This window comes from Odocoileus virginianus, chromosome 26, assembly GCF_023699985.2.
Source record: "Odocoileus virginianus isolate 20LAN1187 ecotype Illinois chromosome 26, Ovbor_1.2, whole genome shotgun sequence".
NCBI classification, from domain to species: domain Eukaryota; kingdom Metazoa; phylum Chordata; class Mammalia; order Artiodactyla; family Cervidae; genus Odocoileus; species Odocoileus virginianus.
The window spans coordinates 46,507,502-47,621,911 of NC_069699.1; the positions used below are offsets into that span (position 1 = coordinate 46,507,502).

The 1,114,410-nt window shown below is 49.5% G+C and overlaps 49 protein-coding genes, 9 long non-coding RNA genes, 4 other non-coding genes and 5 pseudogenes across 158 annotated transcripts in view; 40 read left to right on the top strand and 27 right to left on the bottom strand.

Annotated features, from left to right (window-relative positions):
- Positions 1-5,285: 5,285 nt before the first annotated feature.
- TRNAE-UUC (transfer RNA glutamic acid (anticodon UUC)) lies at positions 5,286-5,357 on the top strand. The gene has a single exon. It is a non-coding gene; the product is annotated as a tRNA-Glu (tRNA).
- Positions 5,358-11,482: 6,125 nt separating this feature from the next.
- On the bottom strand, positions 11,483-26,367 carry SLC38A3 (solute carrier family 38 member 3). Its single transcript, XM_020915937.2, has 16 exons — positions 26,279-26,367; positions 18,449-18,605; positions 18,275-18,356; positions 18,008-18,123; positions 17,339-17,412; positions 17,164-17,256; positions 16,999-17,080; positions 15,830-15,912; positions 15,685-15,743; positions 15,351-15,512; positions 15,175-15,254; positions 14,833-14,933; positions 14,473-14,597; positions 14,221-14,365; positions 13,032-13,135; positions 11,483-12,942 (listed from the first exon to the last, which is right to left on the bottom strand). The coding sequence occupies exons 2-16, from the start codon at positions 18,547-18,549 to the stop codon at positions 12,838-12,840; spliced, it is 1,512 nt and encodes a 503-aa protein (XP_020771596.1). The 5' UTR covers positions 18,550-18,605; positions 26,279-26,367; the 3' UTR covers positions 11,483-12,837.
- A 6,538-nt stretch (positions 26,368-32,905) lies between these two features.
- On the top strand, positions 32,906-36,188 carry LOC110152290 (uncharacterized). The gene is made up of 3 exons (XR_002318330.2): positions 32,906-33,198; positions 34,737-35,847; positions 35,934-36,188. It is a non-coding gene; the product is annotated as an uncharacterized lncRNA (long non-coding RNA).
- GNAT1 (G protein subunit alpha transducin 1) lies at positions 33,972-38,064 on the bottom strand. The gene is made up of 8 exons (XM_020915938.2): positions 37,141-38,064; positions 35,903-35,945; positions 35,623-35,764; positions 35,368-35,525; positions 35,146-35,274; positions 34,755-34,884; positions 34,291-34,444; positions 33,972-34,166 (listed from the first exon to the last, which is right to left on the bottom strand). The coding sequence occupies exons 1-8, from the start codon at positions 37,244-37,246 to the stop codon at positions 33,976-33,978; spliced, it is 1,053 nt and encodes a 350-aa protein (XP_020771597.1). The 5' UTR covers positions 37,247-38,064; the 3' UTR covers positions 33,972-33,975.
- A 3,072-nt stretch (positions 38,065-41,136) lies between these two features.
- On the bottom strand, positions 41,137-69,803 carry SEMA3F (semaphorin 3F). 3 transcript variants are annotated; one of them, XM_020916007.2, is made up of 19 exons: positions 69,261-69,803; positions 65,152-65,309; positions 51,619-51,779; positions 51,455-51,517; positions 51,214-51,333; positions 50,401-50,493; positions 48,672-48,765; positions 47,215-47,334; positions 46,853-46,992; positions 46,623-46,737; positions 46,412-46,481; positions 46,102-46,246; positions 45,028-45,250; positions 44,311-44,399; positions 44,136-44,177; positions 43,793-43,950; positions 43,520-43,587; positions 43,106-43,239; positions 41,137-42,494 (listed from the first exon to the last, which is right to left on the bottom strand). In XM_020916007.2, exons 2-19 carry the CDS (start codon positions 65,261-65,263, stop codon positions 42,084-42,086), a joined length of 2,358 nt encoding a protein of 785 aa, XP_020771666.1. In that variant the 5' UTR covers positions 65,264-65,309; positions 69,261-69,803; the 3' UTR covers positions 41,137-42,083. The 3 variants fall into 3 exon arrangements, with proteins under 3 accessions (XP_020771666.1, XP_070312148.1, XP_070312149.1); XM_070456047.1 differs by lacking the exon at positions 69,261-69,803 and adding an exon at positions 67,660-67,789; XM_070456048.1 differs by lacking the exon at positions 50,401-50,493 and having other exon boundaries at positions 69,261-69,802.
- Positions 69,804-97,171: 27,368 nt separating this feature from the next.
- Positions 97,172-121,330, bottom strand: RBM5 (RNA binding motif protein 5). 2 transcript variants are annotated; one of them, XM_020915919.2, is made up of 25 exons: positions 121,216-121,330; positions 119,821-119,887; positions 117,609-117,774; positions 116,730-116,885; positions 112,808-112,877; positions 112,244-112,317; positions 109,687-109,770; positions 108,783-108,843; positions 108,232-108,297; positions 107,357-107,517; positions 106,809-106,906; positions 106,110-106,197; positions 105,867-105,944; positions 105,711-105,783; positions 104,757-104,842; positions 104,284-104,368; positions 103,987-104,078; positions 102,205-102,366; positions 101,458-101,607; positions 101,304-101,375; positions 100,352-100,531; positions 99,966-100,040; positions 98,867-98,964; positions 98,659-98,788; positions 97,172-97,819 (listed from the first exon to the last, which is right to left on the bottom strand). In XM_020915919.2, exons 2-25 carry the CDS (start codon positions 119,835-119,837, stop codon positions 97,694-97,696), a joined length of 2,448 nt encoding a protein of 815 aa, XP_020771578.1. In that variant the 5' UTR covers positions 119,838-119,887; positions 121,216-121,330; the 3' UTR covers positions 97,172-97,693. The 2 variants fall into 2 exon arrangements, with proteins under 2 accessions (XP_020771578.1, XP_020771577.1); XM_020915918.2 differs by having other exon boundaries at positions 119,821-119,890.
- A 1,755-nt stretch (positions 121,331-123,085) lies between these two features.
- LOC139031358 (U6 spliceosomal RNA) lies at positions 123,086-123,185 on the top strand (annotated as a pseudogene).
- Positions 123,186-125,272: 2,087 nt separating this feature from the next.
- Positions 125,273-208,818, bottom strand: RBM6 (RNA binding motif protein 6). 8 transcript variants are annotated; one of them, XM_070456051.1, is made up of 22 exons: positions 208,678-208,807; positions 208,132-208,303; positions 196,366-196,476; positions 191,311-192,589; positions 189,409-189,498; positions 187,987-188,056; positions 173,693-173,766; positions 142,183-142,257; positions 137,763-137,823; positions 135,417-135,683; positions 134,867-135,027; positions 133,947-134,044; positions 133,216-133,258; positions 132,994-133,075; positions 132,684-132,769; positions 131,819-131,965; positions 131,413-131,508; positions 130,051-130,311; positions 129,013-129,087; positions 128,237-128,334; positions 126,284-126,413; positions 125,273-125,519 (listed from the first exon to the last, which is right to left on the bottom strand). In XM_070456051.1, exons 3-22 carry the CDS (start codon positions 196,407-196,409, stop codon positions 125,394-125,396), a joined length of 3,363 nt encoding a protein of 1,120 aa, XP_070312152.1. In that variant the 5' UTR covers positions 196,410-196,476; positions 208,132-208,303; positions 208,678-208,807; the 3' UTR covers positions 125,273-125,393. The 8 variants fall into 8 exon arrangements, with proteins under 8 accessions (XP_070312152.1, XP_070312151.1, XP_070312153.1 ...); XM_070456050.1 differs by lacking the exon at positions 208,132-208,303; XM_070456052.1 differs by lacking the exons at positions 196,366-196,476; positions 208,132-208,303; positions 208,678-208,807 and having other exon boundaries at positions 191,311-192,607.
- Positions 144,807-144,879, bottom strand: TRNAG-UCC (transfer RNA glycine (anticodon UCC)). The gene has a single exon. It is a non-coding gene; the product is annotated as a tRNA-Gly (tRNA).
- Positions 208,819-214,235: 5,417 nt separating the features above from the next.
- Positions 214,236-225,232, top strand: MON1A (MON1 homolog A, secretory trafficking associated). 2 transcript variants are annotated; one of them, XM_020916044.2, is made up of 6 exons: positions 214,236-214,526; positions 220,304-220,443; positions 221,700-222,185; positions 223,162-223,927; positions 224,687-224,834; positions 224,933-225,232. In XM_020916044.2, the coding sequence occupies exons 2-6, from the start codon at positions 220,317-220,319 to the stop codon at positions 225,071-225,073; spliced, it is 1,668 nt and encodes a 555-aa protein (XP_020771703.2). In that variant the 5' UTR covers positions 214,236-214,526; positions 220,304-220,316; the 3' UTR covers positions 225,074-225,232. The 2 variants fall into 2 exon arrangements, with proteins under 2 accessions (XP_020771703.2, XP_020771704.2); XM_020916045.2 differs by lacking the exon at positions 214,236-214,526 and adding an exon at positions 214,616-214,640.
- A 4,010-nt stretch (positions 225,233-229,242) lies between these two features.
- Positions 229,243-242,475, top strand: MST1R (macrophage stimulating 1 receptor). Its single transcript, XM_020916098.2, has 20 exons — positions 229,243-230,901; positions 233,503-233,691; positions 233,766-233,894; positions 234,068-234,238; positions 234,972-235,132; positions 235,480-235,645; positions 235,759-235,895; positions 236,311-236,472; positions 236,569-236,662; positions 236,819-237,028; positions 237,141-237,287; positions 237,376-237,538; positions 237,709-237,810; positions 237,889-238,092; positions 238,363-238,443; positions 238,597-238,778; positions 238,906-239,015; positions 239,268-239,433; positions 239,819-239,955; positions 241,941-242,475. The coding sequence occupies exons 1-20, from the start codon at positions 229,663-229,665 to the stop codon at positions 242,194-242,196; spliced, it is 4,206 nt and encodes a 1,401-aa protein (XP_020771757.2). The 5' UTR covers positions 229,243-229,662; the 3' UTR covers positions 242,197-242,475.
- A 6,096-nt stretch (positions 242,476-248,571) lies between these two features.
- LOC139031274 (uncharacterized) lies at positions 248,572-250,242 on the top strand. Its single transcript, XR_011483758.1, has 2 exons — positions 248,572-248,661; positions 248,795-250,242. It is a non-coding gene; the product is annotated as an uncharacterized lncRNA (long non-coding RNA).
- A 313-nt stretch (positions 250,243-250,555) lies between these two features.
- LOC110152267 (uncharacterized) lies at positions 250,556-254,886 on the top strand. Its single transcript, XM_020915899.2, has one exon. It carries the CDS (start codon positions 251,262-251,264, stop codon positions 254,859-254,861), a length of 3,600 nt encoding a protein of 1,199 aa, XP_020771558.2. The 5' UTR covers positions 250,556-251,261; the 3' UTR covers positions 254,862-254,886.
- Positions 254,887-264,525: 9,639 nt separating this feature from the next.
- LOC110152270 (uncharacterized) lies at positions 264,526-271,314 on the bottom strand. 2 transcript variants are annotated; one of them, XR_011483756.1, is made up of 4 exons: positions 271,226-271,314; positions 270,625-270,666; positions 266,923-267,019; positions 264,526-265,846 (listed from the first exon to the last, which is right to left on the bottom strand). It is a non-coding gene; the product is annotated as an uncharacterized lncRNA (long non-coding RNA). The 2 variants fall into 2 exon arrangements; XR_002318324.2 differs by having other exon boundaries at positions 271,199-271,293.
- On the top strand, positions 265,585-270,031 carry CAMKV (CaM kinase like vesicle associated). Its single transcript, XM_020915901.2, has 10 exons — positions 265,585-265,679; positions 265,790-265,921; positions 266,099-266,173; positions 266,389-266,527; positions 266,671-266,791; positions 266,946-267,021; positions 267,120-267,256; positions 267,415-267,493; positions 267,720-267,807; positions 268,104-270,031. The coding sequence occupies exons 1-10, from the start codon at positions 265,585-265,587 to the stop codon at positions 268,674-268,676; spliced, it is 1,515 nt and encodes a 504-aa protein (XP_020771560.1). The 3' UTR covers positions 268,677-270,031.
- A 138-nt stretch (positions 271,315-271,452) lies between the features above and the next one.
- On the top strand, positions 271,453-287,902 carry TRAIP (TRAF interacting protein). Of its 4 annotated transcripts, XM_020915905.2 has the most exons (15): positions 271,453-271,598; positions 276,720-276,777; positions 277,269-277,352; positions 279,348-279,387; positions 280,286-280,413; positions 281,611-281,705; positions 282,132-282,245; positions 282,971-283,058; positions 283,814-283,903; positions 284,351-284,439; positions 286,045-286,200; positions 286,426-286,474; positions 286,742-286,891; positions 286,997-287,047; positions 287,255-287,902. In XM_020915905.2, the coding sequence occupies exons 1-15, from the start codon at positions 271,501-271,503 to the stop codon at positions 287,378-287,380; spliced, it is 1,416 nt and encodes a 471-aa protein (XP_020771564.2). In that variant the 5' UTR covers positions 271,453-271,500; the 3' UTR covers positions 287,381-287,902. The 4 variants fall into 4 exon arrangements, with proteins under 4 accessions (XP_020771564.2, XP_070312170.1, XP_070312171.1 ...); XM_070456069.1 differs by having other exon boundaries at positions 283,814-284,439; XM_070456070.1 differs by having other exon boundaries at positions 281,614-281,705; positions 283,814-284,439.
- Positions 272,494-272,672, bottom strand: LOC110152310 (small nuclear ribonucleoprotein G pseudogene; annotated as a pseudogene).
- On the bottom strand, positions 283,564-291,693 carry LOC139031273 (uncharacterized). Its single transcript, XR_011483757.1, has 2 exons — positions 291,526-291,693; positions 283,564-284,353 (listed from the first exon to the last, which is right to left on the bottom strand). It is a non-coding gene; the product is annotated as an uncharacterized lncRNA (long non-coding RNA).
- UBA7 (ubiquitin like modifier activating enzyme 7) lies at positions 291,671-300,803 on the top strand. The gene is made up of 24 exons (XM_020915907.2): positions 291,671-291,863; positions 291,948-292,116; positions 292,214-292,348; positions 292,447-292,553; positions 292,870-292,960; positions 293,067-293,202; positions 293,593-293,690; positions 293,775-293,921; positions 294,577-294,759; positions 294,940-295,047; positions 295,205-295,285; positions 295,367-295,522; positions 295,615-295,780; positions 295,859-296,064; positions 296,162-296,226; positions 296,318-296,501; positions 296,578-296,652; positions 296,900-297,074; positions 297,593-297,666; positions 297,932-298,024; positions 298,117-298,308; positions 299,867-299,959; positions 300,035-300,135; positions 300,593-300,803. Exons 1-24 carry the CDS (start codon positions 291,808-291,810, stop codon positions 300,702-300,704), a joined length of 3,003 nt encoding a protein of 1,000 aa, XP_020771566.2. The 5' UTR covers positions 291,671-291,807; the 3' UTR covers positions 300,705-300,803.
- A 167-nt stretch (positions 300,804-300,970) lies between these two features.
- Positions 300,971-314,193, bottom strand: INKA1 (inka box actin regulator 1). Of its 3 annotated transcripts, XM_020915915.2 has the most exons (3): positions 314,110-314,193; positions 312,251-312,346; positions 300,971-301,814 (listed from the first exon to the last, which is right to left on the bottom strand). In XM_020915915.2, exon 3 carries the CDS (start codon positions 301,782-301,784, stop codon positions 301,014-301,016), a length of 771 nt encoding a protein of 256 aa, XP_020771574.1. In that variant the 5' UTR covers positions 301,785-301,814; positions 312,251-312,346; positions 314,110-314,193; the 3' UTR covers positions 300,971-301,013. The 3 variants fall into 3 exon arrangements, with proteins under 3 accessions (XP_020771574.1, XP_020771573.2, XP_020771575.1); XM_020915914.2 differs by lacking the exons at positions 312,251-312,346; positions 314,110-314,193 and adding an exon at positions 302,571-302,757; XM_020915916.2 differs by lacking the exons at positions 312,251-312,346; positions 314,110-314,193 and adding an exon at positions 302,152-302,266.
- On the top strand, positions 302,872-312,379 carry CDHR4 (cadherin related family member 4). Its single transcript, XM_020915917.2, has 19 exons — positions 302,872-305,085; positions 305,475-305,659; positions 306,017-306,179; positions 306,270-306,352; positions 306,844-306,954; positions 307,564-307,667; positions 307,854-307,990; positions 308,240-308,423; positions 308,520-308,673; positions 308,908-309,001; positions 309,239-309,442; positions 309,523-309,662; positions 309,896-310,046; positions 310,137-310,357; positions 310,581-310,723; positions 311,213-311,269; positions 311,363-311,450; positions 311,682-311,709; positions 312,234-312,379. Exons 1-19 carry the CDS (start codon positions 305,037-305,039, stop codon positions 312,287-312,289), a joined length of 2,352 nt encoding a protein of 783 aa, XP_020771576.2. The 5' UTR covers positions 302,872-305,036; the 3' UTR covers positions 312,290-312,379.
- Positions 314,194-314,377: 184 nt separating the features above from the next.
- On the top strand, positions 314,378-352,526 carry IP6K1 (inositol hexakisphosphate kinase 1). Of its 4 annotated transcripts, none has more exons than XM_020915911.2 (6): positions 314,378-314,912; positions 334,331-334,535; positions 344,150-344,360; positions 346,135-346,316; positions 348,397-348,572; positions 349,109-352,526. In XM_020915911.2, the coding sequence occupies exons 2-6, from the start codon at positions 334,394-334,396 to the stop codon at positions 349,640-349,642; spliced, it is 1,245 nt and encodes a 414-aa protein (XP_020771570.2). In that variant the 5' UTR covers positions 314,378-314,912; positions 334,331-334,393; the 3' UTR covers positions 349,643-352,526. The 4 variants fall into 4 exon arrangements, with proteins under 4 accessions (XP_020771570.2, XP_020771572.2, XP_020771567.2 ...); XM_020915913.2 differs by having other exon boundaries at positions 314,378-314,579; XM_020915908.2 differs by lacking the exon at positions 314,378-314,912 and adding an exon at positions 322,618-322,715 and having other exon boundaries at positions 334,331-334,662.
- LOC139031310 (aminoacyl tRNA synthase complex-interacting multifunctional protein 2 pseudogene) lies at positions 335,033-343,939 on the top strand (annotated as a pseudogene).
- Positions 352,527-352,847: 321 nt separating the features above from the next.
- On the top strand, positions 352,848-356,784 carry GMPPB (GDP-mannose pyrophosphorylase B). 3 transcript variants are annotated; one of them, XM_070456072.1, is made up of 11 exons: positions 352,848-352,974; positions 353,082-353,215; positions 353,331-353,411; positions 353,496-353,544; positions 353,682-353,824; positions 354,035-354,193; positions 354,280-354,358; positions 354,433-354,560; positions 354,644-354,826; positions 354,905-355,001; positions 356,625-356,784. In XM_070456072.1, exons 2-11 carry the CDS (start codon positions 353,087-353,089, stop codon positions 356,780-356,782), a joined length of 1,206 nt encoding a protein of 401 aa, XP_070312173.1. In that variant the 5' UTR covers positions 352,848-352,974; positions 353,082-353,086; the 3' UTR covers positions 356,783-356,784. The 3 variants fall into 3 exon arrangements, with proteins under 3 accessions (XP_070312173.1, XP_070312174.1, XP_020771727.1); XM_020916068.2 differs by lacking the exon at positions 356,625-356,784 and having other exon boundaries at positions 352,849-353,215; positions 354,905-355,275; XM_070456073.1 differs by lacking the exon at positions 356,625-356,784 and having other exon boundaries at positions 352,848-353,215; positions 354,644-355,275.
- On the bottom strand, positions 355,245-382,683 carry RNF123 (ring finger protein 123). Of its 14 annotated transcripts, none has more exons than XM_070456057.1 (39): positions 382,546-382,683; positions 378,650-378,767; positions 378,285-378,369; positions 375,645-375,724; positions 375,424-375,518; positions 375,032-375,086; positions 374,834-374,919; positions 374,452-374,538; positions 374,243-374,310; positions 373,946-374,071; positions 373,459-373,573; positions 373,270-373,374; positions 372,729-372,854; positions 372,529-372,621; positions 372,383-372,456; positions 371,579-371,696; positions 371,317-371,410; positions 371,050-371,111; positions 370,798-370,869; positions 370,507-370,627; positions 369,885-369,986; positions 368,596-368,702; positions 368,029-368,227; positions 367,519-367,664; positions 367,139-367,222; positions 366,296-366,403; positions 363,333-363,510; positions 362,507-362,581; positions 362,269-362,356; positions 362,093-362,180; positions 361,928-362,012; positions 360,537-360,676; positions 360,243-360,431; positions 360,085-360,160; positions 359,787-359,871; positions 356,081-356,223; positions 355,857-355,951; positions 355,662-355,747; positions 355,245-355,580 (listed from the first exon to the last, which is right to left on the bottom strand). In XM_070456057.1, the coding sequence occupies exons 2-39, from the start codon at positions 378,729-378,731 to the stop codon at positions 355,460-355,462; spliced, it is 3,939 nt and encodes a 1,312-aa protein (XP_070312158.1). In that variant the 5' UTR covers positions 378,732-378,767; positions 382,546-382,683; the 3' UTR covers positions 355,245-355,459. The 14 variants fall into 14 exon arrangements, with proteins under 14 accessions (XP_070312158.1, XP_070312159.1, XP_020771722.2 ...); XM_070456058.1 differs by lacking the exon at positions 382,546-382,683 and adding an exon at positions 382,229-382,318; XM_020916063.2 differs by lacking the exon at positions 382,546-382,683 and adding an exon at positions 380,789-381,137.
- Positions 357,017-359,439, top strand: AMIGO3 (adhesion molecule with Ig like domain 3). Its single transcript, XM_020916066.2, has one exon. It carries the CDS (start codon positions 357,017-357,019, stop codon positions 358,544-358,546), a length of 1,530 nt encoding a protein of 509 aa, XP_020771725.2. The 3' UTR covers positions 358,547-359,439.
- On the top strand, positions 381,276-386,209 carry MST1 (macrophage stimulating 1). Of its 2 annotated transcripts, none has more exons than XM_020916064.2 (18): positions 381,276-381,385; positions 382,258-382,405; positions 382,484-382,596; positions 382,677-382,791; positions 382,872-383,008; positions 383,091-383,211; positions 383,346-383,464; positions 383,621-383,810; positions 383,978-384,108; positions 384,195-384,297; positions 384,440-384,576; positions 384,666-384,701; positions 384,794-384,914; positions 385,073-385,150; positions 385,294-385,440; positions 385,521-385,627; positions 385,729-385,868; positions 385,975-386,209. In XM_020916064.2, exons 1-18 carry the CDS (start codon positions 381,334-381,336, stop codon positions 386,134-386,136), a joined length of 2,157 nt encoding a protein of 718 aa, XP_020771723.2. In that variant the 5' UTR covers positions 381,276-381,333; the 3' UTR covers positions 386,137-386,209. The 2 variants fall into 2 exon arrangements, with proteins under 2 accessions (XP_020771723.2, XP_020771724.2); XM_020916065.2 differs by having other exon boundaries at positions 381,277-381,385; positions 383,642-383,810.
- A 430-nt stretch (positions 386,210-386,639) lies between these two features.
- APEH (acylaminoacyl-peptide hydrolase) lies at positions 386,640-395,291 on the bottom strand. The gene is made up of 22 exons (XM_070456068.1): positions 395,204-395,291; positions 394,996-395,128; positions 394,406-394,532; positions 393,941-394,028; positions 393,766-393,841; positions 393,513-393,676; positions 393,209-393,346; positions 393,021-393,112; positions 392,898-392,938; positions 392,691-392,812; positions 392,176-392,236; positions 390,926-391,023; positions 390,413-390,464; positions 389,460-389,548; positions 388,885-389,023; positions 388,306-388,389; positions 388,142-388,222; positions 387,707-387,795; positions 387,406-387,596; positions 387,190-387,292; positions 387,002-387,108; positions 386,640-386,908 (listed from the first exon to the last, which is right to left on the bottom strand). The coding sequence occupies exons 1-22, from the start codon at positions 395,213-395,215 to the stop codon at positions 386,803-386,805; spliced, it is 2,193 nt and encodes a 730-aa protein (XP_070312169.1). The 5' UTR covers positions 395,216-395,291; the 3' UTR covers positions 386,640-386,802.
- Positions 395,292-397,617: 2,326 nt separating this feature from the next.
- On the bottom strand, positions 397,618-476,641 carry BSN (bassoon presynaptic cytomatrix protein). The gene is given in 13 exon segments (XM_070456075.1): positions 397,618-401,603; positions 404,486-404,578; positions 404,932-404,986; positions 405,246-405,377; positions 405,888-405,987; positions 406,115-406,690; positions 406,692-406,918; positions 407,231-409,337; positions 411,529-418,173; positions 418,616-419,083; positions 426,161-427,027; positions 435,756-436,164; positions 476,319-476,641. Coding segments are annotated over 11 exon segments (11,772 nt in total). The 5' UTR covers positions 476,519-476,641; the 3' UTR covers positions 397,618-401,603; positions 404,486-404,578; positions 404,932-404,945.
- A 106-nt stretch (positions 476,642-476,747) lies between these two features.
- LOC110152367 (uncharacterized) lies at positions 476,748-480,869 on the top strand. The gene is made up of 2 exons (XR_002318371.2): positions 476,748-478,197; positions 480,210-480,869. It is a non-coding gene; the product is annotated as an uncharacterized lncRNA (long non-coding RNA).
- Positions 480,870-485,587: 4,718 nt separating this feature from the next.
- On the bottom strand, positions 485,588-534,511 carry DAG1 (dystroglycan 1). Of its 6 annotated transcripts, none has more exons than XM_020916089.2 (4): positions 534,363-534,511; positions 515,379-515,477; positions 501,048-501,449; positions 485,588-490,454 (listed from the first exon to the last, which is right to left on the bottom strand). In XM_020916089.2, exons 3-4 carry the CDS (start codon positions 501,330-501,332, stop codon positions 488,055-488,057), a joined length of 2,685 nt encoding a protein of 894 aa, XP_020771748.2. In that variant the 5' UTR covers positions 501,333-501,449; positions 515,379-515,477; positions 534,363-534,511; the 3' UTR covers positions 485,588-488,054. The 6 variants fall into 6 exon arrangements, with proteins under 6 accessions (XP_020771748.2, XP_020771746.2, XP_020771744.2 ...); XM_020916087.2 differs by lacking the exon at positions 534,363-534,511 and adding an exon at positions 534,189-534,320; XM_020916085.2 differs by lacking the exon at positions 534,363-534,511 and adding an exon at positions 534,047-534,182.
- A 17,393-nt stretch (positions 534,512-551,904) lies between these two features.
- Positions 551,905-552,497, bottom strand: LOC110152416 (NEDD8-conjugating enzyme UBE2F pseudogene; annotated as a pseudogene).
- Positions 552,498-559,060: 6,563 nt separating this feature from the next.
- NICN1 (nicolin 1, tubulin polyglutamylase complex subunit) lies at positions 559,061-563,359 on the top strand. The gene is made up of 6 exons (XM_020915883.2): positions 559,061-559,281; positions 560,531-560,707; positions 560,973-561,086; positions 561,522-561,593; positions 561,910-562,014; positions 562,089-563,359. Exons 1-6 carry the CDS (start codon positions 559,150-559,152, stop codon positions 562,128-562,130), a joined length of 642 nt encoding a protein of 213 aa, XP_020771542.2. The 5' UTR covers positions 559,061-559,149; the 3' UTR covers positions 562,131-563,359.
- A 97-nt stretch (positions 563,360-563,456) lies between these two features.
- On the top strand, positions 563,457-568,196 carry AMT (aminomethyltransferase). 2 transcript variants are annotated; one of them, XM_020915882.2, is made up of 9 exons: positions 563,457-563,955; positions 564,059-564,226; positions 564,760-564,840; positions 565,150-565,281; positions 565,650-565,728; positions 566,007-566,152; positions 566,239-566,419; positions 567,042-567,197; positions 567,301-568,196. In XM_020915882.2, exons 1-9 carry the CDS (start codon positions 563,866-563,868, stop codon positions 567,477-567,479), a joined length of 1,212 nt encoding a protein of 403 aa, XP_020771541.1. In that variant the 5' UTR covers positions 563,457-563,865; the 3' UTR covers positions 567,480-568,196. The 2 variants fall into 2 exon arrangements, with proteins under 2 accessions (XP_020771541.1, XP_070312177.1); XM_070456076.1 differs by lacking the exons at positions 567,042-567,197; positions 567,301-568,196 and adding an exon at positions 566,559-567,035.
- Positions 568,197-568,476: 280 nt separating this feature from the next.
- TCTA (T cell leukemia translocation altered) lies at positions 568,477-571,590 on the bottom strand. The gene is made up of 3 exons (XM_020915884.2): positions 571,095-571,590; positions 570,697-570,751; positions 568,477-569,716 (listed from the first exon to the last, which is right to left on the bottom strand). The coding sequence occupies exons 1-3, from the start codon at positions 571,315-571,317 to the stop codon at positions 569,674-569,676; spliced, it is 321 nt and encodes a 106-aa protein (XP_020771543.1). The 5' UTR covers positions 571,318-571,590; the 3' UTR covers positions 568,477-569,673.
- A 180-nt stretch (positions 571,591-571,770) lies between these two features.
- On the top strand, positions 571,771-619,082 carry RHOA (ras homolog family member A). Its single transcript, XM_020915886.2, has 6 exons — positions 571,771-571,921; positions 576,328-576,406; positions 608,644-608,801; positions 613,058-613,178; positions 617,165-617,295; positions 617,810-619,082. Exons 3-6 carry the CDS (start codon positions 608,646-608,648, stop codon positions 617,981-617,983), a joined length of 582 nt encoding a protein of 193 aa, XP_020771545.1. The 5' UTR covers positions 571,771-571,921; positions 576,328-576,406; positions 608,644-608,645; the 3' UTR covers positions 617,984-619,082.
- Positions 619,083-620,125: 1,043 nt separating this feature from the next.
- Positions 620,126-621,302, top strand: GPX1 (glutathione peroxidase 1). The gene is made up of 2 exons (XM_020915885.2): positions 620,126-620,482; positions 620,747-621,302. Exons 1-2 carry the CDS (start codon positions 620,222-620,224, stop codon positions 621,101-621,103), a joined length of 618 nt encoding a protein of 205 aa, XP_020771544.1. The 5' UTR covers positions 620,126-620,221; the 3' UTR covers positions 621,104-621,302.
- A 2,231-nt stretch (positions 621,303-623,533) lies between these two features.
- LOC139031361 (U6 spliceosomal RNA) lies at positions 623,534-623,637 on the bottom strand. Its single transcript, XR_011483833.1, has one exon. It is a non-coding gene; the product is annotated as a U6 spliceosomal RNA (small nuclear RNA).
- Positions 623,638-630,646: 7,009 nt separating this feature from the next.
- Positions 630,647-671,182, top strand: USP4 (ubiquitin specific peptidase 4). Of its 4 annotated transcripts, XM_020915769.2 has the most exons (22): positions 630,649-630,810; positions 632,565-632,692; positions 636,959-637,089; positions 638,438-638,564; positions 639,154-639,299; positions 639,721-639,782; positions 649,938-650,078; positions 650,967-651,084; positions 652,210-652,383; positions 654,110-654,268; positions 655,446-655,670; positions 656,639-656,722; positions 657,616-657,710; positions 659,990-660,181; positions 660,888-660,976; positions 663,992-664,219; positions 665,611-665,681; positions 665,946-666,064; positions 666,394-666,543; positions 667,579-667,682; positions 670,101-670,189; positions 670,591-671,182. In XM_020915769.2, the coding sequence occupies exons 1-22, from the start codon at positions 630,710-630,712 to the stop codon at positions 670,747-670,749; spliced, it is 2,892 nt and encodes a 963-aa protein (XP_020771428.2). In that variant the 5' UTR covers positions 630,649-630,709; the 3' UTR covers positions 670,750-671,182. The 4 variants fall into 4 exon arrangements, with proteins under 4 accessions (XP_070312197.1, XP_070312196.1, XP_020771428.2 ...); XM_070456095.1 differs by lacking the exon at positions 670,101-670,189 and having other exon boundaries at positions 630,648-630,810; positions 670,591-670,723; XM_070456094.1 differs by lacking the exon at positions 649,938-650,078.
- Positions 671,183-671,280: 98 nt separating this feature from the next.
- Positions 671,281-678,165, top strand: C26H3orf62 (chromosome 26 C3orf62 homolog). 4 transcript variants are annotated; one of them, XM_020915791.2, is made up of 5 exons: positions 671,281-671,861; positions 672,164-672,606; positions 673,208-673,296; positions 674,755-675,016; positions 677,301-678,165. In XM_020915791.2, exons 2-5 carry the CDS (start codon positions 672,197-672,199, stop codon positions 677,566-677,568), a joined length of 1,029 nt encoding a protein of 342 aa, XP_020771450.1. In that variant the 5' UTR covers positions 671,281-671,861; positions 672,164-672,196; the 3' UTR covers positions 677,569-678,165. The 4 variants fall into 4 exon arrangements, with proteins under 4 accessions (XP_020771450.1, XP_020771449.1, XP_020771451.1 ...); XM_020915790.2 differs by having other exon boundaries at positions 672,192-672,606; XM_020915792.2 differs by lacking the exon at positions 677,301-678,165 and having other exon boundaries at positions 672,192-672,606; positions 674,755-675,310.
- Positions 678,166-681,522: 3,357 nt separating this feature from the next.
- IHO1 (interactor of HORMAD1 1) lies at positions 681,523-707,839 on the bottom strand. 4 transcript variants are annotated; one of them, XM_020915771.2, is made up of 8 exons: positions 707,775-707,839; positions 703,202-703,272; positions 700,219-700,393; positions 698,673-698,836; positions 689,805-689,853; positions 689,523-689,610; positions 683,905-684,008; positions 681,523-683,560 (listed from the first exon to the last, which is right to left on the bottom strand). In XM_020915771.2, exons 2-8 carry the CDS (start codon positions 703,255-703,257, stop codon positions 682,400-682,402), a joined length of 1,797 nt encoding a protein of 598 aa, XP_020771430.2. In that variant the 5' UTR covers positions 703,258-703,272; positions 707,775-707,839; the 3' UTR covers positions 681,523-682,399. The 4 variants fall into 4 exon arrangements, with proteins under 4 accessions (XP_020771430.2, XP_020771432.2, XP_020771433.2 ...); XM_020915773.2 differs by lacking the exon at positions 707,775-707,839 and adding an exon at positions 707,054-707,656; XM_020915774.2 differs by lacking the exon at positions 707,775-707,839 and adding an exon at positions 706,855-707,656 and having other exon boundaries at positions 689,523-689,604.
- Positions 707,840-710,495: 2,656 nt separating this feature from the next.
- KLHDC8B (kelch domain containing 8B) lies at positions 710,496-726,094 on the bottom strand. 3 transcript variants are annotated; one of them, XR_011483760.1, is made up of 7 exons: positions 725,941-726,094; positions 724,517-725,026; positions 723,310-723,474; positions 722,756-722,980; positions 722,553-722,654; positions 712,031-714,175; positions 710,496-710,581 (listed from the first exon to the last, which is right to left on the bottom strand). XR_011483760.1 is itself a non-coding variant. In XM_070456116.1 (6 exons), the coding sequence occupies exons 2-6, from the start codon at positions 724,890-724,892 to the stop codon at positions 714,099-714,101; spliced, it is 945 nt and encodes a 314-aa protein (XP_070312217.1). In that variant the 5' UTR covers positions 724,893-725,026; positions 725,941-726,094; the 3' UTR covers positions 710,654-714,098. The 3 variants fall into 3 exon arrangements, 2 of the variants coding, with proteins under 2 accessions (XP_070312217.1, XP_020771447.1); XM_070456116.1 differs by lacking the exon at positions 710,496-710,581 and having other exon boundaries at positions 710,654-714,175; XM_020915788.2 differs by lacking the exons at positions 710,496-710,581; positions 712,031-714,175 and adding an exon at positions 721,266-722,123 and having other exon boundaries at positions 725,941-726,088.
- Positions 711,234-720,494, top strand: CIMIP7 (ciliary microtubule inner protein 7). The gene is made up of 5 exons (XM_020915787.2): positions 711,234-711,333; positions 712,448-712,569; positions 714,503-714,616; positions 719,611-719,667; positions 720,077-720,494. Exons 2-5 carry the CDS (start codon positions 712,543-712,545, stop codon positions 720,491-720,493), a joined length of 615 nt encoding a protein of 204 aa, XP_020771446.1. The 5' UTR covers positions 711,234-711,333; positions 712,448-712,542; the 3' UTR covers position 720,494.
- Positions 726,095-729,425: 3,331 nt separating the features above from the next.
- On the top strand, positions 729,426-733,211 carry CCDC71 (coiled-coil domain containing 71). 3 transcript variants are annotated; one of them, XM_020915784.2, is made up of 2 exons: positions 729,426-729,512; positions 731,526-733,211. In XM_020915784.2, exon 2 carries the CDS (start codon positions 731,578-731,580, stop codon positions 732,943-732,945), a length of 1,368 nt encoding a protein of 455 aa, XP_020771443.1. In that variant the 5' UTR covers positions 729,426-729,512; positions 731,526-731,577; the 3' UTR covers positions 732,946-733,211. The 3 variants fall into 3 exon arrangements, with proteins under 3 accessions (XP_020771443.1, XP_020771442.1, XP_020771438.2); XM_020915783.2 differs by having other exon boundaries at positions 729,430-729,512; positions 731,533-733,211; XM_020915779.2 differs by lacking the exon at positions 729,426-729,512 and adding an exon at positions 729,574-730,002.
- Positions 733,212-733,308: 97 nt separating this feature from the next.
- On the top strand, positions 733,309-749,563 carry LOC110152417 (laminin subunit beta-2-like). 3 transcript variants are annotated; one of them, XM_070456077.1, is made up of 35 exons: positions 733,309-734,324; positions 734,409-734,494; positions 734,624-734,805; positions 734,962-735,076; positions 735,159-735,232; positions 735,331-735,519; positions 735,588-735,651; positions 737,032-737,231; positions 737,319-737,439; positions 737,522-737,710; positions 737,809-737,988; positions 738,116-738,228; positions 738,809-738,888; positions 738,974-739,130; positions 739,495-739,641; positions 739,811-739,969; positions 740,057-740,178; positions 740,674-740,794; positions 741,506-741,698; positions 741,792-741,935; positions 742,022-742,253; positions 742,330-742,493; positions 743,023-743,262; positions 743,356-743,576; positions 744,125-744,221; positions 744,733-745,114; positions 745,294-745,457; positions 745,632-745,888; positions 746,020-746,184; positions 746,294-746,432; positions 746,926-747,115; positions 747,196-747,337; positions 747,512-747,685; positions 747,888-748,044; positions 748,319-749,563. In XM_070456077.1, coding segments are annotated over exons 1-35 (5,496 nt in total). In that variant the 5' UTR covers positions 733,309-734,322; the 3' UTR covers positions 748,453-749,563. The 3 variants fall into 3 exon arrangements, with proteins under 3 accessions (XP_070312178.1, XP_070312179.1, XP_070312180.1); XM_070456078.1 differs by having other exon boundaries at positions 747,897-748,044; XM_070456079.1 differs by lacking the exon at positions 746,020-746,184.
- Positions 749,564-749,664: 101 nt separating this feature from the next.
- Positions 749,665-761,904, top strand: LOC110152304 (laminin subunit beta-2). Of its 2 annotated transcripts, XM_020915954.2 has the most exons (33): positions 749,665-749,761; positions 749,853-749,941; positions 750,062-750,234; positions 750,320-750,455; positions 750,543-750,616; positions 751,014-751,202; positions 751,300-751,363; positions 751,600-751,802; positions 751,892-752,012; positions 752,691-752,879; positions 753,086-753,265; positions 753,388-753,500; positions 753,749-753,828; positions 753,918-754,050; positions 754,233-754,391; positions 754,472-754,599; positions 756,581-756,713; positions 756,892-757,084; positions 757,162-757,305; positions 757,528-757,759; positions 757,843-758,006; positions 758,094-758,318; positions 758,409-758,626; positions 758,728-758,824; positions 758,918-759,290; positions 759,373-759,557; positions 759,631-759,872; positions 759,950-760,298; positions 760,617-760,824; positions 760,925-761,066; positions 761,149-761,325; positions 761,417-761,576; positions 761,656-761,904. In XM_020915954.2, the coding sequence occupies exons 2-33, from the start codon at positions 749,854-749,856 to the stop codon at positions 761,790-761,792; spliced, it is 5,409 nt and encodes a 1,802-aa protein (XP_020771613.2). In that variant the 5' UTR covers positions 749,665-749,761; position 749,853; the 3' UTR covers positions 761,793-761,904. The 2 variants fall into 2 exon arrangements, with proteins under 2 accessions (XP_020771613.2, XP_020771614.2); XM_020915955.2 differs by having other exon boundaries at positions 749,683-749,941.
- A 176-nt stretch (positions 761,905-762,080) lies between these two features.
- USP19 (ubiquitin specific peptidase 19) lies at positions 762,081-773,557 on the top strand. Of its 14 annotated transcripts, none has more exons than XM_020915860.2 (27): positions 762,081-762,278; positions 763,815-764,074; positions 764,342-764,380; positions 764,564-764,692; positions 764,779-764,912; positions 764,993-765,295; positions 765,416-765,638; positions 765,763-765,919; positions 766,012-766,083; positions 766,202-766,317; positions 766,420-766,640; positions 766,724-766,919; positions 766,996-767,129; positions 767,239-767,397; positions 767,482-767,592; positions 768,057-768,167; positions 768,251-768,352; positions 769,067-769,207; positions 769,305-769,423; positions 769,622-769,759; positions 769,855-770,168; positions 770,268-770,378; positions 770,470-770,686; positions 770,766-770,918; positions 771,022-771,182; positions 771,260-771,438; positions 772,415-772,918. In XM_020915860.2, the coding sequence occupies exons 2-27, from the start codon at positions 763,951-763,953 to the stop codon at positions 772,640-772,642; spliced, it is 4,092 nt and encodes a 1,363-aa protein (XP_020771519.2). In that variant the 5' UTR covers positions 762,081-762,278; positions 763,815-763,950; the 3' UTR covers positions 772,643-772,918. The 14 variants fall into 14 exon arrangements, with proteins under 14 accessions (XP_020771519.2, XP_020771528.2, XP_070312187.1 ...); XM_020915869.2 differs by lacking the exon at positions 772,415-772,918 and adding an exon at positions 773,065-773,557 and having other exon boundaries at positions 762,082-762,278; positions 765,416-765,632; XM_070456086.1 differs by lacking the exons at positions 762,081-762,278; positions 772,415-772,918 and adding an exon at positions 773,065-773,557 and having other exon boundaries at positions 763,833-764,074.
- A 1,996-nt stretch (positions 773,558-775,553) lies between these two features.
- On the top strand, positions 775,554-783,354 carry QARS1 (glutaminyl-tRNA synthetase 1). The gene is made up of 24 exons (XM_020915872.2): positions 775,554-776,028; positions 776,174-776,321; positions 776,692-776,801; positions 776,944-777,019; positions 777,229-777,293; positions 777,815-777,868; positions 777,994-778,054; positions 778,398-778,469; positions 779,385-779,470; positions 779,641-779,727; positions 780,169-780,268; positions 780,375-780,453; positions 780,529-780,637; positions 780,737-780,867; positions 780,975-781,067; positions 781,180-781,317; positions 781,405-781,492; positions 781,582-781,725; positions 781,840-781,944; positions 782,106-782,198; positions 782,313-782,440; positions 782,534-782,600; positions 782,675-782,800; positions 783,216-783,354. The coding sequence occupies exons 1-24, from the start codon at positions 775,912-775,914 to the stop codon at positions 783,264-783,266; spliced, it is 2,328 nt and encodes a 775-aa protein (XP_020771531.1). The 5' UTR covers positions 775,554-775,911; the 3' UTR covers positions 783,267-783,354.
- A 1,189-nt stretch (positions 783,355-784,543) lies between these two features.
- Positions 784,544-825,893, top strand: QRICH1 (glutamine rich 1). 4 transcript variants are annotated; one of them, XM_020916164.2, is made up of 11 exons: positions 785,050-785,251; positions 786,194-786,253; positions 794,095-794,424; positions 809,129-810,169; positions 815,181-815,358; positions 815,945-816,099; positions 817,224-817,338; positions 822,517-822,625; positions 822,982-823,133; positions 823,466-823,556; positions 825,000-825,893. In XM_020916164.2, the coding sequence occupies exons 3-11, from the start codon at positions 794,116-794,118 to the stop codon at positions 825,190-825,192; spliced, it is 2,343 nt and encodes a 780-aa protein (XP_020771823.1). In that variant the 5' UTR covers positions 785,050-785,251; positions 786,194-786,253; positions 794,095-794,115; the 3' UTR covers positions 825,193-825,893. The 4 variants fall into 4 exon arrangements, with proteins under 4 accessions (XP_020771822.1, XP_020771823.1, XP_020771820.1 ...); XM_020916161.2 differs by lacking the exon at positions 785,050-785,251 and adding an exon at positions 785,268-785,353; XM_070456098.1 differs by lacking the exon at positions 785,050-785,251 and adding an exon at positions 785,376-785,393.
- Positions 825,894-826,175: 282 nt separating this feature from the next.
- On the top strand, positions 826,176-831,054 carry IMPDH2 (inosine monophosphate dehydrogenase 2). 3 transcript variants are annotated; one of them, XM_020916165.2, is made up of 15 exons: positions 826,176-826,379; positions 826,815-826,863; positions 827,079-827,180; positions 827,294-827,368; positions 827,701-827,907; positions 828,393-828,480; positions 828,553-828,752; positions 828,834-828,924; positions 829,023-829,118; positions 829,377-829,448; positions 830,079-830,222; positions 830,307-830,451; positions 830,547-830,690; positions 830,772-830,855; positions 830,958-831,054. In XM_020916165.2, the coding sequence occupies exons 1-15, from the start codon at positions 826,282-826,284 to the stop codon at positions 830,977-830,979; spliced, it is 1,617 nt and encodes a 538-aa protein (XP_020771824.1). In that variant the 5' UTR covers positions 826,176-826,281; the 3' UTR covers positions 830,980-831,054. The 3 variants fall into 3 exon arrangements, with proteins under 3 accessions (XP_020771824.1, XP_020771825.1, XP_020771826.1); XM_020916166.2 differs by lacking the exon at positions 829,377-829,448 and having other exon boundaries at positions 826,178-826,379; XM_020916167.2 differs by lacking the exon at positions 826,815-826,863 and having other exon boundaries at positions 826,292-826,379.
- A 774-nt stretch (positions 831,055-831,828) lies between these two features.
- NDUFAF3 (NADH:ubiquinone oxidoreductase complex assembly factor 3) lies at positions 831,829-833,205 on the bottom strand. 2 transcript variants are annotated; one of them, XM_020915760.2, is made up of 5 exons: positions 832,864-833,205; positions 832,593-832,785; positions 832,368-832,434; positions 832,185-832,273; positions 831,829-832,096 (listed from the first exon to the last, which is right to left on the bottom strand). In XM_020915760.2, exons 1-5 carry the CDS (start codon positions 832,938-832,940, stop codon positions 831,980-831,982), a joined length of 543 nt encoding a protein of 180 aa, XP_020771419.1. In that variant the 5' UTR covers positions 832,941-833,205; the 3' UTR covers positions 831,829-831,979. The 2 variants fall into 2 exon arrangements, with proteins under 2 accessions (XP_020771419.1, XP_020771418.1); XM_020915759.2 differs by having other exon boundaries at positions 832,173-832,273.
- Positions 833,206-833,518: 313 nt separating this feature from the next.
- On the top strand, positions 833,519-838,928 carry DALRD3 (DALR anticodon binding domain containing 3). Of its 8 annotated transcripts, none has more exons than XM_070456104.1 (13): positions 833,519-834,199; positions 834,522-836,162; positions 836,243-836,538; positions 836,669-836,925; positions 837,023-837,102; positions 837,183-837,311; positions 837,547-837,617; positions 837,710-837,771; positions 837,874-837,956; positions 838,057-838,239; positions 838,316-838,435; positions 838,541-838,609; positions 838,692-838,928. In XM_070456104.1, the coding sequence occupies exons 2-13, from the start codon at positions 835,881-835,883 to the stop codon at positions 838,809-838,811; spliced, it is 1,752 nt and encodes a 583-aa protein (XP_070312205.1). In that variant the 5' UTR covers positions 833,519-834,199; positions 834,522-835,880; the 3' UTR covers positions 838,812-838,928. The 8 variants fall into 8 exon arrangements, with proteins under 8 accessions (XP_070312205.1, XP_070312206.1, XP_070312200.1 ...); XM_070456105.1 differs by having other exon boundaries at positions 834,522-834,649; positions 835,915-836,162; positions 838,541-838,928; XM_070456099.1 differs by having other exon boundaries at positions 838,541-838,928.
- Positions 838,458-847,277, bottom strand: WDR6 (WD repeat domain 6). 3 transcript variants are annotated; one of them, XM_070456093.1, is made up of 8 exons: positions 847,190-847,277; positions 846,822-846,944; positions 840,460-842,953; positions 840,279-840,362; positions 839,882-839,998; positions 839,676-839,794; positions 838,989-839,580; positions 838,458-838,856 (listed from the first exon to the last, which is right to left on the bottom strand). In XM_070456093.1, exons 2-7 carry the CDS (start codon positions 846,919-846,921, stop codon positions 839,120-839,122), a joined length of 3,375 nt encoding a protein of 1,124 aa, XP_070312194.1. In that variant the 5' UTR covers positions 846,922-846,944; positions 847,190-847,277; the 3' UTR covers positions 838,458-838,856; positions 838,989-839,119. The 3 variants fall into 3 exon arrangements, with proteins under 3 accessions (XP_070312194.1, XP_020771420.2, XP_020771421.2); XM_020915761.2 differs by lacking the exon at positions 847,190-847,277 and having other exon boundaries at positions 846,822-847,068; XM_020915762.2 differs by lacking the exons at positions 846,822-846,944; positions 847,190-847,277 and adding an exon at positions 846,618-846,713.
- P4HTM (prolyl 4-hydroxylase, transmembrane) lies at positions 847,211-861,201 on the bottom strand. Its single transcript, XM_020916190.2, has 9 exons — positions 860,835-861,201; positions 860,572-860,653; positions 852,413-852,603; positions 851,521-851,617; positions 850,049-850,211; positions 849,331-849,516; positions 848,511-848,601; positions 848,182-848,305; positions 847,211-847,647 (listed from the first exon to the last, which is right to left on the bottom strand). The coding sequence occupies exons 1-9, from the start codon at positions 861,165-861,167 to the stop codon at positions 847,427-847,429; spliced, it is 1,488 nt and encodes a 495-aa protein (XP_020771849.2). The 5' UTR covers positions 861,168-861,201; the 3' UTR covers positions 847,211-847,426.
- Positions 861,202-864,151: 2,950 nt separating this feature from the next.
- Positions 864,152-900,604, bottom strand: ARIH2 (ariadne RBR E3 ubiquitin protein ligase 2). 7 transcript variants are annotated; one of them, XM_070456109.1, is made up of 17 exons: positions 900,506-900,604; positions 897,721-897,796; positions 896,715-896,820; positions 896,027-896,369; positions 876,695-876,762; positions 876,131-876,194; positions 874,803-874,953; positions 873,744-873,865; positions 872,445-872,554; positions 870,998-871,115; positions 869,997-870,047; positions 869,885-869,906; positions 867,741-867,892; positions 866,756-866,899; positions 866,092-866,160; positions 864,873-865,012; positions 864,152-864,667 (listed from the first exon to the last, which is right to left on the bottom strand). In XM_070456109.1, the coding sequence occupies exons 4-17, from the start codon at positions 896,273-896,275 to the stop codon at positions 864,643-864,645; spliced, it is 1,485 nt and encodes a 494-aa protein (XP_070312210.1). In that variant the 5' UTR covers positions 896,276-896,369; positions 896,715-896,820; positions 897,721-897,796; positions 900,506-900,604; the 3' UTR covers positions 864,152-864,642. The 7 variants fall into 7 exon arrangements, with proteins under 7 accessions (XP_070312210.1, XP_070312214.1, XP_070312212.1 ...); XM_070456113.1 differs by having other exon boundaries at positions 864,873-864,956; positions 900,506-900,601; XM_070456111.1 differs by lacking the exon at positions 900,506-900,604 and adding an exon at positions 899,257-899,441.
- A 7,603-nt stretch (positions 900,605-908,207) lies between these two features.
- SLC25A20 (solute carrier family 25 member 20) lies at positions 908,208-944,979 on the top strand. Its single transcript, XM_020915953.2, has 9 exons — positions 908,208-908,410; positions 917,460-917,552; positions 921,353-921,480; positions 924,287-924,377; positions 941,522-941,639; positions 942,408-942,480; positions 942,857-942,966; positions 943,571-943,695; positions 944,115-944,979. The coding sequence occupies exons 1-9, from the start codon at positions 908,306-908,308 to the stop codon at positions 944,175-944,177; spliced, it is 906 nt and encodes a 301-aa protein (XP_020771612.1). The 5' UTR covers positions 908,208-908,305; the 3' UTR covers positions 944,178-944,979.
- LOC139031276 (adenosine 5'-monophosphoramidase HINT1 pseudogene) lies at positions 908,523-917,049 on the top strand (annotated as a pseudogene).
- Positions 944,980-950,064: 5,085 nt separating the features above from the next.
- On the bottom strand, positions 950,065-951,706 carry LOC110152440 (uncharacterized). Its single transcript, XR_002318390.2, has 2 exons — positions 951,564-951,706; positions 950,065-950,520 (listed from the first exon to the last, which is right to left on the bottom strand). It is a non-coding gene; the product is annotated as an uncharacterized lncRNA (long non-coding RNA).
- On the top strand, positions 950,712-1,018,288 carry PRKAR2A (protein kinase cAMP-dependent type II regulatory subunit alpha). Its single transcript, XM_020916205.2, has 11 exons — positions 950,712-951,232; positions 974,265-974,300; positions 985,177-985,229; positions 987,679-987,762; positions 993,016-993,122; positions 995,962-996,115; positions 1,004,673-1,004,774; positions 1,004,948-1,005,022; positions 1,011,526-1,011,591; positions 1,013,787-1,013,928; positions 1,014,411-1,018,288. Exons 1-11 carry the CDS (start codon positions 950,980-950,982, stop codon positions 1,014,542-1,014,544), a joined length of 1,206 nt encoding a protein of 401 aa, XP_020771864.1. The 5' UTR covers positions 950,712-950,979; the 3' UTR covers positions 1,014,545-1,018,288.
- LOC139031343 (U6 spliceosomal RNA) lies at positions 1,001,738-1,001,844 on the top strand. Its single transcript, XR_011483817.1, has one exon. It is a non-coding gene; the product is annotated as a U6 spliceosomal RNA (small nuclear RNA).
- Positions 1,018,289-1,034,301: 16,013 nt separating the features above from the next.
- Positions 1,034,302-1,057,298, top strand: IP6K2 (inositol hexakisphosphate kinase 2). 3 transcript variants are annotated; one of them, XM_070456120.1, is made up of 7 exons: positions 1,034,341-1,034,382; positions 1,046,028-1,046,159; positions 1,049,472-1,049,802; positions 1,051,681-1,051,903; positions 1,053,038-1,053,213; positions 1,055,957-1,056,132; positions 1,056,525-1,057,298. In XM_070456120.1, the coding sequence occupies exons 3-7, from the start codon at positions 1,049,601-1,049,603 to the stop codon at positions 1,057,023-1,057,025; spliced, it is 1,278 nt and encodes a 425-aa protein (XP_070312221.1). In that variant the 5' UTR covers positions 1,034,341-1,034,382; positions 1,046,028-1,046,159; positions 1,049,472-1,049,600; the 3' UTR covers positions 1,057,026-1,057,298. The 3 variants fall into 3 exon arrangements, with proteins under 3 accessions (XP_020771764.1, XP_070312221.1, XP_020771765.1); XM_020916105.2 differs by lacking the exon at positions 1,046,028-1,046,159 and having other exon boundaries at positions 1,034,302-1,034,382; XM_020916106.2 differs by lacking the exons at positions 1,034,341-1,034,382; positions 1,046,028-1,046,159 and adding an exon at positions 1,039,800-1,039,998.
- On the bottom strand, positions 1,046,776-1,049,473 carry LOC139031278 (uncharacterized). The gene is made up of 2 exons (XR_011483763.1): positions 1,049,200-1,049,473; positions 1,046,776-1,047,794 (listed from the first exon to the last, which is right to left on the bottom strand). It is a non-coding gene; the product is annotated as an uncharacterized lncRNA (long non-coding RNA).
- Positions 1,050,670-1,057,669, bottom strand: LOC110152375 (uncharacterized). The gene is made up of 4 exons (XR_011483762.1): positions 1,057,501-1,057,669; positions 1,054,243-1,054,361; positions 1,053,474-1,053,589; positions 1,050,670-1,052,227 (listed from the first exon to the last, which is right to left on the bottom strand). It is a non-coding gene; the product is annotated as an uncharacterized lncRNA (long non-coding RNA).
- Positions 1,057,670-1,059,042: 1,373 nt separating this feature from the next.
- NCKIPSD (NCK interacting protein with SH3 domain) lies at positions 1,059,043-1,071,601 on the top strand. Its single transcript, XM_020916099.2, has 13 exons — positions 1,059,043-1,059,336; positions 1,061,868-1,061,977; positions 1,062,199-1,062,403; positions 1,062,590-1,062,680; positions 1,062,874-1,063,382; positions 1,064,694-1,064,864; positions 1,064,999-1,065,085; positions 1,065,174-1,065,312; positions 1,065,402-1,065,482; positions 1,065,656-1,065,784; positions 1,065,900-1,065,992; positions 1,066,136-1,066,308; positions 1,070,677-1,071,601. Exons 1-13 carry the CDS (start codon positions 1,059,166-1,059,168, stop codon positions 1,070,878-1,070,880), a joined length of 2,163 nt encoding a protein of 720 aa, XP_020771758.2. The 5' UTR covers positions 1,059,043-1,059,165; the 3' UTR covers positions 1,070,881-1,071,601.
- Positions 1,071,602-1,076,516: 4,915 nt separating this feature from the next.
- Positions 1,076,517-1,106,041, top strand: CELSR3 (cadherin EGF LAG seven-pass G-type receptor 3). Of its 2 annotated transcripts, XM_070456117.1 has the most exons (36): positions 1,076,517-1,082,452; positions 1,084,321-1,084,971; positions 1,085,556-1,085,781; positions 1,086,011-1,086,126; positions 1,086,443-1,086,531; positions 1,086,640-1,086,797; positions 1,087,344-1,087,507; positions 1,087,767-1,087,892; positions 1,087,985-1,088,154; positions 1,088,799-1,088,984; positions 1,089,521-1,089,637; positions 1,090,132-1,090,303; positions 1,090,483-1,090,624; positions 1,090,723-1,090,843; positions 1,091,152-1,091,335; positions 1,091,625-1,091,726; positions 1,091,937-1,091,951; positions 1,093,334-1,093,428; positions 1,093,649-1,093,858; positions 1,094,092-1,094,287; positions 1,094,538-1,094,693; positions 1,095,009-1,095,183; positions 1,095,753-1,095,920; positions 1,096,146-1,096,272; positions 1,096,361-1,096,567; positions 1,096,765-1,096,939; positions 1,097,165-1,097,277; positions 1,098,232-1,098,311; positions 1,098,809-1,098,932; positions 1,099,342-1,099,458; positions 1,099,563-1,099,711; positions 1,099,946-1,100,061; positions 1,100,354-1,100,512; positions 1,101,042-1,101,242; positions 1,102,088-1,102,976; positions 1,104,253-1,106,041. In XM_070456117.1, the coding sequence occupies exons 1-36, from the start codon at positions 1,078,711-1,078,713 to the stop codon at positions 1,104,278-1,104,280; spliced, it is 9,966 nt and encodes a 3,321-aa protein (XP_070312218.1). In that variant the 5' UTR covers positions 1,076,517-1,078,710; the 3' UTR covers positions 1,104,281-1,106,041. The 2 variants fall into 2 exon arrangements, with proteins under 2 accessions (XP_070312218.1, XP_070312220.1); XM_070456119.1 differs by lacking the exon at positions 1,091,937-1,091,951.
- Positions 1,105,327-1,110,712, bottom strand: LOC139031277 (uncharacterized). Its single transcript, XR_011483761.1, has 4 exons — positions 1,110,624-1,110,712; positions 1,108,407-1,109,441; positions 1,107,945-1,108,227; positions 1,105,327-1,107,483 (listed from the first exon to the last, which is right to left on the bottom strand). It is a non-coding gene; the product is annotated as an uncharacterized lncRNA (long non-coding RNA).
- The window catches only part of SLC26A6 (solute carrier family 26 member 6), a 10,658-nt gene continuing 3,256 nt past the window's right edge, over positions 1,107,009-1,114,410 (top strand). The window contains exons 1-14 of one of the 2 annotated variants that reach the window (XM_020916112.2): positions 1,107,009-1,107,095; positions 1,109,137-1,109,295; positions 1,109,601-1,109,740; positions 1,109,974-1,110,084; positions 1,110,620-1,110,783; positions 1,110,977-1,111,141; positions 1,111,220-1,111,372; positions 1,111,737-1,111,819; positions 1,111,903-1,112,050; positions 1,112,308-1,112,421; positions 1,112,572-1,112,649; positions 1,112,965-1,113,060; positions 1,113,152-1,113,258; positions 1,113,437-1,113,506. In XM_020916112.2, coding sequence (XP_020771771.1) covers positions 1,107,073-1,107,095; positions 1,109,137-1,109,295; positions 1,109,601-1,109,740; positions 1,109,974-1,110,084; positions 1,110,620-1,110,783; positions 1,110,977-1,111,141; positions 1,111,220-1,111,372; positions 1,111,737-1,111,819; positions 1,111,903-1,112,050; positions 1,112,308-1,112,421; positions 1,112,572-1,112,649; positions 1,112,965-1,113,060; positions 1,113,152-1,113,258; positions 1,113,437-1,113,506 — 1,611 coding nt within the window. In that variant the 5' untranslated portion in view covers positions 1,107,009-1,107,072. The remainder of the gene's footprint in view (positions 1,107,096-1,109,136; positions 1,109,296-1,109,600; positions 1,109,741-1,109,973; positions 1,110,085-1,110,619; positions 1,110,784-1,110,976; positions 1,111,142-1,111,219; positions 1,111,373-1,111,736; positions 1,111,820-1,111,902; positions 1,112,051-1,112,307; positions 1,112,422-1,112,571; positions 1,112,650-1,112,964; positions 1,113,061-1,113,151; positions 1,113,259-1,113,436; positions 1,113,507-1,114,410) is intronic. The other variant, XM_020916111.2, reaches the window with a different exon arrangement.

Below are 1,114,410 nucleotides of genomic sequence, written 5' to 3' on the forward strand. Positions count from 1 at the left end.
GACCGGGATCCGCTGCACCTCAGAGGCCGAGCAGGAACCAGTCCTCTGAGTTGAGCGAGCAGAGCAGAAAAGGCGTGTCTTAAAGATAATAAACCCAATAAACTTGTCTCGGGATCCACAGAGCCCCGGAGGCTCTCTGGACTGCTTCTTTCGTCTTAAAGCGGTTTTGACCCCTTCTCTCTCACATTTGAAGTTAAAAAAGAAAAAATTCTATTGCCACCTCCATGCCTTTGCCCGGGCTGTCTCCCTCAGTTGGGGATACCTTCTCTAATCATCCAAGAGTTCTCTTTCTCTGATCTTCTAGGAGGGAGCCATTCAACAGGGAGCCATTCTGGGCTCCAACCTGGGACCCAGCAACCATGACCCAGGAAGAGAAAGAGGTGCCACCAGACTTCTGGAAACATAAGTGGCCATGATCTTATGGCCTGTCATCACTGAACAGTGGCTGCAACCCCATGGCTGGACAAAGGTGGAGGGGGTGGGGGGAGCGGGTAGGCAGCAGCATTTATAGCGGGACATTTCAGTCTTTCTGATTCTCTTCTCCATAAGAAGCCCACAGCCCCAACCTCTATTGGACAGTTAAAAAGTCTGCCAAGGGTTACCCAGAAAGGTGTCCTGTGTGCCTTGAGCTGGGGGAGGGCTCACTCAGTCCAAAGACAAGGAAAGTCCCCGAAGCCAGGAAGCGAGCTGGCCAGCAATGCTTGGCCACCCACAGTCCCGTTCAGCACAGACTCCCTCCTTACCACCTTGACACACATCTTGTTTCCGTTCCCAGTTCTCAAGCTGTCTACTCTCCCTGGAATGTCTGTGTGTCCCTATTTGAATGGCTCCCCTGTTGAGGAGGCATTGGCCTGTAAATCCTCAAATGGTTCCCCCAGGACTCTGTCCTGCCTGGCATCAAAGCGCAGGCAGGGCCTGCTACAAGCCCGCAGCGAACCTGTTGAAAACACACAATACCCACCCAGGGACAGACATTCTGAGATATGCTCTATACATCCACACACAGGCTCAACCTCCAAAATGCTTCAAATCCACAGAACACTTTGTAAACATGGGTGCACACAGTCGAGAACACAGCCTGTCCACAAAGGCTACAAACCCAGCTCCAAGGCGGGCCTCTTCCCTCGACAGCCCCGCCCCTCACTTGAGAGCTGATCCTCCCTCCTCAGGCCTCCCCAGCCTGCTCCTAGCAACAGCCAACAGCTCTTGCAGTTGCCAGGCAACAGGAGAACCTGTCAGCCCCTCAGAGGCCAGGCTCGCCAGAGGTGGGCAGACACAGACCCCAATCAATGGGGCCAGGCAGGGCAGGGCCACCGGGAGGCATGGCCCCTCGGCCCCAAGCCAGTTCTTGTGGTATCTGTACCAGTTAGTCCCTCCTTTCAAGTGCTCTTCCTAGAGTCCAGTGACCCCTGCATCCAGTGCTCCTGGCTGCTCCCTCCCTGTCTCCATGGGGGCCCCAGGGCTACTGGAAAGAAGCCTCTGTTTGCTCCTCCTGTCACATACCACTTCTGGGGCTCAAAACCCCACAGGACCATCTCCAGCCCAACTTCTCCCTGAATCACCAGCCCCATGTTCATCCCTGCTCTGAAGCCCAGTCATTTCAAGTACCCCCAATAATCCCTATTCCTGGGCTTTCCACCTGGTGGCCTTGTGACCAGCCAGAGCCATCATCCTTCCTCTGCATCCCTACACCCTGTCAGTTTCTTCCCTTCCTTACCTCCTGAACTCCCACTCAAATATGGCCCCACTGTCCCTTATTCTAGGCCTCCAGCCTTCTCCCTGGCTCTCCAGTTTCCTCTACAATACATCTTCTACATTGCAGTCAAGGGAATCCTACTCAAAGAAGCCACATCACTGTCTTGCACACAAACCTTCTGTGGCTCCCCAGTACCCTGAGAATAAAGCCCACACACATTGCTTTGGACCGTGCAGGGGCACAAGTGCAACAGTGGTGGCTGACAGCAAGGACTCTCCGAAGAGCAGTCTGCAAACTGCCTGGCTGCGTATTACTTTGGACAAGTACCAGAAACTCCTTGGGTCTCAAGTCTTTTTATCAGTAAAGTGGACCTAACAGTCATAGCTACCCAATGTACTGGCAGAGATCAGGGCTAAGGGAGGAAATGTAGGTAAATGTTCAGAATGTGCATGGTACATGGAACGCCCTCAGTACGGGTGACTTGCTATAATAGTAATTTCTGCCAGGCCCTGTAGGGGCTGTCCCCCACCAAGGCCCACATCATCTCCCTCTCTGTGACACCCTAGCACTCCAGCCATCTGACTTGCCTAGCTCTCCCCACCCTCTTGCATGTTCTCCTTTATCACTTCCTCCATTTCCCTCCTCCCTAGCTTTCATTCCCTGGCTGTAAACTGGGCATCTCTGACTCCTATTGTCCTGGGGCTTCCCCTCCCCCAACAGATCCTAACAGGCCTGGTGGTGAGTCTCTCCCCCCACTCAGATCTCTGATTCCAGACCCCTCACAGCTTAATCCTTGAGGCTGGTAGGTAAATCTTTGTTAAATGAAATGAATGAATCACATAAACTTTAATTCACCCTTTCCAGGGGTTCCCCCACCCTGGATTGGGGAGAAGTGTTAACAATTAATCCTGCTGTTGCTATTAAAAAAAATATGCCATAGCTGTTTGTGGAGAGCAGGGAGAAATTCAAGGTACATGCGAAGGTTGGGAAGCTTTCTTGGTGGAGGTGGTGTGTGCAGTGTTAGAGGTAGATCACTGAAGGAAGAGGGAACAGGGACTGGGAAGGGGGTTCGGGAAGAGGTGGGGAGAAAATCCAGGGTCAGAGCTAGAGAAACATCTGGGTTTGCAGCTGAGGTCACTGAGACCCAGAGGGTTCAGGACCCATCCATGGTCGTCCAGTGAGGGACATACAGGCATGCTGCTTCCTTCACACTTGGGAACCCAGGAGTTCTTTTATCCTTTCATGAGACACTGTTCTGGCAGCAGAGGATGGTTGCCCAGCCAGGGCCTCCTAGGCACCAGAGGAGCCATGACCTGTCTCTGCACTGCACGTTGCTCCAGCACCCCATGAACTAGACTGTAAGGGACAGTGAAATGACATTCAGCAGAAATGAGGATAGCGCCCCAGCTATAATGAAGGGCCTGCTACTGGGCTCCCTTGGAGAGCTAGGACAGCCTTGGGGCTCGCCACAGGCCACAGAGCAGCTCTTCTGTCCTGAGTTCCTGTCATGCACCAGGCTGAACAGGGTGAGGAATGGAGACCCCCTTAGTGGGCCGTGACATACCAGCCCACGGGCTCCAGGAAGGGGAAGCTGCCAGCACTTCCCCAAAGGCAGTTTCGGGGTAGGCATGTCTGCCCCCGCCCAGAGTCCAGGAACAGCCAAGGCCCCACAGGGACGCCAAGTCCAGGATTCTGGCCACCCCACCTCCATGGCTCACAGATGGCAGGGAGTCGCCAGCAAGACTCTGTACCATTAAATCACAGCTTTACAGATAAAAGAGTCTCAGCGAACTTCTGCCTGTAGATCTCAGTGGCCGGGGCTGGTTCCCTCCCTGCAACCCTTAGCCAGGCTCCACCTCCTGGTACACCCCCGGCACTTCCTCTTTCCTGCTTCTGAGCCCAGCAGCACTTCTGAGATTGGAGTCAGCCACCTCATCCTCTCTGTGACTTTCTTCCAAACCTCCATTCCCAGGCTTCTCTTCCCTCCCCCTAGAGAAACAATCCCAAGCCTGGCAGGCCTTGGGGTCAGGGTCCCCCTCCTTCCACTGGCTTTGGCACCTGGAGAACTCAGGCTGCCAGCAATCCATGCCAAAAAGTTGCCTGATAGGCTAGGAGGTTCCACCTGATACAGAGGCAGGAGGCTCTCAGAGGAGGAGTCATTCGTTCAACGACTGTGCGCGGAGAACCTGAGGGTGAGGGAGGCAGCTGGAAGCCTGCCCTTCAGGAGCACATGCCAAACATGACAACAGGGAAATGAAGTCCAGGGTTTCGGAGGAACTCAACAGGGTGACACGGAGCCCCTGGGAAGTGTATGTATGAGGAACAGTGACTTGTTCCCAAGCAGGGGAACTCTGAATGAGGAGAAGGGACCAAGCATGTGACAAGCTAAGAGAAGAGGGTGATGAACAGGGGGAAGCGACAGCAAAGACACTGGGGCAGGGCGGGAAGGGCCTGGGTGTTCCTGGAACCGAAAGGCCAGCCTTGCCAGAGTAAGAGGGTCTGTGGTGTGAGAGAGGACATCTATGAGGCATCAGTGAGGTGAAGAGCAGGCAGTGGGTTCCCAAGTGCCTAAGAGATGCTGAGGCAGGACTGAGGTAGGCTGCAGCAGATCCCAGCATCTCCAAGCCAGTGACTCATGCCTGGCCCTGAAAATCCGACTTATCTTGGCACTCACAGGGTGCTGCTGATATGACTGGGGGAGAACTGTCCAGGGGATCCAGGGAGCCTTCAAGGCTCTGGGTCCAGGACTGAGTTGAGACCCCCTCCATGTCCTTGAAGAGCTGGGGGAGAACTGTCCAGGGGATTCAGGGAGCCTTCAAGGCTCTGGGTCCAGGACTGAGTTGAGACCCCCTCCATGTCCTTGAAGAGCTCTTGTCCAACTTGCCCGTGTCTGCCACCTACGCGGCCTCTAAAGGCCACCTCCCCTGGGAAACCCAGGATCCTTAAGAGGGCCTGGGAAATGATAATCAGCCTTATCCCCAGGAGCCACTCCTCTGCTCACCTTGTTGCCTTGCCTTCCCTGTCAGTGCTGTCCAAAGGCTGGAGCTGGAAGCTTCTCCTGCGACTCGTTAGGGCCTTCATTAGCACCACTTCCTGGAATTTAATTTAATGAAGGATCAAAAACAGCCCTAATGAAGGTGATGCAACAGCAAGCAGCCCATGAGGTGCCTCCAAAGCCGAGCCACCAAGGCTCAGGCGCTTTTTTTTTTTTTTTTGGTTTTGGTTTTTTTTTTTTTTAGGCGCTTCTTGTAGATGGTGACCAGCAGTAGCGGGGGAAGAGAACAGGACCCGTCCTGGGAGAGATGCTAGTCACTGGGCCCTGAGAGCATGGGACATTGCTCTGCAGAACTGCAGAGAGCAAATGCTGCTACTGAAGCCACCTAGACAAAGTTAGAGGAATAAGCCTGTTTGGGGATGGCGACAGGCTGTTGGGGAAAAACTTCTGAGATGCTCTGGGCCACCATAGGCCCAGCTGTGGGCTAGTGCCAGCAGAGAGTAAGGACAGGTCAGGGTATCAGAGCCACAGGGCAGGAAGACGTCCAAATTTCATTCCAAATGTGATGGAAACAATAGGAGGTTTTTAGGGAATTCCCTGGTTGTCCAGTGGTTAGGACGTAGTACTTTCACTGCTGGGGCCCAGGTTCAATTCCTGGTCAGGGAACTAAGATCCCACAAGCAGTGCAAGCCTAAAAATCAAACAAACAAAAAAACCCAAAAAACAACTGGAGGATTTTTGAGAATAGGTGACATGATCTGCTATTTTAAAGTTCCCCATGGGGGTCTTCCCTGGTGGCTCAGTGGTAAAGAATCTGCCTGCCAATGCAGGGACACAGGTTTGATTCTCGGTCCAGGAAGATCCCACATGCCGCAGGACAACTAAGCCCATGAGCCACGACTACTGAGCCTGTGCTCTACAACAAGAGAAGCCACCTCACTGAGAAGCTGGCACACTGCACCTAGAGAAAGCCCATGCAGCAAGGAAGACCCAGCACAGACAACAAATAAAATTATTTTTAAAAATAAAGTTCTTTCTGGCTGCTGTGAATAAGAAAGTGGGAAAGAAGGCATGGGGTGGCCACCATGTGGTGCAGGAGATGAGGGAGATGCAGTGAAACCTATGGAGACAGGGTTGTCCCACATCCTCTAGGAGAGGGTAGCTGGGGACCTGTGGGGGGCAGGGCACATATAACTGGGCTGAGCTAGTTTCCTCCAGCAGGTTTGGGCTGACTAGTCCCCTTTTAGTCCTCTCCACAGACTTGGCCTCTTCTCCAAACGGACATTGCTCCAACATTTAAAGAAAATCTGCAGAAAGGCGTCCCCAGCCGCCTCTAGCTGCTTCCCCAGCTCTGAGCACCTTTTTACTCCACTGCTGGAAAGCCTTCCTTGCCCTGCCCTCAGGTCTTGGGCAGCGCTAAGCCTCCCAGGAGCTCCAGGATTGTATTTCACAAGGGAAAAGGCTGGAGGCTTAGGTGTGGGGGCCAAGAGCTACCAAGGGTGCAGCCTTACAGACCAGGATCGTCCCTCCGCTTTGGCCTCCTGACACTGTTCCCCACGCCGATCCCGCAACACTGCCTGCCCTCGGCCCACCACGGCTTCCTCGCACACTTCCCTCTCCCTCTTATTGACAACCTTCCCCAAGTTTCGGAACACAACCCCCCCTGAAGTCCCTGCGCACCCCTAACTCCCGCCTCCGCCCCCCCACTTCCCCGCCTCCGGTGTGAACTGAAGCCGGAAACGGCCCCGGAGCGCGCCGCCCCGCCCCTTCCGGGGCTTCTCGAGGCGGGAGTGCGGGATTTGGGCGGCGCCAGAGACCGAGCACGGCTTCGCGGGACAGCAGCGCCCTCTAGCGGTTCTCTAGCGCAACGCGGGAGCCGAGGCTGGCCTAGGGCCCCCACCTTCCAGTGGTCCTCTAGTCTTCTGACTGCCGCTCGCGCCAGCATCAGTCCTGCTTTCCAGTTTTGTTCTGCCTCCAGCCCTGAACCCCTGCCTTCGTCTATCTGCCCACTCGATGGCCAGCAAGGCTCTCCCTCCATAGGGCAGCAGCCGCTCGGCGTCCTCTTGCTCAGAGCGGTCCGTGGCGCCGCAAGGCCCTCACCTCGCTCTGACCCCAGCCCTCCCCGCCTGCCTCCAGCCTTAGTCGCCCAGCCACAGAATGTGCCACGACACGTGTGCCTTGATTCTTCTGGTCCCGGCATCTTCATCCCCTGAGTTCTAGAATGCTCTCTAACCTCCATCCTCCAAATTCAGAGCAAAGATTAGACGCTGATTTTGGTTGATTATCCTGGTGGGCATGTCCCTGCTCCCCACGGCTGGGGTGGCTGAGTGCCCATATCGTAAACTAAGCCGGGGGCCGCGGGCGGGTGCGATTTGGGGGCTCCGGGTGCCTTGATGAGCTTGACCCCAGGAGAGATGTGGACAGGATAAAGAGACGAACAGGGTGATGTTTCGTGGGGCTCTCAGAACGCACAGTTAAGTGTGAGTCTGGGACTCCAGCCCCTTCCTCTGCGCCAGGAACCCCTCCAAGGTCTGGCAACTCATGGAGGAAGGGACCAAGGCCTGGTTCCCTAAAGACCTGGCCAAGCGTGAGAGTGGCAGCTACTTACTCGCTCAAGATGCCCAGCGTTGAATGAATGAGGCCCTCACCCCTCCCTTGGCCGGCCCGAAGCCTTCTTGCTTGCGCCCCTCCCATGCGCCAGCCAGGATTTTTTCTTGGACAGCCTTGGAACCTCAGGGCTCCCTGCACAAGCAGCTGAGCATCCCCACCACCAGGTTCTGTAATGTATGGGCTGAGTCGCCGCACAGCCCAGACTCTGACCGTCGACCGCCAGGGGGCAGCAGAGGCCGCCTTGTATGGACAGGCTGGGTCGGGAGTGGATGGGTGTGCGGGGTTCAACTTAATCCAGTCCCAGGTCTGGCTGCGCGTGGCAGGGCAGGTTTGCAGCCTTGTATGGTTTTGAAAGCAGTTCTGTTCTTTCCGATATTTCCCAGGGCTACGTTTTCTTTCTAAGTAGCATTCAGTCTTTTATTACTGTTCCACAACGGTTAAAAAAAAAAAAGGGCAAACCACTCCAGTATTCTTGCCTGGAGAATCCCATGGACAGGGGAGACTGGTGGGCTATAGTCCATGGGGTCACAAAGAGTCAGACGCGATTGAGCAACAGCGACGATGTTTGAAAGTTAGTTGCTGGATGACTTTAAAGGAAGTCAAGGCTGAGACCTGAGTGAGTCTTCTGGGTCCCTCCATATGCTCCTTGTGGGGGCTTCCCAGGTGGCCCACTGGTAAAGAATCCACCTGCCAATGCAGGAGATGCAAGAGACATGAGTTTCATACATAGGTCGGGAGTAGGATCCCCTGGAGTAGGAAATGGCAAACCTGCTCCTGTATTCTTGCCTGGAAAATTCCATAGACAGAGGAACCTGGTGGGCTACAAGAGCCTGGTGGTCGCAAAAGTCAGACACAACTGAACGACTAAGCACATGTGTTTTTTCCTCCCAGTCCCTGGCTCCATCTTGGACCCAGGATGCTGCTTGTTAGCAGCGCTTGGCTTGGCCACGCTGAGTGCCCCCTGATGCTACTGTCTGATCTCCATGTGCTGTCTTCCAGGGCTCTGGCCCAGAAGTCCTTCTGTTGCCTCCAACCCACCACCCTGCCAGCTTCTTCCCATCTCATACCCTCAATAACTGCTGCTTCTTCCCAGACTTCCTTAAACGTCTCTGTCAGCCCTGCCTCTCTAAGTTCATACAAATTGTCTATGATTGTTATTTCCAGGTCCTACCTCTCCTTCCTCTGCCCTTTCCAGACAGGCTTGCCTTTCCCTGCCCAAAAAAATCCCTGGTCAAGGTCCTTAGTGACCTACACGTTGCTGGACCCACTGGTCTGTGCTCCACCCTCAACTCCTTGAGCAGCTGATGCTTGTCTGTCTCCCGTGAGCCCACACTCTCCTGGGTTTCCTCCCATCTCCTGGCTGCTCCCACCAGGTTCTATGCAGGTTTCACCTCATCTCTCCTACCTCCCAACAGAGAAATGTTCCAGGGCTCAGTCCGTACTGCTCCCCTCCTCCTTCCAAACCCAAACTGTCCCTCCCCATCACATCTAGACCCCTGGCTTCAAGTACCAAGTATCTGGCTTCAAGTACCTGGCTTCCACTCTCTTTGCCTCCCAAATCCAAGGCCCCAATACTGGTCACTCTACTGAACCTGAGTCACACACCTTAGCATAAAAATGGCATTTCCACTTTGATGTCCAGTCAGTGTTTTAAACTTTTCATGGGCAAAACTGATCTCCCTCCCAAGACTCCTGTTCTAGCCTCCCTCAGCACATACAGTAGAAGCTTGGAGTCGCCCTGGACTTGTCTCTGCCCTTCCCCTCATACACACATACCCAAACCATCGGGGAACCCTGCCACCTCTACCTGCAGGACATGCCCAGCTTCTCGCCCTAACTGTGCCCCTAGCTGGGCTGAGATGCCTGACATGCCCGTCTGGACCATCTGTAATAGCCCTGTGTCCCCGTCACCCTTTTGCTCCCTGTCCCTCACCCCAGAGTCTAGTCTCAATGCAGCAGCCAGAATAATCCATTTAAAACTTAGAGCTGCTACTGAGTCAGATCCTGCCCCCTCCTCTGTTCATGACCTGGCCTTGGTTCTCACCTTTTCCAGAGAAAAATCCGAAGTCTTATGGTGGCTGACAAGGTCCCACGACATCCCCTCCATAGCCACCACTCATCTCTTCAGCCCCCCTTCACCTCACTCGGCGTTAGTCTCCACGGCTTCCTGGCTGCCCCTCTCCCATGCCAGGCACATTCTGCCTCAGGGCTTTGCACTGGCTGATCCTCCTAGCTGGAATGTTCCCTGCAGACATCTGCATGGCTTCCCTCTCTCCAAGCTCTGATCAAACGTCCCTTTCTCAGTGAGGCCCACCTGATCCACCTCCTAACCTTTTAAATTTTATTTTATTTGGCCCCACTGAATAATATGCATGATCTTAGTTCCACGACCAGGGATTGAACCTGTGTCCCCTGCGTTGGGAGTGTGGAATCTTAACCACTGGACTGCCAGGGAAGTTCCCCAACCCTTGTTCTTCATTGCCCTTACCACGCCATCTTTACTCCCTATACTACTGATCATCTTTTAACAAATGATATAACTTAACGGATTATGTTTCATGTTTCTAGTCTGAATCTAATCCCCCACCTAGAATATAAGTTCAAGGAAGGCAGGGGTCTTCAATTTGTTCACTGCTGTATGAATAGGTGCTGGAAGAGTGCCTGGCTCATAGGAAATCTTAATAAATACTTGTCGAATGAATGAACAGTGGATTCTTTTTCAGTTGTTAGGTGAATCTGTGCATGTGCATACAGGCAAGAAGGGTGCAGGCAGAGGCAGCTGCTAGTCAGGGAGACCAAGGCCCATGCTTTGGCCCTTTTTCCTGGTCTATATCATCTTGTTTTTCTGTTGCAAGAAGTCATAAGGAAAGAGGTGGAAAGAAATATAGACGACCTTTGTGCTGCTCTAATTTTTTTTGGCCATGCTTCACGGCTTGTGGGATCTTAGTTCCCTGACCAAGGACCACGAATTGAACCCGGGTCCTCGGCAGTGAGAGCATGGAGTCCTAACTACTGGGCTGCCAGAGAATTCCTGCTAATTTGTTAACATTTCAGATTAAAAAAAGTTTTTTTTCCAGAGCAATTCTAAAAAGCAAGAAAGAAGAAAAATGTCCTGAGAAATTCTTCCAAACACATAAAAGTGCTTAGTGATAACCAATGGCCAGCAGACCCATCTTCACAGAGGCCAAATGGCTTAGAACTTGACAGCCAGGGCTAAAGAGATCCTCATTTGCAAACCATCTTGTGGGCACCCGACTTTTGGATATAGTGTAGTGGCCACATTGCCTGCCCCCTTCCCTCTGGAGCCACTGCCCACCCATCAGCCTGGAGGAGACCTTGCTAGGCAGGGAGAGATGGCCTCCATGGGCCAGAGCCCTTGGTCCACCCCATATGTGTATATGTGGGTGGGTGTGTGAGGGTGGTGGGTGGGAGGGCTGGGTGGAGCTACTGATCTGAGAGGCCTGAAGCCAGGCCTGGAGGTCTTAAGGGATTCCAGGCGGTCCTGTGGCTGCTCTGGCCTGCAACCTTCTTTGGATGGAAGGAGTATAAGACAAGACTCCCAGGGTCTGTCAGCAGGATGGACCCTGGCCTTTATTGCCTCCTACTCCCCAGGAGTCCAGGGTCTCGGGCAGGGCCATGGCCCCAGCTGACGAGGAAGAAGCCAGACATTCCCATGCAGAGGGTAGCCCTGCTCCCCAGGGGTACTCTGGGCTGCGGCCACCTCTAGGCCAGTGTCCAGCTCTTTCCTGGGGCCACAGGGCTCCTGGGTGAGTACCCAGGCTGGAGTCAGGCGCCCGGGACTGATGAGAACCAGACTCAGGAAGCCCCCCTCTGATCAGCTGGCACTGCCATGGGCCTAGCAGCCACCGACTTGAGGAAGTTCTTTCTTCAGGGGTTTCTCAGGCTGGCAGCTGCCTTGCCAGTTCAAACTGGATTTTTCCTGCTGCCCCTTTCCCCAGCCGCCTAGCCGGGTACGGGGTCTTTCCTAATGAGGGTTTGATGCCAAAGCCTGGGCAGCTCCATCCTGCTGAGTTCCAGCTGATTCAGGCCTGCCCCGGGCAATGGGCAGCTCCCCAGCCGGCCCCTTGTCCCAGGCTGGGGCACCTGGGGCCACTCTGCATCCCTGGAACTCTTGCCCTGCGTTGGACACCCCCTCTCAGAATTCAGGCCCCACATACAGGCACTTGCTAACCCACCTTTATTCACAGCAGGTTTTACTAGTAATAAAAGATCCAGACAGGGCCCAGGATCCCAGGACTTTTGTCCCCAGACGCAAGCCGTTGACAGAGGGTTGACATGGCAGCCAGGGAGGGTAGTGGGCCCTTCTGCGGGGCTTCTGCCGGGCTCAACTGCCCCCAGCTCAGACCCTCCCTGAAGCTGCTGAGGATGCACCTCACGTTGCCTCCTTCCGGAGGCCTCTCTCTGTCCCATTTCCTGGGGCCTCATTAATTCCTCCCCACCTCACCCCGTGAGAAAGCAGGTCTGTGCTAAGCCTGGCCCAGGCCCAGCACTGGGTCTCAGCACGCCACTGCTTGGTTTGGGAGGCATGGGACGGGATGGGGTAGAGGACTCACCCTGTCCCACACTCATCCCAGGGAAACAGGCAGGGTGGGCTTCCATCAGCATCTGTGTCCCGGCTCCCACCCCACCTTCCAGGAACCCAGGCACCCTGGAGATCAAGAATATAAAGCACAGCTGGTCTTATGTATAATATTTATAAAAGGGGGCTGCCAGCTTCTCCACCCCTTGCCCTAGACTGGCCCCCAGGGTCTTTGGCTCCTAGGGGCACAGACGCTCTGGGCCCCAGCCTCTTTCTTCTCCCAGCAGTGGAATGTGAACTGTGGCCTGGGTTTGGGGTGGGGGGGAGTCCCAGCCTCCCCAGGACTGGCAAAGGGCCAGGGAAGAGGTCCCTTGGGGGTACCCACGCCCACCTCAATTGAAAACCAAGTTCTGGCCTCAGGGATAGGGTGAGGCAGGCAGGGGGGTTTCAGGGGCCAGGGGGTGTCTGCTCTTGGTTGGGGGGATGGGCAAAGAGGACTAGATTATCCAAAGGCCTGAGCCCCAGTGCCTGAAAGGGGCCTCGGGGACAGAAGATGGAAAGGCAAGTGGGCTGAGGGAGATGAGGCCCAGGGTGCAGACCATAGCCCGGCAGCAAGGTGGGGGATGACTGCAGGCTGATTCAGCTCTGTGTGGCCTCTACAGGCTGTGGGACCTGAGGGGGCAGCCGCTGGGCCTCAGTCTATGCACCTGTGCAAAAAGGGTAAGGGGCTTGGGCAGGATCTGAGGCAACAGGAAGGGAGCAGGAGCCCAGCCCCACCCTGCTCCCAGCTCAGGAAGCCCCTGCAGCCCAGGAGCTCAGTGGGGTAGTGGCCCAAGGGCCTTGGTCCTGGCGCTAACAAACTGGGCAGGGCCAGATGCCAGTGCTCAGCACGCCTTTCTCCTCCCCCCACCGACTGGCCACTAGGTGGGAGCAGGGACTGAGGAGTCTGGGCAGGAAGACGAGGACGAGGAGACAGAAGGAGATGCGGAGGTCATCCTAGTGGCTTCCTCCGTGCCGACTGGTGCCCGAGACCCAGTCCATGATGATGAAGCTCAGGCTCATGGTCATCAGCAAGATGCCAAGTGCAGCAAAACAAAGGGCCTGTGGGATCAGAAGTCAGGGTCAGGCCTGAGGTTGGGGCAGACCCCCTCAGTCTCACACCAGCCCACTGACCTCCAGGCCCTTCGCACCAGGATTTTGGGGGTAGACCTTGCAGGTTCCTTCTCGGTGGGTATGATGCGAAAGTAGAAAATGGCCGGGAAGATGAAGATGAGGCACGGGGCAGATGTGGCACCTGCAAAGACATGGCCACTGTTGGCTCCTCACAGAGGATGAGATGGTTGGATGGCATCACTGACTCAGTGGACATGACCTTGAGCAAACTCTGAGAGACAGTGAAGGACAGGGAAGCCTGGCGTGCTGCAGTCCATGGGGTCGCAAAGAGTCGGACACAACTGAGCGACCGAAGATCACGACTGTTGGCTCACTTCCACCTACTGGCTAAAGTTCAGGGTCGGACACTTTAATGAGATCCAACATTCCTTGATGAGGGAGTCTCATCTTGAAACTCCATTTGAGAACTCTGCCTGATTCTGGAAAGTCCATCAGCCCCTCCCCTTATTCTCCATCCACCAGGATAGAAGGTTAGGGCTTTTGGTATCTGAGAATCTGTCAGTGAAAGATAGCAAAAAACAAGCCAAGAGATAGACAAAGCTTTGAGGATATTGGACTGTTGGATACAGATATTCCTGCAGGCATTTCAATCAACTGAGCCCACGCATTACTTTATGCTTAATTCATTTTGAGTCAGATTTCAGACATATAGAACCAAGAATCCTGTCTATGATATAAATGCTACTCAGTCCCCAGGTCAGTGTGTTAGTCCTTGCAGAGTTGAAGAGTCAGTTCCCTGAGCTGAGTAACCCCAAAGATGTCAGAACTGTTTGATCTTCCCGCTCAGAGCTCCAACTGGGACAGTTGGACAGAAGCCCAAATCTATGGTTCCATGATCCTGGGGTTGAATCAAGGCTCTCCGCTTAATAGCTATATGGCTCTCCCTTAATCACTGTATACTTCCTCATATGTGGGGTGGGGACAAGGCCTGATGAAATCCTTTGTGGAGGCCCCTTGACCCCTGGGCTCCACCCCATCCCCCAACACCTCCAGCAAGGGTAACTGACCCAGTGGTTCTGAGCCCTCAAAATGGATTAAGAGACAGACCCTTAAGAACAAATCTCAGATGGGAGGCCAAGCTTGCACATGGCAGGCAGCCATCTCTCAAATGTAGGGTCTGAGCTCAGGAACCTGCCAGGGTTTGCAGAGAGGAAGTTTCCTGGGGCAGCACCCTGCCTCCATTCACAGGAGGTCCAGACTCCTTACCAATGACCCCGAAGATGCCCAGGATGTTGGGGGCAAAGATGACCAGCAGGTTGATACACGTGAGCAGGCCAACAGCAATGAGCACGTGCCGCAGCCAGCTGAACTCGCGGTCAGGAAACAGCATCTGCTGGAGGGCGCGGCGTACCTGGGAAGCGGAGCGGGGAAGAGTTATCAATCTGTCAACCACCTCAGTCGCCCCCGCCTCCCCCGCACTCCCCGGCCATGGTCCTGGCCACGTGCACGCTGGCTCACCGGAAACAGAACGATGGGCACTGTGAGTGTGACTGCCGTCAGCACAGCCACGCGCACGCACAGGATCAGCACATCAAACGGGTCCACCTTGTTGTAGGTGTGCAGCAGCTCCGACTCTACCCCGTCTGCGGCAGGCAGGGAGGGTGGTCAGCAGGAGGTCCGGGGAGGGGGCTGGGCTCTGAGCCTGGGTTGACCCTGACACTGTGGGGAGTGGCAACCGACTCACCTCCACAGTCGCAGGGCACACACAGGCATCACAGACCTAATGAGCGCCTATAGTACGCAGGCTGCCGTGGCCGCTGGCCAGCCCCTTGCCCCCCAGCCTGGCCTCTGCCTCTGCCCCCCATGGTCCAGCCATACCGTAGAAGGTGAGGTAGCCGAAGAGGGCAGCCAGGAAGTACATGACATACATGACGGCGATGGAGAGGTTGGAGATCCGTTGCATCTTCCTCTTGGAGGGGCTATGGGGCAGCAGGGGAGGGGGTTGGTGCCAAGCTGGGCAACACTGGGAAACCCTGGGTGTCCTAGGGTCTCTCTCTGGCAACACACCCTCACCATCTGGTAGCTCAGGAGCCTCCTTCTCGCCCCCAGTCGCCCCTCTGGCAGCCATAGAGACCTTGGATAAAATGACTTGGCTCCGACCACCTCCATTCACCCCAGGGAGAAGGACCACTTCCCCTTTTCCCATACATGGATACCTACTCCTTGAGCTCCGTGTAGATGGGCAGCACCTCAGGGTGGCAGACAAAGGCGAAAGCCATGATGGGGATGGTGTATGCCGTCTGAGGAAACACGGATTCTGTGTCAGGACAGGCCGCCCCCCTCACCGGTCCCACACTCTCCCCAGGCCTGCTGCCCCTCCCCTGGCCTGCTGCAACCTGAGTGTTGAGCATGAAGTAACTCGGCGTGCAGAACGCCCCGGCCTCCGTCTTGGCCTGCAGCCCTGCCTCTTTGTCGATCTCCACGAGGCTGACGTTGCTTGTCGTGTTGCCCACATTGGGGGACAGCGGGCAGGGCACGTGGAACTTTTTGTAGATGACCTAAGTGGGCAGTTGGGGGGCGGGGAGAGGATGAGGGCATCAGGGCCAGGCAGGGGTTCTGGGAAGTCACTGTGAAGCCACGTGCAGATCAAGAGGCGTGGAGCTGTCCTCCTGACCCAGGCTGCCCAGAAAGGTCTGCCCCCTCCCTGAACCCACGTGGAGGGTGACTCACTGCAATTAGGAAGAACATCATGCAGCTAAGGGAGAAGCCGCTGGAGTAGCCCAGGTAGCCTGCAAGGTGCGGGAGGGTGCATGTGAGTCGGAGGGGTCCTCCCACGCCTGCCCCAGGCCCCAGGCCCTGGCACCACCATGCTCACCGAGCTGCCGCATCAGGGCTAGGGGCAGAATGACGACGACAGAGACCAGGATCACCAGATAGTTTCCATTCATGTACCAGTCCCTGCAGGGGCGGAAGTGGGGAGCCAAGTTAGTCACTCAGCCTCGGGTGGCGCGGCTAGCTCGCCCTCAGTCGGGGTCAGCGGTACCACTGAGGGATGCCATGCAGCGACCTCTGAAGAATACTCGTCCCCACCTCCGAGTCTCCCTTTCTCCATCTGCAAAATGGGCCCACGCCCAGCATTCTCCGGGGCAGGGTGAGGACTAACACCTGCGGCTCCCACTTGGTAACCATCACAATTACAGTCACTATGGCTGTTTTTCCCAGGACACACAGATCTGGGTCCAGCCTGCCCAGGAAGTAGCCCTAAGCAGGTGGGATGAAAACACCTGGGTCTGGGGGGGGGGGGCATTTTCCATGGGGGTCTCAGGGACTTGCCAACCACCTGAGCTCCTTGCGGTGCCCCCAGGACCTTCATCCTACATCATCTGGCCCACACCCTCAATAGACAGTGGGCATAGGAATGAGGAAAGAGAACCTCCTTCCAGGGCAAGTCCAAAGGCCAACTCCGCAGGAGAGGCCCCCAGGGCCTGGGCACCGAATCCTGGCTCTTTGTTTCCACCCAGAGCTGCTCACAGCCACACGGCCTCTCTGCCTGCTGGGGCTGTGTCTCCAAGGGCAGGGCCTGGCTATCTTCTCTTCTCTTACCCACAAAACATGGCTATGCCATCAGTACTGGCTAAACTGATGATAGGCAACTGGGACACTGTGGGCTTAATTTCTCAGTTGGGGCGAGGTGGGGGGAAGCTAACACCCAAGCCATGGTCAGGAATAGCAGGAGCTTAGAGCTAAGCCCGAGGTTCTCAGGTCCTCCGTGCTCATGGGCTGGATCCAGGGCTAGGCGGGGCCAGCTTGTTCAGCCTCACTGCACCTTCCAGCCCCACAAGGCTCTCCTGGGAAGGTTCCCCAAGATGCCTCATAAATGCTTGTGCACTGAATTTCAGCTTTTCCAGCAGCTCTCTGCCCCCTACTCCACCCTGGCTGGTCTTTCCCACTAGTCCAGCCTGAGCTCTGTTAGCAGAGGGCAAGCAGTGGGGGTAGCCCAGAGCCTCCCACCCTCACCCAGCCCCGCCCCACCCTGGGGCTCACGAGGTCCGATCCTCCAGGTTCAGGAAGGTCTGTATGACAAGGGGCAGCTCGGACTTGATGATGTACAGGTAGCTGGACATGGCTGCAGGGAGAAGGGCAGGTCAGCCAAACCAGCCAGCCTTCAGCCTGCCCACCGCCCACTGCTGGCCTGTCCATCAGCCTCACCTCCGATGTTCTGCAGCGTGATGGCCAGGGCAGCTGCCAGCTTTCCTGGGGTCCCAAAGGCACGGTAGCCCAGCTGCTCATAGGCACGGATGCCTATGGGGGAAGGGAACCAGGACAGTCAGAAGAGCTCTCCCCAGCCCACTCCTCCCTGCTACAGGCCAAATTTGGGGCTCACCCACGATCCCTGAGGACTTGAGTAGCAGATGAATGGAGTAGCTGGACAGCAAGGCGACGGCTGTCAACAGGAACCTGGGGAAGGCGGATGAAAAGAGGCTACTGGGGCTCAGACCTGGCAAGCAGGGGACTATGAGCTCTGGGGAGGGGCTGGGTGTGCAGGGTCTGTAACCCAGGTGTCTGGACCCCCAACATATGTGTATGCAAACTTGACAGTCCCCAGGGGTGGCGAACACCACCCAGGTTGACGCAGGGTGGTCAGGACTCAGAAGAGACCCTCTAAGCACCACCTCCCGTTGAGATCTCAGAACAAACATATTTTCCATTTAGGCTGCAGGGCAGAGCTCCCAGGTAAGGACACGTGTACCCACATATGGCCTGGCCACTGGATTCATCCATCACGTGTTAAATGTGGTAGGACAGACTCAGGCCTGTTCGGCTGGCCCCGTGTCGTCATCTCAGCAGGTTTACCAGGAAATGAGGTATATTTGTCTGGCCAGGGCTGGGTTTTTTTTTTTTTTTTTTTTTTCCAGCTGTGGTTTGGGGCGAGTGTAAGTGCCCACCTACTGCAGCCTGGGTCTTGGGATAGGAAACTGGTAGGTCCTTGGAGGTCAGGGTTAGTGGCCTGTTTGGGGCTCCTGTATTTAGAAGGTTTGCTGAGGACACTCACAGGAAAAGGATGATGCCCGTGTTGGCCATGGCATAGGCGAGCCCCAGGATGCCACTGCCCATGATGGCATTGCTGAGGTTGAACACTGACATCCCGAACGATGTCTTCCCCTCGAACTGCGGGCACCAGAGTGAGACGGGAGGGTGGGGTGAGTCAGCGAGTTGCGGAGGGCAAGCCAACGTTCCCTCCTGCACTGTCCCTCAGCCTCCCGGTGCGTCTCATTACTGCTCCCATGCCCCTGAGCCCCCGACTGCAGCCCCTGCTCACGTCGGTGAAGTGTGGCTCCTTGCTGGGGCTTTTTGGTAGGAAGCCTTCGCCCTCAACACAGCTCCGTCCGGGCCCCTCGACCCTGCAGGCACAGGCCAGGGCACGTAGCTTAGCTCTAGCCTCTTGCCCCCACACCCCGCCCTGCCATATGCCTAGACGGGGTCCTGCGCTCACCTCTGGCCACCAGCTGTGGGGGTAGTGACTGGGAGGAGCCCCTCCAAGTGCTTGCCGTTGGGCACCAGCTCCACCATCTCTGTCTGCAGAGGTGCCTCCATGGCTCCGGGACCACCGCCACAGGAACACCGGCTCGCACACTGATGCGGTCAGACGTCTGCAAAGCAGACAGTCCTTCTGGTTCTTCCCGCTCCTTGGGCTTGTGGCCCAGACTCCAACAGAAAGTCTGCTCTGTAGCACACCCCCCAGTTCACTGGGGACATATCCACTCGCATCTGCCTGCTGCGTCTCTGGAAGCTGCCATTGAGGGACAGAGCTGGCATCCCTGAGCCCCCAAGGCCATCCTGAGGGGACACCTCGGCCAGCACCTAGTGCTTGCCCCCTCCACCGCCACATAGACGTAGCGGCCCAGGCAAGTCTTTTGGGGGCCTTGCTTTTACCATCTGTGAAGTAAGGGTCAGTTGCATGACCTGACTTGCCACAACCCGAGGGTGCTGAGTCCCAGGCCTCCAGACCCCTCTCTGGGGGTGGGCCCTGGGCTGACTCCCCCTCCCTGACATTAATACTGGGAGACGGTTTCCTGTGCCCTGTGTGCCAGGGGCCTCCGAGCCAACCTAGAACGGCACTGCCCGACGGCTGGAAGCCTCGGGACAGGGCGAGGGCTGTGGGCCCTGTTCCCAGCCGCCCGGCGGGCTTTGCTGGCAGCTAGAACAAAAGGCCCTCTGTGGGCTGAGAGCTGGCGCTGGGAACGGCAGGCGCAGAGACTACCCCCCCGGAGTCAGGAGGCCTGAGGCGGTGCTGGGTGGCTGGACACCTGGGCCCTGCCCGCTCGGCTGCAAAGTGCCCGCATGGCCTTCCAGGAAATGGGAGCCCCCAGAGCCCAGTTTTCTGGGCCACGCAGCCATGGCCTCAGGGCCATGTTCTCTTTCAAGCCTCTCCTCCCCTGCTGGGGAAGCCCCCACCCTTAGGTGCCCACACTTTGAGCAGACTCCCCACCGCCTGGAGCCCCAGGTCAGGAGCTCCCCTTGGCCAGCTGTAGATGGGACTGGACCGCTGGATCAGTCTTCCCTTCCCTGTGCTCTGCTGGACCTCAGAGGGCTCCCCTCCTCCCCGTGCCCAGCTCTGCCCGTTGCCCAGACAACTCGCTGGCCCCTCTCCCATCACTGGGGCTGGGAGCCACCCACCCCATGTCTAGAAGGTACCTGGGCATAGTGCCCCCAAGCATCTCTAAGGACATCCTGAAGGCCAGACAGAAGGCCAGGGCAGAGACCAGGGAGGCTGCAGCACTGCCAGGCAGGTCAGCCAGAGCCTAGTCTTGACTAGTCCCTCTGCTTGGGAACCCGGCATCCCGCCCCAAACCTCCAGATCCTGATGGTGTCAAGTGTGCTCTTAAAACTAGAGCACCAGGGATCTCAGACTCAGCCTTCAGGGCTAGGGTGGGGAGGGGAGGCTAAGCGCAGGACTCAAGCCTCAGGCCGCAGGCCCTGGTGTCCTCGGGGCAGGAACCACATGGAATTGACCAAAGGACCTCTTTGTGATTGCCCGACGCAGCCGCAAGGCAGAGTTCCGATCCTAGGCACCTCGGTCCTGAAGACCCCATACCTGGCACCCTTGGATCACTTACCCTGCCTCTCCTTCCCCTGATGCTGGCACCTACACCTTTCTCTCCTCCTGCCTGTCCTCGCAGCACCATGACAATTTGAGCATCTCTTCTCATGCCCTCTACCCCTGGACCAGAGTCCCCCAGGTCGGCCTGTCTTCCTCATGCCCCTGCCCTGAGCCTCACAAGAGCACCCCTCCAAGGATACCTGCACCTGATCTCCAGAGTCACTCCAGAGTGCCCCCTGGCTCCCAGCCGGGGTTACCCTTGCCAGGTCTCCTGCCCTGGGCAGGCTGGGACAGGCCCTCTGGGTGTGCTGAGTCGGCAGACTGGACAAAGCACTCTTCTCTGCCTTAATATTCTTCCCTAGCAGCCAAGCACTGCCTCCAGGGAGACCACAGCGCCTGGCACAGGCATGGCCAAGGTGCCCAAGGCCCTCGATTCAGGCTCCCCATCCCCTCGGCAGGACCTGAGGCCTAGACCTTCAGGTCCTGCCTAGTACTTATGATCAGTCAGTGCTGAGTCACAGGCTGGCCTGAGATCCCAGATAGGACACAGAATACCCTTCCTCAAGTGGCTTCCAGTCTGGAAGGGACACACTCCCCACCCCCCATCCCCTACCCGATGGCTCCTGCTGTAATGGAGCCACACAGTGCTGGGACTCAAAAAAGGAGAGAGAGAGAGAGGCATCAAGGAAGGCTTCCTGGAGGAGGAGGTGAGAGAGCCAGTTCTGAAATTCCAGCAGGAGCCCCCAAGGAATAGAAACAGGAAAGAGCAGCTCAAGCAGCATGCACAGCATGGATGGGCAAAGGCCCTGAGGCAGGCTGTGAGGATAGGATGAAGGTTCTATGGCTGTAGACAAGCCCGACAGGGCCTTAAAGTTGAGGTCAAGGAACCTGGACTTCAGTTAAGGCAGGACAAAGGGCTGGAGGTGGGGGCAGGGTAGAGATTAGCACTGGCCTGACATGTGGACCCCTAACCATTCTCTGAGGCTGGCAGTCCATTTTTGACTGTTCCCATCTCTCAGGCCTGTCATATCCCCAGGCCTCTTTGCATCAGACATCTGGGTAGACTCAGGGGTTAGCCCTGACTGAGGAAAGCAGCCAGGAGATTTTGACCCACTGCAGGGGAAGCCCAGGGCGGACACTCTGGGTCTGAGGCCTGACCTGGCCCTGCCTCACAGTGGGATCATGGACAGAGTATTCCCCATTCAGGACCCCAGTGTCCTCCTGTCCTCCGGGGGTTCTCTGAGGTTTGACCAAAGGTGGGAACAGAGTGAGGCGCCTCCCAGAGGACTTTGCCCCTAGAGCAGACCACAGGCCCCCAGAGAGGGGTCAGGCTCTTGGGTGGGGAGATCACAGCGACCTTGAGCAGATCATCAGAACAGCAGCCGTCATGGGTGTAGCATGAGTTCAAGCAGTAAATCGATGGTCCAGGCCACTGCCCTGGGGCCTGTTTGCTCTGTTGGGAGATAAGGGCCGAGGTGGAGGGGGGAGCCGGGGGCCAGAAGCCACCGGGATCGCACAGCAGGTAACGTCCGCCCACGCAGACATCACAGGGTGAGAATTCGTCAGGCACACCTCCTCGGCAGGCGTTGAGTTTGGCTAATTAAAGATTTCAAGATCCAGGAATCCAGGCCACCGTGGGGCCACTGCTTGCGTCAGCTGCTATGGGAAGCGTGTCTCTCTGCCCTCATCCAGGTCCTGGGAGTCACCAGGGCTCCCAGCCCGGTTTTCCTCCCCCATGCTCAGGGACACGAGTGGGTCTGCTGTGGCGGCTTAGCTACAGGGAGAATCCACACTGTCCTTCCCTCGGTCCTGTGGCTGCACGCGCTGGTGGAGGCACTGAACCCACGGAGCTGGCTGCCATGGCCCCCCGGTTCCTTGTGCCCGGACAGCCCCCGCCTCAGCTCAGATCTCAGGGCAGAGGCAGCGGGCCTGGCTTAAGGCTCCACTGTGCTCATCCCTGGAGGCTCAGGGGTAACGGCTGCCTCCAGCTCGAGCTCATAGGTCCTTACAACTTCCCTCCTTGGCTGAGAGAAGATGCCTCTCTCAGCCTAGTGTCCACCTGCCTCTCCAGGCTTCAGAAGGAAAACAACCTCCTCGGACCAGACATCAGTCAACAGGGAAACTGGGTTTGCCGGATACGTGCGGACTGTATGCTCTCAAGGCACAGCCACGGCGATTGGTGCGAAGCCGACTGCTGAGGTCAGGGGTCTAGGGACAGGGCAAGTGGGAGGATGTTTAGAACAGGAGAGGATGCTTAAAAAAAAAGTACTTTGCCCCTCCTCGAGACCCACAACTCCAGGTTTTGACCTCAGCGGATCCAGTCTTCCATCCTCTACTCCCTCACTGTCAACAACACTGAGTAAGTGACCAGTGTGGCTAACCCCTGGCTGGTACTGAGGGGGTGGCAGGCAGGAGGGGCCACATCCAGGGGAAGGCAAGTGGTGGAGAACAGCCATGTGCCGGCCACACCAACCCTCACCCCCTAGATCCCTGGCTCTGTGCTTCCGTGTTCTGGGTATCCGGAACCGTCTAGGAGGATCTGAAGGCCCCCGCTGGGGCCGGAAGGTGGACTTTCCTGTGACAGGGTACACTTTCTAAACATCTAACAGATGCTTAGCGTTGGGCCTATCCCCAGACACCTAGGCCTCCCCTCTTGCCTAACCCTGAACCCTCCTCGCTCAGGTTGCCCCCAACCCGGTGGAAGCTGTGGTCAGAATCTCTCGGCTCGAGACTCGGCCACAGCCAGCAGCAGCCCCCCTCACCCCACTGCCAGCCTGCTGAGAAGGACGTGCAGCCTGAGGCTCAGCTAAGGCAAAGGACAGGACATCACGTGCCTGTGGCCCCCCCAGGGGCAGGGGAGACCCCGAGCCAGCCAGCCCATCCTCCTCCCTGCTGACCCGGAATCCCCTGGAGGCGGCCAAATATTTGGACAGCCGGATTTCTGGCCCCAAAGAAAGCTGGAGCCAGGGGCTGGGGCAGCTCAGGACTCACTGGAGACCCCGATGTAGGGGGCGGGGGGCGGGGTGGAGCAAAAGACAAGATCAGCCTGGAGGAGAGGCACCATCCAATGTCAGGAAGAAGCAGGGAGAGTTGGAGGAAGGGAAGAGAGAGGGAGAAAACACACACACACACATGATATCTGTGCTCATGCAAACAGATCCAGACCAAGAGACTGACAGAGGCGCGGGGAGATAAGAAACACAGATGGATCCAGAGGGACACGAGGGCATCCCTGGTGGCCCAGACGGCAGAGAATCTGCCTGCAATGCAGGAGACCTGGGTTCAATCCCTGGGTCAGGAAGATCCCCTAGAGAAGGGAATGACTACCCACTCCAGTATTCTTGCCTGGAGAATTCCATGGACAGAGGAGCCTGGTGGGCTACTGTCCATGGGGTCACAAAAGAGTCAGACATGACTGAGCAACTAACACACACACACACACACACACACACACACACACACAGGGACACAAAATGAGAAAAATACAGAGAGATAGGTGTGTAGACATTCAGACAGGGAGACAGATTGACAACCAGATAGGTGAGAGATGGATCGACAGAGATGGCCAATCAGTTAGAGATAGCCAGATGTAGAAAGAGACAGAGAGCCAGCATTACCAGACAGAGCGCCCCAGAAGGAACAAGAAGTGGATGGTGCCAGAGGCCCAGATGAGGGGCAGCAGGTCCAGTGGGACGCCACAGCATCTCTGGATTCTTACTAGGGCAGGTTATGCCCTCATTAGCCAGGTGGAGACATTCAGAGGATGGAGCCACAGGCCAGGATGAGCTAGAAAGCTCAGAGCCCCCAAGTCCAGCACCCATGGCCTGTGTACCTGCACAACAGGAAAGCTACAAGAGAACCGTCAGTTGGAGTGACCCCATCCTCAGCAGCCACGCACGTGTGCAGACGTGCCGGCTGAGAGGCTGTGTACAGGACGTCGCCCACAGAGCGGAAATTCAAATCCAAGCCACCCCAGGCCGCAGGCCGGAAAGTCCCTCCTGCCCAGCAGCTGGTCCTTCCCTTTGGCCCCCAGTAACCCTGCCTGGTCCTCTAAGAGCCCCCACCCTGCATCAGTCTTCTTATCCAGAGTCAAAGTCCAGCCCTCCACCCACCTGACAATGTGCAGGGGGCACACAGTAGGTACTCAGTAAATATGAAATGTGCGAAATGGGTTCAAAGTCTTTGGCAAGCCTCCAGCCCATCTCACCTGCTCCAGGTGGCGTCTGGTTCCCCAGCCATGTCTGCCTGAGAACATCCCCCTGCAGTGCCCCTCTCCTAGTGGGTACAGGCTGCAAATCCACCCCAGCTTTCTGGGTGCACAGATGCCACAACTGTACCTCTCTACAGCCAACCATTCCCCTAAAACGGTTCCCACCTCAAACTGAGTGCCTGCCCCTGACCCAGCCCAGACTTTCAGGGTGCACTCAGTTCAACTCAAAAAACCTTCCCTGCCCCCACCCAAGCACCATGAAACCACCTGGTCTGTCCTATTTCACTTCAATTTCTCCATCTCTCCAGGGCTCCAAGGCTACTTGGGTTTCCCTGGTGGCTCAGTGGTAAAGAATCTTCCTGTCAACGGAGGAGATGTGGGTTCAATCCCAGGGTCAGGAAGATCCCCTGGAGAAGGGTATGGCAACCCCCTCCAGTATTCTTTCCATGGACGGAGGAGCCTGGCAGGCTACAGTCCATGGGGTTGCAAAAGAGTCAGACACGCCTGAGCAACTAAACAACCACCACCAAGGATACTTGCTAGGGAGCAGGCACTAGGACAGGGGCAACCAGCTCTCAAGATCTTGCCACTTGGAGCCTCATGGTGGGTGTTTGTGACATGGTCCCAAAGAACCAGTACTGAACAAAAGGTGGATTGAGAAGCCAGTGAGGACAGGGGCTCTGTGAGACCAGGCGGAATAAAGTTCTGAGACATACAGCTCAACCTCAAGGAGCCAAAGATTCTTGTTACAGGTATTCCAGGCCTGTTGGAGATGTGCCAGGTCTGGCCTTATCCACCCCTGATTTCTCCCACCTTTGGCTCTTCCTACAGGAAGCCTTCCATGATTGTGCAGAACCTCCCCCTCTCAAAATGGACCTGTTCTCGGATCCCGCCAGCTTTCTATGCTCCAGACTGAGAACCTCTGAGGGATTTGCTTCCTTTCCAGAAGAAAGTGAGCCCCCATGCCAGACTGTGTATTAAAGACGCAGGGCTTCTTTCAGGGCCAGCACAGAGGCCCAAGGCAGTCGTGGAAGGAAGGACAAGACTGGCAGGCTGAAGGAAGGATGGGCCTGGGTCGAGGTGTCCCCCACAGTGCGAGGACCTTTTACGTAGTCGCCCTCAGACCTGTCGCAGAGCCTATACCTGGACTCAAGGCTCAGGTGACTGCGGTGAGGGTGGGGGGCCGGGTGGAGAGAGAGGGTTCCCATAAGCCCCGCCCCGGGCCCCTCCGCCGGGTGTAAACAAACGCACGCACTTGCTGTGGCCAATCGAAGGGGCCCGTGGGGCGGGGGCGGGCTCCTGCGAACCTAGTCCCAGTCTTTCCCCTCCGCCCCTGCGCGCGCTGCCAGCTCTCACACCTCGGTCCCAGTGCGCGTGGCGGGGAGGAGCGCAGACCGAGCCCCGCCTTCAGTCCCGGGAGCCACACTCGCTCCGTGCCCGCCGTAAGCGCTGGCCTGGCTGCAAATGGACGTGTGTCCCGTAGCCCCTCAGGAAGCCTGGCCGGATCTGCCCTCAAGCCCCTGCCTAAGGCAGCAGGATAAATATACCCTGACGCCCGGCTTGCCAGCCGGGCCCATTTGCTTGTCAGGGCGCCCGACGGGGCAGCGCTCCAGGGCCTGCTCCCGGGCCCTCTTAGGCCCCCCCTCCGGGACCCTCTCGAGCCCGTCCCCGTGGGCCGTGCCTCGGCAAGCCCACGGCGCGCCAACCCAGCCCCTAACAAGGCGTCCCGTGACCCTGGCTCCGGGTACCGCCGACCTCCTGCTATCCCACCGGCCCTGCGAGAGGCCCCGGAACGACGAGGTGCCCCTCCCGGGACACCAGCTCAAGCTGGGAGCTGGCGGGTCCCCAGAGCCTGCAGCTCTCCAAGCTTTGGTTTCCCAGAGGCTGGGGCGCCTGCCCGGAGCCAGGGCGGGTGAGGGGACCTGCCCGGAGTCCAGATCCGGACGCGAAAGTGGACAGTAGGGTTCCGGCCGCCCGGTGTCCCCGGCGAGGGTTGGCGCCCCCAGCGGTACCTGTCCTCGCGGGAGGGACGCGCGGTGCTCCGCTCGAGTCGGTACTGTCCGCTCTGCCCACTGCGGAGCTCGGCGGCGCGGGATGAAGGGCGCCCAGCCCCGCCCCCGGCCCGCCCCCGGCCCTCCAATCCTGGGCGGCTCGCGGGAGGAGGGGCCGGTCGGGGGAGAGGCGGGGGCCCTCCGCAGGCCTGGAGCAAAGGGGAAGCCCTTAGCTAGGACAGCAGCTGCTCCGGAAGGGGCTGGGGGAGTCTTGTTGGGAGAATGCTTTCGTCCAGGACAGATTCTCTCTAAGGTCTCCGAGTGCCCCCTTAACCCCTGAAATGCTCTGCCCTCACTTTCCTCGAGCCAGAAGGGGCTCTTCAGCCAAGAGGAATGGCAACAGAGCCATGCTTAACTTCAGTGAAGTTAAGCTTTGCATGGGGGACTTGCGGACATCACTTAGGCACAAGATGTCTTTTCTGCCGGCCTCACCCTTCCCAAGCAGAGGCGAGATAGAGTGAGGACAGGGACTCTGCATCAGTTCTGTCCTCACTGCAGATAATCGAAAGACACTGAGGATAGAGTGAGGACGGGGGTGGAGCAAGGCTTGGCTCGTATTGATCCTTACCTGTATCTCCCTGGCCATGCCCCCACCCCCACTTCCTTATTTCTAAAGAGTAGGAGACAATTGTGTCTGCCCATGGAAAGTGGGGTCTGGGACTTGGTTCCTTGGCGGAAAGGGTTTCAGGGTGGTCCTGGTATTCCTGGCTGAGGGCTTCTAATCCCATCCTTGCCTGCTTCTTACCCAAGGCCTTAGTGCTCAGAGGTGCGTGGTGGGTGTTAAGGCCCACCCACCCAGGTGTAACCAGCAGTAAGCTGGGGAAAGCCCTGACCTGGGGGGTGAGCTGGAGGGGGTACTGTTTGCTAACAGCTGTCCCTCGCTTCTCAGCCACTGGCTCTGATCCGATTAATCCATGGCCTCTGCTGTTCCTAGCCAAGCTGGATGTCTCTGTGTCAGGTCCGTCCCCCTCCCTGGTATTGGGGAGAATGCCCTCAGAAGACAGGCCTCACCCCTTCTCTGCCCTGGATTGGGAGTCAGGACTCCAGGATTCTCTTCCTACTGACTCATAGCACCACCACAGCCAATCCCTAGCGTACCTCAGTTTCCCTCTGTGTAACAAGGAAATAGCTGTCGTTTCCCCTGGCCTGAAGGGAGTGGGTTAAGGGGAAGCTGTGAATCAAGGACAGGGGACTCAGCTTTGGCTGGGAAGGCCAGGGGGCTCAATGGACTAAAGAGAAAGGCATTGGGTTGGTGGAAATCCTTGAAAACCTCAAACCATCTAAACTGCCTCTCTGTGGAGGGCTGAAAAACAGGAAGGGACTGGCTGTCCCTCTTAATCTGGGGCTGATGTAATCCCTAGATCACAGCTTAGTTTGCTCCTGAGAGACCCTAAAACTCAACCTCCGAGGGGCTTTAGGACTGTCCATGGGACAGAGTCAAATAGGAGAGGTGCTGACCAGAGTCTCAGTTCTGTCCCCCGCCCACCTCCACACATCCTGGGTGCTCACAGAAGCCATCTGCCAAGGACTGGTTGCTCCTTTTGGCAGTTCCTGAGGATCCAGGTCTGGCTTCAAGGTCACTGGCATGTGGGTGTTGGGGTCCTCAATCCAGTCTGGGGGGAGCAGGGGCCCGCTGGGCTGGGCTGCTGTGAGAGGCCCCAGGGCGGCGTGGTGTGGGGTCCCTGGGCCAGGCCAGTTGTGGCCTGGCTGGGGGAGGAGCTGCCTGTTTGTTGATGCTAGGCCTGGGCCCCAGCCAGGGCAAACACAGCTCAGAGGCCTTTCCTGCCACCTGCCGAATCTCCCAGCCCAGCTTGAGGTGGCCGGACAGCTGGCAGTCTTTACAGGGCTCTGAGAGGTACCAGGCACCTTCTCACAGAGACTGGAGGGAATGTCCATCCACGCAGCTGCAGAGCTGGGGGCAGTCACCTGGAGTAGAAGATGGGGGGAGCTTTATCTCAACCGGTGGCCCAGCCTCCTACCTCCAAGCCCCCATCTCCAGAAACTGACACACAGCCCCAAGAAACTGCCAGATACATGAGGCAGAACATAGGGTCCCAGCATCACTCAGACCCTTCTTGCAGGGTCCTGGCAGCCCTTTGCTCTGTTCTTCCCTCTTTAGCCATGTCTTCTGAGCCTCCAGCTAGGCAGCCTCCTCTCAGCATGCCAGCACATCCCCTGGCACGTTGGCTACACAGCATCCCAAGACTCTCTTTACCATGGGGCCCCATTTTCATCTCCAACCCTCTCTTCAGAGCCTAGCATCTGTATCCACTGATTCCTCCGACACACTGCAGGCACCTGCCTCACACGCAGCCAGCCTCCCTGAGACCCTCCTGACCTACTTCCCCCACTGCCCAGCTGGCCACGCTCTTTCCTGGTGTTCCAAGAACATGCCAGCCTTCACTTCCCTGTTCCTCTGCCATCCTGGTTCCCCATCCTGTCCCATGTCCTTGGCAAACTCTCACTTGTCCCTCAGTAGCTAAATGAAGGATCACCTCTGAGCCCCCAGGAAGAGCCAGCTCTTTCTTCCTACACCGACGGCAGCAGCTCTTGCCACCCCACCCACAGCCGTAGCCCCAGTGTCTCCAAGCGCTCTGTGTGGGTCCTTGAGGCAAGAAAGTTCCTGCCAGATTAGAGCGTGCAGATCAGGAAAAGCCTGATGGAGAAGCAATCTGTGGACTTGGCTCTGCCAAGGGGAAGAAAGACACCTGCCAGGGTGGGGAAGAGAGGGCACGGTGGAGAGAAGGAACAGCTTAACCACAGGGAACCGTCAATGAGTATGAGATTAGCACTGATAGGCAGAGGGCTGTGTGCAGGGCGAGACGCTTGGCCTGGAGTCACGATGGGGGCTTTCAAGGCCTTAGAGGAGAGCGTGGTTTTCACCTCCACACCCCAGGGTTGAGGACCCACACTTGCAGCTCCTGACTACACTCTGCCCAGCTTGGTGTCCGGGAGGCTTCCCTTTGGGCCCAAGCAGGGGTTTAGAGCTGTGGAAGTCTAGAGCAGACCCATAGGCAAACCCTCCTGTCTTGGTTCTCCCCTGGCCTGCATCCACAGAGCTCGTGACCTTCTGGCTAGAGCCTGTCCCCACAGCCCTGAAGGGCCCCCCCTCTCCCCCGAGACCTGGCCCCCAGCTTCTTTGGCCACTGAAGCGGCTTAATGAGCCCAGATCACGTGGGCCCCCCATGCCTGTGGGGAGGGCCCAAGCCCCCAGTGGCCACCCGACCAGGCCCTGACGTCAGCAGCATTAACCGTTCACCAGGCCTGTTTAATCTCTGTTCCATGGCTGGGCCAGATTCGTCCCGCCAGAGCCAGAGTCGAAGGCCGTGAAGGCCCCTAGGGGCACCTTGACATTGAGGTCAGCGGGGATGGCGGTGGCTGGAGGTGCCCACAATAAACGCCCACTGCCTATAAGATGAGGGTGTGGCCACATATTGACTCTGGACCAGCTCTCTGATCCTCTGCCCTGGACTGTGAATCAGCCACTGGGCATCCATTGATGCTGCTCACTAGGGTATAATTTACGCTGGTGTGGTAAGTGGGGCTGAGGAGGCTTCCGTCCAGGAGACTTGCCCTTCTCCCTCCACTTGCTGGCCATGAACAGGGCAGCTAGAGGCCAGGAAGAGTCCCCAGCCTGTGGGATCCAAGAATATTGGCTCAGAATCCCAGCCCCTAGGGTCAGAACCTGGAGTGTGGGGTCCAGCGCCTCCATGGTATTTGGCCTCCTCTCTGTCTCTTGCTTAGGAAGGCTGGGTAGCTCATCACCTTCCTTCTAAGACAAGGTGGCTAGAGAGACCTCTCCGGGAGCCTGGCTCTCCTGACAGCTTCCTCTGTCTCAAGCCTGCCTCCTCCAGCCTTTCAAACTTTCTGTCTTCTGCCTTGCTCCTCCCCATGTAATCCCACCATCACCCTGCCCTGACCCACCTCACTCCAGTAAATTGTTTGGGCAGAGGGTCCTTAGCAGGGATGAGCAGCCCAGCTCAGCCAGGCCCCAAACCACCCAGTGGGATCCTGAAACACTGGCCCCAGCCCCATCCTCCCTCTCAGGCCTCTGAGCAGCACTAGAATGGCTACCCACATGTTTCCTGGGCTCCCTAACCTACCCAGTGTTCCCCGACCTCTGCCCCATGCTCAGGCCTGCGCACACTCATGCTCCCCTTCTAGCCCCATGCAGGCTCATTGTTCCATTTCCACCTGGACGTTGAGGATGCTGCCCACATGCTGCCTTCCGTCCAGTCCCAAGGATCTGTCTGACTCCTAGATCTCTCCCCGCAGTGGCCACAGGTCCAGAAAACTCAGTCCTCTCAACACTCCTTTGCAGCCCCAGCTTGGTGGGGGTATCACATGCACTTGATCACCATACAAATTCAGACCCTTGTCATTGAGTCCGACTCCTTGCAGATGTTGGTCCTATGGAGTAATGATATAAATCTCTTCCTCATGGAGCCTCCCAGCCCCACTCCTCTCATCCCCCCATGACCAGCCTCCAGGAAAAATGTGTGTCACTATATACATGCTTTTATGAAAATTTTTATGATTATTTTTTCCAGAAACAGATTTGGAAAATAGCATTGATGATTTTACTCCCATTAAAGCCAAGAATGTGAAAGTGTGAAAGTGATAGTTGCTCAGTCGTGTCCAACTCTGCGATCCCCTGGACTGTAGCCTGCCAGGCTTCTCTGTCCATGGGATTCTGCAAGCAAGAATACTGGTGAGTTGCCATGTCCTTCTCCAGGGGATCATGGCAACCCAGGGATCAAATCCGGATCTCCTCTATATAATACTATAAATACTGTTTTAGGTATAAATAAACTACTTAAGCTTAAAGTAGGACTTCCCGGGTGGTGCTAGTGGTAAAGAACCCACCTGCCAATGCAGGAGACATAGATGTAGGTTTGATCCCTGGATTGAGACATAAGAGACACAGGTTCGGAGAAGGAAATGGCAACCCACTCCAGTATTCATGCCTGGAAAATCCCATGGACCAAGGAGCCTGGGGGGCTACAGTCCATGGGGTCGCAAAGAGTTAAAAAAAAAAGAGAGACGGGTTCAATCTCTGGGTCGGGAAGATCCTCTGGAGGAGGACATGGCAACTCACTCCAGTATTCTTGCCTAGAGAATCCCATGGACAGAGGAGCCTGGTGGGCTGTAGCCCATGGGGTCACAAAGAGTCAGACACGACTGAAGCAACTTAGCATGCATGCACAAGCTTAAAGTAATGTTGTGAATTTTAACAGGCCTACTTTCAACTTATCTGACATTTCTTCAACTACTTTAATGTTCTGTAAAAAAAAAAATTAACCTTTAAAACTACATGAAAACATATATAATAGGAGTGGGCATTTTTCCTTTTGCTTTGGGGTCCAATATGGTTCCACCAGGCTCTCTTGGATCTTGTCTTGATGAAAAATTTTGATATTCTGTTCATTATGGATTTTTGCAGGTAATTTTGATTTTTGAAAGTACTGCATTAATATTTATCTTGATTACTGAGTTTTTTGGCACCACCTTAAGTTTTACATGAGGTGAGTGCCTCATTTGCCTCACCCTAATCTCAGCCCTGTGATTATATCCTAGCTTCAAGGGCTTCCTGAACCCAGAAACATAGGCCCTTGGGCTGGTGGGTGGCACATGTCCAGCCTTCCCTGATGCTGCTTCTTCCATCTTCCCTTCCCTTCCCTGCTCCTGCTCCATGCAACTTCTGTGACTCAAAGGCCCACATTCCTGGGCCATACACACCCTACTGTCCATGCCAGAATGAGCTTCCACCTCACAACCCCTTGTTGATCCAAGATTGTCCTTGTGAACATTTCCCATGGCCCCTTTGCCCCCTCAGTCCCTCTCAGGACACCCAAATTGATCCCATGCCCCCAAGAGTGCCCCCTGCCACGTTAGGTCAGTCGCTTCTTTCTGGAAAGAACCATCTCCCCACTCATGTTCAGTCCAGCACTGGGCATTGAATAAATGTGCATGATTCATGATCATTAACTCTCTCCTTCCCCTCAAGAAAGGACAACCAGGGCCTGATGCAAATATTTATTGCTGAGTTTGTGTATCTAGCTGAAGGAAGTGCAAATTATGCCCTGGCCTTGTTAGATGGATGTTCCTTGCCCTTGACTACATCATGGGCCCCGGCCCATGGGCATCAGCAAGGACTAGGTACTTGATGAGGAAGTGGGGAGTAGGGGTAAGGGGACATGGGCCTTTGTCCCAGATAGTTCAGGCATGGCCTTTGTTTTTTCCCACCAGGGCCCTGAATGGGAAGGGTGAGAGAAGCTGCTGGCAGGGACAAGGGGGAAACATAGGTTTGCTTTTGACCCTACCTGAGGCAGACCCCTCTGGACATAATCTGGGCCTCCTTCCGGTCTCAAATCCTCTGCCTGGGGCTGATCAATGGGAGCTGGACTCTGCTCCCAGCCACCCCTCAGGACAGTTTGACCATTGGCCACAACTGGTGTCAACAGTACCCTCCCTCGACAGAGTGGCTGGCCTAGAGTGCTGTGGGCTGGGGGGGAGTAGGACGTGACTCTGGTGTCCAAGGACAGTGTGGGCAGAGCCTATGGGGGGAGGGCTTAGGGGATGGGAAGTTTCCAGCTCGAGTCTATTCCTGGTACCAGGAGCCCCCAGGCTTGCCCTGACTCACTAAGTCGTCTCCGTACAGGCTGCACAGGCCAGAGTTGGCCTGGACTTTGGACTCCTGAATCTGCTGGGCGGGGCAGTCACTGGCCACTGGGCAGATGGGCATCAGACCCTGTCACATGGAGGTGGTAAGGCTAGAATGGGCAAGCAGCAGGTCTGCTCAGAAGAGGGCTCCATGCCTGCCCCCTGCCCTTCATAAAGCTCTGGGAGAGAGGGCTGTTTGCTGAACCCAGACTCGCCAGGTGAGTCATGGGCCTCCTGGGGCAGAAGAGAGACAGGAGATTCGTCAGTGGGGGTACTGCTGAGTCACCATGAGCTGTAGCTGCCCCAAGTCCTGCTTGCTTCCAGCTGGGGCTGGCTGTGGTAGGTCTGGGAGGCCAGTGCAGCCAGGCCGTGAAGGGCAGTGCTGGGGTGGCTGGGGGCATTGGACTCTTGGAGACCTGAGAATCCTGGGAGCCACGAGGGAGGGTTATAGGGCCTCAAGGCTAGCAGGGTTTAGGGCTTTGAGTGTGTGGCGGGTGGGGCCACAGGCTGGGGCCCAGGAGTCCTGGGGGACTGATAGGGTCATGTGCATTGGGGCTACAAGGTGGCAAGGGCTGCAGGGTCTCAGGGACGCATGAACTCAGGCACCTGTGAAGAGAAGAAGGAACAGAGTCAGCATCCCTAAGCACCAACCTAATTGGGTTCAGGCTGAGAGACAGATGGAGATGGGCGTGGAAGCAATGTCCTGGCCGAGTGAGGGACTGGGGCGGAGTCAAAAGAGAGCAAGTGGGTGGGGCTTGTGGGCCAGGGGCAGGGCCTGTGGCCAGGGGTGGAGCCTGAGGAGCCAGGGTGAGACCCGGGAAGCAGAAGGGTCAGAAAGTACGGGGACCAGACGCCAGGCAGCGGAGTGGATCTGGAAAGCTGGGGAAGGGCCTGCAGATGGGGTGGGGAGATGGGGATGGGGCCCGGGGGGTGGGGGTGGGCACTGAGGTCAAGAGGCAAGACAGAGGAGCATCCCGGCCCGCGGGGGAGACACCTCAGAAGAGTCCGCAGTCTTTGAGGTTCTCCTTGATGATGATGTCGGTGACAGCGTCGAAGACAAACTTGACGTTCTGCGTGTCGGTGGCGCACGTCATGTGGGAATAGATCTCCTTCACGTCGCGTCGCATGTTGAGCTCGAGGAATTGCACCTTGATGTAGTTGCCGGCGTCCTCATACGTGTTGGGCCCTGACAGGGGAGGGTGGGGGGGCTCTCAGTCCCTGCCGCAAAGCCTCCTTCGGCGGCGGCTGGAGGAACGCAGGCCGAGAGAGTGGCTTTGGAGCGCCGCCCGATGGCAGGCCGAGGGTCTCACCGTTGTAGTCCGGAAAGCAGATGCTGAGGTGTGCCTTTTTGATCTTCTCCGAGAAGACGTCCTTCTTGTTGAGGAAAAGCACGATGGACGTGGTGGCAAAGTAGCGGTGGTTGCAGATACTGTTGAACAGGTGCAGGCTCTCGTGCATGCGGTTCTGAGGAGCGCAGAGGCTGTTGGGCACCGGGGGGACAGGGGTCGCCACCCCCCTCCACCTGGGTGCGACCAACTGGCCGACCCCAGCCTGCTCTCTCGGCTCCGGGTCCCCACTCAGACAGCTCCAAGACTGTCTCCTCCCCCCACTCACCCACCCTCCCTTCATCTCCTGATGAAGAAGCTGCCTCGTCTCCTCCAGAGAGCTCTAGGAGGAACGTCCTCTCTTGGTTGCTCGCTGAGCCTGCAGCGCCGTCTCCTGTCTCCCCTTTCCTCCTCCCTGCTCAATCGCTCAGGCCCAGCCGGACACTCACCACTTCGTCGTCCTCCACCAGCACCATGTCGTAGGCGCTCAGCGCGGCGATGAAGATGATGCAGGTCACCCCCTCGAAGCAGTGGATCCACTTTTTGCGCTCTGAGCGTTGCCCGCCCACATCGAACATCCTGCGGGCATGAGGACCGGAAACCCGTGCATCAAGTCCCCCTGAGACGCCCACAGGCATTCCCTGGATTCCTAATGCTGGCTGGGAGGCACCCAGGTGGGCCTGGCATCCAGAGGGGCCGGACTTCTCTGCCGGCAGGGTGTTGGAGAAGGGGCAGGGTCTCTAGAAGGGCTGGGACCTCTGCGACCAGGCAGGCCTCAGGCAGTGAACTTGGGGGCAGGCCTCCCCACGCCAGAGGAGGAGTCAGGGCGCAGTGCCCTACCGAAAGTTGAGGTCCTTGAAGGAGAACTGCGTCTCAATAATACCCGTGGTCTTGACACGGGAGCGCAGCACATCCTGTTCCGTGGGCACGTAGCCCGGGGTTACCAGGCGCTCCAGGTCTGAGAGGTAGCTGTGGGAGACATGGGGTGTGGGTAGGGTTGGGTAGATGCGTGTGCCAGGGCCCCGCCTGCCCCCCACCCCTGCGCCTGGCCTGTGCTCTCACTAGCCAGCGGAGTCATTGAGCTGGTACTCTGAGGCTCGCTCGAAACAGGCCTGGATACCGGAGTCCTTCCATAGCCGCTGGATGATGTCTGACATCTCCTTGGGCATCGTACCCTCCTCGATGGTGTCCGCCATGTGCATCAGCTTCCGGGCATCATCCTGAGGGCAGGGGAGTGGTTGGTGGTGACCAGGGGCTGGGGCCCTGCCTCACACCTCGAATCCCCAGAGCCCCTGTTCAGCTAGTCTCTTGGCACACCTGGCGTGCAGAGTCTCCGTACTGGATGTTGAGTGTGGTCATGGCACGCACGATGGCCAGGATGGACTGTAGTGTGTTGCCATAGATGATGGCAATGAACTCGAGACACTCTTCCAATGAGTACCCGTCCTGATGGATAATCCTGCAGCCATGGGAGCCGGGTCAGTGCCTCTTGAGTGGGTCAGGGGACAGACCTCCAGTGCACGCCCAACCCCAGGGCCTCAGGTAGGGCAGGGGCACCACCCACCCCCAGGGCCTCAGGTAGGGTAGGGGCACTCACTTCATCTGCTTGACAATGGTACTCTTCCCAGATTCACCAGCACCTGGAATGGAAACCTGGCCTCAGTGATGCACAGACCGCACCATCCCCTCTATCCCACCTGTTTCCTTACCACACTCCCAAAATAAGGTCCTGATGCCCCAGAAGCAAAACCTAAATGTCAGGAGTGACCGAAGGGGGCTGACGAGGCAAATGGACAACCTCAACTCTGTCCTGGAGCCTCCAATACCTTGGTATGCTGTCTTTTATCTTTCGGAGGCCAAAAATAAAGAAACCTGGAGCTCCACCTTTTGGACGATTCTGGTACTACAGGCATGGGATTATTTGAGCCAGGTCAACCCCTGCTTTTCCACCTGGGGTGGAAGGGAGTGTCCCCAAGAGGCTCAGAGGGAATTAGCACTTTTGCTGGGGGAGAGGACAGAGCTGACAGTCCTTCTGAGCCTGCTCTCGTGTGGGTGTCGGGCACAGTTAATGGGATTTCTGGCTTAGCCTGTCTTCCCTGGGGTACTCTGGTTTGGTCTCTCTACACACATTCACCTGAACCCTGGACAGCCTGGGTGAAGCCTGCAGTGCCTTTTCAAAACAGTTCCTTCCCTTGGTGGTGGTGGCAGGAGGAAGTACTGGATCAGTCCTATCTCCCCTCACTACCCATGGGACTGAGGACATGGCTTTATCTATTCCCCACTGGGCCTTAGTAGCCCTCTACACCTTTTAGTTGTCCTGCAGGTCTGCCAGCAATAAAGCTCTGGAAACTGAGGGCCACTGTGTGTGGACCTGGGAGGTCCTAGAAGCTACCTACTCTCTGGAGGACTGTGACCTTCTCCTTCCCAAGGGAGCAACCTTGTTGTGGTGCTCCGAACGAGGCCCCTGGTTTCTGGGCCTTGCCCAGCAGGCCCATCAAGCCAAAGGCTGGGGTTTGAGGGAACGTAGCCAGAGCAAAAGTGGGCCTTGAACACACGTCTCTAAAAAAAGTGTGATTGGCACACACATCTTGGGAGGGGAGGTTGCCTGAGGTTTGAGCCCTCTAGAAAGGGTTTCTGTGGGATACCTAGCCTTAGGGAGCCAAGAGTATCACCACCATCAGGCCTGGTCTTGTTTGGCCTGGGCTCCGCTCTGCTTGTTGCTAGGCTGTAGGCTCATTCTGTTTCCCAAATCACAGCTGCTTCACAGAAGGGCCACCTGCCTGCCCCCGGGCCTCTGACTGGCAGATGTGGCCCCTCCTCAGCCCACCTCCTTACCCAGAAGCAGCAGTTTCACGGTTCGAGCATCTTTCTCAGCATCTTCTTTCAGCTTCTTTTCCAGCTCCCTTGAGTGCTTCTCCTCAGCGCTGGCCCCAGCCCCCATGGTCCCGGCAGGAGGTGAAGGAGGAGGGCGGTGAGTTGGTTCTTCTGGATGAAGGGGGTCCCCAGAGCCAGGCTCAGGCCAGCCTCTGGCCTTCCCAGACACCCTTCTAACCCCAGAACTGGGAATCCAATGGCCGTCTACAGATCTGTGCAGGCCCTGGTGGGGCTGCTTAGTAGGATTTGGGGGTTGTTGGTATCCAGGAGCCAATCAGAGACAAGGACAGGTGAATCCAGCTCAGCCCCCAGCCCTCCTAATCAGGCTGGCATGGCCCCAATCCCTCAACTGCTGACTCTGCACCCCCCTCTCTGCCGCTCCCCAAACCCTCTGAGAGACACCCTGGAGGTAGTCCAGCCCCTGCTCCAAAGCAGGGGGACAAGTTCTGGGTGGCTCAGGCTCAGAAAGGGGAAGAGAGAGCCTCTATTCTGGGGGTGGGGGTAATGGGGGCGGGCCTGGAAGCAGGGAGGAGAAGAAGCCTGCAGGGAGCACCTGCCCACTGCCTAGTACTGGGCTCAGCACTGCTCCCTGCTGAGCTCACACCGGCCTGGCAGATGCGCACCACACCACTGCACCGACGAGGAAGTGGAGGCTCAGAGGATCCCGTGGCAGGAGGTGGTTGAGAAGGGCCGATGACTCCAGGCCAGGGTTCCAGGCTCAACAGGGAGTCAAGAAGAAAAGGTGGACATTGCATTTGCCCTGTACCAAGGGCTGGATCCAACCTGGGCGAGGCCTCTACCTGCCTCCATGATTCCAACACACTTGGGTGTGTGTGCATGTATCCTGTACTGGTGTCAAGCAAGGCAATGACGTATGTTTGTCTGTGTACACTTGCGTGTAAACATGTGCCTGTGCTTTCATGAGTACAAGTGCATGTCTATGCTCATTTGTTTGTGTACCATGTGTGTGTGTGCATGGATGCTTTTGTGCACTTCTCATGTGTGTGTTTATATGTGTACCTTGCTATGCTTATGTGGGTTAATGTTGCATGTGTGCGAATGTATAAGTGCATGCCCATGTGAAATGCATGTGTGTGGATTTGCCTGTGTGCACATACATTTATGCACGTGTCTGCCTGTATGTGTGCACATTTGCACGTGTGTGTACCCATAAACTTGAGGTCAGCAGTCTGACCTGTAGAGGTGGCCAGGCTCTTCCAGGGAATGTCTTGCAGGCCTGTTATCAGATGGGAACACTGAGTCCCAGAGCAGGTCTGGTGCTCCCAGGGGAGGAGCGGATGAGCCCCACTCCTCTTCTGTCCCCTATGGGTGCTCTGGGACCTGCTAGGGATATCTCCAGGGCATGCCTGCCTCAGCTTAGGGGTTAGATGTCTGTGTGGGGTTCAGATGGGACAGAGTGTGCTAAGTGGAAGTGGTTCAGCTGAGCATGTAGTGTTGAGTTGCAGCCTCTGGAGTTTTGCCACCTCCCATGAGAAGACTCAGATCCTGGGCTCTCAGCCCCCTCCTGGCTGAACTTCCCAGAAAACTTGCTGCCTTAGCACTCAACTCTTGCAGACACAAGGCTGCCAGGGCCCCATATTCTGAGCATTGAAGACTGTCCCTAGTGTTGGGCAAGCTGAACAGGCGCATGTAAATCAATGAAGTTAGAACACTCCCTCACACCACACACAAAAATAAACTCAGTGGCTTAAACACTTAAATGTAAGACAGGACACCATCAAACACCTGGAAGGGAATGTAGGCAAAACATTCTGACATAAATCGTACCAGTATTTTCTCAGGTCAGTCTCCCGAGGCAATAGAAATAAAAGCAAAAATGAACAAATGGGACCTAATCAAACTTAAAAGCTTTTGCACCTCAAAGGAAACCATAAACAAAATGAAAAGACAACCTAAGGAATGGGAGAAAATATTTGCAAATGATGACTGACAAGGTCTTAATTTCCAAAATATGCAAAAAAGCTGATGCAACTCAACAACAAAAAAACAAATAATCTAATCAAAACATGGGCAGAAGAACTAGACATTTCTCCAAAGAAGACATACAGATGGCCGACACGCATATGAATAAATGCTCAACATTGTTAATTATTACAGAAATGCAAATTAAAACTACAATGAGGTACCACTTCACACTAGTCAGAATGGCCATCATTAAGAAGTCTATAAATAATGAATGCTGGACAGAGTGTGGAGAAAAGGGAACCTTCCTACACTGTTGGGGGGCATGTAAGCTGGTACAGCCACTATGGAGAACAGTATGGAGGTTCCTCAAAAAACTAAAAACAGAGTTGCCATAAGATCCAGCAATCCCACTCCCAGGCATAGAAAACTGTAATTCAAAAAGATACATGCACCCATATATTCATAGCAGCACTATTCACAATGGCCAAGAAACAAACCTAAACATCCATCAACATATGAACGGATAAAGAAGATGTGGTACAAAAACACACTGGAATACTACTCAGCCACAAAAATAAATGAAATAATGCCATTTGCAGCAGCACAGATGGAACTAGAGATTATAACACTAAATGAAGCAAGTCAGAAAGAGAAAGGCAAATACCGTATGATACCACTTATATGTGGAATCTAAAATATGACACAAGTGAACTTTTACAAAACAGAAACAGACTCACAGACATAGAGAACAGACTGTGGTTGCTAAGGGGGAGTGGTGTGGGAGAGGGATGGAGTGGCAGTTTGGGATTAGCAGATGCAAACTATTATATATAGGATGCACAAACAGTAAGGTCCTACTGTGTAGCACAGGGAACTAAATTCAATACTTTTTGATAAACCGTAACAGCAAAGAATATTTTAAAAGGATGTATAAATATATGTATAACTGAAGCACTTTTCTGTACAGCAGAAATTAACACATTGTAAATCAACTATACTTGAACTAAACAGTTAACACATACACACCACACACACTGACCCTAAACACATGGGAAGTAGACACTGGTTCTGTGAGATGGGAGCTGGTGGCTTCAACAGCTGCCCTGGGTGAGGGGAGATCCGTTCAGGAGCAATAGATGATTTGTGCCACCTTCAACTTTTAGGTTCCTTTTGTCTTCTACCCTGCCACCATGCTGCAAGTGGGCCCTGGGAATCTCTGTAGTCCTGTACACACTGCCCAGGGGCCCAGGTGTATAAAACCAACAAAAATCTGCTTTCTATATATTGGGTTTGCTTCAAGTGGGACTATTCCACTGCCTCCTCATCCCCACCTGGCTCCCCTTGCCTGCCAGGTATGGCCCTGAACCCTGCTGGATCCCTCAGCCTCCCTAGCTATTGGCTTCCCTGCCAACACTCGGGAGAATCCACCTGCCAATGGAGGAGATATGGGTTCAATCCCTGGCTCAGGAAGATTCCCTGGAGAAGGAAATGGCAATCCACTTCAGTATTCTTGCCTGAAAAATCCCACAGAAAGAGGAGCCTGGCAGGCTACAGGCCATAGGGTTGCAAAGAGAGTCACACATGACTGAACATGCATGCACACCAAGGCTTGACTCATTAACTTTTGGCCCAGGGCCCCCAGCCGCACTTCCTCTCCAGCGGCTCCCCACTTATCCTGGTCTTCCCTGCCTCTGGACATTTGCTTGTGCTGGGCCCTCTGCTGAGAGCTGGCTGGAAGGAGACAGGGAAGAATGGGGATTTTGCTGATTCTCGGGCCAGGGGCACCTGTATTGTGAAGGCTGTGGCTTTGTCTTGCCAATTCTGAGTCCTGAGTTCCTGGCAAGACACAAAGCCAGGTGAGAAAGCAGCGTGAGCAAACAATCAAACGGCTGAATAAATGAATGAAAGCTGATCTTGCAAAGGAGACCATGGGGAACTGGTGGTCAAGCCACATTAGTGGGGGCAGGAGGACAGAATCTAGGTGTGGGCTGAACTCCCACCCTCCCTCCTGTGCCAAGGAGAACGCCAAAGTCCAGTCCCAGAGCCAGTGTTTATTAGCAAGATGGAACCCAAGGGCAGGTGCGGCCGGGCAGCAGAGGGCTGCCAGGAGCCCCCACCCACCTACCCAACTGCCCCCCAGAGCTATTTACACCCATCATCTGAAGTGGTGGGCAGAAGGGAGCCCTGGGGAGCCCCTGCAGGCCCCAGGCCTCCACCATGGCCCTCTCCCCCCTCAGTGCTACCTGAGCCTGGCCCCTCTGCTGTTCTCCCAGCCCCCGAGTCACAGTGGCACAGAAAAAGCGGAGAGGAGGTAGAGAGCCAGGCAGGGTGGGAAGGAGGGGCCGGAGGGGCTGCCCCACCCAGGCAGGGCTCCTCTTCTCCTATCCCCAATAAATAGAGAATAAATACCCAGGAAAGGGCTGGCCTTGACTGAGTGCCCCTCTCCCAGGCAGGCGCTGGCATCCTGTGCCACCCCCTTCTTCCCTTCTCTGAGTGCATCTGAGCCCCCGCCCCCCCACCCCCAGTCTCCAAAGCAGTCTTCGCCTCCACGTGCACGCCAACAGCACAGGCTGACGGAACACACTGGTAAAGGTGTGTGTACAGTCCGTGCCCCATCCAGGTAGAGCTTGCTCTCTCCCTGTGTCCTGCCGATCCCGCCGGTGGCTGTCGAGCAGGTAGACTCCCAGGTGAGCCTGGGGACTGTGTGGTCCTGGCCTGACCCGGCCAACTGGCTGGGCCTGGTTAGGTGGGCTCTGTTTTCTGCTGTCTCTGACCAGCTTGGGTCTAAGTTCTGGACGATGCTGCCATTGAGGCAGGTTATTTACAACCCACCAATAAATACTGTCTTTGCAGGGGCAGGGTGTATATAGAATATAGATATTTTATACATATATATATATATATATATATATATATCTTTTATATTAAAAGGAACAAGGGCTAGAGGCTGGCCCATTGCAGGGCTCAGACAGCAGGCCTCATGTGTCCGGCGGGTGGTGGCGGCGGTTCCGGGGTTTTTTCTGGTCCTGGGGTTTAGGAGGCCTGGGTGCCCCAGGGGCCTCCCTGGGACTCGGGGGCACGTGGCGCCAGTAGCCCTGGCAGTACTGGTGGATGAGGCCCACTTCTGGCTGGGCCAGCAGCTGGGCCAGCTCTTGGTAAGGGGGCGTGGGGGGGCCGGCGCCCGGGGGCGGTGGAATGCTCGCAGCTGGCGGTGGGAAGAGGGCCGCATGGACGGCGTCCCGGCCCAGGACGTGCAGCTGCACCCGTGTGATGACGTGCTTGAAGTTGTTCTCGGTGGCTGTACAGGAGTAGAGGCCGCGATCGCCAGGCTGCAGGGCGCGGAGCAGTAAGCCCTGTTCGGTGCGGAGGAAGCGGTCGTCTGCGCGGATCTGCGGGGGCAGGGGGTGGGACTCAGGGGCTGCAGGGCACCTTTGTGGCCACCCCATGGAGGGACACCCCTCTGGAATTTCCGTGGAGCAAGAAAAACCCACAGGAAGTGTCCATGTGACATCTGAATGAGACACACTGCCATTTCCGGAGGAAGGACCATAAGGGGAGTCTGGAGTACACATACAATTTCTGTTTAATGAGAATAAACAGATGTTGGGGCACCCTCGTAGAATTTCCGTTTAAGAAAGGATTGCCTAGAAGCTATTTCCATAATAGGAGGGCTACCCGATAGAATTTCCAGATGCTGGAACCCACCCACGTGACAGTTCCATACAGTGAGGTACACTGCCAATCTAGTACACATATGGAACTCTCACATAAAAAGGCATGCCTACAAATAGTTTCCATGTAATATGGAAACCCCACAGAGTTTCCATATAACTGGATTCACCCAAGTGATTTCCACACCGGGAAGGGTGCTTGGAAGGACTTTCTTAGAGTGAGGGCTGCCCCACTCCTAGTTCCTATACCACGCTTCACCCACGTGGAATTCCTACTGTATGAGGGATGCTACCATCCACGGCAGGGACCGTGGGGCACGGGAAGTCACCTCGCGGCGCCGGTCACTGGGATCTCGCTGGAACAGCCACTTCACGGTAGCCTGGGGCGAGCGGGGCTGGCACTCAAGGAAGGCTGCGCTCCCTGCCACGCCGTACTGCACGGACTCCACGGCGTTCTTATTGGCTGCAGGGCAATAGGGTGCCACGTGGAGCAGCACCGCCTCTGGGCAGACTGCGGGCTGGCAGGGGGCACATGCAGCCACACACCCCCACATGCACACAGGCAGGGCTGTGCCCTCAGGCCTCCACTCCTGGAGGGGGTGGCCAGGGACGTCCCTTCTCCAACCCCTCACCTCCACGGACCGTGGGAGGATCTGTGCAGTGGGGGCCCCGTGAGCGGCTCTGCGGGCCGCACGGCTCCGCGCTGAGGAGCGCCCAGCGGTAATGAGTCACAGCACACTCACCGTTGGAATTGAACCCACGGCACTGCCTGATGGGGTTCCCATGCCGGACGTCCTGCCGGCGGCTCCGCCTGGATGAAGATAGCTCCTAAAGAAGTATTCTCAAGAAAGCTTGTCCCCCCCTACTCCCCACCACCAGGTCTCTAGAACCCCAAAACTCCAGGCTAGAATGCCTCACCCACAGAGACCTGCAGGGCAATATCACATCCACCTCTAGACCCCCAGGACAGAGCCTCGGGTCTGGTGATCAGAATTCCCAAGTCTCAGGGCCCGCACCTCTTAGAAGACGCTGTGTAGCGGGAACAGGCTTGGCCATCCCAGGCACAGTAGGGGTCCCGGGCGAGACAGCAGTCGGCACAGGCGGCCCCATATGCCTGGCAGCGGTGCAGGCTCAGGTGTGTGACGCCGACAGCTGAGGCCACGTACAGTTGTTGCTGTGGGCAGGGGTAGGGGCTGGTCAGTCCCCCCCAGCAGCCAGCTTTCCTTAGGAGCCAGTTGAGCTGGGCTCCTCCCCTTCCTGTTTGGTACCTCAGTATCCCCTATCTCTCTTTACCACGGGCTTGACCCCAAGGGGAGGCGGGTTCCACTCCCACTCCCAGCCCACCTCGCCTAAACTCACCCTCTTGGAAGAGATGGTCATGGTCTTAACAGGTGCTGGGTCCTAGAAGAAAACAGGCATTAGCGTGCGACCCTGGGGACCCCTCTTCCTGTCCTGACCTGGAGGTCTGAGGTCAGGAGGTGGTACCAAGGAGGGCTGTGGTGAGCAGGACAGGCCCGGGTGGTGTCACACCCACCTTGAAGACCTCCACCTCCTCCAGCATGAGCTCCTCCATCTCCTGGTCGTCCTTAGGCAGCACGATGACTTTCTGCACTGTCCCGCGGTCTGGAACGGGCCGGGCAGGGCCTCAGCGGGGCTGAGGGTGCTGGGAAAGGGGCACCAGCCTCAGCCCCTTCCCCACCAGGGCCCAAACACCCCAAGGGCAGTGGAGTGGGCATGCTCTGTGCCAAGGTGGAAGAGCAGCCCCCAGATGAAGGGAAGAGGGCTAAGGGGGCTGGCCCTGCATAAGGAGGGAGCCACAGCTAGACTCTGCCCCTCTGACCCCAGACCCTCGTCCGGGAAGCTAAGAACAGCATGCTGAACGTGTTCCCCTCGGTTGAAGACTACTGGGACAGTGGTGAATGTGGTCTGCGTGTGCACACGAGAGCATGTGTGTACTTGGACCCGGGTGTCCTAGAAGTGCCTGCCTCTGTCTTCCCTCTTCCTGCCCAAACATGGGTCCCCAGGCACCCTGGGTCCCTATCCTCCCAGCCACCAGAGATGGGGATGGGAATGGGGTTTCCCCACCCCCATTCTCAGTTATCCTGGTAACAGAAGGCCCCACAGGATGAAGGTGGCGGGCTGACACGGACAACCTTGTAGCAACCCCCTGGGAGGTTAGGGCCCAGCCCTGCGGGTCAGCCCTCCACCCAGCGGGCCCAGCGTGGGAGGGGCCGGGAGCAGCAGTGGGTACCTGTGCCCAGGAAAAGCACCTCATAACGCCCGTCGGCTGCGTCCACCTGGTCCACGGCCACAGTGGTGAGACGGTAGGGGGCGCCCGTGCGGACCACCAGGGGCCGCCGCTGCAGCGGGTAGACGGCCTGGTACATGAGCGGGTGGCTGCGCATGAAGTTGATGACTTCATCAGGGTAGTCCTTGGTGGACTTCATGGACGGTGTGAAGGTTCCGCCAGGGCACTGCAGGCAGGTGATGAGCGTCAGGCCCAGCCCGCCCAGGGCCCACCGGGGCCCATTCGCTCCAGAAGAGGTCTCCCCTCTGTCTGTGCCCACCTGCTGTCTCCACCTGCTCCACTTCTCAGAGCCGCCCCCCACCTGGGCTTCTGCCCACCACCCAACCTCTCTGCAGGTCCTGCTCCAGCTGAGGTCCCCAGGTCTCACCCAGCCAGATCCCATGGCCATCTCCCCAGCTCACGTGCCGTGACTTTGTGGCAGCCATCTGGCAGAGCTGAGCATGGCCTTTCCAGGTCCTCATCCCCACCCACTTGTCTGCTTCTTCCGACTGCTCTTCCAGACCCCTCACTCCTTCCCCCGCTCCACCCCCTGCTCAGCGGGAGCTCCTGCCCCAGCCTAGCCATGTGATCGGATCATGATGTGTTCCTCCTTCCACTCCTGCGGTGGCCCCGGCACACCAAGATCAGGTGGGTCACCTCCCTGCAGGGGCTCCTGCCCACCCCACCCCCACCTCCAGCCTGCCTTGAAGACTTCCCCCACAACTTCCAGCTCCCAAACAACCCCCCTGCCCCCAGAGGGTGCAGCCTGCCACACCCAGCCACCATCTCTGTTTCAGGATCCTAGCTGGCTTCTTTCACAGCCTGACACTGTTTGTAAATGGTGGAGTTTTCTTTTTAACTTCAACTTTATAGCGGGTGAATGGGGAGTTTATACATGTGTGTGGTCCACCCTCCCCTCCCCGCCCGCCACTTGGCTATGAGTGTCACAGTGGTGGGGCCCACGTCTGCAAAGGGCCTGACCCAGCATAGGTCGTATAAAGAGAGGAAATGGAAAGGCAGGCTGAGTGGGGTCCTCACCGTGCCGGGCCGTGGGTAGGGCATCTTCCCTGAGAAAGGCATCCACTGGTAGTTGGGGCCCTCCTTGTGGGCGAAGGGCCCGTTGAAGACCATGCGGATGTCAGCCATGGAGTAGACACACACGGCAGAGCCTCGGAATACAGAGCTGCAGGCAGGGCAGGCTGCTGCCGCGGGTGGGGCAGACCCTGGGCCCAGGGCCCCTCCCCGGCCTGCCTTCACCCACAGCTCCCCACCAGGATGGGGTCCTCCACAAGTCATAGCCCCTCAAACTGCCACCCCCCACTACTGCTGGCCCTGGCCCCAGCCTCACCCCGAGGAGGTGAAGACAGCGTAGATGACTGGGTTCCTCACATCCTGGGTCTGCTGGACAAACACATCCTCTGGGGACAGAAAGAGAGGGGGCTGGGAGCATACCCCAGCCAGGAGCCCCAGGGCCCTGCCCACTTCAGGGAGGGGGCACACCAAGTTTTCCCAACCACCCGTCTGGCCGCCCTCCCCCGCGGTGGCCACCGGGTGCTCACGGAGCTCGTCGAAGTGGGTCTCGATGCCATCCTCGCCCGGCACAGAGCAGACCAGCCTTGCCTTCAGGAACGTGCTCCACTTGTTTACCAGGCAGCAGTGGCCGCCGTCATCATTCTGGGGGGGCAGGTGCCGGGTCAGATCAGCTCGCTCAGCCCCAAGACCCCGCCAAAGCTGGGCTGACAAGAGCCAGGACTGGGCTTGGGGAGGGGGCGGCAAAGGTGCCTCGTACCAGGCAGATCCGCCCGATGCGGGCGTACACGGCAGGGCTCTGCGGCGCCTCTGTGGACCGCTCGCGGAAGAAGAAGTAGAGCTTGTCGTCATTGCGCTCGGCGCTGTCGGGGATGAGCTCAGCGTGGATGAATGAAGGGTCTGCAGGCAGGCAGGGGTCAGCAGGCCAGGCCCTCCTCAGACAAGGCTTCTTGCCCAGGTCAAGTGCAGGAACACCCCCAACCCTTCCCTGAACCTGGGATAAGAAGCCACCCCTGCCCTAGCCAGTCAAGGGCTCCCAAATTTTCCATGAGTGTTGCCTTATGGTGTCCATGCTACACCCCAGACATGCTGCCCACCGGAGTGGTCACGGGCTGTTCTCACCATTGAGCCACCGAGAGTTGTACTGATCCGTGCGCATGGCCGTCTGCTTGCCAAGGGTGCGGAAGATGGCTGCGTCGGTGCCCATGAAGTCGATGTACACGCCTGCATAGAGCTCCTCGTCTGTAGGTGGGCCAGTGAGTCAGGGGGACGCCCTTGGCCGAGGCCGGTGCCCAGCTCAGGTGGCCTCCGGGGCAGGGGCCCGTCTCCCCCCTCAGGTTCTCCCAGGTAGCCATACCACCAGTGGGCGCTGGGGACTGTTTTCACAGCTGGTTCTGGGAGGACTGGGATTGGTCGCAGTTGGCTCTGATAAGCAGCCAGAGCCAGTGTCTGTGGTGTGAATGCTCCCACCAGGGCTGATTTCAAGCTATTACCCTGAGTCACTGAGCAGAGTGGGGAAGAGCTGCTCAAACCAGTGGATAGAGCTCCTCACGGATATTCACAGAAGATGTAAATAATCTCAAGAGTACAGATAATAATAAAACATAGTAAAATAATTAGGAAGTAATGAGTTTGGAGTATCTTTATATTTGTTTTACAGTAATTTAATTGTAAGCTTATATAATTGACTTTTTAATACTATCTGTGTTTAATAGCTGGCCCACAAAATACCTGAACATTTAACAGAAAACCTGACAAGTGCGCTGGCTCCAGTACACCACTCCAAGGTTCTCCCAGCAGGCCTTGTCTTCCCCCATCAGACTCCCTGGTCTGGATCCTGCCATCCAGCTAGGGGGCCTTCTTAGCAAGATGGGGGAAGATAAAGCCCACCCACTGCCTTTCCCAGGCTTGGAGGTGGCACATTGCCCAGCAGCTGCTGAGAGGCAGACACGATGGGCAGCCGGAAAACAGGCTGAGTGCAGGGACCTGGGTCAGCACGGGGCTTGCCTGACCTGGGGGTAGGGGGCCACAGCTGCTCCTGAGGCCCCAGGCAGGACTCCTTCTCAGAGAACATTCTCCCAACTGACCCAGACACCTGGCCAGACCAGAAACCAACTGTCCCTGTCGGTCTCTGGGCCAGCACACTCCACTGGTGCTGCCCTGTGGGCCTCTCCTGGTCTCCCAGACGATCTAAGGCAGACTCCGGGACCAGTCCTCATAGCAGATTCTGCTTGTCTTTTCCAAGGAAGCCTGCAGTCCAGAGGGCTCTGACCTTCGCATGGACCCCAGCGTGGATTTCAGGGTAGAATCTGACCCCCCGAGCCTGTCCCCGCCCCCCCATCCAAGGGGCTGGATGGAGGCTCATGCCACCTCGCCTCTGCCCGTCTCTGCCCGTCAGCTACTGGGGTCTGGTCTGTACCCTTCCCCTTGCCAAGTGAGGCCACACTGCGGGGGGCAGATTTCAGACAGGGCAATTTCACAGTCTCTTCCCTGAGATAAGTGTTGGGGCCATGCTCCCTGCTCCAGAGGCAGAGGTCACGCTTTTAGGCCACAGAACCGGGCAGGGTGAGGGCACTCACTGATGAGGGCTGAGGCTGTGTCCAGCTTGGGGTCGTAGGGACACTTGCCCTTCCCTGACTCGAGCTTCTCGGGCTCCAGGTAGAAGATGTAATCCTGTAGGGCAGAGAGGGGCGCAGCATCGTCCAGGCTGTCCCACAGCCAGGGAAGGTGAGGGTCACCAGACTGCCAGGGTGACAGTGAGCCCCCAGGGGAACCCTGAAGCCACCCTGCTTCCCTCCCCAGATCTCACTGGGTTTTAACTCCATCTGGCCAGGTCTCCCAGGGCACAGCCGTGCTGTGGGTTCCCAGGGAGATGCTTCCTGGTCCAGGTCTCAGATAAGACCTGGGAATCACAGGTCTCAGAGGACTCTGTTTTGGAGACCATGAGAGGGGCATGGGGTGGGCTTATGAGGGCTGAAGCCCCTCCATGCCATTGGTTCAGGGAGACTCTGCCCAGGGTCCCCCAACCCCACCCTGGGCCACAGAGGCACACCTCTCTGAGCTGTGGCTGCTGGTCTCAGGCCACAGAGCGGCTGCCAACCTGACCAGGGCAAGGGGACTGGCCAAGGGCCTGCAGTCCTGTCCTTTGCCATCAGGTCCCACCAGGCCCGAGGGCTCTGAGGTTATTGTGCCCCACCTGTGGTCCTTGGGACAGACTAATAGAGTGGGGCCTTTTCCCTGCCCCTCAGCAGAGCCCCCAGCCCCACATGTCTCTGTGGGGGGCTGGGAGTTGAGGGGTCTAGCCCAGACTTCATGGAATTCACAAAGCCCCCCAGGCCTCCCAGCCCATCCCTGCAGGCGCTAGGAGGAAGGCTAGTGAGGGCACTGAGGCCAGGATGAGCTCATGAGCTGGTAAAGCGAAGGAGAAGAGACAGGCAAGAGGCAGGAAGAAGGTGCAGCAAGGGGCAGGGATGGTGATGGGAAGGTGTACACAGACCTGCTTCCAGTTCCACTCTGCACACACACGGCTTCCTGCACACACACGGGGCTCACACAAGGCTCGGCACGCGTCATAGCCAACACACGGAACCCACTGTTCACACCCTGGGCGCGCACACACGGAGTCTGAGTGGTCCCACCTTTCAGCACTCCCTGCCACAGACACACTAGCTCAAGTGACCACTTGCTCTGTCACTCACCGGCAGCCCCTGCCCCCCTGCCCGCCCCTGCCCAGCCCCGGCACCTCCCAGCCCCGGCCCCCAGTGGCCCCCCAGCCCAGGCTTGTCCCAGGTCAAGTCTAGGAGACACACAGTTCTGCGCCTCCCACCTCGGGCATGGGGGTGTGCAGGACACCTGCGTTATTTAACCCACGACCCAGGGGAGGCCTGGGGCACGGAGCCCTGAGAGCTACGCCAGGTTGAATCCATGTGCCATGCTCCTGCACTGGGTGCTGAGTATGGTGTGGGCTGGAGAGTGCCCTACACGTGCCCACGCATGTGTTGGTGTGTGCTCACACATGCCTACACACGTGTTCTGAGGGCGGATGAATGGCGTCCCCAGGGCTCCTGTCTTCCCCAAATGGTGACTTCATGGTTTCCTGTCACACTGAGGCTGACCCGAGTCCAGCTGGGAATGCCTTCAGAGCCCGAGGGCGCTGCAGGGGAAGGGGTGGGAGGGGGCACACAGGCAGACGGAAGACCCTGCGGAGGCTGGCCTGGGGTGCGGGTTCCTGGCTGGAAGGCCAGGCCCGGAGTGAGTTCAGTTCTGAGGCAGGACTGCCTGGCAAGGGCCTGGAGGGATGAGGCCCACCTGGCGTGGGGCTGTGGGCGTCGGGTAGAGGGCACCATCGGTGGCTCTGCTGCCTCGGCCTCTGACCACCTGCATCTGGGTCCAGGGCGTGGCCTGAGAAGACGAGGAACACGGGTTAGAGCCAGAGGTGGCAGGGGCTGGGGGAGCGGGCTTGGGCTGCCAGCCTCTCACACCACATGTGCCAGGGACACACAGGCGCACCTGGGCCCCCAGGGCTCACACGTGCACCGCCGTGAGGACACGTCCGCACAGCTGGGCCACACCTGCACACACCCATGCCCCTTCGGTCCAGTCGCTCTCACACACACTCTACGAGGTCACACCAGCTCACACGCACGCCCACATGGAAATGGAGGCGGGTAGAAGCAGGCGGGCGGGCGGGCAGAGCTGAGGAAGGGGCAGCTCTCCCCCAGGCCGTGCGGCAGAAGCTGACTCAGGCGTCCAGCCTCCTGACGCTGAGGCCCCCACCAGGCCCTCTGGCTTCGCTGCAGGGGCACCGTCCACAGGCAAAGCCAAGAGACCTGCTGCCAGGGATGGAGTGAGCGGTTACTACACACCAGGTACAGTGCTAAGCGCTCTGAGAGCATCAGCTCACTGCCTCCTCCCCACACCGACCTGTCGACCTGTTAGAGAGGCAGTTATGAGCCGGGTTTTCAGGTGAGGAAACGGAGGCTCTGAGAGGTGGAAGAAGTCACTCACCCACGGTCACAAGGCCAGGAGGTGGCAGGGCTGGGGCTCAGGCCCGTGCTCCCGTCAGGGCCCTGGAAGGCAGCTCCCAGTGGTGGCAGTACTGGGCCCGAGTGGGGGGCTTACCTGGGCACGGCGGCCACGGTTTACGTAGGTGCACATGGGGTTGTAGGCGCCGGTGCCACACACGTACAGGTGTGTTCGGTTCCAGGGCTGGATGAGCCTGACGAAGTTCCCGCACTCACCCTGGGGCCGGAGGGAAAGCCAAGGAGGTGCCCAGATGCCTGCCTGGCCCCATGCCTTCCTGGGGTCCCGGTGCGCCCGGCCCTCCCCGTTCCACCCCACCCGTGGATCCCACCACACTCACATTGCCATCCTTGCCCGAGAGCACGCACTCTTCAATGCGCTGTGGGGAGGCTGCCCAGTGGATCTGCCAGAGATGGGGGTCAGAGGGCCTGCGGGCCGGGGTCCCCCACCCTGGGGCCCGCGTCCCCCCTCGTCCCCCCGCCCCACATCTGGCCTGGCCCTTACAATGAGGGGCTCACGGTTGATGTCATGCAGGTCCAGGGACAGCACGTAGTCCTTGCTGCCCACATACATGCGGTCGTGGTCCTCGTCCTTGAACAGGATTCGGTAGTCAGTTGTGTTGAGAAGGAAGTTGAAGAAGTGGGCCGTGCCTGTGGCCTTAAGCTCTGTGGGCAGAGGGTAGGGCAGCGGTGAGGGCGCCTGGAGACCAGCCAGCCATTCCCTCTTCGACAGAGGCAGTGGCCCCACCCCAGGGTCATCTTAAACCCTCTGCTTCCCTTGCAGGGCCTACTTGGTAACCTCTTGAGTCCCTGACATTCTTGGAGGAGAAAGTGGGGCAACAGGTGGGCAAGCCAGGGAAGGGGCCACACCCAAAGCTGGGGCCCTGGTTCATCGGCAGCCCAGTCAGTCTCCAGGTCCCAATGAAAGGGCAGTGGGCGCAGGCCAGGGCGCATGACGACATCAAAGACTCTGCTCAGGTGGGGGTTAATGCTCCCACGCTCAGGGTGGGGCCAGCTTCCCACAGGAGCCTAAAAGGGTTAATGAGCAAGGGGTAGGGGTGGGGGCAGGTGCATCAAGGGAAGCTCGAAGACGCTGTCACAGAGCCAGGGCGCCCTGTCCTCACCCCAGCTGCCAACAAGGAAGGGGGCAAAGCGGGCACACACAAGGTCTCCACCTTATCGGAAGCAGGTTAGCCAGGACACAGGAAAGCCTTGCTGGAAGCAAACTGCCCGAAAGACCTTGGGCTTCCCCCAGACCCCATGGGGTTGCTGATGGTGGAACCCTCAGGCCCCTTCCTGGAACCAGCCAGGAAGTCCTTCCCAGAAAAGAGGCCTGCCCTCTGGGGCTGCAGCACCCCCGGGGGCTAGAAGCAGCGTCCATCTGAGTCCTCAGTTTCCCTTCCGTGTGGCCCTCGGACCCACAGGCTGCTGGGGGAAAGCCTTCCTTTCTGAGGATGAAACACAGGAGGGAACTTGGCTAGTGATAGGCCAACAACAGAGAGAGGACTCCAGGAAACTTGGGAACCTTCCTCCTCTGGGAGAGGGAGTTCCGAGGGGTCCCCATGGCAGGCCCCTCCTCCACCCACCCCCCAGCTATTTTCAGCTCCACCGGAGTGGAGCGATTGTAACCAGGGTGATGGATATTCACCAGCATGGGAGGCTCGAGACGGTGGCACACAGAACGAACAGTATGTATGTATGCACCCGGCCCCCAGGTATACACACATGTACACATGCACCCAGCCCAGGTATACACAAATGTACATATGGGTCCTATGCCACATGAGGCACCCACCAAGGGAGATCAAACATGTGCAATCTCCCTGCCCCATAGCTGGTGACCCATTTCACAGGTGGGGCAATTGAGGGACAGGACCGGGAGAGGGGGGAATAGCTGGGATCTGAGGTCCTCAGGGTGGAACCAGCAGGGGGCTCCCTCCCATTAGTCCAGGCTGCCTTCTACTGGGGCAGTTGTCTCTGACTGGCCTGGCCGACCCTGGCCCCCTGCTGTGCACCCAGGAGCTGGGAAGGGGGCTGGAGAGGCTGAGCCGGAGAGCAGCTCTGAGAAGGAGCTTCGGGATGTGCCAAGACGGGCGTGTGAGGTGGGCTGGGAGCCAGGGGACTCCCACAGCAGACCCGGAGGCCACGTCCGAGGCCGTGCCCCGCCCAGCCCTGACTATGGCAGCAAGAGAATACAGGTGATGACCTTGGCCCACCGCTGGGACGCAGGGACGCCAAGGGATCAAAGGGCCGATCCCTGCCTGGCTTCGGCCTCGTCGGCGGTGCCTCTGAAGTCCTGGGCAGGGCAGCCTGGGCACCTGTCCTGCACCTGTTGTTGGGCCACTCGGAGTCCCCCGCCTGGCCACCCGGCCATCGTGACAACAGGAAAGTAAACACTCCCCCACCCCCAGGGCCAGGAAGTGGCCAGAAAGGAAGTGGGGCTGCCAGCAGAGCCCCCCCAGGCTGGGCCAGCCCGCCAGGGGTTATTTATACCCTGGCTGGGGGCATGGCCTTGACGGTGCCCTTACCCATCCTGCTGGGCTAGGGGGCATTTGGGGGGCAATAGGGGGAGTGAGGCGAGGCTCAAGTGGGCACCTTCAGACACAGGGATCTAAGGTGGGGGGGAACTTCAAATATCGAGCCCCAGGGATGCAACCGGCTATAATCCCTACATCCCTGCCCAGCCCCATGGGCCCCTATAATCCAAATCCTCCCACTCTACAGTGCCAGGACTCCCCAAGTTTTCCAAATCCCCCTCTCAAGTTCAAAGCCCTGTGAGGACAGAGGAGAGGGCCATTCAGCAGATGAGGAAACAGACCTACAGGAGGAGCAGGAGGCCGGCCTTGACCTGACACCCTCCCTCACAGCCCTGGGGATGGAGGGAGCCTCTCACTTAGTCATCCCGTATCTATCACGGGCGAAGCCCTGTGCTCCATCCAGTTTACAGAGCACAGGCACAGAGCAGGGAAGTGACACATCGGAGTGCGCAGAGCGTGGGATTCCCGCCCAGGTCCGCGGCCTTTTGGACTGAAGGAGGGGCCAGCCCCAGCAGAGCCCATCCTGGTGGTGGTGGTGGTGGGGATTGCCCGCCGGGAGGGCAGGGGCCGGAAGGTGACTTGTCCTCCACTGACAGGGCACATGACTCAGGACCCTCGGGACCCCTCCCAGTGGCCACGGGATATGGCGTCAGTGGCTCTGTTGTCACAGGATGTGATGTTTTGGTCACTGTGGAAACAGGCGGGTGTGGGGAACCCCCACAAGGCTGTGTAGGGTAGGGAAGGGGTGGGACAGGGGCCGGGAGTCTCTGACCCTGCCACGGGCTCCTGGCATGGGCTTCAGAAGCCCAGCTGGGGGCACCGAGTGCTCACTGCCTGCATGCCAGATTGTAGCAAAGAATTACAACAAGGGTCCCTGTGTCAGCTCTGCAGCCCCAGCTCCAAACAGGAAGACTGAGGCCTGGGGGAGAGTGGTGCTCACCTTAGGTCACCGGGCAAGGACTGAAACTGGTACCCTGTCCCCACCTCCCCTCTGCCACAGGGTGAAAGAACAGGGGCTCTTCACTCCTCCGAGAAGCCCAGCTGAAGGCAGGTGGTGCCTGAGTAGCCCTGGGCATCCTGCTCTGACATCTGCAGCGTCAGCAGGCCTAGAGCCTAGGGCTGCCAACCCCCCAGTGAGGGGCAGGGACTTGGGCCCAGGCATCCATGGGGCCTGAGCAGGCACGGGTGTATGTGGGGGAGCTGACATGGACCCAGGCTGCTCATGTCCTCAGGCCAGTCCTCAGCTCTGATAGCGGGAGGATCACCCCCGCCCCCTACAACCCCAGGACAATACAGATGGAGGGGCTGGGGCACAACCAGCCCGACCCAAGGCTCTGTGGGTGCCACGGATTCAAGTCTAGATGAGCTCTGATTCTGGGGAGGGAGGGAGGGTGGTGTGCCTTGGTGATGCTCCAGGGACGAGCTCCCCACCCCCAGGCCCTCTTGCAGGCTGGGCACAGGTTGGGTGGAGCAACATCCGGGAAGGCTTTTCCCGTCATCGGGAAGGAAGAGCCTTTTCTGGCATCGGCCACCTCATTTCCGCAGCCGTTCCCAGCCTTGACAGTCTCCCATGGCCATTAGACACTTGGGGTCCTGGCCCAGAACGGCCTGGCAAAGGTCCAGGGGCAGGAACTTTCTCAGCGTACAGGAGCCTAATCCTGGGGGGTCTCTGTTTCCTCCTCTCTGGGAAGCACTTGATGCCTCACTTGAAAGGAGGAGGTCGGCGAGGACAGTGCTGAGGGGGCGTGTCTGCAGCCCTCACCCGCAGACCCCGAGTGGGCGGCCCCCGACCCCTGCTGCCCGTCTCTAGGACACCAGGCCTGTCACCAGTGAGGCAGGGGCTGCTGCAAGAGGGGGGTCTTGGAGCAGAGATGGGTACCCCGCCCCCTTGGTTACAGCCCTACAAAGCAGCAGGCCTTGACTGACAGTATCACCTCTGGGGCTGTGCATGGGTACTGCGAGCTGATGGACAGGTCCCAGCAGCCCAGCCCTGACCTCTGACTTCATGTGGGCTGGGGCAGCCCTAATTCCTAAGATGAAGAGAAATGACGCGGAGGGTGAGGGGCAGGGGTGTGCCAGGGTCTCTGTTAGGACTCTATCCTCTGGCCCTTCTGAGGAGGGAAACTTGAGGTGGACAAGGAGATGGTAGCAGGAGCAGGAGGGGAAGGGTCCCTCCTGGACACCCTCATGGGCACTAAGGAGGGGTGGCCCCCAGCCCCTTCATCACTCCCCCACGCTGCAAGGGGCCCCAGAGGAAGGCCCAGGGGCTGGGCTGGCCCCCTGGCTCCCGGCCTAATCCTCTTTTAATGAGCGGCCAGCCGGAAGGCCTCAGCCCCTGGCCACAGCCTTGCAAACCTGGAGCTCCAGCCAGGCCGAGCGGGGGGCAGGGCAGCCCTAAAGCCTTTGTAGGCACCTTTCTCCCTGCTCAGCACCCCACCTCCCACATTCCTCAATGCCAGGCTCCCAGCATCTCCAGGGACACACCGGGGTGACATGTGCCTTGTGCTAACCCTCTTCTAGGCATGTACCATTTATTCAGGTCCAGGTCCCACATGGGGCTGAGCAGGGGTAGCTGTCACCTTTGATTCAGGAGCTGGGTCTCCCAGCCTCTTCCCTCTACCATCCCTAGGGTTGTTCTAGATGGGAACCCCTAGAAGCCAGACCCAAGGGTTTGCCTGGGGCTTAAGCTGTCTGCTCCCTGGGGGGTGGGGGGGCAGGCTCCAGGTCCCTCTGGCCCCAAGTCCATCAAACTCTGTCTTCTCCAATCCCATCTCTGCATCAGGCTGTCCAGAGCGGAGACCCACAGGCCTCCCTAGGAGCCATCCAGACTCGCCCCTCTTCCCCCTAGGCAGGTGAGCCAGGTCGGTGCCAACAAAACCAATTACAGCAGCTCTCACCCAATTAGCAACTAATTATGGCCTCGTAGTCCATTCAACATAATTAACATGTAAATGACTCCGCGTGTTTATATTCAATAACGGCTCTGATTGAATTTAATTTAAAAGTCTGAACTGGGGACCCTGTTACCGTATTTCACCACTTAGAGCTGCCACTTCCTGGGAATGTCAGCTTCTCTAGGGGAGAGGGACCCAAGGCCAGCATGGACGGCGGAGCGGCAGGCACCGGGACAGTGGCCGAGCCCTGGAGAGGGTGGAGATGGTTGCAGTCCCTGACTCCCTGACATGCCTATCCCAGGGATACGGGGAGGTGGTGAGATCAGACCTTGATGGGACCCCCAGGATAGGAAATCCTCTGGAACAAGGGGCCCCTTCTCAAGAGCTACTGTAAACATTGCAGCTGCTCAGTAAACACCAAGCTGGAGCAGCCCAGCTGGGCTAAACTCTGCTGCGGGCTCCCCTCCCATTCTGGGGGCAAAGGGCTAGAGGCTGGGGCCCCAGCAGGCCCAGGCATGCTGTTCCCACGCCCGTTCCGCCCCAGCGCCCACCTGCCCCGCCCAGGAGAAGACAGGCTGGGGGCACAGCTCATCCCGACCCAGGAAAAACCAGGTGGGAAGCGGCAGCAAGGTCACTCTCTGGCACACACAGGAGAGCAGAGGCTGGTCCTACGCCTCTCCCCGCAAAGGATGTCCAGTGACTTTCAACCATTGTGTCCTCGCAGGTAGGGGGCCCTCCATCGAGGTGCCTCCAGCGAACTCTGCCCGCCCACAGGGCCGCATGGTGCCTGACTGTTCTAGGTCTGGGCTGGTGGCTCCAGCGGCCAGGACATCCTGCCTGGACCCGAACGGTGTGCCTAGGAGGACACCTTTGGCATCCATGGGCCAGGCAAAGTTCAGAGCTCTAGCCCAGCCTGGAAAAGACACAGTGTCAAGGAGGCAGGCCTGAAGGAGCAGGGTAGCCCCAAAGCCTGGGGTGGGAGGAGAGGGGCCTGAGCGAGGCAAGCAGCTCACACTGGAATGTGCCCCACTAAGCGGGAAGGGGGTGGGAAGAGGGGGCGGGTCCTGAGGGGAGGGTGGCACCCATCCCCTTCTCAGGTAGCTAGAGCAGGCCTGGGGGCCCACCCCTCCTCCCACATTCCAGACCTGGCCGGAAGCCCTTCACTCCTTCCTCCACCTCCTCCTCCCCTCTGTGACTGCAAAAGACAACAAACTCTCCATGGCTCATTTACTCTGATAAATCAACCAGACGGACAGGCCAGGATGGGACCAACAGGCTGGTGGGTGTCAAGACCCTCCCCCTGCCCTGGGCCCCGCCCCCATCTCTGCCCTCCTCAGATTCCTGGAGTCCGGCCTGCAGCCCCATTCACAACACCCACCCAGAGATTCCCGGGGTGTCCCAGACCGTCTTAGCTCCCTCCCCAGTATTCAGGTGGGGAAGCTGAGGCATCATCGCACAGACAGCTGTGCGCACAGGGTCAGGCCTGGGGCATATGGTGAGGCTGTGTCAGGAGTCCAGCAGGACTCAGCTGGTCACCAGTCCAGAAAGGCAGCGAGTACTCCACACAGGCCTGGTGCTGGGACTTGGAGAGTGCTGACAAAGTGACAGCATGGGCAGCCTTGGGTAGAGGAGCCCAGAGTGCCACCCATTCCATCCCGGAGGCCGCAGGAGCCCACGAGGCCCCCACATTCTAGCAGCTGCTCTGCAGTTACAGTGTAAGACGGACAAGAGCCACCCACGCAGGCTGACCAGCAGGTCCACACGGTGGACTCTGCTCCTGGAAGGAAATGAGGGCATCAGCACGGAGCCCTAAATGGGAAGAAACAAGGTTCTTGGCCGGGTGCAGAGACCTGAGAGGAAAGAGCATGTCCGGGTAGGAAGCCAAGCAGGGGTCATGGTGGTGACGAGGAGATGGAGGCAAGAGGGGACAGGGGGGCAGGAAGGAAGGAAGACTGGGGGGAGGGGGTGTGGAGCCAAGGCCTTATGCCCCAAAGGCCTCCTGGTCCCTGGAGGGGGCTGTTACTTTGGGGCTGTCCTTGCCCTGCAGAGATGCAGCAGACCGGCAATACTTGCCGGCAGCCTCAGTGGGAACACCACAAGTCAGCCTAGCTGGGCCTCCCCCCGGCCACAGGCCGGCCTTCTGGAACCTAGGCCAGCAGCCACCGCCCAGACCCCATTCTTTGCCGGGTCAGGATCAGTGATCAGGGTCTGGAGCCCAGGAGGCCTCCACCCTCTCCCTGGGGCTGCTCAGCAAGCTGGGGGGGCGGGGGCCTGCAGGCCTGCCAAGCTCAGGCACCCACGTGAGCTGGGCTTTGGATTCAGATCGGAGCCTTCTGGCATCCAGGCCTCTGGCAAAGGCCCTCCTGCTATTTCTAAGAAAAATGCAGCAGGAATCTTCTCTGCTTCTCCAAAGCTCCAAGGGCTCTCTTGAGGCGGGGCTCAGATTCCCAGGACAGCGCCAGGTCAGGCCAAGCAAACATGCTCTCGGCCCGGTTGTGCAGATGCCCAAGTGAGCAGTCCAGGTCTGGTCACCCCAAGCACAAGCTGTGGGAGCCAGAAGAGTGCTTGGGGTGGGTCACTACAGCTGATCATGGGCATCATGATCACGGGCACAAACCAGATTGTGGCGCGCATCTCCGGAGAGACCCCCCTCAGGGCATCCCCTCCCCAAACGCACTCATTTCCCCAGTATGTATGTGGTACCTCTGGCATGAAAGAAAGAGCTTAAAAACCAGAGGGAGAAAATGCAAACTCTATATCCTACCACCGAGAGCGAGCCCCATCTAGCATCTTGCCCTTTCCCCAAGTGCTGCACCACACACACCGCCTCTGCTCCTCTTCTTCCAGAGATCTCCCTTCCCCTGTTGGAGATACAGCTTCCTCCAAAATGCCTGTCCAGATGCTCATGGCAGAAGTCCTCCTCCTCCTGACCCAACTCCACCCACAGGGCTCAGGGCGTCTTTTGCAGCCTTTTGCAGACACCGTCTGCTTCACCACAGGGTAGCAATCTACAGGGAAAGGTGAGGGAGTGCAGACTCCTTGTGCACCCCCAAGGCTAGCCCTCACCTGTCTGCCAACCTCAGAGTAGCTCCTAGTTTCTAAGACTTCCTTTCACCAGCGCCACAACGGTGTACACAAAGTTAATACTCAAAACACAATAAGGTCAGCATCATTTTTATCCTCATTTTACAGACGGGGCAGCAGGACACAGAGGGACTTCACTGCATAAGGTCTACCCATGGCCAGGATGCAAGCTGTGCAGCTTGAGACTTCTGGATGCTGCTTCCATGGGACCACTGCCATCCTCACCTTACATGGAGAAACCAGGGGTGGGAAAGCTTAGGCTACCCATCTGAGATCACAGAGCTGAGAAGGTAGGATGGGGTCTGTCTACCTTCCGGGCCAGCCCTCTCAACCAGCACAGCATCACCTCTGCATTCTACCAAATGTAAGTGCCCCGCTCTGCCTGACCTGGGGGAGGAGCTGGAGGTCTCCCAGTTGTCAGGAGTCAAGTATCCACAGCTTTAGAGACATCCCTCTGGACCCCCCACCACCTCTGGAGGGGTCACGGGGTTGGAGGCACGCACACACAGGTGCAGACAGCCAGGAGCCCACTCTGAGGCTGCTGCCTCCCAAACCACAGGGTGAAAGATGCCTTTATGGGCCAGGATGAGATTTTTATCTTGGTGGTTTCTCTTTAAATTCTTTACGATTACGAAGCAGCGGGGGCTGCCAAGGAACATGATTTACTCCTTGAGCATGCACCAGCTCCTCACTCCGTGCCAAGAGAAGCTGGAGCCAGGGAGGGAGGGGCAGGCGTTGTGCCAGGCACCCAGAGACAAGGCCTGTGCTGCGGAGGCCCAGCCAGCGGCGGTCCCATCTGAAGCTTGGCGGGACCTGGAAGGACCACAGCTGAGGCCCTTGTCCCTGGCCTGGCTGACCCCAGCAGGGCTTCGGGCAGGTTCTCGGCAAGCACAAGGACCTGGCCCGCTCTCTCTAACGGTGATCCGTGGCCAGCTGAGGGGTGGCCAACTGGCCCCCCCAGGACCTCCCAACTCCCCAAGTGGCCACTTTGAAGGTCCATCTCAGGAGAGGGAGTAGCTCCCATTTCCAGGAAAACTGAGGTCCCAGATGCAGGGATCTGGGCTCAAGTTCATGCTTTGGGTCTTCCTTCCTCCCTTGTCTGGCTCATCCTGGAATACTTAGCCCTCCCCAGTTTGTGATCGCCAAGTTTCACTGTAATTGTCAACGCCACCTATCCAGCTTTCTGATGCCATCCCTGGCCTCCAAGCTCCTTCTCACCCCTCCCTTTCAATCTCAAGCTCTAAGCCTGCTTGGCCGACCAGGGAGCCCCTAGGGGGCAAGGAAGGGTCCCTAAAGCTCCCCAGGCCTGCCCCCACCCCTGCGCAGTCAAGGCAGCTAAGATGAGGCTTGCTAGAGGCACTTCCACTTCAGTCCTATACTCACTCTCCCTTGGGTGAAGTAAACGGACTGTGACCCTTCCTAACCTCCAATCTCCTCATTTCCTAATAAGGAGGCCTGGCGACTCTCGCTCGGCCACACACAAATGATGTAAGTGGTGGCACTGTTCTGGGCCATTACCTCCAAAGACTCGAGGCTAGGCTGACGTAGGCTGGGGGCTGGTGACCAGCACCCACCTGTTCACCCGCCACCTACAGCATGTCCCTCCCACCGGGCAAGCCAGATACGCCCAGTCTGAGAAGGCTGAACCCCAGGGCTGCTCTGGACGTCAGAGCTCTATCCTCTCCTGGACTCTGCTTTTCCTTCTCTGAAGGGAGACAGCTTCCCAGGGGACTCTGATCAGTGGAGGGGCTGGGGTGATGGACAACTGGATTTATAGGAAAGGAGTAAGCCCAGATGCTGTTTCTCCAGGGGGAGAGAGCACAGGAAGCCTGCCCAGGGTGAACCCAGCGCTTTCCTTGGGAACTAAGCCTGGACAGGCTACGGGCGGCACCGCAGGGTCCTCGAGGCTTAGCCCGAGCTCATGGGAGAGGGCTGGGCCTGCCTCCCCAACCTGCCCCCCAGCCTCAGTCTTGGCACAGGCTCGGACATCAGGCGGAGCCACGTTCCATCTGAGTCTGGCTCCTGAGTTACCCGGGAAAGCCTCTGGGTCTGATTCCTCACAGGAAACCCAGGCAGCCCTCCTCCCTAGGCCTTGGTGGGACTCCTGTTGGTTATCATCACGGGTACCTACTGTTATTTCTATTATTTTCATCTTTCCTGACCTCCCCTGGCAAGATGACCTTCCATTCCATCTCCCGACTCCTGCCTCAGTTTCTCAGTAGCCCGGCTAACTCATGTCATCACAAGACCCCTTTCCCTCTCCAAATACCTCTTGACCTCAAGTCCTGGCCAAAGCCAGCCCAGGCAGGAGCTGTGTCTTGTGGGGGTGGCTTCCTGGGAAAAAGTAAACATTCCCTACGCTGAACAAAGGAGCTGGCAGGGCCTTCACACCTCCCTCTGCAGTGGGAGGTGGTACCCCAGGGCTTGGACGGTCTCAGGGTGGGGGAAGGAGGGCATTTTTTCCTCCCAGACCTGACCAGTGACTCTGGGGTTAAGAGGACTCCAGGCCCAGGCAAGGATGGATGGAAGAAAGAAGGTCCTGCTGGCCAGGTCACTAGTTCTAAGCATCCATGAGCACTCAAAGAATGCTTCTCCTGCTCCTGACAACCTCCCCACTTGACCCTCATTTCCGCATGACCTTGGCTGTGCTGCTGATGGAACAGGACAGGAGATGGGCCACAGGAGTCCTCCTGCTCCAACTGGGCCCCTTCTCCTTACACCCTCTCCAGGCTTTCGGTCTGGCTGGGGCGCCCAGGCTGATGGGCAGGCAGCAAGCCCAAGCCTGGCCCAGTTCCTGCCTTTGTTCCTTTATCTGCCCTGGGCAGCATGGCCCCCCCAACCCTCACACCAGCACCTCTGGTTTATTAGAGGGTCTGGGCTGACTGGGCTGGAACTAGCACCTCCCAACTGCCCAAGGAGGGGAGGGGATGTGCCTAGGCCAAATTCCTGAAGCCTGGTAGCCCAGCTGCTTTCATCCATTCACAGATGGAGAAGCTGAGGCATGGAGCCACCACGACCATCAGGGCTCCTAACAGCAGCCCCCTCTGTGCCCCTTGGGTATATGCAGCAGGAGGGAGTCCCCCCAGCCTTAGACACATCCAGGCCAGGACCCCCAGGCTCCGTAGATGTCAGTCTCCATTCTCACTCCACAAATGCTCAGTGAGGGACTACCCCTCATGGAGGGCTGCACCATAGGTATGTCCTGGCTGAGACCATCCAACATGAAGTGGGAGAAGGGGGCCTGGGGCCTAGTGCACAATAAGTGCTGGGCTCCCAGGAAGCATGGGCCAACTGGGTGGCCACTATCTTTTCAGCCACTTTGTCTGGGAGCGCCCCACCCTGTTCACTGCACAGGGCCTGGCTCATGGCAGGGACTCAAGTATCCACTAAACTAAGTGGCATCCACGCGTAAAAGTAGGACAGGAGCTCAAGTGGGAGGCGGAAAGGTCATTCAGGACAGAACCTGCGTGCGGAGGCACAGAGGCCCAGGGACGGGGTGGCCCCAGGCGGCCGCCAGCCCCGCCCCGGGCGGCCACGGCAGTCAGCGCCTCAGGCTGGCTGCCAGCGAGCTGGGCTTTTAGTCGGTGCGGGTGTCGGCTTCAGAGCTAATTGAGAGGGAATCGACCTGCCGATGTGAGCGTCCGGCGTCGGCAAGACCAGGACAGCAGGACACCAGGGTTCTATTTCTGGCCTTGCCTCTGCCTCTTGCCTGACCTTGGCCCTACCCTCGCCTGAGCCTCAGTTTCTCTCTCTGGAAAACAGGAACAAAATCTTTTGTCCCTTTGCCCCTGCAGGTCCAAGAAGGTTTAAAAGGAGTGTCTAGAGACCCTCCCTCTGTCTCATTCCTCCTACTTCCTCTCATGGGTCTCCAAGATGATGACAAATACCCAGAGTGGATGTCTGGGCTCCAGGATTCCAGGGGTCTGGAAAACCAAGTCATCCTCCCAGCCCCTGTTGGTGGGGGTGCTCTATTCTCCCTGCCAGCACCCTGGGTTGGGAAGGGGGTGAGAGGGGCATGTGACCCCTTCAATATTTATTAATATGCTCTGAGAACTTCCACCAGGGAATGGTAGCAGTATCAGCATAAATATCTCACCTTCCCAGGCCTGGGAAAGGGGTTGTTTTTGACAACCCAAAGCGATCAACTCTTCTGCTCATTTCTCAGGCCCTGCGCAGGACTCCTCCCAGGAGCACTCTCAGAAATTCATGCCCCACTCCCCCCCTCAAGTTGCAGGAGTGATATGGGGGCCAAGAGAGGGGTTCTTCTAGGGGACATGGGAACGTGGTGAGAAGGAGCTGGGCCTCATCAAGCCTGAAGAAGGAAAGGCTGGCCCAACTTCTCACCCTAGTAAGTGTACCTGGAAATCTGGTCAGCCTGGGCTGAGTTGGCCCCACCCAGGACAGGCAGCTGAATAAAGTCACTCTGGGTCAGAGGAGGGCCAAGGCTGAAAACTCAGCAGTGACCCCAGATCCCCCAGGCATAGTCGCTGTCTCTTTCCTCAGGCCAAGGGTAGACTCTTTAGATCACGTCTTTGAGTCAGTGGCTAGTGAGTGAGCCACTGGTATGTCTGAGGATGTGGGCCACATGCATTCACCTGCCTGGCTGGTTAGCTGCAAAGGTGATGGAGCTGGACCAGTGTCTTACTCTGCACACCCCAACTCATCATTAAAACCTTCCACTGTGTGTGTGCATGCTGAGTGGCTTCAGTCGTGTCCAACTCTTTGAGACCCTATGGACTGTAGCCCACCATGCTCCTTGGTCCATGGGATTCTCCAGGCAAGAAAACTGGAATGGGTTGCCATGCCCTCCTCCAGGAGACCTTCCCAACCCATGGATCAAACTCACACCTCCTGCGGTTCCTGCACTGCAGGCAGATTCTTTACAGCTGAGCTACCAGGGAAGCCCAAAAACCTTACGGTGATTTCAGGCAAAATGCTCACTGGGGATCTCAGGACCGTCACAACAGCACGTGTTCTCCCTGAACTCACCAGGGGCCCTAGACTCCTCCAGTCACAGCACAAGAGCCCCCTCCCCAATTCCTAGGAGTCCCTCCCACCTGGAGACCCCTAGGATGGTTCCTCAAGCACCCACACCCCAGAGGAGCAGGTCCTGCTCCTCTAGCTTTTGGAGGCCTCAGTATCTGTCCGATTGTCTGATCAGGCAAGGGCAGGACCAGTGGCAGGGAAGGGCTTCTGCAAGCACAAGCCTGAAAGATGGGATACCTCTGTCTCCGCCAGTTATCACATGGACAGACATCCTGCAGACTCGAGCCCAGAGACCATACGTTCTGGCTCTAGAAGCAGCCCAGACTCAGGACCCTTCTCTAAATGTCTAAGTAGTCCAGTCTCTAGCTTTTCCCAGCAAGTCACCACCTCCCCCAACCCCTACAACACACCCAGTGTGAGCCGTGTGGCTGTACAATTTGTTCTTTCTTGCTCTGACCTCTCCTCTCTCTCCTGTGCAACAGAACAAAATGCTCTGGACAGAGGGGGATGCCGGGGAACTGCAAGGGAGCCTCTTACCTTTATATGAGAGCCGGACCCGGGGCGTGGCTGGGAGGTAGTCCTGGCTGGGGGCGGCTGGCCAGGCCCCAGTGAGCAGCGAAGCCCAGAGGAGGAGACCAGCGACAGGCATTGTGGAAGGGGCCTAGGGCCCAGGGGTCAGGCAGCCGTCTATACACCTGGGAGGAGGAACAAGATTGAAACACATGAGGCAGAGCAAGGTTTCCTGTCTGACCAACATTTTCTTGTGTAATTCTGCCAAAGGTACCTCGGTTTCCCTATCTGAACACCTAGGGTGATGGGTACCTCTGTGCTCACACCCTCAGCCTGGGGCCATGAATACCGTAACATGAAAGTCTCATATACTTCCCTGTCCCTAACAATGGTTCTGAAGACCAAGCAACTGGGTGCTGCCTAGGGTCAATAGGGCTGACAGGGGCCAGTAGACACTCAAACCCTTCCCCAACCACAGCTTCCAGACTTCCGTTCACAGGGCTCAGCTCAAGGAGGTGATCTTACATCCTTCCCCAGTTTCCACGCACCCACCCCCCAACCAAACGGGCTGTTCCTTCCTCTCCCACTTCAGGGAATGGGGGAAGAGATGGGTCCAGTCCTGCAGGCTCCAGCCAAATCTCTCCTCTCAGTAAAGGGAAACTTGAACCTGATGATTAGAGTTGGGAGCAGGAGAGAGCGGAGGATGCGTGAGAAACACATAGATGGCCTAGAGAGAGAGACAGCAGCCAGAATAGGAAAGGCAAAGAACAGCAGGGTCTACTTCCACTGAAATCACAGCAGGAGGGATCCGGGTCAGACATACAGAAGGACTTCCTGCCAGCGACATTTCCAGCTCTGCCTACAGAGACCAAAGAAGGGGAGCAAAGGTGGCCAGTAGGCCAGGGGCAGGGTCTGAGCCAGCATCAGTGTCCCCAGCAGAGCTCTGATACAGACCCCCAGCAGGCCCGAGTTTCCACACAATGTTTTTCAAATATTGTCTCCCCAGGCAGGCTGGCTGTTGGGTAAACGCAGCCCAGCACCAGTTGTCAGAACATATTGCTCCCTCCCGGCGAAAATCAGCGCCAACTTCCCAGCACCCCCCCACCCAGATGCACTGTGGGTGGGGGCAACAACGACAATGTGAGCCCCACCCCCCAGAACTGCCAGGTCTATTTTCCTTCTCCCAGGGGAGACAGGGACCCTAGGCCCATTTCTAGGACCCTGGGGTGGGGAGGGGAGGGTGAGGGGGTATTGTGATCTGTTAATCCCCTGCCCTGGCTGGCATCCACCGAGGCAAGGCTCCACATCAGACTGTCCAGTCCCCATCGACAGACCCCGATGTCCTCCCGGGACCCCCCGCCCCTGAGCCCTGGCCTCTGCTGCCAGGCAGACCACTGGCGACTCCTCGGACAGGAAGTGCAGCTTCAAGCAGCCTGACCCATTCCCCAAGTGGTGCTCTCTACGGGCACACCCTCTCCGGGGTGCCTGCGGTACCTCTCAGGTTCCATCAAAACCTCCCATCACAGATGCTAGGGGGGCTGGCTGAGGGAGGGGAGAATCGGAACCAGCCCCGCCCCCTGTCCGCTGGGGCACAAAGCGGGAGCAGACTGAATGGCAGGCCCTGATGGGGGGGGCGTGTGTGTGGGAGAAGGCTGCTACCGGCACGGGTGCACCTGGGAGGCCCCTCCAGCAGTTGTGGAGATACACACGTCCAAACTTACATGCCTGCACTAGTCCTTACAAGCATATATATATATGTTTGTTCAAGAACTCGACCTGCTAGTGGGGTGGGGCTCAAGGAAGTGGGGAGATGCTGTTCTAGCTCTCTCGGGAAGGGCTGGATGCAGGCTGAGTCCCTTGGAGAGCTTTGATCCTAGGTATCAAGGGGCTGGGGTGACTCGCCTCCCCTCCTCCCTGTGACCTCATTTCTCCTACATCCATTTTCATGGTGACAAGGTCAGGGTCACCAAGGACAGTGTTGGAGTCCCCCCAAGGAGTCCAGGAACCTGGAGGGCTCTGCTTCACTGGGCCCCTACAGGGACCTCCCACAATGCTTTGGCCTTTTAAAGGGGTGAATGGCAGATGTTCAAAACTGTTGGGGCCACGGACCCAAGTCTAGGCCCCCTCTTTGGCAGCTTGGGGGATGGAGGAGAGGAGGAGAAGGAAGCAGGAGGAGGAAGAAGAGGACAGAGATAGGGATGGGGAAGGCATTGCCATAGTTGCTTCTCCTCTGCCAGCCCCTGGATGCATTCCACTCAGCCCCAGTCCCAGAGCAGCCCCCAGCTGGGTCCAGCCCAGGTGGGTGGACAGAGAAGGAACAGCCACCGCCACCTGGGAGCCCACCAGGAGGAGAGCAGAGAAGGAAGGAAAGAAGGCTGGCGGGAGGGAGCAAGGGAGGGAGGCAGGCGGGAGGGAGGAGGAGAGAGGGAGGAGAGAGGGAGGGACGGAGGAGAGACGTTCGAACAAAGAACCGAGGAGCTGGGGCTGGCAAGGGGTACAGGGAAGGGGCGGCCAGACGAAGGGGTCTGGAGGCACCTGGGGGCGGAGCAGGGGGCTAGGAGGTCAAACTGTCCAGCCAGATCCAGACTTCTTGGGATTGGAGGAGGGGGGCGGGTAGGGGGGTGGACAGCCTGCCTCGGGGAAGGAAGGTTGGCTCCTGCGAGCTGAGAACTGGATGGAAAGGCTGCGGGGGGGACATGATGGAAAAATTGTTAACAGCACCCCACCCCCCATCTAGCTCCTCCGACACCCCCCTCCAGCAGGCCAGAGCTCCTTCCTGACTCCTTGGCCTCCCCCTCCCCCAACACCCCATGGACCAGGAAGCAGAGACACCCCAGCACAGCTGGTGTTGAAAACCCCTCTTTCGTGGTCAGTTTCCCAGTCAAGGTCACCTGGGCTTGGCTCCATCTTCCCCCTCAAGGTGTGCCTAGAGCAGCAGGGGGCTGAGGCTGGATTCCCTCCTCTCCCCAACCCCCGCACTTCCGGGCCTGGCTCCTTCACAACTGAGGGGCAGCAGCAGGGGGAGGCATGCCCAGTGTCCTCACCTTCCAGGACACCTTACCCCAAGGGTCCAGGCACACTCCCTGTGCAGCCTGGGAAAAGGCTCCATCTCCATCCAACCCCCTGGACTGGCATGAGCCTACCAACCTCTGGGTGCAGTTTCTCTATCTCTGCAATTAGAACAGAGGCTTCTGGGAAACAATCTGGATGAATTGAGGAAGACAAGAACCCCGAATCTCCAGAGCTGACACATTAGCTTCAGATTCACACCCCACCTCCCCCAGGTGTTCATGGGTTGGTGTTCCTAACACAGTTATCTCAAGAATCAGAAGTTATTTATCCAGGCAGGCCTGCAGTCCTAGCTCCAGCTGAGCCCTCCTGGGCCACCTTGACACTCTCTGGTCCCACCTGCTCTAGGCAAGTCCACCAAGCTCCTACTGTCCCCTGCCCACTCCACCACTTGGGCCCCAGCCTGGCCAGATTTGGGGACCTTGACTGCAGGCTCTCCCAGCTCGCTCACTACCCACATACAGCAGGGCCCCTAATCCAAGCAAAACGGCCTGCTGGAAGGCAGACTCGGACCAGCAGCTGGGGGTCAGGGGGCTGGCACAGGGCTGGGTGAAAAGCCTTGGGGCTGGCTGTCCTGCCCAGGCTGATCTTGGAGACCCTCCACGAGGGGGTTGCCAGGGTAGCGCTTCCCTTCCAGCGGACGATCCCCAGATTCCGACACTGAGGCAGGGCAGGGGTACCTACCAAGGAAGAGAGCTGCCTGAGGCTAGCGGGAGAGCTCAGCTAGGGGATGGGGCATCAGGCCTCCAGTTACAGCAACAAGGAGGCGTATGGGAGCACCCACCCACCCAGAACCTTTCGGAGAAAAAGTTGCTTTGCACACTGGTGACCCCGCAGGCCACATCCTTCACACATCTCCACGTCGCTTCGATGTTGAGGGTCCGGGCAGCCCGGACAGGTACAGCGCCCACTCTAGTCCTGTCGTCTTCGCGTCCGCGGGAAGCCCCCTGCCTCTCCGAGCCCCGCGCCCCAGACACTTCCGCAGAGTTGCAGTGCCGCGGGTCCCAGAGGGATCGCGGGGTGGCCCGGCCGCCTGCCCGCTCCCTCCCGGTTCCCGCCGCACTCACCTCTTCCACGGCGGCGGGGCCTGGGCTCCCGAGTGGCGGCGGCGGCGGCGGCAGCAGAGCGGCTCCCGGTTGGGCCGGTCCGCGCTAGCGGCCCCCCGGGGCCATGGCCCTGCCCGCGCCCTCTCGCCGCTGTGCCTGAGCCGGGGTCGGCGCCGCGGCCCCGGCTTAACGGGGTCTGCTGGCTTCGGGCGCGTCAGCAGTCGAGGACCCGGACCCCATCCCGGGCCATGGGAAGGCTCAGGGGCGCTCGGGGCCGCCTCCCCCCGGGTGGGCTGCGGGCGCCCCCTGGCCGGCGCGCCGAGGGCGCATTCCCCGGCGCGGGGCGCGGGCGATAGCGCGCGCTCGGCTTCGGGTCGCTGCGCTCGGCTTGGCCCACAGGCACTGTGTTCGCCTGGTCTCTGGACTGGGGCCGGGCGGCTGCGCTGGGTTGCGCTCGGGGCTCACCGGGCCGCGGCCGTTCGCTCGCTGGCTCGCTCGCTCTGGTCTCGCGGCCGCCGGCGGGACGGGGCGCTCGGAGCCGCGCGGGGAGCGCCGGCAATTGGCCGCCCGTGGGCGACATTTGCATAGCGCGGCCCCGCCCCGCCCGCCCCGCCCGGCCCCACCCCCAGGGCGGGACCCGCCCGGCCGCCGTCCCGCCCCCGCTCCACCTGTCCGCGGGGTGGGCTCGGTGCTCCCAGGCGGTGGGGCAGCCCGCGCCCGGTAAGGCTAACGTGCACCCCGCGCCCCCGCCCTGGCTTCCCGGGCGGCGCCCCCGCCCCGCCCCGGCTTTGTCTCTCCGTGGATACACCGCGCACACCGCGCCTGGTGTTTACCCGGGCACTCAAATCCCTGGCGGGAAGGACAGGCGCGCCAGAGAGCAAGAGGCTGCGCTCACCTGCGCACCCCCTGCCGTGTCCGTCCTTCCCACTCGCTGCCCGCCACGCCTGGCCTCGCGTGAGCCCCGCAGCTCAGGACCCAGGACTGCCCAGGCCGCTCAGCAGGTGGCAGTGCAGCCCCTGGGACGGCTGACACTGCTGGACCTGTCCTCCGCCTCAAGCCCAGGCCAGGTCAGCCTTACAGCTCCATCTAACAGCTCTAGGGCTCGCTGCGATCTCCCCAGCAGCCAGCCCTATATCAAGCAAGTAGCCCCACGGACCCACCCCTTATATTTCCACATCCCAGAGAAGCCAGATAGGGGTTCCTGAAAGGACATTTGCTTTCAAATGGATTCCTGATGACCTCTGCAACTGAGCTGCGGTCCACCTTGACCACAGGAAGGGAACTTCCACCCAACCTAATGCAATGGCCAAGGCCATGGCCTCACCAGCCAGGACCACAGTCTCAGCCCTGCCCCATGCACTTTGCCAAGGTCCCAGTGGGCATGGGCCTCTTTGTCCTATCCCTCCTCCCTCTTCTCCTATTTCCTCCCCTTTCTCCTCTTTTCTGTTCTTTCTTTTCCCCTCCGTTTCCCCCTCCTTGTGTGTGTTTAGTCCTGTCCCACTCTTTGTGACCCCATAGACTGTAGCCCATAGCCCACCAGGTTCCTCTGTCCATGAGATTCTCCAGGCAAGAATACTGGAGTAGGTTGCCTTTCCCTTCTCCAGAGGATCTTCCTGACCCAGGGATAGAACCCAGGTCTCCCGCATTGCAGGCAGATTCTTCACCATCTGAGCCACCAGGGAAGCCATTTTCCCCTCCTTCCTCTCGCCCTATTTTTCCTTGTCTGCTTCCTCCTCACTCTGTTTGCCTTTCTCTCTTCCTCCTCTGCCTTCTCTTCCTGGCTAACCCCCTACCCAAGACATCTCTCACTCTGACCTATTGGCTGGTTGACTGCAAATGTAGGTGGCTAGGGACGTTAGGGATCCTGCTGAGAGTCTCCTGACTCGGATTTAGACTTGGAGTGCTGGCTCACATGCTCCAAGCAGAGGCTGGCCACTGGATGTGAGCAAATACCAGCCTGCAGATGCAGTGGCTGCAGTGACAGCGCCTGTGCATCTCTAGCCGTCATGCCTCATTTGAAAACACTGTGTCAATCATTCCTCCTCATTTCCCCCTTCTCTGTATGAGGGTCACCCTCGAGGTCACTGCCACTACACCACCATTACCACTGCAGCCTACGCCACCATCACTGCTGAGCGTTTCCAAAGCCATCACTTCCACCACCCTCCCCGAGCTCTCTGGCCACCTCTGTCACCACTACCAGCATGATCATTATCCCGGTCATTAAAGCAGAACTGTGGGGACTGGGCAAAAACGACTCCAGGATACTGGGTTGGGAAGGAAAGAGACTCAGCTGATTTATCCATGGAGCACCTCTCCAACACACACACAGGCCTCTCAGCACATGGAGGCCTTTGGTGGCAGTGGGGTGGGAGGAAGGGGACAGTGGAAAAGAAGAGAGTTAGAGCTGGGCTTGGCTACACATAGTGGAATGATGCCAGTTCTCTTGTAATCACTGTGAGAAGGTTGAATAATCAATAGAAATAAAAACAATTATAGTTGCAGCAGTAAATCCACACTGCGCCCTGTCCTGTTGTGTGTCAGGCTGGGATGAGCACTTTATATCACTATATATGTTATTTTATATATAATATATATTATTGGGAGGAACATCGTAGCCTGCAGTGATTTTGTCTCCAATTTCAGGGGTCAAAGACCCCTTGAAACCAGCCTGATGCCCTACCAGGAGGCCCTGCATGCCATTCACAATCCCACTGAGAAGCAAGTCCTGCAGTCCCCATTGTACAGCTGAGGAAGAGGAGACTGGGAGAAGTGGAGTGAGGCCTGTAACCACCAGCTGTTGTATGGGAAAGGCGGCATTTTCCAGAGCTATGGGAAGGCTCCAGGAGGGAAGGGCCAGGCCATGGGGCCCACATGGAGCCAGGGGCCTGCAGACCAGTGCTGGGGTGGCGGGGGGGGGGGGGTGGCTGGCAATGAGTGCTAGAGCCACACGTGGCACTTAGGGAGTTCAATAAATCTTTATTGAATGAATAAGAGGGCAAATCCCTGTAACACCAGATCCAAGAGGGAACATGAGCCAAGAGGCCAGGAGCCAACTCCCTGTCTGCTACCCAGCTCCTCTGGACTGGCTGCCCCCACCCAACACTCTCACCACCACCCCGAGTCCTTCTTTCTGTCTCAGTGCCACTCAGCTGTGCCAGCTCCACCTGAGAGCCACCCAGGATGCCCCGTGGGGCCACCTGAACAGAGGCCAGGCCAGACTGACCCCTGCCTGACCTCTGTCCCTCCTTCCTCAGACCCCAGGCATGTTCAGTCCCTATGGCCCACGCTAGGGCCGGTCTGGACTTGCAAGGTGGTAGGAAGTTGAGATGGTTAAGCCAGGTCTGGTTCCCCACCTTGACCAAGCCTCTGGGGTTCCCATCCTGGAGCAGCGCCCTCTCCCTTCCTACATGAGGACAGGCCCTTGGGGTGACATTCTGGCTGTTCAGCCTTGGGCTCAGCTTCCCAGAGCTCCTGAGGTTCTGCAGAGCCTGATAGTGAGGGCTACAAGTGGGAAAGAATTGGCCCCCTTTGTCCCAGTTGCCACCCACGGGGACAGTGCTGGTAACAGGCAGGAGAGCTTTGAAGGTCTCCCCCCAGACACCCCCAGCCTTTGCCTGGCCCAGACTTTGTTTCTGGCAGTGCTCATTCCTGTTTAGTTTCCTTCTTGCTCTTCCAGGCTGTGCTGTCGGGGGCTGAAGTGCAGCCCTGGGCCTCCTGCTGCCTGTCTAACCTCTGTCTGCACTATTTGCCTCTATCTGGCCTCCACTGTGGGTAAACTTGAGAGAAAACCTGTCCTCTTGGTCTCTGCATCTTGAAGGCTGGACAAGGCAGGCCTGGGCCTCAGGGACCGGCCATACCCCCTTCACGAAGGTGGCCCACTAAACCAGCACTCTCTCCTCTGGCTGGGTCTCCGGGGAACCTGTTTCCCGGGCCTAGCCGGCTGAGCAAGCCTTGGCCCGCCCAGCCCTAGCGTTGCTGGCTCAGGTTTCCCCACTTTCTGGTTTTCTCATCTCCTCTGCCCCAGGCGTTGCCTGCTTTCTGGCCCAGCCCCCACCCGCCCGGAACTGGATCCCAGAGAGGGGGAGTAATGGAAAGGGGGCCCCCAGGAGGGGGTGCAAGGCCGTGCTTGCTGCACCAGGAGGGGGGCAGGCGGTGAGGAGTCACCCACCCACGCCCAGCTCAGACTTCTCCTGCCCAGCCTGCCCCAGGGGCTGGCTCTGAGCCGATCAAAAGCTGGAACGACCCACCTCCCTGGCTGCTCCCCAAAGCTGCCTCTAGGCCTTTTCTGCTGTTGTCCCCTCTGCTAGGAATGCTCTTCAGTACCAGTGAAAGCCGTGTTTCCTCTAGCCCAGAGCCTGTGGCCACCTCCATCACCCTCCACATACTGTCCCTTTCTGCACAAGGGGCCAGGCTGCCTTCTTGAGGCAGCTTCATCCTCCCCTTCCACTCTGGAGCCCCGCAGGCCTCCCAGGCCTCTTTGAAGGGTTCTGCCCTTGCTCTCATCTCTGGGTCTTCACACATGCTTATCCCCTGTGCTGGAATGCCTTTCCTATTTCCTCCTAGATCCTAAAGGCCTCTGGGAAGACACAACCTCCCTGAAAGCCAGTCCTAATGTTTGGGTCAGAACCTTCTTTAGGCCCTAGGGGTCCTGCAAGTCCATCCAGAGACTGAGGCACCCAGATCTCTCTGCGTTCTCCTGGCTGGGCCCCAGAGAGACTCATCAGCCGCTGCTTCTTGGTGTACATTCAGAGTGAACAAAAGAGGGAGTCTTGGGATCTGAGTTGCCCATACTCATCTCATCCCATGTTTGTATTACTCTGTGTGTGTGTGTTTGTATATTGAGGGAGGTGGGGGTCTGGTGGGCCTAAGCTTGGCTGGCTGCCAAGTGACCCATGACCATCAGCCAGCCTGAGCATATCCTGTTTAGATAGAGGCCAGACAGCCATCCCTCACCCACTCGGGCCTGCCCAGCCCTTGCTGGGGAGCCCAGGTCCTGGGCCTAGAGCTCAATCCTTATCTGCTCCAGAAAAGAATCTTTACTAAGAACTGAGATGGGAATTCTGCATCTCCCCTGCCCCCATGGCGCAGGCCTTTTTTTCTGGGTGCCTGGGCCCAGGGTCATTCATGGTTGGGCAGCCCCGACCACTGGGTAGGGGTGGGGGGCATGGAGTCTGGCTGAAAAGACCTTGGATGTGGAGCCACTCCTTGGTTTTGCTCAGCTCAGTTGAGACAGTCCCATCCTTCCAGCTGCTCAGGCCAAAAAGTCTTTGAATCAGCCTGGACTCTCACATCTCCATCTAGACCTTTCAGCTTCACCTTTAAAATACACAAAATGTCAGGTGACCACTTCCTACCTTCTCCCTGGCCACCAGCTCTGCAACCACCACCTCCGTGGCCAGTCTCGTCTCTTGCCTGACAGGGACAGGAGCCTGCTTACTAGGCTCCCTGCTTCTGCTCTTGCCTGCTGCTAACCAGCCAGGATTTGGAGAAGCCCTGTTTAAATGGAAGCCAGGGCACGTCTCTCTCTTGACTAAAGTTCTCAATGGCTCCTACTTCCTTGAGAGTCAAAGCCAAGTCCTTGCAGTGGCTGTCTCCCCAGCCCCCCTCCTCATCTCTGACTCATGTCCTCCTGCTCTTGGCTACAGCCTCCTTGCTCTAGGCACACTTCAATGACTGTTCCCTTAACCAACAAAGGTCCATCTAGTCAGAGCTATGGCTTTTCCAGTAGTCATGGATGGATGTGCGAGTTGGACCACAAAGAAAGCTGAGCGCCGAAGAATTGATGCTTTTGAACTGTGGTGTTTGAGAAGACTCTTGAGAGTCCCTTGGGCTGCAAGGAGATCCAACCAGTCCATCCTAAAGGAAATCATCCTGAATATTCACCGGAAGGACTGATGCTGAAGCTGAAACTCCAATACTTTGTCCACCTGATGCAAAGAACTGACTTATTGGGGAAGACCCTGGTGCTGGGAAAGATTGAAGACGAGAGAAGGGGACGACAGAGGATGAGATGGTTGGATGGCATCACCAATGTGATGGACATGAGTTTGAGTAAACTCTGGGAGTTGGTGATGGATGGGGGAAGACTGGTGTGCTGCAGCCCATGGGGTTGCAAAGAGTCGGACACGACTGAGTGACTGAACTGACTTAACCTGGATGATCTTCCTGCAGGCATCCCCCTGACTTCTCCTTTACCTCCTTCAGATTTTTGCTCAGATAGTCCCTGTCACGAGTAGTATCTGTCACCACCACCCCAATGCACTTGACTTTCCCTTCCCTTCCTCTCTTTTTCTCCTCCTTTACTTCTTCTTTTTTTTGCTTATTGTTTATTGTCCATTTCTCTACCCCTGGTAGACAATCAGCATCAAGAGGGCAGGAATTGTTCTATTTCATTTTCCCCAGCATCAAGAGGGCAGGAATTGTTCTATTTCCTTTTCCCCAGCACCCAGAACGGAGCCTGGTATATAGCATCCTCACTGAATGAGCGAAGGGCTCTGCCCGGGGCCCCTCTGCACTCTGATAAGGGACTGGGAGCTGCTTCCTACCCTGATCCTTGGGCCTCTGCTCCCTCCCTGGAGCTGAGGACAGGGCAGGGATGGGTGCCCACGCACGCTGTTTCCTCCTCTAGGGGAGAGCGGGCCTGAGGAGAGAGTGTCTCCAGCTGCAGTCCCAGAGACTCAAGGTCAATTTTGCCTTGACTTTAAAGGCAGGGAAAATCTAGTTGTGAGCCACCGCCCCCACCCCCAGGGGTAGGCATAGTCCTTCAGGCAGAGGTGTGTCTCAGAGCTAGGGGAGACCAGGGCAGGCCCCCAACCACGCTAAGTGCGCCGGGCTCTGATCCTGTGGGGTTTCTGGCTGCCTCCCAGGCCCACATCTGCTGCACACACCCCTTCCATGTGTCTGTGTGGCCACAGTCCTGGGGGAGGGGGGCCCAGGGAGGGTCCTGCAGCCAGGCCTGCAAGCTGAGATCTGGACTTACTTAGTTCCAAATGACTGGGGAATGTCCCTTCCGTGACAGCCGCGGCATGGCCTCCCCTGGTCCCTCATTGCCAGCAGGGAAATGGGGCCCAGATAAGGCAACCCCCCGAAGCGGGAGGGGCTGGTGGACAGACCCTGGGCATCCTGCCATCCTGGTCCTCCTCCCTTAGCCTGGATTCAGGCCTTCCCTGAGGAAGGGCTACAATATTAGGCCGCTGTCCTTACCCTCAGACCAGAGACCTAAGGTCAGAGGATCCCATCTGGGTCTCCATCCCCCAGGAGCCAGGAAATGGAGGATCTTGGCCAGCGCCATCACCTATTCTGGGCTGTAAGGCATCTGGGGCACAGCAGCATTGGGACTGGCCAAGGAGGAAGGCTCCATGCAGAGAATCTCCCCGTTACAGCTCATGGCCTCGTGCCTTAGAGGAGTGTCGGGTAGCAGGGCGGATGCCAGGCAGTGGGGAGCTGGGCCTTCCCCGGCCAACCTGGTGCCTGCTAAGCACTCCATCCAGAATGATGAACCTCCCTGCTCCACATGTGGTTGGCAGGGCAGCGAAGCCAAGCCTACGCTCCCTACCCTGGGACAAGGTGCCATCCTGTCCTGTGAGGGTTTAATTTCTAAACATAACTGGGTGGAGTGGACCCCTTGGCCTTACCTGGCCTCTGAACCTGCATCTAGGAATCAGGGGCTCCACTTGTGCTATCTGTGGAGTCTTAGGAAGGATGAGGGCCTCTGGCTCACATTGGTCAGAACATCACTGTGCACCCATTTCACAGAAGGGAATACTGAGTCCTTTGAGGAGCAGAAGCCTGGTCAACCTTGTCTGAGGATTCCAGACTAGGGTTCCCTTGAATGTTGGGGTGTAGCCTCTGATTGAGGAAAGACTAGGATTGGCCTGAGGGTATTAAGGGCAGTAGAGTCTGATTTAAGATTTTAAAGGATTCCTCTGGCTTCTGGGGGGCCAGAAAGGGAGCTATGAGCATCAAGAGAGAGGACAGGGACCTGGCTAGATTACTAGGAGCGCTACTGGGTATGCTCAACTCAGCCAGGGTCCCCTCACTTTTCCCTTTTGTGTATGTGATCTGACCCAGACTTTTGGATTGGGGAAAGTGGCTTCCTTCCTAGCCTCATACACCCTCCACATGCGGCCTGGCTGGCCGGGCTCCCTGCCCTGCTCCCCTGAGACAGTGGTTTAAGCTTTAATCCGAAGACAAGTTTCTGCAAAGCTCATGTTTGCCGGAAGGAGCAGGGACCAACCTAGATGGGGGGATAAGGTGGGAGGGGGATTTGGAGGGAGGGAAGGGGCAGGGCCTGCCTAGGGGAGAGATCAGAAATCCACACTCCACCCTCTGGCCTGCCTGCCTCCAGCACCTCCAGACTATTGTGTAGGGACCCTGTTCCTGCCACTTAGAGTGATGCATTCAGGTGTCCACAGTCTGTCTGAACACCTACTGTGTGCTGCATCTACATCAGTCACATCCACTCAGCTCACAGGGAAGGGTCTCTGGGCCCAAGTTGTACTCTTCAGGCAGCAGTCCTGGTCAGGTCCTGACTCCGCAGGATGCTGCTGGTCAGGGGCACAGAGGGGCATTTCCTCCTCAAAAGGAGGTCACTGCTCTCCCTTCCCCCTTCCCAGTTGCTGGTCTCCTCACAATCCCTGGGGGAAAACTGGGGCCCCCAGCCTGCCCAACCCCATGTCCTTTCCTAAAGTACCTGCAATTCCTGTCCTCAAGCCCAAGTTGCCCCGACTTCTCTTCACCCCATGCCCCACTGCAGTCCTTCCACACACACCCCCCCAACCATGAGGCAGCCTTCTCCCCACTCCTCTCTGCGCACCCAGCCCCTGCCTGTGGGAGAGGAGGCATGCAGAGAGCTGGGTGGCTGGAACAAGGAAGAAATTCCAGCACACATTCTGCAGGTAGAGCCAGCCACGTGGGTAGGGCTGGCCTGTAGTTCCCAGATTCAAATACTGTCCCCCCTAAAAGGCCCCCCAGCTGCCCAGCTGTACCCCGAACTCTTAGGAGACAACCTCTCTACCTTGTGTCTTGGTCAAATGTCACATATTCATTCTGCAGGTATCACGTGTGCCCTGCCCAAAATTCCATGAAATTCCAAAAAACAAAACTTGAATTTTCCACTCATCTTCAACTATTCACATAGCAGTTACATTATATTTGGGTTTCCCTGGTGGCTCAGACAGTACAGAATCTGTCTACAATGCAAGAGACAGAGGTTCAGTCCCTGGGTCGGGAAGACTCCCCGGAGAAGGAAATGGCCACCCATTCCAGTATCCTTGCCTGGAGAATCCCACGGACAGAGGAGCCTGGTGGGCTCCAGTCCATGGGGTCACAAAGAGTCAGACACGACTGAGCGACTAACACTACTGCTACTGCCCTGTGCCAACTGCCTGGCCATGGAGGCTAATGTCTCCACGTATCTCAGGCTCACTCTGGACCATGAACTTCAGACGGTCTGGTGGAGTCTCTTCTGAGCTGAGGGTACAGAGCTGGTTCTGGGAGGATGGACAAAATGGGTCAGACTGGGCTTCCCTGTTGGTACAATGGATAAGAATCTGCCTGCCAATGCAGGAGACACAGGTTTGATCCCTGATCCTGGAAGATCTCACATGACAAGGAGCAGCTAAGCCTGTGAGCCACAACTGCTGAGCCTGTTCTCTGCAGCAAGAGAAGCCTCCATAATGAGAAGTCCACACACGGCAACTAGAGGAGCCCCAGCTAGCCACAACTAGAGAAAAGCCCACGCAGCAAGGAAGACCCAGCACAGCCAAAAAGTGGGTCAGACTGCCACTGAGCCCCTGCCCGTTGGGTGAGTAAGTGCCCAAATCCCAGCTTTCCATGCTGATTCTCCACCCCAGAGTGGGCTGAAGTTTTAACAAAATTGTCCTCAAGGAGTGGTGGGGGTGGTTTAGTCACTAAACCACTCTTGTGACCCCATGAACTGTAGCCTGCCAGGCTCCTCTGTCCATGGGATTTTTCAGGCAAGAATACTGGAGTGGGTTGTCATTTCCTACTCCAGGAGATCTTCCCGACCCAGGGATCAAACCTGGATCTCCTGCGTTGCAAGAAGCATCTTTACATGCTGAGCAACAAAATTGTCCCCAAGGAGCGGTAGGCTAGGGTAACAGGCCCAGGGTTGAGGAAAAGGGGCCACCTCAGGAGACCCTAATGGCACAGAGTTTGGGGGACCAAGTCCCTGCAAACCCTTGGAGAGGCCCCCCGAGGGCTGGGAGATGGGTCTCAGCCTGGTGTCAAGAAGCACGATTCCCACAGAAGTGTGGAGACCAGTGTGTAGCCTAGGCAGTGGCTGAGGCCGTGCAGCTCGGGCCTTGCTCTCTAAGCAGCCACCAGGGCTCCCATGGATGTGGGAACACGGACAGACGCAGCCAGGGACACTGGGCTCTTTGATCTCACCGTGCCTCACTCTGCCTACCCAGCCCCCAGGGCCAGCAAGGCTGGGGCTGCACTTGTACTGCAAGTGTGGGAAGGTCTCCATGGGACCCCATCAAGGACCCTCTGGCTCCAAGCCTAGCTGTCTGAGGGTCTTACCTACCCATGGCCCACATGCATTCATTTGCTTATTCTCTGGAGACCAGTTTCCTCATCTGGAAAATGAGAGCTAGTCTCTCATCTCGGGGTGCTGGGAGGATGAAATGAGCCACTACAAGCGGACTGCTGGGAGCAGCAGCATCTGGTATGTAAGGCGTTCTCTGCCCATGTCACCTTTGCTATGACTCACTGCTTCTCTCCAGTAGATGCCAGAGAGACCCAGGGGTATGAGGGCTTACCTGAACTCCTCTGCCATGGGCTGGAGCCCCAGGAGAGAGTGGGGACCCTTCTCAGCCAGCAGAAGGGACTCCATATCCAGCCACTGCCTCAGCTCCTCAAACATCCAGGACCTACAGGGCGACACACAGGATTGCCCCACTGGAGCCTCTACCAGCAAAGGCAACCACACCATCCTCCCAGGGAGAGGCTTGCATGCGGTTTGTCAAAGGAATGCGGTGATTGCACAGGAGGGACTCCCAGGTCACACACCTGCTTCCCTCTGGCCCTGACCACAGTGTCTAGCCCACAGTTTCTCCAAACATCTATGACCCAGGAGCTCTCGGGGTCAGCAAGGTGATGAGGCCCCAGATCAGCTCCGAGGTTGGCCAGGGGATATCCAAGCGGGTGTGTATACATGGAGGGCTAGGAGAGTGACTCAGGAATGGCCGCACAGAGGAAGTGACAGTGTCACTGGGCCTTAAAGAACCAGAGATCTCCCAGCTTGAAGGATGAAGGAAGAACTTGGGCAAGAGGCTGGAGGACACCTGTCAAGGTGTCCTGGAGGCCAGATCACGGGGCTGTCTTGAGCAGAATCAGTGTCGGAGTCTACTAGAGATGCGTGTTGGCGCAAGTGATAGGAGAAGTGGCAGAGGAGCTTCATTTTGACCCTTGCGTGAGCCAGGAAGGCCCTCGCTGAGCTCAGCAGAGGCAGAGTGAGGGCAGATGTGGACCCGGGAACAATCCCTGGGGAGCTGTCAATCAGGCAGAGGCCCAGTGACAGGACAGCAGGCCAGACAGCTGGTGAGCTAGTCAGGGGGACGCAGAGATGCAGGGGACCAGGCCAGCCCTTCACAAGGAGCTGGGGGTGGGGGGGCTCCTGCTGACCTCCAGCCTGCAGACCTCTCTGCCCCTGAGCATAGTCTATTGGTAGATTTGTGTTAGCTTCCCTGGAGAGACAGGCTGCCTCCTCTGGAGAAGATGCCGTTTTCATTACTCAAGGGCAGCTGAGAGGCTTGGAGACGCGTGGGAGGGCAAAGGTGACAGGTGGGTCCCTATTGTATCTTCTACACACCTGGCTGCCATTCAAGGACACCCCCAGATGACCCTTGGGCTTGGGCAGGACCCACCTGTTCCCAAGGAGGTCTGGGCTACTCCTCAGAAACCTTGCCCCAGTTACGTTTCTCCACAAATGGCGAGACTGCAGCCCAGGGGGAGAGTGCCTCAGACAAGGGGCTGAGAGCTAAGCCCTCCGTGGTGTTCATCGGCTTTCTTCCCAGGCCCCCATAAATGAGAATTCCTAGCAGAGAGTGGGCTCAGACTGGCTTCCAGAGCTCTCAGGTCCTCTCTACCCTCCTTGCTCTCTCCCCTCACCAGGGGCTGCAAGCTTAGCAGGACCTCCCTGTCCAGGGCGCTGCTTCTGGAGGGCTCCAGACTGTCTGCTTTTTCCTGAAAATACCTGCCCCAGCCTGCTTCCTGTGGGTGCCCCTGCCTGACCACCACTCTGCCAGCCCTGCCTGGGGACTCTGATGGGTTGTGGCTCCTCCAAGGACTTCTTCAGGAAGTAAATGCCTGAACCAGGGCAAGGAGGGATGGCGAGGGGTGGGGAGAGGGGCCCAGGTGGGGCTGCAGGGCAGGGACGGCAGGAAGACACCCAGCCTCAGTCTCCCCAGGGGTTGCCCAGGGTTCTGGGTGGCAGGCCAGGCTTTTGGCTGCCCTGCCCCCACCAGGTGTGAGGCTGCGGCAGCTCAGAGGCCCCTTTGTCCCTTATCTTCTCTGCCTCCTAGGTGGCAGTATCCAGATAAACATCCCATTTGGGGCTGAAATTCCAGCCCGGCTGGCCACTTCCCTACCTGGGGGTCTGATACCTGCCAGCTGCACACTTTCCCCAGGACCCCCTCCCCCATCTGCACGCTGCGACCTGCACCCCCCACCATTCGGCCAAGCAGAGACGTGACTCACACACACATACTCACTCTGTGGGCCACTTTGAGGCCCCTCCCCTTCTCCCATTTCCACCGCACTTAGTTAGAGTGGGGAGGTGTGCGAAGGAGCCCCAGACCTGAAGCTGAAGAGCTGACCCCTGTGTGATCCCCCAAAGACCCCCCCAGGCAATCCCAAGACACAGGCACATCCCTGAGCTTCCTGGACCACCCTTCTCAGGGACTCAGTCTCCATCTCCCAGCCCCGCTCAGCTTCTCTTCTTCCCCGTCTCCCCCCTCCCCCCTCATTAAGCCTCCTAAACCCGCCAGCTCCCTGAAGCAGGAAATTGCATTCTGCCAAGATTAAATGGACTTGAACGCCCTGCCTCTGCCCGAGAGGGAGGGGAGCTGAAAGGAGCCAAGTTTGCTGGGGGTGGGGGCCCTAGGTTGGGGAGGGGGATCCCAAAGTCAGGGGGAGGCTCTTTCAGGATAGGATGGGGGCTGCCTGAAGGGCAGAGGGGAGACGGGGAGACAACAGGGACTGCAGGAAGGCAGGGGGTCGGGGTGCTGGCCTCTTCTTCTGGCTGCAGTGGGAACCAGACGCAGCGGAGAGAGGAAGCCACTCTGTGGGGGTGGGGGTGCGTTCCGATTAGGTAGGGGAAGGGGTGGGTAATAGAAAAGGGGTCAGGGGGAAGGGGTGGGAGGAATGGTGATTGGGAGGTGAGAGGGGATGCCTGTCAGGTTGAGATCCGACCTACAGGAAATGGAAAATGAACCTTGGGGGATGCATGCACTGCTTTTTGAAGTACCCAAAGGGAGGGGCTGGCACACCTCCCCGCCCCACCCCACCCCCTGGCCCCTGGCCCAAGATCTCATAGCAAGGATAGTCAGGTCGGTTAGGGACCCCTGTGTGCCTTCAGGTCCCTGGGGAGCCCAGTGTGCCGTCCTACAGGCACCCAGGACCCCAGAGCCCCTGCCCCTGCACTATCTGGAAGTCCCCCATCTGGAGACAGAGAGCACTGACAAACCTTCCCAGGAAATATGCTTGAAGGTCCACACGCCCCCTGCCCCCAGTCCTAGGCAGCAGGCGAAGCGGGGACTGAAGCCTTGTGAGGGGTGCCAGGCAGGAGCGTCCAGATACTGTGTCCCCAGCAGCCCCACAGCCTGTAGATGGGGGCTTGTGGGAGGGGCCATGCCAGTCCCCTCTTTCCCCAGGTAGGCAGGAGCAGGGACAGTTGGACTAAGTGTGGGCCTCCCATGGGCAGCTCCCACTAGGGGCCCAGCCCAGCCCTAAGTCTGGCTCAGGCCTTCAGAGCTGTATCGAGCCATGCAGGCTGGAGGAACAGGGAGAACTGCTGGTCCAAGCTGGCTCAGGCATTATTCCTGGGACCACCCATCCCACAGTCATGACCATGGCAGCAATGTTTACTGAGCACCCACTGTGTGCCAGCCTGCGCTTGGCACTGGGGCAGTGGTGGACACTAGGAAGGACAGCCCCGCTTGACTGGTGTAGTGGCGGGGAAAGGACGGCCATGGGCAGGGTCTTCCTGGAACGTAGCAGAGGCCATTTACGTGCCAGGAAGAGAAGACAGGTTGTCTGAGGAGGGCCTGGGAGAGCTTCAGCCCGGCTGATCATGGGCAGGCAGCAGTTAGCCACGGGGCTGAGGGTGGGAGGTCCATGTGGTCATCAAGCAGGGCTGATGGGACAAAGGCAGCTGCAGGACTCTTGTGAGCTCCAGGGCAGGGCTGGGGCCCCTGCCTCCCCACCACCACTACCCCTAGCCCTGCCCCACTCAGGGCTGTTTATTCAGATGCTGGTGCCCATTTCAGGCAACCTGAGCTGGGCAGATGGTTTCCTAGGAAGGACTCTGGCTCCTGGCTCCAGTCTGGCGGCTGGTGAAAAATGGGCTTCACCTGTCCAGATGTGGGGCAACTGACCCCTGTGTCCCTGGGAGGTGGGGCAGGTCTGCCTAGCTAGTGCATCGGTGTGGGGGGTCACTCTGGCAGGCCCTGGGAAAGACAAACCAGTCCCTGGGAAAGGAGTGCCTGCTGGGAAGGAACCAAATAAGGCTGAGGGGATAAGTAACCCCATAGTCTGCTCCCCAGTGTTCCTGGCCAGAACGTCCCTGCTCACTTCCTGGTAGGGTTCTCCATCTCCGGTCAGATGCGTGGAGCCAGTTGCCCGGGAGATCTGAGTTGGCCTGTCCTTCAGGTCAGTAAGAGGCAGTGACCCGAGGCCCTGCCACTGCCTGAGGCTGACTTCATGTCCCCAGGCTATCCGTTGTGAACAAGAGGTGCCCCCTGTGGCCCCCTCTGATCTCCGCTGTCAGCAACCTCCCTGGAGACCTGTCTCAGGGAAAGCCAATCAAGACAGCTCCAGCTCTGAGGGGGTTATTCCTGGGTCCTGGCACACCTCCCCCACACCCCCCGAGTCAGGGCTGCAGTTTTGAGACCACAGGACCTGGCCAGCTCAGTCCGGGGACCTCTCCTCAAACAAGATGGCCTAGTCCCGCCTCCTGGGGATCACCAGTTTCCTGTGTTCCTCATCACAGGTCCAGCCACTCTGGGTCAGCACTGTACTCCCTGACCGCAGGACTGTGAGCTCTGTCTGGGAGGATGGAGCCCACATCTGTCTCAGGCACACTTGGTCCCCAGGTCCTGGGAGCTCTGGATAACAGCTCGGTCAACCAGTTAACCACAAGGTACAGGTGCATTTCCAATGCTTTAAGACAAACTCATTCATTGCCTCACACACAGACCAGCCCTGTGGTGTGCCCCTCTCTTTCATGGGACCCAATGTAGCAGGGGTGAGGTGGGGTATGGACATCAGGCAGGTATGGTTTCTGCTTGCCCGGAGCTTGGAATCATTCTGGAAGACAGGTCTGGGACCGAGGAAATAGGTGCCATGACCCTGGGCCCCCATAGAAACCCACAGAAGACTGAGGTGCATGGGCTGTCAGAGCATTAGGAGACCAGGAGGGCTAGGAGGTTGGGGCTCGGGGGTGCCTCCTGTAGGGGCTCCGTGGAAAGCCCTGGCATCAGGTGGGTGGGTTGGGAGGGCTTCCTCAGCTTCTAAACTCCAGCCTTCTCAGGCAGCAGTGGGGACCTGCCTCAATGACACTCACACTGCCAGCTCTGACCTGCTCCCTGCCCCCATGGCTGGATTGCCTAAACAGCTGACAGGACAATTCATATCCTTAGCAACCACCCCTATAGATAGTCAGACAGCCTTAACTCCATGCAGAGGGAACTGAACTCCACTCCCCTACCAGGAGGCCTATTCAACCACCCTTTCCTGTTGACCAGGCCTGCCAAGCCTGGCCTGGGCTGAACGCCCTGCCCTGGCCTTCTGAGTAAATGTCTCCATCCCTTCCCCTACAACACTGTACCATGGGTTAGGCATTGCTCCTGCTCGCAGCTCCCAGGGCTGTGCAGATGGTGAGCTGTAGGATTTCAGACAGGTCTGCTCTCTCTGAACCTTTGGGGTCTCCTGCTCTAGAGCAGGGATGCTCACCCCCATGGCTTGCAGGTGGCTGGCAGGAGAAGGAGATGGGGCCGGTATGTCCCACAGGCTATAAATAGTTGCTGGCATTTCCTCAGCTTCTCTTTCAAATACCCTCTGGGGAGTCAGGCTCCTAGGCCCAGATTCTAAAGCCCCAGGCACCCCTCTCCACTGAGGCAGGGCAATTGGGGGCCTTTTGATGTTCAGGCATCACACTGGTCCAGGCACACCATCTCTGGAGCATGAGGCCTGGTCCCTGCCTGATGTGAGTACACAGGTGCTGCTTCTGACCCTAGAGATGGTGCCCAGAAACTAGGCCATCAGGTGTCCTGGGTGGGGTGGTTTCTATTCTGACACCCATCCTGCCCTGCTGGTCCCCCTTTCACCCATACCCCTCCTCTGACTCAGGATGGGGGCTCTGGTGCTGCACCAGCCTGCCAGGGCCAGCAGACCTTCTAGGAGGGTCTGAACAGTCCTATAGCTGATGCCAAGCCCCCAGTTTGCAGTGAGTGGGGCTCACCAGACGCCTGCTGCTCACAAGAGAAACCTTAGGCAGCCCTGCTCCTCAGTACTTTAGCTTCAGGCTCTCAAGTGTTGAGGCCTTGGTAGAGGTGCAGTGTGGTTCAGTATCAGTATCAGCTTCCTGATACCAGGAAACTCTTCAGGAGCCTAGGAGCCACAAATGGCTGGGGGAGAGAGGGGTCTGGCCCTGTCTGGGTGTCATAACACTGGAGGGGGGGGGTGTCACAGGCTGTAGAGAGGAGGTGCCCCACCTGGGACATCCTTATTGCCACTTAGGGCTTGGGCTGGGGTTCTCTCCTCCCCAGCCTAGCCAGGGGCTTCTCTGATCTGGGAGTCTGGAAAGGATAGGGACTGAAAGAAAAGTGGGCAGGTGGTGGTGGGCTGGCCATAACACCCCTCTATACTGTTCCTGGGGGTTCTCTGTAGCCTCCCCAAGGTTGGCCTGCCCATCTATGGCCTCTGAAGGGCTGTTACTATATAGTCTCAACCCTTGGGCTCAAGGGACAGGTAAGACGGAAGTGACTTCCCTCTGGCCTTGGTCCCCATCTGCTGGCCCTGCAGGGCTTGGCTTTGGCACTCCACATCCATCCTGGGCAAGAAGAGCCCCTCTACCCGAATGACTGATGGGGTGGGAACACAGCCACAGGGAGAACACAGGGGAGGCGGGGAGGACCGCCTGGTGTCAGGACTCTCCCCAACTTCTGCCTTGAAAGCTTTTCTCTGGGGGAGGCACTGCCTGTGGGGCACAAATCTGCTACAGAGACAAGTCAAAGTGTAAAGGAATTACATGAATGTGAGGCATGATGGGGTACTGCATGGGGCTTGGGGCCCCATCATCCCCTAGGCCCAATCTACTCTGCTCGGAGGGGCAACCACCTGTCTGTCCTGGATGGTCAGCTCCTCTTCTCCTAATCAGGAGGCGGGTGGGGCAAGGAGGGGACGCTGGGCCTCAAGAATTTACGATGACCAGACTAATGAAGCAGGGTCCTGAGCAGAGAGGACACTAGTGGGAGGGGAGGGGCAGGGACTGGACAGTGTCTACATCCCTCTCCCTTGGTCCTTCTCAGATGCCCTCTGCCCAAATCCAGTCAGCACAGGGTTCCCTAAGCTAAGCTCCTTAATACCAGGACATGGTATAAACAACATCTGTGCCCTATTGTCCTGGGGTCTGGGCCCCAGTGCCTTGAAATCCTCACATGAGCCCTGGAGACATGGAGGGGAGGTCTGGGAGGGTTCCATCTGACTCTCTCTGCTCCCGCAAAGGCACACAGGCTGTACTCTCAACCAGGCCTCCCAAGTGTGCTGGCCTCTGCCTGCCCAGCCATGCAAACCCCTCATCTTTCTACTGTGGATCTGGATCTGGACAGGGAATGGGGATGAGGCTGCCCTCTTCTCTGGGGTCTAGGGTGCATGAAGGAGTCGGGGAGGAATGGGGCCCTAGTCTTCCCACTGGCCCCTCTGGTCTTCTACCCCCTCCCTTCTAAGATTCAGAGAAGAAAAGAGAAGAATGAGGTGTCTGAGGATGAGGATTGAGGGGTGGAAATTACCTCAACTGAATTTTAAAAACCCCTGGCTTGTTGCCATGGTAACAGAAAGGTGCATCCTATTGCCATGGCAACAGGCAAACACCGAGGTTTGCTGCTGGGATTGGGGATTTGGGAGGTGGCCGGAGGGGGTGGGTGGAGGAGGCTGAGCCTAGGCAGGAGCACTTTTTGTGTTGGGGAGGGGTTGCTATCCAGCCTGGGATCACCTACCCCCCACACTTCCAGGAGGCCAGGCTGGGTGCCTTCTCCTGGCAGTGGGATCAGAGCAGAAAATACTGCCGGGAATAATCCCCTAACCTCTACCACCCACTCCCTTCTCAAATAGATCTGACCCGCAAGAGACCCGAGTGGGATCCTAAGCCTGCTTAACTGAGCTCTTAACTGGGCAAAACCTGGGACTTAGAGACCATCCAAGTTGGCCCCTGACCTTAGGGAGAGGCAGTCTAGGAGTGACTGTCAGTCGCTAGTCCCCAAGAAAGAAAAGTGTATGGCCAAGAATTAGTTCCATGAGGTCTGGAGGACAACTATGTAACACACCCTGAGGACAAATGAACATACCTGGAGGGCTGCTACATACACCTGGAAGATGACAACACACACTTGGAGGTAGGTTTCTCAAGGTGACAGTCCTCTCCTCCAAGAGCCTCCAGTCTCCAGGACTCCAGACCTATCAACAGAAACTTGCGTTAGTGTCAGGGTTCAGGGAGGGACAGAAAGGCTCCTCTGAGGACGCTCTCTGGAACCCCGGGACAGCCTGGCAACCAGAAGCACAAGTCCCATTTGACAGGTCTTGGTGTGGGCTCAGGACTGACCTGTGCAGCCACTGGGTCCCAAATAACTCTCACACTACAGGCTCCATGCAAGAGACTGGACACTCCGGTTCACTGGCCCTGTGGCCTGACATCCTACCATCAGAGTCAGTCTCTGGGGTTCCCAGTGACGCCAGAAGATGCTTGTTAGACACACCTGGGAGCATCTTGGCTCCCAGAGTCTCAGGCTTTTCCATTAATGCATTAGTGTAGCCAAGTTCAGAGATTATATGAGCTGCCTGTGGCCTTGGAGACCTGACTGTGTGTGTGTGTGTGTGTGTGTGTGTGTGCGCGCGCGCGCGCGTGCAGGACAGTCAGCAAAGAAGGTGGGGGTGTCTACCCTCCCAGTCTCAGCCTCAAGCAGGCTTGTTACACCCTGGATTTCTAGACCCACTCCCAGAATTCCCTTCTGCCAAAAGCATGGCACAAGAGTTCTGAGGAGACATTGGAGCATCACGGAGGCTGTGCAGCCCCAGGCGGCTACCAGGGGTGGGTAGAAAGAAGAGTGAATCTGTCTAGGGGAAAAGCAGCTCTCAGGCGGGTAAGAGATGCCTCCTGACTCTGGAGAAGCCAGAACCCAAGGCATGACTGGGTTCTGATGACTCCTGCCCTTCCTCACTACTGCTTGGGCCTGGACTTCCAGGAGTCTGGGTACTTCTGGGTGAAAGAGAGGCATTCCCTTCCTCACTCCCCCAGCCTAACTGCCCATCTCACAGGTAGGAAAGCTGAGCCCAGAAGGATCCTACTTCTGTTGAAGCTGCTCCACCCAGCCCTGGGAGGAGAGATCCAGCCCAGGGTCCTGCCTTCCCACCAGCCCAGTTGGCCCAGGTTAAGGAATTCCGAGGTCTGGACAGCGGATGTTAAGCACAAAACCCTCCAGAAGGTTCCAGGAGTCCGTAGCAGCCCACATCCGCCCTGCTCAGTCAGACTGTGGGTAGGAAGTGCCTGGCTGGGGTAGGATAGGGAGATCACCACTCAGTGCTGAGAAAGCGGCTCAAACCACTGCAGCAGGAGTCAGGACCTGTGGGGAGGGGGCGCAGACCCTGAGCCATGAGCGGGGCGGCAGCTGGGGGGCACTCAGGCTGCACCTCTCACTTACACACATTGGGCACACACACGGGAACTATAGGAGCAATGGAGCTGGCCGCTGGGGACGTTGGGACCTCTTGCCACCACACATTTTTCTCAAGGTGGCCATCCTCTCTTCAGAGCGGGGACCCTCCAGCTCCCCCTAGACTGGCAGGCCCCAGCCTGCTTCAGTCTCCATCCCCTTCCTTGCCCCCAGCAACCCCCACCTCCACCCTGGTGCAGTTCTTCTGTCCCCGGGCCAGTATCTGATGCCCCAGGAGCTCCTGGACTCACATGCAAAAGGCCAATCCCTGCTGGTTCATCTGGGCTTCTGGCCTTTGTCTCAGAGAACTCAGCAGGGCAGCCTGCTCCCAGGAAGAAAATCTGGGGCCCCACTATGCAGGAGCCATAGAATGCAGGTGGTAAGGTAAGGACCCCTCCCCCAGGCTTCCTGAGGCTGCCCCCTCCCCCCCCCCCCCCCCATCACCAGCCAGGAGCCCAGCTTGGCTGCCTTGTTGGGTTTACACCCTGTAGGCAGGTCTGGAATCCATGGTGACCCCTTGGATCACCTGGGCCCCACCTCTTTAGCCAGGAACGCCCAGTCTCATTGGACTTAACCATTAATGGCACTCATTCATTCCCTCTTCAATTTCAGGGCTTCTTTGAATTCCTGAGCTCAGGACTGCCCCTAAGTATGGCTTTAACCCCAACCTGGCTATAGGAGATATCCACGCTGTTGCAGGAAGTAAATGGGACCCAAGTACCAGCATGTACCCTTCTCCCACCCCCATACAAGACCTGCTGGGATTGGGGAGAATGACCTTGGCCAGTGTGGCACCTTGGAGGAAGCTCCCTTAGGCACCCAGGGCTTCAGGGGCAGCCCAACCCCACCACCTCATTAGTTTATGGAGCCCAGTGGGCCTGTTCTCACCCAGAACCAGAGATCTAGCTTGGTCCCCAGACACTCAGGTCCTGAGGTTTTGACCCTGTCTCTCCCTCTAGCTCCCAGGACAAAGGTTTGGGCTAGGACCTGACAGATCCTACTTATCTTGTCATAAATATTTATCAGGCTCTAGGGGCTAGAGCCTGCAGCTGACTCGGAGCTGGGGGGTGTGGGGGTGGGGGCAGATGCTTTAGAAGGATCTCAAAGCCCTTTCCTAATGAGGGTGCTGTGAGAGGAGAGTGCCACCTGGGCCTTGGGCTCCTCGGGGAGGGGGGTGGACAGATGGACAGCGGGACAGAGTCAGAGGGAGCCTGGGGGGACTTGGGCATGCTCCAGCAACCAGACCTCCCCATGCACCCCAGGAATGTGGGGGAGGAGGATTCAGAAGAAGCCAAGGGTACCAGAGACATGGCAGCCTCCTCCCTGGACTGTCCTCTGACAGAATATCATTGAGAACAGCACTCCCCACACACATCAGCCCCCTAGATGTGCCCCCCACCCTGAATGGTACTCCATATTCTCTACCCTCCAGAACTGTGCTCTCCACACATTCAGGAGCCCCCTCCTGCCATCACCCATCATGGGCCTGCCTTCCCCACCAAGCAGGACTCCCGACCACAGCTGCTGGAAACCCTTCTGATGAGCAGAGCAGACTCCCCATCCCAGGGGTCCTGCCAGCGCCTCAATTCCAGCTCTCCTGTGAGCCACAGAGGCCCCCTGCCTCCCTCATTGGCATGCTGGTGGGGCCCACAGGTGGAATCAAAGCCCTTTGCTAGTGCTGAGATGCACAGCAGGGAGCGAGAGCCTTTGTCTCCCCAGCCCTGGGGGAGCAGGGGAGATGGGGCAGAGAGGGTACATTTTGGGGCCCACAGGCAGGCACAGCTGCAGATAAGGGGGGCAGCCTGAGCCAGTGAGCACCCCCAGTAGATAATGAGGGACTGGGGGGAAGGGACAGCCTCAGGCACAGCCTTGGGGGGAAGGCTGCCTCCCAAAGCCCAGAGCGCTCATTAGTGGGAAGCCTGGGAGGGGAGGCAGCTAAGTGGGTCAGTCCCCCTCCCCCAGCCTGCCTGACAGGTGTGGGTGGGAGGGAAGACTGTCAGTCTATTGTCCCCCACTGAAGCCAGTCCCCCTCCAAGACGAGACCCCTTTCCTGTCAACCCCCTCCTCGAGTCCCCTGCCCCTCCAACCCACCCTCCAGAGCCCCCTTTGCCTCTCCGAGACCTCCTCTGGGCCCTTCTCCCGTTCCAGAGCCCCTCCCACTCTCTGGGCTGCCCTCCCCCCCAGGTGCTGGCCCCTCAGTCAGCCTCCCCAAGGCATCCTCCAGACTGAGCCACACCTGGGAGAAATTGAAATCTTAGACTCTTCCTCTACCCCCGCCAATGAAGCAGACACCCCTGTCCGGGCCACGAAAGGCAGTAAAACACGGCTCTCCTGGGGCCCAGCGGCGGCGGGCGGAGGGCTATGCCAGAACAAGCATCCAGATTTTTGGGGAGGGAGCCAGGCGGGGCTTGGTGTGGGCTCCAGGCCAGGGCTTTGCTGCCCCCCCCCAACCCCTTCAGCTGATCCTCTCTAGGCACCTACCCTGGGCTTTCCAGCTTCCCTCTTTGCCCCCCACCCCCAAGTTATGAAGATTATTGTCCTATCACAGAAGTAAGGTGGGTGGAAGAGGGATGGTTGGTTGGGGGGAGGGGTCACCACAGAGGCAGGGTCTTCTCCTGGCCAGGCGGGGAGATTCAGACAGCTTCTGTTGCCTGGATCCTCCCTCCCAATTCAGGACAGAGCCAGAGGAACACAGGAAGGGCAGCCCGCTGGCAGCTGCCACCCCTCCTCACCCGCTCCCCTTCCAGTCTTTGGCTGGGCCCCTCCCTAATCAAGGACTTTCTAGGGCTCCGCATTTCCGGTCAAGGCCACCTTTCTCAGGCTCTGAGAAACTTTTGGACCGGAACTTCTGGTCTCAGGGCAGAAGGTAGAGCATGTATGGTGCTCTGCCACTTCTGATGCTGCAGGCACACAGTTCTGGAAGGGGCTGAGTGTCTTGGTTCCGCCAAGCCCCACCCCAGCCTGAGGCCTGGGGGTCCACTATACAGGCATGAATCTCTATCTGGCTACACAAGGGTTAATCTCAGGGTGCCGCCTCCCCCACCCACCCCCACCACGTGTGCACAAATTCCAGGAACGCTTTCCATTAAGGACGCTGAGCAGATTTCATTTACATTAATAAGAACCAGAAAAATCTGTGAGAGGGGAGGACAGCGGTGTGTGGTTGCTGCTCACGTTGTGTATCTGAGTCTGGTAGAGCCCGCGGGGCTCAGGCTGGGGCTCCTAGACTTAGAGGAGAGGCCCAGCTAAGCCAGTGCTGGGGTGCACACTCCTAGAGGAGAAGCCATCCAGTCCTAGGAGATCCCAGTCTAAGAAAGGAGGCAGAGCCCAGTTGATTCTGGGCACTCCTAGCCCAGGGTCTCCGTGTCTGCGGGGACTGCAGAGCCCAGTATTGGGTGGGATAGGACACCAACCCACGGAAATGGCCAGGGGCAGGTACAGGAGTCCTGTGCTTCCAAGAGCTGTAGATGAGCCGTATCAGCCAGGGTTTGCTGGCAGCCCATCTCTGAGCTTCAATCTGCAGTCTGTCTGAGAAGGTGGCTCCGTCCTCTCCCCGCTAAGCGTGGCTGTGGGTAACAGGAAGGTTTTGAGCTTTAAGCCAGTATTTCAGGAGCACTGTGTCCCCTTCCACAGCCTCCTCTCCCCCTGCAGCTCTGCATTTCAACCCTTGAGTAGACCCAGGACTCAGGGTTCATCAAGCTCAGAAGCCTGTTTAGAGTGAAAACCCCAAGACCCACCTACCTCAGAAGGGGATGCCTGAGAGACTGCATGAGAGCGGTGAGTGCATGTGTCCCTGCGTGCAGTGTGTGTGCGCCAAACATGTGCACGTGCACAGCGTGCCTCTGTTCTGCCAGTCCGAGCCCTTCCCGCACATGGCGGATAGGGAGCTCCCACTTCTTTCCCAGCTCACAACAGGTTGTCAGACCAAGTTTCCTCCCTTCAAGGGTAGTGCAAGCCTGATTGCTGCCCCGTTGGGTCAGAGCAGGCTGTAAGCACGTGCAGGGGTTAGAACTCATGACTGGACCTGGCCTGCCCATGTACAGGTGGTTGGAAAGAGGTGCGTGTGAGCTTGCATGCCTTAGGCATGGGCAAGGCCTGGGGTGGGGTAGAGTTTAGTATCTGCATGTGCTACCCAGACACACGAGCGTGCTGGAGAAGCATGCCTGCTGCCGCAGGATGATTGTCCAAACCTGTGCGTGTGCATGCGTACACTTGCATGCTTGTGCATGCAGAGGACCACCCTAGCCAGGCAGGATTTGGGGAGAAAGGACACATGCTCCCCCTCCCCCATATTTGGGCTCAGTCTTCCTTGCTCCAGGCTGGAGATCTGCAGTGGATGACCTGGGGCACTCTGCTGCGCTTAACCTCACCCTTGTATAGCAGGCCAGGGCTCCCATATCTGCATCGCCTTCCAACCCCCTTCCCCCTAGTCCCGCCTGAGCAAGGGGATAGTGTGGGGACACTTAATTGCATCCATGAATCATTCTCAAATAGCTCCTGTCCAACAGCTGGACTCAGGGTGCTGGTGCCCGCCTGGAGCGGGAGCCAGGCCTGGGTGGGCCAAGCTCTGGGGGGATGAAGGGCGCTGCTCACTCTGTCAGGAAAGCTGGCAGGGGTCCTGGCCAGACCACTGGCCCCTCCTTTTTCCACAGCCTGCTGCCCCTCGCCTTCCCCTCGTTGCACAGAATTCACCCACTGCTACTTGGCTGTCTTATCTTCTTGGCGGCCAGGGGGTGAAGCGGAAGCAACTCCCCCAGACCTGGCCACCCCCACTCCTTGTTATCTTGCCCGGCAGCCTCCTCCCGCCCCTTGCAGCCTTTCCCTGCTTCTTTTCCCAGCATCCTCTAGGCCTTGCTTTGTCTGCAGTTGTCTTTTTTTCCTGCCTCTCCCTGTCTGTCTTCTCTCTCTAGGGCATTGAGGGGGGGAATCCCCCAGGCCCAGCACATCAGCCGGAGTATGTCATCCTGTCCCAGTTAGAGACTGATCCTGCGCTTGCAGCTGAGGACCCATTTCTACTGAGTCCCTTCAGCTGGCCCAGATATTAGTTGGGCAGGGGTACCTAGGTCAGAATCTAGGCTCAGCCTGGTAATAACTTCCAGCAACTGCTCTGCTTTGAGCCTGTTTCCTCTTTAAATGGGATGAAAATGGTTCAGGGACTAAAAGTGGTTCAGAGACTAATCAGATGCTGTGAGGGCTCTGCCCCTGGCTGTGCCTCCTGCTGGAAAGCTTCCCAGGCTTCCCACCAGTTGGGAGGCTGGGCAAGGGCACGTGGACGTCCCTTGCCTCCACCTGAGAGCCCTGGGCAAGCTCAACCCCAACTTCCTCTAGCTTGTAGAGGCAAAAGAAAGGGTCTGGATCCAATGTAGACTCTGCCAAAGGAGTATTTCTGTGTCAGTAATCATGCAGATGGGTAAAGGGAGTGTGAGCAGCAGAAATGCATTTTATCGACCATAGAAATTATTTACCTGGTTTGAGAAGAATTGCTAAGAGATTAAAGCACTTATTGTGCACAGGGCCAGCCTGACCCTTTGCCCCACAACTGGGCAACAATTTCCTTTTCTAGCCCGTGGTGATCCCTGGGGGTAAGGGACCTGTCAAGAACCTGCAGGTCCCCAAATTTGTTGCCTCTTCCACTCTACAGAGATCTTCGAGACCGAGTTCTAGCCAGGTCTCCTTGAATCTGAGAAACCTGCAAGAAGCCTTCATGAGACCTACTTTCACCAGGAGCGCCTAAAACAGGCCAACCCATAAATGGTGGGGTGCTGCCACCTGGTGGCCACCAACAGCACAGCCCTTCCCCAGGGTACAGTCTCCAGGGCAATTTCCGCACCCCCCTCCATTCCCACCTGTCCCTGAGGGCTTCATCCTTTGGGAATCAGGGTGGCCAATGGCTGGACTCCAGGCGCCCTTGAGACCTCCAGCCAGACTGTGCATGCCTGGGGAGCTTAGCTCAGGCCTGGCTGCTCATCTGGGCTTTGAAACTCTTTTGATGCATGGCCATGACAGCTGCTCCTGGACGGCTCTCAAAGCCCTGCACAGTGTAGCAGCTGTCCCAGCAACGGGCGGGCTGGACTTGGGAACCCTGGAGGATCCCTCTAGGTCAGAGGAGACCCTTCCAAATTCAGAATTTGGGCTTCGCTGATTGAGAACTTTGCACTGCTCTTGTAGCACCACCATCAGCCATGGCTGGGAGGAACAGCAACCCTGTGGGCAGGGTAGGACCTGGCACACCCATTCCTGGGCTTGGGGTTGGAACAGCCCATGATGGGCAGTGGGGAATGCCTGGTTCCTTGGGCTTCAGCCTCAGGTTCTCAGGGGGAGAGAGTCACTTATCACTAGCAAGATCTCCCAAATACGGTTCTTACATGAGATCCAAGGCAAGCACACAGCATAGCAAACTGGAAGAAACTGAGCCATGGGTTCAGATACAGGATGAGGGCAGCAGTCACCTGGCTAAGTTATGCTGGTGACAGGTATATCTGTGGAACAGACTGAAAGTGGGAAAGGGGGCCGCCAGCTTCTCTGAGGGGCTGATCAGAGGATGGACGCTAAATTCATGTTTATAGGAAAGCCCATGGCAGGGCAGACAGCAGATGCGGTGGTCCAGAGCTGTCTTCATGAGTCTTAAACAGCTGAGAAAGCATCAAGTAGGTTGGGATCAAGCGTCCTTCTTGATGTGGGCAGACAGTTTGAGGCTCAAGATGGCTGATGAAGGCCTGACGCTCTTGCCAATGCTCGGCTGTGGCTTCCCCAGGGACCAGCTTACACTGGCTTGGCCTTTGGTGACCTGCTTCCCAGATTTCCTGATGTGTGTCCTCACCTGCAAAAGCTGTCCAGGCTGGCTGTCAGGGGTGTCTAATTAAGCTGCTTGTGACTGCTGCTCTGATGCTAAGAGCACCAGCTTCTGCGAGGGCTCTGGAGGTGGGGCTGGTCTCCCTGCCCTGGCCCCTGGCTAACCCTGGATGGGGAAGACAGTTTGGCCCTCATCTGTGAGGTTCCCAAGCCCGCATTTGCCTCCACATCTCCTTAGCAAAGCTAGGCTCAACTTCTCCAAGGTACCCCCAAGGAAACTGGAGTGAGGGCCCCTGCCCTTAAAGCTCCTCCTGCACAACTCTTCATCCTGATTTTATACCGGCCAGGCCTGCCTGAAAATAGAAAAGTATAACCATTCATAAAAGCCATGGAGTTCGAGCTTTAAGAACAAGTTCCCCCCCATCCCTGACTAAATGCCAAACACGAAGCCCAATCACTCAGTTCAGGCAGATGGGCAGCATGGGTACAGCATCATAGCTGGTCTTGGGAACAGCCTCAGACTCAGGCACACTTCCTGCCCTTGTCAAGCACGATCTTGCTGGCCAAAATGATGACAAGGACGGGACGACACTGCTGAGAATGGAAAACCTTGCAATGTCCCTTACCACCTCCTGGGCAGCTAAGATGACTTGGAGTGGAGTGCTTCAGGAGAGAGGGCCTCTCAGCTCCTCCACCTCAGCAGAGGGCTCCTGTATTGTGGCCAGAAGCAGGAAGGTTGTTCCTCACAGAGCAGTAATATGCCTACCCCCATGTCTGGATTTACAGTCTGTAAAAAGTGAAGATGCACAAGTGCTCACACTCCACTTAGGCCTAAAGGGAGTAGAAGGAAGGGGAAAAAGCTGACTCAGTTATGATTTAATTTTCACATACTTATTTCATCACCAGGCTTGACTGGCTCCAACATGTTCTGCTTACCTGGTCACCCAAGAATAAAGAGACACACACTCATTTTTCAAGGTATTTCTTTTGTAAAGGAGCCAGATTTGGCAACTAGACTGAAAACCTTCCAAAATTCTGTACAAATGTGTAATATACAAATATACATAAGGCTTTTGCCGAGAAAAGACAGCACAACAAATGACAGAGGCGGCTTTGGTGTCACATACCACCCTAGGGCATCTCAATACCCCCTAGGAATGCAAGGGGCTGATGGACCACAACATAGGCTACACATGTAAAACACACACTACAGTACAATATGTACACCGAAGTATAAAAGACCCACTGTCCCCTTGGTCTGCTCACAGGCCCTCTGGCAGGAAGGCAAGCCATTCACCAGATAACCCATACAAGGGGAACTCCTTTAAGTCGGAGAACCTTGCAGAATGAACTGGTTCACCCTAAAAACCATTAACAGCACAGGGCATGCCCTTAAAGAGAAAGGTGGTCAGAGTGAATTCAGGAGACGGAGCATTCCTTGTGCTCTTTGGAGCTCTTCGTCATCTCTCTCTCTCATCCCCCCGAGTCTCACTCCATCTCAGTGAACCGGGCAAACATGGCCTTCCGGACAGCATCTTTGTAGGAATCTGCACCAGACAGTCCGTATGCGCTGCCTTTGGCGCCTAGGCCAGCTCCTTTTAGCCGGACTTGAGCCTGGGGGGTAATAAAATTGTAGTCAGCAGCTGGCAGGTAGGGTGTGGAATGCTCCCTCTCCCCCACATCTAGCCCACTCCCTACTGAGCTGGACCATCCATCAGGAGACAGAAATTTTAAATGAAGACAAGGATTTCTACTTTGGAGACCTGGAGTAGGTTTAAGGACTGAAGAGACCAAATGGGTGAGGGAGAAAGGCAAACAGAAGCACACCCTCCCCCAATTCCATGCCTGTTCAGCAAGCACCGTGCCTACTAAACGGCCCCAAAGCCCAGGGAAGGTCTGGTAATTTTAGGTACAGATCATGGCAGGACAGCTCAAAGTCAGCAGAACTCGCCTGCACAAATCAACAGCAAGAGTTTGTTCTAAGCTATGCTGCCAGGTCAGGGAGGGAGCAATCACTGGCGGTGCTCTTGTCTAGAAGGCCAGGGGTCAAGGGTCTCTGGTCCTGAGCTCTGACTGAATAAAGGATTTCTTATCATGGATGAAAGTCCTACTAAAGTGTAATTTGTTTTATACATAAGCAAAAATCACTTAGAAATTAAAGCACAGTACCTTTCTGAAAATCCGATCTAAGCTACTGAGTCAGCATTAAGGTTTGTTTATATCGAAGGATGTAGACAGACACAGTTCCTTAGGAGAAGGCAGAGGCTTTACCCAGAAACACCCAGACGGGTGCCACACCTGATCCTCCCCAATGACGTCTCAAACAGAGGGCGCAGCATGGGACGGCTGCGGGGAGGACACGCCCACTGGGGCCCAGGCCCTCTGGGCGCGTCCACCTCGGCTCACCTCTGGGACAAGCCTGCAGGCTGCTGAAGCCCAATCCCACTGCTTACCTCAATGGGGGCTGTGATGCCTTGACACTTTCTCCCCAAACCTGAGCCTTCCCGCCAACCCATGGCCTGCAGCATCTTGTTGCCAATGTTACTGTGGTCAATGCCATCTTTGGTGGGCTGCTCGTAATTCCTGCCAGTGGCAAACACACAGTTACTCAAAACAGCCAGAGCCCCGGCTCAGAAAGCGGAAAATGTGCACAACACATACACGGTGCCAGCATCAAACTGCTTCTTGCGCTTGGGTTCTGGAGGCTCTGGGATGCCATATTTCTCCCGTCTTTCTGCAGCGCGATCCCGGTATTTCATCTACATGGGAGAACAGCCCGGTTAGAGATACTCAGACTTCAATCTGTAGCAGTCTCAAGCACCCACACTTCAGACTGTCAACTCAGGTGCTTCCTTCATCTGGAGCTTGGCCTTTCCGAGTGCCTGCAAATACCACATGCCCTGTCTCCCTGGCTGCACTTCGTCATATCCCAAACGGTAGGTCTGTAGAGATGATCTCTGTGTGGAACCTGGGGCAAAACTACGTTTCCAACAACCAGTTTTATTTAACAAGTCACCTCTTGTCAAGCTCTTCAACCAGCCTGCTGGGTGTGGGCACGGAGGTCTTTGAGGGAGAGGAGGGCAGGGCTGCTGTTCTCCCTCAGCATTTGGACAGGCCCACCTCCAGGAAGACAGAGCCAAGAGGTGGCTTCCTGAGACCTGCTCTATAGTCCCTGGGGAGCTGGCACCATAAAACAGTGGGAAAAAAATAGGAAGGTAAAAAGCTTTAGCTATGGATACCTCAGAACTGTCTTGGGGTGAGCAACTTCAAGTAACTTGCTCAGAGGTTCATCTCTAACCCATAGGCCTCCATTTGTACCTAAACCCCTGGGTGGTTGGCTGTCAACCTGCTTCATCAACTACCAAGTGACTGCTCATTAGTGACCCCACTGCTTCCTTCTAGGTTACCTGCAATCATTCTGTGCCCGGCTGTTCCCTAGGACTCATCTGAAGCTCCCCTCACTATCTACAAAGGCTTCCCTGGCCAAACAAGCTCACTCTATCCTTATTAAAACCCAGTGTACTTCACCAGTGGGTCTCTGGCACTCAGGACTTGTGAGTGGTCTTGAGCACCCTCATGAAAGGACAGTGCAGGACTCACAGTGCACACAGCTTGGGTCCAGTCTACATGAGCCATGACGGCCAGGTGACAGATACGTGACATATCCTACCCTGTCCCTGGGACCTGGAACAAGTGCTACAAATAAAAGCCAAGGGCAGTTACCCCAAGACACTCGAGTGGCACATTGACCCCCATTCACCTCTCTCTCCCTCAGCTCCAAGGCTTCCAGCTCCTGCTCGCTCAGTCTGGATCGTCGGTAGATGTCCATGTTTTGCTGTGTGAGAGATTTAACAAACGTAATTCATATCTTCCTAATTTGAGATGTCAGAACATTATTAGTATCTATTGTGCTCCAAGTCAAAGTCCAATTCATTACATTACAACAGGAAAGCCAGAATTGGGTGTACCTGGAGCTGCCATGCTCCTTTCTACTCACAATCTGGAACGGACTATACTGAGGAGCAGCCTTCTAAGAGGCAATCACTTAATGCAGGAATTTACTGAACCCTCACTACCATCAGGGCACCCACAGCATCTCGTTGTCTCCCCTCCCTGCGTCAGATCAGCTCAGAGAAGCATGGCCACCTTGTGGAGGTCTGAGAGCTGCTGGTGCCTGACCAGGGCGTCTTTGTTTGGGAACTGGCGCCGGCAGAGCAGGCAGGCCATCTTCTTCCAGTCGGCCAGCTTTTCTTCTTCACTCTCAAGTCTCTCCACCAGCTCCTCTTCGTTGTCACTGTCACCACTGTAAGCAGCAACCAGCCCCCTCTAGAGACGAGAGGAAGGTGGGTCATTGGAAATGTACAACAAAGAAACAGCAATGGCTAAAGTAACGCCTAATCCAAGCTGTGAGAGAATGCCCATTACCCATACGTCACACATTAGTGAGAGAGCTAGGTCTTCCGGTGCTGGGCCCGACAGGCTCCCACCAACAACCCTCTTGGGAACCAAGAAGACTTCCTGGATGGCTTTTCTCAAACTACTGACCATGTCTGAAAACCCCAAATACAACAGATCAGAGTAATAACCCACTCAGGTAAGTATCTACCAAGTAAAACACGCTTTTTTGGTCTTAATTTTCTCTTTCCAGACTGTTAAAACTCACTATTTACAAATGCAATAAAACTCAACTAACTGAGCTCAGGAATCTGGGCTTTATTCTCTGTTCCGTCTCACTTGCTCTCACAAAGCCCTGAATATAGATTCTGTGTGCATAAGCTGCTTCAGATACCCATTGACAGGGACACATCCGTTTTAAGCAGGAATGAGATTAGCCAGATGCTTAGTTCAAGTGGTAAAGCATCTGCCTGCAATGCAGGAGACCCAGGTTTGATCCCTGGGTCAGAAGATTCCCTGGAGAAGGGATGGCAATCTTTTCCAGTATTCTTGCCTGTAGAGTTCCACGGACAGACCATGGGGTTACACACAGTTGGACATGACCGAGTGACTAACACTTTGACATTAGCCAAGATGCAGATCAGACTGAGACACAAAGCAGACACAGCCCTCAAACACTGGTTTAAAGCCGGTGCCTCCTTACTTTGAGGGGGTTCTCCTCATCTCCATTTCGCACCAATTCGGGGATGAGCTGTTGCCTTTCTGCTAAGGCTCCCTGGGAAACAGAGAACAAGTCATAAGCCTCAAGTTTTACCTAAGCTGCCCTCAGGAAGTAAGGTCATCCTTGTTACTGTTACCTTCTTCTCAAAGAGAGCAAAGCCGGCATCTGCGGCAGCAGATTCTCTCCTTTCTTCTTCCCTCAAAGAATTAACAGGTTGAAAGCTGTTTTTAAAATTTTCTTTCTGCTTGTTTAAACTCTTAGCCCAGCGTTCCATGTCTTTGGCAATCTAAATCAAACAACAATCACAGAGATTTAGGTAGAGGAATTTAGCAAACAGTCTATGCCAAGACAACAAGCCATTATTGTAACAAACTGTAACAAAATCCCTTTTGCCCTTATCTTTTATGAGATACTGCATACTACACCAAAGTTATTAACGAATATTGTTCCAAAGTCTGTGAGTCTTTCAGACAACTGACAAGATAACAAAGAATGACACTAGAAAACTGCACAATGCTCTAGGAACTTAGGGCTTCCCCTGTGGTTCAGATGGTAAAGAAATCTGCCTGCAATGCAGGAGATCCAGATTTGGTCCCTGGGTGGGGAAGATGCCCTGGAGAAGGGAATGACTAGCCACTCCAGTTTCTTGCCTGGAGAATTCCACAGACAGAGAAGCCTGGCACGCTATGGTCCATGCAGTTGCAAAAGAGCTGGACATGACTGAGTGACTAACTAGACTATGAGCTTAATGTAAATAAGATGTATGACCCAGTTTTTAAGAATCCAAATAAAGCTAAATGCCACAGCCCCACCCCACCCCTCGATTAAAAAAAAAAAACAAAAACAGAGAGAAATGGGTCTGCTGGTTGGGTCGTGATCTTACCTGCTGGGCTGTTTTGCTCTTGGGTTTCTCCTTCTTTTCCTTTCCCTCTTTTGCAGGAGGCAGGCCTGTCTGCTGGTGGGAATTAGACTCTGCAGCCAGCACGTAAGTCTCCTTCTCCCCATCCCAGTACAGGTACTGCTGGGTTAAGGAATTGTAGTAGTACTAGAATAAAAAACACAATTAATGCAGACTTTCTCCTGGGTCAAACCACTAACCTAAAGGCGTGTTTTTACTCCTTTACATCTACATTACTTTGTCAAAAAAATTAAACATAAAAACATAAAGCCTGTTGCAGACCAGTAATATTTCCTGGGCAGAGAGGAGGTGCTATACACCTTGGTGTAGGTGAGGGTGATGAACCAGCTGGCCAAGAGGTGTGAAACTTCTTGGGTGAGTAGAATGTGGTTTCGAGAGTCTCGAGTTTCCATTAATTAATCCCTGGGCCTGGAGGGTACCCAAAGAGCAGTAAGTCCGACTCCTTTCCACAGACAGACCATTTACACAAACCAGGTGGCCAGAGCAAGTGGTTCAGAAGGAGCTTTTTCTCACATGTCCTCCATGACAATCAGTTAACATCTCATTGTTAGGTTTAACCATACAGAACCCTGTCTGTTCTGTTTGGACACCTGGGAAACCAAACAGGGTTGTAAAACACCAGCTTGGGAACCCAGAAGGAGGTGACAGGTGAAGGAACCTGATCTGAAGTGTGTGGGGAGAACGACAACAGAGAATGGGTAGCAGCTATCTCTCCTCTTCTCTTTTCTCCAATCGCTTACTCTACCTGCTCAACAGGGGTTCAGGAGAGACTGCCTTTTGTATCTCTTCCAGGGGAGGTGGTGCATGTCAGACACAGGAGCCACAACTTTTACGGCCACCAAGAAGAATGGCCTGGGAAATGGCCAGACTCCACAAGAGCAGTGGAAGAAACATGTACAGGCCCAGCCCGCTTGGCAGGTCCCACACAGCTTCACACCTGACTCTCAGAAACCACAAGCTCTCAATGCCAAGTTCCTGTTAAAAGCACTTATTTTTACTATTCTATATATATACACAGCTTCTGGTCATAAACTGTTGCTTATTTATGGAGTGTTAATGTTGCCTTTCCTCTTTAAAAAGTTTTATACACTGCCAAAAATAAAATATCCACTCCACAGATCTGCTCATTTTTACTCTCAAAAATACTAAGTAAAAAAAGAGCTGTACACAAAAGGTCACATATTGTTTGATTCCATTTATACAAAATGTCTAGAACAGGCAAACCCAGACAGAAAGCAGTAGTTGCTGGGGTGGGAAGGAATTAGGAAGTAACCACTTAATATATAGGCTATAGGGTTTCTTTCCAGATTGATGAAAATGTTCATCAACATTAGATGATAGGTGCTCAACAATGACTACACTAAAAATCTATTGAACTGAACACTCTAAATGGCTGAAATGTGAATTTTCTCTCAGTTGAAAAAAAATCACAATTTAAAATTTGTATATAGGTGTCTACATGAAGATTTAAGTCACCTGAAAATTTTAACGTGACAAAACAATCCATGGTAATAGGAGAAAGAACAGTGCTTGGGGCAGGGGAGGTGGTACCGAACAACAAGAGGCACCAGAGAATGTTTAGCATGCTAGGAGTGTTCTTGCTCTCATCGTGGTGCTGGTAAATGAACAAATGTATATACATGTAAATAAACATTCAAAGAACTGCAAGAACTCCCAGTGTCAGTTTCATGAATTTTTCAGTAAGTACATTACACCTCAAAACGTCTGTTTTACCCCTTAAATTACCTGCGAGTTGGGGTCATAGTACAGCCCTGTTGTTGGATCATAGTAATATCCTGAAGATTCATCATACTGGTACGTGGATGTGTCAGGCACTGCTGCAAAAACAAAACCCAGCACACAATCATTCCAGGGTAGAGACTGGCTTTACTTCCAATTCTAAGCCACTGAGATGCAGCAGGTCGTCTTCTCTCACATCCCCACGTGTCCCGCTGACACCCACAAAGGGAGAGGAGTGCTTATTAAACAAAATCAACAACTAGGACCTTCCAACTGTCAACAGCCCCATGAGGTTTGGCTTACCATATTTGGTACCAGGAACTACACCAGTAGGGGAAGCGGCTGGGGCCTGTGTACTTGTGCTAGTGCTAGGCTGTGCTTCCTCAGTCTGGAAAGAACAGCAGCTTCAATATAGTTTCAACTGTAAAGCCTCTCAAGAGAACTAAATCACTGCAATCATCCAGCAGGAAGGGCCCCCTGACAGACCCACGGTAGCAATGGTCTAGGGCAATCCTTCAGCAAAACACATGCTGACAACTGTCTTCCTAAAGGTCAAGTCGAAGCATGCATAGTATAAATAGACCCTGTGTGGAATCTTGCATTTAAAATACAGACACAAAATTATTTCAGTACATAATACTATTAGACAGAAAGAAGTAAGGTTGGAATGTGTGTGCATTACTCAATCCTGGCTTACACAGTGAGAAAAGACAGTACTTGTACAGCAACCGTTTCCCCAACAATCACCAGTTCTATATCTAAGATGACAGGATTACCGGAGAGCCGGGTGGGTTGGAGGTCTGATTATACAGCTGGGGACTCTGGGATACGACAGCCGCTGAGGTGGTGGTCACTGCTGTGCCTGATGATAAACACTGGAGTTACAAGAGCCAAGGTACTGAACTCTAAACCAAACGTCCTTACCTGGAATGCCCAATCTAGAGTCTGCCTTTGTATATGTCAGTTTTTAACCACCTAATTCCCAGTAAGTACTCTTTAACCTATGATATTGTCATTTTTATAATCCTACTAGAATGTGATACACAAAGTCAAATATTCTGTATGATGGCTAAGAAGGGGAAGAAAGTTTCCACATCTGCTCTGGGGTTGAAAATAAATTTTAACTGCCACACCTTTGTAATCCTGGAACAAAAACTAGAGCAATAGCTTTTAAGAGTGACCCTTCTGACTGATGTCTGGACATAAGACTGTTCACCTGAACTTACATGGGCACCCACAATTCCAAACAGCAGAGAGGGAAAATACTGAATTCCAAGAATGAACGCTCATTATGGCATAGTTTCTAGGAGCTTTGTATCAGCTCCTGATGTGCACAAGTGTTAGTTGCTCAGTCCTGTCCAAATTTTGTGACCGCGTGGACTCGAGACCATCAGGCTCCTCTGTCCGTGGAATTCTCCTGGCAAGAATGCTGGAGTTGAGAAGCCATTCCCTTCTCCAGGGAATCTTCTGACACAGGGATCAAACCCGTGTCTTCTGCATTGCAGGTGGATTCTTACCATCTGAGCCACAAGGGAAGCCCATTGTACAAGCAATCCCAATATCCCCCCAGAAGCTTAGGCCCATGGTGACAACCCTGAATGTGCCCAATCCACCCAGTCTTATAGGGAAATGGCTTTCCTAGATTGATTTGGATTTAATGAGAACATCTAGCTGTATGTCCTTAACTGTATTAGCTTAAACAGGAGATAAAAGAATATGAAGTCTATTACCTGATGCAGATGATGCATCGGATTCTAATCCTCCAGCTTGTTGCTGATAAAACTGTTGGTAATCCTGTGAGTACTGAAGAAGAGTCCACCGTTAAAGCTGCCATTCTTGGACATACTCTGGAGACCAGAAGTCAGATAATGGTCCAATCTACCCACCTGAGCATACTGGGCATAGCCATCTTGGCCTGGCTGCAGGTAACTGTAGTCCACACTGCCTCCTTCGCCACTCTGAGACTACAATGTCAAAAGAAGAGGAAACACAGACAAACTTAGTGGACACTGAGGTCTTCAAATGTCCTTGGAGAGCTTCTAAGGCAAGCACAATCACAGAGCTGACTTCTGTGAATCTGGGCACCACCACCACCACACTACTTGGAACAAAAAGATCCTCCCCTTTACCTGGGTGGATGACCACTGAGCAGCAGCAATGGCTGTACTAGCCACGGAGAAGGCGCTGACCCTGTTACCATCTGGGAGGACCAAGTCTCTGAAACCACAAAAATCCAACCATGTGATTTTATATCAGTAAGCTTCCCATCACTTAACCCCACGCCACCCAGAAAACAGTAATTCACTCCAGACTTTACTGGAAGGTCTCCAATGCCAGCAACACATTTCAGAGTGAGCAAGTGTTTCCACGGGCAAAGCCCTAAGTGGGCATGTATCCCTGCAGTATCGTTGCTCTCTTTTGTACTCTTCTATTTAATAAGGTGTCTACTTGATAAGTAATGATACTAGAAATGGGAAATTTACATCACTAGAATGAAGCTCTACATACATGAAGCTTTGTATTAGCATGCTGTTGTGGAAGGAAAGAATTATTTCCAGATGGCTTTGCACCATTCTGAAGCAGTTTGCATAGCACATATTCTCAACCCATCTACCAAGTCTGTCTTGTCCTGCTCTCAAGCCTTCTGGCAACTGGTTATTGAGGACAGGAGGGAATAAGTGCTAAGAAGACAAGTGTATCCTTCCCAGCCAATCAGGAAGGATAGCACCTCAGTGCAGAGAACATGGGCTTTGAGCGCAGTTAGCAGCGCATTCGTGGACAAGCATGCAGATGCAGCGGTTTGAAGTAAGGGCAATGAAGCAACTCACTTTCTGGCACTTTTTGCAAAATCAACCCCAATAGTTTTGCCATCTATTTTCAAAGGAGGATGGAGACTCTGTAGTATCTGCAGCAGCTGAGAAGCATCCTGCAGGAGAATGTGAAGAAAAACAATTTTGTCATTTTTGTCACGTAACTGAAAATCTCTACCACCTATCCTAGTCAAAGAAATATTAAAAAAAAAAAAAAGGAATAGCAATTCATTATTATCTGTGGATATGAAATCATGAGAAATAAAAAAGCCCTCTTTCAAGGTATCTAGTATTATTAAAGGAGTCAGTGCTTAGGTCAATTGAAAAGCATGAAAAAAGACTAAACTGTGGCTCAGACTTCAGTTCAGCAGGTTATCTACAGGTATACCAATGGTATTTTTACCACTTACTATAGCCATCAGCCTATAATTTAGCACTGCAATAACTGTCATTACTTAAGTTTTGAACTTTGGACTCCAAGAGCATTAGACGTAGTATCACAACTGGATGAACCACGCCTCTTATTTCAGTTTCTTTAAAAAGAAAAGATCCAATGAACATCTCACCATTGCAGAAGACAGCTGCACAAACGCAAAGCCTCTGTTCTGCTGGGTCTGTTTGTCTTTTATGAGGCGAATGTTATTGACAGCTAAGGATGCATAGGGAGACAGTGCTGTCATGATGGAATCTACCACAGTGTGTGGAGCTATGTTTCGAAGTATGATCGCTGCAGGTGAACAAGACAGAGACATGCATTTCTACCACCAATGCCTTTCAAAGCAGATTCAAGTACAAACAAATCCATTTTGGGAGGTTTCCCGTATATTTGACCTTTGAATGCAGGGGGATGAGGGGGTGCTGACCCCACTCCCACCACGCAACAGAACATCTGTGTCTAACTTTACAGCCAGCCCTCTGTACTGGTAGTTCCACATCCCCAGATTCAGCCAGTAAATAGTGTAGTACTGTGTGTGCTTAGCTGCTTCAGTCAGATCTAACTCTCTGCGACCCCATGGACTGTAGCCCACCAGGCTCCTCAGTCCATGGGGATTCTCCAGGCAAGAATACTGGAGTGGGTTGCCATGCCCTCCTCCAGGGGATCTTCCCAACCCAAGGATTGAACCCAGGACTCCCACACTGCAGGTGGATTCTTTACTGTCTGAACCACCAGAGAAGCCCAGTGTAGTATTGTAGCATTCTTTAAAAAAAAAAAGAAAGAAAGAAAATCAGCATAAATGCACATGGTTCAAACCCATGTTGTTTTAAGTGTCAACTGCATATATCTTTCACTTTGATGTTGAAAAGAAATCCAAAAATCAGTCTTTAATGAGACAATCTGAAGCCGCTGACTGCTCCTCATTAAAATAAGAGCAGGAGAACTAAAACATCCAACGGAGGTCAGTTTCCAACATAACTGTCAAAAGATTACACTTGCACTTACTATCACAATAGTAATCAACAGACTGAACTGATTCTGTGGTTCCAGGGGGCACTTCCTGTTCAGAGTCTACAAGAAAGGAAAGAAAAGAGGAAGAATCAGTAATTGAAGACATACAACAAACCAACACAAGAAATACATTCATATACCAAAGTTTTAAGTAAACGTAGCTGTTTTCTTTTTTAACCATTTGTGGCTACAGTAAAACCTCATTAATTTTGACATTAATTTTAAATGTGGAATGCAAAAACTAGGCCACTGGAGGACTTCACCTCTGTAGTAAAGAAAAGCGATACAGAATGCAAAGCAGGAAGACTGACTTAATCTTGAAAAATAAAAGAACTCTTTGTATTCTTGCACTCAACAGCAGGATCTACTAAATCTAAGGCAGGAGGTTTAAAGAAAATAACTACCTAACCTAAGGTAGAAGGTTTAAGGAAAATATATACATTATTGCTTAAACGCCCCACGGTCTGTACTTTTCCTTAGGTTCACAGACAACCCAATTAGTCAAGTTTCAATACATATTCCCAAACAGCCAAATCTGGGCTTACCAAACTTGTCTGCTCCACATCGGAAGCATTTTAGTCTTTTCCTGAAATTGTTAAGGCAGCACTGGAAAAAAAAAGTTTTATCTGTAATTCTATCTCATGGTAGGCCAGGTTTACTAGTAACAAAGTGGGTTAGAACAATAGGGTCTCGGGCAAGTCCCAGTGAGGAGCAATAAAAGCAGAAGGTGATCCCACGCATTGAAGACAAAGGAGCATTAACCTAAAAATCTCACTATGTGAATGACCCCCAGAAAAATACATTCTGACATATTTTGAAGTAGAATTCCATTTTTCTCAAGTTGGGGAAAAGTTTCAGTTCACCCCAAAACCCTGCAGCAAGCCACTGGCAAAGTTCTCCCTTATGTCAGAAAAGCACTCTATAGACCACTCTATATACACAAATACCAATGTGAATGAAATACTGTCTAGAGTCCTGCTGGACATGTGACACCAAGTACTCTCAAAATGTCAATAGCAACACCTACTTTGTGACTTTGGTGACATTTTGCCCACTTAGGGTTTTGCCCATGGATACCCTTCCTCACTCATAATAGACCTTATATAACTCCTTTATATAACTCAAGCAGGGCCACAAAGGGTTTTGTTAACAAAGAGATTGCCAAAAGATGAGAGCGCTAAAATTGAAGAAACCATAAACTAAAACAAACGTAAAATCTTAATTGAAACACTGGGCTTAGAATCTGATTCTTAAAATCTCTCATGTTTGAGGGAGTCCGTCCTCTAATACCTACTCAGGAGGACCCAAGAAAGTCAAAAAGTATGAAAATCACCTCATGATAAAAGCTGGTGATCATGTATTTTACCCATTTTCTTGTTTGGATAGTCAAACAAATAGAAAACAAAAAACCCCAAGAGTTTGGTTTGTCTGGGAAGAACACGTGCTTACCTTGTTACAAAGCCAATCTTCAAACTTAGGTCTGGGATTGCTATAATGCATTGCAATATGCTTTCCTTGAATCACCAGCTTTTTCTGTAAAAAAAAGAAGTAATTAGTTATTCCCATTGTGAGGAACATGTGTCCATTTTCCCAGGGCAGAGCACACTTCGGAAAAATCAGTGCTCTGGAATTAAATGGACAACATACGGGGAGGACCAACCACCGCCACCTATACTCTGCCCATCCAATCCTTCAGATAGGCAGTAAGAGAATGGGATGCGGAGTAAAGGTAAACGGAGTCAGGGAGTGCTGAGAAAGCTGACACACGCTATAAACGCTGACATGCACCAGGCCGTGTCTCCAGCAGAGACAGAAGTCCTAACATTCAGCATTGACAGGCTGCCTGAGAGGTGACAGTCTAGTTCAAAGAGCAGAAGACACAACTCTCCCAGTTCTGAGGTTGTCTCCTACTTTAGCCCTTAGCGTGGTGTCCTCGGGCTTCGCTTCACTTTTCCCCCAGTCCCACATCCTTATGCAAAGTGAAAGCCTTTACATTTCCCCTTCACCCAAATTCCTGCTTCAGGATGTGTCCTTTGGGGACAATGAAGAGGGAAACCCATTTTTAAAGGGAAGCTGGTGACAATTTTCTCAGGAGACACTAGTCTGAATGCCATCGATTCTAAAAACAGCTAAATGAGGTTTCTTCCTGCCAAGTGTAATCACGTGATGTCCTGAGTGACAGATGTGTTTTTCACTGAAATAAGATGGTACTCTCTTCAAGATGAGTAACCAGGAGGCCAATGAAGTTTCTTCAGGGGGTTAGGAAAAGTGTGTAAGTGTTCATATACCACCTCATCCTTCTAGTCAACTGTGTGACTACAAGGGATTTTGTTTTCAAAGGTGAAAATTCCAAGCTGAATCAGTTTACCAAGAGCACACCCAGCATCTGCCCCCAAAGAGCCTTCATTTAACAGGAACACCTTTTCTGTTTCTTTCTGGGGGGAGGGAAAGGGAGCGGGGTGTTCTGACACCGTCAGAAGGGATTTAAGTAGGAGGTTAGATATCCAAACTTTTTAAAGGAGTCTAACCCCTCCAAACATACATACTGTTGAGTAATTTGGTTCTTGCAAATCCTGGAAGAGTTAAGACATGCTGTGAATGTTGTCTCTGCAATATCTAAAGGCAAGACTGCATGTCTGGCCAAGAGGGAAAGAGCTGAAGGTCATCCACTCACTGTGTTGTATAGAAGCAAAAATAAAGAAGCTGGGAGATAAGTCAACAGATCATCCCACTAGGAGGGATGTGCTGGTTTGGGGAGACTCCAAACTATCACTGAGTCCCTAATCCTACTGGCCTTTCATTTCTGGAGTGAATTTGAACTGTAATGAAATAGTTACACATTAACACAGCTTTGTATACATTAAAATTGTGCCGCTTTTAAGTGTCTTTCAGGTTTTAATTTCCCAGGAGTTTTTTAAACTCCCAAGTCATTCTGATACATCCACTATATTAATATGATGCTTTAAAAAGATGCTGTTGTGTAAAGAAAGCACGTTCACCTGAAGCTTGTGTATGTCCTAAATTTTACTAGGATGGTGTCCATGGTATGAAATGAATTAAGATCTACCATTATAAGATCAGGTTGTCACCTCTGGGTTAAGGATGTGAGAGGCTTAAAAACCTAACAAGTCAATCAAAATGATATCCTCATTAGTGAGTTTCATTATTAATGATATTAAGTTTCCAAAGAATATAACTCTTATTTATGAGTGACAAATCATAAAATGCTGCAGAGAAGCAACATAATGAGTTAAGCAAACTTCCCAGAATGCACCTGGTTAAGGCATTCAATACTGTGCTTTGGAGTTCTGGCAAAAAATGTTATTTATGTGCCAAGCACTAAACATTATCTTGACAAACTGTAGAACACTTCAGTTAATGCCACATCAAAGAAATCATCAAAGATTTGCTTTGAACAGACTGTAAGAGGCATTCTCAGGGAGATTAGGATGTTAATGCCACTCTAACTAGATTAGACAGCAGCAGGACACCAGCTCTTAGGCTAATCTCATCAGACTTACTGTTCATAAATTCTACTAGATCCTTAAATAGTTCTTGAAGACCCATATGAGCAGTTATGCCTCTAGGAGGCTTGAGATCTCCAAGTTGAAATAATTACTTACAAAATTCCTACAGCAGACTTCAATTATATTCTATTAATTGTCAAATTGAGAGTTGGATAATCTAAGATGACTCTCAAGGGACATAATAAACAGGAATATAATCAGGGGAGGAAAGGGGGAATATTCAAGATGTTCTGATAACTACCAGACAAATACTCAGTGGTTAACAAGGCCATGTCAGGCAGCCATGTTTAAAGGCAGAGCAAATTCTGCAGTGTAATGTGTGGTACTGTATTTATTCCAGTAACATCAATTTTAATATATACAAAGCTTTTTTTTTTAAAGTCACTCCTTTGGAACAAACCACTCCTTCAACCTTTTTTTTTTAATTGTACAGACTTGTTCCATTTTCATGAATATCTAGACTTGGTGAGTGAAGCAACCTGATTGGCTTCCATCCAGCTGGTAGCATCTTGCAAGTGATAAAACTCCACGAAGGCGAAACCACGGCTTACACCTAGAGACAGCATTCAGATATAGACGGGATACTCGTGTTAGTCAGTTCCTTTATAACAGGTGAATCTCTCTCCCACTGCTTCAACACTGCGTGACAAAGCCAATTGGGAAGCAGCTTTACAAATGTGACTTGACTTGGGGATCTTCTTGATACTTTGCCATGGCAAGGAACCAAGCCGCCTGAACTAAATGCCACTCGATTTGATTCCACGCTTAAAAAGTAACCATGCAACCGATTACAAACAGTCAAACAAGGAGTTTATACATCACTACTTACCGAAGGGAAAAAAAAGCCCCTAAAAACAAAGTTTTTAAAAAGGTCCTCGGATGCTTTCTAACATCGTTTTCAAAGAGTCACATTCCTTAGCCATGGCAAACCTTTCATTCTGAATTCATGTGCTTGAAGACTGGGGAATATCAGGATGTTCTTTAGGGACTGAGGTGCGAATGGGGAAGAGAACCAGAACAGCAGGAACTAAGCAAGCTCTCACCTGTTTTCCTTTTCATCAGCCTCACGTCCGCAGGCTGAGGGCCTTCAAAGGATTCCATCATTTCTCGAATCTGCACAGGGTTTTACACATTTACTGTTAAAGCTTTAGCCACAAACCATTCCACACTAAAGAGAGTTCAAAGACTAGGGATTACATCAACTTAAGCTTATGTTACTTAAGCTTAATTGGCCAAGCTTTTAAATTTCTATCATCAAAATGCAATTAGTCTAAAAATAGAATAAAAGAAGGGATGCTTCTCATAGAAACTGATGTACTGTAATAGCTCTGAAAGCCTTCTTTACCTGCTGATGGGGGATTTCCTCAAGTATAGCTACCTGATATTGTGAGACACAGCCTTGCTTGTGGTGTGCTGACCCTCAAGCCTCCACCTGCCCCCCAGGCTAATCTTGTCCTTTGTTCTAAAGGACCAGAGAAGAGAAAAAGATTTAAAAGAGGCAGATGATATGTCATCATGCTCTGAAGTAGAGTAAGTAGAGTCTTTGAAGGAGACTAAGAAATCAATAGCCCCAAAACAAGGAACTCCTTTAAGATAAACATTTTTTGCACAATGTCTTAAAGAAATGTTTCCTTACATTTACATAAAAAAAAAAACACTTGTAATATTCTTAGACTCTTAGTAAATCAGAGTGAACATGAATTGGGCCTGAAGAAATACTTTGGCTGTTAAGCTCATTACTGATTTCAGATCAAACCTTCACTGCAAAAGGCAAAATACATTAAAAAGAGACATCAGTCTCTTCAGCAATCAAACCAGGCAGCAATACTCTCAGGAAAAACACCAGGGACAAATTTGTGAGAGACTCTTAGTGGCTTCCCCATTTCATTATTACATGTAAAGGTTGCAGGATTATATTATTTGGGGTGGATGTGCCTACTAATTAAAATTCATTATACTCCAAATGAATACTACTAGCGCTTTCAAGGTCATTTGCAGACATGAGGAGAGTAGTAAAAAATTTGAGGTGCCTGACGTACATGTTCCTCGAAGAGGTTACGCTATATTTTGTTTCAGCTTTCATATTGTAAACAGATGTCCTTCTACTAGTTTATTTAGTGGCAGGTATTTCACATTTTTGTACTTTTTGTTGGCGATTTCACTGTTTAAAATGGCTCTCCAAAAAAATAAAATAAAATAAAAATTAAAAAAATAAATAAAATAAAATGGCTCTCCGGGTGTAACGCTGAAGTGCCATCTAGTGTTTCTAATGCAAGAAGGAAGGTTGTGATGCACTTTACAGAGAAGATATGTTAGAAAAGCTTCCTTCAGACCTGAGTTACAGTGCTGTTGGCTGTGAGTTCAATGCTAATGAATCAAAGTATATATTAAATAAGACACTTTTAAACAGAAATATCCACAAAATAAGGCTATATACTGATCTGTTAATGAAAATGTTGTGACCAGGGGCTTACAGGAATCTAAGTTTGTATTTCCCCTAAGAGCATAAGTCAATACTCCTAGTGGCTTTGGAGACTACCACAAATAGAGAGTATGTAGAAGCGTTACATCAAGCCAGACCCAATCACCTGACTCAACTTCATGCTTGGTAACATAGTTACTGAAAACTTAGTTACCAGAGTAACTGAAGACAAACTCTATGAATACAGTGATACAGTAACACACATAGTAACATAATTGACTAAATGTAGTTACTCTAGGAGTTCACATGTCAGTGAGGGGATTAAAAAAAATGATGAAAGTGATAAACTGAAGTTCAAGAGAATACTATAATTTTAAAATGCTTTTAAAGATCCCAATATGAGGAGGCTTCCCTCATAGCTCAGTTGGTAAAGAATCTGCCTGCAATGCAGGAGACCCTGGTTGGATTCCTGGGTCGGGAAGATCCTCTGGAGAAAGAAATGGCAACCCGCTCCAGTATTCTCACCTGGAGAAGCCCATGGACAGAGGAGCCTGGCAGGCTACAGTCCACGGATCACAGGAGTCAGACACAACTTTGCAACTAAACCACCACCAAAGAGCCCAATAAGCAAATTTCCCACAAATATTGCACAAATTTGGGGAATCTCAGAAAGTTTACTTGGAAAAACCTGCCTTCTTATGGTAAGCACTTCTAGTTCCCTGAGAAGCCTGAAATAAACAAGCATTAAAATCTTATTTCATTATCAGAAGGTAGTGCCCCCAGGGTCGGCTAGGGCACTGCTCTCCCCATTGCCACCCACTTCTGCAGACTTCAAGGGCCACAGGCTTAACAGACTCAAGGGAACAACATGATCAACAAGTAAACTTTCCTCAACTGACTCCTGTAGGATTTCTTCTACCCCCTACTCTACATGCCCATAGTTACTGCTACCTGAGCTCAGCTCTGCCTTCCTTCCAGCCCCTGCCACTCCCTGATTCTATCATTCAAACCTGCACAGCTTGTTACCAGGCAGAAACTTCAGCAGCTTTTTTTATACTTAGCTGGGCTTTCAAAGATTCCAGCAGTGGCCCCCAAATAAGCTTTTCTCCTGCCAAACGTCTTTGATTTTAGTCAAATTAAGCTAGTGAGGGTCAGTCCACATCTTATCCTCAGTTCTTCACCAGATCAAAAGATTTTCTATCCCTTAAGAATGAGCTCAACTAACAGCTCCCTGGAGCTCTTCCTTACCCTCTACCAGTCAACACAGCTCCCTTAAAGAAGCCTCGAGTTACTACTCCACAGAACTACTTTCAACAAGACCTCTTCTGACACTTATCCCTTTCTACTCTGCAATGTCTTCATTATCTGTTGACTTTAGCTATCATCCTTTAGCATTTCTGAGGCAGGATCCACGGTTCTGCAGTGTAACAGTACACAGTGGAGCAAGTGTGCTTTGGAACACAAATAAATACCCACTATTAACTCAAACATCCCATCTCACATTCTGTCACTCCCAGTGTTTTAGAAGACCAAGGCCGTGTGAACTCAATACAGCTCTAAAATTCATAGTCAGACTATTACCTTGAATACCCCAAGGCAACAGATACTGGCATAATACTGTGCATTTATATGGTTTATTAAATATACTTCAAAACATCACATTCATTTTACAGACATTGGCTGAGCAGCCTCCTGAGTTCAAGGGTTGGGGATACACATAAGAAATTCTGCCTGGAGATGCCCCTGGTGGTCCAGTGGTTAAGAATCCACCTTCCAATTCGGGGGACGTGGGTTTGATCTCTGGTCTGGGAACTAAGATCCCATATGCTGCAAAGCAGCTAAGCCCATGTCCACAACTAGACAGGTTAAGACTCTGTGCTTCCAACCCAGGGGGCATAGGTTCCATCCCTGGTTGGGGAACTAAATGCCCACATAGCACGGCAAAAAAAAAGGGGGGGTGGTGGCACGGGGGCACATTGGTAGAACAATGGACATATCCAAAGTCGCCTGCAGCAGATGCCAAATGGTGGATGGGGCTGGAAGGAATGGGTGAAGGCCAGAGATACCACTGGAAACCAGGCAGTGCCCAGTACACCAAAGCCATAGTTGACCAGTCTGAGAAGTGGGAAGCCAGGCTTGTCAAAAGGCTTTCCAGAAATTTCAAATGGAGAATACAATTTCCATCAAATCAAAGGATGCTGGATTATTAAAATGTTCTTATGGATATAATCTCAGTGAATAAGTGACCAATTCAACAAAAATGTAGTGACAACCTTCTAAAAGCTATTACTGAAAGAATAAAAACTGCTCCCTGTAGTTCTGAAAACTATATATTGAGCTTCAAAGTCTAAATACAGAGATTATCTATGAGCTAGGTTGAGAGAACTTCACCCTAATTATAGAAAAGTACTTCACTAGATATAAGCTTGAGCTAAAAAGAACACAGGAAAATAATGGTTAAAAAAAAAAAAAGAAAACAATGGTAGAAGCTCAGAATCTGCTGGGCCTACTGATAGCTCAATAGAACAGTTGGTCCCCCTTACATCGCTCTCCGTGATGGTGATGGGAAGGCCGCGAAGCATGATGGTCTTGCTCTCCCTCTCGTCACTGATGTCATGCCTATAGTCATGTTCCCCGTAGTCACCATCAGAATGGTAGCCGTCTTCGGATCGGTCACTGTTCCTTCTTTCACGTTCTCTCTGATTTACAATGAACAAAAATGCAATTCAAATCACACTGGGCTTTTTATCCTCTTTGATCCACTCCCTCCACTCCTAATAATTCATCTTTAGGGACAGAGATAATACAATAATTCCACGACGAAGTTCACCATAGTGTCTTCTAAAATAGCAAAAAACAAAAACCCCCAAACCTGGCAACAATCATTTAATTTCAGGAAGAATGGTTTAACAACTCACTGAACAGTATATCAACACATAAACAGTATTACTAATTAAAATGATTATATGCATAAAAAAAGAAAAAAAGTGCTAAATTATATGGGCAGCACAATATTACTTCTAAACAAAGTTGATGCATATGGAAAGAAATGTGAAAAAAAGCTATGCTATAATATTAAACTACAACTTTCAGAAACTATCTTAGGCCAAGGGATGGTACATAATTATGCCCCGACTGACTCATCTTTAAAATGGGTACAGTAACTACATTATGTGGTTGTAGTGAGATTTGAATGAGTTCATCTAAGTCATGTGCTCAAAAGAGTGCCTGGTGAGCCCTAGGTAAACCCTGGATAATAATTCTGACTACAAAGCTCAGTCTGTCTTTGAGAGTTATAGCTGACTAACCAGATTTCAGAATACTAAAGTGTTTGAATAGAACACTCCACCTGAGAGATTCCCACACTTGGTATATTTATTTCATAGTTCTAACAACTCCATAAATAGTTGCTGGTCACTCACCTCTGGACTGTCATAGTCTCGGTAGTCGTCATATCTATCACCCCTCCGATCATCACTAGATCTTTTGTAATCTGAGTCCCTCCGCCTGCTTCTGGATTCACGCTCATCACGGTCATCCCTGTCTATGATGGAACCGTATCTTCCACTGCGCTCCGTTCTACTCACTCTGTCAGGGAAGAAAATTTTCCTTTATTCTTAAGTATATCACATTTTTTCCCTTTAAAAAACACGGTTGAAAAAAATTTCAATCTGTATTTTGGTTTATAAGGTATCCAAATAGTGCAGTGCATCCCTTAAAATTTATCATCAAATAACAACTTATAATTGAGACAATTACAATTCAGAGAGGTTGTCTGTCCATGTTTATCCTGCATTTCCCCAAGCCTGGGATCTACACATCACTCCTTTCTTCCCTGATTTCAGATCTCAGTGATCAATTTAAATAGGAAGACTGCAATTACAGTTGTTCCTGCCAGGGACTGTTTCTAGGCCCGCTGCAGATACCAAAACCCATGGATGCTCAAGTCGCACAGTAAGCCCTCTGGTATACCCAGTTCTGCATCTACAGATTCAGTCAACCACGGATCATGTAGTATGGTATTTATTGAAGAAAATCTGCCTGTAAGTGGATCTGCACAATTCAAATCTGTGTTGTTTAAGGGTCAAATGTATTCTCATTTCATTCAGTTTCAAAGGAGAACATATCCTGACTCATCCACTCTGAAGCGTATTCTCACTATGGAGAAATGGACTACTGAACTGGATGAGTAGTTTTTCTTTTTTTCCCCGTTAGGCAGTTAACCAAGTTCAATTGTTATAATAAGCAGCATCATCAGAGAACATTATTTCCTATAACATCTGATTTATTTTTGATTACTGGGCAGCACTGGGCTTTACAGGAAAAATCTAATAACAAAAGGCTTAAAGCCATTGGACCACAGATACAGTTCTTTTTTTAAAAATTAATTTATTTAATTGGAGTCTAATTACTTTACAATATTGTAGTGGTTTTTGCCATACATTGACATGAATCAGCCATGGGTGCACATGTGTTCCCCATCCTGAACCCCCCTCCCCCCTCCCTCCCCATCCCATCCCCCAGGGTCATCCCAGTGCACCAGCCCTGAGCACCCTGTCTCATGCATCAAACCTGGACTGGAGAACTGTTTCACATATGATAATATACATGTTTCAATGCTATTCATTCAAATCATCCCACCCCCGCCTTCTCTGACAGAGTCCAACAGACTGTTCTACACCTCTGTATCTCTTTACAAACAGTTCTTTGATAAACTGTTTACCAGATTCATAAAACTGTGTAAGGACAAAATAAAGGGAAGTCCTATAAGGGCATCATTTAGAGTATACAGATTTAATAAAAAGAAGTGAATGAGGACAAATAGTCCAGGGCAATTTCACAATGTAAAGTATGTGAATGAGAGACCCTAAAATGGTAAATGTTTATTTGGAATCAAACAATGACATCATGTAATATGAACATTTCCTGAGTCCCAGTGGGCCATCAGTTTGATCTATCACTGGGACTGGACTCAATATTAAGGAGGCAGCTGGCTGAATAAGCAGAAGTTGTGTGTTTAAATCAAATGGTTTGAAGGGGAGACCCCACAGATGACACAAGAGCCAAATGCTCTCATCTTAATTCTCTGTTAATTCTTTAGCAGTTTTTCTTTCTTCTTTTTTAATGTAACTCATGGCCCAAAGCTTCTCAGCTCTATAATCTGGATCATCTTGTCATGGAGGGGATATGAGAACTGGCCTTCACTGACTGCCAGGTACTATGCAAAGAGACAGGACAATTTCCTACTTTCTGCCAGAGGCTGTTTATCCATACCAGGAACCTTCATGATCTCCTACTCCACGGAGCCCTTCTTTGCTTAATTCTTTCTTACCCTTCAGGCTTCACCTTAAGAGAATACTTTCTCCAGGAAGCTTTCCCAGCTGTTTCCAAGAAAACACAGGTTCCTAAGTGTTCCTAACAGTCCCCTCAACTTCTTTTACCACAGGACAGTTCACACAGTATTTTCATTATCTCATTAAACCACGGGCTTGTGCAACCAAGTATCATGAAAGTGCTCACAGAATGCATGACACAAAACACAGACTCAAATATTAGTATGATAAACAATTTTCAACAAATAGTTCACTCCCCATTAAAATATTGAGATCAAAGGCACGTACAGTAATAACTTACCGTTTGTCTGAACCCATTGTTCTACTGAAGATCTAGGACACTGCGCCAAAAGGTTCAAATTTGCTTTCTTCTAGGAGACAAGAGAGATCCGTTGCTGCAAATCTAGGAGATCACCTAAGTCAACTGTTTCATAGCTGGGACACCACTGAGACTGGAATTTCTTCAAACCATTAACAGTGATGATCTAAGGTTGAGGGGTGGGGACCGACTGTAAACATTAAAATCAAGCGATGGTTTTATTAACAATGAGCATAGCAGGAAGGCGAGCAGAGTTAAAAATATTAGATTCCATATTCAAACACAAACCCATAAAAGGATGCAAGCAGAAGATTCCTTCCCTGCTCCCACTGTAGGATTACAAAGCAAAAAGGGTACAGCTGCAATCAGCTCCCTGTGTTCTGAATCAAAGCAACTCCAATGGGGTAGTTGGTCCATAAAACATTATCGAAAGTGTCTTTATTAATACAAGGAGCTAAACGAAATTCAAAAATTACTCATGAAAAATTTAAAACCTTTCAGAAAGCCAATACTGGGCTAACTGAAAATCGACTCCGTTTAAAACGCAACGGCAGATCCAAAGTTATATTAGCAAGAGTAAACTTCCGTACGACTTAATTCCAAGGTAACAATAATCACCACAGGTCCCTGAGGCAGCCAGCCTGGCCCCGCTGCGCACTGACGGTGGTAAAACATCACACAGCTAGACGGCCCTCAATGCTTGCGAGGTCTGAGAAACTAGTTACAGCCCTCCCTGGCGCCTGTTCTAGGCAGCCGCTCAACGAACATGTGAATTAATACAGGGAACAGAACCACCAGGGAGGAACAAGGCCCTGGAAAGAATCCCTGCTGCAGCCCCTCACAACGCCTGGGCACTGCCCAGACCCACCTCCGTGGGGAGGCGCGGACGAGATGGCGGCGCCACGGACTGCGCGACCGACTCAGGCATCCGACTTTCTCTTCCTGCGTGCACTTGCGCCTCCCGACCCCCAAGGGGTTCCCAGCCCCAGATCACCCTTCACCGAACAGCTTTCCGGAGAGTTGATTCAGGCGAACCTGCAGAGCTATGGCGGCTAGAGACTGTCAGGGCGCCCCTGAGAAGTATCTGAGGGACAGACAACGACTCCTTGCTCAACTTGGCCTGGGAGTTGGAGACACATCCCGGGAGGGGCGCACTCACAGCTCCAAGAGAAAAGGGCCTCGGGCTGGCCGGGAGAACGCTCTCTGAAAGCTGACAGCGCTGGTGGAGAGGAGGGGCGCGGCCCTCCAATGCCTCGGGTAGCCCTTCGAGATCCCGCTGGGGCTGAAGGGCCGCAGCGTGCGGCTGACAGGGAGGCTCTACAGGGCCTGCCACAGCAGAAACAACCGCCAGTCATTACGGGCGGCCGCCGCACTTACCCCCAGGAAGGACGGAAGTAGCAGCAGCAGCAGTTTATGCCAAGGAATTCCAACAGGGTACGCCCGGTTCACAAAATGGCGCCTCCGCCGACGGCCGTCTCCTACCCACAGTACCTCGCGCCTATCCCCTCCCCCCACCACACGTTTCCTGAGGAGGCCGCCAGTCCGCGAAGGTGTCTGGCTGCGCGAGGGCTGCTGGGAACTGTGGTCGCTAGGGCAGCATGTCACTTAACTACGGCCTGTGTCAATTTCCTACGTGTTTTGAAGAAAGGTTTCTTCAAAACCTCGGCCTTGTCTACCTTTTCCAGATCCGGATTAGACCTTTTATCTTTATTAAGCATAGTAATTATTTGCCTTTGCTCCATGGGCCTTAGTACAGTTTGTTTTCACTGACGTGATGTAAACCAACACATTTAATATGGCTTTAGTAGAAGGAACGCAGGTTGATCACCTTTTGCATTATGGAACGCTAGATTTTATTATTGGGCTGCATGCTTCACAAATATCTATTTCCATGTTCATAACCTTTTGAGATGACTGTTAAACCCATTTTGCAAGTAAGAAAATTGAGGTTTCTGGTAATTCAGAGGATTCTTAAAGGCAGTCTTCAGAATATTATCTTATTGATAATCTTCAGTCTAAGGCATGGACACGGGAAAGTTACCTTCCAGGGTTAATAGAACAGTTGAACGGCACCATCGACTCAATAGACATGAGTTTGAGCAAACTCCGGGATATAGTGAAGGCCTGGGAGGCCTGGCATGCTGCAGTCCATGGGATCACAAGAGTCCGAGACAACTGAGCAATTGAACAATTTAATAGTTACTAATTGTCTGTCTAATGTGGTATGCTGTGTTCAGTCATGTGTGAGTTTTTGCAACCCCAAGGACTGTAGTCTGCTAGGTTCCTCTGGATTTTCCAGACAATACTGGAGTGGGTTGCCATCTCTTCTTCCAGGGGATGTTCCTGACCCAGGGATCGAACCCATGCCTACCTGTGTCTCCTGCATTACAGGTGGATTCTTTACCACTGAGCCACTGGGAAGACATATCAAAATTAACACAGCCTGGGAGCCATCCATGACTTTTTTTCCTTGCACTCAAATCTGTCAGCAAATTCTGTTGACTCTACCTTTAAACAGCTATCTCAAATGCTGTTCTCCTAGTCAAAACCATTATCACTGTCCTTGTTTTAGAGACAGTAGGTCACATTAAAAGGTCACACTGTGGGTTCCACACTATAGTGGTGTAACTGGGATTTGAATTAGTAAATTTGGTTTGAGTCCATGCTTTCATCCACTAGAATGTAAACTCCAGAAGGGTGGGGACTTTTCTCTGTTTAGTTCACTACTATATCCCCCAGTGCTTCTGCTGCTGCCAGGCACATAGTTTACACTAATAAATATTTGAGTGAACAAATGAATCCATTACCAAAATTTCAAGTGCAACATTTGCAGCAGAAAGAAGCAGAGATGCTTCAGCAATTCGAGAGATATTTGGTCCCTGACTCATCAGTCAAATGGTGGTATACCTATGTATCCAATTAACATAACTTGCCCACTGGCATTCTTTATAGATAGTTTAAGGGAACTGATTTTTAAAGTCACATATACAGATTGAAAAACTAGACCATAACGAGGCAGAGGAAGATATTAGTTATGGAAAACCAAACTTATACTCTGCTCTTTCTGGGTAAGAAGAAATCTTTCAAGGATAAGTAGAAGGATGGCAAAAGAGATTTCAAACCAGAAGCTTCAGATACACTAGGAAATCTTTTTCCTGGAAAAACATGTTTTAACTAAGGCTTATCCTTCAACTTCAAGGACATTAAGTGACTGACACTGGAAACTCTTTGGGTAATTAAAAACAAGGCTCACTTTGGCAGCACATATACTAAAATTGGGACAATAAAGATTAGCATGGCCCTTGCACAAGGATGACACACAAATCTGTGAAGCGTTCCATATTTAAAAGAAGAAAAAAAAACCCCAAACAGCCCAGGAGAATAGATGGAAAGGTAGAAATCACTGGATTTCAGAATGGATAACTTTTCTTTCTCTCTCTTCTCCTGGCTCTATCTTCCTATCTATCTACCTCCCTACCTGCTTCCCTATCTATTCTCTACCTTTTGTTCCAGCTGCTATAACAAAATGCCACAGAATGGTTAAGTTGTAAACAACAGAAAACTTTTTTCTTACTGTTGTGGAGGCTGGGAAGTCCAGGATCAAGGTTCCAGCAGGTTTGGGTGACAGCCCTCTTCTAGGCTGCAAAATTCTTGTATCTTCATATGGTGACTTCTGTGGAATTTCTTTTATAAGAGCACTAATCCCATTATGACAGCTGATAGCTCCACCTTCATGGCCTAATTACTTCCCAAAGTCTTCACCTAGCAATACTATCACCTTTGGTGTTTAGGTGATAGTGGTGGTGGTGGGGAACACAAGCATTCAGACCATAGTACTGCCTACACACATAGATTTTTCTACATTTTCATATGTATGTATGTATCTATATGTAGCATCCAACAGGATGACACCAAGTTAGAAGGAAAACTTAGTCTGACTAGTTCAGGAAAAGCTTGGACCAGCTTCCAAAAAGTGTTTTGACCTACTCAACGAAGGTTGGACAGAGTAATGATACATACCACAGATGCATTTGTGACTATCAGACCAGAAGAGGTCTTGGAGTACATCTGTCTAGGGCTGAAAGATTCAAATGGCCCTTCTTCTAAAATGCTGCCCTAGTGGTAGCAAGCCCAGAACTAGGGGCTCTTGATCCTGAAGCCAATGTACTCCTGTTTGTCTTCTTTTTCGAAGGGGTCAAAAGATTAAGAGAAAGGGTTTATTCTTGGACACAGCATGGCAAACTATTTAAATTCACATTTACTGTTGCTAGAAATGTTTATTCCTTGGTATACTCCTCCCTGCTCATCCTGTCCAAAAATGCCAATACCCCTACTCAGTTTTTTTGTGTGTTTTTTATTTTAAATAGAACCCTCCTTGGTTCTCCCTTATGTATGTAGACTGTTGTTTGACCAAAGGTTGGCAAAAACCACAAGCCCTGGGCCAATTCTGGCTTGTGACCTGTTTTTGTAAATAAAGTTTTATTGGACCACAGCCAGAATCACTTGTTTATGTATTGCCTGTGGCTGCTTTCTTACTATAGTAGAGCTGAGTTAGTTGAAATAGAAATCCTATGACCTATAATATAAAGACTAAAACACGGACTCTCTGGCTTGTTACAGAGAAGTTTACAAACCCCTACCTTATACAATCAAGATGTTCCTTCAAACATGCAATTCTCTTCCTAAGAAACATTCTTCCCCTGAGATAGCTGAGAAGTGCAATTCTTAGTACCATATGCTCCCTTGAGAAATTATTTCTAAGTTTTAATAGGTTTGCAAGATATAGTAGTCCTTTTAACTACAAAGAATTTTTCAAAAAACCCTTTCCTTTGGAAGCAAATTCTGTGAAATGGTATGAGTGATGTGGTGGGCAATAAAGAAAGATTTGAAAGAGGGCAGACACTTCTTTGGAGAATCCTAACCATGGAGGGAAGGAGAAGCTGGGGCAGTGGCTGGAGAGAAGTGGCATAATTTCTATTATGTTGGCATAACAACTGCTATTATGCCAGCTTGCTGTGGTGATCACAATGTGTGAAGCACTGAACACCCAGCAGACACTCAGAAAAAGAGGTGTCACAACACTTCCTCCCCCGACCACCAACAAAGTCAGACGAGCACTTCTAAAGGTCTAATGAGTAATAAACCTACATATGGAAATAGGTTCAGCCTTAGCAGTTACAATAATGAGATGCTGTTTTCATTAATTAGATTAGATCTGACAGTATTCACACAAGCCAGTTTTCAAAGGTCCCTGCAACCAGTCCTCGCACACTGACAGTAGGCAGTGTTCCAGGGCTCACTAAAGCCCTTGCTGCCATTTCAGCATCACCTCAAATGGGCTCACATCAAGGGATTCTCTCCCTCCTACCATTAGCCCCAACCCCCACCCATCTCTGGGAGAAAAATTTAACCACCCTCCCCCCAAAAAAAAAAATCACATTGAAAAAAAGTTTATTTAAAAAAGTTCTAGCAGCAAGAACAGTAACAAAACAAAAAGAGAGACGGACAAACAAAACAAGAAAGAGGTTGTGTCCCATGGGACTTGTCTCCACTTTTTAATCGAGTTCTTTATACCGAGCAAACATGACTCTTCGCACAGCATCTCGGTAAGTCTCATTGGACTGTCTCTTGCTGGTTCTTCCTGGAGCTCCCACATTGGGACCCCTCATCCGACTTTCAGTCTGTAGAACAAAGACAAACATTGAAGTGGGCTCTGTAAATTAATTAGCTTCAGGGCTGGCCTTTAACATTTCTGGACTAGTAAGGAGAGCAAGATACAGGAGAATTTTTAAAGAATGCTTAATTAATAAACACTCAAGATGAATAAGAAGGATGGTGACACCATGACTTCAGGATTCAACACCAGAAATATGAGAAGCCAACCTCTTATACTCGACATTTTCAAACGGGGACTAAGACAACACAAAATGGGCACTATTCCCATGTATCACCTTTTCTGTTTTCTTTTCCTGAAAATAAGGGGTGAGGCCCTTCATGAGAACCAGGACTAACATCATGCTTCTCAAATTTTAGCCATCAAAAACCTCTGATGACAATTCCTCTCTGAGATGCCTTTGTACCTTTTATTACTGGTTCCCTGGTTCTTTTCACCAAATTATTCTTCACTCTCAAACGGCCTAATTCCCACACTGCCCCATGTCTTACTCTTTGTAACAGTAAAATGAGCCCCATTCCAACTTCTCTCTCTGCTTCCCATCACCAATCAAACTGCAAAGAGCCTAGCATGCCTAGCTATAACTTAGTAATCAAGACTGACAGGTGAAAAAAAAAAAAAGACTGACAGGCTTCTCAGCTCTCAAGTTCTTTACCAGTGGTGAAGAAAGCCCATCTAATAGGCTGGGACATAGTTGTGGGCCACAGAATGAGAGGAAGCTAAGTATACGCCAGGTTCATGACACCACTAACAAGATGGAAACCATTTCACCTCCTCCGCCGAACCCAATCCTGGATGGCCATATCCGAGGCCTGCCCCCTTCCTCCAGCCAGTGGCCTGTTGGACATAGCCTCCTTTGCTGCTACTGTCGACGCCTTCTTTACCAACAGGCTTACGATCGCTGCAAAAGAAGCATACATACTAAGACACCAGTGATATGCTTGTGAGCCCAATAAAAACTTCTGTCCTCTTGATTCAGATATGCCTCCTCTTAAGAATATTAAACAGTTAAAAAAAAAAAGAGTATTACACAGTCTCTTTCAGTGCCTGCTCTCTATGAAACCAGCTTTGTCCTGGGGATACAGAAACTAAGACCTGACCCTGTTCATGGGGAAGGATGTAAGATGCATAGTATGTTAACAGATGCTTATAGCACATTGAAGAGCTCAGCCATGGATGTGGCAGCAGTAGATATCTATTATGGAAATAAAAAATCACAAATGAGGAATTCTAACAAAAGGGTATACCTGAAATGGTTCTCGATGAACAATGAGCTTGTGAGCTAGAAAAAGCATGGGAGGAAAGGAGGACACAAGCATGGAGAAGTGAAAGAATACAATCTGTCCGTAAGAGGAGTGGTAGGAGTTGACCAAAGGTTGCTTGAGCCAGACTATGAAAAGCCATGAACATCATGCTAAGTCATGACCTTTTCCCCCAGAGGCATATTCTATCCTGGCTACTAGTTCTTTCACTTACCAATGAAGAGACCTGCTCAAACTTCACTAGATCAACACCCTACTTAAAATCATTCCATAACCTCCTAGTGCCCTAAGACAAAACCTTAGTAAGATGTTCAAAGACCATGAACTTCATGAACTGGACTGAGACAGCTTCATCTCCTTGTCACTCAACCACATTTTCCCAGTATCCAGCCCATCAGGCTATGTACAACTTCTCAAATGCATCACGACCTCTCTCTCTCTTTCATCCATGAAACATGCAGTTCCCTGCAACTGAAATGCCCTCCCCTTCCTCACCGGATTTCTGTGTCTGCCCTATGAGACAAAGTATCACCGAAGCCTTCCTTATTCTGTGTTCAGACAGCCAAAGATAATATTTATCTTATCCCCCTGAATATTCCTTGCACTCGGTGCAGTATCTGTACACAGTGGGCTTTCAGAAAATTTTATAACTCTGGACTCAAAACTTGGGAGCTCTCTGACCATAAACAAGCATAAGAAGCTACAGATTATATATCACCAAAAAACCACTTATTCAGCACTTATGTGGCAACCCATTCCAGTTTTCTTGTCTGGATAATTCCATAGACAGAGGAATCTGACTGGCTACAGTCCATGGGGTTGCAAAGAGTCGGACATGACTGAGCGACTAACACACATACACGTGAGAATGGAGGTTCCCTGTAGAAAAAGTCCAAGAGTGTGACATTCTTATCAGGTTAATAAAGAGAAACAGCATTACTGATTAGAAGAGAAAGGGTCCCCAACTACAGCCACTCCAGCCCTGTTTTTGAGCAGCTAAGCAGCCAATGATTCTTTCTTTTTTTTTTTAAAGTGCATGAAAAGTATTTTTATTCTAAAAATGTAATTCCGAGACTGACATAGCACGAGTATTTCTCCAGTTAAATCTGGAAGCTTGAAAGGGAAAGAAAAGAAAAGAAAGTGAAGTCGCTCAGTCATGTCCAACTCTTTGCGACCCCATGGACTATAGCCTACCAGGTCCCTCTGTCCATGGGATTTTCCAGGCAAGAATACTGGAGTGGGTTGCCATTTCCTTCTCCAGCCAATGATTCTTTCATGCAAACATATATACTGCCTGTGTTAAGACAGGTGGTCAAAAGGCTGGGGTGAACATCATGCTCAAGAATTCAGACAGAACCTGCTCCCGATAACCTCACTCTCTGAGATTACAAAAAGGCTGCAAGTCAGAGAAAGAGATCATTAGGCCTTGAGGTGTAGGCTGAGTAAAGAGTTTCTAGTTTACCTGTCAGTTTCCCTGGAGTATTTAATGCGTTTCCTTTCTGGAGAATCCAAAGACTGGAGCTTTTCCCTGCGATCATTTCCTCTTTCTTTAAACCTTCCCTGTTGGTAAGGAGAAGAACAGGTCTGAGATTACCATCTGAGGGGGTAGGGGAGTGGGAAAGCTTCACTTTATTCTGGGTATTTCTTATAACGAGAAGGGAATTCAACTGGTAACTCCTGGAATCTCTCACTTTAAACATTCGTGAGAAAGTAGTGGCTTCTCTTAACTGGTAAATTTGGGAAGAATAGGTTATCTTTCCCTCTTCTGAGGAAAAGATAGCCTCCATAGATGGATTCTTAACAATCACATAAGACCCGTCATAGGCCGGTAAAGCCTGTAGTTGCCTAAGTGAGTCCACCTAATTGTGTGGTCTAAATAGGAAGTCCGTTAGGCTCTCAGACTAAGCTACTTCCTCCAACTTGGCTTTGAACCGTAAAAGATGCTATTTCAGCAGCTCGAGCCAACCTTCCTTCATTGATTTTAAAAGCTGGGCAAGAAAGAGGAGTGTTATTTGACCTACCCAGAGACCCTAATGTTACTTTTGAAAAACCAATTTTATTAAAGTACAACTTATAAATAAAAAATCCAACCACTTTAATGTAGTTTGACGAGTTTTGAGAAATGTACATACCATCTTTTGGGGCTTCTTCGTTCTTTAAGTCAGCACAGCCTGCATGTGTTACACCAGAAAACTAAAAGAGCTGGGGTCAAGGGACTAACATGCCACCAAATCTTACCTCCCGTTCTCTCCTCTCCAGATAGGCTAACTCCTGCTCAGACTGTTTTATCTTCCGGTGGATTTCCAGGTTTTGCTGAGAAGAGAAGAAGCTCTTTGAGTGTAGGTCTACAAAAGGAGTGGTCCGAGCAATGCCTCTAGGCCTTTTCTGATAGCTGTGTTAGGACTGTGGCTCCTTTTGCTGGCCAACTCTCCTAAGTGATCACTGTATTACACAAGTAGCAACCCCTAAATCTTGCATTAACCTCACCAATGGGAAGCCATGTTCTTACACATAGATTAGTTCTATACTGTGGCACAAGGCAGAATTTTATCCTACTTCTCCCCGAAATGTAGAAGACACCACTGAAGAAAACCAGATACCCACATGCTCTGTCTACCACCACCACCACCAGCCATCCTCAGACTCTACTCACTCTTTCAAGCCCAGAGAGAAACCTGAAAAGGAACTCCAAGGACACAAAACAACAGGCTGCTCTGAGAGTCCCGTTCTCCTTGAGGGTACCCCACTCCTCATGCATGGCTTCACTACACAATGCCCTCTGGAATACATGAGAAACTTAAGGTGCCTACATGAAGATACGGCAGAATGTGAGTCACCTTTCAAGAAAACTGCACCCTGTCAGAGCTAGATGGAAACAGATAAAGCCACCAAGTATCAGAGAAGTAAAGGGCTTTATCTGAAGACCAACTGTGAGGTTAATAGTAGAGCTAAGATGAGAAACCCAGCAAGTGAGTGTCCTTTTCCATGACCCCTGCTCCTCCTGACTTCAGCACAGCCTCCATCCTTGATGCCTCAACTCCAGCCAATCTGCTTGCCTTGTGTCTACACACTGAATTTTCCTGAAGCTGGGCACAGTCTTAATGCAGAGCGACTCATGAACAAAAAGGTGGAAAAACAACTCATTTTTCAGTTAGACTGATTTAATTACAGAAGCTGGGGAAGAGACAGGGTGAGAAGGACAGCATAAGCCTCTTTATTTACTGTAATGCTCAACAATGACAGTCAAAGTTCAGGTCAGGGCCTGTTCCCTAATACCTTGTGCAGATCTGAAAGCTGCTGGTGTTTGATTAAAACTTCTTTGTTGGGGAACTGCCTTCTGCAGAGCAGGCAAGCCAGTTTATTCCAGTCAGTGAGTTTGTCTTCTTCATTCTCCTTCTTGGTTAGCTCCTCCCGCTGGGGGGGCTGTGCTGTGCGGGGCTGTGGAGGAGGGGTCTGCTCCTCCTCCTCTTCCTCCTCATAGTCACTGTCTCCTCCATATTCACCCAGGAGGCCGATCAGAGGGTTTACTACCTTAGGCTAGAAGGAGAAGGCCAGGGATTAATACAACCTCAACCTGTATTTGGGGCCTGTTTTCTAGATATTCTGATATGGGCATCTCATTTCTTCTCTTTTGGTTTGGATAATGAACTGGGTTCAAAACAGGCCCATTGACCACACTGCTCATTTTCCAGATGGAAGCAACATGGCTTGAGCTTGATTTTTCTCCTTGTCCACTGAGATAATCCAGAAAGGTTCCCTTAGAAGTGATGCTAGCAACAGAAGAGTGATGAGAAGGAAGAGAAATGGAAACTCACATAGCCCTCAAAGAAAGAGTTTAAAAGTTACAAGTTACTTTTAAAGAGGCAGAGATAGCAGCCATTTCCAAGTTATTGTAACCCATGGAGAAAAGACAACTTTCATCCAGGCCACAGAAACCCCTTATAGCAAGAGAGATTTAGGAGATGGACTAAAACTAACTGAAGGATAAACACCCAGGTAAACAGATCCAGCTCCTGAATAAGGTAAAGACAAAGGCATGGTTAGGATAGATATTACAGTGAACTGAATCAACGATGTAGAGCAGCAAAAAGTATTTATCATGAGTTTATAGAAAATGTTAAAAATGATGCATGATCATTGGCATAGCATCAAAATAACTTTTGATTACCTCGAGACTATCACTTTTAAGGCATCTAAAAAAGGGTACCAATGTTAGCCTTGTTCACTCTGACAGGCAAACGATAAAAATGATGTATGCATGCACTTGACATTTAAGATGTTTTCATGCAGCATCAAAAAGTAGAAAAATTAGGGCCAGGAAAATATGTTTCCTTGGTCATTTAGAAGAAAAGAATTAACAAAATCAAGATTCTAACTTAAAAATGGCTGGCATTCTCTGGTCTGGTAGAAACGGCACAAGGTAGAGAGAAAAAGGACAGATAATGGCCTCTGAGTACCAAGGAACATTCCTATTAACAGACAGGAAAATTTACCTCATTTTTATACTCAAGAGGAATCCCTGACTATGAGACACAGAGAACTACAGGACCAATACCGAAGTGAGTCATCAACCTTTGAATTTTCTTTCCCATTCGCAGTCAGCCCCAGCCCTAGCCCAGCACATCAGCTTAGCCTTACTGGTGGAGGACTCTCTTCCTTCTTTACAGTGGGAGGCAGAGGCTTCTTAAATACATCTTCTGGGGGAGCTGTCCCCTCGCTGGCATTTTCCTGAAACTGATCAAAATCCCAGGTAATTTTTATATGATACTCATAAAAGCTAGGTTTAGAGTTCACCTGTTGAAATGAGTCTGATTTTCCAAACCTCTTAATTTGTGAAATATCTGTGATATTACAATAGTGATTCCAAAATAAAAAAAGCTTTAAACACATCCCATTTAGTATATATTGAGTGATTACTATATGTCAGGCACCAGATGGTGCATTTATATACATTATCTCCTTCAGCCTTTACTACAATTCTATCTAGAAAAATGTATAGTGTGTACTGTGGTGAAAAGGAAGCAGGATTCACAAGACCTCTTACCCTCGTGACTCCTCGGTCTTTTTTATCCTTGCTATCTCTTTTAGACGTTTCCTTCTTGCTACTTGACTTTCCTTGACTACTGGGTTTCTTCTCTTTGATATCTTCTTCCTCAGGGGACCCAGGATCCTGGGGTACATAGACTTCTTGCTGCAAAACAGTTAAGTCTGTAAAACATTTCACCTTCCCAGAAATTCCAGGTCTAAAGAGCACAGCTCTCTTCTGAGGGAAAGAAACAGCTTTCTCCCTCTTGCCTAAGAGAAGAACATAACAAACAACCTAAAAACCCACTCCAGGGGTCAAGAAATAGCCAGACCACTCAGTGTCCATTTTTCCCAAGAGCAGCACTGTTCTCGCCTATAATGTCACAAGGCATTGATTTTCTATATACACAACAGTTAACAGTAAAATCCACCAATTATAACTCACTATAAAACCTGGACATTTAAAAATACCAAAAAAACCACAAAAACAAAACACCAAAATAAGGACTTCCCTTGTGGTCCAGTAGTTAAGAACCTGCCTGCCAATGTAGGGGACAAGGGTTCAATTCTTGGCTTAAGAAGATTCCCACATGCTGCGGAGCAACTAAATCCATGCGCCACAACTACTAAGCCCATGATCTACAGCCTGTGAGCCGCAACTGCTGAAGCCCCATGCCTAGAGCCTACGCTCGGCAACAAGAGAAGCCGCTGCAATGAGAGAAGCCCACTTGCTGCAATAAAGTGTAGTCCCCACCCACCACAACTAGAGAAAAGCCCGCGCAACAACAAAGACCCAGCACAGTCAAAAATAAATAAATAAATCTTTAAAAAATAAAAATAAATAAAAAAGAATCATTTACAAAATAACAAAGCCCCAAACTTACCTGTGTATTGGGGTCATAATAAGTTCCTGCCAAGGGGTCATAATAGTAGCCAGTAGCAGAATCATATATATAGCAGTCAGATGAAGCTAGAGGGAATAAAACCAGAGCCAGTGTTAGCCCCTGTCCAAAGAAGCCTTGCTGGGGACTTGTCAAGAACAATCTAAGAAGGAGGCTGGCCAACCAAAAACCTATAGATGAAGCTCTCTGAGTGAGCACCCCTTGTCTCTTGCCAACTTTGTGACCATCAAGATTTCAATTAATGGGCAATCAAACCAGAAAGAACAATAGAAATAAGACAAAGGTCACTCACACTGTTGTCCTTGTCGATTTACATCGGAAGACCAGTCTGAATTTCTGCCACCTCCCCGCCTATCTCGGAAATATTTTTTACCCTATCACAGAAAAACAAGTTAAAATTATGGACCTTCGGATAGCCATTTACCTTAACAATCACCCGTTAGAGAGAAGTGAAGATCACTTTTTCAGTCACTTGAGGATCTTAACAAAAAACCCCTCAACTGCTGGAGCCTACCTGATAGTAGTGCATATGGTCAGAATGGTCCCCAGAATCATTTCTGCAACAAACAACACAACAAGTCTTGAGCCTGCTATCGAAAGCCACTTGAGGGGTGCCCACCCCAACAGATCTGCTGAGAAATTCTATTCCCCCGGTGGCACGGAAAGGAATCAACCCAGACAGCAGCAGGTCTGGTGATGCAGACTCCTGAAGGGAGAAACAGCGGGACTCCTGTATAACTATCTGCTGGAGGAAAACAGCAATTGAGTTGAGGGTAGCAGAACAGAGCTGCCCCCTCCCCGTATGCCTGCCTCTCTGATGCAGCTACTTCCCAGTTACCACTTCTGGGTCAAGATGAGTGAAGGAGTAAAAAATAAGATCTCCCAGCACTATGGGGGTATGAACAAAATCAAGACAGTATTTTCTTAGGATTCCAGGGAGCAAGGATATATTGCAATTTTTTTTTTGCACACCCAAGGCTATACCATCACCTGGGGCCCGAAGATACCAGACAGTTAAGAGGGGAAAAAACTAAAGTACTCAGTACTACTATTTAAAAGGAAAAAAAAAAAAAAATCTAGAGAAAGAACAAGGCAAGCTACAGAAAAAGAAAATATATACGTGTATCTGAAGCAACTCACACTGGGAAAGCATGCTTTACCATCTGTATCTCCAGTCAGAGGTAAGAGCTGCCTCCCAAACATCTGAGTGGGGTAACACAGAGGAGTCCCATCCCTCTGCTTTACCTTCGTTTTCCAGTGGCCAGGTTTACAGCTACCATTTTCCCAGCAATGCTAAATGGTGGATCAAGGTTCTGCAAGATCTTCACTACTCGAAGAGCTTCCTGGGGAAACAAAGACGCATTTGAACCCAAAGATAGAAAAGTACATGTCCTATGAAAGAAAACTGAACATGGATTTTCCTTCTCAAAAAACAAAAAAACTTAATTAAACATTATGTCCTGATCATAATTATAATACTAAGAGCACGCTGGCAAAAATAAGCAAGTCTTAATGAAGTGTTGATCAGAATAATGGTCAACGTAGGTATCAGTTCTTAGCATCAATTTCAAAAGTTCAAATCCTCTTCTTTTAGTCTGCAACTGTCACTGCAACAGATCCAGTTTACAAAGTCTCTTATGATTTTTGAGCGCAAAACATAATTTTCATTGCTACCCTTGCATTACTTACATGGAAAAGGGTCCCACAACTAGAAATTCAAGGCACAAGAATCTATTAAAGCAACACTCTGAGGAAAAAGGGCGAATGTTCTGTTACCATCAAACATAAAACTGTAATTGGTCAAAATGATTTTAAAAAAATTAGAAAATTCAACAAAATCTTGAAAAGGTTCAGTACTCAGATTTTCCAAGTGACTAAGCTGTCACTTTATTTTAACTGGAAACTGAAATGCCAACAGATAAAAATGGACCTGGAAAGCCACTCAGAGTTTCAACTTTCAGGGGCAGTCACTTCACCTGAATGAGCCAAAGGAAACAATTAAGAGGGCTTATGGTACCAAGTGGCACACAACAATTCTACGGATCAAGTCCTTCAAACCTTCTTGAGGTTTCCATAGCCAGCTGTTCCTAGGTCATCCGGGGGTGAAAGGAGAGGGTGAGGGGCCTGGGGGGTGGGGATGGGGGTGATGGACAACTGCAACTCACTGCATGGGAGTCCAGGTCAATAAAGCCATAGGTGTGGCCCATGTGGCCCGTTCTGTTCTTGATGATACGGATGTTGGCAGTAGTGAGGCGGACGTAGGGCTCCAGCACTTCCACTATCACCTCAGGTGGAGTGGAACGATAGATGCGTTTTAGCATGATTGCTGAACAAACCAAGCACAAATGGGAGAGGAGAAAGGAAAGAGAGAGAAAGGTTTACAATTTTGAAGTCTTCAGAGTTTGAGTGTATTTTTTTTTTAATATACTGCAGATGTTACCCTGCTCCACCAAGGGTGATTCTATAACAGAATGCTAGTCAAATACTTCACAGTTTTCTTCACAATACTTAGAAATCTAAAGTTATGCCTTGCTGCATTTGAATAGCAACTTGCTAGTTGGAGGATATAGATTCTGTCAGTGAGGCCTGCAAAAAACAACAGCGTCTACAATCAGGTTGAGCTGTTTCACTAGGGTGTAAGAAGTCACAGTACAGGTCATCTATGCGCCAACCGTAGTGGTCACAGACTGGTACATGCCCTGACAAACCACTTACTTTTGCTTTCCCCATCCTGGCGTGTGTCCCCAGACCACGGCTCCTTCTCTCGGTCTCTTCGGAAGGTGAGTCCTTCCCGGCGAGGAGGCAGATACCTTTCTGATTCTCTCTTTTGATGTCCCAAGCGTGGTTCTTGTCCTTCTTCCCTCTTCTTGGGTTCAGATTCCTTATCAGCTGACCTTGAGGGTTGGCTGGTTTGTTTTTCTGATAGTGCTGGTATGGATGTTTTCTGAGGCTGAGGGTAGGTTACTAATTCTTGCTTGGCTTCTGGCATTAGATGAACAGAAATAGAAAGAGACTCTCCAACAGGTTTTTTTTTTTTTTCCCCAACAGGGTTTAATCCCCCAAACACTACTCTTGTGATTCCTCCTTACCTGCCAACAAATACTCACACTAGAATGTTTTTATTTTTGGGTTTTTTTGGCCACACTGAACAACATGTGGGATCATATTTCCCTGACCAGGGATTGAACCTGTGCCCCTGGCAGTAGAAGTTCAGAGTCTTAACCACTATACTGCCAGGGAACTGGCTTATATCCTGCAAGCTGTATGGCTTGCAGGATCTTAGTTCCCTACCCACGGACTGAACCTGGACCATGACAGTAAAAGCGCCAAGTCTTAGCCACTGGTCCACCAGAGAATTTCCTGGACTATTTTTAAAGGTTAAAAAAAAACCCAAAAAACCTACAAAAAAGTTCTCTGACAAACTTTAAGCAGAAAAGTTTACAACATAGTAAACTGAACAGTTTACAGAAGAAACTAAGTATTTAAAAAATTTAATCTTAAGAGTGAGTTTTTTTATCACTTCCCCAACATTTTTCATGAGACCCTGGACTTTACTATTATAATCACTGATAAGAACAGATCTGAGGACAAGAAAATGGTCTTTCCAGGAGTTTGCTAGAAACATTTATGTCAAATGTGTTATGCCTAGGAGTCTTTCTTTCTCCAGCGTTATGGTACTAAAATAGCTGTTCAAATTCTGTAAGATTAGATACCCTAGTCTTCTGCGAAAGTAAGAAGAGACCTACCTGTACAAGGCTCATTTACATGCCAATAACTGTAACAAGTAAATGCCCTTCAAAATACAAATGATTCATTTCAAATCTCTTTCTATATCAGAATAATGTGTCCAGTTAACTGGGGGCATTTTTTTTTTTAACAATTCATTCATTCTTAAGGGAAGTCATGTGGCTCAAAGAGACATTCTGTGGGAGCAGTGTAGAGATTACTTAACAGTGGTGACAGGCGACTAGTGAATGTCTGCCACATATGTTTCTAGCTTAAAGCTGTTTCAGCCATCTTAGTGGTATGGTGCTCAAGGGTTTATATAAACCATTTATTCATTTGTTAGAACAGACTGAAAAGATGACTTTCTGGAGGGAAAACACAATTTTGCCTAACCTGAGTAATACAACAAGCTAAAAATCTCCCACTTGTCAAAAGGAAAGTTATTTACTCACCTTCCCACGTGACGGTTTGGTCTCTAGAGCATATACAGCCTCTCCGCAAAGATTTTTCAGAACACCTGCTTCATAGCCCTGCCTTGAGAGCAGAATCTCCACTACAGGCCAAAAGCCCACCTAAAAAATTCCTTGGAGGCACACTAAAGTCTAACCTTGGAACAAAGAGGTCTTTTATAAGACTACCAGGATCCCAGCACTGAACTGTATTTTACTGTCAGGTACTAGCTTTCCTTACAGGATAATATCAGAAAGAGGCACATTACAGTCATTGTTATGGGACTAATGTTACAGATGCCTTTGACAGACTCTTAAGGTTGTTTACCTAGAGGTTCTCAGGAGAAACTAACTTTAAAACCAAATCACTGAGAAGCTGGTAGTTTTATCACTCTATAAAAATAACATACCCTCAATCCTGATTTTGTCTTGTTTATACTTTTACTGTTACTTTAAGGAATGTTTTTGTGTTAAGATCCTCAAATGTTTAGAATGTAAATGAGAAAACAATAACAATAGCAAATTATCCCCAATAACTTCAAAGAAGTGGGGATGGAGGGGTCACATGGACGAATGCCATGTAGACTCTTCCTCAACCTAATATCCTTAAACTGTAACAATATTCTAAGTAACCATACTACTGACCTCTGGTCAGCTGCCCAGGCTAAGCAGCCCATAACCCATCTCCTGCTGTTGGCGGAACTCTGAGACCCAAACTATTTACTAACAGGTCACACGAAGTTAGCTATCACATTGCACTTTTAAGAGTTTTACAGATGAACTTGTATTTAGGGATGATCACTCTTTAAAGCCAAGGAAAGCAAGAAGTTTGTCATGTTCAGTGTACAAAATAATAACTACCACCTCCACCTCTACCAACACTCACCTTCCCTTGGGCACTTGCAGAATGAACATGAAGATCGGTGTCCACCAGTGCTGGCCTTACACTGCACAGGAAAAGAAAATAATTCAATGTGACCAAAAAAAAAAAATTCTTTTTAACCTTATATATAAATTTAACACAGTGACAACTGCCAAAAATGAAAGAAATACGCCATATCCCAAATTCCCGTAAAACCTAACCAGTCTGATATCCTCTACTCATCAGAGCTGGCACAGAATCCAGTGAGCTGCTGTCTGAAAGCTGCCTCTAACAGGGTATCTGGCTGGACCTTTGAGCAGCCCAAATGCCTTTGCTCTGGACAAAGATTTCTCCTGGAAGTAAACCTAACTAACGAAACTGGACTATTAAGTGGTTTATAGGAGATTCTGCCCTAAAGCTGTGACTACACAGCCTGCATCCCAAAATCTGATCCTGAATTGGTTATGATGGCCCGATTCAGGCTTGGCTGACAATTCAGTGATGAATTCTTTTCTCAAACACTAATTTTAAAAAGGGCATGGGAGGAGGAGGAAGAGCCATAGGTAGCGCCTCTGGTAGCTGTTCTGGGGATGTTAAAAGTGTTACAGAGCATTTACATTGTATTATCTACTATTCGTAATCTAGCGATGATTTAAAGTATATGAGGGAATGTGCCTAGGTTATATGCAAATACAAAATCATTTTATATAAGGGACTTGAGCATCTGTGGATTTTGATACCAAAATATAGGGGAATCTACTCCCTATAGATACTGTGGGAAGACTGTACAGCAGAGCTTTAAGTGGGGGAGTTATGATCCTAACCTAGGTAGCTATAGTTTAGACACCATCAAATTGATCAGTTTTAAGTGTTCAAGGATTTCTAGTACATCTATAATAAGATCATCACCAAAATTTAACTTTAGAACATTTTCTTCATCCCCCAAAGAAAAACCTAGTGCAGTCATCTTCCATTTTTACCTTCATTCCCACAGAATTGATCTTTTGTGTCTGGTATAGTATTTTTAAGTTCATTCATGCTGCAGCACTGATCAGTACTTCATTCCTTTTTATTGCCAAATAGTATTCCACTGTATGGTTATACTACATTTAGTTTATCCATTCGTCAGCTGATGGGCATTAAGGCTGTTTCCACTTTTTGGCTATTATGACTACTACTGCTATGAATTTTTTTTAGAAGTCAGTGCATTTCATACCAGGCCAAAGATCCCATATGCAGGACTGGCAGTTCAACCCTTCCAGACAAGCACAGAAATTACAAAATACCCCTGAAATAGCTAAAGGAGTGGCCTGATATTTTAGGGGACAATCTAACCAAGCCATTCTGCTCTTTCAAGCAACATCCTTGGCAACAGTTGTATAATTCTGACATCAGATACCAACATCTTTTTTTTTTTTTGCTGGTTAACAGAAAACAGAGTTCAAAAACTTCTCTTTAATGCTAGCACCCTCCAGCTCTAATTATAAAATAAACAATACATGTGCATTATAGCTAATAATGGAAAGAGATGGGGGGAAATCAATGAACACCCAGGATTGATCTCCTTTAGGATGGACTGGTTGGATCTCCTTGCAGTCCAAGGGACTCTCAAGAGTCTTTTCTAATACCACTAGTCATTAGGGAACTGCAAATCAGCATCACGATCATGAAGATGAAATACTATTTCACACCCACTCAGTTCAGTTCAGTTCATTCGCTCAGTCGTGTCTGACTCTTTGCGACCCCATGAATCGCAGCACGCCAGGCCTCCCTGTCCATCACAAACTCCCGGAGTTTACTCAAACACACGTCCATCGAGTCGGTGATGCCATCCAGCCATCTCATCCTCTGTCATCCCCTTCTTCTCCTGCCCCCAATCCCTCCCAGCATCAGGGTCTTTTCCAATGAGTCAACTCTTGGCAAGAGGGGGCCAAAGTACTGGAGTTTCAGCTTCAGCATCAGTCCTTCCAATGAACACCTAGGACTGATCTGCTTTAGGATGGACTGGTTGGATCTCCTTGCAGTCCAAGGGACTCTCAAGAGTCTTCTCCAACACCACAGTTCAAAAGCATCAATTCTTCGGCGCTCAGCTTTCTTCACAGTTCAACTCTCACACCCATACATGACCACTGGAAAAACCATAGCCTTGACCAGAGGGACTTTTGTTGGCAAAGTAATGTCTCTGCTTTTTAATATGCTATCTAGGTTGGTCATAACTTTCCTTCCAAGGAGTAAGTGTCTTTTAATTTCATGGCTGCAGTCACCATCTGCAGTGATTTTGGAGCCCAAAAAAATAAAGTCTGACACTGTTTCCCCGTCTATTTCCCATGAAGTGATGGGACCAGATGCCATGATCTTAGTTTTCTGAATGTTGAGCTTTAAGCCAATTTTTTCACTCTCCTCTTTCACTTTCATCAAGAGGCTTTTTAGTTCCTCTTCACTTTCTGCCATAAGGGTGGTGTCATCTGCATATCTGAGATTATTGATATTTCTCCCGGCAATCTTGATTCCAGCTTGTGCTTCATCTAGCCCAGCATTTCTCATGATGTACTCTGCATATAAGTTAAATAAGCAGGGTGACAATATACAGCCTTGACATACTCCTTTTCCTATTTGGAACCAGTCTGCTGTACCATGTCCAGTTCTAACTGTTACTTCCTGACCTGCATATAGGTTTCTCAAGAGGCAGGTCAGATGGTCTGGTATGCCCATCTCTTTCATAATTTTCCACAGTTTATTGTGATCCACATAGTCAAAGGCTTTGGCATAGTCAATAAAGCAGAAATAAATGTTTTTCTGGAACTCTCTTGCTTTTTCAATGATCCAGAGAATGTTGGCAATTTGATCTCTGGTTCCTCTGCCTTTTCTAAAACCAGCTTGAACATCTGGAAGTTCACAGTTCACGTATTGCTGAAGCCTGGCTTGGAGAATTGGTGGTTGTTAAATAGTTTGATGGCTACTACCAAAAAAAAAAAAAAAAGGGGGGGGGCGGGGGGGGGAGGGTGTTGGGGGGCAAGAAAATAACAAATGTTGGCAAGGATGTGCAAAAACTGGAACCCTTAAGACACTGTTGATGGGAATGTAAACTGTGCAGCTGCTTTCTGTGGAAAAGAGTTTAGTAGCTCCTCAAAGAGTTAAAACATGAAAGTACGATATGACCCAACAATTCTACTCTTGGGCATAAACCCAAAAGAAGTGAAAACAGGTTTGCAAACAAAAACTTGTACCTGAATATTCATGGTATTCTTATTGTCAATAGCCAAGAAATGGAAACAATGCAAATGTCCATTGCCTGATGAATAAACAAAATGTGGCATATCCATTTATTATTCAGCCATAAAAATAAATGAAATACTGATACATATTACAACATAGATGAACCCTGAAAACAATGTAAGTGAAAGAGGGCAGACAAAAGGTCAAATAATACATGGTTCTACTTACCTGAAATGCTAAAAATAGGCACATTCACAGAGATACAAACAGAACAGTGATTTCCAGAAACTGAATGAAAGGGCAATGGGGAATGACTGTTTAAAAGATACAGGATTTCCTTCAGGGTGAAGAAAAAGTTCTAGAAATTAGTGTTGGTGATTGCACTTCACTGTGAAAGTACTGAAGGCTACTGAATTACCTGCTTTAAAATGGTTAAAACAGCAAACTTTAATGTTATGTTTAGTTCATTACCATTTAAAAAATAATTAAATATCTTTCTAAATTGACAGCTCTTGGTGTATATCCATGAACTATGAATGCTTCGGATAATGATAACTATATCTATTCAAGTTGTATTTCAAAATGTCAAGCTAAAACCATTATTTAATTTTATCAACTTTTAGTGAATCTTGGTTCAGAGACTTTACAGACTTTTCAAACTTACTTTTGAAACTAAATAGTGTGATGAAAAATGATAAAATGTATGTTCACACTCATTTGCAATCAAACTGGACATCTAAAAAGAGTATAGCCTAAAATCTTTAAATATACCATTCAAGAAGATGAAGTTAAACAGAGGACAAATACTACGTTACCTGAAGTTCTATATCCTTGGAAACCCCTGAATATCTGAAAAAAATGTATACCTCTCATAGATCCAGCCTCTGTATATAGATTTTTTGAAATATTAATAAATACTCTTTAACTACTCCCAGGAAAGGTAACCGGGGATAGGCTTTAAATCAAGGGACTTTCTTTCAGTTCAAAATCAACAAAAACATGGCATATGTCCCTGGGAAAAGGTCTCCATCTACAGGTCTTGAATCCTCTATGGCCACAGGCAGTAGCTGGGATGACCTTGCCCTGACCGCCAGTTCATTTGAAGTGAACCAAGAAAGAAGAACTTTGCCCTTGGCAATGTATAATACACCACACAGCATTCCTGGAAACACGGAGGAACTGTGACACTGGATCCTTACTTCTAAACAGACGAATTCTGGACACTCACCCATTTGCAGTACCAGAAGTCCAGGCTTGGTACATACTCCAGCGTGACCTCTTTGTCATGGATCATTAGAGTTCCCTGTAAAGACAAAGACAGAGCCATCAACATTAACCCTCGGAGAAATGAAGAGACAGGAAGGCACAGAGAGCCTTTCCAGTCCCCAGCTGAAACATTTTACGAAGAGTGAGCTTATTATTCATGGACAAAAGTAAATGGCTGTTAAAAGCCACAGTCTTAGGGCAGTGTCTGCTGGCAGAGCAAGCTTAAGCTTAGGGAAAGGGAGTGGGAAAAGGCGAGATCAGTCTTTGGCCTTGGCTCCGGTGGGTTGGGGGCGCTGTCTTTGGGCAGGTTAGGCCCAGTCTATTCCTCCAGAAGTCATATAATCCCAGCAAGTCCCCCACCTGGCTAGGGAGCTAGCACACTATCAAGAAGCAAACTCCTGCCTTCTCAGCACAGAGGCACAGGAGCCCTCCTAATTTCCTTCTTTGCCATGGCTAGCTCAAATCCCTGTGGTAAGGTAGTAAGGATTCTTCACTTTGGTGCCTGGAAACTTTTTTTTTTTTGGTGATACTGCTGCGTGGCAAAAGCACCAAAAGAAAGAGATACAACACTGAAGACAGGAAGGAAAGAGGACTGTGAAAGCTTCACAGCAGGTCACATCCTTAGAGCAGGAAACTGAGTGGTTGGTGGTGGCGGCGGCGGCGGCAGCGTCACTGCGGCGTGGACCCTTCGGAGTGAGCTGGCCGTGAGAAGTGAGGAGCAACCGCTGGCAAGTGAGCACTTTGGGAAAGTCTGGCACAGGAACAGGTGGGGAAAAGGGGTTCAACAAGCCTGCAGTTACAGAGCTCCTTTGCCTATTCATTTTGGACAAGACACGAATTCTTTCACACCAAGAAAAATGAAATAAATTTTGCTTAATAATAAACACTAGACAGCTGATAGGTGTTAGAGCAGAGGGGAAAAAAAATCTCTGCCTAATGACAAGGGACCCTCACCCACATTTGCAAGTGAACTAACCGAGGATGCGACTCTGGAACTAGCCCCTGCGCTGTGTTCATTCTCCGCCCTCTAGGGTCCTCTGTGTCTCCTCAGACAGGGCTCTGAGTTATACAAGGCATTTCTTTGCAATTGGACCTCAGTTTCTTGCTTGAATCCAAACATCTGTCAAATAATGCTTTACCTCTCTGCTTTTCACACCAAAAGAGTCAAGAGAAATACACAGAATAAAATTATTGTCTTGTCAAAACAAACAAACAAAAAAAACCTGCCCACCTACCTAGGTCTTAGAATCTGATCTCTGAGAAACTGTTTCATGGTTTGCTCTCAAGACCAAAGGATGATGATAACAAAAATTTGCTAACCAACTTGAAGTGCTCACACAGAGCCAAAAATTAAGTGTGTTGCTATATTCTTTAACCTCTAAATGATCCCATGATCATTCTCTCCACTTCACAGATGAGGAAACATGCTCAGAGAGGAAAGGTTACCTAGCTCGTCAAAGGCAGAGTCAGATTAACTTCTAGGGCTGTAGGTAAGTGGCTACAGGCTGCACTTGGCAACTCCTGCTCACTCTGAAGGTTAGGGTAAGCTGCCCTATCTAGGAGGAGCCAATCTAGGAAAGAGAGACCGCTGTGCAGACAGGGAGGATCAGGGATTATCACTCTGCCAAGCCTATCATATAGGAGGTTGGTCAAGATGGTATCCTTCCATTCAGAGGCAGTATGTCATTTAAGTCATTTAAGAGTATGGACTCTCGGTCAAGTTCCCTAAATTTGTATCCTGCCTCCACTCCATGACCTTCAGCAAAGGTCCTTAACTTCTCTGAGCTTCAGTTTCCTCTATTTGTAAAGTAGGAGTAACAGTATGTGTACTTTATAAGGTGGTTATGAAGATGAATTAATTCATGGCAAGTGCTTAGCATGGGATATAGTTAGGCTTAATAAGTGTATTTCTCACTTGTTTGTCAGGGGTTAATATTTCACACCCCATTTCAATCTATTGAAAGACTAAGCTTTTATAAGGGCAGGGTCACTGCCTATCAGAACCTATATTTTTATGACAGCCTTTAGTGTAAGTTTTCAATTGCTGGACCATATCTGATCAACCAGGCTAAATCTTGCTGGTCTTTTGTTATCAGTAGTCAGCCCACTACTTAGTACAGAAAAGGAACTTAATAAGCATTTATGGAATGAAAAAAAAGACTTGAATGCATCCAACTATGCCTGGAAGACTGGAGTGGTCAGCACACAGTAGCTCTGGAGGAAGGTTCTGCTGTCATAGTGCACATCTACACACCCGTCCATAAAGCATGTGGGATGCTATTTGAATAGTGAACGTGCCAGCAGAACAAGGCACTACTGTGCATGCGGTCAGTTGCAAACTCTGATTTCACCACTTGGAGGCATCAGTAGATTCAGGAATTCCTAAGGCAAGGAGCACATTCTACTTCTCAGATAACAAACGCGGATGGATGTTCCAGGAGCCTCTGAGGACTTTCTGTCAAGGGTAGGGAACTACCCCTGCTAGGAGTACTCATAGGGGATCAACTGGAGATCACCTTCAGCTCATGTTACAAAGGTCATGTATAGTTTTGTTTTGGCTGCACTGCAGAGCTTATAGGATCCTAGTTCCCTGGCCAGGGATTAAACCTGTGCCCACTGCAATGGAAGCACAGAGTTCTAACCACTGGACCACCAGGGAATTCCCCATGCACCATCTCTTGTTTCTCAGGGTGCTCTATCTACAACTAAGATGGCCCTTTCTTTTCCACCTGCACATGGCTAGCTATAAGGCTACCAGAGACCACTGCTAAGGAATACAAAATGGTTGTGAAAGCCATCACTGTTGAAAAACAGCCAACTGTTTGAATAAGAATAAACAGACACGGAAAAAACTCGAATGGCTGACTTATGATCTGAGTCCCCAGTTGCTATCATACATCAGCGGCTCTGATATACCAAGCACAGGCGTGACACCTGCTGTACTCCTCCCATGCCTGTCAGGTCTTTTCTTCGGGTTTCATAGAGTCAAGATCTGCCAGTGTCTCCTAGGGAAACAACCTGTGGGGAGTTGGGTAGGATGATTTCATCACTGTTTGGTTGTCCACATTTCACTGTCTAATACCTACCATCTTCATTCACACTAGAAATTTTATTAATCATTTGAATTAGTGGGTTGTTTATTAAGGCCCCTGAAGCAACCCCATCCCCTGAAGCAACCCCATAAGACTGCAAGTCTGATTAACCACATCTGGCTCCTAAAGGTGTACCACCATATATTTGAAAGTAAAACCAAAGACATCCACCCCCTTTCTCAGTCGTTGGAGATTAGGCTTAAATTAGATTAAAACCTGCTTGAATACTCCTACGCCGAAAGCCCTCACTTGACAAAGTCACACAGATGCGTTCCTCAGTATATCTTAATGTGAAGCTGCAAGGACTGAGAGAGAATCAAACTTCTGAACAGCAAACCGAGTCCTTGCTCTCCACCGCAGGGACACGGGAGAGTACCATAATCTGTGCCTGAGGGCTGCTAAATTCAACATGCACATTTCCATCTCCCTTTTCATCTGCTGCTTTTGGAGACTTGATAACTCCATTTTGTGACCTGTGAAAAGAATTTGGGTCAGAGAATTGAGACTCTACCTTAAGTTTTAGCTGGTTTATAACCAAGCCCAAGGATCTTAAGGTACTAGGAGGTACAGGAGAAAATGGAAACGAAAGAACATTTCTGGCAGCAGCCCTGTGTCTTTGTTGAAGGTCTCCCACAAGCACAGTCACAGTTCTACTTTGTACTGAGAACACGGCTGCTGTGTGACATAACAGGTCATCCCATTGAAGAACGGAGAGAGACAGGCAGGATCAAAGGCAGGGGGAAAGTATGTGAGCCTTGTGAATACAACTTACACTGAAAAATCAGCAAGCCCTTTTTGTAGATTTGTGCTTCTTCCAAGCACACGATGGGAGAATCAGGTTACTGGTGGCTGAAAACTCGTACTATCAGAGATAGTAATCTTTATTCACAAAGCAATTATAGTTTACAAAGGCATTCTTCACGAACGTCATCTTGATTGATCCTTACAAACAGGGGATATATAAAATCTATTTCCACATGGGAAAGTATGACTGAGATACAGAGCATCCTGTTCAGGATTATAGAGCTAGTTAGCAATATACATGGGATCGAACAGCAGGTTTTCTCTTCATCTTGCTTTTCTTTGTTTTTAAACTTCCAGAGTGTCAGCTAACTCTTAACACTTCCCACACCACCGAGACGGCTTCTGAAGAAAAAGTGCATAAACTAGCATCTAAAGAAATTCACAGGCAATGGCACCATAGGAATTTTTAGAGAAACTGTCACAAAGATCCTGATAATGTTGCCGGTCCTCCAAACTGGCCAGCTCAAGGTATTCTTAATGTGCTTACAGCACCTACGATTACTTTAGGCGCTGTGTCTAAGAAAAAGATAGCTGCTAACTGGTACACTACAAGGAATTTCAATGACAATAATCAAATGGACCTGCAGAAAGAATAAATCAGGAGGAACAAAATAACAGGCTTAACACAGATGTACAGTTGTCTCTTGATAACCGTCGGAGACTGGTTCTGGGACCCCATGGATACCACAATCCAAGGATGCTGCAGTCTGGCACAAATGGTGTAGTAGAGCTGGCCCTCTGTGTCTATGGACACCAGACCTGTGCATGTGGAGGGCTGATCATATGTCATTCCCCTCAGTATAAAAGGGAAGCTTTTTGCAGAAATCTTTTGCAAAGCAGTTAGACTCATTCTTTCTGGTACAAGGATATGTAACAGCTCAAACATCTCGTAAAACTAAGTATTCTCAAAGGCCAAAACCAAAACCAGACAGAAAGAGGAAAGGACAGGAAGGAAGGAGAGGCCAAGAATCCTGATGAAACTACACAGAATGCTTTGTGACAACCTTAGCTTGGTCCACTGACTCCCGGGTACCCTCTGCTTAGAATGGCCTTCCACCTGACAGGAGCCGACTTGCCCTCTGAGCAAGCACGAGGTGAGGTTCTGAAGGGAACTCCGCTAGAAACAGAATCAAACTTGAGGGTCCAAATAAGACTGAGGAGCAAGGAGACAATGCCCTCTGGGCAGCGACTTATCTTGATATCCTTTCTTGTCCAGATGAAAGCACAACAAACATGTTTTCTAAAATGTTCCTTAATAACACTATTTTACTACCTGACCAATTTACCTGTCATTTCCTAAAAGGAAACAATTTGTATCATGCTAAAACTAAAACCTTATTTGTTTCTAGCAAACAGAATCCAACAACATATTAAAAAGATCATACATCATGACCAAGTGGGCTTCATCCCAGGATTCTTTAATATCCGCAAATCAATGTAATACACCACATTAACAAATTGAAAGATAAAAACCATATGATTATCTCAATACATGCAGAAAAAGCCTTTGACAAAATTCAACATCCATTTATGATAAAAACTTTACAGAAAAGCAGGAATAGAAGGAACATACCTCAACATAATAAAAGCTATATATGACAAACCCACAGCAAACATTATCTTCAATGGTAAAAAACTGAAAGCATTTCCCCTAAAGTCAGGAACAAGACAAGGGTGCCCACTCTCACCACTACTATTCAACATAGTTTTGGAACTTTTGGCCACAGCAATCAGAGCAGAAAAAGAAATAAAAGGAATCCAGATAGGAAAAGAAGTAAAACTCTCACTGTTTGCAGATGACATGATCCTCTACATAGAAAATCCTGAAGACTCTATCAGAAAATTACTAGAGCTAATCAATGAATATAGTAAAGTTGCAGGATATAAAATTAACACACAGAAATCCCTTGCATTCCTATACACTAACAATGAGAAAACAGAAAGAGAAATTAAGGAAACAATACCATTCACCATTGCAACAAAAAGAGTAAAATACTTAGGAGTATATCTACCTAAAGAAACAAAAGACACATACATAGAAAACTATAAAACACTGATGAAAGAAATCAAAGAGGACACAAACAGATGGCGAAACATACCATGTTCATGGATTGGAAGAATCAATATTGTCAAAATGGCTATTCTACCCAAAGCAATCGATAGATTCAATGCAATCCCTATCAAGCTACCAATGGTATTTTTCACAGAACTAGAACAAATAATTTCACAATTTGTATGGAAATACAAAAAACCTCGAATAGCCAAAGCAATCTTGAGAAAGAAGAATGGAACTGGAAGAATCAACCTGTCTGACTTCAGGCTCTACTACAAAGCCACAGTCATCAAGACAGTATGGTACTGGCACAAAGACAGAAATATAGATCAATGGAACAAAATAGAAAGCCCAGAGATAAACCCACACACCTATGGACACCTTATCTTCAACAAAGGAGGCAAGAATATACAATGGAAAAAAGACAACCTCTTTAACAAGTGGTGCTGGGAAAACTGGTCAACCACTTGTAAACGAATGAAACTAGAACACTTTCTAACACCATACACAAAAATAAACTCAAAATGGATTAAAGATCTAAATGTAAGACCAAAAACTATAAAACTCATACAGGAGAACATAGGCAAAACACTCTGTGACATAAATCACAGCAAGATCCTCTATGACCCACCTCCCAGAATATTGGAAATAAAAGCAAAAATAAACAAATGGAACCTAATTAAACTTAAAAAGCTTTTGCACAACAAAGGAAACTATAAGCAAGGTGAAAAGACAGCCCTCAGATTGGGAGAAAATAAAAGCAAACAAAGCAACAGACAAAGGATTAATCTCAAAAATATACAAGCAACTCCTGCAGCTCAATTCCAGAAAAATAAATGACCCAATCAAAAAATGGGCCAAAGAACTAAACAGACATTTCTCCAAAGAAGACATACAGATGGCTAACAAACACATGAAAAGATGCTCAACATCACTCATTATCAGAGAAATGTAAATCAAAACCACAATGAGGTACCATTACACGCCAGTCAGGATGGCTGCTATCCAAAAGTCTACAAGCAATAAATGCTGGAGAGGGTGTGCAGAAAAGGGAACCCTCTTACACTGTTGGTGGGAATGCAAACTAGTAGAGCCACTATGGAGGACAGTGTGGAGATTCCTTAAAAAACTGGAAATAGAACTGCCATATGACCCAGCAACCCCACTGCTGGGCATACACACCAGGAAACCAGAACTGAAAGAGACACGTACACCCCAATATTCATTGCAGCACTGTTTACAATGGCCAGGACATGGAAGCAACCTAGATGCCCATCAGCAGATGAACGGACAAAAAAGCTATGGTACATATACACAATGGAATATTACTCAGCCATTAAAAAGAATACATTTGAATCAGTTCTAATGAGATGGATGAAACTGGAGCCCATTATACAGAGTGAAATAAGCCAGAAACATAAACACCAATACAGTATACTAACACATATATATGGAATTTAGAAAGATGATAACGATAACCCTATATGCAAGACAGAAAAAGAGGCACAGATGTACAGAACAGACTTTTGGAATCTATGGGAGAAGGCGAGGGTGGGATGATCTGAGAGAATAGCATTGAAACATGTATATTATCAAGTGTGAAGCAGATCTCCAGTCCAGGTTGGATGCATGAGATAAGTGTTCAGGGCTGGTGCACTGGGATGACCCAGAAGGATGGGATGGGGAGGGAGGTGGGAGGGGGGTTCAGGAAGGGGAACACATGTAAATCCATGGCTGATTCATGTCAATGTATGGCAAAAACCACTACAATATTGTAAAGTAGTTAGCCTCCAACTAATAAAAATAAATGAAAAAAAAAAAAAAAAAAAAACCCAAACCACCTTATTTGTGTTCTCTGAAGCCATATATCTAGACTGTGTTTCACTGAGTCCCTCAACCAGGCTCAGCCTCAGTGGAAGTAAGGTCTCAATACGAACTCTGCTCCAGGAACACAACACAGGCCCCAACACAGGCATCTGGTGCTGTGAATACAAACCGCCCACTCCGCCACCACTCCCTGCCAATTCTTCTGTGGATTTTAAAGTGAGATCTCAGTTCCTCCAGAGACTGCCTCTGTCATTGTCAAAGAAAATCAGTGATCTGCAGTTTTGGAGATGATGTCATAAATTTAGCTCCAGGAAGACTTAGGAAGAAATCAACTTGTCTACCAGGGAATATATGAGACTCTCCCATTCTGAGTCATCTGAGGCAAAAACAAAGAGGCAAAGTATAAACAAACAAATAAATGAAAAATCAAATAAATTAAATGATCAAAACAGCCAAAGTCTTTTCTTTCCTTGTTAGAAGATGAGGCTTATTACTGCCAGGCAGATGCGGCACTCAGCAAATTCCTTCACCACAAAGAAACGATTTACAAGCTCCAGCTAACAGTACTGAGAATAAAAACAACTACGAACCACTAAGATGCAACTCATTTTTGAAACTTTCAGTTTGTTATAATTTTGCATGGTTTAGAACAATGTTTCAGCCAATATTTATAAAGACCTCAGTTAAGATTTCCCTGGTTAACCAATTATTAATTTCCAAATAAAGATATGACCTAGATCTTTGTGGAAGAGGATAGCAGGTTTGAACATAGCTTACTGATGGCTCAGAATTCCTTTCAGAATTCAGGCTTCCATAACCTCCATTTTATTCTTTCATATTCCGAGATAACTACTGTTCTAGTTCCCCTGGCTCTTTTCTTCTGGGAAAAGTGGACCCTAAATTCAACATATACTCAAGCTTCATTGTCTAGGTCTCTAAATGGAGTCACTGTAGGGGAAGAAAAAGGAAGTTTCTAAAGTCACTGTGGAAAATATAAAGCTTATTTTGTTTTGTTTGCTGAATAACATTCAAACCACTTCTCTCATTTCTTTTTCTTTCGGAGCTGACAACTGGAGGTAGCAGGAACAGCCAAGAGAGTAGATAAGGCCCACAAGTCCTAAGACACTGCACAGGCCACACAGCTGAGCCCACCACAAAAGCCGTACAATGTTCCCCTGGCGTCCCCCAAAGAATTAGCAGCAGCTATTCTTCCGGCCTCACCAATGAAAAGAGATTATTTCTCCTGGCTCTTTATCTCCAACCTCCCAACCAAGAACCTTAACTATCTCGAAAGCAGTCTCTATTAGCCTCTCTGGTTTCAATGTCGTGGGCTCAGACATTTCAGAGAACCCAGCTGACATACTTTCTGCAGAAACAGAACCTTGAAAAGATGAATAAAATACAAAGCTGCCAGATTTCTGAACACACACTGTTCAACTGCAGGAAAGCAACCACCCACCATTCTTTATTTCTTAGTCAAAAAGCCACAGACCCAGTGCCATACTGACAGAAGCAACAAGACCAACAATGCAAGCTTCAAGTCAGAGGAGGTTTATTGGGACAGGATCCTTCACTCTTTTAGATCTACTCCTTCTCACACGCAAATAACACGGAATTATCAAACTTCAGCCCCTAATAAAAATAAGGGATGGCTTTCTGCATGGAAGATGTGCCCACGTTAAATTGGTCCATACTGAGGAAGCAACATCTGCTGAGCTGTAATGTCATGGCTGCTACCGCAGCAGATATGTCTAGAGGATAAAGGAATGATCTCTGCACAGGGCAGAAATCCAGGAGCCTGGGAGGAGACAAAGTCGGGAAGTCTCTAACACTATCCCAGCTAGAGGTACTAACAAGTGCTACAAAGGCACAGCCTCCGGCCATCAAGAAACCCTCCTGCTCAAACCTGTATGTGCTAGAACTCTAACACACACTTAACCTTTGGATGCCTTGAAATATTCTCAAGACCTAAGGATACACCATCTAGAATACTAAAAGGTATCCCTTTTATTTGTTTGACGATCACCAGAATAACCAAGATAAGTGATCATATAAATAAAAATTTCTCTTTTCAAGAAAAACTGGGGGGAAAACATATTAAAAAGGGGAGAGGTTTGAGCAGTGTCAGGAAGCATCCTGAAGTTTCCAGCACACAGAATAGCAGGCATGTCTAGATTTTTTAGGGTAGTTCCGACTTTGTGTTTTGTCCTGTAAAAAGGCAACGCACACTAGTTTGAAGTTTAGGAAGGTAGTCAACATTACAACACAGCTGGCTCCTTACCAAAATATTTCAGTTCAGTATACTGAGATTATTTTTTCTTGCGGGAAGACTTTTAGAATTTTACAGATTAAAAATGCCTTTAACCTTTTCCCTACTGCCTCCTCATCCCCCAAAATCCGTAGCCAGAACGGGCTATGTTTTCAGTATTCAAGAGCAGCTATTTCCTCATAGCAGATGAAATATGGGGGGTTTAGTAGTGAACAAAATCTAGCAATGCTCTCATGAAGATTATTTTTTCATGATTATTTTTCAAAGCATGAGAACAACAAACAAGTACCATTTTAAACAAAGAAGGAACATATATCTTGACCTGAAATTCTTATCAGGAGAAGCACAGACTGGAAAGTGTTTTTTACTATTGCCAGAAGTGAAGAGAGACAAAGGGAGTGAAAAAGTTTATGCTAAGAGGTCAACTGTGTCATACAGTTCACCGCGTAAAAAATGCACTGTGAGCAGCACATACAATGAACAAAGCTGGATGTAACCCAGAGAGAAGAAAATGATAAACCACACTTAAGTGAGAAAGCCAGCAATAAGTAAGATCAAGATATATATATATATATATATTTTTTTTGATAACATGAGCCTGGCAGAAAGAGGGAGCATTCTATTTCTGCCCTCTATAAATTGTACAGTTTACAAATAATAAGTCATAGAACAACTCATACAGAAAGGCTATACCCAAAGCTGCCTAGTTAAAATATGGTCTTTATCATGCTCTAACTTCTCTAGCTTCTGAATTCAAATATTAGACACTAATATTAGACAATCTGGATAGGCCTATATCTATTAAAGTAATTATAATCTTTAATAATCTCCCAAACTGAATGCACCAGGCCCTGATGAGTTCACTAATGAAGTCTACCAAACATTTAAAGTGATTATACTAATTTTCCACAGTCTCCTCCAGAACACAGAAGTAGAGCAAACACTTTCTAGTTCATTCTATGCAGCAGTGTGCTGTGCTAAGTCCTTTCAGTCATATCCAATTCTTTGTGACCCTATGCCACAGTGTCTACTTAGCTACTATTTAGTGACTATTTAGCTACTATTTAGTGTCTATTTAGCTACAATTTAGACACTAATATCAACACTGTCTATTTCACAGTGTCTATTTAGCTACTAGCCCTCAGTCTATGTGACATTTTAAAAAATACAAAACCAGAAGTGTACATTTTAATATTTATTCATATATTTTATTATTGTTTAGTATTTTATTATTAGGATAATTTTATTATTTGGATAATTATTTTATTATTAGCATTTTATTATTCATAATTTTAAAATTATTAGGATAAAGTCTGAAAAAATAGGTTTCATACATGACCTAAAAGAATCTGGAATCTGGTTCTTAGCCTGGAAAATTATGAGACTCGGAGTAGTCTCCCAATGACTATTTGCTTCTTTTTTCCTGGAAGCAAATCTTTGATTTTTAACTGGGTACAAGGCTGCCTGGAATAAGAATTTTCCCAACCTCCTTGTAGTTAAGTGAAGCTGTAACTAAATTCAAATAAACTGGACGTAAGCAGAAATAGTACTTGCAGAGTTCAGGAAGCATTCATTCTTAAAGGAAGAAGCATGTCCATTTTCATCCTTTCGTCTTTACCACTGGTCGGCAAGTCAAAATGATGCCCAACACCCAAGGCGCCACCTTGGACACAGGTCGCAGCCACACGTTGAGGATGATAGGGTTACACAACCAAAAGAGCCTGAGTCCCTGACAATCATACCACCCTAAGAACACCTGGATGGCTCAGACTTTGTTATGTTAAAGAGAAATAAATCATCTCAATTTAAGCCATGGTTAATTCTAGTTTTGTGAGTGAGTTTTTTGGTGAGTTTTGTCACTCACCAAATCTAATCCTAACTGATGTAGATGCTTTTGCAGATTATTGGTGATAGGCAGAGGGAGGTATTATTCTGCCTCAAAGACTAAGACTTAAAAAAAAAAAGGTGAAAACTAGTTAAATAGTGGAACAAAAGATATAAAAAGTAACAATGAAAAAAACCACGTTTATATTCTGCCAGGTACCAGTACTGAATCCCTATCAGTAACCTAAAGATCCTGCTGTCAACTTCACACTCAACAAGCATCTTCACCTCTCCCTTCCCAATGCCTTCCTTTTCCAGATGTTTACTTTCTGTTCAAGGTACTACCGTTCTTCTAACCTCTGAGTGGCCTCTAAGTCTGCTCTCTCGTCCCTCTGTCCAATATCCAGTGTTACCAAACCTTAGAGAGTCTTCTTTCATGCCTAACTTTTTCATCACATACCTGCTCCCAGCCCCTAGTGGAGGCCATCATCTCCTCACATCTCAATTTCTGCTCCAGATTCTAACAAACTTTTTACTATGCAGTTTCTCCCCTCTAGTCAAGTCTATATTTTATTATAAGAGTTTCCCTATAGTGTCATTCCTGTGGTTCCCTCGTGTTTTTAAAGACTAAATGTAAGGCCCTTGACAACCTACTTTGCACTTTCCAAGCTCTTCCTTTCACTACTTCTTGGAGTACGACAAACAAGATGTGGTGATCTCTGTTAGAACACCAGTACTATATTACTATCTGCTATCAAACATAATAGGGTAGAAACCTAACAGAAGTACCAGAATCTGGCAGGTCAAGAGGCGACTCAAGTTGGGAGGATAAGAGCCCTCTAACTGTGCAGAAACTTAAAAGATCACTAAAGGCTTATGAAAAAGGAATAGTCAGAAACCCCACTTTCAGTGTGCATTACCATACAGAAACAAATACTTAGCACATTATGTGCTGCCAGTTCAGTTCAGTCACTAAGTTGTGTCCAACTGCAACCCCATGGACTGCAGCATGCCAGGCTTCCCTGCCCATCACCAACCTCCGGAGCCTGCTCAAATTCATGTCCATCAAGTCGGTGACATCATCCAATCATCTTATCCTCTGTCATCCCCTTCTCCTGCCTTCAATCTTTCCCAGCATCAGGGCCTTTTCCAATGAGTCAGTTCTTTGCATCAGGTGGCCAAAGTACTGGAGCTTCAGCTTCAGTATCAGTCCTTCCAATGAACATTCAAGACTGATTTCCTTTAGTTTTGACTGGTGTGATCTCCTTGCAGTCCAAAGGACTCTCAAGAATCTTCTCGAACACAGTTCAAAAGCATCAATTTTTCAGTGCTCAGCCTTCTTTATGGTCCAACTCTTATATCCATATATTGGAAAAACCAAAGCTTTGACTAGACAGACCTTTGTCGGCAAAGTCATGTCTCTGCTTTCTAATATGCTGTCTAGGTTGGTCATGGCTTTTCTTCCAAGGAGCAAGTGTCTTTTAATTTCATGGCTGCAGTCATCCTCTGTAGTGATTCTGGAGCCCAAGAAAATAAAGTCTGCCACTGTTTCCATTGTTTCCCCATCTATTTGCCACGAAGTGATGGGACCAGATGCCACAATCTTAGTTTTTTGAATGCTGAGTTTTAAGCAAGCTTTTTCACTCTCCTCTTTCACCTTCATCAAGAGGCTCTTTAGTTCCTCTTTGTTTTCTGCCATAAACGTGGTATCATCTGCAAATCTGAGGTTACTGATATTTCTCCTAATAATCATGATTCCGAGCTCAGTACTATCTTGAAATTACCTAAGCACATGCCTGACAACACAGAGTCCCATTCATCCCAAGTACTCAAGAGAAACAAGAGGCACTTTCCTAGGCAAGGCACCCAAACTCACGTTCTCTGACCTTAAAGAGGTCCAGTTAAGCTGAGAAATATGATAGGAATAAATTCCAATGTTTCTATGAGCTGTCTTTCTTCCAGTTCATAGTGAATTCACGCATTGCTCTGGATTCACAGTGCACAAGAATCAAGTTAAAGAAGAAGAAAGAAAAACACCTTTACTCTATACCTTTAAACTAAGATACCTCAGGAATTATTAAAGAAAAAAAAAGTTGACTCTGAGCAGGAGAACCTGTAAGGAATGAGAAGAAGAAAACTGACTGTTCAACTGCAATTTCTGGATATGCTCAAAACCAACTAACAAAGGCTGATCCATGTCCAGGACAGTAAGTGCTTAAAAAACAAAAACAAATTTGGGAAAATCCAAAATGGCAGTGTGAATGCCCAAGGCACCTAAGACAGAACTGAAACTTAGTCGTTGGAACTGTGAGTACTCCATGTTTTCAATACCACACCACTCCAACATGGAGCCTAATCCATTAGGAGAAAGCTCTTGGAAAAACAACAGCAACAACAAGAAGCTCTAGCATTTCCACTCCTAGACATATACCCAAGAGAACTGAAATTTGTTTATACAAAAATCTGTTCATAAATGTTCATTTATGACACAAATGAACTTATCTACGAAACAAAAACAGACTCACACACATAGAGAACAGATGTGTGGTTGCAAGAGTGGGGGGAGGATGGATTGAGTGTATGAGATTAGCAGATGCAAATTATATATAGAACAGATAAACAACAAGGTCCTACTGTGCAGCACAGAGAACTCTATTCAATACACCACACTGGCAAATGATATGAAAAAAATGTATGTATAACAGAATCACTTTGCTGTACAGTAGAACCTGACACAGCACTGCAAATCAATTGTCCGTCAATTAACAAATTTTAAGGAGATATACCACATTCTGAATCTGTGAATAATGCTACTGTGGGGAAGTTTATCATAAGCCAGGAGTACTTTCTGTCATGAAACCACAATAATCAATTCTTTCATTGGTCCTGTATGTGAATTTGAATACTTGTTTTAATAAAAATTCTATCTAATATTTTATTTTTGAGATTATAACCCTGGAATAATCACTGAAACTGTGTTAAATTTCTTTGCTTTCTTTAAAAAAAAGGGGGGGGGGGCGGGATTTTCTTTTCTGAAAGATAATTCTTGGGAAACACAAGGTCATATTCAGGTAGTATACTTGTTTTCAGCATTTCAAAAATTCTAATAAATATCCCATATATAACTACCTTAAGACTAGACAGGGTGAATAAAGTGTCCTGTTGCTTTTCCACTTCTAGCTGAGTATGTATGTCTCAGGAACCAACAATTTACAAAAGAAAAAACTAGTAATCAAATATGAAAACATTCTATTTCACTAATAACCTAAGACAAAATTAAATCATTCCCTTCTTTGCTATACTGGTAACATATTTAAAAAATTATGAAATATTCCAAACATAAGGAAAAGGAGATAATACAATAACAAATATTCATGCACCACTACTCAATACAAATATTTTGTTATTAACACTTTGCACCCATTGGGACACAGGAAAGACAAGTACTCTCAAATACTGTTGGTAAAAAAATAAATTGGGAAATTTCTGAGTGGCAATTTGACTACATTTATTAAGTCATAAAATATGCTTACCTCTTAATCTGGCCAGTCTACTTGGGGGAATTAACTTAAAGAAGTAATTAAGGATGTGTGACTATTTAGCCACAAGAACATTCTTCATAGCATTCCTTAATAAAATAAAGGAGCACTCTCAAAATATCAAATGAAGCACTAGTTAAATCATGGTAACCTATACTATGGAGCATTATAAAGTCATTAAAAGTGATGTGAGAAAAATGTATTTAATGACAAGGAAGTGGGTCCACAATACTTGAAGTGAAAATGTTATAAAATCAAGTGCTCAAGATTATCCTACAGAAGGAAAGGCAACCCACTCCAGTATTCTTGCCTGGGAAGTCCCATGGACAAAGGAGCTTGGAGGGTTACAGTCTATGGGCTCACAACTGAGCAACTAAACAACAAGATAATCCTACTTTGTAAATACAAAGGTTATAGATGACATGTGCACAGGAAAATCTGGAAGGGCACACATCAAAATAACAGTAATAATCTATTCAATGATCACAGACTATTTTATCCAAAAACAGAAAAATAACACATTCTTCTGAAGCTCAGATGGATCAGATGGAACATTCACTAATATAGACAGCATTCTAAGCCAAAAAAACACAAAAAAACACCTTAACACTTTTAAAACAGAAATCATACAATGTATGTTCTAAGATCACAACAGAATAAAACTAGAAATCAATAACCTAAAGACAGCTGTAAAATCTCCAAACATTTGGAGATTAATTAACACATTTCTAAATAACAAATGGGTCAAAGAAGAAAAACCTCTCAAGAGAACTTTTTTAAATTTGAAACTAAATGAAGCTGAAAACACAACTTTTTGAAATTTGTGGGATGCAGAGAAAAGCAAGCAGTGCTCAAAAGGAAACTTATAGCACCAAACGCACATAACAGGAAAAAATGAAGATCTAAAACTTAATAATCTCAACTTCCACCTTCGAAAACTTCCAAAAGAACAAGTTAAATCCAAAGGAAGCAAAGGAAATAAAAATCAGCGCAGAAATCAACAATATTGAAAACAGAAAATTCATAGAGAAATATCAATGAAACCAACAGCTGGGATTTTTAAAATATCACTAAAACAGAAAAATACCTAACCAGACTAAAAAAAGAGAAACATATATTAGGGTGATGGTGGCCTCATACAATGAGTTTGGAAATTTGCCTTCTTCTGTAATTTTCTGGAAGAGTTTGAGTAAGATAGGTGTTAGCTCTTCTCTAAATTTTTGGTAGAATTCAGCTGTGAAGCCATCTGGTCCTGGGCTTTTGTTTGCTGGAAGATTTCTGATTATAGTTTCGATTTCCGTGCTTGTGATGGGTCTGTTAAGATCTTCTATTTCTTCCTGGTTCAGTTTTGGAAAGTTATACTTTTCTAAGAATTTGTCCATTTCTTCCAAGTTGTCCATTTTACTGGCATATAGCTGCTGGTAGTAGTCTCTTATGATCCTTTGTATTCACAGTTGTCTGTTGTGATCTCTCCATTTTCATTTCTAATTTTATTGATTTGGTTCTTCTCCCTTTGTTACTTGATGAGTTTGGCTAACAGTTTGTCAATTTTATCTATCTTTTCAAAAAACCAGCTTTTAGCTTTGTTGATTTTTTCTATGGTCTCTTTTGTTTCTTTTGCATTTATTTCTGCCCTAAGTTTTAAGATTTCTTTCCTTCTACTAACCCTGGGGTTCTTCATTTCTTCCTACTCTAGTTGCTTTAGGTGTAGAGTTAGGTTATTTATTTGACTTTTTCCTTGTTTCTTGAGGTAAGCTATGAGAGAAGGTGAGGGTGGGATGTTCTGAGAGAATAGCATTGAAACAAGTATACTATCAAGGGTGAAACAGATCACCAGCCCGGGCTGGATGCATGAGACAAGTGCTCAAGGATGGTGCACTGGGAAGACCCAGAGGGATGGGATGGGGAGGAAGGTGGGAGAGGGGATCGGGATGGGGAACACGTGTAAATCCATGGCTGACTCATGTCAATGTATGGCAAAAACCACTACAATACTGTAAAGTAATTGGCCTCCAACTAATAAAAATAATTGGAAAAAAAAAAAAGCAAAAAACAAACAAAAGTTGTTAAAAACCAAAAAAAAAAAAAAAAAGAGAGAGAAACATAAACTATTAACATCAAAAATGAAATAGAGGCCATCAGTATTGATTTCATGGACATTAAAAGGATAACAAAGAAATATTATGAACAATCCCATGACCACAATTTGATAACCTTGATGAAAAAGGACTAATTCTAGAAAAACACAATTTGCCAAAACTCACACAAGGTGAAAAAGACAATCTGGATAGGTCTATATCTATTAAAGAAATTATAATCTTTAATAATCTCCCAAACTGAATGCACCAGGCCGTGATGAGTTCACTAATGAAGACTACCAAACATTTAAGGTGATTATACTAATTTTCTACAGTCTCCTCCAGAACACAGAAGTAGAGCAAACACTTCCTAATTCATTCTATGCAGCAGTGTGCTGTGCTAAGTCCCTTCAGTCATATCCAACTCTTTGTGACCCTATGGACTGATCCTGCCAAGTTCCTCTGATCATGGGATTCTCCAGGCAAGAATACTAAAGTAGGTTGCCATGCTCTCCTCCAGGGGATCTTCCCAACCCAGGGATTGAACCCGCATCTCCTGCAGCTCCTACACTGCAGGCAGATTCTTAACTACTGAGCCACCAGGGAAGCCCTCCGTGCAGCAGACATCACCCTACTATTAAAACCAGACAAAGATATTACAAGTAAAGAACCAGTATCACCCATGAATGTAGATGTAAAAACTGTCAACAAAATACAAGCAAATCAAATCCAATAATGTATCAAAAGAATTACATATTGTAACCAACTGGTTACAACAAGTATGCAATGCAAGGTTGGTTCAACTGAAAAATCAATTAATATAATCCATCCTAATAGGCTTAAAAAAAAATACAGTCATATCAACAGATGCAGAAAAAGCATTTACAAAATTTAACAGTCATTCATGATAAAAACTCTCAGCAGAATTAGATGGGAACCTTCTCTTCTTGCAAAAGAACAACAGGGGTGGAGTGAGGGTGGGGGAGAACCTTAGAGCTGGCAAATAAACTTATGAAAAGATGTTCACATCCTATGTCTTCAGAGAAATACAAATTAAAATGAGCTACCACTACACAGGGCTTTCCAGATGGCTCAGTGGTAAAGAAGCCGCCTGCCAATGCAGGAGATGCCAGAGATGCAGGTTTGATCCCCTGGAAGAGGAAATGGCAACCCATTCCAGTATTCTCTCCTGGAATATCCCATGGACAGAGGAGCCTGGCAGGCTATTGTTTGTGGAGTTGCAAAGAGTTGGACACAACTGAGCGTGCACATGCATGCACACACACACACGCACACACACACACACATATGCGCGCACACACACACACACACACACACACACACACACACACAAAGAGCCCCATAGCTATTAGAATGGTCAAAATCCTGAATACTGACACCACCAAATGCCGGTGAGGATAGAATTCTCATTCATTGCTAATGGGAATGCAAAATCCTATAGCCATTCTAGAAGACAGTTTGGCAGTTTCTTACAAAACTAAAAATACTCTTACCATGAGATCCAGGAATTATGCTCCTTAGTATTACCCAAATGAGTTGAAAATTTATGCTATATAAAAACCTATACATGGATGTATTTTATAGCAGCTTTATTCATAACTGCCAAAACTTAGAAGCAATTAAGTTATTCTTCAATGGGCGAATGAATAAACAAGCTGTGGTACATTCAGCCAATAAAGTATTATTCAGAGCTTTAAAAAAAGAGCTATCAACCCACAAAAAGACATGAAGGGATCTTCAATCCATATTACTATATGAAAGAAGCCAATGTGCAAAAAAGCTACATACTATATGATCCCAACAACATAACATTCTGGGAAAAACTATGCAGACCAAAAAAGGGATTTGCAATCTAGCAACCATTAAGGAAAGGATGAACAGGTAGAACACAGCAGGTTTTCAGGTCAATGAAACAACTCTGCATGATACTATAATTACTGATACATGTCATTATAAATTGATCCAAACTCACAAATGTAGAGCACCAAGAGTGAACCCTCATGTAAACTATGGACTCTGAACTGATAATGATGTATCAGTGTTGTTCCACTGACTATAGTAAATGTACCGCAATGGATGGTGAGAAAGGCTGTGGGTGCAGTGGTGAAGGTGGGGTGCTCAATTTTTTGTGTGAACCTAAAATCTCTTTAAAAACAAAGTCTATTCAAAAGGAAAAAAGGAAAAATCCACTAATTTATCTCTTTTAAAAAAACAATAAAGAGATTACTGGAGAAGTTAATGCCTTTCATTTAACTTGTGTTTTCTACTTCTTGTACAGTGAAATGAATGACCACCACACAGAAGAGTGAGATGGTGGAGAACTAACCTAACTTGAGAAAACAGTATTTTGATATATACTCTCAGGCTAAAGACAAAAAAGAAAAACAACTCTACTCAAATATTGTATTCCACTTTTACAGGGGTATGAATTAACAATTCTGAAAGTCATTTATGTATACTCCAGGATTGAGCAAATAAGTCAATATATTGTGGATGAGACGAAGAATTTTTACTTTGGCAAAAGGAATTACAAATAAGGAATGAGGTAAAGCTAGAATGAACTCTGTAATACCGGATTGGAATTGGGAAAGATAACATGATGAAATCATGTTTTTTAAAAATATACACAGATAGATATAAAAAAACATACATGTGTATACACCATATTTTTTAGTTCTGTTCACTAAATAAAATAAAGGATATAGAATGGTTCATCCTTAGAGCAGAATTCTAACAAATGTGTAAGAAATGATGGTAATAGAAAATTACCCTTAGACAAAACCCACAGTAGCAACTTTACATGCATGCACTATTAATGGATGCTAAAATTAAGTGAAAAAGGCATGCTAAGAAACAGGATATTTATATAATCTCAAAGTATATCCTCACAAAATAGTTACTAATTATAATTAATTAGTTAACTATACTTCAAATAGTAACTTTACAGTGGTGAAAGCTGCAAACACCACCTTAACCAAGTGGTCTGTTAGTATCTCTAGTAATAGAACAAAATCATGTGCTACCTGATGACATATAGGGAAAGACACACATCACTCCTGGGGTATTTTTGCTGAAAATGCATAACCTGAATTTAATCACAAGAAGACAGACAAATGCAAACTGAAAAAAGTCCCACAAAATAACTGCCAGTACTTTTCTGAAGTGTCAAGGCCATGAGAGACAAAGGAAGACTAAGGAGCTGTCACAGAGAATCAAAGGAGACGTGTGAAGTTGCTCAGTTGTGTCGGAGTCTTTGCAACCCTTTAGACTGTAGCCTGCCAGGATCCTTGGTCCATGGGATTTTTCAGGCAAGAATACTGGAGTAGGTAGCCATTTCCTCCTCCAGGGGATCTTCCTGACTCAGGGTTCGAACCCATGTCTCCTGTGTCTCCTGCACTGCAGGTAGCTTCTTTACCGCTGAGCCATCAGGGAAGCCCCATAAAAGGACATACCACAACTCAATACATGTGATCCTGGATTGCATCCCAAGCCAGAAAAATGACATTAGGGGATGACTGGCAAAATCTGAAAAGCTCTTTATATTAGATAATATTATATCTATGCTAACAATGATTTTGATGACTACAGTATGAAAATGTTGGAGTGAAGAATATTGGTCTTCTTTCTACTATTTTTGTACCCCCTTTAAAGCCTGCAATTATTCCAAAATGAAAATTCTTGAAAATAAAACATGCTTAAACAGCCTCCTACTACTAGACTATATGGAGACATGTCCATTTCACTCATTAATAGGCATATACCACCTAGTTCAGGCTATGGTTTTTCCAGTGGTCATGTATGGATGTGAGAGTTGGACTGTGAAGAAAGCTGAGCGCTGAAGAATTGATGCTTTTGAACTGTGGTGTTGGAGAAGACTCTTGAGAGTCCCTTGGACTACAAGGAGATCCAACCAGTCCATCCTAAAGCAGATCAGTCCTAGGTGTTCATTGGAAGGACTGATGCTGAAGGTGAAACTCCAATACTTTGGCCACCTCATGCGAAGAGTGGACCCATTGGAAAAGACCCTGATGCTGGGAGGGACTGGGGGCAGGAGGAGAAGGGGACGACAGAGGATGAGATGGCTGGATGGCATCACTGACGTGATGGACATGAATTTAAGTGAACTCCGGGAGTTGGTGATGGACAGCAAGGCCTGGTGTGCTGTGATTCATGGGGTTGCAAAGAGTAGGAAACGACTGAGCGACTGAACTGAACTTAGTCCAGGGTCTTACACAGAGAAGTGCTCAGTGTTTGCCACCTTAACCAAAGCTAAAATGAGTTGCTTCTGATATATCCAATGTGACTCCAGACAGACCAACAGTTTTCATTGCATAGTATGTCCCATTTACAATAAAATGGTATTAAAATAAAATATATACAATATATGAATCTTTTACTGAGTCTCTATAACTACTTCGACATGCTGGCTTCAGGTAGAAGGCTCCGTGAAACCTTTCAAAATAAAGTCAAATGAAAAGTTGATCCAAAGACTTCCAATATTTAATACACTATAACCAGGAACTATGAAAATCAGCACTCACATTTTAAATTTTCCCTGGAAAAATGATAGTGAAATACAATCTGTTTAAGGAATTCTCAACTTTCGAGTTTTGAGTAGTAACTGCTGCCTTTTGGTCTAATGCTAACTAGCATGCAGTCCTTCTTTGCGTATCAGGCCCCCAAATGCCAGCTCTCCTACCACATAACCCTGCAATCCCACTCCTGGGCATGTATCTGGAGAAAAACATAATCTGAAAGGATATATGCACCCCAATGTTAATTGCAGCTCTGTTCACAATAGCCAATACACAGAAGCAACCTACATGTCCACTGAAAGAGGAATGAATAAAGAAGATGTGGCACAAACACACAACGGAATATTACTCAGCCATTAAAAAGAATGAAATAATGCCATTTGCAGCAACATGGATGGACCACGAGAGTCTCCTACCAAGTGAAATAAGTTAGAGAAGGAAAAGTATCATATGACATCCCCTATATATGGAATCTAAAAAGAAATGATACAAATGAACTTGCTTACAAAACAGAAAGAGACTCACAGACTTAGAAAAATTAGCTTATGGCTCCCCGAAGGGAAGGGCTAGTTAGGGAGTTTGGGAAGGGCATGTACACATTGCTATATTCAAAATGGATAACCAATAAAGACCTATTGTATAGCACATGGAACTCGGTTCAATGTTATGTGCCAGTTTGGATGGGAGAGGAGTCTAGGGAAGAATGGATACATGTATATGTATGGCTGAGTCCCTTCACTGTTCACCTGAAACCACCACAACATTGTTAATCGGCTATATCACAAAACAAAATAAAAAGCTTAAAGTTTGGGGGGGAAAAAAAGCCAGCCCTCTCATGGGGGAACACATTTGCGCTTTCTGTTTTGTTTTTAAAGACCTTCAAAAAACTTACAGTGTGCAGGAGTGCAAGATTTGAAACTGGCCCTATTTCCCATCCTCCAAATCTAAACCCCAAGCTCAGTCCTGCCCAGCAGGGAACCCTCTTGGAAGCACAGACAACATATCTTAAGCCCTTATCATCTTACAAAGCAACCACTCAACCCACCAAAACTTTACCTATTACTCTCCCCAACCAAAGAGTACCTCTAACCACCAAGTGAGGGAGTGTGACAGGAAGGTAAGTTCAGTGATGCCTCTTCAAGAGAAAAGTGTAAATCACTCAGTTGTGACTCTTTGCAACCCTATAGACTATAGCCTGCCAGGCTCTTCTGTTCATGGAATTCTCCAGGTAAGAACAGTGGAGTGGGTTGCCATGCCCTTCTCCAGGGGATCTTCCTGACCCAGGGATTGAACCTGGGTCTCTGGCATTGTGGACAGATTCTTTACCAGCTGAGCCACCAGGGAATCATTCAAAAATCTCTGCATTCAAATGTGGCAAAATGTTAACATTTGGGGAATCTGGGTACAAAGCACACAGGAATTCCTTTTATTATTTTTGCAACTATCTTTAAGTCTGAAATAATTTTATTTTTAATTTAAATGTATCCCTGAATAGGAATCTTAATGATTATGGTTGCATGACTTGGTAAATTTACTAAAAATCACTGAATTATACATTTAAAATGGATGAATTTTATGATACTTAAAATTATGAAAATAATAATTTTTTTCCTTGAAAGAAAAAAAAGGACCTATGTATTCCTCTGGTACTAGAGGTCAAAGATGACAGCCACAGTGTCAATACTGCCAAAAGGAAGCCTCTGAGAAAGAAACATATATACAGGGAGGGCACAGCCTCACCAGTGATTTGGCCTTCTCTACCCCCACACCTCAATTTTGAGCTTTGGTTAACAATTCCAGGAAACCAAGAAAGATCCACATTGGTATTCACAAAGCATCTAGTTAAAGGAATATCACCTTAAAAAAAAATTTTTCCAAATGGTCTTTTGGGGTTTTTTTGCATGACTTGTAGGATCTTAGTTCCTGGATCAGGGAATGAACCTGCATCCTCGGCAGTGAAAATGCCAAGTCCTAACCACTGGACCACCAAGGAATTCCCTTTCCCTTTATTTCTGTGTGGAGGCTAAAAAAGAAAGCCCACTTGACTGTACTGAGCAACTACTGTGCACAAGCCTAACAGCCACTTCAAATGTCCACTTCAAATGTGGCTTGTTACCAATTCCATCCATCACCTTTCAGACTTTTAGCTTAAATGTTCTTCTATGGTATGTAGATACCATTAACAAAGAAATTCTTCATACATTTTAAGATCAAAGTTTTAAATCTCTAGCTTTCAGACAAACTGACAGACTACCCCCCTTTTTTTTTTTTTTTTTTTTTTTGTTAAGTGAATCTGTATTTTATTTTAGACCTAGATTCATTCCTATCAGGCTGGGACCCTGAACTAATTTCCAAGCAAAGTTTAAAGACTTTTAAAAAAACTTCATATGCCATAAAATTCACTCTTTCATAGTACCTTGTACAATTCAATGAGTTTTAGTATATTCACAAGGTTGGTCAACCATCACCACCATCTAATACTAGAACCTTTTTACCACCTCAAAAAGAGACCCTATAACCCATTAGCAGTCACTCACTCTTCCCTCTTGCTTTCCCCCTCTTTAAGTGCCTGGTAACCAATTATCTACTTTCCATGAAAATACTTCTTTTTCTTCTTTATATTTTCCTTTGGAAACAGCATTTATACAGATAAAATACAAATTTCATTTGGTCAGATTCTAGTAAAATAAACATTAGTATACAATATTAGCACCACTAATGTCACCATGTGAGATTAAAGATAATTATTAACTTGGATGTTTATCCATGACTACCAAAGTCACATCAATACTCTTAACAAGAAATGTGTATATATTATATATAACACATATTAAATAGGTACATATTTATGTATCTAGCTCACATACAAATGAGTGAGACAGTAGAATAATAACACCTGAAACCTTAGCCCTGTGGAGAATGAGACACAAAGATGCATGATAACCTACAAGGTCAACTTGAGTGAAGACACCTAATAATCATTTGATGCCAGCTGCAGCCTGAGTGAGTCCTACACAAAACTACCAGCATTGCTAGATTCAGAAATAAGGCTTTTCACTGTGGGATGCTGGAATGGTCATGGTTCTCTGCCCTCCCATGCCTATGCACTTGTCCCTCAGATGCTGTCATGACAGGTGCTACCCAGCTTCTTTTAGTTTCAGTCCAGACACCCAAGTTTCATGGAAGAGACACTAGACAACAGCACCACACAAACTGGCTGTCAAAGAACTGGCTGCCACTCAAAGCAATGCTACCACTTTTTAGGCATCTCTGAGTCCCAGGAGGTGGATTAGCAGCCAAGAAAAAGCCAGGCAACCAAGTACAGTCCAGTGTTACAGAATCACTGTGTACTACTGAGTATGTACCAGGTGCTTCACATACATTACATGTTGAAATCTCACAACTGCTCTGAGGTAGGTACTGTGATTATTCCTCCATTTTATGGACAAGGAAACTGAGCTTCAGAAATTACAAAGCAGCCAGGAAGTGATGAATCTGGAATCTTAAACCTGTTTGTGCTCCTAACACTATGCTGTCTGGAGGTTTACAAAGTCATAAACCAAAGCTATAACCAAGACCCCAGAGTCTGTGCCTCTGTGTAATCCCTGAACTACGTAATTAGAATTACACATATTCAGCTTTTTTTTTTTTCAGTAACTGTCTTCAGTCAAGTTCCAAAATTAGCACTCTGCACAATCTCATTTTTATAAAAAGTCAAACATTAACTAAAATTACAAGCTGAACGAAATAGGACAACGTCAAAGTACAAGGTTAAAACATACATGTACATTTCCAGTTTAGAACAAATCAGCAACTAAATTACCTCAATCCACAGAAATGAACCATGAAATATGTATAACAAAAGTAATTATAAATTTCATCATAGGAGATACATTAGAAATTCCCCTTAAAACTGCCAAATGATAAGTGTTTACTTCTCAAATTCAAGAACACTAAATTGAACCCAATTTAGAGTACCTGTTACAATAATTGGAGAAAGTCTGAGATATGGCAAAGCCAGGGGCTAGTTATCAGAGTTTAGGGTTTTAAAGTCACAGGCTAGATTTCCAATGTGGTCTAACTAGACTTCATGCTCCAAGGAAGGTACGTTTTTTGCATCTTCTCTCGAGAGAACTGATGATCTGAACATTGAGGCAGTAGAAACTCCTAGAGAGACCTGGAAGCAGTACACTGAAAATCAGTCCCAGTCAATAGGCTAAACGAGAAGCATTGCTGATGTAAAAATAATCCCTTGGGCACTGCCCCCAAATCCTTTTTTAACCATATACACCATGAGGCCAAGACTGGAGCTGCTGCAACTTCAGGACTTTCTTGTTCCAGTCAGATGAGAAGCTGTCGTGTTAATAACAAGTAGACACTCAATGTTCACTGCATGCCAGGCTCAGTTCTAACCACCTTACACACATTAACTCATTTAATCCCTAGAAGGATGAGAGAACACTAAGACACAGAGATGTTGTGTTAGGCCACTTGCCCAAGTTACACAGTAGAAGGTGACAGAGCTGGGAAACAACCCTAAGCAGTCTGCCTCCAGAGTCCATGTATTTACCACCGAGCAGGTCAGATGGAGAAAACAGTCCAAGTATTTAACTACTATGATACATTGCTTGGTACCCAGTCAAGACTCAAATCACTGGACAGATAACCAAACTGCATAATCAGATCACCAATCCTTAAAATCATATTTTATTTTCCCGAATATCCCACCTCTCCAAAAAGGGGGAATCTTCAATAACTGTCGATTTACAAAAGAATGACATGACTCAAGTCACAAGTTATACAGCTGAGCTCTGGCCAGAATGCCACATTCTCTTCAGTGAAGTAGTTTTAGCATGAGGGTTTAGGCAATATCACAGCCTTGCAGGAATTTATAAAGACTCTTATTTTTTTGTTACCTGGAAAGCACACAATTTAAGTATTAAAATGTTTCATACAATATTGTTACCAGCCTAAAGAAGATTAAAGAAAATTGGGTTTTTGCTCATTTTTTCCATCATGGTCTCAGAACAGTCTTCCCATTCCCCAAAACATAGGCTTTTCCTATTCATCTCATTCGGGGGAACAGATTCCACTTAAAATTTGGCTTCCTTCACATACCTTCAGAAATACCCTAGCTATTCTGGTATCTACAAAAGCTCAAACTCTCTTAAGTTTGTTGACACACAAAAAAACACTCATAAAACTTTACGCATTCTACAGCCTTCATCTCATGTACTAGCATAAGCCAGTGTCTTAAGGAATTTTCAGGTTAGATGATAACAGCACTCTTTCCCTTGCACTTTATAAAATTAGGTTGATACTGTCATGTAGCCAAGTCATCTCTGGCTAAAGGCGGCCAATGATGCTAGGAAAGTTGAGTAAAAACTCCAGAAATAACTTCTTCTCCCAGAGCCCTATAAGGGCATTTTAGGGACTATTTGGTTGAACAGAAATAGTCAACAAACATCAACCCGCATATCTGAGAGAATAAAATGCTGCAGACCAAATGACAACAGTTTGAGAGGGCGTGTGTAACTGGGCAACCACTGACACAGATATTCTACCACAGTGCTTCCTGCTCACCTCCCCGGGTCCCAGTGCAACGGCACACACGGCGAAAGGAGGGAACAGTCACCCTCAATCCCCAGGCACTTGGAGAATAAAGGAAGCCAAGGGCATATGATACTGCTAGAAATACTCTTCCCAGGAGGGGATGGTATACAATGGTCTGCACCTCACACTGTTTGCTGGCTTTCCAGTTCTCCTACACAGAGATGGGAGGAGTTGGCAGACCTCTGCGGGAAGTAAGAGCTGCCCTGCTAAGTCCCCTTGGCCACCATGCTCAGTGCTGCTGCAGAGCATCCTATTAGTGCTGTTTGCATTAAGGCACTGGGAAAGAGCTGAAGTGGCCTCAGGCATCAACCTGAACAGCCGCATTATGTACACACACCCCACAGTATCTGAGAAAGCAAGCTAGAGGGCTCCTTTATTCCCTTCCCCCAGACCTGTAAGTATCAGTCTATGAAAAATAAGACATTTCACACTGAGTCAGATAGTAAAGAGTTATAAAAAATTCAATCCAAACCATCTCACGGAAACCTCCTCAGAAGCATACATACAGACTACTCAGAGGTGCCCTGAAGATAGTGACTCAGAATCCATACTGATTTGGTCTATAAGTAAAACTCGGAAGGAAGGAGAAGAGATGAATAGACATCTTTCACAAACACTTCCTCCTTACCCTAAGGACTTCTTCCCCCACATTCTTATGGCTCTCATAAGATTTTGAACTGCTACATCACTGGGAGCTTAATCCACATCTATTACCTTAAAGAATATCCATATATGAATTTTTTTTCCAAAAATATGGTTGGAAATTATTTCACATGAAGAAGAGGAAGAGGAGGATGAGATGACAGTCTAGTCTCAAATGCTTACTAGATACCAGACACTATGGTAAGTATTCTGTATACATTATTCACCAAGAGTCACTACTCAAATGCCATGTTATTCTTCAAGAAGTTTCCCTAACCACTTCATCTAAAACTGCCCTTATATGCATTCTCTTAATACCCTGCTTCAGTATCTTTATAGCATTTAGCACTATCATATATTATTTTAAATTTGTCTACTTGTGCATGCTCTGACTTCTATAACTAAAACAGAAGTTATATGTGTCTTCTTTACTGCAGCGTCTCCAGCATCCAGAAAGGTACTTGGTACACAGCAGGCACTCGTGGATGCAAGCTTTCACTGCATCTGCTCCAGAGTCCCCTGAGGTACAAGTAACAGAGGGAGCTGAGGGAGATTAAGAAATTTGCCAGAGAAAACCCAGCTAGGAAGTAACATTAACATCTGACCACAGAACCTGCACTCTTCTTTTCTATGCTATACTACCTAATTACAAAAGTTCTTCCCAATATCCCATTCTCAAAATTTTTCTTATCAAAATGATTTGTATACGTCTGAATCATGGTGAAGTGAAAATGAAAGTCACTCAGTCATGTCTGACTCTTTGCGACCCCATGGACTGTACAGTCCATTGGATTCTCTAGGCCAGAATACTGGAGTAGGTAGCCTTTCCCATCTCCAGGGGATCTTCCCAACCCAGGGATCAAACCCAGGTCTCCCACATTGCAAGCAGATTCTTTACCAACTGAGCTATCAGGGAAGCCCTGACTTGTGGTAAAGGTTATTAAAAAAAAGATACTGACCACATCATGAAGTCTAAGCAGTTCAGTGAGAAGACTCTACTACATGGCAGTATTAGCAGGGTGACCTCTATCCCATGACTAGGGAAGAATAAAAATCTAGGAAATGGGGTCATCTGAATAAGAATATAGCAATGTCTTATTAAGAAATAACTCTAGTGAACACTGAAAATGTTACCAGACAGAAATTTGGAGTTTGTCTGAGAGGACACTCTATGGAACTCATGAACACTATATAATCTCTGTCATCTTTCTTAGTCTGAGATCATAAGCTCTTAGAAGACAGAGACTGTCTCTTACTTATTCTCCTGCACAGAGTAACGTATGGTACCCTAAGCATGAGGATGGCTACCCATCAAAACAATCTATTTCACATCTAGAAAAATTCTGACCTTGCTCTTGTTTTATTCTGGTGTACCATTCACTGGGCAAGGGTCATTCATGCAGGATCTAGGAGTCCTAACAGTGTTCCAAGAATGTGTGGGAAGGGTTGGGGGAGAGATGTCTATAGGCCTCAACCCCTTGACACTGCTTATCCAGATGTGGCTCTAACAGAAATCCAGCATAAGGATAATCCTTATTTTTAAAGAAGCCTGCCCTGGTTTCACATGACATCACTCTTTAGGAGGCTGGATACTTTAGATAGATAGGATTTTGGGTAGGGATAGAGAGAAGAGGCAGTTAAGACACAACATTGTTATTTTTTCAGATTAATCAGCTATGATAAAAAGCAACACCCCTCTAGGAGAAACACAGAGCTGGGAGAATGGCACAAAAGAAATGGCAACTGCCATGGCTTGCCAGTTCTGTTTCTACCACTCACAGTACTTAGCACAGCGGCAAAGGATTTAAAAGTTATTCACTGATAATAACAAAATGCTTATGGGTTAAATGAGTGTTCTCAAATTAGCACAGATTGTTAGAATGGAATCAACCATAAGTATACAGACTAGGACTTTTATCCTCCTCTCAAATCTCAAATATTGGCAAGTAGCGTTTTCTGGCACATAATTAGCATCTGTTAAATGACTGGCTCAATGATGGACACTGAACAAATCAACCAGGAACTCTGTCAAGGGGATACAGCCCTAAGCCACTTACTGTCTAAGGATCTAGCAGTATTTACACTACTAACAACAGGAACAGATATGTCAGGTTTCTTCTAACTACTTCTTGATCCCTAAAGATTTAGAGTTATGTCATCCTCATTGACATAAGGGGAGAATATGGTCAAAGAAGGGAAAAAGTGAAGTGTAATGAGCCATGCTGAATGGAACAAAGCTGATGAGAGGGCATTAGGCTATGAGAGGACGAGTTCTCATGCAATACTAGTATGCCCTGGCAGAGCCTTCTTTTAAGATTCTGGGTACATCACAATCACAGTGTTAAGCACAGGCAGTGGGGATGTAAAAATCAAATTATATCACTAAGTTTCGTTCTCCCACTTCACAGATGGAGGAACTAAGACATCACAAAGAAAACAACTTTCCCAAGGAAATATGATGACAAGAAGAATTCTACCCATTTCATAATTCCTCCCCAAACTATCAGGCAGGGTTCGTTAAAGACCCAGATGATAGTTCTATGTGGAAAGCTAAATACATCTAGGTGTTTTAAACATAAGGTAAGTACAGATTTAGATTCACCAACTCTGACTATAATGCAGCTAAGAACTTGAGTACGCAACTCCAATTTGTAAAGAACAATGACGAATGCAAAAGACCCCTACAATCAACCGGTCTCTTTTCTCCCCAACGGCCCTCTTGCAATAGTATAGCACATGCAGGCAGGACCTGACTGCCACAGAACTTGCCATTGGTAGTCTTCACCCGAGGTCTGGGTATAAGTACTGACCTAAAATTCCTGTGCCAGGAAGTTCCTTGAGATCACAGATAGGCAAGCATCATTTTTTTGCATCTGGATCCCAAGCTCAGCCACACTCTGAAGGGAAGCACTCCAGACCTGTCATTTTTCCCCACCTACTGTCTTTGGAATATGATCCAACGACAACTGAATGTGTTTCTAAAATACACTCTGTGCCCATTAAATTTTCTAGAGAAACTTTCTCAGCCTCTTTTAAAGTTTCTCTTGGTTAGAATGTGGAATGCTCTAAATATAGATTTCTGGTACCTTTCCAAAGTTTGATCATGTGAAGCCCTCCCTTCCCACTCATGAAAAATAAATCCTTTCAGCATCATTTGACCGAAGTATAAAGCAACCTGGTTGGCCTCCATGCATCCGATGGCATCTTCCAAGAGTGAAAACTCCACGCAGACATAGCCATAGTCGTAACCTGGGGACAGCATTTAAATACAGACGGGAGTGGTGTTAGTGCCTTGAAAACACAAAAGACACACTTAAATCCCCCGTTTCCGAACCCCTTAAACGCAAGCCCTCCCAATGGCCCCTCCCTCCCGAGCAGAAAAAAGTACTGCTACCCCAAACAGAAAAAAAGTACTGAAGGAAAAGTCTGGATGTTTCTGGATTTAGAGAGTCATTCCAAATGGCCTTTTCTATTAACCAAGAAGATCCTCTGCCCTCTTTAGCACTGATGATCTGGTGAGGGTATCCCAGAATTGGGTAATCCCACAGAAAGCTCAAAGGGGGACCCGAAACACTGTAACCACAGGCTGAGTCTTCTGGAAAAACAAAGTCAACAAGAATAGGAAAGTATCTGGAAAAAAAAAATGTATCCCAAAACAGGAAGGAGAAGCAATTATCCAAAAGCTATGCTAATAGTCACCACTTTTCAAGCAGAAACCACCTTCAAAGACAGAAGTGCTGACAGACTGAGGCAACTATTCTGTTTGGATACCACAGGAAGCTTCTGGTTGGCAGGGGACAGACCATATCAGGTCTTCTTTTTTTTTTTTCCTTGTTTCAACTCAAGTCATAAACCAGCTAAAATCTTTATGAAAGGAAGAAGGTGTAAAAGCATAAATAAGTACAAATAGCTGGGTCCAAAATTGTGCTTATGCACAAAGCTGGGGTAGGCTGGGGAGAGACAGGAGTTGTTAGCAATCAATACATGTTAAAGAATAAAACATACCATCAGACCTCAAAAGACTCTTCACCTTTTTCCTGAGAACTGTCATCATCGACACTCATAACCCATGAAATGGGAAGTCATGGGATTTACAAATTGATACACTCTAATACTAACCCATCCTATAATTTCCTTGATACTGCCACCATCTGACTACAACAATACACCTGTTAATGTAATGCTCCTCAAATGGCTTCCATGCTTCCTCCACTGCCTCACAGGGTAAAGAAGCTCATCTTTAGGAGTGACACTGTGCAGATGGAACAGCAAGAAAAAGATGCAATCTGTTCAGATGAGAAATAAAACTCAGGGAAAGAGAAACCACATGAAACCTAGGTCAATTCTGAGCACAAAGTATATATAATAGGAAACTGATATCATTGGATCAAGGTAATAAAGGCCAAAAAAAACCACAAAAAAAAAAAAAAAAAAAACCCAAAGCCAATAAAACTAGGGCAATAGAAAATAGAACTTAAAAACAGGCCAAATTTGGGTTGGATTCCGTGTCACAAGAAATGAATAGCCTGAAATGTTTTATTATGACAGCAAAGTTGTGACTTTAGATTTGTTAAATACTTCAAGTTCATTATAAAATGTTATTGATTCTTGCTTTGCATTTTGGGAAATAACCAGGAAGAAAAGAAAGCTACTAGAAATCTCAGCACCACCATCAATGGACAGAGACTTTCTACCTGATTTTACAACTTTGACCAACACAAACTAGAACTCCTAAAATCTCTATTTAAACTTACCACAACAAAATCAGCTTCCTCTGATTAGTAACTATTTGAAGAAATGAAACTACTTAAGAAACAGTATATGCTTCTGTCTATATCCTATTGTAATAGCAGAAAATTGTTTTGTTATGTCATTTCTTTCAAATGGACTTTCTTGATTAAATTCAGTGACCATCTCACACAAAACATTCTGCTTTTTATAAAGGGCTCTGAATGTTCCTGGGAAACACTGCAGAATAGTAGAAGCAACTAAGGTGCGTTTTCTCACCAAGTATCTACTGCAAACATTCAAATGCATGTCCACAATCAGAAAGGGGCAGCCGTGGAACAAGCATTCTCTCAAGTGTGTTGATTACCTCAACAGAACATTATCAAAAGAGCATCCAGGTGTGTGGAAAGCAAACCCTCTTCATAGCTACCAAAATGAAAAACACAGAGAACTGACACCAAATTGGCAAAGTCCTGAGTTTCCTTTCTGTTCTTAAAGAAGTAACTATTGTGGCCCAGAGGAGCACACAGAATCTGTGTATAGAGAAAGGATTCATGACAACCTTCACAGTTTGCTCAAGGACAGACTTTGATAATAACATCACTGGAAGGAAAAGACAGTCTAGAGGAGACATAAGGGACATCTAGTAGCGCCTCTATACAATCCTGAGATACTACATGTTGACAGTGTACTTTAGATATAGTATTAAATTCACAAGTCCAACACTCAAATTCTTCTGCCTGAAACTTTGGCTGTTAGACAAAAACAGAAATTCAGGGAATTCCCTGGCAGTCCAGTGGTTAGGATTCAGCACTCTTATTGCTAGGATCTGGGTTCAATCCCAGGTCAGAGAACCAAGATTCTATAAGCCATGTAGTACAGCCAAAAGAGAAAGAAGAAAAAAATATTTAATACTTAAAATTTTAAAAATAAACAAATAAAAATTTAAAAGTACCCAATCTTGATCCAAGTCATTTTGTGTGTCCAAGACTCATAGTTGTACTATGAGGATTTTCATAAATTGCCAAAACCTGTGATGATACCAAGTAATATACACACAGCCCTTATTGGTACAAAGCTGTATTCTAAACATTTTATATATATATAGTTAATCCTCACAAGACTATCATATAAGGTAAAGATTATTAACTTTATTTGACCCATCATGGGGAAGCAGTCAAAGAAAGAATAAGTAATTTGCTCAAAATCATTTCAATGGTAAGCAGCAATACAAGGTTTCAAACCCTGGAAAGTTCAGATTCAAACGAGTGCTATTAATCACTGCACTGTAGTAAGTTAACCTGACTTCCAAACTTTACAGAGCCCAATCACAGAAAGGACCCCACAAGTCTAAGCACAGATAAGACTATGCCTATGGTTAAGAAATACTAAAATTTGAGCACAACAGATATTCTGAAATGTCTATGGCAGAACCATTATTGTAAGTGGGCCCAAGTGTGCAAGTTACAAGGCATTCACTCTCTTGAATTGAATATACTGGCTATCAAAATTCTTTTGGAAAAGACAAAAAACCCCAAAGTCCTGTTGTGAATGATGATTATAAAATTACAATGTAAGAGACTTGATATAGTATGTTGAAATATAGTATTTTAAAAACTTTAAAAATGAAACCAATTATATATTATAAACTGTGTACAGAAAAAAGGACTAGAATTAAATACAATGAAGTTGCATCTAACCCAGAGGTTAGAGACCATAGTCTGCATAGGAGATGAAAACCATGCTCTGTCGATACACTCAGACACCTGAAGGTGAAGAACATACCATCTCTCAATATAAGCTAAGCCCAGCACTGACAGTTTCCCTCCAGCGTCGCAAGAGGTCACTTTTCCTTTGGGCTTCCACCAGATGAAGAGGCTGGCTTGCATGTAAGGGCCATATATATGAGAAGCATATCACTTTACATGACAGAATCACAGCCAGCACAGTCAAAGCTCACATTCAGAGGAAGCTGGAGAGACCACCTGAAGCCACAGCCAGGTCACACCCCCACCTCTCATGCTCACTCAATGAGAGGGAAGATGGGGTCCATGTGGGGCGAGGGAAGATGGGGTCCATGTGGGGCGAGGGAGAAGGGTTGAGCAAGCACAGGTGAATATACACAAATTTGAAAATGAGGTACTGTGACACAACTGTACATGAAAATGTTTGCAGTGGTTGTATTGTTATATTGAGATAATTGGGATTTTTTTTTTCTTTAGTTCACAAATGTAATTTTACAATTCACAGAAAGTTCTAGTAGACAAAGATGATGCTCTTCTTGGAGACCTAACTGTTCTGAAGACCACCAACCAACCTTACATTCAGAATTGCTAGGAACCATCTGGAATCATCAAGATGGTAAACTCAGTGTTAACAACCCCACAGGCAGATTCTCACTTAGAAAGAGTAAAAAAGTCTCTTTTATCATCTTTTTCTTCCACAGTCACATGCTGGGAAGAAATCTGGTGAGTTGATGGGTCTCTGTGGCTTATTCAGATGACTATTAAAAAGCATATCTTACTCCATTTTCTAACCTAAATGTATAGATTTCTCACAGAAATGTGAATGCTTCTTAGACTTTTTTTTAAACGCAGAGATGGATGAGAACAAAGCAAAGGAAAGAAATCTATAAATGTAACATTAAATTTTCAGTTCTTTCCATCTTTATTAACCATGTGATTGCCTGTTACCCCAAAAAGTATCTGTGATAAAAGCTAACAGGTGCTTAGGGGAAAGCGAGATACAGAAAACAAAGCCCTGATAAATAATATCCAAACCCGGAATTAATTCTTTAGTCTGTGCCCCTAGAAAAGCTGACTCAGTGATGCTAGCAAACACGGCTCTTGACCATTCAAGACAACTCTTAGTCTAAACCAAGTCCAACTTTCATAACACTTGTACACCAAGATTTTTATTTAGGCAAATGAGATAAGCAGCGCTATATTCAAACTGGTCTAGAAAAACCCAACTAAGCATAAACAAGTCCGGCTGAATTGCCCATTAGGAGAGTACTGGTTGACTAGGAAACAGCCCAGACTGTACATACCAACTATGAAATGTAAAAAAGAATCAAGATTTTAAAGAACACAGGCAGAGAGGAAAAGAAATTTTTAAATGTTATCTGGTATCTTTGAGGAAAAAGAAAACACAGGGATTTCCCCCTGTAAACAAGGAGTATTATTTCTGTGAAAATAAAGCATTATGAATATAAAAAGCAACATGAAAAATCTTAATAGAAATTCAAGAGGGCTTAGTCTTACATTCCTAATTCCACTCTACTGGGAATACAGGTGTTTAGAAGAAAAGTAAAACATTATCAGATTAGAGATGTTACTAAGTCAAACAAAACTGATCCAGATGTCTGAACTCCCATCAAAGGAAGTAACGTGACAGAGAAGGCCTATGTGAAAGTTTCCAACAGGTACTTTGCTCTGTTAAAATCTCAAATTTATTTGAGTATGTACCTGCAGCTTTCATTAGGAAAATATCCAATTTATATGTCAAACTACAATCTGGGAAGAAAGAAATTGGCCCACATGAAATCCATCACTTTGACATCTTAAAGCACTTTCAATTCTCCCCTTCAACCATGCATATAAGGATTGTTGGTTTATAATAGAACACATGAAACACGGAAGATATGTACTTGCTAAATTTTTGAAAACTGCATATGGTTCAGAATTTTATCTAGCGTTCCATCTATACCAACTGGTTATTTTTGATTATATAGATATTTTTGGGGGGTTTGTATTTTCAAGTAGTTTTCAAAATCCAAAATCAATCTTAGGGTCACTTCATCCTGATGATGGTTCTATGGGCCCAGCTTGACAGTTGTTAGAAAATTATCACCCTTATTCAACTCATTTCAATTCCACTGACATTAACAATACTATGTGAGTACAAAGGAGGGGCGTGCCCCAGCCCTCAGAGAGCTGAGTCTAATGGAGGAGTTATGACAAGTAGATAAGCATAGATCACCTCAAAATATTACCTAAATCAAAAAAGGGAACATCTATTCTTTTTTTTTTAAACTATAATTGACAAACAACATTATATTACTTTTGGGATACAACATGATGATCTGATGTATGCATATATTGCAAAAAGATTTCAGTAAGTTTAGTCAACATCCATCAACATACATAGTTACAATTTTTTTTTCTTGTGATGGGAACTTTAAAAATCAACTCTTATACTGTAAAGTAATTAGCCTCCAATTAAAATAAATAAATATTTAAAAAAATCAACTCTTAGAGCAACCTTCAAATACACAATAAGGTACAGTTAACTATAGTCACAACCCTGTATGTTAGATCACGAGGACTTTCTTTTTATCTGGCAATAACTACTCTTTATAGAGCCAATGACTTAGTTCAAATTTTGTTCACTTGAAAACAAACAAAAAAACCTACAGAGTAACCATCAGGAATAGGAATAAGATCTGCTCATGCCACTACCACTGCCACCGCCCCCCTCCCCAAGCTTAGGACACTTTAACCTACCCCTGCTCCAAGCTAAGGACACCCTAACCTAGCAGGAATGGCAAAAGGATCACCCTAGAGAGGCAGCATCAATGCCAAAGCAAACTGCCTGTGCAGAGATGATCCCAGAGAGGTGCCAGACTAAGTGCAGAGGGTCTTTTCATTTCTGTTCTTCCAACACTAGCATAATACCTGCCAGGCGATGGCACTTGTCAATGCCACATCACTTGTAATGAGTATCATCCCCGAAAAAACACACAAGAAAGTAATTTCTACAGTTCTGTACATAAGCAGGAAATATAGCTAATTCACCACTCGCTCTCAGGCAAGACATTTTTCTCTGAGTCTGGGTTATCTCATATGCCAGGTACCAACGATGGTTAACTCTTTTCTAGGGTGGTTTCGGGGGTGCATGAGATAATGTATGTTAGTACTCCTGTGCTTCTATTGCAAAGCACTATTAGGGACTTACCTGGTAGCTCAACTGGTAAAGAATCCGCCTGCAATGCAGGAGACCCCAGTTCAATCCCTGGGTCGGGAAGATCCCCTGGAGAAGGGATGAGCTACCCACTCCAGTTTTCCTGGGCTTTCCTGGTGGCTCAGACAGTAACAAGTCCGCCTGCAATGCGTGAGACCTGGGTTCGATTCCTGGTTGGGAAGATGCCCTGTGGAAGGAATGGCCCACTCCAGTACTCTGGCCTGGAGAATTCCATGGACAGAGGAGCCTGGCAGTCCATGGGGTCGCAAACAGTAGGGCACAACTGAGCAACTTTCACTACTCAATATTAGGAACTAAAGATGGGACAGTTAGTTGTCCCTGTTGGTGCTCAGTCACTAAGCTGTGTCCAACTCTTTGCAACCCCATGGACTGCAGCACGCCAGGCTTCCCTGTCCTTCACCGTCTCCCGAAGTTTGCTCAAATTCATGTCCACTGAGTTGCTGATGTTATCTAACCATCTCATCCTCTGCCACCCTCTTCTCCTTTTGCCTTCAATCTTTCCCAGCATCAGGGTCTTTTCCAATGAGTTGGCTCTTCCCATCACGTGACCAAAATATTGAAGCCTCAGCAACAGTCCTTCCAATGAACATTCAAGGTTGATTTCACCTGCCTGTGTTCCTGCTAAAAATTTCAATGGATAAATTTCCTCACTGATTTCCAGTGTATATTAAAAACATATCTGATTTTCCCACAGGTTCAAAGGTATTTTTATTTTGACTGGGAAGGAAAAATATGGCCCCCACTGCCTTGGTCCTAGTACAAAAAGGACAATTCGCCAACGTCCCAAGGGGCTCTGGGAACATTCCACAAAGATAATGTCTTCTTAGCTGGAAGCTGTTCAGGATGACAGCAGATCACACTAGCCCAGTCACTCACCTATTCCAAAAGTGAACTAGTATCTAGAGAAGTTATTAGACAACTGGCATGCTGTGAGACTCATGTGGACCAGAACATGAGCCTAAGTCATCTCTGACCTATAATAGAGAACTAATGCCCAACTAAAGGCAGCAGGTACCAGCCAGAGGTACCTGTTGAATTTCCATCTGTGGTATCATAGAAAGATATTGGTTTTTGTTCCAGTTTCCTGACACAAAGCTCCTAAAACTCAGAATTTCCTGAGTGTAAGAGTGATGAATCTTTTGTTTTAATGAGATGACTCTTGGTGGGCTCCTAGATAGCTTCAGGATGGCATCTGGTCAACATAAAACCAAGACTTCATTAGAAGCACAGAACTTTCGGCCTCATACCCTAACTTCCAGGGAATGGAAAAGGGAGAGGCAATTGGGTCAATCACCAATGGCTAATGAGTTAATCAATAATGTTTACATAATGCAACTGCCTAAAAACCTCTAAATCATAAGATTTGGAAAGCTTCCAGGCTGGTGAATGTATCTACATTATAGGAGGGCGGTACACCCCCAACTTCATGGGACAGAGACTCTTGCTCTTGGAACCCTTCCAGACCTAAGTGCCTATCTACCTCTTCACCTGGTCCTCTATAAAAAACTGATTATTTCCCTGAGTCCTGTGATCCATTCTAGCCAATTATCAAACCTGAAGAGGGTGTCGGATTATGGGAACCTCCAACAGAAGTGTGGGTAACCTGTGATTGGTATCTGAAGTAAAGGCACCGTTGTGGGACTGAGCCCTTAAACCTGGAGTCTGATGCCAACTCTGGGTAGTTAGTGTCGGAACTGGATTGAATTATAGTCACCCACTTAGTGGCAGAACTGACTGATATCAGGGCTTCCCTGGTAGCTCAGCTGGTAAAGAATCCACCTGCAATGCAGAAGACCCCGGTTTGATTTCTGGGTCAGGAAGATCCACTGGAGAAGCAACAGTCTACCCATGCCAGTCTTCTTGGGCTTCCCTTGTGGCTCAGCTGGGAAAGAATCTCCCTGCAATGCAGTAGACCTGGGTCTGATCCCTGGGTTGGGAAGATCTCTTGGAGAAGGTGAAGGTTACCCACTCCAGTATTTTGGCCTGGAGAATTCCACGGGCTGTATAGTCCATGGGGTTGCAAAGAGTCAGACACAACTGAACGCCTTTCACATAGGAGGAGGAAATAAAATCTCTCATCATCTCTCTGCCTGTATGACACAGAGGCATACACTGTTTTCTGCTGACATCATTCCAGAACATGTTAAGATCTCCATTTCTCAATTTACATGAGGTTTGTCCCCTATGTCAAGTTCAACTGCAAACACCACTGTAATCAGCTAACTTACTGGCAGCACTTGTCCTCCATGCAGCCATTGTAAGATACAGGACTACTCTTAGTTAAGGTTTACCAAAGCTTTTCATCAGATTTGCTTGTACATTGTCAAACATATTCATTGTCTGATAAACTAAGTGAGCACGTTCTAGGACTTGATATTGATCCAAAAGCTAAAATGAAAAAGTTTCATTTTCTAACAAATATAGAATTTTAAGTACTTACACAAATGGAACAGAAAACTTGACTCCCTCAACATAACACCACTGCATATTTTCGGAAACTAAAGTTAAGTCTGTCAAAATTTCTGACAAAAATTTCTTGAGAGGATTTACTCATCCAGTATATTACTTCCAGAGTTAGCACTAATACTTTCAGGCTGAAGAAACACATCACGAATATTATTTAACCTCCAATTCACACATAACCTCACACATTGCTGCCAGGATTTTTGTAGCTTGGAGTGTGAGATAAGATAACAGGACCAATATTTTTTTCTTTGATTTGGAGAAAAACAATCACAGGAAATAATTTGTGACATAAATTCAACTGCAAGGTTACTAGGAAAAACTTAATGAAGCTTAAGCTTCACTCATTAAGCAATGATTTTCCTACCCTGTCGCCATCACTCAGGTACATTTGATTCATTTTTTAAAATGTTACCTAAACAAGGTCCTAAAGGTCCTACTGAATAGCACAGGGGACTATACTCAATATCCTATGATAAATTAAAATGGAAAAGAATATTAAAAAAAAGAATGGCTATATGTGTACAACTGAGTCACTTCGCTAGAAAGCAGAGATTGGCACAACATTGCAAATCAACTATTACTTCAGTTAAAATAAATTTTTTAAAAATGAGGGCAGGAAGAGAAGTGGGCAACAGAGGATGAGATGGTTGGATGGCACCAATGACTCAATGGACATGAGTTTCAGCAAACTGGGAGGTAGTGAAGACAGGGAAGCCTGCTGTGCTGCAGTCCATGGGGAGGCAGAGTCAGACAAGACTTAGCAACTGAACAACAAAGTACTCCAGATCATTTTCAAACTCCCTGAAGGCAAGGCAGCCCTTTCTTAGTAAGAAGAAATAATAGAGACGTTTCCCCCATACCGAAATTGAAACAACCAAGACCTTTAAGGCCTCCAAAGGTCTCCTATACAGAAAACAGCTCCTCTCTGGGAACTTACAAATTCTTACAATCCAACTACATTTTTAGAGGCTGAAAATATTCTTTTTTAAAAAATATGCATTGGAACGTAGGTATAATGAGCCTTCCAGAAAACACACAAAAAAGGCAGGTCTATTTGTACACATTTTTCTCTACTTCTTGTCTGATCATTTCCTATAACACTAATGAAAAGTTGATTAATTTCAGTTCTCTGACACTCAGAGGATGTCACTTTTATTTGATCTCTCTGACTAATCATTACCTTCCTTCAAGCATTCATCCAGCTGAATAAGGATGTTCTCTTACATAACTACAGTAGTGCCAACTTCAGTGAATTTAACACTCATTCACCACTGCTACAATCAATATATGAAACAGTTCCATCATGCCCCTCAATTCACTCATGCCTCCCTCTTACAGTCAACTCCTCCCCCAATACCTTGGCACCACTGTTTTCTATTCCTGTCATTTTCCTTTTTCCAGAACATCATATAAATAGGATCATACAGTATGGAGTCATTTTTAAAATTATGATCAAATACACAAAACATAAAGTGTACAATTCAGTGACATTAAGTACATTCACCATGTTATAGAACCACCACCTCTATCTAGCTCCAGAAGAACGTTTTCATCACTCCCAAAAGGAAATCCCATATCCATTAAGCAGTCACTCCCCATTTCCCTCTTCTCCAGCCCCTGACAACCACCCAATCCACCTCCTGTCTCTATGGATAGGGCTATACTGGATATTTCATATAAATGGAATCAGACAATACTGTGGTCTTTTCTGCCTCACTTCTTTAAGTGAGTATAAAATTTTCAAGGGTCATCCAGGTTGTAGCATGTATCAGTACCCTGTTTCTTTTTATTGCAGTATGTAGCCTTTTGAGCCCAGTTTCACTTAACATAATGTCTCTGAGATCTACCCATCTTGTTATGTGCATGCAACCTGCATGCATAGTATCATCATTTTTGCTGCTGAGTAGTATTCCACAGTATGTATATACCAGAGTTTGTTTGCCCAGTCACCAAAAGACACTTCATTCGTGATACTTTCCCCAGAAATGTAATCATATAAGTCAAGGTATTTTATAATTAATAGGGCTACTATTATATCTGCACTTGGCAATAGAAAAATTCAAATGTACACAACAGGTATACGTTCATTATCCATTATCTGTAATTCCAAAATCTAAATATCCCCTGTCAAGTTTTTCAGTAAATTTTCAGTGAAGTCATTTGGAGATACATCTTGACCTATACTATAGTCTCTTTGTAGTCTTTTTTAAGTCTTCTTAGTGAGAATATTCATTTTCTGCAGAAGTATTATATCTTATACACATTCCACTGGGGGATATAATTCACATATAAGCTATTGGACCACATCACCTTTCTATAATCAGAAAAATTCATAAATTCATCTGACCCTACAGATTTTAGATAAAAGTTGTGGCCCTGTACTTACACAGTTCTAAATGAGACAAAAATTAAGCTGATAATTACTCGAGTCAGTGAAGAGGCATTAAGCTTTTCTGTTACAGACTAGCTGCCCAATACATCAACTACAAGGATGGACGTTACCCCACAACCCCTCTCTTATGAACAACATCCAATCTACATGGTCTGTGCAGGTTATCCTAACCTAAAAACTTGATGGCTGTTTATAAAACACACCATTTCTACTGAAATTCACACATAATCTTTGAACAGGTAAATGTTAAAAGTTCTCAGAATATCTGACTGTCTCAAGATATATCCTTCAGCACTCAGGAAGAGTGCACTGCTGTAAACCCTAAAGTAACCTGTAACGCCACGGGGTCTCCTCACTTGAAAGGAGACCACAGGGGCTCTCCAGATACACTATTCATTCCATGCATACTGGGAACCCATCTGGGCTAGGCAGAGTCAAGAACTGGGGAAACAGGAGGGAAGAAGCCAAACAAGGCTCCTACTGTGACGAAGCTAACTCTCCAAAGAGAGGAATAAACACACAAAACCACTGAGAAAAGTATCTAAGTGATAAACCCTACGATGACAAAAATACGATATAAAATGACAGAGGAATGATTTTAGATTGGATGGTGACTCAAGGCCTCTGAGAGTTGAAACTGAAGCCAAGAACTAAACCCCCAAAGAAAGTGAGAATCAGAGAAGAGCAATGCAAAGGCTGTGACAAAGCAGTAAGTCCACGAGAGCAGGCTCAGGAGGGCTAGAGCAGGTTAAGAAAGGTGAAGCGTGCATGTAATGAGGTCAGACAAAGAGCCAAGGCAGGCTCATGCACGACTGTGTCAAGTCAGAACAAGAAGTTGGGAGTTTCTTTCAACTGAGATGGAAGGGTGTTAAAGGGTTTTAGGGAGAGGAATAACATGACATGACTGATAATTTCAAAAGCGCATTCTACTTGCCATACAGTGATATAATATGGATAATACGGGACTGGTAATCCAATTCTTTCAATTCTTTCATTTTAAGAAGTATATATACATGTGTGTGCGTATGTGTGTATGTGAGCTTATATAAATATGGTGTGTGTGTGTGCACATGTGTGCATGCACTTGTACAAATATGGTGGCTTCTGTGGTAGCTCAAACCAGGTAAAGAATCCGCCTGTAATACAGGAGACATGTGTTTGATCCCTGAGTCAGGAAGATCCTCTGGAGAAGGGAATAGATACCCACTCCAGTACTCTTGCCTAGAGAATTCCATGAACAGAGGAGCCTGGCAGGCTACAGTCTATGGGGTCGCAGAGTCAGACATGACTGAGCAACTAACACGTTCAACATTTCCATATATGCATATGTATTTTTAATACACTATCACTTCATGTATTAAAATGCCAAGAAAAGGCAGAATTTCCTGAAAACTGGTTTTTTCTAAACTACTGTCGTGAATGATTTCACATGTGTATCAATGTCTCTGGTCTGTCAATTATGATTTTAATAGCTGCCAGAGCCAGAAAACTTAAGGACTTCCTCTGTGAACCCTATCAATCAATATAGGTTTTACTCTGCTAATAAATCTGACAATTCATGTAGAAAGTCAATGAGTACTAAAGAAACGAAGAATTAAAATTGCTGTCATTTAAATACCAAGACACATCTTTTTCCTAAACACAAATACTTAATGAAAGTACAGTTCATGAAATAAGATCAAAACTGAAGTTATTGCCCTGTGAGTCAAAAAGCAACTGCAGCCTATAAATTCTATTTTTAATTTCCAAAGTTAATAGTAAATCAGCAAAGTCTGTATGAGACACATACCCATCAACCCAAAAGAGTTGTGTTTGAGAACATACCTACTCTTAGTCATATTTCCACAAATTTAGAGCTGTCATGTTTCAAACAAAGAAATAATTAGCTTTCTGAGAAATAATGCTCCTGAGTTCACTGTCAAATTACAGGAAAACAATTTCTGTACTTAACACAAACACTAGATTATTTCAAGCACCAAAATTTTTGTGGACAGTTTTATTCTATAAAACCAATCAGAAGTAATCTAGTTAACGTGAAAATGTTATTCCATGGTGAACTGTTTAAAGGTAAACTATATACTCAAAAACATGGCTTGCTCTTACTTGAAGAGTTCTTTAACATAAATTACTGAAATTCTAAGACTTGTGAAAAGACTAATGCTCTACTTTCTTTAATTTAAAATAGATCACTTTAAAATTACCTTTATTTGTTTCATATTGGGTAGTCCTAAAAACACTGGTCCAATACCTTCAGTGCTTGACATTTCACTTCTGACTACTTTTTCTATAATAAGATTTGAAGAAACTGACCACATTTGGTACTCTAAGATACTCGGAGGATATTCTGAAAATCTAATCTGTAGAACAGAGGTCAAAAAGAAAGGTCTTCTGGGATCTATTCATGGATTTCAACATAATAGCTGGTGCAGGACTCTGTCCTCAGAAAGACTAAAATCTCAGGAAACCACTCACTTGTACAATTTCTCTGGCAAGTTGAAAATTCCACGTTGAAGCAACGACACGTAAAGTTTTACATATAGTAAGGTAATTAAAATCTTACCCAGCTCAAACAGAAACTTTCCACCACCATGAAGAACATCAGCAGCAAGTTTAATGATTTAATTGCATAACATATATTTGGGGACAAATTCTACAACACTCACTTTGTATCTCATAGGCACTCAGAAGTACTGGAACATACATCCTCATCACCCATGAGTGGACAAACATCCACAAAGAACTACAGTTAAGGGTATAGCTGGCTGTTGTTTGAAGGCATCAACAGGAGGCTTCTGGAAATCTTAATTGTGGTTTCTTAAAAAAAATTTTGAGGAACACAAGATGCAGAGATCTGACAGACTCTTCCTAACCCAAGGCTGCATGCAAGTCATGAAACTCACCTGTGTTATATTCTTTTAACTGCAAGTCCTTCACAGGCATGCCATCAGGAGTCCAAAAGGCGTTAAGAATCTGTAAGAATATGGTATGCACAGTAATGACACACATCATAATCAAATACTAAATATTATATTTCCCCTAGTGGTTTTTATTCTACAAACTTTAAAGCTATGATTACTTTACAAAGTCCAAATTAAGCCAAGTACACTCCAGGCATTCCAAAACTATTCAATGAGTAGAACATAATTACTCAAAAATTCTCAAGTACAAAAAAAAGGCAGAAGAGCATAACCTCAAGAGCTCAAGCTCTGAAATGAAACTGCCAGTATTCCATATCTCTCCTCCTCATGTGCTGTGCAACCTCTCAGCACCCAGAGTCTCATATTCTAAACCTAAGATCATGCAATGAGCTCCTCCCTATCCAGGGCCATGGTCCCTGAACTCCCTCAGCCTGGTCAGTTCTTTTCCCCATTTTCAAATGGACTGTTCTCTCACTTGCATTCAAGCCTGGGCTCAAATGTCACTTCCTCAGTGATGTCTTCTCTACCTACCCAATCTAACACCGCCTATACCCGAGTGACGCTCTAAACCCTTACTATAGTTTTCTTCAAAGCATTCATCACTGCCTGAATTTTTTTCTCTGCTTATTCTTTTTACTATCCATGGAAGCAGTGACTTTATAATGTTCACTACTGTATCACTCAGTGCCTAGAACACTGCCTGGCATACAAAGGTGCTTCATTTTTGAATGAATGAATAAAAGAGTACCTGTTTCATAGGATGTTGTGATAAATAAATGAACTAATGCTTTTAAGTATCACACAATGCCTAGCACAGAGTAAAGCTCTGTTTGCTCTGGTGGCTGTATATTCTGACCAAATTCTTCCTTAAGGTCATCCATAATTTAGTTACCAAGTTCCTTAACATTGAGGAGTTAGGCAGTTCTCAGTTTTTACTACTAAAAATAAACAGCATCTTTATGTAAGCACTCCAACCCTCCTCCCTCCCACTTGGATTATCCCCTCAAGGATGATTATCAGGTCTGAGGACAACAATCACTTGCCATATATATATATATAGAGAGAGAGAGAGACAGACATATATATATATATATATATATATATATATATATATATACACACACACACACACATATATATATATTACAAACCTCACCTCAGTGAGTACTCAATAACTGGTGAAATATGAATGATCTCTATGGGTTATACTAAAGCTACTTTCCTGGTTTAGCTACTGCTCTATAGATGGGGGAAGGCTGGGTGAACGATAACCAAGGTTTCCCTGAGGATTTCTAGAACCTTCCTGTGAATCTACAATTTCTCAAAATAAAGTCTTTAAAATTTTTTAACTGACCAAAAAAAAAAAAAAAAAAAAGGAAAGAGAAAAAAGAACAAGAGCCTTACCTCTTCCTTTGTGGCATTTTCAGGCACCCCATTTAATCGAATAAGCTTGCTTGGTTTCTCCTCACTTGGGCCAGTCCTATAATCTTGATCCTTGAATCCAAAGCAAAAAAACTTTATTTCAGAAAAAAATACATGTTAATGTGCAAAATGAAACAACATGAAATACAGGTACTCAGGATAAAAAATATTGAAATGACTTGCATCATATGAAGATATAAAAAGTTATAATTGCCTCTTTTTCTGAGTTCCAAAATTTGATTTTTTTTTAAAGTGGGATCTTACTTTCCCAACCAAGGACTGAACCTGGTCCCTGGCAGTGAAAAGGCAGAGTCTTAAGCACTAAACCACCAGGGAATTCCCCCCAAATTTTATTTCAAATCATTAGAATATTAAGTGTTCTAAGATCCATGCTCATTGCAGGAATTTTGAAATAGTAAAGCAGAAAATGAAGAGAAACAACATTGAAAAGGGCTTTCACAAACAGGAAAAAAAAAAATCAACTAGATTCTCAAAACTAGAATTTTCTTTTCCTGAATGAGAAAACAGCACATAAATAAAATCAGATGTCATTTATCAAAGATGTCAACTATAAACAATCCCCAGAACAAAATCAAAAGGTGTCATCTGATGATATAACTTATATAACTTAACAGTACAAAATCAGAGAAATCTGCATTTTCCATATGCACAAAAGTTTCAGCTCTGATTCTCCTCCATTTCAAGTTATAAAAAGGGTTTAACCTTTAGGAAAAAAGTCTCCTACAACTGCTTGACCACACCTACTGTCTGAGCATAATTACAAATAGTTCCTCTTTTACTCTTGAAAGTGTCCTGACTTGAGTAATAAATTATATGGCCATCCAGTTCTAACATTTTTAAAATCCATTTTTTAACCAAATATATAACCAGCTTGTCTTAGAATTACTGCCCAAAATAACAGAAACTGCAATAGAGATGGGTAACACCTATTTTTAAAGGTAATGTTTTCAATGTCCAAATGCAAACATAATTCTAAGATTACATGTACATTAGATTACATATTAGGCATATAGAAAATCAACATTTAAGTCAATTAAGTTAGCTTCAATATTTGCAACATTAACGCTGCCTCCTCCTAACTATGTATTTTCTATCTCTTATCCTACTAGGTATTTTCTAAATGATTTTAAGTAAGAAAATGAACCCCAACAGCCACAAGGCCTGACTATGTAAAGGACGAGAGAACCAACTCCCAAAGACAAATACTTTCAAACTAAATTATCCCAAGGCATTTAAATCGTTATCATCAAGCAAGATAATGAAGAGATACACATCAAAAATATGATCTGAACTGAGGGCCCTTTCTCTAGGGATGTACACTCCACTCGTGACTACAAATCTTGCTTTTTAATGGCTGTATTTACAAAGTAAGACCCAGGGCTAACGGACTCTATACTTCATCCTTCAGAAAAGTCTTATGAAGAAGCAAAACTCAACAAAGCAATCCAGGGCTTCCCTGGTGGCTCAGTGGTAAAGAATCCACCTGCCAATGCAGGAGACATGGGTTCAATCCCTGATCTGGGGAGATCCCACATGCCACAGAGCAACTAAGCCCATTCGTACAACTGCTGAGTCTGTGCTCTAGAGTCCGGCTTGCTGTTGCTGCTAAGCCACTTCAGTCGTGTCCGACTCTGTGCGACCCCATAGATGGAAGCCCACCAGGCTCCCCCATCCCTGGGATTCTCCAGGCAAGAATACTGGAGTGGGTTGCCACTGCCTTCTCCAGAGCCCGGCAGCCCCAACTAAAGAGTAGCCCCCGCTCTCCTCAACTAGAGAAAAGTGACAAAGACCCAGCACAACCAATAAATAAGTAAATAAATAAAATCTTAAAAGACAAAACAGTAGTCCACTCAACTAACATACCTGAAGGTCCCGTTGGGCATCTTGGGAAGTTCTGCCCTCGGGAAAAGACTTGCTCTGGCCATAGCCAAATATCTGGCTTCCGGGCAGTCTGTGATCCACATCACAGTACTCCATGCTTCTGTAATCAGTGTCCTGACGGCCAAGAAAGTCCAGACCACCTTCTTCTTTAAACATACCAGCATCCGAGCTCTGTTGTTCACCTCCAGAATGCTGTGACTTGTCCTGGTCTTGAAGAGGACTTTGGCTGTTCTGAAAGTCTGGTGGAGATGCATGGTCAAAGGCTACACCTTGTTTTTCTCCTTCTCCTGTTTCTGAATGCTCAAATTCTCCCTTCTGAATGCCAAAAGCAGGTCTTTCCGTTGTATGGTCATGTGCAGATTCTTCTCTCTTGTTCACATTCATACCAGAATGTTCTCTGTTTTGTGTGGAGGGCTGAACGTAATCCAAAATATCTGGATCCGCAGAGGGCATCTCCCTATCTTTAAATTCCATACACGTTCCCCCCTCTCTGCTCCTAAAATCCTGATCAGTCCTGGATCGGTGTCTACCTCTGAAATCTGCATGTGGTGTATTCCTGTCCCTAAAGTCTAGATCACTAGTACCTGAACCTCGGCCTCTGAAGTCCACCTGGGTTCCGTCTTTGTCCCTGAAGTCCAAATCAGATACATCTCTATTCCTAAAATCAGAACGGGACTGATCTCTGGCCCTGAAATCCAAATCTGATACATCCCTTCCCCTAAAATCTGCATGGGCTCCATCCCGCCCTCTAAAATCTAAGTCGTAAGTGCCCCGGCCCCTGAAGTCAGGAGGAGGAGCATCCCTACCTCTAAAGTCACCAGTATGAGCCTCCCTGTCTCTGTAGTTCATGTGAGATGTCTCCCTGCCTCTGTAGTCCAGAGAAGTACTGTCTCCACCCCGATAGTCCATAGGTGGCCCTTCTCTATCCCGAAGGTCCCCAGAATGGATGTCCCTACCTCTGAAGTCCAACTGCGATGAATCTCTGCTCTGGAAATCAGAAGATGAAAAATCTCCCCCCCTGAAATCATGTCCATGGCCCTCCCCTCCTCGATAGTCACCATGCTGTCCGTCTCTAGCTCCATAGCTGAAAGAATGCTCCTCTACATTTGCAAAGGGAGGCCCCGAATGCCCCTGGAAATCAAAGGGAAGTGAATCTCTGCCAGGAAAGTTGCCAGAGTGTCTCTCTTGAGCATGACTCTTAAGGGGAGGAGGAGGATAATCCCTGTTCCACCCGGGAGCAAACCTTTCTTCTTGGCTCCCACTGTAGAAACAAAGACAGTGTTATTCATATTGTCCAGAGAGTTTGAAATCTACACACCAGCATATTCTTCTCTAATCACAGCACATTCTTCTGTAAACATTTTTTTTTTTTGGCAGAGTTCTGTAACAAGGTCCTAGATCTGCAGAAAACAGCAATGTTTTGCTATTTTAAGACGAAGTGGCGGAGTTAACTTTTAAGTTCCCATTTCAGAACACGAGGAAAGTCAACACAAGGTTTTCAACATGACTGCTGCAGAAAAAGCTTTCACCCAGTCCTGCAACAGGGAAAATCCGCAACACCAGATAAGCTAGCAATGGTGACACTCTACAAAAATTTCCATTTCCTACAGCCAGGGAACTTAGAATTCCAAGATCAACACGATGATTCCTATACATCAGAAAAATCAATGCGCTGTAAATTTTATACAGTAGGTTTCAGGACGTGTCTTTCTCATTGGTGCAAGCAAGAGTAACATTCCAAAATATCTGATTGACAGCTACAGAGTGGACACCACCCAATCAGAACGGATGAAGGCCCCAAATGAAGATAACACTAGCTGTAAGCCACTAGTTGGAGTACACTAGCGTTCACCAGTTGAGCATCACCTCTGGCTGCATCTAAACCCCGGTTCCACAGTGGCGCCACCTAGAAGCGCTCTCACCTGGGTCCTATTATTATAACTACTCAAAGGTATCTCAGAAGGCAGCATGAATCATGCCACATAGCATGTGTAAGTTGACCAAACCAAGCAACAGCATCCAGGAGCTTAATGCTGAAAGGGACCCAGAGAGAGCATTAGGCTTTCATGCTTTATCCCCAGGTCCCAAACAAGCTGATTTTTTAGATTCTAATGCCTCATCTAATTTTTCATGGTAATATAATATATTTTAAAACATAGTATTAAATTCACATTCTCAGTTTACAGGACTCAAGACATGAATGAGAACTGGCCCTATCTTTCACACTACCTAGCTCCAGACCATTTTATATGTTTTGACTTTGGTAAAAGACAGGGAATTTAAATATGCAATTAGGTACCTAGGATCCTGAGCTTGAAGGGGAGAGGAGGGCATGAAAAAGGAAAACATAAAACGATCTGAATGGTTACCTACTATTCAGCAGCAAAACAAAAGTATTAAGAGATCAAGTTCCACTCAGTTCTCTCCTCTCAGAAAATATAGGTTCTATTATATGACCCTTCTGAACTCGGACTACAGTGCTATAGAAAGACTCAACAGACAACTGCTTCTGGGTCACTCAGTTCAAGAGCAACAGTTACAATGCCAAACCCTTTCCTGGAGTAATAGAAATTTAACAGTAGTAACCCAAACAGTAGAATGATGCATATTTAATAGATTTTCAGAACATAACTTCCATTAGCTTCATTAACACAAAAATATTAACATTATTTATGTGTATGGGGTTCATCATAAGAGAAGCAAGTTTAAATGTGCTTCATAAATTATACAACTTAACACTAAAATTAAGACACTACCACTAGTTCTAGTGTCACCCATATTTAAAATCATTCAGATCCTAATAGTTAGCTTGTAGGAAGACTTAAGCCTAAGGAGACATTCATGGGCTCAGTGCTGAGCTATCTAAATCTACATGTTCTCTGACCAAAACACATACAACACTGTCTTTGAATACTACCCTAAAGATTACCTTACCAGGTAAAACTGAAATCAAATACATCTACAGTAAACACTACACTAGGGTTCTCAGAACTGTATTTTATGTAGATTATTCAAGAAACAGTTCTACTAGTTATGAAACAGCAGTGGCTATGAAAATCATTTTCAACCAAATTTTTAAGACAAGTTGTTAAAATAAATACAAAATCATTTTCCTGCAAGATACCTTTTTCACCCAAATTAGTCCCCTCCCAAAAGTTATGCTATGTAAAGTATGTCTCTCTCCAATCAAAGACCTTAAAAAATGGTATGTATTGACTTATATTTAAACTAAAATTAAGGTGGGGAAATACAATTTATATAATAAATTCAAAGAAAAAAATGTTCTGAAAAAAATTTTTCAGTGAGACAATAGAGCTAAAGTTATTTTTTTAGCTCTGAAGGCTTAGTGTAAACAGCCTTACACAGAAAATAATTATCCATAAATATAAGTAAAAGGATAGATTTTTAAACATTAAAGTACAAACCCACTAATCTAGACTAGGGATCTGCAAATTTCTTCCATAAAGAGTCAGACAGTAATTACATTAAGCTTTACAGTTTCTGTCACAACTATTCAACTCTGTCCCTGCAACATGAAAGCAACTACAGACAATTTGTAAACGAATGATCAGGGCTATGTTCCAGTCAAACAAAAACAAGCTGCAGTCTGTTGACCACTGATCCAGACCTTAATTTTTTTAAAGGATAAACATAACCAGCAGCACTACCGCTGCTTTAAAGATTGCTAAGCAGAAAGTAAAGATCCCTTTATTCACAAAACTAGCTTTACTAACTGTTACATGGATTTTTTTTTTCATGGGTTTATTTCTAAACTTACTTTTCTACCTAAATTTTCCATGGGAGCCCCAAACTTCAGAATAATAAAATAACTGTTGAATTTGCACAGGAAGATCCTGCAGACTGCCAGTCCAAAAGGAAACTTACTTGTAACAAAAGTTTCAATTGGAGCATAATATTTTTCTTGACCATGCTGCAGAGGCTTGTGGGATTTTAGTTCCCTGACCAGGGACTGAACCCAGGCCCCTGGGAGTGAGAGCATGGAGCTCTAACCATTGGACTGCCAGGGAATTCCCTGGAGCATAAATATTTTTTAATGTATAACTTTAAAAGTAAGATTTCTTTGCCATACACAAACTACAGCCATAAGTCACATCCCTATAGCATTTCATTAATTGTGAACACAATGCAAAAGTTTTCAAAATATCATCATCAGTGTTTATTACACTGACTATAAAAAATTCACTCCCTATAAATCTATAATATAATTCATTTACAACTATTAATGGTACCACCTTCTCCACTTATTGATAATATAATTCATTTTATTGAATTATAAATTCAATAAAATTTACATAATTTTATTGTATAGAAAGAATGTAATTCATTCTCCAGACAAATCTGTAATATAATTCACTTACAACTATGAATAGTACCACGTTCTCCTCTTATCTTTGTACCAAGTAACCCCTAAAATTGTAATGCAGCTTAGGAAACTGCATCAAGTAAATAGTTTTTCTTTCTCACAACTATTTCTGGTGGCTGAAATACAACATGTCATAGGAAGGACAGAGCTCTGGATTCTAGACATAATTACCAAACTTAATGAAACATTCACATTCATTTATAAACACTTATATACATTTTTACTTATACATTTTTCCTTATTAGTTGAGTACATATTACTTTACTAAAAAAGATAAAAAATTTTTTTAAAAACTGGGGGGAAAAAAAAAGAAAAAACAAACAAACAAAAAAAAGAAAACAAAACAAAAACTGGGGGATTTTTGGTTAATATTTTTAAAATGCTAATACACCAAAAAAAAATAAATAAATAAATAAATAAATAAATAAAATGTTAATACACAAAATACTTGGAAGGGTAGGTATTCACCCTCATGATCACTCTAGAAATGACTAGAAAAATTTTAAGTAGTTTCTATTTTTAAAAATCAGGGAAAAAAAATCAAAAGCTATTTCTACACAAAGAAAATAATCCCTCTTTATAGTAGGCCATAAATATTATACAGATCTACAATGTTATAATAGACACTTCAATATTCAAATTTTAAGACTTACCGAAAAGGTCCTGTTCTGTTAGCAGATCGAGAATCCCCCCACATCTCTTTCTATGTCAAGAGGGCCCAAAAAGTAGATCTTTTAGCTACCAAACTCTGGTTATAGCAGTACCTGTACAAAACAAACCACAATAAATGAGTATGTGAGTATATGAAGTAAAGACTAAACCAATTTCCTCCTGTTTGGCTTATCAGGGACCACATCAGCAAGGGTATTTTTAGAAGTCACTTTTAAACATTTACATATTAATTTACAGCAACAAAAACACATTTTAAATTTAAATTTAAAAAAGGGCATCATCAATCTCTCAAAGTACTAAGAATGCTTCATAAAACATTAATTAAATTTTCCAGCACCCATTCTATATTCTTTTTTGGAAACAGCACCTTACTATGTTTTATTTACTACCCTCAGTCCACATGGCTGATCCTATACTATTCAGCCTGGCTAATCAGAACAGTCTATTACCACAGTGATTGCTCTGAAGATGAGCACGTAACCTAAGACTAAGAAGTCCTCATAAGACCTGCACTCCAGCTACCAAAAAAGAGGCAAACTTTTTTTTGGTCACACGGCACCGCCTGTGGCATACCAGTTCCCCATCTGAACCCTAGCCTAGGCAGTGAAGAGCCAAGTCCTGACCACGGGATCACCAGGGAATTCCCAAAAGGAGGCAAACTTTTATGACCTTGGATTTGGCAATGGTTTCTTACCATGACAAAAGAAAAAACAGATAAAGTAGACTTGATCAAAACTGAAAACTTTTCTGCATCACAGTACACTATCAGGAGAGTGAAAACACAACCCACATCAACAAAAACAGCAGACTATGAAATTTCAAAGCCTTCTTCCTCCACAGAAACATTAAAAAACAAGCAGTCTGAACCAACTTTGTCCAGCCTTTAGAAAACAGTCAAAGCTTTATGATGACCAAATGAATGCTCAATGAAAAAACAGTCATTCTCAAAATAATCAGAAAGTTTTGGGTGATCCCTGACCCACCCCTCACCCCAGCATGGCAGTGGTTTGTCTTGAAGCAGTGGCAGCCCACTTTCCCAGCTCCCTCCCTTAAATCAAAGGGAAAGGTGATTTGTAAATTACTATGTACTTCTGTTCTAGCAATGTTCTTTTCTGTATGGGGGAGAGGCTAAAGGACTGATGCAAAGTACTTGCCTCTGTTTTACCTAACAGAACTCTGGTGGGGGAAGCGGCGGGCACTGCTAATAAAACTAAAAAGCAGACTATAGACTCAGATATGGGAGAAGTCGTGGTGAAAATACTGTGAGAAGTTACAATTTCCAAGGCAATATAGATATGAAAAAATTCAGAATGCAACAAGCATACCCAGACAAGACACTTGAGTTCACCTGGACTTACATCCTAGTTTTACTCACCACAGGGCCCCTTCTACGTATTGCTGTGCTGCATCTATTGGGGGTGGGATCTAGGAAGCTGAGCTGGCAGGCCTTGTCTGAGGGTTCAGATCTTGGTGGTGGTAGTAAATAGGCAAATAAGAGTTTTGATGGTTGAAATGAAAAGTAACTCCACATGGACAGTGGGTGAACAGGGGTCATTCTCCAAGAGACAACAAGCATCACATTAAGCTATGGACTACAATCCAGTGATGCACTTCTCATGGATTCCTTTAATTTTCAGCTTTACAAGCACACTCCCCCAGAATATAAAGAAAGGCTTTGGTTTCTTGGAAACCAACCAATGGGTGTGGGAATAAAGCCTCCCCATTGTAGGTCAGCAGCCTTTAAGGTTAGAACCATGATATCAGATGACTCTTTTTGAGCTTCCTCTGCCTTTGATTCTTAATTAATAAAAAATTCTTGGCAAATACTTTGCTTCGGGTCCATCCTGCACAGGTCCAAGAAATCAACCTCGTTAACAGCATAATATCAAAACCCGGGGCCATCCCTCTCAAGTCATGACCTAAGTTCCAAAGGCCAACAAAGCAGAACTGGGGGTCCCATTCCATTAGTTTTAGCTGTGGTATACAGCAGGCCTGTACCTGCTTTAAGCACTCTAATTTTTCTGAAGTAAATGCTTTGGAGCAAACAGGACACTCAGCTATAGCATCAAGGAGGCATGACAGGCAGGGATTGGTGTGAGCATCTACCCAACCAAGATCCAACTATGAGTTTTTAAACAGCAGAAATTTTAATATGCCCTTTGGAGCTAGAACTAGTGGCTGCTGGAAGTACCCTTGCCCCCATCCCCTACAAATTCTCATTAAAAAAAAAAAAGTTAAATGTATTCATTTCAGTTACCCAGCCTTGAAAAGACTGCTCCTCAATTATGATAGTGGTTTTTCAGGCTTCCTCTCCAGAACCATGCTTTGCTTACCATCATACCACATTCAAAAATTAAGATTGAAAGTGGATCTACATAAATGTAGAAGCTAAAACTATAATGCTTCTAAAAGAAAACATAGGGAATTCCCTGGTGGTCCAGTGGTTAAGACTTGGCACTTTCACTGAGGTAGCCCAAGGTCAATCCCTGGTTGAGGAATAAAGATGTCAAAAGCCAGATGGCCAAGGAAAAAAAACAACAACAACCATTGAGATGGTATCAGCAAAGACTTCTATAAAGGAACCAGAAAGCATTAATCATAAAGAAAAATATTAAAGTTAAAATCTGTTCTTCAAAAGACACTGAAAAATGAATAGGTAAACTACACAACAGGGAGTAAATATTTATAACACATGTCTGACAAATGCTCACTATTACTAGCCATAAGGAAAATGGATTAAAACCACCGATACACACCCACTAGAACAGTTAAAATTAAAAAGACTTACAAAATCAAATACACAAGGATTTCCAGCAATCAGACCTCATACACTACTTAAAAGACCACAAATTGGTACAACCAGTTTAGAAACTTGTCTGAGAAATATCACTCATGACCCAGCAACTGAACTTCTAAGTGTCTGCTTAAGATACATGAAAACAAAAGACTGGTAGAAAAACGTTCACAACTTTATTCATAATAGCTTTAAAAAAAAGAGAACAACCCAAATATTCTTCAGCGGACGATGACATAAACGGTTTGGTGTCCGAAAGGGGATCCTTCCTGGGGTAGTGTATTTCATTTAGATATCAAATGGAAAGCTGACATTTTGGTAAAGTGAGAGAAGCATTAGTAAGAAAGTGAAGTGAGAGTCACTCAGTCGTGTCCAACTCTTTTCAACCCCATGGACTATATAGTCTGTGGAATTCTCCAGGTCAGAATATTGGAGTGGGTAGCCTTTCCCTTCTCCAGGGAATCTTCCCAACCCGGGGATCAAACTCAGGTCTCCTGGATTGCAGGGGGATTCTTTACCAGCTGAGCCACTAGGAAAGCCCAAGAATACTGGAGTGGGTAGCCTATCCCTCCTCCAGGGGATCTTCCCGACCCAAGAATCTAACCAAGGTCTCCAGCATTGCAGGTGGATTCTTTACCAACTGAGCTACCAGAGAAGCCCCCATTAAGGGGAGGCGGAAATGGAGAATCAATAAAAACCATTTAAAAAAAATTATTTTTAAAATTGTGAAATACATTTAAGTTTACCATTTTACAGTTAAGAAGGATAAGTATATTTACAGTGTTTTCCAACTTTTATCCCCATCTGTCCAAGCTTTTTTCATCTTGTAAAACCGAAACTCTATACCCATTAAACAGTAACTCCCCACCTCTCTCTTAACCCAGTCCTTGGCAACCACCATTCTACTTTATGTTTTTTTACTGCTCTAAGTACCTCTTAATTCCAGTGAAATTAAAGAGTATTTCTTCTTTCATGAGTGGCTTTTTTCACCTGGCATAATGTCTTCAAGGTTCATACATATTATCGTCTATTGGGATTTAATTTCTTTTTAAGGTTGAATAATATTCCACTGTGTACACATGCTATATTTTACCTACTCATCCACTGATGGACATTTGGACTCTCCCATCTTTTGGATAATGTGAACAATGAGCATGCACATACAAATATCTGAGATCAGTTCTTTTGAAGATATATACACCCAGTAGAACTGGTAGATCATATGGTAATTCTAGTTTTAACTTTTCAAGGAACCACCATACTGTTTTCCACAGCAGCTACATCATTTTACCTTCCCAGCAACAGGGCACAAATGGTTCTGTTATGGACTGAATTGTGTTCCCCACAGCTTCAAGCCCTAACTCCCAAGGTGACTGTATTTGGAGACGTGGCCTTTGGGGAGGTAATTAAGGTTGACAGAGGCTACAAGGGTGGGGCCCCAATCCAGCAGGACTGGTGTCAGTGGAAAAGAAACCAAAAATGCACGCACAGGGAAAAGCTAATGTGAGGACATGGCCAGGAGGGCCTTCTGCAAGTCAAGGAGACAGGCCCCACCAAAACTTCACCCTGCTGATGCCTTGATCTTAGCCGTCAGTCTCCAAACTGCGAGAAAATAATTTTCCGGTGTTTAAGCCACCTAGTCTGTGGTATTTTGTTATGGCAGCACTAGCAGAATGATACAAGTTCCAATTCATCCACATCCTCACCAACACTTAACTACTCTGATTTTTCGTATTTTAGTAACAGCCATTCTAATGGGTGTGAAGTGGTATCTCACTGTGGTTTTGATTTGCATTTCCCTTATCATTAATGATGCTGAGCGTCTTTTCATGTACTTATTGGCCATTTGTATATCCTCTTTGGAAGAAATGTCTATTCAAGTCCTTTGCCCATTTTTTAATACACGTTATTTGTTGGTATTGTTGAGTTTAGGAGTTTTCTACATATTCTAAATATTAATCCCTTACCAGGCATGTGATTTGCAAATGTTTTCTCCCATTTTGTGAGTTGCCTTTTATCTTGTTGACAGTGTTCTTTGAACACAGAAGTTTTTAATTTTAATGAAGTCCAATTTGCCTATTTTTCCTTTTGCTGACTGTGCCCTTGGTGTCATATCCTTTAAAAGATCATTGCCAAATCCAACACATAAAGCTTTCCCCTTCAGTTTTCCTCTAAGAGTTTTAGAGTTATAACTCTTACATTTAGGAGCAAGATCCATTCTTAAGAACAGCACTTGTGGAAGGCAAAGTTCTGCATATTGATTTCTTTAAAAATATACAAGCCCATATCTTCCTGGAATGTTTTGTGTACTAGAAGATTAAAGACTAGTCTGAAGAATCTACCCTTACCTTGTTCTATCACTATCATTTAACTATTATTTTTTTTTTAATATTTGGCTGCATCAGGTCTTAGTTGCAGCACAGGTTCAGTTGCTCTGAGGCATGTGGGACCTTAGTTCCCTGACCAGGAACTGAATCCACGTCCCCTGCATTGCAAGGCAGATTCGAAACCACTGGACCAGCAGCAAAGTCCCTTAACTCCTTTTTTGACTTATACTACCACTCTGCTTTTGTTCGTAAGCATACTCCAGTCTCTCTCATAAAAAACACACACACCCCCAATACAAAACCTTTAAACATCAGTTGACTAAATAAATGAATGTCCACCAAATATGCTAACTAGGCTCTATTATGTTCCCCAGCACTGTTCATGATGCTGCCCCTGGGTGCTATAGACTACAATGAATGTTTGTGTCTCCCCAAAATTCATGTGTTTAAATCCTAATCTCTGACTTGATGGTAACTGAAGATAGGGCCTTCAGGAGGTAATTAGGCCATGAGGGCAGAGCCCTTAGGAAGGGGTTAATGCTCTTCTGAGAAAGAATAAAACAGAGTGCTCTCTCTCCGTACCAAGTGAGGATACAGCAAGAAAGCAGCTGTCTGCAAACCAAAAGGATCTCACCAGGAACCAAACTGTCTGGCATCTTAATCTTAAACTGCCCTGCCTCTGGAACTGTGAGAAATAAATTTGTTATTTAGTCACCCAATCTAGGGTATTTTGTTATAGCAGTCCAAGCTAAGACACTGGCCAATCTTGTCCATTCCCAATTTAATCAGTATCACTGCCATCTCTACAATTATAATTTCTACATCTTCATCTCTAGCTTAGACTTTCCTATAAAGTCCAAATGTCTGCCAGAAATGGTCACTTGGCCATCCTATAGGCATCTCAAGCTCATGTATAAGTTAGACTTCACTACTGTTGGGAGACACTTAAACACTTCATTAGAGCTACTTTTTCTTATGAATAGAAATTTCCCAGATTTTATTTATTTTTTCTTCAGATTTTAAATATTCTTATATCCTCAATCCCTTACATCAGCAAATCAGTCAGGTTCCTAGTTTAAAAGTGAATTTTATAAGATAGCAAAGTGAGTTTTATTAGATAGCACAGTGTGGTGGTGAAGGGACAGGAGTGAAGTCTCTGGACCTACTGTGCCTACTGGACCTACTGTGTTCACAGCTTGACTGCTGGGAGGGAAATCATGGCTCAGCCACAAGGTATGTCCTTGAGCAAGTGATTTAACTTAATGCCTCAGTTTACTTATCTGTAAAAATCCGGAATAAAGATGTCTACTTCATAGCTATCAGGATAAAATGACAACGCAAATTCACTAGAGCAGTGCCTGATAAATAAATTGCTCAGTAAATGTTACTACTATTTTAAGAGTTTATTTCAAAAATCACTGGGACTTAGAATGTTCCCACTGATGCAGACTCATCTGGCTAAATGACTGACATTAAAGTTTGATTTGCCATAAATTAAATGCAGACATTTTCCATAAATTATCAGTTCCAAGATTTTGTCAACTATATATTTAAAGCACACATGCAATATATTATTTCAGAAAATACATCCTTTGCAGCCATCTATGACAGAAGTGTTAAGATGTCAACTTAGAAATGTACAAAGTGGTAAACAATTTTTTTCAAAATTTTAGGGGTGAAAAATTTTTTAATCCTTTTTAGACGGTTAAAGGGAATTTCAAGACCACTGGCCTAAGTGAATGTGTTTTAAAGTCAGACAGCCTGGGTTTGAATTCAAACTCCGGCTTTTGGGAATTGCCAGATGGCCCAGTGGTTAGGACTCCATGCTTCCAATGCCGAGACTATAGCTTCAATCCCTGGTCAGGTAACTAAGATTCCACATGTCTCTCAGCACAGTTGAGGGGGGAAAAAAAAGGAAGAAAAAATTCCAGCTTTCTATGTATCTTTAGTAAGTTTTATTTAAATTCTATATGCCTCAAAGCTCTCCTCCTACACAACATGAATAATAGTGGTACCTACCTCATATGATTACTATAAGGAGTAAATGAGATCATGCGTAAGAAGTATGTTGATAGCAACATTATTATTATGAATAATAGCCAAACACTGAAAAGAATCCAAATGTCCATCAACAGGTAGATGGATAAACAAATGTGATATACTCATAAAAAGGAATGCAACATGAAAAATGAAAGTGAAAGTGAAGTCGTGTCCGACTCTTTGCGACCCCGTGGACTGTAGCCCACCAGGCTCCTCCGTCCATGCAACATGGAAGAACCTCAAAAAAATTATAAGTGAAAGAAGTCAGATATCCCAATTGTATGAAATTACATAAAAACATAAAACTACAGAGGCAGAAAGCAGATTAGTGGATGCTAGGACTTGCAGTTAGAATGGGAAGTGGAGATTAACAACAAACAAACTAGGGAATGTTTTGAGGTGTTCGAAACATTCTAAATCTGAATTGTGGTGATGACTGCATCAAACTGAACAGTTACAGTCAGTGAATTTTATGATATATGTCATGCTTCCAAAAATTTTTTTGAAAAATTTTAAAGCAACAATGTACTAATATTTAGTATAATAATATATAATAATAGATACTATTAATACAATATTTATTATTACTGCTACTATGCTCAGGTATTTAAAATCACAATCACATTCAGCTGGAAAGGACCTTTCTGAGTATGTCTACCTATACTCTCTGAAACAATAATAAAGGCAAGAATAGTTGAGTACTGACTCTGCCACAGTTACGCATTTTACATGGGTTCTCTCATTTATTCATCACAGGTCCTCCATGGGGTAAATTCTGTTACAATCCCCACTTCACAGACTCTGAAAATGAGACTCAAATAGTTTGAGAGGCCTGTCCCAAAACAATATAACTAATATGAGGAAAAGCCAACATGCAAACTCAAGACCATCTGATTCCAAAGCCCATCCTAAAATTCGTATGAAATTTCATAGGTCTCTGAATAGCCCTGAAAAAGAACATAACTGGAGGACCCTCACTTCTCAATTTCAAACTTACTACAAATTTACAGTAACCAAAACAGTGTGGTATTGGTAATAAGGACATACAGAACAATGGGCTAGAGATCTCAGAAATAAACTCTCACATACATGGTCAAGTTATTTTCAACAAAGGTGCCAAGAACACTCAAAGGAGAAAAGACAGTCTTTTCAACAATTGGTCACAGGGAAACTGGAAAGCCACATGCAAAATAATGAAGTGCGACCCTTGCCCACCACCATACACAAAAGCTATCCCAAAAAGGGTTTAAAGACCTAAACCTAAAATTTAAAACTCTAAAACTCAGAAGAAAACAAACCAGAAGCTTCAGGCATTGGATTTAGCAGTGATCTCTTAGATATGACATCAAAAGCAGAGTCAACAAAAAAAATACACAAGCTGGTATTCATCAAAATTAGAAATGTCTGTTTTTCAAAGCACACCAGCAAGAGAATAAAAAGGCAACTCATGAATGGGGGAGATATTTGCAAACCACATATCTGATAAGGGATTAATATCCAGAATATACAGAAAACTAAAACTCAACAATGAAAGACAACCTGATTCAAAAATGAGCAAAGGATTTAGACATTTCTTCAAAGACACACAAATAGAAATGTAAATCAAAATTACAAGATAACCACTTTATACCCATTAAGAGGGCTATGAAAACAAAACCAAACAAACCTAACAGAAGCTAGTGAGGATGTGAAGAAATGTGAACCCTGTGCATTGCTGTTAGGCACATACAATGTATGCAGCCACTGTGTAAAACATATGGCAGTTCCTCAAAAATTCAGAACAGAATAATCATACAATCCAACAATTCCAATTATTTTGGGTATAAACCCAAAAGAAATGAGAGCAGAGACTCAGATATGTGCATCCCTCCATGTTCATTGCTGCATTTTTCAAAACAGCTAAAAGGTGGAAGGTGGAAACAATCCAGTGCCTATCAACAGATGAAAAGATAATGTAATATATACATACAATGAAATACTATTCCGCCTCAGAAAGGAATGAAATTCCGATAGATATTATAATATGGATGATATCTTGGAGATATTCTGCTAAATAAAATAAGCAAGTCATGAAAGGACAAATATTGTATAATTTAGGGTTCTATGTATATGGGGTACTTAGGACAGACAAATTCAGAGAGTAGGATGGTGGCTGCCAGGGGAAGGGGTGGGGAGAATGGGAAGATATTGTTTAATGGACACAGAGGTTCAGTCTGAGAAGAAGAAAACGTTCTGAAGCTGGATGGTAATGATTGTAGCACAACAATGTGAAGGTACTTAATGGCACTGACATGTACATCCTAAAATGGTCAAAATGGTTAAGAAAAAGGGAGGCAGAAGGAAGAGATGGAGGGACTACTTCACACCCATTCAGGTGGTTATCGCCCAAAAAAACTCAGAAAGTAACAAGCGTCGGGATGTGGAGACATCGGACCCCTTGCGTATTACTGGTGGGAACATAAAATGATGCAACTGCTGTGGAATACAGTATAGTGGGTCCTCAAAAAGCTATAAACATAATTAGTAAATGACCCAATTCTGGGCATATACGCAAAGATACTGAAAGCAGGGGCATGAAGAGTTATTTGTGTACCCATGTTCACAGCAGCATTATTTACAATCGCCAAAGGTAGAAACACAACTGTCCAACAAGTGAACAGGTAAGTAAAATGTAGCCTATACATATCAATTAAGTATTATTCAGCCTTAAAAGAGAATGTAGATATCAATTACATCTCAATTTTTTAATTAAATAAAAAGGAATGAAGTTTGGATACACACTATGACATGAATGAACCTTAAAAACATTATTTTACCTGAAAAAAGTCAGACATGAAAGGATAATTATTGTATGATTCCACTTACATAGGGTACCCAGAACAGGCAAATTCAGAGAGACAGAATACAGATCAGAGGTTACCAGGGACTAGAGGGAAGGGGCCAGGGAGTTACCTGCTTAATGGTTAGAGTTTCTGTTTAAGGTGATGAAAAAGTTTTAGAAATAGATGTGGTGATGGTTTCATTACATTGTGAATGTAATTCATGCACTGAATTTTATGTGAATTCTACATATAGAAATGGCTTAAATGGCAAATTTCATTACAATATATGCAACAAAATGTATTTATCACAACTTTGTAAAAAAAAAAAAAGTACCGTAATATATGAAAAAAATCAAATTACACACCTTAAATGGGTGAAATGCATGGTGTGTAAATTTTATCTCAACAAAAATTTTTTTTCTTTTTAATATTTTGGCTGCACCACATGGCATGTGGGCTCTTAGTTCCCAGACCAGGGATGGAACCTGCGCCCCCTGCACTGGAAGCATAGAGTTCTAACCACTGAACTGCCAGGGAAGTGACAAAAATTTTTTTAAAAGGTAACAGTGGCGGCTAACACTTAGTGAACATTTTCCTCACACCAGGCACTGTCCTAGAAGGATTACATAGACCTCACAACAACCTTCAAAGTGGTTGCATTTCTTAACCTCATTTCACACATGATGAAACTGAAGTTAGGTAATTTGCCCAATGTTGCTCAGTTAGTGGAGGAGTCAACAGTTCAAACCCTATCAATTTCTAGAGCTCCTACAGTTCCTATACTGATAGGAAGGTTATAAAAGGTACCCAGTAGATGCTCCCTTAACTAAGTGAATGAAATGAACAACTACTGTGAAAGTCTAGCAGAAAAGTCTATTCTAAGCAAAATGACTCCATGATTTATGATCTTTAAAATTTCAGAATTTTCCAACAGTTTTTTAATCTTAATACAACTTTGGGTTAGATTATTAACACATTATTTTAAGTATTTAAACACTGGCAGAAGAGTATAACCTTGCCCGTGTATCTTCAATAAGAGAGGAGCATTCACCTTGTAACCTCTCCATTGACAATTCTCCAATGAAAGGCTACAAAAAACTAGGCTCCCAAAGGCAACAAAAGTAAACCCAATTCTGGTAACAGAATTCAAAGAAGAAGAACGCTACAGATGTCCAAAAACAGCCTATCCTAAACAGCCTATCCTATGGGCTAGGTACCTGGTTAGATACTAGTTAACCAGGCAAGGTTCAGGTGCAATTTTTGTGTGTTTCACTAAAATGGTAACACACCATTAGACACTGCTTGTCCTACCCTCACTTATCAGTTCTTGAAACCTCTCCCTATAGTCCTCACAAGTCTGCTGATGTTGACATTATGAAACCATTCACAGCGGCGGCACTACTCAACAGGAAGTTGAAGCTAACAAACCGAGGGCACAATCCAGAGTTCAGAAAAATGAACCAGGTGACTGGGCGCATCAGAGTCTACTAAACTCCACCTAGATCCCGCAACTCTGACGTCCACAAGCAAACCTAGAATGTGCAAAAATTACAATTACCCTTACAGTTTATGCACCCTACAAAACAAGACCCTTTCATTTAAAAAAAAAGCACGCCCAGAGTTAAGCCCAGCAGCACAAGATCAATTCTAAAGTTAAGAGAAAAACAGACTTATTGATACACCACTAAAAGGAATCTAAAGAGTGCATAATACGAGGAAATAACCCTGTCCTCCCAACATTCGCCCAACTGGCACAGGACCCACCAGACCACTCCCCGGGATCCAGGTTCTACAGCCCGGCGCGCTGGGCTCCGAGCTCTCGCGCCCTGTTGTCCGGCCGAGCCCACTCCGGTCTGTCCAGGTCTGAGGGCGAAGCTACGTGCTAAGCACAAGAAAAACTCCCTCTCGAGCGATGCCTCACAACTGGATCAGATTCCTGCAAATGCAGGGGGAAAAAGGAGGAAGAAAGGGCCGCCTGCCTGCAGCCCCTCGGACCAAGAGCACCCAACCGCAACCACGCGCCAGCCACGGACCCCCGAAGCCGGCCGCCCCGAGACGGGACCGGTAATTCCACCGCCAGGCCGAGCCCCGCCCCGGGCCCGCGACCGTTCTGGGGCGTTCCTCCCGTGGGCGGCGCCTCCCTCACCACACCGCCACTTGGCTCTCTTCCTGAGGGAGGCCGCGGCCGCCCCGCGACACCGAAGCCGCAGCTTCCAGGCCGCGCGGGCCCACGACGTCCAGAGAGGCCTGGCAGGCCGGCCACTTCCCCGCTGGCTCCCTCACGCCCTCTCTACCACCCCAAGCCCTTACCGAGGCAGCGCGGCCTCCACGGCCCGCTCCTCCTAATCCTCAGCCGCCGCCACAGACCCAGCGTCGCGGAGACCGGAACTTCCTCCGCGCCGGGCCGCTGGCTCCACAAAGGCGCCGCCGCCTTTAGCGCTCGGCCCGCCGGGAGATGGAGTATACAGCTGCGGATTGCGCCGACTCCACTCCCGGCATACCCTGCGCGGGGGCCGGGGGCGGGGCGGGGGTGTGTGCTTGCCTGCGGGGGCGGGGGGTGGGGGCACGCTATTGCCCACGTCCAATGGGAGGGTGCGCTTCCCAGCCCCGGTCCGCTGGGCCTGCTGGGGGTTGTGGTTTGGCCCTTAGCCCACCGCCCCTCGTCTTCTTTCGCTCTTTCGAGCGTGAGCAAAGCGTGCAGTCTGTGGGTGGCTTGGCTTTCTCGAGATTTGCTCCCCGCCAGAGTGCGGACAGGACCCTGGCCTGCCTAGCTTAAAAAGGACCTATTCTCCGTTAATGTGAAGGAAATGGAAGGAAGCCTTTTCCGCCCTAAGCCTTCCGGGGCAGGAGTTTGTGGCCCACACAAGAGCCTGGCTCCCGACCCTCCCATAGGATAGAGGAGCAGTAATCACTCGCTCGTCCTCTTTTCCTTCTGATGGGTTTTCAAATTAGGCATTCCCAGCCCAAGAATATCACTGGTGGGTAGTAGTACTTTGTCCTTCAAAGACGTAAACATATGAAGGAACTAATTATTTTTGCCTTATGCCCACTCTCTTTGGGCAACCCTTCATCACAACTCTGCTCCTGACCTTGTGCTGACCCTTCATTATCTGATTTAATATTCAGTGCTATTCACAGATACACTGGTGGGTATCATCCGTCTTAAAGGTTTAGTAGCCCTACCTATAAAGGAAATTCCACTCAGTTTCCACGAGACCTTGCTAGCTCACGGGCCATAAATCTGGCCAAGAGTGACTTGAGCAAGGTCACAGAGGAACGGGAAGGTATCTGCAGATCAACAATCTAGTGGAAAATGGGGCTGCACAGCTTTCAGTGTGCAGCTCACGTCCAGAATCTTCTCACAGCTAACGTTCTTCAAATGGCCAGCTCCAAGCTTCCAAGTACATTGTTGAAATGCTTGCTGATTCCAGCTACCCAGTATCCTCAGACAGTGGCCCCTCAGGGAAGGTATCCTGATTATAGAGCCTGAATTCAACATCATGGAATCAAAGAAATCTGCTGCAAGGAAAGCCTATAAATTATTCTAAAATAAAGTAACCCTTATCGGTAGAGAAAAGAGATTGTTGGGTTAAGTAGTCCTTAAAGTTACTTTTCCACTTTTCAGGCATCTTGTCTGGAAGTCATTCATTCAAGAACTTCATGAAGCACCTGCTGTGTGCCAGGCACTGGATCCGGTGCTGGCGTTACAGGAGCTTGAACAAGGCTGATAAACTTTGCTGCTCTGGTGGCGATGGGAGTGGGAGTGGCTATCAAAGACAGGTGACAAACTAAACAAGATATACGGTCTCTGCTCAAAGGAGTTTGGTTTCCGTAAGGAGGGAGATGGAAAGCTGTTGGGGGGCTCTAAACAGAATAATATCATGATTTCCAGGTAAATAGGATCCCTCTGGCTTCTGTGTGGAGAATAGGCTGAGGTGAAAAGGGCAGAAGCAGGCCAGCTGGTTAGGAGACTGCCTGGAAAGATGGAAGAATGTGAGAAGAGCAATTTTGGCAGGGAGAGGAGCAGCTCAGTTTTCCGTAGGTTGTTTTTGATGCCTAGTAGACCCTGATGCTGGGAGGGATTGGGGGCAGGAGGAGAAGGGGACGACAGAGGATGAGATGGTTAGATGGCATCACCAACTTGATGGACATGAGTTTGAGTAAACTACGGGAGTTGGTGATGGACAGAGAGGCCTGGTGTGCTGCAATTCATGGGGTTGCAAAGAGTCGGACACGACTGAGCAACTGAACTGAACTAAACTGAACTGAGACAAGATGTGGAGTTGGCAAGTGGCTACATCTGCCTAGAGTTCAAAGTAAAGGTCAGGGTTAGAGATGCAAATCTGAGAGGTGTAAACATATCACTGCTGCTGGTACCTTAAGCCTTGGGCCTGGATGAGATGGCTTTGCGAAAGAAGGAGAGAGTTGCAGACTGGAGAGCAGACCAGCACTGACAGGTTTCAGGGGAAAGGAAGAACACCTACTGAAACTATGGGTACTTTGCTTCCCAAACTGGGCCATTATTGGTGGATCTCTCCTTTATCAGATAGTACTTTGTCCTTCTAAGAGGTAAACATATGAAGGAGCTAATTATTTTTGCCTATGCCCACTCTCCTTGGGCAATAATAATTGCAACCCTTCATCACAACTTTGCTCCTGGCCTTGTGCTGACCCTTCATTATCTCATGTAATCTTCAGAGTAACCATATGATATCCCCTTTTGTAGTTTTGGAAACCAAAGCCCAGAAAGATTAACTTGCTGCAGCTGGAAAGTAGAAGGTGGGGGGATTCCAACTCAGGTCAGTCCTGCTCCAGGGCTCATGCTCTTGACAACTTTCCCCTTTTCCTTAGGGTGATAATGGAGGGTTTTCAGAGGAAGCATCTGGATTTTTTTTTTTTTTTTAACATACACTGGCCCATAGTACTTGTAAGGCTGTTAATACTACCTAAGACCAAAAAGTGTGAACTGTTTAGAAGAGCTGATCCAGAACAGCGCCCTCATCCAGGATGGGGAGTACAACATCCAGTTGCAGAGGTAGGTTGGCTCACTTTCAGCCCCTAAAATTCTCACACAGATGAACCCAGCAAAGAGGAAGGCCGCTCTGCTGCCTGTGGTTCATTGCTGCCTTGATCACACTTGGGGCCATGGCTCTTCAACACTGAAAGTAGAGACTTGACCAAATGTTAAAATGAGAGACAGGAACCAGGAGAGATACAGATGATACAAGGACCACAGATGAAAATTTCCAGGAGATTAGGAGAGACAGTTGCTTTACCAGGAACTGCAAAAGCAATAAAGGCAGGAAGGAAAACCTCTTTGAAATTTCCAGGAAAGGACTGCTATTCTTATTATTAGTTCAGAATACTTCGTATTATATAATCTTGTATTTGTAGGAGGGGGAAACTGCTGAAGATGCTGCAAGAGTCATTGAAGAATTTGCCCTGAGTCACACCAGCAAGACAGAAACAGAGCTGGAACAGATCTCAGCCTCTGGATACAATTGGGCCTTTTCACTTCAGCTGCAGCCTCTTCACAGCACCTCAGGTTCTGAAATGTCCACTCCAGTTATAAAAAAAAAAAAAGGAATCTGTGGGAGAACAGAGGTCTTTTACCTTTGTGCTTCCTCCTGGTGACTCAGATGGTTAAGAATCTGCCTGCAATGCGGGAGAGCCAGGTTTGATCCCTGGGTCGGGAAGATCCCCTGGAGAGAGGAATGGCAACCCACTCCAGTATTCTTGCCTGGTGAATTCCATGGACAGAGGAGCCTGGTGGGCTGTGGTCTATAGGGTCGCAAAGAGTCAGACATAACTGAGCAAGTAACAGTTACTTACAACTAGTCCTCATTACTGCTGCTGTAGAGATGACACACTGGGTCCATGCAAATCACGGGCCTGGACAAAACAGAAAGCTGAGATTTTGAGGAACCCCTGACCTTGAGGTGCAGGGTAGCCTGGTGTTTGTGGCCAAGCCCAAGGCTTAAAGCAGTGTCATACAGTGCCACAGAGCCATCACAGAATTGACAACTGCTATTATCCCAAAAGACCTAGATTTACTTCTTTGTAATTCTATCAGCAAAAGTGACATTTAGGAAGGGTTGTCCCAATAGTCAAATATAGGTCAATAGGTAGATTACAACAGAGGCTTTTTTTTTAAGAGAATTATGTTTTTAATATTTGTTTATTTTATTTGACTGTGCCAGTTCTTAGTCATGGCACATGGATCTTTGATCTTTGTTGCAGTATGCAGGATCTTTAGTTTCAGCATGTGGTATCTAGTTCCCTAACCAGGGATTGAACCTGGGCCCCCTACATTGGGAGTTCAGAATCTTAGCCACTGGACCGCTAGGGAAGTCCACTGAGTGACGTACGCTCAAGTGTTAGACGCTTATGGGGTATATGGTCACTTGCTTGGCTAAGGAAATGCAATACTTCCAAGTGACAGTGGTTCTATCTGATAGAGCTGATGTGCTTGAAAGCAAGAGTGAGACTCAAAGAAACCCTGAGGTCACATGGAGACGGTTGTGGTTGGTTGGGTATGTTAGAAATATTTAAATTTGTCTTCTTTGGGGATCAATTCTATGGGCTGCAACTTCTGGTTAATGGAATTTAGTCAGCATATTCCTGTTCAAATCAGAGACTATGAGATCTTCTTGGCTTATACTCTTGTAATATGGCAGGATTAATGAGAGTAAAACTATATTAGTGATATCTACTTTAAGGGAGGAAGCCTGTCCTCCTGAGCCAACGAGGAGAAAAATTACTGAGTGACCTGTGAAGACTTGGAAAGACGCCTCTTCTTTCCTTTCCAGGGGAACAGATAGTTAAGGAATTGGGTATTTTCTCACATATTCTTAACTAAAAGGGGGGAGAACGCTTCCCTTAAACTGTGTGCATGGGTTTAATAGCCCTGAGCAAAGCCGTCTCTCATAAAAGGCCACAGCTTTGTCACAGTGTCCATCACAGTCCAGTTTTGGATGTGGGCTCAAAGTGGCAGCTGTCTAAGACTGTGAGAAAAGCCTGGGGGCAGGGCTCCCCCAGTTCCAGTGTAGGACTGAGATGGAGACAGGACACTTGCATTAGGGTGCTTGGAGCAACAGGGATAATCAGAGGAGTGACTTCGGACTTTTTCCTTCATCCCTAAACTGTTGGGTGAATTAACCATGAGGCTATTAAGTAATTTAATTGCTTCAGAGACACATGAGCAGTATCGTTGTTAATCCCTAATTTGATTTCTTTAAAGTACTCTCCAAAAATAAAATTGTTGGGAAATCTTTATGTTGTCCTTTTTGTTTTTTTAATCACTTTGCATCTGGGAAATTACAAATGTTCGTAGGAGAGTTTCCTTGCCCTGGCAAATCACCCAGGAAGTTTTAAAAAAAGATATGGATGTCCATCCCAATCCAATTAAATCAAAAGTTCCAGGCATTTGTGTGTTTTAAGTTCTCCGGGTCATTCTATGTACAGAATTGAGAACTACCATTCTAGAGACTCATATATTAAAATGTGATTGAAAAGATGTCCTTTTAGCATCAAACCGTGTGCCTATACATCCTTTACAGCCAGTGTGGCCGGGCTCACTTATGACATTTAGCAAGCCCCCAAACTTGCACTGAGGAAACTACGCTAGGGAGGAAAGAAAGTCTCTTTTCCTCGAAGTAAACCTCTTGTTCGCTCGGGCACAGAGGCTCGGGAGTTTGGGCCTGCGGTCCACCCCGGGCTTTGGGTTTGGGGAGGTGCCTGGGCTTGGCTGGGACCCTGCAGAAGGCGGAGCGGGGTGCGGCCGCCCCTGGCCTGGGTCAGGCCCCGCCCCGGCCTCTGCCCAGACCCGCGACCCTCTCCGCCCCGCGGCAGACGTGCACGGAGGACTACATTTCCCATAATGCACACCAGGGGCGGGCAGGGCCAGGCCCAGCGACTGGAGCCGGGCCTCCGCCGCGAGAGGCCGGCGAGTGCTGTCTTCCTGAACCGGCAATCGGCAAGGGGCGGTGGGAGGGAGTGGTGGCCTGCGCCGTGGCCATGTCTGCGTCCGCAGGGGGCCGTGGTCCTGCGAACCTGAGCCATCAGTCCGGGCCCGGCCGGATACCCGTGCCCTCCCGGGGGTCCGGCAGAGGGCAGTGACCGGCAATCTGTGTTCCCCTACCCCCTTCCCCGAGAAACAGGTGAGTCCGACTGCCAACCCACGTGGCCTGGGGGCGCCGAGAGACTGGAGAGCTGTCATCTTTGGAGGGAGGGGCTTGAAGACGGGGCCCCTACCGTCTACGTTGCTATTTGCGGTAGGAGGACTGGGTCTCTCTAGGGTCCCTTAGCCGGTTCCCAGCTGGGGAATACAAAAGCGAGGCCTGGAACTCTTCCTTTGGCTGGAAGGGCAAAGTCCTATAGTGGGCAGTGGCCAAGGAGTACCCGCCCACACTTAACGCACAGATTCGGCTGGGCAGAGTACTCTCGAAGATTGGCAGAGGTTGACTGTGGGGTGAGCAGGCAGCTCCTGAAGGTGTCTTGCGGCTTGGGACTTAGCTCTCACGGGTGCCCTGGCTCAGATAACCAAGCTGCCTCTTGTACCTGGTGAGCCACCCCTTTCTGGACTCGAGTTTGCTGCGGGAGGGTGAGCAGCCTTTGTCAGAGAGGGGAGTGGCCACCAGCAGTGGCAAGTACCAGGCTATACTCTCACCATGGAGTAGACTTCCCGCTGAAGCAGCTACAGCAGGGCCTGACCTGGACCCTGTCTGCCACGCATCCGAGCACCCTGGCACCATCGTCCCAGACAGCCCATTTCCCAAGCATCAAGCAGATTAGGGCGCTATCTAAGCAGGAAGAGGGAGCAAGAGTGCTAGGGAGCCAATAGGGAAGGGTTCTTGCCAGGCCCTCCCACTCTCCAGACCGGGCAGCTAGAGGAGGGAGGCATACCAGAAGGACTCATTGAGCTAACTTGTTTGGTGACATTGCTCAAAGGCACAGCAGAGTGCTTCTGGGGAAAATGGCAAGCCCTGGGGGCTTCTGGAGAGGCCTCCAGAGAAGGGGCCCCATGGGAGACTCTGGGACTAGTTCCAAGAGACCTCTCTTATTTAACTGCTTCAGCCACCCAGGAGCTTCTGCCACACAGGTTATGGCTCCAATAGGGTTTGGGGTGGGGTTTGCTGTGAGTCATCCACCCTCTCTGCTTAGTTTTTTCCTGTGTTAAATGTCCAGAGAACTGTTTGTTTCTTCAGGGCTTTTGACTGGATCCCCAGATTGGCCTTGGAGATCTTGAGGTACTGCATGATCTCAAGTGGTTGGGGAACTGTTAGGAATGAGGTGTACATTAGTCCCAGCCAGCTGACCCTGCCCTCACTCCATTCAGGTACCATGTTGAGTAATACTCAGCTATGCTGGTACTCAGCTCAGTTACCTGAAGTCCAGTGGGGTCAGTGGGAAGTGGGGCCTCAGTACATTGGATGCGTGCTGTGGCGCTTGTTTGAGTCTTTGAGTCAGAGGTGCAAGGCTACAGAGCAGGAGCATGTGGTAGAAAGGAGTTCAACTTGGGAGAGATTTCTGGGAGCAGCAGAGAGCCAATGGTCTGTCCCACCGCTTGAGGATGGAGAACCAGTGAGCCTGGAGGAAATCCCAGCCCTAGGCCCAAAGGCATCTCTTTCTCCCAGCATCACAGGTGGGTCATTTCAGGTCAGAGCCCACCTAGCTTCATGAGGTCAGAAGCACATTTTCCCAGGCCTGTTCACTGAAGGCCTGACTCTGGATGAGCAATCTTTAAGGACTAATTTATATTCCAGAGACCACTGGACCTGTGTATAAGTGCAGGTGCACACGGTCTGAATGTTAACTAAAAATAATCATGATATGCTAAAGATAGCTGAGTGTGTACATGCCTACTCTGTCTCAGAGTAACCGAATTACATGCCTTATCTCATTTAATCCTCACACAACCCAGTGAATCAATGCTATCATCATCCTCATTTCATAGGTAAGAAAGCTGAGACTTATAAAATCAAGTCAGGTTAATCCTGGTCCCTCTGACTCCAGAGCCATTTTTTCCCTGAACACTGAGTACAAATCTTCCCCACAGGCTGGAGTCTCCTGAGGCTACATGGGAGCTGGTGTTTTTTGAGGATCTTTCACTTTCTCCCTTCCAAAGTTATTTATCTGACAAGTGTTAATTAAAATCCTCCTGCCTATGGAGCTGACATTTTGTGATAGCTCACGGGGTGACCTTCTATGTAGAAAAATAAAATAGGGCTAGGGAGATAAGAATCCAGGATATTCTGGGAAACCCTCTCTGATAAGGTACCTCTTGAGTATCAACCCAAAGGAAGTGACAGAGTGACTCATGTAGATATTTGCCCAAGTAGTGAAATAAATGAGGTGGGGGGCAGGAGAAGAGTTGTGCAGTATGGTCCATGCAGAAAGTTAAGCAACAGTGCTCGCTTCGGCAGCACATATACTAGAAAGTTCAGCAAGAGCGAAGTTCTGAAGTGAAAGAATACTCAGGAATTACGTTTACACTATACTTGTTGTTGCTGTTTAGTCACAAAATTGTGTTGGACCCTTTGTGACCCGCATGGACTATAGTCCACCAGGCTCCTCTGTCCATGGGATTTTCTAGGCAAGAACACTAGAGTGGGTTTCCATTTCCTTCTCCAGGCGATCTTCCCAACCCAGGGATAGAACCCGCGTCTTCTGCATTGGCAGGCAGATTCTTTACTGCTGAGCCACCAGGGAAGCTACATTATACTTAAGGAAAGCCATGAAGTCAGTGAAACTGGGTTGAAGCAGAGCGAGTAGGGGCAAGAAAAGGAGGTGAGGTCAAAGAAGTACTTGGGGATGGTAGTCCGGGGAAGCACGTGTAGACAGTGGTTCTTGTGCACTATTGTGAAGAAGCTGGCTTTCTCACTGGGTCAGGTATGACTGTTAAAGAGTTGTGAGCAAAGAAATTACATGGCCTGACTTCTGTTTCAAACCAATAAGAAGGACAGACTCTCCAAGGGCAAGGACAGAAGTGGGGAGGCTAGTTAGAAGACCATAGCAACCATCTGCCAGAGAGATCGTGTTGGCTTGGACCAGTGTGGTAGTGGTGGAGGTGATGAGATGTGGTCAGATTCTGATTGCGGGTGGTTCCCCCTGAACATCAGTAATCTGTTTCCTGAAAGTTGGACATTCTGTCCGCAATCAATAACTTTGTATCTGTTGCCCACTTATTTTTTTTTTGTCATTTAACTTTTTTTTTTTTTTTAATTGCAATACAGTCTATTGGTGATGGATAGGGAAGAAGGGAACACTGATGATCTGAGGGGGAGGCGACAGCTGCTGAAGCCATATGTTTGGGTAGGTGAGATGGGCTGGAGTGGAGGCGTTAGCCCTCAGTGGAGCCAGGATAGCTCATCTTCAGCAAGAAAAAGGAAGGCAGAGTCTAGCAGGTAGGGTGAGGTGGTGGTGGGCATCTTGGAAGTTCTCTTTGTGACTTCAGTTTCCTCAGTGAACAAGAAGGAAGGTTCTCACTGACAGCTGAGAGTGAGCATGGGAGAAGATGATGGAAGCTTGAGAAGAGAGATGATGTGAAGGTATTGACTTGGGGAGTGGGCAAGTGAGTACACATAGAAATGTGGGGCATGTGCACTTAAAGCAATGCTTTTGGACCCTCTCCTTAGAAAAAGGCACATCCCAGTCTAGGTCTCCATCTATGGAGGCAGGTCCAAAAGCCCTGGCTTCCCCTCCGCCTGCATCTGGACAGACTCATCTGTCTGCAGTCATTCTCTTTACACAGCAATGCAGACCCCACGCTGGCTTTTAAGTTAGCTTGTGGAATAATGGTCTACAGGGTTCCCGGTATAGGCTGTGTCTTCTTGCTCAAGACCTGGACATGCTCTAGTTGCCTTTCCATCCACTGCCCTGGGCTCTGTGGTGTTGTGGTGGCTGTTTTGGCCTGTTTTGGCTTGCTTCTCTTGGTCTCAGTTTCAAAGGAGACCTTTCTGGATGCCTCCCCAGGTTTCTGTTGAGGCCATGCAGCTTCTTAATTACTCTGGCCTTTTGTCAAACAAGGTGGCCAACATCTTGGTCTTCTGGGCTCTGACCCTCGCTGGGAACCATCACTCTTGATTGTCCTGGTGGACAGGCTTGGGTGGGCCTAGAAAATCCCCAAAAGTAGATGTTTTCCCAAATAAACTTCCTTTGATGGTTACTCAGAGCACACTCTGTAACCATCTGTATGGGGTGATGCTGTTGGCCAGTGGTCCCCCCTCTTAGTCCGTGGTGCTCCAGGAGCAGCATGGGAGTGGCCATCAGGCCAGTCTCTGGCCCCTGCCTCCCTGTCCGTCTGTTCTGCACATTGAATTTCTGTAAAAGATTAATTTGAAGAAAGGATCCCGTGGCTTACCACAAAGATGACAAAAAGAAGAGCTTGAAAATCAGTTCTTTGGGTCAAGAGGTTGGTCAGAGAGAGAGGTCTGAGACACAGATAAGCTGGAGATACACCAATGCTAGTGATGGTGATGCTGTGTCCCTGAAATCACTCTTTTCATGAAAGTTTTTGAACACCTACTTCATGCCAGACTCAGGGTGGGGTCATTTGCCCAAGGTGACAGAGCTAGTAAAGGGAAAAGTCTCAGTTATTCCCTGTGGACTCTGCCCCAGGAGAGGCAGAGGCAGTGTGCTCACACTGACACCAACCCTGCCCAGGCCCCGGGCCTGCCTGCAGTGCCTACCTCGTGAGTCCCTGGCTGATTTCTGCTGCCCTTCTAGCCCAGCCAGCCAGATCTGTCTCCCCTAAAGGGTCAATGCCTCAGATGGAACCTGCCTCCTGTAGATGGTGTTGCCTGCCAAATGAAGACCCTTCAGCCTGTCATTGAGGACCATAGAGGCTGAGCCTCAGTGAGCCCACCCAACTTCGTTAACCCTGACATCCACTCTCAGCCACATCCCCCTCACCCTGAGGCTGCAGGAGGACTGAGAGACCAGGCTGCGTCTGTCCTCAGTGTCCATCAAATGGGCACTGAGAACCCACATGTCCGTAGTTGATTTTGACTGGAAAGGGGAGCCCTGGTGCCAGATTCAATAGATACAAAACGCAAGTGGAAAAACAAGGCTCAGGCCTGAAGACAAGCTGGCTTGCTCTGACTCACTTCTTTCTTAGCGCTTAAATATCAAAAGAAACTGATCGGTTTTGAATAGAGAAGTATTCATGGTAGGATGCATAAGGGAAAATATCAGGATACAGAATGGTTTCAGTTCCCAGCTCCAGCACTTCTTTCCTGTTGCGACATTGAGTGAGGTGCTTACACTCTCTCAGCCTCAGTTCCTTCATCTGTAAAGCTAGCCTGACAAGAGTGCCTGCTCAGAGAGGAGTGATGAGGATTAGATGAAAGTCCACATAAACTTAGCATGCTACTGTGGCATTCAGGGGGGTTAGCTGCTATTATCAGTTTGTAGATAAATAAATAAACAACTAACATTTTATATTCATTGTTTTAAAAAAGAGTAGAGGGAATTCCCAATGTTTAGTCCAATGGTTAGGACTCTGTGCTTCCAATGTAGGGGGCATGGGTTCGATCCCTGGTCAGGGATCTAGATCTCACATGGCACAGGGCATGGACAAATAAATAAATATTTTTTTAATAAAAAAATTTTTTTAAAAGACTAGAAAGAAATATACTAAAATGTGAACAGTGAGAGATACTGAATGGTGGGGCAGTAGTGACATTCCTTTTTTTTTTTTTTTTTTCCTATTTTCCAAGTTTTCCACAGTGAATAGATACCATGTGTTCTTCCTTTCATAATCATAAAAAGAAGAGCACACTTTTTTTGAAGGGCATATTCAGAACTCATTCCCTAGAGGTCTGAGTTACCTGGGTCCTGGTGAGGGGTACTTTTTTGTACCCAACCACAGTTAATTGTGTCAGTGACCCCTGCCACGAGCACCTTCCCCTCAATGATGCCTTTGTTTGCTCCACAGAAGAGCCTGAAGAATGGCCGCTGACATGCAGAGGAAGAGAAGCAGCGAAGGCCCCGATGGCACGTTGGCGCCTTCTGATGGACAGAATGTGGAGAGAGCAGAGAGCCCCACACCAGGACTGGCCCAGGGGATGGAGCCAGGTACAGGCAGGGTCCTCGGGCAGCCCCAGCCAGCTCACAGCCAGAGCAGCCTCCTGGGCAGTCTCGATTCCCAGCCACTCTTTTGCTCCTGCTCATTCACGCATGTGTTCACTCCCTCACTGGCTATTTGTCATGAGCTGGGGATACTGGAGAGATCCAGGCCCAGTCCGCCTCTGGCCTTCCTCTCCACTTCATGTTGTGCCATTCATCCTGTGCAGTCTGACTGCCCATGTGGGCTTTCCTCCTCTTTCCTGGGTCTGCAGGTCCCTCCCTCGCTCCCTCTGCCTCCCTCAGCTCTCACCTTAAGTGTCATCTCCTCACAAGAGAGGCCTGCTCTGACCACACTGTGCGCATACTAGTTTTATCGGGATTGTATTTACGTGTCTAGGTGTTGCCCATCTCTCTCATCCACAAGATTGGGAGCTCTTTGAGCACAGAGCTGTGGGTACCTGTGTGGTACCCTGATGCCTGGTACAGTGCTGAACTCATAATAGAGACTCAAAACTTAACTCTTGAACTCTTCTGTACCAGAAAAAAAAAAAAAAACCCTCAGTAAAGGAAGATCAACCTGGTCTCTGCCTTGGAGGAGCTGCAGGCTAGTGAGAGCATTCCACTGGAGGGGGTTCAGAGCCATGGGTCCCTGCATGGGCTTGGGGAGGCATCTCCCAAGGGAGAGATTCACTGAGCACGGCCTGTATTCCACGCACAGGGTGAGGTACTGGGCACAGTGATGAACAACCAGGTTCCTGCCCTTGAGGGGGAACTCCACTGCAGTTGTGGAGAAGGGCAATAGCTGATAGGTGCCCCATGAGAAGTCAAGGAGGGGGTATATGATACAGTGCTTGGGGCTAGGGGTCAGGTGACAACTAACATCTTTGCTGAGAGCTGAAGTGTGATGGGAGAGCTGGCCTGGGAGGAGGTGGGAGAGGCTTCCTGGCAGAGGGAACAGGAGATGCAAAGGCCCTGAGGTAGGTGAGGGTATCAAAGAGCAGAGGGCGAGGGACTGTGAGATGAGAGACAGACAGGCAGATACCAACCACCACCTCAGCCTGGAGGGGTTGGGTCTTACTCCCAGTGTGATGGGAGGAGACCGATGAGCTGTAAGTCACATGACTTGTAGCCGACTACAGCTGGAGGGAGCAGTGGCTTGCCTCATCACGACAGGCAGTCAAGCTAGAGTACTGTATGGGGCGCTGTGCTGGTAAGTCGGTGGGCCAGCAGCTACCACCCTAAGCTCCAGTGCTTTTGGCTGGCAGGTGCCGGACAGGAGGGTGCCATGTTCGTCCATGCCCGTTCCTACGAGGACCTGACTGAATCAGAGGATGGGGCAGCTTCTGGGGAGAGCCCCAAGGAGGGTGCCAGGGGTCCCCCACCTCTGGCTACAGACATGCGTCAGATCAGCCAGGACTTCAGCGAGCTGAGCACCCAGCTGACGGGTGTCGCCCGAGACCTGCAGGAGGAGATGCTTCCAGGAAGCTCTGAGGACTGGCCAGAGTCCCCGGGGGCGGCCAGGCGACCAGCCACAGAGCCCCCAAGGGACGGCGCTGGCGAAGGCGATGAGGAAGAGGCTGCCGAGGCCTGGCGACGGCACCAGAAGCATGTCTTTGTGCTGAGCGAGGCGGGGAAGCCTGTGTACTCCCGCTACGGGTCCGAGGAGGCACTTTCCAGCACCATGGGTGTCATGGTGGCCCTGGTGTCCTTCCTAGAGGCTGACAAGAATGCCATCCGTTCCATCCATGCAGGTGAGCCCCCTGGAGGGGTGCTGGGAGGTCTCCCTGGCCACACAGTTCATTCACAGCAGGTTTTGGACCCCCAGGGACTAGAGGGCTGGGATATACTGTGTGATCAAGTTCCTCCACCTCAGTGAGCCCCAGGTCCTCATCTGGGAACACAGGGGAACAACTCTGACTGCCTCATAGAGCTGTTGTGAGGTTCAAAGGTGGCTTGCACATGGACTTTGCCCTTAGAGCAAGAATCCTGGGGAGGTGACCAAAAAATCGCAGGTCTTGAGTCCACCCAGCTCTTGCCACTTAACTTAGCCCAAGAATGTGTGGGTTTTGTTTGTTTCTTTGAGGGGTTTCTTTTAATTAAAAAAATTTATTTTTCTTTAAATTTTTATGCCTTTTCCCCCCTATTTTTGTTTTAATTTATTAAAAATTACTTTCTTTTTTTGGCACACTGTAGCATATGGTATCTTAGTTCCCCAACCAGGGATGGAACCCAAGTCCTCTGCAGTGAAAGGGCAGAATCTTAACCACTGGACTACCAGGGAAGTCCCAAGAATGTGTAAACACACTGTCCTGAAGTGCTTCCTGCGTTTTAGCTGGTCCCAGTCTATGAAGCTGACTCCCTGGTAGCTCAGTCAGTAAAGAATCTGCCTACAGTGCGGGAGACGTGGGTTGGATTCCTGAGTTAGGAAGATCCCCTGGAGAAGGAAATGGCAAACCACTCCATTATTCTTGCCTGAAAAATCCTATGGACAGAAGAACCTGGCTGGCTATAGTCCGTGGGGTCGCAAGAGTCAGACACCACTGAAGCGACTCAGTACACACACACACACACACACACACACACACACACGCGCGCGCGCGCAGAGGAAAGTGACAAGCTCCAGCCGAGAAAGCGGGGCTCTGAGGGTACTGGGCCAGGCCAATCCAGGAGGGCTTTCCCGGGAAAGGGGCTGAAGCTGATGCCACCCCCATCCATCCACCCCATCAGATGGCTACAAGGTAGTGTTCGTGCGCCGGAGCCCGCTGGTGCTGGTGGCGGTGGCCCGCACGCGGCAGTCGGCGCAAGAACTGGCTCAGGAGTTGCTCTACATCTACTACCAGATCCTAAGCCTGCTGACGGGCGCACAGCTGAGCCACATCTTCCAGCAGAAGCAGAACTATGACCTGCGGCGCCTGCTCTCGGGCTCGGAGCGCATCACGGACAACCTACTGCAGCTCATGGCGCGAGACCCCAGTTTCCTGATGGGGGCGGCGCGCTGCCTGCCCCTGGCGGCGGCGGTGCGCGATGTAGTGAGTGCCAGCCTGCAGCAGGCACGCGCCCGCAGCCTGGTCTTCTCCATCTTGCTGGCGCGCAACCAGCTCGTGGCCCTCGTGCGCCGCAAGGACCAATTCTTGCATCCCATCGACCTGCACCTGCTCTTCAACCTCATAAGTTCCTCCTCGTCCTTCCGCGAGGGCGAGGCCTGGACGCCAGTGTGCCTGCCCAAATTCAACGCAGCCGGCTTCTTCCACGCACACATCTCTTACCTAGAACCTGACACGGATCTCTGCCTGCTGCTCGTCTCCACCGACCGCGAGGACTTCTTTGCCGTCTCTGACTGCCGCCGCCGCTTTCAGGAGCGCCTGCGGAAGCGCGGGGCGCATCTGGCGCTCAGGGAGGCAGTGCGCACGCCCCACTACAGCGTTGCCCAGGTGGGCGTCCCTGACCTGCGCCACTTCCTCTATAAGTCAAAGAGCTCAGGACTCTTCACCAGGTGAGGGAGGGCCTTGGGGGCGCTGCTGGAGGGAGGCAGGGGTGTGGGGAGCGGGCGCCGGTTGGGCCTGAGCCCTGATGCAGTCCTGAAGCTGAGGACCCCTCTGGGAATGAGCCGACTTGCTGTGTCTGTCTGACTCTGACCCTAGGGAACCCCACCCCCTATCACCCTACCCCCCATCAGCCTAGACCTCTCTACTTCATTCATTTCCCAGAAGGCCTTGAAATACCCAATTCACCCGGGGAAAGAAGCTTGCACCGAGGTCTCCTGGGTTGCTGGTCCTGGAGCTACTCTGCTTTAGGGGTCAGTTTGGTCCAGCCCGGCAGGCAGGACTCCTCCACTTCCTCCAACAAAAAGGCTGGGGCCCAATGAGGCCTCTTCTATCCTCCTGTTATCCCCTTTTGGGTCCAGAGGGTTCCCAACTCAGTTTCCTCCTGTCCTGTCACTCTCTCTAGGACACCTAAACTCGGATTGGCTTCTCCACAGGGAGGTTCCCCAAAGCTGCCATGAACTTGGGGGTGAGGGGAGAAGAGGGCTCCAGTCTGGGTGGGCCCACCCCACCCCACCCCACCCCACCCCACCCCACCCCTTTCCTGGGCAGTCTTCAGCAGGGAGGAGACAGTGGCTTGGCCATGGGTGGGATGGTATCTGGAGGGTAGTACACATGGTGGAGTCTCCCTGGCTAGGAATAGGCATTTCTGGATTTCCAGAGAAGCCAATGGGAGTCACTCCTTTGCGAACCCACTCCCCCATCTCCAGCCCTGAGATTGAGGCCCCGTACGACAGTGAAGAGGAGCAGGAGCGGCTGCTGGGCCTCTACCAGTACCTGCACAGCCGAGCCCACAATGCCTCCCGCCCCCTGAAGACGATCTACTACACCGGCCCCAACGAGAACCTCCTGGCCTGGGTAAGGTGGCCGTGGGGTGGGCTAGGCTGACCCAGGGCTAGGGTCCTGGGCGAGGTCCTTAGGCCACCTGGATGACCACCCTGTGCCCCCTCCTCCAGGTGACAGGCGCCTTTGAGCTCTACATGTGTTACAGCCCCCTGGGGACCAAGGCGTCGGCCGTCAGTGCCATCCATAAACTGATGCGCTGGATCCGCAAAGAGGAAGACCGCCTCTTCATCCTCACGCCCCTCACGTACTGATGAGAATGTGTGTGGGTGTAGCCCTCCGAGGCATACCAGGCTGTGGAAGCTGTGAGAGCCTCCAGGTGGCACTGGCCTCTCTGCTCCCCCTGCCCCCGCTGCAGCAGGCAGCAACTGTGGGGTGGTGTGTGCATTAAAGTGCTCTGGGGAAGACACTGAGGGGCCTTGTCACTGGTTCCTTCATTCACCCTTTCTCACTCAGATATAAACCCTGGATCCTCCTCCCTAAGCCCTGCCCATGTTTCCCTATATACAGGGGCACATGCACATTTTTAATAGAATTCTCTTATGATTTATTTGATTTTATTATTTTTAAAAAATTTTTATTGGAATATAGTTGCTTTAGCACATGCACATCTGAGCCTCTCTTTCCCCTCCCTTGCAGAGCATCACATGTGCTCAGAGTCTGCCCCTGGGCTGGGCTGTTTTCATTCAGCTGGAGTCCTGCCACATGTAAAGAGCTCTCTGGGACCCCAATGGCTTTCCCTCCCAACCCCCTGCGAAGCCCCACCCCACCCCCAGTCTGAGCCCCTGGTGCCTCTCCTGTCACTCCTTGGTGGGATCCCCAGTTGTGTGCCCCGAAAGACTACCCAACCACCTGGGAGCCCTTCCAATGCTCTGCTTAAGGGGCTGCACCAAGTGAGATGGGGACAGCCAAGGGGGGAGCGTCTGAGCCCTGGCATGGCTGGGAGCCCTTGGGTAGGTGACCTAGTGTTAAGCACAAGCAAAGTCAGAGTCCAGCCTCGCTGCAGCTGTAGGCCTCTGGGAAAACTGTCCCAGCTTAGGCTTCCTCATGAAGGCTGTCCACCTCAGCTCCCCCACCTCCACCCAGCACATTCCTCAGGATGGCCTCAAGAGTAAGCTGGAGAACCTGAAAGAAGACCCAGCTGACCTCTGTGGTAGGAGTGGATCCTGCCCTAAGAAGAACAGCTGATGCCCTCTTCAGTCACCCTGATGCCTGGCACGGCCCAGCCTACATGGGTCACCATGAACATCCCAGGAGGCTCAGGAGTGAAGGCCCAGCCCCATTCACTCAACCATGAGAACTTTTCTGGACAGAGCCCAAGGCACAGTGCAGAAAGCCTCTACCTTCCTGCTGGAGGCTCTCCCAGTTATGCCACAGTTAACCATCTCATTGGCCAGGGGAGCAGAAGACCTCAGAAATACTTATGGGAGAATAGTGTCCATGGAATATGGTCTTCAGACTATAGAGTGAATCACCCTCATGCAGTCTGAGTGCCAGACCAATACACGCTGCCACTAAAACCAACCCATGCTAGAGAATGTGTCTGTGTGGGTGGCATGGGCCAAGGATGCACTGGAATGATTCACTTACTGTCCCAGAAAATGGCAGCATAGCCCTTCCCCTTGGTCCCACCCCTTGGCCTCACCTCAGATCATACTGGAATGGATTAGGCAGCAGGCTACCTGCCCAGACCTCAAAGCACCTATGGAGCAGCCAGAGGCTTAGGGGCTGCCACTCATACTGCACATGCCCTGCATCTCTTTTTTTGCCTGCTTCATGTTTTTATTACTTCCCTGAATTTTGGCCAGGGCACCAAACCTGTCTCTGGGGCCAGGGTGATGCCAGGCTACCTGTCTCTGACAGCCACTGGTGTTCTTTTGGGTCAGCGGTCAGCCCCCCCAGTGTCCCTGCTGGCTGCCCTGATCTCTGTAGGGCTCCCAGCTTCTTGCAGTTCAGCACCTATTCTGGATGGGGGTGGGAAGAGAGAGTCACAATTAGATAAGTGCATATACCTAGGACAGTAGGCACCTAGGAGCGTGGGGTTTACCTGTTTGGGTAGCAAGGAAGGGACAACAGGTAAATAGGAAAGGTGTTCCTAGTGGAAGAACGTAGTGGAAGAACGTGCAAAGGGATGAAACTGGTATGAAACCTGATATGGTAAAGAAACTGGTATGACAGGTTCATTGGGTTACAGTGAAGCTGGAGGAGTCTTTAAAGCCCAGGGTTCTCAAACTCCAGGGAAAATTCAGGCAATGGGGAGCCATTGAATATTTTAAAGCTGCAGAGTGATCTGGATATGTTGTGGTTAGAGAGATCTCCCTGCCGCCACCAGGATGATCTTTGGGTTGGAGAAAGAGGCTGGCGCTAGTTCTCTGTAGTAGCGTTCACAAGGAAGTGAGAGCCCAGAGGGCAAAGTGGCTAGCACTCTTTTCAAGGGCAGTGGGGTAGGTACTTAAGCTGAACCTTGGCCGGGCCTTGTGAATTCACCTTGAGAAAGTACTTGTTCTCAGCACTGCAAGGCCCCATTAGCTGACTTCCCCGACATGGGTTGCCTGCTCCCCTCCCGCAGACCAAGCAGATAAAGAGAGAGGAAAGGGCACTCTATCCAAAACCAGGGCTGCTGTTGAAAATCTAGGCTACCTAAGAGGAGATGCCAGCCTGGAGGCAGTCAACAGCTTGGCCACATGATGGCAGCAGAGAACCAGCTGTTGAGTACTGCAAACCCACTCCCCCCTCCCAAACAGGTGACCAGGAAAGGCCCTTGAAATTTACTCCTAATCCCTAGAAGTCTCTCCCAATATCCTGAGACAGGATGGAGGTCCTAAGAACCCATGCCTCGGTGCCAGGCAGGGAACGTTTTATTTCAGTTTTGTCCCGTTTGACTACCTTTTAGACATGTTGACTGTGGAACACAGGAATGGTGCCATAATTTCTGAAGGTGTCTATTCATTTCCGGGCAATTCAGGTTAGAGAAGGGAGTGCCTTTTATGTTGCCTCAGGCGCAGTATCTTTCCAGCACTGGGTGTGGCCACCCTGTGCTCTTCCCCACCTCCCACCAGTTGCTCCAGGAGCTCCAGCCTGGAGGGGTAGGGGAGTCCTGAATTAGGAACCGGTGAAGGGGGGTGTAAGTTATTCAGAGTGAATTGTGCTGGGGTAGGTGTAGCACAGGGTGTATGGGACCCACAAAATGGACTTGGCACCACCCAGATCAGGTAGGCTTCCTGGAGGAGATGCCGTGTACGTTGCAAGAGAAGGAAGGGGAAAAGGTGTTCCTGGAAGGAGGAACTAGGAGTATAGGCTGGAGATGAGTGGAGGAGGCTCTTGTAGGGTCAGTCTGAATCTTGTTGGGCTGTCTCCTCTCCTCACCCACACTCCTTACCCTACAAATCTCTGGGACTCACAGTTCACAGGTCACTCAGAACTCAACCTACGGTCACTCTGTGAAGCTCTCCCTCTCTCCAGGGTCCAGGCCCACATGGCTGAGGGGGCTATCAGGCTAAAGATGTCCCCCAGGACACTCTGGTGTTGGGGGTGTAGTTCCCAAGGAGCAGATGCTGAGAGATGGCAAGGGCAGACCTGGGTTGACTCCCCTACTCCCGCCCTACACAAATCACAGCCTAGAGAGAGAACTCTGGGCAACCACCTCATTTCAGAGACTGAAAGCCTGAGGCCCAGCAAGGCTAACAGAACAGGTTAGAGGTGCCCTGAAAGCCAAAGCCCAGGTTTCCCGCATTTCAGGGAGGTGCTGGAACAGAACCAGGAAGGAAGGCCAGCACTTTGTGTTCTGTTGTCCCCATCCCTACAGCTGCCACCTACTGAGGCAGTAGTAGACAGACCAGAGCTAGGACTGGGCCTCCATGTAAGTTGTTTCTCCTCTGACTCTGAGATCCAGCCAACAGTGTGGGCCCCATCTTATGACTCCCACTGCCCTAGGCAGGCCAGATGCAAGGCAGTAGCCTTTGACCACCATCCTGTCGCAGTCAGCCCAGAGCAGGTCCACAGAGGGATAGTCCCAGAAGGGAATGGCAACCCACTCCAGTATACTTGCCTGGAGAATCCCACAGACGGAGAAGCCTGGCACGCTACAGTCATAAAGAGTCGGACACGACTCAATAACACTTTCACAGAGGGTAGTGCCACTCCTGGGGTCTCCTCACACCTCCACTGTGGTTCTCCACACCTTCCTGGCTTCTGGTCCCCACAGGAGTGTCCCCTGGGCCCTGATCAGGAACGAGTGTCTGAGGCTGTTGCTGTATCCTGGAGCCGAGAGAAGAAGGATACCAAATGGTCCTCAAACCCGCTGGGGCAATCCCTCCCACTTCCGCCCAGTGGATCGTCGGGGGGCGGGACAGGACAGCTCAGATGTTAAACGTCTCTCCGGGCCATTCCACACCCACTCACCCACAGGCCACTGAGGAAAAGGGGCCCAAGCGTAGGTGTAGGACCCAGGCTTCCGAGGGCGGGGAGAGTCGGCTAGGCAGAGGGGCTGGGCTAGGCCAGCCAGCCAGCCAGCAGGCCCCGCCCACAGCCCCGCCCCCACTCCCTGGTCCCGTCCGCCGCGCCCGGGTAGCTCCGACAGACTTCGCTCTCTAATCTCCGGCTGGGAGCGGCAACAAGAGCAACAGGTGAGGCGGCCTCTCTGTCTGCGTGTGTCCGCCCGCGCCAGGCGCTCGGACCCTGTGGGCAGGAGAGGGCGGTGGGCATCTCAGGAGTCCTGGTTGGGTCAGCTGCCCCGGGGCTCCCAGGATCGATACCCTCGACGCGGGTCCCAACCCAGACTTGAGTCTGCTCCCAGCCAGGCCCGGGTCTGCGGGAACCTCCACCGGGCCCTACCTGGGCCTCGATGGAGCTCCACCCGCCGCTGTTGCAACCTTTCCTCTTACTGCTGCTGCTGCTGCCGGCGCTGCCGGCGGTGCCCGAGACTGGCGGGTCCTGGCAGTGCCGACGCATCCCGTATGCTGCTTCCCGCGACTTTGCTGTGGAGTATTCGGTGCCCAGCTTCTTCGCGGGCGGTCCGGTACAAGCCGTTGCAACCTACGAGGGCGGCACAGAAGGGAGTGCGGTGTTCGTGGCCACACGCAATCGCCTGCATGTGCTTGGACCTGATCTAAAGCCAGTTGAGAGCCTGGCTACCGGCCCTGCTGGGGCCCCTGGCTGCCAGACGTGTGCAGCCTGTGGCCCAGGCCCCCACGGCCCGCCGGGAGACACAGATGCGCAGGTTCTGGTGTTGGAACCGGCGCTTCCCGCACTGATCAGCTGTGGCTCCAGCCTTCGTGGCCGCTGCTTCTTGCATGAGCTAGAGCCAGGCGGGACAACCCTGCACCTGGCGCCACCGGTCTGTCTTTTCTCAGAGCACAATAGGCCAGAGGACTGTCCTGACTGTGTGGCCAGCCCTCTGGGCACCCTCGTGACCTTGGTTGAGCAGGGCCAGGCGTCCTATTTGTACGTAGCATCCTCACTGGATTCGGCGGTGGCCGGCAGCTTCAGCCCACACTCGGTGTCCATCCGGCGGCTCAAGGCCGACGTTTCGGGATTCGCAGCAGGCTTCGCAGCGCTCTCGGTGCTGCCTGAGTACCTCGATTCCTACCGCATCGAATACGTGTACAGTTTCCACGCCGGAGCCTTCGTCTATTTCCTGACCGTACAGCCCACCGACGTGGCAGCTGCTCCTGGCGCCTTGCACACGCGCCTGGCACGGCTCAGCGCTGTCGAGACCGACCTGGGCGACTACCGAGAGCTGGTCCTTGACTGCCATTTCGCCCCTAAACGCCGGCGACGCATGGCCCATGAGGGAGGGCAGCCCTACCCGGTGCTGCGGGCAGCCCACACTGCTCCAGTGGGTGGCCATCTGGCCGCTGAGCTGAGCATCCCTGAGGGCCAGGAAGTGCTCTTCGGGGTCTTCTCAGCTAGCAAAGACAGCAGCCCAGGTGCAGATCCCAACTCTGTGGTCTGTGCGTTCCCCGTCCACCTGCTGGACACTCTCATCGAGCAGGGCGTAGAGCGCTGTTGTGAGCCTCCGGTCCCTCCCGGCCTCCGGCGAGGGCTGGACTTCTTCCAGTTGCCCAGTTTTTGCCCGGATGCGGTAAGCAGAAGGAAGCAGCTCTCACTTGTGAGCAGTGTGTGTTCACTTCCCATCCACCGCTGAGAAGGTCTGGGAGGGGGAAGGCAGGCAGGGGGAAGCTTTCTCTTCCACCCAGTTTCTTAGGGGGAGTCAGTCAAACGCCATACTGAAATCTCATCTCCTGGGTAGGCTAGATGCTGTTGCTAAACCCTTTTCCTGTTTCACCCTCTCGCTTACTATGGCCTCTTGCTTTTTTGGGTAATTTCCCTAGTTATGGGAAAATTGGATTGCATCATAACTGTCTCTCTGCCAGGCACACTTCCAAACTCTGGGTTCAATGGTGGTTGTCCCTTTCTACCTGTCCCCAGTTTATACACTTAGGGACACACACAAAAAGCAGCCCCTCACCCCTGATCCACAGGCAGATACTCACAAATTCACATCTACTCACCAACACAGTTTCGCTTTCCCTGTGGGAATGCTTGTTTTGCTCTGCTTTCCCAAGAGGGTGGGGCAGGCATTGTCAGAGAATGCCCCCCTCCACCCCTGTTCCATAGATCCTTCTGGGCCTTGGAAGTTGGGGGCTTGTCAGGGAGCCTGCCTGCCCTAGGCTTTATGGACCCACTCAACACTGATTGCTCTCCGTGGGGTGACTGGGGGAGGAATCAGGACATAGTGGGAAGGCGGCCTGGCTCTAGTGGATTCCAGGAGACTCACCCTGGTCTTGTGCAAGCAACTATAAACATCTGCTTATGAGTAAAGGCCTAGGAGGGGCTGGCTGGATTGGATCACCATGCAAGAGTCCCAGGCTTTCTTTCACTATAGTTGGGGCCCTTCTCATCCCAGGAAGGAGGTCTCCCAGCCTAGGCTGAACTAGGTGCTTCTCCTGGCAGACCCTGCGCAGGTTCCCTTCAGCCATGGTGTTAGGGAGCTGGAACAGAGACAGAGGATGGTCCTTAAAGTGCTTTTGCCCTGAGGACAAACCTAAAACTGACTTCTTGAGGCCACTGAAACAGTCCCACCCTACTTACAAGAGATTGAACCAAGGAAAATGGATGAATGAATGAAGGAATGGCCTTGGACAAGTGGCCTTTCAGGGAACTAACCCATAGTCACTGGTCTCAGAGTCGTTCTCTACTCTGTGGCTCTGGCCTTGCTGTGACATTCTTTGCTGTCTCCTTTTGCTCTGATTGATGCCCCAGTGGTGGGAGGAGACTTCACACACAACAAAGGGTGGGATCTTCAGCCTCCTCCTCCAGCTGACTCCATCTGGGTTGAGAAGGCCCTAAGGGTGGGAATCCCTAGTCTGCGCTTAGGAAACCCTCACTGCCCTCATCTCCTCCTCTCTGGGGAATCAGGACCTCTCTCTGACTTGGCTAGGGGTCAGGAGATCAGAAGACATCCAGCACCACTTGGCAGTACAAGACTCGAAAGGGCTAATCTCCAGCCCTGCCCACAGTCTGGCCAGGCCCCCAGGCGGTGTGTGAACCAGCCTGTCCCATGTTTGTCCAGTGACTGGGCACATAGCCTCTAGGAGGAAAGCCACTCTGTGTTCCTTATGGCTGCCCTCACAAAGCCTGAGAGCCTCAGAGCTGGTCCCTGCCCTCCATGGGTTCAGGTGGAGTTTGAGTCTGGTGGAGTCACCCTCCTCTATGGGATATTGGACACTTCAGTGTTTTCAGGAGGCCAGGGCCCCCAGACAAGCCTAGGTATCCAGAGCTAAGTCCCTGGAGCCCAGGGGCACACAGACAGGGTAGGGCCTCTGACTAGGGTAGGACCTCTTTTCCAAGCACACAGCCCCACCTGTCCCTGAGTCATACAGAAAACATCTGGCTGGCTTCCTGCTAGGATCAGGACTTTTACTCACCTCCAGTAGGGACAGACTCCTAGTCCCCACCCACCCATGCTATAGATCCAGTGCGTGGAGTTTCAGGGCCCAGCTATATGCTGAGCTCTTGCTCTAGGACTTACAATCAGTACTGGGGTCTCAGGACTGGGTTAAGTACACATTGTCAGACAGGGGCCTCCTGTCAGGAGGAGGACCCTTAGGCCTGGCAAGGGAGGATCCCAAGCTACGAGGGCTATAGAGCCTTGCCTGCACCTTGCATCCAGCTCCAATACCCTTGCATCCATACCCTCACTTCTGGTTTCCCAGAAGCTTCCACAACCCTGACCTGGGGCACTGGGTGTCCCCCAAACACCTTCCTGCTAAAAGCAGGGGAGAAATTAGTGTCTCCTGGCACCCAGGCCTTCAGGCCCTGGTTTATCCCTCCTGTACCTCGAAGGAGATACAGGTAGCGGCTGGAGGTGCCGGAAGATCTTTGGCGTCTCAGGGAAAGGGAACATGCTACCAAGCCCTTGCCGCCCAATAAATCTCAGAGTTCAGCTCCTTAAGCAGGTGGAGATATTGAAGCCTCAAGAGGTGACAGGGTTTGTTGAAATATGGGGCAGGACCAGCAGGGGGCGGGAGAGGACTCTGGTCAGGAACTCGGGACTGTCAACCCAGCTCCTCTCATGGGAGGTGACAAGGGGTGGGAGTTTAGGCCACTGTGGTCCCTGACAGAGGCCCAGAGGGTTCAGTGCATGGAGATGAGCCCTGACTCCTTCTTTGACCTTCCCCAGCCTGGTCTGGGGGCCTCCAGCCCCAACATCAGCTGCCGCCACTTCCCTCTGCTCGTCAGCAGCAGCCTCTTACGGGTGGACCTATTCAATGGGCTGTTGGGACCAATGGAGGTCACGGCACTGTACGTGACGCGCCTCGACAACGTCACAGTGGCCCACATGGGCACAGCCGACGGGCGCATCCTGCAGGTGGGTCCCTCGTCTCCGCGGCCTCTCGTCCCTGGATCCCTGTCGCTGTTTTGCTCATGGCCAACCTGTCCCAGGTGGAGCTGGCCAGATCTCTCAACTACTTGCTGTACGTGTCCAACTTCTCACTGGGCAGCAACGGGCAGTCCGTGCATCGGGGTGTCAGACGCCTTGGGGACCACCTGCTCTTTGCCTCTGGGGACCAGGTAAGGTGGGCAGGGTAGGGCCTGGGGCTGGGCTGTTGGGAGCACAGGCTCCCGCTCGAATCCAGGGACGCACTGACACACAGGTCTCACCACCCTGACTGACAGTAGGACCAGGGGTTCTAGGGGGCTTACCCTCCCCCTTCAGCCACCCCTGAGATACCTGTCTGTCCAAGGTCTTCCAGGTACCGATCCGGGGCCCTGGCTGCCGCCACTTCCTCACCTGTGGGCGCTGCCTGCGGGCACAGCGTTTCATGGGCTGTGGATGGTGTGGGGGCATATGTGGCCGGCAGAAGGAGTGTCCTGGCTCCTGGCAACAGGACTATTGCCCACCGGAGCTTACTGAGGTATGGCTTGCCTAGCAGGGCACAGTTAAGGGATGGGACCTGCTGGGCCTGGGGTGGGAGTCAGCAAGTCCTAACCATGATCCTCCTCAGGTCTGGGATGTCCCAAGTAGCTATAAGGAGGGCACATTCAAAGACTTTGAAACAGAATAGTACTGAGTGAGGACTAGCATGTGACCTAAAACAGGGGTCCCCAACCTCCGGGCTTCAGATCAGTACCTCCTGTTAGATCAGCTGCAGCATTAGATTTTAAATAAAGTACACAACAAATACAATGTGCTTGAACCATCTTGAGACCATCTCTCCTTTCCCTGGTCCATGGAAAAATTGTCTCTCGTGAAACCAGTCCCTGGTACCAAAAAACGTTGGGGACTGCTGACCTAGAGTGAAGGGATTCCCAGGTGGCACTAGCGGTAAGGAACCCACCTACCAATGCAAGAGGTGAGGGTTCAGTCCCTGGGTTGGGAAGAGCCCATGTAGGAGAGCGTGGCAACCCACTCCAATATTCTTGCCGGGAGAATCCCATGGACAGAGGAGCCTGGTAGGCTATAGTCCATAGGGTCACACAGAGTCATACATGACTGAAGTGACTTAACACCCAGCATGCAAGCTTGACCTAGAGTGACTGGAGTGTGTGGCAGGCAAGGAGTATGGCAGCAAACTTAGAGGGAAGCAGACAGGCCTGAGAGTCCTGACCCATAGAGGGACTCAGGCTATGTTCTCCTCCCCCTTTCAGTTCTATCCCCGCAGTGGACCCCTAAGGGGCAGCACAAGGCTGACCCTATGTGGCTCCAACTTTTACCTGTACCCTGCTGGTCTGGTGCCTGAAGGCACCCATCAGGTCACTGTGGGTCGAAGCCCCTGCCGACTGTTACCAAAAGGCAACTCAGACCTCAGGTATGACCTGGTCCCTGCTGTTTCTGTCCCTGATGTGGGTAACTAAGCAGCCCCTTTGCTGTGAGATCCTGTCCTCTGCTTGTGTGGGGCAAGCTGCTGTAGCTCTGCTTGTTTTGTGTCTGGGGTGACATCTCTATCCCTTTCTGAGCCTGCATGTGCCTTACCTGTCTGTTGAGTTATGGCCAAACTAGTCCCTGCACCGACAGTTCCTGTTGACCCAGGATTAAGGCATGGGTAGATAGAGGCTATCTTAAAGCTCAGAGGAGACCTGTGATTTGTGGTGGGCAGGCCACTAGGCCTGTGTGACCCATCCCCTTGGCCGACCTTGAGTTCCCTTGATGTCCCAGCCGACTGTCCCGGAAGGACTTCATAGAGGATTTTGAGTGTGAGCTGGAGCCCTTGAGCACGCAGGTAGCCGGGCCTGCCAACGTCAGCCTCACTGTGACCAACATGCCACTGGGCAGGCACTTCCGGATAGATGGCACTTCCTTGCTAGGAGGCTTCTCTTTCATGGTGAGGCCACCTTGCCTTGTCTGTGTCCTTGGGCAGGTGGGCAGTTCGGGCAGGGAAGGGTTTGGAAGGGAGGGCCTCCTATTCCAAGCTAAGCCACCTCCATGCCCTCTTAGGAGCCAGTGCTGACAGCAGTCCGACCCTTCTTCGGCCCTCGGGCAGGAGGTACCTGCCTCACCCTTGAAGGCCGAGGCCTGTCTATTGGCACTAGCCAGGCTGTGCTGGTCAATGGGACTGAGTGCCCTCTGAAACAGTAAGAGCGAGTGGGAAGGGGGATGGGAGGCGACAGGGTCGCACATAGGGGAACCCTCACCAGGGAGGGCTTGGATCCCCAACAGGGTAGGGGAGGAGGGCTCAGTCATTCAGTGGAGGGAACGGACCAGGAAGAAGTGTCTGTTGCTCCCTCCAGCCCAGAGGTGGTTTGAGGATGGTGAGAGAGCCCATTATAGTGTCCATTGACTGCAGCCAGCGCTGTAGGGACTCTGCTCCTCCCTGACTTCTTGGAGGCCTTACTGGGACCATCCTGTCTTCAAACAGACCATGGAGTTTGGGCAGATCAGGGGGAGATGGCCAACAGAGGAACTTCGAGGGGTCTGTCAGCCCCTGGAGGAGCCGGGCCTGGCCATCACTTGGAAGGTGCCCCTGAGCCAAATCCCCCTGTTCTGCAGGGTCAGCGAGGGGCAGCTTTTATGCACCACGCCCCCTGGGGCCGCTACTGCCAGCGTTCCCATTCGCCTGCAGGTAGGGGGCGCCGAGGTGCCTGGCTCTTGGAACTTCCACTACCGGGAAGACCCTATCGTCCTGGGCATCAGCCCCAAATGTGGCTATAGGTAAGCGTCACCTCCTCGCCCACTTTGGTCTCTGAAGGATGAGGGGTCCAGCCTCAGAGAGTGCCCCGAGGCCCACCACCCTGCTCTCCTCCACAGCGGCTCCCACGTCACCATCCGTGGTCAGCATCTGACTTCAGCATGGCACCTCACGCTGTCATTCCATGATGGGGTCAGGGCAGTGGAGAACAGGGTGAGCGGGCGCTGACAGCTGCTGAGTGGACACTTGCCAGGAGGGAGGAAGGCCACACCAGTCCCCTGAGTTCCAGCCCCAGCCCACGCTGGGTTCAGGGGGCCGGGTGGCCAAAGTAGGATACCCGGGCTTACTGCTCTCACCTGGGCCCTGCAGTGTGAGGGGCAGCTCCCAGAGCAACACAGGTGCCGCCTGCCCGAATACGTGGTTCGAGGTCGCCGAGGGTGGGTGACAGGGAACCTGAGTGTCCGTGGGGATGGAGCTCCTGGCTTCACACTGCCTGGCTTTCGCTTCCTGCCTCCACCCCACCCACCCAGCAAGGGCCTGGCCCCCCTGAAGCCTGAGGAGCATGCCATTAAGTTTGAGGTAAGTGTAGGGGATGAGGGGTAAGCACAGTGGAGGGGGTAGGGCTGCAGCCTCGCCAAAGGAGCGTGGGGTTGGGGGGGGCACTGGCCAGCCCCCGTGACTGTCTCTGCAGTACATCGGGCTGGGCACTGTGGCCGACTGTGTGGCTGTGAACGTGACTGTGAGTGGCAAGAGCTGCCAGCACGAGCTGCGGGGGGATGTGGTGGTCTGCCCCCTGCCCCCCTCCCTGCAACTTGGCAAGGATGGTGCTCCACTGCAGGTAGGCAGTTCTGTTGGCCCTCCTCAGGAGACACGGGTCAGGGGGCGGTCTACAGCCTGGGCCTGAGCCACCTCCTAATGCCCCCCAGGTCTGCGTGGATGGTGGGTGCTCCACCCTGGGCAAAGTAGTACGGCCAGGTCTGGAAGGGGTCCCCCAGAGCACGCTCCTCGGGGTCCTCCTGGCTCTGCTCCTGCTTGTGGCTGTGCTGGCTGCCATACTGGTCCTCAGTTACCGCCGGAGGAAGCAGCTAGGTGAGCCCTACACTGCCATCCTCACCTAGCCCTCACCCCCAAACTATGATGTCTCCAAGCCCGTATATCCTCTCTCTGCCCAGGCCTTGGGGGTCTGCCCACACCTCCCGGGTCTGGGTCAGCCTCTGGGACCTTGGAGTGGCTGGCTACCAGCAGGCATTTGTCTACAGTTCTTTCTCGGAACCTGGAAGACTTGGCCTCCCTGGACCGGACCACTGGAGCCATGCCTCTGCCTCTGCTCCGCTCAGGCTCTGACTACAGAAATGGCCTTGGTGAGATGCTGGAGGTGCTGGAAGGTGGGACCATACTGTCTGCTCCACCAGCCCCTCATTCCCTCTCTTCCTCCACAGCCCCTCCTATCACTGGCCAGGATTCCTCCACTCAGGTCCACAGAATATCCTCCTCAGACAGCGGGGATGGGTCCCGTGTCCCATTGCTGCGGAAAGGATCCATCCAGCTTGGGGACCTGGACTCTGTGCTCCTGGCTGAGGTCAAGGATGTACTGATTCCCCATGAAAGCGTGGTCACCCACGCTGACCGAGTCATTGGTAAAGGTATGGGTGCCAGACCAGGTGGAATGGGGGCAGAGATGGAGTCCTGAGATGACATGGGCTCGAGGGACAGTTGGGCAGGACTCAGCCCCCATTTGCTCATCTGTGAAATAGGAACTCTGTCTTCAGTGGGTTCTGGTGCAGATTAAGTGGGTATGGGAGGGCTGCAGGCTTTGCCATCACGAGTTGGAGCTCTGAGGTCTGGTTGCCAGTGGGTGAGAGTGGTGCAAGCTCTGGGCCCTGGGGCCCCTCTCACCATCTCTCCCTCATCAGGCCATTTTGGAGTTGTCTACCATGGAGAATACACAGACGAGGCCCAGAATCAAATCCACTGTGCCATCAAGTCCCTGAGTCGTAAGTGGAACAGAGGCTGGGAGGATCCTCATCCCTGCTATGCTACCACTCAGCTCTGTGACCCTGAGCAGGAGACTTTTGTTTCCTCTGTTTCCCCATCTGACCCTTATCAAGGGGTTCCCTGCCCTAGGCCTGACTCCAGCCTCCCTGCAGGCATCACAGAGGTGCAGGAGGTGGAGGCCTTCCTGCGCGAGGGGCTGCTCATGCGCCGTCTGCACCACCCAAACGTGCTGGCTCTCATCGGCATTGTGCTGCCCCCAGAAGGGCTGCCCCGCGTGCTGCTGCCTTACATGCGCCATGGAGACCTGCTGCAGTTCATCCGCTCACCCCAGCGGGTCAGTCAGTGCTTAGCTGACCCTGGGTTCTGGGGGGTGGATAGGAGGGGGGGCTTGGGCAGCAGCTGGGCATGGAGCTGCTCTGCCCTCACCTACTGACCCACGTGTGTCCCCCACCCACCCCCAGAATCCCACAGTAAAGGACCTCATCAGCTTCGGGCTGCAGGTGGCCCACGGCATGGAGTACCTGGCCGAGCAGAAGTTTGTGCACCGGGATCTGGCTGCTCGGAACTGCATGTGAGCGGCCAGAGTGAAGCCAGGGGGCGGAGCACCAGGGCGTGCAGCTGAAGGCGCCCCCAGGGAAGGCCCATGCTGCATTCCTTGCTCTACAGCTCTGGACATGTCCTTCCCTCTCTGGTCCTCCATTTTTCTGTCTGCCCAGTGCAGGCTTGGGTTGGACGCTGTGGCTCAGAAACCCTGTGAGGGCCTGAGATAGATGGGTTCGGGGCCTGGTGGTGACCAGTCCTGAGTGCGATCCTCCCCTCCCAGGCTGGATGAGTCATTCACGGTCAAGGTGGCTGACTTTGGTCTGGCCCGTGATGTCCTGGACAAGGAGTACTACAGTGTCCAGCAGCACCGCCACGCTCGCCTGCCTGTCAAGTGGATGGCGCTGGAGAGCCTGCAGACCTACAGATTCACCACCAAGTCCGACGTGGTGAGGTCCCACCTGCCCCAGAGTCCACCCAGCCTCAGACAACACTTGGCCTTGCCCATTCAACTCTGGATGTTGATGAACCCAGGGAACCCTGTGTTGGGCAGTGCCCGCAGCCCATTTGCCCATCTCTGGGCAGGTATCAGGGCAAGAGGTGGCTCTTCACAGGTAATCCAGGCCTTGCCAAGCCCCAGCTCTGGGCAGGCTCAGGGGTGGTGGGTGGGGACAGAGCGAAGATGCTTGTGAGGTATAGAAGAACAGTTCCGATTTGGGGGTGGAGCCCCTCATTTCCAGCTAGCAGGCTCTGGGAGTGAGCAGATCTGGAGGGGTCCACCTGTCCCCAGATTTGAGCTGAAAGTTGAGTCCATTCACCTGTCCCCTCCCACAGTGGTCCTATGGTGTACTGTTATGGGAGCTGCTTACGCGGGGTGCCCCTCCATACCCTCACATCGACCCTTTCGACCTCACTCACTTCCTGGCCCAGGGTCGGCGCCTGCCCCAGCCTGAGTATTGCCCAGATTCTCTGTGAGTATATGGACATGGTGATGGGGAGGGAGCTGGGACCTAGAGACAAGAAGGGGAGGAGGGGGCTGGAGACAGAGTTCTCGCCTGGCCTTCTGACTTGTTCTCAGGTCGACCTAGAAAGGGACCCTCTCTGAGCCTCAGTTTCCTCATCTGTGGACTGGTTTCACCAGCCTCGGGGCTTGGTGCTAGAAGGAGATCATGGTTGCCATGGTAACAGCATTCCTAACTCAGAGTCTGGGTTGAGGCCAGTGATTTCATTTCCCAGCACTCCTCTCCCCACAATCCCCACCAAGGGGGGCTGTTTTTCATCGCTTCCACTTACTTAACCTCAAGGAAAGGTTCCATTAGCTCCCACACTAAGCCCCCTCCACATCTCCAGATCAGAAATTGTTTTTCATTGGATATAGTTTCAGATTCCCTGTTCCCAGAGGCCTGGCAGCAGCTGTGTTTCATCAATGCCTGTTGGGTGGTTTAGCTTTATAAGCAGCACGCATGCCTTAGCCATGCTCAGGTCTTTGAGGTTAGAACGGGAAGAACCAGGTCACAGGTAAAGGTGGCTAATGATTCCTGTCTCACTCAGCTTGTGTTCCAGAAGGGTATGAGTAACCCTTCCTCACAGCCCTGCCTGCCTTGCTTTTGCTTTTCATTATTTATTTCACCGATGCATCTGCTTCAAAGTCAGGGAAATTAACTTCTGCCTCCAGGTCAGGCTCCCTGAAACAGACTCTGAGATGGAGATTTACATGCAGGTGGTTGATTCCTAGGTTGGGGGCAAGGGAAGCAGGACTAGGTAGGCAGAGAAGTAGAGCTGTGATGCAGATGTAAAAGAAGCTGCTGTCCATCCCCCAGGATCTCTGGAATTGGGATGGCCCTTCAGAGTTTTCTGAAATTGAGACCCAGAGTCCCGGGTCTTTGCACCAGACATACATCAGTCACTGCTTACAGCTGTCCAGGAGGAAGGTGTGTGACCCTGGAGGAGGCATTTCTTTTCTGTCTAGGGCAATTCCTAGAGGGGACCTCAGTCAAGAGCCATCAGCAACCACAGGGAGAATGAAGGGGGCCATGCCACCAGCCTCTAAACCAGGGGAAGTCCCTTGTCTCTGGGCTTCAGTTTCCTCATCTGCAGAGTTAGAGTGATCACGGTACCACCCACAGAGGTCTGAGAATTATATGAGATTATCATGTGTGGGGCACTTTTAGTATCATTTAGGGCAGGGATGACATTTCCAAGATAAAGGGGCATGTATTAGGACCCACCGGACAAACACAAACTGCTTGGGATCCGTGGTGCCAAAGAAAGTGAAAGAAAAGTGAAAGTGTTAGTTGCTCAGTCGTGTCCGACTCTTTGCAACCCTGTGGACTGTAGCCCACCAGGCTCCTCTGTCCATAAAATTCTCCATACAAGAATACTGGAGTAGGTTGCCATTCCCTTCTCCAGGGTATCTTCCTGACCTGACTCAGGGATCGAACCCAGGTCTCCTGCATTGCGGACAGAATCTTTACAACCTGAGCCACCAGGAAAGCCCATATGATGCCACACCAGTTGCCCGACAATCTCAGGGCTTTGAATCCCCATTTCCTCAGACCTGGGCTTTCTTCCTGGAAGACCTGTGATGATAACTGCGATAGCTTGTGAGCTGGGCCCTAAGCTCTGAACTTCATAGGAGTCTTCTCACTTTATGCCCCAACAACTCTGTGATCAGAGAAGGATCCAGAGGCACAGAAATGTTAAGGAAGTTGTTAAGATCACAGAGCCCATGTCACAGGACACAGGAGCCCAGCCTCTCAACCCCTGAGGCAATTCGACTTCTGCCAGGGTGGGAAGGCAGGCAGTTAGAGCTTCCCTGTAATTGGGTGAGGCAAGGCATCAGCCATGTCACCCGCTCTCGTCCGCTGTGGCCTGCCGGGGGCTAACCGCAGGTGGATAGCCCAGAAGCTCTGGGTGGGGGTGCACCGTGCCCCTAATGTTTTCCTCTCCCCGGTAGGTACACTGTGATGCAGCACTGCTGGGCGGCGGACCCCACGGCGCGACCCACCTTCGGAGAGCTAGCAGGGGAAGTGGCACTCGTGGTGGCTGCGCTGCGAGGGGACCACTATGTGCAGCTGCCCGTGGCCTACATGAACGTGGGCCCTGGTGCCCCTGACAAGGCAATCATGCCCTCGGAACAGTCACCATCCCCAACAGTGCACAGGAGCCCAGGGCGGCCCCGGCCCCTCTCAGAGCCACCGAGGCCCACGTGACCTCAGCCCCAGGAGGGCCTTGGGGCTTGGACCTGCATAGCGCTGGCAGTTACCCCAAGCTGCTTCTGGGCTGGTCTCTGCCATGTCCTGGTCCCTTCACCTTCAGGGGAACAGGAGGACTGCAAGGCATATTGGTCTCTTGCTTCTCAGGGGGAGCCAGTGCAGGGATCCTTGATGCAGTATTTATGAGGTGTCTGCTGCGTGCCTGGCTGCTGGGCACAGGGGACTCAGTGGTGACCACTGGCCCTTAAATCAGTAAATGAACAAATGAATATTTAAGTACACTTTGTGGTAAATGCTATGAAAGGAAAAGACAGGCTGCTCTGAGGGAACGGAGGACAGGCCTAGATAGATGAAGAGGGAGATAGGGAGGCCACCCCAGGAGGTGACATTTTTGCTGGGATGTTGTCAGATGGGAACTGCGCCGCCAGAAGCACCAGAAGCAGTTGAGGGAAGAGAGTTTTGGCAAAGTGAACAGCCCATTCAAAGGCCCTGAGGCTGGAAAGGGGTTGGGTCGGCAAAAAGGCTCCAGAGAACAGGAAGGGCAGGCCAGGCCCACATCCAGATTACAGGGCCCTGGGGACTTTCAGATGGAACCAAGAGGGGTGGGTTGAAAACCCAGACATGCAGCAGCCACGATGGCTTCTGCTGTTGCCCCTTCCACCTGTCCCATTGCCCAGGCCCTAGCCCCACTCCAGGGCTCCCTGCTCCACCCGCACCCTTCCCCTAACTGCCCGCCCCCACCCACTGTTAAGGCATGGAGACTTGTCCCCCTCTCCCCCAATCATGACAGCATTGCTCTTGCAGCCTTGAGAGAGATGAGCCTGCAGCAAGCCCTCAGCTCCACACTTTTAAGGCACCAGCTTCGAGGTGCAGACGGCTCAGGCTATTTATACTCATCAAGGCCACAGTGCAATAGCCACTAGAGGGGCAACTCCACCAGAGAAGGACAGCATCTTCCTCCTTGGGCTGCTGCTCCCCCATGCCCTTAAGGCTGAGGGGGCCACTGGGCCCTGTTTGGAGTGGACACCTGGGTGACCAGGGTGACTGCGCCCCGGACCTGCACCGTGGTGGGTCCTCTCTTACTCAGGCTTCCCATGGCCTCTCTCTCATCAGTTGGGGGACCCTGACTCACCCTAAGGGAAGTAGGCTCCCACCCCTTTGAGTCGCCAGCTCTCTGGCCTGTCATGCATGGAACCCTGGGTTTGGGGCAGGGTAAGCAGAGTAGGGGTCTCCTTGGGGCTGGAGCTGCCTAGCTGTTTTTTACCCATCTGTTGCCCACTCTGTCACCTCAGGTCAGAGGGAGGCCCAGATATGGGAGCCTGAAGGACTCTGAGGACAGGTAGGTAAAGCTTAAATGAAGACTCAAGCTCTAGGGCAAGGGTCTGAAGATCAGGGCTCTAGAAGCTAGAAAGGGGTAGAGACAGACTCCGTCTGCCTTTTTACCACCTCATCCCTGATGCCCAAGAGTGCAGGCACGGAAGGGGAGGCTGTAGCATTGCACACTCTGCCAGGGACCTCTGGGCTCCTCCTTGCCTTGTGTCGTCCCTCAGGCTGGGAGAGAAGTGAGTGGAATGGTCCTGGAACCCTCCCACAGCTGTGGTCCCCGTTCCAGTTAGAACGGACTGTCTCCATCCCTCTACCTGGTAGTCCTTGTGCCCTAATCTCATCCTAGGGATCTAAGGGTGACCCCAGGCTTGGAGCTGGGTGGGGAGTGAGGACAAGGCTCAGAGGCTTCACTGAAGTTAGACTGAGGCTCCTTCCCCACTGGGCCTCTGCAGCTTAGGGACCATGAGCTTATCATGAGCCCAGATAAAAAAGGGATAAGAAAGAGACTCAGGGAACTTCCCTGGTGCTTCAGTGGCTAAGACTCCATGCTCCCAGTGCAAGGGGCCCAGGTTCAATCCCTGGTCAGGGATTATATCTCACATACCACAACTAAGAGTTCACATATCTCAACTGAAGATCCTGCATGCTGCAACTAAAGAGTCCACGTGTTGCAACTAAGACCTGGTGCAGCCAAATATATATATATTTATTTATATATATATAAGAGAGAGACTCAGAGAGGAAGGGGATTCTCTGGATAGGAGGGAACGTTATCGAAGAGAGAAGGGAGATGGAAGACGCTCAGCAGGTGTCAGTTTCCTGTGTAGCCAGAATGTGGGGCTTCGGGCCTGTTTCTGGGCCAAGGGCCTCCAGGGCCAGGATTCTCCAGGGAGGGGACACACTTAAGCAGGTGCTTAACACAACTGCACCGCCTCTCCGTAACACTGAAGCCCCCAAGCTCTGAACTCTGTTCTCAGAGCCATTTGATAGTCCTAAGATCATCTGGAGTAATTGAAGATGGAACTGCTTCAGGGTTTCCAGGTCCTGCCTGGGCCACCAGGGAAGAAAGGAGGGGTTAGTTCTAGCTGCCCCCCATGGGCTGAGAAGAACAGGAGCTTTGAGTGGCTTCCAGGGCTCATGAAGCCTGGGTTGCCTTTCCCTTATTTATTTGTTTGTTTTTTGTTTCTCCCTTGGGGGAGGCCTGAGTAGTGGCTGGAGCAAGACGGAAATTGCTGGTGGCCCTGGTGGGCCCAGGCCTATCATGGGGGTTGGATGGGATGAGCGCAGGTTTCTCCCACGGCTCTGGGAGTCCAGTCTTCCCATCATGAGCTGTGGGGAGTGGGTGTCAGCCTGTCTGCCTCGTCTCCCTCCATTGCAGCCCAGTGGGGCTGGGGGCCGGCAGGTGCCAATAGAGGCTGGAGGGAGGCCAGGCTGGGAGCTGGGGCTGAGGAAGCGGCAGATGACTCACACCCTCCTGATTGCCCATTGGTGTCAGTGTCGTCTGGCACCTGGAGGGCAGACATGGGGTAGACCGACCTGCTTTGATGGGGAACCAGGAGTCTGGTCTGGGATTCCCCTTATGCCAAAGCCCCAGTCTTTCAGAGAATTTCCACAGGGATCCAAAGGCTCTCTAGGGGTCGCCCCTGAGGGCTCCAGACACAACCCCATTTCAAACCCTGAGACCTTTCTGGGACAATGACCTTCACTGGTCATTCCTTGGTGCAGCCCATGAGGCCCTGGGTCCACCTCTGGTACCACTGCATGAACTAACTCCCTGCAGCTGTAGGAGACCCGCCCCTCCCCCAGGGCTGGGTGGGGCTGGGGGGCTGTGGGTGCTGCTGGGAGGGTCTGAGGCTCAGGAAGGCCCAGCATGCATCTTTCACACCTAGTGCCTCTGCCTGGAGAGACGCAGCCCTGAGAATCTATAACCGAGCTCTGGTCTAGCATCTGCCAGCCCCTGGTGAAAAACACCTATTACTCCACGGTGGGCTGGAGAACTCTCCTCCATGAGGACCCAGGAACCGAGCATCTCTTCATCCACAGCCTCTGCTCTGCCCGTGTGAGAGTCCAGTCAGCTCAAAGGTGGAGCTACTCCAGGCTGGAGGAGGGGGGATGACTTGAGGAACCACCCCCAGCGTTCCCCATCCATCGCTGTGGGCCAGCTGAGCCTCAGTCTCTCCCTCCATTCTTTTGGGGGTTCATTCCAGTCAGAGTTTTTAGTCCGATGAGCCTAGATGCCAAGAGAGCCTAGCACCAGCTCCTGTCCCTCTGTGGCTGTTTGCCCACAACTTCTGCTCCACCCATCCAGGAGCTGGGACCTTGGAAGGGAAGCAGAGGTATTAATGGTCCTGACAGCCAGCCTGTGCCATGCAGGCAGCGGGAGGGCCCTCAGGTTTGGCCCTCATCAGTCTCATTGTTGCTCTGTGGGAGGTTGAGCTCATGGGGCCCGGCCTGTGACAGTTGCTATTCTGAGCTCAGATGGTGGGAGAGGAGGGACATTGCTGAATCCCTGGGGCTCCGCATGGGCAGAGGCAGATGGAGCATGAGATCCAGGGGCATCTTTGCCTTCTCTCTCATTCATTCCCCTTCATATTGGTTTAGCCACTCGCAAACTTGTGATCTTAGACTGGGCAGTTGGGATCTGGGAATGAATCAGGGAAGACAGGGGACTCAAAAGCAGCTGGTGGCCAAGATCACAGGATTCGATTAGCTCTGAAGCCAGATCTCCCTTTCTCATGCCACTAGTCCCCCCACCTTGCCCCCCGATTCTGGTGCAACCAGGACCATGGAGACCTAGAAGCCCCCAGAGGCACACAGCCCAGGTGTCTGGGCTGTGCTCCTGCCTGGAGTGCCCTCCCTCCACAGATCTAAGTGCTACCTATGTGCAGCCTCTGGGACACAGGGCTAGCATCTGAGGCCCTGGACAGTAGGCAGGGATGAGCTGCTGGGGAACCAGGCATTGCTTTTTACTCCATTAGCAAGTGGTTGTCCTTTAAGACTTTTTTTTTTTTAAACATATTTTATTTATTTGGCTGCACCAGGTCTTAGTTTTGATACAGGGGCTCTTTAGTTGCAGCATGTGGGATCTAGTTCCCTGACCAGGGATTGAACTCAGGGCCTTTGCATCAGGGAGCGCAGAGTCTTAGTCCCTAGACCACCAGGAGAGTGCCCCGAAGGCTCCTCTGTAGTCCCCCTGGGCTACACGGTAGTGACAGCTTCAGCCAGCCATCGGCCCTGCTGATATGTCTCTCTGAGCTGGGGAGCCCCCTCTTCAAAGGGGGAAAGGAATTCTTTGGGTTGCCCCATCACTCTGTCCCCATGGGCTCCTGCCCCGCTCTCTTTGACGCGCCATCTGTTCTTAAAGTCTCCCCCACCCTCCACAGGGACCTTGTGGGAAGGCAGCCCTCTTCACATCCCCTTTGCAGGTGGGGTGGGAGGTCTCTTTTCACTAGTCTTGAGGCCCTGCTTCTGGCAGCAAGGACTCCCTCTTCCTCCCTCCCGACTCCTGGATGGATGGGGGTGCTGCTCCCAGGGAAGTGGTGGGGGGAGCTGGCTGCAGCCCCTCAGCCAGCTGTGGACAGCAGTCAGGGTGGCTGTGCTGTTGGTCTCCCTTGTGGCTGTTGCGGCTGGCCATCTTTCACGCAGAGTTACGTAAGCTTGAGTCAATTGGAGCTCAGAGCGGTTCATTGTGGGCTATTTTTAAGCTGTAACACATCACAGCAGAGGGGTCACTGCACCATGGCTTGCAGGGAAGGTTGTTTAAACATCTGTTATTTAAATTTTCCCTGAGCCTTGGAGCTCAAAAGTCACGTCTTCCCGCACTCTTGGATTCTGCCTTTCACATCCCAGGTGAGGTGTATTATCACCCCTCATCCTGCCATAGCTTCCTCTAGGGCTGGGCTTTTCTGCACCATAACTGCCATTGTTTGGGATCAGGCAGGGAATGGGGCAGGGAGAAGGTGCCAGCTCCATGGAATGGGTGCACCCAGGCCGAAGACACTTCCAGGGAAGCAGGAAGTTAGAGTTCTCAGGGAGAAAAGGGAAACACCGAGTGCTGGGTATAGAGCTGAGAGGTGGCAGGTACAGCCTTCCTCCTGGGGGGCTTTGGTTTCCCATCAGGACCCACCCAGAGAGGGTTGATAACAAGGTCCTTTCAGGGGGCTTTTCAGAAGCCCGCCTTTGCCTGGACTGTGCTCCTGCCTGGAGTGCCCTCTCTCCACAGATCTAAGTGCTACCCATGTGCAGCCTCTGGGACACAGGGCTGGTGTCTGAGCCCCTGGACAGTAGGCAGGGATGAGCTGCTGGGGAAACAGGCATTGCTTTTCACTCCATTAGCAAGTGCTTGGCTGCACTGGGAGCCCCTTAAGACTTCTTTTTTTACATATTTAATTTTATTTATTTATTTGGCTGCACCAGGTCTTAGTTGCGGTACATGGACTCTTTAGCTGCAGCCTGTGGGATCTAGTTCCCTGACCAGGGATTGAACTCAGGGCCTTTGTGTTGGGAGTGCGGAGTCTTAGTCCCTGGACCACCAGCAAAATCCCCCTAAGGCTCCTTTTGATCCTAGATTTTTTAAAGATGTCTAGAGTCTTCCCAGAGTACAGGGCAGGGAAGGCAGGTCACCTGGAAGAGTGCAGGGCCAGGGACTTGACAGCTGACCCCTGGGAACACCACCGAGCCCAAGACACGTCTGTGTTGAAGAAGCAGGCCTGGGGGACTTGGCTGCTCACAGGGCCTTTCCTGCCTATCGTCCCCAGATCCTCCTGAGTAGGAGGATTCCAGCCTGATCCATGGGGAAGGAGGGTTTCTCAGAGTGAGCGGACTGTCCCCACCTCCTGAGGTCTGACCCTCTCCCCAGGGTTTGGGGCTCCCCCAACTCTCCGAGCCAGCCTGGAGCGGGTCAGGTGAAGCGTGAAGAGAGGTGCTGAAACCTGCCCTCACAGAGGAGTCTCGGTATGGCCTTCTCCTCAGACTGAGCTCCTCCCTGTTGCTTCTTGGCCCCTTCATCCCAGACAGCCCTCAGCCTGGGGAATGGGCTCAGCTGGGGGGGGGAGGGGCTCTCCAGGTTGCCATGGCAACACGTTGGCCCTCCTCACTTTCCAGAATCAGAAATAGAATTGGATGCCCTTCTTCCTGGTGAGAGACTATTTAAAAACATGTTGGGGGGAGGGGTACAGGGGCAATGTCCCTGCCTGATCCCCAGTGGGGGCTGGGTAGAAGGGACCCAGCCTGGGAGCTTCTCTGACTGCCCTGCTGCCCCTCCCCTTAGCTGGATGAAGCAGAGTGAGCTTTGATCAGCCAAGAATTGTCAGTACAAAAGACTCAGCCTGGTCCCGCAGGGTAAGTAACTAGCCCCTACTCAGCCAGGCTCCTGGGAGGCACTGGCTTAGTTGTGCCCCCCAGGAAAATGCCCTCCCCCAGGCCTGAGCTGCCTGCTAAGCTACAGGGAGGAGCAGCAGGGCCAAGTGGGATATAGCTCGAGTATCGAGGGATTGAGGCTGCAGAGCTCGGAAGGGAGGCATGTTGGTTCCCTTCCAGCAGAGCCCATGCCCGCGTGGCCCTGGGCATGACACCCAGTGGTGGCACCGGAAGTTAGTGAAGTGTGAGTCCCGAGCTTGGTGGCCTGGCCTCGGAGTCTGCTCTACAACTCACTAGCTGCAACCTCTGCAGGTTCTCTCTCCTCCCTGTGCCTTGGTTGCCTCGTCTGTAAAATAAGGATGACAGCACCCGGCTCTCACTGAATTGCTGCGAGGCTGGGTCACTGTGCTCAGCACTGCCAGGCACAGAGGAAGCGCCCAGTCCATAGCAGTCGCTGTTCTCATTGCCATCGGGGTGTGTGCGTCCCAGGTGGGAAAAGCTGTCTCCCCTCTCCAGACTGCCTTCTCTGGTCCTTCCTTCGTGGGCCACACCCTTCTCAGGGCAGTTTGTCGCTGAGGACCTCAGCCCCGACAGAAAGGGTTATGCCTCACTTCCCCAGGAGGCGGGGGAAGGCCAGGCAGTGATTTTCAGGGCCTCCTTCCCTGCCCCCTCCCCCTCCAGCCCTCCCACAAGCACAACAGGCTGCTACTAGCATCTCTGTCACAGGGGAAAAACAAAACCAGATTAAAAAAAAAAAAGCAGTATGCTCAGGGACAGAGATTACTGAGGTGAATAGCGTTCAGCAAGCCTTTGTGGGTGTGAATGCATGCACGCGCAGGCCACAGAGCCTTGGGCCATGCCACCTTTCTGGACCATAGTGTCATGAGCAGTAGTGTCCAGAGACCTCTGTCCCCCTTCTTCATCAAAAGCGGCATCTGGGGAACGGGGAGGGGCCCTGGGGGCCTGAGCCATGACTGAGTCAGGCTTTGCCCAGGAAGGTACAGATGAAGCACCAAGCTAGCCTTGGTCCCTGGTCACATCGCTTCACACCCCATGGCCAACCGTAAGCACTATTTTTAACTTTTGTGAAAACACACCATTTAAGAGGACAAGACTACAGTTTCATTCTCCACAGACCTGTTTCCTGGGTAAAAAGACTGAGGCCTGAGAGGATAGCCCTGGAGGACAAGAGGGAGGAGGCCCAGAGCTCATAGCTGGGGGAGGGAGGAAGGTCTGGCCCCACCCCAGTCAGAACTTCCAGACCCAGGCCCTCGGCAATTGGGGGGGGTTCCCCAAACCAGGCCGGTTCTCTGTTTGCCCATCTATGAAATAGAGCGTGGAGCCGCCCGCCTGGCCTAATACCCTCCTTTCATGTGTGCTGTCCAAGACCAGTCCTTTGTCCAACTTGTCCTCACCGTGTGAGGCCCCGACACCCAGTCCTTCACCCACATACTCCCAGTGTGAAGCAGCCCCGTGCCCTCGGCGTGGGCAGTCCCCTAACCTCTGCGTCCCTGTTGTGCCCCATTGTGTAATTGCTCTTCGGCTGGTCCAGTGTCCACCGGGGCCCAGCCCTACGTCCGGTATTCTGCCAACGTGAGGCTGACACAATGTGACAAGAGCTAGAACATTGTGACTGGAAGGTTCTGAGCAGGGGCCCCACCCCCACCCGTGTCACCCCCATCCCCACCTCTGTGGGACACTGGGCCGGGCCTCAAGGACATGTGGCTCTGGGGAGGGGGCTCTGGGAGGCACAGGCAGAGGAAAACCATCTGGAGCAGAAAGACTGCCAAGGAGCAGCTGTCCCTGGAGCGGGAGCCGGGGAACATGGGGGAGGGGAGTTAGAGCCCGAGTCTGGGCCCCTCACCCACTTCCGCCTCTCAGGACTGAGTGCTGAGAGGGCTTGGCCTCCCCTCTCTCCCCACGGGCCTCACACACTTGGAACGGCATCCGTGGGTCAGGGTTTAAGCACCAAGTTGCCACGTGGGAAATGGGGAAAAAGAGCCAAGTCTGGTATCTGAGGTAGACTGGAAACCCAGGGGCATCCCTCAGTGTCTTCCCTGCCTACACTTTTTTCCCCTTGGCCTTACACAGGCCTTCACCTCCAGGAGCTCTACCCTTTCTCTTGGGCTGGCCTGGGCAGAATGACTACCTGACTGTCAAAGAGAAAGGAGGACAGTCTAGGGTTGCCAGACTTCAGGGGGATCCCTTGCTCTTTCCTTTACCCAAGATTCCCTGGGCAGGCCCCCATTCCTCAGGGGGGTGGGGCCCCTGGTTTCCCACACTCTCTCACCCTCCCCCAGGTCATGGGGGTGCTGTGATGTGTGGGGTTGCCAGGGCAATGAAGCGGGGGCAGGGCACCTAGGGCATGGAGCAGGACTATGGAAGTCACCAAGAAAGTGGGGGGCCCTGATCCATCGGGCCACCAGGGCCACCCCTCAGTTGGCAGCCAGCAGCTGGGGGGTGGCGTCAGAGGGTCCCAGGGACCATGGATAAACTCAGGATCCGCATCCTCGAGGCACGGGGTGCCATTGTCCACCGAGGCCAACTCTGATGGGGCCTATGGCTCAGCCTCCCAGGCCCACACCCATGAGCCCTGTCACCAGCACCTCCGGGAGCCTACGGAGGTTACCTCCCAATGTGGCTATGAGCGGGCCTCCCAGGACACCCTGAGACTCCCCTCCTCTAGCTCATTCCCAGGATCTTTCATGGGAGCCCAAATACATCTCGTCACGGAGAATAGGACCCCGGCCCCACGGGTGTACACGCGCGGTGATGCCACCAGTGACACGGCTCAGCACGGACTCTACTGTTCCCAGCTTCAGGTGCAGGGGGTGGGGGAGGGCAAGGCTCCAGCTAAAGTCCTTGTAGGCTGGGGCAAAGGCCCCTGCAACCCGGAGCAGACTGCCCCAGCGGGCATTAGGAAGAGCCGATGGCTACCGTATAGCCCTTCAGGAAAGGATGGCTCACCTGCAGCCCAAGGTCCTTTTCTGCCTCCAGGTCAGGATCAGGGCCAGGGCAAGGGCCCAGGTCCGGTTCAGGCTCCTCCAACTCCAACTCCAACTCGGGCCAGTACTCCAGGTCTGGATCCGACCTCAATGGCAGGAGCAGAATCTTACCCCTGCAACCCAGACCACCTGACGGATACCAATGCCACCACAAAGGGCCTGTCCCAAGACCTCTTGCCTGGGAAATATGGCAACCAGTGGCCAGTCCAGTTGGATTCTTCCAAAGGGGTCACATCCTGCCAGGACAAACTGAATTTCCATCCTCAGGAAGAGCCTCCCACCCCAGCACCCATCCTAAACAAATCCCCAGACCAGACCCAGGTATGTGAAGTTACCCAAAGGCCAGTGTTACCCAGGCATCCCAAGAACCAAGTGGAGAAGCCCCTGGTCAGTATCTCTAGCCCAGGCAGCCCCAAACCAGGGCCCCCAGGAACCCCCAAGAGCCAGAGGGACAGCCAGGAGATCCGCAGCGCTCCGCAAAGTCAGCAGCCCCTCAATGTTTGCAACAACCCCTGCTCCAGTGAGCTGCCGTCTGCCTACCAATTAAGCAGCCACAACCCAGACCCAGTTCCTCCCAGGGAAGCCATGCAGATACGTGCCTCCAGTGCCCCTACCTGCCAGTTCCAGGATGCTGTGGAAGACCGTGTGCTGGTGTTTGACATGGCCACGGGCAATACCAGGATGGGGCTGCTGTGTCATGACCCCATGGGCTCCCGGGCAGTGCTGGTGGGCCTCATGCCCAGCCACCCACCCATTTATGCCTCTGAAAGCATGCAACCCACCCACCCGCTGCCCACGCCCATCATCACCCCTGACAGCGATCGTTCCAGCTTCTGGTCCACCACGGCCATGGTGTCCAGCCCCGTGCCCTCCAGCCTTTCATCGGGAAGCTACCGAGAGGTGGCCCTGGTTCCCAAAGAGGCCAGGGTCCACCTAGAATCACAAGGCTCCCCTGGTGCTGAGACACCCATGAGGATGGGGATGCTCAGTGGGCCCGTTCTACTGGGGACACCACTCCAATTTGGAGAGAGGATCCTCAGCCATGCCCATGATCCTGACTGGTCCAAACCTGATGCTGAAAAAAACCAAGGGAGTCGCACTATCTGGATGCCGGATGCCCCTGGGATTCAGGATACCTCTCTGGGCCAGACCAAGAAACAACAGTGGATGAGCTCAGAGCAGACTGCAGAGACGGTACCACCAGCCAAAAACCAGGAGGTGCTCAGACCCCCACTCCACGAAGATATAGGCAACCACAATCAGAAAGGGAGCTATCACCCTGATAGCCCTTTGGTCAAACGTGCTGGGCAGGCCCCCCTCGGCAGTCAGCCTCCGCTAGCTGAGCAGGCCCCCTCCACCAAGCAGCCCCCACTTCCTGCTCAACTGCCTCTCACTGGAACCCCTATTTCCAGGCAGCCTCCCTTTTCCCAAGAACCCCTCATCTCCAATGAGCCCACCCTCTCAAGGGGTGCCCTGACCGCTAGGGAGCCTGGTCAGGCTTCCACCCTGGGCCAAGAAGGTGAGCCACTGGGCCATGTGGAGGTACGCCAGATGCCCCCTGAGGAGACCTGCATCTATGTAAACAGAGAAAAGGTTGGTGCCAGTGCTGCTCAAAGCTCCAGCTTACATCGGCTCTTGTCCTGGCAGCATGGCAGCTCCCCCAAGGTGCAGGAGAAGCAACTTTCCCTGATCGCGATCACTGCACCCGGCCCTGGTTGCAAGGTCTTGCCCATGGTCACAGCGGGCACTCAGCTCCAGGGTCCCCAATTCAAGCTGACAACCGAGGACACGACCCACTCGTCGGTGGTCGCACACCTTGGCCTGCTCCGCGGGGCCTGCTATGAGCTGGTGCCCACCATGGATGCTCTGGCCGTACGGTCCCCGGTGCTCTGCCGCCACTCACTGGGCCCCTACCAGGACATGGCTGCTGTGGTGATCGACACAGGCACAGGCTTCACCAAATGCGGGCTGGCTGGGGAGGACCACGTCCTCAGCGTGCTGCCTTCACGCGTGCAGCTGCTGCAGCACCCAGTCCAGGGCCAGCCCAGGTACACGGTGCCCGAGAAGCAAGAGCCGTCCTACTCGGTGCTGAATCGAGGCGTGGTCTCTGACTGGGATGCCCTGGAGGTGCTGTGGCAGCACCTATTCTACTGCAGGCTGGGCGTGCAGCCCGAGGAGCTGGCTGTGCTTGTGGCCGACTCACCCATCTCCCCGCGCACCAACCGAGAAAAGGTGGCTGAAATACTCTTCGAGCGTTTCCACGTGCCAGCCATGCAGACAGTGCACCAGGCCCTGCTGGCACTCTATGCTTACGGGCGCACCACTGGGCTGGTGCTGGGCAGTGGCCACGGCACATCCTACGTGGCGCCCATTGTCACTGGGGATCTGGCCCCCCTTGACACCTACCGGCTGGACGTGGCGGGTTGCGACCTCACGGAACACCTGGCTCAGCTGTTGCTGGCGGGTGGCCAATCACCGCTCAAGGCAGAGCTGGTCAACCAGATTAAAGAGACCTGCTGCTACGTGGCCATGGACATGACGGCCGAGCTAGCCTGCATGCAGTCCCAGACCCGGGTGGACTTCGTGCTTCCCGACAAGCAGGTCATCACGCTGGGTTCTGAGCGCTTCCGCTGCCCGGAGGCTCTCTTCCAACCCAATCTGCTGGGCGTCAATCAGCCGGGCCTTCCACAACTAGCCCTCCTCAGTATCAGCCGGCTGGAGGCCAAGCAGCAGGAGCAGCTGCTGGCCAATGTGGTGCTGGACGGTGGCAGCACCCTGTTGAGTGGCTTTCCCGAGCGCCTGAGACAGGAGCTGGGCCCCAGCGCCACCGTGCTGGGCTCTCCGCACCGGGCCGTTGCTGCTTGGCTCGGAGGCTCCATCATGGCCTCTCGGAACTCCTTCCAGAGCCTGTGGCTCAGCCGCCGTGAGTATGACGAGGAGGGCCCATGGGCCATTTACAAGTACCATCTATGAGCACATAAAAGTTCTGTTTCTGCTTGCTTTGACTACCATGGTATATTTTAGGCACAGGGTGGTGGAGAGAGGGCAGGGGTTGCAGGTGTGGGGTCAGGGATGGGGGCCTTGGCACTCCCAAGGTACACCCTCCTCTACACACCGGAATTCCGTGGGCCTTGGTAATTCTGTCCTTTCCAGGGAAGCCCAGAGCCCCTTGGCTGACACTGGCCCTGGGCTAGCCTGACCTTTACTCTACCCCAAGGGCAACCAGAGAGAGTGGCTGCTGTGGGTTTTGCCCTGTTGCCCTGGTGACAAGCTCAATTACCCTTGATTGCCAGCTAGTTGCCATGGCAATTTCAAACATAATGAAATAACCCACACAGCCTGGAGTGAGTCACGAAGGGGGGAGCCCCCTCCCCAAGCTCCAGAGGAAAAGACTGCTTGCTTTCCCTCATGTTGGGTCCTCCATGGGGGCTGAGGCCAGCAACATCGACAACAGTCAAACAGTTCCACCAATGGCTGGGGGGCCTAGAGCTTTGTTGCTCCATGGGAGGGTCTGTGTCAGAATCTGGGCTTCTTCGGGGAGCTGACCTGAAAGTGCAGATTCCCTCTGAAGTCTAAACCACGGCTGGAGCTCTGTGCTAGGCAGGGGCTTCTGTCAGCCAGTCAGAATATGAAGGAGTAGGAGTGCTGGCCTTTGATGCCGTGGGGCAGGAAATCAGGGTATGGGGCTTATAAGTGTTGGGTCCTGGATGGGAGATACAAGCTGAGCTGGAGGATGAGGCTGCTTTGTAGCCTCTGTGGATATGGAGACTCCCACCTTATCCTGCCTCTCTGGTGGGAGCCAGAACTGTCAACTGTGGGGTCCCTTTGCTTCCTCTGTCTCCCAACCCGGGCCAACCCTGCCCACAGGGTGAGTAGGATACAGATCTCATTAGGAGATCCTAATAGAGGCTATGGGGTAATGCCAATGCCAACTGCCCTATTTTAGTCCCAAACTTCACCATGTGTTAAAGGGCCTCCCATTGGTCAGGGGGTGGCTAGAGTCCATGGCCCCTGACTTGTCTAGCTCTGAAGAGCTAGGGTAGGAACAAAGGTCTGTGTCTTCCACGGCCGGGAAGAGGTGAGAGGAGGCACTCAGCTGTGTCGATACTTCCTGTCTGGAGGGCAGCCCTGCCTGTGTCCCTCTGGCTGAGCACTGAGGGACAAGCCATGCCCCCGTCGCAACCCTGGGTTCTCATGTTTGGGGTGCCCTCTCCACAAAGGACAGAGACCTGGCTATCCTCACACATACCTGAGAGTGAGGGACGGCCCTTTGTGGACAGACTACAAATGGCCAATGATATAGGGTCATCACAGCCCACCCCACCCCGGGGCACGGTTTGCCCTCTTCCTGAGTCCAGTTATCACACCCTGAGTTGGACTCCCCAATCCTAAGGCCTGTGTCAGGCAGGAAGGGGACCAGGATTAGCTAGCTACAGCGTCCATGTGCACATGCATGCAAGCATGCCTGGGTGCACACAGAATGCAAACACGTGCCCCTGGGCACCACTGCACACACTGTGCTGTTGCCGTCTCCTTTGGCATAAGAGCACACACTCACAGACATCATCACACGTGTGCACATACACCCTGCCACGTGCTCACCCACAGGCACATGGAGTATGCACGGGACCCAGAAGAGGTGGAGCACTGCCAGCAGCAGGCAGGACTATAGCGAGCCACTTATTCCCCTGCCTCGAAATCCCCCACATTGGAGCTTCTCCTTGGCCTCACGTCTCCACCATGATCTTCAGGAAAGGCAGAAAATGTGTGTGATGTGTGGGGTCGGCAAGCCATGGATCAGATGCACCATACATCTCAGAGAACTGTTTCAATGACAGTGGGCAGACAGCGGGAAGAACTAAGTGCTAGGCCATTCAATCATTCATTCATTCTGCAGACATGAACTGAGCACCCGGAGACAGGACACAGGCTCTGGCCTGTGCCCAGCTCACCAGGAGAGTCCTCACCAGTAGTGGAGTCAGTGTGGTAACTGAGACCACCCAGAGCCCAGGGAGCCAAGAGGCTGTGACCAAGCCAGGGAAGGATGTGAAAGGCTCCTCATCACCCCCTGAGGAGAAAGATACTGACAGGTCCCGTTTAAATAGTCATGTCCCAGGCTAGACTTCCAGCCCCAGCCCCAGCTTCAACTTCCTGACTTGGACACCTGCAGCCACGGGAAACCATCCAGGAGAGACTCACTCATGGCCAAAGGTTTGGAGATGTCCCCACCCAGGATGGGGTCAGAAGGGTTCGGGTGAGGTGGGGCCCAGCTCCAGGCAAGCCTAAATCTGGCCTTCAGACACTGGCCTTAAGGCTTGAGCAGGGGGTGGGGGGTGGCAAGGCAAGTATTTGGTCCACTTGCATCCACGACAAGGGACAGAGACATGGCCAAGGACTTCCTGCAGAGCCTCCCTCTGGCAGTTCTCAGCCAGGGGGCAGGTTCTCAGGTCAGGTCAGGTTCTCAGGTCAGGGGGCAGGTCTGCTGGGACTCCTGGGGGCTGTAAATTCTCTTGTATCCCCGTATCCTAGCCCAGGCCACTAGGGGTGATGCTGCTCAGGAAGTGCTCGAGGGCGATTAAACTGGAAAGAATGCAGAGTCTACACCTTATCATAGGTAACTTTCAGAGCTTGAGAAATTCAGAGGCACACTGGAAGGGGGCAGACTGGGCCATCCACCCTCGCTGGGACTTGGAGATGGGAAAGGCTCTGACTTGGCAGGAGGGGACGGAAGGGTGGGCAGAGAGACTGGCACCAAGGTCTGGGGCCCTCACTTGCATGCACACACACCCCCATGTGTGTACTAGCTAGGGGAGGCCAATCTATAGTGAAGCTTGCCCCAGCGACTGCCCAGTTGGTTCTTTTTAGTGCTGCTCTTTGAGTCAGGTTTTGGGAGCTGGTGGGTTCAGGTGGTAAAGAATCTGCCTGCATTTCGGGAGACCTGGGTTCGATCCCTGGGTTGGGAAGATCCCCTGGAGAAGGGAATGGCTACTCACTCCAGTATTCTGGCCTGGAGAATTCCATGGAGTCTATAGTCCACGGAGTCGCAAAGAGGCGGACACGACTCAGCGACTTTCACTCAGTTTGGGAGCTGGACAGAGCGCCAGTACCCTAGAAACCATGACCCGCCAAGACACTCCTGTGCAGTTCCAGGACTCAGGCTTTCTCCCCACACCTTCTACTCTGCCGCACCCTCTACAATGAGCATCATAAGGTACCTCCAGTCCCTGTTGCCCGGTCAGTCCGAGGGCCTAAGGGAACCTTCGAGAGCCTGGCCCGGGCTGCGCAGGCCAGTGCTCACCGTCTCTGCTGCCACCCCTCATCAGCCTTTCTTCGAGTGGGATTCCAGGCTCAGGCTTCGCCAGGGTGGGGGCGGAGCCGGCTGAGGGAGGCCCCGCCCCCAGCCCGCCCCCGGCCCGGGGTGCGAATCCGGTGCCGGCGAGCGGCGGGAGATGCTGGAGGTTCGCGAGCCGAAGTGGCTGCAGCTGGCGCCGCGTCTGCCCCGCGTGCCCGGAGCGGATTCTGCCCGCCGCCCCCGGAGCCCTCGGCGCCCCCACTGAAGCCGCGATCGCATCCTCCCTGTGACCGACCAGCGCTGCAGGTGCGGGGTGAGCCGGGAGGGGGTGGGCTCCCGGAACGCACGTTGCGAGGTCTTAGGGGATTGGGTCTCTGGTTCGAGGTTCTGGTAGCCGAGTGCGCGGGGGCGCTGCAAGGGCTTGGGGTCCTGGCGGGGGCAGAGTACGCGGGCTCTGCAGATCCAGGGCTGGGCGTGCGGGGTTGGGCTGAAGTTCCCCATCACCTCAGACGGCTCGGGGGTCCCAAGGGAAGCCTCTGAGACTCAAGTCCAGGCCAATCTCCCCTCCTCGTCCCCCATCCCACCCCTCCTCTCGCTGGGCTCCTAATTGTGAAAACGTTAACCTTCCAACACTGAGCTGCCCCAGGGGGTTAGGGGCGAAGGCTCAGCTGTCCCTCTGGACTCCCAGAGCCGCCTCCAGCCCCTCCCAACTGCCCCCGGACCCCCCCTCCCTCCAGCTAAGCAGTCACTAATTTCCATGACAACGAGAGTTCTTTATGGGCGACAACCTGAAGGGGGCTGGGCGGGGCTGCCGCTCGGTGGGGGAGGAGGCTCAAGCCCCTGGGGACCAGCAGCCCCCTAGCCGAGATCCAGCTTCCAAGCCTTAACTCCGGGGCCTCCGCGGGGGTCCAGGGTACCGACCCAGCGCTGCGCGGTGGGGGTGGGGGACGCACATGTTTCTGCCGGGAGGTGCGGGGCTTGGTGCTCACACGTGTGCCGCCCGCATGTGTGTTGCTGTGCCAGCGGGGGCGAGTCAGCAGCACTGGGGAAGGGGGTCAGGGTGGCAGCACGGTTGGGGAGCAAGGCCCCCGGCTGGCAGGGTGAACAATGAGAGAGTGAGTCTGCCTTCCCCAGCCTGTAGCGTCTGGCAGAGACCCTAGGCTCTCCCAGCCCCCCATAGCTGTGCCAAACTGCTTTTGTCTGCACCCCCTAGGCAAAGCCTGCTTCACCAGGTTCCCTCCGAGGAAGCAGGGCTCTCTGTCCATCACCAAAAGCTCAGTCTGCAGCAGTCCAGCTACTGGCCAGCCACCCTCCTCCAAGGGTGGCTTTGAGCCCCCCAAGGACCACCTGCAGGGACCTGGTGTCCTCCCTGTCCCCCACCCCCAGTCAATCCCTGTCAGCTTTAGGCACCTGCTGGGCCCGATTTTCCTCAACTGAGAAATTGGTGTCTCTGCTCCCCTCTGTGTCAGGCTGGGCCCTGGGCTGGAGCAGAGGTCTCTCTCCCTTTCATTTACAGCATTTGGTAGGGATCCTCCTCCCGAATCAGCTGCCTCTTCCCATATCAGCTGCTGGCCCTCCTCTCCCATCCTTGTCCTGGCAGGTGGACAGTCCTTGCCCTGGGAGAAGGCCACAGAGTCTGTGATCTCCATCCAGGGAAACTGAGGCAGAGTCGGTGAAGGGGGGGAGGATGCTGTGCAGTTGTTATCCTGTTTCTAGACTGCTTGGGGTGCTGTTTCTGACCTTCAGACAAAACCCACTGTTGGGGAGGGGGGCGGCGGTGGCAGGGAATGAGGCTGAGCCGCCAGAGAGGCCCTGGGGACCCAAGGCCTCTAGGGAAGAGCAGATGGGGGTGGGGGTGGCTGGGGAGTCCAGGCAGAGCTGGGTCAGCTGACAGGAGGGGCTGCAAAGGGAAGCAGCCAGGTCTCCAAGCTTCATTTCCATCCCCCACGCCTGTGCCTTCGACATGTTGGACCTGCCTTACCTAAGCTGCCTTGGTGACGGGGAGAGGGGCTGAGGAACTGTTGTGACAGAGGGGACCACAACAGATGGCCTCTTCCCTCACCAAGTTCAGTGCTTGTCTAGGGGGATACAGGAGGGGTCAGTCTCAAAGGTCCAGGCATCAGGGGCAGCTCCTGGCCCAGGTGTGCAGAGCACATGGTCATGGAGACCTTAGGGCTCTGCTGGACATCCGTAGGCCCCTTCAAAACCCCTATCCCACCTTTTCTCCTGTGTCCTTGTGCCTGCATCCTTTTTACTATATGAATTCTTTACACTCCCCCCCACCCCCACCCCGGCCCCAACTTCCACCGCAGGTTGTGCCTTTGTCTCTCTGTGGCCCTGCCCCTCTCCTAAAGTCTCCCCCTTCTTCCCTGATGGAGACCAGGGTCACAGAACCCATAGGGAAGGAATCAGGGCAAAAGTCTCAGGGAATTCTTGGAGAAGGGGTTTGAATAACACCTCTCCTTACCCCTCCCCTGGTTTAAAAACTTCCATCACCATAGCAACCCTTTACTCCCAGGGCCTTCTCTGCATTTCCGCTCCTCCACTCAAAGGGCAGCAGGGCCCCCAGTGGGTTTTCCTTCAGGGGCTCAAAGCTTGGAACCCAGGTGCCTGGAAGGGGTCAGCTGGCTCTTGGCTCAGGTTGCATGTTTGAAGGCTGAACTTTCTGGAGACAGCACTGGATTATATGCCCACCCCAAGACTGGAGAGCATTCCCCCCAACCCTGCATGCACTCTCATTAGATGGGAGATAGTCAGCAGCCAGAACTAGTGACCAAGGCCCAGCCCGGTCAGGCCCCTGCCCAATTACCTAAAGCAGCTGGATGGTGGACGAGAAACTTGACTCTGCCTTCTGACGCAGACCTGAGAGCGAGGTCTCTATTTCTGCCCGTCCTGTGGATGAAATCTCTGCCTCACACTGGGCAGAGCTCGGACCAAGGCATGTCGATTACAGCAGGAAACCCAGCTCTGGTCCCTGAAAGTAGAGAGCAGGGAAGGGGAGGGGGTGCCTGCAGGCTGGTGTTCACAGCTGCCACTAAATCTGGAGGTGTTGCCCACAGTTGTTGGGAGGCTGCTGGAGGCCTCCTGGGCCCCTCCTGGCCTCCCTAGATTTACTGCAAGATCTGGAGCCCCACATGGCAGAGGACCAGGGTGGCAGGAAACTCCTGTTTATGGCTATGAGAGGTGGGGCTGGAACCAGGCTGACCCCAGTGGAGGAGGGGCCAGGACCCTGTGGGACCCCTGGACCTTTGGAGGGGCCTCTGTCCCGTTCAGGCTTCCGCTGGGCCAGACTTGCCTTAGGCTGCCATAGGGCCGCTTGGGACCCTTTATTACCAAGGCACCCATAGGCTGAGGCTCCATCAGCGTTGCCGGGGGGGGGGGGGGGGTCAGACCTGAGTAGCTAGGGAATGTTTGGCCCTCAGGCTCCTTCAGACGCTCCCCAGGCTCTGCATTTCCCCCAAGCTCCCTTGGGACCACCCCCTGTGCACACCAGTCAGTTTCTCTGCAGAGAATGGAAGGAAGCGTGTCTCTAGGGAAATGGCTATGATGGGACTTCTGTGCCCTCCCTTGTCCCAGTGTGGAGTTGAGGTCCAGCCAGGGTCCCATGTCACTGGGAGGGAGCTCTGTGCTATTGGATGTTGACTCTGGGCTAGCCAGGCCTTGGCAGTGAGGGTGGTGAAAAATGCACCCTTTCTTTCTGCCTGGCCTTCTACTGTTCTTGACGATGTCTCAGCTGCTCCTCTCAGCTTTGGGGCCAGGGCTGCCCTTGTTGCAAGCAGGTGCCTGGGGCTTGGTACACACACCGGCAGCCTCCTAGGCAGCAGAAGTGGGTAGCAGATGGGAGAGTGGGTGGGGGTGGAAGGGACCAAGATGCTAATCGGAAGCAGGGCCCCTCTTTCTCCTCTCTTTGCCCTGGGGCCAGGTTGGGGGTGGAGGCAAGTAAGTGCAGTTAGATGGGTGAAGGGAGGTAGTGACTGGTTGAGATCAGGGCAGCCATGGGAGCCAGGGAGGCAGGTGCACGTCCCGCCACGAGGCTTCAGGACATGGCTCCAGGTTGATGTGACTGAGCAGAGGTCCCCATGGTGGAGACAGAGCCCCAAGATTGGCCCTGGGTCCCTGCAGGTCTAAGTGCATATGCACGACCAGAAGCAGGGCCAAGATCAGGGACAGGCATGTACAAAACCTCCCATGCCGCGGGGCTGAGTAGGGAGCTATTGGCATGGGGTTGGGGGGAGGTGGAGATGGTGGAAATTATCTCAGCACAGGGCTGTGTTGAACCTGGAACCTCAGGATGGTCGCCAGCAATCTGTGGCACAAATAACCTTAGAATGTCGGGAATCACAAGGAAAGAAGAGATTTAGCCCTGGTCTCAGCACCCAGCTCACATGGAGGCTGCTCCATAGGGAGGCCAGGATGGGTAGTGCCCCTGCCAGTGCCCACATTTCCTCCACTGAGTGGACGTGGTTGAGCTGGCCAGTCACCTGTTGTTGGTTGTTTAGGTAGTTGCTGATTTTTTGAATGTTATAAATAACTCTGCCGTGACAAATAGGATACTGATGGGAGGCTTGGGGGGAAGGGCATTCCTGCCAGAGGCAATGGTGTAAGCAGAGCAGCAGAGCTGAGCCATAGGTCCCTCCCAGCCCTCTGGGGGGACCTGCAGGTTGAGGTATCACCCTCCCACCCAGCAAAGGGCCCTTGGATTGCAGCCTGGAAAGGGAATCGCTGCACACCAGAGCCACTGGGGCAACTGATGCAAGCCCCCTCCCTCGGATTGTTAGGCCTTAGAGATGGGTGGCCGGCAGTGGTGGGTGGCCTCGCCTCTGCTCTCAGCTGTGAGAGTGGGATTCCAGCCACATGCTCCTTCCAGGCAGATGCAGGAGCCTGGCTGTGACCGCAGTGGCAAAGATCCGCAGTCGGGGACGATCTTCAAAGCTTCTCTTGTTTGCCTCTGCAGTACTTCACAAGATGGCTTAAGCCCTGGCTTGAATCACGCTGATGAAAAATGCGTTTGTGTTCCCTAAGCCCAAAGAACCTGGGTGAGGGAATGGTGGAATTTGTTCCCTAATGCGGAAGGCAAATTTGAGGGAGAATTTGCAGAACTGGGTGCCCTGGGAAGCAGGTAACCTTCTCCTGGTAGGAAGCAAGCGCCAGCCAGGGCCGGCCAAGGGGCTTATGTGGGTCCTGGCCTTTGACCCTGGCTGGCAGAGTCCCTCTGAGCAAGCTTCTTCCTCAGGTGGGAGCGTTCTCTCTCCTCCATACCCTGTGGCTGCTCTGTGAATCACTTCAGGCAGGGCACCTAGGTATTCAAGGCCCCAGCCCAGGCGCTTTGCACAGCAAGTGCTAATCAGGCTGGTGAGAGACCGTGCACAGTCAGAGAAGCAGAGCAGTTTGAATGCAGCCTTTTGTGTGAAGCGTGTTATCACCCCAGTGTCACACCAACCAGGCATTAAGGAGGCCAACTTTGAGTCAGATCTGGGAAGGTCCGGACTCTCTCGCCAGTTCCCCTCCTGAGGTTTACCTCTGAGCAAGGGCTGCGAAGGCCTTTTCCTACGGGTGTGGACCCCAGTCCACCCTGCATCCCAGGTGAGGATTGGGCTGGCAGGGTGGCAGATCCGTGGGGTGCCATGCTCCAGGTGCCAGAGTGCCTGGAACCTACTGCAGTCAGCTGTGCTCATCCTTCTGCCTGGAGTAGCCACCCGTGGCCAGAGGCCTCTCCCCTGGACCTGATGGCCAGGTCTCCTGTGGGCCCTGGCAGTGAGGCACAACGCAGGCTTGTCTTGCTTTTCCAGACCATTACCCCTGCACACCTGCTGGCAAATTCTTTCCCTCTAAGGCCCGACCTTAATGCTGCTTTTTCCTTAAAGCCTTTCCTCGCTTCTCTACCCAGATGGGGGTTCTCTCTCTGAGGAATCCCCCAAGCACTGTGCCTGAATGCAGTATTTATTAAATCAGTAAAAACAACCACAGTACAAATTCTAACAGAAAATTAATGAACAGTAGACATCATCGACTCAGTGGATGATGTTTGAGAGAGACAGTGAAGCACAGGGAAGCCTGGCATGCTGCAGTCCATGGGGTCACAAAGAGTCAGATACGACTGAGCGATTGAACAACAACAGAATAAATCTGCCCCTCTGACACCCAGTTCTTTCCCCCAAAGGAGACTCTTATTTTCTTCCAGAAAGGACTTTGAGTGTACACTGATCCATAAAGTTTAAAAAATTTACCCCAGTGTAGCACCCTTTACCCACTGTTCTGTCCCCTGCTTTTTCTCACACTATCCTACTGCAGCACATTTTGATCTATTTTATTCTTTTTAATAGCAATCAAGTATTCGGCAGTATGTATGGCCATAATTTTTATTCACATTTTTTCTTGTGAAACAAAAATCTAGGAATGAACCCAATACGTGTATGTACATTTGTCCAAATTATTATAAAGCTCAGACCTGTGAAACCACTACTCAGGTTCAGAAATAGGTCCTCCTGAATCCCCCCCCAATCACAACCTCTTTTATTTCTCTTAGGAGGTCTCATGGTGTTTACTTCCTGGTGTTGCTTTACAGTTTGACCAGTATGTCTGTATCCTTAAACAGTATAGATTAGTGATGCCTGTTGTGAACTCTGTATTTGGTGGTTTTTCACTCAACACTTGTATTGGTGAGATTGACCATGTGGTTGGGTAGAGCTGTAGTTCCCTCATTCCCCTCATTTCCATTGTTGTGTAATAATATTCCATTGTGTGATTCTCCCACAATACATCCGCTGCTGAAGGGTATGTGGGCTGTTTCCAGTTTGGGGCAATTCAGAATACTGCAGCCCCATGAGCACTCTTGTATGAGTGTCCTGCTGCACAAATGTATATGTTTCTGTAGGATGTATATTCAGCTGTGTAATTGCTGGTTATTAGGGAATGTTCGACTTCAATAGTTTCACCAAACTGTTTTGTACACGGGACACTTGCCCCCCACCAGCAGTGCTCATGTTCTTCGCATCTTTGCCAACGCCTGGCATCTTTAGACTTGCGAAGATGACTCTGATGGGTGGGTAGCTACAACTCCCTTCATCTGTGAAATCACTGAAATTGAAATCAATCATCTGATAAATCTCTTTTTGATTATACATAATGCGGAATGATTCTAGGATATGTCAGCTTAATATATTTTTCATAAGCAGGGGCTGCTGTAGCTTAGGCAGCCAAGCTGAGTGGCTGGAAGTATGGCCAAAAAGGCAGGGGTTGGATCCCATTCTGACCACCCTCTAGCCCTTTCTGGTGTAGATGTAGCCTCTGGCTTGATCTGAGCCGGGTTGGGGTTTCCCAAAGACAACCCCTACATTGTGTGGAAAAGTGGGGAGTGGGACATCTGAAGCAGACCCCATCCTGTCTGCAGCTCAGAGCCCGGCAATGCCGTTTGGGTGTGTGACTCTGGGCGACAAGAAGAACTATAACCAGCCATCGGAGGTGACTGACAGATATGATTTGGGACAGGTCATCAAGACGTGAGTGCCGGGTCTGTTGGGCCAGGGTGGGCGAGCCAGGGCTGGGGAAAGGGGAGTGGAGTACAGCCCATGCTGAGGCCGGGGCTGAGTGGAGTGCCTGCTGGCTGCAGTGAGGAGTTCTGTGAGATCTTCCGGGCCAAGGACAAGACGACAGGCAAGCTGCACACCTGCAAGAAGTTCCAGAAGCGGGATGGCCGCAAGGTGCGGAAGGCAGCAAAGAACGAGATAGGCATCCTCAAGATGTGAGTGTGAGGCCCTGGGGTGGGGTGGGGGAGGGGAGGAAGCAGGGCAGGAGGGCCAGGGACCTCAAGCAGTACCAGCCTCCCGCCAGTGAGCATGCTGTGGCCCACAGTGGCCACCAAAACCTCTCTGAGGGGCTTTACCCAGCTCTAGCGCTTGGCTCTTCTCTCTGCCGCCAGGGTGAAGCATCCAAACATCCTGCAATTGGTGGATGTGTTTGTGACTCGCAAGGAGTACTTTATCTTCCTGGAGCTGTGAGTGTGGGTCTGGGGTTCCAGGAGTCCTTAGTCCTCCCAGGTCTTTACCTGCTCCGCCCTCTGCAGCCAGGGCAAGCCCCCCTTCTGGACCCTTGGGGTTCCAGGTCCATGTGCCTTGCCCAGCCAGCTGCCTGGTGTCGGTAGCCTGCCCACGTACTCCTGCCCCACCCCCGATCCTACCCACGCCAGGCTCAGGGGCTGATGTCCCTCAGGGCCACGGGGAGGGAGGTGTTTGACTGGATCCTGGACCAGGGCTACTACTCGGAGCGAGACACGAGCAACGTGGTGCGGCAGGTCCTGGAGGCGGTGGCCTACCTGCACTCACTCAAGATCGTGCACAGGAACCTCAAGGTGAGGCCGGCAACCAGGTCAAAGGGCCAGTTGGCAGCTGGCCTGGGGCTGGGGTGGGCAGCACTTTGGGGTTGTGGTCCAGCCTCTGAGGGTTTCATGGTGTCTTCATTCGCCCACCCGCATGCTATTCCTGGCTGGAGCAGCTGGAGAACCTGGTTTACTACAACCGACTGAAGAACTCAAAGATTGTCATCAGCGACTTTCACCTGGCTAAGCTAGAGAATGGCCTCATCAAGGAGCCCTGTGGGACCCCCGAATACCTGGGCAAGCAGGGAGTAGGGCAGGGCAGGGTGGGACACAGCCTTCAAGGACTGGCTCTGGGTAGTGGAGGAGAAAGTCCCCACCCCAGCAAATGGGTGTGGGTGGTACAAGGCCAGGCCAGGGCTGATACTGACCAGCAGATGGATCCTGTTTGCAGCCCCAGAGGTGGTAGGCCGGCAGCGGTATGGACGCCCTGTGGACTGCTGGGCCATTGGAGTCATCATGTACATCCTGTAAGTGGATAAGTGGGCAAACAGGCTGGCAGTGAGGTGGGATGAGGGTCTGCATCCATGGCCTTCCTGAATGACCCTGAACATGGGCCCCCATGCAGGCTTTCAGGGAATCCACCTTTCTATGAGGAGGTAGAGGAAGATGACTATGAGAACCACGACAAGAATCTCTTCCGCAAGATCCTGGCTGGCGATTATGAGTTTGACTCTCCATACTGGGATGACATTTCGCAGGCAGGTGAGGAGGTATCCAGCATGAGGGCAGAGTAAAGGGCTAGTGTAGAGGACGGCTGTCAACCTTCTCTGCTGGACTCTGATCCCATCCCCGAGCCCATTTATCACCTCTAGACTGTGAGAGGGGTGCCCATGCCTAGACTCTCCCTGGCTTTCTCCCAGCCAAAGACCTGGTCACAAGGCTGATGGAGGTGGAGCAAGACCAGCGGATCACTGCAGAAGAGGCCATCTCCCATGAGTGGTGAGCAGGGAGCCGGGGGGCGGGCAGGAAGGACGGGAGGAGAGGCCAGGGGTTCCTTGTCCTCTGTCTTCCTCCATCCTTGAGGCCTTGAGTTGGGGTTCAGGGGGGTACCCAGAGCTCAGGCCAGCTCAGAGGGTCTGCCTAGGATTGTATAAGCAAAGGGTTGGGCACAGTCTCCATGAAGGCCACATGCCCTCAGATCTAGACACACTTGTACCCTTTCCAGGATTTCTGGCAATGCTGCTTCTGATAAGAACATTAAGGACGGTGTCTGTGCTCAAATTGAAAAGAACTTTGCCAGAGCTAAATGGAAGGTAAGGCTTGGATGGTTCTCTTTCCTGGCTTGATCCCCAGTGCTCCTTCTGGCCTCACAGTTTCTTGCCTGCATCACAGCCCTGCAGACATACACAGGCTTTTCTTAAACCATCAGGTGTAGCTGTAGTCACTGTGATGACCTCAGGCAGGTGTGCTGAGCAGCTGGGTCCCTGGCCCTGGGTTGGTCAGAGGCAGCCAGAGCCTCGTGGAATGGTCTGGGATTGGCTTTTGTGAATAAACAGATCCAGTTTCCATAAGCCTCACTCTGAGCCTCTCTCCACTGTCCTTCTTTCAGAAAGCTGTCCGAGTGACCACCCTCATGAAACGGCTCAGGGCCCCAGAGCAGTCCGGCACGGCTGCAGCCCAGTCTGCTCCCGGCACAGACACTGCCACCCCTGGGGCTGCGGGCGGGGCCACGGCTGCAAGTGCAGCTGCCTCAGTCCTTGGGGGCAGTGCTGCCCCAGCCACCGTGGGTGACGCTACAAAGAGCGAGAACGTGGCCCCCACCGACCGTAGTGCCACCCCAGCCACAGATGGCAGTACCACCCCAGCCACGGATGGGAGTGTCACTCCAGCCACTGATGGGAGCATCACCCCAGCCACCGATGGGAGTGTCACCCCAGCCACCGACAGAAGTGTGACTCCAGCCACTGATGGGAGAGCCACACCAGCCGTGGAAGAGAGCACCATGCCCACCACCCAAAGTAGTGCCACACCGGCTGCCAAGGCTGTTGCCACCCCTGAGCCGGCTTTGGCCCAGCCGGACAGCACAGCCCCAGGGGGCGCAACAGGCCAGGCTCCACCCTCTAGTAAAGGGGAAGAGGCTGCTGGCTGTGCCCAGGAGTCTCGGAGGGTGGAGAGCAGCTGAGGGGGCAGGCTGTGGGGGGCGGGGGATGGGCAGGAGGGTGGGAGAGTGGATGAGGGGCTTCTCACTGTACATAGAGTCACTGGCATGATGCCCTCGCTCCCCCCCGCCCCTGCCTCCCAGCATGGGGCATGTCTGGGGGCCACAGGAGACCAGTCTCATCTCCTGTGTGTATGTGCGTGAGTGGTGGGCAGGCCAGAGGTGGGACCAGCCCTAGCCCCTGCATGGATTCCTTGTGGCTTTTTCTGTCTTTTGCTAGCTTCATCAGTTTCTGTTTCTTGTGGGATGCTGCTCTAGGGATACTCAGGAGGTCCCTGCTCCCCTGCCCCCCTTCCCTCTCTGCCTCACAGTTCCCCCCCCACCCAGGCAGGCCCTGAAGGTCCCATCCTCTCCCAGGCCCTAAATTGGGTGGCCTTGCCCTGAGAGCTGGTCCTCCAGCGAGGCCCTGTCAGCGGTCTTAGGCTCCTGCACATGAAGGTATGTGCCTGTGGTGTGTGGGCTGCTCTAGGAGTGGAAACAGGCTGGTATAGAGAATGCTGTAATCTCAGGCAGTTTGCTTTAAGTCAAGACTGGTAACATGGCTGGGGGCACTGCTTGGTAGCCATGGGGGTCCTCAGAAGTGAAAATGAATGAGCTGGAGGGTAGAAGCTCCCATCTCTGTCCCTGGGATGTCTCTCCTAAGACCCTTGAGCTGTTTCCTGCCCTCCTGGGTCCTGCAGTGGGTTGCCCTGTGCCCTGAGCTTCAGGAGCCTGCAAGGGGAAGGAGGAGCAATTAGGAGGTGGCGATGAGATCTGGGAGGGTGGAGTGCAGACCCAGGACCTAGCGTACCAGCCTAGCTGGGTCCTTACCCTGGGCTGAACAAGGACAGCTGCCACTGGCTCTTCCCAGATGGGCTCCCTTAGGCTCAGTCCACAGTCCTCTCCATCCCAGGCAGGGGGCCTGCTGCCTGGCAGTGTCCTGTAGTCTGATTTGGGGGTTTGCCCTTCACAGGGCCAGATTTTCTGCTCTCTCAATTCAACAGTGAAATAGACAGGAACACTCTCTATGTCTATGACCCACTTCCCCTTCTATCAAGGTTTAGAGAGAGGCCCAGGTGTCTCTGGGCCACGCTGAGTTGCTTTTGCTGGAATGAGGGAGTGAATAAAGCTCCCCAGTTTCCTAATGGAGGCTCCTGGCAGGTGCCCTTTGTCAGACCCTACTAGAGCCTGGGCAGGCAGCCACACTGGTCCCAGCCCTCGCTTGGCACTCGGGGGTAGTCCTGCCCTTCTCCCTGCATGCCTGTGGGTCTGCTCTGGTGTATGAAGGTCGGTGGGCTGTGTACCTGCTGAACCTGGCAAATAAATGTCACTCTGCCAAAGCCTCTGGCCACCCTCTCGCCTTTGCTTCCTCTATATTACTGGGGAGGGCCCCTGGAAGGCAGTGGGGAGGGGAGAGGCTGGGGGTAGTTTCGCTGGTAGTGGTCTGAGCTCAGTGCCATGTGGATTGCTTGGCATGTCACAGGATGGTCCTTGATGGTTGGGGTGGGGTCCTCTGGACTCTAGAAACCATGTGGGGCTACTGTTCTGACAAATCTTGTTGAACAAGGAGTCTTTATCTTAGGCATAAGACCGGGAACCCACCAAGGCCATCCACCATAGGGAGAGACCTTTTGTACATGGCCAAAGTGGGTATCCCTAGGTTGTGGAGAGGGTGCAGGATAGGCATTACACAATGATTCTGTCCTGCCCTTTGTGTTGATTTCTCCTTCCTGTAAACAACACCGTCGCTTTCCACATAGGTCCCAAGGACTTCACTCTGGGTCCACTTCAGGTGGAACAGATAAGCTTTATATTGTGGGGCTGTGTATAAGTTTTTTTTCTGGGAAGAGGAGAGTAATACTACTAAAAACAGTTAATCACAAAGACTCCTAGGAGTACTCCTTTCAGCCGAGATTAGTCCAGGTGAACTCACCTGGGATGCCGCTCTTCCTCAGAGAGGATCCCAAAGACAACTCTGATGTGGGAATAAGAAAAAAGGTCTATTAGTCACTTGTCTAAGATGCATCTGGGCCTCCAAAAATCCAACTCGATTGCAGTCCCGAGGCAAAACTGATCCTCCCCAGAGCTAGGACCGAAGTTAGGTTACTGGCCCTGCCACCTCTAATCACTTCTAAACTCAGGAGTCAAGTCTTGCTTGTATAGATCTGGCGTGAGCTTGAGATGTCCTGAGTGGTTAGGACTTGTGTCCATCTTTCTAGGACCACTCAGAAAGGAGGGCTGAGAGGGTGCAGCAATCTTTCGGTCTGGGAACTATGGGTTTCCACTATACGGTCAAGCACCGACCAGAGCCCAGGGGACCCGCTCTCTATCGAGACCGTCGTCCCATTCCCTATTCTACTCTCCGAGAGTACAGAGAAGGCTGCGCTGAAAGAACAGGGCTCAGAAGCCCGTGCCCAGCGCACCTCTAGTCACCTCAGGCTTGGGACCATAACGCCCTGCGTTGCCCCCAAAAGGGGCCCGGCCGGCAGCCTAGCTGGTCCCCGTACCAATCCGGCGCTGCGCCGCCGCTGTACCTGCGGTCTCAACCGCCAGCAGCCTGATGATTACCGCTTGACAGTTTCAGGCCCGCGCTCCGCCCCAGGATTCTTCACGGCCGTCGGGCCGTTAAGCCCCGCCCCCGAGGGTTCGTCCAATCGGGACCCAACCCTCTGTGCAGCCACTTCCGATCCTCTCCCGGAAGTTGCGCCGTGGAGCCAAATTCGAAGCTAGTGAAGACGCGGAGGCACGGCCGCCAAGCTGGACCCGTCGCCGTTTCCTTGGCTACCTCGGCGACTGGAGACCAGTCATCATGCCTATCCGTGCCCTGTGCACCATCTGCTCCGACTTCTTTGATCACTCCCGCGACGTGGCCGCCATCCACTGCGGCCACACCTTCCACTCGCAGTGGTGAGTGAGCGCTGTGTTGGAGCTGGGCCCTCGCTCCCGTAGGGCTACAGGACTGTGGGGTGTCGGGGCTCCGGGCGACCCGCCCCCGGAGCCCAGACTGGTGCTGAGGAAGACATTAGATGGGAGTCCCACGAGAGTTCCTGACCTGGGCAGAAGCGAGTTGTGTGGCAGGCTTCCCCGAGGAGGTGACAGCTGAACTGAGGCTGGAGGTGCGGGTGTAGGGGGGAAGGTACAAGGCTTGATTTAATGGAGACAGGGTAGAGGTTCCTTTGATTGGCTTGCAGAGAGATGTGGTTTCAAAATTATTTGTACGTGCAGATGCTTTCACCCCATTAGTGAGCCCTTTGTTTTCTGCCAGACCTGGTAGCCAACAGTCTACTGGATTTGTTGTGGTTTGCTTGATGGTTTGGAATGATTCTGTCCAGAGTCATCTTCTTGGTCAGACACTGCACTGTATTCACTGGCCTAGGCAAACCCAAATTAACATCAATGGCAAGGAGGTGTTTTCGAATCAAGGTGTTCTGCTGACTGGTAGGACCGTTCTGTTGAATGCACAGCTGGTGGGGAGATCCCCCTGGTAGCTGTGGACAGGCTGAGTCGCCAGTTCTTTTTTTAAACTGTGATGAAATACATGTAACATAAAATTAACCATTTTTTCCTTTTCCTTTTTTCCCCACTATACACTGTTCTATTGGAGCAATATTTTATATATATATATATATATATATATATATATATATATAAAATCTAACATTTAACATTTTGCAAAAGCTTACTTAACAAAAAATTTCAGTTCTGAAAATGTATACGGCCTGATTTTTATATCATACTAAAACAGGCCCTTTGGAAAGGACGTATGGAAGTAATTGATTTCTCTGGTGAACACAGCCTTTGTTTATACTTGCTCCAAAACTTCTGACATGATGATACTATTTTCTCATATTACCACCATTCCAGCGTTGTTCTGTTGCCCAGCTTCACGCATTCATCTCTCACAAGATTCATAAAGAGATCAAATTCCTGCAGTATTTCTTGGACATGTCTGCCACCATTTAATTTCAATGAAAACTTCATAAAATTTTAAAATTTTTTCAGGAGAATGTTTACTCAGTGAGCTCGAAGATGCCTTCCATTTTGACCATTTTAAGAGTACAATTCAGTGGCATTAAGTACGTTCACAACGTGTAACCATCACCACTAGTTCCAGAACGTTTCCGTCAGTCCAAACTAAGCACTGAACCTTTAAACAATAATTTTCCATTCCCGCCTTCCCACAGCCCATAGAAACCTCTGTTTTACTTTCTGTCTCCTTGAATTTTTCTTTTCCAGGGACCTCGTGTAAGTGAAATCACAACATTTGGTTCTTTTAAGTTTGGCTTATTTCACTAAGCATAGTGTTTTCAAGATTCATCCATGTTGTAGCATGTTTCAGAATTTTACTCCTTTTTATGACTAAGGGATTATTATTCGTTGTACGAAAATAACACATTTTGTTTGTCCCTTCATCTGTTAATAGACATTGGGTTGTTTCCATATTTGGGCTACTGTGCATAATGTTACTATGAACATTAGTGTACAAGTATATTTTCAAGTTCCTGGTTTCATTTATTTTGGGTTATCCCAAGAGGTAGACTAACTGGATCATATGGTAATTCTATGTTTAATGTTTTGAAAAGCTGCCCTTCTGTTTTCCTATGTCTGCTGTACCATTTTACATTCCTACTAACAATTCACAAGGGTTCCAGTTTCTCCACATCCTTGCCAGACTTTTTTTTTTTATAATAGCCATCATAATGGGTATCTTTGCTTTTACTGTGTATGTTTAAAGCTATCAGTTTCCCTGTTGGCACTGCTTTTGCTGTCTTACACAGTTTTGGTATGTTTTTATTTTCATTAATCTCATGGTATTTTCTTATTTCCCTTGCAATTTCTTCTTTGACCCATTTGTTATCTAAGAGTGTGTTGTTTAATTTCCACACATTTGTGAATTTTCCATTTTTCTTCAGTTATTGATTTTTAGTTTCATTCTATTTTGATCAGAAAATCTGTTTTGTCTGATTTTCAATCTTTTAAAAAATTTTAAGATTTGTTTTGTGGGCCACCATATGGCCTATCCTAGAGAATGTTCCATGTGCACTTGAGAAGAATGTGTTTTCTGCTATTGTTGGGGGGAGTATACATCTGTCAGTTTAGTTGGTATAAAGTGTTGTTCAGACCTTCTGTTTCCATATTGATCATCTGTCTGATTGTTCTATCCATTATTGAAATTGTGTAATATTAACTCCAACTTTTATTGTAGAACTTGCTATTTCTCCCTTAATTCTGTACAATTTTATTTCATATATATATTTCATGTATATTTTGTTAGGTGTATTTATGTTTATAATTGTTATTTCTTGTTAGAGTGAGCCTTTTATCAATATATAAAGTCATTATCTCTTGTATGCTTTTTTGACTTAAAGTTTGTTTTGTCTGACAATAATATAGTTACCTCAATTCACTTTTTGTTACTATTTTTATTTATTCTGGTTGAAATTCATGAGGTTTCTTTAACTTGTGGAACAATTTCTGTAGGTGGAAAGCTTTACCGCCTGAGCTACCAGGGAAGTCTCTATTTGTGGAACAATTTCTTTACTCAATTCTGGGAAACTATCAGCCATTATTTCTTCATATATTGCCTCTATTCCATTATTTCTTTTCTTTCTATATTAGTATCTCATTTCTGCTGTAACAAATTACCACTAACTTAGTGGCTTAAGACAACAGAAGTTATTTTATAATTTTGGAGGTCAGAAGTCCAAAATGGGTCTTGCTTGGTTAAAATGAAGATGGAAGTGGGGCTGTGCCTTCTTTGGCTCATGGCCTCTTTCGCCATCTTCAAAGTCAGCAGTGTTACATCTTCAAACCTCTGTATGACTCTTGACACTCCTGTCTCTTTTATAAGGATGCTTGTGATTACATGAGACACCCCTGGATAATCTCCCCATCTCCTTAACTTAATCCCATCTCCAAATTACTCTTGTTGTATAAGGTAGCGTATTCACAAGTTTTGGTAATTAGGACATAGAGGTGAGGGTGTTATTCTACCTAATGCTTTCTCCCTGGAACTTCTAATTATATGCATCCTAGACCTCACGGTAACTTTTATATCTCTTATCATTTCTTATGTATTTTTCCACCTTTCTAATTCTCAGTGTTTCCTCTGACATATCTTTCAATGTACTGATTCTTCAACTCTGCCTAAACTGCTAGTAAATTCATCCATTGAATTCTTAATTTGGGCCATTTGTTCAGTTTTGAAATTTCTGTTTATTTCTTAAGTTCTGATATGTCACTTTTTTTTTTTTGATATGTCACCTTTTATTTTCAAATTCTCTTTTGATATTTTCGATCTTAATTTTTGTTTATCTGGCATAGTGTGTCTGTCATGGTGGATGATAATTCCAGTGTTTGAAGTCTCTGTGGTTATGTTCTGATTTACAATATGCAGTGCTTTCCCTTGTGTAACTGTTTACTTTAAAACAAAGCATTGTATTGAAATATAGTATAATACATAAAAGTACAAATATAAGAAATGTATAGCTTGCAGAATTTTTGCAAACTGAACACACTCATGCAACCAGAATTCAGAGCAAGAAACTAGACATCAGCACTCCAGAAACCTCCTGCTGAGAAAGACTGGGACCCGGGACACTCTTCCAGAATGCTTATATTTGTACCTAGACAAATGCCTCCTCAAACAACAGAATACAAAGAAACTATAAGGGACTAAAAATAACTACATGCGTGCTCAGATTGGGCAAACTATGAACAAGAAGATACAAAAAGGCCAAAACCCAGCTGCCATTTCTGAGGTCTTGGAGCAAAACCAGGGTACCATACAGGATCCCTCCACACAGGACCACCAAAGGGGTGGGCACACCGCCACCTGAGCTACCCCTGTGGCTCAACCTGCCAATCCGCCCCTCTGCACTCACCCCATATAGGAACCGGCCGGCTCCTTGCTCCCCGCCTCCCCCCAGAGAGCAAGCAAGGACACCTGTTGTTTGTTTTGCTCCCTCCTGGTGCAGTCCCAAGAAAGCCTTGCCTGAATTTCTCCTCTGGCCTCTTACCAGTCTCTGTGGATTAAAGAGTCCAAGGGCCCCATGCAGTCTTCCAGTTACTCCCACCAGCCTGCCTTTCCTCCACTCATGATAGCCACTGTCTTGACTTCCAGCAACATAGATGAGTGTTGCCTACCTTTTATTTTATGGGAATGGAATTAAACACAATTTACTGGTTTGGTTTTTGGTTTGTTTTTTTTTTTGGTATCAGGCTTCTCTTCTTCAATCTTACATTTATGTAATTCACTCATAATTTGTTCTGAGTTGTAGACGCATTCATTCTCATTGCTGTGTAGTATTCCGTCATCATGCATGGTTAGCTTTGTATTATATGTATTTGAAAAATTATTTATAGAAAAAAATTGCAGTCTGGAAAGATGGTATCATCTTCTTGAAAGGATTGTTTTTCCCTGGTCCCTGGCGGGAGTGGGGGGGGGTTGTCTACAAGTAGGCCAACTAGTAGGTTGTCTACTACATTTTGTTTTTGTTTTGACTGCACCACCTGGCTTGTGGGATGGTAGTTCCCCAACCAGGCAGTAAAAGCACAGAGTCCTTTACCACTGGACCACCAGATAATTCCCTAGTAGGAGAATATTTTAAAGTTTAGGGCAGATCGATGGTGCATAGCTGGGCTGTGTTTTACTTTTACTTCTACTTGCTACCTCTAGTTTACCCTCACTTTGAAAGTTCCCCTTTGGAGTATTATAATTCCTGTCTCCGAGGGACCCTGACTTTGACCATTGCTCCTAACCCCAATCAAAGCCTAGAAAGTTGATAAAATAACAGCTCAGAGGAGAGAAGTCCAAGCCAGCAAGGGCAAAAAAAAAGTGTCAGTTGGTTGGATTGCTTGTACTAGTCAGGCCTTGTGGGATATACCATCACTACCTGAGGTGCTGCCCTCCTGGTTGGGTAGGCGATGGGTCAGAGAGGAGCAGGACAGACGCTATAATGGTCAGGATGGCTACCTGGACTGTATGTCTCCCCCTAAAACCAGTCTGTTTTTTTGTTCTCATTCCAGCCTAATTCAGTGGTTTGAGACAGCACCAAGTCGGACCTGCCCACAGTGCCGAATCCAGGTAAAGTTGGTGGGGTGAAAACTCCCCAGCTAAAGACACTTCTTGCCAGGGAGCAAGGATGAGGAGAGGTCTCTGAAGCAAAGCAATGTCTTTGACCTGTCTGAACCATCTGGTTTGAGGCTGGTTGAGCCTCACTTGTGCTCTTAAACGGTGTGGGAGGCCTGCTTTTGCCCATGGGGAGCTGGCAGATGGACTCGTTGCCTGGGCCAGTCTTCACCTGGCTAGATTTGGTCTCCTTATCTGCCTTTCCCTTGCAATGCTCAGCACCTAGAGTTGGGGTATTTTTGAGCAGTTACCACATGGATCTGTAATGACATGACTCAGTAACTAGTGGTACCCAGTTGGGACACCTGCAGGATTGCAGAGGTCACCTCCCTCCAAGGGATGTACTGTGAAAGATTAGGTGGGAGATGGGCTTGGCTGCATGTCTCCTGTCCTCCTTGCCCATGACCCAGCTATGCAGTCACACTGTGTCTCGTTCTTTCATTCAGGTTGGCAAAAGAACCATTATCAATAAGCTCTACTTTGACCTTGCCCAGGAGGAGGAGAATGTCTTAGATGCAGAATTCTTAAAGGTACCCAGACTTTATCTCATTCTGCTGAATCCCAGGCCCTCTGAGAGTTCACTTTTTGCTCCTACCCAGGGAGGGTACCTAGAGTCTGGAAATGGGTTCTGGAAGGGGAGACTTGATAGAGATTTCAAGGCTGGGACAGTGAGAGCAGAGAATAATTGATAATGTTCCAGTCATTGGAGAAATCCTCTGTCAGGGAGGAAGGGAGCCACTTGACTGTGAGCCCTCCCCTTGGAATTTCAGAGCAGTTCTTGCCATAGTTTAGAATGTGTCTCTCAAAGTCCCCTCACCTTGCAAAGGATCTACAACCATTTTTTCCTGTCCTCAGCCAGGGAAGATGTGTGAACCCACTGTTTGCAAACCTGCCTGTGCTTCACAACTGCCTGGGCAGCTTGGTGTGTATCCAGGTGCCTGAGTCTTTCCCAGAGCAGGAGTGGAGGGCAGGGCCCATGGAATCAAGATACACAGCCAGGATGGAAACCCACACTGCAGGGGAGGATGGGTGGATTCCCTCCCACACTTCTACTGCTTCCCCTCCAAGCCTAAGATTTAGCTTGCCTCGTGCACAAAGGGATTGGATTGGCAGAAACCTCTCAAGGAAGTGGGATTGGGGTTTGCAAGTGAACCTGGACTCTGAGGGTTAATTTTTTGGGCATCTGTCAGATTAGGATTCATTTGGCCCTGGCCCCCGGGGGTGCTGTGACGTCCTTGGAACCTCACTGCTTCAAGAACGTGGAGCTTTTGTGCTTAAAGCTAACGTGTTCATCGTCATGGTAACTGCTCCCAGTTTTAAGCCGTGTCCTTCTTGTGAGAAAAGCAACAAAAGCAGCTTTAGTTCTTTCTGATTTTCTAAGCCATATCTGGGAGACAGGAAGGCAAAATCTTGAGTAGTTTGGAGCAAGGGCTTGGAAGGCACCCTGCTTGAGTGTGGAAGATGCTGGGGGCTAGCGGTAAGGTTGGGCTGGCAGCTGCTCTCAGGCAGCCCGTTTGTGCCCTTCTCAGTCCACGGCTTCCACCTGAGATGTCCAGCCTGTTTAACCAGCTCAGCCACCAACAGCTCCTGCCCCAAAGTCCTGAGTAGAGAGTTTGACAACAGGAGCTTAGCCATGAACAAGGGCCCGGCCTTGTATTGGTCATAATATGAGTCTTGCATTGACCTGGGAAGCCTAACCTGGATGAAGATTGTTCTGTATCCAGCTAACATCACGAACCCTAGGCCAAGCCTTTCAGGGCTACAGAGCCTGGTTTTCCTGCTTATTGAGTAGGTACATCTCTTGCCCATAAGGGTGTTGAGTGCATGGGACTCCTGCATGGGAGTGGGGCTCTCTTCTGCTCCAGCCTCTCAGTGGTTCTGTGGCAGTGGCTTTGGAACATGTGTACGGGCTTGGGGAGGCTCGTTTGACCCTCACAACAGTCTGGTTCGAGCCTGGCTCAGGTGAGCTTTCATCCAGGGGTGCAGAATTGTCTCGGCTCCCCTACCCTGTTGGATTCTGGGGCTGGAAGAGTCCTGGTGCACAGAGCCAGCTTAGGGCCGGGAGGGGATAGACCGTGAAGCAGGTAGGACCCAGGGTGGAGGGAGCAGTGTGGCCCGGGGTGCTTGGCCATCCCAAATCTGGGTCCCCAATGGGTCCAGCTAATGCCAGGGAAGGTCAGGGCGGGCACAGGCCGGAGGAAGCGATGAAGCTTCTGCCATAAAACCGACCGCGCAGGCCAGGCTCCACTTCTTTTGCCCCCTGTTGTGCCTCTTTTCCCGTCCTAGGGTCTTGTACCTAAGATTATCTTCATTTTACCGACTTTTTAAAAAGACACTCAGAGACCAAGCAAGGCTTCTGTCTCCCTTGTTGATCTCGCTTGGCCTTGAGGAGCAGCAGGTTCATGCTTCCCTGGGCTCACAGGCCTCATTGTCCCCGCCTGGGGCTCCCCACAGACCTTATGTGAGGCTGGGTAGGGGCCAGCTGTGATGCCTTCTTGCTGCTTACTGTGAGTATTGCCTTGCAGAATGAACTGGATAATACCAGAGCCCTGCTTTCCCAGAAAGGTGAGTTCCCAGGGGCCTTGGGAAGCCCCTGACTTGGGTACTGTACTGAGGCCTGGAAGGAAGGCCTCAGCCTTCTGGCATATCCAGGGGCTGTCCCTGCTTGGTATAGCCAAGAGTCTTAGCAGCTCTTGTGATGGCAGGAAAGGAAAGGGAGGTGACTGATGCTGTTCACCCAGATGAGGTGAGCCTCTTCTTTGTCTGGGCTTCTTGCCTAGGACCCAGGCTGGGAGGAGTCTACCTGGCAGGTCAGAGTATTGTAGTTGAGCGTTCCGCTGCCAGATTTGGCAGGAACCTGCTTGAGGGTTTCCCTCATAGCTCAGTTGGTAAAGAATCCACCTGCAATCCAGGAGACCCTGGTTCAATTCCTGGGTTGGGAAGATCCCCTGGAGAAGGGATAGGCTACCCACTCTAGTATTCTTGGGCTTCCCTTGTGGCTCAGCTGGTAAAGAATCTCCCTGCAATGTGGAAGACCTGGGTTCGATCCTTGGGTTGGGAAGATCCCCTGGAGAAAGGCTACCTACTCCACTATTCTGGCCTGGAGAATTCCATGGACTGTATAGTCCATGGGGTCGCAAAGAATCAGACACAACTGAGCGACTTTAACTTTTTCAGTGCTTGAGTTCTGGGATGATGAATGAACTAGACCTACAGGATCAGGGCGCAGTGAAATCTTTACTCCAGTAACTCTGAGCGACAGAAAAAGGGTCTTATTCCCAGAATGGCTGGGCGTCCCTGGTTTGGTGCTTGTCAGAGGGATAAGCAGGCTGCCTGACTTTGTGGCCCACGACTTGTTCCTCACCTGGCTCTGGGGTGGGGTGCTGGGGCCCAAGGGCCCAGGTTCTCATAGTGCACAGTGGACAGGCTTCTCCCCTCCCTTTGTCCCCCGCCTCTGCTCCAGAGAAGGAAAAACGAGACAGCCAGCTCATCATCGACTCTCTGCGGGACACACTGGACGAGCGCAACGCCACTGTGGAGTTCCTGCAGAGGGCCGTGGACAAGGCCGAGATGCTGTGCTGCGCCCTCAAGGTGGGTCCCCAGCCCCCCTGGGCACAGGTCGGTGGTGAGATGCAGCCTTCCTCCTGGGCTCCCCACTCTGGGCTTGTCTTTTGTGTCTGCCTTGGTCAATACCATGGTCTGTACAGTGGTAAAATGGAGGGAAATTCCATCTTCCCCAGGCCTCCCACCCAGCCCATGAGAAAAAGGTCTTATTGCCTGCACCTGTGGATGTTGTATTAGTTAGTTTGGAGAGGTGAGGCCTGCCCAGTGCTTCATGGACGGACTGCTCAACCAAGATCGCAGTGAGCCTAGGCCATGTTTCCCAAAGTGGTTTGTACTCCACTGACAAAGCCAGCCTGAAGAACCTTCTGTTAGCGTGCCTGTCCTTGGCTGGGCTGCTCTCTGGAGCCAGATCAAACAGCATCCCAGAGAGGAGCAGGGGGCCTTTGAAGTCATCTGTGCTGAGCTGACCGGGCAGATCAAAGCCTACAGAGCAAGCGGCTCTAGATAGACCCAGATGAATTTTGTATCAGCCTGGGTTGGTGAGCCTCTTGCTCTCCATGGGGCAGGAGGTGATTGATCTGAATCCACGGTTGATATTCTGACCTCATACGAAGGAGCCAGTCCTTGCCAGATGCCATTTGAAAAGGAAAAGGACCCATCCGGGTGAACAGATAGGGCCCCAGGGTGTTCACCGTTCCTGGCTCTGCTTGATGGCTGGATTGGATCACATGGCCTGGCCAATGGGAAGGAAGGAGTGAACTAGCACCTGGCCGCAGAGCTGGAGTGTTTTTTTGGCGTTCCCAGGTCGGAGATGAAGTGGCCAGGTGCTGAGGGCAGCTGTCCTACCCTGGCAACTGTCCATAGCTGATGGATAGCACGGCCTGGATCTGTGCTCCAGGCTTCTTCAGCTTCCTACACAGTAGTCCCTGGACTCTGGCAGCCCCCAGCAGGCCTTTAGATGCTGAGAGTGAGCTATGCCGATGGTAAGACGTATCTCAGGAGGAAGCAAGCTGGGGGGTGAGGAAGCAGCTGGTCCAGGGCCTCGTAGCAGCAAAAGCACATGCCAGAGTGGGGCCCAGGAGCCTTACCTCCTGGGGCTAGAGGACATGCTTATCAGCATTTTCAAAAGCAGACAGTTCTAGGGTGGAGTTCTCCCAGCAACTTTAGCCTTGGCCCCTGGGAGCCTCCAAGCAACAGACATGTGGGAGTGCGTTTGCTCTTCAGAAGCAGATGAAGTACTTGGAGCAGCAGCAGGATGAGGCCAAGCAAGCTCGGGAGGAGGCCCGCCGACTCCGGAGCAAGATGAAGAGCATGGAGCGGTGAGCTTAGAGCGGGTGCCTACCCTGTGCCCTTGCACCCCCGGGGCACAGCTCTCAGGGCTGCAGCAGGGGTTGGCTAAGCTCGGTGGCTCAGCTCTCCGTAGGCCACGGGGGGCTCAGGCCTTACTCAGCCTCTGCGGGCTCCTTCACTTTCCATGGGAAACCTGGCAGGGCTTTTGTTCCAAGAACCTCTCCCTGGGATCCCTGACCTGAGACCCTCCGTCAGCACCCCTTCTCCCTCAGCAGTGTCCCTGCAGCTGTGCTGAGCTCTGCACTGGGGCCTTTCTTTGGGCAGAGCCGCCTGCTAAAGCATCCTAGCAGCTCAGGCTGTCTCCATAGCAACGGCAGCAAAGGGAGGCAGAGCTGCACTGGGTACCTACCCATCAGCCTCCAGATTTTAAATGCCGTGGGCCGGGTGTTTTTCAGAATTGAGCTCCTACTCCAGAGCCAGCGGCCCGAGGTGGAGGAGATGATCCGAGACATGGGTGTGGGACAGTCCGCGGTGGAGCAGTTGGCTGTGTACTGCGTGTCCCTCAAGAAGTGGGTACTCTGGCCCCTGTATCCAAGCTGAGTCATGGCCCCAAGCCATGCCCCTCTGTGCGTTGCCTGTCTCTTGTGAAGCAGAGCAGGCAGAGTGAGGAGCAGGCTCTGGAGCCCTGCTGCCTTCGTTTGAACCACATCCCACCTCTTACTGTGTGGCCAAGAACCAGTTTCTTAACATCTCTGATCCTTAGCTTCCTGAATAGATAATAATAACCTGCCTCACAGGATTATTGAGAGAATTGCATGTGAATTATAAGTGTTATTTCTAAGGAGGTTGGCATAGCTTGCCGTGCTCCAGTTTGATAGCTGGAGCTTGTTCCCCATTAGCACGCGGTTACTGATCCCGCCTGGCTTGCGTTAGAAACTTAGCTCAGGTGTTCACTCCCATGGGTGTTGGGTTGGAGAAAAGGGGCCACTTGGCTGACAGGTATGAAGGATCCCCAATGCCTGGTGTGTAGCCAGGTGGTATAGGGGGCCTCCCAGTGGGGCCAGGGTTTCCTGCACACCCTCTCTAGTCTCCAGGAAACAGATTGACTAGCTCTTCTAGCATCTGGGGTGCTTGACCCCCTGCAGCACCAGCCAGTCCCTGCTGGGCTCTGGTGTCAGAGTTGGAATGAGCAAGGCCGAGGGCTTGGGCCGGGCTTTGTGTCTGCTTGGGGCTGTGACTCAGTCTGACCAGGCGGTGTCCCGGCCTGACATCTCTTTCCGTGGTCCCTTCGTAGAGAGTACGAGAATCTAAAAGAGGCACGGAAGGCCTCAGGGGAGCTAGCTGACAAACTGAAGAAGGACTTGCTTTCTTCCAGAAGCAAGGTAACTTAATGGGGAGCCGAGTGTGAGGGGAGAGGTGGCTGTCCTTTTGTCATGCGCGTGAGTGTCTCCTTGGCAAGACTGGGGCTGTGGGATGACTCACAGAGGCTGGCTTCTGGTCCTCACTAGGCACTGACTCTGGCTTGCGTGGCTTGTCTGCTTAGGGTGGCAGGTCACACAGCTGTCACTCCAACACCTGCACACTTCTGTTCCCCTCTGCGCTCTGGGTACCTCTCAGCTGGCTGGAGCACACAGGTCCCAAATGTGATGGCTTCAGGGGCCTATTTTTTGTTCCAGGCCTAGAGTAGGAGGCCTCTTGTTCTTTTCTTTGTGGTTTGTTTATTATATTTATTTATTGTGCATGTGTGTGTATGTTGCCATTTGGCTTATTCCCCTTGTTCCTCGATTCCCTGACAAGGGATTGAACCTGGGCCATTGGCAGTGAAAACTCAGAATTCTTACCACTAGACCACCAGGACTCCCCGTAGAAGACCTCTTAAAACCTGAATCAGTCAACACAGATGCTTTTATTTCTGGGCATGGTGCATCTCAGGGCATGGATGTGGGGAGGAGACCTGGACTGCTCCAAATGAACACTGCCAGACTAAGACTAAGGTCCAGCCCCATGGAGCTTGGGTCTTCCCTGTGTCCCCCACTCCTCCTGGGCCTGGGCTCCCACGAGCTAGTGTAGCAGCAGGTGGGGGCAGGGCACACAGCCACCCCTATGTTCGTCCTTCGCTCCTTACACTTGCTTGCAGTTGCAGACAGTCTCCTCTGAACTGGACCAGGCCAAGTTGGAGCTGAGGTCGTCTCAGAAGGACTTAGAGAGTGCTGACAAGGAAATTGCGGTGAGGAACATCTATGAGCAGGTGGAGATGAGGGGTGGTTTATGTGCCCTGCAAGACCTGGGCTGGATGAGTTCTGCCCACGAACCCTGCCTCAGTCAGTGGTCGCAGCCCTGGGCTCTCTGTATTCTCCTGGTTCGGGGTGGGTCAGGACAGGAGTCTTGGCCTTTGGTCTGGAGCCTGGGCTGCTCAGCAGAGGACAGAGAGCACAGGGGTCTTGCTCACAGTCTGTCCTGTACCTGCATCCTTGAGGTCACCAGAGGAGGGGCTCCGCCAGAAGGGGTTCTCAGGTCAGGTGGTCCTGGCCTCCTAAGCCTGATATTTGACTTTCAGGCCTTGTTCTGGTCCCAGTGGGCTTGCCTTTCATGCGTACTGCTCACGTCCTTGGCGGTCACTCTGGACTTGGTGCCCTCAGCCTTTCTTTCACACTCTTCTCTTTTCTTCCTGAAGAGCCTGAAAAAAAAGCTGACGATACTGCAGGAAACCCTGAAGCTGCCACCAGGAGACAGTGAAACTATCAACCGCCTCGTTTTAGAGAGGTTCGTTGACCCTCTGGGGTGGAACAGGGACTCCAAGCTGGTGAGCTCCCTGTTAAGGGTGTCTTCACCCTTTCTGGCTTTGTCGGGGGTAGGTGGCCCAGGTCGGCCTGAAGGTTGTGGACCTCCTGCCCCGAGTGACAGCCAAGACTGAGCTGGAAAGTGGCTTTGAGGCAGGCCCTGGGCTCTGACAGAGAGAGGTCAGAAAGAACCTAGGGATGGTCAGAGAAAAGGGAGGAGCATCCTGTGTATGGAGCAGCTCACCTAATATATCCGCCTGCCCCAGGTTCTGAAACAAACATGAAACCACCCACCAAAAGAACTCTCCTCTGGTCCCAGCACCGTCACTAAAGCTGCCACCAGAGGGAGCCAAGAGGCCGAGGGATGGGTGTCCCTGCCTGTGTGGCCGCCTGGAAACCGACAGGCTGAGAGGGTCCTCAGGCCTGGCTGGCCCATTGGTGGTCCGAACAGAAAATACAACCCAGCGACCCAGCCGCTTTTATTCGAGCCACTTTTCAATGTTGGAAAATCACTATGCTCCCTCTTCCACGCATCCACTCATTTGCTCAGAGCCTGCCCATCTAACTTATGAGCTGCCTCCCTGACCCTTTCTCTTGCTACCACCTCTATGTGAGGCTTGGGACCCATCCTCTACTCCTCCCATCTGTCCAGCATAGCAACCCCTGGGCATCCTACCACTCCCTTGCCAAACACCTCCCAGGACCCTCTGCACTCAGCCTTCATGGAGCTGGCCTTGTGGGTGGGGTGGACCGTCAGGCTTCAGGCCAATCGCACTGCCCCTTGCAGCAGGACACCCCTGGCCTTACTGCTCTGTGCCCTCCTGCTCCATGTTCCGCTGCTCCATGTCCTCTTGTTCCATGTCCTCCTGCTCCGTGTCCCCCTGCTCTTCTCCACACTGAAGGGTCCACTGTCCTCTGCACTCCGCTCCCTAGTCTCCTCAGCAGAAATGAGCTTACTGTCTTCTGCACAGGTACTGCTTCGTATTCAGATGCCATTGGGTGCCAGGGGCCACAGAGGTGCTCTGGAGGCTTGTGTACACTCTGGTCCCCCCCAGGATGTACACACCCAGCTGTGGCACATGAGATCTTCCCCGACCAGGCATCGAACCCTCATTCCCTGCATTGCACGGCGGATTCCCAACCACCAGGGAAGTCTCTACTACTTGAATGTATGTCTCATATTCAAGCTCTGAAAGTGCCAGCCCCCTAGGGGAGTTGTTTGGACAGTCTCTAATACTGTCCACTGGCCATGATAAGTAGCACTGGAAGGAACATCCATCTGCTTCAGTCTGTGGTCACCTCTTTGACAGGATCCTTGTGTGTACTCCGAGAAATGAGGCTTCTTGGACCAAAGGTTTTTCATTTGCATATTTGGGTTTTCTGTGGGTTTCTGCTTGCTTCCTTGCACGTCTCACTGTGTGAAGGACCAAGCCAAGGACTGATCTTTTTTCTGGAGAGATTAGGGTTTCCTTGCAGGACAGCTGTAAACCAGGTGTGAGCTCCAGGCCCCTGGAGCTGATCCATCTCTAATGCTTGAGGGGCTGTTTCCACTGTGATCCTGAGTAACCAAACTGTCTCTGCCTTATAGCCCAGCTCCTGTGGAGATGCTGAGCCTGAAGCTTCGCCGGCCAGCCTTTGGCGATGACATTGACCTCAATGCCACCTTTAATGTGGACACTCCCCCAAGCCAGCCCTCCAGCACCCAGCATGGCCTTGCCAAGAGGCTGTTCCCTGAGAAGGCACAGTAAGTGGTGGTCCCTGGCCCTTCCACAGCCTGGAGTGAGGATGGCTAAGAGATCTCTGCAGGTCCTGTGCTAACAGCTCTGAGTGGCTGATGGGGCACTGAGGGTCACCTGGGTTTGGACATGAATCTGGTTCCAGCCACCTCTTTTTCCCTCTCCTGAGTACTCACTCTATACAAAGCCCTTCTCTTGCTTGTCTCATTAATCCTTACGTCTCTTTCTTGCAGTTCTCCTGTTCAGGATGTTCCCAAGAAGATGCCCAAAGGCCCCAGGCAGGTAAGGCCCCCGAAGAAGCTCAGGCAGTCACCCTCTATCCTTGGCCAGGACTGAGTATAAAGCTGGTCTTCTAAGAGATCAGGGTCTTGCCAGAGCCCTCTCACTCCTAGAGGACTGAAGCACTCTGGAGCCACCCTGGGAACCCTACTGCCTGTCCTTCCTGCCTCCAGATGAGGCACCAGAGATCCTGATCCTGTTCCCACATGCCTCCCACCCTCTTTGCTGCCACCTGGCTCATTGAGCCTGGCTCTGGGGTCCCCTCTGCAGGAGTCCCAGCTCTCGCTGGGGGGCCAGTGCTGTCTGGGGGAGCCTGACGAGGAGCTGGCTGGTGCATTCCCTGTCTTCATCCGGAATGCTGTCCTGGGCCACAAACAGACCAAGAGGGTCAGGGCAGAGCCCTGCCGCAGCACAGATGCAGTGAGTGCGGTTTCCCACAAGGGAAAAGTGTCTGCCTTCTTGCAGGTGGGGCTGGGTGGCCCTAGCCCATTAGGCCAGCCCACTCACCTCTTCCTTCTGCTTTAGGTAAGGATAGGCTTCGATGGACTTGGAGGCCGAACAAAATTCATCCAGCCTGTATCCTTATTTTGTGGTGTTGGGCTGAGCTAAGCTATGGCGCCCACATCATCCCTCACCTGTACCCCCAGGCCCCAGCTTACTGGTGGCTGCAGCCCCAGGTGGGCAGAGCCAGACCTTGCCCCGTGTAGCAGCGCTGCCCACCCCCAAGGCTGAGCCCTGCATTCCAGTCCTCTTTGTAGGCCGTTTCCTTGACATTTTCTTCAGACCGACACAACTATGATCCGCCCACTGCCGGTTAAACCAAAGCCCAAGGCCAGGGCTAGGCAGAAACTGGGGGCCAAGACAGTGCCCACCCCTTCCCAGGCCACGCTGGACAATTTCCTGTGGTAGTGAGAAGAGTGAGTCTGATCCGTGGCCAGATAACATGCCTCTGACTTATAGGCTGAGGACTGGTGACTGGCTTGGCAGAGGGTTTGGCAGGCATGGCCCCTCTTCTAGGACCAGCCCTGTGGACAAGGATAAATAAGAAGATGGGGGTGAAAGTGGGGCCCAGAAACCTGCTTTTCCTACACATAACCTGCCCCACCCCCAATCATACTCGGTCTTCCTGTGGGGGCTGATGTGATCAGCTCAGTGTTCCTGCCGGCAGGACTTGCCCCTTGTTCCAGACTTCCATTTATAGCCACGATCAGATGTGGCTGGGCTACTTCTGATCCTCTGACCAGGGTCTTTTGTTGACTGTAAGCACCAAAGTCTTGAGGCTTCTCAGGCCTCCTCAGCCTGCCCAGGCTTCTGCCTGCCTCTGACTTGCTGTTGGCATGGCCTGGGCCAGGTCCGGCTGGGGATGGGCAATGGTGGTAGGGAGAGGAGGGGGGAGATTTCTATGTGAAATAAAAAAGATATGGTCTTTTCTTCCTGGCTCTGGGAGGGTAAATTTGTACTCACTTCAAAAAACTGACTTGCATGATTTTCTAAAGGGGGGACCTTCACCTAGACCCAGACCCAAAAATTCCACCCTTAGGCATGTGCCCTCTCAAAGGGCAAAAGGAGACTCTAACAAGTGCAACATCACCTAGCTTTGTCCACAGTCTGTAACCTGGGCACAGTGCAAGGCCTTAAGCAGGAGACCAAATGGGTGAACCAGGGTCTAGCCACACAGGGAACTCACAGCAAGAATAACAATTGACCTGTGACAACCCCTTCTTCACCTTTAAACTCTACCAGCCAAATTGCTAGCCTCCGTGGCTTAGCTTCAAGAGCACTTTCTCCCAGAAGCCTGCTCTTTTACGTCCTAACTTGGGTGAGGACTTGGGTTTCCCTAGTGGCTCAGCTGGTAAAGAATCCGCTTTGCAGTGCAGGAGACCCAGGTTCAATCCGTTCAGGAAGATCCCCTGGAGGAACTGGTAACCCACTCCAGTATCCTTGCCTGGAAAATCCCATGGACAGAGGAGTCTGGTGGGCTACAGTCCATGGGGTCGTAAAGAATCGGATACAACTTGAGTATCTGAGCATGTTAGGTGAGGACCCCTAACTTCGGTCTCATTACTGGGTGGGTGTTCACCTGTTTCTGCACATTCCAGCATGGACCTGGCACAAGAGAGAATGCTTCAGACTCAGAGTGCCCGTCTGCTCCCCTGCAGGTGTGTGGGAGCCTGGGGCTTCTTAGAGGGGAAGTGATGCTCTTGGTTATGGAAGTTGGACTCCTTTGGTGCTGCCTGAGCAAAGGATGGTTAGGGAGGGGAAGTGCAGCATCAAAGTAAGGGTGCAATGGCTGGTTACTAGCTTTCTTATAGATTAATAATCAATTAGAATTAAAAACCGAGAAATAAAAAGAAGAAAAAATAATAATAACATTAAAAACCCAGTACCATTTACATTAGCACCAAGAAAGAAAAAGAAAGAAACAAAACATTTAGGTATAAATCTAACAAAATATGTAAAAGATCTCTATGAGGGAAAACTACAAAGCTCTAGGTCTGTACGTACAATGGAACATTATTTAGCCTTTAAAAAAAATTCTGAAACGTGCTACAACGTAAGTGAAACTTGAAGACACTAAACTATGTGAAATAATCCAGGGGCAAAGGACAAATTGTGCAGGATTCCATGTGTATGAGATACCAAGAGCAGTCAGATTCACAGAGACAGAAGGTAGAATGATTATTGCCAAGGATGGGGAAGGAGGGAATGGGAAGTTATTGTCTAATGGATTGCAAGTTTCAGTTTGAGAAGGTGAAATTCTGGACATGAATGGTGGTGATGGTACAACAACGTGAATGTCTGTAATGCTACTGAACTGTATATTTTAAAACATTAAATGTCATCTTATGTATATTTTCTCACAATAAAAAAAAAAAAAAAAATTCTGGTACATGCTACAAGCTTGATGAATGTTGTAAAGGTATGCTAAGTGAAAGAAACCAGACACAAAAGGGCAAATATTTTATGATTCCACCTATATTATCTTCAGTAGGCAAAATCATGGAGACAAAGTACAATAGAAGCTCCTAGGAAACAGGGGATGGAAGATTGATGAGTTATTTTTTTAATGCATACAGTGTTTCTTCTTGGGCTAAAGTTGTGGAAATAGTGGTGTGGTTACACAATACTGTGAATGTAGTTCCTGCCACTGAATTGTACATATTTAAAAATGATTCAACCCAGGCAGTCCAGTGGTTAATACTCCGTGCTCCCACTGTAGAGGGCACGGGTCCGATCTCTGCTCAGGGAACTAAGTTCTTGCATGCCATGTGGTGTGGCCAAAATAGAAACAAAAATAAACAGATTAAAAATGAAAATAGTTAAAACCACAATTTTAAAATCCATCTATTTCTATTTTAACGAGAGTGAAAAAAAAAATCAGGATTGGATATTGAATGTCATCAAATGCCTTTTGGTGTCTGTTGAAGACACCACTTGAGAATCTGGCCCTGGTTTCTGTACCTAGTACATATGACACATCCAATAAATGTTTATTGAATGAAAAAAAAGAAAAGCAGAATTGCCTACCACTTTACACCCACTAGGATGAGTATAATTTGAAAAAAAAGGAAAAACCGGTTGGACCATGTTGTGGAGAAATAAAAACGTACATTGCTGGTAGAAAATAGTTTGTTGGTCTGTCAAAAACTTAAACAGAATTGCTATATGACCCAACAATGCTACTCCTAGGTATATACCCAAAGGAATTGAAAACAGGTGCTCAAATACTTGTTCAAGAATGATCACGTAGCACTATTCATAATATTCAAAAAGTGTTAACATTTCAAATGTCAACCAGTGACTGGATAATGTCTTCCCTGGTAGCTCAGCTGGTAAAGAATCCGCCTGCAATGCTGGAGACCTGGGATTGATCCCTGGGTTGGGAAGATGCCCTGGAGAAGGAAATGGCTACCCACTCCAGTATTCTAGCCTGGAGAATTCCATTGACTATATATATGGTCACTGGATAACAAATTGTGATATGTGCCTCCCATAGAATATTAGTCAGCCACAAAAAGGAATGGTGTCCTGAGACATGCTACAATTTGGATTACCCTCAAAAAGATTGTAAGTGACAACAGATCCCAAAGGTCACATTTTGTATGATTCCTTTTATATAAAATATCCAGAATAGGCAAATCCCTAGTGACAGAAAGCATGTATGTTTGCCAGGCGATGGAATGGGGGTGTGTAGCGATTATCCAAGGTAGTTGTGTCTTTCGGTGGGTGAAGGTTTTGAAAGGAGAGAGAGATGGTGATTGCACAGCATTGTCAATACACTAAATCCCACTAAATTGTATACTTTAAAATGGTTATTTTAATGATGTATAGGTTTTACCTTAATGTTTTTTTAAAAATAATTTTTGATAGCACTTGGTTTAACTACTGTGGAGTTTTGTGGGGAACTGTGGTCCATCCTCTATAGAGAACTGGCCCTGGGTTCCTAAGAAGGCAGAAGAAGACATCTGTGGAGAGGGTACCCCCTCTTTTCTATTTTCCACAACTTCCTCTGAATCTATAATTATTTTAAAATATAAAGGACACATGATCATAGCTGCCCCTAGCCTTCCACAGGGCTGGCACACAAAGACTGACAACCCTCTTTGAGTCCTGGGACTCATCAGTGAGAGATCCTGACTGGCCTCCTGGGGCTGCCAACTGTCCCGGCTGGACACTGTGGGCAGAGGGGAATCCCTGATCCCAGAGGAGATGACTCCAGGACATGCAGGCACTCCCAACAAGGCTAGGCTGCACCCCAAGTCTGTAGTTTAAGCCCTGGATGTGGGCAGCATAGCCCACATCTCTCAGCCTTTCAGCCTCTGGGATGGGGCTGGCTCTGCCCTCTGGGGTCTCTAAGCCTCTGTGTGTGGACAGGAGGCCAGGTGAGCCCTCAGGACAAGGGCGTCCCCACTAGTCCTCTGGGCAGGAAGCCCATTCAGACAGGGACCCCTGAAGAGGATAGGAGCTTGCTGTTCGGGACATCTAGGGAGCTACAGGAGACCACAGGGATTCCCTCCCATGGCCCTGCCGTCTTTCTTCCTTAAGAGAAATACCTGCTTTCCCAGAGAGAAACAGATCCAGGAATTCTCTTCCCCACTTGCCAGTGCCTTAGGGCTGCCAGAAGTCTTTGCCAAGCCGGGCTGTGCAGGACAGGCTGGAGGCAGGACCATGAGCCCGCTCAGTTTCACTTTCAGTTTTGCTTTACCCGAAATGACAGAGGAACCAGGAAGAAAGCTGCCAGCTGCATCTTTCACTTCTGAGCCCTAGCGCTGCTGGGCACTGGCTCCTGCTGGCAGTGCTTCCTGTCTACAAACCCTGCAGCCCCAGGCCTCAGGATGGACACCCTGGAGACCTCCAAGTCACTGGATAAGGAGCTGTACTCGCGGCAGCTGTGAGGCTCAAGGTGGGGAGGAGAGCGGGGTAGCTTTCTAACCCCTGATCTCCAATTGCCTGCCCTCTTGCTTCCCACCTACAGGTATGTGCTGGGCTTGCCGGCCATGCAGAGGATTCAGGGAGCCAAGGTGCTGCTGTCTGGTCTGCAGGGCCTGGGGGCTGAGGTGGCCAAAAACTTGGTCCTGATGGGTGTGGGCAGCCTCACTCTCCATGATCCCCACCCTACTTGCTGGTCTGACCTGGCTGCCCAGGTGAGGCTCCTGGGGGGTGCTTTGGGTTTCCAGACCAGGGTGGAGGTGGGGCCCAAGAGAAAACTCCTTGCTAAAGCCAGTCTGGGCATCTCTTTAGTTTCTACTCTCAGAGCAGGACTTGGGAAGGAGCAGGGCTGAGGCCTCTCAAAAACTTCTGGCTGAGCTCAATGGAGCCATTCAGGTGTGCGTCTACACAGGCGACATCACCGAGGACTTACTGCTGGATTTCCAGGTGCCCTCCCAGCCCTACTCTCCAGGCCAACCTCCCCCATCCCCAGGGGGTGGGCTCAAAGTGGTTCTGGCCCTACTGATCTCATGGGGTCCACTCAGGTGGTGGTGCTGACTGCCTCGAGGCTGGAGGAGCAGCTGAGAGTGGGCACCTTTTGCCACAAGCATGGAGTCTGCTTCCTGGTGGCGGACACCCGAGGCCTCGTGGGGTGAGATGGCTCGCCCAGCCTGCCACCTCACAGGCAGTGACCGATCCCAGTTCCAGGGCTTGCTCCAGAGCCCCTCCAGCCAACCCCAGGGCTGTCCCCACTTTCCCCTCTTGATCACAGTCCTCAGTTCCATGCGTCTGCTTCCTCTACCCCAGCCTCCAGACTTGCTCAGTACATCTTTCAAACTCCAGTTTCCAAGCCTCTCTGAGCACTCTTTTCCCAATTCCTCGGGGCTTGCCCTAGTGCCTGTTGCCCTTCACCACAAGCGTGGTGGTTAAACACAGCCAGCTCAGTGACCCCTGCCACCCCGCCACAGGCAGTTGTTCTGTGACTTCGGTAAGAACTTCATTGTGCAGGACCCCACGGAGGCAGAACCCCTAACAGCCGCCATCCAGCACATCTCCCAGGTGGGTGCTGGTGGCGGGGGGGCACTACCCCTTAGTAGGGGAGTAGTGAAAGGGGGAGCCTGTGAAATGCAGGGCTAGGCCCTGAGCAGGTTGCCTCTCCTCACAGGGCTCCCCTGGCATTCTCACTCTGAGAGAAGCGGCTGATGCCCACCACTTCCACACAGGGGATTGGGTGACTTTCTCAGGCATTGAGGGCATGGTAGAGCTCAACGGCTGTGATCCTCGGCCTCTCTACGTGCGGGGTAAGTCAACCCCACTCCAGGCTTAGCACCCAGGCCCCCGTGGGGGTGGAGACAGCCTGGTTTTTGGAGATAAGGCCTCTCTCTATCTTCCTCAGGGCAGAGCCACACTGAGAATTTTAATTATTTATTTGGCTGCCTTGGGTCTTAGTGGCAGCATGTGGGGTCTTCCATGGCTCTAGCTGTGGCCTACAGGCTTAGTTGCTCCTGGCATTTGGGATCTTATTTCCAGACCAGGGATTGAACCTACGTCCCCTGCATCACAAGGCAGATTCTTAACTAACTGGACCACCAGGGAAGTCCCACTTTGAGAATGCTGAGGCAAGACAGGATGGGCTGTGGGGAGCTACTCAGGTTCAGAGGTCATGGTGACTAGGCTCAATCTCCCCCCAGAGGATGGGACCTTGGAGATTGGAGACACAACAGCTTTCTCTGCTTACTTACGTGGCGGGGCTGTCACTGAGGTCAAGAGAGCCAAGACTGTCAGCCATGTGAGTGCAAGGTCATCTGGGGTTGGGTGCCTCAAGGGGCCCATAGGGTTCTGGACCTGACCCTAAACTGAGTGCCCTCTGCAGGAACCCTTGGACGCAGCCCTCCTTCAGCCCCGTGTGGTGGCCCAGAGTCCCCAGGAAGTTCACCGTGCCCGCTGCCTGCATCAGTCCTTCCGCGCACTGCACAAGTTCCAGCAGCTCCATGACCGCCCTCCCAAGCCTTGGGATCCTGTGAGTGGCCCTGATGCCCTTCTCCCTAGCCTCTGTCTTAATGGGGCTTCACCTACCAGGAGGTGACAGTGACTATCTTACGGATCCAAGTTTGAATCCAGAAGCAGTGTCCCACTCATATAAAGAAGACAGGATGGGCTGTGGGGAGCTGATAAATAAACACTTATCTCTAGACCAGCTGTTCTAAGTTGCTTAGTCGTGTCTGACTCTTTGTGACCCCATGGACTATAGTCCGCCAGGTTCCTTCGTCCATAGGGATTCTCCAGGCAAGAATCCTGGAGTGGGTTGCCATGCCCTCCTCCAGGGGATCTTCCCAACCCAGGGATCAAACCCAGGTCTCCTGCATTGTAGGCAGACTCTTTACCATCTGAGCCAGCAGGGAAGCCCAAGACCAGAGGCTGAGTTCATGAAGGGGCCAAGCACAAAGCCTGGGGACTTATGCTGCTCCTCCCCACTCAGATCTTGCCTGGAAGCTGCTCCCAGGTTGGGGGAGCCTCCAGGGCCATTGTCTGGCACCAGGCATCATCTAGTGGGGCCTTCCCACTCAGGCTTCTGCTTCCTCTTCTGTGGAACAGGCGGGGGATGGCTGCCTGAAGGATTCAAATGTGGGGTGGAGCTCAGGCTGGGGCTGCTTGAACAGAATTCTACCTGCTAGGTTGATGCAGAGATGGTGGTGGACCTGGCCCAGGCCATGGGACCACTGAAGGGGACAGAAGGCAAGCCTCTGGAAGAGCAGCTGGATGAGGCTCTGGTGCGGACAGTTGCCCTGAGCAGTGCTGGTGGCTTGAGCCCCATGGCAGCTGTGCTGGGTGCAGTGGCTGCCCAGGAAGTGCTGAAGGTAGGTACAGGCAGAGACAGGGAGGGCTGGGAAAGGTGCAGAGGTCACTGTGGGTGCCACAGGGTGCCCAACACTAGACAGCAGCCTTGAGAGCTTCACCAACCTGGGTGCAGCCCTCAGCCAGGATCTCAGGGGATTAGGAGGTGCCAAGAGTCCCCAGACTAAAGCTCTGACTTACAGGCGATCTCCGGAAAGTTTATGCCCCTGGACCAGTGGCTGTACTTCGATGCCCTGGATTGCCTTCCAGAAGATGGGGACCCCTTTCCCAACCCTGAGGACTGTGCACCGGTGAGAACCTGGGGTAGGGACGCAAGCCTTAGCTAAACTCAGGACTCAGGGAGAAACATGAAGAATGGTCCTGAGGTCCTGACCTGGAAAACTGGGTGTGAGAGGGAGACCCAGCACCCGCTGGCGGTCGTCACCGAGTCCTGTCTGTGTTCCCTAGAGACGCTGCCGCTATGATGGGCAAACCGCAGTGTTCGGGGCCGATTTTCAGGAGAAGCTGAGCCACCAGCGCTACTTCCTGGTGAGCCATGTGGTGAGGTCGGGAGTGTGCGGAGGGGTGAGGTCTGGCCCTCTGGCTAAGGTTGCTCCTGCCTGCCGGCAGGTGGGTGCTGGCGCTGTCGGCTGCGAGCTGCTCAAAGGCTTTGCCCTGATGGGCCTGGGGGCCGGGGGCCGTGGGGGCGTGACCGTTGCCGACATGGACCACGTGGAGCTCTCCAACCTCAGCCGGCAGTTCCTCTTCAGGTCCCAGGACGTTCATGTGAGTGCCGACCCTTCTGCACACCCGCGTCCTGGACTGTCCCCCCACTACCCGCCTGCCCCCACCCCCAGCGCCTTCCTGCTTCTTCTCAGAGGCAAAAGGCAGAGGTGGCCGCAGAGGCCGCTCGCCGCCTGAACGCAGACTTGCGGGTTACCCCGCTCAACCTCCCGCTGCATCCCAGCACAGAGGACGTCTTTGGGGACGACTTCTTCTCCGGGGTGGACGGCGTGGCTGCTGCCCTGGACACTTTCGAGGCCCGTGAGTGCCCAGCCTCAGAACTCACTCTTGTCCGAGGCTGTGCCCGCCCCACTTCTGACCCTCTGTCTCCCTTGCCAGGGGACTACGTAGCTGCTCGCTGCACCCACTTTCTGAAACCACTGCTGGAGGCAGGCACCACGGGCACCCGGGGCAGCACCGGTGTGTTCATACCGCACGTGACGGAGAACTACAGAGCCCCCTCCTCCGATGCAGCTTCTGAAGATGCCCCCGACCCTGTCTGCACCGTGCGGTACATTCCCACCACAACCGAGCACACTGTGCAGGTGGGAGGCACCCCAGAGACTCCTGCCTACCTGGCTCAGTCCTCTGCCCCAGACCCACCTCCTAACTGGCCCCTCATGGTTCCTCCCTCCCCCACAGTGGGCCAAGGGTGAGTTTGACGACCTTTTCTGTGAGTCTGCCAAGACCATCAACAGCAACCCAGAGTAAGACCCCCGACACGGGCATATGGGAGTCCAGGGTCCCTAACACCAAGAGGCTCAGGGCTTGGCCTCAAGCTTTCCCAACCGTCCACAGAGCACTCTCGTCTCCGGAAGACTTGGTTAAGTCACAAAAGCAGCCCCTGCTGCAGACAATGCGGGGTGTCCTGACGGAGCGTCCGCAGACCTGGCGAGACTGCGTGCTGTGGGCCCTTGGCCACTGGCAGCTCCGCTTCCATCATGGCATCACACAGCTGCTGAGGACCTACCCACCTGACAGAGTGGGTGCCTGGGGGCTGGGAGGCTGAGGGCTTGGGGGCGACCGGCTGGAGACCGGCAGCCTCTGTGTTTCCCTAGGTGCAGGAGGATGGAGCTCCATTCTGGTCGGGTCCCAAACAGTGTCCTCAGCCCTTGGAGTTTGATTCCAGCCAAGTGAGTGGGGTCCCTTGGCAGCCCTGAGATGGAAATGCGGCCCCTCAGGGCACAGGTGGGCACCTCTGTGTTTTGTAGCGATGCCGAGATGCTGAGAGGGAGACAGCCATGTCTGTGCACATGTGGGTGTCCACATGGGAGGCAGGCCCTCCAACAGATCTTCAAGTGGGCGATGACCCCTGCCCCACACACCCACACACGCTCACTCAGGCCCATGCAGCCACCCCTGCTCTGGGTCTCATTGCAGGATACTCACCTCCTTTATGTGCTGGCAGCTGCCAACCTATATGCCCAGATGCATGGGCTGCCTGGCTCACAGGACCAGACTGCGCTCAGGGGACTACTGAATTTGCTGCCACAGCCTGACCCCCAGAACTTGGACCGCATTTTTGCTAGTGAGCTGGAGCTGGATTCACCTTCTGGTGAGTTTGGTGAGGTCCCCAGCCTTGACCCCTCTATGCTGCCACCCAAAGGCCTGAGCTTCCTCAGCCTGTGCTGCAGAAAGAAGATGGGTCTGGGGGCCCTGAAGTCAAGTCACAACCTATCAGGCCCTCTGACCTTGCTCTTCTCTAGCCTTGGGTTCATCCCCTGGTCCCAGAGTAGGTCCTCTCTCTCCTATTTACCATCCTCCCCACCCCATTCCCTTGGCCAACTCTCAGCAAAGGAAAAAAACCCACAAACCACTGGGCCCTGGGGAGCAATGAGGTGTGGCACCCCAGATGAGGACAGGGTCACACAGGTGTGCATGTGTGTCTGCAGGCACACATACATGAGGGCTGGGGCTGCCAGAGAAGAGATTGCACCATCCATCAAGGGGTCTCCCTGAAAGTGGTAAGTGATAGACTTGGCAGGGACCAAGGATAGGCAGGCAGGCTCAAGAAGAGTATAGGACTCGGAAGGCTAAGGACTGCTTCAACCCTTCTCCTCCTCCTTCCAACAGGCTGTAAGCAACTGCATGAAGACCTGAAGACCTGGAGGAAGGGCCCTCCCCTTGAACCCTTGACATTTGAGAAGGTCAGAACCCAAGCGGGAGTGAAGGGCTGGGCCAGAGAGGCTGATGAGGAAGGTCAAGAGCTAAGTAGGTACCTTTGAAGTGGGCCTGAGTTTTCCTCCCTGAAGGAGCCCAGAAGCAGCTCAGCTTCCCTGAGCCTCCGTCTCCTTACCTGTTAAGTGGGGCGATTTGAGCCTCCAGCCCACAGATTCATGTGAAGACCTGTGCAGTGGCATGGGTTTGGGGCACTGGGACAGTGTTCACATGACTGTGTCTTGGGTCTCACAGGACAATGACAGCAACTTCCACGTGGATTTCGTGGTGGCAGCGGCCAGCCTGAGAGCTCAGAACTATGGGATCCCAGCGGCTGGCCACGCCGAGGTAACCTGCCTCTTGGGGCTTAGGCCTGGAGGTGGTGGGTCAAACCCTAGCCTTAGGCCTTGGGCCCAGATCAGATCTCCTGTCCTCGGCAGATCAAGCGAATTGTGGGCCGGATTATCCCAGCCGTTGTCACCACTACAGCGGCCGTGGCTGGCCTGGTAGGCCTGGAGCTGTACAAGGTGGTGGGCGGACCACGGCCCCTCCATGCCTTTCGCCACAGCTATCTGCGCCTGGCTGAAAACTACTTTAGCCGCTGGGTACCTAAGGCCCCAGACATCCAGGAGGTGAGCCCTGGACACCCCACCTGTACCAGACCTGAGTTTTGCCTGCACCTACCCAAACAGGCCCTATTCCAGCTTCAGGCTCTCGTAGGACCGACTCTAGGGGAGTCCTCAAGACTTCCTTCAGCCGCCTTCCTGCTTCACAGCCAGGCTGGGACCTGTCAGACACAGGAAGCAGCCGTCAGCCACCCCCAACCCCCAACCCTCCGGGTCTGGGGGAGCTGCAGCTTTAACTCATTAGTGGAGCCAGACATCCATCCCCCACCGTCCCCTCCTTCCCTGAGGGGGAGGGGGAACTAGGGCCCAAGCCCTAAACAGAGCCTAACGTCAGGCTGCCAGGCATGGGGATCCTCGCCCGCCCCCCTCAACTGAGTTAAAGGGCACTGAGATCACCAGCATGGGTGTGGGGGTGTGCAACCCCGTCACAGGGTGTGCATTGCTGTCACAAGTGTGACGGCACCCGGGTCTGGGCATCCCTGGCCTCGTGGTGTGTGGCCATGGAGGGAGCACGCTTGCACATCTGTGTGCCAGAGGAGACTGCAGGGCTCTTGCCCGATGTGGGCCTGCATGGCTCTGCCTGTGAGTACACATGTGGGCTGTGTGCATGTGTGTTCTCTTCAAGTGTGGGGCTGTGAATGCCCCGGCTGTGTGCCCAGGCTCTGCAAAAGTTGGCGTTTCCTTAGGGGGCCCAGGAGAGGGTCTGGAGAGAATTCTCTCACCAGAGCAGAGGGGAGAGGTCATGGGCCGGCACTGGGCTTAGGCTGAGCAGCCCTGGGGTCCCTCAGGGCACAGCACACAGAGCCCTTTTGTGAGGGCCCCTCCTCTAGCTAGAACACAAGCTGCCTTTGTCCATGGAGGAGGGGGAAGGGTCCCCCACATCACTTCTGGTCCTGTCTCAGCTCGACCTCACTGTGTTTTCTGGGGAGGTGGCAGAACCCCTCTAGTCTTGGTCCCTGGCTGCCTGCCACCCTTATGCCCTCAGTTCTGGGTACCAGAACCCCAAGACTTAAGAAGCAAGGAACAAAGGGACAGGAAGAGAGTCCTCTGTGGACTGTGTCCCTGCTGGAGTCACTGTGCCCCTCACCCATGTGTCTGTGAGAAAGTCCAAGGTCCTGGTGGTAAAGGATTAGGGGACCGGATGTACCCGCCCCCCACCCTCTCTTCCAGCCTTGCATTTGAGGAATAGGCAGCTTTATCAGAGATTGCAGCAGCCCTGCTCCTGCTTCCTCACTTCCTCAGGAAGCATTGCCCCCCCTCCAACACACACACATACACACACACACACACACTCACACACACACACAATCAGCCTGTGTGATGGATCGCCTGTTTCCCTGTGCGGGGGGCCCCATAGCCCCATTTCCTGTCCCAGCACAGGCAGGGAGGGTGTTGAGATTCTGGGCCCAGATCCCACCTTCCATCCCCACCCCCTGGCTTCTGCTTCCTGCCTCTAGTCCAGCTCCTCCCCTAGGAAAGGGGCCATAAGCTATTGGCAACTGGGGTGGGGAGAGGGTGTGTGTGTGTAAGACGCTTCTGACTCCTCCCTACTGCCACCCCCCAGTTCCATCACCTGAAGTGGACCTGTTGGGACCGCCTGGAAGTGCCTGCTGGGCAGCCCGAGAGAACCCTGGGGTCGTTGCTGGCCCTCATCCAGGTGTGCTCCAGTTCTGCCCTGCTCCCAGGCCTGGCTCCGCCTGGCCCTGCTGGCCCCTGACCTGTCTCTGTCTAGGAGCTCCAAGGACTGAGAGTGACGATGCTCCTGCATGGGTCGGCCCTGCTCTACTCAGCAGGATGGTCTGAGGAAAAACAGGCCCGGCACCTGTCTCACAGGTGAGCCCGCACCTGGCTTTAACCAGGCCCTGGAGGTTGGAGGTGAGGGACGCGCAGCCTCTCCTCCTCCCAACCCCATTTGGGCCCCTCACACCTTCCTGAAGTTTTCTTTTGCCAAATGGAGCCAGCAAACGGGCTGGGGGTGGGGTGAGGGCCAGGAGCCCTCTAGGAGGGGCCTCTAGGAGCTGCCTGCTTGGCCAGCCCCACCAGCTCCTCCACACCCTCCTCAGCTCCCCTTTCACGGCCCACTCCCAGGGGACTCACGGCTTCCTGCCTCCTGCTTGCCCCGCCAGCCGCTCCTAAAATAGTTTTCAGATGTTTCCTGTCTTGGGCTGCTCCTGCTCCTGGCTTGGGCTCCTTATGGCCCCCCAGCACCCTGGAGCCCATGCCAGGACACTTTCTGCCTGTCATGGCTCACCTACCCAATCTCCCCACCTCTCTCCCCCTACGCCACCAGGGTGACAGATCTGGTGAAGAAGGCGCCTGGGCAACGAGTGCTGGTATTGGAAGTTGGCTACGAGGGTGAGGAGTATGACACTAACTTTCCACGCTTGCACTACAAGCTGTGACAAGGCAGGAGCCCCACCACCCAGCTCCATCGAGCCCTACGTCCCGAGCCCTGCATCCCAAGCCCACAGTAGGCACTCAATAAATGCTTGTTGAAGGAAGGTGTTCAGTGGACAGGACAGGTGATGGAGCAGACACATGGCGTGTGACACAGGCATGACAAGGACTCCTGCAGGGAGGGAAAAGGCTCTTTCGATTTGCCTGCCTGAATCGTGCCTTGCAGGGCTGGCGCTGCCTCCTGGAGCCTCGGGGGGTACGGAACCAGGACTGTCCAGAGAAAGGCCTTTATTGTCCCAGGCTGGAGGGCAGGGTCAGAGGTAGCTGACAACATCATTGCAAATGATGGGCTGCCGACTGCGGCAACTCATGAGGGCTGCAAAGCGTGAGACATCTGTAGGTAGTTCAGGTTCCGGGCGAGGTGGGCATGACAGTCGCTTTCCTGCCAGCGCTGCCCGGCGCGCCCTGGCCAGCTGGCGCCGCAGCTGCTCAGAGAGGCCCAGCAGGAACTGGGGGGGCCGAGCACGGGCACGGGGCACACCCCCATCGTCCCCCTCACCTGCTGCCTCGGGCAGCTCCATCCAGTTGTGCACCAAGTCCGCAAAGCAGTTGTCCCCCAGCACCAGGGGCTGGCGACTACGACCCCTGCTCAGCAGGGCCGTGGTCCAGTCCTCGGCTTCCAGCCCCCGCCAGTGTTCCAGGCAGGCGTCTGGGGTGGACTTGGGCCGTGGTCGGTGGACAGGTGGTACCCGGGCCACAGGCGCTCCGCCGGGCTGGGCGACACCACTGGTTGAGAGGCGCTGTCTTCGGGGGGGCCACGCCGAGGGTGCTGGGTGCTGGGGTATGGGCAGCTCTTCCTCTCTCCATGTGCTGCCCGACACCTCTGAGAACCCGGAGTCCCAGTCCAGGCCATGCTCCCTGGGGCCCCCCAAGGCTGCACTCCTGTCTCCTGTCACCCCAACTTCTTCCTCCTCTTCCTCCACACCACAGACCGAGTCTTCTTCCAATGCATCTGAGGCCCTGAGCTGGTGCTTGAGCCGCACGCCTGGGCGGTGTTTGGGGGGTGGCGGAAGGGGACCAGGCATTGGGGGTGAGCCGGAGTCCCGGCCACACAGCTGTGGAAGAAGAGAGGGCAGAAGTGGTAGGAGCAGTGCTGGTCACTCCGGCCTCCCGGGTCAGGCCAGTTCCAAAACAGAAGGCCCAGGAGGGCTGGACAGGCCTGCAGGCCTCAGCAGCAAGGCCTCTAGCGGGCACCGGGCCGGCGTGGGGCGCTGGCACACGAAGCTCGTGTGGCTCCCATCGGCCGACCTGGTGGCAGTCCGGCAGGCTGCAGCATGCAGAGCTGGGCAAGTTGGTACCCGCCACCAGGGCGGGAGGCAGGGTTGTGGGCCTGCATGGGGAAGTAGGTCTTGCTCAGAGCTGGGGCGTGGGGGGGGGGGGGGCATCCTGTACCTCTTGAGGGATTCAGCTCCCCAAAGCCCGCAGCCTCTTTCAGAGAAGAAAAGAGCACTTTCCAGGAAAGACAAGAGGTACAGGCCAGCCCGGAATAAGGGGCATCGGTAGTAGCGCCACCACCTCTTTAGTTCCTTAAAACCCCCTGCTCCGCCCCACAAGAAGTTTCTCCCCCTCCCAACTTCCTCCGCTGCGCCGGCAGCACGGCCAGCTGGACGGCTGTTACTTGATGCCCAGGGCAGCTCCCAATCGTCCGAAACCCGACGCGGGCCATCTGGGCCATCTACGCCGCCCCGCCCCCATCCTGTCTTGGATGGGCACTCGGGACAGCTCCCCCCCATCCGAGTGTCGTTCGGGTAGGAAGGCAGCCGAGCACCCTACACACGTCCTCACGAGCCACGCCCGCCCCCAAGCCTCACCAGTTCCCAGCGCAGTTGGCCCAGGAAACTGTCAAGCCGAGCGCTGTGCATGTCCGTGCCGCAGCCCCCTCCAGGCCTGCCAGTTCCTCTTCGAACTCCGGCGAGAGCCGTGCGGAGAGGGCCCGGCGGGCCGGCCAGCGGCGCCCTTGCCCTCCGCCTGGCTCCACGGCTCCTCCCTCTCCCCAGCTCTTGCCGCCGCCGCCGCCGCCGCCCCAACATCTGGCGGCCCCGCCCCGCCCCTGGCGCCGCAGCCAATGGGGCTGGGGCGGGGCTGGTGTGGCTCCACCCCCGGGGCCCTGCCGGGTGGGAGAATCTGACGCCCACTACCCACTCGCTAGAAGCAGCTCTTCTGGGGAAGGGCGGGACTGTAGCTGGAAAGCCGGCGAGATCCGGACCGGTACTCCCCGAAGTCCCGGGCCGTTGAGCTGACTCCCAGGACAAGTCGCACCCCTGCGGTAGCCTCAGTTTCCCATTTTTCACAGGGGACAGTTGTGGTCCCTCCCGCAGGGGTCCCTGGAGGGCACGGGTACCGCGGCTGCGCCCTTGAGCGGGTAGATCGGGCCCAATCGTCGGGTTCGGCAGTGCTATGGCCCACTCGTGGTCCGACCCACTGAATCCGCTCCTGGAGCCGGCCTCCACAGTCCCTGGAAGTCATGGGAGGGGTCCGGCCCCTCTGAGGACTCAGGGAGCGCAGAACCTCGCTGCAGCACCGGGGAGAAGCCCCGGCCAAGGCCCAACCTTCCACTCCCTATCTCTCACCTCTGCCGAGCTAAGCAGGGCTGCCCTCTCGTGGGGATTCCCAATACCCGCATCCTGTCTATCGCGGACCACAGGCAGGCTGAGTGAATGCAGGGAGATACCGCGGGGGGTTCTTTGACCAAAGGATTAGAGCCCGTTCCCTGCTGTGGCTAGGCCTAGGTTCAAGGACACAGACTAACTGGAGACAAACTAGATAAGTCAGTAGAGAGGAAAATACAGGGAAGGCCTAGATATTTCTGATGGTGGTAGTTGGGGGGGACTGAAGAAGTCAGCAAAACCAGGCTCCTAGCAGTTTTAGAAGGGAATAAAGGGTTTTGTTCTTGGTGTGGTAGGGAGCTCTAGGGGGCTTTTGAGCAGGGAATGACCTGGGTTGGCTGCTGTTTAGATAACCGCTGCTTTGGGAGAACCACTCTGTAGTCAGAGCGGAGGCTCCTGCCTCATCCATCAAGGGAAGGGAGGGCCTGGATCTGGGTAGGTCTAGTACAAACATACCTCAACATACTTTGAAGTATGTTTTGGAGTTAAAATCAAGCTTGCTGATACATGAGTATGGGAAGACAAAGAGAAGCATGAAGCATGACTCCTAGACTTCCGGGCTGAACTACTGATTGGATGGCCTTGGCACAAATCAACCAAGCAAGAATGGAAAAGAGTGGTCTTGGAGAAGAAAATCAAATGGTCATTTGTGGACATGTGGACAGAGGATGGCAGCAGACAGGAATGAACCCTGGAACACTCCACTGGGTGGAGGTAGGGAAGATGAAGAACCAGCAAAGGAGCTGAGCAGGAGCTGCCAGGGAGGTGGGAGGCAACTAAGAGAGCCGGGGCACTTAGGAGCCAAGGGGAGCAAGCATCAGACGCGTGCCGAGGAGATGAGAACAGAGCGTAAACTGCTGGAAGGTTGGCAGGTCTCTGAGGACCCTGACAAGGGCACTTTCATGGGGAGAGGAACGAGCTCAAACATAGTGGGTAGAAAAGAGAGAGGTGAAGAGCTGGAGAAAGCGTGTGAAGACAACCTTTTAAAAACTGGCATGTAATGTAAATAAGATGAATGAACAGCTCTTTAACGGTATGGCTCTATACATGTTAAAATCTGTAGACACCTGTGTCACCCAGATCAAGATATAGAATATCACCAGCCACTCCAGGAGGCCACCTTTTGTCCCCTCCAATTGCTATGCCCCAAAATAACCACCATTTTTATTTCTATCACCAAGGATACCTTTTGTCTGTTGAATGTAGACAGATTTTGAGAGATTTTGTTGATGGTTGGGCTCAGATTTCACAGGCAGATAATGTTCTAATGGGGGTGAGCAGCTGGAGTTCGGGTTTTGTGGGGTAGAAGGCCTTGGGCCCACTTTTCCTGGCAAAGTGGCTGCTGTGGGTACTCTGTCTCCAAGAACTGCATGACCAAGACTTCCTGGAGCCTTAGTTTCCCTATCTGAAGCTTGGTCTCTCTCCCCTCACATCTCCTTCAAGTGGTAGTGATAAACAGGGAAATCCACTGGGAGCAGTGAAAAAATGGAGTTTTCCAGGTCTCTTGATAACCTATAGTGTCCAGAGCTCAGTCACCAAGGGCTGGGTGGGGCTAGAATCTTGGAGGCCAAGGAGTCCTGTGTTTGAACAACAGACCTGGCAACAGGGTGGCCCTGACAAAACACGTCTGCCCTTCTGGAGTCTCCTCTGCTGTCGTGTCTTCAGGCCACTATGGTGCTGCTCAGGCCCCTGGTGCTTCTTCTTGCTTTGGTTGTCTCTGGTGAGGAGCTGGTGGGTGGGGGAACTTCACGTCTCACCCCCTGAGTCCACAGTGGAGTCCCACTCCCTCTCAGATAAGCTACCATAGAGGACAGGGGCTAGGGGGAGCCAGGAAAGGGCAAAGATCCGAACCCCTGACTCTCATTCCTTATCTTAGCTGCTTCCTCGCCCAAGTTCCCACTGTCCCCCTACCCTGGGGACAGTGGGAAAGACAAGACCTAGCCCCAGTCTGTGAAATGAACCAATCCGTGGTTGGATGTGGGGGACAAGGGAAGACTTTGGCTGCTTGTCTCCAAGATGTGGCCAGGCCCCAAGGCAGAAGGGAAGGACTCTGTGTACCTGGTTCTATGAGCATGGGGGTCTCTAGCCTGAATCGTCTCTTCTTCACAGACCTCTACTGCCTGTCCTGGTTCGTAGATGTCTCTGAGAGCCAGGGACCTGGTGCCATCCTCCAGTCTTTCTCCCTCAACTGCTCTTCAAACGTACCAACCCTGGAGTTGCTCCGTGTACAGCCACCCACCACCTTCTTTAACCCACCTAGCCTGACCAGGTGGCAGGGGATCTATGTGGGCAAGGTAGGATCATGGGCACAGCTGGGGACAGTGGGGGAAGGGCAGACTCTAAATTCACAAAGTCAGAGGTGGTGTGAAAGTGAACTTGTTAGTCGCTCAGTCATGTCTGACTCTGCAACCCCATGGACTGTAGCCTGCCAGGCTCTTCTGTCCATTGAATTCTTGTCCTCTTGTCCAGGCAAGAATACTGGAGTGGGTTGCCATTCCCTTCTCCAGGGATCTTCCTGACCCAGGGATCGAACCTGGATCTCCTGCACTGCAGGCAGATTCTTTACCGTCTGAGCCACCAGGGAAGCCCCTAGAGGTGGTGCTGGGGGATGGAGATCCTCAGCCCCACATGGCACTGCCCACCTGCCACAGATGACCTTGAGCAGCTCGGCCCGGCTGGATGCCCTGACAGTGAACCACTATGAGCTGCAGCTGAAGTACACATGTGGGAGCCAAGTGACGGAGGGTCGGCTTTCTGTGAATGTTCAGCGGGACCCTAATCGTGACCAGTGTGCTGGTCGATTTGCCAGCCCGGGTAAGGCTAGAGTCAGCAGGCGGGAGTTGGGGGGGGGGGGGCGCGGTGGGCAGGCATGGCTTGAACTTCCTTGACCTCCCCTCTGGCCAGCTGGGGAAATTATTCAGGTTCGAGAAACTGTCACGCCTGGGACCCCGCTGTACACTCTGCTGCTCCCAGGCCAGGGAGCCCAGGTGAGGCCTGCATGTGGGCAGTGGTGGGGGTGGGGGTAGGATGGAGGGGGATGGGAAGACCAAGGCCAGCCCCTGCCTGGCCAAGAATAGTCTGCAGAAGGACTCTTTAGTCTATAGCTGGGCCTCTGCAGGATGCATGTTCTTGGAGAGAGCCACCGAGGGCTTCCCAACCCCCAGTGACTATGGCTGTTCCCATAGGGACTTCTCAGGGGTTGAGTTCTTTAAAGTTCTTCTGTGTTCTAAATTCTCCAAAAAAAAATTCTATCATTTTTGCAATCCCCCAAAGAAATGTAGTTTAAAAACTGAGTAGTTTAAAAGCAGAGATGATTTTGGATCAGGGCCGGGGGAGCCCAGGCTAGAGTAAGTAGCAGTGGCAGAGTACAGGAGATTTGAGAGTGGGCAGATACCTGTTGGGTTCTTGGGGGATTTGACAGGGTTGCTTGGGGGCACTGTGGTAGAGAAGGGGGCCTCCAGCATCTCTTTCCTGTCAGACGAACATCACCAGTGCCCAGGACCCTCCGTACTTCCCTGGACCTTTCTCCATCGATGGGCAGGGTCAGCTGTGGGCGCCATCCCAGGGACTCAAAGGCCAAGCTCAAAAGGTGAGCACGGCTGGGGACCTGGCGATATCCATGAACCAGGCATAAAATGGACAGAGCCATCACCTCATGGAGGATTGTTTGTTCCTGGCCTCGTCAATCATCTGCCTTTCCCAGACATAGCCCATACCTGCTGCCCGATGCTGGCTGCCCTCCCGCCTTGGCTGGGTTCTGTGCTGGGCTCTGGAGCTCTAGAAAGAAGAGGGATCCCTGGCTCCAGGAGCCCACAGTGCCCTTTACAGAAAGGAGAAAGTTCTGAGCAGTCACACAGGAAGTGAAAACTCTGAGTACAGCAGCAAGTGCAGTCTGAAGGAGACTAGAGAAGTTCCTTCTTTAAAGCTTCCACATCTGAGTGACTGGCTCTTGGCAACTCTACCATGCTAATTCATGTTGTGAATGATTCAGATATTACTCATTTGGGGGCTGTGTGCATCCAAAGAGAAGGACTTATGACCCAGAAGAGTAAGACAGGAAGGAATATCTGTCAGCAGAGTGACAGGTCATGGAGCGGAGTGAGTGTGGGGCTCCTTATGGAGGTCCTGAGGGGGGCTGGGCACACACATGTGGGTAAACACACATCGTAGTTCCCTTCTTGTTTTGTGTGCATGACAGGTCTTCCAGCTTCAGATCCTGGTGACCTTTGGACAAGGCCGAAGCTGCCATGGGATGCTGACGGTGAAAGTTTTGCCTGCTCCCTCCAGCCGGGTTTCTTTCCCGTAAGGCTCCCCTACCCTGGGGACAGTGGGAAAGACAGGACCCAGCCCCAGGAACTCGGGAGAAGGGTTAAGGTGTAGGGCTGCAGGAGCATCCCCAGCTGGCTGCTGTACCAGGGAAGACCCGAGAGAGGAGCCTGCAGACCTTGCCGGGAGCAGGTAGGAGCCAGTGCTCCCATTTTGGTCCAGGCAGCAAGCCCAGAACATCACCATTTCCGAAAACCTGGTTCCCGGAAGTAAGGTGGCTCAGGTCCACGCCCGGGGCTTCGACGTGCGCTACGAAATCGTCTCCCCGGTGCCCTGCCGGCTCTTCTCCATCGGACGCGGTGAGGGGCGTGGAGGGCGGGTAAGGGAATGCCTCTGCGGCTGGTCTAGAAGTGACCCGCAACGCCTGGAGCTGAGGCAGAATCTGGGGCGAGGTCGCGTCTGGGGGCCTGGAGTTAGAAACGAGCCTTGGAGGCGGCGGCCAGGTGGTCAGTCCTGAGAGGTGGGCGTGGAGAGGTGGGAGGGTCGGAACGGGACTGACCTGGGGGCGGGGCCGAACTCTGCGTCCCGCGCCCTGCCACCCCGCCCAGTCGACGGCGTGGTCCGGACCACCGCGCCCCTGGAGCTGGCGCAAGCCCCGGACGCCGCGGTCACTAGGCTGCGGGTTAAGGCCTTCGAGCGACTCCGGCCGTGGGACAGCGCCGAGCTTGATTTCCGGGTGGACGTGCAGTCGGTCAACCGCTGGCCCCCGCGCTGCCTCCCAGCGCTGCTGGTGTGAGTATTTGGGAGTCTTACCTTGGCTGTTGGGTGAGAGCCAGGGCTCGCAGCCCCGCCCCAGCTCCTGCCCTGCCGCCCGCCCTCTGCTCCCAGGACTCAGATCCCCGAGACCACGCCTGTGGGCACCCAGCTGAATACCTTCACTTGCACTGACCCGGACTCTCCTGGCTCCACCCTGGACTACCAACTGCTGTTCCACAGCCCTGCCAGCGCTTCCAGCCTCTGCCTGCGAGACAGAGTCCTGGAGGTACCCAGATCCCGCCCTCAGACCCACGTGTAGGGTGCTTGGACAGGAAGGGGGTGGCCCAGTGGTCCCGTGGGAGCAGAGACCATGAGGGCGAAGGATATGGTGTTGCAGCCAACCCACTTTACCGGAGGGTCAGGGTAGGCTATGTGAGAATAACCTGGCCTGAGGCAGCCCAGTGGACTTGAGGCTCTCCTCGGCCTTGGCTGCGCCTCACTCTCCTGCCCCTCTGGCTAGGTGAATAACACACTGGACTGTGACGCTCCGGGCGCCTGCTTGCAGCACACAGCTTCCATCCTGGTGCTTGACAGTGGCCAGCCTCTGATGACCAGTGAGTGACCACGCCCAGGCCTGGACGCTCAGGACAGGGCTCTTCTGTGCCCCTCTTCCTGTCCTCAGGATGGGGGTCATCTCTCCTCCCTCAGAAACCAATAGGGCAGGCGTGTGGCCACTAAAGACCCCTGGGTGAGCTACTGCCCGCCACCCTCCAGAGCCTCCCCCTCCTCTGAGCCCCAGGGCAGGGCTGGGCCAAACCAGGCCAGCTCCCTGACTCCCAGATGGCTTCCAGCTGAGGTGCCTGTGCTGGTGATGGTGACACCTGTCAACGAGTTCTCCCCAACCTGTGTCTCACGCACATTCCGAGTTCGTGAGGACGCGAGGCCCCACACCCTGCTGGGCTCTGTGATGGGCACAGACATGGATTACCCACATGACAGAATTGAGTACTCCATCTCTGGCGGGTCCGCCCCCTTTGCTGTGGACCGTCTCAGCGGTACTCCCACCCCAGGGCTGGGTGGAGAGGGTGGAGCCAGGGTTGACTCTGCAAGCTGAGGCTGTGGCCCCCTCTTCTAGGGGAGGTTCGCCTCCTGGGGCCTTTGGACTATGAGCTGCAGAAGTCGTACAGGCTCACTGTCCTGCTGACTGACCACAGCCAAGACCAGGACCCCACCTGCCACCGTTCAGGCTCCTGCACCATCACCATTGAGGTTGAGGTAACTGAGCCCCGAAGCGTCAGAAAGAATTGGAAAGAGTTCATCTCCCCCTCAGGTGCTCTGCTTATCCTCTCTGCTTCCGTTTCCTCCACTGGTTGGCTGGAGAGGGTTGGGGCCTTGTTGTGGAAAGTTCTGGAAACTGTTGGCTGACACCGAGATTCTGGTTGTGATGGGGGGAGGCTGAGGGGCTGGACTGGGGGTTTGGGGGTGGTGATGTGACTACCTTCCGGCAGGATGTGAACGACCATGCCCCCGAGTGTGAGCCCCCATTTCAGGAGCTCACCATCTACGCTCACCTGGGCCGTAGCTTGGAGGTGACCACAATGTCGTGTCGGGTGCCCCAGGAGCCTCAGCGCCTGGCTTTCTCCTACAGAATTGTGGGGGGTGAGGGCTGTGGGGGCCCCCCCCAGGCTGCGGGGGAGGGGCAGGCCAAGGCCAGCCATGGTTCCCTTCTTCTCCCACTCTGTTTTTCAGGGAATAGTCAGAGCCGATTCAGCCTGCAAGGAGCTGTCCTGGTGCACAACGACCTCACGTTGGGGGTCCCCTGGCCAGAGCAGCCCCATACACATGAGCTGTTGATCCGAGTGGCCGATGCCGGCCCCTCCAGCCCCCACCTCAGCACCACGGCCACTGTCACTGTGCATCTAGTGCCCTGGAGGGCCAGCACAGGGGCCACCAGCACCCACAGAACCACAGTGAGGGGGTTCCTCAGGCCCTTGCTGGGTGGGGAGAAAGGATATAGTTTTTGAGGTGGAACAATTGGGGAAGGCATTTCAGAGGAAACGGCTGAGTACAAAGAGCCTGGCAATACAGAGGAGAAACCTGGGGTGTGGGGTGGCCCAGTCCTTGGAGGGGTTTGAAGGTTGGATGATTGGGGCGTTTTGGCAGGACAGTGGTGAAGATGTGGCCCCATTTCAGGTGCCTTCAAGGATGACACCCCTGCTTGTGACAGACACGGAGGTTTTCTGGCAGCCGGAGCCCTGGTTCGTGGTGGTGCTGACAGCGACCAGTGCCCTTCTCCTCCTGGGTTTGGGTTGGCTCCTCAGCTGGCTCCTGCGGGGGTAGGCTTCCTATTCCTATGCTGCTCACCTCCCCCCAGGCCTTGCATCTGTGACAGCTGGTTCTACCCAAGACTGCCCAAGCTGATGAGCAGACAGAATGATATTAACGAGGACTGCCCTCCCTCCGGGGGTCATCAACTTAGAGGCAGAGAGACACTGGGAGAAAGTTATCTCCTTCACTGGCAGAACCCAGTCTGGAATGGGATGGGTGTAGATAAGGTCAAGGGCTTTAGACTCTTGAGTCTGTCATGCATTGGGTATTTACCCCTACTCCTGAGCCCTGCCTTCCACCTGAAACGTGACCTTCCCCTAAGACACTGAGTTTTTCGTGAGCACAGGACTGAACCCCGGGGAAGACGGGAGTAACAGTGTGGCCAGTGCATATGGACGCAGGCTATCTCCAATAAGAGTGGCAGATGAATGGTGCAGATTCCTGGAGCCAGCAGGTCTTCTGTTCTCACTGCTTGTTCTCTCCTCCTGGCATTTTAGGCTGACCCAGGTGCTCCAGGCATCAAGCGAACCCCCCCAGGCCCTACTTCTAAACAGGTAAGCTTCCTTTGCCTACCTCTATGCCTGGAAGTCCATCTCTGAAACTCAGGCCGGGGCTCAGAGCCCTATCCTACTTCTGCTTTGCCCCAGTATCCAGGGAACTAAGGGATCTATTGAAGGGTTCGTGGAGGCCCCGAGGATGGAGACACCTCAGGCACCCAGCAGTGTCATAAGCCTGGTATGTCAACCTACCATCCTGTGCGGTGGGCACTGAGGCTGCTGCTGAGTGCTCCCTGCCAAGCCTGCCCCCTTTCCCATGGCTGGCTGTCCCTGTGGGAGGGCCCATACCAGCACCACCAGGATGCAGGAAGCAGGTGGGTTCTTGACCCTTTTGGGGGGGCAAGCCTCCCCCTGCTCCCCATGGGTGGGGTTCACCTCGTTACACCCTCCTCATTCTTCCCTTCAGCAGCATTTTGATGGCAGAGCCCAGGACTCCCGTGAGTTCCCCTTTTTTCAAACCATTCTCCACTTGGACCCACTTTCTCTCCAGACCTCATCTCAATATCTCTGCCTACCACCAGACATCCACTATCTACTTTTCCCCTGAATGAGGTCTCTTCTCACTCCTACTCATCTTTCAGCCAGTGTTTGCCAGACACTGGGACCCTGATCTGGTTCCTGCCTCTGGGGGTTAATGGGGGGAAAGTTGTGAGGGAAGAGGCCCCCAAATGGTCCACTGTCACCATGAATTATGGTAGAGTAATCTGGCACGGGGCTCAGGGGAGCTGATGGCAAGTTTCAGGGGCTCATGGATGCTTCCTGCGTATCTGAGGCAGACCTCAAATGATCTGCTGAGAAAGGAGGGAGAGGACAAGCCGGATCAAGCAGGAGGGAGTGGGGGGGGGGGGGCGGTCAGTCACACCAAGGATCCTGGAATATCTTTCCCTGCCCTTAGGGGAGGGAGGCAGTGTTGCCGAAGCCAGCAGGGCCCTCTCTCTCTCCCCTGACAATCTGAACTCAGGTACAGGCAGAGATTACCTGTTCAACACGCACACAGGAGCCCGGCGCTGGCTCTGAGGCCCAGGAGCTGCATATTTGCAGAATTTCTTCTTCACATGATCATGTCTTTTCAAGCTGATACAATAATAAACAAAATTACCAACAGAAGAGTCCTTGCCTGGTAACCTACGTGTGGAAGAAGCTCTGAGATCTGTGCTTCCTTGTTCTCACTTGGAGGATGCCCTATCTTACGGGAACAAGTTTATTTTTTCTTTCAAGAAGGCATTGCTTTGGTTCTTCAAAAAGGAATGATAGAAATAAAGTTATTTGCTTTAAAAAAAAAAAAAAGAAGGCATTGTACAGTGCTGACTGTGATTAATGTTCTGCAGAGCTAAGACACTGTTATCCTCGTCAGTGACTGAGGGGGCCTCCAGTTGGCCTGTCCCCTCAGAGGACACCTACTCTAGCAGATGGGGAGGGCCCAGGAGCCCCACCAACTTCCAGGGCAGTGTGTTGACTGTATGTGGAGGTTTTCTTGCATCTGGAGCTTTTGCATTGAAGTGAGGGTTGAGTACCCTGTGGCATGGGTAGCCATGGAAGGATTGAGAATAGTCCCCTTTTGAGCAGGTGTTCCCATATCCTCCTGATCTCGTTGGTTCATGCGCCCTCTGTCCCCTGTGCTGCACATTGCCAAGTGGCCCACAGCAGTGTGCAGGAGGGCAGGTTCTGTGGGGGAAAGTGCTAGCCCACTCCCATACCCAGCCTGGCATCAAGTCTCAGAATACTGCCAGCTCTCCCAGAAGACCTGCTGTCTTGGTGGAGGCTATCTTAACTGTGGTGTCTCCAAGTTCTCTCAATCTTCTTCCCTCTGTCAAGTTTATGGATCTGAACCTTCTCAGAGTAGCTTCCCTTGTGGCTCAGCTGGTAAAGAATCTGCCTGCAATGCTGGAGACCTGGGTTCAATCCCCAGGTTGGGAAGATCCCCTGGAGAAGGGAAAGGCTACCCACTCCAGTATTCTGGCCTGGAGAATTCCATGGACTGTATAGTCCATGGGGTTGCAAAGAGTCAGACAGGACTGAAACACTTTCACTTTCAGAGTAGCTGAGGACCTCCCTTCCTGAGCCAGTTACAGTGCCCCAGGCAGAGGAAGTCGAGTGCCTTCTGTGGGAAAAATATGCTTTATGGTGCTTCCACTGAAGTGAGGGTGTTAGAGCTGGCCTCACAGCAGGATGTTACAGGAAGCAGCTGCAGGCAGACTTTTCCTGAGCACTTAGAATGCTCTAAGGGCTCATTAAATGCTCATCTCTAAGGAGCTTGATTTTTATCCTCATTCCACAGATAGAACAAGCAAGCCTCAAAAGTCACAAAGCTCGCTAGTCCGGTCACTTGGTGTGAGTCAGGCTATGTGATTACGTTTGATGCCAAGCCCAAGGTAACAGTCTCCCCAAGGCTGGTAAGTTGCGCTCAGTGGCAGACCATAACAGTCCAGGGCAAAAGATGTTGTTATAAGAGCCGGAGACAAGATGCCCTAGGGCAGGAATAAGAGTGTGCCAGGGCTTGTGCTGAGGACTGAACTCCAGGCAGGACAAACGTGGGTAACAGGCCAGAGACTGCTGGGGCACAAAAGGCTGATGAAGGGCAAAGCTAGGGAATCCACTGGAAAGAGGGCATTATACACAGGAGCCAGTAAGAGGAGGCGCGAAACTCGGCGCTTAAATTTCCAGAGGTGGCGTAACCTTGGCCCAGACTGCCACACTGAGTCTGTTTCCTCAGTAGTGAGGGACAAGTCCTGCCTTCCAGGGTGAGTGACCAAAAAAAGCATACAGCAGACATTCCCTAAGTGTGCATGCGTGCATGAGAAGACGCTGTCGGCTCCCCTCAGGAGCCGAGAACTCACGGATGACAAGGGCGCTACGGCCTCCGGAATAGCCAAAGCACTGCCTCCAGCAACTCCGGGAACGGCGCGCGTGCGCCAATCCGTGCCGTCACAGTCACGTGCTGAAGCGTTCGGCCTGGGCCGCTAGAGGTAGGCTCTGACTGACAGGCCGGCCAACCTGTCATCGAGAGGCACTACACTGGGCGTCGGACAAAGAGGTTGTTGATTGGGAGTATTCTAAGCTGGGGGCGGGTTCTTTGCCGTCCTGGTTACTATGACGCCCGGCCCCCGCCCCCTCGGCTGGCCGCCATCTTGTTGTTGATCCGTACCTAGTGGGCAGCGCCGGGAGCTGGACCGAGCGGCCGGTGCGGGGCCGCTCCTGCGGATCTCAGCCACCTGCGCTGCCTGCCAGGGGGCGGGCCGAAACCTGGAGGCCCGGGGGGCCCAGCTCCCGTGGGGAGCCGTGGGCACCCGCTGCCCGGGCCGGGCCGGTGAGTGACAGGAGCCGGGCCGAAAGACCGGCCTGACGCCGCGGGGCGGGCGGCGGCGGGCGCGGGGTTGGAGTTGGCGCGCGCAGGGCAGAGGCATCGGCTGAGCATCGCTCGAGCGTCCTGATCGGCCGCCCGTGCAGTCTCGTCGATGCTGGTGCCGAGGTCGCAGGACGGCCTCGGGGTAGAGCTCCGAAAGCCCCGCGCCTGAGGGCTGGCCGGCGGGGTAGCGGGAAACTAGTTTCTGTGACTGAAGCCCTGGGCTCCGCTGACCCGCAGCGCTGAAACGTGTCCAGTGCCAGCTTGATGCTCTCCGGGGTCTTGTGTTGTTCCCAGGTGAGAAATGCACGTACTGTTTTCTTAGATGTCGCTCCTGCGAGTGACTTTCAGACCGATTGAGACTAAGACTAGGTCAGCCAGTCGAAAGCCCCCGCAAAGCAGGCCGGCCAGTGTGACCGCCCTTGTGATTCAGACCAGGCGAAGGCCCCTCTGCCCGACGCCTGCCTCCTGAACTCCTCGGAGCTCACCGTTTGCGTCTTCCTGAAGGGCCCGATCAAATGTTCCTGATGCCCGAATTTTGGTTCGGGATATATATATATAAATATATTTATATATATATGTTTATTTTGTTGTTTTGAATCACTTTTTGGAGTTGTGGTAAGGGCTTCCTCTTTTGCCTCTGGGAGAAAGTGAGTATTGGTGGTAACTTGATTGGTTTTATCGCCTAAAAAGATAATCTGCCAAGTGTAGTCAAGGAGACAAAAGAAATGTAAGAGGGTGTTAGAATCAGAAAAAGAAATGAAACTTCTTTTTGTCTCGTGAATGCCAAATTAACTTTTAACAGAGTAAATGTATCTTGCCCAATGAAACAGACTTCCAGGCTCCCTTCTTTTGTGAGGGTAGGAGGGTTAGAGACCCCGCGTAAGGTGTGCAGGTCTAGGAAACGTGCTGAGGGCTCCAGAAAACATTTCTGCTTGCTTGTGATCCCTTGGCTTCTCAGCACAGGCTTCTGTGGTCATACAGAAAGCCTGCCTGAGACGACTAAGAAGCTGAACAACAATACTTTGTGTGCTTGTGTCAGGATCTTATCACCTCAGAATGTTTAATTTTGCAAGAAACTATCCCTTGGGTCAGGAGATGCTTTTGGAGAAGATGCTGAAACCAGAGGCAGCTGGTGGCCTGTTGCTGTTTGCCTTGTGAGGAGAGAGAGAAGTTGAGTGAGTAGTCTTTAGGTATTTCTTTACCCTCCCTTGGGCCATTTTTTGAATCTTGAATGAATTTTCATTTTGGTGAGACCAGTTCCTTGGACAGTTCTTTACAAGAAAGGAAGACACAAAAATATTGGGAGCTTCTCAAAATGGCCTCAAGCTAACTTCCCCCCAACTCCCCTCTGATTAACACTTTTTTTAGAAAGTTAAGGCTTCCGCAGGGTTAAATGCTTGCTGTTTTCTGTGAAAAATAACCATAGGTTTGTCTCTTAGTCTGTTTCGGGTATCTTTGAGATGTAGAAAAAGAACAGATCTCTTCCTTAGTCTTCTTAACTATAACTTTTGCATGCAATTTTAGGTTCAGGGGTCCATTATAGTCCATTCTGGTCTAACTCTGTGTTAGAACTGTTGCCTCAAGGAAGTTACAGAATAGCCAAGAACTTTTATTGTCTTTTTTTAAATGCTTTTACTGCCTTGTGAATACCTAGGAGTATTAGATGGTGCTTGCTTGATCAAGCCTATTTTGTTACTCAGAGATAGCTAATAGCAGTACTTCTGTGCTGGGCATTTTTAAGTGCAAATAAGTAGGATATTAGGATAGCGGACCTTCCATCTACTTTAACTTTGTATGTACATAATTCATCTGTAAATGTCAGCATTTTTAACTATTATGAGCAACAGACTTAATGAGAAAACTGCTGCAGGCATACAGGATGAGATCTGATGTCCTAATGTGGCATTTACAGTGCTGCTGCCCAGCTGGTCCCAACCCACCTCTCCCAGGTTTGTCCTAATCCTCACTTTGCCAGCGGTTTGGTAATCATTCCATTTGTGATATTTTCTCACACAGATCCTGTTGCCAGCTAATCCATTTCCTTTTGCCCCTCTTGGGGATAACCCTTTGCCTTCAGTTTCACTTCTCTCTTCTCAAGTCCAGCCCAGGTCCTTCCTACCTCTTTTATGAAACACTCCCCCAAACATTCCTGTCCTTAGGAATATTCTACTCCCTCTGAACTGCAGTGGCATTATTGCCTTTATCAAAAACAATGACACAGTATATACTCTTTTAAGAATAGCTTTTTTTCTGATTAGACCTAACCCCTTTGCTGCAGAGATTGTAGTTTTGTGTCTTCTTGTACCTGCATGTAGTAGATGAGAACTAAATGTTCATGAAAGTGTGCTAAATGTGCCTGAGTTGGAGCACCCTCTAATTAAACAGGGAATTGGAGAGAATAGGCAGGTAGAAATGAGACTTTCACCATGGATCTCCACGTCTCCACTGCCCGGAGGGCTTGCACTCTAGCACCGCAGGGAGGCCCATCATTCTGTAAGAGGCAGGACTTGCACATAGTATGGAACTGAAGCCCAACACTAGAAAGTAATTCTGCATCTCAGAAATGGCTGTGTGGCTCATCCCTCTTCCTGGCTACTTCTGACTCTCGGAAAACATGTATTGGGTGAGCACAGCATTGAGATGCTTAGACTCTCTTCTTGGTTGGGCCTTCTCACTGCCACCTTGGGCTGCTGTGAACGTGTCAGTAGTGTTTGCTGCTTGTCCTCCCAGTGCTGCCCTGAAACTGTAAGGAGCAGTGATGGGTAGAGCTGGGGAAAGCCAGGTAGAGCTGTCTCTGGCTTGGAGCAGAGAGGCATTTTGTATGTTTGCACCAGTAGATCTGTGCTTTTGCCCTGATCTTAAATCAGATTTCATTTCTCTTCCTGTACTACAGCAGGATTTAAGCAATGAATTCTGTGTGGGAAAACCTAAGCAATCTTGGTTCTTTTACAAGAGGTGGTAGATTGAGACTCTCATTCATGTTTGCTGCTATTACAGTTTGAAGTTGGGTTTATGTAAGAGGCATTGCAAATGAGTTTTGATGGGAACATATGTTCATTTCAGTGCTGGGTCCCTGATAGAGACTTTGTTTTTTTTGAATACTTAGAAAATCTCATGTCTTCTGTAAAAGTTTTTATTTGTGGGTGGGGATTTAGCTCATTTATTCCTGTCTCCTCATTTTCCAGAAGATGAGCAGGCCTAGGACTGGACTCTTTTTTTTTTTTTCCTCTTGGACTCTTTTCAAATCTAAATTTTGATGTGAGGAAATAAGAGTACCTTGAAGACCATAAAAATCTGAGCCTGTTATGATAGAATGAACACTTACAAGCAACTTACTCTGTAATCAGAAAGTTAAATAATGAGAAGTGTTGGTGAGGATGTGGAGAACTCAGAGTCCTTACACTCAGCTTGTGAGAATGTGCAATGATGCAGTCACTTTGGAAAATAGCCTGGCAGTTCTTCAAATGGTTAGAGTTACCAGCAATTCCACTCCCTAGTTATCTACCCAAGAAAAATGAAAACATGTACAAGCAAAAACCTATATATGAGTGTTTATAGCAGTATTATTCATAATAAACAAAAGGGGAAACGACCCAAATGTTTATCAACTGATAATGTATAAATAAAATATGGTATATACATATTTTATGTATACAATGGAATATCATTTAGCAGTAAAAAGGAGTGAGGTACCAAAATATATTGCAACATGACTGAACCTGGGAAACATTATGCTAAGTGAAAGAAGCCAGACACAAAAGGTCACATATTATATGATTTAATATATAAAACATCCAGATGAGGCAAATCTACAGAGATAGGAAGTAGATGAGTGGTTGCTTAGGGCTTGGGGTGAGATGAGAGGTGATGGGTATGTTCTAAAACTGTAGTGATGGTTACACATAACTTTTATATACTAAAAGCTCTTGGATTGTACACTTTTATTTTTTATTTTACTTTTTTTGGCCATGCTGTGTGGCATGTGGGGTCTTAGTTCCCTGATGAGGGATTGAACCCATGCTCCCTATGGTGGAAGCAGAGTCCTAACCACTGTACCACCAGGAAAGTCCCATAAATTATACACTTTCAATGGGTGACTTGTATGCTATGTGAATTATATCTTGAAGCTGTTATAAAAAATAACTTACCAGTAATGTATATTCACTAGTTAAAAAAAAGATAATATATGAATAACAAGAAATAAAAACAGGACCGTCCATAATTTCATTGTTAGTGTTTTATTGTTTGACCATATTTCTTCAAGTGATTTTTTTGTAAGTTTTACAAAAATGAGATCATGCAGGACATCCTAATTGGTACCTTGTTGCAGTCAACAGTGTAGTATAAACTTCTGGGTTGGTAAATGATGTGTTTACATCAGAGGTTACCTGGCAGTAAATCAGGGACGCTGGAGGGGAACACGGTGCCACTCTGCTGCCTTGTTTGAGCTGTAGTACAGATTTGCCTTGATTTCGGGTGAAAGTAGAGTGCTTTTGGATGAATGGAGAGTGCTCCTGTAAAACCTTTGGTGAGCCAAAATGACATAAAGTGAAAAAAGCAATTACCTCAGGACTCCTCTTGCTAACGGACGCACAGCTTAAACCAAGATAATGCAGAGATGCTCGCAGACTGTAGCAGCTCGAGATGCTGGGTGGAGTTCCCAGGACAGGAGCTTGGCAGTGCCGCTGTCGCTGCTCTGGGCGCACTCTGCCTCTGTAATGACTCCCTGCAAAACAAATACTGAATGCTGTTTTCACTTGCTGCCTTCTCATAAAAGTGAAAATGCTCTTTGCATCTGTTCTGGTTCGCGAAAGCAGTACTAATGTCAGTCTTTCATAAAAACAAAGTGGCGTAAAGTGAATTTTTGAAAAGTGGGGGATACTCGCTCTGTAAACAGGTGTTCTTTTCATGGTCTGTTTAGCGGCATGATTTTTCACATTTTTGTGTTTTTTATGGATAATTTTGCTGGTTAAAATGGCTCCCAAGTAACCAGTGCTGGAGTGCTGTCTAATCTTCATAAGTATAAGAAGGATGTGAAGCGCGTTATGAAGAAATACATGTGTTAGATAAGGTTTGTTCAGGTCTGAGTTATAGTGCAATTGGCTAAGAGTTCAGTGTTAATCAGTCAACTATATATTTAAAAAAGTGTCTTTAAACAGTAATACACATAAAATATTATACATTATATGTATGTAGCTCTGAAAGGTTAAAAATTGATTGATTGGTGGAAGTGCTGTGACCAGAGGCTCACAGAAACTTAACTCTCTTTCCTCTAGGAGCAGCGGCACAGTATTCACTAACTCTTTTTTTTGTTTGCAGTGACTTTAGAGAACATAACTACTGTGAGTACTGGAAATTGATTATATTTTCCTTCATATCTAGCTTCTTTTGCTTAGTATGATGTTTCTGAGATCCATCTGTTTTGGTGTCTTCCTTTTTTATTGCTGAGTAGTATTCCTTTCTCGGAGAAGGCAGTGGCACCCCACTCCAGTACTCTTGCTTGGAAAATCCCATGGACGGAGGAGCCTGGTAGGCTGCAGTCCATGGGGTTGCGAAGAGTCGGACATGACTGAGCGACTTCACTTTCACTTTTTGCTTTTATGCATTGGAGAAGAAAATGGCAACCCACTCCAGTGTTCTTGCCTGGAGAATCCCAGGGAGGGGGTGGCACAGAGTTGGATACGATTGAAGTGACTTAGCAATAGCAGTATTCCTTTTTATGGCCGTATTGTTTGCTGATAGGCATTTGGGTTGTTTCTAGTTTTTGGCTCTCATGAGTAGCGATGTAATAAATGTCCTCATACAAGTCTTTGTGTGTACATGTTTTCATTTCTCTGTGGTAAATATCTATTAAGTAGAATTTCCCTGACTCCCAGACTATATCACATGGACACTGTTTAGGAGAAGGTTGAACAGTCCTATGGACTCTGGGCCCAGTTTTGTTATTACTACTCCTCATAGTTCTCAGCTCAAAGCCTCATTTTCTGTTTTTGCCAGATTTCCAGATTTACCCATACTAAGAAACGAATGGGCATTCTATTGAAGTGGGAAGTTGGAATAATTAGGACCTATTGCAAGTAGACACGAGCTTCTAGATTGAGGGGGTCTGTTTGCTTTAAGAGCTTCAGTTACTTGTCACGATTCTGGGTTTCTGTTAATTGATGCAGGTTAGGAGGAGGCTTCTTGGTCATCTACAGGGTTCATCCTGCTTCTCTTTGTGGAGCCTGGCCTTGGTGATTTGCGCCTTTGTAAGTAACCGAGCTTGGTTACCACAATTGGTACTGCCTCTCTGGACTGTTGGTCATGTGGCTGGTATTTTGGTATCTAAAAAATAAAATTATACACATGAATTAATTTTAATTCATATGCAACTTTTTTTCTTTCTTTCTTTTTTTTTTTAAAGCTTGACTCTTCTTTGTCTGATGATCTTCCATGGGTGCTGTTTGAAAGCTAGCACCAACCAGAGGGTCCTAGCTAAGTGTTCCAGATTTTAATTTCTGGGAGCAGTGAGCAGTGCTTTTGGTGATGAGTCCCATTGAGGTCATTTCTACACTGCATATTCATACCTATGTTTGGCAGATTGAATTCTGTTTCATTGACTTCTTGTGCCAGTGTTCAATGACTAGTTCTTTACAGCCGAGAACTTGATTATCAGCATCCTCTTTTAAAGCGTCTCAAAAAAAAAGAAAAACAAACAAAAAAAAAACACACACACACAAAAGGGTCTCAAACCTCCTAAAGAATAACACTGATTCTTACGGAGTTGCTAAAATGCTATTTTCTGGATGGAAGGTAGGGTGGGTATTTAAGATGAATGAAACTTTCCACGTGGGAGTTGGCTGAAGCGAGAAAATTACTCTTGAAATACTGCTTCTTTAAGAGAGCCTTTTAGTAAAATTTTGAAGTATCTTTAATTTTTAGTTTACTGTATTTTTTTATAGTTTGTTCAAAGAGAGAACCAGTATGTAATATTCCTTGTTTGATTGGAATCTATAGTCCCTGGTCTTCATGGCTTTTTTTCCTTTTTTTTGAATAACTCAGTGGGTAAAAGAGAAGGAATTTCTTTTTTAATAGACCCATGAGACAATAACAGTACATTCACTTTACATTTGAGGAAACAGAGTAATGTTTAGGCAACACAGCCAGGGAGTGTCATTGCTCAGACAGAGCCTGTGCCTTTTCATGACAGATAAACTCTGCCTTCCAGTGTTAGTTTAGGCACAGATTTTCCCCCCTCAAATGATTGGATTTTCCCTGTTAAATTTTTGTTTCCTTTTAAAGTAACTCTTACTGAAGTATGAAATATTTATAAAGTGCACAACATTTGATGATTTTTACACCTGTATATACTTAAACAACTGCCTGGATGAACAGTTAGAATATTTAAATAATTTGGCTTTGGGGGGACTTCCCTGGCAGTCCAGTGGTTAAAACTGCAGTTTTACTGCAGAGGGCATGAGTTCGATCCCTGGTCGGAGAATTAAGATCTCTCATGCCACATGGCATGGCCCAACAAAACAAAATGAAAAAGCAAAAGCAAAAGAAAGAATTTGTTTTGATGACTCAGTGGTAAAGAACCTGCCAATACAGGAGACACAGGCAACTTGGGTTCAGTCCCTGGCTTGGGAAGATCCCCTGCAGAAGGGAATGGCAACCCAGTCTAGTGTTCTTGCCTGGGAAATCCCATGGACAGAGAAGCCTGGCAGGCTACAGTCATGGGATCACCAAGAGTCAGACATGACTGTGCAACTAAGCACAAGTATGTGTATATGTATATGTGTGTGTGTTTGTAAAGTGGAACTCAACCTGTTTGCTCTCAGCCTGGTATCCTCAGAAGGGTTCCACTAGGTCCCTTGCTCCTGGATAGGACCCAGATGTCTAAGCAACCTCTTCTCTGAGGATAAACAAAAAGGATACCTGTAAGCCTTTTTTTCCCCCTTCCCCTTATTTCAGACCTCCCAGATTGCTCAAGGTCTTTGCACATATTTCTGGTTTCTAGGTGAGGGATGTTCCAGTCCCTGGTAGATTGGAAGGGCGATCAAGTTGGCAGCTATCCTTACCTCAAGAATGTTCTCTCTGTTTCTGTCTTCCTCAGAGGTAAGGTTTGTGAGCTTGAAACAGTTCTTGGGGTGTGAAGGAAGGAGGACTGTTCTCTTTAACCCTCATAAGTATAACTAATCTTACCAGCACCTACAGTCTCATGCATGTGTGCTCGGTCACTTTAGTTGTATCTGACTCTGCGACCATGTGAACTGTAATCCACCAGGCTCCTCTATCCATGGGATTCTCCAGGCAAGCATACTGGAATGCGTTGCCACGCACTCCCAGGGTCTTCCTGACCCAGGGTTTGAACTTGCATCTGCCTGAGTCTCCTGCATTGGAGGCGGATGGATTCTTTACCCACTGAGCCACATGGGAAGCCCCCTACAGTCCCATATGAATTAATAAAAGCAAGAATTGGCTTGAATTTAAGAAAACATTAGTTTCCCTTGATTATATGCTTTAGAGAACAAATATGCTTTCATGTTAGTTTTCAGCTGTAGTTTTTTTTGTCCCTGAATTTGAAAGTATTTGAGAGTATCTTTTCCTCTTAGAGTCTGTATCAGCTTTTTATTTCTGAATTAGTTAGAAATGAGTTTTCATAAAGTCCAGAGCTATGCAACTAGAGCTTTATATGTTGTTCTTTTCTGTAAGAGTGACTTATCTGTCCATTGTGTTCTTTTCAGTTGAGTGATTTTGCTGTTTTTCCCTTGGAGAGTAAAAAACAAACCAAAGATAAATTATTGAATTATTGCCAAAATTTTACTTAGCTTTCTTGCCTTACCAAGTTTAAATTACTTTTTATAGACTTTCAAAAGACTAAATACATTTCATATGCTTTGTTTTAAGGGCATGATACTTTGGCATTATACTTGTAGTGCTTGAGTATATTTAGTTTTAAAAGTAGAAATATTGGATTTCTAAACCAGTTTTAATGAAAATATGAGGAAATTTACAGATACACCTGTGCAGTGTGAAGGTACCAAGGATACTTCTTTTTACAAAATGATTGCATACCAAACTCAGGTGATTAGTCTGAGGCTATAAAAATACATTGGCCACAAAATTACCAACTCTTAACCAGCTCCTTAGAGTGCATGTCTGCTGATCTGCATTTTGAAGTGTCTGTGCCCGCCCAGCTAACAAACTTGGACAAACTTGGTGACCAGGTATTGTCTTTCTCTTTCTGTGAAGACAGTGCCTTCCTAGTGCTTAAAATAATTTGGACCTTATTCTCCACCCAATCTGATTGGAATTTCTCTGTCTTTGCCAGGGCTTTTATTCATTTGCCACTTTCTAGGCTTGCTGTGTTGTTGAATTAAAACAAGCAAAACTAGTTATATCTTTTAAATTTAGTTTAAGTTCTCTGAGATGGTTTATTCTTTATAATTGAGATTTTCTGTATATTTGTCTTATTTTTCGCCCCTTGTTTCTCTTTTGTGTTAGTAATAAAAATGATCTTACCTTCCTCATAGGCTATCTTCTTTTTTCTTACATATCTTGTTTAGTTTCTGTTAATTGCCATTTTTATCCAGGTACATTTAAACCTCTTTTTTCATAAATCAACTCTTTTTAGAGTCAAAACAGAATTTTACATTCTCTTTCTTTGGTCTGGAATTCTATGCTTTGGTTATCATGCTTTCTTCTCTGTAAAGCCAAGTTAACTCTTTGTTCTGTTTTGGTAGCCCTAAGTTAGAAATCTGTAAACTTTTTTGACTTACAATCCTAATAGTAAACAAAAAAGAGAGAGAAAAATCTTGTCCTGTCCTGAACATTTTTCATATGTCATGTACTTTTACTACTATACACATCTGTTATATTCATCATATACATACATCTGTTTTTATTGTGTCGCTACCACATGCAGGACATTTTGGATAATATATAGTGAAAAAATATGCTTTCTTTCATGGATCTGACATCGTTATAATAAGAATAATAAACTATAGACATTATCAATAAATAAAACATAGAACATGCCATGAAAAAAAGAAAAAGAGCAGAGTAAGGAAGATGTAACATCCAAATGGGTTTGCAGTTTAAACTTAGGGAGGTTAGGGTAGACCTCACGGAGAGAGATTTGAGCGAAGGAGGTGAGGGAGTTAGCCATTTGGATATCTGGGGAAGAATGGTCCAGACAGAAGGAATGGCTGGTGCAGAGACCCCAGAGTAGGAATCTCCCTGTGTGTCTAGCCAGTGTGACTTAGAGTGAGGTAATAAGCAAAGGGAAGAGGATAGGAACCAGATTAGAGGGAAAATGGGGGTGAGGAGGAATGCAGAACTTGAAGGTTATGGCAAGGCCTTGGGTGAGATAGGAGCCATTGCAGGGTTTTGGACAGAGAAGTCACATGCTCTGCCTCTTAGTTTACCAGAGCCCCTGGCTGCTGTGTTGAGAACAGGCTGCAGGAGTGCCATGATGGAAGCTGGGACGCCAGTGAGGAGGGGGGAGATGCTGGTGATCATACCAGGTGGTAGCACTGGAGATGGTAAGTAGCTGGATCTGGACATGTTCTGAAGATAGATTCAGTAGGATTACATGATAGCCTACTGCAGTGGGGTTTGAGAGAAAGGAATCAAGAATGACTCAGGATTTTTGTGAGAGCAGCTGTAAAGATGGAGCTGGGATGGGTAAGACTGCAGGTAGAGAGGTTTTGGGGGCTTTGGGGAGATGAGTTCTATCTTGGAAATGTTAAATTTAAACTTCCTAGATCAAATAGGCAGTCAGTTATATGAATTTGGTGTTCCAGAAAGAGGGCTGAACTGAAAGTGTAGCTGAACAGAGAAGGACCAAGGACTGAGCCCTGAGGCCCCCAGTGTTAAAAGTGTGAGAAGAAGAGAAAGAACCAGCAAAGTAGATTGAGTACCAGGAGAATGAGGAGAGTGTGGTGCTTGACAGCCAAGTGAGGAAGACAGATCAAGGAGTTGTAATGTTTTCTGCCCAATTAGGGCTTCCTCAGCCACTCCAGTGTTCTTGCCTGGAGAATCCCAGGAACAGGGGAGCCTGGTGGGCTGCCGTCTGTGGGGTCGTGCAGTCGGACACGACTGAAGCGACTTAGCAGCAGCAGCAGGGCTTTCCTCATAGCTCACTCAGTAAAGAATCTGCCTGCAATGCAGGAGACCCCGATTCGATTCCTGGATCTAGAAGACCCTCCGGAGAAGGGATAGGCCACCCACTCCAGTATTCTTGGACTTCACTTGTGGCTTAGCTGGTAAAGAATCCACCCACAATGCGGGAGACCTGGGTTCGATCCCTGGCTTGGGAAGATCCCCTGGAGAAGGGAAAGGGTACCCACTCCAATATTCTGGCCTGGAGAATTCCATGGACTCTAGTCCATGGGGGTTGCAAAGAGTTAGACATGACTAAGCAACTTTCACTTCACTCAATTCCAGATATTCATACCCTACTTTGGAACCATTGCTAGCATGTTATTCTGTCATTTACTATGTATTAACATCAGGCTTTTAACACTGTGAAGACTTTTTTTTTTTTTAATTTAAAGATATACAAGTTCAGAGAATGATACTAGTATACTGGGCACAAAGATTAGAAAATGTTAACATTTTACCATATTTGTTTCAGACTTTTTAAAAAAGAAATTAAAAATTATTAAAAGAGCTGAAGTTCCCTTTTCTTCCTAGATAACCAGCCTCCTCCTTTCCTTTCCTCCTGTAAAGTTGATGCATATTCTTCCATTCTACATCATTGTTCTTGTTAATACATATATGTGTCCATAAATTCATGTGTGGTGTTTTATGTATTAAAAATTTACAATGATGGCATACTAGAAATATTTCCAAACATACTTTTTCCCATTTGTTTTGAAATGTATTCATGTTGACACATGTGGATTATTAATTCGGAACTGTACAATTTATGAATACAGTTACTCATTTATCCATTCTCCCACTGATGGACCTTTAGGTCATTGCCCGTTTTTCTGTTACAGCAATGCTGCAGAGAACGTTTTAGAACCTGCTGTCTTGGATACATGCTGGGTTGTGGAGGGCACACAACTTTGGTTTTGTGTTGCCATCATCATAAGAAGAAGCCATTCTCCCTTTCTGGCCAGTGCTTGGGATGTTTATACTTTTTATTTTTTCCAGTCTTATAGAATTGAAATCATTTCCTGTTTAAAGTTTGCATTTCTCTAGTATTTGTGAAGAGGGGCATTTAATCACATGTTTATTAGCCACTGAGCCTCATCTTTTTTCCATTTTCTTGTTTTCCTCCACTTGTATTTATAGGAATTCTTCATATATTGTTTACTGATTTTCCTGATAATTATCAATATTGCAAATACCTGTTCTTTGTCTGACTTTTATCTTACCATCCTCTTATACAAAAAAGACTATTTTATTGTGGCTGGTGGTAGGAATGGGGCGATTGCGAGTGGTTATGAGGGGTCTTTAGGAGTGATAGAAATACTGTAAAATTAGGTTGTGGGGATTGTTGTACAGCTCTGTAAATTTACTAACAATCATTGTACACTTAAGTGAATTTTATGGTTTGTAAATTATCCTTCAATAAAAGCTGTTATAATTAATATTTTTTTTAATGTGGTCTTATTCATCAGTGTTTCCTGTTGTGGTTTGTGTATTTTATGTCTTGGAATTTTACCTAATCTATTGTCAAAAGGCATTTAAATTTTCTTCTAATTACCTTCAAGTTTTATTTTGCACATTTGTATGTTGGGAATTTATTTTGGAATATAGTTGGAGGTAAGGATAGAATTTTATCTGTGTATAGTCTGTTATGAGATATATCTTTTTCAATTGATTAAATGGGTATTTAAATGCTACTTCAGTTACACACATCCACTCTCATGTCTGAGCCTAAGATCTTTTTGCCTCTCTTTGCAGAATATCATACTCTGCTATAATTTCATAAGGAGCTTTGCTATTGGGGAGGGCATCTTTCTGCCCTTTGACATTGCAGTCTAGTGACATTACTTGGTCTTTACTCCTCCATGTGAATATAAAGTCAGATTGTCAAGTTTGTCAAAAAAAGTCTCTTGGAATTTTTATTGAAATTGCATTGCATTTCACTATTGAGCCCCACACCTCATGAGTATGGTATATTTATGGCTTCTTTTAGGTCCTTCAATAAAGTTTTATTATTGATCTGTAATAATTTTTAAAGATTTATAGATACTTTATATAGTTTTGGTTGTTGTTGTAAATGGAATATATTTAGTTTTCATTTTCTGATGTATTCTGTTGGTGTAGAGGACTCCTCTTTCTTTCTTCCCTTTTAAGTTCTGACTTACAGTAAAGTTCAAAACTCTAGGCACACAGCTCAGTGCATATGTACAGTGCTCATCTTTGTCACCTCTACCTTCATGCCCCTTCTCAATTAGTATTTTCCCAGAGAAACCACTGTTGTGATTTTCATTATCATTTTGAATTTCATATATGTATAGAGTCACAGCACATGGCCTCCTTTGTATCTAGACTTTTTCTTGCTTCATCACACCTGTGAGATTCTTCTATGCTGTGTTTGGGTTTTTCATTTCTCTGTAGTATTCCACTGTATGAATATACCACAATGCACCTATTTTATTTTTTTATAGAATTAAATATCTCAATTATTAATTTACAAGCCATAATAACACCTTATAATCATTTTACCTCACAACAGCTTTTGCTTTGAAAAAGGAAAATACTAATTTGAGCAATATGAGAAACTTTATTTGAATAGAGACATAATTCATGTTAGAGTTTAATTATATGGTCAATAAGTTAGTTACTATAACCAGAAGCTCAGTCTAACTAATGTTAACTAATGTCTTTACAGCGCAAATTTATTTCTATGTGTTGCTGTTCACCAGCGAAAAAAATTCAACTTGAGAATCTCAGCAGGTTCTTTTAAAAATGAGCCTCCTCCCCATTTTATGCAGTAAAATGTGGAACCAGAGCTTTCTAAAGAAAATGAAGGACAAACAGAGGTTTCTATAGCTGGTGGTGAGCAGTGGAACCCTGGGGAAGCTGTCCATAAGCTGACACATTTTAGCCATTTTAATATAAACTGCCAGTGATCTAAAAGAACTGATCCACACAAACTGTTTCCTCTCTGAACATCAATCACCAGGATATTTGGAGGACGTTGCTGCTACCTAAGCCCCTGTTACTCCAGCATCCACATTTGTGGAGAATATTTGCTGCTTCTCATCCTCAGGTGTTAGACCTTTGCACTGCTCGTGAGGCTAGTGACAGTGTTGAAGAAAATGCAGTTATTGCTGAAAACCCTGCAAACCAAACCAGTGATCCTTTCATTAGGGCACAGACAGTCTTTTTATAAGACAAAAAAGGACTAAAACTGCATCTGGTATTTAGGGGGTAGGAGTCATGTAATTTTAATCACCACATGATTTTGCCAAGCCCCAAACTACCATTTTCCAAAGAATCTGTTTTGGCAAACCAAAGCCTAACTTGGTACTATACTTTTCCTGCCTCCCCTAGAGCCTGATTCAGACCACAGTAATCAGAACAAGTGGTCTTGTCTACTCTAATGCATAATATTAGAGAATATTGTTGATTAATTTACATTATTTAGGATTGTGTTCTTCAAAAAGGAGCTTTACTACTAAATACAGAAATGTATCATGTTTTCACAGAGGGAATTTTCTTATTTTTAAACATTTTAAAGTAAAATAATTTTCATGCTAATACCCAGAAAGTTACAAACTATTTTCATAGAAAATGTTTTCACAAAAACAAGATTTCCTCGCCAAAATATTCTACCAAGTCACGGCAGAAATGGTGAAGTCTAATCAGAAAAAGAATAGATACTGTGGCAGCAGAGCTTAAAACCCTGATCGTGATTTCTGCTCTAGACTGTTTGTTTTCCAGATTCATCTGTTGACACCTAATTTCCAGTGTGTTGGTATTTGGAAGGGGAACCTTTATGGTGATTAGGTCATGAGGTTGGAGCCCTCATGAATGGGATTAGTGCCTTTATAAAAGATGCCCCAGGGAGCCTTTTCACCCCTTCCACCATATGAGGACACAGTGACTCACCAAACATCAAATTTGCCATTGCCTTGATGTTGAATTTACCATCCTCTGGAACTAAGAAACAAATTTCTGTTGTTTGTAAGTCATTCAGTCTGTGATATTCTGCTACAGCTGTCAAAACAGATTAAGACAATTTCCTTAGGATCCTTCTCAAAACCCAGAGAATGTTCCTCCTTGCAGTTAGTTTCTTTTCACAGTCCTTAATGCCTCCAAAATGAGAAATGCCCTGTTTATGCCAAGGACAAAAAGGTATAGAGAGGAAAGAAAATAGTACATTTTCTTTCAACTCTGAATCTGGGTGAATGCCACTTCAGATGTTACTGTCAAAAGAATTAGGCTATAGGAATTCAATACTAACTGCAGTTGCTTTTCACTCTGCATGTTTGTCAGTCATAGCAAAGGGCCATAAGGATGACTGGGGAAAGTGTGGGAGCCTCTTTGATTCCTGGAGATGCTTTTAATAAATACCAGCTTTCTGCCCCTCAAGTTCCTCCACATCTGTGGGCCCTGGGTCTGCGTGAGTAGTGGAATTGAAGTGGCTATTTTGTGGGTCTTCCCTGGCAGTTCAGTTGTTAAGACACCGTGTTTCCACTGCAGGGAGCATGGATTCCATCCTTAGTTGGGAAACTAAGGTCCTGCATACCGTGCCGGGTGGCCAGAAAAATAGGAGGGAAAAAGTGATTATTCTGTAATGCTTAAGCACAATCCTTCATTGCTTTCCTTGACATCCAGGAAGCCAACCCTTGCCAGCGTAGAGGTCTGTACCTGTAGGGATTCCACCTTTGCAGAGAAAAGCCTTGTTCAATGTTACCTGGAAAGCAGACAAGACTGGTAACTTGGAAACATATTTACATGAGAGAAGATCTCTACAGAAAACTGAAACTTGGACACGATTTCTAAAATGCCACATAGGGAAAAGAGTACTATTTATTAATACAAAGTTTTCCCCAGGGGAAGCCTTTGGAGGTTTTGTTTACAAAACAAAAAACATCCTGGTAGGGAGTTTTTTGTTTGCTTCTAGTTCAACCCATGGGAATGAAACCATTGTCCCTCACATTTCAGTTATGTGATATTTTTGACAGTTTATAGCTTTTTAAAGAATTCACAAGTTTTTCTTCATGCTGGGAGTTTCTTAAGTCTAGAAAAGACTACAGAAGCTGTTGACGTCTTGAATGGCATAAACTACTTGAAATGAGGTCAGTGTATTGCAGAGGACAGTCTGCAAAATGTTCGAGAAGTGACTACATTCTGGAAAGTACAATTTATTGATTATGTTGTATTTAGATCCATTTGTTAAAAAATGATCAGTAAGGTCCTGAAGTGGCAAGAGTGTAAATCTCTTTTATAGTCTGCCTCCTGTTGAAGCAAGGTAGAATCAGTTCTAAGCTAATAATTTGAGCATTTGGACAGGTTCATTTCTACATGTGAGAGAATGAGTTTTCTGTTGGTCAGATTCTTGTTTGATATCTTGGCACCAGCCCTGTGGGCCAGACATAATTCAGGTGCTCTGCCTTTAGGGACACTGGAAAGATTAGAGAATCACATTTTTCATTTTGAGGCTTATGGAGAATATGTCCCTTTGTCGTTTGTGAGAGGGCTTGTTCATCTGTTGAAAGTCTCCTTGTTGTCATCAGAAAACAGTTAGTGACCACTTTATGTGCAAAGTGTATTAACTGGAGACTTGGGGATTTTGATGCAACTATTTCTGTCCTTTCATTTATGATGGTTTTGATTACAAGTGAAAGAGTACCTTAATACGACTGGCTTAAAGAATAAAGGGAAACTTATTTTTGTTACATAACAGGATATCCAGTACTTCAGTGACAGTTTCAGGAGCCCTGATTTCTTCTTCCTGGTCTGTGTGCTCAGCGTTTTGGCCTTGTCCTAGGCAGGGATGTTTGAGAGTTATGGGGTAGCTGCAGTAGTCTCAGATGTCACATCCAGATATCGGAATAATAACCTGAGGAAGAGGAGGTGCCCTTCTCACGTGTGAAGAGCAGGATAAGTTCCCAGAAAACCTCTGGCCACTTCCCCTCATCTCATTGGGAAATAGAGTCACATGCTTTTTCCTAAGTCAGTTCATAAGAAATGAAGTAATGTTCAGGATTCTCGCTGAGCTTGAATGGAGTTTCACGTTCCCTTGAGGTTTGGCTCAAGGAATAACATGAACAACACGTGAACAGTGTTGTTCAATGTACGTGAACAACATTGGGACTCTTAGGAAAGGAGTAGTGGAGATAGGTGCCGTCATCCATAGCTCTTAGCCCACAGGTTTTTCAGTGGGCCTTGGTGGACCCCAGACGTCAAGAACAACCTCTGGTTGTTGGTCAAAAAGAGAGCTTTTGCTAGAACTTTCAGACTGCGCAGTAGGCGAGGCAAGCCCAAGCCCTTCACCTCCATTAGCATATCCCACAGAGTTGGCAGCGGGCATGTCTTCATGAAGAGAATTGAAGTTTCTTACTTGTAAGTCATTACAAGGCTCTATGCCTTGTAGACCAGTGGGTACGTCCACTTTTTCAGGTTCCCAGTTTATTTAAAAAGAAATGCCAAAACAGAGCTATAGAAACATGGTATATTTTACATGTTTACTTCCAAGAAAGTATTTCAGACCCAGAAACAGTACTGTGACTTTATGTAGACATCCTGTGGAAACAGAACATCAGAAGTCCAGATGTGACTGGAGATCAGACAGAATTCTGCCTTTCGGTCCTGTGGAGGCTGCAGAGGATCCCAGAAAAGAGTCCAGGGAATGGCCCTAATGCCTCACTCCTCTGGGGCACTTGGCACTGTTTACCCCCTCTTCTAAAACAGATAGCCACTGACACAGGCGGGACAGCATAGCACCTTCTCGGTGTCCCGTCTGTGATCAGGCCATCCCAGGGTGAAGGGGAGGAGGCAGGGCAGGAAGCACTTGACATTGCTCCCTAAAGTCGCCTGCCGCCGGGAGCACCTCCAGGAACCCTGAGAAAAGCCTTCTGCAGTAGATTCGTGTGCTAAGCATTGCCACTGCCCTTTCATATTTTATTTTCTTATAGTTGCGCTTTTACTCACTGGTCCTCTTCCTCAGATTATTTAATTCATTTTAACAAGCTTTTCCTTTTTTTTGGTGAGCACTGCTCTATGCCAGGAACCGCTTCGAACCTGAGATGGAGTTAAGAGAGAATGGTTTGGTGGTGGTGACAGATGACAAAATAGATGACAGGTCAGTGAATGTATTGCTCCTGTAGATTTGGCACAGGATGCCACAGGAGACGCAGAGGTGTGCATCACACTCTTGTTTGAAGAGAATGGAGTTGGAGCCATATCCTGAAGGAGAACTTAAAGTGAATAAACGGATGCTGATCCGTTTGGGGGAGTGGGAATGGTGTTGATAGCACAGTTTCCTGGGCAGCTTTGGAGTAAAGAAAATTTTGCAATAGTGTTACTATATAGCTGATTTTGCTTCCCTGGTAGCTCAGATGGTAAAGAATTCATGTCTAGTACCGGAGACCTGCCTTCCATCCCTGGGTTGGGAAGATCCCCTGGAGGAGGGCGTGGCAGCCCACCCTAGTATCCTGCTGGCAGAATCCCCGTGGACAGAGGAGCCTGGCGGGCTACAGTCCATGGGGTCGTGGAGAGTCAGGTATGACTAGTGACTCAGCACAGCACAGCATAGCTCATTTTGCCCATAATTAGGAGGTTCAGAAAAAATAATAGTTTATCTCTTACAGGTAAAGCCTTATTACTGCTCTATAAATATTTTTCTTTTAGTCTTGATCTTTCAGATGTTGTCTTGCCTGCTATGTTCCTTTTTTAAGTTTTAAAAATTTAATTGAAGTGTAATTGATTTATAGTACCATGTTAATTTCTTTCGTACAGCCAAGTGGCTCAGTTATACGTGCTCTTTTTCATTTTCTTTCCCATTATGGTTTATCACAGGGTATTGAATATAGTTCCCTTACAACAGTAAGACATTGTTTATCCGTCCTGTATATGATAGTTTGCCTCTGTTGATCCCAAACTCGCTATCCTTCACTCTCCCACCTGCCTACCTGCTACATTCCTAATTTAAAAGATATATTCATTATTAAGTGTCACACTATAGAAACTTTCTTGAGAGAAAACTTATATTAAACGAGGCTAAAAGAGCTTTTCCGTGTCCCGCTGTTTGTGTAGAATCAAACAGGAACATAAGCTCTGTGGTGCTTAGCATGGTCATAAGTTCATGGCCGTAGATTTAAAGTAGAAGAAATACGAAATCTGAATACCTTTGGGGAAAACAAAACCTTTTTATGCTTCTACAACTCAGGAGGGAATGGCTTTCCCTGCCAAGTCCTTGACACCTTAAGCAGAAAAGTTGGGAGTCTCATGTGACCTGATTTTGGAGGCAAAACCCTTTCCTCGAGTCAGGGAGAGACCCTTACCAGTACTGGATGTTGTGAGAAATCCAGACAGAATGGTACAAGAGATGGGTGGAGGTGACCGACATTGCATCATTCAACAGAAATCAGCCCAGCTCACTCCCGGGGATCTGACAGTGTTGTCATTCTGGGGAACACATAGCAGGGAGCAAGACACAGCCACTGTTCTTCCTCAGGAGTGGATATTCTGTGAACTCCCGAGAAACTGTAGCTTGCCGGGTGTTCTGATGCCCTCTTTTCCGCTCTTCCCTCTGTTAGGAGAGAAGCAGCTGAGCAGACGCTGACCGTCGGCTTCCAGCCCGCCAGGACCTGTCGTGGCTCATGTGCTACATCCTCTGCCCTCAGTGTGCAGCTGGCCCCCAACGCGATGTGTGTTTGTCAAACCATGGAGGTGGGGCAGTATGGCAAGAATGCAGGTCGGGCCGGAGACCGGGGAGTCCTCCTGGAGCCCTTCATCCACCAGGTGGGCGGCCACAGCAGCATGATGCGCTACGACGACCACACTGTGTGCAAGCCCCTCATCTCCCGGGAGCAGCGCTTCTACGAGTCCCTCCCTCCCGAGATGAAGGAGTTCACCCCTGAGTACAAAGGTCAGTCACTGGCCAGTGTGGAGAGAGCAGCAGCGTGGAGGCCCTCAGCCCCGTGTCCTTGTTCTGTCGGCCACGTGATACGATTGAGGGTCTCTGTTGTCTCCTTGCAGCGAAGTCACTTTGATAAGCCAAATTTGAAAGCATCAGCGAGGTCTTTATTTTTTAAAAACTGAGTCCATTGGTAGGTAAACCGGAGAAGAATAATTCACAGCATTAAGGCCGTTGGCGAAGAGCATGCTGTTGTTTAGGAGGTTTCCCTGTTGGCTGGGATGGTCTAGGAGAGAAGGAATTGGATGCTCTCCAGGCTCAGGGGATGAGGTAGCTGGTGAGGGGGTGCTGTGGAGCTTGTGTCTGTATGTGCTGGGGGAGAATGGATGGTAAGAATTTTAGAGAAGGACTGGGGCCCGGAGGTCTTAACTTTTAAAGGAAAAATAATTTGCTTTATAATGTAACTTGATAGACTAGAACCCCATGAATGTATACCAGAATTCAAAGTCACTTTGTTTTAAAATCTGATTTTTGTCACTGTGTGTATACATTTTTATGACTGACCCTCATGTATAAGTTGGGGCTTCCCAGTGGCACTAGTGGTAAAGAACCTGCCTGCCAACGCAGGAGACATAAGAGATGTGGGTTCAATCCCTAGGTTGGGAAGATCCCCTGGAGGAGGGCACGGCAACCTGCTCCAGTATTCTTGCCTGGAGAATCCCATGGACAGAGGAGCTTGGCGGGCTATGGTCCTTAGGGTCGTGGAGAGTCAGACATGACTGAAGCAACGTAGTATGCATCCATGCACATATAAATTACGGTTTTTGTGTTTTTTTTATTTTGGCTGTGCTGCATGGTTTGTGGGATCTTAGTTCCCTGACTAGGGATTGAATCCAGGCTGCTCAAGTGGAAGCACTGAGTCCTAACCACTGGACTGCTGGGAAATTCCCTGTGTTCTGTTTTTTTACCTTTTCCAAATCAGTGTGAATTCAGACATGTTTGCACTATGCTTTACTTGGGAGATCCTCGATTTAGAAAAACCAATCCATATTGGTATTGGCTTTTGTTTGCTTAATTCTTTTATTGTGGTGAAATATACATAACATAAAATTTAACCATTTTATAAGGTGGATGCAGCTTTTTAAAAAATAAAGTATAATTGATGTATAATGTGTTGTTATACAGCAAAATTTACCATTTTTAAGTGTTTAATTTAGTGGCGTTAAATACATTCACTATGCTGTGTACCATTACCATTATCTATTTCTCTCTGTACCCATTAAATAACTCATTTCCCCCCTCACCTGGTACCCTCTAATCTACTTTCTCTATCTATAAATTTGCCCATTTTACATATTTCATACAAGTGGAATCATGTAATGTTCGTCCTTTTCGATTTGGCTTATTTCATTTAGCAAAATGTTTTCAAGGTTCATCATGTGTCAGAACTTCATTTGTTTTTACGGCTGAATGCTATTCTATTGTAAATATATGCCGTATTTTATTTATCTGTTCATCTGACGGACACCTGAGTTGTTTACACCTTTTGGCTATTAAGAATAATGCTTCCATGAGTATTACCTTACAAATACCTGCTTGAGTCCCTGATTTCAATTCTTTTGGGTATATACCTAGGAGTGGAATTGCTGGATCATATGGTAATTTTGTGTTTAGTGTTTTTGAGGAACTGTCAAACTGGTTTCCATATTAGCCTACCATTTGACATTCTTACCAGCAGTGTTTCTTTTTCTCCATATCCTTACAAACCCTTATTTTCCATGAAAAACAGTAGCAACAATTGTGTAGCCAGCCTAGCGGGTGTGAAGTGGTGTCCTACTGTTGTGATACCTGTTTTCTTAAGGACTAATGAATGATGTTGATGTGCCATTGGCCGTTTGGTGTATCTTCTCTGGAGCAGTGTCTATTCAATCTTTTGTGCAGTTTTGAATCGGACTGTTTGTTACTGTTTTCAGAACAGAATCAGAAGCATATTGAATTTGGAGGAATAAATACTCTTAATGCTGCAAAACGAGAGAGAAGCGAGAATCAAACACACTGCTGTCTCTAAGTGGCTAAGAAACAAGTTACAAATGCTTTATAAATGTAGCTTCAGCCGCCCACCCATCTACACTCAACACATCATGGCCAAATCTTTTGCTATAAAAATGCCAAAACCAGAAAAAAAAAAAAAAACTACAAGCCTTGTTAGCTCATGGAGTCCTCTTCTGATGCTAAGGGAAGAAAAAAAAAATCCTTTAAAATGAAGCAGAACCCCAGGCTCCAGAGAAATGTTTACTAAATCACAACTACCAGAATTTGGACTAGTTAGAATCTCAAGGTGCCACCCAGGGAAGGATTGTCAGTCATATATCGGTTCAGTTTTCCTAAAAACCTACTCTCAGATTGGGGAACAGAAGTCTTTAAAACCATAGCAAGTCTTTAGTATCTACTTGATTTTCTTTCCTCAGGCTGCATTTTCACTAGGGAAGAGTAAATACACTTTCTCAAAAATACAATTAAATCGAAACTGATCTCTTCTTTTTTTTAAGTCAAATGAAGTCCCAAGAAAATGGAAGGTATGATGGGTTCGATTCACGAATTTCAAAGACTGATACCATAGGGTTTTTACTTTTTTCTTGGCTGCTCTGAGGGCATGGAGGAGCTTAGTTCTCTGACCAGGGATCAAACCCATGTCTCCTTCAGTGGAAGCACAGAGTCTTAACCACTAGACCACCAGAGAAGTCCTTTACTTTTTATTTTGAAATGTAAAATTACAGAAAAGTTGCGAAAGTAATAGAGGTCCTCTAATGCTCCCATGATGCCAGTGTGCCGAGTGAAGCCTGTCTCTGTGCAGCTGACCTCTCCCTGGACATGCCTGTACTGGCTTTCCTGCGTGCATGGCAAGACCATCAGCCCCAGGCGAGATTCAGGAAGCGTCTTCAACCTCTTGAGTTCTGCCAGGATGATGGTTTATTTTTACTTTTCCCACCAAGATGATATTTGAAAATATCCGTGTGAATGGAAAGCTGCAGTTGATGGTTCTCTCCAAGATGATTCAGATGCCAAAATTGGATTTGGATGTAATCAGCATAATCCAAGCTGATGAACCCATTGCTTCAGCTTCCAGCACAGTGGGCTGAAATTCAGTGTTTGGAAGGGATTACAGGGCACTGAAAGACATCTTGATCAACACAAACTCAGCCTGACTCTCCTCCCTTCCCCTCCTCATCCCTCCCCTTCCCTCCCTTCCCCTCTCCTGCTTGTGTTATCCTGGCTTCTCCGTGACCACCTTTCACACATACTCAATGAGCGCATGCAGATGAAAAAACAGCCCTGTCGTGAATCAGCTGGGTCTTACTCTAATTCCAGAGAATGTGCTAAAGACTCAAATGAAGTTCCATGTCCCAGTGATATATCCCATTGAAGGAGAAGGGAAGATAGACAATTTTTGGTTTTCTCTGTTTGACCAGAAGCATAATGCTATAGATGTAACCCTTATTGGTAGCTGGGTAGAAAGAGCTATTTTTCAGCTAGAAGAGGGAAGCCCCTGAGTTCTGCTCCATGAATTCAGCTTGTTGGGCGTGAACTGACTGTGGCAGAAATTGCGCTGTGCTCTGTGCTCCAGCAGACGGGAGGCTCTGCCGTGTGATGGTGCAGCCAGCGTGAGAAAGTGGGTGAGGGCCTGTGAAAACCTGGCACTTCTGAACACTGCCCTTAAGTTCCTGAAGTGAATTTCAGTACCTGATTTTAAAGGGTTTAGATTTTAAGAATGCTGCTATTTCATAGCTATTGGATACTAAAATCAAAGGCTTTATTTAGGTTGGTTGTCTAGTATTAATAAACAAAAGCATCATTAAAAGATACATAACCATATCATGGTTTATAATTACCAAAGCCAGAAAAGGAGCTTTGGTGTAATACTATTAGCTGACCTGTACACTTTATTCAAATCTTGGCTGTTTTCTCACTTATGTCATTTTTCAGGTCCAGGATTTCACATTTTTTTTAGTCCTCCTTGGCCTCCTCCAGTCTGGGACAGTTTCTCACTCTTTCTTTGTCTTTCATGACCTCGATGCTTTTGAAGAGTACTAGTAGTTATTTTATAGATTGTCCCTAAATTTGGATTTGTTTTCTCTTTTCTAATGATTAGATTGAGGTTATGTATCTTGGGCAGTAGAAATGATCCAGTATCCTCTTCAGTTCCTCATGTCAGGAGGTCCATCTCTTGTTACTGGTGATTTAACTTTGATTGCTTTGTTAAGATGGTGTCTGCCTGGCTTTTGCACTGTAAAATTATGACTTTTCTTGTTGTAATTAATGAGTTTCATGTGGAGAGATACCTTGGGACTCTCTGGATATCCTGCTTCATAGCATACTAGTTTTCCAATTGATCAATGGTTCTTTCCTGTGATAATTACTAACTTGCAGAGTGAGGGACAGGGAGGCCTGGCGTGCTGCATTCCATGGGGTAGCAAAGAGTCAGACATGACTTAGCGACTGAACAACAACAAAATTGCATGCCTAATGATGACATATCTTTTCATCATTTCTTCTATACTTAGTAGTTAAAATAAATTACACTTCTATAAGGAAGAATTGTCCCTCCTCACCCATTTATCTGTCAGTGTGGACGTATGTGTTTTATTCCTCAAGTTATTCTAGATTTGGTCACTGGGACTCTTAACATTAGCTCTTGTATACTTTTGACATATACCCCTCATCATTTTTAGCTATTTCATTACTTTCAGTTACCAAGAGATATTCCAGGCTCATCTTGTATTTTTCTGCCCTGATTCAGGTACCATATTTTGCAACAAGCTTTTCTTCCTTGTATCCTAGGAATGATAGTTAGAAAAAACAAGATCTTGGTGCTGGATGTTCTGATTGCCACTGGAGTGGCTTTGCTTTTAGGCCCTTTCAACACAGAGGTTTAGAAAATGCATATATTAATTCTAACACACAATTACACACACATTTCTTTATTGCCAGAACCACAAGTGTTTTTAAAACTCAGCTAAGGAAAAATGCCAATAATAATAATATATATATTTTTAATACTCTATATTTTGGCAGTAGGTTTGAAGAGGGATTTCCGTTTATTTAATATGACCAGCTGTAGTCATCAAGTGTTACTGCTTGCAGTGCTAAATGCCTTGTATCGTATTTCAAAACCTTGCCTCATTCATTTATCAAGTATTTATTGAGCATCTACTGGATGCCAGGCCCTGTGCTCATTAGTGTAGAAGACGAAAAAGACCCATATCTTCATGGGCTTACGTGCTAATATGAGAAAGAATAAACAAATTATAGACAAAACAATTACAGATTGTGTTAAGTACTTTGAGTAAAATAAGTAAGGTTCTGTAATTAACAGTAATAAAGCTTCCAAACCAGAGCCCTTGATACAGGATGATTGGGGAAGGAGTGTCTGGGGAGACTTAAAGGACTGGAGGATGAGGAGCAACTGTGGACAAAGGACAATGGAAAGAACATTGCAAGCTTCCAAGGATAAGCAGAAACCCTGAGGTAAAAAACAACAATGGACAGAACTTCAGTGCTCTAAGAAACTACTCTAGCTCTTTTTTGCCAATTAAAAGTTAAGAAACAAGCCTATTCGTAAGTGGTCAAGGGACTTGAGTAAACATTTCTCCAGAGAAGACACACAGATGACCAACAAACACAGGGAAAGACTATCAACATCACTAGTCGTTACAGTTACAGTTCAGTCGCTCAGTCGTGTCCAACTCTTTGCAACCCCATGAATCGCAGCACGCCAGGCCTCCCTGTCCATGACAAACTCCTGGAGTTTACTCAGACTCATGTCCATCGAGTCGGTGATGCCATCCAGCCATCTCATCCTCTGTCGTCCCCTTCTCCTCCTGCCCCCAATTCCTGCCAGCATCAGTGTCTTTTCCAATGAGTCAACTCTTGGCATGAGGTAGCCAAAGTATTGGAGTTTCAGCTTCAGCATCAGTCCTTCCAATGAGCACCCAGGACTGATCTCCTTTAGGATGGACTGATTGGATCTCCTTGCAGTCCAAGGGACTCTCAAGAGTCTTCTCCAACACCACAGTTCAAAAGCATCAATTTTTCGGCACTCAGCTTTCTTCACTGTCCAACTCTCACATCCATACACGACCACTGGAAAAACCATAGCCTTGACCAGACGGACCTTTGTTGGCAAAGTAATGTCTCTCCTTTTTAATATGCTATCTAGGTTGGTCATAACTTTCCTTCCAAGGAGTTAGCGTCTTTTAATTTCATGGCTGCAGTCACCATCTGCAGTGATTTTGGAGCCCAAAAAAATAAAGTCTGACACTGTTTCTGCTGTCTCCCCATCTATTTCCCATGAGGTGATGGGACCAGATGCCATGATCTTAGTTTTCTGAATGTTAAGCTTTAAGCCAACTTTTTCACTCTCCTCTTTCACTTTCATCAAGAGGCTTTTTAGTTCCTCTTCACTTTCTGCTATAGGGTGGTGTCACTAGTCATTAGGGAAATGCAAATCAAAGCCACAATAGAGACTTCTGTCACCCAGTGAATGGCTGTTACAAGGAAGAAGAGAAGTGTGGCCACGATAAGGAGAAATAGGAACACTGCTGGGAAGAATGTCAAATAGAATAGCCACTGTAGAAAACAGTTTGACAGTCAGTTCTTCAAAAACATTAAAACACAGAAATTGCCAGCAATTCCATGCCTAGAAATATGCCCAAAGAATTGAAAACAGGGACTCAAACAGATATATGTAAAGTAATACTCACTGAAGCATTATTCATAATAGTCAAAATGTGGAAGCAACCCAAGCATCCATCAACAGATGAACTGGTAAACAAAATACATTTACATAATGGATAGATGGCATACATTTACAGTGGAATAGTATTCAGCCATAAAAACAAATGAAGTTCTGACACATACTACAAGGTCGATGAACATTGAAAACGTTACGCTAAGTGAAAGAAAGAAGCCAAACCCAAAAGGATAAACATTACATGATTTCCACAGTGATTCAGTATACATATATGTCCATTCTTTTTAAAATTGTTTTCCATTACGGTTTATCACAGGATATTGAATACAGTTCCCTGTGTTATAGAGTCGGACCTTGTTGTTTATTCTCTATATATAATACTTTGCATCTGCTCATCCCAAATTCTCAGTCCATTCTTGCCCCCCCCCCCCACCCCCGCAAGTCTCTTCTCTGTATGTGAGTTTGTTTCTGTTCTGTAGGATAGATAAGTTCATTTGTGTCATATTTTAGATTCCACATATAAGTGATACCATATGGTATTTGTCTTTGTGTTCCTTACTTCACTCAGTATGATAATCTCTAGGTCCATCCACGTTGCTGCAAAGAGCATTAGTTCATTCTTTTTTATGGCTGAGTGGTATTCTGTTGTATATACATACCACATCTTTATCCATTAATCTTTCGATGGCCATTTAGATTGTTTTCATGTCTTGGCTGTTGTGAACAGTGTTCTTATGAACTTAGGAGTGCATGTATCTTTTCAAATTATTGTTTTGTCCAGATACATGCCCAGGAGTGGGATTGCTGTTATCATACGGCAACTCTAGGTTTTAAGGAACCTCCATGCTGTTCTTCATAGTGGCTATACCAATTTACATTTCCAGCAACAGTGTGGAAGGGTTCCCTTTCCTCCACACCCTCTCCAGCATATATGATTTGTAGATTTTTTTCATGATTGGCCATGAATCATGTGTGAGGTAGTATCTCCTTGTAATTTTGATTTGCATTTCTCTAATAATTAGCCATGTGAGCATCTTTTCATATATCTGTTGACCATCTGTTTCAAGTATCTGTTCTTTATACAACAACAATAACAAAACTCTCAGCAAACTAGGGATGGAAGGAAAGTTCCTCAAACCTGATAGAAAGGCATCTATGAAAAACCTACAGATAGCTTCATACTCAGCGATGAGACAATCGCTTTAGCCCCTAAGATGGAGGAATGAAATAAGAATGTCCGTGTTCTCCATTTCTAGTTGACATTTAACTTGGAGGTTCTGGCCAGTACAGGTAAGCAGGAAAATAATAAAAGGCATTCAGATTGGGAAGGAAGAAGTAAAGCTGTCTTTATTTGCAGACAGTATAGAATTCTGTCTTCAGCTAAACTGTTCATCACTTGTTGGAGTAGAATTCCCACAAAGAACTAAAAATTGACATCCTGAACCCTCTTTTGTTAGGAAGTTACTTGAAGATGTATTCCACTCAGATTAGGGGGAAGTCAAGAAAAAGGGGGGAAAGGAGAGGATCGTAGAAGGACAGCCTTCTCTCTGGTCAGCTCCAGCATGGGAGCCCCGTGGCAGGCCTGGAGGACACTCCACATCAGAGCACGAGGGGGAGCCCAGGAAACAAAGAATGTTGTAGACCAGGGGGCATTCAGGCTTGAACAGAATTGAAGCTCTGGAAAAGATAAAGGGAAGAAGTTATGAAGGTGGAAACCTGTAGGAGAGGCACATTATCTACCTAAGGAAGCCAGGGTACGGTTGTGAAGCCCGCTGAAGTGAGGTGTGCATTTAAGCAATGTAAGAAAAGAAGAATCCATTACATGTTGATGTTTCAAGGGTTTTTTTCCTCCTAAAAGAGACCAGGGTTTAAGAGCAGTGTCCTCCTGGAGAAGGAAATGGGCCAAAGAAAAGGATGTCCCTGGTCTGGCATACTGACATATTCTTAAAGGCTTGTCACCGATTCTCAGATCATAATGCCGATTTTGCACACCAGGAGTGTAAAATGAGACATGTAACTGATAGTAGGTTGGATTATGGAAATCAGATGAAGGGCAGCCTGGACTTTTTTAACAACCAAAGAAACTCATTGAGTTAGATTTCTAGGTGCTGTGTTTCAGCTCCTTTGGTAATGATCCAGAAGAGACCAAGGACAAGCTGTTTGATAAAAATGAACACAACGAACTTGCATGAGTACTGTGTGGAAAATAGCTGTTTCCACTTAGGAATGCTGGTGCTTTGCTGAGGCCGAAGTTCTGCCTGATGAGCCTGGACTAGCCTGATCCGCAGTGCAGAGACATATTTTGGGGGCTGTCTTGGAGGAGTTTTGATGTCTGTCTTGGTGACACTGTCAGGAAGAAGGAAACCAGATCTCGCGGAGAACAGAGGAGATGAGAGCAGCGTAGGGCAGTAGAGTAAGTGAGGTTACATTATGCTGGGTGTGGCTGTGTCACCTGGAAGATACAGTTCTTCTGAATGGTACGAAAGGCAATAGTTGAAAGCAAAAGCGTTAGATAAGAGGATGGGAAATAAATACAAATGTATCCAAAATCAAAGGGGAATGGTGGATTAAGGATGGGAATGAGTGGTGAGGTATGTTCTGAAAAAGATGCCTGCCGCTCATCGTTCCTACAGCGGCTTCAGGGCAGGTGAGGACTGAGTGGAGGGCCAGCAAAGGCCAGCAGTCTGTGCTGAATGGACCCCGCCTGGGTGGACATTTGTTGACTGGCTGCTGCTTTTTCCCCAACAGGAGTGGTATCCGTCTGTTTTGAGGGGGACAGTGACGGTTACATCAACTTGGTGGCCTACCCGTACGTGGAAAGTGAGACCGTGGAGCCGGATGACGCGCCGGAGCGGGAGCAGCCTCGGCGCAAGCACTCGCGCCGGAGCCTGCACCGGTCGGGCAGTGGCAGTGACCACAAGGAGGAGAAAGCCAGCCTGCCCCTCGAAACCTCAGAGAGGTAAGGGGCTGGTGAGCGGGGCTGGCGATGCATGTCTGGTGCTGTGAGCACAGACACTCAGAGTATCTCTAGCATCCTGATGCATCATGGGGAAGCAGGGCTCAAGGTGGAGGGACGATGGCTGATGTTCGCAAGTTCACCCACATCATGCCACCTGCCGCCTGCGTGTTCCATCGCCCCGGTGAGGCCCACTTCTGAGTTTGGCTGTAGCTGGTCGAGAGAGAATGGAGTTCTCTCAGCTTTTTGAAGCAAGAATACGCTGTTGTTTTCTTCCAGCTTTGTTAATACCTCACATTCCCAAGGCAGAGGTGGGGATGCACTGGCCCACGGTGAGGTCCCAGCTGCTTTCTCCCTTGCAGGATCGCAGAGCCCAGAGGCAATGACTGCAGCCAGGCCCATGCTCTTTAAGGGTTTTGGAGTCAGATCTCTGAGACTCTTGATATCACCTGTTAACCCTTGCCCTGCGTCTAAAATTCAGCTTATTGAATTGGAAATTGAATTTTCTTATAGATCAGGAAAAAGAATTATTTTTCTCAATAACTCATGCAAAAAATGTACACCCCCACAAGCGTGGCCATAGTTAAAAGGATAGACAGTGAAAGTTTTGTTGAGGTTATGGAGAAACTGGAACCCTCCTATGTTGCTGATGGGAATGTAAAATAGTGCTGCCATTCTGGAAGACAATTAGGCAGTTTTTCAAAAAGTTAAACCCAGCAACTGCACTCCTAGGTATATGCCCAAGAGAACTGAAGGAAAATAGTCACGTGTAAGATGTGTATGCAAATATTTATAGCAGCATTATTCCTAATAGCCCCAAATTGGAAACAACCTGAATGTCTTATCAGTTGATGAATGGATAAATTAAATGTTGTATAGGATATCACTCAGCAGTGAATAGAAATGGAATACTGACACATGCTACAGTATGAATGAACCTTGAAAACATACATTAAGTGGAAGAAGCCAGTCACACAAAACCACATATTGTATGGTTCCATTTATTTAAAATGTTCAGAATCAGTAAATCTGTATCTTTTCTGTCCAAGAGACAGACAGTAGGTCAGTGGATGCCAGGGATTGAGGGGGCAGGGTTGATGAGAAGTCGCTATTACTAATGGTGACAAGATTTGTTTTGGGGGTGATGAAAATTTCTAAAAATTAGATAGTGGTGATGTTTTCTAACCTTGTGACTATACTTAAAAAAAAACTGCCAAATTGTAAAAATAAATAAATAAAACTAATGTAAACAAAAAATAATGTGAGCTTTTTGAACCAGAGTGAAATCAAAATTATATGATTAAATTACTTTGTACATATTTAATCTCACTCAAAAATAAGTTTCAGTGAGGGAATCCATGGCAGTGCAGTGATTATGACTTGGCACCTTCATTGCCAAGGGCCTGAGTTCGAGCCCAGGGAAATGAATATCCTGCAGGCTGTGCAGCATGGCCAAAAAAAAAAAAAAATCAGTAACTATATTGCTCTGTGATTTGACTTAGAATTAGGGCTTTTCTTAGACGTGGCAACATACAGTTTCTCTCTGACATCAGATCAGACCAGTTTAGCAGCACTGGCTGCACACTCTCGCTCCTTACTACTTATACCGTTTACTCACTTTAAGGGGCTCATGCCTCTGGGGCCATGTGTCACCCATCAGAAAGATCTGTTAGATTGCACATTAGACTTGATCCAGGCCTCCCCAACCCTATGTAGTGAGACCCCAGAGGATGACTCGTCTGAACCCCTTAGCAACGTGTATGTTCTTCCTTCTTAGCCCCCAGGAGGCAAAGAGTCCGAAGGTGGAGCTACACAGCCACTCGGACGTCCCTTTCCAGATGCTAGATGGCAACAGCGGTCTGAGTTCTGAGAAGATCAGCCACAACCCTTGGAGCCTGCGCTGTCACAAGCAGCAGCTGAGTCGCATGCGCTCTGAGTCCAAGGACCGAAAACTCTACAGTATCCTTGTTACGGCTCCTCCAGCAGCGCCTGCTACTTGGGACCACAGCTCCTATGTCAGGGCGCCTCCCAGTACCATGGTCAGCACCCTTTCTGTTCAGGGGCTCGTCTTTTGTTCTTACCTCCCTTTACCATGGGCTCTTCATGTTTTCATCATTTTTTTTTGTTTCCCTGCCTTTTGGGCCTGGTAAGACTGAAGCTTAAACTTGGCAATCTAGAAAAGTGCTCTCCAATAGAACTCTGTGACAGTGGAAGAATCTGTGCTAAAATTTGTGGTAGCCAGTAGCCACACTGTAACTGAAATGTGACTGCTGTGACTGAGTTACTCAATTTTTAATTTATTTAATTAAAATCTGCATTTAAGTCAGCAGGTATGGATAGTGGCTACCTTATTTATCACTGCATGTCTAGAATCAGGGGTGTGTATGTGTGTGTGTGCATATGAACACATGTACACGTGTATTTCTCCCCTCCCAACAGATAATATTTTTTAAAAAAATGTTTTAGTGTTTATTCTAAAGATAAACAATATACCAATATAAAATAGTTTTAAGATAGCAGAGATAAAAAAAGTATTATGAAATGAGAATTCTTAAAATCAGCGTTTTGAAACAGTGGATAATAAATTACTAAGACAGACTGAGAAACTGAGGGGAAGTGTGCTGAGCACTTCATATGTACTTTCTCAGTTTTCCTGTCTTTTGAGGGAGGAACTGTTAGGATTCCCATTTATAGATGAGTATATGGAAGCACAGGGGGATGAAGTATTGTGCCCAGAGCCAGTGAGTGGAAAGGCAGGGTCCTACGCCTTCAGGCATTGTGAGATACTTCTGCAGCCTTCTTCAAGTTTTATTGTTGCTTGTTTATAAATCATAGCAGGCAATGAGACTAGTTAAAAGCTGCACATAATGAATTTCACATTACTCTTTAAAGAATTAGAGGATATTAAAATGTTCATCATCAGAGTGATGCCGAGGGTCTTACCCTCTAAGACCAGGTGATTGCTCCGTAGTCCAAAATATGGAACTGAGGGCTTGGCTGTGAGCCTCGATGATGACTGTTGGCAGACCTGTGACAAGCCAGTACCTTTATCTAAGATCATTGCAGACAGGAGATGTAGATGAAGACCTGGATGTAAACAGGAGATCCTAGAAGTACTAAGGGATAAGTTTAACTATATGGCTTGAAGTTTAGTCAGAAAATGGCAAGAGAGAAATTTAAATCCAGCTTTTTCTAAAGATTCCTGTTTGGGAATGTTAAATCTGAGTCATCATTTTTGCAGTAGAGCTACAAAGGAAGTTTCTTACTTCTTATGCCTAAATGAGCCACTGGATTGAGCAGGGTCGTGGTTTACTGATGGTGCCAGGGATGTATGTGAAACTCCCAAATTTTCTTTGGTTTATTATGTATGCCTGCAAGACAGAGCTAAAGAATAAAATTAAAATGATGACATCAAAAAATGTGGCAAATACTTATGATTAAAAATTATTCATAAAAAGGCATGAAATTTTGTCACATGCTACAGTATGGATGAACCTTGAAACCAATTTGCTAAGTGAAGTAGCCAGATATAAAGGGACAAATATTCTATGACTCCGCTGATATGAAGTACCTAGGACGGACACATTCATAGCAACAGAAAGTAGAATAGTGGTTTCCAGGGGATGTGGGGCGGGGGAGGAATAGGAGTTATTGTTTTAACATTATCTGTTGGGATGGGAGAAATACACATGTGTACATGTGTTCATAGGCACACACACACACACACACACACACACACTCCTGAACAGTTTCTAATTTCTGTTTGGGAAGATGAAAAGGTTTTGGAGAGTGGGTGGTGCTAATAGTTGCATACTTATAAATGGTTAACCTGGTAAATGGTGTATGTATTTCCCGTAATAAAAATGTTTTCAAAGAAATAATAAGCCAGAGGTGTGACACCCACATTTGAGAGTCTCTGAGGTGAACATACATTATTACATTAGAAGGGATTGCCTCCTTTCGTAGTAAAACTGGATTTTCCTTTCCTGGCTGGGACTGCTGGCGAGTATGGTCGTTATTCCCCTTGACTGTGGTCCAGAGTTCCTCCTGCTTGAGAACGTGGTGCACCACTTCAAGTACCCCTGTGTGCTGGACCTGAAGATGGGCACCCGCCAGCACGGCGATGATGCCTCCGCCGAGAAGGCCGCCCGGCAGATGCGGAAGTGCGAGCAGAGTACGTCGGCAACGCTGGGAGTCAGGGTCTGTGGTATGCAGGTGAGTCAGCCTTGGCAAGAGCCCAGGTGCTTGCGTGTTTTGGGTTGTGTGTGTACCTGCTTGCTGTCCGTGCTGGGTGTCCTCCTGGCACAGTGGCCCAGAGTCTCCTCTGGGAGGCTGAGTCCCTGGGGGGGCGGTGGGTGCCTGTTTGAGACATGTTCCCTGAGCCCTCTTGTCCTTACCCGGGGACCCTGGACTGGGCTCTAGTGCAGAACCACTGTGAGAGCCTGTTGCCTTGACTTTGGGGCAACTAAGACTCTTGTCTGTCAGCACGATCGGTATTCTAGTTTGAGTCCAGCTGGTCTCCCGGAGGGCTCCACAGGTAATGGCGGAACACCTGCAGGCCTGGTCTCCACAGTCTGCTGCCTTTACCACAGGAAAGCTCAGGGCAAACTTGGCCTGCTCACTCCAGCCGTGCAGGCTGGAGCAGAAAAGTGCAGATTGGTCAGAAGTACTTTCCAGACCGCGCCTGCCCAGGGCCCCGTGAGGTCCTCAGACCTCCCTGGTCCTCACCCACCTGTCTCCTGGGGTTTTAGGTGTACCAGCTGGACACGGGGCATTACCTCTGCAGGAACAAGTACTATGGCCGTGGGCTGTCCATCGAAGGCTTCCGCAACGCCCTCTATCAGTACCTGCACAACGGCCTGGACCTGCGGCGTGACCTTTTTGAGCCCATCCTGAGCAAACTGCGGGGCCTGAAGGCCGTGCTGGAGCGGCAGGCCTCCTACCGCTTCTACTCCAGCTCCCTGCTTGTCATCTACGACGGCAAGGAGTGCCGGTCTGAGTCCTACCTGGACCGCCGGTCCGAAATGCGTCTGAAGCTCCTGGACACCAGCCTCCCGGAGGCGGCCCCGCCCTGTGGCCCTAGTACCAGCCTCAGCAGCAGCAGCCCGGAGGCGGGCCCCTTCTCTCCGCCCAAGGTGGACGTCCGCATGATCGACTTTGCACACAGCACATTCAAGGGCTTCCGAGATGACCCCACAGTGCATGACGGGCCCGACCGAGGCTATGTGTTCGGCCTGGAGAACCTCATCAGCATCATGGAACAGATGCGGGACGAGAACCAGTAGGCCCAGCTCGGGGCCCCCTGGACCCCCTTCCTCTCCACCCGCAGGCAGGGACCATTGCTCTCAACTCGCCGTGAGGACACACAGACTTGCTTTTAAAGGGTTATATTTCTCTTTGGTGTAAACTAAAAGAAATGTTTTTAGCTGTAGCCTGGAATCCATATATAAAGTGACGGAGGGCAGAACACGTCCTCTCAGCCAGGCTGCCTAGCTTGACGGCTCTGACTGCTGTGTCCAGGCAGACTTAGGAAGGAAGAGGTGCCCCTGGTGGGCCTGGCATCAGGGACAGGTTGCCCCTGGACTTTGGTTTCTCTTGCCCAGGTCTTTGGGGTCTGTGACTGCAGGGTCCTGCTAGTTGCAGGGTGAAGCCCAGGGTTGGCGCAGGACCCCTCCATGTTCATTCAGCCCTGGTTCCTCAGTCACAGAGGTTGGGTGCCCATCTCTTGGGGGACTTTGTAACCTGTGCTGTGGGTATCACCCATCTCTTTGACAGGCGTTCCCAGGGCACCACAGGGCCAACTGCACATAGCTGGACCCTTCCTGGTTCTGACCTTGGCATGAGGCTAGATTCATGAAGCTGTGCTGAAGCCAGCTATGGCAGAGGGCAGGCTCTGGGATCCCCAGGCACTGTTTGGCACTTGAACCTGCTCCTGCCTGCACACCCCAGCCAGCCTTTCTCACTAAGACCCCTTGCCTAAGGAGGCCATCCCCTCTTGCCCCACTGGAGGGGGCCCTGCTCTGTGGGCTGAGGAGAGTCAGCCTCCCAGCAGCCTTTGGGGCCTCTGATGGCTCTGACCCAGACAGTATTTGCAGCCCCTGGGCTGTGGGTAGGAATCCACTTCCTCTGGCTTCTTGGGCAGATTTGCTGCCTCGGAGAGATTGCTCCTTCCAGGGCTCAAAGGCTGTGGTCCGCTCAGGGTCTCACCTCTCCCCAGGCCAAGCTCAAGGCAGCAGCCCACTGTGAGGAGCTCCCGGCTTATGAGGGAGAACTTTAAGCTTGTTTGCTTTTGAGGACATTGGGCACTGGGTGCAAATGCCCAGATTCTGCTAATGAGAGTTTTGTCTTACCAGTACTGGGGTCCATCTGTCTGTCCACTCGTCCATGTGCCAGCCCCTGTGATCTTTTCCTCTGGGGTGTAGCCTTGTTCAGTAGTATTGATTTCCCTCATGCTTCCCTCAGCAGAATATCCTCTTTCCCATTCCTGAGGTGAGCTTTTGCCCCTGTGCCCTTCCTCAGCAAGTGCTACCTTTTAAAAGTGGTGGCAAAATGAATGGGAGGAGGTGTTTCCCTGCCGGCCCAGCACCGTCTCTGGGAGCCTGTGGCATGGCCCCCTCGGCACTCAGCGCTGACGGTGCCACAGTGAAGACTGGGGGGGTGACCCCTTCCTTGCCGATGGTTTTAGTGATTTTGCTGCCAGCCCTGAATGGGACAGAGACCTGCCACCTGTGGCCAGGAGCTCACCTAGCTGTTACTGAGGTTAGTGCCCTCCCTGCTGAGTCCAGGGCCACTGTCATTGTCACTGCTAGCATGTCCCTGTTACAGCATTCATGCTAAGCCTGCCAGCCTGTGTCTGTGAGAGGCCTCAGTAACTGATGGGCTACTTTCCCACTCCTTAGAGATGCAGCCTCACACAGCTTAAATGGGCTCCGTGATGGGATCCCATCTCTCTCAGCCCTCTGACCCTGGTGCCATTGGTGGGCAGGTTCCCATTCCTGGGGGCCAGGAGGAGCAGCTTGTCTGTTTCTGGTCAGTAAAGAGCACCTTCTCTCATGTACTATTCTGTGGCTTCAGCCATGGGGGCAGTAGCTCTTCCTTAGGGTGGCTAGTCATTTCCTGGCAAGGCCAAGGCTAAACCAAAGGGTCTGGGCCCACTCGGGACCCACTTGATGGCACCTCCCCAGTGTGGGGATGTGCCGTGCTTCCTGAATCAGTGTGTTGTGGGAGTTGCTGCCCCATTCCACTCTTCATTGTGAGAGAGGTTACACCCACTTACATTCAGTATTTCCTGGCACTAAAAGAGCAGGGCTGGTTTTGCTGCTGCTTTCCCAGGGCAGGGTCCCTTCTTTTCAGCACTTTTGAACACTTGCAAGACACAGCCCTGTTATCTAACGGGTGGCGGGCATGTGTGTCTGCACTTGCTGTTTGCCACTGTTTTGCCCTGCTCCATGCCAGAGAGCCCTGTCCCTGCCAGGCCCTGCCTTCCCAGCCCCAACTTGGGACCAAAGTGCAAGACGGGATCACGGGTTGGGGTGTCCAAGTGACTCCTCTCTACAGTGCTTCCGTGGGCCAAGTCGACACCAGCCCCCTAGCGGGGTGGGATGGGCGGTGCTTAAAGAGGAAGGGGACCAGTGTAGCAACTTGCCAGGGACCCCACCCCTCCCTCACATCCGGGCCTGTGCAGTGGGCATGGGGATTCTCCTAAGGGGCCAAAGGCCTGGGCTTGTTCGGTATCCTCTGCTCCCTTGCTCTCATCTGGTCACATGCACACTCCTAGATGCAGATTGCTTTGAACTTTAAAACTGTTCAATTTGGTTTCGTTTGTACCGATTTAAAAAATGTTTTAATAGGGAAAATTTGGGGGAGAACCGTGGGTAGGGCCTGGTTCCTTTGCTTCTCGGGGAACAACAAGGCCTCGTCTGGAGGACCGCTCTCTGCTCCACTTTCCTGGAAGCTGCCTAAGCCTGTCCACGCCACCCAAGCCCTGCGCCCGGATATGACACGTGGCTCCGGTCGCTTCTGGGCGCGGCTGCGTTTTCTCGGGACCTTGCGTGCAGGGGAGGGAGTGCTCAGGCCTTGCGCCGAGCTCGCCCTTTCTGTACACCTAGCGCTGCCCGCCCCGCTTGTGTCTGAGGTCGTGTATGTCAAAATAAAGCCTCTAGAAACTGACGCGTGTCCATGTCTTGGAGAAAACCTGCAGACTCTGGCCTGATCAGGCCCACCCGCGCCCCCGGCCCTGCCCCTTTTCTCCGGTCCTGCGGGGTGGTGCGGGAATCTGCCGGGGCGCGGCGCAAAGGAAGCCTCGCCCTTGGCGCCAGCTCCGCTTTTGGATCCGCCAATGGCCAGCTGACCCGCAGGTCCCGGATCCCGGTTCCCATGGCAGCCGGCGCGCTCGGCTCTCGTTGGCTGCGTCTGTCGGAGCCTCGCGTCCCGGCGCTCCTACGTTGACGGCGTGCCACGTATACCATAGCTGATTGGTCTGCCCGCGCCTACGTCACTTCCCGCCCGCCGCCAGCCCGAGGTAGGAGCCCGAAGCTGTCCGTACGGCGTAGCGTCCCCGTTTGCTGTGGCCGCGGAGCTAACGTTAGCGCGGATTGGGCGGACAGGGTCACAGTTGGTCAGTCTGGCTGGTGAAGGGCACGGCGGCGGGAGTGTGCGGCAGGGTTCCGCTAGGCGGGCCGTGGACACCTCGGAGTCTCGGACTCACTCTCCGGCCGCCCACAGGTGCAATGAAGGCACTGATTTTGGTGGGAGGTTATGGGACGCGTCTGCGGCCGCTGACGCTAAGCATCCCGAAGCCGCTGGTGGACTTCTGCAATAAGCCTATCTTGCTGCATCAAGTGGAGGCCCTGGCCGCGGTAAGGCCCGGGTCGGGGTCTTGGTAGGTCGTGGGACTGGCCAGGCATTGGAGATTGGGGACGTCCGTGCCTTCGGCTGAGCCCGCCTGGCGCCCGGCGCTGTTCTGTCCCCCAGGCCGGCGTGGACCACGTGATTCTGGCCGTGAGTTATATGTCTCAGGTGTTGGAGAAGGAAATGAAAGCGCAGGAGCAGAAGGTGAGGCGCTGACTTTTGGCCCTTTCCCCTGGTCCCTGCTCTTCACTCCGAGAGGAAACTGACAGGGGCGCTTCTCCCTTCCAGCTAGGAATCCGAATCTCCATGTCCCACGAAGAGGAGCCTCTGGGGACAGGTCAGGAGAGACAGGAGGATCCCTTGGAGAGGGTTTAGGGCCAGGAAAGGGCAAGATTAAGCTTGGATGGGGATTGCTGAGCGTGGTTCCAGGGGCTCAGACCCTCAAGATGATGGTGGCCTCTTCGTTTCCCCCAGCTGGGCCCCTGGCCCTGGCCCGAGACTTGCTCTGTGAGACTGCAGACCCTTTTTTCGTCCTGAACAGTGACGTGATCTGTGATTTCCCCTTCGAAGCCATGGTGCAGTTCCACCGGCACCACGGTCAGGAGGGTTCCATTCTGGTAAGACAGCACGTTTTCTTCCTCTGATACTCACATCCCCTCACGCCGTGTCTCCCCCTCTGCAGCCTTGAACTGCCCGGTGGTGGTGTGGGTGCAGAGCTGTGCAGCTTGTGCCTTTAAGCACTGGGGACAAAGCATGGGAAATTTAGGACAGCATGTCCATCAAGGCTCAGGAGTACTGGAGTAGGCCTGACATCCCCCTGCACTCAGGTGACCAAAGTGGAGGAACCCTCTAAGTACGGTGTGGTGGTGTGTGAGGCAGACACAGGCCGCATTCACCGGTTCGTGGAGAAGCCACAGGTGTTTGTGTCCAACAAGATCAACGCAGGCATGTACATCCTGAGCCCTTCAGTGCTACGGCGCATCCAGGTGTGTAGAAGCCAGCTGCTGGGTGGGCTGGGGTGGGACAGGCTACCATTGCCATGACCCTGCTCACAAGCTGCCCACTCTCACAGCTGCGGCCCACATCCATTGAGAAGGAGATCTTCCCTGTCATGGCCAAGGAAGGGCAACTCTATGCCATGGAGTTGCAGGGTGAGGCAGGGAGGCCACAGGGTGGGGGTGGTCTGTGGCTGGGCTGAGCCCCCTGATGCATTCTCTCCCTGCAGGCTTCTGGATGGACATCGGGCAGCCCAAGGATTTCCTCACTGGCATGTGCCTCTTCCTACAGTCACTGCGACAGAAGCATCCTGAGCAGCTGTGCTCAGGCCCTGGCATTGTGGGCAACGTGCTGGTGGTGAGGCCCTTGCCCAGCCCATAATCGATTGCCTCCATCTTGGAGGACAGGTGGCCCACTTGGGTTTTCCCCGCTGTTCTCAGGACCCAAGTGCCCGTATCGGTGAGAACTGCAGCATTGGCCCCAACGTGAGTCTGGGTCCTGGTGTGGTGGTGGAGGATGGTGTGTGCATTCGGCGGTGCACCGTGCTGCGAGACGCCCATATCCGCTCCCACTCCTGGCTGGAGTCCTGTATCGTGGGCTGGCGCTGCCATGTGGGCCAGTGGGTAAGCCTCTGGGCTGGGCTCGGTGGGGACGGTGGGGACGGCCTCTGCCTCACTGCCGTGCCTACCTCCTCCCCGCAGGTGCGCATGGAGAACGTGACCGTGTTGGGCGAGGATGTCATAGTGAACGACGAGCTCTACCTCAACGGGGCCAGCGTGCTGCCCCACAAGTCTATTGGTGAGTCAGTGCCAGAGCCCCGCATCATCATGTGAGGGGTGCTGCGGGGCCGGTCGAGCCCCAGTTTCCCTTGACAAGGGAAACACTGGCTCGACACGTCTGAAGGCCTGGACTCATTGCCATTTGACTGGGGAGGACTGGACGAGGCTGAAGTTGCCAGACACCTGCCTTCTCCCATGGACATAATCTGGCAAGATCCTTGTTGGGCATACCCCACTCCCTTAAGAACAATGGGGCCCGGACTGTATGGAATAATAATTTAATGCTCACTGCGGCCCTGACTGAAAATCAAGCTGAGGCACAAATAGGGCATGGCTGGACCCCTGCTGATGAGGTTCACACAGGCGAGGAGGTGGGATGGAGTGGGGAGAGGGGGACAGGGCAAGGGGCTCATAAAGAGGGCCCAGCCTGGATTTGAGTTGGGGGGTGGAGGTTCCTGCTGTGTGGGCCAGGCAGGCCTAAGCAGCCGAGGAAGTGGCACTTGCATTGGCTGCCTTGTCCCAGTCCTCCACTGACGCGATGGTGGCTTTGCAGAAGAAGCAGTCCTTGTTGTTCATCAGGTGCTGGTCGATGCAGGCTCTGCAACGGGAGGGCATGCCGGTAGCCAGTGCACCCCTCCCTGCCCCCATCCTGCCCACTGTGCCCAAGGGGCCCACGTACTTGCAGGACTTGTGGCCACAGGGCTGGAACACAGCAGAGATGGGGTGAGCATAGCAGATGGGGCAGAGGTCTTCCTCACTGGTGGGCTGCAGGGAGCAGAGTGCAGGGTGGGCTAGGTCAGACGCCCAGACAAGTGGGTATGCACTACACACACGGTTGTGCTGATGTGTAGTGAACTGGCGTGGCCCCACTCACCAGGGAGGCAGCTGCCACCTGCGCAGATGCAGAGGTTAGGTGTGCCAGCATCTGTTCCACCTGGGCCAGCTCCTCCACGCTGATGTAATCTGTATCTGCAGTGGGGGTGGGGTGGGATGAGGGTCAGGCCAAATGCGGCCTCAGACCCCAGTGCCTCTTGAGTATTCCCAGCCTGGGAATTTGCTCTTAAGGCGACTGACCCGACCCATTCCTGGCCCACTTACAGCTCTGCAGGGAGAAGTGCTTCCGGTCAGGGGCAGGCAGGGCAGTGCCAGGGGCAGGGGGCTCTGGCTGCCCCAGCAGGTAGGATATGGAGCGGAGCTGGAAGCAGGGATCAGCCAGGAGCACTGACGTGGCTCTCTCTGTCCTAGGTAGGAGAGGGTACAAGGGAAGTCAGGAGCCTGGGCCTGGAATCCCTGTTATTGCAGGGATGGGGTCCTGTGAAAGTCCAGCCCACTCCCATTACCGCCTTGTTCGTCCCACCCTATCCCCCTGCTGCTCTCTGATCCTCCTAGTAAAGTCCTAGATCCCAGGAATGACCCACCTTGAGCAGGTCAAAGGGGGCACCACCATGAGATGGTGGAAGTCCACTTGCTCTCTCTCACACATTAACCCTACAAAAGAGACACCTGCCCCTCGTACACAATAATCCTTCGAGGAAAACACCATCTCCCTAATACACGTTTATCTTCAAAAAAAAAAAAAAAAAAAAACACAAGCAGCTGGAAGGCGTACCTCCCAGGCTTCCTCTTCTCTTCCGGGAGACAGGTCCTCTGGAAAGCGGCCGGCCAAACTCGCGCCCCCTGGCGGCCATGCGAGGACTACGGGGCGGGGGGGCGGGACGTGGCGGCCCCGCCCCTCCAGCGGGAGCCAATGGGAGCCGGTGGCCCCGCCCCCTGAGAAATCGCCTCCAGGGGAGTATTTAGAAGCTTGAGCGCGCTCTGGAAGGCACTCAGGAGGGAGCTGGGGAAGCCCGAGAAGGGCGTGGCGAGCGAGCGCGGCCAACTCGCAACTCCAAACCTGGAACCGGTCGGCCTTGCGAAACGGAGCCCGCATCCAGGCTCGCTGAGCGTCTCCCAGCACTTCTCACCAGAGAAGCGGGTGAGTCTCGCATCTGCCGCCCACTGAGCTGCCCTGTCCTGGCCCCGGCAGCCTCCCATATGGCCCGGCTGGTGCTGCAGAGCACACTACTGTGCCTGCTGCGCGTCGGGTTAGGCACCCAGGACTTCCTGCCCCACACGCCTCACAACTGCCCCCACAAATGCGTCTGTGCTGCCGACCTGCTGGATTGCGCCGGCCTGGGGCTGCGGGAGGTGCCGGTCACGTTACCGGCCGCGGCTGCAGACCTCGACCTGAGCCACAACGCGCTCCAGCGCCTGCCCCCCGGCTGGCTGGCGCCCCTCTCCCGGCTCCACACCCTGCATTTAAATCACAATGAGCTGGAGGCGCTGGGTCGGGGAGTTTTCACCAACGCCAGTGGCCTGCGGGTGCTTGATCTATCATCTAACGCCTTGCGGGCACTTGGCCGCCACGACCTCGACGGGCTGGGAGCGCTAGAGACGCTGCTTCTGTTCAATAACCACCTGGCGCACTTGGACGAACGTGCCTTCCACCGCTTGGGCACACTCCGTCGTCTCTACCTGGGCCGCAACGAACTCTCGTTCTTCTCTTTCAACCACCTGCACGGGCTGGGCTCAGCCCACCTGCGTGTTCTGGATCTCTCCTCCAACCGCATAGGACGCACCCCTGTGCCTGACCTGGCAGCGCTGCCTGCCTTTCTCAAGAATGGCCTTTACCTGCACAATAACCCGTTACCCTGTGACTGCCGTCTGTACCACCTGCTGCGACGCTGGCACCAGCGGGGGCTCAGTGCCGTGAGCGACTTTGCCCGCGAGTACACCTGCCTGGCCTTCAAGGTACCCACCTCCCGCGTGCGCTTCTTTGCGCACAACCGTGTCTTCGAGAACTGCTCGGTGGCCCTGGCAAAGGACCTGGAGCGGCCAGAAGAGCAGCTGCACGTGCAGGTGGGGCGGTCCCTGCGGCTACACTGCAACACCAGCGCCCCAGCCCTGCACGTGGCCTGGGTTTCCCCGCAGCACGAGCTGCTCGTGGCACCAGGATCTCGCAATGGCAGCATCGCAGTGCTGGCCGACGGCAGCCTGGCCATCGGCAGCGTGCAGCCGTGGCACGAGGGTGTCTTTGTGTGCCTTGCCACCGGGCCCCGCCTGCATCACAACCAGACGCACGAGTACAATGTGAGCGTGTCCTTTCCTCACCCAGAGCCCGACGCTTTCAACACCGGCTTCACCACGCTGCTGGGCTGTGCCGTGGGCCTGATGCTCGTGCTCCTCTACCTGTTCGCGCCACCCTGCCCCGGCTGCCGCCGCTGCTACCACCGCACCTGCCGCTGCTGCCACCGCTGCCGCCGCTGGCCCCGAACACCCAGCCCGCTCCAGGAGCTGAGTGCACAGTCCTCGGTGCTCAGCAACACACCACCCGATGCACCCAGCCGCAAAGCCAGCGTCCACAAGCACGTGGTCTTTCTGGAGCCTGGCAGGAGGGGCCTCAATGGTCGTGTGCAGCTAGCGGTAGCTGAGGACTTCGACCTCTACAATCCCTCGGGCCTGCGGCTCAAGGCTGGCTCCGAGTCCACTAGCTCCACAGCCTCTGAAGGTCTGGTGATGACCTAGGCTGCCCATGGCCCCCACCGAGGCCGCTGCCCGCCCGCTGCTTGTCCTGCTCTCAGCTGCTGCCCAAACAACTGCCAGCTGCTGGTGGGAAGCCCTGGGCTTGGTCCTTCAGCCTCCCACAGCAACCCCACTCACTGGTAGAGTTCAGGTCTCTTACCTCTCTCCTGCTTCTCCCCAGCACCGGGACCTAGCAGGGCCTACATGTGCCCACGAGGATTGGAACCAAGGCCCAACTGAAAGAGCCCTTGCAATTACAGCCCCAGAATGAGTGGCTGGGCCGAGGCGGCCAGCCATTATGGAGAGTGCTGGTGAGGCAGGGAACCGTGACCACTTCCCACTCCCCAAGGAGACGGGAAGGGAGTGGCCCGCAGGGGAAGCAGAGGACTTCAAATGAAGACCGGGCCCCACCCGCAGGGTGCAGAGGAAATTCCAAGCCCTTCCTCTGGTGAAATGTGACTGCCTGTGCACCTACATTCAGCCTACTTCAAGCTTCACAAGTCCATGCAGTCTGGTGAGCAGGCAAGAAGCAAGCAAGCTCAAGGGACCCCCTGGGGCATCACAGGCCACTGAGGGCAGGGCCTCTCCCATGGACTCGCAAGACAGCAGTAAGGGGCGCCACGGCCCGTGTCCCCAGCTTGTCTGCAGTAAAAAGCCTGCCGAGCCTGGCTGAGACCAGAGAGCCCAGCTGGAGCTCACTGTCCTCCGAGAGTAGAATCCTCTTAAGGGCTGGCACTGGTCTCAGCCCTAATGGCTGAAGCAGTGCCCTGGCTTCACATACATCTCATCGCTCCCACTGCGGGAAGGCCAGGGAGGGGGGCTGGGCCAGGGGGCCCACAAGTATCCTGGATCCAGCTGTCATGGGATTTCTCAATAAAGGCAATTTGTGCTCATTGCTGGAGACTTCACAGACCCAGGTGTGTGGGCTCAGCTCTGAAGCCCAGTAGGGCTGTCCTGGCATGGCAGGCTGGCACCCCGACCCCTACCACTGAATCTGGGTGCCCCTGCCCCCACCTGAGGCACAGCCACAGCCAGCGGCCCTGCCCGAGGCCAGGGTACCCTGTGCTGCTGAGGTCCTGGGTGCTACTCCAAGCTGCTTCCACTGCTACCTAGTTACTCATTACTCAGTTCACACCTCTTCTAGCTTCCTTCTGTCTCCAGGCCTGACTGAGGCCCAGGTGAGGATGAGCCTCGGGAAGGCCCCGCCCAGCCCCCAGAGGGGAGCACAGTCCCCAGCACTCACCCTGAGGCTGGGCCATGCACCAGGAGTCGCACCAGGATGCCGGTCACTGCCACCAGAATGGGGTAGTGGTCCACACTCTCCAGGCCTGCGGGGAAGGGAGGAAGGGGGTGAGCCTCGAAAGCGCTCCTGCTGCAGGGGCTCCAGCACTTCCCTCCATCCTCCCCACAGACAGCTGAGCTAGGCTGGGGGTGCCAGGCCCCGGAGGTCCGGTGCAGGCTGTCATCGGGTCAAGCAGCACTGCTCGGGCAGAGGAACCGAGGCCTGCAGTATGCTGGGTCCTGGGCTTCTCGGTCCTCACCAGGCAGCCGCAGGGTAACCACACGGTCAAAGAGGTTCCTCTCGGCTGTCACCCGGTTCAGCACCTGATTCAGCAGCTGTGGGGCAGGAACCCATTGGTGGGTGGGCTCACCACTAGGGTGTCCCCAGGGTCCTGACCCCTTGCCCGGATGGACCCACCTGTGCGAGCCGCCGCAGCAGCATCTCCGAGGTCGGCCGGGCCCAGTCAAGGAAGATCTCCGGCACCAGTGTGATGGTCATCTCCAGGACGCGCAGCAGGCTGACTGACAGGTCAAAGCAGGTGGCGCATACCTTGAGCTGCCGGCTGTCCACGAAGTTCCGCTCCAGGCGCTCTGCAGCCTGATGGATCTAAGCCCCGCCGGGTAGGTGGGCAGCCGTCAGGGGTCTGCCCACACTGCATGTCGTGCCTCGTCCTCTGCCACCCCCGGCCTGCAAGGTGCCCCCATGACCCACCTCCTGGATCATGCCAATGAACTCGGAGAAGGCCCAGTTGAGTTGGTTGAGGACACTGTTGAGGAAGCTGGGGGCCACGTCCGAACCCTCCCGCAGCAGGTCTGCCATGTGCTGCTGCAGCAGGGTGGAGGGGCAGGGCTCTGCGGGCACAGGGCGGGGGGGAGCGTGGCTGGGCATCATTGCACCCCAGTCGGCGGCCCCGCCTGCCCACCTCTGTCCTCCCTTAGGGGGCTGCTGGTTAAGGGCAGAGAGACGGCTCTCTGGGAACCTCAGGTCTCAAAGGCAGGGGCACAGTGCTGCTAGGGGTTAGGGCTAAACCTGTCCCCTCCCTCTGCTGGGCCAACCACAGGCTGCCGTTGTTCCCAACCCCCATCCCACCCCAAGTTCTAGAACAGCCCCCAAGCGCCAGCAAGTCCCCAGTCACATGCCCTTCAGGGTGTGCTAGACAGGGCAGCCCAGAGCGCTCTCCACTCGTGTCAAGGCCATCCTCCCCAAGAGCCGGCTTTGAGCCTTGCCATCCTCCAGTCCTCTGCTGCCCTTGGTGTGGCCTTGGCATAAGGCTGAGGTGGTGGGCGCCAAGTCTGGGCTGACAGGCAGCAGTAACCAGAGCCCTCAGCTGCATCCAGGCTGGCCAGCCCTCCCCCGTGCAAATCAATAGTTCCTGCAGCAGCAGGATGCGGATTTGCCCCCCTGCTCTCCATGGGCAGCTCAGGTCCATCCTAGAGCCAGGACCAAGGCAACTGGCAAGGACTTGCCATGAAACTGCACAAGGCCCCTGGCCTCTGGGGACCCCATTAGGCCCAAACACTGCCTACAAGGGCAGAAACATACCCCACGGGCTAAAGCGGGCCACTGTGTGGGGCAAGCACAGTGTGGGGGAGGCAGGCTGTGCAGCCAGACAGCCCAAGGCCCTGGGCTGGGCCCAATGGGGGTCCTCGGGCTCACAGGACCGAGAACGCAGACTGTGCTCCCAACAAATGGCCCCTTCCTCCAGGTAGCCCCATGGACACCCTCTGGGGCCCTCGCCAACCCCCAGTCTGTGCCCCTGCCTTGACTCAGATATCCAAGATCCGGCATCACCAGGTGGAAGTAAAGGGGCAGAGGACATGGAGTTGGGTCAGAGGACAAGGGACAGGGCATGCTTGGTTTGTGAGCTGCCAGCAGCCTGGGAAGACGCTGCCCCTTTCACTGTGACCCGAGGGCACACGTGGGACTGCAGAGAGTCCCAGAGTGTCCTTGGACTGGAAGGAGAGAACGGAAACCCTGGGGGGTGGACAGGGAGTTCGGGGCCCACTGCAAGTCCAGGACTGGGGCTGGGAGAAGTGGGGAAGTCTGTGAGAACCTCAGAGCAGCGGGTGAGGGCCCCCTGCCTGCTAGACCTAGGTACTCACTCTGGAGGCTGGGCAGATTGGCATCCTCAGGTTTGGTTTTTAGTAGGTGTGGCAGCCGCGTATAGCGGTACCCAAACCCACAGCCCTGGGGGTAGAGGCGGCAGGAGGTCAGTGGGGCAGGGAAACCCCACCAGCCACAGCCACTTCCCCTCCAGCCAGCCTTACCCGCCAGAGCCGAACCAGGATCCAGTTGGTCTGGGCCCAGGGCCGCTGCTCGTAGGGAGCCAGGAGGTTCTTCACCATGGCGATGCGCCTGCGAGAGCAACAGGCGGTGGGCCCAGGGTGAGGCTCGTGCATTGCAGGGCAGCGTGCCTGCCCCCTGCCCCCGGACCCCTACTCACTGCTCCTCAGGGATCCGCTCCACGGCCCGCAGGGAGTTGGGGTAGCACACGTAGCTGGCCAGAGCCTGCATCAGTGAGTCCCGGATGTCTGCCGGGACAGGCCACACCTCAGCAGGTGCCTGGCATGATCCTGGTGCCCATGCCTTACCCCCACCTGGGTGGCAATCTCTGCAGAAAATGGCCAGCCTGGGGTGCCACCCCGTCCGCATCCCCCCAAGCCCTCTGTCCAGTGCCTCACCAGTGCCCACGATGCGTGTGTCTGCGAAGTGTTTGGCAAGGATGGCGGCCAGACGGGTCAGAGTCTCCTCATAGCCTGCAGGGTAGGGTGATAGGATGAGCTGGTGGGGACTGTGGACACCAGAGGCAGGCACATCTCTTTGTAGGTGGGCTTGGGGAGCAGGCTCCAGAGCCAGCTCCAAGGGCCAATCTGGGCCCAAGCTGCCATCTGGGGACTTTAGGCTGTGTATTCACTAATGGTTGGCCAGAGACTAAGGCACAGACTCAGGGTGGGGGCTGGGCAGGCCCCGAGGCTGAGGGCAGGGCAGGGGACCGGCCAGGAACCTAGAAGCCCACAGCCTAATCCAGAAGTGAACTGCTAAGTCCATCCCGGAATCCGGGGTCTGCAAGAAGCCCCTGTTCCTTGTGGCCACCAGCAGGGCCCCTGCTCCTTGCTGTGATCTGCCAAGACAAGCCCACCCTGCCCCTGCGTGGGATGCCACACCCCATGGTCAGTGCCAGGGCAGAGTGTGAGAGGCCAGCTGGCTCCTGGGCCACAGCAGCACCCAGAAGGAGGTGACAGTCCTGGCAGGGCGGGGCGGGGCTCCTCACACCCTGTGCTCCATTGGCTCTCTTTGCTCCTCACGCCAGGGAGCAGCTGTCTGTGGCTGCTGGTCCTAGGACAGGGCTCTCCGCCAAGCGGGACTTGTGCGAACGCTTGTCTGATGCTGTCTGAGCCCAGGTGGGACATGTGCTTCTGGGCCACAAGAGCTCAGAACAGGGCTCCCAGGGCTCACTCCGCGAAGGCCCCCTTTTCTGCCCCCTCCCAGCCTGAATGGCCTGATCACCTGGGAGCTCCTCCATGCTGTGCACGGGGCCAAAGTAATTCTTGAGGGCGCTGTAGCTGTTGATGGCCACGCTCAGGTAGAACTCGGGCATGAAGGCAAAGAGAGAACCCGTGCGGTCGCCGTGCTCAATGGTCCGCAGGCAGACTCGAAGCAGCCAGTAAATGTCCTGCATCTTCTCCTGCAGAGGGAGGTGGGGCGGACAGGTACTGCCAGGCTGCTGTTGGGGGGAGGGGTGTCATGGGGTGCAGCCCAGTCGGGGGATGAGGAAAGGCCTCCCAGGAGCACGACGTAAGGGCTGGACTCCAAGAAGCGGGAGAGGAGTTCAGGTAGGGTGTGATCAAGCACTGTGCTGGGCAGGCAGGACAGGCCACCAGCCTGGAGAGGCAGCGCTACAGCCCCGACCAGAAGCCTGTCTGCACTGTTTTAAGGTACGCAAGGCCTTAAGCGAGCAGGTGCCTTGTGACCAGAAGCCTGTTGTTGGGACACTACCCAGAGCAGAAGGGTCTGCAGGGGCAAGTGGGGATGAGGCCGCGAGGAAGCTATGGCCACGGCCAAATCCAGGACAGTAAAGGAGTGGACCACTGGGGAGTATGGAGGCATGGATGGGCCGTGGGGGCGAGGGACTTCCCTGGTGGTCCAGTGGCTAAGACTGTGCTCCCAACTGAAGAGTCCACGTGCCTCAACTAAGACCCAGTGCAGCCAAATAAATTAATATTCAAAAAAATTTTAAATGTGCATTGAAGAACACAATCAATAGAGCAGTAACACAACCCACAGAATGGGAAAAAATATTTGTTAATTGTAGTGTGCTAAGGGGTTAATATCCAGAATACAGAAAGAACTGCTACAAATCAAAAACAGAAAAACAATCAAATTAAAAACTAAGCAAAAGGACTGAATAGATATTTCTTCAATGAAGGATATAAAAATACCCAGTAAGGTCAATGTTACTAATCTCTAGGGAAATGCAAATCAAAACCAGAAAGAGACACCACTTTACACAGGTTCAGTTCAGTTCAGTTCAGTCGCTCAGTCGTGTCCGACTCTTTGCGACCCCATGAATCACAGCACACCAGGCCTCCCTGTCCATCACCAACTCCCGGAGTTTACTCAAACTCATGTCCATTGAGTCGGTGATGCCATCCAGCCATCTCATCCTCTGTCATCCCCTTCTCCTCCTGCCCCCAATCCCTCCCAACAGCAGGGTCTTTTCCAATGAGTCAACTCTTCGCATGAGGTGGCCAAAGTATTGGGAGTTTCAGCTTCAGCATCAGTCCTTCCAATGAACACCCAGGACTGATTTCCTTTAGGATAGATTATTATTAGTGAAAAAAATTTTTTCAATGACAATTATTGGTGAGGATAGGCAGAAATTAGAACCCCGTGTCCTGCTAGTGGGAATGGTGCAGCCACTATGAATAACAATACAGCAGTTCCTCAAAAAAATTAAAAATAGAATTACCACACGATCCAGCAATTTTGCTTCTGGGTATACACCAAACAAAAATTTAAAAAATGGGATCTTGAAAAGGTATTAGCACCCCCATGTTCACAGCTGCATTATTCACAACAGTCAAAAGGTAGAACCACCTCAAATGTCCACAGAGGAATAAGTGGATAAACAACACGTGATACACACACAACGGATTATTTACTGTCTTAAAACGGAAAGAAATCCTGACATGTGGTACAACATAGATGGACTATGAGATGGTAAAGCGATGTGAAGTGACCTGAAGTCTACTTAGGTGCAGTACCGAGAGCAGTCAACTTCAGAGACAGCAAGTAGAACCGTGATTGGGAACGGAGGCACGGGGGGAGTGGGGAGTTAGTGGGTCTAAGTTTCAGTTTGGGGAGATGATGACAACAGTCCTGGAGGTGGCTGCCCAACCATGTAAATAGACTTAATGCTACTGAACTCTGCATTTAAAATGATCGAGATGGTAAGGCACGTATGGTATTCTACCATGATTTTTTTAAATGGTTAAGATAGTAAATTTTACATTATGTATATTTTATCACGATTCAAAAAGAAGGTAGAGATGGGAGGGTGAGGTTCCTAAGAAGACAGTGCAGGGGTGTGGTGGTTGCAAGACTGCCTATGGAGGGAAGTGGATGGGCATGAAATCCTGGTGGTGGGAAGTCAGTGCCCATCTTTGTGGGGCTGGAGCAGAGGGGTAACAGGTGAGGGTGGGTGGGGTTGGGGAGGAGCCACCAGAAGAGAGAGCAAGCAGAGACGGGGAGGTAGAGACAGGGAGACCAAGAGCTGTGATCACGCACTTATGCGGGAGGGGCATGCCCAAGAAGGCGAACAAACGCCCTGACACGGGCACCTGGGGAGCATCCAGAGGCGCTCACTTGGTTGCAGGGGAGATGCCAAGGCAGCTGGGGAGATAAAACAAGTACTGTGGGTCCAGGGCTGGGGGACGGGTGTCAAAACACAGTCACAGCAGGAGTGCACCATCTGTTCGTCTGTCCTGGGAGGGCAGACTCAGCTTTCTGGTTCGCTACAAGGTCAGGAAGGCACGTGGCATTCTCCAGGATCTGGGCACGTAACTCAATGAATGAGGGAATGAATGCGTGAGGAGGGAACAAGTCAGTGGCCTTAAGAGCAGGGGATGGAGGGAGTCAGAGAAGCAGACTGAGGCTGGGGGAGGCCAAGCACCTGGACACGCTAGGAGAAGAGGAGGAGAGGCAGCAGACCCGGGAGCAGGTGGAGACAGACTGGTCTTCCCGGGGAGGACCATGAGAACTGGGATGGGGAACTGGGGTCCACAGACGGCATCTGCTTAAGTTCACGGGCATGAAAAGATCAGGGGTTATGGCACAAGGTGGGAGGAGGGAGGCTGAGGAGCTGGGAGCAGGCACAAGTGTGCCCGAGGCCCGGCACCACCCAGCCCAGTCAGTGACCAGTCCGTGAACTGGAGGAGGGAGCAGCTGCTGGCCGAGGCCGCCCTGCTCACCTGGGAGTAGACGGTGGCATGGACCCAGGCCAGACGGCGGCTGAGGTGATCCAGCTTTTCTGAGAAAACCTTCTGGCTCTTGGTCAGCTCTGCCAGGATGTCCTTCCTCTGCCACCCGGAGAGGAGGAGCAGAAGGCAGTCAGGACAGGGCCCGTGCCCAGACCCACGCAGCTTGGCAGGGCCCACTGTGCCCGGGGCAGGCACAGGGTAGGGTGGACCCAGCTCCACTCTTCAAAACCCTCCTCAGTCTTACCTGCTGGTGGGCTTGGGCCAGGGCCTCGGGGCCCCTCAGAGCATGGACGTGGGGCTGTGAGCTGAGCCCATGGCGGGGACCCCCCAGGAATGCCAGGCTAGAACTGCAGCTCCGACAGCTGCTTTTGCCCTGAACAAGCCTGGGCTCTGTGGGCAGGTGGGGGCCGGGGGCTGCCCGGACAGGGAATGGCTCGTCCCCAGGTCGGAGAGCTACGGCACAGGGGCTCCAAGGGAGGGAGGGCGGCAGGCCCTGCTTCCTGCTGACTCTGCACATGGCCGAGGAAGCACTCAGGGGCAAATCCATAATTGATGAGGAGAGTGGGTGTGCGTCAGCACTTAGTGGCCGGGGTGCGGGCACCTTGGCACAGGCCACAGCTCGCTAACGGGGCTCAGGCCGGGCCTGGCCCTGCTGCTGGCCCCACTCTCACTGCTGTGGGCCGGCCAGGGCGGGGTGGGGACGGGGGAGCTGCTGGACAGCCCCCAGGGCAGAGAGCAGTTTTCCCTCGTGGGCTGCCCTGGAGAGCCCCAGCCAGTGAGCCGCCCTCTGCCACAGCTCGCCCTCCCCAAGTCCCACCTGCCTGCCCACCTTACCTGCTTGGGGCACCGGCGGAGCTTGTCCTCTGTGTCCCGCAGGGCCATCGCGTACTCGTTGACATCATCAGACACTCCCACCATCTAGAGCACCAGACACCAGATATCACATGTCCAGGGGGACCCTTGGGCACCTTGCACAGGGTTCTCCACACACAGCCTGGACCCCAGCCCCACCAAACCCTTCACCTTAGGAGGACAGCCCCCTCCCACAGAAGTCAACCAGGTCAGGCCGAAACGGCACCAGCACAAACACTCGTCTTGCTATGACATATGCTCATGCACACAGCCATGCCCAGGCACCGCTGCAGAAAGTGGGCTCGTGGGTACACACAGATGCACGCAGACACACAGAACCACGTGATAGGCATGTGCAAGACCTTGCCCAGCTGCTGGTGAACGCTGAGGTTATACATCATGACGGCGCCATCTAGGACTTCCAGCAGGGAGTTCTCAGTGAGGGGCTGGTCAGGTTCCTCGGGGGGCCGCCCCACCAGCAGGCCCTCATTCCACTGGCTACCTTCGACTAGGGAACAGGGCAAGGACAGGATCAGGGTCAGGGTCGGGGCCATTCCAGTTCTCGTCTAAGCCTATGGAGCCAGGAGGAGGGGCCTCGCAGCAGGAGAAGGAAGCCCTTGCCCCTGGCCCAGGCCCCAGGAGGGACCTGCAGGGAGAATGTGGGAGCCGGGCGAGGGCGGGGAAGGTCCTGCCTCCAGGACCTATTTCTGTAGCATCAATCTCCCGCCCTCAGAGTGCACTTCCCATACCCTTGAGATGCTGCCAGGCCACAGGATCAGGAGGGAACAAGTGTACTTGGCTCTGCGTGGGGGAGAGCCTCACAGGACAGAGGGTTCCGTTGGGGGGCCCCGCTGGCCCTGCCTGGCACCTACTGTCCTCACGCGTCCTCTGCTCTGCGCTCAGGGTGCGGACCTTCACTTTCTCTGAGGCACTCAGGGGCCGCCGTGGGGTCATCAGGGTCACAGCTGCGGTGCTGAGGAAGCGGTTGGCTCGGCCCAGGGTTGGAGAACTGAGCCAGCCAGGCCGAGGCAGGGGCAGCGCACCCCCCACGGCCAGGGCCTGCATGGGGCGCTGCGGTGGAGAGAGGAGGCCAGACTCCACTCAACAATCCCAGGGCCCGGGCCCGCTCGGGGCTCCCTTGACTCGTGGGCTGGGAGATGGGCCCTGCGGGGCCCCGTTTACTATGCGGCTGCTCCTTGTCCTCCAACTGCCCCTGCCCAGCCTTCACTGTGCCTCCCAAGGACTGGGGTCTCGTATAGCCTCAGCAGCTGGCGGCCCTCCCACCACACTGGCCCTCCACGCCTCCCCTATAGCACGGGACCCTGCTGGGTGACAAGCTCCTTGCCAGCACGAATGGGGAGATGGCCCGTGGGACACCCCAGCCCTAATGCTAGAAGGATAGCCCAACACAAAACCCCCGCCTGCCCCTACCGCGGCACCTGGGCCGCAGCGGGGGCTGGCTCCTCATCCTCGTCCAGGTCGTCCATGGTGGTTGCCTGGAGCTCCAGTGGGTCGATCAGGATGTTGGCCTTGGAGGCAAGGTCATCTAGGAAGAAGGGCAGGAAGGCTCTCAGGCAAGTGGAGGGGCGAGGGGTCACAGGTGGAGGGTGCCGGAGTCACATATACCACGGTGCCTGCGCCTTGCCCTCCACCTGCTCCAACCCAGCCTTCACTCTGCACCCCAAGGCTTGGGTCTCGTGGGGCAAGTCCTGCTAAGTGAGGCAGGAGGCTCTCCTGTCGCTCCCTCTGTCTTTATCTCTGAGACCTCACTCTCTCCAGGGCCCTCCTACTCCTCTGACTTTCTTCCTTGTCCTGCGCTGTAAACTGAAGCTGATCCAGAGCTGTCTGGGCCTCACTGCAGGCCTGTCCCCACCTCTATTCTGACAGCCGGACATAGCAGCTCCACCTCCAGCCCAGGCCTTCGTCCTGGCTGCATCACTGGGCCCTCAAACACACTGCACTGCCCTCCCTCTCCTGCAGTTCCTGTTTCTGAGGATGCCTCAACCCCACAGCCTCTGGCAGGAAGCCTAGGGTCATCCCTCCCGCCATGTCCTCCCACCTCCTCTGCTGCCTGGACGACTCTGCTTCCTCTCTCCTTTCTGGGCCCTTGCACTCCATCCGCCAAACCCCAGCGTCCAGAGAGAGCTTCTTACGATGCAGACTCCCAACCCCAACCTCGCTCCTCTGCTTCAGGACCTTCCGAAGCTACCCCGGTCCCCGAAGGAGCCTCCAGCAACTCAAGCCCTCAGACTCCACCCTGCAGACTCCCGGGCCTCATCTCCCACTGCTTCCCACCTCTCATTTTCCTCTCCGGCACACCAGCTCCGGCACACCTCTCCAGGCCGTGCTGGGCCGCCGCTGGCACCTCTGCCCCCACTCACACTGTGCCCTCAGCCCTCTGCACCAGAGCTGCTTGTGCTCATCCTTGAAAGCAGCTCAAGCAGCAAACATGCGCCAGCTCTCCCCACCCCACCCCTCACCAAGGCCCCGAGGTTCCCCTGCTCCATCAGCCCGCGATTTCATGACAGGGCTCCCAGACCTCCTCTGGGGTGGATGCAAGGGAAGGAATAGCTGGACGACAGCCCGAAGCAAAGGAGGGCCAGCAGCATCTTCTCCACTGAGCAGGTGGAAAGCTCGGGCGCCCTCTGGTGGACACAGCACAGCTCAGCAGTCAAGGCAGGGCTGGCTCAGGAGCTGCCCTGTCCACCACCCACGGGCCCGCAAGCACCTTTGAGCGTCTTCCGAAGGTGTGAGAGGAGGCCTCCGAGGCGCTGCAGGTCAAAGTAGTCCACCTTGCCGTTATAGAAGATCTGGGGTGGAACGTAGGCCTCTGCGAGGTCAGACCAGCAGTTAGAGCTCAGCAGTACCCCTGGCCTTGGCCACCGACCTGACCAGCCTTCCCCTACCACTCCTGCCCTCTGCCATTTCAGGTCAGTTCCAGGAACAGCACAACTTGGGATGAAGGGGGCATTCTTGGCTGTGCGTCACCCAGGGAAGAATCAGAGGACCCTGACCCAGCCCTGTGGGAGATCCCCCAATCCAGGCTGCTCCCACTGAGCCTTGAGGACTCCATTCCACACAAACAGTGCCCTCAGCACCTCAGAGCCCAGCCAAGGCATCCCCAACAAAGGGCTGGGCGGGCAAGGACCGAGGAAAGGGGCCTACAGAGGACAGGAAGCTGGGGACCATCAGCGCAAACACCGTGCCCCAGGGAGCAGGGCTCCATCAGGCAGGAGGCCTGGGACAGCGCCCCCAGCCCTGGCCTCGGCCAGCCTCCACACCAACGGCCAGGGCTGCTCGGTGCTCAGCTCTGCCCAGCGCCTGCCACGCGGGGCCCGGGCCACACTCACCCTCACTGAAGGAGGTGCGCGGGTTCGAAGCCTTGTACTCGTCCCAGTAGAAGCGCAGGGCCGAGATCAAGCGGTGCAAGAAGCAGACCATGTACTCGGGGGGGCAGAGCATGGGCGTGTTCTGTAGACACAAGTGTGAGACACACGTTTGAACAGCCCAGAGGCCATCCCGCTCCCCATCCGAGGCCCTGCCCTGGGACCCAGGGCTCAGTGCGGAGGGCAGGGTGATGGCCAGATGGTGCCCGAAGCCAGGTGCAAACCCCATGACACAGCCAGGGTGGGGACACCTACCCCCCGGCCGCTGGCATTCTCCTGCAGAAACTTCCGGAACTTGGTCAGAAAGATGTACCTGGAAGCTTCACCCTTTGGGGGAAGGAAAGCTGAGGCTGTGAGGAGCTGAGGATGCTGGCCCCAGACTGGACCCAGAGGCGTGTCCCAGCCCGCACCCTGCACAGGGCCCATGCCAGCCCTGCCCTCTGGGTCTCCGGGCCCCGTCTGGCACCCTCCCCACCAGGGACGCAGGCAGGCCTGGTAGTCACTCACCCCGTTCTCATCCTTATTGTTCAGCAGCAGCTTCAGGATCTGGACCTGTAGTTCTTCTACCACTGGGAGTGGGGTGAGGAGCAGGACCCCCTCAGGCCGGGCAGGGCCCTCAGGCTCCCAGGGATGGGCCAGGGGAGCAGCTTTGGATGAGGGTTCTACCACCAGGGATCCCCGCGTACCACCTAAGCACGGTCCCCTCCAAGTGCCCCAAGTACACCTGCGCACAAATCCTCCACCCCCACCCAGTGCCCGAGACTGGGGGCCAACCTTCAATGCGCTTCTTGAGCCTCTGGCAGCCCCGTTCGTAGGCACGCCGCCGGAGCCTCTCCTCGGAGGTCTCTTCCCTCACCTCCTCTTTGCCCTGGGCAGGGGCAGGGGGATCTGAGATGGCAAGACTCACCCAGGACCCAGGAGAGCTCTGCTCCCACCCTCAGCCCAGGAAGCAGCCTCACGTGCCAAGTGCAGGTGGTCCAGACAGCCCGGATCAGCCCTCGCTGCAACTGCGCCCACCCGCCTCAGGCCAACTCACCTCCCTGGGGGAGCGGTGGGGCCACCATGTAGTCGGGATAAGCTCCTGGAGGCCTGCCTCCTCCACGCGCAGCGGGCTCTTGATGTAAAAGAAGACGACAGACCGCAGCACGTCGAAACTGGTGGTCGTCAAGGCAGAGCTCCGCTCACCACCAGGGCCCCGGACACCCTCGCGAGTCCTCCCTGGGAAGCCCTCCCAGAGCCTGCCCTCCCCCGTCTCAGGGGCCCATGGCTGCTGTGCGCCTGCCTGCCCTGCCTGTGAGCCCTGAGAAAGGGCTGTGGTTGTCAATGCCGTGCCCAATTCCCAGCAAGCGCCTGATCACGGCTTGTCACAGGAGCAGGTGCTGGGACAGCTGGGCAGAGGGCTGTGGCCTCTCCATGTGCTTCTGCCTCCTAGAGGCTGAGGACTCCAGAGAGAGAGGACAGCTACTAGCATAGGCTTCCCAGCCAGGGGCCCGAAACTACGCTGTCTTTGCTACTCCTGCCGTTCTCCATGTTTTTCTGGAAACACAAAAGCTGACTCTGTCAAGATCTCACAGGAACACCCGCCATGGGCCACAGATAAAAGCACGGTGCTTTGGCTGAAGAGCGCAGGTGCAGGTGGCACCTCGCCCACCTCCGCGTACCGCTACCCTCCTTGCTCTGGAGAGAAAGTGCTGGAAGGCTGAGTCCTGAAGCAAGGTGGCTCTGGCCCTCCTGAGCCTCCATGGGGAGCCCTGGCTGAAGGCACACCACCCTCCCAGGACCTCTGCTGGCCCCAGCGGGCACCACAGGTCTGGCCTGCCTGGCAGCAAGGGGAGGATACAGGACGCTGCTAAGCAGAAACTTGCGGGACTTCTGATGACTGAGGATGGCGATGGTGAGCCGCAGGTAGCGGATCTGTGGGGAGAGGGTGCTCAGAGGGGGCGGGGGAGGCCTGGGGGGCTCAGGGCCCGGGGCGGGAGCTCCCACCTGCAGGCTCAGGTCGGGGACGATGGGCGAGAAGCGGTACAGCCGCAACAGGGACATCATCAGCTGCTTGAGGCAGTCCTGCACCTCGTAGTCCTGGAAGAGGCGGTCAGCTGCACAGTGAGCCGCCAAGGGCAGCCCGGGCCAGCCGTCCACACGGCCTTCTCCAACACCTCCCCGCACCTCCCCCGTCCTGGCCTCACCTCCATGAAGAGCCACAGGAGGTCCAGGACCTGGTGCACCACGGTCTGCGCCTGCTCAGGGGAGCCCGCCTCCACGACACCCAGCAGGAAGCTCATGAGCACGGCCTCCACCACGTACACCTCGCGCTGCACCAAGGCCAGGTGCCAGTGAGATGGCGGCCTTCTATCCCACTCAGGCCCACCCTCCATGCCCTGACCAAGGCCACAGACGGACTCCTGGGCCCCCTCGAGCAACCCTAAGACATGGAGGAGCCCTTACGGGGTCTGAGGGAGACACAGGAAAAGCCACTGCCCCACGGCCCCTCTGGGCTCTGCACAGGCCATTCCCTAGGCCTGGGCTGTCACCACCCCTGGATCTTTTCTAGAAACCCCAACACCCTCAGCTGGAAGCATCTCCTCCTCCCTGCCCCCCGCCGCCCCATGATATCCTTGAGGTCTGAGAGCTCTGGTCATGGGGGCCCCGCCAGGTGATGCGGCTGGACCGCACGCACCTCAGCACCCCAGCCCACAGCCTGGGCCTTTCCCCCTCGCGTCCCCTCACCAGGAGCGGTGCGAAGTGATGGAATATGTGGGCCAGGGTGAGGAGGATGGTGGGCTGGCCCTGCAACTGCCACTCAGAGCTCTCCTTCTCCACCAGCCGCCCTTCCTGGGAGTGCGGAGGAGGAGAGGACAGTGAGGGGTGGAGGGCCGCAGAAAGCCCCCAGCCCACCCGGCCCGGATGCTGGCTCACCACGGGGTCCAGCTCCACGCTGAGCACGGCCCGGAAGCAGCCCAGCAACCTCTGTGCCCGAGCCAGGTCGGCGCTCGGCGGGTCCTGCAGGGGCCGGTAGCCTGCCACTGGGTAGGTACCACCGCGTTAAGCCAGCAACACAGGCTCTGTGGCTCAGCACGCCCACCCCTCCCACCGAGACCCCTGCAGTGGGGCCTGGGCTCCAGGGCAGGGCTGCGAGGTCAGACTGCCTAGTTTGCACCACACCCCTTCCTCCCCTCTCTCTGTGGACTGAAACTTCTCTTGCCTCTTCATGCTCTTCACTGTTCAACTGAAACAACGATGGTTAGCTAAGCATCATCTTTGACACTCACCTAAGCCATACCCTATTCACTCCTCATGGCAGCAGGGCCTGCCCCAGCCCACAGAGCTCCGGGAGCAGGGAGCCCCCCTCCCAGTTTCCTCAAGCACATCCAAACAGCCCACAGCCTTCTTCACAAAAGGATATCGCAGGGGACGGCTGCCGAAGTTGAAGGCCACAGACTCCTTGAAAGAGAGGCTGATGGCTGGGAAGTAAGCCATGCCCAGGCCCCTGGATAAGTTCTCAAAGGCGGTGCCCAGTGACACACCATTCCTGGAGCAGAAAGGAGGGCCCATGAGCCAGGGCTAAGAAGGAGGTGGCTGAAAGGGACCCCGGAGCAGGCCTCCAGCTGCCAGAGCCAAAGCCCTTACAGTAGGGCCCAGACCGTGAGGGCAGCCTGGGGATGCCCCAGAGGCCAGGCCCGGGGACAGAGGGGAAACTCACAGGGAGAAGGACAGAGTGCCTTCGTCCAGGTCGATCAGGCAGCTCACGATGTCCCCTGCTGCCCACGCCTGCCAGGGGAGGAAGTCGTGCAGATGAACAGAAGCCCAGGGCCCTGCCCACACTGCCCCTCCCCCTGCATCTTCCACTGCACCCAGGGGAGACTGGCCACAGGACAGAGGGCAGGTGGGCAGCAGGGGCCTGGGCCTCACCTTTCCGTAGTTCGTTGTGGTCACGTTCCACTTGCGTACCCGGTTGCCATCATAGGCGTAGGAATTGTGTGTATCTCCAACCCCCTCCTAGGGAGGAGCCATCCGTGAGGTCTGGGGAGTGGGGAGGGGCAGGGCCAGAGCCCGCCAGGTACCAACCTTGGACCCATAAGGCTCTACTGAAGGGGGCTGACACACTGAGGGAAGGCAAGAGGGCTGTTTCGGGGCTGGGGTGTCCTGGGATGGGGTGGGACACGGTCCTCCTCCAGAGGGCAGTCCAGGTGTGGGTCCTGAACGAACCCCATTGGGCTGGGGGGTTGCCTGAGCCCTGCTGAGGCCCGCTGCGGACAAGGTCTCCCTGGGAGGGGCGCCTCTCTGCCAGTACCTCCTGATTGAATCGGCAGTTGATTGTGCACCAGCCAATCTGCATGAGCCCCTGGGAGGAGATGAGCACCTCGTAGATCCATTTCCCTGGAAAGAGTCATGTCAGACCCAGCAGGGAAACAAAGACTGCCTCCTGTCTCAGGCCTGGGCCCTCGAACTCCCTGCCAACTCCCTGGGCCATGGCGGAGCATGATCTCACCTTTGTACACGCACGTGGTGGAGCGGATCGTCCCAAAGTTGCTGTGTCCAATCACCTGGGTGGGGAGCAGGGGGTGGTGAGCCTCTTCCCAGGCACACAGGGGGCCTCCCCAAAGAAGCACAGTGCCATGCCAACTCGGCTCGCCTTGGTAGCGACACCTGTCGTGGCCAATGCTGAACCATGCCGGAACAGGGTGGAAAGGCCCAGGCCCGGGTCAGGAGGAATCCTGGGCCGGAAGCGTGACGGGAGGGGGCTGTGTTGGGAAGACCTCAGGGCTGGGGTCACACCAAGAGGGTTTCAGGGCTATGTCAGGAGGATTTAGGGGCTGGGGACTCAATGGGCCACATCAGGAGAGGCTTGGATCTAGGGCCCCATGCCTTGCCCTTGCTCACCCCCAAGAGGTCATCATCCACCAGAAGCAGCCCTTCAAAGCCACCTGTGTGGTCGAGGACCACAGTGGACGGGCCAAGCCGCCCTTCAACCTGTTCTGCAAAGCAGAGACGAGGGTGAGGGGTTGGGCCAGGCACAGGCTCAGGCAGACACAGAAAGGGCACCGAGCCCCCCAGGCCCACCCAGCCCTTGAACCCCCTTCCAGATTTATGCTGCCACCTACCCTGGCTCTCCTCCTCCTCCTCGTCCACATGTAACAGCTGGTCCAGATGCTCTGGCAAGTTCTGGAAGCTCAGGGGTTTCCTGGGGAGAGTGAGAGGCTGAGAGGGGGCCCCCAAGTCTTTGAAACCAGCCAGATGATGCCAAACCCCTCTCCCAGTCCCCTTCTCCTGAGCTGAGGAGGGTGGCTGCCCAGACTCCAGAACAAGGGGTGTGCCAGTCCCGCATTCTGGGATGCTGGGGGTCAGAAGACTGGGTTATCCACTAAACTTGGAGCACTGCAAGACTGATTTAAAAAAAAGAAGAAGAAGGAAGAGCCCTCTGTCAGCCTTAATCCCCTCATTTGTACAAATGGAACAACAGCTGTATGTCAGAGATGCTGTGAAGAGTCCGAGCAGTAATGCTCCCTGTGTAGCCCAGGACCTGCCCACTCCTGAAGGTGGCTTGTTGATTACGCCTGGGCCAGGAGGGCTGGGAGAAGCGCAGAACCCCAGGATGCTCAGTACCAAGACCGTCTAGTCCAATCCTTGACCCCAGGTCTGTGGTCCCATCCAGGGAAGCCTGTGTGTTGAATGAGACATGTCCTGGGAGGATGCAGGGCTCAGCCCTCTTAGCTTCTGGCTGGCTGTGTCCTGGACCCACCTGCAGAGGAGAGGAGAGCACACGGCAGGCCACCTGCCCCAACCAGACGGGCTGGGAGGATGTGTCTGAGTGGCCCCCTCATCCTCCCAGCACACATGCCCAGAGGAGAAAGAGTTCTGCTTAGTGCTGGCCAGCTAATCCTGAGCTCAGCTGCTAAGAATAGCCAGGAATGAGGTGGTGGTAACTAGCAGGGCTCCAGGAGCAGAGTCTGAGGCCCATCCGGATCCAGCCCGCAGACTGCTGGCACCTGCTGTTCCATGTCGAATCCCAGCTCACACCCTGCTCACTGCCTGAGAGGTCAGACCCTGGAAGGGCACTTGGATGGGCCAGCACACCGACTCTCCGGCTAGGTAGCTTCAGCCCAGGCCCAGGGGCCGTATGTTCCCACACCGTGAGCTACAACTGACCTTGAGCTGCAAGGAGGAGAGACTCATGAAGCCTCCTCCCCACTGCTGTGGAGCCCCAGGTCAAGGCCAGGAGGCAGCTGTGCAATGGGGTGCCTTGCCAGTAATGTGGAAGGCTGGAGCCCCTCTGTCTCTTAACACCCCCAGTGGGCCCACAGATCAAGCAGGCTTCCTCAAGGGCACTTCTTACAGGCCCACGGTGGGAGGGCTGCTCCAGTCCTGTGCCTGCTTTTAAGAGCAGCTGTGGGCAGGCAGTCTGAGACTTGGCCTCAGTGAATGCCTGCAGCACCTCCCATTTGGCCACCCGCAGCCCTGGCCTGGCCTCTCTGGCCTGCCCAGATCCTGTGTCCCCACCACCACCGACTAACGGCTCAGCCACCTGCTCTCACTCCTGGCAACCGCAGCCCCAGTGGTAGCAGGATCATTTCTGCTGTCACATGAGGGAGGGATCAGGTGGCCCTGGGGACAGGCCAGGACTGGGGCTGGGGTAGAGGTCTACAAGTGGAAACCCTTTGGCCACCATGGCTGCTAAAATGGAAGAGGGGGCCCTTTGGGCCTGCCCAGTGAGCAGAGACTTCAAGACAGAACAAGGCTGGCTGGCGAGGGGGCTGAAACTTAGGGACACCCATGCCGCACTGCAGGGAGGAAGAATGTTCAGAACCCTTTGAAGAAGAAGAAATTCACCAGCAGTCCTACAAGTGACTGAGATTCAAACACTCCAGGCACATGATCCCAACCCTGGGTGTCCATGCAGCACTGTTTACAAAAACCAAAGCCCCCCTAAACTAGGGCAGCGCTCAGGCAGATTCCTGGCTCTAAAAGATGCCCACCACTATCAATTTGTAGTGTAGAAAACCATGCAGGAATAACCTCTGATGACAAAAACAGGATTTAAAACTCCAATAAACTTTTGGGGGTATGTCCATGCAGTGATGGCTTCTCAGGTTATCTGTGTCGCAACTTACTAGATGGTGTGCTTTAAATACATGCAGTTTATGGTATGCCACTTATTCCTCAATAACTTTAAAGAAACTGACAGTGACAAAAAGTTTAAGCAAATTTCCCATATGGCAAAACCCAAACTGCATACATTATGAGACAAAGAAAACAAAATGGAATCACGCGCCATCCTTTATATTAGAACATGGCAGACGCTTTTGCTTTTACAAGTTGCTGCTAAACTACACTTATAACTTGGGTATAAGCTCAACTTAAAAATACTAAACATGCAAGGAATAAAGGGCTGATGGGGTCTGCATATTATAGATCCAGCAGAGGCTACGGAGGGCCAGGGTGCAGCGGAGGTAAGGCCAGGTGCACATGGACCAGATGCTGAGTGTAGAGTAGGTGTGAAGTGCCACGCTGAGGACTAACCCTGCACTGTGCCCCTGACCTCCGCTACACCCTCAGAAGGGAGGTACCAGCACTGCCAGGGCGGAGAATCTGGTACTCTCTGGGCCACAGTCTCACAGGCAGGAGTGGCAGAGCGAGAATGGAACGCAAGCCAGCCCACCCAGAGCCCAGCCTCCCTCCCCACAACCCAGCCTCCCGCCTCTGGTCTGGCCCCGCAGAGGGAGGGGAGAGCCATCCGGCCATACCTGCTGGTGGCTGCCGCGGGGCCGTGATCAGGAGAAGAAAAGACACGGTGCAGGTAGTCGTTCAGCAGCTTCTCATGCACGAGGCCTGGGCCACAGGTTAGAAGGGAGAAGGGACACAGGGTCAGTGTGGCTCCCAGTCCCTACCGGCCACAGAGGCGCCTGGTCCAAGCCCAGCCACAGGGGTCAGAGGAGCAGTCCCAGTGGGTGCCCTGCTCCATGGCAGTTGGTGGAGAAGAGGGGGCTCACACGTACAAGGAGGCGCAGGAGGGCCCGGGGCTCAAAGGACCTGGGACATGGCTGCCTCTGTGTCTTCTTCCTGCTTCCCTCAACACTGGGAGCCTCCTCCCCGCCCTGCCAACCCTTACCTGTGACCCTGGATTTCTCAGCATCTGAGGTCAGTTTATAGCTCTTGCGGGAGAAAGCCATGCCGCCCTCCTTGGATGCCATCTTTCACCTCTTGTGGGCAACCTGTAGTCCTGAGGGCTTAAGCAGAGGCAGAGCCTGTCTATTTGAAGGAAGCCAAGGGCTCCCATATTGACCTCAATCCTGGGGTGTCAGGAAGGCCTAGGAACAGGTGAAGCCACTGCACGTGCACTCACGCATGCACCAACCCAGGAAGTCTCTCACCACTCTGCCAGACCCTGGGGCCCTCCAAGCAGGGGTTTCCAGCTTGCTACACAGGGAGGGTGGGTGGGGGTCTGGGACCACGTGACAGTACCCCCACCCTGACCCAGTGCTCACTCAGGCCCCGACAGGGAGCAGATGCCACATGTGTTTGTTAAAGCAAACTATTAACGAACGCCTCAACGCAGTAGGAAATCAGACCCAGGTGTCCAAAGGGAGGTGGCGCAGGAACAGAGCTCCTGTACCCTTCTCGGCTATCAACCATGCTGGGTCCACATGTGGAAGAGAGAACCCTACACCTAGTCCACCATCCAAAGACCTTGGTGTCATCTCCAGCTGCAAGTCTTACTGACATCCAAGGCCAGGACCCCCTGCCTCAGTTCCAGGATCCTCCTCCCTTCTCTATTCCAAAGACCCGCCAGTTTTCTTGTCCCCACCAACACACACAACATCCCACCCCCTTAAGCAGCAGCTCTGCCCTCATTACAGAACACACAGTTCCCACTGCTGTCCATCCCTCACACAACCATGGTGTTGTTATAGCTGCTTCCGAAGGGGCACTAAGTCGCTGGTGCCAGCCTCACTGATCTAGAGCTGTGTTGCCCAACACAGCAGCTGTTAACCACATGTGGCTCTTTAAATTTCAATTCAAGTTTCACAGGGCTTCCCAGGCAGTGCTAGCGGTAAAGAACCCGCCTGCCAATGCAGGAAGACCTAGGAGATGTGGGTTCAATCCCTGGGTGGGGAAAAGTTAAAAAATTTAAAAGTCAATTTCTCAATTCGACTGGTCACGTTTCAAGGATTTCCGTGGCCCCATGTGGTTAATGGTTACTGGACTACACACCGAAAATAAAGAACACTGCCACCATCACAGAAAGTTCTATTAGTCGGTGCGGGTCTAGAGCCCAGTCCGCTAGCAATGCCTGAGACAGAACTCCTCGCTCTTATCTCACCCCAAACAGCTCCTCTGCTCCCGCCACACATTTTTGCCCACTCCCAGTTGGCACCACGCCTGCCCCTCAAGAAGGCGACTCCCTGCCCTGCCGCCCGCCACCGGCCTCTGACATAGAGCAGGTGCACGACAGGTTAGACGTTGTCACGGAGCTGATGAGCAAACCTTCCGGACATCCACTCCAGGTGTCAGGTGCTGAGGACCCAGGTGGGAGGCGGGCCTTGACTTTTGCCCGGGGGCTCCCTGTCACGTCGTCCCGTTCAGCCCCGCCGAGGGTTCCGGGCTCGGAACCGAAGCCACCCCCAAGGACGCGAGGGCACCGCTAGTCGCCTCCGTCCCGGCCCCAAGCTCTGGAGGACCCTCCAGACCAGCTCCGGCCCGGAGTCCGGCACCACAGGCTGCGATCCCTCGCGCGGCAAGCACTCTCACAACTGGACGGGCCGGGGACGCAAGAGGAGCCACGGGGAAGCCCGCCCATCTCGGAGCCCGGCCGCCCCTCACTCACCCCCCAACCTCCGGCGCGGAGTCCCGACTCACAACATCCGCCCAGCTCTCGGCTACGGCGTCCGTCCGGGGCCAAACCGCGCGGCCGCCGCGCACGCGCACGCGCACCGACCCGCACCCGGCCTCCACTAGGTGGCACCCGCCTCTGCAGCCTCCAAGCAGGGATGTTCCCGGGGCCCGCCTCGCCCCCACTGCCCAACCTCTTTCGCCGCCGTCCCCCACCTGCGCGGGAGGAGCTCCTGGCCCAGCCGTGCCGTTAACGCTGTGTCCTGAGAGACCTTGGTCGCCTATCTCTCTACTCCTGCCCGTATTTGGAGATCCGGCCCACAGGTCCGCTAGGACGTCCGAAAGGCTGCTCCTCCCAGGGGTCTCTGCCACCTGTCACCCTCACCTCCATGCAGGCCAGACGCGTGGCCTCGCTCACCTTTCCCAGGGATGGCACCTCTGGCCGGGCGAGGAGAGCTTCCCTGGTCTTTGCTGACAGGGGCGTGGGCAGACCTGCCTCCAGTGGGGGCCCATCAGTCATCAAAGCAACAGGGAATTTTCTCCACTTTACAGGGGAAAGCTGAAGCTCAGAAAAATTTAATATCACCACTTTCAAGCTGGAATCCTGGCCTCCGGCAGCAAGCATATCCACACAGCCCTTCCCTTCAGAGGGGCCTAGACTGTGGGGGCCGCACACCCCCACCCCACAGCACCTCAGGTGTCCTCAGTGAACCTTTCCAACACTGCCCACTATATTGGGAGGCTTCTTGGGGGTAACTATGCCAGAGTGAGTACCCCTGTACTTCACCTAGGGGGATTGAGGCCTGGCGTATCACCGCCGTTACTGCCACTGGGCTTCAGGTCAGATCCCAGAAAGCCTAGAGTGGGGGTGTGGAGACAGAGCCACCCAATCCTGTAGGGACAGGTTTCACAACTTCCTGGAAGGGGCCGTGGTGGGTCACAGTGCAGCCTCCAGCCAGGAGGATGGGGTGGCTGCCACTCCTGCTGCTTCTGATATGGTTCTCAGGGGCCCCTGGTAAGTGCCTTTCGCCTCAGCCCTGATCCCCATCTGTCTTCAGAAAGGGGTCGGCCCCAGGCCCATCCCGCTATCTGAGCCAGGAACTTACTTTCCTACTGAGCGTGTAGCAGTGAGTGACCTTGGCTTCTTTCACAGAGCTGGGCAGCCAAAGGAACACAAACACATTGCCTATTCAGGCCTGCGGTGAAATGTCTGCTGTATGTTTGAGGCAGTGTTAGGACCACACAGTCACATACACATATGTGGGCATTTATCCCTTATGAGCCAGACCTAATCCTCCTACCTAGCATATACCCTTATGCTGGTTAGGCGACTCAGACAGTAAAGAATCTGTCTGCAACGCAGGAGACCCAGGTTGGGAAGATCCTCTGGAGAAGGAAATGGCAACCCACTCCAGTATTCTTGCCAGGAGAATCCCATGGACAGAGAAGCCTGGCAGGCTACAGACCATGGGGTCACAAAGAGTTGGACAGGACTGAGCAACTAACACTTTCAGCATTTACCCTTATGCTGGTTAGAACTTAGACTTGGAGTCAGAATGCTTGGGTTGGGCCTTTGCCTTGTTAATAAGATAGCTCTGAGCCTTCACATCCTCACGTGAGAAACAAGATGGCATAAGCTCCATAGGGCCAGCACCAGCATGCACTGCGCTGAGTATGTTTTACAGCTGAGCCCAGTGCCTTGCCCACTAAACAGGTGCACTAGTGATTACAGTCATGTCTGAGCCTGCCCCTCCCATCCAGTTACAGGGGTCTGACCCTTGAAGGGATCACAGGGTCCACTCCAGAGGCCTTGTATTTTGATCTCCTGAATGAATAAAGTGTGTGCATGCTGATATACCTGTGCTGATTCTCATGCCCACCCTGCAGGGCAGCGCTCGCCCTTGAATGACTTCCAGGTGCTTCGGGGTACGGAGCTGCAACACCTGCTACACTCAGTGGGGCCCAGGACTTGGCAAGAAGATGTGGCAAATGCTGAGGAATGTGCAGGCCGCTGTGGGCCCCTCCTGGACTGCAGGTGAGTGGCCACTGGACCTAGATAAGACTGGAGAGAGAGGAACCTGGGCACTGGTGACCCTGTGCCTCTTCTTCCCAGGGCCTTCCACTACAACTTAAGCAGCCATGGTTGCCAGTTGCTGCCATGGACCCAGCACTCACCTCATACACGACTGCAGCGTTCTGGGCGCTGTGATCTCTTTCAAAAGAAAAGTGAGTGGCTGCGAAGGGTGCGCTGCAGAGAGGGCTGCTGAGGTCTCTGACCTTGTTGATCCCGGGTCTTTTGCTCCCAGACTATGTTCGCACCTGCATCGTGGACAACGGGGTCGAGTACCGGGGAACTGTGGCCATCACCGTGGGTGGCTTACCCTGCCAGCGCTGGAGCCACAGGTTTCCCAATGACCACAAGTGAGACAGACAGCAACTTCCCTCTTCCTCTGCTGGCCTGGCTCCTGCCCCCAGCACGCACTGTATTGCTGCTCTCACAGGTTCACACCCACACTCCGGAACGGCTTGGAGGAGAACTTCTGCCGCAACCCGGACAGGGACCCTGGAGGTCCCTGGTGCTATACAACCGACCCTGCCGTGCGCTTCCAGAGCTGCGGCATAAAGTCCTGCCGGGAGGGTAAGCGGCTCTGGGTCAAGCCTGGGGCGGGAGGCGCGTGCCCACGCCCGTCCACGAGCCCATCGGCCCCGTGTGTCTCCAGCCGCTTGCCTTTGGTGCAATGGTGAGGATTACCGCGGCTCGGTGGACCGCACCGAGTCAGGACGCGAATGTCAACGCTGGGACCTGCAGCACCCGCATCCACACCCCTTCGAGCCGGGCAAGTACGCGGGGGAGGGCTCGGCGCGAAAGGAGGGCGGGCAAGGGGAGGGTCGAGGTCTCCAGGGGCGGGGCGATAGAAGGCCCAGTCGATGGGGTCAGACAGGGGAGTACTAGGCTCTTGTTTACTAACCCCCAGGTTTCTGGACAAAAATCTGGACGACAACTATTGCCGAAATCCGGACGGCTCGGAGAGGCCCTGGTGCTATACCACCGACCCACAGATGGAGAGAGAGTTCTGTGACCTCCCCCGCTGCGGTATAGCGTGAGGGCGGGGCCTGGGAGGGCACCTGGGATACGTGGGGGCGTGGCCTCGGGGCGAGGGGCGGGGCTGGGCGTGATCCGGCGGGGATCCAGAGACCCTGGGGCTCCGCACCAGCCCCCGACCAGGTCTCAGTTCCGGCTCCGGCTCAGACCGGCCTCGGTCCATCCAAGGGTCCGAGGCACAGCCGAGCCAGGAAGCCACGACGCTCAACTGCTTCCGCGGGAAAGGCGAGGGCTACCGGGGCACAGTCAACACCACCGCCGCGGGCGTGCCCTGCCAGCGTTGGGATGCACAGCTCCCACATCAGCATCGCTTTGCGCCTGAAAAGTATGCGTGCAAGTGAGTTGGCTGGCAGCCGCTGGGAGCTGAGTACTCCTGGGGGTTGAGACCTGAGGGGGGTCCTGGGCGGGGCTTGAAGGAAGGCGGGACCTGGGGAGCTGAAGGCTGGACTGCGGCTCCCGCTGGCGGGCTGGGACCCACCTGGGCTGAGCAGCGTGCCTGCACAGGGACCTCCGGGAGAACTTCTGTCGAAACCCCGACGGATCGGAGGCGCCCTGGTGCTTCACATCGCGGCCTGGCATGCGCATGGCCTTCTGTTACCAGATCCGGCGCTGCACCGACGACGTGCGGCCCGAGGGTAAGGCCGAAGCTGGGGCTGGAGGCACGGAGCCAGAGAGCTGGGGCGAGAACCGGCTGACGGTCGCCCTTGTCCGCCCACTGCAGACTGCTACCATGGCGCGGGGGAACTGTACCGCGGCTCTGTTAGCAAGACCCGAAAGGGCATTCGGTGTCAGAACTGGTCGGCTGAGACGCCGCACAAGCCGCAGTAAGCTTGTCAGCACGCCAGGCATCTCCCAGACCCAGGCCACAGGCCCCGCCCGGGACAACGCCTAGGGTGGCAAGCCTAGGCATGTCTCACTGCGAGTACTTGGGGTTACCGTTTGATCTTGCTCCCCTCTTCGGCCTAGGTTCAAGCACACTTCTGCCCCACACGCGCCCCTGGAGGAGAACTTCTGCCGGAACCCAGATGGGGATAGTCACGGGCCCTGGTGCTACACCATGGACCCGGGGACTCCATTCGACTACTGTGCGCTGCGGCGCTGTGGTGAGCACCAGCGACTCAACCCCGGGGCTCCGCCCTTAGCCTCCACTGCCAAAGGCTGGCTCCCTTAATGCCAAATTTGGATCTTTCAGATGATGACCAACAGTCGTCCATCCTGGAGACTGCAGGTACAGACCTGGGCCAGGTGTTCCTTGTGGTCCCTCTGCACCCCCCAGGTCCATCCAGTCGGGGGTCTCATCCAGCACACTCTGTCCCCCAGACCAGGTGCTGTTTGATAAATGTGGTAAGAGAGTGACTCGAGTGGACCCGTGGCGCTCCAAGCTGCGTGTGGTTGGGGGCCAGCCTGGGAACTCACCCTGGACAGTCAGCTTGCGCAACCGGTGAGGCACGACTGCCTGATTCCCCAAGATGGGCCGAAGCTATATCCTCTGTGCCTGTGCTAGTAGCGGGGTGGGAACCTGCCTGCACCTGGAGGGGACCTGGAGATGGCAGGTCCAGCCTGGGTCTCAGGACCGTTTCCTAACCCGCTTTCCCGCAGGCAGGGCCAGCACTTCTGCGGAGGCTCCCTAGTGAAGGAGCAGTGGGTTCTGACTGCCCGGCAGTGCTTCTCCTCCTGGTGAGCCTCCCTTAGGTTTGGGGACCCAGTCCCAATCCCCTGCCTTCATCTCCCCCCTCAGCCACCTTCCCTGGCAAGTCACCAGGTGAGCGCTGGGCAGCAGACCCCGAGTCTCAACTCATCTAGCAGAGCTTCTCTCTCAGCCATATGTCTCTCGTGGGCTATGAGGTGTGGCTGGGCACCCTGTTCCAGGACCCACAGCCCGGGGAGCCAGACCTGCAGCGCATCCCAATGGCCAAGATGGTCTGTGGGCCCTCTGGTTCCCAGCTTGTTCTGCTCAAGTTAGAGAGGTGTGTGAGAAGTCAAGAGGGTGTGAGGTGGGGCTGGGCCTTATGGCCTCAGCCCCTGAAAGCCCTCATTCTCGCTAAAGACCCGTGATCCTGAACCAGCGTGTGGCCCTGATCTGCCTGCCCCCTGAGCGGTATGTGGTGCCTCCAGGCACCAGTTGTGAGATTGCAGGCTGGGGTGAGACCAAAGGTAAGAGAACAGCGCAGGGGCATGGACTTCTCCAGGCCAACAGGCCCCGACTTGGTTCCTACCCACAGACCCTCTCCTCCTTCTCATTCCCTTCACTGTAGGTACAGGGGACGACACGGTCCTAAACGTGGCCCTTCTGAATGTCATCTCCAACCAAGAATGTAATGTCAAGCACCGAGGACGTGTACGGGAGAGTGAGATGTGCACTGCAGGACTGCTGGCCCCTGTGGGAGCCTGTGAGGTCAGTGGCAGGGTCCCTGGCCAGCTGAAAATATACTGCTTCACCCCCGAAGGGGCTAGTCTCTGCCACGGCCCAGGCCCCCCTCACCAGTTCTTGCACCTACCAGGGTGACTACGGGGGCCCACTTGCCTGCTTTACCCATGACTGCTGGGTCCTGCAGGGAATTATAATCCCCAACCGAGTGTGCGCACGGCCCCGCTGGCCAGCCATCTTCATGCGTGTCTCTGTGTTTGTGGACTGGATTCACAAGGTCATGAGGCTGGGCTAGTCACAGCCTCAATCCTGTGTGCCTTGGGAAGGCCGAAGCTTTCTGTCTGACATAAAGCCACCTTTCCTCTTGACGTTTGTGCAGGGTGCTTCTTAGCCTCTGCTTTTGGGGAATGAATTGGCAACTCTTCAGCAGGGCCTGCATGGCTCAAGTCCAATACATCTTAGACGGGGTGATCTGCCCTAGGACTGCCTTAACCTGTGGGTGCTAGACAGGCCCTGCTAGAAGGGCAGGGCCTCACTAGGCCCCTAAATCAATGGCAGGGAGAAGAAAGTGGTGTAGGGCAGTTTCTAACACAAGGGGCTGCAGCTGAGGGAGCTAGCCTGGTGGAAAACTACTTGGCCAGACAGGTGACAACTGAGCCTCTCACTGTCCCCTCCCTCTCACACTGCAGGTAGATGCCATCCTGATGACTACCATACCCAGGGGCCTACGGTCTCTGAACCCCAAGGGTGGGGCTGGGTTTAGGGGTAGCTTGGTACAAAGTACCAGCAGGAACCAGACTCTGTCTCCTCATTTATTATGAGTATGCAGCCCACGTTCCTCGGCTCACCCATCCATGAAGTCCAGAGCCCAGGAAGCCTCTCACCGCTCTGCCAAACCCTGGGGCCCTCCAAGAGCCCAGTGTGGCATATGCCACCCAGCTCGTGCCGAGGGGGCAGGGCTTCAGTGGCCCAAGTGCGTACATATCCAGATCACAGTGTTCATGAAGCTGTCGGATTCCACCTCTATCTCTGAGAGTGCATGGTTGCTTTTGGGATAGAGCAGGAGCCTGGGGGATTGAGCAGCAGTGTGTAAGGATCAAGGTACCTTTGCTGCTCGCCAGCCCACCAGCTGCGAGGGCTGTCTTACTGCATGCACTCACCGAACAGGCACGTTCCGGGCCTTGAGGGCACGGTAATACTCCATGCCCTGCTTGAAGGGCACACGCCGGTCCTCCTGGCCAAGCATCAGTAACACTGGTGTCTTCACCTAAGTATGCAGGGAGCAGTGGTGAGCAGGGCCCAGGGCCCTGGACAGACTGGTGGTGGGTAGGCGAGGAGGGCTCCATACCTGAGGAGTGTACTTGATGGGTGATTTGTTCAGCATCTCACACCACAAGATGGGGTCTGGCAGGCAATCGCTGTTGTAGAGGTGGCCAGCCTCCACCACACACCTACAAGACACTGCGCTAACGCAGGCCCGGGAGCGCCGGGGCCCTCGGGAGCTCCATGAGGATATGGAGGGGAGGGGAGGGGAGAAGGGCGGGGGGCCTGTGGGCACACCCACCAGTCAGGGATGTCCGTGTAGCCGAACAGGGAGGCAATGTTGATCACAGGGTTCCGCACCACGCAGGCGCCGTAGGTCTCGGGGTACTGACCAATCAGGTGGCAGGACAGGAAGCCGCCATGGGAACTACCCAACAGGGCCACTCGGCCCGCATCAAAGTGTTCCTCCTGGAGCACCTGCTCGACTGCAAACTACAGGGTGGAGCAGATCATGCTGCAGCCAGCGGCCTGCCCGGCTGAATGGAGCCACACCCCCGCTGTCCTACCCTCCCAACCTGTCCGGAAGCCCCAGTCCCTGCTACCTGGACGTCCTTCACATCCTGGCTGCCCACATTGCCGAGGAGGGAGAGGATGCTGTCCTGGCCAAAGCCCGTGGAGCCACGATAGTTCACTGGAAGCCAGGGAGGAACCAGACAGGGTGGTCAAGTGACATTCCTGGAGCCCTGGATACCCTTTCACTTCTACGTGAAGTAGGCCTTGGGGCCAGCTGCATCAGACACCAGGGGAAGGGGCCAAGAGGTCAGAGATGGCCCAGTGGCCACACGCCCTTTCATGGGAGTTGCAAGTTAGTCCATGGAGCCCGAGGCTAGGCCAGGGCAGTTTCTGATAGTGATTACCAGTTCAGGACTGCAGAGAGGCCTGGAGACACGGGCAGTACCCGCAACACTTGCACCGACCAGGACCACCCCATGACCACCCCACAGCCCCACCAGAGCTGCAGGGCCCTGCCCCCTCACCTAGTAGTACTGCAAAGCCCATCTTGCAAAGCATGGCTGGGAATAGCATCCAGGAAGTGACAAACGATGAATGGGGTCCCCCTGCAGATATGGGACAGAGGGTGAAACAGCCAGCTAAGGAGGGGTGGAGAGGGAGGGCAGGGGCTGTTAGGCTAGTTGCCTACCGTGAGGCGTGACCACCATGGGCACCTGGGTTTTATCTGGAGGGTCGCTGGGCTGGATAAGGATCACTTCAAAGTCAAGACCAACTGTAGGGGAGAAGCAGCAGTCAGCAGACCCAGGGCTACTGCCCAGGGTTCTGCCAGCTGAAGCCTCCGCTGTAGCTGCAGGTCTGGGGCTGAACTCTTGACACAGGAGGCCGGGTCAAGGAAGCCCACACTGTGATGCACAGACCCCAGGGGGCTCATTCATACTCCTTCTACCCTGGTCAGGGAGTCCCGTTCTCTGCAGGGACAGCATTCTGCAGGAGGTGTGGTCACAGAGGCCTTGCATACGCCTGGCTTCTTTGGGCTCCGCTATCCCACTGCAGATGACATGGCCCAATGATGCCCAGAGCAGGTGCTCAGATGCCTGGACACTAATCCCCATGATCGTCCACAAGAGGAGCAGAACAGCTCTTAGACACCATCTCAAACCTCGCCCCCACCCCACCAAAAATGAGAGACAGGAAGACAGGAAAGGTGACCACTGATGCCGTGTGCTTGGGGAACCTGGAGGTGTCCCTCTGCCCCTGCCCAGCTCACCATACTGCGCATTCTCTTGCTCTGAGGGTGGCTGTAGTACCCGGATGCTCCAGGAGATATCAGGAATGGGCTCAGCCTCTTCCAGGGACACCCACACCACCTCCTGCTCCATCCCTGCAGGAGGCAGGAACCCGACTTTCTGCCAAGGGAAAAGAGTGGGTCACAGGTGCCCTGGCTGCCTCCCAGCCTTCCAACCACTGTGAGCGTGGACGGCCCTCACTCTACTGGGCCATCTGCCCACCTCCGGAGGGCACAGCGTGGACTCTGGTCATAAGATGGTATATACACAGGCACTCACCCAACCACACAGAGGTACCCCTCCCTCCTCAGCCTCTAGGCTATTTTACGCCAGAGGACTGAGCACCTTCCCAGGCACCCTGTTCTGTACGAAGGAAACTTCAGCTCAGGCGTTCCTCCCCATGGTGCCAGATCTCGTGGACTATACTGAGCCAAGTCTGCATCCTGGCTGTTCATTAACTGACCAGCCACAGTCAAGGCTTGGGTCAGTTCCCTGACGTGGGAACTCCGCCTGCACAGAATCCCTGCTTCCTGGTCTGCGGCCCACCAACACTCACCAGGCACGGGGGAAGGCTGGGTGTGGAGAACTGGGCCACCATGAGGTCCCGGTCAATTGTGAGCAGCTTCCAGCTTCCACCTGACCCTCCTGAAGAAGGCAGAGGCCACCACTATTTCCACCCCCCTCCACCCCCACACTGCAGAGCCAGATCCCCCAGACTTGTGGCTTTACAGCCAGGTGCCCCTTCCTCCATGAACAGCAGAGGGATGCCCACAGAGGGCTGTCTCGGCCAATGACAGCCAACTGCACACAGCTCCAGGACAGCATCCTTCTCAGCCCGCCCATCCAGTGGCTGTGCCCTGGGACTGCCTGATCCTGCGACACACCAGACCCCACGGTACATCCACCCACCCCTTGATGACTCTAGTCTGCAGGGTGGCAGCTGGGCCCAGGAGGCCAGGTGTGGGGGTGCAGTGCTGATTCTAGGCAGTGGGGTCCAAGGAGTAAGATTCCTAAGCCGGAGACTGTATGATGAGACACAGTTTGGGAACAACACTTTGGTAGCTTTGTGGAGGGGTGAGTATAGCCTGGGCAGGTGGAGGACTCAAAAAAGAATTTTAGGGGCAGGATCATTAGGCCTGAGTAAAAGGAAGATGAAGAAGCCAACCCAGGGCTTCTCCTGGGCCCTGGAGAGGCAGAGGTGCCTCTGCCTGAGGTCTGAAGAGTCAGAAGGATGACTCTGGCTGATCTTGGCCAGAGAGACTTGTGTGGGTTTGAGGAGCCACGTGGGGGCTGTGCTGAGCAGTGCCAGGACACAGTGGGGGCAGGCAGAGGCAGGGAGGCAGCGTGTTGGCTGGCTGAGGGTCCTGCAGAGGCAGGGTCTTCAAAGCTGTCAGTAGAGGCTGCGGGACAGTCAGTGGTGCAGAGTGGATGCGAGCGCTGCTGTAGCCCTGTGTGCTTGAGCTCCGGCCCCTCCCCCGGCCTGGCTGGCCCCTCCTCGGCCCTGCTCACCAGCTGTCAGAGGGGTCACAGTGCCCTTCTGGGTGTCCACAGCAAACAGGTCCTGAAGCAGAGGGGAGGCCACGTGTGGCACCACATCCAAGGGCCCTTCGGGTCCTGCCCCCACCTCCTCTCTACCTTCCTGGGGACCCTGGAGCCAGGCCAGATCCATGAGTGACTACGGCAACAGCTACTCAGAACAGTAGGTGTGGCCTGGGGACCTGGGTTCAAATCCCAGTTCCATCACAACGTGCTGAGTGACCCTGGGCAGGAGAGGGAATGCCTCTGAGCCCCTTCCTGCTACCCTGAGGACCCAATGATATCACACCCCAAAGGAGTCTGGCATACTGTGGTGTCCCCGCTCAATCCTAGGGAGAAACCACTGTCCCACCTCCATCAACTCCCCGTATGGTGGTGTTCAGGGGCACACTCCCATGGCAGCCCCCATGTCCCCCAGATGTCCCAGGCCCGCAGCTCCTGGGGGTTGGTCAAGGGCTGCCTTTCAATACAGTTGGGGCCCCTTACCTGCCGGCTGCGCTGAGCTGTGTCAAAAACCACTCTCTGGCTGTCAGCCGACCAGCATCCCAGAGGCAGCAGGCTGCAGTAGATCCCAGAGAAGTTCTCTGCAAAGGTAAAGAGCTGGGGGCCATGTCCAAGAGAGGAGGGGATGGGGGGTGGGGGGCAGCAAGACTACAAGGAAGGCTGGGTTGCTGGGGAATTCTCCTGGGGCCCCACACATGGGTACCCGAGGTGATGAGGAGCTGCCTGAAGTGTGGGTTGAAGGGCAGAGGCCTCTGAGGGCCCAGGAGAGGGGCAGCTTAAGAGCTCCTGAGAGAAACAGTAGGCACTGGCATTCCTGTGTGCTGCTCTTATTGGCCCCTGGTAGGAGCGGATGCTGTAACCAAGGTTAACACCTGTCTGTCCATTACCATACTTAGCTGACTGCCTGGCCCAGGGGCCTAAATAAATCCTACCTTCTAGTATAATCACTCATTTAACCCTCACTACAGTTCCGCAAAGAGCAGGGACAACCACTTCCCCCTCACATAAAGGAATGGGAACTCACGATACTGCCCAGGAACACCCAGCTAACACGGGGCAGAGCCAGAATTCATACCAGCTGCCTCCCTGTAACCCAAAGAGAGGAAAAGGAGACCATCTCTTGTCCCTGACTCCTGGAGCGGACCAGGTGGCCTGAGAAGGCAGGAGACTCACCCCTCACATCCTTGGGATAGCCTGGGATCCCAAGCATAGCTGTGAGCACCCAAGACTGTGACTGGAGTTTATCAGCCAAGAGCCACCCTCCCGGAGACCCTGCTGCAAGGGCTTGGACTGGACAAACACTGGGGTGCGGGTTTGGAGTGGGAGAATGAACACCCTTTGGTAGGACCTGGACAAACACAGGGGTGCGGGTTTGGAGTGGGAGAATGAACACCCTTTGGTAGGGCCTGCCAACCTAGTGTACTTTCTGAGAGCCCGTGAGGGAGCAGGGGCTTTAATCAGTCACTGGAAGGACAAGAAAGATCTATGGGCTGCAGCCTGAATGAAACTGTCTCAGCTCTGGTCCAAGTAACTTCCTTCCGTCAGAACCATGCCTGATGGTGATGGCCCCACCCCCTGCGGCGGCTGAACCTGGGGTGGGCCGGCAGAAAGGGAGACTTCAGAAGGAACTCAGGACGGAAGAGCTGAGGAGGCTGGCCCCGAGCAAGGAGAACAGATGGCTAGAGAACAGAGCTGCAGGCTCCGCGGGATCCGCCCCGCCACACACCCCTTACCTCCCAGTTGCCGAGGCACGACATCCACCACCACCACGGTGACCCTGGTATACCAGTCATACTGGAAGACAACAGGGCGGTTAGGCCCACCTGGGGACTGGCAGGGCCCTCAGGGCAGGGAGGGGAGGACCTGACAGGAGCCTGATGTATCTCCTTTCTGGTGACCTGGACCAGAGGTCTGGAGAGGCCTCTGACTTTCACGAGGGGCCCAGAGCCCACTACATCCCAGCCCCTTGCAGAGCCCGGCCACGTGCAGATGAGAAGCAAAGAAAGGAGCATTCCTGTAGACAGAGAATGCTCTCCAAGTGGTGAGTCTTGACTGTACAGAGCCTCCCAGGACAGCACTCTCAGCCTCTAGGCCCTACCTGGAGAGAAGGCTGGGTGGAGCTCACACCATCACTGCACCCAGGACAGGAGGTCCACTGAGGGGCTTGTGGGGAGTCGAAACTGACTCTTCAGCTCTCATCCACCATCCCCTCCCTCCTGTTGACCTCCCCCCCCACCCCCCAGCTCACCAGGCACAACTGGCCGCACTGCTGATGGGGGGACAGAGATGGAAACTGCAGGTAGACGATGCGACACTGGTCCGGGCTCAGCCGGGGAGAAGTGACAGCCAGAGAGTCATCCGAGAGGAGCTCTGGACCAGACAGAAATGTGAGCATCGTGCAGGCTGCCAGGGCCCAGTGTGTGTCAGTAAAGCACGGGCAGGTGCCAGCACGTACCGCAGTTCCCCCCAGTGAGGTCCACGTAGTACAGGGCTGACCTGTAACCACCAGAGAGACACTCAGCTTCAAGGCCAGTCTGAGCTGCAAGGCGCCCTGCCCCACCCCTTCGACTGTCCTCACCTCCGATTGGTGCAGAAGCGGATGCCCAACCGGAAGGGTTCATGCCACCAGCCGGCGAACACCACACCTGTGTCTCCAGGGGCCCAGAAGGCCTGTAAACAAGACCACGGGGCCAGTGTGAACAAGGGGCAGTCACTCAGGCAGGGCCCTCAGACTCCAGGAGTGATGCAGGCCAAGTCAGCACTAACCTGGCCAGGGGACACACTCTCAGGGACCCCCTCAAGCACAGAGATGTTGCCACTCTCGACATCCAGCACACAGAGTACAGGCATGCCTTTGGAAGCCATGTTTTCTCCCCAGTCTTCGTAAAACAAAAACTGGTCCCCCTGAGAACACAAGACACTCAATGCCCAGCCGGTCTTGCGGGAGCCTGCCCTGCCCCCTGGAAGCCAGCACCTCCCCGGTTCTGGTAGGCACAGTGTGGGCAGAGAGCCTACTGAGTTCCAGGGCTGCCCGGACGGGCCTTCACCAACTGGCCATGGCCATGAGCACCTTAATGGCCTGGTCTGGCTTCTTCGGCCTGGCCGCCTCATCATCGCTGCCACTGACATCCAAGGCTTTGGTCTGAAAGAAGGACTCAGCCTTGGGGCGCTTCTTCTCTGCCACGTATAGTAAGTGTGTCTCCGAGTGCGACCAGGACAGGCAGCCAAAGCAGTCTGGGTGTAAGGAAGGCTGATCAAGGGGAGCCCAGGGCTACGGCTGCCCCTCCTGACCACCCTGCCTGCTCACCAGCCGGCTGGCTCACCATCCTCGTAAACTGGCCCATGTTTCTCCAGCGCTGACAGGTTGAAGCTCTTGAGCTTCCGGTTCTTCTCCCAGACCTGAGGACATCTGGTAGTCAGGCTGCCTGTCCTCCAACAGAATCTCATCTGTGGGACGGAGCCCCCAGCTGCCCACCACCTAGTCCTATACAGACTCACCTCCAAAAACTGCTTCTCCTCCCCAGTGCTTCCAGCCTTGCGCAGGACGGCTTTCATGGCACCTGAAGGAGATTCTCTGCTTAGCAGCCTGAGGATGATACGGGATAGAGGGTCAGGATGACCTCCCACCCAGTGACAGCCCATCCAGTCCCCTTACTGGTCAACCTCTTAGACAAGATTCTTGAGGCTCCAGCCTACATCCACCCCTGCAGCCCTTCTAGTCCTTCCACAGCAGCTGCCTGCCTCCGCTTCCTGGGGCAGGGCCTCTAGTGGCATCCCAAGTTTGGAGCAGACCTCCAGCGCTTATGACCATGTCACGTGAGGCTGCCTGAGCTCCCAAGGAGCAGGAACCTGGCTCCGGGCTCCCTTTCTGGGTCATACCCACACCAAAGCCCACGGTAGGCATTCAGAAAAGGCTTGCAGATGGCTGAGGCCTTGCACACAAGCTTCCTCCCTCAAACTTACTCCCCCCGGGTCTCCACACTGTTGCCCGCAGGCCCTGCAAACACCACTGAGTCCCCATCATGGAACACCAGGTACTGGCGGCAGAATCGGATGTTCTCCATGCGTTCCAGGTCCCTCTGGGTCCATTCTGCGAGGAGAGGCATGAGACTGCTCAACTTGACCAGTCCTGGCACGGGCTCCCCTCCCCCACCTCCACCTCCCTCAATCTGTCTCTAGATATTCTGGGGGCAGGATGGGTAACACTCCAGCCCAGCTCAAGTATAGGGCTCCAGAGCCTAAGCTGACAACATCTCAGGAGAGAAACCATTACTGTTCCTAGCATCCACCCGGGAAACTTGAGGGTGGGTGTGGGATAAGACAATGGGGGTAACCCTTACAAGGCCCACGCTCTGCACTCATGGGCACCAGCTCATAATACTCCAGGCAGCCCCACCCTCACCCCATACACCTGTGTGCACGGGGCCTCTTGGGGAGGCACCCTTCCACACCCACTTTCCAAGAACGGCCTTCCTCCACACACCCGTGTGCACCGTCAGGCAGCGAGCCCTCCACGTCCCCCTCCTCTCCCCGATTCCCCTTCATACACACACCAGTGTGCACCGTCCTGTAGTGACCCCCGTACTGCGTGGTGACCTCCGGGCCCAGGCAGGCGGCGCTCAGCGCGGGCTGGCGGCTAAGGCCCCGGTACAGCGCCACCGCCTCTTCGGGCTCGCTCAGCAGCACCTGCGCAGGGGACACAGCAGGGTCAGGCCCGGCCCGGGCTTCAAAGACCTCGGGAACCGCGAGCCGATCCCTCACCTGCCGCTCCATGGTGGCTCTGGGCAGCCAGGGCGAGGCGGGGCCTGCTGGCGCCCGGAAGTGAGGCTCCGGGGGCGGAGCCCGGAGAGGCCCAGCCCGCCTCCGCCACTGGCTTGCAGTGAAGTGAGAGGGGCGGGATTTTCGACGAATGGGCGAGGACGGTTAGCCAGGGGGCGGGACCTCGATGGTAAAGACGCGGGGGCCTGTAAGGAACAAGTAAGGGTGAGCCCAGCGACGGTAAAGTCGAGTCCAGCAAGAGGTGAGGGGCAGGGCCTAAGAGGTGGGATGCAAGCCAAAGTCAGCCCCAGCTGGTGTCTCCCGCAGCCCGGAGGCTGGCTGTCAGGTCCTCCTGGTCTATTGCTAGGCATGCATTCACCAGACGCTGCTCTACAGGAACAGAAAAGAAGGGCGGAGGTGTGCTCCTGGTAGAATGCAGAGCTCTGGGGCTTATGGCAAAGAAGGGAGGATACAAAGTTCACACAGGGTGTTGCCAGGTCTTATCGGACACCAAGCCTGCCCCTCCAGCCCTTCCCCACCCTGCTGAGTGGCATGTGGATGAGCACAGGAGCCTCTATCTGCCTTCCCAGGCTTCAGCCCGAGTTCTTGGGTGCACAGGGCATGGTGGGGACGGGCTCTACCCAGAACCAGAGTCCTTCCTGTGGAATGAGAAACCTGGACAGGAAGGCTCCCTCAGGACAATGGCACTGGACGGGGCAGGCTACCTTGGCAGGAGAGGCTGGCCAGTTGTCTGGCCAGAAGCAGTGGATGTCTCCTGAGCTTGGCTGGAGCCAAGGAGCCTGGCTCCCTCAGGACCCTGGCTCCCTGTGCCCTGCCTTGCCTGTGACTCAGATCCCACTTGACTGGTCTGCAGCTTCCCCTTCCCCATCAATCACATCAGACTAGTCAGGTGAAAACAGTTTCCATTTTCTGAGGCCACTTATTTGTGAGCATCCATAGGTGCAGGCCTGTTAAGGCCAGAACTGGGGGCAGAAAGAGCGGCCCCAGCCACCAATGTGGGTGGAAAGTTGGAAACGAGGATGTTCATTACAGCGTTGTTTACAACAGGAAAGCTGGGAACATAATGCCTGTCTTTGAGGGCACGTTCAGGGGCCTGGCTGTATGCTCATGGTGCAGCTCTCTGGAGGCTGGGCACTGGAGGATGAACATCTAAGTATCTGGAATGAACGTGTAGAAATAAACAGAAGGCTAGAAAACAGGAACTGCTGTATCTTCTGACTCTGTTTAAAATGAAAAAGAAAAACACAGGAAGGAAAGACATGCATCAAGGAAAGACATGCATCAAGATACTAACTTTGAGGAAGGTCAGAGGTGAGGCTGATACTCTTTTCACTTATCCATGTTTTTAAACATTTCTAGAAACTCAGGGTTACTTTGATAAGGAGGCTTTCCTAGTCTGGGGAAGGACTAAGATCTAGTAGCCCCCAAGAGTTTGGGGGTTGGAGTGGACACAGCCAAGGCAGACAGGTGCAGGGTTTGTTGGCAGCACCAGGGGGAAGCACCTGCTCACTTGCGTCCTCAGGAACCAGGCCCCAGAAAAGTGTGCACCCCAGATACTCGCAGAATGTGGAGGCACCCTCAACAGTCAGCCCTTGAGTGGGAGTAGGTGGGAGGGAGGGGATATATGTATACTTGTAGCTGATTCACCTTGTTGTATAGCAGAAACTAACACAACACTATAAAGTAATTAAACCCCGATTTAAAAAACTTAAAAAAAAAATTAACAAGTCTGCCCAGTGAACTAACTGCTCTCTCCAGGTTCAAGCATTAAACTTGCCTTTGTGGCGTTGTGAGGCTGCGCCATGACAGGCAGCCTAGATCAGGAGTAGGCCTGGTTTTCCAGGGTAACATGATTATCAGGCCACCTGGAGCCAGCCAATCAACATGCGCCTAGTAAGAAAAAGGGAACCTATCAGGGGAAAGTTGAAAAGCCCGCAAACGCCCAAGTTTGAAAAAAGCCCGTGAAGGTTTTGGGCCAATAAGATTACTTTGCAAACATGTAACCAATCCGCTTAAGCCAGCTACCAACTGCTTATGCACACCTTATAAATTGGGTAACAGCTTGGGCTCAGGGGTCTCTGACCCGGTACCACTGTGCTGGACGTGCGGCAAGGGCCCTGACTTGAGTCAGCAATAAACTTCCCTTTTATGCGAGTTGCATTGTCTTGGAAGCCGCCTCTCTTCCCGCTCAGGGATTCGGACATCGGGCATAACAGCGTGACCCACTGTCTTTGGCCAGATTGCTGTGAACTCTGCCCTGGCCTTGCCAGTACTTCCCACAACTTTGCCTTCTCATTCTTTCCCTTTAACCATGAAAACTTGGGGCTGTCACAGTTGAGGGATTTGTTTCTCTGCCTGCGTTTGCCCATTTCAGAAACCATCCCAGAGACAGTCTGTAGGGTGTTTATATCAAGTCCTTTTATTCTGATACCACAGAATTACCTTGTCACAATACAGGGGGAGGGACACTGAAGTACCACGAGTTCTCACAGAGCACAGGAGGACGGCACACGGTTCACAAGGTCACGTGGAGGACTCGGGTCATTGCACTTACAACTGTAAACTTGTTTGTTTGACTTTGTACAGCACTCTTCCCCCCTCAAAGAAAGAAGGAGAGAAGGAAAGAAGGGAAGAGAGGGAAGAAGGGAGGCAGGGAAGGAGTGTGTGGGGGGAGCCAAAACAAGACATGGAAGCTAGCAGAGGAAAGGCATGGGGCAGCCACCGCTCTCCAGGGCACTGCTCTAAGAGAGGACGGGCTTATTGGCTCCCAGAGGCTGAATGAGGCAGACACGCACACACACACTCACACACTTGTTCACATGCACACACACGATAATCTCACGACTTCCATGGCTCTCCCGTGCCACCCCAGTGCATATGGCAACAGGGCTGCTGGTACCCAGGGAGACAGAAATGATATCTCTGAGGTGTTTCCGTTGATCAGGCCTGTCCCTCTGACCCTGTCGGAGTCCACGATGACAAGTATTTACAGAATGGGAGAAGGGGGCACAAGGGCAAGGGAGGGGCCAACAGCCCAGGGTCTTGTTGCCATGGCAAAGGATCGGCCTGGAAAACTCCCCACAGGCTCCAGAAGACAGGACATAGTTGCTGCCACTGCTGCCCTCTCACCATGGGCCCTGAGACCACAGTCTCTTCCCAAGGGACTAAGCAATGGTGGGGCAGGGGTTGTCGCTGTGAATGCGTTGGGCCCTCAAGTAGACAGAGGAGGCAGGGCCCTAACTCATGACACTGGGTTGGGGGAGGGTATAGAGAAGGCCTGGACTGCTTCCCAGAGACATCCCCTTGCCTGTGTGGAGATGTGCCTGGTGCTCCCCAGCACCCAAGGCATCGAACGCTGGTCCCTCAGCCTCTGGTCCCCCGAGTCACAGCTGTATCTACACAAGGGCCAGCACACCTGTGGCCCAGAGGCCTGCTCCAGCCACCTTCACAAGGGGGTGAGGGTACAGATGTGTCATGTGGATACATTGGGGGGTGGGGAATGGCAGATGTCAGAAATGTCCAACTCAGAGAGCTTGAACAGAAAGGAGATTTGCTGAAAAGTCAATGTGTGAGAGCCTGAAACTAGCCTTGATGGAGGCTGGCCTGCTGTCATCTCCCTGCCTGTTCCCTGCTTCTGGTCCCGTCCCTTGGCCTTCTGTGGGGAGGCTCACTGCATTAGTCCCTCACATACGTATCCAGGCAATAGGCACACCTCACAAAAACCTGGCCCTGGGTGGTCAGAGGGGCCAGATGATGGCCTCCCTCAGCCCTCACACAGATGGCCTCACATAGCCCAGGCCTGCTGTCTGCAATGAGGCAGGTGTCCCGTTGGATGGATGAAGCCCAAATCCAGGAGGGCAGGGCCTGGGCCCAACAAAGCGGGTAACAGCCTCCTATCTCATCCACAGCTGCCAGAGGTGGGCCAGGATCCTTCTCTGAAAGAGTGGATAGACCTTATTGGAAAGAAGAAGAAATGCAGACCCCTGAGAAATGCATGGTGCAAGCTCTGGAGGAAGGCCAGGCCTGGAGGGGTCGGGTGCCTGCTGCACGCTTGGCTCAGTCATGAGCAGTGGCATGCTGAGGCTCCGGAGATGAGGGCTGGTGGGGTGTTTAGGTCCAGGGGACAGATGCAGAGAGTGTCACCACAGAACCTTCTGGAAGTTTTGTCATTAAGATGCTTCCCAAAAAACTCCGCTTGAAGCCAGTCTATGGGAACACCCACTCTGATCCAAAGTGACTCTGTCAGCTGTCCACACCACAAATGCAAAGGTCCAGCCTTTCCTGAGCACCCTCTGGCCTCCAGTCCCAGCCTAGATCTCCCGGCTCACAGACTTTGGAGCTTACAAGCCAGATGAGAGGCACAGAGCAGGCGCAGTCAGGAGCTGGGGTCCTAGGACACACAGGCCCCACTCTTGGCTTCTGTCTCTCTGGCTGCAGAGGCAGCCCAGCTCCGCTCCTGAACACTGCCCCGCTGGGAAGGGGTGGCCAGACGTCTCTGGCCCGGGCCAGGGCAAGGGCGGGGGGCAACTTACAGATGGAAATCCCACAGCCAACCTTCCAAATGTTCACGTGCACACATCCTGGGTGGGCTCCCACCACGTGTCTCCCCGGAGACATCTTGGTCAGAGAGACCCGCAGGGTGTGGGGGCCTTATACTGCCGGGCCCACGGCCTGGCATGCTCAGGCAGCAATTCCGGCTGTCCTCACTAGCTCGTGCAGAAGTCAGCTAGAAGCACTCCTGAAGGAGGGGGTCTGGGAGAAAAAGAACTCCAAGCAAGAGGGTCGAGCATTTAAAATGGATGAGATCGTGCAAAGAGGCTGCGAGCTGTGCATGCTCCGCTGCAGGACCGGCGGTGACTCGCCTGGCAGCAGTGAGTCCTGCCACAGGTCGAACATGCCACAGATTGAGAACTTCACGCACACGGTGGGAGCAGGGGAGGGGGAAGGGAGCGAGGGGTCGGATATGAGCTGATCTATCCAGTTTCTCAATTGCATCTTCGCAATTAACTCCTTATACATAACACGGAATTTAATAAATATTAACAGTTGTCTTTGAGGGTTTATATTTCATTGCATAGAATGTTAGAGACGAGACTTGCAGCTGTGCCCAAGATGAAAGGAGGCCCCAGACGGAAGGGCCTTCGGGAGGAGCCCCGCCCAGTCCACTGGGGTGGATTCGACAGCGCCACCCACCCCAGCGCAGGGCTCTGGGCCCTTCTCTCGCTTAGCTGGCAGAAGCCCTGGCCCCTCTGCTCTGAGCACGTCCACTGGTGATGGCTTAAGAAGGACTGGAGTTCCACGGTAAACAGAGGCGGGCTGAGGGGCTTCCCTAGACCCCGCCCTGGGCTTGTGCTCTTGGTGGCCTGCTGCCCACTATTGCTTCTTAGTCAACATTCTCCCTGTGCTGAGCAGGGGCAGAGCAAAGAGGAAACCAAACCATCAGTCACAAGGTGGTGGTGGAGGGGAGAGGCAAGGAGGCGAGCCGAGAGAGGGAAGAGAGAAAGGAGGGGTCGGGGGAGAAACGAAAGAACAATGTTTATGAGGTATACACTTAAATCAAACTGAAATGATTAAGGCTGTTCTTGAAATCAAAAGAAATCCCCAGGTGTACGAACAAGGAGCCGGCTGGTCGAGACAATGGCGGGGCCGCTGGGATGCTCACGATGACTGGGGGGAATGGCTTTGAAGATGGCGGCGGGCGTGCTAGCACGCGGCCGGCCGCCCACAGGCTGGGAGAAGCCTCAGCCGGCGCCCATGCTGCTTTTCGGTGCTATGGCCTCTGATTTCAGCGATGAGACAGTGTTAGGTCCTAATGTTTGTAAAGTTCTTCCCAATCCCACGCGAGCCACGTGGACGCCTGCTCTGGAGTCACCCGGAGGACAGGGTGAGGGGGGCAGGGCCCTGTGGCCGTGGAGGGATCCGGGCCAGCTGGAATGTGAAGGAAACGGAGCCCGGGGCCCCCAGCCCTCGGTCAAAGCCCCTCTCCAAGGCTGTGGAAAAACTTCTGGCATGGTGGAGGGAGGGCAGCGTCCGTCAAAAACAGGCAGCGTGCACCCCAACTCTGTGTATAACGCATTGGAGGCCGGGCCGGCCGGGCCGCGGAGGGCAGCTGTGGGAAGAGCAGCAAGACTGCCGTGTGGCAGGGTCTCCAGAGAGCGTTCCTCCCTCCCACCGATGGCTGCGCCTTGACGGTGGCACCCGGAGGAGAGCAGGGTCTCTGGGAAGACAGTCACTGGTACCCGGGTCTGGTGGTCCCACGTGACCAGCAGATGCTTCACCCCGGCAGCTGCTGTTAGAAAACATCCTGTCCTCAACTGAGGCCCGATGGCCACGTCCCACCTCTTGTGAGTCTTTGGGCCGAAGGTTTGTCAGGTTGTAGATGCTTGGAGGAGAAAAGGAGGAAGGAGAGAAGGAAAAAGGAAAGATAGAAAAATTTGGTCAAGCACCATGGACAGCTGCCTCCCACCCCCCTCCTTCCAGCTGTCCACCACAGGCTGATGGCCCGGCTCCTCCACACCCACAGGATCCCAGCCCCACTGAGGCAGAGGAGATGGGTGCTGGGGCAGGTTTGAGGTCATAAAGAGAAGGTCAGGAAGAAAGAAGAATCAGGTTGGCCAGGAAGGGACATTTCTTTAACACAAGTTGCTTTATATATGTCTATTATATATAATCTCCAGTATGTGTGAGTTTATCTGTATTGAGAGAGTCTGTGTTGTGCTGTCTGTTTTGTTACTGTAAAATTAAATTGGCCATTTCTGAGACAGCTTTGGTTTCCAAAAAAAAAAAAAAGAATGGTGCCCTTTGACTGATTAGTACTAGCAAATAAGCAACACAATGTGGCTCTGAAAACAATTACACTGAAGAAATAATACTCTGATTTGATGTACAGTCTATGGCACTTCATGAGACTCCTTAGCAACACGGTACTTAAAGCCATGATGTGCTTTAAAAGATACACAGTTGTGGTTTTGATTGGCACATTCATCTCTGTCAGATCCCTCCCTCACCACATTTTAAAATCTATTTAAAAATTACTCAAACAAAAATGACTGTCCATGCATGCTCTCATCTATAATGGCAATTTTAAATTCAAGGTGTACCTTTGTTATTTGTAAACTTTGAAAGAAATAATTTTTTTTTTAAATTAAAAAAAAAGAATGAGGAAGATGGGGTTTTGTTTAAAATAATGAGCCTCTCCCAGCCCACTTCTGAAATCTCCACAAAAGACACCAGGAGACAGACACTCACAGCAGCGCTGACCACTTGGCCTGATCAGCTGGATGCCAGGCCTTGAGGGAGACTCCTTGAAGCCCACAGTGAGTGGCCTCAGTTGCCCATGCGCGTCATGGGGCGGAACGCGGGACGAAGCCACGCCGGTGGCTCCTTTCGCTCCCCAGTGACACAGCCCTGGCCCTACATCCAAGGCGGATCCTGCCATGGGCCTGGTCCCGAGCTGCCCCTTCCTCCCCTCCCTTCAGCACAACCTCCCATTTCACCTCTGTTCCAGGGAAGCTCAGAGAAAACATGTGGTGGGGCGGGAAGGTGGCAGGGAGTCCGCTGCCCTGGGGGTGACGGCGGGATGAACGCTGGAGTGCCGTGCTGTGACTAGTATCCTTAGAAAGAATTCTGGGCTCTCCACTTTGGCCTGCAAAGCCCAGCCCAGCTGGCTCCTCCGACTGCACCCTTGGACCTCTCTTCTCTCCTCTATGGCTCTGGCTGTGCTGGCCTTCTGTCTGTCCCTGAAGTCTATCTGTCTCATTGGAGGCTCTGCAGGTGCCGTTCCCTCACCCGGGCACAATCCACAGCAGCCTCTTCTCCCCACCTGAGCCTCACCTGTCACTGACCACCTTCTCTAGCGCAGACCCCTCTGCGCAATAACTGCCTCACTGGTTTGGGAACACTTAAAACCTTCAGAAATTCCTTTTATTTTTTTTTTTAAACTTTTAAAATAGGTTCATGTGCTTCTCATTTTAAAAAATGTTTTACTTTTACTTAAGGACTCAATTTCATTTTATTTAATATTTTTGGCCATGCTGTGTGGCATGTGAGATCTTAGTTCCTCGACCAGGGATCGAACACATACCCCCTGCATTGGAAGTGCAGAGTCTTAACCACTGGACCTCCAGGGATACCCCAGAAATTACCTTCTCATCTTTTTTTTTTTTTAACTTATTTCTTCTCTGCCCCTCTTAACGGGCTGCCAGCTTCAGAGGGCAGGGACCCAGTCCTGTTCTCTGCTGGATCCTCAGCACTCTTCAGAACAGGGCATAGCACCTACTTGTACTTGACAAACACTTACTGAATAAATGAATAAATAGATGGTAACTGGACATTTCCAGTCTCCCCATTGGTCCTCCAGAGACAGGTGGCTCTTTTGATCTCACTCCTTCCTACAAGCAGGCCAGGCCCGGGCAAAGGCCCCGGAGGGTCCCAGGGCTCCCTTGTGATTTGATTGTTGAGCGCCTGGCCCTGCCACACACATGCCTGCCCACCGTGAGAAGCACCGTACCTCCGCACTCTCAGCAGCAGAAGTGGCAAAGGAAGGGTAGGAAGAGGACCCCAAGGCTATGGAATGTGAGGAGGTGGTCCCCAGTTGTGCGCAGAGCAGCGCAGACAGCCAGTCTACCCTCCCCGCCATCCTGCAGGAGGTACCACTTCCTCCTCCCTGCCTGGAGGCAAGGCCAGGGCCAGAGAAGGCTCTAGGCCCAGGCATCTGATCCTGCTTTGATCACCACAGCCCAGCAAGAGCCAGGGTCCCCCTCCTGAGGCTCTTCTGCTCTCTTCCTGGGCTGACCTGGTCTGGAGCTGAGACTCCTGTCTGAGTGTCCTCCCCTGACTCTCTGTCCCTTTCCCATCCACCTCTCCGCTCATTCTTCATGTGCCTCTTGCAACGGTGAGGTCAATTTTATTTTGACATCACTCTGAGTACTGCCAACTCAACAGGTTCTGGGGATTCCGGCTTCATCTGAACATCTGGAGCAAAGTGACCAGCACTAGGCCTCAGAGACGGGGCTTTGGAATCAGCGCCCAGTGTATGGAGCCCCAGATGTGGGGCACAGTGGGTTCTGCCCGGCCCTTTCCGGAGGTTACTACCTGAGTCATCTCAGCCAGCTCAGTTGTCTCTGCCTCCAGGTAGCTGCTGGGCCTGTCCCAGCTGAAGGAAGCTCCCCAGGCCCCTCTTAGTTCACACTTGCAGAAGCTGGGTTGGCGGCCTGGGCCCTTCACCTCCTCCTCCGCCCAACCCAGCCTGGTCCTGATACTCACTGTTATACGCAGAGTCCAGAGCTGTGCCCAGGCCTCTGGCTCCAGAGATTTTTCCACAGCAATGATATCATCTCCCTTCATTTCTTCAAGAGCCTGTGGAGTATACACAAGGGAGGGCTGGGAGGAGCTGCACCCCTGGGGAGCCCCCTACAACCTAATGTCAACGTGTAGCTTTCAGAGCCCTATCAGGGGCTTGGGTGCTGGAAAAGGACAAAGGGAAGCTGGCCCTGGCTTCCCTTTGCTGGGGACCTCTACTGTACAGGCCCCACATTGGGCCCTCTGTGCATAGGGCCCCTCCTCCCCTTTCTCCTCCTACACTCACTGCAGCTCTGACTACATCAGCCGCTGCTGAAGACCATGCTTCTCCCAGAAGGCCCCCCCCCCCCACAATGCCAAGTGCCTCAGGCCTTTCCCAGGGAAGCTGGGTACAGGAGGCTCATACTCACCCTGCAGGGCATGGTCACCAGAAGGAGGAGAATTTTTTGCCAAAAGCAGACACAGCTGTGACACAGGAGAAAGGAAAGAGGTGTCAGGAAAGTGGGCGAGGCTCCCTCCTAGTCAAGGCCATTTGGTGCACCAAAGCCAAGCTCGGCCTGAGGGGCAGGGACTGCCCTGAGGATAACTAGGCAGCAGCAGGTCCGCCCTCGGGCTGGCCCGTGCCTGGGTGACCCAGCCTGGAACCATTCCCCAGACCCAAACTCTGCCACAGTAGGGCCCGTGAGCACCGCCCACCACGGACCCAGCCGTAGGCACTGCTTACCTTCCGTCAGCTTGCCGGCCTGCTCCGCGGCCCCACCGGGGAGGATCTTGGAGAGCACGCTCTCCCCTTCAGCACCGGGCTGGCCGGCAGGAGCCCCTGGGGTCCCTCCAGGCTTGGCTCCAGCCTTCATGCCTAGGGGGAAAGGAGCCACCATCATGAGCTGTGCCTGGACCGGCTCTTCAGAGTCTGAGCAGGCGAGTAAGGGCAACACAGGTGCCCTGTGCAATGGAAGGTGAGAAGGAGGATGGAGGAATCAAGAGAGGAAGGTAAGAATGGGAAGAAAAGGGGTGTGAAGAAGCAGAAAAAGGAAGTTGAGGACGATAAAGAAGGAGCAAGGAAGGGAAAGGCAAAGAGGGAGGAGTGGGGATGGAAAATAAGGAGCTAGGTCATGGCACTGTGCTCACCAGCGCTCCCCAGGGGCTCCATTCGGAGCTGCCTGGGCCCTAAGTCCCCCGTGCTGGTGACCCATTGGCTAATTCTAACCCCAGGCTCATTTCTGCTGGGGAGGCCTGCAGCGCTGCACTGGGCACTTCTCAGGAAGCAGTGATGGCGCGCAGTGTGGGGAAGCTCAGGGTGCCAGTCAGCATAGGAAAAGGGGAGGTATTCTGGGTCATAGATAAGGGTGCCCAAAGCCAGGCTCACCTGCAGGGCCAGGTCCTGGCGGTGGCTGGGCCTGAGGAGGCCTCCCCTGCTGGGGCGCTTTGGCGATCCCTTTAGAGCTGTTCGCCTGCTCTGTCCGTGGCTGCAGAACACAGAACACAGCTGAGCTACTGCCCATCCGCTCTGCCCAGCCTGAAACCCAGGGCCCATCCAAGCTGTGATCCCAGCATCCACCCTGCGGGGGATCCACGTGCCAGAACCCTACTTACTGGTCCTGATGGCTGGGGGCCTGTGGCTGTCAGGGGCCCTGGTTGAGGCTTCCCTGCTGGCTGGCTGGAAGCAGGGGCCAGACCCCGGGCAGCTGGCTGGCCCTGCTGCTGCAGCCGAGCCTGCGATGGGGCCTGCTGCGGAGGCTGCAGCCCGAGACCTTGCTGTGGCTGCGGCTGTGTCTGCGGCTGTGTCTGCGGCTGGCGCAACGCTGTTGCCGAGGTCGTCTGCCTGGACGGTGGCAGCTGGGACGGCTGTGGCCCTGGGGCTGCCTGCCGGCCTTGTGGCTGCGGTTGGGATTCTAGCTTTGGCTGCAGTGCCGCGGGCCCGGGGTGGGCCTGCCGGGAGCCCTTCTTGCTTTCAGAAGAATGATGGTACGCTGACGGAGCGCGGGATGGCTGTGAGTATTCGGCAGAGCTGGGGTACCCAGGCTGACCTTTCTTCTGCACAGCCGGGGCAGGGCTGGCCTGCGGGTGAGGCCGGGCCTCATGGCGACCCACGTCTCGAACGTGTGGTTTGGTAGCACGCCGGCCCGGCTCCTCGCCGGCATGGCGGCCCGAGTGCCGCCCGTGGTCACCGTCGGTGTCGGTGTTCCTTGGCTGAGGCGTGGCGGCCAGGGCCACCCTCATCGTGTGGCCACAGGCCCTCCTCGGGGGGCTCATCGTAGTCGTGGTAGCCGTGCCTGGCAGGGCCTCGCTTCTGGGAGGAGGAGGAGACTGCGTGGCCCCCATGGTGCCTGAACCGGTCAGAGCGGGCATCCCGGGGCTTATCAAACCAGTCTGTCTCCTCCTGGCCCAGGTGATACGCTTCAGAGACCAAAAACAGAACACGGTCAACCCCCGGGCTGGCCTCAGGGGGTTGGCCCAGCTGAAGCCATGCAAGGAAAACAGAGAGTGGGCACCACAGCCACAAGCGTTAACGCCAGGTCCCCGGCCCCCCCTCCCACCGCTGGGGTCAGGGCGCGGGCGGAGCAGGAGGAAGGGCAGCCAGCAGCAGGGCCCACTGGGTGAGGCACCAGGCCTGGCCCCGCCAGGACACCTCAGGGCTCAGGGCCCCATGGGCAGGCAAGGCCCCCCAGGTGCTGAGCAGCCGCAGACATCACCCCCAGCTGCCATTACCTTCGCTGTCGGAAACTACGCAGTGGGAATCATCCAGGATGTAGCCCTCGTCACGCTTATATGAGTGGGACCGCGGTCCCTCCTTGACGTGCTCCTGGACGTCGGGCATGGAGTGGCTGGAGCAGAATGGTGGGCAGGTGTCCCCGGGGGGAAGGGGGCCCCCAGCAGGGCGGGGCCGCCCCAAGGGGCTGACAGGGCTCTCCTCTTCAGAGGCCTGGCTCCGCATGGGGGGCCGGGTTCGGCCGTGGGCCATGCTCAGAGATGAGGGCTTGGAGCCCGCTTTTTGAAGTCGCTCCACAGCCTCCCGTTCCCGCTCGTATCCCTTGGCCCGGCCCCCGAAATCATGGCTGGACAGCTTCTCCCCACTGTATGCGGGTGCCCCCCGGGACCTGCTGCTCCCACCATACACGCGGTCATCCTCCTCTGCTGGGTCCCGACTGGACACCCCGTAATACCGCTGCTGCTCATACACATTCTTCTTGAGCCCGTAGGTGATTTCATCCTGGAACTTCCTGCCTCGAGAGGCCAGGCTGCTGCTAACTGCAGAGGACGGGTAGGAAGCCAGGTCTGACTCCACATCCTTGGCCTCTTCAATAGGTGAAAACTTGGAGATCTTTTGCTCCATGCCCGGCTTCCGGTGCTTGCTGCGCTTTGAGGGGACGGCAGCCGGGGCCAAGCTCTTGGAGGGGTGCTTGGGCCCCGCAGGGCCTGGACTATACTTGTCTGCTCGAGTGCTGTGTCTGTAGTCACTGTCACCGTAATAGTGCGTGCTGGCTGGTCGGCCATTGCTCTCCACACCCCGGTGCTGGCCGCTCTTACCACGGGGCTCGTAAGAGTCTTCCTCGGATTCTTCCTCCCCTCGGGTATAGCAGCAGGGCAGTGCGGACCCCTCAAGGACCCCTGATTCTCCTGGCTCTTTCACTGGACGCCCACTGCTGCTCGGCCCCAGGGGCTCCAGTCGCTGGCTTTCGGAGGCGGTGGAGGAGGTGCTGTCCTTGGTCAGTTCACTGATGTCGTCGATCACCACGTAGTTCCGGGGGACAGTCTGCTCCAGGCTGGTGTAGTGTGAGTCAGAGGAGTAGATGGGGGCTGGGCTCAGGCTCACACCACCTCGGTCACTGGCCCGTGGCAGCTCGGGAGCCTTGCCCTGTTCGTAGCTGCTGCTGGCGGTGGGGCCAGGGCCGCTGTAGCTGGTTTCCGATGGGGTTGAGGGCATGGCCACAACAGGGCTGGCGATCACCTCGTAGTTAGTGGGCACTTTCTGCTCCAAGTCGGCCAGTGATGTCTGGCGTGGCTTCTGGTGGGGGGTACGGCTGTCAGCCGGGGCTGGGAAAAGGGTGGTCTGTGTGGTTGGCAGGGGCGTCTGGGCTGTATAATGGCCCGGGGGACGGAACACTTGCTGGCTGGGCAGGCCCGACTCAGCGGGGTAACTGGTGCCGGGAGGAAAAGCAGGTGCTGGGTATGTGCTGGGACCAGGGTAGGTGGGTGGCTGGTGGGCTGCGAATCCGTTCTGAGTTGGCCCAGCGCTGCCTGCAGGGTACAGGGACACTGGAGGTGGGAACCGGGGCGGCTGGAAAGCAGCGGAGCCAGAGGGAGTAGCAGGGGCGGCGGCGGCGGCGGCAGCAGCGGCAGTGACAGGGAACTCCGCGTACTGGCCAGCCGGGGTGGCGCAGCCCTGGAGCCGCAGCTGGTTGAGCTCACTGTCAGACAGGTAGTCGCGATGCTCGCTGAGACCACGCAAGGGTGGGTAGTCCCGGCCACCCCGGTCTTTGGCCAGAGACTCTTTGCGCTGGGTGATGCCCAGCTCCAGGTACTTGAGCTTGGCGTCGATCTCCTTCTCCTCCTCGTCCAGCTCCGCCTGCTTCTTGCGCAGCTTGGTGGACTCATGTTCCACCAGCCGTAGGTCCCGGTCCAGCTCCCGGAGCAGGCTGGCCTTGGTGGCGGGGACAGCGGCGGGCCCCACCAGCCCACGCTGCAGCAGGCTGGCTGCATACAGCTGCGGGGGAGGAGCCTGGCCAACCAGGGGCAGGTGAGCCTCCTCTGGAGGGGGGCTGGGCAGTGTCCGCTTCACCTTGCGGACCAGGCCGTTGGGCGGCAGCGCCGACACCTGAGACAGAGGGAAGGGCGGGCAGCACTGAGACCCAAGGTGTGGGTGGCTTGCTGGGGCACGGGGTAGAAGAGCCCTGGCCTGGCCGGGGTCAGCGCCCTGGTTCTCCAGGCAACCTCGAGGCCTGCCCTGCCCACCCAGTGGCCTTGGAAGGAGGGCTTGTGATTGTCTTATGGGCCTTCTCCTTCCCAGAGCTCAGGGCGGTGGGAGGGGAGGAAGGAGCAGAGGCCCCTCTGGCTGATGCCCAGTACTGGCCTGGCCCCCAGTGGCTCTGAGAAACCCTGCTCGTCTCCAGTGGGCTTATCACCTTCTGCCTCCCACTGATTGTACTGAGGGCAGGAGAGTACGAGTTTGGCTCTGGGTGTGGGTCTGAGCAGCTGGCAGGGGCCAAGGGCAGCGGGGGGCCATGGACAGGAGTGGAGAGGGTCTTGGGCCCACCGGATTCCCTAGAGGATCATGGCCAGGGGTGCGTGCTGACTGGAGGTCAGGGGCTTCAGGCTCTGAGTCTTTTCTGCCTCCTGCCCTCCTCCTCTCTCAAGTGAAAGGCAGTTCAGCTGCCTGTTCACAGTCTCCTCCCCCTGCAGCCTTGTACCACCCTCTACCAGGCCACGCTCTCCGCCTGGCCCCAGCTTCCTCCACATCCCTGTCAGCCCCCGAGCTCTGAGGCTGCCAGACCCCTCGAGGGCCTCTGCAGCAGTATCTCTGGCTCCTTGGCTTCCTGGCCGGGGCTCCCAAATGTGCACTCCATGGGGCCCTGCTCACCTGCTCACTCTATGTTGCCTCACAGTCCACACTGCCAGAAGCTTTGCCCTCCCACTGTCTCCAGCTCCCTGGCCTCTGGGTTTTATGGACCACCCAAATCCCCCAAATACACTGGGGACTGACACTGGACTTCTTACGGCTTATCTTGCCAAGCAACTACACAAAGACCTCCTACCTGCTCTCAACACTTGTCCTAAAGGAAATGCTAATGTGTCCCTAAACGTCAGGAGGAAGGGTGGCCTTTGAGGGAATGGAATAAATTTCCCTCTTTGAACTCCTCGTGCTGTTGTCTATCGCTTGTCACTTTGATCACATGCCATGAGTGCTCATGGGAGTGCGCCCAGTGCATGGGACCTCTGTGCTGACCCCAGTGGGGAGGCAGGAACCCCCACCTCTCTGACCTGCCCTCCCTGCCAGCGCTGACTCCGTATCGCATCCCCTCCCCTCTGGGCTGCATACCCCAGGGCTCTCCTCCACAGCCCCACCCCTCGAGGCCTTCGCCTCTTCCTTCTCTGCATCCTACCCAGAAAACGGGTCAGTATACCTCACAATGCCTCTGGCTCCTGCAGGCTCCCCCCAGGGCCACTGTGCAGGCACTTCCTTCAGTCTACCTGCCCACATTCTGCCCGGGAAGCTTCCTAAGATACTCATCTCGTCCTGTCTCACCTGCCTGAAACATCCAGAAGCTTCAAGGGCCTTTGAGAAAAGCCCTCCCCTCCTGGCCTGGCATTCAAAGTCCTTGGTGTCAGGCCCTAGCCATCCCCATCTTCCCAACACGCCAGGCCCTCTCTCACAGTTCCAGGACAACACTGGCAACTAAAGTCACAGACAAGGAGCTGCTATCTAGGGGAGCAGACAGGTGTGTGAACAGACTCACTGGTGGGATGGGGGCACGGGACAAAATGAGGTGGAGAGCATACTGCAGCCTACGGGGATGGGCCCTGAAGGGTAGTCCAGGGGGCTGGGGCTTTGTGTGGGGCAAGGGGAGCCAGGCTGAAGCTGGGGAATGGGGAGCAGCTCAGCCAGGTCCGTGTTACTCTTTTTTCCAGGAAACATCCAGAGAAGAGGTTTGGACTTGGAGGGGCACAGGCCGGATGGGAGAGCTGGGGAGGCTGGAAGAAGGAGGTGGCAGAGCCTAGGCCAGCTGTGGGCCGTGAAGCGGCAGCTCTAGGGAGGGGCTGAAGTTTCCAGCAGGGTCTGGATGGCCTCGGGGGCCCATGTGTGAGTGTGTCTTGCCCAGGATCACCTTGCTGGGCTGTGGGCTCCACTGGATATGCACCCAATGTGCCTCCGACTCTCGACTTCTAGCTCTGGGCTTTTGGAGCTGGAGGTGACTCCACTCCCACCCCAGGAGACGCCCCTCCCTGTGGGGCCCCCCAGGCTAAGCCGAGACCCCTGTCCCACCCTGGCCCAGCCCCGGCGCCCATACCTGGCTACCCAGTCCCCCCTGGTGCTGGTAGAGGGGGAATCTCTCTTTGGCAGACTCCTCGGCGGTGGGGCTGAGGGGCTTAGGGTCAGACAGGGAGCGCTGCAGGGTCTTCATGGGGCGCGGCAGCGTCTGCTGGCGGAAAGCGCTGTCAGCTGTGAAGTGCTTCTGGGGACTCACGTGAGCCTTGTTCAGCCTCTCACTGGAAGCAAAGGAGGTGTCCAGGAGCCGGTGTGGGGACAGGGGGGAGACTGGTGAGTAGAGGACCTGGGGAGACTTGGGAGGCTGGCGGCTCACGAGCTGCGAGAGGGACTCCGGGGGCAGGTGGGCCTGGTATCCGATCTCCAGGGGATCCGGCTTCTTTTTTTCGAATCTGCCCAGGGGCCCTGGGGTGACGATCTGGATGCCAGGCAGGTAGGGACTGATGGCGGTAGGCCCCATGAGCTGCGGCCCAGCCACGCCCTGGGCTTGCCCCTCCGGCTCCGTCTGGCAGGCCAGGCTCTCGCCGCGCCCAGTCTTCTCGGGCGCCGATATGTACCTGACGATCTCCACCTTGGGGTCGGTGACAGCCGTGATGTGGATGGCTGGAGAGACTCGGGGTAGCTGGTCAGGCTCTGTCTGCACGGAGCAGTCACTGATGGTCTGGATGCCCACACTGCTCGTGGGCCTCGCGGCGGGGGCAGCAGCGGAGGAGGAGGCCGTGGCATCGTGCTTGCTGTCAGAGCCGGAGTCTGAGTGGCGGGAGAGACGGGACCGGCGGCGGCGCACAGGCTGCTCCCACTCGGCACTGTCCTCATCGTCGGTCTGCACGCTGCAGTCAGCACTCCGCCGTGCCCGGCGCCGTCGGGTCAGGAGGTAGCGGCCCTCTCCATCCTCGTCGTCCGTCTGCACGCTGCTGTCCGCTATCCTCCTGACCCCGCAGGGCTCGGGCGCTGACTCCGGCTCGCATGCGTCCCTCAGGCGTGGCATGGAGTGCCGCTTCTTGAGGCCGCCGCTGCGGCCCGCCTCCCACGGCTCCTCCGTCTGCAGCGACATGTCCGAGGCAGAGCTGGGGAGACCACGGTGTGGTATGGGCTCACGCGGCTGCCCAGACCCCTCGGGCACAGCGATGAAGGCCGCATGGGTCAGGGGTGGCCAGTACTGGCCGTTCTGGGCCAGCTCTGGGGCTGCTGGGGGCGGCCCTCTGCTAGGTGCCTCACAGGCCACTGGGAAGGGTGGCTTCTGCCGCTGCTTCTGTTCCTCCAGCTGCTGCTGCAGCTGCTGCTGCAGCTGCTGGATCTGCTCTAGCTGCAGGCGCTGTTGGGCCAGCTGCTCCCGCTGCAGGGCAAACTGCGCCTGCCGCTCCTCCTGCTGCTGCTGCAGCACGTGATGCTTGAGGGTCTGCAGCTCCTGCAGCTCCCGCTGCACCAGCAGCTGCTCCTCTTCACGGTGCCGCTGCAGCTCCACACGTTCCCGTTCCAGCTCCTCCTGCAGCCGCAGCTGCCGCAGCTTTTCCAGCTCCACCCGCTCTCGCTCCAGCTGCAGCAGCTGCTCCTGCTGCTTCCGCTGCCTCTCCTCTGGCAAGGCATCCTCCCTCTCGAGCCCCGGCCGGCCCAGGGGCCCGCTGCCACCCCCGGGAGTGGCCTCTCCCGGCGGCTTCTGGCCCACCCCCAGGGCTGGGGCTGCTCCTGCCTCCTTGGCAGCAGCAGGGGTTGCTGTGGAAAGGGGTTCTTCCCGAGCAGCCCCAGCAGGCAGCTCTGGCCTGGGGGACCCCCCAGTCCCTGGGGCCTTGGCAGCAGCCGGCTTCCCCAGGTAAACAGGGCCTTCAGTGGGTGGAACACTGGCAGGGGCGGGGAATCTACTTGGTACAGGGTATCGGTACAGCCCCGTGGGCCCGAGAGGGACGCGAGGGGCAATCACGGGCATGCGCGTCAGGCTGGCAAGCGGCACAGCTGCAACTCCACCGGGTGGGTAAGGCCTGTACATGCTGCTACGCACCATGGGCCGCAGGACTGAGGCAGGCTGCGTGGTGATGGGCAGTGTTGCAGCAATTGGAGTGTTGATGGTTGAGTAGATCATGCCATCGGCTGCCCGCACAGTGGCTGTGGATGGCAGCAGCTGTCTGACTGCTGCGGCCTGGCCAGCTGTAGGCCGGTACTGGGCCAGGTTTCCAGGACTCCCCTGGCCCTCCGGGAAGGTGGGGTTCCCAAGGAGGCCAGGTCTCAGGGGAGCCAGGCCCTGCGGGGCACTGAGCCTGGGCTGGGGCTGATACTGCATGAGGTCGGGGCCCCCACCACCACTGCCGTGCCGCCCTCCATACTGGTCCATGGAGTTGAGGGCCGCACACATACGGCTTATCTCACGGGCTGTGGTGGCGCTGTACTGGGCCAGGCTGGCCTCCTGGAAGCCAGCTGCGTCTCCCCGTGGGCCATACCTGTGATCTGAGAAGATGTTTGACACTGAGCTGTACCGCCGCATGGGAAGCGGGTGAGTCAAAAGGTCTGTGGGGTGACGCAGGTCAGTGAATGAACCATACTGCAAGCCTTGCCCGAGGTAGCGGCCATCTGCAAAGCCCAGGCTGTAGGAGTGCTTCAGGGAGCTGAGGTCCATGGCCGAGTCTCGTCCTGGGCCCTGGAAGAGCTGCCCAAGCCTGTGGGCATGGTAGTTGAGGCCGGCTTCAGCCAGATTGGTGTCGGACATAGAGGAATACAGCCTGCCAGGGAGGCCCTGTGGGTAGGCCCTCTGCTCCTCGTGGGGGCCGGGTCCCCCGACCACCTGCGCCCGGTATGTGGGGGGCTCGGGAGGTTCTGGGTCCCGGGGACTGTAGAAGGGGCCGCTGCTTTGGCCAGGTGGGGCAACTTCTGCCACACTCCTCTCAGGTGCGCTTGGGGCAGCGCGGAAGCCGCCCGTGCAGCTGCTGCCAAAGGGGAACTTATAGACCATGTCGCAGCATGCCAGCTGGCTCTCAGGCCTCATACCCGTGAGGTCCAGGGCCCCTGCTGGCTCCTCTGGGAGCAGGGTGCTCACGGTGCCTGCTGCACCTTCGCCCACCTGCACCACCACTGTGTGTGGCTTCCTGGTGCCTGGCAGGGCGTGTGACCGCAGCTCTGTGGGAGCGGCCCGATGGGGTTCGGTACCAGGCTCTGGCACTGGGCCCGACTTGAGGCCAACACTCTGCGCCGGGCCCACCTGAGTGATCAAAACGTCCCTTCTGGCCAAAGGTGCTACCTGGTTGGACAGGTTATACCTGGCAAACTTAGTCTCCCGGGGTCTTCCCCGAGGCCCACCACGATACGGCGCGGTCTGGACGGCCTGCTCTACCTGCTTGACCTGGGCCAAGCACACTGGGCTCCCCGCGCCCTGGCCAAAGTCAAGCCGGCTCTGGAAGGGGTCTCCATAAACCACAGGCTGCTTCTGCTGAGCCATGAGCACAGAGGAGGCCATGGTGATGCTCACGGTGGTGGCGGTGCTGAGGAAGGCATGTGTCTGCTCCTGGGCATTGAGGTTGATCACCAGAGGCTGCACAGCGGTCGACTGGCGTCCTGGGATTGGATCCAGAGCCAGGCCGTACTTCCTCGCTTCCACAGCCAGAGAGGTCAGGTCCATGCCCTGGTCGGTGAGGATGATGGGCGTGGGCTTGATGGCAGTGCGAAGGTCTACCACGGCACTGCCCGGGGGCCTGGGGCCGGGCTCAACCCTAGACGTTCCAGGGACGGAGGAGATCCGGCACAAAGAGATGTTCTCGGCAGGCAGGGCGCCCCAGCCATACACTGCCAGGGGCCCATCTGCACCAGCGCTGGGTGCCCGCGGGAAGCCAGGGGACCCAGGCAGTTCGGGGGGCTGAGACCCACTTGGAGGTGTTGTCTGGCTGTAGCTGTGGGTGGTAGGCTGGGTGTCAACAGGTGAGCACACTGGGGAAGTGGAGGCACTGGCATGGACCATCTTGGTCTGGCTGGAGGCATCTGATGCCAGGGTGATAACCATGAACGGGCCATCCTGAGAGGACTGCTGCCATACCAGGTGAGGCATGCTGGGTCGGTGTGGCGTTTGTGTGCCCTGAGCCACCGTGGGTGTCGGCGCAGGGGCGCCAGGGCTCCGTGGCGTGTCCAAGGCAGGGGTTGGGCTTGGTGTCTGTGTAGAGAACTCCGCGGTGGCCCTTGGGCCCAGCTTGCCAGGGGAGAATGTGGGACTCTCTGAGGGAGAAGATGGAGAGAGAGGGGGGCTGGAGCCCGCAAAATAGGGATATCCCCGGGAGGTCTGTGGGGGGCCACCCTCACCCTCACTCACACCCAGGGGCTTCTCTCTGGTAGCCCGCCCACTGACAGCTGGGCCACGGGGGGCCTGGGGTAGCTCCTCAGTTTGAGACCCATAGTTTGCAGTGGCCGGGCTCTGTCCATAGCCATGGCCAGCGAAAGAGGGTGAAGGGCTACGCTCAGAGGCTGCTGGGGAAGTCGGAGCCATGTACCCTCGTGGCAAGCCAGCCGGACCAGGGGTCGCAGCCGTGGAGGCCAAGGCCCTGGGGCCCTGGGCAAAGCCTATGCCTACTTCCTTGGAGGTGGAGCTGGGGGAGGCAGGAGCGCTGTGCAATTTGACGGGGTCCTGAGGCTCCTTTGCAAAATGCTGAGTCACACGGACATCAGGGATGACTCGGCCCCCACTGCTGTCTGAGGTGGTGGAGGTGGTGAAAGACACGGGGGCAGCAAGCTGGGTGGGACTGGTACCAGGGGTGAGTGGGCCGCCATTCTGTTTCATCGGGTCCATGTACGCACTCTGGGCATTCAGAAACTGCTTCTCCTTCTTCTTGTCCTCAGCAAAGGCCAGGTCCCGCGAGGAGGCCTGGTGCATGCGGGCGATGCTCTGGGATGTCTGGAGGATCTCCTGGTACACGGCTGCTCCCAGGCCGGCTGGCGTGCCCTCCGCAACCGGCTGGGCAGCCCCGCCATAGTCACGGTCTGGGGTGTCCTGGTATTCAAAGGAACCCTGGGCCCGGGGAGCTGCAGGCTGAGAGGGACCATCATGGGGCCCACGGCCCCCTGCCGCCTGGCCCTGTTGCCGCTGGAGCAGCTCGGCCTTCCGCATCATCTCCTCGTAGGCCTCCTCAGCGCTCTTGAGGGGCCGGCCGGAGCTGGGGGTCGTGGCGCTGCCCGAGGGGGTCTCGGTGGGAGAGTAGAGGGACATGAAGGTGGGCAGGTTGTACTCACTGCCCGACTTGTAGAGCCGGCCGGGGCCCCCCTCCGGGGCCTCGGCCTCTGAGTCGAGGGAAGGTGAGGGCGAGTACTCGGAGCAGGAGGAGCGGTGGAGCTCCTCCATCTCGGCCGCCTGCCTCAGCTCCTCCGTGGGCGAGGCATCCTCGATGGGTGACAGGTTGCTGGGGGGGGTCTTGGAGCGCTCGCGCCGCCGCTGGGCCCGCAGCTCCTCCTTGTCCCGCCGGGTCTTGCGGGCCGTGCTGCGGATGCGCTGCTGCTCCACCTCCCGCATCTTCTCCTGCTCCCGCAGCAGCTCCTCCTCCTCCCGAAGCTCCTCCTCCTCCGAGGAGTCCTCGATGGTGGGCAGCAGGGGCCCGTGTGAGCGGTGCCGGGCCTTGCGCTGCTGCTTGGCCTCCTCCAGCCTTTGCCGGCGGCTGGGGCTGCTGTCACTGTCCTCCTCCAGAGAGGACAGGGAGGTGGGTGAGGTGCCCGACGTGTAGCTGGGCGTGGAGGCCGGTAGTGTGGATGAGTGCTCCCCGCGGGAGCGGTCCTCGGGCGAGCCCGTCAGGCTCTCCATCTCCAGCTCAGGCTCCCGGTCCAGGGTGGGGTCGGGGCCTGGGCCCATGTCCAGCTCATGGCCGTAGCTGCCCGTACTATTGAGCTCAATGGTCTTGAAGCGGCGGAGCCCGCCCTGCAGGGCCCCAGCAGCACCGTCCACGTCCTCCGCGGGGCCTCCCTCGGACAGCAGCTCCTCATAGCCCGTGGTTGCGTTGTGGGGCAGGCGCCTCTTGGGCAGCACTCCTGGCTCTTGGCTGGGCTCGGGCCGGGGCCGGGGCCCACCCTTCTGGGAGACATGTTTGGCCGGGCTGGGCCCGGCGGGGGTGGCCTCGTCCTCCTCCAGGTTGTCTTCCTCGGCGCTCATCTCCAGGATCTGCCGCCGCATGAACTCCTCGTCGGTCAGGTCTGCCGCCCGGGCCGGGGGCTGGGGCGGGAGAGGGGACAGGCCGCCCTCGCTGCTGTCCTCCACATAGTCGTGCCTCAGCTGGCTCCCGAAGTCATCGGAGGACTCCGCTGCATCCTGCTGCTCCCCCCGGCACCCCCACTCCGCGGAATCATCTTCCTCCTCCAGGATCTCCTCCAGCTCCTCGTCGGAGTTGAATGCCTCAGGCAAGATGGACAAAGAGTGGGGCCGGCGCTTCTGCTCCTCAGCACTGCCGCTCGGCGGCCTGCTCCGCTCGCCACTGGGGGCCGGGCCCTGGGCCTCCGGCGAAGGCCGCATGCTGCTCCCCACCTTATGGAGCTCCGAGGGGCTGGGCGGGCGGGGCCCAGTCACCCCTGCGCTGTCCAGCTGCTCCACCTCCTGCCGCACGACACCAGTGATCTCGCTCTGAGAGCTGGAGATGCCGTCAGAGGAATAACCTGTGTCGCTGAGGCTCTGTGGGCTCCGAGACAGGTCCTGAGAGTAAGGCTTGCCCCCCGGCTCCTACAGCGGGCAAGAAGCAGATGCTGACTGCTGATGGCAGATGGCTCCTGGGGGAGCCCCAGCCTCTCTGTCAACCCCTGGGGCCCTAGGGAGGGGGTGCCTCCACCCTCGGGGGAATCAGGGCCCACCACCCACTCCATTGCTCTGGGCTTGCATAACTCACAGGTTCCATGTCAAACCCCAAGCATCCCTAGGTTCTCAAAGAGAAGTGTTACTAGATCTAATGGTAGCAAAGATGCAACAAAGCATCTAAAAAGGTGTCAAACACAGGATCAGCCTAGAACCCAGAGGCTCCAGGCCCACCATGCCTCAGCAAGGCGGCTCTGCTGTCCTCTGAGGCCCAAAGGGCCGTCCCAGGTCCACACCCCAGTCCCGCGGGGAGCTAAACCCTTCTCTACACTCCCCTGCCTGAAAGCCAGGATCCCTGGGAAGGATGACTGACCTCCGTCTCCCCACCCTTGGGGGCTTCTGGAACAGCCTTGGCGGTGGGGGTGCTGGGTTCGGTCCTCCGAACCCCAGCCTTTGCCTTAGGAGTCCCAGGGGGCAGGGTGGTCTCTGGAGGGGGCTTCGGCACAGGCTCGGCTTTAGCTGAAACTCCTGTCTTCTTTTCCTGGGCGCTGCTCGGGGTCCTGCTGGGTTCGGAAGTCCTGGCGGGCTTGGCCTGGGGACTGGCCTTGGAGAGCAGGGGGGTGGCCTTGGTGGGCAGGGGGGTGGCCTTGGCAGGTGGGGGGCCTGATGGCTGGCCGAGCCCCTGTGGCCCTTTCTGCTTTGGAGGGGCTGTTCCAGCTGTTCGGTGAGGGGCCCCCACGGGGGGTTGCTGTGAGGCAGGCAGCGGCAGGGGCGTCGGCTCTCCCAGGCTGCCCTCCAGAAGCCGCTTTGTTTGGCAGTTCAGACAGAGCCACTCGGTTTTCTGTAAGGAAACGAGAGAGGAGGGTTTTGATGAAAATCACAAAGACACTGGAGTACTTAAAGATGACTTCTGTGACTATTTCTACAAACACAAGGAGGAGAAAGTCTCCCAGAGCATGACACTACAGACATGAGGAGCCAAAGACGGATGGGTCTGTTGGTCCCAAATGACAGAGGGCCTTTAGATGCTCGTGTACAGAGTTCAAAAGACAAACCTCAAGGAAGGGTCCCTTCCTTACCCCACAGGGAGCTTTCCACTAGGCTGAAAAGGAGGACCTGTACGAGAGAGAAGGCTACAAAAGCAGCACAGAGTGTAGGGACGAGGGGGGCTGGGGCCTCTCCCCAGGGTGTGAACAGCCCTGGGAGCAGAGCAGAGTCCCCCAGGTGAGCGTGCCCTTTCAGGAAGGGCATCAGGCTGGGAGCACCTCCCAGATGCACTGCCCCTCCGCAGCCTCCTAATTCTCAGGCTTCAGACACCATCCTTCTCCATTTCCAAGTGCGTGCTGTGCTGGGAGGGGACCGGCTCTCGGGGCCAGGGGAGGCTGTCTAGGGGAAGTCTTGCTTGGCAGTTGAGGGTGGGGCCGAGCAATCCCCTTTGCTCACACCTCAACCCGAGTCACCTTGTCTTAGACCAATAAAGACCCCTATGCAAAAGCCTCCTCCTGCTCCCCGGACTCTGGGCTCTTCTGACAGGGACTGTCTGCCGGCTCTGAGGGCCGGGCTGGGATCCTCCTCTACCATCAGCCCCTCACTTTCAAGACTACTCCCTTTGTGTCAGTCTCAGTGCTGGGGGCCGGAGACACAGCCGTGGCTATAACGAACGCATGGGCTGGTACACGGTCTTCATGGAAGCCAGAGCCCAAAGGGGTCGTTCCGAGTATGACATGGACATCAATGGTGAAGTTTCCAGAACCCCAGCAGCCAAGTCAAACCCCCCCAGGTGCCACCATCTGCACAGGGAAGGGTCTAAGCACCTCTTGAGCAGGTGATTTCTGTAGCAGCTCAGTGGCGGGCAGGGGATGTCTTCCAGGGGCCTTCTCCAGAGTCAGAGCTCCTCCTTGGCGGGACTTGGGTGGGGAATGAGAGTAACAGGCACCCCAGTGCCTGTTCTCGCCCCAGGGTGCAGAGCCTTGGCACCTCTACTATCCTGCTCTTACACATGAGGGTGCCCAGACTCTTGGGCTCCTGCCAGCAGCTTGATCATCAGGATGGGGTGTCAGAGGAACCAAAGGACACAGAACCACAAGGTCAGAGAGCCAGGGACAGGGCCATGAGAAAGCCTTCAGCCCTCACCAGCCCAGAGGGCCAGAATCTTTAGCACCCTTACCTCACATACCACCCCTGGGCCTATGACATCCCTGAGTCCACCCAACAGAACCCTGGAAGTATGGTACCTCCAAGATGTCTGCCCTTGGCCTGGCACCTGCAGGCCACCATGGTGGGTGCTGTATCAATGGTTCTGCCCTGGGCCCTGACGGGAGGCCAGGCCAGGCAGGTGGCAGGGCCTGGGTGTTGACTGAAGGATAGGTCTGCTCCACAGGCTTGGGACTCAGGGCCTTGAGACTGCTTCCCTGAGACTAGAGCTCCAACTCTGCCTGGAGGCTGAATTCCATACCTAGGTCCTGAACAGAGGGGCTCAGCAATGGAGGGGAACCCTTCAGAGGTCCCACATGTCCTCACCCTGCTCCTTGCAGGGCCTGGTTCCAGCACCACTGCTGACTTCCTGGGACCTTATCGGATGCTCTGTGTGTCCCTCATACAAACTCCTACAAGGTCATGGGTGCTGGCCCCTGGCTAGGCCATGGGCTCACTTGGTGCCTAAGGAGACTGCTGGGTGGGCTGAGCCAGCATCACCTTGGGTCACCTTGGGAATCCCTCCGTGTTGGAGAGGACTGTGAGGTGGCAAAAAGACCCTAGAGAAATGGGAGGGATGTCGGCAGAGACCCAGAGGAAGTTCTAGAAATGAGCAAACAGTCCCTTCCCTAGCCCCAGGATCAGCACGATGGAGTGAGGATCTGGGCCTGGATAGGGGGCTGGCCCAAGGTAACATTGCCCTGGCTCTCCCTTGGGCCCATGTATATGGCTATTCAGGATAGGCCTCTCGAAGCTTGGTCATCTGCCTCGCTCACCTTGGTGGTTTGGCAAACCTCTGACCTCCACCTCTGGCCGGCAGACCCAGCCACAGAAGGAACAGTCCGAATGAAGCAAGGCCACCTTGGAAGGGTGGCGGGGATGGAGGCGACAGACCTCATGCCAAGAGCTCAGAGTCAGCCCCTGCAGCAGCCTGCTTACCTGAGCCCAGAGGCCCAGCCCTCAGCAGAGCGTGTCAACTGTGGTCACAGGCTCCCTGGGGCCTTGTTCCTTCCCACACTTACTCCTCTCAGAGGCAGCCAGGCTGCAGAAGGAGTGCCCAGTTGGCCCTCTTGCTCCTGGCTCTGCTAAAGCAGGCAGCCGGGGAGGAGGCGGAGGCATGTGAGGGAAGAGCTAAAAATAAACACCTTACCTGGCAGCTGGAGGCCCTTCCCCAGCCCCTTGGGGGTGGGGGGAGAAGGGTATAGGGCATTCAGACCATTAGAGGGAGAGCCAGGGGGAGACCTGGCCAAGGCCCAAGTCTTCTGGAGGGTGAGGATGGGGTGGGAGGCAGGCCGTGCCTGGGGGTGGGAAGGCAGCTGGGAGCTGTGGCCCTGACCCCTCTGTCTGTGCTGCTTGCATTTCTGCCCCTCACTTGCCCCCACTCCACCCCCACCCCTTCATTCCCTGTTCATTTATTCCCTCTCCCCATTTAGGGTTTACCCCTCATTCATTCATTCCCTTGCGTGTTCTCTGTCATACTCTCCATCACCCAGCCCCAGCTTTGAGGAGCTGCTTGCTTGCTCGTTTCCTACCCCCTTTGGCAAGTGAGCTGGGGATGATGTGGGACCTGCAGATGGACAATGGGAGGCTCTGATGACCATGTCGGCTTTGCCTCCCTCTGTCCAGTGCCTCTCTCGGGGCAGGAAGGTAGCAGCCCCCAAGGGCAATCACCATCTCGTGCACTTCCCTTCGGATGGAGCTAGGTGAGTTCAGGGCGAGGCAGGGGACATGAATTGTCAGAGAGTTGGTGGGGGCCCCCCGGCAGGCATGTGAGACTTCCTGCCTTCCAGAATCACTAGCTGCTGTGCCTTGTGGGCCAAGAGAGCCCAGCGCGGCTGCCCTGGCAGCTGGGCCTCCTCCCCACACTGTGCCTGAATGACCCCGCTGGACATAGTCTCTGCATGTATTGCTGGCTGAGGTGTCCACCTGGTTACAGCGACACTGGGCTGGCTGCCTAGCCCAACATATCCCCAGTCCTACTGCCAGACCAGGGACAGCGGATGAGAATTCCTGAGACAAGGATGCCCAGAGGTTAAAAAAATAAAAGCCCAAGACTGGCACCCTGGGCCACAGGCATGGCCATCACTGGGCTGCTGTTCCTCTCCTGACTGTGGCCTCCGCCTCCAATAAGAGGAATCTCCGCTGAGAGCCCCAGGGTGTGCCTTCACAGTTGGGCTGCCCTCTGCTCATGCTGCAACAACAAATGTGTTTGTTCCCGGGGGCTGAACCTGATGAAACGAGGGGCTTGTGCTGACCACGGGCTCAATTCACACCCAGGCAGTCAGGGCTGGTAGGGACTTCTTGTCCCTGCAGAGACTTCCTTTTCGGACACTCTGGTTCCAACCTCCTGGCTGAAGGGCAGCCTGTGTGCTGGACCTTGCACAAGATTCTGAGGTGTGGCATTTCACTGGTTCTCACAGAAACCTAAGAGAGAGCGTTGAGGCTCCCATTCCGTGTGGAGAAAACGAGGCTCCCTGAGATCTATCCCCAGAGGCAGACTGAGGCAGGGGTACAGCAGAGGCAGCCCCTGCCCCCAGCGCCTTCCCACACATCACAGGCGCCAGGCCCTCTGCCGGGGGGAGGCTTGACTTCTCAAGGCCATGGCTGCTATTTTGGCAATTATAACAAAATAAGAAACTGGTGGCATTACTGTAACTATTCCAATTGCACTAATTTCTTCACAAACTCTATTTTGAACCGAAAGCCAATTAAAAATTAAGCCAGAGGGTACTATTATCCTTCAAAAAGATAAATAGGTAAAAAAAAAAATTGGAATCAACAACTCTTAATTATGAAATGACTCACTAAGTGCCACTGTGGTTAGTTTTTGGAGGAGGTTTCAAAGGGAAGAGGGATCTAGCTTTCCAGTGCCTCCTCCATGGTGTGCTCTGGATCCCCTCTGGAGAAAGAAGGGGGAAAGGTTTTTATGGCTCAGAGATGTTGGGGATGGTCCCCACTCTGGCAGCCCAGACAGGTGGCTGGAGCCACAGCAGGTCTAAGAGGCCTGGAGGGTGTTTGTCCGTCCCCACCAGTTACCCAGCACGCATGCTGACAGGGGTCCCTCTGTTTCACATTGTGCATAGAGGCAGCTTGATGGGGAGAGACTGCTAAGGCAGACCTAACCCTTGGTCCTGGAGAAGGCTCTCTTCTCCACCTCCTCCTGCCACCTCCCTCCCAGGGAGGGATGTGTCTGGGCCACCTGCTGAGAAACCAAGAGTCTCTTACCAAGAACACACAGGGAAACACAAAACTGCTCCAAGAGCCAAGTGGCCATTTGCTGAGACAACACCAGAGATGGCCCGGGGCCTGGTTAAGAGTCTCACCAAGGACAGGCAACAGTGCTGGTGGGAAAGGCGGGGGAGGGGGACACACCAAGCACAGTCCCTTGTCATCAGCCCCTGGTAAGACAGAAAGCAAGCAGAGCCATGAGACAGCACTGATCACTGTCTGCAGGGAGAGAGGACAAAGGACTGAAGTAGGGCCGTGGCTACCGGGACGGAGAGATGAGGCTGGAGTCTAGCCAGCGAGAAGGCAGAGCCACAGGGCTTAGGTCATGGAGGATGCTCAGGGAGACAGGGAGCTGAGGATGTCCCAGGCTGCCAGCTGGCACCTCTGATGGATGACGGTGGCATGGTCTCATGGTGGGAACCATGGAAGTGGCATGATGGCTGCCCATCCACACTTCCCCAGGAGCAGCCCTGGGCCCTCTGGGGATAGCAGCTTTAAGCAGCAGAGCCCTGAGGAGAAATGAGTCAGAGAAGCTGGGCAACCTCCAGACTACTGTCAGGAGCACAGGACCAGAACGCCCAGCAGCTTTGCCATCAAGCCCATGGAACCCACAGATCCTGTGGAGGCAAGGGTGGCCCTGGCCCAGGAGGAGACGGTGGGGCAGGACATGGAGACAGCAGGACATGGACGATGGGGGCAGAGGCCATGACCACCAAGGGGCAGAAGCTCCAGAGTCCAGGAAGATGACAAGCCAACCTTTCACGAGAGGCTGAGCTCAGAATCCAGACCGCTCACCCCGAGTCAGCATGTGACTGAGACTCTTCTGTTTGGGCAGAATCAGCACTTCCTCTGGCCTGGCCCAGAGGCCGCTGAAAGGCACTGTCAGGAACTTTATCCTCCTGGCCAGAGACAGTTCTGCCTTCCCCTCTGCACAGCCTGCTTAATGAGGAAATGTGGGCCAGGAGGTCTCCCGGGGACAAGGTCCTCTGAGCTGGGCAGCACAGCAGGCCAGAGGGGCTCGTCTCAGGCCCCCCGCCCAGCCGTGCATGTGTGCCTGGCTCTGACTAGAGCGCCTCTGCTCTGCGGTGGCTCCTTGGTGTCCCCTCACCTCTCTGGGCTGCCAGGCCAGCCACCCTCCAGTGAGCCACCAGACCTAGGGCTTGGGGCAGTGGCAGTGACAGCCTGGAGGGCCACATGGGCATCCATGAAGAGGTCACCTGTTTTGCTCAAGCCGCCCCTCCCTGCATGTTGGAAAACATGGCCTCTCGTGGCCAAAGTTACTCCCACGGAGGCCTGACCCTAGACAAGTCAGAACTAGGTGCCACAAGCCCATTCCACCACCACACACACGCCTCTGTTGTCTCTGGGCCAGCGGTAGTCATGGCGCCACACTCTGCTGCCTGCCATCAGTTAACACATGGCTCAGCCCAGGGGCCCCAAGACTCAGGTGACTGCTGTGTGCTGAAGGGGGCTTGACATCTCCTGATGTGACACAGCTAGGGACACATCTACCGGCCCAGATGAGCCAATCATAGACCCCAAGGGCACTCTCAGAAGGGGACACACCCAGCTATGTGCAAGGCAGCAAAAGTGGGGTTCACATGGATGAACCAGGTGGGGCAGAGTGGGGTGAGGGGAGGAGCTGGAGCAGCCTCCCAGCCCAGGCTCACCCTGCGCTGCCAGGGTAGCTTCATGGGGCACCTTCGGAGCCTCCCAGGATGGGCTCCAAGCTTCACGAGAATACCATGCCTCCTGCCCACTTTCACCCCACTCTGCACAGAGCCAGAGCCCTCCAGTGGAAGAGGGACTGCAGAGAGATAGGCCCCAACCCCAGCACTTCCTCAGACTTCCCTCTGGGTAAAAAGAGCATCTCTGAGCATCTCCACGAATAGCTCCATGGACAGCCAGGCCCTGCCAAGAATAATTTGTGGACCAAAGGCTATGTCATTGACAAGTAGACATTAACACCCATGACCTCAGAAGAGGGAATGAAGGGAGGATATTGCCTGGATGGGCTGCCCTGCTGTGAGGAAGCCTTCTGCCCAGCCCTGGGCATGGGGGCACAGCCCACTGCCTAACTGCCCTTCAACCCCTGTGAGGATCACAGATGGTGGGCAAGGTGGGACTTCAGGCCCTTCTTGCATGCACAGGGGTGATTGGAATCTTCCATCAGGGCCATGCCCATGATAGCTGGGAATGGGGAGGCCAGCGCAAAGCCTCCTAAGCCTGGTTACCTTTGGGACCAGCCTCAGGCACTGGTCAGCTGGTTAGAGGCAGTGGGCACCAGGACTCCATTCACTGCACCAGTTAACTCTCGGAGTGGAAGGAAAGGCTGGGGCCAGGACCAGATAAGGGAGCAGAGCCCTGCTGCAGCTATAGGGTCAGCCCCGTGACTGCTCCAGTCAGCTTTCTGCTGCCCTTTCTGACTGATGCCCTCCATCACCCCAGGCTCGGCCCTCACCAAGGCCCAAGGGAACCTGCTTGGTCCAGCTCTTACCTCCACCAGGTGGGGCGTCGGGTTGAAGCCACACAGGTTGCACACCTGGAGTTTGCAGGTGGTGCAGGTGTTATAGTTGGCGGGGCCCTTGCTGCCCACGTTGAGCTCAGCTTGGCACAGTGGGCAGGTGGCCCTTTCCTTCGGCGTGGTCTTTGGCTTGGCAGCAGCCTTCGATGCTGCCTGGTGTTCTGTTCTGCCATGCTTTGGGCTGGTGGTTCCCCCAGTTCTCGCCTGGGCTCTGGGCCCTGATCCAGGCTCAGTTTTGGCTCCAGATGCGGGCCCGGGCCCAGGCCCTGAGCCTGGGGGTCTTGGGCCAGCCTCCTTGCTGGCATCGCTGAAGATGATCTTGGGGGGCCCCTTGCTGGGGGCAGGCTGGCCCTGGGAGTCCGCTTCAGGCTGCGCAGACATGAGGGTGCTCGCCTGGGTCAGCAGCGATGCACCAAGGCCAAAGAGCTTCCCAGTGAGGCCCTCCTGGGTCGGCTCAGCAGCACCAGGCCCGGAGGGCGCTGCAGTGGCACTCTTGGCCAGAGACTCTCCTGGCGGGGGCCTGGGCTCAGCTGTGGAAGGCTTGATGGGGAGAGAGGGCTGGGGAGACACCCTCCCCACCTCCGGAGGGGCAGCGGCTGGGGCAGGCCCCGGCACTGAGGTGGCCCTGGCTGTCTCGGCCTGGCGGGGGCCAGGCTGTGGTCCCCCTGGGCCCCGAGCTCTCTCTTGCTCCGGTTTCCCCAGGGGCTGTTTGGCTGGGGAGTGGGCAGGAGACAGACCCGGGGAGTGTAGCTGCTGCTGGCTCTTGGAGCGAGGCGCCGTGGTCATGTCCATCCCCAGAGCCCTCTGCATCTGGCAGTTCAGACACAGCCACTCCTTCACCTGAGGAGGAAGCAGCAGGGTCACCAGGACTGTCAGGACTGGAGCGCCCATGGTCCACGTCATTGCAGCCCCCTGCAGCCAGGGCCAGCTCCTAGCACAGGCAGGAACACCAAGCCCGGTGCAGGTGTTTCTGGGCTGCCAGGAGGCTGGCTGAGGGGCAGATGGCACCACCCTGCCCTCTAGGAGCTGCCAGGTGCATGGATATGAATAGAGGCAGTCACACACTCCCCAGCCCCAAACTGCCAACCCACTGCCTGCCCCACACCCACTGGCTGTACCTGGGTACATCATGCATCTCCACATCCCACCTCAACAACCCACACTCCCATCCTCCTGGTTGGATGACCCCACGTTGTGCATGCTAAGTCACTTCAGGCGTGTCTGATTCTTTACGACCCCATGGACTGTAGCCCGCCAGGTTCCTCTATCCATGGGATTCTCCAGGCAAGAATAGTGGAATGGGTTGCCATTTCCTTCTCCAAACGATCTTTTCGACCCGGGAATCGAACCTGCGTCTCCTGTGTCTCCTGCATTGGCAGGCGGATTCTTTACCACTAGAGCCACCTAAGAATAGCCTCCAACTGCTCACTCTCTTTCCCCTGCTGCCCCCTTCAGGTCACTTCCATAGGGCGACAGAGTGATCTTTTAAAGCATGTATCAGGACAGACTGCATGGCCCTAGAACAAGTGCCTGGTATGCAACAGGCAGCCAATAAAAACTTGCAAGATGAATAAAGAAGTGAAGAGTAGTAGGTGGGAAAGGGAGGAAAAGAAAACAAAAAGAAACCATGATCCCTATCCTCGAGGAGCTCAGTGTCTTGCTGAGGAGAAAAGATATAAATGAAACATCTTGAGAGCGAAATAAATGAGGGCAAAGTGATGTGACGTGAGTGACGTAAGCCGAATGAAAAAATCTTTTGCTTTCTTAAGACAATTTTTTTTTTAAAGAAAATGGGATAATTTGTGCCTCCAGACTAAACAAGGCATGTGTCTGTTCACATGAAGGATGCGTCATTTCTCTCTGTCACTAACTCCTTCCTAAGGAGAGGGGCTCACATTTGGGTTGGGCCAATCACTGGTTTCAGCCAGGCTTGCAGGGATGGGCACATGACCTTGCAAACAGGGCCAATCAGAGCTCTTCCATGTTTCAGGGTGAATGAACACTAGGAGACAGGGTCACTCATCAAAAGGATGTAGCGGTGGAGTGGGCAGGAGCCTTCTTGCCCAGCGTGCAGAGAGGCGCTAAGAATGAAGTTAAGAGACAGTCAGAAATGGAGCCAAGACAGGAGAAACAAGAAGACCCCATGGCTTCATTTAATTCCCTGGATTCAGCTCTGCCTTAAATCTACCCTCAGACTCCCAGTTACACGAGCCAATATTATCTTCCTTTCAAAATCCAAATATAAATCAGAGCATGTCACTTACAGGCTCAAAGCCTTCTAGGGGACTCCCCCCTTACTTACCATGGGAACTCTTTACTGTGATCTGGGAGGCCCCCGATCTACTCCAGCATACGCCTTTCTCTGTCCCCCTTTCCTGCCCTCTCACCTCGGGCACGTTGGCCTCCTCTTCTACCAAGTGATCCTTTGAGCTCTCTTTCATAACCAGGCCTTTCACTCACTCTTTCCTCAGCCCTGGAGCCAGCTATCTGCACATGTCTTAGCCAGGATCACTTCCCCATCAGGGCCCTTCCTGGCCATACGAAAAGCACTCTGTAGCTAACCACCCAGTTTGTCTTCATGGTACTTGTTCTTTCCCAAAGCTTATGCTATTTTATTCCTTTGGGTGTCTCCTTGCCCTGCCCATGAGCTCTTACTGAGGTGGTCCAGGAACAGTGCACAGTGCCTGGGCTTACTCCACAGAGTCTTGCTGGGGGATGAAGCCTGATAACCTATTAATAGGGGCATGGCTCTTACAAAGTTACAGCCATGAGACTGGAGATTCACCATCCCACGGTGTAGGAGTTCCTCCTTCTCAACCTGAGCCAAGGCAGAGGACAAGTCTGCTCATCCATCATTGCAACGAGAGTCTTTGAAAGCACCACAGTAGCCTAGTTGCCAGGGAAAGGTCCAGTCTGGTCCGTGGGGCAGAAAGCCCTTCTGCCCATCCTCAGTAGCTACCTCTGGCCCTGCTCTCTGCCTTGAGGTCACAGGGCTGTATGGCCACCACTGTGGCTGACTTGGGGTTTGGGAGCCTGGGCTTAGCTGTCTTGCCATGAAACCAAGAGTAGCATCTGAGACAGGGGAGAAGCATGCACTTTGGTGAGTACCCCATGGTGCCCTGCATCATGCAGGGCATGTTTGCAGGCATTCTTTCATTTTGTCTTCACAATAGAGAAAAACCAAGGTCTAATATGATTTAGCCTCTGGCTCTTGCGGTTACCCAGCTAGGAAGTGGGGCTGCTGGGGAGACTGGCCCTGCCAGCCCTGCTCAGCTTCTGAGCTGCAGCCTGGAGCCCAGTGCCTTTCACATGTCTACCCCTTTCGCAGGCCACTGAGCCTCATGCAAGTCAAGTCAGAGGTCTAGAAGCTACCCTGGAGAAACTCAAAGACCAAGCCCAGCTCTGGAAACCATAAGATCAGATGCTATAGCACTGGGCTGTGAACTGCCCCGCCCCAAGCCGGGAACTGTGAATGCACCTAGGCACTTTGAAGACCCAAGGCAGCTCTGTATCCTTTTGGACAGAGAAAGCCACAGAGAAGACAATATGTGTCTTTGGGACTCAGCCCTAAGCCTCCTTTAAAGAAGTCGTATGGCTCTGAGCCCAGGATCTGCTGCCTGCGCGGGCCCTGCCCAAGACCGTGGGGCCCCGGTTGCCACCCCCTCAGGAGCCACCATGTTGGTGATACCCCCCGGACTGAGTGAGGAGGGAAAAAAAAAAAAAGTTGTATGTGGCAGGGGTGACAGGGTTCACTTTTATCCAAAGTAGGAGCTCCCAGAGGCGAGCTGTTTGGGCTAACCCTCAAAGAGACCCCAGGAGATGATCACCCTCCTGAGCGGGGTGCCAAGGCCCTGGCCCAGTTCCTAAGGTGAGTACACGGCTCACACCCAAGGTCCTGTCTCTGCAGCACACCCTGAGGTGGGACTTCCAGAGAAGAGGAATCTGGGAGGTGAGACCCTTTGATTCTGAGACTTCAGGGAGACCCTGTTTTGGGTCCCGGATCAACAAGGGGTCAACAAGGGCTTGTGCTAAAACTCCTGACTTACCACCAGAAGCTTCCCTTATCTAGCCCCCCGCACCCAGGCTGTCACAGGCGTCTCACCTAAAATAGAACCTCGCCAAGAAACGGCTAAAACGCCCCTCAGTGAGTCATCTCCCAGATGGGCGCAGCTATTTCTATCCAGCATCTTCCAGACGGCGAGGAGCCGGCACTGTGCCCTCCCCCAAGCCCTCCCAGGCCCAGGCCTGGGCTGAGAGGACCAGCACACAGGCCTCCTGGGCAGGATGCTGCCTGGGGAAATCTCTGAATCCATAAGACTCCCCTCTCTGGCTCCCCCATGGACCCCGGGAGCCTGTTGGGAGGGGGTCATCCCCAGCCTCTTCCTCCCTACTCCAAGGTCCTTATCCCACGTTAGGGACATGGGGGTGGCCCACTGGTTGGGCAGGGAGATGGCTGTGCATCACCAGCCCACCTAGGCTATGGATCCATGACCAGGCCTGGGGCAGGTCCCCAGACTCTGGGACCAACTACAGTGAGAGTCTTCCTTGGCCGGACCATGTCTATGGCTCCTGGGTACCCTCCTAGCTGACTGCCCACTAGAATCAGAAGGCAGGCCTTCCACCAATGTGACAGGGGACCTGTTTTAGAGCCTTGTTATCAGAGATCTCCATAAGCCTAACCTGGCATTCGGCTGGGAGATGTGCCAGTCACAGACCTCCTGTCCCAAGACTCAGAGGTGGAGCTAAGGGGACCTCCCAGGGCTCCAGCTAGGAGGTAGATAGCTCTGCCAGGCAGTGGCTAATCCTTCTTGCCAGCGAGGGGCCCATCCTGCCATCTCAGAGGCGCAGAGGCCCCTGCACCCCACCCAGTGGGGGCCTGAGCAGCAGTGGGGGTGGGGAGGCTCAGGGCGGTGTGCTGGTCGAGAGGCGGGGAAGCAGAAGCTCCAGGAAAGTGGCTTCCAGTCTGGAGGCAGTGCCTGCGCTGCACGAGCCGGCTTAGGGTGAGCACAGCAAGCCCCGTGGGCTCTGAAGGGACGCCCTCCCCTGGAGAGCCTGTGCAGCTGCCCCCTTCCTCGCGCTGTTCAGTGCCCAGCAGGGTGACGGAGGTGATGCCACCCTCCAGGAGCCGGAGGCTGGGGGCTCTGGGAACCGCACGTCTGCATGGCCTCTCCCTCCGTGGGGATCCTGGGCAGGAAGGGAAGTGGGGACACCTTTTGGGAGGAGTTTCTCTTTCCCACAGGGACGCTGGTGGCGCTGCACCTGCCACCCTGCGTCTTAGCCCCAGAGGGTAAAATCCAGCCTTGCATGTGGTTATTTGGCCCCAAAGAAGGCTGCCCAGGGCAGGGCCTGCCGCGCTGTCACCTCCAGGGCTGCCGGGAAGCTCTGGGCCCCCAGCAGTAATGGGTGCTCCCGCAGCATCCCCTTCGACATAGCCACCAGCAGGGAGGAAGGAGGGCGGCAAACGTCACGTGGACCGCCTTCCTGCGGAGAGCAGCGGCTTGCCTCGGAGCCCAGCCCTCCCAGGGAGAGCAGGCAGGCAGTGTGTCGGATCGCTGCACTGACATCATGCCTGATACTGCATTTACGCTTTTTTCCATTTTGGTACAAGCTGAAACATCACAGAAGCAGGTTATAAATGAGCCCTCCCTGCTGGTGCCAAGTACAGAGGTTTCTGGGAAGGCCCCGCTGGCCAGTATGATGCCACGCTCTTCCGGGCTGAGTCCCGGCCCAGGCCATGACTGGGGGCATGTAGCCCACTGTGGGCCAGGGACAGGGGGGGACCTGTGCCCTCACACTGCCCACGGCATCGGACATGCCACCTGCCTCATCCAGCATCCAACTGTCCCAAGTCTGCCACTAACCTGCTTCACCTGCCAACTGGTTGACCTCAGGCCTAGTGGTGGGCACCACAGAGTCTCACAGGGCAGGGAACATTGATCCAGAGCCTGTTCAGCCAGGCCTGGCCCACAGAGGAGATCCATGCCAATGTCATCGGGTCAGGACCCTGGGAAAGGCCCTCGGAACCTGCCTAGCATCTGAGGCCAGGATTTGGGTAGTGGAGGCTGAACCCAATTGCTGCTTGGGGTTGGAAGGCCTCACTGAAGCTCCATGAAAGGGAGAGAATTTATCCCTTGCTGGTCCTTCCCCACCTCCGAAGAGCCCTCAACTCCCCCCGTCCTACCCCAGATGGCCCCCTCCCTCTCAGGCCTATCTTCTCTGCACTATATATTCATTCTCAGATAATTTTACAGCCCCCTCTCATAGCTAAAGTCAGGTATGCCATGCCTGATGGTTGCAGCAGTGAAAAACCCCCTCTCCTGCACAGCAGCCTCATCCATCTGCCCCCAGTGACTCTAGCCTTTACCTCGCAGGGATCTAAGCAAGACGGCCAAGAGGCCTAGCTCCTGGGAACAGGGGCTGGTAGGACTAGCTGCCCAGGGCTGGCTGAGGCTTCAGGGCCTTTCCCCACTGACTCAGAGATTGTTTGGGTCAAAGTGGCTATTGCCAAGCAAACCGCCCAGAAGGGACAAAGGCCACCTAGAGGTCCTTTCACATCCCCTCTGTTTGGAGGTGGAAAGGGGAGGGCTGGGCCCAGGAAGAGAGGTAGACACCTTAGCCGCTCCTCAGCCCAGCGCTGATCCATATCCTTCTAACACATGCTCCTCTTTCCTCACGGCCTGGGCGAGTAGTAAGGCGACCAGGAGGGAGCGGAGGGAAGGGGGCAAGGCTGGAGGCTGCGGCAGAGGGATCCGGGCTGCACTCACAGCACCACCCCCGGGCCATCTGGTGGCCCAGCCCTTGCTGCCGGAAAGAGTGGGATGCAGGCAGGAGAGGAAGAGGCTTGTGGCCACTGCATCTCTCCCTCCCTTTTCCACACCACCCACCCTAGGCACGTGCCTAAGCCCAAGGTTTGCCAGGGGTTGGGGGTGGGGTGATGGCACAGTAGCTTGGTCTCGACAAAGTCCAGACCTTGGAACAGGTGAAGAAAGACCGTGATCATGTTTCTCTAGTTTTCATAGAGGGGGCTTCTGAGTAATTCCGACTAGAGCAAGGAAGGTGGAAGGTACACGGGCTCCTGGACCTGGAAGACTGGGGAGGAGGTGGCAACCCTGCTGCACCCAAAGGGGCAGAGGGTCGGCACCCCTGGGTGCAGGCTGCTGCCTCATTTTGGGTGGTGCTCCAGGAGGATTCTGCTGATCTGAGTGAGAAGCGCAGGCGTGCAGTCAACCCTGCCTCCGCACGGCACTCATTCCTGTGGTGCTATTCCTAGGGTGAGGACAGACTCCTCTGGAGGAGTTCCAAGCCAGGATGTGCTGCTGGGGCAGCCCCGAGCGGGGCAAGGAGGCCCCAGATGACAGACAGGGCATGGCTCATCCTCTCCAGGAGTGATTCCCACCCCGACCTCACCATTCCCCGCTACTTGCTGGCCCACGGCCACACCTGTCTGCTTCGCCCAGCTATCAGAACAGGTGTCTCTGTCCTGGAGGAGAAAGGGGTGGCAGGCCTGAATGCTGAGTCACTGAAGAGCAGAGAGGCAGGTTGGGGCATCGGCAAAGCCACTGAGGCTGGCATCCACCCCCTGCTTCTCCTGGAGAGAAATGCGACGTTCGGGAGGTTAAGGAGCTTGTGTAAGAACCCACATCCAGGGCGAGAACAGCCTTCCTGTTTTGTCCCCATCACTGGGCACTGGATAGGCTTACACATGAACACCTCTGGGCTCCTGGTCAGTGCATCCTCACTGGGAGGGTCTCCTGGGGCTGGTGAGAAACGTTCGGACTCTATCAGGTGAGCATCTGGAGAATGGTCAGCATTTCCCAAACTGGATGCCATAACCGCAGCCCCTAACATTCCGTGAAAGCAGGTCTGGGGAAGGCAGCCAGTGACAGCCCCGTCTTGGAGCTCCTGCCTGTACGTGCCTTGAAGGACCTGGCCTGGAGGCCTGCTCGTCCTCTGTGGTAAGTTGGGGGCCCCTTTCCTCCTGGCCCTGAGCCTCGGCTCCTCCTAGCACAACGAGGCAGATGAGTGTAGCCAGGTCCTCCCACTCTGCTGTTTTTCCAGGCGCAGCCCAAGGCTAGCTTCCCTCCCTGCTCACCGAAGGTCTTCAGTGTGGGGAAAGACTGGGAGGCCCACCAGGAAACTGGTGCTGCAATGTGTGGCTCTCGCTTGATCTCCGCCCACCCAACCCAGTGTCATTCAGGTCCTGGGGCTCTATGAGCGGGAGGCTGGATCCCAGGGGGGCAGGGCCAGCACAAGGAGGCGGGAATTTCCACAGTGGCTTCTCATCCCTGCCTGCCAAACCCCTCTGCCCCTGTGAGGCTGGGTGCTTCTGACTTCTCGGCGGCAGGAACACAGGTGAGTTTCCCTGGCCTTCATCATAGTGCTCTAGATACTATGGAGAAACACTTACCTAACTGATCAGCGCAGGGACGGGCCATTTCTAATCACAGATGTAATAATCACGAGTGTGCACGCCTCCGCAGGAAGCCCCCACACTCCAGGAGCGACTCCAAACGCACTGAGTCATCTCCTTCCTCGGAATCTCACACTTACCTCTCGCAAACCACACGTCCCACACCCACAGCACCTCATGTCACAAATAGACCCTGGCCTGTGAACGATTCTCACTCAGCCCTCCCCCACCCATGTGGTCCAAGCAGCTCCTGCTGCTGCTAATCCCAGCTGCGGCCACGGCCATGCAGTCACCACGCTCCAACCAGCCCAAGAGCAGAGCTCTGGGGGAACAACCGGAGACTTCCGGGGGTTACCACAGAGGGGAGAGAGGGACTCACTCGTTTCAGAGGCATGGGCCCCAGCCCAGCCAGAATACTGGAGAACCTGGCCTCCAGGGCACCTAAGAGAGGCTCCTGGGCTTGGCTGAGCACTCCGCAGCAATTCAAAGCATCCTGACACAGCCAAGGTGGGGCCGGGGACCCTGGGTCCTCTAGGGCAGAAAGGGGGCCAATCTCATGGAAATGGCCTTCCAGTGGCCTCGTGCTGCGGGTAGGACACTGTCACCATGTGAATCCTGGCTCCTCCCCCGGGAAGGGGAGCTGCTCCTCCCCCTCAGGCCCCAGCTAGCTGGAATGGGAACACAGAGGAGGCTCTTTCCGAAGCCCAGTCTCCTACCTCCCTTAACACCTGCTCCCCTCTCCAGGCCCCACAGTCAGGGAGGGAAGCTGGCCGGGGGTCAGGGAGATTTGCCTTTCTTCAGGCCCTGAGGCTCTTCATGACCCTTTCCAAGTGCGCACCCATGGGAAAAGCTGTTCGTAAGTCTCTCTTTGGCTTCCCTAGGGCATTTTTCCAGGTCGGACTTAAAGCAGATAGGACAGCACCTTCTACACAGGTCTGAGCCGAAGCTTTCAGGAGGCACAGTAATCAGCCCCTCTGGAGATCTGGGGCCAGTATTTGCTCTCTGCTTCCACACCTGGGAGCCAGAAATGCAGCCCTGGGAAGACGCAGAGGCTGGCGGCCAAGGGAAACAACCAGGAAGAGAGTGGGTGGGAAAGGGAACCAGGGGAGGCCTGGGAAGGCAGGTGGGGTGGGGGGAAGCCGGCGCAGAGGTGATTACCTGGGTGAGGTGAGGGTTGGGGTTGAACCCACACTGGTTGCAGACCTTGTTGTGACACTGGGTGCAGGTGTTGAAGTTTGGCTGGCTGGGGGTCGACGTGAGGTCCGAGGTCTTACATATGGGACACAGCGTGCTGCTGGGAAGGGGGGCGATCTGGGGGACGGAGTAGGGTGATGTGGGGGTGCTGCCTCTGTCTGGTGACACAGAGGGGGACCGCCCTGATCTCTGCGTCCTGCTGTCTACCTGCAGCGTCCTGCGGGGGCTGTCAGCCTCCTGGCCTGCAGGGCCCTGCGCCCTCGTCTCCCGGGGGCTCTCGCGGCCAGGAGTGGTAGCAGAAGGCTGCTTCGGGGTTGGGGAAGCTGCTCTCTGGCTACCCAGAGGCTCCTTGGGGTCCAGTCTCCGGGGAACACTGAAATGACATTGAAAATGACAAGGTTAGAGAAGTCGCCTGCAGAGGTCTCCACCAACCAGGTGACTGCAAGGTGCCCTCACCACCCCCCTCTGCCAGCCGGTGCCATTAGCACAGCCCTCCACCGGCCCAGTGCTAACCGTGCCCCATGCTGAGCCCTGACATGTGTCCCCACCTGAGCCGTCAGCACCAGGCCATGTGCTCGGCTTGGGAATGTCCCCTTTTACAACCCCTGAAATGCAGAGTCTGATTCAGTAGGTCTGCGGTATAGTCTGCATTTTTACGATATCTAAGGTGGTGCCTTTACTATGGTCTGCAGACCACACTTTGAGAACCAAGGTTCTAAACTATATATGAGTAACACCTAGACTGATTTTAACATTTCTGACTCTTAGACTGCACACCAGACAAGTTACATCAATATCTGTGAGGGCAGAACCCTGGCATTAGTATTTCTTTTCCTCCCTAGGTGATTTCAACATGCAGCTGCTGCTGCTGCTAAGTCGCTTCAGTCGTGTCCGACTCTGTGTGACCCCATAGATGGCAGCCCACCAGGCTCCCCCATCCCTGGGATTCTCCAGGCCAAGAACACTGGAGTGGGTGGCCATTTCCTTCTCCAATGCATGAAAGTGAAAAGTGAAAGAGAAGTCGCTCAGTCGGGTCCGACTCCCAGCGACCCCATGGACTGCAGCCCATCAGGCTCCTCCGTCCATGGGATTTTCCAAGCAAGAGTACTGGAGTGGGGTGCCATTGCCTTCTCCGCAACATGCAGCTAGTTTAGATCAACTGCTCTGGCAGGTCTGTTACATTCTGGCTTGTCTGCTTCAGAGGCCAATATCGCTGGAGGTAAGCAGGGGAGGCCCTCAAAGGCCCAGCTAATGTCACCTCCAGCAGCAACAATGGAGCCTTCCTTCTCTTCTGGTGGTCTTCCAGCAGGTCTAATGCCAGACCAAGTCCATCAAGATGGGTGATGTGTTTGTTACTTTTCTGCTACTGTAAGATAGGACAGGGCCAGAGCTCTAGGATCCAGGCCTTGAGGAACCATTGAGGGGAGTTCAATGTGCCTGACCCCCACCTCCATCTGACATGGCCTGGCCGCAGCAGAGCCAACAGAGCTGAGTAGAAGGCAAACCATGAGGCTGAACTCAACACCCCACATTCCTTCTTGTTTGACCCCCCGCCCAGTTTTCCAGTTTGAAGAAAGCCACGTACAAAAAGCCAAAGGCAAAGCTTCACACTGCTTCTGTGACATTTTATACTTGCTTCAGTGTGTATTCATTTGGGTGGATGCTGGCACCCAGGCAACAGGGCAGCCTGGCTGAAAGTCACTGCGGAGGCCCGGCCACAGCCGCCTGTGAGGCATCCTGGCCTGGCCCCTTCAGCTCCAGTGCTCCTCGTCCTTGTAGGGTCTGACTAACAGGAGGAGACTCTAAGTCTGCAGCCCTTATGCGAACGCCATCTGCTTGCCAAAAAGATTCAGGAGCCCACTGGTAGGCTGTCTCAGGAAAAGCCATTTTAGAAGGGAGACGCAGAGCCCGCCGGGAGACCCACCCGAAGACACTCTGTGGTCCTTCCTCCCTTCCAAGGAACTGCCAGGGAGGAGACACACCCTTGGTCTAATAAAGACTCTTCCAGGAAAAAGAAAAAGGACACTGTTAACTGTCCATCAGCCAACACAGCACACACCCATCCATCCAGCCTCACAGACTGGACACTCCGCATGACCAGAGCCTGAGTCTAGCCCTCTGGAAGTCACCTTTGCCAGCAGCTGTGAGGATCAGTGCAATGTGGTGGTTGGTGGTGGCTGCAGCCATCTCTAGGCCCAAAGGAGTCCAGGGCCTTTCAGTAGACTAATTTCTAGGTATCGTAAAGAAATAATCCCACTTGGTTAAATTCATCATTTCATTTCTTACTTAAATTACTTGGGGCTGGAATTTAAAGAGCAGCCCCTGAGAGCTCATCAGAAGCTATGGAGAGCCTTTTATAACATGCGAAGGAACCAGAACCCTGTTTCCAGGCTGGGCAAGGTCCGTGGTTTCTTCTGAGAAAGTAAGCAATTTCTACTGTGTGTGTTTTACATGGTGTGTGACACAGTGACTTTTTAATTCAATGTTGCGTCACAATGTAGTCTTTCTGGGGACACTGTATGTGACAATCGGGGATCCAAATTCAGGTTAACTTTCAACTCCGCTGTGGTGACAATGAACAAACAAGAAATGCCCTCTGCACCCAGCAGAGCCTGCGTGGCAAGGCCAGCACCCCCAGCACACAGGCTTGGTGTGAGTCCACACACCACACGGTAGCTGCAGCTGACACCCGGCAATCACGATACACACCTGTGAACCCTTGACTCTCTGGTCTCCTGGACAACTCCTCACACCTCCTCCTTGATCTCCAGGCCACCAGCCGCCTCCCTCTCCTCACTGACAGCCTGTACACCATCTTGCTGGGAAAGTGGGAGCGGCTGGAGGGGAATTTGTACAACTAAGGCCTCTCAATGACTGTCCCTGTGTTTGCCGGACTCCTGCTCCCAAGGCCCACTTCTCGCCTTCATAAATTCTCCCCTTTCCTTCATCGTCCTTGTTTACCTCTCTATTCAGATGACTTCAATGCCCATACAAAGATGCTTCTCCCATCTTGAAAAAGAAAAAAGAAACTTGGCCCACTTTCCCTTTCAACGACTGCCTCATCTCTCTGCCACTCTTACAGCAAAACTCCTTGAAAGAGAGGCCTCCACTCACGGCCTCCAGCCCCACTCCTCCCTTCCTCTCAAACAGGCCACCTGGCTTCGCCCATCCTTCCACAGAAGTCTCTCAGGTCATAGGTACCGGTGACCTCCACAGCATCAAATCCAAAAGTCGCCTCTAGGTTCCTCCTCTCACCTGATCATCCCCTGACCTGACAGCGCTGGGCCCTCCCTCTTTCCTGAGAGAAACCCTCAGCTTCCTCCAGGAACACCACCCTCTGCCAAGCAGCCTCCTCCCTCCTGGTCACACTGTTCTGAGATCTTGTGCAGGTGCTTCCTCGTCTCCCAAGCCCAGAATCCCACTTCCTACATCGCAGGGACTCAACCTTTGTGCACACGAGGCTTCCACAGCTCCCTGAAGATCAAGGCTTTATCTCCTACTCCCCACTGGCAGCTACAAATGTGTGTCTGGCCCAGACCCCTCCCCTGAACTCCCCCCTCCTCTCACTGCCGACCCCATGTCTTCACCGAGATGTCTTACAGACACCTCGAACGTGACGTGCCCAAGCTGAGTCCCTGATTGTCCCACACATGTGCTCCTCCCTGTCTTCCCCTTGGAGACTCTGACTCTTCTCCTCTCAGGCCTTATCGGTCAGTAAATCGTGTGCTTCAGTGTCTGGAAGCCCCACTGCCTCCTCACTCCACCTGGTAGAAGTCACAGTACCCTCTGTTTTCCAGTTTTGCACAAGCTGGGCTGCCCTCTCCTGCCCATCTACGGTCTTCTCTGTGCAGCAGCTGGGATAATCCTTTATACACATGAATCAAACCGCTTCCCTTGTCTGCTTAAACCCTCCTTTCCCTCCCACAGAAAGAGCCAAGGGCTTTATAACAGCCCATGAGATCCTGCAAGGTTTGGGCCCTTTCCCTCCAGCCTCCTACTCTCTCTCTCGCCCTGGGTCTGCTCCCCTTCCGCCAGGCCCGCTCCTGTCTCTGGATATTGGCACCTGCTGGTGCCTGCATGCAGACTCAAGAGAGCACATGTAGATACAAACACCCAGAGACAGGAGCGGGACTGGCAGAAGGAGAGCTGATGCAGGGAGAGTCTGGGCTCTGGTGGCATCGTTTGGGGACATTTTTGTGGACCAACCTATTAAAAATGCAGCTTCCGGATTTCCCTGGCCATCCAGGGGTTAAGACTTCACCTTCCAGTGCCAGGGGTGTGGGTTCCATCCCTGGTGGGGGAGGCCAAAAAACCAAAATATAAAACAAAAGCAATATTGTAACAAATTCAAGCCCATTCTTTACCTTCTGAGCCACCAGGGAAGCCCAAGAACACTGGAGTGGGTAGCCTTTCCCTTCTCCAGGGGATCTTTTCGACCCAGGAATCAAACTGGGATCTCCTGCATTGCAGGTGGATTCTTTACCAACTGAGCTACCAGGGAGGCCCTAACAAATTCAATAAAGACTTTAAAACTTGTCCATATAAAAAAAAAATCTACAAAAAATGCAGCTTCCGTCCCTCCGGTGTCTCTGCTCCATGGCACTGAGGCCTTCCGACTCATCCCTGCTGGACATGCTGCCTCTGTGCACGCTCTGTGGTCCCAGCAGCAGCCTGCCGGCGCTGTGCCAGCACGACCTCTGGGCTTCCTCCACAGCTGTGCCCTAGAGCCCAGTACTCACTGGATGCTCATACATGTCTCCTGGGTGGATGGACTAAACTCATATCACGACTCAGAACAGTAAAACATGGCCCCTAAATGTGTCTGAGCTGAGGAAACACGGCTCATGATGGATGTGCACTTGGCCTGCCCTGGATTTGGCCTCATGCAGGGCAGAATGGCAGAAATGATACCTTGAGCCCTCTCCGGCCACTTGCTGTATACCCCCAGTCCCACCACACAGAACACTCCACTGACCACAGAAGTGCTCATGCCAACCGCGCCTTCACCCTGAACACCACCATGTGCCAGGCACCTGTCACATGTTAACTCCTCTAAGCCTCACAGCAAATCCATGCGGTAGGATGCAATTTGCCTATATTACAGATAAGAAAACTGCCACATGTAGAAGTTAAGGATTGCAAAGCCATTATGACCTGTAAGTGGTGGTACTATGACTCCAATACCAAGGCCACCAGTTCAGACTTTTCTGGCAGCTCAGTGGTTAAGACTGTGATTCCACTGCAAGCAGCATGGGTTCGATCTCTGGTTGCGGAACTAAGATCCCACATGCCCATAGTGTGGTCAAAAAAAAAAAAGGCCACCAGTCCAAGTCCTAAAACACATTTCGTATTGCCACACGTTCCACATTGCCTCTGGGTGAGCACAGTGAGGCTGTAGAGGGGTGGGAAGCACTGCAATGTGATTCACAGAGAAAACCACACTCAAGTCACTTGCTCATTCGAGCATTCAATCATTCACAAACATTCACTGACCCCTGGAATGATAGCTCCAGGCTGTGTGATAGGTGTTAATGGTATGACTGGATTGTAACTCACAAATGGAAGGTGGGTCCATAGGTGCTCATTGTATTGCTATTCTTTACATCTTATACATATTTTATAAGTATTCTTATATTCTGTATAAACACCTATTCAATATTTAATTAAAATAAAATTTTTTAAAGTGGATCAGACAGGGATCCAGGCTTCTGGGAGCCTCCAGTCTAGAGAGGAGACCAGATGTGCAAACAAATCACTGCAAGACACGTCCACACAATATGGGGCAGGCTTTGAGAACTCAGAGGCATCTAAACCAAGTCTTCATGGATGGGCTGCCTGCCACCCCCCTCCCAGGTAAAGGGCAACTGAGGCAGAAAGGAAAACATGTGCAAAGACCCAGATACATGTCAGGGTGTTGCTGTTGTTGAGTCACTAAGTCAAGTCCAACTCCTTGCAACTGCATGAACTGTAACCCGCCAGGCTCCTCTGTCCATTGGATTTCCCAGGCAAGAATACTGCAGTGGATTGCCATCTCCTCCTCCAGGGGATCTTTCTGACCCGGGGATCCAACCCATATCTCCTGCATTGGCAGGTGGGTTCTTAATCACTAAGTCACCGGGGTAGCTCCATGACAGGGTTAAGTCAGTGCTATTCTCAGCACCTAGATCAGCTCCTGGAGACAGTGTGCAGCAAACAACCCGAATTCAGAGGCAAGATGGGAAGGGCCAGGAGAGCAGGGCCTTTAAACTTTTCAAACAAGGAAGTATTCCGCTCTGTAACAAAGAGATGGTGGAGGTAGGGAGACAGAGAGAATAAGTGAAAGTGAAAGTCGCTCAGTTGTGTCCGACTCTTTGCGACCCCATGGACTATACAGTCTATCAAATTCTCTGGGCCAGAATACTGGAGTGGGTAGCCTTTCCCTTCTCTGGGGATCTTCCCAACCAAGGATCGAACCCAGGTCTTCTGCATCGCAGGAGGATTCTTTACCAGCTGAGCCACCAAGGAAGCCCAAGAATACTGGAGTGGGTAGCCAATCACTTCTCCAGCAGATCTTCCTGACCCAGGAATCAAACTGGGGTCTCCTGCACTGCAGGCTGATTCTTTTCTAGCTGAGATACCAGGGAAGTCCTACCAGGAAGATAGAATAACGTGACAGCACAAAGGACAGTCCAGGGGCTGAGAGAGAAGAAAGGCTCAGAAGGCTATTCTGGCCTGGGGTCTGGGGAGGAGGGTCCTTTTGACTGAGCCAGAGGATCCAGGGAGAGAAGCCAATTGGTGGATGGAGACTGGGCAGTGAAATGGCAAAATCATAAGGTTGAACTGGTTTTGTCGAATTGGTGATCTCCGTGGGGGCATCCAAGAGACATCGGGAGATGGGTTGGAGCTTGGATTCAATTCAGACAAGTCTAGATATTTTTACCTGGGAGAGTTAAGGCTTCAGTTCATAGGCAAGTCTCAGGGGATAGAGATCTCATGGAGAGCAATGGTCCAGAAAAGATTGCTGGGGAGTATCAACATTAATAAAAGCAGAGGGGTGTCAGAAATGGAGGCATCAGAGAGGAGAATGGGAAGACACAACCCCCAGGGTTAGAAAAGTTCCCTCAAGGAGGAGTATTCAACAACTTGCTCCTGAGTCCACGTCCTTGCGGGCTGAGACGCCTCAGAAGTGCTGAAGGAAAGGCTACACCCACGAGGGCCACGAGCTCTCTCCCACTCTGTCCGGTTGAGGGAGCCAGTTCCCTAGCTTGCTGGACACAAGGGCCCACCCAGGGCCGGAGATCCAGCTCTGTCTGTGACACACTCCCAGACACAAGTCCCAAGGGGGCCAGGGCTGGAGTGGCCTAGGGCCTCTTGGGGGTGAACATAGGTGCACCCTCCAGGAGACCCTCTTTAAGAAAGATCTCCACTGGGCGCAGGAGGAGGGAGGGAGGGAAGGAGGTGTCCACAGGCGGGGCCCAGCCCAGCCTCGGGAAGCCCTGATTTCATGGATGTGGCTCATCAGCAGTGAGAGTCCTGGAGGCCAGTGCACCTCCGTCAGCCTCTAGGAGCCCTGTTCCCTGGGGAGGGCTGGGATGAGGACAGGTGAGCAGGAGGGGGAGAGGAAACTGCCATAAAGTGGGAAAGACACAGGAGGACAGGCAGGCAGAGGAGGGAGAGGGCAGAAGCATGCAGGAGTGGCTGGAAGACAAGGAGGGGAAGACTAAAAATGCCTTATCCAGGCTAGATATTTTTAAAAGATGGCCACGAAAGGTGGAGGATGTAAAAATAGCTGTATTTCCACCAGCTCTCCTCCCTTTCAGCATTTAAGGCTACTGACTGATCAGAGACAAATCTTAAAGCTGGTTAGCAAGGCAGGAAGGAGCCTCCTCCACAAGGCCCATCCCATCGGCCTCCCCTGCAACTCTCCTCAGTAACCTGAGGCCTGCTGTCCCATTCCATGACCACTGCCAGGAGGAATAATCCAGATTGCGCTGGTCAGAAACTGGGCTCTGCTCTGTCAGAAACCTCCAAGAAAGGCAGGAGGCCAACAAGCTCCAGTGGCCAAGGATGCTCTGACCCCAGGTACGTAAGGGCAGAGCCGGGGCTGCCCTGGCAGGTGCACTCAGTGGGGCCTACTCAGGCTGGGCAGACTGGCCGGAAAAGCGGGGAGAGACCTTGTGGGCTCCCCAGGGAAAACTAGGTTGGGTTCCACATGGCAGCCTTCTAGAGCATCATCCCACCGCCGCCCCCTGCCGCCTCCAGTTGAGTATTTGAAAGAAAAATACTTCACACAAATAAATAGCTGTCTTTGCTCACCAGGAGGGGAGTGAACTTAAGGACACTGTTTTTTCTAAGTCAGAGCAGCCGGAAGAGCTCTGCAGGCTTCAAACAAGGTCTTGATAAATCCCTGGCTGACCTTTCTGTAACGGGCAATTACGGCCAAGGACGTGCAGGGGGGAGGACTTCTTTGAGGCCCAGGCTAGGAAGGACCACTAGGACGGCCCAGCGGACCCCGTGTGTCCAGGCAGAGAAGCAGGGGCTGCCCAACAGTGGGCACCAGGATCTAGTTCTGGGCCCCGGAGCAGCTCTCTCAAGAAGGGATGGGAGAATTGAGAAAGTTTGACTTTAAAAAAAAAAAAAAAGGCCAGTTTTCACAAGAAAACATTTCTTGATTTGCCCACACTCAGGCCAGTGGCCTCCTGCCTTTTTGATCACCAGTCCCTATCGATAAAACATGTTCACATGTCCCCGACAGATGACTATTTATTTACCAGTTAAGTGCATATATATTACTGCTAAAACACACCTCCCCAACTGGCAATGTTTGAAAGGAGGAGATAGGACACAAATGTAAATAGGAGTTTTCACGTTTTTCTCCCCTGCCTCACTTGACTGTCCTGTCTCCCTCCCCTCCCAGCACGTGTGCCCCAGTTCAGAGGGAATTCTTACTCTCCCAGTCTTTAAAGGGGTCTCTGCTGGTTGCCAAGACCAGATTCTCTCCTGCTCTCAGCCCTGCTCCATCACAGGTGTACTGAGGTCAGGGTCAGGGAGGCCTGAGTCTATCGGGGGGCCCTCCCAGCCTTTCTGACCACTGACGACCAAAAAGGAATTGTCTTGCTAAGAGCAGCAGCACAGAGGTGAGGTCTCTGCAACACTCAGCCACAGGCCTCAGGAGCCTGTGAGTGGACACAAAGCCAGCACCAGGGGCTCAGAGTGCATCTCTAGAAGTTTTTATTCGTTCATTCATTTTTTTTAAAGTTCATAGGAACCTTGTTCCCTAGTCTGGGTCTCAAGCCACAGGCCCCTACCTACCACACCATCCTGTTTCTCAAGCATTGCCCACACATCCCCTAATGCAAGCCCTGCCTGAGGCCTGGGGTCTCCCCAAGGGGCCAGAGGCTTTCTTGCATCCATGTCTACAGGCTCCCCAGAGGGCTGGCTGAACAGCACCATTCCAATGTGATTTCTGGCGTGGAGCCTCCCAGGGTCCCCCCTCCCACGTGTCCCCCACCAGTCCGGTCGCAGTGCTGCCCCACTGCAAGGCATTGTTCACTGTCTGTCTCTTTGGTCAGACTGGGCACCCCAGGAGGGCAGGGGCTCCTAGAATCTAATCTGGTTGCAATCCCTGTTTGCCAGTTGAAGGAAGCAGAACTTCACACAGGTAGTTACAATCAACTGATGAAAAATAACTTGCAATTAGGCAAGATTTGTAGGAAATGAGTCTGGTAGGGCTTGAAAGCAACTTCGTATTTTAGGTGAATTAAACAGTCATATTTACATCATTTACCTTTTACAAATGTCTGGTTCAGCCAATTACCACAAATTCCAAGGGGAAGGGATCCAAAGATTGGTTTTACTACAGCATATAAAGGAACTGGCTTCCTTAGGTAGAACTCAGCAGGAGGGGAGTGTTACTGCTTTTAGTGCTCTAATGTCTTATTCCCGCTTATTCATCAGTCTTGGGTAACAGCTCATCAGTAGGAGATTCCTGAGGGAGCCAGGAACAGGGGGGCCCCACACTGGAAGCAAAGAGGGCCAGAGGAGGGAAGAAGCAGCAGGTGGCCAGACCAGAGTCACCGCCCAGAGCTGAGACCCGGGTCAGCAGCTCCTCAAAGCTCTCCCCAACCCCTCCCAAGTGTTGCAGGTGGCCTGACCTTGGACACCAGAGGAAACACGGGCCCCATGGACCTTAGGGACCCTTCCCTTTGGGCACCATAAGGACTGGACCCAGGATGCTGACATTTGTGTGGACTAATCCCTGCGCATTCCTGTCCTAAGGCCTATGGCATAGACAGCATTTGAACTTTAAAGAACTCCCTGGCCTTTCTAGTCTGTGGTGACTGGGGTACCCTTCAACAGTGCATCCAGGCCAGTCACATGCCCCCGTGGACTCCCCTCCCAGGCTCAGCTTTCTGAGGGCACACATGGCGGACAGGCAAATTCTTCACCCCTCCTACAGCCTTCTCAAGAGCTCTGGCCCCAGTCCAGCCCTTGGTTTTCATTTACCAATGCTGTCTCCTGGGAGTGCTGTGGCTTCCAGGCGTGGCCTAGGAGCTGTAACCAAGCCCAAGCCACTGAGGCACCTGCCCCCAGCCAGCTCTGGGTTTGCAGACATCTGCACCAGGACCCCACATGAGGACCACTTGGAGCTGCGAAGCGCCCCAGTTTTCTGGCTCAGGGGGAAGATTCCTGAGCTAGGAAGCTCTAATCAGGAGTCAGGCATCATTACATAAAGCTGAGCCAGCCCTTCCCTGCTTCTTGCTCCAGCAAATTCTACAACTGTAGCCTTTTACCAAGGGGACAGTGTTATGCTTGTCAGCTCGCCTCCAGATTCTGCTGAAACCAGGAGATAAGTTAAGAGGAGACGCTAACTCTTTGTGACAATGGAGGCGGCAGGCCTCACCCCTCACTCCAATCAGAAGCCAGGACTCTGGCTCATGAAGCTTGACAAGCTTCGGCCCTGTCTTCAGACCCAGCGCGGCAGGCTGAGCCCTCAGCCTGCCCTAGGGGACAGGGACACATCCTGTGCCACAAATAAGGCTTCACGTCCGGCCCTGATCCAAGACAGGCCAGAACAATGTGGTAAGTAAGATAAGCCAGTGCCTGCATCATTAATACATGAGCCAGCTGAACACCTGCCGAGCATGGGGTACCAGGTGGGACCTGAACACACCTCGAGTGTCTGAGGCTTCCCACTGCCTGCTCTTCCAAGACCATCAGGAAAACCCCACCGAGCCTGAGAAACCCTTAGCTCCCTTCTCCTGGGAAGCCAGTGGGATCCAAAAACTACATCTATTGTGTATTTTGGGAGAGAAAGAAACACCAAAGTAATATCTCCGTGTTAAAAACCTCTCTGTCCAGAAATAAAGCCTGCTGTTTTCCATTTTTTTCCCCCTAGTTGAACATTTTTTAAACTAGTAAGAGCTTGCCTGCTCTTTATGTTTCTATACCATAAGGAAAAACTTACTTGTGACCCAAAAATGGTAAAAGAAAATTGTGACTGAGGATGATCTCTGGCCCTTAGTTTCAGCTCTAAAGGAAACAACAGAAGGGAGGTCCCCGCCTGCTCCTGCCTGCACCTGCCCTTCTGTCACTTGCTCACACAGCCCAGGGCACAGAGCTAGTCCTTGGGCAGGGCTATTCCAACCGCTAAAGAGCCCTGCCTTCTGACAAAGAACCTGTAGCACTGGAAACGGCAGGTCCTGAAAAGAGAAGAGAAGCCTCTGAACAATACCTTTGCCGGGTGACTTCAAATTTATTACCATCAAGGTGCTGAGAAGTGTTTAGCTAGTGAATGCAATTCTTTACAGGGCTTGTGAAACAAATCAGAATGACAAAAAGCTGACATCTCAAGATGGGAAGCGAGACTCAAGATTCCAGCAGTAAAAAGCACGCCGTCTTCATTAAACGACACTGCAAAAGCAAGGGGTACCCACCACCCTTCCAGCCTTCAGCATCACCGTGCCCACTGATCTACCTACTCCATCAGCCTAGTTGCAGAAAAATGCACATGGCCGGGGGCTCAGTTTCCTTGTTCGCCAACTTCACGGTCTTCCCTCTGTGGCTCCCTTATCTTTCACTTCTGAGGCCTCTAACTCAAAGGGAGAAATCTAACATCTACTTGTGGCACTTGGGTTCCTGAACCTCCTTCTCCCTTAGACTGGGAGGGCCCGGAAGATGCTGGGGGTTCCTTTCTAGATCCCTCGTGCTGGGGGTTCATCTACCAGCCCCCCAGGGAGCTTGCCTGCTACTGGGAGAGATTTCCCAGTAACATGAGAGGCCAGGGAGGCTTCCTGTAGGAGGCGCTCCTCTCACCCCACCCCTCTTCACTCACCCCATTCTTCCTCCTGCTTCAAGGGGCTGATTCTCATGCTCCCACGGCTCAGCCTGCTGTAGGGTAGCTCTCTTGCAAGGCCCCTTGGGCCTGACCTAAGGCCAGAACTTCCTATCCAAGAAGCCTAAGTCCTTTTCAGGTGGGGGCCCTTGGCCAGGAAAAGCCCTCAACCAGGAGCTCCCTTCCGTACTCTCCTCCCTTTCCCAGGGCTCAGCCTCTAACCAGCATAGGCTTGGGGATGCCCGTGTTCCTACCTGACATGTGCTCACATGTCGAGAGCATTAAACTCAGCCACTTGGGCTTAAAAAAATCCATTAAGACAGATGTACTCATAAGGAAAATGTGGGTCTGAGAGTGATGATTAAGACAGAGATGATGAGATGCTCTGTGAATGCACATGCACACATGTGAGTGGGGGGTACGTGTGAGTGTTCACATGTGTGTGCAAGGTTGTGTGTGCATGTGGGCACTAGTGTGGGTGCCGGTGTGTGCGTGGGCAGTTCACTGCACATACACGTGTGTGAGCACATGTGTGACCACGTTTTTCATGGTACATGGAGTTACAGCTCTGAGGAATAAGTAAAATCCAGGAAATCTGCTCCCAAGGGGAAGGGCAAATGTCCTGATGGACTAACCCAGCCCTGCGTCCCCACCCAGAGTGCCCGGCCAGCCTGAGCCAACAGAGAGAACAGGGTCACCCCAGCCTGAAGAAGAGCAATGCCAGGTGCACAGTGGGCGCTGAGAAAAACATGCCCTCTTTCCTTCCTCCCTTCCTTCCTTCCCTGGCTTACAGCAAGGGGAGTGGGCAGGAAGCCTGGGATTCTGATGCCAAAGTCTTTAGGGAAGTGGCAAGTAATGAGAGGTGCAGGCAGCAATGCAGAGGGACAGAAAGGGCTGACATATGGCCAGGGGCTGACAGGAGAGGAAGGATCGGGGTCTGAGGGCCGGGCTCATTCCGCCCCAAAGGCCCCCTGGCCAGGAAGGACAAGTGAGTGAATGGGGGTCTGGATCGCCCTGCTGAGGGGGTGCAGGGAATGCTGCGTCCTCACGCAGAGCCAGGCGCTCAGCTGGCAGAAGTGGAGGGAATGTCTGGGGAAGGTGCTGGGGCCTCAGGTGGTCAGGGGTTCCAGATAACGGGGTGATGTCTGGACAGAGGATGTGGCAGGTGCGATCCAAATGCACGATGGGAAGATAAAAGGGGCTAGGGCTCCGGCAGCAGCCACAGTGGCACAAGTGTGAGGCATCACTGAACACCCATTTTCCCAAGAGCTCCAGGGTGCCTGGCCCTGCGCTGCACTGCAGACCATGGTTACCTAGCAGTGAGCAAGCAAACAAGGCCTCTCTTCTCCTGGAACTTGCCATGTGGTACAGAGACAGGCAAACCCCAAGAAGACAAATGGGTAAGGCTGACTCGTTCAGAACAATCTAGACAAGAAAGGAGGGGGAGAGCCCTCGGAAGAGGGGACACTTGAGCAGAGCGACACAAAGGCGGTGGGACATGGGAGCAGACCCTGTTTCTGGACTCGTCCCCAAGCCTCAGGACCTCGTCCTGGGGCCAGGCTATGTGTCTGTGCTCTCCCTGTCCGCCAGGTTGCTGAGGTGCAAGATCCCTGCATTATTCACAATAGCCTAAAAGTGGGAACAACTCCAAAGCCCAGGGATGGCTAAATGGATACACAGAACGTGGCATATACACACTATGACATGTTGTTCAGACTTACAAAGGAATGGGGCGCTGAGACATGTCACAACATGGATGTTCATATTGAAGACATTAAGTTAAATTAAGCCTGAGTAAATATTACATGATTCCATTTATACGAAGTACCTAGAACAGTTAAGTTCATAGAGGCTGAAAGTAGAGCAGTGGTTACCAGGGACTGGGGAGGGGGAATGGGGAGTTCTGTTGAATGGCAACAGTTTCAGTCTGGGATGGTGAAAAAGTTCTGGAGAGGGACAGAACTGTGGAGATGGCTCCACAACAATGTGAATGTACCTAACGCTCACATACTATATGCTTAAAATTTATTAAAATGGTAAATTGTATGTCATGTATAGCTTACCACAATAAAAAAAAAAACAAAAGGAATGAAATACTGATTCATGCTATAGTGTAGATGAACCCTGAAAATATTATGCTCATTGAAAGAAGCCATACACAAAAGGCTACATATGTTACAGTTCCATTTACATGAAATATCTAGAATAAGTAAATCAATAGAGAGGGAAAGCAGACTATTGGGTGCCAGAGGCTGGGGGAAGAAATGGGGAGCAACGACTTCATGGGTATGGGGCTTTCTGTGGGGTGAAGAGAATGTCTTAGATCTAGATAGGTGTGGGGGCACTACTTGCTGGGAGCTGGCGAGGTCAGCTGGCCACTTCTTTGGGCTGAGTTGGGTCTTAAGCTTCAGCACAGAGTGAGTGAGGCTCACTAAAACCTGCTAGAAGAAAAGCCAACAGGAAAGCTATCTCCCTTGGCCTTTGGAACTACTGGTATCCCTGTAGGGAACAGCTTCTGGGCATCTCCAGCAATGGAGTGGGGTCCACTCAGGACTCCTCACACAAGGCTCACTCCTGAGAAAGGCTCTGGTCGTTTGCCAATTCTGTACTCATGATGCAACCTGATAGGCCTGTGTGGACTAGGGTGCCAATCGAGTGGTGCCAATCAATCCTGTGACATACCCTGGGTAGTTGGGAAAGTGAAGAAGGAATCAGGTGAAGCTGATGGCATCTGCTTACAGTGGCCTCACAGTCACTCCAATCAGCCCCTAGGAGGAGGAGCCCACTGAGGTTATATGTTGGCCGGGCAGCACACCACCAACTGGCAGAGGTGAGGGGCACGGGCACTTCCAGTGACAGTTCCTCCCAGCTCAAGCAGAAGAGGAAAGCAGCAGTGTAGCACGTGTGCCCCTCAGGAGTCCCCAGGCTTCTGGTCCTGGAGGAGCCGACAGAAGCCAGGTACGGCTCTATGGGCCCAGCCCCTCTGATGGGTGTGGAAGGCCAGGCCCCCAGCTGCCCAGTAAGAGGCAGGTCTGTGAGCAGCAGAGTGAGGCGGGCCAATCTGCTGATGGCGACAAGGCAGGATCTGAGAGCAACTTGCTCCACCCACGGAGAGTAACTTGCTCCGCCCACAGAGCAGCCACCCTTGCAGGGTGAAAGGGGACATGACCACGTCACGTGATGTGCCCCTGACTCCCAGCACACCTCTTCTTTCACTCGGCATGTGAGAGAGACCCGTCACTGATTAAGGAGCTGGCAGAGGTCAGTGGACAAGGAGCCCTTGGCTCCTGCCCGCACCCGCCTCACCCAAGTTCAGTGGACAGATTGCATGGATTGCATGTTGAGAAGTTCTCAACAAAAGGATCCTCTTCCCCACATCTTTGCTTGTGAGGCTTGGGCCTGACAGGCAGGGCCAGTCATGGTGAGCTCCCAGAACACCAAGTTCTCCTGCCTCCTTTATAGCTTAGTCACAGAGAACAGAACTGGAGACCACGCAAAGGCAACAGATGGAGTCCTATCTATTTCAGCCAACTGCTGTGACTCATTTAAACAAACCCCAGATTTCCCAGAATCTAATAATTACCTCCTATGGAGAAATAAAAGTATAAATTCTTCAGAAGCAAACAATACTAGTGATAACACACAAAAACTTGGGAAGCTGTCTGGTGTTTTTCTGAGACTAGATAGAGAGCCTTCACTCTGAAGCATCACGGAGCGAATTCAGTGAGGAAAACCATATCCAGGAGAATCTGCCCCAGGGACTAGACTAGCGTCTTGGCCTCTGTTTACCAGCTCTGGACTTAGCTTTGCCCTCAAATTTTTTGGCCAAGACACAGGGCCATAAGGTAGCACTGGAAGAGGTGTTACAATCAGAAGACCAACCTCAAAGAAACCATGTTCTTACTAAGGTCTTTCTAGGTTTCTGGTTATTCACATAGCTCTCTAGGCCTCAGAAAGGAAAGCAGAGTTAAGCTCATTGGACACTGGAGTGCAAGTGAGAACCTCCTGAACTTCTGCAGAACCTTCAGGGGAAGGTCTCATGTGTGATATTCAGGTAGCTCTGAAGGTTGCCACCTGTACTGAAGGCCGCCTCCTCAGTCCCTCCAATTTTCCTTCCAGCCTACCGAACCCACCATGGTTTCCCTTTTTTCTGGAGCCTAGGAACCTCCCTACTTTCTCTCTTCTCTGCTCCCCCAGAGGAGTTCCTCTGATACAGCATTGGTACCTGCCACTGGTCACTGACCATGTCACGGGGGCAAGGAAAATAAATGGGGGCTTCTTGTCTTGCCTTGGTCTGGTCTTGACGATGGTTCCTCATCTACTTTCTCCTCACTTCCTGTGGGCCATTCTTCTATCTCAGGCCCATATTCAGCAACCTCTGACACTAGCTCCAAGATGAGGCTCTAGGCTGTGACTATAGCCTCCACTCATCCCCAGGGCTCCAGGCTCCCCTCCTTGATGAATGTCACAGACAGTGTCCAGAAGAATTTCCTTGACAAACTCAAGTCCAAATCCTGCTGGCCACTCCAAGCCCTCTGGCCTCTGGCCTCATTGCCCCCTTAAACCTGATACCCAGACATCCCTTGGCCGAGCACTTCCTCACCACTCTTAGTCAATGTAGTATTGCAAATTCGAACTGCTGTAATAAGGCAAGTAAAAGGAATAAAAGACATCTATATTGGAAAGGAAGAAGTAAAACTGAATACATTGCAGATGACATGATTATCTACATTAAAAATCCCAAAGAGTCTACCAAAAAGAAAATAGTTATTAAATAAGTTCAACAAGGTTGAAAGATACAAAATAAATATATAAAACCAATTCTATTTCTAGATACTAACAATAAACATGAAGAAATCACAAGTAAAAACACAATGTCACTTATAATCATTCCAAAGAAAATAAAACTTAGGTAAACACTTAAAGTTTTTTTATAGAATCTGTAGCTAAAAATTACAAAATGCTGATGAAAGAAATCAAAGAAGACCTAAATAAATGGAAGAGCATACTATGCTTATGAACTAGAAGATTCAGCATAGAAAAGATGTCAATTCTCCCCAAATAGATCTACTAGGTTTAAGGCAATTCATATCAAAATTCCAGTAAAGTTTTTATAGACACAGACAAACTTATTCTAGAAGTTATATGGAAAAGCATGGGACCTAAAACACTAAAATAATCTTGTTAAAGGAGAGTAAAGTGGGAGGAATAACTTTACCCAGTATTAAGGCTTACTATGTAACTATATTAAGAAAACAGTATTGTTATGAGGATAGACATATACATTAATGGAAAAGATGAAAGGATTCAGAAATATATGCACACAAATATGCTCAGCTGACTTTTAAAAGGTGCAAAACCAACTGAGGAAGGACAGCATTTTCAACAAAGTGTATTGAAGTAACTGGACATCCAAAGACAGAGGGAAAAAAAAAAACAAAACACAACTCCTTGGCCTAAGCCTCAGACTTAATACAAAAACTAACTCAAAATAAATAATAAACTTAAAAGTCAGGAAAATATTCAAGATCTAGCTAGGCAAAGAGTTCCTAAACTTGATACTGTAAGTATGATCCATTACAGAAAAATTGATCAATGGACTTCACCAAATTTCACAAGTTTTGCTTTGTAAAAGCCTATGTAAGGAGACTGAAAAGAAAAGCCACAAAGTAAGAGAAAGTATATGAAATCACATATTCAATAAAGGACTAGTATTCAGAAACATATGAAGAAGTCTCAAAACTTGACAAAAAAAATGTCAATTAGAAAATGGGCAAAAGATATGCACAGACCAAAGAGCATATATAAATGGCAAATAAGCATATGAAAAGATGTTCAACATCATTAGCCATTAGGGAAATGCAAACTGAAACCAAAATGCATATCAGAACAACTAAACTAAAAAAGTAATGAATATACCATAGGCTGGAAAGGATGCAAAGAAACTGGATTGCTCACATACTGCTGATGAAAATGTAAATGGTACCGCCACTTTGGAAAACGTTTTGGCAACTCCTTTAAAAACTAAGCATGCAACTGTCAAAAGACCCAGCCGTTGCATTCCTGACATTTATCCCAGAGAAATGAAAACTTATGTTCACATAAAAACTTGTGCATGAGTCTTCCTAAGAGCTTTATTTGTAAGAGACCAAAACTGAAGTCAGCCCAGATGTCCTTCAACAGTGACTGGTTGAACAAACTATGGCATATACATACCATGAATACTATTCAGCAATAAAAAGGAATGAACAATTGACAGACACATCAACTTAGACAAACCTTGATAGAATTTTAGGTGAAAAAAGGGAAAAGAGCCAATCCCAAAAGGTTATGTACTGTAGTGATTGGACTTGTGCAACAGTCTTGAAGGGACAAAATTTAAAAATGGAGGACAGACTGGTGTAGTCAGGGATTAGGGATGGAGAGGAGGGCAGAGGAAGGAGGGAGGCTGGGGACGCAATTATACAAGGACAACACAAGAGAAATGTGCATTTGGAACTGTTCAGAATCTTGACTATGGTAGTGGGTACCCAAATCTATGTAGGTGATAAAACTGTATACCTTAGTAATTAATAAGCACACATACAAATGAGTACAAGTAAAACTAGGGAAACCTGAATAAGATGGTATGAATGTCAGTATCTTGGCTATGATATTAGACTGTAGTTTTACAAAATGTCACCACTGGGAGAAACTGGGCAAAATGTAGAAGGAAAGTCTCTGCATTGTTTCTGAAACCACGTGAATCTACAATAATTTAAATTTTAAAATATGTCTCAAATTGTCCCTTTTTTAATAAAGCCAATTGTCCATTGGCTTGCCATTAAAATTTTTTTTGAACATTTTTAAGTTTTTAAAAACTGTGAATAAGAAATGTGTTGATATTTCATTATTTCATAATATTACTCTGTCCTTTTGGTTCTCAACCTTATCAGAGCCAACAATCTTTTTAATAACAAACATAAAGTGAGTTTAAAAATCTCTGGAAAAAATGATTTTTTAAATGAAGGCAAATAGCATTCTCAGATAAACAAAAGCAGAAAAAAAAAACTGTTGATATCAAATTGCCTCATAAGAAACAATAAAAGTTGATAATAAAGCTAAGAAAATAAAGAAAGAAATAATAGAGGAAATTCTTTAGACAGATTACAAGTGATACCATATAATAATTCAAATCCACACACAAAGAGACAGACAGTGCTGGTGAAGATAATTATGAAACCAAGTATAAAAGAATGTATAATTGCATATTTTTCTCTTAACTGATAAGAATGCAATTGCATAAAACCATGTGTGTTGTTGAGCTTATAATGTATAGAAACATAATATGTTTGACAAAAAGAGCACAAAAGAGGTGCGTGGGAACAAAGCTATATTGAGGTAGGGAAATGACATCAGCTAGTAACTTGAAGTCTCAGGAAAAAATGAGTCTCAGAAATAGTAAATAAGAAAGTCAGTATAACCAATTCTGCAAATATATACTTTCTCCCCTTTTTCTCTCAATTTCTGGAAAAGGTCTTATAAGGTTGTACATAACATTACACAATATTATATAAAGTGCTGGGGAAGATTAAGGGCAAGAGGAGAAGGGGGCGACGGAAGATGAGATGGTTGGATGGCATCACTGACTCAATGGACATGAGTTTGAGCAAACCCTGGGAGATAACAAGGCACAGGGAAGGCTGGCATGCTGCAGCTCATGAGAGACAGAGAGTCGGGCATGACTTAGCAACTGAGCAACAACAATAATTATAATGATGTACTCGTTCAGTCCAGTTCAGTCACTCATTCATGTCCAACTCTTTGTGACCCCATGAACCGCAGCACGCCAGGCCTCCCTGTCCATCATTAACTCCCGGAGTTTACCCAAACTCATGTCCATTGAGTCGGTGATGCCATCCACCATCTCATCCTCTGTCATCCTCTTCTCCCCGGGCCCTTAATCTTTCCCAGCATCAGGGTCTTTCCAAATGAGTCAGCTCTTCGCATCAGGTGGCCATAGTATTGGAGCTTCAGCTTCAGCATCAGTCCTTCCAGTGAATACCCAGGACAGATCTCCTTTAGGATGGACTGGTTGGATCTCCTTGCAGTCCAAGGGTAAAAGATATAGTATGTGTAACAATAATCACATAAAAAAAGGGGGGGAAGTAATAGAATTGTAAAGGAGTGACATTTCTATATTTCAATGAAATTAAGTTAGCATAAATCTGAAGTAGATTCTGACAAACCAAGATGTATACCTGGTGGTCGTAAAGCAACGACCAGGCAGATAATCTAAACATATGTAATTTAAAAATCATCAGAGGAACTAAAATGTTATGCCAAAAAGTGTCCACTTAATACAGAACAAGGCAGTAAACAGGAAAAAATGAATTAAAAGCAATGAGAACATAAAAAGCATACTGGCAAATTTAAATCCCACTACATCAATAACCTCACTTAAATAAAAATCAAACAACCTAGTCAAAAGGCAGAAATTAGTAGACTTGATTTTAAAAATTCAACTATATAAGCTCTATAAGAGATATATTTTAGAGTCAAAGACATGGTTTGAAATTTTTTAAATGGGAAATGATTACCACACAAACAGCAACCATAAGAGAGCTAGAGTGGCTATACTAATATCAGACAAAATAGACTGTAGAAGAAAAGTGTATGAAGATAAAGATTGATTTTAAGAAATCAATTCATTATAAAGATTTAAATTATATATAATTATAACTATATATAATCAGTATACAATATCTAACTATATATAATTATAAACATATATACATCTAGAAACAGGGTGCCAAAATACATGAAGCAAACAATGACAGAATTAAAGGGAAAAACAGAAAATTCAACAACAATAATTGGAGACTTCAATACCTTTTTTTTTTTTTCTGTTTGGTTGCACTGCATGGCTTGCGGGATTTTAGTTCCTCAACCCAGGACTGAATATAGGCCCTTGGTAGTGAAAGTGCAAGTCCTAACCACCGGACAACCAGGAAATTTCCTTCAATACCCTATTAACCATGGATAGAATAACCAGGCAGAAAACCAACAAGAAAACAGAAGACTTGAACAATACTATAAACCAACTAGAACTAACAGGCATCTATGAAGCACTCTGCCCAACAATGCAGAATGCACATTCTTCCATGTGCACATGGAACATTCTACAGGTCAGATCATAGGCTAGGCCATAAAAAAAAGCCTCAATAAATTTAAAAGACATGAAATCATAAAAAGGATGTTCTCTGAACACAACATATAAATAATCAAATTAGCAATCAATAGCAGAAAGAAATTTAGGGAATCCATAAGTAACTGTAGCTTATACAACATACTCCTCTAAACAGCCAATGGGTCAAAGAGGAAATCACAAGGGAAATTAGAAAATCAATCAGAAAAAAAGATAATGACACACATGGGCAAGGATGCAGAAAAAAGGAACCATCATTTACTGCTTGTTGGAATGTAAAATGGTGCAGTTACTTTTGAAAAGAGTCCAGTAGTTCTCCAAATGTTACATGTAAAGCTATCAAATGACCCAGCAATTTTACTCCTAGGAATTCATCCAAAATAATTTAAAACATATGTCTACAGAAAAACTTGTACTCAGACATTCATAACAGAATTATTCATAATAGCCAAAGCCAAAAAGTGGAAACAACCCACATGTCCACGAGCCGATGAAGGAATAAAATTTGGTAGATCCGTACAATGGCATATTGTTGGGCAGCAAAATGGAATAAACTAATGACACAGGGAACATCATGGATGAACCCTGAGCACACGCTAAGTGAAATAGGTCTGACACAGAAAACCACAATTGCATGATTCTATTTAATCATGACATGTCCAAAGTAGGCAAATCTATAGACACAAACAGCATGATAGATTATTGACTGCCTGACCCTAGGGGTGGGAAAGAATAACAAGTGACTGTTAACGGATGTGAGATTTCTTTTGGGGGTGATGAAAATGTTTTAAACTTAGATTATAGCTTTTGTGATACAACTCTGTTCTAAAAACCATTGAATGGTACACTTAAAATTGGGTGAATTTTATGGTATGTGAATTATAACTGAAAAAAGGATTTCAAAATACTACCCTCAAATATGCAATATTCATTTCAAAATTATAAGCATGTGCTATTGTGCTAATGTATTAAGCATTCACAAAATCAGAAAATAAAAAGTAATATTTAAAGAAAAATCTTGGCTGATGAAATACATAATGGCTTCAATGTCTTTCATTCACTGGGAGTCAGACCACAAACACCATCACCCCCAGCACCATCACGCCCTCAGCTCACTCAGTGTGACAGACTGGCCCTTTATGTAATTGACCTCCTAACAACCACACAGGGTGGGTATTCTTATCATTTCCATTTTTTTCTGAAGAGAAGACTGAAGATTAAAGAAACAAAGCAGTTGGGATCTCCCTGGTGGTCCAGTTGTTAAGACTCCATGCTTCCAAGGCAGAGGGCACAGGTTCAATCCCTGGTTGGGGAACTAGGATGCCATAGTCTGCGTGGCCAATAAATAAAATAAACAAGTAAAGAAACAAGGCAGCTTAAGGGCACCAGAAAAACAGTCAGCAAGGCTGGGTCCTAGCCTAAGAACTTCTACCCCCGCAAGCCCCACTCGCACACTCCCAATCCTTAAAACTAAGTGCCTGGGCTTCCCTGGTGGCTCAGGGGGAACAATCACCTGCCAATGCAGGAGACACAGATTCCATCCCTGATCCGGGAAGATCCCACATGCTGTGGAGCAACTAAGCCCCTTCACCACAACTGCTGAGCTGGTGCTCTAGACCCGGTAGCCACAACGACTGAGCCCCACGTGCCGCAACTACTAAAGCCCAAGCGCCCTAGAACCTGCGCTCTGCAACAAGAGAAGCTACTGCAATGAGAAGTCCATATACAGCGACAAACACCTAGCACAGCCAAAAATAAAATAAATAAAATTAAAAAAAAAAACAGAGCTGCATTAAAAAAAAAAAGTCTCATCAGAAATATACCAAAGCTAGTTTCTAGGAAACATGCCTCCTGTTTGTTTGGCATTTCATAGGAGATTAAAACTTTAGTTCCTGGTAGGGTAGAATTTGAGTAAAAGCTCAGGGAAAAAATTCCTGTGATTTATTTAGCTGGACATTTAAGTTTCATGTTCCTGAGGCAAATTTAGAGGCAAAAGCCTCTGCAAGCAGTGAGGAAACCAGCAAAGCAAAGAAGAAATTTGGTAGGAGGACATGATTAATAGGCAACAGTAAGGACTGCCTAGAACAGTACTTAGCATGTAGTATGTGCTCAATAAATATTTAGTGAATGAATAAATGACCTCAAGTACTATTCTGTCCTGGAGTGGAGGTCTGACCCAACATGGAGCTGGGCTGCACTAAAAAAACCTTCAAATTTCAAACATCCAAACTCTTAGTGGGAAGAGGTTAGAGAGTTGGGGTCCACCCTCCATCAGATTCGGGGTTGGGTCTCTGCAGGGGCATAGGCAGTGTATACTGAAACAGGCCACCAGGGGGACCAGGAAGAAACACAAGATCGCTGGCACAGGTGATTCCTCATGCTGTAGGTGGCCCTGCCCTGCAAGCAGTCTTCTACTCAGATGACTGAACAGTGCAACCTGCAAAAGGTATGAAGAGAGAAAGGGAATTCACACCACATGTCAGGAAAGAAAAAGGAAATTTGCAGGGACCTCTGCACCTAGGAGACAGCCCTAGCTGGCAAAACAGACTAGAAGCCTGAAACTCTCTGAAGCTCAGAGGCAGAGCCTCAGGGTCAAGGCCACTGTTGTACGCCTGCAGGGTGCTGCTCTAGCTCATGCTATCCTCAAAGGCCAAGCAGTTAGGTGTCCAGTTAGACAAAGCTCTGGTAGCTTGCCTGGAGATATGCCTGGGACACAGGGGTGACCAACAGACCCCAAAAGGCACAAGGATTACTCCCATTCAGGAAGGGACAAGGTGACAAAAGGTTATCTAGGGCCCCAACTGCTGATTCTTTGAAAAGCGGGAGGGTAGGAAGAAATGTTAACTCACACTGTTCTGTGCGGGGGAGAAAAAGCTGGCTGCAATGCAACATATTCAATGTGATCCCATTTCTTTAAAAAAAAAGAAAAAGGTATGTGTGCTGATCTTTCAGTGGCCAGTGGAGAAGGTGGGCGGATTCAAGATGGCAGATGGTGAAGGAGCCACAGGCACAGTGGAGGGAGGTGCTGGCGCCATGGCCAGTGCAGTGGATGCAGTCGGTAGCGCCGACGGCCAAGGCAGGCCAGGTGGTCCTGGAAGCCCCAGCAGCTCAGGTCCTAGCACCCTAGGGACTCTGGGTAATCCTAAGGCCCTGGCATCACAGGAGAAGAAGATGCCATAGCCTGTGGCACCCCCCAGGTTAGAACAGGCACCCTATACACCAGGGCCTGGTGGCTCGAGGTCTATGTAACCCAGAGCTCTAATTCAGCTTCACTGTTCCTTTGCTAGCACCCATGGAGGTGGAGATCACCAACCAGTTTCTGACTCCAAATGCTTACCTCTGAGGGACAGTTCAGATGTAGCTCCACATGAATGGCTGAAGACCCTGGTCAACTCCGAATTTTCATCCCTTCCAGTCTTGACCAACTTTCTCTGGTGGCGCAGAGCTTTGTGCCCTATTTTTTGTGAAGCCTTAGCAGGGAAAAAGGGAGCTGAGTCTAACTCCATGCCCTTCCCATACAGCACATCCTTCCCCAGGGCACTGATTTCTGGATTAGCTGCCACTTTATTGTTGCAGCCAAACATTTTGCCTACCCAGAGGGGCCACAAGGTTTGTTTGGTGATGAAATGTTTGTTACTAGAGAAAATAACACTGAGCTATTTTTAAAAAGTGTGTGTGTACGTGTGTGTACACAACAGATTCAAGAATATAAATGCTTGGAGAAAGATCTTAGAAGTATATATAGAAAAGCAATAATGCTAGAAAGCGAAACAGAAGTGAAGTGACAGTGAAGTCGCTCAGTCATGTCCGACTCTTTGCAACCCCATGGACTGTAGCCTACCAGGTTCCTCCCTCCATGGGATTCTCCAGGCAAGAATACTTGAATGGGTTGTCATTTCCTTCTCCAGGAGATCTTCCCGACTCAGGGATCAAACCCAGGTCTCCTGCACTGCAGACGCTTTAACCTCTGAGCCACCCATTAGATGGCTTGAAGGTTTACATCAAAAATATATTCAAGTCTTACTTACATAATTTTTAATTAATTCCAGAAGAGTCCCATCAACAAAGTTAAAACTCAGAATTACCTGGATATATCAGGAGGAAGGAGAGTAACATAAAAAAGGGAAGCCAAGAAAAAGCCCAAGAACACAGACAGAAAACAAGCCTCACTAGCAACAGGAGTCCTGCTCAGGCAAGATCTCTGAGAAGCAAGGGGGCAGCAGGATCCAAAGAGGACCCTCCCCGCAAGATTCCTTCCCAAAGTCCCTGCTGAGGGTCCATCCCATTCCTGGGGCCCGCACTATGTCTGGGATGAAAACGCAGTAAACTTGCTCTCCATGTCCCAGTCATGCTAAGCAACCACACAGTCAGCGCCTTGGTCAGTGGTATCACAGTCACCCTTTGGAAGCCACCCTAGGCAGGCTTTCCTGGCCCACCTGCCGCCCGCTCCCCTCCCTGCCTCTCCCTCCTTAGTGAATGTATCCAGACCAGTGGGACAAGGGCGTCAATCCTGGGGAGGGGAAGGGGGCGAGGAGGTGGCAGGGTCTCTGTTCCATCTGTCTGGAGGCCTGGCCTTGGCTTCCCAAAGGTGTGACTTGTGCAGGGGTTTTAAGAGGCTCACCTTGAAGCCAAAGTTGCAAGAAGGCCTCCCTGTGAGCACGGTCACAAGTTGATAAGGCTGGTGAGAGCTAGTGGGCTTGCTCCAGAGAGCCCTTGCTGCATACCTGCTTAAAAAAGGGAACTGGCAGCATCCTTAGGGGAGATTCCAACAGGATAGAGGAAGTGTTCAACTCCAGGAGAAACACCTGGGCCCACTCAGAAGCTTCTCCACAGGGAGGCCATGATTCACCACCGCCTGCCCTGAGCCCCACCCCTCCCCAGTGTTTCTCACTCCTTTCTCTGAACTAGGTGGCTCTGGCTGAATCCCTCATGCTAACTCAGACTGTGGGGTCCAAGTAAGCTGACTACTGCATTTCCTCTGTGAACCCAGAGCCTGCACAGACCCAGAAACACTGCGGGATTAATAAAGGCTTGTTGAATGAACATGAACAAAAATAAATAATGAACAGACATGTGGGACAAAGAAACAGCATTCTTGGGATAGGAATCATTTGAGAGCAAAGCCTTCCCTGGGGATAAAGCAGGGCCTCTGGAGAAATCAATTTGTTGGGGGAGAGGGTTGGTGCTGCATAGATCCCAGGTGTCTACACCTACCTCCCAAGGCAGGTCGTGGGATAATAACTAGCATGTTTTATCAGAATTGCTTATGTGGCTATGGGTCTTAATCTGAAGGCTGTGCATGCCACAAGATCCTGGAGCTTGTGGGCTTGTTCACAAGGGCCTCCCTGCATCCACGCCAGCACATGAGATGACTGAACCGTCTCTGCACTTGCTCCCAACTGCACCCTGAGGTCTGACACCCTGAGTGAGTGCACTACAAGACCGAGCTGTTTGGAGGAGTCTGCGGCAGAGGACTTGCCCCTCAACTCCATCTAGTGGGGGCTGGGCTTTTCTCTCTGGCCCTGGAGCTTTATACCCCCAGGCCACCCTGAGATTGTCACCGGCTCTCCACCCCGAGCCCACTCTACCCAGGGGCAGAGGGGGTACCCAGCAGGTGTCTGATCCCTCTACTGGACACACAAGAGTCTCCTTATCTGGAGTGGCCACGGAGATTCCCTGACCCTGCCCCACACCACAGTCCAGCCTTCCGGGAGTTTATGAACATGAGGGAGGGTCAAGAGGGAAAAGTGATACTCTCCCTACAGCGAGGGTGTTCTCTGTGGTTCTGGTGCTCTGGGCTTCAGACCCAACCAGCGATGAATTCTGAGAGCCTGTGGTACGGGCCGGGACTTTCAAGTAAACTGTCAGGTCTGAGGCTCAAATTTTGTATCTGCTTTAGTAGCTTTTTGTGAAGATGAGCAGGATGGACCACAGTCCTCTCTGCATCCTCTGAGCATCTCCCAGAGGGCAGAGACAATACCTTCAATCAAGTTTCATTCAAAGATGCTCTGTAGCAGGAAACAGGGATGCTAATCTACCTGTTCATCTTTATATCCTCAGCCCTGGGCAGGAACTGGGCACCAGCTGGTATTTAATGCCAGGCCTCTTGTGAGTGCTTTCATTTCTAGCATTTCATTTGATAAAGTAAATGCTTGTAGAGCTAAATATACTTGACTTGCCCTCTTGGAACTCCAGTACTGCCTCAATTTATTCCTCTTCCTTATCTCTTACTCCGAGTGCTTGTAGGAACCAGGTGGCATTAATATTAAAGCATTTGCAGGTGAAATGCTGCTTTATTTTTTTTAGCCCAGACCAGACTTAACGACCCCACTGCCTATTTAACATCTCTCCTGGATGCCCCTAAAACACAAGCTGTCCCGGAACAAAATCCTGATCTTAGACCCATCCTTGTTGCCACCAGTGTACACAGACACTCAGGTCAAAACTCAGGGGGGGTCCTCCTGACTCCTCTCTTTTTCTAAGTCTTCACAGTCAACTCTCCAGCCACCCAGCTGACTCTACGTCCAGAATCTCCTCAGCAGTTGAGCACTTTTCAGCACTCTCAGCCCCCTCCCCACTCCCCATCACCCCCTCCTCATCCTCATCCAGTGACCATTCTCTCACACCTGAATACTGTCCAAACCCCTCACTAGCTCCCAGCTTCCACCTTTGCCTCTCAGACTTGGCAACACAGAGAAAAACATGCATTTACCATTTTGTTTCCACATCCAACAGGAAACTATTCCATAGATACACTGGAAAAAACACAATGTATCCCATAGATACACTGGTAAAGTATCCCATAGACGCACTGGTAAAAATACAAGTGACATATACACCAGGTTTCTCACTGTGGTGCTCTTTGTAAGAGCAAAAGAGTGGACACAGGCTGATGTTCATGGATTAACCATGGCATGACCACATGCTAGAGCAGTGTACACATTGAAAAAGCAATCAGGAGGACTTCTGTATTCTGCTAGGAAATGATCTTCAGGATACATTAAGCAGAAAAAAGGCCAAGTATAGCATAGTGTTTAGGGTTTGTTGACTCATATATAGAAAAGTAAAGTAAAGAAATGTATTTTTTCCTTACAGTTTCAAAGAGAAACAATCTAATAAAAATGGTTTCTTATCAGGGCAGGCAGAGAAAAAGATGGAAGGGAACAAGATGGAACTAGCCTTCTCTCAGTACACCTTGTTTTATTTGGAATCACATGAAAGTTGTACATATTTTTAAGAAAATTAAGTGAAAAAGAAAAAATAGGGTAGATGGCATTGTTCTTCAATCTTTACCTTCCCTGGATCTCTGTTCTTTACCATGTGACTCTGCAATTTTTCCCACTAGAGGTGCAGTATATTTTTCCAGCTGCAGCAGACTCTATTTTTGAAAATAATCTCAGCAAGATTTCCAGTCTCATATGCTCTTTTTTTTTTTTTTTTTTTTTTGGCCAAGCCACATGGCATGCAGGACCTTAGTTCCCTGACCAGGGATGGAATTCATGTCCCCTGCAGTGGATGCGCAGAGTCCTAACCACTAGACCACCAGGGAATTCCCTCTTATGCTCTTATAGAACCTGGACACTCTCAATCAAGAGATGGAGTCTGTCTCCCCCTCTCAAATCTGGGCAGGACTTTGTGACTGCACCAATGAACGGGATGTGGCAGAAGTAACAATGCATCTGTTGAGATTAGGTAATAAAGGAAGTGGGCTTCCCTGGCGGCTTTCCATCAGGGAAAGGCAGGAGCCTGCCAAGGAGGAAATGAACGGTTTGATCTCTGGGTTGGGAAGATCTTCTGGAGAAGGAAATGGCAACCCACTCCAGTATTCTTGCCTAGAGAATTCCATGGACAGAGGAGCCTGGCAGGCTACAGTCTATGGAGCCACAAAAGAGACAGACATGACTTAGCAACTAAACAACAACAATAAAGACAGCGCAGCCTCTACCTGCTTCCCTTCTCAGGACACCCTGGGAACCCAGGAACCATGTTGTGAGGAAGCTCAATCTAGTCCGCATGGGGAAGTACTGAGGGCCCCAGCTAATAGCCAGCCTAAGCTGTAATACACGTTAATGATGAAGACATGTCACATGATTCCAGTCCGCAGCCTACAAGTCTTCCAGCTGAAGATCCAGACATTGTAGAGCGGAAATAACCATCCCTCTGTGCTCTGCCTCAATTTCTGACCTACAGAATCTGTGAGCAAATTAATGATGTTTTATACCACTAACTTTTGGGATAATTTTTTATATTGCCATTGTAACTATAGTACCACACCTTGATGTTGGGCTTAACTATAAATTGCTTTGACTCAAGAAATATTAGTGGATGTGTCATTTCAAGTAGTGGCTCGGAATGTGTGTGTGTGGTTAGGCATGCCCTCCTGTGCATCTGTCATTACCTTGGGAAAAAAACACACTGGCCAGCCTGCTATCTGAGGAGGATGGAAGATACACGGAGCAGACCTGGACTCACCTGCAGCCTGGAGTCCAGCCTAGATCAGTGAATTCTAGCCAGCAGGCAAATGCATGAGTGAGAATTAAAAAAAAAAAAAAAAAAAACCACAAAAAACTGTTTTTGAAGCCACTGAGTTTGGTTGATTTATTGTGCAGTATGACAGTGGCAACAGATAAGTGATCAAAAAGCAATCTCTACAAGCTGAACACAAACTGGAAAAACAAACTTAATTGCATATCCTCTTAATAGCATAACTAGACAGAGAAGAATCATTTATAATAACTCTAGAACACAAACTTTGACTACAAATTCCTGAAAAGATATAAGCTAACGACAAAAGAAACCACAAGGGAATCTTAAACTACACTCATTAGTATTACTGCTAGTAAAAATAGCTATCTTATTATTTTGAAACAAGCATATATATCAGTCTATATACATGCAAGATTTGTTTGCATTCTGATGTGAAAGAACAAACTCTAAAATGTCATTTTTGGAAATCACATTTTCCTCTGAACTCCCCCAGACATACATAAATAAAAATCTATTTTTTTCTCTTGCTAAAAAAAAGTTTAATTTAAAAAATTAAAAATAAAAAGTCATTTTTGAGATAATCAAGGAAAACTGAACATGGACTAGGTATTAGGTTATATTAAGAATTTACTAACTTTGTTGTCTGTGATGTCACTGCATGAAAATAAAAATATCTTTTAACTATTAGAGGTACATCCTAAAGTATTTATGACTCAAATTATATGTTAAGATTCTGATTGAAAATACTCCAGCCAAAAAAAAAAGTGGGAGGAATATATATGAAACAAGCTGGTGAAACATTGATCATTGCTGATGCTGGGTGATGGGTTCATAGGAGGGAGTTCACCCTGTTATCTTTTCTCCTTTTATGTGTGTCTGAAACTCATCTTCAGAGCATCTGCTGTCCCAGGGACATCTAACCTATAGAGCCAAAGGCCAAGGCACCCTAAAGAGCGGCCAGCATGACCTGACCACCAGGGAAGGACAAGCCTGCACCGGGTCTGCCATGGCAAAGGTGCCAGCAGTGGCTGCCTCGCCATTCGAGCCCTGACTCTGCCACCGTTCTCAGCTGGCACCACTCCAAACCCAAGCTGGCAAGGCTGTGGCCTCTAGAACCCAACACTGGCCACTCAAGAACAGACAAAGGGGTTTGGAAAGTGGGCTCGAGGGGCCATAGGAAGGGGAGAAGTTCTTATAACATAATTACCAAAACAATGACTGCCTTAGTTATTACCCCAATTAAGAGGTAAGAATCAGGATCCAAAAGGGGTCTCACTAGGTTGGAAGGGATCTCTAAGTGCAACCAGAGAAGTCATGCCAGGGACCCCTGCAGGACCCTCAAAGATTCACACTCAGGTCGCACAAGCCCAGGAAGGAGGGAACCCAGCCTTCATGATGAGATGCCCAGAATGAGGCTGGACAACCGTGGGGTGCAGTGCCACGGAGCGCTTGGGAAGGTGTAGGGTGGTGTTTTCAGGCTGCATGAGCCAAGGCGCCTCATCCTCAGAGTGCGTCACTCACAGTCCACGTGACCTGCTGAGTCCCATTCTCCGAGCCTCCCTGGCCTCAGGATCTGACAGCCCTAGGCGGACAGCCCAGGTCAGCAAGGGTCCCAGAGCCACTTCCCAGCCACGGGAGCTGGAGAAGTCATCTCCAGAGGGGACCAGGGATGAGGAGGTGAGAGCACCGTGTGATCCTGCCAAATCTGTAGCGGGTAAGTCAGTGGGGCCTGAGGGCGGAGCCAGGACCAAGAGACGGGAGGTGCAAGGAGACCCACAAAGGGAGAAGAGAACTTCCCAACACGGAGGTCGTCTGCCTGGGCGGGAGCAAAGGCCCAGACCACTGGGGAAGTCACATCAAGGCGGAGCTCCTACCTCTGGGGAATGTGGAAGCTGCCGTCCTGGCATCCCTTAGGGGTTTGATTAGATGCTCAGGATAAAAGGAGGACAGAGCAAACATATCACGTGCTGAAGCTCAAACATGCTCCTGAAGGAGCTGGCCTCATAGGCCAGACCTAGACATTGGAGGAGACCTGGCCTGAGCCACAGAACCCACGCAGCTGCAGGAGAAACTGCAGAGAGGACCACATCCATCTCCTCGCTCTACAAGTGGAGGAAGCCTCACAGCTGCCTGACTGGAGAGGGCAGAACTAGGGTCTCCTTCAGGCCAGCCCCTTCCATGCCCCACCTCCCCCACCATGAAGGGTTTGCCAAGCCCCGCTCCCCTGGAAGTCGTGAGCACACAGGCTGCCGCCAGAGCTCCTGTGGGATGTGGAGGGGACAACACTCAGGGGGTGAGCCGTCGAGCACAGCTGGGGACGGGGCGCCAGCAGCGGGCTCTGCCGGCCTGGCTGGGCGCCTTGCTGGCCGGCAAGCCAAGCCAGTAGGAGGCCGTCAGCTTTTCAAGAGCCCCTGATTACCAGGAGCGACCAAGTGGCAAGGCGGCAGCCAGTCCCCCTCCTGGCTCCCGGGCTTGATTGTGAAGTCATTTTGTCCACTCCGGAAGATCTCCGGGCCACAATGGGAGAGCAAGCCTCTTCATTTAAAGCTCTTCTAATTAACCTAAAGGCGGCCGGTTGGACTTGTTTTCTCTACTCTGCGAAGCTGAACAGCGGGAAGCTTCCCCTTTCCTTTTCAATCATCTCACAGAAATAAGCTGTCAGAGGTGGAGGGGACTTCGGAGATTAGTTAAATTTCTCAGTTTACAGATGGAAAAAAACCGAGGACCGAGCCCACAGGTACAGTCCATTTCAGGACTCAATGTCAGGACCTGAGTTTCTGACCCCCCTTTCCCGCCGCCCAGGAAGTCTCCACTGTTCTTCATCCCCCACCCCACCCTACCCTTTTCTTTGCTCAAATGTCCTACTTCCAGATCTCTTCCCTGTCCTCAAAGCCCTCGCCATCCTCTTGCTAAATTTTCCATCTTCTGAGAGCAGGAGGCAGGGAAGTGACGTGGTTCTCCAGCTGTGCTCAGTGTATGGCATTTGGGTTTGCTAAAGTCAGCGAAGCTGGCTGTTCTTCTGAATCTCTCATGTTAGACCTTTGGAGCTCCCAACAGAGTAAGTCAGTGCTGGGAATGTGTTTTGTAAGCTGTAAAACATCATACAAATATGTGCTCTACTATTTTAGAAAATGAAATGATACAACCCCTTTTCATGGTGCGCTCTTTCCCCTTACCTCTGTGAGACAAAGGCAGGAGCGAACTCTAATTTAAGGAAGGCGAGGGTAAAGATCTGAACTGAAGTGTCTCTTTCTCTCCCACTGCACTGTGAGCCCCTTGAGGGCAGAGCCCACCTTCTGAGCTCTTCTTTGTTCCTCTCATTTCACCCAGGGATAGGCATCTGGTAGCTGTTGAGCAAAGATTTCCAGAATACATGGATGAACTTCACTTTAAAGTCCTACGTCTAAGTAGAATTTAACCGTAGACATCCCTCACATATATGACTCCTCATATCCACTCCCATATATGAAAAGTGTAGACGACCCCAATTACCTACCAGCACACACAAATGTATCCAGTGTATGGATGTGCCTACCAGCAAATTTCCTTACCTCCCCTTTCTTTCAAAGCACCCAATGTCTTACTGGTTCTTCCAGCATCCTTGGGGGGACAGCCCCCCTCCCTGAGCCTGGGGCAGTGGAGAGCTTGGGCTCCTCTGGGTACAAGGGGCGGTGCCAGACGGGACCAGGCCCAGTGACCCCTTGTGTGAGCTCCTGGACAATCTGTGGAGTCTCTGTGATCTCCTCAGTGGTTGAGACCAAGCCCTTCTACAGCTCCTTAGGGAAAATCTCATCCTCACCTTTGGCCCTGACAGTAGTCTCACCACTTCAGAAGTAGCCAGGTCACTCCAAAGAAATCTGCATTTAACCCCAGGGGTGACCTACAATGCCCTGGAGACTTGCAGTATGCTTCCAGGTGAGCCTCTTGTTATAAAGAAGTGGGGATACCAGGTAAGAGATGTCTGCTAGCGCAAAGTTCTCTTAAGAACCCTAGATGCCCCTAACAGCAAAGTACAGGAAGGAGAGATCAGAGCCATCCTGAGAGCAGCCTGGGTGCCCAAGGCACAGCACAGGGGAATCGGAACATGAACCTTGGCTCCGACCCACAGGCCCAGCTGTCCCACAGGCTCAAGGATAAGAGCATGGGCTCAGAGAATACCAGAAGGGGACAGGCCCCAATCCTCAGTGGGTGGGTCACCAGAATTCCATCTCCCTGAACACAGGCCAGGATCCCAAGTCATCCCCCAGCTTCCACCAGCTCCCACCACCGCACTGGTGAGTGGAGATGGCAAATGGTCCTGTTGGAAAGGAGCCTGAGCAAGTCCTCCAGAGGCAGGACCAATACCCGCATGACACACTCAGGCATCAACTGAGATGGGAGTCCCCACAGCTGGACTGTCCACCGAGGCCCGGCTGAGCAGGAGGGCTTCTAGTCCTAGTGTGACACTCGGCCCTTGCTGCAGGCATGCAGGTCTCCGCTCACCATTTCACCATTTTTAAAAAAGTGAATCCCTGGGCAGGAAGGCCAGGTAAGGCCAGGATAGACAGCCTGGGAGAGCTGCATGGCCAGGTAGGTGGAGTGAGGAATGTGTGCATGCTCAGTAGCTCAGTAGTGTCTGACTCTGATCCCAGGGACTGTAGCCTGCCAGGCTCCTCTGTCTATGGGGATTCTGTCAGCAAGAATACTAGGATGGGTAGCCATTTCCTACTCAAGGGGATCTTCCTGACCCAGGGATCAAACCCGTGTCTGCTGCATTGGCAGGCAGATTCTTTACTGCTGAGCCACCTGGGAAGCCCGGAGTGAGGAATAAGTGTGTGTAAAACCCCTAGAGGAATGACTGTGATGGAGCAGGCACCCAGCAGTGGTAGTTATAACTGTTACGACAGCTTTGCCAGTCTACCTCCACAGTCAGCCCCAACTCACTGCACACAAGCCACAGGCTCCAGGAACAGATTCTCCCCAAGTAACCCACACATAGCAAGGTCTGTCCCTCCCTGCCTCCATCACAGACAAGGGGAAAGGGGCCCATTGAAATGAGCAAGACCTGGGAGAAGAGGGAGGATTTACCGGAGCCCCAAATCTTATCTCCTGGCAGCTACTAATACATATACAGTATATGAAATACACATACAGGGAAGGCTCCGCCTATGATGCTGGAGTGAAAAGGCATGACCCAGGGGGTCTGAAAGCTTTGACTTCTTAAACTCAGAACCAAACCTACTCGGTGGAAGGAGAACTTTAGAAAAAGAATGGAAAAATGACCCATGGAATCGTTCTTTGTTCTCAAGCTAGTCCAAAGTCTGGATCTTCTTTCAACAAACTCCTAGCCCCTTCCAATCGGAAGTGCTCAACAAACTCTTTCTTAAAAAGCTAGGATTTCATGGCCAAAAAAAACCCCTGATCTGATTCTGAATGCCTTCTGGATGTAATTCCCTGTTTTGAGGAAAAATATGGGACAGGGGAACATCTTAAATGACACCACAGGGGTATAATCAGCATAATCCAGAATATGAGTGTGTGTGTGTGTGTGTGTGTGTGTGTGTGTGAAACCACAGGAAAAACCACACAGCCAATCATAAATCACAAGGGGAACTTATGGATTTAAAGAAACTGAAGAGATGTAGCAAACAAATGCTATGTGCAGACCTTGTTCAGATTACATTCAAACAAACCATTATAAAAAAAATAAATAAATAAAAAATAAATTAATAAAATAATCCCAAAAAATTGAACCCTGATGGAATATTCACTGAAGTTAAGAAGAGATTGTTACCCTCTTTAGGTGTAATCATGGTGCTATGGTAATGTTTATACAAAGCCCTTATTTCCTTTCTTTTTCACCTCACCATGCAGCATGCCGGAGCTTAGTTTCCCGTGAGCGTGTGCTAACACCGCAGGACACAAAGAGTCCAGATCTTTGTAACCCTATGGACTGTAACTCACCAGGCTCCTCTGTCCAGGGGATTCTCCAGGCAAGAATACTGGAGTGGGTTGTCATGCCCTCCTCCAGGGGATCTTCCCAACCCAGGAATCAAATCTGCATCTCTTACGTCTCCGGCATCAGCAGGTGCGTTGTTTACCACTAATGCCACTTGGGATGCCCCCTAGATCCCCGACCAGGGGTCACACCTGTGTCCCCTGCATTGGGAGCATGAAGTCTTAACCACTGGACTGCCAGGCAAGACCCCAAAGTCCTTATTTCTTAGAAATATACACTGAAACATTGATGTTGAAATGTTGGGAATGTCTGGAAGATGCTTCCATTGAAGATGCTTTAAGTAGAGTAAGGGAGACAGATAAACTTGATCAGCTATGAGTTGATGATGGCTGTGGCTGGGCAATGGGAACATGGCAGTTCATTAACTTATTTTCTCTATTTTTATGTGTGTGTGTTTGAAATTTTCCATAATAAAAAAAACTTTAAATAAAATAGACTTTCTCTCCCTAACACATCCATAGCGTTTGTTTTTTTTTTTTTTTTTGGACCTATGGCATCTTATCAGTCTTACTAATGCTGCTGCTGCTGCTGCTAAGTCACTTTAGTCGTGTCCAACTCTGTGCAACCCCATAGACGGCAACCCACCAGGCTCCCCCATCCCTGGGATTCTCCAGGCAAGAACACTGGAGTGGGTTGCCATTTCCTTCTCCAATGCATGAAAGTGAAAAGTGAAAGTGAAGTCACTCAGTCATGTCCGACTCTTAGCGATCCCATGGACTGCAGCCTACCAGGCTCCTCTGTCCATGGGATTTTCCAGGCAAGAGTACTGGAGTGGGGTGCCATTGTGTTCTCCGCTTACCAATGCTACAAACAGCTATAGTATCAGAACTGCCCCTCTCTCCCAGGCAAGAAATGTAAAAATGCCTTCCCTCTTAGGGTGAGTTTTTGACATCATCACCATCCAGATATTAGGGTCACTTTAGCACAAACTCCATGACATGTCCTGCATGAGAATCTAGTGGCCTAACATAACCTCTAAATGACAAAGGCCCATTATTTCTAAACCTAATAACTGTATCCTTTCTTTCTGGCCTTACAAATTAATCCCAGATTTTTCTAGAGCCTGACTGTTAGCTGATATAGTATAACAAGTCTGGCTAATCTCAGACCAGAGATACTTTGCCTGACAAACTTAGTTATTCATTCATTAATTTATCTTTGAGATATAATTATGGCAAACCTATCTTGAGAAAGGAACTCTGGGTATGGTTCTCAGGGCAGCCTCGACTACCTTCCAACAAATGCCCAGGCTCTCTGTGCCCAGCTGCACTGGGCTCAAGATGTCTCCCTGGCATATGGTCTGGAAGTGAATGACAGCTAAGCACTGATCACTGATTTTGATGGGGTAACAAGGAGGCGCCTTATCTGGCTTGCTGCAGTTTTTCACAACCCTGCACTCAGCTCCAGTCTCTGCCTGTGTAGACCGCATGCCTCATGTCATTTCTTCCTCTCTCTACCTCTCAGGACCACCTCCCTTACTTTTCCAAGGAGACTTGGGATTCTCCTTCTTTTGAAGCCTGGTTCTGCCTCTCTACTCTTCTCACTTGACAACCCTTCTATAAGCATTACCTACTTGAATACTCCTCAGACACTGAGCTGCCTACAGTGTCACTCCTAGGATCCTTCCATATTCTCCAAGAGCTCTTCAAGAGCTTTCTGACCAACCAGACTGTGAGATGCTAGAGGCCAGGGGAGCATTGTATATCCTTCCAGATCCTCCACAAAGCCCAGCACAGGGCTTGCTCTTGATACTGGTAAGTATACCTTGCTTGATTGACTAAAGATCAGTTTGCAAATGTCAAAGCTCTGCAAGTCCACAGAGCTGGTGTCAATTAAACATGCCGCTACTGGTCTACATGGCTTCTTTGAGAAATTTTTTTAAGGTGCTTTCTGGAGAACTGATAAAGTTTCTCTTGAACTGGTTTGTGTACAGGTAAAAATCCCATCAACTCAGGACCTTCACTGAACATCAGGCATTCAGCCATAAAATGAACTGAATGAATGAATAGCTGAAAGGTGCCCCTTCCTGCAGGAAGATGCAGCCCACACCAAGGCATAGAACTTGGAGCCTGAGACAGAGTTCAGCCTTCCCTGATCTGGCACTCCTCAGGGTAGGCACAACCTATGTAACTGTGCATGTGACCCTGGGACCAGAAGCAGAGAGCCCTGCCTTGAGAGACTCTCTGATGCCCAAAGTGCCATATCATCCAAACAGGTTAAGAGGCAGCACTATGGGTGTGGCGGCACTGCTACTCACAGAAGCCGGCACCTAGCCGAGCTCTTCAGCCTCAAATGGTGAAGCAGGCCCCTCGCAGGGCCCAAGTCAGTTCAGTATGAGGAGGAAAAGACTAATTCAGCCTGAGGTGACAAAGGGTAATACAGCAACAGGAAAGAGCCAGGAGTCCACTCCCCCAGAACCTCTGTTCCATTCCCCTCTGGGGTCAGTAAAATGATCTTCCCCTTATCTGACCCTCCACCTACCTCTATTCACCATGTAATTCCCCCAAATTCACAAGCTGGCTTGAAACTATGCCAATGTTCTTTCCCAAATGCCCAGAAGCACATGCCACAGGGCTTTTTCTCCATCAATGGGCCAATCTGTTCAGCAGCATCTCAGAACAGAACATGCTAAATTTGGCATTAGGTACCTGAGACGCTGGGTGAGAGGAAGTGAAGCTATTCGGATGCTGAAGGAGAGACATATCATGGAGGTGCAGCTCGGCTGAGGTGCCCAGACAAGCGGATATCAGCTGGAAGAGTAAACCCCATCTCCTAAGGGCCTCCAATCCCCAGCTTTGGTGACAAATAGCCAGCTCACCCTCTGAGTTTGATAGCTGTAGGACCATAGCTAAACAGGCCCATGTGTATCCACTGCCTACAGCCAAGAGCAAAATTATGTGACTGCTAAATCCAGCAGGAGCCCATGATTCCCTACCCCACAGAGGTTCATGGGTCTGCCCTGTAGTAGAACATGTAGACAGGGTATAAAGGAAATACTGAAAAAGAATATGGATAGACACTAGCCTCTTCCTGTCTCTTTGAGCTGTCCAAGTCTTTCCAAATTTTCATATGTTTGGCTCTGCAACATCAGATAAACGATAAGCAGAGTAGCCTGCTTGGTTACCAGAAGGGAAACGTCGAGTTTCCCACATAGAGAACTCCCAGTAACAAGGTGTTTTTCCACACAGCTGTAGAGGTTTTCCCTTGGAGGGAGTGCTCTAAAGCCTGAGTGAGCCTCCCTCGAGCTAAAACTCAAAGAGCAGCTCAACACGCAGCAAAATGGACAGTATTTGCAGTGCTAAGAACTGTGTGCTCTGCAACTGCGTTACCGAAAAAGCTAATGTAAAATGGGCAAATCCCCCCTCTAATAGGGATGGTCACACACTGGCTTGTCTGCGGCAGGTTTCAGGCTACTGAGCGCTTATCATTACCGTTAATTGTCTAAGAAATGACTTCTGAGAAAATAAGCCCATGAGAGGCACAGTTGGGCAGCTGAAGAAGCAAAAATTATGCTCCCTTACAGTTTGTGGGACACACAGAAAAACCAAGGCAACATTTATCAGCAGACTCACATGGATCCGAGGCACACCCCAGCTTCGCTACTCCCCAGGTCTATCTGCTGTGAAGATAACGCCTTCCATTTTATCTTGTTGTCTCTTAGCTTTCCTGAGTTTTCAGTCGACTGATTTATTATATATTGGCATTTCCTTCCACTGCACTTACTGCCACTTAATTGTTTATAGGACCGTCATATGCATTTTAAAAAGCTGGTTTCATAGTATTTGATCAGATATGTTCTGTTTAAAACATGTCACTGATTTGAGGCCGGACTCTATAAATCATGAGGCAACAGAACATATTTGGTTCTAGATGATTCAACAGCATCTTTGCTTCACCCCAAAGTGTTTCACTAAACCATGGTGAAAGCACATGACCCTGTTAGTACTGTTGAGCCTAAATAAGTACCTTTTGGTGTCCAGTTCCCCTCCTCCAAAGATTTTAGCTACTAAATGCCTGAGGAAAGCGCATGACCAAGTTCATGGTTCAACTACTTCCACATCTTTCTGCTCCTCACAGTGACACTTATCTTCCCTGACAGCCACTCCCATTGTGCTCTTTCCTCGGCCCAACACAATGGACACGGCAGATACCAGCAGACAGGGAGGACGTTTTCCATCCCATTGCTCCCCAGTGCGGAGGGACCAGGCTGAGGTTACATAAGCCCCTCCTTAGCCCAGCATTGGGGGTGAAGAGAATTTGGGGTTCGTGACGAAGTCACGGTCTGCAGGCCCGAACTGACCCTGCGCTCAGCATCATGCTTTAGACTAAGGCAGGGCGGCTGTAAAGGGAGGGCCGCGTCCCGCGACCACACTCCCTCATGCCACCCCCTCAGACCAGCTGGGTTCAAAGTGTGGCCGGACGTCCGACCTCGCTGTCCAGACTAGACCGCAGGGTTGTGGGCCCCGGCACTGGCCTCCGCCTCAGGCTGCACACTCCCGTGCCATCCTCCCCCCGCCCCCGGGAGCTATGCCGCGCGCTTACCTGCCCGGGCTAGCCGCAGGCCCGGGGCCTGGACCCGCTGGTCCGGCGGTCGCCCGCGCCCCGCCTGTGGCCGGGAGCTGTCCTCCGCCTGCCGGTGCTGAAGGCGGCTTCCCTGCACCGGGGCCCGGGCCGGGACCGGAGCCTCCGGGGGGCAGAGGCCCGTCGCCAGCGCCGCCCTCCAGGCTGGCCTCGTTGCCCATGGCGGGCAGGCGGGCGGGCGGGGTCGGGGTCGCACAGGGCCCGGGCCGGCGGCTCCCGGGCGGCTCTCACACGCTCCGCTCCGCCGCCGCCGCCGCCGCCATCTCCCGGCTCCGCTAGCGCCGCCGCCTGCCGCTGCGCATGCGCGGCTCCCGTGCCCCTCTCTGCACACGCCCCCCCCCCCCACCTCCACGCGTGCGCGCGCTCCCGCCGGCCTGTGAAGACTTTAGTCCACGAGCCTGAGGTTAGATCGCGGGGATACAGGCGCCGGCGCATGCGCCCTTCAAGGCCGACGCGGCCGGCGGGTGCTGTGCGGCGAGAGTTGGTAGCAGCGTCCCACCTAACCAGGATTGGAAGGACACGGACAAGACGGGTCCGTGGGGGCGTCACTCCGTGCCCTGCCCTGGAGTCGGTGGCGCTTTCTGACTCGCGGAACTTGGGCGTGGGAGCTCTCGTTTGGGTAACTTCAATGTCCCAGCTTTTGGCAGACTTCGTGGGAGTTGGCTTCAGAGAGGGGACGCCGAGTGTGGTGTTAAAGGATGTTTGAGTTGGAAACGCTAATGAACGAAGAGTGTTCAGAGGCGCAATGTCATGGAAGGACGGAGATTTTAAAGGATGCTGAGATATGGGGCTGGTTAGGAGGTTCTCAAAGGCTAGCTGGGGATTGAAGACTTTATCCAGGTGGCACGGTGGCAACCATCTGGGATTCAGGCCCAGGTTTGGTCCCGGGAGATGGGAACCTCAGAAAGTGTACCTGGGATAGGTGGACGGTGTGTCAGGGTTGGCCTGAAGCCAGATGGAAAGCTGCTTCAGTAGGCCCTGGGACAGTGATCTTGAGGATGGGGAGGGGGGAGAGTTGATACTTCTTGGAGGTTTTGGACTGTGGTTCCCAGGGACTGTCAGATGAGGGGCTGCAGGCTGCCTCTGCATGGACCTGAGAGCCTACCAGTTACTTTTCCCATACCTCACTTTTACAGACTTCAGTGTTTGCATCCTACTCTGACTCCTTGCTTCTCACACAAACCTGTGCTTTCCTGAGAGAGCTTATTTCTTAGAAGATATTCCAAACTACATAAATCACAGCTGTGTAGAAGAACTTAAGTAAACTTGGACCTATTTTACAAATTCATCTAACTTTCCTAATGATGGAAGTGAAAAGTGAAAGTGTTAGTCACTCAGTCTTGTCCAACTCTTTGTGATCCATGGACTGTTGAATGTTGGGCTTCTCTGCACATGGGATTCTCCAGGCAAGAATACTGGAGTGGGGGAAAAAAAAAAAAAAAAGAATACTGGGGTGGGTTGCCTTGCCTTTTTCCAGGGAATCTTCCTGACCCAGGGATTGAACCCAGGTCTCCTGCATTGCAGGCAGATTTTTTACTGTCTGAACCACCAGGGAAACCTAATGATGGAGAATATATCAAATGGGATGTCAGCAGTTCTATCCCGACCTGGAATAATTCAGGGATCCCTATGAACTGATAACCAGATGGACAGACCTTAGCTGGGCCTTCCCATGCATACTGATCTGCTCCCTGTGACCTCTAGGATGGAGTTTCTGTGAAGCCTGGATTGCTGACTTGACTACATAACTCTGACTGCCTGGAACAACGAGAGCCTCTCTGCCCATGTTATGATAGTCTTCACTGTGTTTCCTCCTGTGTTTCGATCATCTTTGTGTCTGGTGAGTATGTGTATCTAGGCTCCTCAAGGATCCACACCTCAGCCCTGCCACTTCCCAGATGGGACCTTGGCAACTGACTTAAACTCACCAAGCCTCCATGTCCTAGCCTGCAAAGTTATAATACTAGCCCCCTCTAACGTGGGGGATTGTGAGAGTGGAGTGGCTGAAACAAATAAAACACAAGAACAAGGGCCTGGTGTACACATGGCCAAATTTATTACTAGTTTCTCTCTGGTGGATGGTCTGGGATTCGGGAATTTTGTGCCACACCTTTTATCCTGGGGAAGAACATGTACGCTGGCACTATGAGCAGGCCAGTGACCTGACCTTGGCCTGACCCAGGCCCTTCTGGCCTCACAGATACCAGTCAGTGTGGGCTGGACTGCTTGAAAGTGGGGGAGAAAAGGATGTTTGTTTTTGTAAAAGCCATAAGAGCTATGGCTTCCCACAGATTTAAATCTGCGCGCCCCTGGTTCCAGTGGGGAGAATTAGCCCTACCTGGGCAGCGGGCCTAGGGAGTTGCCCTCCTCAGAGTGGATTGTTGGCTGTTAGCAGACCTCCAGAGTCTCTGCTGCCTTGGCAACAAAGGGTACAGTGCAGTGGAGACCTGGAAATGTGGGTTAGTGGTTCCCCTGTCCTCCTTTCCAACTGTCAATTTCACTTCCTCTGAGAAACATCCGCAGGAACACGCCTGCCATGTCCACATCCACCCCTCACATTTGGCCCAGGGACTCCTGATGACCACGGTATGGCGCTGGCCTCTAGTGGTCTGGGGCTCTGACTTAGTCTCTGGTTTTTATTTACTGTTCCAGGAGTTGTTTCCTTCCTTCTGACTTAAGAGTGGAGGCTCTTCAAGAGCAGGACATTGTCTGGCTTGTCCTGTTCCCTGGGCTGGCCTTCAGCAGATCTTCAGGGTGGCTGGTTGGGCTAAGTTCTCTAGGCAGCTCTGGGCATTTCTCTCACTGGCACTTCCAAGGGCTTCACCAACCACCAGGCTAAAAGGACCCCAGAGGGACCTTTGAATTTAGCTCCTGCGTCACTGTGTATGGGTTATTCACTTCATGAATAACAGGGAGGGTGCTGAGGTTGTGCCTAAAGTGTCTCCTGGTAGAGGGGTCATAGATGAGCTGCCTATACTAACTAGGAGTATTCACTAGGCTTGACTTGATGATAAGTGAATGCACAAATCTCTAAGTTTATACAAACCAGCAATTGGGATGTCTGGTACCATTTCCTCCTGGGTCCAGCTGCTGACCAGCCAGGGACAGGATGGACCTGGAGCCCCTACAGAAGTTTCCAAGCCCCCTAAACTTCACTTGCCGAAGGTATTTTCTTCCCACTTCGATGTGACATATGACCCAGAGCAGTCATTTTGGAGAAAGCCCAGATGGAAGGAGAATCAGTCTACATGCCAAAATAGAACTGATGGATGGATACTCGTCCACTGACTTCTCCAGCCTGTGCTCTCAAACACTCAAAGACCAGAAAGAAAATGTAACTGGGGGGAATAAACATCTCTCCAGGTAGAAAAAGGCCTGTTCAGAGCCCGCTTGCTGCTGGAGTTGGTGGAAATGATTAGTCATTGGGAGGCAAATCTTGAAAGCCTGAAGAGATGCAGGGCCTTGGAACCTGCACCTGGATGCCAGCTGGGCCAATGGGTGAGGCGCCATGCAGGCAAGCCCAGGCACAGGACGGGCAGCGTGCAAACTCTGAGGCTTTCCTGCTTCCCCACAGAGCCCAGTTCACCCCAGGCCACTACTTTCAGCATGGTGACCTCTGCAGGGAGGCTCAGGAGCCAAAGGTGAAGATGCCGATGGGGGTAACAAAGAATGCCAAACCTTACCAGCAAGAAGGGGAGGCAGAGAGCATGGAGGTGGGAGGGAATGCGATGGATGGCTGAGGACAGTTCTGGATGGCATGGTGCCACGGGCTGTGGACTGTTTCAGAGAGAAAGACTGGGAGATCCAGCTTCCGGGGTCTCCTGACCTCTCTGCTCTTCTGTTTTGTTGTAGTGCTGCTGAGGCCTGTCTCACCTCCCAGGGAGGAGCCACTCAGGAAACTGGATCCCTGTCTGCATTCCTCCACTGGGATGGAAAAACAGAACTGAAGAGGAAGGAAGGAAGGAAGCGCGACGAAACAGGTTTCCCTCCTGGCTGAGGTTTGTCAGCACCACCCACTAACACGAGCAATAAGGCAGCTCCCCTAGCAAGCCGCAGGCTGGTATGAGGCTGGCTACAAATAAGAAACCCGATCGATCTGTGTCCTGCTCAGCAGCCCATCTGGGCTGGCCAGGACACTTTTGTTTGTGTACTAGTTTCTTCAGATGAGCCATGCATTTGGTAGAGTAGGAAAAGGGAGCAAAACTGAAAGGTATAGAACTTGCTGGAGGCCTCATCTGCCTAATTCCTTTCCTGTTGCACTGTGCGAATCTTTACTTGCATTCTGTGAAAAGAACCAGGGGGAAAAAAATCATCAGAAATGTTTATCACCAACCTAGCCCCACCGCCCATGCAGTGCTCTCAAGAAAGCTCATTAAGCCCCATTGCTATTAGAGTTATGTGCTTCCAAAGGCTTGTTGTGACAAGAAAAAAATAATGAAGACATGCTTTCTCCAAGTTGTAAGTGCCCAAGTCAAAATACACTGCTTTTCCTTGTCCCTCTGCCTTCCCTCAGACAAGCCTCCAGGCTGGCTTTGTGCATCTCATTTATGCATACCCGCATACTCATCCTCCTTCAGCCAGTGCCAAGCCAGTATTTACTCAGTACCAGGCCCAGTGACGACTAAGGGACCTTCCCTTAAGGAGTTCAGTTTGCAGAATGGGAGAGACAAGCATATAAACGGTTTCCTGTAAACTATAGAAAATACTATCTCAATCCCCATTGCAATCCTTCCCACTAGAATTCTAGTTTCCATGGAGTTGCCTCCACCTACCTCTGTCCCACAGATGCGGAGGTAAGGGGTGGGGAACAGACCCAGGTGGCAAGTCATGTCTGTATGCCCTCTCATGACAAGCCCATGTGTCCTACTCCAGGCAACAGAGGTTCAGACATGATTTGGACAGGTCACGGGAAAGGGACAGTTAGCTCAGCCCCTTCATCAGACTCAGCTCCACAGTCTTCAGGGAAGTCTTTTAAAGGGAACCCTACCTCGTGAGACTCTGTGGCTCTCCTACTGCAAATCCAAGCCCATTACTGAGAATTACCCTTTACCACCAGGGATTTCATGGGGCATAGCTATGCTCTGCATTGAGCTTTGTCTTTTCCTGGTCAGAGTGGATTAACATAGGGTTGGTTTGTCCAGGAAGCTTCCAGGAGTCACTGGAACAGTTCCTGCCTTCCAGGAAAAATAGACAGAATAGCACAGGTCAGTGAAACAAAACCCTTTTGACAAGTAGAAAGGTCCACAGTCCCTTAGGCCTCTTCCGGGATGGATGATTTCAATTTCACTCAATTCAATGTAGTTAAACTTAAATTTCAGTTCAATTTGGCACTTTTGAGCCCTAGGACAAAGACAGCATCACGCTAGGCCCCAGGGATGCAACAGAAACTAAGACCGTTGAGCCCACACTACCCTCACTGAAGCTGCAGTCTCCAAGTCCGGCCTTTGCTTGCTGCTGCTCAAACCAGGTCCTGATTCTGGAGGCCCTGACTGCTGACCCTCCATGAAGGGACTGCAGGCATCCCCTGTAGCCCTGTGTGTGGGCAAAGCAGACTCGACCAGGCGAGGGCTGAAGTCACACAGAGGTCTCCCCAGATTTTGGGGTGGGTAGCAGCAGGTGTCAGTTGTACAGAAGCATCTGGGTTACCACCGCGAGTTACGTACTGATAACTCCCCCAGTTGGCAGAGCCGGCATGGGCATCAGCTCTCCCAGGTGATACCCTTTCTGACCAGAAGCTAATAGCAGACTGAGGAATCCTAGGAAGGCTGAAGAGGGGACAGCCTCCACTTGCCACTGAGCCTTCCCTCCCCCAGTCTTTGCTCATTTCAACCAAGCCCTCCCCCTCATCCCCGGATCTGCTCCAGAGATCTTCCTGGGGCTCACGGGGTAGCTGTGTCCCTCTCCTAGCCCTACCTGGCCCAGGGTCTCTCTGGGGAGAGGCCTGGGACCCAGGGCTGGCCTCGGGAGGCACAATGGCTGCTGAGTCAGAACCACTGGGGTCATAGCGGATGCTCCTCCATCTCTCATTTGCACTCTAGTCGCTGTAGTGGACACAGGGACGCAGAGCTGGCCTCCCCACTACACACATGTACACCTTGTGCTCCTCAAACAAGAGGAGGACTCCAGCCACTTCCACATCCCCCAAGCCCAGGCACGTGTTCCCTGAGGGCGGTGCATTCAGAACTAAGCTGGTCCTCTCCCCCAGGCACACCCAGGGACAAGCTGCTGCCACCGCCCACAGGACCTCCCCACCCCTGCCCTTGTGGGCTGGAACCAGCCCCTTTCTTCACCTTTCCCCTGACCTTGTGCAACAGAGGTGTGGAGGGAAATAGGGTGTGATCCCTGGAAAAGGAGCTGACTGACCCAGCCTCAATTCCCAGCCCTTTTGGCAAATTCCAAACCTGCCCTAGGCGGGGTTCCACCCTCCCACAGCCAGCCTCTCCCAGCTCCCAGACTACCCCCCAACCAGCTGTGACTTAACCCCGCCCACGGTCTGACTTGCCCATTGCTGTCAGGCTTACTCCGGCCTATGGCGCCACCTCCTGGGAGCCAGTGGACACTGTCCCTCCTCTTTGGCCCAGAGGGCCTGGCAGTTGGCTCTCTGCAGGGCTCACAACGGACACACCTAAATCACTACCAAGGTTGAGAGCTGCCCCTCCGACCGCCCAGAAACCAGCCAGGGGCACCTCCTGGACACACGGAGTCTTCACAGGGACAGAAACAGACCAACTTCGCCCCATCTCAGCTGTGATCTTAGGGTCACCACCACCGAAACTGAGGGCAGAGGGGCTAGAAAGGGCCCCAGAGGCCAGGTCTCCATGGTGCCTGCAGGTGCAGGAGCACCCCACTCCCAGCGGATGGGAACCCTCACTTTGAATCTCTTGCCCTACCTTCTCTGGGTCTGCTAACATCCTCACAAAGAGGGTGCCCCTATCTCCTGGGGTGAGGGGAGGGGGCTTCAAATAATTTGTTGCTGCTCTACCATAGGAACAAAATTTTACAATCTGGGGAAAAAAAAAAAAAAAACCTACTTAGAATTGAATCTGTTTTGCACTGGCCACGGTACCTGGACCCTTGCCCTCAAGATGGTGGATTGAGGAGGGAAACAGCAGGAAGTGTTAGCTTAAAAACTTTAGCCATCTGTATTTTTAAGATACAGTAATAGAGAGGAGTGAAGCGCACCTTTGAAAGGTGAGTGGGGCCTGAGTGGGGCCTTCCATGCGTTAGAGGAGCCAGGGAAGTGTCTCTTGTAGGAGACTTTTCTGCCTGCAGGGAACAAGGTGAGTCACAGGGAGCCTCCAGTCCTCACCAGAGTGGTGATGTTCTAGACGAGGCTGGCCAGGAACTCTTAGACACGCTAGTATTCTGCAGCCAATGCCAGGACCCAGGCCTGGCCTGAGGCAGTGCCTTTACACCAGGAGAGATGGAAGAGTCTTCTAGCCTTGCTTGGATTCCCTGCCCTTTCTAGAGACAGATGCACCAGGGTGACTTGTTATCCCGACTCCACCCCACGGTTCCCAGGACTTCTCAGAATCCCTTGGAGACCAACACCGTCCTGTCTCACAGATGGGGAAGCCAGGCCCGAGGATCCTGGGAACTTGCCCTGGGTCAGAGGCAGAGGGGAAGGCAGCTTTCTGTAGGTCAGACAGCTCCCTCTCCCTTACTGTATCCTTTTTTTTCCTGCCTCTGCCCTACACCACCCACTCTAGCTTGAAAAAAAACATGAGTAGATGGTCCCTGTCCCCACCAAGGTGAAGCCACAGAGATCTGGCAAGAATGCGGTGGGTAGGGGCCCACCAGGCCAAGATCAGACATCTCTAAAGGAGAGAAAGGCGGGAGAAACCTGTGGCTTTTCTGGCGCCCACCCCCCTGATCTTACTGTTCTTGGCTGAAACCGGAAATCCCTTTCTTCGAGTTCAAGAGTGAGTCCACTCAACCCACTGGCTTTAGGTTAAACATTAAGCAGAACTTCCTGAGGCCAAAAGAGCAAAGGGCAGGGTCACTTCCTAGGCCCCTGCTGCTGGGTCCTGGGGTGAGGTGTATGTGTCTCTGAACTCTTTCCCAGGGACAGCTTTTCCTGGAATTTATCAGTGTTGTATTTAGTATGAGGCACTGGTGGCTCAGAAGGTAAAGAATCTGCCTGCAGTGCAAGAGACCCGAGTTCAGTCCCTGAGTTGGGAAGATCCCCTGGAGAAGGAGATGGCAACCCACTGCAGTATTCTTGCCTGGACAGTTCCATGGACGGAGGAGCCTGGCGGGCTACATTCCGTAGGGTCACAAAGAATCGGACATGACTGAGCAACTAACACTTCCACTTTCCTCCTACAAGTAGTTGTCTGACCCTCAACTCCCTGCTCTGGGACTGAGTTCTAGCTGCAACATAGGACCAGTCTCAGCACTGGATCTTGAAGGTTGTAAGCAGAGCAGCAGCCTGGGGGCTGTAGGTGGTGAGGGCCCTGTGGCGGTGGGAGTGAGCCCAGAAGAGGCACCAGTTGTTCCGTGACCAATGGCCCCTGATCCTGCCTCTGAAGACACAGCTGCTGAATCCCCTTCCTCCCACACCCTGAGCAGTGTCCTCGGACAACCCGACCCTTCCTGGGCACTAAGTCATACTAAGCCTACCCAGCTGGCCTGTCTATCCCCAGCAGGGCACTTATGAGGGGCAGGTCCCCAGAAACTATAACCATAGGCCCAAAGAGGGCAAAAGAGCCTGAAAACCACCCTTCCCTTCTCCCCACTCCAAGGCCAAGGCCAAACTGCCTGGAGACTCCCTGGGAGGTTTGGCCAGCCTCAACCCCACAAGGTGGTAGGCAAGGGGCCCAGCCTGAGGGACCCCTGCCTGGGACCCACTCTGGGGCACACCTCCTCCAGTAAGACCTCTTGCACCATCCTCCCCTCCAACCCAGTCTCACTGGGTTTTCCTGCCTATTCTTCCTCCCACCCCCAACTACAGATGAGGAAACTGACGCACAAGCTATGTCTCAACTGTTTTAGGCAGAGGAGGTGCTAGGAACGGTTCACTGGTTGCCAGAACTTCTGGTGCCAACCACCACCCCTCTCAGAGGCACAGAAATGGTAAGGATGTGAAGGCTATCCGAACAGCTGCTCAAAGGCCACCTCTGAGTGGGCCTAGCTGGGCCCCCTCTTTCCCTCTGTCACATGGACTCCAGTCCCACCCTACACTCAAGTGGTGTAGGGGCCAGGGAAATAGATGCTTGGAGGCAACGGCATTGTAATAAAGACACTGCTTTTATTTAGTTCGATATGTTTCTATACAGAATGCAGAAAACACATCTTAAAATCATATAGAAGGAAATAAAAACACGTCAGTGGTTGGTGAACACTTGAATGTGAGATTGGCTCTCTGTCTCACAGAGTCCAAAGACCATTGCCAGCCAGGCGCTCAGGGGAGGAGGCTGCCTGCAAGGGCATTGTTGCTGTTGTTATTCTGTTCACTGCCCCATTGCCTCCTGTTGCTATGGCAACAGGCCATTCTGGGCCAGCCACGTCTCTGCATGGCAATGCCCAATGGTGGGGTTGCTAGGGGCAACGGAGCTTATTTGGAAGGCCTTTCAAAGCCCTCACCTGGAACACTGGAAATTGTTTATCTTTTTGGCGAGGTCATCAAAAAAAAAATCATCCCACCAGGTCAGACCCAGCTTGCACACCTGACTCTGGGGCACTGGGGGAACTCCAGCTTGGATTAGGACATGGAGGCACAAGGGCCAGTCACCACAGGTCCACCGAGCCCTCACTACAGGCTCCGCCCACCGGGGGGCACCGCTCACCCCACCGGGCGGGCCAGGCAGGAGAGAGAGGCTGGGCCTGTGGGAGGAGGTGCACAGGGGAACGCCCTCCAGAGAAGGGCAGAGTGAAGACCCCTCCACTCTGACCATCCCTCCCGTCCTGAGGCAGCACACACGAATCCTCTGCAAAACGGTCAATATGGCTTAGAAGTGGCTGCTTGACGTGCACTGGGAGCCTGGGTCCACCCACCCGCCCTTGATCACGCAAGGGACACATTATTGCAAAAGGCATTCCTCCCTAAAAGGTACCCAAAATAACTCAGACATCAAGAAGTCCTGCTCAAAACAGTTTCTTCCAAAGGAGGAGAATCAAAACTGAGTGGGTGCCCCTGAGTCACAGGACAGAGATGCGGATGGATGGACGGACGTTCTGCTAAAAAAGGCAAAAGGAGCCCCAGTGTAATTCTGGAATTTAAACCATTAGGAAAAGAAGGGGTGGGGAAAAAATCAAAATGAGCAAAGCCGTCAGTCCCATGGAATCAACACTAAGAGCTTGTACAAACTGCTGTAAGCATCACCGTTTTTAATCTTTTTTTTTTAATAAAACAATTTGAGGCTGTATAAAAACTTTAGTAAAAAATTAGCTTCGAGAGCCCACAGATTTTTTACTATGAACTATTGCTGGCACTCCTTCCCAGCCACCAGACCTTGCCCAGCTGTTCAGGCCCAAGGCCTGGGACTGGAGCGCCAGAGAAGGGGGTGATGTGGGTCAGGGTGGGGCTGTGGACTGCTGGGACAAAGTGGCCAAGGTCAAGTGAGGAAAGAGCATCACATGACATAAAAATATTGCATCTTCACCAAAATGTCCCCCACTGAGTGTTTCAAAAACCATGATATTCCTTGGGGCAGGGGGGGTGGGGGGAGAAAAAAAACCACACACAGAAGAAGGATAAAAGAAAACAGATTGATGTGGTCGAGTTCCTCGACCTCCCCAGCCGTCCCCACGAGCAGCTGGCCCACCCTGGAGCACCTAGGTTGGGGGCCACGGCCACCGCCACCTCTCGGAGTCCCCTTTCCATGGAAATGAAGACCCCTTGGTGGTGGGCTGCTAGCGTGCATGGGGTTGGGGGTGTGGATGTCCTTGGCCTAAGAGGCCCCCTCCAGCTTCCAGCCCCTGGCAACGGTGGGACAGCAAGCCCAGCACCAGGGCCCTGGCCCCTAAGCCAGGGCCAGGAGGCCCCCAGGCGGGCTCTCTGGGGTATCAGAGCAACCAAGTTTACGTAGTGTGAAAAAATAGGATTCCTTTGATAAAAAATACTGTCCCTTGGTCTTCTCTTAAGTTTGAAACACCCTGGGAGCTTATTTTTAGCAAAGCAATTTCCCATACCCACCCCCAAATGATACATACAAGTTTAGGTAAACAGCAGATTAAATGTAAAAACTTAACCTTAACGTCTGAAAGTCTTTTGAATTTAATCTTTAGCTACTGTTTTCCATGTTACATCCTGCAGCTAGACACACGTGAATAGAAAAAAACAGTACAGTTAGTGTTAAAGGCAAAACGCAGAGAGCCGCCGGGAGGCCGCCCAGCACTGCCTGCGGGCTCGTTCACGGTTCCTCGCTCCCTCCATCTACCTCTACCCCAGACGGTGCTTTCAGAGCCAGCCAGCCTTCGACAAACGCAGCGAAGGATTTTCTATGAACAAACAAGAAGCTGTTAGGCAAAAAGTAAAAGGAAAAAAAAATGTCCCCAAAGTCTCTCCAGCGGCTTTGGGGTTTAGGAGGACCGGAGAGGGCGGGCTTGTCCAGGCCCCGTGTGTGTGTCAGTGTGTGCTAGGTCAGGTGTCGGCTCCCAGTGGGCGATGGTCTGCAGGCCACCGGTCTCCACAGACAACACCGTGTTTTCTCCAGGGCCCTGCCCTACCCCTACCTCCACCCAGGCGCTTGTGGGTTAAGGGGGCACATAGGGAGGGGGCGACCGGTAGGGGGTCATGTTCTTGGGCCGGGAGCCCTTGCCCTCCATGGGGGCTGTGAAGGGCGGCGGGGGCTGGTAGGGCGGCGCGCTGGGATCCTCATCCCGCAGGGGCGCGTACTCTCCCACGGTGTCCTGGTTCAGGGGAGTGGTCTCGGGCACACTCTGGTTGGGGTACTCGGGAGGGGGGAGAGGGGCTTTCTCCTCCTGCAGGATCAGCGGCATGCTGGAGGAGGGCGGGGGCTTGGAGTCGTCCAGCTCATCCGCAAAGATGATGGGCACCCCCTTCTTGATAAAGGTGGCTTGGTCCTCCAGAGTGAGCTTGCCCTTCCGCTTCTTGCGGTAGCAGATCATGGCAATGATGCCCGCGATGAGCAGGATGGCCGCCACCACCACAGCCGGGATGACTGTGTGCAAGTACACGTCGTCCTCACTGCTCTTCTCAGGGTCCCGGTCTGGCACCTCCGTGGCTGGTGCCTCTGAAGGCACCCTCCTGGGTGGCGCCACTGGGACAAACTGGAGATGCCGGCAGCTGCCAGAACCCGTCACTGCGATGCTCATGGCCTGAAAGTCGGGCTCCAGTGCGTTGGCGAAGGCAGCTCGAGGCTTCCCGTCATCCTCGGCGATCCTCCGGCTCAGCGCCGTGATCTGCTCCTTGGGGCAGGGCTCCAGGGGCAGGGTATTGTTGGTCCACTCCACCACGATGGAGCCCCGGGTGATGTTCTGCAGGGTGATGGTGCTGCAGTTGCGGTCCCCGAAGGCAAAGGCCAGCTTCTTCACCAGGGCGATCTTCTTGTGAATGTCGTCCGTCACAGCGGCGGGGTCACCCATCAACCTGGCCTTGAAGCGTGCGGGAGCCCGGTCCCCTTGCGGGCGCCTGTGCACATGGATCTCGAAGGCGTCCACCGCCGACAGGCCCCCCTTGTCCGCGGCGTGCATGAAGTACTCGTGCTTGCCCACGTGGCTGCTGTCCGGCAGGCCGTACATGAGCTGGCTGTTGCTGTTGAACTGCACCCACGACTTCTCGCCTACCAGCTGCTGCTCCCGCAGCTTCAGGGTCAGCTTCAGCTTATCAGTGGTGGTGTCCTCGTTGTCGTAGAAGGTGTCCGACGGGATCTTCACCTCAAAGTAGGTGCCGACCCAGGCGTCCACCCTGTCGATGTGGTTCTTGAGCTCCGGGCGCTGGTTGGGCTCCCCTCCGCGGGGCACCCCGCTGGTGGTGGTGCGGATGCGCGTCGGCGGGGAGGCAGTTTCCAGTCTGGTGATGGGCGCCTTGGTGGTGCCCCGGGGCACTGGTCGGGGTGTCCGCGGCTTCTTGGTCGGCCTTCGAGTGGTGGTGGTGGAGTCAGTAGAAGGTGTGGCCGGTCTGGGTGTAGACACTCGTGGCTTCTTGGTGGTTGTCGTGGGAGGGGTGATGACTGCCGTGGGCTCCACGTAGCCAGGAATGGTCATTGTTGGGCGGATCTGGCCGGGAACTGTGGTGCCAGCTTCTGACACCCGAGTAGGCTGGATGGGGCCAAGGGTTGGCGTCTGAATAATGGCACCTCGAGTCCGAATGGTGACTGTGGGCTTCCCAGGAACAGGGTCCCTGACCGGAGGAGCCATGGTCTCAGTTGGAGGAGCAATGGCTGGAGACGTGGGGGTGGGCACAATTCTGGACGGTGGCTCCTGGATGGCCGTGGTGGGGGGCCCAATGGCCGTGACAGGCGTGGGTGTGGCATGGATCTGCCTCCGGATGCGTTTGGGAAGAGGGGGTTTCTTGTTGGCGATGTGCCAGCCCACCACGGGGTACCCGAGCTGGGCAGACATGGCACCCTCCCTGGCAGGGACCTCCACGCCACGAATGTCAGGCACACTATTCTGGTTCAGGGCGCAGCCCAGCTTCCAGGAGAGCAGGGCCCCGTTCTCCACCACCTTCTTTGCATTGCCTGGGCCTGCCATGAAAGCCGACATGTCAAACAGCCTGTTGTTCACCACAGGCACCAGCTTCATGTTGTGTAGCTCCACTTCGGAGAAGCCCCGCATCCGGTGCAGCAAGTCGATCCTTTGCTTTGGGGTCATCTTGGTGAGGTCAGCATCCAGAATGACTGTCAGGACAGTCACGGGTTCGTCGGCAGCACAGACCGAGGACACCACCTCGCCGGGGTCTGGTGAGGCCGCCCTCACCGACTGTGGCTCGCTGTGGTCTTCAGGGTAGACCTCGATAGAGAACACGCTGGAAGTCTGGGGGACGTGGCTTCCGTTGGCCTCCAGTCGTGCAGCGCTGACTGAAATGTAATGCACCCCCTTATCGGTGTCGAGGGGGAGACCCTCCAGGGTGTGGCTCTGCGGGTCCCAGTGCAGCCAGGATGGTAAGGCCTCCTTCCCCGCGGCTGATACCTACGAGAGACATCAGTGTGAGTTAGTCGCTGCGCTCACTGCATCACGTGATCACAACAGCTAACCAGGGGCCTAGCCTGTGGGGCAGGCCTGAGGTACAATTCAGAATTCCTGATGGAGGAACCACCTCCGCTTCACCTGTCACAAAAGACTGGGGCCGCCCGATGGACTAGCGTGGAAGACCAATGACTCGCCCAAGAGAGTCACAGTGGGGGGATGGCAGTGCTGGCATAGGTCTGATGCCACAAAGCTCAAGCGTGTTGCAGGCTTTTACACCAGTGACACGCCTGCCACCTGCTCACCCACTCTGCTTGCAGGATCCAGCCCGAGGGCCTCCTTCCTCAGCACTCCTTTCCACCCTCACCTCAGACTTCTCCCCTGGCCCTCCACAGACACCAAAACTTTGCTCACATCCTACGCTTGGCCTGGAGGGCCTTTCCTGCCCAGAAGCAGAAACGCAGTGGGGTGCAGGGACAGCTCAGTGCCCCCAAGTGACTCATTTTACAAATGCCACACTACATTCCTGTGCGATGGGGCACATCTGGTTAGCTGTAGCTTATGTCCCCGTTAACCCTGCTTTTCAAATCTCAAGCAAAACTGCAATGCCCAGAGAGGGGGGAATGGAAACAATGGCTCTAAGAAGAATGTTTACCAGAGGCATCCCAAGGACCTCTGGTCTCTCTCAGAAAGAGTTCTGTAGTAGGCTTCGTTTGGAAAATACACGGAGCTCACCTCTGCCCTCGGAAAGCCGGAGCACAGAAGCAGGCCTCGGGAGCTCATCCCCTTTTCCACCCAGCAGCACCTCCCAGACTTATTTCAGGGCCGAAGTCCTCTTCCACTGGGACGTGACTGGTACTACGTAAAGCCCCCCAAGGGAATGCCACCATAAAAACTTCTACCATCAGCTGACGAGAGGGAAATGAGACTCACCTCTTGTCCAGGCCCCACTATGACTCCTCTCACCTTTGGGACATACCTCCTCCGGCCCCCCGTGCAAGAAAGGGGGGACCCACTCTGTGGTCTGCCTCAAGGCACTCAGCTCTACTGTCCTGTCTATCCAGTGCAGAGACACGCTGGCCAACAGAGAGTATGTCTCACTGCCAGCCTCAGCCCAGGGACTGCCCTTCGTGGTCACTGCTTCTCAGGAGAGGGACACCTTAACGGGCTTCCCTCCCTGCGGCAGGAAGGCCAGAGCTATGCCTGTTGGGTTCCCCAGGGGCCCTAGTTCCTCAGGCTTCCTCCTCTTTTTGGCTTCCTCCTTCTAATTAGCCAGGTGGCTACATGACTGGGGAGGAGACCCTGAACTTGTACCTACTCTTCCCAGCCGGGCCCCAGGTGGACGTCCACGTGGCACGCCATTCCATCAACCTCATCAGAGACCCGAAGTTTACCCCGCTTATGAAACAGATTTCCTACCTCCAGCAAACAAACCATGAGAAGACATGTAACATTATTAGGAGTTGCCCTTTACTGATTGCTCTCTGAACCACTGAGTTCAGAGGGTCTGTGAACACATTCCATCTAATTAATATACCCATCAAGACGCACCCATCTCATCACTCACCATGCACTGCAGATGCAATCAATATCAGACATACATTTTACTGTATAGTTATATACAGTAAAATATATACTGTATATAACTGTATAGTTATTTTACTGTAAACACAGGTGTCTTCAAATCCATGGAAAATACTAAATATATTCTTCCCTTACAATCTTTTTCGCTACAAAAATATTTATTACAACTGCTTTGACTGAAAAACCCATGCTTTACGTTTTTTCAGTTCATGTATGCTAAATACAAAAACTGCCACATCCACATATAAACATTTAAAGCAAAGGCTGAATGATCCAGATTTGTGAAAAATGTGAAGCAAAGGTGTAAGGCCAAATGGAGTAGTCAGGGGACCATGAGATGTTTCCCAGGGGTGAGGGAGGGACTGCGGTGCTGAGAGGAAGACAGTGGGTGAGCCAGGGTGTAGACCCAGCTCTCCAACCACCCATGGCCGTTTCTCCTAACCCCACTCCATCCCGATGACCACCACTGGGATGACAGCACACCTGCAAGACAGAAAAAGGAGAAAGGGAAGGCCAGATGGAGCTCTGGGTGAAGTCAGCCAAGCAGGAGCCACCTGTAGAGAAGATGGAACAGGGGCAAGAGAGACCAGGAGAGGCTCCGGGTGGCTGCCAGGAGGCTAGCCTCAGTGGTCAGGCAGTTAGGCCTGCGCCCAGCCCTGCATGTCCCAGCAGCACAGATGAGTGAGCAGTCCCAGTGCTTCTTCAAGTCCGTCTCGGTTATGTAAGGGCAGTCTATGACAGAGAAGGGCACCCACCTCCTCAAGCCAACCTGCCTGCTCGCTTCTGGTTCTGCTGACCCCAAGAGCCACAGTTCTGCTGTCAGACATTTCCAAGGAATAAACCCAGGTTGGCCAAGACTCCCCATCCAGCCAGTCTTCTTTAGACTATGCCAAGTAACATTTTAACATGTTAATAATGTATTAACATAAATAACAAACATGAAAGAAAACCCCAGGTTTTACCAAAAAGCAAGTTATAATGCTCAATCTCAAACCAGGAAATGAAAGAGCAGATTGTGTAGCTTTATTTTGGTTATGGAAATGATTTCTTTCACTACGGTCTACCCTCAGCTTTATAGATACGTGGTAAGCCAAGTCAGAAAAACAGAGCCAAGTCACTCCAACCTGCACCTGCCTTCCCTTCTGCAAATTCTCGCTCCTCGGAGTCCCGGAGCCCTGGCCAAAGGGCAGGTGTTCCCCCCGGATCTACAGCCCTAAGGCAAACAGTCCCCAGTGTCGTGGGTCCTTCTCAGACAGGAAGGAGAGGTACTAATGTGCACAGACTGAAGTCCATGCATCTCTGAGCGTCTTGGTGCTGCAAACATCAGATCCAGGCTGCACTTTGGCTGGCACTGATTCATTTTAATAGAGGGGCCACAGGAAGCAAAACAAATCCAAGTTGCACAAGAAACCTAGCCAAGACACAGGTAAGCTGGCACCTCTGCGTTTTCAAGGTCATTTTAGGGAAAGTCCCTGAACTGGGAAGACTGAACATGCCTGAAGACCTGGCAGTGTCCACGTCCCCAAGGATTCCACCAGCTGCCCCTCCCTCTCAAGGGCCCTCAGTCGAGGAAACGCTCTGAGATGCAACACCTGCTCTACCTTGACAAAGCACGAGACCCCCTCCAAGTCCACGGGAACTCCAGACATCCTCCCCAGCTTTCAAAACTTCCCAGTTCCAGACCACTTTTCCTCTTAGGGCCTGAGGGTGAAGCAGGATATGAAAGTTCCTTCTCAGAGACACAGCGCCTGTGACAAGCCAGGACTCATCTCTATAATAACACCCTACCCAAAGGGAAGCCCCATCTTCAAGAGCTCTTGGCTGACTCCCAGCTCCAGGTAGTCTGAAGCTTCATCCAGCCTCAGTTTTCTCATATCTAAAAACAGGGGGAAGATGCCAACCTTATATGATCACAGGGCCAGGCACACGCTGGACTCTGCCAGTGCTGGCTCCCTGCCCACCCCTCTGGGCTGAGGGAGGACACAGCACACATTGTGAGGCTCACAGCCACAGGAATGGGTCCAGGGTGTGTCCAGGCTCCACTCCCGTATCGTCCTGCCCAACTGGCCTCGGACCCAGCAGACACTGAGGCCTTGTCTCCCTGTTCATAGCCCAAAGCAGAAACTCAAAGCATCAAAGGAGAGCGGAGAGGCCATAGGAAGAGGAAGCCAGGGCCCTCTAAGGGAAGCAGGCCAAGGCTGCGGACCCTCAGGGACTTGCTTACCTGTTAAGACCTGTTTGCTAAGAGTGGATGAAAACATCGAGGGGGCATGGGGGTGGGGAGAACCCACTGTCAGTGACAGCTCACAGCCAGCACTCACCTCCTCCAAGTCTAAAACAGGTGCGACTGATCCCGGCCCATTTGCACATGAGATTCTGACCATCCTCGGAATCCTTCGTTTACGCGCACAGAAATTTCTGTGCTCACTGTATTGTAGCCAGCCACGACTAACCCCTGAGAGCTGCTAGGCTCTGCCATTCCTAGGCAGGCAAGAAACAGGAATCAGAGCACTGTGTGAAGTGCTCACAGCAGCAGCACCTGCATTTAGGGTAACAGGCTGTCCTGGACATGGAACTCCCCCAGGGTTTCGAGTCACCCAGCCCTCTCCCCCGACCCTATTAAATACCAGCACAGCCTGAGAGTTGTGGAATGCAAGGCCTGCTGACCTTCTAAAGCAGCCACCTTGGAAAGGAGACTTCAGGCAATGGGAACAGGAGGCAGAAACTGCAGGAGGAAGCCTGACTTGACATCACAAGCTCCAGATCACAGGTCACCCAGAAAGAGCCAGAAAACTTGTCAGTTTCAGCAACCCTCAGAGAGACCATGCTTCTGAGACCTAAGGTAAGCCCGGCACGGAGGAAAACAAGATTTTGAACAGCGATACACCCAGTTTTACAGGTCTTGATCAAAAACATTGGAATCAAATCACTGAATCAAAATCACAAAACCTGAGCAGACCCACAAGGAGTTCTAAAGACTACCTGCCCTGTGATGCCCGCAGTTAATCACCATGACCAAGGACAGGGGAACTACCAAATGGGAAGGTTTTGGTCACGCCTCAGTCTATACTAGCAAATGACTAGTAATTGACTTCCTATTCAGTTCTCAGACATTCTCTCCAATTGCTTATCTCATGCTTTCTCTTACACAGTAGGCCTGTCAACCACACAGTATGAAAAAAGACCTGTGTTAAAACACCATGCAACATACGTAGAGTCTCTCACCCCAAATCAGTATCCTTCCACACCTAGAAGAACAAATGGGCAGAGGAGCTTCTATTACTTGGCCCTTCATCAAAGAGCAGGTATCTGCCCACAGTCTGGGACGCAGAGCTAGGCAGAACTGAAAGACAAAACTGAGGAGTTGCACTCTCACTAGGGCCTAATTAATTCTTATGATCACTGCCTCCGAAAACCAAGAAAACCTAAGTTTTATCATTCAGAACCCACTAAGTGGTATCTTATCCATGCAGGTATTACGGGACTTATAAACGGCAAGCAGAGACTCCAGAAAGATGGATGAGCACTTTCATACTCATGTCACTTGGAGGCTGATGACAGCCAGCAAAGAGGGATCTTAGGAATTACGTATAATCAAGAAACTTCTCCTCATTCGGTGAGAAGTCCCTGAGACTACAAACATTTTGCAGGGTCCTCTGGCACCTTCCAACCAACACCTTGAGCCAGGACAGTCCCAGGGGATTGGCCTGGGCCCTTCCCTGAATACCTAACTGATGTTCCAGCAGAGGGTGTTCTCAGGGGCCCATTTCACAGAGGCACAAACTGCTGCCCTGTGACACCACACTGCTTGGGCCTCTGAGCAGCCTGCCCTGGCTAAGCCCCTGCCTTCCCTCAGACCTGGTCACTGGTTCCTGGACCCTTCAGGCCCTCTCCCCTCAGAAAAGCTACAGACCACCTGTCTATGGCTGGGAACCACAGGGAACACTCTGAAGGTACTGGCACATGAAGCGACTGTGCGGTGGGCTCCTGTGCTGCTCAGGGTGAAGGCAACAGTCCTTCTGATGGACTCAGGTTCCAGTTCCTAGGCCCCTGCCCCCACCATGGCACTGACTCAGATTCAGGGTGAGCCTGTATCTGGCTGTGGACTATGACAATAAGACAAATCTGCTCTGCGGCCAAGCTCAACTTCTGCAAATGATGCACATGGGCAGTCACATGGCTAGGCTGTGGGGAGATGGCACATGCCAACAGGAAGAGCCTCTGACTGGAGGTCAAAGGGCCAAGGCTTTGCCCCCACAGAGGAGAAGGAACCAGGGTGGACACACTTTGCTTTGCTGAAACACGATCATTGGTCCTGCTGCATGACATTCAAAGCTCACACCAGAACAGGTCCAATGCCACAAAGGCCAAGGCCACGGGATCACATCTTGAACACAACTTGTCCAGCCTAATCGGTGACCCTCTGGTCTGAACTACGAAGCATTTTACCTGATATTAACTGTTCTCATCTGAAAAAAAAAAAACAAAAATTCATCATTTTCCTCCCAAAGTAAGGGACAGCTGAGCATAACTATAGCCACTAGTAAAATTCTCAGAATCAGCCCGTCAATCCCAAGCCCTGAGATCAACCATTTCTGTTGATCTCTGTCGTGTTCTTTCAGTCATCGTCAGTAATTTTTTTCCCCCCTAAAACATAGAAGCCTATATATTCAGTAAGTATTTGAGCTGATGTGTCTGGGCAAATGCCATTCTGACGACCCACCCCCAAGGATGCCTTCCTTCGCCAACCCGCATTTCCCGGTGTGCCCTGTTCACAAGGGAGCCATTCAGAGCCAGGGAACACCCACTTGAGGCAGGAAGAAACTGCAGTTCATCTCACGCAGGCGGGGTGGCCGCAAAGCTCTCAAGCATCCAAAGAAATGCTCCTTTCATGAGCTCCCCTTCCTGGCCAAAAAGAGTGGCCATTGTTCTGTGGGGAACAATTGGGGGCCCATGCCAGCAGCTGAGAGCACAGTCCTAGGAAGGGCTGCTCCCAGTCTGCCGACATCTTGGGCTGGGAGAAATTCCACATTGTCTCCAGACAAGGAGGCTGAAGGGAAGCAGCGATGAAAAGCCATCCTCGAGGGCACTACCAAAATGAGACATCTGAGGGGAGCCGCAGAGGGGCAGCCCAATCGTTCTGTGAGACGCAAAGACTTCTGACCGCCAAGGTCTTGTCATGTAATCACCTTCCTCAGCCAGTCCTGCTTGCGTGCATGCTCAGTCACTTCAGTCGTGTCCGACTCTCTGCAACCCCACGGACTCTAGCCTGCCAGGGTCTTCTATCCATGGAATTCTCCAGGCCAGAATACTGGAGTGGGTTGCCATGCCCTCCTCCAATGGATCTTCCCGACCCAGGATCTGAACCCACGTCTCGTGTCTCCTGCATTTGGCAGGCAGGTTCTTTACCGCTAGCGCCACCTGGGAAACCCTCAGCCATTCGTACACTCACTCAAGTCAGGGGACAGGCGCCCTTAGGGAGCCGGCACCAATCCTGAGGGAAGTCAGGAGGGTCACTTACACTATGGCCTACTTGGAACAGCTTCGGATCTGCTCAGCGAAGGCAAAGCTGGCTTCTGTGGGACCTCTCCCCACAGGACCTGAGAAATCTGCCTGCGTCGGGGTGGAGGAAAAGGGCTCCAATGCTGAAACTGAGCCTGAAAGAGGCGGCTGTACCCATGCTGACAGAACAGAAAAAAGCCAGCGGCCTGCGGTGGGTCCTGAGCTTGGCATATCTGTGGGGCAGAAAGGGGCCGCTCTGCTGAGACATGGCACGCACAAGGCAAGGGGAGAGGGGAGGCCAGAAGCCAGATCAAACAAGGCTTAATCCTAAGTGCAGGGGGGTGGGGAGGCCTGTTCTGAGCCGATTCTAGCTTTACAAAGATGTCTCTTGCCTCCGTATGGAGAACAGACTGAGGGGTTAAGAACGGAGGCAGGGCACCTCGGAAGAGGTGAGCGAGTGCTACTGTGGCTGATAGTCATGTTGATGGACATGACTTGGAGGTCACCCCAACAAGGCTCCCTGGGACCAAGACCTGAAATGTTCCTCACATACCCAAGAATATCGGGCAGCCATTAAAAGTTACACTCCCAAAGAATACTTAAATGACAAAGGAGAAAAACTCAAAAGTACAGTGAATGAAAAAAGGGTTAAAAAGTATGATTTCAAGTCTGTCTAAAATGTCTGTGTGCCTATGTGACATGGATACTTGTTGATGAATGCAGAAGATGATGTACGAGTATGTTATTGGTAGGAACCACCAAAGTTTTTTTTCCTCCCTTTCCTATAGATTTATACATTGTTATTTTAATGGTGTGAAAAAAACTCCTTTACTGTAAAGACTTTTCAATCCTGTTTTACACATAGGGAAACCAAAACTCCAAGAATGAAGTCAAGCTTTCTGGGTTTTTTTAAGATTTTTTTTAGACCACTTTTAAAGTCTTCATTGAATTTGTTACAATATTGCTTCTGTTTTCTGTTTTGGTTTTCTGGGGGCAAGGCATGTGGGAACTTAGCTCCCCAACCAGGGATTGAATCCACACCCCCTGCACTGGAAGGTGAAGTCTTAACCACTGGACCACCAAGGAAGTCCCTGAAGTCAGGCTTTCTGATCTGATTTCCACCCCCCACACCCTGATGTTAAGACTGTTTGGGACGAAGAGTCACACACTTTCATCTGTTTTTCTACAGGTTAATCAGCTACTAAATGGTCTGCTTTCCACAGATAAATACGCTCAGATAAAAATCCTGTTTTCCTAATAAAATCTCTTTGCTCCCCTGGTGAGTAAGCCTGTTAAACCTCTCTCTGCCAGCTACAGCAAATAGCCAGCTCACTGTATCAACTCAAGGCAACTCTGGTCAAGACTAATCCATGTACAACATTCCAGTGGCCAAAAGAACAAGGGTAATCGATCACTACAGGGTTTGGATATTCCAAAGATGAAATGTGATGCTGGATAAGAAATGTACTTCCAAAAATGCCATTCTTCATCTAATAGTGAGACTAGAATCTGGCTTACTGGGCTATTATGAAGGTTGCATGGAAATCTTTTGCAGAGACTCAACAAGCCAGAAGGAGCTCGATGGAAGTGAGCTAGGATCTTCAGAAGTATGTCCACCTCTGAGAACACAAGGCCAACCTAGGAGCGCTGTGACCTAAAGAGAGGGGGCCAAAAGGGAAAGGAAGAGAGCAGAAGCAGGGCCAGTGAGGAGTGAACCTGCCCAACTCGAGGGGCAGAGACACACTTCTCAGGGAAGAGTGGTACGGAATTTGCCACCATTTCTAATCTAGATGCCTGGGGTTTGTGGGTCAGAGAGGGGCAAGCTGGTGAAGACTCATTAGAGCCCCGCTCTGCTTTGACCAACGGAGCCCAGGCCTTAGAAGATGGGCAGCTTTCACTTCCTGTATCTTGGAATACTCCATCTTCCAAGGAATACCTGTACACAGGTACAACCCAGCTACTGTCCCTGTGAGGAACTCCAAGCACTGTGGAAAGGTCTACATGGGGAGAAAACGAAGACTTTGATGGGCAGCCCCAGCTAAGCTCCTCGTCAACAGGCAGCACCACCTTGCCAGCCATGAGTGAGCCATGTTGGAAATGGATCCTCCAGGCCCAGGTGAGCCACTCTAAGTAGTGTGGCAGAGATGAGATCCCCAGATGAGATCTAAAGCCCTGAATTCTGGCCACGAAATTGTGAGCAAAACAAATTGGCTGTTTCAAACCACTATTTTTGATGCTTTAAATATACCAATAAATCTCCAGAACACTATGTATAAAGTAGAAGTCTAAGTACAAAACCAATATAAAAACTACCATAATGAAGTATAGATCTTGGAATTTTTTTTTTTTTTTTTAGATCTTGGAATATTTTTAATTCATATTTAAGTCATGTCTCTGAGGAAAGCATGCTATAAGGCAAGGGTCAGAAAACTATGGCCATGAGTCAAATCTGGGCTGCCATCTGTTTTTGTACAGCCCATGAGCTAGACATATTTTTTGCCATTTTTAAACAATTGGTGGGGGGATCAAAAGATACAGCATTATTTGACATGTGAAAATTATATGAAAGCATAATTTCAGTTTCAGTAAAGTTTTACAAGTACAGTTTTACTGGCACACAGCTACGCGCACTCATGTGCAGTGTCTGTGACTACTTTCATACTGCACTGGCCAAGTTGAGGAGTTGCAGCAGAAACTGTACAGCCAGCAAAGCCAAAAAATACTATCTGACTTTTTAAAAAGTAAGTGTGCTGACCTCCGCTCTAGAGATGCTCACAGCCTGAGGGGTATACCCCACCCACCCACACAGCCACCTTGCAAACTCACTCAGGAGCTAGGGGAAATTCCATAACCCTAAAGGGATGGTCCTTCTTCACACAGAAGCTTCCTGTTGCACCAAATTTCCATCTTCATTGGCCATCACTCTTCTGTTACATAGATCTCAGGTTCCCTTGTTCTCTGGGTTGCTTGAGAACAAAGGAGATGAGGCGAGGCTGAAATGTATGTACTAATTTTGGGTCTTAAGGAACCGAATATATTAGTAAACATAGAACACCCAAGCACAGCAAAACTCTTGATATTTACTTATACCTTATATTTAAAAAAATATTTTCAAAGCATTTAAAAGTTCCATATTTCTTGGGTTTAATTCCATGGTTAATGAAAGGAGACTGCTTCCTTATACACAAGCCCTTCCACCAAATCCCTAACTTGATGACCAAAAAAATCTTCCAGAGAGAACAGATGTAAAAGCTTTTTAATAGTGACACTCTCAAAACGGGAGCAAGAATAAAGGTTTTGGATGCTACTCTGAGGAACATGGGGACCCTCTAGTGAATGTCAGCAGCTGTCCCTCTCTGACAGGGACAGGGCCTGAAAGAATTCAGCTCAGAATTGTCAGACAATTGAAAAACTAAACTTCAACTAAAATAACCTAAAACTAACACTAAAATCAAAACTAAACTCCAAGATGAGAATTCTTCCTCAGTTACAGCTTCTATCCAGTCTCACCTTGATGACTTCTCCATTGGAGGCAATTAAATCTGCTGGAATGGTCACTCGAAATGAGCGTCCAACGACAGCCGTGCCATCAGGAATGCCAACCACCGTGGGAACAGCCTCGTGGAGGTCTGAGAGTACGGAGTGCATGGACGCCTCGAGCTGGTTCTCCCAGTCCCTGACGGCCTCCGAAGGTTCACTGGGCCAGTGGGACTGAGTCACAGCCACGGACACCAGAAGTAGAAAGGTCCTCCCCCAGAGGGGAGGCAACAGCGACGGGCCCACAGACATCCTCATCCCCGGCTCAAGTCTGTTCAGGCAGATAAGTCTCTCCAAGAAGGGAAACAAGCGACGTGGTCCCAGAACTGGGTCCTCACCCTCTGCACGCCTGCTCCATCCCAGAGCACCCAGAGCCTGAAAAAGAAGAGGAGGAGACTCAGACTTCAGCAACTTTCATGGTTTCCAAGTTGAGCACAGGCCGTTAATACCCTCTAAGTGTTCCTACCCAAAATATCTACCCTGAGTTGGATTAAGTCTCCCCCCGCAAGGCCCAGGGTGAGAGCCACGTGGCTCCTGAACACTGGAAACGTGGCTGGTCCATTGAGTATAAAACACACAGCAGATTCTGAACACTAAGTATAAAAAAGGAATGTAAAATATCTCGTTAATACCTTAAAAATATTGATTACACATTGAAATATTCTGGATATAAAAATATCTAATATAGTTAAGTAACTATTAATAAATAGTACATAATAAAAATATTAAATACATGATTAAAATTAACTCCACCTGCTTATTTTTTTCCATATGGCTACCAGAAAATATTAAATGACACAGTGGATCACATCATCATATTTTTGTTGGGTAGTGCTGCTCTATACCTAACTTCCATTTTATAGGAAACACGGGGCCATGAAGACACAATCAGACAAATCTGGAAGGTGTGACAGGACCTTCTACAAGATAACTGATCTGGTCTTTCCAAATGCTGACACCTCTAAATATAAGGGGACTATTCTAGATTTAAAGACTGCAACCAGATGCAGTGTGTACATCTTGACTGGATCCTGGACTTACTTTGTTTTTATTTTTTATTGAAGTACAGTTAAATTACAGTGTTAACTACTGTTGCACAGCAAAGTGACTCCATTATACGTGTATGTACATTCTTTTTCATATTCTTCTCCATTATGGTTTACCACAAGATACTGAATACCATTCCCTGTGCTATTCAGTAGGGCCTTGTTTATCCATTCTATACATACCAGTTTGCATGTGCTAATTCCAAACTCCCAATCCAACCCTCTGCCACCCGCTGCCAGCCTGGTAACCACCACATCTTCTGTGTCCCTGATTCTATTTCTGGTTCACAGATAGGTTCATTTGTGTGAGTTACTTTTTTTTTTTTTGGAGTAACTTTTAAAAAAAAACAAGAAACACACACAAGACCAGCTCCCAAAGAGATAACTGACCAATTCTGTATGTGGGCTGGAGAGTAAATTTATTGTTAATTTTCCTAGGTGTAATGATGGCAGTGTGACTTGATAACATCATCCTCAATTCTGAAGTATTTAGAGATGAAGTGTTAAAAATGTCTGCAACTCATTTTGAATTGGTCCACTGGGGAAAAAAACATGTGCATGTATACAAAGAGATAAGACAATATGGCAAATACCACATATACTTTTGGAAAAACTGAAATACCAAGTATTTGCACAGAGGAGTGTGGCCAACTGCCCACTTCTTACACCCCCAATACTGCCTATATTTGCACTCAGTGCTACTGAACAAAATTGACTTGAACTCTCTTACCCCCCCACCCCCAATAGTGCCTAAAACCCTACACATCGTCTCCTGTCCGCCATACCAGCTTCAAGCAGTTCATAACCTCACTGTGGGGCTTTCTGGGTGCCCACAGATGTCCACAACCATCACAAGCAATTTCCCATTCTGAAAAGGGAAGAAGCCCTGCCCTGAGCCAAGCTGTCTTGGGGCCACGTGATACTTTCTGACGTGGGTAATGAAAAGTAAATAAAAACACTGAAGAAAACAAGGTCACTGAAACAGCCAGCATACTCTAAAGTCAGTGTAAGTCCAAGCCAAAGCCAAGAGGATTTTTTCAATGTTGATTTTGCTATTCCTGTTCTTATTTTTTGAACTAAAATTCATGAGACAAAAGCCAAGAAAGTATAACAATCCTGAGGGTTGGAAGTCCTATCCTACCACACCAAGACTTATCACAAAGCTACTGTATCAGGTGGGGCAGAGGAGACAGCGGACTGCGGAACCAGTGAAAGTGGAAGTTGCTCAGTTGTGTCTGACTCTTTGCAAACTCACTGACTATAGAATCCATGGAATTCTCCAGGCCAGAATACTGGAGTGGGCAGCCTTTCCCTTCTCCAGGGGATCTTCCCAACCCAGGGATCAAACCCAGATCTCCTGCATTGCAGGCGGATTCTTTACCAGCTGATATGCAAGGGAAGCAGAGGGAGAGCCAAAACCAGCTCGCCAAGAGATTCAAAGGTGCCAGGACAAGTGGCCATCTATGTAGGAAAAAAGTCAGGTTCTTCTGTCATTTCTCCATCGAAAACAAAACAAATCCCAGGTGGGTTAGATACACAGATGTAAAAAACTCTGAAATTTTTAGAATATAGTAGAATATCAGCATAAGGAAGGATTTCATTTTTAAAGATATCCAAAAACACAAAACTTAGAAGAAAAAGACAAACTGGACTTTCACTTCTAAGAAGATGAAGGAGGTGTATTTCTCCTTAGTCTCCCACTAAATACAAGGTGAAATTCTAGACACTATATATATAAAAATAAATGAGACTTTTTTTAAGATGAGACTCTTAAAAAAAGTCAAGAGAAGGCAGAGCAGCTAGGGACCCCAGGATTCAAGGAATGATAAAAGTAGTGAGCTCCCTGCGTCTTCTTTTTGACTCATATATCCCAGAAGTGGGAGCTGAAGAAGCTGGCAACCCAGAAATGCCAACAGATGAGGCAAAAAACATCCTAACAAAAGTCTGTTCTCTCTAGCCAAAGGAGCAGGAAGGGGGTAGGCTAGCAAGACAGAAAACATTTAGACAATAACAGCTCTATTCGAGCCAAACACCACAGAAAAAAACTGTGGCCCTACTCCTACCCATGCTGGCAAAGGCCAAGTGGGGAGCCTAGACTTCCACCCTCAGGAGGCTGTAATAAGACGCCCTAATATCTCCACTGGGGAGGGCACTGGGACTTTCATCCCCACTGGCCAGAAACAATGCACCACCCTCTTCCTCCAGCCTCATGGTATCAGTGGAGACTACTTGGGAACCTAGACTTCTATATACTCCCACCCAAGTAATAAGCAGCAGTCTCTCCCCTTCCCTGCTGGATGGTGTCAGGGGTGGACTTTATAAGTCAGAATTTTATAATCACTGCTCAGCAGTGGCGAGGCCTACAGAACTAGAACTCGAGATCTTTGCAGCAGTGTTCAGGCTTTTCTCTAGTTGTGGCAAGCGGGCCCCAGGGTGCGTGGGCTTAGCAACTGCATTTCAAGGGCTTAGGTGCCCCATGGCCTAAGGGATCTTATTTCCCAGACCAGGGATCAAACCCAAGTTCCCTGCATCGGAAGGTGTATTCTTTTTTTTTTTTTTTTGTCTTTTTTTTTCGGAAGGTGTATTCTTAACCACTGGATCACCAGGGAAGTTCCCATTCATGTAACATTCTTGAAGTGACAAAATTTTTTAGAGAACAGATTAGTGGTTGCCAGGAGTTAAAGAGGGAGTTAGGAGAGGAAGGAAGGAGACGTGGATCTGAATGGTGATGAAAAGGTTCTGTATTTTGACTGTATAAACATCAATATCCCACTTGTAATACTGTAATATTATTTAAGATGTTATCATGGGGGGAAATATGTATGGGTAAAGGGCATAGAGGATCTCTCAGTATTATTTTTAACAACTGCATATGAATCTACAATTATTTCAAAAAAAAAAATGTTTTAACCTGCCCCCTAAAAAAAGAAATCGGAATTAGAATTTTAAATTTCTGTACAATAAAAGGATACCATAAAGAAAGTAAAAAGGACCAAGCACAGCCTGGCAGAGAGCTTTTTCAGGGCATACAGTAGCTGAAGGAGTCCTATCAAAATATATCAGGTGCCCTAAAGCAATAAAAATGGATTGAGGAGATAACAAGTACTTTACAGAAAACCTGAATAGCAACAAACATACAAAAAGATGCTCAACCTCACTAGTTATCAAGGAAAAGGAAGTTAAAGCATCATAAAAAGCTTGTCTGCCCACCAGACTTGCCAGCAGTATTAAATGCCATACTTCTCAAGGGAGACACCAAATAACCATGGATTTAGAAGCTGAGGTCCTACAGGCATCAGTGCCAAGAACGACTTAACTCCCAGTGAGGTCCTCTACCAGGAAAGGCAAGGTAGGAGACACCCAAGCTCTCCAACAGCTGGTGTTTACTGCACCCTGGGTGGAGGCCTTCTCCTGAGACCCTTATAAACTGCCCCAAATTAAAAGAATTTCTTGAAGCTCTTTTCTGTGTTTTTGTTTATTTTTAAATATCTCCCAGTTTCTTAACTGTCTGTGCTTCTGTACCCCTTTTACAGTTTATCACTTAATTGTTTTAATTTTCTGGGTCTTCTGTTTTATACTATCTTAAATCGTAACTTTAGGGTTTCTTTTACTGTCCCATAGAGCTTTCTCCAGTGGCCTTTTCCTTTCTTATACACAGTAATTACTATTTAGTAAATGGTGCAGCTTAATCAACACCCCCACAAGACTGTAAGCTGTAGAAGTCAAGGGCAGGAACGCATCCGTTGCAATCACTGATGTATGCGAAGCACACACCTAATACATGAATGGAGAGGATACAAGAGGTGTTTTTTGTTTTTTTAAATCTTGTTCCCAGGTCTTCACTCTTCTGTGCACTTACTTTTCTATTTATTAGATCCAGACGACCTTTAACTTTTCCGATCAGATTCTCCATTTAAACATTCTCAGCTTATGTGAAAACAAGCCGACAGTATAAGACACACCCTTTCCTAGCAGGAACATAAGCTCAGTCTGCTATCTGTGGACATATGACGATACAGGGTATCTGGTTCATGAGCATGACTAAGTGTTCTGCATTTAGCAAGCGGGCAGTGACCAGGGCACAGCTCCAACTGCTGCTATGTGTTGGTTTTCCATGTTCTGGGGAACATGTTCTGTTCAAGAAAAGGTCTTCTTGAAAATCGGCCTTGTATAGTTCTGACACTGCTGCTGCTGCTGCTAAGTCACTTCAGTCGTGTCCGACTCTGTGCGACCTCATAGACGGCAGCCCACCAGGCTCCCCCATCCCTGGGATTCTCCAGGCAAGAACACTGGAGTGGGTTGCCATTTCCTTGTCCAATGCATGAGAGTGAAAAATGAAAGTTAAGTCGCTCAGTCATGTCCAACTCTTAGCGACCTCATGGACTGCAGCCCACCAGGCTCCTCTGTCCATGGGATTTTCCAGGCCAGAGTACTGGAGTAGGGTGCCATTCCTTTCTCCACTGGCTTCCTATAAACAAGGGTCAGTCTCCCTGTGCTAGGAACTTGTCAGGCTGAATCCAAACACCAGGATTAGGACATCCCTCTGGGATACACATCAAGTCATATAGTAGGTCATCCAGAGGTTGAGGCACTACAGAGATCCTCCTCCCCATTTTTCGGAAGCAAGGCCTAAAGAGAGGTAAACACTCAACCATGGTCACACAGCCTGTGGCCAGAACATGGTGGGAGGAGAAGGTGCTCAGGAACCAGAGAAAGACTATGGTCAGAGTCACCCAGTCTCCCTGACACAGCTGCTCATTTCAACACTGCACATGCACACTCACAGGATACCCTCTGGACCCAGGAAATGCTAACAGTAGCCCAAGAACACGTCTTGGCTAAACTCACCACTGTTTGGCTGATAGAGGCTGCTGAAGCTCTCCTGCTGAGAAATGGGTAGTGGCTTTGCATAACGTACTCCTCTGTGCCAGGCCCCAGTGCAATGTCTCCCACCAAGTCTGGGCTGAGCACTGCTCCAGACCCCAGCAAAATCCAACTCTGTGAAGAGGGACCTTCCCAGAGCCTGGGTGAAGCCCTGACACTCTAAACGCCTGCTCGGCAAGCCACGGCATACAGTGTGGGAAATGGGCACACTTCCTTTCTCCAGCTGTGACGCTGGGGACTCTCCAGTGATGGGCAGAAATACAAAGCCAAGTTTTCAGCAGCTGTCTACCAAGTGGTATCCTCTGCGAAATAAAATACATCCAATCTGCCTTGGAAGCAGGTGCGTTTCAAGCTGACCACATCAGGCAGCAGGGACACAACTACAGACTCAACGGCAATTATTCAGTGATGGACGAGGACCCAGACACCGGAGGCAGAGTTCGCCAGAATGAATGTTCCTGGCCTCTCTCCCGGCACTAATCCCTCACTCTAGGCAAATGAAGCACGTGGAGGGGGCGGGCAGAGCATCCTGGGCCCCTGTCCAGACACACCTGGATCCCTGGGAACCAGGACTCCCTCTGGAATCCCAGCCCCAGGAAAGCAGAAGTTCTGCCCCACTAAGGTTGTCTCCCAGCCCTGCAAGTACCACAAACACAGGGGCGGCTCAGGCAATAAAAACTTTCCACTCAAAAACTCGAGGAACAAATGCACTCATGGCACTAACACAATTCAGAGTGAACTCAATGTTTCCTCACATGCAGACAAGCCCACAGAGAATGAAACTTTAAAATATCTTAAATGATGAAAAGGAATCATCTTAACTGAAACAACCACCTCAGGTTCCATCCATCAAGAAGGCTTTTGTCCAGACACTCAGAAGTTAAAAGTAAATGTTAAATGTCTATTATTAATCTAAAAATCCTGGAGAGTTAACCAGTTTAAAACTGCTCAATCTGACTGCCAACAGGATGTTCTCAACACAATGGAAAACAATAGTGTGAAGTCACTGTTTACTTGGGTTTTAAATACCAAAAAGATGGGCAGATTTCTCTGCTCTGAGTTTAAAACAGGCCTTTTTCACACCTTAGCGTCAGATAAGGAAGGCGCAGAGCCAAGTCACTGCTGAAGATGCAAGATGTCACCTTCAAATCGTTCACAGCGCGCAGGAGGCAGGAGAGGTTCCCCTGACATGAGGCAGGTTCCTGTCTGGCCTGTGAGCCATGGGAGCATCACCAGAGGTGTGGGGGCGGCCTGGCAAAGACACCAGCAGGAGCTCGGGAATGCACCAAGGGTCCGGGGCCACATACACAGCAAGAGACTCAAAAGTAAAAAAATACGTGGGAGGAAAAAATGACCACCTGTGAGAAGCAAGCACTACTCAACAGTCTATCAAACAGAAACACTATGTGAACACCTCTCTCGCTCGGAGAACTCTTGCAGACGCTCAGTGATCACAGATACCAAAAGCGGAGGTCCAGGAAGGGCAGTGGTTTCTGCTGACGGTGGTGTGGTTTTCCTTCCTTCCTTTCAGGCAGGAAGGAAATAAAGGTTTTCTACCTGGGCACAATCCCCCTCAGGTGCAAACACATCCCAGAGGAAGGAAAGAAAGGCAAGGTTCAGAAGCCAGGGCCGAACGGCCATTTCTTCACTGGGCTGTGATTTCAAACCTGGGTAGATCTTTAACATCCTATGTGACAGAGCTCACAGAAAAACCAGCTCCTTCTACACTCCACTGAACTCCATGTGCTGCTGTTAAACATTACTCAGTACTCACTGCACACGGAAAACAATTAGGATGGTGAAGTTTTATGTTGTTTATCACAGTTCTTAAAAAATTTAATGGTTAAGGTGGCAAACTTTGTTATATATATTTTACTACAATTATAAATATCTTTTGAAACTCCACATCACTCAAGAGTTACACCAATTAGACTTTAGGAAAAACACTTAGGAGACTTAGATCAACTTTTAATTATTGACTAAAAGTGCCTCAGGCAAATTCCCTGGCAGTCCAGTGGTTTGGTGTCTGTGCTCTCACTGTTGAGAGGCTGGGTCCGATCCCTAGTTGGGGAACTAAGATCCCATAAGCTGTATGGTGCAGCCAAAAAATAAATAAAAGTGCCTCGGGTAAGGCACCAAGGCTGGAAAAGGATAAACTGAGAGCCCAAGCACAAGGACCAGGCCTAACTGTTCGTTTGGCTGCAGCAGCTGGACTCTTTTCAGGTGGGATGGAAGCAGTGGAGTAAGTGTGAGAGGTAGGTGGCCAGACCCAGCAGAAACAAGCAGAAATGAATTACTCCATTCACATACCCTTGTGGCATCCAAGGACCCAATTAAAGTAAATTACAATTATCCCAAGACAGCCCAACAATAATTAACACTTCAGTGCATGTTTTCCGACTACCTACCCTGTGCTATGTGTGAGGCTTCATTTGCTACGCATGTAGTCTTTCCAAGTTTCATACAAAAATAGTCAATTAAGATTTACATACATTACTAATAAGAGGTAATAAATGAAATACTTATATATTATACACAAGAGGCAATAAACTAAACACAAGTATTTTTCAAGTAGGTGCTTACTAGAAAATACAAGTTGCAATGATACCCCAAACTTCCTCTGGCTATCCAACCCATCTCAGGAAAAAGGTAGGGCTGGGATAACACTGTAAGGGCAGGATGGCTGGTACCTGTCAGGTCAAGGCTGGACGCCAAGCGCTGCCCAGAGAGGAAAGGGAGAAGCAGAGGTCCCCCTCCTGGAGGGGTCCGGGGCCACAGACGCTCTGCTGCCCTCTCCCCCACTGGCGCCGAGCACCGAGCAGGTCTTCAGCAGATACCAGGGTATAGTGACAGGGTTTCCACTGAGTCCCCAAAATGATTCACCAAGCGCAAAGCAAATAATCATCTGACTTCATGCTTTAAGGGCTTTCCTGGTGGCTCAGCTGGTAAAGAATCCCCCAGCAATGTGGGAGACCTGGGTTCGATCCCTGGGTTGGGAAGATCCCCTGGAGAAGGGTAAGGCTACCCACTCCAGTATTCTGGCCTGGAGAATTCCATGGACTATATAGTGCATGGGGTCACAAAGAGTGAGTTAGACACGACTAAGCCACTTTCATTTCACTTCACACTTTGAAGTTAAAAGCTGAGCTTTCTGATATTTGTTTCTGCTGCTGCTACTGCTAAGTCGCTTCAGTCGTGTCTGACTCTGTGCGACCCCATAGACGGGCAGCCCACCATGCTCCCCCATCCCTGGAATTCTCCAGGCAAGAACACTGGAGTGGGCTGCCATTTCCTTCTCCAATGCATGAAAGTGAAAAGTGAAAGTGAAGTCACTCAGTTGTGTCTGACTCTTAGCGACCTCATGGACTGCAGCCTACCAGGCTCCTCTGTCCATGGGATTTTCCAGGCAAGAGTACTGGAGTGGGGTGCCACTGCCTTCTCCGTCCATTGTTCTACAAAAGACTAAAAATAAGTACCCTCACTCAAAACTAACATGCTAATTAGGCTTCAGTGAATTAAGGTTAGAAAAAGATAGTTGACTGCTGGCCTTCCTGACCTAACTAGCTACTCAGATTTCAGAACAGAGGAGTGAGATTAAATATCTGGGAGGCCCCAGCCACTACCAGCTCCCTCTTCAGGTCCCCCATTCCCGCAGCCCCCTTTGACCCCACCAGCAACCTCTCAATACAGGCGTCAGGAGCCAGACAGGGGAATCCCAGCCCAGCCCCTGGGACTGAGAGCTCTTGCACCCTCACAGGAAGATGCCATTGTTCTGGGTGTTTATCTAGGCAAACACGCAACATTCAACATTAAAAGCTATGACCTGGGTGGGAGGTAGGAGAGAGGTTCAAGAGGGAAGGGACATACGTATACCAATGACTGAATCATATCGATGCATGGCAGAAACCAATACAATATTATAAACAAATTATCCTCCAATTAAAAATAATTATAAAAAAATAAAGCTATGACTTGCTTTTGACTATAATCTTTTTGGGGGCCTCCTTCTTAAGGCCCGACCATCAAAAACATTTCAATCACACCAGAAATGGCCAGATCAACAAACCTTGTTTACAAAATGACAAGACACAACTAGCACCCTCTCCGTTTGCTCAGACTTTCTCGCTAGCAGAATTCCTTCCCTCCCACATATGGCTCTGTCCAACTGGGCAACCTACCTCAGCCTTGCCACAGCTACAAAATCTAAAGAATCGCAAACTTCTCCGGTCGGTTTTAGGGGTATGCTGCTGAAGGCTGGAGCAAAAAAGCCCAAAGATGGCCTTGCAGACTCTGGGAACCCCCGCACTGGAAAGCCACAGTGCCTCTGTGACCAGGCACCGAAGCAGTGAACAAGATCAATGCTGAGAAGGTCAAGCCATGCCTGACCTCAGAATCAGGCCTGAAGTGGAATGGACTTACATCCGGGTTGAACACAGCTGAAGAAACCCTTGAAAATGCCCTTGTCCTCACCTCCCACTGCTTCTACCTCCTCTTTCTACAGGCTTTGATCCCTCCCTGAGCACAAAGGAAGAAGTGGGTGTCCACTCAGTAGTAATTATTTGGAAATTCCTTCCTGACTTTTAGAAGCCAAGGATTCAAAATTAAAAGCAAAAACAGATAAGGGGAGGACAAATGCAGAGGACCGTCTGTCTTATCAAAAGGGCGCAGACACAATTTACCTCTTCCCAAGCACTGGGGAGACAGTAGCAGCTACCAAGTATTGTACTTTTCAGCAGTGGCCAGCCTTTCCTGATGCACGAAGGTGTTGTTTTCTTCTTTCAAACAGAGCCGAGATCTTCTAAATTTCCGAGCGGGGCCATCACCAAGCAAGAATGGATTCCCAGAGCACAAATGAACAAAGATTCCCACCAGCCCATAGCTGCATTCTTCAGATACTCTTCACATATTCTTTTCCCAAGGATCTTCACACCAAGGCATCCTGCACCCTTCCCAGGCTCTAGGTAAATCATCTGTGCTGGGGGCTAACTGCCTCTTCTGTAAATGACAAGTTTATTTCATGTCTTTTCATTGTATACCAAATCCAGTGAACCTTAAAAGATCTGTGGCCCTAAGAAAAGAGCTAATCAAGAGTCAGGAACATCTTTGCATTTATCTTACACAGGGATAAAGCAGGCACTGTGAAGGATTCATGGCAACACAGTCCTTCTAACAGGCTGGCCCCTCAAAGAACCACAGAGATAGCTCCTGCCCACTCATCAGAACGTCCTTGGTCAGAAAAGGAGACAGGAAGGCAGAAAGGTCACAAGCAAAAGAGAAAGTGTGAGTAAGCGAGATGGAGCTCTGTTTCTATCTTCTCAGACCCAAGCTGCCCCCGCAGAGCCTGACTGATAAAAGAGGACTTGGTCTCTGCCTCTCCATATGTCCCGTAACCTAGTCATCCCTTGATAAGATTTCTGCACAGTAGGCGAAGCTGAGACAAGACAGTCAGGACAACAACCAACAGGAACCAGAGAGAGTGCCCTCCATATCCTGCTCAAGCTGTTTATCCTAAGGCAGCAAGCTAGGCTGGAGACACTTTAGTGCGCGGAGAAAACGGCCACAAAGACCACAGTCCTCACTCTCTAGATGCCTCTTGTAGGGTCCTTTCTGGGATTTCACTGACTGTTACAACCCAAGTAGATGTCTCACCGTCAACGTGACTCAGAACTGGACAGGGAGCAAACGGAGCCTCCACCTCCTTGGAGATGTTTCTCATCCAAAGGGAGAGAGCAGCCCTCCAGTCCTGTGCCAGGATCACTGCCTGGATCACTGAGATCACTGCCCGCTGTATTCAGCAAATGAGTAGAGGAAAATCCTAACTTCTTTGTGACAAAGAACTAACAAGAGTAAATTCACCGGTCATCAGGAGCATTTATCTAGAAAGCAGCTTTTTAGTTTTCAAGTCAAGCTCTCTTTATAAACTCACACTCCTCAGACATCTCAAGTCACTCAACCTTTCTAAGGCTAAGAAGCAGGAAGTCACCCAGCACGCTCTTGACACCAGAGTTGCCACCTCTCTGACCCCAGAGATTACTGCAAATTTGAGCAGCAGTCTCTGAGAAGGTCCACCCTGTGAATGACTGCAGCTAGTTCAAAGAAGAGCAATTTAAAGCGTGCATATGTTTTCTTGGTTAACCTGCAATGCGACCAGGGACCTCAGCTATCCTTTGCTTTTACAGACGATTAAGTATTTGATTTTGACACTGACCATGGAGCCAGGAAAGCGACGAGGCCTGAACCTCAACAGGCATCTGAGACTCAGTGAGCACCTCATGCAGGACTGGGGTGCACCTGCCTGGCGCTGGTTACTTCTCTGTAGCTCACATCCTGCGGGATGACCCACAGCAACCAGCAGAGGGCCTGGGCACTGAAGCCTGTAAGTGGTTGCTGCACGGCAATTATTATGGGGTGGGGCACAACAGGCTTGAAAGGAATCACGCCCGAAACATTCTCAAGGAGAATGAACAGGTTCTAACTTCATTGACACCTCGACAGGGAAGCAGTGGTCCTACCCAACAGAACCTCAGATGTGGCGGTCCTCTGGGGATGGGACAGGGAAGAGGTCAGTGGTTACCAAAGGTCGCAGCAGTGCAGAGGGCAGAGCTGCCAGCCTAATGCTGCTTACTCGGGAAACCACCCACCTCAGTCCTCCATTAACCAATTAACCCTTCACTATGCCTTTCCTTATTAAATCCTCAGAATAGCGACAGCCCAGGGGCTGTATCTGATTTGTTCACATCGTCTTAACGATGGCACAGGGGGAACACAGGCCAGACCCAGGTCTTCCCACGACACCAGGACCCACCAAGGGAAACTATGTCAAAGGCCACCTGAAACACTAGGGCACATGGGCTTCATTGCCTTGATGGATACTGCCATTACTCCAAAGCTCTGACAACAGGGTGAAGGACACAGCCTCGTGGAGCTGCGCTTCAGGCAGTCCACAGCCCGGAACAAGGGTCCCTGGCGTTGATATTCAGGTATCTTTCCTCTTCAGAAATTAGCTCAGTGGTTCTGCTAATTTCTGTAATAGTTAAGTAGAAATAATTTTTGAGCAAGTGAAACATTCTTTTATTTTGTTGCTAAAGTCCATCTCATTCTGTTAATGTCGTGTGTTCACTTGTTCCACTTATAGCAAAAATCAAGAACTGGAACTCCTTTATTCAGTTCGAGAAATGCCTTTATTGAACTGCAACATGATTAAGTAACTGAATACAAAATTAGATTTATTTTAAAGACGTCAGTAAATAAACAATATGTACCATATGCATCCATATCCTGGCTTCTAATCGCTACTTTAACTAAAAGAAACCAAGGCTCCTTGTAGAAAGGGTTGACACCAGGCCGGGGAAAGGAACCTGAAACATCTTGTTGCACTGGAAATTGAGGAAGTGCTCAAACCATGATGGAGACATGTCAAAAGAACACAGGAGCCAACCTCTATGTTCCTGCTAGCCAAACCTGAGACAATCTGGGCCTCAAAATGAATGATGACAAGAATGGGTGATATCACACTAAGTTATCAATGTGAAATCACATACACAAAGCAATGAACAGAAAAGTGAAGGAGGCGAGAAGTCTCTTCTTTCAGTGAGATGACAATACAGAAGGAATGATGGTCTTAGAAGCATCACTGCATGCAGAAAGCAGAGGGTCCAAGTCTGATAAGGAATAGGATATTTGCGTAGTGTCCTCTCACGAATTACTTATTAATTGCAAAGGAAAAAACGACAACTTTACAAAGGAAAAAACTGTTAGGTACCTTCCCAGCCAGGGCTGATCTTCAGGACAAACCAGCATTGTGTACCTACTCACATGGGGCTGGTTATCAAAGACACTGTTGTAACAAGTGAGGAATCTAAACATGGAATGTAGTAACAGATTAGACATTGCACCAGTATGATATTTCCTCATACTGACAGACATATTGTGATCATGTAAGAGAATACCCTTATTCTTAGGAAAGACATGATTAGGTACTTAGGAGTAAAGGAGCATGGTGTTTGCCAATCACTCATTGATGGTTCAGGAGAAAAAAATGTATATAGAGAGAAAAGACAATGACAAAGCAAAAAGAAGGCAAAACAGAAACAAAGAGTGACTCAAGGTAGCGTATTTAGGAGTTTCCTGTACCACTCTAGCAATTTTTGTGCAATTCTGAAGTTGTATCCAGATTTTGAGTTACAAAAATCCGAGCTATGTGACATGACAAGAAGCGCTAAGAGAAAGGAAGGTGGGGCGTGGTCTGCCTCTCCTCTAGGACCTCAGTGCCTCCCCGACAAAGCAGCAATGTTCATCAGCACTTGTGCGGCAAAGTCAGTAGACGAGCTCTGTGAACACTCATGGCCTGAGTAACCCTCATCCTACCACTCACCTCACACCCTGCACTCTGTCCACCAGCGCTCCAGGCTCCAGGCTCCAAGCTCCGTGATGACGTGATTCAAAACAGCCCACCAGGCCCGTAAGTCCTCCTCTATAAGGCAAAATGGGAGTATCTTAAAACCATTTCCCTCTAGAAACCCTACAAAGTATACCAAAAAAGGACTTTGTTTATTTGTTTTAAAAGTGACTCGGATGATAATGGAAGAAAATGTCACACTGGGGCCTGAAATTACTACACTGGGCTATGTTTGCTCAAGATTAAAAATAGTTTCATCCTTTCTTCCCAGGAGCCTTCCCTCCTGGAGGGAAAAAACCCCTGACCAGACCTTCACCAAGTTCAGAGGCCCCAGAGCTAAACACAAGCTCTGGGCAGGCTGAAACCAGAGTTTCCCAGTATCAGATTTCCCACTAACCATCCCCGGGCATGATACAGAAGACACACAGTAAGCCTTGTAATGATGCCATCAGCTGTCAGGTCCTTGGACTTACTGCAATAAAAGTAATTCACATGGAGGTGAAACAGATTTCACCAGTATTCTACAACATACGTACATGAGGCTGGATTTCTTCAGCAGCTTTCCACAAATGACACATTTAACACATCTCTAAACATTTAAACTAGAACATCTCTTTTTATTTTATTCTTAAAAGTTCAAATGGAATCACACAGCTCGTAACTATTACTTTTTACACTTTGCTAGAACTGGAAGACCTCAGCCTGAGTGAGCAGATCCATTTCCTCACCCTCTACTGCTGCCTGTGGCACTGCTGTCCAAGCATCCTGCATGTTCTGGTCTGAAGGGTGCTCTCTCCCTCTCAGACATGCATGCTTCTGGCAAGAAACTGGAGGATAAAATCCCAGACACAGAACTGCTGGGTCAAAGGTTGTGTACCTTAGAACTGCTAGAGACTGGCAAAATACCCTTCAAAGTACATTCCGACTGAAACATATAAGTGACTTTTCCCTTACTTTCACTAAAACTGAGTTACTGTTAAACTCCTTCATTAATAACATGAGATGGAAGAAGGAGGAGGGAGGGACTGGTTGAAAGAATATGAGACAGCCTGCCCCTCTCACGCTGTTGAATTAATGGGCAGAGTGGGCAGTGGGTGTCATAAATTCAAGCTGGGAGTAATGGTGCTTCATAGTTAGCCAGTGTGAAAACAGGGGAGTGTGAGTGTCCAGATGACTAATGAATCAAAACATGGTGCTATGTTTTTCTAGTCAGACCTGACTACCTCAGAGGAAAATTGCTATGGAAAATTTACGAGCTAATTACTCCCAATAATAAGGTATCTGTGGTGTTCTCTGCTCCTATTGTGGGCCAGCCCTGGGCCAGGGTGCCTTCTGGGCCCACCCCAGAACAACTCTGGGCTCAGGGTAGCAGGGAAGCAAATACAAGTGCTGAGCCCAGGGAAGACAGGAGAGGGACGCTAGAGGGTACTTGGGGGCTCCCAAGTCTAATCTTCATACTGTAGCTTCACTTTTCTGAAAAACATTAACCTTTTCTAAATGGTATCGCTGAATCTAAGTTTGAGGCCTGTTGTCTTTCAACTTAGGGGCAAGGTCTCAGAGGAATGCTGGAGCCCAGCTGTCCTGGGGGTCACACCCTCCAGACTCTAGCAGCACTGGGGGAAGAACCATCTGTCCCAGGCCAGTGCAGCCATCTGGGACAGGCAGTTGTGTGTCTGAGCACAAAAGAAGTACTCACCAGTCCATTCCCATCTTCCTCTCGGAATCAGCCTAACTTGCACACATGACAATTAATCCAACAGAAAGTGGTGCCCACCACAGTGACGGACATACCAAAGCCCTTAGATGACCTTCCCAGCTCTACACCATGCTGGCTCCCGGTTCAAAAACTGCCGGAAAAGCAGGTGACACAGGCAACTTGATCAAGATGAAGGGTAAACAGGAACTGGGAACCACACTCTACCATGAGGACCATGATACAAACCCCTAGCAAAGGACATGAGGATAGAGAGGAACAGGAAGCCTTTCAGCAGCTGTTGTGGTTCCATTACCTTTTACAGGTACACATTAAACTACTGATGGATGAAATGACAGGATGTCTGAGATGTGCTCCAAAACAATGGGGGGGTGGAGGGGGACAACAGTCGGGAGTGTGAATGCGCAAGACTGGCCCATTGATGGATGGAAGTTGACGGATGTTGGGGCTGGTGACAGGCCCATGGGATTCATAGTACTGTCTTTGAGTGCACTTGAAATTCTCCACAAGACCAAAAGCAAAACACAACAAAGGCATACCAAGAAATTCCCAGCAATTTAAATGTGAAGTATATCTAAATCACTCTTAGCTGTTAGAAGCCATGGAAAAGAATGGCTTTTTATCAGTATTATTCACGACAGTCAAAAGTTAAAGACTACCCACATGTCCACCAACAGAGAAAGCAGTAAACTGTGGTATAGTCATATGTGAAATACTATACAACAAAAGAGAACAAACTGCTGTACAGACCCACAAAGATGTCAGATAACGTTCAGCAAGAAAAGACAGGCACGTCAAAGTACATATATACATTCTATACCATTCCACTTACATAAAGGTCAAGAGCAGTGTGAGACTTCACCGGTGGTCCAGTGGTTAATTAGAACTCACCTTGCAATGCGTGGGACTCGAGTTCGACCCCTGGTGAGGGAACTAAAATCATGCCACAACTAAGACCCCACACAGCCAAATAAATAAAGGTCAAGAAGAGCAAAACTAGGCTCAAGGCCAGAACAGTGGTTACCTCTGGGGAGATGCTGATTGGGTAAAGGCATGATAGAATCTACTGAAAATATTCTGTATCTTAATCTCAGTGGTCTATACATATGTAAAACTGTCAAGCTGTACATTTACGATTTATGTATATTGCTACATGTAAATTTTGCCTCGGCTGTTTTTGATACTGACAATTAAAAAAAAAAATCAAACACTACTAGTCAGCAGGTGATTCAGAGAAACAACATCTATAACAGAATAGATTTTCAAGAATGAGATGACTCTGCTCTGGCCCAGGATCATTTTGGTTGGGGTCTGCTACCTACCTGCCACTTGTTAACACTTGAGGTAAAAGCAAGGACTCCCTCTAAGGACCTTCACTCTTAGGAGTGAAGGACACCATAGCAGCCAACACCAGAAAACATGGCTTTAACTCCTGCTTCACCACCTAAGCAACTAGCCATAGCTGTGGCCTTGACCTCACCAAATTCTAAGGAATTCAATTCTTAAATGTAATGGTACAGATCTCGAATACAAGAAATTCAGCACTCCCCTCCCCGCTATGCCCGCTGCTGACATCAGCTCCTTTGGGCAGCTCCTGAGCAGTGCCCAGTAGCCTCTCCGGCCCTTCCACCCACACATCCCACGCCTCCCTGACTCTGCAATTCCTTACATTCTCCTCCCTAAAGGACAACCCTCAAAAAACTTGGATTCAAGGCAAGAAAACAAAGCCTGGTTGGTCTCCTTAGGCCTAACCAACCTTGATGCATACAGACGATGCAAAAATCTGAATGCACCTGGCTTCAAAAGTATTTAAGTGTAAAAATAAATGAAATTTTTAATGTGTGACTTAACAGCACAACGAAACCACCACAGGCATGTGGTAAGTGTCATAGTACTGGGGGAAAGCCAGATCAATTCTGGTACATCAATCACAAGACACCTCTTCTCAAGAGCAGTTCCCATCTGAAGGACAATGGGCTTGCTATATATTGGGTTGGCCAAAAAGCTCACATGGGATTTTCCGTTACAGTGTATGGAAAAACCCAAACAAATTCTTTGGCTGACCCCACTCACAGGTATAGGCCAGCCATGAGCAGAGCCCTGATCCTCCAGGGCCTCACGGCAACAGCTGACCCGGCAGCAGCGCTCTGAGGTGATCACGTAGTTGGCCCCACACCAGACCCTGGCTCAGCTGCTGCTGCTAAGTTGCATCAGTTGTGTCCGACTCTGTGTGATCCCATAGACAGCAGCCCACCAGGCTCCTCCATCCCTGGGATTCTCCAGGCAAGAACACTGGAGTGGGTTGCCATTTCCTTCTCCCATGCGTCAAAGTGAAAAGTGAAAGTGAAGTCGCTCAGTCGTGTCTGACTCTTAGTGACCCCATGGACTGCAGCCCACCAGGCTCCTCCCTCCATGGGATTTTCCAGGCAAGAGTACTGGAGAGGGGTGCCACTGCCTTCTCCGACCCTGGTTCAGGCTGCCCATCACATTTTGAGGTAAGCTGGGGTGGGCTTCAGACAAGAAAGCCAGGACTAGTGGACAAGTCCCTGGGCCTGAACCCTGAGGCTACCCTCGCACGGAAGCAGCACTCATCTTGGCCCTCCACATGCCCCCCTCTCCAGCCGCCAGCCAACACCACTGGCAGCCGACACACCTCCCCATCCTGTCAGGCGAGTCTCTGCACCCAGGGCTTGAGACCAGCAGGTGAGGCCACGACCACAGGTCACAAAAGGGTCCCACTATCCTCCCAACCTCCCTGGCCTGATGACGCAGATATGGCGAAAGACTATGGAGTCTGGCTGCTCTCTAAGCTCTGACCACTGGGGCTGTGTGCGCCCTACATGGAGAAGGCAGAGGCGCTGCCCTGGGGAGAAGGGTCAGTGTGGAGGAAGGAGGGAGGGCCTGGGAGGGCCCTCTGTGAACCCACCTCGGTGAATTATATTGCTTTTCAAAGTCACGACTCTTGTTTTGTGTTTATTCATTCATTCATTCATTTTTGGCTGTGCTGGGTCTTGGTCCCTGAGTGCAGGCTCTTCTCTAGTTGCAGTGCACGGGTTTCTCGTTTTGGTGACTTCTCTCGTTGCGGCTCGGGGGTTCCAGGGCATGGGGCTCAGCAGTTCTGTGGCGCACGGGCTTAGCTGACCCGTGGCATGTGACATCTTCCCAGACCAGGGATCGAACCCATGTCCCCTGCACTGGCAGGCGGATTCTTAACCACTGGACCACCAGGGAAGTCCCATCAACGAATTAGACCAGAGAACACATCCAGCCTTTTCCCCTTGCCACACCTGTCACACCCGTGCTGGGGAAACTGGTTTGACAAGGACTGCAGAGCCACTGAGAGGCTGAGCTGGCCTGGCCTCTCCTCAGGCCCCACTGTCCTGCCACAGAAGTGGCGCTCCGGCTCCCTGCCTATGAGCAAGATACGGAACAAAAGGAAAGCAAAGGCCCAAACCACCTCCACCTTGCCAGGAGGACCAGGGCTGAGGCCCATCGAGCCTTTAGATCCAGCTGCCGATTCATACTAAGCACAGACAAGAGCGTGCTGACCTGCACCCTGGGACACAATTGCTCAATCTGGACTGGGAGAGATCCCAGAGGTCTAAAGGCCCAGGTTCTACAGCAGATAACTGCCAGGAAACAGGACAGAGGGGGGGGAAATGTAGATAAAGAAACTTAAAACACATGCCAATTAACAAAAAATGTAAAAATTAAACTGCAGTGCCTAAGGACAGACATTTGGGAGAATAAAATCATTAAAAAAAAAAGTAAGGAAATGGCTATAAAAGGACCAGAGGGGGTCACCTTGGGAAGGAAGGGAAAGAGCAGGCTGTGGCAGGATTGGGGCTCACCAAGAAGCCTCTGGGGGAACAAATAAAGCTCTTTTCTTGACTTTATAATTTACTAAGTTCTACTTTTTTTGGAGGGGGGTGGTCTTGTTTTCTCCATTTTTATTTTTTAAACTAGTTAAGTTTTTCCCAAGTCAAAAATATATTAAATAAATAAATAAGATGAAGTAAACATAAAACTGGGCTTCCCTGGTGGCTCAGCTGGTAAAGAATCCACCTGCAATGCAGGAGACCTGGGTTTGATCCCTGGATTGTGAAGATCCCTTGAAAAAGGGAATGGCTACCCACTATGGTTTTCTGGCCTGGAGAATTCCATGGACTGTATAGTCCATGGGACCCCAAAGAGTCAGACACAACTGAGTGACTTTCACTTTCAAACATAAAACCAGTCCTGGAAGAGCTTGAGGGCTTTGCAAAGCAGCATTTGCAGAAAGAGAACTGCACCAGGAAGTCTGAAAAAGAGAGGGTGGCCTCACAGGCAATTGGAAGGGGACCTCCTCTAATTCAGGGGTTTGGCCTTGGGAACCACCACTGGCGGCTCACCCAAGTCCCACACTCTCCAATAGCTCTGCAGCTTGTTAAGCTGGTATTGCAGCCATAACAGGTTCCCACGGACTGAGTAAATAAAGGTAGTGTAGTTTTTTAAACTAGGTGCCCCCAAATCCCGACATGTCTAGTGATTACTTCACAGCAGATCTTCCTGACTCCCAGGGCCTGAAGGTTTTAACTTGCTCCTTTGGCAAAGCACACGAGCACTGCCTTTCAGGCCCCTCAACTCGGGGCAAGTCCAACCTCACAGCCTCTGTTTCTGTTCAGCTGGCTCTGTCTATGCGGCCTGAACTCTGTCATCTCAGGGTTGGCCAAAGTCACTATACCCGTCTCCCACCCCTACCGCTAGCTGACCTGGCCCATGGTGGCCTCCAGTTCCCACCCCTCACCATCCCCAGACAGTAACCCCTTGCACACCTGCCTCCTCCGCTGACTTGGGGGTTAACAACGCAAACAGAGCAAGGTTCCTCCACACACTGGGAGTGATCTTCTCCCTCCCAACCTCTTTCTAAAGTCACATTACCTAATTCCCCTCCCATCTCCTCTCGCAGCTTCCCCAATTATCCCCAAAGCCCCCCCGCAACACACACACTCTCATCCAAATCAGCACCAAACCAAAACGGTTCCCCACAGTTAACTCTGCCAACTCCCCGAAACTCCACCGTGAAGGCCCCGCCAGAACCACGACTAAGGTACCGCATCAGGGTCAGGAAAGAGTCCCAGAGGTCACAGACACCGCCGTGTGTACCCGTATGTCAGCCTGGCTTTGAAAATAATCTATCACTGCCTGCCAGCTCTGTAAGGGCCTCTCCCTGAGCTCTCACATCACTCACCTTAAAATATATATACAAAATACAAATGGCCTTAATCCAGTCACCCACAATATCTGACAGTTTTAATACTTCTGTGCTACAGACAACCTAAACGAGCAACCTAGCGAAGGAATGTGGAACATCACTATGTACACCTCTGGGCGTCCTGCTTTCTCCACCCCAGATACAAACCTGAAGTCGAACTGCCAAGGTCAGTGATCCCCCCACAGTGATAAGGAGTCTGCAGTGCCTTCAATAAAAATGGGCTGCTCCCACAGCAGGGTTTCCTTCTCTTTTCCTCATCAGCTCCTCACAGTGGCCTCCTCCATGCAGCCCTGCCCTGACCCAGAGCCACTCCCGGGCTGGGAGAAGTCCTGTGGGCTCTGCTTCCTTTCAGAAGATTTAGTGACCATTTAGAGATTTTCCGCTCCCCTCTGGGGGTTATCGTGTCATTTTCTTCTCTGATAACAGTCAGCAGCTTTATCCTCAATGCCTCTAAAACAAAGGTCAGAGACCAAATGCCTTCACTATCTGGAAATCACCTGGAGCCTTCTCCAGTAGGAACCCACAGGCAGCTCCCTCTGGACAGAGAATCATAAAGCCTGGTGCTTTCACTACCTGGAGGCTGGAACCCAGTTTTTGTCTATAGGATAATTAGCCTCCACTCAGAAATCAGGCAACAGTGCATGTACCCTTATCTTCCTTATACTCAAGCTCCGTTTGTCCCTCAGGGAGTCAAGGAATCCCCAAACACTTCAGGTTTCCAGGGAGGATGCTGACTTTACAGAGTAAGGTTCTGACATTCTGGACTAAATTCATCCTATTAAACAACAAATTTAGGTCTTAAAATTCCTGTTCTAAAGAGTTCCAGCCCTACAGCTCAGCTGGACTGTATGTTCCAGGTACAGAAACTGCTGCTGCCCAACATTCAACCAGGCGCGTCCACTGGCTCCAAGTCTCTTAAAATACATCTGCTGGCTGAAAAATCAGTTTTATAAGTCAGGTAGTCAAGAAGTCATATGGTCACATGGGGAAAACATAAGTACATGTTAAAAATATATATATAAGCATACGTGTAGCCCTTTGAAAACCAAGGACTTTTCAAACCAGGCGTGCAGTGCAGTTGTATATTCAGAGATAGATAAATATTATACCAAAAAAAATAAAAGGAAACCAAGCACTTCTAGTCAATCAATTCATATGACAACCTTGCCAGGCTGAGCTCCTCCTACTGCACTAGTGAGGCTCGAGAAAACGCTGGGCACATCGAAGAATCGCCAAAGGAGCTCCTTACAAATACAAACAACGCTGTCTAGCTACCAAAATCCTTGATCCTCAAACTATTTTTGTCTTTTACTCATCTCGCTGGGGCCAGTCCATCCTGGATCAGCCACCCTAAGAAAGACACCACAGAGCTCAAAGCTCCACAGGTGAGCGAGCAGTCAAGCCAGTGCTGCTTTTTGGGAAGCACAGATGGGAGAATCCCATGGACAGAGGAGCTTGGACACAGAAGTCCACAGTTGCAAAGAGTTAGACATGACTGAAGTGACTTAGCACAATGGGCTCATAGTCTAAGGCTTTGAAAAAATATATATAAGATACTAACTTGGTACACATAAAATATAATCTATTACATATGTAAAATAAAACACAATTTTTAAAAACCCTGAATCAATCACTTAGCCTAAGAAACATGTCCAGCCTTTATTAAATACTGGGCTTCCCTGGTGGCTCAGATGGTAACCAATCCACCTGCAATGCAGGAGACCCAGGCTCGATCCCTGGGTTGGGGAGATCCCCTGGAGAAGGGAAGGGCAACTCACTTTAATATTCTGCCTGGAAAATTTCATAGACAGAGCAGCCTGTTGGGACAGAGTCCAAGGGGCTGCAAAGAGTCAAGATGCAACTGAGCGACTAACACTTTTTTAATTATTATTAAATACTGGACTCTCAAGTTTACACCAGAAAAAGGACAAGTGTAAGAATAACAGGTACCAATTATGGAGAGGTGTAGGACTCACTACCAAAAAGTTTTACTTTCTCTTCAGCAGCCTATGGGGACAAGATTCTCTCCGGATTGTACTGAGGCAGAGGGGACAAGGGAGCTCCGGACCTCTGGCAGATTCCCTTCTCAGGCTCAGGTTTCCACTGCTGAGGGTACTCAGTGTTTTCACTGTCCAGCCTCATCGAACTTGTACCACAGATCTTGCCTGTCTTGCTGAAAAGAAAGGGTCTTGAGTGGGTAGACCTCACTTCTTGGGAGGTCACAACCCAAGAGACCATAGCATGACGAGGCACTATCTGAAAGAACAACTCTCCTTTAGAAAACTCAATATCATTAATAAAAAGAGCTGGCATCTGCAATGTGATCTCAGCACAGCAAGTTTTATTCCTTTATTTGATAAAAACAAGTGCCACTCCCGATCTTAAAATGGAGAAGGAAGCATATCACTCTGCTCAGGTAGCAGGTTAAAATAGGCTAGAAATTTTTTTTTCCTGTAATAAAAGAAAAAAAAAGTAGGAGGAAGGTAAACATCCAGGGCAATGCAAGTACCAGCTGCTCCTTTCACAACACTTCCCAGAAAACAAAGAAACTGTGCATGTTGAAGCATCATAGGAAGAAAGGATTTTTTTTTTTACTATGATCAAGAACAATTTCAAATCCAGGCATTCGTGGTACAGTGGGTAGCTTAGCTGCCTTCCAAGAACAATTCCCAGGACCGTTCCAAACTCAACCTCCCTGGGTTTTAGAGGAGCAAATTTCTCAGTAGTCTCCCAGGCAATCAATATAGACCTCATCTAGAAAAGGCCTTCGCCAGCTCCAGGAAGGCCTGACTGGGCCTTCTCCATCTCCCATTCCACTACCAGCTCACTCAAGTACCCTTCACAGAACCTGTTAAACAACTGCTGATAACAAACCTGGCTCCTTATCTGAAGCCAACACCCTCAAAAGAGAAGCAGCCAGTGACCTCTATCTGTTCACTCTTTAAGTCATTAAGGTCTCCCTTAAATCATTATCTCTTTAATTTTTTTTCAATTTTCCAAGGACACACTGGCCTGGGGTTAGGAGAACTATCTGATGGTTAATGCAGTTTGGTATCAAGAGAAAGCTCCCGTATCCAAAACAAACCTGTTTTTTAAAAGGCTGAGTCTCAGGACTTCCCTGGTGGGCCAGTGGCTTAGACTGCATTCCCAATGCAGGGGGCCTGGGTTCGATCCCTGGCCAGAGAACTAGATCCTGCATGCCACAACTGAGAGTTCTGCATGTCACAGCTAAGATCCAGTGCAGCCAGATAAATTTAAAAAAAAAAAAAAAAATTTAACTCTCTCTGGCTTCCCCATCCCATATTCTGGCATTTTACATCTTCAACAAGTTCTACAGTTGATTAAGGCCAAAATAAGTTTTTCCCCAGCTCTACTGAGATACAACTGAAGGCCAGAATAAATTTGAAAAGCAAGAATCTGAAGTCCAATTTCATTCACAAATAGATTAATCTGATGCTTCCCAGTGGATTCAGAACACAACAAAGGCCTGGGGCAACTCCCCAGCCTCCCGTGACCAAGCAGTCAGTCACCCTTGGGAGCAGCAGGCCTGCCTCTCCAAATATGGCCTGAGATCTGTCACAAGAGTGAGCTCAGCCCTGGAAAGGTGTCCACAAGAATGCTGACCAAGACATGACAAAATCCGAGGGCAGCCCCGAGGGCAATCACAGCACAGGCACCGCGGCTGAGAACACCCCTGAATGGCAGGGCAGCCTGTGAGGACACGACGGCTTGCCGGGCTCGTGGCCCCCTCAGCATCCCGTCGCCACAGCAGACTGAAGAGAGGCCATGGCAGGCCGGACACTTAAGTGGAGGGCTGTATACAGCCCACAATGGGCCCCATTCTCCCTGGAAGCGGATGGCAGGAGGGGAGAGGGGAGGCCGGGACATTCCTTCACCCCCTCACATGGAGGGAAAGGCCACAGGCAGCCCAGGGTAGCAGAGGCCTGCCGAAGAGGACAGCCTGAGCAGCCATTTTCCTTTCGAGCTACACACGCCAGAAAGGACCCCTCCTGAAAAGCCAGAAGAGAGTCCTGAGGTGCCACCAGATTAAGTCATGTGGATTAGGTGGCCTACACAGGTGTCCTCTCTCTGGTCAACAGCATCCAGCCAGAAGGGAAAAAAACACACACACTCAGGCACCCCACGGTCCCCGTCAGCCCAGGGCTCATGCTGCAAGAACAATCAACTTTTCCTGCTGAAGATTTCTTCCCAGTGCCCAGGTATCCAGTGACTTTTTAGACTACTTTTAAAACTGGATAAAGCACATGTTCAGACTGGCAAACACAGCGTGTTAAGTCTATACTATTGACCCTTCTGACAAAATATTGTGATCTTTTCCAGGTAAGCAGAAGCAACAGCTGGGAACAACCCAGAGAAGGAAAGGAGACAGGAATTCTGTTATCTGTGCCTTTAATGAATTCTATTTTTAGATTTTTAATAAAGAGTTTCTAGTCTCCTCCTACCAAATTTCTCTACTCAGGCAAGTCAGTCTTCCCAACATTGCTCAAAAGTCTAAAAATAAAAGACATTTAGTCCAAGATGCTTAACATAACAGGTAGAGCAAAGTTCTCAACACTTCCTCATTTTTCACAAGACCCAGAATGCCCCCCTGTTCAAGGACTACTCATCAGGCTGGTCTCCGCTATTCAAAAATCCAGTAAGGGAGGCTCCCTGAGGTCAGAGCAGATTCAAGGCAAAGACAATCCACCAGCCCAAGCAGAAACAGGCACAGGATATTTATAGCGACAAGAGATGAATGCTTTACGAAAGCATTTCTTGTATAGTAAGGGCCCAGAAAATGGATGGTGTACCACGTGCTGATTAATAGCCAAATAAAAAGAAAATAGTATTTGCAATTCTATCACTGACTTCATCATTTTCCTTGGCAAAAACTGGCTGAAGAATCAACCCAGCCCTGGAGAACAACTAAGCTAATTAAAAGAGGCATTTCTGAAAACCAAGGCAGAACTGGTTCACTTCTGCCACAGACAGCCTTGGGAGCCTCCTTAAGCAATCCTTTATCAACCCCTGGAATCCCTGGGGGAAATGTTCCCAGTACAGTGAGAAGTAAAACAGAGACAACTCTAACATTTGCCAAAACAGGCATCCTTCAATTCCACGAATGTGTTTCAATGCATATACATTAACACCAGCTATTAGAAAGGACTCTGTAGGCAGCGCTTCTTATTTGTGGATTCCCATACTCCATACACAAAAACTCAACATCCACAGAAATGAAGAGCAAATGCCAAAACAGACGAAAATGGGCACTGGCCTCCTTCTCCCTGAGTATGATACATCCTTCCAAAGGCTTCACTCGTCCTTAAGCTTCCCTCAACTGGCACACCCCACTATACTTAGGGTATCCGAGGGCTGTGACTACCTCAGGAAGAATGAATCTGTGGCTACACATACCCCCAGTGGCACAGAATATTGAGTCTTGGCCTCGATGCAGCTCTAAAAATTACACACACATGCAAGTCACAGAAAAGGGACTAGGGAAAATATACACAGTGCTTAAAAAATGACATTCAATACAAACCTGCCTTACTTGATGTTATAAATGGGCTCCTTAAAAACTGTAAGTCACACTGCATTTTTTCCAAAAGTTTTATATTTAATATTGTGGAGGTAAGAAAAAGATTCTTAAAAAAAAAAAAAAAAAAAACTATGTACAAAGGTGTCAACTGCAATATTATCTACTATAACTAAAGTAAGATGAACAACCGTGTAAGAACTGAAGACAGGTTAACCATCAGAAATGATATATTTGTAGAACAATGAATACTATAATGCTGGGAGGGCAAAAGCAAGATTAAAAATTAAATTTTAACTCAGTAAAAATGCTGCCCAAGGGCCATCTCTGGAGGACACCCAGGAATCAGGGGATGCCGGCTGCTTCTAGGGAGGGGAAGCAGGGACTGAGGGGATAGATCGAAGAGAGATTTCTTTCCCCTGTACAAAAATCCTTTAGACCTTTTAGAGATTAACCATGTGTTAGCATTTGCTATTTAAAGAAGGAATAAAGTTGGGGAAGACAAGAGATTTTCCCCTTACTTTTGACTTTTATCTTCCACATTTCTTTTTTTAAATACATGTATTATTTAATACAGCCTTTGCTCCACTACAGTGTTTTAAAATTCCATGATTATTTTGCCAAGTACGTGATTATCCCTCATCCAGCTTTAGCAGCAATCTCCCTTTCCAAGTATCTTTCTTCAGGCTCTAGTGCCAGGCTGCTTTAAAAGCCTTATCTTAAGGGGACTTCCCTGGTGGTCCAGTGCTTAAGACTCCTCACTTTCACTGCAGGGGGACTAGGATCCCACATCCCCTGTAGCAAGGCCAAAAAAAAAAAAGCCTTATCTTCCTAGAGAGCAGAAGCCCTACAGGAAAAGAAGGAACCAATACTGGTGAATGTCCACAACCAAGGCAGCATTACATACACCACAACCACCACCTCCAGAGGAAGTGGGGCGTGCCACTCAACCTGCCCACACCACCAGCCACCCTTTATTGCCAAAGGATGACAACGAAAATGAAATGTCTTCTATAGAGTCAATCCAGGATCAAAAAATTATAAACAGTTTCAAAACATACAAAATTAATTTCAATGTCTAAAATTCAGACAGGGGTATTTTCAAAAATAATTAGCTCAAGAAGGTATAACTGAGAAGCAAAACCTCAACACCATTAAATGCATCACAGGATGTGTAGGTTAAAGACACTGTCATAAAAATGATTTTTTATATTCAGCTGATTATTCCCATTAGGATTCTACTTGTAAAATATAAATTAAGTCAACATACTGCAAAAGTTCATTCAGATTTACTTCACTCCAGCAGAGAACACAGGACAGTTTCATCAACTTAGACATGCTCAGCTCATGATACCGTACCATGGCATGCCATCCATCCTTCCACCCTAGACCCAGAGCAAAGCTAAGAAAATGCTTAGCTCTCTCAAACCCAAGGAATGAGAAAATAGGAAACCCTAGTCACTAGGGCTAAATTAAGCCCTCTGGCTGGTGTAATTTTGTAAACTACTCTAAAATCCTATTTATAGAAATTGCTATCTGAGCAGTATCACTGACTAAATGATCAGAGTGAAGAGTGGTCACAAAAGCGAAGCAGGTTATGCAACTCACAGGAAGACGACTTTAAATTAGTGCCCAAAGGCAAGGGCACACAGAGACCTACTGGGAAATGACCAGATTAACCACTTGCATATACAAAACCACCACCATCTTGTTCCCGGACTGGAGTGTCAACCCGGGAAAAGCAGAGAAAAGACGGGGTCAAGCAACAACACAGTAACACCTGCAGAGGCACAGAAATACTCCTGAACATGGAGGAGGAGAAATCCTTGACCAATACACAGAGCACCTAGAGGCCCACCCTGTCTGCACTCTCACTCTGAGTTCCCTTACGGTTCAATACTCTAGTCCCCCTCTGGGTCCCCTTCCACGTTCACACCAGCATTTCTTAATTCTCTGATACTCCGGAAGCCTCCAGCCTCCAAGCGGCTACCCTCTGCAGTGGCTCAAATCTAAACAACGTACCCCGGGACCTGGAACATTGAATCAAACTTCTCATTGTTGACTTCCTACAACTGGTTAGGGGAAAAAACTCTTACGACAGGACTTCCCTAGTGGTCCAGTGGCCAAGACTCCACTCTCCCAGTGCAGGGGCCTGGGTCTGATCCCTGGTCGGCAAACTAGATCTCACATGCCCCAACTAAGACCTGGCACAGCAAATAAAAATAATAAATAAATAAATCTTAAAAAAATAAAATAAAATAATAAAAAATAAAAATAAAAACAACTCGTAAGACCTCATTCTTACTCTTGCCCACCCGCAAAATGAGTCTACCACCACTTGCCATTCAGCTAGGCTAGTTATGTGCCTCTTATCAAGAAGGTTATTAAAAAAGAAAAAAAGAAAAAAATGACCAACTTAAACAGGAAGCATGGGGTAAAGGCGCTCCAACATCACACCATCATGGGACTCCTTTGGTTTGCCTTGCACAGGTGAAATGTGCAAGTCACTGTCAATTCTTTACCTGAAGTTCAGTCTAAAGCTACATTACACCCACCATGATTCTGAGTATCCAAGAGTATAGATGTTTCCCTCTAGCTACCAAGTGGGTCAACAAGTTGTGCTCTCTTTCATAAGTTTACCTCTTTTTTGCCCTGTTGCTTGCCTGCCACAGAAACTCAAGCCTTCCCAACTTCAGGCAGTCTAGGGGCCCTTCTTTTTAATTTTTGTTGTTGTTGTTGTTAGCCATGCCACACACCTTGTGGGATGTTAATTCCCTGACCAAGGACTGAACCCAGTCCTCTGCAGTGACGCACAGGGTCCTAACCACTGGACCACTAGGGAATTCCCTAGGGGCCCTTCTTTATACGGAGTTTCTCAAGTCCTCATCAGTGCTTGGCTAATGCAGCCTTATATCTTCATCTTTTTACTATCTCCTACCTCTTTCACTCATTGGTAGATCCCTGCTGGTACTAGCAGGTCCCTAACATCTGCTGAACTGGGTCATCTTGAACTTTCTTCATTTCCACTGCCCTGCTGACCCCTGTTCTAGTTCAGAGCCACTATCTCCCCAATGGACCACAGCAGTAACCAACCTGTCTCTAATCCAGCCCAACCTCAAGATTCACATTGGGGACACACTTCTGAAAACCCAGAGTTGACCCCAACACAGTTGTGTTTTAAGATCTCCAAGGTTTCCTGTTCTTCCATAACATCAAACTTCTCCATGTGGCCTTCTCTCTCCCACTCAACCTTCCAGAACATACAGAAAAAGAGCCCAGCCTTCTCCCCCGGCCCCTTTCCTCTGTTCATTTTTCTTCCACACAATTGTGACCTTCTTGCCACCACTCCTCCACCAATCAAACCATTAACCCTTCTCGAAGGTCTAGCTCAAATGTAGGTCCCCCCTAAGGTCTGCCTCTCTGACCTAGTACCCAAGCTCATTGGCTTACTTCAGTACCGTGCCCAGAGCCACCAGCGCAGGGCTCAAGAAGGCTCTGACCAACCCTAGATTTCTGCAAACGGCCCTTCAGAGCATGTTCCTAGAGTTCCATGTGGGATCACTGATCACTTTCTCATATCGTCCCAGCATTCTGCCCACTGCCAAACACCCAGGCTTGGTCTTTGCCAGAGAAGGACCCACCTGAGACCACCATTATTAGTCTGCTACAACACAAACACAGATGGGTATAGCCAAACATCCAACCAGGGTTCAAATCCTAATTCCGCCACTGTGTCACCTTGGGAACATTCCTTCATCTGTGACTCAGTTTGCTAAGCCACTGGAAAGGACTCTCAGAAGCATTCACAATAACGCATGTAGAGCAGAAACTCAGAAGGCCCTTGACTGTGTTGGTGTAGATCCACCACATCACTGATCCAGAGCTCAGGAAAGGCTGGAATGACTGTGAAGTGAAAGGACCGAACATGCTCTCATCTGCCTCAATAAGGATGAAGACATGTCTATTTACTTCAGGGGTTAATATACCAGCCCTGCCCAAGAAAAACTGTGATGCCCCCAGTTCAAATGAGAAATAAGGCTGTTTAAGGTTAACAAAACTAATGCCATGCTTCTCCTTTTGTAAACAACAACCCCAGTCTAAGTGGCCCAAGCATCCCTTCAAATTCCACCATATTCAATGTTCAAGAGATACTATCAAATTTTCAGAAGAGGTGATTTAAAGCCTTGGTCATGTTAAATATTCTGGCCCACACATTCCTGAATTGAGCCTCCTCCCCCATCACAGCTTGGAATTCCCTGTGCTCAAACTTTTCAGCCAGTCTCCTCAACTGGCTCCTTCACCCTCATCTGCCCTCTATAAAGGTTTAACTCAGAGATGGAGGTCCTTTTCCCATCCTCTCCCCACCACTACCTATGTGGCCACCAGCAAGACCCTTCTAAACATAGGTCTGGGCCACACCACTCCACCGAGGAAAACCCTTCCCAGTCTCTGGCACCTTGAATATGAAGTCTGAACTCCTTGGCACAAGAGAAACGCCAGGGGCCCCCACCTCTCAAGCTGGAGGACTCACAGGTGCTATTTTAGACACTCATGTACATATGGTTCCCTGGGTTGGGACCTTGCTGTCCCCCAGCTAATTTCTGCTGGCCCTGCAAGCCTTGGCTCAGGAATTCCCTCTCCTCAGGCTCCTAAGAACCATCTGAGCGGGCAGACACTATCAATCATAGGTTTCCCATCCCCCACTGTCCACCATACTGACTCCCCTAAGGGCAGAACCAGGCTCTTTTATAGGGCTGGCCAAAAAGATTGTTAGGGCTTCTCTGGAAAAGTGTATCGACAAATCTCAATGGACTTTTTGGCCAACCCAATACATGGGTCCCCTGGATCTACCACAGAATCTGGTAAGTTGTGAAGCCAAGTATTTGTTAAATACATGAATGTATTTTGCCAAATCAATTTTTCAGAACAGTGAAGACTGGCTCTCTGCCTCTTTCAACAAAGGTACATAGAAACACAAGCTTTCATGTTCCAACCAGATGTTTGTTGCTCAAATTGCAGTGCTTACATCTCCTTTCAAACAGTATACTGCAGGCCTTCAACAGGCTCATCGAACTCCCTCCCCAAATCTCACTGCTCCAAGAAACGGCTCCTCAATCTCCTTTAAGCATGCAGGCCAGGAGCTCTGATTACTTGGCTCCAAGGCCAGCAAAGTTCAATTCAACTTCTCCATATTCAAACTATGCCTCCCATGTTGAACTCTTCTTTTTATTTTATTTTTTTGAGCTCTTCTTTTAAAAAAAAAAAGGACATTCCAAAATTACCTCTCAACAGCTAAGCATAGAACAACCTGATAAAGTTACAACAACCCATCTACACCAAACTCACAAACACCTGGTAGCACATTCAACTCTTTATCTGAACTGATGTCCTGTAAACACCACCTCCCTGCACAGAAGTCTGGCTTCCAAGCCAGGAATCATGTCTACTCGCTTATTTAGGGAAACAGCAGGCCGGGCTCTTAAGTTAGAACTCTAGGCTATAACCGTGCTATCCCAGGCTGTAGCTCACACCAAGGCCAAACTTCACGGTCACCATTAAAACTCATTCTGAAGTTCACAAGTCGAAGAGCTTCTCAAGTCATAGAGATTAAAATACGCATTTTAAATCAGTAGCTAAATTGTTATGAAATTAACTTGAAATTTACGGCAGAAGACTTCTAAACCCAGAGAGCCATTTCTCCGGAGACATTTTCCCAAATATTCCCGCAGGTGAAGATGGTTTTCCAAACACTAAGTGGAAAGGTGAAAAGGTAGCAGCAGGCTTCCAAAGAAGCCCAAGTGTGTCCGTGTGTGAAGGGGTGACCCCCACGCCTCTGAGCTCAGGCTCTGGCAGTTGCGGCGCCCTTCCCCGCCTTCTGAGGGGGCTCAACGCCCCATCCTCGCGATCTGGCCAAGCTGGGAGGCGCGACCCTCGGTGGAAGCCCGGGAGGCAGTCCGCAGGCCGGCCGCACACGCCCGCTGCCGACGCGCAGGCCCCGCGTTCCCGGGAGCGCGGGCCGGGCTGAGGCCTGGCCCATCGCCGCGGCGCGCAGCCCGGGCCCGGACTATGGACGCCCCCAGCCTGCGCCTGAGGGGCCGAGAGCAAGGGACGGCTCTACCCGGGCCCCGCCGCCGCCTCACCCGCAAGGACGTCCGCGACCGTGTCCCCGCCCCGGGCCAAACAGCGAGCAGCAGCAGGTGTTCCTCGGGAGGCTCCGCCGGAGACAGAGATGGGGGGCCCGAGCTGGCAGACTCGGCGGCAGTGCACGGGCGGCGCACTCACCGAGCGCCGCCGGGCGGGCCGCGGCAGGTGCTCGCTCTTTCCTGCCGCGACACGCTGCCGCCGCCGCTGGTCCCCTGGGACTCGGCGCGAAGCTCCCGCCGCCGCCGCCGCCGCCGCCGCCGCCGAGCCCCAGGAGCGCGAGCACCGCACCGCAGCCTCCGCGCGAGCACGTACCGGGCGGCGAGAGGGCGCGGAGCGCGAGGGCGGGGCGCGCGACCGAAGCCTAGCAACCCCCTGACACGCGAGTGCCGCAGCCAATCCCGCGGCCAGCTCCGCGCGGCGCCGACCGGCAGTCCCCGCGACGCCCGCTTCTGCCTGCGTCGGCCGCCCCGCAGCGCGCCGCACCCGCGCACAGGCCCCGCCCCCGTCCGCGCCGCTCCGCTCATTGGCCCGCCACGCCCCCACTCGAAAGGACACGCCCCCATCCTGGAAATCCCGCCCGCGGCCAGCCCGGTCTGTCCCCGGGACACGCCTCGGCCCGTCCGGGTCGCCCGGAGAGCGCAGGACTGGGGGGTGGGGGAGGGGCTCCCCACCCAACCTCAGGCATTTGGGAGTCTGAGAGACATCCAGCCTACCCGGGTGGTCAGGCTGGATAACTTGGCCCGGCCGCAACTGGCCACCCATAGACTTCCGCCTTCCTGATTTCCCTCAAACTCAGATCAGGTTATTTGTAAGCCAAGAAAACAATCAGGAAGCGTCCTCCAGATTGGAACGATGATGGCCCCGTTGCCCTACTCATATTGATGGGGAAACTGAGGCGAGGGCCGGAAGAACAGGAAGCTGACCCCTCTCCGGGGGGCCTAGCGCCCAGCAGGCGGGCGCGTCCGGGAAGCGCCTCAGGCCTGACCCTCCTCCATCCTCCTCCTCCTGCCCTGAACACCCGGAATCCGATGCCTCCTCAGGAGCCAGAAATAGCTCTGACCCGCTGGCACTGGTCACTCACTCGAGGCCCCACATTCTTTCAGGGAGTTGAGTGAATAAAGGGCTGGGAGTTACTGCTGAGGTCTGTCTCCCTTCAAGGAGAGGGTTCTAAACACTCTCTCACTCTCCCCAGGGCTTACCTAGACCCACTATCTCAAAGGCCCCAGACTCCACAGATAAGGGATGACTGGGGATGCGACCTGAGGTGGGCTCTGTTCCCCAAACCCTGTTCAGGATAGTTCCATCCCCTTCTGGGCCCGGGGCCAGCCTGGAATTCCAGGCCCGCACTCTTGTCAGCAAGTACATTCTGAACACAGAACTGGCTGCTGCCTGCCACGGATTCCTCCCAGAGAAGCCCAACAGCTCTTGGTCTCCCCTGCTGTCTCCCCCTCGATAGGGAGAATAGGAAGAAGCAAATTTCAGAGAGTAAAAAGAATGCCTTGTCTGCAACACACATACCTGCTTGTGATTCTTTATACTTAAATGCAGAGGCTCCAAACTTCATTCACTGGAAATGAACTGGAAAAAGAACTAAAAACCGGGAAAAAGTCCCAAATTCCCTAATCATCCCTTGGATGTTAAGCCTAAAAAATGGATGGCCTCTCAAATCCAGATTTAAAACTCTGCTGCTTCATAAAGGCTAAAAATGCAGGAATTTATTCAGGTTTATAAACAAAATACGTTCTTTCATTCACTCCTTCAGCTTACAGAGTTTCCGTCCCACCCACAAAGACACACCAGACACTGCTTTGCAGCCTGAGATTCTGCTAGGTATTTTAGTGTCTGACTATATAATTACATATATGTGTGTGTGTGTCTGTGTGTTCCCAAAACAAAAGACAGCAGTGAGTACAGGCCTCATCTCTCATAGCATCTACACAAGCTGCTGTGTGTGTGTGTGTGTGTGTGTGTGTGTGTGTGTGTGTTAGTCACTCAGTCATGTCCAACTCTTTGTGACCCCATGGACTGTAGCCCGCCAGGCTCCTCTGTCCATGGGATTTCCCAGGCAAGAATACTGGAGTGGGTTGCCATGCCCTTCTCCAGGGAATCTTCCTGACCCAGGGATCGAACCCGGGTCTCCTGTGTTATAGGCAGATCCTTTACCATCTGAGCCACCAGAGGAGCCCAAAGACTACTAGTTGCTCTTTGGTCCTCACTGACCAGCAATGGACGCTAGAGTAACACTCCTTCTTCATTTTTGGCACTGGTCTTGCTAGATGAGGCACCAGGCTTAATCTGGCCTCTGGAATCCCAGCACCCCATCCATGCCCAAGCTCCCCCAGAGCTCCAACCAAGAGAAGGTCGCTGCCTTGACTAGCTGATGCCAAAAGGTGGGTTAGGCCCTTCCTAGTCCTAGGAGGAAAGGAACAACAGCCAGAGTTTGCCTGAAACCCTTACAGCCAAACCCTTCCAGTCCTTGCTTCTCCAGGTTTGGGGCTCGCTTGGTGATGCTGTGTTCCCAGGCTGGCTCTGATGCTCTTCCCTTCCCCCAGTCCTCCAGCCTTGGCAGATCCTCCCACAAGGCCAGAACAGCTGCGAGCCCTGGGCCTCATTGCTGGCTTTCTTCTTTTTTGCCTGGAGGTGAGGTTCCCCCAACCCCCTATTCCTTCAGGCCCCAAAGGTAGGAGGCCTGGACAGGCAGCCTTTTGGGGCCTAGCCAGCCTCCACTGGAGCCCACCCAGCCCACATGGAGCCCACCCCAGAGTAAAGAGGGAGGCCGACAGCCTTCATGGGCCTTTAGGTTGGGCAGGGGCTGTAAAGTGAAGGCCCTGTTACTTCCTGTAGTCCTGAGAGTTGAAGCCTTTCCCCTCCTGGGGCTCTCACAGCTCACCCTAGGGCTCAGCACAGGGTCCCCAGTGACTCACCCTTGGGAGATTATACTGGAACCCCAGCGGTGCCCAGGCCATCGGAGGTCAGGCCTGGTGTTCACAGCCAGTTGGAAAGCACAGCCAAGAGTGAGGCCCAGGGCACACCCAGGAACAGCTGCCCAAAGACCACACATGGTATGTGCCCAGAGAGAACTGATCAAGAGGTGGAGAATGAGATCCTTCAAGTGTGACAGTCAGCCCTCAACTTGCCTGGCCGTATAGCCTCCTGTGCATCCTCCACCCTCCACTTAGACCCCCAGTCAGAGGCTTCGCGAAGATTATCAGATTAAGTAAGGTTTGTCTTCCGCACTAGATTATGAACCCTTGAGGCCAGTTACGTGCACCTGCCTGATCCCAAGTTGCAATGATCGCCTAACATCACGTATGTAATACTCAACTTCTGTTTGGGAAGGTAGGAATCAGGGAGTGCTGCCTGCCTCTTAGTTGGCAATTATTCCCCAAAAATCTAAGCCTTGTACAAGGCCCACAGCAAATGACCCAGTACTTACTTGGGGCTGATATGATTGAAGCGAGGGCTTTGGTTCTAGCTCAAGGGAAATCCAGCAGACACCTACCTGGACCAAACTTTCTTCTGGTCCTAGGCTTCCAGAGCTTTATTATTTTAGCATATTCCCTAGGAACCAAGGGCCAAGAGCCAGTGCCCGGCCTCAGACTTTTCCAGAGAGGGGGAGGCTGGTACTCCTGATAGTCCCCCAAGGCCCCCATAGAGAAGGGAAGGGGTCAGTGCTGGCCGAGATGAGGGTGGAGGCCTGATAATACAAATGCCGGGCCTGCAGGTCTGTCAGAGGCCTAGCAGAAACAGCCAAATCAGAGCAAGGGAGGGGTCCCTTTTGTCTGGCTTTAACAGAAGGCAGATTGTCCAGCAGCTCTGGCAAAAAGAAAGGGCTGATAAGTTTATCCGGGAGAAACTGCCAGTAGGCGTGTTTGCTGGTCACCACCAGCCTTCCCAGAATACAGTTCTTCCCCTTGTAGGACCCTTTACCACAGCACTTCCACCCGACCCCTTCATACATGTCTGGCCAGGGCCTTCCTCTAGCCAGCCAGGTAGCTGGCCTTCCAAGAACATGCAGTCCTATGGGGACAGGAACTCCTTGGAAAGGATGAGGGTTGGTCGAATGAATAAAAGTCACCTCTTGGGACTTCCCTGGCCGTCCAGTGGTTAAGACTTTGCCTTCCAATGCAGGGAGATACCACATGCCTCCTGGCCCAAAAAACCAAAGCACAAAACAGAAGCAATATTGTAACAAATTCAATAAAGACTTAAGGGAAAAAAAAGTCACCTCTCCCCTGGATGGACACATGTCTGCTGCCCTTTCCCTTAGCCACATTCCACGCCTTTCTGACTCAGGGATAAGATAGTCCCCCAAGGCCAACTCTGGGTGATTATTCTCAAAACGCTGGGCTTGTGGCCTTGAGCACTGGACTAAACACCAGATTAGGTCTTGTCTGGCCGAGGGGCCAGTGGAGGCAAGCAAAGCTGAGGGACCTATTTGTTAATTCTTTTCGGTCACTGACCCACTAGTCCCTAAACCCAGAGCCTTAGGGGAAGTCGCTCACATTCTTTCTTTTTTTTGTTTTGTTTTGCCACACTGAGTGGCTTCTGGGCGGTCAGTTCCCCCACCGGGGATCGAACCTGTGCCACCTGCAGTGGAAGCTCAGAGTCCAAACCACTGAACCGCCAGGGGATTTCCACCATCCGCACTCTTCTTGTTCAGCCAGATTGAAAGTCCCTTCCCCACGCTTAGTCATATGTCCATGTCTGGCTCCGAGCTCAGCCAGAGTTTCTCCAGGACAGAAAGACCTCTTATTCTCAGAGGGGGCCTGTGATCTGGGCTTGAGCGTGTCATCAGCCTGGGCTCCTCTCAGTGGCCTCTCAGTCAAGAGACATTAATAGGCTACCCCTGCACTCATGGCTGATGCATGTGTCCTTAGAACGCTGGAAAGCATTGACCCTCTAGTGGACAGACCCCTTTGCTCTCGGTTGTGTTAACACACACAGGCAGAACCGCTGGGAACCCCACCTGTGGTCTGAGAAATCCCCAGCTTTGCGGGGAAGAATAAGAGGGACTCATCCAAACATCTTGATTTTAGGGGCACTAATATATTAGGGGCACTAATAAACAGTGGGACTTCCCTGGTGGTACAGTGGATAGGATTCCACCTGTCAATTCTGGGGGCACAGGTTTGATCCCCGCTCTGGCAAGAGTCTACATGCCACGGAGCAACAACGCCTGTGAGCCGCAACTACCAAGTCTGGGCTCTAGAGTCCATGAGCCACAACTACTGAAGCCCTTGTGCTCCACAACAAGAGAAGCTGGAGGAGAAGCTTCTCAACAATGAGAAGCCCGCACACTGTGCCCAGTAGCCCCTGCTCGCCTCAGCTAGAGAAAAGTCCACTCACAGCAACAAAGACCCAGCACAACCAAAAAACACATGAGGGCAAAGAGCTCTGGGACTTTCCTCGTGGTTCAGTGGCTAAGGTTCCATGTTCCCAAAGCAAAGGGACCTGGGTTTGATCCCTGGTCAGGGAACTAGATCCCACATGGGGCAACTGAAGATCCTGCATGCCACAGCTGAAACCTGGCACAGTCAAATAAACTCAATAAATATTTTTTTTAAAAAAAGAGAGAGAGAGAATGTTAGCATATGGGCCAAATCTCCAGGTGTGTCCACATGAGGAATAAGCCCCCCGCTGGGACCCAGCGCTAAGTTCTCTGTGCGACCTGAGAGGAGCTACTTGCCTTCTCTGAGCCTGACCCTCATCACCAGGTGCCCCCTATTTGGACTTCAGACCTGCCTGCTCACTGAGCGTGATAAAAGAGCACGTTTTGTGACTGAGTCAGAACCAGTGTGAAACATCCGTCAGTGTATTGTTGACCCGCACATATCTGCTGAGTCTTTTGTGTGCTGGAAACCCAGCAAAGGAGTTTTTGCTCCAGCAAAGAAGGAGCAAACTGCTCTTGTGGAGCCCAGATTCTAGTGTAACAAGCTCTACAGTAAACACAAATGTAGTCATCAGGGGATGAGAGACCCGGGAGGGGCCAGGATCTGCTGTGCAGTACAGCTCATCAGGGACACCCTTTCTTCAAAGGCAGAAGCCACAGGAGGTGAAGGAGGGAGTCCTGGGGATTTCTAAGGAAAGGCCACCGAGGTGAAGGCAGAGGAGAAAGTGGCCAGACTGGTCTGGAGAAACCAGGCGGTCACCATGGCCTGACCAGCGAACGGAACACAGAACAAGGGAGACTGGGGGTTGGGGGAGGGGGCAGGGCAGGCGCTGAAGCTGGATTGAACCAGGCTAGGCTTTGAAACAAGTATAGGATCCCAGAAGCCAGGGGCAGGGAAGCCGGAGGTGGGAGTGAGGAGGAGGGGAGTGGAGACTGTGCCCTCAGGCCTCCTGGAAGGAATGCAGTGGGGCCAGGAATGAGGGGGCAGCAGCTTGGCCCCAGCCCTGGAGCACGTCCTTCCCCTACCTGGAGAAGGAGGTAGGTGAGCCAGCAGGGATGGGGCAGAGATGGGGGTCCCTCGGGGGAGGGGCACCAGGCGCCAGGGAAGTCAAGTCAGAACAAGTGTTTAGAAAACAAATTTCTCTCCCTGCCTCCACCTTCCACTGGAATGCAGCGAGGCCAGAGGGGCAGCAGCATCCTCTCCTTCCAGCCCCAGAGAAGGAAGGATGGCTCACTGCTCAGGGCCCGTAACCTTCAAAGGTCCCACCCTGCAGCTGCCTCTTGGCCAGAATGGACGGAGGTCCTGGCTGGGGTCACCCGGGAATGGGCAGGAGGGGATCTGTATTCATCAGATGGGTTCAGTCGACTGAACCCGAAAGGGGACCCCAGGAACCAGGAAGGCCTGGAAGGGGATGGACTGGCGACTGGACACAGGATGGGCCCTTGAGGTAAGAGAGTCCCCAGCTTGAAGCCAGGGCGCTGGACCTCTGGCTGTGGGCACGGCTGACTGTAAGCATGGCGGCGACTCTTTGTAGGGGCCCTGACAGGCCCTAAGAGCCCTACGGAGACCCACTGGTGATCCCTGGAGAATTTTTACAAAAAAGGTAAAAAGAAACATTTCCTCCCCATCCCATCTCTGTGTCCCTAAGCATCTGAGGGAACGTGGCAGCTGGAAAAACACAACAGCGGGGACCTCAGGTGGAGACACGGCTGCTCCCAAAGGGGAGAGTCTGGACCTCACAGCAGCGCCAAGCAGCTGCTCCTCTCAGGCTGCGGAGCCCCAGGACAGAACACTGAACTTAACTGACCCCCTACCTGCCCGCTGCCTGAAACTCCCATGTACCCATCCCGCTACCAGGACCCTCAGCAATTGGTTCAGCGGCAGTGGTGGTCCTGAGACCCCAGGGTTGAGGTGGGCAGACAGGTGGGAACGCACAGGCCTCTTTCCTGCACCTACAACTGCTGGGACCAGCCTCACTCCCCATGAGTCCCCTCCATTTCCAATCCACAGGAGGCAGTTCCTGGCCTGGGGGGTGGACACCAGGCCTACTTGCTCAACCTCCTTAGAGCGGAGGCCCCGAGGGCTGGGTGCACACAGCCAGGGGGCCCTGGCACCTGCCTCTGATTGACTGGGCCCTTGGGCAAACCCCTTCGCTCCATGACCCAGTGGGCCGGAGCTTTCTGAAAGGCGCTGGTCGTGGTTGTTTGCTTTCCTTTCTAGAAGAAGGGCCAAGGCACAGGTGCAGATAAGGAGCTGAGGAGTCGGGGAGAAGGGGGGAAAAAACAGGGTGTAGGGAGGGGGAGGGTTCTAGCAGGTTCCTGAGGGAGCCAGTGCAGCCCAAGAGAATGGCTTGGGCGGTGGGTGGTGGGGAACCCCTGGAACGAGGAGATCCCTTGGCCATGATCCCCTACCCCCAAGCTCACCCCAGCCTTTCCAGTTGCCTCTGCAAGCCTGGAGCCAGGCTGGCCCCATGGGCAGCAGATGCTGTGCCCCCCTCCCCGGGCCCTCCCACCCCTCACTGGCTCTCAACCTCCGTTCCCACAGCCCAGCAGCCAGGAGGCTTCTTCACCTGCTGCTGCCCGGCTTCCCTCCCCCTTCCGGGCCAGCAGCTGTTCCCTGACAGCTGGATCAGAGCAGGACACTGCCTCCCGCTGAACCGCCACGACGTCCTTCTCCCCTGCCCGGTGGCCCTGCTGGCCCACCCACCGCCCTGTGGTTCAGATGTCCTTGACCTCAAATTCTGAGGACTCGTCACAGCTGTGGGCTGCCTGCTGCTGCTCCCAGGCTCCTCCAGGGACAAGGTCCCCTTGCCTCCTTGTCAGCCCGACGGTGCGGTGCCAGCCCCTACCCTTCACATCCCCCAGTCTTCTTGGGCCTCGGTCTCCCGAGCACCTTTTCCCATAAAACCACTGGAGGGACTTCCCTGGTGGTCCAGTGGCTAAGACTTCGCTCTCCCAATGCAGGGGACCTGGGTTCGATCCTTGGTCAGGGAACTGAATCCCACATGCCACAGCTAAGAGTTCACATGGCGCAAATAAAATCAACGTGCTGCAACTAAGACCTGGAGCAGCTACATTAAAAATAAAAATAGACAAATAATTTTTAAAATCTACTGTGGCCTGCCAGGAGGGGGCACTGTGGGGCCGGGTCCACTGCTAACTCAGCCTTTGAGCAGCTGCTGCTGCTGCTAAGTCGCTTCAGCCGTGTCCGACTCTGTGCGACCCCATAGACGGCAGCCCACCGCGCTCCCCCGTCCCTGGGATTCTCCAGGCAAGAACACTGGAGTGGGTTGCCATTTCCTTCTCCAATGTATGAAAGTGAAAAGTGAAAGTGAAGTCGCTGAGTCATGTCTGACTCAGGGACCCCATGGACTGCAGCCTACCAGGCTCCTCCGTCCATGGGGTTTTCCAGGCAAGAGTACTGGCGTGGGGTGCCATTGCCTTCTCTGCTTTGAGCTGCAGCAGCCAAAGTTAACAGGCATCTACCTGTGATCCTGCCCTGCTCAATCCTCTGTCCCTGACTTCCCACTGCTGCTGGGAACAGGGCAGGCTGACAAGGGTCTCTCACTCACCCTGGCCTGCCCAGCTCGGCCCCCAGCGTCCACTTCTCTCAACAACCACCCTCCCATCTTTACTCCAGCTTTTCTTTGCACCAGACCCCAGAAACATGGAACCTCTTAAAGTTCCTACAAACACCACGAAGCATCTGCCAGCTCCCTCAAGCCTTTCAAGCCTTCCCATGTGTGACACTTCTGCCTGCAGCATTCTTTGGCCACTTGGCCAACCTCGTTCCTGTTTATCCCCTGTCTCAGTTTCCGGCCTGGGCAGGCTCTCCCCGCTCTGGAACCTCATCTACCCACCGTATTATTAGGTCTCCCTTAGAGTTCATCCCTGGGACAGACAGAGGGCCTGTGTCCAGCTATGTGCTTCATCCTGGGAACCTGTAGGACTGGAGACAGGGCCTGGCATTTAGAAGGTACCCAGTAAAATTGGAATGAGTGAATGAACTTTTGGTTGAAAGTGAGGCCTCTTAGAACCTTAAAACTGTGCTGGAGACCTGGAGCCTTCTGGAGAGGACCCACCCCCCCCCCCCCCCCCCAGGGAATCCAGTTGGCATTTTGGAGCCCAAATCTTACAAACCAACATATCTTCAGAGACTTCTAGCCTCCTACAGAGTAAATTTGCACTCCATTCTACACCACCCTGGGCTATAGGGACCTGCCCCAGAGTGGTAAAGATGCCCTAGTCTTGCAACTTCCCTGGTGGTCCAGTGGCTAAGATTCTGCATTCCCAGTGCAGGGGGCTCAGGTTCAATGCCTGGTCAGGAAACTAGATTTCACATGTGGCAACTAAAGATCCTGTACGCCACAGCTAAGACCCAGCACAGGCCAAAAAAAAAGAAAGATTCGCCAGTCTCATCACTTTCCCTCAACTCACTGCAGAATGCCACCTGCCTGGGCCCCTCTTCCTCCACCTACCCAAGTCCTGCCTACTCCAGAGAAGAACAGCATCCACAAGCCTTCTCAGCACCTGACTCCCTATGTTTCCTGGAGACCTCAGGCTTCTGGAGGATAAACATATCCCTTGATAATAACAGCTGCCATCGCTGATCTCTGTCCTGTCCTCTTGTCTGGACAGGCAACAATCTCTCTTGGCCTCCCAACAATGCTCTGCAGCGGCTGTTATTATTGGCCCCATGTTACAGATGAGGAAACTGAGGCCCAAGGGTAAAGTTACCAGAAGTCACACAGCCAGTAAATAGCCAAGCTGCGGATCTGTTTATGGTCATAGCCTTCACTGTGCCTAGTCCAGAATCAGGAACTCCACCGACGCTTGCTGAATGAGTTCATTGTTGTTCAGTCGCTCAGTTGTTTCCAACTCTTTGCGACCCCATGGACTGCAGCACGCCAGGCTCCCCTTATGAGTGAACAGATGGATACAGCTGCGTCGAAACTTCAACTCCGAAGACCTAGCCACCTCTGGAGCCCCAGACACAGAGGTCTTGAACCATGAGAGGGCTTTCCAGACTTGAAAGAACAGGGCTGGGTCTTTGTCTCCTTCCCCCATTGTTTGCACAGCGACACCTTGGTGTGGGGTCTTGACCCTGTTGAGTTGTGGGAGTGATCAGGGACCAGGGAGGGCAGGGAGAAATCAGTGAGGAAAAGGCAAAGGACTCTAGGTTCAGCCAGCCCCTTTCAAAGGGCGAAAAGAGGGGCTTGCCTGGCAATCCAGTGATTAAGACTTTGCCTTCCAAAGCAGGGATGCAGGTTCGATCCCTGATCGGGGAATTAAGATCCCACATACTTCTTGCATGGCCAAAAAAAAGGAAAAAAAATATCCTCAAGTCCTTTACTGTGTTCCCAGACAATGCAAGAAGGTCAAAGGCAGAGAACTTCAAGTCACAGCCAGGACAACAGAGAAGCGCGTGTTGCAACTTCCCTGGGAAAGCTGCAAGGAGGCGGGCAGCAGGCAGCCTAGCCCGGGCTAGGAGCGCACCTGGAGGAGAAGTCACCGAAGCTGGGTCTTTCCTGCTGGATTGGGGAATTCCCAGGAGGGCTTCTGCCGCAGCAGAGCCTGGCAGCAGGCCTGGCCACGTGGACAAGAATAGGGTAGAGGTGACCACCTGAGCAGGCCCTGACTAGGCATCCTTGACTCTGCTGAAACTTGCCAGACTCCAAACAGAAGGGTCTGGGATGGGATGGAGGATGGGGGCTGAGACGGAGGAGCTCAGGGAAGGAGGGTGGAGAACTGACCAGACAAACCATTTGGGCAGCCTCCTGCCGGCCCCGCATTGCCCAGCACTAGAGTCATCTCGTTCCAGATTCCTTTCCTAATGGGATAAAATGTACCACCGGTGAGGCCAGAGTGGGGGCCTGGTGGGGCCCATTGACTTCAGTGTCAGGAGAGCGGGTCCCAGGAAAGCCAGGGAAACACGGGCAAGCATTCCCTGGCTCCCTGTCCCCAGCAGCTGCAGGAAGCTGCTCCAAGCGCCCAGCTGTACCCAGCAGCCCCCAAGGACCAGAGAAAGTCTTATTTCCTGCCACCCCCTCCTACCATTGGACACAGGCTCCCCGGATGAGAGCAGCTGTGTCCTCCACAGGCCCCAAGGGAGCTGGGGCTGGGGCTGCCAACCTTTAGGAAGAAAGCGTAGAACCTGTGTGCACACCAACTCTGGGAAGTGGAGACCATGGATTTCATTCCCTGTGGTGGAGTCCCCAGCCTGCCTTACCTCCATAATCGGAAAAAGCTATTGACACTTTTCCCCAAATACTCCGTAAACACACAATCTTGCCTCTGACTTAAAAAGATCCAGACTTCCCTGGTGCTCCAGCGAAGTGGTGGTCTGCCTGCCAATGCAGGGGACACGGGTTGGACCCGGTCCAGGAAGACCCCCAAGTACCGCAGGACACCTGAGCCTGTGTGCCACAACTACTGAGCCCCTGTCCTAGAGCCCACGCTTTGCAATAGGAGAAGCCACCGCAGTGAGAAGCAACGAAGAGTCGCCCTGCCACTAGAGAAAGCCCTGCCGCGGCTACCAAGACCCGGTACGGCCGAAAATAAATAAAATAATTTAGGAAAATACAGAAGGCCCTGAACATCCTACAGTGCTTGCAGGCCCTCCAGGCTAGAAAGCCCTGCTGCAGTGTGCTTAAGGTCAGGGAAATGCCAGCCTGGTTCTGCCCCAAGTGGCCGAGCCGTGGGCCAGGTCCTCGCCATCTTAACTTGCACTGCCCTCTAGAGCCTGAGAGGTTGGACCAGGGAGACTCAAGGGGCCCGTCTGCCATGCCACCTCTTAGAAGCAACTTCAAATTATCTTATTGGAGATACAGTAAAGCAGCAGTCCCCAAAGTTTTGGGCACCAGGGACTGATTTCATGGAAGACAGTTTTTCCACGGACTGGGGGTGGTGGGGATGGTTTGGGGACGATTCAGGCACATTACATTTATTGTGCACTTTCTTTTTGGTTTTTTTGCACTTTGTTTCTTAGCTAATGTTGCCGCTGGTCTGACAGAAGGTACCAGTCCTCAGCCCAGAGGTTGGGGGCACCTGGTGTAAAAGAAAGGGCAGCTTCAAACTCAGCTGAGAAGCTTGTGCTGCACTCACCAGGTCTGGACTGGTACACGTACATCCCAACAGGATCTGCTGCCCGCCCGCCTTCCAGATGGGTCTGGCCACCAACCTGTGGGCCTCTGAGAATTCCAGAAGCTCTAAATGCTCATTTACACACACACACCCATCAACGCACCTCGTGGGCTTTTGTTTTATTCCTTTCATTTATCAGCTCTATCCGTCATTCACTACCTTAACTGAGCACCTATTATGTACCAAGCCTTGAGCTAAGGGTAAGTAAGTAAGTAAGTAAAGTCGCTCAGTCGTGTCCGACTCTTTGCGACCCCATGGACTGTAGCCTACTAGGCTCCTCTGTCCATGGGATTTTCCAGGCAAGAGTACTGGAGTGGGTTGCCATTTCCTTCTCCAGGGGATCTTCCCGAACTAGGGATCAAACCCGGGTCTCCAGCATTGCAGACAGATGCTTTACCATCTGAAGCCCTGAGCTAAGGATAGCTCAATTTAAATCATGCCCTATTTCTGGATCTTGCCTGAGTCTCAGACCCTGCCAGCCTTCACTGCCCACTCAGCACAGCCCTCCCAGCTGGTTCATATTGAAACTGAATCCCTCGTCTACTCATTTAGGGCTTTGGGTGTGGTCACCTTTAAGCAGGGGCTTCCCTGGTGGCTCAGAGGTTAAAGTGTTAAACTGATTTCTACCTTGAAGGGGAGTGGAATGAAGAAAGAACACAAGCGTAAAGAGACCAGTGCCCTTATTTAGTAAATCCTAAATGTTAGTGGTTGTTATTACTGTTCTTACTATTCTGCTTTGTTTACTCAACATTGCTAGGCGGTTTCCCCACCTGGATCAGAAACTTGATTGTTATTGGAGACTATGCCATTAGACAAAGGTGCCATTCATTCAGCACCATTTTATACATATGGACTCTTCCTGGAACCCCAAACATTACAAGCAAGAGCACCTTGTGTGTGTGTGTATGTGTGTATGTGTGTGTGTGACTGGGCAGGGTATTCCCTGGCAGTTCAGTGGTTGGAATTCTTGGCTTTTACTGCTGAGGACACGGGTTCGATCCCTGGTCAGGGAACTAAGATTCTACAACCTGCCAGGGGTGACCAAAAAAAAGAAAAGAATGATAATAAGGATTTGGCAGAGGGCTGGCCTTTGGGAGACTCTTTCAGGCAGTCATTTCCAGAGTTCAGGTGTAGACCAGGCAAAAGGGAGGCTGGCATAGTCTCCTTGTTTTTGATTATTGATAGAATTCTTAATATGATAGTTACTTTGGTAATGCTAAGAGATAAGGTCTGAGAAAGATTTTTGGAAAATTGAGGGTCACAATCAAAAAATGGGCCAAAGAACTAAACAGACATTTCTCCAAAGAAGACATATAGATGGCGAACAAACAGATGAAAAGATGCTCATTATCAGAGAAATGCAAATCAAAACCACAATGAGGTACCATTACACGCCAATCAGGATGGCTGCTATCAAAAGTCTACAAGCAATAAATGCTGGAGAGGGTGTGGAGAAAAGGGAACCCTCTTACACTGTTGGTGGGAATGCAAACTAGTACAGCCACTATGGAGAACAGTGTGGAGATTTCTTAAAAAACTGGAATTAGAACTGCCATATGACCCAGGAATCCCACTTCTGGGCATACACACTGGGGAAACCAGATCTGAAAGAGACACGTGCACCCCAATGTTCATCCTAGATGCCCATCAGCAGATGAATGGATAAGGAAGCTATGATACATATACACCATGGAATATTACTCAGCCATTAAAAAGAATTCATTTGAATCAGTTCTAATGAGATGGATGAAACTGGAGCCCATTATACAGAGTGAAGTAAACCAGAAAGATAAACACCAATATAGTATACTAATGCATATATATGAAATTTAGAAAGATGGTAACGATAACCCTATATGCAAAACAGAAAAAGAGACACAGATGTACAGAACAGAATTTTGGACTCCGTGGGAGAAGGCGAGGGTGGGATGTTTAGAGAGAACAGCATCGAAACACGTATATTATTTAGGGTGAAACAGATCACCAGCCCAGGCTGGATGCATGAGACAAGTGCTCGGGTCTGGTGCACTGGGAAGACCCAGAGGAATCGGGTGGAGAGGGAGGTGGGAGGGGGGATCGGGATGGGGTATACATGTAAATCCTTGGCTGATTCATGTCAATGTATGACAAAAACCACTACAATATTGTAAAGTAATTAGCCTCCAACTAATAAAAATAAATGAAAAAAATTCAGGGTGAGGTTGACATTGGAAAAAAAAAAAAGAAAATTGAGGGTCAAAGACACAGGTAAGGAGTAATGTTCCAGGGAACCAGAGCCCACCTCCACCTTGTATCCCCTCCACCAGCCTTGAGTCCTGGAGCCTGATTCTCATGGGTGCATTACCCCTCATTCCCCACCAGATGGTGGTGTTGTCCTTATTATGGCAGAGGGTTGCCCGAAAAGCGCTATGTGCCTAGAGAGCCCGGACCTGATTCCCATCGGTGTGTTACCCTCCATTGCCCACCAGATGGTGCTGTTCTCCCTATTATGGCAGAGGGTTGCCAGCCTGGTCCGTCTAGTCAGAGCTACGGTTTTTCATGTATGGATGTGAGAGTTGGATTATAAAGAAAGCTGAGCGCTGAAGAATTGATGCTTTTGAACTGTGGTGTTGGAGAAGACTCTTCAGAGTCCCTTGGACAGCAAGGAGATCCAACCAGCCCATCCTAAAGGAAATCAGTCCTGAATATTCACTGGAAGAACTGATGCTGAAGCTGAGACTCCAATATTTTGGCCACCTAATGCAAAGAACTGACTTATTGGGGAAGACCCTGATGCTGGGAAAGATTGAAGGCGGGAGGAGAAGGGGACAAGAGAGGATGAGACGGTTGAATGGCATCACTGACTCGATGGACATGAATTTAAGCAAGCTCCAGGAGTTGGTGCTGAACTGCCAGCCAGGAGATGTGTTCACAGAAAGCTGGGACATTTTTTCAAGAGTGCATTACCCCTCATTACTGTCCAGATGGTGGTGTTGTCCTTATTATGTCAGAGGGTTACCAGCCAGGAGATGTTTTCTCACATTCCTGGGACCTGTTCTAGGAAAGGATGCCAACTGCAGGCCATTCCATTAATTCACAAATTCAAGAAACACTAATTAAATATACATTATGTATATTTGTTATATACATAACACATATGCACTGGGTGCTGGAGATTTAGCCAGGAACAAGAAAGACCAAGCTCTGCTTTTTAAAAAAAAATTATTTCACTGTGCTGGGTCTTAATTGTAGCATGTGGGATCTAGTGCCCTGACCAAGGATCAAACCTGGGACCCCTGCACTGACAGTGTGGAATCTTAGCCACTGGACCACCAAGGTAGTTCCCAAACTCTGCTTTCACTTTACATTCTAGAGCTATGCTGTCAAATATGGTAACCACTAGCCATAGGCTACTATTGAGCTCTTGAAATGTGGCTAGTTTGAATTGAGAGGTGCAGTAAGTGTAAAGAGACTTCCCCCAGTGAACCTGCTTGCCAATGCAGGGGACGTAGATATATAGGTTCCGTCCCTGGGTGGGGAAGATCCCTGGAGGAGGGCAACCCATTCCAATATTCTGGCCTGGAGAATCCCATGGGCAAAGGAGCCTGGCAGGCTACAGTCCATACGGTCACAAGGAGTTGGAGACAACCAAAGTTACTTAGCACACATGCACACATGTAAGTATAAAATACATACCTAAAATCAAAGATTTAGTAAAAGCAAAAATCAAATGTCCAATATTTCATTTATTGATTTTATATTGAAATGATCAGGGAAGCCCATATTCAGAGTATCTGGGGTTAAATAAAATATTAGGAATATCTTGTGGGGTTTTTTTTTTTTTACTGTTTTAACATAACTACTGAGAATTTTTAAATTACATATGGGGCTCACATTTGTAGCTTGCATTTTATTTCTGTTGGACAGTGCAGTTCCAAAGGGTGGTCAGACATATAAATGAATGTGCAATATGATGTCAGGTAAGGAGATATCAGGGCTGAGAAGGAGAAAGGAGAGAGTGAGAAAACAGGTGGAAGTAAACCTGTAAGCCTGGGACGATGTGGAGGCTAATGTGGCCAGAGCAGGGAATAGAATCGTGTAAGAGATAGATTAGGAAGGGAGGGCCAGAGATGCAGTTTAAAAAGATTATTGCTCATTGTTATTTTGGGAAGCAAAGGACCATTTTGGGAAGAAGTTTGATGTTATTGATTAAATGTAACAATATTCATTCTCTCACAGCCATGATCTAACAATTTATAAACCCTAGAACGCAGATCTCAAAGTTTTTAGTCTCAGGAATACGGACACTCTTTTTTTATTTTTTACCTTTCATATTTTTTTGTATTCTTCCTCAAAAGTTTCTTAACCCCCTAAAAAAAGTTGCTTGACCTAACATCTTTCTGCCTGCGCTATACAATGAAAATACAAACTAAATGAAAATAGAAAAACAAATAAAGTATCAAATTGTACAAATAACAAATCTGTCCCAAAATATATTAAATAAAATATGCATTTCATTAAGGGATCTACTGTGCATTCTGGGAAGCTTCATAACATCTAGGCAGGACCAACATTCATGGAAGGAACTAAGAGAATTACTGCAACTGTGCATGCAGTCACAGTTTGGAGCGTGTTTCTGATTGCCAACCTGCAAGCGACAATGAACACATCATTAGCATCACCTGAGCAGGGAACTGACTTTGAAAAAGTGCGCAAAGGCAGCTCTAGCCTCAATGTTGAGTTCATTACAACTTCTCAAAAACCTTGTCAACAGCCTGTACAGTGCAGTTTCCAAAAAGTAAACATGTTAAGGTGAGCAGACAACTCTTTAGAACCCCAAACACGTTTTCTTCTTCTATTTATGTGTAACTCTGTCTGCAACGGGCAGGTGTGGAGCAGTTTTTACTCGACTGGGGAGGAAGCAACCTTCTGGTTTGAGTTGAAGGCAAACTTCTTTTTTTTTAATATATAATTTTATTTCTTTCTTTATTTTTGGCTGTGCTGGGTCTTCACTGTTGGCACAGGCTTTTCCCTAGTTGCAGCGTGCAGGCCTCTCATTGCGGTGGCTTCTCTTGTTGCGGAGCACGGGCTCTGGGGCGAGCGGCCTCAGTAGTTGTGGTTCCCGGGCTCTAGGGCACAGGCTCAATAGTTTTGGTGCACAGGCTTACTTAGTGCTTGACATGTGGGATCTTCCAGGACCAGGGATTGAAAACTATATCTGCTGCATTGGCAGGTGGATTCTTTACCAGTGAGCCACCTGGGAAGCCTGGAGATAAACTTCTTAGAGCACAATCCATGGCCTTGCAGTCTTCTACTCCTATCATCTGGCCTAATGCTTCATTAGGCTTCAACTTGATTCCGGAAGTCCTCCTTGTCCCACAAATGATGTTCTGCAGCTTCAATACTTAGTGGATCATCGAAACTCAAAAGATTAGTAAACAGTTTAACCCCCAAACAACACCCTTCCATGTCCTCCTGGGTGTCCAGCCAATGCCCCAAACAGTCGAGAACATTTGAGTTTTCTCTCAGTAAACTTAGGGGTATTTCACCTGTCTCTGTGATGCTGGGGGTGCCAGATCCCGGACAAGCACTTCACTTTGGGAGGCAGCATGTCATATGCATCAGAAACTTCAGTTTCAAACTGAAATTTGCCACCCTGGTAGTAACCCTTATCCAGAGTGACATCTGAAAGCAATGGAACTTGTTTACATTAGGAAAACGCACTTTGCAGGTACAAAGTAAATTAGCTTCAGGTTCTGCCACCTCTTTAACAAGCAGCCTGTCTCATGGACACCCGTTGAGTGGAGTCAGAGGCTGTAAGTGGCACCCAGGACTCTGGGACCACGACCCTGCTTCAATTCGCTTGGCAGTGTCAATATTGTTGTTTTTGCGAAGTTGAGCCCAACTCTTTGTGACCCCATGAACTGTAGCATGACATCTCCTCTGTCCTACACTCTTAAAATAACTGAGGACAACTCGAGAGATTTTATGTGAGTTATATCTCTCTTGAGTGGATGTTTATGTGTTCAAAATTGGAACAGGAAACTTTAAACTTTTTTTGCTGCACTGCCAGGCACATGGGAATCTTAGCTCCCTGGGCAATTTAGGTCATTCATTGTGTCCAGCTCTTTGTGACCCCATGAACTGTAGCCCCCCAGGCTCCTCTGTCCATGGACTTTTCCAGGCAAAAATACTGAAGTGGGTTGCCATTTCCTCTTCCATGGGATCTTCCTGACCCAGGGATCAAACGTGTGTCTCCTGCTTTGGCAGGCAGATTCTTTACCACTAGCGCCAACTTAGCTCCCTGAGAAGGGATCCAACTTGTCCCCGCTGCAGGGGAAGGGTGGAGTCTTAACCACAAGATGACTAGGAAAGTCCCTATTTACTTATTTCAAATAAGCAACAATATAGCAGTAGACCTGCCCTACAAGAAATGCTAAAGGGAGTCTTTCAGGTTTAATTGAAAGGACAGATGTAACTTGAAACTATCATTTAAAATAAAGAACACTAGTAAAGGTAACTTCATAGGTAAATATAAAAGCCAAGCTCAAGATACTTTCGTGTGATTTGTGATTTATTTTTTCTACATGATTTAAAAGACAAATGTATAAAATAACTATTATAAATTCTTGCTGCTCTGTTGTGTCCAACCCTTTGCAACTCTGTGGACTGTAGCCCTCCAGGCTCCTCCGTCCCTGGGATATCCCAGGCAAGAATACTGGAGTGGGTTGCCATGCTCTCCTCCAAGGGATCTTAACCCAAGAATCTAACCCAGGTCTCCCACATTGCAGGTGGATTCTATACTGTCTGAGCCACCAGGGAAACCCCAAGTAAAGCACTAAGAAAATAGTTTTAAAATATAACAAAGAAGTTATAAAAAAAGGAAAAAATGGAATCAAAGTGATATAATACAAAAGATCAACTGAATTTCTTTTTTCAATTTTTTGGTCTCACCACATAGCACGTGGGATCCAGGCTGCCCAACCATGGACTGAACCCAGGCCTCCTTCAGTGAAAGCAAGGTATCTCAACCACTGGCCTGCCAGGGACGTCCCTACACTTAATGGAGTAAATAAGGCTTCCCTGAACCGTGTTTCAGGGAATAAGGTTTCCCCACAAGGTGTTTGAGAGTGTAACCCAATTCTGATACTATCTATCTGGAGATAGAATCAAATTCCATGGGTCAAGGGCTCAGTCCCACAAGACTGCCCTCCGCTGCAGACAGAGGCCATAAGTCCAGGTTGTTACCTGTGCTTCTAACCAACTGGCTACATATTGAGTTTACAATAACCCTCTCCAATTTATGATGCCAACCTCAACTCTTGTCACCCGTACTTCTGACCCGCTGGCTATACATCAGAGCTTCCAAAGACCTGCTTCTCAATTTCCATTAATTTGCTAGAACAATTCACAGAACTCAGTGAAACATCTTAGTTACTAGATTACTGGTTTATCCTAAGAGGATTATTAAAGGATACCCATCAATAGCCAGAAGAAGAGATATAAAGAGCCAGGCATGGGAAGAGGTATGGAGCCTCCATTCCCTCTCCAGGCACCACTCTCCATATAGTCAGCAACCCGGAAGGTCTCTGAACCCTGTCCTTTTGGGGTTTTTATGGAAGCTTCGTTAAATGATTGATTAAATCATTGGACACTGGTGACTGACTTAACCTCCAGCCATTCTCCCCTCCCTTGAGGTCTGGGGAGTGGGACTAAAAATTCTCCTGCAATCAGCCCCCACCCTTGGGTGGGATCCAAAAGTCACTTCCCCTGAAGGGTGTTCAGGATTTGAGGACAAGAAGCCAAGTATTATCCCATTGCTCTTATCTCTCAGGAAATTGCAATTTATTTGAAAGGTTGTGAACCAGAAACTGTGGGTAAAGATCAAATATATATGAGAAATATATATTTTGGTCATTCAGATGACATATATAGTATTTTTATTATTTATGTATTAGCCATGCTGCACAGTTTGTGGAATCTTAGTTCCCTGACCAGGGATTGAACCCAAGCCCTTGGCAGTGAAAATAGATGCATGCTCAGTGGCTCTGTTGCAACCCCATGGCCTGTAGCCCACCAGGCTCCTCTGTCCATGGGATTCTCCAGGCAAGAATACTGAAGTGGGTTGCTTTTGCTTCTCCAGGGGATCTTCGCAACCCAGGGATCAAACCCATGTCTCCTGCATCTCCTGCATTGACAGGCGGATTCTTTACCACTGAGACACCTGGGAAGCCCAAAGCGTGTGAGTCCAGTCTTAACCACTGGACCGCCAGGGAATTCCCCAGATTGAATTTTTTTTTAATGGTCTATCTATATGTATCTATAAAAGACTCACTTAATTATTTTTTTCATTGTTACTGATTTATTTATTTTTCTACTTTTTTTTCATTTATTTTTATTAGTTGGAGGCTAATTACTTTACAATATTGTAGAAGTTTTTGCCATACATTGACATGAATCAGCCATGGATTTACATGTATTCCCTACCCTGAATGCCCCTCCCACCTTCCTCCCCAAGGAGACTCACTTTAGGTATAAGGGCACAAAGAAGTTGAAAGTAAGGGGTGGAAAAATATATTCCATTTGAAAAGCAACCAAAAGAGAGCTGGGTGGCTGTATGATTGTAAGGCAAATTAGACCTAAGTCAAAACAGGTTACAAGAGACAAAGGAAAATATTGATAAAAGGTACAATAGAGCAAGAAGATGTAACAGTTATAAATGTACATACATCTTACAATAGAGCCCCAAAATATAAATATATGAAGCAAAAATAGAATTGAAAGGAGAAATACATAGTGTTCTAATAACAGTTCAGTATTCCACTATCAATGATGGATAGAACAACCAGACATGATCAATAAGGAAATGGAAGACGAGCAATACTGTAAATCAATGAGACCTAACAGAGATGTTCAGAACATTTTATCCAGCAATACCAGAATCTACATTCTTCTCAAGTGGTCGCGGAACATTCTCCAGAGTAAGTCATGTGTTAGGCCACAAACAAGTCTCAATAAATTTAAAAAGACTGAAATCACACAGAATATTTTTTCCTTTCTGGTCATAATGGAATGAAACTAGATATCAATAAGATAAGGAAAACTGAAAAAAAAATCTTATATGTGTGGAAATTTAAAAACATACTGAAAAAAGAAGAAAAAAAATACTGAAAAAAAAACATACTGTGTGATGATTAATTTTATACATCAATTTAAAACCATGGAGTATCTAGAATATTTGGCCAAGCATTATTGGGTGTGTGGGTGTGTGTCTGAGGTTGTTTCTGTGACAGATTAACATTGGTTTATTTCTTTTCACTCTTTTTTTTTTAGTTTTTGAGATTAATATTTGAGTAGATTGAGTAAAGCAGATTACCCTCCCAAATAAGGGCAGGCCTCATCCAGTGAATTGAATTTCTGAATAGAACAAGAAGGCTGAGTATAAAAGGAAACCCCTCACATCTGACTGCTTGAAATTGAACATTTTTTTTTTTCCAGCCCTTGGACTATGACCAAAACATCAGCTCTTTTAGGGTCCCCAAGCCTGCCAGCTATTGGACTGGAATTTATACCATCGGCTCTCCTGGTTCTTATGCCTTCAGACTAGAACTGCTCATTGGTGGGACTTCCCAAAGCCTGGGAGAACTAGATCCCACAAAAATAAAGACTCCACATGCCACAAGAAGATCAGAGGCCCTGTCTGCCACAACTTAGACCTGGCACAAGCAAATAAATAAAAATAAATTATTTTTTTAAAAAATAACCATAGACTGGCTCTCCTGGGTTTCAGATTTGCCAGCTGCAGATCTTGGGAATTCTCAGCCTCTGTAGTCACAGGAACCAACAGATTGTAAGTTCATAAACTTAATCTTTCAGTTGAGCTCTCTATCTCCCTACATACATGGTGCGGAGGCAGCTGTCTACCAGAGAGAGATGACGTGAGACTCATCTGTGATGAGGGCCCTCATGGGCCTGTGTCTGCGGTCAGAGCTGAGTCCTGAAGACCACAGCCTGTGTGTGTCCTCCTGATCCTCAGGAGGCCTATAGTCCTCTGGAATGTAGGGAAGCCGCTGCCCCAGTATGGGGCAGGGAGTGCTGCTCCCTAAAGGGGAAACCCTCAGGAAGCTGGAAGGATCAGGCAAGAAGTCCTTAGTCTGAGTCAATACAGAGATGGCAGTGAGCAGTCTGGAAGGCCCAATGAAGGAGGGAGGGTTTTCTGTCGCTGGAGGCCTCTAGGTCTGGGCTGGGAAGGCTCAACTCCAGACTGCTCCTTGGACCGGCCTGGAATTGTGGTTTTATGTCTGTTTGATGCCCCCCTGTAAGAATTCCATGGGCTATACTGGCCCCATTTCTCTTGGAGACCTCACACAGAGAAAGCATGGGTCACCAAAGGTGGAGGGTTTGCCTGGAGGGTTCTGACTTATGAGGAAGGAATGCAAAGAGGCTCTGGTTCCAGCTCTATTCCATACTACTTTCTTGGCTTGGGAAATCATTGAACTGTGTCTGGCCTCAGCTTTGTTATGGCCTCCATAAAGCAGACTTAACTGACCATTTCTGGGGCATTGTTTCCACAGGTATCTGGAAGGATGGTGGTGATGATAAATATGATGGTGAATTTTTTTCTTGTCGAATTATGTTCCTTGGGGTATAACTTATTTTTGTTTGTTTTTAAATTTGTTTGTTTTTAATTGAAGGATAATTGCTTTACAATATTGTATTGGTTTCTGTCATACATCAACATGAGTCAGCCATAGGCATACATATGTCCCCACCTTCTTGAACCTCCCTCCCACCCCTTTTTTCTTCATATTATCTTTATTTTTTATTTCTTTATTGAGGCATACTTTTTTTTTTTTCAAATCAATATTTATTTACTGTGGCCCTGCTGTGTGGCCTGCAGGATTCTAGTTTCCTGACAAGGGATTGAACCCACGCCCTAAGCACTGGAAGCCAGGGAAGTCCCAAATGCAGTATAATTTATATATAATAAAATGCACATATATTGAGACTTCCCGGGGAGTCCAGTGGTTAAGGTTCCATGCTTCCAGTGCAGGTGTGCCAGGTTTGATCCCTGGTCAGGGAACTAAGGTCCCACATGCCCCGTGGGGCAGCCAAAAAATTAAAAAAAAATTTTTTTAATGCACATAAGGATTGTTTAATGAATTTTTACAAAAGTCTAAAGAAATACAACCACAGCCAATCAAGTCACAGAACCTTCTCATCATCCCCAAATATTCACCTGTACTTCTTCATAGTCAATCTCCTCCCTTCAGCCTTAGCCCCAGGGAAACTGCTCTGATTTATATTATTCTAGATTAATTTTCACTTTTCTAGAATTTCACATAAGTGGAACCATCCCATATGAACTCACTTGAGTCTGACTTCTTTTGCTGAATATAGTACATTTGAAATCTGGTGGTGGTACTGTGTATATCAGTTGTTCATTCATTTGTTTTTTATTGTGGTAAAATATACATGACATAAAATTTACCATTTATTCATTTAGCTGTATACATACTTCATTGGCCCTATGTACATTCATGGTGCTGTGTACTTCTCACCACTATTTCCAGATTTTTTTTTTATCCATCTTAAACTAAACCTCTGTACTTGTTAAGCAACAACTCTATATTTCTCCCTCCCCAGCCTCTACAACCTTTATTCAACTTTCTGTCTCTTTTGCCTCTTCTAGGTACCTCACATCAGTGGAATTATACAATATCTGTTCTTCTATATCTCGCTTATTTACTTAGTGTAATATTTTCAATGTTTATCCATGTTGAAGCCTGTGCCAGAATTTCATTTCAAGGCTTTTGCTCATTTGTTGGACATCTGAAAGTTGTTTCCAAACTTTGGCTATTATGAATAAAGCCCTTGAATGGACGCATAATTCATTTCTCTTGGGTAAATACTTAAGAGTGCAACGGCTGAGTCATATTTTAGGTATAAACTTAGTCCATAAAGAATGGCCAAACTGCTTCAAAGTGGCAGGAAATTATCAGTGGGTAAGGGTTCCACATTCTCCTCAGTTTTTAATTGTAGCCTGTCTAGTGGGTGCAGGGAAGTTCTAATTTGTATTTCCCTGATGAATACTCATGTTAGGCATCTTTTCATGGGCATATTGGCTATTTATCTTCTTTTGTGAATTATCTCTTCAAATCCTTTGCCATTTAAAAAAAGGGGGGGTGGCTTAATATCTACTTCTGCAATCAATATCTTCCAGACATTACGCTCACTCATGCTTGCAACTTTACGCGCTAAGTCCGCCCTGCACAGCGGCAGAAACTGAGTAAGACTTGGGGTGCCTAGAGAGCTCAACACAGATTGTAACCCGACGGCTAGGCCTTTCCTGGGCGTGGTCTGCGACGGACCTCTACGGCTCGCTCGCTCAGTGATTGGCTGAAGGAGCACTTCCGCAAGCACTTCCGAATTCCGACCCACCCCGAGCATCGGTGACTGACCGGGCTGGCCGAGCGCGAGTCCTCTCGGGAGTTGTAGTTCCTCAGGCCCCGCTGAGGACGCCGGGAAGAACCATTGGGCAGAGGCCAGCAGCGGCGGTTGTGAGTGGTCGCGGCCGCTGCCACCATGTCCCGCGTGTCGGTCCCCTGCCATGTGAAAGGCACCGTGGCCCTGCAGGTGGGCGACGTGCGGACCTCCCAAGGCCGGCCTGGTGTGCTGGTCATCGATGTCACCTTCCCCAGCGTCGCGCCCTTCGAGGTGAGCAAGCCCTGTGGGCGCGACCGGGGCTCCTGGGCGGGGCTTATCTGGGAACTCGGGCGTGTCCCAGGCAATGAATCGTTTGCTGAAAGCTTCTGCGGTACCTCGCCCATAATAATCAGTTAACCATTTCTTTATTCCTTTTGTTAACACATTAATTAGAATGCAGTTTCCTCTTCTGTTCACTTCAACATCTCTCCCCCATGTCCAGAACGGTGTTAACACGGAAGTGCCAGAATAGTAGGCTAGGTGCTCAAAATAACAGTTTTGAACCAAACAGAGGTGTGACGTGATTTTGTCCCTGGCCACTGGCTAGGTATCATTTGACAGTGAATTACCCCCATACCTGCTGCCTGCCCATTCCAACAGACCCTGCTGTTCAACTCAAACCTCATCAGGATCTTCCCAGTGGCTGCCGTTTCCAGACTCGTTACCATGAATAACTGGACACCGCGGGACCTCAATACAGGACAAAGTCCACTTTCTAATGGCCTGATGTTCACAGCCACTTTGTGTCTTTGCCCTCCTTGCCTCTCGGCCCCACCCACTTTGTCCTGTAGTGTATGGTTCTTACTCAAGCTGTTCCTTTCTGTAGGCTAGGAGACTTCATTAAAGTGCCCAACCCTGGAAATCCTGATTCAGTAGGTCTGGGGTGGAGCCTGTACACCTATACTTTAAAAAATTTTTCCTTCAGTATTTTTTTTTTTTTGGCTGCATCATGTGGCATGTGAAATCCTAGTTCCCTAACCAGGGATTGAATCCCAGCTGTAGCAGTGAGAGTGCTGAGTTCTAACCACTGGACCACCAGGGGATCCCCTCCTTGATTAATTCTGATGAATATCCAGTGATGAGAACTACTGTAACTAGACTGAACCACTCTCTGTCACAGGCCTGTGCCACGTTCGCTTCTTGGTGCTTCTTTGTATATGCTACTTTTATGTTTTCTACTCTCTGCCCGTCCGCTTGAGGAACTCATCTGTACATTTTCTGACTCCTCTAGAGTTAGGTAGGGCTCTGACCTCTGGCAGCATCATGGACATGCGGCGAGACCTGAGATCATGGTTTGTTTGCACGATGTGCTTATTTAGACTGAGTTCTTCTAGGAAAGCAAAGCCCCCATGGGTACTTATTGAAATTGTTAGATTGGTAGAAGAGTCCATTCCTCAGTGGAGGAAGAGGTGGTGCTTTTGAAACCCCTCCAGCCCTGGACCTTGGTCTGATTTGTTTGGGTGGGTTGTGTGTGCCCTAGTTGCAGGAGATCGTGTTTAAGAATTACTACACAGCCTTTTTGACCATCCGTGTTCGCCAGCACACCTCAACACACACTCCAGCCAAGTGGGTGACCTGCCTGCGGGATTACTGCCTGATGCCTGACCCGCACAGTGAGGAGGGAGCCCAGGAGTATGTATCGCTGTTCAAGCACCAGGTCAGCTGGGACTCAGCATGGTTAGGGCAGCCCAGATGAAGGCGCCCAAGCAGCCTGGGGACTGGGCCAGGATACATGCGCTAAGAGGGGTGGGCAAGGCTGGTCTGAGTTGTGGTTCTTTGGTAAGTGCCTTGGAGGAACTACTTTTCCTTATCCAAGGCCTGGGGAGAAGGCCCCTCGGCTCATTGCTGGTTGGCCCCTGGGCAGTGAGCTGGGGCCTCTCTGGGTCCTTGTGTGTGTGTGTATCTGTGTGTTTATGTGTCAGATGCTGTGTGACATGGCCCAAGTCCTGGAACTGCGCCTGATTCTGCGGCAGCCATCACCACTGTGGTTGTCTTTCACGGTGGAGGAGCTTCAGATCTACCAGCAGGGACCAAAGGTGAGTGACCAGCTCAGAGCTGTTGGCTGGCCCTTTCTCCAGGGGGCTCCTAGCTATGGCTGGAAGGCCTGGGGGTGTGAGTGGCAGTGGATGGGTAAGGATGGGAGACTCACAGGGAAATTAGCCAGGTGGGAATTCTGGAACCTCATGATGAGAGGTGAGGGCATGTCCTCATATTTCCTGATTTGGGGGGCTACTTGCCTCTTTCATATCTGGAACTTTCATGGACCAGAATCTGCTTCTGACCCTTGTCTTCATGGGGCTTCCTTCTGCACAGCAGAAGAACTTAGGTAGTTTATGTGCCCTTGGGTCCTGAAAAGGATTTTCTCAGTATCTGGGGCTCAGGGGCCCTTCTCTCTGTTGTCAGGACCTTGGGCTCTGGTTCCAGGGCTCTCCTACTGTGCCCTACTCAGGGCAGTACGCTTTGCTTTGCAGAGCCCTTCCATGACCTTCCCCAAGTGGCTGTCCCACCCAGTGCCTTGTGAACAGCCCACTCCCCTTCTTGAGGTAAGCCCTCACCCTGGGTGACAACCATGTGTGAACAGCTCTGGTGTCCAGCACAAGCCCAAGGGGACACCTTTCTGCAAGAATCTGGGGCTGGACCCAGGGCCCTTGGTTCACCCTGTGGGACCTCCCTTCTGGGATCTGAGGCATCTGTGTGTGGGGCTGGGCCGCCTACTGCCCATCAGGCCCCATTGTCCTGTTTCACAAGTCATCTGGGAATGTCAGCTGGAGGGCCCCACAGCCCCGCTTGGCCTCTCTGGAGTTCTAAGGGCACTGCTGGGGAGAGACCCATGGCCACTGACCCCTCCTTCTGGAGCAGGGTCTCCCAGACCCCAGCAGGGTATCCTCCGAGGTCCAGCAGATGTGGGCGCTGACAGAGATGATCCGGGCCAGCCACACCTCCACAAGGATCGGCCGCTTTGACGTGAGTGATCGCTTCCCTCTGCGTGGCTCCCATTGGCCTGAGGGGGTCAGGTCTGATGGTCTTTTGTGTTGCAGGTGGATGGCTGTTATGACCTGAACTTGCTCTCCTACACTTGAGCTGTGGCTTGTCAAGATGTTGGCCGTCCATGCCCACCTAGGCCCAGTTTGGACCCCCATCAGAGGCTGAAGTGCTGTCCCCATGCATTCCAAGTGTTGCCTGCATGCGCCTTCTGTCAGGACCACGTTCACAGAGTCAAGATTCCTGGGGGCTCACTGTGTTGCTTTAGCATGAGCTCCTAGACGGGATGCACTCTGTCCTCAGCTGACTGCAACCTAAAACTCCTCCTTCTCCCTAAAAACAGTCCAGTTCTGTCACTAAGAATCCCTCTGTGCCCTCTGTTTCCCTGCCAAGCTGCACATTCCTGTCTTCTGCCTGCTCTCGCACCCCAGAGTGCAGCGGGCTAGGGTCACCTCCCAGAACCTTGGAAGTTGGCTATATTAATAGCTTGGAAGCTTGAGGAAGAAACAAGAATCCTGTTTCTTCCTTCTGCACCTCCTAATGGTCTCTCTCCCTTTGTGTTATGCCCACAAAAAGAAAAAATTCCTGTCTAAACCCTTCTGCTGCTCGCCTCGGGAGCCACACAGGGCTGGGAAGTGGGGCAGCCCGAGTCCCTTGGTCCCTGAGCTGGCTCCTGGATGTGTGTTCAAATGCGTTTGTCCACCTATTGGGTGTGGGCGGGTGCCTCCGGCAAGGGTGGGGCCTGAGAAGGAGTTCTGGGACTTGGCTGCCATCTGACGGAGCCCAAAGCACATCCTTGCCCCCCCTTAACTCACCCCCTGCCATGCTCAGTGTGATGAGGGATCAACCTTGGTGGGGAGGTGGGTCTGGGTGAGGGTACTCAATGGTGTTTTTTGAGAAGCTGAGGTTTCCTACAACCCCAGGCCAGCAGCTGAATAAGACAGGCTGTTTTCTTATGAGAAAATCCTGCTTCTCTCTAGTTTTTTGTGGCTTGCTTCTGGGGGCTATCGGGAGGCAGTTTGGCAATGTGCGTTGGACCTGGCCAACTGGATGTCTATGTGGCTCAACAGCTTTCTGGGGGAAGGTCAGCCACCTTTTGTGGTTACCTGCTCTCCACCATCAGAGTTCTTGCAGGTGGAATCTGCCTGCAGGGTCATTGACTTAGCCATATTCAGCTTTTGCTAAGAGGGTAATGATCACAGTCTTGTGCTCAGTGTGTGTGGGTGGGAGGGGGGAGGTCCCTGGGATGGCAGACCTCCTGCAGAGCCGTGTCCCCCCAGCACCGGGCCGAGGGTGCAGCAAGATCAATAAATACCTGTGGAATGCATCCCCGTGCTGGCTATCTGTGTTCACCCAGGGAGAGAGCAGGAGACCCTCCCAGGAGGCCAGGTTACAGTGGTATTCTGCCTGCCAGGCTGGCTCCACCCTCCTGTGCCCTCTCTACCCCTTCCCCTCCCCCCAGGTGACCTTACAGGCCTGTTGTCCCAAACTGGTGATTCAGGCCTTTCAGCCCTTTGCAGAACTTTGGCCCTTTGGAGGCAGGGCAGTCTGCCCGGGGAGGTCTAGCCCCCAGCTCTATTTCTGAGTGGCTTCACTGGCTCCCTATCTGCCTTGATCAGATGGAAGAAGCGCCCGGGGCTATTTCCCTGCAAGAGGAGTCAAGGCACTGTGTGCGCTAAAGCCCCGCCTGCCCTTGGGGCTGCCCACTCTCTCCTGTGATTCCCCCAGGGCGGGGGGAGAGAGACCTATTTAAGCAGGGCCCGGACTACATCTCCCAGCGTGCCTGGCAGAGTGGTGGCCTCTGTGCGTCGGCTGTACCAGTTGTGGGCAACCATGCAGCGGGCTGGGAGCGTGGTATCCCGTCTGGGCTCGCGGCTGCAAGCTCTCCCCTCGGCCCCATGCCGATCGCTCAGTTGTGCGCAGGTGGGCCGGAGACTGCTGGGTTGTGTTGCCCATCTTGGAGGGTGGGGGAGGGGAGAGGGCTGGGGTCTGGGGCCTTGGTGGCACTGAGCCTGGCCGCCCGCAGGACGTGCTCCACAGGACACCGCTCTATGACTTCCACCTGGCCCACGGCGGGAAGATGGTGGCATTCGCGGGCTGGAGCCTGCCCGTCCAGTACCGGGATAGCCACGTGAATTCACACCTGCATACACGGCAGCACTGCTCGCTCTTTGACGTGTCCCACATGCTGCAGGTGAGCTGGGGGAGGGCGCCGACTGCCAAGCCTAGGGTCCTTGCCGTCCACAGTGCAACCCTTGGCTTTCTTTGTCGGGAGCTGGATGCCCAGGGCACCCCTCTCAGAAGAGTTGGAGGTCTCAAGGGTGTAATAATGGACTACGGCCAGACCAACTTAAGGGTCTCCTGCTCATCTGTCCGTCTCATCTCTCCAGCCTGCTCCCACTCAGGGGTACCTCAATGTCCCAGGGGTTTCTGGGGCTACCACTCATTGTCATCCACCATTCTGGGTGTTGGTTTGGAAGAGGGGGTATATTAGGAGGGTGCCAGGCCCTTTCAAGTTCCCTAACCTCTCTCAATGCATCTCTTGAGTTGGCAGATGTGGGGGAGTTAAAGGAGGGCTTCTGCCTCTTGCAGAACAAAAAGACTAGTCCGGCACTTTGGCTGAGTTGGACTGGGCTGTGGGGGGAGGGAAGGTGCTTCCTTGTCTGTCCATTGCCTTCCAGACTGTAGCTCCTGCAGTGACTTGATGCTTTTTGATCTCTTTCCCAGACCAAGATATTTGGCTGTGACCGGGTGAAGCTGATGGAGAGTCTAGTGGTTGGAGATATTGCAGAGCTGAAGCCAAACCAGGTGGGGCCCCTCTTTTATTTCTGCTCAGTGAGCGTCCTTAGATAGGACCCAGCAAACCCATCTGAGTCCTGGCTTCGGGCCTCGGGGCACAGAGCTGGAGCAGACATAGTTTCTCAGGACCTGTTTCTTGGGGGATGGAGTCCCTACGGGGCCTGACTGACCCAGCTTGCTCCTTGCACCACCATCCCTCAGCCTTGCACATGAGGGTTTATGAGTCTGTAGTGGAGGGGTGGGGCCAGGGGTGGTCTGCCTCACACTTGACCTTGGCTTCTTGGAGCTGGAGGCAATGATGCTCCACTTTGGTGTTAGGGAACACTGTCGCTGTTTACCAACGAGGCTGGAGGCATCTTAGATGACTTGATTGTGACCAACGCCTCCGAGGGACACCTGTATGTGGTGTCCAATGCTGGCTGCAGGGAGAAGGACCTGACCCTCATGCAGGTACAGCCCCTCTATGTTGTGTTCTAGGTACCCTGTCCTCCTTATTCACAGAGTTGCATCCTTGTCCAGGACAGACCTGGAATGGATAAGGGGTTCAGACAGTGACTGTATGAAAGAAAGCAGGCCAGAGTGGGCCCTCCAGTGTTGAAGGAGTTGGGGGGCAAGTAGGGAGGTGAAGCTGATCCTTGCCGCTAAGTGAGCACCCTCTGGTGAAGGTGGAGGGCTGGGACCTGGTGTTAGAGCTTGCAAACCTGGGCTAGAGTCACCCCTACCATTTAGTAGTTATATGACCTTGGAAGATGAGAGCCCACTGTGCTGAGCTCAGGGAAAGGGATCCCGGAGCTAATGGGATATTTCTTTCCTTTCAGGACAAGGTTAGGGAGCTTCAGAACAAGGGCAGTGATGTGGCCCTGGAGGTGATGGATAATGCTCTGCTAGCCCTGCAAGGTAAGTGGGCCAGGCTGGGCTTGCAGCTGACCTTCGCCTTCCAGGTTTCCTCTACTGCTTGGCATGGAGGCCGTGCCGAGGGCAGGTGAGGGTGTTGCAACCTAATCCTATGTTTGGTTTCATGCCCTCCTTATACCTGCCACGAGGCTCTGTGGGCAGGAGCATCTTCCATCTACAGGGTGGGGCTTGCTCAGGGCTTGTTCATGTCCCTGAGGGCTGTGATCCAGCTCCCTGGGCACTAAGACCCGGACACTTGGTTACTGGCTCCCTGGACCCAGGTCCCACTGCGGCCCAGGTGCTACAGGCTGGGGTGGCTGACGATCTGCAGAAACTGCCCTTCATGACCAGCGCTGTGATGGAGGTGTTTGGTGTGTCTGGCTGCCGTGTGACCCGCTGCGGCTACACAGGAGAGGACGGTGTAGAGGTTTGTCGAGAAGCGGGCATCGGGCGGTGCCGGGCACAGGACTCTGGGGCCGGCTGCCCACCTGCTCTGTTTGGTGTCCCTGGCAGATCTCGGTGCCGGCAGCAGAGGCCGTCCACCTGGCAGCAGCTCTGTTGAAAAACCCTGAGGTGAAGCTGGCAGGACTGGCAGCCCGGGACAGCCTGCGCCTGGAGGCAGGCCTCTGCTTGTATGGGAATGACATTGACGAGCACACCACACCGGTGGAAGGCAGCCTGAGCTGGACGCTCGGTGAGCTGGGCTAGCACTCAGGGAGGGGATCCTGAAGGCTGGGGGGACCCTCAGTGAGACCAGCCAGCCCAGGACTGCTTCCAAGGCTGTGTAGCCTGGAGCAAGGGACACAGCCTCCCTGAGCCTTCATTCTCTGAAGGTACCACAGTGGCTTTGTCCAGTAGATGCCGAGGACTCTCAACAGAGGTGAGGTGGGCAGCACAGCCTTCAAGACCAGGGGGCAGGAGGTGGGTGACTAACTGCACTGCAGGGGAAGGAATCAGGTCTACGGGGAGCCTGAAGAAAGGGGCTTTGATGCTGGATGGATGTTGTACATGCGGGCATGCTCAATTGTGTCTGACTCTTTTGAGACCCTAAGGTCTGTAGCCTGCCAGGCTCTCCTGTCCATGGAATTTTCCAGGCAAGAATACTGGAGAGGGTTCCATTTCCTACTTCAGGGCATCTTCCCGACCCTGGGATCAAACCCGCATCTCCTGTGTCTCCTGCACTGGCAAATGGATTCTTTACCACTGTGCCACCTGGGAAGCCCTGGAGGGATGTTACTTGGGGTCCTTGTTGCTGAGACCTTCTGTGGTCAGAGGTCTGATGGACGGTGGCTTAAATCTGTTGTGTTACGCTCCAGGGAAGCGCCGCCGAGCTACTATGGACTTCCCAGGAGCCTCAGTCATTGTTCCCCAGCTGAAGAGCAAGGCACAGCGGAGGCGTGTGGGGTTAACGTGTGACGGGGCTCCTGTGCGGGCACAGAGTCCCATCCTGAGTCCAGAGGGTACCGTGATTGGTAGGTGGACCAGGGAGGCGGGAGAGCCTTGTCAATCCCGTAGGAGGGTGGGGGCCCTGGGCAAGCAGGGGGTGGTGGTGACACACGGCTTCCGCCTGGACAGGTGCTGTGACCAGTGGCTGCCCCTCACCCTGCCTGAAGAAGAATGTGGCGATGGGTTATGTGCCCTATGAGTACAGTCGGCCAGGCACCCCACTGCTGGTAGAGGTGCGGCGAAAGCAGCAGCCGGCCGTGGTCAGCAAGATGCCCTTTGTGCCCACAAACTACTACATCCTTAAGTGAGGACTGGGGTTCGGGGCCCTTCCTTCCAGGAGCCTCACACTGGAGGGCATTCTACCAGGGGTTAGTCAGGAAGCTAAGGCAGAAACACACCCAAAGTGGGTGGCTAGGTGGATGCTGGTTCTCCTCTGGGTGAGCGGGGACACACCACCCATTGTTGCCTCATCCCGTTGCCACTATATCTTCAAGAGCGCATTTCTGAGTGATGGACTAGCCCGTGTGCCATTGACCCCTCACTCGCCTGCTGCAGAAGATCGATTCTGGTATCTCATCCTTCCAAAAGGCTCACTTCAAGGGGGGAGAAAGCCTGCCCAACCTACCTCACCATGGTTTCTCACACTGCAGTGCTGGCTACCTCCTCTAGTTCACTGGCCATGAAGGCAAGCCGTTGCCTCTCCCCGGACAGAGATGTGATTCCTGACTCATAAGAGGGTTGGCCCAGTAGGGCTGCGGTGCCCATGTGTAAACTCGGGGATGGCTGAGGCAGGCATGGATCCATTCTTTCACATTCTCCAGTTGGCACAGTCTGCTGCCCAGTAGCCAGCCACACCAGGCCAGGCTCACCAGCTGTTCTGAGCCCCAGGGCTGCTGTAGACAGGCTGGGCCTCCTCCCCGGCTTGCCTTATCCTGGGCTGACCTTCACCCCTGGGACTTATTATTGGACTCCACAGACTACTGAAAAAAAAATTAAATGAGCTTCCTTCCTTGTTGTTCGCTAGAGTCTCTAGCTTCATTGTTCTCTGTCCACAGGCTTCCTGGGGTGCCAGTCTAATGTCGGCCTTCCTGGCTGAGGCTCGGAGTGGGTTCCCCTTGAGGCAGGCAGCTCTGTAAGAACTAGAGGGATGCCCCTATTGGGCACCATCACTGCTGGCAGGAAGCTGCCATCCCCTCTCCACCTCTGCAAGTCTGGGTGCTCAGGGGCAGCAGCTCCCAGGGTGTTCCCTCCCCAGTTTCCGCCATGCATGCGCACTCCGTGCTGTCTGAATAACCACACAGTTGGTGCACTTGCAGGTTTAATAAGCCACATCCTCAGTTGAGCCTGGGGTGAAACGTGAGACTGATTGTGAGTGTGGTGGTTGTCAGTGGGCGGGCCATCGTCCCACCACCAGTCCTCAGGCACAAGCTCAGCACAGCCCTACTCCAGTGCACACTGCAAAGATGGCCTAGGCTGCCAGGTGGCAACATGACATTTACCACAGAGGAAGCAGGCAGTGGGACACTGAGGTAGCTGCTGGCCCAGCAGAAGCAGGCAGAAGTACGACCAGCAGGCAAGGGGGCAGGCCCGGGCCCACACTGCTCACCTGGCGCTCCTGTGGCCCACCGTGGAAGTGGCAGGGCTGCCGAGCGTATGGGCAAGATGAAGCTCTTCTGGTTGCGGGTAAAGATGGGGAGTGGGGAGGCTGCAGGGCACAATGGGGCTGCTCCGCACTAGCTGACTGGTGGGGCACAGATCCACAACCCCACGGGCACTAGGCAGTGGGGCTGGGAGGTCACCCGAGACTCAGCCTCTCAGGTACCCAGCTTCCTTCCGGGAGGGATTAAGAGGAGTATGAGTATGATGCTTGGGAAAAGAACTTACACAGCCCGACTCCCACCTGGAGAGGTCAGAGAAGGGTGTTTGGTGCCTCTATGTCTGGAGAGTGCCAGCGGCCCCATTTTATACTAGAATGGCCAGCTAAGTAGCCACAGAATATAAGGCCATGTCCAGACCAGGATTCCCTGGCTCCCTTCCAGCAATGCAAAACCAAAGAAATACAGCAAACTCAAGGTTCAGGGGAAAACAGACCTGCCTGAAAAATCTGAGGTGGTCAACCTCAGGTTTCCTCTCAGGGGCAAATCTCTACAGGATCACATCCCGGGGGGATGGGAGGAGGAACAGGAAGAAGCCAAGACAGAAAATGGACTGTTGGCCTCCCCAACCGCAGAGGCTTCTGAGCTGACCCCTGAAAGGAGGAGGAGGTCTTCTCTCCTTAAGGCACCCAGATCAGGGTAGAAGCAAATTCTTTACTGGCCCAATGCCTGGGGCTGCTGAAGGCAAGGCCAAGGGCAGTGGAGGCCCAGCCCTGCGAACACGGGTACACCCTGCCCCCAACCCCATCCCTTCTGCCATCGTCCCTGGGGTCTGGGCAGCAACAGGACTCAGTATAGGAGCCAGCAGACCCGGTGATATCCCTGGAGACCCCTCTGCTGGCTTCCCTTATTCTCTGTGGGTTTTGAGAGGTTCATTTGCTGCTGTTTCCCTGAAAGTGACAGAAGAGAAGAGGAGTTATTCCATGGACAATACAACAGTCTACTTACGGGGGCTGAGCTGGGCTCAGTAAGGCCACACTATAACCTAGACCTCTCTGCTGAGCTTTTACAGCCCTCTGCGGTGGGAAAGGGTCCACCACCTTTCACCTGCAGGCTTATTCTTCCTCCTGCTTCTCCACTTAGCGCATGGTGCGCCCATCCTTCACCAGTTGCCAAGGACAGAAACCTGTGCAGTAGCAGGCCTCCTAATTGGCCTTGGGCCCTCTCTATTGGATAGGGTGTTCCAGGTTCCTCCATGCCTTCATGTTTGACCTCAGACGTCACAGCCTTGTCTATCCTTCCAATATGTCACCCTTGTTCTTGCCTCCGGGCGTTGTTCTGTCCTTTCTCTTTGGTACACCACCTCGCCTTTGCCCTCCATTTAAAAGGTGTCTGACTTGGACGACAGCTGCTCTGATAGCCTCACCTCTGCACTGTGGCCCGCCCTCCCTTTAAATCTCTAGCTCCCCCTCTGAGCAGGGCCTGGGTTGTTGTTCTTCTCTGGACCCAGTGTGGACCCTGCTTTGTGGTAGGAGCTCAGAGATCACCTGAATGAATGCTCTGATTAGTGACTTCATGTTTTACACATGAGGAGCTGATCCTGAAGAGGCCAGTCGGGGCACTAAGGACAGAGGGTCCTGCCTTTCCAACTGAGGGGCTTACGGTGGAGTGGAATCCTCCAGACTTGCCACTTCATCTCTGAAATTGTGACAATAATGCCATCTGCCCCACAGGTTACTGAACAGGTTGTGGATGGGCTATTCAGACATCAGTGTCACGAAGCCTGAGGTCTGTTGCAGGCCCTGGAGTGTTCTGCGAACGCCACTAAGCTGGGGGACTCCTACCCTGAGAACCCTTCCCCTGTCCTCAGCTCAGGAGTGGCTTCTGCCCACTAAGTGCGTGAGGTAGAAATCAGAATAGATTTACTCACCAGGAAGGGAAATGCGTGGAGCCATCAGGTGTGGACCCGTTCTGGCCGCCCAGACCTGGGGGCAGGAACACATCCAGAAATGCAACAGGCTGGGGGTGGGTATCTGAGCAGGCATCAGCCCAGGTGAGTGGTATTGTTTGATGGACAGAGTAGTGGAAGCCCTAAGGGACTAGTGATATTGTCTGATGGGGGGTCCAAAGGAATTTATACGGGATGGGTGCACTGGTGGGGTTTCCGGTGTGAAATGATATGTTGACATGGGTCAGGGGTACAGCGTTAAGTTGTGATAAGGCTCTCAAGGGATCAGTGGTAGTCCGGGGGGATTCAGGGGAGCCCAAAGGTACAGTCTATGGCGGAGGGGGTGTGGCCGGCCCACGGAAGTTGGTGGGGAGTCTCACCTGGGCGGTGATACAGCCCGGTCACCGTACTCCCGTAGAACCCCCACGCCAGCTGGATGCTCAGAAGACTTAACACCAACCAAAGCAGCAGCAGCTTGAAGAGAGTCACGCGCATGTCTTGCGCCTCCCACTCCTGAAGGAACTCGCTGCCGAGGGCGCCCAGCGCGCCCAGCACCGTGGCCGGCAGAGCCTGCAAGGACTGCCCAGACCAAGGCTCCGCCATGACTGGCCGGCGCCTCACCCCGAGGACTGTCACCGTTGTCCCCACTGCGCAAGCGTCTGGTCTTCCGGGCCCAGGTCCGCTAGTGCGCACGCGTAACCTAGGCGAGGCGCGTCTACCTCGCTTGCGCGAAGAGTTGGCAGTTTGGGGCGGAGTATCAAAACTGCGCACGCGCACCTAGCCCCACCCTGCTAACTTAAAGGATGAGTGACTCGAGGAGTATAAAATAGCAACCAGGTCTTTTATAGCCCCGGAGTTCCCGTGATGCCCCACGCGGCTGCAATGATTGGTTAAGCTCCTTGCCTTTAGGGTGTGGACGCGCTCCTGAGCAATCGTGGCTGAGCAGGGAGTGCGCGCGCGTGCGCGGGGCCGCGACTGGGGCCGGCTCGAGCCCGCTGGGCACGCGGGGACGCGCACGTCGCTCCCCGCCCTCCCGCCGCCGTCGCCGCCCGCTCTTGGTTTCTCGCGCTCCCCGCCCGTCGCTCTCCGTCGGTTGTCTCGTTAGTCACCCGCCGCCTCCTCAGCCACCCGCCGTAGTCTTCGAGCTTGCGACTCGCGGACAGGCGTCCTCGGCGCGGAGAGGTCGGACTCGGAGTCGTCGCCTGAGGTGAGTGAGAGGGTTCCCTCCTGGCGCCGCGGTGCCCCGGGCCCGCCCGCCCGGCACTCTTCCGGCCGCCCGCCGGCCGCCGCCCCGCCGCGGCCGCGCCCCACCTGCTGCTCTCGGCCGGCAGCACCAGGACCCTGGCCCCTGACCCCGACTCCAGGCCAGGGACTCAGGCCCGGCTTCCCAAAGCGGCGGCCCCGCCCGCGCAGTCCCCGGAAGCGCGCCCCGCGGCCTCCCGCGCCCCTTCCCCCGCCCGGCCAGGCCTGCTAGAGCCCTAGCCGCCCGCCCGCGGTCCCCGTCGCTTCCTCTCTTAGGGCCGCGCCGGGCAGGGCGGGGGCTCTGAGTCGGGCCCCAAGACCAGCCGGGCAGCCGGCCCCTGTGAAGCGCGTGAGGCTGTCGGAGTTGAAATGGGAAAGAAACTCTTTACAACTCCATTTTGGCTTTTGCATTTAATATGAAATATGAATCACCGTTTTTAACTGCTAGAAGTCCAGTTATGTTTGGTGTATTTTCTTTTTTAATGCAGTATTCTTTGAGATTTTGTAAGTAAAGCATAGTGTTGAAATCTTAGAGGTTAGGATTCTTCGGTATTGAAGGGAATTTTCCGGCTGAAAGGAACATTTTTTTTCATGATTTAAACTCTGTAGGATCACAATAAAGTAATAATTTGCTTAGTCTAAGTTGCTACCTTGATTAGGAATCAGCTAAACATCTGTGCTTAGTTACCTGTTAGATCCAGTTACAAGTTCATTAAATGGCACTATTTGCAGTCAGTTTTGTCAAAACCATGTTTAGTAGTTTATAATGGAAAATTGGCATTCTTTTTACCTGGAGTTGGTTTCACTCGTGTTTCTTAATAGTCCTGATTTAACATTTTTACCTCTGTTGGTAACTTGTTTGACTCTTTTTGTGTTTTAAGTCTTTTTAAACAAATCTCTCTTGCAGGTGTGTAATGGGATTATGTTCCTGCCAGATCTGAAGGGTGAAAAATACTTTTTTAAAAATTCTTTTAAATGTTGTTTGTGGTGAGAGTTTTTCTGCCACTTAGTGTCGCACACCCAGATGTGTAATGCTTATGTACCAGTGCTTGATTGTCACTTTAGACATGGCTCAGTTGCGAGAGATGTTGTTCTGAGCATTTGGCACAAGTGACATTGTTTGGACTTAAATACAAGATTAGTTCTTAATTGTAAAGGATAATTAAGAAAGATCTCTTTTGATAAATTGCCTCAAGTAGTTCTTTTTTTTTTTTTTTAGAGCACTGGTGGGTGGCTCTTGGAGACATAAAATGTGTAAGATTAAAAAAACAAATATATATAACATGGAACTTGGTTTTAGTCAAAGTCTAGCCCTTGATTTATAGCCTCTGTTCTCATAAAAATCCATACTAGAGGCAAGAAGAGATTAGGAATCCACTAATTTTTTCATTGATCAAGAATTTTAGACCTGAAAGGAATCTTCAGGACTTGTATTCCCAACCTCATTTGCAGATGGGTAGCTGAGTCCCAGAGACTTCAGTAAATTTACTGCGGTTGCATGTCTAGTCAGGTGCCAGCCAGAACTATTTTCTCTGTAAGATCTTCTCCATGTCTTTCCAAACAGCTTGCTTAGAGTCAGCTAAAATTCAGGACTTTGAGCTTATTCCAGTGTTTCTCCTTTTATGTATTGCTGTGTTTTGTTTTGTTTTTAACGTATTGAGAGAATCTAAAAATTTTTCCAAGCAAAGTTCAATTCTTTAGCTTTTCCTCTCCTTTCTGTAATTTGGATGATCCTATAGCAGTTGATTGAAATAGGTAAATGAATATACAGGGTCTCTGCCTGGTGTAGTTTCTGGTTTTAGATGTTATGGCCTTTTCGAAGGACCCAACTTATTCCAGAGGCAGGACCAGGCTCCCCTGCTCCAAATCCAATGTAATTAAGCCCTGATAAGTTGTAATAGGCAACTGTGGGCTCTTCTGACTATTGATTTGAGGTGGGATGGGGAGAAACAATGTATAATAAGAATATAGTTTCATATATATGTGGTAGTGGTTCTGCTGGAGTGTTTTCATTCCTTGTTTGTCAGTTAACTCCTTTTTAAAAGTTTAACCTGTGAGACTTCCCTGGTGGTTCTGGATTAAGACTCTGCAGATCCAGTGCAGAGGGCACAGGTTCAATTCCTGGTCAGGGAATTAAGATCCCATATGCTTCATGGTGTGGCAGAAAAAAAAGTTTAACCTGGTTATGTGGGGGTGTAAGTTATTAGAGTAAAAACATAGATCTTCAGGTGTTTCTTGTTCATAGGGTGGAGTCCAGGCAGTGACTTGAGGAGGTGGGTTGCTACTTTGTCCTGGAGCTGAGAGATTTATGTTAACTTTTCCAGAAGAAAGACTGATATTTCAACTTTTAAGAGCACTAATTTGGATTTGCTGGGCTTCTTAGATAGCACCTCGGGTTTAATTGCATTGTGACTGGTAGTGATAATTTTAAACGGGATTGAACATAATCACTGGATTTTAACCATATATTTGTAGTTTAAAAGGGAATTAAAAGGAGAAAAAAGGAATTAAGGAAATTTCTTCTTCCCTTACCGCTTAGTTTATACCTTTATGCACCTGGGCTGTAGAACTGTTTGCTTGCACTTTCACATTAATGTAACCAAATTTTAAACTTGTGTTAATGTATCTTCCTATAGTCTGCTTTTTGGGGACATGCTTACTGTTAAATACTTGTGAGATTAATAAATTAAAATTTTCAAGACAGTTTGAAGTTAGTAATTACTGTAAAATTCCTATTTCAAGTGACTCATTTTTAATCTGTGGTGCTGTAGTATTAAATAAGGGCCTTGTATACTCATAATTATGGTAGTCATGTGACCAAAAATCAGATAGACGTTGAAGCTGCTCATTCTGGGTGTTGGTCTGAGTTTATTGATGCTTCCTCCACGTGATTCGGAATACATTTTTATAGCAAATAATCATCAAAAACATGAGATACTCTTAAATCTGAGCCAGTTTGTAGTTGATAACAGAATGAGTTTTTTTTTTTTAAGAGGATGAGTAAAGTAAATGTGCTTAAGCATATTTGTAATAGCATCTTAATATTCCAGTAAAGGGAAAGAGAACATAAGCAGCCAGTGAAATAAGTTTGCAGTGTAGTGAAGGGAAAAGTAGGAGGTAAAATGAAATTAGGTGCGCAGGGACCACACCATGTAGGATCTTTTAGAACATGGGAAGTTTTTGGATTTTTTTTTTTTTTTTTAATTAAAAAAAAATTTTTTTTTAAACAATTTTATTTACTTATTTTTGGCGGTGGTACGTGGGCTTCTCTCTGGTTGTGAAATGCCATCTCAGTAGCTGTGGCATGCAGGCTTAGTTGCCTGGTGGCCTGTGGGATCTTAGTTCCCTGACCAGGAATGGAACCTTCATCCCTTGCATTGAAAGGCAGAGTCTTAACCACTGGACTACCAGGGAAGCCCTGGATTTTTTTTTTAATCATCAGATTTTTTGTTTTAAATGAGGATGATGAGGATGATGATACATTATACAGCTAGAATTATTCACCAAGAATAGGGGATATGTCTGAATCCACTCTGACTTCAAACAGTAAACTAATACTGATCATTTCTGACAAAAGTATCAGAAGGATTTCATATTATTAATGTCCTTACTCTGATAACTTCAGCCTGTGTCTTTGAAGCCACTGGCTTTTGGACAGTTGTCTTTTAGCCTGCAATTTCTCTGTAATGCCTGTATTAAAAAGGAAATGTAATTTGATAAAGCAGGTCATTCAGATGTTCATGGTAGGCTGGGTGGTAGGTATACAGGTGTTCACTGTAAAATTCTTTTACCTGTGCTGTGTGTTTATAATGCTCTGTGTTGCATGTTTATAATTTTGGGAAATTTACATAAAATTCATCTGCTTTTGATTTTAGCTTTTAAGAGGGCAACATTAAATTATAACATTCAGAAAATAAAGTTGATACTGTGCAGTTGAGTGAAGGAGGCCAAAACATTTGAAAGTGGTAACTTTCATGGTATGTCAATTAAAATTAAATTCTGGGACTTTCCTGGGAGTCCAGTGGCTAAAGACTCCAGGCTCCCAACACAAGGGGCCTGGGTTCAATCCCTGGTCAGGGAATTAGATCCCACATGCCGCAACTAAGAGTTCCAATGTCAAAACTAAGACCCAGGGCAGCCAAATAAATAACTCACTCTTTAAAAATAAATAAATAAATAAAAATTAAAAAAAAAAAAAAAAATAATAATAAAATAAAAATAAATTCTGCGTTTATTCCTCCTCTGGATTCTGAATTACTTACCTGATCTTTGGGCAAACCCGTTTTACATCTTGTGCTTTTGTTTTTTTCCCCCCATGAAATGAATAGACATAATCCCTGATTTTGTTTTATTTTTTGTGTGTTTTTATAGTGCCTTTCATCTGAGAAGTTCAGGGCACTTTGTAGAACTTCTGCCATACAAGCCGTGGGTCTTGCAGCACATTTGTAAGGTATGTAAGTAACTTTCATTCTTCTTTCTCCATGGAAGAGAAATTATTATGTATTACATATTAACAGTAAGTTCTAGGGAAATATAGGTGCAGTACTGTTAATGATTTTCTTTTCCACCAACCTTGAGATCTTTATCTTACTCCATAACTTGCCCCTCTGGTCTCATTTCCCTATGTCTCTCCGTACAGTACTCCTGTAACCTCCTTTTTCTCTTCTATTCTATCAGTATTTCTTCCTTAGTTGACAATGTATTTTCTTACCTCTTAATCTTTAAGAAGATGTGTTTACCGCATTGTACACATACTTCTCTCACTTCTGTATCACTCTCATCTTAATTCTTTTTTTAATGTCTTTACGTTTTCGTTTTCTCTATAGTTTGGTCACCTTACACACACCTTACCACAGCCTGTGCTGTGGGTGTATCTGATTGTCAATAAAAAATAATTCAACCAGAGAATGAAGATTGGAGGATAATTCTTCCTCTTGCCAGAGAAGTCAGCAGTAGTACTGGTTTGAATGGGAGCAGTGTTAATAGCAGGTGTAACAGCCCATCCCGGGGCTATTCAGATATTTTAAACTGATTACAAATAAAGGAAATAGAATCATCTAATTTAACTGATACCAAGTATTCTGATTTGGTACCATTTTGACTACTTTTTCTTGTTCTCCTTGGGTCAGAGGGAACTCCATGTATAAATAGAGAGCTGTTAAGAGAATGAATATTCTCTTTTGGTGAGATGGGCTACCTGGCAGGGAAGTCACATGATGGTGGTGGTTTTGGTTGGCTTTGAACTTCTCAGCATGGTAAGAGGAATGGCCGAGCTCGCTTGTCATTTTTCTTTGATTGAAGAAATAGTTCCTCAGTAGCTACTATGTGCCAGGTGCTGTTCTGGGACACATTTGAAGAAAACAAAGGTGGTCCCTGCCCTCAGTTTTTTTTCTTTTACACTGTCTTTATTCCTAAAAACATTAACATTTTGAATCATTTCATCTGCTTTTCTGAGTATCACTGATGAGAAAGTAGAAAGCAGATTGAGGGTTAATGGTCACAAAAACATCAATAGCACTGCTGATTTTTATTCTAGTAGGGAACACTGATGATCTATGGCAAGAGATTAGCCAGTGCAACTGCTGGACATAGGATGCCAGCTAGACTAGCACTGCTGGACATGATACTCTGTTGCAGTCCCATAAGGCTTGAAATTTCTCCTTTCAGCAGATTCAAGTGATGCTTAAAAGTGGTTTGATTGATGGCCTCTTTTAAAAAAGGGCAGACTGTTTCAGGGTTTTCTCAGTTCAGTTTTTACATTATTGAGTTAAAAACAAAAGTAAGGTTATGCTTTGCTCTGTCAGTTCAGTCACTCAGTCGTGTCCGACTCTTTGTGACCCCATGAATTGCAGCACGCCAGGTCTCCTTGTCCATCACCAACTCCTGGAGTTTATTCAAACTCATGTCCATCCAGCCATCTCATCCTCTGTTGTCCCCTTCTCCTCCTGCCCCCAATCCCTCCCAGCACCAGGGTCTTTTCCAGTGAGTCAACTCTTCGCATGAGGTGGCCAAACTTCGCTGGAGTTTCAGCTTCAGCGTCAGTCCTTCCAATGAACACCCAGGACTGATCTCTTTCAGGATGGACTGGTTGGATCTCCTTGCAGTCCAGGGGACTCTCAAGAGTCTTCTCCAACACCACAGTTCAAAAGCATCAGTCCTTTGGCGCTCAGCTTTCTTCACAGTCCAACTCTCACATCCATACATGACCACTGGAAAAACCATAGCCTTGACTAGACGGACCTTTGTTGGCAAAGTAATGTCTCTGCTTTTTAATATGCTATCTAGGTTGGTCATAACTTTCCTTCCAAGGAGTAAGCGTCTTTTAATTTCATGGTTGCAATCACCATCTGCAGTGATTTTGGAGCCCAAAAAAAAAAGTCTGACACTGTTTCCACTGTTTCCCCATCTATTTCCCATGAAGTGATGGGACCAGATGCTCTGTAGGTTTGCTTAAATAAATTTTTTTAAACTGGAAAGGCTAATGGTCCTATAATTAAAAAAGAATTCTGCCAAAATGACCTGCCTGCCTGCCTATCTAGCTATCGATCTGTCTTTAAGCAGATTATTTAATTTCTTTGAAACTCAGGACCTACATCTGTGTAATGAAGATTCTTTTTCGTAGAAATTTTAGATGAAATAATATGTGAAGAGCATAGTGCTCAGTGCATGTTAATTTTCTCCCTTGGTGGAAGTACTTGTTCTAACTCTGGTAGATTCTTCAGGTGTATTTTTCTTTTAGGATATCAATGCATTGAATTTACATAGTGACTGTTTGCTTTCAGAATGATGAGGATTTTGATAGGAAGCTCAGTTGTATGAATTTCTTTACTGCCACCTGACCATATAGGAGAAGCACACGTTTGTTGTTGTCTTTTGTTTAACTGTAGCAGTTAGTATGTTGGACTAAGGTTTTACCATCATTTTTATACATATTAACTGACATCATGAATAATAGTTTGGTAAAATGAGACCATCTTAATCACAAGTTGTCTAGATTCATTCTTGGGTTGTAGTAGTGATTCTACCTTTATCTGACGATGGAATCATTTAGTTTTACTCTTAAACATCAGTAAATAGTAGCAGCAGAGATGGCACTCTCCAAGAAATGGACAGAAAAGTAGATCCATGGGGTAGAGATTTTTTCTATTGTTACTTGCTTCCACTGCCTTTTATAACTGAAGGGGTTTTGAGCAATATCTAATCCATGCCAACTCATACACATTGATGTGTCTAACTGTAGGTGAAGAATATTCGATCACAAAGCATTTATTTATCCTGTACGAACTATATGCAAACTTCATTTATCTTTCAGACTTACTCTTTAGGAGTATTATTTTCCATTAATTAAGTTTTCCAACCTTACTCACCTTGCATCCTTACCATAGTCCGTAAGGCAGAAGTCCCTAAAACTTACAGGAAAATGTTTTGAACCATTGTGTCAGTTTAATAGTAGGCCCCCCCCCAAAGCAGTTCCCACATTAAAAACAGATCTGTTTTTGCAAGGAGAGGGACAAATGAGGATACATTTTTATTTTCTGAAGCTCCTAGCTGATCTAAAATACAGAGATCCAGTTCCACTATTTGAAAAATTGTTTGCTTTGAATTTAAGCATATGGTTGACAGTTCTGCTTTTGTTATATGTACTCTGTTACTTTTAGCTTATTCCCATGGCAGTTGTGTCTGAGTTGGTATAGTGCAGATGAGTTGTCCTCTGGTGCCTCTTCCGTGGGCCCAGAGGGCAAATGTTGGGCCAATCTTCTGGTGTACTTTTACATAACCCTATTGTTACCAGGTTTTGAGGCCTAAGGAAGTATATTTAAGGTGGATATTTAATGTTGTAACAATACAGTTTTTTGGCTATGAGATAATTTTATTACACGATTTGGCAGTTTTGCTGGAAATACTACAGTGTTTTTTGTGGAAAAATTCTTTTTTGGATGAAGTCTTTTGTTTAACTTTTAAAGTAATTCAGAAGAAACTCTGTTTAACTTTTAAAGTAATTCAGAAGAAACTCTGTTTATCTTTTGATGGTCTTAAGCTCAGAAAAGGAAAGTAACAAAATATCCTAGGTAAGAACTTGGGCTCTTTGGAGAGAACTTGACAGTTAAGTACTAGCTCTTACACTCAACATTTTATGACTGGATAGAAATTATGACCCCTTTATAACTCAGTTCCTTCCCTGTAGAATGGGGATAACAGAGGGCTGTGAGGATGCAGTGAGAGAGAACCACTTAGCCTCAGTGCCAGACAAGCAGATGCAGCTCATTAACTTTCACTATTCAAGTTATAATTTGTGGTACCTAGTAATCACGCTTTAATTTGAAAGATAATTTTTTTGGAGAAGGGACTAGCACCCTAAGAATTAATTTTGGGAGAGATAAACAGGTCTCTGTACTGAATCCCTGTTGCTTTGGAACAGGGTTCCCAAACCTGTCTGTTCCCAAACATGGCAACTGGTTCTTAAAGCTCGAATTACTTTGGAAGGCTTTTTAAAAATCACTTTTATTGAGGTATAATTTGCATAAAATAAAATGGACTTATTTAAATAACAGCTTAATAAGTTTTTGATAACTATATGACAACCCACTCCAGTATTCTTGCCTGGAAAGTTCCATGGACAGAGGAGCCTGGCGGGCTCAGTCCATGGAGTTCCAAAGAGTCAGCCATGACTGAGTGACTGGGCACACATAGACCTGTGTAATTGCCACCCAATCAAAGCACAGAACATTGGTTTGGGAGGCTTTGAGATTTTCTATTTTTAACTAGTTTTTTATTTAAAAACAGTATGTACACTTGGTAGGACTGTGAAATACACTTGAGAACTACAGTGAGGTAAGACCTCACACCCATTCAGATGGCTGTGTATTTAAAAAAAAAATAAAGTGTTCTCAGGAATGTAAAATGGTACCGCCACTATGGAAGACAGTATAGAGGGCTTCAAGAAATTAAAAATAGAATTATCATATGACCCAGAAATGTCACTTCTGGGTTAATACCCCCAAAGAATTAAAAGCAGAATCTTGAGATATTTGTATAGCTGTGTTCACAGTAGCATTATTCATAGGAGCTGAAACAGGGAAGCAGCACAAGTGTCTGCTAGCCAATGAATGGATAAGCAAACTATGGTATATACATACAATGGAATATTATTTAGCCTTAAAATGAAAGGAAATTCTGTAGTGTGCTACAACATAGATGAACCTTGAGAACATGCTAACTGAAGTAAGCCAGTCACAAAAAGACAAATACTATATGATTCCACTTATATGAGGTACTTAGAGTAGTCAGAACCATAGAGACAAAGTGGAATGGTGGTTGCCAAGGGCTGGAGGGGAGGAAGAATAGTCGAGTGGGGGAGGGCAGTTAATGTGCAGTGGGTATAGTTTTAGACTACAAGATGGAGAGTTACTGGATGCACTGTGGTGATGGTTGTGCAACAGTATTTAATACCACTTAACTGTACACTGAAAAATGGTTAGGATAGTAAACTTTGTGCAGTCCTTCTCTCAGACTTTTGGCTTCTGTTGGAGCTTTGAAGGTATTTTAGGGCAAGCGGGTTAGTAAAGTGTGGATGTTCAGTTCAGAGCAGAAGGGGTTGAGCTTGAAAACAACAGGTCTTTCTCACATCTCAGCCTCCCAAGGTTCTCACTTCAGAGAAAACCTTTGTACCTGTTTTCTGTATATAAACCAAGTAACTGTTTCATATGTATCCTTCTAATGTTACTCTGTCCCTTTTTTATATACAGACTAATGCATATCCCGCTGTTATACATCTTTTCTTTCCCCTTAACAATAGGTCTTGGTAATTATTTGACAAGATAGTTGAAAGTATACATTGTGGAAAATAGTTTGGCAATTCCTTAAATAGCTAAATATAAAATTGCCCAGCAATTCCATTCCTAGGTATATACCTAAAAGAATTGAAAACAGGTACACAAATGCTTGTACATAAATGTTCATAGCAGTACTATTCAAATAGCCAAAGAGTGGAAATAATCCAAATGTCCATGAACAAGTGAATAGGTAAACAGTGTATATACATATGATAGAATATTATTAACTACTTTTAAAAAATGAAGCACTGATACATGCTGTAGTATAGATAAACCTTGAAAGCATTATGCTAAGTAAAAGAAACCAGATACAAAAAGGGCACATATTGTATGATTTCATTTATGTGAAGTGTCTAGAATAGGTAAATCCATAGAGACAGAAAGCAGATTGGTGGCTGCAAGGTGTTGAGGGTAGGGGAAACTGAGGAGTGACTGCTTAATGAGTATGGGATTTTCTTTGGTGGTGATGTGGAACATGTTTTGGAATTTGATAGAATTGGTGGTTGCACAACATTGCAAATATATTAAACATTACTGAGTTATGCACTTTTAGAAAGTAACTTTATACTATGTGAATTTCACCTCAACTAAAAAAATTGTTTTTTTAAATATATGTTGAGGCCTGACCCTGAAGAGTTTTCAGTTTGTTAGCTGTGGAAACTTGAGAAGAGTAGTGATTTTTGTGCCAAAATGAAGTGTGCCTGGCTATGCACTGTCATTGCTGAAACATCTGAACAGGCCATGAGCAGCTTGGGGCTCTTGCTTCATTTTCCTCTGTGTGTCATTTCTCAAGTCAAGCACTGTCCTTGGGGACAATGTCAGTGGAGAATTAGGTTGCACAAAGTCCAGTTCTGATTCTGTGCATCTATTTAAAGTTCATCCTGAAATATTTACATTTTGAAGTCAGTGATACAGTGCTCCTATTAGGAAGCCAGGAGGTGTGTTCTCTCCCAGGGTTTCTTGGCCCCCTACCCTGCAAAGAATTTAAATCCGGGATGATTCCTTGTTGGCAGTGTTTTGGAGGCTTTGTCATTCTCCTCTGCTTATGTACCTTTGGCCTGCTGCTCTTGGTCTCCAAGGTCCCTTGAACTGATACTGACCCTTGGCAACTGCTTGATCAGGATGGCCGAATAATATTGATAGTACTAGGCTCAAGCTCATTCTGAGCAAATGGACAGATGGTAGTTTGGGTTTCCTTGCCACCAGGTTTCTAGTGTAGTTCATAAATGGCTTTGTTTTCAGTTTACTTTCCCAAGTAGTTACTGGTGTTTCCAGTGTGCTCAGCACAGTCCTAAATATGGGGGAACCTGGTTGTTGATAAGACAGATTTCTGTCCATTACATTGGAACATAGTTTCTTCCTCTGACTTAAGGAAGAAGTATGTATTCTATTCATTTGTATGTGTATTTTAACAAAAGGACACAAACAGCAGTATGGAGGAGGGTACTGGAGAAGGGAGTGCTTATTATGAAAATCTACACTTGTTTTTCAGCCAGGTTTATTCTTTGAAGAAAAATCTGATTCTATTTGGTTGTTACTTTTAGGACTATCTGAGGGAAAGCCTGTATTTTGACTTTTATTTTCAGTTTTATAGATCTGATAGCTTTGCTTCAGGAGGGTGCATTGTAGGGCATCCTGTAAACGTTCATTTGTGTGTGTTTAAGGACAGGAAATAGGACTCATGTAGAAAAATTGAGATCCTAAACCACCAAGATAGTATTGTTGTGTTCTGGATAACTGAAGCTTGCATCTTTAAGCTTTACAACTTTATTCCTATAGTGAATATCTTTTTCTCTCATTGTATCTGGGCCTTAAGATTCCCTGTGTAATGAGGTCTTTTCCTCCTAAAGGATTTTTAAGGTCTGTCCTTAGAGTATGTTGAATTGCTTTAGGACTCTGGCCTGGCCTGAGTGGCACTTCCCTGCCTCCCCCTTTTACATTTCTGAGCCTGATTTACAGGGTTTTTCACTTCCTTGTCATAAACTACACCTCTTTCTCACTCACACATGCATTTTCCTAAACTACTGTGCACTTAGCTGCTGCCCAGCTAGATTTACAGAGTTGGCTAAAATAAGAACAAATAAGTTCATAGGGAGGATTTGAGTTTTAACACTCCTATAGATAATTGTAGTTCCTGATTATATGAGGGGTTTCTGTATTCTTAAATTACAACAACTGTGTCTTAGAAGGTAGCTCACCACTGGTGTGCACAGCTGATCTTTTTGTAACCATTTTCTTAAAAATTTGCACGCAGCAAATTGGTTATATAAAGTTTCTTTGTGAAATGTATTTTTTCAGATTTGTTATTTGAACACTTAATTATTACATGCTTGGGCCTGTGCTTTTCCAACAGTGATGAATAAGAGATGTGATTCTTGAACTAATTGGAGTTTGGCAGGAAGAAACTTTGGAGGGGTGTGATGAGTGAGGTAGAGAGAAATGTTATGGGTTCAGAGTACTTAAGGGGCCTGATCTAAATTGGGTCAGGGAAGGCCTGAGAGAAAGTGACTTAGCCTTCAGTATGAGGTTATCTAAGTGGGGGAAGAGTGGATGGTGTACATCCAGGGGAGGGGAATGAAGGAAGCATGGCTTAATATCCTGAATTATAGGATATTGTTTTGGCTGAGGGTGGTTGTATGCTGTGGGTTTTATAATTTTATGTTAGTGGCTTGGGAATTGAAGTTTTTCCTTATCTGCAATATGACATTTTATACCCATACTTCATCCAAAATAGTTTTTACACCTCTTGAATTGACACTACTCCCTTCCACAGAAACTAACATTGACAAAAGTTAGATAAGGTTGGGGGTAAGTTATTATGTACATTAGGATCATTGTTTTTCATAATGAAATTCACAGGATTTTTATGAGTCTTAAATTTTCCTTGTAAAATTTCAAGTTTAGTTTCCAAAAGACTAGACAGTTTTTGGTTTTATAATAGTCATATGCACAGTACTGATTTGTAACTTCATTAGAGAAGTAATATAAAATTTCAACTGGATTACATAATTGAGGCATATGGATGCTAACAAGGTAAGTCTTATGAACTCAACTTCTAATCTGTTGTGTCCTCTGTGTTTAAAATAATGTATGCAGTACAAAAGTAAAAATTAAGTCATGTCCAAAGCTATGCTGGTGTTAAATGCTTTTATTTCTTGGGTGATTGAGAGATGGTAGAAAGCTTGCTGTAGTCATCACTGTTTCTTTTGTACAACTAATCCCTTTGAAGAATTACGAGGTAAAATAATTTTCTCAAGTATGCTGAATTAGTGATTTTTTTTCAAGCTGTGATTTTCTCTGCATGGAAATTTATTTATTATCTTTCCAAAATATTATAAAGATCTTGATCCAGGAGAAGCAGTACAGTTATTCAGTTGAATTATTTCTACTTCTCTTTTCTTGGCTGGAGAACTGCTTTGTGCCTGCTTATAATGACTGTTTGGCTAATAAATGTCTATGTATATAATGCATTCATTATAATCTGGTAGCATCATCTTAAAAGTCTTTGGTGGCTCCTTATCTGCTAAAAATTGTGCACAGAGGCAGATTTACTGTGAGTCTAAGAAAAAAAAAAAATTGTAAAAATGTGTGGTCCCTAACCAAGTTATCAAAATTATTTAGCAGATTTACAATGTAGAATTCAAATTGCTGTCTGCCCCTACAGTTTAGCTTGAAGTCATAACTCAGCCAATCCCCTCCTCACCTAATTTAAACCCTATTTTGTTTTAATGTCAGGAGGGGCTCAATCTATTTCTCTGAGATAACAGCATGGTTATTGGTCATAGAAAAATCAGACTTGAGTGCATTACAAAAGGTGCTTCGAAAGTATTAAGAGGAATGTGATTGTGTGTTTATAGCAGATTGACATTGGGTTAAGGATTTCATAATTGCCATTCAGAAAGTTATAAAAATCAGACTCATTTGATGGCAAAACCTAAACTGAACTGATGAGAAGTTGTGTAGTTGTCATCCTACTTGGTGTGATTGTTGATTTATTTTATTGAAGAACTGTTAACCCAGTTTGTATGTTACAGAATATTTGGCATTTGTACCATGTTACCTTTCTAAATATGAAAAATTCTGAATTTAGAAATATCTAACCCCAAGACTTTTTGGTTGAAGAATTGTGGGTCTGTGGTTCTTGGCAGGGAGGGAAAAGCTAAGTCTTTAATGGGAAAGGAGAGTGCAGGATGAAGTATGGATGGGATATGCACTTTGGAAAAATAATTATTTGCTGGGCTGGTAAAAGTTTCATTTTAGGAAAAGTATTTCTTTCAGATCAGGCCATGTTATAAACTGTTCTTCAAATTCTGGACAGAGAATTTAAAGGGACAGAGTTGCCGTTTGTATAAACTAAGACCTAAGTAATAATGACACACATTTATTGAACATTGACCTATTTTCCATATGGGGAAGCTCTTTTTGTATAAACATTATTTAATCTTTGTGATAGTCCTGTTTGGAAGGTTCCGTTCTTCGCTTGACAGATAAGGAAATTACAAAGCTAGTAAGGTAAGCTCCTTTACCACTACTGTAAACTGCCTTCTTTCTACTCAGTTGCTTCCTATAACTGGAAGTTAATTTCTCAGAGAACCTTTCTTTGGCTAGTCTGTGTGGGACCTATCCATGTAATGCGTATTTCTCCGTATAGTAGATGCTGCATGCGTGTGGGGCACACCCAGGATGGGGCTCTGGTTTTGAGCCCCAGAAGTAATGTTTGGTCAAATAACAGGGGTGAGAGTGTGTTGGGTTGGGGGGGGGGTGGTGGATCAGAATCACTGGAATTCTGAGAGCTTGTGTCAGCTGTCCCCTTCCTGAATCTGTGGATGGTGGAACAGTTAGACTGCTTGTGATTATGCCTTCCTCCAACTACAGTGAAAAATCAGGATTATTCATAAGGTAACATAACAGTGGAGATGCACAGTTTCCAAGCCTTTTCTCCTTCCGCTTGGAAGGACTCAATAGACTGCCAGAAAGGAATGCTTATGGGCCTTAAAACATTTACTGGATTAGGGAAATTTTCATTTTAGGAAAAAAAAACACCACTTTATTCAGGTAACCTTGACTCCGCTTTAATTTACAGAAAAAATAAATAAATTTCTTGTATTTTCAGTATTTTAGTTCTTATTAACAAATTATTTCTGATCCCCTATAATGAATCTCTTCATCCTGGTTTTACACTGATGCCCCCTAAAATATTACCAGAGCACTGGTCTTTTGCTAAAGGACTTTTGCCATACCTCATGTGGTAAGATAGACATTTAACCCTCTTTTCTCCTTTTACGGTGGTGTTTCATACACGAATGTAGGGGCTAGCTACAGAGTTTTTATATACAGTAGTTTAATTGTAAGTCTTGTTTGAAAAGAAATAACTTCCTGCTTGAAGAATGAGACTCAAGACTAATTCAGGAAAGCAGGCAAGTAACTAAGAGGAAGTAAATTTGAAGGGTAATGTCTATTTTTAGTAACTTGGGCTTTTGAAAGTTTCCTTTCAAAAAGTTTGAAAATTAACCCTTTCTTATACCAACACATTTCTATCTATCAACTTAGGAAGGCTACATTTCTTATTAATACATTTGGTGAACACACTTCTGTTCAATGATATTTTTGGCCTTGCTAGGCATTGTAGGGAATATAGAAATGAAGGTGGTTATCCCTCATGGATTTGACTCCAGGCTTCTCACAGATACCAAAACCTGTAGATGTTTATATCCCTTACATAAAGTGGTATAGCATTTGTATATAACCTGTGCACATCTAAATGATCTCTAGATGACTATTAATACCTAATACAGTGTAAATACTTGTTGTCCCTTAGTTTACATGGGGATTGGTTTCAGAACCTGACCTGAATACCAAAATCTGGATACTTAAGTCCCACAGTTAGTTGCATTCAGCCAACCATAGATCGTGTGGTGGTATAATATGTATTGAGGGGCCAAGTATAGATGGACTTCGGGAGTTCAAACCTGTGTTGTTCAAGGGTCAGCTATAGACATAAGTTCAGTGTATCACTGACTGAGCTATGAGGGAAGCACAAATTCAATGTAAATGATATATAAATAGGTGTAGGCATATGGCAAATTCAAGTTTGCATTTTGGAACTTTCTGGATTTTTTTTCCCTGAATATTTTTGATCCAGAGATGAAGAACATATAGATAGAGGGGGGCTGACTGTGTAGTCTTTTCTTTTTGTTTGTTTTAAACTGGAGCTTACAGATAATAGTATCCAGTAGTAAAGCAGTGGCTGTTGTGCGCCAGGTGTTTGTTCTAAGTAGTTTCTTGTGTTAACTGAATAATTAGCACTATCTTATGAGGGTAAGAGCCATTATTTTCCCCATTGCCAGATGAGGAAGTAGAAGCTCATGGGAGCTGAGTAACTTACTCAAAGATTGGCAGTTGCTTTGTACTCTAGGCACCTGATTTCAGAAGCCTTCTCTAGCAGTGCAGCACATCAAGTGATGCAAGCTCACACAGTCGTTTGGGAAACAGCTGTAAGAGCTCAGTTAAAGAAGAACTTGTGCTGGCGTAGCCAGGCTGTCATCTCTGGGGAGGGCGTATCTCTTGGCCTAAAAGGAGATAAAGGGGAGTGTTATGAGTAGTGTGAATCAGCCCTTGGCAGTGTTCAACTGCTTGAACACAGATAATCTTGTTTTACCTCCTTGTAGGGAAGAGAGGGTGGACAGTGTTGGTTCGCCTGGGGAAGTTAAGTGAGAGGGGAGCTGTATGCCTCTGTTAGATTCAGTGTACCGGAAGTCAGATTCCAAGATGGAGTCTTGTACGTGTGCTGCTTTGCTCCCCTCCCTTTTTGCCTAATGTACTACCTAGACCTTTCCAAGTCAGTCAGTACTAAAATTCATTAATCATTTTCAAAAACATAGTACTTCATGTTGTTCAGTTGCTAAGCTGTGTCCGACTCTTTGCAACCCCATGGACTGCAGCATGCCGGACTACTCTAGGCGATCTTCCCAACCCAGGGGTTGAACCCACGTTTCCTTTTGTCTCCTGCATTGGCAGGTGGATTCTTCACCACTGCACCACCTGGGAAGCCCCTTATTTAAATAAGAATGATAAATAGGTATGAGGATATTTATAAAGGAGATTGTGTGGAGAAGGAAAAGGAAATGGAGGAGGAGATCAGGAAAGAAGTAAGTTTGTCATCTTGAAAGGTAAATATTTGATAGAGTAGAGGTGGGGAGGCTTCTTGGGCAGAAGGAAAGTGTATACAGGACCAGAATAGGCTTTTACCGTTTACAGAATTTTATCATGGTGCAAATGTTAATGGAATAGACCTAGAGTGAATTGGACCCTTTACACCTTTAATGTCAGAAGGTTGTTGGAGAACATTGCTTCTGCAGTGCAGTCCTTAAAACCCAAGTGTGTGTCTGTGGGTAACCTTGTGATCCAGGATTAAATTTCTGAACTTTGATCCATAAACTGATTTTTCTGTCCTGTGACCCTTCTTACCTAATTCGAGATGAAGTCCTTGTTCCGTTAACTTTATTGCTTAGTAAAGCCAACTTTTCAGGAAGTTATGTGTTATTAACTGTTGGTATATAAACATATATAAGTGCTTACTATATTGTCTTTGAAATGTCTCATGACTCCTGAAGGTACCTTAGTTCAAGCATCTTTCTGCTTGCCTTTGTTCTAGATAAAGGGTAAATAAGAACCTGGCAGACTACTGTCCATGGGGTCACTAAAGAGTCTGACACCACTTAGTGACTTAACAGCATTGTTCCAGATAAACTGTAATTAAGCTATGTTTCTTAAAATCCCAGATCCATGATATTTGCAACAGTTTGCTGCTAGCTGCACTCACTTGTCACTCTGGGCTCTTTTGAAGAACTGCTTGGTAACTTTTTCACTGTTCTTCATTAAGTAAATTTTTCACTTTGATTCCCCATTTTCCCTTTTGGTTATCTCTTTCATATTAATAACCTTGACTTGTTTTTATTTATTCCTGAAAGAGTTTTATTTAGTTTCTCTAAGGCCGCCATTATAACTCTTCCTTGAAATCCTGAGCCTAGGATAGGCCATATGTTTTTCCAGTCTAACTTTTGTTTGATCTGTATTTTTTTGTTACATGTTGCCTGTTCCAAAGTGAAACAGATTAGATTTCCTAAATCCTGACAGGAGCTGTCAGCCTGATTGCCTCTGATAGCCAGCCTGTAGTCACTATAGATAGAATACAGACACCAGCCCACAAAGAAAGGGAAGCCTCCTTTTCTTTTGCAGAACTTATTTGCTTCTGTCTTCTAAATCAGTGTGAAGACTGGGGCCTACTGATTACCTTTTTTTTTTTTTTTTTAATTACACAAAACATAAAATTTACCTTCTTAGCCTTTTTTAAAAAAAATATTTATTTACTGGTATTGGTTAACTCAATAGCAGGAGAACAAACAACCCAATCAAAAAGTGAGGAAAAGATCTACTAAACAGACATTTCTCCAAAGAGGACATACAGATGGCTAACAAACACATGAAAAGATGCTCAACGTTGCTTATTGTTAGAGAAATGCAAATCAAAACCACAATGAGATATCACCTCACACCAGGCAGAATGCTGCTGCTGCTGTTGCTAAGTTGCTTCAGTTGTGTCCAACTCTGTGCGACCCCATAGACAGCAGCCCACCAGGCTCCCACGTCCCTGGGATTCTCCAGGCAGGAACACTGGAGTGGGTTGCCATTTCCTTCTCCAAAGCATGAAAGTGAAAAGTGAAAGTGAAGTCGCTGAGTCGTGTCTGACTCTTAGGGACCCCATGGACTGCAGCCTACCAGGCTCCTCCATCCTTGGGATTTCCCAGGCAAGAGTACTGGAGTGGGGTGCCACTGCCTTCTCTGCTGGTCAGAATGGCCATCATCAAAAAGTCAACAAACAATAAATGCTGGAAAGGGTGTGGAGAAAAGGAAACACTCTTGCACTGTTGGTGGGACAGCCACTATGGAAGACAGTATGGAGATTCCTTAAAAAACTAGGAATAAAACCGCCATGTGACCCAGCAGTCCCACTCCTAGGCATATACCGTAGGTTGAAAAAGACACATGTATCCCATTGCTCACTGCAGCACTATTTACAGTAGCTAGAACATGGAAGCAACGTAGTTGCCCATTGACAGATGAATGGATAAAGAAGTTGTGGTACATATACTCAATGGAATATTACTCAGCCATAAAAGGAGCACATTTGAGTCAGTTCTGATGAGGTGGATGAACCTAGAACCTATTATACAGAGTGAAATGAGTCAGAAAGAGAAAGATAAACGTATTGTATTCTAACGCTCACATATGGAATCTAGAAAAATGGTTCTGAAGAATTTATTTACAGGGCAGCAATGAAGAAACAGACATAAAGAAAAAACTTATGGACATGGGGAGAGGGGAGGAGAGGGTGAGATGTATGGAAAGAGTATTGTGGAAACTTAAACATAAAAATATTTATTTACTTGGCAACTCTGGGTCATAGTTGCTGCTTGTGGGATCTGGTTCCCTGACCAGGGATGAAACCCAGGCCCCCTGCATTGGGAGCTCGGTGTCTTAGCTCCTGGACCACTAGGGAAGTCCCCGTCTTAGCCATTTTTAAGTGTACAGTTCAGGGGTATTAAGTATTAATACATTCATGTCAAGAGTTCCAAGGTGGCTTCATGGTTAGGATTCCAGGCTTTCATTGCCCTGCCGCAGGTTCAGTCCCTGGGTGGGAAATAAAGATCCTGCAAGCCAAATAAAATTCACATTGTTGTGCACCCTTCACTACCATTTATTCCCATAACTCTTTTCATCTTGTAAATCTGAAACTCTATGCCCATTTAATATTAATCCTCCGTTCTCTTGTCCCTGTGGACCTAGGCAAACACCACTCCTTCCCCTTTGTATCTTTATGATTTTGACTAAAACATAAGTGGAATCATATATTTATTTTTTTATGACTTGCTTATTTCACTTGGCATAATGTCCTCCATGTTGTAGCACATTGCAGAATTTCCTTCTTTCCTTGAAGCTGAATAATTTGTTGTGTGTATATACCACATTTTACGTGTCTGCACTCCGGTTGCTTTCATGTTTTAGCTATTGTGGATAATATTGCTTTGAACATGATTGTGCAAATATCTCTTCAAGGTCCTGATGCTCAGTTATTTGATGTATATACCCAGAAGTAGAATGCTGGGTCATATGGTAATTATGTTTTTAATTTTTTTAGAGACCTCTATACTGTTTTTCGTAGTGGCTGTAGCATTTTTACATCCCTGTTTAACAGTTGTTTTCTTTGTCTTTTTTTTAATATTGGATGTAAGTTGCTATTTAATTGTAGTTTTGATTTGTATTTCCTTAATAATTGGTGATGTTGACCATCTTTTTCATGAGCTTATTGGCCATTTGTATATCTTCTGTTGCCCAGTTTTGAATTGGGTTGTTTCTTTTTTTGCTATTTAGTTTTAGGAGTTCTGTATATATTCTGGATATTAATCCCATATCAGATACGTGGTTTGCGAATATTTTCTCCTCAAAAGTGGGTCATCTTTTTACTTTTTGATGGTGCTCTTTGAGATACAAAAGTTTTTAATTTTGATGTTCAGTTTAAGTTTTTTGTTTTTTTTTACTGACTTTGTTTGTGGTGTCATATCCAAGTATTGTTAAATCCAATGACAAGATTTTTCCCCAGTATTTTAAGGTTTTTATATTTTTCCTCTTTTACCTATTTGGGTTAACTTTGTTTATTATGTAAACTCAAGAGTCTGGACTTTTGCATGTGAATATCCAGTCCCCCCAGCACTGTTTGTTGGAATGACTGTCCTTTCCTCATAGAATGATCTTGGCCCCTTATTAGAAATCAACTGACCATATAAGTGAAGGTTTACTTCTGATCTGTCTTCTATCTATCTGTATGTCTGTCTGTATACTAGTACCGCATTGCCTTTTGGTTTACTACCATAACTTAGTGGTGAGTTTTGAAAGTAGGAAATCCTCCAACTTAATTTTTCTTTCTCAGTACTGTTTTGGCTATTCTGAGTCCCTTATCTCCATACAAATTTTAGGAGCAGCTTCTTAATTTCTGGCAAAGAACCCTGCTGAGATTTTGATAAGGAATGTATTGAATGTATAGATCAACTTGAGGAGGATCAGTTTGAGGAAGATCAATTTGAGGAGTACTGCCACCTACCTTCCATGACCACAGATGTCTTTCCGTTTATCTAAAGGAAGTAAGTGTTAGTTGCTCAGTCGTACCCTACTCTTTGCAACCCCATGGACTGCAGCCCACCAGGCTCCTCTGTCCATGAGATTTTCCAGGCAGGGATACTGGGTTGCCATTTTCTTCTCCAGGGGATCTTCCCAACCCAGGGATCAAATCAGGGTCTCCTGCAGTGCAGGCAGATTCTTTACAGACTGAGCTACAAGGGAACCTTTCTTTTTTGCAACCCACTCTCCCAACTTTCTTTTTCTCCATACTTGGACCCAGAACCATAGGCATTGGGTTAAAGGTAAAGAAGCCTTGTCTTCCACCACTTTGTAGAAAATAAAAGGGAAATTGCCAGAAATAGGAAGCACTTAAGTAATGCTTTTATAGACTGTTTCCTTTCTATGAACACATCCAACTCTCATAACTGCCCAACGGGATAGAGCCTATATTCTTATTTTACAGAAAAAGAAATTGAAGCACAGAAAGGCTGACTTGTCCAGAGTCACACAGCTAACTAGTAAGGGGCAGAACAAGACACTGAACTAATAAACAAATCTGTTCCACAGACTGTTTTCCTAAACACTCTATTCTCACCCTCCTCTCTCCCCCAACAAGCATCAAGAAGCAGTCCTGCAGATTTTAGTATCCTTTTCTCTTTTGCCTCTTCAAGCAAATCTTGGTGATATTGTGAAAGAGTCAGTTAATCTGTAACTCAGAGTGATTGTTTACTCTGAATCATTTCTCCTTAACTGAGTTTTTTATATATTTGATCAAAAGTCTTGTGGTTGTAAACACTATAGTTCACATTTTCTACATCTTTCTATCCTGTATTATTTTTTTGTACACATTCTTTTTAGACTATCATTTACACACCAGAGGAAGAGAGCTACCAAATGTCAAGTACATTTGAGTTGCTGTAAAGTCATCGATTTAGTTCTGGTGTGTCTTAGTCTGTTTACTCTCATTGGAAGACATGATGTCAAGCAACGGTAGCAGCTTTCTGACTTTCAGGAAGCTCTGCTACAACTAGACTGATAAGTGGTGGCCAGCTCTTTTCACATTTCTTTTTACAAGTCTCATGATTCCTTCTGCTTACTACAGCCTGTTTGCACTCCTGCTGTCTTGCTTACCTTGATGCAGTGTGGGAGTGGTCCTTCAGACATTTCTCAGCTGCTTTCTGCACTTGGGTAGGTAAACTGCAGTGATGCATTGACATTCAGTTCTGTCCATTTCACACAGCAGTCTTCCGTGATTTCCTCATGTTTGTGTAACCATGATGTTGACTCACTTTTGTCTGAATAGCTTCCTGAAGGCTTTCTGGAGCTGTTTTAGTGCCTAGAGTTTAGTATGCAACATTCTGGAGTCTTCTAGGTTAAATTGAATTGGAAATGAAAAGTAACTGCTAACTGAAGATTAGCAGGCAGATATTGTAAGGCACTCATGATTGGCTTAGTTCTCCCTTTTTTTTTTTTTTTATTCTTTAGTCTTCAGTTACTGAAATCGTCCTCTCAGGGCGACTGTCTCGGCCTTCAGTGGTTCTCAAAGTGGTCCCTAGATTAGTGGTGTTAGCATCACATGTGGAATTTGATAGAAATGCAGTCTCAGCCCCTACCACAGAACTACTGAATCTGAACCTCTGGGAGTTGGGTCCATTAATCTGGGTTTAAACAAGCCCTCTCTCCAGGTGATGCTGATGCAAGGTACATTTTGAGAACCTCTTAATCAGTGTATGTACTATAGGAGTAAAATGAAGCACCATTTACCAGTTACCCCAGAGTAATTTTTACTGAATCTTACTTTTTTTTTTTTTTTAATCTTACATTTTTTAGTAAGTCTGAAGTAGTTTTATATGCTTCTCAGTGATTGATAGTCTGACCTACTCTGTTACTCTTGGCTTCTGTTACAAAAAACTCAGTCTACATCTTAGTATGTTTCATAGGTATCTTATTTCCCTAGTAAAATTAAATCTCTTAGTTCAAAGTAATCATTTTTCACAAAAGCAGCTTTCTAAATTGGCCAGTAAATTCAGGAAAAGGTGTTCAACACCATTAATCATCAGAGACATGCATTAAAGCACAGTGAGATCTCTACACACCCACCAAGTTGGCTAAAATTTGAAGAAAACCGTTGAATGGAAAGCACTTACTTCTTGTGGGTGTGTACAGCTACTTTGCAAACTGTTTAGTAGTATGTACTAAAGCAAAACCTTCTCTTAGGTATAAACCCACAAAATCAGTAAATAAGTATACTAAGCCATGTGCAAGATTTGCCGTAACAGTATTTATTCCTAAGAGGCAGAAATCATCAGTCAAGAGCAGAATACTGCACAGCAATGAAAGTAAACCAAATGCTATTTGAAGCAACCTGGAGGAAGTCTCTGAAAGATTGTTAAAGTAACCCCAAAGAAAGTTCAAAATCCAGCAAGGAAATTTAGGCACAGGGAAAACCAATCCACAAGGAAAGAAACCAGGCTAGTCCAGGAATGACTTAGGAGGTTGGGGACCCAGGGGCCTTGTGGGATGCTGGCTGTGCTGTTTCTTGATGGTAGTGGTGGTTACATGGATGTACTCACTTTGTGACACTCCTTACAAAATTTTGTTTTTTACCCCCTCACAGGGAAATTAACAGCTTTCCCTGCACTTTGTTTCACAGTTTTCCTTATTGCCTCCCACTGACATCTCAAGACCTTTTGAGATTTGGTCTTTTTTCCCTTTTTTTTTGTAACCACGCCCGCCCCCGCCACCCGAGCCTTTTTTTTTCCAGCATGTGCAATTTAAGTTAAGAGTTACTGAGGAATAGTCAAGGAAGGTTCATCTCTCATGAAGTAACCATCTACTAGGTATTTATTTATTTGTGTTTTCACTTTATATATTATTACTACACGCTTGGTTTTCCTCACACCTAGCTGACAGCATGGCCCAGGAAATCAAAAATTTATATTTAAAGAATTGATTTGGGGGAAGGGGACAGAAGTTTTTTTAGAAAAGCAGAATACCTACAGACTTGTTTGTTTGCTTTCATTCCCTCAGAAAATGATTTTCCCTTTCTGTAAATGAGTGCTCACGTCATTGTTAAAAATTTTTAAAGTGAAAGTGACATCACTCAGTCATGTCCGACTTTGTGACCCCATGGACTAGCCTACCACTCGACTCCATTTGCGTCATAAGGAAAGTTCCTTACGTAGACAATCTGGTAAAGCCAAAGAACTCTGGAATAGTCTCAATTGTCTGAGTAAACCTAGGTTGTAAGGTTTAAAACTAAAATAAGATTTAAAACTCTTACATATAAGGCCTTGAACAGAAAGCATCTCCCAGAGATATTACTGGGCATCACTTCATGTCTTCTGCTGCTGAATCTGGGCTCTCACTGAGAGCTTGAAAAATTCTAGCTTGTGGCTTGAGTAAGCCGATTATCTTGCTGGGACTTTGATGACTGCCTATGGAATTTTCAGGAAAAATGTTGGAATGCTAGATCCTGGCCTGGATGTCCTATGCAGTAAGACCTCAGGCTACTTTATTTGGGGAGAACTCCTATAGATTGTGCCCTGAAATTAATTTCAAGAAAGATTTTTTTCTCTGCTAAAGAGAATAGTAATATTAGTAATATTAAATGGCTGTTGCCAAATTAGTCTTCCATTACCCTTCAATAGCTCTTGTCCTGTGTACATAGATGATTTAAGTTGCAGGTTTTCTAAGTAGATTCTTCCAGAGACCTTAGCCTGGGCCAAATATAGATCTCATCTCTTTGGAGAAATGTAAATCACTCTGTAAGACATAGGGAGGTGAAGCTGGTTAGTTAGATTTGGGTTCCTAGTGTTTTGAGGTTAAAGATAACAGTAACAGAATTTTGTTGGGTGAGTAATTTAATTTGAAAGAAACTTGACTTAGTTACCAAAGCAAGCAGAGTTTGGGTTAAAGTTTCAGATTTTGTATTTGAATCAAGTCAACTTTTAATTTTGAGAATCTGTCATTAAGACCCAAAGAGCTCTGCTTTTATTGCTTTATAAACCTCAGGTTCCCATAGCCCCCTCTTGGAGTTCAGTTAATTTGCTAGAGTGACTCACAGAGCTCAGGAAAATATTTAACTTATTAGGTTACCAGTTACAGAAGGAGCAGCCAGATGCATAGGGCAGGATATGAGAGAAGGGGCACAGCTTCCATATCCTCTTTGGGTGTGTCACTCTCACAACCCCAGTCTGGATGTTCTCTGAACCCTTTTGGGTTTGGGAGGGGCTTCATTATGCTGGTATGATTGATTAAATCAGCAGCCAACATTGATTGATTTAACCTCCAGTGCTCTTTCCTGCTTGGGGTGGGGGGTGGACTGAAAGTTACAACACTAATCCCCTGGGGTTTATAAAGCAATCTAATTCTCCTGGCAACCAGCCCCCATCCTTAGGGATTTTCCAAAAGTCACCTCATTTAACTTAAACTCAGGTATGGTTGAAAAGAGCTTGTTGTGAATAACAAGACATTCTTCACCCTGATCATTCTGGACCTATTTCAGGAACTGAAGCTATTTGAGGACAAAAGACCAAATATTATAACAATATTATAACAAATAACTCTCCATTTCTCATGTCACTTAGAAAGTTACTAAGGTTTTAGTAGCTATGTGCCAGGAGCTAGGACAAAGACCATATATGTATTTCATATTATAAATCATAATATCATAGTTATGCATTTAAAATAAAGTGGCAAATTTTGCTGTATATTATCACAACTTCTAAAATACTGTAAAATGCCAAAAACTGTTGAATTTTGTACTTTTTTCCCAGCTTGAGATATAATTGACATTGTATAAACTTAAGGTGCATGATGTTAATTTGATACACTTAAATTGCAAAATGACTGCCACCAAAGCATTAGCTAATACCTGCATCATGTCATATAATAACCATTTTGTGTGTGTGAGGTGATAGCATTTAAGATTTATTTCCTTAGCAACTTTTCAAGTATATGATAGAGCATCATAATCTATAATCATTATGCTGTACCTTAGATACCCAAAATTATTGAATTCTTCAAGTGGATAAATTGTATGTGAATTGTATTTCAATGGAGATATTTTTAAGAAAGATTTTATATATGTGTTGCACACACACATATCCACTATATTTTGCACATATATAACACATACTGTAGAATAGCTTCTTTTCACATGTGTCATGTTCTCCCTCTCCCCTTGTCCCCTGATAGTTGGACACCACATGCCTTTCATTGGGTATCAGTACAGGGTTTCTGTGACATGTTTTCTTAGTAGACCTGGCCTGATTTATATGTTTACTGGCAGAAATTTAGGCTAATGGAGTTTGATTTGTAGGGCTCTTCAGCAGTGAGTAAATCCTTTGTTGTCGATACCAGTTGCATACATTTCAGTAACCTCTCCAAAAACTGGGTACCTCGTGCTAGAACAGTGTTCGGGTTTGAAAATGTATTTTAATAACATAGTCACTTTATACTCAGTAAAATATAGTAACTCTAAGCTTCTTTTCTCCTTAGTAAAATGAACGATAATTACATCTGTCTCTGGAGAAGTTCAGAATCACATCAGTTCCTATCAAATGTGTAGCAAGTGATTTTGTGATACGCCAGTGAAAAGGGTCATGGTGGCTGATCAAACAGTGTGAGATCTGTTGTAGTATAGTGTGTTTTGAAACTTATAACACCATCTGTATCATTAAAGGGAGAACCAGAAGAATGATTAGCATAGTGTGTTTTTTTAAGAAGTTATGTGTCAGGTAATGGGGAGAGGCAGAAATGGAGTTGAGAGCCACAAGTAGCTTGTGATAAGCGGTAGGCAGCACTGTCACATGTGGCAGTGAAGTGTTTTTCAGTGGTTGTCCTCCAAAAGCCCAAGCCTCTGATGGGGCCAGTGAAGTCTGTGCTGTGGAAAGTGCTTCATCATCTGTGCCAGCAGAAGAGTCACCCTTGAATGGGGCATTGGTCTAAGTACTTAAGACTGTGCCAGCCAGGATTTGCACATTGCAAAAAAGATGTTCTTGCCCTGTGTCCTCCCCTCTGTCCTCAGTGCTGTTCAGGGAGGATGTTTATGTGCAGACAGCCCTTATTTCCTCTTGTGGAAGGAAGGTGGTGGTTTCCAGAAGGGTGACCTCTTGCCATTCACTCCCAGCACTGCTGCTCAGCAGCACAGCCATTCCTGTACTGAGTTCCAGTCTTTGATAAGTTTTGAGTCTTTGAACAAATAGAAAAAAAGTTTCCTAATAGAAACCTTAAAATAGCAATTAATACTTTTTTAGTTGTATTTTATGCTTTAACCACTAAAGCATTGAATGCCAGGCCCAGACAACCCCCTGTGTGGCCTTGTTGAGTTCACCTTGTTGCTATAACTTAAAGTATCAAGCCTTTTGGACACAGTCAGAAGGCCCAATTGGCTTTTTTGATGTGGTTATCAGTCACTTTGTGGATGAGACTATACCTGGAAGACTGTGGGTCTTTCATGTTGCCTATAGAATAGTAACTCTTATCACAGCAAAGCAACAGGGAGATTCCTGGGAGGTCCAGTGGGTAATATTCTCACTGCCAAGGCCCTGAATGTGATTCCTGGTGGAGGAATAAAGATTGCTCAAGTTGCCTGGCATGGCCAGAAAAGCAAACAGAAAACTCCCCAAACAAAAGCAACACAGCAGAGGCTAGGTAGACTCCACATCTAAGTCAGTTCAGTTCAGTCGCTCAGTCGTGTCCCCAACTGTTTGCAGCCCTGTGGGCTTCAGCACACCAGGCTTCCCTGTCCATCACCAACTCCCGGAGCCTCATCAAACTCATGTCCATCATGTTGGTGATGCTGTTCAACCTTCTCATCCTCTGTTGTCCCCTTCTCCTCCCGCCTTCAATCATTCCCAGCATCAGGATCTTTTCAAATGAGTTAGTTCTTCACATCAGGTGGCCAAAGTATTGGAGTTTCAGCTTCAGCATCAGTCCTCCCAATGAATATTCTAGGACTGATTTCCTTTAGGATGGACAGGTTGGATCTCCTTGCAGTCCAAGGGACTCTCAGGAGTCTTCTCCAACATCACAGTTCAAAAACATCAATTCTTTGGCGCTCAGTTTTCTTTATAGTCCAACTCCCACATCCATACATGACTGCTGGAAAAACCATAGCTTTGACTAGACAGACCTTTGTTGGTTTTTAATATTCTGTCTAGGTTGGTCATAGCTTTTCTTCCAAGGAGCAAGAGTCTTTTAATTTCATGGCTGCAGTCACCATCTGCAGTGATTTTGGAGCCCCACAAAAATAAAGTCTCTTCTCTGTTTCCATTGCTTCCCCATCTGTTTGCCATGAAGTGATGGGACCGGATGCCATCATCTTGGTTTTCTGAATGTTGAGCTTTAAGTCAACTTTTTCACTCTTCTCTTTCACTTTCATGAAGAGGCTCTTTAGTTCTTCACTTTCTGCCATAAGGGTGGTGTCATCTGCATATCTGCTATTTCTCCTGGCAATCTTGATTCCAGCTTGTGCTTCATCCAGCCCAGCATTTCTCATTATATACTCTACATAAATAGGGGGACAATATTCAGCCTTGACATACTCCTTTCCCAATTTGGAAACAGTCTGTTGTTCCATGTCCAGTTTAAACTGTTGCTTCCTGACCTGCATTCAGATTTCTCAGGAGGCAGGTCAGGTGGTCTGGTATTCCCATCTCTTTAAAAATTTTCCATAGTTTATTGCGATCCACACAGTCAAAGGCTTTGGCGTAGTCAATAAAGCAGAAGTATGTGTTTTTCTGGAACTCTCTTGCTTTTTCTGTGATCCAGTGGATGTTGGCAATTTGATCTCTGGTTCCTCTTCCTTTTCTAAATCCATTTTGAACATCTGAAAGTTCACGGTTCACATACTGTTGAAGCCTGGCTTGGAGAATTTTGAGCATTACTTTTATAGTGTGTAAGATGAGTGCAGTTGGGCAGTAGTTTGAGCATTCTTTGGCATTGCCTTTCTTTGGGATTATAATGAAAACACCTTTCCCAGTCCTGTGGCCACTGCTGAGTTTTCCAGATTTGCTGGCATATCGAGTGCAGCACTTTCACAGCATCATCTTTCAGAATTTGGAAGAGCTCTACTGGAATTCCATCACCTCCACTAGCTTTGTTCATAGTGATGCTTCCTAAGGCCCACTTGACTTTGCATTCCAGGATGTCTGGCTCTAGGTGAGTGATCACACCATTGTGGTTATCTGGGTCATGAAGATCTTTTTTGTACAGTTCTTCTGTGTATTCTTGCCACCTCTTCTTAATATCTTCATCTAAGTCAAGGTTACCTTAATTTGTCATTGTTGTGGTTGATGTTGAGAGGTTGCTGCAGCCACTAATACTGCCATAGTTCTCATCCCGGGAATCTTCGAGCCCTTGAAAATCACAGGGCAGAGCTGGGCCCAATATACTTGGTACACTGTCCCTGTGAATAGTAATCACTAACAGCAGGTATCTTTGCTGTGGTGCTACTTGCCTTTCTGATGGCATTTTACAGGGCTGTTTTCAGATGTGAAGGATCCAACTGCAATACAATGGTGGTAGGAAGTATGTACTTAAAATTGGGGGCTTTTTTTTTTGTTTGTTTTTCCAGACTTTTATAACCTTTTTATTTTGTTTTGGGGTGTAGCCTATTAACAAAGTTGTGGTACTTTCAGGTGAACAATGAAGGGACTCAGCTATACATATACCTGTACTCATTCTCCCCCAAGCTGGCACATAACGTTGAGCATAGTTCTCTGTGCCATGCAATAGGTCCCTGTTGGTTTTTCATTCTAAATATAGCAGTGTGTACATGACCTTCCCCAAATCCCTAACTATTCCTCCCCACTCCCCGCTGCCCCCAGCAACCATAAAGTTCCTTTTCTAAGTCTGTGAGTCTTCCTGTTTTTTTAAGTAAGTTCATTTGTATCATTTCTTTTTGGATTCTGCATATAAGGGATGTCATGATATTTCTCCTTCTAGGTCTCACTTCACTCAGTATGATACACCCTAGGTCCATCCATGATGTGGCAAATGGCATTATTCTTTTTAATGGCTGAGTAATATTCCATTGTATATATGTACCACATCTTTATCCATTCCTCTGTTGATGGACATTAAAGTTGCTTCCACATCTTGGCTATTTTTAATATAAACAGTGCTGCAATGAGCATTGAGGTGCATGTATCCTTTCAGATCATATTTTTTTCCAGATAGATGCCCAGGAGTGGAATTGCAGGGTCATATGTAGCTCTGTTTTTTAGTTTTTTAAGAAACCTCCATACTGTTCTCCATAGTGGCTGTATCAGTTTACATTCCCACCAGTAGTGTAGGAGGGTAAAATAGGGGGCATTTGAAAGGCAGATAGCAAACATTATACATGGTATATCAGACCTAGAGGGGAAGCTGGAATGTTGAGACTCTGAAAACATCCCTAGTAAGACACGCAGAAATAGCTTCAGGTGACATACTTTGGTGTCGTCCGTTTTTCAAAGGAATGACAGGTCCAGTTAGTATTCCACACTGAAGTCTTTTCCAGTATTTTAGTGCTTGACCTTTGGTAGTTGGATTGGAATTTCAGTTTTTTGAGCCTTTCCAGGTTTTTCATCAGTATTTAGGAGAAACATGCCCCATTTTAGACTTTTATTCCACTGTACATGGACTCCATTCAGCATGTCCTTGCCACTTTAATGTAGCTGAGAATACAGCTTCAAGGGATAGGCCAGCCAGTCCCATAGTCCCTGTCCTGAAGGAACTTTTCTTGGAAATGGATATGAGTCATCCACAGAGGAAAAAATAAAACCTGCCACAACCCTCACATAGGGTAGGATGCCTGGTAAATATGGTTGAACTAATATGTATAAAAACCAGGAGCGGTCCAAAGCCCCAGGCATTAGGATTAGTGCACAGAGGTCAGGTGTGTCAGGAGCTTGAGAGCAAGGGCTGGATCAGGAATAGAGATTTGAGAAACATGTGCATAAAGGTAATGTTTGAAGAACTGAAACCCCCAGAGATAGGTAGAGTATTAGGAAGGTAAGGGGAAAAACAATCTTGAAGGGAATCGTTAGATATGGAGGCTGTAGCTGGGGAAACGGAAGACTTAAGAGATGAGTGCATTAGCATATTTTGTCAGGGAGGTCCAAGGGTAGGAAGGTAAGGTGGTAAAAAATATCGAGGAGAATGAGGACTGGATTTTGTGAAAGTAGGTCATTGCTGACTTTTGAGAAAGTTTCAGTAGAAGTTTGGGCAGAATGCACATTGGTAGAATTGAAGCAAGTGAATGGGTATGAAGCAAGTGAAAATGTATACCTTTTCTTTGAAACAGACTAGAGAGAGGAAGGTTAGCAGAGGAAAGCATGGACATGGGGTTGAGATTCCTTGTTTTAAAATAGGCACCCTGCACTTTATGGTAAACTGAAAGAAGGAGCCAGTAGACAGGAGAGATGAAGGGGGTGTGGGATACCCCAGGTGGCAGTACCATATAAATTGAAAGGTGCTGGAGGCTGTAAGGTTAGGCCTGGTCAGGAGAGACCTTAGTAGGAGTAGCTTGCATACTGCGTTCCTCTGTCTTTTGCCAGACCTTGTAAGAGACGCAGAGATCCCCATAACTCCTCTAAAGAAATATACACTCACTTGCATGCTATTACAGGTGACTTAAATAGATATCTTACAGCTGACTGTTACTGGAAAAACAAACGTCTACTCAAAACTTATAAGAATTATATCTGAAACAATTCAGAGTCTAGAAAATAATACATCTGGCAGAGAGACTGCAGAGAGAGCTCAGTGTGATTTTCTTTCTCAAGCTGGCAAGCAATGTACTTGAAAAGATGCTGGATTATAACAACGTGGAAAGGAAAGATACTAGAGTAAAAAAAAAAAAATTCCTGGGTCATTTCAGGAAAAAAAGTAGTGAGTTTCATTTTCTGATGTTTGTACTTTTCACATCTTGTCAACAACTCTGGTTGTGTTGCCAGACTCCCAGCATCCCAGAAATCACCTTGTAATTATAGGCTTTCATTTTCATTTTGTCCCATAATCACTTGTGATTTCTTTTCTTTATCATCAATAGAAGCTAAATGGTTTTATATTTTTCCTGGGCAGAATATTCCCTAAGGGAAATATTCAAGAGCCTTTTTGGTTGCTCCCTGGCATTTTCATTTTGTGTGTCCTTGACTGTGTTTGATTTAGAGGAATTACTTCTTAAAAATTGAGTACTTTCTAGGAGGGATGGTATTCAAAGATGGCAGTCTTTTTAAATAATTCAGGGAATTACAGATACATTTTGTTTGCATCCTATGAGGTCTTGATTGCTGAACTTTGGGCATATACCAAATACCAAGATAGGCCTGGGAGGTAAAATTTTGACATGAATTTGAGAGCATAAGAAAAAATAGAAAGTGATTTGTGAATCCTAGCAAGATGTTAGCAGTCAGACTGAATATAGAGGAAAGACTTTTTAAAAAAGGCAAATTAGTGTCTGTGCCCTGGATTATTTCATAGGAGGCTGAAAATGAAGTAGTCTTATCTCTCCTTTCTCATTAAAAAAATGTTTTTTTTATTTACTTAATATGTATCCCGCACCCCCTTCATCTCTCCTGTCTACTGGCTGCTTCTTTCAGTCTACCATAAAGTGCAAGGGTGCCTATTTTAAAACAGGGAATCTCCTCCCCACATCTGTGCTTTCCTCTGCTAACCTTCCTCTCTCTGGTCTGTTTCAAAGAAAAGGTATACATTTCCACTTGCTTCATACCCATTCACTTGCTTAAATTCTACTACATGTCCACTAAAGTATGGAGCCACATAGGGCTGTGAAGAAATATAAGATATTTCCTTCGCTGTGAGGTGATTTGCAGTCTGGTTGGAACACAAAACCCGAGTGAATCAAGTACAGGACCTTGAAGTGGGTCCCATATTACTAGGAATCAAAAATGGAGGGAGGGATATAGGAGCTCAATGGGTGTCAGAAGTGCTGAGTTTAAAGGGCTAGCCTCTCTGCAATACTGTTTTCCTTGTGTGGTCCTATGTTTTAAAGAATTGTATTGAGCACATTTCCCTTTTATGTATATGCTGGTTATTGTGCTTTCATTAGTAGTATTATCCTTAATCCTCCTTTTGCTTTTTCACAGAAAATAAGTCTTTAACTATTACTAGATAATGTGAGTTGGTTAAAACTTCATAATATATATATATATATTCTTAGCCAGCCACATACTCACTGCACTACACCACAGATGTTCTCAGAACTCACAAATGAGTGACAGTAGCGTCGGCCCTTCACATTACAGAACCTTATGAGTTTATGTGCATTAAATTTTAAAGCTAAATTTCTTACATTTTCCAGACTAAAAAAAAAACAGTTTCTAATGTTTATTTTATGTATCCCAATGGATTGTGTCACCCACTCCAGTTTGAGAAACGTTCCCTTGAGATAGTATGATTTTGTCAGTGAATGTATTGTTGAGGATTAGTTTGATTATAGATAATGGGGACCTGAAAAATACTACCTTAAACAAGACAGTTATTTTTCATTCACATAAAAGAAGTATGGAAGTAGGCAGTCTTGGGCTGAGATGGTGGCTTCCAAAATATGTGGGATCTAGGTGCCTTCCATCCTTTATTCCTTCAACTCCGGAGCGTGGCACTCATATTCTAGGATGATTGTTTAGAAAGCAGCCGTGACTCCAGGTTTAAGTAGCAGGAAGGAGGAAGAAGATGAAGAAGGGGCAGGGACTTTCAACTTTAAGGAAGATTTTCTGGAAGTCCCACAGAATACTGCTGATTACATCTCAGGGGCTAGAAGTTTGTACATAGCTGTATCTAGTGTAAGGGAAACTAAGAAATGTCTTATAACTGGGCAGCAAAGTGCACAATTAAAAATTGGAGTGCTGTTCCAAGAGGTAATGGTGAGAGTTCGGGTTGACCTCTAGGCTGTGGCAAGTGGAGGTAGGGAGTCTTCATGCTTTTTCTTTTTTTTTTTTTTGGTAACAGCTTTTGTAAATATCCACACACATTACAATTCACCCATTAAAAAGTTTACAATTCAGTTGTATATAGAATATTCATCGAGTTATACAACCATCTGAGAATCATTTTGGAAAAATTTCATCACCCTATGAAAAACTCACTATTCTTTTGGTAGTCATTCCCTATTCTTCCCTCCTCCAGCTCCCTTCCCCTGGCAGTCACCAGTCTACTATCTCTGCATTTGCCCGTTCTGGACATTTCATATAAATGGAATGACACAACATGTGTTTCTTTGTATCTAGCTTCTTTCACAAATTGCAGTGTTTTCAGGGTTCATCCATGTTGTAGCATGTATTAGTATCCCCCCACTTTATTGTTGAATAATATTCCATTGTGTAGATAGATCACATTTTGTCCATTCATCAGTTGTTAGATATTTGGTTTGTTTCTACTTTTTGATGGTGATGAATAATGCTGCTGTGAACATTCATCTAAATTTTTTGTGTGAACATGTTTTTATCTTGGAGTTATGAGTAGAATTGCTGGGTCATAGATATAGTCAGATCTTTTGCCCGGTTTTAAATCAGATTGTCTATCTAGTTGTTATTGAGTTGTAGGAGTTCTTTACATATTGTGGGTCCACATCAACCTTGATTGCAGTGAGAGATCCTGAGTCAGACCACCAACCTAAGCTGCTTTTTTGTTATTCAGTTTTAGGAGTTCTTTATATATTCTGGATATAGGTCCCATATCATTTTCTCCTATTCTGTGGATTATCTTCTCATTTTCTTGAAGCTAGCTCGTGAACCACAAAAGAACCACAAAAGCTTTAAAATTTTTTATGAGGTCCAATTTATCTTTCTTCTTTGGTTCTTGGTAATAGATGTATTTGTGAATACACTGTTCACAATACATTATGAGAAATTTATTTTTTAGCCAAAAGGTGGAAGCAACCCAGGTGTCTGTCTGCAGATAGATGGATAGATAAGATGTGGTATATATCATTTCATACAATGGAATAGTATTCAATCTAAAAAGAAAGGAAGTTCTGATACATGCCACAAAGAGAGGAAACCTCTAAGACATGCTGAGTGCAATAAACCAGTCACAAAATGACAAATACTGTATGATTCCACTCACATGAGGTAGTTAGAGCAGTTAAATTCATAAAGGTAGAAAGTGGAATGGTGGTTGCCAACAGTAGAAGTCGGGGAGATGGGGCATTAGTTGTTTAATGAATATAGAATTCCCGTTTTAGAAGGTGAAAAAAGTTCTGGAAATGGATGATTGTGATAATTGTACAACAGAATTGAATATATGTAATGCCACTAAAGTATTTACTTACAAATTGTGTAAATGGCAAGTTTTCTGTATATTTTACTGCATTTTAAAAAATATCTTGTAGTTTTAGCTCTTACATTTGGGTCTGTAATCCATCATGAGTTAATTTTGTATGTGATGTGAGGTAGCGTTCTAACTTTGTTCTTTTGCATATTATCTGTTCAGTTGTCTCAGTGCCATTTGTTGAAAAGGCTGTTTTTTTCTCCATTAGATTGTTTTGGCATCCTCTTTGAAAATTTACTTGACCCTAAATGGGAGGACTTATTTCTGGATTCTCAAATCTTCTCTATTGATCTATGAAAGTGTTAGTCGCTCAGTTGTGTCTCTTTGGGATCCCATGGACTCTAGCCTGCCAGGCTCCTCCATCCATGGAATTCTCTAGGCAAGAATACTGGAGTGGGTAATCATTCCCTCCTCCAGAGGATCTTCCGTCCCAGGGATCGAACCTGGGCCTCCTGCATTGCTGGTGGTCTTTACTGTCTGAGCCACCAGGGAATTATTTATATCTTTATAAGAGTGCAACACTGCCTTGATTAGTGTACCTTTATAGTAAGTTTTGACATCAGGAAATGTGAGTCCTTTAACTTTGCTCTTCATTTTCAAGATTGCTTTGGCTATTCTGAGTCCATTGAATTTCCATGTGCATTTTCTGATCAGTTGTCAGTTTCTGCAAAGAAGCTGGCTGAGATTTTGATAGGGATTGAGTTGAGTCTGTAGATTAATTTGGAGGATATTGCCATTTAACAGAATTGGCCTTTAGTCCTTAAACATGAATGTCTTCCCATTTATTTAGATCTTTTATTTCTCTATATTTTTTAAGTTTTCAGAGTATGTTTCATGCTTTTTTGTTACATTTATTCACATTTTATTCTTTTTGATGCTGTTGTAAGTGAAATTGCTTTCTTAATTTCAGTTTCAGTTTGTTCATTACTAGGGTATAGAAGTACAATTGATTTTATATGTTAATCTTGTATCCTTGCTGAATTTGTTAGTTCTAATAGCTTTTTACTGGATTTCATTTGGGTTTTTAAGTGAATTTCCCACAAAAAAGGTTATGTCATCTGCAAATTAAAATAATTTTACTTCTTCTTTTCCAGTCTGGATGTCTTTTATGTTGTCTTCTGCCTAATTGCCAGAACCTCCTTAGAAGTGGGAGTGGACTTTCTTGTTTTGTTCCTGTTCTTAAGGGAAAACTTTCAATATTTTCACCGTCAAGTATAATGTTAGTTATGGGGTTTTGGTATGACTTTTTGATACCACATGGAAAGGTGTTACTAGCATTTTATCTTATATTTTTAGTGTGCTAATAGAGGCTTGTGCCCCATGGGCAGAAAGTGTGTGCTATAGATTACAGCTATTATGGATTCTTGTGCATTTAGACAACATTTTTGTCTTGTTTCAGCAATGGCTGCCATCCGGAAGAAACTGGTGATTGTTGGAGATGGAGCCTGTGGCAAGACTTGCTTGCTCATTGTCTTTAGCAAGGACCAGTTCCCAGAGGTGTATGTCCCTACGGTGTTTGAGAACTATGTGGCAGATATTGAAGTGGATGGAAAGCAGGTGAGTATACACTTCAGAACAACTGCTACTGTTTTTTACATTAGGCTATTCATGGAGCCTTGAGAAAATTAGGCCTTTTTGTCTCTTCAGTACATAATATAACAATAACAAAAAGTTAAAATGAGAAATCTGTTCTCTTCTCGCCTTTTCAGTTCAGTTCAGTCGCTCTGTCGTGTCTGGCTGTTTGCAACCCTGTGGACTGCAGCACGCCAGACTTCCCTGTCCATCACCAACTCCTGGAGTTTACTCAAACTCATTTCCGTTGTGTTGGTGATGCCATTCAACCATTTCATCCTCTGTCATCCCCTTCTGCCACCTTCAGTCTTTCCCAGCATTGGGGTGTTTTCAAATTAGTCCTTCACATCAGGTGGCCAAAGTATTGGAATTTCAGCTTAAGCATCAGTCTTCCCAATGAATATTCAGGACTGATCTCCTTTAGGATGGACAGGTTGGATCTCCTTGCAGTCCAAGGGACTCTGAAGTCTTCTCCAACATCACAGTTCAAAAACATCAATTCTTTGGCGCTCAGCTTTCTTTACAGTCCAACTCTCACATCCATACATGACTACTGGAAAAACCATAGCTTTGACTAGACAGACCTTTGTTGGTTTTTAATATTCTGTCTAGGTTGGTCATAGCTTTTCTTCCAAGGAGCAAGTGTCTTTTAATTTTGTGGCTGTAGTTGCCATCTGCAGTGATTTTGGAGCCCCAAAAAGAAAGTCTCTCGTTCTTTCTATTGCTTCCCCATCTATTTGCCATGAAGTGATGGGACTAGATGCCATGATCTTAGTTTTCTGGATGTTGAGCTTTAAGCCTACCTTTTCACTCTCTTCTTTCACTTTCATCAAGAGGCTCTTTGGTTCTTTACTTTTCTGCCATAAGGTGGTGTCATCTGCATATCTGAGGTTATTGATATTTTCCCCGGCAATCTTGATTCCAACTTGTGCTTCTTCCAACCTAGCGTTTCTCATGATGTACTCTGCATATAAGTTAAATAAGCAGGGTAACAATATACAGCCTTGGCGTACTCCTTTCCCTATTTGGAACCAGTCTGTTGTTTCATGTCCAGTTCGAACTGCTGCTTCTTGACCTGCATGCAGATTTCTCAGCAGGCAGCTCGGGTGGTCTGATGGTCCCATCTCTTTAAGAATTTTCCATAGTTTCTTCTGATCCACACAGTCAAAGGCTTTGGCATAGTCAATAAAGCAGAAGTAGATGTTTTCCTGGAAGTCTCTTGCTTAGTTCAATTTTATTCATTTTAAATTATTATGATCTAGATTATGTCCACATTCATGTGTATTTCACATGGGGAACCCTTAGAATATTTGTTCTTTCCAGCTTTATTTATATTTAAATTTTAGTTTGTTGCCAAATGGTTAATACTGAAATGAACCTTTGTATGGATGCACTTTTTTTTTTCTGTCATAGTATTTCATTAAGTGCTGAAGCTTGAGATTACTAGGTCAATGTGTTCTTGTTGATGGTGCTTCTCAAAGGTTGTACGGCTCTGTGCCACGAACAGTGTGACATTTAAGCATGCTCACATTTAGGTTCTTGGGGTTTTGTTTTGTTTTGTTTTTTAATGTCTTTTGACTTTAACATAAACAGGCTGCTGCATTTGCTTCAGTTACTTATCACTGGTGGTGAGGACAGTGTTTCCTCCTGTCTGCCCTGAAAGCCCACCAGCAAGACTGGGGCAAAACCGCTGAAATTAGAATTGTCTCTCCCCCTTTTGCTGTCAAAATAATATCCAGATTTCTGTCCATCTTTTGAAGAGAAATGAAATTCTCATTGCAAATGGGTTAGCTGAAAAGTAGAACAACGGGCTGTTTTCCAACACACTGGGTCCTCTTAGGCATTCAGTCACATGTCTCATGCTGCTAGCACCTAATTTATTGGCTTCCACAATTCTGTCTCCTTTCTTCCTTCTCCTATTCTTGCTTTCCTGCTGTCCCTTTCTGTCCCAGTACTACCTAACCTCATTTTGTGGGACTGTGTGTGGAAAGCACATTAGGTCAGCTGCTTCGAATTCTAGGATTCATTACAGGGTGCTTTGATACTTCTCTGACCATGAGTAAGCTGTCTAATCTTTGAGCCACTTTGATTTGTAAAGTGGTTTAAGCTATTTTACAGTTGACAGCAAGGGTCTATGAAGTGACTAAAGGTATTTGGAAGCACCAAAGCACTTGACAAATTGGACTGAACAAGAGCATACTCAGCACCCCCTATTATGGTTTACCCAGTAGCCATGTGGGCCACAGGGGATGCTCTCAGGCCATCAGGAATCCCGCGGCACCCTTCTGGTCACGAATGGATGAAGAAAGCCACAATGAATTTCTGCCCAAGAGAACTTTGGGTCTTATACCCTGCAGGTGGCCCATCAGGATAGTGTTGCCAATTCAACTTTCAGTCAGTCCTCTGAGTGGGTGCTTGGGTACAGGTTTCTGTGGGCTTCATAGGAAGATTGGTTTTATCTGACAAGCTGAGGAAAATTTGGGCCTGCTGTCACATACCAGACCTCTCACCCAATTTAGAGAGAGAGAGACACAGACACACACACACAGACACACACACACAGACACACACACACAGACACACACACACACACACACACAGACACACCCAGTGGCTTTAAGGAAACAGGTTTAGGTTGGTGTTTTCATAGCACATTTCTCAAAAGCGTACTGCATGTATATTGCTGGGTTTATCTTGTCATTTAGAGAATGACAGCTGTTGGTTGCCACGTGTCTGCAATCATCAGTTGGAAAAGTCTTTTCCATCTGTGGCAGTATATGTTTAGGGGGTACTATTGGCTCTTCTGTCCTCTTGGAAGCATCATCTTTGCCTTGGGGTCTGGAAATGACCAGACCTTAAGAAAGACCTATGTTTCTTAACCTTAAGAAACATAGGGGAAAAAAAAAAGAAACATAGGGATTTTGACTTACAAACCTTGAGGAATGATCAGTGAATATCTTTCTTGCTCTACCTGACCCTGGTAAAAATGAAAGCCCTTCAACCAGGGAGAGAAACTCTGAAAAAAGGGTCCTTGATCTGGAAGAGGGTATCACATCCTAGCTACCTGCCTCAGAGCAAGTCAGTACCCCAGGGTGAGAGAGGGTGCCTCCTGAGAATGTTCTTTTAAGAGTAGGCACCCACAGAGCCCAAGGAACCATCCAGGATTCTAGGTGGTTATGGGCCAGGGAATAGGTCTGCCAAAAATGGAAAGGCCCTGATGTGAGACAGGCCTGGCACCCTGGAGTCATTTATCAGGAGACAGAGTTAGCTCTTCTGTCTGACTGAATGCCCGTGAGGTGTGGGGGTGCCAGGGGAGTGGCATTTGTGAGAGAATGAGCTGTAGCATCCTGAGGTCAGACCAGTTGTGAGGCTTGGGCATCAATATGTTATGGATTCCTGTACCAGGCTGATGGTAATGTGCGTGACAGAGGCACAGTGGGACTTGTGGAAGTTGTGAGTGACACATCCTGGGTCAGAGGTTGAAGGTGGAATAAACAACTAGCCATCAACTTGAAAGTAGGAATAATATTTAGATACTGAAATATGGGCTCTGAAGGTGTTAGGAGGAGAAGGCTACTCGAGGCATTGGAGGGAGAACTCCTTGGGCCCACAAGGGCTAAAAACCACTGTGATTGTAAGAAGTGACTGGGCTGACTACAGTGCCTGACAGGCATGGGGATGGTGGAGTCCTATCTAAGTCCAGGTGTCTGTTTGCCCTCCTCCCACTGGAAAGTGAACAGATTCCCAAGGTGAAAGGAGTAACCCCCTACCTGAATGATGCTTTCATTCAGACATTCAGACACTTTTTTGAGCAGTAAAAGCAGAGCCATAGGCCTTTCCTGTCAGCTCAGACCTTGCCCAACACCCAGGGATGGTGTCTTTTCTTATCCATCAATTCAAATACAATCTTGTTTCCTCATTGGAGCAGAGTGATGAGATAAGGTAAGGAAATGGTTGAGTGAGACTGTATTAAGAAAAGTTACTTGTTGTGGTTTTTCCCTGTCTTGCCTTGTATACCTGGTGGGATGTTGTCTATGGTTCATTCACTTTCTTTCCTCTGTAGAATGTTACTTGTGATTAAGTACTTACAAGCTACAAAATTACTTTTGACTAATAAAACTGACCATTTTTGTATTTTACTATGTGGACAGTCTATCATTTGAAAGTACAGTGGTTTCACTTCTTCTGAAAGTAAGTAGTGGGATTAACCTGCACTCTTATGTTCATTTTTCCTGTCATAGGTAGAGTTGGCTTTGTGGGACACAGCTGGGCAGGAAGATTATGATCGCTTGAGGCCTCTCTCCTACCCGGATACCGACGTTATACTGATGTGTTTCTCCATTGACAGCCCTGATAGTTTAGGTGAGTAGCCCTGTGGCCTAACATTTGTTGCTGCCTGTATGGTGGTCAGTTTTTGGTTTCTTAGGTCTTTTCTGGACACCAAGTGGCTGAAAAGCAGCATGAGTTTCAGAGAAGGAGATCATAAGTGGCCAGAGTCCTAGAGTCTCAGGACTGTAGACCCTGAGCCCTGAATCCCTTTTCAGCTTTGATGTCCCTTGACTGCCATGTTCACCCTGTAAAGTAGGTGGGTTCCAAACAGAAAGCTATTTTTTGCCCCCCTCTCTTTTTTTAAGGGGGACAGGGGTGGGGGGTGGGCTTGCAGCATGCTCTGACCAGGGCATTGAACCTGTGCCCTCAGCAGTGAAAGCACGGAGTCCTAACCACTGGACCTCCAGGGCATTTCCCAAAGCTATTTTCTGGACTGAGATTCGGGGAAGGCTTTTTTGGGTATCCACATCTTTTTTTAGTACTTGATATTGAGCCTGCCGCCTCCCAGCGTCTAGACTGATGATTTGCTGATTCGTAGTGGTGTTTTTAAAGCCCTGTTTTAGCCCTTTTGTAAAGCCCCTTATCTAGTGGAGAGAGACTTGAACCTGACCATTACACTAGCTAAGTTGGTCACATGTTACAGAAGCTGCTTTTTCCTTCAAAGAAAAAAAAAAAAAATGTGTGAATGATGCTGATCTCTTATTCTGCAAAACAGAGCACCAGGGCCTAAAACAGAACTTGCTTTCGGTTTGTACTAAAGATGATAAAACTTCTTGCTTGGTGCTGTGGTGCTCTGTTTTAACAGGGCAGTGGATGGGGCAAAGATACTGTCATTATTAACACAAAGGACAGTTGAGAGCTGGCTGCTGGCCTGGGCTGTTCCTGAGGAGTTAGGGTTGGAGTGTCCCTTGTGTGTCCTGCTTGTACTCACGTAAATGACAATACTAAGGGGTGCTCTGAGACTTAGAACCGTTTGCTTAGCGTCATGCAGCCCAGGAACCAAGTTGAGATGGAGCCACCTGTGTGATACTTCTCAGGACTGAGACTGTGGGTGCTGCCTGCCATTGTCTCACTTTGGTTCAACAGGTGTGTTTTAGTTTCAGTTTTCAAATTAATCTGGCTTCCTTTGGTGGGACTCGGAAGGCCCTTGAGGCTGAGCTTTAGAGAGAAAATGGACACCTTCCCTTCAAACACACACATGATGAACTTTGCCTGAATCCTGCAGGAATGAGGACTGCACCCTTTGCCACCTCATCCAGGGGGTAGTCCTTTAGGGACGAGAATACCTTCAGAGCAAACTTTTACTCTTACTCTGTCTTACTTTTTTCTTTGAACACTGTATCTCTTGGTCTCAAGGAAATCTTCAGCTTTTGACCTCTTGTCTATTTACTGTGACTTTTTTTTTTTTTTTTGCTATCCCCTCACTCAGAAGGCAGGTTCTAGGCAGGAACACAGAGGTAGAAAGCAAAGAGATTGAGCTCCCTCTCTGGAGTACAGATACACCTGAGGGTGGGGTGGGGCTGATGCTGTGCCTTCACTGGTGGTCTTGGCAGGAGTATCATAGGTAGGTAGGGCCCCTTTGCTGACCTGAGTTACCTTAGTTTTGCCAAGGGCCTTTTAAAAGTTCTCTTATTTTGGCTAGGGGGTAGCAGAGAATTCCACTGGTAGTTTGCCCCAGTAAAATGTGTCTTGGGAACTCAGAAGTTTATATCAAGAAAATGAAAAGTTATAGGGGCTTCCCTGGTGGCTCAGAGGTTAAAGCGTCTGCCTGCAGTGCAGGAGACCTGGGGTCGAGTCGGGAAGATCCCCTGGAGAAGGAAATGGCAACCCAATCCAGTATGCTTGCCTGGAAAATCTCATGGACAGAGGAGCATGTTAGGCTACAGTCCATGGGGTCGCAAAGAGTCGGACACGACTGAGCGACATCACTTCAGTTCACAATGTCAACCAAATGTTGGAATTTACTTTTTATGTATGGTTGGATATTAGACCATGGGCCAGAGTCTGGGTGTAGAATAACAAGTTTGATCAGCAATCAGAATGTTGGTGTGAAAAAAAAAATGTTGGTATGCAGGTTTCAGCCCTGTTGCTGGCCAATCCTGTGTAAAAGGCCAAATAGTAAATAGTTTAGGCTTGTTAGCCATGTGTTCTGTTGCATTTCCTGAATTTGCCGTAACTACTCAGCTATACTGTTGTAGCATAAAAGCAGTCATAAAAAATAAATCCATGAATGAGCTTGGCTCTGTTCCAGTAAAACTTGACTTATAAAAGTAGACTCCGGATCTAGATAAGAATTCCTTTTCTCTAGCTTAATGGAATTCACAAAGACATCCAAAGCACTCCACTGTAAATCTATATAAAGTGATGTGTCCTGATACGATCAGATTACTTTGAGGGTAGGAGCAATTATAGGCGATTGCCATCACTGAATTAAAAGGTAAAAAAATTAAAATTTAAAATTATTCATGAAAAGTGAACATAAGAGAGGCAATTCATTCTATTTTACATGTCCTGGATTCTGGAGGTGGGGAGACTATTAGAGTAATAATTTTGTATGTTTAGCAAATAATTATTGAGCACCTACTTATAGAACCTATGTTCTAGATGGAGACAGAAGGGCAAAAACCTAACTCTGATAGCAGGGAAGGTTACAAATAACATTCATGGTGGTGGATATGGAATAGGCTATGGTAGTATGGAATGTCAGGAGATGACCACATGCTGCTGCTCAGGAGCCTCAGTGAAAAGGAGACCTCTGAGCAGAGGTGACGGAGGCCAACAGAGACTTCCCAGGCAGAAGGAAGGAGTCCGGCGTGCTGTATGGAGAGCCAGGGTTGCGGAGCCATGTGGCTGATGGTGTGAACCCCTCCTTTGATCATGAGAGAGATGGGGACTCTTGATGGTTTGAACGCAGGAGAGATGTGATCTCACCTACTCTTTAAAGTGCCCACTGTTGCAGCTTCACTGAAAACTGACCACAGGGTGCAGAGCCGAGAGCAAGATTGAGTGCTGAGGCTGCTGGGCTTCAGTGTCAGATATGTTGGCCCTTGTGTCTTTATTGTTCTGCAGTTCTTAAGGAACCCCTTTGTTCTAGAATAAGGCTTTAAGTTGTTACATTAGTGATTGGCTGTAGCTGCTATAGCAAAGGAGGAAAGTATCTGTCTTGTGGGCTGAGGAGTGGAGCGTTGAATTGAGTTTTCTGACCTTATTCATGTAATTTCTCTACCTTCTAGCCAGAGGCAGGGCATCTTTCCATATTTTAAGTCCTGCCTTTTGGTCTTGAAGTCAGAGAGTGAACAGTTTACGCTTAAAACATAGTGTCAGATTATGATTGATACCATTTAAATGATCATCATACTAAGTATGGTGTACACATTGAATCAGAATAACCTCATGTGAGGTCTTACAGTTATCTCTATTTTATAATGTCATCCCTGACTCTGAGATGCCCAAGGTGGTGGGTGTGGGAGGTTGAACCCAGGACACCTTATCTAAATTACTACAGTATTGGCAAGAAGCTGCAACTGGTTATGACTCATTTTCAGAAGCCACTGAAGCCCTTTGAAATTCCAGTAACCCAAGGGTAGGTCATCCTGAGGGCCCATGAGTAAGGTGTAGATAAAGTGTGTGAACCCTGGGCTAGCTGTAGCCATGGAATGGGGACTCCTTCTGTAAGCTGTGGTCAGAATCACCCAGCAGTGACGTGGATGGCCGGCTGGTGGGGCAGGGGGCACCATTGTGGAGCCACCCCTTCTGAATCCTTTGCTCCTCTGTAGCCTTCACCTGGCGCCACCTCCAGGGGAGCTGAGCTCCTTGGTATGACTGAGAAAAGCTGGTGATTCTGTGCTTAAGAGAAGGGGGATTAGATTTTGCCTTTTTCGTGGTTTTGAAACTAGTGAAATTCCATTATATATCCAACATGCTTCTGAAGTTTCTTTGCAATTTAACTAGGGCTTCTGGAAATTCTTCAAGGTAGAATTATATGTATCCCCAAATTATGTGCATTTTGCTTCTTTCAGAAAACATCCCAGAAAAATGGACTCCGGAAGTCAAGCATTTCTGTCCCAACGTGCCCATCATCCTGGTTGGGAACAAGAAGGATCTTCGAAACGATGAGCACACAAGGCGGGAGCTAGCCAAGATGAAGCAGGTACGGCCTGGGGCAGAGCTCTGTCTTCTGTAGCATTCGGGAACCCAGGACCCACGACTGGAGATTCAGGGAGCGAGGCAGAAACCCTCATAGGCCAGGCTGTTTCAGAGAGAGACTCCCAGAAGCCTCTCTGTCCCCCTGGCCCTCATTGACTGGGGCCTGCACAGAGGGTCCCTAAGGCTCCCTCGCCTATAAGATGGGACCTCTCTTGTGCAGGTTGCCTTCCTGAGAAGGGACCGCCACAGCAGTAGTCAGTGTCAGATGCAGGAGCTTTGTCAGGCTCTCGGTCTCCCTGTCCAGTTACTACCTTTGTATATGTGAGGCTGGAGATAAATTGGTGGCAACTGAAGGATCAGGCAGCCTGGGAGTCCAAACAGAGAGCCCTAATGCCTTTTAAAAGTGATGGGGGTGACACCTTGGCTTCTGAAGTCTTTTAGCAGAGTTTAAATACTCTATACCTACTTACTATATGTATATAACACGTTAACTAAAAGTACTCTCTTCTCTCTGCTAGGAGCCAGTAAAACCCGAAGAAGGCAGAGATATGGCAAACAGGATTGGTGCTTTTGGGTACATGGAGTGTTCAGCAAAGACCAAAGATGGAGTGAGGGAGGTTTTTGAAATGGCCACGAGAGCTGCTCTGCAAGCCAGACGTGGGAAGAAAAAATCTGGGTGCCTTGTCTTGTGAAACCCCTGCTGCAAGCACAGCCCTCATGCGGTTAATTTTGAAGTGCTGTTTATTAATCTTAGTGTATGATTACTGGCCTTTTTCATTTATCTATAATTTACCTAAGATTACAAATCAGAAGTCATCTTGCTACCAGTATTTAGAAGGCAACCATGATTATTAATGATGTCCAACCCACCTGACCCACCAGGGTCCTTCTGACACTGCTCTAACAGCCCTCCTCTGCACTCCCACCTGACACACCAGGCGCTAATTCAAGGGATTTCTTAACTTCTTGCTTCTTTCTAGAAAGAGAAACCGTTGGTAACTTTTGTGAATTAGGCTGTAACTACTTTATAACTAACATGTCCTGTCTGTCATCTATCAGCTGCACGGTACTCTGGTGAGTCACCACTTCAGAGCTTTACTCCTTTTAACAGATTTCATTGGCATGGCTCTGGGTGGCTATCCAGTTTTTTGAATATGTGCTCAGCCAGAAAGGCCCAAGTCCACGCAGCTGTGGTAAAGTTACAGTTCTGTGGTTTCATGTTAGTTACCTTATAGTTACTGTGTAATTAGTGCCGCTTAATGTATGTTACCAAAAATAAATATATCTACCCCAGACTAGATGTAGTATTTTTTGTATAATTGGATTTCCTAATACTGATATTTGTCATCTTCACAGAAAGTGTATTGGTTTTTTTTTTTTTTTTTTTTAAGAAAGTGTATTTGAAAATAAAGTCAGATGGAAAATTGATTTTTTAAATTCCCGTTTTGTCAGTTTCTCGGATAAAAGATGGCCATGTCCCCCCATTTCGGCCCCACATATTCCAGTACCCCCTTCCCCAGAGCTGGGCTAAGTAAATAGGAATTCAGTCTTCTGCCTGAGGCACTTGGACACTCAGAAGGTGGCATAAACTGTCTCACCCGGACTGCAGGGTCTGGCTCTAGTTCACAGTGCTGTTTCTTCTCACTGTACCCAGGTTCCCTCCCAGAGGAGCTGCCCGTTCTCTTGGGCGGCCCTCAGTTTCTCTCTCCTCTCCAGCTGACTAAACTTTTTTTCTGTACCAGTTAATTTTTCCAACTAATAGAATAAAGGCAGTTTTCTAAACTTCCTGTATCCTGGTGTTTGTGTTGCTCTCTCCAGGGCTGGGGATTGGGGGGTGAATTCTGCCTAGCTCACCTTTCCTTCAGGGGGCAAAGTACCAGCTGGCCCACCCACTCCCCAAAACCGGCACTCACCTGACTTCAGCCAAGGAGGTGGAAATGAGTGTTTTGTCACATTCAAGTTCAGAGTGGGGTGGAGTAGGTCATACAGCCTACCGAGGAGTAGGTATTCCAAGCAGTCATTTCTCCCAGACAAATCTCGGGAGTGTGGTATTTTCCTCTTCTTACTACCTGTCCATTCTCCGTGTCTTTTACTGGCAAGCCTGAGCTACAGATGAAGTTGGCTAGGTATGAGGATGGTCTGAAACCCACTTGAGTCCCCTTGGCCCTGCATGCTTTTGGGCTCCCCTCCAGGAGTCTGGAGCAGGGCCTGAACGGTGACCCCAGAAACCCTGTGTAAAGGCAGTGCTGTGCTGGGGGTGTCAAAGTAGGTGGGAAACCGGAGGCTAGGATGAGAGCAGTCCAGGGCAGCGCCAGAGTGCAAAGATAGGAGAAAGCTGGCTTTTGCAGTCCATCCCTGACTGCCTGCCTGCCTCCTTGGCAGCACTGCCCACCCTCCTCCAATTTAACCTTCAAAGCTCCCGGACTGCGTTGGCAGCTGCCGCCAACTGCACCATCCCCGCGCCTGCCAATAGGGTTCGTTCTCCAGGAGTAGTGATACGGCCCAGGCGGGGAGGGCTGTGCAGCCACAGCGCACGCTCCTGTTGCTGGTCACCCTCCCGGGGCCAGATCCAATCCCTGAAGAACCATTGCGAAAGAATCCGGAGCCCGTCTGGGCCCTGGGCGGGAAACATTCGCTCAACTACCGCAGTGCGGGCGCTGCACTCCCTGGGCCGGACCCAAAGCGCCGGCGCCTCCGCACGGTCTGGGCGGTGTCCGCATCCGGCCCGACCGCACCCTCCCGCCCCGCGGGCCCGCTGCTGGAGGCCGGAGGCCGGATGAGGCGGGACCCAGGCGGGGAGGAGCAGCGGCCGGAAAAGTGCCTGCACCACGTGACCCCCGGTAGCCCGCCTTTTAAAATCAGGCGCTTCCCGACCCCCGCCTAGTTCTTAAAGTCCGCGGCTCTCTATTCTCGACTCGGATACCCACACCATGTGCGCTGCTCAGCTCTCGGCGGCCGCCCTTGCGGCGGCGGCCCCGCGCACGGTGTACGCCTTCTCTGCGCGCCCTCTGGCCGGCGGGGAGCCCTTCCACCTGGCCTCCCTGCGAGGCAAGGTGCTGCTCATTGAGAACGTAGCATCGCTCTGAGGCACAACGGTGCGGGACTACACCCAGATGAATGACCTGCAGCGGCGCCTCGGACCCCGGGGACTGGTCGTGCTCGGCTTCCCGTGCAACCAGTTTGGGCATCAGGTGCGCCTAACCGCGCGGAGCGGGGGTGGGCGTGCGACCCGGGTTAGGAGCGCCCGCTAGTGCTCCGCCAGGCCCCAGGGCGCGGAGAGGCAGGCCTTCGGCTCGCAGCCCTCTGACGCATTTCCCGGCTGAGATTCAAATCCACCCTGGAGTTAGGCAAGAAAGGTCACAGTCCAATGCCACATGGAAAACTCCAGGTTTGCGGTTAGAAGGATTCCTTTACCCCTCGCAGCCCTGGTTCCCAGCTGCTCTCCCCTCTCGCAGGAAAACGCCAAGAACGAGGAGATCCTGAATTGCCTGAAGTACGTCCGACCAGGCGGCGGGTTCGAGCCCAATTTCATGCTCTTCGAGAAGTGCGAGGTGAATGGCGAGAAAGCGCATCCGCTCTTCGCCTTCCTTCGGGAGGCTCTGCCTACGCCTAGTGACGACGCCACTGCTCTCATGACCGACCCTAAGTTCATCACCTGGTCCCCGGTGTGCCGCAACGACGTCTCCTGGAACTTCGAGAAGTTCCTGGTGGGCCCAGACGGTGTGCCCGTGCGCAGGTACAGCCGCCGGTTTCTGACGATCGACATCGAGCCTGACATCGAAACCCTGCTGTCCCAGGGGGCCTCTGCCTAGGGTGCCCCTCCTACCCTTGCTGCTTGGCGGTCAGCGCTGCTCTCCGGGGATTTTACCAATGAAGGTGTTCCCTCTAAACCTAGTGGAGGAATGCCTGATGTCCAGGAAAATCCCCTGAGTTGGGCACTGGTCCTGTCTCCCAGCTTCCCCTTTCCTAGACCACAGCTCCTCATCAATAAAGTGCCAAATATGAGCAGAACTCTGTGTGTGTGTCCTGTGTCATTGTCAGCGTGGGACACCTTTCCTACTAACCTCATTGTCGTAGGGCTGGGAGCTTAAGCCCCCATTTCTTGGCTGGCCTTACCTAGCCAAGCATGAATACTCCAGCACTTTGTCTGCAGTGGAATTCACTGTTTCCTTTGTGGGAATCCAGGCTCCTCTCCCAGGGTTTCTCCCTCTGCCAGGACATGCAGCAGGGCCATCCCGAGGCCCTGTTACAAAAGAAAGTCTTTATTTAAAAAAGAGGAAGATGAGTCAAGGGCTGAAATTGCCTAACTCTCTCCTGGTAGTTATGCCTCTCCTTTCTGAGTATCTGTTCAGCTCAAAATGACCTAAACAAATAACACCCTGAGCTCCCATTCACATTTGTTTAGTTTGTGGCCTTGTAACTGCAGAGCCAGCCCAAACTGGCCCTCATCTGTTGATACCAAGATAGTGAGTTCTTCAGAGACAACAGAGCAAAACCACAAATGCAGCCAGAGCATGTGCACAGGAGAAAAATTTTGACCTCTTAATAATGCCTGGAATCAAGTTTCTCCACCTCCACCCCACCTCCCTGACATAGAATCAAAAGAATCTGGACATAACCATAACCTGAATGCTGGAACACTTTGAAAAGTGAAAGTTCCATTGTCCAGGAAGATCATACCTTAAATGGCCAAGTTCTAATGCCCTCCAATCAAAACCTGCCACATACTAACCCATCCTCCCCTAACTCAATAAAGGTTGATCAAACTCTAGATTCAGTTCAGTTCAGTCATGTCTGACTCTGCAACCCCATGGACTGCAGTACGCCAGGCTTCCCTGTCCATCACCAACTCCCAGAGTTTACTCAAACTCATGTCCATCTAGTCGGTGATGCCATCCAACCATCTCATCTTCTGTTGTCCCCTTCTCCCACCTTCAATCTTTCCAGCATCAGGGTCTTTTCAAATGAGTCAGTTTTTCACATCAGGTGGTCAAAGTATTGGAGTTTCAGCTTCAGCATCAGTCCTCCCAATGAATATTCAGGACTGATTTCCTTTAGGATGGACAGGTTGGATCTCCTTTCCAAGGGACTCTCAAGAGTCTTCTCCAACACCACAGTTCAAAAGCATCAATTCTTCAGCACTCAGTTTTCTTTATAGTCCAACTCTCACATCCATACATAACTATTGGAAAAACCATAGCCTTGACTAGACAGACCTTTGTTGGTAAATTAATGTCTCTACTTTTTAATATGCTATGTTGGTCATAACTTTTCTTCCAAGGAGCAAGCATCTTTTAATTTCATGGCTGCAGTCACCATTTGCAGTGATTTTGGATTAGGGACACGGATTTGACAGTCTTGCCTCCTGAGTCCTTACCCATCGACCTCCCAGTTAAGGTCAGCTCCCAGTAAAACTCTTCTCAACCTGGAGAAGGAAATGGTAACCCACTCCAGTATTCTTGCCTGGAAAAGTCCATGGACAGAGGAGCCTGGCAGGCTGCAGTCCATGGAGTTACATGACTGAGCATGTATGTGCGAGGGTGGAGGGAGATGGGTTGGTAGCAATAAACTGGTAGAACTAAAAAAATTTTTAAAACTCTTCTTAAAAGTGGGTACCAGGGACTTTCCTACTGTTTCAGTGGCTAAGACTCCAAGCTCCCAACTTGGGGGCTGCTGTTCGATCTCTGGTCAGGGAACTAGAACCCACGTGCTGCAACTAAGGATCCCATGTGCCACAACTAAGATCCCAGTGCAGACAAAAATGTAGGTGCTGTAGTATTGGCTTCTATGCCCATCAGGCAGTGACTCCTGTTTTTGGTAACAGCTTTTCCAGGTGTTAGGACCATATAAGTCTACTTTACACAGTTGGCAGCTCATGAGACATAACTTTCTTTCCTCAGGACACTGCTAGATCTTTGCATAGGTCCATCCAGCACTTCTGTCTGCTCTGAAGCTGTGCTAACTGGTTGCTGCCGCTCAGGTAGTCAGCAGAGTACACAGTTGGTTGCTCTGACCCTGCCCAGCAGTTGCAATTTCGGGGCCAGGCTCAGGGCGGGGCATATCTTGGAGGCCAGCTGCCACTTCCCAGGTGTGGCTCAGTTCCAGCCCCTCCATCTGTGGTCCCTGCTGTCAGTAATCTCTTGAGACAGACAGATCTGGAGCCACTTCCTATCACTGTACAAGGGACTCTGCAGGGCTGTATGCAATGAAGCTGCTTCTGTATTTTTTTCAATTTTTTTTTTTTAAATACAGACCGCTTCTCAAATTTGTTATGTCATCCTTGTGCAGAGGTCATGCTAATCTCTTATCATTGCAACTGGAGTATATGTGCTCCCGAAGTAAGCACTGCAGTGACGCTTCTGTTTGGACAGACAAGTACCCAGATACTTCGTTATCAGTCCAGAATGTGGTCCAGAGATTCTGGGGTCCCAGTATTCACGGTCACATTGGTGACTCAAGTCCCTGCTGTGTTGGAATCAACTCTGAAGAACTTCTCTTCCAAACCTAAGCAGAAATCTTTGCTGTTGTTCTTCCCCTCCGTCTGGCCTTAGGTCATTAAGGGCAATATCTGTTCCCGCTCCCTCTCCCTCCATCATCAACAGGCCTACCACCTCCCTCTGGCTGCAAGCCCTCTTCACCTCAGCTTTTTTTTTTTTTACTTTTTGGCTGCTCCACACGGCATGTGGGATCTTAGTTGCCCAACCTGAGATGCAACCTGCGTTCCCGGCATTGGAAACGCAGAGTCTTCACCACTAGACTGCTAGGGAAATCCCCTCCATCTCAGATTTTGAGTCCCCTCTGAGGTGACCAAAGGCCAAGTTCTATTGCCCATTTAGACCCCACCCTATCTGTGTCCCTCTTAGAACCAAGACTCATGACATCTGTGAGTGACTCGTCTCACCCCAGAGGGTGAGAGTCTGGGTGCCCAGTGACTCATCCCTCATCACCCACTTTTTTCTCTTCTTCTTCAGTTTATGCCTTGAGCTCTAAGAGAAAGGAACTTCCGAGATCCCCATGTGGCTGACGCTGGCTGGTGACTGCTCCTCCTCAGACTTGAAGTTGCCTGCCTCTTTTAACTGTCTTTTCCAACTCTCTTTTTCAGGAAGACTCAGTGTAAAGCCCCGTTAAGGGTTCATCTTCCTCCGCATAAACTAGAACTCTTCCCCAAAAACACACACACATTCTTCCTCCTTCAACCACCCTACTGCTACTGGCTGGGACCTGCACCCACTCCACCCCATTGTGAATCAGCAGCTCAAATTAACAAGTAAAAGTGAAGGAATCCCAGTGAGTCTGCCTGAGGTCCTGGCCTTTGGTAGTACTGCCTCCGGGACACTGCCTGATCTGGGAGCAGGCAGCAGAACTGAGTCCACAGGTCTTCTGAGAAGGGCTGGGCCCTGCTGTTACGCAACAGGTTCAGAAACCTCCATTTCAGAAGCTCTTCCAGAAAGGCTGGTTTAAACTTTTTCTAAATATTAAATCCGGTAAATCACATAGGTGTATATTACATCATTATGTACACACTAAATAGTTTGCAGATTTATTTGTCAGCTATACCTCAACAAAGCTGAAAAAACAAAATCTGATACAACCCATTTGGTCAGGCCCTTCTTGCGCAATTAGCCCTTTATCAGATGACTTCCTTCTTCTGTCTCCATGGAGTTCCACGAACAACACTTAAGTTTATTTTCAGAGAGGCATTCCTGGCCCAATCAATCTTTTCTTGAATTTTTTTTTTTAGGGGGGCGGGGCGCACCCTGCAGCATGCAGGATCTTAGTTCCCAGATTAGGGATCCTACCTGTGTCCCTTGCATTAGAAGCACAGTGTCTTAACCACTGGACCACCAGGGAAGTCCCTCTCCTAAGTTTTGACTTTAGGGTAATACTGAGTGAAAAATACTGGCTAACAATTTCCCCAGGAGAAATAAATTCATCCATGGCATGGATTTACGAAGAATGTACAGGGATCCAGGTCAGAGCACTCCGAATTTGGCAGGTTTTTGTTACTATGGTCACCAAATGGGCTGGAAGAACGTGCTTTCAGAGGTGTGACAGGTGTGACACACCTGTGCTGGCACTAAAATAAAACCCAGCTGGATCTGGTCAACAAGTTACTGGGCATCCGGAACTGCCGGACTGGGAAGCTGGAGCTCAGATGAGAGAGGTTCTTACCCGAGGAGTGAGGGCTCATGGGCCCTGGCCCTGAGGGTAACAGGGAAGCCGACTTGAGATCAGACATCCTTAGCTTTGACCTACCCAAGAGCTCAACTCCAGACCTGTCGTGTGAAAAAGCAAAAACAAAATCACCAGCTAGGTGGGTCACTTGCTGGTGGGTATTCTGTAAGTTGCATCCAGAAGCATTGAAACTGACAGGACATAACAGTGATGTACTGGGCAGAGGTCCAGCAGCCTTGCCATCATTCATCCTGCAGACAGACATCCTATTCCCAGCACCCCTCCCAGGCCTAGGGTTGCCGTGAGCAGCAAGGCCAAGACAGGAAACCCAAGAACAGGCTCACTTAATCCAACTGCCTAAGGTCAGGCAGTATCCACCTTGGATGCTGTCCTACAGTCCCGTGTATCTGTTACCCCAGCCTCTGTCCCCAGCTTGTGCCTGTGCCTGTGTACCTGTGCATGAATCTAAAGAAGCCCTGGTCTGCGACTTCCCTAGTGGTCTCTAGTGGTTAAGACTTGTTCCAACGCAGGCGGTGCAGGTTCAATCCATCACTGATCAGGGAATTAAGATCCCACATGCCCCAAGGTGTGGTTCAAAAAATAAATAAAATAAAACAGCCTATCCCTAAGCTCTCTAAAAATTTTTTTAAAAATGAAAAATAAAGAAGCCCTGGCCCCTGAGGATTCCTTGGCAGACTCACTATGCATCCTCAGAGGCCAGGAGGGATGTTAAGCATAATTTTGTTTCCTACACCAGTTGCTTATATTACAATATTTTCTTCTAGGCAAGTGTCTACAGCATCACCCTTCATGTTCCCCTAGCATTTTTCCCCCCTAGCATTTTTTGTTGTTGTTGCCTAATTAGATTTTATTTCCACCTGGACAGCTTACTTTTTATTGGTGCGTGACGATATGATTTGGTTTTTGTTTTTCCTTCTGAACCCTGGATGAAAAGAAAACTCAGTTCTGGGAGGGACTGTCAGATAAGGGTACAGAATATGGTGAAATCGTGCTCAGTATCCTCAAAAAAATTAGCAAAATCAATCCTAGAAGATCCCTTATTTGCCCTCTTGCTAGTTAATAAATAGACTGTTGGGGAAAGGGAGGAATAGATTCAAGGGCAAAGAAGGGTCCAGATGGGATGAGGAAAGCAAGGACAGGCGTGTCTACCCCACTCACTCCTGCTCTCACTTACACCCATCCTCTAAATAAAGTAGTAGTAGACTTTACTGCTACTGCTAAGTCACTTCAGTCATGTCTGATTCTGTGCGACCCCCTCCCTGGGATTCTCCAGGCAAGAACACTGGAGTCGGTTGCCATTTCCTTCTCCAATGCATAAAAGTGAAAAGTGAAAGTGAAGTTGCTCAGTCATGTCTGACTCTTCGCGACCCCACGGACTGCAGCCTACCAGGCTCCTCCGTCCATGGGATTTTCCAGGCAAGAGTACTGGAGTGGGGTGCCGTCACCTTCTCCGCCCCCCAGCACTTTTATCACACAACGCGCTATAATTACACGTGAAAACATCTTCCCCAGCCACGCTGGCTGTGAACCCCTGTAGAGTAGGGGCTATGAGTACATAATAGATTATTACTCAAAGGAAAAAATGACTACTATCTGGATAATTCTTTCATTCATTCACCCAAGAAATGCTTACTGAGAATTTGCTCTGTGCAAAGGGCAAACAACACACACAATTACTACCTAAATACTTTTTTAAGGTTCAGATGTTGACAGTAACAGAATTTGAGCAGGAAGAGAAGGCACTGCCACACCCAGGCCCAGGGTGCAACACCTTCCTCACCCAATCAGGACTGCCTACTGACAGGGGCATAACCAGAATGGAATCTGCAACAGCATGAATCTCCAAATGGGAAAGAATGACCCCGCATCCTCTCTGTGAGATTCCTTCAGTTTTTTGCTTCTGTCACCTTCCTCGGTGTGTGTGTTCAGTTGCTCAGTTGTGTCCAACAATTTATGACCCCCATGGACTGTAGCTCACCAAGCTCCTCTGGCCATGGAATTTTCCAGGTAAGAATACTGGAGTGGGTTGCCATTTCCTCTTCTGGGGGATCCTCCCAACCCAGGGATGGAACCCAAGTCTCCCGCATCTCCTGTACTGGCAGGCATATCCTTCCACTGAGCCACCCTGGAAACGTCACCCTTCCCCAGTAAACCTACCCCTTTTACCACAGAGGTGATAGTGTCATTGATAAGACATTTAATTCTTCTAAAATGTATCTCTCGAGCCTTTCTCTTTTTCACTGTCCCCAGGCAAGCTAAAAAAGCATAGGCAAGGAGGAAACAAAAAATATTTCTCTCCTGATGGCACCTCTAATCAAAAGGTGCTCAATATTTATGAATACAGCCAGACGTGCTCTGGGACTGCCAGGCAGGTGTTGACCAAGGGTGACTGGGGAGTAGGTTTAGAGTAAGCCATAGCACCAGCCAAGGAAAGAACTTTATGATTTGAAACCAAATAAAGCTTAAAGTTCACACACCCAGACATTACAAACCCTCAGTTAGATCATCCCTGTCCAAGATCGCGGGTATGTGACCAGTCAGTCAGGCCTGTTCCCCCTAGTTCCCTTTCCTGCTTTCCTTCCTGTTGTTGTGCTCCAAGGTCCCAAGGCAATGGGTGAGTTGTTCAGTTCTGAGGTTTGGTTACCGGGCCAACAGAGGGGCCTACCAGGCCTATACCCCTCCCCTAGGGGAAACAGCCCAACAGAGAATCCAGCCCTGGGCCCAGGGTGTGTCCAGAGTTGAATTACTCAACTCCTTTCCTCCCAAATCCGTGGGTCACTCCCACAATAGCAGGAACATGCAGGCAGATGTTCACGGTTTCGAGTTCTGTTTTTAATGTGTGATAATCAAACTCACTATGAAAGTTTGAAAACTTTAGAAATAATGGTGATCTGATTATGAAGTGTCACTTTACCCCCTGCACTTCCAGCACTTGACTATTCAAATATAAATTTTTAGTAACTACTCATAATTAGTGTACTTTTTTTGTTTGTTTACAGCTGTTGAATAGCAGAGAAGAGATCCAGGCTCAAAAAAGATTTTCCAAAGTTTTCATTTTTATAATTAGGTTTTGTCCCCCTTTCTAGTGGTGCTGACTTGTCCTACTTCCTTAAGAATCTGACCCATGCCATAAATGGTATAGGAGGAACTGCTAAAAAAAGGAGAGGGAAGCAGACACTGTAATGTAGTTTCAGTCATGCCCATTAACCCAGCTTTCATTTTCCATAAATAGGACTAAAAGCAGTGGTTTTAGTTCGGTAACAATTTTAACAATTTAAAAGAACTTTCACAGAAGGGCACTTGGGGTGTCAGGATCAAGATACAGAATTATCATTTGATGGTAACTCTTATGTGCATGGGATTAACTGCTATGTAGTTATTCAAGGTGCTTTTAAAAATTATTATTTGGCTGCTATGGGTTTTAGTTGTGGCATGTAGCATGTAGTTTCCTGATTAGGGATTGAACCTGGTCCCCCTGCATTGGGAGTTCAAAGTCTTAATCATGGGACCACAAAGGATGTCGCTCAAGGCAGTTTTAATTCCAAATTACCTTGCCCCACTATCCACCCTGCTGCCAAGAGGCCTCTGTTAGCAGACAGTGCTTAATATATTAATTTCAATTAGCCAAAATTCAACCTAAAAAAAGTAATAAATCTGTTCAAATGACCAACCTCAACTCCACCAGGCCAGTTTTCTCTTCTGCACCTGTTTTTTCTCTCTTCCCTCACAGACATCTTTCCAAAGGGTTCTTAGTAGGTCTGTGGGCTGTACCTCTGTATAAAGTACCTTCAGCTATTTCTCTCTGCTCTCAAACCTCCTACAATATCTACATGCAGGATATACGGGACCAGCCTCCCTTCTAGCCTTAGATCTCAGGCCCTTTCAGTAGTCTGTGTCCAGCTCAACTGGCCTAATCTTCACTCTATGATTTACCCTGCTTGTTCCAAAAATTTCCTTTAACCCCTTTAGTCTCCTCTCCTTTAACATGCACCATCATTTCTATGCTTTCAAGATCACACTCAACAGGTACTCAAGTGAAACGCTCCGTTTCACAGCTTGGGGTATATAGTCTTTGATTCATACCCTTTAGTGGTGTTTATCACATACTGCTTAACTTGGTGCTGGGGTTATTTGTGGAATAGCTCCTCTCCTCTATTAGACTGGGTAAAGCAGGGGTCTTCATCCTCTGCGATCTAATTAATGTCTGACGGTCTGAGGTGGTAAAAATAATAAAGGGCAAAGAAATGTAATGCGCTTGAATCTTCCCCAAAACCACCCAGCCCTCCCCCCCCCCCGCTCAATAAAAAAGTTATTCCACGAAATAGGTCCCTGGTGCATAAAAAAATGGGGATCATTGGATAAAGGGCAGGTACTGAGTCATGTTTGTCTAATTCTTCTGGGGGCAGGAGCTGCCAGACACATATAGTTCAGCCCTCCAGAAGGAGGGCTGTGTTTCTTGTGCGCACGGTCGATTGGGAGCCATAAGGTGCTCAGGCTATTGTACTTTGTTGCAGCAACAAACAGCAGCCTGGGTACCTGACGTGGAGAAGGTACCTGGACCGCTCCTCCCACCCACGTTGCTATCGCCCCCCTGTGGCTGCTTGCCTGCCCGATAAAGTAGTGGAGGGCTTGTGGAATTCGGCCTGGGCCAGGTGATTCTGGGGTTCAGACAGAGATGATTGGGAATATTCCTGCAGGGCCTGCCGGACAGGCATCCGGAGTTCACGTTTGGGCAGCTAAGGGCTCGCCTGAGGTCTCCACTGAAAGCGGAATGGCTAGAGTGAAAACAAGAAAATCTAGTTTCAGGACTCCTCGCATCTGGCGCTGCGTTGATTTAAGACCAGGATAACCCCGCAGGCCAGAAGAGGTACCCGAAGGGTCGTGGGGCCTGTGGTCTGACTCCTCGAGATCGCCGGGTTGGACACAGAAATGTGTGCCTGACAGCGCCGGGTGCGCGACTCCTGATTGAGAACACTGACGCTCTTTCCCGACGCCCGCCTCCTCTTCCGGCCAAGCTCCGGGCTCCACCGCGCACGCGCGGGAGGGGGGGGTGCGGGGTGCGCCGTTGGGGGTGGGGGAAAGCAAGGGGCGGGCTGGTGCCCCCGGCCGCCGCACGAGGAGGAGCTTGCGTGCGCGCACGTGAGTGCGTGCGTGGGCGCGGTCCACAGCACGCTGTGCGCGAGGCGGATGTCCGGGCCGGCTGGGCTGGGGCCGCTGACGAGATGGCGGAAGGCGGAGGGTACCGTGAGCGACCGGATGCGGAGACCCAGAAATCCGAGCTCGGGGCCTTGATGAGGACCACGCTCCAGCGAGGGGCGCAGTGGTGAGCGCCGGGCTCGCCTTTCTGCCGCACTGGACTAGGGGCCGGCGCTCGGGTGCTCAGGCCCGGCCCCTCTTTTCCGGCTTCACCAGAGGCTGGGCAGGAGAGATGTTGGTGATTCTGAGAGAGTGCCTGGACTCCCGCCCCTTAGAGAAGGGAGCACTGGATGAAAGCGTGGGTGGAGCTGAGGGTCTTCCAGGTCTTCTTGGAGCCCGAGGGGGCGTATCCAGCGGAGGTTAGGGCTAAGAGATGGAAAGAAGGGGAGTACTCCCGGGGACCTTGCGGTTGAGGAGAGTCCTTTACCTTTGAGGATTCACTTTGTGATTTTGGGCGAAGGCGTCCACACCTCACAGACCCTGGCTTCTTCTTAAGACCAAGTTCGCGATATTGGTGCCCCCGCCCTCAGTTCCTTGAGGTGTAGATGAGAAGTAGATACTCTGTAGCTTGTAAACTGCTGGACAGACGTCAAGGTCAGTAGCTGAACAATTGTCTGAGAGTCCCAGGTTATTTTGGTAGCAAATGTTAAAAATAATTGGTGGCAGCAGCGTTTCGGAGTGAAAGAGGCGAGTAGCTTAGAGCCTAACTGAAACGAAGATTTAGTCGAGCAAGTCTGAGTTAATAAGTTTTTCTTAATAAATTATCTAGTAGCAGGGACAGTACTTCCACTAGTGAAGAGATTTCTGGGTGGCATTATTGTGTGGGAACAGAAACTGGGGCTTGGTGTTGCACTGAATGTGGTTGAGCAACCCTTTTTTAAGAAACGGTGGTGGTGGTGGTGATAACGGCTGTATCACAGTGACAGAAAAATTGAGCAGGGAAGAGAAGCTAGGAAGAATTCAGTCGTTACAGTGTCCTTGAGCTGGCCAAGCTGTGACAGGCAGAGCAGGCAGAAGTACTTGATAATCCTGAAAAGTGGTGACACGTGAAGAATAGTCAGCAGAAGCAGAGGAGTTTTCAGATAGACTAAAATCACACAGTAAAAGTGTTCGGAGAGAAAAGAGCGTTTTAGAGATGTGGATATATTTATAGATCCTTGTCGTCTCTAGGAAGCTGACTGGTCTCTGAAGTTTGTTGGTTATAAAATTTGAGGGACTCACCAATGTAATTGTTATGCTTTGCTCCCCTACAGAGGTTTCCCCCTCCTGCTGTCTTAATTTTATTAATAAAACAGTATGATGATACTTTTAAACTATAACCAGGTCAACATCATGCTCTTTGATAAGATAAACACGCCATGACATTGTATGTATATATGTGTGTGTATATCTATATAAGTGTGTATGTATATATCTACACACGTTTGGTCCTCAAAGGAAAACTGAAGTATGTTATGTTATTATCTTATTTTTAGAAAGAAAATTGGTTTAATGCTCTTCACGTGAAACAAAGCAGTGTAACCAAACTGTCTGCCTGGACAAGGATCTCTGTAAAGATCATTATGAAATTAATGACATGGTCATTAGCAAATAAGGTTTTCCCCAAGAAAGAATTTCTTTAAACAAGCATTTTTGAAGCTAGCCGTTTCCTTCTTTTTACTTATTTTTTAACAGCTGTTTCACTTAGTCAGTGCATCCCCTGGGCCAGGCTTTCTGTTCCAGGCCCAAGAGGGCCTGGCCCTGCTTCTGCTCTTGAGAGTGTTTTTTTTTAGCAGGGATTGCTTGTTCCCCAAGTGGAACAACCCTAAAAAATTTAGGGAACAGCTGCAGAAAAGTACCACCTCAGGTTTTCTGGTATAGTACATTTTTGTCTGTCTGTAGGTATCTTATTGACAGCCGGTGGTTCAAGCAGTGGAAGAAGTATGTGGGCTTCGACAGCTGGGATATGTACAATGTGGGTGAACATAATCTGTATCCTGGCCCAATAGATAACTCCGGACTCTTTTCAGGTACAGTATCCCATTGCTTTTCTAACTGAAATGTCCACTTGGGTAAACTGAGGTCATGGTGGCCTGAGGTTGTGTTTATCTTTGCCACGGGTATCATGAACCTGACTTTCCTACTGTGAGAGGATAGAAACAAGGGGCCTTCACTTGGGTCTGTAGCAGGCCCTCACAGAGCAGTGAAGCTGCTTTTTTCCTGAATTAACACCTTTTAGTAAAAGCAGAGATGTCTTAGTGAGGAATGTCTGAAGAAATGTCTGCCTCTCTTTTATCGTTTTTTTTTCAAGTTCTGCCAGAGATTTGAGATTACTATATTGAAAGAAATAGGATATTATTTTGAAACTACATATGGAATCTGAAATTTAGGAACCAGAATTTTCTGTGTAACCTTTGCAGTGGGACAAATCATAGACCTGGCAACATTCATCAGGGATTGCTGTGGTGGCCATGTTTGTCATAGGAGTTGTGTGAGGAGAGGTGGAAGGTTAGTAGAGTTACGAATACAGACCAGCTCCTCATGGAAGAAGTGACTGAAAAAGTGAAGTATGACATGGCTGAGCTTGACTTGCACCTTTGGGTGCATAGAAACGGCTGTTGGCCTTTCCTCGGCTTTTTTCTGCCTTGCTTTTAGACTCCCGTGCAAGCAGGACAGAGATGATCTGTTGCCTGGGCCCACAGTCAAGGCAGCAGGAAGGCAGACAATGCATGAGGCTTGATTCAGATACCTAACACTATCCTGGGTGTTTTAAAAAACAAGCAGTGCTTCAGTGTATACCTTGTTTTCTGAGAGAGATGAATGACATAATAATGTTATAGGCTTTTCTTCCTGTTGTAGGTGGAAGTATACTATGAAGTTGCCCTAAAGGATCCTTGTATTGTATTTACACTTTGTTCATTTCCATCTTTTATTTGAGAAGGAGAATTCTTAAGGCTTTTTTTTTTTCTTAAGGCTTTTTAAAAAAATCATTTTTAATTGAAAGATACTGCTTTATAATATTGTATTGGTTTCTGCCATACATCAGCATGAATCAGCCATAAGTATACATATGTCCCCTCCCCTTTGAACCTCCCTCCTACCTCCCACCCCACTTAAGGCTTTTAATAGTATTGGTGTTGAGAATCCTAGAGCTGGAGGGACCCTCAAGTCATTTGGTATGACCTTCAGCTGAGGGCAAGCATTTCTTCTGTTTTTCAATTTGATGTCACTGGATTAGGCTGGAAACATTTGTTGTGTGCTTAGGAGGCGAGAAGTACATTCCGTTCAGACCCTGGAACATTGACAGAGCAGGAATGGCCTATCTCTCGCCAGTGAGAGCCACCCTCTTAGCTCTTGGACTCTCAGTCACCTGCCAGTCCGTCTGGCTGCCTGCCGCCTACGGTCATGGGGGTTGCCTAGAAGAGGCTCTTGAAGGAGTGGGTAGGGCATATCCTCACTAATGTAGTCTGCTCATTTCCTCTTTCATTTTCCACCTCTGCCCCTTCTGTATATCTGATGGAATCCTTATGCTAAGACCAAGTTGTGCTCTCATTTTTCCCCTTTATTTGCTCTGTTGAAGAAATTTGCAAAGGCTTAGTCCTTACTGCAAAACCCCTATGTGCTTTTTACTATGATGCCCTTTGACTGATGCAGTTTTTTTTTTTTTTTTTAATATTTATCATTTATTTGGCTGCACCAGGTCTTAGTTGCAGCATGTGGGATCTCGTTCCCTGACCAGGGATCGAACCTGGGACCCCTGCATTGGGAGCTCAGAGTCTTAACCACTGGGCCAGCAGGGAAGTCCCTGACTGATGCAGTTTTAAATGAAAATGGTGAACTGTATTGAAAATTCCAGTTAAGTTCCTGTGTTTGCTCTTGAGTGTCATAAGAATGACATGTTTGAGGAAATCATCACTGAGCCTCAGAGGAGAAAGCCCTGTAGAACTGATGTACTTGGGGTTAATGACCCTAAAATCTCTTGGCTCCTCTCCCACCTTTAAAGGTCTGTGGCTGCTGTTGGGCACAGCATGGGTAGCCAGACCTGCATAATGTTAGAAATGAGGAAGGTCTATTTCTCCAAGTAAGACTGGTGAAGAACCTTTGTGAGTTTTAATTTGCAAATCAGAGAAGACCTTGGAGTTGAGGTGTGAAACTTTTGTTTCAAGTACTCTTCCTGGATCATCCTTCTGTTGCTGAATAGAAAACATATGATCTGTCAGTGTGAATAATTGTGCCAGAGCTGCTATGGAAAACAGTTGGGTCATCAGTGAGGAGCCACTTTTTTTTTTCCCTTTTAAATTATGGTAAAATACACATAAAATTTACCATCTAAATTTATTTTATTATTACTATTATTTTGGCTTTGCCTTGTGGCATGTGGGGACTTAGTTCCCTGACCAGGAGTTGAATGTGTGCCCCCCTGCAGTGTAAGTGCAGAGTCTCAATCACCAGACCACCAGGAAAGTTGTACTATCTAAATATTTTTAACTGTTGAATAGTATAGAGTATATTTACATTGGTGCGAAGCCAATCTCCAGAACTTTTTTTTTTTTGTAAAACTGAATCTCACGACTTCCCTGGTGGTTCAGTGGCTAAGACATTGCACTCCCAAAGCAAGGGGTCTCGGTTCAATCCCTGACCAGGGAACTAGATCCCAGATGCCACAATTAAGCACGCATGAAATACCTAAAGAGCCCACATACTGCAACTACAGAAACCCACACACCACAATGAAGACCCAGTGTGTCCTAAAGAAATAAATATAAATGTTAAAATAGCAACAACAACTGAATCTCCATACCCATTAAACAGTGGTTCCCAGTCTCCTTTTCTCCCAGACCCTGGCAACCATCATTGCATTTTCTATCTCTGATTACTCTTGATTCCTAGTATAAGTGGAATCGTACAGTATTTGTCTGTTTCTGACCAGCTTTTTGCATTCAGCATGAGGTCCTCAAGGTTTATCCATATTATGGCATGTCAGAATTTCCTTCTTTTTAAAGGTTAAATGATATACCACTGTGCTTATGTTTATGTTCATTTTGTTTATCCATGCATCCTTCTCACTTTGGGATTCCTGTTCTCCAAGGCTATTTAATGTCTTTCCTTTTTCCTTGGAGATGAAAAAGGCAAAGGTGAATCAGATGGGAAGCCCTGGTCATCTTGTGAGTTCTGTTTTTGGCTTTTATTTTTAACATTGTCTACCTTGTACAGGTGAGTTACACCATTGTGGGTACTTTGTGCTTCCCTGGCTTTGTGGCTTCACTTGTCTGGAAGAGAATAGTGACACTGTTGCAGGAGTGGGTGTTGATGGGCACTGGCTTAGCAGGGATATTCCCTGGGTGGATGGTGGTCAGTCTTGCCTTGATCCAGTCCCATGGGCTTCCATTAGGAGAGTATATTTCAGACCATGATTGTCCTTTTCTTTCTTTCTTGGTTGTGCTGGGTCTTCTTTGCTGCACATGGGCTTTCTCTCATTGCAGAGAGCAGAGACTACTCTGTTGCAGTGCATGGGCTTTTCATTGCAGTGGCTTCTCTTGTTGCAGAGCACAGGCTCTAGGCACACGGGCTTCAGTAGTTGTAGCACGCAGGCTCAGTAACTGTGGCTCGAGGGTTTTAGTTGCTCGGTGGCATGTGGAATCTTCCAGGACCAGGGATCGAACCCGTGTCCCCTGCATTGACAGGCGGATTCCTATGCAGTGTACCACCAAGGAAGTCCATGGATGTCCTTTTCTGAATCCCAGTTGTGTTGCCTCCATGTAGGATGCTCCATGGATGCTTCATATGTTAAAAAAATTCTCCCTCTGTATGGCTGGTGTCTAGCTGAGTTTTTGTCTTGGAGTTTTGGACACTAAGAATGGTAAATGATTCTTGGTAAAAATAAATTGAACTTCATTGATGTGTTCATTTGCTTGCTTAGTAAATCTTTCAAAGAAAGGTGATATCTGATTTCAATGCAGTTTCATTCAGCAGAATATTGTTAAATATTCATAATAAAACAGTTTTAATTGTGGAGCTGGAAGCACTTTGAAAATGTAAATCGGCGTTTTTCTCTTTTCTCTTTCCTTCTCCCTCCAATTTTGGAAGAAATACAAGTTCCTCACAAACTGTTCAGAAATCACAGCTAAAGACAATCATCCAGGTCTGCTCTGTGTTATAGCCAGTGACAGAATTTTGGAGTTTTGTACTTGTTCCCATAAATACTTTTATTGTTTCTGAAAAGTAGATGAGAATCATGTAAAACAGACATTTCTGGGGAGAAGAGCAGTGAGCTATGTCCTGTTTTCCTTTTTCAGATCCTGAGAGTCAGACCTTAAAGGAACATTTAATTGATGAATTGGACTATGTTTTGGTCCCAGCAGAGGCCTGGAATAAGTTACTAAACTGGTATGGCTGTGTAGAAGGCCAGCAGCCCATTGTCAGAAAAGTGAGTACCCGAATGTCCCACCTGCTGGTCAGAGTCTGAGTGTTCCCTGACACTGACTGCTTTTGCTTTCCTGGGGTACAGACATTCCTAAGCTGTTGAATGGAGGCCTCCAAACATCATAGCTGCCCAGTGGCTTGGGATGTGTCCAGCAGTACAGTGAGATCGCATTCTGGAAGCTTCTTTGAGGGAAAGTTCACTTGGGGGCATATGGACACACAGTAATGTGCTGCTTCTTGTTTAACTTAACTTTTCTGATACTGCTCTTCCCCCATAGTTAGGAATCTCTGATTACATTGTTGAGTACCTTGGAAAACAGGTGTTAATAGCCGAGAGAAGAACAATCTCTAAGGGAAGGCAGGCCCTGGGAGAGAAACCCAGCTTGTTGACCCCTCTGGTGGCCAGAACTCACAAGAATACCACCACTCTGACTCCCAGAGTTGTTTGCTTGTCCCGTCAGATGGGGACATCTCATCTGGTAGAGGAGTAGGCACTGGGGACGTTTCTCATTCTGCATGGTGTGCAGTTTCCCTTCTTAGCAGAGCAGGGAAGGGCTGCAGTGCTGAGGTCAAGCTTCTAAGCGTCACTCTTCGGGGCCGGAATACCTTCTTTCTCCAACCTGAAACATGGGATTCTGAGAGGGGTTAGGAATCAAATGGTGAGGGGCAGGCCACTTTTCGCAGGTGTCCCCTAATGCCTGCAGTCCTGCTGTGTGGTGAGCATGCTGCTGAAGGATTTAACTGTGTTCTTCAGGCTTCTTGATTCCACAGACCCTGCAAGGGGAGGTATCACGATCTCCACTTAGAGATGAACAGTGACTTTCCTGTTGTGCCCTCCGGTTCATCACGATGTTCTTGGTTGGTCCTAATGAGTGGAAATGAGATTTTTTTTTTTTTCCTTTGAGAGTTACATTTTATTTGGTGGAAATTTTTAGGACTTCAAGCCCCCAGGAGACAGTATCTCAAGTGGTCCTGAGAGGCTTGCTCTGAGGAGGCGAGGCTGGGGGAGCCAGGTTATGGAGAAGTTTTGCAACAAAGAGCAGATAGTCTGAACATCGAAAGATTATTGTTAAGTAAAGGAAAACCACATATCTCAAGTGAAGGAATTTAGTGCTTTTCTGTATGGGAATACGCAAGAGTCTGAGCTCCCTGAAAATATTCCTTCTTATGCACTGCATCTTTCTGGGGTCAGTAGAAATAAGATTTTTAAACTCTTGAGACACATGCCGATGACTTTAAAGCTCACACTCCTTGTCACATAGGTTCTGCCTTTTGTCAGTGATGAGGCATGTTGCTTCCCAGACTGTCCCGCTGTGGGACCAATGCTCCTTCACCCGTGCGCTCGTTCACAGGTGGTGGAACATGGCCTGTTTGTCAAGCACTGCAAGGTGGAGGTGTATTTGCTGGAACTGAAGCTTTGTGAGAACAGTGACCTCACCAACGTGCTGAGCTGCCATTTCAGCAAGGCAGACACCATCGGTGAGTCCCCTGGCTGGCATTCCAGGAAGCTAGTGAGAGTGCAGGGCATGGTAGCTAATGAGAGGGGAGTCGGGGCACCCTCTTTAGACTTGTTACCCAGATAGTCTCGGATTGTGGTTACCTGTCCTGACCTGGGCACCTGCTTTGCAAGGCACTCTTGTGGACAGCAAAGCCTGGCAATTATATTGTATGAAGCATTGCATGTGTTCTCTGCTTACTTAACGTATGGTAATAAAGGTGAAGAAATCTCAGGAAATGGCTGACCTAGTATTTGAAACCAAATCTGTCTTAGTTCCAGCGGTCCATTTTTTAACTATGCCCTGTTGCTTTTGTATTGTAAAAGGGGACCCACATCATAATAGAATGAGACGCCTAGGGGCAGTCTTTGGGTATTTGAGTATAAAAGGACGCCCGTGCAAGATGTTTGGCCTTGGCCTTAGGAGTCACCAAGGGGCTGAGGTCAGTCAGAGCTTTTGATCCTGAGCATCCCATGACCGTCTGAAAAGGACGGAAGATGTGCCTCCGCTTGCCATGGCTGTTGTCCTTTCACTGGGAAAAAGCCCAGAGTGATGTGTCTGCCTGTCCCCAGCAACCATCGAGAAGGAGATGAGGAAGCTCTTTAACATCCCTGCGGAGCGCGAGACACGGCTGTGGAACAAGTACATGAGCAACACCTACGAGCAGCTGAGCAAGCTGGACAACACCGTGCAGGACGCCGGGCTGTACCAGGGCCAGGTAGGAGGGCCCGGGCCACGCCCGCAGACAGCGCCACGGTCAGGTGGGCAGGCCTGGGCCGCCCCGCAGACAGCTCCAGGGTCAGGTAGGAGGGCCCAGGCCGCGCCCGCAGACGGCGCCAGGGTCAGGTAGGAGGGCCCGGTCCGCCCCGCAGACAGCTCCAGGGTCAGGTAGGCAGGCCTGGGCCGCCCCGCAGACAGCTCCAGGGTCAGGTAGGAGGGCCCGGGCCGCCCCGCAGACAGCGCCAGGGTCAGGTAGGAGGGCCTGGGCCGCCCCGCAGACAGCTCCAGGGTCAGGTAGGAGGGCCTGGGCCGCCCCGCAGACAGCTCCAGCAGGGTGTGGACAGAGCCTTTCTGCTTCTGAGCATGTGGGCAAGTGAGATGGTGTGCATGTTCCCAATGTGGTTTCCTCTTTCACTCAGGTGCTAGTCATTGAGCCCCAAAATGAAGATGGCACATGGCCAAGGCAGACCCAGCAATCAAAGTAAGTGAACTTGTTCTCTCTTGTGGCCGGGCACATGGGTATAAGACAGACGCCAAAGAAAAACATTCTTTAAACCAGATGGAAAACATTTGCTTTTGTATCCAGAGTCTTTAATCCTGGCCTTTGGTAAGCAGCATGCTGGGCAGCCATCCCAGGGAAAGCTGTCAGACGTGTCAACCAGGCAGTGAACCTCTGCTTTTGAGGAGGAGATGGGGAAGAGGAGGGGCCAGGATCTGGGGATCCTGCCCTGCCAAGATGTGGCTTTGTTTCTGTCAAGGACATTTATTTTCTCCACCTATAGGCAGGGACTTCGATGGAGGAAGAGAGGGCTCAGACATAGGGTCTTACCTACTTAATAGTTCCATTCAGTCCCACTCTTCACCCCGGGAAGTGTTTCTGATTGTTGCCCTTATCACTTCCTGGGGGAATTACTCTAGTACTAAACTGGGACTCCAGGCACCCCTGTCTTCAGGAGAGGTTCGTGTGTGGTGTGGAGTTAATGCATGTTCTGAGAAGGGGACAGAAAGGAGTGGTAGATGTTTCATACAGTATAAGATAGGGGAATTGTGTCTGTGTTCCAGTAGTCATTGGGAGAATAACTCACCCTGCGCTCCGCAGGGATGTTGGTCTTTGCTCTCTTCCCTCAGTCAGATCTTGGACAGTGAGTGTTTTGTGGTAATGGGCTCATAGCTCTTCTATGAAGTTTACAAAAGCTACAAGCTCTCTCTTGAGAAACACAGGAAGATGTAGCATTTTGCCGACAATCTCAAGTGTTTTATAGACCCCCCCCCCCCCCAAGCTTAGCCCTGGACTTCAGTGTAAGAAACTCTGATTACCAATTCCTGACAAGATGATAGAATAGCTGTGTTATGCAGAATAGTGATTGTGTTCCTCCCCCCACCCACAAAGTCCATGTCCTAATCCCCTGAACCTATGAATGTGTTAGGTTCCTGGCAGGAGGGACTTTGCAGATACGATTAAGGATCTTGAGATGGGAGATGATCCTGGATTATCTGGATAGGCCCAGCATAATTACAAGGTCCTTATAAATAAAAGAGGGAGACAGAAGAGTCAGATGTGAGGGTGGAAGCAGAGTCAGAGCAATGAAATGTGAGATGGAGTCAACTGGCCGTGAGCTAGCGAAGCTGGGCAGCCTCTGGAAGTCCCTAGAGCCTTCACCAGGGAACATAGCTCTGCCCACACCTTGAGTTAGCTCGGTGACAATCATTTTGACCTTCGGACCTCCAAAACCATAAGATGATAAACTTGTGTTGTTTAAGCTACTATGTTTGTGGTAATTTGTGACAGCAGCCTAAAAAACAGATAACAGTAGTCCAACAGCCTTCTCACTCCCTCCTTGGAACTGGAAATGCCACAAAACTAAGAGAAAATAACATAAAAACTGAGACAACCTCCTTAGGAGACAGAAGGTGCTTGGATTCTAGTCTCTGAGGTAGGGCTGAGAGCTTGGAGTGAAAGAGCCCAGGTGTATGGGCCAAGACAGACTGTTGGCAGTTGTGCCTTTTTCTCTTCCTCCTGTTGCTTCTCCCTACTCCTTCCAGAGCTTCAGACCTAAGAGATTCCAGTGAAGGGAAACCACTTTTGGAAAAGAGCACTGCCTTACTGAGATGCCCCAAATGTTAGAGTCTCCTGGTAGAGGGTGTCCAGTGCTGAATGAGCTCAGAACAGAATTCCTAAGGTACAGCTCACCTTACTACTCCCCCAGTAGTGCCAGACACTTTAAGGTGCCAGGAATGGAGCAATAAACAACAAAATTTCTGTCCTCAAGGAGCAGAAAGTAAGTTTAAGAACAACACATGTCTGTAGATTTACAAGTACTTTGGGAAAAAATCAAGGAAGAAAAAGTAGCAAGTGCTAAGGCTTTGGGCATAAACGGGATGATAGGGAGCCCCTGCTGAGGTGCCGTTTGAACAGGGTCATGAAGGAGGCAAGGGAATCAGCAGGGAGTGGGGTGCTTCGTGAGCAGGACAGTTTTGTGAGGCGGAGGTGACAGCAGCTGCAGAAGACCTGGGGCCGAGCAGGCCTGGTGAAGAGCAGCAGGAGTTGTTTGTGGCTGGGCTCAGAGGAGTGACAGGAAGACTGAGGTGAGCCGTGTGAGACTCTGGATTCCTTCTCTGCCTCCGGGAGCTCCTTGGAGGGGTGTGGTGAGTGAGAAGGGGTGTGATCTCACCTGGCGAAAGGCTCACAGGGAGCCACAGTGAAAAGCTGACAACCAGAGTCAGAATAGAAGGAAAGTGACAGATTGACAGGCAGTGCTAGTTGGAGCAGAATTCATATCCCCAGCTGCTTAGGAGGACGCTGTCAACACAGTGAAAATCCTCACGAAAAAGAGGAAATGGGTATATGAAATAGAAACAAGGAGAGAAATAACATGGGAACAAAGAATTCAGGGCGGGGTTGAGTTGCACAAGGAGTGTAGCTGATGACTGAAGGTAGAAGTTGAAAGCTCAGGTTGAAGAATTCTAGGGGATAAGGAGGCGGAAGATAATAGAAAAGTGCTGGCACTATACTGTAAATCAGTTAAATTAAAAAAAATGTACTATGTTAGAAGGAGTGACCAGGAGTTTTTCAGTCATCATGAAAGAGGAAACATCTTCAATGTAAAGAGTGCTAAACACAACAGATAAAAGAAAGCCCACACCAAGACAGATTTGATTGAAATTTAACAACAAAGATGTAGCAAAAATGTCAAATCTGTTTGAAAGAGAAAGTTGTGAATGAGAAGCAGATTAACATCAAACTTCCCAGTGGCAGCTGTGGACCTAAGGAATACTTTTGTTTGTTTGTTTGTTTTTTATTTTTTTGTTTATTTTTTTTTTTTTTTGAATACTTTCTCAGTATCAAAGTTGTCGCTCAGTCATGTCCGACTCTGTGACCCCATGGACTGCAGCATGCCAGGCTTCCCTGTCCTTCACCATCTCCTGGAGCTTGCTCAAACTCTTGTTTAAGTAGGATAACTTTAAAACTAGAATTTTACAAGCTACTACACTACTATCTAAATGTGAAGATAAAGTAAATTTTTTTCTCTGGCTGAAGATGACCTTAGAAGGTTTTCTGCACAGAAGTCCTCTTGAAAACCTCTTGGGAGAGGTAGTGTTAGGGAGCAGGCAGTAAAATCCAGCATACAGCTCTACTAGCATACAGCTAGTAAAATGTTCTCTTGACCGGAAAAGCCAAGACTTTGGGAGAAACAAAGATTTGTTAAACAAGACACAGCACTACAAACTGTAGAGGGGGAAATAGAGTTGGATGACTTTAAAATTAAGAACTGTTCATCGCGGAGTAAAAGGGCAAGCCACAGAGTGAGAAAGGTATTTGCAGTGCATATGTCTGACAGATGGTTTATACCTAGAATTTCAGAGAAATGCTTTTAGGTCGGTAAGAAAAAGTCAGACACCCCTTTTAGGAAAAGGGACAAGAAAACCTATAACAGTGACTTGAAGAGGGAAGTTATCCCTGTGGCTAGCTAGCATACGGAGAGGCGTTCAGCTTTGGCAGGCATCCAGAAATGGTGAATTCAAGCCATGATGCAGTGCCTCTGCACATCCCCAGCATGGTTAAATGAAAATGATGGGTAATAGCAAGTGTGGTTGAGGTGTTGGACCCTGCTGATGGGGTGTATAAAGTGGTATAGGAAGTTCAGAAGATTTAGCAACAAGCACTAAAGGAAGAATTTTGTGCATCTTGTACAGCCCAGCAAGCCTCTCCTAGACTTACAAGTAATAGAAACACATCTCACATTCACTTAAAGATAACGTTCAAAGATGTTCATGACAGCACAGCTTGTCATAGTCACAAACTGGAGCTAACCCAAAGGCCACCCAAAATAGAATGAATCGTGGTGTGTGCATACGACAGAATTCTCTCCAGCCATGACAGCCTTGAGGCTCATCAGCAATGTTGAATAAGAGAGGCCAGACCCAAAACACGGCCTACAGTATGAGTCCCTGATATAAAGCTTAAGAACAGGCAAAACGGCTCTGCGCGTCTCAAGAGCACTGTGGAGGTTAGCTTTGGGAAGAATTGTGCCTGCAGGGAGCATGAGGAGGGCACTTGGGAGCTCGTGCTGTCCTGCTGCTTGGTCTGGGGCACAGTACAGTAGTGATCATACAGGGGCATGGCTTCCCTGGTGGCTCAGCCTGCACGGCAGGAGACCTGGGTTCGTTCCCTGGGTCAGCAAGATCCCCTGGAGGAGGGCATGGCTACCCACTCCAGTATGCTTACCTGGAGAATTCCATTGACAGAGGAGTATGGCAGGCTGTACAGTCCATGGGGTTGCAAAGAGTTGGACATGACTGAGTAATTAACATTTTCACCATCACTTGATAAGAATGTCTTTTGAATTTTTTTTTTTTGGCCATACTACATGGCTTGTGGGATTTTCATTCTCCAGCCAGGGATCAGGCCCGGGCCTCAGCAGTGAAGGCACTAAGTCCTCACCACTGGACCACCAGGGAATTCCTAAGAAAGTTTTCACTTTTGTACTCTCATGATTTATATATTTCTGTATGTAATACTTCAGTAAAAAGTTTAGTAATAGTTAAGAAGAAAGGTTTAAGAAAGCAGCCTGCATCAATAGCAATCCAGAAGTAAATACTGAGCAATCCTGACATGGAAGACAGGTGAGGAGAGGAGGCAGTAGAGAGAGATGAAAATGTCCTGAACTACTTCTCTTGCAGGGAAATGTAGTTAGTAAGTTGAAGTAATTGATGGGGAAAGAGAAGAGTAGTTAATAGATCGTAATAAGTTAATGGAGTAAATACCAGAAGTACAAAAGTAGAATTTATGTCTTTTATTTAACATGTTGTATTTATTAGGAAGGGTTTGCTAGCAGTGAAGAAAGACCTGAAAATTAGTCTGTTAAGTAGGGTAGACATTTACATCTTTCCAAAAAGAATTTCTAAGGAGGACAGTGCAGTACTGCTGCTGTTAGAAACCCAGCTGATCTATCATGTGACTGCTGTATGTGGGTTCAACTTCCAAGGTGATCACCTCAGTGTCCAGGGTGACCGCTTTAGTTGAACCGATCATATGTGCATTCAGGTAGCTGAGGAGGAATCAGGAGAAAGGGCATGCCCCTTGTAAAGAAATTTCCCAGAAATCACATAGAAGATGGCCCTTTATATCTCTCTGGCCAATTCTGTGACCACACCTGGCTTCAAAGGAGGCTGGGAAATGCCTTTCAGCATTTGCAAGGGGTCTATCTAAAAGTCGGGATTTGTAAACTAAAGAAGAATGGAAGAATAGCTATTGGGAGGTGAAGAAAAAAAAAAAATTTATTCTACTAGTACCACCCAATATGTGAGGGTTTTCCCTCATGCTAATCAAGTTTTTGAAACCAGCTGGGTGTCCCGCAGTTTAACTCAGCTCTGCCACTGTTCATCTGGAGATCGCATCAGATCCCACAGGTTCAGGGCTCAGTCCCACAAGGTTGCCTCCCCTACAGATGCTGCTTCCAAAACCAGGGTGTTAATCTGTGCTTCTGATGACCCTCTGGCTGTATGTAAATCAGAAGTTCCCACAGCCCTCTTCTTGGGCTTGATACTTTGCTGTAACAGTTTACAGAACTCAGCTTGCTATTTGACCACTTTATTATGGAAGGGTATAACTCTGGAACAGTGCAATGATAGAGATGGATAGCCAGGGTATAGGAGAAAAGTGAGGTGCTTCTGTGCCTTCTCCATGCAGTCACTCGTTTAGCACCTCCATGTGTTCACCAGTCTGGAAGCTCAGCAAAACTCATTCTTCAGGGGTTTTGTGGAGGCTTCGGTAAGCAGGCAGAATTGATTAAAATGTTTGGCCATTGGTGACAGAACTCAATTTCCAGCCCCTCTCCCTCTCCAGAGGTGGGTATGTGGGGGTAAGGGCAAAAGATCCAACCTTCTCATCACAAGGTTGATTCTGCTGGCCAGCAGCAAGCCACCCCCACCCCCACCCATCCTTTGGAACTTTCCAAAAGTCATATGCATGAATTGAAATGTGGTTGAAAGATCTGTGTTGGGAGGAACAACAGACAGTTCACTTTTATCACTTTGAAGCTATTTCAGGAACCAAAGATAGAAGACCAGAATATAACCAAAGATGTTCCCATTACTCTTATCACTTAAGACATTGCAACAGTTTTAGAAGCTGTGTGCCAAGGACCTTGCACCAAACCAAAGCATGTGTTTCTTATTATAAATCACAGAGCCATAGGATGCAGCTAGGAAACTGTCATACCTAAAAGGGGAATTGAGATGGAAGGCAAGAATGAGGAGAAAAAACAATTGAAAAGTATGGTAATTAAAAAACGGAGGAGACTGAATTAAGTCCAGCTATAACAGTAATTAGAGGGTGAAACAGATCACCAGCCCAGGTTGGATGCATGAGACAAGTGCTTGGGCCTGGTGCACTGGGAAGACCCAGAGTGATTGGGTGGAGAGGGAGGTGGGAGGGGGGACCGGGATGGGGAATACATGTAAATCCATGGCTGATTCCTTTCAATGTATGACAAAAACCACTGCAATGTTATAAAGTAATTAGCCTCCAACTAATAAAAATAAATGGGAAAAAAAAATAAATCATAAAAAAAAACAGTAATTAGAATAACTATAGAGGCATTCAATCTTATTCAAAAGACAAACTCAATTTGGTTTTGTTTTTTTTTTTTCTTTTTCTTTTTTTGGGGGGGTCCACCTTGCTTCCCACTCAGGCCAGGCCGGTATCCCAAATCTGCTGGTTCTACTGCCTCTTATTTCTGGATGTACTTTCAAATCCACCATCTGGCAATCAAGACTTTCCGCCCTAAATACTCTATACAGGGAGGACCACGCTCGGTTCCATCCTTCCTTCTCAACAATTGCTATTAAGTTACTATTTACAAATGGCCAATACTCCTCGCGTCCTTACCACAAAGATACTATTACTTTTTCCCACTTCAGCATCATGGCAGTACAAGAGGAAAGGATATTCACAGAAAATGTCAGAAAATGTTGCAGAATTTAGGCAGGCGTTTGCTCCCAGGCTACAGGATTTCCTGTAGCTGAAGGAGTAGCAACTTAAGTCTCCAGCCCGTTTCTGCAGAAACATCCCAGAAAACACCCTCCTGGAGATCCTCTGAAACTCGATGGCTGGACCCCCTCCCCCCTTCCCCTTCCCCCCTCCCCCTTCCCCTTCCCCCCTCCCCCCTCCCCTTCCCCTTCCCCTTCCCCCCCACTCCCCGGATTTTTTTTTTAAAACCAGCCATGTTCAGTAACATGTTGTCTGTCAAAGAAGATGCAGGATGAAATTGAGGGAATGTGAAAAGTATGTCAAGTGAATATGTCATCCAGGGAAAGTCAATGATTGGCTTAATCCTTTTTTTAAAAGAAAAACAACCCGTTCATAAAATCAGTTTTCCATGTATCCTGGCAAGAGGAAAGCATAGTGAAATTGTTTCCATTCAGCTTTTCTTTCACCAGTGAGAGCCACCTGGTTAATTGTGAGCATCTGCAATGATTTTTTTTCCATTTTCTGTGGATTACTCCAACCTCTCTGTTAGTTCTGCCAAGGTTTTCTGTAGATCCGGTCGCAATTTTTTTGTCTCTCTCTTAGTTCTCACTTTACTTGGGTGATATCTGTAAGGCCTGGTTAGCTCTATACCACCGTCCCCTTTATTTATTTATTTATTTATTTTCCATCATCCCCTTTAAAGGCTGCTTGCCCAGAGCTAGAATAGGCCAGTGTTCCTCAAATGGAGATTTGAGTTGTGCTCAGATGAGGGTTAACAGTGTTGGTGTGTGTGGGGAAGATCACAGCCTAGCATGTCGTGAAGGCAGTGAGGATTGTGGCTACTAGTTGATTGTTGTCTTAAGGATAGTGCCAGATGCTGGGCTCTGAGGTCAGAGGGTGGATCTAAAGAGTGGACGGCTCCTCAGCGTAGCGTCCAGCCTGGAGAACATCTGAGAGGCAGGCAGAGAGCAGTGCAGCAAGGAGGGCAGGCGTGAGCATGCTGCAGAGCCGTTGGTCTGTGCTTGTTTTCCTTGTGATGGTAATGACCTGGCGTGCCTGGGATCAGGAGATACGGCAGGAGGAAGGTACCAGGAGAGCAGAGGCTTGACCAGAGGATCTTCTGGGCGCAGAGGGAGCATTACTTGGAGACGTAGCCTCTGTTTTCATAATGTTTGTGGCAGGAGACTCGGTCACGGTTGATAGTGAGGTCTTGCCCCATGTCAATTCCTTCCTACCGTTGCCTTCTTCCCAGCTCGCAGCACCCTCGGGTGTGCTCTCAAGTTGCCTGAGACAACATCAAGTGACAAGCGCCCAAGCGTCTCCCAGGTACAGGTCAAGTCATTCTGTACAGAGGTCTTACTTTTTGATTTGTCTGTCAAAGGTAGAGTTTAAAAAACAACAAAAAGCACTTTGTATTATGTAAGTTTTCAAGCATATAAAATATATCCTTAGATAGTCATCGTTAGGTTTCTTTTTTTTATTTACCTATGGCTGTGTTGGATCTTACCTGGGTTATCGTTTATTGCAGCGTGACTGCAAGGCATGTGGGATTTTAGTTCCCTGATCAGGGATTGAACCTGTATCCCCTGAATTGGAAAGCAGATTCTTAACCACCAGACCACCAGGAAAGTCCCTGGATTTCTTTTTGACTGAATTTACTCTGAAAACTACTGGCACTACTTTCTGAAACATTGTATATGAGTGTTAAATAAAAATTTTCTCATTTTCTTTCATTTCAACCAGAAGGGTTGTCTGTTTAAGAAGTTGACAGATCTTGGATACATGTAACGGCCTTATATGGATTTTTGCCCTTTTAAGTTCAGAGGATAAAATAAGTTACCAGTGAATGATGACTTAAAAAGGGAGTGTTAAGCCATGTGCCTTGAGGTTTGTATATCAGAAATTGATTTTTACTGTCTTGTAGTATCTGCAGACCTGAGGTAACAGAGTCTGCTGTATGAGCCCAGCCTTGGGTAGCAACTTGTTTGCATAGGAGGCTGGGCATTCTGGCAGCACCCGGAACAGGCCTTAGATGTTTGTTGAAGTCCGCTGTGTGCCAGAAGAGTGTGTCCCTTGGCTCTGCCAAGCCTCATTTAAGGAGCTGCCGTAGTTCTTGGACTTCTCTGCACTTGAAGATGAGGCTCAGTGAGGCAAATGCTCTTCAGGATTAGAGAAGGTGCATTTCTGTGGGTGGTTGAGAACCCGGGGAGCTCTCTTTGCCTTTCCCTTGCTGTGACTTCAGAGTGTGAAGCAGAAATCAGTTCCTGACACCCATTGAGGCCCCTGGATAGTCCCTGACATCTGCCTACAGTGTGGGTACAGGATCGCTCATCTTTATTGCCACACCCCACTTTCTTCTCACAGGGAGCCCTGGTTGACATCAGATTCCATGAGGCTAGGCATTCTGCAGGGACACCACAGCTTAATTATTTTCTCTATTCTAAAAATAACTCCCAATCTGGAAGGAAAATCACCATTGTACATATTTGAAACATTGCAGACAGCTAATTTCCTCCTATCTGTCTTATGTGGATTTTGGTAGAAAACTTGATAAAATTGTTGTCAATTTAAGATTTGGGGCAATTAGCCCTTGAGTTAATTAATCTGAAATTAGGAATAGATCTAAAATAAGACACTGTGAAAAATACTGAAACAAAAGTTTGAAACAGAGGTTTTTCACTTCGGTAAATTTCAGGAAACAAAAGCAGTTGCCTGGAATAGCACTGTGACACTAAATTGCCATTTTCATGTTCTGGAGTACTTAAAGCCATCTGTTTAATTTGGGTCTAGTGTTTTGAGATAATTCATCTCTTATCACCATTTTTCTTTGTCTTTCACTGGTAACTCTTAAAATTCAGGGCAGCTGATGATTTATCAATCAAACCAGGATGCCCTGAAGGTCAGCCTTGTGGTTTATCTTACTGAAAGATTCAGTGTATGACCATGTGGATGAATGAGACAGGAAGACCAATTAATTTCTTCACTCTCACTTCAATAAAAATTTACCTTGAAGTAGCGTGAAAATGGGCTATTTGCAATTAATTTTAAATAACTAAATTTGGAGAACATGTGTTTCTAGAGAAGACACTTTCTTCTCAAGCAAGCCTTAAAGAGGGCTCGCTTCTGTGCACAGTCAGTAGCATTGTTTCTGCTTCTCTCTCCCAGATCAAGCACTGCACCTAGCAGAAATTTTACTACCTCTCCAAAACCATCAGCAAGTCCCTATTCCTCAGTGTCTGCCTCTCCCACTGCAAATGGTGATAGCACTAACGCCTCGGGGATGCACAGCTCCGGTGTCAGCAGGGGGTAAGAGCAGGTCCTTTCACTTTCCTTCCTTTCCCAGGCCCTCCCTGACAGCTTCTCTGCTGCTGCCCTGAGCATATGCAGGACTCGGGCTACCCATGAGAACCCATCTCATGTGGCTTCTTGGTCCATTTCATCCCCCCAGTAAAGAGTGCTTCCTTGCTCTGGTGTACGTTGCTTTTCTTCCTACCAGCTGGTGTTTTCCCATCGCTGCATTTGTCTGTGAAGGGATGGGATGGCCTTCTGGCAGAATGGCTATCAGGGAGTGACTGTCAGCTGCAGGGGGTGTGGGGCATGGACTGCCTGCTTCTCTGTGTGGCTGTGATCCTTTTCCCAGCTGTGTCAGAGCACCTGCCATAGAGCGCAGATAGAGTGGTAGAGGAAGGTGAGGCGAGAGAGAGAGTGCATGTGCACTCAGGCACAGCCAAGGCCACGAGTGGCCGGGTGGGTGGTGGCAGGTGCAGGCTTCCATCTTGGTAACCACAGTGCTCTTCCCCAGAGTCACCTGGCATTTAGCCCTCTGGAGGGATATAGAGTTAGCATTTGCCTAAGCCTTTGCGACGCCATGGACTGTAGCCCACTAGGCTCCTCTGTCCATGGGATTTCCAAAGCAAGAATACTGGAGTGGGTTGCCATTTCTTTCTCCATATTAAAGCTAGAGAGCAGAGGATTCAAACAGCATCTCTTCCCCTTAAGGATGTGCTTACCACCTATTATCATGTCACGTCAGGGTTGGGGGAGCTGGAGGGCTGGGGAGGGGAGTAAAGAGGACTTATATCATGGGATCATTATCAAGTGAGAATTCTAGAGGCCCAGGTGAAGCCCCAAGAGGCATCTTGAGGGCATGTGAGCCTCACTCACTTGATTGCGGGTGTGGGTTGTGTTTTCCAGTGGATCTGGCTTCTCTGCTTCGTATAATTGTCAGGAGTCCCCATTGACTCACGTCCAACCTGGGCTCTGCGGACTAGGAAACCTGGGGAACACCTGCTTCATGAACTCCGCTTTGCAGGTAGGGGGCAGAGCTGCCATCTCAGTTAACACCGTGTCTCCACAGTACTTGAGGCTGGGGTGGGAGTGGCCTCTGCAGTGTCCAGGGTCCCTAACGACCCCTGGTTAGTACTTCAGGAATCTCTGCCAGTGCATAGCCACTGGGTGGTACAGAATGGTCTCATCAGTGTTCCTGGCTTCAAAATGTTTTCTCAGTTTGGTTTGGTTTTATAGTGAAAATATTTTGAGTTTTGTTGACCCTCAGAGAATGATCTCAAAAAGTACTGGAATACATGCCTGGTTGGTCTCTAATGGGATGAAATCTCAGAACAGCTGGTACCATGCCACTATATTCTCGCCTGAGGCTGATCATCTTAACCAGTGAGCTGTCTCAGCTTACGCCCATTGAAACCTCATTTATTCATCCACCAAATATTAATTGGGCACATAATATGTGTAATGGGAGTGTTGGGGTCATGGGCTGAAGTTAAGAGTCCAGCTACAAAGTTAAGAGGGCACAAGTCCCTAATAACTGTCTTCATTTCTGACACCACTGCAGGTTTGGGGGTCCCTAAAGATGACCCTCAGTTTGTTAATTTGCTCAGACTCATAGACTTCACTTGAAAGTAATTCTTCTTACAGTTACAGTATATTATAGGGAAAGGATACAGATTACCATATCTCACAACTGTAGACGCAAGTAATGTAGATAAAATTTTAGCAGATCAAAATCAGTGAGATCTAAGTAAAAGTAACACATAACAAGCGGATGGGGTTTGTGCTAAGAAAACCAGACTGGTTTAAACACCTGTAAAATTAAGCAATGTCTTTAAATATAGTGACAGAATGAAGGAGTAAACTGTGTGATCCGGCACTTGGGATCAACAGCCTCTGCCCTCAGCTTGTCTCAGAGGCGGTTCTTAGTCTGTGAGCTTGTCTCAAGACAGTGTTCCTGGAAGGTTTATCACTATGTGGCCACCAGCCTTGGCCTTTGAGAGACTGTGCCTTCCTGTTGTGAGCCCTCCAGAGAATCAGAAGGGAGTGACCTTCATTTTGTTGGAGTGATCTTCACTGTTTAGAACTGGGTTTTTCCTGTGTCTGAGTGCTCTTCAGAAGGTTTGTGAGCTGTGATCATTTCTCTTTTCAGTGCTTAAGCAACACGGCACCATTGACCGACTACTTTCTCAAAGATGAATACGAAGCCGAAATCAACAGGGACAACCCCTTGGGAATGAAAGGGGAAATTGCAGAGGCCTATGCAGAGCTCATTAAGCAGATGTGGTCTGGCAGGGATGCTCACGTAGCACCTCGAATGTTCAAAGTAGGTTGATATATGTCTTTCCTTTTTCCTATTTTGGGGAGGGTGATTTAATGTTGTGGTGAAGTATTCCCTTACTTGCACTTTGGCACTAAGATGGGCTCTGGGACTGCATGGTCAGATCCTTCTTTTCTGTTCAGTCATTTAGCACATACTTATCTTAAGTGAGTTAACCCTCACCTCTGGGATGAGGGTTCTTCAGATATCATTTGTATTGTAAGCTGCTTGCTCAGAATGCCATATTCTACGGTGAAGAAAGTGAAAGTCACTCAGTAATGTCCAACTCATTGCGACCCCATGGTCTATACAGTCCATGGAATTCTCCAGGCCAGAATACTGGAGTGGGTAACTGTTCCCTTCTCCAGGGGATCTTTCCAACCCAGGGATTGAACCCAGGTCTCCCACATTGCAGGCGGATTCTTTACAAGCTGAGCCACTCTAAATGGCTGGTACCCTAAGCCAGACCATAAAAATTCACCCTAATATCCAGTATTATCTGAGGGGTTCTTCCAGGTTCTCTGAGCCTGGAACTTACACCAACTGTAGTTTCAGTTGAGCCCCTTAAGTTAGGAATTGGGTTGACAGTCTTGGAAGGTGGTGTGAGGGGCAGTTCTCACTTGGATCCGTCAGTTAGGAAGATGGGGAGGTGGGCGAACTGCATTGGGCACTTGGAACAGTTCCTGCTTTTGCTCTGAATGTTTGTTCCCACCGAGGGAGAAGTGGCTTGCCTCCACGTGGTGAAATCTGGTAATCCTATTTGGTTCAAGGAGACTTAGTGAAGCATCTCATTCACAGAGGGAAAAAAATAGCACCTAAGCTCAAGGAGAAAATTAAAACCTTATATTGTTTATTAAAATTGAAAACAAATTCTTTCCATCCTTTTGGTCACATTAATCCCTGGGCAATACATGTAAATGACTATTCCCAGAGTTTCTGTTTCCATAGGTCTGGGCTGGAGCCTGAGAACGTGCATTTCTGTCAAGCTCTCAGGTATTGCTGATGCCACTGGTTGGGCACTGCGTTCTGAGGATCAGTGACGTAGAACAATACAAGGCAGACATTTATGGCTAGGAGGGCTCTCTCTCTCTTTTTTTAAATTAAACTTTTTATTTTGTATTGGAGTATAGCTGATTAACAATATGGTGATAGTTTCAGGTGGACAGCAAAGGGACTTAGCCATACCTATACACGTATCCATTCTGCCCCAAACTCCCCTCCCTTCCAGGCTGCCACATGACTTGGAACATGGTACATGTGCTGTACAGTACATCCTTGTCTGTTTTCCATTATAAATACAGCAGTGTGTACATGTCCATTCCAAACTCCCGATCACTTAAGAGGGCTCTTATGTACAGGAGGAGTCTTCTGGCTGATGCAGGTGCCATTTGTGAAGTTCTTAGGGAGACTGAACCAAAGGAGGTGGTTGGAGAGGGATTCGTGTCTGTACTTAGGAGATGTAGTTAGGGAGTCACTGTTCACTCTGCTTGTAGGGTGGTGGCGCAGGTTCTTAATCTGTAGTTATCCTGAATTTCAGATCTTAGCCCTGTTCTCTCTGGTGAGAACTACCTGCCTTTAGGCCCTTGCGAAGTTAATGGGACTACTGGACCTAGGATCTTCTCCCGTCTGGTCCTAGGTGACTGTGCAAAGCTATTTCTGATGACAGTTTCCCATCTGAATTCATTGGTTCTTTATAACTGAAAACCTTCTAATGTGGTTGCTTTTATTGTAGACTCAGGTGGGACGCTTTGCCCCTCAGTTTTCTGGCTACCAGCAACAAGACTCTCAGGAGCTCTTAGCCTTTCTTCTAGATGGATTGCATGAAGATCTGAACCGTGTGAAGAAAAAACCCTACCTAGAGCTGAAGGATGCCAATGGGCGACCAGATGCGGTATGATACTGGAGACTTTTGGACAAAAGCATTCCACAGAAGCCACCTCCAGGGGCCTTCTTCTGGTCTTGGAGTATTGGTAGCAGGGCCCTGGTTTTCTCTCACTGTTGTTGGTGAACTGGACATGCAGTCTCATAGAGAAATGTGTTGCAGGTTACAGAGGGGCTATCTCTGGTTACCTCTGATGCTCCTTATTGGTATACCAGACCATCTGAGCCACCAGGGAAGCCCCTGCAAACTGTCAAGTGCCTGCAGTGTGGGCATTTCAGATTATTACTCCTCTGATGAAAATCCATCTATGATTGTTAAAATATTTTGTTATTAATATTGTTTAGGGCACTTTTTTTTTTTGCCTTGATTTTCAGATCTCTAAAGAGGGAATTTAGTATTTAAGTTATCCTATCACATTGGGATGATCAATATCAATGCTTTCAGTTTTTATTTAATTTATTTATTTGTTTAAATTTTGGCTGCACTGTGCAGCCTGTGGGATCTTAGTTCCCCAACCAGGGCTCAAGGCTGTAGCCCCCCTGAAGTGGTAGTGTGCAGTCTTAACCACTGGGCCATAAGGGAAGTCCCCTCAATGTGAATATTTTAAAGTAGCATTCAGATCTTAAAGGAAAAACCATGAGCTAGCTCATGAAGCAGCTTTTTTTTTTTTTAATTCAAGTTTTTTTTTTTTTTTAATGTGAACGACTTTTTAAAAGTTCTTATTGAATTTGTTGCTTCTGTTTTTGTTTTTTCTTTTTTGTCCAAGAGCCATGTGGCATCTTAGCCCCCTGACCAGGGATTGAACCCACAACTCACCTGCTTTGGAAGGCTAAGTCTTAACTCCGGGACCACCAGGGAAGTCCCTGAAGGGACTTTGAATTGTTGGAAGCGCTACAGGCGACAGTCCCGTCCGCCCCCCCCCCGCCCACCCCCGGTCAGGTCCATGCGTCGTCTGTGTCCCACAGATCCTGCATTCACACTTTGTTACATGTGGGACTGGGCTGGCGTGTGGAGTGAGTCTGGTGTGCCAAGAGCAGTCCTGGCCCTCGCTGGCCTGGACCCAGGACTTGGCCACACAGACTGCCTTACAGCCATCTCAGATCTTGCTGTGAATCATTCTGTATGCAGAGGTTAAGAACTGGGAGATGCTGAGAATGTTTTATTTATCCCCTTTCCTTTCTTCCAGGTGGTGGCAAAGGAGGCTTGGGAGAATCATAGGTTGAGGAATGACTCTGTGATCGTGGACACGTTCCATGGCCTCTTCAAATCTACGTTGGTTTGCCCAGAATGTGCTAAGGTTTCTGTGACCTTTGACCCATTTTGCTATCTAACTCTCCCACTGCCCTTGAAGAAAGACCGAGTTATGGAGATCTTCCTAGTTCCTGCTGACCCTCGCTGCAGGCCTACCCAGGTAAGAGAGTCGGCACCCTCACGTATCCCTTGTTGTGAGAGGCCTGCAGACCCAGAGTGGGGCTGCTTCCATCTGTTACGACAGGAGGTCCATCAGCTGCCTCTGAAACCCCTTGGTGCTTGCCTTGAGCGTGTGCCCGTGTCCTCCCTCAGACCCCTGTGTAATCCCATGGCATTCCAGCACATCATGGGGACTTCCGTGTGGTGATCCAGTGGTTAAGAGTCCGCCTTCCAGTGTGGTTCCTAGGTTCAATCCCTGGTTGAGGAACTGTGACCTCATATCACAGGGCCACTAAGCTCATGCACCACAACTAGAGAGGCTGTGTGCTGCAACTAAGGCCCGGGACAGCCAAATGAATGAAGATTTTTTTTTTATTTTTAAATGTGTATTGTGGAGGTCTTCTGGGCTCTGCCATCACCTTTTCCCCCATGCTCCATTCACTTGTTTAAAGGAACCTGGCTGATCTGCTACAAGATACTTAAATCTGAACATTAAGGAACTAGAAACAGTACTTTCCTAGGTCATGTTCACCCCTGAATCAACTGGGAGAGCCTGGCCAGAGCAAAAGTCTAGATGGAAAGGTGTTCAGCCCAGCTGACGGCTTACTGCATGCTGCTTCTAGTCTTATTTTCTTTTGTCTCTAAAGAAAGATGACAAGGACTGGTTGGCAATTTGTAGAATTTTAACATTTTTTAAAAGGAAGTAGTAGTGAATATCTCCAAAAAGTTAAGAAAAAAAATGAAGCCCATGTGTAGGAGAGAAAGACATGGCCCAGCTTCTATGTGGTGCTGCCTGAATAGAGAGACAGACATTGAGGCCAAAGACTTGGCCGTTCACTCTCCTGGCAGCTCATCTGGCCCTGTCCTCACCATGGGCACCTCCACCCTCCATGGTGCCGGCTCCTCCCAGCTCATCTCCCCGCCCCTCTCCAGAACACCCTCGTCACCCCTCCTCTCTCTCCTCTGCAGTACCGCGTGGTTGTGCCACTGATGGGGGCCGTGTCTGACCTGTGCGAGGCTCTCTCCAGACTGTCTGGCATTGCTGCAGAAAACGTAAGGCAGGGTGTTTTGTGGCTCTCTGCCTATTGGGGACACTTCATAGTCCTTTGGAGTTACTTTTCAACCTTTTAGTCACTTTTAGAGGGTGGTTCTTATGGGCCAGCACATGTGATTATATCTGGAAGCCTCTGACATCCTGGTCCCCATTCACTATGCTCAGTGTGGCTGAGACTGTCCCTTCTGGCCCCTGGAACAGCCTTTCCATCGTGGAGGACACCTGGCTGTGGTCAGAGGGCCAGGAGTGGGGCTCTGCTGTCAGCTCGCCTCCCCGACCTTGACCTCGTCTGTAATGTGGGAAACATCATGTTCTTTCCTGTCCCAAACTCTGCAAGTCTGTGAAGCGACTTGCTAGATGTCTTTATTTTAAAACAGTTGCTCATGCTGGCCATTCTGCTGAGCCTGGCCCCATGTGGAGGTGGGGAAAGTGAAGACCTGTCCATGCGTGACGACCCCTCCTCCTGGAGACCCCCGACCCTTCCCCTGGCCCAGCCCTGGTCAGTGCCCTTCTCCCCACTCCCCTTGCACCTCCTGCTGGTGTCAGGTTGTAGGTCTTGATGGTTGGGGTTGCTCTTTTTCGTTATGTGTGAGGATGGCTTGGGGACCTCCAGCCCCAGGGAACTCCTCACAGCGCTCTGGATGACACCTGGTCTCTGGCCCGCACCACTTCCCACCATTCCCACCACTGGAGGGCAGATTCCGTCATAAACCTTGGGACAGATGTTACTGGCATGTTTTCTGCTGGCGACAGCTTGCTGCTCCCCATTAGACCTTGACCCCTGAGCTCTGGGCCTGGTCACATTGTAATCTCTCTAGACGCAGCACCCCAGCAGCACATTTTTTTTCATTTGCACCTGAGTATTAAGTACCCTATTCCTGTTGATTCTTAGATGGTGGTCACAGATGTGTATAATCACCGGTTCCACAAGATTTTCCAAATGGATGAAGGCTTAAACCACATCATGCCTCGGGATGACATTTTTGTGTGAGTACTCAGGGGTTTCTGCTATGAGATCAGTGGAAACATTCCAGAGGCTTTGCCTAGTTGGTGAAGATCTGACAGCTTGTGGATTTGCCTTGACCCCTCGGCACATGAGATGGACACTCTGGGAATTGTGGGCAGCCACCAGTGCTAAGTGCCTACGAGTACTTCAGAGCTAGGCATTCCAGATATCTCTTCTCGACGTGGGCAAGGCTCTCATCAACAGTTGCTCCTTGTTAAGAAGGCCTGTTCAGTGGTCCTGCAGATGATCCTGCTGTCAGTTTTCTCAAGAAGAGTTATAGCTTTGTGAGGGGTCATGGGAAGACAGGAGAAGGGACACGGTGCAGGAAGGGGGTTTTCTTTCTCCAAGCCGTGGGCAGTGGTTCCTCACATTGGTTCCATCTCAGAATAACAGGGAAAGTCGATTAAGTAGCCTTTTTCAGCTCTAACATTTGCAAGCTCCCCGATGGGATTTTCTCATCCCGTTGGGGACAGTGCACTCCCCATTGCAGCCCGTCTCCTCAGCCCCTCCCAAGTCCTCTTGCGTCTGCTCAGTGTGACTGTGTGTGTGTGTGTCCCTCTTCCAGGTGGGGCGGGGTGGAGTGTAAGCTTGCCTGCACCCCCCAGCAGTCTCTTGTTAGAGCAGTTTGCATGTGGGCCACACCCACGCTCCATATTCCTCAGTCCCCCTCACTCAGAAATTTGTCTCTGCTGAGAGAGGTTTTCAGGGTTTGGGTTTGGTTTTGGCTGAGGAATGCAGTCCACAAGAGAGGCATTTCCTTTCCTTTATGTTTTTGGGGCCTGTAACTTCTGGTCACCCTAAAAGGAAGCGTTCTTAACCACACCCAAGATTCTAATTCCGTTCACACAGGAGCACAGGCTGCTGCCCTACTCCCAGCCACCTTCCCTTACTTTACAGATGGAGGGTGCCAGCGCTTGCACTGGGCCACAGAGCTGGGACTGCCCACTTGTGACCCCAAGTCCTCAACACAGTCTCCCTCAACTCCGGAGACTAATAGTAGAACATAGCTAGACTTGAGAACTGGGGCATCACCTTATAGAAAGATTGGTGAACCACCACAGAGGATTTTTCTGAGGGCTTGAGGGCCAGTCATTATGAAAGCAAATTGTTATGATAAGTTGATAATGGTCTTATGAAAACACAGTTCGAGCACTTAATACTTCATGAGCATGTGAGGTACTGTGAGACTGAGTTACCTAGTTACTACCTCCACACTGTACAGTAGGTGGTAGATCCCATCGTCCCTGGATAAACAGACTTAGAGGTTTAGGTGCTTGGCCTGGTCCCAGCAGCCAGCAAGTTGCAAGGTGGACTGGATCCCAAGCCAGCCTCCCAGTTCAAGGCTTCGTTCTTGACTTTTATGCTGGACCTCAGGGTTCTTACCTTAGAGCACATCTTAGCCGTTTTTGTGAGTTTTTCTTTGAACTCCTGCACATTCTGCAGTCAGGACTGTCAGGTATCTGGGGAGGGTTGTATGTGTGTGTGTTTAGTTTTCTAGAATTGAATCAGTAAGTTTGTGTCTCCCCCTATAGGAAGAGGGAAAGACTACAGTCGGTTGCCAGCAATTTTGGTAACATCTGTTCCAGGATAAAACATCTATAAATCTCCCATGTATTCACTGAGTAAGACACATTTTTCAAAATCATTGGTTTGTCTTTAGCAGTTTCGTTGGTTATCTTGATTTTTGAAAAAATTAAATCTGAGTCTTTTACTTGAGTGTTTTTGAACAAAGATGGCAAACAGATTTATAAATTTGCTTTCTCATTTGAAATGAAGAGTCTCTGGCTTTATATTCTAGATATACGTCCTTGTACAGTATTTGGTTTGACCAAAGGGCAGGGCGCTAAGAGTGCCTTTTTCTAAAAATTGAGCTCCTTTGTGGGTGACAGAAGATGAACTTGGTGGCTGGGCCCCCCATGTGCCTTTGTGTCTGAAGTGATGGTCTGGATGCCAGCTGCAGCCTGTGTTGAGTCCCAGTTGAAGGAGCACAGACTTTAAGGCCATGGTTGGGGGAAGGAGGATCACGTTAGCCCCAGGACCTCGGTGGTATAGGTTCACATTGTGTTGACAGACAGTGACCCTCTTTTGAAATTCCTGACCCAGCCTCTAGCATCCTCTTGGTAATGCCTTATTCACCTTTTGTACTGGAGAACGCTCTGTCCTAATAACCCTAGTCCTGGCCGCCAGGTAGCTGCAGCTCAGATCTCCATTGCTCTCCAGGACTTGCCACTCAAGGTGCTCTCTTGTGTGATTGACACAGGTACGAAGTCTGCAGCACCTCCCCAGACGGCTCCGAGTGTGTCACGCTCCCCGTGTACTTCAGGGAGAGGAAATCTAGGCCATCGAGCACTTCTACCGGGGCAGTGCTGTACGGGCAGCCACTGCTGGTTTCTGTCCCCAAGCACAAGCTCACTCTCGAGTCTTTGTACCAGGCGGTTTGTGAGCGTATCAGGTTGGTGGGGGGAATGCCATTTGCTGGTTATCTAAAATAAGAGAGGTCCAGTAGTAGTAGCGACTGCCCCCTGCAGAGTGCCAGGGTGGCCCCACTGTGCTCCCTTCTCAGAAACACAGTCGTGCTGGCCCTTGGGAGGGCTGGGTCAGGTGCTGCTGGGACAGGCCATGGGCACACCTGAAGCACCGTGACCCCGAGCACCTCATCCTCCTCTGGTCCCTGGAATCATGTCTTCACACTGTCAGTCACCTGCTTGAGACAGTCTGGTGCTCTGATGGTATTTTGTATTTGAGTCCAATTTATGACATACTCCACTATCATTCTGAAGTTGCTCGTTAACATTACTGGGAAATGTTTTTTTTATATGAGGGTGCCATGCAACAGTCATCAAAGATCAGGAACAGACTTTCTGAGAGTCTTCAGTGACCTGGTAGTTAGACATCTTATCTCTTGGGTTCCTCTCACTTTCTTGAAGTGTTAAGCCATCCTATGATTTTTTCTTTTTTTTTTTTTCTTTTTTCTTTTTAGCAAAACATCCCATGATTTTTAAGGCCCTTTTATTTACATAAATTGCTTTGTGAATAGTTGAATATATAATATATAGGAATATATAATTCCCAAATATACAGGAACAACTTCTAGCTGAGGAGAGGAGAAAAATAGTAAACGGTTACAACTAACAAACGATTTCTTTCTTCTTTTCAAGCCGCTATATAAAACAGCCTTTGCCTGATGAGTCAGGCAGCTCGCCCTTGGAGCTGGGGGCCTGCAATGGCTCCAGGAGCGGCTGTGAAGGTGAGCGCTCGCCTCGGTGCAGGGCTGTGACTGACCCCTTCTGACTTCCCTCTTTTGAAGGTGTTGTACACATGGGAGAGGGAGGCTCTGGGCAGGCGGTTATGGGGGCTGAGTCTAGAGAGCAGACCTGAAGCTGTGTCTGCACTGTTTTGCTCTGCCAGAGCCCATTGCCTACCTTTGACACTTCGTGGAATTTAGACGTGGAAGCTGGGTCTCACCTCAGAGAGACAATAAGCATTAATAGGACCGAGTGACTCGCCCGTGGTCATGAAGCAGAGCCAGGATCTGCTTCTGCTCTGTTGGGATTGCTGAGTACACACTTGGCTGCCTTCGCAGCCCGGTTCTGTCTGCAGAGCTGTTATCTGGCCCTTCCCCCCATCACCGTGCTGCGGCTGCTGCCCCAGGCGTCCTGCCCAGCCTGTCAGAAGGCAGAGACAGGCTCTCTTGGGTGTTTCTTTCTACCCAGGAAGCCATGCATGGTGGCCGGCTCTGGACAGCTCCTGCTGTGAGAGTGAAGAGCCATAGCTGGATTAGCAGTAGGGTAACCATACTGTAGGAAACCCAGAGCCCTCGCTGCCATCCTCCTGTGGCCTTGTGCTCACAGGCTCGTCTGAACAGTAAGCTGTGTCTGACCTGCATTGTTTCTGTCATCCTGCTTTTGGGGACCTAGGTGACTGATTCTGTGGCTTTATTCCTATAAAACTGGAAATGTCCTCCAATTCCTATGCTTTGCGAAGAGCTGAATATATAAATTCTCAGTTGCAAATAAATGCCCACATTTCTGCACGACATGCACGGTCCTGGAAAGTGAGAAATTGACATTAAAAAAGTAACAACCATAGACTCTGTCCTGGCAGGATGTTCCAAATTGTCCTAGTGGTTTATGTGTTTATTATAATCATACTCCTATTCTTGCCCAGAATATTATGTTCTCATCCCACTAGGGACGAACAGGAGCGTATTTTGTGCGGAGGTCCCACAAGCAGAGATGTTGGAGGGTAGTGGTATTCTCTTAGCAGACCTGCAGTGACTTGTAGGTTCTTGGTGCTCTGGAAGTTGTGGCACTGTGACTCCTAGCTTGAGGTGTGGGGTGGACTTGAAGAAGTCACTTTATCCCTTTGAATCTTGGTTTATCCATCTGCAAAATGGGATGATGACAACAGCTTCACAGAGTTGAAGTTACAATTTAATGAGGTAGTATGGTTAGAGTATCTGGCACATACTAGATGCTCAGTTAATAATAGCACCATGTAAGTATTTGCTGTTGTTACACACTTAGCCTAGTTTCTTAGACATTCCATCTGTCACTCTCCTAATTAGGAAGAATTACTGCCTTCTTTCAAATCCCAACAGTGAGTCTTGGTGCGTAGGCTTCAAACTCTGTTTAATGTTGAAATAATTTTGACTTCTTTACTGTCATGGCTGCTTGTTAGGTCCATGGTGGCTGTCCCCTGCTGAGTTTCTGAGTATCCCTGGCAGGGCTGAGTATAAATGGCACAGTGCCACTGCTCCAGGAGTGAAGTGAGCTGGTTAGGGAAGGAATCTCTGTGAGAGCTGGGACTGGCAGTCTCGTGCACACTGGCTATTTCAGAGCGCTGTTCATGGGGACCCATGTCACACCCTCATCCATGGCTCTGCTGTTCCTAGGGCCTGGCAGGGAACTGTGCTGCATTATCCTGGGCCCAACTTTTCCTTCCTCATGAACATTCCCAAGACATACTGTCCTTGAAAGTGAATTTTTATGGACAATATACATCTGACCTCCTTTCATCAGTTTCCATTTTTACCACTATTTCCCTGAGTATATAAACTTCTTATTCTGAATCTTTTCTTCCCCTGTTACTTGTATATCACCTTTTGGAGTTGTCCCCATCTTTGTTGAAATGATGTACCTGATACCTTAGCTTTCCCCTTTGGCTGCCCAACAGCCAAAAATATGATCATGAATCTTCTTATTGCAACCATATGTACCAGCCAGTTCTCTGGGAAATGTACTCATCAGTGTATGTCTGTACAATGCCTCTTAAAGCTCTGTCTCTCTCTCTTTTTTAAATTCTCTCTCTCTCATTTTTGGTGGGGGAGAGCTGTGCAGTGCCACTTGGCTTACAGGATCTTACTTCCCTGGTGAGGAATTCAGCCTCCATCCACAGCAGCAAAAACACTATGTCCTAACCACTGAAGCACCAGGGAATTCCCCCTCTTAAAACTCCTGAAACTTGGCAATTCCAAAGGAATAAAGAGAAACAAGGAGGGGGGGATCCTGTCTGCCATGTTACTGGGACCTGTCATGGCACCTACACCTGAAAGACATTCAGGAAATACTTGCTGAGGAGAGAGTCAGCAGGTTCCTTGTGGAGGAACTGAAGGTTTTCACTTAATGTTTGTGTTCTTTATTGTGTTTAAAAATTTGCATTTAAATTGTTTCTTACCAGCCTGTCTTCCTGAATATTGAATATGTGTTTAATTTTGGTCTTTCGGGGACTTCCTTGGTGGTCCAGTGGTTAAGACTCTGTGCTTCCACTCCACAGGGCAAAGATTCGATCCCTGGTCAGGGAACTAAGATCCCACATGCTGTGTGGCCAAAAAGATAAATGAACATTTGGTCCTTTTCTCTCTGTCAGCCTAGTGATCAGGTTGAAGAGTCAGACTATGTCAGGTGAAGCCCAGTAAAGTAACCAAGTGGTAAGGGGCCCAAATTTAGGACTGGCAGGATTGCTGACTCAATTTTGTATCTTCACCTGATCCCTTGAACCTCTCTGGGCCCCTGCGACCTCCTCGTGGAATAGCAGTGCCCTCTTGCCTGCTGACCAGGTTGTGAAGAGGGTCACGTGTGAATTTAAGTGCCTTGTAAATTCAGAGAAGTGTGTATAGTTTCACATGAACAGGACGGAACCTGGAAGGAAGCACCACAGTTTGGCATGAAGTAAAAATTTCAGCTCTTTATCACCATTTCAGTTGAAATAGTGGCAAATTCCATACACATTTTTTTTCTTTTTCCCCTCCTTTGTGTGCTAGGTGAAGATGAAGAAGAAATGGAGCATCAGGAAGAAGGCAGAGAGCAGCTCTCAGAAACAGAGGGCAGTGGGGACGATGAGCCAGGAAGTGATCGTGGCGAGGTCACCCAAAAGAAGAGCAAAGGCCGGCCTTGCCCCAGAAGGCTTTTTACCTTCAGTCTTGTGAACTCCTATGGCACAGCCGACATAAATTCCCTTGCCACTGATGGGAAACTACTGAAACTCAACTGTAAGCATCTTCTCTGACTTTGCAAACTTGGCTTTGGGGGACTTAGGGTCTCTTGGAAAATCCTTTGTACTCAGCACTTACCACATTGGGCTTCTATAGTGTCATCATGTGACCCCAGGGACAGACACTTGAGTGATCCTTGGCTGGCAGCTCCCCAAAGACTGTTTCAGAGACAGGACCTGGCTCTAACCCTTCCTGCCACCCCTTCCTTGGCCTTCTTGTCAGGCTTTTCTTTTCAGTCCTTGATGACTTCAGAATGAAGCACGCTCTCCCTTCAGTCCCACCACCCTTCAGGACCTTTGCTCCCAGTGGTAACACTTCTCGTGACCCTCCTTAGGTGGCAGCATTTCCCCAGACATAGGAGAATAAATGCAGATTTCTTTTGTTCCATGAGAGTACTCCTGAAATGTGGCCCATCTGGAGGATGCTCATGGATTTCACAGGCTGTTACCTGGAGCCTATGATTGGGATCTATAGGCAACAAGGGACATCCACATGGTGTGTGTGTTGTGTGTTGAAAGTGCATGTGGATGATGAAGGTGCCTACCCAGGGTCAGGAAGGGAGCTGCAAAAGCATCTCGTGTCTTTAACTTCCTTCATTGGAGAAGAGATTTGCTACATGTCCTCCAGCTAGCTACCTTGCTTTCTTCCCTTAAAAAAAAAAAAATTAAAAATACTGAGTTTTTGAAACAGCTTTATTGAGATCTCTTTGGATCTGTATATCTGTCAGTCTTTCTGTAGCTCCATGGTGTCTGGGCAGCTTCTTCTCTTTAGTGTGAAGTGAAAGTCACTCAGTCATGTCCAACTCCACACAGTCCATGGAATTTCTAGGCCAGAATACTGGAGTGGGTAGTCTATCCCTTCTCCAGTGGATCTTCCCAACCCAGGAATCAAATCTCCTTCCTCCCCTGCTACGCTATGGCCTGGAAAATGCCTCCAGGCAGTAAGCTGGGGCCATGTGGGCATCACCTTATTTTCTGCCTTCTCTCAGGGATCTCACTCCTGCTCTGGCTAATACTCACTGTCTGGAAATAAAACAGTTGCGTCATTTGTCTTGTTAGGTTTTCTTGTGGTTTAAGAAGAGAGGAGAAACCTAGTCACTGTTGTTCCATCTCAACCTGCATCGTTTCAGAATTCTGTCGTTCCATGAGTCTAGAGCGTATCTGCAGCCTTTAGAGCGTATGTGGAGGAAGTCTTTGCCAGAGGATCTGGGGCCCAGGGGTTCCGAGTTGGCTGGCCCCAGGCAGAGTGCTGCTCTCAGCGGTGGCTGCTGATGGGTGGGCAGGTGTTAGACACAGTCTGAGCCTGCTCCTCCTCCCTCCCGTCGCCTGTGGAGCCTCTCCTGTTGCTGACCTGTCAGTAGTGAGTGACACTTTGGTGCTCCTCCACAGCTCGGTCCACACTAGCCATCGACTGGGACAGTGAGACCCGGAGCCGTTACTACAATGAGCAGGAATCTGAGGTAAGTCACTCGGGACTCTTGGTCAGGGGACGTGCCGGTTTCTGCTCTGGGAAGGTCTCTCTCACCAGTTCCCCAGCTGGCTTCACAGCTAATCTTTTAGACTGAGAATGAAAAGCACCGAAAGAGTTTATTATTAAATGCTCAGCAGCTCCAGAAAGTACATTCTATTCCAGGCACGAGAGCTCATGAGGTCATGAGGTGGTGGCTCGCTCAGTCTGGTGAGGTTTTGTTTCCTCAGCCAACTCAGCACTTTGTTCCTCACAGACGTACGAGAAGCATGTCAGCATGTTGCAGCCTCAGAAAAAAAAGAAGACGGCGGTGGCCCTGAGGGACTGCATCGAGCTCTTCACTACCATGGAGACCCTTGGGGAGCATGACCCCTGGTAGGCCGCTCCCCACTCTGGGCAGGGGCACCCAGCCACCCTGGGGCTCAGATCTGCTGGGGCCATCTACGTGACACAAACCTTTTGTATTTGGATCTGTCACTTTTCTACATGGCTGACAGAAAAACACGGATGTTTTTGTGTGAATTGTGCTTTCCAGCCTCAGAATGCCATCACCATCTGTGGTAAGGTGGCTTAGAGACCTCGCTGCCCTGAAGCAGTCTGCTGGTTGCAGGAAAGGATGCAGGCAACGGGGTTGCCTCCATGCTTGCCTGCCCAGGTGGCCCTGGCTCCCTGCCTTCCCACTCAGCAGAGGTTTTTCTTTTCAGGTACTGTCCCAACTGTAAGAAGCACCAACAGGCCACAAAGAAGTTTGACCTGTGGTCCTTGCCGAAGATCCTGGTGGTCCACCTCAAACGTTTTTCCTACAATAGATACTGGAGGGATAAGCTTGATACAGTCGTGGAGTTCCCAGTCAGGTGGGTCCCTAGGCTGCAGTGGTGTTTCAGGGAAAATTAAAAACCAGGCAGACCATCTGGGCACTGATAGGCAGAGTGTTTTGCCACCAAAGACTTTTCTGCATTAAGATGTGTGCGTTGCTGGGCTCCAGGCAGTTAGGGTTTTAGGCTCACTTCTCCTCCCTGTGTGGGGAAAAGTCTCTCCAATAGAACCACGTCCCCTCCTGAGTCCCTATGCAGCTTGACTAACCTGGTCTTTTTACCTGTCCTTGGTCCCCGGGAACCCAGACTCGGTAGGACAGCACACGAATGTGCTGCACCGCAGTAATGCAGGGACACAAGGAACTAGAGGGTAATCTGCTGGGGAGAATTGGATTGTTGGGGGCCGCCCTTGGTAGTGCAGATCCACCGCAGTCCTGTCCTTGGGGCAGGAGCTGGGACTGGCTGTCTACTTGCAGCTTCTCAGGTCCCACGGTACAGAGTGTAAGTGACACAGTCGCTCAGCAAGGTGGGAATTCCCCATAACATGCAGATTTAAAAATGCTCTTTTCAGGGGCTGGTGTACAGGTAGATAGGTGCAGTGTAGACATATCAGTGGGAGGACATAGATGGCAGTAAGTCAAGTAGAGGTGTTGTCAAATTCTTTTTCTTCTGTATATTTAAAATTTTAGAAATAAAATATTAGGGGAAAAAATGCTTTGAGGGGCCTGTTTTAGCATTTAGCTTACATTTTTATGGCTCTAACTGTGATTCTGACAGTAGTAGCCATTTCTGCAAAGTTGCAACAGTCCTCATGTCTGTGCCCAGAGCCCTTCCTTGCCATCTTGTCAGAGGCTGGAGTTCCCCAGGAGGCTTCCCTTCTCCAGCCTAACATGTCAGTGGTCAGAGCAAGACCCCAGGGTGCCTCTGTCTGGACTCTTCATCCGCTCCTTCTGCAGTTAGTCTCTGAGGGCCTCCTGTGTTCTAGTCTGTTGCATGAAAGGGGTGGCTAGATCGCTCCGACCTCTTTCTCTCAGTTTAAGGTATTGAAGAGTTCTTTTTATTTTCTGTGCTTAGAGGTCTGAACATGTCGGAGTTTGTCTGTGACCCGTCAGCAAGGCCGTATGTGTACGACCTCATCGCCGTGTCCAATCACTATGGAGCCATGGGGGTTGGCCACTGTGAGTACTGGCACCTGCTTCCTTCTGAGATGCTGAAATGCCCTTGGCCACTCATCTGGCACCAGCCTTTCCCTCTGTGCCAGCCACTGCCCCAAGGACTTAACTTACACAGCCCTGCAGGCCTCGAGTTGCAGGGTGGTGGTTCATATCCTTTGATCCAATAATCCACTTCCAGTAAATCTGTCCTACTGAAATTACTTGACCTTGGGGAAAAGCTTCATATACAAAGATATTTACCTATTTATACTGGTGGCTCAGACGATAAAGCTTCTGCCCACAATGAGGGAGACCTAGGTTTGCTCCCTGGGTCGAGAAGATCCCCTGGAGAAGGAAATGGCAACCCACTCCAGTACTCTTGCCTTGAAAATTCCATGGATAGAGGAGCTAGTAGGCTACAGTCTATGGGGTCGCAAAGAGTCGGACACAACTGAGCGGCTTCACTTCGCTTCACTAGTGGAAAATTAGTAACAGCATTGGTGATCAGCAGCTGGCACTACTGTCCATCTGCTTGATGGAAGAGCACACAGCCATTGCAAAATAAAATTATTAATACCATGGGGAAATGCCCATGATGTGTTTAGGGAAAACAGCTACACAAAATTGCACCATTATAGAAAGTAGTATCACAACTATGTACATTGAAACAAAAGACAAGTTGTGATAGGAGAGGGGACAACCTAGAAAGAGAGAGACCAAAATGTTTGTTTTATTTTTTGTTACTTTGTTCTACTTTATTTTCCGAAATTTCTGTAATGTGTAGGTTTACTTTTGCATTTATACTTTTACTTGTCTATTTTGTTACTTGTTTATGGAAAGGTGTTAGTGATGTTGAAGTGAGGAGCTGGGTCTCCTCGTGACTCCTCTGTTGCGTCCGCACCATGACACCTGCCACTACCCCCTAGTGTCAGGACCCCAAGAGATGACACCATGGGAGGTGTCAGTTCCATTTACCCTCATAGTGGATTATGAACTGCCCCAAACCCCAGTCTTCTCGTCTGTATTGGTAAGCTTTTCCTGTTGGCCCAAGTCTGTTCTCCTGCCTCTCTATTCTTACCATATCACCTCCTGCCTTTGGATGGCTGCTCATTCTCCAGCCCTCAGGTCTACATTCCAGGCCATCGGAAGAAGGGGAAAAAAGGGCATGACCTTTCCTTTTAAAAAGCAGACTGCCCAGAAATCCCCCTCAACTCCTCTACATACATCTCATTGGCTATAACTTGGTCACAGGACTACCAACTAGCTGTAGGACAGGTGGGAAAGAAGAATTGTGCCTGTCTAAAAATTGGGACTCTTCTAGACTGGCTATTTGCAATACCTGTGATCATACCACATCCTATAGCACTTACTCATCTCTAACTTTTTTTTCTCTGCAAATTAATTTTGATATCTGTATTCATGCATATTGGACACATGTATTCACTTTTAACTCTTTTAGCATACAAATGTACTGCTTGGGCAGGTTACTTAGCTTCCATACGCTTCAGTTTCCTTATCCAGGTTAGGCTGGTTGTGTGCAGACCCACATTGGGTCCACAGTTGGAACACCATGATTGAGAGCTCTCGTTGTTACTGTTCTGCCAAGCATGGACAGCAGGGACAGGCCCTTGGCACCTTCTCTGTACTTTGTCCTGTGCCCTTCACCACCACTTGGTGCAGTAAGTGCTGCAGTAAAGAATGGTTAAACAGCTTGCCAGAGCCACACAGCAGGTCGAGACCAAAAACCAGATCTCTGTCAGATTCAGTCGTTTCTGAGAGTATGAGTGGAGCGAATCGGGTATCACTGCTGGGACTGCTGTTGTAAACATATCTTGCTCAGAAAGTGTAAAATCAAAACCAGAAGTGTTCACTCTGGAAAATACTTGGACTGGTGTGAGGAATTGTTACTGAGCCACAGATTCTTGACTCAGAGTTTCAAAGACAGATAGATTTAAGTTTTCTTGTTCATATCCCAACTCTGCCAACCCAAGCCCCCAGTGTGTGTCTCACTGGGATTACCCCACAGGCTCCAGAGGCAGTGAGAGACAATAGTAGACAGCCATTCCTGGATACAGTGGGGGTGTTTAACTTGGCATGTTTTTGACAACTATTGTTTTGCTTAAATCTTAAAAAGTTATCAGCTCCTTTTATGGGTCCCCCAACTCTGAATTAATGCTCATAGCTGTTTTCCCCAAAATTACAGTTTAAAGTCTGAGTCCCCAGCAGCTCCATTTTTACCCTTTTAGAGCCTTTTTGAGAAGGGAAGAGCTTATTTTTTTTAAGGATGAGCTCTTTTTCGGTTGTTAGGACACAAGCTGTAAATTACCTTTAATTTCAGACTCTTGCTATGTGTCATGTTTTGGAGTTGTTGAGTGCCAGCCTACTGAGCTAGCCAGATCAACTCTCTTGATGACCAACTAGCATATTCTGTTGCTTTGGCAGACACTGCGTACGCGAAGAACAAACTGAACGGGAAGTGGTATTACTTTGATGATAGCAATGTGTCCCTAGCCTGTGAGGATCAGATAGTGGTGAGTAGGCCCTCATACCTGGTTCCCACTCTTACCTTTAGGGATTAGAGCTGGGAAGAGTCTCCCAGGCTAGTTGGTTATTGAGTCATCCTGCTGGGACAGTGGGAGCTAAGTGCGGTAGAGAAAGAATGGACTACCATTCCTTCCGGGACCCTTCCTAAATGAGACGCTTGACTCTCCTGAGTCTGTCACAGGGCTGCTACCTTTCGCCACTCCCTGGGCACGGTCAGCATGAGCCAGCCTCAGGTGGTACAGTTTTCACCATCACTTCAGTGTGTGGATGCACACAGGACAAGACGGCGGATCCCTGAGGGTGGTGTGTTTTGAACAGAGAGCAAAGCTTAGGGGGAATGGGTGATTGTTTCAACCTGTGAATGGACGTTGTGCCTCTTGTGTTTTAGACGAAAGCAGCTTATGTGCTGTTTTACCAGCGTCGCGACGATGAGTTTCATAAGACACCTTCACTCAGTTTTCCTGGATCTTCTGATGGAGGTGCAAGACCAAGCAGCTCACAGCAGGGCACGGGGGATGACGAGACTTACAGCATGGACACCAACTGATCTGCCCCAGTGACCCTGCACCACAGCACCAGTGCCATCCCCCAGGAGAACACCTTTGACACTGAAGACTGCTAGTGTTCCGTCTAAAAACCAGATGAGGAAATTTCCTTCTTTTATGAGCAGAAGGAAAAAAAAAAAAAGACCCGGTTTGCTCAGAAGGGTTATGTCAAGAGGCTGAATTATTTTTTTTTAATACAGATGGTAAAAATTTTCTGTAAAACGGGTAGAGCTGCAGAGTTGGGGTTGGCGGTGGGGAGCACACAGTGGAGAACGTCAGACCGATTCCAAAGAGTGGAGAGGAACATACTGTCATTGAGTTTGGGGCCGCCGTGAAGACCTGCCACAGGCTGCCCTGCCCTCCTGGATTTCGGATTCTGGTGCTGGTTACTGGTCCTCCCAGTAGTCTACCCACAGTAAATCAACCTCAAGTAAACTTGATGTCGTCCCCTTTTCCCTTGCTGTGCACTGAGATGGGTTTATAATACCCTAAAAAGTAGCCACTGATGCCCCTTTCTGTTTCCCTTTGAGTCACCTTGGAATTTCCAGCTTCCTTCTCCCTAATGATATTTGGTGTTGGAGTTTCCCAACCTTCAGTCTCCTGTGGAACCTAGCAGTTCTGTTATGTTCCCCAGCATCCTTGATGAATTGATATCGTGTGGCACTTCTATTAGATCCCACTTAAATATCAGGACAGGACACTGCTGGGTACCTGGTCTGCAGCCTTTCTCTCCGTGTTGGCATCAGAATAGGAACTTTCCTGGGCTTGGAAAGGGCTCCTTGTTCTGCCGGGGACTTTGGTTAGAAGTGAGATCCCCGCCCCTGGTCTGATGGCCCCACCCTTCCCCCACCCCCCACCCCCCTGGCCGTACCTTCACGGCCATTGTCGCTGTCCCCTGCGTGCGTGTCCCCTGCGTGCGTGCGTGGGCCCTCTGCTTCCCCGTCACGCTGCGTGGGTTCAAAAAACGAGGCCATCTATGCGTCCCTTGTCTGACCTTTAACCCGAGCCGTGGGGGTTGGGCTTGTCGGGCGCGGACACGCGCGATCAGCTGATGAGAGCGCAAGACGACCCAACCCAACGGTTTCTTCGGCTGATGGGTTTCTCTGGCGGATGGGTGAGGACGCAGCCGTGGGTCTCTGCCCTGGGCGGCCACGGGGTGGGGCCTGAGAGCAGAGTAGGGGTGGCCAGGAGGCGGGGAGGAGGGCCGGGCTCGATCGATCACTGGTTCCTCCCTCCCCGTTGGAGAAGTGCAGACGCAGCTGTTCCCACGAGGAGAAAATCTCCCGAGAGTGGGTTTCTCGGCTCTCTGACCTGTGGCGTGGCTCAAACTTAAGGAAATTGTGACAAATACCCCTTCGTGGGCGGTTTACAACCTAATCTGTACCGATATTCTCACGTTGTTCTGTGCGTTTCCAGTGTATTATATAATAAAGGTCGCTTGTAGGGAAGATGTCTGAGAAACTGAGGAGATGCAGAAAGGAGCTGACTGCAGCCATCGACCGGGCCTTTGAAGGAGTCAGCCATTCCCAGGAGTGCTTGGGCCGCCCGCGGGTGGAGCTGGACGCCGCCCCGCTCGCCTTCCCCCTCCCCGTGCACCGGCTCCTCTGCCCGAGGCACCCGCTGGTAGCCTGCTCCTCTGCGGCTCCATTCTGTCCCGTCCCTGGCGCTCCGGAGAACGAGAACGTGGCCTTTGCACCAAACCATGCCCCCGTGAATGCAAAGCCCCAGGCGCTCTGCCCCAAAAGAAAACCTCTGAGCAGCAAGGAAAACATCGTGATGCGTTCCTCCATTTTGGCACCCGAAAGACAGTTTTGGCGAGCAACAGGAGATGGGGAGAACTGGAGAAAAGACAGTCTAAGGTGATTCCAATCTCATGGGTTTAACAGTTACAATTAGGGGGATTTCCTATGGCGGGGTGGGTGGAATTGTTGAAAATCCTAAGCTGGGTCAGTAACACTGATTTTCCCTCCCCTTGGGGGCTCTACTGAAGAAGGAAATGGTAACCCACTCCAGTATTCTTGCCTGGAAAATCCCATGGACAGAGGACCCTGGTAGGCTACAGTCCATGGGGTCGCAAAGAGTTGGGCACCACTGAGGGACTTCACTTCACTCACTGGGGGAGCTAAGTCTTAGCAAGGAGGACCGTGTGGCCTGAAATTTCCAGGTCCTGCCATCTTGGCTGCCCTGTAAGGAGAGACTGAAGAGGCCATTTAATTGTTTCAGTATTACTAATATCTGTGCTCTTATTCACAGACATTAATGGGCATTAGAATGCTTTTAGTCAACTTCACTGACTTAGTGGTTCCCAGTTTTCGAATCACAACATAAACGACAATTTAAAGGACTAATGTTTGTCTTTAAGATTATCTAACACTTGAGTTCACCTCCGATAGATACCTTCTTGAAAGAGGATCTAATCCTCTGCCTTTTTCTTTTCTCCCCGGGTCCCCGGGGCTGCAGGAATGATACAGAGAAGGATTTGAAAGTTGACCCAAGCATCCCACTCGGTTCCAGCCAAGAGGTCACAAAGGATCTGCTTGATATGATTGGTGAGTTCAGAGGGCTGCTCCATCCTCTCCCTGAAAGGATAGATCCTTCACCCAGGCCCCCAAGTCAGCAAGTGTCATAAAAAACCCGTCTCTTCCCTTGGCTTGGTAGATTTGTTTGGTTCACAGCAGGCTGCATGCAGAGAGCCTTCATGGAGCTGATAGCCTGGAGGAGTCACATCCATCAAGTCATTTCATAAATGTACAGTTAGAGTGAATCCCCGGAAGCCAAGGACCACAGCCGCTGTTGGTGGATGAGTTTATTTGTGACGGAAACAGAAGATAGGCAGAGATGAAGAGGGGGAGTAGTCTAGCTCGGGTGGGTGGTGGTAACACAAGATTAAGAGAAAAGTTAGAAGCCCAGAGCTCCCCTTTAATTCTGCCATCCACCACAAAGGCAACCACTGTTAAGGCAGGGTGGTATATCCTGGCGTAGACACTTTTGCTACACACACATCTGTATGTTCTGCATGTGAACTTCATGCGCCCTATTTTTACACAATGCACAGTGGCCAGACAGCTCCTAATTAAGAGATACATAGCCTTGGGAGCAGCCCAAAGCTGTTGGCCCTGAAGGGTCATGGGGTTATGGGGCAGCAAAGGAGGAGGTCTGGTGAGGGGTGGTACGTGCCCTGGGTCACAAAGCAAGATCCCTGCCATTGCTTTAGTGACCTGAATCTCCTCCCATGGTCCCAGTAGGTGAACGGAAATCATCACTGCCTCTGCTTACCTCCTTCCATGGCCCCTGCCATCTACAGGAAGCATTTTCCTCCTCTTTTGGCTGTGGTGCATGGCGCTCTGTGCTATGTGCTATGCTCAGTCGCTTTGACCATGTCCAACTCTTTGCCACCCCACATACTATAGCCTGCCAGGCCCCTCTCTCCGTGGGTTTCTCCAGGCAAGGATACTGGAGTGGATTGCCATGCTCTCCTCCAGGGGATATTCCTGACCCAGGGATCCAATCCACATGTCTTATCTCTCCCACATTGGCAGGGAGGTTCTTTATCACCAGTGCCACCTGACCAGGTTAGACCTTTGTTCTCTGATCAGGGATCGAACCCACACCCCGTGCAGTGGAGGTTATGAAGTCTTAACCACTGGGCCGTCAGGGAAATCCCAATAGGCAGCATTTTACTTATTCAAAAGACCCCACACAGTGTCTTGCATCCTCAAGTCAGGGAATAGTTCCCCAAGAGCCAGAATAAGCACAGGCATCTCTGTATCCTCCCACTTACACCCTGCTTGGAGACCAATAGATACCTGGGACTCAGTAAATACCTGCACTGGAAAGGGGGTGCCAAGCCCATGTTACAGTGTGGCAGCCTGCCAGTCCTGGGTCCGGAACACCGGCTTTGCCCGCTCCCAGGAGATGGCCGCCCACTTGTAGTTTTTAACTTCTGCGCAAAACATCTTCAGAATTCTCCCACTGGACTTCTAATGCTGAATGTTTTTATTTTTAAGACCATACAAGCATCCGAACTATTGAAGAATTGGCTGGTAAACTAGAATTTGAAAACGAGTTGAACCGTGTGTGTGGCCACTGTGAAGATTTGCCTTTCAAGGAGGAAGCCTGGGCCCTGCCGGTTTACGAGAGCCCTCAGAAGGCCCCGGACGCAGACTCTGGCAGCCTCAAGCAGGCTTTCGATGACCACAGTATCGTGGAGACTGTTCTGGACTTGGAAGAGGACTACAATTTGATGACCTCTTTTAAATACCAAATTGAGTAAGGACAGTTGACTTCAGCTTTGATTCTTTACGGTAGGAGACTGATGTTAGGATGTCTGTGCAGGTTAGTCACAATCATCAGGGGCCACTTCAAAGGCTTAGCAGAATCTGAATTACCATAACTTTTTAACTTCTAGTGGTGTACCTTTTTCAGCTGACAGCCCAGTTTTTTGGTTGTTGTTCTTTTGTTTTTTAACTCTGTTGCTTTAAAATGTTTCTTTTTTCACTTTTTTTTTTCTAACATCTTGACTGTTTTTTGGATTGCTGTTCAATATACACAGTACCCAAGGCAGGTCGTGGGCCTCTGCTGTGTCTCTTGATGTTTTTTTTCTATGGGCCCCTGAAAACGTACAGGTTCCACAAGCAGTGTGGGCTTTCTGATCCCCTGGGACCAGCCCATCCCAGGCCTGCTCAGTGGAGGAACTGGCCTCAAGAGGGTCCTTGGCCCCAGGCCCTCTGCCACATTTGCACACGCCACACACACGGCTGCCTGTCCCCTGACAGGCATCATGCCCTCCTCATGGCCAGACCCTCAGTCCCTCCATCCTTGCCCCTGCCCAGATCAGAGGCCTCCTACTTGTGTCCAGGGAGCTGGCAGCATCCCTGGTACCCTTCTGGCAGGACATTCCTGTGAGGCCAGCCAACCATACACCCACATCAGACATCTTGGGCCCTCAGCTGAGGGGGGAAGGAAGGGATGAGCACAGGTCCTACTCATTCACTTCATACCTGAACCTCATCCATCCCATTCCAGGACTGGACCCCCGGGAGGCCACAGGTGGTTCCCATGACAATGACTGTGCTGGGATAAGATGGCAGGGGCAGGGAGGGGCTGAGCCACTGACCTCTGAGGTCAGCATGGCAGCAGAAGCTCAGCAGGGCTGGCTCCAGCCCCACCACTTGAGAGAAAGGACACCATCAGGGATTATTTGGACCCATCTCTCAAAACCATGATATTCTTTCAGGAAGCCTAATAAACTGTTGAGCAAGGTATGATATCTCCCAGAAACTGAGCCCACCTCCTTGGCTCATAGGGGAGAATGGGGGTGACAAGGCTAGTATAGAACTGTTTGTTAAGACATAAAACTCAAAGAGCTGGGGAGGAAGGCCTGGGGGCTGATGACCCCCACGAGGCCGTATTTTAGGCTAGTGACCCAGCAGCATGAGGCAGGCTGCAGGGCTGGCTACACCCCATCACCACCACAGGTCCAGAGATTAATCTGGGCCCCACAGGTGGAGACTTTGCACCTAGTTCTTAGTGGTGCACCTGCCTGACCCTGAGAATTAGCCTCCGGCCACTTCAAGGAACAGGCCTCCACTGCCGGGTGAAGGGCAGAGTGGCTAACCAGAGGCTCCTGACAGCCCCCTGACAGTCCCTGCAGTGGATAATAAACACTCGCAGATGGTGGAGTTGGGATTCATTTTTTAGCCCCTGAGCCGGAGGGACAGGAGCAGACGAGAAGAAATGCCTACAGCCTCTTGGCTGCCACACTCAGGAGAAGGGGCTGTCTGGATGGAGACATGTCAGGCGACTTGCTATCCAGAACACCAGGTCTCCCAACAGTGAGTTCCAAACAATATTTATTGATGTGGATCCTCTCCCACAGAGGAGGTGAGGCGTAACCCCTATCCTCCCTGGTCTCTGCCCATCACTACCCCCGGAGAGTGAGCTGGACTTAGTAAGTCACTTTTCAAGGGAGAGAGCTGGGGTAGAGACATGGACAAGCCTGGCAGACACCACTTAAGCAAGTGATGAAGGTCCATCCCACCCATGCTGTCCTGTGCCCGTCACCCACCCCTGACAGGATGCAACGAGATGGGAGCTTCATTTTAAACCCAGATTGGGGGGTATTCTCCAGGATGCCTGGCCAGTACCCTAGATTGTCAGTGTCAGGAAAACAAGGAAAAAACTCAAAATCTGTCACACAGCAGCAGACACTAAGGAGACACAATGACTAAATGCAGTGAGGTGTCCTAGATTGCATCCTGGAATGGAAAGGGGACATTCATGGAAAAACGGATCAAATACAAGTTCAAGTTTAGTTCTTAATATGTTTATGTTAGTTTCTTAGTTTTGACAAGTACACCACAGTTATGCAAGATGTTAACTTTAAGGGAAGCTAAGTGAAGGATATATTTGAACTTACTATCTTTGTACCTTTCCTGTAAATCTGAATTTATTCCAAAATTTACAAAATTTTTAAATGCAGTTGATCCCAAGTTTGTGACATTGTTACCAAGGAGGACAAGAAGGGTTTTAGTCTTTTTTGTCTGTTTTTCAGTTTATCTGCAGTGGACCTGAATCACTTCTGCAGAAAGAAGAAATTAGAGTTGTTTTTTAAAACCTTCACCTCCACCAACCAGCCGTGGGCATCCCTCACCAGATACCTGCCCAGAGGTGACCTTCACAGTTTCTGGGAACTGCAGCAGGTCCAAGACTGGCACGGGAGGCTCAGCAGGACCCTCACTAGTGGCTCACGCTTCCCTGATAGTGCTGAACCCTCAGGGCCAGAAGCTCTAGGTCTCACAGAGCTGTTTCTCAGCACTTAGTTCTCCCTGGAGAGGCTTTGCAGAGGGGGTGGCTGCTGGGAGCAGAGAGCCGGTGCTAACCCTATAAGACTGAAATGAGAGGACTTTTTTTCTGCCTGCAACATACTGTGGCACTTGGGAATGAGAGCCGAGCCTGGCTTAGGGGTGGGGCAGAAGGGAGGCTTTAGATTCTCCTGGCTGGGTAGACAAGTATACCTCTAGCTTAGCAAAGCCTTTCTGTGAAAATTCAGATTTACCAAAGAACTAATCCAGCCTGGACTCCTTAAAGGAGGAGCTTTTCCTCACTGTAGAAACAGCTGTTGGGTAAAGCAGGTGAGCCCTGAGCCTCTGGCAGGGCACTCGCAGAGTAGCTGGGATGGCCACATGGTCATTTCCCTGGTGATACCTTCTCTTGTCTCTGCCTCCCTGGCTCCCCAAGGTGCCCAAGGGACACCTTCCTGCCTCTGTCATATGCCTCATGGCGGCAGGCAGAAGCGTGCTCATCTGCGCAGAGCAGAGGTTTGGGGAGCCAGTCTCTAGGGATTGAGCTGGAGGAATAACAGGAGCCTAGTTTTTTATTCGCCTAGAACATTTATTTTAATAAAACTTGGGACCAAAGACTTCTTGGGGAGACATTGATATTTGAGAAACTAAAAATGTTTTACGTCATTTGGTACTCTCCCCCGCAGTTCATCTTGGCAAGCCAAACAATCACTGGATTGTTTCCGTGGAAACACCAAACTGCAGTTTGGATTAGCAGAATCAAAATAGAAACAAGGCAGCTTCAAGAATAAATAGGAGCTTTGGAATCGGCTAGTTGCCAACTGCAAGTTCAACTTACAGCACAAGGCATGTGAGAAGCTGGGCCTATCCAGTTCTGTAAGGAGGGGTTTCCAGGTCCTCTGGCTTCATGCTGCCTGCCGGGTGGAGGCCAAAATCACTAGAAACCAGCTCTGTCAGTGTATTGGTAAACTTTGTAACAACACTTAGGGCAGGAGGTGGTCTGCAGAAGCAAGCAAAGGCTGGGGACTGGAGGAAAAGAAGGGAGAAGGGACAGGAAAGAGGAGAGATGAGTAAACGCCAAGTGAAGGTCCAGCAAGGAGCAGAGGCCACGCTGAGACTCGAGAGTAGAGCAGCAGTTCTTTCAAGAGGACAATTCAAGGGTGGCCAAGGGCTGGAAGCAGTGACCCCGCCCTCAGCCCCTTCCAGATTTCAGTGTTTCCCTGCATTCCTGGGCCTGGCCGGCTAGCCACAGAGATCGAGACTAGAGCCTGAATTCTTGCCAGGTAAGCTCTGGGGGCACTGATGGTCAGTAAGCGTCTGCCTCAGCGTGGCTCCAGCCAGCATAATCAGGCACGCAAGCCTACCTTCTCATCTCTGAGTCTCAAGGCTGCCTGCTTCCTGCTCCCCTCACCAGGGGAGTGGGGGAGCCACTTCTTGGCCCACCTGCCCTGCCTCCTTAGCATTCTGCTGGACCCTGTATTTCCAAGCCCAGGGAAGCCTCCAAGGGGGTCAGGAGACCAGGAGGATGGAGACAGACCACCTGTGCCCCTCACCTTGGCATCCAGGAATGTGCTGGTAAGGCAGCACCATCCTGCCACAGGAGAAGCTGTGAGCTGTTTAATGATCAAAGAAATTGATGAAAAGGATTCCCTCCTCCTGAATGACGGGCCAGGGGCTCACCCGCTACCGGAGGGAGCCTGCTCTTAACGGAGGCACAAGATGTTTGATACGGCAGAGAAGGCCAGTGAACCAGAAAGGGGAACTGGGGGGGCCACTGAACCTGCTTGTGGATCGTTATTGAGAAGACTGTCATCCGGAGACAGTCTGAGGCTCTGGTAATTTGCTTTCTCCCTGGAGTACGTGGGAGAACATTAATATTTTAGGTTCCTGCTAAATATTTATAGAGGGAACAAAGTTTTACTCAGGAAATATACTGACAATGGATTGCAGCCCTAGTGGGGAAGGACTTTCTGTGCTAGGCCAGCTGGAAAATGCCTGATTTGATGAAGAGTTTTGGCCTAAGGCCTGGCATGAAAAATAATTTTAAAACCTGCTCAGCTCTTGTAGGAAGCAGCTATTTTTTTGAGGGCAAAAAGGCTGTGGTTTTCTGGGTACTTTGGGTGGGAGCTGGCCTGGGAGAGAGGAATGCGCATCTTATAGGAGACCTGTCATCAGGAGCCCTTTGGAACATCTAAGACAAAAAAGGGAAGTTGCAGAGGGCTACTGGAGAGACCCAACTTTTAGGACAGGCTGCCAGGAGCTGTTTGATAAGCAAGCTATATCTGCCCTCAGTAAATATTTGTCAGGTGTCTCCTAGTGACACACCACTCCTGGATGCTAAGAATACAGTAGAGATGAGGTAGATGCTGTTCTTTTATTTTTTTTTTTTACAGCTGCTCTTCTTGCTTCTGGAGTTAATATTCCACTCTGCGAGGCGGGCAAAAATACAGAATTAAAATATCATTTCAGATGGAACTATCTGAGAGAAATTAAAGAGTAAGGGAATGGGCAATGAGGAGGGCATGCCCCTTCAGAGACCTCTCTGTAGGTGATATTTAAATTGATACTTGACTGTCAAGACAATTAGGACAAGTGGCTTTTCCATCCTCAGACGGTAGCTGGGGTTGTATAGTGGGAGGAGCCCCTAGGTGGGCCCTGGACCAGTAGACCTCCCACCACATCCGCCCCTGTGTAGCTACATAGATCTCTATCAGCATCCAAAGAACCAAAAATGTTGTGTGCTTCAGGGATGTGCTGGGCTGTGTCATGCTCACCAAATTTGGCAGGAACACAATAGTTAAAAAAAAACCCTTAGGAATAAAATAAGAAATATAATATCCTTTCCTGATGATTACTAGAGACAGGCAGTGTAATTTTAATTAGCCCAGCCTTGTTAGGTGTTAAATGTACTGCTTATTCTACAAAAACACCCAGTTCATGTAACACTGAGTCACTCTGGCCTTTTGACTTTAAACAAAATACTTCTGAAGAAATACAGGATTTCATAACAGCAGAATTAAGGAATAGAGGGTCCTGCTTTGGCATTCTAAAGTTGGAAGGAAACTTCAATGAGAAGGCTGCAGTCATAAATGTTGGTGGAGTTTTCTCAACCAGGGTCTCAGCTTTGAAGTAAAATGATTAAACTTTTCAACTTAGAGCAATAAAACATTTCCAAATGCACACTGCTCTGCCTTACAAGCCTCAGAGTAACTGCTGCCCAGCCGCCTGGAGCCTGTTTGGGAAGGGCTGGGTTCCATTTTCCCTTGCCACCTTGGCCTAAGCAAAGAAAACCAGCAGGGAAGGCAGTGGAGGCTAGCAGAGGGGTGAGCAGATAACCCTGAGACCCACAGAGGGCGCAGGGTCCGGGGCCGCCTGAGGCAGGGCCCAAGTCTCGCTTTCTTGCCCTTACAGAGGCTGCTGCCATTGCCTGTGGCCACAGGACACAGGAGGCCGTTGGTCTGGGAATGAGAGTGAAAGCAGCTTAGGTTGTTACTGCCAAAGGTATCACAGGCAAATTAAACTCTACCAAATTTTTGTGGGATACATACCTTTCAAAATAAAAAACACAAAAGAAATCTGGAGCTATTATGGTCTACCTAGAAGCCCCATTTTCAGGCATTCCCTGGCAGTCCAGTGGTTAGGACTTAGTGCGTTCACTGCAGTGGCCCAGATTCAATCCCTGGTTGGGGAACCAAGATCCCCAAAAGCCACCTGGCACAGCACCCCCCACCCCCCACACAAAAAAAGCCCTATTTCAATGCTGTACTGGCTTAAAGATGGGCAAATTCTGGAAGCTGTCCGTCCATGAGGATATTTACTTCCATAACAATCAGTTTGAGTAGGGTGTGGTTTATTAAAACGTATGAGAAGGAATAAAAAGATGGTATGCATCTTAATCTAGTTGATCTCCTTGAGTAAACTGGAGATCAATAAACTTAAAGAAAGAAACATGCTTTAAAAAAAAAAGAAACGTGCTTTTTAAAGTTTTATCTTTATTTGATCATTTTGAATTACAAAAGAAACATATGTTGCAAAAATTCAAAAACTTTAACAAGATACAGATGGAAAGCCAAAGTCTCACATAAGCCCACTGCTCTCCAGAAATGATGCAGGGCCTGCAGCCACTCTCCTTAGCTTTAAAAGAAGGGTGGAAAACGGGGCAGGGGGAAACAGCTGGGAAGAAGAGTGGGACTTCGTGGCTGTGAAAAGTGCGGCTCCCCGCTTGTAGTGTGAGTCACCTGTCTTTTCTTCAAGGCTTTAACACTTTCATTTCTCTGTTCACAAGAAGTCTGAGCTAGTGTGTGTCCCGGAATACATCCACTGACCCCCAAAATGCACATGTTCTCACAGCAAAAATGGATACAAATTTTTAAAAAAATCCCGAGGCCCAGAAAGCTATTGGTCATGTGAAGGAAATGTTTTGAAGACCAAAAAGATGTGTTTGGGAGTCCTGCTGCCATAGCAACAGTTTTGTGAGAGCCCTTCTCCTATTGGATGTTCTGTATGGAGGGCAGTTCTCCTTCTACCAGACCCAATACCCTCCTGCTGATGCCCCACTCCCGGGCTGCTGCCTCAGCTCTCCTCACACCGTCCTCACACATTTCACTCCCATGAGTAAGGATGCACTTATCCCTTATGCTCTGTCATGGGAGTGCCCAGTACTCAGAATGTCAGATCTATCTGCTCCCCACCCTCCACTGACCCCCACCACCGCCCCATCCAAGCCTAGCCTCTGACCCTGAAGGTTCCAGACAGGCTTTGAGAACTCTGCCATCAGCCACCGCAAATGTTCTGTGATTTGTCTTTCCAACAAGACCAAAAACCATCAGCCAAAGTCATCATGGGCTGGTCAGAAGCCATCATCGCTGCTATCAAAACCCAGGTCATAGAGTATGTTCTTCCCCGACTCCTGGGACTGAGGGGGCTCTGTCCTGGGGTTGAGGTCGTTGAGGTCACTGAACCAGCTCATCCGGTGGTCCCCCTGGGCACCGGGCGGCCGCAGGCTGTTGTCTTGGGCGGAGCGCCCGCTGCGCTGCATGCGGTTCCCTTGCTCTGCCCTCGTGGTCTGACTGGGCAGGACTGTTCCTCCTTGAGCAGAGCAGACTAGATTTGTGGGGCTCCCAGGGCCCCGAAGTGGCAGGGGCTGAGCACGAGTTTCCTGCTGCCCCCAGGGGGACCTTTGTGAACTGGAAACTGGAGGCCTAGGACATTTAGAATTAGAAACACAGGTTTTGCTAGGCATTTGTTCTTGCTTCCTGCGTAGGGACCTTCTTCTGGGGGCTTTCCTGGGCTGCTGCTGCTTGCTTTTTTTCCCTCTTTCTACAGTTATGCCTTTCTGTTCGGTCACCAACCTTTGTTCACAAGGGTCACATGAAAATATGCCTTTAGCTTGCCATTTTTGGCTGGTGTTCTTAATGCTGGTTGCAGAGTTGTTTAAGTCCTTATATCCTCGAGATATAAGCTGCGAGTCTCCTTGGGAAACTGGGTCCCTAGCTTCAGGAACTTTGTGACCCAGGAGGGGTGAGCCACAGTTCTCAGAGCCTGTTTTAGTAACAGAGTTCTGGTAACTAGTCTGCACTGCCCTGTCCGTGATTTGCCTGTTTCTTTTGCCAGTTCCAACTGCCGGCTGCACAGCCTCTTCTTGGAGAGCATCCCTCTTTGATTCCTCACCCCAGACAACAAACTCCCTGGGCCTTGCGGAGCCCACACTAAGACTGCATGCAGCGGGAAGGGCCTGGGCCTGCCACATAACTGGCTTCTCAGAGGTATATTTGTCCTGCCTGGTGAAACTGAGGCTGTGTGCCAGAGGTGGTGATGTCTGAGAGGCACTGTCTTTCACGTGTTTGGGTGTCAGAGCGATGGAGGTCAATTGCTTTAACTGTGCTAGAACACTGGGCATATTCAGCTGGCTCAGATGCTCACACAGCTGCTGAAAGTCCTTACTCTGCTGGGTAACCAAAACTTCAAGGTGCTTCAGGTTGGACTTCATTTCTATAAACTCTGTTTGTCTCTAAATAAAGGCAGTGGAAAAGTAAGGAGTTATGGACAGTGCAACTCAGAAGGCACAATAAAATGTGTGAACAAAACAAAGAATGGGCCAGCAGAACCAAACCTTATGCCCTGCTGGGTACTATAAGCGGAAGCATAGCAAGACTCTGGAGCAGGGTCCCTAGGGTCCACATGCCAGAGAACCTTGAGAAAGGAAGTTGGGCTCTCCCCTGACCTGTTACCAAGGGGCCTGTGGTGGCCTCTGTTCTTGGCTGAAATTTTGCAATTTTAAAGATGTCTCTATAGGTCTTAGTGACAAAGCCAGAAACACACACTTGAGGAGAGGGGTCAGGGTCTAACACTTACAGCTTCGAATATCTTTTGCAACTCAAGGATGGCCTGCTCCACGTTGCCTTTGTCCTGCACTCTTTCCAACATCAGACCACTCTGAGCTTTTGCAGCCTCCTGCCCTAAACACAGAACAATGACAGTTCACCACATGAAGACTATGGTACGCTCCACCCTGCCTAGGCTGCTGTGGGGGAGAAGGAGGAACTGGAAGCTGGCATGGGCCACCTGAGCCTGTTCTGCCAGCACCTATCTGGATCAACCTTGCTGAAGAGAGAAAGCAAGAGCAAGGTGGTTCCCCCACTGTCTCTTCTTCCCTCTCTCCCTGCGGACATCCTGACCAAAGCAGACTCAACCTCAGCACCTGCTGGGACTCTGAAACCTACTCCCCCAGTGACGGCACCAACTCATCTTTGGCCTGCCTTCTTGGCCCTGTCACCAGAGTGATCTTTCTAGAATGTAGTTATGATCATGGTAAATTCCATGTGTCGACCAATTAGAAAAAGACTGTTTACTTGTATTTCAAGCACTGGATCCCTGCTCCTAAACTCAATTAATGAAATATTTTTCCAGACATCTATGTTGATATTTGTAGTAGAAAGCAAATGTAATTATCCTACCCTAGATGAGTTCACGAATAGCAATGTTTCTTAGGAACAGTGAACATTACCAGCCTCAGAAGCAGAGAATGAAGAAGGCAAGCAAAGTGTTCAATTCTAGATTCAGTAATCAGTAAGCATCAGTCTGTGATCCCACGTATTTTTTCTTTGTCCCAAGGAAACACATTCAGGGTCTTCTCTTTTAAAGAGCTTTTGTATTGAGCACATTACTTCCAAAATCTATCCAATTTTTTTTGGTTTTAATAACTATCACAGCATAGGGACTTCCCTGATGGTCCAGTGGTTAAGAATCTGCCCCGCAATGCAGGGGACATGGGTTCAATCCCTACTTGGGGAACTAAAATCCCACATCCCTCGGAGCAACTAACCTCAGGCACCACAACTAGAGAGCCCATTCCGTGGCAAGGAAAGATCCCAAGTGCTGGCAACTAAGACCTGACACAGCCAATAAACACATATTAAAAACTGTAACAGTATACAAATGCTTCCAATGAAAAATGATCAAATCTCTCCTGTGTAGACCTTGTTCTCGCTTCCTGGATTTAGCATTATGAGCATTTTCTGGAGTTTTGTATTAATATATGTGCACACCCACATATAGGTTATAGATCCTGTGTGTGTGTGTGTGTGTGTGTGTATTCCAGAGATGAGAACTCATTTCATTTCTGCTTTGGTTATAAACAGATATTTTTAGCTTTTTAGAAAAATATGCCATTTAAAGTCCATTTCCATACTCTGGACAATCTTTTTTTTTTTCAAAAAGTTTTCCTGTTTACACTTGGTCCAAGACTTGGGAGAAGGCTCCGGGGTGGTTAAAAAGCTGCCCTGTGGCTGCAGAGAGGGGCTTCACGTAGAAGTCCGGAAACCAGAGGGGCTCCTCAAAGTCCACTGTGCTTGGGAGACTTGAGGGTAAGCCTTCCAAAACGATACTCGCCCAGCCCTGCCTGGTGACCAGCCGGCCCACAGAGGTTAATCAGGTGGTCGCCATCTTGATGAGCTTCACCTGCCTCTCCAGGAAGCGGCTTTCCCGGAAGTCACAGGCGAGTTCTGCGCGGGCAGAGCCCAGGGCACGCAGGTCGACACAGGCCTGGTTCCGGTTCTTCTCCATGAACACAGCCGCCTCCATAAGCGTCATGGGCCTTACCCACTTCTCTTGAGATGGCTTCGGCAAGCCCTGGAAGAGGGAGTGGCCACCACACTGGTTTTGCATTTTCCAGAGACGCTCACGCCCTGGTGCTTCTGCTCAGCCAATATGTGGGGAAAGTGGCCCACACCCTCTAGAGAGAGGTAGGAGAAGAGGCCTGCAGACGCCTGTTGACCAGGCGATTGACAGTGGCCTCCACCTTGATGGAATAATTGTGACAAATCTGGGAGCTCACATGGTTGATGGGTAATAAGGAGTTAATCTCAAAAAATGGCCTTGGCTGGGCCTGGTGGCCAAGGATAGCTGAGTGGCTGATTCAAAATCTGTGAGTGGAAAAAAGGTTGGAGGGTGGTCAGAGGTGAGAGCAAAGGGCATCCCTGGGTCTGTTCCATCCAAACACTGTTGATGGAAGAGACAGATCTTCAGGACCCCTGAGTGCACTGCCAGTATATTGCCAATATTTCTATTTTCTATTTTTTAAATTTTTTTACAAACCCTTGTGTCGAGGGCTGACTTTCAATACGTTGCAGCAAGGGAGCTGGTCTGCTACGTACTCTATTTTCTTTTAAAATAATTTTATTTATTATTTAATTATTTTGGGGCTGTACTAGTCTTCCTTGCCTCGAAGGCTTTCTCTAGTTACGATGAGCTGGGGCAGCTCCCTAGCTGTGGTGCACAGCTTCCCACAGTGGTGGCTTTTCTTGCAGAGCACAGGCTCTCAGTGCATGGTGCACTGGCTTTAGTAGTTGTGGTGCACAGGTTTAGTTGCCCCTTGGCATGTGGTGTCTTCCCAGACCAGGGATTGAACCTGTGTCCTTTGCATTGGCAGGCAGATGGTTAACCACTGGACCACCAGGGAAGCCCTCTGTTTTCTTGTAAAGATGATTCTGCGGGGTCTGAGGCGTCCTAGCACTGGAGTTTTCAGGCTGTTGGTCAGGCCGGGTCTTGGTGCCAGGGACCCAGAATGTCTGCCTCCAGCCAGAGTTCATGCAGGACCCTGCTAAGTCCCCCGCCACCACCCTCGCCCTCACCTCTCCAGGAAACGTTCCAAGACCAGCAGGTAGTCGCTGCTATGGAGTCTCTGCTTTTGCCCTCCGAGCATAGAGTCTCTGTTTCCCCCAGTCCTGAGGGGCTCCTGCAGTCAAGCCCCACTGCCCTACAAAGCCAAATGCTCTGGGGACTCTTCCTCCCCATGCCGGACTCCTGGGCTGGGAAGCCTGGCATGGGGTTCAGAGCTCTCACTCCTGTGGGAGAACTTCTGCAATATAATTATTCTCCAGTCTGTGGGTCGCCCACCTGGGTGGGATGGGATTTGATTATATTGTGAGTGTGCCACTCCTACCATCTCATGGTTTCTTCTTTATGTCTTTGAATTTGACCCCCCCCCCCACCTTTTTTGGGTAAATTCCAATCTTTTTTATTGATGGTTTATTCAGCAGTTAGGTGTGATTTTGGCATGCTTGTAAAGGGAGGTGAACTCAAGGTCCTTCTACTCCCCATCACCTTGTTGCTGTCCTCAAAAAAGATTTCATTTCTATTTTTAGAGATTCAACAAGGGCTCCATTGAGATGAGGTTGTACGCTGATGTTTTTCCACTGATGGCCAATGATTTCCCTTTATAGTTTTGCCCTCCCTGCTGTGCTTTATGAAAGCCACCTGAGTAAAGTTCTGGAAGGCTCCATGTACAAAAGGAGTTTGCTTAGTCCTCCCTTTTTTTAGGATACCCTTCCCAGTTTTCACTGACTGATCTCTCTCCGCCATAAGATGTGTCCTGGAGCAAGCCATGTAAACATAAGCACCTTGCTATCTTCATTTATCAATTAATAAGTATTTCCATTCCAACATGGTTCATATAGATGACTTTCATTCTTCTTAATTATATGTGCCTTGCTCAGAAAGACATTTCTCACTCTAAAATTATAAAAATGTTGCTCATGCTTCTTATAGTTCTATTTATGATTTAATCACCACACAGTATGTTAATGCCTTTGGAATGAATTTTGACATATGGAGTTACCTGTTTTCCAAAAGAGGTATTTTCTGATTTTGATAGTGGCCTCTCCTTTTTATTCTCCTAATGACCATACTTTTCAATAGAATTTATATATCTTAGGTGAAAGTACTGCTGTGTACTAATTACCCCACTGAAACCTAAGGTCAAGTGGATTGTAGGTGGCCTTGACAATTCATTCTATTCATCTGGTTCTTGGTATCCTCAACTGAAGAAGAAGGGGAGTTAGATTAGATGGCTTTGAGTAATCCTTCTGGTTGTACAGGCAGAGTGTGACTGGGGAAAGATTTTATGACCTCATCCTGTCAAGGCATGAATGACATAATAAACCAAGAGAGTGCTTTCACATAGTATCTTCCCCCTTCCACGCACAGTGAGTGCCTACTGAAAGCCTGCAGAATACACTGACTGGCAGGTTCAGTGCTCTAGGCTAGCTGGACTGGGCCTAGCCATTTGACAGCAGATTTGCCTGGTTCCTCTCAGTGACTACCTACCAAGAAAGGGAATGATTCTGGACAGGCTACTTGCATGCCTATTTTTAAGAATGACCTGGCTTTTAATTAATGTAATGCCACAGTGTTTTACTGTTTGCCTGGTCAGTCTTAAGCTCTCAAAGTTAAGGAACTGTCAGGAGTGAAGAATCAGGATCCCTATGCCTACCAAGGCATCCCTATGTCTCCCTTTGCAGACTCGGTTCTCCTCTCTCTGCCTTGACCCTGTGCTGTGGCCTTGAGCACGTCCATTCCCTGTTCTGGGCCTTAAATGCCACACCTCTGCTGCAGTCCTCCTTTTTGTGTCAATATTTCACCCAGTTTTAAATCTGAGGAGTAAAAAGAGTGCTTTCCTTTCGGCACTTACAATGAGCTATTTTATCATGTTAAACACCGGGAGCCTCCTTTTTCCTTCTGCTCTTTGTCTTGCATCTTCTTGTGAGGGTGACAGTCCTGGGCTTCCAGAACTGGTTTCTAAGCAAATGCACAGTGGCCTTGTGTGTGGGATACTCAGGTTGGAAGCCAGCAGACAGTACAGTGCTTCTTTGCAGACAGATGGGGATTAATTTGAAAGTTACACAAAGGCATTAATTTTTGTAAATCATGAGCAATCCATCTCTTGGCATTTGAATAAGTTGACTTCAATTTGTTTAAAATAAAAAAAATAAATACAGAGACAAATGCAAACAAGTGCAGATGCAGTCATCAGCTTGCTGTTGAGCTGAAAAGCTGTTGGTTCCAGGGGAAGTGTTCATTTACGGAGACCTGTGTCATGGCTCCTTTCTGATGAATAAAGGCCTGAACCATGGTTTCACCTAAACGTAAATCACTAATTGACTGAACAGAGGACTTTACAGACCACAGACTGTAACTGAAATTGAGAAAGATGCTGTGATTCACTACAAAACAGCTGTCATTGAAATGAAGGCAGCAAGCAGAACAGTAGGTGACTGGAATATTTCTGACTCCTGAAGGAGTGGTGTATTTATTTCTATGTCCTAAGGGAGCAAGGGAGCCTTTATAGACAACACAGCCAGCAGTTCATTTGAGACTCAAGGATGCCATTGATTCACTTCAGGTGGTGAGATTAGAAATCTGGCAGAACCATCTGCCTTGAAGCAGCTGGGTTACTGGGTGGGGGACTGATGCTTCAAAAAAGGCATGGATGGACCAGGCATTCCCATGCAGGGGTGGGGCCTGCTACCCAGTTCAGCTCCACATCTCTTCAGGGCTAATCTTATGTACCCATTCTCTCATCTGAAACACTCTATGGAACCTCACCACTGGCAGAAACCTGACTAGGGTCAGCAAGTTCACATTCACTGCTCGCCAGTGCCCCCTGCCGATAATCTCAAACATGAGACACTCACATGTCTTGGCCACAGTTTCCAAAGAATCCAAAATAGACTGACTTTTGGAACTGAGATGTTCCTCAGACTCTTCCACTGATGTCTGTAACTAAGAAACCCCAAATTAGGAAATAATTCACAGACTGTTCCCTCATTTTACTAACTTGGCAAACTGTCACTTAATGATAAAAAAAAGAGTAGTTAAAATACTGCTATTTTACTTGAACAAAAACCAATACAATATAATTATTAAACTTCTTAAAATGTAAGATGTTTTAACACCTTGAAATGTGGCATACTTACCTTGTGAATGCTTTCTCTGATATGGGAAATGAAGTTGTATAAAGTCTCACTAAAATAAGAGAGAAAAAAGAAAGTGAACCTTTGTGAAATACTTAAACAGTATGTAATAAAATTGATTCCATGAACATAGCAGGATTCTACCAGCGCAGCATCAAAACAGTGGTTGATCGGAGCTGAAGACTCAACCCTGAGAAATCTTAGTGCCCAGATTAGAAAAGGAGAACACTGACTTTTTATGATCATTTCCAAAGTGAAACAAAACTTTATTTTGTTTTTTAAAATTTACTCTATATGAATCTTAAGTGAGGTTGAGTTTTAGCAATTCAAGTGGTTTCTATAGTAGAACACATCAGCTTTCATTTTTATGGCAACATGGTTCAGAGGATAGTGACTTCCTATGGATAGTCAAAAATTCCTGGACACATATTAGTCTAATGACTATTATTTTGTCTGTTAGAATGGAGATAATTCTGGGAATGATATTAATTTTTAATGAAAAATAAATTATCATAATTATTCCTCAAATATCCCACTTTTGAAAAAAAAATCAGACAAGGCTCATCATTAAAATTTTTTACAGATTTTTGTTTCTTTATACAATGCATATATCAATTTTTGAACCCCAATAGGACAGCTCTTCATGCCACAGTCTTATAGATGCTCCACAAGACTGACTTTAAAAGAAGAACTTGATAGAACCATTTCAGAGTCTTACAAACCACACAGTTTTATGAACAAGATTAAGACATGACCTGAAAACAATAAAAATATTAAAATGAAAAATTTAGTGAACTAAGGATAAGAACAGAATGCTATTAAATTATAAAAGCAGATAATAATAGTAAGAAAAGGTACTTATAAATTAAAATAGCAAAAATTAAACAAATAGAATTAACCAGAAGATACAGTATGGAAATGTGATAGAAAACAGAAAAAAGACAGATGAAACACAAGCAAATAGTAAAAAAAAAAATTAATAGTAATTAGAGAATCAATGCAGCAGATTCAATGCTTGACCAAAACTGGAGATCCAGACAGTAAGAAGAGTGAAAATAGGAGGTTTTCCAAGGTATAATAAAAAAAAAATCCCAGAACCAAAAGACACAAGTTTATAGGGCAAAAGGAATTCCTCCATGCCAAGGGCTTATGACAAGCCACATCAAACCATAGTGCTGTAAAAGTTCAGAACTCTAAGGATAATGAGAAGGTCCTAAAATTTTGCAGAAATAAAAAAGCAAGTGACATATACAGGCTCAGGAATCTGCATGGCAGCAGACCTCTTAAAAGCACCCAGATACCTATAAGGTAGTAGAGCAATGCTTTAGAAATTTTGAACAAAAAGAACTCCTAGTCTTGCACAATGACATAGCTATGCCAGTTGCTTGTAGTCATCATCTCTTCTGAGTGGTCAGTACTCAGTTTTTTAAATTAGTTCATGGAGGTATGATTAACACACAAAAAGCTGTACATATTTAACATATACAAGTTTGGAGAAAAGTATACAACCATGCAACCATCTCTCCACAACCTATGCCATAAATACACCTACCACGTCAGAAAGTTTCCTTCTACCCTCTTTCTTTATTATTATTAGTGATAAGAACACTTAACAAAGATCCACCCTCTAAACAAATTTTAAAGTATAGAGTATTGTTAACTATAGACACCATGCTGTATAGTAGCTCTCTAGAATTTATTAATCTTGTATACATTGAAGCTTTGTACCCTTTGAGTAATACTTCCTATTTCCTCCACACCTCCCCCACCAACCACCACCATTCGACTCTCTGCTTCTATGAGTTTGACTATTTCACTCTCCTCATATAAGTGGTAGCATATAATTAGTATTTTTCCTTCTATGTCTGGCTTATTTCATTTATACAAATGTCTTCCAGGTTCATTCATGTTGTTACAAGTGACAGGATTTCCTTCTTTTTTAAGGGTAAAGAATATTTCACTGTATGTACATACAATATTTTCTTTCCCATTCATCCATTGATAGATATTTAGGTTAGTTCCATTCTTGGCTATTTTAAATAATGCTGTGATGAACATGAGAGTGCAGATATCTCTTCAAGATCCTGATTTCAATTCCTTTGGGTATATACTTAGAAGTGGAATTGCTGGATCATGTGGTAGTTCTGTTTTTAATGTTTTGTGAAACCTCTGTACTGTTTTCTAAAGTGGCTGCATTAGGGAATTCTCTGGAGGTCCAGTGGTTAAGAATCTGAGCTTTCACTGCCGAGGGCGCAGGTTTGACCTCGAGGAACTGAGATTCCCCCAAGCCTTACGGTGTGACAAAAAATTAAATAAAGTGACTGAACCAGTTTTCACACTCATCAACAGTGTACAAGGGTTCCCTTTTCTCCATATACTTGCCAACAGTTGTTATTAGTTTTTTAAATGATAACCATTCTGATAGGTGTGAGATAATATCTAATTGTGGTTTTGATTAGCATTCCCCTGATAATTAGTGAAGCTGCGCATCTTTTCATATAACTGATGGCCATTTGAATGTCTTCTTTGGAGAACTGTCCATTCAATTCCTTTGCTCATCTTTTAATCAGGATATTTCGGAGTTATTTTGTTTGTTTTTGTGACTGTGTTGTAGGTATCCATTTAATGTTTTATATTAACCGTTTATCAGATATATGGTTTGCAAGTATTTTCTGTCCCATAGGTTGCCTTTTCACTGTGTTGATGATTTCATTTGCTGAGCAGAAACTTTTTACAGTTGACCCTTATACAACATTGGTTTGAAATGCATGGGTCCACTTATATGCTGATTTTTTATTCAATAAATAGAGTTGGCCCTTTACGTCCCAGGGTTTTGCATCTGCAGATTCAGCCAAACATGGACAGAAATTTCCATCTTCATTTGGTTGAATCTGTGCATTCAAAATTGAAGATACAGAGGGCCGACTATGAGATTTGAGCATCACTGGATTTTGGTATATGCAGGGACTCCTGAAACCAGTCTTCTGTGGATACTGAGGGATGCCTGTACTTGGATGTAATTTCATTTGTCTGTTCTTGCTTTTGTTACCTGTGTAATATCCAAGACATTATTGCCAAGGCCAGTGTCAAGAATGTTTTTCCCTATGTTTTCTTCTAGGTGTTCTATGGTTTCAAGTCTCACGTTTACGTCTTTAATCCATTTTGAGTTGATATTTGTTAATGGTATAAGATAAAGATCCTTTTTCATTGTTTTGCATAGGGATTCAGTTTTCCCAACATCATTTGTTGAAAGATTATCATTACTTCACTGTATATTCTTGGCATTTCTCATATGTATTAAACATTTAAAACATAGCCCTCTAAATGGTCCATATAAAAGAGCACAATGCAGCCACCAAAATGATTTTATAGATGAAACAGAAATATAACCATTCAATATTATTAAATTAAAAAAGAGATTGAAAATAATCCATAGGAAACAATTCCATTTTTATTTTTGAAAGTATACAAAAATAGAGCAGAGTTATATAAAACAGTGTTAATGGTGGTTCACAGAGTAAGCTGATTCAGAGGCAGACTTGAGAATCTGACAGACCCAAGATCTCTGCCCAAAACTCCCACTCAGTTTAGATGTGCTCCCTTGGATGGAGTTTTTCCTCACGCCCCCAGTCAGAGCTGGAAGCCTGTCCTCAGGGCTCCCAAAGCATTTGGATGAAACCTCTACTACAGCATTTACAAATTTGTACTTAGAGTGAAAAGTCTAGATTCTTTATTTTAGGTTGTTCTCCATCTGATCCTCTTTACTGTTTGAGGAGCTCCTCAGATTAAGGGTATTGGGAAGAGGCAGAGTCCCTTTCCTCCTCTTGAGGTTGAGAATGCCAGGAGCTTGCTTTCTGAGCTTTTCCTGAACTTGAGCTCTCCCTTCACATATACCTTGTCAGATTGGGAGTCAGGGTAAAAACACTGTGACCGCTTTCTCTGGTGGCTGTGGCTATCGCAGTAGAAAGATGGAGCTCCATGGGACTGATGAAAGTGGACTACACTGACAACAGTGGACGGAAGGGTCCACTGCACTCTGGGCAGAGTTTCGTGGGCAGCAGAATCTACATGGGACTGATTTTGAGACTTTGTTTGGAAAGTTGTCCACGGTAGGTAGTTGTTGGCAATTGTATGACTTTGGCAGAAACTTAAATTGGCCTCATTTTCTTCCTTGCAAGCTGGATCCCTAATCTCTACCTGCCAAGCCCTGCCACCTAGGTAGATGACATTCCATCCTAGGGAATTCCTTGGCAATCCAGTGGTTATGACTCCATGCCTTCATTGCTGTTGGCCCAAGTTCAGTCCCTGGTTGAGGAACTAAGATCTTGCAAGCCACATGGCATGACCAAGAAAAACAAAATCCTAAAGGCAATGGAAAATACCCTTCTTCCTTCCTTCATCCATCAACTGTCTGGAAATCTGATATAAAACCTCCAAGCACTGTAAGGACTGAGAGGGATCATACTTTAGGGATCTGCTAGATCCGCACTGCTAGAAGGAGCAATGAGGTCTATGGAGCTACCATTCTAGCCCTGAACCACACACTTCAGGATGATTTTTTGCATTAAAGAAAAATAAGCATCTTTTAAATACTTCTATTATTATTACGAGAATGAGAGTACATATGTCAGCGCAGTTGAACATAATCCTAACTAATAAAATGAACCACTTAATATCTTTCAATAATGTTTAACACTTTAAAAAATTTAAATTAACATAGGAAGTTTGTATATATATGTGTACACAGTCCTGTGAGTTTTATCACAAATTTCGGATTCATGTAACAACCACCACAACCAGGATGTAAGACAGTATCCCCCAAACAAATCCTTCAGGCTGTCTCATTGTGGTAAAGACCAGCCCACACCCCTAATCCCTGGTAACCACTGACCTAATACCCATCCCTATTGTTTTGCTTTTCTCATAATGTCATATAAATTGAATCATATAGCATATAGTCTTTGGACTGGTTTCTTTCAGCATAGTGCCTTTGAAAGACTCTTGAGAGCACCTTGGACCTCTAGGAGATCAAAGCAGTCAATCCTAAAGGAAATCAGTCCTGAATATTCATTGGAAGGACTGATGCTGAAGCTGAAGCTCCAACACTTTGGCCATGTGATACGAAGAACTGACTCCTTAGAAAAGACCTTAATGCTGGGAAAGATTGAAGGCGGGAGGAGAAGGGGATGACAAAGGATGAAATGGTTGGATGGCATCACCGACTCAATGGACATGAGTTTGAGCAAGCTCTGGGAGTTGGTGATGGACAGGAAAGCCTGGCGTGCTGCAATCCATGGTGTCACAAAGAGTTGGACACTATTGAGCAACTGAGCTGAACTGAACTGAGTGCTTTTAAGGCTCATGTTGTTGTGTAGCAATAGTTTATTCCTTTTCATTGTTGAGTAGTGTTCCATTGTATGGACGTACCATGGTTTATCCATTCATACATTGAAGGACATTTGGGTTGTGCCCAGTTCTTGATGATTATGAACAAGGCTACAATAAACTTGATTGTATAGACTTTTATGAAAACATAAGTTTTCATTTATCTAGGATATATACCTAGGAGTAGAACTGCAGAAGCAGATAGTAAATAATTAATTTTGTAAGAAACTGACAAACTTTTCCAAAGGGGCTGTATCATTTTGCATATCCACCAGCAAGATTTCCATTTGGTCTATATTCGTGCCCAGCATTGTCAATTTTTGTCTGTTTTATTTTTAGTCACACTAATAGATGAGTAGTAATATCATCTACTCATATTAGTAATGTCATTGTGACTTTAATTTGTATTTCCAAAATAGCTAATGGTGTTGAGAAACTTTTCATGTATTTATTTGCCATCCATATATTTTCTTTGGTGAAGTGTCTGCTAAAATTTTTTCCCATTTTTTTATTCAGTTGCTTGTTTTTTTACTGTTGAGTTTTAAGAGTCCTTGATATATTCTGGATACAAGTCCTTTGTTGAAAATGTGGTTTGCAAATATTTTTTCCAGTCTGTAGCTTGTCTTTTCATTTTCTTAACAGTGTCTGTCACAGAGCAAACATCTTACATTTTAGTTAAAAACAAAACCCCAGAAATCTCAATGCTAGGCTATCATACTTCAAATTCAAGTTCCCTTCCTCAATCTACCTGCTACTATTTATTTTTCAGAGCCCTCAGATGCTACATGCACACCATCAGGGCTTGGTTGCATTCAGTGGGAGCAATAGGATGTTGTATGCTTATTCTGTCTTACTCAAAACCAGAAGCCATTCCAATACCCTCTTAATAAACTCCTTTTTCATTTAAATAGTTATTTCTGTTGCTCACAGCTATTAACTCTGGCTCACTTGTTAATTTATCCATCATATACCTGTTTCTGAAACAAGACTGAGAACTTCAAAAACAGGTACCATTATTCCTCCCCTTGGGATCCCCAGTGTGCCCTATTGAGCCTAGCACAGCATTTATTGAGTGAGTGAATGAACAGATTTCACTGTGGTGATCCCCAATCTTGAAAGAATATGGCTCATTTTATAATCTCCTTGTGGTCCTTAGGTTATTCATTAGTTACGAGACTAATCTGTTTTCTCAAACATAACTGATTAAAAAAAATAATCTGGGTAATGAACATCCATTGTCTGGTATGCCCAGCATCCACCTCTATTGGAGAATTGTTTCTTGTTGCATCCAATAAGTGATTATGATGAGAACTTCAAGTCACATCCCCCTCTTCACTCACCCCTCAATAACAAAATAAATAAATCCATCAGAAGCTTTCACTAGGATTTTCAAATTGTAACTAAGGGGTGAGAGTCTCTTTTTCTGTGTTAGTAGGAAGCTGGTCTCTAGGAGGAGAGAATGAAGCATAGATGGGGAGAGAAGCACAGAAAAGAGACAGATTCTGATTTTGTTTCATTCCCTGTCCTTCCCAGATTGGTTCAGAGAGCTAATATAGCCTCCTTTTTATCCAGGCTAGTTTATTTGCTATCAAAAGAGTTATAACAAATGCAATGTAAATGAGTAAGGCTTCTTTTGAGATTTTTTTAACCTCATATGCTCTTTCTACTCATTTGGGAAAAAATGTACTTTCAAAACACAATATGTAAATACATGTTTTATTGATTAGTAGCATCTCTTATGTTAACTCTGTACCGTGCCTTATCACTTTTCTGCTTCCAAATTTACAATGGTATACTTTCTGTCTCTCATTTAAACATTTCTCACTCTTCATCACATTTCTGACAAGCACTTATGGACAGAAAACAGCAATCTAAAATGGGGTTTGTTTTTGCCAGAATTTATGAAAATTATGATTTTCTGCTTAGCGTTTAAATCAATATCATAAACTTGAAATTTTTTTAATGGAAAATATAATCTTCAGTGTCCTTATCATCTTTTCTTTCTGTATAAATACTATAATTTTTGCCATCTTGTAAATAATTATTAACAGAAACTCATTTCTGGGAATTCCCTGGTGGTCCAGTGGTTACGTCTCTACACTCTCAATGCCGAGGGCCTTGATTCAAACCCTGGTCTGGGAATTAACATCCCACAAGCCATGCAACCAAAAAAAAGGAAAAGAAAATAAATAAACTCATTTCACTACGAAAAAAGCAAAGGAAATGAAAAATGAAATAAAAAAAGGAAGGAAGGGAGGGAAAGAGAGAGGGAAGAAGGAAATATCAAGAACTTAATGTTTCCAAAAGTTTTTTAAGCTACAGAAATTGTGGTCAAACAAAATAATATAATCCAAAAGCCCAGAGAACAAAAAACTTAAGACTAATTTATTTGAAGCAGTAAGATGAGAGGAGCCTGCTCATCAGTAGTACTGTACCATTGTTATGAATCCTAGAGCCTACATTCCTAGAGGAAAGAAATCTGTCAACATCTGGGAAGTGTTTACTTACCAACAGAATCAAACACTGCAAATAGAGTATTTTGCTTTTCTCACTAAAGGAATATAGGTATATAGTGGAGAATATACCTAATCTTTTAAAGAATTCCTAATCTAGAATTCTTTAAGAAATTCTGGCTCCTAATGCAGGAGACACGGAGATAGGAGTTTGATCCCTGGATTGGGAAGATCCCCTGGAGAAGGAAATGGCAACCCACTCCAGTAATCTTGCCTGGAAAATCCCATGGACAGAGGAACCTAGTGGGCTACATACAGTCTGTGGGAACACAAAGAGTCAGACACGACTGAGCAACTGAACAACAACAAAAACAACATGGAAGTATTAGTGGTGATGCTAAATGACACATCTTTACTGTTACAGAAATAATAAAGTATATTTCTGCTTGGGCATTACAATTTCTGTGATAACTAAGGATGTCCTGATAATAACTTACTATGGAGAAATGAACAAGTTAATTTCCTCAGTGACTGCAACTTATTTATTTACAAATTAATGTAGTAGTCCTAAATTTGTTTATATATATTTTATATATATATATATATATATATATATATAAAACAAATAAGAATATGTATAAAATTTAGGCTATATATTTAAAAATACCAACATTTCAAAGTGAGAAAGTCAGCCTGAACTATGATTTAAGAATTCATGTGCTATATTCTTGACCCTGAAACAAATGTTAGCTAACTTCCTAATTCTGATCTGAAAAAAAAGGACAGAATTTTAGGCAGAATAAACCTAACATTACTTGAATATTGCATTTCTCTAAGAAGTCCTTTAGCTTAATATTCAGAGACACCAAAACTATGGCAGCCTAAGAAAGCAAATGAAGAGTAATTACTAGATGAGCGGTAAAAGTAAGAATGCTATCATGCTGAAACTGAATTATTTAACTACTGACATTCCATTTGCTGTTTCACTCAGAAAAGAGAAGCTGTCTCATCCACTTGAAAGGTTTTTGTGTACCTGTCACATCTGTCTTTTGCACTTTTCTTTTTCTCCTCAAACTGTTCCAAGAGGCCTTTTGGTTTTCCAAGAGACAAAGGAAGAGGAAGCAAGCCTCCATCTTTTGTATCTCCTCCAAGCAGCTGGGGTTTTGTTTGGTACTTTGCGAAAATACTAGGTTCACTCTGTTTAGTGGAAAAGAAAAACATCATAGCATGATACACATAAAAATATTTATAGCATTCACTATTTTCTACACAAAGCAGAGTTACACTTAAGTGCAAACTATAATACTGAAATCCAATGCAGCATGTAGTATTTCCTTTTTATTTCATATGCATCAGAAAATTATATTAAAGAAAAGCAACTCTTTTTACTAATATAATTTCTGCCTTACCAGCCCAGAGATATTTAAAATGTCAGCTAAAATGGCTTAAAATCAATTGTATAAGTTTAAAGGGAACAACAGAAAATTATGCTGTGTTGAGATAATGTGTTAAAGTTTTTATATTAATAAGTTTAACTCAAGTTGTTGCTCAGTTGCTGATGAACTAGACTTCCTGATAAGTTTGACATGTAATGTAAATGGTACATGGTAAGCCACTTCCTGCATTCTGAAGCAAAACTTATTCTGAAATGTTCAGGTAGTACATTTACTCCTTCATATCACTGGGTGCCAATTTTTGTACTAAAATGCTTATCTCAGAGCATACCTTACTAAGTTAACAGTAGTGACCTAATTGTATTAAGTCTATCTGATGCAGTTAAGTCTGTGTATAAAGTTAAATCTGGTTCTAGACCAAAATAAATATATATATATATATTTCTGACTCACAAAAGAAAACAAGCTGATCTCCGAAAAATCAAGAGATTCTGGCCCTCGGCTTCCCTCGTGACTCAGCTGATAAGGAGTCGCCTGCAGTGCAGGAGACCTGGGTTCGATCCCTGGGTTTGGAATATCCCCTGGAGAAAGGGATGGCTACCCACTCCAATATTCTGGCCTGGAGAATTCCATGTACTGTATAGTCCATGGGCTTACAAAGAGTCAGACATGACTGACTGACTTTCACTTTCACACTTTCTGGCCCTTATTCATCAACTTAGGCCTCAGTATCCTCATCTCCTTATTCAAGGAGTTAATGTGTATAATGGACTAAAATCCACAAAGCATCTGATGTTTCTTAGGGAAAAAAATGTCCATATAGAATATATTTATATTACTTTGTCCCTATTTTTCTAAAGTTCTCTTTTCTTATTGAATATTCACAAACAATAATATGACAAGCCTTAGAAAATGTCATGTAATATTTGGCACACCCAAGGAGTGCTCAAAGTACTGGAAATGTTCTGTGTTGCTTTAGTAATAGAAGAAAATGCAAATATAAATGTTTTCCATTTCAGACTACCAAGTCAAATGAATCACCAGTCAAACACAAATCTATTTAGGGCAGTGATCCTTAGAGGTGTACAATTCTAAAATATAATCCAGCACAATAAGTCATCTTTACAGTTTATCTCCGTAATGACTGTGAAACATGTGAAGAGAAATTCTGGAATTCAAACTCACATCCAGAGAATTCTGTTGTGACTGTTTTGGATGTCTCAAGTGGACCTCAGAGTCCAAGGGTGTTGACAGGGTCTGTGAACTTTCTGGACAGAACTGGGATCCAAAAAGAAACTGGGAATCACTGAGACTGGAGTAATCAGTCTGATTGTTATTCCAGTTAGACGACTTAGTGGCCCTGAAATTAAGCAAGAAGATAAAAGTATATCAAGTAGACAACATCCTGAACAAATGAAAACCATAATTTGAAATTATTTCAGGATATTCTGGGCAGAATGCTAGCTTTTTTTGACCTCCCAGTCCCCTGCACACTGCCAGTACTACCTGTAAAGAAAGAAGGAAATTATGAATGCCAGACATTTTGATTACAACAACCTGGGAACAATCAGATGGAAATTCAGACATTAAGGACTAAAACCATTATTTCTTGTACAACAAGATTACGGGCTTTAACACCATTTTGGAGATCAAAGTTCATAAAATCTTCAGGGATTAAGAGAACATTTTAAAAGGTTGAATTTATTCATCAGTAAGGGAACAGATTAAAAATAGAATATAGCTTATGCATATAACTGATTCAGTAGTCAGAAGCAATAAACTAGATTTACATATAACCACACGAATAAGTCTCAAAAACATAATTTTGAGTGAAAAAAAATAAAAATGTAATGAACTCTCTCATGTATTAACGTAATTTGTAAGCCTACATCATACATATCAAACAAGTATGTAATTGAGTATGTAGAAGATTAATGGGAAGGATACACATTAACTCCCCTAGAATGTGTGTCTATAGGGAAGGAAAGGAGCAGGACTAGAGGGAGAGAAGACTCTGTAATACAACAATCAGAATATAGACCTAAAAAAAAAAAAAAGAATATAGACCTAGATATGGACTGAATGTATGTGTCCTCCCAAAATTTTATGTTGAAACCCTAATCTCTATTTTGATGAGTTTTGGAAATAGGGCCTTTAGGAAGTAATTAGGGGATGTGAGGGCGATCTGGTTGCGACATCTGTCACCCCATTGATCACCAGGGTTGATTCGGCCGATCTGGCTGGCTAGGCGGGTGTCCCCTTCCTCCCTCACCGCTCCATGTGCGTCCCTCCCGAAGCTGCGCGCTCGGTCAAAGAGGAGGACCATCCCCGATAGAGGAGGACCGGTCTTCGGTCAAGGGTATACGAGTAGCTGCGCTCCCCTGCTAGAACCACCAAACAAGCTCTCAAGGAAGTAATTAGGATTAGATGAAGTAAGGAGGATGGGACCCTCCTGATGAGATTAGTGTCCTGATAAGAACAGACACCAAGAGCTTACCCTCATTCTTTCTCCATCATGTGAAGACACAGAAAAAGGCAATTGTCTGCAAGCCAAGAAGGGAGTCCACCAAAAACCAGTCATGCTGGCATAGGACTTTCAATTCTAAGACTTTTCAATCTCCAGAACTGTGAGAAAATAACTTTCTGTTGTTTAAGCCATCCAGTTTATTGTACTTTGTTGTGGCAACCCGAGCAGACTAATAGAGGTCTCATACAGACTGAAGAATATGATCAACTCAGATTTGCACACAGAAAGATCCGTTAAGCACTGTATTATTCCCTTTCACACCTTAGTGTCTTATCCTTGCTTGTTGTAAATACTCCCAGCTGTGGACCCCCAATTTGCTTCCCATGGATACCTATGCCAGTCTAAATCTCACATTTGAAGGGGACAATGATATTAATAATGATGCAATCACACTTGAATACAGTGTACTGAGTCTACACAGAGATAGCACATAAGTGGATAGACAAAACATATAGTCTTCAAGTTTTTACTTGAAAGACCTCTCAATAACAGTTTATGTTACTTAATGCTGTTGTATAACCCAAGAAAACATCCTTTTCATTAAAACACACAGGCAGATCATTCCTTTTCCAAATGTTAAATTTAAAATAGATAGCACATAAATTACATATTCTAAGCCAAAGGAATCATTATATATTAATACAAGAAAAAAAGAAACCCTACTTGTTCAGAACAGAGAAGATAAATTATTTTGACTCATAGAATCATTTTCTAAGATTAGCTAAGGTAATGGGCTACACACATATATTATAATATGGTTTGCATAATCATTGCTCAAAATAGCTAAATAGCTCTCTGTGACTCCCTTCTTAGGTCAAAGAGAATAATTAGCTGGGCTGGAAAAGAAACAGCTCTATGAGCCTACAGAAGTCATGTAGAATTTGTATCTTCAAGCTATGATCTGAAATTAAACATATATTTTTTCCCCTACTCTGTATCAACTGTAAGCCTTTTTTTTCTTTTCAAGAAAAAAAAAAAAAGAACAATGTTTTAGGTTTTTTGCTGTCTTTAGGAAGGTATTAGGAGGAAAAGAAACTATTCAAAGATTAAAGCATGCCAGAAACAATTGGAAATCCCTCCATATATACCACTTCTGGGGCACACCCACCAGGCTAGCAATAGCAGGCCCTTCTGCATGGCTAGAGGACACCAATCTAAGTACCTCAGCGGAGTAGTAGAGGGAGCAATATTTCAATGAGCCCTGTTAGCAGTTGGAGTGGTTCTTAATTTCATGGTACCTACAAATTGTAAGACACAACTGAATACATTGTCTTGAGTTTGCTCCTTGCTGTTTCAATAGCAATCACTCCAAATGAGGTAAGAGTTTCTAGATGCTGGACCATGTCTAACTCTCACAGGCCTCATAGTCCCTAGGTCTGGTGCTGGACAGTCATTGTTCAATTAACACACATAGCTGAATTGATATTAATTTTATAATCAGAAAATAGGCAAAGGGAGAAGATAGTATGAGGGGGTTTCAGTGGTGACAAGCGAGGGGAAGAGAAGGGGGAGAAGATATACGGGGTAACTCTATTACTGTAAACCGATACAAAGGGGAGCCTGTTCCCATGAAATCAACCCTCTCAAGTAGAAGAATACATAACCAAAAAAAAAAAAAGCATACATAACCAGAAAACTTACCCAGAGCCTGAGGGAATACTGAGCACATCTTTGATACTCCAGACATTAAAATTCATGTCTTATGATTATTCCTTTTAAAAAGAGAGGAACATTCATTTAAAAGGTTAATACAGTACTTTTCCAAAGATTACTTTACAGTGACTGTTATATGTAGATGAGGGCATTTCAGCAGTTATATTCTCATCCAGTTAGTGAAAATTCCCATTACATATCTGCCAGAAATAGGTTTTGTGTTTTTTTTTTTCTTGCAGTTAAATTGCATGCAAATTCCCCTCAGTACCAGAGCCTGAACCTAGCCACCTGTAAAAAAGTAAATTTGCCTTCCATCCTTTGTTCTCTCATTTCTTGTTCTGCCACCTCTAGTAATAATCTGCTTTTAGAAAAAGACCAATAAACCCCTCTTTCATTGCCTGATACAATGAATGACTTAATCTATAACCTTTCTCGAGAAGACTAGTTCTTCTTAGTCCATAGGGTATTGGAATGCCAAGAAAACTGTGGAATTTGGGCAGTAAGAAGCTGGTTGAAGAGTAAGTGTTTTGGGCAAAAGTGTCTTCCCACACCTCTTACAGCAGTTTCCTACTCTGCTCACTGACAATCTAACATACTACATAATACAATTCATACGATGATCATAGAGCCTGGATTTTATGAAACAAGCCCAATTTCCAAATTTTGTCTCCTTGATCCCACAGAACATTCATATGTATCAGATTGTATATTAGCACTGAGAGCATCAGAAAATGATACCCACACATATGAGATCCCCAATATAGATCTAGATAAGATGAAGCATAAGTTCTGAACAAATATAGGTAGTTTGGTATACACTTAATATAGTTTAACCTTGTTTAGAGAAATTTATTACACTGAAGTTTTCTAACTTTCTAAAAAGTTACATGTATTTGTGTGCTTATAAGCATTTGTTTTGCAAGAAAGTTAAGTCAATAGACCACAGAATCAAGGGGTTAGAGGTAGTACTACTTTCACAGTATCTACTATGTGCTAGGCCCAGTGCTAGACACATTGCAGAAGATAAGCTTAATGATTTTGTGAAGCAGATTTTTGTTATCCCCATTTAAAAGCTTGTGAAGATTCAGATAGGCTAAATAATTAGCTCAAATTCTCTTTAATAATTCTTGATAAATAGGTTCTATGTTAGATCATTGAGATGAAAACGGAAGAAAATTCATTTTAAAAACTGGCAATATTGTCCAGATGGGTTCACAGGTAAGTTCTACCAATTCATTTATAGAAGAAACCATGCTAATTTTGTATAACCTCACCCAAGAGGTAGCAGAAGGGACACTTTCTAGCTCATTCTATGAGGCCAGCATTACGCTAATAATATAACCAGACGAAGACATTACAAAAAAAGAAAACTATAGACCAGTGTCTCTCATGAACATAGATGCAAAGTCCTCATCAAATTATTAGCAAATTGAATCCAACAATGTATAGAAATAATTATACACAACAGGAGATGCAAGCAAGGCTAGTTCAGAATTTGAAAATCAATATAATCCATTAGGATTATAGGACTGATGCTGAAGCTGAAACTCTAATACTTTGGCCACCTGATGTGAAGAACTGACTCATTTGAAAAGACCCTGATGCTGGGAAAGATTGAAGGCAGGAGGAGAAGGGGACGACAGAGGATGGTTGGATGGCATCACCAGCTCAATGGACATGAGTGTGAGTAAACTCGAGTTGCTGATGGACAGGGAGGCCTGGTGTACTGCAGTCCATGGGGTCGCAGAGTCAGACGCGACTGAGCGACTGAACTGAACTGCTAATTCATTACATCAACAGGCTAAAGAAGAAAAAGTATACAACCATATTAATAGATACAAAAAAGCATTTGATAAAATCCAACACCCATTCATGATAAAAACTCTCAACAAAGTAAAAAAACAGAAACTTCCTCAACGTGATAGAAAACATCTACCCCCAAACCCAAAGTTAACATCATACTTTAAAAAAAATTTCCATTGGGGCATAGTTGATTTACAATATTGTGCTAACATTACACTTAATGGTCAGAAACTAAAAAGCGTTCCCACTAAAATCAGGAACAAGGCAAGATGTTTCCTCACATCTCATCACATAAATTGGCACAGGATTAGATAGACAAACCAGTAGAACAGAACAGAGCAATAAATCTTTCTGAAAATAGAAATGTATGTTTATGATAAAGATAGTATCTCAAATTTGTTGGGGAGAGATAAACATTTTAAAGTAGGGTTGGGATAACTGAATAGATATATGAAAAAAAAATCAGATCTAGTCCTTTCACCATATGTTACAAAATACTACAAATGAATCGGAGATAAAATAAATATGAAACCATAAAAGCACTGGGGTAGAGGAAATTGGTACATTTCTCTATAGCCTGGAAGTGGGGAAAACTTTGACTCAAAAAGTCCAGAAGAAAAAAACTGACATCTGATTACATAACATTTTTTAAAAGAAAATTTTGTATCACACTACAAATCTTACAGAAAATGGTCAGGACATATGAGCCAATGGTTCACAGTAAAAGAAACACAAAAGCCCCCCTTATATGGGAATTCCCTGACAGTCCAATAGTTAGGACTCTGAGCTTCCACTGCAGGGAGCACAAGTTCGATCCCTGGTCAGGGAACTAGGATCCTGCATGCCAAGTGGTGAGGCCAAAATCATCATCATCATCATCATCATCATCATCATCATCACTGTGTCTTTTCCCTGCTTTTTCTCTACCCTATCATCCTAATACATTATATATTTTATTAATTTATCATATTTTGTCTCTCAGCATGCACACCCATGCCTACCAGAATGTAGTTTTAAGCTCTTTGAAGATAGGAATTTTTGTCTGTTTTGTTCACTGCTATACCCTCAGAATCTACAGATTGTGCCTAGCAAATAATAAGTGCTGGCAAATAATACAAAATATTATTAGATGAGTAAATGGGAACTAAATTAGGACAATGGAGCAAAACTTTCCAAATATCCATAAATTTAAAACACATTGTTTTCAATTGTTACATTTAAATCTCTGGATCATCACAGACTTTATTATATATTTTAATAAAGGAGATAAAGTAAATATGGGATTCCTGATCCTCATGTTTGGGGCTTCCCTGGTGGCTCAGATGGTAAAGAATCTGCCTGCAACGCAGGAGAGACCTGGGTTGGATTCCTGGGTCAGGAAGATCTCCTGGAGTAGGAAATGGCAACCCACTCCAGTGTTTTTGCATGGAGAATTCCATGGACAGAGCAGCCTTGTGGGCTACAGTCTAAGGGGTCTGTATGTCTGAGTTTTTCTGATAGTCCGAGTTTTTTTTCTTCCATCCACACTAGCAGAATTTCCTCCATCTAGAGTATAGATTTAGAATCTAGACACTTTTATACATATCACTACAAGGTCATTATTTAAGGTCATTATAACTACATATAGATGATAAATCCTCTATTGTTTTTCACTTCTGTTTATGCTGATAGAGTAATTTATATAACCTGTTGTTTGGGGTTTAGAATAACTACTCCCCAGGTTCCAGACCTAACTTACTCTTAAGAGGTTTCTTAAATATGGTTGAAGAAATTCCATGGTTATACCAACTGTGCTTAATGGCCACCTGGTGCCTGAGGCGCCAAGAGTCTCAGCTTACCTGTCCTCTGTGCATTCACCTGTCACCATGCTATCTGTATACATGCTTTTGTATTCTCAGAGGCTAGAAATACCATCTACAAAACTCCCTCTCCTCACAGATCCTAGTATAACACTAGTAATGAAGAGGTAGTCATTCTTAGTTGGACCTTAGTATTTTAAGGTAAATGAGAATTGAAATGCACATATTAACAACTCACAAAGGCTGAGTTTCCCATTAAAGGAAGCAGAATAGGAAGGAAAATGTTTCAGTGCAAGTGACTATTTCCACAACAAGGGTCTTTATGTGCAGGGAGGAATATATGGGGCTGAAGAGGGTGTGTCCTGAGGGGCTCCAAGCCCTCCCATCTGACCCCGTCTTCAATTAAGAGAATCCTGAGACCGCAGTGCAGCGTCCTCCAAGTGCCCCTACTTGGCCACAGGGAAAACTAGTATTTTTTTCTGGCCTCCACCAGGCCTGCCTCAACCTCAGTACAGTCGCTTTCTCATTTTCAGTCTCTTCTACCAGGAGACAAGCTCTGGGATCGTAGACTAAATAAGTTGTTCCTTGTCCTTTCCAGACCCCTCCAAGGTATTTCCCCGTCATAATAATCAATGACCAAAATCCCAGTGGGTTTCCCTGGGTTCCGGTTCACCCTGACTTCGAGGGCGGACTCTTCCCGGTCTCTGAGGCAGGCCGGGAGGCCTTTGTCCTTAAAGAATCTGGCGAAAACAGCTCCCCAAGGAAGCTGAAGCCAGGGTGGTCTTTCGTCACAGAGACAGAAAGGGCTAACCCTAATCCTAACACCCCCACCCCCACCTCCCATCCCCCGACCCCCCATCTCCCACCCCCCCCCACCCCTCCCGTCCTCCATCCCCCGACTCCCCATCCCCCACCCACCACGCTCCAGCCTGCCCTGCCCAACCCCCTCCTGCCTCCACCTCAGAGGGCCTGCACGCGCCTGATCTAGAGGCAGCTTGGTTCCGAGGAGACTGCCAAAGCTGTGTGGCCACGCCCCCAGGGTGCGCTCTGACCAATGAGAGTTAACCCCCTCCCTCTGGGCCCGCCCCTGCCGCAGCAAGCTGTTAACGGTTTTAACGGTCCTAATGGTTTGAACTGTGAAGCCTTTATCGTGGGCCAGGTCTGCTGACCTACATTTCACCACATACTGCTGTGCAACACCCAGCCCACACGCACCTGACGAGAGGGACCCTCACACGTGCATACTCATACCCTGCTGTCTACCCACACCTTGCCCTGAATTCCCTCGCTGATGCAGACGCTCTCAGATGCTCTCAATTTAATGCACAATAGTTATAGATAGCTGTCTAAGCCGTGACATGGCTTGAGATCACCAATGAAGGAGTATGGATGGAAAACAAATTGTTTTGAGTCTCAAGACAAACGCAAAGTTTAGAGGCTTCAATGAGGAAAAAGCAGCAAAGGAGTCAGAGTAGGAGTGGTCAGGGATAGGGGAGGAACACCAGTAGTGACCTCTGAGGAGTTGTGGAAGCCTCCGGGACCATCCATCAAAGAGGAAGTTAGTGTCAGATGCTGCTAATGAATCAAGGAAAATGAGAATTAATTATTGGTGACCTTGACAAGAGCAGTTTTAGTGATGTAGTGGGGACAAAAACCTGATTGGTATGTGGTTTCAAAAGACTTAGCTGATAAAAGACTAGTATCTAAAATGTATTTCAAAATACTCAACAATAGGAGAGAACTTTAAAGATCAGAACACCTCTTGAAAGAAGATACACCGGTTGGCAGATAAACAGGGAAAACGTTCAACAGTGTATGTCATTAGAGAAACACAAAATAAAATAGATACCAAGGGCTTCGTCATGTCTAACTCTGCAACCCCCACAGACTATAGCACACCAGGTTTCCTTGTCCTTCACTGTCTCCTGGAGTTTGCTCAAACTCAGGTCCATTGAGTTGGTGATGCCATCCAACCATCTTGTCCTCTGTCACCCCCGTCTCCTCCTGCCCTCAATCTTTCCCAGCAACAAAAAGAATTGCCAAAACCCAGAAGCTGGCAACGCAAAATGCTGGTGAGGATATGAAGCAACAGGAACTCTCATCCATTGCTGATGGGAATGCTAAATGTACAGCCACTTCAGAGTACGTTTTTGACAGTTTCTTATAAAACTAAACTTAAAAAAAATAAAATAAAATAAAACTAAACTTACTCTTACCAATGATCCATCAATCATGGTCTTTGGTATTTACCCAAAAAAGTTGAAAATGTATGCATGCAGAAAAACCTGCACATAGATATTTGTAACAGCTTTATTCATAATTGCCAAAACTTGGAAGCAACTGAGATTTTATCTTCAGTAGGTGAATGGATAAATAAACTGATACATCCAGACAATGAAATTCAGGACTAAGAAAGAGTTATCCATTAAGCTATGAAAAGACATGGAGGAAACTTAAGTACATTGCATTTACTAAATGAAAGAGGCAAAGCTTGAAAAGGCTACCTACTGCAGGATTCCAACCGTATGATATTCTGGAAAAGGCAAAACTATGAAGATAGTAAAAGATCACTAGTTGCCAGAGGCTAGAGGGGGCGGGAGGGTTGAATAAGTGGAGCACAGAGGGTTTTTAGGGCAGTGAAACTATTGTGTATGATACTATTATGTTGGTGCAAATGTAACTGCAGTTTTGGACCATGAACTTTAAATCATAACTAGGCTCAGGCACATCTTTATTAATCAAAATAGGAACCATTACAATCAACATAATTTTGCCAATGAGAAATGTTTGTTTATTCCTGTAGCATAAAAATCCATGCTTCAGGAAATGAGGAACTCTTGGAAAGCATTTTCTGCCTCCTGCTGGTTGTGGAAGCATTTTCCCTGCAAAAAGTTGTCAAGATTCTTGAAGGAGTGGTAGTCAGTTGGCGAGAGATCAGGTGAGTATGGCCAATGAGGCAAAACTTCATAGCCCAATTCATTCAGCTTTTGAAGCATTGGTTGTGTGACGTACAGTCAGGTGTTGTGGAGAAGAATTGGGCCCTTTCTGTTGACCATTGCTGACCGCAGGCATTGTAGATTTTGGTGCATCTCATTGATTTGTTGAGAATATTTCTCAAATGTCATGGTTTCACTGGCATTCAGAAAGCTGTAGTGGATCAGACCATCAGCAGATCACCAAACAGGGACTGTGACCTTTCTTTTGATGCAAGTTTGGCTTTGAAGGCGCTTTGGAGCTTCTTCTAGGTCCAGTCACTGAGCAGGTTGTCACCAGTTGTATAAAATCCTACTTTTTGTCTCATGTCACAATCTGATTGAGAAATGGTTTGTGGTTGTTGCACAGCATAAGAGAAAATGACCCTTCAAAACTTTTTTTTTTTTTTTTAATTTTCAGTCAACTCATGAGGCACCCACTTATTCAGCTTCTTCACCTTTCCAATTTGCTGAATGCCAAATGCCAAACCATAGACTGGTTAATGTTGAGTTCTTGGGCAACTTCTTGTGTAGTTGTGAGAAGATCAGCTTTGATGATTGCTCTTAATTAGTAGTTACCAACTTCTGATGGCCGACCAGTATGCTCCTCATCTTCAAGGCTCTTTTCTCTTGCAAAACTTCTTGAACCACCACTGCACTGTATGTTCATTAGCAGTTCCTGGGCCAAATGCTTCACTGATGTTGTGAGTTGTGTCTGCTGCTTTACAAACCATTTTGAACTTGAATTAGAAAATTGCTCGAATTTGCTTCTTATCTGACATCATTTCCCTGGTCTAAAATAAATATAAAGTAAATGATAAATAATAAGTCATTAGTAAAAACACATAAAGAAATACACATTAAAATGATGTATAACAACCACATTTATTTAAAAATGTATTCCAATATCAAATGGCAACTTTCAGCAATGCAAAACTTCAATTACTTATGTACCAACCTAATATAATGGTGCATACATGTTATTATACATTTGTCCAAATCCATAGAAGGTACATCACCAGAAGTGAACTCTATGGTAATCTATGGACTTTGGGTGATAATGATGTGTTGATCCTGGATCGGCATTTATAATAAATGTACACATATGTGGGAGCAGAAAGTATATGAGAAATCTGTGGACCTTCTGCTCCATTTTTCAGTGAGCCTAAAATTACTCTAAAAGATTAAACCTATTAAAAAATAAATTATTAAAAAAAAGAGCAGGAGGAGAGATTTGGTATATCCACACAATGGAAAACTACTAAGCAATAAAAAGGAATAAACAGCTGACAGGTACAATGACATGGATAATTCTCAAAATAATTATACTGAGTGAGAAGACAAATTCACAAAAGAACACATACTGAATGATTCCATTTACATAAAGTTCTAGAAAATGCAAATTAATCTATCATAATAGAAAGACAAACAGCCTCAGCAGTTGCCTGAGGCCAATGAATACCCTAGAGAAGGAATACCAATGGGCAAAAAGAAACTTGAGGGTGATGGATGTGTTTGCTGTCTTGATTGTGGTTATGTTTCGTAGGTATATACATACATTGTGTCAAATTATACAATTTTTTTTGTTTGTTTTTTTTGGCTGTATCTCACCTTTTGTGGGATCTTAGTTCCCCTATGAGGGATTGAACCTGAGCCCTTGGCAGTGAAAGCGCCAACTCCTAACCACTATACTGCCAGGGAATTACCCCTACAACTACTTGACTTACCATTTTTAAGATTTATTTCTATGGACTCAAGTATCTGTAGCAGATTTATAGCAACTCCAATATTTTATTGTATAATTATAGGCCAATTTTCTCATTGTTCTCCAGATAACCATTCAGCCTTTTTATAGTTCTTCCCCTATACAGATATAGCAGTGAACTTCCTGTAGTTATGAATACATGTGGGAGGGGATCTCCAGAGTAACTATACTGATAAGGTGGACTTTCTGGCTAGTAGGGCTTGTGCCAATGACACAAACCCTACTGAGTGTTTCCTGTTGTTGAACTTTTCACTGGCACATTTTTAGAGGCTCATCACAAGCTTCTTCATGTTAGAAAAAGGAGTGAACTGTTCACATGCCTATATTAAAAATGAGAGAGACAAAAAAAAAAATGAGAGACAATAATCTGCCTAAGGCTAGTTTGGACTGGAACCATGGTGTCAGATATTTTCATGCTGCTGCTTTTGCTCCACTATTATGCTCTCTCCTCCTTCACTTGGGACCTTGTAACACTCACCTGCCAACAGTTGGTGTTCTCAGTTTCCACAAACTCTTGAGAACTTGACGGAGCCTTAATCTGAAGCGGCATTTTTATCCTAAGAGCCACCAGTCCCTTTAGCATTTCTTCTGACTCCATGAAATGCATTCTAAATTTATATCCCTGGCAGTATGGTTACAGTTTTAAAAATACAGGATTTGCCTCTAAAATGTTCTTTGGTATTTCATTGACTGTGAGTTCATCAGACTCCACTGTGAAGCCTTATATATTTCTATATATAAGAACTCTCCCAAGCTGAGAAGCAGGTTTTAGTGCTGAGGGGCAGGTTTCTCTCAAAGGGAAGAACAGAGCAGAAAGCACAAAGAGGGTAGCAGGCTGGGCACTGCCTCAACAATCAGGAGCATTGTGTAGTCACAACCTCCCTTTGTCACTAAGCAACAAGAAATTGACCTGCTGAGATGCTCATTCTCCAGAAGTAGCCTCAAAAAGACAAGAGGAAAGTTTACCTTTTCTGCTCCTTTCCCGGAAAGATGCAAAGTGCTTTAGTAGGCTCCTGGGTAAGAATGCACTTTACAATTAATCCTAGTCCCTGGCCCTGGGGTAGTACCTGAAATTTGAATGATTCATGGGAGTAAAGTGAGAAGGGTTTTATCTAGCCTCCAGGCTAGAGGAGGACCCCCCAACCGCCCATTCCTGCTCTGCCATTCTGTGGTCCCCCTAGAGCTGACCTACTCTTCCTGACACCATGCCCCCTTCCTTGTGTCCTGGTCTCATGCCTGGATTAGGTGATCCTCTTAGTCCTCTTGCCACCCCATTTATTCCCAGTCTTTTGTTTGATCTTCCCAAACTTCTGTAGTTTGACTGCTCTCTAGATCGGGAACATCTTGAGGGTAAAGACTTTTCTTCTAGCCCTATGTCCCATGACTGGAATACAGTCAAGGTCCAGAAGTACTGTTGAAATAAACTGAACAGACAGGAAGGTCTGGCAAGTAGTATAAGGATGGACAGACAAGTTGGATGACCCAAGCCCTCAGTGGGATGAAAAGATAAGAAGCCTATTTTGATGGCCAGAGGCCAGCTTGGGACAGGTTCTTTCTGCTCAGGGCTGTGATTGTGGAGTGAGCTAGATCCTCCCCAGGGGGCATTGAGAACAATGAGGTCGGGCCACAGGACTTCCCTGGCAGGACATGGTCAACCATGTTGTCAGCCTCATGACGTCAGTACAATACAGCTTCTTATACCCCTGATAGGTGCTCATTTCTGTCTTCTGCCAGTCCTTGTCTCTGAAATTCTCTCCAAAAGTATCCACTTTTGGTGAAGTACTTCTTTTGGAAAGTTCATCCCTTGTTCCAGTTTCAGTCCTTGTCTCTGAAATTCTCTCCAAAAGTATTCACTTTTGGTGAAGTACTTCTTTTGGAAAGTTCATTCCTTGTTCCAGTTTCAAATGGTGCACTGTTCACCCCAGAATAGCAAAGTGTGTGACAAACAGGTGTTCATGACTTTGTCAATAGGTGCAGAATATGGATCAATTTAATCTTTGCTCTTCAGGGACCTTTGACCTTTATTAATGCAGGGAGGACAAGGAAGGCAACTTCCTCTCAGATCCCCCAGGGAAGGACCTCACCACTAAATAGTGTCTCTGTTCTCAAAACTCTGCTCAGTGCTTCCTAAGTCACCCCAACTCAGAACCCATCTGCTTCCCTCCATTACTGAAGTCTTCCCTTCCTCTTAGAATCCATATTCCTAATCCAATCCAGGCCTTGTCCCTCCCTGACCACCTCACTTCTCTTCGACTTGCTCACAGTCTTTTAGTCAATAAGGCCTTTTTTTGTTGTTATTTCTCTCTCTCTCTCTTTTTTTTTTTTTTTGGTTCTTCCAACACAAGTCTCTCTCTGGCTTCTGAATCTTGGCACTTGCAGTTCTCACACATAGGATGCTCTTCGACTGCTCCTTACGTGGCTGACTCCTCCTCACGTTCAGGTACCACCCCCATTGTCATGAGATGCTGTCCCCTGCTGCCTGTCACTCTTGATCCAGTCATCAGCTTCTTTCTTTCCTGACTCTAGTCACTTGTCTTACTTCCTCCCTAGAAGAAAGGTTCATAGGAGCCAGGGTCTTTCTGTCTTTTCACTGCTGCAGGTCGCAGGCCCACATTAGGATGCTCTGAAGAAAGAGAGAGACAGAGAAAGGAAGAGAGGAAGGAGAGAAAGGAGGGAAGGGAGACAGAGAGAAGGAGAGAGGGAGGTGAGAAGGAAGGAAGGAATCCTTTGCTTACACACATAACCCTCCCAGGTGGACCAGCACGGCTGAGGCCAACTGTTCTAATGATGGATGGAGACGTTCCTCTGCTGGCTCCGCTCCAGGGTGTCCCTCCTCCTCTGATTCTTTTTATTCTGTCAGGAAAGCCCAGGAAAGGCTTCTAGCCTGGGAGGTCTAAGACTTGGGAGGGGGCTTGGGGTGGGATTCACCCTCAAGCCTGCCTTTTTACAGCACAACAGTGGCTTCTATGGGCACTACAGAGGCCAATTCAGGAGTGACAGTGCTCGAGAATACCGCCTTGCAGCCAAGCCCCAGCCTCCAGCAGTGTTCCTGCAGCGTTGTCAGGTAGGAAGCAGCCCTGCAGGCAGCTGGGCCACATTCTGCTGCTCTCAGGCCGCAAGAGCAACATCCTCAGCCCAACCACAGCTGAACTGACACCCGAGGCCAGCCTATCCCCAGGACTTGCATGAGTCCTGAGCCCTCGTCCCTGAAATGTCAGACCTTCCCCCCACAGACAGGGTGTATAAGAGCCGGTACCGGGCTGGACAGTGCTGCTCACTGCTCCTTCTAAATGGAGGAAGGATCAGGGCCAAGGTGGGATGGGTGATCATGGAGTGAGAGAGCCTCCAGAACCCAAGAAGTATGCCTTGAGTTTTGCAGACAACTGTCCTTCAGCATGAATTCCCTGATGCCCTGAAAGTCAGTGGTCTAGCTCACAGTCAGCCTCGTCGTCCAGGGGCTCAGGAGTGAGAAGCAAGCCTCCGCTGGTCAGGAGAACAGCATGAAAAGTGGCATGTATCCACCCCCATGGGCTTCCTTAGTGGCTCTGATGGTAAAGATTCTGCTTACAAGGCGGGAGACCCAGGTTTAATCCCTGGGTTGAGAAGATTCCCTGGAAAAGGGCATGGCTTCTATAGAAGCCACTCCAATATTCTTGCCTGGAGACTCCCATGGACAGAGGAGCCTAGCAGGCTGCAGTCCATAGGGTCAACAGAGTCAGACATGACTGAAGCAACTTGGTTGGCACACACACATACACACATTCACCTCCATGCACAACCAAGGAGGACTGGGAGTGATGGCAGAAGTGGCCTAGAGTGGCTGGAAAAGGCTTCTGGATAACAGGAGAGGGATGCTGGACTCCTGTGCCCTCCATGCTTCCTGAGAGAAGTGGTAAGATAGGCAGGTGAGGCCGGCCTGGAAGGGAGCCAGGAGAAGAAAGATCTCCCTCACCTCCATCTCCTTTCCAGCTTCCTTTCAGGTCTGAGGGAAGTCAGCCTGGTGAGAACTGAGTTCACATCAGACTCCTGGCAAAGAGCAGGGTGGAGGAGGGACCTGGAGGTGTGCCTGGAACATGCCCCGCCCACTGCAGCTTCTAGCTTCCCGGCCTCTAGCCAGGTCCTGCTCCCTGCGCCATCTGGATTCGCTACAAATTGCTTTCCCAGGCCAGGAGCAGGGTCTTAGAGTCTGCCATGCCGCAGAGCCTGAGCTTCCTCACCGTGCTCAGTTGGAAGGGCTATCTGTCAGTGCGTACTAAGCCCAAATGTGACTCCAGACTGCTCCTCTGGGGCCCCCTCCCCAGAGAGAATGATGAGATCTGGGTAGCGCAGGGACAGAGGCAAACTGGGCACGTCCTGCTTGGTGTCTGTAGTAGTCCTCAGTGGTAGCTCTCATCCCAAAGACCTGAATATCCTCTCAACCCTCCCACGAACAGAGTAGGGGACATATTTGGGGACCTGTTCTGATTAAAGTCAAGACTTGTTACATGTTGGCATTATCAGCAACCCCAAATAGCATGGCTTTAGGTTGTACAAATGCTAGGTCTCCTGACTAGATCTAAAGCTGTTTTAATTAGTGGAACTGCTCTGGGAAGGTGCACATTTTTTCCCCCTTATTTGCTGAGAGATACCAGGTGTCAGCTAGCTGACTGCAGCTATTCTTGTTGAAAACCTTTCCAATATGTGGCATCCGTTTACCTTTAGTTTGGGGCAGGTATGAATTTTGTCATTCAGATGCAAGAAAATTCTTTTTTCTTTTTACTCTTTTTTTCTTTTAAACCAGACTAATTTATTTCTAGCCTTCACCTGCCTGACTCTTGGGAAATGTTAATCCTGGGCTTGTTTGTTCTCCGGGTCAGACCAAAGAGCCAGGGGCTCATGGTTGGAGGCAGGTCCTGTGGTACCGTGGTTGCTGTGTGCCCCACCCCCACCACACCTCAGTCTGCCACAGAGGCCCCCCCAACTCAGTACCCCTCTAGCTGCACCCTGTTCAGCCTCCACAGGGGCTCTTAGCCCTCCCACCGGCAAACACCGACCCATCCCAGGAAACCTACTTCTCCCCCGAGAACTCTTCTGCTTGTATCCTAGCCCAAGCCCTACCTGCTCAGAGGCCATGAGCTTTACTACCTGAATGGAAAGGGAGCCCTCGGTGGTTTAGAAGCAAAGATGCAGGTGAAATTCTCCTTGGGGACAAGAATACTCTGAACTGCCTGGGCGGAGAGGAAATGACTGCACTTTTCACCAGATTCCCACAGTTGTGAGAATAAAACTCAAGTCAGTGGGAGTTGATAGATTATCCTGTCACTGTAAGAATAGTGAGTTTCCAAAGTCAGAGCTGCCTTCAATAGCTGAGGCATCCACATTCTAGGACTGTGTACAGTTTCATGGCTGAGGATAGAGATGCAGGAACAATCGGGGAGGGGGGCAGTTGGAATATGCCCCAGACCCCTAGATTTTTTAATTGAAGTTTCACTGAGATGACTCGGAGAAGGCAATGTCACCTCACTCCAGTACTCTTGCCTGGAAAATCCCATGGACGGAGGAGCCTGGTAGGCTGCAGTCCATGGGGTCGAGAAGAGTCGGACACGACTGAGCGATTTCACTTTCACTTTTCACTTTCATACACTGGAGAAGGAAATGGCAACCCACTCCAGTGTTCTTGCCTGGAGAATCCCAGGGACGGGGGAGCCTGGTGGGCTCCTGTCTATGGGGTCGCACAGAGTCAGCCACGACTGAAGCAACTTAGCAGCAGCAGCAGCAGCATTAAGATGACTGTAGATTCATAGGCAGTTGGAAGAAGTTGTAAAGAGAGATCCTTTTTATGATTTGCCCAGTTTCCCTCAGTGGTAGCATTTTTTTTTTTTTTTTAGTGGTAGCATTTTGCAAATCTATAGTAGATTATCACCACCAGGATATTGACACGGATGTAATCCACCTCTCTCATTCAGATTTCCCATTTGTGTATGTATTAAATCTATAAAATCTTGGAATTCCCTCGTGGTCCAGTGGTTAGGACTCCATGCTGTCATTGCTGAGGGCCCAGGGTTCAATCTCTGGTTGGGGAGCTAAGACCCCACAAGGCATGTGGTGCATCAAAAAAAATCTATAAAAAAATCTATTTTTAAAAATAATTTTTATTGGAGTATAGTTGATTTACAATGTGGTGTTTCTGCTGTACAGCAAGGCGAATCAGTTACACTTATACATATATCCACTCGTCTTTAGATTCTATTCCCATATAGGTCATTACAGAGTCTTACTTAGAGTTCCCTGTGCTATATAGTAGGTTGTTTTTTAAAATAATTTTTAAAAGCCATTTATTTATTGGACGGTGCTGTGTCTTAGTTACAGCATGAAAGATCTATCTTATTTAAAAAGAAAAAAAAAAAGATCTTCACTGAAGCACGTGAAAGTGAAAGTCACTCAGTCGTGTCCAACTCTTTGCAACTATACAGTCCATGGAATTCTCCAGGCCAGAATACTGGCGTGGGTAGCTGTTCCCATCTCCAGGGGATCTTCCCAACCGAGGGATCAAACCCAGGTATCCCACATTGCAGGTGGATTCTTTACCAGCTGAGCTACCAGGGAAGCCCCTCACTACTGCATGTGGGATCTTTAACTGTGGCATGGGAACTTTTTTTTTTTTTTTTGGCATGGGAACTCTTAGTTCCCATGTGAGATCTCATTCCCTGACTAGGGATTGAACCCAGGCCGCCTGCCTTGGGGGCTCAGAGTCTTAACCACTGGACCACCAGGGAAGTCCCTGTCCTTGTTCATTGATTTAACAGCTAACGTATTGAGCACACTGCCAAGCTCAGTCCTGGAGTTACAGATGTGAGTAAGACAGACCTTACCCATGAGGCACTTGTGTTCTAGTCAGGGGCATCAGATGATGAATAGCAATATATATAGTCGTACAATATGTTAGAAGGTGAAAAATGCAGGGTTGGGGCGATGGAACTCTAGTGGTCAAGGAAGGCCTCCCAAGTGACAGGTGAGAAGGAGTCATGGCCAGCCAGGAGAAGAGTCCCAGGCAGAAGTAAGAGGTAGTTCAAAGGTCCGAGGTGGAAGTAGCTTGTGTGTTTGAGGAGCAATGAGGATGCAGTGTGGCTGGAGGTAGTGAAGAAATCGATATCATGTGGGTCTCATGGACCACTATGATGACTTTAACTTTTATAAACATGAGGAACTATAGATTTTTGGCAAACCAGGAGTGTGATCTGACTTACATATTAAGAGTTATTCTGCCTGCTAAGAGGACAGGAGGCTGGAGGGGCAATGCTAGAAGCAGGGACACCAAGTGGGAAGCTCTTGCAGTATTCAGGCATCAGAAGAATGTGGCTTAGACCAGAGAAGGCAGTGGCCATGATGAGAAGTGGTCTGATCTGGGTACATATTGAAGGAAGTATCCATAGGATTTCCTGGCACACTGGATTCAGGGTGTGAAAGAGAAGAATCAAGGGGCCTCTGGGGTGTTTGGCAAGATCTAACTGCCATGACCTGAGCTGGGGGAGGCTGTAGGTGGGGTGGTTTTGCGGAATGACCCAGAACCAAGACATGTGTTTGGAGATGTCCATTAGACATTTACATGGAAATATGGAGCAGGCAGTTGGCTAATTAGTCTGAAGTTCAGGAGAGAGCTCAAGCTATAAAGAGAAATGTCGGTTTCCAGGTAGTATAATATTTAGGGCCAAGAGCCTGGGTCACTGATGAGAGAGCAAAAGAGAAGAGGAGAGAGCTGGAGCCTAGTCATGAACAATCTAGGGTTAAAGGCCCAGTGTGGGACTTAAAGTACTGCCCCACTGATGAAGGATGTCCAGTAAGATGCCTCAGCCCCTCTCTCAATCGGAGACCCCAAAGGCTTCTGCTTTGGGGGCAAGTGCTGGGATGAGATGCTCCAGGAATAAGCTGTTGCTTTAATTTGTATCTGCCCTTTCAGGATGTTGGCAGTTTAGGGGTGGTGGCACCTGGCAACTTCTCTCCATTATGGGACCCTCAGGTAGCATCTGAGGGACAGCTAAGCATCACTTTTCCCCATTCACCCTCTTTCTGTCTTTCAAGGAACCACCACAGCAACACTTCTTCTCCAAGCATGACAACCGCACTTCTTTTGACAAGGTGAGTGTTGGAGAGAGGAAGGAGAATGGGCAGCCCTCCAGCCTAGGTTGAAATTGAGGTAGGGTGGAGGGGATAAGCCATGGTGGGCAGAGCAGGCTCCTTTATCCAGAGGAGTGTCTGTCTGCCTGATAACCTCTTTCCTCTGGCAAACAGCCATTCCCCAAACAGAGGTCCCTCTGCTTTGGCTTCCTCCATCAGTTTGCCTGAAAATGTGCAAATATCCTAGGGGCCACTGACTTTCTGGGGCTCTATTCACTCTAGAAAGGAAGGCATGGCTGGGATGCAGTTCAAAGAGGCTGGGGTGCAGGCCAGGGAGGCCAGGCATCACCAGGCCTGCTGGGGTATGGGAGGGGCCCAAGGAATCGCCTGGTGCCGAGACTGTGGGCCAAGGGCCCATACCGTTGAGAAGGGGCCCTACTGCCTGCTACAGGGAATCGGAAGGCGGAAAGACTTGGAGCGCCTGTGGCAGCAGCATACCTTCCTGCGCTGGGCACCCTGTGAACTGGAGTTGCGCCAGCTGCGGCCCCTCAAATCCTCCTACCAGACCCAATTCCGGTCCGGGCCAGGACTCAGGGACTTCCCCCAGCGCCTTGTCCACTTTGTGCAGATCCAGCCTCCCCGCGTCAACACCACCTACCAGCAGAATTTCTGCCAGCCTTCCCGGGGTGGCCACTGTGGCAGCGACAACATGGGCCCCCAGACCCCAGTCACTGACACGCTGCCTGACCTCCCGGGGATCCCCAGACCCAAGCTGCTGCAGCATTATCTTCACGCTGGGGTCTCTGAGTGTCTAAACTGGTCCAGAACATTAAACAAGGATGGCTGACCCAGAGGCCCATCTGTGCTTGCAGCCCAACAGGTCTCAGAGGCTGGAGAACAGTAAGCTGGGCCCTCTGCCTGCCTCCTCTCTTGCTTGTGCCGTGGCGCCTTGTGCTAACGTCCCAGGCTAACAGTCCATGAGGGTTACCTTGGACACAGCAGGTGGGTTCCAGGACCCCAAATCCGTTCTGGCCACAAACCCAACCGTGAACCTCCTGCAGTCAGTATGGCTGCAGGGAAAGCAGAGTTAGCAGCCCCTATTGGTGGGCAGCAAAGACTGGAGGAGGAGGCCAGGGCTGGCAGCTTTGCATTTTTGGGAGACTACTGCCTCCAGGGCGTCTGGTGAGTGGCCACACTGCCATCCCTAAGAGACAGCTTCCCCACAGCTGGGACAGAGGGAGCCAACCCCCACTGGACCCCCACCCCCACCACCACCATGGAGGTGAGCAGAGGCCTGGAGGAGATGCTGTGTGACATGGATCTGGAGGTCATTTTAATTATGTGGTATTTGTTTTGTGAGCTGTAACACCCAGGGCAGTGGGAGAGGGTGGTCATCCTAAGTCACAGAAGAGGAGCAGAGGCTTAGGTGGGCCTCTGCTCACCTCAAAGAGTTCTTAGGTAGAACCCTTTGAGGGCTGAGGCCAGATCCTAAAGGCTCCTCTAGACCCTCATCCCTGGGAAAACTGAGGTCCCCAGAAGAGAACCAAGGACATGGGGGGTAACATAGGTAACATAGGGGTAACAGAGGTAACATAGAGTCCACAGCAGAGGCCACAAGCTGGAGTTAGCAGCACTTTTACTTCCACATCTGAACCCCCTCGGTCCTCACAACAGCCCTGTGAGGTAGGCAGGGCAGGAAGGTCCCCGAGGTCCCCATTTACAGATGAGGATGCTGAGGCACAGAGAGGTGAAGTGACTTGCCCGAGGTCACACAGCCAGCAGTGTGAAGGGCCCACAGTCAATGTTCTTCTGGCCCTCTGGAGGTCCCCACATCGACGCCTACACCCCTCTGTGTTCCCGCCCTCTCTGAACTCTTCTGGGTCCACGGGGGCCTTCCAGGCAGGCTGACAGCGAGGAGTTTTCAGGAATAGCCACTGGGGTGGGCCTGATCAACTCCAGGTGGGCACCGAGCCGTGGGGCGGGAGGCCAACTCTGCCCTCTCCCACTTCCCAGTTGGTCAGAGGGCCCAATAGTTTCCAGAGCAAGGGTGGAGCTGGGCATGGTCCACGAATGGATGGGAGTAAAGATGGGTAGAAGGGTGTGTGTGTCCTGTGCTAAAGATGAAGGCCACCCCCACATCCCAGGGGCAGTGTCTCAAGTGCCCTGCCCTGTGTCTCCCTCATCCCACAGAGCCACAGTGAGCTTTCTCAGCAGTGAAAGGAACCACAGACACCCGCTCCTGGCACAGAACTGCTCCTGTGGACAGGTCCCATCAGGCATTCAGACCCCATCACGCAGACACAGTGCCTCCACAGCCTGACTGGGACCCTGGGCCACACCCCCGATGGCAAACAGCCGAGGCCCAGCCTTCAGACTAGAACAGGAGCAGCGGGCTGTGGGCATGGCTGGCAGTACCTCCCAGCGGCGCCGTGCCAGGCTGAAGGCCTCTACAGAGCCCAGGGGGCACGGCTGGTTTCCTGCCAGAAGGAGACAGAGTGTGTAAAGGGCACAGGCTGCAGGGGCTGTAGATCGTTTGCTCCCTGAGCCCACAGCATGGCCCAGCATGCGTTGCCCCGGGACAGGATACCCAGGGTCTTGCTACCCGTTGCCCCATTTCATTACTCATTCATCTGTTCGTTCACATTCCCACTTCTCCATTCATTCAGGGGTCATTTGTCCTGTTTCTATCTTCTGGGCCCCTGTTGCTGCAGAACCCACAGTTAGGTGCTGAGAGACACCCCAAAGGCTGAGCCAGGTAGACCACCCACTGACTGGTTGGGAAAGGGAAACTCATGAAGTCCTGACCCCTGGAGTACCTAGAGAAGGGCAGGAGGTGGTACTCAGGCAGAGGGCTACTGCTTCCTGTCTCGGGCTCCCCTCCTATCCCAAGCCCCACAGAGACTTACCAAGGCCCCCAATGGCCACGACGTGGTCCCCAAGCGAGCCAACCACAAAGTCAGCTCTCTTGTCCCTCATGCGCAGGCTGCGTGGCAGCTTGGTCCAGGAGCCTGCAGGAGAGGCGAGGAGGTGAGAGCTAGCCCCCTCACGCACTCTGCACCCCTCCAGCCCACGGAGAGTGGGAGGGTAGCCCACACCAACCACTGCTCACCATGCTCCAGGTCGAACATCTCCACAGTGTTGACAAAGTGTGGGCGGGAGTAGAAATTGTGGGGCCCGGGCTGCTGCAGGCCACCCAGGCTAAAGACGCTGCCTTCGGCCATGGCACAGCCGGCAAAGGCCCGGCGGCTGGGCAGGCTTGGGTGTCGGGTCCAGGTACGGGCCTCCAGATCAAAGGCCTCAAAAGCAGTCACTGGGAGCTTGCCCTGGCGGCCCCCTGCCAATGGAATTGGGGCACCTGGGAGGCGGCCCTAGTGGGGGTGGGCCTGGCAGGCCCTTCTTTTACCAGGTTGCTGAGCCTTTACCACTGCCCGCCCCAGCCACCCATACCCAGCTGTGTGCACACCAGAGCATGGATCAACCTCGAAGACCCATAGGTGCTGGGCTTTGGTTTTCCAGCCTCAGCAGGGCCACCGAAAGCGCCTCAGAGCAACCCTGACTCAACCCAACAAAGGGGCTCTTGTCCCACCATCCCAGACTAACCTATAGGGATACATTTGAAGCTTCTGGACCTCAAGCCACTTTGGCACATCCCCAGGTCCTTACCCAGGACATAGATCTTGTTTCCATGCAGGAAGGTGGAGGCCCCGTAGCAGGGTGTGGGCATCGAGGGCAGCGACAGCCAGCAATCCCGGCGGGGTTCATACACCCGAACCTGGGCCTGGGGGGCCGTGTCAGGGCCCATTCCCCCCAGTGCATATACCATACCATCTGCAGAGAAAAGAGTAATACAGACTATCCCTGGGCCTGGCCACAGTCCTCCACCCTGACAACTGCCCTGGTCAGGCCTGGGACACACCTATTTACAGTACCCCCTCTCTAGCAGCAGACACCCTCCTGCCTGCATGGTGTGGGGGATGGGAGAGTTAGGATCCCCACTCTGGCCAGGGCCCCTTCAAGTGAAGAGCAGGAGGCAGTTGATCTAATTATAATCCGTCTCCGTCTCCCTGGAGACGCTATGGCAACCAAGTCTGGCATCCAAGCAGGACGGTGGTCAGACCTAGAGGCCACAAGGTGGGAATTATCATGGGGGAAGAAGATTGGGGGTCGGTTTAAGCCAGAGGCGGGGGCCATATGGAGATCTGTTCAACAGGGAGCTCAGACTGGGGAGAGGGCTCTGGGGATCAGCTGGGGGACTGGGAGAAGGAGCTTGGGCCTGCAGGATGAGGGTGCTGTCCATGAGCCTTCTGCCAGCACTTTTGTAGCCTGTCCTCTCACTAGAGAAGGTTCTTGCCCTGTGACACCCTCAAGAGTCAGCTGGGGGCACGTCTGAGGGCCTTGGGGAGATGGCCCATCAGCTAAGGGCTTCCATGGCAACTGCCTCCAGGCCAGCTTGGCTTTTGTCCATCTCCTCTCCCAGGTTTGTTTGTGTGGCGTGAGGAATTTAAGCACTCGCTGGGCTCTGAGCCAAGGCCCTGCTCCCCTCCCCACCTCCCAGACTATTTATAACTATGGGAGCTATTGGGCCACCCCTTCTGGTCTCTCAGAGAGGAGGAATGGGGCAGAGAGGTGGCCTGGCCCTCCCATCATGCTGGCAGCTAGCCAGGGCTCTGAGTCTCAGCTCACAGCTGGAAAACGCAGTTAAGACTGCTGCTGGCCCAGCTCAAAACTAGGTACAGGAGGCAAATCCATGTCCAGGGCACCCAGGCAAAATGTACAGCTCCCACCTAACCTCTGAAGGTAAAGGGACCAGGTCAGGAAAGGTTGGAGGCTGCTGGGGCACCTGAGGGACCTTCCCTGGGAGGCCACTCACCTCTCTCCACAGTCGCAACCCCCATGGCGGCCTGAGGGAGAGTGGCCCGACGCTCCCAACGGCCCTCGTCAGCCAGGAAGGCCTCCACAGCAGCTACCGGACTCTGGCCCTCATCCACACCGCCCACCACTAGCACCTGCTTGCCCAGTACCACAGCAGCCGCACCAGCCCGGGCAGTGGGCAGGGGCGCCAGTGCCACCCACGTGTGCGAGGCCATATCCAATGTCTCAGCAGTGTCCAGAGGCAGTCCAGCCCGACCACAGCCCCCCAACACAAGCAGGTGCCCATCCTGGTACGCCACTGTGCCATATACCCGGCAGGTGGGCATGGGTGGGAACACCTGCCAAGCAAAGGCCCGGCCTCCTCCTGTAGCCATGGTGTTCACCTACAGTGGCAGGCCATGCTATCTGCTCAGGCTGTAGGCCTCAGTGAAGGGCATGATGGGGCCTCATCTTGACTCTACGGGGGATATAAGGGAGTGTGGGGCCAGTCCAGGGAGTTGGTCTTCACCTACAGAAGAGAAGGAAAATGAAGAGTCAGAGCCACTGATACTGATGAGCACCCTGGCCCCAAACTGCTGATGGGAAAAGCAGAGGGAGGACCCACCCCCACTGGCTAGCACACTGATGTGGATTCCCTCCTGGAGTGGGAAGGAGGGCAGTCTCCCAGTTACCCAGGCAACTTCCCCACTGCCTCTGGGGCTCGAGGAACTCTCCTCCCATACCTTGCCGTCACCTAGTTGCTCCCCGGTTAAATCCAGGTCTAGGTGGGAGGTAAATTAACTAGGATAGGACTTTGCACACCAGCCTGGTTCCCTTCCCCTCAACAGTCCACACCCTGGTGCTCTGCATAGGTGGAGTTAGACTGGACCCTCCCCTTTACTGGCTTCCAGGCTGCTCTGGATAGCCATTGGGGTCTCCCACCTACTGCCAAAGATCAGACTCCAGGGTATCCTTACATCCCATTTGGGAATCATTCCATAGAGTCCATCCATTCCTAGGCAAAAGACCAATATCAGGGTGGTGGAACCGGGAGGGGAGGGGCTGGAGGCCAGAGTTCCACATTTCCCCTCAAGGTCTATCCTCAGGGGTCTGCCCATGCCAGGTCCCCAGAGAGCAGCCTTCTTGATGTCCGGAAAGGGGAGGAAGGTGATTTGGGGAACCTAGGAGCACTGACGTTGCCAGGGCGTTGCCAGCAGGAATGGATAGCTGGACTTTACAGCAGACCCCCAAGTTCCCAGGCTTCTCCTTTCCCAAGGGGGGCCATATTCCTAGGACCCCTGGCGCCAGGGCCTCCTGGCCCCAAACTTCCAGCTCGGGTAACGCGGAGGTGAGGGGACGGGGGGGCGGGTCCTGACAAGCGTGCTTGGGGCTCTACACCCCGCGCCCCAAACTTCCCCTGAGCGCGGCTCCCGCGGGACTCACCGGGCCGGGGCTCCGGCGCCGCCGGGCGCAGGGTCCACGGCTCTGGCTCCGCTCGTGCCGGCTCTGGCTGGGGCTGAGGCCGGGCGCCGGCGGGGCTCAGGCTCTGCTCCGGCGCGGGGCGGGGCTGGACGGGGTCCGCCCCTCGCCCCCCCCCCCCCCCCGACTTGGGAAACCCTTCCCCCTGCTTTAACCCTGCACCTGCCGTGGCCGGAGCAAGGCGCACCGACCTATGGTCACCGGCACACGGGTGAATGGACAGGCGGACACGTGGACACTGGGCCTGCCCAGGACTTGGGGTCCGACCTCGGGCGGCGGGGAGAAAGGACGCGGCGATGGGCCTCGCGATCCGTGTAGGATGCGGGCGGTTCTGAGCGGGACCCAGCCTGGGAGCACCCGCGAAGGGGCCGACCAGCAGAACCTCGGGAATTAGGGAGCGGGCGCCCGCCCACCGATACAGCGCTCACAAGAGCCCACGACAGGCTTCGCGGCGGCGCCCCCTTGAGGCCTCTTAGGGAATGGCTTTGGCCTTTGGCGTGAGCAATGGCTGGGTCTCCCTTTCCCAAGCTCGAACACAGAAGAGGTTGTGTGATGCACATCGAGGCTAGCCGTGGGTGGAGGAGCAGAAGGTGCCAGCCTCAGTCCTTGACAGGCCCTTCCACAGGTCTGGGTGGGGACAGTTTGTGTGGGGGAGTGTACCTGAGCAAAGGATGAAGAATCAGAGGCCACGGACCTCCCAGGCAGGTCACTCTGGGCTTGTCCCGTGGGGCCTAAGGCCTGGGCTACTCTGGGACCCTAGGCACGTTGTGACTGTCCATCCTCACGGTCCTGTGTCTGCCTCTAGCCAACTCTGGGGTCAGGCAAAAGCAAGTTGGTGTGACAGAGGCCAACCTACCTTAGACCCAGACCCTGGCTCATCCTATCTTCTGAGCATTAAGAGTACTGGCTGAGTCTGTGAGCTGGGGCCCATTTGTACAGTGGTCACCTAAGAGCAGAGGTCCTCATGGATGTTTGTGCTTGCTACCATCCTGTCCCTATTTTATAGACAGTCTGCCTCATTTTCCCCAGAAGCACACCTGGAGACTGAGACAGAAGTGCACATAGTTAGTGTGGGAAATGAGGACAGGAAGCACCAGCAGGAAAGTGGCAAGAAGACAGGGAAACCAGCCAATTAAGAGTGTGTCAAGCAAGTTCCCGCTGTGGGCAACTGGGACCAAATCCTGCTGCGGACTCTGGGAGCCAGTGTAGGACCATGGGCCTCACATTATTGTTCCAATCAGAGCAAGGATTGCTAAGGTACTGATGCTCAAACCTCCATCAGAAATGGGCTGAGAGGAGCTCCGGGGCATGAATACCTTAGCCTGCCTTCTCCATGACCAGAGAGTCTTCAGTCCCTTTCAGGCCCTGGCAGATGGAGTTAGAGGGCCGGCAGGGAAATAGTGCCAAGGCTGGTTGCAGATCCTGGCTAGAAGGCTTCCATCCTCCCACTCTGTTCTCTCAACATGCTCCTCACTCAAACCACTGGTACCTTCCTCCTTAGGGTATTCACACTGTCCTGCACACCCTCTCACATTTCTCACTATTCCCTTTCCAGGCCTCTTCCCCCTCTCCTTTCCAGCAATTAAGCACATGAAAGCGTCCTACCTTTAGCTACATCCAAGCACCCAAAGTCCCTCCAGTGTCCCCTTCCTTCCAGTCAAACTCTTGAAGTCATCTTCTCTTACAGGTTCCACTGCCTTAATGTCAACCTTATATCTGCTATCACTGCTCCTCAAAACTTGGTCTTGCCAAAGTCACCATGGGACACCATAAAAAATGGGGGAGGGATGCTATGTTCTTTTTCTTAACTGAAATTTTGCTGGCATCTTCAAAGCTTCACCCCTTGTGACCTTGGCTCTCCTGTTGCTTGTCTTGTCTCTTGGAGTCTTTTACAGGCCCTGCTTTCTCTCCCACCCTAGGAAGAGGCTCCTCTAGACCCAGCCTTAGCTTTCCTCCTTGGCACATAGACTCCTTCCTGGGGTGATCCCTTCAAGACCACTGGCCTCCTTCACATCTAGATCTTCACCAGATCTCTGCTTTGGTGGATATGGGTCTAGGGTCCATCACTCAGGGCTAGAAAAGATGCCAAATGGAGGGAGTTCCCTCATGGTCCAGTGGTTAAGAATCTGCCTTGCAATGCAAGGAATACAGGTTCAATCACTGCTCAGGGTACTAAGTTCCCACATGCCTCAGAGCAACTAAGCCCATGTGCCATAACTAGAGAGTCCATGTGCCACAACAAAAGCATGACACAAGGAAGATCCTGTGTGCCACAACTAAGACCTGACACAGCCAAATAGATAAATATTTAAAAGATGCCAAGTGGAAAGCAAGGGCTGGATCCTGGGATGACCCTGTGGTCTCTTCAGCCTCATCTCATCTGATCGCAGTCAGCATCCGCCAGAGTCTAGGTCAAGTCAGACTTGGTCCTGATGAATGATCCCAGAGAGTTCCATCCCAGATATATTGGGTGCCAAGAGGCAGAAGGATCAGCCTCCCCTCAGAGAACTAGGCACCCCAGACCACTTTCCTTCAGCCATACAATTCCCTTGGTTCTAACGTCTGGAAGAGATACAGACTGGGGATGGACCTACCCTTTTTTGTCCTCCATTTTGCACTGACTTCTAGACTGGACATCACCAGAGATGTATCCTCTTTTTTGGACACATCTAGGCCCATGCCATCCCTGGAGGCTGGGCTCTGCTTCTTCATGAAAGTGGATTCTATTTACACAGGCCTGGTCCCACTTGCATACAGAGGGCAACTCTGCTGGCTGTGGAAGAGAACTTGGGCAGGTGAGGCTGCATTGGTCCTAAGAATGAACAGTTAATCCTCAACCATGGATGGGGCAGAAATGGGGCTCACTCACAGTTGGGGACTGAGAGTGCTAAGGTGGGACTTCCTGATTGCACCCTCTGAGACCCTGGCCTTTAAGAGCCCACAATTCCCTTCTCTCTACCAACACAAGGGGACAAGAAGCATTTACTCCAGAGGAGCAGGAGAGTTTGCATTTCCTGCTGGATATCTTGGCTATGCTTAAAGGCACAAAGGACCCCAACCATCAGGGCTGAAGCCCTGAGGTGCTTAGGGGCACAAGGTTAGGCCTCGAGTGGAGTGTCCTTCTCTTTAGGAGTGCCCAGACCCCTCTGTATAGGCAGAGAAACATAGAGTAGCCAGAGGATCCTGGGGTTTTATGGGGAATGAGAAGGGCTATTAACCAGTGCCCAGATGAAGCATCCAGACACCCTCTGTGACTGCCCATAGGCTTCTAAAAGCCTCTGCCCCTCACACTCCTGCACAGGCTCCCAAAGGTTTAGAGCGATCCCTGCTGCCACCTCCTCCAGGAAGTCGTCTCTGGTTCCTACTCGTCCGGCCCCTAGACTTTGGGGGAAACGGGGTCTCGGGAGGTCAAGGGTCATTAGGGCGGGCCAGGTCCCGGAAGCGGAAGCGTGGTGACTTCCGGTGCGCAGCAGGCGGCCATGTTGGATCAGCGAAGGCGGCGCAGAGGCGCGTCCTGGGTCCCCGCGGCGTCGCCGGTAGGTTGGGGCTGTGGGCCTAGCCACGCCGCGGGGGGGCAGTCCGCGAGGCGGCAGGGCGGTGGGCCGGGCGGCCGGCTTTTTCGGGACCAGTGCCCTCCGGCGGCCGGGATGAGACCCCCCCCACCCCGTGCCCAGAGACCCCACCCTGGGGCTATGCGACCCGGTCGGGCTCCCACTGTCTGCCCGTACATTTGGCTGCCTCTAAGGTCCCCCGCGTCAACTCTCGGCTTGGGCACCAGGAACGCGAACTCCCAACCTGAGGGCCCTGATCTTCCCTACTCTACCCCGGTTCCGCTTGGATGGGGCTGCTCTCGTCCCGCATTTTTCATCAGTTTCCCCTGATGGTCCCAGGGATAGTTGAGAAGTCAGGGGTCGGGCTGCAGCCTCTGTTTTCCGGAGCCTCTTGGAAAGCCCAGAAGACCCCTCCCAAGGGCCCTGGCCAACCTGGACGGAAGCCACAATTTACCCCCAATATCTGTACCTGGAGGTAACAGTCCCCTCCTTATTGTACACTTCACAGTCTGGGAACTACAGCCTTTGGCGGGGGTGGGGGAATAAAAGAACCAAAGTCATGTGCAAAGACTGTACTTGGAGAATGGCCTCGGGAGAGGGGAAGGGCCCAAGACACCTGAGGATCCAAGAATATTTCCAAACAAAGGGCCCCAGGGCACTTCCTCCAGGGAGTTCTGAAAACTTGTGCTCCATTAGGGTGGAGGAGGAAGCTGCACAGACGCACCTCCTGGCCCCAGGGACCTGCCTGATCCCAGCTGATCTTTTAGTGCTCCTGTGCAGCTGCAGAGCTGCCTCTGGGACCCCTCAGTGCTGGATTGGGAGAGATATTAGTCCTGATTGGCGGCCTGAAGCTTCTTCAGAGAAGCCTGGGACAATTGCTCTTGCCAGAAGCTCCAAATGGGCAGTATCGAATTTTGTACTTCTAAACCTTAATTAGGACCCCTCAGATCTCTTGGGCCCACTTTATTAAGCGTCTTGCTTGGAGTCTGTGGCTCCCACTGTCAGACGTTGGGCTCTTGGTCTGGCTGCCTGGCCCCAGGCTGCCTGATTGTCTAGTTGTTGTTCAGGCAGTTAGTCGTGTCCAACTCTTTGAGACCCCATGGACTGCAGCACACCAGGCTTCCCTGTCCTTTCCATTTTCAGAAGCTTGCTCAAACTCATGTCCATTGATTGCCTAGAGATAATTTATTAGTACCTGCTACTCATCATCTTTTTCATTTCTGTTGAAGGAGAGTCTGGCTCTTTCTCTGGGCTTGCTCTCCATGGCTCTAGTGCTAGCTCTGAGTGGCTTGGCTGGGAACTCTGAAAGTCAGAAATGGTCATGAATTTGGGGTATAAGTCTGGACCCTTAGGCTGGCATTCAGGCAGCATTCAAAGCTTGTACTGCACTGCTTTCACTGGTTTTTCCAGCTGACCCTCCCAGCCCTGACCACAGATTCCTGTCATAGCAAGTTTGCCCTTACTCTTTCTCATTTCGGAGCCATTGCATGGGCTGTTCCCCTTTTCGTACCGTCTCCACATGGTCCTTCCCTGTTCATCACTCACATGCCATGTGGGTATTCCTCTCGGGAATCCTTCTGTTGGCACGCTGAGCTGTATGCCAGTGTGCATCCCAAGAACCTTAACGGTATCTCTGTCTTGCCTTCTGTACAGGGCTCCCGGCAGACAGAGGTATTTACCTATATTCCCAGTGTTGAGTTTAGTACTAGGATTTTGGCCAAACTCAGATCTTTCCAGGGGCCCAGCAGTAGGTTGGATGGTCTGATTATGGGAAGAAACTATCTGACCAATATGACTTCACCACCTACCCCGCAACACACACTCCACCTTGGTAGGTGGAGAAGCTTGAGGTTTTGCCCCACGGAGTGCTTGTCTCACTCTGACCAGGCCCCTGTGTGTCCAGAGATACTATTATGAATGCTGGCCCTGATTGACCTGTCTACCTGTCCTGGCCCCTATCGTGGTGCCCTTCTTGACTCTCTTCCTCTTGTCTTGGAGGTGCCAGGCGCTGGTTTGTGGATCCCCAGGCAGACCTGCAGTGCCTAATGCCATGAGCGTGGTGGTGCAGCATGTGGAGGAGAAGGCTGTGCACTCCTGGTCACGGATCTCCACGGCGGGGAAGAAGGCCTTGGAGGAAGCGTTGCTTGTCTTCAACCCCATGAGCCAGGATCTCAGTGCCACTGAGGCCCAGCTTGTGGCCTTCCTGCAGGGCCTGCGGGATGATGGCTTCCAGCCTACCATCCTGCGCAGCGGCGATGTCTATGGCTATAGTTCGTGCACAGCCAACCCCCCAAGCCAGACAAAACTTCAGGCTCGTGCCCCCACCCCAGCTGCCACATCACCTCCAGCCAGTGCTCCCCAAACTGCCATGCAGCTGCCTGCAGGCCGGGCCACGCTGCTCCCCATGCCACTATCTGGCAGGCTGGCCAAAGCGTCCACTCCAGCCCTCGCCAAGCATGCTACCACCAACCTGCTGCTGAGCTCCTTGAAGCAGTCAAGTGCCGGCCGTGCCCAGGGTGCGGCGGTGGGCTTTCCCACCCACCTCTATCCAGGTGTCTACCCTGCCATGCGACTCTCCGTTGTCCTTGAGGCCCTAGTTCCCCTCAAAACTCCCGTGGCCTGCTTGGGTGCCAAACACAAGGCTCAATCACTGCAGCTGTCTCTTGCGGACTCCCCCCAGAAGGTGCGGAAAGGTCAAGGGAAGAGGCTGGGGAATGCCCAGCTCAAAGCTCCCAGGAAGGCCACAAGCAAGGGCCCTAAGTGTCTGGCTCGAAGAGGCCCCAGGTCTGGGCTCCAGAGCAAGGCCTGCAAAGTCACTGGGTCTCTCGGTGGCCCACGAATGAAAGATGGCAGTGCTCTGGGCACCAAAGCAGCTCAGGCCAAAGCTGCCCGTGCCCAGGCCAAGGTGGCTCAAACACAGGCCACAGCCACCCAGGCCCGGGCCAAAGCCAAGGCCGTGCGGGCCAGGGCCAAGGCTAAGGCAGCTGGGAGCAAGGCCAGGGCAGTGCAGGCCAGGGCCAAGGCCAAAGCAGTGCAGACCAAGGCCAAGGCCAAGGCTGTGCAAGCCAAGGCCAAAGTGGCTCGGACCCAGCCCAGGGGCAGGGGCAGGCCTAAAGGGTCTATTCAGGGCAGGACTGCAAGGAGGAGCCGGAAGAGCTGCCCTGAGACTGGGGGGCAGAAGAGGAAAAGGGCTGAGGAAGCAAAGGACCTTCCTCCCCGGAAGAAAACACGGCTTGGGCCCCGATCCCCTAAGGTGCAGCTCGGACCTGGAACGGCAAGGCTGCTGAAGTTCAGGGCCATCAAGGTGGACAGACTGGCCTCAGATGACGAGGTGCGGCAGCAGGCTCAGCGGATCCTCCGTGTGAACCTTTCCCCTGTAATACGACTCCAGCCATTGCTGCCACACTCAGCACCCTGACTCCTTCACACAGCGATGTTTGGGGAAACCAAGCCCTGTTGTGTGTGTGGCCAGCGACAGTGTGCAGTGCGCATGGATTCCACAACCCCAAGGACTCTGGTTGCCTCTCCAGGGCCCTGAGGGCCACTGACCTCCTTTCAGAGACTGGAGGAGGTGGGGTGGGGTGGGCGGGCAAAAGGGGTGGTCCCATGGCGCAACACACTGTGACTTGTTGTTATTCAAGTTGTATGTCTATTGTTCCATCTATCACGTTTTATACCTTTCCACCTTCCAGTCTCCCTGCCTTCCCTTTGTGGTCTTTTTTGCGTATGTGACTGCTGGGAGGCCAGCTTGAGCATGTAGGAAAGGTGGCCCCAGGAGCAAGGATGCCAGAGAGGGGCCTGGTTGCCTGGGGAACATCATGGGTGTGAGTGAAAGGGGGGCGGCCGAGCCATTCAGAAGTGGGACACCTCCCCTTGGGGCTGCCCTGGTGTGTTACCCAGATAGGTCCCTTGGAGGCAGACAATAGGTGGCTCCGTGGGGCAGCTTGCAGCTGCAGGTTTTTAGGCCAGGGAAGGGGCGGTGCAGACAGCTGGCCTAGTCTACTGTGGCTGAAACCTTGGGGCTTTGTCGGGGCTTGTCTGGGGCAGGGCCAGGCCTAAATTGGCTGAAGTACTTCTGCCTGTTCTCTGTTCTGCTCCCTCCAGGAGAGGGTCTTGAATTTCCCCAGTTGATGGCAGGGGGTTGGGGGTTGAGTCAGAGGTCAGGGTGGCTGTGGGTTGTAGGGCCACAGAGTCTCCTCACTGACCGGGACACTCTCGGGTGGGTGGAGTGCTGCGATTGCTGAGCCTGGAGAGTTTGCACACTGCCTCTTCGTGCACTCCGCCTGGGTTCCAAGTGCTCGGTTTCCAGGTCCAGCCTCAGCACGTTTTCCAACAGGGCCTTGTACGTTTCAGACATTATCGGTTCTGTCTGCTTTAGAGAGGGGGCAGGGCCCTGGACCCTGGACAAAACTAGCTCCCTGCCCATCTGCCAGCCCTTCACTGGCTGCCCAGCCTGAAAGGCAGCGTCTGGGGCTGGCGGGGAGGGGGACACATTCCCCAGAGGCTCCCGGAGAACAGCCTTTCTCTGCTGGGGTGGAAGCCTCATTTGAATGAGAATCGGGGCTTTTCTGCCTGTGCGATTTAGTCTGAACCGTGGCCCCACTAGCAGAGAAGCTCTGTGTGCCTCTCGGTGCCCTCCCCACCTTCCGTCTACATCTGGTGGCCGCCATTAATATCCTGTCCCCAGCCACGGCCTCCCTTGGTTTCTGCAGCTCTGGGGACCTCCCTGCTCCCAGCTGCGCCGTGGCCCCACCCTGCATGCTCCCTGCCTCTGATAGCCTGGCGTGCAGCTACCATGTGAGTATGGGGATGAAATTGAGGACCGCACTCAGATCCTCGGGACAGCCCAGCTAGGGGCCTACTCTGTGTCCTCTTTCTCAGGCCTGATGCTGGCTGCCACCACCCAGGAGCCCCAGCCGGGCTAGGCCCCCTTCTTTTAGCCCTGCTGCTGCCACTGCCACCCATGGGTGAGAGATGGTCTTTTTCCCTGAGAGTCTTTTGGGGGTGGGGGAGAAATCACCAGGGCTCCGTGGGGGATGGGGCGAGGTGGGGGAGGGTACCCCTAGGATCTCTACTCAGACCCTGCCCCCTCCTAGTCCCGGCTCCCAGAACAAGTGCCCAGGAGGTACCAGACATGATGCCTCCACCCAGCTGCTCGGGGGGCAGCTGCCCCCCACCTACTGGTAATCTGGTTATTGGCCGTGTCCAGAGCCTTCGAACCTCATCCACCTGTGGCCTCCATGGCCCTGAACTCTACTGTGTTGTCAGTAAACTACAGGTAGGGAAAAGGGTATGGCCTCTGGAGGTGGTATCTTTGGGTTTTCTTGGGCAAGTCCAGCCCCTGTGAGAGATCAGGTCATTGCTGTGAAGTTTGGAGGAGGGCGGGGGCCAACCATGCACTTCATGCCAAGTAACTCTGCGGGCGCTTCTCCAGGACTCTGAGAATTGCTGCTTTTGCGACTCTCAGGACGGGAAAAGCCATGGCATTGAGAATGTGGTCTCCCGGAGTGACCCTGATGGCAAAAAGACCTGGTGGCAAGCAGAGAGTGGTGAGGGTCCTTGTGTGCCCCTGTGTGTAGGTCTGGGCTCTGGGGTCAAGGCCTGGCCGCTGAGCAGCCCTTATGGTTACAGGTGTTGAGAATGTCACCATCCAATTGGACCTAGAAGGTGCCTTTTACTTTACGCACCTCGTCATGACTTTCAAGGTGACCCAGTGCCCCACCCTGAAGGCTTATTCTCGGCCTCCTGATCCTGACCACTGACGGGTGCCCCTGGTGACCCAAGGACCCCCTCTCGTCCCCAGACATTCCGCCCAGCAGCTCTGCTCCTTGAGCGCTCAGCGGACCACGGCCACTCCTGGCATGTGTACCGCTACTTTGCCCACAACTGCTCAGGCCACTTTCCTGGGATCCCTCCTGCCCCTGGCCACAGAGTCGGTGACCTCGTCTGTGACCAGCGTTACTCAGACATCGAGCCTGCCACTGAAGGAGAGGTCAGGCCCAGAGGAAGGAGGGTGGGGCCCTGTCCTGAAGCCAGAGGCTCAGGCTTGCTTCTTCGCAGGTTATTTTCCAAGTTCTGGACCCAACCATTCTGGTGGAGAACACAAACAACACGGAAATTCAGGGTAACTATCCCACAGTCAGTCCTGGATTCCTTGTGTGTCGGGAAAACCAGAAACCTACCTGTGGGAGGAGAGATCCTGCCTAAATTTGTGCACTAGTTGGGCAGAGAGGCAGGCAAGCCAGCTCAGCCCCCCAGCGATTGTTTCCCAGCCCTGCCGCATCCTGGTCTTCTACCGTGGTCCCTGTTATGGTTCCCCGTCCATGTCCCATTACTGCTTCCCATACCTGTGCCCAGTGCCCAGGGACCAGCATGAGTAGCAGTTTATATTTCTGCCCCATCACTGAAGTCCTTTGTGAGGAGGCCCTACTGTGGGCCCCATCACTGCTGGCCCTGCCAGCCCAATCTTTATCCCCCACCTCTACTCCTATCACACTGTCCCCCTTAAACTCTCCACTCTGTGAGCCTCTGTCACTGTTCCCCATCACAGCCCCTTCAGGGTCCACTGTCTGCCCTCCCACCCCGCCTTAGTTTACTGCATTCCGGAAGCTGCCGCCAGATGGCGCCAGCGCGTCTCTGGGTGTGACCTCTTCCTTATAAAGCAAATCTTGTTAAAGGACAAGAGAGACTTAACATAACCCAGCAGGGCAGCCCAGAACCAGGCCAGGAGAGGGCCAGAACAGGAGGACAAACCCCAAAGTGGCTTTTTCTCTATGTTCTACGATCTCCACCCACCTTGACTTACTTAGATTATTACCACCTACTGTGCGTGCACACACACACACACACACACACACACACACACCTTTCACCCTTCTAAGGCCTAGAGTGTGTTCCTCTGATCAGAAGAAAAGGGATCTCTAGCAAAGAGATACAGGAGGTGGCCTTGGCTTGGTAACTGAGTTAAGCTGTGTAGAGAAAGGGGGGCCGTGGACCCGTGGAGCCCCACTGCAGGCCAGGCATCTTCCGGGCAGTGCTCAGTGGAGCAGATCAAAAGGGTAACTATCTTGGAGCGGACATAACAAATGAGAGGGGCAGTCAATAAGTACACATACCTCATGTGGTTTGGCTGGGTGATGAGCTGATGTCTGAGTCTAGTGACGGGCTGGGGAGTGGGGTCCTTTACTGCAATGGGGAAGCAGGTTTCCTGTATCTAGAGATACCAGAAAGGGGTGTCCAGGGAGCAGTGGGATGTTCATGTCTCAGCCCCGGGGTGATAGCAGGTCTGACGCAGCGCAGAGGTGGGAAGATCACCACTGGGCTGTGGTCATCTTAAAACGGTATACTCAGGGGGAGAGGGATGGGAGAATCGCACAGCGCAGGTGCTGGAGGAGGTGGCTTCAGTGATGCAGAGAGGGGGGAAACCCTCTGCAATTCCTGCTCTATCTTGGGCATAGAGGGATCACAACCTCTGTGCACCTGAGGGCTCTCCATGTGTCTCCAGAACTCCTGCGTGTGACTAACCTCCGTGTGAACTTCTCCAAACTTCACACCCTGGGTGACAGGCCCCTGGGGGGCCTCAAGGGCCACCCCTTCTACTACTATGCTCTCTATGAGCTAGTGGTTGGAGGCAGCTGCCTGTGCCACGGCCATGCCTCTGAGTGCAGGCCCGCACCTGGGTCCCCACCCAGCGTAGAAGGCATGGTGAGTACTCTCAGAGGGACATCAGTGGCTGGTGGGAGGGTAAGCCAGGGGACCAGGGTCGACTCATCTTGCCCTCCTCCCTGCCAGGTACATGGCCACTGTGTCTGCCGCCACCACACCACTGGTGCCCACTGCGAACGCTGCCAGGGCCTGTACCAGGACCGCCCGTGGCAGGCAGCAGAGCCTGGGCACCCCCACGCCTGCCAGGGTAGGTGCCATGCCCTGCTCTGTCTGGCCACACCTGCCATGGGTCAGCCCGCTCCTTACCCACCTTCTTTGCCCGGCTCCAGAATGCGAGTGCCATGGGCACGCCCACAGTTGTCACTTTGACATGGCCCTGTATCTCGCATCTGGCAACGTGAGTGGAGGTGTGTGCGATGCATGTCAACACAACACAGCTGGGCGCCACTGTGAACTCTGCCGGCCCTTCTTCCACCGGAACCCCCGGGAGGACCCCCGTTCCCTTCACTCCTGCAAACGTGAGCCCTCCAATCTCCGATCCCAGTTGTGACCCTGATCCGTGAACTTCACATAACCTCTGGCCTGACTCTGTCCCCACTTCTGACCCCTGATCCAGCCTGTGACTGTGACCCTGTGGGTGCCCTGGAAGGGGGTTTGTGTGATGCCTACACAGACGCCACCCGGGGCCTCCTCTCTGGGCAGTGTCGCTGCAAAGTTCACGTCTGGGGCCAGCGCTGTGATTCCTGCCAGCCAGGTCACTATGGCCTGAGCCTCACCCAGTCAGAAGGCTGCCAGCGTGAGTGACCCTCAGTGTGACCCTCACCCCTAGGTCCTCCTTGCTCTGTCCCTAGTTACTACCCTCATAGCACGCCTGCCCCCGCAGCAGTCTCGTAGCACCCTGACAGCTAGCTGTGTGCCCTTAGCCTGCAGGTGCGACGCCCGGGGCCGCGTCCCCGGCACTCATGCCTGTGATCCATCCAGCGGTGCCTGTCACTGCAAACGCTTTGTCTCTGGACGGGACTGCAGCCGCTGTCTGGTGAGGCTTGACCCCCCACCCCCCCGCTTCTGATCTGACCTTGACTTGGGGTGCTGAGCTTCTAGAAGCTGACAAGTCCCAGGCTGTAAGAAGTGTGACTGCAGACAGAGCCTTGAAGGTGGGTCGGTGCCACTTCCTGACCTGGCCACCAGAGTCAGCGCCGCTTTGGCTAGCTGAGCCAGCACAGGGAAGCTTTGGTAACAAAAGAAGGAAAAGCAGTTAAAAGGAGTGGCAGAAGTATGGTGCACTGAGTTTAAAGGTGTTTCACAGTAGAAGTGGCTGAAGGGGCACTCGGGCATCCCCTTCTTGCCTCTCATTGAACATTACAAGTCCTTTAACTTTTATTTCACTCCTGGTTGTGTCATCTAACCTCTTACCACCCCTCTGTGGAACCGAGCAGGAGTCCACAGGGGCCCCTCTAGCTTTCCCAGATGGACACAGAAGAGCGTTCAAACCTTGAGCTCGCCCCCCCGCTTCTTCCTATGATTGGTCCTCATATACTTTCAACCCCAGGCTCCTGACAGTCCTCTCCTTGCCCACATCTTCCTCTCCTTCCTCCACCTACCTTTCTGTCTTACAGCCTGAGTTCTGGGGTCTGAGCAGTGACTCTCTAGGCTGTCGGCCCTGCGACTGTGACTTTGGGGGTGCCTACAGCAACAGGTACAGGGCAAGGCCTGGGGGTCTGGGTCCTGCGGGGAAAGTTGGGAGTCGACTGTGTCCCGTCCCCATCCCCACTTTGGCCCAGGTGTTCGGCAGGTCAGGGCCTCTGTCTCTGCCGCCCCCACCTGCGTGGCCGCCGCTGCCAGGAACTCCAGTCTGGGTACTTCTGCGCCACCTTCGACCAGGCCACTGCCGAAGCAGAGCATGGCCAGAGCCTCCGGCCTGCTGACCCCCGGCTGCCTGTGAGTGTCCAGCAGTGGCAGGAGGAAATCAAGGCTCACACCTTGGGGCTCAGGGCAGGGAGAGCGCATCCAGAGAGAGCTAGTTGGAAGAAGAGGCCGGACAGGGTTAGGAAGGTGAGGCAGGTCCAGGTGGGGGTGGAATCAGCACAGTTGGAAGTTTGGTGACTTGAACAGAGTCTGTATTCCCACGACAGGATTTCCTTGGTGGTCCAGTGGTTAGAACTTTGAGCTCTCGCTGCTGAGGGTCGTAGGTTCAATGTCGGCTCGGGGAAGTAAGAGTCCACGAGTTGCAAGGTGTGGCCAAAAAAAAAAAATCCCGAGCCAGGACACTATGGAGGAACACTGACATTTGACTTGCCCCCAGGGAGCCCCCTGGCCTGCTCCCCGCTACTGTACACCAGCCCCAGGGACCTCCTCTGGGTGGCTCGGGCCCCGACTGTGGAGACAGCATGACCCTCGCTGTGCCCTCCAACGTGCCAGGCAAGGCCGATACAGCCACCAGCTGCCCAGGGTAAGGACTCCAAGGGGCAGGGTTGGGTTACAGGTCACTAGGTCTTAGTAGGGAGGGGCTCAAGCCCTGGGGCTGTGGGTCGCTGGGATCTAGAGGAATGGGAACCTAAATTCTGAGTGTCCTCAATCCTGGAATGGTCTGGGCCTGGGAGTCCGTGTCTCACATCCAGACCCCAGGGAAGCCCCTGCCCCTGCATCGGGGAGCTGGCTCTGCACTGGGGAGGGGCTCAGACTTCGCACGTGTGGTGGACGGGGCTGGCCTTTCTCTGCCGGCACCCCCAGTGCCTCGCGCCCTGGACTATGACATCGTCCTCCGCTATAAGACCCAGGTCAGTGGGCTGCCTGCCAGGCAGGTGGGTGGGTGGTGCCAGGTGGTGGGTCGGGGCAGCTCCTTGACTGCTGGCTCCTGATTCTAGGCACCTGAAGTGTGGCAGGCGTTAGTCCGGGTCCGTGCCCAGTCGCAGCCCCGCAGTACCCGCTGTGCCCATCCACTGCCCTCAGAGCAGCTGTTCCAGGCAACCTTGACACATGTGCACAGGTAGGCTGAACCCTGTGACCCCCAAACCAAGACCCTATTATGTAGCCAACACATTTGAAGCAATACCCAAACGAAGTGGGAAGCACCCAACATGTTACATGTTTAGTTGATAAATCGTGTCCGACTCTTTTGCAACCCCATAGACTGTAGCCCGCCAGGTTCCTCTGTCTATGGAATTCTCCAGGCAAGAATACTGGAGTAGGTTGCCATGCCCTCCTCCAGGGAGATCTTCCCAACCCAGGGATCAAACCCACATCATGTACATTGGCAGGCAGGTTCTTTACCACTGAGCCACCAGGGAAGCTAACATGTCACAGAATATTCAAAACAGGGGCCTAATGTAAAACAGGGCAGGGTTTAGCACCTTGATCTTTCTTCATTGGTCATATGATGAAACACTGGACCCCATGTCTGCGTAGTGGAAATGGAACGTTCCTGGACCACATGATCATGACCTCCTCAGCCCACCCTTACTCCTCTCCCCGGCCCCTATAGAGCCGTGGTTCTTTCCAGACCATTCTGCTTTGAACCTGGAACACGCTACTCCGTGACCCTGCGGCTGTGGCGGACCAAGGAGGGGCGGAGACCCGAGGGGGGCACGATCCTCCTGGATTCAGTGAGATCCTAGGGGCTCCCTGCCACATCTAGGGGAGACACAAATTATAGCAGGACATTGTGGGTGCAGCGGGCCCAGGGACAGGGGGTCTTGGAGGCCTAGAGTTGCACCAAGAGGACTGAGGTAGGTGGAGAGATGAGGGAGGAGGATCCAGGCGGGGGGCAATGCATGTGCCAAGGATAGAAGGTGAACCAGGCAGGCCCCAGGCCTCACAGGACCTTGTGGGCCAGAGGAGGGGCTTGTCCTGAGGAAGTGGGGGCCCTGGAAGGGATTGGAGCAGGGAAGACACTATTAGAGGGTGGCTGCTGCAGTTATTCGGAGTGACGATGGCATTGCCTACATTGCTTTGGGGCCACTGATGTGTGTGTGTGAGTCTCAGTCATGTTCAACTCTGCGACCCCATGGAATTCTCCAGGGAAGAATACTGGAGTGGATATCTGTTCCCTGGGAACAGATCAGGGATCGAACCCTGATCTCCTGCATTGTGGGCAGATTCTCTGCTGTCTCAGCCACCAGGGAATCCCTGCGGCTACTGGAGATGAAGGAGAAATAGACTCAAAAGAGAAACAGGAAAGCTGCAGGAAGGGGCTGTGATGGCCAATATGTGTACATTGTACATTTCCGTACATTGTACGGAAATTCCAGCGCAGGTGGGAGTGAGTGGGACGGGGCTTACTGCCCCCTGCCCCCCACCCTCTACCCTCCTGCTAGGTTGTGCTCCTGCCACGGGTTAGAGAGTTGCCTGGACTGAGGTCTGTGGACCCTGGGGCCCCGCGGCGCTTGCAGGAGCTTCACGAGGCAGGCTGCCTGGAGGCAGCGAGGGTGAGCCCACCCCGAAGCATGCCTGAGGCCTGCGCCCGCCTTGCCTGCAGCATCTCAGCCCTGCTCCATGGAAGTGGCCTCGGTGAGCGTGTGGCCATGGCTGGAGGGGGATTGGAGGACAGGGGTTGCAGTGGGCCCCACGGGGTTTACCTGATCTTGCCATTTCTCCTGCCAGCATGTGAGTGCCACCTGCAGGGGTCACTGAGCACCGAGTGTGCCCCGCTGGGGGGGCAGTGCCCCTGCCGCCCTAACATCACGGGTCGTACCTGTGACCGCTGCCTGCCTGGGACATTTGGCCTCGGGCCCACCGGCTGCCGCGGTGAGCCTTCAGGGCCCATGGGTGTGGGGTCTGGGACCAGCATGTCATTCCTCTACATGGCTCGATCGCCCCGTCACTTCCCACAGAGTGCCGCTGCCACCCCGAGGGGGCTGCCGGAGCCGTCTGTAACCCTGTGAGTGGGCAGTGCACATGTCGGGTGGGCCTCGCTGGTCGCCGCTGTGACCGCTGCTTCTCTGGCTGGTGGGGCTTCCCACGCTGCCAGCCCTGTGCCTGCAATGGACACGCCGAGTCGTGCCACCCACTCACAGGAGTCTGCCAGGACTGCCACGGAGCCACCACAGGCCGGCACTGTGAGAGGTGAGGCTGTGCTGGAAGGGTTGGGAAAGGGTCAGGATGAGCGGCCAGGACCCTCTCCATGTGCCTCTGCCCCCAGGTGCTTGGATGGCTACTATGGAGACCCCACCCTGGGCTCAGGCCAGCGGTGCCAGCCCTGCCCCTGTCCTGGGCACCCTGGCTCAGGCCTCTATCATGGGACATCCTGCCGTGTGGATAGCACCAATGGACGTGTCCTGTGCCTCTGTGCACCTGGCTATGCAGGTGAGGCACGGTTGGCAGTGACCAACCCACGGCCCCGCTCGCTTGTTCACGGTCCTGTTAGGTCCACAAAGCAAATCTCTGCCAGTGCCACCTGTGAGTTTGAGCTACAGGCTGGGCTCCTCTCCTCACGGAGTTCCCATTCTTTTTTTCTGGCTGTGCTGGGTCTTTGTCGCGGTGCACAGGCTCAGTAGGTGCAGTGAGCAGGCTTTTCTAGTTGTGGCGCGTGGGCTTAGTTGCCTTGGGGTATGTAGAATCTTAGTTCCCTGACCAGGGATTGAACCTGCGTTCCCTGCATTGGAAGGAGAATTCTGTACCATTGGACCACCTGGAAAGTCCCAGGAGTTCCCATTTTTAATGAATTAGAGGTGTGAAACTTGTAGGCAAAGAAGATGGGCCACAATGTGGCCATCCTATCCTCTGCCCTCCTGGCTGGCTGGCCGACTTTTTGGCTGGTTAAGTGGGACCCAGAGGCCTCGAAGGTATAGGAAGACACCTAAAATAACCCACTCTCAACTTTGGTCCACTCCAGGCCCCCGCTGTGACCGCTGCTCCTCTGGCTACTTTGGGCGCCCCTGGCCTGGAGATGACCCCAGAAGGAGTCCGTGCCGGCCCTGCCAGTGCAACAACAATATTGACCCCCGTGACCCAGCTGCCTGCGACCCCCACAGTGGACATTGCCAGCGCTGTCTGCACCACAGCCATGGCGCTGGCTGTGCCCACTGCCGGCCTGGCTTCCACGGCAGTGCCCTGCGCCCAGGGGGCTGCCGGCGTGAGTGTGTGGGTGGGGTGGGTGAGGGCATCCCAAGGAGGGGAGGGGTGGACTCGTGTTCCTCAGCCCCTGTCAAGCCCTTCCTGTTCCCAGGCTGCAGCTGTGACCCCCGAGGCACCAGCCCTGTGAGGTGCCCACCTGGGGCTGAAGCCTGCTTCTGTGACCCAGTCAGCGGGCAGTGCCCCTGCCGCCCCCACACACTGGGCCGGGACTGTAGCCGCTGTGCCCCCCTCTTCTGGAACCTCGGGGGGCCCCGGGGCTGTGAGCCCTGCAGCTGCCACGCCCGACACACTTTGCAGCCGGGGTGTCACCCAGTGAGTCAGCCCGCGTTGCACGTAGCACGTAGCCGTGGCCGGGAGTGAGTGCATGTCTGTGCCTGTGACACAGTGTGATTGAGGGCCCGTGCGCGTGTTAATGCGACCGCCAGCAGAGGTGTGCCGGGCTGCGAAGAGCTGTGTGTCTGTGCTCTTGTGTGACATGAACTGTGAGCAGACCTGAGACCTCACGGGTCCAACCCCATTCATTTGGTGACTGACAGAGACGGGGTCTGAAGTGTGTTCTCGGGTCCCTGCTGAGGACAGTGGGGGTCAGGGAGTCAGAGGCCGTGGAGACAGTGGGGCACCCGCCTCAGGACACACAAGGGCCTGTCAGGAGTTGAGAGCCCAGGGGGCCCGTCTGGGGACGGTGGGAGAGTGGGGGCCGGCCTGGGGCTCAGACCAGAGGCAGAAGGAGGGGAGAAGCCTTCAGCCAAGCACAGGTGTGGGTACTGCCGGGGTGGGATCCGGGCCGAGGCTGCTCTGAGCGCTCTTGCCCTTCTCCCTCGCTCTTTGGTTCACTGACTGGCCACACTCTTTTCCCTCAGGTCACGGGTCAGTGCCCCTGCCGGGCAGGATTTGGGGGCCGCACGTGCTCCCGGTGTCGAGATGGGTACTGGGGTGACCCGGAGCAGGAGTGCAGAGGTGAGCAGGGAGCGCTGGTTCACACGCTCCACCACCACCAGGGGTGAGGCCGTCCTGACAGGGCCCTTGGGGTGCAGTGGAGGAGCAGGGGAACCTTGGGCCTAACCTGAGGGAGTGCACCATGTGTTCATGGCTGTTTCCTCCAAAACTTAAAAGTAACAGTCGTGAAAACAACTACAGGGAAAGACTGTAGGCAAGGCCACGTCAGGTGGGTCTGTGGAGCAGACATGCAGGGTGCTTCTTTCCTGATCCCACCTGCCAGTCTTGACCTGAAATAACCCCAGCTTGGGCTCCAGAGCCCCTGGAGCCCCAGGCTGTCTTCCTGCCCAAAGGCGGCCACTCAGGATGGCCCTTCTGGCCAGGGTAGATGCCAGTACCCCTGGCCGTCTGAGCAGTGGCTTAGGAGAGACCACCACACTCACACAGGGCGGTTTTCCTCTTCTAGGCCTGTGGAGGTGGGGCTGGGGTGAACGCCACCTGCTCCCTGCCCTGATTTTGTCTCTCCCCATAGCCTGTGCCTGTGACCCCCAGGGCTCCATCTCGCCCAGCTGTGACCCACACACAGGCACCTGCCGCTGCCGAGAGGGCATCTCAGGGCCGAGGTGCCAGGCGTGTGCCCGTGGCTCCACAGGCGGCTTCCCACACTGCACGTCCTGCCCTCCCTGCTTCACCTCCTGGGACCAACGCCTGGCTCCCCTCCAGCTGCATCTGGACACTGTGGCCCACGAGGTGGCCGCCCTGCACCAGGGCATGCCTGGCCGGGGTGCTGGTGGCCAGGGAGGAGACCTGCAGGCCCTGGAGGGTAAACTCCAGCAGGCCCAGACACTCCTGGAATCACTTGCCCCCACCGGAGGGCCCCTGCAACAACTTACAGAGTGGATCACCGGACTGAGGCAAGGGGTCTGGGGTAATTGCGGAGGAGGGCTCCAGCTGGCCTCCAGGGTCAGGGACTCGGACGGTCTCCGGCTGGCCTGTCTGAGTCCTGGGTCCAAGAATGTGGTGAGTCCTTTAGAGTGAGGAGTCAGGGGGAAAGGGGCATTTCTGGCCAAGCTGATACTCCATCTCCCCACAGGACAGAAAGAACCATGTTGGCCCAGGCACTGTGGGTCACAGCACAGGTTGTGGCAGAGAGAGAGTCATGGGTTAGGGGACAGTGTGAACGTTTGGAAGAATTATCCCAGGAGTTAGACTGTGTCAAGGGCCTGGCCTGGCCCAGGAAGGCCACGGGAACCCAAGGTGAGGCCAAGTAGGCAGGTGGATGGGCCGCAGGTGAGGGTGGGGGCAAGGCTGGGCCAGGAGAAAGGGAATAGGTGCCTTTGCTTACGTTTCTGGGGGGCCCAGGAGACTGATGGACCCCACCTCAGCCAGTGGATCCCCAAGTCACCCCTCTGTCATTCCCATCCCCTACAGAGGCCAAGGCCCAGGTCTCCTCAGCTGCCCTGCTTTCTCAAGAGGCCCTGCATACAGTCCAGGTCGTGGCCACACTTGGAGAACCAGACAGCCTCCTGGGACAGGCCCAGGAGGCCCGGCGGTGGACAGAGCAGCTGCTGTGGGCAACGGGCCGGTCCACAGGGCCAGCGGTGTTGCGACTGAAATTGAAGGGGCTGGTCGACAGGGTCCAGAGGCTGAGTCCTCAGCTTTTGCAACTGCTAGACAAAGCTGGAGTGGTGGGTAGAGATATGGATCACTGGGGGATGTTTTGCCAAGGCGAGGACTCTCTCCTGGGGGTAAACTGAACGTAGGGCTCTTCAAGATCCAGGACACAAATCCCTCACTGGGACCCCGATCTTGTTGGCAGGGATGCAGGGGTCAGGGACCTGGGCTGGCCTATGTTCCTGTGCCCTCTGGTGTTCCCTCTTGCCCTGGGACCCTGCCTACCTCCCACTGGGCGCTCATTGCCTCCCGTAACTCCTCCCGTAGCCTGGACATAGCAGTCATCACCTTGGAGCAGTGCCAGCATCTGGTACAGAGCTGTGGGGTCTGTGGAGGGGAGCCTGGGGGAGTCATGGGGTACCATGGCTTGGCCATGGGCTCGCAAGAGACACATTCCATATATGGCCCACCTCTACCAGCTACGGCAGACCCAGGCTACTGCAAGCTCCACGGGAATCCAGGCCTGGGAGATGTGGCATCGTGCAAGGGGGTCCTGGGGCATGGCCACCGTGGCTCGTGTGCAAGCAACTGTGCAGACCATCCAGCGTTTCCTCTTGGGTACATGTCTGCTTGTTATATGTCTTCACTGCTGAGGGCAGGGGCAAGAGGGTCTCCAGGACCCTGCTAGGACACCCCTAGAATGAGGAAGACTTGTCAGGGCTGACCAGAGGTCCAGTGGGAGTATTAGTGTGCTAGCAAATGTTGAACAGGTTAGACCTGGGGGTCAGGAGGACTTGATTTGTAATGTTTGTCAATTTCCATGGTACGAGTAATTCCCATCATGACTAATATCAGCCTACCTATTATTTAACAACTGGAGGAGGAAATGGCAACACACTCCAGTTTTCTTGCCTGGATAATCCCATGGACAGAGGAGCCTGGCAGGTTCCAGTCCGTGGGGTCACAAAGAATCGGACACGACTGAGCATGCACACAGCCTCTAGCACACAGGGTAGTCATATCAAAGGCAGGGTCAGTGAGAGGTTAGGGTCAAGGCTCGTTGAATCAGGGATCAGAGTTCACGTCCAGGATCCCTACCTCCATCCCACAGCTGAAGGTGCGGATGCTGTGAGCATAGAGCTGGTGGCATGGCGTGGGCTGGTGGTGCCCGTCCCCCAAGACGGGGCAGCGGGCCTTGCCTTCCTGCTGGATCAGATCCAGGGTGCCCTCCCTGCACCAGAGGCCGTGAGTCAGGAGCTGCCCAAAGCTGAAGGTGTCCTCCATCGGGCACAGCAGACCAGGTGAAGGGTCAGGAGGCTGGTGGTAGAGGTCAGAGGGTGGGGAGGAAGGGAGTACTGGACTGACTGCCTGCATCCTTCAGGGCGGGTACAGCCAGGGCTCTTCACCAAGTGCTGGATTTGGAGGGAGTGCTGGTTGAGGCAGGAACTCATGCAAGGTCTGCAGAGCAAGGACTGCAGGTGGTGAAACAGAGACTTCGGGGTCTGGAGGCCAGTGCACAGGAGGTGATCCATGCCCCCATACCCTCAGCTCCCTCACACCTCTTGTTCAGAGGCTGTTGTCTCTATTCTTCCCCTGAGATCCTTAACCTATTCTGATAACACGGTGCTAAATACCCTGACCGTGTGAACACCCCGCCCTGCCGTGACCTCTCTGTGATCCCCTGATCTCCGCCTCAGGTGGCCAGCCACCTGGCCCAGGTTGCACTGGCAGGGGATGTGACCCCAGTGGTGGGACATCTGTCCAGTGGATCTGCGGCTCTCAGGACCCGTTTGGCCCTGACTCAGCGGCAGGCCTGGGAGGCAGAAGAGCGAGCCACGCATGCCCTGGGCGTGGCCGGGAGCCTGGGCCAGGTGAGATGGGAAAAGTGGACTTCAAGGTCTCAGGGACCACTGTGGAATAGCATGAATTGGAGTTTAGTTGGGACTGGGCTACACTGGGCTGAGGCAGGGTCTCAGTTCTAAAGCCCCTGTTCCCCCCAGGAACTTCAGGGGGCAGTGTGTTTGGGATGGTAGGATCCAGGTGGGTGGACTTTCAGAGCCAGCCCTGCCCTAGGAGCTGCAGGTGGCCCAGTTGGGTATGATGGAGTTGCAGGAGGGCACGGAGAGCCTTGTGGCCACGGTGCAGGATGCAGGAGAGCGGGCACAGCGGGCACGAGCTGAGGCCCGAGAGCTGCTAACGCTGGTACAGGACAGCTGGAGAAGACTGGAGGGTATGTGGCTGGGCCGTGGTGGGTGGGTATGGGGAGTGGTCAGGGTCAGGGTCAGAGGGATGGTGTGGGAGGGTCAGGGCTGGATCCAGGTTGGGTCCATATTCATATGGGGATCAGACTGGGGCCAAAATCCAGAACAAAGGGGTCAGATGTTGATTAGGGTTAGAGCTTATTTAGGGCTGGAGTCAGAGTCAGGGTCTTGATGGAGATGAGGGCCAGGGTCAGAGATTAGGGCCAGAGGTCAGAGCCTGGCTCACATGACCTTAATCTCCAGGGTTGGAACGCCGCCTGGCTCAGAACGAGGAGGCACTGGGCAAGAAAGTGGCCACCCTGTGGGCCCTGGAGCAGCGGGCAGCAGAGCTACTGGGTCACATGCGGCTGTGGGCCAGGGCATACGCCGCCTGCTGACTTCAGTCTGTGGATGCTAGTGAGAGGGACTCGGACTACCTGGGTGACTCTGAGTGACCCCACAGTGACCCAGGAATCCCCTGACCTTGAGAGACCAGAGACACCAGAGTGCCTGCTGATCCTGAGAGATCCATGTGACACCATGTTGTTTAGTGGTCCTCTGACCTTGACAAATAGGAGGGGTCACGTACAACTCCCTGAGGCCATCTAGTGCCCCCCGAGATCCTGATAGAGCCTTATCTCTGAGTGATCGATAATTCTGAGCGCCCTCTAGTATCCCTGGGCCCCTTGGATTGACCACACGACCCCCCTGGTGTCTGGTGACCCCACTCCAGATAACTGGTGAACCTTGATGTTTCCCCTAGAAAACCCCAGCTTTTTGCCCTGGGCCCGCCGCTCTAGGGTACTCTCCACCTGACCCCAGACAGTGGGCGCGGATGTGGCAAGCTCAAAGTCACCCCGACAGGGCCCTACAGACCCCAGAGTCTGGTCCCCGCCGAGGTCCCAGGGGCCTGGGTGGGGCACGCGCTCCGGCAGCGCGCATTCCAAGCCCGGATCTGGGCGCTCCCGGAGGGCTGAAAAGTCCGGAGTGGATGAATAGCCAGAAGATCTGGATTCACTTGCTACCGCTCTGGTCTGTTGTCAGTGCCCAGCTCCCTTTTTCATACCAGGAAACTGAGTTCTTCTCATGCCTACTTGTTGTAGTGACTGGGGGAGGCGGAGACTCTGAATGGGGGATGGCCTTTCTCCATCTCTCCCAAACCCCCATGTTATCCTGTCCCTCCGGTCAGGCTGTCCTGAAGCTTCTCACAGGCCCTGAATAGGGGTGCTTGGCACTCTGAGTGTGCCTTTCCGCCGCCTCACTGATGCTGGAGCCCTGGGAATGGAAAGCCTAGTTGATGGAGACTCCCACAGCACCAACGACACTGGGGACAAAGGCTTGTCCCGTGGGCCCCTTGAGGTCTCCAAGATCACACTCCTCTCCTTGGCTTGTGCCACAACCCCTGCTTGATGTGTCCCTGAACTGTAGTGGCCTATGACCCCAAGCCCCAGTGTTCCCCTGGCTTTGTGCAGACCTGGGCCTGGGGGCACAATAAAGGTTTACAGGTGAGCTGGTCTGTGTCTGGTTTCTCCAGTGAGAGAGGTAGGCGTTTTCTGTACGATGCTGTGCTCCCGCCCGAGATCTGCTCCATGCTTTACTTCCTGCCATACTTCCCAACTTTGCTGAAAGTCGCTGGACTCCGAGCTAGTGGAGGGACCGCTGGACCAACAGAGGACCGAGTGGGGAATCTGCCAAGGACCCACACAGGCAGAGTCAACACGGGACCCCAAGGGAGGGGATAGGAGGGCACGGGCCCCAGACCACTCATCCCCCCTCATCCTCTTCCTCTCCTCTTCAGGATGGAGTGGGTCTCAGCAGGGGGACGAGGGAGGGACCTGCCGGGACAGCCTGGGCCCTGGCAGCTTCAGCTGGGCCTGCTGCTGAGCGGTGAGAGGGCCTGGTGAAGGCCTGGCGGGGATGGGATGTGATGGTGGGTCCTGGGGAGCTGGGTCAGGGGCTACGGAGGGTGGGGTAGTGTAGCAGAACCGGCTGACCCCCTGTTCCCAGTGCTGGTCACTGCCCTGGCCCAGGCCCCAGCCCCGGATGTGCCAAGCTGTTCTCGGGGAAGCTGCTACCCTGCCACAGGCGACCTGCTGGTGGGCCGCGCTGACAGACTGACCGCCTCATCCACCTGTGGTCTGCACGGCCCCCAGCCCTACTGCATCGTCAGTCACCTGCAGGTGGGACTGGGGTGGAGGTGGGGGGGCCGAGTCAGGAGGGACTAGCAGCGGCTGAGACATTGACCCTGACCCTGACCCGACCCAGGATGAGAAGAAATGCTTTCTGTGTGACTCCCGGCGCCCCTTCTCTGCCAGAGACAACCCAAACAGCCATCGCATCCAGAATGTAGTTACCAGTTTCGCACCACAGCGCCGGGCAGCCTGGTGGCAGTCAGAGAATGGTGAGGCTGTGGGTAGGGTATGGGGGGAGCTACCCAGGGCTGCCCACCAAGTAGCCTCAAGGCCCTGACCTCTGACTCCTGCCTCAGGTGTCCCCGCGGTCACCATCCAGCTGGACTTGGAGGCTGAGTTCCATTTCACGCACCTTATTATGACCTTCAAGGTGCCCGCATGTCTGGGAGCCTGCTTGAAGCACCCTGCTTGGCTCCCCAATGCCCGTGAACAGAGTCCCAGATCTTCAGCCCAGCCTCTCTGTACTCATACGCTGTGCCCTGGCTCAATAGGAGGCCCTTTCACCTCCCACAGCTTCTGATGCCTCCCACCTCCAGGCCTGTGTACATGCTGCCCCAATCCCAGGCTGGGTCAGGCGCTATCTCCCTGGGGCCCCTGACTCCCCCACTAGGGGTGGCTTTCCTTCCCGATTCTTTCTTGGCTCCCTCTGGTCACCCCTACCTCTCCATGAGCTGCTTGACAGCAGGCCCCAGCTGGACGGGGTTCTTGACAGGCCTGGGCTGGACTTGGGTCCTGGTGCCCACTGATGAGCTGCGCTCCCCACCCAGACATTTCGCCCCGCTGCCATGCTGGTGGAGCGCTCGGCTGACTTCGGACGCACCTGGCACGTGTACCGCTATTTCTCCTATGACTGTGCGGCAGACTTCCCTGGAGTCCCGCTAGCCCCCCCGCGGCACTGGGACGATGTCGTCTGTGAGTCCCGCTACTCAGAGATTGAGCCATCCACTGAGGGCGAGGTGAGGGCTGGGCTCTGGGCTTGGGGCAGAGAGGGGGCCTGGTGGGCGCGCCCTGGGACACAGGGCCAGCGTCTGCAGTGCCTCAATGCCCTCCCAGGTCATCTATCGGGTGCTGGACCCTGCCATCCCCATTCCAGACCCCTACAGCCCACGGATCCAGAGTGAGTGCTCCCTTCTCTGAGCCTGGCACAGTCCCAGCGTCCGGCTGCTGACTATTTGGGGCCTCAGGAGCTATTTTGGGTGTTTCCTAGGGCAGGTGCCAAGTCCAGTTTAGCTCATACAGCCAGAGACAGGAGGTCTCCCAAGGTGACCTTGGCAGCTTCAGCCCCCCGGTTGGCCGTGGGCCAGCAAGAACTGACTGGGCCTGTGGGTTCCCAATCTTCTTCCCTCTGCTTAGACCTGCTGAAGATCACCAACTTACGGGTAAACCTGACACGGCTACACACACTGGGGGACAACCTGCTTGACCCCCGGCGGGAGATCCGCGAGAAGTACTATTACGCCCTCTACGAGCTGGTCGTGCGTGGCAACTGCTTCTGCTACGGACATGCCTCACAGTGTGCGCCCGCCCCGGGGGCACCAGCCCACGCTGAGGGCATGGTGAGGACCTTCAGCTGGCTGGAGCTGGGCTGTGGGCAGGGGCGGGCCCGGGTGGGCCGTACTGACCACTCGTCTGCCCACCTGACTAGGTTCATGGGGCCTGCGTCTGCAAACACAACACTCGCGGCCTTAACTGTGAGCAGTGTCAGGATTTCTATCACGACTTGCCCTGGCACCCAGCTGAGGACCGCCACAGTCATGCCTGCAAGAGTGAGTGAGACCCCAGCCCCCACTGCCCCAAAACTCTGTGGCCTGGCTGTGCCCTGGGTACAACCTAGGGCTGGTTGGTTAAGTCCCTAACACCTAGATTGCATCTGAAGGGTATCTGGAAGGAATTCCCTGGTGGCCTGGTGGTTAGGACTTAGCACTTTCACTGCCAGGGCCTGCATTCAGTCCCTGGTCAGGGAACTAAGATCCTGCAAGCCATGAGACGTGGCCAGAAAAAAAAAGATTTGTGAAGGGGGCTTGATTGGTGGCTCAGATGGTTAAAGAAACTGTCTGCGATGCAGGAGACCTGGGTTTGGTTTGACCCTGGGTCAGGAAGATCCCTTAGAGAAGGAAATAGCAACCCACTGCTGTTTTCTTACCTGGAGAATTCCATGGGCAAGGGAGCCTCATGGGCTACAGTCCATGGGGTCGCAAAGAGTCGGAAAGGACTGAACAGCTAAGACTTTCACTTTTCTTCCTGGTCTTGATGCCCCCGGGGACTCCTTCAACCCTTCTCAACAGTCCGCTCTGATGAGGGGCCCTGTAGAAAGCCGAACCCCCACCCACAAATTCTGGCTGGAGGCAGGGACCTAAGGTGGCACTGGGGGCGCCTAAGTCCCTTCCTCTCGGGGTACGGTCCCTCCAGTGACCTTTGCCCTCTCCTCCCTCCCCTCTCCCAAGAGTGTGAGTGCCACGGGCATGCCCACAGCTGTCACTTCGACATGGCCATATACCTGGCATCCGGCAATGTGAGCGGAGGCGTCTGTGATGGGTGTCAGCACAACACAGCCGGGCGCCAGTGTGAGCTCTGCCGGCCCTTCTTCTACCGGGACCCGACCAAGGACCTGCGCGACCCTGCTGTGTGCCGCTGTAAGGCGGGAACTGAACCCTGGAGCAGGAAGGCTGTCCCCGGGTTAGGAGCAGAGGATGTGCCAGACTATGGCCAAGTTGCAGAGATTTGGGGTGGAGGGTGGGGGGCGGGTGGAGCCAGACTGGGAATCTAGGGTGGGGCTTGAGACTTGACTGGTGCTGGGCTCATTGGCCTAGGGTAACCCTGCACTTCTTTGTGCCCCCAGCCTGTGACTGTGACCCCATGGGTTCCCAAGACGGGGGCCGCTGTGATCCCCACGATGACCCTGCACTGGGGCTGGTCTCGGGCCAGTGTCGCTGCAAAGAACACGTGGTGGGCTCTCGCTGCCAGCAGTGCCGCGACGGCTTCTTTGGGCTCAGCGCCAGCAACCCCCTGGGCTGCCAGCGTATGTGTTTCCCAGTCGTGACTCCAGTCCTGACCTTGACCCTGGACCTCTTACCCTTGACTCAGCCAGACACGAGCACTGCCCCAGCTCCCCACAATGCTGATGGGTCTCCTTCCCTGCAGGATGTCAGTGTGACCCACGGGGCACAGTGCCGGGGGGCACCCCTTGTGACCGCAACAGTGGAGCCTGTTTCTGCAAGCGTCTGGTGACCGGCCAGGGCTGCAACCGCTGCCTGGTACGACTGGAGGGGCCCGGAGTTCTGTGCTTGTCCTCAGAGCACAGGGCTGGAGGTGGTGTCCATGCCCCCCTGGGTGGGTGCTGAGGGCTTAGGGCCTGAACCTGGGTGAGAGGCCAAGGGTGGGAGCCAGTGGTCTGGGGAGTGTACTTCCCCAAGGAGTATAGAGGCTGAGAGTCATCATTAGACTCTCTGCTGGGCAGAGAGGGGAATCTGTTTCGGGTCCTCAGCAACCTCTTGTCCCGCAGCCTGGCCACTGGGGGCTGAGCCACGACCTGCTTGGCTGCCGTCCATGTGACTGTGACATCGGTGGTGCCTTGGATCCCCAGTGAGTGCTGTAAAAGGGGCCCTGGGTGGGTGGGGAAAGGATCCCGGGCAGGATGGCGGATCCCTCTGGAGTAACCACCTGTTCCCCAGGTGCAACGAGGCCACGGGTCAGTGCCGCTGCCGCCAGCACATGGTGGGGCGACGCTGCGAACAGGTGCAGCCTGGTTACTTCCGGCCCTTCCTTGACCACCTAACTTGGGAGGCTGAGGAAGCCCGGGGGCAGGTAAGGGGGGGCACTGTTGGGGGGCAGGGCATGGATGGCACTGTGGATGGAGAGGCTGGGTTATGGGTGGCGCCTGGTGGAGGGAGGGTGTCTGCTTTGAGCAGAGCCTCCACTGGAGAGCTGGGGCCTGGGGACAGGCTGTGGCAGAAGACCTCCCCTCCCCTGGCTGCATTGCCTCCCAGGTACTCGACGTGGTGGAGCGTCTGGCAACCCCTGGGGACACTCCATCTTGGACCGGCCCGGGCTTTGTTAGGCTGCGGGAAGGCCAGGTGCTGGAGTTCGCGGTGGCCTCTGTACCGAGAGCCATGGACTATGATGTGCTGCTGCGCTTGGAGCCCCAGGTCAGACCCTGCGACACCTGACCCAGAGCTGACCCTCTGCACGTGGGAGCACCTCCTCCATCATCCCATGCCCCCCCCAGGTGCCAGAGCAGTGGGCAGAGATGGAGCTGACTGTGCAGCGTCCAGGGCCTGTGTCTGCTCACAGCCCATGTGGGCACGTGCTGCCCCAAGATGACCACATCCCAGGGACCCTGCGGCCAGGCACCAGGTGAGCACACTAGTGGGAGCACCTCCCACTGTGGGGGGGTGGGTTGTGGGTCAGCCCTCAGCTCCCTGCAGGGCACGTGGAAGACCCACTGCTTATTCATCTGTTCCTTCAAACACCTGCTCCTCCTGGGTGCTATTTGCTGATGCTGCTGGGCATGGTGCGGATCAGAGGAAGGAAGTAGAGAGAACCAGGCCTGCTCCTTCAGGGGTCCAAGTTCCAGAAGCCAAGGCAGGAATTAAGGGGAGCCCATTCAGTGTCAAGATAGGGGCTTGGGAGGGTGTCAGAGTGCTCTCAGCAGAGATGTAACTGGCCTGATTAAGGTTTTTATTATATTGGGGAGTTCGTATTTGTTTCATGGATCCTTTTTTAAAATCACTTTCTTTTAAACTTTTTATCATGTAAAAATAAAAATATATAGAAGCAGAGAGAATAGCATAGTGAGCCTGGCTGTACCACTATAGACATTTTGGCAACTTTACATTTAAGAAAGACTCCTCTAGTTTCCCAGTGGAGGATAGACCTAAAGGACCCAGGAGGAAGCTGGGAGCTCTGATGGAAGTTACTGAGTTAGCCGAGTGACAGCAGGCTGGACACAGGTAGCAGTTGAGGTGGTAAGGAGCAGAAGTTTCCATAGGGTTCTGGTGGCAGAGCTGACGGCTTAGACATGTAGGAAAGGGAGAAAATGTGGAAAGGTGACTCCAGGGTTTGGGGCTTGGGCGTCTGGATGGCGTGGCTTTTTTCTGAGATGGAGGCCTAGCGGGGAGCACTTCTGAGATGCTGAGACATGAGGGGACAAGGCCAGGGGGTAGTTGGACTTGTGTGTCTGGAATTACTGGAGGGCTCACGTTGGAGATGTAAGACTTGTCTATAAACAGGTGGTTCTCAATTAAATGACCAGAAAAAGGAAGGAGGAGCAGAACCAAGCTTTGGGGTACTCTAGTGTTAGAACCCAGTAGAGAGGGAACAGCTGGGGGATGGGGAGAAGTCAGGAGTCTGGACAAGGTCCCAGAAACTGAGAAGAGTGTCTGAGAAAGGAAGGCGTACTGTTCTCACTGCATGCTGCTGGACGCCTCAGCAGACAAGAATAGAGAAGTAGCCACTGGGTTTGGCTACAGGGAGGTCACCGGTGACCTTGGGACAAGCCGACTGCACTGGGTGTTGGGGCACAACTCCCTGGGAGTGGGAGGCTTAAAGAGTGGACACAGTGACCACGGTTACATTTTAGGGCTGTGTTGGGCTGGAGAACAAAGACAGAGCAGCAACTGAGGGAGACTTGAATCTTGAGTAAAGATTTTTTCAGGGAGGCTCAAAGAAGACCCCTAGGGTGGGTTTGGAAGCTGCTGGGAATGATCTGGGGCAGGGGGAGGTGATGCAGTCTTGGTGAAGAGGAGACATGGTTGAAGGGTGGAGGTGGAGGTTGGAGGAAGCGAAAAAAGGACATGGAGGGAAAACTGGAAAGTATTAAGGACTGATGCTGAAGCTAAAAGTCCAATACTTTGGCCACCTGATGCAAAGAACCAATTCATTGGAAAAAACCCTGACACTGGGAAAGACTGAAGGCGGGAGGAGAAGGAGATGACCGAGGACGAGATGGTTGGACGGCATCACTGACTCGATGGATATGAGTTTGAGCAAGCTCTGGGAGTTGGTTATGGACAGGGAAGCGTGGCATGCTGCAGTCCTTGGGGTTGCAAAGTGTAGGGCACAACTGAGCGACTGAACTGAACTGAATATTTGTGCCAGGTAAATGCTGTGGGGTTGCAAGGCCATATGGAGTATTTTCAGCACAGGCGATGATCCCAGTGAAGGCATATTAATGGGAATCTTCTGTACAGATTCTCTGCCTGGCTGTCAGCTGTCTGTGGCCCAGCGCAGTCTGTTTCTTGGCCAGTGGCTTGGTTGCTGGGTGTGGCGTGGGGAGGCCCAAGATGATGCATATGGGAACCATGGGTAACCCCCATACCCGTCCTCCCCTACCCAGGCACATGGTGTTTCCCAGACCTGTCTGCTTGGAGCCTGGCATCTCCTACAAGCTACATCTCAAGCTGGTGCGAACAGGAGGAAGTGCGCAGCCTGAGGCCCCCTATTCTGGACCCAGCCTACTCATTGACTCGGTGAACACCTCCCTCTCTCCACACCTACCAAGATGGTGGGGCCCGTGGGCTGTGTCCTGTAGTGGTGGCCGGATAGACGGGGCCGGGGATGGAAGAGGCAGGTCTGGGGGGGCACCAAGCTTAGTGATCCCACGAGGTCCAGGCTCTGAACCTCACTCTTCGTTGCTCATCTCTCAAGCTGGTGTTGCTACCCCGTGTCCTGGTGCTGGAGATGTTTAGTGGGGGTGACGCGGCCTCTCTGGAGCGCCGGGCCACCTTTGAACGCTACCGCTGCCACGAGGAGGGTCTGATGCCCAGCAAGCCCCTTCCCTCCGAGGCCTGTGCCCCCCTCCTCATCAGCCTGTCCACGCTGCTCTACAATGGAGCCCTGCGTGAGTGTATGTGGTGTGGCTGGGGGTGCGGAAGTGTGGGGGCTCAGCCTGACTTGCCCTGTTCCTTCTGCCCGCAGCCTGTCAGTGTGACCCGCAGGGCTCCCTGAGCTCTGAGTGCAACCCCGATGGCGGTCAGTGCCAGTGCAAACCCGCAGTGGTGGGGCGCCGCTGTGACCTCTGTGCCCCTGGCTACTATGGCTTTGGCCCCACGGGTTGTCAAGGTATTCACCGGCCTCATCCCTCCGATTGTCCGCCCCCCGCCCCACTACCGTCCTTCCTCCTTTTTCTGGCGCTACTTCTTCCTTCTTCTCATTCTGGCTTCGGACCCCACATGCTCAGCCCTGATCACTTGACCTACTCTTCCATCCCCTGACTTTCCACTCTGACCTCACCCAGCTTCCCCTCAAAGCCCCTCCCTGGCTCAGTCTCCGCCTTGCCCCCAGCCTGCCAGTGCAGCCCCGAGGGGGCGCTCAGCGGCCTGTGTGACGCCACCAGTGGGCAGTGCCCCTGCCGAGCTGGTGCATTTGGGCTTCGCTGCGACCGCTGCCAACGGGGCCAGTGGGGGTTCCCGAGCTGCCGGCCCTGTATCTGCCACGGGCACGCAGATGAGTGCGACCCCCACACTGGCGCTTGCCTGGGCTGCCGGGACCACACCGGGGGTGAGCACTGTGAACGGTGAGTCTGGAGCAGCTGTGGACGAGCGGGTGGGTAGGCACGCCACTCAGGGAGGATGCAGCGTTTCCCTCTCCTGCCTGCAGGTGCATTGCTGGCTTCCATGGGGACCCCCGGCTGCCCTACGGGGGCCAGTGCCGGCCCTGCCCCTGCCCCGAAGGCCCTGGGAGCCGGCGGCACTTTGCTACTTCCTGCCACAGGGATGGGTACTCGCAGCAGGTCATGTGCCACTGCCGGGCAGGCTACACAGGTGAGTGGGGAGGTGCAGGCGCGGGACCAGGGTGGAGCAGCTGGGCTGAGCACTCACGCCATCCCCCCCCCCCCCGACTGTGGGCAGGGCTGCGATGCGAAGCTTGTGCCCCCGGGCACTTTGGGGACCCATCAAGGCCAGGCGGCGGGTGCCAACCATGTGAGTGCAGTGGGAACATTGACCCCACGGACCCGGATGCCTGTGACCCCCGCTCGGGGCAATGCCTGCGCTGCTTACACCACACGGAGGGGCCGCGCTGTGCCCACTGCAAGCCTGGCTTCCATGGGCAGGCTGCCCGGCAGAGCTGTCACCGTGAGTGTGGGGATGGGGGGGACTGCCGGGCAGGGCTCCCCTTGACTGGTGCATGCCCCTTGACTGGTGTCCCCATCTCGGCTGGCACAGGCTGTACCTGCAACCTGCTGGGCACAGATCCCCGGCAGTGCCCGTCCACTGACCGCTGCCACTGTGACCCAAGCAGTGGGCAGTGCCCATGCCTCCCCAACGTCCAGGGCCTGAGCTGTGACCGCTGTGCCCCCAACTTCTGGAACCTCACCAGTGGCCGTGGCTGCCAGCCCTGTGCCTGCCACCCAAGCCGAGCCAGAGGCCCCAGCTGCAATGAGGTAGGGCACTTCCTGTGGCTCTCTGGGTGGGCGGGGCCAGCTGCCTGCCTCCTGTCTCTAGAGCTCTGCCCCTGATTGGCCTCTGCCTGTTCCCACTCTAGTTCACAGGCCAGTGCCACTGCCGTGCTGGTTTCGGCGGGCGGACCTGTTCTGAGTGCCAGGAGCTCCACTGGGGAGACCCTGGGTTGCAGTGCCGCGGTGAGGGGGCTAGAGGGGCCAGAGTGGATGGGGGGGTGCTTCCCAGGATGCCCCACTGGCACCCTAACTCTGTGGCCTGTCTTCTGCCCGCAGCCTGTGACTGTGACCCTCGTGGGATAGATACACCTCAGTGTCACCGTTCCACGGGCCACTGCAGCTGCCGCCCTGGCGTGTCTGGTGTGCGCTGTGACCAGTGTGCCCGTGGCTTCTCGGGAGTCTTTCCTGCCTGCCATCCCTGCCACGCGTGCTTTGGGGACTGGGACCGTGTGGTGCAGGATCTGGCGGCCCGCACACGGCGCCTGGAGCAGTGGACCCAGGAACTGCAGCAGACGGGTGTGCTGGGTGCCTTTGACAGCAGCTTCCGGCACTTGCAGGAGAAGCTGGGCACTGTGCAGGGCATCGTGGGCGCCCGAAACGCCTCTGCCGCCTCCACCGCGCAGCTCGTGGAGGCCACAGAGGAGCTGCGGTGCGGACGAGCCCGAGGATGCGTGGTGGGATGGGGCAGGGGCCCAACGTGCCAGGGCTGAAGTCTGTATCACTTCACACAGGCGCGAAATCGGGGAGGCCACGGAGCGCCTGACCCGGCTGGAGGCTGAGCTTACAGACGTGCAGGATGACAATTTCAACGCCAACCACGCACTGAGCAGTCTAGAGCGAGATGGGCTTGCACTTAATCTCACGCTGCGGCAGCTTGACCAGCATCTGGACCTGCTCAAGCATTCAAACTTCCTGGGTGAGTTGGTGACCCCTGAGGCAGGTGGCTCAGGGTGGATCTTCCGCTGACTGCCCGCCTCTGCCCAACTCAGGTGCCTATGACAGCATCCGCCAGGCCCACAGCCTGTCTGCAGAGGCAGAACGCCGTGCCAACATGTCAGCCCTGATAGTACCAAGCCCTGTGAGCAGCTCAGCAGACACCCGGCACCGGACAGAGGCCCTGATGAGTGCCCGGAGGGACGACTTCAACCGCAGGCATGTGGCCAACCAGCGGGCCCTGGGCGAGCTCTCTGCCCGTACCCACGCCCTGAGTCTGACAGGCATCAACGAACTGGTAAGGCTCGGTGTGGGGTGGGACATATGGGTGTGGCTGTTCCTTCCCCCAGCCCTGACTTGTTCTGTGCCTGGCAGGTGTGTGGGTCCCCAGGAGACGCGCCCTGTGCTACGAGCCCCTGTGGGGGTGCCGGTTGCCGGGATGAGGAGGGGCAGCCCCGCTGTGGGGGCCTGAGCTGCAGTGGGGCAGCAGCCATGGCGGACCTGGCGCTGGGTCGGGCCCGCCACACACAGGCAGAGCTGCAGCGGGCATTGGCAGAAGGTGGTGGCATCCTCAGCCAGGTAGCTGAAACCCGTCGACAGGCAGGCGAGGCCCAGCAGCGGGCCCAGGCAGCCCTGGACAAGGCTAATGCGTCCAGGGGCCAGGTGGAGCAGGCCAACCAGGAACTGCGGCAACTTATCCAGAATGTGAAGGACTTCCTCAGCCGTGAGCCTCCCTGTGGCCCAGGCCCCGTGGTGTTTCCCTTGTGTCTGTGTTCATACTTGAGTCAGAGCCCACACAGTACCTGTGTTTAGGACTACCAATGGGCAGGGACTCAGGATGTGTGGACCCTGAGCCCTGCCTTTATGTCATCCCAAAGTCCACGACCCCAAATCTGTGTCCCATGTAGAGTCCTGTCCTTGTGGTTACATCCGTCTGCCTGCTAGCAAATCCATACCCCATGTGTGGTCTCTGAGTCCATACCCCCAGGTTGTGTCCCTGTGCCCACGCTCTGACCTTAAGCCCTTGCCTGTGTCCCCACAGAGGAGGGGGCTGACCCTGACAGCATTGAGATGGTGGCCACCCGGGTGCTAGAACTCTCCATCCCAGCATCGCCTGAGCAGATCCAGCAGCTGGCGGGTGAGATCGCAGAGCGGGTCCGGAGCCTGGCAGATGTGGACACGATCCTGGCGCGCACTGTGGGAGATGTGCGCCGGGCAGAGCAGCTCCTGAACGACGCGCGGCGGGCACGGTCTGATCCCCAACCTTGGACCCCGCCGCCCGCCCCCCGCCACCCCTTCCTTGACACCTGATCCTGATCCTGGCAGGCTCTGACTCCCTCTCTTCCCCAGGAGCCGGGCTGAGGGTGAGAAACAGAAGGCAGAGACAGTCCAGGCGGCCCTGGAGGAGGCCCAGCGGGCACAGGGTGCTGCTCAGGGTGCCATCCAGGGGGCAGTGGTTGACACACAGGACACAGAGCAGACCCTACACCAGGTGTGGCCTCCCTGGACACCAGTGGGGCCAGGTTAGGAGCACACTGCATAAACCCCTTTAATCCTGGGCCCACCCACGGCAGGTGCAGGAGAGGATGGCAGGTGCCGAGCAGGCACTGAGCTCCGCAGGTGAGCGGGCTCAGCAACTGGATGGTCTCCTGGAGGCTCTGAAACTGAAGCGAGCCGGGAATAGCCTGGCAGCCTCGAGTGCCGAAGAAACGGCTGGCAGCGCCCAGGATCGTGCCCGGGAAGCTGAACAGGTGGGTTGAGGCAGAGCCAGCTGGAAGGGCTGGGGTTAGAGGCTGGGCCTCCACTGGGCCACCACCCAGCCCCCGGCCTCTATATCCACAGCTGCTGCAGGGCCCTCTGGGGGACCAGTACCAGACAGTGAGGGCCCTGGCTGAGCGCAAGGCCCAGGGTGTGCTGGCTGCGCAGGCGCGGGCAGAGCAACTTCGGGACGAGGCTCGGGGCTTGTTGCAGGCCGCTCAAGACAAGCTGCAGCGGTTGCAAGGTGAGAATGGGGGTGGGTGGGCCCCAGAAAGGTGGGGCTCTGGGAGAAGGACCCTTCACCTGAGACCCGTCTCTGCCAGAGCTGGAAGGCACTTATGAGGAGAACGAGCGGGCGCTGGAGGGCAAAGCGGCTCAGCTGGACGGGCTGGAGGCCAGGATGCGCAGTGTGCTTCAGGCCATCAACTTGCAGGTCCAGATCTACAACACCTGCCAGTGACCCCCTGCCCGAGGCGTCCCCCAGTCCCTAGCCTCACCCCGCACGCATGATCGCCTGTGCATGAACAGTCCTCAGCCTGGCAAGGCCCCCGCAATAAACCAGTGTGAATCCCCGGGTGTGGTCTGGACTCTGATTTGGGGAGGGCGGGGTCTCTGGGAGGAGTCTGTAGAGGCGGCCACCCGCTGGGCCCCAGCGAGACCCAGGCACCGGAGCCCCGCCCCCTCCGCTCGGCCCGCCTCCGGAGCTGCCCGGCGCCGCGTGCCCGCTCCCGCCGGATGTGCGTCACCGGCCCTGCGCGCAGCCACCCGCGGCCGTAACTGGAAGTCGAAACAAAACAAGCAGCTTAGGTGGTGGCGGCGGCGGCGCCGGGACGGGGGAGGGGCGCGCCGGAACCGGAACCGACCTGACGCCGGAACCGGAACCGAGAGCGGGTTGCCAAGGCCCGAAGAGGGCTGGCGGCGGCGGCGGCGGCGGCGGCCTCGCTCGGTGAGTGGGGCTGGCCGCTGCTCGCCTGTCGCGCCGGAGCGGGGAGGCCGCAACGCGGGCCCGGGGCGGCCTGTTCAAGGTCACGGGCCGTCTAGTCTCCACCCCTCGAGTCCGGCGGCCTGCCGGGCCCGCCGCTGCAGGCGGGGCCGTTACACTCAGCCTGTGGCCGGCCGGAGGTCTCCGAGAGGGTTGGCGGCGAGTGAGGGCGGCTTCCTGGAGGAGGTGGTGGTGGGCCTGGGGTTCTTAGGCTGGAACTGGGTCGCAGCCCGGCTGGGGCTCTGGTCTATGGTCAGTAACCCGGCGCGGCCGGATTAGGCCACCTTGGGTCTCTAGGCAGCCCCTTTCCCTCCTCAACATCTCAAGAGGATACGGGAGGGACGCGACCTTCAGCTGGGGCCTGGGAGCAAAGAGGCGGAGGATGTTCATCCCTCGACTCTGGTTCTGTCGTCGTTGGAGATCCAGCCCACCAGTCCCACATCTGACCCGTAGAAGAATCTCTTCCCGCCCCCGACATTCCCTCTCCCCCCACCCCCCATTCACACTGGGGAACACAGACTGGTCACTATCTGTCCTGCCACTGTCTCAGGCGGTGCTGTGGGCTGCCAGGGATCCTGGATACACGCCTCCTTCATCCCCACCCTCATCCCCACCCTTATCTTAGTTTTGAGAACTTTATTTTGGGTGGAGAAATAGCCCAGAATCCCCTTGTGGGTCTGTGGGAAACTGGGTAGAAAGTCTAGCTCAGAGCTGATGAGGGGGCGGACCTGGGAAGGAAGGGGATAATGTCTGTTTCAGTCTCCACCTCAGGGTGCCTTGAGGTGGGGATATTGCTGAAAGGGAAGTGTGACATCTGAATACCCTTTTCATCTTAGTTTTGCAAGCCCCTCTCTGCATAGGACAGCAGCTGGAGAGAGGAATGTCTTCAGACGTAGGGAAAAAAGAAAACAAAAACCAACCAGTGCATTGAACCAGGTTCAGGGAACGGTGGAAGCTGTCATGCGGCAGGTGGGGCACCTTAACCTGAAGACTGCCTGGGCAGTGGTAGTACCTGGGCTGGGCCTGTTTTCAGCTACAATGCCTGGTCCTCCTGCTGTTTAATTGTCTGTCTCCTCCTTTCCTGGCTTCCTCCTCCACCTCCTACTTCTCGGGTGGTGACTAAGCAGCCAGTGAGAGTGAAGGAAAAGTGAGCACCCTGCTCAGAGTGCCAGCCCTGTGGGCTGGAGCCATGGCTCATCTCCAGATTGATGAAGGAGCCTGGTCCCGGGCCATAGCTGCCCTGACCTGGCTCCTCCTCAGTGAGGCTTCTCTCTTTGTGGGTCTGTATGGCAGCATCAAGGAGGCCCAGCCAGAAGTGGTTGCTCCTACGTGCGTTATTTATTCCCCCTTAGGAATCGTCTGAGAGTAGCCAGGGCTGCCTCAGGTATTGGAGAGACACTGCTCTGTAGGGTTAGACGTGTCCTAGGTTGCCGAGCCCTGGGTGTAACCAGGGAGCAAACTCCTGCCCTTGGTAGTGATTACTGGTCCTCTTCTCGTTAGGCTGTCTGTTCCTTGCTGGAGAATTTGTCCACAAAGAGTTGCCAAGATAGCTGGGCCAGGAAGAAAGCGCCGTAGCCCTGACCCAGACGCCGTTGCCGACCCCGGGGCACTCTGGCTGTCGACCAAGCGGCTCAAGATGTCTGGTGGGGCCAGCGCCACAGGCCCAAGGAGAGGGCCCCCAGGACTGGAGGAGGCCACCAGTAAGAAAAAGCAGAAGGATCGAGCAAACCAGGAGAGCAAGGATGGCGATCCTAGGAGAGGTGGGAGTGGCATTCCTGGGACCTTTGTGGCCTTTTCCTCCTCCCTTCCTATTGAGCGTACACTTGGGGGGTTGGGAAACAACTTTTTTGTTCTTCCTCCCATCCTCGTCTGATGCTGAGAGATGGACCAGTGGCAGGCTGGGTACAGCATCAGCTTTGAAGTTTGTGGTACTTGACTGAAGTCTTCAACATGGTGTTTGGTGGAGTGTTCGAGTCTCGGAGGCTGCCTGTCCATCTTCGTTTCCCTATTCTTTCCTTTGTTGTCAGGGTCAGCATTCACTCCTCGGGAGGAGCAGACCAAAGAGGGTGAGTAATGAATAGGCCTTTTGGATGCTAGAGTGGTTTGGTTTGTGGGAGAGGGGTGGTGGGCACCATGGGGGTATAGCTCATATCTAAAGCAGTTCCATTAGGGCTGGGTGTCTGGTACCTGCTGATCCTCACCAGAAGCTCACGGAGACCCTCACAATCTTTTCGTCACTCCCTGTATAGATTTAGGGCTCGATTGGAGGCAGAGTGCTGATGAGGTGATTGTCAAGCTCCGCGTGGGAACAGGTCCTGTGCGGCTGGAGGAAGTTGACGCTGCTTTCACAGACACAGACTGTGTGCTGCGGCTCCCAGGTACGTCCCTCTGCTCCTAGGCCAGCAGTGTATGTGAGCCCCTTGATAGCCCCTGCCCCAGCTGACTCCTCTCACTCTGTCTCCAGATGGTCGGCAGTGGGGTGGTGTTTTCTACGCTGAGATAGAGAGTTCTTGCACCAAAGTGCAGGCTCGCAAAGGTGGCGTCCTGCAGCTGTCACTGCCCAAGAAGGTGCCTCTGCTTACGTGGCCCTCTCTGCTGGTAAGTTCCAGAGCGGTGGGAGGGGAGAGGCAGGGATCCCCAGTGTAGTTGACAGAGCCTGACTGCTATATCTCCGGCAGAAGAAACCTCTAGGGACCCAGGAGTTGGTGCCAGGGCTGCGGTGCCAGGAGAATGGGCAGGAGCCATCTCCCGTTGCCCTGGAGCCAGGCCCTGAGCCCCGGCGGACTAAGCAGGAGGCCCGCAACCAGAAGCGGGCCCAGGGCCGTGGTGAGGTAGGCGCTGGGGCTGGTCCTGGGGCCCAGGCAGGGCCCAGCGCCAAGAGGGCCGTGCATCTCCGCAGAGGGCCGGAGGGGGAAGGGGCCAGAGATGGCCCTGGGCCTCGGGGTGATGCCCCCCCATTCCTGGCTGAGCCGGCCACCCAGGTGAGAGTGGGGTGCCTGCTTGGGGCTTGGGAGATGAGGGGGAAGGGTGTAGACTCCAGTGGAGAGGGAGCCGCCAGCCAGACCCAAGGCTGATCCTGCCCACGATCTTGCCATGAATAGGCTGAGGCTGAGGAACAGCTCCGTGTACCACCACTGACCCCCCAGACCTGCCTCCTGGGCTCAGAGGAGAATCTAGCCCTTTTGACAGGAAAGAAAGCAGCAGCCCCCAGGAGTGACCCAGTGTCCCCTACCATGGCCCGGAGCAGAGACCCTGAGAAGGATGATCATTCCAAGGAGGAGATGGCCGTGGCCGCAGATGCTGCGGCCTTGGTGGATGGTAAAGGTGGGGCTGGGGTTGGGCAGGCCGAGCTCGAGCTGCAAGGTGGGTGGGTGTGGGTGGGGAGGGAGTAGAAGAGGAACAGGCTAGAACCTGTCCTGGGTGGCACTGAGCTGTGGTCTTAATGTAGAGCCCGAGTCCATGGTGAACCTGGCATTTGTCAAGAATGACTCATATGAGAAGGGGCCGGACTCAGTGGTGGTGCACGTGTATGTCAAGGAAATCCGCAGGGACAGCTCTCGAGTGCTCTTCCGCGAGCAGGACTTCACACTTATCTTCCAGACCAGGTGGGTGGATGGGCAGACCTGGGGCAGACAGTGTGCTTTAGGCAGGGCAGTGCGTCTCACGCTCTTTCTCCTGCCCTGCCCCGCCCCTGCAGGGATGGAAACTTCCTGAGACTGCACCCAGGCTGTGGGCCCCACACCATCTTCCGTTGGCAGGTGAAGCTCAGGTGGGTGGTGCCCAGCCCCATCCCTGTGCCTGTCCCACCGCCCTGCACGCCTTGTCCCTGGGCCATCTGGCCCCACAGCCCTTCCACCGGAGTTCCTGAGTGCAACCTTCCCCTGCAGGAACCTGATCGAGCCCGAGCAATGCACCTTCTGCTTCACGGCCTCTCGCATTGACATCTGCCTCCGCAAGCGGCAGAGCCAGCGCTGGGGGGGCCTGGAAGCCCCAGCTGCACGAGGTCTGCCCACGAGCTCCCTTCATTGCCCGGTCCTTGGGACCCAGACCCCCACCCCCTTCCACATGCTGCTAACCACCAGCCCCCCCATTCCCCCTTTTTAAGGTGCAGTGGGTGGTGCAAAGGTCGCCGTGCCGACAGGTCCATCCCCCCTGGATTCAGCCCCACCGGGAGGCACACCCCATCCCTTGACGGGCCAGGAGGAAGCCCGGGCCGTGGAGAAGGAGAAACCCAAGGCTCGATCTGAGGACACAGGCCTTGATGGGGTGGCTGCTCGCACCCCTATGGAGCATGTAGCCCCAAAGTCAGAGCCACACCTGGCGTCGGTGAGAATCTCGCGGTGCAGAGGGCCAGGGCTGAAGGCTGGAGAGCTCAAGGCTGCTCTCTCATGCTTCTCTTGCTCCCACAGCCCAAGCCCACATGTATGGTGCCTCCAATGCCCCACAGCCCGGTGAGTGGAGACAGTGTGGAGGAAGAGGAGGAGGAAGAGAAGAAGGTGTGTCTGCCTGGCTTCACCGGCCTCGTCAACCTAGGCAACACCTGCTTCATGAACAGCGTCATTCAGTCTCTGTCCAACACGCGGGAGCTGCGGGACTTCTTCCATGGTGAGAGGTGCTCCTGGAGCCCAGGGACGGGGGACACTTGCCCCTGCTCACACCTCTGCTGGGCTGCTGTCCCTAGACCGCTCCTTCGAGGCCGAGATCAACTACAACAACCCCCTGGGTACTGGTGGACGTCTAGCCATTGGCTTTGCTGTGCTGCTCCGGGCACTGTGGAAGGGCACCCACCATGCCTTCCAACCCTCCAAGTTGAAGGTGATCTGTGGCCACTCTTCCCCTTGGCTGGAGAGGGCGGGGAGGGCCAGCCAGCCAGGAGCACGGTGGCTGCTGGGGTTCCGGGCTCACACCTTTTCCCTATGTCCAGGCCATCGTGGCGAGCAAGGCCAGCCAGTTCACAGGCTATGCCCAGCATGATGCCCAGGAGTTCATGGCTTTCCTGCTGGATGGGCTGCATGAGGACTTGAACCGCATTCAGAATAAGCCCTACACGGAGACCGTGGACTCAGATGGGCGGCCTGATGAGGTCAGAGTTGGGGGCAGAGGCGCGCCTGTGTCCCGCCTGTCCCAGCCCCTGGGTCTCCTTGGCCCTCACTACTCTGCTCTGCAGGTGGTGGCTGAGGAAGCCTGGCAGCGGCACAAGATGAGGAATGACTCTTTCATCGTGGACCTGTTTCAGGGCCAGTACAAATCGAAGCTGGTGTGCCCCGTGTGTGCAAAGGTGTGACGGGCTCCCTAGACAGAAAAGCACCTCCTAGCTTGTCCTGGTTAGACTAATTGGAATGGGCTCAGAGGCACAGGTACCTTTAGGTGCTGCAGGGCACAATTTGGGCAAAGAAGCTCAAGGGAGGCCTGAGGCCCTGTGTAGGCTGCAGAGGTGGGGCTGCGAGGGCTTCCAGATGGAGGGGAAAGCGCTCTTTGGGTGACCTGATTTGGAGTGGGATATGGGAAAAATTGGAAAGGCACATGGGGTGCGAGTGAGGGACCCGGCCGAGCAGGGCCTCCAGTGTCAGAAACAGGGATTCTTCTCTCCTGCCAGTCTTCCTGGTCCATCCAACATTCTTAGCCTGAGGCTGGGTGGTGAGGCCTGAGAGCCGTCCACAGGCCTGGGTTGGGCACTCTGGGCACCAGCAGCCTGCCCCCCACTCCCTGTGTGGCCACCCAGTGGCACCTGTGCCTTTACAGGTCTCCATCACGTTTGACCCGTTCCTGTACCTGCCGGTGCCCTTGCCCCAGAAGCAAAAGGTTCTCCCTGTCTTCTATTTTGCCCGGGAGCCCCACAGCAAGCCCATCAAGGTGAGAACCTGGCCCGTACTTCCGGGCTATGGCTGAGACCCTGGCCTCCCTCCCCCATGGACTCGCTCCTCTTGTCACCACAGTTTCTGGTGAGCGTCAGCAAGGAGAACTCCAGTGCAAGCGAAGTGTTGGACTCCCTGTCTCAGAGTGTCCACGTGAAACCTGAGAACCTGCGTCTGGCTGAGGTGTGTCTGTCCTTCTCTGCCCCTTACGCACAGGGATGTGTGTCTGTGTTCACAGCATGCAGATACGTGTGTGCAGTTGTTAGCATCCGTATGTGTCCGCGCAGACGTGCATGTGACTGCACAAACAGGCGAGGTGCTGCGGGATGAGGCGTGGTTGAAACCAGGCACTTGGGCAATGCACCTGAGGTGCCCACAGTTCCCCGCCATCATCTGAATCTATTCCCCCGCTTGGTGTTGGCCCCCAGCTGCTCTTCTTCAGATGAGGAGCTTGGGCCACAGGACTAGCCATCCACTAGCTCTGGTTCTTCTCCGTTGTGCTTCTCCCTCCTGTTTTCCCCGATCTGTGTGCTGCTGCCTGGCAGTGTCTGCTTCCTGAGTGGCGTAGAGATCAGGGCACGCCTCTTGGAAGGTGGCCCCTCCAGAGGAAGCACGTTGCAGTCTCCACGGGGCCCACTGGGTGAGAGCAGGGTTGAGGCCCTTGGTGTGGAGAGCTGGTACGGTTCATACCGGTCCCAATCCTGATCTTTCATTCTCTCTACGTACCAGGCTCCTTACTCCATTGGGCACTGAGGCTGCTGCCGGTGGAGGCACATATTTCTTACCCCTGACCTGTCCTCACAGACCCAAGATCAAGGCCAGATCTTGTTGTGGTTTGGAGCAGGGCTAGGGGAAGCACTCGTTCTCCCATCGGATCTGTGTGTTCTCTGTCCCCAGGTGATTAAGAATCGCTTCCACCGTGTGTTTCTGCCCTCCCACTCACTGGACACTGTGTCCCCGTCGGACACACTCCTCTGCTTCGAGTTGCTGTCCCCAGAGTTAGCCAAGGAGCGGGTGGTGGTGCTAGAGGTACAGCAGGTGAGTAGGGGCCACCCCGCTGCCCCAGAGTCCTGGTGGGGGCGGGGATGGCCTTCCTGCCCTGCCTGCCCTCGCTGAGCCAGGCCACCCACCCTAGCGCCCCCAGGTGCCCAGCATCCCCATCTCCAAGTGTGCAGCCTGCCAGCGGAAGCAGCAGTCAGAGGACGAGAAGCTGAAGCGCTGTACCCGGTGTTACCGCGTGGGCTACTGCAACCAGTGAGGACTCCCGCGTTGCCCCGTCCCTGCTCCTGCTTCCACCTGCCACCCTCCCTCTTGTCCACATAAAGCCTGGGTGTCTTAAGTCCTCTATCTGCCCCCATCTGCTGCCGCTCTCCCAGACCCCTGGGGAAGCTGGGCTGGCCCTGGTGTAGAGGTGGGGCTGAAGCCCCCTTCTTCCCTCCACTTTCCTTCCAGGCTCTGTCAGAAAACCCACTGGCCTGATCACAAGGGTCTCTGCCGCCCCGAGAACATCGGCTACCCTTTCCTGGTCAGTGTCCCCGCCTCACGCCTCACTTACGCCCGTCTCGCTCAGCTGCTAGAGGGCTATGCCCGGTAAGTGCCCAGGGGCTGGGTTCAGGCGGGGTGGAAGGCAGAGGTGCCGGCCGTACTGGTCTGGATTCTTACTGGCTTTTGCGGCCCGTCGCCAGGTACTCTGTGAGTGTGTTCCAGCCGCCCTTCCAGCCCGGCCGCATGGCCTTGGAGTCCCAGGGCCCTGGCTGCACCACGCTACTCTCCACTAGCTCCCTGGAGGCTGGGGACAGTGACAGGGACCCCATTCAGCCACCAGAGCTCCAGTTGGTGACCCCTGTGGCTGAGGGGGATACTGGGGCCTCCCGGGCATGGGCATCCCCTGATCGGGGCCCTGTGCCCAGCACCAGCGGCATTTCTTCTGAGATGGTGGCCAGTGGGCCCATTGAAGTTGGCGCCTTGACTGTTGGTGAGAGGGTGTCCCGGCCTGAAGGTAAAAGTCTGCTGAAAGGCTCTGGGGTAGGGAAGGTGGGGGAGAGCTGGGTCAGGCTGTGGTAGACAGGAGAGCTCCGATAATCGTGTCCTTTCTCAGCTGCCGTGCCCGGGTACCAACACCCAAGTGAAGCCCTGAGTGCCCATACTCCCCAGTTCTTCATCTACAGAATTGACGCGTCCAACCGAGAGCAGCGGCTAGAGGACAAAGGTGCCTGAGGCCGTCAGGCGCGGGAACCCTGGCGTGGGTTGGGCCGGTGGTTCTCCACAGCGGCGTGACTCCCCTCCCCACCCGTTTCCAGGGGACGTCCCGCTGGAGCTGGGGGAAGATTGCAGCCTGGCCCTGGTCTGGCGCAACAACGAGCGCCTGCAGGAGTTCGTGTTGGTGGCCTCCAAGGAGCTGGAGTGTGCCGAGGACCCTGGGTCTGCGGGCGAAGCTGCCCGCGCCGGCCACTTCACGCTGGACCAGTGCCTCAACCTCTTCACACGGCCGGAGGTGTTGGCACCTGAGGAGGCTTGGTGAGGGCAGGGCGGCCGGCAGGTAGGGGCGGGGTGCCGGGCCCTCCACTGCCCCTGACGGTGCCGCGTCCCCTCTCAGGTACTGTCCCCAGTGCAAACAGCACCGCGAGGCCTCCAAGCAGCTGCTTCTGTGGCGCCTGCCCAATGTGCTCATCGTGCAGCTCAAGCGCTTCTCCTTCCGCAGCTTCATCTGGCGTGACAAGATCAACGACCTGGTGGAGTTCCCCGTCCGGTGAGCGGCGGGCCCTGCTGCCCGCAGTCAGGGCTGGTGGTGGTGGTGGCGGCGGGGAGGGGCACCTGCTGACTGGCTGACCGCTCTCGGGCCGGCCCCACAGGAACCTGGACCTAGGCAAGTTCTGTATCGGTCAGAAAGAGGAGCAGCTGCCCAGCTACGACCTGTACGCCGTCATCAACCACTACGGGGGCATGATCGGCGGCCACTACACCGCCTGTGCGCGCCTGCCCAATGACCGCAGCAGCCAGCGCAGCGACGTGGGTGAGGGCGCGCGCCGACAGGACGGACGGGAGGGGCGGTGGCGCGGGCCTGTTCACACTCTTCCCACCTCGCCGTAGGCTGGCGCCTGTTCGACGACAGCACAGTGACAACGGTAGACGAGAGTCAGGTGGTGACGCGTTACGCCTATGTCCTCTTCTACCGCCGGCGGAACTCTCCCGTGGAGAGGCCCCCGCGGGCAGGGCACTCTGAGCACCACCCTGAGCTGGGCCCTGCAGCTGAGTCCGCCGCCAGCCAGGTGAGGCACGGGGAGGCTCCGCAGGCGAGGGGGGCCCAGCTCTCAGATGTGGGGGGTGTGGAGCACAGCTTCCTCTCCTCCAGCCCCTGAAGCCTTGGGCTTTTTAAGCCACAGATGGGGTTCCCTTACATTGTGGCCTTAGCCAGAGCCATTACAGGCTGTAGAGACACTTAAAGAGGTACATATACACCGACACATGGCCACTGGCGTGTGCATCAAATACAGGCCAGGAGCTGCTACAGACTTCACCGCTCTGTGAACGGACTGTCCTGACACGCCTAGCTTTCCCTCTGCCGCTCCCCACACTGACCCACAGACCCTCCCTTAAGACTGTTCCCCGAGTTCTGACGTGCACTCAGGCCAGGGCTGCGCCAGCAGGCCATAGCCTTGTGTGGCCGTCCCCCTTTCTGCGGTGGGCATCTGTTCCCGCTGGGCCTTCAGAATCTTCTGTCTCTCTTGCTGACATGGGTCCCAGGCCTGGTTGGTGGGCATAGCCCCAACTCTTCTCTGGACTAGTCTCCTCCTGGCGCTCCTTTCCCTTGAGCCATTTATGCTCAGACTTTGAGACCATGATCAGATCTGCATGTGGGTGGGAGGGAGCCAGGACATGACTCTGGGGTTGGCAGTTATGTCCTCCATGAGCCAGTCTCCTCTGTGGGAAGCCTGGGCTAAAAAACTGACTGGCTAGCCCCCAACCCTAACTGCACCTCAGCGGGGAAGCTGCATGTCCACTGGGGAGTGTCCTGAGGCCACAGTGCTGTCAGGGTTCTCCTGTCGTGGCGCTCTCAGTCTCAACAACCCGGCGAGTGACCCACTTGGCTCCTGCCTGCCCTCTCTGCCGCCTGACCTGGGATGTAGGGGGTTAGCGCCAGTTACCTTGGGTGGGACTGTTGTGGCCAGGGGTCTTAGAGACACTGGGTCTCCCTCCCCCGTCCCCCCTGCCCTGGGTGCTGATGGCCGTTTCCGCACACCGTAGGCTTCCCGGATTTGGCAGGAGCTGGAGGCCGAGGAAGAGCCGGGACCCGAGGGGCCTGCGCCTCTGGGTCCCTGGGGGCCCCAGGCCTGGGTGGGCCCCCCGCCACGTGGCCCTCCCACAGCAGACGAGGGCTGTCTCCGATACTTTGTTCTGGGCACCGTGGCAGCTTTGGTGGCCCTTGTGCTCAACGTGTTCTACCCTCTGGTATCCCAGAGCCCCTGGAGATGAGCTCACCGGCAGGCAGCTGCTGTGCGCTGGCCCACCCGCCCTCCCCGCCAGGCCACGCCTGCCTCTGTGGCAGGGGCCGACTCGGGGCTCAGTGGGTGCCTCTGAGGGGACAGGGTGGGGACTGTGGCTCTTGCAGGGGCAGAGCATCCCAGGGTGGGTATCCTGTCCAGCTGTCTGTCCGTTTGTCCTGCTGCTTCTACCCTTGACCTGGGGCTTAGCCCTACCCAAGCAGCTTCTTGTATTTAAAGTGTTAATAAAGCGAGACTGTTCAGGCCCGATCTCGTCTCTCTGTCTCAACGCCGCTGCTGTCTGCGCCTGCCTTGGGGCCCTCCCCTGGGTGCCAGGGCTCCAAGCCAGCACCCCTGGGATGCCAGGCGGCATACTGGGCAGCCCCCAACCCCTGTCCTCATATTCTGTTGCAGGGACTAGGCCCTGGCCAGGCCCCCGAGGTGGCCCCCACGCGGACAGCCCCTGAACGCTTCGCCCCCCCTGTGGACCGCCCAGCCCCCACCTACAGCAACATGGAGGAGGTCGATTAGCAGGTCCCTGGCTGGTGGGGGGACTGGGTTTGTGGGACCCCCCACAGAGGGCCAGCGCTTTGCCGCTTCTCCTTCTCTAACCTAGAGGACACTGGCTTCGTCAGTGGGGAGTTGGGGGGGATGATTTGAGGGTGGAAGCTTCACAGGTTGGGACTTCTTGTCACCTTGACACCACCCCCACCCCAACCAGTGGGCTTTGGCTTCTCCAGCCACCCCCAGTGCTGCGTGATTTGATTCTCAATTGTACCTTCGGTTCTTTCTGACTCGCATTATAAACGTTATAATTTTATTCTAAAAAACTGTAATTTTTTTTTGCATTTTGGAAGTGATTGCTGCTGTTTAAATATATTTTAAAAATAAATGACAAATAAGCAGACTTAGTCACTGTGATACACTAGGTCCTGTGGCCACCTCCCCTTTGCAGCATCTGCTGTGTGTGTGTGTGTGTGTGTGTGTGTGTGTGCGCGCGCGCGAGTGAGTGTGTGTCAAAGATCCTGTTAAGTGCTCTGGTCTGAGGAGATGATGAGGTTCCAGTTCAGGCCCTTTGGGTCATAAAGCCAAGCCCCCAGTGCCAGCAGATGTTGGGGGCCTGACTTCTGCCCTTTGATTCCACTGATTCTTGAGTCCTGCCTGGAGGCAGCTATGGTTGGCAACATCAGTACCTCAGATCCAAGGGGTGTACCCCATGAAACTCCAGAAGCTGACAGCATGGGGTAAAAGGTGTAGGCACTGGGGCTGACAACCAGATAGCCGGTCAGGAAGGACTTGTTGGGGAACAGAAAGGACATGTGGGCAGAGAAGTCCCTCCTTTTCTCAGGTCTTTTTTTGCTGTAGTTTGCAAAACATCTGGATCCCTTGGGAGAATAGAGCAGGAAAAAAACTGGGTTGTGGGGAAGGAGACCCTGCTCCACAAGGACAGGCAGAGAGGACCAGAGCGACTCTTAGCTGGTTTCCTGCGGGAGTGAGGGTGCAGGCCCCTGCCAGGCCATCTCCTCCCTTGATTCCCTGAGACTTAGGCTTCTGGCATGTATCCCAGGCTGTTTGCCCACAGTGGGTCAGCAGGCTTGTCCCAGCACACTTGCCTTTGTGCACACATACTGCAAGGCAACGGCAAGTCTCATGAGACTTCATCTCCAACTGCCCGGGGTTAGGAGTGGGTATCTCCAGCTGGAGAGGGATGGGGAGGCAGGTGTTCAAGCAAGCCAGAAAGAGTGTCAGGCAGGGAAGGGTGGGGCAGGGCCCTGCAACTGCAGTGGTCCATCCCTGCCCCCAAGCCTGAGGGGTCAGTCTTATGATAAGCTCAGCATGTGGGCCCTGCTAGTACCCTTGAGCCTTGGCTGGAGTTAGCGGTGGTAGTGAGCAGGAGCTCCTGGAGAAAGCTAACTCTGTGACCAGAGTTGGTTATTTTCTATTGGAATAATAGCACAAGGACCATGTGGGGTTACTGGTCATGGAGAGGGGCCTGGAGAGCTGGGTGTGAGGCCCTGCAGTAATGGTGGAATTGCCAAGCTGGGTGTTGGTGCCGACACACTGCTGGCGGGAGGGTCTGCTAGGTGTGGGCTTCAACAGGATTGTCCTGGGCCTTCACTGGGTGCAGCCCCAAGTGTCTGGACCCTGGTGGTCTGCATGTGCTGGATGCACTGCTCAAGGGGCTCTGTCCACCTCTGACCATAGCCCTGCTGCTGCTGAGCCTGCCCCATGACCCTTCCCTGGGCCAGGCCTCCGCATAAGACTTCTGTGAGCCTCAGCACTATGGCCACTGCTGCTTCTGCATTATCAGTCTATGCCACAGGGACCTGTCTGTAGGCCTGGCTGCTGGATTGTGCCTCTTCCCATGCACAGCTGGGCCTTGCTGGCTGTTACCTGGCTTTTCTCCTTGTTTCCTCCTCTGTCCCACCTTATCTCAACTTTGATAAAACATCCTGTCCAACACCTAAAAATGAATTTCAAGGTCTGATCTTTTGGTTTTCCTGACATGCATGCTTTGGTAAGGGTGCTAAGTATGACAGGTGTTTTTTTCTTTCGCTACACTGCGTGGTTTGTGGGATCTTAGTTCCCTGACCAGGGACGAAAACCCAGGCCTTTACCAGTGAGCTGCAGAGTCCTAATCACTGGATCACCAGGGAATTCCCAGAGAAGATTTTAAACCAAATCATCACAGAACTTTTCGAGGTCCCTCCTGGCCAGGTATATGCCCAGCTGGGTGCTCAAGAAGTGAAGTGCCAGACTATTGGGGTCCATCGATGGGCCATTTCAGACATTCTCTGTGGAGTCTTTGACAGGATTTCCCAGGCTTCATTTTGTTCAACTGTTTCCATGACAATTCCAAAGCTGTGACGTCAGAAAGATGATAGGGACTCACATATTCCCAAGAACAGAACTGGGATGGTCCCGAGGGTTCCAGGGCTGAAAGAGAAAAGTCAAAGAGCAAAGGGCCATGTCTATGTTTGCTTCCTGATTCGCGGCAAAGCACCTCCTAAAAGTTCGGTCGCTACTACCCCTTCTTACCCCTTCTGGGGACCCGCAGCACGAAAGACGGAAGTGAAGCGCCCGGAAAGGCCTCCCCCTGCCCTTTAAATGGAGCTAATAACCCTAGAGAGCCCCGCCCCTCCCGCCAAGGAAGGACACTATTGGGTCTCCCTGACAGCATCGCTCTCCTATTGGTCCGTGGGCTAATGCCAACGTGCAGATTGGTCCCAAAGTTTTCTTTCGGTTTCCGGTGTCCCAGCAATGGCGGCTCTGGACTCCGTGTCGCTCTTCACTGGCCTCGGCCTGAGCGAGCAGAAGGCCCGCGAAACGCTCAAGAACACGGTTCTGAGCGCGCAGCTACGCGAGGCGGCGACCCAGGTGCGAACCTAAGTCCCTGGCCCCGGCTGCCGACTGTGCCCCAGCGCAGCGCCGGGCCGGGTCCCAAACCCAACCAGCCCACCTTGTCTTGCTCAGGCTTTTGTTATTGGGTGTGGGGCTTATCACTGACCTCTCTGACCCCCAGGCGCAGCAGACTCTGGGCTCCTCCATTGACAAGGCTACCGGGACCCTGCTCTATGGCTTGGCCTCCCGACTCCGGGATCCCCGGCGCCTCTCTTTCCTCGTGAGCTACGTAGCCAGTAGGAAGATCCACACTGAGACCCAGCTGAGCGGTGAGACCCCTCCCTGACCTGCGCTTCCACCTCCAACTTCTCTCAGCCCAGACCCTTTTCTGTCCCTTTTGACAAGTCCCTCGGTGTCTCTCTAGATTACTAGTTCTGCCTTCCCCTCTAAACCCTGGCCGTGGCACTGACAGATGGAGAGGGCCACCTCCGGTGAAACTGACTTAGAGAAACCTAGGTCTGATGAGGAATTTCCCTCAGAACACATGCTTCTTTCCTGAGGCTTCAGAGCTTCTCTTAGAGGGGCACGACTTAATTTCCCAGGAGCCAAATTTATTGGGGTTTCCTGGATGGATTAGGGTCCTGTCTTCCTATTTCTTGGAGCTGAGATGCCACAGATTCGTTCGCTCTTCTTTTTCAGCTGCCCTTGAGTATGTGCGGAGTCATCCCTTGGATCCCATCAACACTGAGGACTTCGAGCAGGAATGCGGTGTGGGCGTTGTGGTGACCCCAGAACAGATTGAAGAGGCTGTGAGTCTTTCCCCAGCCATCAGTTGCCTCCTTAGGACTGACCCTGAACAGGAGTGGCTCAGCTTTTCCAATCAGGAAGACCCCAGGGTGAGGGTGTGGGTTCTCGGAGCATTTCTGAACCACATGGTTTGGCTTTCTGTAGGTGGAGGCTGCCATAAATTGCCACCGAGCCAAGCTCCTGGTAGAGCGTTACCATTTCAACATGGGGCTGCTGATGGGTGAGCAGGGCTTGGGGCAAGGGACTCTGTTCTTCTTGCTGGACATGCCTTTTCTGGGGATGAGTGAGAGGGAGGTGGGAGGAGGAATAGGAGCACCTTAGAAGTGGTCTCACTCTGGTTTCTGAGGTCAGCCAGGTCCTTTTCTTGGGAATGAGGATGGGAAATGTCCTGCTTTGCCTTTTTGCATCTCCTTCTGTCCATGTTTCTAGGAGAGGCTCGGGCTGCACTCAAGTGGGCAGACGGCAAAATGATCAAGCATGAAGTAGACATGCAGGTGGGTGCCTCTTTCAGCTGAAGCAGGCACAGGCCCTGCCAGAATGTCAAGTCCACTGAGGAGTACACGGGGGTGGGAGGGGACGAGAGCCTATTCCTGTTCTGATGGTGGATAGTAGTGCCTAGGGTAGAGGGGGAAGCACCTGGGTTATGCTTAATTTGGGGTGAGTTGTTTTACTCTGAACCTCAGTTTATTCATCTTGTAAATAGGGGTGATGTGGCCTTCATCTCAGGATGCTGGCAGAGAATCACAGGAGGGTGATGGCTGAGGTAGATGGCTTACCTCGATGCTGGGCCCACAGTTCTGTGTAAATGGCTGTTTCTGTTACCTGAGGCTAATATGGATCCTCAGGAGGGATAGAGTATTTGAGGCCCCAGAAACATGTGAAGAGCAGAGGTGGGATGGGCTAGGTAGGTTTTTCAAGCCGGTGCTGGTGGATAGGCCCAGGAGCCCTTTGGTGGGTGTGTGGGTGGGGTCAGTCATGGGGTCCTGTCCCAGCTCTGACTCTGGTCTCTGCTTAGGTTCTCCATCTCCTGGGTCCCAAGACGGAGACTGACCTGGAGAAGAAGCCCAAGGTGGGACTGAGCATGGTCTGGGGGCCCTGGGGATGAGGTAGGGTAGGGTGAAACTTCAGGTTGGGGAAGGGAGTATCTGAACCCAATCATCCTAAGACCTTGACCACCTTTTGAACTTCTCTCAGGTGGCAAAGGCTCGGCCAGAAGAAACAGACCAAAGGACAGCAAAGGATGTGGTGGAGAACGGTGAGAGGCTTGAGGCTCCTGTCGCATTCAACTCCCTGATTTCTGGGTTTTCCACCTGGTGGATCCTTACAGCCCAGTCTCCTCAGGCCGTCGTTTACTCAACAGTCTGTCTTCTGCTGCAAGACTGGAATTTTTGGTGTTTCCTTCCTTTCCTTTACTCAGAAACTAGCCAGAGGAGGCCTGAGGAGTCTGGCCGTGTATCTCTTATTTTTGGGGTTGGAGGAAGAGGGGACTGCTTGGTTCTGTTCTGGTTACAGGATATGGGTACTATTGCAGGCACCTCCTTGAGCTGGATGTGATAGCTGTATCCGGAGAATAAGTTTTCCTTGGTTCTTCTCTGCAGGTGAGGCTGTTGTTCAAACCCTGTCTCTGATGGAGCAGCTCCGAGGCGAGGCACTTAAGTTCCACAAACCTGGTGAGCAGGCAGATTGAAACTCTGGGGAGGGCTGGATCTTGTTTTTCAATTTTATTGATGTATAGTTGATTTTTAATGTGTAATTTCTGCTGTACAACAAATTGACTTAGTTATATATTCTTTTTCATATTCTTTTCCATTATGGTTTATCACTGGATGTTGACTATAATTCCTTGTGCTGTCCCACAGAACTTTATTGTTTGGTCATCCTACATATTACCATTTACATTGCTGATCCCAAGCTGCCATTACTTCTCTCTCTTTCCCCTCCTCTCCTTTGTGAACCACGAATCTGTTCTCTATGTCTGTGAGTCTGTTTTGTAGATGTGTTTGTTTGTGTCGTTATTTAGATTCCACAGGTAAGTGGTATCATATGGTATTTGTTTTTTTGACTTTCTTCACTCAGTGTTACAGTCTCTTCAAGTCCATCCATGTTGCTGCAAATGACATTATTTTGTTCTTTCTGATAGCCGAGTAGTATTTCATTGTATCTCTGTACCACATCCTCCTGATCCATTCATCTGGGATGGACATCTAGGTTGTTTCCATGTCTTGGCTATTGAATGTAGCCAAGGTAAGGCTATTAAATGTAACCAAGACAAGGCTATTGAATGCTTTGAGTGTAGTGGTGTGTGTATCTTTTCAAATGATAGTTTTATCTGGATACATGCCCACAGTTTTGTCTGGATGCCCACGAGCGAGATTGTTGATTCATATGCAACTCTTTTTAGTTTTTTGAGGAACCGCCATTCTATTTCCCATATGGCTTCACCAGTTGACAGTCTTAATATTGTAAGAGAGGCTCTTTTTCTTGTGGAGGGCTGGGTCTTAGTAGCAGTTCTTATAGCCAAGTCCCTGGGGTCAGAAGCCCTGGGCTGTAGCCTGGTGTCATCAGGCTTGTTCTGGCCCTGGCAGGTGAGAACTACAAGACTCCGGGCTATGTGACCACTCCTCATACCATGGATCTACTGAAGCATCACCTGGAGATCACTGGAGGACAGGTGTGTGGCAGTATTGGCAGGCAAACTATGCAGTCATCACTTGCCTGTGGCTTGGGCTGCCTACATGCTACTCCACCTTACATATCATGATGGTCTCCCCAGGAAGTTTCATCCTTTAGTGTAGTCTGAGCTCTGACCTGCATCCTCTGCTCCCATTCCCCTAATCTCAGGTTCGTACCCGGTTCCCGCCAGAACCCAATGGAATCCTGCACATTGGACATGCCAAAGCAATCAATTTCAATTTTGGCTATGCCAAGGTGAGTGTGTCTGGGGACCCGGCAAGCAGGGTGACTGCTTGCTGCTCCCATGAGCATGTACCAGAGGGGTGTCTGTCCCTACTTTTCTTGCTGCTCCCATAAAGTGTCACAGAGCAGACAGAGGCCTTGAAGGGGATACCTCGAAATGTGTGACAGATACCTCAGAATCCACCCAATTGGGCTCACTGAGAAAAAGATCTTGGTGAGGCAGTAAGTTCAAATCTGGGAAAATTCCCAGTGCCACTTCTCGGACTTAGGATGAGGCTGTGTTGTAGCTCACATTAATACGAGATGCCTTATTTAGGGCATTTAGATACAGGAAGGTGAGTGAAAGATATTTTCAATTCTGACATGGGTGAGCTCTGAGAAGGTCCCAGTTTGATGAACTGGATTGTAGGAGCTGATGATAATGGGAGCTCACAGATACTGCAATTCTCCTAGGCCAACAATGGGATCTGTTTCCTGCGCTTTGATGACACCAACCCTGAGAAAGAAGAAGCAAAGTTCTTCACTGCCATCTATGACATGGTGGCCTGGCTGGGTATGGGCTGGGGAGGGCCTGGGCTGAATTGATTATCCATGGGCCTCTCCCTGGGCCACAGCCTGCCATTGGGTGTTCCTGACTGGTTGCTAATACTGTTCCCCAGGTTACACCCCTTACAAGGTGACATATGCCTCCGATTATTTTGATCAGCTGTATGCCTGGGCCGTGGAGCTTATCCGCAGGTGAGGCCACAGTATGGAGCCAGACAGGCTGACCAGGGTGCAGCCATGCTGGGCATTCACACCCCTTCCTCATAGGGGTCAGGCCTACGTGTGCCACCAGCGAGGAGAGGAGCTCAAAGGCCACAACCCATTGCCCTCACCCTGGAGAGACCGTCCCACAGAGGAGTCGCTGCTGCTCTTCGAGGTGGGGATCTGGGGGTGCAATTGGGTCTGTGTGGGCCAGAATGCTGGGAATGAGATGCCATCAGGCTGAGTTGCAGCCCGAACCCTTGTTCCTGCTCAGGCAATGCGCAAGGGCAAGTTTGCCGAGGGTGAGGCCACACTGCGGATGAAGCTGGTGATGGAGGATGGCAAGATGGACCCTGTGGCCTACCGTGTCAAGTACACACCGCACCACCGCACAGGGGACACCTGGTGAGCGTGAGCTCGGGGTGGACTTGCAGAGTTGTGGAGTGGCGGGGTGGGTCATGGGTTGGGCAGAGGGGGGCTGGATGGTGGGGCCCACTGCCTGTGCCCTGCAGGTGCATCTACCCCACCTATGACTACACGCACTGCCTCTGTGACTCCATCGAGCACATCACCCACTCACTCTGCACCAAGGAATTCCAGGCCCGGTGAGGGAGCTGGGCCTGTGGGGAGGGTAGGGCCAATGGGGTTCCAGCAGCCCTTCCTGCAGTCTCTCCCGGGGTGGAGATGGCCAGCCCTGACTCTGCCCTCCCACCTCAGACGCTCCTCCTACTTCTGGCTGTGCAATGCGCTGGACGTCTACTGTCCCGTGCAGTGGGAGTATGGCCGCCTTAATCTGCACTATGCTGTCGTCTCCAAGAGGAAGATTCTCCAGCTGGTGGCAGCTGGCGCTGTGCGGTACGTGTGGCTTTTTGGCTTATTGAAGGTTGGCGGTACTAGTAGCATGTGCTGCCAACGGACTTCTCATCCCCTCCTTGCCCACAGGGATTGGGACGATCCCCGGCTCTTCACGCTCACAGCCTTACGACGCCGGGGCTTTCCCCCCGAGGCCATCAACAACTTCTGTGCTCGGGTATAGCCCAGTGGTCTGGGTGGGCAGCTAGGGGCTGAGCACAGCAGTGTGTGGTCATGGCTGCAACTGAAGCTGACCTCTCCTGCTAGGTGGGAGTGACAGTGGCACAGACCACAATGGAACCACATCTGCTAGAAGCCTGTGTGCGTGATGTGCTGAATGACACAGCCCCTCGGGCCATGGCTGTGCTGGAGCCATTACAGGTGGTTATCACCAATTTTCCTGCCGCCAAGGTAAGTCTCCTTCAAGGTGTGTGTGTGTGGGGTGGAGTGTGTGTGTGGGGGGTGCACCTGGATTTGGATGTGGGAATTCCAGTGCCTAGTGTGACTCAGACACTTCTGCTCCAGGCCTTGGACATCCAGGTGCCCAACTTCCCAGCTGATGAGACCAAGGGCTTCCATCAGGTTCCCTTTGGATCCACTGTCTTCATTGAAAGGACAGACTTCAAAGAGGTGAATTGGGGGTGGGGTGAAGGGTCCGGTTTGCTTCTGAGCTCAGTCCTGAGGGCCCATCATCCCTCCTCAAACCAACCTCTGCCAGACATAGGGGTGGAAGAAGCCTCTTGTACCTGCCTGACCCTTGTAACCTTGTTTCTCCACCTTCCTACCTCTAGGAGCCAGAGCCAGGCTATAAGCGCCTGGCGTGGGGCCAGCCCGTGGGCCTGAGGCATACAGGCTACGTCATCGAGCTGCAGCATGTTGTCAAGGTGAGAGCCAGCTGCAGGCTTCCTGCTGCAGTGCTTGCTGGGGTGAGGATCTGGTGCAGCCTGCTGTCCTGGTAATGGGGTCCAAGTCTGATCGCAGGCCCCGTGATTTCTCAGGGCCCCAGTGGCTGTTTGGAAAGCCTCAAGGTGACCTGCAGGCGCGCAGATGCTGGTGAAAAGCCCAAGGCATTTATTCACTGGGTATCACAGCCTCTGACATGTGAGATCCGCCTCTACGAGCGACTGTGAGTGAACAGAGCTGGGGTTGGGGCAGGTTATGAGATGGGCATTGCTTGCTGTGGCTGCCCAGCACAGTCTGACCTTCACTTTGATTACAGATTTCAGCACAAGAACCCCGAGGATCCTGCTGAGGTGCCTGGTGGATTCTTAAGTGACCTGAACCCGGTAGGCTCATGGGATATGGGGTGAGGGTGGTGGGTCTTTCTGGCTCCATAGCCACCTGAGTTCTCTGTCCACAGGCCTCGCTACAAGTGGTGGAGGCTGCGTTAGTGGACTGTTCTGTGGCCCTGGCAAAGCCCTTCGACAAGTTCCAATTTGAGCGCCTTGGTTACTTTTCCGTGGATCCAGACAGCAACCAGGGACAGGTGCTTGAATTTACCTTTCCACCACAATGCTGGTGGTAGCCGCCATTCTCCATGCCAAGCACTATGCTGACATTTCCTTAGTTAATCCTCCCCACCTGTGGTGGGATCCATGTTCCACTGAGGAGGAAATAGGCTCAGAGGTTAAGGCCGTGCACAACGATTTTCTATGAACCCTTCCTTACTTATTCCTCAAGGTAGGAGGCTGGCATAGGGATTGTTATAATTCTTATAAAATGGAGACCCAGAGCCAGCCAGTCCTTTAACCAAAGTCAAAAAGTTTTTGAGAACTAGAGTTCTTTGGCCCTCAGCTCCTCTGGGATGAAGTGAGGGTTGGAGTGGGGTGTCTGGTGAGACCCACCCGGGCCTCCTGGCCTGGTCCGGGCTTGGTGGTCATTCTTGCCCCTCTGTCCTCCAGCTTGTCTTCAACCGAACCGTCACACTGAAGGAGGACCCAGGAAAAGTGTGAACTGCAAGTCCTGTGGACCTACCTCATCCCTTTGGAGGCTAGGGATACCCAGACTCCATGTCAATAAAGAACAGCTAAATCCCCTGGAGTCTGTATTCTCTCTCTGCTCTCCTAGCACCCGAGGGCCTTAGAGTCCTGCCGTGGGGTGGAGGGCAGGTATGCTGCACACAGAGCAGTACTGACAGCTTTCAAATCACCGGGGCACTTGCTGGTGCTCCAGGGCAGAGGCCTGGGCCTGACTGGACACCTTCTGCATCTAGTCTGAGGGAATGGAGGGTCCTGGATGCTGCTGCACCGTCAGAAGCGCTGTGTCAGAGGAACCTGGAAGGTTTGTGTCTGCCTGCATGCTTAGGCAGATGGAGAGGTCTGGCTCCTAGTCCAATCATCCAAAACTATTGAGCATCTATTATGTGCCAGGCACAGTGGAATGAGGAAGACCTGTGTGGTGGCCTTCTAAATTCACCATCTAGTTGGGGAGGCAGAGGGTGACCAGGCATTGTGCAGAAAACATGGCCCTGGGGCCTGTGTGAGGCTGATCCGGGGTTCTTGATCCAGCCCGGCCTCAGAAGACTATTCTCAGGAGGTGCCTCCTGAGGGGAACCCCAAAGGACTAGGGGTTTGCCAGGAAGGAGGAACAAGTGCAAAGGTCCATAGGCCTTTTTAATAAAGAGTATATGGCAGTTTGTTCCCCTCTGGGGCAGTGTGGGCTACTGGTGAGGCCCGCGTGTGCCTGCAGCTTTAACACCCTCCACATTTTCCCTGTATACAAACACCAGGCTACCCGAGGCCCGCTTTAAGGTGGACTGGGCTGCGGAAGGTTCAAATTGGATGACAGCAGATGGCGGGTGAAGCGTGGGTCCCAGATGCAAGGGACTCCTGGAGGAGAGTGACCTGGGGCTTCCCAGGTGGGTTGCAGCTGGAGGCGCCGGGCCTAGGTCAGAGGTTGTGGGGGCCACCTTAAGTAAGAGGCCGCTCTCCGCACCGCGTGAGGCTGCGCTAAGGAGGCCCAGGCAGGCGGCAGAAGGGTCCTGAAACTGAGCTTCAAGCCCTGGCCTGCCCTGGCTCCAAGGCTAGGCCGATCTCCGGCCCTGGCTCCGCCCCACATGGAGGGGCGTCTGAGGGCGGGGCGCTCCGCCCTACACCCCAGGCTCTTGCCACTACTGCAGCCCTAGGCTCGGCCTCTCTCCTCGGTAGAAGCGTTCCCTTTAAGTCTGGCCAGGAGGCAGCCTTAATTCTCGCGGGATTCGACGCACCAATTATCGCGAGAGAGGCTTTCGGCACTCATTGGCTGTGAGGGTTGAATGTAAGATGGCGCCCAGGGAGCTGTGAGGGGAAAATCCTGTCGGTCTTGGAGCGGCGACGGCAGAACCGGGGCCCCGAGCGGTGCGGCGGGGCCAGCGGGTAGAACGGCGGCGGTGGCGGCGGCGGCGACGTCGCCGGGTGAGGACTCCAGTAGGGGCAGGGATGCAGCGGGGTTGCGGGCCTGAGACAGTGGGCCCACCCCACACAACGGCGGGCGGGGGCGGGCGGGCCGCTGCCGCTGGGCCCAGGAGACCTCGGGGCGGCTCCGGAGCCGAGAAAGTCCCTGGGCTCTCGCGCCCCCGCCCCTTGTATGGGGGAGGGGCGGCTCGGGGATTTGGGTGGGCGCGGCGCGCGAATGCGCGCTGGTGGGCGCGCGCGGTCGGGCCTGTTTATGCGCTCGAGCGCGCGCGCGCTGTGCGGCCCTCCCGGTGCGCGTGGCCGCTGACGTGCGCGTTCCCGGCCCGGATATCTCGGCTCCTGGAGCTGCAGCCCTTGGGCCACAGCGGCTTCCTGGGGCGCGCGCCCCGAAGTCGAGGGTCGCGGGCAGGCGCGCGCCGTGCTGTTGGGTGGAGGCACCGGAGCGACGGCGCGCAAGACACCCCTGCTGCGGGGAGGGACGGCGGGCCGCCGGGCGGGCAGCTTGCAGTTTAAAGAAGGTTGTGGGTTGGACCCTTCCAGCTCAGGTGACGTCCCCGGACCGCCGGGGCCTAGGCCTGAGGAGAAACCAACCTGCTTTGCGGGCTATCTTGCGGCCCCGCTCCTCAGTGAAGTGGGCGAGATTGCTGGTACTCTTCAGAATGCGGTGTCCCGAGGCCCATGTGCGGGGTGGGTGCTTGGGAGGGTGCTGCCCTGATTCTGAAACCGATCGCTGTTTGTCTGTGAGGGCAGCGAAACCCCTTGACTTTCTCACCTTGTTTTGGTGCTTTGTGTTGGAAAGGGAAGGCAAATCCTAGAAGGCCCGTCAGTGATTCCTGTTTTCTTGTCATTATAAAGTAATTCTTCATTAAAGCGCAATTCTTACACGTCACCTCTGTGCGCTCCGGAAGGGGATCCGCTTCTGTGGACGCTGTGAAACTACCCGAGCTCTAAAATGCCGCTTTAAATCCTGAAATGCAGCCTTTTCCTCTGTGTGGTTGGGAGGGGCTTACTTGTAGTCTGTTAGGTTAAAGGGCCCGCTATTGCTCAGCCAAAAAGTTGCCCAGAACAGAATTGAACAACCCGAGTCAGTGTTTTGACTTCTTTCGTAATTCCAAAGATCCTCAGCAGAAATTCCTGAAATCTGCCTGGAAGAGTCGCTTTTGATTTCACTTTGGGATTACAGTCCTTTTCAGCGTGTTTTTGTTTTTTTTTTAAATCCCAGCACTGTGTTCCGGTTCCAGGGAAAATCTAGGTTTGTCCAGAGAAATAGACACTTCTTTTTTCTAAGTCAGACTATCTGCTAGTTTATGTTTTACAGTCTTGCTTCATTAAATTGAAGGGAAAAGAACTAAGACGAACTAAAATTAGCAATCAAATTTGAAAATGATGGGGGGTAGTTTTTCCTAATATACGATATTATCTTAAGAACAAGTTAAAATATAAAAGAGGCTGAGGATGGAAGGACTTTTTTGTTCTGTCTTCTTCAGAATGTTACAAGTCTTAAGAACTCAGGACAAGCAGCAGAAATGTATGCACCATGGTGACTGGTGAGTTAAAATTATTCATATGCTGGAAATATGTGTGCAGTTTTTTTCCTGGTAATATTGAGACATTACAAATCCTGCCAATCAATCTGGGTGCTGTCTGCCAGAAAGGACTAGGTGCTAGAAAATTGAGTATGTGGAAGAACTGCATCTTTGAATCCAGCTAGTTTGCTGCTTGAACAGTTTTTTCCTCTTAAAATATGTCAGTGCGACTTTCACTCTTTAGCATGACAAGGCATCACCTTTTCTAAGGATCGGAATGATTCAAAGACAAGCAGCCAAGTTTATCTAGGATACACTTAAAATATTAATATACCATTTACGCCTACTTTTTCTGAAATTTTTAACCATTACGTTTGAGGTCTGCATTTTAAATTGGTGTCTGTAGATAATAGTTTTCCATAACCTCAGTAGCTAAAATTTCCCCATTACAAGATGTCCTACTTCCACTCCTCTGTGATGAATAATTCGTGTATCTCTCCACAAACCTCTGCCTTTCCACAACCTCTTTGCACATGTGTTGCTGTTTTAAAGGAAAGATCAAATAGTGATTGAAGTTTCATGTGAATTTGAATTGCTCCAAAAGGTTACCAAAGTTAGGCTTCAGGTGTGGCTGTCCTTCATCATGACAACTTCAGAATCAGTGATTTCTTCCTTCAGGCTTGCATGCCTTCTTTAAGTTGAATCAAATACTAGTTTGTCTTTGATGTGCCATGCATCTTGCTTGTATATTTTTTAAATGGCCAGCCTCTCACTGTAATGGTCTTTTATTTCTTTGCTTCAGAATGAAATGTTAGGTGAACTCCTGTTCTTATCTATTTCTTTGTAGGTAGTTGCCCTGCATTTTGTTCCAGATGTTTTAAGTCCAGGCTTCACTTAAATGCCTAGCTAGTTTTTTCCTGTCACATTGCATTGTGATTTCTAATCGTAGGTACTTGAAGAAATGATAGATTAACCCCTTGCTTTGCTGAAAAGGGGAAAAGAATGGTCCTTTTGGTGTCACACTTTAGGTTAGTGCACAACTGTATGTAGAGCTACTTGGCCGTGTCAGAAAGCTCTTTTTTTTGCGTGTGTGAAATATGTTTCTATACATATTAATTCAGTTGGTCTGTGTACAATTTAATGAAAAATTTTAAAGTGAACCACTGTGTAACTAGCTCCTCTTCAAGAAACAGAATAATGCCGGTGCTTCTGAACCCTCCATGAGTCCCTTTTTGGTTACAGCTTCTCACTCCCTAGAGACAGTTACTATTCTGACTTCTGTGATAATTGTGTTCTTTGTTTCTTTTTACCACCTTTGTATCCCTCGACAACATAGTTTTATTTAATTTTGAATTTTATATAAATGGAATCATGCTATTTTGTATCTTTTAGCATCATGCTTGTGCTTTTTTATCTTTTAGCATTGTGTGCAGCTGTAGTTGGTTCATTCCCTTTTCTGTGTAGCAGTCTGCTGTTTGAACAAACCATAATTTATTCATTCTATTATTCATAGACATGTAGATTCCCTACAGTTTGGGGCTGTTAACAATGCTGTTGTGAACAGTCTTCTTTATGTACCTTTGTATGGGTGTGTGTCATGTGCAAGTAGGGATAGGATTGCTGGGTCATATTTTCAGCCTCACTTAGATAATGCAGACAGTTGTGCCAGTTTACATCTCATCAGTCGTTGGTAGGAATGTGAATTTAAGTTCCTGGTTGAAAGTGTGTTGTCCAAAACTAGGTCCATAGTGAAAATACCCCTAAATGAGGAGTTTCTCTGTCTAGTGAAGGCATAGGCAGATGAATGTCCTAATGGGCTAATTTCTATCACAGACCTTATGGTGGATTGATATCCTTAAGAATAGAACAGTGTCTCCCAATTTCCTTCTTTGAAATGATTCCTTAGTTGTTAATTAGGACAAATGTGACTGTGACTCTTGACTCCTTAAAATGGAAATTGATTTTTTTTTCCTTTGGAATGTGTTCTTCAAACCAGAACTAAGCTATCAGGATCCGTTGCTAGTAGATGTGAGCCTTGAGAGAGGTCCCAGAGGCATGACCATTGGGTAAATAGGAGAGGCAGGGCTCTGAGGCAGCTCTGAGCGTCTTCTCTTAGTTCATCACATATTCAAGACCCACTCTGCAGAGCTGCATGGGGAGCCAGGAAGAGCTATCAGATTTGAGGGCACTCAAGAAGTGGTGATTCCCTTGAGCACGTAGGCCTCCCTGTGGTACCTAAATAGAAAAGAAAAAAAAAAAAATCAACAAACAGAAATGTAGAATTGTTGCTTTGGAGTGACTTTTTCCTCTTGTGAACTAGAGGTAAAGTAACTGGAATAATGATACCTGTGGTATACTGAGGACCTGCTCTTAGTTCTTCTAGAAGGAAGTACAGGGGAAATAACCCATAAAAATATGTACTGTTAATAGGGAAAATTTCCTATTGGTCTGTTGGTGGGGGGGTTGGTTCATCTGTTTATTGTTTTGCAAAGCAGCTATACTTAAAGTATTCATTCAGAAGCAAATGCTTAGCTACAGAGTGTACCCCAAAGAGGTGCAGAGTGTTTCCCCCTTCATTTCTGACTTCCAAAAATTGAGAGTACTCAACTATCCCTCCAGCTTCATGTTTTTAGAAGTATTTTAGTTTATCAGTTTATTTATTGCTCCTCACTAAGTCTTTGCCTTGAAGCTAATTAAGAATCTTGTTTCTTTGGGAGTTATAAATTGTAGTTTCATTAAGTTTATCCATTTTTGTTTCCATTAACCACGGCTCAGCCTTTTGTATCTTGTCAGCAACATCTTGAAGCTAAGTCTTCATTATTATGCAGACTTCTGTAGCTTTATGGTTTTGTCTTTCAGAGTTCCAGATTTTGAGGGGAGAAAAAAAAAATCAAACTATGATCAACCAAAATTGTTTGTGTGTCTCTTACTATGGTACAACCACTGTACAAAAGGGATTAATTTTTAATTTTTTTTGATTTAATACAAGTTGTGGGAAATGCAGGAGTGTATTAAACAGGAAGAAATTTAAGTCCTCCGTTATTCCACACCACCCAGGGATAACTGCTGTTATGCCAGTTTTTCTTCTTAGGTATATAATTAAGCCATACCAGGATATATAAATACAATTGTATTAGCCTTCTTTTTCACACATAATGTACTTTTTCTATCATTAAATTTTTTTAGTTTGAAACCACACATTTTGGTTGTGGGAAAGTAGATCTTGTAGGTGTTAACGTGCTTTAAAAAAATTTTTTTAAAGTTACTACGTTACAGAAAGATCTGCTGAATCAACAAAAAGCTTGGAAACAAACAGACCTTTTTTATATGAATTTGGTGTATAATCAGAGTGGCATTTTAAATCATTGGGCAAAGAAATTTAAGTAATTCAGTAAATCATACAGGGACAAGTTGTTGGGTCTTTGGAAAAAATATACTTAGAGTTTTACCTCAGATGATGCAAAAGAAATTCTAAATGAATTAAAGCATTTGATAAAAGGTATAAATTTAAAAATTTTAGGTGAATAAATTTATGGTAAAGGTGGACTTTTTCTGAGCATAAAAACAAAGAAGTATCACCTCTATTGAGAATTTTCTTAATTTATCTCTGTGTTGTTTTTAATCACTGTCTGGTCTCAAATATTTAAATGTATTTCTGAAGCCTTTTTCTCCACCCCCTTCTAAGCAGTACTTTTGTATCAGGTCAAATGCTGACTTAGTGTACTTTCATTATTGGGATGTGTCAGTCTGGTAGATAATGCCAAATGAGCAGGTTAAAAGGACAAGAAATGAAGCCTTGTGTGTAAATGAGCAGATTGAAATGTCGTTTCAAATTGGCCTTTTCCATTATATGATTTTTAAGTTCTGCATCGAATCTATTATTTGTTAATATTCTTTAGCTTCCTCTGATTTAGTGGTTCTCACATAATTCTGTGGACTTGTCTAGCCAGTGAAGAACTTACTGGGAGCTTAGTGAAAGGAAAAAGCAATGGGAATTGGAAGTAATGGCTTCTGCTTAGAGCCAATGACAGACTCTTAAGCTTGAAGCACTGCAGAGGGTTTTATACTTGAGAGTCTCAGCTACTTAAAATACATGGTTGGCTATAACCCAAAAGGTGATTTTGTCATAGGCTATTTCAAATATTTTCATAAGAGCAGAGAGGAATATAATGAACTTGTGTATGAACCTTTATCAACATTTTCTAAGTTTTATAGAATTATTCCTAATTAAAACTGTTGGTGTTTTCTTTTTTTTTTGATGGAAACTTAAAGAATGAACTTTGAGGCTTTATAGCAGATACTTTTCCAAGGTTTTATCCCATTCTTTTTGAGAGATGAGTGTTTTATTTGCTGTCCTGCTCAGGGAGTACATTTATATTTGGACTATTCTTGTAGTGAAACTGATCGTGACAAAAACTAAAATATGGCTGGCAGGGGTTAGTGAGAGGAAGATGTTTAAATGCCCTAAACTTACCTTTCCTAGAGGATAGATCAGTGTTTAAAATTCATAGATCAGGAAGCAGAGGTCGTAGCATACTTAGCTGGTTTTACTTTTCATTTTATACCTTCCTATACTATTGGAGCAGCTTTTCTAAAAACAATAGGTGTGTTACTTTAACACTCCCACCTAAAGCATCTGCCTGCAATGCGGGAGACCAGGGTTCGATCCCTGGGTTGGGGAGACCCCCTGGAGAAGGAAATGGCAACCCAGTCCGGTACTTTTGCCTGGAAAATCCCATGGACGGAGAAGCCTGGCGTGCTGCAGTCCATGGGGTCGCAGAGAGTCGGTTGGGACTGAGTGACTTCACTTTCACTTTCAAAAAAACAAAGACAAAAAAAGAAGAAACAAAACCAGGTGGAATTCTACACTGAAAACTGAAGAAAGCTTGATTCTGGGAATAAGAGTTGGTATAATTCTGCTTGTACTTAATGTCAGACTTCAGATGAGGTTTAAGCCTCCTTGATTACTGAAACTTGAAAGAGTGAAGGGAAACAAGGTCACTCAGAAGATTTTGTGGACTACCTTTACCAAGGAGTGTTTGTGTGAAGGTTTTCCGATTGGTAAAGTTAACTTGCTCTGTTTCTTTGTGCTTGTTCGTACTTACCTTCTCCCAGATTTGAAGCAAGAAAAGGTTTTTTTTTTTTTTTGCACGATTCTCTATACTTAAAAAATTGCTTTGATACAGCTACCATTCTAGCACAGACCATCTTCACATTTCAAGCCATCTCTTAAGTATTTTACATGAATACAACTAATTGTTGAAGAAAATGAATTTGGAGAAGTGTAAATTTCAGTTGCCCCCTGCTGGTCTTCTGTAATGGAGGTGAAAAACTGAAATATGTACCAGCATAGTAAGGAACTGGTAAATGGTGGTTCACACAGTTCTCTCCTTTATCCCTTTTTGAGCAGAAGGTTGTGTGTAATTGAGTATTAGGGTCACATACTGTAAACTTTGTAATTTATTAGATCTCTATTATGAGAGATTCTTTCTTAGGAAGGAAGTTTCCGTTATGCTCTTATCAGAGGGAAGCTTTGACACAGTCTGTGCCATTGTGGTTAGTGACTGTGGGTCACCTATGCTGGAGTGGCCTGCTCTGAATGTGAAGTGCTTGGCCTTGAGTGCGTGCATGCCGTTGCTTTAGTTGTGTCTGACGCTCTGCCACCCAATGGACTGTAGCCTTCCCGGCTCCTCTGTCCATGGGATACTGCAGGCAAAAGTACTGGAATGGGTTGCCATGCCCTCCTCCAAGGAATCTTCCCAACCCAGGGATCAAACCCATATTTCTTAAGTCTCCTGCATTGGCAGGCGGTTCTTTAACGCTGCACCACCTGAGAAATACTGATGCTGCCCCTGTTTTATGTGCCATGGGTATTATTGATATCTTAATCTTGAAGTCTCATAGCAGACCCCCTAATTTTCTCTTCTGGGAAAGATAACTGAGAGTTTCTGCATCAGAGAGAAGGGAGACCTGGGCAGGAGAGGTGATTAGAGGAGATGAGAAAGGAACAAATAGTTAAATTTCAAAAGACAAGAGGCCATCAGCAGGAGCTTCACCTTTCACTCCCCTGACCTGTACTTGGCATTTTCTGTACTCTGTTGTGCTTGGGGTTTCCTGACTCCTGTTGTATGGAGGCTTCCCTGAGAGTAGTGGTCTAGGCATTTTAGACCGGATAAGGTATACACAGTATTCTTTATTTACGGAGAAATATATTTGCAATGTGTTATGGGCCTCATAATAAAAGATTTGTTGCTGGGTCTGTTCTGTTTGAAAGTACCTGAATATAATTTGTATACTATACTATACTTAAACCGCATCCCACAGAAGTATTACCAGTGTCAGTAAATTAATAGCAGGATGGATCATATTTTTCCTTTGGTCTCTTGCCCTGGATATGTAGTGTTTTGTTTTTTTTTCCCTTCAAGGTATAGATTAACCGTTTACTAGGGAAAAGCATAACATTTTATTGTTGTAAGTTATACATGTGACAGGAACAAAGAGTCATAATCCTTCTTGTTCCACGTTGAATTCCAGATGCAACAGATAAGTACCTGCATGTGTCGGCCATTCAGAGAGGACCAGGATACAGTCTTGTCTACTAGAGTTTAGAGCCAGGTGGAAGATAATAATGAGAGGATTACCCACCCATTTTGTATCTGTTAACAGAAGATAGCTTCTGGGCAGTGAAAGACTGATAATTCTAGTCTGACGGCTCAAGGGAACAAATCAGTTTTTAGACATTTGAGATTGACTGAGAGAGTCTTTATTTGGGCAAAGAGACTCACTTGGTTTATGTTTCTTTCATATCCTTTCATTGCTTTTGTTCTGGAGGTGGTGGTGGTATGAAAGCAGCAGTATAGGACGCTCAGCACTCGTGGATAGATTGCCTGGTTGTCCCCAGGTGCTTGAGGGCTGTTGTCTACCCCTGTACCCTAAGGTAGACACCCTGATGAAAAACTTGCAGAATTGATTTCTGAGTTTTAGAAGTGACCTAGTTACTTAAGGTACTATTCAACTTCCTTCTGCTTATTTAAATAGTATTAGTTAATAGTTATATGGCACTGTCTATATGTCAGGTACTTTTGTAAGTGTGTTACACATATTTAATCCTCATGTCTATGGTGTAAATATTATTTTTTTTTTGGTAAATATTATTTTAATCCCTCTTTTATAGACAAAACCAGAGTTAACTGACTTATCCAGGATAACACAGCAAAGGGGAGTTTGAGCTGGGTTTTAAACCCAAGAAGTTTGGCTCCAAAATCCATGCTCTTAACCAGTAAGCTATGCAACAAAAGAGTATGAGCAGTTTATAGCAAAATGAGGTTTTGTGGTGTTTGGAGGAGTGGGGGAGATGAAAAACACATCCGTTGTGTCTAGGGTCATGCCACAGCTAGGTGGCATACGTGTCCCTTCAGTGTAAAACATAGTTGGCAGTGGAACTAGAACATATTGGTAGGAATCCCAGCTCCTACCTTCCTTGGAGTCTTCTGATGGTTACAGAGTAGTGTTGCCTGTGGCTTTCACTGTCTAGTGCTTGGTTCTGCAGAGAAGATGGGATTGGCCTGGCCAAGTGCTGGGTGGAAAGTGTGTTTTCAGCCCATTTCATCCAGTACTGTGACAAATGCTTGTGTTTTTTGTTTTCAGTATGATAGTTTGAGTTAAGAAATGTTAATGGAAACAAATTTCAGATGCCAGTAATTGAAAAAAAAAAAGGTTATTTAATAAACTTGTACTTGGAATTCCGCTTGTATGCACCTGCCCTAATATTCCACTCTAGTGCGAGAGCGGTTGCTCTGTGCATTTCAGTATGTTAAAACCATGGCATAGTTTTGACTTATGTTCATTTGTCTTATTCCCAGGAACCCTAAGGACTCTGCAATATGAATAATTCTCTGGAGAACACCATCTCCTTTGAAGAGTACATCCGAGTGAAGGCGCGGTCTGTCCCGCAACACAGGATGAAGGAGTTTCTGGACTCGCTCGCCTCCAAGGGGCCGGAAGCCCTTCAGGAGTTCCAGCAGACGGCCACCACTACCATGGTGTACCAGCAGGGCGGGAACTGCATTTACACAGATAGCACCGAAGTGGCCGGGTCTTTGCTCGAGCTCGCCTGTCCAGTCACCACGAGCGTTCAGCCTCAGACGCAGCCAGAACAGCAGATCCAGGTTCAACAGCCGCAGCAGGTTCAGGTAAAGGGGAAATCACTGTTGAGATACATCCTGTTGAATAGAATTTGCCATTAGGTTTTGGTTAGTAGAGCATCACATCTATATACAAATGTTAGAGGTTATTTTCACTAAGGAGAATATTCTATTTTTTGAAACATTATTTTACACAAGGGCTTTCATCGTTAACACTGAAAATATTTGTCACTTTTGTAAACTGAGCTTGCCATTTGCTTTGGAGAATTGAGCAGTACAGAAACAAAGAGGTCTTCTGGGACTGGATTTGGATGTGTCCCAACGGTATGTGACCAAAGCTTCCCTTCTTCTCTGTGTCACCCTGAACAGATCAAGAATATAGGAGGGCTCGTCTTAGCTCATTACTAAAAGTAGGATATTTGAAACTATTTTTTAATGGAAAGGCTCTTATATTTTAGTGAACTGTATACAGATAATACATTTAGTTGTATAGTTCCGTGACTCAGGTCACCTGTAGATTTCTAGGCCTGTGTTTGATATAAGCCTCAAGAAATTATGCTAATTGATAATAAGCTTACTGAAGAAGGAGAAACTTATTACATTTGCTGAGAAGATACAAGTTGTCTACTTTAGGAAGTCCTTATGTGAACTGACTGAGTAACACTTGCACATGTGAAACTGAAAGTCTCCTCCAGTTAAAAATGCTGCTTTCTTGCTACTGTCTACTGTGGTTGCGTATCACTTTGCCCTCGATGATTTTCACCAAGAGGATAGGAAAGGAAGTGGAACATGATGGAGAGGCCGAGTGTGAAGAGGTGTGTTTGGTAAGATAGAAGACTTTGCTCCTTAGCAATGTAAGAGGGTGTATTGGAAGGACCTGAGCTTTGGAGTTGCATTCCTGGGTTTAAATTTGACCTGATCTCTTACTTGTTGATATGATCTTAATCTTCTTAGTTCTAGTTTTTTCATGTGTTGGTAGGGATAATACAGTTCAGTGAGACTGCATGAGATAGCAGGAAAACATCTGGCACGTGGAGTGATGAAGTTGTTAATTCTGATCTTTATGAGAAAGGAAGGGTACAGGAAAAGTAAAAAGAGAAGGCTGACTTTTCGGTTTAAGAAATTATTCTGTTATTTATAGCTTGGATCTTTTTCATAAGATTACAGTAGTTCGGAATTCGACTTTAAAGTGCTTTTTGAGACTTTATAGTCAAGATGGCTAATTGAGATCACCTGTTAGCATCATCATTGTAACCCAAACCTCTTGTAAATGGATGAAGAAATATAATAATAAATCCATGAGATAGGTTCCAATATCATGGACTCAGATATTCCCATTCTTAGTGACTAAAAAGATAATTAAAAAAATTTTTTTTATCTGTGCTGGTAAAAAACAAATGCCATCAAAAACCCAACTAAATCTTAACCTTTAGAAATTGTGAGTCACTATATTGTACACCTGTATCTTATAAAATTATGTAGTAGCTATACTTCAATAAAAATAATAGGGAATGATTTTTTTTAAAAATCCACTAAATCTGAGAAATTGCCACAAGAGAGGAAGCAAACAGCATCAGGTGATAGAGGAATTCATGTAGGAGAGAAACTTTTACGAAAGATAGAGCAGTTCTTAGGGTGCCCTAATCTGAGAAGCTGGAACTTCGCCAAGGACTTCAAAGCACATTTATGGGTCTGTATACATAATGAGTAGATACCAGGTATAGGATGAAAGTGGCTCTGCTGATCAGTGAGGAAAAGATATTCCATTAGTAGAGTAAGGCATCTACTCCTCTTTTGGAAATAAAGTTGGATAGCTTTCATAATACAAGTTAGGTCCAGGTGGGTTAAAGAGTCAGATAAAAAGAAAGCAATGAAAAAAAAAAGAAAGCAATGAATTATGAAAAGGCAGTATAGAAAGTTTTTGTGATTTCTAGGTTGTGAAAAGCTTTCCTAAGGAAGAAAGTAAACTCTAAAATAGCTTTTCTCAATCTTTTTTTACCCTGAAAGAATCTTTGGACTAATTCTCAGGTCTCAGGGAACTCCTGCATAAAAATTAATTGTATATACAGCTCATGGAATGTTAGCTTGATCAGCAGTTGATATAATAATTGAGTAATAATTGTCAATGCTTTTTTGGTAAGAATCGTATTTTTTTTCTGTGTATCTACATTTTGGCCAACTTGTTAGGCTACGTTTTATGTGTGGTTCCCTTTTTCACACATGTCATCAGTTTTAATTCAAGTTATTTGTAGGTAGAGTAAACCTCATTTTTTCCTTTACAATTTTTTTTTTCTACTTGAAGTGTTTTTTGTTTTTTGCTTATTCAAGTAGTCCTAAAAATCTTATTATAAATTGTTACTGTACAAGTTGCTGAGGTATGGTTTGTGATATATGATATGTGCAATAGCAGTTTTTCCCCCCATATTTAAAATTAAAAATGACCTTTTAGGGAATTCCCTAGAGGTCTAGTGGTTAGGGACTCTGAACTTTCACTGTCGAGGGCCTGAGTTCAATCCCTGGTCAGGAACTTAAGATCCCACAAGCTATACAGTGGGAGCCAAAAAAACCCCTGAGTGTCTTAAATACAATAAAAACTTGTTTTTGGTTTTTTAAAAAAACTAAACCAGATGATTTGCATAAATATATGACTAAAGATACAACTTTAAGACTGAAAAAACATTTTCTTTCTGAGTGACAGCAGGCTCAAATATGGGCCTAGCAATTACAAAATTATTTTATATACATGTTGGTTTTTTGATCTCTTTTATAGGCTTATACTTTCTTTAAAGTATATTTTTGAAACTAAAATTAGCACATGAGACATAGGAAGGTTAACTCATCTTCCCATAGCTAGCAATTGCACTCAAGGTGTTTTAACTCGAGTCTGTGCTCCTAACTAGTGCTTCTACTACATAAGAAGCATGCAAAATAGGAAAAAAAATAGTCTATTAGAAATATAAACAAAAAATATAAATAGGTAGTTCATGGAGGAAGAAATACAGATTGTACTAGTAAGCATGTGAAAAGACGCTTCATGCTTCTGGTGACTATGGAAGTGTAAGTTTTTAAAATGAAATATGTTTTATTTATTAGATAGGAAAACATTTATAAAGAGTTTACCCAGGGCAGCAAGGGTATGAGAGGATAAATTAGTGGGATTTTCTTGAAAGTTAATTTGGCAGTACTTGTCAAATGTTTTAAGTATGCATACCTTTGGCCTTACATTTGTGTTCACAGATAAATGTGTGTGTAAGGATATTCAGTGCTGCATTACTTATAGTAGTGACACTGGGAACAAGTCACTTTCAGTAAGGGAAATGGGAAATAATGATACATCTGTAGTATATTGTCCTGTGTAGCCAGAAGAATGAGGTGGATCTATGTATGTTGACAAAGTGGGATGTCTAACAGATTGTAGAGTGTTAAAGGCAGTTTAATATCACTGGCTTTTAACATGTGTAGAATGTGGTGGTCCTTAAATAGTAGTAATGAAGCCTCAAAGAGGAATTGAAGGGGTAGGAGACTAAGAAGGAGTTCTTGAATTATTTTGATTAAACATGAACTTCTTTGTAATTTTTTTAAAAAAGGTGTTTCTTGGGTATATTTTGCTTTGAACTTGTGTAGGACAATGGTTTTTTTAACCTTTTCTTCTTTCCTAGTCACCTCCATGTATTTGTGTTTATGTGTAAAGCCCTTTGCTAGATGCCTAGGGACAACATTGAACAAGACGAAGCTTCCTGACCTTGTGGAACATATATTATAGCTGGGAGGGGTAAGATGATACATAAGATTTTAAAAGATCTTGTTATATAGTGATAAGTAAAAAAGAGAAAAACAGAGCAGATGCAGGTGGCCAGGGTAAGCCTTAATATGCTGGTGACATTTGAATTAAGACCAAAGAGAGCTGGTGAATGAGCCATACGGTTATCTGAGGAAAGAGCATTCCAAGTCAGAAAGCGCTGAGGTGGGAGCCTGCCTGTTTGAAACGACGGCAGAATGGCTGTGCAGCTAGAGTGCAGTGAGGGAGAGGATGAGACTAGAGAGGTGACGTGTTCACTGAAATGCGGAGCTGAACTTCTCAGTTCAAGTGTTAAAAGACTCTTTGCCACGTAATATTGTGTCTCAACCTAACCCTTTTGATAAGAATGTAAAATTATGCCTATATTAACATCATTTGAAATTTCAAAACAATTTATTGCCTTGAGGACAGAGGCAGTTTTCTAGATTACCTTAAAAAAAAGTGATAAAATTAGATTGCTTTTTAAAACCATCTGTCACCATCCCAGAGAGTTTGTTCTGCCCCCATAAATTTCTCATCTTTCCAATTTCTCATCTTTCTCATCTTTCTAGAAGCAGCCACATAATATTTGACAAAGTAATTATATCCCTGGAATAGTTCTAGTGAATTGATGGGAGACAAAGGAATGTGTCAAAGGTTAATTAGAGTAGCTGTCAGAAAAAAACTCACTGTATACATTTAGTCTCTGCTTCTACCACACTCAACATTTTTGGCCCCCAAATGTGTGTGTGTTTTCTTCCACAGTGACCAGTTCTCCACACCAGCTGGTTTGCGTATAATTCAGTTCAGTTCTGACACTCTTTGCTTGGATTCGGTGTCAGATCCCCACAAGTTCAGGGGTTAGTTTCACACAAGCACCCCTGCCCACTTCAGAGTTGCCAGCCCCGGATTATCTCAGCTGTACTTCTGACTAACTGGCTATAAATTGTGGTTCTTACTATCCCTCCGTGGGTTTCATGATTTGCTGGAACAGCTCACAGAAGTCAGGGAAACACATTTACCAGTTTATTATATAATTAAGGAAATGATAAAGGATATGGATGAACAGCCAGATAAAGATACACATAGGGCGATGTCCTGAAGGGTTGTGAACACAGGTGCTTATTTCGTCATGGAGTTGGGGTGTACCACCCTCTCGGCACATGGATGTATTCACCAACCCAGGAGCTCCCTAAACCTCTTACTTTGGGGATTTTTATGGAGGCTACATCATGTAGGTAAGATCAATTAGTAACTCAATTTCTAGCCTCTCTTCCCTTTTCAGAGACTGGGGGGTGGGGCTGAAAGTATCAAGTTTCTAGTTATAGCTTGGTCTTTGAGGTGATGAGCCCTCATCCAGGAACCCACTAAGAGTCACCTCTTTAGAACATAATATGGTCCTAGCATTTATGTTATCACTTCAGAAGTTACAAAGGTCTTAGGAGCTCTGACGAGGAATCAGAGAAAAGACCAAAAGTTGTTATTTCTCATTATATCAAGTAACATATGTTTATTTAAGACAGAGAGGTACTATCTTAAGGCAAAAGGTAGAGCTCTGATGTAAATACCTTAACAGTTTCTACAATACTAGGAAAGGTTTAGGTTTCCTGTTCTGGATAGGTCTGCCTAAGCTAGGTGAAAATGGTTCATTTGGAACTTTACGTTCAAATGCCCTCTTGAGTTGGGTACTTCCTGAAGTGTCCACATGGAATTAAATCAATGTGCCAGAGAAAAGACCCTCTGGTGAATTCTAGGAGTCTAATTCTACTTAGCACCCACAGAATTGCTTGTTTCTTCCCTGCACTTCTCCAGGGCAGGAACTGAGGCTTCAGATAAGGCTGGTTCAGTCTGGTCCTACTCAATGAAGGATGCTTTGAGGAAGGGGATTTCTCAGCACTTGACTCTCTTGTTAAAAGTGAAGATCTCAAGGTTCATAGATCAAAGTGCAGCTCTTCCTCATTTGTCATCCCAACTTCTGTCCCTCTTCCTCTTTTGCTGTTGCACATTCCTTCTGTGCTGGTATAGTCAGTCCGTAACCCCTCACCACTGTGTAGAGTTGCTGAGAGTGAGGAAGAAGGTAATTACGAGCCAGGCTTGGCTCTTAGACAAACATGAGTTTGATCCTTCTCTGATGATTTAGATACGTGGTCACAGGCAGGTGATTTGAGTCTCTTTGAGTCTATTTCTTTATCTACATCATGGAAATAAAATAATTTATGTTGTAGTTATCTTAAGGATTACATAAAATGCTACGTCTTAAGTACACTGCCTGGCACATAGTAAGCCTACAATAAATAAATCATAGCTACTGTTGTTTTTTCTTCCTCCTCTCCTCCTCATTAGTTCCATTCCTACCTAGGGCCCTAGTTGCTTTTCAGACATTTGAGAAGTATCCAGACAAATATTTATAACAAGTATTCCTGCTGTGTTGGCCATTTGCCTTTTTTTTTTTTTTTGCCTTTTTTTTAAAAGACGTAAAATATTACAGGTGCAGTTCAGATCTTTAGTACTGCTCTGCACATCCTCCTCTCCTAAGGTGAATACTGTTTTAGTTTCCAACTTGTTATATTTTCTGTATCCATCTAAGTTTTGACTTTTAGTTACAAGTATCAGGCAATAGTTCCCCACCTCCCTCCTGCTAGTTTACTCAGAAGAATTGGCTAAAGGGTAGTAGTTAGCCCAGGGAATTTATAGGAGGGTCAGAGAATGGGTTTTGGAGGCTGCACGGCCAGGAAAGGACTCAGGTCACATTGCTGGCTGGCTTTGCCAAAGACGTGCAGCCACACCCTTGGGCACAGGTCCTTGTCCTCCCATGGTCTCTCATTGGGATTTATGCCATCCTGTTCCATTTCTGCCACAGTCCTCTGCTCTCACCAGAAAATGGAGGTTGTGGTTCCTGCTGCCTCATGTTGCTCCTTTCTGAGTCCAAATTTCATGCAGTGTCTAAATTGGGAAGTCTTGGTCACAGGCCTGCACTCTAGCTGCAGGAGAAGTTGGAAGAGTGATTCCAGCTTCTGCCTGGGGGAGACAGAAGTCAGAATGTGTATTCTGCAGCCAAAAATAGGACTAAAATCAGCTCCTCTGTCACTGGCACTTCATGAGCTGATCGAAATCCTGATCATCACTTCAGATTGGTGGACCGTTTATTGCTGCCTTTTTTCCTTTCCATTAATGGTTTATCACAGGACATTGAATATAATTCCCTGTGCCATCCTGTAGGACCTTGTTTATCCATCCTATATATAATAGTTTACATCTTGCTAATTCCAGACTCCCTCTTCCACCCCTCCTCCCCCTTGGCAACCACAAGTCTGTTCTTTATATCTGTGAGTCTGTTTCTGTTTTGAAGATAAGCTCATTTGTGTCGTATTTTTAGGTTCCATATAGAAGTGATATATATGATATTTGTCTTTCTCTAACTTACTTCACTTAATATGGTAATCTCCAGGTCCATCCATGTTACTGCAAATGGCATTATTTCATTCTTTGTAATGACTAATACTGGTGTGTGTGTATGTATTTATATATATATATAAATATATATATCGCACCTTTGTCCATTTATCTGTCAGTGGACATGTTCAGCCTTTTACCCATGTTTAAATCTCTTCCCTCACCATATCTACATTCATTTGTATAAGAGTTTGGTAAATATTTGATACTTGGATAAAGATTTTTACCACTTTCAGAAGAGCATTTTTTTGAACAGTGAAGTTCTGCCAAGGATTTGCAGACTAGCTGTTAAAAGGCACAGGTGTATTTGGATCCCAGGTGCTGTGATTCCTCACAGGTGTGGGATCTTCTGGCTCACTGAGCACTGTCTTCTCCTGAGCCCCCCTCAGTGAGACTCGGAGGACGAAACTGAATGTACGTCACATTTGTTACTCTAAAGCTTTTCGTGTGTGTGTGTGTGTGTGTGTTTATGTGTGTACATGTACACGAAACTGAATGTACGTCACATTTACTCTAAAGCTTTTCGTGTGTGTGTGTGTGTGTGTACACGAAACTGAATGTACGTCACATTTGTTACTCTAAAGCTTTTCGTGCGTGTGTGTGTGTGTGTGTGTGTGTGTGTGTGTGTGTTAGTTGCTCAGTTGTGTCTGACTCTTTTGCAACCCCATGGACTGTAGCCTGCCAGGCTCGTCTGTCCATGGAATTCTCTAGGCAAGAATACTGAGGTGGATTGCCATTTCCTTCTCCAAAATTTTTAGTAGCCTCTTTTATACAAGAAGGGAAAGATGTATATCAACTATATATCAAGAAAAAATTTTTAAATGGAAAAAGAGGGAAGAAGGAGGTGAAATTGACCTTTTAAAATCACGTTTAAAAAAATAAAATCACATTTTATTTAATATGTTATTTCAGCATTACTCAAGTTGCATATTGTTGATGAATTATTTAACCATTTTTTGGCACAAATCTTTGAAATCGCTTTGTGTTTTGAACTTGTGAGCACTTTTTAATTTGGACTAACCACATTTTAAGTGATTGCTAAAAATGTGTAACAAATGCAGCTTTAGGGAAATATGAGAGAAGAATTGTTTATTCTTCTTCTTGTGGAAATAAAGTAATTTTTAAAATTGTTTATGAGATGGAATTCTGAAATTGACCCAGCACACTCAGATGGTTTATTCTTATATATGTAAAATACTGGCTTTATACTCAAAGTAGCCAAAAACAGAACAGAACAAAAAATATTCAAAAATGGTGTTGGATAATGTACTGTTTTTAGCGTCAGTGATTGGAAGAAAAGTTTCCTAAGTGGGGTAATACATGTATTACATCATGGTTTCTCACTGCTTTTTAGTTGGAGTACTTAGTCCTCATGTTGTGTTGAGCTCTGTATTACTTAGATTCTGAATGACACTGAGGAAAAGGAAATAGATGATTCATCTGCAAATAGGTTAAGAACCTAAACAAGTGAGGTCCAATAAAACTTTTACACTATTGGTTATCAAACTTCAGGGTACGTTAGAATCACCTGGAGGGTTTCTTAAAACAGAAATGGCCATCCTTCTCCCACTTCTAATTCAGCTGGTCTGGGGTCACTGCTGAGAATTTATATCCCCCCGCCCCCCAGTTTTATTGAGATATAGTTGACATACAGCAATGTATAAGTTTAAGGTGTACAGCTCAATTACTTCATTTATATATATCGTGAAATGGTAACCACAATAAGTTTAGTTAACATCTATCATCTCATATACAGAATAAGAAAGAAACATTTTTTCCTTTGCAGTGAGAATTTAGGATTTACTCTCTCAACTTTCATGTTCACTATCCAGCAGTGTTAACTATAGTTATGTAGTATGTTATATCCCTAGTACAGAACTTCTCTGGTGGTGGACTGTGTACTTCCAATTCAGGGTGCCTGGGTTCCATCCCTGGTCAGGGAGCTAATCCCGCATGCCGCAACTAAGACTTGATATAGCCAAATAGATAAATAAATCCCTAGTACTTAGTTATCTAGGAAGTTTGTACCTTTTGACCACCTTCATCCAATTCCTCTTGTCTTTACCCCTGCCTCAGTAGCCATAAATCTGATCTGTTTTTCTGAGTTTGGTTGGGGTTTGTTTTTTTGTTTTTTTTTTTTTAGGTTTTTATATATAAATGAGATCATGTGGTATTTGTCTTTCTCTCTCTGATTTATTTCACTTAGCATAATGCCCTCACCATTCATCCATGTTGTCACAGATGACAGCATTTCCCCCATTTTTATGGCTGAATAATACTCATTGTATTGATGGCACTTAAGATTGTTTTCATGTCTTGGCCATTGTAAATAATGCTGCTGTGAATTTGGGAATGCAGATAGCTCTCCAGCAGTTTTTTCATTTCTAGAAAATGTGCATCTCTAACAAATTACAGGTTGGTGCTGATACTGCTAATCTGAAGACCACATTCAAACATACCTGAAAAACTTAATATACCCAATCAAAAAAAGAATCTAGGAAAGAAGTCATGAGATGTTGATGTCTGGCAGAAACCAACAAAATTCTATAAAGCAATTATCCTTCACTTAAAAAGTAAATTAATTTTTTAAAGTCATGAGAATAAAAGAAACAGAACCAGCTTAGAATTGAAATCTAAATCTTTGTCTGTACAGAAAACCTAGAATGCAGTCTGTCTAGGTTGAAATAGGAAGTCAGAATGCTCAAGAAAGTAATTAGTGTTGTATATACTATGCATCAAAAGCCCAGATGGATGATAAAGTGTATCTCTTCTGACCAACAGTGGGGAAGAAGAGCAATTGAAAAAGTCTGGGAAAGGTGGTGGGGGTTGCTGAATGAGAAGTACAGATTCCAGTGTGAAGGGAACTGAAATATAGTGTGATTTATGAGGGATTGATAGAAGGTAAGAAGCAGTGCTTTTTAAAACAATAAAACCAAATTCACCTCCAGAAATGTCCTCCCCCATCAATACATCACTTTCCTAGTACATGCATATCTTTGGGATTGTCTTTTTTCTTTTTTGTGTTTCTTTAGAATCACTTCAAATCTAGGCTTAAGTTTCAAACTGCTTTTTTTTTTCTCTTTAATTTTTTGTTAAGGTATCAGTCTGTCAGTTTGTTTTCTGAGACAGTTTACCTACCTTGAAAATTAAACAGTTAATAAAGACACGATCAACCTCTGAATGTCTGAGATTTTTGTCTTTTTTTTTTCTCTTAAGAGGAGTCTTGTCAGCTTCTTAGTGAAGAAATACTCAAAGTTCAGCTATTCCTTCAGTTCAGTTTTAATTTCATTTCCTCATAAGTTCAAATAAAGTTTAAATAACTTTTTACTTCACTGAGTTTACAGATTTTCACTGTGACTTTGTTCAATTCAGTTCAGTCGCTCAGTTGTGCCTGACTCTTTGCGACCCCACGGACTGCAGCACTCCAGGCTTCCCTGTCCATCGCCAACTCCCGGAGTTTACTCAAACTCATGTCCATTGAGTCGGTGATGCCATCCAGCCATCTCATCCTCTGTCATCCCCTTCTCCTCCCACCTTCAATCTTTCCCAGCATCAGGGTCTTTTCAAAATGAGTCATCTCTTCACATCAGGTGGCCAAAATATTGGAGTTTCAGCTTCAGCATCAGTCCTTCCAATGAATATTCAGGACTGATTTCCTTTAGGATGGACTGGTTGGATCTCCTTGCAGTCCAAGGGACTCTCAAGAGTCTTCTCCAACACCACAATTCAAAAGCATCAATTCTTCGGCACTCAGCTTTCTTTTTTTTTTTTTTTTTTTCCTTCCATTTATTTTTATTTGTTGGAGGCTAATTACTTTACAACATTGCAGTGGTTTTTGTCATACATTGAAATGAATTAGCCATGGATTTACATGTATTCCCCATCCCAGTCCCCCCTCCCTCAGCTTTCTTTATAATTCTACTCTCACATCCATACATGACCACTGGAAAAACCATAGCTTTGACTAGACGGACCTTTGTTGGCAAAATAATGTCTCTGCTTTTTAACATTCTGTCTAGGTTGGTCATAACTTTACTTCCAAGGAGCAAGCGTCTTTTAATTTCATAGCTGCAGTCACCGTCTGCAGTGATTTTGTAGTGACTCTGTAGTAATTACCTAATCAGATAAAAAGTTATGTTTTTATATAAATAAAGATATGAAAGGCATTACAAGTAATATTTACTTTTTTTATTGACATGATTCTTAATGGGTAAAGGTTATAAACATATAATTGATACCCTATACAATATGTTGATAATGATAAAGAAATGTCAGAAAGTGCTTTAACTTTTACTCTTAATTTTAAATTCTAACTACTTAGGATATAAAGTAGCATCAGATTATTTTTACCTGTTTGTTCTGATTTGAGTAAATGCCTCATTTGGGTAAATGTCTTCAGTTCCGATTCCTTAGTATTTTGCTAACTTGTTTCTGTTGGAAGATTGAATATTGATAAATGCTTTCTAAGAAAAGTCATTGTAAAGAGATAGAGTAAAATCATTAAGAATATGAACTACAATTCAATGATAATAACCAGATTTTTGAACTTTTGTTTCTAAGCCAGTAATAATGTAGTTAAAAAACATACTGTGTATTTACCTCTACAACAGTAATTCTTAAATGGTAGTTCAGGGACTGGTAGTTCCCAGCACTCTGAAATTTTAATCGCTCTTATAGTGTTAAGAGTGATTCCTTACAGTTAAAGCTGTTATTATTGTAATATGAAGATGTTTATTTGCCTTTTTCACTCTCATTCTCTCATGAGTGTACAGTGGGGTTTTGCAGAGACCATGTGTGACGTGTGCAGAACAGATTGCAAAAGCAAGTACAGAGAATCCAGCTGTCTTCAGTTAAGTCAGCCATTAAAGAGATTTGCAAAGATGTAAAATTTTATGCAACTCTTATTATAAATGTTTTGGCAAATAAAGTTACTCTTCATAAGAATTTATTTTTTATATTTATGTTGGTTTATATTTATGTTGGTTTATATGGTGATTTTTAGTGAATTAATATTTTTCTAAGTTTCCTAGTTTTAATTTCTAATGTAGTAAATATTGCTATCTATACAAAAGCTCTTCGGAGTCCCCAGTCATTTTTTAAAAGGGTCCTGAGAACAGAAAAAAAAAGCAGCTCTTCTTTAGTAATTGGCTTCATACTTTCCTTTATATCCTTGGTGTAAAGCACTGATTCTCAAACTTGAGCATGCATCAGATTGCTGATCCCATTCCCTAGAGTTTCTGTTTCAATTGTTCCACCTAAAAGTTTGTATTTCTGACAAGTTGCATGGGTCATGATGATGTTTGCCTGGAAACTACATTTTGAGACTCACTGGTGTAAAGAAATACTGCTTATGAGGAAGAAAACCAACTTTTTGAACACCTGCTATATGTCAATAAACATTCCATGCTCATGACCCCTCTGTAAGGAAGTGAGCAGGTAGGCCCTTTTTATTGTGCCTCAGGAAACAGAAGCTTCAAGGACTCGTAGCCAGGAAAGTACAGCAGCATTTCAAGTCAGCTCTCAAGATCTATGCTCTTTATATAACTCCTCCTTGCCTATAATTTTTTTTTAAATTAGTCATGGCTTTCTTGATATATAATTCTCATATTGATTCACTCATTTCCATGTAAAGTGTACGACTTCATAGTTTTTAGTCTATTCACAGAGTTGTACAACCATTATCACATCAAGTTTAGAACAATCCCATCACCCCGGAAAGAAAGCTTGTAGCTTTAGCCATTACTTCATATTTCCCCCAATCCCTATCTCTTGGACAGGCACTAATCTACTTTATTTCTGTAGATTTGCTTGTTTTCGACATTCATATAAATGCAGTTATACAATATGTAGTCTTTTGTGATTAACTTCATTTGGCATAATGTTTTCAGGGTTCATCTGTGTTGTAGCTTTTTATCAAAATTTTATTTTTTTCTTACTAGACAACAGTCTATTGTATGGAAGTACTACATTTTATTTATCTATCAGTTGATGGGTATTTGGGTTGATTCCACTTTTCACTTACTATAAATAATACTGTTATTAACATTTATGTCCAATTTTTTGTGAGTATAGTTTTTATTTCTCTTGAGTATGTACGTAGGAATGCAACTGCTGGGTCATATGGTTTGTTTTTCATATCTCTGTCATATGCTATGTTTAACTTTTTTATGATCTGCCAGACTTTTTTTTCCAAAGCAGCTATATCAATTTTACATTCCCACCAGCAGTGCATGAAAATTCCAATTTTTTTTTTTTGTATATGTGCCTACAGTATCTTTTATCCTTTAAAAAATTGTGTGTGGTGTTTTTTTTGTTTGTTTGTTTTTAAATTTTAATTTTTGACCATGTCACACAGCATCTGGGATCCTAGTTCCTAGACCAGGAATGGAACCCATGCTTGCTTCATTGAATGTCTTGACCACTGAACTGCCAGGGAAACCTGTTATCTGTTTTTTTGTTATAGTCGTCCTAGTGGGTTTAAATGGTATCTTCTTTGGCTTTGCATTTCCCTGACAGTTAATGATGTTGAGCAACTTTTCATGTGCTTGCCAGCCATTTGCTTTTCTTCTTGGGAGAATTGTCTGTTCAGATCCTCTCCCATTTTCTGTGTATGATGTGAGAAAGAGGTCCAACTTCATTCTTTTTATGTGGACAGCCAGTGTCCAGCACCATCTTTGGTTATCTTTTGTGATGTATACAATCACTGATCTACCTTCTTATTTTCTACCTTCCTAATTCCTACATGCATTCAGAATAATTTAGATAAATGTCTGATGGAAAAATACTCTCTGTTTTAAAATTGCATACTGTGCGTAGCATCCTTTCATGCTATTCTGTATGCTGAAGTATAGCAGTAAGACATGAGCTTCATTATCATCAGAAATGTGTGATCTGGGATATAGTCACCTTAGTTAGATTAAGTTATCAGGAATTGAGTGGCTTCTCCTGTAAAATAAAGGTATCGTAAATAAGCACTCTAAAGAATCATTCATCTGTGCCTGCCTTTTAGCAGCAAAATTGGAGATGTCTCCTAAAGGGATTTCAAGCATTTTGTCTCTACTGTGTTTTGTCTGTGGTGGGAGTAGTTTTGATCCTGAGTTGGGAATTGAAAGCCTGTGGAATGTATTTGTCTTTCTGACCCTTTAGAACAATGTCCCCACGCTTTCAATCACTAACCACATGGATAAACTATTTTTTGAATACATACCTAAGTATATATTTATACATTGTATACTTGTACTACTATATGAGTATGCAAAAACAAAAGGGGTGACTTTTAAAAAGAAGGTAAGAAATGAGCAAAAGTTTTGATATTTCTCATGTGATAGTCTTGCATGCGCTCAGGTGGCTGAGTGTTGCTCTGAACGCGGCATGTTCAGAGATTACGGCTTCCTCAGAAGGCTGGGCTATGGCAGCCCCTCCTCCTCACAGTACACAGGGCTCCTGCATGAGATCTCTGCCCTTCGGGACTGGGTTCTCCGTGTTGTCTGGTTCACTCACTGCCGCATCTTGTTGCTACAGGTACAGGTACAGGTACAGCAGTCTCCGCAGCAGGTCTCGGCTCAGCAGCTCTCCCCGCAACTCACCGTTCACCAGCCTGCTGAGCAGCCCATCCACGTCCAGGTGCAGATCCAAGGCCAAGCAGCACAGCCGGCGGCCCCCTCCATCCAGACCCCATCTCTACAGAGCCCCAGCCCTTCGCAGCTGCAGGCGGCCCAGATCCAGGTGCAGCACATGCAGGCGGCCCAGCAGATCCAGGCTCCAGAGATCCCAGAGGAGCACATCCCGCACCAGCAGATCCAGGCTCAGCTGGTGGCTGGCCAGTCTCTTGCTGGGGGTCAGCAGATCCAAATCCAGACTGTGGGTGCCCTTTCCCCACCACCGTCTCAGCAGGGCTCACCTCGGGAAGGGGAGCGGCGGGTTGGCACAGCCAGTGTCCTCCAGCCAGTGAAGAAGCGCAAAGTGGACATGCCCATCACTGTGTCCTACGCCATCTCAGGGCAGCCGGTGGCCACCGTACTGGCCATTCCACAGGGCCAGCAGCAGAGTTACGTGTCTTTGAGGCCCGACTTACTGACGGTAGACAGTGCCCACCTGTACAGTGCCACTGGGACCATTACTAGCCCTACAGGAGAAACTTGGACCATACCTGTTTACTCTGCCCAGCCCCGGGGGGACCCTCAGCAGCAGAGCATTACCCACATTGCCATTCCCCAGGAAGCCTACAATGCAGTTCACGTCAGTGGCTCACCCACAGCCCTGGCAGCTGTGAAGCTGGAGGATGACAAGGAGAAGATGGTGGGCACCACGTCTGTAGTGAAAAACTCCCATGAAGAGGTAGTGCAGACCCTTGCAAACTCTCTCTTTCCAGCACAGTTCATGAATGGCAACATCCACATTCCAGTGGCTGTGCAGGCCGTGGCAGGCACATATCAGAATACAGCTCAGACTGTCCATATATGGGACCCCCAGCAGCAGCCACAGCAACAGACCCCCCAGGAACAGACGCCGCCGCCGCCTCAGCAGCAGCAGCAGCAGCAGCAGCTCCAGGTTACTTGTTCAGTAAGTGAGACTTAACCTGTAGGGCAGCCTGCCTCTCTGGGGCCCAGTGCCACACCAAATGTGCCTGGCAACCTCTGGCTTGTTTACTAGAGTGATGTTGGTCTTGCAATAGTAATACAGTATTTAGTATTTTAATTAGGATTGGGGAGAGGTAACAGGGGCTAGGCTATGGAGTAGGCAGGCATTCTAGCCTGGTGTCTGGAGGTGAATGACCAGAAACTGCTTTTGAGGGGTAAATGTTCGGAGTGCTTTTTTGTGATCTCTTTTTAGGAAAAGTAAAGTTCTAGGTTGAGACTAATGGGTCACCCCAAGTGTTACTTTTGTCTCAGAAGCTGCTTTCTGCATTGCAAATGAACAGATCTAATGGAACCTCTGTAGTTGAGCACACAGGCTGTAAACTCATTACAGTGGAGAAGCTGTTAAATTGTTCCTTCTTTAGTTGTCATCTAAAGATGGACTACACTGGACATAGTACAGGTGAATTAGGAGATCTAAAAGACTTCCTGGTGGGCCTGTTAAAGTGATCATCTTTGGGAATTCCCTGGTAGTCCAGTAGTTAGGACTCTCTGCGTCCACTGCAGATGGCATGGGTTCAGTCCCTTGTCAGAGAACTGAAATCCTTTAGCCTTGTAGCATGGCTGAAAAAAAGAAAAAAGTGATCATCTTTGGGACTCTTAAATAAGTGATCTTTACAAGTGGGACTTTTCAGTGATATTTTTATGTTCCTTAAAAGTAGTAAGATAAGTCATTGTTAATGAGTTTTCTGTCATGGCACCTGTGTTGAGCTAAGTTTTTTAACTTTTGAAATGATTTTAGATTTATAGAAAAGTTGCTAAAAGAACTGTCAAAATTTTAATTTTAAAATTGCTTGGCTCTTTTTGCTAATTGTTAGTCTTCTTGAGGCTGTCATAGATCCACCTTTTAAGACTATTAGTAAAGTTTCTCATCCCTTGTCTAGCAGACATTTAGACTGGATGTAGAGCCTCTGGTCTCATGAGACTGCTGAAGGTAATGTGCCTCAGCATATGTGCTCTGGGAATGCATGTGAGGGAACTGGCAAAAACAAAGAACTGTTAGACCAGGGACCACACTCAGAAACTCAAGCCGTAAATGATTGGATAAGCCAAAGCTAACTGAGTGGTTTCATAGAGGCAGCAGTGTATTAATCTTAGGTGACTTTATTAAGGATCTGTTAAAATCCAAGTATCAGGCCTAAGAGTCGAATAGGACAGTCATTGCTTTAGGTGGCTGATAATCTAGTGGAAGTACGCATGCATGATTTCTGTTTCTTTATAAACTGTTTATAGAGCAACATAACCAAGTGAGTGTGTACTAACACAAAAGTCAGGCTGGGAATTTAGAAATCATTCGGGGTTAAAACAGAAGCATCTTTATGGAAAAACTGGCATTTGATCTCTTGTTTATAGGTTAGATTGACAGAATGGAGCAGCATGAATATAGAGCTAGGGGTGGACACAAGGGGTATGTCTAGGTTAACATGAGAGTAGGAAAAACTGGGAGAGGAGTTAGGGGAGGGGGCAAAGGGACTGTCTTCCCAAAGTGAAGAGTTGGTATGGTCTGTGGTGGGAAAATTTTCCAGAATCCTGCCTGAGTGATGGTACTCAGAAGAATCAGATAGTGGTGTGTGGAATAGATGCACGTGTAGGAGAGACCATCCAGAGACTTGTCATGGTACACTGTGCTGAACTTCTGCTCACAGGGATGGAGCACGTCAGGCCTCTCCTCTGCACTCCTGATGATCCAGTTTGCGGTTCAGGGCTCTTGTTGTTCAATAGGCTCTGCTAGTAATTTGCACATCTGGGCCCTTCAACTGGAAAATCTTTTTCTAGATTCCATTTTAGTAAGCCTGTGTTCTTCGTGTTCTTCAGAGGCTGTATCTCCTTTAGCAAAGGAGATACATATGTCCCTTTATAGGGACATATGTCAAGGATTGTTGCCAGAAAAAGAAATATTGGGAAGAATGCCCATCATGCAGGAAAGATTAGCTTGCCCATTTACACCACAGATATCCCTCTGCTCCCCTTATTGGGCTCTGTTCTAGGTTCTGGGGAACAGAGAAAATAAGACAGCCTCTGCCTTTGGAGCCCTCATAGCCCATGGCAAGATAATTATGCTGTGATGTGAGTTGACCCTAGGGAGAGCAGATGTGTTCCTTTACCTGGCATACCCTTTTTGAAAGTTTTTTTTATAATTTGTCTTTAAAACCGGATTTGTGGCAAAACCTCCCTCCCTTGACCTCACACCCACCTCCGTCTGTTCCCCTGTTTCTCCACTTTGCTTTATTCCCGGAGTTTTCACAAGCATCATCTGCATAGGCTGTCTCTCCTTGCTAACCAGTTTTCTCTTCCAGCTCATTACCAGGTCTGCTCTTGTCAAATTGACCTACCTCCCCATGGCCAGATCCAGTAGGCATGTCTGTTTTTATCTCTCTTGCAGCAACACACAGCAGAGCAGACCAAGCCTGCCTTCTTGAAACTCTCCTCTGGACTTCCATGTTATTTCCTCCTACCCTACTGGTTATTTGTCCTTCTCAGGAGACTTTGCTGAAGTCTCCATCTCCTCTGTCTGAACCATACACGTTGATGTTTCTCAGAGCTCAGTACTAATGCTCTTTTCTCCCCCAGGGGATTTCTGTCCAGTGCCATGATTTTCAGAATCCTGTAGATGACTGCTGCAGAAGGTGATAATCACTGACATCTTCTGCCAGGCACTGTCCATAGTATTACATGTAATAACTCATTTAATTCTCACACCAACCTTAAGAGGTGTGTACTGCTATCTCCATTTTACAAATGAAGAAACCGAGGTACAGAGATAAAAGTCACCTTTTAGCAAGTGGCAGAGTTGACATTCAGTCTTGGATAGGTGGGTTCTGGAGCCCATGTCTTAACCTGTGTGCAGTCCATGTACTGCAGTGACGCACAGCTCTTTTATCTCTAAACTGTACCTTTCCCCTTAGAACCCTTACTATACGTTCAGCAGCCCACTTATTATTTACCTGTGTTTGTTAAAGATGTCTCAGCTCTTCATTAGCATCTCCTCTACCACTATTGAAAACTATTCATCTTAGAAAATGATACCATCATCTACCTAGTTATGTAAGCCAGAGACCCAGAGTCCTTGAGTCTGCATTCCCTTCCTCCTCACAGTCAGTTTATCAACAAGCCACATTGGTTCTGACACCAAACTTCTTAGAATCTTTTAAATCACTTCACTGCCGCCATCCTGGTCTTGGCCACCAGCAGCTACTTCAACTACTCCATCTTCTATAGATCAAGAATAATATTCTTGAAATGGAGGATTATATCACTTCCCAACTCTTTAAGGGCTCCATTTTAAATAGGAAAAACTCTACACCAGGGGTGCACTTGCATCAGTAGTTTTCAACCTGGATGAAACTTCTATTTCCCCTACCCACTGATAGACATTTAAATGTGTGTGGAAGAATTTTGGTTGTTAGGGTGGTTGGGAGTGTTAAATTTAGTGAGTGGAGCGCACTGAAGGGAATCTGGCTGATAAGACAGTAGAGAAGCACTGCTTCCACCTACTAATCCTGTCAGACTCCTGGATTTCTTCCTTGGGTGGATGGTGTTGCCGTTGAACCACAGGGAGGAGAGTCTGAGGAGGATACTTCTGGATTGGCAGTGATGAATGCCCTCCCTAGGTAGCAGTCTCAGGTGGCTTTGAGATGTTCAGTCGTACACCGTTCCCATTGAGTATATTAAGGCGTGGTCTAGCTTAGGGGCAGTAGTTAGCAATCATTTCCACAAACGTGGAGATCCTAACAGGGAAAGTGTTGGAGACTCACCAAGAATGGTGGTTGAACTGAGAAGTGTGTTGGGAGGGGAGCTCCAGGATCGATAGACATTTAAGAGTCTGGCACTGGTATTTGTTTATCTCCTTGTTTAGTAATATATCTTGTATCAAAACTAGTAGGATAGTTTTTATTTTTATTGATTGATAAGCAAATGTATGTGTCATGTATTAATTGTTTAGCCTTCAAGTTGAATGATTTGGCATTTTTCAGCCCTTTAGGTAGGCCCTGGCATAGAATATTGTTCAAGGGAATTTGTTTTACAATGTAGACAGGTTTGTGAGACCCAAGAACCTGTGCTTTGTATCTGTGTTGCTGTCTGTCCTGCCTGATGGGGACTGTGATTGAGGGTTATGGACATTCTCTGCCCTTTTGTCTGCACAGTTCGGCTTTCAGACCATTGAGAATGGGACTGCTCTTGCTTTGGAGGCGGGAAGCTCCTGTCTTCAGAAAATGTCCTTATGAGCCAAAGCAGTATTATTGAGAAGGAACATGATAATTCTAAACCATGACTGGACATTAGAATAACCCAGAGAGCTTTTAAAACCGATGGCAGGCCACCACCTTAGACCAAGTAAATCAGGATCCCTAGGGACAAAGGCCCAGGCATGGATATTTTTTAAAAGCAGCCCAGATGATTTTAAGGTGCAACTAAGTTTAACAGTCTGGACACTTGGTACTGAAAGTGTAGTCTGCAGACCAGCTCCCTTCCTTGGGGGCTTCTTAGAAATGCAGAATCTCAGGTCCCACCTGAGATCTTTCTAATCAGAATCCACGTTTTAATAAAATCCCCATGGTGTTGATGAGCAGTGCTGTGGGCTACTGGCTTTGTGCCAGTAGCTCTGGGCGGTGACTAAACATTAGAATTCTCTTTTTACACGGGAAGATTTTAAAAAGACTGATACCAAAAAAAAAAAATAAAAAGACTGATACCTTTTTAAAAAAAGATTCTGGGGTGGAGCTCAGGTATTGGTGTTTTAAAATAAGAGATTCAAAAGTACAGTCAAGATTAAGAAGCTTTGCACTAGCCTTTGCTGTCTCTGAAATAAAGAACAAGACTCCAAAGTTTAGGATAGCAAGCAAGAGAGCAGCTTTTTAGTTAGAAGAGTTATAGCATTTTTCTGGCAGTTTTGTCAAAGGACTTGTTGACGTGTTTTGATGATTTCTCTCTCATAGGCTCAAACTGTCCAGGTTGCTGAAGTTGAACCACAGTCACAGCCACAGCCTTCCCCAGAACTTCTGCTTCCAAATTCTCTGAAGCCAGAAGAAGGGCTTGAAGTATGGAAAAACTGGGCGCAGACCAAGAATGCCGAGCTTGAGAAGGATGCTCAGAACAGACTGGCACCCATTGGGAGTAAGTGTTCGGGAGGGCAGGGGGGTTGGACTCTATGTGAAATGCAGTGGCACTGAAGCAGCAGGAGGATAGATGGCAGGAAAGTGTATCCCTTGGCTCTGGGCACTTGAGCGTGCCATCTGAAATAGTGTGCTGAATCCCAGACAAGAGGCAGGCTGGACCTTCTATAAACAAGCAGGATTTGTGGGGTGTGCCCAAGATCAGGCATTTTTGTACATATGGATTTCTGGGGCAGAGACTTCTGGGAGGAGATAGAAAGTAGTGAGTGTTCTAAGGACCCCTCTTACTTAGCATCATCCTCATATACTTCCTCATATTACGGAGAGTGGGTTTTGTGTTTTTGCTTTCATTCATTGGCCCTTATAATTGGGGGATATGTGAGATGGGAAGGGAACCCTTTTAGTAGTAGGGCAAAGAGGATTATTGTATTTGTAGGCTAGTTTTGATCACAATAGAAGTGATTGTTTTCACCCCAGCGCCTTGATGGGTGGTGTCTGCTCTGTAATCTCCTTCCAGGGATATGAGAAACCAGTAAAGAAATGGCTGTTGCCAGGACCCTTACTGACCTTTGGGACTTGTATTGTAGGGCGTCAGTTGCTACGATTCCAGGAAGATCTCATCTCTTCTGCTGTGGCTGAATTGAATTATGGGCTCTGTCTGATGACTCGGGAAGCTCGAAATGGAGAAGGTGAACCCTATGACCCAGATGTGCTGTACTATATTTTCCTGTGTATTCAAAAGGTAGGAAACAGAGCTTCATAGGAACCTGTTTGCCTTGTGTTCCCATTGGGTATTTGCTGCGTAGTCAAGTTAGTAATATGACAAAAGTGGTAACAATGAAGGTACTGTCTTCCAACTATATAGTGAGGTTTTCAATGTACATTTTTTAAAAATTGGAAATGTTTTTAAATGTACACTTTTTTTAAATTGGAAAAGATCTACATGTTCACTTTAGAAAATAAGATAATAAAATAATCCCTCTATCTGGAGAAATGTTTATTAACATATCTGATATATTAAATTAGAGACTTTTTAAAAAAAATCATGAAACATTTATGTAACACTTTTTGTTAAAGTAAACATCTAGTTTGCAGAAAAGCAATTTTTCCAGAACAGAGTCTGGTGCTGACATATAGTTCATTTTCTCATTGTTTGCTGCATTAATGCAAAATAATTATTTGAAAGAGTCTAGCTAGAATATACAACTTTAGTTAGGTTTTCAGGATATCTAAGATGAAGATGAACAGGGAAGTTCATTTTAGGACCAGCAGTTTCAGAGACCAGAGGGGGATTTCCGAGTGTTTGAATGCTACTGTAGAGAAGCCCACGGTGTGATGGAAGAACACCTGCTGATTGGGACTCACCCAGTTGCTTAGGCCTGAGAAAAACCCATCTCCCATTTTGTTACTCTTTCTTAGCAGTCACTTGGAGCACTGGCTGAATTACTGTATATGCTTTGTCTCATTCCATGCTCTCTTACTCATGCAAGGTAGGCATAGTCATCTCCATTTACAAACAAGGAAACTGAGCCCCCAAAGTTAGAAGACTCACATGAGTTACGTAACTTACACCATAGGTAGTAAGAGACTGACCCTGGAGCCTGCATCGTGTGTTTTTGCTACTGTAAGACAGTGCGTTGCTTGGGTGAAGTAGCATTCACAAAATCTGCTCCATTGACCAGCTTTCAAGAGTGTTGTGAGAGTTGGTTCCCATACTGAAGTATTCTGTAGAAGTGCTGCACACTGGACAGTTTTGACTCAGTGAATGGGTAGGGAGAGGTGAGGGTACTGCTCGAAAATTGTTTGCTTCCCTCAATATCTTGTCAAGAGTCTACCAACAGCTTTTATTGATTATTTTCCTTTTAGTATCTTTTTGAGAACGGACGGGTCGATGACATTTTCTCCGATCTTTATTATGTTCGATTCACGGAGTGGCTGCATGAAGTTTTGAAGGACGTTCAGCCCCGAGTCACTCCACTTGGTAAGAATCTTCCTAGTCCTTGGATGTCTTTTGAACCTGGGTTTAAAAAGATGAGCTGCTTGTGTGGCTTGCTGTGATAATAGCATGTGGGTGAGGAGGCTCTAAATCACAGGCCCCAGCGTTGGTCTCTGTGCTGCTTGGCCCAGTGTGGAGGGGCATGGCTCACCAGGGAACCTGGCTGGTGCGGTGTGGCAAGGACATGGGCGCATGCAGACTGTGGTGTGGTTACTCTGTTTTTTTCTATTTAAATTTATTGATTAAAATTAGGATCCTTGCAAAAGTTACAAATTATGAACTATTTCATCTGTAGATTAATTATATATAGGGCTTTTCTCTGCATATATGAAACATAATTTTTGCTTTACCCATGAATAACCTAGGCAGCATATTGTGTTGGAAAGAACATGAGTTTCACAGAAGAATGTTTGAGCTGTTTATTATAATTTTTTAAAATAATCTATTCTTTAAGAGCAGTTTTAGGTTTACAGGAAAACTGAGTGGTATATACAAGGAATCCCATGTATTCCATCATACTGTGTCTCCCCTGTTACTAGTATCTTGTATTAGTGTAGTATATTTGTTAACATTGAGGAGCCAACATTTGATACCTTATTGTTAACTAAAGTCTGTAGTTTACATTAGAGTTCACACCCTTCTGTTGCATATTCTGTGGATTTTGACAGTGTTTAATGACATGTACCTACAATTCAGTATCACATACAAGTTTTGCTGCCCTCAAATCCCCAAGGTTCTACTTAATTCCCTTTATGCCCCTGAATCTCTGGCAACCTCTGATCTGTTTTACTGTCTCTTTTGCCTTGTTCAGAATGTTATATAGTTGGAATACTTTAGTATTAATTTCTTTCACTTACCAGTATACATTTAATGTTCCTGCATGTCTTTTCATGGCTTGATAGCTCATTTCTTTTTATTGCTTTTTTATTCTTTTTATTGCTTCTTATAGTATTCCATTTTATGAATGTGCCACAGTTTATCTATTCACCAATTAAAGGACATTTTGGTTGCTTCCATGTTTCGGCAGTTATAGATAAAGCAGCTGTAAACATTGCCTGCAGGTCTTTGGTGAAAGAATAGACAGATTCATGGAACAGAATATAGAGTCTGGAAATAAAGCCACATGAGTATAACCAATTTATCTTTGACTAAGGGGCAAAGGCAGTTAATGGAGAAAGGATAGTCCTTTTTTCTTTTTCTCTGTTTTTTGGCTTTATTCTGCAGCTCATGGGATCTTAGTTCCCTGACCAGGGATTCAACCCGGGCCATGTAGTGAAAGTGTCGAGTCCTAACCACTGAACTCCAGGAAATTCCCAGGATGGTCTTTTCAACTAACACTAGTAGAACAGCTGGACAGCCACATTAAAAAAGAATCATAGACCCAAATGTAAAACTATAAAATTGCTAGAAGGTAAAATAGGAGAAAATCTAGGTGACGTTAGGTCTGGTGGTAACTTTCTAGGTACGGCATAAAAAGAATAACGTATGAAAGGGAAAAAATTGGTAAGTCGGACTTTATTAAAAATTAAAAAGCAAAAACTTATGCTGTCTGAAAGGCATTATTAAGAGAATGAAAGACAAGCCACAAACTGGGAGGAAATCTTGACAAAACACATACCAGATAAAGGGCTGATATCCAAAATTTATAAAGAACTTTTAACAGTCAACAATAACAAAACAAAGAAAGAACCCAGTTAAAAAATAGGTAAAGGATCTGAACACATGATTCACCAAAGAAGGTGGCAGATAAGTATATGAAAAGATACTTACCATGTATCATCAGTCAGTTGCAAATTAAAACAACAGTGATGGGCGTTCCCTGGTTAGATTTCAGTGCTTTCACTGCTGTGGCCTGGGTTCAGTCTCTGGTCAGGGGACTGAGATTCAGCAAGCCACATGTGTGACTTGCATAAATATTGATACATACGTGCATACATACATGGATACAGTGATATATCATTATATACCTGTTAGAATGGCTGAATTCCCAAATATTACACTACCTTAGGATCCACCAGTCATGCTTCTTCTTATTTACCCAGATGACATAAAAATTATGTCCACACAAATATATGAGTTTTAATCCTGGCTCTACCACTTAATAAAATATATACTGATTGTTTAAGTTTTTAAAAATGAGATATAATTGACTTAGTAGTTTCAAGTATACAACAGTGACTTGATATAGTTTGTGTATACCGTGAAATGATTTAGTCTAGTTATCATCTGTCATCATAATCACTGGTAAACTGTTAAAAAAAAAAGTATCATTTAAACAAATACCTTTTAAGTGCCTACTATGTGCCAGGCAGTTCCAGGTGTAGATAATACAATTCAGTAGTGAAAAAATGAAGCTTGCAGTCTAATATGGGGAGACTGTATAAATAAGTTAATTTATGATAATTAAGTACTTCGAAGGACAAAGCACACAGAATGGAAAGTGTTAAGGGCTTTAGGAAAGAAGCCTCTCTAAGGAGATATCATTAGACACCTGAGTAAGTGAATTTCTGTACATGATTTGCGGATTTTCAGACCAAGTGTGACTGTATAAAATTCACTTTATAAAATGTTTTGTTAAGGAATTTTCAAGCACATATAAAAATAAGCAGAATAGAATAATGGCATTCCCACATACCCATGACAAATCTTGTTCCATTTATACATTATCTGTTTCTCCCTCCCATGTTATTTTGAAGTAAATCCCAGACACTTTATCCATAAATGTTTTAGCATAATTCATGTACCACAATGCCGTTATTTTACTTTTTTAGAAAAAAGAATAGTCCACAATGTCATCAAAATCTGCCCTTTTCCACATTTCCAATTGTCTCATAAATGTCACTTTTTCTTGAGTCAAGGCGCAAATAAGGTCCACACATTGAAATTGCATAGATATCTTTTAATGTTTAGTTTTACTCTTAATTAACTTTTAATTAAATTCAAAAATAAACTTATTTTTCTTGTAGTTTTTTTTTTTTTCTTGTAGTTTATTTATGGAAGAAATTAGGCTTTTAAATTATTGCAGTCTAATTTTTGCTATTAATATCTCCATGCTGTAATTTAACATATTCTTCTGTCCCCTGTATTTACAGTTTATTGGTAGCTGCATATAAAGACTTGATAAATCAGGTTTTGGTTTTTCTGTGTGTTTTCTTCTTGGCAGGGTTACATCATAGGTGGGTGCCCATGATGTCTGGATCCATTAGTTCATTAGGAGTTGCAAGCATTGGTATTCTAATGTTATTATTTCTTCCTTATTAGCTGAAATACAAAGTGAAAATTTCCCTCATCAACTCTTTGAATTCCTAGCAGTAGAGATTACATAGAAGAAGCAGGATGAGGGCTTGTTTCTTCTCCTTTGTTTAGCAGTTTTGACAGTAATGAGTTGGTTTACCAGCTTCCTTCAGCTGGCATTTCTTTTGTATGTTTAAAGAATCATTGTGAGCAAGTTAATTTAAACATATTTAATGATTCAATTCATTGCACTTGGTATCTTAAATAGTGTACAAATTGTTCTGTCTGGCCATTTGGAGCCTGTTTAAATTGGCTCTTAAGTCTGTGTGGCATGGCCCTACTTCCTTGATTTCTGGTTCACCAGAAATATTCAAGCCTTATCTTGGCCATTTTCTGTCTCCCAGTGTGGAATCAATCAGTTCTCCGTGGAGGCTGGTTCCTTTCAGTGTTAAATGGTATTTCATTACCACCATCTGGGTGGTAGGGGTGCTCATTGCTTCTTGGGTTGGTCATGGTTTCTAGGCAGAACTAAAAAAAATAAATATAAAATAGAACATTTTGATACTTTGCAGTTCAGATTTAGAACTATGAGGCTTTTATATGTTGTTTCTATCTGTATCTCCTGTTGCCCACGCTAGGAGTTCTGATTTTCAGATCCTGACGTTCCCTTTAAGCTGCTCTGTTAAGAAGTGATTAAAGGTAGGGAAGTGACAAGGTAGCAGAAAGAACCCAGAGAAAATAGAGCAATCCTAAATGTATGCCTGGAACATTCCTAGGGCTAGCCTTTCCCTAGAAGAGCATCTACTGTCACTCATCCTGCTTAAGATTTGTCTGAGAGTAAGGAAGATCCCCTGGAGAAGGAAATGGCAGTCCTCTCCAGTATTCTTGCCTGGGAGATCCCATGGACAGAGGAACCTGGCGGGCTACAGTCCTTGGGGTCGCAGAGTCGGACACGACTAAACAGCAGCAGCAAAAGGAAGTTTATCTTACTGCCATTGGGCCGCAGAATAGAAGAGTGGAGGCAGACAGGCCCTAAAGAGATGGAAGAGTGCTAATGGAATCGGGGTCAGCTTGGTCACGGCCAGAGGAAAGGAATGTATTGGGCACAGCCTGTTTTCCCCTGCTTCTAGAAAGTGCCACCCTTGTTGCCTGCCTGGAGAGTCCTGAAACTCCTGTAGAAGAATGCTGGTGTTTGCTGCTGTTTCACCATGTCCTCAGTGCCTGATACACATAAACTTGGACACTGACTGTTTTATGAACACATCAAGGGGGCTTGGTGATCAACCTGTGTCATTTTTGGTATAGACCTGCGTGTCCAGAGCTCTTGATCAAACCACTGCCTTTGTCCCTGTCCAGCTTTCAGTTAGCTCATGAAAGTAAAACCTGCCCTGGGGGGGAGACCTGTAAGGGATCTGAATATCATTCTGCCCTATTTCCAGAGGGGATGAGAATGGATGTCATAGAGGTTTAACAAAGACAAACAGAGGCGTGTATACCAGTTCTTTGGGCCCTAGTCTGTACACCTTGGAAGCTATGATGAAAGCTTTCTACGCTCTTTTCAGAGAAGTTTGCATATATGCAGAGGCTGATTTATACTTTGGGGTGTTGCAAGCTCTCTGAGGGATGTCCTTTTACCTGATATTAACCTGGGATTAGAGGAAGAATGAACATCCAGTGAGAGCGATAATGGAGGGCCGGGGTTCTCAAAGTGTGGTGTTAGGAACTTGTTGAAAACATACATTTTCGGGTCCTCCCTCAGAAAGTTGGGTTGGGACTCAGCTGTTTGTGTTTTAACACGCTTTCCAGATGATTCTGTTATATCCCAGGAAGACTTCTCCAGTTAAACTTAAATGCCTGTGTGGTGCTCGCTGTGCCTCACGCCTCCCATCCTGCCATCCTCTTGTTGTAGCAGTACTCTATTCCTCCTAGGCTATGTCCTGCCCAGCCACGTGACTGAGGAGATGCTGTGGGAGTGCAAGCAGCTCGGGGCTCACTCCCCTTCCACCCTGCTGACCACCCTCATGTTCTTTAATACCAAGTAAGTGTTCCAGAGGCTCCGTGCTTAGCCACTGCTGGCATCTGCCCAGTGAAGAGGGTAGAAACTATCCAGATGGACTTCTGAGATCCTTTGACATACTTGAGAGCCTTTGGGCTAGTGAAGCCCTCCACCCCACTTGGCTACATTTTTTGTGGCAACCAGTAAGGCAGACAGCCTTGCCAGGTCCCTCCCATCAGCCTTTATGAGACTCCTCCACTGGACAGTGTATTTGGGTGTGGGCCTGCTCAGATTCTGGGAGTGTGGGCAGCAGCCCCTCTGAAGCACTGATGGCGGAGGGTAAGTCATGGTCTCCTCCTGGCACCCCTCCCTTTGCCTTGCTTTCGCTTGTGGCGCAGATACTTCCTGTTGAAGACAGTGGACCAGCACATGAAGCTGGCCTTCTCCAAGGTCTTACGACAGACAAAGAAGAACCCCTCTAATCCCAAGGATAAAAGCACGAGTATTCGGTACCTGAAGGCACTTGGGATACACCAGACTGGCCAGAAAGGTAGGGAAGGAGGCAGGGGTTGCAGAAACAGGTGCTACTAGCTCTGCTCAGCCTTTGTGCCTGAGGGGCTAGTGAGGAGTGTGAAGATGGGGACTTGCCAGATAGGAATGCTCCCTTCCCTTCTCGCCAGCCACTGACTTCAAACTCTCCTAGAAGCAGAGCTGCCCCAGAAATGATAGCTGCCTTTTCCATTCATATTCACCGCCCATGCCTCATACCCTTTTCCTTCCCAGTATTTCCTAGTTGGGATGGCTGAAAGGCTGAGGTTCCTAATCTGAGACTAAGTGAAGGCAGTCTGATGCCATGTCTGTGGTGGGGGGTATGTTTTATAGTTACAGATGACATGTATGCAGAGCAGACGGAAAATCCAGAGAACCCACTGAGATGCCCAATCAAGCTCTACGATTTCTACCTCTTTAAATGGTGAGGAGGTTGAGTGTGACTGGGGGTGTGGGTGTGGGTGTATGCATACGTGTGTGTATCTGCGTGTGTGTGCATCTGCTTGTGCGTGTGTGTATCTGCGTGTACGTGCGCGCATGCATGCTCACAGAAGCATTCTCAATTCCTAGGCTAAGTAAAAGCAGATTTCCAAAAGGCTAAATATAGAAGCACACTTACTGGTTTTCCCAAAACATGTGCCCAGGGCTGTTCCCTGATGGTCCATTTTGGTGGAGAGGAGGTGAAGGTCAAGGGGGGGAAGGTACAGAGAGGCCGTGTCTCTCACATTGAGCATATAGCCCTGTGTTTTCCTTGTCTTGACCTTTGGTCACTATACCATAGGTGTAGGGGAGCTCCTCTCCTTGGCTTTTGCTGTCTTCTTGCTTCTGCAGTTGGGCGTATCATCCTCACAATACTACCAGCAGATCTTTCAACATTGTAGGTCTTATGTTACTTAGATGAAAACCTTCAGTGGTTTTCTTTTATTCTACAAAGAAAAACAGTAATCCTAATTACTGCCCTAATTACCAGCAGGGCCTTTCATACATGCGCCCTTGCTAACCTCTTGTCCTTATAGCTCTTGGCTGTCTAGTCACACTGCTTTTCTCTACTGAAGGGTATCTTGCTCTCCCTTCCTCAAGACCTCTGCACAGAATTTTTCTCTGTTGGGCTCACCATGCCATCCCCTATCTGTTTGGTCAGTTAGCTCCTATTCATCCCATCCATTCTTCCTAAAAGAAGTTTATCAGAGAAGTATTTGCAGATTCCCTACCTGTTCCCTCTGGCTGTTTCTTCCCTAGCCATTACCACTGCTTGTTATTTTGTTTTTATGTAACTGTTTTGATTGCTGTCTGTCTCCCCTCTTACCCTCATTATATAGGGACTCTTGGGTCTTACTCACTTCTTTTAATATCAGCACCTAGTGCAGGCCTGGCACACAGTAGCCCTTTGATAAACTGAATCAGTGGATGAATAACTGTTAAAGGATGGCATATGCTAAGTACTTAAGAGAAGTACAGCACAACATTGGGAGTGGGAGTGAGTCCAGGTAGAGGCCGAAGCATCACAGCAAGCTGAGAAATCAGATAAGTGAAGTTGAGAAATTATCAATGGATGGGGTAGAGAAAACAGCATAAGCAAAGACTTGCAGATAGATAGGTGGTGAAACTGATTCAGTGTGGGATATGGCTGGACTCAAGTAACTGAGCCAAGGGAGGCCTAATCAGAGGACTCAGCGTGCGAGGTGGGGAGCAAGAAGTTGAGACATCTTAGAGGCAATATGCCTTGGCTGCACAGAGCTTAGGAGTTATGCCACCATTCTTTCCAGAACTTCCCATCTTTTGTAGATAGCATCTGTCCAGGCGGTTCAAGGTGGGAAGGTTGAGATTATGTCGCTTTTACCCAGCTTTTTACCCATATATTCTCCAGCCCCCAGAGTGTGAAAGGCCGGAATGACACGTTTTACCTGACGCCCGAGCCGGTGGTGGCCCCCAACAGCCCGATCTGGTACTCAGTCCAGCCTATCAGCAGAGAGCAGATGGGGCAGATGCTGACTCGGATCCTGGTGATACGAGAAATTCAGGAGGCCATTGCGGTGGCCAGCGCCAGCACCATGCACTGAGAGACCCCTCAGCCATGGTGCATGGGAGACCATCCAGGAAAAAAACGGACACAGTTTCACACTAAAGAAGAGGCCTCCATTTTTTTCTTTTCTTTTTTTATTGGTGTAGTTATGAAGCCTTTCAGACTGCTTCTGTTTCAAATGTAAAAGGAAACTTTGCCCCCTTGTACATCTTCATAAACTTGCTGTGGGGACTCCTCAGCCCATAGGGGCTCAGGGTTTCCTGAGAGCCAGATGTCCTGGAAAGTTGCTGGCTGACTTTTTTTTGTGTGGGGCCTGAGGAAAGGGCTTGGACTGTTAGGAGAAATGTGGCCCCTTCCCTTCCTCCAGAAAGATGGAATTAATGATGGATGGACCCTCCAGGGAATCTCCCCAGCTGGCTTCCACTCTGACTGGCAGACTTCGCTGACCACGGGGGAGCCACGGTCTTTTCTTTCTTCATGCTCAGACACAAACCTAGCATCTTAATGGAAGGAAAATGAGGGGAACTTCAATTATGATTTATTAAAGACAATTTCTATTACACCCTCCTTTATGACAAGTGACATTTTAGATGTTAAAGTAAAAACTTTACCATGCCTTTCCCCCCCCACCCCACCCCGGCCTAACACTGAGGCCTTAAACCTGAGGCTTCTGTGCCTGATGGAATTCTTGTAACATACACTTGTGTATCATATAAAGATACCACTCTGTTTCTCTTATGTATTCTTAATCTAGTTGTTTATTAAGAATGACAAGCACGTCTTTTCAACATGCTAGTGAACAACGCCTCTTTATTTGGGAGGAGTCTGGCGGGACAGTGGAAGCCAAGCCTTGCCTGTTAATTGCTCAGGGCAAAGTCCTGCGGGAGGGGTTGCGACGGGAAACAGCCGAATCCCCCAGCGACTCGGTTAGGGCTTACTGTGCATGCGCACCTCCGCCAGCCCCGCCCTAGAGGCCAATGGGCTCCGCCTTTGCGTGCTGCGTCGTGACGTAAGCGACGCGCATGGCGCAGTGACGATATCGGCGAGTTTATATTCGCGCGGCCCAGAAAGCAGAGGCCTCTGCGGCGCCGTCCTCGGAGACACGCGGCTTTTCCCCGCGCTAGCTATGGCCGACTACTTGATTAGCGGGGGCACGTCTTACGTGCCGGACGACGGGCTCACGGCACAGCAGCTGTTCAACTGCGGGGACGGCCTCACCTACAAGTGCGGGCCTCGCGGGCTCACCTGGGCAAGGAGAGGGGCGGCGCGCTTGGGTTGGGGGGCCGGGTGGGGCCTCCATTGAGCCAGCTTAGGTAGGGCGTGGGAGGCGGGTTCCAGATATTCGTCTCCGAGGTTTGGTTTGACAGGTCTGAAGCGGGCGGGATGGAGAAGGCATCTTGGTAGCGTCTCGGATTTCCAGCCTAGGAACTCCGTTCCCTGGGCACATGGAGTTGTCAGTTTGCCAGCGGTGCTAATGACAGCTGGTGGCAGAAAAGGTCCCCTGTCTCCATCTCTATCTTGTTCTTTACCTCTGCCTTGCTTGTGATATTCGGTTTAGGTCATTGCCCTTTCTGCTCAAATGCCTTCAGAGATGATCTGTGAGGATGGCATCTCAGGCTGCCGTAAGCCTAACCCTTATTCCCAATTCCCCTCCCATAGTGACTTTCTCATTCTCCCCGGGTACATCGACTTCACAGCAGACCAAGTGGTGAGTATGGACAGGAACAGGATCCTGAGTGTCAGGGTTGGATAAGGTGCTGCTGTCTTCTCTCGGCTACCACAGTAGATTGTGTTTGGGGGTGGATGCCTATTAAGGGTTTTACTGGTATGCAGGTCATACAAAGCATCTGTTTTGTGGAGAACGTGGTACTGCCTTGAGGTCTATGAAGTGCTTTTGCACATTAGTCGGTTTTATTTCTTTAGGATCTGACCTCTGCTCTGACTAAAAAGATCACTCTGAAGACCCCACTGGTTTCCTCACCCATGGACACAGTCACAGAGGCTGGGATGGCCATAGCAATGGCGGTGAGCACAATGGTGTGAGGGCAGAAGCAGGGGCCACATCTATCTTTCCCAGAGGCATACAATCATGACAGTTTTGTCACTTTTTCTCTGTTTTCTTGCTATGTATCCTGCAGCTTACGGGTGGTATTGGCTTCATTCATCACAATTGTACACCAGAATTCCAGGCCAATGAAGTTCGGAAAGTGAAGGTCAGAAGGGCGAGGATCATGAGTTCCTGGGAATTTCACGGTGGTGGAGTGTGGTGGGGATGGGTGATTTATTCTCCTCACTTTTTTCTCACTGTGGGGGTTCATTTCCCGAGGAGGAGCCTGAGACTTCGTGTCTTACAGCTGCAGAAGAGGACCACGTGGACAGTGCCTACATTCCACTCATGTTTCCTAGCTCTGGGTTTGAAGTGTTTTTGTGATTGTGATCTGATCCTGTGGCACTGCCAAAGGGGGAGTTGGCACAGATCCCAGGCTTCAGACCAAGAGTTTGATGAAAATGGTTCAGAAGTACCTTTTTTCACCACCTCTTCCAGAAATATGAGCAGGGATTCATCACAGACCCTGTGGTCCTCAGTCCCAGGGATCGCGTGAGGGATGTCTTTGAAGCCAAGGCCCGGCATGGCTTCTGTGGTATCCCCATCACTGACACAGGCCGGATGGGAAGCCACCTGGTGGGCATCATCTCCTCAAGGGACATTGATTTTCTCAAGGAGGAAGAACATGACCGGCTTTTGGGAGAGGTGGGTAACACCACATCCAAACCCTGACAGCCCAGGCTAAAGATTAGAAGGCTTCTACTCTGTTGCCCAAATGGCATCTCTGAGGGTGCTGGTGTTCAGGAAGTATGAATGCCCAAATTTCTGACCCTTTAATAGGACACCTGCATCCCTTCCCCACCAAAGGCTTTGAATCTGCCAAAATATTTGCAGGCATACCCATTTTTTTGCCACTCCCAGAGGGGGCCAGTGCTCAAGGATCAACTTAAGCCTCCTCTTGTCATTGCTTTGGTATGGCTCTTTTTTTTTGGTAATGTGCTCTGTGTACCTGGTGTCACTTCTCCTAAATTCTCACTCTTGCCAATAGATAGACTGTTGTGTTTACTTGAGGAGGGTAGGCTGGATGCAGGTGTCAAAACATGATGGTGTTTGGAACCTCACCCTTGAGCAAGGTCTGTTGGGAGGCCTGATCTCTTATTGTCTCTCCTCACAACTCCCCTCTCTCATAGATCATGACAAAGAGGGAAGACTTGGTGGTAGCCCCTGCAGGCATCACATTGAAGGAAGCAAATGAAATTCTGCAGCGTAGCAAGAAGGGTGAGTCCTCAAGGTAGGAAGGGTTCAGGAACCAAAGACCAAGGTCCTGATTTATGTCTTGCCTACCCTCAGGGAAGTTACCCATTGTAAACGAAAATGATGAGCTGGTGGCCATCATTGCCCGGACAGACCTGAAGAAAAACCGAGATTACCCACTGGCCTCCAAAGATGCCAAGAAGCAGCTGCTGTGTGGAGCAGCCATTGGCACTCATGAGGATGACAAGTATCGGCTGGACTTGCTGTCCCAGGCTGGTGTTGACGTAGTGGTTTTGGTGAGCTGCGGCACAGGCAAGGTGGGGCGGTAGGAGCAGCTGCTGTACCACAGTCTCACTGGGGCCACATTCCTGTCCCAGGACTCTTCCCAGGGAAACTCCATCTTCCAGATGAACATGATCAAGTACATCAAAGAGAAATACCCCAGTCTCCAAGTCATTGGAGGCAATGGTGAGACAAGAGAGGGCACTGAAGTATGTGGGGCAAGAGTTGGGGAGCTAGGTCCCATGTAGACCTTCACATGAGCCTTTCCCTGTTCCTACCTACAGTGGTCACAGCTGCTCAGGCCAAGAACCTCATTGATGCTGGTGTAGATGCCCTGCGGGTGGGAATGGGCAGCGGCTCCATCTGCATCACTCAGGAAGGTAAGAAAATGCTTTGGCAAAGGCCTCAGAGACCAGGCTTTAGCAGGGCCCTTAGCCCCACATGCGCCAGAGCCAAGTGCTCTTTCAGGAGTTACACTGAGTTCTCCAGTAGGGGCAACCCTAGGGCCACACAGGCCCCTTGGATGGGTAAAACAGCAAGACGAGCTCTCGTCCTTCTTCACCTGCCACTTCCCCTGCCTGGCCTCCCCGCTCCTGCTCCATGCCCTCTCTAAACTCTGGTCTGTTTGTTTTATTTAGCGGCTCCCAAGATCCCTCCAGACATAAAGTCCCACAGCCCCAAATGCCCTTCTACTGTCACGGGCTGCTATAGTAAGTCCGGCCCGGCCCACTGGCCGGCCCAGCTGCCCACTGCCCGGCTGCTTGGTTGACTGTAGCTGTAGCCTCCGGGGTGTTTGGTGCTGGCGGGTGGGCAGGGCAGACTGAATGACAGACCATGGTTTGGGAGCTGCTCGAGAACACAGCTCCCTCCTTTTCTGGGGTGTTTGTAGGGCAGGCCCTTCTCCAGGTAGGCCCGGCTCTGCCCCCATCTCCTGCAGTAGGCACAGCTTCAGGACCAACTTTGGGCTCCACTCTTCTTTCCACACAACCACTGCCCTGATCTTGCCTGAGCAGCCCACCATGCAGGGAGCAAGGGGCGGGTCTCTGGGTACTAACTGCACGGTGACCCCTACCCCATCTGATACCAATTGGGTGGGGCTTTCCTGGCTGCTGACTGCACGTGCCTGAGGCTGCCCTGGGCTATGCACGCGCACACGCCAAGGGTGAGTGGAGGCCATCACAGCTGTTTGTACTGTTTAAGGCAGACGGGGCAGCAGCTATCCCAGACAAGACTCTTAGCAGGTGTAGCTGAGAGCTCCTGGATGCTGATTTGTGGCACCAGAGCCTCTTGCCTGTCCCCACTAACTCCAGCCCTCCATTTGTTCCTCCATGTCTCAACAGTGCTAGCCTGTGGGCGGCCCCAAGCAACAGCTGTTTACAAGGTGTCAGAATACGCGCGGCGTTTTGGTGTTCCTGTCATTGCTGACGGAGGAATCCAAAATGTGGGCCATATTGCCAAAGCTTTGGCCCTTGGAGCCTCCACAGGTGAGACCCAACACTCAGGAAGCCTGGTGGGACTCCTTCCCTGATGCCATTCGGGTCTTCCCCCATTACTGCTTCTGTCCATAGTTATGATGGGCTCCCTCCTGGCTGCTACCACTGAGGCCCCTGGCGAGTACTTCTTCTCTGATGGAATCCGGCTAAAGAAATACCGTGGTATGGGTTCTCTTGATGCCATGGACAAGCATCTCAGCAGCCAGAACCGATATTTCAGGTGGGACAGGCAGGTCAGTTACCCCATGCTAACCTTGTACCAGCATCATCATCCATGTTTTGACTTTGCCCATGTTGCCCTGCCTCTCCCTGCAGTGAAGCAGACAAAATCAAGGTGGCCCAGGGGGTGTCTGGGGCTGTTCAGGATAAAGGATCCATCCACAAATTTGTTCCCTACTTGATTGCTGGCATCCAGCACTCCTGCCAGGATATTGGTGCCAAGAGTCTGACCCAAGTCCGGTAAGCTTAGGGAGCTGGGACCTTGGGTAGAGGGGCTGGCCCAGGGCCAGCTGTCCACATCTGACATCTGCCCCTCTTCAGAGCCATGATGTATTCTGGGGAGCTCAAATTTGAGAAGAGAACATCCTCAGCCCAGGTGGAAGGTGGTGTCCACAGCCTCCATTCGTAAGTGGCCAACCCTCTCTACTCCTCTGTCCTTGGGATAGAGGTCTCTCCCCTGCCTCCATCCTCCTGCCCTCATTTCACAGCTGGTTCTTCTGCCAACAGGTATGAGAAGCGTCTTTTCTGAAAAGGGATTATACAGCACACCCCGTCGATTTTTCAATAAAAATTTGAAAAAAAGTGATGCCTGATCTTTGAGGTCAACAGGTGGGGCTCTGCAGCTGCTGCTGTCACAGACACACAAACACACAACACTGCCCTTCCAGAGAAAGCCTCTGGCCTTGAGATAAGGATGCTCTAAGGACCTGGAAGTGGGGGTTGCTAACTAGATTCAAAAAGCTCCTCCTAGGGTAGCTCAAAAGGCAGTTCAGACCAGCTCTGGCACCCAAGAGTTTAGTCTCACACTGAGAACTGACTCTGGGCATTTACAGGGGGTTATGGAAAAGTCCATGGGGCTTTGGACTGGCATCCACAGGACCTCCTGCTAGCTCAAAGTTTGGCCACATGGGACCAGGTTTAGACCCACATATGTGTTCTCTGAACCTTCCTTGATGGCTCAGTTGGTAAAGAGTCTGCCTGCAATGTGGGAGACCCAGATTCTATCCCTGGGTGGGGAAGATCCCCTGGAGAAGGAAATAACAACCCACTCCAGTATTCTTGCCTGGAGAATTCCATGAACAGAGCCTGGTGGGTTGCAGTCCATGGGGTCACAAAGAGTTGGACATGACTGAGTGACTAACACTTTCGCTTTTCATGTATTCTCTAATGTAAATCTCTAAGGGACATCGTGGAGGAAGCACAGAGTTCCCCTCAAATCTGTATGTGAGCAAGGAGACAGACCTACAGTTTAGAACAGGTGCCCTTATTGTCCCCTGGCCTCTCAGAGGCCAAGCCATGACCCACCGGTTCGTTCACAACCCCTTCCAAGAACCCATTGAGCCAACAGCTCCTGGCCAGCAACATACCTAGTACAAAATCAGACAAGTGGCTTAAATTATTAATTTGCTGGCAAGCAAAACAAGTCTTACAGTGCCAAAGGGTAGAGGCTAGTGAAAGCTTTGGGCACCCCTGCATTCTGCAGAAGGTGACAAGGCCCTCCTGGACAAGTCAGGTTAAGTTCTGGTGGTTCATTCTGCAGCTTGGGCCTGAGATGTGAGTGCAGTCCCTCCAGGTGGGGGAATGAGAGCAGCTCCTGTCACTCGGCCTTCATGACAGAGGAAGTTGAAAGTGGCACAGGCATTGGGCTGCAAAGAGAAAGCTAGCGTCAGCCGGGCCAGGGCTCAGCCTGGGCTCCCCTCCCCGGTCCCGTCCCGGACATACTGTGTCCTGCACCTCCACAGCGATGCCCCTCTGCCTCATGGCTCGCAGCACGTGGGGCTGCAACCGCTCAGTCCGGTCTCCAGTGCCCACCACAACAATCTCTAGGAAAGGAAGGGCAGGGCTAGTCTACAACCAGCTCGGTCGAGAGGGTGCCCTTTTGGGGCTAAGAACTTCAGCCCTCCCCTCCTCCAATACCTATCCGGGGCTCCAGCATCCAAAAGAGAGAGAAGCTTTCCTCGGTGATGTCCTGATAGGAACCTACCTGTGTGGGGAGGCGTCAAGTTAAATATAAGCCCACGTAGGTTTTCCCACAGACCCTCTACCTGCTCCAGAGCGGGATGAAAGAAAAGCCAGGTTTGCTAGGGACAGGCAGGCCCGTGACTCCGGCTCTCTGTTTCCTCACTGTAGGGAAGCGCTCACGTTCCACTGCACCACCGACTGCGGGAGGAGCGCGCAAGGTCCAAACACGCGATTCCCGTTGACCACGAAGCCGCGGCTGCTGTAGCTGTCGATGTACATGGCGAGCGGGGACTCGCGCTGCAGCAGTGAGATGCGCGTCCGTTGATACAGCTCGTCATCCGCCGGCGTGAGCCGATGCCCCCGCTGCGGGGCCCTGCGGAGAAGTACTGTCAGGGGGCCGGGAATGGCCGGCCGTGGGGTAGGTGGTCAGGGACACCGCATCCGGGCTCACCATGGTAGCTCCGCGGGCGGACAGCGAAGCGCGGGTCGCCCACGGTACAGGTTCCGAAGCACAAACGCTGCGGTCATGGCGGACCGGCGCGCAGGGAGGCTGGCGCAGGGTCAACGAGGTCGTGGCGTCCCCAGCCCAGCGCGGTTGCAGCGCCCCCAGCGTCGCGGAGGACACCGCGCGGCTCGGCCGGCCCAGCGCGGGAGAACGGAGGGAGCGGGCCAGGGGCCTCGGTCCCAGGAGGCCCCGTCCCCCAGAGCGGCTCCGGTGTCAGCACCTGCCGTCCGCCCCTCCCCGGGCGCCCGCAGGCCGCCCTGGGGGAGCCGGACACCTGGAGGCGGGGCCGGCCGCAGGGCACTACCTGGTCCCCAGCTCTCAGCCATTACGCCGGGCTCCCAGGGCCGGGGGAGGGCGGCCGAACACCTGTTGGAGTCGCGCACACCTGGCCTGGGCGTGGCTCCCGCCCACAACCCCCCAGCCTCTAATCCCAGCTTTAGAGCTTCGGGTTCCGAGGGCCGGGAGGGCAGCTCAGGTTTCCGTCGCTCGCCCCCCGAGTCCCGCCCCTCCCTAACCGTCACCCGCGCGACCGTTGGCGTCGCGGCCGCGAGTCGCACGGGGCGTGGCTGAGCCTGGATTGGCTTCTCCGGAGCCCGAAGGGGCGTGGCTGGGGGTTTCGCCTTAAAATGGCTCCAACTCTGCGGCCGGAGTAAGCGGAAGGGGACGCGTTGGTCGGGAACTTCAAGCGGCTGTTCGCGACTAGCGGGTCAAACCGGACCAGACGGTGAAGCAGACAGCGGCTGGAGCCTCGCCCTGTTGTCGCGCACTTCGCTCGCGCTCCGAGAATCCCGTGCCTCGCGTCTTGAGCCGAATCAGAAGGCCTACTGGCGTGAGAATCGCTGGCGCCCGCGCAGGTTCCGGCATCTCCGCGCGCCCACCGTGTGTGGGTTTCAGGGGCACGTTGCTGCGTCTCCTACCCGCTGGGCCGGGCTGGCGGGAGGCTCGGCACAACCGAGGATGGTCGCAATGGGTTTCCGGGAGTCCCGTCGCTGCAGTGCGGACCCACGGGGCCTCTAGCGCTCCGGGTACTGGCAGCGTCACCGGACAAAGGGCCCTGGGTGCGGGGGAGTCCCCGAGGAGGGTTTACTTCCTCTCCGACCCCACGGGCGCGCTTCCCTCTTGGCTGATCCCGAAGCCCGCCCCACCGCCGTCACTACAGTGGCCCTGACTGCATGGGACCAACAGGGCTAATTCTACCCTGCGGATCTAATCCGAATCGAGACCTGGTCCCAGGGATGGACCCCCCCCCCCCACACACACACACACCTGTTTGGGGGCTTAGGTGAGCGGCTTTTTCCCATTCGTCTTGGTTTCACCGTCTACTCCTGGGTCCGCCTCCTGGGATAGGAATGGGGGGGGGGGTGGTGGTTGATTTCCCTAAGGAGAAGGATAATCCTCTCAAACCGCCCTCCCCGCCCCGCCATGGCTGGACAGCGGGCAACGGAATCCCAAAAGCAGCTGTTGTCTCCAGAGCATTCCAGCTGCGCTTGGATTTCGTTCCCTGCTCTCCTGCCTGAGCAGCGTCCCGACCCAGGTGGGATGGGCTAGTCCCTGACCCCCAGACATACTTTATTGGGTCGCTCTGGTTTCCGTCTCTTTCTCAGGTGTGCCTTCAAGCTGGAAGTGACAGGCGTAGACGTCAGAGAGCCGAGGCGGTGGCCACCTTTGGAGCCCGAGATAGCACTGGCGAGGGAGGGAGGACCCAGGGCCTCCGGATAGGGCTGCAATGGCGGTGAGTCCCACAGGGCCGCCTCAGCCCGCAGCTCGCTAAAGATAGCCCTTCACTTCCTGGGGTAAAACCACCGCCAACCGTCTTAATGCATTTAGAGTAGCTGAAGTCCCCATCTTGGCCTCCAGACCCCCAATCCTGTTAGCAGCCATCCCCTGGTCGTGCTCGTGAGGCCTGGAAAGCGCTTTGGAATGACACGATCACTCCCGTTGAGTGGGCACCCAAGAAGCCATCGGGAATGTCGTGTCCGCCCAGTGCTCTTTCGGAGCTTCCCAGCAGGGCCTTGCAGCCCTAGCCCAGAAGGGGGTCTTGCCAAGCTTTTCCTGCCCCTCGGTTCCTCTACATCCTGAGCTGTTTACTCACTGCTCCGGGGCAGAGACCAGGGGGCTGGGTGTCAGTGCCCTGCGGCACAGTGTTCTAGTGCCTCACGTCCCATCCCTATTAAAAGAGAGAAAAAGGGTTAAGTGAAGACATTGAGAAGCCCTGAACGGAAGGAGGAAAGAGGTAGGAGTTGGACGCTCAGAGAACTGTTTTTAAGGTGGGTCTTCTCAGGTCACATTGTTTATTTGACCCGAAATGGCTCATAGTCTAAACCAGGAAATGGGAGGGTCCTTGTGACAGTACAACAGGTTAAAGGAGACGCATTAAAAGCTTCTGGAAACTATTATGATGGTTCTAATTATTCAAGATTCAAGAGAAGAAAAACAGCAATTCTCTCAGAGTGGACACATTTGGAGTAAAAGACAACCCCTATCTCAAAGGAAGGAATGCTTGCAAATAACCTGAAACTGAAGAACACAAATTCCCTTTAAAAATGTGACTTTTTTTCAGTAGCTCATGAAAGTGTCTTTTATGCTACCTGCCCTATTTCAGAATCCACTTGTAACTCTAGGCGTTTTGATCATGTGTGCTTAGTCACTAGTCGTGTCCAACTCTTTGTGACCCCATGGACTGTGGCCCGCCAGCTGGTGGTCCATGGGGATTCTCCAGGCAAGAAAACGAGTGGGTTGCTATTTCCTTCTCCATTGATCATGTGTACATGGAGGAAATGAAACGTTATACAAATACATAAATGTAAGACAACCCTGCCTGGGCCCCACCGGATTGCGTGGATTCTTTCCCTTCTTGCTACTCTGGGCAACAGCGAGAGAGCCCCAAGTCCGGAGTAGACCCCAAGATTTCTTACCCTAGTCCGGACCAGTCAGGTGGACCACGCGGGGGTAGGGCTGGGGCCATGGAGCGAGCGCAACTGTCCACTGTCCACTCAGGAGTCCCTGCCTCCTCGCCCCGACCAATTGGCCTTCCCGGAAATCCCGCCTCGAAGTTTTGCTTCCGGTCCCGCCTGCCCCTTCCGGTAGCCATGCGCATCGGGGTAGAGGAGACGCTGGGAGCCCTGAACTCGGCCTTGGGGGCTGGCGGCCCCGTGTGGTTCAAGGAGACGCACTCCCGCCACCTGCGTGCCCGAGACTTCTTGGCACCGCGTCGCGCACTGCAGGCGCGCTTTGGGGGCGACCAGGTAGGCTCGCGCATGGCGGGGACGTGGGCGGGAAACAGGTGGGAGCGCAGCGGCCCGCTCACCTGCCTGGCTTCCCGCAGGTGCCCGAGGGCGTGGTTCACGCCATCGTTGGCCTACAGGGTCCCGGCGTGGCCCCGGTGCAGCGTTGCGCGCCGACCCCCGCGGGACTGGCGCTTCAGTTGCAGCGGTCCGCGGTTTTCGAGCGCGTGCTCTGTTCCGTGGCCGCCTATATCGAGCCCGCCGCCCTCACCACCCCTACCCCGCGCGTCGTCCTGCACTGTCCGGCGCTGCGCGGCAGCCCCAGCGCCCTCCGCCTGAGCCAGCTCCGTGCCGTGCTCGTGGCGGACCACCTGGCGCGAGTTCTGCAAGCTCACAGGTGAGTGAGGGCGGGCCCAGAACGAAGGTGCGCGATGGCTTCCGGCGGGGGCGGGCTGTGCCGCTGCGAGTGGGAAGTCGGAGCGAGCTGAGCCAGGTGCTCGGGCTGAGGCGGCCGCCTCGCTTCGCAGGGTGAGTGTGCGCCGAGTTCCCGCTGTGCGGGACCCGCACATGCCGACCTTCCTGCAGCAACTGCGGGTGGACTGGCCCGCGGTCTCAGAGAAAGCCACGACGGAAGCCCTGAGGAATCGCACGATTGCAGAGCTCTCCCCTGCCCGTGATGCTGGAGCCCTGCCCCCTGACACCCTTGGTCGAGTGTGCCTGAAGGAACTGATGGAGGAACGGGGACGAACAGCTGGCTATGACCCCAATGTGGACAGCTGTCTGGGTAGGTAGGTCCTAGCGGGGCCGGAATAGGGACGCCGCCCCCACCACCACCACCCCCGCACTCTCCGGCCAATCTCAGCCGTGTGTTCTCTTCCCAGTGTCAGAGGATCTGCTCTCTCTGCTGGCCGAGCTGCAGGAGGCTGTGCAGGCTGGGGCCGAGGACAGCTCCCTAGGCCTGGTTAGTGACTGCCCCACCCTGGTATGCTTCTGGCAAACCGGGTGTGTTATCTCCGTGACAGTGACTGTCCTGCCCTATAGGCTGCGGCCCCAGATGCTGGTGCAGGTAGCTACATGGTCCTACACGTAGTGAGCTGTGAGGAGGAGTTCCAGCAACAAAAGTTGGACCTGCTTTGGTGGAAGTTGGATCATCAGGCTCCTCTCAGACAGGTGATGGTAACCTCCTCACTGCAACCTGAGAGGATTCCTTGAAACCCACTTGGTAGCTGATGGGTCCAGGTGACACCTGACCTTGAGGGGGACCTCAGGCATATGCAGCAGGTGCCAGGAGAGGGCCCTCGACTTGAGACAGCGGTCTTAAGGGCAGAGGCTGGGGGAGTCCAGGAGCACAGTTAGGTTCTTGGAGGGTGTCATCTGTGGCTGACCCCTGCTGTCTTCCTGACAGAAGCACCTGGTCTGTGGCCCAGTGAAAGCAGCTGGTGCGCCCAGCACCCTGACTGCCCCCGAGTACTACGAGTGAGTGAGGCTGGAAGGCAGGCCAGCACGCCAGGGCAGTGGGGTGGGGGGACTCTGTCCACCATCCCCCTCTCATTCTCTTCTCGATGCAGCCTCCGGCACGCCCAGGTGTGCAAGGCGTCAGCAGTGAAGCATGGCAGGGACCTGGAACAAGGTGCGCCTGGGAGCCCCTGCTTGTGCTTCTGGTAGGGGGGGTCATTTGCACACATGCCCCTTGGCCTCTGCCTGCAGAGACTGACTGATCGTACTCTCTCAGACCCAGCCTGGACGGAAATCTTCAGCGTTCTCTCTGTGGCGACCATTAAATTTGAGATGCTCAGCACAGCCCCCCAGAGTCAGGTGAGCCTGGGAATCTTGCTGGACCAGGGCTGGGGGTTGGAGCTGGGGGACAGAGTGTGCGGCAGTGGTCCTCCTGTGCAGCTGTGCCTTTATTCCTCAGCTACTCCTGGCCCTGGCTGACAGCAGCATTTCCACCAAGGGCAGCAAAAGTGGCACCTTTGTCATGTATAATTGTGCACGTCTCGCCACCCTCTTTGAGGGTTACAAGTGCAGTGTGGAACAAGGTCTGTACCCCACCTTCCCGCCTGTGAGCAGTCTAGACTTCTCCCTGCTGCGTGAGGAGGTGAGTGCCCCTCCTGGGTAGCTGACATGTGTGGGAAGCTTGGGCCTTTCCCTCGCAGTGCCCTTCTCCCCCACAGGGTGAGTGGTTGCTACTCTTCAACAGCATCCTCCCCTTCCCAGACCTGCTGAGGCAGACAGCAGCCCTGACCCAGACCTGCACTGCCCCAGGGCTTCAGGCCACTGCGCGCACAGAGATGGTGAGGACGGAAGGGCAGGACACACCGCACACACTACTCTTTATTCTGATCTGGGGTACAGAAGGAGGGGTGGGCTAGTGACTCAGTTTGGTCTCTTGTCTCTAGGTATGCAAGTTCCTGGTACAGCTCAGCATGGACTTTAGCTCATACTATAACCGGGTACACATCCTAGGGGTAAGTGCATGGCAGAAGGGCAGGTGGGGGCGGGAGGTACCGGGAAAGCAAAGGATGAGACCAGCCGCCTCCTCTCCTCCAGGAGCCGCAGCCGCACTTGTTCGGTCAGATGTTTGCCCGTCTGCAGCTTCTGAGGGCCGTGCAAGAAGTGCTCCACACTGGGCTGGCCATGCTGGGTCTCCCTCCGCTGAGTCACATTTAAGGCCACAGAGGCCTTAGGATCCAGGAATGTCCACAAAGTTAGCAACTGAAAGGGGAAAAAAAAAATTCTGGATTTGTTTTAGCGATCTAGAGGCAAAATAAATAGTTTGTGTGACAAGGTGTCCCGCAGTAGGGGGCGGGGCGTACCCTTGGCCTGTCCAGGTGGCACCCTACTCACCTTCAGTGCCTGCTCTGGAGTCAGGGACCCGCGGCTGCCTCTTCCTCCCCTCTGGGCACGCCAGGCATGGGCACAGACAATCACTCTGCGAGCAGGCCCCAGGCCCAGCGTGCCGGCCACCGCGGGATGGCTTAGTCGTACCAGTTGTAGACCTCAAGGCCCTGGCCCCCCAGAGCACAACGGTGGCCAAACTCTGGGCTCACGGGCCAGCAGTCCATGTCAGCCACATCTGCGACGTGGTACACCGTGCTGTTCATAAACGTGGGTTCACCGTGCCCCAGACGCCAGAAGGTCAGCCGCTGGTCGATGGAGGCCGAGACCATGAGGCTGGGGCTTAAGATCTTGAGGCCGGTCACATGGGCAGCATGCGCACAGGGGACGGAGTACTCCTCCAGCACTTGCAGCTGGGGCAGCAGCTCGGCACCCCCTACAGCCTCCTCCAGCTCGGGCATCTCCACAGCAAGCACGAAGACGTGGAGGGAGCCGTCTTCACTGCCACTGGCCACGAGGTGGCCCTCACGGGTGGGCAGGGTGTGCAGGCTGTTGACGCCACAGCTGTGAGCCTGCAGAGTCAGGCAGGGGCTGCCCAGCTCTGGAGGAAGAGGACAGTGGTCAGGACCCAGCCTGACACAGCTGCATGCGGGCAGGGGGCAGGGGGCCAGCCACAGTGGCAGTGTAGCTACTCACGGAAGGGCAGCCCAGGGTCCGCTGCAGCCTCCAGGGCAGGGGAGCCTTGGTCCAGCAGGGTAGTGAGGTCCCAGAAGGCCAAGCTGCCGTCGGTGGCTGCGCTGCACAGGAACAGCCTTCTGGAAACCAGAGTCAGCTGGGTGAGGGGGATGGAAGGCAACAGGAACCCCCCAGCCCAGGTGGGACCGCCGCGCAGGCCCTCTCACCGCCGCTGACTGGGTGCCTCGTGTGTGAAGGCGTGCACCTTGAGGACACAGCGCTTGTGGTGGAAGGTTTCAGCCAGCAGCTGCAGTCGGTGCCCAGAGTCCTGCAAGAGAAAGAGCCTGGGGGGCGGGGGGTAGTCCAGCTCAGAACCCACTCTGAACATCTGTACATCCTTTCCTTTGCCTCCAGGCTCCTTGGGTCCTGTACACTAAGAAGCCCCAGCCCCTGAGCCACAGACCAGTATCGGTTTGTGACCTGTCAGGAACCAGACCAGGAAGCAGAAGGTTAACAGCAGGCAAAACCAGAACTCTCTCATCCACATCCACTGCCCCCATCCACCGCGGACAAATGAACTGGCCCTGGTGCCAGAAAGGTTGGGGACCAGTGCTTTACACTCACCTCACTGCCCCGTCACTGCAGGCGGCAGCCACAAGCGGGCCAAGGCCAGGCCGGTCTAGCTCACACACAGCTAGGGACATGTACCTGCAGGAACAACAGACAGACACCACTCAGAGCCTGGCCGCAGCGGCGCAGGGCAGCCCTCGCACGCCCACCCCTCCTGTCTGGCCGAGCACCTCACCTGGTCTCTGGGTCCACCTTGACCATCCGGTGCCGGTGGCGCTGCCGGTCCCAGTACTCGTCTAGCCGGTGGGATGAAAGGTGCATGACGTGGCAGGCAAGACGGCTTGGGGGGCTGGGGTCTGGGGTGACCATGATTGTGAAGCAGTGCATCTCAGCCCTGCCCCCCGCAGACACCACATGGGCGGTCAGGCCTGGCTGAGGATCCTGAGGGCCACCCGGGGTGCCAACACCCCACACAGCCACTGCACGCACCGAGGAGATGTGGTTACAGACCGCTGTAAGCGCGTGGGCTGAGCCCGTGGCTGTGGGGAGCGCCAGGACACAGACGGTGGTGTCCTCGCTGCACGTGATCACGATATCTATCAGGCCAGGACCCTCACTGCCGGGCTCAACAGGCTCGCCGGGCTCCGGGTAGTCAGGCTGCAAGAAGCTGGGCACCCCAGACTCAGGCCTCAGGGTGATGGTGCCCACACGCTTTACACAGGTGATCTCCCGGCCATGCAGGCTCTCCCGGAGAATCACATGTGGCCGCGTGCAGCCACCCAGAGCCCGGTAGAGCATCACGTCGCCATCCTTGAGGTAGGCGAAGGCCATTGCTGCCTCGGTGTCGGAGAAGGCCCAGGAGCGGTGCCCTCCGCCACAATTGATGATGTGCAGCTTCTCATGGGACCGGGGGCTCCATACCACGAACTCATTGGCGTGGAAACCCAGGATGACCATGCTCCCGTCGGCCACCATACGGACCCCAGCCACCCAGTTCATACCCCGACAGGGCTTTTGCCTTAGCACTGGTTGGAGCTGCCCGCCTCGCACAAAGAGCTGGTAGTAGGAGCCGTCGCGCCCTGTGGTGTACACGTAGCCACCGTGGCAGGTGACCGAGGTCACACCCTGTTTCCCGTGCAGAGAAGGGAGGGTGGACACAGGGCCCCACTCAGCCAAGGAGGGCTCCCCCTCACCACTGCCTGCTCCGGGCGCTGAGGTAATCGCCCCAACCTTGCCCCCCACCCCAAGATCCTTGAGCAGATCTGGTCGGGAGGGGTAGAGCAACACGGAGCCCCGGCGGTCCCCACACACCAGGAAGTCGCCCGGGGGGAGGAAGGCACTGCACGTGTGCCACCTCTGCTTGCTGGGAGGCAGGAGGTAGCGGCAACGCTCCTTGACAAAGATGGCCTTGCCAGAGGGCGCCGCAGAGATCTCCAGGCAAGCCACCACGCCGCCGGGGCCCGATGCCAGCAACAGAAGCTCCTCGTAGCCTCGCAAGGCCCAGCTCAGGCTGTGCACCTTCCCTGGGAACAGGGTCAGGTCCACAGCTGCAGTCGGAGTGTTGATGGGGACGACCTTGACGCGCCCTTCCCCGTTGGCCAGGGCACACAGTCCGAAGCCCTCAGGCCCCGGGGCTGCCTCCAGGAGGCAGTAGGACTGGAAGCGCTTGTCTTCCAGCAGCTGCTCCCAGCACTTGACCTCGAGGTCATAGAGGTACAGGGCCCCTGCATCAGTCACGGCCAGTACTCTCCACGAGCCAGCCAGCGTCACGGCCTTGAGGACGCCTGGCCTGCTGCAGGACTTGAAGGAGAGCGAAGAGACCCCCGAACCCGGGTGCCCACGCCCTACCAGGTGCCACAGCCTGATGCCTGAGTCATCACCCCCAGTGATCACCCAGGCCTGCCTCTCGTGGGCTGCAAGGGCTCGGATCCCACGGCCCTGGTGGCCCCGAAAAGCCTGGAGGATTTCGCCTTCATGGCTCCACACCAAGCAGACACAGTCTTCTCCTGCACTGATAAGGTAATTCTCAAGGAGCTTGACCTGCCAGACACGGGCACTGTGCCCAAAGCAGTGCCCAATATTCTGCACCCGGCCCCCAGGAACCCGCAGGTCACCCACCTTCCAGATGCGAACGCTTCGATCCTCGGAAGCTGTGGCCAGTAAGCCCTTGCTTTCTAAGTAAGACATGCTAAAGATGACCCCCACATGCCCACTGACCCGTCGGTCAGGGGCTACGGGCTTATCGTCTTTTAGAGCAGCTGCTGGGTACCAGACCAGGAGCTGGTTGGAAACAGCGCCAGCCACTACGGTCAGCTCCTTCCAGGTGTCTCCGATCAGACAGGCCGAGGAGAGGGTGCACCTGTCCGTGCAGGGCACGTCCTGCAGGCTGCACCCTACCACAGGGTCATACAGCACCACCGAGTTGTGGCCCAGGGCCAAGGCAATGTTCCCCTCGAGCCAACGGGCATCCCAGATCCAGTCAGACATGTTCCACAGGCCAGAGCGCCACAGCTCCCGGAAGCGGCCCTGTCCCCAGCTTATTTTCACAACTCGGAGGCCCTTGCTGCCAAACGCCGCCACCATGACCTCCGAGTCAAGGTCTCCGTTGGGTTCTGGTCGCACTCGGAACCCATGGATAAGATAGTGGCCAAGCAGGTTCTGCACTCGCTTCATCATCCGCAGATGTCCACCGAAATCCAAGGTGTATACCAGGACATCTGGCCCCTCACCTGGAGAGAGGTGAAGAGCCACATCAGAACCCCTCCTCTAATTCTCATGGGCCAAGAGGAGACAGGGAGCAAGGGAACTGCTCACCAGGTAGCTTATGAATGTGTTAGGTCACTCAATCCTGCAGGCTTGAGCTTGCTCTCAGCTTCAGCTGTATTCTCAGTGCTCTCTGAGCCCCTTGTCAGTTACCCAGATACTCAGCTCAACCATGAATTCGTCAAACTCCCATCTCCTCCTTATCCCACCAAATTTCTCATGCTTCAGACAGGAATCCTCAGCTTTAGTCCCCAAATCCTTGGCCTCACTGACCTTCTTCACACTAACTCCTCCCCCAGGGAACAGGCACAACTGATAAGTCAAGCATTCCACCTCCGGCCACAGCAGAACCCCTCCTGATTTCCAGGAGCTTCTCTGTATCTCAGAAGATGTGAGCATGTTCAGTATCAGTGAGGAGAAGCAGCCTGCACTTTGCTTCCAAGCTCACACTCCTGTGAGCTTCAGCTGCCACCTGGCTGCCCTGCAGGCACATCCATCTACTAGCTCATCCTCAAGTTCACTCCATGCTCCTCACCCCAATGACCTAATATTACTGTCCTCTGCCTAACCCCAACCCCAAACTGGGAAGCCCATTCCTCTTAACTGCCCACCTCTTATCTCCAAGTTCTGGAGATTGCACTTTCTAAAGAGCTTGCAAATCCAATCGACCACAGTGACTTCAGTCCAGGACATCACCTCTTAACTAGAGATGACAGTAGCAATCCCTCATGCTATTCCCAGCCTGCAATCGCAACCTTTTGACATTCAGTAAACACTTATTTGAGAGTTTCCTGGCAGTCCAGTGGTTAGGACTTGGAGCTTTCACTGCTGGGGCCTGGGTTTGATCCCTCATTGGGGAACTAAGATCTCGCAAGCAGTGTGGTCCAGCCAAAAAAAAGTTGTTTTTTTTTTTTTAAATTTAACACTGATTATAAACCAGACAATGAATGATATGCTGGAGTAGTGAATAAAACCCCACTTCTGCAGATTAGGCAGACATTAAACACTATCACACAAGAGATAGCCAAAAAAAAAAACCACATGAAAAGAAGCTCAACATCACTATCAGAGAAATGCAAATCAAAACTACAACTAGGTATGACTACACCAGTGAGAATAGTCATCATCAAAAAGCTTTACAAACAGGGAATTCCCTGGCAATCCAGCAGCTATGACTCTGTGCTCTCAATGGAGGGCCTGAGTTCAATCCCTACTCTGGGCTGGGAACTAAGATCCCAGATGCCATAGGGTGCAATCAAACAGTTTTTTAAGATACAAATGAGCTTATTTACAAAACAGAAACAGACTGACAAATTTCAGAAACCAATTTATGGATACTGAAGGGGAAACATGGTAGTTACTGAAAGGGAAACCGTGGTAGGCAAGGGATAAATTAGGAGTTTGGCATTAACATATATACTCCTGCTGCTGCTGCTGCTAAGCTGCTTCAGTCGTGTCAGGCTCTGTGTGACCCCATAAACGACAGCATATACACACTACTATATAAAAAATAGGTAACCAACAAGGACCTACTGTATAACAGTCTGTTTCTAAGACCTGACACAGCCAAATAAATAAATATTTAAGCTCTAAAACAGTATCACAGAAGTACACTACATAGTTATCATTTTGATAAGTTCCAGGAAAGAACTATATATGTTGCTTTAAGAATATAAAACGAGAGACTTCCCCAGTGTTTCAGCGGCTAAGACTCTGGGCTCCCCATGCAGGGGGGTTCTAGCCCTGGTCAGGGAACTAGATTCTACAAGCTGCAATGAAGACCAAACACTCTGTGCGCTGCAGCCAAATTAACAAAAATATAAAATGGGAAGGTCTACTCTAGTGGTTCTCAACAGAGGGACACTTGCCCTCCAGAAGACATGTGGCAATGTCTGAGGACATTTTAGGTTGTTACAACTGGGAGCTGTGTGTGCTACTGGCATCTAGGGGAAGCTAAGGATGCAATTACATCCTACAATGTAGACAGCCCTTCACACAAAGCAAGGTATGACCCAATACATCAATAGTGATGAGGCCGAGAAACCCTGGTCTAATCTAACCAGACTGGGTGATTGCCAGGGGAGGCCGACTTGAGAACATAACACTTAGGTTCAGCAATCAAGGATCAGCAGTTGTTAGTCAAAGGAACAGCAGGCAGGAGGGAGAGGGCTTGAACCTTTCTTGCCAGAGGAAACATCAATTTTGAGGCCCCTGAGATGAGCACGAGCTTTGGGGGACATGGCTAGAACAGGAAACAAAAGGTTCCAGGATGAGCTACAGAGAATGCTACCTACCGAGGGGGCTGGGGAGGCTTAGCTGCATGACCTCAAATGATGGCAATAAAGGTAGAAAAGACATGGACACATGCTACACGTATGAAGTGCAGTATCAACCAGACTGGCCTGGGGAGTGAGAGAGGCAGATTCTCGGGCTTGGGCACCTGAGTGACTGATGTTCCCCGGCCTGAGCTCGAACACCAGCAGGAGTATTACAATTTGTAGCCCCTTGTGCACTTGAGCCTGACACTCACATGAGAACAGGGCTGGGAATTCAGGTTATAGGTTTACAGGGGTGGGATTTGAGAACTGTCAATAGAAAGGTCACTTTGGAAATAATGGGAGTAGGTGAATTCACTTTAAAAGCTTACTAACCTAAATTTCACGAGCCATTCCCCTGCTTAAAACTTCTCAATGGGGCTTTATGCCCCTAGGGATAAGTCAGATCGATGGCTGAAATGGACTGGTCTCTGCTCATTTCTCCAGCCGCTTCACCTAGACAAGCTCTTCTGTTCTGCCTGCTGAATCCTCACAAGAATTGCCTCTTTTCCACAAAGTGGCAAATTCTGTCTTAAAGCCTGTCTTCCCCCAGTTTACTCTTTTGGTTCTTCAGTTTTCTACCTAGCTATTCCCTCCTCAGGAGCCTTAGGAGTTTAGCTCATGGTAGGAAACTTGGGCTCCCAGAGCCTTCACAGCGTATCAAAACTGGGTCATCGCCCGCCCTCATCCCCCACCCCCATATATCCACCCCTCTTAGGACTGGGAGCAGCTCACTCAAGGCTTGCCAGCCAGTGCCCTGCCTTGCGACCCTTATAAAACTCAGCAGCTCTAACATAAATCACTAGTAGTAGTTTCCAGTCGGACTCCACCGCTCCTCGGGGCTCTGTCGCCTCGGGTCCCTGTCTTCTGCTACCCGAGCCGACCCTCCTCAGAAGAGGCACTGACATGGGATTGCCTGGACCGCAACCATCTAGGGAGGGGCCTCAGCCTCCGCCTCCCCGAGCACTGGCCTACTCAGAAAGTTCTCATCCTCGAGTTTCCCGCGACCCCATGCTGGTCAGAGGCTCTTCATCTCCATCATCTAGGGAAGAGCATCACCCGCCCCTCTCTCACACTCGAGAGGCCACACCCCCTTCTGGGCTTGGCCCACTCCCCGAAAGGCCACGCCCCGGACTCTGGGCCCGCCCACGGGGGGCTTCTTCACCGAGCTCCCCCCGCATCCTCGCTGGAACGATGAATCCCCCGCCTAACTCGTCCACAAGCGTCTCTTATTCCTTCCCCCCGCCCCCCCCTCCCCCGCCGACCACGTTTACCTGCACCTTTCCCCCGCCCCCAGCCGCCCTCTCCGCATCACCTGCAGTTTCTGAAAGGGCTCGGGAACCACCTCAGCTCTTTGTTTCCTGGGCTCCTCAGGCTGCGCTTCAGCCCCGCCACGCTGTGGGTTCCCGCCCGCCACCCGTCCTCCTCCTACTCGGGGCATCCCTTTGTTCTTAAGGCCCCTCCCCAGGCGAGCGTTCGGTTTCTTCTCCGCTAGCGCGCGCCTCGAACCACAACTCACCCGCCAACAGCCGCTCCCCCACGCACTCCAGACCCGTGACCGGGAGGAGTATGAGCTCCGAGGTTGCCCGCGGCCAAACGTAGTCCTCGTGAGCGTCCATGGCGGTCCGCCGAGCCTCTGCAGCTGCCACGGCCAAGAAAGAAGGAGAGCTCTCGCGAGACGAGCCTTCCCGCGTGCTGCTGCGCTGCAGCTCTACGCGCCCGTAGCAACAGGTAGCAGAGTTAGGGGCGGCCGCCGCCGAGGTCCAATGACGACCGCCCTCCGCCCCAGGCCGTCCGGCTGGGATTGGCCGGGCCGAATCGCCCCCCGCCACGTGACGTACAACAAGCCCCACCCCCGGCGTCGTCGCCCCGCCCCGCCCACTGTACCTACAGCCTATTCCGAGCCTCTCGGCCTGCAGCTCCGACGCCGCGTAGTTTTATTTGTCCGGGAAGCACGGGTCTGTACACAATAAATAACTTGGATGTAGGGACTGTGCCCTAATCGCGGCAGGAGCCGAGGGTGGGGCTAGACATCGGCCAGGCCTTCAGCCTGCAGCTGGACAGGGGGACGGCAGGACCCCCGACTTAGGGTGACCTGCGGCTGGGGACTGGAATGGTCACCCCTCAGAGTTCCACGCGCGTGTCGCGGTAGGCCCGGTCCAGGGCCCACTCCGGTTGCGAGTCGGCGCCACCTTCGCGGGCCAGGCGCGCCATCTCCTGCTGGAACAGCGCCTGCCGCGCCCGGCTGGGGTCCACGTTGATCCAGTTGTTGGCGATCCACTTAGTGCCGCGCGTGACCAGGCAGCCCCCGTGCAGCGAGTAGTCGTCCACGTCGCCCACCCAACCTAGGAGAGGAGGATGGTGTGAGGACGGGAGGGGACCAGAGGGAATCTAGGCTGGGCTGGCTGGCCTGAACTTGGCCTCCTATTGCCCAAGTGCGTGGCAAGGGCGGGCCCAGCTGTGCACACCTTCTGTGGCAAACATCTGGCCCCAAGGCCTCCTTGGTGGCTCAGCAGCTCTCCCCAACGAATGCCTTATCAACACCACTGCCCCTCTGAAATCAGCTTTCTTGCTGCAGGGCCTGTCCACAGCCCTTCCCAGTCTGGGCTACTAAGGGGCATGTGTCCTCAGCCCCAGTGAGATGAAAGGCTGGGGCATCAAAGAATCACAGGGTTCCAGATAACCCAGGAGGCTGCACAGGTGAAGCCTGCTGAAGTCACTGAGGATGGTCTTTGGGAGGCAGTAGGGGCAAAAAGAAAAAAAAAAAAACATATGGAGGGGTAGGGGATTGCCAGAACCAGCTCACCAGGGTAGCAATCAGGGCTGGGTAAAGGCAGGCAGCTCCCTCCAGGTAGCCCTGGCCTGGCCAAGGTCCTCACCTTGCCCATCAGGCAGGTAGTTGTACCAGAAGACAGCTGTGCCCTGGCGGGGCTTGACACGCAGGTTCCCCTTGTCACAGTGCCTCCGAGTGTCACGGAGGTCAACATCATCTTGAATCAGACTCTGTGGGTGGCAGAGTGGTGGGGTTTTCAAGCCACCTGAACTGTATGGCCAGGAGCCCAAGGCCAGGCAGCCAAAGTGGCTCAAGGGAAACCAGTCAGATGTGCCCAGGGAGTAGTTGAGGCCTCATCCCAGGTCTGGCAGCGTATGTACTATGTTTGCCCAAGGCCCTGCCATCCCACCAGAGGAACAGCCCGTTGGCCCTTACCATTTCATCATAGGTTCTGTTGTCTGCTACAGGGAAGACAGTCTCGCCCCCACCGGTGACGTTGTTCAAATAAAACAGCACTGTCATATAGCTGTAAGGCAGGGGGGCTGTTGAGCAGGTTCCCGGCTGTGGATGCTCCCAGGGGCTTAACTGTGAGCAGGATAAGCTGCCCAGATTCCCAGGGACCAGAGGGGCAGGCCGGGATCAGTGGCATCAGGGCAGGTCTGTACCAAATGTCCCTAGCCCATACTTCTCACGAACCCAGTTTTTGTGTGTCACGGTTTTTTGGTGTGGCCGAGATCACAAGTGTGTGCACTTAGCTAAACTACATGACCATGCCTGAGGGCCTGCTGGGAAAGTTGAGCTAGCAGCAGCATCAGAATGATGCAGACAGCTGGCTGCGGCTAGAAGGGGCTGAGCCAGAGCATGAAGAGGGAGGACCTGCCGCTATGCCTTGGCAGGGGAGGGGGACGCAGCTTCAAGGGGAGAAGCTGAGGTCTCCAGCAGTGCAGGAAGGATTAACAACCTGGGGACGGGGAGCAGAAAGAATCAGGAGTCCAGCCTTGCCCCTTCCTGGGGACTCTGGGGGCGAGTTGCAGTGTCTGTGGGTACCTCAGTCTGGCCACTGAGACCAGATGACCACCCCTTTTGGGCCCCTTGGTAAACAGCCTGGGGGGAGACATGTGGTGGGGGGAATTCTCAAGCAGGATGCCCAGCATTCTGCTGGCCCCATACCAAGGGGCATGCTCACAGGGCAGGGCTGTGCTGGTGTCAGGGGGGGTGCCGGGTCTGGGAGCCACCCCCAGGTGGAAGTACTTGCCGGCAGGAGGTCTCGAAGGGTACAGACTCATTGGCTACCAGCTTGGTGTGGGAGCAGATGGTCTCTGGGTACACGGGCCCGCTGTCCACATGGGCATGGTAGTGGCCTCCCTCGCCATACCGCACAACCTGAAGCGGCTCGCTGAGCTCCACGATCTCGGGTGACAGGCGGGTGAGGCGCAGCACCCTGGTGGGCAGCAGGCTTTCAGCTGGGCGGCCCCGTGCCAGGGGTGACACCCTGAAGGAGCTGGCCAGGTGAGCCAAGAGCCCGCCCTGAGTGCTGCCCCTATTTCCCCTGGGAGCTCCTTAAGCCACCCTGGACTGGCCCTGTAAGAGCAGGAAGGGGTGACTCCTGATGAACCAGAGACATCCACTGGCTGGGAAAGGTGAGATTTCCATTAAGCCTGGAAGCAGGGAGGGAGATACTCCCTCCAGGAAGGAGGCTGTTTATCTAAAACCCCTGGCTGCACAGGGGCAGGGGGTCCTGTGGACAGAGTTAAGAGATCATTTCTCTAGTTGGCAGAAAACAAACATTCAATCTAGTGCTAATCACACATGTATCCTGTTTGTCCACCATTAGGGCTAATTTGCCTTTGTTAATTGCCTGTCTCCTGATGAGTTCCAGTCCTGAGCTCTGTTCTCTTGGTCTTAGCCAAGAACCTCTGTGGAGGCCTGTGTGGTCTCCTCCCTGCACCAGGGAGCCAGGCTCGGGTGCTCACCTCTGGCGGATGGCACGCATGACGTGGTGGGCGCCTTCACCCTGGTAGAGCCATGTGTGGTAGCTGTTCCGCACCAGCTGGCTGGACTCCGCCTTGTGGCTCCTCATGTACTTGTGGAAGTCGCGAAGGTCCATGTTGGAGAACTCCTGCAGGCTCAGCACTCCTGCACAGGGCACCCCCCCCATCAATGCCCACCATGCCTGTGTGGGGAGGGCAGAGTGGGGAGGCTGCACCTTCCTACCTACCCCTGGCCTCAGGCACTGGGGGGCCATGTGCACCTGTCCCCCAACCTGGACTCGGGTCAGATGCAGTTGGCTTCTGTCACATCAGGCCCTACAGGAAGACCCAGAGAAGTTTGTGTCCTCAGTTTAAGCCCTGATTTGGCCCCCAAAAGGATGAAGCCCAACCCCTGTCAGATTGGCCAGAGCGGGCTCTCCATAGGAAGCTTAGGCCATATGGCCAAGACCCCACCCAGGTCAAGGACTGCCCTTGGCCCTCCAGCCTGGCTCTGTAGAGCGTGGTGGCCGCCCTCCGGTCCTGCAGAGGGTGAAGAAAGAGAGTGTTCAGTGCTGGGTTTTGTCCCAGGCCTTCCACACTGGAGGATGTAAGCTGGAACCGGTCCCCAGGAGTTCTCTCATGACCTTAGGTCTCATCCTGTGTGGAACACCCCGGGGCTAGTCCTGCCTGCCAGACAGTCTCCCTCAGCAGAGACAACCAGGCCGCTTTCCCCAGTGAGAACACTTTCCTCTGTTCCTGCTTAACCCACCAAGCTGGGCTGTACCTTCTTGGGGTTCTGGAAGAGTGGCTTGGTGTCTTTGCTACGAGTTACGCTGGTTGATCCCAATGAGCACGCTCCCTGTGAGTGTGGCACTAGCTCTGCACACATGGGTGGGAGCAGCCTGCTGCCCCTCCAGGCATGGGTCCGGGCCAGATTCTTCACTCGGGGTTCACCAACCATAAGGTCATCCTTCCAAGTCCTGTTTCCTCAACTGGTGCAGAACTTGGGCATGAAGGAAATGACTACACCTGAGACACTTCCTGGGGGTTATTACCAAAGGGGAGGGTGCTTCCAGGACAGCTCTCCTGCCCACACCCACCCCCGGCAGTTAGAGGACTCCAGGTAGGCAAGAGGTAGGCAAGGGGGACCCTGGTTAGACCAGTCAGCTGGCAGGATAAGCAGATGCCAAGCTGACCTCACTGTTCCTTCACTCCCGCTCCACCGCTCTGCCCTCTACCAGCCAGCAGCCATACCTCCTGAACCCCACATGCTGCCCGATGAGGCCAAGAGGGTGCCCTCTGGACTGCCACCAAGGGGGAGCGGGCGGGTCTAGCTCCTGCCTCTTTCCGGGATAAGGGCATGGCTGGCTCCTCACCTCCTCACCTCCGGCTACTCTAGAAGCTGGACCTAGGGGCCACCTGGCTGGGGGCAGGAGGAGGCTCTGGGACACAACGGTGACAAGATATGAGCTCACCATCCCCGTCAGGGTCAGCCTTGATGGCAGAGTACATCTCCTGAATGTTCTCTGGAGTCATCCACCGTCCATTCCCCAGGCGGTTCTGGGCCAGGACCTATACAGCACAAGACGGTGCCTCAGGGGGCTGGCTCCGGGGATGGAGGGTCACCAGGGCACACACAGCTGCCCTGTCCCTTCTGGAGGGCTGAGGGTTCAGGTGACAGGACGTGGGTGAGGATGAAGTCCAGGGCTCGGGCTCCCAATGCAGACACCTGAGGTCCATGAGCATCCTCAGCCCTGGGGGAGCTGTGGCTCCACCCGGAGCAATGTTGGCTTATTGGAGGCAAAGGGAAGGCCAGGCCGGCATCCCACCCGCACACCCCAGGTGAGGTGGGCGAGGCCAGGGCCTGGTACGAAGAGGGAAGAGGTGCGGTAGGGAGATGGCTGCCCACTGGGCCCCTTAGGAAGATCAGGCTCCGGGAGACGCCGTGTATAGGCAAGGGAGCCCACACCCCACCAAGACCTCTCTCAGAAGCCTGGGTGTAAGGGGCATGCAGAGAGGCACACAGACGTCTGGCTTCCTCAAAGCTGCCACCCCATCAACCATGAATCCTGTGGGGCTCCCAGCAATGGTGGCAAGGAAAACAGCGCGCATACAGCATGGCACCCCGAGCACTGTGGCAGGAAGTGCCATCGCCCCCAGTAGACGCCCCTGCCGTCCTCCAGGGTTCCCAGGGCAGAGAGCAGCCCTCTGGGAAGGAAGGAGGACCCTGGCCCTGCTCATGCCCAAGGTGAGATGGCATCAGACTCTTGCAGCCAGGGTGGAGCAGCACATGTGACTGGGCCACTGGAAAGACAAGTCGGGGGCGCTCCCATCCTCGGGGTGGGGGGGTTCCTCCAGGCCCCCCACCTCACGCAGCTGCAGGCGGCCGTCGTGGTTCTGATCCAGCAGCTGGAAGAGGTCTAGCGGGCTGATCTGCATTGTGCCCATTGCTTCCTCGTACTCCTCGGTAGGCAGGATCTGGCTGCGCTGCAGCCCCTTCATCTGCGCCAGGTGGATGACGAGCCGGCACTCCTCGTCGCTCAGGAAGCCGGGGATCTCTGCCAGGAGAGGAGGGGGTGAGGCCAAGGGCCTCCCGGTCCGCAGGGTGCTGGGGCTGGGCCCCGTGCCCTGTAGGTCACTCAGCTACGAGGACCTTACACACCTCTTTACATCTGTTCTGGTCGAGTTGTCCTGCAAAGGCTGGCCAGCGTGGGGACCTGGGGGCCTCTGTCTTGGACGCTGAGAGTGCAAGTTTTTCAGGGGAGTCCTGGGAAGGGAGCCAGAGCTACACCGGGGGTGGGCCAACCCACCTTGGGGTCGGACCAAAGGCTCCAGGGTGGATCTGAGGGCTGGAGGGCTGACCTCCACTCCTCAAGCAGGGGAGAGGATGTTGGCAGGTTTGTGCTTTCACTGTTGTTTTCCAGCAGTGTTCAAAGTGAATATGTCTGGTGCTCTCAGCCTTGCCACCCCCCACCCCGCCCCACTCTCCTGCACAAGGGGGGTGCTGGTCACCCACCCAGTGCTGGGAGCTCAGTGGGAGTCACTCGGGTTTTTGGCAGATGCTCTGAGAAGATGCCCCGGTGTTCTCTGCTTTGGGAACAAACGTGTACTGAATGCCTCCTTCCATGCCTGTAAGCCCGAGTAAAGGCCACGCAGGCCGGGACCCTGGCTCCAGTGTCTAGGTGCCCCCACCCCAGTGGCACAAGCAGCTCAGTGGTGCCTGGATTGCAAACCTCACCCAGCACTTCCAGGCGCTGGAGCCTGGGCCCCGCTTCATTCTCTTGTTCCTGGGCCCTGCTTCATTCTCTTGTTCCTGGGAGAAACACCTTCCTCGGACAGGTCACAAGAGGCCCACCCAGGAACAAACCAGAGAAAGAGCCGGGCCACCACTGCGACCCTGAGAACTCCTGCCACTCCTCTGGCTTTTCTCTCAGCATAAAGTTCCAGTTGTTGCCAAGGGGATGGAAAGCAGCCACTCAGCCAGGATTGGAGCCGTTTTGAATAGTAATCACGGCAGATCACACTCAGGGAGCACAGACTGTTTCCTGTCCTAAGCACGTCATCAACTCTGTAACCTGTATCCTCATCCTAGAAAACCAGGCCCCATGAATTCACCCTTCCTCCTCCAGAGAAGCCCCAAGAACAGAGACATTGGCGACTTGGCCAGGGTGACACAGGCTGCTGTCCTGCAAAACCCAGGCTCACAGCCCGATTCTGCTTCCACGGGTAGGGGACCCAGAGCCAGCGACACCAAGGACAGGATACAAGCCCTTGCCCTTGGCCGGCTTGATCCCCTCAACCTGGCGAACCCGGAAAGGGTGTGAGCCACGCACTGCCAGGCAGCGCTGCGGGACAGTGGGTTAGACCAAACTGCTAATCCAGTCACCTCCCGATGGCTTTAAAACATAAATGAGCAGGAAAAGTAAGCCAGACAAAGAAAACACAAGCCCAGGTTTCTTCAGTTTATTAGGTGCCAGGAATTCACAGGCCCAAAGGAGATGCCTCCCTCTCCAGGCCCTGCCACGTGCTAATCAAATCAAACAGTTCAGGCCAGCACACGGGGCCTAACCAGGTGGGCCTAAGCTCATGGGAGCTGGGCAAACACTGGCTCCTGGGGGGTGGGTATAGCACTATGAAGTTCCCAACCTCAGTCCACCGAGACAGAGGCAGAGAAAGTGGGTGACGGATCGAGGGCTGTGGCTGCCAGTGGCACCAGTGACGCTGTGTGGTGATGGCAGGTCAGGGACTCTCTGGGGCCCTACACAGCGCATGCCCATTCCTCAAGCCATGGTGCTGTGCCAGGGCACTGGCTACACAGAGATGTGGGTACCCAGCTTGCTGGACCAAGACACGGCGGCCGAGGCTGTCCAGCAATCAGTCAGCCGGTTGCCCCTGCTGGTCAGGGGGTGCCATCCTGACACATGCCTCTTCTTGCCTCATCTTTGCCCCACTTTGCCTCGATAGGTGGGGCAGGGGCTTCCAGGTAAGGGTGGGGGGCATCTCCCCAGCGGGGACCAGCTCTGGTAGCTCTTCACTACTCACTGCTGTGTGCCTACCCGTGCCAGGGGCGGACAGGGAGAGGAAGGACTGTTTGGTCAGGGTGTTGCTGGCAGAGAGAAGGAGCAGAGGCCCAGGGGACAGAGGACACATGGGCAGGGGACTATCCCTGGTGAGCACCCTTGGTCTGGACCCACAAATCAAAAAGAGCTCTTGAATGGTGAGGCCGGGCCAGTGAGCGGGCTGCTTTAGGCTGCGGGGCTGACCACCCTCTCCAGGAAGGTGTGCAAACTCTGCCCACAGGATCCTGCCAAGAGACGGAGCCACGGCTCACCTGGTGGCTTTTTCTCTCGCAGAGTCCCGAGACTGCAGGACTGACTCCCCATCCCCAGCCTCACCTATCCTGGGAACAGCAGCCCCCTCAGTTTCTTCTCTGCAGAGCAGGGCCCTGCCTAGAGCCTCAGGGTGCAGCCTCAGCAGCAAGAATGGGCTCTTTCAGAACCTGAGGATGGGGCCCCTCTGCTCTTTGCCAACCCTAGTCCTGGCCGGAAACTGCACGGTCCTGCAGGCCTTTCAGGACGAGAGGGAGGGCCCTGCTTTCTCCCTCCAAGGTGAGGAGTGAAGGCCCAGAGTGCTGGTCCCCCCACCCCCCACACCCCTCTCCCAGGCACTTGGCATCCACTGGAGCTGGAGGTGGGGGTGCACTGGAAAGGTGGAAAGCAGCTTGGGCGAGGGGAGGGGTGAGGCTGGGAGGGCAGATACGGGGCTGAGGGCTACGACTTCAGCAAGCAAAGGAGCAAGGCCAGCTACAGGGCTGTTGCTAAGTTACCAGGGTGTCGTTGCCCAGCAACCATGGAGTGTCTGGCTGGGCCTCCAGCCAGGAGCCCCCAGAGGCCTTAGCCTGGAATCCAGGAACTGGGTCCTGAGTACCCACTGCCCCTGCCCCGCAGGTTCATGTACTCAAGCCGCAGCAAGCTGCATGCCCATCATGGCCTGCCATGGCCACCCCCGGCCAGCCATCCTGCCCTGCGGATGCTTCCCTGCCAGCCACAGCCTCTGTGCCTGCCATTCTCCAACGGCTCCCACCCGAGTCTCTGCATTGCTTCTCTCAGCTGGTCTCACCCTTGCTCGGCTCCAGGGGCTGCAATCCACCCTTTCAAATCACAACTCCCCGGGACCAGGTAAATGGATCTCTCTGGTGGGAAAGAGGGGAGGACAGTGGGAGGAACCTCTGCTGAGGGCTCCCCTCCTCAACCCCTCCCTTAAGTGCCACGTGCCGGCTGCAGGGACTGCGGGTTGCAGGACACCAGCTGGTCCAAGGAGGTCCTTGACAGACTCTACACTAGCAATTTTGGTGAGCCCCCGGTGTCCAGCACCCCTTTCAACCCCTTTCAAGTACGTTCATTATAGCGCCTGGCTGGGTACTAAGACAAAAGAAACAGGGCATGCCCAAATGTTGCGCCTGCTTGAAACCAAGAAGTTGGTTCTCTCTTCCCAAGTACAGGGCATTGCAATCACAACCACATCCAGGAGGACAGGCCTTCTCCAGAACCCTGATCCCAAGAGCAGAGCATCAGACAAGAGGGGGCAGTTCACCAGGTGGAGGGGAGGAGGGAGTATTCAGTGATGCCAGGCTTATCGCCTGGCCCCTCCGATCCCTCCAGCTGTGAAGGTCAGCCTCTCCCGGCGCAGTGGGTGGTCCCCAAGACCCTCAGACTCCCGGCTAGCGGTGCTCCCACCCTGGGGAGCTGGCGCCTGGTCTGTGATGCTGGCTGCGTCTGGATGCCAGATGCTTGCACAGCCTCCTGTGCGCAAGGTATGCTGGGACCTAGGTGCAGGATCACCGTCAGCCGGTCACCACGGCCTGTGCTTGGAGCAGGGGCCACCACAGTCTATGGCTGGCCATGTGCTGGTGGCAGCATAATCAGTGCCCAGAACAGAGGCAACCCAGGTGGGGAGGGCCTGGGATGTGACAGCTAGAGCCTGTGCAGGGGCCCCGCAAACCATGTGCTCCCCTGGACACACAGACTCCCTCTTGCTGCTGCCCTTCGTGGATATGTGCAGACCAGGGTCCAGAGACACTCCAAGCTTGCCCAGACCAGCAGGAGCAGGGCAGAAGTCCACTTCCGTGGTCATAGTGAGCGGCCCCTTCCTGAACCAGCAGTGTTCTGCCTGGTAAAAGGCAGGCAGCTGCGTGTGCCAGGCAGGCACAACTGGCTTTCTGCATCTCCCAGCCCTCTGATGCCAGCCGGGCTGACCCCTGCTACTGCCACAAGCCCCAGCACCCCACGCTGAGACTGAGGGCAGGCGCGAAGCCCCGGGCAACGCTCACCCAGGCACGATGCTGCTTGTCAAGCCCCAGGTAGACTCAGTTATATCTTCCTGACCTTTACCAAGTCCACAGTTCTGGCCAAGCAACAGGCCTGTGGGACAGCAGAGGCGGGCTGGGGGTGGGGGTGGGGGGTCCATGCAGAAAACTGTGTTAAGCTGCTCACTAACCTGAACTCATATGCACTTACTAAAGTTCTTTCTCTAATTCTGCACTTCCAGTGTCTTGTAAAGAGAACACAGGGGTCTTAAGTAGCTGCTGAATTGTTTTTTTAAGCTGAATAAAGGATATGTCTGGAAATCCTACAATAAAGAGGCCATGGTTTTAAAACGCAGTGCTTCGTGGGCTGCTGTCTATGACTCGTTTACCTCGGATGGTTAAGTGGAGTAAAGCTCTGGTTGGCCCACTGGAAGTGCTCCCTGCTGCTCCTCCCCAGGGTGGGGGCGCCGGCCACTCTGTGCAGAGACCGAGGTACCCAGTGAAGCTCCCCAGCTGACCAGTGACTGGCAGCCGCAGACTCTGGCCTCTGGACACACAGCAAATCCAATCAGGCCCCCCATGCGTGTAGCTCACCTTTAGGGGCAGACACAATTAGACCAAGCAGGCTGATGCAACAGAGAGACTGGAAGCCTCTTAAGGCCAGTCTGACGTAGAGAGAGGTCCCTGAGGATGGGGAGGCCTGGGCAGAGGCCTGATGGGGGTGAAGGCATCCTCCATGAGAACCAAGTCTTAGCCTGCCGGTGGCGGGAACAGCGCGTACAAGGGCGCCAAGGCAGCAGTGAGCTCAGAGTCTGAGGATCGACAGACAGTGAGGGAAGGAGCGGTGGCGGGAGATGAGAGGTGAGGGCCTCGTGGAGGATTTTAAGGAAGGGAGCAGATCTGATCTGCTGTTTAAATACAGAATGAGTGAGAGGCGGAGGGAGAAGTAAGCCACATGAGAAAAAGCAGAGAGGTTGATGGTGACTTGGAACTGGAATGCCTCCCTTCAGAATGAACCCAACAGGACAATGGTCTAAAACCTTGGGAAATGCCTACCACAGTCAAGCAGGCATCTGCCAGGAAGTCAGAGTGGGCCTCCCATTTGCCCAATGTCTTCAGGAACAGAGGTGGGAAACAGGAAATGTTCCACAGAGGTGGAGACCCCCTGGGGTAAAACCCAGTCCCCTTGCCCCTGTTTACACCCTGAACAGCTACCCCTTGAGCCCGAGCGTCTTGGGTCCCTGATGGTGGGTCACAGGTGGCAGAAGCCACAGCAGGCCCATTCTCCTTGGGCCCTGCCTGCCTCTTTAGGGCAACAGCAAGTGGATGGACAGACAGGCCCAGAAAACAGACACTGCGCCTTCTTGGGGTGAGGCTTCCTTCTCTGGGTTCATCCAACACTGCGTTCAGGTACCGCCCCTCCTTGGACACCCTCTCCCCTGTAGCTGGCCTGTCTCGCAACTGGACTTCTTATAATCACGGATCACAGATCTCTTCTTCATTCTTCTCGCCTCGTTTCACCAAGCAGAAAGCCCCCAAACGTCCTGGGTAAAATGTGGGGCATCTCTCACCCACACTGAGAGGTAGAGTAGGAGATTGGGAGGACCCGAGGACAAGAAGCAGGAAGGTCTTGCTGCAACTGCCCGATTCTCCTAATCATGCCCTTTGTAATGTGTCTGCAGTATCATTTGACGGCTTAACCAGAATCAGTTTACCTCTGGTCAAATCTCTTCTGCTTCCTGTCATGTACTTTTGGTGACTTCAGGTCTGGGCTTCTTGCTCTCGGCTTTGTAAGACTTGGACGCAACTTTGTTAGGGGGTTAGGGGTTATGTCTCATGGTTCACTTAACCTAACGTATGTCTGAATTAAGCATATATGGGTCCAACAAAGGCAGATGAGAGAAGAAAGCACACCCAGCTCATTGCGTCTGTCTCGCGGCAGTGTAGTAGTAATGGGGAGAGCTGTTCTCTTTGCCTGGATCACTTGTTCCTTGACAACTTCACCTCACAGCTCCTGCGGGTCTTTGCTCAAATATCTTTCTCAGGAAGGCCCACCCTGGCCACCATATTCAAGAGTTTCAACCCCAGCTGAAATTCTGCCTTACTTGTCTGTGATCACTTAGCACCATCAGACACACAGCAAGTGTGTTTGTTCAGTCTCACTGGAATGTCAGCTTCAGGTCTTCTTTTTGTTTTCCTATTTTGTCCAATGCTGTGTTCCCAGCAGCTCAACTAGTGCTTTGCACAGACTTGAGCGTTGTACAATAACAATCTTTGAGAGCCCCTCCCACCATAGGACTCACATCCTAACCTACCGCTGCTGCTAAGTCGTGTCAGTCGTGTCCGACTCTGTGCGTGCGACACCATAGACGGCAGCCTACCAGGCTTCCCCGTCCCTGGGATTCTCCAGGCAAGAGTACTGGAGTTGCCATTTCCTTCTCCAGTGCATGAAAGTGAAAAGTGAAAGTGAGGTCGCTCAGTCGTGTCCGACTCTTAGAGACCCCATGGACTGCAGCCTACCAGGCTCCTCCGTCCATGGGATTTTCCAGGCAAGAGTACTGGAGTGGGTCGCCAGTGCCTTCTCCGACATCCTAACCTACTTCCCCTCAAATAGCGTGTGTGTGAAATCATTCTCACAGGTCTAGGGATAATCCCCAACCAGTGCCTTCTGGCCCAGGGGTGACAGCGGTGCTCAGACGCTCTGCTTCGGTCCCCAGGCCCCTCCCGACAGCCCCTTACCCACTCCGTACCCCAGGAGCCAAGAACACCTCCGGTCTGCAGGCAAGTGTATCACTGAGGCTGGGGACCCAGGACAGGGGCTGGGAAAACCTATCCTGGGTAAGGTCATAGGTCCGGGGACTCCCATCTTGTTGATACTACTAGACTCTGAAGGACTTCAGAGTCTTCACAACTAGCACATTGGCTCGACAGTGCAGACACTGAGGGAAGCCTGCCTCGTCTGAATCCCAGCCTCACCTTGGTTTGGCTGTGTGAGTCTGCAAGCAAGCGGGGCTCTCTGTGCCTCACTTTCACCTCCACTAGCCTGACAGTGGGGCCTCCATCCACCTCACAGGGGATGTGACAATCAAGCCAAACGATCACATGAAGTCTAGCACATAACAAGAGCTCAGAAAATGTGAGCTATGGTGCCGGTTCCCAGTGAGGCCACCCTGGAAGGCTCTGCCTACTGTAATGGCCGAACACAAAACGCCATCCTAAGAAGAATCCCAGAGCGCAGAAAGCAAAGGCTGGTTTTGGGGGCACCAGGTTATCCACATTTGGACAGCCTGCTTCTTATCAGACCGGAGGGCCCACTTTGGGAGTGAAATTCCCCCCTCGTATCAGCTAGGACCTGGTTATCAGTCTCTCCGACCCTTCCCCCATTCCAGAATGTGACAGAATTAACCACTGCGGAGAGGAGAGCGTCCAAAGACAGTTTCAATGAAAGGTTTATAGGCACTAGCTTCTAGGTCACATGGCCCAGCCCTGTGATGGAAGGATTAGCTGCAGAAAGTAGAAGTCACAGAAGGAAAGGTCACCTTGTCACCCTATTTTGGAGGTGGGGGCGGGTGCCTCACTTGGGGTCAACCTCTGGGTGGAAAAGACAGGGCTACTTTGAAGGAGCCATTTTCAAAACAGAAGTCACGTGGTCAAAGGAGCCTGAAGGCAGCCACCGAATCGCAGCCCCTGGCCCTTCCCGGGGGGCTCCCGGCGAACTTACCGAAGAGCAGCGGCTTGAGGCTGAGGGTTCGGATGAAGTGATCCCTGTCGGCGACCAGCTGGATCTTGCGCTCATGCCCCACCTAAGGGAAAGCGGCACAGCGGGCAGCTAGGAGGAGGAGGAGGGAAGAGGAGCCTGGGCCCGGGTGGCGGCGGCGGGCGAGTGAGGGGGTGCGCGCGGCGGGCCGGGGGCAGCGCACGGAGCAGCGTGGAGCCGCCGGCAAGAGCGCCGGCCGCTTCGGGCTTGGTGGTGCGGGGCCTCACCTTGATGCCCTCCAGCCGGGTGAGGGGAGCCAAAGTGGGCGCGGGCCCGGGGCCCTGGGCGCGGCGCTGGGGCCCGGGGGCGCTGCTGTCGTCGCCGTTGCTGTAGTGTACGAAGAGCAGCAGCGCCAGCACGTTGCCCAGGTACAGGTGCACGAACACCATCAGCACCAGGAAGTAGGCGCGCGAGCAGATGCCGCGGGGCTTGCACAGCGGCCGGACCGGTGCGTCCTCGCGGTCGCCCAGCCCCGCCGCAGCCTCCGCGGGGTCGTGATGCCGTGGCGGCCACTGCGGACTCGCCGCTTGAGGCCGCGGGCCTGCCGCCGCCGCCGCCATGGCGCCCAGGCTGCGCGCGCACCCAGGGGAGGGGCCGCGGGGTCGCACGCGCCGCGCCGTCGCCAGGACAACGGCCGCGGAGCCCGCGCGCGCCGCGGTCGCCGGGAGAGGGTGCCTGGGGACGCCGCGCCCGCGCTGCACTCGAGATCTCCCGGCCCTGGACCCCGACCCACACTGAAGTGTCTCTTTCCTGAGGTGGGTTATTATCAGGCAAAGATGCACACTCCCCAGGGCAGAAGCCGCGCCCCCCACAAACGTAGATGCACAGGTACAGGTAACCCCAGTGGCAGTTTTCTCCTTCCCTCTTCCGGGAAAAGTATGGTCTGCATTTTCTCGTTCCCGGAGTGGGGTGGCAACAAGGAGGCTGGGCCAAAATATGACTTAGTACTGCGGCGGGTTGGAGGCCGATGACTGCGCAAGCGAGGTATGGGGCCCATGGCGACACTGACGCTCGCCAGTGCAGGAGGTCAAGAGCACCTTGAAGGTCTACTCTGCGGTAGGTGTGAGCCTCCCAGGGAGGTCTGCAGGAGTCAGGTCTTAGGAAGCAACTGCCTGATGTGCGGGGACCCACAGACCAGGGGACCCGGCCTGGAGCGGCCCCAGAGGGCTTCCTGGAGGAACCCTTGGCACCCCTAACAGTAACCTGCAGGAACGCAGCGGGTGCACAGGCAACACTCCTTGCCTCACCGCTGCCACATTCGAAAAGGGAGAACAGGACTTTTCCGTAAGTGAGTCTTAAACGTCTTGGAAGCAAGTTAAACTCAGCTTATGCCCAAATATGGAGGTGAGAGGACATACCAAAGCTTTTTTTGTGTGTGTGCTCTGCTCCACATCCCGCCCCGCCCCCTCACCGAGATATGCAGACAAGAGCAACGTCATTCACACGGTCCCCGGTCCCCACAGGTGGTTTCTCCTTACCCTGTTAAGGCTCCCCTCCCCCTTCAGCTTCCTCTCAGAAAAGAAAAGTGTAAAAGAAGTTTCCTGGTCTTCTCAGTGGGGCAGGCCCACCTCCTCTTGAAGATTCTATACACAATGGCAGGTTTCATCAGTGTCCCGTACATGGCTTCATCCAGTCAGTCAAATCACCCTTTTGTCAATCTCCTTAGGATACTAGAGAAACCACTGTCCAAGAAAATAAGTTCTAGATGCCACACGCACTTTTATAATCAGAAACTTTCAGTTTATTTTTAATAAACCACTCAACTTTGAGCAGATGACATTGCCTCAACTTTTTCTTTGAAGAAAACAAAGATATATGGTAAATTTGTGAAAACACTGTGCCTTCCTTTGCAGGGCAGAAACATTCTGCATGAACTTTTCCATGTTCCTGATGATGTTAGCAAGAGACAGCCACTTGGGGCATGGAAGGAAGTTTTCCACAGGTCAAGGGCTGCAGGCTGCGGTCTGGGCACAGAACCTCTTGCTGCTCTGGTGGCTGGGGGTCACAGCTGACTGCAAGTACACTGTGTGGTAGTTACACAGTCCAAACAAGCACAGGGTGGGATTTAAGGAACAGAGCTGCAATTCCGGTCCTGCTGCTGCCATGGCGGTGACACCCAAGGGACTCAACGGAGAGGTGAACATTCCAGACACTGGGATCTTCCATGTGCCAAAAAAGCAGTCATACCCCACCTCTAGGTGGACACTCTCGTCCTTCGGTTGGCTCAGCGCTTGCCAATTCTGGGTTCGTCTGTTATACTAACTTGTCCTCTCATTCCACCCCATGGTCCCTTCCTTGCAGGAGATGACAGGAAGAGGCAAAACCTGACTGGGGAGAAACGGGGCCTGCAGCCAACCATGTACCCCATGACCCCAAGAGTTACAACTGTCCTCTGTCTTCCAAGAGAGATTCAGTTTGCAACTAACATGGTACCTGGGGGAATTACTGACTGAGGTGAAAATGTTGGAATATCAAAGAATTTCCAACACAATATTTATTCACAGATTTCCAAGCAACTCTTCCAGGAGGTCAAGGACGCCCTGAACAAGAGCCGCAGGAACCCCGGGAATCACAGATGTCACTTCGGAAAGGCCCACAGGACCAGGTTCAGGACAAGTAGGATACCATGCAAACTGCTTGTTCCTTTGCACTGTGAAAAGACTGGCCTTTTTCCTTGGCCAGCCTCCTGGAACAGGAGCAGGGACCACCAATTAGGAACGCCCCACTAGCCTCAGACTCCAGACCCCAGAGGTGGTGCCCTCCAACACTGGAAGCCAGGCGAGGGGGAGCGCACCCCACACCCAGAGCAAGTCATGGAGACAAACACTCCAGGTTAACATGAAAACAATTTGTGCAGACACAGCCCCTGAGCCAGGCAGACCAGAGCCCTAGGGATAGCTCTGCTGAACTCTGACCTTGACATTCACCAGAGGAGAGTGCAGCAGGCCAGCGTCATGTATGGGTGTGTGTGAACCTGGTTGGAGTCCCTCCACGGGAACACTGGCACAAAAGAAGGGGCCGAGGTAAAACAAGTCTTTGGGGGAATCCCTTTAAAAGTGGATCTCTCTCTTCAGGAAACAAAAGAAAACTGTGCTGAACTCACGTCCCCTGTGCTGGAGGGCCACAGCTCATCCATGCGCTCTGCTGTGGGCTCTAGCCTGAGTGGCCAGGCCCTGGTAAAGCTCACTTTCAAGATAAATGAGTCCACAGACACGCAGTGCCATTGGACATGATGATACCCGGGGGCAAGATTCTGTTCTGTATTGTCTCCTAACTGCCAAGGTGAGGCAGTACCCTTGATCACAGAAGGGTCTACAAGGACCAGGCAGGAGGCACGGCGTGATTCTCTGCACACCATGGTGTTACACAGGCCAACCCCATTTCCCACCATCTGCCACCCATGCTCTTTACTTGGGGCTCCAGCTGTGGCCAAAGGCGTGTGAATCTGGAAAGCAAGTACCACCCGGAGCCCTTGTGCAGCAGACATCCTGAGGCAAGGGGGGCGGACAGCGTATGTTACGTTCTAAGTAAAATAGCTAGAGGGTAAAACACTCCAATGCCAGTTTATTTTTAAAAAGGGTTCTGTGTCATTCTATGGTTTGTTTGCCCCCCGGTTTTGTTTTGTTTTTTTTTGTATAATTGTACAGCCTTTGAAAATTACGTAAGTTGTAATGATCTAATACTATTAATAGTCATTCAGAAAAAACTTTCCTTCCCTCCCAGCAACTATCCAGGGGGAACTGACGGTCCTGAGAAGAGGCCAATTCAATGGGGCCTCTACCCTGGTGGAAACAAAAAGCAAAAAGAGGAGGGGGAAAAAAAAACAACAACCAGAAATCAACTAAGAGGTGTGTGGCCAGTGTCTCTCAGGAGTGGGGTCCTGGCTGTTGCCTGGGGTGATGAGAGGCAGGGAGCCTGCAGCGTGCAGCACGGCAGCCGGGAGACCTCGCAGCCACATCGCCCTCAGCCGGCACGCCCGAGTCCCAGCCTAGGTGTCATGGAAGTCCTTCAGCAGCGTTCTCCTCCGCTGCTCCGCTATGTGCATCTGGTTCTCCAAGTCCTGCACCGGGGAAGCAAGACGCGGGCTTGCACGGCCCAGCCCCGCGAGGATGGGCTAGCCGAAGCCGCCCCCTGCCACGGGCTCCCAGGAGTCAAAAGCACGGCCCTCCCCACCCTTCTCAGTGGCAGCCTCCAGCCCCTAGGCCAGCCACCACACCAGCTCTCCCTTGCCTGCCAGGGGGTCCTAGAGGACAGCAGTCACTTACCCCTCTGTCATAGCTGTCCGCCCGCTCCACCTTCCACGACAGGTTTTCAATCTCAGCCTCCAGCTGAGCCTGCTGGTATTCAAACTGTATGGGTAGAGCAGGAAGGTCAAAAGGAGTGGGGACGGTAGCCAGGGCAGGGCCTGCAGACGGGAGGGGCAGAGGCAGCACCTCAGGCTCGCAGGAGCTCCAGACAGCCCGGGTGCTGTCCTCAGAGGGCAGTCCTACTTCCTGCACCCAGAGCCAGAGGCCGGCCCAGAGGTCCTCCTGCGGAGGACAGCCACGTGGCCAGGCTGCACTCGCCCTCCACCCTCAGAGGAAGGGGAAGGACTGAAGCCACAGAAGAGAGTGCTCCCGACATACGGGGAAATGGCCGCTGCAAAAACAAGTCAAAGTGGACATTCACAGACTCTGTGCTCACTGAATACTTTGTTTTTTTCCAGCCCTTCTGAAAATCAAGAGTCTTCAAAATTTTCAAACCATTTGACTTAGTAAGTATACACCTCTTGCACAAAGAGGTTTCCCAAAGTCTTATTTGTGATAGTGAAAAACAGAAAGAATAAACGCCTCAAATGATGGTACGACCATATAATGGGACATCTATGCAACTATTAAAAAATGGCATTTTCCAGCATGGTGAATAATGACAGCTGCAAAAACTGTTGTAACAAAAAATGTCACATATATAACTGTGATTATAGAAACAGTACTAATTTTCAAAGGCTGCAAAATGCTAACAGTGCTCATTTCTTTCTGGGGGGGTCATGGATGATGTAAATGTTTTACTAATTTTTTCAACATTTGAACAATCAGTGTGAATCACCTTATAACTGGGGAGGAAACAACCCCTATCTAAGATGAAAATTACACAAAGATGCAAATGAATGCCACAGTATTTAGGAACACGCATGCTGGGTATCCTCCCAAAACATAAGCACTGGTTCCCAAGTGGTCACGGATATTTTCAGTCAGCCACCCTAAAAAATATAGCTGTTAACGGCTTCAGTACACCTGCCTTCCTATTACATGAAACGGCAGTACCTGAGATCCACTCTGGAAATGCCTAGTCGGGGCCCGGGGATCAAAATTTTTCAGTGGCCAGTTTTGTTTTGATTTTGCCCTCCCAGCCACCAGGGGTCTTGTCCCTGCTCGCCTGCAAGGTGTGGGCAGAGAAGGCCCCTCTGAAGCTAAGAGGGCAGAGCAGAAGGACGGCTTCCCTTACCAGCTTCTTCCTGGGCCCGGACTCCATGTAGTAGGCGTATGGATACGTGTACTGCAGGGTGTATCGACACTGCAACAGAAGACAAGGGATCTGTGTCTATGACTCTTAACTCCATGGACCTCACGTGGCTGATACAGGCCTTACCCCACCATGCAAATCAGCCTGGCTCTACGGGAACTGGCCTGAAAGAGATGAGGCCAAGGCAAATAAAAGATGAACTGCGGGACAACATGGCAAAAACTGAAACAGAAATGGTTACAGAACACCCATGGTTCCTCTCCACACTGGGATTTATTACCAGCAGCTGCCTCAACGGCTCTTCCCTCTTGAGTCGGACCTCAGAGTCCACACATCTATCTCAATACTTGTCCAAAGACAATCTCTTATTTTCCTCTGAGTGATGCATGGATGGGACAAAAGAAGAGAAGGGCTCTCATTTTCCCTGTGGTTCTATCCCCGCAGGCAGAGGCACTGGAATACTGAGTGCCCTGGATATCCGGGGGAGGGCAGGGTCCTCAGTGGACACAGCCCAGAAGATGTGGACCCATGAGCCGGCACATGCGGGACTTCACAGGGGGTGAGCCCTGCCCTCGACAGCACCTCCCACCCTCAGAGTCCTGGGCCTCACAGAGAACTAGGGATGGGAAGACTGAGGGGGACAAACCTTGGCCAAGAGCTTGGCAGCGTTCTGGAGGTACTGCCAGTCGATCCAGGTCCCCAGGTTGTTCATGACCCTCTCCTGGATCTTCTCGTGAATCCGCTGGTATGTCTGTGCCTCCAGCTGCAAGCTCTTGTTGTGGTTTTCCCACTGTGGGGTCAGAGGAGAGAGAAAGCTGCAGGCATGCAGGAAGGTGCAGGGATTCAAAAGCTGTTCAGAATGGTCACAGCCTTGTTTAGCTGATGGGGGCTGTGTGTCCTCGGGAGCGCACGAGGCGGCTTCCTCAGTCCACACTACCAACCCTGTCTAGAGCCCCTATGTACCTGCCAGATCACTCTACCCACTTAGAGCAACAGGACTCTAGCCCTGAGGACAAAGCAAAGCTAGGTACTCCCAGGTCTCTTGTGCTTAGAAACCAAAAGTTCCATGCTCTGTGGGCTTCTGGGGAAAACTGCCTTCTGAATCTGACTATTAAGACAGCAGTGGATTGGGGGATGTGGCAAGATGCAGGCTGGGGGCTGAGAGATACAAACTACTGTGTGTGAAATAAATAAGCTACAAGGATACCCTGAACAGCACAGGGAATGTAACCAGTATTTTATAATAATGATAAATGGAGTATAACCCTTAAAAAATTCTGAATCACTACGTTGTACATCTGCAAGTTACAGAACATTGTAAGCCAGTTACACCTCAATTAAAGACAAACAACAAACGTGGCACTGAATGGATAAAGACCACCTGATGGTCCTTCCTTATCCTTCACAATTCAGCATCACACAGGGTCGGCAGGTCCTTCCCTGTTGGCTGTGCCCGCCCTAGGGAGCCTGAGAGCCGCACCTGGAGGCAGCACTCGGGCCCGGCCGGCGCTCCACGCCCTGACTCCGGTGTGCATGCGCTGCTGCAGCCACCGGTCACTGGGAGTTTTGCCCAGCAGGGCCAAGTGGAAGAAGCCTACCCTCGAGAAGCAGGTGCAGGAGAGGACGCCTACCCTCTCAAAGTAGAACAAGTACTTCTTGAGGGCCTCCCTGGCCTGGGCTTGCTGGCTCTGGTTGACGATGTCGGGGTTCTCCTTGTACCGGCTGCACTCGTAGTACTCGCTGCCGTGGGTCTTCCAGTCTCCTAGACACATCCAGCAGAAGTCTGCAGGGACAGAGAACGCAGCACTGACACACACGACGCAGGCCCACGTTCCTCCACAGGCACAGGCGGCGCGGGAGGCCGGACAGAGCCGGCTCCGGGGATCACCTGGCCCGGACGCTCCCCGGCCACCCCTTTACAGAGGGCGCGGACACGTCCCAGGCCTGTCACGGCCCACGGTCCCCGCAGCCGGTCCTTGCCGATCTGAACGACAGCCTGCAGGTGGTCTCAGTTTCAAGAACGCATACGCTTAGTGCCTTTTTAATCCAACACAGGCAGACGCTGACCGTACAGAGGCCACGGGTCTGCTGTGTCAATGCCTCCACAGCAGCAGAACAACCTGTTCGACTGAGGCCCACCTGGCCATTCAGAAAACACCTCTGCCCTCCTGTCGACCTCTCACTCTCAACACCTGTCCTAGGTGCTGTACATGAAACTGGGGATGAAGACTTCCCCCCCTTTTTCTTCTTTCTTAAAAAGCACATTTTTATGGGAATTCCCCAGTGGTCCAGTGGTCAAGACTCAGTGCCTTTACTGCCAGGGCCCAGGTTCAATCCCTGGTTGGGGAGCTAAGATCCTGCAAGCCAGTGTGACCAAAACAACAACAACAACAACAAACAAACAACAACAAAAAAGAACAGATTTTTATCAAACCCACTGCTACCCAATAGTTCATGCCCAGAATTATGACTATTTCCACACTGAGGAAGCCAAGAGGGAAAAACAGAGATCCCCTATGGATGCTATATATCTGAACAATTACTGTGTGCCTCAATGGACAGGGGCCAACCACGGTTGTGTGTTCTGACTGCCAGAGACCCAGACAGCAGTAATCACTGTTTCCCATGATTCACTCTCATAAGCTGGCTCACTGACTTCCTCGGGGCTTGTGTAAAACTTGGGGAAGCTAGAGCCAAAAGCTAGACCCAGAGGTCGTTCACTTCTCTTCTCCTGGGAGGCTTCACGGAACAGTGCAATACAGCTTTCGCCTCAGTCAGCTAGGTTGTGTTTGCTGTCTTAAATACTGCTACATTGCTTAGGGTTGCCCATCCAGGTGGTAAAACTATTCAGCAACACGAGGGATGGTAGTTAACTCTGGCCAGTAAAGGATGGGGAGAGGACACACCAAGGACTCTGAAATACCAGGCCTGTGGTGGGTACTTGGGTGTGCACTCAGGCATTTCTCTTTAAACTCTTCGCATGCCTTACGCACTGTTCTAAGGGGATTGTGCACGTCCCTCTCATTCAAACACATGCAGAGAAGACAGGGTGGAATTTCACCGAGGAAACACGCCACTACACTTCGGCATCACCGTTCCCTTCTAAAACCTCACCTTGACTACTCTGATTACAGTGTGATCCTGGGAGGACCCAGGGACAGCAGTGGCCAGGCTCTTACAAACAGAAGCTCTCAGGGCCAGCTGGGCGGCATGTCAGCAGCTGTGGAAGAAGTCTATCTGGACATACATTCTACCTGAAGGAGTTTTATCTCTTTACTTGATCTGGCAGGAAGGAAAGCAAAACCAATGGTTCTGTGGAAACTACACCGGCCAGATGAAGGAGGCCAGAAACCCTCTCTGAAAACTTTTATAATACCTGAAAGGCAAACTAGGATTTGACTGCTTCCTGGAGAACCATGGGCAGCCTGCTCTAAATGGTGTCCATCAGACAGCACAGAAAAGCCCCATGCTACTTACCTGCCTTGGCAAAAATCAAAAGAACACACTAAAACGTTCTTCTTGGATGACTGAGGATTTGTGAGGGTGTAAGAGCCATCCCAAAGTTGGCGGCAGGATTATTTAAGGGACCAAGAAATAATAAATCAGCAAATCCAGAGCTGCTGTACTCTGGTCCTCATGACTGTAAGTGACGGAAGCCACCCTGTTTGATCACTGTATCATGAAAGCAGTGGGGGGAAAAAAAAAGCAGTGGAGACCCATGCACAAGAAACAGAGACTGTGCCACTGGGCCTGGTGCACCAAGCTTGGGACTCACCGTGTTTACATTTGGAGCATTGCTGTCGGAGGGAAACAGAAGAGAACATGTTAAGGGCACGCTGACCAAAGGCTTCAGGTCACACAAGCAAAACGTACAGGCCTCTGCTCACCATGTGATTGCAGCCGCCGTTCTTCTCAATGCAGATGTTGCACTTGGGACACTGAGGAGACAGAAGGGCGCCGTTAGGCTCACGCACCAGCAGGCCGGCTCTAAGACAAATTACACAAAGCTCCTGGCACCCGTGCCCAGCAGCTCATCGTGCGAGCACTTCTGGGGAGGAGCCTCTCACTTAAATGTGGCGGGTCGCTGAGGCTGGAACAGCAATTCAAGGAAATGAGGTCAGCAGGTTTGGCCCTGAAACACTCTAGGCTGAGCCCCGCTAAGTCTGCCACCATCTGTCCCTGCCAGGAGGCCGCTCAGATTAAGCTCAAGCTGAGTCAGTAAAAAGCTGGCCACTTGAGAGGAACGGCAGCGCAGCCTACGAGCTGCCACCTGGACTGGGGCCCGCTCAGCCTGCCTGAACTTCGACTTCCAGAAGAGGGCATGGAAATCACCTCCAAAGCTCACTCCCATCTGAGAGACGCCAGCAGCCCCAGACAGAGTGGGGACCAGTCTGACGCCGGGCACTTCACGGACATGAAGGCGGCCTTACTTCATGATGTCATGCTCACAGCTGCGCTGCAGGGCGCCTTGCCTCAGCGTGTGACTGGCACCGGCTAGGGCCCGAGTGCTGAGTCATGCGCAACTCTAGGGGCTGCGGGCCATGCTTTCCCATGGGACGTTTCCAGAATGAGAACTGGGCGGGCCTGGGGTTGCATTAGAGTTTTGCTACTTATTTGATGTGGCTGTCAACCACTTCCCTCCCAGGGCTGTTAACATTGGGGAGGCATTCAGTAAAACCTAGTTTCTATCTAATGAGTCTTCCTGAGGGCCAAACTTCTCCAAGCACTTTAGCATTTCATTAAAAGAAAGGCACCTGGTGCATGCTAAGATAAACTGCTGCAAACTCTGCCGCGCCGGGGCAAGGGTCTGCCACCTCCATCACGAGCCCCACGGCCCTGGGTGGCACTAGGGAGGGCAGACCCATGACAGGTAAGATACAGTCCTTACGTCTTTAGTGTGGGCACTAATGTAGTTGGCTGTTTCAGAGTCGTCTGCACACTTCGTGAGCCATTTCCGGATTGTGGCGCAGTCTGTGGGGGCGTGATACATCTGACGACACTTGAAACTTAAAACCAGAAAAGATAACCATTAGGTCAGATCCTGTGTTTTTCCTTTTCCTTCTGTCCAAGCCAACAGATCTGGAATTAGAGCTTTTCCAAGAGGTAAAAACTCACCTCTCGCGGCGTCCGAGACCTTGACTTACCCAGGATTATTCTGAAGTCCTGGGGGACTTCTCTCAATAAACCCAAATGAGACGTTTGTTTTAAATATCTTAGGTGATGTCAATCCTTCCTAACAGGATATCAAATTCAGAACTCAGATTTTCAAAGGGCTCGGGGGTGTATTCTGAAAAGAGGACTCAACTCCTACCCAAGGCAGAGATCCAGGCCTGGGAGCCCTGGCTTATCTGAGTTCGAGGTTCCTACCGGATGCACGCTGTCGGCACTTGTGTAGTCTGTGAGGGGCACGTTACCTCTGATGAGACCGAAACTTAGAATCAGAAAAGGAAAACTCTGACACTCATCCGGCCAGGCTCCTGTGTTTTTAATTCCCCTTCCGTCCAAGCCAACATGACTTTCTGGATAAAGGCTCTCAGGCAGGTAGCCTATCAAATGTCCCAGGGAAAGACGGCCCTAACGTGGGACATAAAGGGTGGAGAGCAACTGCATTAGTGGTTCTTAACGTTTGGTGAGTCACAGACTCCCTTCAACCATGCCTTGAAAGGCAGGCACATATGCACACAGACCCCATTTTCTCCCTACTTTTCCTGAAGCCCCACTGTGACTCTTCCAGCGAGGTGCAAACAGGGGGCAGGTCTGGACCTAAACGAAGGCTCTGCCATTACCTGCACCTCGCTTTCCTCACCTATAAGTAAGGGGAACAGCAGTACCAATCACACACAGTTGCTGTGACAATGAAGGGAAAGTGGTCAGGAGAGAGTGGCTCCGCTGATAAGCCTTCAGTATGCTTCAGCTAGTTCCATCATGTTTACTGGATAGAGTAAACCCCAGATAGATGTAAACCACATTTATGAACTGCAGTGTTATAAAATTAGAATGGCCAACAGAGAGAAAGATTAAAGTGCTGGTGGCTGGAGCTTTCATATACGGCAATGTGAATTTTCTGTGCAGATAAATCTACATCCACACAGACACGCAGTCTCTGGGCCCTGAATCTTAGCAACATAAACCCCAGCACATTCTCCAAGAGTCTGTGTCTCCTTCTTGTCTCCAGACCGAGTATCATCAAACATCTGCCCACGTGGAACAGCGCTGCTCTTCTGGCCCAAAGGCCCTGCCTCTCCCAGCCCTGCCCTCACAAGAGCCACAGCAGTGATGCTGAGAGGAGGAGAAGGCACCCGCCAGGGCTGCTCGGCACCCACACTCACTCTTACCAGAAGACCTCGTTGCACCGATTGCACTGTACTCGGCGAGCTCTGGGCTCCTGTACCCGGATAACCATGGGGCAGTCTGCACCAGGGCATAGCTGGAGCTGGTAGTGACTCTGTGAACATACCAAGGGGGGAACAATGAGGACATCCCCTAGTTGTCCTATTAGTCCTCCAAATTAGGACCATCCCCTAGTCCTCCAAATTAGACCTCCCTGAGTACTCAAACGCCTCCTGTTCTTCCAGCAAGAGGCTACAGGAATTCATGACAGATGTCATGAAGACCAGACATTAGGCAGGTCCTTAAAATGCCCTTTGAATGTTTAGCTTAAACCAGGGAACAACTCACCAGAATGACCTAAGCTTAGATAACAGAATGGAATACAGAATTGTGTCTCTGAGATGAAAGTACATAGGGACTAGGGTTGGAAAGGAACAGGGCCCAGTCAGTTGTGCATGAGACTCTGAGGGGCTCAACAACCCAAACCAAAGGCAGCAAACAGCACCAGGAACAAGGCCTTTTGTTTTTCCTGCAGCCTGTGCATGAGACGACCCAGACCATCATTCAATCCAATAAGCTTAGGAATAAAAGGCAAAGATCAAAATTATGCTGTGTGGAACCAGCAAGCCTGAATAGGTAGCCCAACAGAGGGGAAGGACTCCAAAACTGACCACTCTGAGAACTCGAACAAATTGCCAAATCGCCCAAGAAGCAACACCCCTTCTTAGGGCTGACTCACACAATGAAGGGAATAGAACAGCAACTCCTGAGATATGCTTGACTTATGTTTATCCCCCTACATACAACAGCTTGTTTAAGTAACTCTGTATTGGGCGGGCGGGGCAGGGGGGTGTGCGGCTTCCCTTGTGGCTCAGCTGGTAAAGAATCTGCCTGCAATGCAGGAGATCTGGGTTTGACCCCTGGGTTGGAAAGATCCCCTGGAGAAGGGAAAGGCTACCCACTCCAGTATTCTGGCCTGGAGAATTCCATGGACTGTACAGAGTTGCAAAGAGTCGGACATGACTGAGTGACTTTCACTTTCACAAAGTGGGCGTGCCTGACCATTCTATACAAGAAAGAAACCAAGGCTCAGAGAAGGACTATAAGGGCTCAAAGGATACAGAGTGAGGAAGAAACAGACTTGGGATTTACTAGTACTCTAGAGTTTTCAAACTTTTTAAAAGCTGTGCAGCTCTTCCTTCAGATGGAAAGCATCTACTGGCAGCCTCCTCTGTAGAGTAACTGGTGAGCATCTGATGAGAAGGGGGCTCAGGAAGACCAGGCACAGCTGCGGCTGGGCATACCTCCACATAGTCCCTGAAGAGGTAGCGCCTGTATTTATCTCTCAGTTCTTCATTGGGCAGCAATGGAAACACGAAGTCCTCTGGTGTTCGAAGTGGGCAGTCCTGAGCCATGCAAGAGACACCTGTTGAACAAAGACAACCGGATGGACAACTGTATCACAGAAGACACACCTATAATGTATTTGCTGAGTTCACCCAACAAATTCACGTTTTACACAGGGAACCCCGGAAGCATCAGAATTTATTCAAAGAAGAGAGAAATCAATATATTTACATAGTGATGCAACTAAAATATTATTACAAATTTTTAAATGACAGGGAATTCCCTGATGGTACAGTGGTCAAGACTTTGCACTCTAACTGCCAGAGCCCTGGGTCAGGGAACTAAGTTCCTATAAGTTACACAGCACAACAAAAAGAAAAAACAAACCAACCAACCCATGAAAACCAAAACCAACCAAACAACAAAAACACTAAAAAGCCAAAACCAATTAAACAGTATATATCACAAATAGCACTGATTTAAAAAAAATGCTTAAAAAATCCCAGAGGGTTCTTGACTTACAACTTAGTTTTGTGATGTGCATGTGATTACCATCAACAGAGTGAGCTTTTACAGATATAATTAATATAATGCTGATTTTCATATCATGAAGTCATAATCTAACAAAGACTCCTTTAACTCATCACAGAGTGAGTTTGATTTGTGCTTACCTAAATCACAGTAAACCCTCTAGGAGTTTCTGAAGTACGGCTGCCACTTTGAGAATCAAGATAGACAGGGTAGGCAGCTTAAAGGACAGTTTTCCCAAAAGACAAGAGAAGGTAGTCTTGGCGTCACACGAGCATTTACATAAACGCCCAAACATTAGCCTTAATTCTCGGATCTTGCTCAGGACTAGGGTAAACTTTGCCATTTTCAGACTGACATGTTTGGAAACCAATGGTTCCGATTTTGAAAACTTCAGTTAGGCTCACAAGAAAACCTGAGTACCAGCAGGGGCAGAGCTGAAGCTAAACAGTCCCCGGCAGCCTGTTATGACCCCGCGGTGGACTTACCCACACCCACACCGTCCTTGATGAGCACGGAGCAATGCTGCTCCCAGCAGCTGCGGCAGAACTGGTGCTGACAGGCCAGAGAGAGGAGGTTTTCCTTCCGCACGAACTGCATACACACTGCGCAGTGGTGAGGGGAGTGGGCCGGGGGCACCTGCAGGGAGTAAGCGATGTGAGCCAGCCTGCAACAAGGGTTGGAACTCAACTGCCAGGTATGGGCTCTGTGAGCGCCAGTTCTGAGTAGAAAAATGTATTATCAGGAAGGCTTCTCGAAGGAGGTGATAGTGGAGCTAGGCTTGGTGAACCCCTGAATTTAGAGAAGCAGAGAGAAGATGGACATGAGCTCTTACAGTAGTTTATAACGTCAGGATTTCGGAGCTGTCAAGGTCCTGAGAGGCCATTCCATCTACCTTCTTCGGGAGGCTACTGGGTTTCTTTTGAAAACGGCCCTCATTCAGCATGACATAGACTTGCTTCTCAACAACTACTATAAACCCAGCCAATAGATTCTTAGGGGCTGAAGTGTGAGCCTCTAATAGCTCCAGAACCCATACTCTGCTACACAAACTGGCAAAGACAGTCTGGGGACACCAGCCAAAACCACAAACCAGTGAAAACCTAACATGAGGTTCTTGTTAGTTCACTGGGAATACCAAAAATAATTTGAGGAAAAGGACCATACTCTGTCTAGTATGCTCCTGGAAATTTTCTAAGAAGCTGCATAAGTTATGTGGTGATCTGAGCCCTAATTCTCCCCCATTCATTTGACAAATGCTGACCGAACTCTTAGCAACAGGAAATTGCTATACACTGTAAGATATGATTCCTAAACTTAAAAAGCACTTACAGTCTACTATGGGAGCTAAAAAGATATGAGTGAATCACTGAAATGTACATGTAAAGGTAAAAGATATAATTAAAGGAGTTTGGAGGGGAGTGTTCCCAGGAGACAGGTTTTGTGAGAGATGGCTTGGATTCGGGTCTTTAAAGGTGAGTTCTATTCTCACGAGCAAAGATGGGGACAGGATCTGGACATTCCCAGCCAAGGGAGGCACCAGCAGGGTTAAAGAGGCATGCAGTGAGTGGGCACCCCAAGAACACAGCAGGAACAGAGAACAGGCTGTATGTAAGTGCAGGAGACAGGTGAGGCTGGAGACGGCGGGCAGTGAGTCACTCCTGGTCTGTGAGGAGAATTTCCAAATGATATCGGAAATGGAAGATTTAGGCCTATACTAGAACAAGTATCTTGGGCGTGCTGCACTATAAACAAAGTAAGATGGTTCTCAATAACTGTGTGAGCCACAGCAAGTCCATCAGGAGGGGACACTCACATGTTTTGATGGACTGGGCTGAACTCGAGCCTCAACGAGCAGCTGAGCAGAATTAGACTTGTATCTACAAAACAAAAAGCATAAAGGGAATCAGAGCTCCAGTTCTGGAGGTATGGTGGTAAATGAGCTGACCTTTTCCTCTGAAGGTAATAAAGCACTATGTCATGATGTATTTATTCCACTTGATGTGTCTGAAAGAAATAACTGGAGATACTGCCAAATGTTATCTAGAAGGGCACTGATTTAACATTAATGATAGCATAAAAACTCTGACCTAACTTCACTGCCCAACAACAGAGGTTTGGAGTAGGCTGGAACATCAATATGGTAAAATACCGTACCTCCATTAAAACTGGGGGTACAGAAAGAATATGCTGAAAACATTGGAAAAAGTTCACAACATACTGAGAGAAAAAAGGCTATAAAATATGACCCAGTGTTTTAAAAATACAATCTGTACATTGTAAGGATATTCTCCATAACACAGACAATTATTACCACTGCATGGGCAGGCAGAGAGAAGTTACAGACAATGCTATCTCTTCCTCCCCCAAAATACCTTACCTGTCCAGTATCTCTGCAACTTGCCAGTGGAAATTAACTAATATAAGTTTAGCAACTGAATGAGATACCTAGAAAGAAGAAAAAAAGAAATCTAATTATAATGCAGTTTCTTTTTCCCCAGAGTGCTCTTACATTTTGAGAAATGCATACATTCCTCTCTACTGCAGGTCCAGGCTTGATTTTTAAAATCTTCCTCTTGGTTCTGTTTTATCTTTTATGTTCAGACTCTTAAGCAATTTCCTGGATCTCTCGATTTTTCAAACTTTGTTTTCATTAGCAACCCTTCAAAGAAATTAGTTTGATTTCAAACTTACACAAAACCATCCTATCTACAGTAAATAAGGACCTAGAATCCAAAGTAAGCAAAAGAGCTATAGGTTCCCTAATGTGATTTATGTTTGCTGAAGCTGCCGTAGGAGGCCGTACACGAGCACCTCCAGTTAGGTGTGTTACTTGCAGAAGCTCTCCAGGCTTGGACTTTTTATATAAACTCAGAAAAACAAAACAAAGCAAAAAACACCCCTGGTTAAAACCTCTGACTCTATAACAAAACTATTCATCCACAAAGACCACTATCACAGAATGAAAACAGAGACAAAGCATTTGGTATAAGTGTTAAAATTTGCTTGAGAATAGCTTTTGGATACAAATATATTTTTATAACTTGAAAATTATATTCTTTTATTCTATTTATTTATTTTTGGCTGCAGTGCGCCGCTTGTGGGAGCTTATTTCCCTACAGTGGAAAAGTGGGGTCCCAACCAATGGACCGCCAGGGAATTCCCAAAATGAAATTTCTTGGCCTTCCCAAAGAAAGAGAACTTCAACAGCATACCTGGTCTGATCCCTTGATCTCAACAGCACTAGCAACAGCAACAAAGCCTCAATTAGCATACCAGGTGCAGCCCCTCCACGTATGGAAAACGACACAGGCCTCCGCTGAAACTGAGCATTTTACTGTGACAAGTCCACTATGACCAGCTCAACATTCCAGCAGAGTTCTGGTGAGAACTGATAATGTGAAGAGAGGACGTGTCTCAGTTCAGTTCCGTCGCTCAGTCGTGCCCGACTCTTTGCAACCCCGTGGACTGCAGCACACCAGGCTTCCCTGTCCATCACCAACTCCTGGAGCTTACTCAAACTCATGTCCATCGAGTCAGTGATGTGTCCAGCACTTTATAAAACTGAATAGATGTCCATCTATTCTTTCAAAGCCAACTGCTGAGGATGTATCAATTTATACAACGCTGTAGGCACAGGCACCGCCCACCAGTCTTCTACAGGAGGCACTGTGATTGCCCACAGTGTATCACAGACTGTCAAGGACTCAGTTTCCCCCAATTAATCCATTATGAATGTGACGGAATTTTGAGACCATTAATTAAAGCAAAATGTAGAATGATGGCACCTTGCCCAGTAATGGACACCAAGAAGATCTACAGGGAAGTCAGGATACAAAGGGCCCTCTGAGCAAAAAGCAGCACAGGGTTAAGGAAGAGTGCCTAGAAGAATTTACGCTAACAGGCAGTCTCCGAAGAGAGGCCACCTCCTCCCTGATTTGGGTCATGAGAGAACTGACTTCACCACCCACTGTCACCCGCAGCAGTCTCCCAGAGGAAGAGATGTCAGGTGATGTGTGGGGGAGGGGGGCACTACTTAAGTTACCTTTAGCAAGAGGGCCAAGACAAATATATGATATTAAAACATTACAGATAAAAATCTGTCATTCTCAGAGTGCAGACAGCTGAGCTCAGGAAAGAACTAGCCAAGTATTCACACCATTTTACTGTGTAATGCTCAAAGAGCTTGGCAATCCGTTCTGAATCTACTAAAGTTGACACTTGGTAACTGAGGAAAGTCTTCCACTCTTTTTATGTGTTCAACTGTGGAAAACAAGAGTCTTCCAGCAGAACCAAGACAAACTATTGCTGGACTGTTTTGATCAAGCAACTAATAACCTGTGAGTGGTTAGGATTATGTATTACCAAGAAGGACTTAAAAGTATCTATGTATGTACCTATGTATGCATTATCAAGTAGGTCCTAGAGCATTCATTCATTCATTCATTCATTTTTGGCTGTGCCACAAAGCTGTGAGATCTCAGTTCATGGTGGTGAAAGCCCAGAATTCTAACCACTAGGCCACCAGGGAAACCCCCCAAGAAGAACCTATAATGAGGTCAAACCTCTTCCAAAAAGGGTGATAAACAACCACTGATAACCAAAATAGACTTAATGATTTGGGAAGGACACATGACCATGTCACATTCAAGACAAATTTGCGGTTCTATAAGATCAACATGTAATAAGAAAATTAAAAGTCTTATTTATGTATGAGGCTTTTTTCTATTTCTGAATACACTTTCAGAAAGGAGAGCAGGAAAGAATACCTCTTTCAAATTCACTTTATGAAGCTAACACAACTCTGATAAAAGGCTGATTTAACATGTGAAAACGCCTAAAGCAATTCACTGAATTAACAAAGTAAAAGTAGAAAAAAACCCAAATGATCATTTCAATAGACACAAGAAAACTCATTTGACAAAATTGAGGAATCACTCAAGGTAAAAATTCTTAGCAAATTAGGAAGAAAAATAGAACTGCCTAAATCTAATACAGGGTATTTAAGGAAAACATTATACTCTATAACAACACAGTGAATGCTAAGATCAGGGACATGACAAGGAAGACCACTCATCATTTCATTTAACACTGTACTGAAGGCCCTAATGAAGCATGGGGGAGAGAAAAAAACGACACAAAAAGAAACAAAACTACCAGTAGAACTAATAAGTTTAGTAAGGTTAAAAAAATAGAATGCCAATATATAAAAATCACAAATGTGTTTCTACAGTGGCAAATAAAAATTAAATTCTGTTGATAAATATATTTTATTTAACTGAATATATCTAAAATATTTCAATGTTAATGCATTGAAAATTATTAATGAACTACATTTTACATCTTTTTTCATCTAATTGTTCAAAGTCCATTGTATTCATAATTACAGCACATCCCAATCCAAACTGGCCACATTTCAAATGCTCACTGGCGACATGTGATCACAGCCACCATAACGCAGCTCGAGACAGAACACCAAAGCAGGGGGTTAGGGTATAATCAACAGTCGACCCTAAAATGTTGGAGAGAACCCCGAATATCCAGAGCAACCTTGACAGAGCAAAGCTGGAAGAGACTTACACCATCTGACTTCAAGACTTACTAATAAGCTACAGTAATCAAGACAGTGGGTACTGGCATAAGGACAGACATATATACAGATCAATGTAACAGAATAGTAAACTCATACACTTATGACTAATTTTCTACTAAGGTACCAATGTAATTCAACAGATAAACCAGTCTTTTCAACAAATGGTTCCAGAATAACTGAACATCACTATACAAAATACAGAACTTAAATGCTTAGTTCATGTCACACAAAAATTACCTCAAGATAGTTCACAGTGTTAAATGAAACTCAAAACTATAAAACTTTCAGAAGAAAATCTTTGCAATCTTGGTTTTTTTAGGTAAAGATTTCTTAGATATGACACTGAAAGCACAACCCTTAAAAGAAAAATGTGATATACTGGTGTTCATCAAAATTGAATTTCATTCTTCAAAAGACATTATTAAGAAAATGGAAGAGACGAGCCACAAAATATATGATTTGCAAGAGAAAAAATAATTGCAAATCATATATCTGATAAAGAACTTAATTCAGAACATATAAAGAACTCACACAACTCAAAAAGTTCAACATTATTTGTCATTAGGGGAATGCAAATTAGAACTACAAGATACTACTTCACACTCACTAGAATGATACAGAAGACTGACAATACCTAAGTGCTAGCAAGCAGGTGGAGAACCTGTAACACTTATATAATGCTGGTGGGAATGTAAAATAGCAGAGTCTCCTCAGAAAACAGTTTGGCAGTTTCTTAAAATGTTAAACGCAATTCCACTGCTAGATATCTACCCAAGAGAAATGAAGACAGGTCCCTGCAAAGCCCGTTATACAAACCATCACAGCAGCATATTTCACGCGGAGCTGGAACCAACCCAGATGCTCATCGACTGACAGTGAACGAGCGAAGTGTGGTGTATATCCATACAGTGGAAAATCCTCACTGGGCAGTAGGAGGAAGCATTTCTGACATGTGATACAACATGGATGCACCCTGAAAACATGTCAAGTGAAAGGAGCCGGACACAAAAGACTACATACTATAAGATTCAATTCATATGAAATTTCTAGGAAAGGCAAATCTATGCAGACAGTAAGATGATCAGTAGTTTCCTGGGACTGGGAGTGGGGACTAACTACAAACGGATATAAGGGAATGTTTTGGCTGATGAAAATGTTCTATAACTTGTGGTGATGGCTATATATTTGTTTACATTTACTACAGCTCTTCTACTGGTACACTCTAAAATGGATGAGTTTAATGGTATGTAAGTAATACTTCAATAAATGCTAAAAATAAAATTGATCAATGGACAGATACATGATAAAGTAAATGAACGAAAAAGGTAGCACCTGTATAATCTAGATAGTAGACAAATGGATATCTACAATTCTTTAAAAGTCTTTGTATATTTTAAATCTTTCATGAAGTTGGAGGGAAAGTTTGCCAACTTTAATTCAACGGCCATCTTCTGAATAAACAAATGTCACAAGAAACAGAGGGTTGACCCTTACACCATTGCATCAGAATAGTTCATTTTGATCTTTTATGTACTCCTCAGAATGAAAACATCCCCTTCAGAGTTCTAACATACATAGTTCTGACCAAAGATGAACAGACTAGACAATGTGAATTTTAGCATAAGTAGGTCTGTAATGCCAGTAACTTCACAACACTCCGGCTCCCTCTAAACCTCCCACACCAAGCCCTCAAGGCAGGGAGGGCAAGTAGTGGTATACAGTTCATCAAACACTGGAGGGTCCTGAAGTCCCTGGGTGGTCCGGAGAAGGCTTTCAGAGTCACAGATGGAGTCAGAACATGGTCAAGGAGAGCCCATCTTCCTTGCCCTTCCCTCTCATTCCCTCTGCCTTCAAACCTGACCCACGATGGGTCAGAAGGCTCTGGAGAGCGTTCCGTGAAGCTTGAAAGGACCGTGGGGTCACCTCTGTCATCATCCAGCCTGGACTCTGCTCTGTACTGCCCATCCAATCTGGCTTGGCTTTGCCATGACATTTACAATCTCAACACCCTCAGATGGTTTTCAGATCTTTATTTCAGGAAGCACTTGGCTACACGAATGTCAAAGAGGACTTGGCTGCTGGACATCACTATTTCCCAGAGATTGCAGGCAAACTTCTGTCATCCTCCATAATTTGTGTTTGGGAGAGACCTTTAAAAAGCTACTTTCCAGATACAGGCCCTCAAAACATGTTCAGTAGTTAACACCTGTGCAGACACCTAAAGGCGTAGATGACTGCTGGGAAATCAAGTTCTCCTTTCTGTTTTTTTAATAAAGAATATACAAAGTGTCCATACAATTCTATCCCGGCTTCAAAGCAGGGTTTGCGGGGGAGGGGGGGGTGGACCTGAGGCCTGAGGGGTAAATCCTGGATAGCAGCCAATGATGCTAAGATTTTCTCACAGAGATGCAGTGGGGATTGTGTACATGAGGATTTTAGCTGCTGTTATCAGCAAGCCATTCCTGACATGACTAACAGCACACAAGTCCACAACCTCAGCATTTCAGGAGATACTCTGGACGCACTTTCTTCTGTGATCTAAGGGCTTCAGAGACTAGAGAAGTGAAACTGTAAATAGCGAATAGGGCTTGTCAACTTGGAATGGAGACTATCTTGATAAGATAACACTTCTGGATCTATGTGGCCTCTGGCCCACTCAGTATAAGGAGACAGACGCAGGATTCCAGCAGCAATTTGGTTACTGGCTTATATTTTAGCCTTCCTATGACTTGCTGCCCCACTCTGTTTCAATTTTCTTGTATGTATTTTCTCTGCTAGGTCCCCAAGCAGAAAGCAGACTGTGGTGAATCTGTTTTTCAAATCACAGGACCCGAAGTCCACCTGAAGTTCGTTAGTACATGAGAGCCTCAAATTTCTTTTCTAATTTCCACCAAACTCTTTCCCCAGAAAAATTCAAGTATCAGAATTTTATAAATTAATCACTGGAACAAACGTTTTTGATCCCCTGACCACAAAGCACTTAAAATACCAGAGGGAGATAAATCCTGCCATGGAAGGAGATGCTCAGTACATACAACATTCTGGATCCTTTCTAATACACAGCCAACATCTACCTTTGGGGAAAACATATTCAGAATTTCAGGAAATTTAACCGATATTACTTGACATCCCAGAGCACTTGGATTGTATACGTTTATTACTCAAATAATGCACAGGACATGCTAGTTTGATATATGGATCAGGGTACATACTGAATAGCCTCCATTCCTGACAACAGCTCCCCAGGAAAACCCTGAGTATGGTTAGTTGTTTCTTCATCTTTTTCGTCTCCTACAGTTGGTTCAAGCCGTCCAGTCCTTGGGGACGAGTTAACAGCACAGCTTGCAAATAGATTTTTTCCCCCAGAAAACAGAAATTCAGCAGCCCACCAGAACTGTCACCAGCCCTTCCCACACTTACCAGTGCCATAGGGAGGATGCAGCCGATGGCAGAGAGCATCAACGGCCTGAAAAAATACAGGTGGTAGTTTCAATTTTTATTTAGAATTCTTACTTGCCAACTGCCTGAAATCTTTTAAGGCTACCCGAATGGGGCTCCATGCCTCAGCCTGTTGTTAAGCCACTTCATGGTCCAATCACATTTGTTAACAAACACTAGTGGTCATTCACTAAAAGACAGAGAGGAAGGAAAGGAGTGAACTGTTGGCGAGCTTCTGGTCTAGGGTAGGAAGGGACGTGATATGGGAAAACTAGCCTAAGGAGATCAAGATGGATGGATTCAAGTCTTGGAGGGCAGAAAGTGAGCTGAGAAAGTACTGAAGGAATAAGAGAAAGAAGTAAGGTTAAAGCACAGAGACGAAAGAGAAGGTGAACACCAGGTGAGAATGGGGCAAAATCAGCAGTGATGGTGGCAGTGGGGTCCCGGAAGATAGGCTCTTAGGCAAGATCCAGCCCTCAAGTCTGATGGCAGTGGTGGCGCTTCACTCTCCCATACCCCACACCTCCATACTCTCAGGCTGGAAAAGGCCAGCTCGCCGGCACCTTATTCTAACTCTGCTTCCTTGCATTTTCTGTCCAGGGAGGGAGAGCTGACTGGTAATTGAGGCACCGACATGTTATAAATGCTCTACAAAATATGATTAATGAACACTAATTTGAAGATTTCTCTCCAGTCTAACCTTAATTTAGTTCTTTTATGGTCTCTGATCATTAAAATCAATGCCAAAAACATCTAAAGACCTCACTAACTACAATTTCTTATGAAAAACACAATAAAACAGAAATACAAAAGTCATCCCTTCCTTGACCTTGAAGGGTACTTTATTATGAAAAACTCTGAGCATCTACATAAGTGAAGAGTATGATGAAACCCATGTACCCATCACCTAGCTCCAACATCAACTCAGAGCTAGGCTATACCTTACCTACCCCATTACCCTCGAGATTATTCCAACGAAAATCTCAGCCAGCATATCTTTTCGGGTTTGCATTTCCATGAAAATCTTCTGGGAAATACTTAGTACAAAAGACAGATTACAGCCCCTTCTAGAATTCCAAAAGGTTTTCTAGGGAGGAGCCATATAGTTAGGATGAATACTACTTTAGTGAACCAAAGTCATATCCGTTAATCACAACCAAAAGAAATGTAGATAGGAGCTCACAGCCAATGAATGACACACAGTAGGACTAAAAGCCAAGTCTCCTACCATATTCCTGCAGCTACAAGCCCACCTTGTCCATATGTGATTTCAAATGATGCACTGTCTCTTCCAGATACCGCGACTGTGAGGAGGGCAAAGGAGAGGGAATACCAGACACTTGTAGGGAGTTCCAGCTAGGTCACCTCTCTTCTCCAGAGGGTACCTCAGAGCCCAGCATATCTTAGCGACAAAGTCACAAAATCTAACAGCATGTTTAAAAGAGGGCCACTGACAGCTGCTGTTAACTGTGCTCAAAACATATCACATTTCTATACACTTATATGTTTATGTAAATAAACCTCCATAGGAATGAAGTTCTTTTCTGGGGGAAGAGGTTTCTCACAGCACTTCCCTTCTCTGTCATACCTAAGCACTTAGAACAATGCCTGTGCCAGTACTAGGTCCCATATGCTAACACTTCCCACCACCTGTCTCCTGTGGTCTCATCTGAAATCACTGCCTATCCACAGCCTCCTCCAGAGGCCAGGCAGGCAGGCAGGCAGGCAGGTAGGCATCAAAGCCTTCCAAGTCCTCAGGGGGTGCACAATCTAGCAGGAGAGGCCAGATACAGATCTAAAAAGGAAGGTTTAAAGGAAAAAAAAGAATGGTGAGCTGAGAGGTCTTTTAATGTGACAGGAATGGCAGAGATGCTGACAGGAGGATTGAGGAGCCAAAAATCAAACGTTAGGGAGCAGAGCAGGAAAGAGTTCAGGCTGGAATCTGGAGAAACCACTTCAAATTTCTCAACAGACCAAGATAAAATGGTGTTTTCAGCAGCTGTGTCAGAAAATAGGGAATAGAAGCAGAAAACATTTTGTTTATGCATACCTGCTTTCTGTCTTATCATTCTAAAAAAGGAGGCAGAAAGTAAAGGCCAACAGACCTTTAAGTTATTTTATGGTAGAGGTTAAATTGTTTTTTCTCCATCTTTCTTAGCATCTATCTAAAAGTTAAAACAACAGAAGATACTCAGAAACACTTGTTTTATTGAGAATCAACAAATTCTCAACCTATCCCAATTATAGCAAACTCAGAACCTACTCCAATATCACTGAACAAAAAATAAAATGGTTCATAAAATGCATTTTGATGAAAAGGAACAATACCTGCCACTCCATCCCACCCCATCCTGATCCTCTCCCAGTCTTCCTAGCCAGGACAAATCTCTCCCAGTCACTTCTCTGGGGTCTTCTGGTTGATACCAACATCGCTGAGCGTGCCCATAATTCTTTACCAGACCTAGCTTACTTATGCCACTCCCTACCCACTCCCATCCCAGCCCCAACTTCTGAATATTTAAATCACTATTTTCAGTTCCTCTTTCTGTAGCCTTTGTAATTTTAAGACATTGTTTACAGGACCAGAGTTGCATTTTCACCCCGGAGCTTTTTCAATGGCACTCTCCTTGGCCCACTCAAAGAAGAATGTTTGTACCTCTGGCATAAATGCATTATCATTATTAGTAGCTGCCAATCACGCATACTTGTGTCACATGGTGTGTTTGCTTTGTATTTATTTGGCTTGTGATTTTTGTATGTAGTTTTTCTGCTTTGCATGGGAATTCAAATTCCCTTCCCCTTTGTGAAGAGTTCTATGGTTTCTCACCACATCCCAACCATCTTCCAACTTCATTCTATTGCTAGGAATCCACCTCACTCCTATTCCAGAAGAAATTTTTCTTGGATCCCACCAAGTTTCTGTTCCAGTCTGGGCTGATCATTTTCCAGGCCTGCTACAAGCAGAACATGGGATTTTTGGCAGGACCGCTAGGTTACTCTAATTATCTCTTGAATTATTTTTCTTTTTTGATCTTCATCTTGAATTACTTCAGCAAAGGTACAGGAAAAGTAAATATTTGGAGTCCTTGCTCATCTGAAAATGAGTTTAGTTTCTCAATGACAGAATTGTAGATTAAAAACTCCTTTTCATCAGGACTTGGAAGACCATTGCACCACTGTCTTCTGCTCGTCAATGCTAGACATGGGAGACATGATTCTCATGTCTTTTAGAAGGGTGTATCTTTATGGAAATCTTTAAGATTTTCTGTTCTTGTTTTTCTGAAATTTCATAGGGACAATTCTAGCAATGGCTCTTTCTTTACCCTTCTGGGCAACAGACAGACACTTCCAATACGAAAACTGTTCCTTCTGGCTCTTGGAAATCTTCTTTTACTTTTTTAATCTTTTCTTTCCTTCAGTTTTCTTTGTTCTCACTTGCCACAAATTCTGGTAAATCCTGGGTATCTGGATTGAATCTCCATGTCTCTGTTTTTTCACACACCCACACACACACAAATATACATATACATATACATATATATATTTTGCCTGTATTTTGGCTTTATGTTGAGAGATTTTCTTGGTTTTATCTTCTGATCTATCTATGGTATATTTTTTAACTTGGCAAACCCATAATTCATCTCCACAGGTTCTTTTCTGCTTTGATTTTCTTCCTGATGGCATCTCTGATTGTTTTACAGAAGCCACATCTTGAGTATCCTGGCAAATACTAAATAGTGCACTTTTAAAAACAAGCAAAATTACTTATTGGTCTACATCAGCTACAGTCAATTTCTCTGTTTCTCTTCCATTATGCATGTTTTCCTCAAATGTCTGGTGATTCTTGGTTAGAATCACCATTCACAATCAACAAAATGAAGGGCAACAAGGGGGATGAAGTACTGATATAGGCTACAACTTGGAAGAGCCTCAAAAACGAATGCTGAGAGCCACCAGACACACAAGGTCACATATTCATGATTCCATTTCTATAACATATATAGGTAAATCCAGAGACACAGAAAGCATATTTGTTGTTGCCAGAAACACAGGGAGTGGAGAGTATACATGCTTACTGGGTACCAAGTTTTCGTTTTGGGGGTGATGAAAATGTTTTGGAACTAGATGAAGACGACTGCCCAACACCATGAGTGTATTAACATGTCACCAAACTGTACACTTTCAAATGGTGAATTTTATGTGAAAGTTACAATTTGTAAAAAGGGGGGTCTCAGGAAATGAACCCTAACTCTGTGTACATGAACAGAACTAGGCAACTGCCAGGCTTCTCTTTAGGGTGAATGATTGGAAGCAGCTATTATTCAAGACTCAAGGCCTCCCAAAATGACAAAGATAGCTAAATCTGACCTTCTCTAAGTGCCTGATTTCCCTAAGATTATCCAGATTATTTTGCCAAGAGAGAGACCAAGTGGGGGTGGGGCTGGCTGTTCCACATACAGACCTTTAATTAATCCTCCCATCTGCAGCACATTTATCTTCTCCAGTCTAAGTCAGTCAGATCAAAGCCTATAACCTCTTCAAAGACATGCTGGACAAACCAGCTCCCGTGTGCAATAATGTCCCATATGCTGCCCCTACATGTTCTCTTTGTTATTCTGTGTTTATAACATATATATGCCTTTTCGTGGTATTTAAAAATGGAGAAGTACTTCCATATTTACCTCATGCTCTTTAATATTCTCTCTTCCTGCCCTCCCCAGCTCACCGGGCAACCATTAATTTATTTTCCTTTGCAACAGATAAGTTTGCATTTTCTAGCATTTTGTATGATTGAAATCATAAATTGCTTTTCCCCCCACCACCACCCCTGAGTCCCTTCATGCAGCATATTCTGAGATTTATCAATGGTACTTATATGAGCAGTCCACTCTTTTTATATTGATGACAGCATGCTGTTCTATGGGTATGCTACTGTTTGTTCATTCATCTGTTTGTAGATATTTGGGTTGTTTCCAGCTTTTGGCTATTGCAAATAAAACTGCTACAGACAGCCAAATAACAAACAGACAAAAACAAATGCAGAAGGGACAAATGTACATGAGGGCGGCCAACCAACTCGAAGCAAAGACTTGAAGTGTTCTACTAGAGTGTCATAAAATAAAAAGCCTTTAAAGTATTCACATTGTATTTATGATTGCAGATACTATTAGTCATTTTCACAGCTACTCATTATCAACGTGGACATAAGAACCCACTTTTATTTTGATAAGGAAATATGAAGTTACATTTAGATATCAAAAACATTACAGGAATCCTATCCAATTTGTGAGTACAGGTGGGCAGTTTACATGCTACTCCCATTCTGGTTACAAAACCAGTACACTCCAAATGTTGGATGTATCTTTTCAGCAGCCAAAAAGAGGATGTACTGCTCACTCCTCATTTCAGTAACCTGGATCGTTTCACAATTTTTTTTGTACTGCCATGGGAATATAATGTCAAATACCTCATCTCACCTCTGAAAATTCTGTTTTATCACATCTGCACGAAGTTCAGTCTTCTACATGAGAACTGCCAAAGCTAAATCTGACATGCACACCAAGCTAGGAACCACACATCCACCAGATGTATACTATCTATATTTAAAACTCAGCTGGCTTCGTGGAAGCCCTTAAGCAAGCATATCATCTATTTACGAATGGAAACATATAGATGTAGGGCCTTGGGGTTAGATGCTCAACTTTTGCAATTACTGGCCTGGGCTTATTTAGACAGTCATATCAACAACAAGCAACACTTACTGAGAACAAAACATAACCAGACAATTTTGCTTGGTGCTGTTTATACAAAGAAAAAGTACGGACCTTTATCTCAAAGAGTTCAATTCCTGCCTTACAAATAACTAGTATCAGTATATATCAAGAAACACGCAAAATGGGGGGCAGAGGTAAGTGTCTGAATCTGCCTGGAGATCAGAAGTCAAGGGTAAGTCCTCTGTTTCCAGCTTGACGGATGTGGTATCACCGATGAAGACAGAGAATCCAGAAAGCCAGGTTGGATGACACTGAAATATTGTAAAAGGCAGCAAGACTGGAAAATGATGGTGAGCGCACTGAAGAGACCAGTAAAAGTCTAAAACAAGGGAAAAAGGAAATGTGTGGGTAGAGCATGTACTGGGCAGGAAAGAAACTGTTAGTCAGAGAGAGCAGCATTCCCAGACAGAGACCACTTCTGTTCACGACTATAAGAACAGCTCTGTTGTCCTGTTAAACTCTCCAAACAAACATCTCGCTCTTCTTGCCTGTTCTTTCCTCTATTTATGATTGATTACTTGTGGTTATCACAGCAAAACCATTTCATGTTTATAAAGGGCTATGACAGTTTAGAGAAAAGAGAACACAACACAAGCTTCAAATTCTGAAATCCATGTCAGTTTAAGTTATCGAGACACAGCAGGACACATTTCAGGTGAAGCAGGATGCGAAGCTTCCTGCTGTCTCAGTCTGTACCTCTTCTCAAATCTTTGCTCTAAGCCTTCCCTCTTTCAGACAGCGAAATCGAATCCTTTACATTTTCCTAGGGCAGCAGGGGAGCGAACTAGGGCATAGCAAAAGTTAAAGTGCTTGGGAGGTGTTTGGGAATTCCCTGGTGGTCCAGCGGTTAGGGCTCTGAGCTTCCACTGCAGGGGCCACAGGTTTGATCCCTGGCTGGGGAACTAAAGATCCCACATGGTGTGTGGCAAGGCAGAAAAAAAAAAAGTAACGAGGCATCTTAAAAACAGGATCCTTAGTAAAGGATCTCAGAATTAACTAAGCTAAGCAAGCTAAGCATTTCACTAAGGAGTGCTGTCAATGCAGGCACAAGACCAAACACTGCAGTTAACTAGAAATGCAGAAACAAAAGACAGACCAAATTGCCCTATAACCTCTTCCTGGTCCCAATTCAAAATTCAATTTGTGTTATTTTCACTTTCTTATCAGGAGGCCCCACGAGAATGACATCAGAGTATCTGGATGAAGGCAAGAGAGCCCAAAGTCCATGATCCAAGTACCACATGCACACTCAGAAGTGTCAGTCAGTAATACATCACCCAGAACCTTCTGCAATTTGGTTCCCACCCTGTGACTCAAAATGCACAATCCTGAGAATGTGTTCTAAGGAACCACAGCACACATGTGACAGCAATATTCTCATTATTCAACTCCTGCCCTGCTTCTACCATGACCATGTTTAAACACTCATGTGCCAGGCACTTTATGTGCATTATCTCACTTAATGCTGTGAAGAAGGTATTAATTATCATTATTTTATAGATGAGGAAACTGAAGCTTACAGATGTTGAGAAATTGCCCATGGTCATGTTATATTAAATGGCAGAAAAGGAAGCGGAACTCAGGCTAGCCTGACCACTAGCAGTGCAGACTCAACAACACACAGGCCACATCCGTGAAAATGCTCACAGCAATATAACCAGTCCCCATGACTGTAACACACATGTACTCACCTAAATGCCTAACAGGGAAAGCCGGAGCAAATTATGGTTCAAAAACAAGACAATGTGTTATACATAAAATAACATATGAGGATGAAGTATAAACAAAGGCAAGTGTTTGAAATTCACATTTTTAAAGACAGAATATATAAATACATGCACATAATGAATACTAGAATGTACTGTCACCCAGAGTAGAGATTTTCCATTTTGTCCACAGGTATTTTCCCAGTGTCTGGCACACAGCAGATGCTCAATAAATAGTAGCTGAATGAATGAATTGTGGAACAGTAACATTATCTATGAATACCGACAAGACTTGTGGGAGAATGAGCAAGGAAGAAAGCTTTTATTTTAGGGTAACGAAATTATGAATGGTATTCTTCAGTGGAATTAGAATCACCCCCTTGATTACATGGTTCCTAAGGCAGTGTGCAAGTACAACAAAAGGCCAGAATGAAAGCTGGCCTTGAATCTCATGGAGAGGTTCTTTTCCAAAAGGCAGTGAGCATGTGGTATGCGGTGCCAGGTACACAGTGAGGGCACAAAGTCAAAGATAACAATAACCTTTCTAAGCTCGCCAGACAGGGATAACTCTAGCACTAGCAGCTCTTAGGCAATTCTCAATGTCACTCTGGACATTTCTCATCTCCCTTTAAAAAATACATTTACACACCAGTAAAACACTTACCAGACTTCCAGACTAAAAAGCATGGTGAAGTATGTCAACACATCCACTAACGACCAACTATTTGAAACACAGGAATTTAATCTAGATTCTAGTGAGATAGAGGCACGCAAAGAAACCTGACATCAGATCATAAAAATAGAAATAAGACGGCCGCTCAGCACACAAACATTCAGTGTTACTGGGCCCAGCTTAAAGACACTTGCCCATGAGTAGTAACATGAAAACAACCATTACTTGGTTAATTAGTGAATGTATAAATAACAGTAAAATGTTTTTACATTCAGCTATACCCAGATACAAGAAAGTTAATTTAATAAATATAATTAATCTTTTCCAGATATTATATAAGAATTCAATGCTACTTGAGAGAAAGGATAAATATAAGGTAATTCACCCACAAAAGGGAAAAATGACCCACAGAAGAACTTGGAGAGATTTTCCAGCCACAATTTGCTGAATAGCAAGCACTAGATCTTAAGGCAAATTCAAGCGAGAGGGTGGCAGAACAGTCTTCTGGGGAACATTCTCCCAGCTCTACAGCAATTTGTGAGGCAAGAACTATAGTAAAAACACTCACAATAATCAGTTTATATCTCTAACCCTATTTGAGGAAAACCAGGCTTGAGAAAAGTGAGCAGCACAGTTCAGCAATGAAGTTTAAAAAAATCTAATTCTTTCCTTCAACAGTAAAGACACTTTAGGTGGCATTCATGATCTATTTCATTCCTTTTTACCTATACATCTCAGTCTCCACTCTAGCCCAGAAGGTAACTTCCCGCCCCATGCCTAACTGACCAGTGGAATTCTATCACTCCCACTCCTCTGTCACATCCCATCTTGAGGTTCTCTTATCAACACAAAGCTCAGAGAGCTCACGGCAGCTCCACGGACCAGATCTAGTCCAAAATAGACTCTTTCTTCTCCTTTCTGAAGCCTGGGCGGGGCTCTGAGCAGCAACATCCCACCTTTCCTGCCCACAGCCCTAACAAGCTGCTGAGAGAAGGAGCACACTACTCGGCAGGCACCTCCAGCCCATCATCACCAGTCAAAGCCAGCCTGGGCTCTGTCTGAGGCTGGACCATGGCTGAGCCCCTTCTTGAGAAGCCTGACAGCAAATGCCCCCTGAGATTCAGGGAAGAAGTACCAACAGGATTCGCTGAATGACAAAACTCTTCTAAGTTAACTATACCACATTTTGTAATGAAAAGGGCCTGTTATTACTAGAGAAGGCCTCCCGTACCTACCGTAGCAATAATACTTTATTGTGTAAGTTTCATATAAAGAACAGCATGTAAAAAAGGTAACTTTGCTCATTTTTTAAAGACTCGAATATCACAAAAATATTCGTCAGAGATTGCCCCCTCTTACAATGCAATCCAGCTCATTTGGCAATCATTTCATCTTTCACAACTATTTCATTTGTGTAGGATGATAGCTCATTCTCTAAACAAGGCTTCTGTTTTGCCATTATTTGAATATCAGCAGTTCTCCCTCTACCCCATAACAGGTAAGCATTTTCTCCTTTGTCTATCCTCAGCCCTGAATTTAATTTTTCTGGGCACTTTCTTTTCTTAATTAATGATCTAACTCAAGGACCGGTCACAGAATATGTATAGGAAGTTACCCTCTGATAGTAAGAGCCCTCAATAAACCAAAAGCCCAGTGTCCCAGACAGCTGGGAATTTTCTGCCTAAGAGACTTGAAATCCCAAAAGGTAACAAAAGGTTTAACTTTCTGTTAGTCTATGGCTCACCCATAGGCAACTGCCAGAACACAACAGAATGAATGACACAGATCAGTGGCTAACTGATGCCACTTCTCAAACTCAGCTTTTGCTCAGGGAGAGCTAGCTGTTCATGAGGCTCTAATTTGAAACTACATACACATCACATTTCCTATTAGCCAAATAACACCTAAATCGTATGAAAGAAATATCTCAATAAGTCACGAGTGTGCCAACAGCATGTGATCGGTGAGGGAAAGTAGTGACCTGGGTGACGATTACTGAGCTCCTTTCTCACAGACACATGCAATAGGAGTGAGAGTAGCCAAAGCACCTGTGAACACCATTCTGTAAACACTTCAACTACTTCCTCTTATCTCAAAAAAATTTCAAATACAAAAGTAAAACCAATGCTAGGTTTTAGCCAGCCTGAAAGAGGAAGACTGTGTGGGATTCCTTCCTCCTGTACTCTTGACCAAGCTGTTTCTGCCTGTCGTCCTTGGTCAGATTCCTGAACCACTCAGAATACCACGGAGCCCCCTTACGTGCAGCCAAGCCGCCAGAAGAGCCAGGACCTCGGCTGCCCAGGCCTAGAATGGAAATGGTGTTAACACACTCCTCAGTGAGGGAGGGGAAAAAAAAATCCAGCTTCCTTTTCTACCATCATCTAGAATTTCATGGATTATCTTCCTCTCTGCTTTATTTTCCTTTAACCCTTTCTTGGGGCTTCAACTTTCTTCTTCCTCTCTTTGTTCCTTCATCTCTGTTCCCAGTTCTTTTGGTCCTATTTTTTCCTGATCTTGCAGGCGAGAATAATGCCCTTTTACAACAGTAGAGGATGGATAGCATGGACTAGGGAATCAAGCTCATACCAATAAAGTCAGCGACGTCATCAACAGTCAACAAAATCCACAGTGCCCCCAAATCATTCAATGCCTGCTGTGGATGAACACTGTGATAGGAATGACGGAAGAGACAAGATAAAAAGTAGTTTCTGCCCTCTGTGAAGTGACAATCAGTGAAGAGAACATACAAAAATACGTGAAAACGTAAAAACGACATCAAGCAGTCAGAAGATTGCACTATATGAGTTAATAAACTTGGGTTGCAACATCTGGGCCCTGGGACCAAAACAGGAGCCAACCACTGTGGTCCAGAAGGGTGCGAGGAGGCTCACTCGGGGAGGGCGCAGGGTAGGCCGAGAGAGCCGTGGGCGCACCAGAGAGCAGGGGGGGCCTCCCCAGGCCACAGTAACACAGCCGAATAAAAAGGAAAGGAGTAAAATGGCCTACTTTATGGATTTCATTACAATTTAAAAAAAAGAAGGAAAGGGCCTGTGCCCCTCAGCTGTCTCTGGCAGTGAGAAAGTCGGCATGGGGGCTTAACAAACTGAGAGTTCCCATACATAGGTGGAAACATCCTGATGAACTTTGCCAACTGATACTGTCCGGAACTACATACCGGACAATTCCTTCTCTAATTTTAAATACCAACACCATGTAAAATGTGGTTAAAGAAAAAGAAACTAGTTGACCAGAGAGGGAGAGGTGGGAATGACGACGGAGGAAGAGATCTGAGATCACTTTTCTACCAGGGAAATGCCCCAGCAACTCTGCTATTGTTATGAGCAGAAATCCCAAACCCCGAGGTTCCAATGGGTCTTCATTCTTCAAGTTTTCTGCTGAGCACGCGAGAGGAAACCTGCCCATTTCTAGAAGTGAGTTGCACAAAATCTTTAGCTTTCAGCTTCTAGCTAGCTGCTAATAAAGCCCTGAGTATCCAAATCCAAGGTATTAGTTAACATTTGCTGATCACCTGGAAAAAAAAAAATTCCTGGACTAGTAGGATAAAGCAACTTTTACAGTATAGCACACATTCATTATTTCCATTTCAATACCAACATGAAAATTATTTGGTTGAAATCATGCCAATGTGCTCTTGATCTTCAGTTTTAGCGAACAACAAAATCCATGCAACAGCTCCTGAAAGGAAGGTCAGTGAAAACCGTAAAGTAGGAGAAACGTTCCCACTTTCACACAATGGTCCACATGAGAGGAGAAACATGCTGGGCCACTGCCTGAACAACTATAATACTATTCACAGTAAGTGGTGTTTTACGCTGTTAGATATTATGTAATACAAAATGTCCATTGTGAGGATAATACCTGGCTTAAGGTGCAAGACACTGAAAACTATACTAGTTTAAGTCTTAAAAATAAGCCACTTGCTAGAATAATCAATTCTGTTACTTACTTACAATTTCAATTTCACACCTCCTCAAATCAATGAAATACAAGCTATGAGAACTTACTTTATTCTTGGTTACTGGTAAAATCTCTTTCAACATCGGACAGTAGTCTCCAGTATATGAAACAAATGAACTCATTAGCCTAGAAGCACCAATTATTCACAGCAAACCGGGAGATCTAGGAGCTTCTCTTAAGAGATTTATCAGTCGCCCACACACTGTTGGGTGATTCTGATGCTTATCCTATGTTACCTCATAAAATTTCATAAGACTTTCTGAAACAACTGTTAATCTACACAGCTCTGCTTCTGTGTATTTCTCATCTACTTCCCCTGAATCCACTCCACCCTGCCTTTCTAATTCCTAGCAGTCTGAGAAGCTGAGGTCCTCTGATATGCACCTAGAAGACAAAGCAAATACCTCAGATGTGTCCAGAGGATGTAACACATAATTCAGTTTGGCTTCAAGCTACAGGCCATTTAACCAGTCCTGAGGAGACTTTAGCAACAGTTCATATTTAGATTTAATTTCAGGGATTACACTTGGGAGTTGACAAAACTGCTCACCTTTAGGACAGAAGCTAAGCTGGTCATGTGCTCATTGAGGGCACCCTCGGACTCTTTGTAGGTCAAGCAGGTGAACTGGTATTCCTCAGGATCGAAGGAGTCGGCCCCCTGCTGCTCCACATCGCTGGCCACTCCCACGTAATAGTCCTCTATGTCACCAGGGTCCTCGTCCTCTTCCTCCTCCTCACAATTTGGGTCATAGTCCTCTTCATTGCTGTCAGACCCCTGGCTATTCATGTCCACAGACATCTTAACATCCAGTCAAGTTGCAGATCAGGAAAGCAGTTTTTTTCCCTCCCCCCAAACTTCACCACTTTTTCAAACTCATTAGTGTTTTTGTCTTCTAAGGGAGGAAAAGAAAAAAATATGTGTTAGCTACTTTCACTGTGAAAAGCTGTAACAGAAACCATTCAAGAACCAAAATGGCACAGCCCTGGTCCTACCCCTACTATGGCCTATTACAACTCTCCTCTCATCCAGGAAATCTCACCATCATCTACCTGCCTAGGCTTTTCAAAAGGAAACCCTTTCCTGGAGGGGCAGAAGCAGTTAACAATGGTAACTTCACATGAAGGGTCTGGCATGAAAGAGTAAGGCTGTCTGCTCCATGTCAAGGAGTAAAATTCCCATAGAGTTGTCCTTCCTGCTAGGGTCCCTAAGAGAGAAGCACGATCCCACAGCTGCTTACCCAAAGCAGAAGTATCCTAAAGGCTGAGGAGCCAATGTTCAAATTTTCTCAGCCAATCGTGCCCTACTGAGTGGTGACACAGAACAGTTCCATCCCGCTACAATTTCTGGGGAAATAAACCAGTGTTTTACAGACATCGCTCTCAGATATATGGGGAAAAAAGGTGCATGGTAAAGAAAAAATAAAAACCACATAGCTCTCAACATCAACATCCCCCTCATGTCTGCAAAGGTAACTGATTTTTCCACTTTAAAGGGTTCTATTAATCCTCTAAAAGAGGTACTTAGAAGCAAAGAAACTGACCCAATAGTGAAGGAAAACTACAGATATACTAGTTTGGCAGGATCAAGCCTAGGAAAAAACAGAATCTACCTAGGGTAAAGAAACAAGATCAAACGGCAACAGCTACTGAAAAATCCTCATATATCAAAATGTGACTCCATGACATATAAATGAAAAGAGAATACTAGTTGAAAAAGTAAAACAGTCACATATCTTAACTCTTAGAGACGATTTTGGCAAATACCCATTAACTTCTCCACACAAGAACTATTTCAAGTGACCGTTTCCAAAGAACAGTATCAAACAGTGATTTAAATCTAAAACTAAGAGGACTTTAAAATACAAGAGCATGTGGACTGAATGGAATGAAATAATTTATATAACCTAATCTGGATTAAACACTAAAGTAAATTTAAAACCTATTTCAAGTAGATAATCTCTCCAAAAAATTAATAATGAGAAAAAGATTAAAATGAATGTCTACTGAATATGTAACCAGTCTAAAGGACTAGAGTCACATTTTAATGATATTATAAAAATATCAGTGAATCTACCTCTGGTATTTTACCTATAAATGCTTAAATTTAAAAAAAAGTCACACTAATGAGAGGGCAGTTTGACTTTTAACAAATTGTGTTATATGCTAGAACCACCTAATCACAACTGAACTGAACTATAGTATTTTTTCTTTAGGGGAAAGAATTAATCTTTAAATTAAAAATACCTGTAATTCTTGAAGATCTTGCAGGAAGATGTCACCTAAATAGTCATTCATATAATTTCATTCATATAATTTCCATCTAAAATGAAAAAAGATAATTCTATTTACATACTGCAAAATTGGTACCCCACATTCACAAATTTTAAAAATAAAGACATTTAAAAGAACAAGGAGCAAAGGACCAGAAATTATTTTCTTATAAGTCCCATAGAAATCCACTTCACAATTATATTGACATGAGTTACATGGCCTTCTAAAAAAAGAAAGTATTTAAAGTAAACAGCTAATAATAATTTAACCCCGGGTACCCAGTTCCCTCTCATTCGTTCCCTCAGTTTGAAAGTCCACCACTTCACTTCTTTTTCTTTAATTTTTACTGGTGTATAGTTGATTTACAGTGCTGTGTACCACCTCGCTCATATTGTTCAGATTTCCTAAATTAACTACTACAATTTCAATCTTAAATATTACATAGAGATTGACAAAGCAAATTTTAACTGACCTGAACTGGGCTTTTACCATAAAGTCATCTCCATTGTCGTACTCTAACACTTATAGAATACTGTCAGTATTTCAGCTCTCACTTTATTCATGAAAAGTTATTTTCAAATAAAAAAAGTCCACAAGAGAAATAAAACAAAAATTAAAAAACAAAAACAGGGGGAGGATGCAATTTCCTAGTGGTCTAGTGGTTAGGGCTTAAAAAAAGAAAAAACAAATGTTCCCAGTACAATGCTCACTAGGCAATATTAACACCCATTTTGTATCTCTCTTCTGACATGCTCAAGGTCTACTTGACTTTCTCAGAGCTACAGATCCCACTATCAAAGGCTAAGTAAGTATCATTCACTTACTTAATCAGAAATTTTAGGTCCATGTTTTTATCCTTTTAAATTTCTTGGAAAACCAGTGATAACTTTCAAAGAAATACTTCTAACACAGACAGGCAAATATAAACTAAATGAAAATCAAAGTCCAAACAATGATTGTGGAAGATGATTTCCAAAATAGTAAAGGAACAATTGATTTCTTGTCTGTTTTCTTTTATCTGCATTTTTACGTGAGATACTGCTTATTAGGCAAATAAGCATAAATAGCATTACAAATACTGCTCCCATCTATAAAATAATCACTACCAAGAACAGCTTTCATTTAATGAGAGCCAATTTCAGGTCAGACTCATTCTCATTAAATGTTTATAACCCTACAAAGTGGCGATCATCCTCTTCTTACAAATGAGCAAACTAGAGTTCAAAAAGATTAAGCAACTTGCCCAGGACCACGGTGCTGACAAACAGTAGAATCCAGCATCATACTTTTCACCAGATCTGTGATCTATGAGGACTCACAATGCCCCCTTCACCCTCCCAAAGAGCCGAATACTATCCAAAGCTACCTACAACCACAACAAAAAAAGCACAGTTTTCACTTTCTCAGGATTTCTTGCCAGGATTGGGGCTTCTCACCAACTAAATATTCAAGAAGCAGGGGAAAACTCCAAGCTCCCTTCCAAAAAGGGGGACATCATTTCATACTTACTGGGTGCTCTAGGTCCAGATTTAAATAAAATCTTAATTACTAATCTTTTCAAAGTTAAATATCCCTATTCTGTTTAAGAGTGCTGACACTGTTTAAAGGGGCCAGTATGTTATTGCTTCATTAACACAACAGATGATAGATAACGCTTTGATTTCTTTCAGATGTTAAACATTAGCCTTACGTCCCAAACAGGCAAGGAGTAACAGAAATTACTGCGCTCCCCTCCCCCCCGCCGCCGCCTCGCGCCCCCCACTCCGCATCAAAGTCTCGTGTTCATAAGAGCTGCCAACCATCCGGGGCTAAGGAATTCAAATGGAAGACTTCTCAGTATAAAGCTGACAAGAACAAGACAACAGACTTTTTGGTATCAACGTTTACTCCAGATATATTTAGCACTGAAGCTCCATTTACTAAATCCACATTTCCGAAGAAAACTAGTTGGTACAAAAATATGAACCCTGTCTGATGGGGTAGCCACTAACCACATGTGGTCATTTACATTTAACTCAAGGATTGAATAAAACTTGACACTTGGATTTTCAGTCGCACTAGCCGTAAGTCAAAGGCTCAATGGCCACGTGTAGCAGCTAGTGGCTATCCTGCTGCATAGCAAAGGTACAGAATAGGACCAGTGTGGCAGAAAGTTCTATGGGACAGGGTAACAATCAGTACTGAGGTGAAGTCATCCTGAGAACCCGATCGCCTCTCCGGCGGCTACCACAAGCGGCGTCCGGTGCGGCGGCGACGCAGTTCCAAGGCCGCCTGTCCCAACCCCGGCGCCGGGATATATCCTCGAGGACACGGAGCCCACGCGCTGGGCCCCCTCACCAGCAGGCGTTAACTAACCACGCGGGGAGCGGAGCACTGCGAGAGCTCCCGAAGATGACCCGAGTGGGGAGCCCCCGGAGGCGCCGCGTTTCCCCGGCACGCCGGGCGGGGAGGGCCTAGATGCGCCCGGCGCCAGTCAGTCAGAGGCACTGGCCTGCGACCTCTCGGCGAACTGCAGGCGGCGGGAGGCGGAAAGACCGAGAGACATCAGGCGCCGGTCCGCCCTGGCCTCGGCCACCGGCAGCTCATCAGCAGGATGGCGGAGGGCCCAGAGACCCAGTACGAGATGCCGGGGGCGCCGGGACCTCGCGGGCAGCGACGAAGGCGGAGCCCCGGCCGGGCTAGGGAGGCGCGCGGAGAGCCCACCCCCTCCCCCGGCCCGCCGGGGTAAACAAGGCCGCTACTCGCGCCCCGCACTTACCGGGAGCCGCGGCCCCGCGGCCGCTGAACCCGGACGGGCCAGACCGGGTCGGGCCAGGCCAGAAGAACCGGACCCAGGCGCGGCGGCGGCGGAGGCGGCGGGCCAACGCCGGTCAAGGCCCGCGCTGCTTCCTCCGGCGGAGCCGTCGCCGCAGCTCCGGAAGTGCTTGGAGCGGTTGCGTCACTTCCTGCCCGGGGTCGCCCCGCGGTCGCCGGGGTCGCGACAGGCGCTGGGTAATAACGCCTCTCTGCGGACGCTTCACTCCAGCCCAGCGCAGCGACCGGATTACGCCCGCCGCACGGCTGGCGCAGACGGCTAGCAACGGAGAGGCTTCTTGGAGAGCGGTCACGGCATCGCCGCGGGCTTTCACCTACCAGCGCCGCCGGCCCGGATCATTTCACCCAGGGTTTTTGTTGTTTTTTTTTACGGACTCTTCTCAATTCACTGTACTCGGTGTCCGGCGCGAAGACCTCCAGTCGTTTGTGGAGTGTATAAAGGACTCATGTTTCACGGCCGCTGTTTGGTCGAAGGAGAGCTGGGTCTTGGTGTCAGCACGCCGGGCCGGGAATTTCTGCCTAGGTCGATTCGTAGAACCATTTCACGCTTCCGCTTCCCTTTCCGCGGCCTAGTCCGCTGCCTAATTTCTTTGGCTTCCCAGTCACCCGAGATTGAATCTTAACTACCTTGCTGCACAGTTTATTCACACAGTATAGGAAGTGCCGTTATGACTTTCAGTACCTTCTGGGTCAAGTGTTATGGATAGAGACATGAAGCCTTACTTAAGTTGCTGCTGCACAACGTGGAAATGCCGGAGTGAAGCCAGTGATGTTAGGGAGCTTCCTCGCTGTGCAAGTCCGTGGATAACCCAAACCATTTCCACCTATGCATGAGTCGTGTATGTGCTAATATTCGGGATATTGATGTGTAATGGACTCTCTTCAGTTCTTGCATGTATTTGTGTATACATGATTTTCAGCTTCCTGTTTAATTAGAAGCATGTACCCAAATGAGGTGCATTCAAATACTAGAAACCACCCCCCCCCACCTTAATTTGGAATGAGAACTAATAGTAATGAGTGAGTGACATGTTGTAAGATTGTGAATTTTATGTATTAGCAACGTAAAAGTCTGTCTATAAGTTGCTCAGTTGTCTTCCACTCTTTGCGACTCCATGGACAAGAATATTCTCCAGGCAATAACATTGGGAGGAATCTTCCCAAACCAGAGATCTAACTCAGGTCTCCTGCATTGCAGGCACACTCTTTACCGTCTGAGCCGTCAGGGAAGCCTGTAATTCCATGTACTTATTTGTTATAAGAAAACATAGCCCTTTACATCATGACACTAGTGAAGGATCCAAACTATATTTTCTGCTAATGAAATCTCTTTAATTAGACACATTCGCTCTGGGTTACTGGTAATAAATCCTCCCCAGTAAATAAAAGGGAACAATGAGTTTTTCTGTATAATTAATACATTTGCAAAATAGTGAATGAGGACATTCACATATCAAGCATACAAATGTACAATATATTGGAATCCCAGGTACTATCCTTATTTGTTCTCCTGTCTCTCCCCTGCTGAAGGTGAGTTTCTTTTTTAAAAATATTTATTTGGCTGCACTGGATCTTAGTTGCAGCACACAGGACCTGTAGTTGCAGCATGTGGGATCTAGTTCCCTGACCAGGAATCGAACCTGGGCCCCTGGATTGGGAGCACAGAGTCTTAGCCACTGGACTACCAAGAAAGTCCCAAGGTGAGTTTCTTAAGGTCACATATCCATCCTTGTTTTCAACATTACTCTATTAAATAGATGTTTATTAAGCTGTTGCTAATACCATTTTTTTTTTTCTTTTGGCTGTGCTTGGGTGTCTGGGATATACTCTTCAAAAAATTTTTTTTTAAATTTTTGGTGGCCCTGGGTCTTCATTGCTTTGCTTGGGCTTTCTCTAGTTGCAGGGAGTGGGAACTACTCTCATTTTGGTGCTTGGGTTTCTCTTTGCGGTGGCTTCTTTTGTGGAGCAAAAATCTAGGTGCATGGGCTTCAGTAGTTACAGCTTACAGGCTTAGTTGCTCGAAGCACGTGGAATCTTCCCAGACCAGGATGGAATCTGTGTCCGCTACATTGGCAGGAAGATTCTTAGCCACTGTACCACCAGGGAAGTCCTGTAATATACTCTTAAGTGATAAAAATAGGATATGAAATGATATGTGTAGTATTCTGTCTTCAAAATAAATTTGCATATAAGATATGTAAACAAAATACAATGTCTCTCAGTTTCTGTGTCACAGAATCATTCCCTATAGTGGGAATGATTGGTCTTAGCTCCTTGAAGTCTGGGGCCTCATCTAAAAGGCTCTTATTTCTTCACCAATATCATACAACTTTTCTTCTGTATAAATCTTAGATTCAGGTTGATGTGTTTTCATTTTTGAAAATCCACTGGAGAACATTGAATTTCTAAGAATAACTTAAAGGGTAGCACTGATAGCCTCATTATTGAGTCTTTGCATCCAAGGAATATACTATTTCTTTATACTTTTTTTGTTTGCCTTTTGTGTATTTGAATTTATATAGCTTTATTCACATGGATCTTTGGTTTAGTCCTGCATACATTGTGGGTTTTGCTGTTATTCTGAATAGGATTGATTCTTCCTGTTTGTGATCTGTTATTGTTAACATTGTCAACAAAGGTTCATCTAGTCAAGGATATGGTTTTTCCAGTGGTCATGTATGGATGTGAGAGTTGGACTATAAAGAAAGCTGAGCGCTGAAGAATTGATGCTTTTGAACTGTGGTGTTGTAGAAGACTCTTGAGAGTCCCTTGGACTGCAAGAAGATCCAACCAATCCATCCTAAAGGAGATCAGTCCTGGGTGTTCATTGGTAGAACTGATGTTAAAGCTGAAACTCCAATACTTTGGCCACCTGATGCAGAGAGCTGACTCATTTGAAAAGACTCTGATGCTGGGAAAGATTGAGGGCAGGAGGAGAGGGGGACGACAGAGGATGAGATGGTTGGATGGCATCACCGACTCAATGGACATGGGTTTGGGTGGACTCCGGGAGTTGGTGATGGACAGGAAGGCCTGGTGTGCTGCAGTTCATGGGGCTGCAAAGAGTCTGACACAACTGAGCGACTGAACTGAACTGAACTGATCAAAAAGTGATTGCTTTCTGATACTGTTCTTGTATCTGTCTCCTTACTTAAATTTGCTCATTAGTTTTCAACTGATTCTCTTGAATTTTCAAAGTAAGCATTTGGATCACTTGAAAATAGGAATATTTTGGACTCTTAGTTTTGGGTTTTTTTTTTTTTGGTTTGATCAGAGATCAAACCCACACCCCCTGCTGTGGAAACAGTCTTAACCACTGGACTGCCAGGGAAGTTCCAAGGACTCTTACTTTTTAATATTTAAATTTCTTTCCTTTTCTTTTCTCCCTCTTCCCCCCCCCCCCCCCACACACTCTTCTTTCTTTCTTCCCTACGGGCTTTCCTGGTGGCTCAGCTAATAAAATGCCTGCAGTGCGGGAGACATGGGTTCGATCCCTGGGTTGGGAATATCCCCTGGAGAAGGGAAAGTTTACTCACTCCAGTACTCTGGGCTGAAGAATTCCCTGAACTGTATAGTCCATGGGGGTCACAAAGAGTCAGACACAACTGAGCAACTTTCACTTTCTTTCACTTCTTCCTTAGTTTGCTATTTCTTTCCCTTCCTCCCTATTGCTATTTTTGGATTAGCTGCTAAGTCCAGTAAAACGTTAAGCAGTAATCATGATTAAAAAAATCTCTACTTGTTTTCCCATCATTAATAGGATACCTTCTAATAGTTCACCATTAAATTGTTTTGCTGAGAAAAAAATATGGTAGTTAATAGTTTGCTTTAAAAAAAAAGTAGTTACTCTTTATCTATCACAAGGGAGTTTGCTTCAAATCTTAAATTTACAGTTTTATGTTCTTTTCCTTTTGGTTTTATCTTGTTTTTGCTAAGGAATGATGTTGAATACTACTGTTGCAGGTTGGACTCTTTGGAAGCAAGTACCAGATGGAGCTTGGGGAGCAAGATACTTATTAGGGACCAGCATATGTAAAGGGAGGGGGCTGGAAGCAGAATTAGGCAGAGGCGGCAGTTAAACTGTGATGCAGGCCCAGTGAAGCCAACCCAGCAGAGGGCACTCGAGTGTGAATACTACCTGTCAGAGTATCTGATACCACGCCAAAGTGGTCAGGCATTAAATCTCTACCTTGCTCAGTCACAGGATGTGGACGGTCTTGGGAAGGGTGTGACCTAAGGGAACGTCCCCCTCATTCATGTTTGATTCCCAAGGTCTAGGAAGAAGGCTTCTCAAGCGAGGTCCAAGTGATCTCAGATGGCCTCAGCCTGCAGCCACATGAAGTTGGGCCTCGTTCCCTGGCCAGACATTGAGGTTGAGGAGAGGCAGTGAGAGCACCAAATCCTAGCTGCCAGACTAGTGGTCAGTGTCAGGGCCCTGGCTCTTCGACTTTGCAGAAAAAGAACTTCCACAAAGATGGAAAGTAGTGAAACAAGTCAAGTGTTTATTAGGAGGAAAAAAAGTACGTATGGATAGACACATGGGTGGACTCAGAGTCCCAGAGTCATGCCCTCATGGTAGTGTGATCACTTATATGGAGCATTTTTTTCTGGGTTTCCTTTGGCCAACCATTTTTATTTCCCTGGCTCAGAGTCCATAATTGGTGTATCTTAGGATCCTCCTATGTGTGTGCACACATCTCTCAGCCAAGGCAGATTCTACTTTAGAGGTAAAGAGGTAGTTAGCATCACCTAACATCACTCCCCCTTTTGACCTCCAAGGAGCCTTTCTGTGCATGTGTAGTCAGGGAGGTCTGACTTTTCTCATTTCAAAAATGAGAAATGAGTGGTCTCTCCTCTTTGGGCAGAGCCCAACCTCCTCCCTCAATTGTCCTCCTATTTTCATCTTGCAATATCTACCCTGGGTGGGGCCCTCTTGCCTCACAAAGATAGCTTCACATTCCTTATAAAGCTTGTGGTTCAGTTCAGTTCAGTCACTCAGTCGTGTCCGACTCTTTGCGACCCCATGGACTGCAGCACGCCAGGCTTCCCTGTCTATCACCAACTCTCGGAGCTTGCTCAGGGTCATGTACATCAAGTCAGTGATGCCACCCGACATGAAGCTTGTGGAATTGATAGCAAACCTGGAGGTGTACATTTTTCTGGGGAGAGGGTGCCAGGAATTCTCCACCTCCCAGATGGCTAAGAACCACTGGTTGGACAATGTCTAGCATATGGGCAACTTGGTATCAATCTACTGCATCAATATGTTACCTGGAGTGGGGAGAGGAAGGATACCTTGTGCTGAAGGGGACAGGAAATGTAAAGGCCTGGCCATTGCGGGGTGGAGGGTGGGGTCACTTAAGTAACAGGGCTGTGTGGTAAACCAGTAGAAGCTAAGTTTGCTCAGAGAGGAAGATACAGTCTAGGGAAAAACACAGTTGAAGCAGTAAGCTAGCATGAAATATGAAAAGCCTTGTCTGCCCTGAACCACTTCTATTTTATTCTGATGCAGTGAGGAGCTGAGGAGGTTTTTTGGCCAGGGAATGACAGATTAAATTTCAGGTAAGTTTTCTAGCAGTGTGTAAAGGCTTATCAGATGAGGAAACAGGAAGACCATTTGTTTGGGGGATCATCAGTTAGTTACCCTATGAGGATTTAATAGAACTTTGTGGGCTTGAGTGGAGTCCATGTTCAGGTCTGTCAAGGTTTACCAAGAGGGTCTACCAGGAGAGTTTATCAAGAGGGCTGTTCTATAACAAACAGCACCTCTTCCTGAAGCTGCTCTGATGCAGATTGACTCTAAGTTAGCTCCTCTTCTGCAGCCAGTGTTAGAAGTCCCAAGTGAAATAAACATGGTCCCATTACCAAACCCTGAATCTTGGACATTCCAATAAGGCCAATCCAGTGATGAGCACCCTGTTCAATTAATGCCTTCACTGCCTCTTGCCTGGACCAATATAATTCTTAACTGTTCTCCCTGCTTCCATTCTCTCCCAACACAAATTCATCGATACCAAATAGATTTTCTGAAACAAATCTGATCATGTCACAGCTGTGCTTAAAACTGTTCTATGGTTCCCCATCCCCACCTAGAGAAAGCCTATAGCACAGGGTAAATAGACTTTTGAGCCTTGCCCCCGCCTCCTTGCCTTCCACTCCCATTACAGGTCTTCTGCCCCAGTCAGGCCCCATCACTTCCTGATCCCAATTTTGTTCCTGTCACTAATCTTCCCACCCCTAGTGTACATGGTCCATCCTCCCCATTCTAGGCTTCCTCCTAGCGTAAGAATGCCTGCAGGGGAGGATTGCTATCAAGTTAGCTGGGCAGTGAGGTTCCTGTTACAGAGTAGGGGTATGCTTACTGTTTACAAATTTTTAATTTGACAAATTTCAAACATACAGAAATGACAAGTTATATGGTGGATACCTGAATACCATCCATCAAGAGTCAATAAGTCAAAAACATAAGCATCACCCTTATGGCAACCCTTTCCAGTACTCTTGCCTGGAAAATCCCATGGACGGAGGAGTGTGGTGGGCTACAGTCCATGGGGTCGCAAAGAGTTGGACACACTGAGCAACCTCAGTTCAGTTCAGTTGCTCAGTCGTGTCCGACTCTTTGCAACCCCATGAACCGCAGCACGCCAGGCCTCCCTACTCCTAATTGTTGTATTCATTAACAATTCCTTTTGGTTCTTCCTTCAGAATATATTCAGAATCCCAAACACATCTTACCACCTCCTCTGCTGTGCTCTGATCCAATCCAGTCCAGCATCTCTGACTGTGACGTTTAGCCTCCTCAAGTCTCCCTGCTTCTTAGTCTATCCTCAACTGGCAGTAAGAGGGATTCTGTTAACTCACAAGTCAGACTGTGTCCCTCCTCCGCTCAGAACCCTAGAATGGCTCCCCCCTTCAAAGGAGAGGCTGATGTCCTTACAGTGGCACACAAAGCCCCGCTTGGTACGTCACCATTGGCAACATGTCGGCCTCAGTGGTCCCTCAAACAGTCCAGACACAGCCCATCTCAGGGGCTTTGCAGTCTTCTGCCTGGAAGATCCCTCCCTCCCCCCACTCCGGTCCCCCCTGTATCTATGAACAGAACTCACCTCCTCAACTTCTCAGGGCTTGAATCCAGTCACCTTCTCCGTGAAACTGTCCTTTACTCACCTAATTAAAACTGCAGGTTACTTGCCCCCCCCCATACTAATCCTTATCCTCTTTCCAGATTTATTTTTCTTCATAGCAGTTCTCACTACTTGATACACTATGCATTTTTCACTAACTTTGCTACGGTCTGGAAGCTCCACAAGAACAAGGACCCGTGTGCCGTGCCTCCAGCACCTGAAAGGGTGCTTTGTCACACAGCAGAGCGCAGTCGCCTTCAGCGGAGTGGGTAGAGGAACGGGAACTTCAGGGAGGAAACAGGTGAGTCCAGGAAGAATTTCTGGAGGAGTAAGTCCCCTCGACACCCCACAACCGCCACTCCAAAATACCGCCCAGAAAGCGTCGGGGCCAGCCCCTCTCCCGCAAGCCGCGCCCATCTAGGAGGGGCTATGGTCGGAAGCAGCGCCGCCGGCGGAAGCCGGGGCCGGGCAGGCGGTCTAGGCCCTCCTCCCGACCTGCCCCGGGCTCATGCCCCGCCCACCCGAAAGTGGGTGAAAGGTCGGCGGCGCCGGCGCTGCGGCTGGAGCAGTGGAGCAGAGCCGGCCGGGAAACCACAGGCACTGTGACAGCCGGACTGACCATGGCAGACGAGGTGAAGCCCATTAGCCCGCTCAAGAACCTGCTGGCCGGCGGCTTTGGAGGCATGTGCCTGGTGTTCGTGGGACACCCGCTGGACACCGTCAAGGTGCGAGGAGGCTGGGGCGCGCGGGCTGGAGGGAGGAGGCCCGACCGAGCAGGGCGAGGAAAGCAGGGTCTCTCGCGACGCTCGGTCCGGGACAGAAGTGGGGCCCGGGGGAGCTTCCGTGAGAAGTCTGGGGAATCTCCCTCTCGACCCTTTCGGGTGTGGAGGAAACTGTTCCTGCGCCCCCAAGGAGCTAGACGGCGCAGAATGAGAAGCCTCTAATCGCCCACCGAAGGCTTTTGATTTAAAAAAAAGTTCTCTGTCCGGTAACCTTTTCTGATCTGGCGCCCCTACTTTGGGGATGGTAAAGAAAAAACGTCTGCTCAAAGTTCTAACTTCTGCAAACCCTAACATCAGCAAGGTTGAAACAGGTCATCTGTAAATCCCTCTTCTGGAAGAGAGCTAAAAGCAGGTTACTCTAGATATGTCTTTTGACACATTTCTCTGGAGCTAGAGTGCTCCGGCACTATCTCATTTGCACCTTTCTTAACCGTCTTCAGTCTGTAGCCCCTCCTTAACCTCAACGGTCTCCTGTGGGAAGCAACAATGCCCTCAGTGACTGAGTCCCTTCCAAGGAAATCAAGTGATCAGCTTTGCCCAGGGCCAGGCTGATCCTCGCAACAACCTGGTGTGGAAGCCATGGTCAGATTGAGGCTCTGGGAAGGTGGAAACTCATCAAGGCTTGTTCCTTGATTATCCTCACATTGCACATCGACTCTTTCCCCTGTAGCACTTTCAGCAAGTCCTTACTGGAGACCAAAGTCCATACCCTATGACTTAGCATTCAAAGCTTCATCCTACTTGTCTAACCTTATCTCTGCACACACTTGGAGAAAATTGACAGTTCATGGCCAGGGTGAGCCTGTGGGGAGCAGTCGTGCATCTTGCAGAGTGGGAAGCCTGTGTAGAGACTTCTTGGATTGTTGAATTGGGTTTCCTCCACCAAAGCAAAGCAGATTGCTTTGGTGATGTTCTCTGAGCAAGTCTGGGCAGCAGGCTCTTTGCTGCCTTTCATCTAGAAGAGGATCTGGGGTCATTTTATGACAAGACTAAGATTAAAGCCATTGGGCTGGTTTGGGCACTGTGAAGCATGAAATCAGATGTTTATTCGGTGGTTGATAAATGCCATATGTGTTAGGGCTTCCCCAACAGTAGTCGTTCTAAGCAGCACTCATGTAGGGGAGAATTGTCTGATCTCTCTTTCTACTCTTGATCTCGTTAGTTCTAGTTATCTGGGGCCTCTCTTTAAAGAAAAACAAAATCCTATTGCTCCCTAATACAAGTGTCGCTCCTACCTCCGTCCGTATCTTTTTGCCCTTCCTCCCCATCAGTTGTCACTCCCAGGAAGGGAAGGATGATCTGTGTCCTGAAATGTAAATGACTGAAAATGCTCACTGCTTTTCTTTTAAGCCTTTATCTTTTAAAAATCAATGAGTTAATTTTACTTTTGACTGTGCCGAGTCTTCGTTGCTGTGTGTGGGTTTCTCTAGGTGCAGCGAGCGGGGGCTACTCCCTAGCTGCAGTGCACAGGCTTCTTATAGCAGAGGCTCCTCTTGTTGCAGAGCACAGATTCTCAGGCATGCAGGCTTCACTGGTTGCAGCACCCAGGCTCAGTAGCTGTGGCACTAGGCATGTTGCTCCATGGCATGTGGGAACTTCTTTCACCAGGGATCAAACTGGCATCTGTTGCATTGCAAGGTGGATTCTTAACCACCGGGGAAGCCCTCACTGCATTTTTAATAACCAGAAAGTCTCCTTTTGATTTAAGCCAAAACCACAAATTGCTGACTACTGTCCTTTTGATCTTAGGGAGCCAGGTGGGCTCTGGTCAAAGCTTGGCCTAGAGACACTTTCAGAGACCCAAGGTGACTAACAGTGGTCTGAAAAGGCAAGAGCTGGAGCTCTTCAGCGTGGAAAGACTTTATGGTGGGTGGTGAAGGGCTGGCTGAGTTCTAACTGGAGAAGTAGGGAGACCCAGATATTCCAGGCAGAGAGGAGGCAGGACTGAAGGTGGATATAGGCTTGGCAGTCGGAACCAGGCTGTAAAAGAAGACCAGCCATGGAGGACTTTAATGTACTTGCTGGGCCTAAATGGTGGATGTCATGATGAGACAGGTATGGATTTATACAATATCACTAAAAAGGTATCAGTCAGAAGTTTTGGTCCATCTCTCTCTCTTTCTACTAACTTGAGGAGTTTGTGCCTGACCATGAAGAATCTGAAGGCCAAGTAAGGGATATTGGATGTAAAGCAGTGGGAGCCTCTGGACATGTCTACTGTTATGTTCCATAAACTCATCAGCTTTGCATATCACCTCCATTGCCTAGAGCGCCGGACTAACAAAAGCCCTAAAAAAATCAAGAATGAAAAATTTGTTAGGTTGGTGCAAGAGTAATTGTGGTTTCAGACCCTGAATTTTAAATCATTATAGCTAGGCTCAAACACATCTTTATTAATCAAAATAAGAACCATTACAAGCAACACATTTTTGCCAATGAGAAATAAGTTTGTTGATTCCTGTAGCATAAAAAGCTATGCTTAAAAAAAAAAAAAAAGCTATGCTTCAAGATTCAATGAACTCTTGAAAAGCATTTTCTGCATCCTGCTGATTTTGAAAGCATTTTCCCTGCATGAAGTTGTTGAGTTGCTTGAAGAAGTGGTAGTCAGTTGCAAGAGGTCACATGAATATGGCCGATGAGGCAAAATTTTGTAGCCTTATTCATTCAACTTTTGAAGTTTTGTTTGTGCAATGTGCAGTTGGGCATTGTCACAGAGAATTGGTCCCTTTCTTTTGACCAATGCTGGCTGCAGGCATTGCAGTTTTTGGTGCATTTCATTGATTTTCTGAGAACACTTCTCATATATAATGATTTCGCGAGGATTCAGAAAGCTGTAGTGGATCAGGCTGGCAGCAGATGACCAAACAGTGACCATCACCCTTTCTTGGGTGCAAGTTTGGCTTTGGGAAATGCTTTGGAACTTCTTCTCAGTCCAGCCACTGAGCTGGTCATCACAGTTGTATGCTATCCACTTTTTGTCGCATGTCACCATCCAATCGAGAAATGGTTTGCTGTTGTTGCATAGGATAAGAGAAGACAGCACTTCAAAACGATGATTTTTTTTGTGTGTGATCAGCTCATGAGACACCCACTTATTGAGCTTTTTCACCTTTCCAATTTGCTTTAAATGCCGAACAACTGTAGGATGGTTGACCTTGAGTTCTTGAGAAACCTCTCATGCAGTTCTAAGAGGATCAGCTTTGATGATCCTCTCAATTCAGTTCAGTACAGTTCAATTGCTCAGTCGTGTCCAACTCTTTGTGATCTCATGGACTGCAGCATGGCAGGCTTCCCTGTCCAACACCAACTCCTAGAGCTTGCTCAAATTCATGTCCATTGAGTCGGTGATGCTATCCAACCATCTTATCCTCTATCATTCCCTTCTCCTCCTGCCTTCAGTCTTTCCCAGCATCAGAGTCTTTTCCAGTGAGTCAGTTCTTCGAATCAAGTGGCCAAAGTATTGGAGCTTCAGCTTCACCACCAGTCCTTCCAGTGAACAGTCAGGACTGATTTTCTTTAGGATTGACTGGCTTGATCTCCTTGCAGTCCACGAGACTCTCAAGAGTCTTCTCCAACACCAAGTTCAAAAGCATCAATTCTTCAGTGCTCAAATCCTCTCAGTTGGTCATTGGTCAACTTCCAATGGCCACTGTGCTCCCATCTTCAAGGCTCTCATCTTCTTTGCAGAGCTTCTTGAACCACCACTGCACTGTGTGTTCATTAGCAGTTCCTGAACCAAAGGCAGTGTTGATGTTGTGATTTGTCTTAGCTGCTTTATGACCCATTTTGAACTAGTATAAGAAAATCACTCAAATTTGCTTTTTGTTTAACATCTTTTCCATAGTCTAGGATACATATAAAGTAAACAGCAAGTAACAATTCATTAGCAAAAACATAAAGCAGCAAATGTACATTAAAGATGTATAATATAACCACATTTAAGAATGTATTCCAAAACAAAAAAATTAAAAAAGAAGAATGTATTTCAATATCAAATGGCAAAGTTCAACAATGTAAAACCAAAATTACTTTTGCACCGACCTAAATAAATAGAGGAAGAGCATGATGAAAATGGTGTCTTGGAAAGGTTCGTATGATAGCAAACTGAGAAGGATTAGGAAGTAGAACACAGAGCAGGAAAAAGACTGCAGAAATATAATGACTGGGTGTTATCAGTTATCTTGCAATGTAACAACTTACCCCAAAACTTAGTGGTTTAAAACAACAACAATAGGGACTTCCCTGGCAGTCCAGTGGTTGCAACTCCATGTTGCAAGGGGGCATGGGTGCGAGCTCAATCCGTAGTTGGTTAACTGGGATCCTGCATGCTGCACAGTGCGGTCAAAACAGTAACGACAACATTCATTAGCTCTCTTGATCTTTGTGAGACAGGACTTGGGGAGCAGCTTAGGTGGGTAGTCTGGCTCAAGGATTTCTTGTGAAGTTGCAGATGTTGTCTGGGATCCAGAATATATAAAAGTACTCTTACAAGTCAATAACACAAAAAACAATGCAATTTAAGAATAAGCAAAATCTCCTCCCGACCTTTTCTCCAGCCGGCCACACAGGAGGGAGGCGGAGATGGCAAATGAGATCACCAAGGCTCAGGTTGCCTGGCCTGGTGGCGACATGATCTTCAAGAAGATGATTCGCAAGGAAATCCCAGCTGAAATCATTTATGAGGATGACCAGTGTCTTGCTTTCCATGACATTTCCCCTCAAGCACCAGCACGTTTTCTTGTGATACTAAAGAAACATATATCCTAGATTTCTGCAGCAGAAGATGATGATGAAATGATGGGCATTTGATGATTGTTGGCAAGAAACGCGCTGCTGATCTGGGCCTGAAGGGCTATCGAATGGTGGTGAATGAAGGTTCAGATGGGGGCCAGTCTGTCTATCACATTCATCTCCATGTTCTCGAAGGTTGGCAGATGAACTGGCCTCCCGGTTAAGCATGCTGTAGGGATAATTTTGCCTTCTCTATGCAGTGATCAGGTTTGCAAGTTCCAGTATGCTAAACAATTATTTTTTTCTGCCTGTGAATGGAGATATTGCAAAAATAATTTTAAAAACCCATACATAATAAAAGATTGTTGCATGGTCTGAAAAAGAAAAATAAGCAAAATACTTAAATATACATTTCTCCAAAGAGGATATATAACTGGAAAAAACCATGAAAGAAGTGTTCAATATCACTAATCACTAGGGAAATGCAAATAAAAAGTATAATGAGATACCACCTTATACCCAATAGAATGACTGCTATCAGTAAAACAAAATAACAAAGGTCAGGGAGGATGCAGAGACTTTGGAACCCTTGTGCACTATTGCTGGGAATGTTATAGCCACTGTGGAAAACAGTATACCAGTATCTCAAAAAAGTAAAAATAGAATTACCGTATGATCCAGCAATTCTACTTCTGGATATTTACCCAAAAGAATTGAAAGGAGACTCTTGAAGAGATATTTGTACACCCTGTTCATAGCAGCATTGTTCACAATAGCTGAAACATGGGAGCAACCCAGGTGCCCACAGACGGAAGAATGAATAAGCAAAATGTGGCCCATACATATAATAGAATATTATTCAGCCTTAAAAAGAAGGAAATTCTGATACTTGCAACCACATGGATGAATGTTGAAAACATTAGGCTCAATGAGCTAAGTCATTCATAAAAAGACATGTACTTTATGATCCTACTTATATGAGGTACTTCAAGTACACAAAATCTTAATAGACAGAAAGTAGACTGGTTACCAGGGTCTGGATGTAGGGCGAATGGGAAGTTATTGTTTAGTGGGTAGAGATAAAAAGAATTGTGGATGATGGTGATGGTTGCACAGCATTTTGAATTTATTTAACATCACTGAAAAGTGAAAGTGAAAGTCACTCAGTTGTGTCCGACTCTTTGTGACCCTATGGATTATACAGTCCATGGAATTCTCCAGGCCAGAATACTGGAGTGGGCAAACCTTTCCTTCTCCAGGGGATCTTTCCAACCCAGGGATCAAACGCAGGTCTCCAGCATTGCAGGCGGACTCTTTACCAGCTGAGCCACAAGGGAAGCCCAATATTACTGAACTGTGCACTTAAAAATGATCGAGATGGTAAATTTTATGTATATTTTATGACAGTAAAAAAAAAAAATTGGAAAGGAAAAAATGGGCAAAGAACCTGAATAGACATTTTTCCAAAGAAGATACACAAATGGCCAATAAACACATGAAAAATGTTCAACATCATTATCCATCATGAAAACGTAAATCAAAATCTCAGTGAGATACCACCTAATATCCACCTAACACCTGCTATAATTAAAAAAAAATTTAAAAATAGATGACAGTCAGTGTTGGCAAGGATGTGGAGAAGTTGGAACACTCATAAACTGCTGGTGGGAGTGTAAATGGTGCAACCTCTTTGGGAAACAGTCTGGCAGTTCCTCAAAAGGTTACATAAACATAGAGTTAGCATCTGACCTAGCAATTCTCCTGTTGTGGTTAATTTTATGTGTCAGCTGAGCCATGGATGTCCAGATATTGGTCAGACGTTATTCTGGGTATATCTGTGAGGATGTTTTTGGGTGAGATTAGCATTTAAGGGAGACTAAGTAAAGCAGATTGCCCTCACTAATGTGGGTGACCCTCATCTAGTCAGCTGAAGGCCTTAATAGAACAAAAGGCCAAAACTCCTCCCTCTTGACTGATTGAGCTGGGATGTTGATCTTTTCCTGCCTTTGAACTCTAACTGAAATGTTGGCTCTTCTTGGGTCTTGAGCCTGCCAACTTTTGAACTGGGACTTGACCATCAGCTCTCCTGGTTCTCAGGTCTTAACCCTTGAAATACAACTATCTCATTGACTTTCCTGGGTCTCCAGCTTGTTGACTGCAGGTCTTGCGGTTTGTCTGCCTCCATAATTGTGTGAGTCAATTCCTTATAATAAACAAACAAATAACTCTCCATAGCCTATTGGTTCTGTTTCTCTGGAGAATCTTGACCCATACAACACCCAAGAGAACTAAAAACACATGTCCACTCAAAAACCTGTATACAAAAGTTTGTAGCACCGTTATTCATAATAATAAAAGTGGAAAAAATGTAATTTGTCATTATCTGATGAGCAGATAAACAGAACATAGTTTATTTGTGTAGTAGAGTATTATTTACCAATAAAAAGAATAAAGAATTGATACATTCTGCAACATAGGTGAACTTTAAACACTTTATGCTAAGTAAAAGAAACCAGGTATGAAAGACCACATACTGTATGATTTCATTTGTATGAAATATAGAGAATAGGAAAATTCATGGAGGCAGAAGGTAGCTTAGTAATTGCCAGTGGCTGAGAGAAGAGGAGAATGACTACTAATGGGTGTGGTGTTTCTTTTTGGGGTGATGAAAATGTTCTCAAATTGATTATAATGAAGGTTCCACAACTCTGCAACTGTTAAAAACCCTCTAACTGTATACTTTAAATGGGTGAATGTTATGGCATATGAGTTATATCATAATAAAGCTTAAAAAAAAAAAGCAACCCAATACTGGACCAAAAACCCTCCCTCCCAGTCAAAAACAACAAAAAGATGTTGGGCAGGACTGTACTCATCTAAAGAATTGACTTCCATGTGGTTCGTTCACATGCTGGCAGTTAGTGCTGGCTGTTGAGAAGAGGCCTTGTTTCCTCTACATATGGCCTTTTCAGGCTGTATAGGTATCCTCATAGCATAGTGACGGACTCCCCAAAGCAGATAACTTGAGATGGACACAGGCAGAATCTGACCTTTCTGTCTCCTAGCCTTGGAAGTCACATAGCATCAATATCATCACATTCTGTTTGACAGAAGTGAGTCACTGAGTCTGGATCACATCCAAGGGGAGGGGATTTAGGGTTTAACTTCTGAAGAGCAGGAGTATCAAAGAGTTAGTGGGCATTTTTGAAAACCACCACACTGGGTAAGAATGGTCAAGCACTTTGCCTGGAAGAAGACTTCAGATGGAGAGAGGAAGAAATTAGGATCCTGGCAGCATCTTGAAAGAACTTTCCATTAGCCTTGGTGCCCACATGAATAAGAGGAGAAACACAGGAAATAGTTGGATGCTAGAGTTTCAAATCCTGAGAAACAGGGTAGACTGGTGGCTCTGGGACAAATGGGACATGCATCGAAAGGATGAGATTTTAGAGGTGATTTGAGTAGGGAGAGCTTCCTCAGGCAGTGAAATATAGCCCAGAAGCTGAGGTGAGAAGGTCTGAAGATGGCCGAGTAAAAGTCATCACTGAACATAAGCTGAAGCCCTGGAATGTGTTTTCTGTATAAGTACTGCGTGCTAACCGATTGCGCCACTAGAGCTCTTGGAACGTGTTTTCTGAAAGAGATAGTGGGACACCTGGAGTAGAAAAGGAGACAAATGATGGAGTGCTAAGAGGGGAGATTTGAAGAGAGACAGTTGGAAGCACTGAATCCACCAAAAGGTGGAGAAGGATGACCAAGGAAAGCAGGATTAAATCCACCTCATTCCAAAATATCTTTGTCGAGCATGTTACCTGACCCCCAACAAAGCACTTCAGATGGGTGTGGAGAGTGCCTGGAATTGGGCTGAGCTTTGCATCAGCCAGGTCTAGTGACTGGCACATCACATTTTGAGGCACATCACTGGGCCTCAGGGAACCCAGTCTCCTCATTGGTAAATTGGTCATACCTATTCCATTTGGTCACCATGGGATCCGTTAGGTAAGAAATAAATAGCAAAACTGGCTGAGGAAATCAGAGGAACTGTCTCACTCTTCAAAAGCATGTTACTGATGACTTATGAGTACAAGGTTGGAATAAACTGGAGGAAAGAGAACTCTGAATCCAGCAGATAAGGGGAATGCTGAAGACGTGCACACAGGTGCTGCTTACTCTGTTGAGATTCTGGCAGATGGTCAGGTCATTGCCTCCGACAGGCAGTTCTGCTTCTGGGATATGACTGTGTTTTAACTTCTGGTTTTAGGTCAGACTGCAGACGCAGCCCCCAAGTTTGCCTGGACAGCCTCCCATGTATTCTGGCACCTTTGACTGTTTCCGGAAGACTCTGATGAGAGAGGTATGGAATCATGGTGCTGGACATTTTCTTATTCAGAGGAACACATTTTCAGAGGGTTGGAGTGTTACTTCTCTGGGGGACTGGGGGACTGCATGGTTCTGCAGGAGGTCCAGCCCATATGCCTGGCTCTCTCACCCCTGTGTCATCCCATGTCCTTCTGTTGTCATCACTTTGGAGTGTTTGAGAGTTACAGTTACTGTTTTATGTGGATGAATGAAGCTAATAAAGTGGTTCTCTCTCTCAGAAGGCAAAATTTAGACCACAGGGAATTCATGAGGAATAATTGGAGACATGAAATAGAAGAAAATGCAAAGCTGGTTCAGTCTGTTTGACAGGGATCAGTGTCAGACGTTCACGTAAAATTTGGAGGAAAAGTCAGCTTGTCTGAGGAAAAAGAGAGTGAAAGAGAGGGTCTTCAAACCCATAGACAAGGAAACTAAATTGGTGTGAGGTTATTGAATTGTATAATCATTTTTCAGGTATTTCTTAGAGTGAAAACTTGGGATTTTAGAACTTTTAATGACTAGTGATGCTTATTACTGACTTCATTAGCACATAGGTAACAACACCTTGTTAAGAACTTTTCCTTCATTGCCTAAAATATAACTCTGATGTGAATAAATGTTAAACATATAGTCTTTATTAAATATACAGAAGTAAGAAGCAGGTATCACCCAGACAAAGAGGGGATGCTGGTAAGTGATGGACTCAGTCTAGGAAGAGAAACTGTTCCCAGGGCTCCTGCAGGACCCAGGTGTGGGAGGAAGATTTTGAAGTGGAATCTACCCAATCATCCATGCTGGAGATGGTGCCGTCTTTTCTTCTGTAAGGCTGTCTTTCTTTTCTCATCAACCCGGAAGGGGTCCCTGTGATCCTGCTTCCTGGCACCAGTCACCTTGTGCGGCTCTGTCTTTCTCTCCTTCTGGAAAGTAAGCTCCATGAGGCCACTCTGTAGTCTGAGGGCCTCACGCACAGCAGGATTCATTCAATCACCCCTGCTAAGGGTCCTGGGGTCAGTCTGGGATGTTTGGACAAAACCCGAGTCAGAGTGTAAACGTGTCGCCATGCAATAAGCACTGGGCATGTGTGGCTTCCCAGGTAGCCCCGCAGCTGGCAGATGCCAGCTTTCAGGCTGCTGCCAGCTGCACCCAGACATTTAGACACTCAGAGACAAGGTGTCTCTCATCTAGAAACCGCCTTCCAGTGTGTGGTTTCCTGTTCAAGGACACACCCCTTATCTACAGGAGGGACAATGGGAGTTTAGCTACTCCTCCCCACCCCAACTCCACAGGATGCTGGGTCAGAAAAAGGCAAACCTGCTAAAGTCCCCCTGAGACAGAGAGACACACGGACAGGGGCTTTGAGCTTCCAGTATGCTAAGAGTTCTCTGCCCTTACAGAGAGACGGGATTATATGCCCCTTGGTCAGCAAGTGTTATTGAGCACCTGTACAGCGCATTGGCAATGTGCTGGGTGCTGGAGGCTTGGTGAGAATGGCTTGTATAAACCCAACTTGGTGAGAGTGGCTTGTATAAACCCAACTCATATATATGGAATTTAAAAAGATGCTAACGATAACCCTATATGTATAAACCCAACTCCCTGCACTGTCGAAGAGGCTTCCTCAGTCCATATTTGTGCTTGTCTCTGGGTTTCGCTGTGCCAGATTGAGCTCACTTTCTGGTACTACTGGACAGATATTGGTTGTACTGCATGGAACTGGGTGGGCCAGACAGTGGAAGGAAGGCTGGAGTTGTTGAGAGTCATTCTGGCTTTGGGCATCCTTCTCAGCCAGGTGAGAAGCTGTGGGAGGGGCTTTGGGAGGGTTTTGTCCCGAGGGGCTTTTGCAGATCCTTCTCAGAACCTTCTCTTCCTATTCACCCTTCCCTCTTTACTTTCTCTGCCCTTAGAGAGTCTGCTTACAGCCTGTAGCAATGTTAGACCTTTGCAGGATCTGGGAGGAGTGCTGACAAGTACAGTTGTGCACTTTAGTTCTGGAAAGAAGATGGGTTGTGAGTGCCCAGAGTCTGCAGTGAGTCGGGTTCTCCAGCCTAGGTCTGTGGACCTTCCCCCGAGTGTAGCATCCCCTTCCCCTGCCCATTTCTCCTGCTATTTCCTGTAGGGAGCGACTGTAACATGTTTTTAAAAATTAGCCCTTATTTTGTATTAAAATGATACAAGAACTTAGTTTGTTACTGAAGGACTTATAACAAAGTAGCCCCCCACCCAATCCTTTAGAAGTTGCTACTTTCTACTTTCTCAGTTACTGTTTTTCTTCCTCCCTTTTTGGGAACTTCTCCCACCAAGGATTGCACCTCTGCCCCCTGCAGTGAAAGTTCACAGAGTCTTAACCACTGAACCATCAGGGGTGTCCCTCAGCTCTCTGTTATTAATGCTGTTTTCTACCTGGCTGCATGCATGTATTTTATCCATTTAAAACTGTTTTAGCTACCTGTTTGTGGTAGATGGTTGTAACTCTTGCATTCCTTAGCTCCTCTTTCTGCTTTGCCCAATAATTTTCATCATCGTTTGTGGTTTAATAGAGTTCACTGTTTTCATGATTGCAACTTTATGTATGTTTTTTCTCTGTTAACAAAGTAACGTCCTTCAGTGCGCTTTTCATTACAGCTTTTTGTTTTTCTTGAGGTTGCCTGAACAATTGTGTCAGTTTCTCTTGCTTGTGTCTCTTTGAGCCTTTGCCTCTGTCCTCTTGTGTCCTAAATGTGCTGTAGAATACCTTTTTATTTGGTTTTCCACACTGCCTGACACTTATCATCTGTTGTTCCAATGTTTGCTGTTTGCTTTGTTTTTCTTAGAAAACAAACTCCTGGAGTCCTATGTCCAATACTCCCATGTCGACTAGCTTCTTCCCAGGCCTGCTGTACCCAACACCTTCCTGGGAACACCCCTCCCCTCTCTTGGGCCAAACCCTTGGTCTCCTGGGTCCCAGATCTTCCTCGTCCTTGTTACACTAACTTGTTTGGTTGGAATGTCTATTTGTCTGTCTATTTATTGGCTACTACATAGTCAGTTTCATTGTTTAAATGTACTAGCGAAAATTGATGTGCAGTCTTGCTCTTGTTTTTAACAATAAGAATCTTATGTCTTTTTTGGGAGGGGGCATACTGGGTGGCTTGAGTAATCTCAGTTCCCCAACCCAGGACTGAACCCAGGCCACAACAGTGAAAGCCTAGAATGCTAACCACTAGGCCAGTGGGGAATTCCCCTCAGGTCCTAATGCTTGGGAAATACAAAAATTTCTTAAGCACCTGTAATCTCACCCCCAAGCAAGTCACATTGTACATTCTGTTTTGTAGCCTGCTTTTTATTTCCTCCAATTTAGTAATCTCTTCTCATGTTACAATGTGATTATATGGCTGTGTGGTAGTCCAATATGAGGTTTCTGTAATTTGTCTCATAAATCTCCTATTTGGGAATATTCCAATATTCCCAAATATTATTAATATTCCTGGAATATTCCAGGCTTAATAAATGCCTGATGTCATTCTTTTTTATATCTTTGAGTATTCCCTTAGAATATGTTTCCAGACAGGTAGTTTTCTGATGGAGGTGTAAGCTACATGTTGCCAGTTTGCCTTCCAGAATAGAAGCTGTTTTCAGTTTCTCCAGCAGTATATAAGAAGACAACCATTTCTGATAAATGGGAAGATTCTTCCTTTTAAAGCTCTCCTTGCTTGGGGAAAGGGGGCCACAGGTCAGAGGACGCGCTGCTTCCCTGCTTCAGTGATGGAGACGTTAGTAGTGTCTGTAAACAGCTTCCCCTTCTATGCTTCCTTGCAGGGCATCAGGGGTCTATATCGGGGCATGGCCGCCCCTATCGTTGGGGTCACCCCCATGTTTGCCGTCTGCTTCTTTGGGTTTGGTTTGGGGAAGAAACTGCAACAGAAACACCCAGAGGATGTGCTCAGGTGAGTACTTACTTACCGGCCCAGAGCACTCGATGCTGTTCTGCCGGGGGTGTGACGCAGGTTACAGGAAAGAACTGTCAGACCGGCAGTGGCTGTCCTCTTCTCCACATGAGGGAGTTATTTGGGTTTCCTTTGCCCTGTGCACCATAGGGGAAAGATAAGACCCAAAGCCCTCCCCCAACCCCCCTTACTAGGTGTCGTCATTTCTCATGTGAAGTAGTCTTGCTTACTGGGGATGTTAGTAATACCAGCCCGCAGCGCTGGGCAGTCCGGATGCTAAAATGTGTGTCAGACACCACGTCGGTAGCTGGTGCTGCAGCAGGGACAGCAGCAGCCTGTTTCTCATCTCCTGGATGGAGAAGGGACGGTTTCAGCTTCTGTCATACTTCATCTTCGCAACATGATTATAATTACTTCCTGGTGTCTCTGTTGCAGTGAAAGAAATTAGTGTATTTCCTTCCAGTAGACTTTCAGAAGTTGGATTTGGGTATGGCGAGGCAGATGAGGTAGAATTAGGGCTCAGAACTGACAAAGCAGTGAATGAAAGTGGGCTTCTTGGGATGCAGGGGCATTCGGAGTTGACCCCGGGATGACAGGGCACTCAGCCTGGGATGACACCTCTTGGGTGGGGCTGCATACAGCACAGGACCCACAGCAGCTGGCCAGGCTTGGATTCTAGAGCTCAAGGGAGGAAGCCCAGGGTGCCCTGTGGTTGATTTCGATCACTACTTCAGGCCGCAGCAGGCTGAGTAAGGGGCGAGGTGTAAATAGAAATGCTCGTAACATGAAACTATTTCTGGAGTCCCTGTGACTCTCTGAATGTGGCCAACTTCTATAAAAAGCTACAGGTGGCCCCAAATGTGAGTGTAGGGGGCGGAGTTCTTTGGAAGCTGTGTTTGACTTTTTTTTTTAATATATATCTTTATTTATTTGGCTGTGACGAGTCTAGTCTCCTGACCAAGGATCAGACTCGGGCCCCCTGCCTTGGAAGTGTGGCGTCTTAGCCCCTGGGCCACTAGGGAAGGCCATGTGTTTGTCTGTGATAGTCCGAATAGCCTATGGACACATGTCCTCTCTGAGCTCCTGGGCTTTTAGCTCATATGCTAGCTCACAGCTGTATCATGAATCAGGGCCATGCCCAAGAACTTTCATGGGGTGACTGCTGCTGCCTCAGCCTGTGAGTTGTATTCCCTCTACCGTCGCATCAGTGCTCAGAGAAGTACCCTTCCTGCCTGGGCAAAGGTTCAGACACTCGGATCCCCATCCCATCATCCTGCCATGTTCTGAATCCTGAATGTCAACCCTGCCACCTTCCCCTCCCCACTGTAGTGTTTGGGCATAGTGCAGAAAGGAACATTACCAGGACCTTGGATGGAAGCTCAAGGGTCCAGACCTCACAGATGCTTCCCTGGGATGGAGTGAGGGGTGGCAGAACGCACCACCCATGCAGGCTGTCTACATGGTATGCCGTGTACACGCAGAGACCCTGTTCAGAGGAGAGTCCCCAGTCCCAGGGGATGGAGGCATGTGCAGCCTAAGGTCTGGGCATCCATGGAAGAACAGGTGTTGGTCTCATGAGGGGAAGTTCCGTTGCTGAAAGGGTGCCTCTCGGAGACAGCAGTGTGAACTGAAACTGTGAAGGAGGCCAGCCTGAAAGCAGGTCTCTTGATGGTTGAGCAAACAGCTTGTATTCTGGGCTTGCATGCCTGAGGTAGTTGTGTGAGGCCTGCCTGGGGTGCATGCATGGGAAAAACAGCCTTGCCCTGCCTTGTGACCAAACTCGTACTGCTCTTAAGACCTTAGACCCCTGCCCTGGGAAACTTGACGTCAGGACGGGAAGTGGATGTCTCCCTATCCCCATTTGACGTCTCTTCTCCAGGTTTTGGGCTCCTTGTGGGGTGGGACATTCCTGAAGGCTCGGCTTCTAGAGGCCTGGGGTCAGGAGGGGCCTGAGGCTCAGGCAAGCGGGTGAAGTTTTTCAGCAACATGTGCTCAATTGTGGGGACTCTGTTCAAACACTCATTGTAACTCTGTGCTCCATTGCTTCGAGACCAGTCTGGTAATCTAATGTCAGAAAGGAAAGGAGATGCCAGAAGTGGCACAGGCAGTGATGCTAGGAGCCTCCAGTTCCTCCACATACTCACTGTGGCTCATTCTGTGAGGGCCACGGTGAGGATCCAGATCTCTGGCCACTGGAGGACTAGTCCCTGCACAGAAGCCATAGGACCCATCACAGCTGACTGGGTGCCATTCCTGACGGGACATTCCCAGCAGCTTACAGCATATACCTCACAACTTGGCCTGTGGATATGGCCACAGCCATTCCCCTTGCCTTGAGGCTGTCCTGTGTGAGTCTTGGCTTAAAATGTTATCAGGCTCTTGGTGATCCAGAGGAGGGGAGATTGGAGGAGATCTGGGGTTAACCAAGGTCTGCATCCTGGGTTATGGGCTATTTCCCACAAGCACCCTGAACTTTGCAGATCAAGGCTCAGAGAGGCCTGGAAACTCATCCATAGTCACTGCATGGCTGCCCAGGGGAGAATTTCTCCCATGACTGAGGCCATCTGAGTGTGCCCATGGGCCTTGTGACCAAGCTTGTATTGCTCTTGGCACTGAGACCCCTGCCCTGGGAAATTTGACGTCAGAATATACATAGAACTTGGCTTTGGTGTGAAACAATCTATTTGTGCTGGACTTTCCGCCTAGTCTGAGTACTTATTTGATTTTTTTTTTCCTTTGCTGGGGCTTCCTCTGTTCTGTGTGATTAGTCACAGGTTCTTGCCTCTTGTTTTTATTTACAATACAGTTACCCCCAGATATTTGCAGCTGGGATGTTATCCGGAGTATTCACCACAGGAATTATGACCCCTGGAGAGCGGATCAAGTGCTTGTTACAGGTGAGGATGTGATCAGGGTTGTGGGAGATATGGTTTGGAGGCAGGCGGCTAGCTTTTCTACTGGGTATACAATTTTGGGTGGATGTGTATGTCCTTTTACCCTTTATAAAGGCTTCAGATCAGGTGTGCAAACAGTTTCAAGGTTTTCAGGAACATGGAAGCATGGAAGCAATTGTACTAGAGTCAAGAACCAGGACAGTGTAACAAATGAACCAAATGTCACTCCGTAATGGGTCAACTCAGATTTATCCACCCTTATTAGCAGCTACTTCAGGAACTCCAAAAGGTGAGTCGTGTGTCTTCAGAGGTGGAACGGAGGCTGCTCCTGCCCAGCATCGTCTGTCTCCACCCACTGCCCAGAGGCTCAGTGGCCTTACAGTGCCTGGGCTTGTTCCCAGGCTAAGGCTGTGAACTGCCTGCCTGCCTTACCACACAGGGCTCCCTTCAAAAAAAAGCAGTACTGCTTGTTTCTTCTAATGGCCAAAGCAATTTAATACATAATTCTTTGCTAGAAAAATTTTGGTAATGCAGAGAAGCAGAAGGAAAACAATGTATTTATCAACTATGAGGTAACCACCGTAATACTTTCTATGTGAATTCTTCGTCTTTTTAGTAAACATATATATTTTTAAAAATGTATCTTTTCAAGTAAAATTGGGGTCACATACTGCCATAGTTTTGTAACCAGCTTTTTTCATTTGCTATGTCACAATATTTTTGTGATTATTTTTCTTAGACATCACTTTCTGTGCTTTATTTCAAAAAATGGCTGTAGCTTACCCGATAATCCTTTATCTGGGGATAATCCAAATTATATATCACAGTGAAGATCTTATGAATAAGTCTCTGCATGTGTTCCTGATTATTTTCTTAGGATAAATGTCTAGACTTGAAATTAGTATATTTAAAGATACGTACTTTTAAAAGAATTTTCAATGCATGTTGGGATTTCCTGGTGGTTTAGTGGTAAAGAATCCGCCTGCCAATGCAGGAGACTTGGGTTCGAACCCTGGATGGGGAAGATCCCCTGGAGGAGAAAATGGCAATCCACTCCAGTATTCTTGCTGGGAAAATCCCCTGGACAGGAGCCTGTAGGGTCGCGGAGTCAGACACAACTGGGTGACTGAGCACACTCACATGCAGTAATGTATGTTACCAAGTGGCCCTCCTAGAAGGTCTGTCACTTTCTATTCCCATGAGTAGAAGAAGAGTTCTCATTTCCCGGCAGATTCTGCAGCATCTAATTTACAATCTCTGCTAGTGTATTGTGTGAAAAATTTGCATTCTTTTAGTTTTTCTTGCTTTTTGTTGTCGATGAGCTAAATTACTTTGATTCATATTAGCTGTTTATATTTATCCTTCATGAAACGCTTGTTTGTATTCTTTGCTCATTTGTCAGTTTGTTTGATTTATAAAAGCTTTAGACATGTTTTGATTTAATATTATCATAATGATATTAAATGCGACACATGGGGTCTTAGTTCTCCAACTAGGAATGAATGGAACTTTGTGCCCCCTCCGTTGCGAGTGTGGAGTCAACCACTGGATCACCAGGAATTTCCCTGATTTTAAAAATTCTTTATACAATTTTTAGATGTTGCACTCCTTTTACAGTTATTGCAAAATATTGGCTCTATTCCCCATGTTGTGCAATACATCCTTATAGCCTGTCTACACCCAATAGTTTATAACTCCCACTCCTCCACCCCTAAACACTTTGGACATATTAAGGTTAATTTCTTATCATATGTGGCAAGTCTTTTTCATGCTTTGCATTAGTCATTTAATTTTGTGCATTGTTTAAATTAAATGTTTTATTTTGAGATAATTAAAGGTTCATATACAGTTGTAAGAAATAATATAAAGGGAAGAAAAGAAATAAATATACAAAGATATCCCACATGCTCTTTACCTCGTTCTTCCACAGAGGTAATGTACTGTAAAACTGTAGTACAATATCGCAACCAGAATACTGACATTGATACAGTCAAGATGCAAAACAGTTCCATCATGCCAATGATGCCTCATGTAGCCCTTGAATAGCCACTTTCATTTTCCTTTCCCCACACTAGTCCTTTTTTCTTTCGGCTGCCTGCGCAGCATGTGGGATCTTCATTCCCTGACCAGGGATGGAACTGGAACTCCCTACATTGGAAGTTAGGAGTCTTAACCACTGAAATGCCAGGGAAGTCCCTCCATTCCAGTTCTTAACCACCCCAACAACCACTAATCTGAACTCCATTTCCATACGTTTGTAATTTCAAGACATGTATAAATGGAATCATACAGTATGTAACCTTTTCAGATTGGCTTTTTCAACTTAGAGTAAATTTTCTGGAGAGTTGTACAGATTGTGGCATGTGTGAATATTTCATTCCTTTTTAGTAGTCCCATAGTATGGATGTACTACAGCTATGTTTAATTTTTTATCCATTGAAGGACATCTGGGTTGTTTCCAGTTTAGGGCTGTTATAAATAAAGATGCTATAAACATTCATGTACGGAGATTTTTCTGGGAAAATCAATCTTCATTTCTCTGGGATAAATGCCCAGAGGTATAATTGCTGAGTCATATGGTAGTTACATGTTTAGTTTTCTTTTTTTGTTTCTTATAGCCATGCCACATGGCATGTATAATCTTAGCTCCCTGACCAGGGATCGAATCTATGTCCCCTGCAGTGGATGTGCAGTCTTAACCACTGGACCTCCAGGGAAATTCCATGAATGTTTAAAGAAACTGCCAGTCTTTTTCTAGAGTAACTGTATCATTTACATTCCCATGAGCAGGGTATGAGTGATCCAGTTTCTGTGCATCCTAACCAAGATTTGGTGTTGTCACTATTCTTAATTTTAGCCATCCTGATAGATGTGTAGTGATACCTCATTTTAATTTGTATTCCTCTAATAGCTGAAGGTGTTGTATATCTTTTCATGTGCTCATTTGCTATCAGTATATCCTATTTGGTGAAATGTCTGTTCATGTGTTTTGCCCATTTTCTAATTGGATTATTTGGGATTTTTTTATTATTATTACTGAGTTTTGAGAGTCCTTTATTCTAGATACTATTGCTTTGTCAGATATGTGGTTTGCATGTTATTTTCTCCCAGTGTATAGTTTGTCTTTTCATCCTCTCAACAGAGTCTTTAGAGCAAACGTTTAAATTTTGATGAAGTCCAGTTTGTTATTTTCTCTAATTTTGATGGAGTCCAGTTTGTTCATTTCTGTTTTATAGGTAGGGTTTTGGATGTTTAGGACATCAGATCTTAAGGAATCTTTACCTAGCCTGAAATCCCAAAGATTTTCTTAGATGCTTTTTTCTGGAAGTTTTATTTATAGTTTATGTTTTCCATGTAGGTTTGTGAGTCCACTTTGAGTTAAGTTTTTCATCATGTATGAGAATTAGGTCAGAGGTTTCCTTCCCCCCTGGGGCTGTCCAGTTGCACCATACCATTTCCTGGAGATTTACCTTTATTCTACTGAATTATGTTTGCATCTCTGTTAAAAATCAGTTGAGCATATTTGTATGGGTCTACTTCTGTGTACTCTGTTTTCTTTCATTGATCTATGCACCTTTCCCTTCACTAATATTACACAATCTTGATTAGTTTAGCCATAGGCTAAGTCTAGAAACTGTCCAGACTGATCCCTCCCACTTTATTCTTAAAAAAAAAAAAAATTGTTTGGGACTTCCCTGGTGGTCTAGTGGTTAGAAATCTGCCTTCCAAGGCAGGGGATGTGGGTTTGATCCCTGGGCTAGGAACTAAGATCCCACATGCCATGGGGCAACTAAGTCTGAAGACCACAGCTGCTGAGCCCACACGCCCTGGAACCCATGCACTGCAACTAAGACTCAACATAGCCAAATAAATAAATAATTTTTTAAAAAATGCAAAACTGTTGTCACTGTTCTAATTTCTTTGTTATTTCCATGTTAATTTTAGGATAATTTAGAAAACTGAGAAAATTCTTGCTGAGAGTATATTGAATCTATAGATCAATTTGGGTAGAATTAATACATTATTTTGAGTCTTCCAATACCCAGACATGTCACACCTCTCCATTTATTTAGAACTTTAATTTCTTTCATCAGCATTGTGCAGTTTTCAGCATATAAGCTCTTAATGTGTTTTCTTACACATCTAAGTCCTTTGTAAAGTGGCATTGTAGATGGTATTATAGTTTTAATTTTGTTGTCTGCATGTTTATTGCTAGTTTGTAGGAATACACTTGATTTTTTAGAATGTTTATTTATTTTTACTTCTGGCTGTGCTGGGTCTTTGTTGCTGCTCAAGGGCTTTCTCTAGTCACGGTGAGAGGGGTGTAGGCTCTAGTTGCAGTGCGCGGGCTTCTCATTGCAGTGACTTCTCTTGTGGAGCACAGGCTCAAGGGCACTTGGACTTCAGTAGTTGCAGCACATGAGCTCAGTAGTTGTGACACAGGGTCTTAGTTGCCTTGTGGCATGTGGGATCTTCCCGGATCAGGGATTGAACAAGTGTCCGTTGCATTGGCAGGCAGATTCGTAACCACTGGACCACTAGGGCAGCCTGAAATACAGTTGATTTTTGTATGTTAATTTTGTATCTTGTGAACCTTCCTGAATGCTCTTATTAATTCTAGATTTTTTTTTTTTTTGGTAGATTCTTTGAGATTTCCTATGTAGATGGTACTATTATTTGCAAACAGGGACAGTTTTATTTCTTCATGTCTGAACCTTTTATATCCTTATTTCACTGGCTAGAACTTCCAGTACCATGTTGAATAAGACTGATGAGAATGGATGTTTTTGCCTCGTTCCCAATCTTATGGGGAAATATTCAGTATCTCAGGGAAGCCCAGGTGGCTCCGTGGGAAAGAGTCCTCCTGCCAGGTTGCTATGCCCTCCTCCAAAGCATCTTCCCAGCCCAGGGATCGAACCCAGGTCTCCCACACTGCTAGATGCTCTTTGTCAGTTTGAGAAGGTTACCTTCTCTTCCTCTTTTTCTGAGACTTTTATGGATGTTGACTTTTGTCAAATGTTTTTTCTTCCTTTATTAATGTGATCATGTGAGTTTTCTCCTAAACTCTTAATATAGTGAATTACTTCCATTGATTTTTGTACACTGAACCAATTCTTCATTACTTGAATAAACTCCCCAACCTGGTATACGATTTTCTTTATATATTGCTGGGTTCTATTTTCTTATATTTTGTTAAGGATTTTTCATCTATAGTCACGAGAGATATTTGTCTGTCATTTTTTTTTCTGGATTGTCTTTGTCTGGTTTTGGCATCAGAGTAATACTAGCTTCATAAAATGAATTAGGAATTGTTCCCTCTTCTACTGTATAGAATATGTGTTGATTTTTCTGTAAACATTTGGTAGAATTGGTAGAATTTTATAGTGAAATCATATAGGCTTGAGATTTGGGGGAAGAAAATTTTAAATTATCAATTCCGCTTTCTTTAAAGTTACAGGCCTATTCAAATTACTTATTTCATATTGGGAAAATTGTGATAACTTTTGTTTTTTTACCTAAGTTGTCAAATATGTGTGTGTGTAAAGTTGTTTGTAGAACTCCTTTATTGTCTTTTTTATGTCTGCAGGGTCTGTGGTATTCTGTTTTATTCCTGGTATTAGTAATCTGTGAGTTCTCTTTCTTTTTTCTTTGTCAGACTCACTAGAGGTTTGTCAGTTTTTATTGATCTTTTAAAAAGAGATTTTTCTTTCTTTTTTTTCCCAGCTGTGTAACGCAGCTTGTAGGATCTCAGTTCCTCAACCAGGGATTGAAAGCAGGCCATGGCAGTGAAAGCCCAGAATCCTAACCCCTAGGCTAACGAGGAACACCCCTCTTTGATTTTCTTTATTATTTTTCTGTTCTCAGTTCCATTGGTTTCTGCTTCTGTTTTTATAATCTCCTTCCTTTTGCTTCTTTTTGGGTTTAATTTGCTTTTCTTTTCTCGCTCTTTTTTTTTTTAAAGCTTTTGAAGTGCAAGCTTAGAATATTGGCTTGAAGCCTTTCCTCTCTTCTGAAGTGTGCAGTCAGTGCTATAAAGTTTCCTCTCAGCACTGCTTTAGCTATGTCCCACAAACTCCAATATATTTCAGTTTTCAGTCAGTTGAGTGTGTTTTCTGGTTTCCTTTGGGATTTCCTTTTTGAATTGCTTCGAAGAGTGTTGTTCAGTTTCCAAGTGTTGGAGGTTATAGATTTCCAGTTTGAGTCCATTGTGATCTAAGAATATATTCTGTATTCTGTATTATTTACATTCTTTTAAACTTCTTTTAAATTTAGGTTTGCTTTATGGCCTTGGGTATGGTTTATCTTGGTCTGTGTGCCACGGGCATTTAAAAAGAATGTGTGTGCTGCTGTTGTTTGGTGACATAATCTATAAATGGCGATTATATCCTGTTGGTTGATGGTGTTGAGTTCTTTATCCTTGATGATTTTCTGTCTAGTTGTTCTGTTTGTTGATGGAGGAATTAAAAATCTCCAGCTGTTACTGTGAGTTTGTTTCTTCTCTCAATTCTATTAGTGTCCCTTCATATAGTTGGCAGTTTTTTGGTTTAATGTATACACACTTAGAATTGCTATGTCTTCTTGGTGAATTGACCCTTTTATCACTGTGTAAATGTTTTTCACATTACCATTATATAAAATTCCATATTTTTGCTTACTGTGTTCTTCTAGTGTTCCAGAGTTCCTTCTTTTATAGTTTCTTTTCTGTTTAAAGAACTTCCTTTAGCCATTTTTTGGGGATATATCTGTGAATAACAAAGTCTGTTAGTTTTCTTTCATCTAAGAATGCCTGATTTTCCCTTTATTCCTGAAGGATATTTTCACTTGACATAGGATTCTGGGATGACAGTTCTTTTCTTGCAGCTCCTGAAAGATACTGTGCCACTCCTTTCTACCATCCCCGGTTTCTGCTGTCATTCGAATTATTTCAGTGTTGTTGTTCTTCAGTTGCTGAGTCATGTCCAACTCTTTGTGACCCCATGGACTACAGGGCTTCCCTGTCCTTCACCATCCCCCAGAGTTTGTTCAGACTCATGTCCATTGAGTCAGTGATGCTATCCAAACATCTCCTCCTCTGTCGCCCCCTTCTGCTCCTATGTTCAGTCTTTCCCAACATCAAGGTCTTTTTCAGTGAGTTGACTCTCCACATCAGGTGGCCAAAGTATTGGAGCTTCAGCTGCAGCGTCAGTCCTTCCAGTGAATATTCAGGACTGCTTTCCTTTAGGATTGACTGGTTTGATCTTCTTGCAGTCCAAGGGGCTCTCAAGAGTCTTCTCCAACACCAAAATTCAAAAGCATCAATTCGTCGGTGTTCAGTCTTCTTTATGGTCCAACTCACATCCATATGTGTTATTTTTTTCTTTGTTTTCGGTTTTTGACTAAGTTCATTTGTGATGTGCTCTGGCATGGATTTATTTGGGGATATTCTGTTTAGGTTTTGGTCATTTTCTTATATTTCTGTGTTTCAGTTCAGTCCAGTCCCTCAGTCATGTCCGACTCTTCAACCCCATGGACTGCAGCACGCCAGGCCTCCCTGTCCATCACCAACTCCCGGAGTTACCTCAAACTCATGCCCATTGAGTCAGTGATGCCATCCAGTCATCTCGTCCTTTGTCGTCCCCTTCTCCTCCCGCCTTCAATCTTTTCCAGCATCAGGGTCTTTTCAAATGAGTCACCTCTTCGCATCAGGTGGCCAAGTATTGGAGTTTCAGCTTCAACATCAGTCCTTCCAGTGAATATTCAGGAGTGATTTTCTTTAGGATGGACTGGTTGGATCTCCTTGAAATCCAAGGGACTCTCAAGAGTCTTCTCCAATACCACAGTTCAAAAGCATCAATTCTGAAGCACTCATCTTTCTTCATAGTCCAGCTCTCACATCCATACATGACTACTGGAAAAACCATCGTCTTGACTAGACGGACCTTTTTTGGCAAAGTAATGTCTCTGCTTTTTAATATGCTGTCTAGGTTGCTCATAACTTTTCATCCAAGGAGTAAGTGTCTTTTAATTTCATGGCTGGCAGTCACCATCTGCAGTGATTTTGGAGCCTGAAAAAATAAAGTCTGCCACTGTTTCCACTGTTTCTCCATCTATTTGCCATGAAGTGTTGGGACCAGATGCCATGATCTTAGTTTTCTGAATGTTGAACTTTGAGCCAACTTTTTCACTCTCTTTCACTTTCATCAAGAGGCTCTTTAGTTCTTCTTCACTTTCTGCCATAGGGTGGTGTCATCTGCATTTCTGAGGTTATTGATATTTCTCCCGACAATCTTAATTCCAGCTTGTGTTTCATCCAGCCCAGCATTTCTCGTGATGTACTCTGCATATAAGTTAAATAAGCAGGGTGACAATAGACAGCCTTGACGTACTCCTTTTCCTACTTGGAACCAGTCTGTTGTTCCATGTCCAGTTCTAACTGTTGCTTCCTGACCTGCATACAGATTTCTCAGGAGGCAGGTCAGGTGGTCTGGTATTCCCATCTCTTTCAGAATTTTCCACAGTTTATTATGTTCCAAAGCCAAAGGCTTTGGCATAGTCAATAAAGCAGAAATAGATGTTTTTCTGGAACTCTCATGCTTTTTTGATGATCCAGCGGATGTTGGCAATTTGATCTCTGGTTCTTCTGCCTTTTCTAAAACCAGCTTGAACATCTGGAAGTTCATGGTTCACATATTGTTGAAGCCTGGCGTGGAGAATTTTGAGCATTACTTTACTAGCCTGTGAGTTGAGTGTCTTTGTGTGGTATTTTGAGCATTCTTTGGCATTGTCCTTCTTTGGGATTGGAATGAAAACTGACCTTTTTTTTTTTTTCCATTTATTTTTATTAGTTGGAGGCTAATTACTTTACATCATTGCAGTGGTTTTTGTCATACATTGAAATGAATTAGCCATGGATTTACATGTATTCCCCATCCCGGTCCCCCCTCCCACCTCCCTCTCCACCCGATCCCTCTGGGTCTTCCCAGTGCACCAGGCCCAAGCACTTGTCTCATGCACCCAACCTGGGCTGGTGATCTGTTTCACCCTAGATAATATACATGTTTCGATGCTGTTCTCTTGAAACATCCCACCCTCGCCTTCCCCCAGAGTCCACAAGTCTGTTCTATACATCTGAGTCTCTTTTTCTGTTTTGCATATAGGGTTATCGTTACCATTTTTCTAAATTCCATATATATGTGTTAGTATACTGTAATGGTCTTTATCTTTCTGGCTTACTTCGCTCTGTATAATGGGCTCCAGTTTCATCCATCTCATTAGAACTGATTCAAATGAATTCTTTTTAATGGCTGAGTAATATTCCATGGTGTATATGTACCACAGCTTCCTCATCCATTCGTCTGCTGATGGGCATCTAGGTTGCTTCCATGTCCTGGCTATTAAAAACAGTGCTGCGATGAACATTGGGGTGCATGTGTCTCTTTCAGATCTGGTTTCCTTGGTGTGTATGCCCAGAAGTGGGATTGCTGGGTCATATGGCAGTTCTTTTTCCAGCTTTTTAAGAAATCTCCACACTGTTTTCCATAGTGGCTGTACTAATTTGCATTCCCACCAACAGTGTAAGAGGGTTCCCTTTTCTCCACACCCTCTCCAGCATTTATTGCTTGTAGACTTTTGGATAGCAGCCATCCTGACTGGCGTATAATGGTACCTCATTGTGGTTTTGATTTTCATTTCTCTGATAATGAGTGATGTTGAGCATCTTTTCATGTGTTTGTTAGCCATCTGTATGTCTTCCTTGGAGAAATGTCTGTTGAGTTCTTTGGCCCATTTTTTGATTGGGTCATTTATTTTTCTGGAGTTGAGCTGGAGGAGTTGCTTGTATATTTTTGAGATTAATCCTTTGTCTGTTGCTTCGTTTGCTATTATTTTCTCCCAATCTGAGGGCTGTCTTTTCACCTTGCTTATAGTTTCCTTTGTTGTGCAAAAGCTTTTAAGTTTCATTAGGTCCCATTTGTTTATTTTTGCTTTTATTTCTAAAATTCTGGGATGTGGGTCATAGAAGATCCTGCTGTGATTTATGTCGGAGAGTGTTTTGCCTATGTTCTCCTCTAGGAGTTTTATAGTTTCTGGTCTTACATTTAGATCTTTAATCCATTTTTAGTTTATTGTTGTGTATGGTGTTAGAAAATGTTCTAGTTTCATTCTTTTACAGGTGGTTGACCAGTTTTCCCAGCACCACTTGTTAAAGAGGTTGTCTTTTTCCATTGTATATCCTTGCCTCCTTTGTCGAAGATAAGGTGACCATAGGTTCGTGGATTTATCTCTGGGCTTTCTATTCTGTTCCATTGATCTATATTTCTGTCTTTGTGCCAGTACCATACTGTCTTGATGAGTGTGGCTTTGTAGTATAGTCTGAAGTCAGGCAGATTGATTCCTCCAGTTCCATTCTTCTTTCTCAGGATTACTTTGGCTATTCGAGGTTTTTTGTATTTCCATACAAATTGTGAAATTATTTGAAAACTGACCTTTTCTATTCCTGTGGCCACTACTGAGTTTTCCAAATTTGCTGGCATATTGAATGCAGCACTTTCACGGCATCATCTTTTAGGACTTGAAATAGCTCAGTTGGAATTCCATCATCTCTACTAGCTTTGTTCGTAGTAGTGATGCTTCCTAAGGCCCACTTGACTTCGCATTCCAGGATGTCTGGCTCTAGGTGAGTGATCACACCATCATGATTATCTGGGTCATGAAGATCTTTTTTGTACAGTTCTTCTGTGTATTCTTGCCACCTCTTCTTAATATTTTCTGCTTCTGTTAGGTCCCTACTATTTATGTCCTTTATTGAGCCCATCTTTGCATAAAATGTTCCCTTGGTATCTCTGATTTTCTTGAAGAGATCTCTAGTCTTTCCCATTCTATTGTTTTCCTCTATTTCTTTGCACTGATCACTGAGGAAGGCTTTCTTATCTCTCCTTGCTATTCTTTGGAACTCTGCATTCAAATGGGTATATCTTTCCTTTTCTCCTTGGGGATGGTCTTGCTCCCTGTCTCCTGTACAATGTCACGAACCTCTGTCCATAGTTCATCATGCACTCTGTCTATCAGATCTAGTCCCTTGAATCTATTTGTCACTTCTACTGTATAATTGTTAGGGATTTGATTTAGGTCATACCTGAGTGGTCTAGTGGTTTCTTCAATTTAAGTCTGAATTTGGCAATAAGGAGTTCATGATCTGAGCCACAGTCAGCTCCTGGTCTTGTTTTTGCTGACTGTATAGAGCTTCTCCATCTTTGGCTGCAAAGAATATAATCAATCTGATTTCGGTGTTGACCACGTGGTGATGTCCATGTGCAGAGTCGTCTCTTGTGTTGTTGGAAGAGGGTGTTTGCTATGACCAGTGCATTCTCTTGGCAAAACTCTATTAGCCTTTGCCCTGCTTCATTCTGTACTCCAAGGCCAAATTTGCCTGTTACTCCAGGTGTTTCTTGACTTCCTACTTTTGCATTCCAGTCCCCTATAATGAAAAGGACATTTTTGGGGGGCGTTAGTTCTAGAAGGTCTTCATAGAACCATTCACCTTCAGCTTCTTCAGCATTACTGGTTGGGGCATAGACTTGGGTTACCATGATATTGAATGGTTTCCCTTGGAAACAAACAGAGATCATTCTGTCATTTTTGAGGTTGCATCCAAGTACTGCATTTCAGACTCTCTTGTTCACTATGATGGCTACTGCATTTCTTCTAAGGGATTCCTGCCCACAGTAGTAGATATAATGGTCATCTGAGTTAAATTCACCCATTCCAGTCCATTTTAGTTTGCTGATTCCTAAAATGTTGACGTTCACTCTTGCCATCTCCTGTTTGACCACTTCCGATTTGCCTTGATTCATGGACCTAACATTCCAGATTCCTATGCAATATTGCTCTTTATAGCATCGGACCTTGCTTCCATCACCAGTCACATCCACAACTGGGTGTTGATTTTGCTTTGGCTCCATCTCTTCATTGTTCCTGGAGTTATTTCTCCACTGATCTCCAGTAGCATATTGGGCACCTACCGACCTGGGGCGTTCATCTTTCAGTGTCATATCATTTTGCCTTTTCATGTTGTTCATTGGGTTCTCAAGGCAGGAACACTGAAGTGGTTTGCCATTCCCTTCTCCAGTGGACCACATTTTGTCAGAACTCTCCACCATGGCCCGTCCGTCTTGGGTGGCCCTACACGGCATGGCTCATAATTTCATTAAGTTAGACAAGGCCGTGGTCCATGTGATTAGATTGGTTAGTTTTCTGTGATTGTGGTTTTCAGTCTGTCTGCCCTCTGATGAAGGATAAGAGGCTTATGGAAGCTTCCTGATGGGAGAGACTGACTAAGGGGGAAACTGGGTCTTGTTCTGATGGGTGGGGCCATGCTCTGTAAATCTTTAATCCAATTTTCTGTTGATGGGTGGGGCTGTGTTCGCTCCCTGCTATTTACCTGGGGCCAAGGCAGATTCTTTACCAGCTGAGCTGTCAGGGAAGCTCTCTATGTTTATGTTTTGCCAAATTTGGGGAGTTTTCAGCAGTTACTTCTTTTGAGTACAGTCCTACCCTCTTTTCTCCTCTTCTTCTGGGACTGTGAAGACACAAATATTAAGATTTTCTGACATAGCACCATGGGGTTATAGTCCCTGAGGTTCTGTTTAATTTCTTTCAGTTTGTTTTGTGTCTTGTTCAGATTGGATATTTTCCAGTGTTTTGTCTTCTAATGCTGGGTTTGTTTTTTTCTATCTCTCCCCTGTATTCTGCTGTTGAGCGAGCCATCCACTGAGTTTTTTATTTTGACTGTGTTTTTCAGTTCTAAAACTTCCATTTGGTTCTTCCTCATATCTTCTATTTCTGTGCTAAGATTTTCTTTCCTTGCTGTGGCTTTCTAATTTTTCGCATCTATTTCAAGCATATTCACGATTCGTCATTGAAGGATTTTTACAATGACTGTTCTAAAATGTTTGTCAAAGAATTCGTACATCTCTCTCATCTTGGTGTTGGCCTCTACGCTTCTTTTTTCTTTCAGTTTGAGATCTTCCTGGTTTAGGATACAATGTGCGATTTCCAGTTGGAATCCGGATATTTGCATATTTTATTGGGATTTTGGATCCTATGTAAACTTCCTGTTTGTGTTGGCTTTCTCTGACACCATGCCAGTAGGAAGCGAGGGCTGCTGCCTTGTGACCACCAAGTGAGTACAAGTGCAGGGACCCCACTTGCCTCTATTGACACTTGAGGGTGGGGCACTTCTTTTTACTGTTGGGTGGGTGTGGGAGCTCTAGTGACTCCTCCGACTACACAGGACAGGAGAGCCCTGGTTACAGCTGTCAGGGATGAAAGTCCTCATTCCCTCCTTGGTCTGCTCTGACTCCACCCAGGCAGCACGTTGGGTACCTCGGTACAGCCCGGCAAAGGAGGAAGTCCGGGCTCCCCACATGGTCTTTGCTGGTGTGGGTGAGGGTGAGGCTACAGTTTATTCTATGATGTATGGCTGGAGTAGAGTGTTTTTTGTCTAAAAATGTTCTGTCTTCCTAGGCTTCCTGATCCTTTGTCTAGGGAATGCAGGCTTTCATAGGGGGCTTCTTTTTAGTCGGTGCCTGTTGGCACTCCTGGATCACCAATATCTTCTGTCTGAAGTCTGAGACATGTCAAATGAGAATATCCAGGGAACTCACCACGATGTCATTGCTCAAGGCAGGAAGTCCTTAGCGAGTCTGCCTCTCCTCTGCAAATTCTCAGAGCTCTCTTGTATTTGTTTAAAACAAATAGTGGTAGGGCTTTTTTGTTCTTTGGTATTTAGCAGGAAGAATAAAGACTTGCCAGAAGTCTGTATATTGATTTTGAGTTAGTGAATGTTTATTTTCAGTAGCCTTGTCCATTAGCCTTTTCCATCATGGCTTCTTCCTTTTCTTTTATGCCTGAAGTCCTTTTCTTTCTTTTCTTTTTTTGATTAATTAATTTAGTTAGTTTTGGCTGTGCTTAGTCTTCGTTGCTGCTCAAGGGCTTTCTCTCGTTGCAGTGGTTTCTGTTGCTGCAGATCACAGGCTCTAGGCACACTGGCTTCAGTAATTATGGCCCACGGGCCCAGCTGCTCTGTGGCATATGGGGTTTTAGTTCCCAGACTGGGGATTGAACACGTATCCCCTGCATTGGCAGGTGGACTCAACCATTGGACCACCAGGGAAGTCCCCCTGATTTCCGCTCCTAGATGAGACAGTCACTGTGCACTGCTCCACTCTGCTGGCTGCCTACCCTATATCTCTCTTCTCTTCTCAAACTGGCACCCTCTCAGCAGATGACCTGGCTTTCTACTTCACAGAGAAAACTGGAACCACCAGAAGAGAACTTTACCAGAGGCCCTCCACTCCCCCACTGGCGCCTGACTACGTCTGTGGCTGCCGGGCCTGTTTCCACCAAGAATGGCCCATGCTTCTGCTTCTGCTTGACCCCTCTTGCCCATTCAGAGACCTGGTTTCAGCAGCTCTTCTTTCTCTCCTTAAGCATCAGTTTTTGCTTTCCAGTAGATGGTTCTCTTTGGCAATAATGGCATGAACCTGCTTCTGTGTTCACCTTTAAAATATAGACTTCTCTCTTTTACCTTCCACCTCCATTTCTGGACTTCCTATCTTTGTTCTGTGCATGTTCGTGCACGGGTGCTTAGTCACTCAGTCATGTCGGACTCTTTGTGACCCCACGGGCTGTAACCCGCCAGGCTTATCTGTCCATGGGATTCTTCAGGCAAGAATACTGGAGCGGGTTGCCATTTCCTCCTCCAGGGCATCTTCCCGACCCAGGGATCAAACCCGAATCTCCTCTGTCTCCTGCACTGCAGGCAGATTCTTTATCCTTTCATCAGGGAAACTCCGAGCTTACTCCCTCTTACACTGAAACTCTTTGAAAAAGTTTTTCATTGTTGTTGTTTTTTTCCCCACTCTTTGTCTCTAGTATATCTTCTCTAATAGTTAAACATACATCAGACTGGCTTTTGCCTCACAACGCTAACAAAACTACTTTTACCAAGGTCACTAGTGACGTTTACACTAAGTCCAGTTTTCAGTTCTTGGACCTGGACGTTGATCCATCTTGATTCATCAACAGAATTGGACTCAGCTGGTCCCCTACTCCTCCCTTGGCTTCTCTCCTGACTTTCTACCTACTTGGCTGCTCCTCCTCTGTGTCCATCACCTCGATCTTTTCATGTTCATGTGCACGAGACCCAGTATTATTACACTCATCTCACTGATGATTTCTTCTTATCTCATGACTTTTAGACATAATCTGTATGATGATGACTTTCCAATTTGTATCACCAGCTCAGATTTTTCCTGCACTCTGGACTAGTTCATCCAACATTCCCACTGGACACTAATAGGCACCTCAAAGTCACCATGTGCAAAGCTGAACTCCTGGTCTTCCTCAGTACTTGCTTCACTTACAGCTTTCTACAGCTCTGCTGGGGGCAATACCATCTGTCTAGTTGTTCAGCCCTAAAACCCCAGCGTCCTCCTGGATTCCTTTTTGTCTCATTGTACATATCCCGTTTATTGAACAGTTACGCTGGCTTTTACCGTATCCCAAATCTACTCCTTCCCACCACCTCCTTTGTAAACCACGTGGCTCCAGGTCACCTTCATCACTGTGCTGAATGACTGTAAGGTCCTCCTCACTTATTTCCCTGTTTATAGTCTATACCATACGTAACAGTGAGAGAATTCTGTTACTGTGTCAATTCCATGCTCTGTCCTCTGTGTCCCTGCAGGTCACTGTGAGTCAACTCTAGCATCCTCTAATAATATGGGCCTCCCTGCCATTCCTGACATACCAGGTTTACCTATGCCAGGATCATCTGAGGAAGTTTTTTTTTTAAAGCCATTGATACTCAACTGACATTGTCTTAAGTTTATTTAGACAAATTGACATCTTCCTGATTGAAAATTTCTCCTAGCCAGAATTGTTGCTGTTGTTCTTCAGTTGCTAAGTCACATCTTACTCTTTTGAGACCCCGTGGACCGTAGTCCTCAAGGCTCCTCTGTCAATGGAATTTTCCAGGCAAGAATACTAGAGTGGGTTGCTCTTTTCTTCTCCAGGGGATCTTCCTGACCCCCAGGGGTCAAACCACATCTTCTGCATTGGCAGATAGATTCTTTACTAGTGCACTACCAGGGAATCCCAACAAAACTCTTACTCCCTTTTTATTCATCTCTTCTTTTATATCCTTTGGAAAGGTTTTAAAGTTTAATTTATGCCAATCCTGTGGCTTGTTGCACATATATTTTGTTATTTTGAACGAGATTCTTTTCCATTATTCTTCAACTAGTTGTTGATATATACAAAAATTGTCGGATCTATATATTTATTTTGTAAGCATTTCTCTTTGGGAACTCTTAAATCTGAACTCCCTTTCCAACTTAAATTACTCTTTGGTTGATGCCCTCGTATGTTCAGATTCCTCTTGACTCTGTACTTGCTTTGGATCCTGGACAGGCTCTCCTTCTCTCAGATCTTTTCTGGAATACTTCTTGCTTGCCCTCAGGCTCTTGGGGAAATGAACACATTTTCAATAGGTTTCCCATATTTGTCTACATTTGCTTCTTTTTGTCCCCCTTCTCTACAAGGATGGTGTTTAAAAAAATTAATGCACATTTAATTTTCTTAGTTAGAGACTGGGACAGAGGGCCTCTCCTTGGCCCTCCCCTGACTCTGCACAGGACCTCTGTCCAAGCACTTAGAGCTCTGAATACAATTTCCAGTTCACCTTCTCTTAACCAAGCTTCATGATCACTTAGAGCTTGGAATGGATTTAGTATTCCATGAATATTTGTTGAAGGAATAAATAAATGACTGAAATATTTGGCTAGTCCTTTCTAGAACTTCCAACTACCTTTATTGGGGATAAAGGTATTTGGGAATTTATTTTTCAACTTACTTTCCAATTCTTCTGCTGTTTTTTATGTTTTCCTAATCAATGTGTATATATTTTGTCATATTTTCACCTAGCCTTATTTCATAGTGACTTCCACCAATATTACATGTTCTAAACAACTATCAATTTGACAATGAAGTCTTTCGTTGATCTAATGCATAACGACCACTGGCACACTCACTGCGTAATCTTCCATAGCCTGCTGTTGACTTGGATGTTGCTCTTGCTGACTTGATGATTCTTTCCTCCCTCTCAGATTCAGGCTTCTTCAGGAGAGACCAAGTACACTGGTCCTTTGGACTGTGCTAAGAAGCTATACAAGGAGGCTGGGATCCGAGGGATCTACAAGGGGACTGTACTCACGCTCATGCGAGGTAACCTTTGAGCCCTCCACCTGTGGTGGATTTGCCACAGGGAGGTCTTGCCTGGATCTCTGGATTAGCCTTGGCACCATACGTGCCACAGCCCTGACAGGGCTGGAATGGTGTGTCCTGGTTTTAGGCCATTTCACCTCTGGCCAGCATGGACATGCATGAGAATGGGGGGACCTTCCATCCTTCCAGTAGGCTGGCCCTCGAGGGTGGAAATCCTGACAGTGGCAGTAGCAAGTAGATGGGAATCATGGCTGGAGAGGTGAGTGGGAAAAAAGAATAACATAGGAGACTTCCCTGGTGGTTAAGGTGGTTAAGACAAGCTTCCAATGCAGGGGGCGTGGGTTTGATCCCTGGTGCCATGTGGTGCAGCCAGAAAAAAAAAACAAAAAGAATGACTTAATAATAGTGGAGCTCTATTTGTCTTGAGAAGCATGTCCTACTGGGGTGGTGACAGAGGCAGCAGAGATAGCCCTGAGATGGAAGCTTGGAGGAAGGCCAGATGTTAGCTCCATTAAAACTGCTTGGAGTGGGCATGTTAGTGGGGACCACTCAGAGGGCCTCTGAAGGTGAAATAATGTCATGCTTGTTTGTGCTCACTGACACCAGTGCTGGCCCCAGAGCCACCTCTGATCACTGCAGACAGGAAGTGCTGCTGAGGAACTTCTCAGGAAACCTTCAAGGGTCCAATGCCAAGGTTGGCTCTCCTAAGATCAAGAAAGCTGTGAGGATTTTCTGTCATTTATTTTACATCTTTCTTGCCACTAACAGATGTTCCAGCCAGCGGCATGTATTTCATGACATATGAGTGGCTGAAAAATATCTTCACTCCAGAGGGAAAGAGGTGAGGAGAACAGAAGAGCTTAGAAGCCACTTTCCCTCATTACCGGTAGGTTGCCCATTCCCATTAGTGGGTCTGAAGGCAGAAATGGGACCTGCTTCTTTCTCCATGTCTACTTTCCTCTTGTTACTGCTGAGCCCCAGATAACACCAATACCTCTTACTCTGTGCCTCACCCAGTGGAGCAAGGGTTTGAAACAAGTACAGGAAACCTCCTCCAAAGAGTGGCAGCTACCTTGTCACAGGAGTCTTGGCCTTGGACCACCTCCCTCCAGCCAGTTCCTCCCTCTCTGTGGCCTCCATGTCTGCAGAGAGGGGGATGATCTGAATGCCACTCTAACAGCCTTTGTGTAACCAGGGCTGTCTTTGGTGTTCTGCAGCGTCAATGAGCTCAGCGTGCCTCGGATCCTGGTAGCTGGGGGTTTTGCAGGAATCTTCAACTGGGCTGTAGCAATCCCCCCAGATGTGCTCAAGTCCCGCTTCCAGACTGGTTAGTAGGGGAGAAGAGGGCTGGATGGGGTTGGAGTGGGCCCCAAAACTGGCTGCCCCTGGGATACAGAGCTCTTAAGGTCTTAGGCACACTCCTTCTCCACAGTAGCTCTCAGCGAGTGTCTGGCCAGCATTCTCCCTTGTAGTCATTTGTATCCTAAGAACGTGAGACTTCATTTTCTTGTCAGCCTCAACATAAAGTAACTGAGAGAAGGACTTCCCTGGTGGTCTAGTGGTTAAGACTCCACTAGATGGGGCACAGGTTCAATCCGTGGTGAGGGAACGAAGATCCACATGCTATGCAATGCGACCAAAAAAAAGTGAGAGAAGAAGTCACATCAACCTTCCTTCCCCCACACAAGCGGAAGGACCATTTCACTGTTCATTGTTTTCCCCATTCCCTCGGCACTAGTATAATGCAGACGTTGGTTTGTCCCAAGGTGAACTGTGTTGTCTGTGGTCTGGTCCTGGGTGATCCACACAGTAGCCTCTCCCTGGTGCTGGGGCCCTGCAGGAAGACTTGACTACAAAATTGTCCCCATGTTGGTCACCATGGTCAGGTCAGAAAGCTTCCTGAAGCCTTAACAGTTGGGTTCTGCCCACAGCGCCTCCTGGGAAATATCCTAATGGTTTCAGAGATGTGCTGAGGGAGCTGATCCGGGATGAAGGCATCACATCCTTGTACAAGGGCTTCAATGCAGTGATGATCCGAGCCTTCCCAGCCAACGCGGTGAGTGACTGGCAGGAGCTATGCTTTTTCCATTTGGGGCTCAGAGCAGAGTGCAGGTGGACCGACTTTTGCTTGCTTCTGAGACTGAACTGGGGGCTCAGTTTTTCTGGAGTCCCACCTTCAGCCAGAACCTCCTTATTTGTCCCCTTTCCTGAACCTGTCAGATGAATTACCTTTGTGATTCTCCAAGGCGAGGAGCTTTAACTTCCTGGCCTGACCATCAGAAGTGGCCAGTTGTGGGACATGTATTTCTTTCCCTATTAGGGATGAGAAAGCACAGCTTGATTCCATGACTTGAGGGGGGAGTAAGATTAGGAAGGGGTTTTGGTCCTGACAGGGCCAGCCGAGCACAATGCTGGGGGTCTCTGTGAGTAGTCACACTCTTGTTGGCTTTTCTCTTCCTTCCAACCCCTTCTCAGGCCTGTTTCCTGGGCTTTGAAGTTGCCATGAAGTTCCTTAACTGGGCGGTGCCCAACTTGTGAGGCTGAAGGCTGCTCCAGGCTTCAGGATGCCAGAAGTTGCCATCCAGGAGGAACAGTGGGCGGGACTGGGCAATCCCGAGGTGTGAGGAGAGGGGGGTGGTGGGATGAGAGCTCTGTGCATGGACCTGTCAAGACCATTGTCTTAATCACACCCTCTACCTGGTGTAATTTGCCATTTTGCAACTTGAATCCTCTCTTGTCAATTTAAGGGATCTCATGAGGACTTGGAGGTGGAGTAATAGCTCCTAGACCACATACCACCTGTGGCCAGGGTGCTGTCTGCCAGTTGACTACTGGCCCTCCTACACCTAGAATACTCTTCAAGAAAGAGGGACTGTCAACCTCTCACTGGAGACACTCTGCATGTTTGCAGCCAGCTGACTAGGAGCTGGGGCCTTCCTGCATCCCTGGCCAGGAGCACCCATCAGGGTGTCCTCTAATCCTGGCCTGCACAGCTTCAGGTCCTCATGGGAATGTGGATCTGAGACCCACATCTGTCTGTCCAAGCAGACTGAGCAAATGTGCCTAGGGGCAGAGAGCCTGTTAACACTCGGGTTTTGTTTTGTTTTTTTAATGCATGCAAGTAATCAGAATTAAAACTAGAGTAACCTAATTTCCCAGGAGTTGGTGGAAAGCTTTCCCTCCTACTCAGCGAGGAGAGTTTTGAATAGACCATCCCAGCTTGCTAGGATAAGTGAGAACGTGAGAAAGCCCAGGGTGTAGGAAGACTCTTTTTGCACATTCTTTTCTCATGAGAGCGCCCTATTTGAACAAGAAATAATAAATATTGTTTCTAATTTTCGCATTGTGTGAAATTTTTTTCTTTTGATTCTGGGTCATTTCAGCAAGCAGCCAGGGGCCTCCGTGGAGGCTGTTAGGCATCCAGCAGCCTTCCCTGGATGGGATTCAGGCAGCAATTTCAGCAAGAGAAAGAGGAAGAAGTCTTGGCCCACCGGCCTTCCCAGACTGCCCCCGGCCCAGCTCCTGGAGGGTCAGATTGGTGGGGTGGGATAAGGCAACCTGACTGGTAACTGTTCCCATAGCTCTCGGGGGTCGCTGTATGATCTGATGTCTGGCCTTACTTATCAGGCTGAAGATGATGACTGGGTGCAGCCAGGGGAGATGAGGGAGTCAGAGTGGAGAGTGACATGCTAGTCCGTCCTTAGCTGGGGGAGAGAGAGGCTACCAGAGCTGGGCTTCTCTGGCTTTGTCCCATCTGGCAGTTACACTTCCGCTGGCACTTCCCACCTCACTGCAGCCGCACAGAGATCCTTGGACTTTGGCTTCAGAGCTATCACTCAGCATAATGGGTGAGAGGGGGAAGGGACCCATCCCTATCTGGGAGTGAGTGTGGCCAATTTGCCTGGAAGCTGAAGATTTGGGGGTTTAAGGAAGGAAGCTTTATTCTGGGAAGATATTTCTGGATGATGGTCAAGTAAAAAAAAAGAACTGCTTCAAGGATGAAAATTGTTTGCTCTCTTCCTGGGAAGATTAATTAATTCAGTGTTACGCTTTCCCGTCTCATGCTGCAGGATAGTTTTGTTTAATCTCTCAAGGATGGGGAGATGGCCTCCAAGGTGTCTCCTGAAGCTCTTCTCAGCACTGCTCAGTCCTTGAGACAGTCCTGAGACCTCGAGCTTTTCCTGGGAGCCCTGGGAGTGCGTTTGCATTCTAGCTAAATGCCAGCCATTCCCATGGCTCAGGATCACTTTTACAGTCTCCTGCTTCTGAATAATTTGCCCTTTGAAACAGCTTCCATTTGAAAATGGAATATTTTGATTCTTTGATGCTAGTGCTGGTGGATCCTTTTACTCCTCTGGGGATTCAAGAGATGTGAAGTCAAAAAAAGGGAAGCCCCTGGAGGCATATGTGTGAGGGGAGCAGAGCAGATGGTGAGTAACTCCCTTCTGGCTGGCACTTCCTGTTTATGATGCACTTTGAAATGCCACCTGTTCCTGATATATCTCTTCTCTCCTTGATGGGGGTAAGGGTGGGGGAGAGATTGGGGCCCCCCTTAAGGAATTTCTTAGACTGCTACAGGCAGCCTGAAGTAGAAGCCAGTAATAGTTAAAACAACCAGCCAGTGAGAACAGCCTTATGCAAGCACAAAGAGGAGTACAACTGGGTCAAAGGTAAAGGACGGAGGGTTGTTCCAGCCTCAGCCTGTTAGAAGCAATAGCAGCACCGTTTCTGCTGTAAGGTCATAGCATCTCTACCCGCAGTCCTTTTACCACAGTTCTTTTAGGCTCGAGCCTCCTATTCCTTTCCTAACCTCTTCGGGGGTTCATTCTCATCTCTTTACCCCATGTAACTCAGGGTTTGGGCTTCCTAGTGGCTCAGTGGTAAAGAATCCTCCTGCTAATGCAGGAGATGCACATTTGATCTCTGGGTTGGAAAGATCCCCTGGAGAAGGAAATGGCAACCCACTCCAGTATTCTTGCCTGGGAAATCCCATGAACAGAGGAGCCTGGGGGCTACGGTCCATGGGGTTGGAAAGAGTCAGACACAACTTAGCAACTCAACAACAGCAACAAACTCAGTGTTTAATGGGTAGGGATTTATACCTCCACTTTCAGATGTGGAAGCCAAAGCTCAGATAGGGTAAACTGATCTACCAAGATCATCACCAAGTGGATATCAGAGTGTGGCTGACAGAGTGGTGTCTCAGTGTCCACAGGCCTGAAGAAAGGTTTGTGACATTATCAGCAGTCCTGGATTGCTTGACGCAAACTCCAAGAGCCTGCCTGTACTGCAGGATCAAAGCCCGGGCAGCTGGCCTGTGAATCAGGCCAGGGACGGCACACAGAGTCCCAGCAGACACAAGGAAGGTCAAGGGTTCCCTGAGGGCCCCTTTATTCTACCTTCTTTGCTCTAGTTGGCATCAGGCCTGTGGCTCTCCAGCCAGGGCTCTCCTTTGCTTCTCAGGTTCTGTCCTTGCTCTGATATGTCTCAGAGGCAGACCCTAGGTCCACTCTAGAAACTGATACTTTCTCAGGACAGTGTCCAGGGTGGAGGGGGGGAGTGGGGGTCATAAATGGCTTACAAGTGTAGAAGTAAGCAGCCCAAGAATTAACTGCTCCCTTGAGTATTGGTGCTTACTAAAATAACTGGACCAAAGGTAGTGGCTTCATGGGGGAGGCACTATGAAGGCTTGGGTGAGGGCAGAGGAAACAGTGCACTTCCTCACTCCTTTCTGGCCACTGGAGGCTCATGGACACTTGTAATGCAAAATATGCTGAAGCTGAAACTCCAGTACTTTGGCCACCTCATGCGAAGAGTTGACTCATTGGAAAAGACCCTGAAGCTGGGAGGGATTGGGGACAGAAGGAGAAGGGGGCGACAGAGGATGAGATGGCTGGATGGCATCACCGACTCGATGGGCATGAGTTTGAGTAAGCTCCAGGAGTTGGTGATGGACAGGGAGGCCTGGCATGCTGCGATTCATGGGTGGGGTCGCAAAGAGTCGGACACGACTGAGCGACTGAACTGAACTGAATGCAAAATAGAAACAGGTGGTGGTAGGTAGTAAGTATGCAGGGAGACTGGGCCAGGGGACTGGAATGTAGAGCAGGTCAGATGAACAAGTCCCAGGAGATGGGTGGGGGTTGGGCTAGGCTTAGAGAAGCAGCCCCTTGGGGCAGAGGAGAGGGAGGTGTTCCTGCTGGGGGTGATTTCCCCAGAGCAGGTGGAGGGCATCAGAGGGCAGACAGTGAGTTAACCAGGGGTTCTGGGCCAAGAGCAGGGTGTCCTCCAGAGAAGTCTAGGGGACTATAAGCGTCTTCCTTCTTCCTGGAAAGAGTCGGGGGAAAAAACCTTTTAAATCATGAACCTGTCAAGAGCACAGGAAATAACTGTTCCATTGGAAATAGCAGTTGGTACCCTACCCATGTTCATTATCACCAGTCTCACTGCTCTCAGACTAGACAGGTGCCCCACTTGAGTAAGCATAGTTGTAAACAATTCTGAGAACTGGCCCCATAGTGTCCATGTCTGTTCTGAGGTTGGTGGTGTGGCAGCCCGTGCAAAATGATGACTACCTTCTGGGTGGTGAGTATACCTGGGTTGAGGAGAGCATCTCGCAGGACTCTGGGACCTCCTCTTCTGTCTACCATGTTTCTGTATTTCTCTTGCTTTCGAGGGTCTCTGCTCTTGACCTTTCCCACCCACCATTACTGGCTGTTGGCAGCTGTTTGCTGCCTGTGGGTTCAGTTGCCATGGTAATCTCCAGTGGTGCTGATGGACAGGCTTGAATGAAGGCAGTCCTCGAAGGGTAAGGATAGAAGATGTGGGGCTTGGGCCTCTTGTATTCTCTCTTGTTCCAAGGCCCTGTTCTTTTGCCAGCTCAGCTGGGCCTTCATGAAGGCCCTGGGAACTCTCCTTGCTATTGAAAGGTTTCCCCGAAGGGGCAGAGATGGATCCCTGCTCTGAGGACCAGGTGCAAGGGGAAGAGAGTCAAGCTGGACCTGGAGGCTGGCTCTCCATCCTTCCTCTGAAGCTGGTCTTCAGAGACAGGTGAGGAGCAGCTATGCAGTTCCCGATTTCTGTGGTCCTCATTTCCTCCAGGTCTGAGGATGCCTTTGAATCCCATGTTTGCTGGCTGGCTGGCCAAGCTAGGGTACCTGAGACTAAGCCAGGAGGACCAGCCTCCTTCAGGCAGAGGCTGAGAGGGGTTCCTTGGAGTGACCGGGAGAACCTGCCCACAGCCAGCTCTGTCATCAGTCCTGGAGTAGCTTCCTCCTACCCTCTTTGCAACTGAAGTTGAAGTCCTAATTGTACAGCTGCCTGTCCCCCTTTCAAATGTATAAAATCTGGCAAATGGGCAAGCTAGAGAGTGGAGTTGCGAATTTGCCTTTCTAAAAGGTCAGTGGTAGGATTTCCTGAAGTGGGTCAGATCCCCAGGTGTGGCAGGGCAGTGGGAGTCCCACCTAGGTTTCCTGAGGATGGGCTGACTCCTGGAAAACTCGGAGGGGTCAGTCTACACAGGAGCAGAGAAAAGTTGAGGAACCCTGCCCCTGCAGCTCCTCCTTGCCCTGTCCTTACTGAAGTCTTTATATTCTGAGATCAGACACATAGCTTTGAATCAAAGGATCCTAGTTCTGAGACTGAGATCAGGAGAGCAGTCTCACTGGCTCTTCTTGCTGTGTGAAAATTTATTATTCATTTATTTAGTAAATCTTTTGCAAGACTGTGCGATAAGGACCCCAGCAGAGAATGAGCTGGACACTACCCCTCCCCTAACAAAGCTGATGATTCAGGACTTCTCCCAGGAGTCCAGAAACTTGTCCAGGGAGAAACTGCTCTTTGGAAATCACAGACTTGCCTGGCCTGGGGCCTGGGTGGCTTCTGCACCAGTGGGGATCAGGTATTCCTGCTTCTAGACGCTCAGTTCCCAGAGCACTGAGCTCCTGGGTGTGTGCCAAGACAAAATGAGAGGTCCTAGTGAGGATTTAATTAATACTGGGTAATTACCAGGTGGAGCTTAACCATCCCAAATGCCTTTCAGATTCCCAAGGCTATATCTAGTCACTTTCTGACTTGGCCCAGCAGAGAGACAGAGGATGCTGTCCCATGCTTACTGGGACTTTGGTCAGCACCTGGGCTGTGTTATGGACACACTGGGAAGGTTTCCACTCTTTTCTCTTCCTTTCCAATCTGCTGTAGGTGAAGGTGCAGCTTGGGAAATAGCATGGCCTCTCCCATTTGCCTAGGCCCCTTCCTTGGGACAAAGGATAACAGTGCCTTGCCATCTGCTCAAACACCATCAAGCAATGCTGGCCCAGGGCCCAGGGCCCAGGGTCCAGGGCAGAGTATGGGGAGAGAACGGGTGTGCAGACCTAGTCCTGGGAATCCTGATGGGAATCCTCAAGCAGAGAAACAGGCACAGTGGTCATTCCTGCTCTGGGCTTTATTCCCTTTTCTCAAGAAACATATTTCGAACTCATTCTTCCAGATTTATCTGCCGGTGGCTCCCAAATTATTATATCATCAAAACTCCTACTGCCTACAAGGCCTTTCTTTGACATCTCACAGACCTCCTGCCAGACTTTGGAGGGTCCTACGGTCATGCCACCAGGCCACCCAACAGTCAGGGTGGTTGTGACTTTCCCAGGTCTTTACTCTTGTTGTCCTCTATGCCCACATGGCTTCCCGCTGGCTCTTCCTGTGGTTAGGTCCTGCCCAGGCCTCGGAGTCAGCTTGAATGTCACCCCCTAAAGAGGGTCCCCTTGTTCTCCACCATATCTGGAACCACACCGAGATGGTAAGGTGGCATTCTTGCGTCTGGCTCTCAGCTATGTCCCTGGTACCCAGTAAGGGCGGGCAGATGGTTGGATCTTAGCGTGTGCTGAAAGAAGAAAAGAGATAAGAGGCACTAACACTCCGCTTAGCGGGTAGACCTCTCATCCTTGCGCCTGGATCGCCAGGTAGCGGGGCGAGTAGACAGCCCCTTGGCGCAAGCGTACTGAGGGCCGGCGCTCGGCGGGAGCGCGCACGCCCGCGGCCGCGTGCGTCACAACCCGGGCTCCCGCCCCGCCCGTCCCCTCGCCCGCTCGTCGGTGCCCGCGGCGGCGGCGGCGGCTGCGGCTGCCCAGTGACAGCGGCGGCGGCACCAGGCCGGCCGGAGTAGCGTAGGGTGGTGGGGCCCGGAGACACACACCCGGCCAAAGGGCGGCGTGGCGCGAGGAAGGCCCGACCCGGGTCGCGCCTGAGGAGACCTCGCGGGCGCCGGGCGAGAGGCCGGCGTGAGGGAGCGCCCGCCCAGGCGGTGGCCGCCGGCGGCCCGGTCCCGCCTGCCGCCGCCGGCATGAGCCACATTCAGATCCCGCCCGGGCTCACGGAGCTGCTGCAGGGCTACACCGTGGAGGTGCTGCGGCAGCGGCCACCAGACCTCGTCGACTTCGCGGTGGACTACTTCACCCGCTTGCGCGAGGCCCGCTCCAGAGCCTCCACCCCGCCCGCCGCCCCTCCTTCCGGCTCCCAGGATTTCGATCCCGGCGCTGGCCTGGTCGCCGACGCGGTGGCGGACAGCGAGTCGGAGGACGAAGAGGACTTGGACGGTAGGCGGCGGGCTGGGCGGGGGTTCGCGGTGGGGGAACGGAGGGAGCGGTGCCGGGGGTCGGGGGTCTCTCGAGATCCAGAGAGGGGCTGCGAGGGGCCAGGCCCGCCACCCTGGGCCGGGACCTTGGAGCCCGCGAGGGGAGTTCGTCCGGGTTTCCCGAGCCGCCGGCGTGAGCCCCGCGTGCGCCACTTCCAAATTGAGCTCGGCGATCCTGCCAGCCCCGGAAAGCAGCGAGCGAGTTGTCAGATTCAGCTCGAGGGAAACGTGCGCGCTTTCGGCCCGCGTGCTGGCGCGGGGCCGGAGGGGCGTGGAGCCCACGGCCGCCTCACCTCGGCTGGAGGCGCTTCGCCCGGTTTCGCTGCGAAGACAAGAACGTTCGCCTACACCGACTCGGGTTTTCTAACCAGGACGGTAACTTGGGAAATAACTCATTTTGTTAAAAGTTATCGTGCAAAACTTTAAGCGTAGACGGAAATAGAAAAGGTGACACGAACTCCCTATATGCCGTCACCCACGTTACACAGTTGAAATATCTGTCACAGATGTTTCATCTATACTTCCCCCCCCCACCTCCTTTGCTGAAGTATTTTAAAGCAAGTCCCAGTATTTCACCTTCTTTCAGCCTTGGATACTTCAGTATGCATTTCTTCATGTGGACCCAGGGAATATATGTATAAAGATATATTTCATTTGCCTAAAATGATTGGATCAAATGTGGTGAGGGTCAACAATACATTTTTTTTCTCATGTGGTGCAGAAAAGAAGACTAGTAACACCTCTATATCTGATTTAAGCAAGATTGTCAAAAAGCAATTCCGTTTTACTTGATGGCTTCAACATAGGCTTTGTCAGTTTAACGATAGAATTACCCTAGTTTTGAACAGCCAGAATTTAACAAAACAATGAAAATATTTGACAGAGTTAGAGACTTCTTGTTTACTAGCTCACACTGAAAAACCCCTGACAACCTAGTTTTGAGTTGAATCCGCATTTAAGTTAGGCTGGCAGGGAGTTAATTATTGGTCATTGTTATTGGAGGTTGTAAGGTTCAGTGCTGTGGACAACTTCCCTTAGTTTATTCACACTAAGAATGGAAATTGTTCGACCATGTTACCCTGGCTTTAATACACATTAAATTATTGGTTTTTCACCTTTAACCTGGAAATCAGAAATTATTTGACAAATCCCTGCCACAGAATTGCTTTGTGGTCTAAGACAAGCCGTGGAACTTGTCTGATTTTAAATTTGCTTATCTTTAAAATAGGGTTAGTGACCACAATCTCCCAGGAATAAATGTGTTTTTAAAAGATTTATTTCAGGAGTGACTTCTGCATTTGTTTCACTGTCATAACAATAAATCACGAACTTGTAACTTGGTTTGCAACAATCTTTATTTACCCAAAACATTATTATTTTAGCCATTAGTCTGAAGTGAGTAAAACAGAATCTCCAAGTTTTGTGTCGTGTCTTCCTTTTTTGGTCATTTTTTTTTTTTTTAATTAATTTATTTATTTATTTATTTTTTTTTTTTAATTTTTATTAGTTGGAGGCTAATTACTTTACATCATTACAGTAGTTTTTGTTATACATTGATATGAATTAGCCATGGATTTACATGTATTCCCCATCCCAGTCCCCCCTCCCTTGGTCATTTTTTTTATATCTCTTTCAAAGTTGAATTGACTTGAATCTTTGTAACCCTGTGCTTTATTTTACTGGTATTTAATTTTTTTTATATATCTCTTCGGTGGCTGTGCTAAGTATAATTATAGAAGTCAACACAAGGTGAACTTCTATTTACAGATAATAGACTAAAAATACACTGCACACAGTGAGATACCACTTCATACCCATGCTGTTGGCTATTATGGAAAAAAAAAAAAGAAGAGCAAGTGTTGGTGAGGATGTAGAAATTGGAACTCTTGCTTACTGCAGGTGGGAATGTAAAATGTCCTGGCTGCTGTGGAAAACTGTTTGACTTTTCCTTAAAAAGTTGAACATAGAATTACTGTGTGACCAAGCAATCCCACTATGTATATACCCCCAAAGAACTGAAAGCAGGGAGTCAAACAGATACTTGTATGCTGGTGTTCATTGCTGCATTATTCACAATAGCCAAAAGATAGCCCAAGTGTTCTATAGACAGATGAATGGATAAATGTGGTATGTATACAAAATGTGGTATATATGTACAATGGCACACTATTCATCCTTAAAAAGGAATGAAATTCTGATGTATACTACAGCATGGATGATTCTTTTTTTTTCTAACAACGTTTCATATTTATTACTGAGTCTCATAGACTGATAGTGAGGAAACAAGGAACATCAGGAGCCAAGCATTACAGTAGTGATGTTCTTGCTGTGATTTGGCTGGTTAAAAAAGTGTCTTAACATGTGTGCCACTTTTTATGTGAGGCTTCTTATAGACCCAGCTTGGTTCTTCTCCAGTGTCTTCTCTGGGAATTGTACCTGATCTTATTGCCAGTTTTCATTCAAATCCATTGAGGAATGGGACGATTCTGCTTTTTTTCTTGGCTAGGAATCACTTGATCCTGAAAGTCTTGAGACGACATGGTGAGGAGAGAACTCAACCGCACATAGGATGGCGGAGAAGAGAAAAGAGGAGGAGCATGGGTGATTCTTGACGACATTATGCTAGTATAATGTGCTAGACACAAAAAGACAAATATTGTATGAATCCATTTATATGAGGTACCTGGAATAGGCAAATTCAAGGAGACAGCAGAATAGAGATTACTAGGAGCTGGGGAGACTGGACAGTGGGGAGTTACTGTTTAGTGAGGGCGGAGTTTCTGTTTGGAATGATGACAAAGTTCTGAAATTGGATAGGGGTGATGGTTGCACAACATTGCGAATGCACTTAATGCCATGAATTGTACACTTAAAATGGTTGAAATGGTAAATTTTATGTTATGCAGAAAACTTATGTTTTTGAAAAGATAAGAAATACTAGGATGACCAAAAAGTTCATTCAGGCTTTTCTGTAACATCATACAGAACACATTGCATAGCCAGTGATTAGGAACATTAAGATAATAAGTTCACAGTACCTAAAATTAGAAATAGGGTATATAGTATTAGAACCATAATATATCAGAGAGACTTTACTTAGGAGGGCTTCCCTGATAGCTCAGTTGGTAAAGACTCTACCTGCATTGTCAGTTGGTAAGGAATCCGCCTGCAATGCAGGAGACCCCTGTTCGATTCCTGGGTCAGGATGAGCTGCTGGAGAAGGGACAGGCTGCCCACTCCAGTATTCCTGGGCTTCCCTAGTGGCTCAGCTGGTGAAGAATCTACCTGCAGTGCTGGAGACCTGGGTTCCATCCCTGGGTTGGGAAGATCCCCCTGGACAAGGGAAAGGCTACCCACTCCAGTATTCTGTCCTAGAAAATTCCATGGACGGTATAGTCCATGGGGCTGCAAAGAGTCGGACATGACGGAGCAACTTTCACTTTCACTTTACTTAGTAAGGTCCTGAATGGCTAACCACCAATTCAGTTTATAAAACTGTATGCTACTAGAAACACTCAAAAAGCTTCATTAATTGTTATTGGTTTAGTTTAACAACAGTTTGATATCAAACAACACATCAAATATGAAGTATTAGAATGAATATTTCATTTTTGGGAAAGCCTGAAGAGTTCAGACTTTATTGACTTATTAATAAGTTATTCTGGCTGCATCCTCGTAAGAACAATAACTTGGCATCTAGACTTGATTCACTTCTATAATTACAGTAAAATATTTATATTTGTGGGTCTCAGCATTTTTTTCTTTTTTGGTTTATGGAGACATAATCCATATACCAGATAATTAACCCATTTAAAGTGTATAGTTCTTTGGTTTACTGTATCTACAGATATGTACAACTGTCACCACAGTCAGTTTTAGAACATTTTTATCACCCCACGAAAGACACCCCGTACGCTTTAGCCATCACCTGCCCACGTCCCTGTTCCCCTGTTTTAGGAAATTACTGATTTCCTTTCTGTCTCTATGAATGCGCCTATCCTGGCCAATTAATTTAAATGGAATCATAAAATATATGGTCTTTTTGCTTCTGGCTTCTTTCACTTAGCATGTTTTAAAAATTCATCAATATTGTAGCATATATTAGTGCTTCATTCCTTTTTATTGCTGAATTCTGTTCCATTGTGTGAATCTACCACATTTTGTTTATCCATTCAGCAGTTGATGGGCACGTAGATTGTCTCCACTTTTTTATTATTACGAATAATGCTGTTGTGAACACTCCTGTGTATAAGTTCCAGTGTGGACATGGGTTTTCATTTCTTTCTGGTATTTACGCAGTAATAGAATTCTTGCACCATATGGTAACTCTTATACTTCATATTTTGAGGAACTAACTGTTTTCCAAAAGTGACTGTGTCATTTTACATTTTCTAACCAGCAGTGTATTGAGGGTTCTGATTCCTCCCCATCCTTGTCAACACTTTTTATCTTTTTTATTATAGCCAACCTAGTGGGTAGGAAGTAGTAGCTACCTTGTTGTAGCTTTGCTTTGCAGTTTCCTAATGATATTGAGCATCTTTCCATGTGTTTGTTGGTCATTTGTGTATCTTTGAAGAAATGTCTATTCAGGTCCTTAGTCCATTTTTTAAAATTGGTTTGTCTTTTTATTGTTAAGTTCTAAGAGTTCTTTGTATATTCTAAACAAGTCCTTTATCAGATATATGACTAAAAAATATGTTCTGCATTTAGCAAGTTGTCGTTTTACTTTTTTGATATTGTCTTTTGAAGCACAAGTTTGTAATTTTTATTAGGTCCAGTGTATCATCTTCTTTTGTTGTTTGTGCCTGAGGTATCTTATTTAAGAAGCCATTGCCAGACCCAAGGTCATGAAGATTAACTTTTCTGTTTTCTTGTATGAGTTTTACAGTTTTAGCTTTACATTTAGGTTGTAGTACTTTGGGATTTTTTTTTGGCTGGGCAATATAGGAGGTCTTAGTTGCCCAAGCAAGGATCACATGTGTGTCCCATGCAGTGGAAATGTGGAATCTTAGCACTGGACTGCCAGGGACGTCCCTAGGTTGTAGTACATTTTTGTTATTATTTGTTTAAGAAGTAAAGTACTTCATTCGTTTATATGTGGTTTCTCTAGCACCACTTTTTTTTTTTAATATTTATTTATTTGGCTACACCAGATCTTAGTTGCACCGTGTTGCAACTTAGTTGAGGCATGTAGGATCCAGTACCTTGATCAGGGGTTGAACCTAGGCCGGCTGCACTAGGAGCACAGTCTTAGTCACTGCACCACCAGGAAATTGCCCAGCACCACTTATTAAAAAGACTATTCTTTACCCATTTGATTGTCTTGGTACTCTTGTTGAAAATCAGTTGACTGTAAATGCTAGAGTCTGTTTTGAACTCTCAGTTCTATTCCATATATCTGACTGTGTGCCACTCCTGCGTTCTTTGACTGCTGTAGATTTGTAGTCGTTTTGGAATCAGGAAATGTGCATTTTCCAGCTTTGCTCTTTTTCAGAGTTGTTTTACCTTTTTGCATCTCCATATGAATTGTAGGATTAACTTGTCAATTACTGCAACGAGGCCAGCTGGGATTTTGACAGAAATTGCATTGAATTTGTAGATTAATTTGGCGAGTATTGCCTTTTAACAATGTTAAGTCTTCAGATCTGTGAATATAGAATGTCTTTTCATTTATTTAGTTCTTCTATAATTTCTAAATTAAAGAACCACAAGTGTCTTGTAGTTTTTAGAATATAAGGTTTGCACTTCTTTCATTAAATTTATTCCTAATTTATTTCTCATGAAGTGATTGTAAATGAAATTTTCTTAATTTCATTTTCTTAATTTCATTTACAGATTGATCATTGCAGATGTATAGAAACACAGTTAATTTTTAAGATATTGACCTTGTATCTTGCAGTCTTGCTGAATTTATTTATTAGTTCTCTAGTTTTTTAGTGGATTCCTTAGGATATTTCCCCAGCATTTTTTATTGCACAGTATTTACCACATAACAATTGGAGTTGGTTTAAATTGCCTTATTGGAACTTTTCTGAGACTTGCTTAATAATAATAATAATAATATTTCTACAGTTCACATATCTGGGTCTCTCAGGAGGATTTTGACACAGTGGGACCAGCCCTCTTTGAAACTTTTCCCCTCCTTGGCATCAGTGTCTTTATTCCCTTGTGTCTTCACTCTCTCACCTCTGTCCTTTAAATGTCTGTTGATGATCCCCAGAATTTGGTTTGTTTACTGTTTCTCCCTCAGTGACAGTTCTCTTCCTAAGCATTGAACTTGCCTTGAACCTGAACCTTCAGAATCAAAACTTGCTCTGTTAGACACACACCCTATTTATGGTTGTCTTGTCAGCTGGTCACCTCTCATTCATCTTTCAAACTCATGATGCCTAAAACTAATGTTGTCAACTTACCTGTCACACATCTCTATTTTCTCTGCAGTCACCTTTTTCTGGTTTCTTCAGCAAGAAACCCAGAGATCTATCACTTTCTTCTTCTCTCTTTTGCACTCTTTCACTTTCATTTGTTTTGATCTCTGGGTTCCCTCATCTTCTCCTTCCCTACTGTCCCTTCCCTGCCTTGGGTTTACTTTTTATTACTTCGTAAAAGAGAAAAATTATTTGACTGCACCAGGTCTTAGATGTGGCATGTGAACTTTTAGTTGCAGCTTGTGGGATCTAGTTCATTGTCCAGAAATTGAACCCAGGCCCCCTGCATTGGGAGTGGGGCATATTAGCCAGTGGACCACCAGGGAAATCCTTATATTGCTTCTTAACTGGATGCCTCCTGTAGGTCTCCCACTCATCTGTCTTCCATCCATCTATACTCTACACTGTCCCCAAAATCACCATTCTTTCCTTTTACCTCGCTGTAAAGAACTGTGGTAAACTGTATGTAATGTAAAATTTGCCATTTTCACCATTTTAAGTGTGCAGTTCAGTGCCATCAGTACAGAACATTCACAATATTGTGCAGTCACCTTTTTCAGTCAGGTAAACCTTTTTTGAAGTAAAGAATATGTGCAAAAAGGTGCACAAATCACAGTTGTGCAGCGTGATTGTTCATAAAGTGTACACACTATGTATTCCTTCAACTTGCTCTGGAAATATCAGCTGGAGGAGACTTTTTTTTTAACTCTTTTTCTACATTTTATGTAATTTACCCATAAATACTGTTCTGCGACTAGGACAGCTTGCATTTATTAAGCCTTTATTCTTTATTAGTCTCAGTGCTCAGTTATTTATTATGCATCGTCTCATTGAATCCTCCTGATCTTCTAAAAAAGGTAGGGACTGTAATTATCTCCATTTCACAGATAAGGAAATTGAGACCTGAAAACTACCCAAGACCATCTAATAAGCAGGGTTTGACTTTAGGCTGGATTTAATGCCATTATACTGTTCATTTTATTTCATGCCTGAATTGCCTCTCATTTTTTTTCTTGCCTTATTTATTTATTTTTTTACAGAAAAGGTTATAAGCATTTAAAAATTTCTTTACATAACTGTCATAGTGCATTTTTTATTGTGGTAGAATATACATAAAATGTACTGTGTTACCATTTTAAAGTATACAGTTTAGGGGCATTCAGTACATTCATTATTTTGTGTAACTGTCACCACTATTTTGTTCTTCTTTTTCAAGATTCTTTTGAGTTTTCAGGACTCCTTGCAATTCTATATGAATTTTAGGATCAGGTTTTTCATTTCTGTAAAACAAAAACACAAAACTTGCTTTCTTAAATTTCATATTCAGTTTGTTGATTGTGAATATATGCAACTACAACTGATTTTTGTATGTTGATCTTGTACCCTGCAACTTGTGGATTCTTTAGGATTTTCTGTATATACGATCATGTAATTTACGAATGGTTTTATTGTTCCTTTTTGACTTGAATGCCCTTTTATTTATTTATCTTGCCTAATTCCTCTGGTAGGGCTTTCAGTACTATGCTGAATAAAAGTGACTGAAACAGGCATCAGTGGTGTTGGAAGCAGTGAAGCAGTCAAGTTGGATAAAGCCAGTGTTGAAATGATTGACTCAGCTGTGATTCTTGGGGATGGAGGCTCCAGTGGGGTTGTGGTGGAAGAGGTCAGGTGTCAGTGGGTCAGGGAGTGTGTGTGGGGGGGGGGGGGTGGAGGGAGGGAAGGAGGGGAGGAATAAAGAAGGAAAGAAGACAAAGCCTGCAGAAGATTCAGATAAAAAATGGTGAGTATGTTTTGGAGAAGAAAGGACTTGGTGGTAGCTTGAAGAAGTAGAGGTATGAGGGCAGGTCTCTGATTTTGCTTCACGTGCAGAGGGAAAGGAGCCCGAGGAGAGGTAGTGCCTGATGGAGCAAGGTCCTAGCATCGGGGTGGGGAGGCGAATTAGAATGGAGGCAAGTGCGGACATCTCATATTCAGAAATGGGAGAGGAATGGTATTTGCTTTAGCTGTTATTTAATTTAAAGGGATAATTTAAGGTTTTACTTCTTTGTGCTGTTAATTCAAGGCCTTGTCTTTTACTTACTTGAATCTCAGAGGTGAACATCTAAGCTAAGGGGAAACAGTAGGGAGGTTTTCCAAAAAAATTTAAAGAGAACTATTGTATGTCTGAGCAATCCCAGTTCTGGATTTTTTTCAAAAGAAAACAGAAACACTAATTCAAAAAAATAAACACACCGCTGTGCTCAAGGCAGCATTATTTACAGAAGCAAGATAAGAATGCAACCTGAGTGCCCATTGTTAGGTGAATGGATAAAGATGTGGTATATATTTACAGGTGGAATATTACTCAGCTAAAAAAGAGAATGACATCTTGCTATTTATGACAACATGGATGGGCCTAGAGGGTATTATGCTGAATGAAATAGGTCAGACAGAGAAAGACAAATACTGTATGGTTTCACTTGTATGTAGAACTTAAAAAATAAAACAAATTTACAAATGTATTAAAACAGAAACAGATACAGAGAACAAACTGGTGGTTTGTGAAGTCAGGGGAAGAGTGAAGTTGGTGGGAGATTAAGAGGTTCATGCTTCCAATAGTAAAACAAGTCACAAGGATGTAACGTACAGCATAGGGAATATAGGTAATAAGATGATAATCATTTTTTATGGTGACAGTTGGTAGCAAGTTACTGTGGTGATCATTTATTAAATTACTATGTTATACATCTGAAACATATAGTATTGAAAGTCAATTACATTTCAAATAAAAAAAGATAACTTGATCTGCTAGGGCTCTTCTTGCATTTTCTTTTGCATTTGAGATTCTATTTAAGTGAATTTAAGATTAAAAAATAGATGGTTTGAGTTTTTTAGTCCAAGCCCTGATATTTGCCAGGGAATTTGTTAACAGTTTTAAGATGTGATACCCACAAGACAATGTGTATGAAGACAGTGACTAAAGTTGTCAAGATTTGGATGAAGATTTTTTTGGTAAACCAGTGGCTGGAAAATTATTGTTCAGTTTGCAATGTTATTATTAACCTTTTTTTTTTTTATAAGACATCCATTATTTTTAAACAAATGTAAAATGATAAGAGGAGAATTTGCTTCATGCTGTAAATGCTTGATGACTCTCTGCAGAAAGATTATTAAAGTTTTTTGTTTGGTGATTCCATGATCATTAACAGGGCAACTGCTCTGTCTTACTGTTACCGAACCAAGAGTTCAATGGGTTGGTTTCTCAACTCACAGAGAAGCCATGTCTGATTGATGGTGCTCCAGGGTTGTTTTTTTTTTTTTTTTTTTTCTATTGATAGTGATCCATGGATAATTCTCAGAGTATGGTTCAATTTAATGCATACCAAATTTTTAAGTGTTGCGTAGGTCTAGCAGATGATTAGTATCTGAAATGCCTACAAGTGAGAAAGGGATTTAACACCCTAAAATGAGTGGTCTTGTATAGCTTTTTTCATGCTTTCTTTATTTTTGTAAGTTGGCTAGGGAGTTTTCACAGTTTGTTTTTGTTGAATAATAGAGAATATGTCTGGCCTTTGTCCCAGATTCCTGGCACAGAACTTCTAACTAAAACTCTTAGAATTTCCCAAGTGATGGAAATACTTTTGTTACACATAAGCCCCCTTGGATCAGACTTGAGTTTATGTTAATGAGATGATTCAAGATGGGGCCTGGTCACCAGAAAAACCAACCATGTAATTAGAAAGTTTGAGCTTTGAGCCAGTCTGACCTCTGGGGAAAGCTGAGGGACTGGAGATTGAATTTCATATTGTAGCTCATGATTCAGTCAGTCGTGTCTGTGGAATGAAACCCCAATAAAGCTCTGAACATCCAAGCTTGTCAGAACTTCCTGGTTGATGATATGCTGGGAAGGTGAAGCACCCTGATTCTGTGAGAAGAGACAGGGGAACTCTGTGTTCAGGACCCTCCCAGACTGTACTCTGTGTGTATCTTCGTTTAGCTAATAATGATTTGCATCCTTTATAATAACACTGTAATAATAGGAATGTGCTTGCTTGTGTGTGTTCAGTGATCTAACTCTTTGCGACTCCGTGGACTGTAGCCCACCAGGTTCCTCTGTGCATGGAATTTTCCAGGCAAGAATACTGGAGTGGGTTGCCATTTCCTTTTCCAGGGGATCATCCCAACCCAGGGATCAAACCCACATCTTCTGCATTCTCAGGGGGATTCTTTACCCACTGAACTATCAGGGAAACCCCCAGGAATAGGTATGTGTGAGTGTGTGCTCAGTCATATCTGATTCTTTGCGACCCCATGGACTGTGGCCTGCCAGGCTCCCCTGTCCATGGAGTTTTTCAGGCAAGAATACCGGAGTGGGTTGCCATCTCCTAAACTCCTGTGAGTTGTTTTACAAGTCAAACCTGAGAGTTGTGGGAACCTGTGAGTTTATAGCCAGTTGGTTGGACATGGTGGTGGCCCAGGACCACTAAAGTGCAACTAGCAGCTGGAGGAAGGGCAGTCTTGCTGGGGACCATGTCCCTGAACTGTGGACTCTGGTGCTACTCTGAGTGGTTAGCATCAGAATTGTATTGAGGTTTACCAGTTGGTGTCAGAATAGTTTGATATTCCTGTTATAATTCAACTTAAATTAGTGGCCAGATGTGAGTTGATGAGGTGATAGATGCAAGAAGGGGGGCATGGCTTTCAGTCCTTTCCAGCCCACTTAACAGGGCCTCATTTCCTCAGTCCACCTACATTTAGTGTCTGTATATGACAAGGTCTGTGCCAGACAAAAGGTGGTAGGAACATCCCCATACCTGTTTCTTAGGAGTTTTTAATGTGATGTTGTATACACATTCTGTGGTATGCATTCTGTGGTAGAGAAGGAATCTCAGCTCTTGGAATGGCATTTTCATTCTTTGGCAGGACATTGGGGCTGGGTTAGAGATGGGTCTTCTAGGCAGTGGGTACTTTAGGACCAGAGAGATGTTCAGTGGTTGGGGACAGAGGGTTGTGGGTGCCAATGGTTGTTTCAAAATAAATGACTCTGTTTAGTGCCTGGATGTATGTATTAGGGCAGTGTTTTTGCAGAGAGGGTCAATGGACCACTCTATCAGAATTTATCTGTCCCCTGGTTCCCCCATCTACTCCCAGGAATGCTGGTTTTCTTTTCTACCTTTTTTTTAAATGATGGAAAATGTTGATGAATGACAATAGTAAAATGAATAGTGTAATAACCCCCTCATCTGTTTATCCCCAACTCTGTTAACTCTTGGCTGGTGACTTGATTTATAGTGTTTGCTAATTTCTCTTGGGGAGTCTTTACCCATGTATTTACTATACCAGTATCAAGCTACTGCATAATTTCACTGAAGAAGTTAGGTAAAGATTTTCAGAATCAGTTCTCCTGACCCCAGCTCATAACTCAGACCACCTTCCTCTTTAAACATCAAAAATAATTTTATCCATAAGTATTTAGGTTTATGTCCCCCAGGACTAGTTTTAAAAATATATCCACAAAACTTTTATCATATCTAAAACAATTAACAACAATTTCTTAGTATCAAATATTCAGTCTATGTTCACACTTCACACATCTCCAGATAAGGTCAAGGATTACATTTGACTGCCTTATCTCTCTTCGGAGAAGGCAATGGCACCCCACTCCAGTACTCTTGCCTGGAAAATCCCATGGATGGAGGAGCCTCGTTGGCTGCAGTCCATGGGGTCACTAAGAGTTGGACACGACTGAGCGACTTGACTTTCACTTTTCACTTTCATGCATTGGAGAAGGAAATGGCAACCCACTCCAGTGTTCTTGCCTGGAGAATCCCAGGGACAGGAGAACCTGGTGGGCTGCCGTCTAAGGGGTCTCACAGAGTCAGACACGACTGAAGTGACTTAGCAGCAGCAGCAGGCTTATCTCTTAAGCCTCTTTTAGTCTGTAGGATCTTTCTTCATCTCTCTCTTGTTTCCTTTGAAGATTATTTGTAGAATAAAGTTTATTTTGTAGATTTTTTCACAACATATAGTTTTGCTGATTGCATCCCCATGATGTTTGCGTCAAAGTTCCCCATCTCCTGTTCTTCCTCTCCTTTCATAATTGGCACTAGAGCAGTGGTTTTCAAATGAGGTTCCAGGATCAGTAACATCAGCATCATCTGGGAAACTTATTAGAAATACAGATTCTTAGCTTCACTCCAGGCCTGTCGAATCAGAAACTCTGAAGAGGAGGCCTTCAGTCTTCTCAATGATTCTGATGTATCCTAAAGTTTGAGAACCATTGCTACGTCGGCTTGATCAGATTCAGGTTTGTCCCTCACCCATCTCACTGCCTTACCCTCACCAGCAATGATAGGTGTCAGGGAGATGCAGTAGAACGAGGAAGGGACAGACAGTAAAGGTGAGCCACCAGCCTCCTGGGGAGTAAGGAGCACGCCCCGCTGCATCTGGTGTCTGAGTTCTACTCAGGAGAATGTTTTACTATCCAGTGGATACCTCCACAGTGCTTTATCAGACAGACTGCCTTGATCATGAAGAACATTTACTTCTGAATTTGCTGACCTCAAATGCTTAGAAACATCTCTTTATTTTGTATCTTGTAGAGTCTCACTCTGCAGAGAGTTACCATCTTCTTCATGTTACTTAGTTTCTACAGGTGGTCAGCATGAATACTTTTTAGACTTCTCTTCTTGCTGAAAAAAAATTATAAATGTTCCAATTTTGCTTCCTTTCTGGTTGACTTCCTTTAGTTTAGTTCATTAAATGTATTGTAATTTCACCCCACAAAATCAAGATGAGCTCAGTAACAAAAGTGGCAAAGTGGTAGGAACAGTTATAAAGTAGTTAATACTTTTTAAAAAGCTCATTCCATGTAAATTTTTTTTTCTATTAAATGAAAAAGAAGTGAAGCTGGTCATTGGGGATGAGAGTCTTCAAGAAAAAAGATTAAATAGAGCATGTCTATAAAAAGGTACAGCACATCTGCTCTGATCCGGCTCCGTTTTTGGTCAGCATCACTAGCCTCAGCACTTCCTTCATTGTCCATCTCAGTGGTATCCAGGCCAGAAAGTTGCATGTCCTGTGCCCTCACTGCAGTTTTTCACTTCTTCACCAAGTAGGCTTGGGAATCAACTCAATTAGATTTTAGTGTGTATGGAGGGGTGTTTGTTGATCTTATATAGAAATTCTGCTTAATAGAGTATTTGAACAAATTGAACAGGATAGATTGAGAGTACTAAGGTGCCTTTCTGCTTTCACATCTTCAGCTGCCCAATTTCATGTAATGAAGAACTTTTTATCTAATTAAGCTTCCTTTAGGGTTCCTCCTCCAAAGCTGTTTCCCTAAACATTTGTCTTCCAGAAAAGTGTGTGGTGATGCGGGGAGAGAAGGAAATAGAAGCAGAGGTACATCACCATTATACTAAGAATGGCATGGGGGATCAAATTTGATTCTGTTGGGCTACAGTTTTCTAAGCTGGGTCTTAAAATTTTCCCGCATCTCAGATTTTGCTCCAAGGTTTTAAGTAGCATGCACGCTAATTCTGGCCTTGAAGGAATGGAAAGAAATGGTAGCAGGGTGCAAGCTAATGAACCAGTTGAACAATGAATTATATTTTATTGCCGGATGGTGGTTTTTGTCACATCTTCTCCTACTGGATATGTGATACATTTTTCAAAGCAAATGAGGATGTTCAGGATAAGCCATTATTTAATCAGTGATAATGAATATGCCCCTGCAGACGTTTTCACAAATATTTAGATAAACATTTTAACTTTAGTGTTGCTCAAGAAAAATAAATGATCAAAGTAACTTCTGCTTATTATCAGTAATTGTAACAGATAGTCCTTTGAAGAACAAAGATTCAAGGCCAGCAAGAAAGCAATTATTGTGAAGTCAGACTGGCTTACTGATCTTGGGCTTGAGAACTGTTTTTCAGCATCAAGACACAGAGGAGAGGAGAGAGGATTTTTTTTTTTAAGATGATAGGGGATAAAATCTTGTTAACTCTTCAGAAATAAGGATTTTTAGCAGTGATAAACAAAACTGTTTACATCAGTCATTAGAAATGCAAATCAAAACCATGATGAGATACTACTTTATACCCACTGATGTAACAATAAAAAAGATATTAACAAGTGTTGACCAGGATATGGAAGAACTGGAACCCCCCCATCCTGCTAGTAGGAGTGGAGAATGGAAAACAGTCTGGCAGTTCCTCAAAAACTGAAGTATGGAGTTTCCATACAACACACCAATTTCACACCTAGATGTATACCCGAGAGAAATGAAAATGTGTAAAATGTGCATACATGAAGGTGCATAGTATTGTTATTCTTAATAGCCAAAAAGTGGAAAAACCCAAATGTTCACCAGCCGATGAATGGATAAATGAATGTGGTATATCCATACAATGAAACTATCTGACAACAAAAAGAAATGAAGTACTATAAGGTGCTATGAAAGGCCACGTATTGTATTCTACTTATACAAAATGTCCAGAAAAGGCAAATCTATAGAGACAGTAAATTTACTGGTTTCCTAGGGCCAAGGGGATTGGGGGGAATGGGGAGGGAGTGCTGATGGATGTAGGGTTTCTTTTTGAGGTGTTGAAAAAGATCTAAAATTGATTATAGTAATGGAGACACAATTCTTTGACTATACTAAAAACCGTTGTATACTATAAATGGTTAACTATGTGATATGTGAATTATATCTCAGTAAGACTATCACATTAAGAAAAGTAAAGCTTTTTTTTTTTTATTCCCATCTTATCTCTAGCTATTGCAATCCCAGGCCCCTCTGAGAGGTTAAGCTATAGCCATGTACAGTTATGCTTACTTCTGATTTTCTTTATATTGACTCAGTCTTTGTACTTAAAGTGAACTTAAGTGGGGGGGGGGGGAAGTTTTTAAAAGAACTGTTAATGCTGAACTCAGAAAAGTACTCAGTTTTGGACCAGATTCATTAGTAAATTTTGATTAGTTGTTAAGTACTAATGCTTGATAAACTGAATTAGTCTCACATCAAGATTCCAGATGCAGATTTCTACCGGGGGCTTTAAACGTCATTTAAAAAGACATTTTAGACATTTCATGAAAGAAGGTGCTTTCACAGTTACATTGATGTGAGTGTTGCCGGCTACCCTGCTGGCATCCCCAGGCTGGTTTTGGCTGTTGTCCTTCCATGGCTACCCGTGTGGCTGAGAGCGTGGGCTGTGAAGCTAAGAGCGCCAGCACGCAGTCTGGTTCCACCTTTGTTAGTAGAATGAGTTATTTAACCTTTCTTGCCTTGGATTCTTTATCTAAGTGTAGTAGTACCTCATAAGTTTATGTACTTAATGACTTCATAATAGTACCTCATAAAGTTCGTATCAGAGTTAAGTGACTTAATAGCTATGAAGTGTTCAGGGTAGATCTTGGCATATAACTTTTTCTTTTTTCTTTGACCAAGACACATGTGGGATCCCTGACCAGGGATCGAATTGTGCCCCCTACATTGGGAGCTCAGAGTCTTAACCTCTGGACCACCCGGGAAGTCCCATCCTGACACATAAATGTTATATGTTTTTGTTTATTTCATCTCCATAGTTTCCAGCATTGTTTGTTATCTAGATCAGCAGAATTTCCTTTTGGCTTCTGTATTGACTAAGATTAGGTTTTTTGGATATATATCTGAAGAAAAAGAAACATTAATTTGGAAAGATACATACACCTCTGTGTTCACAGCAGCATTCTTTACATTAGTCAAGATACAGAAGCACCCTAAGTGTCCATCAGCCACTGAATGTAGATAAAGATGTGGTGCAGGCACTTCCCTGGTGGTTGAGTGGTTAAGACTGCATTCTCTCGTGTAGGGGACACATGTTCCGTTTTTGCTTGGGGAACTAAGATCCCACATGAATCATGGCCCCCCCCCCCAAAAAAAAAAGATGTGATGTACACACACACACACACACACACACACACACCCCCAGTGGAGTATTAGCCATAAAAATGAATGAAATTTTGTCATTTGCAGTAGCATGGATGGATTATTATGCTCAGTGAAATAAGTCAGACTGAGAGGCAAATATGGTATGTTTTAACTTATATGTGAAGTCTAAAAAATAAAGCAAATGAATAAATATAACAACACAGAAACAGACTCACAGATATAGAGAATTGGTGGTTACCAGTGGGGAGAGGGCTGAGGGAAGAAGGGGAAGATAGGGGAAGGGAATTGAGAGGTACAAACTACTAGGTATAAAGTAAATAGTATATGAGGATGTAATGTGTGGCACAAGGAATATAGCCAATGTTTTGCAGCAACTTTAAATGGATATAGTCTATAAAATTTATTGAATCATTGCGGTGGTATACAGCTGAAAGTGAAAGTTGCTCAGTCGTGTCCGATTCTTTGCAAGTCCGTGGAATTCTCCAGGCCAGAATACTGGAGTGGGTAGCCTTTCCCTTCTCTAGGGGATCTTCCCAACCCAGGGATCAAACCCAGGTCTCCCTCATTGCAGGTGGATTCTTTACCATCTGAGCCACAAGGGAATCCCATTATACAGCTGAAACTAATGTAATATTGTAAAGCAGCTATACTTCAGTTTGAAAAAGATGAGGTTTGTCTGTAAGTGGCAAAAAATTGGCAGCCTGACGTTCAGGACCAGTAGGACAGGGAGCTTCATGAGGTTAGGGATCCATGTCTTGCTACTTTGCAAGCCTTTTCCTATTCTTTTCCAGAGTTGAAAGACAAAGGCTAATTAAAACACATAGAATTCATAGTGTAAGTGTGTTGAGGTAAAATAAATCTCAGGAGAAATAGCCAAACGAGTTGATGCAGTTGCCCCTGGGGAGCAGGAATTGCAAGTAGGGAGAGATGGATTAGAAGAGGGCTCTGTTTTATTGATACTCTTTTCTTCGTTATGGCCTTATAGTACTAATTGGCTTTTAAATTTGTGACATGTTAAAGTTTGATGACAAGATTTTCAGAAAATTAGGGTTATTTCATATGATTGTCAGACTTTTTTTTACTTAACAGTATATCTATCTTGAAGGTCTCCCTGGCAGTTCATGTAGGTCTGTGGCATCCTAAATTTTAATGTGTACATAGAAGTTCATACTCTAGCTATACCAGTATTTCCTTAACTTCTCTTTCTAGACAACTTTTATTTTTACTTTTTTCTATTATGTACAATATTATAGTGATTATAGTGTTACATATAGTATTTTATATACATATATAAAACATATTCTTGGAAGAGGAATTATTGCTAGGTCAAAGGCAGTTCACAGTAACAATTTTGACAGAAACTGCCAGATTTTCTTCCAAAATTTTGAGATCACTCTGAAGACTGTGTGGGAAATAGATTGATGTAGAGCAAAATGGGCTGTGGGAAGACAGGTTTGGAGGCTGTTGCAATCATCCTGGCAAGAAATGATGCCCTTCAGACTAGGGTGGATATGGAGAAAGGTAGACTGATTCAAGAAACAAAGTGGGTGGGAGAACAGATGGAATTATTAATGAAGCAGATGTGAGTAATGAAAGAAAGGAAGGAGTCAGGATGATTCAGGTGGACCCGTGACATCAATTAGAGTTGTCATGTGAAATGAAACTTGCTTGCCATGGCCAGATTAGATGAATTCAAAAATACTTTGCCACTCTGACATTTTATAACTTGGGGATCCATGACAGCACCCTTATTTATAGATTGAATTAAGCGCATATTGAATACTTTTTCTTTTGTAATTGTAGGTGTATAACTTCAGTTGATGTTGTTATGGAGCAAACATTGAGTTTATCACTACATTAAAATTATAGATTTTAATCTTCTGTAAATCTCTAGACTCCTTTTATTTTCTTCCTGTCTGCAGCCACACATCTGACCAGTGCACTACCTCCTTCCACCCACTGCAATCAAGAGTGATCTTTATAAAATCCAGTCTGTGATGACTCCCTTTGTTTCTTCATATTGAAATGCTGTGTCCACAGCTGATCCACACACAGGGATCATTTCCAAGTGGTTCTCTCCAGCTCCACCTTGTCTGGGGGTGTCTTCATCTCTCATTAAGCCTTAATCACTCCTCTCCAGATATTCCTCTCAGGTTTTGCAGTCACATCCAGGGGAATCTTTATCAGGTTAAATCTTTGTTCCTACTCTTCTCCCCCAGCTGAACAAAAAAGAAAATACATAGAAATAACTATGGTTTATTAATTCTGAAGATTGCTCTGCCACAGGATGGCTTCCAAAATGGGCCTTGCTCACCTCTTCTCCCTTATCTCTGTGTTCCTTTCCCACAATGCTCATGCCATATCATTTGTCTTTCATTTCCCGGAATCCAAAGTTCACTCAGCTTCCATACCAACCATGCGTAGAACTGACTCTCTATAGACCCAGACCTTCCTGGGTTTTATGTAGGCACTCTTGCTATGTGCTCACGGAGTACTCTGTACTTGCCTTTGTTGTAGTATCAATAGATATCACATCATTATGATGATAATTATTGGTCATTTTTAGATGGCTCCTAAGATCTTTGTTGGGCCTCCCTTGTGCTCAGCTGGTAAAGAATCTGCCTGCAGTGCAGGAGACCTGGGTTCGATCCCTGGGTTGGGAAGATCCCCTGGAGAAGGGAAAGGCTACCCACTCCAGTATTCTGGGCTGGAGAATTCCTTGGACTGTATAGCCCATGGAATCGCAAAGAGTCGGACATGATTGAGTGACTTTCACTTTCAAGATCTTCGTGGGCAGGGGCCATATCTGAATCACTTTTATTCATATTTCCCCACTAGATCGCATAGTGCCTGTCATAAAAGCGTTCAGTAATTATTTGTTGAATGAAGGAATATATATTTGGCACCAACCAATATTGAATGATTTTTATTTAGCTCAAGGATAGAGGAAATAATCAATATAGAAGAATAATATAGAGGAAAATTGTGATTTTAGAAGAGGCTACTTTAATAATACTTGGAAGCCAGGTTGCAAAAGCCTCAAAAAATAAACAAATAAAAAAGTGGTCAGCTCACAAAACAGCTCATTTGGTAAGTTTGATGTTGGAGGGAAGTATTTACGTGAATTATATGGCTAGAGGCCCCAGCAGGGTCTGATAGGAGTTCTCTGTGGGTAGATTGTGGGAAGATGGATATCAGATGTCGGACAGACTAGAGAAAAAGCTCAATGGGATGGACTTAAATATCATCATATAGTCACAGGTATTGGCAGAAACTACCACACCAGGGCAAACATACTGTTGGAATTTTTGCTCTAAACTTCAATGACCATGTACCTTGTTCAACCAGCACAAGATTCTACAGAAAGAAAAAGTGAAGAAATGATAGCAGCATTCTTTCCCTCTTCTGACCCTCAGAGAAAGCAGAATTAATTTGTGTGTGAACTCATGGAAGATACTTTATCTTTTCTCTTTTCCTTCTCTTCTTTTCTCTTTTTTCTTAATTGTGAACCAACAGTGAGTCCTAGTTTACTGATTGGGTCTCAGGACCCTAGTTGGGTTGTGCTCAGTTGCTTCAGTCATATCTGACTCTTTGCGACCCCACTGACTGTAGCCTGCCAGGCTCCTCTGTCATTTTCCTGGCAAGAATACTGGAATGGGTTGCCATTTCCTTCTCCAGGGGATCTTTACAACTCAGGGATCAAACCTGAGTCTCCTGTGTCTCCCGCACTGCAGATAGATTTTTTACTACTGAGCTATTACCCAACACTTTTCTTGGGTTTCTCTTGCTTCATTGAGTGGTCCTCCCCTGACACCCTACTTCTCCCTCATCTGTTTCCAGGCACCCTGGGATATTTATCTAATCCAAAAACCTTCTTGCCTTTGGGGCTTTCCTCAAGCTTTGCCCAGAGATGCACTCTCACCCCCTGGCCTATGAGGGCCCAGCACAATTGTCACCCTTTGGTGGCAGCCCTTCCTGGCAGTCTCCATGTTGTCATTAACTGTGCTGAAGGGCCTGCCCTGACAGCTGCTTTGTATTCCACTTTTGAGATTTGCTATGCTGTGCTATTATACTAGGCTGAGGTCCCTCAGACCCAAGGCCCTCGTTAATGTCCTGCTTCTGTTCTCTGCCTCTGTACACAACTGGTGCTGCTAACGTCCTACCAGCCTGGCTTTGAGTGTGCCTATTTGCCTTCCCAGGAGTCACAGAATCTTTCATCCTGAGCTCTAGTAGCGTTACGTCCGACTCTTTGGGACCCTACGGACTGTAGCCTACCAGGGTCCTCTCTCCATGGGATTCTCCAGGCAAGAATATTGGAGTGGGTTGCCATTCCCTTCCCCAGAGGATCTTCCCAACCCAGGAGTCGAACCCCAGTCTCCTGCATTGCAGGTAGATTCTCTACCATCTGAGCTACAGGGCTGTGCCCTGCCCTAATGGTGCTTGGGTTTTGTTCTCCAGGCTTTTGTGCCATTTCCTGCCATGGGAAAATTCTATTACCTCGTCTATCATGTTTCAATTTAAGAGAGACTTTGGGAAATGTTTTCAAATTCTCCAGATGTTCTTAATATTTACCACATAAAATACTCTACATGCTCAAAGAACCATGTTTTAGTTTTCAGAGTATGTCTGTATTTAGGAGTTCATCTAATCAGTAATAATGATTTTTAGTTTCCATTGAGACTGCATTTGTTAATATTTTTGAGGCACATGTTTTCAGATCAGATAACTTAAATTTTAAGTTTTTCTACTCCCTATCAGTATTTGTTTATGATAGAAAAGAAGAGCGCTTTAGGCACTGTTTTCTGCTGGAAGATTTTCTCAGATTTATGCTGGTTGAATACTTGGATTAACATCAAGTCTAATCTGCTGTGTTGTGAGCTCTCTAAGCAGTGGTGAACTTAGAACCAGTGGTCTCTGACTGCTGTAGTTATTGACTGCATCCTCTGTGTGCCTTGGCGCTGTCATCTTCTTCCAACTGCAGCTGTTTCCTCTGACCCTATAAAAGTTTTTAAGATGTGTACTAATTTAAAATGAAATAACACATAGATTCATCAGGCAGCATGTCTATGCCCATTTTATTTACCTTTTCATCCACATAGTTATCCATTCAACCTAAATGTCTTAAGTCTCTTGTTTTTAATTACATTTTGCACCTTAAGTCAACTTTTTTTTTTTTTTAACACTTTTGAACTTGTTCAGTTAGTGGGAATGCTTTAGGAATTTTAAAAAATAATTTTGTCCTTTTTTTGCATGATAGATGGAAGTAGTGATTTTAAGTTCACATTTAAAAGTTTTGATTCCTTCTTTGTCTTTGTTTTAAACATACAGTTCTTATTTTATGATAAGTCTGTAATTTTTCTATCTAGCCCTTTGAGGTATCCCCTGATAGCACCCATGCTAAATTGTTTCACTGTGTGCTTTATAATTTCAAGTTGTATACTAATATTTGGTGGGGTTTTAATTATGGAAACCCCATGAGGCCTGGATTGAGGGCTTATGCTGGTGTATTTTCATCTGTTTACCTGAGTGATGAGACTTGTATTTTAAAATGATCAAAGGCAACTCTCCCACATCCCTCAAGCTTCATAAAATGAGGGATCTTTATTTTGTCCACTAATGTTTTCTAAATTGTCTACTACACTGCATGGCATGTACTAGGTACTCTGCTTATGTTTTTAATCCATTCTTTTATTGAGGAAGCAGTGGCAGGCTATTGTAGGTACTTTCAGGAACCACTGGGATTTTCTTTTGATTATTTGCCTATTTGTTCCAGTAACGTGTATCTTTGACCCTGTGCTATGCAAAATGATAATTCTAATCCTATTAAGATGAGCATTTCCCTCCTTCCTGTTTTTCAGAAACTTTGCATTAGAGTTTGGCTCTCAGAGCCATCTTCAATTTCTTTTTTAGTAATCCTCAAATTTCTGTTTTTTGGAGACGAATAAGGCATATTCTGGATGTTTTTTAAAATAAAATTAATCAGATTAATCTTTGAAGGTAGAAAAACCCACCTTGTTCAAATGATACAGTTCAGTAGTAAGAATTCAGATAACCATCAAGCACAAGGAATGATATAGGTGAGAAGCAGGAAAAATTAGCAAAACGAAAAAAAATTTTTTTAACTTAAAGACATGTGATAGATTTTTCTGATTAATACACTGACCATGGGTGGAGAAAACCCATCCATATTGAAGGAGAGTATAACTTAATGGTTCATTTTTTATTTTAGTGTAATACTCATTAAATTATTTTAAAAGGAAATGTAAATACTATTAGTTAGCAGGTCTTGTAATTATTTTTAAAAGAAGAAAATTTAAATGTTTGATATCGTGACATTACCAGTAAATTTAGTAGACTTCTTACTCATCTGGTGTGACACAAATTAGATGGAACTTGAATGTGAGCAGAAATAAAATTGCCACTCACGTTAAAGTTATAAAGAGTTTGTTTTCAAAGACATATGTATATTCTTTATGCTGTCTTTATGTGAATATGTTGAACCACTGTCTGTGGTTGATGATGGAAGAATATGAGTTGACCTGCCACTTGGTATTGAGTTTCCTGGTTTTGCTCTGAAAGATCTTTACAAAAAGGGGAAATAAAGATGGGGTCGTGTGACATGATGACTAAACATTGTTTTTTTTGTTTTGCAGTTCCAATTCCTGGCAGATTTGATCGGCGAGTATCAGGTATGTATTCTTTTTCATAACATACTACTAAAATGCTATTTTAAGATGGAATTATCTTAAATAAAAATATGTTCATCTTTTTAATAAAAAGGTAAGTTGATAGCATTATAGAACATTATCAGAATTACCTGTAATGCCTTTGTTGTTTCATTTTGTTTTAAATATATATGTGCTTATTTTTAGATTACTATAGTAAGTTTGTCTCATTTATGTCATTGATATTTTTCCATGTTCATAATTCGGGCTTCTAAAAACAACTTTTCATATGACTATTTCTGGCATTCTAGATTACACTTGCCATTAATTTTTTTTTAAGGTCTGTTTATTTTTATTTTTGGCTGTGGTGGGTCTTTGTTGCTGCACATGGGCTTTCTCTAGTTGAGGCGAGGGGGTTGCTCTGTGTTGTGGTGCATGGGCCTCTCACTGAGGTGGTTTCTCTTGTGAGGCACAGGCCCTAGGGTTCGAGGCCTCAGTAGTGGCAGTTTGCAGGCTCTGGAGCCTGGGCTTAATAGTTGTGGAGCACGGGCTTGGCATGTGTGATCTTCCCAGAGCAGAGATTGAATCCGTTTCTCCTGCATTGGCAGGTGGATTCTTAACCACTGCACCACCAGCGAAGTCAGCCATTAACTTCTTGCTCATGTTGTTGAGCCTCTTAAATTACTTCCTCAGTTGTAGCTCTGAGAGTAGCAGTCTCTGGTCAGACACTGAGCATTGCCTTGGCTTCTTCTTTATTCTACTTTCAAGAGACAATCTAGAAAATGGGCTAAAGGGAGAAAGACGCCCTGCCAAGACCTATTCTTCACCTCCATCTCACTAATATAGGTGGTGCTGACTCCTTTCATTTATTTTTTAAATATATTTTTATATTCTTGACTTACAAATGTACTCCTTTAATTTAGAAGTAAAATAGTGCCTCAGATTGTTTTATTTGGCATTCCTTTGATTATTAACAAAAAATGAATATTTTCCAAATACAGGAAGTCTATTTTTATTTTTTTTATATGCAACTATAAGCTCAGTTGGAAAAGAATCTGCCTACAGTGCAGGAGATCTGGGTTCGATCCCTGGGTTGGGAAGATTCCCCTGGAGAAGGAAACGGCAACCCCCTCCAATATCCTTGCCTGGAAAATCTCATGGACAGAGGAGCCTGGTGGGCTGCAGTCCATGGGGTCGCAAAGAGTCGGGCACGACTGAGTGACTAACACAACAACAACAAGTTTAATAATACATTTCCCATTTAATTGTTGGGATCTAGATAATTTAATTTTGCTCCTTTTTATTGACTCAAAAATTTTGATCTGTGACTGGTACCTACTTCCTGGCACACAGCAAGTACTCAGTAAATACGTATTGACTATATATATTTCTCTTTATTTCATGATTGTTCTTAAGCTGAGAAGGTTCCCATTTTTTTATAGAGCTGATAAATATGTTTTCTGAAAGTTTTTCTTATAATTAAAATGCTAAGCTTCTGGATATATGTAGTTTATTTGGTCACAGTTGGGATGTTAATGTGTTTCAAAATTGCTATGTGAGCTATATGTGTCCTGTCATTCTTTCATGTCCCATTTTTCAGGGAAGTTTCTTGGTTTTAAATTGTCATGTGACCTAATTGTCTAGTAAGGCTCCAAATCCCTTTTCTACTCCTCAGTCCTTTTCTTTGAGAGAATCTGCCCGTTTATGTTTTCAGAAAGGTTTTGCTAAGGCTGCACACCACAGTCTGTTGAAAGGAGATGGAAGAGTGTGTTGTCTCCTATAAAAAGTCACTTACAGAGATAGGAATCCCCTGGCGGTCAGTGGTTAGGACTGAGCTTTCAGTGCAGGGGGGACGGGTTTGATCCCTGGTTGGGGGTGAAAAGGGACTGAGGTGCCTTATGCCTCCAGGCGCAGCTAAAAAAGACAAAAAGGTCATTTATGGAGAGGAAATAGAGTAGGAATTAAGGCTAGTATGAGACTTACGAACTGCTATCTCCCATTTCTGTTCTTCCCTGCACCTCGTTTTACCCAAAGTTTCGTAATAATCGCTGTTGACATCTGTGGGACAGGCCTGGGAAATGGAGAGTGCGGTGACACCTCCTCCAGAGGTCACAGAGGGTCACAGATGAATTGCTGCGTAGGCTGTTTGTCAGTGTGGTTCAGTCCTTGAACTCTGCAGAACTCAGACAAGTGCTTCGTATTATCCCTCATCCTTAGCTCTTAACAGTCTTACTGAAAAGTTAAAACTTATTAATATCACTCAAATGTTAAATGAAAATAAAGAATTCTTAACAGAACCAAAAATGATTATGCAGCAGGGAAAATAGCTTGTTACCAAGAGCTAATGTTTTTTGAGTGTAGGCCGTGTACTGGGTACGCATTTTTAAGGTCTTCCTAAATGCCTGCCTTGTGTTGTTGAATATAATCCTCACACTAACACTATGAGTTACATGCTATGATTACCTCGTTATACGGGTGGGGAAACTGGGGCAAAGCAGAGGTTACATAACTTGAAACAGTCAAGGTGATAGAATGCCCAAAGATAGCTTAATGCCTAAGAACTAACCTTCCCATCCCTAAGTACCCATTCTTGTACCCTCTAGAACTCTTGCTCAGTCTTCAGCTAAATCCCCTACATTTCTTAGCCTTTACTCTGAGTTCGGTCATCTTCATGGTCTAGCTGAAGCTTGGCTTGCCTTGAAGGCTCGCTTCTCTTTCAATTTCCTTGTAACACTGATAGCAGATGTGTGAATGTCTCTTTTGTTCCTCACTGTTGCTTCCAGACCACTCTCTCTCCCCTCCCTAAAGCCCTCAGCCTCAAACCTCACATTATATTCTCCCAGCCACCGCCCCTTTTAGTCCTCTAATAGCCCCCAGGTTCCTTCTTATTTCCACATAGATAATACTCTGAGCATCTGGTCCTTCCTTTTCTTGAACTCCTCTCCTCCAGGGTTGTGGTCTTCGCCTGCTTCAGCTGCTCACTGTGGTAGGACCAGCATCACAACTTTCAAATGCTTAGTCAGTGATCCAGGTCTTCAAACAGCTCCTTTGCTGTCCTCCTCCAGCTCTCACAACTCATTGATCCTGTCTCTTTCTCATTCTTTCTCAGTTCCTCCTTACTAACCTTCAATTTCTTGATCAGTAATTATAACCACTTCCTCAGTTCTTTTTTCCTTTTATATTTGCTTGGCTAAGCCACACTCTGGTTAAACCCATTCTCCACATATTCTGTGTCTGCACTGCATCTGTACTTGGTGGAAGGGAAACACGCAGCCCTGCTGACTGATCTTACTCTCAGTTCATGATCATTAACCTCTAGTGCGCTCTTGGTGACCATAATCATACTGTTTCTATACTTCTTTCACTCTCTTGTTCTCCTCGGTAAGTCTTTCATACCTTCTTTCTCCCCAAACCTATAACACCTCCTCCCGCTCCTATTCCTAGCAGATAATCTTCTCAATTTAACTAAAGAAACAGAAGTAATAGAAGAGAATTTCCATTGGCTGCCACCACATCTGTCCTTCCCACCTGCCTGTGAGTCCGGTTGTCCACCTGCACAGGATCTCAGCCCTGCGTCCTTCCAGCAGTTACCTCTTCTTTACCCTGCGTAATCCTCGTCCTTCAGCTGGCTTTTCTCTGCAGCACATCACTGGCTCTCCCTTAAAGTAAAACTACAAATCACTGTTCCCTCTCCAGCTACCACTCTTTCTCTGCCTATCTTTACAGCAAAACCTCTTGAAAGAGTGGTCTGTACACACTTCGAGTTTCTCTTCTGTTCTCTCTTGAGCCCATTCTAGTCAGACTTTTGTTCCCATATCTCACCAAAGCTACCTTTGTGGACTGCTCACTCACGTTCTTCAGACCCTCCTTTGAAGGATACCTTCCCAGGCCTTAAGTAAAGCCTATCTAAAATCCTCGCCCCTCCCCAGCACACAAACACAACCTATCTCCCTACTTTATTTTCTCCTGAGTGCCCTTCCTCTTGTAACTTACTTATTCCATTTACCATCTAGTTCACGATGTAAGGGTATAAATGCCAGTCAGGCAAGGAATTTCATCTGTTTTGTTCTCTGGTATATAGTTAACATTTGGAACAGTGTTGGTAAATATAGCTGGATCAGGAAGAGAAATTTTGTAGGCAGAAAAAAAAATCAAGAAGCGCTTCTTGGAGGGAGGCAGAAGTTGCACTCTAAGTAGGAAAATATGGTTACTCTTGGGCTAGTACCAAGAAGGATGCATTCTAGGTAGAAGAATGTCTTAAGACTTGAAGGAGGATAAGCGGGATCCAGCTGCTCTGGCCGTTGGGAGGAGATAAAATTGGAGGAACTGGTTAAGACTCTGTTCCCATGGCAGAGGGCACAGGTTCAGCCCCCGGGCAGGGAAGATCTGCATGTGCCATGAGGTACAGCCAAAGGAAAAGAAAATTTTAATAAAATAAATTGGAAAGAGAGTTAGGGAATGGGCTCCTGATGTGATCCAGGGATCTCAGCTAAACTGTTTGTGTGAATACATGTGCTTTGTCAGAACTGCGGAAGAGAATTCAACGACTCAGGATGTCTTGACTGAGTAATAACCTGGAAGGTCGAGCAGCAGAGGAGAGCTCGAAGTTCTTGAGTGTCTCCTGTGAGTCAGGCCGTGAATGTGAATGTGAATGTGAATGTGAATGTGTCTCTTCCTGTTATTAACCCTTTAACATGGTTCTAGTATTGTTATACCCTCATACCGTGGAAGAGACCAAAGACTGGGGACGTAGAGAAATAGTGAGTGTGGAATAATGGGTCCACTCTCAGACTGTTGTGAGTGTAGCTTCAGAGATGAGGCCTTCCCCTCTTTGATGCTGCCTCTCCCCTGCAAAGTACTGGAATTGAAAAACTGCACCTTCCAAATCCTACGTTCTAGCAGAACAGCCCCTCTACATCAAGTGATAAATACATCAATTGAAGACAGGCCATAAATTCTTTCAAGGCAGGTTTCTTGAATTCATCCTAAATTAGCGTTAACTGTCCTTGAGTTTGAAACGTTAGTTTGATTCTGTTAATTTAGAAACTTAAAAAAGGAAAACGAAAAACCTTTCATTTTATAGATTTTTTTAGATTACTGCTGTTTAAAAAGGCACCCAGTCTGTAGTGTTTTGTTATGGCAGCTGTAGCTCTCTAATATACCAGGCTGTATCAACTCCTCATGGGAACCAGCAGGACAGCATAGGGCCTGAAGCCAGTGACCAGGCCTGGTAGAAATGAAGGGGTTTTCTCTCACAAATACATTTTAGTGATTCATGTTACTGGATGAAGAAAGCAGTTAACATCTAGAGGAGGAGATAGTACTGGATGAGCTATTGTTGCTTGTAGTTTCCTTTTACTAACTAGTGACATCTGCAGGCAGTTACTTCCCTCAGGTGGGGCTGTGCTGCTGTTTTATGTTTTAGCCTTTGTCTTCAACAGGTCTTGAGCATCTCCTGACTTTCAGTGTAGTTCTTGAGGCTCCAGAGGGGATCACCCTGACCCCGGGACTCCCCAGGTAACTTGTACACTGAGAGAAGCTTCCTGATATTTAGAACCATAAGGGACAGCAATCGCAGAGACCTAAAAATAGATTTTTATATAGAAAATGAGAAAAGTAATTTGGGATCAGGACCAGGAAGAAGTAGAGAGGTTGAGGTAAACAGAGGAAGAAGAAAAAGGAGTTGAGTCTGATGTTCAAGAAGAAAAGTGAAAACATCCAAACCAGTTTAAAAAAATAAAGATACACTGTTTTTCCACTAATGTCTGTGTGTGCTCAGTCGTGTCCAACTCTTTGCGACCCCATAGACTGTAGCCCACCAGCTTCTCTGTCCATGGGATTTCCCGGGCAAGAATACTGGAGTGGGTTGCTACTTCCTTCTCCATTTTTCACAAATAGGAAACATATTAATAATTTTAATGAATATAATTGCTTTTGTTTAAATCATAGTTCTGTGTCTTAAGACTTCAAGATGTAACATTTGTTGCCTCAGTTACATTAATGTCTAAAAATAAAAAAATGAGCTAAGGCGCTACAGTACTTTCCTCCAAAATCAGAAGACCAAGCCTGAATATAAGCGAGCTCAAGACTAAGTGTCATTATCAGTAAAATCCTGTCAGTCTCATCATTAAAAGACTTATTATTTTCAACTTTTTAAATGAAAAATTTCCATACATATGCAAAAGTAGAGAAAATTAGTATAATCCCTGTGTACCCACCTATCTCCAAAATGAGGGTTTTCAAAATGCATTTTTCAAAGAAGACATTTTGAAATCCTGGACCAAGGAGTAACAGGGTAGACTGAATAGAGGTCAAATATGAGAATATTTCTGAGGCAGAATTTGATGTATTCATTGGGTCACAGGTGGAAAGAAGGCAGTAACGGTGAGTTCCAAATTTCTAGTTTAGAAAACTGGGCTGACAATGACAGCGTTGAGCACAGAGAACCAAGAGGTTTGCAGTTTAACGTAGTGTCTGATGAGCTGCCTTCAGCACAGCTTTCTCAGCCCCCACCCAAATACCTGTGAAAGTATGAAATGTGACAGCAGTAACATCCAAGAACTCAGGGATGTGTCTGCCTTAATCTTTAGGACTGTCCTGAGATAAACTTGTTTTGTTGTGGAAACAGGAATGGCTTGGCGAAAGATAGGGAGTCATTACATTCCATCCCTTCCCTGGCTCAGCTCCAAAAGCCTGTGCTACAAGGAGCTGGGCAGCGCTCTATACAGAACATTACCTGATGCTGTTTTAGGGATTAGAATGATGTCTGTTCTCTTACTCCCTTCTCCCGAGTTTTTCTCAATCTAATAAGGATTCTGGTTTCCTGTTAGGCAGAGTATTGATGGCAGTACAGCACAGAAGGCATGGCCCACACCTATAGGCTGGACAAGAAAGGGCATCCTGTCCACAGGTCACATGGGGAGTTACCATTTCTCAGGTATTCCATTAGTTCAGAAAGTCAGTGAGGAGGAGGAAGCTGGAGGGCAGCTAGACCAGCACTGCAGTGAGTAAATGTCTCTAAGAAACCAGGAATTGAGAGTGGTATGTATTATCTCATCCCTTCGTTGTAGATACATAGAGATTTTTAGCCATCATACAGAAGAATGGAGTGTAGGGTCAAGAACCAGTCATATTCCTTGCCTGCTCACAAATAAGATGTAAACCCTAACAAACAATATAAGGCTTATAAATGAAGTTGGTGGATTAAGGATATAAGAGGAATGAAGGTTAGAAGGGTCCACTACAAAATGCTGATTTGTTGTTCAGTTGCTCAGTCATGTCCGACTCTTTGTAACCCCATGGACTGCAGCATGCCCGGCTTCCCTGTCCTTCACCATTTCCTGGAGTTTGTTCAAACTTATGTCCATTGAGTTGGTGATGCTATCCAACCATCTTGTCCTCTGTTGTCCCCTTCTTCTGCCTTCAGTCTTTCCCAGCATCAGGGTCTTTTCCAGTGAGTCAGTTCTTCACATCAGGTGGCCAAAGTATCGGAGCTTCAGCTTCAGCATCAGTCCTTCCAATGAGTATTCAGGGTTGATTTCCTTTAGGAGTGACTGGTTTGATCTTGCAGTCCAAGGGACTCTCCAGAGTCTTCTCCAGCACCATAGTTCAAAAGCACCAATTCTTCATCGCTCAGCTTTCTTTATGGTCCAACTCTCACATCCATACATGACTACTGGAAAAACCATAGCTTTGACTAGACGGACCTTTGTTGGCAAAGTAATGTCTCTGCTTTTTAATATGCTGTCTAGGTTGGTCATAGCTTTTCTTCCAAGGAGCAAGCATTTTTAATTTCATGGCCGCAGTCACCACCTGCAGTGATTTTGGAGCCTAAGAAAATAAAGTCTGTCACTGTTTCCATCATTTATCCATCTATTTGCCATGAAGTGATGGGTCCAGATGCCATAATCTTAGTTTTTTGAATGTTGAGTTTTAAGCCAGCTTTTTCACTCTCCTCTTTCACTTTTATCAAGACGCTCTTTAGTTCCTCTTCACTTTTTGCCGTAAGGGTGGTATCATCTGTATATCTGAGGTTATTGGTATTTCTACAGCAATCTTGATTCCAGCTTTGCTTCATCCACCCCAGCATTTCGCATGATGTATTCTGCATTATCAGTTAAATAACCAGGGTGACAATATACAGCCTTGACATACTCCTTTCCCAATTTGGAATCAGTCTGTTGTTCTATGTCCGGTTCTAACTGTTGCTTCTTGACCTGCATACAGATTTCTCAGGAGGCAGGTCAGGTGGTCTGGTATTCCCTTCTTTAAGAATTTTCCACAGCTTGTTGTGATCCACACAGTCAAAGGTTTGGCGTAGTTGCATGAGACGGCAAAAGAAGTAAAATTTTTAAGGGCAAAATCTGTAATACAAGACAGCCTTGAAGAGAGGACAATTGTTGAAAGAGCTCGGATAGAGAATAGAACCAAGACAATGGTAATTAAAGTTCCAGAAAACCAGAACAAATGAAACATGATAATAGCAGTAGTTCAACGAGCTGACACTTACTGCCTCCTTACTGTGTGCCAGGCACTTGTTTACTTGAATCCTTACCTCAGTCCTCAGAGGGGAATCACTACTGTTAGCTCCAGTGTGCAGAAGCGAAGGTGCAGATTTGAAGTAAACCAAGCCAGGTCACATAGTTATTGCAAATAATTAAGGATTTTTTAGAAGAAAAACTTTTCCTTAGCTATAATGACCTATACTAAAGCTGTTATGAGGAAAGAACAGGTTTGTTGCTTTCTGGGTAACACCAGTGATCACATCTAGACATTCTTGGCAAAATAGTTTGTGAGTACACTAACTTTTTTATTCATTACATAATTCACTGTGTCTACTGTTGTCATCCCTATGGGTAAGATTTTAAAAGCATGACTTATATTGACATCTCCAGTTCTAACCCATCTTGTGTTCTGTATTTGTATTAATATTCCCCTTTTCTCCAGTAAAAAACTAAGTGTATATTTGTTTACTCACAACTGTAGTACACAGAGGAGTTTTGGATAATTACTGTACCATTGCCATCATCAATTCTTTTTTGTTGTTGGATACATCCCACTGAGGGTGGATGGTCAGAGTATTATGTTCAGAAACTACTTAAAATCATTCCCCTTTCCTTTTCTGTGGTTATGTTATCAACCTGATATGTGGTTAGGGTCATTTGTTTTTCTTTGTATTCAGTTTTTGGGTTCCTCCATCCTTATCAAATTTATTGTTAAGAATATGTAAAACATTTTAACAGGGCTTAAATGTCAAAACTATATAAACTTTTGTTCTCAGAGAAGTTTCATTCCTTTCTCTACCCTGTCCCTTTTTGGTTTCTGCCTACCTTCCAGGAAACAATTTTATTACTTTTTGGTTTATCCTTCTCTTGTTTCCTTTTGGAAAAATCCAAATAACCTTGATGAAATCAAGAACTTCATAGCAACCGAAGTACTCAAGCTATTCAGTCTTAAAAAGGAGCCAAACCACAAAACAGATTGGCAGAAAATGATGAAATTTGGAAGAAAGAAAAGAGACCGAGTGGATCATATCCTGGTGCAGGAGCTTCACGAGGAAGAGGCCCAGTGGGTGAACTATGATGAGGATGAGTTGTGCGTGAAGATGCAGCTAGCTGATGGGATCTTTGAGACCTTGATCAGAGATACTATTGATGTTCTGAATCAAATCAGTGAAAAACAGGGGAGAATGCTACTTGTGTGACATCTTGCAAATAAATCAAACACTGAGTGCTAAAAAAAAAAAAAAAAAGTTTTTGTATGGGCTTTCCTGGTGGCTAAGCTAGTAAAGAATGCAGTGTGGGAGACCTGGGTGCAATCTCTGGGTTGGGAAGGATCCCCTGGAGAAGGGAAAGGCTACTCACTCCAGTATTCTGGCCTGGAGAATTCCATGGACTATAGTCCATAGGGTCGCAAAGAGTCGGACACGACTGAGCAACTTTCACTTTCACTTTTGTGTATGTGTGTGTATATATCTCTCTCTCATATGTGTATATATATATTCATACTTTTTTATTCCCTCTCCCCACCATTTGTAGCTCCCCTTCTTTCTCATGGAAGTCCTTCTTTATGGAAGGAGAGTCTGCTACGTATTAGTAGTATATTCTTTTTTTTTTTTAATAGTATATTCTTCACCTCCTTTTTTTGCCTTTTTTCCCATAGAGCTGACTGTTTATTAGCCAATGGAGGTCTTTCTCAATCTTTCTCATAGCTGAATTATTAAAATGCATACTTACATCATTTATGATATTGTGGTATTATAAACAAATGTTTGGTTAGCATTGTCTTTTTTTTTTGGTTAACGTTTTTTAAATCTTTGAATTTTGATAAAGACAAGTCCTGCAGCCAGCCCACTGGTACAAACACAGATTACCTACAAAGAAAACCAAGTTGGCTTTGAATTATATAATATTGTATTTATAACAGAGCCTGACAAATAGTATTATATTTATTTTGTTAAAATTCATTCTTTTAAGGCATTCTAATACATAATGAGGTTGAGATATTTTTATTTTTTTTCATGATTACTCCAATTCCATATCCATATGTTTATATTGCGTGTGTTGTGCTTGGTGGTTTTCTGTTCTGCTTCATAGCTCAGCAGAGATAGCACTTCCTTGCTTATCCTTGCCACTACCATAGAATTTAGTAGGTGATGTTTTTTATGGTTTCTCTTCTATTTGGACTACCAATCCCTGGATAGCTGACTTTTCATCACTAACAGAATGCCTGGCATTACTTGGTACTTAGTATATTTGTTAATTGAAGGAAGGGGTTGCAAAGTTCATTATAGCTTTAGAAAACAGTGAACAAAAGGAAATTATGTTTACTTCCTATTTTCCAGTAAAATACACATCTGTTTTATTCATTTTTCTCTTTATTTTTTTCTCTCCAACTTTAGTCTGTGCTGAGACCTATAACCCTGATGAGGAAGAGGAAGATACTGATCCAAGGGTAAGAACTGCAGCAAAGGTATTAGGTAGAATAATTTCAGTCCCCACTCACTCCCCTTCTCCTCTGTGTACCAAGTCTAATCATGCAGATATTTAAAATAAATAAAGATCAAAATCTCAGCAAGATATCGTCATTTATCTAACAGACTGACAATTATTAAGAAAAATAGGAAGCAAGATTGGTTGAGGATATGGTAAGAAGGGGTGCCTAGCTGTAGCTGTCAGCTTTATACTTAGTCAAGCCAACTGACTCAGCAGTTACCTGCAGGAGAATTCATGCCTACCAGTTGGATCCTTCCTAAGGATCCTTTCTAAGGAGGTTATTGCAGTATTATAATAGTGAAAGATGGAAGCAACATAAATGAACTAAAAAATAGGGGCTTCCAGGGGCTAAATTATGGCACATTCAAATCAAGAAAATCTGAAGCCATTGGAAATGATGGTACAGGACTGGGTTTAAGGACATGGACTGTTGTAAATTTGAGGTACATTTTATACAGTGTTTTGTAATATAAAAAAATTTTTGAGTATATATCCATCTTCATACCCATTTACTTGTTTACTTATTTGTACAAAGATTTATGCCTGGAAGGCATACATCCCAGATTTTAACAGTAGTTGTTGCAAGACTACAGTTGATTTGGGGGTTGCTTTTTCAAAAACTCAGATTTTTAAACTTTTATATAGTTAACCAGTTACTTTTATAAAAGCAAATTTGAACCATCTTTTTAAAAAGATTGATGTTATAAAGAAACTTTAATGATCTTTCAAAATGCCTTAAAGTGAGCAGACTAGAAAAGATTTCTGAACTATGCTAATAATAAAATGCTACCATTGTGTGAATATAATAGACATGTAGGTTTTTAAATTTTTCATTCTTGATGTTATAAAATTTTGAAAAGACTTTTAAAAGTTAAAACTTTTTCAACTGACTAATATCATAAATTTAAATTACTTAGCACTTTTGACATCTGTTATTTCTGGTCTAAATTAAGTGATGTAGATTTTTTAGGGTGAAGACAATATTTAGGATGGCGCTTAATAGGTTTTTCAATTATAACAGCGATGCTGGGCAATAATTCTTTTTTAGTTCAAAAAACATGTGTTGACTATCTATAGTATTAGTGGTAGTAGTAATAATTATTGAGCGCCTACTGAATGCCAGGTTCTATTTTAAACACTGCCTGTATGAGCTCATTTAATTCTGTGGCAACTCTGATTTTGTAGGCACCACTAATATTACTGGTAATACTTTGTCGATGTTTGAACTCCTGCTTATATAGTGGTTGTTTACTTGCCATCTCCATTTCTATTTCAATAGACAGCTTACAGTGAGCTCCTGATGATTTCCACCGAGACATTCTTTTTCACCCACAGTCTTCCCCAGCTCATTAAATGGCAGCTCTATCCTTCCTGTTGCTCAGGTCCAAAATTTTAAGGTCACCCTCAGTTCCTCTTAATTTTTTATACCCGCATTCAATTTTTCAGCAAATCCAATGGGCTCGGTCTTCAGATCATATCCAGAATTCCAGTACTTCTCAACACTTCCATGGCTACCACCTTGGTCTTAATCATAAGTTTAACACTAGGATAATCACAGACGCTTCCTGGCTTCTGCTCCTGTGTCCCTTAAGACTGTTCTTCACTTAGGAACCAACTTGAGTCTTTAAAATCATCAGTCAGATCTCTTTCCTTCCTCAGTCAGAACCCTGAGATTGCCCCCATGTCACTAGAGAAAAGTTCCAGTTCTGTGATTTACATTGCCCTCCACCTAACCCCCAACCAGGTCTCTTCCTGATCTTTTCCCCTCGCTCTTTGTCAGTCACACCTGTCTCCTGGTTTTTCTCAAACATGCTATTCACCCAACATATTGTTTTCATTTGCTATTCCTTCTGCTTGAGGTCATCTTCACAGAGATGTCCACATGACTCACTCCTGCAGGTTGTCCTCAGTTCCTTAGGATCTTGACACAAATGTCACCTCCTCAGGCCTCATCTGGACACATGCCTGCGTGTACACACACTTTTAATCACCCTTCCCTGCCTTATTTTTCCCCTTAGCCCTGTCACTCTCTACCATACTTTATGTATTTATTGATGGTGAGAGCAGATGTTTATGTCTTGTGTTCACTGCTCTGTCCTCAGAGCTGAGATGGTGCCTGGCACCTAGCTGATGCAAATGTTTGTTGAATGAATGAACGTGTAACCTTCTGCTTTACGGATGGGGATTCTGGGGCTCCCAGCAGATAGCTGACTTGCTGCCAGCCATACCCCCATCCCATTGCCTGTCCACAATCAGGGTACTGCTTGGTATTTGTATAAAATTAAAATTATGGTAAACATACTCTTAATTTTTTCCATTTTTAGGAGAAAGAAATATTCTAATTTGTAAGTTAAGTAATATTTTAAAATAGAATATTAAAATTTCCCTTGTTTTCTTTGGATTGGCAGGTGATTCATCCTAAAACAGATCAACAGCGGTGCAGACTTCAGGAAGCTTGCAAAGATATTCTTCTCTTCAAAAATCTTGATCCGGTAACACTGACTTTGTAAAATATTTTTGTCTTTTAGCTTTTCATCATTTAAACAGTTTTTAGCATCTTAGCCGCAGCCATATGAGGCAATAAAACCTTAGCTTCTTCTTTTGCATTGTGTTTAGCACTGCAGCTAAACACAGATGACTTTTAATATTTCTCTGAACTGCTTTGGTACTTTGTCCAAGGCAGTACCATTTGCAGACCATGCATTTGGGTCATGTCAAAAGGGAATGCTCAGGTTTGCATGACCCTGGCTTAGTTCGGAGGGTCTTTATTTATGCTGCAGAGTAATTTCTCTAAAGATGCCAGTGTGGTGTCCTCCTTACCAGTAGCAGTTACACACTGGAAGTGGGTGACTGCTTCTCACCTCTTTGGTGTGAGGCATGTCTTGTGATTATTCTCAGTGAAGACCCCAGGACTGGGACACAGAGAGTGGTACATGTCTATAGGGCTCCGCACAGGATCTGTGTGTGCTTGTCTTCCCCCTCTTGGTGAAGATGGAGAGCAGGGCTGCCTCCTGAGCACAGAGATGCTTCAAATTGCCTATTTCTTCAGTACTTTGAGGGCCACGTGTTGAAAGCCCATGGATGACTGAAGTGCTGGGCCTGCTGGGGAATCCCAGAATGTGCAGAGACAGAAGGGATGGGAAATAGAATTTTCCTACTACCCAGTAAAGTCTTCTGAAGATATTCCCACAGCCCTCTGGGAATTGGATTGGTCAGACATGAGTCCATGATGTATTCCTGGCATCTGTAAAAACCAGACTGTTTGGTAGCTTTGTGGTTACAGGAATAGCTGGAACTTTAATCAGAAATTTATTAGTCTAAGATTGAATAAAACAAGGACAGTGAGTTCAAGGAAAGGCTGGTTGTAAGAAATACTAGTCTGTCTGCTGTTTTCCCTGGAAGACCCATCTGTATCAATAGAAAAGGGACTTACTTCTTTATCTACTGTGAATAAAACCCCTTGTAAATGTTATACTAGCAGATGTTCTAAAGGAAGTTGCTATGTCAGTCTAGTATTCAGATTTTTCTTAGTGATGAAGAACATCATTTTACCATTTCAGTATTGAAAAATAAATTTTTCAGATTTAGTTATATTTTTCTGACATTTTATCATGAAAATGTTCAAATACAATGAAGTAAGAAGGTCTTTACAGAACATGTATTTATCCTCTGCCTTGATTCTAACATTAACATTTTACTATGCTTGTTGTGTTATATACCATCTACCCTCAACAAAGGGGTTGGCAACCTTTTGCTTAAAGAACCAGATGTGTGCTGTGCTTAGTCACTCAATTGTGTCTGACTTTGGGACCCCGTGGACTGCAGCCCACCAGGCTTCTCTGTCCATGGGGATTCTCCAGGCAAGAATACCGGAGTGGGTTGCCATGCCCTCTTCCAGGGTATCTTCCCAACCTGGGTATCGAACCCAGGTCTCTCTCATAGCAAGCGAATTCTTTACCATCTGAGCCACCAGGGAAGCCCATAGCAAATATGAAACATTTCTGTCACAACTACTGAACTTCATTATTGTAGCCGGAAAGCAGCCATAGGCAATGCGTAAATGAAAGTGTGTGGCTGTGTTCCAGTAAAATGTTTACAGTCAGCTGTTTGCTGCCCTACATTAACCCATCTTATTTTTTTGGGTAGTGTCAGTATAGTTCCCTTAAATATTTTGGTATTTATATCATGAACTAGAGTTCAATATTTGTTTGTTGCTGTTTACATGAAATGCATGCATGAGTTTTAAATGTACATTCACTTAGGTTTGACAAATGTATACATTTAAATAATCCAAGCCCTTGTCAAGAATATAGAATTTGGGGGACTTCCCTGATAGTTCAGTGGCTAAGACTCTGCACTCCCAATGTACAGGGCCTGGGTTCAATCCCTGGTCAGGAAACTAGATCCTGCATGCCGCAGTTAAGACCCAGCACAGCCAAATACATAAAAATAAAAATAAATATTAAAAAAAAGAAAGAAGATTATAGAATTTAGGACTTCCCTGGCAGTCCAGTCGCTAAGACTAAGACGCACTCCCAATGCAGGCACTTATCAGGGAGCTAAAGTTCCGCATGCCACACAATGTATACAGCCGGAAAAAAGATACAGAATATTACTACCACTTCAGAAACTTTCCTAATGCCCTTTCATGATCAATTCTTGTTCCCCTCCCCACAGAGGCAACTTCTATTTTGATTTATTCTACCGTAAATTCATTTTGCCTTCTAGAATTTCATGTAAGTGGAATCATACAAGATATGAAATCATACAAGATTTCATATAATAAATCATACAAGATTTCTCTCTGTTGTGAGAAACTCCTTTTGCTCAGCACATTATTTTTGAGATTCTTTCGTGTTGTTCAGCATTCCATTTTCTTTTTTCATTTTTTATTTTGAACTAGTTTTAGCCTTACAAAAAAGTTGTAAACATAGTAAAGAGTTCCCATATGGCCCTCATCTAAGTTCCCCCAATGTTAGCATCTTACATAACCATGGTACAGTTATCAAAACCAGGGAATTTACATTATTACATTATCATTAATTAAACTAAAAACCTTGTTCAGATTTCATCAGTTTTCTCCCCAATGTTTTTTTTTCCCCCATAGTTAATGATCCAGTCCAGAATCCCATATTGCAACCAAAATCCCATTTTGGTTGTTATTTTTCCATAGTCTCCTCTAATTTGTGATAGTTTTCAGTCCTTTCTTGTATTTCATGATCTTGACAGTTTGAAGAGTGCTGGTTAGTTACATTATAGAATATACCTCAATTTGGATTTGTTTGATGTTTCTTCACGATTGAAATGTGGTTGCACGTCTTGGCCAGACTACTGTAGAAATTATGCTTTGTCTTCTCGGAGGACCAGCTCGAGGAATGCGTGATGTTGGTGTGTCGTTGTGCATGATGCTAGTTCGTTCCCTCTTATTTCTGAGTAGTATTCCAGTGTATGAAGATGCCAGTTTGCTTGTTCACTTTTCTGACAATGGATACCTAGTCTACTTCTTGTTTTTTAACTCTTGATAATAATGCTGTGGACATTTTGTGCTCTTCAGTAAAACACCCGAGGACAAAAATAGCTGAGTCACGGGTAGATGTATTTTTTATTTTATAAAAAACTGCTGGATCTTTTTCAAAGTGATTTTACTATTTTATATTCCTTCCAACAATATATGATATTTCCAGTTGTTCTATATCCTTACCAACTTTTGATTTTATCCGTCTTTTAAAATTTTAGCCATTCCAGTGAGTGTATTTGTTTCCACTTTAAAAACAATTTGCTTTTCAAACTTTTGTGTTTAAATTTTCAAATTTATGGAAAAATCAAAACTTGTGTATATTCTTTACCTAGATTGACCAGTTGTTAACATTTTGCCACATTTACTCTGTCTCCTATGTGTATATGTATGCACATATATAGGTAATGTATAAACTGCTTTTTTAGGTCCTGAGCCATTTATGAATATATTGAGGACATCATGGCTCTTAGCCACTAAATGCCTTAAGTTATATTTTCCAAGAACAAGGATATTCTCCTCCATTAACATACTATCATTATTAAGCCCAAGAAATTTAACACTGTTGTAATAATAATATCTAAATACAGTCCGTATTAAGCTTTTCCCAGGAAAGTTTTCTATAGCTTTTTTGTTTTGTTTTCCAGTTCTGAATCACATGTTGCTTTTGGTTGTCATGGCATGACTTTAGTCCCCTCTAACCCAGAATGCTTCCCCCATATATTATTCTATATCTCATGACACTGATGTTTTTGAAGAGTCTGGGCTAAAAGATTTGTTACTCAGAACATGAGGCTGCCAATGGACAGGCCACAGGCCAGACACACCAGGTGTAGATGTACGTGTTTGGTCTGTATTGTATGTGAAAATTTGAATTTGTTACCTGTATTTAAATGCAAGGTTTCAGGCAACACTGGGCTCACACTCCACATGAATGTGGACACACAAGTAGCAAGCCTTCTTTTATAGTATCTGTCAGCTTGTACAGTATTCACCACCCATGGAACTATGGAACTAAAGAGCTGCTTGTTGGTGATACATTATTTTAAGTAGCAGAATGCTAAACCATATGGAATTGTTCAGCAATAAAATTATTTCCTTGCCAAACCTTCAATCCACATTCCTCCAAAGAGAAAGCCTTTCTGTGAGTTGAAACTGGTCTCTAGTGCTCCCTAACAGTCACTGGGGCTTCCCAGGTGGTGCTAGTGTTAAAGAACCTGCCGGCCAATGCAGGAGACATAAGAGATGAAGATTTGATCCCTGGATTGGCAAGATCCCCTGGAGAAGGGCACAGCAACCCACTCTAGTAGTCTTGCCTGGACAATCCCATGGACAGAGGAGCCTGGTGGGCTGCAGTTTATAGGGTCACACAGAGTTGGACACAACTGAAGCGAACTTAGCATGCACATATGCTCAACAGTCACTGACAGAGGGATGCTGGCCCTAGACTGAGACCACTGTATTGTTAGAATTTAATAGCACTGTTTTGTTTTGATTATTTTAATACTTGTTGGTGCAGTTACCTTCTGGTTATTGCAGGTAATACTGGTAAATCATTGTATGTGTTGTATATAAATAACTATAGCAATATTAAGTGTCTGATAATAGAGCTTATTTATTAATTACCTATTATGTGATAAATATTTTCCGTAGATTTTTCTCCTTTAGTCATGAAAGTTGATGAGCTGGAAGCTATTTATTAAACACTTTTTTGTAATGAAGAAACAGACTCAGATTAAGTGATGTGCTTGACTAGGAAGGGCAGCTGTGCTGCTCCATGAGATAACCTCTGAAACATCTCAGTCTGTTAGATTTGATGATCCTGTTAAGATCAACACCTGTAGGAAGGTGGCGTCATCACATTACACATGATACAGTAGAGCCGTCATGGCTGTCCACGTGTCATCGAGGCAGGTGACAGTCTTGTGGGTGTGGCTGGATGAATAGGCACCATGGTTTAGATGCCTGTTTTCATGTAAATTGTAGAAATTTTTTTTTTCCCCAAAAGCAATACTGCCTTAGAGAGCTTGGTAACTGGGCTGTGTATGTGAACGTGCAAAGCTGAATGGTCACAGGAAGGCATTTGTTTCAGACCCTTAGATTTCTGCTTGGATGTGGGGGATAGTCTGATGTAAAGACTTCTCCCATGTAGTCACCATCTGAGATAAACAGTTCTTTTTTTTCCTCATAAATGTAAAGGCCATCTTTTCTCCTTGTGTGTTCCCTGCAGGAACAGCTATCCCAAGTCCTTGATGCCATGTTTGAAAGGATGGTCAAAGTTGATGAGCATGTCATTGACCAAGGAGATGATGGAGACAACTTTTATGTCATTGAACGGTAGGAGATGGTGTTTTGTAGTTGTACACCTGTACTTAGTAAGATTCACGGTTCAGGGCAAGTCCTTTACCCTGTGCCTTGTTCAGCCCAGACAGGACTTAGGGCCAGGTTAACAAGCTCCTCAAAGTTTGCCGCTCTCTGTCCACAGCCTGCCCTTCTCTATCTTCTGCTGTCCTGAGTCTTGAGTACAGCACATACTTGGGTTGCCACTATCTACAATTAGGTGAGCTGTGCAAGATGCACTTTATAAACATGTTATTTGCAAGTGTCCAAGAGAAGTAATTTCCATGACACTTTATTGTCATCCAGATCATTCAGTCCTAGCCTGATTTTACACTTGAGTATATTTCCTCAGCCTCCGTACCTCTGGCCCCCTTTGGCTCTGTCCCAGGTTTAGGTCTTCTGGGAGACATGAAACCTGGGGGTTTAACCTGCTCACCCTGGGGTGTCCTCACCTCTTGAGCTATTACTATTGGTACCATCTGGGGGACTCCCTCTGACTCCCTGTCAGTCCTGAAAAGAACACTCTCACCAGAGTTTAGGATCAATAAGATGTTGCTTCACTGGTATCTTCCATTAGTTATTTTTCATTTTGTCTTTTCAAGTAATTTCACAGTTACAGAATTGTTACACAAATAGTACAAAAAATTCTTAGAAACCTAGGTTCTCCGGGTTAATGTTTTACCAGATTAGCTTTGTGTTTGAAAGTAAGTTGCAGGTATAAGCCCTTTTATCTCCAAATATATGTATATATTTCCTAAAATAGGACATTTTCTTACATAAGCAGAAACCAATTATGAAAATCATATACTAACATTTTATACAGTACTCTCATCTACTGTGCAGACCTTATTCAATTTTTTCCAATTGTTTTCCTGATTTTTAAGGGTCTTTTTATCTGTATCAAGTAGCTGTACTAGATTCAACTGTCCCCATTCTTATCGAAGCCTTTTGCTCATTCATAAAAATGTTCAAGAATGTGTTCCTTAGATAACTTTTGGGCCCTTGATACTGTGACAGATGATTCCAATTAGAGTTAGGAAGGAAATGTTTTATTTAAAGAGGAAAGATGATACAAATAATATAGTCTTAAAGAGTCTTTTACTTTTATCTGTCATGCTTAGGCTTCCTTCATAGAATTCTATGAGTAGTGGCAGAAAAAAATTTTTAAGTTATATCACCACTTCTTTGCTTCTTGTGTAACATGTGATACCTAGTGATTTTTATCAGACATGTGGAGGCTCTTTGTAGGAAATTTAAGAAAAAAAAAAACAAGCAAAACAGGGAAGAAAGTAATTTTGCCATAATTTTATCACCAGAGTATATTTTTTCTTTGTTTCCCCTTTGCCTTACTGTTCGGTCAGATCCATTACCCCAAATTTGGTTCAGATGTCAAGACTGATCATACCACACACACAGACTAAAAGGCTATGAAAAGATTGATCATTCTCATAATGAGTGTTTTAAAGGTGAACAGGGTAGGTTCCCAGGAGGTTCAGAAGTGACTTGAGGCAGCACAGAGAGGTGATTGGCTTGGTATTTCATGGTATTAGGAGGTAGAGCTGAGGTAGAGTGCTCTTGTATGTGGGCAGGCTCTTGTCCGATTTGGATTTCCCATCAACACCAAATGAGGGAGCACCTAAGTTTTCTTATCAACTTTCCCAGATGTGAGACAGAAGAGGAAAAAGTATTGGAGTGGTAGGGCTTCAAAGCTGATAACAATCAAACATGTAAAATGTAGTTAACTCTTTATTAAATTTATATATATGTTTTCATGTACATTGACTTGATTTTAAAAATCTGTCTGAAATGGTTTGCCATAGGATACAATATTATTCTATGTAATCATTTATATTGACTGCATAGTATCAATATAGACATATATTTGACCCATCTTATTGTTAGCAGATTAAATTGTGATTTTTGCTGTTATAAATATTACCTGGTGAGCATCCTTGCAGTTAAATATTTTCCAGTATCTTCTATTATCTCCTTTAGAATGCCTAGAAATGGAATTACTGTGTAAAAGGGTCTTTCCAAGGAATTTGTTCTGTTGTTAATTATTTTGGAGAAATTTGGAAATGTTTACATTTGCTTCAGTGGTGTATTGAGAGTGCCTATTTCTCCAAATGCTGTCCATTGTGGATATTTTTCTTTAGCCACTGTTAGTGAACACTCAATGGAGAGAAAATTGTATTTTAAAAAAATTTTAATCAGTTCTACATCCTAGTTTTCAACAGACTACAAAAGAAAACCCAACCAGTCATTTCAGTACCTCCGGGAAAAGCATTTGACAAAGTTTAGCACCTTTTCATGGTAAAAACTCAGCAAAATAGGAGTAGAAGGGACTTTTATCCAACCTAATTAAAGGTATTTATTTTAAAAAATCTATAGCTAACTTCATACTTAATGGTGAAAAACGGAATGTTTTCCCTTTAAGATGGAGAACCAGAGAAGCATGTCTGCTTTCACCTCTTCATGCAGTATTACACTGTAGGTCCTAGCTGATGCAATAAAGCAACGAAAAAGAAGGAGTGAGGAAAGAAGAACTAATGGGAGGGAGGAAGGGCATACAGGTTGGAAAGGAAGAAAAATAAAGCTGTCTTTGTTTGTGGATGACATGATCCTCTAGAAAATGCCAAGTTCACTCATTAGAACTAATAAATGAGTTTAGCAAGGTCACATAATACTAAGTCAAATGCAGAAATCTATTATATTTCTATATACTAGCAAAAAATCTGTTGAAATTCCCCTAATAACAACATTGTATATCATATATACCGTCTATTCGTGTATACCTGCCCATTACAAATGAAGTTGTTTCTTATTGTATTTCCAGGGGAACCTATGATATTTTAGTAACAAAAGATAATCAAACCCGCTCCGTTGGTCAGTATGACAACCATGGAAGTTTTGGAGAACTAGCTCTGATGTACAATACCCCGAGAGCTGCTACCATTGTCGCCACTTCAGAAGGCTCCCTTTGGGGACTGGTGAGTTAGAGAAATGGTTCTCCTTGCATAGCATGGTATTACTCTCCCTGACTTCTGGGTCTCTGTCCTTGGCTGTTCGTTCACAGTATATTTTATAGCTGGTTATCTGAAAGACACTGTGGAAGGTTTTAACCTATGTGTTTTTCCATTTCCCTGAAGTGATTTGTCAACAGACTGTTTATTCCAAATTACATGGAGAAGACTGGGTCTTGTGACCTAGCAGTTGTGTCAGCTCTTACCACATTTTCTTCTTATGTTTTTATCAGATAAGCAGAGAGAAGAAGGATAACTACAGAAGAGACCAGTCTAGAAAAATAAGTGTCATTGAAAGCTCTGCCAAAAGTGTTTTCCATCTCTAACTATCCTAGGACTAACTTTTCACTAACAGATGGTGTTTGACCATCTGTTTATTCATTGGTCCATGCCAATAGTCAGTAGATTTAGATGACCAGAAAGGCTGACAGCCATGTTCTGGGAAACAGAACTTTCCCAGAATATCTTAGGCATCGACTGCTAAGGTCCTATCCTCTATTAATACATGACCCACCTTTCATCCTTCAGTATCAAGCCTTCAAAATATATAACTTTTCCTTTTTAAAAGAATCATCCTCTTTTACAAATTCCAGATTTCGTTTTTAAAATGTTCACCTCTATGGTAATTTGTTTCCATTTACCCTACAAGCAGAATTAAATGTATACATTGAAATTATCAACATATTTCCTAAAAAAAAAAAAATCACATTTTAAAGACATGCTAAAGCAGTTTATTGTGCTATACTAGTGCAGAATTAAGAATGCTCCTAAAAAAAAAAAAAAAAAAAAGAATGCTCCCGAGCAGGATTTTGCAGAAAGAATGAAGGGATAGAGCCAAAGCAAAAACAACACCCAGTTGTGGATGGGACTGGTGATAGAAGCAAGGTTTGATGCTGTAAAGAGCAATATTGCATAGGAACCTGGAATATTAGGTCCATGAATCAAGGCAAATTGGAAGTGGTCAAACAGGAGATGACCAGAGTGAACATCGACATTCTAGGAATCAGTGAACTAAGATGGACTGGAATGGGTGAATTTAACTCAGATGACCATTATATCTACTACTGTGGACAGGAATCCCTTAGAAGAAATGGAGTAGCCATCATAGTCAACAAAAGAGTCCAAAATGCAGTACTTGGATGCAGTCTCAAAAACGACAGAATGATCTGTTCGTTTCCAGGGCAAACCATTCAATGTCATGGTAATCCAAGTCTGTGCCCCAACCAGTAACCATGAAGAAGCTGAAGTTGAACAGTTCTACGAAGACCTACAAAACCTTCTAGAACTGACACTCAAAAAAGATGTCCTTTTCATTATAGGGAACTGGAATGCAAAAGTAGGAAGTCAAGAAACACCTGGAGTAATAGGCAAATTTGGCCTTGGAGTACAGAATGAAGCAGGGCAGAGGCTAATAGAGTTCTGAAGAGAATGCACTGGTCATAGCAAACACCCTCTTCCAACAACACAAGAGACGACTCTGCACATGGACATCACCAGATGGTCGACACCGATGTCAGGTTGATTATGTTCTTTGCACCCAAAGATGGAGAAGCTCTATACAGTCATCAAAAACAAGACTGGGAGCTGACTGTGGCTTAGATCATGACCTCCTTATTGCCAAATTCAGACTGAAATTGACGAAAGTGGAGAAAACCACTAGACCATTCAGGTATGACCTAAATCGAATTCCTTATGACTATACAGTGGAAGTGAGAAATAGATTTAAGGGACTAGATCTGATAGAGAGCCTGATGAACTATGGACGGATGTTCATGACACTGTACAGGAGACAGGGAGCGAGACCATCCCCAAGAAAAAGCAATGCAAAAAAGCAAAATGGCTGTCTGAGGAGGCCTTACAAAAAGCTGTGAAAAGAAGGGAAGCAAAAAGCAAAGGAGAAAAGGAAAGATATACCCATTTGAATGCAGAGTTCCAAAGAATAGCAAGGAGAGATAAGAAAGCCTTCCTCAGTGATCAGTGCAAAGAAATAGAGGAAAACAATAGAATGGGAAAGACTAGAAATCTCTTCAAGAAAATCAGAGATACCAAGGGAACATTTTATGCAAAGATGGGCTCAATAAAGGACATAAATAGTAGGGACCTAACAGAAGCAGAAGATATTAAGAAGAGGTGGCAAGAATACACAGAAGAACTGTACAAAAAAAGATCTTCATGACCTAGATAATCATGATGGTGTGATCACTCACCTAGAGCCAGACACCCTGGAATACAAAGTCAAGTGGGCCTTAGGAAGCATCACTATGAACAAAGCTAGTGGAGGTGATGGAATTCCAGTTGAGCTATTTCAAATCCTGAAAGATGATGCAGTGAAAGTGCTGCACTCAATATGCCAGCAAATTTGGAAAACTCGGCAGTGACCACAGGACTGGAAAAGGTCAGTTTTCATTCCAATCCCAAAGAAAGGCAATGCCAAAGAATGGTCAAACTGCCACACAATTGCACTCATCTCACACGCTAGTAAAGTAATTCTCAAAATTCTCCAAGCCAGGCTTCAGCAATACGTGAACCGTGAACTTCCCGATGTTCAAGCTGGTTTTAGAAAAGGCAGAGGAACCAGAGATCAAATTGCCAACATCTGCTGGATCATCGAAAAAGCACGAGAGTTCCAGAAAAACATCTATTTCTGCTTTATTGACTATGCCAAAGCCTTTGACCGTGTGGATCACAATAAACTGTGGAAAATTCTGAAAGAGATGGGAATACCAGACCACCTGACCTGCCTCCTGAGAAATCTGTATGCAGGTCAGGAAGCAGCAGTTAGAACTGGACATGGAACAACAGACTGGTTCCAAATAGGAAAAGGAGTACGTCAAGGCTGTATAGTGTCACCCTACTGATTTAACTTATATGCAGAATACATCATGAGAAATGCTGGGCTGGAGGAAGCACAAGCTGGAATCAAGATTGTTGGGAGAAATATCAATAACCTCAGATATGCCACCTTATGGCAGAAAGTGAAGAAGAACTAAAGAGCCTCTTGATGAAAGTGAAAGAGGAGAGTGAAAAAGTTGGCTTAAAACTCAACATTCAGAAAACTAAGATCATGGCATCTGGTCCCAACACTTCATGGGAAATAGATGGGGAAACAGTGGCTGAGTTTATTTTTTCAGGCTCCAAATCACTGCAGATGGTGATTGCAGGCATGAAATTAAAAGATGCTTACTCCTTGGAAGGAAACTTATGACCAACCTAGACAGCCTATTAAAAAGTAGAGACATTACTTTGCCAACAAAGGTCGGTCTAGTCAAGGCTATGGTTTTTCCAGTGGTCATGTATGGATGTGAGAGTTGGACTATAAAGAAAGCTGAGTGCCAAAGAATTGATGCTTTTGAACTGTGGTGTTGGAGAAGACTCTTGAGAGTCCCTTGGACTGCGAGGAGATCCAACCAGTCCATCCTAAAGGAGATCAGTCCTGGGTGTTCATTGGAAGGACTGATGCTGAAGCTGAAACTCCAGCACTTTGGCCACCTGATGCGAAGAGCTGATTCATTAGAAAAGACCCCGATGCTGGGAAAGATTGAGGGCAGGAGGAGAAGGGGACGATAGAGGATGAGATGGTTGGATGGCATCACCGACTCAATGGACATGGGTTTGGGTGTACTCCGGGAGTTGGTGATGGACAGGGAGGTCTGGCGTGCTGCAGTTCATGGGGTTGCAAAGAGTCGGACACGACTGAGCGACTGAACTGAACTGAGCAGGACTTCCCTGGAAGTCCAGTGATTAGAACTCCTTGCTTCCACAGCAGGGGACTCAGGTTTGATTCCTAGTTCCCACAGAGAACTAGGGTCCTGAATGTGGTGTGGTACAGCCACAAAGAAAAAAAAAAAGATTGGTTCTGAGAGATGAGTAATACACTGGCTTAAGAATACATCACACACTTGGGAACCCAGTGCTTAAAATATTCAACATAGATCATAGATCAGGAAATAATGGGGGAAAATAAACTCAGTTTTAAAATACGTTGATGACAACTTCTAGTCTAGGCCAAGACAGAATAGCCCCATTCCTCCCTAGTCTTCCCTCTTAAAGCTAGAAAACTCTGGATATCATACAACAGACGAACATAGGTGACCCTGAGAGAAGGAAACAAGAAGGTGGACTGGTTAGGGCTTTCAAGACTTAAGGAAGGATATAACAGTGAGTTCCCCAGGTTTTCTTATTAATTGCCATGTATCCCAGAATTTTTCAAGAACTGAAAGAAAAGAACTGTCAACTGAAAATTCTATATCTCATGAGAGTATCCTTCTGGAATGAAGATATTCTCAGGTAAAAGAAAACAGAAACTTTGTCACCAGCAGGCCTACCTTGAAGGAATGACTAAAGGAAGTTCTATAAACAGAACGGAAGTGAAAAAAGGAGATTTGGAATATCAAGAATGAAGAAAGAACAACCAAAAGAGTAAACATATGGATAGACATAAAAGTCTATCCTCCTCTTTAGGTTAGATGCTTGAAGCAAAATTATAACATTGTCTTATGTGATTCTCACTGTATGTAGAGGAAATATTTCAAAGGGGCCTAAATGAAAGTTAAGCTTCTACACTTTACTCACACTTCTAAAATGTTGACACCAGTAGACCATGGTAAGTTATATATGTAAATATAATACGTAAAGCAACCACTAAAGTAATCTGTGCAGAGATATACTTCAAAACTGTACAAATCAAAAGGAATTCTAAAAAGTAATTCAGGTAACCTGTGGAAGGGCAAGAAAAGTGAAATAGAAGAACAGAAAACAGAGGGGAGAACAGAAAACATTGAATAAAATGGTAGGTGTAGGCCCTGACATATGATTTGTCTCTATAGATGATCTGTATATGCCAATTAAGTGACAGAGACTGGTAGAATGGATTATCTTAAATGACCCAACAATATGATATTTATAAGAAACTCACTCAAATATTATAATATAGGTAGGTTGAAAGTAAAAGGACAGTAATAGATATACTATGCAAACATTAACCAGAAGAAGTCAGAAGAAATTAAGTTAGTATCAGATAAGTAGATTTCATGGCAGAGAAAATTACCAGATGCAACAGAAACTCTTAACTCTGTTATTTTCATAATAATGAAAGACTTAATCTACCAAGAAGACATAGAAACCCTAAATCTGTATATACCAAACAACAGAGCTTCAGAGTATGTAAAGCTAAAACTGATAGACTGAAAGAAAAAATAGATAAATCCACAACTGTGTTTGCAGACTTCAACACTCCTTTCTCAACAATTGATAAAACAACTAGAAAGAAAATCGGGAAGGTTATAGGATTTAACACCACCATCAACCAAAAGGGTCCAATTGAAATTTACAGGACATGTCACATAACAGAGAATACACATTCTTTTCAAGCCCATGAATGTTCACTGAGATAAACTACATATATCCTGGGATATAAAAAGTTAGCAAATTCAAAAGAATTGAAATCAGATAGTGTGTTCTCTAACTACAATGGAATGAAACCAGAAATCAGTAACAGAAAGATAACAGGAAGATCTCCAAACACTTGGAAATTAACCCATTCCTAAGTAACCTGAAAGTCTCAATAGAAATTTATTAAAACTGCTTGCCATGCTCGCTTCGGCAGCACATATACTAAAATTGGAACGATGCAGAGAAGATTAGCATGGCCCCTGCGCAAGGATGACATGCAAATTCGTGAAGCGTTCCATATTTTTGAAGCTGTGGTACATATACATGATGGAATATTACTCAGCCATTAAAAAGAATTCATTTGAATCAGTTCTAATGAGGTGGATGAAACTGGAGCCCATTATACAGAGTGAAGTAAGCCAGAAAGATAAAGAACATTACAGCATACTAACCCATATATATGGAATTTAGAAAGATGGTAATGATAACCTTATATGCAAAACAGAAAAAGAGACACAGATGTACAGAACAGACTTTTGGACTCTGTGGGAGAAGGCGAGGGTGGGATGTTTCAAGAGAACAGCATTGAAACATGTATATTATCTAGGGTGAAACAGATCACCAGCCCAGGTTGGATGCATGAGACAAGTGCTCGGACCTGGTGCACTGGGAAGACCCAGAGGGATCGGGTAGAGAGGGAGGTGGGAGGGGGGGTCGGGATGGGGAATACATGTAAATCCATGGCTGATTCATGTCAATGTATGGCAAGACCCACTGCAGTACTGTAAAGTGATTAGCCTCCAACTAATAAAAATAAATGGAAAAAAAAATAAAACTGCTTGCCTTCTGGTTGGGATATGAGAATTAAACAGAAGGACACAAGAGAAGCCATTTCCTTAGTGCCTGGTGTATGTTGGGTGCTACAGAGTGGGGGCACCTCCTCCCCTTGGTTGTGGGGCTGCTCACCACCCTTCTCTTCCTGAAGCTCCCTCTCCTGAGATCCCTGCTCTGCCTTTCTATTTCCTCACCTTATCCTGTCCAGTCTTTCTTCCTGTTCCTGCTATCTTAAGTGAGATTCATCTCCCTGCTGCCTTAAGCGGCAGTGATCTTTTTAGATGTCTTTTTCTCCTGCTTTACAGTCCAAGCCCTTCCAACGCTTCAGTACTTCCTTCAGGAGAGTGACCCCCAGAGCGTCCTCCACAGTGTGACTTCTCACTTGTGCCTCCCAAGGTCTTGGAAATGCCTTCTGAGGCTAAATCAGGGAGTACCTGGTGTTGCCACTGAGTTTCTCAGATTGGATTCCGTATTCCTTCTTTTACTAGGGGCAACTGCTTCACAGTCTCTGCTCAGACACCATTGAGCAACTAACTCTTTCACTTTGTAACATTATAAATGAATTTAGAAATACTGGTTTTTTGACAATGTCTACTCAAACATAAGGAAGGGAACTTCATAACTCCCATTGTCTCAATCTTGAGTGTTGTCTTTCCACAGCACCCATGGCCTTGACTGGCCCAGAAAACACATGGAAACTGAAGTCTAAAGATAATGGAGTGATATTCCAAAGTACAACAGTAACATTTTAAGTGATATTAATACATCTCCAGCCTTGGGCTTCAAAAAAGTAGTGGCAAGTGGTGCAGCCCATGAGAGCAATCAGGGATTGCATGGCGCTTTGCAAGCAGACAGATGGAGAAGAAAACGGGGGCAGAGTCTGGCTTAATGCCAGGGCGCAGACATTATTTGTACGTCAGTTTAGGAAGGGAAGGGGCTTCCCTGGTAGCTAAGACAGTAAAGCGTCTGCCTACAATTCAGGAGACCCCGGTTTGATCCCTGGGTCGGGAAGATCCCCTGGAGAAGGAAATGGCAACCCACTCCAGTATTCTTGCCTGGAAAATCCCATAAACTGAGGATCCTGGTAGGCTACAGTCCATGGGGTCGCAAAGAGTCGGACATGACTGAGCCACTTCACTTCTCTTCACTTAGGAAGGGAGGGTAGGAGTCTGCCACATTTTATACCAGGAGCACAGGGTGCAGGAGGTGATTTCTCCTGCAGATGGAACTTGGCATGGGATTGGACCAGGGAATTCTGCTGGCATATGAGTCAGTGAAGTCTATTTAGACATCTCTACTCAGTTGTCTTCTATGTGTTTTCTCCACCCAGCTCCCACCCCATCATCAAAATACTAAAATAGCAAACCTGCACCTAAATTTACCCTCCCCCCTTACTGTTTTTCATTCTTTCAGCCTTTAGGATATTAGTATACTTAAAAAAAAAAAATCTTTCTATTCCTGAGAGCCCAAGGTAGAAGAAAGGTGCAATTAACTGAGGTATAAAAAACTGCCTAACCTTGTAGGAGCCTAAGCAGTTAACATTCTCCTGGCTGCATGTCCCTCCCCACACACGCATACATGTATTTGAGAAGTACCTGACCATAACTCTGGTTAACTGTCTTGAGTTTGAATCCCTGACTTGCTGGGGTCAAGATATGTTTCACATGCCTGCCTTCCATCTTGAGTTTCCTACTTTCTTTCTCCATTAATTTATAAAACCTACCTCCCCTTTGGATACCAGACAAATTTATATTTTTGCAGCAAAATTTTCCTTGATCACTCCAGGCTATTGTGAATGCTCTCTCTCCTCAGAATTCTTGTAGGACTTGCTTTGTCTCTGTAGTTCACCTAGCAAATTTCTTATGCAGTCTTGAACTGTGGTTTTTTTATTCCTTTAAATTTTGTATTACTTCCCCATTGAGATTATAAAGTCCTTGAGGGCAAGAACCATCTTACTGTTTTATCTCCTTTTTTTTTTTTTTTGAAGGTGTATCTTTTCACTTTGAACAGTGACTATGAGCTCACAAATGTTTGGTACTTTTTTTATTTTTATTTTATTTATGACCCATAGGTGGCACTCATTGAGTACTTGACAGCAAGTGACAACGTGAGACGTCTATCTTGTCCAGGCTGCAGATCTTTTTCTTCTAGTGATGACTCAAATTGAAATATCATTAAACACTCAGTTGATCCAGCACCTTCCAAATACCTCTAATCTTTGCTGTGGCGTAGTTTTAATTAAATCACAGATGCTCTCTTATACAGGCGTTCACCAGAATTTTCATATTATTTTTTACAGGACCGTGTGACATTTAGAAGGATCATAGTGAAAAACAATGCAAAAAAGAGGAAGATGTTTGAATCATTTATTGAATCTGTGCCGCTTCTTAAATCACTAGAGGTAAAGCCTATTTTAATAAGAGTCTGTATATGGGGACTTAAAAGCTGTTAAAACAATTCTTTTGTTAGGTTTCTTAATTCATACTATTCTAGCCCATTTCAATGTTGTATAGATACTGTCTGTGACTTTTATTTAAAGTCTTTTCCTTAGAATTTATGTGTTCTTTGTTTCAGGTGTCAGAACGAATGAAGATCGTGGATGTAATAGGAGAAAAGGTCTACAAGGATGGAGAGCGCATAATCACTCAGGTGAGTGGGGACCTCAGGCAACTCCTTTCTCGGAAGTCACCTCCTGAAGGACTGGTGCGTCGTTTGTCCACTCATCCTGGGAAACTCATGTTGCTAAGTACTCAGGCACACTTCTTGTAGAATCTTCTGAAGCCCATTGATGTTCATCTCTGGCCTCTGTTCACCTTTCCTTGGCTTCTGGTTTTGTTCTTTTGGATATCGTTTACTTTTCACCCTGAGTATGCCTCCTTCATCACTGTTAAAACCTGGAGGTCAGCGGGTTGTGTATTTTCTCTCTCTGTTTGGCCCAAGGTCTCTCTTAGCTAACCCCGTACCCAGCAGCCTTCAGTGGCGGGCCAGGTATCTGAGGTCCCTTTAGTGTTTCCTTTGTACCCTTCAGTCATGTTAACTGCAGGTCCTGTGAGGGTCGCCACACAGTGGACTTGAGCATCATGATGAGTGCTGTGTGATAATTTTCTTTATCTACTGTGTTTGCTTTTTTAATTGTATGTAAAAGGTATTATAGATTTTTCCATTTTATATTTCCATTTCCATATTATAAACTTCTCTGTGAGTGGTTCCGGTAAGATCACTGGGAAGGAGACTTCCCTGGCAGTCCAGTGGTTAGAACTCCATGCTTTTGCAGGAGTCATGAGTTCCCTCCCTGGTCAGGCTGGGAGCTAAGATCTCACAAGCCACACACTGCAGCCAAAAAAATTTTTTTAATTAAAAAAAACGAAAGGAGCACTGGGGAAATGTCTGGTTGGTCTGGGTTGAGGAATGTGCCCTCCTTGAACCTCAATTTGGGGCTAGAAGGAAGACTCAGAGTGGACAAACCTAATCCCCAGGCCACCCTTGGGGCCTGGAGGTGGAGTTGACCCAACCAGTGCCACAGAAATTAATCAGGCTGATTGCAGAAGGAGAGAGAGCTGCTCCCAAAGAAAAAGGACTAACAAATAAATGGTGTCTAAGTGGCATCTCCAAATGCCTTTGTTTTCCAGATAGCCCCACTGTTAATAATTCTTTTAATTAGAAGTTGATTTGATTCAGTAAGTATTTGTTAAGATAGACAAGTAGGAAAAAAAAAAAAAAAAGATAGACAAGTAGGACCAGATTTAAGTGCTATAATGAGAGGGGAAAGAATGACAGTGAGAATGTAGAAAAGGAAGTATTCCATATGGTTTCATAGAGGAACCAACCTTTGAACTAAGCTGAAAGAACAAGTGCATTTTCAGCAGTTGAAGTCAGGGAAAGATCTTCCAGGGCAAGAGAACAGTATAAGCAAAGGCCATGGGTGTGAGCTGTGTTCCAGGCCAGGTGTCCTGGTATGGGAAGAACGTGCAACTGAGTTGCCGAGATGGAATGTGTTGACTGGCCACATTTGTTTCTGAACCTACAGCACTTTAATTTACCCCCAGAAGACCTCTACTTTGTCCTGAAAGCCCCAGGCCTTCAGGAGGTATATCAAGAGGTATAAAAACCCACATTGTTTTCTGGGATATCTGTGTTCTTGAAGTTAGGAGTGCTAGGTGGTAGTGCAGAATGGACACAAATTAAGATGATACCCACCTTATTATAGACCCCTTTTGGCAGTGTCTCTTGACCAAGACTTCTCTGAGGACTAGGAGTATTAGCATTATATCAGAATGTTAGAAACTGTTAGGAATTCTGGTTCCTGGACCCCACGCCAGACTAACTGCAAAAACCACACTTTATGTTGTTTTGTTTTTCTGCTTGTTTGTTTGGTCAGCTTTGTTACCCTGAATTTGACATACAATAAAATTACTAAGTTTAAGTATACAATTTGAGAGTTTTATAACCACCCCTATAATCATAGTGTAGAGCTTTTCTAATCACCTCAAAAAGCTGCTTGTTTGTATTTTAACTAAATCCCCTCACCCACCCCCTTATTCCTGAAAACCACTGATCTGCTTTCTGTCACTTTAGAAATTCCTTTTCTAGAATTTCACACAAATGAAACCATATAATGTGTAGTTTTTTTGTGTCTCACTTCTTTCTGTTAGCGTAATGTTTTTGAGGTTTATCTATGTTGTATGTTTCAGAGGATAATTCCTTTTTGTTGGAGAATAGTATTCCGTTATACAGATGTACCATAGCTTGTCTTTCCACTCACCAGTTGAGAGTCATTTGGGGTCTTTCCAAATTCTGGCAGTTATGAATAAAGCTGCAATGAGCATTCACATACAAGTCTTTGCATGGATATATGTTTTTATGGAATTGCTGAGTCACATGGTAAACATTTGTTTCACAGGTTGCCAAAATGTTTTTTAAGATGTCTGTACCATTGTGCATTCCCCCAACAGTGTTCAAGAGTTCCAGTTGCTGTGCATCCACATCAGCACTTAGTATCAGGTCTTTAATGTTAGCCATCTTAGTGTGAATATCTCATTTTGGTTTTATTTTACATCTACATAATGTCTAATGATGGTGAGCATCTTTTCCTGTGATTGCTTTTCATCCATATGTTTTCTTTGGTAAAGTACACCTTTTGCCCTATTTTAAATTAGGTCATTCAGCTTCTTAATATATTGAATTGTAAGAATTCTTAAAAAAAAAAAAAGATTATTTATTTATGGCTGTGCTGGGTCTTCTTTGCTGCATTCAGGCCTTCTGCAGTTGCGGAGGCTACTCTCTAGTTGCAGTGCCCTGGCTTCTCATTGCAGTGGTTTCTCTTGTTGCGAAACGTTGGCTCTGGGTCTCTGGCTCGGTAGTTATGGCCCATGGACTTAGTCGCAGCTTGTGGGATATCCCTGATCAGGGATTGAACCTGTGTCCCCTGCATTGGCAAGTGAATTTTTTTTACCACTGAGCCACCAGGGAATCCCCTGAGTTGTAAGAATTCTTTATTTACTCTAAGAACAAATCCTTTACCAGGCAAATGATTTGTAAATATTTCTCCCAGAATGTGGAGGCTTGTCACTTCATTTTATTAGTAATACCTTTTAAAAAGCAAAAGTTTTAAATTTTGACAAGTCATTTGTCATTTTTTTCCTCTTGTAATTCACTCTGTGTCCTACTTAAAAAAAAAAAGTTTGTATAATTAATAAGATTTTCTCTTATTTAACTTCTAGATAAGTACTGTTCAGTAGAAATATTGTATGAGCCACATACAATTTAAAGTATTTTAGTAGCCAAATTAAAAAAAAACAGGTGAACTTTAATAGGGTATTTTAACCTACTATATCTAAAATATTACATTTCAACATCTAAGTGATACAACAATTTAATAATGAGATATTTTACATTTGGAGGATATTCAGTCTTTAAAATTCAACGTATATTTTACACTTAGAGCACCTATGAATCTATACAAGCCACAGTTCAGGTGCCCAGTAGTGACATGTGACTAGTGGCTCCTGTCCTGAGTCATGCAATTCTAGTCTCATAGTCTTAGATCTTACATTTAGATCTATGATCCATTTTGAATTAATTACAAGATAGAGAAGGTTTTGAGCTTTTCATATGGATGTCCAATAACTTGAGCACCATTTTCCTGTTCCATTGCCTGGACACTTGCAGTGAGAATCAGTCGCCCATATATATCTGGTCTCTCTTGTTCCACTAATCTATGCCTGTCTCTCAGTTAATGCTGTATTGTCTTGATTACAAAAGCTTTATATAGTAAATCTTTCAATCAGATAGTTTAAAGCCCTCCAAATTTTTTTAAATTAATTTGTTTATTTATTTTACTTTACAACATTGTATTGGTTTTGCCATACACTGACCTCCTTAAACCCCTCCAAATTTGTTGTTCTTTGTCTTAATTATTTTGTCTGTGCTATGCTCTTTGCATTTCTGTATATATTTTACAACCAGCTTATCAACTTCTATCAGAAAGACCTGCTGAGCTTTTTTATTGGAATTACGTAAGTTGAATCTATAGATAAGTTTGGGGAGTAGTTGACATCTTAATAGTGAGTCTTTTGTTACAGTCTCAGCCTATTGAAAGTGATGCTGTTGGCTAGGAATGCTTGGGGCACTCATCTGTGCCCATACTGTTAATACTTGCGGTGAGCCTTCACAAACATTTACCCTGGCAGAGCCAACGCTGTAGCTGGACCAGCCCTTCTGGTTCTTATTATGATTGCAAGATGCACCTTGAGCAACAACCATATGGGAACTTTGAAAAAACAAGGTTTATTACTCACAGGTCCTGAGGGGCAGGCCCAGAGCCACACAGTGAGTTCACAGGGGAAAGTCCATACATGCGCATGTGCTGACCTGGAGTTGCCTTTACTGGGGTGACGGTGCTTGCGGTGCCCAGGGTTTTGAGGTTTACTCCTTATTGGTATACCTCAGACATAAGAGTATCTTCCCTGGTGGCTCAGACGGTAAAGAGTCTGCAATGAGGGAGGCCTGGGTTCAGTCCCTGGGTCGGGAAGATCCTCTGGAGAAGGAAATGACAACCCACTCCAGTATTCTTGCCTGGAAAATCCCATGGACAGAGGAGCCTGGCAGGCTGTAGTCCATGGGGTCACAAGGAATCAGCCACGATTGAGCGACTGACACATACACACAAACAAAAGAGTAGGAATTTGGGCACAAGAATGTAAAAGTGGGGTCACTCAGGCAGTTTTCATTTGATCTAGGGGTGGTTACACAGGTGTATACAAATGTAAAAATTCATCAAGCTGTAGCATTGAAATGAGCACTTTAAATTATGATTGTTATATATCTTTCTAAACAAAGGGCTCAGACACCGCCCTTTACCACTTCTCACTTCTACAGTTCTTCTCTACCGCTCACCACTCTTCTTGGTCACCAGGGTGTTTCCGTACATTCGACTATTACTCTTGACCTCCCAGCAGCACTGAACACTAGTAATCACATCTTCCTTTATGAAACTCCTTTCTTGGACCTAGAAACGATTTTCCCTCTTGGTGGCCCTGCATCTGGCTCCTCTTTCGTTTCCTTCATGGCTTCCCATCCTTCATCAAGTTATATCCTAAAGCTATTTGTATTACACGAATAGAACTTATTGGTGATTTGGTTCTGCTGGATTTAGGGTCAGTTCAGTCACTCAGTTGTGTCCGACTCTTTGCAACCCTATGGCCTGCAGCACGCGAGGCTTCTCTATCGCCAGCTTCCGGAGCTTGCGCAAACTCATGTCCATCGAATCAGTGATTCCATCCATCCATCTTGTCCTCAGTCGTCCTCTTCTCCTCCTGCCTTCAGTCTTTCCCAGCATCAGGGTCTTTTCCAAGGAGTCAGTCCGTCCCATCAGGTGGCTAAAATATTGGAGCTTCAGCTTTAACATCAGTCCTCCCAATGAATATTCAGGACTGATTTCCTTTAGGATTGACTGGTTTGATCTATCAAACCAAAGGATGGTTTGATCTGTCTACCAAAGGATGCAGGGTACCTACCCAACATAACAACACAGAAATCCACAGACAGCCCCTTATAAGGCTATGGAGCAGTGATTATTATATGGTAACCTGGGACTAGATTAACTCAGGAATGTCAGCCACAGCTGTCTGTGGTCCTTGTGTGGTGCATGAAGGACGTGAAGTCTTATGAAGACATACAACCCGTCACATGGAATGAGAGCACATGATTAGTATTGAATTATTCAATGTAGATGGTCTTTGCTTCAGAAGTTAAGTGAAGTCAGAGACTGATTGCCTGAGAGCCTCCTCTTCCATATCTGCTTGCCTACCTCTCACCTCCTTCCAGGCTTCACTCACATCTCACCTTCTCACTGAAGTGCTCCTGTATGCTATATTACATCTCTTCCCTCACCACTGCAGATCCCACATTCCCTGCTCTACTTTTTTCCTATGGCCCTTATTGCCTTCCAGTACAGCAGCATAATTTACTGATTCATTATGCTGGTCATTTACAGTTTGCTTACTATACCAGACTGTAATTTCCACAAGGGTAGGGATATTGTTTATCCACTGATTTATCTCTCATGCCTGGCACATAATAATTATTTGTTGAATTACCTGAATAACTGGTTCAGCTAAGTGGTTTAACATCAAAACAAGCAAAGCAAAGCCTGAGACTTAATAAGAGTGACATCATCCCCTATGAAGACACCTGCCTCATCAAGGCAGTGCTTTCTCCAGCTCCACGCTGTCCTCTGGAGGGCTGTATTTGATGGGGGAGATCATCGCTGGGCTTCATGACCCAGGGTTAGCCAGGAGTCACCTTGATACTGCATGCAGCCAACTTGGCTACTTACCCCTTATCATGGGTCTGGTTAGCTGACCAACATGAGCTGTAAGAATACAATCTGTGCAGTTACCAGCCTGGGTATATTCATGGAGACAGATGGGAATATTCCACGTTAGGAAGAAGAGATGTTTGTCAGTCGTAGTTGGACTGACATCCCTGGTGATCAGGATCCTCCCATTTTTGTTCTGAATTTGTTAGCCATTGACTGGTTTGTAGGTTTGGAAAATAAATAAAATCGGAGCTCAGGCAATGTGAAGATTGTCTTTTTCTGTGTCCCTCAGTACATATGTATGGCCCTGACCTCACCTCCTCTCCCTTTTCAGGGTGAAAAGGCTGATAGCTTTTACATTATAGAGTCCGGTGAAGTGAGCATCTTGATCAAAAGCAAGGTGAGTTTACACGTGACAATGTGAGTTGTTTCAGGGGAGATCCAGATGCCAGGTATGTGCACAGACCGTAACTGCTTTAATAGTGTGAAGTGTGTTTCATGTGCCGGAATCATCGTTACGTGAGATATGTGACTGACAGAGACCAAGGTTTAAGCCCATTCATTGATAAAGATTTAGTATATATATCTTTTTTGTTGCTTTTACCTCTGTCCTGTAATTAAGGATATGAGAAGTACTGGCCTATAAATCAATAAGAAAAAGGGTAAGTACCCTAATATAAAATGGGAAGATTATTGAATATATAACAAAGAATACATTGTGAGTATTGGTTATGAAAAAGCTTCCTTTTTAGCATGCTAGGAAGGAAGTCTCTAGGACAGTTATTATTGTGGCCATTTGATGGATAGGGAGACCTAGAAAACACAATGACCTATAGGTGGAAAGATTGATTCTTACCATAAATTCATCATCATCAGATATTGTTTCAGTTTTTTTTAAGAATAAAGAATTTTTAAAAATACTGACTACTATATAATACTAAATCAACTTAGTGTGAAACCTTTTACAGAATACTTTGTGTAAAAGTTAAGTGTGGAGAAAGAGGACTTCGCCAGTGACTCAGTGGTAAAGAATCTTCTGGTCACTGCAAGAGACGCGGGTTGGATCCCTGGATCAGGAAGATCCCCTGGAGAAGGAAGTGGCAACCCAGTTCAGTATTCTTGCCTGAAAAATCCCATAGACAGAGGAGCTTGGCAGGCTACAGTCCATGGGGTCACAAAGAGTCGGACACGACTGAGCAACTAAACAGCAACAATGGAGAAAGAAAAATATGATTACTGCCTATAAGATGGCTTGATTCCTAATTAAAAATTTTTTTACTTATAGTTTCTGGACTACTGATAAAGTTCATACATTTCTCATATTCATTGACACCTACTGATCACAGCATAGTATTATGTTTGTAGGTCCAACAGCACTGTGGCACTGGATTGGGAAAGAAGGGGAGCTTGTCTCAGAGATTCAGTCTTGTTCTCTGCCCCAGACCTACCGAATCAGAATCTGCATTGTATGAAAACCTGCAGGGGGTTGGTGTTCACAATACCGTGGGATAAGTGCTGCTCTAGAGAAGGGACTAGGCGGACATGAGCAAGTCTGCAGCCCCAGAGAATATGACAGAGGCTGGAGAGAGAGCATTGGCTCGGAAGGGGCAGATCAGCGTCAGAGCAAACAGGTCAGGGCAGAAGTGTGGAAGGAGGGAAAATCAAACCATGTAAGTGAGTGTGGTGCTTTTATTTATTCCGCTAAATTAACCTTCAAAAAATTATTTATCTGCCCCTGCCAAAAAGTGGCTCTTACAGATTGAAACTAATTCTTACTAATAAGTTATAAGTATTTTTTAATTTAAACAAGTCATTGCTTAGCTTAGCAGATAGGTTTGTTTAAAAAAAAAAAACTAGATAGTAAGTAAAATATAGTACATTACTTTCAGTAATTCAAAAAGCACAAAATATAACCTGTTTGATTTCTTAAACTATTGTTTCAAAATTCAAATTACTATAAAAAAATTTTTAGTTACTTAACTGTTCTAAACAAATGTAGTGGAATCACTAGTTTAAGATGCAGATAGTACATAAAAATAAAATCATTCTCTGTAATGTATTGTCTGAGTCCTGCTGGGCCTTAAATCAAAAAGAAGTAACTCTGAATTGTAACTCTTTAACCAAGAGAAGCATTGACATTATTTAGGAAGAATTAGCAAAAAACTTTGTCTTTTCCCTTGTGTCTCAGAAGTCAGCATCTACCAAATGGATTGCATTCATATATGTAATATATTTAAATGTACATCTAATATATTAAATATTCCATACATTTAATATATGTTAAAGTATATTAACATATTATATATTGGTTTATATGCTGTATTACATTAATATGTAATATTAGTATATAATATATACTACAATAATACACACACACACACACACACACACACACACACACACACACACACCTCACCTCTTGGTAAAAACCAGGCCCCTGAGAGTAACTCATGCAGTTTACACAATGCAGTCAGTCTCTGCAACATGAATCTCTAGGTAATTGTGGTAAGTGTACTGAGAAGGGACTGCAAAGGTACGCAGTTGGACATGTCTACTTGCGATTCTGAAATCAGTTGTTTTCTCTACCTGTTCTAGACTAAAGTCAACAAGGATGGTGAGAACCAGGAGGTCGAGATTGCGCGTTGCCACAAGGGGCAGTACTTTGGAGAGCTTGCACTGGTCACCAACAAACCCAGAGCTGCTTCAGCTTATGCAGTGGGAGATGTGAAATGCTTAGGTAAGAAAGATGCTGTGCGTTAATATTTTTTTTTTCCTAATATGCAGTATTTTTCCCCCATCAACACGCCTTGACTTACTCCACCAGCTCTCACATCTAAGCTTGCATAGTTTGTGTGACCAACCAGAAATGGGTGAATGTGTTCTTTTAGCAAATATTCCTGAGCACTGACAATAGCCTGTGAATAAGACGGGCATAGAAGCCCCCGGCCTGTGTGGAAAGAGCAGAGACGGAGACTAGTGTGCAGGGTTGTGTGGGGACAGAGAATGGGTGCTGCTACGCTGTCCAAAATCTCAAACTTAGATGACATAGCCCTGCTATGTCCACATAACACCCCGTCTTTTGCAAGTGTCCAGTATCCAGTAGTCTGATTCCTCCAGCAGGAATGGACGTGTTTAAGAAAAGGTTTACGTGAGGGAAGCGACTTTGACTTGCTGTTGTGGAGAACTCATTCTCTTCCTCACCTCTTTCTAACAATACAGTTATGGATGTGCAAGCGTTCGAGAGGCTGCTGGGGCCCTGCATGGACATCATGAAGAGGAACATCTCGCACTACGAGGAACAGCTGGTGAAGATGTTTGGCTCCAGCATGGATCTGATCGATCCTGGGCAGTAGGTGTGCCACACCCCAGAGCCTTCTCAGTGTGACAACCAGAAACTTCCGGTCAGCCACAGAACACAAACAGAAGACATGACAGAACCGTTCCTGCTGTTGCCACCGCCGCTGCCATTGCCATGGCCGTGGGCACTTAGAAGACTTGAAAGTCAGCACTAAAGGATGGGAGAGGTTCAACCCACACCTCCACTTTGCTTCTGAAAGCCCATTGTTAGACCACTCGTCATGATTACTCCAACCCAGTCTTCACATCTTTGGTTCCAAATGGCATGTCTCTCCAACAATTTAAGTGCCTGATACAAAGTCCAAAGTGTAAACATCTTCCTTTCCTCTCTTGCTGCTACTCTGGCTTTTGAAAGTTACCACAGGTTGGCACAAACCTGTGGTGTAACTGTAGACACCCTCCCCCAACCTCTGTCAAGGAGGGACATGTTGTAGCCTTCTGTCTCCTCATCTGTCTTTGGAGAAAGTCCACATTTGTTCACAATTGTAGCCTTTGGTTTTACCGTTGAAAATGGTGGCAGATGTGATGGAGGTCTGTGGGCCTGTGGCACTGTACTGTCTGCTGGCAGTGGCACATGACAGCTGTCCCCCAATACTCAGTGATGCTTAGGGAGAGGCCCTGCCCAGGGCCCAGCAGGTCAGCACCCCAGAGCTCACCCATCGGTCATCAGAATCCACATTAGAGCAGAAAACTGGGGTTTGGCACTTTCTTCCGGTAGCAGAGAGCCAGGGAAGGTTTTCTGGGTTCAGGGGTGTGTTTTCTTTTGTTTTAGTACATTTCTTTTCGTTTTGTTTAATCTCTGTGCAGTGTGCGTGAGTGGATTGCTGTCCATCTATAAGGAGCCGGGGTCTGGGAGTGCCATTGCTCTGTCTGACCTAATTATGTTCCTGGGCCACTCCTGCCTATCTTGTTTCTGGTTGCTTCTACCAGCTGATGGCAGTGTGCTGGCAGAGCCCTTCCCTTCTACTCCAGAGTGGTTACATAGCTTTGCTGTTGAACCATCAATTTTTAAACTCTTTAAAGAAAAAGCAGCTATCTTTGTGGAAAAAAAAAATTTTTCCCTCTATTTAGAGAATTCCCCTTGCACGTACTCCTTTATATCAGTTTGTCAGCTGACTCAAGCATTCATCCTAAAGATCAATTCTTTTTGTTAGTTTAAAAAAAATTGGTATCGTGTACAATTTCATAGAATTACTTCAAAGACCTTTCTAATTAAGATGTTGGGATTTTTGGGTTCCAGTTGTTAATCCCACGGGAAAGTAGCTTAGCTTTTTTTTTAACCTTTTGATTATATCAGGTAGAGCTCTGATGAATTATCGTAATTAACTAGATATATTTCAGAATGAAATTTTTTTCTTCAGAATGACCTAGAATCAGATGTTACAAGAGATCCTAAGAGCAGTGTGACATTTACCTAAAGATAAATCTGGATGTCATAGCCACATTTATATTAAATCAAGAGGCCCTTTCTGATATGAATTTTTTTAAACTTGTATATCTCAGTGAATCCCTGGGAGATTAACATTCTGGGGCTCGAGTCATCCCTGTTATAGACATACAGTCCCTGTATGACCACCCTGTTGGAGCCCATGCCGTCACCATTGCCCTCTTAAACCAGGCTGTCTGCTTTTGCCACAGACAGTATAGTTGAGAAATTTTTATAGTGGTAACTCATCATCGCCTTGCTCAGATCTCCCTTTTCCTTGTTCTCCATGAAGTGAAAGCAGAAAGACGCTCAGTTGGTAGCCTGCGTTGCAGCTCTAAAAATTGGGAAAGGTTGTAACTAATACTCCAAAACTGGCAGCTAGCACTGGGAAAGCCTGTGTGGTTTTCCCCATGATTTTCCAAGGTTCTTCTTTTGTATGGCATTGCTTTATTATCACATAAATTAAGAAAGCAGACATTGCACTTTAGCAGACAAGAGCCATACCTGTCTCTCACGCAGGTAACAGGTACATTGGGCTTCAGGAGTGATGCAGAGATCTCGTCCCAGACTGTGTAAGGACTCTGTGTGAATACACGCCCCCTTACACCCCCACCCTGTCCCCATGCCAGCATTAGTTAGGGCCAGCTGTGAATTCCGAGCCAGTCACTCCTGCAGGCTGCTAGGGGTAGGACTTCTCATCCTGCCCTCTTTCACATCCCAGTTCAGTCTTCCCCTTCACAGAAGCTCTGTGACACCCCCAGCGTACTGACAGTTTCTGTTTTACAAAGTAGGTTTCAGTCTTCCTGCTCTAACTGCGGATTGACATATGGATCATCAGTGCAGACTCTCACTGCCTATAGGGCCCCTTGAGGGTCTGGCTTGAGGAAGGGAGTCAAGGGACCAGTGTGAGTGAAAAGGACACAGCTGTTACCAAGGCACCAGGAGCCTGACAGTGTTCCAGTTTCTTACAGCATGGGGAGTGGAAGGCAGCAGACCAAGTTCGACTCTGGACTCTGCTGTCCACACTGTGCTATGCAAGCTCTGCGCTGAGAGCTGAGCCTCACCGGGAGGAGCATCTATTGGGAAGAGATCTTTTCTGATCATTTTTTTACATCGTCCTCTTCTAGGATGGGTTAGAGCTTCATGCCCTCCGTTCTGACTTTGCTATTGATTTTGCATGGTGGATGTTGTTCCTAAGAGCCTTGAGGTCTAACCTACAGTATTATTTTTCCCACTGGCCCCACTTTATCACACCCCCTGCCTTCTTTTGGTTGTATTCTCTGAAGGAAGAGTTCATCTGCCCTGTCCTCTTAATCCGTCATCCTTACATATAAATGTGTCATGTATGATTGCAGTAGATTCTCAGAAATCAGGGTGGAGCTTTTCTTTGAACGGTTTAATGAGTGAATTCAGCAGCGAAGTGTCAAGAGATGATTCTCCAGCTAGGAGAGGTACTGTTCATCCTCGTACTGCCCAGATTCTCTAGTCACGATGGTCAGTGAGGTGCCACTGGCGCCCAGCAGCCCCTGGACACACAGCATCTCCATGTCCTGTCATAGTGTACAAACAATCCTCTCATTTACAGAAATTAAAAGAGCATTTTTGCACAGAGCAAAAGGAAAAAGACCCATGAATGTCATCTTTTATATTTTGTTTTCAGTTGGCCAATGTTGGAATTTTTGTTCTTGACATGCACTTGTAAACCAATCTCGCCAAGATACAAGTTGTCTTGGCTTTTCACTACAATTACCTCTTGTTCCTCCTGTCTTGACTGCTGACATTGCTCAATGATTCTAATGTCTATTTTATGGGAAGCAGCCTTCCCATGGGTTTCCTTTTACACACTGCAGGGCTATCTTTATACTTCAAGAAATAAAAAAAAGGAGAAAACTGTCACCAAACTCATGGGGGATTTGCAGAAAACCATTTAGGCCACCTTGAGTGAAACGTAGATTCCTCGTTGTTTTCCTGTGCTCATTGTAGTAAAAGAAATCTAATTCAGCATTATTGTGCTACCTCAAAGGTAAAACTGTTGTAAGGTCTTTTTGGTCCTGAGTTCTACACATAGTGTTTGAAATGTCTTTCAGTTGGAATTATTTTTAAATCATGGGGGAGAATCTTGTTTTAACCTGTTTTACACTTGTATTTTAATCTCTGAAGAATAAGTGATTAGAAAGTAATCAATTCTTGCTCTGTAGTATTGAACATATACTTAAAATCATTGTTTGCCATAAAAAAGGTTGGGTTTTTTAAAAGGAAACTCTAGGGCTCGGCTTTGCTCTTGGTTAATAAAGGCTGACAAATCACGTCTGAATCTTTGGTGCAGCCTTGTGTTGTTTTGTCCTCTCATTTCAGGACTGTAGGCAATCACAGCATTCATCCGGCAGATACATTATTGAGATTGGGGTGTGAGCTCTTGAAAATTAGAAAGGAGGGGACTTCCCTTGTGGTTCAGTGGTTAGGACTCAGCGCTACCACTGCAGGGGGCACAGGTTCAATTCCTGGTCAGGGAGCTAAAATCCTGTAGCCAAAAAGGGAGGCAGGTAGAGAGATTACAGAGAATTGGCTCACACAGCTATGGAAACAGGCAAGTCCCTAGATATGCAGGGTGAGTTGGCAAGTTGTAGACCTAGAAATGCTCATAGTTCAATTCCAGGCTGAGTCTGAAGACATGAGAACCGAGAGAGTCAATAGCATAGTTCTCATCCAAAGACTGGCAGGTTAAAGACTCAGTAAGAGATGACGTCCCAGTATGAAAGCAGTCAGGCAGGATAATTCTCTTTCTTGGGGGAGGCAGGCTTTTTGTTATGTTCAAGGTTTCAACTGATTGGATGAGGCCTGCCCACATTAGGGAGGGCAATCTGCTGTACTGAGTTCATTGATTTAAATGTGTGCATGCAGGTTAAGTTGCTTCAGTTGTATCCAATTCTTTGCAACCCTATGGACTATAGACCACCAGGCTCCTCTGTCCATGGGATACTCCAGGCAAGAAGACTGGAGTGGGCTGCCATGCCCTCCTCCAGGGGATCTTCCCACCCCAGGGATCAAATCTGAGTCTCTTCTGTCCTCTGCCTTGGCAGGCAGGTTCTTTACCACTAGCACCACCTGGGAAGCCTGATTTCAGTGTTAATGTCATCCAAAACCACCTTTACAGAAACTCAGTGTTTGACCAAATATCTGGGCACCCCATGGCCCATAAGTTGGTACATAAAATAAACCACCACAGCATGGTATTTGAATTGTTTGGGGATGGTATACAAGAGTATCCAGTATATTTCTTGCTGGGGAATGATATACTCACTAATGAAGCCTAGTAAAGAACATCTCCTGTCTGACAATATTAATTATTTCCTTCTCTGTAGCATAGTTATTGGCTTCCCTGGTGGCTCATTGATTCAGAATCTGCCTGCCAATACAGGAGACACAGTTTCTATCCCTGGGTTGGGAAGACGCCCTAGAGAAGGAAATGGCACCCAATCCAGTATTCTTGCTGGGGAAATCCCAGCAGAATCCCATAGACAGAGGAGCCTGGCAGGTTACAGTCAATAGAGTCACAAAGAGTCGGATACAACTTAACGACTAAAAACATTGTTATAAACAGAACTAGCAATGCCTCTGTGATAGCCCACTGTATTTACAGTTTCTTTCCCAGTGACCAAAGGAATCTCATTCTATAACAAAATCATGTTCCACTTTGACTTGCCTTCACCTGACATTACAAAAAGCCGGGCTAAGTAATAAGTGAATATACAAAACACCCATGTGTCAGGGGCCTGAGAAACTGGTTGTTGAACTACGCAAAGCCAAACTGGCCTTGTTTCAAGGCTTTAAAAATTAAATATGGTTTGGTCTTTGTGGTTTTGATGGTGGTGGTACTATGAACAGTTAAGGAGTGCCAGGAAAATGACAGGATCGTATGGTTCACAGCCTTCACCTTGAAGAGTGAACATTATATGAGGACTTTGCTTTCTATATATGTTCTAACAGGAAGCTAGAAAGTTGTGCCATCAAATTAACTGAATATATCTTTAGTGATTTTACTGCATCAACTTTTTAACAACGGAATTGAAACTGCATTACTTATAATGTGACAAAGGAGATTAGAGTTGTTTCACATCATTCATGTTTAATATGAATTTTGCTTTCTTTACTCATCCTCTCTAAAGACAAATGTCCCATCACAGATGATGGCCAGCAATACATGCCGCTATCTGATTGTTTGGGGAAATGCAGAGCATCAGCCAGGAGCATATTAAATAATCATTTGTGAATTCAGATGACTATTAATCTAAGTTCTGAATTAGAATATCAGTAATTAGGTCTGAAACTGTTAGTTGCTCAGTTGTATCCAACTCTTTGCAACCTCATGGACTGTAGCCCACCAGGTTCCTTTGTCCATGGAATTCTCCAGGCAAGACTACTGGAGTGGGCAGCCATTCCCTTTTCCAGGGAGGGGATCCTCCAGACCCAAGGATCAAACCTGGGTCTCCTGCATTGCAGGCAGATCCTTTACCATCTGAGCCACCAGGGAACCCCATGAGTAGTGTGAAAAGGCAAAAAGAAAGGACGCTTAAAGATGAATCCCCCAGGCTGGTAGGTGTTCAGTATGCTCCTGGAGAAGAGCAGAGAAACAGATCCAAAAGGGATGAAGAGGCTGAGCCAAAGCAGAAACAAAACCCAGCTGTGCATGTGTTTGAAAGTAAAGCTGTAACAAACAATACCACAGAGGAACCTAAAATGTTAGGTCCATGAATGAAGGTAAAATTGGAAGTGGTCAAACAGAAGATGGCGGGAGTGAACATTGACATTTTAGGAATCAGTGAACTAAGATGGATGGGAATGGGCAAATTTAATTCAAATGACCATTATATCTACTACTGTGGGCAAGAATCCCCTAGAAGAAATGGAGTAGCCCTCATAGTCAACAAGAGTCTGAAATGCAGTACTTAGTTGCAATCTCAAAAATGACAGAATGATTTTGGCATTTCCAAGGCAAATCATTCAGTATAACAGTAATCCTGGTCTATGCCCCAACTACTAATGCCAAAGAAGCTGAACAGTTCTATGAAAACCTACAAGACCTTCTAGAACTAACACCAAAAAAGATATCCTTTTCCTCGTAGGGGACTGGAATGCAGAACTAGGAAGTCAAGAGATACCTGGAGTAACAGGCAAGTTTGGCCTTGGAGTACAAAATGAAGCAGGGCAAAGGTAACAGTTTTGCCAAGAGAACACACTGGTCATAGCAAATACCCTCTTCCAACAACACATGGACATCACCAGATGATCAATACTGAAATCAAATTGATTATAATCTTTGCAGCTGAAGATGAAGAAGCTCTGTCAGTCCATTCAGTCACTCACTTGTGTCCAACTCTTTGTGACCTCATGGACTGCAGCAGGCTTCCCTGTCCATCACCAACTCCCGGAGCTTGCTCAAACTCATGTCCATCGAGTCAGTGATGCCATCCAACCATCTCATCCTCTGTTATCCCCTTCTCCTCCCTCCTTCAAACTTTCCCAGTATCAGGGTCTTTTCCAGTGAGTCAACTCTTCGAATCAGGTGACTAAAATACTGGAGTTTTAGCTTCAGCATCAGTCCTGTCATTGAATATTCAGGACTGATTTCTTTTAGGAGTGACTGGTTGGATCTCCTTGCAGTCCAAGGGACTCTCGAGAGTCTCCTCCAATACCACAGTTCAAAAGCATCAATTCTTCGGTGCTCAGCTTTCTTTATAGTCCAACTCTCACACCCATACATAACTACTGGAAAAACCATAGCTTTGTCTAGACAGACCTTTGTTGGCAAAGTAATGTCTTTGCTTTTTAATATGCTGTCTAGGTTGGTCATAGCTTTTCTTCCAAAGAGCTAGTGTCTTTTAATTTCATGGCTGCAGTCAACATCTGCAGTGATTTTGGAGCCCAAAAAAATAGTCACTGTTTCCACTGTTTCCCCATCTATTTGCCATGAAGTGATGGGACCAGATGCCATGATCTTAGTTTTCTGAATGTTGAGTTTTAAGCCAACTTTTTCACTCTCCTGTTTCACTTTCATCATGAGGCTCTTTAGTTCTTCTTTGCTTTCTGCCATAAGGGTGGTGCTATCTGCATATCTGAGGTTATTGATATTTCTCCTGGCAATCTTGATTCCAGCTTGTGCTTCATCCAGCCTGGCGTTTCACATGATGTACTTTGCATATAAGTTAAATAGGCAGGGTGACAATAGGCAGCCTTGATGTACTACTTTCCTTATTTGGAACCAGTCTGTTGTTCCATGTCCAGTGGAAGTAGCTCTATACAGTCAGCAAAAAGAAGACTGGGAGCTGACTGTGACTCAGATCATGAACTCCTTACTACAAAATTCAGACTTAAATTGAAGAAAGTAGGGAAAAACCACTAGGTCATTCAGGTATGACCTACATCAAATCCCTTATGATTATAAAGTGGAAGTGACAAATAAATTCAAGGGATTAGATCTGATAGAGTACCTGAAGAACTATGGACGCAGGTTCGTAACATTGTACAAGAGGTGGTGATCAAAACCATCCCAAGAAAAAAATGCAGAAAGGAAAAATGGTTGTCTGAGGAGGACTTACAGATAACTGAGAAAAGAACAGAAGTGAAAGGCAAAGGAGAAAAGGAAAGATACACCCATTCAAATGTAGAGTTCCAAAGAATAACAAGGAGAGATAAGAAAGCCTTGTTAAGTGAACAATGCAAAGAAATAGAGGAAAACAATAGAATGGAAGACTAGAGATCTCTTCAAGAAAATTAGAAAATAAGCATATTAGAAAATTAGAGATATGAAGGGCAAAGATGGGCACAATAAAGGACAGAAACAGTATGGACCTAACGGAAGCAGAAGATATTAAGAGTTGGCAAGAATACACAGAAAAGGTCTTAATGGCCCAGATAACCATGATGGTATGATCACTCACCTAGAGCCAGACATCCTGGAATGCGAAGTCAAGTGGGCCTTTGGAAGCTTCACTACGAACAAAGCTAGTGAAGGTGATGGAATTTCAGCTGAGCTATTTCAAATCCTAAAAGATGATGCTATTAAAGTGCTGCACTCAATATGCCAACATATTTGGAAAACACAGCAGTGGCCACAGGACTGGAAAATGTCAGTTTTCATTCCAATCCCAAAGAAAGGCAGTGCCAAAGAATGTTAAACTGCTGCACAATTGCACTCATTTCACACGCTAGCAAGCTAATACTCAAAATTCTTCAAGCTAGGCTTCAACAGTATGTGAACAGAGAACTTTCAGATGTGCAAGCTGGGTCTGGAAAAGACAGAAGAAACAGAGATCAAGTTGCCAACATCCACTGGATCATAGGAAATGCAAGGGAATTCCAGGAAAACATCTACTGCTGCCTCATTGACTATGCCAAAGGCTTTGACTATGTGGATCACAACACACTATGGAAAATTCTTAAAGAGATAGGAATAGCAGATTACCTTACATGCTGCCTGAGAAATGAGCAGCATTAGATCAATGAGCAGCAGTTAGAACCAGACATGGAACAATGGACTGGTTTCAAATTGGGAAAGGAGTACGTCAAGGCTGTATATTGTCACCCTGCTTATTTAACTTCTGTGCAGAGTACATCATACCAAAGGCCAGGCTGGATGAAGCACAAGCTGGAATCAAGATTGCCAGAAGAAATATCAGTAACCTCAGATATGCAGATGATACCACCCTAATGACAGAAAGTGAAGAGGAACTAAAGAGCCTCTTGATAAAGGTGAAAGAGGAGAGTCAAAAAGCTCGCTTAAAACTCAACATTCAGAAAAACTAAAATTGGGAGTTAACTGGTAGTCCAGTGGCTAAGACAATGTGCTCCCAGTGCAGGGGTACTGGATTTGATCCCTGGTCAGGGAACTACATCCCACATGCTGCAACAAAATTCTACCTGCTACAACTAAGATCCAAGATCCCAAGTGCTGCAACTAAGACCTGGCCCAACCAAAATAAAATAAATATTAAAAAAAATAATCTTAGATCATGGCATCTGGTCCCATCACTTCATGACAAATAGATGGGGAAAAATGAAAACAGTGACAGACTGTATTTATTCTTGGGCTCCAAAATCACTGTGGATGGCGACAGAAGCCATGAGATTAAAAGACACTTGCTCCTTGAAAGAAAAACTATGACAAACCTAGACTGCATATGAAAAGGCAAAGACATCACTTTGCCAAAAAGGTCCATCTAGTCAAAGCTCTGGTTTTTCCAGTAGTCATGTACAGGAGAGTTGGACCATAAAGAAGGCCGAGCACCGAAGAATTGATGTTTTTGAACTGTGGTGCTGGAAACGACTCTTGAGAGCCCCTTGAACAGCAAGGAGATCAAACCAATCAATCTTAAAGGAAATCAGTCCTGAATATTCATTGGAAGCACTGATGCTGAAGTTGAAGCTCCAATACTTTGGCCATCTGATGTGAAAAGCTGAGTCGCTGGAAAAGACCATGATGCTGGGAAAGATTGAGGGCAGGAGGAGAAGGGGATGACAGAGGATGAGATGGCTGGATGGCATCACTGACTCAATGGACATGAGTTTGAGCAAACTCCAGGGGATAGTGGAGGGCAGGGAAGCCTGGTGTGTTGCAGTCCATGGGGTCACAAAGAGTCGAACACAGCTGAGTGACTGAACAACAAACAACAGTTAGGTCTGACTCAGCTCATTTGCTCATTGAACAAAATCTTGATTACCTGCCGTGGGTATTCCTGACACTGCTTAAATTCCAGAAATTATCAAGAGTTGTGATACTGGGGTCTGAAGGGCATTCCTGGACCTTTCCTCCAGTGCTCTGGAGCTTATCCTCATGTTTCTGGACTCACATGGAGAGCAGCCCCAGTCTCCTCCTTCAAAGATGATCACGCTTCCAGCGCCTGTGGTCGCCCTTGGTCATGCTCCTCTTCTGTATGCTCTTCTCACTGCCTTTTTTTTTTTTCAATATTTATTTCAAAATTTTTATTTATATATTTATTTATATATACCAGGTCTATGTTGCAGTCAGTGGGCTCTTTTTTTAAATACTTACTTGTATTTGTTTATTTGTTTGGCTGTGCTGGGTGTTAGTTGTGTCATGTGGGATCTAATTCCCTGACCAGGGATCAAACCCAGGTGCTCAGCATTGGGAGTGTGAAGTCTTAGCCACTGGACCATCAGGGAAGTCCCAGCAGGTGAATTAGTAGTTGTAGCGTGTGGGATCTAGTTCACCGACCAGGAATCGAACCTGGGCCCCCTCCATTGCGAGAGTAGAGTCTTAGCCATTGACCACCAGAGAAGTCCCTCCCTTTGCCTCTTAAAGTCAGCAGTTTGGACACAAGCATGCAGCATCCCTCGCTGCCTTGACTTGCATCACAAGATTATGGTTCCGGAAGCATCTGGGGAGCTGACAAAAGAGAAAGATAAGATTTAAGATTTTTAAGAAAGGCTCCCTCCAGGCAAGGACTTCTCAGAAATTGTCATCTTCATGCTGCTGCTGCTGCTAAGTCGCTTCAGTAATTTCCGACTCTGTGCAACCCCATAGACGGGCAGCCCACCAGGCTCCCCCGTCCCTGGGATTCTCCAGGCAAGAACACTGGAGTGGTTTGCCATTTCCTTCTCCAATGCATGAAAGTGAAAAGTGAAAGTGAAGTCACTCAGTCATGTCCGACTCTTGGCGACTCCATGGACTGCAGCCCACCAGGCTGCTCCCTCCATGGGATTTTCCAGGCAAGAGTACTGGAGTGGAGTGCCATTGCCTTCTCCGCATCTTCATCTAGTCACCCTAAATATCCAGATGAAACTTGGCCAGAAACGCCTTGCTGACCTGGTTGCTTCTGTGTCTCTTGTGTGAGACATTGCTTCCCCTTCCTCTTTGACTTCTTCCCCAACAGAATCCTCCATCCTGGCACTTCTTTCTAGTCTCTAAAACTGGTCATCTGGCTTGTCTTTAAGTACACAGGGTCAAGTAGTGCCCAGCCCATCTGAAGACTACAAGGCAGGAGGCTGACCTGACTGGAACATGAAAGCAAAGGGGGACTGGGAGCTGTCCCCCGACACTCGGAAGCCAGCAGGACCTGACTCTTCACCAGTCAGTCCATCCCCACAGGTGGAAGAATGGGTGTATGCCAGTTCACTCTTGGGGAAGGCAGTGGCAATAGATGTTACCAGCCAGATCTCCATGGTCCTTCGTCCCTCAGCAGAACTGCACTGAGGCAAGGGTCAGAGGTCACTGTGTGTGCTCCTGAGAGCGAAGATCTAGCAACCTCTCTGGCCAGGCCCTCCACCCCCAGAAAGAGGAGGGAGGGGTGTGCACTTGGATTTGTTTGTTTGAACACACAACTGAAAAGGAAGAGCTGAAGTCCATACCCACCCGATTAGTAAAAACAGCACTTTCAAGTATAGTTAAATTGGACGTTTTTCTTCTGGGCATGAAGGGACACCTGTAGTTAGTACACATTCCCAGGACTGCCCTCAGCCCATCCTGGGCAACTGGAGGAGCAACTGAGCCTCAGGCCTGTGGGGCAGGCAGGGAAGAGGCCTCTTGAGGCACAAGTGCATTAGTCCCAGGCAAGTCAGAATCTTGCAGGAGACCCCTTGGCCCCTGGGTGTCCTGTCTCAGAGCTGTGCTGCTGGCCCAGGATGAGAAATGGGGCCATGCACGGGCTGAAAGGCCCCCAGGAATTGGTCTGGACCCCAGATGAGGGGCTCTGCCCTTTGGCAGCTCTGGCAGCCTGAACACTTTCCCAAGCAGGATAGAGCTGGGGGACAGAGGGTATATGACCCCCACAGACCCCAAACTCAGGCACTGCCTCTGCCTGAGAACTCACGATGATTCCACCCAGCTGACAGCTCCTGCCCGAAGCCCCGCCAGACAACGATGAGTTGGAACCCTCATCTAGGGCCTTGGCTTGCTCCACTGTGAAGAAAGAGGTAGACTCATGGGAAGGCATCACACAACCCCTGCCCTTGGCTTTGCTCACAGGCAACAGCCCAGGAGGTTCCCAGCCTTTCCTCTCATCTGCCTGGGCTGGGCTAAGGCACAACTACTGTCAGGGGCTGGGTAGGCGGTGCGGTCTCTCCCGCTGTTCTCACTTTAAGCTGGACATCACCAGCTCACGAAAAAGCAGCCTCAACTCCCTGAGAGAGCTGACCTCAAAATTTCAGACTAGGGTGAGTTATCCTCATACCTGATCCATGGGTAAAACTAGTTTATAACAGAGGAGGGTAAGCCTCACATCCAGGACTAGGTTGAAGTGCCAGGTTGACGACATGCCGGTGAAAGTACCAAAGAGTAGAGATGCAGGGCCCGCCAAGACCAGCCTGGCTTCCAGCACAATGAAAAGTTTCCCAGCTGCCTCACTAGACTCTTTACTCCCCGCACGAGCTGGTGACAAGGGTGTATGTGTCAAGGATGTATGTACTGAGGGAAAAAAAAAATCTTAGGAGTGATCTGCAGCCAGTCCCTCCTACCATGGCCCAATCCCAGGGCTGGCCAGGGGTGAGGGGGGGACATCTGGGATTTGAGTCCCTCCCCTGCCCGGGTGGGAACATCATGTTCTCTACTCAGAGATGCTCATCCAACCGCTGAGCACTGGGGACCCTGGGAGGACTCCAGGCGGGAGGAGATGGGGTTGAGTGAGAATGGCCAGCTCGGTTTGAGAAACCGGAAGGGAAAGGAACTCCAGGAGACGTTTGATTCCAGAACAACCCTCTGTTCTCCCGGCCCCGGCCCTCCCCTGGCCCAGGCCCTGGCAGAGAGGAGCGCTACCTCACTCCCAGCCCCAGCCCAGGGCTGGAGGGAGGACAAGGCACCACAGCTGTTCACACACATACCTCAAGCTCTCCCCTGCCGTCGTCTCCAGCACAGAAGGGCTGCCTTGATCTGGTCCAACCCTGGTCCCCTCCACCTTCGGACGGCCTCTTTCGCCTCCCAGCCCATTCCTGCCTGGGGCCTGGCTACCTCTATGTCCCTGAGATGAGGTCTCTGATTAGCACCTCCCCTCCATCCTTCACCTCCAGGCCCCCCGCGCTGCTCACAGTCCAGCCCTGTCCTCTAACCTCTTGCAGTCCCTGCTCACCCTCCCCCAGCAATGGCCTCACCTGGTTTGCAGGCAGAAAAGAGAAGCGATGGGTCGGAAGCGCCAGGCTCCTCCTCTGATCGCACATGCTCTGCTCGCTCCAGCCCCACGTTTCTCCCTTCACTGGCAAAAGCCCTAAGACTTGCCTGCAGCTGCACCCTCACCTCCCGCCCCTCCCAGCCCAGCCCTGCCCTGAGCTTCCCGGTGGCTAACAGGGTGGACAGAGCCGACCCTCTGGAGTCTCAGCCCAATCCACCATGGCAGACGTCTCCCTTCTGCCTCAAGAACCACCTTCCCAGGAGCATCCAGGTCTCCTGGTTTTCTTTCCCACCTCCGTTGCCAGGTGTAACCCAGACTATAGTTAAAGGTTGAAATGACCTAGGGCTCCACTCTGGGTTCTGCTCTCTCCCACCTTGGGAGGTTTCAGCAGGGACAGCCTTGGGGTGTCACCTCCCTGTTGAGCACCTCAGATTTAGACCTCCAGCTGGGACATCCGCTGAGCTGCGGGGCTGGTGGCCCCAGGCCAGGATCCCTCTCCTGGCTCTTTGCTCTTCCCACTGGAACTTGCTGAAAAGTTTGCTTTTCCTCCATTTTTTTTTCCTTTAAAAAAATTTTTAATTGGAAGATAATTGCTTTACAGTGTTGTGAGAGTTTCCACTGTACAACATGAATCAGCTCTAAGTATCCATATAGCCCCTTCCTCTTGAGCCTCTCTCCCACCCCCCTTTAATTTTTAAATCAAAATTTTTTTAAAGTGTGGAATATACCAAAGGTGTGTAAGACAAAGACACTCCACTCAATGGTTTCCCAAAGGCCAGGAACTCGGAGTACAGCCCAGACGAAGACACTGTCAGGGCCCTGTAGCCCCTCTTGTGGCCCACCAGTCATTCCCTCCTGCTCTATCCTGAGTTTTAAGGTAAGGTGGTCATCGCTTTCTTGATCGTTTTTACCACCTAAACATATCTAAGGAATCACTTTCCTCATACAGTGAAATATATACCTGTAATTAAATGCAGAAGGGAGAAGCCATCCTCACTGCTAGTTTTGAACAGTCTTGTCTTTCTCTCTTTCGCTTCCTCTGCCTCTCCCTTCTATCATCACTACTCTCTGGAACCCGTGATTACTGGAATATGTTCCCTATATTTCTCCCTGCTTATATAATCATATGTATACACATACTATATAGTGTGTATATACTATACATATATACACACTATATAGTATGTGTGTGTGTATATATATATATAGTATATATGTACTATAAATATATACACACATTTACACAGTGGTCTTTCTTTTACATATTTAGATAATTTTTGTATACATTTTTCTTCATCTTAGTTTTCTCATCCCATCTTTGTGGTAGGTCCCCTAAATCAAGTGGTATTATTTATTCCAAGTCCTCCTTTTTGATGGTGACTTAAAACAGGTTCCCACACTTTTTGATACTTCTCCCACAAAACGTGGAGTCTAATTTCCCTCTCCTTGGATAAGGCCTGGTCTTAGTGACTTTGGCCCTAATGAAGAGAATGAGGCAGAAATGACTCTGTGACTTCTGAGTCTAGGTTAGAAAGATGATACAGCTTTCATCTGGCTTCCTTTCCTCTCTCTCGGGACAATCATCCTTGGAAACTAGCCACTCTGTTGTGGGGAAGTCCAGGGTACATGGAGGGGCCACGTATGGGTGTTCCAGCCCCAGGAAAAGTCTTAACTGACGGGGAATTCCCTGGTAGTCCAGAGGTTAGGACTTGGGGTGCACACTACTGAGGGCCTGGGTTCAATCCTTGGTCAGGGAACTAAGATCCCTGACGTCACGTGGCGTGGAACAAGTCACGTGGCGTGGCCAGAAGAAAAACAGTCTTCACTGACAGCCAACATCAAACACCATACTTCAAGTAAGGAGCCTTCATATGATTCCAGCCCTAGTTTTTAAGATGCAGCAAAGAGCGGTCTCCACTGAATTCTTCACAATGGGCAGGTTTGTGAGCAAAATTAAAATCTTGCTGTTTTAAGTCACTAGATTTGGGTAATATATTACACAACATAGTAACTGGAACAGTATGGAGATACCGAAATGTCCCAACGGTGCCCCATGGATGGGCCATCACTTTGCAATTTTCTTTTTACTACACTTATTTCTATAAGTGAGAATCTTAACATTGGGATTAGAGTCCAAAAGCATATGTATTTTTATTTTATTGGACTTTCTCAAATTGCTTTCCAGGGCTTCCCTGGTGGTTCAGTGGTAAAGAATCCACCTGCCAATGCAGGAGATACAGGTTTGATTCCTGGTCCAGAAAGATCCCATATGCCATGGAGCAACTAAGCCTGGGCATCACACACACACACACACACACACACATACACACACACAATTGCTTACCAAAAAGGCTATGACTGATCTTACCTTTATCAACAGTGTTTGGACAAATATTTTTCCTCACATCCCTGAAAGCCAGACCTGGTGTAGCTCTTTTTCTCTTTTTCCTTTGTTTTTTCTTATTGTCCACACACACGCGTCATGTGGGATCTTAGTTCCCTGACCAGGAATTGAACCTGTGCCCCCTGCAGTTTAAAGTGACGTATTCTCATTATTACTCTTCAAAAAAAAAAAAAAAAATAGACTTTTTTAGCTCAGTTTTAGGTTCACAGCAAAATTGAGCGGAAAGTCCTGAGAGTCCCCATATAACCCCTTCTCCTGTGACACACAGCTTTGCTCACCATCATTACCCTGCACTAGTATCATAGTTTGTTCCAGTCAGTGACCCAGTGTTAACACATCATCAACCAAAGTCCATAGTTTACACAGAGTCCGTTCTTTGTGTTGTACATTTCATGGGTTTTTGCAAATGTGTAATAACATATATCTACCATTATTTCAGGGCTTCCTAGGTAGTTCAGGGGTAAAGAATCCACCTGCAATGCAGGAGTTGCATGTTCGATCCCTGGGTCTGGAAGATCCCCTGGAGAAGGAAATGGCAATCCATTCTAGTATTCTTGCCTGGAGAACCCCCTGGACAGAGGAGCTCGGCAGGCTGCAGCCCAGGGAGTGGCAAAAGAGTCAGACACGACTTACAGTGACTAAACAACAACCACCATTATATCAATAGTATCATACAGTATATTTTCACTGCCCTAAAAAATTGTGCTCCATCTATCTCTCCCTCCCCATCAAAAACCTGGCAACCACTGATCTTTTTACTGTCTTCATAGTTTTGCCGTTGTTAAAGTTTTCACTTTGATTTGCATTCCTTGCTTTCTGATGAATGTGAACATCTTTTCACTTTGTAAGGTTTTGTTAGTTGCCTCACAATACCCTTTTCCCCTTCATCTTTGCTAACAAACCTGAATTTTGTCCACAGCAGCAAGTGTCCAGTCCCAAGTGATTCCCTGACCCCATTCCCTCATCTCTTAATCTTATATCTAGGAGTGGCCACAGATGACCCAGTTTTAATCACTTGGAAATAAATATAAGTCTACAGGGAGTTCTGGAAAGGTGTTTGCTTACCTGATAAAGGGAAAAGATGTGGGTGGTGCCAACAGCAGGATTTTCTTCTGCTTTGCATACTAATGCGATGTCTGGAGAGACAACTACCACCTTGCAAAGCTGGGTCCAAAAGCATGAAGACAAAAGCCAATAAGCTAAGGATGATGGTGGTATATGTAGTCATGTGGTAGAATACTATAGACATGAAAAAGAAACACTAAAGCAATACACAACAGTATGGATGAAACTCACAGATATAATGCTGAATGAAAAAGCCATACGAAAAGTACATATTGTATAAGTCAATCTATATGAAATTTTAGATAGACAAAATTTGTCTACGGTAATGAAAATCAGGATAGTGGTTACCTCTGCAGGAGAAGTAGTAACAAGGACGCCAGGGGGTTACCTTCAGGGTGAGGTGGTTGCTGAGAGTTGAGATCTGGACCACACACCACATCAGGAATTTAGTATCTTTCCACTTGTTTTTATCTTACCCTTTAATAATGTTCTATAAGTTTCATGTCATTTAAGAAGATTTTACAGGTTTCTCAGCTATATAGTTCAATACTTTTCTTGATAAGTTTATTCCTAAATATTTTATAGCTAACTGAATGTTTTTCTTGCTTATTTTTAGTAAATGCTCTTATTTTAAATATATTTTCCTTATATTTATCACTTTAACATTTTCTCTTATCTATTGTAATAGTTTTCAAGAAAACTATGTAGTAGTTTTCTGTATTTACAGTCATTGCATTAACTAAAGAGAGCATAAGGATTTGGTAAATCATTTGAATTCCTGCTGTCCATTCTTGCCACGTACCCAGTGTCTAGCCCAGGGAAGCCTGCCTTAAGCACTTATGGAAGAAATGGAAGAGTGAATTAAAACTGGACGGCCCCCAGGGAGACCTCGCCCTGTCCAGCCTCCTCCTCACACACAGGAGCACTGGAATGGGAGATTGGGTGGACAGAGGAAGGGACGGGATACATCCGTGAGCAAAACAGATTTTCATTTGAGCCACGAGAATGCACAGAATGTGAGATGTTAGAAACTTTAGGAGGTGAGCCATGGTGCCAGAGACAAAGAAAGGAAATGCTGGCAGAGCGGTGATGGAATAATGGAGCCCCTTCCAGCTCTGGCTTTTCTTCGGGGGAGTTGCTACTGCAGGGTTCTGAGCAGTAGGAGAGGTTCTGACTTATATATACATAGGCTGATGTGAGGAGAACAAACTGAAGGTGGCAAGGGCAGCAGGAAGAAACTGGGACATGACTGAGGCATTGTCCTGGGGAGAGATGGTGGTGGCTTGGACTAGGTGGAAGCCATGGGCCTGGTAAGAAGCGGTTTCATTCTGGGTAGATGATTCTATGGAAACAAGGGGGCTTTCTGATGCATTGAATATAAGTGGGAAAGAAAGTCATCAAGATGTACTCTGAGGTGATTGGCCTGTAGGAAGGAGAGAGCTGCCATCACTTGCGCTGGTGGAGCTGGGGTGGAGTAGGTTTGGGGGATGAGCTGGAGCTAGGGTGGCACAAGTTGAGTTTGAGATGCCAAGAGGAAAGTCAGAGTTAGATGCTGAGTCCACAGCTGGACATTGATTGAGTCTGGCACTCAGAAAAGGTCTGACTGGACATACACCTTTGGGACTGATTGACATGTACGTGGGATTTGAAGCCATGACCCTGGGGAAGATTATGAGAGCAATAGTGTAGACAGAAGATGAAGAGGAGAAACCACTGATGGAAGAGGAAACCAGGAGGCATGGAGCCCTGGGAGCCACACAGGGAAGGTGCTTCCAAGAGAGGAAAGATCGGCTGGTCACAGGAAATCTTTCCAGCCTGTCATCATAAGGGCAGGCTTTTTCTTTTTTTCCCCTACTGCTTTTGTTCACTCACTCCTGTTATTTTCAGTATGGAGTGTAGATGCTCCATAAACACTTGTTGAATGAATGGGTATGTTCATGAATCCACACCTCTGCAAGCTCCGAGCACACAGGTGATTTTGATTTCTTTTTTTTTAAGAGCAGAGAACAGGTAGGAGGCCCTGACCACTCTTAGTAGCATCCTTGTCCTGCCTTGCCTTTGACAGCCACATTGTCATTCACTCAGGTGGGAGCCCTTCTGGCCAACACAGGGCATAGAACAAACAAGCTTCAGACAAGCACTGAAGGGTGGATCTCGGTGGAACCTGGGTTGAACACAGGATCACCCACCAGTCCACAAAGGGACTATACAGCCCTTCCTCTGTTCACCCCTATATTATCTAGTCATTTGTCCATCCATCTACATCCGGCCACCTGTCCACCCATGCATAGAACTGCCCTTTATCTCCCGTCTACAGCCACTGTTTTGTCTATCTTTCTATCCAACCACGTCCAGTCCTCTGTCCATCCGTCTACTAGGGTGACCAAATTGCTTCACACACTCTCGATGTTAACACTGAAGTCCTGCATCCCAGGAAACTCCTCGGTCCCAGGAAAAATGATACATTTGGTTCATCCATCTGTATCCCTGGCATCCCTTATTGCACCCATGTGCTCGAAGCCCATCTGTCCACCAACTCTGACCTCCTTGGCCACCATCTCCCTTGAAGGCAGACAAGACCCCACCCCTCTCCCTAACTCCGCCCATGCCCCGCCCCTTCCGGAAGCGGCTACAACGAATCCGGGCGCCCTAGCAACAGCGCTTTTTGGGTCGCCCAGTCCGCGAGCTGGGCTCCCGGTGCGAGCCAATAGTGAGGGGCTCAGGGAGTGAGGCGCAGGGGGCGGGGCTCGGCGCGGCGGCCGCCATCTTGGTGGGAGAGAAACAATAGGAAGGAAGCTCCGCGGGACCGGCCTGAGGCAGCAGGTAATTCCCGCTTTCCTCGGCCTACGGCCCTGCCTCCCCGGGGACTTTGGAGGAGGATTTCTCTGGGACTTTAGGGAGCGAAGTCTCTGGTCATTAGGGGTGTCCCCAGGCTTTGGGGGAGGGGTTTTCCGCCGATTATGAGTTGTAAGAGAGCTTTCTCAGGGTCCCTGTGGGGCCACATTTCCCCCTGTCATTTGAGAGAGGCATTATTTCTTCAGGTTACTGGGAAGAGAAGATCTCCCCTGGTTTTGAGGGGCAGAATCTTCCCTGGTCATTGACGGGGGGGGGGGGTGGTCTCCCGAATATTTTGGTGATGCGGGGTCTCTGTTGGTCATTGAAGTCTCCACTCTTTGGAAGAGGGCAAGATCTCTGGGTCGTTGAGGGAGGTCTCCCCAGGACATTGGCGTCCACGATATCTCGGGTTATTGATGGGGGTCTCCCTGAGTCTTCTGTTGGAGAACTCAGCCCAGTGCCTCAGGTACGGTTACCTGAGGCCGGCAACTGTGCAGCCATTTTGAGTGCTGAATGTCAGTTGGGTTTGTCAGCTGGTGTCAGCGGGGGCCGGGGGGGTGCATTTGCACACCTAACCGACTTATCCCCCAAAGCCCTAAAATGGATCCGGGGACGTCTTCTTCATAGTGATAAGCTTCACCATGGATGGAGCTTGCAGATCTTTCACGTTGGGTTGATTGCAAACTGCTTTTTGTCTCTTGCGTCCAAGTGATTAGTTTCGTTTTTGGATTTTACTCAATTTCTTATAGCCGAATTGCAGAAAAATGAGTCCAAATGTTGTGAAAAGAAAATGTAGAAACCAGTAAAATCTAGTGCTCTTAGATACTGGGGAAGTAAAACTAATCACTCCTTGAAATGAAACATTTTGGTAGTGAAATGTTCATCGAACAAAAATAAGATAAAATCATCTGAAAGAGTAGTTTCAAGCACTGAGAGTTCTGAAAAGTGGTTACAAAAAATGTTGCAGATCACAAGTTTTATGATACTTCGTATAAAACACCATGATTACAGTAATTTTGATGAATTCTGGTATTTAATTATTTGCTGTATTTGCATTTTTAGCAGGGTAACATTTAAGTGATCTAAAATGCTTATTTACATAGGTTGCTGTTGTTGAGTTTGTGTAATTTCATCCTGTAACCTGGTGTTTAGGATTTAAACAGAAGTTTCAGGCTGGTATTGTTATTGTTTTAACTTTAACCACTACCAGAATTAGAAACCCAAGCAAGACATATACTTTTATCAAATTGGTGTAATGAATACGTTATCATGTTGACGTAATAGATCAGTTGATCACTTGGTAGTTTTTTCTGGAGAAAAAAGTCAGTTGAATGGTTAGCTGGTATTCTACTTAGTTTACCTGCTTTGTAACTTTAGACTTTGAGTAGAATTCGCAGGAATTGTTAGGCATCGGATGGATGAGAGCTAGGAATGGAGTTGATACAGTTGTAAAAGCCAGTTTAGCAGATGTAATAAACTTCTTTTCGTTTCAAGACTTTGCAGGTGACGTCCACCAGCCCTATATCTGTCTGAGCAGTGGAAGGTATGAGGAAGGCGCAACTACTGACTGATGACCTGTAGCCAGTCTTTTTTGCAGAGGGGTGCAAGGGGTGCCAGAGATTTCTGTAAGCACGAAGATGTCACCCGTCGCTAGGCAACAGGGCTGAGACTGAGCCTCCCCAAGGCCAGCTTGCTGAGGTGAAAATTTTCCATTGTTTGGCTCAAGGAGGATGCGCTGGAGATGAATTTTTCCTTCAAGTGAAGTTATTTTACCTCATGGGGTAATCACCTTAAAGACATTGAATGCATTTTTGTATAGTAAATGATAGCTTTCATGTGATTACGTTTTAAAGCATGTTTTTGTTTTTTAAATAAATTGTATTTTTGCTTATTTGCATACCAAGTAGTAATAAGCAGTTTTAGTGTTTGCAGTATATTCTGGTAGCAAGGAAGAGGCCTCTTCCCCAATAATTGAGTCAAGTGTTTACCTCAGAATTTGAAGGAAAAGAGTCTCCGAAAATGATGGATAAGGTGGTTTAGGTCTGTTAACCATCCATCCATCACCAGCCTCTGCAGTTAGAACTCCTATCCGATGTTTACACTCTGCCTTCCTCCTCTCCCCTTAAAAAAAAAGTTGAAAGTTTAGGAGGCCTATCCCCAAACTATAATATCCATAAGTATTTCATTGCATATCACTAAGACAAGGGGCTACCCACAGTTTCTACACCAGTAGGCCTTTCGTTGTTGTTCACTTACAAAGTCACGTCCGACTATTTGCCATCCCATGAACTGCAGCACACCAGGCTTCCCTCTCCTTTACTATCTCCTGGAGTTTGCTAGTCAGTTTGTTCAAACTAGGATCCAAATAAAGTCTGCAATTGCATTTGATGAAGTGTCTCTTAGATATGTATATGGTCACTCTGTTTTGTAATTTATCTGTTGAAACAACTGTCTGTTATCTTGTAGGGGTTCCCACATTCTGGCTTTTATTGATCACACCCTGTGTTTGAGACCTTTTGACAGTGTGACCGGGTTTGAAGGGGTCACGACACTTGTATGTCTTTTTAATGAAGAGGTTGTGATGTAGTGGCCAGGGCTCATTCAGAAGTGAGCCCCAAACCGTGAACTCTTGAGGACTGTCAGGGACCTACAGGACCACACAGTGTAAGACTCTCCTCCTCCCCTGTGTCATGTGGTCCAGATTTTCCATGTGGCACAGTAAGTCTTACCCTTGGCCTCCAGGAGAATGTAGGTATTTTGCTCCTTGTCTCCTCAAAGACCTCCTCCTCCTCACCCGTGTTGCTCTCTGCCCACAGGCTGTTCATTTACGGGCATCTTGACCCAGTGCTCTTCTTTCTTTCCATGTTACTCTTGGAGTGCCATCTGCTCTTTCCTTTGCAGCTAATTTCCAAATCTGTTTTCAAGTTATGTTCACTTAGGCTTCACTCCCACCTTACCAATTACCTGCTGTACATTTCTTCTTGATGGCTTGATCATCCCTTATGTTTAATTGTTGGCAGGTCAACTCACATCTTCCAGCTGTATCTGACTTGATGAACAAAACATCCTTGTTCTGACTTGTTTTGAAGACTCAGTATCTGACTCATTCCTGTAATTTGATTCCCTGTATTAGGGGTTCTGGAAAGAGGGTCTGTGCTTGCTAGCCCCACGCATCATATGCAGAGTTCTGGGAGGGTATGCATTTTCAGGACAGAGGCCTACAGTTGTCTCAGGTTTTCTCGGGGGTCAGCTGCCCCCTCAAGGGTTAAGGACAGCATGCTATGCCTCACCCTCCACCAGATCCTTCTCTATCTTCTCCCCCTCCTTCCTTAATTCCCCTGTGCGGGCTGGGCTCTGTGGGTGCAGTGGAGAAGACAGGAGGCCCTGTGCCCTGCCATGTGTGCCACTGAGTCGGGGAAATGACGTTAATGAGGTCACTCCAGGTGAGATGGGTGTCTGGAGATGGCAGTTCTGCTGTCTTAGTGGCCCTAGAGCCTGGGGGCTGTCAGGATGTTTTCTCACCTGCCCTCTTGGGACAAACAGATGCAGAGAGACTCATAAGAGGAGGAAGCCCAGGCGGGGAGATGATGGAGAGATCAGTTTGGTTGCAGTCCTAATGGCCTCCTGGGGATCACAGCTCTATTTGTTGCGGGGTGGTGGCTATTCCTGCTGTCATATCCTCCCTCCGGGGAACTCCCAAGCTTGGGGCTGGGAGGGTGGGAGGGTGTGTTGCCTCCTTCTCTTTCACCTTTAGTTTTGACATCTTCTAGTAACCAGATATTAAATTCATAAGCTTACAAAGTTACCTGAAATATTTCTATGGTGTGAAACATGACAGAGAAGCATGAGAGAGAGTTTTCTAAGGCACTCACAGTTTTTCTTTAAAAGCTTAAGGATTTTTCTTCTTTTGATCCCCTTTTACACATGAGCTTCTAATAAATATGAAGAGGATTGGTATCTCTTCCTTTGTTCCTTAGGTAAGAATGCAGACAGGCTCCCGGTAAATGCTGGTTCCTGCTGCCCCCATCCCTCCACTCATGTCACTGTAGTAGTGACCAGCTGGACCTCTCTGAAGCCAGGTTTTTCCTTGAGACAATTTTCCGATATAAAATGTCACAACAGTGCTCCAGAATCCAGTAGCTCACATACCTTGTGGATCAGTTCAGAGTGAAAGAATAGGTGCAATCTTTTAAAATCTATGCTCTGTCCCAGTGGCAGTTTTACTTCTAGGACTTTTTCTTACAGAAATACTTCACAGGTATGCAAAGACAAGATAGAAGCATGCTCACTACGTTATTATTGTAATTTCAAAGTTGGAAATAGTGTCGGTAGGGAAGTAGATAAATACATTACAATTTTGTGTGACTATTACACAGCTTTTAAAAGGAATCATAGATAGATAGATGTAGCAGGCTGTCTAAGTCATATAGTTCAGTTAGGGGAAAAAAGTGGCAAAACAGAAGACAAATGTTGAATAATTTTACTCAAAATCATAGAGACAGAAAGCTGAATGGTGGTTGCCAGGGGCCAGGGGCTAGGCAGAATGGAAAGTTACTACTTAATGTGTATAGAATTTCAGTTTGAGATAATGAAAAAGTTCTGGAGATAGTGGTGATTATAGTACAACATTGTGAATGTACTTAACGCCAGAGAACTGTCTACCCAAAAATAGTTAAAAAGGTAAATTTTATATTGTGTGTATTTTATCAGTAGTTTTTAAACATTAGGTGAGAAAAATAAAGCTGATTTTACTGGCGGGAAGAAAGGCAAAACAACGCATATAACCTGATCCTGTTTCTGGAAAGAATAGAAAAGTGCACTGAAGAAAATCGACAGGATGAAGAGACCTCAAACTAACAATGGTGGTCATTTTATCACACTTGTAACCAGTTGAAAAGTCTCTTTTATAAGAAATGAACAGGATGTCCTTTGGCACTCTGTTCCTTTACCTGTTACACCTGTCTTCACCCTCCCCCCTCCACCAGTGCAGGCTTAGCATGCCCTTACCCACTTACACTGTCAAGTCCATCCTCTGACCTCCATCTCCCGTTGGACTTTCTGTAGGAACTGGGACAGTGGACAGAGGATAGCTCACGTTTGAGGAGTGCATTACCCACACCAGGCCGGAGGCTCGATTTTTAATCTTGTTCCCATCTCATGGTACCTCCTTAAAATTACTGTGCTTGGTTTACAGGTAAAGACAGGCACTGAGAGTAAGGGAAGCACCGTGTGGACCCAAGTATCAGACGGGCCCCAGTATGTCAGGGAGAAGATTTTAAAAAGAATTTTTTGGTCCCGCTTACAGAGAGGTATTGAAAGTTGGGTTTCTTGTAATATTTATTTTTAACTGCACATACGTGTTTAGTTATTATCTTTTTATAAATAAATAACTTCCTTCAGAAGTTACGCTTTTTATCCACACAGGGAATGGCAACCCACTCCAGTACTCTTGCCTGGAAAATTCCATGGATGGAGGAACCTGGTAGGCTGCAGTCCGTGAGATTGCAGAGTCAGACACGACTGAGCAGCTTCCCTGACTGGTCATGAATTGGTTCTCCAAGTTGCCTGTGTGCATTTCTGCCATTCCCGTGGCCACATTTGGAGGTGCTCTCCTCTTAAATACTGTCTACTCCTCTCAGTGTGGACATTGTCACTGGAACTTTCTCCCAAGCTGGCTGTGACCTCTGCAGTGCGGCCCTTTTATTGCGTTGATATTTTAAAATTATAGCTTTATTAAGATACAGTTCACATCGCATGTAATTCATCCTCAAAGAAACCCTGTATCCCCCACCTGCAGTGTTGCTCCCTCCCCGCTGACCCACCCACCTTCCCGAGAGTCCTCGCACACTGGCTTGTTTGAAAGGACCCCACTGCACTGCGTCCCACCCCAGAACTGGAGACAGAAAGCAGGTCAGTGCTGCCCAGCTAGTCCTGCTGTCAGTTGTAGTGGTATCCTCCAGAAACAGTTGCCTTGTGACCAGAGAGGCTGTAGCCCTTTACCATTTTGCCAGTTTCCATATGGGAGATTGGAGGTTGGGGACTTCCACTTACTCAGTAAGAGTTAGCTGCCCCTCGGCATGTGAAATCTTCCCGGATCAGGGGTTGAGCCCGGGCCACCTGCTTAGGCAGGTGGATTCTTAATCACTGGACCACCAGGGACGTCCAAAGCTGCTATATTGCCCCAAAGTCAGTGTTAGCGTGGGACGCTTTGCATATCCTTGAGGGGAGCGTTTACCTGAACGAGGTATTGTGAGGACCCAGAGGAATCTCTGCCCTCCGAGCACGGGATATGGTGTGGCACAGGGCACACCTTGGTTCCTCCACCAGCAGGTACAGCACTCACTGTGCTGGCCTGCGCAGGTCGGGGCCGCCTGGGCTCTGTGGCTGCCCATGAGGACTGAACCGTTTTTGGCACCGTTTGTTCCAGAGAATGGGTTCATGTGTCATCTGGTTTGGGAAGTGCTGAGAAATGAGCAGGGTAAACACTGACCGCAGGCAGGGAGCCTGTGATCCTGCCTGAAGCTAGTGGGCTGTTGCTTTACTGGCACAAGAGAGAACCATGAGTCAGGGTAGGAAAGTCCCCCATAGATCAAGACCAGTTTTGGCCAGAGTCTTCAAGCAACACTTCTGTTGTTCCTGTTGGGTATGTTGCCTACACGGTGGTGGGAGTTGTAGTTACAAGGAGGAGGTGCCAGATGGAAAATGGCCCTTGAAGAGGGGTAACAGGCTTTTTAAGGAGGACTGAGGATTCTTGGTCTGTGTATGGAATATAAGTAAATTTGATATTTTGGTAAAGGGGACATGCGACACCTTAGAATCAATAATTTAGATTTTCTTAAAGGAGCAGTGCCCCAGTTTTAGCTTGAAAAACTTTTAAAATTGCTCAAACTTTGTCATTCAGGCATTGTAACTGATAAACATATTTCCGGGTTGGCTGAAAGCTCCTTCCCCTTGTCCCCCCTCCATCTTGGGGCCCTCAAGTCTTTCATTCCAGAAATTTGGTCTGATGAGGCAAAGAGATGAACCAGTGTGATCCTCAGAGAAGCCTCTGAGAGGCTGCTCTTTGCCTTATGGAAAAGTTTGTCTGCATTTTTGGAACAGAATCTGCTATTTTATTTTTTCCTCAGAATTGGTGGAAGGATCTGCATTGTTGTGACTGTCATGAAATACACTTACAACTTGTAGTTTCTCCTTTATTAAAACTAGAAGATGCTAATGGGGGGAATGAACACCTGGTGCTGGACCCCAGGTATGTGTGTCAAGTCAGTTGCAGGGATTCTGTGTTGTCTCTCCAGCCCTGCTGTGTTCTTTGATGGAGCCACTGCTTACTGTGACATGAGGGTGACCCTTCCACCTTCCTAGCAGCGACTCATCTCACTGAGTTCATCTCAAAGAACATCTTGTTTTCCATGATGAGGCCTAGGTGGTCTGGTGCCTCAGTGCAGCTATGTGTAGGGGAGTGATCTTAGTATTTGCTCCAGAAGGCTGTTGCAGGAGGGAAGGAGTTACAGAACAGACTAAGTGCTTGGTAAACAGTAGCTCTTGTCTCTGGCCTGGTTGTGTCCCATCGTCACTGAAGGTTAAGTTGGTCACTTCCTCCTCTGACCTTTCAGCACCTTGTACACACTTTGGGGGCAGGATTTATTGGGGTTATCATCCTCACTTGTTTACATGTGGTTGGTCTCCCAGTGTCTCCATCGTGGAGCAGAGCTGTGAGCTTGCAGTGTGGGCGGCATCAGTGTTTTTTTGTGGATGATTTCATAATCTTCAAGAGCTGAGCAGCCATCTGCGTTTTTCTGTTTTGGTCATAGTGAATTCTTTTGTTCTTCCTCCTAATGTTTTCACTCTCAGTTATAAAGGTAATAGACATGCTCTGAGTTTTAGAAAATTTCAAGAAGTTTGGAGCATTCAGGAAACTGAAGAGAAGGGAATAATGATCTTACCACTTAGTATCATCCATCTTTAAACAAAAGAATTTACAGTTATGAAAACAGTAAGGTAAGAAAGTGAAGTTACCTGCAAAACAGAAATAGGGTTACACATGAAGAAAACAAACTTAGAGTTACCAAGGGTAAGGAGAGGAGGGGAGGGATAAACTGGGAGATTGGGATTGCCATATATATATACTACTATATATGAGATAGATAAGTAATCAGGACCTGCTGTGTAGCACAGGGAACTCTGCACAGTAACCTGTAATGGCATATATGGTAAAAGAATCTAAAAAATAGTGGATGTGTGTATATGTATAACTGATTGACTCTGCTGTAAATCTGAAACTAACCCAACATTGTAAATCAATTATATGCCAATTTAAAAAAGGAAAAAAACACCAGTAAGGTAAGAAAGTAAATTTGGATTGAAAGAAGAAAACCAAAAAAAAGTCATACATTAAAAAACCAGTACTACTTTTTTTTTGCTCTGCTGAGTGGCATGTGGGATCTTAGTTCCCTGAACAGGGATTGAACCCATACCCCCTGAGTGGAAGTGTGGAGTCTTAACAACTGGACCTCTAGGGCAGTCCTAATACTACAGTACTTTTCCCCCTACCTTTCAGGGTAGTGTGTTGACTGCCTCATTTTATGACAGCAGTGTCATAATTTTTCTATAAAAAAGTCACATAGGGATTTCCCTGGTGATCCTGTGGTTAAAAATTTAATATTTTTTTTATGCAGTGACTCTAGGGCCTTGGTAATAGATGAACAGCCATGAGCCCTGTGAGTCAGTGTTACTTTTTTCAGTGATAACTTAGGAACCTGAAAGCTGGGTCTTTGGGATGTCAACTCAATGCTAACACAGAATTTCTGAATGCTAATTAGTATATTTGTAAACGATGAGAGGATTTTAATCTTCTTGTATCCATATTTTAAAGTTTTTTTCTTCAGTGACTATGCTTTTGCCTGATTTTCTAGAGAGAGAATTTTCCAAGAGGTTGGGTTCTTATTAGATTAAGAGCTTTGGCTTTGTTGATGTGAAACGGTTCCACAGCAGCAGGTCCCAGATGAGTATTCAGGGGCAGGGCCCTTCATTTACATGTCACGGTTAATGCAGACTTAATACGGTGGGAGATTATAAATGCAAAATTAACACCTAGTCGATGCTGAGAATGCATTTGGTAAAGTGTGTGGCTATGTAATGGTTGTACTCCCTATATGGGTGGGGTGGGTTTGGATCATTGCAGCAGGTGCCTTTCGAGTTCTCTTAGAAGTGATTTGAGGCACCTCCTATGGAGTGCTGACTCTGTGCTGGGGCTCTTCTGGGCTCTGGACATTGAGCAGTAACCAGAGCAGTCAAAAATCTCTGACTTCATGGACTTGGTTTTCTGGTGGGTCAGAGTGGAGGAGACAGAAAGTGAACAGGACAAATAAAACATATACAGTATGTTAGATGGTGATAAGTGCTGAGGAGAAGATAAAGCTGAGTTGTGTAAGGCATTTGGATGGGGTGATATGGCACTTTCAGATGGGGTGGCTAAGGAAGACTTCATTAAAGAGGTGATGTTTGGATAGAGAGCTGAAGGAGGTAAGAGAGTAGGCCAGGGGGATATCTGGGAAAGAGTGTACCATCCAGAGGGCATGGCAAGAACAGAGGCCCTGAGGTAGGTGTGTATCAGGCATGTTTGAGAAATAACAGGAAAGCCAGGATAATTGAAGCAGATTTGCTGTTGATCTTTCTTTTGTGATGGGTGTTGTACTGAAAGGCTTATTGGACCATTTTGCGTCTCTTCTGCTTATTTGTGTGTAAAGGATGCTTTTGCTTTGACTTTACAAAAATTAAAAAAGATAACCATGCAACTGGTATAGGTCTCCTAGTATTAGCTGTGTGTGCGTGCTCAGCCAGTTCAACTGTTTATGACTATGGAATGTAGCTTGCTGGGCTCCTCTGTCCATGGGATGCTCCAGGCAAGAATACCAGAGTGGATTGCCATTTCCTTCTTCACTCTTAGTATTAAGAGTAAAAGCCTGCTAAAAACTAGGCTTTGAAGGTGACCAGATGGCTTCAGGATTAGCAGTGGGTGTCATGGATTTAAGAGAGAACATGGCTGTCCCTGAAAGTCTCTACCCTCAGGGAGCACCCTCACAGAAAGGGCAAAGGCCTTACTTTGACCAAGATGGCGGCCCAGGCTTACCTTGCTTGGCATGAGTGACTCAAGATGCTCAGTGGAGGCAAGTGAGCCCAGTTAGAATAGATAGGAGGGTAGATAGGGGATGAATTCCAGCTAGTGCCTTTGCATGTAGAAACTATTTGTCAGCTGATAGGGTCTTTTAACTGCAATCTTTTCTGATTATTTTAATTTGTACTTGTTATGAAATTTTTATAAATTAAAGTATAAGGAAAAATTCAAGCTCTTTATTGAAATATAATTTATATACAGTTAAGATTCATTGACATTAAGTCTCTAATTTGATGAGTTTTGACAAATTTATCCAGCCATATAATCACTGTTCCAGTCACAGCATAGAACATTTTCATTACCCCTATATGTTCTCTTGGGCCTCTTGGCAGTTGGTCCTGTTCTCCTACCCTCTGCCCCCTGGCAACTACTTATCTACTTTCTGCTATTGCTTTTTCTTGAATGTCATGTAAATGGAATCATACAGCATACATTCTTTTGTGATTGGCTTTTTTTCAGTTAATCATAATGCTTTTGTGATCAATCTTTGTTGTTGTGTATATCGGTACATTCCTTTTATTGCTGAACAATATTCCATTATATGGATACATCACAGTTGGTTTATTCATTCCCCCATTTGATGGACACTGGGGTTTTCCCCACCTTCTGGTTATTGTGAATAGTGCCACTGTGAACATTCGAGTACAAGTCCTTATGTGGACATTTGTTTTCAGTTCTCTTAGGTCAGTACCTATGAGTAGGATTACTGAGTCATATAATAAGTATATGTTTAACTTCATAGGAAACTGCCAAACTGTCTTCTGTGGTGGCTGTACTTCTTTTTCCTACCAACAGTGTTTGAGAATTACAGTGACTGACTGGTGGTGTAGTCATGGGTTGTAAATGGACGTGGGCACTGGCTCTGAGGCTCATGGCGGAGGTTCAGCTGGTAAAGGTTGTTTTGTTGCTGTCCCCTGTGACTGCTCAACCCTGGGGCTTTTCTTGAGGCAGAGTAAGTGGCCCCAGCAGATCCCGTCTGTAGCCTCCCACATTAACCAAATTCTAGATGTGTGAGCTAAGGGCCCAAGGGTCTTAGTTGTTTTATTTTCAGTATTTTAAAGGATAAGACTATTAAGACATTGTTTGCAGCAGAACCTTAAACAGGTTTAGGGGCATGAGCTGTGGGGGAAATATGTGTCGTATCCTAGGATGAATCACGTTCTGCATTTCTCAACGATTGCTAGTTTTGTGGACAAATGTGAGGCAATGTGGAAAACTAAAACAGATGCTAAGCATGAAGTCAGTATTTTCCGGTTATTCCCTTTCACACTAGGTTCAGGGTTCATCACATGGACTTTTTAGTAACCATTAATGTTTTAGGATTCCTGGGAAACTAGGCCTTAGACTACTCAGATGTTGAAAAACCTTTAAGAGACCCAGCTGCTCAAACCACACGTGGGAAAAGAGTAGCCGTGAAATGCAGCAGGTTCTTGGGGCATTTTTCTTTTCTTCTGACCAGGTTGAAGCCACTAGAGAAGAAGCTGATCTATGGTATGCTGCTGCTGCTGCTAAGTGGCTTCAGTTGTGTCCGACTCTGTGCGACCCCATAGACAGCAGCCCACCAGGCTCCTCTGCCCCTGGGATTCTCCAGGCAAGAACACTGGAGTGGGTTGCCATTTCCTCCTCCAATGCATGCATGCATGCTAAGTCGCTTCAGTTGTGTCCAACTCTGTGTGACCCTATGGACAGCAGCCTACCAGGTTCCTCTGTCCACAGGATTCTCTAGGCAAGAATACTGGAGCGGGTTGCCATTTCCTTCTCTGATCTATGGTATAATCATTGGGAAATTGCTCCTTCATTTTCCCACAGGCATGCAATCTTTCAGGGACCCTAGAACAAATGCTCCATTTCTCTGCATCCCCAATGTGAGAAATATGTTGTACAGTGAAGCCACAGTTATCTTCAAATTGAGAGGCTGAACATGATTGAAATAAAAGAATCAGAAAACAGGCCTTACCTTATTATCTGCGATGAAATGGGTTTTGCTCTTTTTTTTTTTTTCCTATTTGATTAAAACATACTGCTGGTTGCCACTCACTAATTGGATTATACCACACTTAGAGTAGATATCTGGTGGTGGTTTAGTTGATAACTTGTGTCTGACTTTTGTGACCTCATGGGCTGTGTAGCCCACTAGGCTCCTCTGTCCGTAGAATTTTCCAGGCAAGAATACGGGAGTGGGTTGCCATTTCCTTCTCCAGGGGATCTTCCTGACCCAGGGATTGGACCCGCATCTCCTGCGCTGCAGGCAGATTCTTTACCGACTGAGCCACCAGGGAGGCCCTCAGAGCAGATGTCTGCCCCAAGTCTTCCTTCCCACCGTAGAGACCAGAAACCTGGGACCCAAAGGGAGCCGGTGACGCGGGGGTCTTTCTCCAAGAGATGAAATGGCAGAACCGGGGCCGGAATCTGGCTCCACCTTACTACAGGGTCAGTGTTCTCCCCGGTTCTGCCATGTAGGGCTTTCCTCCGTCATCAGACTTGGCAAAGGCGGGAAAGGGCCTTCGTTTTCTTGCCACTCCGCAGGGTGGTGATTCTTCTCCAGGGAGCAGTGTTCTGAGAAGTGCCTGAGTTGGGTGCTGGAGGGAGGGTGCCAAGGTTCCAGCCACTAATGAACACACGGGAGACCTGGGAGAAGGTGGAGCCCCTCACTGGGCTTTTCAGCCTCCAGCCACACCCATGAACCATACTCCAGAGAGCTGCCATGAAGGACCAGTTACTGTTTGGGACTTTTCACTGGAGGTGGGGAATGAGTAAGAGAGATGCCTGGAGAGAGATTTTTTTTTTTTTTTTTAATATATGTAAGAAATCTTGAACAGTTATTAGAAAGGGTGTTAGGCATTTGGTGTTAGCATTGCTGTGGCAACAAAAAGAGTTTTCACATTTATGAAAGGTTTGAACTGTGTTTCTAAAGCCTGGCCGATGAAGAACATCTTGCGCTTTCATAATTTAATAATTATGGTACCTAGTTCTTTCTTGGGTACCAGCAGACTGATCATGAGTCAGTAACTTTCCTTTGGGGTTGCTCTTACTCCAGATGTCTTTTTCATTACTGAAAAACTGGTGTGAATAGGTCTCTATAAATCTAAAGGGCTTGTGTGGCCACACATCTCAGAGCTCCACCTTCTGTAGAGAGTCTGGAATGGCTGGAAGGTACTCATCCTTCTAGCTGATCACCTGTGTTGTGTCTTGGGACTCTTCTCAGCACCTGCCCTCCTGAGGGCTTCTGTAATGAGAAGGTAGTGCCGGGTGTGAGATATCAGAACCTTTGATTTTCTGCTCTTTGCATATAGGAAAGCATATTGATTTTTAATCCCTGAGTCCAGTGGGAGCCCACTGTCAGTTCTCTCTGAAAGGAAAAGAGAAACACCAGCCAAACTCTTTGAAAGAGGCTGTTTTATAAATAGAAAATATAAAAACACGGTGAAAACACTATCACAGGACAAGCTAAGTGTCCCATGTACATCTGAGTGCTGTACCAAAGCACATGTGCCAGAGACCCTGGCCCCAGAGGCAGCTGTGGAGGGACAGCCAACAAACTGAAGTTTGTTTGGAAACTCCAGCTTCTTGGCTCTAGCCCTGGATGAGTTTCCTCAGTTCCTCCAACCAACTTCCTTGTTTCCGACAGGGAGAATAATGTCTTCCTCACAGAAAGTATCCAGAGGATCGGATTAAGTCCCTGCAGTGAACCTAGCACAGAGTTGGTGCTTTACCCACCTTAGTGGGCAAATGGGCATCCGACCCATTCTCACCACCACCACCACCATCTCATTTGGAGTCATGTCCCAGTAAGAACCCCTTATAGATACTGAAATAGAGCCCAAGCCCACCTGTTAGTATTGCTAGTAGCACCTGTGTAGTCTGTAAATTCTAGACAGAAAACAGAGTGAGCCTGACATACCCTGAAACGGCTCACTAATGCGTGGAGGTGTGCTTTGCTGAGATCCAGTGTGCTTGGGGATCCGAAATTCCTGGACCTCTGGACAAGTGTCCCAAGAATGCAGCTTTGGTTTAAAGGTGTGCCCCAGCTTTTGGAGATAGGGAGAGAACCAATAAAAATAGTCTGTGACCTAGAACACTGTGTATCTTTTTCAAAGGAGTTAGCAAGTGTGATCTGTTGTTTTTAGATACAGAGGTTAATCATTAAAGCTGGGCCCAAGCTCCACTGCTAATAAGGTTAATGGGGCTTGTCTTTGGCCTTGAGCGGGGACAGTGCGCACACCTGTGGTGGGCGGATGGTGGGTAATCTTACTAGGTGGTGCATAAGCAGGTTTCCTTTTAAATGCATTTAATAAAAACATAAATAACGACCAATAGGGAACCCTGTTACCACCATGTAAACTATGCTGTGTTAGTATAGATTCATCATCATATGTAACCAGGGTACCACTCTGATGGAGGAGTGGTACATTAATAATGGAGAAGGCTGTCTATGCATGTGTGGGACAGATGGGTATGTGGGAAACCTCTGTATTTTCTCAGTTTTGTCATGAACCTAAAACTGCTGTAAAATATAAAGTCTATTAAAATATATTAATTAACGGAGAGCCTTGGATGTCAATTACTCTAACAATTGTAGTAGAAAATGGTAAGATTTAATGCGACTACTAGGTTTGAAATTGTGATTTTACCTCATCGTGGCTCCGTGGTAGTGGCCTTCTAAGGCCTGGTGGGGGTGATTGGAGCTGTTTCGGGTTCGCAGCCAGTCCCTGCCAGTCGCCATCCGGCCCCGCCCGGGACCTCGGCGTCTGTTAGTTTCTGCGGGAGGGGGCGGGGCCGAGTGGGCGGTGTGGGCGGGCCTCCGCGGGAGCTCAGGCTGTTTTGTCTTTTCTGCTGGAAGAGGACGGCCAGCGCCTCTGAGGCGGTGCTCGGCTGTTTCCAAGTCCGTTTTCACTCTCCTTAGAGCGTCCTGGCCCACACAGCCGCGGAGCTGAGGCCAGAGAGACGGACGCACGGACAGACGACAGACGGAGGACGCGCTGGCCGCTGGACCCCGCTGCCCCCCCTTCTCCCTGCTGCCCGCACCTGGAGGATGAGCCCAGCCTTCAGGGCCATGGACGTGGAGCCCCGCGACAAGGGCATCCTGCTGGAACCCTTTGTCCACCAGGTCGGGGGGCACTCGTGTGTGCTCCGCTTCAACGAGACGACCCTGTGCAAGCCCCTGGTCCCCAGGGAGCACCAGTTCTACGAGACTCTCCCAGCTGAGATGCGCAAATTCACTCCCCAATACAAAGGTGAGCCCCCAGCTGCCTTAGGGGTCGCCTGCGCCTGGCGAGGACACGCGAGGCGTCGCGGCCAGAGGAGGTCCGGGCAGCCATCCCGGGAACCCTCACCCCTCCCACCCACTCTGTGTTTTCCCTCCTCCTCCTCTTGGCCCTCCGCCCAGCACCTCACACCCTCAGTTTTCAAGCCCTGGTAAGATTGCTCAATTCTGTTTTGTGTGTTTGTTTTGAGTTTATTTTTGGTGGAAGTGTAGTTGTGTTTTATGTTCAGGTGTCTCTTGATCACGGTAACCCATAGTCCCCCATGACGGGACATTGGGGAAGACTTTGAGAGGATTTTACCCAGGATACTTACCGCCTGCTTTTTGTCCTTCAGGAAACCAGAAGCCCGGGTGATTAGGTAGGCTGGGAGCAGGGTTGAGTCAGATGGAACGCAGGAGTGGGAGGCTTGTGCTGATTAGTTGAAGCCCTTTGCTCTTACGGAATGTCCCCGAAATTGCTATATTACGGCAACCCTTTGATTCACATATGGTGACTCTCTTCCTTTTTATAATGGGGGGAATCAGCATGATGCGGTCTTTCCTGGGGAGGGGGGGATCCTTTGTAAATCAAGGAAGAATCCTTTCAGGAAATTAATTGTAAAGCTGCATTGCCTGCTTACGCAAAAGACTCCTGAACAACTTGGGTTCTTTGGGGACTGCTGAAACATATTCCTTGAGGATAGAATGTTAGAGTCGCCTCTCTGTACTCTGAATATGCATGGTGCTTTGTGGGGGTGGGGGAGTTGGGGCCCTCACTTGGTCCTCTCTGTTGTTTTTTCCAGGACAGAGCCAAAGGTCCCTTGTTAGCTGGCTGCCCTTGCCCCCATTTTTTCCCTGGTTCTTTACCACCACAGGAAAGTGTGGTCCCCTGAACTCCCCACTCCAGCTCCTCTGCGCCCAGAGCTGGGTACCACCTCAGAAGCGTCGTCTCTCTAAGCACGCATTCCCTTGCAGCAAGCGAGCAAGCGGGCGGGCAGCAAGAACTGAGCAAATTGAGTGATTCCAGGCCAGAGAGGCTTGGGAGGAAAGGTGTTCAGCCAGTCGGTTTTAAGGCACTCGTCGGCACCTGCTGAAACCCTCCCACCCGACAGCCCCCTCCTCAAAGACTGTCTCATTACACATGGCAGGTTCTAGAGACTCGGGGAGAGCTGCTTTCAAGGCCACTACGCATCTGTGCTCCTAGCCCAACCCCATTTGCCTTGTGTTCATCCTGTTCTTTTGTGACATGAGACTGCAAAGACCAATAAAGGAATATATTTGAGAAGGACAAAAGGCTTGGGGTGCCCACCGTGTGGGGGCGCTGCAAGAAGCCTTTGCCAGGGTGTCTTGTGCTGTGTGGTTTGTTGTGTTTGCTCCTTTATTTTGTTTTGCTTGCCCAGTCTTCCCTTACCCTCGGACACTTCTTACCCCTCAGGCAAATCTCTGTTCAGGCTCTGCTTTAAAGCAAGCCTAAAGGCCGTCGGAGATTCTGTTTAAGGTAGTAAAAAAATCCCACAAGATTTAAAAAGCAAATGTCCTCATGTCTCTTAGGATTAGAAGAATTACATAAAAATTAATAAAAATTTTCATTGATGGAAAAATGTGTCTTGTAATTCTTTGGCTCTTGCCTCGTTGAGTGAATCATAGAGGAAGACTCTTGGCCATGTTTGCTCCCTAATCGCTTGTCTTGTATGGTGTCATCTTTTCTAGCTGTTTTGATATTTGTTAGGTTTGCAGATGAGTTTGGGGCCTCTGGCAACATAGAGACTAAGGAACAGGGTAAGAAAAAAACAAATGTTCCAATCATGTTATTTGTAACACATATTCCTGTGGAACTGAAAGTCTTCCATGTTCCTCACCCTTCTTCTAGGTGTGGTATCCGTGAGCTTCGAAGAAGATGAAGACAGGAACTTGTGTTTAATAGCATATCCATTAAAAGGGGACCATGGAACTGTGGACAGTGTAGATAATTCAGACTGTGAACCAAAAAGTAAGCTGCTCAGGTGGACGAACAAAAAACATCACGTTCTAGAAACGGACAAGACCTCTAAGGAATGGGTACGGCAACACCGGAAAGAGGAAAAGGTGAAGAGGTGGGTATAGACTTGAGAGGGGACTGGACTCGGGAGGAGGGGAGGGATCTCAGGCATAGCCCGTCCCCCGGGGCTGAGGACTCACATGATGGACTTGGTAGGTGCCTTGTCACTCTGGGGTCCATTCCCACATGGCGTGCCCAGCTGCTTTTTGCTTGACTCTGAGTTAGATTGCGCCATTTCGGGTAAAACAAGTGTCGTGGCAGCTGTGAGAGAGTTTCAGCCACTCATTCCTCCTGCAACTGTCCTATGCCAGGCCCTGCGTGGCATTTGGGAATGTAGCAGGGACCCAGACAGAAGCCATCCGTTACTGCAGATTGTTCCCTGATAGTGGGAGACAGAGTGGATGCATCTTGGGGATCCCCCTAGGCAGAACCCTCCCAAGTGGTACACCTTGACAGAGCTTATGAGAAGATAAATTATGTATGTATATGTATTAAAAACGTAGCTAAGGACTTCCCTGGCGGCTCTGATAAAGAATCTGCCTGCCAGTGCAGGAGCCACAGGTTCAATCCCTGGTCTGGGAAGATCCCACAGGCCTCAGAGCAGCTGAGCCCAGTGCCCACGGCTCCTGAGCCTGTGTGCCCTAGAGCCAGCACTATGCAGCACAAGAAGGCACCGCAAGGGGAGCCTGTGTGCTGCAGCTGGAGAGTGGCCCCTGCTTGTCACAACCAGAGAAAAGCCCACAGAGCACACCCAGAGATAATTTTGCTTTTTAAAAGTGTAGCCAAGTAGATTGACTTATTCTCATGAAATTTCACTTCAGCCTCTGTCTCCAGCGTCCTGAGTTAGGGAACTTGGATGTACTAGAAGCCAGGGAGTGGTACTGCCTAGAAGGTGGGAGCACGAAAGGCTGTCTTGTGGGGTGTGGGCTGGAGGCAGGGGCTGTCCTTGCATCTTAGGTTTTCCTAAAGCAGCAAGCTAACCCCTTAATTTTTTTTAAATCACCTGTCTTCAGATGTGATATACTACAGTAAAATGTACCCATTTGAAATGTTTAATGTGTCCACTGAAACAGCCACCACATCAAAGTGTCAAAGTTCCTATCACTGCAGAAAGTTCCTTCATGCCTCTTTGCCCCTGACTTCTGTCTGATGAGATGTTATGACTTATCAGCTGCTTGTCTCTTTATAGCCATAAGTTAGAAGAAGAATTTGAGTGGCTGAAGAAATCTGAAGTTTTGTACTACAGTGTAGAGAAAAAGGGGAATGTAAGTTCTCAGCTTAAACACTACAACCCTTGGAGCATGAAGTGTCACCAGCAACAGTTACAGAGAATGAAGGAGAATGCGAAACATCGGAACCAGTACAGTATCCTTTGCTCGTAGGACATCTCTGCATTGGGGGGGAGGGGAGGACAAGGGAGGAGACCCTTCAGGCTTGGAGAGAGAAATTGGATTTTTTCAAGTCATGGTTGTGCCAGGACACCCTGTGTGATAACTGGGCAGGCATCACTTCCCTCTGGGCTGAGGACTGGTCTGGGAATGCAGGTGCTGGTGAGGAAGTTGAATGGGTTCCTGGGGGTGAGAGTCACCTCATGGAGGGACCAACTTGCATTCGGGGTGCTTTACCTTGGAGTACAAGGAGCTGGTTTATGTTTTCACACACTTGGAGAAGTCCCCAAGTAGAGCTTAATTGCCAGGGTGTGCGGTGGGGTTGGACTGATCTTTCAGTCTGGTTTACCAGGCTGCCACATGAAGAAATCACAAAGGAAAGAAAGGTTCCTTTCTTTTTTTCAATCAGGGAACCTGGATGTACACTATAGAGTAATGCATTGAACCTAGTAGTCACCCAGTTTCAGCAGTTGGTTAACCCACTTATGTCAGTCTCCTGTGTCTATACACCCAGCACCCCCAATTGAACTCTCTCTGAAGCAAGTGTCAGAGAATTCATCTGTATACACTTCAGCATGTATCTCTAAAAGATAAAGATATTTTAAAACATTAATACTATCATTACTCCTTGAAAAGTGGACAGTAATTCCTTACTGTCAAAAATATCTAATTTGTTTTCCCATTTTCCTAATTGTCTCATAAATGTTTTATTTATGGTTTGCTCGAATGTGGGTCCAAATTATGTTCATATGTTGCATTCGGTTGAATCGTTTAAGTCTTTTAAAATACATTTGTTTTTTTCTTCTTGGAAATTTCTTGTCAGAGAAACTGGGTCTTCTAGAGTTACCCACCCTCTGGATTTTACTGATTACATCTTGTGGTGTCTTTTACACATTACTCTTTCCCCTCTGTTTGCATTAAATTGATAATTTGATCTACAGGCTTGATCAGATTCAGGGTCAGTTTGAGGGAGAGGGGGCAAGACTCCATCAGAGATGGTATTTACCTGTTGATTGGGAAGCAGAGTTTCATTGTCCTTCTCTTTTGTATTGCCATTGCCTTAGATCCATTTTTTAATTAGGTGGTTTTTTGTTATTCCTTTTTCATTCACAAGCTGGAATCCTGCTGTAAAGAGAAGCTTTTCCTCATCAACTACGTGCTTATTATGAAGTATAGTTCAAATAGGAAAGGCAGGTTAAATGTTTATTTTCCTTAGTTTACTATTTGAAATAATGAGATGGTTTCTTAACATCCTCCAAAGGTAACCAGTGAGGTTTTCCGCATCATCATGAACCCATGAATTTGTTTTAAGTTTTTGACTGTGGCATGTGGGATCTTAGTTCCCTGACCAGGGATCAAACCTGTACCCCCTGCAGTGGAAGTAGAAAGTCCTAACCACTGGACTGCCAGGGAATTCCCTAAACATATTTGACGTGTTTTAGTTCATTGCAGTTATCTCTGATGCTACAATTGTCCCACGCTTGGCGAGTGGGAGTCTTTTTAAATAGGCTCCTGAGTCATTTTTACACAAGCATAGTCGTCTGTGATAGCTGCCTTACTTTTCTGGAATGAAGAGATGGTACAGGGTCAGGTATGTTTCGTACTCCAGATGTGAATTCAGTCATTCCTCTAAGGCAGGGGTTGCGAGCTTTTTCAGTAAAGGGCCAGATAGTATAGACTTTGCAGGCCATACACTGTATCACAGCTCTGTCATTTGTAGCATGAAAGCAGCCATAGATGATGTAAATGAATGAACGTGGCTGTATTCTAGTTAAACTCTTATTTATGTTTGCTGAGACTTGAATTTCATTCAACTTTCATGTGTCATGAAAAATTATATACACTTTTGACCTCTTAAAAATATGAAAACTGAAAATTCCCTGGTGGTCCAGTGGTTAGGATGCCATGCTCTCACTGCCAAGGGCCTGGGTTCAATCCCTAACCAGGGAACTCAGATCCCACAGGCCATGTGACCAGAAAAAGAAAAAATGCATTTCTAAGAACCCCTTGTTCCTAACTTACCAGCTGTAGAGCAGTGAGTGGGGGGCCGTGGTTCACCAGTCCATGCTCTGGGAGCACTGGGCTGGGCATTGTGCTAAGTCACTTCTGTTGTGTCCAACTCTTCGCAACCCTGTGGACTGGAGCCTGCCAGGCCCTTCTGTCCATGGGATTCTCCAGGCAAGAATACTGGAGTGAGTTGCTATGCCCTCCTCCAGGGGATCTTTCTGATGCAGGGATAGAACCTGCGTCTCTTATGTCTCCTGACTTGGCAGGCAAGTTCTTTACCACTAGCACCACCTGGGAAGCCCCAGGGGAACTCGTACATCTGGTCATTGTTTTCGGCCTTTTCAGTGTCCCCATCTGGGAAATACATATTTATTTCAAAAGAGAAAACTTAATAGTTCCTAAGTGATGTTTCTAGTTCTTATTTAAGATTGGGATTACTGAACTTACTGATGTTCTGTGATTTAGGACAGGATGTTGTTGGACTGTGGTCCCACATCTTGCTGAGTTCAGGAAATGGTGTGTATGTTTCCCATGCTGCGCTCAGGCCAGTTCCCTGGCAAGAATTGCAGGTGCCTTTTAGTCTTCTGGTCAGCCCTGGGCTGCCCGCCTGGGAGACAGCAGGATTTCTGGGATGCCATGTGCAGGCCCTGCACCCTGGGAGTGCCATGGAGCAGCACCTTTTTTTCAGAGGGGCCTTGTCCTTAACCACTCAGAATTTATCTTACTGGAGAACCTGACTTCCCGTTACGAGGTGCCTTGTGTCCTGGACCTCAAGATGGGGACGCGCCAGCATGGTGACGACGCTTCCGAGGAGAAGGCAGCTAACCAGATCCGCAAGTGCCAGCAGAGCACGTCGGCAGTCATCGGTGTGCGCGTGTGCGGCATGCAGGTGAGGCGCGGCGGGGGCGGGCACTCGCCCCGCGGCAGAGCCCCCTTCTCGGGAGATTCCAGATGTGACTCATCTGTTGCTCTCTGGTGAGAAAGGAAAGCCTGTGTGCGTGCGTAAGGCTCTCTGGGACTGGCCGACCTGACTGAGTCCAGAAGCCGTGGACCAGAGAGGGAGAAAGGGGAGACACTGGGCACTCTCCACCAGCCCACACCCTGAGCAGAGGGCTGTATCCCAGTGGGTGTTGATTGGCAAGGACAGGGCCTCGTGTGACTGGTGTACTTAAGTTGAAGGATCGGGTCCAGGGCTGTCGTCTTGCTGCCACTCTCCTGGGGCTGGGCCATCTCTGCCTGAGATGCCTGTCAGTCCCTGACCTGCTGGTCTCCCTCCTACAGGTGTACCAGGCGGGCAGTGGGCAGCTCATGTTCATGAACAAGTACCACGGACGGAAGCTGTCGGTACAAGGCTTCAAGGAGGCACTTTTCCAGTTTTTCCACAATGGCCGGTACCTGCGCCGGGAGCTCCTGGGCCCGGTACTCAGGAAGCTGACTGAACTCAAGGGCGTGCTGGAGCGACAAGAATCCTACCGCTTCTACTCAAGCTCCCTGCTGATCATCTACGACGGCAAAGAGCGGCCTGAAGTGGTCCTGGACTCAGACGCGGAGGACTTGGAGGACCTGTCAGAGGAGTCCGCTGACGAGTCTGCCGGCGCCTATGCCTACAAGCCCATCGGCACCAGCTCAGTGGATGTGCGCATGATTGATTTTGCACACACCACGTGCAGGCTGTATGGTGAGGACAGTGTGGTCCACGAAGGCCAGGATGCTGGCTATATCTTTGGGCTCCAGAGCCTGATAGACATTGTCACAGAGATAAGTGAGGAGAGCGGGGAGTGAGCTCACTGGCTGCACCAGCACCTGAGAGACTCTCTGTGTCCCGGGCACAGCTGTGCTGTGTCGGGGAGGCGGCCCGTATGGCCAGGCGGTGGCCCTGCAGCCTGGAGCTGATGCGCAGAGGCCTCTGTGAATCCCAGCCTGAGCCAGCCCCAGCCGCGCTCGGAGTCTTTATTTATTTTAACTATTTCTTCGACATTCCACATTTGATGATGCAGATACCTCTTTCTTCCCTGAGTGTAAATGTTCTAATACAAATCTTTTTGTTAACTGTAACAGTGCTGCTGTCGTTCTTGCCACGGATAGGGGGCTGGAAGCCAGCCCCCCTCCCAACCCTCAGAAATGTCACACATGCCACAACCTCCACCCTGGTCCAGCAGTGTCCTCCTTACCACTGCCCCCACCCCATGGGCCCTGAAGTCACCATAGCCTCTTGGCTAAGTCCTCAGTCCCTTAACCAAGTGCCCACAGGCATAACCTTAAATGGGTCCATCCCAGGACGCTTATGCAGAGGACTGCACTTGACACAGGTCTTCCCTGCCCTCACGTAGCTTCAGCCAGAGTTGGACAGCAGGTGTGCCTAGCCTTGGGTCCCGCTCCTGTGCTACTGGCAGCAGCTGATTGGCTAGACATTGTGATGTCAGGCATCCTGGAGCCAATCCTGGGACCTCAGGTGGCCACCAGTCTTTTGTCTGTTGGCGGCCATTGGCTCTGTGGTAAAGGTCCCAGGAGGTGGGGGGCTTGACGGGAGGGGGTCTTCAGGGCCGTGTGGTCCTCTTGGTCACACCATCTGCCAGCACTCCTACCTAGCCCTGGAGCCCACTGCAGCTACGCCAGTGCTATCCTTCATGTGGTTCCAGCCTGGGCAGCCCCCAAGAGAGCTGTTTCTGCTCTGTTCTCAGAGGGTTCCAGGGAGAAGTGTGGCAGGAGATCTTGAACGGCTGACACAGGCACGTGGGAGAAGGACACAGAACTAGAAAGGAGGATCTGGATGTCCAGGTCTAGCAGCCCCACCTTTTGCCTGAACCTCTCAGCACCTTCCCTCCCAGGTCCGCTATGCCTACATCCACTATATCCAAAATCATCCAATTGCATACACTGGCTGGGTTATGCCTACCTGCTCCCTGGGTCTGGGCTTCCTGAGAAGAATGTGGCTGGACCAGCCTCTGGACGGGGATGGGAGGTCCCCAGGACTCTGAGTTTAACTAAACCCAGGTCCCCTTGGTTTTTCCCCGCTGCCTCATAGGACTACAATGACCTCACCAGGTCAGGGCTGACTGGAAGGTGGGCCAAATATCTGGCTCTTAATGCCACATGATACCCCACTCCCCATCCACCAGCTCTCATCTACCTGCTCTCAGAAGATAACTGGGAATTGTAAGTCTCCAAAGACAACAGAAGAGAGTGATGTGAAAGTGACCAATAAGGGTGGGAGCCTGACCTTATGTTGTGAGGAGGGGAATAGCGTCACAAGCAGAGGAATAGATATGCAAGGACCCACATTAGAGAGGCAGAGAGGTTAGTGGCAGGAGAGAAGAGGTGGGGAGCTAGGATGGGAGGACTATGGACAGCAAAATGGCCTGACCTGGTTTTTGGTTCGGCAGCCCCCTCTCCACTCTTGCTCCCCGTTGCCCACCGCTGAAGCTTAAAGAAGTGAGGTCAGCACGCTCCGAGACACAGAGGAGACCCGGGTCGCTGTCCTTAATTTAGTAGGTCAGGATCCACTTCCCCAGGGTGGCATAGATGCAAGAGGCTTATCAGCACAGGACGTAGGCTCTGCCTTTGGGCTGCGGGCGGAGCTCTCCTTCGTGAAATAGCTGGTAAAAGGAGTGGAGGGCCGGGCAGGAGCAGCTGGGGCTCTAGGCGGGTGCCGGGTCAGGGAGTCTGGAGCTTGGAGACGCCCAAGGCCCCAGAAAGGGCCGCGCCGCGCCGCGCCGCCCCCCACCTTGGGGCCGCCAGGGGGCGCTGCGCTCCCGCGCAGGAGCCGACCCACTGCCGGGGCGGGACTGCGGCGGGCGGGCGGGCGCGCGCGCGCACGCGCCGTGTGTCACGGGGCAGGGCGAGCGCGGCGAGGAGGTGCCGGCCTGGCGTCCTGGTTCCTCAGCCCCCCGCCGTCTCCCCTGCCCCGGCGCGACTCGGCCTCATGTACCGCGCGCTGTACGCGTTCCGCTCGGCGGAGCCCAACGCGCTGGCGTTTGCCGCGGGCGAGACCTTTCTGGTGCTGGAGCGCAGCAGCGCGCACTGGTGGCTGGCGGCGCGGGCGCGCAGCGGTGAGACCGGCTACGTGCCGCCCGCCTACCTGCGCCGCCTGCAGGTGAGTGTACCCCTCCCCGGCCCGGCCTCCGCCGCCCCTGGACTGAGCTCCATCACCGCCCGGTCGGGGCCTCCAGCAGACGAGGACTTTGAGAACCTGACCGACAGACCCCGCGAGGACTGGGACTCTCAGAGCCCGCTCCCCCCACAGAGGGCCCTTGACAGCCAACTCTTGAGGACTCCAGACCTACCTAAAGCCTAACAGTGGGACCGAGACCCCCAGACCCAACATCTGAATCCCCAGCCGAATACAATTCAAGAGTCAGCCCCCAGATTCCAGTACACCAGATTCTGAGCAGTTTCCCAGGTCCCTGAGACCCCTGACTTAATTGGCCTCTCGCCTGGATCACCAGGATCCCAACACTCTTGCCTCCTCTTCCGCAGCTTCCACCCCTGAGACCCCCGGCAACCCTGGGCGCTTTCTGTTTCCCCAGCCATCTTCTACATCTTCACCCTCCCATCCCCCCCCCCCCCCACTTGGACCAGGGAGCGGTGGACACCCCCACCCCCTGACACAAGCCCTGAGACCTCAATATCTTTTACTGTCCTGTACTCAGTCAGCCCCTAAGCTCTTCCAAAAACACCTTTGTCAATCTACGTTGCGCCTGAGTTCCCAGCTCCTGCTGACACTCCCTGGCACTTACTCTCCCTCTCCCCTTCCACCAGCCTCAGGCCCTGACTTTTCAGACTTCCTTTCTTGGAAAGTGAGGGAACCTGAGCCCTCCTTGTCCCCAGCCTGGGGTGGGGGGCTACTCCCTTAGCAAGGAAGTGGGACTTCCCCACGGCTTCCCCTGGTGTGGCCATGGCCCCCCTGTTTCCTTCCACTGGAAGTGCAGCCCCAATTCCTTTTTCCCCCAGAATAGCCCTGGTGTGGGGGTTGGGCTGCATTGTCTCCCGCTGGTCTATTCTGATCCCAGGGGGAAGGAGGGCCCAGAGCCTCCAGGCCTGCCCCGTGCCAGACACCCCCGCCCCATCCTAGTCTCTGGCCTGTAGGAAGCATCCCAAGCCGGCCCAGTTCAGGACAGAAATAACAGGATAAATTTGGAGATGTCATCTGTGGCCTTTACCCGAGGGGATGGGCCTGGGGCCCTGGACCCTTGGCCTCCTGGCATCCAGGAGTGTCTGGGTGAGAGTGGGAGCCCCGAACACCAGGGCTGCTGGGTCTGGAAGCGAGCGTATCAGAGCCAGTCTCTCTGGGGCTGGGGGCTTGTTGGAGGCCTCCAAGGAAGGTCCCCCACTTCCCCCCAGGGCCTGTGAGGCCCCTCCCCTGCCTTGGCTTTTGGGGCTGGGTGTTTGGGGAGGGCAGAGAGGGTACCATCTTCTCTGTCTCTTGGTTTCTTGCTGCATATCTCCCTCCGTCTCAGTCTCCCTGGCTATCTCTGTGTCATTCTGACCCTCCCCTTGTGTGTGTCCACATCCTCCAACTCTCTCCCCTTCTCTATCTCCGAATCTCAATTTCTTTCTGCGTTGTCTCCCTCTGCTTTTCTCTTTTCCTCTCTCTCTCCCTCTCTCTCTGTCTCTCCATCTTTCTTGCTTTCTGTGCATCATCTGCAGTTCTCTCTCTGTCCCCTTTTCTGTCTGCTATCTCCTGCCCTCTGACACACCCCCTGTTACCTGGGGGGCTCTGCTGACCTCTGAGTCCATCTGTCTGTCCCCATCTGAGAAGCGTCTCCAACCCACTCTGGTGTGATCCCACCTTAGTTCTGAGGCCCCGTGCCTGATGGACCATGGGTGCCAAGGGCAAGGGAGGGGTGGGAGTGACTGGTCCTGCAGTTGCCAGCCCCCTACTCCCCCCACCCTGTGCTAGCCAGGCTGGGTCGAGGAGACCCCTGAGTTGCTCTGGATGGTAACACAAAATCTGGGGCAGGGGCCAGGTTCTGCGCTTATGTCTGTCTTCTGCACAAACCCAGAACTGCTGTTTCCCAGCACAGCTCTGGAGGATTCCTTTCTCACAGCTAGAAGGGATGAGGGCTGGCAACACGGGTGTAGAGGGGAGATCCCTTTGGCCTGTCCTCAGCTACCAGGGCCTGCAGAAGGCTCTCTGAGGACGGAGCTGTCCTGGAGTGTGGCCTTGGTTTTGTGATGGGTCAGCGAGATCCAGAGGGATTTGTTCAGAGCTCCAGACCCTAGAGGCTCCCTGCTTGGCATCTAAGCCTGGGATCCGAGCCAAGCCTGGCGATAGACTAAGTGTGCACTCCTGGCCTCAAACTGGGGGTCCGTGGGCTGTATTTTTGCTTCAGAGCCCAGACTTTCAGAGATGACTTGGCCAAGAGACTTGCCATAGGTAAAATCCCGAGCGGGGGCCCGATATATAAAGCCTGGGCCCCTCCCTGTGGCCCAGCTTCCCGAGTGACGCAGTTTGAGAACCCTGATTTATATTCTAGTTCATCTTGCTATGTTGGCCTCCAGCATTCCAGGCTTTGAGAGCAGTTGTGGTCCTCTGTCTGCGCCAGGCTCCCTCCAGGGCTGGCTCTGGCCTCCGTACCCTCACCTGGCCCCCAGGGCTAAGAGCCCACTCCTGCCCCCACACAGGGCCTGGAGCAGGATGTCCTCCAAGCCATTGACCGGGCCATTGAGGCTGTGCACAATGCCGCCATGCGGGATGGTGGCAAATACAGCCTGGAGCAGCGTGGGATCCTCCAGTGAGTGTGTGTGTGTGTTGGGGGGACCTCCCAGTGGGCCCGGAAGATGGGGTCCTTCAGAGACCCTGAGGGCAGGGTTGGTAGTGCAGAGGTGGGTGGGGCATGAGGGTGATGGGAGGTGGGGGCCCTGGGCTAGGGTGGGCAGTGTCCTTCAGGGAGCACAGGCGGACTTGGGGAGTTGTAAGGTGACTCCCCCAGTAACCTCCCTGTCCCTGCCTCAGGAAGCTGATCCACCACCGGAAAGAGACCCTGTCCCGCAGAGGCCCCTCCGCCCCCAGCCCTGCAGCTATGACCTCGTCCACCAGTGACCACCATCTGGACGCCGCCGCCACCAGGCAGCCCAATGGCATGTGTCGAGCTGGGTTCGAGCGGCAGCACAGCCTGCCCAGTTCTGAGTATCTCGGGGCGGACGGAGGCCTCTACCAGGTACATGGTGAGAGCAGCCTGGGCAATGGGAGTGGGCGGGCGGAGGCGCTTAAGGCTTTGTCCGGAGGCTCCAAGCATCCACCCCGGTCAGTGATGCCACCTGGAGCCTTGGTCCTGCCCCTGCCGAGCTCAGGCCGCACCCCAGATGGCAGTCTGTGCCCTCAGATCCCACTTCTGTCCTCCCAGATTCCACCACAGCCTCGCCGAGCAGCACCCACCACGCCACCCCCACCCGTGAAGCGCCGAGACCGCGACGCCCTGGTAGTCTCCGGGAGTGGTGAGAAGGCGGGAATGGGGAGTTGGGGGCACCCTGTGCTTAGAATGGTTGCTCTGCCTATGTCAGAAAACTGGGGGCTCCAGGCTTGGGGGTGAAGACAGGGCACGTGTTGGGATGGCTGGGGGCTCTGGGGTTGGGGGGATAGGGGTCCCCAGGGGGCTGCCCCAGCACAGCGTCCCCTCTCTGCCCACAGGCGGCCGCAGCACCACGCCCTCCGGGGGCAGTTCTGTGTCCAGCGGCGGCTCCGTCAGCAGCACCTCCCTTGACACGCTCTATACCGGCTCCAGCTCATCTGAGCCGGGCCCCAGCTGCTCACCCACGCCCCCGCCTGTGCCCCGCCGAGGCGTGCTTACTGCGGTGTCCCAGGGTCAGCCCCTTCCCTGCAAGGTGCCAGACCCAGAGCCCCCTACAGAGGAAGAGGCGGCGGCAGCAGCAGTGGAGACAGCCCCAGCCCCGGCCCCTGATGAGCTGGAGGCCCTGGGGGCACTGAGCCTGGGGGCCACAGAGGAGAAGGTGGCGGCTGAGCCGGCCGTGCCCAGGACCATCGGCGCAGAGCTGATGGAGCTCGTGCGGAGGAACACCGGCCTGAGCCACGAGCTCTGCCGCGTGGCCATTGGCGTCGTGGTGGGCCACATCCAGGCCTCTGTGCCTGCCAGCTCACCTGTCATGGAGCAGGTCCTCCTCTCACTGGTGGAGGGCAAGGTGAGGGTGGGCCAGGGCCAGGGGCCGCCCCGCCACCCCTGCCCCTTCCCCGCCCGCACATGTATCCAGCCTTTACCTGACAGGTATTTGTTGAGCTCGCGCTCTCGGCTTCCTTGTGCTGGGTGTTGGGGACTCTTGGGGCCAACCCGTGAAGGAGAAAGGGAGGAAGCCTCTGCAGGCAGAGGCTCAGCCTGGATGAGGGCCATAAGGCAGCACCCCGTGCTCAGCTCACAGGAGGGATTGGAACGAGGCCAGCATGGCTGGAACACCGCAAGGGAGGGAGGGAGGGAGCAAGAGGTGTGGCTGGAAGTGAGACCTCCGGCAGGGGACGGAGGAGACAGCTGGGGGTGGCCAGAGGTTCTCTCGGGCTGCGGGGAAGGAATGGACGGAGGGCCTGAAAGAGGGCAGTGCCACGCTGGCCTTGGCAGTGGAGACCACTGGGTGCTTTGAGAGCTGTGATGGAGGCCTGAGTGCTGACTCGGGGCGGCGGGTGGGCATCGTGGGATGGGTGGCATCCTTTGCCAAGGTGGGGCCACTGATCAGGGAGCAGGTTTGGGGGCCAGATGGGCCGGAAGTGCCTCCTTCCTTGGGAGCTGCAGCTCCAGTCTGGGGTGTGGGGAGCAGGGAGGCCACAGGCTTGCCTGTGCGGGAGCAGTGGCCAGCAGGGTCAAGAGGAACACAGGAGGCGGGTTGACAGGTCTGTCTCACTTTGTGTAGAATCAGAGGGTAGATTCTGAGTCACTTGCAGGCAGTGAGAAGTCTGTGGCCTTCCTCCTCACGGAGGATGTTTTTCCAGGCCTGGGACAGGAAGCCGGTTGTTGGCCCCCCAGACGTGTCTCATGCAGACTCCTGTCTCAGGAGGTTATTAAGACTCAGGGGCCCGGAAATTCCTGGCAGTCAGTCCAGTGGTTAGGACTCTGTGCTCTCACTGCCAGGGGTTCAATCCCTGGTCAGGAAAATAAGATCCGATAAGCTGCTCATTTATTGGGGGGCGGGGGGCAGGGGGAGAAGACTTGGAGGCAGTGGAATTCCTTGGAGAGGGTGTGTAGAACAGGCCTGGTGCCTTTGGGGGCCTCATTGTTGAGGGATGGCCGTGGGAAGTTGATGGGGAGCAGCGGAGAGGAGGGAAGAGAACCGGGGGCTGGTCCCCTCACCGGTCCTGGGAGGACGCTGGCTCCAGGCAGCCCTTGTAGGTGAGGCCCGGGGCCCCTAGTCTGACACAGGCTGGGAGGGTTGAGCCCCAGGCCTCGCGGGCCTCCTGGAGATGGTGCGGGGCAGATGTGCTGAGCCCCGCCTTGCTTCTGCCCACAGGACCTGAGCACCGCCCTGCCCTCAGGGCAGGTCTGCCATGACCAGCAGCGGCTGGAGGTGATCTTTACAGACTTGGCCCGGCGGAAGGATGATGCCCAGCAGCGCAGCTGGGCCCTGTATGAGGATGAGGGCGTCATCCGCTGCTACCTGGAGGAGCTGCTGCACATTCTGGTGCGGGCTGGGGGCCCCTGGGTGTCCCCATGCCTCCCCCATGCTCGGGAGTCTCCCCTACTGGTCCTCGGCACGCTCATGGGCGGCCACGCACACTGAGCGACTCCTTCACACCTCTTCCTCCCCGCCCGCAGACGGACGCAGACCCTGAAGTTTGCAAGAAAATGTGCAAGCGGAATGAGTTCGAGTCTGTCCTGGCCTTGGTGGCCTACTACCAAATGGTGTGTGTGTGAGAGCGGGGTGGGGCACGGAGGGCCCTGGGCAGAGGTGGGGCGTCGGGCACTGAGCGCACACGGGGTCCCCTGCCAGGAGCACCGGGTGTCGCTGCGGCTGCTGCTCCTCAAGTGCTTTGGCGCCATGTGCAGCCTGGATGCGGCCATCATCTCCACGCTCGTGTCGTCCGTGCTGCCCGTGGAGCTGGCGCGGGACATGCAGACAGACACGCAGGGTGAGCGAGCGAGGGGCAGCTCCCTGCCCCCTGGGGGGGGGTTCCTGCCACCTGTAGGGGCTCTGACCACCTGCTCTGCACCCCTGCAGACCACCAGAAGCTCTGTTACTCCGCCCTCATCCTGGCCATGGTCTTCTCCATGGGCGAGGCAGTGCCCTACGCACACTATGGTAAGAAGGCAGGACGCAGCCCAGCTGACCGCAGGGAGCCCATAGCCTCATGGCTGGGGACCCTGTGACCGGGGTCTCATAGAGTGTCCCCAGGGCTCATGGGAACCCAGGGAGGCTGGGCGGGGTGGGCTTTGGGGCTGGGCTGCAGACCTCGGTGTGCCCCTCTTGCCTAGAGCACCTGGGCACACCCTTCGCCCAGTTCCTGCTGAGCATCGTTGAGGACGGGCTGCCCTTGGATACCACGGAGCAGCTGCCGGATCTCTGTGTGAATCTACTTCTGGCTCTCAACCTGCACCTGCCAGGTGAGAGTGGGGCCTGCCTGGGTGGCTGGTGGTGGCTGCCTCGTGCTGCGAGGGTGGAAGAGGGCCCGCCAGGCTCAGCACCGCTGCCCTCGTGCACACCCATGTCCTTTCTCAGTCCCAGACCAGAACATGATCATGGCCGCCCTGAGCAAACACGCCAACGTCAAGATCTTCTCTGAGAAGCTGCTGTTGCTCCTGAATAGAGGGGGTGAGCGCCCCCGCATCTGCGCGGAGCCACTTGGATGTCCTGTGACTCCCCCCCCCCCCCCGCCGCCATGATGCCCATCACTCCCTGGAGTGACATTGGCCCTCCCTGGAGGACCGACCTGACCCTTCTTCCCCACCTTCTAGATGACCCCGTGCGCATCTTCAAGCACGAGCCGCAGCCGCCGCACTCCATCCTCAAGTTCCTGCAGGACGTGTTCGCTAGCCCCGCCACGGCCGCCATCTTCTACCACACGGACATGATGGCGCTCATCGACATCACCGTGCGACACATCGCGGACCTGTCGCCCGGAGACAAGGTGCCTGGATGCGGCCGCAACGGGGTGGAAGCTGTCACACCTGGGAGGGGACCTGAGACTAGGGTGAGGGCCACCACTGGAGCCGGTAAGTGGGGGGGCCGCTCAGCTGAGCCAGGTGTGCCGAGACCCAAGGGAGCCCGCCGTGTGGTGAACCGGGGACGCACTGTCTGGAGACAGCAGGAGTGGCGGGAGGTGAGAGGAGCAAGTGGAGTTTACACGAAGCCTTGGGGGCTGCGGCAGGAGGTGGTCACCTTGTAGGGGAAGTGACCTGATTACCATCCTGAATGAAACGGAGGCTATGAGGGCACAGCGGAAGCGGGAGGCTGGTGCGGAGGCCGCCGCCGCCCTCCAGGGGGCACAGGTGGCGTGGGAGGGGAGGTCAGGCCTGGGTGTGTTGGAGGTGGGTTGGCAGGACTCGCTGCTCGATTGGTCTGGACCAGCCTGGTGGAAGAAGTGCTGATCCCTCAGGTGGGGAAGACCTTATGAACAGAGTTGTGTTTTGATGTGTCGAGATTGAGAAGGTATCTGCTGGACATCCAGGTACAGAGGACGTCAGCAAGGCACTGGGATGTGAGTGGGGACAGGAAAGAGATACCTGGGAGTGTGCTGTGCATACATGTGCCGGGAAGCCTGTGACAGTGCGGGCACCTCAGGTGTGGGATGCATGGGTCAGAGGGAAGCTTAGGCTTCAGTCGGGGCACTCAGGAGGAAAAACCAGGAGAGCAGGAGCCCAAAGACTTGTGTGCGAAAGAGGAGGGGATGAGCTGTTGCCACAGTGAGGAGCCTGAATGAGACAAGGCCTGAAAAGGAGCCACAGGACTTGCCACACGGAGGTCAGGGGTGACTTACCAGCAGTGTCAGTGGAGTAGGGGGAAGAGAGTCCAAGTGGGAAGTTGAAGAGAAGATTTGACATTGGACAGGAGTGGAAAGAGGGGGAAGGTGGGAGCATTGAATGGAAACAACTCTCGTGTTTTTATGTGAACTAGAACTTGTTACTCAGTCAAATCCAATTCTTTGTGACCCCATGGACTGTAGCACGCCACTAGGCATCCCTGTCCTTCACTATCTCCCAGAGGTTGTTTAGGCTCATGTCCATTGAGTTGGTGATGCCATCCAACCATCTCATCCTGTCACCCCCTTCTCCTCCTGCCCTCAGTCTTTCTCAGTATCAAGGTCTTTTCCATTGAGTCAGCTCTTTGAACCAGGTGGCCAAAGGATTGGAGCTTCTGCTTCGGCATTAGTTCTTCCAGTGAGTATTCAGGACTGATTTCCTTTAGGATTGACTGGTTTGATCTTGTTACTGTATGAGGGACTCTCAAGAGCCTTCTCCAACACCACAGTTCAAAAGCATCAATGCTTCAGCACTCAGCCTTCTTTATGGTTTTTCTTTATGGAAAAACCAGAGCTTTAACTCTATGGATCTTTGTTGGCAAAGTGATGTTTCTGCTTTTTAACCCACTGTCTAGGTTTGTCACAGCTTTGCTTCCAAAAAGCAAGAGTCATTTAATTTCATGACTTCCTCAGTGATTTTGGAGCTCAAGAAAATAAAATCTATCACTATTTCCACTTTTCCCCCTTCTATTTGCCATGAAGTGATGGGACCAGATGCCATGATCTTAGTTTTTTGAATGTAGAGTTTTAAGTCAGCTTTTTCACTCTCCTCTTTCACCCTCATCAAGAGTCTCTTTAGTTCCTCTTCACTTTCTGCCATTAGAGTGATATCATCTGCATATCTGACATTGTTGATATTTCTCCTGGCAGTCTTGATTCCAGCTTGTGATTCATCCAGCCTGGCATTTTGCATGATGTGCCCTACATAGAAGTTAAATAAACAGGGTTACAATATACAGTCTTGTCGTACTCCTTCCCCAATTTGAAACTAGTCTGTTTTTCCATGTCTGGTTCTGGCTATTCTTTCTTGACTCACATACAGGTTTCTCAAGAGATAGGTCAGGTGGTCTGATATTCCCATCTCTTTAAGAATTTTCCAGTTTGTGTGATCCACACAGTCTAAGACTTTAACATAGTCAATGAAGCAGAAGTAGATGTTTTTCTGGAATTCCCTTGCTTTCTTTATGATTCATCGAATGTTGGCAATTTGATCTCTCATCCCTCTCTTTTCTAAACCCAGTTTGTACATATGGAAGTTCTCAGTTCATGTACTGCTGAAGCCTAGCTTGAGGGATTTTGAGCATTACCTTGCTAGCATGTGAAATGAGTGCAGTTGTGCAGTAGTTTGAACATTCTTTGGGATTGGAATGAAAACTGACCTTTTCCAGTCCTGTAGCCACTGCTTAGTTTTCCAAATTTGCTGACATATTGAGTGCAGCACCTTGTATCACCTTTTAGGATTTTCAGTAGCTCAGTTGGAATTCGATCACCTCCACCAACTTTGTTCATAGTAATGCTTCCTAAGTCTCTTTTGACTTCACACTCTAGGATGTTTGGCTCTCGGTGAGTGACCACACCAATCATGGCTATCCAGGTCATTAAGTGATTTTTTTGTATAGTTCTGTGTATTTTTGCCACCTCTTCTTAATCTCTTTTGCTTCTGTTCTGTTTATGTGAAGGGGAGCAGAAAAAAGTGGGGGATCACTGGAGGGAGACATGGGATCAAGGGAAAGGTTTTTTTGTAAGTTTGTTTATATATTTTATTTTTGGCTGTGCTAAGTCTTGGTTGCTGCACAGGCTTTCTGTAGTTGCAATGTGCAGTCTTCTCATTGCAGTGGCTTCTCTTGTTGCAGAGCATGGACTCTAGGCATGGGGGCTCAGTACTTGCAGCTCCCGGGCTCTAGAGCACAGGCTCAATAGTTGTGGTGCGTGGGCTTCGTTGCTCTGAGGCATGTGGGATCTTCCTGGACCAGGGATCAAACCCATGTCTCCAGCATTGGCAGGCAGTTCCCAACCACTAGACCACCAACTCCAAGAGAAAGTCTTTTAAAGGTGGGAGATGCTGGTGGATGTCTAAGCCAGAGGGACTGATCCAGCAAGCCGACTATGGAGAAGAAGCTGAGGTGTTGGGAGAGTCAGCCACTGTGGGAGTCAAAAGTAGGTCAGGCGGCTGCCGAGAGTTCAAGGCCCCATAGAAGGATGGCCCTTGGCAGGAGCCGGGCAGTCCATTCAGTAGGGGACAGTAGTTGAGCTGAGGGTGCCAGGGGAGGACCAGGAGTTTCTGAAAGTGTGCTTGTTTTCTCCAGGAAGCACACGGCCAGCTGGTCAGGGACTTTAGACTTGGAAAATGCATAGGAGGTGGGCAGTGGTCCTTTAAGGAGCGGTAGACATGGTGGAGAAAAGTGGCAGCGGCCCTGGGCAGCATGGTTTGTGATGGGGAATGGTGTTCAGGCTTGTGCACGGCTCCGTAATGGTCTGCTGCTTAGCTGTTCATACTGACATTTGATGGGCAGGTGCTTTTTGGCCTGACCAAGGTTGGGAGTTAGCAGGGTGATACTGCCTAAGAAAGGTTTGGGTATTGACTCCTCTAAGCAGAGGCGGAGACGTGAGAGATGGTAAGGGAGCAGATGGAGAAGTAGTACTGGGGCCAGGTCAGCGGATCAGGGTCTAGTGAGGATAAGGAGCAGCTGGGGTGTCACACTGGAGGGGCTGTTAAGGCCAGAGGTGCTGGGAGGGTGGGTTGGGAGGGAGGGTTGGAGATGAATTCAGGGCAGGTAGAAGGTAAGACACCAGGTCTCAGGGATGGGTTGTGTTCGGGATGTGGGGAGAAAGGACTCAGAAAGGACACTTGTAGTTTTGACTCAATCATTTGAACAGACAGAAGTGCTGTTTATTAGGATAACACGGGAAAAGCCTTCAACTTTGGGCAGATGGGGATGATCGTGAGTTTGATGGTAGACACAGGAGTTTGAGTTCTCTCTGAGATAAGCAGGGCATGACCAGTGGGCAGCTGAAAATTCTCACCTGCAGCTCCTGGAGAGTCTAGGAAAGAGGTCTGAGTGTGGATCACTGTTTGAAGCTGTGGGTATGAATGAGATCTCCCAGGGTGAGAGGAGAGAGGCAGAGGGCCTCCAACAGACAGACAGCAGCCCCACAAGGGCCCAGCATTAGAGATGGGTAGGGGCTTACCGCTTCCTCCTGCCGCCTCTCTGAGCCAGGACTTCCTGGGCCAGCCACATTCTGGGACTGTGTGTGGACTGAGATGATTCACTTATTTACTCACTCAGTGACTATTGAAGGTCAGCTCAATGCCAGGTTACATGCTAGGTGCTGGGGTGCAGCCCTGATCTTCAGTGATGTCAGGCGGTCACGTCCATGTGGCTGCCAGAAGGCAGTAGTGGCCTGTCTGTCCCTGTCTGCTGGCAGTGGCACACGGCGCCTCCCTGGGATCCCTGAGCTTGCCTGCTCTCCCCACAGCTGCGCATGGAGTACCTCTCCCTGATGCATGCCGTGGTCCGCTCCACACCCTACCTGCAGCACCGCCACCGGCTCCCTGACCTGCAGGCCACTCTGCGACGCATCCTGACCGAGGAGGAAGCCTCGCCCCAGTGCCAGATGGACCGCATGATCGTCCAGGAGATGTGCAAGGAGTTCCCGGTGTTGGGCGAGGCTCCCAGCTAGCACCTTCCTTTCCTCCCTTCCCTGCAGCCCTGGGCAGGGTGCAGGGGACTCAGAGGCTTGGCCCTGAGAATGTTTTGCACAGACAGTGTGAGGGGAGGTGATGGTAGAAGGGACCTGAGCGGGGCCCCCCTCACCTGACATAGAGCTAACGCCAGGGGCCAAGCACAGAATTGGGGACCACACGCCGGGAGCTCTGCTGGGGCACGGGGAGCGTGTGAACTGAAGCCCCTCCATCTCCCGGTAGGCTGCCTCTTCAGCATGCCCCCACCCCCGCCCTTACACACACACAGTCCTGCTGCTGCTCCAGGCTGGGCCCAAGCCCTCAGCCCCCGCGCCCGCCTGGTCTGTGTCCCGGGCTTCGGCACGCCATGTCCCTGGGGTGAGAGGGGCATCGTCCGCCAGCTCTGTTCTTTGCCTTAGCTTTGCAGTGAGTGCCGTTCATGTGCTCTGCCCACCCCCAACCCCCGCCCTGTGGGGGCTGTCGCTTCCCCTCACTCGGACCCCCAGAGGTCTTGGCCAAGCTGCTGCTTTGAGAGCAGAATCTTAGAGACAGGCCATCCCTCCTGGAGCCTCACAGAATAGGGTGGGGTGGCGGGGATGGCACTGATAAAAGCCAATGACAGGATCTATTTTCTCTGGAAAAATGTAGACTGAGAAGCCATGTGTATTTTCCTATGTGCTGCAACTCACCTTTGGAAATAAATCACAAGGCACCTGGAAACAGGCCTCCCTGTATGATGCTGAGGGGTGGTGGGAGAGGGTGGGCAGGGGTGTGGGAACCTCAGGACCTCATCAGTAGCTTGCCCTGCCCTCTCCAGCCTCCAGGTGGTCTGTCAGGACCTGAGGACCACCTGTTAGGTGGTCCCTGAGAGGCCCCTCCATCGAGGTCCCTCGAGTTCCCACATCTTCCCTGGGTTCCCACTTCTTCTGGGCCACGGCCATAGCCACCGGGAGCCCCATGGTCCATCTGCAGGTGACTTCCCCTCCAGACTTCACTTATATCTCTCTGTCTTGAATACCGTGTCTCTCTCCCCCATTAAAACCCCTATAATCCTTTATAGCTATTCTCAAATGAAGCATCTCCCCTACCCTCCAGCCCCGGCCTCCCTGAACTCCTCAGCCTGCCCAGCTATTTCCCTTCCTCATTTGTCTTCCACTGGATCCAGCAAGATCCCCTTATCTTGCAGCCTTAGCAGGGACTTGGTAATTAGGGTAGGACCAAAAGAGTATCTTAACGAATAAGGGGTTAGATGCACACTACTGTCTGAGGGGAATCAGAGGCCAGCGTTGGGCAAAAACTTCTTGTGGGCTGCTGAGTTAACAAGGGCTTGTCGCTGTAAGTCGGGGAGGAGAGTCAGGACCCACAGGCAGACCCCAGACAGCAGTGGTTTCCAACAGTTCCCTTCATTTTGTTACTCAAGATGATTCTCATTGGATTCCGCACTTCGAAAATCAGATACTGTGACTTCCGGCCACGACTTTTCCTTTCTTAATGGGATGCTGAAGGCAAGGGGCTGTTACTCTCCAAGCAGGGCATAATGCAGCAAAGGCCAGTCTGTGGGGTGGGGGTCCCAGGAAAATGGGTCCATGGGTGCAAAGCACAGGAAGACAAGGAGACGTCCTTCCTGAACTGTTGACTCTTCTAGAAGGTTAAGTGCGCAGGTTCACCTGGACCCGCGGAGGAGCTGACACAGTGGCCGGCAGGAAAGCTCCATGTGGTACAGCACAGTCACCTCATCCTGGAGGCCTCTGCCTCCCTTTCCCAGCCAGAATCAACAGCGCTGACTTCCAGGTACAACTCCTTTCTCATTGGAGAGCTGAAGGCAGAGCCCCACGGTTCTGAGAGCGTAATTCAGGGGTGAGCACAGGCCCTCAGGAAGCTGGGTCAGGGCCATTCGGTGGCCTCTGCGCCTTGCTCTGTTCACGCCCAGGCTGCACACACTGACCTCGTGGGAAGGGCAGGGCTGGGCTGTGCCGTCTGTCCCCGTGCTGGCCCCCGTGAGGAGCAAAGCCAGCCCTGTGGCTGGAGGGTCAGAGCCTCTGCCCGCTTCTGTGTGACTGTCCAAGGGGTCCTTGCACATATTCATCAGAGGTGCTTGAGCCCCAGCTGAAAAAGAAATGCCGGCTCCAGGCAGCAAACAGGGGCCAGGACTCCAGGACCCCTCAACAAACACCTTCATGGTGGTCTCACCGCACAAAATTACAACCACCAGGGAAAACGGTTGGCCAGAGAATTCCTCAGGGAAGGAAGTGTCTGGGAGAACAGCTCTGCCTGCTTGATGGTAGACGTGGATGTGGTTAGGCAGGGAAAAGGGCAGAGACGGAGAACCAAGCCACTCAAGGAAAGAGGGGTGTTTGGGTGGGGCTGAGGAAAATTCACAACTTTGAGGGGCCGTGCGGGCTGGGGGTGTGGGCCAATCTCTAAGGCTGGAAGTGAGTCCCTACAGGTGTGGCACACGTCTGTGTGACACAATTGAGGACAACAGGCTACAAGTGCATAAGGCAACTCCAGGGTAAGGGGATCAGGTGCAGACCATCTGCCTGCTCAGCCCCCAAGAGATACAGACTGAGGCTCCAAGTCCGTGAGGACAACCTTTTCTTTTTTTTTCCTGTTTAACGGAAGAACATACTGTGGAAACTGCTGTCCTCAAATATGAATTAGGACAAGATGCTAATCTCGTCACCACCCAGTGTCAGCAGCTCCCAAAGCCCACCGTGCAGCCCCCTTAGTCATCAACTCCTCCCTTCTCCCCAGACCTCCTCCCTAGAGGTAATTCCTCAGGAGCTTTGCCTGTTTTCCAACTCTACATAAATGGAATCATATAAGCAGTGGCTTCACTCACCATCAAGTTTCACAGTTCGCCCATGTCACAGTATGTGGTTGCAGTCTGTTCACTCCCAGTGTCGTGCGCAGTGCACCCTCATTTATTTATCCACGCTGACAGTGTCAGTTGTTTCCAGTTTTTGTCTATGACAAATCATGCCGTCAGGAGCACTGTTGTACTCATCTTTTGGTTGCTCATATGCATTATATTGGGGGGTGTATATTCTCAAGAGTGGAATTGCAGTGAAAATGCCGAATAGATTTCCTGAGTAGTTGTACCAGTATATGCTCCTCCACTGGTGTCTGCGTGCCAGCTCCTCTGTACCTTTCCCCAAACCTGGTGTTGTCAGTCATTTTTATTTTAGTCATTCTGGTGGAGTATAGTAGTACTTTCACATTTGCATTTCCCTGATGACTAAAGAGGTTGAGCATTTTTTCATCAGTTTACTGGCTATTTGAATCTCTTGTGAAGCACCTCTTCATATCTCTTGCCCATTCATTGACCGGGATGTATATCTTTTATTGGTTTATAGTATGTATTCGGGATATGAGTCCTTGGATTGTATATCTTAATCTATCTTCTCCCATTCTTAACATCTTTGGTTGAAAGAAGTTCTTAATTGTAATGTAATCCAATTTTTCAGTATTTTCCTTTATGGTTAGTCCATTTTGTCTCCTCTTAAAAAATATTTGCTGAAATGTCACGAACTTTTATGCTCTCTTCTAAAAGATGTATTGTCTTTGCTTTCACATTCAGATGTCAGGTCTATCTAGAATTGATTACGTGGGTAGTATGAAGTAGGGGGTCTCATTTTTGTCTACATGGATATCCAATTGATGCGGCATCATTTATTGGAAAGCCCATCCTTTCCTTGTGTGGGCTTTTAAGAGCCACTCTTGCAAACATTCAAGTCTGCACGTTCCTTTAGGCCACTCTCTGGATTTTGTTCTGTCTGTCTGTCTGTTCCTGTACCAGCACCATACAGTCTTGGTTTTGTCGCTGTAGCTTTCCTGATCTCTAGTAGAGGAAGTTGTTCTCCTTCTTGGGTTTCCTTTGGACTGTCTTGGGTGTTCTTGGCCCTCATACATTTTAGAATCCAGTTTGTCAGTTTACACACACATGTACACTACACAGTCTTTACTGGGGTTTCTGAGTTGCATTGAATCCATATATCATTTGGGGAGAATTAGCATCCGCACAATACAGGTATACCACATTTTATTGCACTTCACCGACACTGCATTTTTTACAACAAATTGAAAGGTTTTGAATGTTTGTGGCAAACCTTCACTAGATAACAGACAGTAGAAAGTCTATTGTTACCAGTCTTTTGACATCATTTTCTTACTTAATGTCTCTGTGTCACATTTTGGTAATTCTCATAATATTTCAAACTTTTATCATCATCATTATATGCGTTATGCTGAACGTGGGGTCTTAGATCCCCAACCAGGGATCAGACTTGGCCCTCTGCAGTGGAAGTGTAGGGTCCTAACCACTGGAGTGCCAGGGAATTGCTTGATGTTACTTTTATTTTTATTTATTTATTTATTTTTGATGTTACTTTTAAAAAGATGATGTTTAGGCCCACCCAAGGATGCCAAAAAAGAAAAAAATTGATTATGATTCACTGAAGGCTCAGAGGATGGTTAGCATTTTTTTTTTCTCTCTCTTTTTCGACCATTTGTCATGAAGGATCTTAGTTCCCTGAGCAGGGATCAAACCTGTGCCTCCTGCAGTGAAAGGCAGAGTCTTAACCACTGGACCAACAAGGAAGTCCCAGCAATAAGGTATTTTTAAGTAAGGTATGTACATTTTTTTTAGACATAGTACTGTTGCACATTTAACAGACTGTAGTCTAAACACAAATTTTATATTCCCTGGGAAACCAAAACATTTGTATGATTCACTTTACTGTGATATTTGCTTTATTGCAGTGGTCTGTAAGCAAACCCACAGTATCTCTGAGGTATGCCTGTATTAAACCTTCCAGTCTTTGAACATAGTTTTGCACTCCATTTATGTCTTTTATGTTTCTATTTTTTCTTTCAGTGTTTATTGAGATATAATTGACAATATAGTTTAAGGTATACAACATAATGATTTGACTTACATAAATCATGAAATGATTGTGATAGTGTTCAGTGTCAATATGTTCTGTTGTATGTGTGAAGAGTCATTGCACATACTGCATTATATTTATCCCTGGCATTTTATGTTGCATGATGCTACTGTAAATTGCATTATGAAAAAAAGTTCTCACTTGTTGATATATAGAAATTACAACTGATTTTCATATATTGACTTTGTATCCAGTCTCTGCTAAACTCTAATGACTTATCTGTAAGTTCTTTTGGATTTTTTACATACACATTCCTGTTGCCTGCGAATACTTTTTTTTTCCCCTTTCTAATCTTTATACCTTTTTGCTATTTTTTTTTTTTTTTTTTACCTTACTGCACTGTTGAAGCCCTCCAATATAATATTAAGGCTTAAGGTCAAGAATTCAGAATGTTGTTTTTCTCTAGTAATGCTCTGCTTATTCAGAGGTAAGGAATTCACAAATAGTCTGTTTTAACTGGGGTTAGATATTAGCCCAGTGAGTTTGTCTAAGAAGAGCCAGGGTAGGAGAATTGTTATTGGACTGGCTAGTGGTTAAGGTAAGGGCTTCCTGGGTGACTTTTTGATAAAAGAATCCACCTGCAATGCAGGTGACAAGGGCAAATACTGGGTAGAGAGGAAAAGGAACGAGGAGAGGATCTGAAATGTCCTAGAGGGCAGTGGAAAGAGGAACTCTACTAGCTTTGCCTTTACAGGGAGCATGAGAGGCTGCCACTGGGGGTGGGGCATAGAGGTGAGGGCAGAGGGAGAGGGACAGGCTTCCAAGGAAAAGCAGCCACAACGAGAGGACAGCAGTGGAGGCAGAACCTCAGGGAGGACACGGAGAGTCCTCTGCAGACACCAAGGGTGTTACGGAGAGGTCCCAGTCTTGCTCCCCACAAGGAGCATCAGGTGAAGGCATTGCTAGCCCTAGGACCGGGAGCAGGGCATAACACGGCCACGATCCCTTTAAACCTCAGAACATTTGCCCACACAGCTTCCAAGACCTAGGGTGGCTCCTCCATCTTTTGGTTATTCCAAGATCTAATCAGGCAGATGGTTACATTGGCTCAGGCGTCTTCCTCCTCTGGGATCCAGCATCCCTCTCCCTAGCGTCCCACCTATCTACCTCCATCGTTAGTGTAAAGCTTTCCGCCCTCCACTCGCTAGATCGTGAACCTGGAGGGCGAAGGTGCGATAGAAACCATGTCTTTCGCTTCCCTCCTCCAGCCCCTGCACCGAGCTCCCATCCAACCAAGGTCTGCCGTCAGCGCCTCTCCAATGCCCAGAACGTACTTTCTCTGCTCTGACCTTAGGAAGTCCTCAGATTCTGAGATACCAGAGGGCACCACTGGAGCCCACCCACCGGCTCTCCGTAGTCACATGAGGTGCTGGAACGAGGAATCCCGCCTCCTGGAAGCGAAAAAGTCAATGAGGCCTAAGAATGCGCCATTTGATTGGTTGGTGGTGATGTCATAGGTACCGTTTGGGGCGGGCCAGAGGCCGAAGCCGGAGTTCTCCTCGGGTTCCAAGCAGGAGCCGCGCCCCTTGGAGCGATCGGGGCCTCAGCCCTAAACCCCTCCTCTGTCCAAGGACGCCGACGCCGTCTAACCGTGGCGTTGCAGTCCACTGTCGGTGCAGCTTTGCAGGCTGGGCAGTAGAACACCTGGATTGTCTCTCCCAGCTATTCTGAAACTAGCGGAGCCTCCTCCCCCAGACAATGAGTCTGCCGTGAGGGCGGAGCCACCCATTGTCCCAATAGAAACAGTGACTTTCTGATTGGAACGCTCCGTGTTCACGCCCCACGCCCCCCGCTCGTCTTCGGTGACGTCTATTCCCGGGCGTCTGCCCATTGGATACATGGGTCTTATTTGAGCTGGGAGTAGAACAGCCCGGGCAAAACTGAGCTTTTCCGTTAGTTCCTTCAAGGGGTTAAGGGACGCAATCGTAGAGGGCAAGGGAGGGGATCTGAGGAATCCGAGCCTCAGTCCTGCGGCAACGCCGGGTTGCACGTGGCATTCCAGAGCTGTGGAGACCCGCTACCTAAGAGAGGGGTGTAATTTCCAGTGGAAGAGCAGCCGACCGAAAAAGCGGAGAAGTTTAGCCTCTGTTTCGGCTTCGGGAGGGTCACCTCTAGTCCCTGCTCTGTTGGGGCGCTCCAAACAAGCAGATGGTCGCGACATGTTTCATGAGTTAAAACTCGCCGATTGAACGGTTAAGGCTGTTCAGGCTCCTGGCACCCCAAGCCACTCCGACCCCATGATGGTATCCCCACCCAGGAGTTGAGAGAAAACCCTGCACATCGTAGGCACCAAAATTTCAGACCAAAATCCCGGACAGGGTTCGGAACCAGTGGTCAGGAAGGCGGTGCATAAGAGATTCGCAAGCAGAAGGCAGAAGACAGAGCTGAGACAGCGCCCTAGAGGGAGGGAGGCGGGTGAGGGCGGTGGTCACGGAGAGGAGGGTGGAACCAGGGGCGGTGAATCTCCCTGCCCGGTTCAGCACCGTGGGCAGCACTTGCCTTCTGCCCTCAATAAAGATGGCGGTCATGACTTCTATGTCGGCAGCTGACATGCGTGATGGCCTGTACCATAGGATTTTGAGCTCCGGGGCGGAGATGGAATGAACCATCTCAGCGGCCGGGAGCCATGTTGGAGCGGCGGGAGGCGGCAGCAGCGTCAGGGATGCTGTGGTGGGGGCGGCAAAAGCCGGGGCCGCTCGCCAAAGGGGCTCTGGCCGCGAAGTAGATGGTGCCCAGAGGGTGGCGGCGGCGTGGAGCGACAGGCCTAGAGGCAGGGGACTGGGGTGGCGGCAGGGGTCCGGGTGGGGGTCCGAGCAGCGAGGCGGGCCCAAGGCCTGGACCCGGGCGGAGGACAGTGGAGGCAGTGTGGGGAAGTGGGGGGTGATGGCGAGGCGGCAACCGTGGTGGGGTCTCAGGGGGCCGACGACCCCGCTCCTCCTGCTCCTTTCCCTCCTCTCTTTGTTCCCTCTTAGCCGGGAGGAGCTGGGGGGCGGTGGGGGCCACGGCTGGGATCCGGAGGTAGCTCCTGCTGCGGGACCAGGGGCGCGGATCGGCAACGGAGCCTTAGCTCTTTGTCCCGAGCCGCCCGGGGTCCGAGAGGATGGAGAGCCTGGCCTGGGAGTCAGGGAACCTGTCTTCGTGGGGCTCCGAGGGGGAAGGCAAAGCGCCCAAAGCGGTCGAGGGCCCCCGGAGCAGCCGGGGCTGGGAGCGGAGTATGGGGTCAAGACATTTGGCAGCCGCGGGCGGGAGACCGGACAAGGACCAGGGTCTCTGTTATGCTGGCGCCCAGAGGTCTCCTCTTGCAGGCGGACAGGGCCTTTGCAAAGAGATAGTCTGTCACCAGAGGGTTTGTCCCCAGGGGTCCCAGGCCCGGAGAACAACCCTCCCTTCCCTTCGGACCTTCTGATTCGGCCCCGTGGTTCTCAGCCGGTGTCCTCTCAGAGGCATACTGGGAGAGGCTCCTCCCCGAAAGTGGGAACCACGCGCTGCTGCGGGGAACTGTCGGGACCAGGGCGCAGGGGTCAGAGCGAGAGAACTGCGACGTCCCGAGCGAGGAGGACAGGCCCCCGGTCGGACCGCCCTCCCGGGGCCGTGGGATCTGGCCCCGGACTGGATTCAGCACCTCGCACAGCGAGGACAGCTCCCGCGTCTGGTTCAGCACCGCGCGAGTCTCGGACAGCTCCCGAGCCGAAGCCCGAGCGCATGCGCTCCCGAGGTCTCTTCCGCCGCCGCTTCCTCCCGCAGCGCCCCGGGCCGCGCCCCCCTGGGGCCCCGGCCGGGCCTGGAGCCTGGAGAATACCCCTAGAGGGCCGGGCCCGCCCCCGTCGCGCTGCGAACCGCCACCCACAGTTTCCGCAGTATAACTACCAGGCACTAGTGCCGGAGAATGAAGCGGCAGGTACCGCGGTGCTACGCGTAGTGGCGCAGGACCCGGACACCGGAGAGGCTGGGCGCCTAGTCTACTCGCTGGCTGCGCTCATGAACAGCCGCTCACTGGAGCTCTTCAGCATCGATCCGCAGAGCGGCCTTATCCGCACAGAGGCCGCTCTAGACCGCGAGAGCATGGATCGTCACTACCTGCGCGTGACGGCGCAGGATCACGGCTCGCCGCGCCTCTCTGCCACCACCATGGTGGCCGTTACAGTGGCCGACCGCAATGACCACGCGCCGGTATTTGAGCAGGCGCAATACCGGGAGACGCTTCGCGAGAACGTGGAAGAGGGCTACCCCATCCTGCAGCTACGTGCCACAGATGGTGACGCGCCCCCCAACGCCAACCTGCGTTACCGCTTTGTGGGGCCGCCAGCTGCCCGCGCCGCCGCCGCCGCTGCCTTCGAAATTGATCCGCGCTCGGGCCTCATCAGCACCAGCGGTCGCGTGGACCGCGAGCACATGGAAAGTTACGAGCTGGTGGTGGAGGCCAGCGACCAGGGCCAAGAGCCCGGGCCGCGCTCTGCCACAGTGCGTGTGCACATAACCGTGCTGGACGAGAATGACAACGCGCCCCAGTTTAGCGAGAAACGCTACGTGGCGCAGGTGCGCGAGGATGTGCGCCCCCATACGGTGGTGCTTCGCGTCACAGCCACAGACCGGGATAAGGATGCCAATGGACTAGTGCACTACAACATCATCAGTGGTAACAGCCGCGGCCACTTTGCCATTGACAGCCTCACAGGCGAGATCCAGGTGGTGGCCCCTCTGGATTTTGAAGCAGAGCGAGAGTATGCCTTGCGCATCCGGGCTCAGGATGCAGGTCGTCCCCCGCTGTCCAACAACACTGGCCTGGCCAGCATCCAGGTGGTGGACATCAATGACCATACTCCTATCTTTGTCAGCACGCCCTTCCAGGTCTCTGTCCTGGAAAATGCACCCCTGGGCCACTCAGTCATCCACATTCAGGCAGTGGATGCAGACCATGGAGAGAATGCCAGACTGGAGTATTCCCTAACTGGTGTGGCACCGGATACACCCTTTGTGATAAACAGTGCCACTGGCTGGGTCTCTGTGAGCGGACCCTTGGACCGTGAGTCTGTGGAACATTACTTCTTTGGTGTGGAGGCCCGAGACCATGGCTCACCCCCACTCTCAGCCTCAGCCAGCGTCACAGTGACTGTGCTGGATGTTAATGACAATCGGCCTGAGTTCACCATGAAGGAGTACCACCTCCGACTGAATGAGGATGCGACCGTGGGCACCAGTGTGGTCAGTGTGACTGCTGTAGACCGTGATGCCAACAGTGCCATCAGCTATCAGATCACAGGAGGTAACACTCGGAATCGCTTTGCTATCAGCACCCAGGGGGGTGTAGGTCTGGTGACGCTGGCCCTGCCCCTGGACTACAAGCAGGAACGGTACTTCAAGCTGGTGCTAACTGCATCTGACCGTGCCCTTCATGATCACTGCTATGTGCACATCAACATCACAGATGCCAACACTCACCGGCCTGTCTTTCAAAGTGCCCACTACTCAGTGAGTGTGAATGAGGATCGGCCAGTGGGTAGCACTGTGGTGGTCATCAGTGCCTCTGACGATGATGTGGGTGAGAATGCTCGCATCACTTATCTCCTGGAGGACAACCTACCCCAGTTCCGCATTGACGCAGACTCAGGGGCCATTACCCTGCAGGCCCCCCTGGACTATGAAGACCAGGTGACTTACACACTGGCTATTACAGCTCGGGACAACGGCATCCCACAGAAAGCAGATACTACTTATGTGGAGGTGATGGTCAATGATGTGAATGATAATGCTCCGCAGTTTGTGGCCTCCCACTACACAGGGCTGGTCTCTGAGGATGCCCCGCCTTTCACCAGTGTCCTACAGATCTCAGCCACTGACCGAGATGCTCATGCCAATGGCCGGGTCCAGTATACTTTCCAGAATGGGGAAGATGGGGATGGAGATTTTACCATTGAACCCACCTCTGGCATTGTCCGCACTGTGAGGCGGCTGGATCGAGAGGCGGTGCCGGTGTATGAACTGACTGCCTACGCAGTGGACCGAGGTGTGCCCCCACTCCGGACTCCAGTCAGCATCCAGGTGACAGTGCAGGATGTCAATGACAATGCACCGGTCTTCCCAGCCGAGGAGTTTGAGGTGCGAGTGAAGGAGAACAGCATTGTGGGCTCAGTGGTGGCCCAGATCACGGCAGTGGATCCAGATGAAGGCCCCAATGCTCATATAATGTACCAGATTGTGGAGGGGAACATCCCCGAGCTGTTCCAAATGGATATCTTCTCGGGAGAGTTGACGGCACTCATTGACCTGGACTACGAAGCTCGCCAGGAATACGTAATTGTTGTGCAGGCCACATCAGCCCCTCTGGTCAGTCGGGCCACTGTGCACGTCCGCTTGGTTGACCAGAATGACAACAGCCCCGTGCTCAACAACTTCCAGATCCTCTTCAACAACTATGTATCCAATCGCTCGGACACCTTCCCCTCAGGCATCATTGGGCGCATCCCAGCTTACGATCCAGATGTCTCTGACCACCTCTTCTATTCCTTTGAGCGGGGCAATGAGCTGCAGCTGCTGGTGGTCAACCAAACCAGCGGGGAGCTCCGACTCAGTCGCAAGCTAGACAACAACCGCCCACTGGTGGCCTCCATGTTGGTGACTGTCACAGGTAAGGGGCGGGGCTTAATCAAATGAGCCAGTAACCTTAGCCTGTCAGGTCCTCAGGGCCCCCCAACAAGGCACTTCAAACCAAAGAGGGGTTTCCAGGCTTTCCAAGAATCCCTTGAACGCTGGGTACCTGCACCCCACAGGATCTGCCATAGACCTCCCAGGTTAGGGTCATATAGTCTCTGCTTAGGGTCTTGGACAGTCTCCACAGAACCCCAAAGATTCTAGGGCATTAGCAGACCTCATAAAGACTCTTAAAGAACTGTCTACTTTATTTAAATAATTATTTTATTTTTAAAATTTTGTTTTGGCTGTGCTGGCTTTTTTCTAGTTGTGGCAAGCAAGGGCTACTCTCTAGCTGCAGCCTGCAGGCTTCTCATTGCAATCATTTCTCTTGTTGCAGAGCGTGGGCTCTGGGGCACTTGGACTTCAGTAGTTGAAGCACATGGGCTCAGTAGTTGTGCTTCCGGGCTCTAGAGCACAGCTCAATAAGTAGTGGCACATGCACTTAGGTGCTCTGTGGCATGTGGGCTCTTCCTGGATCAGGAATCAAATCCCAATTGTCTCCTGCATAGGCAGGAGGATTCTTTACCACTGAGCCACCAGGGGAGCCCAAGAACCATCTGTTTGTTAATCTAGGGATTGCTCCCCTCCTTCTGAAAGGCTGGAGTAATGCTCTGGATGTCCCAGGAAAAGCCAGCATCATACCCCTGTTCAGATGAAGGGTTACTTTGGGTCCATACTGACCTTCAGCCTGTGGAGAAGAGGGAGGCCAATCATTTTGCGGTCGGGAACTGCATCTTCCTTTGGCAGCTTCAGACAGAGAGCAGACCCATATTAGCCTGGCTGCTATCGATGAGGCTGACTAAGGCCCTGCCCTTTGGGAGAAAGTCTGGAGATCCACTTGTCTCTTCTGCAGCCGTGGACCGAGGCGAGGCTTTCACAAACTGTTCCCTCAAAGGAGAGCTCAGGTGGGAAAAGCTCTTGCAGGCCTAAATACTGGAGGCTGCAGGGGTTGAGACAGACTTTACCGGTGCTTATTTTCCAATTCTGGAGCATAGGACTCCTGGCACTGCCAAAGAAGGCACGTCTTCATTCATTCCTCAATTCCCTGAAGAACAAACCCTGTCGTCCACCCAGTGTGTGGAGACAAGGCATATAAGCACCTCATCCTCATTTCCGAGAGTGGCCACTGAAATCGCAGGACCCAGATCTGGGGTGATGGGCAGCTTGCTGATCCAAGAATGCTGTGGAGGAGGTCAGGGTCCAAGATTCTCTTAGAGAGGAGCTTGCTGACCCAGGGTTCTGGGAGATGCGGTTGAGTGGTCACAGGGCTAGGGACCCTTCTAGTGAACTGGGAAAGCAGTTGGCTAACCAGAGATAGGGAATAGGTTATCCTTCACCTGGAGGATATTCTTGGAGGGGATGTTTTGCTAGTTCTGCAGTGCTGGGGGATGGGAGGAAAGAAAGTCGGTCATCAGTGGCCTTGGCTCCTCTTTCTATCCTGATTGGCCTGCTGATCATGATAACCTGAGGAAGGGTGGGTTACTGATCACTTAGGGACCATCTTGTGTGCTGTTGGAAGAATGACCTGCTGACCCATGGGCACTACTGGGGGGCAGAGAGTGGGTGGGTTGATCCTTGGCTCAGGCCCTTCCCCATGCTGGAGGGAGGGGACAGAAAGCAGTACATTGCTGACACTTTGGTGCTGAGAGAGTTGGTGACCACAAGCCCAGACCCTCTTGTGTCCTGGCAGGGTCAGCCCACTAACACAGAGGTGCTGGGGGACTGGGCCAGTAACACTCCTCTGTCCCTGGGAAGGGCAGCCGCTGACCCTAGACTGACCTCTTCCCCCACTTCCGCCGGCAGATGGGCTGCACAGTGTGACGGCCCAGTGCGTGCTGCGCGTGGTCATCATAACCGAGGAGCTGCTGGCCAACAGCCTGACCGTGCGCCTGGAGAACATGTGGCAGGAACGCTTCCTGTCGCCGCTACTGGGCCACTTCCTGGAAGGCGTGGCTGCGGTACTTGCCACCCCCGCCGAGGACGTCTTCATCTTCAACATCCAGAACGACACGGACGTGGGGGGCACCGTGCTCAACGTGAGCTTCTCGGCGTTGGCACCCCGCGGGGCAGGAGCCGGCTCTGCGGGCCCCTGGTTCAGCTCCGAGGAGCTGCAGGAGCAGCTGTACGTGCGCCGCGCAGCGCTGGCCGCCCGCTCGCTGCTGGACGTGCTGCCCTTCGACGACAACGTGTGCCTGCGCGAGCCCTGCGAGAACTACATGAAGTGCGTGTCGGTGCTGCGCTTTGACTCCTCTGCGCCCTTCCTGGCCTCCGCCTCCACGCTCTTTAGACCCATCCAGCCCATTGCAGGCCTGCGCTGCCGCTGCCCTCCCGGTTTCACGGGAGACTTCTGTGAGACGGAGCTCGACCTCTGCTACTCCAACCCCTGCCGCAACGGCGGCGCCTGCTCACGGCGCGAGGGTGGCTACACTTGCGTTTGCCGGCCACGCTTCACGGGTGAGCGGGGCGCGGGGCTGGCTGAACATCAGGCAGAGTCAGGGGCGGAACTACAGTGCAAGTGAGCATTGGGCATCACTCTTGAGCCACCCGGGGTCGAGTTGGGCGCGGTTAGTCCAGAAGCGGTAGGACCTGGCGGAGAGGGAGACTAAAGCTTCGAAGAAATAGAGGTCTTGGCTGGGCCAACCCCTTGGTGGCTCAGATGGTAAACAATTTGCCTGCAGTGCAGGAGACCTGGGTGGGGAAGATCCCCTGGAGAAGGGAATGGCTACCCACTCCAGTATTCTTGCCTGGGAAATTCCATGGACAGAGGAGCCTGGCAGGCTGCGGTAGCAGAGTCAGACACCACTGAGCAACTAATGGTTTAACTGGGCAGAGGAGGGGGGGGCGAGGCCCTGGGCAGGGGCGTGGCCGGAAGGGAGAGAGGGCGGGGTCAGGTATCATAGGGGCGTGCCCACAGCCTGTGATACTTTTCCATTTCTTGGCTCTCTCGTGGAGATCGTGGCCTTCGGAGGGGCGGGGCCCGCTGGAGCTAGGGGCGGGGTGCGGTCTGACCCCGCCTCTACCGCCGACTTAACCCCTAGGCGAAGACTGCGAGCTGGACACGGAGGCCGGACGCTGCGTCCCGGGTGTCTGCCGCAACGGGGGCACCTGCGCCAATGGGCCTGACGGCGGCTTCCGCTGCCAGTGCCCGGCGGGCGGTGCCTTCGAGGGTCCGCGCTGCGAAGTGGCGGCGCGCTCCTTCCCACCCAGCTCTTTCGTCATGTTCCGTGGCCTTCGACAACGCTTCCACCTCACACTGTCCCTCTCGTAGGTGCTCGCCCGCATCTGCGCGCCCTCACGGGGTCCCCACCACCTCCAAGACCCAGGTTCCTGACTGCCCCCAACCTGGCGTCCCATGGGACACCGCCCCTTCCCCTCCCTCTCTCATCACTTCCTCCCTCACCTAGCCTGGGTGGGCTCCCTCAGACCTTCTTGTCACAGGACTGGTGGGTGTGAGGAGGGAGTCTTGCTTGTGACTGGCCCTCCCCGACCCCAGGTTCGCCACGGTGCAGCCCAGTGGGCTGCTCTTCTACAACGGACGCCTGAATGAGAAGCACGACTTCCTGGCCCTGGAGCTCGTGGCTGGGCAAGTGAGGCTCACATATTCCACCGGTGGGTGCCCCCTACGGATCAGTGTAGGGGTGAGAGGGGGCATGTGTGGGTGAGTTGGCTGGGGGTTGTGAGCCCCCCAGGCCCACCTGAACACGTCCCTCCACCCATGCCCAGCAGACCACTTTCTCTCTCCATGAAGTGTGTGTTTCTCCCACATGTCCAGAGGCACTCTGGTCTGGCCAGTGTGGCCACCAGCAGGGGGAAGTTATCTGATGCATCCAGGGTCACCTTGGGAGTAGCTGTGCTTGCATGACTGGGTAGGGGGAGGGGAGGCCTCGAAGCGCCAGACCAGCCTCCATACACATCCACCCTGCAGGTGAGTCCAACACAGTGGTCAGCCCCACGGTTCCAGGGGGCCTCAGTGACGGGCAGTGGCACACAGTGCATCTGAGATACTACAACAAGGTGGGCACCGCCCTCGGCCTGGGAGTATGGGGAAGGAGCTGGGATACCAGGTTCTGGGATAACAGGTGACCCCTGGGGGTCCTGTTGAGTGACGTGCCAGGTCTCTAGCCCCGGACAGATGCCCTGGGGGGTGCTCAGGGCCCCTCCAAGGACAAGGTGGCTGTGCTGAGCGTGGATGACTGCGATGTGGCTGTGGCTCTGCAGTTTGGGGCTGAGATTGGCAACTACTCGTGTGCAGCTGCCGGCACGCAAACAAGCTCCAAGAAGTGAGCTCCCCAGCCCCTGAGCCCCAAACCCCCTGCCTGCCAGAGTCCACCCCCACCCTTCCAATACTGCCTCCAAACTCCCCATCCTTCCCCAAACCACCAGATTTTCCTTTCCTCACTAGAACACTGAAACCCCACCTCACCTTAGCCCCCATCTCTGTGTTCTACCCTGGACTCCCCACTTGTACACGCTCCCCTAGGCACCCACTCCTCCAAATTCTCTGCTCTCTTGGTCTCTCTAATGCCCCACAGCCCCATCTGACCCCCATCACCTGCCCCCAGCCACCCTTCTGCCTCGCTTTTTCATCCTCATCCTCAACCCCAGCCTCTTCTACCTTTCCCCAGACCATCTGCCCATCAGAAACTCTCCTTTGCACCCCCACAACTGAAGTCAGGCCCCAGTTCCTCCTCAGCCTGATCTTACCCTCCCCATTTGATCACCTTACCCTCTGAGTCCTACCCCCTCCATTTCCTATCCCACCCCAACCCAGTAGCAAACCTACCCTGGCCCCAGTCCCACCAATGACCTGGACCCCTGACCCCCAGGTCCCTGGACCTGACAGGCCCTCTGCTCCTGGGGGGTGTCCCCAACCTTCCCGAGAACTTCCCCGTGTCCCACAAGGACTTCGTTGGCTGCATGCGGGACCTGCATATCGATGGCCGCCGGGTGGACATGGCGTCCTTTGTCGCAAACAATGGCACCGTGGCAGGTAGGCCATGTCCCCATCATAGGGAAAGGGTGGAGGGCTTTATGGATGGACTCGAACTCTGACCTCCTCTTTGTCTCCTTTTCTGGCAAGCACTCTGCTGCAGTCTGGCCTTTAGGACCTGAATCCTACCAATTGCACCCCCTGCAAGAACAGGGGGCTGAGATCTTGGGCACTTTCAGCCCCCCTGGGCCCTGTGTTTAGCCCAGCGCTCATGCCCTCTCTTGTGTTCGCATGTCCTGTCTCTACTTTCCTCTCCCAGGCTGCCAGGCCAAGCTGCACTTTTGTGACTCTGGCCCCTGCAAGAACAACGGCATCTGCTCAGAGCGCTGGGGTGGCTTCAGCTGTGACTGCCCAGTGGGCTTCGGAGGCAAAGACTGTCGGCTCAGTGAGTGGGCAGCCCGGGGCAGGAAGGGCCTGTGGAGTATAGCTTCTGTTCTCGAGGTGAGGCCTGTGACTCTGCTCCTTTTATCCCACCAGCTATGGCCCATCCCCACCATTTCCGTGGCAATGGAACACTGAGCTGGGACTTTGGAAACGACGTGGCTGTGTCTGTGCCATGGTACCTGGGGCTGGCGTTTCGGACGCGGGCGAAGCAGGGGGTCCTGATGCAAGTCCAGGCTGGGCCACATAGCACACTCCTCTGTCAGGTGTGTCTGTCCTCCTGAGCCCTTCCCTAGACCCTTGGCTCTCAATCTTTGAGGCCACCAGCACCATTCCTGTGGTTTTAGGCCTGGTCCCCGGTGGCTCAGATGATAAAACATCTGCCTGCAATGCAGGAGACCTGCATTGGATCCCTGGGTTGGGAAGATCCCCTGGAGAAGGAAATCGCAACCCACTCTAGTATTCTTGCCTGGAGAACCCCATGGAGAGAGGAGCCTGGCGGGCTACAGTCCATGGGGTTGCCAACATTAGGACCTGACTGAGAGAATAAGCGCGTGGACACACACACACACAGAGCACACTTCTCTGCTAGGAGCACTGATCATACTTGACCCTGCTCTCGACCTTGGCTCTTGACCCTCTTCCCCACTATCATATCCTCTGCAGGTGCAGCATCCCAGCCGACCTCTCCCCTGCCACCTGCACTAATCCATGACCTCTGCCCCTTAACGTCACTCTCAGAAGCATAGAGTGCCCTGGCACAGGGCCCTCCGTGCCAAATATAGCCTGTCCCTCTTGTGCTGACCTCTGCTCTTTGTGACCTCTGAAGCCCCAGACCCCACCTCCTGACACTCCCGGCCCCAGCCGAGTGTGGGGCTCTGACCCCAGGGCTGTGCCTCTCTGCCCACAGCTGGATCGGGGGTTGCTGTCTGTAACAGTGACCAGGGCCTCAGGCCGGGCTGCCCACCTCCTCCTGGACCAGGTGATAGTCAATGACGGCCGGTGGCATGATCTGCGGCTGGAGTTGCAGGAGGAGCCAGGTGGCCGGCGGGGCCACCATGTCCTCATGGTCTCATTGGACTTCAGCCTCTTCCAGGTCTGACTGCTAACCCTGGGGTGGTCCATTCTTAGCCTTTCGACCAGACCCACTTCATCAGACCCCGCTCAGTCCAACTCCTCTTCTTCCATCCACTGCACATAGTCTGATGTTGTCCCCTGAATCCCCCTCCTCAGGTCCTTGCTTTAAGCCCACCCCGCTCCACCCTCCTCAGGTCAGGGAGGCTATGCAGATTTCTAGCCTGGTCTTGGGGTACCTCTGTAGCCAGCACTTTGCCAAACGTCTTCTGGTCTCCCAATCGTCCCAGCTCAAAATCATGGAATTTCAGGGTCTCTTCAGGGTCCAGGAGAGAGGGGCCTGTCCAGAGCCCAGCTCTCGACCAAACCTTCCTGTCACTCATCCCCTGTGCTCCAGCAAGTCCTCTCTACTCCATCTCATGCGCAGACCAGCCCCCTGGTCCAGAGGACCAGGGCATGGTGATGCAGGGCTAGGATAAGGCCAAGGCTGACACTGGGATAGGGCAGGGGTTCATTGGTCCCCCTTCACCCCCAGTGCTGACTGTCCCCTTCCCCCAGGACACTTTGGCAGTGGGGAGTGAGCTGCAGGGCCTGAAGGTAAAGCGACTCCATGTTGGAGGCTTGCCCCACGGCGCTGAAGAGGAGGCTCCTCAGGGTCTGGTTGGCTGTATCCAGGTGAGGGTCAGCGTGCAAATATGAGGTGGGGCATTAGGGTGAATGGTCAGAGGTCAGGGGTACCTTGAGGCCTGAGATGCTGCATTCACCTGGAAGCTGGCATAGGGGTGGTGGTGACCAGAGCCAGCAGAGACAGGTCAAGCCTTTCTGTGCTGTTGGAGGTGAGAGTCCAACTTAGATTATCAAGGGTCATTAGAGGTCTGTGTCAGGGAGAGCATAATCAGGGGTCTCATGGTGGCACTAAATGGGAATATTGGGTCAGGGCTTAGGGTACCCACTCCAGCATTCTTGCGTGGAGAATTCCATGGACAGAGGGGCCTGGCACGCTACAGTCCATGGAGTCACAAAGAGTCGGACACAACTGAGCGACTAAGCACACGGGGGTCTGTAGGGAGATTGCATGTCAGGGGTCATCAGACCATGTGGGTGGCTCTGCTGGACTCGGGGCTGAGGTGCTGTGACATGGGTCTCACCCTTGGTGGCTCTGCCTGTAGGGAGTATGGCTTGGCTCCACGCCTTCGGGGTCCCCAGCCCTGCTTCCCCCAAGCCACCGAGTGAACGTGGAACCCGGCTGTGTCGTGACCAACGCCTGTGCCTCTGGACCCTGCCCGCCCCGTGCTGACTGCCGAGACCTCTGGCAAACATTTTCCTGTACTTGCTGGCCAGGTGGGGCCTGGATGGGGGGTACCTGCTGGCTCAGTGGGGCCTGGGTGGGGACAGGGTGATCTGGGGCTCATGGTGAGGACTGGGGGACCTGGAGAGGAGGCAGGGGCTGAGAAGGACAGGAGCCTGCTTCCTCCCATGCTCTGTGGCCAGTGTCCTCAGCTTCCTGACCCAACCCTCAGGTTACTATGGCCCAGGCTGTGTGGACGCCTGCCTCTTGAACCCCTGTCAGAACCAGGGGTCATGCCGGCATCTCCCGGGGGCCCCCCATGGCTATACCTGCGACTGCATAGGTGGCTATTTTGGGCACCACTGTGAACACAGGTAAGGGGCTGGGGGCTGAGGTGATGGAAGGAGCTGGAGAGGGTTAGGGAGGGTCACTGAGATGTTGCGGAGGCATCTCACCTGGTTCTCCACCCCAGGATGGACCAGCAGTGCCCGCGGGGCTGGTGGGGGAGCCCAACGTGTGGCCCTTGCAACTGCGACGTTCACAAGGGCTTTGACCCCAACTGCAACAAGACAAATGGGCAGTGTCATTGCAAGGTGCGCCTGGCCCCTGACCTTTTAACTCTGCTGTAGACATTCTGTGATTGTTATCCAGCTTGCAAACCTCTGCCACCTGACTCAGCCCCTGACCCCTTACCCCTGCCCTGTGACCTAGCTGCCACCTCTTATCCTTGACATCTTATCCCTCCCTTACATTTCCCTTGAGGCCCGTCTTCCTTCTGGCCTGTGAGCACTGTTCTCCCAACCCTTTGCCCTTGATTCCACCCACTCCCCAAGCCCTGATCTGAAATCCTCACCTTAAGCCCTGACCCCTGACCTCCGGCCCCTGACCCGTTCTCAAACAGGAGTTCCACTACCGACCGCGGGGCAGTGACTCATGCCTGCCATGCGACTGCTACCCAGTGGGCTCTACTTCACGGTCCTGCGCCCCCCACAGCGGGCAGTGCCCCTGTCGCCCAGGAGCCCTTGGCCGCCAGTGCAACAGCTGCGACAGTCCTTTTGCAGAGGTGACAGCCAGCGGCTGCCGGGGTGAGCAAGCTCCACGTGCAGCAGGCTGGCTCTGGCATGTTGCCACCAAGTCCCATGGCATGCTTGGCTCTCTGGGTAGGGGCTCTGGGTGACTTCTTGTGCCACCTGGGGGCTCCCGCATTGGTCCCAGGTATTTTGGTGGGCCGTCACAGAATCTTAAGGGCCAGCTCCCCTGAGGCCAGCAGCAGAGTGGTAGGCTGTGGGCTTGGGGTAGGTGAGGGGTCAGCGGATGAGGCTGTCCCTGGCCCCAGCCCCTGGCTGCCTGCCTCACTGTCTTCTTCATCCCTAGTGCTCTATGACGCCTGCCCCAAGTCCCTGAGATCCGGTGTGTGGTGGCCGCAGACCAAATTTGGCGTCTTAGCCTCAGTGCCCTGTCCTCGGGGGGCCCTAGGTGAGTACGTGGGGGACAGGCACATTGCTGAGGGTGGTGATCGGCCTGTCCTCTGACCACCTCTTTTCCTGAGTTGGCTGGCCTTGTTCCTGCCAAGAGGTGGGAGTGGGGTGGGGGGTGACATTGGTCCCTCATTACCTCTTTGGGGCTCTGGCTCCTTCCCCCCGACCCTCACTGAGCCTCCATCTGTTTCTCTTGGCTTCTGGGCAGGATTGCGGGGTGCAGGTAAGGGGTACGTGTTTGCTCAGGTGCGCTGCCCCCTCCCACTGCCAGAGCTTTTGCAGACCCCTCCTGCTGCCTGAAGTCCCTGCAGACCCCTGCCCACTGCCTGAGGTCTCTAAAAGCTCCTTCCAACTGCTCAAAGTCCCTGGAGGCCCTTCCCCCAACACATACACTTCCTAAGGTCCTTGTAGACTCCTGCTCAGTTCCCCAGCTTCCTGCAGGCCTCTTTCTACTGCCCGAGGTCTTGAAAGACCTCTGCCCTCCATTGGAGGACCCCACAGACCCCTCCCCGCTGCTTGAGGTTCCCGCCATGGCTGGACCAAAGCTGTCTGCGTGTGCATGCTCTCATGTGTTTTCCTGTGCCTGCGCACGTGTCTATGTCTGTCTTTTGGTAAGGGGTCTCTGTGTTTAAGACAGTGTCCCTCTTGCTGGTGGGTGACAAGCTCTCTTAAGGGCCAGGTCAATATCATTCAACTCTCATTCCAGTCTCACAGATTAAGGAGAGATGGCAGCAAAGTCATTGGGGCAGTTGAAGTTTGTGTGTGAATTTTGATCCCCACCCTATTTTGGTCACAAAATTCTACTAGTAAACCTGGTCCGTGTGTGTGTGTGTGTGTGTGTGTGTGTGTGTGTGTGTATGTGTGTGTGTGAAAGGGAGAGACAGAGGGAGCATTGTGTGTCTGTGTGTTTGTCCTGGGTCACACAGCATCTACTTGTGTGTAGGTGTGGGCCTTGGCTTGTGTGTTTGGGTGCGCACGCACACACACACACACACACACACACACACACACAGGGTTTCCCTGGTAGTTCAGCTGGTAAAGAATCCTCCTGCAATGCAAGAGACCCGGTTTGACTTCTGGGTCGGGAAGATCCCCTGGAGAAAGGATAAGCGACCCACTCCAGTATTCTTGGGCTTCCCTGGTGGTTCAGTTGGTAAAGAATCCACCTGCAGTGTGAGAGACCTGGGTTCAATCCCTGGGTGGGGAAGATCTTCTGGAGGAGGGCATGGCAGCCAGCTCCAGTATTCTGGCCTGGAAAAATCCCCAAGGACAGAGGAGCCCAGTGGCCTGCAGTCCATGGGGTCGCAAAGAGTCAGACACAATTGAGCGACTAAGCGCAACACAGCACATACACACAGTCCCGCCCTTGTGTCCGTTATGTCATGGCTGTTCGAAATGGTCCCCAGACCTCTAGGAATTGACTGATAAGCGCCTGGGGCCTATCTGGGCTGGGGATTGGGTCTTCTCCATCCAGGGGTGCAGCCCGGATGCCTACTCCCTGGTCCCTGTGTCAGAGCTTCCCCTGGGGTAGAGGAGAATGCTGTGGTTGCCTCCTCAGTGCAGGGGTCCAGGCCCCAGGACTGATCGAGGGTCACCTGCCTTCAGGTGCGGCCGTGCGGCTGTGCGACGAGGACCGGGGTTGGCTGGAGCCTGACCTCTTCAACTGTACCTCCCCAGCCTTCCGAGAACTCAATCTGCTGGTAAGACTGCCTGCACCTTGCCCTGCACACAAGACTGGCCCCAGCAGTGGCCCTGGCCCGTCTCCCCAGGCCCGTGGCAGGCCCCACACATCACGCCCCAGCCCTTGACATCCTGGGCTTTTCTGTGTAGCCCTTTAATCTGGCCAAACCCTTCTTCCCGTGAGGCTTTTGAGAAAGGCCCAAGGGACCACAGAGTGATCCCCTCTTCTTTATCCGGCAGCTGGATGGCCTGGAGCTGAATAAGACGGTCCTAGACACAGTGGAGGCCAAGAAGCTGGCTCAGAGGCTGCGGGAGGTGACCGGCCACACTGACCACTACTTCAGCCAGGACGTCCGAGTCACTGCTCGCCTGCTGGCCCACCTGCTGGCCTTTGAGAGCCACCAGCAGGGCTTCGGGCTGACAGCCACACAGGACGCCCACTTCAATGAGGTGGGGCTGCACCCAGGTCTCCTGATCTCTCCTGGCCCTGGACCCCCGCCCCTCTGCTCAGGCCCCTCCTGATCCCTGGGAAGTGAAGGTCACGGGCTCTTTCTCCCGCCTTGTCCACTCCAGACCTACCTGCCCTGCCTACTGGGGTCCCCCTGAACACCTCGCCAGACCCCTCAGGCACACCCTCACGTGTCCTCACCTGGCTGGGCCCGCTTTCACCTTCCTCCTCCCAGAATCTGCTGTGGGCCGGCTCTGCACTGCTCGCTCCAGAGACCGGGGACTTGTGGGCCGCGCTGGGGCAGCGGGCCCCTGGGGGCTCCCCGGGCAGCGCCGGGCTGGTGCAGCGCCTGGAAGAGTACGCAGCCACGCTCGCGAGGAACATGGAACTCACGTACCTGAACCCCGTGGGGCTGGTGACACCCAACATCAGTATGTGGAGGGTGGGCTGGGACAGGGGGCTGTGAACTCAGACCCGGAGGTCCGAGGGGCGGGGGCTATATGGATGGCAACATTAGTGGCTGGAGACTGTACTTGGCAGGGACACCGGCTCTGCGCTGGTAGCCGAGAGGCCATATGGGTGGTGGGACTTGGGTCCAGGGTGGGGGGAGGTCGGAAGGGGAGATCCCTCAGCACAGGGCAGAGATCCTTGCTGGGTCTCACCCCTATTCCTCCGGGGCAGTGCTCAGCATCGACCGCATGGAGCACCCCAGTCCCACCCGGGGCACCCGTCGCTACCCTCGTTACCACAGCAACCTTTTCCGGGGCCAGGATGCCTGGGACCCTCATACGCATGTGCTGCTGCCTTCCCAGGCCCCACGGCCATCCCCTGCTGAAGGTGAGAAGTCACCTCTAGGCCAGGTCCCATTTCCCTGCCCCACCTCCATCCAAAGCTGGACCCTGCGTGGCCCTCCTGTCTGACCCTTGCCCAGACCCTCCCCCTCACCGCAAATGACCTCTCACAGGCTTGGATACTCGGGATTCAGCCCCCGGGGGCTGAGTTCTTCAATGGTGCCTGCTCCCTGCACTCCCTGGTTCTGGACCCTCAGAGAAGAGATTCCCATGCTTGATTCTGGCTCCTGGTCAGAGCTGGGTCTATGGGTGCTTGGGGGTCAGAGGTCACTGACAGCGGCTCCTCCCTCTCCTCCGGCAGTTCTGTCTGGCAGCGGCAGCAGCATGGAAAATGCCACCACCTCGAGCGTGGCGCCCCCACCAGCCCCTCCAGAGCCCGAGCCTGAGCCTGGGATCTCCATTGTCATCCTCCTGGTTTACCGCACCCTTGGGGGGCTGCTCCCTGCCCAGTTCCAGGCCGAGCGCCGGGGCGCCAGGTACGAGTAGAGTTACCCCCAGGCCTCTCACCCCTGGGCTGCCCGCACACTCCAACCCAGCCTAGCCCCCCCATTTATGGTGGACAAACAAGCAGGTTCACCATCATCCAGAGATGCACCTGGCCCCGCTCCTGCTCTGCGAGTCTCATCCTTGCCGGGCTCCACTGTGTCAATGTGTTTGGGGGACTAGATAGACACACAGCCATGGCTGGGCCAGTCACATAAAGGATACAGGAGCCAGCCAGGCAGGCAGACTGGCTGATGAAGATGGGCTGACCAAAGGGGGCCAACCGGGGTCGTGCAGGGAGACACAAAGTCTACAGCTGCTTAAGCTGCAGGCTCCAGTGTGCGCAGTGTGCGCAGCAGGGTCCAGAGCCCCTCAGCTGTAATTCTGCAGAACCAGGCCATGGACTCCTGGTGTTGAAGCTGCTCAGTGGAGGCTGAAAGGGTTCTCAGAAACAACACCCAGCCCAGGGCACCCCAAGCTCTGGGCAAGGGAAGACAGGGAGGTGGGCAGCAGAGCTTGGGAAAGCTGGCAGCGTCCAAGCCCAGGTGGGGTGTCTCCTCAGGGTTCCCCAGAACCCAGTTATGAACTCCCCGGTGGTCAGCGTGGCTGTGTTCCATGGACGCAACTTCCTAAGGGGTGTCCTGGAGTCCCCTATCAGCCTGGAGTTCCGCCTGCTACAGACAGCGAATCGCAGCAAGGCCATCTGCGTGCAGTGGGACCCGCCTGGCCCGTGAGGACCTCCACTCTGGAAACCCTTGGTCCCCCTGGTAGCCCCTGGGAGGCCCGGCCTGCCCCTGGGGCCCCTACCCACGCCCCTGTGCTCCCAGACCCATGAGGAATGCGACTCCCCAACTCCAGGCGCCCGCAGCCCCTCCCAGTGCCTCTCACACACCCCTGCCTGGCGACGGGGCTCTCCCCCGAGGGGCTGGTCAGTCTGACTGCGCTGTGGCCACAGGGCGGACCAGCACGGCTTGTGGACCGCACGGGACTGTGAGCTGGTGCACAGGAACGGGTCCCATGCACGGTGTCGCTGCAGCCGGACGGGCACCTTCGGGGTCCTCATGGATGCCTCCCCCCGTGAGGTGGGGCTGGGTTCGGGGAGTTGAGGGAGTGGGAGGGTCAAAGGGCAGGGGTGCCTGACAGCCCCTGCGACCCTGCGTGCCCCTGCAGCGGCTGGAGGGCGACCTGGAGCTGCTGGCGGTGTTCACCCATGTGGTCATGGCGGTGTCCGTGGCCACGCTGCTGCTGACTGCGGCCGTCCTGCTGAGTCTGCGCAGCCTCAAGTCCAACATGCGGGGGATCCATGCCAACGTGGCTGCCGCCCTGGGGGTGGCTGAGCTCCTGTTCCTGCTGGGGATCCACAGGACCCAAAACCAGGTGCAGGGGCCGGGGCGGGGGACCCATGTCCTGCTGACCTCATGGGGCCCAGGAAGGCGGAGGGGGCCAGAATGCAGGGTCAGAGGTCAGGGGTGCTCAGTCACTTTGGGGCGGGATGCTGGCGTAAGGTGCGGTGGTTGGGGGGTCAGCGGTGGGGCGAGGCGGGAGAGGTCCTGATGCCCCCCAACCCCCACCAGCTGCTGTGCACCGCAGTCGCCATCCTCCTGCACTACTTCTTCCTGGGCACCTTCGCGTGGCTCCTTGTGCAGGGGCTGCACCTCTACCGCATGCAGGTGGAGCCCCGCAACGTGGACCGCGGCGCCATGCGCTTCTATCACACCCTGGGCTGGGGTGTGCCTGCCGTGCTGCTGGGTGAGGGCCCTGCTCCCTGGCCTGTCCAGACCTGTGACCCCAGACCTCCATCCATCACGTGGGCTGACCCCTGCCCCTGATTGTGACCCCAGCCTCAGCCCCCCGTGCCACTTGTTCAGGGAGGAGCCTGCCCTGCCCCCACCCCAGCTTCTCCCCGGGTACGTGAAAGGATTGGTCGGCAGCTCTGGAACACACCCCCTCCATCCTGTCCCCTCTCCCCCTAAGGCCTGGCCGTTGGCCTGGATCCTGAGGGCTATGGGAACCCTGACTTCTGCTGGATCTCGATCCACGAGCCCCTCATCTGGAGCTTTGCCGGCCCTGTCATCCTCGTGCTCGTGGTGAGTACCCTCCGCTCAGTGCCTCCTTGTGCTCCCCTCGGTGGGACGGGGTGGGAGGTGGCCCTGCAGCGGGTGTGGTGGTATCGGCCGAGGGGTGCCAGGTGGCAGTCTGCAGGCTTCCTGGGCTCGGCCTCCTCTTCTGTTCCTGCCCGGCTGGCATGGAGATGGGAGATGTGGGCTCACAGACTCGGCTGCTCTCCCTACCTGTCTCTATCTTTCTGTCCCTCTCTGCTTCCCTTTGATGGACTTCCCTTTGTTGGACTTTGCCAACAAAGATCCGTCTAGTCAAAGCTATGGTTTTTCCAGTAGTCAAGTATGGAAGTGAGAGCTGGACTATAAAGAAAGCTGAGCCCCGAAGAATTGATGCTTTTGAACTGTGATGTTGGAGAAGACTCTTGAGAGTCCCTTGGACTGCAAGGAAATCCAACCAGTCCATCTTAAAGGAAATCAGTCCTGAATATTCTTTGGAAGGACTGATGCTGAAGCTGAAACTCCAATACTTTGGCCACCTGATGTGAAGAGCTGACTCATTTGAAAAGACCCTGATGTTGGGAAAGATTGAAGGTGGGAGGAGAAGGGGACGACAGAGGATGAGATGGTTGGATGGCATCACTGACTCAATGGACATGAGTTTGAGTAAACTCTGGGAGTTGGTGATGGACAGGGAGGCCTGGCGTGCTGCAATCAATGGGGTCACAAAGAGTCGGACAGGACTGAGCAACTGAACTGAACTGCTTCCCTATCTCTGACTTTTTCTATGATTCTAAGCTCCTCTGTTTCTCCTTGGTTTTGATCTAGGTATTGTGTGTGTGTGTGTCTGTGTCTGTTTCTCATGGGCTCTGCCTCTCTCTCTGTGAGTCTTAGTGTGTCTTCTGTCCCTGTCTCTGTCTGTCTCTCACTCTCTCTGTCTCTCTCTGCCCTGCCCCTGATCCAAATGTCTGGCTGTGGGTCCAGATGAATGGGACTATGTTTCTCCTCGCGGCCCGCACGTCCTGCTCCACTGGGCAGAGGGAGGCCAAGAAGACCTCTGTGCTGTGAGTTAGCTGGCTGGGGGCATGGGGGATTCTCAGAACGACAGTCCTCTCCTGGGTGGGGTTGGGGGGCTTCCTGGAGCCCCCAGATTCTGGGTAGGGGGATGAAGTCACCCTTCATCCGCTAGCCTGCGATCCCTCTCCAGTACCCTTGCCTTACCCTGGCCCCACACGTCTGTCTCCACCTGCTGTCTCTCCAGTCTCCCAAGGCCTGGATGGCTCACTTTGCCCTTTGCCTTGCGTGTTTCCATGTGCCTTCCATGCTTTCTCTCATGCCCCACCTCCCAATTCCAGTCGGCTTTCCCCATGTCCCCTCGTGGCTCCCTGAGTACTCCTGGTTCCGTCTGTGACCTCCAGACTCCCCTAGTGTCCTCCTGAGACCCCCCACGTTTCTGTGTGAGTTCCTTTCCCTCCACGCCCCCTGCGTGTCCTCCCACGTCTCCCATGTGAGCCCTGCGTGACCCTCACGTGTCCTGTGTCCTTTCACGTTCCCACGGCAGGACCCTTCGCAGCTCCTTTCTGCTCCTTCTACTGATCAGCGCCTCCTGGCTCTTTGGCCTCCTGGCGGTCAACCACAGCATCCTGGCCTTCCACTACCTCCATGCTGGACTCTGTGGGCTCCAGGTAACCCTGGCACCCCCTCCCTGACTGTGGACCAGATGGGGCTTCAGTGGGGTGGGGCCCGGGGCCTTAACCCCAGGCCTGGAGCTGATGCCCACCCGGTGACTGACAGCTGACTGCTGCTGAACCTGGACTGACCTTCATCAGTGCTGAGGCTCCTGGCCGCTTGTTGGTCCACAATGACCTTCACTGACTCCAGTCACTTATGACTTCTCCTACTTCTGTTGACTTTCCCTGACTCCCTTACTGGGTCCCCCCGGGGGCTCCCCACTGCCTCACTCTCATCTGCAATGACTGATCCCACTAGCTGGCCCTCAGTGACTTCCACTGGCCCTAGCTGACCCCCTCACGGCCCTGCTCTGGCCTCTCATGGACCCTCACTGTCCCCTCTCTGATCCTCGCTGACCCGCAGGGCCTGGTGGTATTGCTGCTCTTCTGTGTCCTGAACGCAGACGCGCGGGCTGCCTGGACACCAGCCTGTCTGGGCAGGAAGGCAGCGCCCGAGGAGGCCAGGCCGGCGCCTGGGACGGTGAGGGGCCCTCTGGGCGGAGGAGTCAGGGTGGGGGCCCCGGGAGGCCAGCGTTGGAGGCTTCTCCAGAGCTGGCTCACGCTCCTGTCCCCCCACCGCCCCAGGGGCCCGGCGCCTACAACAACACGGCCCTCTTCGAGGAGAGCGGCCTCATCCGCATCACCCTTGGCGCCTCCACCGTCTCCTCGGTGAGCAGCGCCCGGTCTGGCCGGACCCAGGACCAAGACAGCCAGCGGGGCCGCAGCTGCCTCAGGTGAGGGCAGGGGCCGCCTCGTGAGGGGCAGGTGGCCCGCGGCTGGCTCCCCCCCCCGCCCCCGTCTTGGCCATCTCGGCCTCTGCTCTGCGGCCTCTGCCCCCGTGTCTTCTGCCACATACCCAGGGGCACCTTCCGAGCCACCCCGTGTGTGGCTGGCTGGGTACTCACAGGCGCCCCACCTCCACAGCACCCCGTCACATCCCTCTCTGATGGGGGCTCCTGCATTTCCAGGGACAACGTCCTGGTTCGACACGGCTCGGTGGCTGACCACACTGACCACAGCCTCCAGGCTCACGCTGGCCCCACTGACCTGGACGTGGCCATGTTCCATCGAGATGCTGGTGGAGGTGGGGGCCCGGGCCAGGGAGGAGGGATGCAGAGGGTCTCTCCCCCGTTCCCCTTTCTTCTGCCCCCAGGTGGGAGCAGCAGCTGCCAGGGCTGGGGCAACCTCCCCCAAGGTCACAGCTCCAGGAAGCACCTACCCACCCAGCCCTGGGTCTCCTGGCCACGTCCCAGTCCTCCTGTTCCTGACTCCTACTCCAAGCTTGCCCCACGTTCCCAGAGTCTCCCTCAAGACCCCCACGTCCCTCACCTCCCCCGGCTACTGCCGTATGTTCCTCCTGACCTTCCCCACTCCAGGCGCAGACTCTGACTCTGACAGTGACCTGTCCTTGGAGGAGGAGAGAAGTCTGTCCATCCCATCCTCGGAAAGTGAGGACAATGGCCGGACACGGGGCCGTTTCCAGCGTCCACTCCGCCGGGCAGCCCAGAGCGAGAGGCTCCTTACCCACCCCAAAGGTGATAGGACCCCTCTAACCCCATGGGTGGCCAAGAGGTACCCCATATTCCACTTGGGTGTGACCCAGGAGCCCCGCTGGCCCCTGAAGATTCCTGAGACTGACTTTGGGGTCATCGTGGGGTGCTCCCACACCTCTCCCCATCCACCCTCCCAGCAGAGTTCTGCTGGCTAGAGACCCAGAAGGGGCCCAGGCAACAGATGAGCAAGGTCAGGGATGTTACAGGGTGACATGTCATCCCTCCTCTTCCCTGAGGGTTGGGGTTCAGCCTGGTCTTCCTGACCCCTTAGCCATTGGGTTCCCCCACCACCAGTATCTGCCTGCCTCCAGTCAAGAGTAGGGGGAGCTTACTAGTGCCTCAGTCCCTGGATGGTTCCATGCATCTCTGAGAGACACCCTCCCACTCCTACCGCTGCTGCATGAGAAAAGCCCAGATCTCAGGCGTCATTCAGGCTAGGGGGCCACTGAGTCTGGATCGCAGGGGTTGTCAAACCCTGCGGTGACTCTTGAAATCTACCCCGGCTCCGCAGACGTGGACGGCAACGACCTCCTGTCCTACTGGCCGGCGCTGGGGGAGTGCGAGGCTACTCCTTGCGCCCTGCAGACCTGGGGCTCCGAAAGGCGCCTGGGGCTGGACACCAGCAAGGACGCGGCCAACAACAACCAGCCGGACCTGGCCCTGACCAGTGGTGATGAAACCTCCTTGGGTGGGGCCCAGCGCCAGAGAAAAGGTTTGGAGCCCTTGGGGTTTTCTTGGGGGTCTAGTGGTTAAGGCTTCACTTCCAATGCAGGGAGTGTGCGGGTTTGATCCCTGGTTGGGGAAGCCAAGATCCTACATGCCCCGGCTGAAAAACCAAAACATAGAACAGAAGACTGACTTAAGCCTGTGCTCCAGGGACCCTGGGAAGTGGCCAAGCCCTGAGCCAGAGGATTTCATCTTCTTAATCCAAACAGCCTCACAGAGACCCTGAGGGCTTGTCTCCCTCGTGTGGGGGGTTCTGCTCCTCTACGCTGCTTCAGGGTCCCACGGGACAGCCCCATTCCGGCCTGAGACTTGCTTGCCCCACAGAGACCCCAGGGGCCACTCTTGCCTTAACTCAAGGGATTCTTCCCTGTCCCGCTAGAAGGTTTCTCCCCCGCTGGTTGTGCTTTCCAGGGGCCCCAAGGGGTTGTTCCTGTCCCAGCTCAAAGGGGTCTCTGCCTCCATTCCTGTGTCACCCTGGGGGCTGCTCCTGCCCCAACCCTGGGGATCTCTGTCCCTTTGACCCTGACTTGGGTGCTACATCATTGCCAGGACCTGGGGGCTGCTCCTCCTCTGATCTTGGGGGGTGGTTTGCCCCTACCCCCACAGCATGGGGACCACCCCTGTCCTGAGACCAGGGATTACTGCCAGCTCACTCTTAACCCTGTCCTGCAGCCTCTCTGGGACTCCCAGGAGCGGCCTCTGTATCCTCTCCCCAAAGGGTTTCTGCCCCCAAGTCCATGTCCCAGGGATCCCAGAGGCTGCTGCGTCCCTAGCCCCGGGGGAGTTCCTGGCCCCCAGACACATGCTGTCCCCCGTGTGTTCCTCCCGCAGGCATCCTGAAGAACCGGTTGCAGTACCCGCTGGTGCCACAGACCCGGGGCGCCCCTGAATTGTCCTGGTGCCGTGCCGCCACCTTGGGCCACCGTGCCGTGCCGGCTGCCTCTTACGGTCGCATCTGTGCTGGCGGGGGCACTGGCAGCCTGTCGCAGCCCGCCAGCCGCTACTCTTCCCGAGAACAGCTGGATTTGCTCCTGCGGCGGCAGCTGAGCCGAGAGCGGCTGGAGGAGGCCCCCTCCCCAGTCCTGCGTCCCTTGAGCCGGCCGGGTTCCCAGGAACGCCTAGACACCGTGCCAGGCCGCCCGGAGCCCAGGGATCGGGGAAGCACCCTACCGCGGCGGCAGCCACCCAGGGACTACCCTGGTGCCATGGCGGGCCGCTTTGGGTCGCGGGATGCGCTGGACCGAGGGGCGCCCTGCGAGTGGCTGAGCACGTTGCCCCCACCCCGTGGTGCCCGGGACCTTGACCCACAGCCCCCGCCTCTGCCCCTGTCTCCCCAGCGGCAACTCTCAAGGGACCCCCTCTTGCCATCCCGGCCCCTGGACTCTCTGTCCAAGCGATCGAACTCAGGGGAGCGGCTGGACCATGCACCTAGCCGGCACCCCTCACGAGAAGGCCTCGGGCCAGCCCCGCAGCTGCTCAGAGTTCGGGAAGACCCCCCCAGTGGCCCGGGCCACGGCCCCTCCACAGAGCAGCTGGACATCCTCTCCTCCATCCTTGCCTCCTTCAACTCCTCAGCTCTCTCGTCCTCCCTGCCGTCCTCAAGCACGCCCTCGGGCCCTCACACCACTGCCACACCTTCTGCCATGGCCTCTGCGCTTGGACCCTCCACCCCGCGCTCCGCCACCTCCCACAGCATCTCGGAGCTGTCGCCAGACTCAGAGTAAGAGGCGTCCAGCCACCTGCTCACACCCCCGTCAGTTTAGGGCAAGCTCCCATGCACCCTGCCCTAAATTCTGCCACCAGACGGGGTGGGGTTTGGCAGAGAGCGTGGGCTGCCCTGGGCTTGGCACAGCCAGGAAGCCACGGGCTGAGGGCAGAAGTCTGGCAGCGAGTGGGGTGATAAGCAGGAACTGGGTGGTTGTGTGACCTCGGCCTGCACCTCCTGGATTCAGGAGGAGAGTGAGGTGCCTTCCAAAGAGCTTGAACTCGCGGAAGGGGGAGGGCAGGAGGTAGCCTGGAATGTGGAAGGGGAAGGGAGGAGAGGAGGTGTCTCTGCTTGGGAGCTTTGCTTAGGGTGGAGTGTGGATAAGGAGAAGTCAGACATAGGGCAGGCTGTGGAACTTCAGTTTGAGAGTGAATCATTCATTCTCTCACTCATTCAGTCTATATGAAGTTCCTCCTGCCTGTAGGCACTGTGGGGTGGGCCATAGAGGAATTGAGCTGGGACCTTGTGCTTCTCACTCATTTGTAGGGTAGGGGATGAAGCTGGGTACAGGAGTCAGAGAGAGTGGTGAGGAACCAGAAAGGACCAGGCCTTGGAAGCCAAAAGCAGAGCTGAGTTTTAAGGAGGAGGAACAACTAGGCCAGGTTTTGTGGAGGTCCATAGGGTGACAAAAGGCTTCAGAGGGAAGGAGACCCTGGGACTGGGGAAGAAGACCATCAGAACTTGAGCAGAGATGGGGAGAAGACGGGAAGGAGAGGGTGCAGGAGGAGATCTGAGGTGCCCAAGGCTCTGGAAGGATGCTGGGGTGGGGATGAGGGAGCTGGGAGCACCCCCTGGGCCCTCCTGCAGCCCAGCCTTGGGGTCTGACTGTTGGGGAGGGCTGGGAGGACCAAGCCGAGGCTCAGGCTCTGGACTCACACTGACCTCTCTGAGCCTGTTTCATCATCTGCAAAATAGGCCTGCAGTAGCAAACTTGTTGAGGTGTGGAGATCTGGGAGATTTTTTTTTGGTCAGGTGTTTAACAGAATCTGTACATAGTAGATGCTCACTCAGTGCTTAGAGAAAAGACATAGGTGGCCAGTCAAAGGGCCTTGCTGGTGAGTCTGGGTTCCAGAATGGGTGAAGGGCTCTAAGAACCACAGAGTGGACATAAGGAGGCTGGGGACTAAGAGGAGAAGGTGATGGGGGAGGTGGCCCGGATCAGGTATGGTGGATTGTCCAGGGGGACCTGACTCTCAGCAGTCACCTTCAATCTCCACATTCAACTCCACAGAGTTCCCAGAAGTGAGGGTCACTCCTGAGGAGCGGCTGAGCAGAAGAGGATCAGCGGAGGGTGATGGAGGATCTGGGCTAACAAAAGAGATTCCGGGACTTGGGGGCCAATCCCGGGTCAGCCTCCCACAGCCCCGCTCCCAGCTCTCCCTGTTGCTGTAGCACTGACTGTCCATGTTCCTCTGTGAGCATGTGCAAGCGTGTAACAGGTGTGGGGAGCAAGGGAGCTGGAGGGAGGACTTTTATACGTTTTGTACCTTTGTAACCAGAGAGATATGCTTATGTTATTTTTCAGCTTTTCTGTCTCCCGGGGTTCTAAGGCTGGGCTGGGAGGGGGAGGGGGACAGAGGGGAAAGAGGTGCAGAGTTTGGGCCCATTTGGGTCCCTGGCAAATTATTGGCTCCTTCCTCTCATCTTAATGGGGAGGATTCAGACAGGAGGGGTAAATGCACCCCCACCCCCCTATTCCCTGGTTGATCTGCGTACTGTCGGGGCCCCAAGTGCAGAATTAATCTTTGCTTTTGCTTGGATGTTACAGGGCACACTTTGGGGGCTTGGAGGGTTGGTCTTGAAAACAGGGGTCCTCTGACCTCCTCACAGGGGCTCGCTCATGCTGCCCCTCCCCGTGGATGTGTGTGTTTATTATGCGGAGTCCCTGCCACTTACTGCCTTATGTCCCAGGACTGATGCTGTGGGGCGCTGGTGGATCAGCAGATGTCATGTTTACAGATCTAGGCTCCCCTTTCTCCCACGGGGAGGGGCTCAGGCCTCTATTCAGACATTCCTGCAGAGGGTGGATGGAGTCCTCGCAGCCCCTGCCCCTGTCATGTACAAATATCGTGGTGCCATTCGGTTCCCTGACACTGCCCCCTGCTAGAATTTATTCTGAAGGGTGATGTCGGAGGGGGAGCAAAGGGAGCAAAAACAAGGGAATTAAAGACTCAGAATGTAGGTGCCGCTGCCTCCCGCGTTTACAGGAGCCTCCCTGGCCCCAGGCACCCGGGCTGCAGGAAGTGACTCAGTTCCACCACTCCTTGATTCCCTTGTAAAGGGAAAAACGACTGTTAGGACCCAGTTCACAAACCCTCACTTTTATTACTTCGTCTGATGTCCAGAACTGGGGGCTTTGACATTTTCTTACTTTGTTTACAGGTCAAGATTTTAAAATGGTTTTTACACTTTGTTTACAGTTTAAAACTTTGTGAACTTTACACTTTGTTTACAGTTGAGAATGTTTTTTCCCCCCCTTTGTTTACAAGTGCAAGGTAGAGAATGTGGTCTCGAGAGGGGCTTGGAGGACCCACTTGTGAGGACCCTGAACCTGGTCATCTTGAGGGGTTTCTAACCCCCTAGTCGTCCCAGGCCAAAGGTCAGCTCTGAGTCCCCTGTTGACAGCAGGCCCAGAAGGCCCAGTGGTAAGAATAGGCATCTTCTTACCACTGGGAACAGCGGCCGTGCAGGGGTGTGGAGGGTCTGTGCAGACACCCACCTCCTTCACGCATACTCTTGGGAGGCAGTTTTCAAGGAGATTAAAAGTTCTACTTTACTGACTGGTGCCAAATCCCACCAGCCAGGACCCCAGCTCTCCTTACCCAGAGTGACCCCAGCCCTTGAAGGGTTGAGGGTCTGCTGTGGGGAGAGGGGGTTGTCCTTGCTATGTCCTAGGTTCTGTAGTTGCCCCTCTCTGGGAGGGGGAGTGCCCCCTCCAGCCCAGTGGCTCCTTTTCCTGTCTGTGTAAATTGTTCCGTGAAGCCGCGCTCTGTTTTGGGAATAAACTTCTATAGAAAATGGTTATTGCCTCATTCTGTTTGGGGGTGGAGGATAGGGTTGGAGGGTGGCAATGAATGATTTCCCGGGGTTGACCTTGGAGAGAAATCTGAGCACTGCCCCATCCTCCTCTCCGAGAATATTCGGCTATTTTTAGCTCATTTCATTGAAGATCTGGACCAGGTTGCGATCTCACCCTGAATTCTGTCCCTTCGCCTTGAAGCCGGACTTTTAAGTATGAGCACAGGGTATGGCCCCTTCAAGGCAGCAACCTGATGGCTTCCTACGTCTGCCGGGCCCTGCCGCCCTGCCCTGGCATTTGCTCTGGCTGTCAAACCGACCCTAGGAACTGCCTTCAGTCCATTGACACCACTGACCCCTAGCTGTCGGACATCCCGTTCATCAGGAACCCAGGCAGAAGCCTTTCGGCATCATGTGCTTCCTTTGGGGAAGGCGGAGGCGGGGTGGGGGGAAGCTCGCAAACTTTCAGGTCTGTGTGTCCAGTGTTGAAGGGAGCCCTCGAGCCCCTCGGGTCTTAAGAGACATGCCAGATCTCAGGGGCAAAGCCTGAGGGTGGTGCCCTCATGGAGGCATGAGAGGCCCCACGGACCCGGACACCCCACGGAGAGTTAAGGCTCTGGTCATCAGCCGCGCCCCTAGACATTCTGCTCCCCACCCCGAGGGCATCCTCCGCAAGAAGCCAGGACCCGGTGTCAGCCCCACACCACTCGGGAACCAGCTCCGGTCCTTAATCCCGCACGGTCCCACAACCCGCTCAGGCAAGAGAGAGTTAGTCGGGCCACGAGAAGGAGGCAGAGCCAAGTCACAGGGGAAGGAAAGGGTTAAATCTCCCTCCTTGGGGTTCGCTGAGCCGCCAGAGCGTCCTTTAAGCCCCGCCCCGGCACGCTGATTGGCCCAAGCCTTCCCGTTCTGCCCGGGGATTGGCCGCTGGGAGTGACCCTCAGGCCTCGCCTCTGTCCCGGCCCCGCCTCTCGGGCCTTAGCGGCCTCTAGCCCGAGCTTGGGAGCTACCGCCTCTTGGATGCCCACCCGCCATGGGGCTGTCGGAAGCGCCGGGGTGAGTGCAGGTTCCTCGCGTTCGAGTGCCCGAGGGGCGGACCACTCCTTGGCCCCCGAGCAGGTGCCCCGCTTGGGTTAGTTAGGAAAGGGGTGGGGGTACCACCGAGTTCCGAGCAGGCATTTCCCGCCTGCCGCGCCTGTTTACCGCTTTGTGGATTTTCTGCAGGCGGCTGCCCAACCGTAGCGAGGGATGGGGCGGGAGCCCGCGCGACCCCAGCCCCTATGGGCTGCGAGGAAAGCCGCTCCAGCGCCGTCCGAGGGTTAGCCGGGAGCCGCCGGGAGGCGGCTGTGTGCGGAGGAGCTCCGGCCCAGGAGGTGCGCCGGTGCGGCGAGTTGGGGCCCTGTACGTGGCTGCAAGAGTGTCCATAGCGGGGGCTTGAGTCCATCTAGAGATGCAAGCGGTCCGGGAATGAAAGCTCCGGCCCTTCTGGGTGCCGGGCCCTCCTAGAGGGAGGAGCCAAGGAGCTAGGCCCCGCCCTCCAAGCGCGGGTTCGGCGGCGGAGGCGCGAGGGGGCGGGAGTGGGCGCCCTTTAAGATCTCAAATGACTCCAGGAGGAGGGGCGAGGGGGGCTCAAAGATCTCTGTGAGTCGGCAATACCAATAGTCTCAGGATCGTCCTTGCACCCACTCCACTCCCTCCTTCCACCGGGGCATCCAGGTTAGAAGCCCTTTCCAGGTGAGCTCCTGCCCGCCAGCTGGGAACCTTACCGTAGGTCAGAGCTTTTCACAGGTCAGAAATTTCCTGACAGGTGAAGGCTTTCCCCCAAAGAGGGGAACTACTCTCCAGGTAAGCATTCCCCCTCTGAGATCCCCTCCTAGGTGAGAGCTTTCCCCACTCAGAGCTTACCTTAGGTGCGAAGTCCCTCCTGATCAGAAGTTCCCTGGCAGGTGAAAACTTTCCCCCAGGTAAGCGTTCACTCTCCAAGAGCTCCTATTCCCAAGGGAGAACTATTTCTGGGACAGCTTCTCCCAGGTGAGAGCATGCCCCAGGTAAAAACTCCTTCCACATGCCTGTGAGTTCAGTTGATCGATCCATCGTTCATGTCCTCCTCTTTGCGACCTCATGGACTGTAGCCCACCAGGCTCCTCTCCTCTGTCCATGGGATTCTCAGGGATCGCACCTGCGTCTCCTGAATTGCAGGCGGGTTTGTTTGTTTGTTTTACCAGTGAGCCATCAGGGAACCCTAAGAACTCCCTCCCCCCAAGATCTCCTATTCCAGTGGGATCATTCCCCTTATTCAGATGGTAGCCACTGGGCAGATCAGAGATTCTCCCCAGGACAGACCTCACCTAGCTGGTGAAAACTTACCTGTCAGGGAAGAGCTTCCTATTAGGCGAGATCCTCCCGGAGATCATCTTCTCAAGTGGGATTGTCCCCCATTAATAAGGGAGCGTCCCTTTCCAGGCTCAAAACTCTTCCCTCCCGGTGAGAACCATGCCCCTGGATTTCCCAGATGGGGCCTCAGTTCTCTACCACCTGGACCGTGTGACTGGAGTTCTGGGGGCAGTCTTAGCCCCAGTGCTTTCCTTTTCTTAGAGCAGCCTCCTCCTATAAAGAGGCTTGCTTGTTGTGCTGGATTCCTCCTCCCGTGTCTGTGTCTGCACTCTCAGACAACATGCACCGGGGTCGTGGGGCGGCTGGATAAGGGCTCAGACTGGACGGGGATTGGCTGGCGGAGAGCGGGGGTTGGGGGAGGAGGCTGGGAGGAGCAGTCAGCCTGCAAGCTAGATTGGCGAACACCAAAGCCTGGGCAGCCACACCTGGGCCGAAGTGTGGCTTATGCTCATCCTGCTGTCTCTTTGTGGGGGACTTTGGCCCAGCTAGAGTCTTCCACTAGCCAAAGTTCAGGTACTGCCCCTGCCTGGGCGTGGGCCTTGGGGCCTGCAGGAGCTGGCTGGGAGGTTGGACCTGTCTGGATCTTGAGACCTAGAAAAGCCAAGTGGGGCATCCTCCAGTCCCAGGTGGAGGTCTAGGGGTGGTTGGGCCAAGTTGTGTCCTCATTGTTTCTGGCCTCACTGCACCCCCCCCCCCCCACCAGACAGAGGGACACGCAGGCACTGCTGTCCACGACGGAGGCCATGGAGCTGAGGCGGCGAGACTACCATGTGGAGCGGCCCCTGCTGAACCAAGAACAGCTGGAGGAGCTGGGGAGCCGGAGGCCAGCACCAGTGACGCTCAAGTGGCGAACCTGGTTTCGGTAAGGTTGATGGTGGGTCCTGGCCAGGACCGAGGGAGCCCCTGCCTCTGATACCTATTTGGGCTTGGGTTTGGTGGCTCAGTCAGTGAAGAATCTGCCTGAAATGCTGGAGACCCGGGTTCAATTCCCAGTGTCATTAAGATCTCCTGGAGAAGGAAATGGCAACCCACTTCAGTATTCTTGCCTGGATAATCCCATGGACAGAGGAGCCTGGCAGTCTACAGTCCTTGGGGGTCACAAAGGGAAGAACACAACTGAGCGACTAAACTACCACCAGCACCTAATACCTACCCTGGTGTCCCCAGGTGCTCCCGCACGCGGGCCCAAGCCCTTCTGCTTCAATACCTCCCGGTTTTGGCCTGGCTCCCCCAGTATTCTGTGCGTGACTGGCTTCTGGGTGACTTGTTGTCTGGCCTGAGTGTGGCCATTATGCAGCTACCACAGGGTAAGCCACGCTTGACCTGGAGACTGTACCCTCAACCCTTCGATGGTGATCCTGACCCTTCAAGACCTTAGCCTGTGGTCTGTGCACCCCACCCCCACCTTAACCCCTGCCTTCCCCATGGCCAAAAGCATGACCCCTGCCCCTGGGACTATGGTGCCTGACCCAGGGCCAGCATTTCCTCATCCTGTCAAGCCCCTGACCTCAGGTCTACATTGCTACCTTTCCACCTCTAGGCCTAGCCTATGCCCTCCTGGCTGGACTGCCTCCTGTGTTTGGCCTGTACAGCTCCTTCTATCCTGTCTTTGTTTATTTCCTGTTTGGCACTTCCCGGCACATCTCTGTGGGTGAGTGGAGCCAGGCCTAGCCTTGCAGGAGCATGCCCACATTCCCCGTGGGGGATGTGGGGGGGGGGGGGCTGTTGAACAAGGCAGAGAGACCTGGAGAAGAGGGAGGGAGGCATTAGTGTTGGGCGTTCTAGGTGGGACTGGGCCTCTGACCATGCAGACGCAGATTCAGATTATTAGAGGCCCTGACCCAGGAGGATGTGGGTGGGTGAAGCCACTCGTGGGGCCCAGACTTGGCACAAGTCTGAAAGCCTGAGTCAGACCATGCCCCCTTCGCCGTTCCACTCTTCACTAGGGGACCCGTCATGAGCCTGTGGACACAGCCTGGGCAGGGGAAATGATGCAGGGTCAAAGTGTCTAGGCACCCTAAAGAGCCTTGGAACTTGGGGTGCATACCTGACCATCAGCACTGCCCTCTATATAGACTGGGGACATTTGTCTAGAACTGGGTGTCTCCTGGTCGCTCCCTTAAGACCCGGGATCCAGGGCAGGTTGTGTTCTCCCCTCTTCAGACCACCCTGATCTGCCCCTACAGGCACCTTTGCCGTCATGTCCGTGATGGTGGGCAGTGTGATGGAATCGCTGGCTCCGGACAATGCCTTCATGCTGGACTTGAACTCCACACTCGATGTGGCAGCCAGAGACGCTACCCGGGTGCAGCTGGCCTCCACTCTCAGTGTCCTTGTTGGCCTCTTCCAGGTGCAGAGCCATCAGGAGTACATGCCCCTGACTGCCAATCGCGCCCCACACCCCCACCCCACCCCATCTGATAGTTTTCTCTGAGTGTCTGACCATCACCTCCCCCTCATCGCTCATGATCCCACCCACCCTAGGCTCTGCCCCGGCCACCGCTAGGACCCTCACCTCCGTGACTGTCCCGTGCACCCCACAGGTGGGGCTGGGCATGGTCCACTTCGGCTTCGTGGTCACCTACCTATCAGAGCCTCTGGTCCGAGCCTACACCACGGCCGCGTCTGTGCACGTCTTTGTCTCGCAACTCAAGTATGTGTTTGGCCTTCATCTGAGTAGCCGCTCTGGACCGCTGTCCCTCATCTATGTAAGTGAGGGCGGGGGGGAGGGACAGGTGGAGGGGCCCAGGACCGGGAGGGCTGGCTGTGACCCCGCCTCCCCTCAGACAGCACTGGAGGTCTGCTGGAAGCTGCCGCAGACGGTGGTCGGTACTGTGGTCACTGCCATAGTGGCGGGAGTGGTGCTTGTGCTGGTGAAGCTGTTGAATGAAAAGCTGCGACGACATCTGCCCATGCCACTCCCCGGGGAGCTGCTCACGGTTGGAATTCCGGGGGCCCCCTGGGGGTGGGGGTGGGGTGGGGGATGATGTTGTGGGGTAGGGGGGTGGTGGCAGACTGGGGGAAGGGTAAGTGAGGAGAGTCTCTGCCATGTGGGCATCCCCCAGGTATTTAGAAACTAACTGGAGTGGGGACTGAAGACGGGGTGGCAGGGAGGGGGGAGCCCCAGCAGACAGCCCCTGGCAGCATCTCCTTTTCTCAGCCTATCGTTGACTTCTCCCAACCCCTCTGAAGTTTTCGCTTCAGGCCTCTCTCCTTACCCCCCCAAGTGGTTTCTCTGGTTTCTCCCCCCTGCTTCACGGTGGTGGTGCCAGGCCCTGCCCTGACCGTGTCTTCTCCCCGCAGCTCATCGGGGCCACAGGCATCTCCTACGGCGTGGGCCTGAAGCAGGCATTCGGGGTGGACATCGTGGGCAAAATCCCCGCGGGGTGAGCTCCGGCCCCTCTTGGGTCAGGGAGGGTTGGGCAGCCAGGCCCAAACCTTCCTTTGGCCTCACCGATGCCCCTCACAGGCTGGTGCCCCCGCAGGCCCCCAGCCCCCAGCTGTTTGCAAAGCTCCTGGGCAATGCCTTCGCCATCGCTGTGGTCGGGTTTGCCATCGCCATCTCGCTGGGCAAGATCTTCGCCTTGAGGCACGGCTACCGGGTGTATAGCAACCAGGTCTGGGGAATGGGATGCGGGACACAGAGGGGGCAGGGGTCCCCAGACCCCAGGCCCTGGGAAGGAGTGGGAGGATGGAGTACCAGGTGGGAGACAGGGAAGGAGCCCACAGATGTGCTGGGGCTGCGTGGGGGGCACGGGACAGTGGCCGAGTCTCTGTGGGCTGCGAAGTGGGCATGGAGGTGGGGGTGCGTCGGCCTGGACACGGTGACCCCACACTGCTGGTGACGCGTGCTCACTCCTCACTGCCCACTCAGGAGCTGGTAGCTCTCGGCCTCAGTAACCTCATCGGGGGCATCTTCCGGTGCTTCCCTGTGAGCTGCTCTATGTCTCGGAGCCTGGTACAGGAGAGCACCGGGGGCAACACACAGGTGGGCATAGGTGTGCTTCTGCGCACATGCATGCTGCTTTGCTGGGTGGTCCTCCCTCGTCCCCCACTCCACCTGCCCCCCTTCCTCCCAGCTCTCCCCCCTTCTCCCCTGCACTCCAGCCCACCCGCCCTGCTCACTCCCACTCCACAGGTGGCCGGAGCCATCTCCTCCCTCTTCATCCTCATTATCATCGTCAAACTGGGAGAACTCTTCCAAGACCTGCCCAAGGTGAGCCCCCAGCCCACCCAGCTAGGCTTGAAGGCCTGGGCCAGGCCAGGAACTCAGAGCAGTCCATCAGATCCCCGGAGACAGGGAGGGATACAGATCCCAGGGGAAGGATACAGGGTCACCCCCTGATTGTCAAGTTGGAAATCTCTGGGGAAAGGTTTGGGGTGGAGGGGCAGGGGTAAACACCTTTGAGCGTCAGAGCCCAGGTGAGGGTCCTACCGGGTGCTCCAAGACAGTCTGGCTCATGCGGCGGATTCAGGGTGGTCAGCAGCCAGCACCTCTCACTAGCCCCTGGTGACCCTCCCCGTCCCCTAGGCAGTCCTGGCTGCCGTGGTCATCGTGAACTTGAAGGGCATGGTGATGCAGTTCACTGACGTGTTCTCCCTCTGGAAGGCCAATCGAGTGGATCTGGTGAGACACCTGGGACGCTGGGGATGGGGTCAGGGCCCCTGGCCCCAGTGACCCTGCTGCAGCCTGTGGACTGTGCCCCTTCTGTTTTTAGCTCATCTGGGTGGTGACCTTCGTGGCCACCATCCTGCTGAATCTGGACCTCGGCCTGGCTGTAGCCATAGTATTCTCCCTGATGCTTGTGGTGATCCGCACCCAGATGTGAGTCACCCCTGTGATGTCTGCCCCCTGTTCCAGCTGGTGAGGGGACAAGGTCCCCACTGGCTTCCTCCAGCTTTCCCGCATCTTGTGGCAGGGGAGGGGACCCCAGGCTCCTTAGAAAGCCCTCATTGCCCCCTCTCCTAACGCCCCCTTCTTGTGGCACTGTCTCCTTCTACAGGCCCCACTACTCTGTCCTGGGGCAGGTGCCAGACACGGATATTTACAGAGACGTGGCAGAGTACTCAGGGGTGAGCAGCAAGAGCTAAGCCGGGGGATGACACGGACGGGGAGGGATGGGGCAGACTGGGCCATCCCTTATCAGCACCTTCCATGCCTGGCACGGGCAAGGGAGTGGGGTGGGGTGCTAACGGTGCTTTGGTCCTTGAAATTTCAAGAGAGGAATTTGGAGTCCCCCTATACATACACTCGGAGTGTGGGCCTTGGGGCCCGGGAGTGGGATCCATCTCAGAGGTAGCAGTACAAGCCCCATTCTGCAGAATAGCCCTGGGTCAGGAATGCAGAGGGGCAGGATCCAGGGCACCAGGATGTAAGGGAAGTTGTTTCCGGATCTTATCAATGCGGTTACTGTCCTTTACCTCCTGAGAAGTGTCATGCCAGTTTCTGAGAACAAAGGCAGGGGCTCCGGAATCAAACCAACTCATTTCCCCTCATGGAGACTTGAAAGTTGAGCCCAGTACATGAGGCAGAGTGGGAGGGTGGGTGGGGGGGACATGCAGGAAGGAGCTCAGCTGGATGGAAAGGGAGGTAGGGGAAGTGGGGGTCGGTGGGGAGGGCAGGGACATGGTTCTGACCCAAAGGCCAGGCAGAAACCTGGAGTGTCCTGAGTGGCGTAGGAGCCGGGAAAGACTTGGGTGGTCTAGCAGCTGTGGAGGAACTCTGTCTGCATGCAGGACACAACCCCCCCAGTGCTAGGGTTGAACACCCAAGCAGAAGCTGAGGGCCCCTGAAACCTGGCCTGGCTAAGAAGCTTGCAGGATCTTAGTTCCCAGACCAGGGATCGGACCCATGCCCCTGCAGTGCCAGTGTGGAGTCTTAACCACTGGGCCACCAGGGAACTCCCCCGGCCTGGGTATTGGCAGAAGGACTGGGGGATGGAATGGGAGAGGCTGAGGACCCCCTGGAGGAGAAAGA

Excerpts from the sequence above, each read along its gene's own strand:
- LOC110152417 (XM_070456077.1), top strand. Across the intron at positions 741,699-741,791 it reads GCTCCATGGAAGTGGCCTCG|CATGTGAGTGCCACCTGCAG; the intron begins GTGAGCGTGTGG and ends TTCTCCTGCCAG. Across the intron at positions 743,577-744,124 it reads TGCAGCCGGGGTGTCACCCA|GTCACGGGTCAGTGCCCCTG; the intron begins GTGAGTCAGCCC and ends CTTTTCCCTCAG.
- LOC110152304 (XM_020915954.2), top strand. The coding sequence starts at position 749,854 with ATGGAGTGGGTCTCAGCAGGGGGACGAGGGAGGGACCTGCCGGGACAG. Across the intron at positions 751,203-751,299 it reads AGCCATCCACTGAGGGCGAG|GTCATCTATCGGGTGCTGGA; the intron begins GTGAGGGCTGGG and ends ATGCCCTCCCAG. Across the intron at positions 760,299-760,616 it reads TGTGAAGGACTTCCTCAGCC|AGGAGGGGGCTGACCCTGAC; the intron begins GTGAGCCTCCCT and ends GTGTCCCCACAG.
- NDUFAF3 (XM_020915759.2), bottom strand. The coding sequence starts at position 832,940 with ATGACCGCAGCGTTTGTGCTTCGGAACCTGTACCGTGGGCGACCCGCG. Across the intron at positions 832,274-832,367 it reads GATGCTGGAGCCCCGGATAG|AGATTGTTGTGGTGGGCACT; the intron begins GTATTGGAGGAG and ends TTCCTTTCCTAG. Across the intron at positions 832,097-832,172 it reads CTGTGGAGGTGCAGGACACA|CCCAATGCCTGTGCCACTTT; the intron begins GTATGTCCGGGA and ends TTCTCTTTGCAG.
- RNF123 (XM_070456057.1), bottom strand. The coding sequence starts at position 378,731 with ATGGCATCCAAGGAGGGCGGCATGGCTTTCTCCCGCAAGAGCTATAAA. Across the intron at positions 372,855-373,269 it reads ATCACTTCGCACCGCTCCTG|CGCGAGGTGTACGTGGTGGA; the intron begins GTGAGGGGACGC and ends GCCTTGGTGCAG. Across the intron at positions 355,748-355,856 it reads AGGTGGCAGCTGCCTCCCTG|CCCACCAGTGAGGAAGACCT; the intron begins GTGAGTGGGGCC and ends TGCTCCCTGCAG.
- RBM6 (XM_070456050.1), bottom strand. The coding sequence starts at position 196,409 with ATGTGGGGGGATTCTCGATCTGCTAACAGAACAGGACCTTTTCG. Across the intron at positions 137,824-142,182 it reads ACTTCTGGTACTGCAAATGG|TGTAAGGCCAGCACTGGTGG; the intron begins GTGAGTGTCCAG and ends TTTCCTGTGCAG. Across the intron at positions 135,684-137,762 it reads CTGCAAGTGCCCAAGGGAAG|AAGCCAAGCAAGAATTAGTA; the intron begins GTGAGTGTTGGT and ends ATCTAATGCCAG.
- AMIGO3 (XM_020916066.2), top strand. The coding sequence starts at position 357,017 with ATGGCCCGGCTGGTGCTGCAGAGCACACTACTGTGCCTGCTGCGCGTC.
- INKA1 (XM_020915914.2), bottom strand. The coding sequence starts at position 302,621 with ATGCACAGCGCTCGGCTTGACAGTTTCCTGGGCCAACTGCGCTGGGAA. Across the intron at positions 301,815-302,570 it reads GCCAACTGCGCTGGGAACTG|CTGTGTGGCCGGGACTCCGG; the intron begins GTGAGGCTTGGG and ends CTTCTTCCACAG.
- RBM5 (XM_020915919.2), bottom strand. Across the intron at positions 105,784-105,866 it reads GCTATGCCCAGTATGCTCAG|TACTCACAGGATTACCAACA; the intron begins GTGGGTAGATTG and ends ACTCTTCTTCAG. Across the intron at positions 101,608-102,204 it reads AGAGCAAAACAGCCCAGCAG|ATTGCCAAAGACATGGAACG; the intron begins GTAAGATCACGA and ends TGTTTGATTTAG.
- P4HTM (XM_020916190.2), bottom strand. The coding sequence starts at position 861,167 with ATGGCGGCGGCGGCGGCAGGCCCGCGGCCTCAAGCGGCGAGTCCGCAG. Across the intron at positions 860,654-860,834 it reads CCCGGCTGGAGGGCATCAAG|GTGGGGCATGAGCGCAAGAT; the intron begins GTGAGGCCCCGC and ends GCTTTCCCTTAG. Across the intron at positions 848,602-849,330 it reads CCCTTCGAGACCTCCTGCCG|CTATATGACAGTGCTGTTTT; the intron begins GCAAGTACTTCC and ends CCTGCCTTACAG.
- CELSR3 (XM_070456117.1), top strand. The coding sequence starts at position 1,078,711 with ATGGCGAGGCGGCAACCGTGGTGGGGTCTCAGGGGGCCGACGACCCCG. Across the intron at positions 1,089,638-1,090,131 it reads GTCTGGTTGGCTGTATCCAG|GGAGTATGGCTTGGCTCCAC; the intron begins GTGAGGGTCAGC and ends CTCTGCCTGTAG. Across the intron at positions 1,096,940-1,097,164 it reads TGTGCCTGCCGTGCTGCTGG|GCCTGGCCGTTGGCCTGGAT; the intron begins GTGAGGGCCCTG and ends TCTCCCCCTAAG.
- IP6K2 (XM_020916105.2), top strand. The coding sequence starts at position 1,049,601 with ATGAGCCCAGCCTTCAGGGCCATGGACGTGGAGCCCCGCGACAAGGGC. Across the intron at positions 1,053,214-1,055,956 it reads GAAACATCGGAACCAGTACA|AATTTATCTTACTGGAGAAC; the intron begins GTATCCTTTGCT and ends TTAACCACTCAG. Across the intron at positions 1,056,133-1,056,524 it reads TGCGCGTGTGCGGCATGCAG|GTGTACCAGGCGGGCAGTGG; the intron begins GTGAGGCGCGGC and ends TCCCTCCTACAG.
- SLC38A3 (XM_020915937.2), bottom strand. The coding sequence starts at position 18,549 with ATGGAGGCACCTCTGCAGACAGAGATGGTGGAGCTGGTGCCCAACGGC. Across the intron at positions 14,934-15,174 it reads ATCTACACGGAGCTCAAGGA|CCCCTCCAAGAGGAAGATGC; the intron begins GTAGGTATCCAT and ends GCTGCCCCATAG. Across the intron at positions 14,598-14,832 it reads CGGCTACCTCACCTTCTACG|ACGGGGTAGAGTCGGAGCTG; the intron begins GTATGGCTGGAC and ends TGCCTGCCGCAG.
- IP6K1 (XM_020915908.2), top strand. The coding sequence starts at position 334,440 with ATGTGTGTTTGTCAAACCATGGAGGTGGGGCAGTATGGCAAGAATGCA. Across the intron at positions 334,663-344,149 it reads GTTCACCCCTGAGTACAAAG|GAGTGGTATCCGTCTGTTTT; the intron begins GTCAGTCACTGG and ends TTTCCCCAACAG. Across the intron at positions 344,361-346,134 it reads CCCCTCGAAACCTCAGAGAG|CCCCCAGGAGGCAAAGAGTC; the intron begins GTAAGGGGCTGG and ends CTTCCTTCTTAG.
- MON1A (XM_020916044.2), top strand. The coding sequence starts at position 220,317 with ATGGCCGCTGACATGCAGAGGAAGAGAAGCAGCGAAGGCCCCGATGGC. Across the intron at positions 220,444-221,699 it reads GGCCCAGGGGATGGAGCCAG|GTGCCGGACAGGAGGGTGCC; the intron begins GTACAGGCAGGG and ends TTTGGCTGGCAG. Across the intron at positions 222,186-223,161 it reads CATCCGTTCCATCCATGCAG|ATGGCTACAAGGTAGTGTTC; the intron begins GTGAGCCCCCTG and ends CCACCCCATCAG.
- SEMA3F (XM_020916007.2), bottom strand. The coding sequence starts at position 65,263 with ATGCCTGTCGCTGGTCTCCTCCTCTGGGCTTCGCTGCTCACTGGGGCC. Across the intron at positions 45,251-46,101 it reads CCTACCCACGGCCCGGCACG|TGCCCTGGCGGAACCTTCAC; the intron begins GTGAGGACCCCA and ends ACCTGCCTGCAG. Across the intron at positions 43,588-43,792 it reads TACACAGCGTCTTCTAAGAG|GCGGAGCCGCCGGCAGGACG; the intron begins GTGCGGGCCCTG and ends ATCTTCATCCAG.
- AMT (XM_020915882.2), top strand. The coding sequence starts at position 563,866 with ATGCAGCGGGCTGGGAGCGTGGTATCCCGTCTGGGCTCGCGGCTGCAA. Across the intron at positions 566,153-566,238 it reads CAGGAGAGGACGGTGTAGAG|ATCTCGGTGCCGGCAGCAGA; the intron begins GTTTGTCGAGAA and ends TGTCCCTGGCAG. Across the intron at positions 567,198-567,300 it reads TCCAGAGGGTACCGTGATTG|GTGCTGTGACCAGTGGCTGC; the intron begins GTAGGTGGACCA and ends CCGCCTGGACAG.
- CDHR4 (XM_020915917.2), top strand. The coding sequence starts at position 305,037 with ATGGTGCTGCTCAGGCCCCTGGTGCTTCTTCTTGCTTTGGTTGTCTCT. Across the intron at positions 306,955-307,563 it reads TCAAAGGCCAAGCTCAAAAG|GTCTTCCAGCTTCAGATCCT; the intron begins GTGAGCACGGCT and ends TGTGCATGACAG. Across the intron at positions 311,270-311,362 it reads CAGGCCCTACTTCTAAACAG|TATCCAGGGAACTAAGGGAT; the intron begins GTAAGCTTCCTT and ends GCTTTGCCCCAG.
- ARIH2 (XM_070456110.1), bottom strand. The coding sequence starts at position 896,275 with ATGTCTGTGGACATGAATAGCCAGGGGTCTGACAGCAATGAAGAGGAC. Across the intron at positions 874,954-876,130 it reads AGCCCAGTCCATCAAAACAT|GTGCCCCCGGCCCACTCCCC; the intron begins GTGAGTGTCCCC and ends TACTCCCTGCAG. Across the intron at positions 873,866-874,802 it reads CAAGGACGGTGTGGGTGTGG|GTGTCTCTTGCATGGCTCAG; the intron begins GTAAGTCCACCG and ends TTTGTTCAACAG.
- IMPDH2 (XM_020916165.2), top strand. The coding sequence starts at position 826,282 with ATGGCCGACTACTTGATTAGCGGGGGCACGTCTTACGTGCCGGACGAC. Across the intron at positions 826,864-827,078 it reads ACTTCACAGCAGACCAAGTG|GATCTGACCTCTGCTCTGAC; the intron begins GTGAGTATGGAC and ends TTATTTCTTTAG. Across the intron at positions 830,223-830,306 it reads GGCCCTTGGAGCCTCCACAG|TTATGATGGGCTCCCTCCTG; the intron begins GTGAGACCCAAC and ends TTCTGTCCATAG.
- CIMIP7 (XM_020915787.2), top strand. The coding sequence starts at position 712,543 with ATGCAAAGTGCTTTAGTAGGCTCCTGG. Across the intron at positions 712,570-714,502 it reads GTGCTTTAGTAGGCTCCTGG|CACAACAGTGGCTTCTATGG; the intron begins GTAAGAATGCAC and ends GCCTTTTTACAG. Across the intron at positions 719,668-720,076 it reads ACCGCACTTCTTTTGACAAG|GGGCCCTACTGCCTGCTACA; the intron begins GTGAGTGTTGGA and ends ACCGTTGAGAAG.
- CCDC71 (XM_020915779.2), top strand. The coding sequence starts at position 729,815 with ATGGGGCTGCTCTCGTCCCGCATTTTTCATCAGTTTCCCCTGATGGTC. Across the intron at positions 730,003-731,525 it reads CCCAATATCTGTACCTGGAG|GTGCCAGGCGCTGGTTTGTG; the intron begins GTAACAGTCCCC and ends CTTGTCTTGGAG.
- TCTA (XM_020915884.2), bottom strand. The coding sequence starts at position 571,317 with ATGGCGGAGCCTTGGTCTGGGCAGTCCTTGCAGGCTCTGCCGGCCACG. Across the intron at positions 570,752-571,094 it reads CGGGCTGTATCACCGCCCAG|GTCTGGGCGGCCAGAACGGG; the intron begins GTGAGACTCCCC and ends TCCTGCCCCCAG. Across the intron at positions 569,717-570,696 it reads TCCACGCATTTCCCTTCCTG|GGAAACAGCAGCAAATGAAC; the intron begins GTGAGTAAATCT and ends TGTCACTTTCAG.
- MST1 (XM_020916064.2), top strand. The coding sequence starts at position 381,334 with ATGGGGTGGCTGCCACTCCTGCTGCTTCTGATATGGTTCTCAGGGGCC. Across the intron at positions 382,597-382,676 it reads TGATCTCTTTCAAAAGAAAA|ACTATGTTCGCACCTGCATC; the intron begins GTGAGTGGCTGC and ends TTTTGCTCCCAG. Across the intron at positions 385,151-385,293 it reads CGGCAGTGCTTCTCCTCCTG|CCATATGTCTCTCGTGGGCT; the intron begins GTGAGCCTCCCT and ends CTTCTCTCTCAG.
- C26H3orf62 (XM_020915790.2), top strand. Across the intron at positions 672,607-673,207 it reads TGGAGAAAAGACAGTCTAAG|GAATGATACAGAGAAGGATT; the intron begins GTGATTCCAATC and ends CCGGGGCTGCAG. Across the intron at positions 675,017-677,300 it reads TCTTTTAAATACCAAATTGA|TTTATCTGCAGTGGACCTGA; the intron begins GTAAGGACAGTT and ends TCTGTTTTTCAG.
- APEH (XM_070456068.1), bottom strand. Across the intron at positions 387,796-388,141 it reads GGGCTTTGCAGTACTACTAG|TGAACTATCGTGGCTCCACG; the intron begins GTGAGGGGGCAG and ends CCTGGCTTCCAG. Across the intron at positions 387,109-387,189 it reads CCATCAAGTACACTCCTCAG|GTGAAGACACCAGTGTTACT; the intron begins GTATGGAGCCCT and ends CTGCATACTTAG.
- GNAT1 (XM_020915938.2), bottom strand. The coding sequence starts at position 37,246 with ATGGGGGCTGGGGCCAGCGCTGAGGAGAAGCACTCAAGGGAGCTGGAA. Across the intron at positions 35,765-35,902 it reads ACCATTGTCAAGCAGATGAA|GATTATCCATCAGGACGGGT; the intron begins GTGAGTGCCCCT and ends CCATGGCTGCAG. Across the intron at positions 34,167-34,290 it reads CTGCTTTCCGGACTACAACG|GGCCCAACACGTATGAGGAC; the intron begins GTGAGACCCTCG and ends CTCCCCTGTCAG.
- CAMKV (XM_020915901.2), top strand. The coding sequence starts at position 265,585 with ATGCCGTTTGGGTGTGTGACTCTGGGCGACAAGAAGAACTATAACCAG. Across the intron at positions 266,174-266,388 it reads TACTTTATCTTCCTGGAGCT|GGCCACGGGGAGGGAGGTGT; the intron begins GTGAGTGTGGGT and ends GATGTCCCTCAG. Across the intron at positions 267,257-267,414 it reads GGATGACATTTCGCAGGCAG|CCAAAGACCTGGTCACAAGG; the intron begins GTGAGGAGGTAT and ends GCTTTCTCCCAG.
- USP4 (XM_020915769.2), top strand. The coding sequence starts at position 630,710 with ATGGCGGAAGGCGGAGGGTACCGTGAGCGACCGGATGCGGAGACCCAG. Across the intron at positions 652,384-654,109 it reads TAGCACCTCGAATGTTCAAA|ACTCAGGTGGGACGCTTTGC; the intron begins GTAGGTTGATAT and ends CTTTTATTGTAG. Across the intron at positions 665,682-665,945 it reads ACAATGAGCAGGAATCTGAG|ACGTACGAGAAGCATGTCAG; the intron begins GTAAGTCACTCG and ends TGTTCCTCACAG.
- WDR6 (XM_070456093.1), bottom strand. The coding sequence starts at position 846,921 with ATGGACGCTCACGAGGACTACGTTTGGCCGCGGGCAACCTCGGAGCTC. Across the intron at positions 840,363-840,459 it reads AAGGTGGACCCAGAGACCAG|GTACATGTCCCTAGCTGTGT; the intron begins GTGAGGTGCTCG and ends TTGTTCCTGCAG. Across the intron at positions 839,581-839,675 it reads GGACCCTGGGCTGCCCTTCC|AGCTGGGCAGCCCCTGCCTG; the intron begins GTGAGTAGCTAC and ends CTCTTCCTCCAG.
- USP19 (XM_020915860.2), top strand. The coding sequence starts at position 763,951 with ATGTCTGGTGGGGCCAGCGCCACAGGCCCAAGGAGAGGGCCCCCAGGA. Across the intron at positions 766,920-766,995 it reads GCTGCGGGACTTCTTCCATG|ACCGCTCCTTCGAGGCCGAG; the intron begins GTGAGAGGTGCT and ends TGCTGTCCCTAG. Across the intron at positions 770,687-770,765 it reads TTGGCACCTGAGGAGGCTTG|GTACTGTCCCCAGTGCAAAC; the intron begins GTGAGGGCAGGG and ends GTCCCCTCTCAG.
- NCKIPSD (XM_020916099.2), top strand. The coding sequence starts at position 1,059,166 with ATGTACCGCGCGCTGTACGCGTTCCGCTCGGCGGAGCCCAACGCGCTG. Across the intron at positions 1,065,313-1,065,401 it reads CATGCAGACAGACACGCAGG|ACCACCAGAAGCTCTGTTAC; the intron begins GTGAGCGAGCGA and ends GCACCCCTGCAG. Across the intron at positions 1,065,483-1,065,655 it reads AGTGCCCTACGCACACTATG|AGCACCTGGGCACACCCTTC; the intron begins GTAAGAAGGCAG and ends CCTCTTGCCTAG.
- TRAIP (XM_070456069.1), top strand. The coding sequence starts at position 271,501 with ATGCCTATCCGTGCCCTGTGCACCATCTGCTCCGACTTCTTTGATCAC. Across the intron at positions 282,246-282,970 it reads TACTGCGTGTCCCTCAAGAA|AGAGTACGAGAATCTAAAAG; the intron begins GTGGGTACTCTG and ends GTCCCTTCGTAG. Across the intron at positions 283,059-283,813 it reads TGCTTTCTTCCAGAAGCAAG|TTGCAGACAGTCTCCTCTGA; the intron begins GTAACTTAATGG and ends ACTTGCTTGCAG.
- QARS1 (XM_020915872.2), top strand. The coding sequence starts at position 775,912 with ATGGCGGCTCTGGACTCCGTGTCGCTCTTCACTGGCCTCGGCCTGAGC. Across the intron at positions 777,869-777,993 it reads ACCTGGAGAAGAAGCCCAAG|GTGGCAAAGGCTCGGCCAGA; the intron begins GTGGGACTGAGC and ends AACTTCTCTCAG. Across the intron at positions 782,601-782,674 it reads TCTTAAGTGACCTGAACCCG|GCCTCGCTACAAGTGGTGGA; the intron begins GTAGGCTCATGG and ends CTCTGTCCACAG.
- RHOA (XM_020915886.2), top strand. The coding sequence starts at position 608,646 with ATGGCTGCCATCCGGAAGAAACTGGTGATTGTTGGAGATGGAGCCTGT. Across the intron at positions 613,179-617,164 it reads TGACAGCCCTGATAGTTTAG|AAAACATCCCAGAAAAATGG; the intron begins GTGAGTAGCCCT and ends TGCTTCTTTCAG. Across the intron at positions 617,296-617,809 it reads AGCTAGCCAAGATGAAGCAG|GAGCCAGTAAAACCCGAAGA; the intron begins GTACGGCCTGGG and ends TCTCTCTGCTAG.
- DALRD3 (XM_070456099.1), top strand. The coding sequence starts at position 835,881 with ATGGAGCGAGCGCAACTGTCCACTGTCCACTCAGGAGTCCCTGCCTCC. Across the intron at positions 837,618-837,709 it reads ACTGCCCCCGAGTACTACGA|CCTCCGGCACGCCCAGGTGT; the intron begins GTGAGTGAGGCT and ends TTCTCGATGCAG. Across the intron at positions 838,436-838,540 it reads CCACTGCGCGCACAGAGATG|GTATGCAAGTTCCTGGTACA; the intron begins GTGAGGACGGAA and ends TCTTGTCTCTAG.
- MST1R (XM_020916098.2), top strand. The coding sequence starts at position 229,663 with ATGGAGCTCCACCCGCCGCTGTTGCAACCTTTCCTCTTACTGCTGCTG. Across the intron at positions 235,646-235,758 it reads TAGGAGGCTTCTCTTTCATG|GAGCCAGTGCTGACAGCAGT; the intron begins GTGAGGCCACCT and ends ATGCCCTCTTAG. Across the intron at positions 236,473-236,568 it reads AGCCCCAAATGTGGCTATAG|CGGCTCCCACGTCACCATCC; the intron begins GTAAGCGTCACC and ends TCTCCTCCACAG.
- IHO1 (XM_020915771.2), bottom strand. The coding sequence starts at position 703,257 with ATGAATTTTAATGTCTGGAGTATCAAAGATGTGCTCAGTATTCCCTCA. Across the intron at positions 684,009-689,522 it reads GGAAACTGTGGCCAAGACAT|GGCAGGAGGCTGCAAAAGCT; the intron begins GTGAGTGTCTCA and ends TTCTGTGTTTAG. Across the intron at positions 683,561-683,904 it reads TGCAAAAGATATTCGAAGCT|AGACAAACAGAGTTTATAGA; the intron begins GTAAGTGTTAGA and ends GCCTTTATTTAG.
- DAG1 (XM_020916093.2), bottom strand. The coding sequence starts at position 501,332 with ATGAGGATGTCTGTGGGCCCGTCGCTGTTGCCTCCCCTCTGGGGGAGG. Across the intron at positions 490,455-501,047 it reads CCAATGGAGAAGTCATCAAG|GTATCAGCCGCGGGGAAGGA; the intron begins GTGAGACTGGAT and ends TGTCTCTCGTAG.
- NICN1 (XM_020915883.2), top strand. The coding sequence starts at position 559,150 with ATGTCCCGCGTGTCGGTCCCCTGCCATGTGAAAGGCACCGTGGCCCTG. Across the intron at positions 561,594-561,909 it reads AGCCCACTCCCCTTCTTGAG|GGTCTCCCAGACCCCAGCAG; the intron begins GTAAGCCCTCAC and ends CTTCTGGAGCAG. Across the intron at positions 562,015-562,088 it reads CAAGGATCGGCCGCTTTGAC|GTGGATGGCTGTTATGACCT; the intron begins GTGAGTGATCGC and ends TTTGTGTTGCAG.
- GMPPB (XM_070456072.1), top strand. The coding sequence starts at position 353,087 with ATGAAGGCACTGATTTTGGTGGGAGGTTATGGGACGCGTCTGCGGCCG. Across the intron at positions 353,216-353,330 it reads AAGTGGAGGCCCTGGCCGCG|GCCGGCGTGGACCACGTGAT; the intron begins GTAAGGCCCGGG and ends TCTGTCCCCCAG. Across the intron at positions 354,561-354,643 it reads TTGTGGGCAACGTGCTGGTG|GACCCAAGTGCCCGTATCGG; the intron begins GTGAGGCCCTTG and ends CGCTGTTCTCAG.
- LOC110152267 (XM_020915899.2), top strand. The coding sequence starts at position 251,262 with ATGGAAGTCACCAAGAAAGTGGGGGGCCCTGATCCATCGGGCCACCAG.
- KLHDC8B (XM_020915788.2), bottom strand. The coding sequence starts at position 724,892 with ATGGCTACAGGAGGAGGCCGGGCCTTTGCTTGGCAGGTGTTCCCACCC. Across the intron at positions 722,981-723,309 it reads AAACAAGATCTATGTCCTGG|GGGGCCGCCAGGGCAAGCTC; the intron begins GTAAGGACCTGG and ends TTCCATTGGCAG. Across the intron at positions 722,655-722,755 it reads GATGTTCGACCTGGAGCATG|GCTCCTGGACCAAGCTGCCA; the intron begins GTGAGCAGTGGT and ends CCTCTCCTGCAG.
- SLC25A20 (XM_020915953.2), top strand. The coding sequence starts at position 908,306 with ATGGCAGACGAGGTGAAGCCCATTAGCCCGCTCAAGAACCTGCTGGCC. Across the intron at positions 917,553-921,352 it reads GGAAGACTCTGATGAGAGAG|GGCATCAGGGGTCTATATCG; the intron begins GTATGGAATCAT and ends GCTTCCTTGCAG. Across the intron at positions 942,481-942,856 it reads TTCACTCCAGAGGGAAAGAG|CGTCAATGAGCTCAGCGTGC; the intron begins GTGAGGAGAACA and ends GGTGTTCTGCAG.
- PRKAR2A (XM_020916205.2), top strand. The coding sequence starts at position 950,980 with ATGAGCCACATTCAGATCCCGCCCGGGCTCACGGAGCTGCTGCAGGGC. Across the intron at positions 1,004,775-1,004,947 it reads CGCTTCTTAAATCACTAGAG|GTGTCAGAACGAATGAAGAT; the intron begins GTAAAGCCTATT and ends TCTTTGTTTCAG. Across the intron at positions 1,005,023-1,011,525 it reads GAGAGCGCATAATCACTCAG|GGTGAAAAGGCTGATAGCTT; the intron begins GTGAGTGGGGAC and ends CTCCCTTTTCAG.
- UBA7 (XM_020915907.2), top strand. The coding sequence starts at position 291,808 with ATGGACACCCTGGAGACCTCCAAGTCACTGGATAAGGAGCTGTACTCG. Across the intron at positions 292,117-292,213 it reads GGTCTGACCTGGCTGCCCAG|TTTCTACTCTCAGAGCAGGA; the intron begins GTGAGGCTCCTG and ends GCATCTCTTTAG. Across the intron at positions 298,025-298,116 it reads CAGCGGCTGGCCACGCCGAG|ATCAAGCGAATTGTGGGCCG; the intron begins GTAACCTGCCTC and ends TGTCCTCGGCAG.
- QRICH1 (XM_020916163.2), top strand. The coding sequence starts at position 794,116 with ATGAATAATTCTCTGGAGAACACCATCTCCTTTGAAGAGTACATCCGA. Across the intron at positions 815,359-815,944 it reads CAGACTGGCACCCATTGGGA|GGCGTCAGTTGCTACGATTC; the intron begins GTAAGTGTTCGG and ends CTTGTATTGTAG. Across the intron at positions 817,339-822,516 it reads GCCCCGAGTCACTCCACTTG|GCTATGTCCTGCCCAGCCAC; the intron begins GTAAGAATCTTC and ends TATTCCTCCTAG.